This window comes from Equus caballus, chromosome 2 (assembly GCF_041296265.1).
Source record: "Equus caballus isolate H_3958 breed thoroughbred chromosome 2, TB-T2T, whole genome shotgun sequence".
Lineage (NCBI taxonomy): Eukaryota > Metazoa > Chordata > Mammalia > Perissodactyla > Equidae > Equus > Equus caballus.
Window position 1 is genome coordinate 64,300,694 of NC_091685.1, and position 918,370 is coordinate 65,219,063.

The following is a 918,370-nucleotide window of genomic DNA, read 5'->3' on the forward strand; positions in this document are numbered from 1 at the left end:
ATATTTTGCTCAGAAAGACTTCAGAGTTGAAGATTAGCCATCAGAGGTAACACTTACAAGAATGTTCCTCAGGTTCTGAAGATCTGAATCTTCAAAGAGTTGTTCCAAAAATGAAACGAACAGCAAATCATCAGAACAGCTGTTTACCATTCCAAGGATGGCTGTGAAGAACATGTATTTGAACAAGTAATTCCAAGTTCTTGTGAAAAACAATTAGCTGTTTTCTTTAAAATTGTATCACTTTGAGAGTCTGAATGGAGTTCTTTAAAAATCCACAGCTTTGGGCCAGCACTGGTGACCTAGTGGTTAAATTCAGCATGCTCTGCTTCGGCTGCCCAGGTTTGGTTCACGCAGACATACACCATTTTCTGTCAGTGGCCATGTTGTGGTGGTGGCTCACATACAAAAAAAAGGAAGATTGGCAATAGATGTTAGCTCAGGGTGAATCTTCCTCAGAAGAAAAAAAGCAGCAACAAAACAAACAAACCCATAGAGACACTGGGCTCTGTCTCTCAGCAGCTGTGTGATCTTGGGCTTGTCACTTAACCTTTTTGAATCTCAACTTCACCATCTTTGAAGTGGGTCTGATACCAATTTCGTCAAGGTGTTTTGAGGATTAATGATTGGGCACGCATTCCCTCTTACCTAGCCTATAAAGTCATTCTTCATAAAGAATGAACTCTGAGTTGCTCATAGTATAATACAGTTTTGATCTTTATAAGCTGATTAACTCACAGAGGTAGTATCTTTGAATGTAAGTTTTATACATGAAATGAGGTGCCAGGTTAACAGCCCAGGAAATCAGAAGGCTTATGTTTCTTCTGCATAACAAACTGTGAAGAAACGAATCGGGCCAGCTTTCCAGCCTCTCCACGAGTGCCGTGTGCCTATAACACACACACTGTACACACAGAATCTTCTTTGAGACACTGGGTTGCTCTCACTGAGGAATGGAACGCTAAGGATTATCCAGAAATTTTCTTGAACCTGTAGCTAAATTCTAAAATAGCCAGGTCTGTTCAGGTTAGCACTCACACAAGAATCCTGTTAAGTGCCGGACACTGAGTATTGGGGATTCAGAAATAAATAAGACCATCTCCCCACCAGGGTCCTCAGTCTTGGGGGACAAGCACAAGCAGATCACTGTACAAGTCTGTGGCAGAGTCAGGATAGAAGTTTTCCCAGAGTGTTCTGGGAGCCCAGAAGAGAGATGTTCAGCTAATTCCCATACAGAAGAGTGGGGCTGACAGATAGCAACACTATCAACAGCAATACAAACCCCAATGAAGCTCCCAAGTGGGCTTCAAGAATATAACACAGACACAGAATGGGGAGCAAAAGACTTAATTTCCCCAGAGAATTGGCCCCATTTCCCACCACCCACTTGTGTGTCACAGTGAAGGAGTTGCTTCAGTGACACAGGGCTAGGGCAGCTCTGGGAATCTTCTGAGTAGAGGAAGAGCTTCACTTCCTCTGGCCTGGCACCTGCTATGAGACAGACACTGAAGGGGAGAGTGACCTCAGTGTTGCCTGTCTTCCAGAAGCTGACAATCTAGTGGAGTGCCTGAGTTCCCTGGAGATTCCCTGACAAATTACCACAAGCTGGATGGCTTAAAAGAACAGAAATTTATTCTCTCACAGCTCTGGAGGCTAGAAGTCCAAAATCAAGGTGACAGTAGGGCCATGTTCCCTCTGAGACTTTGGCTAGGATCCTTCTTGCCCCTTCTTAGCTTCTAGTGGTGGCTGCAATCCTCGGTGTTCCTCGGCTAGCAGCTGCATGACTCCAATCTGCTTCCATCATCAATGGCGTTCTCCCCCTGGGTCTTCACACGGTCTTCCTATGAGGACAACAGGCATACTGGATCAAAGGCCCGTCCTACTCCACTGTGACCTCATCTTAACTAACTTTATCTGCAATGACCCTGTTTCCAAAGAACGTCACATTCTGAGGTGCTGGAGGTGAGGACATCAACATATCTTTTTTGGGAACACAATTCAGCCCATAACAAGGAGATAGGCGAATGCCCAAATGTGAGGGCATGTCAGCGCTCCTCCAGAGCCCTCCCTCCCCCGTCCTTCTCTGTGTCCCTTCTCCAGCTTCTGTGTGCCTGCAGGTGCTCTTCCTACATTTGTTGGGCTCCCTGTCTGGGAGTACATATCCCCCAGTGCAGCCCTCAGCCCCTCGACCCAAGAGGAACAAACTGAGGTATAATTGAGACTCCAAAGCTCCCTGGGGATGAGACTGAGGCTGGGACTTTGCCTGAAATTACACCTTGTGTGGCTTCTTCTCCTTTCCTCTTCCATCCTCCATTCCCTTCCTTAATAAACCAATTGTACCAAATGTACCAATTGTACATCTAGGGGTCTGCCTCTGGGGAACCAAAGCTATGACAACAAATAACTGTAAGATAAGGCAGAATAGAAAAGGCCAGACAAAGTACAGAGGAGCTTTAGAGGAGGGAGGGAAAGAACAGATTTGGATGAAGGAATTGGGAGACTGGCTGGTATATGGAGTTAATAATGCCTAAATTACAGGGCTGGCATGAGGAGCAAATGAACAAAACATATGTAAAAACCTTCTTGGCATGTAGGAGGTACTCAACTAATGTTTTTCTCATTTCTCCTTTTCAAAGGGCAGATGCTTTGGCTGGGCCTGGAGAGGCACAGAGCTTGGTATGTGGAGGAAGAGGGAGCATGGAGAGGATTGTGTGCTTTTCGGAAGAGAAGCAGCCTACTTTGAGGTTAGCATGGCCTCCTCCAGCCCCTCACATTCGCAACAGTCACTGAACAGTTTCCAATGATGCCTCCAAATGCACTACTCTGGTTCAAACCTGGGAAGCCAGGGATGAGAATATAGGCAGCTGGAGGTAAGGATTTTCCTCTCTTTTAGAGGGGGACAGTTCCCTAAGCCTGTACTCTTGGGATCCATCCTGCTGTGTGGTGAAAAGAACATGGATGTAGAGATGGAAAGGCTTGGGATCCTACCTCGCTCAATGATGCTGCTTCCTTCTTGGGCCTGTGTCTTGCATTGGTGAAACGAGATGGTTGGGGCTACTTGCCTTTTCTCATGTTCCAAGATCTTTCGTGAACTCTGTTCCTAGGATTGAGCTTGGCCTCAGCATGCGCAGGAAAAGTATTACACCACATGGTCTTTTTGTCTAATGGAGAGCGTTGTGCCCGCCTTTTGAAAAATTATTCTGTTTTATCAAGTTTGTCTTCCAATTCTTACTCTCTCTGCCTCCTCCCCTCTTTGGCACCTCATTGCCCTTCTCTCTAATCTCCTCCTCCAGTTGGGACTAAGAAGAATCATTTAGAATTGTTGACCAACTATTGATTACTTGTTAGGGTGAAGGAATTTAGGTTAATTTATTGCCTATTATAGATATTTGAAAGTAAAACCCTCTGACTCTCTGTCCCTCCTCTTAAAGAAATTTAAAACATCCACAAGCAGGCAGGTATGTCCTTTATTTTAATTCAGCAGATTTGCCATTTTTTTCTAAAATCACACTTGGATCATCCAGCTGTGAGTTGTTGCCCCTTCAGTGGTCTGGAGCCCAGACACCTGCTGGTGGGGGAGCAAGAGCTATAGCTCTAGGACCCGGCATCCATCTTGCTTGGACTTGGGATGGCTGGGCAGCCCTCTCTCTCTGAAGCCTCTCGTTCCTAAGACCCTACTCTTTGAGCTCAGACTGGGAGAGCCCAGGGGGCAGTCCTCACCCTTTTTCACCATCTCTAAACTCTCTGATTCTGGGAATGCAGACAGAGCCTTTCTGGAAGCGCTCTTTCCCTCCCATGCTACTGAAGCTGGGTAAGAGCGTTCTCGATTTCTGGGGAGGCACCCATACAACCTCCTGGTCCCAAGTTTCTGCTCTCTCAAGCCCTGCGCCACTCAGGACAGCACAGAAAGGAAGCAGAGAGCAGTTGACTCTGCTGCTTAAGGACATCTCAGGTAAGAGGGAGGTCAAGGGAGGCGCAGAAAGAGCCTCAATTCTGAGACCACACTGTGCAGGAGCCGAATCCTGTAGCTCATAAGAGAAAAGCTTCTCAATATTGATGCTGCCTGTAGTTTCAATAAAGTAAGGAGATGACAATTATAAAAACGTACGCTGGGGGCTGGCCTGGTGGCGCAGCGATTAAGTGCGCACGTTCCGCTTCAGCTTCTCATGGTTTGCTGGTTCAGATCCCGGCTGTGGATATGGCACTGCTTGGCACGCCATGCTGTGGTAGGCGTCCCACACATAAAGTAGAGGAAGATGGACATGGATGTTAGCTCAGGGCCAGTCTTCCTCAGCAAAAAGAGGAGGATTGGCAGCAGTTAGCTCAGGGCTAATCTTCCTCAAAAAACAAACAAACAAAAAAAGTACGCTGACTGGAAAAATAATCCTACTCTTTGCCACTTATGTTAGTATCAATCCAGTTACACCAAAATGCCCATACAACATAATGATACTCATGTATATTTTTAAGTGTTTTGGATTAATGCGACTTATACTTAACTCTCTTTCTATATGTACTCAGCTTTCTGTTGCTATTCAGTCTTTTTCCCTAGGTTCATTGAAGTATAATTTATACATCACAACATTCCCCCAAGAAATAGCGCATTTTCATCATCCAAAAACGTTTCCTCCTGCCCCTTTGTGATCAAGCCCCTCCCCAATTCCCTGGCCCAAAGCAACCATGATCTGCTTTCTGTCACAATAATTTACCTTTTCTAGAATGTCATAGTATTAGGATCATACCATGTTTGCTCTTTGTGTCTCACTTATTTTATTTAGTAGGAAGTTTTTGAGACCCATGCATGTTGTCTGATTTAATATTTTCTTCCTTTTTATTGCTAAGTAGCCTATTTCATGGCTACATCACAATGTATTTAATCCATCTATCAGTTGATAGATATTTGGGTTGCTTCCAGATTGGGGACCACTACGAGTAATGCAGATATATGCATTCATGTACAAGTCTTTGTATGGGCACATGTTTTCATTTCTGTTGGGCACACCCAGGGCTGACTTCATGGGTGTGCAACATGTGCAATGGCACTCAGAAGGGCCCTCCACTTGGTTTAACGTTCTGCTTTGCTGTTGTAGGGGAGGAAGAACTAGTCCTCTACCCTCGAGGTCCTTCTGGCTGGGCTAAGAACTAAATTGACATGAGACAGAATAACAGGAGAAAATAAAAAAAACTTAACAACATGCATACATGGAGAAACCCAGGAAAGTTGAGTAACTCCCCAGAATGGCTGAAGCCACCACCTTTAATATCATCTTCAGCTAAAGACAAAGGAGGATGTTGGGGGTAGTGGTTTGGGACTTCAAAGGGGAGGAAGGTAGTTTACATGGAGATGGAAAAGCAAATGTTTGATAAACCAGTGTTTGCTGGGCTATCTATAGACAGTGGGACCCAAAAGAGATCTTTTGATAAAATGACCCTTGCTAGATGCTTTTCTGTCTATCATACCTAGAATTATCTTTAGTGATAGCTCCTTCCTGGATAGTTATAGTGATAGGCCCTTCTATCTTAAATTCTTTTTAGGCAGTTAGGGGGAAGGTCAAAGTTTCTTTCGAAGAGTCAGAGTCTTTTGTCCTTAAAAATAATTAAGCCAAGCAGACACATTTTGGGGTTGCCAATTCTCATCCCCCACACTGTCTTGAGCAGTTGTATCATTTTGCAACCCCACCAGCAATGTATGAGAATCCCAGTTGCTCTGCATCTTCATCAGTTTCTTTTGCTTTCTACCATAATTATCTCTTCAAACCTTTAAAATTAGAGGAACGATTAGTACGTTGTGAGAGTCTTATCTATGAACAACCTTTGCCCTACCTCTCTCCTTTGGACTTTGGCTTCCATAAGTTAATAAGAAGCTGGATAACTGTTGGGGATAGGAATAACAGAATTCACAGAATCATAAATTTATACAGTCATGGTCCTTTCTTTGTTCTCACGCTGACATTGTCATGCTGTCTAACATCTACAGTTGTACATTGGGAATTTAGGCATAGGAATGTTTTCCAAGCAAACAGACCAGGAGAATTAAACTGATTTTTATCTGTGACCAACAGTAACTCTGAAAAAGCTATTAGAGTTGTCCTATAAGAATAGCATGTGTTTGCCACAAGGCTAGCTGTCTTCTAACTTAATAAATAAACAGAGTTAAAAAGATAGCCCCTTTTCAAGAACAACTTCTCCTCCAACAATGTAGCCAGCACCAGACTATGTGTACTGTGTTCTTTGTGACAGAATCATGTTCATTAGAATAAAGACTTCCCGAAATCCACATACATCACATGTAATTCTTTATTCTTATCTAAAAGTCAGCTACCCTGTTCTAGAAGAAATTAGTTTGATCTGACAGGCTGTGCTCTTCAAAAAACTACATTTGCTGTGGTCACACTGTGATTTTGTAGGTATTTCCATAAAGTAACTAAAATATAATTTATAATATGAGCCATTTTCTTCATAACAAAAGATGACTACTACATTTTCCTCAATTTCTTAAAATACCATAAAAGAAAAACTTCAGATCCTTATGTGTACTGGTAAATATAACACTCTGGCTTGCACTTTTGGGCATATTTTAAGTGCAGCAAGCTGTTGTAAAGTAATAATGAACAAACTTAAGAAATAGGTAGACCTATATAAAAGAAATGCTAAAATTCACTGAGGCAAAAAAAACAAAAAAGAAGAAGAAGAAATGGAGAGACATCACTTTCAAGGATAGGAAGACTAAAGCTGTCTCTTCCTGCAGTTTACAACAAGTTTAAAAAGATTCCAATTAGAACCCCAAAGGATTTTGGGGGCAATTGACAAACTCATTCAAAATCTATCAACAAGAATGAATAGAAGGAAGAACCAAAATAATTTTGAAAAAAGAACACTCACAAAGGAATATTTATGTCAGTAGATGTCAAAACATTTCATAGAAAGTGCTTGGTCTCACTGAGAAAACTCTATTTTTTGTTTATATGACCACACAGGGTTTGGTAAAGACAATAATAAATGTTTGAGCAGAAATGTGATGAAATGGGTGTATATTTTTTACTTTTGAACATTTCAATAAGGGAAACTGAACTATAGCCTGTTCTGGTTGGGCTGGATGTTTTCCACAGGGTCAAATTTATTCCAATATTATCTTTGTGTGAACATCATGCCTTCCGTTAGGATGGTCTCTACTGGCTGCCTGAAAGTGACACAGAGCTTTTAATATTAATAACGGGGCTCAGTATCTTTCCATTAGTGCATTCCTTATAATGCTAGGATGTTCCACTTGGTTCCAAGAGCAGATGGATACTGAGAGCATTTAAATGATAGAAAAACAAGTGTTATTATTGATATCTAGATTAACAGACAGACTTAGTGAATCACTACAACTGTGTCCATAAGCATCCATCATAATTTCTGGCATCTCATTTTCATATTAACTGGAATGAATTTCTTCTAAAATATAATAGAATCGAAGATGAGAGGAGAAAAAATTGACTTATTGATGGAAGGGGAAATAATCCCCCCCATAAAGAATTAGGTAACTTTTTAATTTAAAGTTCCAGTATGTGAATAATGTGGATATTTCCCCAGAGTGACCTTGATTGGAATTCCCACCCAGTCTGAGATAGCTGGGAAAAGGCAGAGGTACATTTTTCATAGCTCCATACTGGCGGCTCCCTCATCTCTCCTTGCTTTCCATGGCATAGTGCTGGTTGGGTCTAGGGTTCAGCGCACCAATCAAGGCTGCAGATAAGGAGTGACACCTTGCCCTGGGCAAGAATGACTCAGCACTATGACTTCATTTATAGGATATTAAGGTAGCTAGTCACACGTTGGTGGAAACACTTATTTTTAGAACTATCCATAACATCATCATCTTCATGTTCTACTTCCCTCTGGGTCTCCCACTCCCTCAACCCCAACCTCATTTCCAGGCACTGGTCTGCAGAAAATGCGAGGCTGGCTTCTTCCTACACAGCCTGCCAGGTTATCTGTATATTCTCAGGTGTATATAAGAATGCATATTCATTCATTTGACATTTATTCAACACATCTCTTCTGAGTGTGGGTATTGCAATATCTTGGTCAAGAATAATCTCTTCCTTTCCCATAGCATCAATGCTGATCAGTTCCAAATTTATGTCTCCAGCCCTGACATTCCATCATATTTCAAACCTGTACATCCTGCTCCTTTTGGACCACTGGTTTATAAGCTAGAAATCTGGGAATCATTCTAAACTCCTCTATATATCTAATCTCTTGTAACCAAGTCACAAAGACCTGTTATTCTACCTGCTAAATACTTCTCAAATCCATCTCTACTTCTCCATCTTTATTGCCACTAACTTGATCTGGAAACCTTCATAATGTCTTGCTTGTAATGTACTAATAGCCTTCTACCTGGCCTGCTAGTTCTTGTTGTGTATCTTTTCAACCTGATATTAATCTCGCTTCCAGGATGGTCTCCCTAAGATGCAAACAATTACATCACTGCTCTATTTAAAATCCTTCGGTGGCCCCATTATCAGCAGGGCGAAAGGCCCATCTGAGCACGCCATGTGCCACCCTCAGGAGCGGGCACTTGCTTACTCTCCTAGCTGCAGCTTTTACCACTCCCAGTTCACAACGTCCTTTCTGGCCATACTGAATTACCTACGGGTCCCCAAATAGGCCTTGCTCTTTTATACTTTGCACCACTGCACATGTCCCCGTGAAGTGGAATAGCCTTGCTCCTGTGTCTGTCTGGTGAACTCCTATCCACTCTTCCACATTCAGCTCAAACTTCACGGCCTCTCAGGAACCTTCTCTGACCTTCCAAGGCAGATGTGCCCCACTGACACTTTGTTGTTCAGGGATAATGAGACAGAACTAGGAGGGGTACATATGCAGCCTGGACAGCAGGCTTTGACTCCTTTTCGCTGTCTTGCCTCCTCCAAAAACTGAGGGTGGAGGAGGTGTTTGGCTAAGTTAGATGGGACCTGGGAGCTTCACTACTGACCTTGGGGTCCCTGCGTCCCCCGTTGTGATCCAACTTGGAGTAACATGGCCTTGGGGGTTATGCATTACACAAAGATATATATCGCCTCTGCTTTTGCAGGAGGTAGGATACAAGCTTACACAATACACTTACAAATCCATTATTTTGTTAATCATTATTTTGAGCTGATTAGAAAAAAGAATTTTGATTTTATTTTCTGGTATTTTGCATATTCCGAGAGGGAGTAGCGAACATTTCCTGGTGTTCAGTGTGGGATAAAGGAGCCCCCAGTCAGGGTTTTCTCCTTCTCCACCTCAGCACGTCTATCCTAACACTTACCCTTTGTATTTGTTCACATACCGCTTTACCTGTGTTCCCTGAGAACGCGGGCCTCTCACATTGGCTTTTCTCTCCTAGGTACACTGCCTGGTACACAGTGGGTGCAAGATAAAGCTTGTCTTATGTAATTACAATAATAAAATAATAGAGTTTCTCTTACTCCATCACACGTAGCCTTGCTATGTTGCTCTTGATATTAAAGTGGCACTGAGGATAGAATCATGAAGGTTTCTCTTGGATTTCCAACACCTACACATTGCTTAGGCATCACTTCATCGTAACACATCTCATAAGAGATACAGGAAGGCAATGACAGTCCTTGCGTGTGTTGAGGCATGCGGGATAGTTCTGTTTGGCCATTAGCTGATGCTGTAGTTACAGGTGAAAGCCACCAGATGGCTTAAGGAAATGAATTTATTTCCAATCGAGATTTGAGCTTAGAAATCTGGGACCAAAAAAAGCATGATTGGAGGGAGATCAAAAGGCTTTCTGTAGTGAACCCCAAATAACCAACAAAACCCACTGATGAGTATCACCTGATGTCAGGAGTGGATTTGTGGAGGTTTTGCAATCTTATAGTGAAAAACATTAAACTGTGTACCGTCCTTCCAGTGTCTACATGCTTTAAGAATTACAGAATAATTACTGAAATTCAATTCAATTACACAAATATTTATTGAATGCCTAAGTCCCAATTAAACCTTATGAGAGGCTTACTGAAGCATATGCCACATAAAGCACAGCTTACTAAACATGGAAAAATATCCAGTAGATTAGAAGTAAAGATGGGTGTCCTTCCTCTTTGTGTGCACGAGTGCTCATTGCCGTTTCAAGGAGAAATGCTGGTGGCAAAATAATTGTGACCTAGAAAATTTTTGCATATTACCTGCAGGCAGAATAGGTAAAAGACAAAACAAAATAAAGCAAAAATCTAAGTGACTACAGTATTTATAAGTGAAAATGTATTTTATATGCTATTTGTATACGAAAACCAGAGTTGAAATTGTTAGATTAGATTAAAACATTTTAATGAGGTAATTTAAAAATAAACCTATATATAAAGTGATCTGGGAGGATATGTACCAATAGTAGAAGATGTTCAAGTGGCTCTTTTATTTTATATTCTAGATGCTCTGTACTGTGTGAAGTTTTTGGAACAAGCACATGTTTATGTATAATTTTGGAATGTAGAGAATGAAATATAAACCCAGTTAAAGAAAATTCCATTCACTTATTTGAGAAATATACTATAGGGTAGGTACTGGGAAGGAAGCGTAGCTCAAAGATAGAGTTGTGAATTAGAGATCTTAATTTCTGTTTATACTAACATTGAGATAGTCAAATTTGTTAACCTTTCTAGACTATTAAAAAATTATGTCCATCTGCAATGCCTACTTTTTAATATATATCTTTAAAAGGTCCTTCAGAAATATTCAATATCAGATCATTTTTAAACTTCTGAACAAAAGTTGAAGTAGTTACAAAAGAATTCAGCAAAGATTTCTGAGGGTCTAACAATTTAAAAATATTTATTTTGCTAATGAGAATTTAATTAAAGAAAGCCAATAAATACTCCCCCTTCAAACATACCCTAAAATTGGACAATTAACTTTTTTTTTTTGCTGAGGAAGATTTGCCTTGAGCTAACATCTGTACCAATCTTCCTCTATTTTGTGTGTGGGTCATGGCCACAGCATGGCTGCTGATGAGTGGTGTAGGCTGAACCCAGGCAGCCATGGGGCTGGCCCTGACAATTAACTTTTAAAAGCATTAATTTCTTCTGAAGGTGCAGAAAGTTTTCTGAATTGGATAAAGTAGACATTTGTCTTCCTATTCAGAGTATGAATAAACCAAAGGAGATAAAACTCTAGCTTAACTAAGTAACCTGGTATTTGAGATTAACAGAAAAAAGTTGAACTGGTTAAGATAGTTTACTTATTTTTTCTTTTTACCAATCTACAGTTCATCTTTGCACTAATCATTTTTTGTTAAATAAACTGTTTACTTTCTGATTACAAAAGTGATACATGTACACTTAGAAAATTTTTAAAATAGAACAGTGTAAAGGAAGAAATAAAATATAAAAATCACTCCCAGTCCCATTACGGAGAGAAAACTGCTGTCGGCATTTTGGGTAATTTTCTTTCATTCTTTTTCCTGTGAATCTAAATATGACATACATATAACTGCATGTTGAGGGAAATCTCACCTGTTTTGCTAGAGTTGACAAAGAAGACCCAAAGCTTAGGACAGAGAACCACCAAGTACCCCACGGTTGAAAGAGATCTTCACACAGTTGGGCTCAAACTGCTCTCCCAGAGTTTATTGAATGACCCAACCTCTCCAGTGTCTATAAGCAAAAGGTTGATGGAAGGGGCAAAGGAGACGCATCAGAGTCTAAAACGGTCCTCCCCACGGGGAGGACTCCACTATCCCTCCTTCCAAAGCCAAAGGGACTATCGGCACTTTTCCCCTGGGGAAATGCTGCTAACGTCCTGTCCTTGTAGATCTGTTCTGGACTTTTCCTAGCAGGGAAAAGGAGAATGGAGAGATGAGGCAGGGTTGAGAGAAAAGTGGTCCCACTGTTTGGCAAGGAGAGCATGGACAAGCTCCTCTGGGACAAAACGACAGCTTGGAAGGCAACTTAGCTTGATTGAACTTGCCTCTACAATGCCCTGGAGGGTTTCCTAGGGGCCAGGGAGTCCTACCAGCCAGATACCACAGACTAAACCTCTGGGCCAGGAGCTGGAGAGCATTTCTGGCCGTGGAGCTGCCCTGTCAAGGTGCCACGCCATGAAGAGGCTCACTTGAGCACTCGATCAGAGCATCTGCAAGTGATACTGCCACCCGGGGGGCTTCTATGCCTGTGGGTGTGAACCTGAGAAGCTAGTAGAGAAACCTTCAGAGAATCACACTGGCGGTCCCTTTGGGGAAAGGCATGTCCCATTTCTTCCATCATTCTTCTCATTCCCCAAACCTAAAAGAGCTTGATCCCAGAAAAGGGAGAAGGTAGAACGAAAAGTGGATCCTTCCCCTCTTCTTGTCTTTCGGGAGGGAAGCTGGATTCACACTGGGCTGAGTGGGGAAGGGAGTCAGTGAGTATTCAAGTAGATATGAGTGAAGTCTCCTAGTAAGGACTGACCCAACTGAGTTTTAATAACTGGAAATGAGCAGAAAGCTCAGGAACCCTCCAGACAAGGAGGGAAGGAAGATGTCGCCTAGTACATTATGAGGCAGTTTGTTTTCTCCTTTACACTTCAAAATGTTCCAAGGAACTGTATTAGTTTTATAATGAGAAACTAAAGAAAGTTAGTTAACCGTGTTTATATCCTCTAAGTTCAGACTATTCAATAAATGAATTACAAAAGTGTTACTATTTTTTCTGAATTAAAAAAATACACATAAAAGAAGGAATATAAAAGAAGGAATGCAGTAGAAAATGGAAATTGCCTATATTTTTGCCATCCAGAGATTATTAACATCTTGTATATTCATCCAGGCTTTTAAAAATTCTCTCTCTCACACACACATATACATTTAAAAATAATGAAACTCTAAAATAACTGTATTTCGTTAAAATAACATGTTGAAGAAGAAAAGATGTATTGTATCCTGGAGCAAAAGTGTCCCCAAGAAAGATATGATTAACTGACTGAATTCTCTTTATATGAGTAGTTAACTGAATTATTGTTGCTAACTAATAGTTAAATGAGTAAGTTATCTGATAATTAATTTAAAAAAACCTACGTAAATCAGCTTTAAATTAGGTCCCCGCCACCATGCACTGTTTCATTCACTGGACACGCACTTACAGGAGGTGTTGTTTCCTGGACTAAAACCCAGACAGTCTAGTTTGTCAAACCTGGACAGCTCGGCAAGGCCACCTTTCGACTCGGGGTGAACTGGGTGAACCACCTACCACCTGACATGTCTGCCAAGTGCCCTTTCAGCTTAAAGAGTTGGTGATTCAATGAATTCAGAGAAGTTGTGACTTTACCCTTCTCTCCCTTCAGCCTCACAGAGGAGAAAAACTGGGACATTAAAGAACTGTCAAAGGCCACAGAACTGGTTAATCCTAAACTGGAATTACAGGATTGTTAGAATCCTTTTTTGTGCTCATTCACTCTGCCATTTATTCATTTAATCAACAAATGTTTATTTAGTCCCTCCAATGGCAGTCCAGGGCTCCGGGCTTGTCATGTCTTATAAAAGATAATAATAACAACAATAAAAGCTGTTAGGCATTTGGCACTATATTGAGTGTTTTCACTTAGAATACCTTGTTTAATGTTCATATAACCTTAGCTAGCACTTAGAGAAGAAAAAGATAATGTTGATAAATTATAGTATTCTTAAAAAACATTCTGGGATGGGGGAGAGACAAATAGGCAGAGCACAGAGGATTTTTACGGCAGTGAAAATACTCTGTATGATAATATTATAATAGATATATGTCATTATACATTTGTCCAAATCCTTAAAATGCACAACACCAAGAGTGAACCCCAAGGTAAACTACATACTTTGGGTGATTATGATGTGTTAATATTGATTCATCATTGGCAAAAAATATACCATTCTGGTGAGTGATGTTGATAATGGGGGAGGCTATGCATGTGTAGGAACAAGAGGTATACGGGAAATATCTGTATATTTCTCTTAATTTTTTTATAAACCTAAAACAGCTCTAAAAAAATAAAGTCTTTGAAAAAACATTCTAAAGAAATATCTGCACTGCTATGTTCATTGCAGCCATCCTAAATGGATAAAGAAAATGTGATATATACATACAATGGAGTATTATTCAACCTTCAAAAGGAGGGAAGTTCTGGCATTTGCTACAACGTGGATGAACTTGGAGGATGTTATGCTAAGTGAAATAAATCAGTCACGGAAAGACAAGTACTGTGCAATTCCACTTATTTGAGCTATCTACAATAGTCACACTCTTGGAGCAGAGAATAGAATGATGTTTTCCGGGGAAAGGAGGGAAACGAGGAGCTGTTGCTCAATGAGTACAAACTTTCAGTTATGCAAGATGAATAAGCCCTAAGGATGTGCTGTACAACACAGTGGCTACAGTTAACAATACTGTACTGTGCATTTAGAAATTTATTAAGAGGGTAGATCTCACGTTAAGTGTTCTTACCACCCAAAAACAAAACAAAATAAAACAAAGCAAAGGGACAGAAGAAATTCTTGGAGGTGATGGATATGTCTATTACCTTGATTGTGGTGATGCTTTCACAGGTGTCTGCATACGTCCAACCTCATCAAATTGATCCTTTAAGTACGTGCAGCTTTTTGTATATCAATTATTCCTCAGTAAAGCTGTTAAGACAAACAAACAAACAAACAAAAACCATTCTACCTGCATCTTTTGGGGGCTTCTGTGATGTGTGTGCGTGCATCTGTGTGCATATGAAGGAGTTTAATTTATGTACTAACCGGAGAACACTTAGATAACAAAACAAGACATAAGTCCTCTTTGCATCAAGACCCACTAGACATTGAGGAGAAGTGGGCACGAGGGACTTCTGCAGTTGGCACAGGAGATGCTATGAATGATTCATGCATTCATTCAACCAATACTGGCTGAGTGCTTACTAAGTCCTCAACACTGAGTAGGCACTTGGGACACAATAAAAAGCGAAAAATGGACACATCTTGACTTCCTTGAGCTTACTATCTAGTAAGAGATTTCAAATGGTCACAGAAATAAATGTATATAATATTCATAGCTAATATTTACTGAGGACTTCCTATATGTCAGACACGATTTCAGGAACCTGTCCTGTATTCACTTTTTAAATCATTGCCAAGAAAAAATAAAAACAAAACTGAAAAACCCATGAGCCAGGGGCTACTATTATTACCCCCAATTCTATTTCTTATAGGGACCCTAAGGAAAGGTTGGTGGTCATACGAGATCATTCCTTGGGAGAACTAATTGAGCCTGGGGGTCGAGGAAGATTGAGGAAGGATTGCCAAAGGCTGCCCTGCCTTACAGGGTGGGCAGGGTACTCACTAAGCAGTAGGGAAGTGCTGGAAGGGTACTGGTTTGGGGTACTGGTGAATTGTTAGTAGTAGACAAGAGAGTGGAAAATGAACATTTATGAAGTAGTTGCTACTTTCTATAGCTGGAGGTCTGTGCAATACGGAACCCTATTCCTGAATCATTCTCTGGCCCGACTCGAGGATACTGATCCTGAGTTCCTTAAAGGCCAGGGGGGAACAGATAGGAAGTGCATCAGACTACCTATAGGGGGATCTAATTAAAATGAGGTGACCCCTGAACCTAGGGAGTGGCAGCAGCATGGGGTTGGCAGTGTCAGATGCTCTGATGGTGGCAGCAGGAGAGTGGCATCTGTGGTGGCAGTGGGAGGACACTAGTGACAGCTGAGGCAAGCTCACAAGTCACCTGGGACCCTGCCAGGGAAAAAGCTCTGAGCTATCTCTTATTGGATGCTTCCAAAGGCCAGCGTGGCTTGGGGAAGTGAGTCACACACCTGAAAGTTTCCCTGCATATTCTCTTACAGCATCCTTGACGCTCTCTGGTTTCCAAGCATTGAGCGTGTTGCTGCCTGTGTTGTCTGCTGAGCACCGCCACCACTCAAAATTTTAAGATTCCCCTGAGGGGGTTTCCATTTTTCCACTTTCAACCATTGAGCTCTTTCTTCATGTGCTTCACCCTCTACAGCTTTTGGTCTCGTTCAAGATGTGCTTGGTCTAGGAAGATGAACTACTGAAAATCAGAGCTTAATTTAATTGGACATACAGCAAATAACACGTGGATTTTAAAAAATACATGTTTTCAAAGTTCCAGTTGTAATTCCTGAAAATAATGGATTAAGACAAAGAGAAATTTTGAATTATCCAGATTTCGGAACCCAGGTTTTGAAGGTCCAACAGATTCTATCAGATGCCATTATATATACATTATATATATACTGTACTTTCCAGCTCTTTGTGTGATTTCTGGTTGTGTTCCAAATCTCTTTAGATTCAGCAAGGATAGCTGTGGATAAATTAACACTGAGCCAAGTTTTGGTTTTAGATTCAGTGTGTGGCCTGGAATGGGTGAGGACAGTTGAGAGTATTGTTAGGCCCCAGGGGCACTAGAGGCATGTTTATGAAAGGCTAGGATAGTGGGTGTGGGTATCCATTAGAACAGTGGTTCTCGAAGTTTCGTGCCTGGACCAGCAGCATTAGCATCACCTGGGAATTTTGTTAGAAATCCTAAGTCTCAGGCCTCCCCCAAATTCCTATATCAGGCGCTCTGAGATGGGGCCCAGCAATCTGTGTTTTAACAAGCCTCCAGGTGATTCTGATGTATGCTGAAGTTCGAGACCCACTGAGCTACTCAAAGCCATAGGGGCTTAAATAAATGGAAGTTCATTTCTCACTAATGTATTGGTCTATGAATAAGGAGTGTAGGGGTGAAATGGCAGCTCGATGATGTTGGGGACCTAGGGTCACTCTATCTGGTCACTCTGCTACTCTCAAAGTGTGGCTCCCCTCTCATGGTCTGCAGTGGTTACTCCACTCTGGCTTTTCAACTCAAGTGTCAGCCAGCGAGAAAGAAGGGCCAGGAGAGCATGCCTCTTTCTTCTAGGGTCATGACCCAGGAAGTGTACACATTACTTCTACACCAATCGTACTGACTGTCACCTACTCACATGGCCCCAATTAGTCATCTTGACCTGATAACATGGGACCAATTACAACCTAGGGTGGGAGTGGAGTTTCTATCATTGAATGAAAGGCAGAATGGATATCAGTAGATAACTGGTAATCTTTAGGAAGAACCCTGAAGGAAAGTTTTACCTTTTCCCCCAAATCACTCCATTCTGTTTCCCACTTAGATCTAAACTTCTAAGTAATTGATTAAGAGCAGAAGAATTTATCAAAGTAAGATCTAGCCAACTCAATTTTTGGTAAAGAAATGATCTTGAACTTGGGGGTGAGGAAAACTCAGGTTTGAATCCAGGTTCTTCTTAGTAGCTCTGTTTGCTTGGGCACCTCTCTGAGCATGTGTTTCCTCACGTATGCAACTGTGAAAACAGGTCAGAGTCAAGGTCAGAAATAATGCATATAAAGCTCATAACATGTGACTGGAGGTTAATGGGTGCTCAACAATTAGTAACTATTGCTATTATTGTTCTTTCTATTTTTCTATTAAAACTCAGTAAAATAACCCATGCAATTAATTAAAATGCTTAAGACAGCTTTTTACATTCTACAGATAGACCATAAATAAGGCCACATAGTTTTAAGCATGAGAATGTAGTGCCATATTAAGCTTTCTATTTATTTATTTATAAGGGTGTCTCTACCTGGTTAAGTGGATTTTTATGAACAGGCCAATAAAAGCCTTATCTAAGGTGGAGTCTGCCAGGGCATCCCGCAGTTATGGACGGTTTTATAAAGAATAGACATAAGGGCTGGAATGCCTCTTGGAGGGGACAAAGCCTCACCTTTTACACAATTTGTCCTTGAGTTCATCTTCCACACCTGTGACGGCTCTCTCTTTCAGTCCTGGTGCATGGCCCTCCATATCTATGATCTGCAACCCCAGAGGTTAAGGATATGGTCTTCCTTCTCGAAACCCCCACAGCCTTTTGTCCAGGGCTGTGCTACAGAGCACCCTGTGGCCTGCCTTGTGTGGTGCTGCAGCTGGCTGGGTGTAGGATGACTCTCCACCATGCTGTGTGCCCTTGGAGTCCTGGAAAGGCCTCACTGTTTGGTGTGTGCCATCTGGTTGGTGCCTTGCGTGTGGCGTGAGTTCTACAGTATTTACTAAGCAAATGAGGGTTTCAGCAGAATCTGCATGTAGGGGCAATACAAAAAGCACCTTTAAAGCAATGAATCAAAAAATCATTTAACATTTGTAATGGACAAGCAGGTATGTTCTCAATAATTTAGATAAATGTCATACCTCTACCTTATATAACAATTGGTTTCTCAATGCTTACTAATTGAAAATGTTTTTATGTATTATCTGACTTTACAGGGAGTAGGTTTTCCTTCCTTAGAGTTTTTTTTAGTAACCCTGGCACATAGATGGTTTTATGACAGAAAATTAATTGACAAAATAAATTGGCACTGAAGTTCCTAAGTTTACAGGAAGGTTTCAGTATGTTATTTGGCTCATTTTATCAGAGATGTATACAATTTAATATAATGATGGAGCTTAGAAATGGAGTGGTGACACAATTTTATAAATTCTTCTGGAGAGACACTTCTTGTCCTCCTCTTTGCTGAGCACTGGTCCCCAGGTCCTCAGATTCTTCGCCAGTCCATGTGGATGTTTCTAAGATCCCACCCCTAGTTCATCCAAGGGTGGGAGGAAGGGATAGGACACGGCCTTCTCTCTCATCCCTTCGGTCATGTCTTCCACCCTTTCTATTTGACCTGGGGAGAGATGGCTTGCTACGATTTGTGGTTAGGAAAGTTGAGTGGGAAGAAGACGGATGGAGCCTCTGGGAAAAAGAGCAAAAGCTACTTGTTAAGGGCTGATTTCTATGAACTGGGGGGGTAATGGCTGGAGGAGGCTGGAAGGGAACTTCCATGGATGGAAGGCCTATTCTACGCCAAGGGCTATCACATACTTGCATTTCAAGGGCCAGAAGAATTGGGCCAAATATTTTGAGAGCCAGCACAGGCTGTCCATCTTAGATTTTGCCAAATAAGGGTCTTAGAGCAACAACCGCTATCTCTCATCACCACAATATGGGAAGGAAGGACATTTTGACACCAGAAAAAGTCAGCAGTACCTTATTTTAAAATAAAGAATAGTTTTTCAAATTGAATATATTTAGCATTATAAAAAACTTATTGCATTATCTTTTTTTTCCTCTAATTTTGCCATTTTGTTGTAGACTGGTACCATACAATGTTTCGTTTGTTTACATGCTATCTTAGTAAGTGGGTAGCCTCCTGACTCCTGGCCTGGGTAAACACTCCTTCTGTATCCTTTGATAGATCACATGTAATGAGGCTAAAATTTAAACAACATGACTCAGATGTATGAAAAATGTTAATTGCCCTATTTTCTGTAACTGATCTCATCTTGCTCTCATCATTCCTAATGATGGAGGAAAACACTTGATCTTGACAAATAAAAGTGGCTTTTGGGTAGCTTTCAGTTTTAAATAGCCTATTTGGGTCACTGCTCAGTCTTTTGGATTTTCCCCATGGCTTCCCCCACTCCTTTCTCCTTTTCAAGATGGCATCTGGGTACAAGGAGAGCTTACACGTCCTCTGGTCTTGTGGCCTCCCACTGAGGTGTCTCTCAGCCTTGGTCTCTATCCTCAGTGTAACTGCATTGGTGAGGCTTGGACTCCTGGCCACCGAGCTCCTGCACTGCGGAGACATAGCTGCGCCTGCTCCATGCTTGAGCATCATGCTGGCTCCACTACTGATGACCGAGGATTTTGTTGTTGCATCCAGTCACGAGGTCTCAGTACTTGGGTCTCCGTGCCCCAACTCCAGGCTTTATTGGGGTCATTGGTTCTGTCAGTCCTTCCATACCCCCAAACCCCTTGGGAGACCTGGGAGTGCTCGCCTGTTCTCTCCACACTCAACATGATTGTGCAGGATCCTGTGAGCCTGCCCTCAGGTCCACTAGCCATGGCCCTGCCCTCAGCCATTATTCCTCCTCTGTGCCCACATCACATTGCCTGCCCCGACAAATTTAAGTCTTCTGAAAGGTTTATAGTCTCTCTGACCATGGCTTTCAAACTTTCTTTTACCATAAGCTACACTAAGAAATATATTTATGTCTAGATAACAGTACACACATACACACAGACAGTACACACATATGTATGTAAAAGAAACAAAGACACTCCCAAATTATATTTATCCTTACTCCTTGTGGATGCACTCTTATATTGTCTAATCTAGTCTACTCTAAGTCACTTCAAAAAACATGTTGATCTATTGGACTAAAAGGCTTCTACAAAGCAAAGGAAACCATGAACAAAGCAAAAAGACAACTCACCAACTGGGAGAAAATATTTGCAAATCATTTATCAGACAAGGGGTTGACCTCCAAAATATATAAAGAACTCATATAATTCAACAACAAAAAAACAAATAACCCAATCAAAAAATGAGCAGAGGATATGAGCAGACATTTTCCAAAGAAGATATACAGGTGGCCAACAGACATGTGAAATGATGTTCAACATCACTAATTATTAGGGACATGCAAATCAAAACTACAATGAGATAGCACTTTACATCTGTCAGAATGGCTATAATTACCAAGAGAAAAAACAACAAATGTTGGAGAGGATGTGGAGAAAAAGGAACCCTCATACACTGCTGATGGGAATGCAAACTGTTGCAGCCTCTATGGAAAACAGTATGGAGATTTCTCAAAAAATTAAAAATAGAAATGCCATATGATCTAGCTATCCCACTACTGGGTATTTATCCAAAGAACTTGAAATCAATGTTCATTGCAGCATTATTCACAATAGCCAAGACGTGGAAGCAATTCAAGTGCCCTTCTATGGATGAATAGATAAAGAAGATGTATATATATACAATGGAATAGTACTCAGCCATAAAAAAAGACAAAATTGTCCCATTTGCAACAACAGGGATGGACCTTGAGGGTATTATATTAAGCAAAATAAGCCAGACAGAGAAAGACAAATACTGCATGATTTCACTCAAATATGGAAGATAACAAATACATGGATAAAGAGAACAGATTAGTGGTTACCAGAGGGAAAGGGGGTTGGGGGGTGGGCGAAAGGGATAAAGGGTCACATACGTACAGCGATGGATAAAAATTAGGCTACTGGAGGTGAGCATGATGAAGTATATTCCGAAATTGATAAACAGTAATGTTCACCCCAAATCACACAATGTTATAAATCATTATGATCTCAATAAAATTGCTTGGGGGGGGAAAAAAAAAGATGTTGATTCAATGCACATGATTGATTTCTTTTTGTACCATTGGGTCACTGTCCTAGGAAATGCCCCAGGAAGTGAAGTGCTAGCTCCCAAATCTTCAGATTCTTCCCTAGTCCATACGGATGTTTCTAAGATTCCACCCCCAAGTTCATCCTAGGGTAGGGCAATGAGATAAGGATGTTTGGTCTTTCTCATCTCTTAAGTCATGTTCTTTACCTTTCTAGTCTAGGGTTTATTTTAAGGCCAGTCCTCTAATATTTTGGTTCTTATTATGTAAATTTAGTTGTGGGAGTTCCAAGAAAACTTCTTTAACTCTGAAAAGCCTGGATTTCAAGAATATTGTCACCTTATCTTACCATGAATTTAAAAAATGGTTTTAAAAAAATTATTATTTTTTATCTCATGGTTTCTGTGGGTGAGGAATTTGGAGGTAGCTTACTGGGTGGTTCTGGCACATGGTCCTTATGGGATTGCAGACAAGATGTCATCTGAAAGCTTGACTGGGTCTCGAGAATCTGCTTCCAAGATTGCTTACTCACTTGGCTGTTGCAGGAGACCTCAATTCCTCACCACGTGTACCTCTTTATAGGGCCAGTTGAGGATCATCATGATGTGACAGCTGGGTTCCCCCAGAGGGAGTGATCCAAAAGCCAGCAAGAAGGGAGCTGCATTGCCTTTCATGATTTAGTCTCAGAGGTCACCCATCATCACTTCTGTCTTATTCTATCCATTAGAAGCAAACACTAAGTCCAACCAAAATGTAAGGGGAGGAGAATTAGGATCCACGTTTTAAAGGGAGTGTCAAAGAATTTGTGGACATATTTTAAACCTCCACAGTAACTTGCATATCTTTTCAGATAACTAACAACACAAGGCAGCATATGCTATGTCCTACCTGAGTGATGTAAATGGTGAGTTCTACGGCAGAACTCCAATGGAATGAATAACCACTGTTTCCTTGTGCAATCAGGGAAAGCTGCACAGAGAAGATGAGTCTTGCACTGAGTGGTGAAGAATAAGGTCAGAAGACGAGAGAGAATCACACAGGCATTCTAGTTTCTGTAAACAGAGAGAGTGAAGTTGTGGAGGGAGGTTTCCACCTTAGATGTCCAGAGTCCTCAGACTACTCCATGTTGCTCATTCTAGTTTCCCACCCAACACAGTCGACTCTTAATAGCAATCCACATTCCTGATCTCTAACACTCTTTAACAAAGTTTGACTGTCCTGTGTCTCATGACCTCCAGGTCTGTGTTCTGAAGAGTGGAAGTCAGTTATGTAAGTGGATCTGGGCTTAAAAGCATTAACGTATTCACTCCACCCACATAGCAGAAACATACTTTTAAAAAGTATGTATAACCTGATAATCTTTGAGATAGGGATACACTTGGGAAATCATCACCACAATCTAGATAATGAACATATCCAGGGTCCTCAAAAGTTTCGTTGTAAACCTTGCTATCCCTCCCATCCCTGACCTGCATTCTCAGGCAACTGCTGATCTGCTTTCTGTTACTACAGATTAGTTTGCATTTTCTAGAATTTTAAATAAATGGAATCACATAATATATACTCTTCTTAGTTTGGCTCCTTTCACTTAGCATAGTGGAATCATCCGTGTTGTTGAGTGTATCAACAGTTCATTTCTTTTTACTGATGAGCATATTCCATTGTAAGAATATACCACAATTTGTTTGCCCATTCACCTGTTGATAGTCATTTGGGTTGTTTCCAGTTTTGGGCCATTACCAATAATACTCCTAGGAATATGTGAGTATAAGACTTTGCAAAGACACATATGTTCATATGAAACGGTTGGGCCTTATGGCAGATGAGTGCTTAACTACTTCAGAAACTGCCAAATTATTTTCCAAAGTAGTTGTACCATTTTGAATTACCATCAGCAGTGTATAAGGGTTCCAGTTCCTCCACATCCTCACCAAGACTTGGTATGGTCAGTCTTTTGAATTATAGCCATTCTGGTGGGTGTGTAGGGGCATCTTATTGCGGTCTTCATTTGCATACCCCATTGGCATATCCCATTAGTCATTTTAATTACTAATGATGTTGAGCGGTTTTTTTCTTATGTGCATATTTGCCATCCATGTATCTTCCTTGGTGTCTGTTTTTGCCCATTTTGCCCATTTTTTAAATGTGCTGTTTCTTATTACTGAATTTTGGGAGTAATATATTCTGGATATAAGCCCTTTATCAGAAATATGATTTACAAATATTTTCTGTCAGTCTGGGGCTATCTTTGTATTCTCTTAAGAGTGTCTTTTGAAGAACAAAAGTTCTTAATTTTGATAAAATCTGACTGATTAGTTTTCTTCTTTAATGGATCATGCATTTAGTGTTATACCTAAACATTTTTGCTTACCCTAAGGCCACAAAGATTTTCTCCCGTATTTTACTTTAGAAGTCACTGTTTTAGAAGTCACAGCCTTTGCACCTTGGTTGAAAATCAATCGACCATGTATGTGTGGGTTTATTTTGGGACTTTATTTTGCTCCATTATTCTATTTGTCTCTACTGTGGCCAATATCACACTTTCTTGGTTATTGTAGCTTTGTAATAAGTCTTGAACTCAGGTAGTGTAAGCCTTCCTACTTTGTTGTTTTTCAAATTTATTTTTGTCAGACTGTCAGGTGTCGGGTGGTTAATGTGGATGACAAGCAAAACTGAAAGTAACAATCAAGTCTTTATTCATTTACTGTGATAGTATGAGCAAGAGGCCAAAATGCAAAGCTCTAGCTCATTCTGTTCCATTTTTCCCCATGGAATAACATTAGGTGTAATGGTCAATCAGATGACAAGCAGCACAAGTGGGGGAAATTGTCTCACTGGTGAAGAGCACTGAACAAAAGCTCCTGCTGTCTTATGGACAGGGCCCTGGAGAGAGGGAGAAAAATTGTCTTAGTCCACTTTCCAAGAAGGCCCATCTCCAAAGGGGGATGCCCTGTCTAGAAATGCAGATATGATTATAAGCATGGCTGGCCTGAAGTGGGACTTGACCCATGACTGAAACTCCCTCCAGGAGACCGCAATTCACTGCCTTGCACCAAAGCACACCCCCGAGCATCAAACTTAGTGTGAGGAGAGTAGCGGTCACTAATGAGGCCTGCCAGGCAAAGCCTTTGTAATTGCTCATGGTTGGGCCTGAAAGACAACATGTAGGATTTTGGCCTGGAGCTGGACTCCTCAGTTTCTGGCTAGTTTAGGGCCTTTGCATTTGTACTTAGTTTTAGAGTCAGCATGCCAATTTCTAGAAAAAAGCTTGCTGGGATTTTCATTGGGATTTTGTTGAATCTATATATTAATTTGGGGAGAAACTGCATTCTAACAATATTGACATGTTGAGTCTTCTGATCCATGAACATGGTATATCTCTGTATTTATTTAGATCTTTAAAGATTTCTCTTAGCAATATTTTGTGGGTTTTGATGTACAGATTTAATGCATCTTTAGTCAGATTTACCCCTAAATATTTAATATTTTTTGGATTTGGATCCTGCAATGTTGCTAAACCAACACATTAGTTCTACTAGATTTCTGTACACTCCATAACATTAACCTAAACTATGTGGCATTGGTTTAACTGGTAGGCAGCAGACAACAAGGACACAGGTTGGAAAGCTGGTGACTCGTTTTATGCTACCACAAAACATTTGATAACATTGTCAACTCAATTGGTAAGGCAGACCATGTGCTCTATGAATCTGCAGCTGCAGGGAAAATGGTAGGAAAGATGATTCTCTGACCAACCAGAGAGTATTGGCTGTTTCCCACCTTCTTTAGTAAAGTCCTTTGAGAAAGTTGAACTCAGGTAAAAGCTAGCCATTTGGTTAACAGAGATAGAAGGCAATAAAGTTCTGCTAAGATTGGAGTTCTCTGCCTGCAGCCTGCAATACAAGTAGACTGGGAATGGTTATTTAGGGCTTTCTAGTTTTGATAAAGCCAAAAGCTACTATACTTCCAATAGCAGAAGATAAAACTGTGACCCAAGGTCCTTCTCAAGAGTCATTAGCAAGTGTTGTCTGACAGATGATGAAAGCCAGGCAAGCAGTAAAGATCATTTTAAGGGGATTGTCTTCTCAAGGGGATTGTCTTCTCAACCAAATCTACTGTTTTTGCTGGTTGCAAGGGCACTGCCATTAAGTTAATAGAAACAGGATAGATGGGACAAACATAGAGCCTGGTAAATAAAAACGAAGAGTAGTTAGGCATTAGTAATATGACGAGTTGACACATTTAGCTGTAGTTATTTGTATAAGGAATTGTAAAAGGAACAAATAGACCAGAAATCTATTCAGTATTTCTCAAAACTGAATTGACAAGGGAGCTACAAGCTTAGCTTGCAAATGTCTGTGTCCATTTGACTCTGAAGTAACCCACAATCCTTCAAAACTGCACCAGTAGGCTATTAGGCATAAAAAGATGTGCAGCCTCCCAGGAGGGCTTTTTCTTCACTATGTTCTTCAGATGGAATCATGGGAGATCATGGATAAAAACCTCCCAGCGAGTAAAGCCAGTACCTTCTGAGGCAACAAACAAGGCAGTTCCTTCTAGAAAGCAGAACTGGGGTCTAACCGCAAATTTACTCCACCATCTGGGCAGTCTTTGAAGTTTCCCCTTTGCAACGTTTGGTAAGGCTGTGGACCAGCGACTACTCTTTTTTTCCTCATTATTTTTCCAAATTGGTTTTCATATTCCTACTTCACCACTGCACACCAGGTGTGTGGGGGAGGGAGTGGGAGAGGGGAACAGATCCTCACCTTTCTAGATCACTGGATCATGAAGAGTTAAATTCAGACTTGTAAAGGACTGCACATCATCTGCAGATCGTGGACTTTGAGCTGGATGAGTAATAGCTTGGAACTTTGGCTTTTTTCCCTTTGAAACAGGGTATGTTCTATGTGTCAGAACACAGGTATATATGGATAGCTGGATGGCCAGAGGAGCGGACTGTGAGGCTTGTCCACCGAAGTACATTCTCACCTTCTTCATTTATTATTAGAACTGCCCCGTATTAGCTGATCCGCTAGAGAACTTCATCTCTCCCCTTCTCAACAGTTAGATGTGGCCATGTCTTAATCAGGTTACGGAATGAGTAGAAACGATGCATGCTACCTCTAAAACACATTTCTAGGAGTATGGAGGCATGCACCCTTCTACTCTCTGCCTTCTTGCTGGGCTAAGATACAGATGTGATGGCAGGTTCTGGGGTGGAGGTCATGAACAAGGACCGCGGTGCTGCCCTACCAGTGCTGGACCACCTACTTTTGGACCAGTACACGAAAGAATAAAGCAAAGCAAAACTATCCTGTTTCAGATACAGTATCTGTGTCTCTGTTAAATCAATCTAATTTGTAGGCCAACTAAAACCCAGGCCTAGTTTTGGAATAGAGTATTAAGTATTGTCTCCAAGGGGCAAGGGAGAATCATTCTTGAACGAGTGGAAAAGAAACTTTTGCTAATATAAGTCAGAGTTTTGGCTCAATTAAACCAAATGCATAACCACTGAACACTTAACTTGAGCCAATCCAGTACGAGATATTACAGAAGAAAAGACATGGTCCTGCTCAGTACTGAACTATCTATCTATGGATTGTTACATAAGAGAGAAATAAACTTCTGTTTTGTTTAAACTGCTGTATTTGGGTCTTTGTTGTATCAAAGAGGATGCTTAGAATGCATCCTAAAGAACATGCGTTGTTAGAACTTGTTGGAAAACCAGAGAATGATCACAAAAATAACAAATCAAAGCAATGTGTGCCCAAAGGGGAATATGGACAAAAAAAAGACTCTCAGTGTGAAGCTCAGAAGGGATCAGGAGAGTGAAGAAAAGTAAGTCGTAGTGGTGAAAATGGCGTCATTGAAGGCAGGAATATTTAATTTTCTTCCCCCAAAACAAACAAATAAACTCAACGTAAATTTTCTTACAGCTATTCTTGTAAATGAGATAAGAAATCCATTTTATGAGAAAAAGCTTTGAAATAAATTAAGGTATTTTTTCTTTAAAAATGTTTACTTTTTAATAATAATAAAAGTAACATAGCCATTGGAACACCTAAGACTGTAACAATGGCGAACATTTTGAAACAAGTTTAAAGAAAGTGAAAATCAGCAGACCATTACCCTGAGCAACCAAACTGCAAACCTTGTTTTAATTTTTTCCAGTCTTTCTCCAGTGGGAGTCCAAGCAGAGGTCCGCGTGTTTTTATATACACTGCATATTACATATACAGTGCTTCTTCACTTCACATTATACAAGTACTTCTCTTTGACATGAAAATCCTTCAGTTCTTAGTTGCCGAGTATTTCTACCATATTTAACTTCATACAACCACAAAACATAGGAAAAGGAAATCAATATGTATCAAAACGCAGTGATTAAAAAAAAACACAGACTATTTCCTTTGACAGAAGAATGGTCTTATTTTTTTCAAATGCTTAGTAATGCGGTGTCTTCACAAGGCGAAAAGTGACACCTTGGAGCATTTTCAGGAAAGGTCTGTAGAACCTACTTCGTATAATCTCACAGCAAAAACAAATCAAAGTAAAGATTGAGGCAAACTGCCCGGAGGAAATCTAAATGACAAAATAAACACTTCAATCTAAGTACCGGCTTAATCCTCCGGCTCCGCTTATGTTACAGTCCAGACCGCATTAACACAGGGCGGTAACCAAAGCCCGGGGGCAGGCTGGGGCAAAGCCTTCTCACTTGTGTGGGTGCTAATCTGAAGTTCCTTCCCGCATCGGAGACTATCTGCCCATTTTGGCAGAACATTTGTGCAAAACCAAAATTTCACATATGGAACTCCCAAGTCACCCATCTGGCTCCACCCACCTTATTTTTGGGTTGAAAAATTTGTCACAGGAACAAATGTTATCTCCCATGATTCCAGAAACAAGAATGATCCAAGAGCACCATTAAAATCACCTAAACTCTGTTAATTTTGGTGTTAGCGCCCTGCTCTTTTATTCCGCCCCCATAATGTGGGCTTATCAATGTACCGTGTATGTGTATATATATGTACATATACATATACAATTATCTTTCCTATTCTGAGCTTTTTGAAAGTTGTGCTTAGTTTTCATTTCGGATACTCATTTTTTGATATCATTATAATGGGTCCAACGGAAACATCCATTCTGGTTGTCATAACGTAGGGGTCTTATATCTTACTGGGCATGCCCAACAACTGCTAAGGAGGTGGTGAAACGGGAACAACTTTAAAACCAAAGGCCAGGCTTTCTTTTTGGCCTCTGCCGCTTCACCTACTGCGCCGCGATCAGCCCACTTGTTCCCTGCAAGGGATCTCTGTCCCGGCCGAGACAGAAAAACCCGCCGGTGCTCCCGGGCCAGGTACCCGTTCCGGGCGGGAACACGCCCTGTGACAGCGCGCCCGGCCCTCGCCTTGGGTAACCTCGATTCCGGGGCGGCAGCGGCCAGAGTCCGCAGCGCACGCGGCCGGGGCGGACCCGAGCCCGCCCGCCCAGTGCACGCCGGTCCCGCCGCCGGGCGCCCGCCGCCTCCTCAGCGGCGGCTCCGCTCGCGACCGCGCCGTCCCGCCTGGTGGCCCCTCGGCCACTCGCCCGCACATGCTCGTGGCCACCAGGAGAGCTCGCAGGCTCTTCCACAGCCTCTTCCTGGCCCCGAGAATGGGCGACACCACCTCTAAGATCGTCAGCCCCCAGGAGGCCTTGCCGGGCCGGAAGGAGGCGATCCTCGTAGCGGGTAAGGACGCGGGCACGCACAGAGGGCACGGCAGTCGCCGCTGCGCACGCGCACGCGCGCGCGCGTCCTCGGCCCGCCCGTCCGGAAGGAAGCCGTGGGCCGGCCGCGGGCTGGTCGTTAGGCTGCGGTCTGCGCAGGCGCGGAGAGGCGTTAGCCGGGGCGGGTGTTGCCGGGTCGCTTTTCTTTGTTTCGCTTCTCACGCCCTAAAACAACGCAAAACAATTTCGCGGAATCTTTTCTGTTGGTGTAACTTACCCAGAGTGCAGGGTCCTCGGCGGCTCCAGAGTTGGGGGCAGGACAAGCTGCCCCGCTTCCTGCTCTTTCTCACAGGCGCGCGCGCGCAGTGCTGGGGTATCTGCCTCCTTTTTCCTGTTTTGCACCGGACGCTTGCAGCGACGGTGCAGTATTGTGTTGTCACTGGAAGCGATAGAAAGATACAGAACGATGAAAACTGCAGTTTTGAAGTTGTATCTCAGCCCAGTGTTTTGGTTGCAGGAATTAATCTCAGACCTCCACATCCTCCGGGACTGTTCGGTTTCTCCCAGTTGGCAGGAGCTGCCCCTGGCCCTGTGCTTGCGGGGCTGCCTGTGTGCTTCAGTGGTGTGGAAGTGTCAGTTTTAGAGCTGCGCTTCCCAAACTTAAAAATAACTTTCCAGTCTCATACCAGTACTTTTGGAAAATACAACAAAAATGAAATGCTAGAAAAATGATCATGTGCTTGGATGCCCGGTAATGTTAAACTACTCTAAAAGTTTTCAAAAGCCTAACTGTCAATTTCTGTTGCAGACTCCTAGTAGTTCGTAGACATCACAGATCCACCGACCCGAGGACCATATTTTGAGCAGGATTATTGGTGCCGCGCTTCTCAAAGTGTGGCCCCGACGGTTTGTGCTCTAAACAAGCCGTCTAGGTGCTTCTAATGCACCCCTGCAGTTTGTAAACCTCTACCTTAGAGCTGTTGGAGGATTAAGTCGTAATTAGTCTTTACGTATGACCCACTACCGAGAAATCCTGCATTTAAAATTCCCTAGGAATTCTTATATTTTTCTTTTCCTTAAAGAATTGTCGAGTGTATATAACGGGTTCATGGTGAGGATCTGCATACCGTGTACTATACTCAGTATGAGATTGGAAAAGGTAGAGATGTTTTGGATTTGAGGCAGTTTGCAAATTGCTGTTGTGAGACCTGCTTCTCATTCACTGTATGGCAGTTCTATTTGCTATGCCCCCATCGCTTCACTTCCAACACATCGCCAGCCCTCAAAGTTTATGTTATTTTTGACTCAAATTTGGAAAATGAGTTTTGAAAAAAAATCCAGATTTACTCTGTTGATCTCTAAACTATATAACCGGATTATCTGAACTTTATTTATCTTAAAAATACTCTTTTACAAGCCAGTGTTTATAAATGGATATTTAAAGGCCAGGCTCTCTCAATGCTGAACTTGCCCAGCTTGTACTAAACTTCCTTTTACACACTACCGTGTCTTTGGTGTGTCCTCCCAGACATCTAAAAACCAAACAAATCAAACACTCTTCATTGGATTTCCAAACTGGTTCGAGATGGAGACTGACCAGAATTTAGTTCTGCTTTGTCTTAACCAAAGTCTTCCCAGTCATTTCCCCAGTGTATAAATGACAGAAACGAGCCAACGATTTCTTGTTCATATCTACATCATGACTCTGCAAAACATCAGGACCTGGTTTTCTGCTGGGCTCTTCTGTCTTTTAATAGAGCTGTATGTGCATCTTGGGATCTGGACCAGTAAACTGCTTTTTCTGGTGTAGGGCCAAGCCTACAATGCCTATATCCTTGTTGTTCAGCTGTTGTGACTCGTCCTCCCCCCAAATATTTAAATCTTAGAGTATAGCCTTTCTAACCTCCTCTCCTGGTACTATTCCTGCCTTGATATGCTGCTGAAAGCCCTGACTGGCGTCAGAAATGGGCAGTGTTACCTCTTTGGTGGGTTTCAGTGGCTGTAAGCTTGAAGCTTATGGACTTAATATTGTTTTGAAAGTTAAATTCATCTCTGCTACAACCTCCAATCTGTTTAACAGCTTTTCACTTCTCCATATTACCTCTGTGTCTGCTCTTATTTGCACCCTGACTATCTCTAAAGTTCTGTGACAAAAGCATCACCTTTTTTAGAAGACAAGGCCTGTTTAGCGTCTTTGACGCAGCCTAGTACCAGGTGTGAACTATTGCCAGATACTTCGGTGTGAAGGGTTATCATCTTAGCTTTAATCCTGCCTTTTTTTGTATTCTTAAGGAAAGTTGCAGCCTTGTATAAACTGCAGCCTAGTAGTAGATTTCTTCTTTGTAAGAAGGTAAGATTCAATCCTTCAAACTTCTTTAATGTTCAATTCTTCCCAGACTACTTAAAGCGGATCAAAACATGACTAGGCCTCTTTTGGGTGATTGATTATTATTTAACATTGTTTGGTGGGTGTTAGCAATGCAGTCAGAGAGGAAAAGGCCATTAGAGATGTGCAAATTGGAAAAGAGAAGGTAAAACTAACACCATTTGCAGATGATAAGATTATATACCTGGAAAATCCAAGAGAATTTAGTCAAGTGTCAGGGTATATTCTTATTAGACAAACCAATAGCTTTTCTCTCTATAAGCAACTTGTTAGAAAATATAATAGAAGAAAATGCAACATTTATAATAGCAACCAAAGAAGTTAAAATTTAGAAATAAACTTTGCAAGAAATATGCAAGACCTATGTGAAGAAAAGCCAGCCTTGGTGGTCTAGTGGTTAAGATTCAGCATTCTCACTTCTGCGGCCTGAGTTCGTTTCCTGGTCAGGAAACCCCTCTGTCCAGTTGTCATACTGTGTCATGGTACGTGGATGGTATGTGTTGCTGTGATGCTGAAACCTATGCCACTGGTATTTCAGATACCAGCAAGGTCACCCACGGTGGACAGGTGTCAGTGGAGCTTCCAGACTAAGACAGACTAGGAGGAAGGACCTGGCCACCCACTGCCAAAAAAATTGGCCATGGAAACCCTACGAATAGCAGCAGAGCATTGTCTGATATAGTGCCACAAGGTGAGAGGATGGTGCAAAAAGATCGGACAGGGTTCCGCTCTGCTGTCCATACGGTTGGAGTTGGAATTGACTCCACAACCAATGTGAAGAAAACTTTAAAACGCTACTGAAGGACACAAAAGAAGACTTGAACAAATGGCAAGACATACCAGGTTCTCGGATAGGAAGGCTGAACAGGAAACAGATCAGTTCTCCTTAAGTTAATTTATGAAGGTAATGTGGTTTCAATAAAAATATGAATGATATATATGTTTTGTTCTAGAACTGGACACACTAATTTTAAAAATTCATGTGGAAAAATAAACAGGAATAGCTCTATTAATTATTAAAGGAGGAAGCCCTATCAGGTAGTAGAAGTAAAGCTTAATAATTTAAACAGTGTGGCGCTGGTCCATGTACTGGTACTGGTACTGACCATGATGGGTCAATGGAACAGAATAGAAAGATCAGAAATTCTTTAATACATATGGGAATGTAGCATATGATAAAGGTGCTATCTCAAATCAGTGGGGAAAAAAGTGGAATATTCAGTAAATGGTTATGGGACAACTGGGTAGCCACATGGAAAAAAAAGAAAAACCAACAGCAAGGTTGGATCTGTACTTCATATCTTACACCAGGATAAGTTCCAAAAGGTATATGATGATAATAGCTCATTCTTATTGAATGCTTACTATATGCCAGGCACTACAGTAATTACTTTACATTTGCATTTAATCTTCACAGTAACCCAACGAGGTAGTAACTATTATTATCCCCATTTTAGATGTGGAAACTGAGGCCCATACTGTTTTTCCATTTAGTTAAATGTGAAAAAAGAAACAGTTTAGTGTGAGAAACGGAGAATTCTTTTATAATCTTGGTGTGTCTTGGAATGCCTTTCTAACCATGACTTGAAAATCAGAAGACTTAAAAGATTGATAAATTCTATCACATCAAAATCAAAATCTGCGGGCAAAAATTACCATAAGCAAATTCAAAAGAAAAACTGGGGTAAATATTTGCACCTCATATCGTAGGTGAAGGACTAGTCTTCCTAATGTATAAGAAGCTCCTAGAAACTTATTAGGAGACAACAACATCCATTAGAAAAACAGGCGGGGGTTATGAACAGCTTATAGAAAAGGAAGTACAGTTGGCTCTTAAACATAGAAAAGGATGCTCCACTTCACTGACAAAGAGGAGGATGCAAGAACCATTTTTCATTTTTCAGATTGGCAAAAATCCAGAACTTTGACAATACACTCTGTTGGTAATTCCGTAAGGAAAGAGATGCTCTTGTACGTTGCTGGTGAGAGTCTGAATTGGCTCAGCTCTTATGGAAGGCAATTTGGCAATATCTATAAAAAAACTTAACTGCATCTACCTTTTGACCCTGGAATTCAATTTCGGGGAGTTTATCCTACAGACGCACTTGCATGTATGCCAAATGATGATTGAACCAGGTTATTCTCTGCAGCTTTGTTTGCAGTAGTTGAAGACTGGAAACGACCCAAACGCCCATCAATAGGGGCTAGTTAAATAAATTATGGTTTGTTCTCACAATGGAATATGCAGCTGTAAAAAAGAACATGGAAAACCTATATGAATGGGTATGGAGAGATTGCCAAGATATAGTATTAAGTGAAAAAAGCAATATCAGAACAGTGTTACATAGTATGCTAACCTTTGTGCGAACAGGGAGGAAAATAATAATATGTATGCACAAAGAAACTTTGAAAGGATTGCTAAGAAACTAATAGCTGGGGAGAGAGCTATGCAGTGAGCTGAAGATGGATGAGAAACACAGGTGGGAGGCTTGACTTCATGCTTTTTTATAACTTTTGATTCTTGTAATGTGACTGCGTTACTGAATTAAATAACCCCACTTTGAAGATGATCTCTCTCTGCTGTTTGTCGTCTAATTGACCACCTTTCTATCATCTTTTGTCATCCCTATTTCAAGTTCTATTTTTTTTTAAATTTTACTCTCTTTTTCTTGTCAAGTAGGTCTTTTTCCCCCCAATTTGCTTTTGTAATCAAAATCTACATTTTGGCGTGATTTAAAAATCTAAATTTAGAGGGTGAAATTGGAATAAGTTAATCCAAGTCATTTTACATTTCATAAATATTCATTTTTATTGAAGCGTCAATTGTGGTAGCATCATTTATACAAAGAAAAGATCTTTGGGGACAAATTCCTTCCACTATTATGTAGAAAGCATTATGTGTATTTCTTTTATTTTGAGTGATGTACATGGACTTTTAAAAGAAAATGATAGAAAACAATTTTCCTTTTAGAAAAATTTCCCGCAGTGTGTGATTAATTTCTAAATTGTAGGACACAGAACTATTATTTCTCTCCTTTGCATCCTGTCTAACGCTCTTTATTTCATCCTGTGTTTCAGAACGCTCAGTGTTCCCCTGAGGTCCTGGGATAAGAGTTTTCCGTACCTCTCAGGATTTCATCTTTATCTTCTCAGCCTTCCTCCCCACTATGCCCCTCTAGAACCCCATCTTCTGGCTAACAAATGTTTCAGTGTTTTGCCTCTAAAATCGCTCATGTGATTCTACCCAAGTGGGTTCCACACTCCAGTCTTTTCATTTAGTCATTCATTAAATGCTTGCTTAGGTAAAATATTGTGTTTTCCATCTATCTTTATCCCACCTCTTCCTCAACACATGCCCTGCTTGAATTCCACTTCTCGCATAAACCATCCCTTTCCTCTCCAGCCTAAGTGGCTCCTTTCTTTTCTACTGGACAAATAATTACGTACTGTTTTATGAATCCATCCTTCTATCGGATCTTGCATTGTTCCTTCGATGTCTTGTTGCTACCCAAGTTATTAAATCTATGTCTTGGCTCCGCACGTGAGGGTGAGCTGCCCAGAGAGATGGCCGTGTGGAGGAGGAGCCGTGTTTCACTCCTTGAAGGGAGGAGTCTGGCTGTGTTTGATCCTCATTTAATCCTCTAGTCTGTAGCGCTTCCCAAAGGGCCCCGCCTGCGTCAGGCACTCAGTAATGGTTTGTGGATACCTGGCAAAGATGCTTAATGCTTGAAAACAGACGAAAAAGGTGGTTTTTTTGTGTGACCGTTGTGTGCCAATGTGACACAGAGAAGCTAACACAGCTGATCTTTTGTCCATGGGCTATGCACTGTAAATTGTTTTTCCACTAGTGGTGATGGATTTGTGCTGATTTCCAGGTTTTCTTTCAGTCACTCTTGTGACCAGAGGTAAACTTTTCTCCTGGCCAGGATGAATGATGAGGAGCCCCTCATCTTTAAATCTCTGAGCAGGGACTTGCTAGGAATCTGCAGCAGTGGTGGGGAAGGAGGCGTCATGTTCAGCACTATCCATCTGGGGCCGTGGCCTGCCACCCTCAGGTTCACGGGTCACTGCAAGCCCCTGCCTTGTCTGGGGGAGGGAGGAGAGTGAGGAATGGGAGGCTGGTTGGGTGAGGAGACATCAGCCTGTGGCATGGGCCCCAAGAGAGCCGGCGGCCTCCAGGCCCTCAGCAAGGACCAGAGTGGAGACCTCTTTGCTGAGCTTGGTCTGGCCTCTTCACAGGCCCAAGTGGCTTGCCAGCTGTCACTCCTGCTGCTTGGGCAGATGGCCAGGGCCCTTCTTGTGCCACAGCAGCTGGCTGGCCCTGCCATCCTGTGCCAGCCAAAATCATCGAACTCGGGGTAACGTACGAAAGACTGAATTCTGCAAAAGATGGTTTCGAGGTGTCAGTGAGCGATCAGTGGAAGCTGTGGGTCTTGTATACCCTATTCTCTCATCTTTCTTCCATCATAAATTCCCAGTTTGTCTGAGAGTATCACAACATCTAGTGTTTGGTGAAAATGTAGCACTAGATTGCACGTTACTTGAGGGCAGGAATCCTCTTATTCTTTGTGCCTGGAACACAGCAGTCGGACAATTGATATTTGTTGAATGAGTGTAGCATGTTGCATTGTGAGCTCTGAGAGGCAGGCTCCCCTGAGCAGTATCATATGTAATAGACATACACATATTATGTATTATGGCACATAATAGGCAATAACTGTTTGAAGGAGTAATGAAGAGGAGAACAGTGCATTGAAGAAGACAGGAAGGGTTGGGGTTTGGGGCCTTGGGATTCCCATTGTTTGCTGGTTTCCATGTTACGGGTTTTTCCTATCAGAAAACTTTGTTAGCTGGACAGAATTTCTGCAGCCAGATGGAAATGTATGTGATAAAGAGTGGCCATATTTGTTGAATGGAGTGTCATGTCCACCCTGTTACATGAGGCAGTCTCTTTACCTGCCACTTCCTCTCCTTCCTGTAGTTCAGAGCATCAGCCTAGGCTTCGCTGCACAGAGCTGAGTTTCTGCCCTGCTGCCCAGAGCTTGAGCTACGTCAGATTTCTAGCGGGCTGTGGTTGTGTCATCATATAGTTCAATTTTTTTAGCTTGTATATGTCTCCTTACAAATTTTTAAGCTAAGAGCTATAAGAGGTTGAGAGTGTCTGGGGACAGCCTTATTTTTGAGTAAGTGAAATGGGCATTTATGGGCATCGCCCCCTTCATTGCCCTCATTTTATTGCTTTACTCTTTCTACCCTTCTTCTCATGGATGACTAGCTTCTTTCCAACCACTCTTGTCAGTGGATGGCTCCTGAAATCTATCTCATCTTGCACAAGTTCCCCTTTTCCGTTTCCAAATACTTACAGGATGTGTATGTCTTGCCGTAACCCTAAACTCAATTCTGAAACCAAACTTACCATTTTCCCTTCAAAACATTGGCTACGTATTTTAATATTCCCATTTCTGTCAGTGGCACTACTATGTTCTCAAGTCCCCAAAACTTAGCCTCATTCATCTTTGATCTTTGCCTCTGTATTTAATATGTCCCTCCTCCAGTAAGTCTTGATTGTTGCTTGCCTTCTGTGTTAGTCAGGGTTCCCCAGAGAAACAAAACTAACAGGATATATATAGATATATAGAAAGAGACTTATTATGAAGGATTGGCTCATGTAGTAATGGAGGCTAAGCCCAAGATCTGTCTTCTGCAAGCTGGAGGCCCAGGATAGCTGGTGGTGTAATTCCAGTCCAACCCTCAAGGCCTGAGACCCAGGGGAGCCAGTGGTATAAATCTTGGTCTGACTCCTAAGGCCGGAGAACAGGAGCATCTAAGGGCAGGAGCAGATGGATGTCCCAGCTCCATCAGAGACAGTGAATTCACCTTTCCTCCACTTTTTGTTCTAATCTGATCCGATTGGGCGCGGCTCTCCTGCATTTCATTTTGTCCCTGCTTAGGCAATAGTGGTAAGTAGGTGATCCATGTGGTGACACTCCTCATGGTGGAATTAGAAACTTTCTGTAGCTGGCTGCTGATCTCGGTGTTCCAGATCTCTGCTTCTACCCGAGCCGACTCCTGCTCTTAGCTCCTTCCTCCTGGGATGTTTGCTTTCTTCCTCACAACCCATCTAAATCTTCCTGGGCCATTCAAGGCTAAACTCAGTTCTTCCCCTTCCATGCTGCCTTGTGGGGACTGTGTCCGAAGATTACTCTTAGGGTTGGAGGTGGAGCTATGGTTTGGGGTCCTATTTTGTGCTTCATTCTAATATGTCTCCCTAGGGAGAAGAATGAAGGTTGAGTTCCTTTAATATAGCTGGAGCTCAGTGATTGCTATTTTTCTCCCTTGTGTTTCCTGAACTCCTAGCCTGGTTATGGTGCCCTGCTGGCATGGCCAGAGCTCTTGGATTACAATGGCTAAGCTGCTTGGCATTCTGGTAACTTTCCGCTGGATGTCCTATCAAATTGTTCTTCCCATGATACTTGCCTACTTTGACTCATGAGGCTGTTCAAAGATAAACTGAGGCATATTGAAAGTTTTGAGTTTATTTGAGCAAAAATTGATTCCAACTGGGCAGCATCCAGTCTAGCAGATAAAGAAGAGCTCCAAGGAGCTGTACAAAATGGAAGATTTTATAGGCAGAGGTGAGTGGGAACAAGGACCTTACACTAGGCAAAAAAGCGGGTGGGTTATTGCAGGGTTACCATCCTCTGGGGGAGGGCACGGGTCTGTCAGGCAGACTACCTAACCAGGGCTGATCAGGTGATTCCTGACTGATTTAAGATTTCATTTCTGGGAGAGCTGAAACTGTAACTAAGTTCAGCCTTGGTTTGGTGACGTGGGACTTAGCGTAAGTGACTCCATTTTGGGCCTGTTTTTTTTTTTTTTTTAACAATGCCACTGCTTGATTTTACCTTGACCAGAGACTGCCAGATCCTCTGGGTCAGCTGGGACGTCTTCTGTAAGCTGGCTCTCACAAAAGGTCAGATAAGGTTATCGCCCTTCGTAAACGAAGACGTGGTTCCTTATATTTCTGTAGGACTTTTGTATCATTTCATGTGAGCATATCTACAGTGTGTCTCAGCAGGGTATATTTCTGATCCACAGCTTGTTGAGTAAGTGTATTAAATTTGCATTATAATAGAGCAAAGACTGGTAATAGTGAAACTGGAAGAAATGCAGAATTACAATATGTTTCGATGAATATATTATCATTACATTTTTAAAAAATAAAGCATAAAATTTGGAAACATTGAATGTCTTCCCAGGGCGTGTATGTAAAATGAATTCTTTTGAAAATGTTACCACAGTAGGGTAATAACATTGGTGTTGAATTTTCCTCTGGGGAACTTTTTCATATTTACCTTTGATTTTTGATTCTTTTTTAATCTGCAGTTTACTATTAGGTAATTTATAGTTTGCTTAGGTCAAATACAATGTGAAAAATTAAAAAGCATTGTTCACATGAGGCCAAAAATTATTCTTTGGCCAACTGGAAAAAATCTGATATTTTAACAGATTTCACCCAAAAGGCAAGAGTCATGAAAATGAAATACTGTGAGGGAATTCATAGCTTTCCAGCTGGAGAAAAATGAAACCTGAACTAAAAAGCCCTGAATGTGCTGTGGTTAGCAGATGAAAAGAACACCGTGTTAGAATTTGCAGAACGGAGCAGCCAGCTGTCAAATAGAGCCCCGGAGAAAACTCTGCATTGCTGAAAACCTCCATTTCCTCTCTCTTCTTAAGATCCGATTCATAAAGAGCTACGTCATCTAGCAGTAAGCCCTCCGCAGCAACGCCTGCTGGTCCCTGGGGCTCCGAGCTCAGCGCTCTGCATTCCTCGCACACCGAGACGTGTGCACTGGCATGAAGCAGCGCCGCCCCGAGCTCCCGGCTCCCCCCACGGCGGGCTGCGGCGGGCCTGATAACAGCCTGGGCTCACGCGGGGTCTCTCCCTGACAGCCCCCCGGCAGGTTGCCGGGAAACCGCCTACCTCCAAGAGCGGAGACTGCGCCCCACTGCCTCTGAATGTCAGAGAGGCTTGAGGAGCCCCTTGCAGATAACTTTTATTTTAAGAAATTAAAAAAAAAAAACCCAGTTTTTTCTCCTTCAGGATTATGCTCTTCCTAAGAAGCTCTGTGGATTTCTTTCGATAAGTGGAATAAAGGAGAATAATTATATTCTGGTGGAAATTAGGAGTTGAGTGAATAAGATTAGGTAGCTGTTTGCTGCTCTTGTTTTGGGGAAAGACGCACCCGATTGATGGAATAAGCTATGTACATTTAAATATGAATTTTCAAGGACCAGATATGAGCCAAGGGATTTCTATTAATATAATGATGGAACTTAAGCCTTAACTATTCTGGTTCATTAAAAACCTGACAATTATTTTTTTCAGAATAAGGAGATTCGTTAAAGAGCTGAAGCCTGGGCTTCATTTTATGAGACATTTGCTTTGGAACTTGTGGGGTGGTTGACCAACAAAATTGATATAATTTTAAAAATGAGGACTCTATTGTTTACTCCATACGGTTATGTTAAACTAATTAGAAAGAACCAAGTGATCTTCACTCTCAGTCTCTAGTTTCTTTTCCTGGCGAGTCTGGTAGTGGGCTCTTCTCATTGCCCAGGGTGGGCTGGTCCTACCCACTCTGTGCTTCCAGGCCCTTCTTACTTAAATCTTAGATCTTTATTCCTATTTTTGCTTAAAGTTTGCTATGTATTTTAAATAATTTTTCTTCTCTTCTCCCAACTTCCCAAGTAACCAATGTCTAAAACCAGAGAGCATTCTTCAGTACCTTTCTCTATATTCATAAAATCGTGCACAAACACACGTTATTTATTGTTGGTGTTTTATAAAAATGGATCAGCTTATATTCTATGCATCTCACTTAGTACATCATGGAAATATGTCTAAGTCATCTGGTATATCTTAAAGTTTCATTTAAAAAATTAATAGACTTAATTTTTTCGAACAGTTTTAGGTTTATAGAAAAATTGAGTGGAAAGTACGTAGAGTTCCCATATACTGATCCCCTCACCCTCCACCCCCCCATCTCCCCTATTAACATTTTGCATGAGTATGGTACATTTGTTAAAATTCATGAGCCAATATTGATACATTATTATTAACTAAAGTCCATACTTTACATTAGGCTTCATTCTTTGTGTTGTATATTCTATGGGTTTGGACAAATGTGTAATGACATGTATTCACCATTACAGTATCATACAGAATAGTTTCACTGCCCTCAAAATCCCATATGTTTTGCCTATTCATTCCTTCTCCTCCACGGAACCCCTGACAACCACTGATCTTTTTACTGTCTCCATAGTTTTGCCTTTTCAAAAATGTCATATAGTTGGAATTGTACAGTATGTAGCATTTTCAGATTGGCTGCTTTCACTTAGCAATGTTCATTTAGGGTTCCTCCACATCCTGCTAGCTCGTTTTTTGTTTGCCTTTTTTTTTTTAGTGCTGAATAATATTCCAGTGTATGGATATACCACAGTTTGTTTATTCATTCACCTATTGAAGAAGATCTTGCTTGCTTCCAAGTTTTGGTAATTATGAATAAAGCTACTATAAACATTCTTGTGCAGGTTTTTGTGTAGACATAAGTTTTCAACTCTTTTGGGTAAATACCAAAGAGCATGATTACTGGTATGATTCCTATGGTATGAATATGTTTAGTTTTGTGAGAAACTGCCAAACTGCTCCAAAGAGGTTTGCATTCTCACCAGCATTAAATGAGAGGTCCTGTTGCTTTATGTCCTTGCTGGCATTTGGTGGTGGTGTTGTTTTGGATTTTAGCCATTCTAATAGGTTTGTGGTGGTATCTCATTGTTATTTTAATCTGCTATTCCCTAATGACATATGATGATGAGCATCTTTTTATAGGCATATTTACTCTTTGTATATCTTCTTTGGTGAAGTGTCTGCTCATGTCTTCTGTCCATTTTTTAATTGGATTGTTTTCTTATTGTTGAGTTTTAAGTGCTCTTTGTATATTTTGGATAACAGTCCTTTATTAGATATATCTTTTGCAAATATTTTCTCCTAGACTATGGTCTGTCTTCTTATACTCTTGACAGGGTCTTTCGCAGAGCAGACGTTTTTAATTTTAATGAAGTCCAACTTATCAATTTTTTCTTTTGTGGATCGTGCTTTTGGTGTAGTATCTAAAAAGTCATTGCCAAAACTAAGGTCACCTAAATTTTCTCCTATGTTATTTTCTAGAAGTTTTATAGGTTTGCATTTTAAATTTTGAGGTAACTTTTGTGGAAGATGTAAGGTCTAGGTCTAGATTCATTTTTTTTTTTTTTTGCATGTGAATGTCCAATTGTTCTAGTATTATTTGTGGAAAAGACTATCTTTGCTCTATTGCGTTGCCTTTGCTCCTTTGTCAAAGATCAGTTGACTGTTTTTCTGTGTCTGTTTCTGGGCTGTCTATTCTGTCCCATTGATCCATTTGTCTATTCTTTCACCAATACCACACTGTCTTGATTATGGTAGTTTTATAGTAAGTCTTAAAGTTGGGTTGTCACTCCTTCAACTTTGTTCTTCAATATGGTACTGGTAACTGTGGCTCTTTTCCTCTCCATAGAAACTTTAGAATTATAACTTGCTGGGGTTTTGATTGGGATTGTGTTGAATCTATAGATCAAGTTGGGAAGACCTGACATCTTGACAGTGTTGAGTCTTCCTATGCATATGCAGGGAATATCTCTCCATTTATGTAGATTTTCTATGATTTATTTCATGAGAGATTTGTAGTTTTCCTCATAGAGAATTTGTACATAATTTGTTAAGATTTATATCTCACTATTTAATTACTTTTGGTGCTAATGTAAATGGTATTATATTTTTTATTTCAAATTCCAGTTTTTCCTTGCTAGTGTATAAGAAAGTTAGTGTTTGTATATTAACCTTGTATCCTATAACCTTGCTATTACTGCTAATTAGTTCTAAGAGGGTTTTTTTTTTTTTTTGTCTTTGGGATTTTCTGTGTAAACAATCATGTCAACTGTGAACAAAGACAATTTTCTTTCTTCTCAATCTGTATACCTTTTATTTCCTTTTCTTATCTTATTACATTAGCTGGTGCTTCCAGTACAATGTTGAATAGAAGTGGTGAGAGGGGACATCCTTGCCTTGTTCCTGATCTTAGCAGGCAAGCATCTGATTTCTCACCTTTAATTATCATCTTAGTTGTAGGTTTTTTGTACATGTTCTTTATCAGGTTGAGGAAGTTCCCCTTTAACCCTAGTTTGCTGAAATTTAATATGTTGTTTTTAGTGGTTGCATAATATCCCATGGTATGCATGTACCACAGTTTATTAAAATAAAACAAAATAAAGCCAACCTCTTTATCAGTTATTAAGTGTTTGGCTCCAGTAGTACTATAGATATGTTTATTAATCATGGTATGTGGTGTATGTATGGTAAGCACTTATGAATAGCTTCCTTGTAAATCTCGCCAAAGGAGATAAAGTTGGTGCTAGATTATGGAATGCCTTGAAGCCAACCTAAGTAAGGAGTTTGAATCAGAATGGAAAATGGAAAGAATGTAGGTTCTGTGATGGTGCATACTTTGGGGGAAGTCAGAGGTTTAGGTAGGCAGATGCTAACCCCCTTATCCATGAAATGTAAACATCTTATGGGTCTTAGATGCTTGCAAGTGCATTTGGGTTGGTTCTAGATACGGCTTGGCAGCCAGGTTATGGTATTGTTTGTTCTGAGAACTTAAAGGTCAGTTTGCATCTAGAGTTATGACCCAGTTACATTTCATGAACTAGACTACAAAGTTTTAGCATCTTTACTATAAACTAGGGGTTGGCAAAATATGGCCTGTGAGCCAAATTTGGCCTGCAACTTGTTTTTTTTATTATTAAACTTTTTATTTTGAGGTAATTGTAAGATTCACATGCAGTTGTGAGAAATAATACAAAGAAATTACCCAGTTACCCAGTTTCCCCAGTGGTAACATCTTGGAAATCTATTATACAGTATCACAACCAGGATATTGACAATGATAGAGTCATAAACAGAACAGTTATATCATCACAAGGATCCTGTGTTGCCCTTTTTTTTTTGTTTTGGTGGGGAAGATTTTCGCTAAGCTAACATCTGTTGCCAATCTTCCTCTTGAGGAAGATTGTCGCTAAGCTAACATCTGTGCCAGTCGTCCTCTATTTTGTGGGATGCTGCCACAGCATGGCTGATGAGTGGTATGTAGGTCTGCAGCTGGGATCCAAACCCGTGAACCCCGGGCTGCTGAATCAGAACGTGTGAACTTAACCACTATGCCACCGGGCCGGCCCCTGTGTTGCCCTTTTATAGCCACACCCACCTCCTTCTTCATCCCCCCCCCATCCCTAACACCTGGCTACCACTAATCTGACCTCCATTTCTGTAATTTTGTCATATCAAGAATGTTATATAAATGGAATCATATAACATATAACCTTTTGGTTACGTTTTTTCAATCAATGTAATTCCCTGGGGAGTCATTCACGTTGTTGCATGTATCAATGCTTTGTTCCCTTTTATTGCTGAGTAGTATTCCATGATATGGGTGTACCACAGTTTGTTTAATCATTCACCCATTGAAAGACATCAGGATTGTTTCCAGCTTTTGCCTGTTATGAATAAATATGCTATGAACATTTGTGTACGGGTTTTCATGTGAATGTGATTTTCATTTCTCTGGGAGGAATGCCCAGAAGTGTAATTTCTGGGTCATATGGTAGTTGCATGTTTAGTTTTATAAGAAAGTGCCAGAGTGGTGGTACCATTTTACGTTCCCACTAGCAACATCTGAGTGGTTCAGTCTTTGCATTCTCACCAGCATTGATGTTGTCATTATTTTCTATTTTAGCCATTCTGGTAGGCGTGTAGTGATGTCTTGTCATTGGTTTAAATTTTTGTCTACCTAATAGCTAATGATATTGAACATCTTTTCATGTGCTTTCATGTCATTTGTATATCCTCTTCAGTGAAATGTCTGGTAAAATTGGGTTATTTGTTTTTTTACTGTTCTGTTTTATGAATTCTTTGTATATTCTGAATACTAATTCTTTGTCAAATACGTGGCTTGCAAATATTTCTCCTTGCCTATAGTTTAAAAGTGTTCAATATTGATGAGTTTCAGTTTATCAATTTTTCCTTTTATGGATTGTGCTTTTTGTGTTAAGTCTAAGTACTCTTTGCGTAGCCTTGATCCCAAAGATTTTCTCTTATTTTTCTTCTAAAAGTTTTATAGTTTCATATTTTACGTTTAAGTCTGTGATCTATTTTGAACTAATTGTTGTTTAGGGTTTGAGATTTAGTTTGAGGTTTATTTATTTATTTTTTTGGTGTATGGATATCTGATTGCTAAAGCACAGTTTGTTGAAATCTTTCCTCCGTTGAATTGCTTCTGCACCTTTGTGAAAAATCAGTTGAGCATATTTGTGTGGGTCTACTTCTGGGTTCTTATTTTCTTCTATTGATCTGTGTGTCCACTTCTCTGCCAATGCCACACTGTCCTGGTTACTGTAGCTATATAGTAGGCCTTAATATTGGTCAGAGTCATCCCTCCTACTTAATTTTTTTCATGATTGTTTTAACTGTTCTAAGGCTTGTGCCTTTCCACATAAATTTGAGAGTAAACTTGTCTATAATACTGTATCATTCCACTTATATAAGTTACTTATAGTAGTCAGAAGTATAAAGAGAGAAAATAGAATGGTAGTTGCCAGGAGGTTGGTGGGAGGTGGGGGGTGGGGAGGAGAGAAGGAGGAGTTATTGTTTAATGGGTATAGACTTTCAGTCTTACAAAATGAAAAGAGTTATGGGGATGGATGGTGGTAATGGTTGCAGAACAATGTAAATGAATGTATTTAATCATTGAACTATATACTTAAAAATGGTTAAGATGGTAAATTTTGTGTTATGTGTATTTTACCACAACAGAAGAGAATAGACGCACACACACACACATACACATGCACACAAAGAATAAACTTGTCTATGTTTACAGAAAAACCTTGCTAGGATTTTGATAGGAATTGTATTGAAATCATAGATCGATTTGGACATAATTGTTGTCTTTCCTGTGTTGAGTCTTCTAATCCATGAGCATTTATTTAGGTTTTCTTTGATATCTTTCATCAGTGTTTTGTAATTTTCAGTGTATAGATCTTGTATATGTTTGTTAAGTTCATACCTAAGTTTTTCATTTTTTTTGGAGCGATTGTAAATTATATTGTTTCTTCAATTTCAGTTTCCATATGTTCATTATTAGTATATAGGAATGCAGTTGATTTTTGTGTTCATCTTATATCCTCCAACCTTGCTGAACCCACTTGTTAGTTTTAGGAGAGGGCTTTTTGTTTGTGTGTGTGTGTATTACTAGGAATTTTCTATGCAGACAATCATGTCATCTGGAAATAGAGACAGTTTTAATCTGTATACCTTTTATTTCTTTTTCTTACCTTATTGCAGTGGCTAGAACTTCTAGTACTATGTTAAATAAGAGTGATTGGAGTGGACATTGTTACCTTGTTCCAACTCTTAGGGGAAAAGCCTTCAGTCTTTCACAGTTAAGTGTGATGTTAGCTGCAGGTTTTTGCAGATGCTCTTTATTGAGTTGAGGTAATTCCCTTCTGTTCCTAACTTGCTGAGAGTTTTATCATAAATGGGTCTTCCACCACCTATTTTTATAAATAAAGTTTCTTGGGACACAGACACACTTATTGATTCATCTATTGTCTGTGTCTGCTTTTGCACTATAACACCAGAGCTGAGTAGTTGTGACAGAGGTCGTATGACTCTCAAAGCCTAAAATATTTATTATCTGGCTTTTATAGAAAAGGTTTTCTTACTCCTGCTATAGTTTCTTAAAGTATTTCTTTTGGTTTGCCTTTTTTTTGGTCAGAGTTTCTCCTATCTCTTGATACCATAAGGAGATTGCAAACTCACAATCATGCCACATGTGTACCTTCAATTGACTAAGATCCTGAGTTGGCCAGTGCTCACCTCAAAAGAAAGCAGAGTATGGATGTGTGTAGATCTGTAGATGTGTGGATCCGAAGGCCATTCCTACAATAGCATGTCTGTGTTTCTGTCAGCAATGGTATTTTGGGTTGTTCTTAGCCTGATAACTACTGTTAGCTCCTCACCTTGACTGTCAACCTGAACAAATTGCCTGCGCTTACTTCGTGGCCTGAACCTTCTTTCCTACCCCGACTCCCTGACGCTTACTGTAGTCTGCATTGCTGAGTTCCAGAATGTTTACATCATGGGAAGATACATGACTTTAGTGGTTTCTAAATGGTCTAGTGGAGTGTTGTGTTCTAAACTTGATGACTCTTTACACTGTAGTTACGTATTTATTATATTTTGTTTTTCAAAGGGAGTTTTAAAGTCTTTAGCTTTGGCAAGTTTGTTGTTTTGGCTGAAAATGAGGAGCTGGATAAACGATGCCATGAGTCAAGTTAGGAAATAAGTGAATATGCTCCTTTGATCAATGAAAGGTAAACCATTGCGGTTTTGTGCTGACTGATTATTAATTCGTAGAGATAATGTGTCCTGCATCTCTACATACACATTTTGTTCTGGCTTGCTTGATCTACTCTCTCCAGAACATGTCTTTACTGATAATAACCATTTTTCTTCTCTTTGCCAGGCTTCCTTTTATCCAGTTACCACCTCCTCCCTCAGTGATGTCTTCTCTTCCTCTCCAACCCATTTTGACCCTCCTCTTTTAGGAACCTCTAGCGCTTCTTTTCTTTACTACTCATTTGACAGGCAATCATATTGTTTGAAGACATCTTGCATTGTTGTCTTATTATTATTTAACTTTATAATTGTGATTGTGATTTAACTTTAAGGTAGTATATGTTTTCTCTATAACTGCATTTTAAGTTTAGTGAGGGCTTATTTACTTATTTGAATCCCTCATGCCTATCTGTGTTTATGTCACATGATAATTATTAGTTAAGTGAAGGAAAGAATGATTGAGTTTCTGCTCTGTGTAATATTATGTTTGGAAGTTGTCTGTTCAATAAAATTCTTTTAGTATGGTGCAGGTCAATAGATATTAATATTAATGAATCTTGATAAATGGATGCTCTGTTTTTAACTTACCTTCCAGCACAAGCTATCCATCTTTAGAAATTTGATTATGACTGCTTGTGTGAACCTAATGGCTGACTTTTCAAATAGTTATTAGAGGAGATCTGAGCTCTTAGCTGATATATTACAATTTGTGTTTAATATTTATGGAAGAGAAGTCTTTCTACAAATATGTAAAAATATTGCTGAGTGAAGGAAATAGCTCCCAGTGTGACAGAAGAAAATATCTTAAAAAGGTCTGCAGTTATCTGCAGTTTCCCCAAGGTTGTGTTTACATGAAAAAGACATTGTTTTATGTTCTAGAATCAAGAGATGATTTTATGATTTAACAAGTTTCACCAAGAACTTTTGTAAGGTTATCAGTAAAAGCAAAACTACTACAGAGATCACATGGCAATATTAGTCTCTGGATTCATTGAGTTTGCTGCATTCCTTTAGTATCATTCATATTTTTCTCCCGAGGGTACCACTTTCCTCTCTTGACTTAATACCAAGATATGGAAACTCATTTATGCTGTGGTGTGTGATGCTGGGAAATGAATGCCTGTTTATTATCTCTCTCTACAGGACTTTTCTTGACCATAGGTAGATGTTTGCTGCCTCAATATAAATAGGCAGCTTTCAGAAATGTATTCTCTAGTGAGGGACAAGTTGGTTTGGTGGAAAGCACAGGCATTTCATGTCTGGACCGTGACTCTGGACTTCACCTCATATGCTTACCAGCTGTGTGAGCTTGAACTCATTTGTCTCAGTTTTCTCATTTGTAAAATGGAAACAATGGCACCTACCTCAAGTGGATGTTTCTGGGAATAGATGAGATGATAAGAAAGAGCCTAGCATGATACCTGGCTCCTGGCAAATGGGCAGAATGTTTCTTTTGCAGTCTGATGTGTTCAGTGGGGGCGTTTGGGGACAGCTTACTGCTGTGTTCTTGCCCCCTGTTCTGTGAAATTGGCTCATGGCTGTGTCATATCATCACACTCACCAAAAGAGCTGCCATGTGGGACAGGGAGGCAGCCAAGCCACAGGCTCATCATGACCTTGGACCCAACTTAATTTCCTTTCCTAGGCCAGCCTTCCTTTCAGAAGGATTAGCCTTGGCTCCATCTGTGAGGCAGGGAGGTGGATTATTACTTAATCCCATACTCCTCTCACCTCTTGGGAAAACAGGGTCTCTCAGATGACTTTGGGTGGCCAACTTGGGTGTGCATTTACTCAGCTTCCATTTTCTCCACTTCCCAGAGATGGCATCTTCCTGATTGCCCCACTCCAGTTCCTCACAAGTGACCTCTTTTGTGGGCCATAAAAGAGTTCAAGCAGAGCCTGGATGATTCTTTATTGGGGTGTTTAGAGCCCTTACCAACAGTGGTGGCTGCAGTTGTTGAATATCGAGAAGAAAGGGATAGTCTGCTCTAGCTGCTGGTTTTGGTGGGAGCAGAGACCGGAGTGCAGAAGTCAAGGACCATGGGTTAGCTGGTGAGGAGCTGCAGACCAGAACGGATTCCACCTTCTCTTCCAACAAGCTTGGCTGGAACGGAAAGGAGATAGGGCGATTGTTAAGTTCAAAAGGGATACAGTTTTTAAAGAAGGGAGAGACTATAAAATGTGTATATTCTGATGGGGGAAGATATGGGAGGATGGTGGAGAAAATAAATCCGTTTAAATTTGCACTGTTTTTTGTCATTTTACATTGTGGATTATTATTTTACTTCTTGACTACCTGTCCCCTTTTGTTTTTTAATTTATTGTTATTTCTTGGTCTGTGTGCCTTTCTTGCTCCCTCCTTCCCTCTATCCCTCCTTCTCTCATTCTCCCTGCCCCCCCTTCCTCTTCTCTTCTCCCCTCTTTTGAGATTTCTGACAAGTTGTCTATTAATGAGTTTCTTACAATCCTGTCCTTTTGGATATCATCAGTACCACATGGGATCTGGGTTATGTCACTTCTTGTCTTTTTAGGAAGAGACTCGTGTTGTCCATTAGTCCCATTCATCCATCCTCAGCTATATGTTAATCTTTCCAAATTATCTTTAAATTCTTACTGTATGATTTCTATGTGTCGAGGCATATCTCAGGGCATTCTGTGTGTTAGTACTGATTTTTTCATTTTCATGCCTAATTCTCTGAAGGTTTTGGGATATAACCCATCCAATTTCTGTCAAGAACAGTAGCATAGGAAATGAAATACGCAAAATAGCTTTTTTGATTTAGAACTGATGCAAAGCCAATGTGAGAAAATTTACTGTTTCCCAATAAGTATATTGTAACTGTTTTTTGGAGGGTGAGAGTTGAGTGCAATGGAGATGTCTGCAGTTTTGAAACTTCCTTCTTGTTCCTCCCCTCCCTCTCCTTACTCTTCTCCTCCCATCCGTCCTTCCTCCTTCTCATTCCTCCTCATCCTCCTTTTCCTTCCCCTCCTTCTCCTCCCCCTCCTTCTCCTCCCCCTCTCCTCAGACAATTTGATATCGAGTGTAATAAGCCATATTGGAGACAAGAATGGAAGCTGACAAAGGAGAGAGTATGTGCTTGGGCAGTTTGTGTGGGCAGATGCTTACCTACAGACCTGGTACCCTGTGCGATAGAGATGGGGGTGGGTGCTGTATGCTCACCCGGGATGGTCTGCCCTGCACCCTTGTCTAGGAGCTACTTCAGCCACCTTCACACGCCTCCTGCAAGACTAGATTGTCTACCGTGATTCTGCCCCGGTACTGTTCATTACCTGGGGTGGGATCTGACCCTCCTGGGCCGAGTCTTCCTCCTATGGCTTGATGCCTCCTCTCTAGAGACCGGAGCTGTAAACTGTATGATGCTGGAGCTGACAGGATCCACAGTTGCTCTCGAATTGCTCTTCTCTGGAAAAGGTCTGTTTTCTCTAGGAGAGGAGAACTGCATGCCCAAGGAGGCAGAAATGCAGAATCTTGGCTGCATTGAGGTTCTCACTGCTTCTGAGATCTAAGGGCCTTCCTGCCCTTCCTACAATTCACTGCTTAACGTTTCCTTGGAATCCTTGAAAGAAAACCCCACGTTCTCCATCTCTCTTTTTGTTTCAGCCAGTTCAACTTGGATTTTTATCACTTGTAAAGGAACTAATATAGTTGCCTTCCTTACCCTTAACTCGAGATTTGGCTTTTATGGAAAACAAATGAGAATCAAGCCAGTGGTTTCTAGCTAGCTTTTCACGAGACCCACATTAGAAGGCTAATAAGATAGGGCTACAGGCAGGCAAGGCATTTACATTGTTCTGGTTTTCACAGTCGTTTTCAGAGGTCCTGCCACTGGTGGGGATTCCTGCCCACTAGTGTCCCTGTGCAGCCCACCCTGAGACAGTGCCCATGGAGGCTGGAGGTTTGCTTCTCCCCGGCCTTGCCCACAGACTGAGCATTTCCCTCCAGGCACGGGACACATACACAGTAGGTTGCAAGAACCAGGTGAGTGGTAGAACCTGGCTCAGCAATATGATCCAGTATTTATGTTTTTTCTAGAAAAATAAAGCTGCCTGTTAAAGTAGCATCACCAATTATAGCATTCCTCACCAGAAGTGATAACATTTACAGATATGCAAACTTCTGGTATAAACTAACAGCTTGGTTGGTAAGCCCAACTATTATCAAGTATTGTACCATAAAAACTTGGCCTTTTTTTTTTTCCTACTTAAAGGAAAACTTTTACTAGTCTTGCATATTTGGCATTTCAGAAGTTAATAATCATAGGGTTCGTGGCTTATGCAATGACCCCTATAAGCCAGTTTTCTCCTAGGGCTAGTCTTGTTCTGCTCACCAAAACCAAGGTGAGAAGCCTCTGTGGCCCCATGGAATGACCCCTGTGGGTGGGCTCACAAGGTCTGGGCTTTGACAGTGCTACTAATTTGCTGTGCACCTTTATGTAATTTACTTACCTTCTCTGGCCTCCCTTTGGCTTATCTATAAAAAGTGCTTGAAAGCAAAGTTCCTGGAGGTTCTTTTTCCATTATGCAATGATTTTAAGTGCTTTCTTTGTATTATGCTTAATGCTTCCTCTATTCCCTTCGGATTTAATCTCCTTTCCTGTGAAGCTTACTAACTCTGGCCGTAAGCCCTGCATCTTTCCTGCATGGTTGCACTTGTTTTGTTTCTGTTCTTTTTTCCCCTTGAGGGAAACTTAGAGGAAGAGAAAGAAAATGGAGGCATGCAACATGGCTGCAAATCCAGTCACGACTTTTCCTGATGGGCTCTGTCTCAGTCTGGAGGAAGTTACTTTGGCAACTGTGCATCTATCTCTGCCTCTGAACTAACTTTATCCTTCCTTATTTTTATTTCATTTGATAGGATGGCTTCCTTCAGACTATTTTTCTTAAATCTGGCTTTCTTCTTGAAATTTCTTAGAGACCAAGGTTTTTTTCTATATCTGAATATTTGAAAGTACAGTTGAAGCAAACCCCCAGGAAGTTTAGAAGTAGAACCACGTTGTAGGTTCATCAGTGAGCAAAAGTTCTTTCCACATGGACAACACTGGACCTTGTTCTTTGTAGACTATTGGTTCTGTACCTGCCTACAACTCTGTCTCCTAAATGTGAAATTTGTCTACAGCTTTTCCTTCCAAAGACTGTCTCCCCCAATCACTGTGTGCCAGGTCTTCCACAGTGGCCGTGGAGCAAGCCGTAGTCCTGTGAAGTGTCAGTCTAGAAAGAGAAGTAGCTAATGGAATGCAGAGGCAGGTTGAGGTTGGGTGCTTGGGCAATGCTTGGGCGAAATGTCACAACACAGATTGACGCAAAGGTAGTGCTGGGGCAGGAGAGGCCAGACACCAGGTCAACACAGCAGGAGCTGGCAGACCCAGGTAGGGCTGCGTACAAGATCTAGTCTGAGGGCAATCCTATATCACCATCAGGAAGGTGTTGATCAGGAGGTATCATATGAGGACTAGCGCAAAACATGGCCAGTCTGGATGAGGCCATGTGGAGGGGTCCTCCTCTGAAGGTCTGGCTCCACTTTGGTGGTCTGAACCTGGCATAGCTAACTGTAACCCACTTGCCATGTGGGGCTTCCTGCTCTTGGCTCAAACCCCAGTTCCAAACCAGGGACATCCAAAGTCATCCTTAAGATTTTTCTAAATACTTCAGTGCATGTGTGTGTATGGGATGCTTATGTTCTCTTGCGTACCTCTGCCTCTAGGCTCCTGCATCCCCAGGCACTATCTCTTTTTCACATTGAGTTGACCCCTTTAGCATTATATATACCCAAACCCCATATAACAGAGGTGAGAATGTCCTAGAGTTTACTGGAGATTGGGGCAGGAGTGATGGAAGAGAGGCTGACTGCATCTGGCCCAGCAAGGAGGTGAAAATCCTACCTCAAACATTCCTGCTCCCACGTGCCTGGCCAGCCCTCCATTCATGGTTTCTCCCTGGCCCTTCCCCACACAGAGCCCTTCCCAAGGGCAGACGTGCACCTCTCAGTTCTGCTCACCTACCGCCTCTCAGTCCTCATTTCTGTCAGCTTCCTCCTGAGAAAATCTACGTCTTCTTTTCTCACACAGAACGGATCTAGCACTTCTTTTTGTTGTGGGTTCTAGCTAATATCCATGCTCTAAAGGCCTCACCGTCTATTTCAAAAACCTTATCCAGTTGTTTTCTCAGAGACGATGGACTTTTCCTATGTGGACCTGGGATTGAATTTTGTAATACTGGCGCTTGAACTGGATGCCAAGCTAAGTAGGAGAGAGAATGGGGAGAGGGGATGGGGATGAGTGACTGTTGCATTTGGAGTGCCCTTCTTTGCACTAAGAGGTACTTGTGAACCCCCTTAGTCTTGTCACATGTATATGTTTTCCCAGCCCCTCCCCTCACCTCCCCCAACTCTGCAGTAATGTCTTTGCAGGCAAGAACTGTTTCTGCTTCATTGTCTTATCCCTGGAGCACCTACCAAGGTACCTTGCACATACTAGGTCTTCAGTACATTTTTAGTAAACAAATAGATGTGCTCAGTATGGTGCAGATAGATGACTGAAAAAGTTAATCACCTCTGCACTTAAGGAGTTTATAGTTTGTTCAGGAAGACGAAAATAACATAGATGAGAATAATTAAGCCAGGAACCTTGTGGCCCTGACAAAGGGGTGAATTTATCAAGAATTTGGAAATACTTAACCATGTTTATATTCTTTGTTGTGTATGTAGTGTTTGAAAGAATTTGGACTCCTATTCAACTTATCACTAATTCACATACATTTTTCCCATATTGAAGACAAAAATGTAAAGGCATATTTCCAGGGATTTCTAAAGGGCACCAAAGATTATGAATTTCATTTTAGTATCAGCAGATGACAATCTAATTTTGATAAGTTATTTTGAGCTTAGTACATCTAAAACTCAGGTTAGTTTTGTTTTCTGGCTACTTATTTCTGATGGGGAGACATTTCCATGGAGATATTAGGATAAAATATTGTTTTTGGAAATGTGACACATTGCCTTGTGTTTTTAAAATCTCTTGGGTATTTTAAGGGAAATTTAATCCATCTGATTTTGATCTAAATATAATTTACTCACAATAATGGAGAAATATTTGATATCCAGAGAAATCTGTTGATGCTCTTAGAGCTTTTCTCCTGGGAAATAAGAAATCACGCTTTTCCAAGTATAAATCACAAACTTACAATGTCTAATTTTTCTGCTTATTTAACAAAGCCTGAGTTAAGCGTCAAATTGGATAGTCCAGGTCAGTTGTTTTTGTTTTTAATGTTTTCAGTCGTTCTTTTAAATTCATGCATAGGAAATTTTCTTCAAAGAGGTTTTCTTTTTTTCTTATTCTGACAGTTTTATCTGCTATCTTGTTTTTTTTTTTCAAACAAGGATTTTGGAAGATTTGAGGTAATAAAACACTTTTGATGTGTGTGGATTAACGGTGTCTCTACTCAAGCTGTTTCAGACTGTCAGCAGCTTGAAATGGCATTTGAATGTATTTCTTAATTTTAATTTTAAAGCACTTTCTCTGAGAATGAGATACCAGGCCTAAGTGGATATTTTGAATTTAAGAGAAGTGGTTTAGGCCAAAGTACAGCCAAATTTTGTACTCTTGAAAGACCTGACCTGAAATCCATTTACAAATGAAAAAAGAGATCATGACTGCATTTTGGAAATGAAATGTGAGAGGACTTGGGCACTGTCAGATTGTCAGAGGGTCTTGGGTGGCTACCCAGGGATCAAGGGGCAGGGCCTGGTGTTTGAGCCGCCTGGCTGCTTTTACATGCTGCTCCTTTAGCATCTCTGACTTCTCTTGGGGCTCATCCCAACTTCCAGGATAGACTTCTTCTGGCCCTCTGAGGATGGTGGCGTTCTCAGCCCTTCTCTTCCCTGGGTAGCCTTTGCCTCTGACTTGGGCCTTGGCCTTGTTCCTTCAGGTTCCCCTGCTCCACCAGAAGCCACCCTGTGGAAGACTGGGCGGGGGCCCAGCTCTTGCTCCACAGCCCTCTGCTGCCCTCTGCTGCCCACAGGAAATGGCAATTAACCCTCCGGTCCCAGCTGGCCCATGGGATCTGATGCCTGGGTCATTGCACTAGTCTTCTGGCCGCTCCTTCCTTTAGTCAGCAGACAAATCATAGCCAGATAAATCTCTCTGAAATATCATTTCATGTGAGGATCAGCTCAACTGCAGTGGTTATGTGCCAGACTGGAGACAGACTGCCTAGGTTCAGTTCCAGCTCTGCCATTTATTAACTGTATGACCTTGGGCAAGTTGTATGACCTTGGGCAAGTTAGTTAAACTCTGTGTGCCTCAGTTTCCTAGCCTCAAAAATGGGTTTATAATACCCTTATGAGGTAGGCATTATTATTATGAGGATTAAATGAAATAAAATGGGAAGTGTTTAGATTGTGTCTGACACATAGTAAGTACTAAATGAATATTAGTTAATGTTATACTCATCACCCTGCTTTTCTAGGATTTACTGTACATGAGCATTTCCCAAAAGGTGGGACTCCTAATACAAGATGATATTAGATGGTTCAGGGTGTGGCATTAAATAACGTGGACCACAGTGAGAAAGCTATTCATTTTTTCAGTTATCTTTCAGCTCTTCTGATTATATCAGGATGAAAGTGTCAGTTTGGTGCTAGAGAGTTTTAACCCTTCTCTAACACTTGTTACTCTCTCTTTTTAATAGAGATAGGCCTCACGCTTAGAGACAGCTACAGGCTTTGACAATTTAATAATAGCCATTTTTATAGTGTTTTCTACTTCTGGCAAATGATGCTGGTCTTTATTTTATAGTTGCATTATAAAGTTTCCTTGAAAAAGTAATCTAGGTTAAAACAGAAGTGAGTTTAGAGTGTTAAGTAAATAAACAAATCATCCTAGAATTTCAAGTATGGCAAAAATTGTGAAGATGGTACTCAGATGCCTGAGGTTTGGTGAAACCCCAGAGACAGCACGTGCTTGGGGCCTTCGTTTTGGTCCTCAGCTGGCTTGCGACCCTTTCTGCTCTCCTTGTGGGCCTCTCTGGACGCCAGACTGCCCCACTGATTGCTGACATGTCTTGAGCATTCCTGCCTTTGGATTTTTTTTCTCAAGAATGTCCTCCAGGTTCCACTTTTCTGGTTTTCATTCATCTTTCAAGGCCCCATTTAAAACTAGCATCCTCTGTACGACCTCCCTGAACACCTTGCTCCAATCTTCTCTCCTTCCTCCAGACTGTACCACTTTCATTGCCTCTTCCGTTTATTTGGCTGTCATTTTTTGGTATATGATGTTGATTATTTCCATGTATATGTCCTATTTCTACAACTAGAAGAAAAGGACTAGAATCTCTTTAGGATGGGAAGAATACCTTAGTCATCTCAATAATCCCTTTAGGGCCTAATACATTGCCTTGGATGCAGTAAATGTTGCTAAATACTTAGTTGTTGTCTGCCTGTAGTGAGGTATCATTTCTGTACCATAAAATTCACCTATTCTGAGTGTCCAGCTTTATGATTTTTAATAAATGTATACAGTTGGGAAACATCAACACAGTCCAGTCTGAAACACTTTCATCAGCCTCCAAAGTTGTCTCCTGCCCATTTGCAGTCAATCCCCTCTCCTACCCTAGCACCAGGCAACAATTGGTCTGCTTTCTGTCTCTATAGTTTTCTCTTTTTAAAAGTATTTCATAGAAATGGAATCACACAATGTGTAGTCTTTTCTGTTTGACTTCTTTCAGTTAGCATGATGTTTCTGAGGTTCATCTATGTTGTTGCATGTGTTAGTAACTTGTGCCTTTTTATTGTGTAGTAACAATGGACAGACCACATTTTGTTTATCCACTCACCATGTGGTGGACTTCTGGATTGTTTTCAGTTTTTGGCTGTTAATTCTTCAGTGAATGTCCATGTGCAGGTCTTTGTATGGACATATGTTTTCTGATGGGTGGACTTAGGGGTGAAAATTGCTGGTTCCTATGGTAAACATAAGTTGAACTTTGAAGAAACTGATAAACTACCATTTTACATTCCCACCAGCAATGCATGAGGGTTCCACTTTCCAACGTTCTCACCAACACCTGGTATTATCCATCTTTTTCTTTTAGCCTTTCTAGGGGGTGATGAGGGATGAGTCAAGAATGACTCTTGAGTTTTTGGGTTCAGCAATTGAGTGTTTGGTGCTACTATTTAATGGAGGCTGAAAGAGGAATGAACTTATTTAAGAAAAATCAAGAGTTCTGGTTTGGCCAAGTTGAGTTTGAGGTGCCTATTAACCATTCAGAGGGACCATTCAGTAGGTAGTGGCATGTATGAGGCCTCCTATGTTCATTCCATTTTCCTGAATTCATTAAATAATGGAACTTGGAATAGTTGCTTCAATTTTCCATACTGTAGATATGTGTCTGATGGTCTGGAAAAGTCATAGAACTTCTTCTGATGTCAGTTTCCTCATCTATAGAGTAAAATAACACCTATCTTCCTCCAAAAGTTGGGTGAGGAGTGAATGAATTAAGGAATGTGAAGGTGATTATTATCATGGTTATTATTATTAGTGCATGAGTACCTTTTTTTTATTTCACTTTTGTGTTCATTGTGGCTTCTAACCCCACATTTTGTACATAAGCAGGTGCTCAGTAAATACTGACTTAGTAAATCAATGACTGCAGATAATGACTAAGTGTGTAATGGTGGAGAATGAAGAGAGAAGAGAAAGAGGAGAGGGAGAGAAACAGAGAGGAGATGGGGGAGAGAGAGCACGGTTGTAATTTGGATTGACCTTAGGAAGATTGGCCATCACAATTCCATGTTCAGGCTCTGTGGAAAGGCAATTTATCTTTTATGACACCGGGAAGGAACATGGAAGAGTTAGGATTTGGGGAGATATTTAAATAATAACACATCACCTAAAGTGTGGTATTTTCTAAGTGTCTTTTCTTCATACTAGACATTAAGCTTCCTGAGGGCTGGGGTGATTTCTGGTGTGCCTTTGGATTTCCCAGATCCTTAGCTTACTGCTTTAAGCATGATATGAACACAACAAATATGTGTAAAATGAGTGAATACACTTTTTAAACTTCTCTCTTTATTCTAACTGAAGTGACATGGATTTGACTTTTGATTGGTTGGTAGATGACTCTTGAGCAGGTTGTTTCCTTCCTGTTCCTAGGATGTAGTGCGCATGCTTCTATCCTAGCTGATGGGTGACCTGTAATTGTAATTGCTTGTTCACATACCTGCTCCATGGGTCCTCTATGTGAGAGGCTAAGAGGGCACGTGCCTGGCACATGGTGGTTGTTCAGATAATGCTTGAGAGCATTATTCCTGACTAGACAACTGTATTCAAGACTTAGTCAATAGCTGGGAAAGACCAGACCTGTGCTCTTTGGGGTTTCATATTTTAGATCTAAAAATCTAAATCTAGGGAAGGAAAGAAAGTAGGGAAATGGTCCAATAATTCTGTTTTCCTCCATTTTTTATCTTGTGGACAAGGTAGATATATTCTTGATATGGTTAGGGAGTAGCTCCCCATTGCTTTCTTAAATCTCAGACGACAACATTAGCTCATGTTGTAAGTATCCTGAGAGGGCCACAACCTCAAAAGTTCTTGTTAGCTTAGCTCATTAGGGAGAGTTTTCCTAGATTGGCTTAAAACCAAAGGATCTTAAACTTTCCTTTTTAGAAAGACTTTTTTGTCAAACAAAATCTTGTGTGAACCCCATACATATAAATCATAAAAACAGAGCTACTCTGGTTGATACGGGGGTGTTGTCCTAGAAACTTGCCTGCTTCTCCTTTCTTTGTCCTCTTTTAAGGCCCTGCAGCATCTGGGGGACTCCAGGGCTCCTGGCAAAAAAGTATGAAAAACCTCTTGTTTCTTCTGCTACCCTCAGTAGACTTCTGCTAAGTCTGTAGAGAGACTTAACCATGTTCACCTCTGCAACCACTAAGTTATAGGCTCTATAAAACTTCTAAGAACCAGTCTCTTCTGATTGTACTTTCTATCTGAGAGCTTGAATCAAAAGAAGCTTTTGAGGCCCCCAGTAAATCAAATAAGCAGTATACACTGGAAGGAAAATGCCCATATTTGTGAATTTACGGTTGTGAATTTACAGTCCCATGGTCAGTATCCTGTGTGGGCACAGAGTACTGTCCTGTCCAAGTGGGTGGCTGGGGGAGGTAACCACAAGGAGGTGGAGAGGCAGGGATGCAGGGCTGAGTCAGATCATAGGTTAGCACTGAGAAGGCCTCGGTAAGCCTGCTGAGACGGGTGCGTGTGAAGAGCGAGGCCAGTTGTGGGAAGAGAAGATTTGCTAATGTATACAGGAGGCTGGCTGTCAAAATTTGAATTCACTAGGGCCTGGCAGTTAGGGAGGGAAGACAGAGTGACTGGGTGCTTCAAGGAGGGCCTGGAAGTCCAGGAGAGCAGGAACTATCTGAAGAGTCAGAACCAGGAGAGGGGAAGAAGGGAGTGGTGTTTGCATGGAACCAGGAATGCTGGAGTTGGCTGGGATAGAACCAAGAAGTCAAAGCAGAGTAAGGCACTAGAATGTGCTGGGTTGATTCATGTGGGCCAGGTTTTAGCTAATGTATAGTATTTTTTCCTCTATGGAAGAGGCTAAAAGAGCTTTTGTGGGTTTACCTTGGGGTGTAATCATTTATGACACTCAAAAATACTAGAGAGATGATTGTAACTTTATAAAAAATTGAGATATAATTCACATACCATAAAATCCACCATTTTATAGTATACAATCCGGTGGTTTGCAGTATATTTACTAGCTTGTGCAACCATCACCCCTAATTCCAGAACATTTTCATTGCTCCAAAAGTAAACCCCATACCCATTAGCAGCCACTCCCCATTCTTCTCTCTGTCTAGTCCCTGGCAACCACTAGCCTTGTGTCTATGGATTTCCCTATTCTAGACCTTTCATATAAATAGAATCGTACAATATGTGGACTTTTGTGTCTGGCTTCTTTCACTTAGCATAATTTTTTCAATGGTTCATCCATATTATAGCATGTATCAGTGCTTCATTCCTTTTTGTTGCCAAATAATATTCCATTGAATGGATAGTACACATTTTGTTTACCTATTCAACAGTTGACGGACATTTGGATTATTTTCACTTTTTGGCTATTATGAATGATGCTGCTGTGAACATTTGTGTATAAGGTTTTGCATGGACATGTGTTTTGATCCACTCTGACACTGTCTGTCTTTGAATTGGTGCATGTAGACCACTGACATTCAAAGTGATTATTGATTTAGTTGGATAAATATCTACCATATTTGTTACTGTTCTTTTTTTTGTTGCCCTTGTTTTGTGTTTCTATTTTCGTCTTCCACTTTTTTTCTGCCTTTTGTTGTTTTAATTGAGCATTTTATATGATTCCATCTTCTCTCCTTTCTTAGTATATCAGTTATGTTTTTTTTAAAGTTGTTTTAGTGATTGCCCTAGAGTTTTCAATATTCATTTACAACTAATCCAAATACACTTTCCAATAACACCATACTACTTCACAAGTAGTGTAAGTACCTTATAATAACAAATAATCCTAATTTTTCCCTTCTGTCCCTTGTATCTTTACTGTCATTCAATTATTTATATGTAAGCATGCGTAAGCATATATATATACACACATAAGTGTATATAATCGAGTACATTGTTGCTATTATTTTGAACAAATTGTTCTCTCTTATACACTTAAAAATAAGAAAAATAAAAGTTTTTATTTACTTTCCTTATTTCTGCTTCACAGATCTTCCCTTCTTTATGTAGATCCAAGTTTCTAATCATGAAAGGGTGTTGGATTTTGTCAAATGCTTTTTCTCTGTCTATTGAGATGATCAAGTGGTTTCTGTCCTTTATTCTATTAATATGGTCTGTTACATTGATTGATTTTTCTTTGTTGAATCAACCTTGTGTTCCTGGGATAAATCTCACTTGATCATGGTTTATAATCCTTTTTATATGTTGCTAGATTCAGCTTGCTAATATTTTGTTCAGAATTTTTGCATCTAAATTCATAAGGGATATAGGCCTGTAGTTTTCCTGCAGTATCTTTGTCTGATTTTCTTTATGGTTTTTCTATTCTCTATTTCATTTCTCTCTACTCTAGACTTTATTATTTCTTCATTGGTTATTTAGGAGCGTTGTTTAATTTCCATATATCTGTGATTTTCCCAATCTTTTTTTCCTGTGATTCATTTCTCCTTTTATTCCTTTGTGGTTGGAGAAATGCTTTGTATGATGTCAATTCTTTTAAATTTATTGAGGCTTGTTTTATGTCCTAACATATTGTTTGTCCTGGAGAATATTCCATGTGCGCTTGAGAAGAATGCGCATTCTGCTGTTCCTGAGTGGAGAATGCTATAGACGTCTGTTAGGTCCAGTTGTTTTATGGTGTTGTTCAAGTCTTCTCTTTCCTTGCTGAACTTCTGTGTAATTGTTCTGTCCATTATTGAAAGTGGAATGTTGATGTCTGCAACTATTATTACAGAATTGTCTATTTGTTGAATTGTCTTATTTCTTCCCTCAGCTATTTTTTTTTTCTTTATGTATTTTGGGCCTCTTTTGTTATGTGTATGTATGTTTATAATGGTTGTATCTTCTTGATGAATTGACTTTTTTATCATTATAAAATGTTCTTATTTGTCTCTAGTGACAATATTTTCTTAGTCTATTTTGTCTACATTAGTATAACCACTCTAGCTTTCTTTTGTTTGCTGTTTGCATACTATATATATATTTTTTATCCTTTTACTTTCAACCTGTTTGTATGTTTGAATCTAAACTGTGTCTCTTATAGGCAGCATATAGTTGGATCATTTATTTTTATCCGTTCTGCCAATCTCTGTCTTTTAATTGGAGTCTGTAGTTCATTTAAGTTTAATGTAAATACTGATGAGGTTGGATTTACTTCTACCGTTTTGCTGTTTTCTATATGTCTTTGTCTTTTTTATTCCTCTGTTCTTCATTACTGCCTTCTTTTGTGTTAAGTAAATATTTTTCTATTAATTCCCTTGTTTTCTTAGTGATTACTTTGGGGATTACAGTTAACATCTTAATTTATAACAGTCAAATTCAGATTATTCCAACTTAATTTCAATAGTATACAAAAAAATTGCTCCTATGTAGTTCTGTTCTATCCCTCTTTTATTCTGTTGTCAAAAATTACACTTCATACATTGTGTGCCTGTCAGCATAGATTTATAATTATTGCTTTATGCTATCATCTTTCAAATCAGATAGAAGAAAGAGTTACAGACAAAATATATTGATACTGTCTTTAATATTTACTTCTGTAATTGCCTTTACTTGTGCTCTTTATTTCTTCATGTGGATTCGAGTTACTGTCTAGTTTCCTTTCATTTCAGCCTGAAGGAAAATTCCTTTAGTATTTCTTACAGGGAGGTCCACTAGCAATAAACTCTCTGTTTTTGTTTATCTGGGAATGTCTTAACGTCTCCCAGATCTTTGAAGGAGATTTTGGTGATACACAATTCTTGATGGATGATGTTTTTTCTTTCAGCACTTTGAATGTGTCATCCCACTGCCTTCTGGCCTCCATGGTTTCCAGTGAGCAGTCAGATGTTAATCTTATCCAGGCTCCCTTGTACATGAGGAGTGGCTTGTTGCTGCTTTCAAGATTCCTTGTCTGTAGTTTACAACAGTTTGATTATAAATTCCCACTGCACTGTCATCCTGCCCATGTTTCACATCTCTGTTTGAAAGGATAGCATGGACACCTTTGTTAGTGCTTTAATTCAATCCTTATGATTTCTCTGTAGCATTTCTCTGCTCTGTCAAGTGTATGATTTAGTAATGTGTCGTTTTGTTTTTCATTATCATATTTCATAGTTTTATAGAACTTGAGAGTGATATTCATGTGCTCCGTCCCCATAATTCATTCACCTAATAGATTTGCTGAGCACCCGCATGTGAAAGGCTCAAGACTTTCAGTTTCGTTAGGTAGAAGACACACGTCCTGCCTGTGAGGATGGCACGTTTGGTTGGTAGAGGACACATACTCAACAAATTACTCTACAATTAAAATGGAGGTATAATGAGTATAAACAGAGTATTTTGGGAGCACAGAGGAGGAATCACTGATTTTTATATTTGATATTAGAGCAAACTGAGGATTATGTAGATTAAGCATTTTGAGACATTGAGGATACATAAATTATAAAGACAGAGCCAAGGATTAGAACCTACTATTCTGGTTTTTTTCTATGAAACCATGGTGATCCTAGAGTGTGGCTATTCTGCGTTTTCAAGCAACAAAGGTAAAAATGATTTAGTAAACAACATGGCAGAAAATGATTTGGCAGAAGTTGATGCTGTTCATGCCATAATTTGGGTACTGTACCACCGTCTCCTGTTTTCAAATGTATTAATTGGTTAGCAGAGGATGGGTAGATGTGTGAAGCTCAGACCAGCTATTTTGCTTCAAAAGATGTGCCTGCTACACGTAAAAATAAACAGTATTTATTTGTACTTGTTAGAATGTACTATTATGAATTTAGTAAACAAGTGGCTATGTTGAAACTTGAGTTTCAAAATATGAAAAGATGCTTAATTTTACTAAATCCACCCTAAGTTTTTTCTTTCCCTTTTAATTGATATTTATGTTTTGAAAAGAATTATTTCGCCCTTTATCTTCAGTAAAATTTTGGATAGGTACACTTTATATTAGGATTTCCTTAAAAATAGGAATTGCTGATCAATGACAACTATGTTCTTTTCCCATAGGATAAAACATGACTTATTTGGGCATACGGTTTTAATTTTAATCTGCATGCCTCCTTTCCTATTCTCCCATGATTCTTTGCAGCAAGGCAAGGAAAAACAAGTCTTATAAAAAGAAATACAGTATGTGGTGCTTATTAAAGTTACATACATCTCTTCTCACAGGAGAATTTTGATTTACTGCAGGTTGTGCATATGTCGCATATGGACATTTCTAGAGAACAGATTCCTTATCGCTGAACACTGAATGGCTTCTAGTACTCCATTATTGCTCCGGGAACATGTTAGTAATAATTATGAAAGGTAGGATGCCATGAAATCTGTAAGGTGATTTGGCAGAAGTCGATGCTGTTGGTGCCAGGATTTGGGTACCGTACCACAGTTTCCTGTTTTCAGATGTATTAATTGATCCGCAAAGGACATCTTTTGGAGACAAGAATTCAGACAGACTGGCACAGGCTGGACCTCCGCCAAGACTGCTCGGAAGGTTGCCATACTGGGAGCAAAAGAGTGAGAGAGAGAAAGAGAGAGAGAGGGAGAGAGAGGCAGAGGGAGAGCTGAGGAAAGAAAAAAAGGCAAGACTTGGCACAGCTCAGTCAAATCAGCTTCTTTTGTCTGCTTTCTCGGCTTGAGCTTCAGGAAAGAAAACCGTCCTGGGGTACAGAAAAACTCAGAACTTTTTGGTTTTCAAACTTAGAAGGCTTTTTAAGTCTCTTGGGCTATCTGAAAGTGTTGGTACATACAATGACGTTTAGTCACCAGTATTAAGGGAAATAAAAGCCGTTTTCAAAATGAAGCTTCCACAGTGTCCATGCATTTGGGAAATACTGTATTTGATTTTTTGCATGTATGATTATACCATGAGGGACAGGATTAATATAGAAGATGGAAAGGCAAACTTCTAATTAGAGAGAATATTAATTTTCTACAAAATAAAGTTTGTTCATCAATACAAACCTGCTTTCAAATCCAATCAGACATCCTTCGGAATGTGTTCAGAACGTAAGTTTTGAGATTTTATTTTATTTTTTTCCCATTTGTAGACATTCACTTTTCAAGGAGCCTTTCTAAGATTTTATGCAACCCAGCCAGGAAGTCAGAGTAAAAGTTGTTTTATCCATGTGTTTAAGAAAACGTTTTCTTAAAGCAACAGCTTTTATTTCTGCTGCTTCATGCTGTCCTAAACTACATCCCCCAGCAATGAGTGACAACACTGAAGACCAGAAAGGCAAGCTGAAGACACCAGACTTCGCATGAAGGGCAAACAAGAAATGTGAGCTTGGTCATTATTTTTGTGTGTGTCTTTGCTCTGAACCAGTTTTTGGAGGTGGGTGGGGAGGTGGGTGGGGAGGTGTCTATGTCTAAAAGATGTGTGCGATTAGGGAATTCTCATTGTGAGAAGGAGATGATAAAAGGTAATTTTTATGATGTTGGCAGAAATGGCTGGGAATGGTAGAGAAGAGAAATTTAAATCTTCTAGATAAGAAATAGTGAGCTGTGTTTGAAATACTTGGAGAAAAATTCCATTATTTGTAGTTGATTAGATTGTATAATTAAACGATTACTATAGCTTGGCTCTCTCAATGTTTTAAGTAGAAGGAAAATCTAGAAAGTTCATCGATTTTCTTTTCAATGCTACCCAGTATTTTACTTAGATATCTACTTTATATCTAATTTCTTAGCAATAAATACTTCCTATTAGGCCTGGCTATAGTTGGATTGTGATAATTCTGCTCTTAAAAATCAGCATTACTGTAGGAGAGGCTAGCTGTCAGGCACGTATTTTTGTGGAACCCCCTCATTGTCAGTTAAGTATTCTATTTCTAAAGAAGAGTTTGAGTTGTAGGATTAGGTTATGACTTCCTGCAATATATTTTCTTTGTATTTTATATACTTAAAGAATCTAGGAAAATCTTGTATGTTCATGTAAGTACTAATCATTTTGGGCAGGCTAAAAGGCTGCTTCAGGATCTCTGCTTTTGTTTTGAGTATGTAATCATGGATTTGTTAATCTCTTCACAAAATTTCTTTCTGTTTATAGTTTTATATCATTGCGTACCTTAAATAATCAGTTGTTTAAATGGTTTTTATGGTATTTTAATGACACGTCAGCACTTCTCAGAATGGCATTTAATATACAAATGTGATTTAAAAATATATGAAATCTAATACAGGTGTCTGTATAGTTAAGCTTAAGTATTTCCTTCAAGTTTTTCACTAATGAACATTTTGATCTTCAATAAAATGAAATCACTTAATGTTCATGTGGGTTGCCAAAATGACAACCTTTGTTTTATAAGCTTCTTTATACACCACCTCGCTGATACTCCTAAAATGGACGCCAAGAGATAAAAGACTTGCTGATAGGCACTGGGAAGGAGATGTTTGCGTGGCTCCAGTCTTCCTTTTTGAACTGATCACAGGATCATTCACGCCTACACTAAAACCCAACAATATATAAAACAAAGAGAAAGTTCAATAAATAAGTTTAAATTAGAGCTACATTTTAATACTGACCGTCTTATTACCGATTTATGTTTACTTTCATTTACTTCTTAAACATTTAATATAATCTCGTCATTTAGGTTTGCTGAATATATGACTATTTTAGTTTATTTAAGACTATTTTCACTTAAAGTTAAAGGAATTATTTGCTAGCTTGTTTTCTAATTTCTTTGTAGCGAATTCAGTAAGAGCAAACTTATCTTATATCCAGACTATTTTATGTCCAGTTATTTTCCAACAGTATAATAAAAAGTAAGTGAATTTAAAAACAAAGACGTTAGAACATACCTTAAGAAATATTAAATTTTTCGATACTAGTAAAGCTACATTTTATAGTGTTTAACTGTTAGACTTAAGATTTGATAATAAATATTAGCTGTTATACCCAATAAAGTTTCCTACCAATATATTGTCTCTGGCCTACTTGTTACTATCTTAAAATGAGAAAAGTCCCATATTAAGAAGCTCCTTGTTAACCGGCTGTAACAGACACTCCTTTGCACAGCCTTCTTTTAAAAGTATGTTTAGTAAGAAGTTGTGTTGATTACATTTTCGAACGCATACATTTAGGTTTACCATAATGCATTCTTCTTTACTTTTAGACCTTTTGTTTTACAAACACATTGCCATTTAGGTTATTAATTATTTCTATATTAGTATTAATGTTTCAAATCCTATGTTGAAGTGTATTAATACTAGTGCTATGATTGTACATGAACTCTATCTCAGCATATATTCGTTCTAGTTTGAATTATACACTATTTTGAAGTGGAATTATTACGACAGAAATGCATTCATGTTTAACTGCTACTTGATGCCTGTTATCAAGTCCTGTTTAGATGTACCTGGAAATACAAGCACATAATTCTATAAACTAACGCGAACCTCTCAGGGGGCCTTAGTTCAGCATTTTACAATTATTCATTCATTTATTCATTTATTGAACAAATGTTTATTGAGCACCCACCTAAACATGCTAATATTTCATCGACGAAGTTACTTTTGGTAACAGGGAAGAAAGCCACATACACGGTGGAAGAGGGGTAGGTTTAAAATGGAACTACAAAAGCTTAGATGGAAAAAAGCAGTGCTGCAGTGAGATTTATTTCACTGGATTAAAGTATGTTAACTTTTACTGCACAATATACATATTACAGAACGTTGTTATAAAAAATCAGGAGAGGTTGTAGTTCATATACCTGTCAGAATTTTGTTTTACCATTATTTGGATTTCTGCGTCCTATTGGGCAAAAAGCTCCAGTTGTTCAAGTCTTCTGATGGATGTGTGAGATAAACAATTCAGGTGTTGTGAGGAAGAAATTAAATAGGGGAAATTAAACCACTGCTCTCGTTCTAGCTTTTACGTATGTCAAAGTAGGTGTCGTTGAACCTTCGAAGATGTGGCTGCAATGTGAAAGACGGCGGTCTGTTATGAGGGATTTTTTTTTCTTTCCTTTGTTTTCTTTTGTGAGAAAGAGGAAGAAGAGGAGGCCAACCCCACATCCAGAAGCCAGCGTGGCCCTTCGAGAGTAAGCTTGCTAGGGGGCGGAATATTTTAAATGGACCAATCAGTTCACTTTCTGTATTCTCTAGGGTTTTGTTTTGATTTTTCCTTAGCTTTGTTCACTAACATAACGACTCATAGGCATAATACATCTCTTGACTCTAGAAATAAGTGAGCATTTGACTTAGTAGCCTAACTTTATTCCATGCGGTTGTTCTCTAATCTAAAAAGAAGGTGTAGGTTCATATTCTGAAAAGGAGAGAAAAGTCACAAGAGCCAGGGACGTGAGCTTGGAGGCTGTCGTGGCCAAGGCTTGTGTCAGGGCCGAAGGCCAATGGAATGGAGAGGAGAGGGGTTTCAGCCGCGGATATGCACTGCCGAAGTCACTCAGCAAACATTCCCGGAGGGTCTGCTCTGTGCCAGGCAGCGTACAAAGATATACGTTCTGCCCATGAGAAACGCATAGTCTGGTTGTGGGGAGGGGAAGGAGGAGAATAACCGATAAATGTGTGTTTCTTTACAGTTTACCGAATGCTTTCATCTGTTGTCTCATTTAATCCTGGCAAGAATGCCTAGCATGGAGACTGGGACATAATGGCCCTATAATAAGGATTCGCTGAAGGAACAGACCAAGTTGTAAACCAGATTATTATCTTCTTGAGTCTTATTTGATTAAGAGAATATTTTCCCTTGTGGTTGAGGAACAAAAAGCACTGTACTTGCTTTTATCTTGAGTCTGTGTTACTGGCTGTGGGTTTAGAGGGGATGGAAGGTAGGGCCACATTCTTTGTGACCAAGTTAGAATCCCCTGAGGTAGCCACTGGAGACAATATAAAGGGACTTGACTGGTATGCATTGGCTCTGACCACCATTCCCGCCCAGCTGGCCCTCTGTTGTCTTGCATTCTCCCTTTCATAGTTTCCCCACAGGATCTCAGAACTGTACCTTAGGACTTGGTGGTGTGGCCTAAGCATGGAGTAGACCAACTGATTTCTAACAAGTTTAAAGTTTTTCTTAGGAGCATGGGAAGAAATGTGGGGGTTGAGAGAGCGTGGTGAGGCAAAATTGTGGAGAGCTGAGGGTTCCGCTCCATAGCTGGCTTCAGTCCTGTCAGTAACTCCACTAGGAGAGTGAGGGTGGATATGGGGTCTTGGAGTTTGACTGGAATATCAGACACAACCACCATCAGGAGTGTGATAAGACGTGAAGAGCCGGTTGCTGAATCCAGTTCATGTTGAACAGCATCTTTCTAGGTCTTTCTGAAGGGATGTTTTGAGGCCCAGGTGAGAGAGGAGCAGAGTCAGGGTCATTGTATACAGTTGTGTCATCAGGCTTGTAGGGGGCTGCAATTCAGCCCCCACTTTCCTGCCTAAGCTCTCTGCCTTGGTCTGCTAGAGGAAGGGACAAAGTCGTCATAGGTGTGAGTGGTGGCCCTGGAGAGAGTGGGCGTGGGGGTGAATCCAGGCTTGGAATTGAAACACAGGAACGGAAGAAGGTCAGAGGGTCTGGGGCTGGGGAGGGCAGCATTCCAGTATTTGACTGTGGGGTCCAGGTGGGGTTAGGAGATGTTATCAGAAGAGTTCTGGAGAACATGGTAAAATAGGGAGAGATGAGTGTGTAGAAATTCCATTAAAGTGAAAGAAAAGGTCAGAGACTACCGAAGTTAGGGGTTTATTCTGAAACCCGACAGGTTGTAAAGGAGCACCAGCTGCAAGACTTGACTTAGCTTGGTCATTGGTTGTGCTAATGTTATTTTATTTCTCTAAAAGCAAGTGTAGGAAAGGAAAAGAGTTACTTGTTTCTGTTCCATGTTCCACAATGTTATAAGAATTAAAATTTTCTTTTCTGTTTTACAGTTAAGAATCTCTTGATCCTGTGTAATTAGAATACCCCTAATATATGGATCTTGAAGTTTTATGGAAAGTATTTTGGTATTACAGTTTAGGTTTTGAAGAATTAGTCCTTCTGTAGCGATGCCATGTTTTTCATGCCATATATCGATGCCATTTGTATCTCTTTTTCCATTAGCCACCATAAGTTGTTTTTCCTTACTTGAAAAGATCAAATTGTTCTGAGACTCAGCAGTGCTTTATGTTAGGGCCTTTGAAACAAATAGTCCTTTACCATCATGGGTTAGAGAGAATGGGTTTCAGAGCCTCACCAGCCTCAGTGTGAATTTTAACTCCATTTTTCACTTGTTGAACTTTGGCCAAGTTATGTAAAGCCAGTGTCTTCATGTGTCAAATGGGATCATGCTATCTTCCTCAAAAGTTGTTGGGAGGAGAAATAAGGAACTATATGGAAAGCTCTTAGCGTAGTGCCTGGTACATAGTAAGTACTCAATAAATGGTATATTTTATTTTTTAATTATAATTTTTTAAAAATTGTGGTAAAAATATGTAACATAAAATTTACAATCTTAAGCATTTTTAAGTGTACGGTTCAGTGACATTAAGTATACAGTCATGTACCACATAACGACATGTCGGTCAACAACAGACTGCATATATGAGGGTGGTCCCATAAGATTAGTAACACACAGCCGGGGTATGTAGTAGGCTATACCGTCTAGGTTTGTATAGGTACACTCTATGATGTTTGCACAATGACAAAGTCACCCAATGACACATTTCTCAGAACATATTCCTGTCGTTAAGTGATGTATGACCATATCATATTTTTGTGCTGTCATCAGCATCATCCATCCACAGAAATCTTTTTTATCTTGCAAAACTGAAACTGTGTACCCATTAGACAACAACTTCCCATTGCCCCCTCCCCCTAGTCCCTGGAAACCACCATTATATTTTTTGTCTCTATGAATTTGACTACTGTATGTGCCTCATGTAAGGGGAATCATACAGTGTTTATTTAATTTAGCACCATGTCCTCAAGGTTCATCCATGTTGTAGCATGCATCAGAATTTACTTCCTTTTTAAGTTCCTTCCATTTTATTTACCTGTTCATCTGTCTATGGACAATTGGGTTGTTTCCACCTTTTGGCTATTGTGAATAATGCTGCTTTGAGCATGGGCGTACAAGTATCTGTATGGGTCTTTGCTTTTAGTTCCTTAGGGCTTATACCCAGGAGTGGAATTGCTGGGTCAATAGGCAGTATTAGCACTCATAGCAGGTTACATTTTTGAAAAACTTGTTGTCAGCTGATGTGATTTAAGTTGAATTTGACTTTCCAGCATAGATAGTGGTATATCAAATAAGAGGTTATAGACTTGACTAAGAGCTCATGATGTCTAGCTTTTTGTGGAAATAACCCAAACATCACATTTGTCACCTCTAAATTATTTTATAGTATAGAGTTTTGCATGGTGTGTTAATCAGACAATACTCTAATCATCCACATAAAATAGTGTTTATTTATTATCATGGAATATAATAGTCACATTTCATTTTTAATACAAAGTGGTTTCTTAGCATTCTTACTATTTCTGTTTAGAGAACTTTCTGTAGCCATTCTTTTAGGGTAAGTCTGCTGGCAACAAGTCTCTCAGTTTCCCTTCAACTGAAAATGTCTTGATTTCCCTTTTTTCCTGAAGGATATTTTTGCTGGATATAGAATTCTGGGCTGACAGTTCTTTTTTTTCCCCAGCATTTGAAAAATATTGTGCCACGTCCTTCTGCTTCTGTGGTTTCTGATGAGATACCTGCTGTCATTCCAATTGTTTTTCCCTTCTCAGTAAGATGTTGTTTCTCTCTCATTACTTTCAAAATCTTTCTCTTTGTCTTTAGTTTTCAAAGAGTTTAGTTATGATGTATCTTGGCATGGATTTCTTTCGATTTTTCCTGGAGTTTGCTCAGCTTCTTGAATATGTAGATTTATGTCTTTTGCCAAATTTGTGAAGTTTTCAGCCATAATTTTTTGAGTACTTTTTAGGCCTGCCCTCTTTCTCTTTTTTCTTCCAGGACTTGGATGACATGAATGGTAGATCTTTTGTATAGTGCTACAGGTGGTTGACACTGATCATTTTGTTAAATCTATTTTTTCTTTGTTGTTCAGATTGGGTAATTTCTGTTGTTTCTATCTTCAGTTTCACTGATTCTTTCCTCTGTCATCTTCATTCTGTTACTGAGCCCACCTAGTGAGTTTTAATTTCAGCTATTATATTTTATCTGCTATTTCTTCGCTGAGACTTTCTATTTTTCATTTGTTTCATGTGTGTTCATAACTGCTTTTTGAAACATTTTTTTGTGATAGCTGCTTTAAAATCCTTGTCAGATGATTCCAGCACCTGTGTCATCTTGGTGTTGGCATCAGTTGATTGCCTTTCCTTGTTCAAGTTGAGATTTTCCTTGTTCTTGGTATGACAAGTGATTTTGATTATATCCTGGACATTTGGGTATTATGATATGAAACTCTGGATCTTATTTAAATCTTCTGTTTTAATAGCCCTTCTCTGACACCATGCCAGCAGGGGAAAAGGGATCACTCCCTCATTACTGTGAGGTGGGGGTGGAAGTCCCCCCCTCCCCCCACCCCAGTCATTGGCCTTTATTTACAGCCTGGTGTGAGAGGGGTGCCTTGTTACTGCTGGGTGGGCCTGAAGTTCAGGCTTCTCTTCAATGATACTGTTATTTTTAATGTTAGTTTTGTACTTGGTGGAATAACCTGAACAGTCCCTGAGCTGTGTAGTCCTTAAATTTAGCTTATATTGTTAGTGCTACTTATATTTGATAATTTATTTAGTGATATTCAAATTCTCAAATTAGGGACTGAACCCTCTCCAAACGCTAGCTTTCCTAAGATTAGTATGTGTTTACCATTAGTACACTTAATAAAAGATTTTAAGTGAAGAAACATTATAGTTTCTACTTTATTAACTTTTTTTTCCTCGAAGATTGGCACCTGAGCTAACATCTGTTGCCAATCTTTTGTTTTTCTTTTTGCTTCTTCTCCCCAAAGCCCCCCATTACATAGTTGTATATTCTAGTTGTAGGACCTTCTGGTTGTGCTATAGGGGGCGCTGCCTCAGTGTGGCCTGATGAGAGGTGCCATGTCTGTGCCCAGGATCCGAACTGGCGAAACCCTGGGCCGCTGAAGTGGAGTGTGTCAACTTAACCACTTGGCCAGGGGCCTGGCTCCTCTACTTTATTAGCTTTGAAAATTTATTTTTTAAAGGAGAGAAAAGCCTGCCTGTTCAAGGTTTCCATTTTTCCCATCAATAACATGCTAGGTTTTAGCAAACTTTTGTGGTTTATTTTTAGAAGAGGTCAGTATATTAGAAATAGTCAAAAGGAATAGATTTGACTGGAGGCTTAAAAGTTTCAGTGATAAAGTATTTTATTTCATTTGCTAACTCACACCTGTGGTTTCAGATCAATAACACAGATCGTAAAGATGATGCATATGTCTTTAGAGTCATAGATTTTCCAGGTTCTTCATGGTCACCTGTGGTATAGTAACGACAGTACTGGATCACTGAATAAATAGATAATCTTGGGAAAATCTCCAAAACTCTGAAGCCTGACTTTTCCTCTCAGGAAAATGGGTGTCATAACACCCAAATGAAGAGCTTGTTAAGAATAGTAAATAAGGTGATATGTCTGAAAGCAATCTAACTAACAGATATTACACGAATATGAAAGATAATTATCTAGTCTGGCTACTTCAAGTATGTGACTGTGATGGGTAAAGATAATGTACCTGATTCTATGATTTTCAGCTCTGAGTGCTAAAATAGACTATGGATTATACACATACATTTTAAAAATGCTTTTAAAAGTTTTAATTATGAAAAACTTTCAACCCCATAGCAAAGTACTGAATAAAACAGAATGAATGCCTGTGTAGTACCCAGAATTAACAAATGTCGTATTTATTTGCTTCAGATGTTTTTAAAAGAAAATAAAACCCTATTTTCTCATCCCTGAAGTTGGTGTAGAACATTTCCAGGCACATGCAGTATTACTACATATATACGTAGCCATAAACAACATACCTGTTGTTTTACGTAGTTTAAAATACGTATAAAATGATTCATACTGTCGCTATCCTTTTGCAAATGAGATGAGTTCTTTTTGAGATTTATACAGGTTGCTACTGTAGGTCTAATGCTGTGGAGTATTTTGTTTTAGTCTATCCAGTCTTCTGTTGATGGATGTTTAGTTTTTTGCTAACCATGCTATAGTGGCCAACTTGCATGTGTCTTCTACACATATTTGTGATCTTTTGGGGAATTACCTAGAAATGGAGCTGAGTTGCCGAATACGTCACCTTTACTCAATAATGCTAAATTGTCCTTTCAAGCATTTGTACCAGTTCACATTCCTGCAGTACGACATCAAAGTTCTCATGTCTCTACATCTTCACCAATACTTGGTAGTATCAGACTTTGGAAATTTTGTCAATCTAATGTACCAAAAATATTTTGCTGTTATTTTTATTTGTGCACTTGATTACTTAGAGAGAGAGAGAGCGTCTTTTTATATCGACAAATTAGATGTCCTTTTTTGTACATTCTCTATTCATACCTTTTGTACATTTTTCTTTTAAGTTATTTTATTCTTATTTATTTATAGTATATTTTATGTACCAATCCTTTATTCTGTAGACTGAAAATATCTTCTCAATCTTTGGTTTGTTTTTTCATTTTCCTTATGGCGACTTTTGAAATAAACTATGGTATATGTTTGAAAATTGGAATATGCTTTCATTGTTTATTTTCAAAGGTGATTTTAGTGATAATACAATCCATGCTTTTGGATGTGGCAGAGCGGTCTAATGGGACTAATATTTCTTTGAATGCACCTGAATTTTATCCCCTTCATTAGTATCTAGAGGATGAAGTTTCTTATTTTCCGTATAGACTTGGTCAACTGAAGTCTTTGGACGGATTCCTGGTTCCTTAGCACGAATTATTGAATTAAGACTATTATGAGATTTATTTTGTTATTTGCGGAGCGTCCTCCAGCACATCGATAACATGGCACATTCCCACTGCATCAACAGCCTTACCAAATAGGAGTTCTCGGGCCCTTAGAAAGACTGTTCTGTTGATCTGATTACCGTGATTTCTATACAGTGAATAATCTCGGTGCAGTAAACACTTTCTCCTTTCCCTAACCAGTCCTCTTGCTAACAAAATAACTTAATTGAGAAATTCAAGCTGTTGGGGCAAGTGGAATTGAGTTGTGGCTGAGGCTCCTTGTGTATCTTTTGTTGTGCAATCAAGTAGCACTTATTCACCAACTTTCCTCAGCTGTCCCGCCTAAACAAAACCCACCTAATCTCCCAAATCACTTTGCAAAACAAAAGAACACACAGGAGATACAGAAACCAGGAGGACTGGGGGCGGATGCTGTCTGCATACACACAACGCTCCCTCTCCTTTCCCTGCTAGCTGCTATTTATGTTTAACTGCCTTGATAATTACATATTTGTTTTAAAATCTGAGTGTGGGAGTATGCTGTCTTCACTCCACGGATAGGAAACTTGGTTGTTCAGGCCATTTGGCACCACTGCCTGTCGGACGATAGTTTGCCATAAACCAAGGGTAAAGTTCTAGGGAGAAGTTAACAACCGATAGAAGACTCGAATTGCAGATCCAGACCTATAAGGCAAGTCCTGGTCTGGATTTTGCAGACTTGCTTTTCCCAAGGGTGGTGGCCATGTGCTTTGCTCAATTATACGTTTGCCTTTATTACACTTGTTTGCTATTTAGTGCAGTGAATGAGCCTCCTGACAGCACAGAGGGAAAGCAGCTAATGTCCTCTCAGTGGCTGAGCTTTGATCATTCTTCCTTTTCCCACTTATTGAATTTTTCCCTGGAATCAGCATTTGGCACCAGTCACCATCTCTGTACCACTCTTCCACTGTTTAAAAGTTTTATGACAAACTTTAATAAAAGAATTGTGAAAATAGTGATTATCATTTAATTACAAATTTTGTTTTCTCTACATCACCTAAGTTACTGCAGTTCTGTCACACACACACACACACACACACACGCACACATTTCAGGTGAGACAGTTGAGGCTTAGAGAGGTGAAGTGCCTGGCCTAGTTAATGACAACACTAGGGCTCCAATCAAGTCTTCTGCCTCCAAATCCCTCCTTCATTCAATTGTTGGGCATTTGTTCACTCTGCGATGGGGTCACTAGGAGAGGAACGTGTTGCTGCTCTTATAGTTGCTCTTCCACACACCACCTGGGACTGTGCACTTAGGTAAATCCTCTGCCCTCCATTCATTCATTCATTCACTCCTTCAAGCAGTCCATCCATCATTCATTGCAATTCTGAGTGTCTCTTAGAGCTAAGCCATAAGGATACTGTAATGGACAGAACATACACACCTTCTGCCTTCATGGAGCTTTTAGTACAGTGGTGAAGAAAGACCACAAACAAATTAATTCCATCTAGCGTAATGACAGGTAGGACAGGACAAGAAGAGGGTCCTGGTTTAAAAAGCGCTTTCCCCTCTTTGCCATAGAGGGAGAATAGAAATTCATGTGTTTTAGAGAACACGGCCCTCTTGGAATGTGAGACTCTTCTGAATTTTTTAATATGACACTGAGTATAGGGCCGTGAAATAAACAAGGACTCCAGAATTTTAGAATCTTCCAGGTCGTATAGCTTGCCTCCTTCTAGATGAACCGATGGGGATCTCCTCCCTCAGGCTCCTGAGAGGCAGATTCTCGGGTCTCCAGGCAGCAGTGTCCCCTGCTCCACAGCACCTGGCGGAGAGGGGCTATTGAATTACTCTGTGTGTCTCTGACCGAGAACATCCTCCACACTTAGTCTTCCACCTGGATTCCCTTTACTACTTTGGAATAACAGATCAGTGGAGATGAGCTTTGTTTAGCTATTTCTGGATATACGTGTGAGAGAAAAAAAAAGAAAGAAAACCACAAAAACCCAATGTGCAATTTAAATAAAGAAAAATAAGTTTTATTTCCAGGAGAGCTTTCGCCATTTTCTTAACGCTTATTCTCCTTCGGAGAGCTCGTTATTGAACAGAGTGTGACAGCAGTGTACCGTGGTGGCTGTGTCTTGTCTGGGCCGGGGGATGAAGGAGAGCACTGATAAAGGCCAGAGGAGTAGGCAGAACTGCACCTCAATTACCCACAGAGAGTTGCCAAGCTGGTCTACTTTTTTAAAGTCCTCCCCCGAGCAGCCCTAATCACCTCTAGTTTCCCTTTTTGGTGTTTAATAACCTCTGCTGTCAGGAAATTCTTCCGTATATTTAACCTAGTTTTCCCTTGCCACAGTTCAATCCCACTCCTCTTCTTATCTTTGGTGGCGACAGACTAGCAGGTCGTTATCTTCTTGATAATATCCTCAGCGTTCATGAAGGGCATCAGGAAGTTTCCCCTGAGCCTCCCCTTCCCCCAGTGAAATAGCCATATTCCTTTTCTCCCTCCATCACCCCGCTTCTCAAGGGTCCTATTTGGAAATATAATCTCTGACATTTTGCTCTTAAGCATCTGATCCAAATATTCACGTCAGGTCTGTCTTCAGGCATCCATTGCTTCCATTTTTACTCAAAGAGCAAGATCCTTTTGTCACTTCTCTTGCCATTGGTTCACTCAACCTGACTGCTGTTTGCTGCCCTCCCTCTAGGTGTGAGGTGCTGTTCCAGAGGCTGAAGGGGATGTGACAAGGACTTCCTGTCTCTGACTTACACCTAGAAGGAGGGACCTGAATTCTTCTTGCCACTCATGATCCTTTTGATTGTGGATTGGGTCTGCTGGTTTCTCTTTTCCATGAAAATATTCTACTCTGAATTACATTTTGCTACATTTAGGATTTCCATTGACCTCATCCTCAGAAAGATAAATAAAGTTGGCATTATCATGTGATCGGTGCTCTCCTCACTTTTGATTTAATTTTACAAATCCCACAAGGGAAGTTGGAACATATAAACTTTGCTTTGTAAGTGAGGGGTGAACGTGTCTGTTTCCCATCAGATTTCTGTACAGTGCTCACGAGGGGGTGCGATTGATCTTGGTCTCTCCCCAGCACTTCTCAGAAATGCCTGACACATTTTAAACAAACTTAATGACTGTTGGTTGGCTGTCAAATGAGCTGTTGGGAATTTTACTTGATTTTGTTTTTTTAGGTTTCTGTCTCCTTGCTCCTTTCACCTAGACATAAAAGCTGCTCCGAGCTTTTGCCTGGCTGCTAGTGTGGGCAGCCCTCCCACCTCAGCTGCCAAGCTTTTAGCAGATGAAATAAAAATCTATTTATAACTGGTCTCTGATGGATTTCCTTCCTACCTGTGGTAGCGCTCCATCAGCAGGTGTACTGAACAGATGGAGAAGGGTTTGAATTTTTTCAGTTCAATTAGATCAACTCTCCAGGTTCAGACCAGTACATTCTCTTTCTCACTGAGTTTCTTCCTCTTGGCGTTAAAATTGTTGAGCATAGCAAAACACAAATTAAGACCAGGAGATAAAATGCATATAGTGCCTGGCTTTAATATAAACACTTTGGCGAAGGAACCACATTTGATGTCAGACGACGAATCAGTTTTAATCCTTTTCTCCCTAGCACCTAATTTTAATGTTATTTAAATTAATATTTGGAGTACTAAAATGCTAGCGTATGAATGCTTTCTTCTTCCTTATGATGTACTTTTAGCATTTTTACTTACCCATTTTGAAATTATATCACACTGTATATATTACAAAGAATTTTAATGAGAAGCTGAAGTCATTAATTTCATGAAGTTCATTTGATATCTTATTTCATTGATAGTGGAATTGCCCAGGATAGTGATCAAACGGCAGCAGGCAGTCTGAAACCAGTTTGAATGTGACCTTGCTTAGCTCTGGGTATTACCATCACTGGCCAGTGAAAGACAGGTTACCACAGTTTCTGGCTTCAACATACGTAGATGTATGTTCTACTTAGCATTTTTGCCCTCAGTTGGCTGTATCACCTCTCGTTCCCAAGATCCTAGACTCCAGTTGGTCCCTGGCTCTCAGATCTGAGGCCAAGCCTGATTGCCTCATTGATCGGATCACACATTCAACAGACGTTTATTGAGCTCTTGCCAAGTGTTATGACGTTGCCTTCAATGAGGCCCACATTTAGGCCCCACTTGGTTCCCTCCAGCACCATCAAAATTATTTAGTTAATATCTATTTGAAGCTGAGTTTGAAGCAAGCAACATTTTGGCCTATTTCAGTATATTTTTTGTTCAGATTCTAGTAGAAGTGGGCTTTTCCCTTCATTTTATTTTACTCAATTCATAGTTATTTCTGGATGAGTTTTTCAAGCACGTGGATTATCCAGATTTGTGGCTTGTTCTGTAGCCTCACTCCCATTCTGTTGCCCAGTAAGATTCCTATGAAGGGGTGCCTGGAGCCTAAAGAGATTTGAATAAGTCAGTGTCACCGTTGGCTAGAAGTGAGGTGAGCAGTTGGGTTAGAGAAACGCTGTACGTGAGCCACCACTTCTTATTCATCTCATTGTCTGATGATGCACTTGAAGATTCTCTTTAGTTGTTTTCGGTACTTTTTTTAATGGACTCTCTCCTATTTGGATGATAAATTTAATATTATCTAGGAAAATCGCTTCTCTGATCCTTCCATCTCCTTTGCAGAATCTGTGTCAAGTGACTGTCTTGGTTTTCACAATAGCAATCTTGCTTTCTCGCAGGCGGGCTGACCCAGGCTATCTTTGGTAAGTTATTCTGTTGAGCTGGGATGCTGTGATCTTTCTTCCTGTTACTTTCATCTGCTGATCCTCCTTTTACCTCTTGCGGTCATACAGAACAGAATCTAATTCTGACATGTGGCAGCCTTTCACATATTTGAAAAGTGTTCTTTCTGTATTCAACCATTCATATATGACATGATTTAGTTATATGGCTTTCCTCTAGCCGGCACCAGTTTCGTTACCTCTTTATTACAGAGTGGCATGCAGAAAGGAGAGCAACATTTTATCTAGGTGCAGTCTGTCAAGAGCCGAGAAAAGCTGGACCATCCCTGTCCTAGATAGAGGTTAAGCAAGTCTGATAACTTCCTATTTGCTTGATTTGACCAAATAGGGCATCTTATTCCTCCAGCAGGACAATAGGGTTTCTGTTGTATCCAGGGACAGGAGAATGTTTCTGGGCTGTGAGAGATTCACTTTGATCATCTGCACCTGGCTTCAGTCCTTCCTTGGTCCCCATACATGGCCATGTGATCGTGGTGCGTGAATGCATGGTGAATGATGTCAAATGGGTGCTGAATGGCAAATTGGGGGCCATCTGGAATGCTTCTGTGGCCTGTGAACATAAATCACCCATCTCCCCTGTGGCTGCTTCCCTTGTTGCCGTGCCACACCACTGCATATTTCTCTCACACAGGACCTCTGAATCTTGTCTCCTTTTAAAAACTTTGTAAATGCCAAAACAGTAGGATGCTCGTTTCTCAAAGTATATAAAGTAGATCCCACGTTGACTCCATTTATGATTTATCCATCTCTCCTCTTGTAGCAAGTGGAATCATCATAGGGAGGGACAGTTGGACAGGTTTTTGGGGGATTTTTTTTACGTAGTATTAACACATCATGTCTTATTTCCAAGGGGAAGGGTATGTGATTGGGTTGGAAATGTCTTAATGTGGGAATGTCAGTCTCTCCAGACGTACCTAGCCAATGGTAGGCACTCAGTATATGTTTGCTGAATGAATGAATGAGGCAGAAGCTTTGTTCTACATTGTGGCTGCCATTGTTTCAAAAGCTATTATGCCATGAGAGTGGCAGAGTTTCCTCAAACGGAGCCTGCTAATAGGTCCCCACCTAACTACCACACTTGGGTGGCTATAGCATAAGGGTCTCTCAAATCTCTATTAATATGTCAAATCCCAAAGCCCTCTTAGATTAATACTTCTCTCTCTCTCAGACAGATAGCTGCCTCATGTGGTTTCAGCCATACTTAATTTACTTCAAACAACATTCACTCAACAGGTATTTTTCGAGTGTCTGCCATGTTCCACGTGCTGTGCTGAAAGCTGGGGACACAGTGGAGAGCAAAACATTCAGATCTCTGTCCTCAACGTAGTGGGGGAACAGACCCTATATATATTACATGTTTGTGTGTGTGCGTGTAGTGATACATTACTGTAAAGGACGAGTGCAGGGTGCTGTGAAAACATAACATTGAGCTACTACTATGTGCCAGGCGTTTTGCTAAGTACTAGGATTAGATACAGTAAGGATGTAGAAGAGGAAGAGAAGTTTAATTAGACATAGTCTGTCATCAGGGAACTCAAAACCTAGCTAAAGAGAAATGCGAACAATTAAGACACAATATAAAAAGTCCTATGGGAAGGATTATGAGCAAAGGGCGACCAAATACAGAGGTAGGAGTGACCAATTCTGTCTGCAATTAAATTGACATTTGAAATGGATCTTAAATGAGGAGTAGAATTGCATCAAGTGTAGAAATCAGGAGGAAGTATTCCAGGCGGGGAAAGCATAAGCAAAGACACAGAGAGAAAACTGCGTGGGATATCTGGAGCCTGCCGGAAAGCACTGTGTGGCTAGATCATAGACTGATGGGTGGAGTTCTAGAAGATAAAGTGAGAGAGAGATGTTGCAGTTTGTTGAAGACTTTGCTGTAGAAAGTAAGGATCGTTGTTGTGGAGGCAACCTCAGATGCGGAGGACAGAACAAGGGGAATACTATGTAAAACTTGATAATTTGAAAATCTGAGGTTAAATGGATGACTTTCTAAGAAAATATGAATTTCCAAAATTGCCTTTAAAATAGGTGGAAGAACAAAAGTAGATCAAGACTAAGGAAAGAAATTGAGAAAGCTATTAAGATATTAGGATCTAAAGTGCCATTGGGATCACATGGCTTTAAAAGCAAAGCTTGTGAGCAGAGAATGCCTAGGTTATTTGAAATCTTTCAGAACACAGAAGAAGCAGAGTGTCCTTGTTCATGGTATTAGGCTGGTATAGCCTGTTAAGGACAGTCAAGATCAAAGCCCAAAGAAGAGATGAGCAGTTTTTAAAGAGGACTTCTGTTAGTTCCTCCATGGAGCCAGCACTGTGCTCCGTGCACTGTGTGCTTCACGCCTACCGTCTCCTTTACGCCTCACACGACCCTCGTGAGGTGCAGAGTCTGCAGTGATAGCGGGGAAACCGAGACGTGCGAGGACCAGCTGGGGTCGCTGTGTCTGAGCGTCCAGCCTCTTATTCCTAGTATTATGCTTCTGTGGTTGTACTTTATTCTTGGTCAGACTTGCCAGAAATTTGTCTGCTTTATTTTTCTTTTCAAAGACTCAGTTCTTAGCTTCATTTATTAATTCAAATGGATTTTTTCCCTCCTTTGTTTGCATTTTATTTGCTCTCTAATTCATTTGTCAGTTGTGACACCTAAGTCCCAGCTTTCATCCACAATCCTAGACTGCCTCCTTACTTTAAAAGAATAATTCGCCACAATCAGGTAGCGCTTATTCCAAAAACACAAGGATAATTCAATATTAGGAAAGCTAGTATCGTAACGGGTCATTCTAATTGGTTAGAGAAGAAGCTCTGTGTGATCATCCTGATAGTTGCTCAAAGCCATTTGATTTAATTCAACATTTACTTTTTCTTAAAAATAAACAAAAGCTCTTTGTAAACGAGATGTAGAAGGCGACTTCTCTCACACGAGAGAGTATCTATGAAAAACCATTAGCAACGCCAATCACTTGTTGGTGAAAATAAAAGCGTTCTTACTAAAGTCATGACCAGATAAAATGCCTGCTATCATCATAGTTATTCAACCTGCTTTAGAAACTGTGGCTAGTGCCATTAAACAATATAAAGAAATAAGTGCAAATATTGGAAAGGAAACAAAAACATTACTTTCAGAGATAACCACCTGGAAAGTGCATGAAAAAATATTTATCAAGCATCTACCATGAGCTAAGCTCCCTATGTTGCAAAACTTACTGTGTCTTGGGGAAGACATTCAATTAAAGATGCAATTCCAACATAGTGTTCTAAATTCTGTGATAGAGAAGACGCAAAGTGCTCGGGAACCATCCTCTAGTTGGGGCTGTCCGAGCCTTGGGGGTGGGGGAAGGTTTTCTGTTCTTCAAAACATTCAGATCTCTTGCCAAGTCCATCACTGCCTTTCACTCCTGCCGTTCCCTCTGTCTGAAAGCTCTTTGCTTGGAACTTTTATGGCTGGCTCCTTTGAATCACCCAGGTCTCAGCTCAGGCGTCTCCTTCTCAGAGAGGTCATTCCTGACCACCCCATCTGAAGCAGCTCTCACCTCCCCCAAGTCTCTTTCACGTCACTCTGTTTTATTTTCTTCATGACAGGGTCACCCTCTGCAGTGGTCTCATCAGTTTGTTACTTTTTGTCTCTCCACTCCCATCACCTACAATGTAGGAACATCACGAGAGTGGAGGAACCTTGTTAGTCTTGTTCACTCTTGTATCCTCAGAGTGCAGGATGTGTCTCACCTAGTTGGTGCTCACTAAATATTGGTTGAGTGAACGTGCTGGAGGAGAGGAGGCAGGGTCAGGAGATGGTAATTGGCAAAGAGGGCCGGGCCTTGGCTGGGTTGTGCATGGGAAGTGCTGTGGACTGAATATTTGTGTCCCTCTAAAATTCCTATGTTGAACCCTAATCCCCAGTGCCATGGTGTTGGAGATGGGCGTTTGGGAGGTGATTAGGCCATGAGGGTGAGGCCTCTGCCTGTGCTCTGAGGTCCTGGGAGATGGCGCTGGCTGGGCTCTCTGGGTGCATGGGCCTGCTGGCTAGCCTCCACACTCAAGGAGGGCCACTGTGGGGACTCCCTGATTGGGTAGGGCTACTGGCTGTGCTCTGCAGTCAGGTGGGGCCACTAGGTAGACTCTGCAATCTCCTCTGGTCAAGTGAGGGCACAGCCTGTGTTCCCTGGTAGGGTAGTGCTACTGGTTGGACTTTGTGATTGAGCACGGCTACGAGTTGAGTTCTGCAATTACTCCTGGTGGGGTGGGCTGTCAAGCCATGCTCCCCAATGGGATGGTGCTCGGGACAGGCCCACAGGGCTTTGTGGTCAGAAGGACCTCAGGCTGTGCTCTGCAATCAGCAGGGGGTGTAGGCTTTGGGCCAAAGTTGGGCACATCACAGGCTGGGCCTCAAGATCAGGTAGGTTGCTGGCCATGCTCTGCTGTTCGGCAAGGTCACTGGTGGGGCTTTCTGGTGGGGAAGGGCCTTCAGCTGTATCCAGCAATTGAGTGGGTCTAGAGACTGTGCTCCAAGGTTAAGCAGGGCCACTGTCCGGGATTTCTTGTTGATTGGGGGCCCAGACTATGCTTCCTGTCTGTGGTGGGTCACTGGCAGGGCTCCCCGCCTAGGTGAAGCCACTGGCTATATAAAATAGTTGAGCAGGGCGGAGCTGTAGGCTGGGCTCTGTTGCTGGGCAGTACCCTAGGCTGGGCTCTGAGCCTGCCCAGAGCCACTATTCAGGCTCCCTGGTTATGTGGGGCCAGAGGCTATACTTAACAGTTGGGCCAGGCTGATGCTTTGGTTCCCTGCCTAAGAGGGGCTGTAGGATGGGCTCCGTGGCTGCCTAGGCTCTCTCTCGCCAGGCTTCCTGGTTGGGCAGAATGGAGGCTATGCTCAGTAATTGGGTGGGGCTGCACGTTTGCTTCCCTGCCTGGGCAGGACCATAGAACAGGCTCCATAGCCCATATGGCTTATTGTCTGGTGACCCAAATCAGGCACAACTGCTAGCCAAGCTCCCTAACGAGATGGCTTAGCTTGGTTCTGCAGATGAGCAGAGCTGCTGGTTGGGATCTCTGCTCTGGCGCCCTTGCAAGCAAGAATGTCTCCCAAGATCTGAGGGCTGGTTGCTGTAAGCCCTGCCCTCTTCGCCATCTCTATCTGATCCCCAGTGGTCAAGACTGGCAGATTCCCCCAGGAATCCCCATGAGGCAAGACCTGAGTGGGCCTTGTAGGAAGTGTCCCACAATGCTGGGGGAGCTGGATGTCCACCTTGGGCTCTCTTTTTCCCACTGGAGAAACTGTAGGCCCATTGGGCCCTCTGGGTGTGGTGCTTTGCCAGCCTAGGGGAGGAGCGATGTGGTCAGAATGTAGTCCTTCCTCTTACCTGTCTAATGGCACTCTTCTCGTTCTCTGTGGTCCAGCAGGGGGCTTCAGTCTCACCTCTGGGTTCTGGGGTTTTCACAATGGTGTCCTTGTCTATGGATAGTTGCTAGCTGGTCTTCTTGTGAGGGGAACTGGAGTCCGGAATGACCTGTGTCGCCATCTTGATAATGTCACTCTGGGGTTTTTTGTGTGATGTGGGATAGAGCATGTTTAAAGGCTGAGAGAGAAGCTGAGGTTGAAGACGCAGGGGAGGGGACAGAGGGATCTTCCTTGGAGGACTGGGGTATAGAGCACAGGGATTAGCCTGGAAAGGAGGAGAAACAGCTCTTCCCTGTGACGGGAGGTTGGGAAGAGGGGATTGGTGCCGACAGTGAGGTCTATAGGCTTACTGATGGGAAGTGGGGAAATTTGTTGCTTTGAGATGATATCTGCTGAGAGTGAATGGGCAGTGGAAGGGTGGAGATTTGAGTAAAGTAGTGCCCTGCCGTTAAGAAGAGAATGAGAGAGAACTGGCTAGGAAAACATGGAAGGTTAGCAGGGTACTCAGTTAAGGGTGGAGGACCAGGAATTTATAATGGCAACAATCTGTGAGTTTAGGTGATTCTCCCCAGAAGCACTTAGCAGCCCATGTATACACAGGTTTTTTTAAAAACTAGTTTTTATTATTTCATTGAGATATAATTTGCTAACTATAAAATTCCCTATTTTATAATATTCAATTCGGTGGTTTTTAGGATATTCACAAAGTTGTGGAGCTGTCACCGCTATCTAATTACAGCACATTTTCATTATCCCAGAAAGAAACTCTGTACCCCTTAGCAATCACTCCTCATTCTCCCCTCCCCTCAGCCCTTGGCAACCGCTAATCTACTTCCTTTTTCTTAGGATTTGTCTATTCGGGACCTTTCATTTAAATGGAATCATGTAGTAAGTGATCTTTGGTTTCTGGCTTCTTTTGCTTAGCATAATGTTTTCAAGGTTCATCCATGTTGAAGCATTTATCAGAACTTCATTCCTTTTTATGGTTGAATAATATTCCATTGACTGGATATACCACATTTTGTTTATCCGTTCATCAATTGATGGGCATTTGAGTTGTTCCTACTTTCTGGCTATCATTAATAATGCTGCTATGAAGATTTATGGGCCAGTTTTTATGTGGACATATATTTTCGATTATCTCGGGGCTATAACTAGGAGTAGAATTACTAGGGCATATGGAAACCTGTGTTTAACTTTTTGAGGACCTTCCAAATTGTTTTCCACAGCAGCTGCACCGTTTTACATTCCCACCAGTAACATATATGAGGCTTCCAGTTTCTCCACATCCTCGTCCACACTTGTGTGTCTTTTTGATTGTAGCTGTCCTAGTGGGTGCAAAGTGGAATCTCATTTCAAGTGTATGCATGTTGAAGGTGAGCACTTGGATTGAGCTATGGTTGGGATTTTTTTTAGGAAACTCCACAGAGAAGCAAAGGCCTTATGCTTGAGAGTGATGGCTAATGGATGGTTAAAGAGATGAGCCAGGGAATGAGTGAAAGAATGTAAAGGACCTGTGGGGAAGAAATTATAAAACCTCACTGAAGGATGTAAAGAAGGCCTTAAATTAGTGAAAGACTCAAATATTGTAAAGATGCCAATTGTCTCAGGTCTCATATGTAAATGAAATATAATTCCAGCAAAAATCCCAATGAAAATTTTTTGAACAATTTGCTAAAACACTTATAAAGTTCAGCTGGAACAGTAAATGCATGAGAATACTCAAGATATATTTGGAGAAAAAAAAGAACAATAATGATGAGGACTTATATACCAGATATTAAAACATACTATAAAGTTAGTAAACAGTGTGGTTTTAGCAATGGAATAAGCCAATGGATTGATGGAAAAGAAGAGAAGACCCAGATTCACATGGGAATTTATTGTAAGATAAAGATGACATTACATCATCAGAGGTGAAAGGATGGATAATTTTGTAAACTGTGTTGGGGCAACTGGCTAACTATATTAAAAAAGTAAAGTTATGTCCCTATCTCACACCTCATAGCAAAATGAATTAAAGATAGATTAAATATTTATGAGGAAAAATGTATCCATAGAACCTTAGAAGGAAGACTTTGGCAGTCGTGTAGGGGTTAGATTTTTGGAATGGTAGGGAGGTCAGAGAGAGAGAGAAGAAGGCCATGCAAAGATACCCATGGAAGAAAGCCATGTGAGGACACATGCGGAAGACAGACCACGTGAAGCCACATAAAGAAGGTCATTTGAAGACGGAGGCAGAGACTGGCGTGATGCAGGTACAAACTAAGGAACACCAAAGATTGCCAGGAGCTACCAAAAGCTAGGAAGCAGCAAAGGAGAGACCCTTCCCTGGAGCCTTCACGGGAGCGTGGCCCTGCTGACACCTTGATTTTGGATTCTGGCCTCCAGACTGTGACAGAATAAATTTCTGTGTTTAACCCACCAAATTTGGGTAATTTGATACCGCAGCCCTAGGAAATGAATACAGTGACTAATCAGATTTCATTTGATAGAGGGAGTAGTCAGACACTACTAAGTTTTCTAGAAGATCGATACCATAAGCTGTGTTTGATTATTCACTTCCTGGGTAGACGAGACGTTGAATGTCATGGTTAAGGAGGCCTCATGTATTTGCATGATGAGTTTGAAGAATCTGGATTGACCCCATGGGGGCAGGGACTTTGTCTTAGTCACTGCTGTATCCCCAGCATTTAGAAGTTAGAATAGAACACAACTGACACTCAATAGCTTTTTATTTTTTTTATTTTTCATTAATTTTTATTTTTATTTCTTTTGAGGAAGATTAGCCCTGAGCTAACTACTGCCAGTCCTCCTCTTTTCACTGAGGAGGCCTGGCCCTGAGCTAACATCCGTGCCCATCTTCCTCTACTTTATACGTGGGACGCCTACCACAGCATGGCGTGCCAAGCGGTGCCATGTCCGCACCCGGGATCCAAACCGGCGAACCTGGGCCGCTGAGAAGTGGAACGTGCGAACTTAACCGCTGCGCCACTGGGTCGGCCCCCTCGATAGCTATTTAATGAATGGATTAATGAATAGAAAGTATAAAAAATGCAAACTGTATCAATTTTTAAAACAATGAAGACACTATTTGGAAAAAAATATCAGGCTGTGTTAGGGACAGTAGGGCCAAGAGTAGCTGCACGTTCCCGTAGGTCCTGCACGTTTCTTTAATGTCTAACCCGTGGTGACTAGAGGGGATGGAGGTGTCAATTCAAGCTGGAGCCACCGCCGTGACCAGCACTGCTGAAATAATGGCCTTGCTCTGCTGCTGTGGCACAGGGCTTAAAGTTGTGTCTCAAAGAAGGAAAGAACCATCCTTTCAACCAACAACATTAAAACTCAAGTTAGATTGTAGTATTAATGAACCAAGTAATGGTTCATTAATTTCACATGTTGAGTTAAAAACGTATTCATTTGACAGTTATTGAGCACTTACTGAATGCTGAGTTCTGTGCTGGGCTCTAGGGTACAGAGATCAAAGATGTAGTCCCTCCCCTTAAGATATGGGTATCCACAGATTGTTGGAGGCAAGAAGCTAGACAAATAAACAAATAATTTTGATACAGTTTGATAACATGTCATTGTTATAAGCCTGAGATGCCATAGAAGCACAGAGCAAGGTCTGCTAAGGTGGAACCAGGCATCTTAGACTTTAAAAAAGATTAAGTTCTGTTTGGGCTGTATGTGGGGTAGAGGCTTGGATATTGGCAAAATAGTTGACTTACCTCGTGGAATAATATGAGGGGCGCTGAAAATGCACTGCTGCCCAAAATAACTCTGGCTGCGTAATGCCCGAAATTCCACCTTGGGCAATTATTTCTCTGCCTTATGCTTTCCAGGAGTCCTCTTTTAGAACCTGGATTCCTCTGCAGCACATCATGAGGCATTCCTGTTAGGCATTCCTGCTTTGTCTGGGATTGATTTCCCAAGTTGGTTTTCAAGGGAAGAGCCAATGACGCAGGATGGGACACAGGATGGGTAAGTCTAGAGAGAGATTGGAGAAGAGGGCTCCCCAGGCCCAGAGAGAGCACTGGGCATTTAAGAAGAAGAATTTCCAAGAAAGAGAGGAAAGGGTCACTCAAAGGGGCACAAAGATAGTCTGGAAAATCCACAGCTTTCCCATGGGCTGGGTTGTCTCGGCACTCTGGCTGGCTGCAATGTGCATAAAGGGGAGCATGGGCTGTTCTGTCCTGTGTAAGTGTGAACTCGTGGCTCTTCTCTTTGGGAATGGAGAAAGACTGGCTTTCTGTGAATGTAAGTTTCTGTATTCTGGGTATTAGAATGAATCTTAGTTGTTGGGATCATGTCTTTTATTAATCCAACAAAGTGTCTTGTATATGTGGATAATCAGTAATTTGATGGTGCTGATGTGAGTGTTATCCATGCACGTACTTGCTCAGTTACCTTAAGATCAAGCAAATACATTTCAGGGTTTTTGATGAAGGCTGTGAATGTTACTTGCTAGCATTAAAATATTTTAATTTTCGGTAACTTGGACTCTCTTTGCTCTGATGAGCCAGTTAGAAATGTTTTCAGAGAAAACCTAAATTTACTCTCATTTTCAGTGATGAATGAATCTCTGATTGCTGTGATAAAGAAAAATCCTGGGTCCCTGCTTCCTTGCTTGAATTAACACAAATGTAACATTCCATCTTGATAAGAAGATACCAAAGGTTGAGCACAAATAAAAACACATGATGCACTTATCACTTGGAGGAGATGTTTAATTTTCATCAGTCAGGGAAGATAGAGCCACCAAATCAAAGGTGTTTACAAGATTTTAGTGGAAGTTTCTGGCTATTTTATTTTCACTGGGTTTTAACTATCCCCCTGGGCTAGCGTTGGCTGGCAGATCTTGGGCATAGCTGTGGCTTTTCTTAGTCCTCAGTCCTGCGCTGGAGTAATATTTTACTTCATTGCCTGTATAGCCTTGGCACGTCTCATCGGTCAGTGGTGTACATCCTCGATTCTAGGAAGGACTTGATAATAATGACTCTTTTATTCATTTATTCAGCAAACATCGACTGAGTATTAGCTGTATGCAGTGAACTGTGGGAAATGCTAAAGGGAAACAAAAATATGTAAATCATGGTTCCAACTATGTGTAAAGGCCTCTGGATGACATAAATAACCATAGAAGACGTATCTTCGCCTCAAGTGGTTTATGATCTCACTGAGGTCATACTATAGGCCTAATCATCTCTTTTTTCAAAGACCTTCAGTGGCTCTCCATTTTCCCCACAGTAAAGTCCAGACTCTTCAGGTGAGTACTCAAAGTTCTTTACAACCTAAGCCCAAGCCATCTTGATATCCTCTTCTCCTCCCTTTCCTCTCCATACCCTGTGCTTGATCTCTTTGTCCTTTCCCCAAATTTCCTGCTCTTCCCTACGTCTGTGCCTTTGCACCTCCTGTTTTTTTTTTTCTTTTTTTTTTTTTGCTTAGACTGTGCTTCCTTATTTTTACTAGCTGGTAAACTTCTACACATTCTTTAAACCAGCTCCCCTGTTACATCTTTTGTGAAACTCTTATCCAATTTCCCCCCTCCCCTCAATGGCAGAGTTGGTCTCTGGGCTTGTGCTAGAACATCTGGGATGTAGGATCACCTTGGGTAGAAACTTATTGGTGTCTAAAATATTGGAAGGCAACAATCCTTGGCTTTCTTGGCTCAGGCCAGGCTGATTTGGCCCCCTCAAGGAGGACCTCAGTATTCTTGAAATCAGGTTCTAGATACCCTTGAGGAGAATCCCCCTATTCCCAAGACCTCTGGAATCCCCTGTGAACATGGGGGATCTGGAATGTGCCTTTCAGCTCTCGAACAGCTGTGTAGGCTCTTGTTCTGCTTGCTTATAGTTCATGGCTTGTGTCTACACAAGCACTCTCAAAGAGCATGGTAGTGAATTACAGCTGTTAACTCCATGGAGATCCATTATCTTGGATATTATTTCTAGTATGTTTTAATATTACTATATAATTTGTCCATAAAATGCATGTCTTCATAATAAAATATGAATAAGTGTCTGTTGAAGGAAAAAGATTTTTGATGAACAAGATGATAACAGGACACTGTAGGAGCCTGTTTTTTAAGTCTTCACCGGGTCACGTTCCTTAGCAGTTAGAGGAGGTAATAAAGGCCATTTGGTTAATGTGCTGTCTGCTGCAACCTCAGAGAACTGGTGATTAAGTCCCTCACTTGGGAATGGTTTGCTGTGGGCTGAATGATTGAAGTGTGGAGTTACTCTAACATGGAAAAGCAATCATGGCAAGGTATTTCTGTATGTATTTGGTTCTCTGATAAGCACTAGGGTTACTGAGATGATTAATGCACAGCCTTGCCCTTTTGGAGAGGAAAACATTCAAAGAAATGTGTGACAAAGAGAAAAGTGTTGAGTGCTATAATAGAGGCATGCGCTTGATACTTGGAGTCCAGGTTGTCAGTGAAGAACAGCCTTAGGGCAGGAGAGGAGATGGGGTTGAGAGGAAAACTTCCCAGAATTTAGGCCTTGAGTAGAATACTGAGAATGGTAAAGTCTTGGAATTGTCCCTGTGTAGTGGACAAATGGACTTAGTGAGGGTCCTGGCAGAAATATACTCAAGAAGGATAACAATTGGAGAAAGCTGAAAGAAGGTACTGTTTACAAAGATGTGGGCAGGGGTAAAAGAAACCATCAAGGAATGGTGAGTACTGAGGATCTAGAAATAGTTTTAACACTCCTAGACCCAAGGGGGCAAGAGGAGGGAGCCATTACAAGAATGGAACCAGGGCTATAGGAGAAGATCACCCTACAGGAATTCTGCCCTTCAGTAGAGGAACACAACCAATGCCAAACTGTGGTCTGGTTGGGAGAGACAGCCAGGGGAATATATTTCCACCCAGTCTTTCTGCTGTCCAGTCTCCCGCCAGCGTCTCCCATTGGCTGAACCCAACAAGAAGTCAGGGATCAAGGGAGCCCATCGATGCATAGTCCTGACAGGGCACACACAGAGTGGAGAGTGGTTCTGGAAGAGCAAACAGAATGTCCAGCAGAGGAACTTATTAGGCACAAGGAGAAAGTAATATTCAGCAACACTGAAGGCTCTGCTGAGGTTGGAAGCATTGAGTTTGAATTGTACCAAATAGGAAGGACGTGGGATTTTCAGTGATGAGCAAGAAGAACTTTGTTAATTGGAAGAGATGCCACACTGTCTGAGACCTGTAATCTGCCTATTGGTGTCTGGTTTCCAACACTAGCACCATGGAATGTGTACAAAGGGGTAGTGACACCAAGAATTAAGGACCCACCTCTCCATGTATGTCTCAGTCACACACAAAATGCATCTAAAACTTTTTGGATTTTTATATCCAAAAATTTTAGTCAGTATCATGTCAATTCAATTCAGTTCAGTTCAGTTCAATTCAATTCAAAATATTTGCTGAATATCTATAATTTCCTTGGAACTGTGCTAGATATGTTCAGGACACCAAAATGAGAAGGCATAGAACTTTTCTTCAGGGAGTTAGAATATGGTAGGCGAGATGATTATGTAAACAAATTGTGTAATTAAAGTAAAGCATGATAAGTGTAAAACAAGACAGTAGCCACTCTCTTGACTGATTTCCATCTACCAGACTCACTGTATTAATTGATAAGCCTCTTTGTCTCTTAAAGCATTGCAACAGAGGTGCTTGTTAGACGGAGTGCTTTCAGCCAGTAGTCTATATCTTCATAGATCTGCGCACTTCTGTAATTTGCATGCTTTGCCAGGAGTCTGACATGTTTGTTCCCAAACCTTTTTATGTCAGTTGTGCTAGTTACTAAGTTTTCACAAGTTAATTATATATTAGGCAAACCAATGGAATATAAGTGCAAAAACAGAAAAAGCTTTTGTTTGCATTAAAATTAAGTCAAATATTTTGGAAAAACTTAAAAAAGAGTAGTCACTTAAAAAAATGCCATTGAAATAGACAGGTGTAAGACAGGCTCTCATCCTTTTAACCTGGCAGTGAAGATATTACTGATGCAGATAAATTTGTTGATGGTGGGCAAGATTAAGACAGTATCTTCTGGATAACTTCTAGGTTTTTCTGTGAGGTAGGAGTGGGCAGTGAAATTGAAATGAGAGGGTGAGGGCTTGAGGAGGGTGAGGACGGTTTGAAATAGATGATGTGGAGAGTGGTAGAGGGTTTTCATTAGAGGCATATAGAGGATTTTTGGGTGCCACTGATGGTTCTCCTGAGGCTGGATACCATAACTTTGTCATAGCACTAACCTAAATGACAGTGTGACTTCTTCTAGCAGTACTCAGGAGGCTGGTATAGAAGTGGGAAAATAGATGCTTATAGCCATCCAGGTGTGGGACTTTGTGGGTTAGGTGTGGCAGAAGTTTAGAGGGAAAAGAGTTGGAGGTTGGGGCAAGGAGTGATTTAAGCCTTTCATTTGGAATTGCCATCTTCTAATAATTCGCCAAAATGACGAACACAAAGGGAAAGAGGAGAGGCACCTGCTACATGTTCTCTAGGCCTTTTAGAAAACATGGAGTTGTTCCTTTGGTAGCATACATGTGAATCTACAGGCAGTGTGATATTGTAGACATCAAGGGAATGGGCACTGTTCAAAAAGGCATGGCCCACAAATGTTACCATGGCAAAACTGGAAGAGTCTACAGTGTACCCAGCATGCTGTTGGTGTTGTTGTAAACAAACAAGTTAAAGAAAAAGTTATTGCCAAGAGTGTTAATATATGTATTGAGCATAGTAAGCACTCTAAGAGCCAAGAGAGCTTCTTGAAACTCATGAAGGGGAGTAATCAGAAAAAGAAGGAAGCCAAGGAGAAAGGTACCTGGTTTCAACTGAAGCACCAGCCTCCTCTGCCCAGAGAAGCACAGTTTGTGAGAACCAATGGAAAAAGCCTGAGCTGCTGGGACCCACTCCTTATGAATGCATGGCATAATAGGTGTGTATAAAAAAATGACGTCTATTTGTTAAAAGTAAGTGATTTAAATGATTAATTGTGATGTATAGTCTTATTAGGAATGTAAGTGGATCCAGAGAACTTAGTGGGGCCAAGGGGATGGAAGTCTTGATGAAGTTAGAGAGCAAGTGTGATGAGCGGAAAAGTTCTGTGAAGCTGTGGTCAGAGAATGGTTCGTTGGCATTTGGGATTGGAGGGTAGAGGGATCTCCAGCTTGAGTGTGGCTGCGGATATGGGTGGTGCAAGTGAAGTGGTGGTGAAAGTCAATGGAACTGAAGACATCTAGGAACTTAGAGGCAAGGGAGTTCCAATGCCTTCTTTGGGAACATTGAGGCCACCCCTAAATGGTGCTAGGGTATGAGATGGAGAGATGGATAGGGAGACAGTTGGCAAAGCCATTGACAAAGTGGGAACAGTTCCAAGGAGGTCAGTAGGTAAGAGGCATGAGCCTCAAAGGGTTTTTCACTAAGGAGGGGAACAATGGTTACCCTCTTCTGATTTCTACGTGACAAATCAGATCTCTTCTATAAGCACAAAATTTATGCTTTTGATTGGGCAAAGTATCTGCTCTCATTTAAGAGGGGATCTGCCTATTATATGTGCAAATCTTGTGGAAAATCTAAAAGTGACTTTGGTGCCACAATTGGAACTAAGAGCCACTTCTTGCCCCTATGATTCTACTTTGATATTAAATAAATTTCCCTTTATGAGACATCAGTCAGTAAATAGAACAGAATGTATGGTTAAATAATTAAAATTATTTTCATCATTATAATTATAATATGCTTTGCCATTTCAAACCAAATATGCACTTATCTTTCCTGAAATTTTGTAAGAAATCTATTATTGAAGCGTGCAGAGATGACTTCTTTTGGTTGAGTTAAACATTTTTAGGATTAGATATGAATTCAGTAAAAATAATTGAATTAAATTGGAGGGTATGAATAATTCATGACGTGTAATTTCACATCAGTTCTAGCATAAAAATAAAGCTATAAACATGTGCTGGGAAAATGTATTTTATTATTTAGAAAGGTACTGAACATTTATTATTTTGGAAGATAATTCATTTTGTGATTAAATAGAGATATTGAATTGTAAGATGGGAATAAAATGGAAAATTTTAGCTAGGAAGTGTTGATGCCATCACCACTTCTATCAACTTGATGAACCACTAGTTACTACGTCTTGGTCATTAGTGATTTCAGAAGATCAACCATGATAGCCTTCTAGATGTTGAGGATAAGTTCAGTAATTGTGCCAGAACATTCTATGGAGTATAAAAGCTGCCAAGTGTTTCCTTTGAAGAGCAGAGGGCAACTTTCTGGCTAGGTCTGTCCTCTGGGGCTGGACTCTCAGCGCCTTGACTACGTGGGAGAGGTCCTCACTCCTTAGTCCTCCTTCGCTAGTTGTAAGCTGAGCACCTGTCGTGTTCCGGTTAAACTTTAAATCCTTGCCAGGGAAGAGCATGCAGTTGGGCCACTGGACTGACTCCTGATGTGGGTGGAGAGCTGGTCTTTTTGCACATCTCGTTGTGATCCAAATCTGGTACTGATTAGAAAAGCTAGGAGACCTGACTCTCTGGGAGCAGTCATTCCTCTTAACATGAAAAGTCATGAGTTCAGTGACATCACTCATTTGTTCAAAAACATTTACTGTGTGCTTCCTCCATGGGTAGCCTATGATGTTGGGACACCTGGGTGAATAAGACTTGGGGAGTTTCTCACAGGGTTGGACAGGGTGGTGTGGCAGGGCTGGGGGCCAAGAGCAGGGAGCCACAGATAAAAGTTTGAATAGAAAAGTGAACCCAGGTAGTCGAACACTTGCCCTGTGCCTTGAAGGAGGAGTAGGAGTTAGATAAGCAGAAGGAGAGGGGAGAGAAGTAGGGGCACGCCAGGAATGGGAATAACCTATAACCTGTGCAGTGGTGCTAAGGTGAGAGGGAATTGGTCTGGACCTGCTGGCTGTTGCTGGAGGGAAGCAGCGTGGAGAGTATGGTGAGAGATGAGGCTGGAGAATATTCAGGGCCACCTTATGAAGGACCTCAGCCACGAGGCTAACGAGCTAGAACTTGATCCTGAAGGCAAAGGGGGAGCCATTGAGCAGCACTGAATGATAGAGACATTCTCTAGTCTTCAAAGTCATCTGACAGTCTCTAATGAAAGTTCTTCCTCCTGAACATTTTTGGATGTTCAAAATGTCAATTGGTCCACGAAGGTATTGTGTAAGAGATGATGCAGCATCTTAACCTCTGCCATCATTTAATGATGACTAACATTCATTCACAGAAATTGATACCAGTAAGTGTTGTTACTCACAGCAATGATTCATTCTCTGTTGGGCTACTAAAAGCTTTTGGCCATTTTATAGTAAGACAACCATCAACCCCATCAAAGGGCCTTTGCCACACCTTTTATGATTTGAGGCTAATCAAAGGCACCAAGAGTCAGGTTTCCTACAGAACTCCACCTGATTTTGGAAGAAGGCTGTGTTTTTATCCATCTTTAAAAGGAAAGAAAGGAAAACCCTGGAAATTATGCTACTTCCATACTATACTTGGGAGACTGTCCCCCGGGTAGGAACCCAAGATTCCTATAATTAATAAATTAATAAATACTGCCTGATGAGTGGAGTTGTGTCTTTGGTCAAAGTTGTTGAAGCCAGACAAAATGGAGGAAGATGGACAAAATGGACTCCATTGTTTTACTCACTTTTTCTTTTTTAAATAAGTGTATTGTTTTTGTTAAATGACGCATGCTTACTATGAATGAAGTCCAATAGTACCCCAAAATACAAAGAAAGTAAAAATCACTGAAAAATCCTATCCCCCAGAGATAACCACATTTGATATTTTGGTGAACTTAACTTCCAGACTTTGCTCTAGAATTCATAGCTTTGTGTCCTTACTCACTCTCAGTTTGTAAATTCCAGAGTGCTTTGTCCCCTCTGTAGGATATCTGCTGTGCTCGTCTAGATTTTTTTTTGTCCTCAAGTTTTTTAAGTGAGACTGTGTTCAATTTTGTTTTTTCTCTTTACAGTGCTTGGCTTGTTTTATAAACAAACTAATAAGATATATATAGGGTATGATTGGGGGAAGGAGAAACCGAATCATTTGTAATTGTCCTTGATTTGGATAACCTTTTTTTTTTATTGTGGTAAAATATACATAAAATATTCGTATTGTGGTAAATTTACCATTTTAACAATTTTTAAGTGTACCGCTGAGTGGCATTAAGTACATTCACATGTTGTACAACTATCACCATTATCCATTTCTAGAACTTTTTCATCATTCTAAATAGAAATTATATCCATTAAACAATAACTCCCCATTTCCCCCTCTCCTGAGCCCCTGGTAACCTCTATTTTACTTTCTGTCTGTATGAATTGCCTATTCTAGGTACCTCATGTAAGCAGAATCATGACAGTGTTAGTCCTTTTGTGTCTGACTTACTGATTTCATTTAGCATGATGTCCTTAAGGTTCAACCATGTTGTAGGATGTATCAGAATTTCATTTCTTTTTAAGGCTGGATAATATTCCTTTGGATGTATATACCACATTTCATTGGATAACCCACTTTTTGAACTTGGTTTAGAGTTCATACTTGCATTTAGCGGCCATTTTACAAGGTAGATTTGTTTCACAAGAGTAGACGTCACTAGACGTCACCCAGAAGGAATGAATGGAAGGTGACATATTAAATGGTATTCTCCAGGGATCCTTCCTGAAGCTTATTTACTAGTTAGCATTAAAACAGTCAATGAATATTTGATACTGGGGATAAGGACACTTGTTCTATTTATTGATAAAAGAGAATTGAGTAAATTAGCAAGTACTTTAGCTAATTTGATTGAAATTCAAAAGATTGTTGTTAAGTAAAAGAAATGCATAATTAAAAAATGTCAGAGTTTGAATAAATACAAGTAGAGAAATTCAGGTATGAAAACCATATATTATTTTCTTTATGGTGTTATAGAAATTTAAGTCTTACTTAACTTCAAGTGTTTTTTTTTCAGACATTCAGGAAGAATGGATTTTTTTATTTCCCACATGTGGAATGATTTCTCTTTGCATGTGGCCTGCTGCCAGCTCAGTCTTTTCATCTGGGGCAGTGTTCGCCAAGCTGGAGTCAGTTAGAGACCCTCTGTGGCCTGCGGTGTGTTGAGGAAGAGCAGGAAAGCGGATATATTCTCCTTCTCCATGAGTTCTTCAGGAGAACTTCAAGAAGTTTCTGTTTTAATTCCAATGGTAGGAAAACATTAACATAAGCCTATTCAAGATCATGTGGCATTACTAGATTGGCCATTTCTGATTTTGACTATCTTTTAGTATATGCAAACTTCCGTGACTCATCTCTGTGGGGCCTGGCCTGGATCCCTTAGCCAGTAGCTGAGCCTAGAAAACAAGCTAGTCAGCACTTACCTTTCAGCCTGGCCTTGTTGTCTATATAAGTGCGTTTTATGAGGAAAATTCTACCCATGGTGATATTCCAAATTTAAGCCAGCTCTAGCATGGGAAGGGGCTACTGTTTTGTATCTTTTTCCTTTAGACAGTGCTAAAGACCCACTGAGAAGTTCTCTGGTCTTCAACTCTTCTTTTTCATCAAAGGTACTATTCATTACTTCACTCATTCATTCATCCAACGCATATTTACTAAATGTTTACTATGCAGTGGGCATGTTATAGTGAATCATATCAAAAACTTGTTATGTTAATTATATTTAAATTGATTTTTTCTATGACAGGAGTTGAGGAAGACATTCAAGTCTCCTTGGTAAACTTCCAAATGCCTTTACTGTCAGCCCTACTTAGGCAGCAACATTGTATAACATGTGCTTTCTCTGTGTCTTAATTTTCTCACTAGTTTGCAAGCCCCTTGAGGGGAGAAGACTGTATCATAACACTATCCCAATTCTATTCTGCACAAGCAGAGGGACTCTGTGGCTAATTGATGGAGTCCATCAACCAGAACATCCTATTCCTCTAGCTTCTGGTTGCCTGAGACTATATTTTTAAACAGACAGACACAAATTTGCAGCAGATGCTTTCCTGCCATGGACACTCCTTGACGTTATTGTTATTCTCGTCGTCATTGTTTGTGGTAATGGTGGTAGCATGGTGTTGTAGAGGCAGAGAAGTAAAGAGAAGCGAGCCCAGCTTTAGAACGAACAGATTGGCTTGTCTACTTGGAAAATTTATTTGACCTTAAAAATGAGAATTAAAATGCACATCTTTCAGGGTTGTTGAGAAAATTAAATGGGATGATGTATGTGTAAAATGATGAGGTGAAGAAATTGCTGAGGCAATAACTTGAAACAATGATTTTCCTTCTTTTGCATAAGCAGCTGCCCCCTGCCCCCATAGCCCTGGGTCCAGGGGAACCATGAGCACTGAGAAGCAGGACTTTGAGGAGGAGAAGGAGAGAGACCAACTGAGAGAAGGGGGCGTGATTTTAGTAACAGAATTAGAGCACAGAATACACCGGATAGGACTGTACGCATCAGAAGGGGTGGAAATGCTGTTAATTGGTGATTTTAGGTTTCCTCTCCCCATTCCCCCATCGTTGAGTCCCAGGAAGCTCAAAAAAGCAAAGATACCAGTTGTTAGGAAAAATAAAGACATTCTGTTTGTAAATGGCCGAGCTCATCTGTGTCCAAGTCTGCCTAAGCCGTGCACATCTGGCTTGCTCACGGTCAGCATTTGACAAATGTTCGTTCTGCTCTCCACATTTCCCTTTTCTTTATCTCTCTAGTGATACATACATATATACACCCCATGACCTATAATATGCGTAGCAATGTGGATTTTAGAATGTGGGTGTGCATGTGTGCGTGCACGTTGGTTCAGGCGCTAGCTGTAGTCACCCCACTTAGGAGCAAGTGGGTAACGGGGAATGTTGGGGGTGCACTTTTGGGAATCACATTACTGGGGATGCTACTGGCATTATCAGGGATGCAAAACATTCAGCAGAGTGCAGTACAGCACCCCCTCCGCCGTCCCCCCCTTCCCCCCCCCAGCGGAGAATTGTCCTGCCCTAAATGCCAGTCGCACCCCCACTGAAAAACACTGTGTTTACAGTGTGGAAGAATCCTCAGCAGCTTTGTGAATTAGAGACTGTTTATAATTCTTTTGTGAATTAGAGACTGTTTATAATTCTATCACATAGAATAGCAACTTTTCAGGGCAAGTAGGAGAGCTCATGCCTTGACTAATGGTATTACTCGGTGAGAATAGTGACCGCATCTTGCTCCCTGCTATGAAAGACTAGATAGGTTAAATTCTGACCTATATGTGAATATTATTTTGGATTTTAGAGCATTGTTACCATTGTTCTCTTAATATAGATCTGAGTGAAATAAGGGTTGTTACTGTTTGGATTTTTCCCCTCAGACCTATTCTTTCTCTGGGAAGCTCTTAGATAAAAGTTGAGTAGGCTTTGTGGACAAGGCATGTGACCAGAAAAATAATCTTAGTGTCACTGTGCACACACAGAGGCTGCACACACAAAGAAACTGTGGAGGGCTCTTTTGATATGGCATAGGGAAACCGCCAGTGCCCATAATAGTACAGGGCTATATCTCTCACAGTGCTTTTGAAGGCATAGAAAGCAAATGACAATTCCAGCGGTAGCTAAGATATATTTTGCAGTGGCTGGAAAGAAACTGGCATTCTTACAGGAGTCCAGGAAATTGTCTTTGAGCCTTTGAAGGCACACGGAAAGCTAATGACACCTCAGAGGAATAGCGTTTTCAGGTTTTAGATGCCACAGATGCCAGCGATGCTAAAGCCAGGATATAAAGCCTTTCTTATAGGGCCTTTAAGAATCCTCAGTGTGCTTTTATTAGCAGGCTGAGTGTGTATATAGAAATGTTAATGGTCTGTGGAGCAAGCTCAGCTTGTTTTTGCAAACTACAGAACTATAAAAGTTATAAGAAAGGACACGAGTTCTCCTTCCTTCCTTCCTTTGTTCCTTTGTTTCTTATTTGTTCCTTCTTTTTGTAATAATAGAGCACCTATCGTGTGCTGCGTTCTGTGGATATAAAGGTGAATCTGACATGAATCCTTCTCTCCAGAAGCTTGCCATCTAATACTGGAGAAATGTGTGTGTTAATATCTGCAGAGCAAGGTAGAAGGCGATAATGATGCAAATAAAGCACAAATTAAATGGAAATTTAGCCACAGAAGAAATTACTTCTGGCTGATAGGATCAAAGAAAGGTACATAGAGGTATTTAACTGTTTTCAAGAATATGTAGGATTTGGGCAGGTAGCAATTAGCTTGCGGGGAGAAAGAAGTGCATATTGTAAGGGAGGGCACCCCAGGTCGGTGGAACAGCACTGCAAAGGTTAGGACAGGGGTGGTGTGAAGTGGGGGACAGATAAGGGTTAGGAGGTCCCTGGTTTGTACTTCTGATCGTTCAGGGATTGAACTTGTATTCATTGGTCAGTAATTAATGATTTGGAATTCTGGTCCTCATATTTTGATGTGCCGCAGAAATTCCTGTGCAGCTTGTTAAAATTCCCAGTGCCAGAGAGCCCCTCCACACACCCTCAGTTAGAAGGTCCCAGAGATCCTACTGTCCCTTGCTGCCTGTGGCCAGTGTCGGCCCAGCAGCCAGCCGCTGCACGCTCTTGCTGTGTGTGTCGCTGAGCTGGGACACAGCACCGGGATGCCGGGGGCAGGAGGGAAATAGAAATTACTTTTCTAAGAAGTATAATCCCCAAATCTCCTCTTAAGCAGCTACAATAACATCTCATATTTTATTTAATTTTCTTTTAATGGAAAAACCAGTTCTACTAAATGAAAGCAAATGACTGGTAAAGAAGATTTGAATGATGTTTATAAGCCTTTTATATGATTTTTTATTGAGTTTTTTGGTCTCCTAATTGATTAATAAAGGGAAGAATGGGGAAGACTGACATGTGTTATATTCCATCATGGATCAGATAGAGTGAAATTGTTCCCACCTTGCCAATAAAATTCTCCAGGTTGATTGCTATTTTTAATTTATCTGAGCAGGGCTTTTCAATGAAGTCACATTGGTCCTGGTTGTTCTGTAAATAGGGAATTTTACCTGAGGAAGTGAAGTCTCCCCATTTGCAAGCAAATTTGGGCTTTCAGATTGCTTATCTGACATTAATGATGTCAGATCCACGCTCTCCTGCAGTCTTGCTGAGGCGACTGTCTGATGTTTTTGTCAGTGGATTCCCTATAGCGTCTTTGGCCCTAACTGGGCCTCCTGTCCCCACGCCCAGGGTCTGGCTATGGTGATGTATGTTGTGTAACTCACCCAGGTATGAAGAGCATTGTGCCAACCAATGAGCCCTGCAGTCATGTCTGAAACATCAAGCACTGCTGTTCCAGGAGCTTGACGTAGAAATTCCTTGCTGCCCAGCTTATTCCAGCCCACCTCACCCTCTCCTGACATTTCCATACAAGGCACTTCCCTGTACATTTAAAAGCCTAACCACAATCCTGCGAGATATAGAGTAGTAAGAAGCATACTAATTACTATTCACTGAGTGCTTGTCGTATGTCAGATACTATGCTAGGGTTAGAAAGGTTAAATGATCTGCCCAAAGTTGTAAAGTAAATAGGTGGCAGAGTTGATACACACAGAGGTGTCTTTCGACTTTCAGTCTGGATGGACCCCACACTTTAGGGCAACGAGGCTTTGGCCATTTACTAACTGCCACTTGGCTAGGAGGCTGGAAGACTTGACAGCAGGCCTGGCCTCACATAAATTGTACTTTACTTACAACGGGCACAGTATGGGATCCTCCTTGGGGTTGAGTCCTACAAGAGTGCGTTAAAAGGCCTGGAACTGTCCAGCTCTCAGAGAAGCAAAGCCATATTGGGCGTGGATGCTTTGGGAAGGTGCCCATGGTCCGTGGATCCATTGTCAGTGAGACCTACATTTTCAGTTCTGTTTTTCGTGGACTATGTGGGAGAGCAGTGAGGGTGCTTAGAGGGGAGGGAATTACTATTGACTGAGCATCAGCTGTGTGGTGCTAAGTACCATGCATTCTGTTCTAGCTCGTTGGGTCCTCACAACCACTCTGTAAGATTCGTATTATTGGCACGTATTAGAAATGAAGATGGTCCAGGCCAGGGGGCACCCTGGCTCCTGGGCGCCCTACCCAGGAGGGTGCTTGGTCCACAGCCAGGCCTTGCTTTGCCCTTGCCTCACGCTTCAGTGCGTCAGTGACAATGTCCTGGCCATGGGCCTGACTAGATCTTAGGGCTCTCAGCTCTGAGCCTCCAGGAAAGATGTGTTAGAGACAGTCTGTACTAGGGTCAGCTAGCCTAGGTTCAGATCTGGGCCCGCTGCCTACCACCTGTGCGGCCCTTCAGGGCTGAACCCATCTAAACCTTAGCTTTGTCATCCCTAAAGGTGGAAGAAAATACCTAAGTCATAGGGTTACCGTTAGATTTAAATCAGAAAATTGATATAAAGTACTAAGCATATGGCCTGGCATGTGGTGAGTGCTCTAGAAATGTAGCGACTGGGGCTGGCCCCTTGGCCAAGTGGTTAAGTTTGCATGCTCCGCTTTGGTGGCCCAGGGTTTCGCTGGTTCAGATCGTGGGCACAGACATGGCACTGCTCATAAGGCCATGCTGAGGTGGTGTCCCACATAGCACAACCAGAAGAACCTACAACTACAATATAAAACTATGTACTGGGGGGCTTTGGGAAGAAGAAGAAGGGAGAAAAAAAAAAGATTGGCAATAGATGTTAGCTCAGGTGCCAATCTTTAAAAAAAAAGAAGTGTGAGTAATTCTGTGATCAGGCATCTTAATAAATCTTATCTACAAGGTGGAAGGAATGAAGCGAGGCTAAAGCTATAATTAGTAAAGAAATAGTGGTCACTCATATTCACCAGGATAAGGGGATGTTTGGTGATTTTAGGGAAAAAAAAAGAAATGGTAGCGAGTGTTATTATTGGGATTCTCTGAGGCTGAATCCTAACTGGATACATATCCTGACCCATAAATCTACCTCTTCAGAGGCTGTCTTGAAGGAGCTTATGTCATGATAAATTAGAAGATGTCTTTTCCACGCCGTCTGGTTTTCTGTGTTCACTCTTCCAGTCTCTCTACCTTTCTCTTGTCCTGTTGTAGGTGAGCTCACAGACTCCCAGGTGGAGGTCAGTAGCTGTTACTGTGTGAGAAGAGGAGAGAAAGAATAGCTCCCCGCTTCGCCAGTTGGAGAACACAATACAACACTTTAAATTTTTCAGTGTTGAGTTCGTGTGGAGTCAGCATTCAAACTGGAGATGAATTCTTTTCATGCCTATCTAGTTAGTACAAAATGGGAATTTTAATTGATACCTGTGTCAGTGTTGCTCTCTAATATAGGTGACAGTGTCACAGGTCTGTGCCTGTGTCACACACACACCAAGTCACTGTCAGTGCTTGCTCTGGCTTGAGGAACCTTTGCTGAGAGGTTCATTTTTCGCACAGTCTCTGGTCTAAATTTGCCTGTGGCCCGTTGTCATTTCACGGACAGCAGTCCAGACCAGACTGCATGGGTCGTATCAGAGCTCTGATCCGGGTGGTGACAGAAAGAGCCCAACTGCTTTAGGGAGGTATTAATGAAATGTTTAGGAGGGAGGTCTTTTTCTATGGCAGAACAGAGCAGCTAAACCAAATGTTTGGTTGAAATATGTCCGTGATGAACCCACTTTAATTTTTGTTTAAAGATGTCGTTCTATTTTTTGTTCCAATGTTGTTTTGCGAGCTGTGTTCTGACTGCAGTGTAGGCTTTCTAAGAAATCAGTCCCGAAGAACTCTCGCTGGAGTATCTGTATCCAAGGTAGGCTCTAGAAGTTAAAGCTGTTGCTAGGGGAACCAGTGGAGAAATTTAAATGTATAAATCTTGCTATTACATTTAAATTTCATGTAACAGCTGACCCGAGCTTCGCTTTCTGGTGAGGAGGAAGCTGGAGTAGGAATTACAGCAGGCAAAGGCTCATGAGAGAGGCACCGCCATTTTAGAACTCTCTACCTTTAGTGTTTATATTTCACTCTTTTAGTAAACAATTCTATTTTTCTTTTTAAAAAGGTCTTAGATAAACTATGCCTGCCCAGGTACTGTGTCTTTTAGGTGGCGCCCTCAGCGAAGGCAGTTTCCATCACTGGAGTCGCTCAATTCAGAGAGAGGCGAAGCGATGAGGAAGAAATAGTTCTCTTTTGTTTTAACGCTGAAACCTAAATCTCCAGAGGACAAAAGAAATTCCACAGTTTACTTGGTTTGCCTTTTTTTTTTTGCCGGTTCCGTTTTACCTAAAATGCTTTTTTGCTCTGTTATATACTAGATAGAAAGAAGTAATTTTCTTGGGCTGAAAAATAGTTGAAGCAACTCCAATGGGTAATAGTAATGATTTCATTAGTAATGTTGGGATATGACTAATGTGCCGGATATTATATTAGGAATTTAATATATGTTATCACACTTAAATTTATACTATGGTAAGGCAAAGGTGTAGTTCATCATCCCAAGCACGTAAAATACGCAGCAGCTGAATATGAGGACAGCTGTATTCTCCGCATTTGTGTGCCTCTATGCTAAGTATATTTAGATTGAACTGTATGAAATTGTGGTTTTGTGAGCAAAAAGAATCAAATATCAGCAATGTCATATGGTTCAACCCAACACACGTTTGTGTGTACCCAAACTGGCAGGCATAGTTCTAGAATTTCCTTGGGACATCGCTGATATGTTTCACAGGCATAAAAATGTGGGCTTTTCCACAAATGTATCAACCAGCCATGCAGGGAAATAAAGTTCCTAAATGTTTTATCTAACAATCACAGAACTGAAGCCCCAGAAGGTGGCCCTGGCTTGCTTTACAGAAGCGAGGCCCGGAGAGGTGAGGGGACTTGCCTGTTGTTGTGGGGTGAGTTAGTGCCGAGCATGAGGCTGGGATTTAGGCCCCCGCAGCTTCTAGAACACCCTGTTCAGCCTTCCCCTATTGATTTTCATTACAGGCCCTCAAAGCCAATATTGCATGTGATGTCTCTAACTTAGCGGTAAACCGGCTGGTGTAGCCCTGTGGTCATACCAGCTCCGGGCTCTGGGCGCTGGGCAGTTCTGGGTGCAGGGAAGATCAGAGGGGAAGGGAGCTGGACATCTGGGTGGAAGTGAAGGGTGGTGTCAGGTGGTGAGGTGAGGAGAGGATGGGCTGGCGTGGAGGGAGTGCCAGCGGGAAAGACTGTGTGCAAGTGAGGGCCTGGCCGGTGGAGAGACGCCTTTGGCTGTGTGGTGCTCCCTTCCTGCTGCGCTGTCAGAAATGCTTTAGGTTCCCTCATGTGGCCGCTTGGGCTGATGCAGGCCTGTGCCCTATTGCTGGTCAGGAGCGGCCCCAAAGGTTATCCATCTCTTGTCTCTTGGGGGTTTTAACTCAGGGGGGGCTTGTCCTTCCCTGCCTCTGGTGCCATCCTTGTCCATCTCAACAGGCTCCAGTAATTTTGAGTTTTGGGGAGAAAGGGTTTAGTGCTCAAAGCCTACTGTTTCCTTTTCTCTCAGAAGGGCCTCTCTGCTCCTGCAAATTTGCTCACCCGTGTCCAGCGACCTTCGAGCTCCTGTGTCCGTTGTTTCTCCCTCACTCACACAAGAATGAAGTTCCCCTTTGTTAGACCACTAAACTAAAATGTGTAGATGATGGGTAGCCATACGGAATATATGCATCTTGGCAGGGACTGTGGGATTGTAACTTTTAAAAGTGCAATAAATTAAAAAATTGGGACACGTGTAAACCTGTAGATTATATGAGCACACTTCTTTTCATGTAGTAGAAACCAGTGGATACGAAATCGAGGGGCTCAGAGAGATGCAGGCACATGTGTTTCTGGAATTCTGCAGCTGGAGCAGGAATCCACACGTGGAGCATAAGGAGTTTAATATTGGCTCACCTCTCCTTGTCACACCTCGTGTTGCCTCTGGAGGTTTATCTGTGACAGGGTCTTTGCCCCTCTCCTTCACTGTTCTCTGTATGTCTTTCTCAAAATTAGAAATCATCTCTTCTTTTCTCTGCACTGAGTTCCCACCCTGCTGGCTGTCCACTGTGGAGGACATATCGGCGTGTCCGGAATACCTCTAGTCGTTACTCCCATGGGCCTGAAGACTGTTTGCGCCTGTACCATACAGATGGATCAAATACACGTTTCAGTTGAATTCTGCAGTAACCTGTGATGTGTGTTGGCCTGAAAGAAAATCCGCTTCTACCTCGAATCCTTGTTGTATCCTGAAAACAGTGTACATTGAACAAGTGAAACCACACCCGTCCTCTGCGCTGGGAGGGTGGGTAGCTCAGTAAACTATCGCTGGTGCCTTCATTCTGATACCGACTTTAGAAACTAGCATTTCTGCCTTTATTTCCCAACTTGACTTACAAGTCTTTTTTAAAAAATTGGTTTTCCACGTTTGTGTGTAAAAAAGTTGTTTTATGGTTTTGTTTAATTTGGAAGCTTCGAGGTGCCTGCCGTTTTTCATGGCAATCATCTGAAAGATCCTTTCGACTCTCAGAAGTTGTTCACTGCCTTCTTTGAGAGGAAAAAGGGCTGCCTCAAATATTCTTTTGGAATCAACATTTATTTTTTTATTCTGTGCCTGTTTCATGTAAGAGGACTGTGGTATACTGGGAAATAAAAGAATTCAGTGAAAATTCATTTCACAGTAAATGAGCTAAGTCATTAGAAAGAATTGACCATAAGCTTAATAGGAATCTGTCATGCTGGAGTTAATACAGTGGGTTTTAATCTTTTAAAAAGTGGGAGAACCCTTTACTCAATGGAAATCTTGGGAACTCTGTGCTTAAAACAGACAGAAGCGCTGAGTGGTGACTGGGGAGGTGTAAGGAGCCCAGAGCCGGGACGGCGCAGCCTGCTCTGCACCCTCTTCCTTGGGCGATCTCCTCCTCAGAAACTTGAAAACCACTGTGCTGATCCATTAATTATGTAGATATTGTAATCCCTGAAGTAAATAAAGTGTTATAATTTTAGAGGCATGTGTTTGTACATCATTTTATTTGACCATGGGGAACAGACAGCAAAGGCGTTATTATCTCCATTGTCCCCATTTTTCATAAGAAGCAGCCAAGGATCAGAGAGGTTAGTAACAGGTCCCAGGCTACACAGCTCATAGGTAAGGCAGCAGGGATTGGAATGTAATTCTTCTGACTCATAGTTTAGGACTCATTTCACTAAATCCTAAGGTTGTCTATGGATGAAACAGAAGTCCAGGCTTCCTTGAACTGGTGAAACTCTTTCAGGAATGTTTTGTTCAGTGGTAGATGGTAAACTGGAGGATGTCTAGAGGGGGGTGACTGCGATACAGCCCTTCACATCATAGATAGAAGTAAAGGATTTAAAAAATGGAACTCTCTTTGAGAGTTTATTCATGGGTGTGAACTGGTTTCAGTGAATGCAGAGGATGTGTGTAAGGAGGGGCTTGAGGCTGTGAAGGCTTGGAAGCCTTCGGACAGAGTGTGGATGTCACAGTGAAGGGGGAGTGAGGGACAGGCCTAAGCTTCCTGTAACTTCAGAGATGAGCATTCTGTGGCTCAGGGGACACATGCGGCCCACCACTTCTCAAAACACAAGCTTTGTTCCTTTTTCAGAATAAAATTTAGAAGGCTGCTTTCGTGTTTCTACTTCTCAAATATGCCAATTTTTTCAATGACAGTCTTTTATTCAATATAGTAGGTAGTCTGAATTGTAAGAATATTGTATATTTCCCCATGGGACTAAATTAAGCTATTTGCATTTTGAATGGAATAAAAGGCTCTAAAAACATTTTCTCCCCTTCTGAATCATCCTTGGAAAAAGAGGCTGCTCACCACTGATTTGTTTCATCATTTTATCTTGGTAAAAGCCACTTTGCAGGAAAGACACCTATCTGAGTGCAATGAGGCTAGCACAGAATTAAGCCCAAAGGGTGGAAAATTCAGTGAGAGAGATTTGGGTTCAATGTGACAGCAGCAGCAGCAAAGTCATAACAACAACAGAGCTGGTCACCAGGAGCAGGTGGCCCAGAGGTCTGGGGCTCCCCATCCCTGGAAACGTGCGGAGGCTGGGCAGCACCAGCCCTGGGCACCGAGGACCAGACCCCTAGGTCGGTGGGGTATGAGACCACTCTGTTCTTTTGAGATCCAAGATTCTATTATTTTGAAGGTTTTCATTGAGCTATCACTTCAGAATGAGTAATGTGATTTTCTTATGTTTGAGGAGATAATGCCGAAGAATACTTAGGTGTGAATTTCTTATGTTTTGTGAATTTCTCACTGTTGAAATTTTCTCAGAAAAAATCTGAGAATGTTATGATGTTAATTGAGCCAGATTTTCTAATGTATTTTAAGAGTATGTATTTTGTGAATAAAAAAATTGACCTGAATACTGGATGATAAAACAGAGGTCTACATATTTATTTTAAAAATGTCATTTTTAAGCCTTAGATTGACACTGGTGTTGATAACTGTGTCCTCGGTGTAAAAAGTAGAGGGGCTGTGTTTCTGAAAGTTGTGTGTAAAGCGCCCATATTTTCCATTTATTTGCATAGGTTTTCAAAGATTTCCTATTTTTATTTTTGATTAATTTTCAGAATACAAGTAGTTTTTCCTAAATGTTTATCTTTACTTTTCTCTATGTATCAACTTTAGTATTTCATGGTCTGTAAGAAATTCATGTTTCAATGTACTAAGGGCCTGATATTGCAAAAAAAAATTAACAAACAAAAAATCCCTAAATGAATTCTTTTGTAATACACAAAATTTCCCAATTTAACTCTTTCATAGTTTGGATTTTCTTGCAGCAAAAGTGGAGAGCACTTTTTCTATCATAGTTTAGTGATCCACAGGAAGAATGAGTCAAGCTCTACTAAGTAAAGAGCAAGTTAATTTCTTTAAGAGAGAAATGTGTTCTACTTCTCTGCCTTAAAAAATAAGAACAGGGAATATAAACCTCTATTTAATAAATGCTGGTGATAAAAATTGAGATTGAGGATAAGAGGGAAGAGAGTGATCACAGAGAGAAACACACACACACACACACACACACACACACACACACAGACAGAGAAACGACGGAAGGAACGAAGACCTAGAGGAGACAGAGACCAAATGAAACAGACGCCTGAAGATGAGTGTACGGGAACATGCGCAAGGCTGGCAAAATGAAATCCTTTTTTGGGGCCAGGCAGGTAATGCTGCAGCATACTGAGAGGTGGTGGCAGATGTGGTGAATTCTGGAGCTTGCTTCCCACCTAAAGGCTCTCAGATCCAACAGATCCAACACTGTGCTGACCACAGGGAGATCCATCTGTCACCCTCTGGCCACCAGGTTGGACCCATGGGTTATAAACACCTGCAGAAATAAGAGCTAACATTTACTGAGAGGTTACTGTGGGCCAGGCCTTGCACTATGTGCCTTACCTTTAATGACTGTAATCCTCATGACATCCTTGGAGGCACATGCTACTGTCGTTAACCCCGTTTCAAAGGGGAGGAAACTGAAGCACAAAGAGATTACAGGACCTACTCAGCTGGTAAAGTGGTGGAGCTGAGATTTGAACCCAAGGCATCTGGCTCCAGAAAGGGTTGTGTACACAAAGGAAAATCCACACGGGTGCAGGAGACACTGCCATAGGCCCAGCCCTCTCCCCTGCCCCTTCACCCAAACACAGAGAAGGGCAGACCTCTCTGTGGCAGAGACAAGGAGAACACCACCGAGAACACAGGAACCTTCGAGCTAGGCTTTCATGAAACAACATCCCATTTTTGCTGTGCATATAACTTGTATCATGATTTTAAAGCAGTCAACACTGTTTCATACCTCATAAGGTACACAGATAAATGGGGCCAGGGAGAAGGAGTTCACCCCTTTGCAAATGTTTTTCTTTTTGTTATTATTATTTGTTTGCTTGTTTGGGCCTGTTGTCAACTTAAAGTGACAGTATGAATTTGCTAGAGACAATGAAAACGCGGCAGCAGTTTTTTGACAGATGGAAATGGTGTTCTGGGAGGAGCGTCGTGGCTGTGTTTTGCCTAGCGTGTGGCAGGCGCTCCGTGAGTGTTGAATAATTGAGTGCCAAGATTTAGCAGTTGTTTAATGTTGGATGCCCTCAGAATTTTCGGGTTGTGATTTACATGCAGTGTTTTGCTAGTTATCTTAGAAACTTCTTCAGGTACTCAAGGTGGATATTACTATTCCCATTTTACGGATGAGGAACCAAGGCTGGAGTGCTAAGTGACTGGACCCAGGGCTTAAAGCTGCCAAGCGATGGAGCTGGCGCCTGAGGCTCTCCCTCTGAATTCAGGTTCTCTCCACTAGGCCACACTGCCCTTCAGTGACTGTCGCCGAAGGCCGTGGATGAGTCTCCAGGGAAATGCGTTTCTTCTAGACTTGTGTAGCATTTCTGAAATATGTGAAGCTCTGATTTTTTTTTTTTTCCATCTTGGAAGGAAGAATATTCAATATCTGCAGTGTGGAAACTTCCTTAACCCCCTTTGAGATCTTTAACCCCCTTAAGAGGATGTTTAGGAGTATGATTTTTCTGTTTATTTTTAACGTCTCACTTTATATTCCTCTGCAATTGGAAGGGGACATGGAGTGTGATGTTTCAGTGTGGTAGACTTTTCCTCGGCTATTTGATAAGAGCTGTTTTATGATGGTTCACCGCCCAAGTCAGCTGCAATAATAACCATAGGAGTTTTAAAGTGATATTTACTGATGTGAACTTTCCTGTTGCACAGTTTTTGAAATTATTTTGAGTAGGCGTTGGAAAACAGCATTATTTTAAAACTGTGTTCTTGTATTTTAAAATTGTAATTGAAAATGAAACATCCTTGGGAACAAAGCAAATACCTCCCCTTTCCGACCCCCACTCTGCTCTTTTCCTTTGCTTGTCTCTCCTGCAAAGCCGGAGAACTTTGTTATGCGGCGTGAGAGGTGGACTATGTTACTGGGACGTGCTTCCACTCCCCTCACTACTTAAATCGAGAAATTAAGCATGATTTTATCGAAAGAATGATGTGAAAGGAAGATTCCCTCTGCCGTAATTTTGTTTTGTCCTCTCCTTCGAGGGGAGAGAGGGGCTGAAATGTGCTTAATCGTTTGCTACGTTTCCTGTGCGTACGTATTTATCCCTCATATTATCCGAGACCAACTGAAGAGGGAGTGTTTGGAAAAAAAAGAGGGACGCTAATACAAGTTGAAAGTAAGATGCTTGCATCTTAATTTTAAGAGAACACAGAAAGCCAAATGCTTTCAGAAAAGGGCCCCTTCATGGAGTAATTTGCCTGGTATGGCATCACAGTTTGTTGTATAATTTCAGCCCTGTTACTATGGAAACCTGCTTTAGAGTAGCAGTGATTGTTAATCAGGATTTGTCGTTATTCCCTTTTCATCACGAAGCTCTATATCCTTATGGATTAAATCACAGTTCTCATTGACAATGGCATAGATCAAACATTATTGCCACACATAAAACCCGGGCCGCTCCCTGTCATTTCTCCCCATTACGAGACGCCGTGAATGCCAGCTGAAGTCTAACTTTTACAAGGAAATCAAGACTCCTCTTGGCTCCTCTGCTGTCTACCCTCATGACAGAATGCCAAGTAGGGGAGGCTGAGGACTACTTCCATTTAAACTCGCCCGTGCCCATGGGAAAGGCGAGCCGCATTTCATGTCGCTGCAAACCCGAGTCTGCAGATATCAGTTCAGGCAGGAAGTCGTTCTGGTGTGACCGCTGACTTCTTCAGTCCTTTATCTGTGCTTGCACGTCAGGCATTTAGCTGAACTCTTATCCTTGGAGCAGCCTGCTTTCCCACTCTTTCCAATTGCTTTGCTGAATTCCTAACTGCTGCTTTAATTCCTAAGACTGTCAGGACGGGGAGGCCAAGCTGCTACCCTGGTTGTTGGGGCCATTCTGTCTAAAACCAGAGAGCTCTGTGGGGCGGGCGGGGTATTGGTTTGCTCTTCCCACTTCGGAGAGTTGGGCGAGGACAGTATCTGGACCGGGAAGTTAACAGCCCTAAAGGATAGTGCTGGATTTGGTCATGCCAGATTGCCACCATCTTTAGGAAAACCAGCTTGAAGGAATATGGGAAGGCAAAGCTCCAGCTACACAATGTTATGGTTTAAGGGTCCATCACCAGCTATGGTGTGCCTTCTGATTGCTAATCATTTTGTTTGGGCGCAAGGCCCTTTAAACTGTGCTGGTTAATATGTAGCATCCGGAGCCAGTGCACCTGGGATCCGTTTCTGGCTTTCCCACTTACTAGCTGTGTGACCTTGGCAAGCTTTTTAACCTCTCTGTGCTTCCATATGTAAAATGAGGGTAATAATAGTGCCTACCTCGTGGGTTAAGGATTAAACAAACTAATATCGTAAGGTTGCTCAGACTAATAACCTGCACTTTGTGAATGCTGTATAGGTGTTTGTAAATAAATGACAAAGAAACAACATTGCACTTACATGTATTCAAAATATATTCCAGATTGGATTATCCAAATATTAGTAAGGTGTTGATAACAGCCCTCCCATCCCCCTCTCTTCTCACCCCCCTCTTCCTGCTCCCTGCTTTCTTGTCTTCATCTCTGCAACGTGCCCAACCCCCAAGTATAATTCTGATTGGCTAAATTAATTCTGCAGCATCCTGCTGTGAATAATTATGTTGATCCAGTGTGTATTCTGATGCCTTTTTTTTCCCCTTTGCCTAAATTATAATGTGACAATTGCGGCTCACAGCTGGCTCATCAGAGGTGGGCAGTTTGGGAATTGGCGCATCTGAATGTGCTTCTCTGTTAACCCTCTGCCTTGATTGCTTAAGACAAGACATATGTAAACCCCATGATTATTGCCATTTGTTTGGACTTTGCAAAGACTCTGCCTTCAAACATAAAGCTGCCGGGTTTATTTTGGGGGAGGGGGCCATATAGGAGTCCCTTCCCCCTCACTTCTCCCCCCTTTCCCTTTCAGACAATAAATAGCTGTCAGGCTTATGTCAAGGATGAAATTATAGGTGCACATGAGGCCTTGATTACATTGTTTTGGAGAGATTGCTATTAGCATACTGAAATGAAGTCTAATTTTTCACTGACGGAGCGGAGTCAAAACTCAAGTGACAGAGGCAGGGCTTACTGTACGAGGAAAGAAGGGTCCGAGAGGAGCCCCAGCTCTGTCGGGATGGGCTTTGCCTTATTGAAAAAAAACGGTAAAAACGCAATAACTAACGTGAAGAATATCTCTTTGGAAAAGACCAACTGATCAAGGATGAAAGAAGACATTAGGATGAGAGAAGGTTCTTTGTGAAATTACCATGTGTGTGATTTTCAAGTGTATTTAGTGCATTTTAAGGCAGCATCTAGATTATTGAGTCAGCCTGTGTTTTAGCTAAAGGATGTACTGTCTTGATTTTTTACTTTGCTTGCTGCCTGCATAATTCATTTCCTCTCCTGCCACATTCCCCTCGCGCGTCCTTGGAAGATGTGCGCTTGTGATCACTCGATCTGTGGGGTGATGCCCTCGTTGTCCTTTTGCTGTTGATACATCCCGATGATGTGAGCACGTGGCTTGTTCATTTTCAAAATCCTTGATTAAAAAAAAAGTTTTTGGCACGTCGTTTCCCTGAAATGTTTTAAGGAGTGGTGCCTCGTAGGATGGTAGATTAATAATTATATGTGTGTTATTGTAAGTGTCCCTGCTCACTGCAGTGGAAACTTAAAAATTGTACACACACGCAGACATACACCCACGTGAGTGTTTGTGTGCATGTGCGTATAAAGATTTTGGCTTTGTAAGTAACTTAAAAGGCTATTCTATACCATTGTTTCATTATTACCGTTATTAAGGGGAAAAAATGGAGGTTTAGTGTGGATGGGAGAGAGAGGAGGTGTCTTCCAATTTGAAATTTTGTATCAGTGGAGAAAATATGTAGGCAGACCATATTTTTGTTTATTTGGAATATATTTTTTCAGTACCCACTAAACGCAAGTAGCTGTGCTGTAGTTACTGTGAGGACTCAGAGGTGGAGTAGAAATGGTTCCGCAGTTCAGGAATGTATGGTCTGGACCAGAAGAGAACCATATGCCCACATAGCTCTGGCAGAGCGAAGAATGGGGGCATTGTAGGGGAGGGATCGGTGTTTGCTTTTCAGCGGTTCAGGCGACGCAGGGGTAAATAGAGGAAGAGGAAGCATCAGTGAAGCTTTAATGGAGGAGGTTGTATTTGAAGTTTGGGGAGAATTTTAAACATAGAATTTAAACATAGAAATGGAAGAAACACATCCCAAGCAGAATGAAACACGTGAGCAAAAGCTGGGAGCTAAACTGGTGAGAGGTCTGTTTTGGCTGAAAGTTCTCACCCCTTGCTATGCTTTTGCATCACTGGAGAACTGGTAATAATAATGGATGCTGCCTGAAATCTGCAGAGACAGAGAGTAGACCAGTGGCTGCCTGGGGCGGGAGGCGCTGGGGGGAAATGGGGAGTGACTGCTGATGGGTGTGGGGGTCTTTTCAGGTGATGGGAATGTTCTAAAATTGCACATGGTGATGATTGCATGACCCTGTGGATAAACTAAAAAAAGCATTGAATTGTGTACTTTAAACGGATTAGTTGTATGGTACATGAATCATTAAAGCTGTTAGAGAATGACTGCAGCCTGGTTCCTATGCCAGACCCATGAGGTCAGAATCCCCAGCATGGCCCTCACCTTCCGTGGCAGGTCCTGCAGATGGTGTGGACAGAGGGGACACTGGGAGCGCAGGCTGGAAGGAGAGGTGGACTTTATCCGAGAGAGCCTCAAAAGTCGTGCTGGCAGGTTGTGCTTCCACCAGCTGAAAGGGACCAGAGAAAGTTTTAAAGCAGTGGCTTGACGTGTTTAGACTGTGCTTAAAAGCTATTCACAGACATGTGAAGGATGGTTTCTGGAAGATGGAATGCCAGCTGAGGCTATTTCAGGTTACCAGCGGAGAGGCAAAGTGGCCCTCAGCCAGTGCAAATGAGGGGGGGCTGCAGTGACAATGGAGAGGAGGGGACAATAGAAGAGGCCCTGAGGAGGCAGAACCCCAGCAGGGCCTGCTGACTGTCTGGACGTGGGATAAGTGGGAGAGAGCGTCTGAGGGATACTGGGGTTTCCAGACTGCGTTCCTGGGAGGACTGGGGAACCAGACCTGATAAGGAGGTGGAGGTCCAGAGAAGGGGCAGGTTTGCAAGAGATGACGTGTAGTTTTGCATTTGCAGATGGACTCAAGGGACCAGTAGTCCATCTACAAGCAAGTGACCAGCAAAGAGTTGGAAATGTGGCTGTGATCCCAGAAAAGAGGCTGGTCACAGAGCCTTGGGAGTCTGCAGACGGAGATTCGGGCGATCTGCTTCCACAGTGGTTCACTCACCTGGCTGTTGACAGGAGGACCCAGACCCTCATAACTGGGCCTCTCCGTTGGCTGCCTGAGTGTCTTCGTGACATGGCAGCTGGCTTCCCCCAGAGTGAGTGACTTGAGATGGAGCCAGTGAGAGAGCCAGGCAGAAGTCACAGTGTCTTTTGTAAGCCAGCCTCAGAAGTGATCCATCACTTCTGCAGGATGCTTTTGGTCACACAGACCAACTGTGATGCAGAGTCAGAAGGGACTACATGCATGCATGAGAACCAGGGACCACTGGGGGCTATTCTGGAGACTGGCTACCATATCCCGATTTCTGGCACTGCACTGAAAATAGTAAAAAGGACAGTGTAGTCACCGACACTGAAAAGCCTGTGAAGGAAAGGCGCTCAGCTGCTGGGCAGGTACAAGCTCAGGTGCAAGGAAGCCTGTGCTGCCTGGATGATTCGTGCACACACTCAGCACTTGGGGGCACCTCCATGTGCAAGATGGGGGGAAACAAAATGAACAGGGCCTGTCTCTCTGGGCTGTCACTCCTGGGAGTTTGCTGTCCCCAGACTGTGAGGGGGCATAGGGGCAGGGCAGAGATTCCTGACCCCAAGAGTTTTCCCCAGTGCCAGGCTATGATGCAAAACTCCAAAGGGAGGAAAAATAGCTTTGGAGGGACTAGAAAAGGAAGTAAGTGTTTCCATCATCCGAAGTGTTGCGGCCAATACTTACCCATTAGCCACACTGCAAATTGACGTCCAGTAAGGACACTGCCGTGGAGGCTGCCAGGAGGGCTGCATGAGTGATCCCAGGCCAACATCAGATCTCAGCCCAGTTAAGATGAAAACTAGGGTAGGGGTGGACAGAAATACATCTTCTCAGCTCTGCAGCGTGTTATGTTTTATCCCATGAAGCCAGAAAGGGGAAGTCTTTTTAGAATAAGGGTTAACAGATAATATTCTATTTCTGGGAACACAGGGACAAGGCAAACCTTCTTAAAAGGTGTAGCCTCTGATTCATTAAAAAGTCTGTTAAAATGTATCCCCTAGTGAAATTCACACTATTTTAATTTTGGGGTCAGGCTTGAAGAGTTTGTTTTTATTCGGAAATGGAAAATGTTGCTTTTAAAATTAAGAATAGGAGTTTAGTTGTATTTAAAAAGTAGTAAGTTCTAGATCCTTAGTTTAATTATAATTTGTTAAGATGAGGAGAGGTAACTGAAGAAGAGCTGAAGTGGAGAAGGCAGAAAGACTCAGAGTGAGTCTCAGAGAGAGGGCACCCGGCATGAGTGAGGAGTGGGGGAGCAGGGGATCCAGGAGTGCATGTGGTGGTGGTAAATTGTGGTTTCTGCCAACTTCTGTCCTGCCCACCCTCCTAGACTCTCAGGGCTCCTTGGGTTCCTCTGCTTAATTAAAGGAGGTCTCACCTTATCGCTACCACATCAACGCCTCTCTCATACTTGCTAATTTCCCTTTTTATCAAAGAGAGAGGGAGCCTCAGGAATCTTGGGTAGGCTAACATTTTAATGTTAATCTTAATTTTAATCTTAAAGGGGGTTGTGAAATGACTAACATTTAGGAGACACTACCTGAGGGCACTTTGGTTTCGCTTTCATTCATTTGGTCAAAGACAGGTTGTCTCAGTCAGCTTGGGCTGCCATAACAAAATAACACAGACTAGGTGGCTGAAACAAAGGACACTGATTTCTCACAGTTCTGGAGGTTGGGAAGTGCAAGATCAGGATGCCATCATAAGCTCTGGTCTCTTCTTGTAAGGACACTAATCCCATCACGGGGCCCCACCCTCAGGACCTCATCTAAACCTAATCACCTCCTGAAGGCCCCACCAGCTAATACCATCCCACTGGGGGCCAGGCTTCAACATAAGGATCTGAGGGGGACACAAACATTCAGTCCATAGCATGGGTGCTACGATCTTTGTGTCATGGGAAATGGCACTCTGTCAGTACTGCTGGGGCTGCCATCTTGCGTCTTGGGGGTGTGGCTATGGCAGATCAGTCAACCTTCACTTCCACGTCTCTAAGATGGGAGCACAGCACCTGTTCTCCTTCCTTCACAGGACTATTATGAGGCCCAAATATGGCAATATTTGTGCAGCCGTTGCCACTTAAGCTAGTAAAATGCCCCCCCCTGTTAAATTGGGTTTTCATATATGCACGATGACTGTTTGAATAAGCTATTTTATATTTTTATGGAAGTTTGGAAAATATTAAAAAATGCATTTTAGAAGAAGATCAAACAGCCTTATTTTAGTTTTGTCTTCTTGGCTTTCAGATGATATTACTGAACAGCAGGCCCAACTGCTTCTCCTGTAAGTTAAGGAAGAGTTGCGGAGCCCTCTCCCTTTCCCACCCCGTGTGACCTTGTCACTGGTACACTTTGCGTTTTGGTCGATCATGTCTCTTTCCTCCCCAGTCTCGAGGTTTACTAAACTAGGAATTCACTCATGCTTGCTCATTCGTTTTATTTTTATCTTGTGAAAGGAGGGAGTTCCGGATTGGGGCGTGCCTAAAACATGTGTTGTGTGCAACCTGGGGTGCTATGGCTGGGGGAGGGCACCACTTCCTCTGCTCTGGGGAGGATGAGGACTGGAGACTGGTCAGCACCAGTTAACAGAGTCACTTATTTCTTCCACCACAGTTCCCACCCCCTGAGAGAGGGGAGGAATGAATGCAGAGAGAAGCTTCCAGAAGGGCAAGCATAGGGCCGTTTCCCCGGTAGCATCTGGTTGCCCTAGGCCACCACATTTGCTGGCACACACCAGGTACTTCTGGAACCCAGTGGATGAAGGTGACAGACCCGGGTCTCACAGGACACCTGTCTGTGACAGCAATTTTGTTGATGGACAGAGAGGCAGAACTTTAAAATTGAGCCCATAATATTCATGATTATTTCCCATGAGTTGGGGATTTTTTTGGTAAGGAGAGCAGTTTGAAAAAACACTGAGGTTTTTGCCCCCTTCATCTGTCAATTTACAAATAGTGATACTCAGCCCGTGGTAAGGGCTGTGTTCCTACTGAATGTAGTTAAACCACTACGGGAGGCTTTACCACCCTGGGATTGTGATTCCTCTGTTGGGCTGGGGAAAAAAGTGCACTAATGATACAGGGATGCTTTAATAAAAAGGCTGGATTTTATACTGCGGGAATGCGGAGAGCCGACTGAAAACGCGGAAAAGCTCTCTGAGTGAGCAATCTGCAAAGAGGGAAAAAAGGAGGTTGGTGTGGCTTTTAGGGTGTCCTTTGTCCTTACGGCTTCTCAAAGCTGTTTTCAAATCGAAGCAAGTGGATGACACAGAAATGTTGCTAATTACATCTGTGAAGGAAGGGAGACAGTGGGGCCAGCTCAGAGCAAAGACCAAAGCAACTTTTGAGAGAAGATCAGTCTGCCATCTTCGTACAAATATGTGCACTTCAATGATAATTACCATAGTCATTGTTTACTGTTGCTACACTATATTAATTATCTATTCAATGATAATTAAATACATAATTCTAAACATCATCCCCAAACAAATTACCTTTTATCAATTGAAACAAACCAATTAAAAATTTCAAAATGCAACCATGTAATCAACAGCTTAATACATGTTAATTATGACCAAAATTTCAATTAATGTGTTAATATATGACCTCAAATCTCCAGAAACAAATGACAAAAAAAGCAGCCTCACATAGCAATTATGTCCTAGCTTGACTGACAGATATCTGTGACTTTATTTTTGTGTCTGACTTGGTTATTTGACTTATATCAAAAAAGCCGGCCAAGTCTCTCTTCTATTCTGAAGCCGTTACATACACAGCACACAGGGTTTTAAAGCACAACTCTCTGCTCTTCATCCTTCCTGCATTGTCTCTTTCGTGTGCTGCACTGTCAGTTGTGTCTCTTTAGAACGTCGTTTCAGCTGCCCTGTGAACCTGTGGAGGCGGCAGCACAGATTGTGGTCTCTTGATTTTATAGATGGGTAAGGTGTGGGATGCACAGACTCACGTAGCTGCCTGAGCACACTGGTGCAGGCGATTTCAAGGAGCCCAGGCTAGTGTGTGCAGTGTCTGGGGACAAGACGTGGTGGTAATTCATCACAGACCCTTTGCCGCAGTTGGGAGCCATAATGAGGAGCATTAGAGGCGGGAGGAATCATGCGTGCCTGTTTGTGGGGTGTCAGGAAGGGCCTCAGGGAGAAGGCTTACGTGATGGAAAGGATGTAGACAGGGAGAGATGGAGGTGCAGAACATCCTAGCAGAAGGAAGGGATTAGAGCGTGTGGACTGGGTCAGGACACGGGTTTGGCTAGAACCTAGAATCGCTGGAGAAAAGCAATGGTAAGATACTGGGAAGCGAGACAGGGAAGATGATCTGTCAATCTCGTTTCTCGTTTTTCTTGTGCCCCTTGATGAGAAGGCCGTGTTCCAACCCTGAGGTCAAGGATGAGGTCATTTAAAAGGTTATCTGGAGTTTTTAATCTGACTTAAAATGTGTAACACAACTTCGCAGCATCAATGTCCCATCACGTGACCCTATTTCCTTAGCTTCTTATGATCAGTTGATTGTGAGACTATGTTTTAGTCAAAAGAAAACTGGAGATGTTTCTAAAATAGTTCTTTATTTTCATATGTACATACTTCCATTCTGAAACATGGCTCACTTAACCGCACTGGCAATTTTATGATGTGCGGTTAAGCTGTGAGCATATTTTTTTGTATATTGAAGTGGAAAATCCCCTTGAAAATTCAGCAAATTGGACTTCAGCTTGAGAAGGATGGATGAAGAATAGAACTCTCTGTGTGAAAATAAATGTATATATGTGTGTATAAAAATATTATTATATACATATGCAAACCCATATATGCGTATGTATATAAATAAAATAAAATTGGATTGAATCATAAAAGTATAAATATGTCAAATGTAAAATCTATTAGAGAAGGAGTTTGTTTTTATGGTTCAGAAGGGAGATGTAATAAAGAGGTATTTTTAAGACCAAGAACTAGTGTGTGTCAGTTTCTTCTTGCCCAATTCCTCATCTTCTTGACAGGAAGATGAGTCACTGGATTTGAATCATAAGGCTGGAAAGAATCCTGGGGCAAGCTTATTTCAGGCTGGATATTTAGAAACATTGGCTAAATCAGTGTTTGGGTATCTGGGTGGAATGGAGAAATCATCAAAACAAGTATTTCTCTTCAGTTTTTCAGGAGATTATATGGATCTCCTACTGAATACAGAAGTTTCTTTTTTTAACAAAATATTAATAAAGAGGTAATGCTGTCTGTACATTCTGAAGGAGATGAGTGGAGGAGCATGGACACGCATCTTCTTAGCAGCATTCTTCGTAACAGTCAGAAGGTGGAAACAAGCCAGGTGTCCGCTGGCGGATGAATGGATAAACAAAATGTGGCATACACATACAGTGGAATATTGTTCAGCTTTAAAAAAGAAGGAAATTCTGACACATGCTACAACGTGGATGAACCTTGAGCTAAGTGAAATAACCCAGTCACAGAAGAACAAATACTGGATGATTCTATTTTTATATGAGTATTCCTAGCGTAGTCAAATTCATAGAGACAGAAAGTAGAATGGTGGTTGCCAGGGGCTGGGAGGAGGGGAGAATGAGGAGTTATTGTTTATTTGGTACAGAGTTTCAGTTTGGGAAAGTGAAAAATTTCTGGAGGTGGATGGTAGTGATGGTTGCTCAACAATGCGAATGTACTTAATGCCACTGCACTGCACACTTAAAAATAGTTAAGATGGTAAATTTTATGTTATGTGTATTTTACTGCAATTTGAAAAATGGGTGGAGCATTTTATTCAGGACAGGAGAAAGCAGAAAGCTGAGAAGTCGGCCCCGCCAGACTGTTGTCTGGTGTGGCAACATTGATGAGCCATGAGGTGAGGAAAGGCACCTAGCCTTTCCTCCAACTGAATCGTTCTTTTTATCACGTCTTCCCCCTTCATTTCCCTCCTAATAACTTACCCTCTCTTCCCACTTACCCAATACATGCGTTTTCCCCTTTGGCCTCTTCATCCACCCAATCTATTTTTACTCCCTCACATTTAGTCTTCTTTACTCTCGGGGAACACTCACCAGCATCTTTCTTCTGCTTCAGCCTTCTAGTCTCTTTTTCCATTTTTAAGGCATAAGATCAACAGTTGGGGTATAGATCTAATGATGATTTTTTTTGGCTGAAAGTTAGGATTTTGATGTTGGTCACTTCCCAAAGCATCAGCAGCCAATGGCACGGGTGAGGATATTGCCCATCGTCAGAGAAGCATGTTAAATGCCTTGGCTGCTTTTCCATGATGAAGACTGTGCTGTTCTGTGACTAAATATGCTTCTAGAAGAATTGAGTGAGACGGATTTAGAAAAAATTCAAGAAAGAGGACGTGAAATTGGTTTTTGAATCCTGTAGTCTCAATTTCAATCTAAAATTCATTTTTTTTAGCATCAAGGTTTTAGGATAGTTCTTGTTGATATCACTAATTAAAAATTATCAAGATGTTTTACCGCATACAGAAGGAAACCCAGCCATGGTGTTGCGACCATTTTCATGAGGGTAGTCAATGCCTTGTTGTCAAAGTTTAAGTCAAAACTACTATGGTTTTGGGCTAAGGAATCTGTGCCTTCAGAGATAGTCATGGAGAAGAGGAAATAATAGTCTGGCATCCTCAACACATAATATAGGTTTTATTTGTTGAAAGTAGAACACAAGGAGGGGTTAGACTTGTTCTTCTTGAGGGATGAGAAATGGTCAAAACACATTCACTAATTAAATCTATATGGATGGGGACACTTGCTTTCGAACCTTAGTAGTAGTCTTACCAAGATTATGGTAGATGTGACCACCCAATTAAAAGCACAGGCTAACAAGATACCACCAAAATCTGCTTCAATAAGATGTAAGCCTCAAGGCCATATTTATGTTTTACAGGAACAATAAATTTCTATTTTAAATGGAACAATTTCACTTATCTCTTGTGAAATAAAGTTAAATCATGGGTCAGACCTATTAGTTGTTTGAAGGTCACCTTAAGAAAATTATTTATGTGTTGAAAAAGATTTTAATTTTTTCTTGGAAATAGTGATCTGTTGTTTCTATGGAAATAAGAACCATGGTCTTTAAATGCTCTGTAATGTTATTCGCAAAAGCGTAACATTACCTATTTAAATACCACAGGTACTGTAAAATTTAATGTGAAGGCTAATTTTAATAGAATTTGCTTCTTATGTGTGTATATATAGTGGTATTATCTTAAATTCACACTTTGAGGGAACAAAGTAATTTTATGATTAACAGAATCATTAAAAAGATATTTTTATTCTAAGCTTGCCAAAGAGTCCATTGTTTAAAAAATTATGCCCCCTCTGGATGTAGTCTAAATAGAAAAGGAAGTATAAAGAAACATTGGACTTATTTTTAGTAGGCTTGTGCTTTGTAGAGATATTGGTGATGAAATTCTGAAACTGTTTTATGTCTATTTAGGAGAGAGCAAATAAATAAATATATTGGTGTGTTGGAAACTAGAATTTTTATTGTGGATGAAGGAGGGACACAAATATGGGAAAGGGGGAGTGTAAGGAAGGACCTCATGGTATTGGATTTGAGTCAAAAGTATCAGCATGAACTTACGTTAAAAAAAAAATACACACACAGACGCCCCCCCACCCCCCCAGCTGTAACTACTGAAAGAGCTTAGAAGCCATGTCGTACCAGTAGTACTGAGTGTCTCTAATGCCCAGATCTTGGTTTCTAAATTCCATATTGTGCTGAAAGATACCATTGGAGAAATTGCGAGCCTGAGATTTTCAGTTGTGCCAGAATCAAGGAAGTGCTGAAAGACTAATGAGGTCATGTCAAGGGACCTGCTGAAAGGGACTCTCACTAGCCAAACTTGGGACCATTGCAGCATGAAAAAGAATATTGATGATCATGGATTATAACACATTAAATTAAAAAAACACATGAGTCCACAGTGATGACAGGGGGCAGGAAGGTGAGAGTAGGGAGAAGCTCTGCTGTGGACAAGAAGCTTAGGTTACAAATATAGAAGGAATTATGGAATTAGGAAATTATCATTTTTTAACACCAGAGTAATCATTGACTCAGGATGGATGATAAAACTATTGGGAGAAAGGTTGTCGATGCTGAAGAACAAGATATTCTCATGCTCTCAAGGTATTATTCCACAGATTACTTAAAAGAAAAATGTGCCTTTGAAGCAGAAAGATTGGTTGTCACCACCTTAACCAAACAGTCAAGCTTCGTATCACGAAGAGTGGGAGTCCTGATGAGATGGAGTGGAAGGTACACTGCTTCTACCTGATTGGCCTGGACCCCCTAAATGATCAGATGTCGTGAAGAACAGAGGGAAGTGCAAGAACTGTTTCAGATTAAGGGAGACAGGACAAATAATAACCAATGGCAGTGGATGAAAGTTGGTTGAATTTTGGATCAAAACAAACAAAATAGCTACAGAGGACATTTTGGAGACAATTGCAGAAATTTTGAATATGAACTTTATGTTGAATGAGGATATTAGTTAATGTTCACTTTTTTAAAGGTATCGTTAGATAGGAGAAGGTCCTTGTTCTTGGAGGATGCTTGTTGAAGTAATCAGGGTGAAATTTCATGATGTCTTAAGCCCACTTTTGGATAGCTTAGCAAAAGGAAAATGTGTATATATACATATGTATGTGTGTGTGTGTGTGTGAGAAAGAGAGAGAGGGAGAGGAGGGGGAGGGAGAGAGGGGGAGAGGGAGAGAGAGACAGAAAGTTTGCCAAGATGTTAATAGTTGCTGAATCTGGGTGGAAAGTATATGAGTGTTCAGTGTACTATTGTTTTAACATTTCTGTAGTTTTGAACTTTTTCGAAATAAAAAAATTAATTAATTAAAAATAAGTGGAAAAGGATACCCCATCAGTGTCTCTTTTTTTTTTTTTTTTTGGTATAGAAACATAAATATTTGGTGCTAGTCTCTGGGAAATAGTTTCCAGTAAGCCAAGTATATTCTTTCTCCACTACTCTCCACCATGGCAAATGTGAATGCTGGAGCATTTCTGTTGAACAGCAATAATGGGGTAGAATTTTACAGTAATATAGTTGTACTTATTTTCTTCTGGTTGTGTATCAATAAACTTAGTTTCTTATAACTCAGAAGATTCTTTATATATTAGATCAAAGTGGATTTTTACATTTTCCCCAATGAATTATGGTAAGTAAGGTAACAAAGGAATTAATAATAATGCTATCTATCATTTACTGAATGCTTACTATATACTTGGAAATGTGCTATGTTTTTTACTTAAATTGTCTCCATTCTTCATTATCTCCATATTACCATGGGGAAACAGGCTCAGGATGTTCAGTGCTGTTCGCAAGGCCACATGGTGAATACGTTGTAGAGTTGAGATTTAAACTCAGTTCTGTCTGACTCTGGATTTTTGCATATTCATCTTACATCATGCTACCTATACCTGAAAATAATTGATTTCAAATAGTTTCCAAAGTGATGCCTTTTTTTGAGGAAATTCATGGTAGTAAAGATCAAGTTAGTGATCTTTTGGATGTATGATATTTGAGTTCAAGTAAGCAGACGATGGAAATGGAATTGTACTGGGACTAAGGAGTCCTGGCTCTAGTTCCAGTTCTGTCGCTCTCTAATGGCGTGACTTGACGATCTTCATCTTGTTGAATATAGTCATTGGTTGGTCTAGTTGATATCTTAGTTGATTTGAGGAATTAAAATAGCATGACACTTTCAAAGAACTTTCAAAAAGATCACTGGGGCCGAAATAAGTTTCGGGGGTACGAATGATAAGGAGGGTTGGGAATATAGTGATGGGAGATGGCTGCAGAGAGAGGCAGGGCTATGTTCTTAGGGGTCTGTAAGCCATCTCATGGAGTTCCAAGTTTGAGCAAAAGAAGTTCTTGTGGGTTTTTTTTCACTCCACAAATTTAATAGTAATTTTTTAATATTATCAAATACTAAGGTCAGAGTCAAATTTCCCTCACTTATCCCTTGTTCAAATTTGAATTTAAAGAAGGTCCATACATTGCAATTTGTTGGTAAGTCAATCTCTCTCTCTTTCTTCCTGTCCCTCTCTTATTCCCTTCCTCCCTCCTTCTCTGTTAATAACAGCTTTATTGAGATATAATTCATACACTATACAGTTCATCTATTTAAAGTGTACGATTTGGTGGTTTTTAGTATAGTCACTGTTGTGAAACTATCACAACAATCAGTTTTAGAACATTTCCATCACCCGAAAAGAAACCCTGTACATGGTAACAGACATTCCTCATTTCCTCTCAACTCTCCCCTAGTTCTAGGCAAACACTAATCTGCTTTCTGTCTCTATGGATTTGTCTGCTGCGGACATTTCACATAAATGAAATCATATAATATGTAGTCTTTTGGCTTCTTTCACTTAGCATAAATTTTCAGAGTTCATCCGTGTTGTACCATATATCAGTACTTCACTCCTTGTTATTGCTGAATAATATTCCATTGTATGGATATACTGCATTTTATTTATCCATTCATCTGTTGATGGACATTTGGGTTCTTTCTACTTTTTATTTATTACGAATAATGCTTCTGTGATCATTTGTGTACAAGTTTTGGTGTGGACGGTTGTTTTAATTTCTCTTAGATATGTATCTTGATGGAATTGCTGGGTCATGTGGTAACTCTATGTTTAACATTCTGAGGAACTTCCACACTATTTTCCTGCACCATTTTACAATCCTACCAGCAGTGTGTTCCATCAGCAGAGGGGTCCAATTTCTCCACATCCTCACCAACATTGGTTATTATCTGTCTTTTTTATTATAGGCATCCTAGTAAGTATGAAGTGGTGCCTCATTGTGATTTTGATTTGCATTTCCCTGATGGCGCTGGAGGGTTTTAAGCAGTGGAGTGGCATTATTTGATACAGATTTTAGAAGGATCACTTTTACTGCATTGTAGAAGATGGATTAGAGGGGTACAGGAGTTGAGCTAGTGAAGGATGACGGTAGACAGATCAAGTTGGTGGTAGCGAGGATGGTGAGAAGTGGATGGATTGCAGGGGTGTCTAGGAAGTACAGTCTACAGGAATTTGTATTTGATTAGATATGGGGATGGGGGAATGCTTGCAGCTGGATTTCCTGCATGGGCAACTGGGTGGGAGTTAATGGCATTCATTGACATAAGGGACAGAGCAGGGTGGAGAGGGGGAAAGTGATGTGTTTAGATTTGGATAGGTTGAATTTGAGGTGACAGTGGTTCCTGTCAAGAGAGGAGATCAGGAGAGATCTCTAGGCCAGCTGTATACGTTTGGGGATTGTTGTATAGTAGAAGTGACACAAGACTTGGGAGTGGATGAGATTGTGAGGGTGAGAAGAGACCAGGATGTGGATAGAGCGTGTTGTTCTAGAAATACAGAAGGGGAGGGAAAGAACACTTCAAGATGGAGTGAGTGGTCAGCACCATTAAGTGACTGAATACAAGAAATGACTATTAACTATTCACTGGATTTAGTGCCAGGAACGTTGGTGGATGTTATGTGAGTGATTAAGGCATAGCGAGACGGGGAGTGGACTGGGGCATGAGTGCGAGTGCCGCAGTGAGCGTGGCAAGACAAACCCTCTTGAGAACTTGGCTTTGAATGAAGGAAAAGCAGAGCAGTAGCGGAAGGAGATGTGTTAATTTCTTTTTAAATTGGGGATTTGCTGGAGCATCAGTTTATATGCTGATGGGAAGAAGCTAGCAGTAAGGGGGCTGCTGAAGATATAGGACAGAGAAGGCACCATCCATTGAGTTGCGTCCATGGGAAGGGAAGGGAGTGGGGTGGCATCCAGTGCCCTGGTTTTCTTAGGCAGGAGGAAGGTGCCTTTTGTTGTCACAGTTTAACCAGAAACCACAGTAGTTTTGCTTTGGGTCATGAAGATGAACTGGTAATATAAACCACTAAGTGTTTCAAATGGTGGGCTTCAAAAGTGTGCTGAAAGCCACTGTCTTGACATCTCAGGTTAGCTGACTTAATCTGGTGAAGCAGGTAAACCTCCTATACAACTAGCTTCATTGTCTCAGTGCATCGTTATTTAACTAAATGCTTTAATTAAAAGGAAGATGAATAGAGACTCTTCGTTAGATATTGAAGTGAAATCTAAAATATGAACTCAAATAGCAGTCTTTCTTTTTTTTCTACTCCAAAATATTGGTTCTGCCTGGAACATTTCAAATGAATTTGACAAAATTTGTGGTGTATTTGCTATATGGGTCAAGAAGTACAAGGGAAACTAGACGTATAAGACCCTTTTCTGACCCTCAGGGAGGGGAGATGTAGAAAGAAAAGCTAGGCATTCTCTGTGCCAGGCTCCAGCGCTTGCTGTCAGAGCACAGAGATGACAAGGACGGGATGCCTGCCTTCAGAGGTCCACAGCATTCGAGTGGGAGGGAGAGTGGGAGGGAGGAAGTGGGGAGGGGAGGAGAGGAGAGGAAAGCAATATGATTATGGTACAGGTAACACAACATCTATCAAAATTCATTCAATTAATATTTATTGAGTGTCAACGCCCTTCCAGGGCTGTTCTAGGCACTGAGGATCTAGCAGGGAACAAAAGATAAAAAATTCTGCCATCACAAGTTTTAAATTCAGTTGGGGAGGGGAGTGCCAGACTATAACCATTAAGTAAATTACGTATTTTGTTAGAAGGTTATAAAGCAAGGAAAAACCTAAAACCGTAAGGGGAGTGGTGGGAATGTGGTGCAGTTTAGTCAGGGGTGGTACAATTTTAAATAGGATGACCAGAAGAGAAGACGAGTCATTTGAGCAAAGACCTGAAGGTGGTAGGGGAGAGTGCCATGTAGATACATGGGGGAAGAGCATCCCAGTCACAGGGAATGTCAGTGCAAAGGTCCCGAGGCAGGCATGTACCCGGCATGTTCAAGGAACAGCTGGAAGGCCAGTGTGGCTTGTATAGAGTGAAGGAAATGTAAAGTAGTGGGAAATGTGTTCAGGGAGGGGTACAGGAGTTGGGTGAGGGAGAGGGGAGGGTGCCAAATGATGTAGGGTATCGTAGGTCATTGTAAGGATTTTGGCTGCTACTCTAAGATAGGAACTTACTGAAGGGTTTGACCAGAGGAGTGACACGATATGACATCATGGCTTAAAAGTATTGCTCTGGCTATTGTATTGAGAATTAATGAGATGGAGATGGCAGAGGTGATGTTGGGGAATCCGGTTGGGAGACTAGCGCAGTAATGCTGGTGAGAGATGATGGTTGGCTTGGGCCACTGTGGTGGGTAGTGGTTGGATTCTGGATTTGTTGTGAAGGTACAACTGGTGGGATTTTTTTGACGGATTGATTGTGGGCTTCAAGACCTGGGGAGGAGTCAAGGATGACCTCTTGGTTGATAGCCCGAGCTGGGGGGAGGAGAGTGGTGGTATTAAGTGAATGAGGATGACCACTGAGGAGTAGGTTTGGGTAGAGGGTTAGGCCTGTTAAGTTTGTGACGTCTGTTAGAGAACCAAGGGACGATGCTGAGCCAGCTGGGTGTGGACTGAGTCGTCAGCCCATAGGGGCAGGGAGTTCAAGAGAAGGTTTGAGCTGGAGATATAAATCTGGGGATGTTCCCACCCCTGCAGGCAGGGAGATGTGTCGGTCCCCTCAACCCATGTGGAATGTGCTCCCTCCAGGAAACGAGTGTGAGAGTGACAACAAAGCTAGCTCTTCAGTCCTTTTCCTACTGCTACATCACAAGTCAGAGACAGTGTCAGGCTGGGATGGGGTCGGACCGGATTAGATGACCTCTAAGGTCTCAGATGCAGGAATACAGCAAGGGGCTCAAACCCTCCATCCTAGGGGGTGTGGAGGGAACTTGACTCTCATTTCTGGAGACTTGTGATACTTTTACCCTTTTTAAAAGCATGCATAGAAGTACTATTCTCACCCAATACAAAATACGGCAAAAGAACCACATTTCCTTCAACTTAGTGTAATTTGTTCCATGATAACATCTCTGTCAAAGCTTTCTAGTGAAGTAGATTTTAGTTTGTGTGTGGTGCTGGGGAGAGGGGAGAGAGGTTCCCTCTTATAAAGCAGAATTTGATTGGCATTCTCTCTTAAAATCTTTATTTCCAGAAAAAATTTGGTTAACATGCTGTTTGGATTTAAATGATGGGTGGACTATATTTCATGAAGAGGTACACTGTTAGACAACTTCCTCTCAATACTTTATATATTTTTTTAGGAGCTACACTTCTAATTTTGGAATATTAATTCTTAATGGACGTTTCACTGTTAATTTGGAAGAAAATGCTGTAAAGTTTTCTTGGCTTTCCCCGGGAAGATATCTTGGTAACTAGACATCTTTTAAAACCCTTTAGAAACGCTAGTCAGGATAAGGCTTAGCAGGGTGTTGAAATCAAGTGCTTTTCTTCCTGTCTTTCTTTGCACTTTGTCAATTGAAAATGTGCAAAGAAGTCCGTTTGAAATTCTCTTTGGGCCACTTAATTCAGCTTCATTACAGCGGAAGTGGGATAAAAATAATATCAAACAAACCCAACAGGTGATTAGAACTATAGTGAGGATGAATTAATGGCTCATCCTTAAAATGACTTTATTTTATTTATTTCATGAATTTAGCCTGAGGGTCCTTTTTAGCGAAAACTCTAGACAATCTTTTTCCTCTGCCGGGTTAGTTAGAGACGATGGGCAAATAGATTCTAGTTTTTAAAAACGTGAATCCAAGAAGTCACTTGAATTCTAAATAAATAAATTTATAAATTCATTTATGTTCGAGAGTAAATGGAAGTAATTATGACTGCATTAGTGTAGCATTAATTAACATTGCTAATTCTCTGTATATAATTATGTCAAATAATAACACTAATAAAATGTAAATATCAAATAAATAAGAGAGGAACCTCCTTGCTCTTTTTAACGCCACCAGGTTACAGTGTCAGGTTATGAGCACGCAATTTCATCAAGCTTCGAGACACCGCCTTTCTTAGTATGGGCTGTATGAATTCTAATGAAAACATGAACTCTGTGTGTAATCTCCTCTGCCGCCTGGTTCAATGAGGGGCTGCCCAGCAAGCCAATAACTCCATTCCTCAGAGCATTGCTGAGAATATTTATATAATTAAATATCATCTGTTTCCCCATTTAATTCCTGGTGGCTTTTTTCCCCTGGCTGTTTTTGCTATTTCCTCGGGCCGGAATGGCCCAATAACATTGCCGCAGCTCTGACGGATTATCTTCATTAGCTACTTGGGGTGATGAGTCCCTGAGTAACGCTGAATTTGATTCACCGTGCACAAAAGCCGAACCTTTTGCGGAAGCTCTAAGTAGGGCAGGTTTTATGCAGCTTTAAACTGGTTTGTTGGAAGAAGAGAAAAAAATAAAGTTCTTTTAGGAAACAATTTTGGGACACACTTTGGTCTCCTATGAGAGCTTCCTTTTACGTGATCTCAACAAACTGGTGATATTGAAAATCGTTTTTGATAAAGAAAAGGTAAATGAAGAACATGATGTACTGAAAAGAATGCAGAGGCCTGGGTTCTGAATCTCGGGGCTCTGCTGGTGCTCCGCACAGATTCTTTGGGTCTTGGTTTCTGTGTCTGGGAAGCAAGGGAACTGGATTGATGGCTCTCCAAGGCCCCTTCCAGCAAGAACCAGGCATGGAGTTGACAGACCTGAGTGTGAATCCTGCCCCTGGCCCTCAGAGTGTGGCTCCTGGGCAAGTCACCCAATCTCTCCAAGCCTCGGGCTCTGCATCTTTAAAATGGGAGTGTAGGGACCTGAAATTGGCCACCCCAAGATATGTCTCTCTGGCATCAGGATTATTTGAGGCTGATTGCTTTTGATAAACTGGGACAGGGAAGGAGGCTCTGAGGAATGGAACTTGCCCTTTGTTAGGATACATTTACATTTCTAAGGTAAATCTCTATCTGTAAAAGGTGCCTCCCTCTCTGTACCAGGAAGAAGAAAGGAGATGACCTTCTCTCTAGAAACTCTTAATCAATACCAAAGGCAAGGACTTAAATCTGCATTTTATTGTGCTTCTCTGGTAACCTCCTGTAACTGACTTCCCTCCCCCTCCCAACGTTGGCATCTCCTTAAAGATTAAGCATCTTTCTTTAGGCTGGGAACCGATTGCAGCGCTTATCTGTGACCCCCCAGCCCAAGGTAACACACCTGCCACCCCGCGGCGTTCACTGAGACAGCAGACCTATCTGCCATTTCCATCAAGAGCTGTGCTGACAGAGCAGCCTCGTGACTATTGTAAAAGGGACATTTCAATCACATGTGAAACACCCTGTTTGGGGGTATATAACCACTATGTGCACCCCACTTCTTCGGTGCTCTTTCTTCCTTCGGGAAGAGAGGCCCCGGGCCATGGTTCCTCATAAAGCTTTGTTTAATTTTCTCTTGTTATTCTGTCTCATGTGAATTTAATTTGTTCTCCGGCCAGACGAACCCCCATTTGGGAAGAGGAAGTGTCTTCCTCCCCTACAGGAGCACACCACTCCTTTCACTCACTTGTTACAGGGTGATTATGAGGATTAAACAGGAAAATGCACTGGAAGCAACTGCACAGAGTCTGGCTTCCAGCTGTTGATGAAAATAATCCACAACCAATGTGTAAGTGGAAATTTGGGTGAGTTTATTCTGAGCCAAAATGTGAGGACCATAGCCCGGGACCTTCCTTCCCAAAGGAAAGAAGGGCCCCAAAGAAGTGGGGTGTACAGAGTAGTTATATACCCTCAAAGAGCATGTTTCACATGTGATTGAAATGTCCCTTTTACAGTAGTCACAAGACTGCTCTGTTGGCGCAGCAATTGATGGACACAGCAGGTAGTAGGTCTGCTGTCTGGGTGGACACAGCAAGGTGACAGGTCCGTTGTCTTGAGCTGGGTGGTCACAGGTGAGCACAGCAGTCAGTTCCTAGCCTAGGAAGAGATGCTTATCCTTAAGGAAATGCCAATGTGGGGGAAGTTGCACCTGTATCTTAAGGGCATTTGTTCTTGCCATAGGAAATGTTTAAAGCAGATATGCAATGCATGCTCAATGGCCATGTCAGGCCCTTTTGGAAAAACAAAGTCAGGCCAAATTAAGTTTACACCAAATGGCTTCCTCATATACTCCAATATATCCTATTGCTTGCCATTTCTATTTGTCACAGCAGGTGCTCATAGGACGCTGGTTCCCAGCCCTTCCCTCCTGACCTCGAGTCTATAAGGCCAGTGGGTGTGACTTTGAAGCAAGGTCTTAGGACTTCTGATGTGAGCTGATTAAATAATACAGAGAAGTGGTCTGCAATGGAACAATGCCTGAATTATTCCTATAGGTCCGGGCCACAGCTCTTCTTTATTTTCATTTTTGGAAAGGGCGCTGGCAGAATTGAGGCTTTGGGGTGTGGTGTGTGATCTTGAGTGCATCCTGCTGTCATTATGGGTATTTAACACCCACTGAGTGCCAATAATGCTTCTCCTTTAATTCACAAGTACTTGCTTTCTGTGAGTGCCTGTTCTGAAGGTGCTATGAGGCGCCTCCTGCTGAGCAGGGGGTGTGATAAATGGAGGGACTGGCAGCTGTCAATGGCCAGCTACCATGGAAGAGGGGGTGGAGGGGCTTTTATTGCAGGCCTTGTCAGATTGTGGCAAGGGGGAAATCTGTAGCCATGATGGTTGTCCTAAGGAATCAAGTACAAGATAAGACAGAGGAAGAGAACAATTTCCTTTTATGTTCCTGGGCATGAATCCAGCAGTGTTAATCTCCCTTGTGGGTTCAGAATACAAGGTATATTCTAGCACGTGAATATATCTGCTCCTAACCCCGAGGCTTCCATCCCTCTAGGAAGAGTCTCTTTCTTGGTATTGCTGCCATTTCATTGGCTCCAGGAATCTCCCCATTATTTCTATGGTTGTGCCCTGCCCTTCTTTCCTCAGACCTTGATGAAGGGGAGGGAGATGGAAGGCAATGGCCCAGAGGTGGGACACAGGGAGCGGTGGGCGCAGGGGCTTCTGAAGAACAGAAAAGATGGAATGCAGAATTGAGTAGCCTCTTCAGTCAAGGCCACTTGTAAATGGCAATAGTGCAAGCGGCAAGAAAGATCTCCAGGGAGCCTGATGGAGAGCCTTATGTGTGAGTACATATATATGCAGATATACCCATAAAGTAAAGGTTATAACAACAAGAGTAGCTTATATTAATTGACTGATTTCTGTGTTTTAAACGTTGTGCTAAGTACCTTATATACACCACCTCATTTAATTCTCACTTCTCTCTGTAAGGCAGTTACTAGTATTACCAGTATCATTCCCATTTGCAGATGGGCCGACTAAGGTGTAGAGAAGTTGAGTGGCTTGCCCAAGGCCACACAGGTAGGGGAACTAGGATTCAACACAGGCATTCTGACTTGAGCTCTCACTATAACTGAGTCGTGTGTAGTGGGAGTGCACATAGAATCATGATGACTGGAGCTGAGAACCTAGGGTGGATCCTTAGCTGTCGCTTAACCCCTCCAAGGTAATCTCCGTGTTCTCTTCAGTAAAACAGTACCCACCTTCCAGGGCTGCTGTGAGAAGAAAGTGAGGCCAGGTGTGTGAAACTGCTGTGTCTACTGTTAAGCAACTGCAAATGCTTGTTCCATTTAAAATGTCATGAGGCTGATGGTCAGTGAACCATAGCTGGTCATTCTGCCATTTACCTTGGGGGATGGGGCATTAGTGCCTTATGGAGTTGTAGAGGGAAATTCTCATTTTGGTGCCACACTAGAAAATCAGATAAAGCCAGTCCATATCTGGAAGTTGGAAAAATAACTGTGAAATCAGTATGACCGTGGGTAGAAACAGAATTCTGCCACATCCTAGTACAGTTTGAGATCAAAGGACACTTATCTCTTGATAAGAGTGAAGCACAGGATGGGTAATGTGGGAGCCGGAGGCATCATTAAGGGGAAGTGGGCCTGGGTAAGAACCTCAGTGGGGCCACAAACGCTACCAAGATAGACACTGGATGACGGTGGGGCAGCAAATGGCCCATTGGCCGAGGAGGCAGGTGGGAGGATGGCCAGGAGCAACATGGCATCCTCCGCCATTTTGCCTTAGGTCAGTGTTGTCAGCTGCTGCTTGCTTACATCTGAACACGCAAGGCATTTTACAGAAGTAGGCGTTCTGCTTTCTGTGGTCTGAACCCACAGGGAGACTGATATTGCCAGATCCATTCCTGGAAATAGAAAAGGAAATCGTTCTCTCGGTCTGTCTTATCTTGTACTGGATTCTTAGGTCCTTCTCTTAAGTTGTTTTTTTCACTATTCTCCTCTTAAGAAATCATGCTTTTCTTCTTAAACCCACATACCTACCCCAGCTAAACTTATATCAGAGTGGTACTTTTAACTGGATGCAAAGAGAAAATAAATCTAAAGGTTAGTAGATATCTTTCTGTCTAGTCCTGAATGATTATCATTCGCAGTTTAGTGTAACCCTAATCATATCATTCTTGACCTCACTTCTCGATTAGAGTGTTCCCATTACATTTCCTGTAAATCCTTCCTGGGTGAAAAAATCCCTCTGTGGGCTCTTTCCAGCCCTGGGGCTTCAGTGCGTTTGGCCCCAGGCCCCTTCTCCTAGCAGCCAGTCCGTGTTCCCATCTCGCTGCTGGTTAGGGCAATGGCAGAGGTGGCCCTGATTGGCTACTCAGGCTTCCTACAAGTTTTACGCTGTGCTGGTTCTGACCCCTCCCCTCTTCTCTAAGATTCCCCCATAGGCCGAGGAAAAAGTAAAATATTTAATAAGCAACCCTATGTCACAGAGAATGGAAAAACTCTTGGGATTACATCGTTGTACCCAAATTGTAATAGAATTTTTATTTTTAAAGATAATATATGAAAACCAAATGCAATACCTGGAACATAGAAGGACTTTAAAAAATATTAGTTTCCCTTCCTTTTAGGAAGTGATCCTCAACCCTGGCTCACCTAAAAATCACCTGAGGAACTTTTAAAAAAATACTGATGCCTGGGCTCCGCCCTAGATCAATTAAACCCGAATCTCATGGGGCGAGGTATAGGGGTTAATGTTTTTAAAAAGCTCCCTGGGTAATTCTAATGTGCAGTCTAGGCTGAGAAATGCAACTCTTAGAAGAAGGGAACTGGCCTTTGTTATGCTTTACTTCTCGAGCTGCTGGCTTCTAATTAGGTTCATATCATTACAATACAATGCATTTGTTTTACATTAAACTTGTTGAGAACTAACACCTTTCCCTACAATAATATACTCAACTTTCTCTAGCTGATGCTGTCATTTTTATTTAAAAATGGGGTTTCCAATTAAAAACCCAAGCTCATACCTGAACAGAACCTTTGAACTACAAAGGAGATTTTAGATCATGGATTTCAAATATTTTTTAAATGGTTTCCTGGCAAATCCAGCCTGAAGACATGGAGGCATTGAGGAGTCCCTCATGGGATTCAGGAGAGGATTAGGGAATTGCTAACAATTACTGAGTACTCACTGTGTGCCAAACACCATTCTAAGGTTTTTAAAAAATGTATTAAATTGTTTAATTCCCAAAACAACTCGAATAGGCACGTCGTCATCTCCCTTGTTCAGATGGAGAAACCAAAGTGCAGAGGGCCGGGTGCCCTGCCCAAGACTGCAGGGCTGGTCCAGGGGTGCTGGGGTTTGACCCCTTGCAGTGTGGTTCTGGAGTCTGAGCACCTGCAGCTCTGTGCTGCATTGCCCTGAGCGCATAAAGGTGCCTGAGATGATGCATGGGACAGGATGGACTCTCAGGAAATGGGCGAACCTGGGGCTGGTAAAATCGGAGGGAGCAGACGTGATCCTGTCTGCACTCGAAAGAGCCCAGGCAGAGGACTGGCGTGAGGTGGCCCGGGGAGGCTGGTGGCGGTGGCAGTAGGCTTTTTTAGAAGTTTTGGAGGGTTTGGTTACTTAAGTTGCAGGCGAGAATGAACTCAGAATGTTATTAATTAATGAAACTGTCAGAAGTTGAAATGTACAGGAGATGCATTTTAGCATAATGGTGTGTGCGTGCACATGTTTATGGGTGTGTGTGTATGTTTGTGAGCGTTTATGTGTGTTTGTGTGAATGTATGTTTGTGTCTTGGAGAGTTACCTGACAAGTGCCCTTTCCTCATTCTTAAACTTCGCTTTCTCTGAGCTGGGGATCTGTGTTCGATCTTCTGGCATCTTGTGTTTCCCCAGCCCAGTCCCTCATTTGATAAACTTTCAGAGCTGGATGCTATTTTTGCCGTCTCAGCTGAGCCCTCGCTAAATGATGGGTCCAGCCCATTTTGCGGAGTCTGTGAGCAGCACTGTCTACCAGCTGTGTGACCTGCCTGCATCTCAGATGTCTGCAGAGCCCATGGACTTACCCCCAACCACAACCCTGGATGCATGTTAGCATCATTTGGGACGGGTGTCCAGGTTGCTCTCAGTCTCTCTGCCCAACTCTGTACCCCGTGACCACCTAATTAAATCAGGCCCTCTGCAGGAGGGACCTAGATAGATCTCTTGTGTTTCGAGGGTTGAGAAGCCCTGGCTGTATACACCTAACCTATGCGAAGAGGACAGGGTTCCTCTGAGAGGTTAGTCTTAGATTAGCTGCAGAAAAGCCGCTGAGCCAAATACCTTAACTCTGTTATTATGCCTTTTCCATTCTCCACTTTCTCCTCCTTCTCTCCTCTCCATCCTCTTCCAACACTGCCCTTGCCCCTAAGCCCCCCTCTCCCACGCAAGGAATTAAAATGTTTTGTCTGGAAATAAGCAGACTTGACAAACATGGCCTGGGCTCCTGCTGCAGCTGTGTTCAGTGGGTTTGGGTGCCAACGACGTGAGCTTTAACATGGAGATTGGTGTCCAAAGGCACTGATATTGCTGTGTCCATTTCCATTGTGCTGAACCTCACGTGGAAACCAATCAAATAATGATCTTGGGAATGAAATATTCAACGTACAATATTATTAACATATAAAAGACTTATGGGCAAAATCACTTTAAAGTATGACAAGGCTTCAAAATGTGTTTCATTTGAGGATAGGGAGAGAGATTTTTGAGGGGTTGTTTATCAGCAGTGCCATGAGGGAGGCTTATTTCTTCCCTTTAAATCTGGATGAATATGCATGTGTGCGCTGCATGATAATAACAATCACGCCAGCCAGGAGATTAGCTGAGCCTCGGCTCTGGTAATTCTAGCATGCAAATTCAAAGTACGTGGAGCAGGCAGAGGAGGCGCGGGCGGCATCTTTCCATCCTCTACTTCCCAACCTTTGTGCTGGGTCCTAGGTGTGCATCAGGGACAGCTGACCAGGGAACCTTCACAATGTCGGAAGCCTATGTAGTTGGGTCTTTGCATGGATGCTGGTCCACTTTCTCTTATTGTGAGATATACAAACAGAAGAGCACATGAAACTTAATGAACAATTACAGAGACCCATGGTACTACCCCTCCCTCAAGGAAAAGAATATCGCCAGTGTGCTAGAAGGGCCCCCTACGGACCCTGATGTTGTTTAGGAAAATGGGGCCTGGAGAACAGGCACATAGGTGGCCCGGAATGGAAAAACTCTTTTAGGACTTGGCGGTGCCACTTCTGGACCAGAAGACAGTTCTTTTCCTTTCTGATCTTAGGAGGCGGTAGGGACTCTGGAACCCGACTATGGGTTTGAATCTCATGTTTTTTGCCAGCTTTGTGACCTTAGGCAAGACCCTCAAGCTCCCCATGCCTTAGTTTCCTATCTGCGAAGTGGGGATAAGAGAAGTACCTACCTCATAGGATTGTTGTCAGGATCAAGTACATTAACACACGTAAAATGCTCAAAACAGTGTCAGGCACTTATATGTTGACTCTTGCTACTACTTTTATTATTTTTTATACTTTTGGGTCTATATATGTGTGTGATTTTATGTGTGGAATTCTCAGTCTGGCAAATAATATCAACATATGTAGATTTCTGTATTATTCTGGTACATCCACATCACTGGGGTGATATCATCCCAGGCCAGCTCATATGTCTCTGGTAGGGCTCAAGCACAGGCATTGTTTCTCCTTCCACTCTCGTGTGGAACATTGCAGCTTTGCAGAAAACTAAAGAGAATTCTAGAGCATGAGTGTAACTGTTGGTAGGTAGGGAATATCTAAATAGTGCCATTTAACCCTAGAGAAAAAGCCCTGTATGATAAGGTACTTTTAGTTTATCTTACAGACCAGGAAAATGAGGCTCAGAGAAGTGAAGCAACTTGCTGACATCATGTAGCTAGTAAGTGGTTCAACTGGGATTCGAACATGTGTCTATTTGCAGAGACATGAGAGGCTTCAAGCTTACTCAGACCAACCTCCCCCCAATGCAGGAATGATTCCTTCCACACACCCGCCACGTGATAACCCAGCTTTGCTTGAATAGATCATAAATTTAAAAGAACATGACATCTTGAATATGCTAAGTATGTATCATTATACCTGATTTATTGTTTTCAGTCACAGGTGGTGCTAAATGACTTCAAGGCATGTGTAGATATTCGTAATAAAAGATGTGCAAATTATTGGTCATTAATCACCAGGTGGTGTGGGCAGGATTTGAGGTGGACCCTAATAAAGGGAATGTTGTAAGTACTTTGCACTTGTTTATTCCTCATAACCTTCTCTCATGGTGGCAGGAGATAGCTCTCTTATCCACATACTTAAATTGAGATGTCAGCTGTAACAACCTGCTAGGGCTTCAAAGTGTTGATGTAGCAAAGACTGATGGAACCCTGAGTCTGTGGCTGTGCTTGGGAAGAATGTGTCCCTTCACTTCTTTATCAATCTCACTGTCTAACTCAAGAATTTATACAATAGGAAAATTGGCCAAAATCTTACCATATTCATCAACCTACATCACTTCATGAATAAAGCACAACTCTTTGCCTCAACCAAGGGAAGTTAGAGCAGGAGTCAGTTAGCTGTGTGTATACCCTCTGATTTTTGTCCATTTCTCAGTTTCCTGTGTTACTGCCATTTTAGTTTGTTAACATTGGCTTATTTCAGAACTACTTACCTTGTGCTCTATATAAAATTAACTCAAAATGGATCATAAACCTAAATGTAAAACATAAAAGCATAAAATTTCCCAAAGGAAACATTGGAGAAATCTTTGTGACCTTGATTTAGGCAAATAATTCTTAGATAGGACGCAAAACCCACAAACCATAAAAGAAACAAAAAATGATAAATTAGACTACATTAAAATAAAAAAAAATGTGTTCTTCAAAAGACACTAAGAAAGTGAAAAGACAAATCTTGCACATATTTAACCATTTCATTTTGTTTGGTGCTATTATAAGTGATACCTTAAAAGTTTTCAATTTCTAACTGCTTATTGTTAGTACATAAAACTTAACTTGATTTTTGTATGTTGGCCTTGTATTCTGAGACCTGTTAAACTCACTTATTAGTTCTAGTAACTGTTTTTGCTTATTCCTTGGTGTTTTCTGTGTAGTCCATCTTGACTTCTGTGAAAAATGATAGTTTGATTTCTTCCCTGCCAATCTAAATCCATTTTATTTCCTTTTCTTACCTTATTGGGCTGGCGAGGACCTCCAGCATGATGTTCGATAGGAATGGCAGGTAGAATAGGATGGGTAGCCTCACCTGGTTCTGGATCTTAGAGGACAAGTGTTCAGTTTTTCTCCACTGAGAATGATGCCAGCTCTGTGCTAGCTAGCATCTGACTAGGTTTTCTGTCACCCACTTTTACTGTACGTGCATGGATGAGAAGGTTGCAGCGTCTCAATTGACTTTCCCCTGAATCTTTAACGTTCTGTGGAAGTGTAGAGAAAGAGAAAGGCTGGACCTCTGCAGGGTGGGAGTCAGTTTTAATTTGTTTTAGACATATTTGATCTTGCTCTTCCGTGGGCCAGTGTAGTCTGTCCATTTCTCCCTCTCACCTAGCCCTGAAAAAATGTCAGAGCGTTATGCTGATTTAAACCTTCCTTTTTGAAAGTAGAACTTCAAGAAAATGAATGGCTGTCTACGTTTCCTTGTATTTGTAACAAGAATTATCAGCTTTTCATCCTCTAGTTTCTGTGAGAGAAAACAAGGGCCTTATATTTTTGTTGATAAGACATCAAGTAACTGTTATTAATGAACACAACTGTAAGAAGAAATATACTTTTTAATTTGTCTGCGTTGCTCTTCCCCCAGTGACTAAATGGCTGCACATTTGAAAGCACTGGCAGCCACAGTAAACTACTGATATGGAATCACCCAGTTAATTAAATAAAGATTACATTACTGGAAAAAGCTAAATCATCAACTCAACCATGTGAAAATACTTTTAAAATCATCTTAAAAATGTCTTTGCAATTTGTTTAGCTGGTAGTAGAATTTGTGCAAAGTATCAATCATTATAATAGCATTATAGTTCTGTTAATAACTACTTCAAATCAAAAAGTATTATATATCTATTGTTCAAATTTGCCAGAGCATTTCTTTAGAATGTTATAAGGAGTTTACGTGTTTCTTATTAGAGGGGATAACAGTATCTGAAGTATGAAGTAGGCAATGGAACTGAGGAATTCCGGTTGTGGGATGAGGGGGATATAGGTCCTGTTTCATATCATCATTATCATCATCAACAAACAAACTCCTTCCTGATCTCCACCTGGCCTAGGGAGGACCCTCCTTCCTGATCTCCACCTGGCCTAGGGAGCACCCTCCTTCCTGGATCTCCACCTGGCCTAGGGAGCACCCTCCTTCATGATCTCCACCTGGCCTAGGGAGGACCCTCCTTCATGATCTCCACCTGGCCTAGGGAGCACCCTCCTTCCTGGATCTCCACCTGGCCTAGGGAGCACCCTCCTTCATGATCTCCACCTGGTCTAGGGACCACCCTCCTTCCTGCATTTCCACCTGGCCTAGGGAGCACCCTCCTTCATGATCTCCACCTGGTCTAGGGACCACCCTCCTTCCTGCATTTCCACCTGGCCTAGGGAACACCCTCCAAGGTGGATGGGGTCGGAGGGAGGGAAGGGCAGCAGAGCTATGGACACACACTTTTCCCATGCCAGTGTCTGAAAAGGAGGTGACAGAGACAAAGGCAGTGGGATCTGAGGAGGAGGGGTGGCGGGAGTGACAGTCCCCTTGCATGAGAGATGGTGCTGGACTACCAAAGGAGCTCATGGGTTTCAGAACAGCAAAGGAAAGCCATTTTAGAAGTGCAGACTTGGGGAGGGCTGAGTGGGGTTGAAGGGACAGAGGAGGCAAGAAGAAGTGAGGCTAGTCGGACAGACATGGCTGCTGGTCTTGTTTCTGGGGTCGACTCTGAAGCTCAAGCAGAAGAGTCTCGTTGTGGTCATTGTCGGGGGTGGGAGGGTAAAGAGGGAAGAGACAAGGATGACATAAGGCTTCTAGCTTGCAACACTGGCTGGATGGCGAAGTATTAACTGAGAGGCAGAGGTTTGGGAATGTGCCAAGTAAGGAACCGGTTGATAGAAGCAATGTTATCTTTGACCTGAAATAGAGGGTGGACTAATAGGCTAAGAAGGCAAAAGAAATAGCCCAGCTTGGTAGGGGGAATGGACGTTAGGATGAACTTGTAAGAGAGAAGCTAGGGCCAAAGTGTCACTCGATAGGAAGAACTAGCTCACCGGAGAGGGGAAGCCAAGGAAGCTTGGAGGAATAGATTTGTGTTCTATGAGAGGCAAAGCAATCAAGCAGCGAGAGACTCTGGGTTCCTGCAGCTTACCTTCTCCTGAAGTGGAATCTTTTGTTCATTAATCGGCCACATGTATCAAGCACCTATCATGTGCCAGGCATAGTTGTTGTGTTACAAGGATGAATAAGAGGGTGTGGAGGTTACGTGTGAGAAGGAGACAGACTGAACAGCCAACGATAAGTATAATACCAAGAGGAAATTACCACAACAAAGATAGGAGTACAGGGAGCTGACATTTGAGATGGGTCTCTAAAGAGTTTGAAGGTGAAAGGGTGAGAGGAAGGGGAAGGAAGAACATTCTAGGCAGAAAGGAAGCATGTATAAAGGGCTTTTAAAATAGTGCACTACTTATGGAAATAGTTGAGCATGGAAGCAGTTGCTTTTTTCTTACAGCAATTTCTGTCCCTTATGAGCCCTTTTTCTGTTCAAAGTCTTCCCTGATATAAACTTTTATTTAGAATCTTAGTACCTTTGGTTCCTGTCTGTGGTTTTTAGCTTTTCAGAGAGAAGGCACCTCTGAGCTGAAGGTTCTCTCTGTTTGTCTGTAGTCTTTGTTCTTGGCCGTGGGAGAGATTAAAAATGGTATCAGCAATGTCACACGCAGTTATTTTGAAATCAAGAAATCACCCTGGGGAAGAATCTGAGGGTGTAGACTAGACAAGTTGAAACGGTCTACTGTCGTGTTTAACTATGTCCAGCCAAAAAGAAGGGTCATGTTTCAGTAGTCGGTGTCACCTTGCTTCTACACTGGGCCAAGTTGTCTCTCTCCATCCCTGAACTTGAAAGAATCAGCCCCTTCTGCCTGGTTCCAGGCATTGCCCACAAATTGAGGCTAAAACTGCTCTCCAGGCATCTCCCTGACACCTCAAACTGAGCCCTCCTTGGGCCCCATGCCCAGGAATCTTTCCGCTTGTCTCTTTTCTGGGCTTGCAGCCAGCCTCAACTTTTCAAGATGTTGTCTTCCAAATCCTGCCTTGATTAACTCACTCTGCAGCTCCTTCTTTGTCACTGTTTTCTTGTCACTCTTTTAGTCTTTCCTGCAGTCATCTGTGTTCGTAGTCTGTCCCATCTTAGGCATTTGCATTTGCAAATGACTACATTTACATTAAACTCACAGGAGGCGGCTTTTGTCTACTGCATGAAGAAACACACCTGGACTGCACATACAACTGAGGAACTGGGCTCATCGTCCCGGAGTACTGGGGGTTTGATCCACTGGGTTCACCATGCAAATCAAAGAGGACTAGCCTGGCAGATTTCCAAGACAAGAGCGAAGATGGAGGACTCCCAGCCACATGGTTATCTGCGAGAGGTTTCAGGGAAAGTAGTTAGGAGCAGCCTTAGCTCTATGCACGTTCCAGAAAGGGACTTGGGTAGTGCTGATTAATGGATATATTGGTGAGGGTGTGGAGAGGTAGAAGGGAGGAGCTTGCACCCAACCTTGTAAAAGAGGAGAGGATTTGAGGGAACACAGATAGAAGAGCTTATGGTGGCAACTAGGAAAGAGAAAGTGGGCCGAGTAATGCAGGGGGCATATACGTGAGAGAAAGGATGACTAGCAGTGGACTCAGGATGGAGGAAACTCAGATTGACCAGTAGCAAGCCAGAGTTTGGCATCATGCAACCATGCGTTCTCATAACCCTTCCTTCTTGGATCTTATGACATTATCCTGGTTCTCCTTCTGTCCCCACTGATTGCTTCTTCTCCAGATACTTTGTCAGCTCACCTCTCCCTCTTGCTCCTTTTCTTGATCTCAGACCCCGCCCGAAGTCCTGCATTCTTCCCTCTCTTTCAGCTTTCCCCCTTGGAGCTCATCCATGCTCCCAGCTTCAATTATTACCTCTGTGGAGACAGACTCCCAAATCTGTGTCTGCATTCTTGATGTCTCATTCAATCCTGCTCCCATTTTTCATTGCTTATCGGACACTTCCACTGGCTGTCCCACTGTCACCTCAGTCTCAGTGTGTTATACTCAGACATATAATTGGAAGGGTCCAGTTAAGTGACCTCTGAGATCTCTTCCAGTTCTGACTTTCTATGGCTTATGTCAAAAACCAAACTCATCATCGTCACCTCTTTAAATAGCATTTGCTTCTGTCTTCTTGCTTCTGTCAGGAGAGTTAGCATCCTCAGACTGGTATACTTCAGCTGCTTCTGAGATTCCTATCCTTTCACTGCTTTGTTGATCTTGCATATAGTTCTTTCCCTTTGTCCACGTAGCTGTCACCAATTGTGAACTTTATTTCTGAACATCTGATCTTCTCGGACTCACCCTATCCTCTGTAATGCACCCTGTCATCCTAAGAGCACTTCAACCCTGCTTTCACCTCTGTATAACTGGTTTTTCTCTACCTATTTAGCCCTTTTTCTTACAACTTCTCTACAGTCGCCCTTTTAAACTTTAGACCTGCCAGAGTGCCTTCAACACTCTAGGATCAGGCCCTTCTCCCTGTGGCTCATGAGATGCCATGATTGTCATCCCTCACCTCCGCCCAGAAACCTTCCCAGCCTGTGTTGATCATTCCATTTCTTTCTTTGTTCCCCTAGAACTGATAATTTGTACTACACAATCGAACATGTAACCGAATATGTTCACAGTTGTCTATTTCAAGTATATTAGTCTTATTTCCCTGACTTGAACATACACTGTTATCAAATCACAATGATCATTATTCTTGTACTCCCCCAAATGCCAAGAATGTGAAATAGGCTCAGCCTATTTGTTAATTGATAACTGAGATTCTAGATTAAAGCACATTTTTATCTAATGAGTTTAAAACTCTGGGTGGAAAGTCTGGGTGGAGAATACCCTCAGTTTTGGTATGGTTAAAATGAGTGTCTCAAATTTCTCTTCCTCTTCCCCTCCTTACATCCCTCCCACATAACTGCAGATGCCAGTCAGTCTCTTTGTCATCAACCTCATGTCCTTCCCCCTTAAATTAGTAGATGTTTCTGCTAATTGTATTACTTGCCTGTTTAAAAGCCAAATGTTTACAGGATATAATCCAAACTCTTTGTATGGTATTTGAAACCTTCCATAACCTGGCTTCTGCCTTCCCAGAATCAATAAGTCTTCTAGACTCCCCACTCTCTCCAACCCAACATCGTACTTCTTGCCCAGCCATACTTAACGGTGACCCACCCTCCATGTTCTGTCTCACTGTGCACATGCTGTACTCTCTGCCTGGAACTTTGGTGGTCCCTTTCTCACGTGGCTCAATGCCTTTCCCTTTCAAGGCTCACCTCTGGCAGGCATTCCTTCTAGAATCCTTCCTTGATTCCACCTGCTCTGGGTTAGATGCTACAGATATCTTGACATAGTCCAGTGCCACCCTGGACATATTTCTATCAAACATGCATCACATTGTGTTATAATAGTTGGTATACTTATTTATCTCCCAAATAGTCCTAAAACTCCTTGCTGGTAGGGGTGGTGTCTCATTAACATTTGCATCCCCAGCCCCTAGCATGGAGTCTGATTTACTGGCAAAAGTTTGTTGAATGAATACCTGACTAACTTAGTTCAGCTTTCACGTTGAAGATGTTTGGTACCATTTAGATCCAGTCCTTATACTTAGGTAAACATTGTAACTGAGGATTGAAGGTCCTTCAAATGTATGATGCATTCAAGGAGGTATTTTGCTTTCCCCTTTTATCTAGGTAGATACAACTCTGTTGTTTTTTTTAGTATTTACTTCTGGAGTTATCACTCTATCAAGTTTATCTCTACTTCATTCATTCCTTACAAGTAATGTAGCAGAATGGGATAAGGCAGCAGCATTTTCTTCCATCCCATTTTGTCTTTTATCAGCATTTTGTTCTTCATGTATAGCTTTGCCTGAGTCATCAGTATTGGGCTAATGGACTGGAACGGCCCAAGTTGAGTGGTAATTACTTACTCTGTTGCTGATAGCTCAGATGAGAATAGGACTTATTAGATCTGTAATAATGGAAATCTGTGTTTAATGCAGATCTTTTAAGCAGTTTGAAACGATCTCAAATTCATCTTTCTTTGCCATATGTTAAAATGTCACATTATGGTTTTAAAATTCAGGATGAGAACTGAAGTTTCCGAAGAAGCCTGCCTGTGGAAAAGTTCTCAAATCTGTCCTTTCTAAAATCAGAAGCATTTGTTCCTCTCAAATCAAGCCTCCTCGGAGAAGGAGCCCTGTCTGAGCGGTCCCCCTGGGGCGGGGGAGCACCAGGAAGAATAGGGCCTCAGGTCACAAGGACCCAGGACAGACAGGATAGAGAGGAAGAGGCCCCCCGGGTGGTGCCTGGAGACCTTCGCAGAGGCTTAAGGCTTGAATTTGGCAGCTGTACCCAAGTCGAGAGTTCCTTTGCCTCAGTTGTCAGGAGGGCTCCAGAACTGAGTACTCATACTTATGTATCATTAGCTCATCTCTTGTTTCAGCTGTGGAAGACTCCAGCTTTTCCACCATACTGATTTCTTCTTTCTCCTTTTCATATGAAGAATGAAGATAGAATTAATCTGACTCAAGAAACTTCTGTGAAAAAGTGGTTAGTAATCATAGTCCATCCTCTTCATTTTGCAGACCTGAAGACCAGAACAGTGAAGTTAAATGGCTTACTCAAGGTCATATGTCATTAACACTGCCACAGGGGTTGGCAGCAGAATCCAGCCCTTCCCCAGGGCTCCTGCCATCACTTTCAGAAGTATGTTCCAACAAGGCCTTGTGACCAGTCCAACAGCTATGCTTTCAAATTATTTCCACTAACCTATATCCCTCTCCTTGACTGGGAAATGGCCCTAAATAATTTAGCTTCCTGTCTTAGAATAGAGTCTTGTCTGGAGACATATTATTGGGACTATAACTTCACCATATTTCATAAATGAAGCAGGGTCGTGATGGAGCTCTTGTATCTCAATAGAGACCTTAGGGTGAGAAGCGGTTCTGCAGGTTTATGTGCGGCTCTTCTCTTTAGTTCAGCGAATCTCAGGCATCTTTGCAAATGGTCAATGTCCTGAGTGGTGTCATTATGGTGTTGAAGAACTTGGTACTGGTGAAATATGCCAAGCATGTACCTCTTCTGGTTTTGAAAACTCTTCATAGCATTCACAAAGACAGGCTGATGCTGATTCATTGGTGAAGGATTAGTCTGGATTCCATGACTCTAAATTATTATATACTTCAACAACTCAATAAACCTGATATAACTGGCAAGGTACTCTGATGGATATAGTGGGGGACAATAAATATGATTCTCTGAACTCAAGGTGCTTGTACCATATTTACTTGTGTACTGCTTTCTTTCTTTTTTCTTTTTTTTCTATTCCTGAGCTTTGATACTTTTTGTTGATAAATTTCTTTGAGTTCAGTGATCTTGCTAGGTGCATAGTGCTTTACAAGTATTTTCAGCAACCCCTACTTTGGGAGGAAATGGTCAGATTTTAGTATTTACCTTAATGACTGTAGAAATAATGGTTTTATGTGGTATATCAACATTGACTTAAGAGTTCCTTATAGGTATTTGCCACACATTTTGGTGACACAATGTGTACCATCAGGGAAATTTAAGATCTTTTTTGGTAGCAAAGTTCTCAGCTTATGTCTGGTATTTGTTGATTTTTAAAATAAATTGGTGAACTATTTCCAGCATTAATCTGTGAACAGCCCTGAAATTTCTTAAAATCAGTCTTGGAAAGAGGAAAAGTTATTAATGTCTTGGGTGCTTAGTTGCAAGTTCATGTTACCTGCATAATATCTCTCTCATTTGAGGACAAGTCTATCTTTAGTTGAGGTAGATGAGGATTTTAAGAACTAGAGGGAGTCTTCTGGGTCTCCAGCTGAGAAAACAGAAGTAAAGAGGCAAAGCGACTTCTCCAGAATCCCTTAGCACTAGGTCCAGAACCTCTAGCTCTGCGTCCTTTCTAGCACTCCACCTACTTCTTTTATTCCAGAAACATAAATATTTTACATCTGACCACCTCCTAATGAGTAAATCTATTCCCGAGACTGGCAAACTATGTGATTTTGTCAGAGCACGAAGTCTTATTTGTAAAGAGATTGGCTAATTATCTGTGACATTTTAAATGTCTGCATTGTCCTTGAGCTAAGAGTGTGAAAATCAGAAGACTCAGGGGTGTATACATTTCCTGATAGATTTCGCTTAGTTTAACACACTCTGACAGTAAAAACGAAATGAATCTTAGCTGTTCAACAACAATAACATTCCAAGCAGGAAAGTAATTTAAAAAACCTGTTAACTGCAATATTGCTAATTTTGTATCACAGAAAATACCACAGAGTTATAAGTATACCGATGAAGATATTGATGCAGGGTCGGTGAGCTGAAGAGTCGAAAGAGAGATTTCTTGGACTCTCAAGGTCTGGCAGTAGTGCTCTTTTATTTAGAGAATAGTGTGGAATAGCATGCAGACAGGACCCATGGGCAGTCAGAGCTGCTGCAGCAAACATGGGTTGATAGTAGTGCTAAATTTAAGGTGTAGGTATGTGAGTTATCTCTTTACAAGACAAAGGAAAGAATATGTAAAAAAAGTTGTTAAAATGGTATCAGTGCAGGTGGGGTCTGGTTGTTGGGGGGGGTCCTATAATTTTTAGATAAGAATCAAACCAGATTAAGTAAATGGCTGAAGCCACCACCTTAAATATTATTTTTAGCTAAAGACAAAGGAGGATGTTGGGGGTGGGGTCAGCTACATGAGGTTACCTGACAAGCACAATAAACAAGACTTAAGTCCTTGCCATCCCCATTAAGAGTTTCTAGAGATAAGGTCATCTCCTCTTCCTCCTGGTGCAGAGAGGGAGACACCCCCAACAGATGGAGACTTCCTTCACAAATGCAAATATCTCTCATCAAAGGGCAAGCAAATTCCACTCCTCAGAGCCTCCTTCCCGTCTGCAGTTTTTAACAGTAACCAGCCTAAAATAATCCTCATCAATATGATAGACATATTTTGTCTAAAGAAAAATGAAAATGAAAAGCAGATATCACTTTGCGTAGACATCAGTGACAATAATGGCCATTTCAGTAACTCAGGTTTTGTTTCTTCAGTTGAAATTCGAAGTAACCTGTGTGGATGAGAAGGTCATGATATTAAAGGATTGGAAGCTCTTGATTTTGGCTAAGGTTGGAACTAAGTTAAGATGCTGTGGGATGTTTTACTAGAAAAAGGGCAGGGGAAATCACTGCTGTGTCTGATTTGAGAAGAACAAGATGGCACCAGCGCCTGGACCCATTGAACAGACATGCTGCCCAGTGAAGAGAGTCCTTCATTAAGGCTTTTATTTCCTGGTAATTCTGTTGGTCTTCTGTTTACATTAGAGGGACATGACTCTTAGTACTCACACCTGTTGGTAAGTCTCTGGATCCCCTGTTGATTCAGGGTCATTAGAAAGAGTTAAAATACCCTCTTCATCACAAGCTCCCTCTTGGTGGTATCCAGTTAATTTTGCTAACTGTGGTGAGTCTGTGCCCATCCTTTGTTATGGCTGCCCCACAGGTCAGTGGTATCATTTTATAATTGAACAATTTATTATAATTTTTTGCCTCTATAGTTTTTTTAATTTTTATAAAATTATTGTTATTTTTTGCCTCTTTGGTAATGTGATGAGACAGGATCATCATTTATTTTTAAAAATATAGCAAAATTTTCAAGTTTGAATCAGTCAGGTTTCTTGTAGGAGCTGCAAATATTTGGATCTGCACGCTGAATAGATCCCAAGAACAGCAGACAGATGGCTCACCTTCTCTCTCTCATTGTGGGACTCGGCTCTGGGAGCTGGTCTCTTCATCTTTCCGGTAAAGGGGAGGGACTGAGTGATCTCTATGGTTACTTTCAGCTCTAACAGTCTATCATTTATAATTATAATGTACACTGCATCTGTGTGCTTCAGTCATTCTGAAAAGAAGGAAGATTTTGTCTGGGCATGGTTTTGTCTTGAAATGGCATACATATTTTTGTTGAATGGATGATTTCTGCCTGCTTCTGGCATGGTCTTGTCTTGCTTTCTTCTATGTTGACATTCCTGGTTTCTAGTCCAGGCCTGAACACACCACCCAGCTAAAGGAGCATATTAGTTAGGAACATGGGCTTTTGTGTTAAACACACCTGGGTTCAAGTTGAGCTAGTTTTCTCATATGTGAGAGGGAGATAATGCCGACTTAGAGGGTTGAGGTGAGATTTAGTGGCACGTTGGTGGTAAAGCCCTCAGCACAGGGTGCTGGCCTGCTTGCCTGCTTCCCTGCCCCCATCCTCCCACGTAAAGGTTTTCATACGCAGAAATGTGAACCCCTGGGTTGTATGCATTTAATGTATTTATTTGTTTAGTGTCAGACGCTCTTTGAAATTGTTTTGTAGCTTACTTCAGTTGAATGCATTGCAGAAATGCGCAGGAAATCAGATGTTTTCAGAAAACACTGGATCAAGAACTGTGCTAATATGTTCTGCCTGCTTCTTTACCACTTCCAAATATTGCCAGATTTTTGAATCTACCACATCCCTTCTCTTTAGCTGACTTCCTGAACTTGACCTCTTGCCTCTCACCTCTGCCTTAATATCTGTCCATTCCAATCTTCCACTCTGGGCTTCCCAATCAAACGTACAGTTAATCCAGCAAATATTTATTGAATAGTAGGTACTGTCCTAGGCACTGGGGGTAAGTGAGAACAAGATGGATAGTGTCTACACCCCAGTATGGGAGGAGGAGAACATAACCAGTGAACAATTTCATATAGTGCTAATTCTTACAAAGTAAAAGTAGAAGAAGGTTTGAGCAGGGAGCAGAAGGGGATGCTTTGTAGAAAGGCTGCTCAGGGAAAGCCTCTCTGTAGAGTTGGTGTTTGAGTAGAAACATGTTCAAAGACAGCATGCACCATGGCTAGGGCGGAGTGGGCAAGGGAGAGAGGAAATGGGGCTTGAAACCAGTCATAGGCAGATTCCTGCAGGCCCAGGTAAAGACCTTGGATTCCATCTTAAATGTGATAGACAGCCTCAGGTAACTTTGAAGGGGGGATGATATATTGCATTGCATTTTTATTGAGATGTAATTGACATATAACACTGTGTAGGTTTAAGGTGTACAATGTGTTGATCTGATACATATTTATATTGCATGTGATTACCGCCATAGTGTGTTAGCTAAAACCTCTATCAGGTCACATCATTATCATTTATTTTTTGTGGTGAGAACAATTAAGATCTAGTTTCTCAGCAACTTTGAAGTTTGCAATACAGTATTGTTGACTTTAATCTCTATGCTGTGCATTAGATCTCCAGAGCTTCTTTATCTAATGGTTGCAAGTTCATCCCCTTAAACAACATCTCCCCAGTTGCCCCACCCTCCAGCCCCTGGTAATCACCATTCTACTCTGTTTTTACAAGTTCGGCTTTTTTAGATTCCACATAAAGTGATATCAAGATTGTGTTTACGTTTGAGACAATTACAGTCTTCGTCTCTTCAGGTTGCTATAACAGACTACCCTAGACTCGGGGGCTTAAACAGCAGACATTTATTTCTCACGGTTTTGGAGGCTGAGAAGCCCAAGATCAGGTGCTGGCAGATTCAGTTCTTGGTGAGGTTTCTATCCTAGCTTACAGATGGCCCTTCTGTCTGTGTCCTTACATGGAAGAGAGTGAGCGAGCTCTGGACTGTTTTTCCTTTTATTTTGGGGACACTAATCCCATCCTGGGGGCCCCAACCTCACGACCTCATTTAACCCTAATCACCTCCCAAAGGCCCCACCTCCAAATGCCATCACTCAACATAAGAATTTTGGGGGGACACAGACGTTCAGTCTATAACAAGTACTCAGCTTGCTTAGTAGAGAATAGATTGTGGTAGGGGGGTCCAGAGAGAGGGCAGGAGTGGAATCAGTAGGCATTTCATTGGCAGAGGAAATTAGATGAACTAGTTGGTAGTGATGGAGGTGATGAGACGTGGTCACATTTTGAAGGTCAAGCCAGTGGGACTTCCTGATGTCAGGTAGGGGTAGTTCACAAGAGCATCCATGTCCTGAGGACTTGCTTCTATCCTGTAGGTCATGCTCCTGCATGTGAATGGCCTTTCCTCCATGCCCTCTGGGCCTTGGCCTGACTACGTGATTAGTGAGCATTTTCGGTTGGGGGTGAGTAGGGGAGATTAACGTAAGAAAATATTTTCTCTTCTCCTCAGAATATGGATTTGTGGGTGAAAAACAAGGTTGAGGTGGGGAGAGGTGGCACACTTCTCTTAGCACATGACCCCATCTACAGCTTTGGAGCTCTTCTCTTAGCCCCTACCCCCAAACTTTTTGACTTATGTAGTTTATCCACTAAGCTGTGGCAGCTAAGTCAGGTTTCCTGGTTCCTGACCCCAATTCCAGGTGATCCTTCATTTGGTTTATAGAATGCCATAAGGATATCCAAAGTGTAAGGCAGAGATGTAGCCTTTCAAAGCCATATAAACAAATGAAGCTGTGTGTATTAGTTACCTATTGTTGTATAATAAATTATTCCAAAACTTAGTGGCTTAAAACAATATACATCTACTGTCACACAGTTTCTGTGGGTCGGGAATCTAGACACAGCTTTGCTACGTTTTCTGCTTCAGAGTCTCTCATGAGCTGCATTCAAGGTGTTGTCCAAGATTGAAGTCTTATCTGAAGGCTTAACTGGGGAAGGATCTGCCTCCAAGGTCACTGAATCTGTTAGTTGGCAGGATTCAGTTCCTCAAGGGTTGTCTGGCTGAGGCCCTCAGTTCCTTGCTGGTTGTTGCCTAGAACCCACCCTCAGTTCTTTGCCATATTGGCCTCTCTGACATGGCAGCTTGCTTCATCAAAGCCTGCAATAGAAAGAGAGTCTACCAGCAAGACGGAAATCGCAACTCTTTTATAACTTAACCACATAAGTGACATCCCCTCAGTGTTGCCATATTCTGTTAGTTAGAAGCAAGTTACTCAAGGAGAAGGGATTATACAAAACCACAATTACAAGAGGTGAGGATATTTGGGGGCCATCCTAGAGGCTGCCTGCCACAGCTGTGTATCATGGCTTCACTCGTAGAATATTAGAGCAGAAGAGACCTTAGTGATCATCCTGGACCCTCCTCATTTTTTATGCATGAGGAACTTGAGACTCAAAGAGGTGATGTGACTCACCCAAGGCCATAACTACTCTGGGATGGAGCTGGGACTTCTGACTTTCAACCCAGTGAACTATAAGTGGGTCATATTTAGCCTTCTGCAAGCTGGCAGATTGGGGTTTTTAAGTTTGCTTTTTCAGCTTCAAGGGGTTTTATTCTTCTGCGTGTTTTAAATGTACTGCCACTACGTTGTGGCCCAGGCCTAGATCTGGATGGGATGTACATGTCCCATCTTGGGCTTTGTTTGAGACCCAAGGAATAGAGGTTCTGCCCAGGCTTATCTGGCTGAAATCCTGTGTTCTCTATGCTTTTTCTCCCTTTTACATCAACATGTCTTTAAAGCATATTATCTAGTTTAGGGAAAGTCTTTAAGACAACACACTCCATGGTCCAATTAGCCATCTCACCTGTTTTTAACTTTTCCTTTATAGTCTCATCTAGCGCTATAGGGCACCATGTTAAGAACCCTCAGTGCTATAGTTTGTCTTAAATCTTAACTCTATGTTTGCTCTTAGCTCTTCAGGCCTGCTTGGCTCTCTAGACTTTGGCGCTACATTGGCACCTTCAATCCTGGCCATGAGTGTGTCATTTTAGGCTGTTGTCACACTAGGATGTGGGAGGCGATAGACACAGGTTAGTTATGCTCAGGACTGGGACTACGTGAGAACCAACTGAGGATAGACCTACAGCATGTCACCTGGTACTTATAGGGCCAAGTGTGAGTAATGGGTTAGGAAGCAGGAGGTTCAGAAGATGGCTGTGGTCTCCTTGGGATCCGCTGTTAAGAGTCAGGGAAAGATCCTACTATGAAGAAGTCAGAGCAGTGCTTGGGAGCCTCTTGAAACCTCGGTCATGGCTGACCAAAAGTCTGGGAGCTGGAAGCAGTGGCAGTCAAGTCAGAAATGGTTTAAAATATAGCAGTTCAGATGGAGTAAAATAACAACACTGATGAGCAGAGAGCAGGAGACAGGCCAATCCACGGCAAGGATGTGGTCCCCGAGCTTTTTTAATTTTTCTTTTTTTTTTTATTCTTCAGTGGAAGTCCAGGCCTAGATGTAGAGGCCTTGTGTCCTTTCTGCTAAATGGAGAGGAAGCAGATATGGCATCAGAGGAGGCAAAGCTGAGCCTCGTGCTGTTGGAATTGGTGTTGTTGTGTTGTTGGTGGTAGTGTTGGCTGTGGTGGGCTGTTGCTGTCGGTATTGTTGATGTTGGTGTTGGTGTCAGTGGTGTCGGCGTTTGTGTTGGTGGTGTTAACGTCGGTGTTGGTGTCAGTGGTATTGCTGTTGGTGGTGTTTGTGTTGGTATTAGTATTGTTGTTGTTGGTGGTGGAGTTTCAGTTCCCTCGCTGCTCTCCTACGTTGTCAGCCTCTGAAATAATTCCCAACCTCTGAGTCTCCCCCACCTCCCTTAGAGATTTATAGACTCCACACCTCTTTCCACCAAGTACAAGGAATCAATTTCCTGTCCCTGGGAACAGCACCCCTTGAGAACTACATTCCCTCTAGATAGAAGGTTTACCTACTACCTTATATTTGGTGAAAATAGCAGAAACATCCTCTTCTCTTTCCACGCTGGGATTAAAAGGCCTGATTTAATTGGATTCTAGTGTGTTTTTTCGAAATACTTCCCTGGCCAGTTCTTTTAGAAACTGGCAAGAAATATTTAAAGATGAAGACATATTTAAAATAACATTAGAGATCCCTTAGATTTGTCTGATGCTTTAAGCTTACTATGTCCATCTTCCCATGTGTTTTCACCTCATCTGCTTAACAACCTTGGCAGGTAGGTAGAGCAGGCATGACCCAAATTTGGTGAAGAGATCTAGATTCAGAAACATTAGGAGATGTGTCAAAGGACACACAGCTACAGCTGTGACCTACAAGTCATACAACTCATAATTGTATGCAGTCAAGGTTCCTACCTAGGTCTTCCCCCTCCAAATCCAGTGCTCAAATTAAATAGAAAATAGCCAGATTTTATCACCCAGTTTGTGAAAGAAGAGAAAGCAAGGGTGAATGAAGGGGATGACAGTAAATGACTTAAATAAAACATGAGAATAAATAGTTTGCATATGTAGCCTTATAATTTTTATTGCAGGGCAAAGACCTGGTTCTTAACTGTTCTTTCCTTGTGCCTACTGTTTTTTGTAAATATTCCCAACATTTACTGTGAAATCACCTATGTGAAGGCTAAAGGGCTGCTGTTTTCTTCTGCAGCACGCCTGCTGCTCTCTCAGCTCTGGAGATTGGCTGCACCCTTAGTGAATGGGAATCCCCCTGTGGACAACTGGTGATTGAGAGGGGACAGCTGGCTGCAAGGGGCAGTTCATTAGTATGCATCATGACTGTGGCCTGGCAGTCGTTGGAAATCACTATAAATTACTCAAAGTCCCAGGAATCTCATTTAGTTCTCACTTAGCAGCTGGAAGATGCTACCAGCTGTGGATCCAGGGTTTCCCCCAAAGATTTTACCTGAGCGTGGGGGGCAAATAGGTCAAATGAGCTGTGATGTGTGGGTGGGAGTAAAGCAGAAAAGCCTGTTTCTACCTCAGAATAGAGGTGGAAGATGCCATTGGGGGGGATTAATTAGAGCTATGGGCACAGTTTAACCTTTGGTGCCTCTGATGGCCCAAAGAACACTCAAGAGTGTCTTTGGGAGTCATTGAGAAGAGGGATATGAACAGAGAAGGGAGAGAAGTAACCAAAGGCAGAGTGAAAGAGAACAGAGTTTTACATGGTACCTTTTGACCATCAAGATCTGGCCCCTGATTGCCTTTTCTGTTTCAGCTACTGTGACACTTTTCTCTGAATCCTAGTTGATGTCCTGAACTGACCATTCACTTAGATCTCTGGACTTTTGAGCCCTGTGTTCTCTCAATTTCAAATGTCTTCCTTTTGTGGAAACCTGCATATCTTTCAAGGCGTAACCCTAACTCATGGACCAAGTGTTTTCATGTGGATCTCCCCTCACAATTCTCACAGTAGCTCTATGAGATAGATATTATTTCCATTCATTTCTTTTCAGGTAAGGAAATTGAAGCTCAGAGGGGTTATGTGACTTGTTCAAGGGCTCCTTTCTGGTGGAACATGGAGTCCTCTGGCTGTGGCTTTTTCCACATTATACTGCATTTCTATCTTACTGGTACTCCCCTTCCTCATAATATATTCCTGTATTGGCCCCGACACAGTGACCAGGCTAGCCACGTTGCACTTCTGTGCTGCTGGCCCTTCATCCTTCAGCCCTTTTCTTGTGTATCTACCTCTTTACTGGAGAAGAGGCTTCCCCATGGCCTCACACCCTCATCCTCTTATGCTCTGTCTCTCAGAACTTTGTTCTAGGACAGGGGTTGGAAAACTTTCCTATAAAGGTGCAGATGGTAAATATCATAGGCTCTGCAGGCCATACGGTCTGTGTCACAGCTACTCAACTCTGCCGTTGTAGAGTGAAAGCAGCCATAGACAATAAATAAATGAATGAGTGTGGCTGTGTTCCAATAAAACTTTATTTAATGACACATTTGAATTTCATATAATTTGCATATGTCATGGAGAAACTTTCTTCTTCTGATTGTTTTTCAATCGTTAAAAAAATATAAAAAACTACTCTTGGCTCATAGGCCACCCAAAAACGTGGCAGGCTTTGGCTAGTGGGCCATAGTTTGCCATCTCCTGTTCTGGAACTAACTGGGTAGCAATCATTTACATTTTGGTAAAATTGTCACTGTGTTGGTTCTCCTGGAAGCCCTGACAATTTAGGCCTTTAACTTCAGGTGAAATGCTTTGTCACCTCCTAAAGGGCTTTTGGACAGCTGTGGCTGTGATGGTGGTGGGGTGAGAGAGGTGACACCAGGGGGATAGCTGCCGCTGTGTAAAATAAGGTCAGTCCTGCTGTGCTCCTATTGTCTCTTCAGTGAAAATGTTAGATTTAAATCCTATATGTCACTTATCTTTGAGCTCTTTATAGAGAAAAAGGTCTTGCTTTGGTTTTTATAAAAATACCAGGCTTAGATCTTTTTGTGTGAGCTGTCATCAGCCATTCTGATTGTTGATCTTGTAAATTCATGCTTTTTAGTGCTGGCAGAGGGATTGCTTTTGTTTCTGAACAATTTCTTGAAGTGTTTCTTTCAATAGGGACTTACATTGAATTTCAACGTGAGCTATATTTTTCATCTCAACTAGATTTTAAAGACATGGGCAACTGCCATTATACTACAGAGGGGTGCTTTGGAATCCTTTTTTAATGTGAGAGCTTCAGCAAAGGGTGTGGTCAGCCTCTGGCTATCTTCTTTTGGCCACAAAGACCACGCAGTTGAGCCTTCTCCTCATGTGGTCTCCAGATGACCCACAGCGACCATCCATTGCCTGAAACTTGATCGGTTATCTCTGGGGTGTCTAGAGGGGTTTGCTTTTTACCCACTCTTGGATGCATCCTTGAGTAAAAACTTTCCTAAAATGCTATGCCTATTTATAGAATTTGGAAAGAAGCATAGGAAAGGAAAGGGAGACCTAATAAGAAACTTGATTCTTACTGTACCCAAGCTATCTTCCACCCCCCACCCCCGACCCCCACCCTGTGTTGTATGTCAGGAAGCTTACTAGGAGCACTGCACTGAGGATATTGTGTAGGTGCTTGACTTATAGATTGAGCCTTCTAAAAGACTGTTCCATAGGGGCCGTCCTGGTGGTGTAGTGGTTGAGTGTGTGCTCTCTACTTCGGTGGCCCAGGGTTCATGGGTTGGGATCCCAGGCATGGACCTAGCATAACTTGTCAAACCATGCTGTGGTGGCATCCTACATAGAATGGAGGAGGACTGGCACTGATGTTGGTTCAGCGACAATCTTCCTGAAGCAAAAAGAAGAAGATTGGCAACAGATATTAGCTCAGGGCCAATCTTCATCACAAAAAATAAAAAAAAGAAAAGAGAGACTCTTCCACAGCCCAAAGGAACATTTGTTTAATATATTTCTGTACAAATTAAGGCCTGGTAATCTGAGAAACAAAAAAATTAAGTAGATTATCCATTACAATAACAAGGCACAACTTCTATTTCTGTATTTCTTCCCCAGATATTTTGATTATACTAAGCATTACTAGCAAGTAGTAGTTGCTTACTATTATTGTTTTAAAATCAAGCTTACAAGGTCCTTCAAGTGTATAAGATACACATCATGTTACCTGTCAGCCTGGAGCTTATACTCTGGCAGTTTCTCTGTTCAGAGGTCATTCTTTGGCACTAAAGAAACAGAACCATCAATTATTCAATCCTTTGAAATAATTATACATGTAGACTACAAACACGTGGAATTTAGTTTAAATGAATGGATTAGTACTCTGGAACTTCGAAAATCTTGTTCTGAGAAGGAAAGTCTTTTCAATTTGGTTTTCAATTTACAAGCTTTGAGTATTTCTAAATTCTCATTTCAGACAATTAAGGAATATTGATATGTTTAGGATTTAACATGATTTAAAAAAATACATAGTTTAAAATAATTTGACTCACAAGAAGTTGGAAAAATAGTACAGTGTTCCAATGTGCCTTTCAACTAGCTTCCTGCAATGATCATGTCTTGCGTAATCATAGTCAAAGCCAGGAAATTAACATTGGTATAGTACCACAGACTCAAATATTATTTGGATTTCATCTTATTTGGATTTCACCAGTTATTGCACGTACTTTTTATGGTGTATAGTTCAATGAAACTTTATCATATGTTTAGATTTGTGTAACCACCACACTCAGCATACAGAACTGTTCTGTCACTATGAAGAAACCCTGAAGTCACCCTTTAATAGTTATTTTTCCTTCATATTGTTTTGTTCAGATTCCTTTTTGGGGATGTGAAACTAGCAATAAAAGCAGAGGTAGATTTTGGGAAAATGTTTGGTTTTCAATTGATTTCCACAGTGGTGCATTTCCGTTAAATGACAAAGTGGAGAACCGTATTCAGGTTGTGAGTGCTCCTACATTTACATTTACAGTCCATTTCAAACTAAACCTTTGTGTAAGGTGTGAGGTAACAGTTGAGGTTTATTTTGTTGCATATGGATGTCAAGTTGTCCCAGCACCATTTGTTGAAAAGACTGTCCTTTCCTGATTGACTTACCATAGCACCTTTGTCAAAATTCGGTTCTGTCCTCTCTGTTCTGTTCCACTCATTTAGAGGACTATCCTTAATTCCAACAGCACACTGCTTTGATTACTATAACCTTATCGAAGGCTTGAAATCAGGTAGTGGAAGTCCTCCAACTTATATTTCAAAATCGTTTTGGCTATTTTATTTTATTTTTCTCCAGTTTTATTGAGATGTAATTGACATAATATTGTATTAGGTTAAGGTGTACAACATAATGACTTGATATATGTATATATTGCAAAATGATCACCACGGGGAGTTTAGTTAACATCCTCAACCTACATAGCTACAAATTTTTTTTCATGTGATGGGAGCTTTTAAGATCTACTCTCTTAGCAATTTTCAAATATACAGTAAAGTATTGTAAGCTATAGTCATCATGCTGTACGTGTACCCCAGAAGTTACTTATCTGATAACTAGAAGTTTGTACATTTTGACCACCTTTGCCCATTTCCCCATTCCCCCACTCCCCACCTACAGTCACCAATCTGTCTTCTGTTTCCACGAGTTCAGGTTTTTTAGGTTCCACATATAAGTGAGGTCATATACTATTTTTCTTTCCTCATCTGACATAATTCACTTAGCATAATGCCCTCAAGGTTCATCCATGTTGCAAATGGCATGATTTCCTTCTTTTCTTCTGGCTGAATAATATTCCACTGTGTGTGTCTGTGTGTGTGGTGTGTGTGTGTAAAGACACCACACACACCACATTTTCTGTATCCATTTATCCGTTGATGAACACAGATTGTTTTCACATCTTGGCTATCGTGAATAATGCTGCAGTGAACATAGGGGTGCAGAAATCTCTTTGAGATAGTGATTTCACTTCCTTTGGATAGATCCCCAGAAGTGGAATTGCTGGATCATATGGTAGCTCTATTTTTAATTTTTCGATGAACCTCCATACAGTTTTCCATATTGGCTGCACCGATTTACATTCTCACCAACAGTGCACAAGGGTTCCCTTTTCTCCACATTCTCACCAACATTTGTTATCACTTGTCTTTTTGATGACAGTCATTTTAACAGATATGAGGTGATATCTCATTGTGGTGTTGATTTGCATTTTCCTGATGATTAGTGATATTGAGCACCACCTTTTCATGTACCTATTCGCCACCTGTGTGTCTTCTTTGGAAAAATTCAAAATTCTATTCAGTTCCTCTGCCCATTTTTTAATTGGATTGTTTGTTTTTTTGCTGTTGAGTTGCATGAGTTCTTTCTATGTTTTGAATGTTAAACCTTTATTAGATATATGAGTTACACATATTTTCTCCCATTCTGTAGGTTGCCTTTGCATTTTGTTGATGGTGTCCTTTGCTGTGCAGAAGCTTTTTAGTTTGATGTAGTCCCACTTGTTTATTTTTGCATTTGTTGCCTTTGCTTTTGGTGTCAAATCCAAAAACATCATCGCCAAGACCAATGTCAAGGAGCTTCCCCCCTATGGTTTCTTCTGGGAGTGTTATGGTTTCAGGTCTTATGTTCAAGTCTGTAATCCATTTTGAGTTGAATTTTGTGAATAGTGTAAGATAGGGCTCCAGTTTTATATTCTTGCATGTGGCTGTCCAGTTTTACCTAGCATCATTTATTGAAGAGACTACCCTTTCTCCATTATATATATATTTTTGGCTCCTTTATTGTAAATTAATTGACTGTATATGTGTGGGTTTTTTTCTGGGCTCTCTATTCTGTTCCATTTATCTATGTGTCTGATTTTATACCAATACCATACTGTTTTGATTACTATATCTTTGTAATATAGTTTGAAATTAGAAAGTGTGATGCGTTCAGCTTTGTTCTTCTTTCTCAGGATTGCTTTGGCTATTTGGGGTCTTTTGTGGTTCCATACAAATTTTAGGATTGTCTATTCTATTTCTGTGAAAAATGCCATTGGAATTTTGATAGGGATTGCGTTGAAGCTGTAGATTGCTTTGGGTAGTATGGACATTTTAACAACATTAATTCTTCCTATCCATGAGCATGGAGTATCTTTCCATTTACTTGTGTCTTTATCAATTTCTTTCACCAATGTCTTGAAGTTTTCAGTGTACGTATCTTGTTTTGACTATTTTAAGTCTTTTGATTGTCCATATAAATTTTAGAATCAACTTACCGATTTCTACGAAAGCATCCTAGGTTTTCATTGGTGTTGTGTTGAACTATAGATTAATTTGGGAAGAATTGACATCTTAAGGATACTGAGTCTTTCAATCCATGAACATGGTATATCTCTCCATTTATTTAGATATTCTTTAATTCTCTTAGCAATGTTTTCATGGTACAGGTTTTGTACATATTTTGCTGAGAACTGTCTAAGTATTTCATGTTATTTAATGCTATTGTAAATAATACTACTTAACTTTTTTTTTAACTTCCATTTATTTGTTGCAACTATATAGAAATATAGTTAATTTTTGCATGTTGACCTAGTATTCAGTGATATTGATAAACTTAGTTATTAATGCAAATAGCTTCTTGATAGATTCTGTAGGATTTTTTATTTACACGATCATGTTGTCTGCATGTAAACAGCCTTTTTCTTCTTCTTTCCTTTTTGTGTACTAGCTGTAGGTTTTTTGTAGATATTCTATATCAAATTGTCTTTCTAGTTTACTGAGAAATAAAAAAAATAATGAATAGGGGCTGAATTATGTCAAATGCCTTTTTAACATCTGTTGAGATGATTTTTTTCTTTTTTAGGCTGTCAGTATGGTAAATTACATTGGTTGAGTTTTTTGAATGTTAAAACAACTTTGAATTCTTTGGATTAACCTGACTTGGCCATGATTATGCTACTTTTAAAATATATTCCTGTATTTAATATATATTAAAGGATTTTTTGTATTATATTCATAAGGGAGATTTGTCTATAGTTCTCTTGTGTCTTTCTCTGGTTTTGGTGTCAGAGTAATGCTGATCTCATAAATGGGCTGGGAAAAGTTCCCTCCTCCTCTACTTTTGAAGGAGTGTCCATGGGATTGGTATTATCTCTTCCTTAAATGTATCTAGCATTTCCCAGTGAAACTATGTGAGCCTGGAGTTTTCTATTTCAGATTTTCTATTCAGATTTTTCTATTTCCTTTGTCAGTTTTCGTAATTTGTGTCTTCTGAGGTATGCTATTAATTTATTGCCTCTCAGCCCCGAATATCATTCTGAGTATGCTCTGTGGTAAACAATGGAATTTCTTTAGTATTTTTCTTTTCAGCAGAGTGTTAGCTTTCTTAGTGGAGACTGAGGAGACTTTACAAGAAGAACAGCCTCTCCTGCCATTTTTGGTGTAGGCCAGGGTAGGTGGTGTGGGTGTGAGGACCTCTGGTGGAGCCTACCCCAGCCCCCTGCCCAGAACCCAGTCCTTCTGTGAAATTACAGCCTTGGCCTGGTGATAACTTTTCTGCAGCCCTCTTGACAAGGAAACCAGAGCCCCTTTGTTATCTGTGTACTCTCAGAGTCCCTAAGGACACTCTAAAGGCCTTCTGGGGTGCCTAGACCCCCATGCATACTCATACCACTGGTTTCCGATCACCTGCATTCTGGAAGGTGGCTTATTGCTTGCCCAGCATCTCCAGATCAGCTCTGACCTGGCCAAACCAGTGAACTTCTTTACTATCCAGGGGCTGAACTGTACCTTCTCCATTGAGGTTCGAACCCTTCCACGTCTGTCCTTCCTTGGGTACCCTCAGCCCTAGGGTACTAGAGTGAGTTTCCTTAGATTGTGTAGTTACTTTTTAATCAAGCTAATATTCTTTATGTTAGACTTCCCCTGTTTAACCTACTGTGTGGTTTCTATCTCCTAATTGGGCCCAGACTGCTACACAGGAATTTCTTGTAAGCACTGTATGAGTTGAAACTTTTGTGACCTGTGGATTTTGTCCTCATTTTCAAGAAGGATAGGCGACATTGCTAGGTTTTCAACTGGTATTTTTTTCTCCTCCCCTCATTCACCCTCTCCCCATGTGTTTTAACCTGGGACTTAACTAAAGTGAGGGAGAAGATCAGAGTGTGGCGAGTGATATTTCTGCAGGAATTGAAGTTCAGCAAACAGTGAGCCAGAAACACAATTTCCTGCATCACTGGAGTTATCAGCTCCAGCTTGACCCTTCCAGTGTTTCATAGTGGGTAACAGAGATGTTTAGAATTTCTTGAGGTACAGTGAGCACAGGATATAATAGGATCCCACTATTTTGCCTCTTAGAATAGAAATTCTATGACCTTAAGCTGCTAAGGATGAAATATGCAGGCTAGTAAAGAACCTAGTTTACTATCAGCAACAACTTTGATTTTTAGATTTGATTTGGATTCCCATAGCAAAGGGAAAGAATTATATTTCTTATAGGTACCAGTATAGATAGAAATAATCCAGCCATCTTCTTACTTCCATTTAGTTGAAGAAAAAATCCCCAAACTCAACCAACCAACCAACCAGTCAACCAAACAAAACCTCATCAAAATACAGAAAATTTTTTCCATTGCAGTTAAGGCCTTTGGCGTGAATTTAAAGTTAGTTTCTCTGGGAATTTTGGAAAAACATTTTTCTTCATTGTTTTTGTAAGTCCTATGAGGCACAGATATAACTTCCCCAAACAAAACAGCAGGAAAAGCAACTAACAATCCTCTGGATAATGCAAATGAGTAGAAATTGCCAGAATTATTGCAGAAGTGCTAAAAGCCTTACTCTGATATTTTATACATGATTCCTAGACTTTAGTGGTTCAGGAATGCCTGTTTTAGCAACCCCAGCACACTAGGGAACAAAGTTTGTGGAGAAAATAAATTACATAGAGATAGTCTCCAACTTAGAAATAGGTCATGTTCCAGGGGTTGATTTGTAAGTCAGTTAGACTGGAAATATCTTTTTCCTGTGGAAAACAGCTTTATAAAAGATGGTTTGATTTCCTGACTTATGTCATTAGTTGTCCTTTGCTAAAAATTACTTTATTTTTCTTTTATTAGAACATGTCAATGTACTAGTTATCTTCTGCTATGTAATCAATTATCCCAAAATTTAGCAGCTTAAAACAACAATCATTTCTTATCTCAGGGTTTCTTTGAGTCAGGAATCTGGGTGTGGCTTAGCTGAGTGCCCCGGGATTAGGGTCTCTCATGAGGCTGCAATCAAGGTGTCAATTGTGCTGCATCTTCTGAAGGCTCATCATGGGGAATATCTGTTCTTAATCTCGCTGAGACCTGCCAAAAAATGAGCTTGAGAGCCAGCCTTCTCTAGTTGAGCTTTCAGATGAGACTTCAGCCCCAGCCAATGCCTTGATTCCAGGCTGTAGGAGACCCTGAGGCAGAACTACCCAGCTTCACATTCTCATCTGAAATTAGACCACTGAATTTAGAATGTACCTTGCCTTTAGACAGTGCTTATTGTTCATCAAGGGATTTCCTCCGCTCCTTGGGAGGAAACCTCCTTTTCACAGTGATGAATAAAGTGGAGATTTCTTTCTACAGTCGAGTTAGTAGGTGGGTAGCTTGGGAAAGTAGAGAAATGTTTTCTTTTCTCTACTTGTAGCTTGCAACCAACTGGACCGCTATGAAAAGGTGTGTCCTTGATGGGGTAGGGTAGAACTTAGTATATTTTCACATTGAGACAGTATTCCATAAGTGGTGGTTAGACTCCTAGGAAAGAGTTATATTTGAGACTCATTATAGGCTGGATAGGCCCTTGTGGGCTAGCACACCACCATTTAGAGCAGCATGTTCATGAGGAAATGGACTCTATATTCCAGATATCCATCTTATAAACATGCTTTTGAAATGTGACTCATTTTTAAATGGAGGACTTGCTATATTTCATTAGGTCCCCTCCAGCAACCTTCCCACAATAGTTTACATTTTGAGCTATCAGCCTTTTGGGAAGATAAAGTGACAGAAAATAGAGATTACTATAATTTACTCTTAGCACTAAGAGCCTGGCAGACCTACCAAGACATAATTTTACTCAAAATCAGATTTTCTGCAGGGCCTGCACTGATGTCCCTTTATAGTTGAGTTGGGCCAGGTCACAGCCATCTTCTCCTTGTATAGAATTCTATGCTCTTAATCAGGTACTTCCAAAAACACTTGATCAGATTTCGCACAGAGAAACATTTTTGGCCTGCCTTAAAGCCCCTTCAGCCCGTATCTCTATGGAAGCTGGGTGGCCTTCCAGCTGGGAGAGATCACCATTCAGGCCCCTGAGTGGGGTCAGTGGAAGGCTGCTCGCCTTGGCCTCTTGCATACTTGATATTTTCAGACATGACTCTCATTTTGTTCAGCAATGCTGCAGTCAATCCTTAGAGAATTCATCCAGGAATCAACCCATGGCTTGCATGTCCAAGGGTCTGCCTGAGCAAGGAAGATAACCAAATAGGCTTTGCACTGCCACCTCTAATCCCTGTCTCTTCATTAAGTCAGATGATTAAAAACATGTTTTAAGATCCACCCCAATCTCCACAACTTCTCCGAGTGAAGATGTTCAGTTTTGTATCGCTCTTTCATGGGAGACATATAAAAATCATCATAAAATGCCTTTCGGTGTCATTTGTAGAACCATAGTTGGAGATTTTGTCCATTATATGTCCATTCTGAATATGAATATGTACTGGGTTATCCAGATTCCCTTAATTAGCCACATGACCATGCCTGCTCTCTCAGAATGACAAGGGCTTCTGTGAAATTTTCAGAGTAGACGATTGACATGTACTGTTTCTCTAGTAGGAGCTAGATTTTTAAAAACAAATTCCACTGACTTATTGAAAATCAGTTGAAAGCTTCATAGTAAAAACTTGATTTATCTCTTTTTTTTTTTGAGGGAAGTATAAAATGTTTCAACTGCTTTTAAAATTAGGAATGGTGAGCTTAATCTCTTGTTCAGTAAATCTAAAATAGATTTAAGGATACCCTTACCTTTTTTTGTGGAGGAAGATTACGAGGGAGAGAGAAACAGAAAGGATGAGAGGCAGCAGGAAGAGGGAAATAGTTAAAACGTACCAAATCCAGAAAGGCAAAATACTTGCTGATGTGCTAGTCTGTCTGCCTGTCTCTTTCCTCTATAATAAAAAAAAGGTACACTTGGAAACACCTATTTTATTTTTAAGGATGTAATGTTTTAATTCCGTCTAAAATGTGGAACAATTGATCCTCTCAAAATTCTTTCCTCCTTAAAGAGGACGTTATGTTGCTTTGGAGAATGCAGATCAATTTTAAAGAGGAAATGGAGTGATAGCTCTATCTTGAGGCCTTTTAGGATGCTCAGAACTACCCAGATGTTAAAGCCAGGTTGCAGTTCTGCTCCTGTGAGATACAAATGGGACCATCTTTGGCATCTGTCCTGGGCCTGGATGAAATCTGAGCATCAGGCTGATCTGAGCTCTGGGGCCACTTGCCCGCTGCTGGCCGATCCTGCGTCTCGGCATGGCCCTCAGGCCTGGGAAGCAGCTCCTGGACTGCAGAGGTGATCATGGGGTGGCAAAGACTGGGGACATTTAAAATATTTTTTTATTTCTATTTTCCAAAAAGTAATACATCACATAGAACAAAATTCAAAAAGTAAAAACATAATATTAAAAAAATTGTAGCATATTACACGCATTATCCTGCCTGTTGATTTTTTCCCCCAATTAATAGTAAATCTGATGGTAGATAGTTCCTTGTCTATACCTTTAGAGTTACCTCATTCTTTATAATGGGTGCATATTATTCCACAGCATAGATTATTTTATGCAAAAGGTTGGTGCAAATGTTTTTACAAACAATCTTGATATGATTATCTTCATACATGAGGTATGAAACATATTGTAGAAGCTGATCTCTGATCAATCGTGTTAATGTTTATGTTAATTTTCCATCTCTTTATCAATATTTTATTCCCCTTAGAATCTTTTGTCTCTTTCTCCTTACTCCAAGCAACAGATAAAAATTTAATAAATTAGAAGCTTACTGTTTTTCATGGAGGCCAAATTGACATCTATGTTCATGTCTATGGCTAGTCCCCTTTCTTCTTAAGGTCCCATATTTAGTTGTACCTTCTTCATTTCTAATGTCAAAAGAGAAATGGGGCAAGTTTCCTATAAGATTTGTAAGAACATATTCCATGTTCCATTTTCAATTAGGAGCTTCTATTTGGAAATAAAGTCATAATTCCTTTTCCTGAAAGAACGACAAGAAAGGAAATAGGTCTGACCTTACTCCATGGCAGGCCTGCTTTGTAGTGCTGATGGGGGGTGTTGGGGGGGGAAGGTTGGTGTGGGTCTGGAACAGATTGCAAGGGGAGATCTGGGCCCGTCAGGCTCAGCTGAGCAGAGGGCCTGATCATTTATCACTGTCAGAGAGGGTGGGGTGGAGGGAAGGGGGAGTTACTGGATCATTCCTGCCCATCGGCTGACTGACAGCTGACGGCGCCTCATGCAACCTCCAGGCAGAGGATGTGCCACCGAGGGGTAATGCACTTGCTGCTGAAGGCCGCTGACATGTTCACAAGGAAGAAAGAAGACCGCTGCGTGTATGGTGCTTCTCTAGAGGCCGAGCTGCCGCCTTTCCGTGTGGTCTATGGAGCCGTTTGTATAAGCAGATTTGGTGGTATTAGAGGCATATGGTTAGGTTCCAAAGTGATAAGAGGACTCTGATGATAGGATAAGAAAATACCTCTGTGGGTCTCATGCCTTAATTACACTCACAGGATGTGGCTACTCCGCACAGCTCTGTCACTCGAATGTGGCAGAACTGACTTGGACGGATGCTGGGGAGAAAGCGGGTAACTTTGCTTCCTCTGTGTGTAAGGGACTAAAGCAAGCTGGGGAAGCAGGGTCCCCTGCAAGTCTTGGAAGGGCAACATTTTTAGTAAAACAATACTAAAACGTATGATATCTGTGTGATCCTTTATAGATATGTTTAACATTTATCTTAAAAATCTAAAATATGTTTTAGGATTAATAGGAAACACATGCCTTAGAATAAAGGAAAATCATTTTGGTTTCCAGCCACATTTTTCAGTACAACTGTTTTCAACACCGTTATTCACAGGGATGTCACATTCATCAGGCTGACATATAGGTTTTAATCCTTAAAATAACCTTATTTTAAATGGAATTTCTATTCTCAAGATTATCTAATTTTGGTAGTCATTAGGAATTACACGTGTTAAGAGGGGACAGGGAGGTTTCATAAAAGTCAGGTGGAAATTTTCCATCAATTAGTGTTATAGGCTTATCACAGATGTGTTAAGTTAGACATGGTTCTTAAATGTAGTAATTAATAACAGCATTACAAAAGTGAAAATGGAGTTCTTTTAAAAATGAAATGAATGATGGTGGAATGCTTTCATTGGGATAATGTAGTACGTATGGCGAGCTCATGCTAGTCTGATAACAGTGGGGTGACAGGATGCGTTAAGAGATGTAGGCAGTGCTGCTAACACAGAAGCCCTGCGTCGATGCACCTGATCAGCATCCGTAAGAAGCGAGGCAGGGTCGTTGCTGGTCGGTGAAAGATGAAGAGAAGGCAGGTGTTGTCTTACTCTCTTTGTATTGCTGACAGTAAGCCCAGTGCCTGGCACATGACTGGTGTTCAGTGATTGTTTTCTGAGCTGTGGTGCTATTTGAGTGGAGTATGGATCCCTGTGCCTTGACCAACTGGGCCAGATACGCCTCCCAAGTCCCTCGGCCCTCTGTCACCTTCATTCCCCCTTCCCTCACACGCCTACCTATGAGTTCCCAAGCTCACGAGCCCTACCCCCAGTCAGAACAGTGTCTGAGATGGATTATCATCATCAGAGAGGGTTTCAAACGCCAGTAGTGCAGCTGGTTTGAGGTAGTCTGGATGTCCCTGAGCAGTTCCAGTGCTCATCACCCAGGGGGCAGTGTCTTCAGAAGCAAAGCAAACGAGTTCAAGGTTCTCAAAACCTGGAAAGAGAAGGGCCCTCTACGGCGTCCTTGTGTGATCAAGCAGGAGAAATAATCTGCTTATTGGTTATTTTCATTTAAGAGAGTTTTTGTGCATTTTCTTTCTCTTTCTACTCAAAAAAACCAGAAGAATGGGACTCAAAGGAAAATGTTTAGGTTTTTACAACTTGAAAATATATCTGATAGGATCTAGATCTCTTCTTTTTCACGTTTGCTTTTTAGTTTTTTTTCCCTTCTTTTTATAGTTTACCAATTATCAAAGAAAAATGTGCTTAAGAGAAATTTGGAAGTACATAAAAGTGTAAAGAAAGAAGAAAAATCACCCATAACTCAGCATATATAAGCAGGCACTATTACATTTTTACTGTGTTTCCTTCCAGTCATTTTTCTGTGCGTTTTTTCTTGAGTAGGATCCTTTCTTTGTGTCTTGGTTTTTTTCCCACTTAACTCTGCATTGTTACTATCTCCTGATGTCATGAAAAAATATATTTATGATCATACTTTTAAAATTACTAGGTACTATTCCATCTTAGGACTGTGTCACGATTTACCTCATTATCCTCCATTTGTTGGGTCATTTAGGTTGTTTATGGTTTTTTACTATTATAAACAATTCTGTTGTAAACATCTTTGGAAACCTTTCCCTCAGTTCTGATTATATCCTAAGATAGATACCTACACTTGGAATTACTGGATCAAGAATTTAGATGCTTTTGACATTCTTGACGCACATTGCCGGATTGCTTCCCAAATAGTTTGTAGCTATTGCTGCCTCTGTGAACAGTGTATGAGAAAGCCCATCCCCCTTTACCCTGATCTGTACTCAGCATTGGTTTTGTAAGTTTTGCCAGTTTTGTGAATTAAAAATAGTATCTTGTTGTGCCATTGAGCATCCATTCATGTATTTATTTGTTATTTATATATTTAAAATTGTTTTATGTGTAATGTGTCCTTCTGTTGTTCTCCACTTTCTCCATGGCAATGGAATCGCTGTCTTGTAGAGAATCGTGGAAGCATGCTTGAGGAGCATGCGGAAATAATTCCGATGCTGGTTTCTACGGTGACTGGCTCACCTCCTGCCCTCTAATTGTGGGTACACTTCCCTTCACTCTCTAGGGCAACCTTGTGGCCTCAGGGAACACGGGGACACAGTAGGATCATTCAAGGCCTGTTGTTCTTAGGACCAAAACAGGGCTTGTGTGTGAGAGCATGTTCACTGGTGTTGCTTTGCCAGGTTTACTGTCACACTCATGGTCTCGTGCACTGAGCAGACTGCAGAAAATACAGCAGGTGTATCATGAAAAATAAAAATGTCCTATGCTTTCATAATGCTTCATTCTGTTTAAAACACATTCTCATCCTCATGTCCTTACTCTTTTAGCTGGAAATCCTCCCTTAGGGTTCTCTCAACAAATCTATTGATTAAATGGCTATCCTTGAATGTAGGATCTATGAAATTTTTCTGCTCCTACAACACCTAGTACTTGGCACATACTAAACTCTCAAATGTAAGTACCAGTGGATATGAGCCAAACCACCCTCCCCGCCCCCACCATTAGCATATGCCTTCCCGAAATGTCTTCTCGTGTAGGCTTGGGTTTAGGCCTGCCCTTGCTATGCCCGTCCTGCTCTGACATTGTGAAGTTCAGGCTCTTCTGCAGAGGGATGCTGGGAGGCTCAAGGGCTGCCTGAGCTGGGCGTCGGCTCCTTTACTAGCCGGGAGAAGCGTCTTAGGTTTGCTGCACCTGGAGCAAAGGGAGAAGGGAGAATGGTAGTGGTGGATGGGATTAAGTGAAGAAAGAACAGTGGTCAGAGCATATGGACAAAATCCTGGATGATGTATGCATTCTTTTAGAGCTGCCGTCTTAAACTGTTCCCAGCTGATTTTCCTCTGTTTTTTTCCCCTGTATGTTTTGTTTTCAGGGCAGCTACCACTTATATACAGTCATTGGTCACCATGTGAGGAAGACAGCAAAGGCTGGCCTTCCCTTTCTCTTTGAGCTTGGAGAGGAATGCTTGCCTCTGGGTGCCGACAGCAGATGGGGGCTTTCATCTCATTCCCACCATTGCCTTTATTGAGGACTCCTTTCCGGACTCTCCTACCCACAAATTCCATCTGCCTCTAGTCAAGCTCCTCACCAATCAATAAGAACTCAGACTTCCTCAGACACAGGATGGGTGGAGAGCAGAGGTTGGCCCTCAGGCTGAGCAATGCCCTCCCAGTAACTTGGCCACCGCCATGTAATTTCCCACGCTTCCCCTCCACACATACAGAGCACACTGTTGGGGGCACAACCACTCTGGGTTGACTTTCACCCTAAAACTCCGCAGCCAAAAATTGTAAGAACTGTAAGGGACAAAGACAATCTACAACCACAGTGCCTCTGGGCACAGGTGACTAGAAGCATCATTACCTATCTTCTCCCAGGGCACCTGTTTCCTATTTGAGTGACTGGGTGACAGATGCCTCCGCAGGACTCCTGCTCCCCCTTCTTTACAAGTCAACACTCACAGTCATCACATCATCCTGAAAATGCTGTGGAGGGCACCCTGGCAGGACCAGGGCCCAGAATGCTTGGTTAGTGTGATCGAGGGCCCCTCTGCTGGAGAGAGGAGAGGCTGGTCCAAGGCGAGGGTTTGTGGGCCAAAGATGAACCCTACTTAGTTCCAGTCTGACTTGTACCTTGAGACACCAGGAATTCATGACCTGGGGAAAAAGCCGTAAAGAAACAAGGCAATGGGAGGGACTGTGAGACCATATTTTGTTTTGGGGCTTGACAGCTTTTTATTGCCATATTGGTGAAATAAATGCACTTTTACTCCAGCCCCAAACTGAACCTAAGCACCACTGATAGCTTCCTAGCAGCATGAATGAGTGATAGTAACCCGTGACAAGTACGGGCTGGGGTTTGGGGGTTAATCACATCCCTGGGAGGGACTTGCGCTGCTAGCTGACATGTAGCTTTTAGGCTTTTGTCTGATAGAAGGCTGTTCCAGTCCTGGGATGATCCTGGGTCTAGCGGCTGACCAGGACTCACAGGACAGCGGCAGCAGTTTGTGGAGTCTCCAGTTAGGTAGTGTCATGGTCACCCAGACTGGAGGAGATTAGACCTACAGAGGATCTGGGGGCCCACCCTCCAGTCCCCTTCTTCCCTGCCATTTACCTCTCTGTTCCTCCCACTCCCCCTCACCTGGAAGATATAAATTTTAGCTATCTCTGTTAGAGCCCAGACATGGAGCTGATCACTAGTTGGTTTATGTCTGAATTTGCATTATTGCAAGCACATTATCGAATAGTTTTATTGTATTTTTCTCAAGGACGAAAACAGTTATAAAGTTTGAAGTGCATTAGACATTCACACAGCAAAAGAAAAAACAGTGTCAGTATCATCTTCTAAAGCTTTTGAACCTGTCTCCCAAATCCCCTTCAAAATCTCTCCTGCAGTTGACTTTGACCCAGTCTTGCTCTAATTAACCTCACTGCTCCTCAAGCACTGGGCTTTCAAGATAAATGAAAATCTATTCCTCGTCCTCATATACCCTTGACTGAGGACACGTCATGGCCATCAGCAGAGGTTGCCCTCCTGGAGCGTGTGGCTTTGGAACGTGCCCTCATGGAGCGGGGGCGGGGACATCTGCCCAACCAGCCCGATTGGAGGCATCCGCACTGCTGTGGCCGGGCAACAGATGTCCCTGTCAAGAGACCCCCTCCTGTCTCCATTTCATGCTCTGCTCGTAACCGGTAGTTACTACCCAATCAATGAATGACTTTTCTGTTTAGTCAGTTTGATTGTTTCTGTGGTCAAATGTGCCATCCATTTTGAAAGAACAATTATAAATGCTGATTAGTTTTCCCAGGTTAGCCCTCCCCTTCCTCTAAATCTCTATAATGTATTTAAAGGATCTCTGGTTCTTTGGCCCCCAAGTACTTGCCTCAGCAGAGTTTCAATGGGAAAATGTCCTTAGAAGCTCAGCCTTGGTTTCCAGGAATAGAACTGCCATTGCATGGTTTTTAACAACTGCCCATTCTCTCATCATGGAACGGAAAGTAGCGCTCAGATTTCCCCCCATTCTTTTATCCAAAAGCTATTTATAATTTTGGAGGTTTTCAAAGAGTCTTTTTTTAATTGCAATTTATCATGTAGAAATGAGAAGGAAAATGGCTTCTTTCTTTGTACCATCTTTCTGTCTTATTCACGTAGACTGAGAATGACAAAATGATTTCATCACACATCCCCTCTCTAAATAATTAGAGAAGCTGTGGGATACTAAGTTGAGAAAGGATTTTGTGGTCACACTCATGGATCTTGAAAGTATGTTGTGGTTGACTAGTGATGTCTGCTATGGGCATAGAAGTGGAGGAGAGAGAAATATATGCCATGTATTTGCAATTCCTGACTCAGATATTGTGAAAAATAAAGTTCACACATAGGTGATAATACTAGCCTAACAGGCAAGTAGTGTTTACTATGTGCCAGATACTGTTCAGTCTGCTTGCATATATTAACTCATTTAATTCTCAAAGCAACCCACAGGGGAGGTACAAATGAGGAAACTTCCAATGGGGAAACTCTTACAACTGAGGAAACCGAGGCATAAAGAGGTTAAGTGACTAAGCCAAGTTCATACTGGTAGGAAGTAGGAGAGCTGAGATTCAGAGTCAGGCAGTCTTGTTCCAGAGCCGATGTCCTTAGTCGCTGATAGTCTGCTCTCCCTTCTTGGCTAACACTGTGTCTTTGCTATCCAGCGACTGTGTAAGACTAGCCGCAGTTCAGAAGAAAATGCGAAATCAAGTTGGCAGGCTCTGTTATCTTTGGGCCTTGGGCTCTAGAATAAAAGATAAGACAGGGTCCAAGGGAAGCTTAGAGTGAGGAAAGAGTTGCATGTGGACTTCCTTCTTCCTCTCCAGGTCAGGCAGCGTTTCTAGTCCTCCCACCTCTGCCAGCACCGCCACCTTCTCGGATGAGGGTAGGTGAATGGGAAGGGAAGAGTGGTGGCCATTCAAGAAGTGGGACCGAGGAGTTCCTTGGTCTCTAGGCTACCTGGCTGGGAAAACTATTTCCGAGCGGCCATCTTCAGTGATCATTTTTGTATGAGAGACATGTGAACATATAAAGAGATATATTTTTAGTGTATTAAATAAGATAGCTTTCATAATGGCTAAAGAGAGACTTTTTAGCACTGTTCATGTCTTCCTTCGATAACCTAACAACTATTTATTGAACACCTATGCTGTGTCCCACACTGTGCTTGGACTGTGGAAGTGGTGAGTCATCAGGGATACGAGCCCTGCCCTCCCTGAGCTTACAGTCTTCTTCTTCAAATAATGACTAAGAGGAAGGTGCAGCTCTGGAAGGTTCAGCGCTGCAGAAGAAGGTGGTTGGTCGCATGAGAGCAGGAAGGCTGTAGTAGAGGGAATGAGGGATGGGTGGCCAGACCACATGTGTCCTTGAGGGTGTTGTTAGAGTTTTGACTTTAGCCCAAGAGCAGTGGGGAGCCATGGAAACTCGGGGAGGGAGGGGGGAGTTTGTGTCATATAATCCGTTTTTCTTTCTTTTCGAAAGGTAATTATGGCTACACTGGGCAGAATGAATTGGAGAAGGGATGCAGAAGAGCTAGCAGTGCTAGTGCTTGTAGGAGTTCAGGCAAAGAGGCTTTAGTAATGGGAACTAGGATGCTTTTGGTGGTGTAGGGAAGAAGTGGGAGAAGTCTAAAGATGTCTGGAAGGCAAAATTAGCTAGATTTGGTGATAGATTAGATGTGAGTAGTGAGGGGGATAGAAAGGAAGGTTGCCTAGAAAGTAGGAGGATGGTGGTCCCTACACCCATAGGTGTGGATGCTGGAAGAGGGTCGGATTTGGAGCAGAAGGTCATCTTGTGTTGGAGGTGCTTTTGAGCTGTCCCAGAGGAGATGTCAAATAGGCTACATTTTTTATTGTAAATGTAAGGTGTTTCAGCTGGACTATAAATAAGCCTTGACGAACTGTCCTGGGAAACCAACTACTGTGGAAAAGAATTTAAAAATCTGTAATATTGTTGATTTTTAAAAATCCAAACATTTTGATCCAGAAAATATGAATCTAACAATGACAAAGGAAATTAATAGAGATAAATATCTTGCATAATCTCCCTAGTTATTTTCATTTTTTCATGTTTCTCTGCCAGTCTTTTCCCATAAGCATTCATATTTTAATTAGCTGTCATTAGAATCTACATCCGATATGTAACAGGGTTGTTTTCACTTACCATTATCCCGCATTTCTATGTATCTCTCATGCTGTATTTAAAATATGTTGCATAATATTCCATTCTTTTGATAAATCACGAATTGTAATTTTCTGAGCAGTTTGTCTACTTTTGGATATTTAGTTGATTTTAAGAGTTTTATTACCAGTAATACTTTAAAAAAGTGTATTTTTTTCTGAGGAAGAAAGGATAGAGGGATAATAAATTTTGTTATATGTATCACCTTTTTTTCTCTTGCATTTTTTTTTTTAGGTTAAATTCTTGTGAGTAGGTTTAGCAAGTCAAAGAGTTTGAATGGGTTTACTACTCTTGATATGTGTACAGGCAAACGTTTTTAAAACCACTGGCAGGGGCTGTGGGGTGCTAACCAGAGAACAGACCTGTGACCTCCACATGAAGCCTCATCACCTTTCTTTGGATTCAGTAAACAATGGTCCTGACCATGTTAGTGAGTACTTGACAAGGTCCCATAAGCACCTGGGACCTTTCCTCTTGCATTTGCTAATTGTGACAGTTAGTGCCTACAGACTACTCTAAGGCTTGCTCTGTGGTTCACCCTGGGCTGGCTCCTTCCCTTCTCCCAGGTTTTCTGTTCTTAGGATTCTGCCACAATTACTTAAGAACCAGCGGAAGCCCCTGAACTGATGGTATCCTGAAGGGATTGTCTAATCTAGACTGAGCCTCATGAGCCTTCAGATTCTAAGGACTTAGATTGGTGCTGTGGAGGCTGTCTAGGATTCCCATGGGTTTGGGTGGGGTTCTCGAGATCTTCCATGACGGGGTCCCTGCCTACCAATCTGTTATCGCCATTGCTTCTCAACATATCACCTCCACTCTGGCCAGACTAGACTCGGTTCTGGCCCAGGACGGTAGCTTGGTTACGTCTAGTCCTGACTCTCACGTGTTGCTTCCTCACCCTCTGCCTTCCCAAAGCCTTTCTCTCCTTTAAGATTCTCTACTGGTTGCAATTCCCCCAGGCTCCTGGCTCTGACTTCCCAACTTGCTGTCCCTCTGCTACAAATTGTTACAGTACCTTTAGTCCCCATTCTAGTACTTAGCACATAATTGTAAGCCTTCTGGTAAAGTTTGCTTTGGACATTTTTACCTCTTGAAGGGGAAGACCCACGGCATAGTTTCCCCTAGACCCCTTGGAGCCTTGCTTTGGTGCTAAGTCTTTGCCAGAGCTCAGTGAATCTAATATGATGCATTAAGTCAAAATGGATATGCCCCATGATGCAGCGTCAACGTGTTTTAGCCATTCTTCTCATGTATTTCAACATAAATGCCCATATTCCAAAATTGCTGAGGGTATTATTCAGATGTATTCCTAGATGGTCCATAGTCCGATATTCTCTATCTGCTTGTAGTTTGGGAGTTATGAGAATAAGTTAATGCTGGAAAACCATAACCTGGTCACTTTTTATTTCTAAGTCCTTCGTATGCACTAGAGTGGGAAGGACGATCGGTGGAGGGGATCAGGGTGGTTGGAGAGTAGTAACAAGCACTGAAATATCGGTCTGGTCTTTAAGAAGGCGAGTGTCTTTGGCCCCTGGGAACTGCTTGAAGTGTAATGAAATGATGTGTTCTGCTAATCTGTTTCTTGAAAAATTGGTCCAGTGTTACCCTGCTGTCTTTATGGCTCACTTTACCGACTGGGTCAATATTCTGATCATCAGGAGTTTTCAGAGGAAGCCGCCCCGGTTCACCCTGGAACCCCGAGCTTCCATTGTTTTTCAAGTGACAGCCTGGCCCAGTGGGGACCCTCTGACCACGAGTCAGGAACTTACAGGCGGGGCTGGCTCTGCTGCTCCCAGCAGTACGGTTCTGCGCAAGATCCGGCCTGGGCACACCCGTTTGTAAAATGACCTGTCTGAACTAGACCATCTCTAGGCTCTTTTGTAACTGAGATTAAAATTAAAACAAAATAATTGAAGCTCTCTTAAGAGGGTAAGCTTTGTGCCATTTCTAACTAAAAATGAGAAATAGGCTCTTTGACACATTTAATGACATGTGTTAGTATGCATGTAGAACTTTACACTTAACTTGCATTTCTTTCTTTCTCTTTTTTTTTCTAGCCAAACATCATGTCAGTGGCAACAGAACAGTTGAACCTTTCCCAGAGGGAACACAGATGGCTGTATTTGGTAAGATATCAACTCTGAAAGAAAACCCAAATTGTGTGCAAAGACTAGTGCCAAATTTCTGAGTTTTAGCAAGTGTCCTTAGGGCTTCAAAATCTGGGCTCTTCTAGATATTTACAAGTCATTGCAGCCAAAAAAAACCCTATCGAGTTCTTAGTATTTCTGGGATCAGGAAATCTTATTCTATAGAATTTAGTGTGCTTTCTTTTCTCACTTTACAAACCAAATATTAAACTGTTATTATTGTTATTTCTTATGTCCACACTGTGAATTAACCTGGTAGTTTAGGGTTTGAGTTTTTCTTTCCTAGGAGGGATTTTATTAAAGGCTGGGATTCAAGTAGTTTGGAGTTGTTATTCTGCAAAAATCAATCTAATTGAAAATCTTTTTCTCTTCCATTATGAATTGAGCATATTCCTTAAGAGAAAACATCAATTAAAATGTTTCTTTTTTTTGAGGAAGATTAGCCCTGAGCTAACATCTGCTGCCAATCCTCCTCTTTTTGCTGAGGAAGGCTGGCCCTGAGCTAACATCCGTGCCCATCTTCCTCCACTTTATATGTGGGACGCCTGCCACAGCATGGCTTGCCAAGCGGTGCCATGTCCGCACCCGGGATCTGAACCGGCAAACCCTGGGCCGCTGAAGTGGAACGTGCGAACTTAACCGCTGCGTCACCGGGCCAACCCCTCAATTAAAATATTTTTAATCCCTGAGTGTATACTTACAATATACAATTATGTGGCTGAGCAGAACTTCTCTGTTAAATTCCAAACCTTTTGGTGAAGAGATCCTTTTTAATTCATGGATGCCTCACCTCCATATCTAATGCCACCTAAACTTCCTTCAAAATGTCACTGCCTGTGGCCCTTTCTTTGCCTGCCTTCCTTCCTCTCCTCCTTCCTTTTTCTTCCTTACATCCCTTTCCTCTCCCCTCCTCTTCTCTCCAACAATGCATTGGGGCCCTTATCATCTCTCAGGGATTACCACCTCTGTCCTCTGGATTTTGAACTTTTTGTCTCTTCTAATTCTTTCTCCTTAGCTTTTAGATAGGTTCTATGATCTCTCCAATCCTAAACACCGGAAGTCCCCTGACCTAATATCCTCCTCTAGCTTCCATCCTATCCTGGTCTTGATGGTAGTCTCCTACAAGGGCTTTTGATGTAAAACTGCTTTAAGCATGGAAGTGTCTTTGAGCTGGAAATTAGCCTCCTGACAACACTGTCTCTAAATTAGCATATTCAGGATAGAATGTTCCCTTAATCCCAGAGACGGAACCAGAATTGGTCATCAATGATGATTAGCAGTTGGAGAGTTATGAAACAGGGACCTAATTCTAAGTGTTTGTAAATGTTGCTCTCTATGGGCTATCACCTTTTAAAATATACTGAGCAGTGATTAGAAATTATTAGGCTCAGAAGTTTAAATGGAAAATTTGATTTTTGTGTAGAAAAAAGCATAATGGCCACTGTAAAATGTGTGCTAAATATTTGACTTATATAACTTCCCTCTGAGGAATCATGTTCAAAGGATGCCATTTCACCCAACTTGTAGGCCTAGCACAGCGTCTGTTACCAGGAGATAGCACAAGGGACATCAGTGTCAAAGGGGTTCTTTTGATGATTATTTTTTTTTGTCTGTCAGATTTGTCAACCCACAGACATGTTAGACACTGGTTTCCACACCATACTGGGAAGTATAAAATGACACTGACCTATCCTAGCAGGTTCCCCTCTAGGGGAATATTGTGATATTGGAGTAAAACTTCCTTCCTGAGGGACAGATTTTAAATACCAGACAGGCAGATGACATTGTTTGGCCACAGAATTGGAAATATCAGTGAATAAAGATCTGTGGTGAGGTTATTGTTATATTTTTTTGGTCACAGTGTTGGTTTATAGTGGTTTTCCTGAGAATCCTACCCCAAGGCCTTCATTGTTTGAGTTTTGGACAGGGAACTTCGCCTCCCCAAGCCTTGGTTTGTTTCACCTGGAGCATGAGAAGGCTGACAGGGTGCTCTGAACCCATTGCCTTGACTTCTGTGTCTTACAAACTCAGCACTGAAGCCTCATCTGGCAGCAGGCAGCCCCTGGGAAGCCCACTGTGAAAGGCTAAGGTGTGTGGTTTTCGAAGAGATGAATCATGGGCATAATTTCTACAAGTGCAGAATTACTCAGACTGTGAAATAGAATATCTTTTGACATCTAAGAATTTCTACGTTGTTAGAACTGCAGTTTGGCTCTTCCAGATGCTTAAATAAGGCCCCTACTCTGGTTAAGTATATGCAAGCATTTTATGTTAATGTTTTTAAAACTATTCTCACGTTATATTACTTGTCCACCTGGCCTGCAGTGGAGTGAGGGAGTGGATGGTTTTTGGGGTGGGCTTCTCTCATTCTGGGTTGTTTATGCTACGCTGAAAAAGTCAAACTAAGTATAACGCTTGGCCCTTTGACATATACTGGGTGTTTAATCCTCCCAACACCTTGCAAGGCTGTTAGGATTGTGTAATCCCCTTCTCAGAGAGGTCGTATGACTTATCCCAAGTCACTCAGCCAGTGAGATGGTGGAGCTAGAATTTGAGCCCAAGTCTAACTGACCCTGAAGTCTAAGCTCTTTTTACGACCTCCCCTGACTGGTTGAAGAAGCCCTGGGCAAGTCTGGTAGATTTAGAAAAGCCTTTCAGCTGGATCCATGCACAAAAGCATGATTTCCAGCCAAGTCAATTTAGCAAATTGATTTGCGAATTTCTTTGCTTTCCCAGAGTGCTCTGAAGGACTCTTGAGACACAGCTTTTGCTGGGAAAATACTGTTTGGAGCAACGTCTCCTACTATTTATTGTTTTCCCCCTTTGATTTTAGTAGCATGTATTAACGTACGGCAGAATGTCTTACATCTACTGACTGCGAGTTCACCAAAGCAACAACGGCATTTTCTACTTGTCCAAACTCATTCTTCAGCTTTGGATGTATTAATATTTTATGCCAAAATAGTATCACCATTTTCAATTTCATTATCTATTGGTTAGTCATTTGAATGTAATTTAGAGAATGCTGCCTAAATAGGAATTTATAAATTTAATCCACTTGAAAGTGGCCATTGAACTGCCATTAGGCATCTAGATTTGAGTGGATAATGTAAGGAAGCATAGAGTGAGGGACAAGGGCATGCTCGTTGTGAAAAATATATAAATCTGTTATTATATCAAGTGACCAGAGAATGTAGAGATGGTTCTTTGAAAACTATTTCTAGCATATAATATTCACAGATTATTTTAAAACTAAGACATTGATTTTTTTCAGATTTTCTTTTGTGGACCGTTGGTTAGTTTTGTCCTTGTCTTGTTTTTCTGTGACCACAGCTCTGTAGCTCCTTTGTTGCTCTTTCTCTCCTCTGCACTTTAGGACAATGATAATGAAGGCAGTAGGCTCTTCTCTCCCAGTGGGCTTCTCCTCCTCTGCGTGTGATGCTCTCTTTCAAGTCAGTGGGAGCCCTTTTTTCACAAGCTGGAGAAGTGGAACTGAACATTTTGCAATTACTTAATGTCTTTGTTCCTGATGGCTGAGAGTGCCCTATGGCCATCGTCCCTTTAATCCTACAACAGCCCTGTGAAGTAGGCATTATTGTGCTCTTTTAGAGACAGAGAAACTGAGGCACCCAAAGATGAAAGAAATATGGTCTAGTAGAGGGAATGCTTTCTCAGGCATGAGGACATCCACATTACATTTGCCAACATGCTGTGCTCGACTTAGAAAGGTTCTCTCCAGCTCTCAATAACTTAATGAAAGTGACATCCCGTTGGCAGCGGGCCACTCCATCCACGCGGAGAGCACAGGCTCCAGCCTCTCTGTGGTGGTTGTTCTTAAGCACGGAGCAGCTATTCATTTGATTAAAAATGCACTATAGTCAAGAAGATTCAGCATTTCAAAATAAAATGGAAGCTTATTAATTGAGAAGAGTGCAGAGAAATCGGGGGTTGGGCTTCCATAATTTGTGAAGATTTTTAGTACAGTTTTTAAAAGTGACGTACAATTTCTTAAGACTTTAAAGTACAATACTTGATCCTAAAATTTATCATCCAAACTAGGATACTTTGGAGAGTGAAAAGCATGCTATTAAAAATTGTGTTGAAATAATGAGGTGTAAACCTGGAGGGTTTCAGGCAACTTGGATGTAATGTCTCCCTATAATGAGAGTATATATTATAAAATATTGTGCCAAGACTAATAAATACACATTAACTAAAGTTGAAATAGAAAAATAATGAACTTAGATTTATAAATGAAGTAAACAAATGAAAAAATTACAATGCAGTAGACTTACATTTTATATAATATACATCAACACCAGTAGTTATGCTAACTTCCAAGATTTTACTCAATAGATATTGTTATATTCTTTCTAAATGACTTGAAATTAAAAGTTAATTCATATTTATAAAACCCAGTTAATAGCACTTCAGTCAGCGATGGGGAATTGGTCTGATTATACCCTTGCAATTTTAATATTATACTCATCCTGTTCAATGATGTAGGGTGAACTCCCCATCGCGAGAGGTATTCAAATGATAGAGAGAGATCATTCTTAACCAATTGGAAAGTAGAGCTAAATAGCCTTTAAGATCCATTTTTCTCAATTAATGAGAATTTACTTTGTTTCAGAATGCTAAACCTTTTTGGAAAAATTACTTCTGACTCAAAATTCTTTGATCCTATCATTTAGAAACCCACATCCAGGCTGTTTGGTGAGAGGTAAGATTCTGCAGTGAAAAATCAGAATCTTCAGTTATTGACACCAGGCAACAACGGCAGAAGTCCCTCAGTGAAGTCTTGGAGTTGTGGTTTTTAGGCTGTCAATGGTCTGACAGCAATGCTCTGTGAACACAAACCCCTGCAAAGTGTGTTGTCTTTGTCAGGTTCTCTTAGGGCTCTTCAAACAAGAGGGGGCAAAAGACAATCCAAGACATCATGAAAATGTGCTGATGATCTTGTTACGCATCTCTGTTTATAGTCAAGGTGCCAAGAATTCGCTAGACTCTTTCTGGAAAAGCTATATGGAAGGACTGATCCCAGAGCTGGGGCCAGTGGCTGCCAGAGGCCCATAGGTGCACTCCACTCTGGGGGACTCACCTTTGGCACCCCAAGGGAGAATGAGATCAGTGTCTGTAGGATGAACCAATCATAAGACATTTTTCCCCCCAACTTGAATTGGAGGTGATTTTTGAAACAGCCACAGTTATTTTGTCTGCCAGCCAAGAAAACAGCATTGAAAGCAGCAGGCAATATGTCAGACTTCAAAGGAAAATATATTGGTGTCTCATTGGCTTGAATCCAACATTATGTTGGTAAATAATCAAATCCCGGTGTGGCATATTTCTCCCTGAACCTTGACTGAAAACTATTGAAGACGATTCTGTGAGCTGTGGAGTGGCAGTCACTCATTCTAGGAAAAAGGCCAGAAAGAATGACTTTGAAATGTGTTTGTAATTAACTAAACAATCGAAATTCACAAGACTGTTAGCACAGGAGGCTGCTAGCTGGTGCAAACTTCTTATGTGATGAGGCACTTGGGGATGCAAAAATAGGCCTTCCTCCCGTGGTAATCTGAAGCACCTTTAAAGGAGAATGACGGGTCATTTGTAGACGTGTTCGAAGACACATTTTATTTTATATATCTTTTTCAGGTGTATGATGATCTCAATTTTTATTTTCTTCTTGAGTGTAGAGAGGTCAGTATGCAGCCACCTGGTCCTGGTCCTGGTCCAGAAGAGCACAGGTGTGACGTCAGAGAGGGTATCCTGGGGTGGGGAGGGTGAAGGGGCAGTATACTTAGAGCATGGAAGCTAGAGTGTGGCTGAGGATTTCTATGCTTGGAGAATGGAACTGAACCCATTGTAGGAGGGAGTAAATCAAATAATGTTTGATAAGGTAACACTTCACTTGTTTAGAGACCACATATCCATCCACCTCAACAATTTGGAATGCATGTAAGAACCAGAAAGCAAGCCCTCCCCCACAACCAAGTTGTAGAGAAGTTCCTGAAGAATTCAGAATTCATGGAAGTCTTTGCAGTCAGGTAAACCTTGGTGTGTGACTCTAGGCAAGTTTCTTACCTGCTCTAAACCCCACTCCTCATCTGTAAAATGAGGGGGAGAATACTGACCTCATAGGGTTGTTGCCAGAATGTCTTGAGGTAATGCATTGAGGCATTTAGGATATGCGGGTAACAGGAGTGTGCTGGCAGATCTCAGGCGCTGCTGCTCACAGGGCAAGCCACTGAGGTACTACCTGGGGAGCCACCCGCTCTTCCTAGTCAGAGCTAGTTGTGATCAAGGCTCCAGACAAGTGACCCACACATCAGTCAGTTCCATTTGATCCATAATCTCTCCTGCATGATACCTGATGAGTCCTTAACTCAGGGATTTTGCAAAATAACAGACAACATTAGTTGAGAACAAATCTAACATTGCTGGGTACTGGCCAGTCCTAGATAAACTTTCTTTTAGACCCACCCTCGTCACTGGTCTCAGTTAGACTGATTGCTTCCTTCTGAATCAGTACAGAGCTCTCAGAAAATGCCGTTATTTCTCTTTTGGCCTCAATGTAGAGTTGATCAGTTGTAGCCAGTTTTTTCACTGTTGTTACTTCACCAGTATACAGTGACCATCCAATTGACAGACTTTTTTTTTTACGTTTTGAAAATTAGAAAGAGATTGATTTAATTTATTCTACAAATGTGGCAGAAATTCCTTAAATTTCTACAGAGAAAATATGCTCAATAGGATGTACAAGAGAAATAGTCAATTATACTTCCACTACTTCTCTGTTAATGAACTTTTTTTAAAAAGAGAAACACAGATATGGAAAACACCAAAAACTAAAAAAGTTAATTGTTATTCAATTTAACTCAACTAGCATTTTTAAGAAAAATGCTAGCCCCATGTTGCAGATAATGTAAACCAGAATATTCTCTCTCTCGCTCTCACTGTTCCCAACTGTTTATCTTGGGCCTTGTTATGAAAAGAAATAAAGGAAAATTAAAATATATACAAGACACGGCAAAATGGCATTTATTAGAATTAGGTAAATATTAGACCTAAGAAAAATATGAGAAATGAAATATACAAAGAGTGCATGCCATAATACAATATAATTTATAAAAGTTGGCCACAAATTTGCTCTATATTTCCTAGCAACAACATGAAGACCAATTAGCTGTATGACTGGTTTCAGTTTTGAAAAACTGTAGTAAAATATACATACTATAAAATTTACCATTTTATTCATTTTTAAGTATTTACTGGCATTAAGTATGTTCACAGTGTTGTGCAGCCATCACCACCATCCATCTCCTAAACTTTTTCATCTTTCCTAACGGAAATTCTGCAGCTGTTATATAATAACTCTCTATTCTCCCTCACCCTGCCCCTGGCAAACACCATTCTACTTTCTGTCTCTATGAGTTTGACTACTCTAGGTACCTCATATGAGTAGAGTCATTCAATATTTATCCTTTTGTGACTGGCTTATTTCACTTAGCATAATGTCCTCAACATTCATCCATGTTGTGGCATGTGCCGGAATTTCCTTCCTTTTTTAAGACTGAGAAATATTCTATTGAATGTATATTTCACATTTTATTTGTCCATTCATCTATCAATGGACATTCAGGTTGCTTTCACCTTTTGGGTATTGTGCTATTGAGCATGAGTGTACAAATATCTCTTTGAGATCCTGCTTTCAGTTCTTTTGGTGAATATACCCAGAAGTGGAATTGCTGGATCATATGTTAATTCTAGGTTTCATCTTTTGAGGAACTGTGATACCATTTTCCACAATGGCTGAACCATTTTACATTCCCACTGGTAAAGCACAAGGGTTCCAATTTCTCCACATCCTTGCCAACGCTTGTCATTTTGTTTGTTAATAGCCATCCTAATGGGTGTGAAGTGGTGATTGCTTTCAGTTTTACTTAATGCTACTGAAAGTCTACATGCTTGGAGTAATCATAAAACTTCCTGATTCTAGAACCAGAAAGAGGACACTGTGTAAGGTAAGACAGTCTGCAGGACTGCTGATAACAACCTTAGAGTGAGCAGCATAAGGCGATTCATGAGCTGTTGGTCACACTACTCTTCTCTTTGGCCTCCTGGCATCACCAGGGGTGATTCGGTCCACCTGCTCCCCACAAGTGCCACAGTGTGTTTCTCTGGTGGGCTCTGGCTTAACCCAGAAGCTAGTTGTATTGTATCTAAAATAATAGATGGACTAGATATCTTTTAGGGAATTTTATATCAATATTATTTCTCTCAGTGGATTTTTAAAAATATTTATTTTTTGGTCCTTTATTGTGAAAAATTTCAAACATATATAAAAATAGAGAGACTCCTATAATGAAGTCTCACTCATTCGACTTCAACAGTTAACCAGCTAGGGCTGAATGTTTCGTCTATATTCCACTTGCTCTCTCTTCCACACCAGGTTATTTCAAAGCAAATCTTAGATATCACATTATTTCATCCATGAATATTTTGGTATATATCTCTAAAAGAGCAGTTTTTTAGAAAACATTCCACAATGCCATTGTCATACCTAAAAAAAAAATAGTTCCTTAATATCAAGCATCCCATGAGTCCATATTTCCATTGTTATCTCGCAAATGTTTTTTCAAACCATTTGTTTGAACCAAGATCCAAATAGAGTCCACACATTGCAATTTGTTGATATAAGTATTTAGTTTCCTTTAATCTATAAGTTCATCTCTCTCTCTTTTTCCTTGCAATTTGTTTGTTTAAGAAATTAGGTAATTTAAACTGTACTATTTCCTTCAGTCTGGGTTGAATGATCATGTTCATCAGGCCTCTGTGTTTTCTATAAATTGGGAGTTAGAGGCCTAATAAGAATCCATAGGTGGGGTGTGTAAGTCATTTGATAATTGGTTCTCTCTATTTTGGTGGTTAACAGCCATTAATGATCATTGCCTAGATCCATTATTTTATTAGACACTGCAGGATAGTCATATTTTAATTCTAGTATTTTCCTTTATTTACGAACTAGAATATTTCTATTAAAAAACTTCCCTTTTATCAACTCCTTGGCTACCTTGACATCTAGCTTGATTAGGAAAGCAACTTTATTTTTTCTGGTATTTACCATTTTGCTTCAAGTATCTGAGCATGGGCTAAACATATATTTATGAATCAGAAGTATATATAATTATAGTTGCATAAGTCAAAGGTGATTTAACAGTGGAAAGAGATCAGGATATAGAATAGTAAGATCCTTAGGTTATCTCCGCCCAAAGATGCACCAAAACCACAACTACATATAGAACAATGATCGCTGAGCATGACCTGAAAACTAGCAGAGCACAACCAAGGATATAAAGAAAAAGCCACATTGAAATGGGTAGAAAGGGTGGAGATGCAGACTACTCAGGACCCATACCCCCCCACATGGCGATTCACAAGCCAGAGGGATATCACAACCATGAAGGTCCTCCTGGATGAGTGAGGGGCCTAAGCCCCACATCAGGCTTTCCAGCCTCGGGGACCTGCACCAGGAAGATGAGCCTCCATAACGTCTGGCTTTGGAAATCAATGGGGCTTACATCCAGGAGAACTGGTAGGCTATAGGAAACTGAGACTCTACTCCTAAAGGGTGTGCCCACTAACTCACTCATTCTGAATCCCAGCACAGAAGCAGCAGTTTGAAAAGTGCCTGTGTTATACATAAAGGAGATTCACTGATTACTTTTAGGGCATGTCCTGGAGGGCAGGGATCTGTTGGAACTTTCTCTGGGGATGGAAGTGCTGGTAGGTGCCATTTTTTTTTCATCCTCCTTCTACCTAGCTGGCCTGGCCCTGGCAGGTGCCATTTCTAACACTTTATATCTACCTTACTAGCACCATTCATCCTGCCCTGGTGTTCTGCTGTGGACCCACACTAGCTGATGTCCCTCCAAAGCAACTCCAGCCTTGCTTGACCTGGTGGGTGGCCCCAGCCAGCACTGAAGCCCTTTCAAAGTGGCTCCTGCCCAGGGGCCCGGTCCCACATACCAGTGTACCTGCAGCAATTGTGGCCCAGGAACAGCAGGAGGGTGCACACAGCCAACACAGGGGACATACCTGGAGCACCTGGCTCTAGTGGCCAGTTAGGATTGCGCTGCTAGGCCCCACAGGACACCACCTTCTACATAAGGCCACCCCTTCAAGATAGGAGATGTAGTTGATCTACATAATACATAGAAACAAGGATAAAGAGTTAGGCAAAATGGGGAGATGGGGGAATATGTGCCAAATGAAAGAAGACACAACCTCAGACAAAGAGCTAAACAAAACAAAAATAAGCAATCTACCAGATAAAGAGTTCAAAGTAATGGTTGTGAAGATACTCATTGAACTTGGGAGAAGAATGGATGAACTCAGTGAGAACTTTAAAAAAGAAATAGAAAATATAAGAAAGAACCAATCAGAGCTTGAGAATACAATAACGGAAATGAAAAATACACGAGGGAATCAACAGCAGATTAGATGATGCAGAAGAATGGATCAGCGATCTGAAAAACAGGGTAATGGAAATCACTTAATTGGAACATCAAGAAGAATTAAAAAAAACAAGGGTAGCTTAAGGACCTCTGGGACAATGTCAAGCATACTAACATTTATGTTATAGGCATCTCAGAAGGAGAAGAGAGAGAGAAAGGGACAGAAAATCTATTTGAAGAAATAGTTGCTGAAAACTTCCCCAGTTTGTTGAAGGAAACAGACATCTAAATCCAGGAAGCACCGAGAGTCCCAAATAAAGTGAACCCAAATAGACTCACATCAAGACACATTGTAATTAAAACATAAAAAGTAAAAGATAAAGAGAGAATCTTAAGAGCAGCAAGAGTAAAACAACTCTTTGTGCCCGGGGGAATCCCTATAAGACTCTCAGCTGAGTTTTCAGCAGAAACTTTACTGCCTAGAAGGGAGTGGCACAATATGTTCAAAGTGCTGAAAGAAAAACACAGCCAAAAATACTTTATCCGACAAGGTTATCATTCAGAATTGAAGGAGAGATGAAGAACTTTCCATATAAGCAAAAGCTGTAGGAGTTCATCACCACTAAACCAGCCTTACAAGAAATGTTAAAGGGACTTCTTTAAATGGAAAAGAAAAGCCCATAGTTAGAAATAAGAAAATTGTGAAACAAAAAATCTCATTGGTAATGGCAAACGTATAGTAAAGGTAGTGGATCAACCATCTATAATAAAATATTGTGGGGAGAGTAAAAATGTAGTGCTTTTAGAGTGCACTCATGACCATCAGCTTAAAATAGACTCATATATATGTATATACGAACCTCATGGTAACCACAAACCAAAAACCTGTAACAGCTACACAGAAAATAAAAAGAAAGGAATACAAACATAACACTAAAGAATGTCATCAAAGCACAAGGGAAGAGAGCAAGAGAAGAAGAAAATAACAGAGAAGAACTACAAAAACAACCAGAAAACAATTAACAAAATGGCAATAAGTACATACTTATCAATATTACTTTAAATGTAAATGGACTAAATGCTCCAATCAAAAGACATAGGGTGGCTGAATGGATAAAAGAAAAACAAGACTCGTATATATGTGCCTACAAGAGACTCATGTCAGATCTAAAGACACACAAAGACTGAAAGTGAAGGAATGGAAAAAGATATTCCATGTAAGTAGAAACAAAAAGAAAGCTGCAGTAGCAATACTTATATAGACAAAATAGACTTTAAAACAAAGACTGTAACAAGAGACAAAGAAGGGTGTTACATAATGATAAAGGGATCAATCCAACAAGAGGATGTAACACTTGTAAATATCTATGCATCTGACATAAGAGCACCTAAATGCATAAAGCAATTATTAACAGACATAAAAGGAGAAATTTGTAGTAATACAATAATAGTAGGGAAATTTAATACCCCACTTACATGAATGAATAGATCATCCAGACAGAAAATCAACAAGGAAGCATTGCCCTTAAATGACACATTAGACCAGATGGCCTTAATAGATATGTGCAGAACATTTCAACCCCAAACAGCAGAATACACATTATTTTCAAGTGCACATGGAACATTATCCAGGATAGATGTTAGGCTACAAAATAAGTTTCAATAAATTTGAGAAGATTGAAATCATATCAATCATCTTTTCTGACCTCAATGATGTGAGACTAGAAATTCATTTCAAGAAGAAAACTGGAAAAAACACAAACCTGTGGAGGCTAAACACCATACTACTGAACAAACAATGAGTCAATGAAGAAATCAAAGGGGAAATAAAAAATATCTTGAGACAAATGAAAATGGAAACACAGCATTCCAAAATCTATGGGATGCAGCAAAAGCAATTCTAAGAGAGACATTTATAGTGATACAGACCTACCTCAGGAAACAAGAAAAATATCAAATAAACAATCTAATCTTACACATAAAGGAAGTAGAAAAAGAAGAACAAACAAAGCCCCAAATTAGTAGAAGGAAGGAAATAATAAAGATCAGAGTGGAAATAAAAGAGATATAGACTAAAAAAAAAAACAACAGGAAAGATCAATGAAACTAAGAGGTGGTTCATTGAAAAGATAAATAAAATTGATAAACCTTTAGCTACACTATCAAGGGAAAAAGAGAGAGGGCCAAAATAAATAAAATCAGAAATGAAAGAGGAGATGATACAGCTGACACCACAGAAATACAAAAGATCATAAGAGATTACTTGGAACGATTATATGCCAACAAATTGGACAACTTAGAAGAAATGGATAAATTCCTGGAAACATACAAACTTCCAAGACTGAACTAGGAAGAAATAGAAAATCTGAACAGATCAATTACTAGTAATGAAATTGAGTCAGTAATTAAAAAATCTCCCAGGAAACAAAAGTCCGGGACCAGATGGCTTCACAGGTGAATTCCTCCAAATGTCTAAAGACGACTTAATCTCCATCTTTCTTAAATTATTCCAAAAAACTGAAGATGAAGGAACACTTCCAAACTCATTCTATGAGGCCAGCATTACCCTGATACCAAAACCAGACAAAGACACTACAAAAAAAGAAAATTACAGGCCAATATCCCTGATCAACATAGATGCAAAAATCCTTAACAAAAAATTAGCTGAGTTCAACAATACATTAAAAGGATCATACACCATGATCAAGTGGGATTTATCCCAGGGATGAAAAAGGATGGTTTGATATTTGCAAATCAATTAACATCATAAACTACATTAACAAAATGAAGGATAAAAATCATATAATCATCTGAATAGATGCAGAAAAAGTATTTGACAAAATCCAACATCTATTTATGATAAAAAGTCTCAACAAAGTGGGTCTAGAAGCAACATACACCAACATAATAAAGGCCGTATATGGCAAACCCACAGCTAACATCATACTCAATAGTGAAAAGCATTTCTTCTAAGATCAGAAACAAGATGAGGATGCCCACTCTTGCCAGGTTTTATTCAACATAGTATTGGAAATCCTAGCTACAGTGATCAGATAAGAAAAAGAAATAAAAGGCATTCAAATTGGGAAAGAAGAAGTAAAACTGTCACTATTTGCAGATGACATGATACCATATATAGAAAACACAAAGGCTCCCCCCAAAAATGTTAGAACTAATAAATGAATTCAGTAAAATTGCAGGATACAAAATAAATATGTAGAAATATGTTTTGTTTGTATACACTAATAATGAACAATCAGAAATTAAGAAAACAATCCCATTTACAGCTGCATCAAAAAGAATAAAATACCTGTGAATCAATTTAACCAAGGAGGTGAAAGGCCTGTACTGAGAAAGATAGCCCATGTTCATGGATTGGAAGAATTAATATTGTTAAAATGTCCCTACTACCCAAAGTAATACAGATTCAATGCAATCCCTATCAAAATACTAATGGCATTTTTCATAGAACTAGAAAAAATAATCTTAAAATTTGTGTGGAACTACAAAAGATCCCAAATAGCCAAAGCAATCTTGAGAAAGAAGAACAAAGCTGGAGGTATCATGCTCCCTGATTTCAAACTATACTACAAAGCTATAGTAATCAAAACTGTATGGTACCGGCACAAAAACGGACACATAAATCAATGGAACAGAATAGAGAGCCCAGAAATAAACCCATGCATATTTAGTCAATTAATCTACAACAAAGGAGGCAAGAATATACAATGGGGAAAAGACAGTGTCTTCAATAAATGATGTTGGGAAAATTGGACAGCCACATGCAAAAGAATGAAACCGGACCCCTCTCTTTTAAGACCATACAAAAAAATAAACTTGAAATGGATTGAAGGCTGGAATGTAAGACCTGATACCATGAAACTCCTAGAAGAAAGCATAGTCAGTCAGCTCTTTGACATTGGTCTTAGCAATATTTTTCAGATCTGTCTCCTCAGGCAAAGACAACAAAAGCAAAAATAAACAAATAGGATTACATCAAACTGAAAAGCTATTGCACAGTGAAGGAAAATTTCATCAACAAAACAAAAAAGCAACTTGCTGAATGGGAGAAGATATTTACAAGTAATATAACCAATAAAGGTTAATATTCTAAATATATAAAGAACTTATACTGCTTAATATCTAAACAAATTGGGTGAAAAAACCAAGACAATTTGATGGAAAATGGGCGAGGACCTGAATAGACATTGTTCCTAAAGAAGATATACAGATAGCCAACAGGCACGGGAAAAGGTGTTCAGCATCACTAATTACTAAGGAAATGCAAATCAAAACCACAATGAGATATCACCTCACGCACATCAGAATGGCTATAATTAAAAAGACAAGAAATAACAAGTGTTTGAGAGGATGTGGAAAAAAGAGAACCCTTGTACACTGCTGGGGGGAATGCAAATTGGTACAGTCACTTGGAAAGCTGTTCCCCCCAAAATTAAAAATAGAACTACCATATGATCCAGCTATTCTGCTTCTGGGTATTTATCCAAAGAAAATGAAAACACTACTTCAAAAAATATATGCACCCCTATGTTCATTGCAGCATTATTTATAATAGCCAAGTATGGAAGCAACCTACGTGTCCATCAATAGATGAATGGATAAAGAAGATGTGATATATATACAATGCAATAGTACTCAGCCATAAAAAAGAATGAAACCTTGCCATTTGTGACAATATGAGTAGATCTAGAGGGTATTATACTAAGTAAAATGTCAGACAGAGAAAGACAAATGCCGTATGATTTCGCTTATATGTGGAATCTAAAAAACCAAACAAATGAGCAAACAAAACAGAAACAGACTCAAAGATACAGAAAATAAAGTGGGTGGTTGCCCGAGGGGAGGGAAATGGGGGATGGTGAAATAGGTGAAGTGAATAAGAGGTACAAACTGCTAGTTATAAAATAAATAAGTTATGGGAATGTAATGTACAGCAGAGGGAATATAGTCGGCAATATTGTGATAACTGGATGGTGACAGATGGTTACTCGACTTGCTGTGGTGATCATTTCGTAATGTATATAAATGTCAAATCACTATGTTGTACACCTGACACTGATATAATATTGTATGTCAACTATACTTCAATTAAAAAAAGTGATTTAACAAGTGATGGAAACCTCTTTAATTTGACTGAATGACTATTTTCACTTGGGCATTTAACCAAATTATTGAAATTTGTAACCATTTGGTCAACGCTTGAAAATATAATCACAGTAGACAGATTGCCTCAGCAGATTTGGGTAAAACAAAGAAGCAGGCACACAGTCAAGTGGCAGAAGGTGATGTCTCTGGCAAAGCTGGATTTAAGAAGTAGCCACCTTCTTTGCTGTTCTCACCCCAGATCTTGTGACCAGGGGATGTGCTGCCGTGTGGGTCCCAGTCCAGAACCTCAGCAGGCCAGGATGAAAAAGCCAGCTCCAGAAAGGGCCTGAGGGCTGAGGGCCCTCGTGCTTCTAGATGTGGAATGCTTTCAAAATATCGAGATGATGAAAATGGATAAGCAGCCGAGAAATGACAAAGGCTCCCCAGGAATGCTGCCCACTGTGAAGACCAACAGCTGGGCTGTTTCACCTGGAGCGCTTTTTCATGCTTTGGCTTAATATTGTGAACGCATCTGAGGGTAGCAGGAGACATATTTATCAGAGTGCAATTTGCATACTCTCTGGCTTCCAGTTTTCACTGACAGAGTAGTTAAAACTATCTGCAGATCTCACTGCCAAGCATTTTGGGATTCAAGAAGGGGAGCTATTTACTGACTCATTTTTTAAATGTCTTCTTATTTTTATTATTTATCTCATATATTTTTTTGTAAGTTATCTCAAATTCTTCTTTCAGAATGATGCCATGTATAAATACAGTAAATAAAAGTAAAATAATTTCTAGAAATGAAATTTATTAGGTCCAATAAAACATACCTTTTTTTAAAGGCAATCAAAATCAGACACTGCCTGTTCTATTCTTCCAGGCATAAATGGAAGTTATCGCTGAAACCCTAGGAAGTTGGGGTTCAGTTGGAGCAACATATAGGATCCATGCTGAGAAACAGTCCTGTAGCTCAGGATAGCTTTGGCCAAAATAGTGTGAACAATGGTGAAAGACCCTGTGAACTTCTCCTAGATTCTTGCGTATAGAGTGCCAGCAAAACCCCAGGTGTCCATGACACAAAACACCTTCCATCTTCTTCTTCTGTCATCAGTGCCCCAGGACTTAGACTAAGGATTATAGTTGACTAAGACCAAGTTTCCTTGTTCAGCACAGTGACACTGGAACCAACAGTGGTTCTTGCCAGAGGGATGTCTTTCTGGTATATGTCCCACTGTATAGCCTTCCAAGTTTCAGCTGTGATTCCAAGACTCAGGATAATGTGGAAAGAATTAATGATAGTTCATGGTAGACCTTATTATGAACAAACTCAAAAAGATATTTAAAAAATGTGCTTACCATAAGATGAGTGAAAACATCCTCAGATGTGCCTGTCCAGAATCAAGCTTACTCAGGAATCAGTGCTTTCTTTTGTGGGAAAAGACATTTTGTTTTTTTAGCCACATCTCTGGTCTCCCCTAAAAACTCCTATGCAGTCATGTGAATCTCAAATGTCTTTCTGTGTGACGACCCTTTTCTAGTGTCTTAATTTCGATAATATATTGTGACTTATCAGGTCAAGATGGAAGTGTCTCCAGGTGGAGGCCTGCATCCTTCTTGCTTCTAACACCCACCAATTCCTTTGGTACTTGGGAGAATCTCTTGTCACTCTTTTTTCCACCAGGCTTTCTTTTCTTTGGCCTATGACCTTGGTTCAGGTGGCAGTGACATTTGCACTGGGAAGATTGGAAGAGTTTGTATTCACCTGAAAGGGAGCATTAAATCAGGTAGGGTCTGGGGAGGGTCTTGGGGAAAATTTCAGGAATATGATGACAGTTGGAGCTTAGAGTGAGAACTGCCTGAGCAGCGGGTGAGCTGCCAGGAATGCGTGGCCACTGCTCCCTAACATTCCTTTCTTTTGGCTGAATAACTGGTGATGGGCAAGTATGTCCTTTGGCCAGGCCTTACCTTGTCAGCTTTGCAGTAAAAATGTGCAAGAGGGTGACCACAGGAAGAAGAAGGTCCCGCAGGCATGGATTCAGCATCTGGCCTTGCTTTCCCACATGTGAAACATAAGAGTTGGATTTCCAAGCAAATAGTATGCACTTTGATCCCGGTGCCAATATGTGGTCTTCAGTGACTAACAGACAGCCAGGCAGGTACACCGGCTGAGTGATGTATAGCTTTTCAATTGCTGTTAACCCATTGGTATCTGGACTGAAATTTTTGTCCCTATTTTTCCTTTCATGTAGGACATTTTTAATCTACCTTGCAATCAAGTGGTTGTAAAAACACGACCACCAACAACAAACAACATTCATATTTGGGTAGTAAGTTTCATATTATAAAGTATTTTCATATATATAGTTTGATTTGTTCTTTATTTAACTCTGAGATGAGAAAATTGAGGCTCAGAGAGATTAAGTGACTTTGTCAAGGTCAGGCTACTAGTTAATGGTAGAACTAGGTCTAGCACTCAGATAATTTATTCACTTATTCATCAAATTAATTTATTGCAGCGGGAAACAGCCAGGAAAAATTCCTCTCTTCAAAGAACTTACACTCTAGTAGAGTATGGCAGAAAATAAGATAAATATGTAAAGTATATGGTATGGGATGGGATAAGTGCTGTTGATTAAAATAAAGCAGGGGAGGAGAATAAGAAATGCCAGGTTGGGGTTGGGGTGGGAGGGTCGCAATTAAAAATAAGATAGTCAAGGAAGGTGTCAATGAAATGGTAATATCTAAGCGAAGACCTAAAAGAGGTGAGGGAGGTTGTCATACAGAGATCTGTGGAAAAAGCATTCTAGGCAAAAGGAATACACGTGCAAAGGCCCTGAGGCAGGAGTGTGCCTGGCCTGAAGCCTGTATGCTAGAGTGTAATAAGCAAGGGGTGGGTAGTGGGAGCTGAGGTCAGAGACTCAGGGGGAGTTAAATCATGAAGGGCCTTGTAATTGTGGGGACTTTGACTTTTATCTTGCATGGTGTGGGAGGCCTTTAGAGGGTTTTGGGCAGAGGAGGGACATCATATGACTTATTTTTTAAAAGAATTACTTTGGCTGCTATGTTGAAGGTAGAATGTTTAGGATGTAAGAAAAGAAGCAAGGGTACCATTTAGCAGGCTACTGCCTCCTAGTCCAGTACTTTGGCTTGAACGCACACTGCCTTTAACTAATAGGAACAATAATAATGCTTTATCTGTACCCTTGTGGATCTTTCTCAAACGCTGTATCTTCATAGTTTTAGAATATTTTCTATCCCTGTGTATTAAGAATTTAAATGGCTCTTAAATGACGCATTAGCTTAAAACAGATATGAATCCTTTGTAAGTAGTATTTCGGTATCATCATTGCTCTACTTACAGATCAGCATTCCTTGCATTTTTAGGTAGAATGGGTTCAATTAAACTGCTCAGAATCCTGTTGAATGTGTGCATTGGATTCCATTCAAAATGGGTTGTTCCACAAAACAATGAACAGTTTAGAAGCATTTCAGTTGTACTTCCTGCATACGCAAAGTGTGGAATGGACCACAGGTCAAAGGAATGTGGTGATGTGATTTAAAATTTGAAATCAATGCTTAAAATAAGAATAAAATTTATCAGTGAAGTATATCAACATTTGCATAAATCTTTTAAACTTCTAGCTTCCAAAATTGTTGGGATGGAATGGCAGAAATTCATCGGCCAAATTTGGGTTTAAATCCTAACTCGGCTGAGTTCTGATCTTGCATAAGTTTCTGAACCTCTAGCTGATAATCATTTTATCTCTGGATAGAAGATTTAAAAAAAAATCAGTTGTCTGAAGGGGCTGAAGAGCAACTGAATTTTGGTCTCTGGGCAGAACCTGGAGGGAACATGGTTCTTGAAATAAGGGAAACAAACTCGGTAAGCACCACATTTAACCAGCTTTTTCATTGAGGGCACTTCCCAGTTCACAGTTGCTTATAAAAAATGAGAGTGCAAATAAAAAGTGTCTTTCTTACTGGGCTGAAGAGACAGAGCTTGAATCTAGGAGCTGCTAGAGTAACTAGAAATCAATGGGGAACCCTCTGGAAGGAAGGAGAATAGTAAAGGAGCCCCAAAATCTCTGTATCCATTCCCCTCAAATCGTGGCTGCCTCTATCTGTGCATACAGGGTGAGATGCCAAGGAAACCAGCTCTAGAAGCCTGAGATTTTAGCAGCTGCTTGGTTCTGAGAGACAGTTGGAGTTTAAGTCCTGCTAAGTTAGAGAGACTTGTAAAAACGTTAGGCTTTTCTTTGAAACTCTAGAAGGTGTAAGCTCCGGATAAAGGGTTCCATCCCAGGGCTAAGGGGAAAAAGCAAAATAAACCCATTCTTGTAAAATCTAAAACTAAGCTTCCACAGCATCAAGATGGCCCACCAGTAATTTAATTTCTTTTCAGGGCAGAATTTAACATTCTTTGGAGAAATATCACAAAATCTAACATTTATCATCCACTGTGTTTAGTATGCAATAAAAATTATCATATACGTGGAGAAACAGGAGAATATGATTAATAAAAAAAGTCAATAGAAGTAGGTTCAGAGAGGAATCAGATGTTGGAATCAGCAGACAAGGACTTAAAAAGGTATTATAAGTATGTTGAAAAATTTATAGGAAAAATGGACAGAATGGGTTAATAGGAAAATATTGACACAAAACGTAAACTATGAAAAAGAATGAAGTGGAATTTCTAGGACTGAAAAATATAGCATCCGAAATAAGAAAAACAATTATTGGATAGAACTTAACAGGAGATTGGACATTTACAAGAAGGGATCAGTGAACTAGAAGGTGAGTCAATAGAAATTATCCAAACTGAGGGACAGAGAAAAACTATTTTTTTAAAAAAATGAACAGAGCCTTGGTGATTATGAGATAATGTCAACTGGTCTAATATATTTGTAATTGGAGTGTCAGAAGGAGCCCAGAGAGAGATACTGGGGCAGAAATATATATTTGAGGAAATAACCATAAATTTGATGAAATACCATTGGGGGGTAGTCAAGATGAATGCCAAATCTGGAGGGTCAAAGACAAGGATAAAATCAGGACCAAGGAACAAAGAGTTTTGAGTAGGGATAAAGATTAAGTAAAAATAGATGACTAGAAAACAGAGAAGGTCCATCTTGCTTGAAGACCACCTCTTCTTGATCTTCCTCCTCTGGTTTCATAGTGACTATATTCAGATGGACTTAGACCTGGGTTCAAACACCAGCTCTACCTCTCACTAACAAATCACTACAGTCTGCATCCTGGGATCATCGTTTTTGAATGAAAATCGTGATCACGTTCTTACAAGGCAGGTCTCTATGGGAAAGACTTTGTAAACTTTATAGGGTGGTGCTGGCAACGTCATAGCTAGACCCTTGACAGGTACTAGTTTCCTTCTCCTACTAAACCTATTCCCATTGTGATTCTCTGGCATGGCACTACCCACCCAGTTGGCCAGGTTAAGGAAATTATCTTAAAAGCCACCAGCACCATAGACATCATAGGATCCTGGTTGAATTTTAGAAAGATCACTCAGACTTCAGTGTGAAGAATGGATTGGAAGGATGTAAGATAAGATTTGAAAAGGACAGATTGGAGGCTGTTGGAGGCTATTGCACGTGCCTTCTTTTTATACCCTTCCCAAGTAGCTGTATTATCTCTTTTTCTTTCACAAGAGACCCTGCTTTGCCCATTTAAACTACAGCCTTAATCATGACCAGCAAAAATAAAATCTGGTTCCCCTTTCCTTAAGGGGAGTGATGTCCAGTCTTTAGAGGGTGAGAGATGATGGTGGCCTGGACTAAGGTGGTGGCAATGGGCATGCGGCCCAGTGGACATATCTGAGAGTCTCTCCCAATCTATCATCGTCTTTCTATCGTCTTTCTAAGAGATTTGATTACATCCCTGACAGAGAGGCTTCTCAGAGTGCAGATATGATCATATCATTCCTTTGCTGGGGAATCTTTGTGTCCAACAAGATACCGCCACTCCTTAGTCTAGCATTTAAGGCCCTGTAGAACCCATTTCCAATCTACTCAACCAACCGTTTTTCTTTTAATATGACTTCTAATCCAACCTGTGTCAGGACCTCATCCTACTTCTCTAATCACTTCACACACTTCCACACCTTCAGCTTGAAACCCTGCCATCTTGGAAGTCTCAGTGACTTTTCCCCGGTCTTTCCCCTCAGGTCTTCTTTGTGACTTTGTTCCTTAGTTAAGATTTATCACCTGCAAGTATGATTAGATATTAAGTTGATTATCTCCCTCTGCCTGCTTTTTGATGATAGGGGCTGTGTCTTACTGTCTTTGTGTCTAGTCTCAAATATAGTCCCTTAATATAAATATTTGTTAGATAAATGAATGAATAATATTCTGCACATCTGTAATGGAAATGGGAGACAATTCTTTATATTCTGTTACTTAATTTATACAGAGTTGAGTAAGAAATAATTTTCAAAATTTAGGTTGAGGAAAAGAAGGCTTGATGAGAGGAGTAAGCAAATGTAGAGAGAGACTTTTGGAGGAGTCTCAAGGGGACTTCTGGAAACTTTTGAGGGACTTGGCAGTCGATGGCCCAATGTGCTTTGTGGAGGATGGTTTTCCTCCTCTGTGGTGTCCATGTATCATCAGCCCAGTTTCCTGGATACTTGTTGGATGAATGACATTCAGGGGCCTCTGAGAGGAGGTAGACAGGATGAAGGTGCTAAGTGAAGAGAACTAACTTTTATTGACTGTCTGCTGGATGCCAGGTAATGCTGAAAGGAAGGTATTTCCAAGGCAGAAAAATGGTTGAGAGGTAGGGAAACAGTAGTATGTCCATGCCAGAAGAGAATGAAAAAGTGTTAAGTGATGGTGTGGCGTGCCAGAGGAGAGATGCAAAATCTTCAGTTCCTCAGAGTCATTGCACTAGTAGCCTAGGGAATAGTCTACGGAGCCATTAGAGTTCTCTAGTTGCATCTGGACCCTGTGGATCGTGTCATGAGGTTTGGGGTAAGTTGGTGACAGAGACTCACAGCTTCTAGTGTTTTTTTCTCCTCTGTTCCTAGAACAGAAAGGTACCTGACCAGGTCACTAGGGGTCACTTTAATACTGCTAGGTCTAATGAAAACACAGTGTCTCAAACCAGTTGTCTTGTCTAAGCCTCAGTTTCATAACTGGTACCATGAAAACCTTGGTTTTCACTAACCGTCCTCCCAGCTGTACCATTCCTTCTTGATGAAGTGGAATGATCCAGGCTGACCCTAGCCTCCCTCTAATGTTTTTCTGCTTCTCAAGAAAAATAAGAAGAGGGTCACATTGTGGTTGCAGGTTGTTTTGGAGACCTTTCAGGAAGTTTTCTTCATCTGGGACCTCTTTTCCATGTCCGTATGTCCTACATTTTTTCTTAGGATTGAGCTGGAACTGAAAGCATTCTACTGTGTTAATTAACACCCACTGGCAAATGTCATGGTCGTTTGTTCATTCAAATCCCATAAATCTTCTACCCACTCTAGAGGGGAAAATAAAATTGCAAGTACCTTAGAGAAGGCAGGGCCCACCAACAGATACATCTGTGAAACAGAAAAATGCTAAAGGATGCTTCTTAGGAAAACTGGATGCTATTTTTTTTTCTTAAGGCTTTCTTTTCTTTGCCCAGGCAAACTGTTGAACATATTTGTCAGGCCCTGATAAATCCCATAGCTCACTCTTACCCTGCCTGGTCTCTGGCCTCAGGCTCATGTCCTCGGGAGGAGTGTGGTTCTCCTGAATTGAGGTGCTACTGTGTGTTTAATCATTTGTTATTCTCTAGTCTAGCCAGCAACCACTTTCTTCCCCCCAGGTGAGAGAACCGTGCTGCTTCCAGTGAGCTAGTCCTGCAACCCCTGGGCTTTCACAGTGCTGGCATGTCCAATGGTCATCCCTTCCGGGGGAATCCACTGCCTCATAGCCCATACCTGGGGAGCACAGGTGGCTCCACTGTCCGTTAAGGGATACAGACACACTGGTGCACATTCTGAGGAGAGCAGATGGTGAGTGGATTCAAAAATATGTCTAATGAGGAGCAGGTGAAGGAACTTGTTGTATTCAGCTTAGACTAGAGGAGGTCCATGGAGTTACCAGAGCTGTCTTCAGGTGCTCAAAGAGTTGACAGGTTGTCATGAGAAAGAGGGGCTACATTTGTTCTTTATGACCTCAGAGGAGAGGATCAGAGCAAAGGAGGAAACACTTCAGGGTTTAGGCTGAATGTAGGCGAGAGCTTTCTGACTGTCATTAGATCTGCAGAGGCGGACTGGATTGCTTCAAGAGGTTGAGGGCAGGGGGCCGGCCCCGTGCCCGAGTGGTTAAGTTTGTGCTCCACTTCGGTGGCCTGGGGTTTCACCAGGTCGGATGCTGGGCGTGAACCTAGCACTGCTCATCAGGCTGTGCTGAGGTGGCGTCCCACATAGCAGATCCAGAAGGACCTACAACTAGAATATACAACTATGTCCTGGGGGGCTTGGAGGAGAAGAAGAAAAAAAAAAGATGGCAACAGATGTCAGAGCCAATCTTTAAAAAAAAAAAGTTGAGGGCAACTTGAGGTTTGATTGGACAACTGTTTGCTGTGATGCTGAGGGATTTTTTAATCTTAGCAGGGCATTTAAGCTAGATGAGCGGTAAGGTCCCTCCCAACATTGAAGTGCTGATTCTTGGACCCTCTTGGTGAATGAAGACCTGTGCTCTTCAGAGTCTCTTCCCAGGGTAAACGCTGAGATCCACCATGTGTGTGAAGAACCTGGAAGCACATTAACCACAGTACATGTGTCTCTATGTGCATATTTTAAATTCGGGAAGAGACTGCAAAGAATAATGAGTTTTAATCCAGCATTAGGAATTGATGTGGACAGAAGGTAATTAATTGTCATCAAATACTGAAAGTATCACTCAGACTCTAATTGCTGCATGGTTTCTTTTTTAGCAGAAGGCGTTTTAAAATTGTGTAGTTTTCAAGTAAGAGCCTTGATAAGGAAAGTATCTTGTTGAACTATTTAACATAATGTAGGTCTACTAAAAAGTACAGCTAGCATAGAAAGTATCCTGAGACCTCGTTTACATTCTACCACCTGTATGCATCTTCTTTGGGAGAAAGTCATAGCATTTTAGAGCTGAAAACTATCTACAATCCCCCTCTCCTGCCACTTCTCCGCTGGACAGCTGAGCAGCAGTGATTTGCCCCAGGTCATACGCAGCCAGGGCCTGGCAATGTGCATCTGTGACCAAGGCCTGGCCACCTCTTGTCTCAGGTCTAGGGAGTTGCCTCCTAGAATTTAGCCCAGGACGTTCCCCGTCTCTGCCCATGATCCCCGTTCAGATAAACGGCTCACACCTGTCAGACTGTGGCTGGAACTGGAGTTTCAGTTTGTTGCCCTGGTCTGAACTTTCATCTGGGCTAGATGTGGCATTGCCAGGGTGACACCACCTGCACGTCTTCCTTGTGCCTTTGAAGAGGATAGGGAGCCATGGAAAGGCGAGCCTAGGAAATGTGCTGGAAGAGTGCACTGTGTCTCTGCTGTTGACTCTCTACATACTTTATTTACATCCAGTAAAATCCCATTACAGTAAGTGTAATTCCAGCAAAGCGCTCCATAAAATCATGCTGTCTTCATGAGATCCACGTGAAGTGCCTTTTATCTAGCAGGTGCCGCTGGATTCTCTTTAATGAATACCGTGATACGACAGGGTCATCCTTCAAACCCTGTATCCGCAATAGGGAGGCTCTTAATTCAGCTTCCTCACAGGTCTCCTCAGCTGTCCACAAAGACCAGCTGCTGAACTTGTTTCTAGGGAGGCAACATGGTGGGGTGGAGAGAACATCAGCTTTGAATTTCAGGTGTACCCGGGTCAGGATCCTGGGTCCACTTTGGTTCTGTGTCTTTGGGCTAGTGACGTAACCTCTCTGAATCTCCATTTTCTCATCCTTAAAGTGGGACTCATACTGTCTTCCTTGGAGGGCTATCGGGAGATTCCATGTGTACAAAGACACTGGCACATTGTGGGGGTCACAGCAGGCATTTGATAAATGTAAACTTCTTTATTCTTTTCCCTTTCCTTCCTTTTCTTCATTTTTCTTCTTATCGCATAAGGAAAAGGATACCAGGTTGTGTACTGTTTGTAGGAAAAATTTTGCTTACTGATCACGGTCATAAAGTCACAGTTAAAGTTGAGGAGAAGGAGAACAGAGGAAAATAGATTTCACCTCCCCTTATTATTCTCTCCGGGGAACCATCAGATCAATCAGTGATCAAACTGGATATTACAAATTAATTAGGTCCACTCATTTTTCAGATGACAAATTGAGGCTTAAAACATCCCAGCGATTGACCAAGAGGCACACAACTCACCATGCCTCTGGTTGAGACGAGCATTCTCTGTTGGTTTGGGGTGGCAAAGAGCTGACTGGTGACATTGGGCAGGAAAGAGGCAGTGAGAAGACAGAGATGTCAAGAGACATTAAGCTTTTAAACAAGTGATGGGTTCTGAAGTAGCTGTTAGAGAAGGCACATCTGAGTTGTGTGGTAACCAGAGAGTTATATGCTCTGGAAATGGAGAAACTGGCTTAGAGAAATTCTGAGAATTCTGGAGGAATCCAGAGAGGCGGCTTGGGAGACCACAGTGAGGTCTGTTTCATTTGAGGACTGAGGGGATGGCTCTGTGGTTCTACCACAGGATGATGTGACATCCATCCCAGAGACCAAGAGTGACAGGAGGAGCAGCTCTGACCTTGGGTGGATGGAGAGAGGGAGTTTTGAGTGTATACATGTGTGTGTTGGGAGGGGAACGTGGAGCTAGCAGGGAAAATGAGAGCAGAGAATTGAAACGAACACTTATTGAGTACCTACTGTATGCGTGACACTTTTATATGTTACTCATGAAATCCTGTCAATGACTCTGTGGTTAGTATTATTTCTATTCCTAGCTTGTAGATGAGGAAACTAAGGCTTAGAGAGTGTAGGGAGCTTCCTTGAGGCCACACAGGTAGTAAGTGTTCGAGCATATAGGACTGGTTGAAATAGACCACATTCAGTGTTTCTGAATCCATGTCTACAACAACCCAGCAACTTAGTAGAGGAAAGAGAGAAGTGAAATGAGAACTTTTTGCCTTTCTATGTTCAGCACTACATTTTTCCTCCATATGATCATTGAGCTTCCACTTCAGAAGCTTCGAAGGAAGATCTGAGCTCTCTGTAAACTGGCACTAGGAATACCTTCATTAAAAAGTCCATCATAATTATAAAAGATGGTCCATTAAATTTGCAAAGAATTCCAGCTCAGTTCAACAGATTTTTCCTCCTGAGGAGTCTAATACGTGACAAGGTATCACCCATGCAAGGTGCCATGCTGGGTGATAGAGAGAAAAGCTGTCCAGAGAGGCGAGCCCTGTTCTGAGTTCATGGTGTAGAGAGGAGGTTACAACACAGAAGCCAGTAGTCATTCCGTAGGGTAGACCATATAAGCGCCTGAGTTAAGAGGGCTTGGACAGGCTTTGGGGGTCCAAGAAGGGAAACTTTGTATGAGTGGCATTCTAGAAAGACTTGAGGGAGATGGTGATATATGAAATTATTCTGGGTGGATGGGCAGGATTTCCACCGGTGAGGGTGGAGGATGCAGGGCATGAGCAGATAACATGGCGGTCAGGGAGGTGGGTAATGGATCAGAGTGTCCCAGTTTGGCTGAGGGTAGGGTATGGGTATTAGAACTTTATCAATTACCTTAATTTTGTTGGTTATAAAAATGACACTTGTGCATTAGAGAAAATTTGGAAAATATATAAAAACACAAAAGAGAACAACCAGTGGCAAGTATTATTCCAACATTTTCTTGTATTTCCTTCCAGACTATCAATCAGTTTTTATAAACATTATTTAAAAAACTTCTTTTTGATTATGGCACTTGGAATACATACTTCTTGAAGAAATTTGAAAAATACTGAAGAGTATGAAGAAGAAAATAGAAATCATCTGTAATCTTACTAAGAGATAGTAACCACTATTAACATTTTGGTTATTCCCCTTGAGTCTGTTTTTCAATGTATATGCATTAAACCAAATATGAACACATTTTTCCTACAGCTTCATATCTTGCTTTTTTCCCTTCGACACTATATTTTGAATATTTTTCCATGCAATTAAATCTTAGAGAAATGGATATATAATACTCTACCCCAAATTATGGGTGGACCATCCTTTATTAAACACTTTTTCTAATGTTGAATATTTAGGTTGTTTCAAATTTACTATTATTATAAATAATGCTGTTAAAAACATTTCTGAAAAATCAGTATTTGTCTCAAAAAATATTTCCTTAGAGCTTCTCCTTAGGAGTAGGATCAAAAGGTGTTATTACTTTTAAGATTCTTGCATATTACCTATGTGTGGTATTAAAGAACACAAACGACAGTTTGAAAGTGTATGTGATGAAGATCAACCTGAAAGCAGTGTGAAAGATGAGTGGCACTGAGGGAGCAAGCTGAGGTGGGAAGACAGTTAAAGAGGCGGAAACTAACTGGTGAGTTACTGACCTAGGGTGGTGGTGACGGGGAAGGAACAAGAATGCGAGGGACTGGACACCGGGAAACTGTTTAGGCTGAGACAAGTAAAAGGGAAGAGACAATGGTGACTCCCAGCTTTCCTATTAAAGGTCTAGGAACATGCTGATGCAATTAAAACAAATAGAGACATCAGAAGAAGATACTGGCTTGGTTGGCCCATTAGGTATTAGATACATTGAATTCAAGGTGTCAGGGTGCCTTCCAGGCAGAGGTAACCAGCAGGGAGTTGGAAGTGGGTGTCTTTCTAAAGCTTTCTTGGGTGGATAGTCAGGTGTTAGGCCTAGAGATTAAGAGCCATTTTCAAATAGATGTTATGTGATTTGAACTATATAAAACAAAAGTCTGCTTTAAAAGTGTAAAAAGAAAAGTATAAATGTACCTAACAGCAAGGTAAAACAGACGAAGTGATTTTGTGACCTGGAGCTGTCAGAAACTGCAGAGGAGTTGGGAGAGAGCTCTGCAGTCTCAGAAGTGGGATGGCCTTCTCACTCTTGCTGTCCTGCCTACCGCTCTGGATCCTGGTCGTGGAGGTGGTCCTGGAAATGTCTGCGAGCATGGCTGTATTCTGCGTGAAGTCTAAGAGTGGGGGAAAGAGCTGGAGGAGAGGGAGCCTTTGGATAAAATGTTGAAGGAACATGTGGTGACTGCACATGGTCTATTGAAAGCTGGCCTCCCTGTTTGTTTCCCCTCTGACAGGACAGACCGCTCTTCCTACCCCATCTGTTGTCTGAGGGTTTGTTATTCAGTGACACCCCTAGCAGGCAGCATTGGAGAATGGGATGTGCTACTTAACAGGAAATGGGGTGTGCTAGTGAGCAGAGCATGGAATGTAGTAGGGAGCAGCACTTGCCCTAGGCACTTTGTGCGGGTCACTGAGGCAGACAAATAAGATGTCCTTTCAAGAGTGCCAGAGTTGTCGTGGTCAGCCCCTCACTTATTTTTAGAAAAATAGCATTTCATCAACCACAGATCATCTCTAATCAGGTCAAAAATTGCAGTATGAAAAATTCCAGTATGAAAAAATGCTTTATGAAATTTTCAAGTTTCTTTAAAGTTCTTTCTGAAGATTTCAGCTGAGTATCATAAATCTTAAGAGAAAATAAAGTAGATCCCACAAATTAAAAAAAACTCCCATAGCCACGGATAATATTCATGAGAAATGACAGATAAAAAGTTTGACTAGAAATGCAGGAATCTAAAAGTAATTCTAAATTTAAAAAAATCCAGCAGGACTTTTGGAAACTTCCTATCAAGTAACAATTTTTAATAATCATGCTAAAACGTAAATCTGATGCAGTGACACAGTTGTAATTCTGATGTGTTCTTTAAGTCTCTTACGTGCTTAAATTACCATGTAAGTTTGAATCTTTTTTTCCTTCAATTCAAAGCTTTATTTCTACTGAATGTAGATGTCTTTCTGAAGTTCTGGCGTTGCGGTGGGTGGGACACATAAATTCACTGAATCTGTGACTTCCAAAGGCCAGTCTGCAGACCGCTGACATCAGTATTACCTTGGGATAAGATATTCTTTAAAGAGCCATTTAGTTATATTTTGTAAAAGACACCTCTTAGGCTCCAGGACTCCAGGATTCACCTGTCTCTTATACTAGGTCACAAAATAAGTCTCAACAAATTTCAAAAAAAACATCATAAAGACCGTATCCTCTAAGCATAATGCAATAGAATTGCATCAAAATGGAAAGACAGTATAAAAAGCAGGCCATATGTTTGAAAACTAAAATATATACCCTTAAATAATTCATAGGTTAAAAAGGAAATAACATGGAAATTATAAACTATTTAGAAAAGAATGACAAGGAGAGTACTACATATCTCAATACATGGGAGGTATCTAAAGTAAAACTTAGAGGTAAATGTGTAGCCTTAAATACATTTATCAGAAAACAAGAACATTTGAAAATAAGCTAAGTACAGATCTTCCTCTACTTACAGTAGGATTAAGTCTCGATAAGCCCATCGTCAACTGAAAATGTCATTAAGTTGAAAATGCACTTAATGCGCCTCACCTGTAGAACATCCCAGCTTAGCCCAGCCCACCTTAAATGTGCTCAGAACACGTACATTAGTCTACAGTTGGGCTAAATCATCTAACACAAAGCCTATTTTGTAATAAGTTGTTGAATATCTCGCGTAATTCGTTGAATACTGTAGTGAAAGTGAAAAACAGAATGGATGTCTGGGTACAGAATGGTTGTAAGTGTATCGGTTGTTTACCCTCATGAACACGTGGCTGATCGGGAGCTGAGGCTGGCTGCCTCTGCCCGGCACCACAAGAGAGTATTGTACTGCATATTGTTACCCCAGAAAAGATGAAAATTCTAAATTTGAAGTGTGGGGGGCCAGCCCAGTGGTGTAGTGGTTAAGTTCACACGTTCTGTTTTCGTGGCCCGTGGCTCACTGGTTTGGATCCCGGGTGTGTGTCTATGCACCACTTGTCAAGCCATGCTGTGACAGACATCCCACATATAAAGTAGAGGAAGATGGGCACAGATGTTAGCTCAGGGCCAATCTTCCTCAGCAAAAAGAGGAGGATTGGTGGCAGATGTTAGCTCAGGGCTAATCTTCCTCAAAAAAAAAAAATTGAAGTGCAGTTTCTACTGAAGGTGTATTGTTTTCATGCCGTTGTAAAGTTGAAAAATCTTAAGTGGAATCATTGTTAAGTCTGGGACCGTCTGTATTCATGTCAAGAAGCTAGGAAAGGAACAGGCTAAGGGTAAACTGCATAACAGGATAATAGTAAAGAAGGAGCAGAAATAGAAGACAAAAAAGAAGATCAATGAAAGCCAGGGTTTGTTCTGTCATGAAAACCTCTAAAAATGGAAATAGAATAGGAGAACAAACAAACAAATAACAGTAAAACAATTAAAGTCGCCCCATATCCCTCCCTTCTCCTCTCCAAAGACACAAGGTCCAGGTGGCTCAGAGAGTTTTATTGTAACTTCAAGGAACAAATAATCCTTTTCTAATGCAACATTAGATAGGAGAGGGGAAAAAAAGCAAAATTAACCAATCCATTATGAGGCCAATATAACCTTGATACTAATTCTGGACAAAAAAGTACAAGGAAATAAAATTATGACAAATCTTCCTTATGAATATAAATGAAAAAATGTAAAATAAAATATTAGCCAAAAGTAATTCCTCAATATTAAAATGCATTCCGAATAGGTAAATTTTATTGAAGGATGGTTCAGAAAAATCTATAAATGTAATATACTACTTTAAGAGATTAAAGAAGGAAAATCATGATCATATCAAAAGAATGCAAGTTTTGTTAAAACTTAAAACTCATGCATGATTAACAGCTTATTACAAACTAGGAATGGAAGGAAACTTTCCTACCCTGAAAAAGGGTATCTACCCAAAACCTACAGCAAATCTCTTACGTACTGGAGTATTCCCACTGATATGAGGCTGAGACGAGGACTCCCACCATCACCCTTTTTTTCAGCATTGTGCAGGAGATTCTAGCCAATGCAATAAAATGAGATAAAGGAAGGAGAATACTAATTTGATGGGACTATATAAAACTGTCATTTGTACAAAATGATTCTCTGTATAGGAAATCAAAGAGAACATGGAGACAAACCATTAGAACTAATAAGACAGTTCACTAAGTTCTCTGAATATGTGGAAAGCATACTAAAATCAATGGTATTTTTATATCCCATCCCAGCTTTAAGCAATAAAAAAATCCTGTTTCTAGCAGCAACACAAATCATAGGATACATAAAACTATATGTAATAAAAATGCGTAAGCCCTTTAGGAGAAGATGATAACACACTATTGAAGGACATCCAAGAAGACCTAACTAAATGTTCATTGATGGAAAGACTCAATATTATTAATATGACAAAGTATTTTCAAATTAATCTTTAAGTTCAGTGTAATTCTAATCAAAATCTTAACAGGGAATTTTATGGAATTTGACAAGCTAATACTAAACTAAATTTGGAATAGTAATGGACCAAGAATAGCAAAGAATACTTTGAAGAAGTAGAAGATGACTTGCTCTGCTAGATACATAGTGCTCATTCAACTAAAATGCTTACAATCCCTGATCTTTCCCTGCAAACGTGCTCCACCCACACTGTTCTCCACTCAAGCCAATAATCTTGGAATCATCCTTGACTCTCTTTTTCTCTCAAACCCCGATTCCAATCTGTCAGGGAATCCGTTTGGCTCTATTTTCAAAATATATCCAAAATCTGATCATGACTCGTGACCTCCTCTGCTACCAGCTGGTCTAAACCACCGTTGTCTCTCACTGGGATTACAGCAATAGTTTCCTAACCACTCCCTGCTTCTGTGCTTGGTCCACTCCAGGCTATTCTAGCAGAAGACAGGCAGAGTGATCCTTGTAAAACATATGTTATGTCATCCCCTTTCCTGCTCAAAACTCAACACTCAACAGTGGTTATCCGTTTCACCGAGAATAAAATCCAGAGCCCTTACGGTAGCCCACAAGTCCCTGCGGGATCTGGCTTACCTGATCTGTGTCCCACCACTTCCCCTTGCTCACTCCGCTCAAGCAACACTGGCTGCTTTCCTGCCCCTTAAACATAGTAGGCGTGTTCTTGATGCCTTTGTAGTGACTGTTTCCTCTGCCTGTCACACCCTGTACCCCAGATATCTGGATGGGTGACTGGCTCACTGCCTTCAAGTCTTTGTTTGAACCCTCCATCTCTTTGGGGCCTACCCCAAACAACTTATTTAACATTGTACTCACCCCAGCACTTCTGATCCCTCTGACCCTGCTCTACTTTCTTTTCTTTTTTTCAAATAGCTCTTTACATCTTCCAACTTGCTGCACTATCTACTTATTTATTATTTTTAGTGTTTATTATCTGTCTTCTGCCACCAGAATGTGAGCACTGTTAGATGGTGGTATCTTTGTTCACTCTTGCGTCCCACGTGCCTGAAGTACTTCTTGGCACATACTGGGCAATGAATAAATATTTTCTGAATAACTGAATGAAGAACAGTATGTTATTGGTACAGAAACAGTCACATGAATGGAATATAATATAGAGCCCAGAAACAAGACCACTCATAATGATAGATGATAGAGATGTCATTAGAGATAAGTGGGGAAAGGATGAATTATTGAATAAATAATAATTTATTTTGGATACTTGATTATCTATATACAAAAAAAAATTGAATCCCAACTCATACCCTACCCAAACATTATTTCCAAATGTATTAGCAACCTGAAATGAAGATCAAAACTTTAAAACTTCTGGGGCTGGCCCCGTGGCCGAGTGGTTAAGTTCGCGCACTCCGCTGCAGGCGGCCCAGTGTTTCCTTGGTTCGAATCCTGGGCACGGACATGGCACTGCTCATCAAACCACGCTGAGGCAGCATCCCACATGCCACAACTAGAAGGACCCACAACGAAGAATATACAACTGTGTACCAGGGGGCTTTGGGGAGAAAATGGAAAAAATAAAATCTTTAAAAAAAAAAAAAAATTAAAAAACAAACAAACAAACAAAACTTTAAAACTTCTGAAAATATAGGATATTATCTTTATAACTTTGGTATATGGAAGGAGTTCTTATACATGATACACAAAAAGCATAAATTATAAAGGAAAAGACAGAGAAATTTAAGAACAATTAAAATTTAAAACATCTTATGACAATAGGCATTTACTGGTAATTATCCAAGTATGTTAAAATCACAATGAGATACAAATTTTAAACCCATCTGATTGGCAAATATTATATAACTTCTAACACCAAATGTTTGCCAGGCTGTGGCCCAACAGAAGTCTCCTACACTGCCTGTGAGTCAGTTCTGCCTGGCAAGCTCTTTTTGCCTGCTTGTCCCTGGACTCAAGGAACCCAGAGTGCCTAGGTAACAGCTGCAGCATATAATTTAATGGACTGTTGCTGTGTCCCCTGGTGAAAGTGTACCTTTTGGGGGACCAGGACCTCTAACTCTGAAGAGCCAAGATTTGTGGGGGTAGGAAGTACAAAGTCCCACAGTGGGTCATCGGGATTAACGGTAAGTGGAGTCAATCCTGTCACTACTCCTTGTTTTCCTAACACATACATTCTTTTTTTGGACATGGTGCTCTAGTATCTTTGGGGTCTTTGATTCAGTGTGTTCTGAAAGACAGTGCCCCACCTTCACGGAGTATTTTCTCTGAACTGCTGCTGCAGCTGTGCCTCTGGCTGTTTCAGTGCTTTATGAGGATGGTGTGGTATACAATAAGATAGCTGGAAACTGTAGTCATGGATCCATTGCTACACCTTCTGTGCTGTAAACTGGGCCCCCTGGTCTGGTGTGATGTCATATGGGACAGAGGCTGGCTGAGATTCTGAAGGCAAGAAAGTGAAACCTATACTTGGAATATGTGTCTGTTACTGTGAGAATGAACCACTGGCCCTTTCAGCATAGAAGGAGTCCAGTGTTTCCCCCTTGCCACCTAGTGGTTGGTTGGTCCCCTTGAGAAATGGTGCTATCTAAGGCACTTGGAGACGATCTCTCTTGCTGGCAGATTGGACATTTGGTGGTGGCAATAATGGATAAGACTGGTAAGTGGGAGTCTACTGTTGTGTCCATGTGTGGCCTCAATCTCTGCTACCATGGCCACTTTGTTCTTGTGCCCATCAGGCAGGTACCGGGGTGGTCAATGAACCAGGCTGGCTGTTGTCCACCGGTCAGGTCATTTTGTCAGCTTTGTTGTTTAGTGCCTCTTTCATGGTGGATGCCCTCTGGCTGGCACTAACATGTGACGTAAATGTCTTCATACTGCATACTCACTCCCATTTACATGCTTCTACCTCAGATTTCCTTGTTCCTGATTTTCAGTCTTTTTTGTTTCTGGTTCTTAGTAGCCAGCCAAGCCGTTTGTTACTGACTATGAATTCACATGTGTTCTGAACTTGGGCTCGTTTTGTTTTCCCACACGAGTGGATGACTGACTGGTATACTGCTTGAAGGTCACCATTTGGGAGGATTTTTCTATACTACTATCTTTTATGGCCACTCCTGAGAGAGATCACAGTGTGGCTACTATGCATTTTTGGCTTTCATTTATACATAATAAGCCAACCATCCATCAACCAAAAATCCAGCCTTTTTCTTGTCCTTCAGCTGGTTGTATAGAATCCCCATATAGCCATAGGCATGAAGTGAGGGAGTGGTGTTAATGCAAGCCTGGTGGATGCTGTGGGAGTCTGGCTACCTATTCAGATAGCTTGCTTATGCCTGCTGGTCCTGCTTGCATATGATTCCAGATGTACAACTTCTATCTTATGATGGACTGTTGCTGCACTCATTTGACATCGTGATTTGGTGGGTCTGACAGGACTTAGATTTTTGATGGGATGGGCAATTTTAGCCACATGGTCTCTTGGTGTCCCATGGCTGGGCACACTGCAAAAGCATCACTAGTACCCAGATTATGGTCTTGAAATGCCTTTTCTTATTTAAAGAAACAAGGCTTCCTGGAGAAATAGCTGATTCAAGATGTGGGGTAGGAAATATATAAAATGAACCTGGAACATCATATCATACCAGATAGCAAGGAAGCACTAAAAGACTATGGAGGATGCTTCAAAGGGACTCAGTAGACAGTTTGAAGAGGCTCTCCCTGGTAAAATATATGACAAATAGAGCTTAGTTGAGAGGAGTAATCGAAAGGGTGAAACATATCAAATATGTTTAAATAAATGAGTTTATAATGATATTTTAAAAACTAATCGGTCAACATTGGAGTGGGCAAGTTCATCATCTTGAAGAGAGCTAAGTAAATTTACATAATCAAACATTTATCTTCCCTTTTTTTGTGAACTATACCACTGAGTAACAAAATAGTAGTTGAGGGGAAGCTTTTCGTTATAAAGATATTTCAACTAATAAATGAAAAAGAAATACAACTAGAAGATCACTATTTTGTAACCCTCAAGGAATTAACACATCTAAGCATTGAGCATCAGTGGATGCTAACATCACAAAAAAAGAGAGACTAGAGATTATGTGCTTCCTGATCAAAGAACTTAGAAACCAGTTTTTGAATACTGAAAGAGGTTTTTTCTTCTTCAAGTGCACAGACACCAATGTAAGGCTATAAGAATATGAAAAATCAGGCAAATATGACACCAACAAAGGAAACTAATAAAGCTCCAACCACAAAGAAATGGAGATCTACAATTTGCCTGACAAAGAATTCAAAATAATCATCTTAAGGAAATTGAATGACATGCAAGAGAACACAGATAGACAACTAAAGGAAGTTAGGAAAACAATGCATGAACAAAATGAGAAATTTAATAAAGAAGTAAAACCATAAAAATGAGACAAACAGAAATCCTGGAGCTGAAGAATATAATGATGGAACCAGAAAATTCAATAGAGAGCTTCGACAAGAGATTTGTTCATTCAGAAGAAAGAATCAGCTAACTCGAAGGCAAATCATTTGAAATTAGCCAGTTAGAGGAACAAAAAGGAAAAAAGAATGAAGAAAAGTGAAGAAAACTCATGTGAATTATGGAACACCCTCAAGTGAATGAGCATTCATATCATGGGAGTCCCAGAGGGAGAATAGAGAGAGAAAGGAGAGAAAGGAGTAGAAAGATTATTTAAATAAATAATAGCTGGAAACTTCCCAAATCTTGGGAGAAATATAGACATCAAAGTACAGGAAGTGCAAAGGATCCCAAAGAAGATTACTTTGAGACATGTTATATTCTAGATGTAAATGTCAAAGACAAGGAGAGAATTTTGAAAGCAGAAAGAGAAAAATGATTTGTCATATACAAGGGAACCCCCATAAGACTGTCACTGGATTTCTCTGCAGAAACCTCACAGACCAATAGGCAGTGGGATGATATATTCAAAGTGCTGAAAGAAAAAAACTGCCAATCAAGAATACTATACCAAGCAAAACTGTCCTTCAGAAATGAAGAGGAAATAGAGATATTCCCAGAAAAACAGAAGCTAAGAGAGTTCATTACCACTACACCTGCCTTACAAGAAATGCCAAAGGGAGTTCCTCAAGTTGAAATGAGAGGATGCTAAGTAACAACATGAGAGCATATAAAAGTATAAAACTGACTGGTAAAGATAAATATACAGTCAAATGCAGAATACTCTAATACTATAATGAAGGTGTGTAAATCACTTTAACTCTAGTATCAAAGTTAAAAACAATAGTACTTTAAAAACTTACAGCTATAATAATTTATTAACAGATGCACAATATAAAAAGATGTAAAATATGACATCAATAGCCTAAAAGGTGAGAGGAAGAGAAGTGAAGGTGTAGAGTTTTTGTATGTGATTGAAGGTAAGCATTATCAACTTCAAATAGAGGGTTATACCTATAAGATGTTTCATGTAAGCCTCATGGTAACCACAAAGAAAAAACCTATAGTAGTTACACAAAAGATAAAGAGAAAGATGTTAAAGCATACCACTACAAAAGACAATTAGAAAGGAAGACATGAGAGGAAAAGGAATAAAGGAATTTAAAAGACCCCAGAAAACAATAAATGAAATGGCAGTGGTAAGTCTTTACCATTCAGTAATTACTTTAAACATAAATGAACCAAATTCTCCTTTCAAAAGAGATAAAGTGGCTGAAAGGATAAAAAAAAGAAACAACCAGAGTCTGGCCCGGTGGCTGAGCGATTAAGTTTGTGTGCTCCACTTCGGCAGCCCAGGGTTTTGCTGGTTCAAATCCTGGGCACGGACATGGCACCACTCATCAGGCCATGCTGAGGCAGCATCCCACATACCACAACTAGAAGGACCCACAACTAAAAATATCCAACTATGTACTGGGGGGCTTTGGGGAGAAAAAAAGAAAAAAAAAAAAGAAAAGGAAGAAACAACCAGATCCAACAATGTTCTGCCTACAAGAGACTCACTTTAGCTTTAAGTAAACACATAGGTAGAAAGTGAAAGGATAGGAAAAGATATTCCATGTAATGGTAATGAAAAGATAGCAGGAGTGGATATACTTATATCAGATATAATACCTTCATTCAAAATTGGTCACAAGAGACAAAGAAAGTCTCTATGTAGTGATAAAGGGATTAATTCTTCAAGAGGATATAACAGTTATAAATATATATGTACCCAACATTGCAGCACCTAAATACTTGAAGCAAATATTAACAGAACTGAAAGGGGAAATAGACAGCAATACAATAGCAGTAGGAGACTTCAATACCCCTCTTATAACATTGGATAGATCACCAGACCAATAGTTAATAAGGAAACAGTGGACCTGAATAGTGCTATAAACCAAATGTACCTGACAGACATACAGAGCATTTCATTCAGCAGCGCTAGAATACACATTCTTCACAAGCACACATGGAATATTTTCCAAGATAGATCATATGTTGGGTCACAAAGCAAGCCTTAACAAATTTAAGCAAGTTGAAATTATATCTAGTATCTTTTCCAAACACAATAGTAGAAAAGTAGAAGTAAATAATAGGAAAACTGAAAAATTCAAAAATGCATGGAAATTAAACTACACACTCCTGAGCTGAAGAAGAAATCAAAAGGATTTTGAGACAAATGAAAATGGCAACACAAATACCAAAAGTTATAGGATGCAGCAAAAGTACTTCTAATAGGAAGTTTATAGCAATAAAGGCCTACATTAAGGAAAAAGAAAGATATCAAATTAACATAACTTTACACCTCAAAGATTTAGAGAAAGAAGGACAAACTAAGCCCAAAGTTAGCAAGAGGAAGGGAATAATAAAGAGGAGAGCAAAAATAAATGAAATAGAGAATAGAAAGATGATAGAAAAAAATCAATGAAACTAAGAGTTGGTTTTTTGAAAAGATAAACAAAATCAACAAACCTTCTGCTAGACTAACCAAACAAAAACCCAGAGGGCTCAAATTAACAAAAGTGTAAATGAAAGAGGAGACATTACAACTGATGCTACAGAAGTAAAGAGGATCATAGGAGACTACTGTGAAAAATTATATGCCAATAAATTGGGTAACCAAGAGGAAACGGATAAATTCCTAGAAATATACTGCCTACCAAGACTAAATCATGAAGAAATAGAAAATCTGAACAAGCCAACTAAGGAGATTGAGGCAGTATCAAAAACCAACAAAGAAAAGCCAAGGACCAGATGGCTTCACTGGTGAATCATACCAAATATTTAAGAAAAATTAATGCCAGTCCTTCTCAAACTCTTCCAAAAAATTGAAGAGGGGAGAACATTCCCAAACTCACTTTATAAGGCCAGTATTACCTTGATACCTAAGCCAGATAAGGATGCTACAAGAAAACTACAGGCTCGTATCGATGAAGAATATAGATGCAAGAATTCTCAAAAAGTATTAGCAAACCAAAACTGCACATTAAAAGGTTCATACACCATGATTATGTGGGATTTATCCCTGGGATTCAAGGATAGGTCAACATATGCAAATCAATAAACGTGATACACCACATTAATAGAATGAAAGATAAAAATGACATGACTCTCTCAATAGACTCAGAAAAAGCGCTTGCCAAAATTCAACACCCTTTCAAGATAAAAGCTCTAACAAATTTGGGAAGGTATAGAAGGAACATACCTCAACATAATAAAGGCCATTTATGACAGACTCACAGCTAATGTCATACTTAATGATGAAAATCTGAAAGCTTTTCAGATTGGAAACAAGACAAGGATGCCCACTCTCAACACTCCTAGTCAACATAGTACTGGAAGACATGGCCAGAGTGATTAGGCAAGAAAAAGAAATACAGGGCATACTATCAGAAAGGAAGAAGGAAAGTTGTCTCTGTTTGCAGATGACATGATCTTATATGTAGAAAACCCTGAAGACTTTACCAAAAAACTATTAGAATCAATGATTTTGGTAAAGTTGCAGGATACAAAATCACACACAAAAAATCAGTCGTCTTTCTTTCTTTTTTTTTTCCAAGATTTTATTTTTTTCCTTTTTCTCCCCAAAGCCCCCCGGTACATAGTTGTATATTCTTCGTTGTGGGTCCTTCTAGTTGTGGCATGTGGGACACCACCTCAGCGTCGTTTGATGAGCAGTGCCATGTTTGTGCCCAGGATTCGAACCAATGAAACACTGGGCCGCCTGCAGCAGAGTGCCTGAACTTAACCACTCTGCCACGGGGCTAGCTCCAATCAGTCATATTTCTATACACTAACAGTGAAATATCTGAAAAAGAAATAAAGAAAACAATCTTACTCACAATAGCATCAAAAACAATAGAATACGTAGGAATAAATTTACCCAAGGAAGTAAAAATCTGTACACTGAAAACTTTAAGATATTGATGAAAGAAATGGAAGAAGACACAACGAAGTAGAGAGAGAGCCCATGTTCAAGGATTGGAAGAATTAATATTGTTAAAATGTCCACACTACCCAAAGCCATCAACAGATTCAATGCAATCCCATATCAAACTCAATCTCAAAATTCCAGTGTCATTTTGCACAGAAATAGAAAAAGCAGTCCTAAAGTTTGTGTGGAACCACAAAAGACCCCAAATAGCCAAAACAATTTTGAGAAAGAAGAACAAAGCTGGAGGCATCACACTTTCTGATTTCAAGTTTTTTGACAAAGCTGTAGTAATCAAAACAGTATGGTACTGAGCCCGACCCAGTGGTGCCGTGGTTAAGTTTGCATATTCCACTTCAGTGGCCTGGGGTTCACTGGTTTGGTTCCCTGGTGCAGACCTACGCACCACTTGTCAAGCCATGCTATGGCAGGCATCCCACATAAAATAGAAGAAGATGGGCACCGATGTTAGCTCAGGGCCAGTCTTCCTCAGCAAAAAGAGGAGGATTGGTGGCAGATGTTAGCTCAGGGCTAATCTTCCTCAAAAAAACAAAAACAAAAAAACCCAGTGTGATACTGCAATTAAAACAGACACATAGACCAATGGAATAGAATAGAGAGCCCTTGCACAACCTACAGCTAGAATATACAACTATGTACTGGGGGGCTTTGGGGAGAAGAAGAAGAAGAAAAATAAATAAAGAAAGAAAGATTGGCAACAGATGTTAGCTCAGGGGCCAACCTTAAAAAAAAAAAAGAATAGAGAGCTCCAGAAATAAACCCACACATATATGGTCAACTAATAATTGACAATGGAGCCAAGAATACTCAGTGGGGGAAAAGATAGTGTTTTAAATACATGATGTTGAGAAAAATGGATGTCCACATGCAAAAGAATGAAACCGGGCCCCTAGCTTACACTACTTACAGAAATTAACTTGAAATGGATTGAAGACTTGAACGTAAGACCTAAAACCATAAAACTCCTAGAAGAAAACAGAGAGAGAAAGCTCCTTGACATTTGTCTTGGCAGATATTTTGGATATGACACCAAGAGCACAAGCAAAAAAAGCAAAAATAAACAAGTGGGATTGCATCAAACTAAAAGCTTCTGCATGGCAACAGAAACAATCAACAGACGAAGAGACAGTGGAGTGGAAGACATTTGCAAACCATATATCAGATAAGGGGTTAATATCCAAAATACATAACGAGCTCATATGACTGAATACCAAAGAAACAAATAATGTGATTAAAAATAGGCAGAGGACCTGAATAGACATTTTCCAAAGAAGACATACAAATGGCCAACAGGCACATGAAAAGATGCTCAGCATCACTAATCATCAGGAAAATACAAATCAAAACCACAGTGAGATGTCACCTCTCATCTGTTAAATGGCTATTAACCGAAAAGACAAAAGGTAACGAGTATTGGCAAGGATGTGGAGGAAAGGCAACCCTAGCACACTGTTGGTAGGAACGTAAATTGTTGAAGCCACTATGGAAAACAGTATGCAGGTTCCTCAAAAATTAAAAATAGAGCTACCATATGATCAAGCAATCCTGTCTCTAGGTATATATCTGAAGGAAATGAAATCACTATCTTGAAGGGATATCTGCACCCTTACATTCATTGCAGCATTATTCACAATAGCCAAGACGTGGAAACAACCTAAATGTCCATCAACGTATTAATGGATAAAGAAGATGTGGTATGTGTGTGTGTGTGAGACCATTATTCAGCCGTAAAAAAGAAGGAAATCCTGCTATTTGTGACAACATGGATGGACCTTGAGGGTGTTAGGCTAAGTGAAATGAGTCAGGTAGAGGAAGACGAATACTGTATGATCTCACTTATATCGGAACTTAAAGAAAACCAGATGCAGAAATAGAGAGTAGAATGGTGGTTGCCAGGAGCTGGCAGGTGGGGAACCTGGGGAGATGTTGGTCAAAGGGTGCAAACTTCCAATTAGAAGATGAATAATTCTGGGGGATCTAATATTCAGCATGGTGACTATCATTAATAATATTGTACTTTGTACTTGAAAGTTGCTAAGGGAGTAGATCTTAAATGTTCTTACTACAAGAAAAATTGTAATTATGTGAGGTGATGGATGTGTTAACTAACCTTGTTTTTCTAATCATTTCACAATAAACATGCGTGTCAAATCATCTCATTGGATACCTTAAACTTACACAATGTTATATGTCAACTGTTTCTCAATAAAGCTAGAAAATTTTTTTTAAATTATACATTGTATAGATTAACTTATAGATTTGCCAAAGCTTGAAATCTGAGTTTGATCAAGCTTTGGGATCCAGCTGCAAATTAGTAGGAAATACTGAGGGTGGAGGAACAAGTTGAATTGCACCGTGAGAATGCAGTTGGCAAAATCCATATTGTGGGAAACTCTGCAGGTCAAGTGGCCCATGTTTTCTTAGATGGATAAATTAAAAGAAAAAGAATGGACAGGGAACTTGATTAAAAGATCTTAAAGACATATCAAGTATTAAAAAATGAGCAAGACCAAACAATATCAGGATGGACACTTTGAGTGATAAAAATTTAAAGAAACATAAGGAAGTGATTACTATAAAAGCCAAATAGTGGTTTCTTTTGGGGGAAGGAAGGGAGTGGTGATTGTGGGGTGATACAAGGACGGATTTCTGGAGGGATGGCAAAGGTCTGTGTCTTGACCTGGGTGGTGGTTACAAGGATGTTGGCCTAATAATATGCATTTGTTTTGTGTGTTTTTTCTGTCTTTACTTTATAATAAAAGTTTAAAAATAGAAGATATTTTAAAGAAAATAGCACATACTATATCTTCTTTAATGATATTCATGTTATTTTCTAGACTGTTCAAGTTCTGAGAAATTCTGCCATAAATAAACTTGTTTTCTTTGTTTAAATGCTCTCTCTCGCTCTCTTTCTCTCAAAACCAAATATAGAATGCTTAGGATATACTGGAGACACTAGGTAAAACATCTGATTGCCTCAAGGAGGAGTTTTAATCTTACAACAGCTCCTATCCTAGGTTAAGTACCTCTCTAGAAATTTTGACACTGATTATACCCCATGTGCCTGACACGTGATTTCAGCCACATGGCCCATCTGAGGGCTTTGTCCCGCTGGAGCTGGGTTATCCTCCCTCCAGCAGAGCAGATTTGTTGAATCCAACAAAAGGGGATTCAATATCTCTCTGCTTGCAACAAATGTTTTGTTTTGTTTGGCCAAAATCATTTTCAGTTTTATAAATTTGTACCATAAGGATCTAGTGAAGATTTAGAGGGGCTGTCTGTGTGGGACTCTAGACAATGGTCAGAGTAGTCTGGCCGCTCAAATAGCCCGTCATGTACCTTGTGCATGAATACTGAAGGCTTGCAATACTTTTTGGTACCATCACTGTTAGTCATCGCGTGATACAGGAGTATTTTATTCAACGAACACTGCAGACTTCTGAACTACAGGGGCTGGGGTGCCTTCTGCGTGGAACACTGCACAACTCCAGCTGCCTTTGTGGCCTCTATGTTCAGTAATGCTGCCCAGCTCACTTTTTACCTCTTTCCAGAGATCCCCTGTCATCATTCCTGTGATGGTCAATTTTATGTGTCAACTTGACCTGGTTAAGGGATGCCCAGATAGCTGGTAAAACATCATTTGTGGATGTGTCGGTGAGGGTGTTTCTGGAAGAGATTGGCATTTGAATCGGTAGACTGAGTAAAGGAGATCCCCTCACCAATGTGGGTGGACACCACCCCATCCACTGAGTGTGGCAGAGGAAGGGTGAATTCAGGCTCTGTGAGCTGGGACGTCCATCTTCTGCTCTAGGTCATTGCTGCTTCTGGTTCTCACGCCTTTGGCCTTGGAGCGGGACTTACAGCGGCTCCTTTGGTTCCCAGGCCTGCGAGTTTGGACTGGAATTATAGTACCAGCTTTCCTGGATCTCCACCTTGCAGACTGTAGATCATGGGACTTCTCAGTCTCCATAATTGGAGGCTAATTCCTCATAATAAATCTCTCTCTATATATATCCTATTGGTTCTGTTTCTATGGAGAACCCTGACTAATATAATTCCTTCATCCCAGGAATGCAACAAAGTAAAATTAATAGTGAGTCCTTGTTGCAGAGACTTGAGGATACTCAATTTTTATAAATACTCCGTCAATATTTAGTTATATTCACCAGCAGCAAACAGTTCACTTGTAAACAGGAAAAAGGGTATTCAGCAGTGTGTAACTCAAACAGTGCGTATGCTTATGTTTTTCTCTTAATTTTTTGCTTTCCTTTTAAAAGTGTATATATTTTTCACTTTAAAGTAATATGAACCTATTACAGAAAAACTTGAAACATGAAAAAATATTTCTATATTCTCACCACTGTAATACAATCATGGTTATAACTTTGTATATTTCCTTCTAGTCTATTTTGGTGTGACTATTTTTTCATAGTTGTATAAAACGTGCATGTAATTGTATTTTTTTCTTTTTAAATTTAACCTTAGGTGATTATGATATTATATACATATTTCCATGTTGCATTGTTATCACAACAGCAATTTTTTTACTGCATTCAATTTCATTTGACTCTATCATACTTTTTAACTGTTAATTTATTTTTGGTTAGTGTTTTCCCCCCTACATTTGAGCAAATATATTTTTGTGCAGTGTATAACATTATGCACGTTGCTCTTTGGTTATTGTTGCTCTGAATTTTTAAGGTAGAATATTAGCAAGTGTCAAGAATTTCAGTAAACTTCCATCTAATTTTTCTTTCAGCTCTGTCATCAAACCTAACAAATCTCGTGATTGTAGAAGTAGGAGGCATAAATTAATTTGCCGACTATTGTACTTCTCAAGACCTTAATTATGTATGACTTAATAAGGCCACATGAAACTTGAGTGAGGCAGTCATCTTGTTTACATCTAGAAATTGGTCACAGAATAGCGGTTGTGGACAGTGTAGAAACTCACGGTGGAAAATGAAGGTTTTTTAATTTGGAGCCCAAGGACATACAATGCAACATTTTCGATGTGTGTAAGTATGTGCATTCTTGGGAGATGGGTCTGGGTTTTTGTCATGTGTTCAAAGGAATCCAGTAGCTACTAGTGTGGGCATAATGTTTGCTAGTTGAGTGGAATGTTATTTTTGTGTTTCTTTGTCCTTGTTTCCTCCTTCCTTGCCTTCTCCCTTCTCTCTCTTTCCACATTCGTTATATTCAGTAATATAACTCAGAAAAATGTTCTTTTTGGTGAGCAGTGATTTATCACCTGAAAATTTATAATGACTTCAGTTTTTAAAAACTGAACACATATGTGAAACTGTTAATTAAATACTGTGTTAATCTGTGTTGATTCTGGGAAGTTTTCCCATTTCAAGCAGTAATTTAGTGTTACCTTTCTTGGTTAGAATTGTTATTATTATTATTATTGGTGAGGAAGATTGGCCCTGAGCTAACATCTGTGCCCGTCTTCCTCTGTTTTGTATGTGGGATGCTGCTACAGTGTGGCTTGATGAGCGGTGTGTAGGTCCACGCCCATGACCCAAACCTGCAAACCGCAGGCCGCTGAAGCATAGTGCATGAACTTAACCACTACACCACTGGGCCAGCCCCTAGAATTATTTTTAAAGTTTTACCTAGATGCTGATCATTAAATAGGTTACTACTATTAAAACAAGCTATTATGTTTCGACGAGTCTGTAATGAATTGAGTGTGGAAATCATTCATCAAATGCAGCTATCTTTTTACTATGTTATTTTGAAAGGTGTAGCTTTACTAACTCTATTAAAATTTGAGGCTTTCTACGTTTTTGCACAACTAAAGCAAGAGGCATTCTATGCAGAAAACCCTAAATAAAATTAGTTTTAATTGTTAGAAACGCCTTTAAAAGATAAAATCTCTGTCATTTTTTATTACCAAATGACGGGAACAACTTCCCTTCCAGTGGAACAGGGCTTCTAATATGCAATGACCACCTTGTTTTTGATAAAGGACTAATCAATATCTTATGTTTTCCTTAGGAATGGGTTGTTTCTGGGGAGCCGAAAGGAAATTCTGGACCCTGAAAGGAGTGTATTCCACTCAAGTTGGCTTTGCAGGAGGCTACACTCCCAATCCTACTTATAAAGAAGTCTGCTCAGGTAGGAAGAATTTGTTCCGTCATATTGCTAGGAACGAGGAAGGGCGTGCACCTGCTGGAAGGCGATAAGATCTTTGAAATGGACATATAGTTTTTTGTGTGTTTCCTCAGTCTCTCTTTCTCATTTCTGTAAATACACTTGTTGGCCTCTCACTTTATATTTGTGGAAGATAATAAGCTTCCTATGGAATGTATCATTTAGTTTTTGCTGCAGAACAATCACCTCAAAACTTAATCCCTAAAATAGTCATTTACTAGCTTATGATTCTAGCAATTTAGGCTGGGCTCAGCTTGGCGGTTCTTCTGCTGGTCTCATCTGGGCTCACTCGTGTGATACCCGTCAACTAGTGGGCTGCCTGGGGACCAGTTGGTCTAGGATGGCTTCATTCATATGTCTGGCAATTGGTGCTGGCTGTCAGTGCTTGCTGTTGGCTGGGCTGATGGGGATGATGGAACACGTATGACCTGGGCTAATTCACATGGTGGTGGGTGCAGAGATCCCAGGAGTAGCAAGGGAGGACAAGCCTCATTCTGCTAGCACTTTTCCGGCCTCTGTTGTGTCACATTTATTATCACCCCATTGGCCAAAGGAAGTCACACGGTCTAGCCCAGAGTCAATATGAGCGGGACTCTCCACAGGCAGGTGTACAGGGAGATGCAAAGAAATTGGTATCATTACTGCAACAGTCAACCACATGAGACAAACATGTTGTATATCAGACATGTTTTCTTGAGGGAAAACATTAAAAGCCAGGCTCTAATGAAGGGATTGGCAAACTGTGGCTTGCAGACTAAATCTTGCCCACTGCTTGTTTGTGTAAATAAGGTTTTATTGAAACAAAGCAATACCTATTTATTTATATGTTATCTATAAATGCTTTCATGCCACAGTGGGAGAGATGAATGGATGTGACAGAGACTGTATGGCCTGCAAAACCTGCAATATTTATGATCTGGCTCTTTATAGAAAAAACAGTTTGCTGACCAGGTTAGGCAGATACCCCCATGGCAAATTCTAGCTCAAATACTAGATAACCTCTCTGGATTTTTTTTTTATTTCTGACCTTCACAGATTTCTTTTACTTTTCTTCCAGCTCAGGTAACATTTAAAACACATTTTTTTCTCTTTAATTTCTTTTGTTTTTAAAATAAAGATGGTGTATATTTAAGGTGTACAACATGATGTTTTAATATACATAGTGAAATGATTACTATAGTCAAGCTAACTGACATGTTCATCTCCTCACAGACTTTTTCTGTGGTAAGGTACCTTTGATCCACTCGCTCAGCAAATTTCAAGTATACAATACAGTATTATGAACTATGCCACCATGGTGTACATTAGGTCTCTAGAATAATTCATCCTACATAACTGAAAGTTTGTACTCTTTGACCATTATCTCCCCATTTCCTCCTACTCCTGCCCCTGGTAGCCACCATTCTACTCTCTGCTTCTAGAACTTTAATTGTTTTAGATTCCACATATAAGAGAGATCATGTAGGGCTTTTTTTTCCCCCCAGGAACGCAATCAATGTTCTAAACTGTGTTTACATTGATTGAATAGGTAGATACAGAAACCAATTAATTTAACTCCGTTTACTTAAAAAAAATTTTTTTAAATTTGAGTTCATAGTAGTTTACATCATTGTGAAATTTCAGTTGTATGTTATTTCGTGTCTGTCACCACATAGGTGCTCCCCTTCACCCCCTGTCCCCACCCCTTATTCCTCTTCCCCTGGTAACCACTGAACTGTTTTCTTTGTCCATGTGTTTGTTTATATTCCACATATGAGTGAAATCATCTGGTGTTTGTCTTTCTCAGTCTGGCTTATTTCGCTTAGCATAATTCCCTCTAGGTCCTTCCATGTTGTTTCAAATAGGATGATTTTGTCTTTTTTTTATGGCTGAGTAGTATTCTATTGTGTATATATACCATGTCTTCTTTATCCCATCATCGTACGATGGGCGCTTGGATTATTTCCATGTCTTGGCTATTGTGAATAGTGCTGCAATGAACATAGGGATGTGTATGTTGCTGCAATGAACTCAGGGATGCGTGTGGATTGTTGATTTCAGGTTGTTTGGGTAGATACTCAGTAGTGGGATAGCTGGGTCATACAGTATTTCTATTTTTAGTTTTTTGAGGAATCTCCATACTGTTTCCCATAGTGGCTGCACTAGTTTGCATTCCCACCAGCAATGTATGAGGGTTCCCTTTTCTCCACACCCTCTCCAACATTTATTATTTTTAGTCTTAGTGATTATAGCCATTTTAACAGATGTAAGGTGGTATCTTAGTGTAGTTTTGATTTGCATTTCCCTGATGATTAGTGATGTTGAGCGTCTTTTCATGTGTTTATTGGCCATCTGTATATCTTTTTTGGAAAAATGTTCATATCCTCTGCCCATTTTTTGATTGGACTGTTTTTTTGTTGTTCAGTTGTGTGAGTTCCTTGTGTATTATGGAGATTAACCCCTTATCAGATATGTGATTTGCAAATATTTTCTCCCAATTGATGGGTTGTCTTTTTGTTTTGATCCTAGTTTCTCTTGCCTTGCAGAAGCTCTTTAGTCTGATGAAGTCCCACTTGTTTATTTTTTCCTTTGTTTCCCTTGTCTGAGAAAACAGAGATCATTCAGGTTTTTTTCCTGTGGCTTATTTTACTTAGCATTACGTCCTCCAGGTTCATCCATGTTCTTGGAAATGTCAGGATTTCCTTTATTTTTAAGGCTGAATAGTATTCCGCTGTATATGTATAACCATGTCTTCTTTATCCCTCCTCCGCTGATGGACACTTAGGTCGTTTCCATATCTTGGCTGTTATGAACAGTGCTGCAGTGAACCTGGGAACACAGATATTTCTTCAAGATACTGATTTTGTTTCCTTTGGCTACATAACCAGAAGAGAGGCTGCTGGATCATAGGATAGTTCTGTGTTTAAATGTTTGAGGAACGTTCATACTGTAAAACACATTTTTTAAAGTACAGTTTATTCACTATCTTAAGAGTTCTTAATTGGGAGGGTTTATCTAGATATATAGCCCACCATGTTGACAGTATTGGAATTGAAAAATATGTAAACAGTTTTATCTTTCTAAAATAAAGGTTTGAATTGGCATCATTTGTGCTGGGCCCTCTCAGCTCTCAGGGCCCCGGGAATGAAGGCGGTGGAGGAGTTGGAGAATGAGAGTTTGTTCAATAGTGAGCATGTTGATTTGTTTGCTACAGTACGAATTCTGATTTTTAAATGAAATTTGAGCTGTGCAACAATGAAAATATTATAAAAATCTACATATTCTTGTTTTTCTTTCCTCTAGAGAAGAATGGAAATATTCTAATTGGTATTGAGAATGTGGAACGTCAAACAAATGTTTTAATGGTTAATCCCTGTTTTTTTTGTTGCTTCTATTTCAAAATTAAACAAATGCTTATGCAGAGCTATAAATAGAGAGAGCCAGATGAACCCGGGAGATTGCCCAGGTGTGTCCTCTTAAGTCTCAGGAACGGAAATGAATGGATTCCTTCCTGTAATTGCAGACATGACTTAATAGCCTAAGAGGAAAAGTTGCTCAGAAAATCCCCAAATATCTGCTACTGATACCGTTATTCTCCACCAGCAAAATGCTGACGACCAGTCAGAAGATCGGGAGTGCTTGTTTGCTCAAACTCTTCCTGTTCAACTCCTGCCTTCACAATGACAACAGGATAATTTCCCTTTGTTGACCTCCTACTGTGTACCAGATGCTAGGACACGCGCTTTCTGAATCTTTGCTTTTTTTTCCCATCTAATCTTCCCAACAGCCCCATGAAGCGTCTCAGGTTCTGTCTTTTGCAGAGGAGAGTGTTGAGGCTCAGAGAGGAAAAGTGACTTACCCAAGGTCATCTGTAGCAGGAATCCCAACCTCATTAGCTTGCAGCTCAAAGTGGACGCCATTGACCATGGTGTAAGTCACCCAGCTGTCATCGTGTCCCAGGGACTCTCCGTTCATCTTTTCACACTTCCCTTCACCAAGTCACACAATCTCTTTCATGTCTGTCCCTCTACTGTACTTTTTAATATATTTTTGTGCTTTTTAATGGTTACTAAGGAAAATTGCAAGCAGTTTTTTTTTTTTGTCTTTCTGATGCTTAGAAGGAAAAAGGACAAACCCTTTTAAGATACAGTTCATGCAAACAGCCGGTGTGTTAGTGGCCTGTAGCAATGGTGAAGTACAGAAACCACGGAGGCTGGTAAAGAACTTGCTGTTTGATGTGAGCACTGCCTGCTAAGTTAGCGATGGCATCGGGAAGCATGGTTGTCATGGAAACGTGTTCCTGATTGGGAAGAGATAGTTATAGGGTCTTACCCAGACACAGAAGGAGAGATGATTTCTTTCCCCAGGCTTTTTTGTTCTGATCATGAAAGGGAAAAACAAAAAGGCAGAGAGAAGCTGTGATAGAAAGGTCCCTCTGGCACAGAAGTGATAGAGCCTCAGGTCCCTGGGAATAGCAGGGAAGGAGAACAAACAAGGTCCCTAGCTAGAGTAATTATGGTAACCAGCTAATTAAAGATTTTTGACTGAGAGGATGGGGAGACAGAAGGCAGGTTATACTGGTGAGGCCTCCCCTCTGAGGCCTCGGGTGCTCAAAGCCTTGTTGAACAAGTCAGCCCTGAAGGAGTCTGCCTTGCAAGAAAGAAAAACCAAGTCTCCGCTAAGATGCGGAGTAATAATTGCTGAGGTTTTGTGTGAGAGAAATACTAGTCTCTGCTCCAGTATTTGCATTAATTTCAAAATTGCTTACTCTTGTAATTAAGTTTGTAAAACTTTGGTCACAATCAGGGGTCTTTTGTAAAGGTATTTATTTATTTATTCACTCATTCAAGAGAAGAAGGCTAAGGACCTGGACTGCGCGCCGGATTCCTTCTCTCATACCGCAGTACACTTGAGCCTAAGGTATCATTTGGTTTCCTGGGGCAGGTGCCAGAATTATAGGAGTAGCACTCTGGAGGGGGTTCCCAAAATCCACAGGGCTAGCTCTGTCACTCCCCCGAGCTCCCACCCCCAACTTTCACATGATGACGAATGTCAGAGCTTCCACAAGCATCGTCTTGGCACACAGGTGGGTAATCACAAGTCATGGAACCAGACCATTGGACGAAGTTTGTCATGTGCACTCGCTAGTGGGTATGCACAGCTCAGGGGATGAGTGAGCAAGTGAGCGTGCAGGTGGCTGTAACAGCAGGCGTATATCCAGACAGGATGTATGTTAATTTCTGAATGGTATTTCTGTGTGGCTGCTGATGGGTTGGTGATTCTGAAACCTAAGCTGGCGTTGCAGTTAGGCATGTAGAAAAGATATAGGGCTTCTAGTGACAGCCAGGAGAGGAGGTGACCCCCATGGTGACACACGGATAGAGTTGGCTCTGACATGTAAGCAGAACTTTCATTAATGGCTCACCAGTGGGTCTGTGACGTGCTATGATCTGTGTGAGACCTGAACCTGCCATGTGTAAAAGGTACAAGCAGACAACGGTTCCTCAAGAATTTGCAGTAAAGTTGCCCTTTGAGAAGGAAGCATAACATAAGCCTGTAAAGCATCAGAGTGGAGAAGGCAGTCACTTAGAGGAGGGCTTGGCTTCCAGGTCCCTAGGACCTCATGGAATGCCCTGACATATGCGAAAGGGAGAAGAGAGGACCTCAGCAGGGAGGCTGGGCGGCCAGGCCAGCCTGGGAAAGGGGGAGTCCTGCTGGCACTTTATGAGGTGCTCTGTAAGGTCTGGCTGCTGGACAGACTCCCCGAGCCTGACACCGTGACGCTTCTAAGTTCTATCACTAACTCCTCTTGTTATGATCCACACTCTAGAAACTTGTCATCTTTTGTCCTCCCTTGGAGATTATTTCAGAAAGAAGATACAATGAGAGCAGGTTGGTCAGCCAGACAGTTCTAATTCTCATTTCAGATTCAATTAAATGCCAGTCTGAGATGTGTATCTCAGTCTATTGTGAGTTTAGGCTACACAGGTCATTCTCGCCAGATTGGATTAACCTTGGGTTGAATTAAATGATAAAAATGGAATTTTGGCCTTAAAAGCTGAGAGTCAGAAGCCAGACTTCTAGGGTTTTCCAAAGGCTGTGATTGCCTCCTTGCATTTCCCTGGAGACTCCGTGACCCTCACGTGTGTCCATCATGTCATTGAAATCTGTTTTAGAAGTGACCATCCTCCTGTTAACAGCCACTTCAACTTACCTTCCTTGGATCCCTCAATTAGCACTGAACCTGGAGCTCACAGGCTGAGACAGTTGCCTCTCCCACATGTTTTAGGCCTGAATTCGGAGTCCTCTGAGAGCTGCCCACCACCAGCTCTTGCACCAAGAACCCAGTCTCAGCTTGGATGCAGTGGAGCATCCCTCACAGCCACTGTCAGGCCTCTGTTTCTTGCTGTGTTTCAGATCTGTCTCTAGGAGATGTGCTAAGAAATAATTGGAGTCTTAGTGGCCGCTGTTCTGTTTCTAAATTGATTTCCAGGGATTTATTCATTCATTTGCTGTTTCTTAAAAGCCATATGCCTGACTCTAGCAAACCCATGGAAATCTGGAATGGTAGCCATGAAGACCCTAAATTTCATATAGGCTTTCCTGAATAAATTAAATACACCATTTATTGGGAATGTACCACATGCAAGACATTGTGCTAGGTGCTAGGGGAGGGTTCTTTCTGATGCAAAGTTGAATATTGCTAGTACCTGTCTTCCAGAATCCTTTCTCTATGGTCAAATAAAGCTTCTTCTTTCACATTTATTTGAAAGAGTTACGCTGACCCTGGCTTTCTCTTTACACACATAAACACACACATGTGTGTGCACACACATACACACAAACACACAAACTCCCCCAAACGTTTGTTATGCAAACCAGCTGATTAACTGGCTGTTGCTTTACTACGTTGATTTTAGAAGTAATTGAGCTATTCAGATTCCTGAATACCCTGATAGAGAATTATTCTTACATTTTGTAATAACAGCTATACAGATGAAAATATGAAAAGACATTCTGCAATGGGTAAGCATTCTGGGTTAATTTCAGTGCATTAGCCTAATACACAAATAACCCCATTTCTGGCAAGAAAACCCAGGATGTTCATTCACTGGGTAATATCTTTTCGTATTTTGCTTACAGATGTTCAGAACAATTCCATGTTTATTAGTCTATTCATAAGCTCTTAGAAATCTGCATAACCACGTGGCACCAAAACCAGAAGCATGAAAGAGACTCTATAACTTTTTCTCATAAGTGAGATTTATACAATCACCACGGAAAACCTGAGGCCCAGACACGTTCTTTGTCAACAGAATACTCTGGTGGAGTTTCAGGCAGTGTGTTCAACAGAAGTCCCAAGCAGGAGCCTGGGTCTGGGAGGAGCAGACTGTGGGGGCCCTCACGTCACCTTCCAGTGGTGTCGATGCCCAAGCCATTTCACTGCCTGGACTCGGTTACCTCTCCTGTAGAATGAAGGGAGTGCTGCTTTATGAAGCCAGCAGAGTTGTGGTGAGGTTCTTATTTGAAAATAAAATTATTTTAGATCAGAAGTACTCTAGAAAATGAGGGCGTACACTTTCTGTCACTCAGGGTCTTGGGCATGTTAAAGATAAAAGTGATGCATCATGAAGCTTCGCTTGGCGGAGGGCTGGGGTCAGCTCACAGAATGTGCACGTGGTAGGACAAATGGAAGCCATTTTCTTCTTTTCCTCTTCTCTGTTCTTAGAGGTCATATCCACCCCCTTCTACAAATTCATATCTTTATTTCCTTGATGCTTAAGAGCTCTAACAAAGCATTGAATAATTTCCCCCTAATATAAATCAACTCAGTATACTTTTTTAGTTTGACTTCATTTCTGAAGTGTTTGGGTGGATGTACATGTCTATGTATCTTACATGAGGTTAATGATCCCATTCTTCAAAGTAGTGATGAGTTCTGTTATTAGCAGATTTTACCAAGCAATGTAAAATTCTTTATAAATTCCTTGCAGACTACATTAAATCTCTTTTTTAGTGCATAGTAAGTCTTATTGTACTCATTTCAATGTCAGTCAAGGTAAATTACTAAGTTATTGACATATTCCTGAAAATGCGAGAATTCTGGTGTTCAGTTCTTGCTCTAAGCAATTTGATGGCTTTTTGCTTCTCTTATATTAGACATAAAATTGACCTTAAACTTGTAGCAGGTGGGATGAAAATGCTTCTCTCTCTCAAACCACTGGGCAGAAAGCAAGCTCTGAGGTCGGGAGTCCTATGGCTCTTGGTTATAACCCCTTGGACCAAATACAACTCCTCCATCCAACTCATCCACATAGCTATTCAAGACAGAATAGTTCAGTGAATGGACCCATTGCCTGAAAGGACAAAATAGAGGTCATGGGAAAATGCTGGTTTTGTTTATTTTCTAAGCTTCAATCACCAGAAAAGATAAGCTTGGCTTCTTGACAAGGGGCATCCCTCTGAAGAGCTGACATCAGGAGTTCTAGGGCATAGGTCATGGGGGGTCATGGCATTTCAGACCTAGAGGGGACTTAATCATCTTCTAATCCAGTGACTTTCAAAGTCGGGGACCAGAGAACCCTCGAACTCCAGGAAGATGCTTCAGGCGTTCCACCAGTAATGAAGTGTTTTAACCTAATAACAAAGATTTAAGCTGCTTGGAGAACTCATTTACCCTTTTAGATATATAGTGTGGCTATGGTTAATATTTCATTAAAAAAGTTCTTGAAAATTTTTGGAAACCATGAGACTACTTTCTTTTTCAGATAAGGAAACTGAGGCTGAGAGAGAGTGATTCGGGAGAAAGATTTGAGAAGAAGGGTTGAAAATTTGTTTGTCTTCCCAGATTGTGGTGTTGCTAGAATCCTAAAAGGAAGTTGAAATCTGTGTCTATTATGCCCTTTTAAGTGAGGATGGAGATGAAGGAATCAGAGTGGAGGTGGCTTTTGAGTTTGAAATGTTAAGGTATCAAGAGATCAATATTCTTGTCAACTAGGTCCTGGTTATCTTTTCAGTAAGACTGGATTTTTTTTTCCAAAATTTGAGTACTGAGGTTTTCTAATAGAGAGTCCTGATGTCTGCTAGATGCTCCAAGTGCTGTCTGCTACAGCCAGGAGCAGAGCTGAGGGTGTGACAGGAGAGCCTGCAGGAGCCTCTCTTGTTCACCAAAGCTTTGGCATCTCTTGCTTCCCCCAGACCTAGGGATGAGGAAGGAAATCATTAAACAAGAGAGTATGGTTGTCTCATTCTCTTTCAAAGCTGCAGATCTGGTTTCCAGCCTGGGCTGCAGACCTCCAGGGCCTGCAGAGTTAGGACAAACAGTCTGCAAATTGATTTGCCCACTAAGCATGGCCTGGAGATCTTAATAATCCTCTCACTCACATCTATTTCCGGTTTTCAATCTGTAAGGGAGACAACATCGTGATAATTAAAGTATGCATTTGGTCAGTGTTACTGAACTCAGAACAGCTTTTTGTCATCACGTGTGTCCTTCATCCCTGGATTCTAAAATTGCAGCAAGTGTGCTGGGGGCTCTTATGCAGCATCTTGACAAAATCAAGTCGTCTGTCATGCTCATATAGGGATGGAACTATCATGCTAAAGGGTTGCTCAGAGATCCCAAAGCTGAAACAAAATAGACACAAGCACACTTTGCTAGAGATATTTCGAGTTTGCCAAAATATTTCAGTCCAGCATTAGGCCTCACGGAGGATGGGGATTTTCTATAGCTTCAAAGGACGGGAAGCTGGTAAGCACCAAAGCCGGAGGCACACATGCCGGCTGGCCTCACACAGCAAAGGAAGCACTCCCACCTTTCCTTGCTTGTCGGGTCTATTGGCCAAACACTCCAGTTATGTCAGTGTATGTTCTTTGTCCTTTAAGTGGGGGCTGTGGTGACTGAATTTTGGTGATTTATAGATTCCCTGAAGACTGTTGCAGTTTCATTATATTCTTCATATGACCTTGATATTTTCGTATTCCTTAGCTGGTTTGGCTGTTTAATCCACCTCTTTCTCTGAGCAGCTTAAATCACTGCTGAGAACAGGTGTGGTGGTCAAAGGTCAACAGACCGACCGACTTTAAGTAGTTAAAATGTGTCGCTATTTCAGCACATCTGATGGCAAGATTCTAATAGGCCATTTAAATGGAAAATAAATTAAATGTAAAGGAAACATAATAAAAACATTTCTTATAAAAGGTTTTTTCATTGTTTCAGGATTATATTCTCAAAGATTTAGAAGGGGGATGAAGAGGAACTTGCTATAGCAAGCAAGTTCTTAAGACATAATTGCAAAAGCAGTTGATGAATGTGTCTGCACTGATATTTTCAAATCACATATAATGGAGCCATAGTGTAATAAGGGAAAATAACCTTACAGGGGGTGGAGCTTCTCTAGGATTTTATGTGATACTCTGGGTCTTAATTACTTCCTAATGACTGGCAATTTTTAGAGCCTCAGAATGAGATTTCTGTTTTTTTTTTTCTAAGTTACATTAAAAATAAATATCTGGGTCAATTACTGCCCCATCTGCCAAGTTAAAATTGCAACAAGAGGGACTCATGAAAACACGGTTGCCCGTCCTGTGAGCGAATCGCCCAGTAGGATTCGAGCAGCTTCCACAGAGGTCACTGCTGTTTGCCAGGCCTCCTTCCATTTGCCAGGACCTCATCAGCATGTGAATCAGTTACAGACCACTGAGCCCCCTCAGCTGTGGACTAGGCTTTGCTTCATAAATCCTGGCCTCTGAGGCGTGGAATTGCAGGGTCTGTCAGCAGCACCGAGGGGCGGAACGGATCCCAGCGTCCTCAGTCTTTGCAAACGAGAGCTGGTCTCTGTGGCAGAGGCTTCTGGGGAGGACTGCTTATTCACAACGGGGTTGGGACCCTTTCCTTCCTAGTTGTCTCCTTCCTCTTCTTGTCTGTCATTTCCTCCTCCCCCTCTTCCCCTTCCCTCTTTTTCTCCTTTCCTCTAGTTAAGGATACGTTGCTTTTCTACTCCGATGCTATTATGATGATGATAGTCCTAAAAAAATCACCAGAACTGATGCTCATCTTAGGTTTAGGACGGTTTGTAACTGAATACTCTCAACAGATGTTACAATAGTAGCTTATATTAATTGCTAGTTTATGGAATCTACAAAACAGTTCACAGGCTGATCTGTGTCACAGGCCTGTGGGATGGAGAGAGTGGCATTGTGCTCGCACTCACAACAGTGCAAAGCGCTGGGGGGACAGCAAGTTGCTCAGTGTGGCTCCAGCTAATTAGAGGCACCGACAGTCTCTTCTGATGGTATTTCCTTTGAAAAGAAAAACAGACTGTTCAGACTATTTTCATGTGTCTTTCTTATGCATTTTAGGACACTTTAAAAGATATTAAATTAAGCTGTGAAGTTCTTGTAGGAATAAACTGGAATTTTGAAAATCATTTATTAAAAAAATCTGGTGGTCTGGAGCTATTTAGATGAACTTAGTTCAGCTATTTAGATGAACTTACTTGATCTATAGAAACATGGATTTCTTTTTCTTTTAGTTGGATGGATCTTTGAGGTCATCTGTTCCAGTGATTTTTGGAACTTTTATTAAGCATTAGAATCTTCAGATAAAAATTTTGCACACAAGTCATTAATATAAAAACACAGTGTCCAAAATAATTTGATTCCCCCTACACTGTCTTCATTCTTCGAGCTGAGGAAATGCCTCCTTGGAGCCCACAAGGAGCTAAGTCTAGAAAGCAGTTGAGGACCAGGAACAACTTTCTTTCTGGGCTGAAACACCTGGCTGAAGATCCCCCCGCCAGCCCCGCCCAACACCCGTGCCTGCTTTAAGGCTGTGCTCTGAAAGTTACAGAAATCCCCAGGATTGTCAGGGAGGCCATCCAGAGAAAACGTGCCGGGAGGCGTGAGAAAGCCGTTTGCATACTCTGCCTTCTCCGAGATGTTCCCAGGTACTGGAATGGACCCAGGATCCCTAAGCATAGGTGTTTTTGTGTGAGTTCCAGCTCTCACGGCAGAGGGTCCCAGAGCATCCAGTTTCTCCCAATCACTTGTCCTCCTTCAATTTTCAATTTCAGTTCTGGCTCCTTGAGCGAATTTATTTTGAAGCCCCCCTCCTCTCCTCAGTCATGGGTGGTGAGGAGCTGTTAGCTTTCCGTAACACCCCTGCCCCTGTCGACAGACCTGCTTTCTCCTGAAGGGTGGGTTGACAAAAAGTCATAGGTGTCTGAACTGGTGTATTTCTGTGCATAAGAAGAAAACCTCTGTCACCTTGTTTAAGGCTTGTTAGGTTGTATTTGATAGTTTGAAAATGCTCCAGGGAAAACCATCTGTCCACTTTTGAAAGTCAAGGTTGTAAAATGGTGAAGTCACATACCAGGGGTTGGGGGGGGTGGATGGGCGTTGAGAAGAAATTATATTTTTTTGATCTTTAATAACTTTTTAAAATTAATAAACTTAATTTTTTAGAGCAGTTTTAGTTTTGCAGAAAAATTAAGAGGAAGGTACAAAGATTTTCCATATACCTCCTGTCCCCACGAACACATAGCCTCCCCCACTATCAACATCCCACTCCAGAACCGTACATGTGACAGTTAATGAACCTACACTGACACACTGTTGTCACCCAGAGTCTACAGTTTACATGAGAGTTCGCTCTTGGTGTTGTCATTCTGTGGGTTTGGACAAATGTATAAGGACATGCGTCCACTTTTATGGTATCAGACGGAGTAGTCTCACCGCCCTAAAGTCCTCTATGCTCCACCTACTCACCCCGCCGTCCTTCCCCTTAACCCCTAGCGACCGCTGATCTTTGTCCTATCTCTGTGGTTTTGCCTTTTCCGGTGGTCATATAGTTGGAATCATACAGTATACAGCTTTTTCAGATTGACTTCTTTCACGTAGCAATGTACATTTTAGTGTCTTCCATGTCTTTTTGTGGCTTGATAGCTCATTTCTTTTTAGTGCTGAATAATCTTCCATTGTCTGTTGTCCGGATGTACCACGGTTTACCCATTCACCTCCTGAAGGACATCCTGGTTGCTTCCAAGTTTGGGCAATTATGAATAAAGCTGCTATAAACCTACGAAGCTGGTTTTTAACCACACAGTAGAGAGATTACTGCAGGAACTCTGGGTGGGGGTGTCCAGAGGCCTGGGTTGAAGGGACGTTCCACCAGAGAGGATTTCTATTAGCTAACGCCAGCAACTTGGGGACTTTATCCCCAAGAAGCGCTTTAAATTAAATTCTTTACTTGAATATTTTTGTGGGCCACAGAGGTACAAGAATTCGGACAGCAGGCCTGTGTGGTGGCTGGTGGTCATCAGATCCTAGGGAAGCAGCTGTCCTGTCTCCTCAGAGCGCCAGCGCTGAGATAGGCAGGCGTCCGCGCTGCCCTGTCCATGGGCCAGGTGTTCTCTCTGTTCAGCCTTCTGCTGAGAGTGTAGCCTCTTGGAGTGCCACCTCTCTGGGGATGTTTCCTATTAGATTCCTCACTTTGGGGAGCTGTAGGCTTCATCTCCTGCCCTCCTTCCCCCAACCCAAGCAGCTACCAAAGTAGGTTTAGAAGAAACCCCCAGAACTTTGGATCTTGGGTCCTTCCTGGGATTCTTATTTTCACCTCGTTTTTGGCTTCTGCATGTTTTTTCTTTCATATTAGTTAGTGAAGAATTTTTAAAGGGTGGAAAAACATATTTTACCCAACATTTTAGTTGTATCAGACAGGAAGATTGCTTAAGATGTTGACGTGCCTTATTCTTGGCCAGGAGTGTTCTGAGGAGCGGTTAGTGCTCAGACACAAACGAAGGGTGGTGGGATGTGGGAACACCGTTGTCCTTGGGCATGACTAGGCTCCTGCCTGAGCAGATGGAAAAGTGACTTAGAAGGGTCCTTGGGTAGCTTAGAGGTAAGAGGAAGATGGCGGGCCTTTTCCAGCTCCAAGCAAAACAAGTGTAATTAAACATGGAATACCCTTCACCAGGAACATTTAATCTTAAAGGCCTTGGGTCTCGCTGCACCGGGCAGCTTAGATTTTCCATCAGCTCACGTGTTCTGTTCTGTTTCTGTCTATCAGCCTTTTTCATTTGTTTTAAATTACTGCACCTGTATGGCCTACCCTTTGAGTATAGGTGTTAAATATGAACAATTTTATCTCAATAGTAGGGCTAATTTCTCTACGCTTTGATGAGAAGTAGAGTCCTATTTTGAAGTGGACTTGTCTTGAGCCAAAAATTCACCCTCTTCCCTAAGACATAATTTTATTTTTCTGTGTATTAGAAAACACACTCCTATGTGCCTCCCCTACTCTCAATACTCTATTCAACACCACTGCACTTCTGACACCAGATGTCTGGGTTTTCCACACATCAAGCAATTTCACCACACCAGCTGGGTGTCCTACAATTCACTTCGATTCCGATACTAGTTATCTGGAGTTAGCATAAGGTCCAACAGGTTATGGGCTCAGTCCCACAAAACTGCCCCCACTTCAGGTGCCAGTCACAAGTCCCAGATGGTCACCTGTACTTCTGACTGACCAGCTATAAATCAGGGTGTCCATGATCTCCTCCTTGGGTTCAGTAATTTGATGGAATGGATCACAGAACTCAGGGAAGCACATACATTTCCTGATTTATTATAAAGAATGTAATAAAGAATATGAATGAGTAGCCAGATGAAGAGATATATAGGACAAGGTCCGGAAGGGTTCTGAGCACAAGAGCTTCTGTCCCCGTGGATTTAGGGGTGTGCCACCCTCCCAGCATGTAGATGTGTTCACTAACCCAGAAGCTCTCCAGAGCCCATACTTTGGGGATTCTTATGGAGGCTTCATCACAAAAGCATGGTCCATCATTAGTTCAGTCTCCAGCCCCTCTCTCCTTCCTGGAGGGTGGGGGGTGGGGCTGAAAGTTCCGAGTTTCTAATCATGACTCGGTCTTTCTGGTGACCAGCCCCCATCCAGGAGCCCACCAAGATTCACCTCAAAGATACTCCTATAATCCAGGAAATTGCAAAGGATTTAGGAGCCCTATGTCAGGAACTAGGATCAAAGACCAAATATTAGAACAAGAGATGCTCCTAGTGCCCTATCACTTAGGAAATTACAAGGGTTCTAGGAGCTCTGTGCCAGGAACAGGGGGCTGAGGCCAATATGTATTTTTCTGTTATTCCACATTCTGACTGGACATTCTCGATGTGACTGATCTCTCTAGCCAGAGCAATACAGCAGAAGAGCGAGTGTAAGCATTTCTTGTTTAGAAGTAGTAGGTGAGATTATGAGATTACCGCCTACACATTTTGATGGTCTTTAAATATGAGATTGGAGAAAGAAAAATGATGGCTGATATTTTTGCATGCTTGCCATGTGCCAGGCATAATTCTAAACTCTTTACATGCAGCAATTTCTTCACTGCTCATAACAGCTATCTGAGGGGGTACTAGTATGCCTATTTTAAAGACAAGCAAATTGAGGCACAGGGAGATTATCTGATTTGTCTGAATCGACATCACCAATAAATGGCAGAGCCAGAATTGACACTTCAAAGATCAGTCTGTGTCTAGAGTCCTTGCTTTTTACTAGGTTTCTCTAAAAGAGAATTAGAAAGTATAAATAGTTACAATGAAAAGAACTGTATCTTCAGGAAGCTACATAACAACTTCTCAAAATAAGAAAAACTAAATACTCCACTAATTAGTTCACAGCCATTCGGGAAGCAGAAGTTGTTATTACATAAAGTCTCCTCTCCACTGGACTGTATTTTCTCGGAGGACGGGGACCGTATCTCTTCATCTCTCTACTCCCACAGCATCCAGAGCAGTGCCTTGCACTCAGTAGGCGCTCAGTCAACGTCGGCTGAGTAAGTCAGGTCGGGGTTGGGTGCTCTCATGTATTAAATGAGTCAGAGGCTGCAGATGCAGCTTGAAAGTTTTGGGAAGGCCCTGGGACACTTGGAGTGAGCCCTGAGCGATGCTTCCTGATGAGCTGGAGAATGGGAAAACACCGCGGAAAAGGTCCAAGGGCTCTTCTGAGTTCTGACCTATATCCCCTCACAGGCTGCAGCTCTTTCCTGATGGTTTAGGTCAAACCAGGCTTTGCCTCAGATTTTCCAGTAGAAGACTTGTCAATTATCTAAGAAATTAAAAAAAAAATTCAGATCTATATGTTCATATGTTGCCTTTGACCCTTCAAATCTAGTGAAGTTCTCAATACCCTGAAAAAAGTGGGCTAAGCTCTAAGGCCACTTACTGGTGATGATGAGTGAATTTAAAGTGACCCCTGCATCAGCCTCTGTTGAAGTGCAGCAAGGTGACAATCTGTCACAGGCAGTTCCTGCAGTGACAAACTCACATTTGGTTAGCTTCTGGTGTACATTCTCAACACTGAACCTATAAAGTGGAATCCAATTACATGAGGAAGAGTCAGTGCTCAGATTGGTGAAAGGAACCTATAAAACTTGTCAGGAAAATGGTTCATTCAGGGGGTAAAGGATAGACTTCAGGGTGAAAACAGGTATTTAGGGACCCGTATCTTTCTGCGGTCTGTAGTGATCTGCTTCTCTCTCCCCCATCCTCGGGGTGAGATTCATAAGTTACTGTCCCTCCCTCGTTCTCTTCCTGTGTCTATCGAGTATCCATCAGGTGAAAAGCGTTCTTCTGGGCATTTGGAAAGTTAAGAAAAGAATATCTCGAATAGTCTACTCCAGGAATATATACTCTAGAAGGGACTATAGGACTAAAGGAAAGTGATCTGGGTGTGCTGAGGAGAGGATCAAGCTGCGGTGTTTTCTACTCTTTCCTGTATCTTATCTTCCATATATACATATATTTTTTTTACTGCAACCGCTGCTCTCCTGGGCTTTTCCCTGTGGATTTGTGGCTTTGCTGTGCTCACTGGTGTTCCTGATATTAGTTTCTTTAGGCTTTGTCTGCCTCACCCCCACCAGCAGGCCTCCAGAGATGGTGGATCTGTCTGCCTCACCCTCACCTGGAGGCCCTCATGAGTAGGTGGTTCTACTGCCTTTCCCCCAACAGTAGGCCCCCATGGATGGGTGGTTCTTTTGTCTCACCCTCACCTGTAGCCCCTCATGGATGGATGGTTCTGCTGCCTTGCTTTTACCTGGAGGCCCTCATGGGGTGGTTCTGTCCACCTCACCCCCATCTGGACGTCCCCATGGATGAGTGGTTCTGCTGCCTCATCTCCACCTGGAGGACCTCATGGATGGGTGGTTCTGTTGCTCATGGTCCTGCTTTGGTATATGCCCACCTTGACACAGGCACTCCAGAGAGGGACCTGGACCTCTTTCCCTGAGATTCTGTACGACACAAAAGTTCCAGAAAAGAAAATACAACCTGGTTATTTAGGTTTCTTTCCAAATTTGGATTGGAAACAAATGCTGCCAAGACAAAATGAACAGAAAAACTCTATGATCTGTCAAAATAAATGGCTAAGAAATGGAAGAAACCAGTGGCTCTGTGTAGGTGAGCCACGGATGAACGAGGCTCGCCCTGTAATGTGGATCAGTTGCAGCAGAATAAAAGCTCCACTTCTAGATGAAGGATCACACATGGCAAGCAAGCTAAAGCTGTTTAATACCACAGTGCCTGTGCCGGGTGTACAGGGCAGGGAATTTGGGTTAGTGATGAAAGTGCAGTGAGAAAGCTGCAGGTATCCCCAAATCAATGGAACAGAGGAGTAAAGTTTCCATAGGTGAGAGAGAGGGACATGAGAAGACCCCATAAGCGAGGCAGCCCATAATGTCAACAAGCACAGATGAGCTGGTCACGTAGCCTGGAGTTTGAGCAACAGATGGATGGTGATGCCTGCTAGGAAATCCAAGGACGCATCAGGTTGACCCAATGACAACGTACCTGGGCACAGGTAGCACCAGGGTGCCCAGGATCTGAAAGGGAAGTGAGTAGTAATTTGCACTGATGGGGAGAAAAACAAATGAAATTCAGTAAGGGAATAAAGGCTGTGTGTGTTTTTAAAAAATGTTTCTGTTAAGAGGACTTATTGTCTTTCATTCATCTTTGTAAGACTTGATGTTATTATGTCACTTCTGAATGTTGTAATCATGACATTCAGAGCACTGGAAGAGGAAATAACATTTAGATATTTGATATATATGCAAAATATATTTGAAATAAATTTTCTTAACGCTGAATTTTTTACTCTAAGTACAAAGTGTAAAATAATAACTTTATTGAAAATAATTAATTATAGAATGTGGTTCAGTTTTCAAAATACATTATAAAATGCAAGATGAAACCTTCGTTTAAAAACCAAATAGTATTAAACTAAAACAAAAATCTTTCTATCTGGTTATATTTGGGTCCCTTTAATAGTGTACCACAAAAGCTATAGTCTGCTCTGATAGCTAACCTTTGCTTTTGGTGATGAAATGAATGAATTGGCGTGTTTTTAAGTTACAACACACTCAGCGTTTTTATATGATTTGGTGTATAGACACGTTCGTGTTAGGAGGTCTCTGTTGAAAGCTTTTTCAGATTCATCACCTGCTCTGAAAGTCACTGTACTCGGTGCCAGGTGCAGTGGTGAGCGGGGCAGATCTGTGTTTGTTTTCATGAAGGTATACACCCCTTACTTTTTTAAAAAACAGACTTTAATTTTTAGAGCAGTTTCAGGTTTACAGACAAATTGAGCAGGAAGCACAGAGAGTTCCTGTGTTATCCTCTGCCCCCCACACATACATTCTGCCTTTTGTTAACATCTTGCATTAGTGTGGTACATTTCATATAGTTGATGAGCTGATATTGAGACATTAGGATTCGCTAAAGTCCATGGTTTACGTTAGGATGCACTCTTTATTTTACCTTCTATGGGTTTGGGCGAATGTATGATGACATGTATCTACCATTATAGGATCAGACAGAATAGTACAGCGCCTTCAAAATCCCCTGTGCTTCACCGAGTCATTGCTCCCTTCCCGCCTCCAAATCCCTAGCAACCACTGACTTCTTGCTGTCTGTACTTTTGCCTTGTCCAGAATGTCGTATGGTTGGAATTATACAGTATGTAACCTTTTAAGACTGACTTTTTCACTTAGCCATATGCATTGAAGGTTATTCCATGCCTTTTTTGCCTTCATAGCTCATCTCTTTTTATCACTGAATAATATTCCATTGTAAGGATGTACCATAGTTTGTTCATCCATTCCCCTCTTGAAAGGCATCTTGGTTGCTTCCACTTCTTGGAAATTATTTTAGAAAGCTTCTATAATCATTTGTGTGCAGGTTTTTGTGTGCAAATGAGTTTTCAACTCACTTCAATAAACACCTAGGAGCGTGATTGCTGGACTATATGGTAAGACTATCTTAGCTTTGTAAGAAGCTGCCAAACGGTCTTCCTAAGTGGCTGTACCGTTTTCCTTTCCCATCAGCAGTGAATGAGAGCTCCTCTTGCTCCACATCCTTTCCAGCATTTGATGTTGTCACTGTTTTGGATTTTCGCCATTCTGATAGATGTATAGTGGCATTGCATTGTTGTTTTAATTTGCAATTCCCTAATGAGGTATAATGTTGAGCATCTTCTCATATGCTTTTTTTTGCCATTTGTATATCTTCTTTGGTGAGGTGTCTATTCACATCTTTTCCCTATTTTTTATGTGGGTTGTTTCTTTTCTTAATAAGTTTTAAGGCTGTTTTATCCTTTATCAAATGAGACTTGAAAATATGTCCTCCCACTCTGTGGCTTGTCTTTTCATTCTGTTAACAGTTTCTTTCACAAAGCATCTCTGCCTTTTTAACTGCTTGAGTCAGGCGTGGTAGACCAGAGTGGTTCTGGGAAGGTGGGTTATGGGCCTTCAAAGCAGCCTCTTTTGCTCTGAGTATTCTCCCAGAGAGTCAGTTCGGCCTGATACCCTAATCCTGGCATTCACGCCTGGCATTCCTTTTCACTTGTATCTGTGGACCTCAACACTGGGTTGCACCCATGGCTTCCATTTCTCAATTTTTGCTCCTTTGGCCATTTTTGTGCTTCCGCTGATTGTAGTCGCTGACCCTGGCTGTGCTCCCAACTTCCACTCATTCTGTTACCTGACTGGGGCCACCCACCCGCCCTGGGCTAGTACTGGTCGTCTTGCCTGCTTATTGGTTTTAGCTTTGTTGATGACAGTTCTTCTTGGCCTACCCTGATGCCTACTATCGGCAAAAGTTATTGTATTTTCAGTGTTAATTATAAAACCACTTTTAAGTTAGGTGTTTATTACTTTACACGGCTAGACCCAAACTCTTCATTTCTCTCACTCTCAAATTAACTTCTCTTTCTGACTTTGCCATTTTTTTGCGTTAATGGTCTCACTTTTCTAGCAGCAACCCGAGCTGTGAGTCACAGTGTTATCTTTGATTTATCCTTTGCCTTCTTCACATGTAGACAATCGGTGGCCTGGTTCCCAAACCTGAGTCCTCTAATGCCCACCATTCACTCTATCAAAGGACCTAGGTTCTACTGTGATGGGAAAAAAAAAGGTGTATTATCCCAGGAAGATATTTATGTATGTCCAGGCATTCTCTTCATGCTGTATACATTTTTATGAAAATCCTGTATCTTCCTATCTGGAAAGATTCTTTGACTTTTTTTTTTAGCTCTGAAATGCTTCTCAAGTCTCTTCTTCTCTTTTTTATTCCAGCTGCCGCTAGTGTGGATCTGGCTCTGGCTTTAGGGCTGGCCCATTGAGAGGAGCCTCTCCTGGGGCAGGCGTGGAGAGAGAGCTGAGTAGGAGAGTAAGATGGAGAGGACCAGAGAATTTTTCAACCCATCTTATAGTCAGATCTTCACAGCATGATTTTGTTATTCTATTTGAAGTCGATTCTTAGAATATCCAATGCTTTTAGAAATCAAATTTGATACAAAACACATTACAAAACTAAGCTTTAGTGATTGTACAAGCTTTCTCATTGCTTATTCATATCATTGTTTCCTCCTCTTGACTCAGGAAAATAATAATTTGATCATATTTTTCTTTACTTTAAAAAATATTTCTTTACAAACTTCAAGTTTTTGTGTCTGCTTGTCATGAGAGGTATGCTTTCCTTTAATGGGCTAATGGTTTATTACAATAGAGAAGACAAAACCCTCCAAATTTATACTAAGGGGTAACTCCCCAAAGCTTTGACTAAAGAGCTACTCTTCTAAAAGCCAATCTTTTGTTAAAATTCACCCTCAAACTATACCTATAGTGTGATATTCACCCTCAAACTATGCCTGTGTCATTAAGTCACTGCTAAAATGGTCTTCCCTTCATCTCCACGAGCTTGTGAGAACTCCAGCCGTCAGCAAGTAGCATTTCATCTCATGTAATGTTATACCGTTTCCTTAGTTGTCCAAAACAACCTTCTCTTTGAATGAAACTATTATAAATTGCATGCACATAGTTTAAAATAATTATAAGATACATTTGATTCCAAGTCTTTTTTTTTCCCCCAGAAACTCAGCATTGAATCTTTTTCAAAGTTTTTATTTTGCAACTTTCCCAGATAGGTTTCAACTCGTTTGTTGGAAGTGTGGCTGTCCGGGCTAAAGCCGGAGTTGCTGGGCAAGGCTGCTCCAGGTTGGGCCCAGGTGGATGCAGCAGGGAGCTGGCTGTCGGGCTGGGCCTGAGCTGCTTGGACAAGCAGGAGTGAGCAGGTGGGCATGACTAACGGCATGGCCGGAGTGTCCAAGGCGAAGAAGGAGAAGGGCATGGGGGGATAGAGGGTGCCTTTTGGAGCACGTGGTTAGTATGTTTAGGTGACTAATTAGTGAGAAACTTTTAGCCTTGATGAATGGGCCAGCAGTACAATCCTGGATATCAAGTCCAAGGAAATAACCTGGGATATACTGCATGGGCGATGTAGAGGGCTCTGGGAAGTCAGTTAAATAGATAGATAGGCCAATGTATGGAAGAGATTGAAGTGAGAGCCCTTAGAGGGATAGGAGAGTTTAAACCCATCCCTGAGTATGTGCTGCCACTGGAGCTGGAATGAGGCTATGGTCTTGGTAAGTCATGGGTGGCCACTAGATTAGGTCATAACAAACCAAGGTGTTTGCCTTTGATTCAGGAAAGCAAGAGTATGGAGGTCTCTTGCTCACTTTCTCACCTGTGGCTGATTTGATGCCTTGTCTGGATATCCTGCTGGTGTTTACCCAGTTAAGTCCTGGATGTAGGAGAGGCCAATCCATATTCCAGAAATCAGACCAGACGCTAAGGTGCCAAGTGGCTGGCTGGAGGAGACCCGGCCAAACACCAAGTGATGGGGAGAGAAGAGAGAGGCCCAGGGCACAGGCTAGTCTGGAGCAGCCACACAGAGTCAACGTTGATTCTTGTCAGATGTGTGGTGCACACAAGTTGCCAAGTGCTGGATGATGATTCAGGCAGGACAGGATCATCACTGCTGCCTAGTCAGCTTGGGACATTCCCTTTAAGTCAGGTCCTCAGGCTGACCGAAAGCTCCTGATGTTGTCACAAACTGATGACTGCTGGAACAAGTGACCCCTGCCTCCAGCCAAATGAACAGAGCTGGAAGGGCCTTTGGAATCATCTCTTTTTACACAGTGGAAAATGGGAACTCAAGAAGGTTAATGACTTCCTTATAGCAGGGACTAGATCAGGACTCTGGTCTTTTTTTTTTTTTTAAATATTTTTCAGAAATAGCTCTGAGGTATAATTGACACATAGTAAAACATTTATAGTACACATATTTAAAGTGTATAATTTAATGTTTTAACATGCATAGACACTATAAAATCATCACTACCATCAATGTAGTGAACATATTCATCACCCCCAAAGTTTTCTAATGTGGCTTTATAATCCTTCCTTCCTGCCTTCCTCATCCCCCACCACTGCCACCCCTGCTACCAGCTCCCCCCTGCCTCATGTCCAGGCAACCTCTGATCTGCTTTCTGTCACTATAGATAAATTTGCATTTTGTAGAATTTTATATGGAATCATACAGTATGTGCTCTTTTATGTCTGGCTTCTTTCATTCAGCTTAATTGTTTTGAGAATCATTCGTATTCTTGTGTGTACCAATAGTTTGTTCTTTTTTATTGCTGAATAGCATTTCATTGTATGAATATGCCACCCATTCACCTCTTGGTAAACGTTTGGATTGTTTTCAGTTTTTGACTATTACAAATAATGCTGCCACAAATGCTCATGTACAATCTTTATGTGGACATATACTTTCATTTCTCTTAGATAAATACCTAGAAATGGAATGACTGAGTCCTATGGTAGGCGTATGTTTAACTTTTTAAGAAATTGCCAAAAGTGGCAAGAAAGTGCCCAAAGCAGTTTTCCACAGTGGTTGTACTGTTTCCATTCCCACGACCAGTGTATGAGAGTTCCAGTTTCTCCACGTCTTTACCAACACTTGTTCTGGTCAATCTTTTTAATTTTGGCCATTCTAACAGATGTGTAGTGCCATCACTTTGTGCTTTTCGCTTGGACTTTAATGACTAAATGATATTGAGTGTTTTTTATGTGCTTACTTGCCATTTGTATATGTCCTTTTGTAAAAATATCTGTTCAAATCTTTTGTATATTTTTATTGGATTATTTTCTTATTTTAGAGTTTTGAGACTTCCTTATTATATTGTGATTACAAGTCCTTTATCGGCCAAACGATTTGCAAATATTTTCTCTGAGTCTGTGGCTTGTCTTTGCATTCTTTGAACAGTATCCTTCAAAGAGTAGAAGTTTTAAATTTTGATGAGATTCAGTCTATCAATTTATTCTTTTATGGATTGTCTTCTTAGATGTGGTGTCATATCTGAGAAATCTTTGCCTAACCCACCTTCAGAAAGATTTTGTCTTGTTTTTTTCTTGAAGATGTTTAGTTTAGCTTGTACATTGATACCTGTGATCCATTTCGACTTAATTTTTGTAGATGGTGCAAACACCTCATAGTCTGTTGACACATGCAATATAGTACAAGGTGGATGGCCTCTGTATCCACACAGGGTTATAGGAATCTTTTACCAATACTATCATATTTAAACACAAAGGTCAACCATACATTAAATATGTACATCACTCAAAAAAAACCCCCACTAAAGTACATTGCCCAGTTTTCATAATATATTTAATGAAAGAATAATAAGGTCATTAAGGGCAATCAGTGTTTTGTTATATTCTTGATTGTATTCTTGATTATGATTTGTTATATTTCTTGATATGAACATAGTTGTAGTAAGAAGTATGCCCCTTCCCTTTTAATGGGGACCAACATTTTTCTGGATTCAAGTGTAAAACCTTGTCAACATCAATGATTGCACATTGTTTACCCCCCGCCCCCTCCTGTTGTGGTAATTATGGCACTTTAGAATTCCTGAAGAGGACACAGTGCTTAATCATGTAATTATGTTCCAAACAACGTGGGGCACTCTCTCTGACATTCATAGGAACAGCCAAAAGAGAAGTTTGTTTGGGTTCTTATTGTGAAGACCCAGTGGGAGGGGAGGCTGCAGTGGCTGAAGAGAGCAGCTCGTGGACAGAGAAAGAGTTGATTTGGAGCCTAAATAGGGCTGTGCAGGAATATCTGGGGCATTGTCTGTGCACCATCCCAGGTTTCGCGCCACAGTTATCTGGGATTGGAGTTAGCCACTTCATCCCTGGGGATTCTTTATGGGTCCTAGTATTCGGGCTTCCTCTGGACTCCTGGTTGTGTGCCAAAGGGTGTGCTTGCCTTCTGAAGAGCAGTGGAGATATGCAGGGACGGGCACTTGTGTGCGCATCGGCATGTAGAACTGTTTGTGCTCTGACAGTCCCTTATACCTACTGGGGACCAAGAGTGAAGCATTTAGCCTCTCCCAACACCAGCTTCCTTATCTGCCCAATGAGGGGAAGTGCACTTTTTAGTGTACTCATGGGCATGCTGGGAGAATGTGCTCTATACACGTAAGTATTACAATTGATGGGTGGGGGCCATGCATCCTTTCACCCTCTCATACAGGAAAAATTACTTGCATGTATTCTTCTGGAAGGCACCAATTGGCCTTATCTCCTCCTGGGATCTTCCCTAAGCCCATCCCCAGACCCTGAGGCTGGGTCAGCTCTCCCTCCATTTCCCCACTCTCCTTGGTGGATTTCCCTCATTGCACTTTCTACATTACAATCGCAGGTTTTCTCCCTGCCTGGAGCAGGAGTTTCTTCAGGGCCAGGACCCTTAATTTATCTTTATAACCCTGATGCCACCTAATAAATGTTTGATGAATAAATAACTAAATGAATAAATATGAAGATGAGCAGCCCATTCCTTGTGTTAAAGGAGTTCGCAGCCTCGTGGAGGGGAAGGACGTGTTTATGAGTACTTGTACCACAACTTCTGTCTACAACAAGCAATTCATTTATTCATTGTTAAACAAAATGAGAACACTTCATTCTCATCTAATGAAACAGCGTTTATTGGCACTCAAGACCTTTGGGTGGAAATTCTGTTGCTGAAAAATGATTTCTAAAAAGAGTAGAAGAGATAAGGAGGGACATTATTCTTTTATTCCACTCAGTCCTCCTCTGTAAGTCTTCGCTTTCCACGGCGCCTCCTCCCCTGCTCCCTAGATTAGGTTAGGCCCCCCCATTGTACATTCTCACAGCACCGTCCTTCTCTTTTCTGGCACATTATTTGCTTGACATCTACCTCAGTAACTCTCTTATCCACTACTCCATCCTCAGCACTTAGAACAGTGCCTGCCATAGAGTGAGATCTCCATAAATTGCTGTTGAGTGATTGAGTATATGCTCAAACAAGTTCTGCACCATCAAGAATTTTAAAAACTAACCCTGGCTTCAAAAATTTTAAGGCCACAAGTTCTTCTTTCACCATCATGGGTTTGTAATATGGCTCGTGACCTGCTATCCATTCTGAGCCAGACTCCCGGCTGATTTTCTCCATAGGCCGCACTAAGACGTCAGATGGCTCTCCACATACCTAGCCGAGCTAACCTATTGAAGAGAATTATTTCACGTTGCCCTTCTGGAATTCAGGCACAATTTAACTTCTTGCCATTATCACTCAACTTTATAGTAATAACCTTTTCCCACCTCTTGGGATCCTTATTTTCAGTTTTCTGGAAAAGATGCAGATTTGAATACAATTGCTACAAATAGATAAGGCAGACCCCACACACCCGCTTGCAGTTGCTCTCTGTGTTTCCTCGCACGGTCATTTGTCTCCAAGTTTGAATGCTTCTCTGGCGCCTTTATTGGCAGTTGAAAATAGAGTTCTAGCCAATGTTGATGTATTGTTACCACAAAATGCAATTTACTGCCACACGTTGTGTTCAGATAATGGGAGAGAGTAGAATTCATCCAAACAATTGTGCTCAGACAATTGTGCTCAAAGAAATGATACCACTGAGGGAGCCATTCTCGGTTTTTCTGAATCATTTAAATGGTTTCATTGTAAGATATCCCTTTGTCGACTACTTTTTTCAGTGGGAAACAAAAGCTTAAAGGAATTTCTTTTCTTAAAAACAGAACTTAGAGCAGCATCAGAAATATGTACTGATATATACCCATTTATGAAAAAAAAAAAAAGTGTTACCAGTGATTATAGGATCACTTTTGTATGGTTACATTGTGAATTATTTGAGTTTTCTGGATGTATCTGGCATAGACTTGTGTGGACAGCAGTGAAGTGTGACCTATGCCCAGTGACAAAAGCGTGAGATGGGGGCAGAAAACTTGGCTATCAGCCTTATTGCTCCCGCTTGCTCTCTGTGTGACCGTGGAAAAATTATCCCCTTAGCTACCTTGTGGGTTTGTTCTGAGGGTCCAAGAAGACAATGCAGAGGTATATAGTATTGTATGAACAGGGGAGGAGAAAATTTTTTTTGTTACTATAAAAGGAATGTAGTCTTCTGTGAACTGAAGAACTCATTCAAGTTTCACATCGGAGGTTTGGTCTTTCCTTCATGCAATACTATCAGAAAAATGTGTTTTGTTGTGTATCTATCTCTGGAACTTTTATTTATATACCAGGTCTAAGTAATAAAATAAAGACCTGCCTATCAGTAGCTATTTTTATTTTGAGGTAATGCACTGAGCTGTGAAACTTCTACATAAAAGGCAACATGATATCCTTTGGTAGAGGACCACATTTCTATTCTTTTCCCATAGAAATTATGTCTTTTTTTGAAGAAAACACATAAGAAAAATAATGTATAATCTACTTGTTGCCTTATTCATGTAATAGAAATTTTAACCCAAGTTTAATTAGAAAAAATAATAAAGAGAATTTTGCAAATTAAAGACTGGCAGCTTGATGTTAGCCACACACAAAGTTCTTCTATGGACTGCTGGAGGAGGAGGAGGGTGGTCACGAGGAGCTAGCATAGGGTCACTGAAACTATGTCATGCCACCCTTAGTTCCAGATGTTTGTGAGAATTATAGGGGAGTTAGTGTCACAGTGGGTGGGTGTATCTGAGATTCTCTGATTTCATGAGCACTCCTATGGAGTATTGACACAATCTATTATCATTATCTCTTTCATGTCTGACCTTATGAAGAATTTGGGAAAAGTTTGATTCCATGATCCTTGGGTTTTTTCTTCAAAAGGAGAGAATTGTTAAGCCAGGCTGAAGATATTGCGTTGTGGGAGTCTGTGCAGCGGTGGGCATCCACGTACAGTGGAAAGCCAGGCATCTTTCCCCACGACTTGGCTTCACCACCACAGAAACACTGAGTTGGCAGAGATCTCGTTTCATCCCTGGAAGAGGGCTTTATTTTATTTCAAACCCCCAGCTGCCTGGTGCACGTTTTTGTTCTGGCAGTAAATAGCTTTAAGCTCATTTATGAGCTCTCTCTATTTTTATGTTCCATGGAAGAATAAAAGTTTTTATATAAAGAACTCTCAAAACTCAATAGTAAGGAAACAAACAACTTTAAAAAAAGTAGGCAAAAGATTTGAATAGACATGTCACCAAAGAAGACATACAGATGGCATATAAAAACATTGAAATATTCTCAGCATTATTAGTCATCAGGGAAATGCAAATTAAAACCACACTGACCTACCACTATAAGCTATTAGAATGATTAAAAATATTGACATTACCGCATACTAGTGAGGATGCAGAGCAACTGGAACTCTCATACATTGCTAGTGGGAATGCAAAATGGCACAACCAATTGGGAAAACCATTTGGGAGTTTCTCATAAAGTTTAATATACATTTACCATATGACCCAGCAATATCACTCCTGGGTATACACCCGAGAGAAATGAAAGGTTATGTTTATACAAAAACTGACACAGGAATGTTTATGACAGCTTTATTCATAATAGCCCCAAATAAGAAATAACTCAAATGTCTATAACAGGTGAATGTGTAAACAAATAGTGGTACATCCATTCAATAGAATACTACTCAGCAATAAAAAGGGATAAACAGCTGATACACACAACAACGTGGATGAATCTCAAAACAATTATGCCGAGTAAAAGAAGCCAGACCAAAAGGAGTACATACTATATGATTCAATTCATATAAAACTCTAGAAAACACAAACTAATCTATTGTAACAGAAATGGTTGTGTGGGGATGAGGCCAGAGAGAGGCGGGAGGGAAGAATTACAAGGGAGAATGGGGAAACATTTGAGAGTGATGGCAGCCTTGTTCATTGTTTAGATTGTGGTGATGGTTTCAAGGCTGTATACATATATTAAAACTTCTCACATTATGCATTTTAAATATATTCACTTTATCATGTATCAATTATAATGACTCCTATTTCATATATTTTTAATTTCTCTAGTTTATGACCAAAAGTCACCTCTATAGAAGAATTCTAGCTGTTAATGTGGAAGTAATTGTAGAACTAGAAAAATCACCATTTTGCAAGCTCTAATGAAATACTTTCTTAGGCAGTCACCACTGTTAAAATCATTAGGATAAACATTTCTGGGAACAGGTTAGATGGCTGTCACCACCTGAATCCACTGATCAATCTTAGCATCACTAAAAGTGAAACGGCCCCACATTACACCTTTCCTGCTGTGATGCAAGATGAAATACACAGCACCGTTTATGAAGAATTCGCGCTAAAACAGTGGAACCTAAAGCCGAAACCTTAGATCCAACATCCAGTTAACAGACCAATAAGGGGGATAGAGAAGGACCTTAAATGATACAGACCATGAGGAAGCAATAAGGCAAATCTAGAATGTAGGATATGCTAACGACAACTGACCTGGTGTCTTAAGTATGTCAGTAAGTTAAAACAAGCATTGTCACTGACATAACATTTAAGACATGCAATCAAATATAATGTGTGGACCGTGGCGTGGAAATTGATTAAAAAAAACTCTAGAAAGACATTTTTTGGCAACAGGGAAATTTGAATATGGTCTGGGAATTAGATATGCTAAGGAGTAACTGTTAATTTTGTCGGATGACATAATGGTATTAGAGTTATGAACAAAAATATCCTTATTTTTTAGCAATTATATGTGAAAGTATTTAGGTGCGAAATGATGTGAGAAATTTGCTTTAACATACTACAAAATAAAGGGAAAAGGAAGGAAGAAGGAAAAAAGGGATTGATGAAGTAAGTATGTTAAAATGGTATTTCTGGCATCTGGAGGATAGGTGGGTAAGTGGAGTTTATTTTACTATTATTTTTGCTTTTGTCTATGTTTGAAAACTTTCATAATAAAAATTCTTTATAACCATCTTTCTAGAAATTATGCAACTGTAAAATATAAGTAAATAGACACAGAATTTTAGGAATAGATTACTGTGCATTTTACATGCAAGAAACACCTGCCCATAAATTCAATTAAAATAGTTTTATCTCTATTAAAAATTCAGATTTATCAACTGTCTATTTGCATTACAAAGGGGATTGTTTCTTTTATAAAATGGTTTACCATGGAATTCCGTTAAATGATTTATTTAATTTCCACGAGTATTCTTTTTCTAAGTCCTCACGATTTAACCTTTTTCTTTCCTCCAACTCTTCTACTCTCCAGCCAAGCGTGCTGAGTCCTTTTATGCCTCCAACACTTTATGAAAGCTTGTTTCCTCTGTCTGAAATTATTTTCTTCACTTTGAACTTCATAAAAGCATATTGTATTTATCAGGGTTCCCCAGAGAAACAGAACCAGTAGGATGGTGATCGACCTTCCTACCTACCTACCTACCTACCAAGCTATCTATCTATCACCTATCAACTGTCTATCTATCTAAAGAAATTATTGTAAGAAATTGGCTCACAGGATTATGGAAGTTGATAAGTCCCAAGATCTGCAATCGGCAAACTGGAGACCCCGGAGATCTGCTTGTGTGAGTGCCGCTGAGGAAGCTGGTAGGCTTGAGACCCAGCAAGAGCAGAGGTTTCAGTTTGAGTATGAAGGCAGGAAAAATCTGATGTCCCAGCTCAAAGGCAGTCAGGCTGGATGAGTTCCCTCTTACTCAGCTTTTTTGTTCTACTCAGTCTTCAACTGATTGCACAAGGCCCACCCGCATTAGAAAGGGCAGTCTGCTTTAGTCAGACTGCTGAGTCAAATGTTAATGTTACCCAAAAGCACCCTCACAGACACACCCAGAACGATGTTTGACCAAATATCTGGGTGCCCTGTGGGCTGTTCAAGTTGACAAGTAAAGTTAACTATCTCACTTATTCATGCTGTGAGACCCAGCTCAAGTACGTTCTATAGTGAAGCTTCCAAATGTCTGTACTGTATTGATTTACGTGTCTATGTTATTCCAGGCTGTGAATTCCTCAGTGCAGAGGTGGTGTCTTACTCATCCTTCAGTCACTAGGGACTAGCCTACACCTGGCCCAGAAGAGGAATCAAATAAATGTCTGTTGAGTGAATGAATGGATGAATCCTGCATCTGCAGTGGATTTAGGAGAAGCTCCACAAGTTAGAAAGTATCCAATTTTAATGTTCTAAATTTAACCATGAATCTAGTAAGAGGGTGGCTTTCAGGATTTCTATAAGTAACCATGAAGAATGATGGTCTATTCAAAAGTAGACCAAATAAAAGCAAAGTCAAGTGATCAAGTTCATTCTTAAAACAATGGATGTGCATATTTGAGATTATAAGAATGACCAAGTTATCACTCAATAGAATCTATTTGAATTATTTTAGTCTATATTATAGTGAATGCATTATTTTATCAAATCTTACAGGCACATGGTTAAAAATCACTTACCATGTAAAGTAAAAGCAGTATTCCTCTTCCTTATTCTACGCTACCTTAAATCCTGCTCCTCATAAGTCTGTACTTTATTTTAGCTGTTTGTTGTACTCGTGACCTCCATAGATTAAAATAGTACATTTATACTGCTATTTCTTAATTTACCCATTGTAGACATTATTTCCCCCCCGCAGCAGGTGTATAGCTTCGGACAAGTATTTGACTTTGCTCTGCCTCAATTTCAAGTTTTTTAAAAGGGGGGAAATAATATTGTATCTCACAGCCTTCTTGTAAGGATTAAATGAGTTACTATCTGTAAAGTGCTGGTATGTAGTAAGAGTCGTATAAGTTTTTTTTTTTTTTTTTTTTTTTAAAGATTTTATTTTTTTCCTTTTTTCTCCCCAAAGCCCCCCGGTACATAGTTGTATATTCTTCGTTGTTGGTCCTTCTAGTTGTGGCATGTGGGACGCTGCCTCAGCGTGGTTTGATGAGCAGTGCCATGTGCGCGCCCAGGATTCGAACCAACGAAACACTGGGCCGCCTGCAGCAGAGCGCGCGAACTTAACCACTCGGCCACGGGGCCAGCCCCAAGAGTCGTATAAGTTTTAACCGTAATAATGATAATGATAATTATTGTGATAATCAGTAACAGATGGAAACTTAGCTTTCTTATACCACCTCCCCACTTCCCACCATCTTATCTCTCATTTTTCCTGTATAACGTTATCGCAATTTTCCATAAATCAGTAAACAGTGTTATATTATGACTATGTAAATGTGTTCTCTACTGGAGTAGATAATAGGTTCATTTGCAGATAACACAAACTATTGAAATCACTTTAAGCACAACCTGAGAGAGAACTGGGGGCTGACAGTATGATCCTAGAGCCAATAATTGGATTTAGCAGCTGCCTATGTGTGGATGAGGTGGCAGGTACCCTAATAGGCCCGCAGGAGCCTTAGGAGAGGAAACTGCTGTACGTGAGGTGAGGGCTGGAGAGCTGCGCCCTGCAGGAGCCTGGCGAGGGAATCACAGGGAACCTGCAAGAGAAAAACCCTTTCCTCCTCTACTGTCCGTCCAGTGCCCTCTGGTGATGAGGCTTAACATTATGGCACCTGGCGAAAGAGAATACTTACGAAGCCCACCTCCACTATTACAGAGCGGGAAGGAAGGGTGGATTTGGAGCCAAGGGGCAATGACTTAATAACTGCCATTTCCATTAAATTCAGAATCCTTCTAACATCCTATTATGGTTAAATTCCACATGGTAAGTCAAAGGCTTACCACCATTGTGGTACGTGGGGTGGGACACGAGGAGCATGTTAGTTGTTTTCAAGTATTTGAAGAACTGCTGCCTGAGGGAGGACATCCTTATTGTGTGTCGCTCAGAGGGAACGAGACCAGGGGAAGGTAGAGGGGGGAGGATTTTGGCAGATTCCCTGAGGAATTTGGATGCTTATTTCCAAATGTTGCGATTATCCTGATGCTAAGAATGATGAAACAGAGGCCAGGGTGCTTCTCTGTCACACTGTGGGAGTTCAGTGGGGTGGGAGGTTGAACTGGGTGATCTCCAGGTCCATCCCAATCTGGAGAAGCTCCGGACTTTTCAGAAATACCCCTGGTACCTAAAGTGAGGTATATCTGTATACCTATCCGTCAGTCCTCCCGTTTATTTATCTGTCTGTGCATTACCCATCCATCTGTCCACCCATCCATCTTCTGAGTTGTTTTAAAACTCGATGAAGTTATTTCACTCAGTTAAAATTCATATTATTTGGACCAGTGTTTATTGTTTGGCTTTGTAGGGCTATTGCATTAATATTGGAATTGACATTACATGCAAATACATTATTTTATTTTAGTTTTTTTTTTTGAGGAAGATTAGACCTGAGCTAACATCTGCCACCAATCCTCCTCTTTTTGCTGAGGAAGACTGGCCCTGAGCTAACATCTGTGCCAATCTTCCTCTATTTTATGTGGGATGCGGCCACAGCATGGCTTGATGAGCCATGCAGAGGTCTGCACCTGGGATCCGAACTGGCGAACCCTGGGCTGCCCAAGTGGAATGCACACACTTAACTGCTACGCCACTCGGCTGGCTCTTGCATTATTTTTATTTGATTTAAATATTAGAATAATTTTTATTTGATTTTTTTATATTCCAGGTGTCCTTTTGCTAAAAAATTTCTTATAATATGCCAAAAAGAAGGGAGTCATATCAGCAGAGAGCCTGAATAAAATCACATACAACCAAAGCGCTCAAATGAGAAAACACAGCAAATTGTACAAACAACTAAAGGGCCCAAGGTAATTTCATGCTGAAGTTTCAGAAATGCAGCCCACAGTTGTCTCAGCAGAAGAGCTGGTGGGCCTAGAGGTCTTTCGTGTCCCCCAGGCCTGATTTCCTCGGTTCAAGCCTTGTCCGAGAGGGTTAATGGTATAATTTTACTGTTTGAAACTGGTTGTGTTTCTTTTCTGACACATAGGAATTTTAAAGAGTTGGAGTGCAAAACAGAAATGAAATTGTGAAAAGCGTTTCCTCGGTAGGCCTCCTCATTGTCCCGTGGCGGAATAACCGCTAATGATGGAGTGCTATTCGCCACTGTGTGGGGTGTCCGCAGTCTGCTCGCAGGGGCTGCTCTGGGGAATTTGGAGTTGCTCAGCTCTGTTGTTTGCAGGCTGGGTCGCAAGAGCTGGAAGCTTGGTTCCATTCATGAAGAAAGCAGGGCCCAGAGAATAAAGTGATTTGCCCAACATCGCTGAGCCAGAGTTGCACATCTGGGATTAGAAATTAGATCTCTTGATTTACAACCCAGAACTTGTTTTTGTTCTTGACCTAGTTTTTAGGTTTTTTTTGCATAGAAGATCATTAAGATAATTACTCAGGAAAATCAAAATCCCCCTACGGTAAACCTGTTCTCTGGTACTCGGGGTTTAATCCCTTCTCTCCCTCAAACGCTTCGGTGGTGTTTCCCTGCTGGTGCCCATCCCGCCCCTCTGTCCCTGTCTGGGGCAGTGCGGCCACCGCCTCTAAGGAGGAGACGGGCAACATGAGTGGGGTGCCCGCCACAGGGCTGCTTACTCTGGGTCGTTACGGACAGGCCTCTTTCTAATCGGTGACTCAAAGTGGTGATTCCGTGACTCTGCTTTCTGCAGCAGCTGTTGGCGGCTCGGTGGCTGGGGGCACAGTTGCAGTAAGGGCCTGCCGTCGCGTCCCGCCAGTGAGAGCTGGTTAATCATATACAAGCCACCGACAGTGGGCCGCCTTGTCATTGTTACAGGCCCCTTTCAATTTCTTACAATTTCCTTTGTCTCAGCAGTTTTGGTTGCATCCTGAAAACTGTCAGGCTTCCTTGTTTCTATAAGGACCTGACAATTCCGGCCTCACAATGCAGCTTAAATTGGCCCAGCTGCTGCCTCAATGGAGCAGGCTGCCCATCTCCAAGGCATTAAGCCCAAAATTATTTCGAAAATTGAAGGCTTTGACTTGCTCTGGATTAATGTGATTAAGCAGGGCTTGCTTTAATTTGTAGCCATCTCTTCCTTTATTAATAACATCTCATCGCTTGGAGCAGCAAGTATGTGTGCAAGACAACGGGAAAGTTAGGTTGATTGCAATTTGTCTGTAAGAAAAGTCTATAATGTTTCAGTAGCAACTGATACACGGCTTCAGTTGTGGGTGGATTTAGATCTGCTTGTTATTCTTAATTTTTTATGAAAACCTAATAAGCAAATGAGCCCTCCATCCTTCTCTCCCTTTGTCCCCACCCCCTTGAGGTCTACATTTGATTTACTCCTCCCTTTAAGTAATAAAGAAAGGATCATTTTTTCATCTGAATTTTATCAGCTGGTGAAATCTGGAAGAAATATCTTTCAGGGCTAAGAAAGGTAAAATTAAAAGGGATTTGATTTTTTGCTCTGTGTAATTGAAAGTGTACAACCACTATAATGATTAAAAATAATCTGTTAGCTTTTCTAAATAAGAAAATATATACCTCATTACTTGAGGCCTAGATTTTTGTGGTAACAGTGGTGAGTGGTAGTGGAAGAAATAAGGGCAATATTTTAAAAACGTCTTTAATAATTTTTTCAAGCTCATTGACATATGAAATATGTCCTGGCCAACTTAAGATGCTGCAATGCTAGGTCGCATCTCTTTTCCCTTTAGTAGAATTTAGTCAATTGAAAGTATAGTTCAAATATTTTTCTGAGGTTAAGTTTGATCTTCCTTCTATATTGTTAGAGCCAGAGAACCCAGATCTTGGAGTCAGAAAACCTGGAGTTTTTCCACTATTTTATCACCAAAAAGCTGTGTTACCTTGGGAAAGTGACTCAACCTGTCCGTGCCTAAGTTTCCTCATGTATAAAATTAGGAAGTTGAGGAGGAAGTTTTCTAAAATCCTGTCTAGTCCTATTATCCTATGGATCCAACTTCTAAGGTTTTTTTTTTCACCCCATTTAAAAATATGATTCACTGCGTCTGATTCCACTGCAGTCTTCTTGCTTTTCCCCTGTATAAACTGTAAAGTAGAAACGGCCTAATTTACTGATACTTGGGTCAAATCTGGTATTTCTGGAAGTCAAAGAGCCTCAAATAACTCAGTATCATTGCATATACTTTTAATTGTATCTAAAACCCAAGATGTGTTCCTTCCCTATGGTTTTCGTTTCATACAGACATCAATCAAGGCTCTTGTTCCTTAGTCCTGTTTCATTTGAAGGTGTATGTCTAAAAACCATCTTCATTAAAAAACAGCTTCAAAAATGTGACAGGATTTAATACTTAGAGACATCTTTCTTACAAATAAGTGGTCATCTTATTTATAGTTTTTTGGCTACTTATTGACATAAATTTTGCATTAAGAGCTCTTCAGATGGGCAAGAAAACCCATATGAAGGAGTAATACTATTGTGCCAGGAACTAGAAGTTCTAAAAATTCTTTCCATTTCCTTCTCCCATTTTGCCCAATATTTTGATATCTCTTGTAACTCTGATGTTCACTGTCTTGTTAAAGACTTTACTCTCAGTTGAATCATTCATGTACTTATTCTTTAGATCTCACTTCCAAACATGCTTGGTGGTAGTGCCCCTGGACTGAGAGCAGGTATAGCAGGGGGTGGCCCCTTGTGCTCCAGAAGATGTGCTGCGGAGGTCCCCTGGGGCTCTGTCTGAGCCCGCTGTTCTGTGAACCACTTTACTACCCAAGAGGCAGCATCCTTCCCTCTTGACCTGGTCCTGCTACTATCTACTATCTGGACCACCTGCTGTATGACAAGTAGACCCCAAAAATATGCAATGGCCCAACCGCAATACAGATTTACTGTTTGTTCACGTAACAACTGAAAGCAGGCATTCTTGGTCACCTAGCAGCTTTCCTCACATGGTGATTCGGGGAGCCAGACAGCTTCCATGTGGTGGCTCTGCTGTCCCCTGGGGTCCTGTTGTCATCTAGCCCATCAGAGGGGCAGAGAGAGAACGGAGAGGGCAAAGGTGGGCTTCCAAAGATGAGGAAGTAGATTTCTGGTGAAGAGCTTACAGTGTCTGCTGAAATCTCTCCATCATTTTCACCTCTGCCTTCTTGCAATTTCGTGGTAACTCCCGGAAGAAAGTGAGATAAGTGAGATGGTTATCATTTGTGACTGCAGCTCTTTATGGAGCTTTGGGAGTTTCACATGGTCTTTTTAAGTTGATTTCAAAGGACCTAGGCATCTCCAAACCCCCTTTGGACTCACTGACTTCTGACTTGGTCCTTTGAAGTTTACTGGAGCTGTAAGTCTCATTGGCCCCGTTTGGGTGGCAGTCAGATGGCTCAGTTATGGTAGTCTTTTTGAGCATGCTCAGTAACCAGAATAGATTTTTACCTCAAAGGAGAAATTAAAAAATTTTTTCCTTTGACAGTTGAATTTTTTTTTTTTTACAAAGGGCATTTAGGTCATTAATTATGTGGGGATCACACTAGTGTTTTCTTCTTATTTCCTATCATAATTTTTTCCTGGCTTTGCTACTAAATGGCTGCGTGATCTTGGGTATCTGTTTGAGCCCCTGTGTCTTCATTAGTAAAAGTGAGGATACTAATTCTCACCTTGATGGATGGTGTGATGAATAAAGCATGCATTACATGTCTTTATAGAAGCTACTCAACATAGCCCTGTTAAAAGGATTAATTAATACAAAATAGGTGGCTTTCAGATATGTGTAATAGGTGAAAATAGGGGGAAGTATGAACATTCATTTAGAAATGCACATCCCCAGAGATTTAAGAAACCAGTCATGTCAAAGCTGATTCCCTCTGAGAACCCAGTTTAGGCATCTCCTCTTTGGGGGCAACCTTCTCTGACCCCATAAGTTTGGGTTCAGTGTCTCCCCCGCTTGCTCTTAACCCATCCTTGGCCTACACTCTGATGGGGCACTTGGCCACTGTATTGTTATCGGCCACTGTGCTGTCATTGCCGGTTTACGTCCTGGCTACCCACTACAACAAATGCTTTTCATTTTCTGCTGTATCTCTGGGCCCAGCAAGGTTGAAATGCACAAAACTGCCATTTTTGTAGTAAAAAATGGTTGGATATTAGCAACTTCATATGGTTGAACCTAATATAGGAGGCACGAGATATTGTGTTGGCTATTGAGTGACGTTTGACACCTACATGTGGGATCCATATTACTTTTGAGTTACGTGCTATGTTTAGCAGCTGTTGTGCCATCATTGACATCATATAGGCTAATATATGATATAACCATTAGTGTGTTTCTTTAGCTATTTCAAGTATCTATGACTCAGATTCTCAGGTGAATAGATTCCTTAAGGACAAACTAGTATCTGGTTTATTGCATATCTCCCACAATGCCAAGCAGTTGTAGACAATGCTTGGCACTTAATATTTTCGGATTTGTCTTGAATTCACCTGTTTTAAATTACAGTTGAAGAATGTGAGTCCCCTAATTGAGAAATGTTAAGTGATTCCACCATAATCCCAGAGTCTCTGACAGAACTAGTATTTGCACTCAGTGGCTAGTCTGTTCCCATGATGGCACGGTTGCCTTAGACTTGTTAAGAATGTCAGGATGATTTGACAGTATATTTTCTTGCCCTAGGCTTTTTTGTGTGTGTCATCAGGTTTCATGGGAAGAAACACCAAATTTGGAATCAGACCTGGTTTCAGATCCAGTTATGCCATTTATAGACATGTGACCTTGGCACAGAAATTTCTCTTTTTGCTATTTCATTTGCTTCATTTGTAAACTGCCTGCTTCACACCATTGTTGTGAGGATTTAATGAGATCCAATATGTAGATTATTTAGGATACTTTTGGCAGGAAGTAAGAAAAATCTCAATTAAAATTGGCTTAAAAATAGGAACATGTACTTTTTTACATAACTAGAAGTCAGGAAGTTCCAGGGTTGTTAATTCAGTGGCTCAAAAAAATCATCAAGAATTCAGGTTCTTCTCATCTTTCTATTCTGCCATTCTCAGCTTTGGCAGCATCCCTCACTGGCCCTGGATGACTGCCACAATTTCAGGGACTCAAGTCCTCAACTTCGATATCCACTGTCAAAAAAAGGGGTTAATGCTCCATTTTTGTATCCTTTTTATAAGGAGGAGAAGAGTTTCCTAGTCCCTCAGAAGACATCCCCTTATATCTCTGTGGCTAGAATTATTTCATGTGCCTGTACCTAGACCATTCACTGAGAAGAGGAATGCAGTGGGCATGAAGAGTTGGAACAGTCAGAAGTTACCCCTGTTACATCAGAGGGGCCCAGCCTGCCCACAACTGCCTGACTGCCCGACTCCTGAACCAAACTGGTATTCTATGTGCAAGGAAAATGTAGGGGGTGGATCCTGTTGGGTAGACAGCCAGCAGTGTGTGCCATGCCATGTGACAGTGCTTGGCTAACCATAATGTGTGACGTAAGTGGAAGTTTAGGATTGTAATATTTAACGGGGCGGCTATTGGTGTGTAAAACCCCAGACGTGTTCCTTCCCTATGGTTTCCATTTCATACACATGTAAGTCAAGGTTCTTTTTCCTGAATCCTGTTTCATTTGTAGGTATATGTCTAAAAACAATCTCCATAAAAAAATAGAACTTTAAAAATGTATCAGCATTTTAATACTCAGGGACATCAATTTGGATAAGGTGTGCTTTCTGAGACTTTGCAAGAAGAATAGACAAGTAGCTGTGTAGGCCTTTAGACAGCGCATCCAGTTACCATGCAAAAGCAAAAACAAAATAAAAACCAAACAAAACCTTTGTCATAATCAAGGCTGTGCCCACAATGTTGCCATCAGATGATCAAATTTATCTTGCTCATTATTGTAGATTTGATAGGATATGATTTGCGTATTTTTACTTTCTGGAAAAAAAAGCCAACCATAAAAAATTGTGACTTTGTTTTGTTGCAAAACACTGTAAAACCAAACCTATAAATCAAAGATATGAGTTAACCTTTGTCAGTCTCTCCCATCACTATGGAATAAATTCTGTGCATTGTTAAAACACACACATGTATGCAAAAATTCTTTCAAGATTTGTTGAGTGCCGTTCTACATACTTGTGAGTGTGGGTGCCATGAGTGGTACAGGGCTCCGTAAGACATAACTGCTGTAATTCAAGTAACCCGTCGTCTGGTACAGCAGACAAGATAATTCTTTATTAAGATAGAACATGCTGAGCGGCATGAGACAGATCCAGGTGGAGACTTCGGAGAACTCAGAGGAGTGAGAGGTGATTCTGGCTGGGCCTCAGCTGGGCATCATGTGGGAGCTGGCACTGGGCGGATTGAGGGTGCCGAGGAGGAAGGTGAATCCAAATCGAAGTACTTGAGTGTGTGAGGAGCAGCGTTATGAAAAGATGGCCCTTGAGGAAAAGTGGTGCGAAAGGCTGGCAGGAAGGAAGATTGAGGCAAAATCATACGGCACACACACAGCATTAATGTAATATTCTGGCATTGAATAACTACCAACAGATACTCAAATGTGTTTTAAAATAGTCCAAAGGATAATAAAATTTCATCAGTTGCCTTCAATTTTCATGTGTTTCTCCATGAACCCCAGCTTAGTCAGGCTCTCAGAGGCCTATGTATTTAGAATTCAGTTTAAGGAGCGTTTAGTGATCATCTGCTACATGAAAGGCACAGATCTTAGATGCTCGGGGTACAGAGGGAGAATGCCAGTCAGCTCGTGCCCTGAGGAAGGTTGCGTCCCAGGGCTCTCCCGTCTGCTACTCTCAGGCTCCACCATCCCCTGGCCTCTAGGGTTGGTCTAAAATATTCTGCTTTGAGAAACAGGCTAGTTCTTCTACCTTGTTATGTGGAGACTAGGGAACAGCTACACCTTCTGGGAATAAATCATCCAGCCTAACTGAAGGAGGACCAAACCTGCCAAAGGCGAGAAGACGGCAAGATGTGGTGAGCCCGCCCGGCATGCCCCTCGTCAGCTTGTATCTGGTTTCTGTCTCTCTGTCACTTCGACTGATAAATTCCTTCATGCCATCTAGGGAAGTAGGCAGCAGGAGTATGAAGTGGAACTGGATGGTAAATTCTACTCACCCAAGTCAGCAGAGCCCCAGAACCTGGAACAATGGAGGTGATGTTAGACCGCCTGTACAGGATACTCCAGGAAATTGTGAGATGCTTTATACCAGCATCAGACAGAGGGAGTTTGAAGAGTTGAGAGAGATGACTTCTTTGGAGGAGTTGTTGGCGAATGAGGCATCCTCCCCGACCCCAGACCTAAGGAGAGCCGATAAAGTGGATGCTTTATCGTTACCTCGGGCCAAGTAAAGGAGGAGCACACCTGGAGAACTTAACGTCTGCTCCTGGCATTTGAATTTGAGAAATGTAAGGATTGGTGTGCGATTCCTGCCCGTGGAGGATAAAGGCTAAGGCTGCTGCAGGAGCCCCCTAGCTGGCAAGGGAAAGAAGACACGACCAGACTGGGATCTAGTTGTGCCTCCACCATGGTGGGGCAAGGGTGTGCGTTTTCCAGAATTGGACCCTGTAAGCCAGCCTTGGAGAGGTAAAGAGAAAAATCTATGGAGTAGATTGCTGGAAGCCCAGAGGTTAGGGAGCAGGTAGAGGCAGGTGTAAGAAGCCAGCTGGAGCAGACGGAGGAGAGGCCTTGTCCACCTCCAGGGAGGGGTGGCCAGAGGTTCTCAGAGGGAAGATCCCCCAGAAAGCCACAAAATCACCCAGTGAGGAAAAGAAGCTTTAATTATCTATCTACGACGTATAGAGGGAACTCCAATGTCAGATGTATTAATTTCCTAGGACTCCCCTAACACAGTCCATAGACTGGGTGGCTTAAGCAACAGAAATTCATTTTCTCACAGTTCTGGAGGCCAGAAGTCTGAGATCAAGGTGTGGGCAGGGCTGGTTTTCTCTGAGGCCTCTCTCCTTGGCTTGTCAATGGCCATCTTCTCACTGTGTCTTCACATGGTCTTCCCTCTGTGTGTGTCTGGGTCCTAATAGCCTCTTTTATAAGGACACTGATCATATTGGATTCGGGACCACCCCAATGACCTCATTTTAACTTAATTACCTCTTTAGAGACCTTACCTCAAATATAGTCACATCCTGAGGTATTGGGGGTTAGGACTTCAGCATATGAATTTTGAGGGGACACAATTCAGCCCATAACACAGATTACAAATGTCACCTACCAGATAAGGCTGAGCTCTTTTTCCCCTATCTCGTCTTCCTCTTGGCCCAACCATGGAGTGGTCAGAATGACAGAAAGCGGATAAAGTGGAGTGTGAAGAAGCCAACTGTGTCCTGCCCTCTCACTCCAAGCTTCCGGGCCTGAAGCAGGCCCAGGTTCAGAAGAGGAGTCAGACTGTCCTCAGAAGGCCTTCAATGGGAGGTCTTTGAGCCTCACCAGACATTACAACACCACTCCCATCGCAAGGTCTGATTTTTTAATTAATCCAGGCATTCCACAAAGGCATTTCCTGTGGTAGGAAAATACGTAGTTCACATTAAGGTTTACTGCAGAAGGCAATCATTTAACTTTCTAGCAGAGAGCTTCCAAGAGTCGTTGACCAACCTCTAAGCTACCTTTTGGGTTTTATTATTTGCTAGGCTTCTGAAGAAGAGCTTTTAATAGAATAGGGAAAAAGAGGTTTGAATATGGCCTCTGTAATGAAAATGATTATTTTCAGTTCTAGATTGACACAATGTAACTTAAAAAAATTTAGTAGACTAGTAATTAACTTGTGTACTTGTACAGATAATTAAAGTTAAATTGCTTAGGTGAGGTGTTTGGAATACCTTGCTCTTAAAATGCAAAATAGAGGTTAATATCCATAGTTTCTTTTAATAAGAACAGATATAAGGCTGATGTTCTGGGGACATTACAGGTGTTCCTTTTCAAAGAAAATTAGATATTTGGTACATGAAAGGGATTATATAAAGTGAATTTAAATTGTAAAGCCTAATAATAAAAGGAACCCGTCACTCAACTTAAGAACTAGGACTTTACCAATAATGTCAACGGCCTTGGCGTGCCCCTCCTCATTGCATCCCCACATCTTCTACCCAGCGGTGACCACTGTCTGAACGTGGTGTTTATTGTTCCTCTGTTTTTCTTTGTAGTTTTGTCACATGCTTGTGTATCCCAAAGCAATATGTTGTTTAGTTTTGCCTGTTTGGACCATTTTATGAGTGGTTTTATCATACTGTATGGATTCCTGTGTGAATTGTTTTTCTCAGTCAACATTTTGTCCCGAGATTCATCCATATTGAGCCACGGAGCTGTAGTTCATCAGTTTTTCTGCTCATGGTATATTATTGTATGGCCATGCTGCAGTTTATTTTTCATTTTCCTATCGATGGGCATTGGCTTGTTTCCATTTTTTCCTATTATAAACAGTGCTGCTTTGTACATCCTTGCATGTGTCCTGGTACCCATGTGTAAGAGTATCTCTAGGCTCCTCCTGGAATTTTGAGTTGTAGAGTATCTACAGCTTTTGATTTCCAAGGTAGGATGGACTTATTTCAGGGTATAAATGTTTTGCCAATTCTATGGGTATGAAATAGTATCTCGTGGTTTTAATTTGCATTTTCTTAATTACTAATGAGATAGAAGTAATGTTCATATATTTTTTGGCCATTTTGTGTTTCTTTTTTGGGAAACACCTATTTAGATCTTTTGCTAATTGTCCTGTTGAGATTTTTGTCTTTTTCTTTCCTGATTTTAAGTTCTTTATATATTCTGGATGCTAATCCTTTGACAGTTATATGTATAAAAATATTTTTCCATCTTTGGTGGCTTTTTAAAAAAAATTCTTCATTGTATCTTTTGATGAAATGTTCTTAATTTTAATGTGGCTGAATTTATTAGTCTTTTTCTTTATGATTATCACGTTTTGCATCTTGCCTGTGTACCTTAACCCAGGATTGCAAATATCTTCCCTTCTGTGGACTTCTAAAGACAATAAAGGAGTTTTGCTTTTCACATTAAATGTTTTAATGTAAATAGAATTGATTTTTGTTTATTATGTGAGGATCTAATCTTATTTTTGTCTTTATGAACAATCAATTGTTCCAGGGATCTAGAATGTGACCTCTGTCCTACAGTACGTTTTCATACTTGCGTGGGTCTCTTTCTGGGCTCGCTGTTTTTTTCCTTAGTTCTATTTATCTCTCACCGCATCAATGCACTGTCTTAATTATTAATTCTATATTTGGTAAAACAAGTCTTTTCAACTAGTTTTTGAGGAGAGTCCTGGCCATTCCCAGCCCTTTGCTCTTCCATTCTAAAATAGAATCACCTCGTCAACTTTCTTGAAAAATTCTTGGTCATGATTTTGATTACATTTTTACATAAACCTAAGTTGGCCATGAAGTTTTAGCTTTTACATATATTGCTGGGTTCAGTTTGCTATTAATTTTGGTTTGGAGTTTGCATCTTGGTTCATGAACGAGATTTGCCTAGAATTTTCTTTGTTTTTAAATACTGTCCTGGTCTGATTTTAGTATCAAGTTATACCAACGTTGGTACATTCAGTAGAATGGACTGGGGAGTGTTCTCCCTTTTTTCTATTGTTTTAAGAGTTTGTATACGATTTGGATAATCTGTTTCTTGATTGTTCTAGGAATTTACCTATAAAGCCCTCTAGGCCTTATGTTTTCCTTTGGGGAAGTTTTTTTTTTAACTAACAATCCAGTTTTTTATATGATTATTGAAGAGAATTCAGGCTTTCTCTTTCTTTGTGGGTCAGTTTTGGAAAGTTATATTCTTCTAAGAAAATTATTGGCATGAAGTTATCATAGTGTGTTTCTCATCGTCGTAAGCTTTACTGCATTGCTAGTTATGGCCCCATTTTATCTGTAATATAATTTATTTGTGCGCTCTCTTTTTTTTCTTAATTGGTTTTTGGCTTCATGACTCTTTCTATTGAATGTTTGTTTTAGGTCTTAGTAGTTTATGCTTTCCTTTTTAGTTCCTTCAAATATCTTTGTGTAATTCTCGTTTTCTTTCTAACTTGTTACTTTGTTCATTGATATTTTTACTTTTTGCTCCTTCCTCATAATATACTTGAATTAAAGTTATAAATATCCATCAAAGAACCACTTTTGCTGCCTCCAAAGTTTTGATAGTAGTGTTTTCGTTATAATTTGTTTTTTAAGTACTTAAAAAAATTATTGTTATTTCTTCTTTTCGAGTTATTTAAAGTTATTTTTTTGATACCGATATCTGATACAGTTAAGTCAAAAAAGCATTTGTAACCCTTATACTTTGCTGATTGGAAGGGAAAATGATGCAGTCTCTTTGGAAAACAGTCTGGAAGTTCCTTAAAAGGTTACGCATAGAATTAACATGTGCTGCAGCAATTCCACTCCTAGATATACAGCCAAGAGAAATGACAATCTATGTACAGTTGTGCACTGCATAATGGTGACAATTTTGGTTGACAGACCACGCATACAACAGTGCTCCCATAAGATTAGTACTGTATAGTCTAGGTGTGTAGTAGGCTACACCATCTAGGTTTGTGTAAGTACACTCTCTGATGTTTGCACAATGACAAAATCACCTAATGATGCATTTCTCAGAATGTATCCTTGTTGTTAAATGATGCAGGACTCTACACACAAAAGCTTATGCATGAATGTTTACAGCAGCATCATTTGGTTATTCACAATAGCCGAAAAATGGAAACAACTCAAATGTCCATTAATTGATGAATGGATAAATAAAATGTAGTATGTACAAATAGTGGAATACTATTTGGCAATAAAAAAGAATGAAATACTGATACATGTGACAACATGGTTGACTTTGAAAACATTACCCTAAGTGAAAGAAGCCAGTCAAAAAAGACCACATAGTGTATGATTCTGTGTATTTGAAATGTCCAGAACATGGAAAGCTATAGAGACAGAAATTAGATGAGTGGTTGCCTCGGCCTGGAAGTGATGGAGGGTTTGTAGGATGAGAATTAAAGGGCATGGAGTTTCTTTTTGGAGTAATGAAAATGTTTAAAGTAAATTGTGCTGATGATTGTCCAACTCTATGAATATACCAAAGACCATTTTATTGTACAAGTTAAATGGGTGAATTGAATAGTATGTGAATTTTATCTCAATAAAGGTGATACTAAAGAAGAAAGCATTTTCTACTGATATTGCCAATAAATCATAGTAACTCTAAACTACTTTACATTTGTGTGTGCCAGTTCTTATTCTCTCTCCTCCCCCTCTACCTTTCCCTTCTCGTCTTTGTCCTCCTCGTTCTTCTCCCTGTCTCTCTCTCTCTGTCATTGGAAATGTCTAATAACAAAGTTTAACTTATTTATCAAAAAGGATTGATTTAATGAAAATTAATGGAGGACATTGACCTGAACATAATTTTCCAATTTCCACTCTCATGGGTAACTGTAGACAAACAGACGGAGGTGACACAACCTTGAGACTGTGTCAATACGTACTAACTAGCACACAAGGCTTTGTGTGATTTTAAGAAAGCAGAATCCTGAAACAATGTAACTGCAGTGAATGTAGGAGCAAGGAGACCATGTGTAGCATAGCTTAGAAAATGCTGTAGATAAGAACTGGTCGTTAAGAGATGATTTCTGGCATGTGGCACGGGGAAAAATGGTATCAAATCTACACAATGACCGGGTTCTATGGAGTGGCTCCTCTGCAGAGAATTTTACTTTATTCTCTGTGCTAAAGACCTTGACCCCACCCTGTCTGTGAAGTAGGAGGCTGCTTTGTGAAGGGGCGCTGATCAAGACGATGGCCATTATCGAGCTGGGATCCAAACATCTGAAGCTTATAGCCAAGCACAATGGTGACGGCTTCTTATCCACATTTCTAATTATATTTTTTTCTGCTTTTTAGATAAAGGGACAAAGAAATATGGGACTTACTTGTCAGGTTTTTCAGGCTGCTCTGAAGTGTTCTTTTTAAGGTAGAGGGATGTAGTTTTGTTTCCTGGCGCTGCTGTGAACAGGGTGTGTCCTCTGAGACTATCCTCCTGTGTACAATAGCATGTGGATGTCAGAGATGCATTAGGAGCTGAAATAATTCACTTGTTCCTTCTAATGAATAGTAATACTTGATAATTTGTACTAATCAAAAACCTTTCATCCACAAAAACCAACAAGCTTTACAAACATTATCCTCTCACCAACCTCTGAAGTAAGTGTCTGGCAAGTATAATTATCCCTCATTTGCAGAAAGGCCAAGATAGAGAACACAGTACAGAAACGGTTACTGATGTATCTGCAGCCTGAAGTTTATGTTGTGAAAGTCACTTTGAACTTATTTTCGTTAGTTATTTTGTTGGTCAAGAAATATAATTTATACTGACCTACATAATGATTATCTACCAGGTGAAAACTATAAAATTCATTTGTCCATATTGTCCGATATTAACAAACCTGGAGAAGCTCATATTTGCCAGCACCCTGGTCTTTTGGGGGATAGGTGTCCACTGTATGCCCCATTGGTGTCCAGCCCAGTTGTCTCTGCAGAAGCAGCCATGGCGCACTGTGCTTGATGCAGCGTCTTCAGCACATTCTAGTCTGTTCTCTGATCAGTGAGGCGGCTGTGGATGAGGGTAAACCCAGAAGAGTGGGGACGCCTTTTTAATCACCATCTCTGCCTGCCAACCCCATCCCCACCAAAATAGCTCACACAGGGCTGCTAAGTTCATCTTGAAATAATGCAGCCCTTAGCACCTCACTTTCTTGCCACCACATCTGTACTCTTGATCCTGGCATTCAGGGTTCTCCATCAAAAACATAGAAAGGCAGACTGCGTCCATGTTTCTCATCAACTCTTCTCTCTAGTTGGTTAAGGAAAAGACTTGGATTTAATTTGACTAACCTCCTCCCACGCCCGCCCTCACACACACAAATTGAGGTCAGTGCTGACCCTTGGAAATACACAGAGCCTGCACATTGCTTTTGAGGGCAAAAGGAGGGAAAATCCCGTTCTCAATCTCTGTGCCCATCTTCATCTATTTTATATGTGGGACGCCTGCCACAGCATGGCTTGATGAGTGGTGCTAGGTCTGTGCCTGGGATCCGAACCCGTGAACCCTGGGCTGCTGAAATGGAGCATGTGAACTTAACCATTATGCCTCCAGACCAGCCCCTAAATGTACCTTCTTAGGTCAACCTTCTGATTCGGCGTCAGTGTCTTTCCTTCGGTGGTGGGTCCTCTCCCTGGAGTACCCCCTTGTCTTCCTTCCCTAGCACAGTTGATGGGGGGCGGGTAAGAATGCACACTCTGAGGCTAGACTCTGTAGTCTGTATTTGACTCCACTTGTTATTGGTGTTGTGATCTTGGTCACACCATTTAACCTCTCTGGGCTTAATTGTCCTCATCTTTAAAATGGGTGTAATAATAGTACCTCCCTTATTGTCTTCTTGGGAGGATTAATAAGTTAGTATATGTAAACTGCTTAGAACTGTGCCTCATACAGAGTAAGCACTACTTGTTTGCCATTATTATCAGTGATTTCTAATTTTGGCTTCTTTAAAATAGAGTTAAAGACATGTGTGAATCAATCTGAGTGCAGAGTTTATCTGGATTTTTATGATTTCCTCCCTAATCTTTTTTTTCTTCTTTCTTTTTGATTATGGTAATATACACATAACATAAAATTTACCAGCTTAACCTTTTTTTTTTCCTGAGGAAGATTAGCTCTGAGCTAACATCTGTTGACAGTCTTCCTCTTTTGTTTGCTTGAGGAAGATTAGCCCCGAGCTAACATCTGTGCCAGTCTTCCTCCACTTTATATGTGGGTTGCTGCAGCAGTGTGGCTGATAAGTGGTGTAGGTCCACACTGGGGGTCCAGGCCAGTGAACCAGCCAATGAAGCGGATTGCACAGAACTTAACCACTATGCCGCAGGGCTGTCCCCCTAGCTTAGCCATTGTTAAGTGTGCAGTTCAGTAGCATTAGGTTCCTGCACATTGTTATGCAACCATCACCACTGTCCATCTCCAGGACTCTTTTCATCTTGCAAAACTGAAGCTCTGTACCCATTAAACAAAATCTCCCCCGTCCTCCTCCCTCAGCCCCAACCACCAAACTTCTGTAGAAGTTGTGTCCACACCTAATTTGATTGTATTTTTGAACAACTTCCTTTTATTGAGTTTTTCTAAAACATTCAATGTAATTCTTAATAGAAACAAAACTCTATTTTCTTCTGTATGTGATATTTAATGAAATTTTGCAATTACGGAGTTAAGTATAGTTGGTCTAAATAGGTTTGGGAACAAACACAACTAACTTGGTAAGTGTACCCTTCAACTGGCGGGAACAGAAGGGCGCAGGTGTGCCAGAGAGAGCCGTGGTGTTCTGGTGCTTTGGGCACTGGCACTGCGTTCGCCTGAAGGAATGGTGTGGATCAGTTGATCCGGGTCATCGTGTCCATTCTGTGGTTTCCCTTCTCTGCACCGTGGTGCTCGTTATTTTCATTGTCTGAAACAACTTAGACTCCCTCTATATGTCTAAATTGCACCCATTTCTCAATGTCCAGTTCAGATGCACCTCCTCTATAACAGCTTCTCTGTTCTCTTCTCTTCCAAACTTCCAAAGCACTTACCTGCAACTCCCCAATGGCACTTCACACTTCCTATCTTATGTCATTAGTATTGGTGTGGGTTCCCCAAGAGCAGGCTCTGTATCACTTGTCTTTGGATTTCTCATATGTTGCCTGTGTGTGCATGCCGGTGCGTGCGTGTGATGTAATCCTTACAGCGTGCCTTTTTGGCCCTTTCACTGTAACTGCTTTGCGCAGGAGGAACCTGAGACTCAGAGAAGTTAAGTAGTTCATCCAAATCAAGTTCTCTAACCGCACTGTCAGCACCCTTGGCACAGTGTCTCAGCACTTCATTGTTCAAACCCTTTGGTTTTGTTCCTCAGTGTGTATCTTTGGGCTCCTAAGTTAATTACTGGCTGTCACCAAAGACCTGCTAATCAAGGCTAAAAGAGTCTCAATATCAATCAAATTCCAGCTGAATTTGGATCTATAAGCAGCTATAGGTAGCAATCATTTAGTGGTTACCCTTAGCCCCAGTGTTTTTGGGGAGACAGCATGAGGTTATGGAGTCAACGGTTGGAGCCTTGGTGCAAAGCTACTGACCTCCGCCACCTATTGAGTGACCTTAATTAAGCAAATAATTTGACCTCATTAAGTCTTGATTTTCTCATCTGTATAATAGATATAATAATACATGGAGTTACTATGAAGACTTAGTAGATAATCATCGCATATGAAAGTATTTTGTGATCTATGAAAGTATTGTACAAATCTAAAGTATTGTTGTTGTCATCCCACACTTACTGAGTACCATTCATCTCAGGGCACAAAAAGTCCAGCGCAGAGTTTGGGTTAATGTGGAACAAACTACCTTAAGTCCAAAATTGGGACTCTGGGGTTAGTTGCTATAGGTGCCCCTTTGGGACATACACCCTTCTAATGTGATGTGACTGGTCTTAGTATCCTGGACTGACAAATTTCTGCCTCAGGGCCTTGTTTCCCTTCATAGGGTAAAGTGACTGCAGGTAAAGGTGTGCAGTCTAGAGAAATGCTCTTCGTTTTTGTTTTGGACTGCCTGGATGTCCAACAAGTGCAAAGCTGCCAAGAATGAGGGAGGCCTCGGAGTGAAGGGAGTCTGTGGGAGAGCTTAGTATTAAGGGCGTTGGATTCTTCCTCTCCTCTGAGAAGTCGTCCCTGACTCGTCAAGGCTGGGCTCGGTGCTCCTCTTGGGTGCTGCCATAGAACTGTGAGCACAGCCCCCTCCTAGCAGTAACTGCTTTGTCCTGTGTCTTCCCGCTTACACGTTTGTCTGCCCTCCTGGGCCCTGAGCTCCTCTAGGCCAGGAACTGCCTTATTCATTGTTGTGTTAGCTGCACCCAAAGGAGTGCAGAGAGCTCATGCTAGCTGCTCATTAAGTACTTGTTGAACAAATCTTTCCTCTGATGGTTTTGTTGTATTGCAAGCACCATCCAGAAGTGAAAATGATGCAGGAGTTATGGTAAGTTATTTCGCCATGTTGATTGTACTGATGTGTATTATGTAAATTAATTAGACCAGTGTTTCTCAACCTTTAAAAAAAGTATAGCCACCCTAGGGAAACTTTTTAGCCATTTCTTTCCAAATTGTCTCCCCTTGTCCTCTGTTAAAATTTAATATTAAAGATATACTATATGTCAGTTTATGTGCTGTGGCCCTCTGGAGCACCACACCATTTTGATATGTAAGATGATTTTGTCCCTCAAGAACTAATTTTTTCCCCCTTGGGAGTGTTATCCCTCCCATTGAGAATGCTTGAATTAGACTATATCTGACTAAATGTATAGAATCAGCTGGTTTGGTATTGTGCAGATATTTTAAAGAGTTTCTATTTGATATTTACATAGCTATAGTGTTAAGATTAAGCCTTGGTTGTTCATCTTGTTGACAGGCCTCAAGATAAGGCTGTTGGATTGATTTTTTTGTGCAAAATAACTGGTGCTTTTGGTACTAAATAGGTAGAAAAAGCCAAGACTTTCCCCAGACTACCAATAGTATTTCAGCATGGGGCTAAGTTATGCACAAATCTAAAGGCTTGGTTTGTACTTCCAGTCTTCTCAAAAATATTTAAATGTTTAGTTTAAATTTTATGTTTAATAAAATTATAATTATTGTTAATGAATTTAGACATCTAAGTAAGTCAGAACCATGCCTCCTGGATGATCCTGCCGAATCATTCCTGTGTGGGGGATTTGTAAATAACATCCCATGCAAGTTGGGAGAATATGCTACTACCACGTAGACTTAAGAAGCAACTGTAATGTGGTTTATGTGCAAAATGAATAGGCAATTATTATCCTTGGAGGACTTGAAGTAGCTCTTCTGGAAATTCTGTATAAACAGCCACAGTATTAGCAATGGCAAGCTTCAATAGGGGTGCCTTTTCTCATCCATGTTATTATGAGTTGAGAATAGTTTTTGAAGAATATGAAAATATATCTGACTTGGTTTTAAAGACCTTTTTAGTTTATGATTTCAGGGGTTCTCTAGCTGTCTTTTCACTCTGATTTGGAACGCATACCCTTTTAGGACAACCCACCCTTGGCATCTTACCCAAAGAAATCTACCTTTGCTTGGAGAACAGTCCATTTTGTTCTGTTTATATTAACCTAAATCCTAAATGTTTGAAAGCTCCCGGCTTTTCCTAGTGAAGTTCCATTACAACATGGCTCATCTTAGTAGTATGTGGATATGGAAAGACTAGTACCAATATCGTAGATTTGACTACTACCAGGAAGTTCCCAGCGTGCTTTCCCTTTTGGGTCTGTTACTGAATGCTCTCAGCCGTCCTCTGAGTCTAATAGGACAGGTGTTCGTATCCCCATTTTACAGATGAGGAACTTGTCACTAAGAAACGTTAAGTGGCTTAACTGGCAGATTATACCCTCAAATTTAGGTCTTTTGATTCGAAAATCGGTGCCTGTTTAACCGCCCCACGATGTCCTACACTTTCAGCCTTCTCAGGAGTCATCGTGGAAGAATCAGTGGACCCCAAAAGGCACAACCAGGACCCGTGTGTAGAAGGAGGTAGATTTGACTCAGTAAACGTGGAACTTTCCAGTAATTAGAACATTCCAACAATGGCATTAGGAAGAAGGACTTGGGCATCCTCTTCTGAAAAAGTTGGCCATGAAAACTCTATGAATAACAGTAGAGTCTAATATAGGGCCAGAAGGTAAGAGGATGGTGCAAAAAGACTGGGCGGGGTTCTGCTCTGCTGTGCGCAGGGTTGCTAGGAGTCTGAATTGACTCAACGGTACTAACAACAACAAACAATGGCTCATACCACTTTGTGGAGTAGTTTTCATCCTATCACTTCAGATAGTCATCTAGGTGTTGCAATGGATAAAACACAATATGGCATTTGGCTAGATGACCTTTCAAGTCCCTTTTAATCCTGACACTTTGTGAAAAAAATCTTCTGTCTGGTTTTCTCTCCTTTGAGACAGTTGCATTTATGTAACAGATGCCTAATTTCATGGTTCCATTTCCCAACTTTGCATCAGACGCACCATCAAGCTTTGTCAGGATCCGTATGCCCAGGCCTGACTCCAGATGTCCTGTATCAGAATTCCAGTCTGGGGTGGAGTAGGAGGTGTGAGAGTATTTTTCCAAAAGGTCCACAGTGATTCTAAGGCTTAGGGTTGTGAACCACTCTTTTTGTGTAGCCACTGAAAACAAGGTCCAAGTAGGCCTCATTTTGGACTAGGTGTTATAATTTAGCAGCATCAAGGAGTCATAGTTTCTCAGTGTGCAATACTCTTTTAAGTATTAATCAGGCCATTTAATAAAACTGTGTTTGTTATCTTGGCCCCAAGGGTACCATGCTCCCTACTTGGCAGGTTAGTTTTGCTAGTATCTCGTAATGGCTGCCTTTCTCATGGTAGGGTGGGAGTTGGTGCTGGTCTAGGAAATAGGCACTGATCAACCCAACCATGTAGATCCTTTCATACGCTTCATGTTCTGGAAAAAACAGCTCGAAGGGTGTGAAGGCCAGCCTCTATAATCAGCAGGTTGGATTCAGAAACTAGTGAGTTGCTAACTCCTAGACTAGTTGCCTACTAGTTAGCTTTGTAGCAGTAAGAAACTTCTAGTGGCGCAAAGAATTAATGGTTATAGTTTATTGCTTTCTTGAGGACTTTTCTTATCAAGTACTCAATGGTGTTTACAGCATCCCCTGAGAGAATAATCTCTGAAGGATGTGTCCGTATTAAATAGACACCAGAGGATTACAAGTCTGCACCATCTCTCCCCACGGTGGGCCAAGAAAAAAGATTACAATTGCTCCAACGGTACTTTTTCTCCATTTCAATCAATGGGATGCTTTTTAAAGCTTACATTTCTCTTTGGACACTTTAAGTGACTGATGAGACAAAAGAAAAAAAGCCAAGATAAAATGACAGTATAGACACTCCTCAAATCCTATAATGAACTCCACAGGGCATCCAATTTTGATGTATTAGGATTTTTTTTTAATAATGAGTACATTGTTGGAAATCACATTTTCTATCTGCAGGAGCTGGAGATGAAACTGAGCTGACATCTTACCTCTTTGTAGTTAATTAGCAGGAGGAAAGTAGTGTTTTGAATCTTGCATGGGAAAGGGAGGTATTAGTCATCCACTGCTCCCCCTTCTCCCTTCCCACATCTGGATCTTTCTGTGTGCTCTTTCATTTGGCTTAGTGGTTTGGATGGGTCTTGTTGGCTTGGAACGACGAGGGAAGAATGGTTGAAGAATGGTTATTATTTAATGAAAAAAATAACTATAGCTCACTTCTCCCTGCCATCTTGCTTGTAGGATAAATACAACAGATCAAGTCGCTTTCTTTTAAAGAGCGTTTCCTTACCTGGGCCCAGACTGTAGACAATACCCATGCTGCAAGATTTTTTTGTTGTCGCCATATTAACGTTTGCCGCCATTGAATCCCCAGCATGTAGCACAGCACCTGGAACTTAGTAGGCATTCAGTAAATATTGATTAATTAGTAAATTATACATCATGTTGACCCATGCAGTAAAGTGTTCCAGTTGCGTTAATTGTGTCTAATTAATTCTTCGGGTAGTAGCTGCGTCTATTTTAAGACGTTTGGTGAGGTTTACATGGAATTCAGCAGTTAGGGACAGACAGGGTGAGCAGAGCATGAATGTGTGATTCCATTTAGGGGGCTGGTCCTCAGGTAGGGGGGCAGTGCTGGTGCCAGCATGCATACTCATCCCGATGAAGGCCACGTGGTAGGGAAATTCAGCACAAAGACTCCTCCCATCTGGATGTACCTATTAATGTCAGATCCCGTGCCCAGTCCTGGGGGATGACCGAGAAGGGCCATTGTCATGGTTCCTCTTCTCAAGGAGCGCACTGTCTTTGGGAAGACTGAGCACGCACTTGAAAACAGTCGGCGCTCAACTGGTGCACTGTGTGGGACTGACCCCAAGTGGAGTAAGAATCCAGAGGAGGATGGATCAGTGGCGTTTGGAGGGGAAACATCATTTTTTGAGTCCCCACTATGTGCCAGTCACTGACCCTACTTACCACATACACCATCTCTCTTCATCACAACGACCCAGTGAGGGACTTCAGGAGACCTGACTCAGCTGAGGAGCCTGAATCTGAGCAAAGCAGATCCCATAGGACCCCCGACTGTGCTTTCCCCCTGCATCATGTCTCTTCTCAAGATCCCAGATTCACGGAGGGCTTCCTGGAGGAGGCAGCACCTAAGGGGCCTTGAGAGTAGGGAAAGGTTGGATTGCAGATGGCAGGTGGGGCGGGGAGTGTTACAGGCTGAGGGCTACAGGAGCTAGGGGTGGAGATGGGGATGTGGACTGTCTGGATCAGGCAGAGGGTGTGGGGAAATGAGATTGGGAATAACACCAGCTATGGAGAGGGTTGGGCCAGAAAGGGCTCCTGTAGGCCCTGGGCAGAGGACAGCTGCGGGAGAAGCAGCACGAGTGGAGGGCGTCGGACTCTAGCCGAGTTCTGGGTCGTCTCAGTTGCTTACCAGCTCTGAGCCTTCGAGCAAGTTATTTAATCTAAGGCTTGGCTTTCCTATCGGTAAAATGGACAGAAGAATACTAGTCTTGCTGACCTCTCAGGGCCCGTGGCTGTGGCACTAAAGAGGACTGGTGGATCCAGAAGCACTTTGCAAGGACAAATGCAGGGGTTTATGGGGATGGTGGGTGCAGGTGGAGCTTGGAGGCTGGGCCGGCTGAGAGGCTTCTCCAGTTACGGGGCGTGGTAGTGGGTCTGTGGCACCATGGCAGTAAAGATGAGCTCCCTGGCCCTTTGCCTGTCCCCTTTGAATTCCAGCTTTTGCTTACGACCTTGGCCTCGCTCAGGATGCCCTCCCCTCTCCTCCTCCATGCAACACCCCCGACTTCTGTGCACAGTGGCCATTTCTCTCCTCATGTATCTGATGTCCTGATGAGATGTTACCCACTCATAAATGCACCCCGCGCTCCCCTAGTTGCCTGTGTCTGTGTCTGTGAGCCACGTTAGGCTGGGTTCAGTCCAGTCTCCACTGCTTAATCGTGTATGACTTTGCTCAAGCTCCTCTACCTTTCTGTCTCAGCTTCCTCCTCCAGATAGATGGGAGTAATAATACTGCCTCTCTCAGGCTTTGGTGAGCGTCCACTTCCTCAATACACATAAGAGCTTAGAACAGTGCATGGTGTTTAATAAATGCTGTGTAAGTTAGCATCTGTACTCTTGTTATTAGTAGGGAGTCATGTCCCTGAGGGTCACATGGTCTTACATTTCTCTATTCACCCCCTCCTCATTCATACCACGGGTCTTTGTAAAGGGTGTTCAATGAGTTAACCAAGGCGGCTGCTAGACTCATGTGGCTCTAATGCCGTGGCACCTAGAGAAGCAAACCAGAATCTAAGGCTGTCCATGCCTCAAGGTTACGGAATGAGAATGCTGAGGACAACCCATCACCAACAGCCTCCTAGGCCTTAAGCTACAGCCAATCCAGTAATTTCCTCTTCTTGTTTCTGCACTTTCTCCATACAGGCACCTCTCCAGCTCCCAGCTATGGAGCGCTCCTCACCACTAAGGGTTTGGTGCTGCCCTGTTCTGATTGATTTTTGCTCAAATAAACTCTTAGAATTTTTAATATGCCTCAGTTTATCTTTTAAGAAGGGTTAATGTCCTTCCTCCTTTCCACTGCTCTCCCCTCCCCCCCCTCCCCTCCAGTTCCCTTGCTGCCTCCTGTCTTTCTTCTTTCCTTAAGGCCCAGGGGCTCCAGGGCGCCTCCTGAGAACTAAGATAGCGAGGACTGGGATTCAGGAGAGCAGAGGTTGAGGGCTGGCTGCTTAAGGGTGCACCGGGCTCAAGATCAGTGGTTTTCATGCTTTAGTTACTATTAAGAATCACCTGGGGAATCTTGTAAAAATACAGCTTCCCAGAGCCCCCAAATTATGGAGTAATAGTAGTAACAATAACAATACTATTATGAATCAAGCTAATATTGGGTGGGTTCTCATGTGGGCGATGGGCCAGACTCTTCTCAATGCTTCCCGTGGATTATTGCACTAATCCTCGCAACAGTCCCTGAGGTGAGTGTTGTCAATATCCCCATTTCGCAGACAAGGAAGTTAAAGGTCACAGCTGGTAAGTGGCCAGGAGGCAAGCCCAGGATGCCAACCTGAGCCCCTAAACACTCTGCCGCGTGCTTCTTCAGCCTGGGTGGCCCCCAGCAGGTTGGGTCTAGACAGGCACCCTGTTGTCTGCGATTGTGGCCCAGGGCTGGATCTTGACATAGGGAGAGGAGTGCGCAGGCCTCGAGGTCTCTCACAGCTCTGTGGATCCAGCAGAAGCCCTGTTCACAGCAGAGGGGGACCCATTTGGCTGCAGTGTCTGCCAGGGGCCCAGGCACATGTCCCGTTCCCCACAGCAGCAGCAAAGAGCTCCAGGAGCCCTGACACTGGGAGCAGGAGCTGTGTGCACAGGTCTTGCCTGCAGCCTCCATCTCTCTTTGCTTTTCTCTTCTCCACCAAGCCCCCGCCAGAAGGCAGGAGTTCTGCTCTCACTCCCACTCTTTTCCTCACACGCTGGGACGTGGGAAGCCACACAGACCAAGCGGGCCTGGGCTGCTCTGATCCGTCGGCCTTGGAGCCCCTCTTGGTCCGTCTAGATGAGCATACACCTAGAAGCCCCTCATGGGCTCCAGCTGTGCTTGGTGCAGATGGCCCTGCTCATTCTCCTTATGGAAATCTCCTCTGCATCTGATGGGCCCACCCTGTTGGGGAGCAGCACTGTTTCTACAGAGAATTTGGAGTATTAACTCTCAACTCCCGTCTCACTTGCTTATCGTGCCAGCTGTGTGATTCTGACCACCTGTCCCTGCTGCCAGCCAACCTGTGGTCATTTGGCTCTGACCTGAGAGAGGTGGCCTTGCCTTCTGAAGCCTGCAGCCCAGGAGACAGTGGGGGATTCCGCTCCTCTCGGTTCAGGTGGGCTCTGCAATTTCTCCTGGGTCCCTCTGACTCTGATGGACCAAGGTTCTTGTCCAAAGGAAACTGTTGACAGCCATGGCACAGTAGGAAACAGCTTCTCCGGGGAGGCACGATTCCAGCCTCAGCTTCTACTCCTGGAGCCCCGCTTCCGGAGGCTTATTTTTACCCCAATTAAGCACTCTCTCATTAAACCCCTGTCTTTTATTTCTGATTCTAAAGTGAGGACTCACATGTGAAAAATACAGTCTCCTCCCCTCAGCCCCCACTTCATCACAAGAGTGAGAATCTGGGCCCGCACAGGCTGTGGTTGGAGGCCAGACTGTAGTCCTCATCGGGGTTGGAATGTGTTGGCCGGGACCACAGCTCCACACTGGGTCAGTAGTTATAGACACTCAACCAATATTTCTAGAAGGAATGGATGAATAAAATCAGAATTAGACGCTTACAGAGATGTCATGTGTTTTCTCCTGGAGTTTAGTCCTTATGGGGGGAGGGGTGTCCATTTGAAGGAAACACAAAAGGGAAATAGCAGTCGAAACCTCTCACTTGTGTGTGGAAGACGGCACTCCTGCCCGGTGCTTCCCCACTTCAGCCCTTGGGTAATCGTGGTCACTCTTCTGTCACTGAGGTTACTTATATTTCCATCTGAAAAAGTAGGAGACTCAGGATCACAGTCAAAAAGTGTTAAGCCACTTGTTAGAACTATGGTTTAAGTTACTACTTGTGACTTTAATTCCTGTCTCTTCTCATTCCTTCACAGCTGAGTAGAGAATAATGATAATAATACAACTTTTAATAAGACAGAGAAAGTTAGATAGACTTATATCCTATGTGCCAGGCACTATTCTAATTCTCCACTTGGCAGATGAGGAAACTGAGGCAGAGAGTGGCTTAGGAGACAAAGGGCCTTTGAGAATAGGTGTGGGTCCCCCAGGGAAGCCATGGTGCATATGCCAGGGACCTCTGATTTGAACCAGGTTTTTCCTCTCTCCCTGGCCCTGCCAAAGTCACGTAGCTGCCAAGTGGCAGAGCCAGAATGGCAGCCTGGGAGCCTGGCTCCTGAGTGGGTGTTCCTCACCAGCGCACAGCACTGCCCCCGCCCTTGGGTCTCACCAGCTCCCCGCTCTCCTCTGTTCTCATCTCCCTGCTTTGTCTTCTCTTCTCACTAGCCCAACAGTAGCAAAAGCTAATCACGCTAGCCTGGAAGAGTTGAAGATCACATTTTCCCCGTGGAATGGAAAGCTGTGACATAGGACTTTAAAAATTGGCTGATTTATCTTGGGGTCCTCTTTAAAAATACCTGGTTCTGTGGATGACTTTGCTTCTACAAAGTTCTAGATGACTCCAGAATGCCTGATTTTTCTGCGCCTGGAACACTCCGTGGGTTTCTCCTGGGCTGTTTGTCCGGTAAGGAATGACGGCCCATGATCTACCCCTCTGTGTTCGTTCACCTTCCTTTGGGGTCACAGGGTAAAGCTATGCAGGGAAATGCTCAGAGAGGATGTCCATCCTTTCCATTTTTCCTTTCGAAGTATTTTTGAACAACAATGTTGAAGCACCTGTAATGCCTCTGTGAATTGTTAACAAGCACATTTGCACATCACGTCTATCATGCTATTTGCACGACGTTATGTGAAGAAACCATTCAAAGTATTTTTAACATACAGCCTTTTATCTCTGGAAGCACCAGAAAGTATTTGCGGATTGGTCTCAGGAATCAAATTAGTCTAGCACGTTGGTGAGCTCCTGGAGGAGTGGGCATTTCTGTGAGTGGTTCCTAGCCCCTTAATCCTTTTGATCATTTGCACTGTGTATTTTTACACAGGCTCTTGTACTTTGGAGAAATAAAATAAAGAAACTTAAAGGTGAGTTTGATGAGGGCTTCTCCAAACTGTTTGTCAATGCAGATGGATCTTGAATTTTAATGGTAGTAGTTTCTTTTAAACAACCAAGCTTCTTTAAACCTCTCCACAAATAATGTCAGTGCTCAGATTAGGTCTGAAAGTGTTTGCTGGTGAAGGGAAATCTTTCCTGACCCCATACTGCTGTCACAAAAGAAGAGCCTAATTCTGGAAAATAGTCTTGACAGCCTGAATGTCAATTATGCCACAGCTGTGATTTCTCATCTGAGCCACTGCCTATGTGACATTTGTTGTCACGTGGTAACTTCAGGTGTCTATATTCGGGAGCCTGGCTCAGTGTCATAGAATGAGCCTGAGCTTCACCTCTGGTTGAAACCTGGTTGGCTCTTCACTGGGTCCTACCACTGACTGGCTATGGGATATTGTGTGAGGAAACTGTGGAGAGGCCTTGGTTCTGTCATCTTTAAAATGGGGACTACATCTCTTGTAAAACTGTGAGAAATATTTGTACGTCCATGTTCATAGCAGCATTATTCACAATAGCCAAAAGGTGGAAGCAACTCAAGTGTCCATTGACAGATGAATGGATAAACCAAATGTGCATTTACATACAGTGGAATATTGTTCAGCCTTAAAAAGGAAGGAAGTTCTGACACATGCTACACCATGGATGAAACTTGAGGACATTATGCTAAGTGAAACAAGCCAGTAAAAAATACTGTGTAATTCCATTTATACGAACTACCTAGAGTAGTCAAATTCACAGAGACAGAATTAGAATGGTGGTTGTCTGAGTATGGGGGGAGGAAAGAAATGGGGAGTTAGTGTTTAATGGATACAGAGTTTCAATTTTGCAAGATGAAAAAAGTTCTGGAGATGGATGGGGTTATGGTAGCACAACCATGTGAATGCACTAATGACACTGAACTGTACACTTAAAGATGGTTAGGGTGGTAAATTTTATGTTATGTGTATTTTCGACAATGGAAAAAAATTGTTGGGAGCATTAAAGAACATCAAATACGTAAAGTGCCCACCATTTTGTCAGCATTCAATAAATAGTCGCAGCTTTTACTAGGGTTAGGACATTGCATTTTGCTGATTACATGGTATTTCATCATGTGACGATACCATAATTTGTTTCTTTTTTTGTTTGACTTTTGGTTTCTTATAGTGCTCCACCATTGTAATAATGATGGAGTGAATTTTTTGTGTATGTGTATGTCTTTTCTATTATTTGGGGATATGTCTTTGAGGCAGATTTCCTAGATCACATAGTGAAGGCGAATTAATCTTTATTTGAATCTTTATGGCTCTTGCTACATATGCCAGTGGGGTTTCCAAAGGGTGGAGTCGCTTAACACTGTCACCAGCGAAGTAAGGGCTCCAGGTTCACAGTGTCCCCATCAGCACTAGGTACGCTTTTAAGCAGTTTTATAAAATGTAATGAGATGATATATTAATGGTTTCAGTGTGCATTTATATGCTTTTAGCACTAAAAATGTTGGGCATTTTTCAGTCTTGATTTACATTTATTTCTTATGTATATTGCTTGTTTACATCTTTTGCCTATATTTCTAGTGTGGTTTCTATGCTTTTCTTACCAAATGTATTTGTCATGTTTGTAATGTATTATTGCCATCTTTAATGTTCAGAGAGTTTTAATTCTTATGTAGTTGTCATTCAAACATTTCAAAATACAAAATAATAAGATTTTAAAGATTTTATTTTTTTCCTTTTTCTCCCCAAAGCCCCCCGGTACATAGTTGCATATTCTTCGTTGTGGGTCCTTCTAGTTGTGGCATGTGGGACGCTGCCTCAGTGTGGTTTGATGAGCAGTGCCATGTCCGCGCCCAGGATTCGAACCACTGGGCCACCTGCAGCGGAATGCGCAAACTTAACCACTCAGCCACGGGGCCAGCCCCCCAAAATAATAAGATTTTAAAAATCAAAAGTGATTTTACAATAACGTGATCATTGTACTTAATGTATCTTTTCCCTGTAATTCCCCTCATCATTCTTTTTATGTCTGTTAGCATAAAATCTTTTTAGATGCTAACTTACATGACTATAGTATTTGATTTAAAATTATGTAGACCAACTAATTAATAGAAAGAATATTAACCCCAAATAAAAAGGACATTACAAAAAAGAACAAATAAGAAATTAAAATTAATAAACATGACTTTTTTTTAAAAAACCTCACTAATAATTAAATTCATTGAAAATAAAATGAGAGGATACTATCTGCTAGCTATAAATTGGTAAAGATTACAAACATTGTGGGGCCGGCCCAGTGGTATAGCGGTTAAGTTCACACACTCTGCTTCAACACCCCAGGATTTGCCATTGGGATCCTGGGTGTGGACCTACACACCGCTTGACAAGCCATGCTGTGGCAGGCATCCCACATATAAAATAGAGGAAGATGGGCACAGATGTTAGCTCAGGACCAATCTTCCTCGAACACAAAACAAAACAAAACAACAGCATTGTAAAACTGACTGAGATTGGCCTTTAAATACGCTGCTAATGGGGAGAGAAAATTGGGTCAACTTTACTGAATAGCAGTTTGGCACTAAGTGTCAAGAAACCTAAAAATGTTTCTAAACAGTGATTTAGAAATTCCATTTCTATAACTATGGCTTGAGGCAGCCTCAGAAATGGGGAAAAATATTTACATTCATGGATAAGAATAGGATTCAGTCTAAATACCCAGTGTCAGTGAATAATTGAATAAGTCATAGTACAATCATCTTTGGAGTGTTATGTAGTCATTATAAATGGTATTTTCTAAAAATTTCAGTGATATGGGAAAATACAATATGCTGGTAAGTGGAAAAAACATGATGTAATGATGACAATAAAACAAATTGTGTGTGGCAGTGCGCGTGTGCATGTATGTGTGTGTATCCTGAAAGAGATGCATAAAAAATATCGATAGTACTTATGTGGTAGGAGTACAGGTGATTTTTATTTTCTTTTTGAGACTTCCACACATTTTCTAAGCTTCATATTGTTTTCCAATTGTTGTTTCCACAATCAGAAATACATTTAAATATTAAAAAAAATTAAAGATAATGTGTAGATTTCTTTCATTTTCTGGATTCGTGTTCACTTTGTTCCCTTTGCTTTCTTGTATTGGACAGAATCCTGGACAAGAAGTCAGGAGGTATTTTTTCAGGTTAGGGTCCAGAAATTCATTAGCTACGTGACTTTAGGCAAATCTAACTGACGTGTATCTCAGTTTCCCCATTTGTAAAATGGGGTATTTCTACCTTCCCTGCCTGCACCACTGGGTGGTTGTGAGAATTAAGGTGAGATTACCAACATATGGGAACACACTTTTGTAAACTAAGGTGTTTGTTCAAGAGATTCCCAAAACTACTGTGAGCTTTGATCCTTTGTTAAAAAGACTCACTGAAGTCACTGAGAGCTGTTACCCTCACAGTTTCCGTTGATTACAGGGAAAGGATACAGATCAAAATCAGCCAAAGAAATTGACGCACAGGGCAGAGTCTGGAATGCTTCCAACACAAAGCTTCTCTGTCATCTCCCGAGCAGTCAGGATGTGTTACTCTCCTGGCATCCATGTGTGACAGTATGCAAAGAGTATTGCCAAGCAGGAAGCTTGTGTGAGCTTTGGTGTCTAAAATTTTTCTTGGGGCTTCATTACACAGGCATGATTGATTGATTGCCCATATGGTTGATCTCAGGCTCCAGGTCAACTGATACTGTGTTATCCAAAGCCCTCACCCTCAGTCACATGGCTGATCTTTCTGGCATAGCCAGCCCTGACCCTAAGACTGTTGGGTATGGCCAACCCTACCCTAAGATTCAGTGTGGCCAGCCCCCACCCTAAAACTGTTAGTGTGGCCAGCTCTATCCTAAAGAAGGACACTCCTATCAAGTATGCTGTAAGTTACCTTCTAGAGGCCAAAGCAAAGGCTAGATATCACTTTGGGCAAAGCTAAATTCTGTATTACACATAAGGGGACTGAAAAGAGATGGAAGACAAATTTAAATATAGAGATGATGTTAATGTGTTCTATTATTTACCATGTTCTAACACTGTGAAATAAGGAAGAGCATGAATTCCATAGGTGCAAGGGGTCCTGCAAATACTCACTTCCTGATCCACAGGACCTTGGGGACCACCACTGAGGATGGGTGTGCCAACGGCGGGCGCTGCTGAGAGACCATTGCTACAGCAGTTGTTTACCATGGAGCGAATTAGGCTGAGAAACGTCACCCCGCTGGGTGTACGAACCTGACCCTTGCCTCAGAGTTAACAGCACAGCAAATATATCCCTCCCTCAATGAATTTTTCTATTGTGAGTAAGGTATGAGCCTGTTCTTTACAGGTTTCTCTGTCTGGCACCATCTCACTCTGGAGTGCAGCTGAGCTTACTGCATACAGCATGCGGTGATGATAAAAATAAATTGGCTCAGTCCCCTTTGCAGAGTTTCAAATCTCAAGCACTATGTCAGATTGGATCCGTAAGGTTTCCTAAGGGTGAGATTATAAAAATGAAAACCCCAGCTTGTTTTCTCATGAAATTAAAAAAAAAAAATTAGAACACAATGAAGAGAAATCATCATCCTCAGGAAGCTTGCTAGGGGACAGCTGTATGGGTTCATGGAAAAAGAACCAGCGACAGAGACTCGATGAGACCGTGAGTTCAAGTACAATTACGTCCGCACCCTTCCTTCAGAGGAAAGAATTTTAGCCTTTGTCTAGTGTTTTTTTTTTGAAACACATAACTTGACATAAATGGATGTTGTCAGTAAATTTTGGTTGTATGTTCTGTTTCTTTCAAGGAAAAACCGGCCATGCAGAAGTAGTCCGAGTGGTGTACCAGCCAGAACGCATCAGCTTTGAGGAACTGCTCAAGGTCTTCTGGGAGAATCATGACCCGACCCAAGGTAGATGAGGGAGCCAGTATTTAATTATCTTACTAATTACAGCTGGGATAATTAGTGTTTGAGCTGCATGGAAGAGATGAACCTTGAAATCACACAGGAGCTCAAGAATATGATTGCAGACATTTATTGACGAGGAAGAGGAGGGGCTGGGGAGACAGAGGCTGAGAGAATAAAGGCGAGGCCCCAGTCGGCGCCCCTCCCCCCTTACAGCTGTCGGGGGTGGGAAAATTCCCACAGAGAAAGACTCCAGACAATAGAGATTCGTTCACCTTTGATTATTGCATTATTCCTCCTTAATGCAGTCTTTTGTCTACCAAATTAAAGTGTCTTTCTAGCAGCTCCAAAGTTTTCCTGATTTATGGTTCCTTTATTTCCCTGAATTTAGCCTTTCTCATCTTTAGACATTATCAGGTTTTTTGTTTTTTTTTTTTAATGTCTATGGGTGATAAAACAAAAAAAAAGAACATAAACGTAAAATGCAGTATTCAGTGGGTCCACAATACTTGGGTTATTTAAATATTTCATTTGTCTTCTTTGGAATTTGTTCTATGGAAATATTAATATATTGGAGCTATAAACAATGGTGGCCAGAAATTTTATTTCAGTGCACATACAAGCAAAAATCCCATGTTGGCAGATACCATTGTAGTAGTCAATAATGGAGCAATTTCCGGATTTCATCCCAACAGCCTTACAAGCCCTGCTTTGCCAATGTGATGATCTGATATTACGAGGCTCATGAACTGAAATGTCCTATATAATAGATGAGATTTTCACAAGCCCTGTTCGTTTAGCAATCAGTCTATTTAACAAAAATATTTTCCCTTTGGTGTCAGGTTTTTGTGTAACAGGTATACAGTATTGGCTGCTTCCTGATGAAGGGATGTGTTTCTCCAATGTACATTGTGCTTTGTGATGGAACCTTAATATCACCCCAGCAGCACAGATTGGTAGTCTTGAGTTCTGGTTCTAAGAACCACCCGATGCCAGGGTCATTTGCCAGAGGGCAAAGGTCAGAGCTAATGCAAGAAAAGCAAAATAATAAATGAGCCAAGGAAAGGCAGGTCCAGGATCTAGGCAAATCCACCAGGGTGGGTGAGGGCCCAGGAAAGGAGGCCAGGAGCAGGTTTTCCATTACAGTGAAGTCTGGTTTGACATGGGGGGACGAGTCCCTGGTGGGAGAGCAATGAGGCATGGGGCAGGGGAGGTAGAGGAGGTAGAGGGCAAGGATACTGTAATCAGAAGGTTCAGATGTCCCCCAGTGTGGACTGCTGCACTGTCATATCACATGACATGGCTTAGACAGGCTTGGCCCCACAGGAAGCCTGACTGTTGAAAATCATAAAGAAGGGTGGTGACGTCCAGGAGCTCATGCTGTTAAGTCTTTGATCCAGATGGAGCAGCCCTTCAGTCATTTGGCTCCCAAAGCCAAGGATCAGGACAGGATGTTGAGAGCTCCAAAATTCTCACTGGAGACATGTACCAGGAGCCCAGGCAAGCCTGAAGTCATGTAGGGACAGGCTCCCCACAGCCCTTCAAGGTTGGGTATGTGGCCTTTGGCCTGGCCAGCCATAATGCCGTGTCCTGATAGAGTCACCTTGTGCTTAGCCCAGGGAAAATTTTGAAGAGAGTGAAGTCTGTCTTCGACTTCTCTCTCTTTACTTCTCTTGACTTCTTACCCATTTTATCACATCCTTACCTGTACACCTCAATTAATTAGGTCACCAGCACGGGCCCTGAATCTCAGGGGGCATTCTACCTTAGAAAGAGCCTTAAAAGAACCTCTTGTTCTCCCCATCCCTCATGTCAAATTTGTCTCAGCTGTGCCTCAGTCCTCTTTGAAATTCTTGGTTTACTGTCTGTGTTAATTTGCTCGGGCTGCTATAATGAAGTGCCACAGACTGGGTGGCTGACACAATAGAAATGTATTGTCTCACTGTTCTGGAGGCTGGAAGTCTGAGATGAAGGCGTTGGCAGGGTTGGTTTCACCTTGGCTTGTGGATGGCCATCTTCCCCCTGTGTCTTCACATGGTCTTCCCTCTGTGCGTGTCTGTGTCCTGATCTCCTCTTCTTATAAGAACACCAGTCACATTGGATTAGGGCCACTCACATGACCTGACATGATTATAGCATAATCTTTAAAGACTCTATCTCCACATAAGGTTATATTCTGAGGTACTAGAGGTTAGGGCTTTAACATATGAATTTGGAGGGGGGCCCATAACACTGTGCCATAGTATAGTAGGTTGCTGTACTGGTCTTCCAGAGGTATTTTTATTCTAACAGGGGGTTCATAGATTCATAGACTGGAAGAAACTTCAGAGGTCGTCTGGTTAAATTTGAGCTTCGATTCTATAAGCTAAAAGATGACATTGCCAATGATGGTTTTTATGGACAATGGGATATGATTGTTGAGTGACTTATTTTTTATGCTGATATTTTGGACAAATTACACATGGAGGAGGAGAGTTTTTCTACTCTTGTATATATTTGTTCCTGCTTAGAATAATGCTTGATGCAGTGTATATGGTCACACATGTTAAGTCACAAGATGTCTGATCTCACATTGTTATTAAAATTAATTTTTTGGATAGTTCAATGTAATGGGCCATGATAACAATCTTTTTTCTGCCTTGTAAGGTTTCCCATGACCCTTCTGGAAATAGAGTCAAAAGAGTGATCACATGACATAGGCTTGGCCAACCACAGTATCTTTTCCTGTGGTCAACAGAGTTTGATCCAAAGAACAGGCATGTGACCCAAGCAGGACCAATTAAGTCCTTCCCTGGGACTGTTGTATGAGAGAAAAAAGTGTTCTCATCTAGCTGGGGGTGCTAAGGTGGAGGTGCTCTGTCTGTGGAAAGAGGCTGTCCACGCGAGGTGGAAGATGAGTGGAGACACTGAGAGATGAGGGGTAGGAAGAGAGAAACTTCAGGAGACTCTGCAGCTCGTCCTTCGATTCTGAGAGCTCTCTTTGTAGCTCTTCAAACTATGAGACCTACTAGGTGTCCCTCTTTTTTTTTTAACTTAAGCTAGTTTGTTGGGTTTCTCTTACTTGCAACAACAAGAAAAATCCTAAGTAATCCACTTATTCAACTTAAACAATCATTGTGCTCATTATATGTGGTAAGTCTTTGTTAACCATGTTCATTTGGCGATATGAGTCAGAGATCTAAAGCCATTTGGTTAATAGTTTTACTGTTGACTCAGACATGGAGTGGATGGCACTAAAAATTGTTTCTTCAAATTCTGTTGGTGGTTTGATTAGGGGGTTCCTTGGTAATTCAGAATTGGATTTTTAAGCTTTGAGATATATGGCATGAGAACGTATCAGATCCCCTCTCAGTGTTTCTAAACTACTATGGAAGACAGTCATTCATCAACAACTTTGATCTTGTGTCTACTCTATAGTCTGGGTACTCTGCTAAGTGGAGCTAAGTCACTGGGTGACTGGGATAAGCAGCAGTATCCAGCCTCTTTTTTCCTCTATAGGGAAAATATGTTTCTATAGGAAGAAAATAGTTTAATCCCAATATACTGAGATCAAGTGAGCATTCAGATAAATGTAAGACCACAGACCAAAATATTAACCTGAAATCATTAAAACAAGTATACATTAACACTAGAATGTTAAAAGCCAAAGACCTAAGTTCAGAAGAACTCTGGTGTGAATGGATTCAATATTCCCAGGGAACTCTGAAGGTCTGAAACATATTGTCATGTGTAATTTTTCTGAGGGAAGAATTTGAAGCCCATTCCCTGAAGGATGGGCATGCAGCAGGAGGCAGCTAAGCTACAGGTGAACTTGGCCATCTGTCCACAATTGCTTTTTTTTGTTTTGGTTGAAGTCACATTGGTTTATAACATTACATAAATTTCAAGTGTACATCATTATATTTTAACTTCTGTATAGACTATATCGTGTTCACCACCAAAAGTCTAGTTACCATCCATCACTGTACACATGACCCTCTTTACCCTTTTTGCCTTTCCCCCTCCCCTTTTCCCCTCTGGTAAGCACCGTCTGTTCTCCATATCTATGTGTTTGTTTGTTTAATCTTCCACATATGAGTGAATCATATGTGAAGTAATTGTTTCTCTCCATCTGATTATTTTGCTTAGCATAATACCCTCAGGATCCATCCATGTTGTAGCAAATGGCAACATACACACACACACACACACACACACACACACACACATATATATATATCACATCTTCTTTATCCATTCATTCGCTGATGGGCACTTAGGTTGTTTCCAAGTCTTGGCTATTGTGAATAATGCTGCGATGAACATAGGGATGCATATATCTTTTTGAATTAGCGTTTTCATATTCTTTGAATGAATACCCATAAGTGGGATAGCTGGATCATATGGTAGTTCTAGTCCTAATTTTTAAAGGGATCTACTCACTGTTTTCCATAATGGCTACATCAATTTACATTCCCACCAGCAGTGTACGAGGGTTTCCTTTTTCCCACATCTTCTCCAACACTTATGTCTTGTCTGTTTGAAAATAGCCATTCTAACAGGTGTGAGGTGTTATTTCATTGTGGTTTTGATTTGCATTTACCTAATAATTAGTGATGTTGAACATCTTTTTATTTGCCTGGTGGCCATCTGTATATCTTTTTATGGAAAAATGTCTGTTCAAAGCCTCTGCCCATTTTTTTGATAAGATTGTTTGTTATTTTTGTTGTTGAGTTCTGTATATATTTTGGATATTAACTCCTTTTCAGATATATGTTTGCAAATATCATCACCCAATTGGTAGGTTGTCTTTTCGTTTTGTTCATGGTTTCCTTTGCTGTGCAGAAGCTTTTTAGTTTGGTGTAGTTTCATTTGTTTACTTTTCTTTTGTTTCCCTTGCATGAGGAGACAACTTCCTAATTCTCTACTTAAAGTGGCTTAGTGACTCTTGTCACATTTCCCAGTGAAAAGTGACCCAGAAAAGAAAAGCACCCACTGAGCAGAGCAGATGAGGACAGTCGAGGCTTGTCAGACTGACTGCTCTTACTCGGAAAATGGATGTTTCGGAAGACAGCAGCGTGTTGGACTCAGTGGCGACTCTGGTCTGTGAAGCAACAGCCCGTTGTAGGTTCTTTTCAGAAACAAGAGTAAGTGATTCCTCAAACTGCTAGAGGAATGTTCTTTGCTGTACCAGAATTGCTTATCGACAAAAAGACAAAACTTTGGTAGAATTTGAGAAGGCGTTGACCTTTGATGTGAACATATGCCCAGGAAACACATGATTCTCAACAGAAATATGACTCAAGAGAAATGTATTTTAATTAGCACGTCAAAAGACTTTGGTACCTTATTTATAAAGTCATTAAGGATTTGAAGGAGCCATTTACACTTATTACTTATAATTTCCTTCATTTTGTGGGAGAAGCGGTATCCTAGAATGATATTTCCAAATGTCGGGATTCTTGCTAATGTCAAGGGTCTACTATAGTAGAAACAGCAAGAATTTAAGCTTAACTAGAGTTCTCTTTCAATTAAGTCAGATCTTTATGACATAGACTAGACAGAGAAAATTCTGCATGTTCTTTACTCCTTCAAAATACTGAAGGTAGCTCTCACGGTATCTTCCCTAATGGGAAGGAGGAAGTCCTCATGGTCCACCATCTTGAAGGAAGCAAAGCCGATAAGAGAGCTATCAGAGAGTACAGAAAGTATACCTATAAGATATAGGTAGGCCAGAGACCTGTTATTCCACAGCCAAAATGAAGTGAATCCTAGGAGAGTGCCACTCAATGAATTATCATCAGATGCAGTAACAGACCTAATAGCATCATTATACATTTGGCTAGTAAATGGAATAGTCTTTTCTCTTAATTTACCAATTACCACAAAACCTGTACTTTTGCTGAAGCGTTCAGATACTACTGTTTAAACCAGTATGTCCTCTTCTGGCTTTCTGTCTTACTCGTGGGACAAAATAGTTCTTCCAGGCTTCTGAGGATAGACTGAAGCATGCACATGCCTGACCATGTGGTGCCCAAACTCCCCCTGGACTCCAGGGACATGGCAGAGCCTGAGATTTAGATTTGGGTTCTGGCTCTGGCTGGACCTCTTCCCAACCTGGCGACCTTGACCAAGACACTTACCCAGTCTGAACCTCTGTTTTCTCATCTATGAAAAAGGGATAGTAATATCTATACAGCTTACTTCATGGGCTATCATAAGAATTAAATAAAATAATGTGAAAATAACTTGAAAATGGTTGAGTACCCTGCAAACGCCAGGCATTGTTATGTTCTTCTCAACACAACAATACAATTTCACCAGATTTATTTATTTATTTTTATAGCCACCTTGCCCTTGATTTCTGTGGGAAAATATTTACCCTCCATCTACTCAGGTGTGGGTTTTCTTCCCATGTAGATTCTTTTATACTTCCTCTTAATTGGAAAGATTTTAGCATTGTTTTTGTTGTCATTCTGTGATGAAACTGCTGGTGGTGGTGGTGGTGGTGGTGATGGTAGTGGTAGTGGTGAGGCTGGTGGATAGAAGGCTCCTCAAGTTTTCTGCTGACACACTTATCCAAAGAACCAGATCAGATCTCAGCCTCTCATGCTTGATCTGTATCCTTCTACCTAACACGCTCTGTGCATAAATTACACAATTTCACTCCTCCAATTCCTGCATGAGGATACAGGGCACAGACCATGTACCTCGGGCCACATCACAAGTACATAAGTGCACAATGTAGAGACCAGCTTTGTCTCACTTGATCCCATAAATCTGACTTCTCAATTCTAACCCATTTCACTCTTCTCAGTCCTGGGGAAAAGGAAAGCAAGATTTATTAAGCACTTCTTGTGGGCCGGTCTTAGGGATAGATCCTTCACATCTATTCTTCCATTTAATCCTTACCATAATCTTATGAAGTGGTGTTCATTATCTTTATTTAACAGAAGAGAAGAAGTGAGGTTCCAAAAGATTAACAGTCTTGCTTAATGTTGATGGCAGTGTTTGGACCCAGCTCTGTCTAAAACTCAGGTCTGTTTTCTTTCCCTGACACCAGAGGGGTCAAGCTTCCTGACTAGAAGGACTTTGTCTAAGGATAAATGTTTTTATGGATCCCCCATGTGGTAATAGTTGTGCTCTTTGTAACTTTTTAAAGAAAATATGTTAAAATCTGCTATGAATTTAATCACACAGTTAATTGAATGCCTATTTTATTAACAAGATGATGTTACATACCTCTGGAAATTGGAAATGCTCACACACATAGTACATTCTACAGCCTCTAGGCCATGCCTGTTGCACGGTTGGATTTGTGGACCTCTTGTAGTAGCTCCAGGCCTTCCCAGGGGACTGTGGTCGCAGGTGGGGAACTGCTCCAGTGCACTCCTGAGGGACTAATGGCCTTTCTGTAGAGGCCGTCTGGCTGAGACTGCTAGTTGACCCCATATCAGTTTCTCCACTTCTGTGGTATTGAAATTTTAGCTGGATATGCAGCTGCCAATAAAAATTAAACTTCCCAGACTCCTTATGACTAAGAATGGCCGTGTGTCAGAATTCTGATTACCTGAGCATGAGTACAAGTGAGGTGTGCAACTTCTGGGTTGAGTGCACTTAGAGGAAGGGGTGTTCTCTTCCTCTTCCTCCTTTCCCACAAGTTGTAGTGGTGAACTGTTTGGACCATGGGATGGGGGCCTCATCCTTGTAATTGAGGAGCTACAAGATAGAAGGCTCCAGAGTCTCCATCCCAGTCTGGGTTCTATGCAAGAACTGTCTTCTTTGGTTCATTTTAGATCTTTTTTCTTTTCTACAACGGCTGAACATATATCCTTACTGAAATAGCCTTCAACTCTAAGCTGGTGATGAACTCCCAGTCACTCCTCTGAAGATCTTAATTAAAATGTTCCCCTAATTAAAATGTCTTTAATGAAATCTATTAAGAGTATGGACTCTGGGGTTAGAGGAGATATGGCTTTAACCAGGTGTGCCATGTACTCTCTGCATGGCCTGGGAAAGTTACCCGACACCTCGCGAAGTCTCATTTCTCTTTATCTCCACTTGACCACTGGGTCCTAGCTATCACTATCTCTCATCTGGCTGCTACAATAGCTTCCTAACTGACCTGTCTTGCCCTTTTGCAAGCCAGTCTCCATAATGACCAATATGTTAAAAACACAAAACAAAGTATTCCCCTCTCCTGCTTAAAGCACTCAGCTGGTTGCCCATTTTCTTTGAGATAATATACAGACTCTTCACAATGCCCAGCGCTGCCTGGAGATTAAGTGATTGGCACCTACTTCTCCAGCTTCAGTTCCTGCCTCTCTCTCCCCCTCCCCAGCCCCATTCACTGCATTTCTGTTACTGTGGCCTAGTTCACTCCGTTCCTGGAGAACACAAGCACTTTCTTGCCTTGAGGCCTGTACCTGCTGCTCAATCTGCCCACAGCTCTTGGCGTGACTGGCTCTTTCCTTTCCTTCAGCTTAAAGTGTTGTATCCTCAGAGAGGTCTTTCCAGATCCACTCTAACTACAGTTAGGGTCCCCAGCCCTCACTCCCAGGTTTCTCCCTCACTGCACTCTCCTTCCTTCCTAACACTTATCACGAGGTCAGATGATTTGTCTGTTTGCTTGTTTATCATCTGTCTCCTCTCTAGAAAGTAAGCTTCATCTCAAACATTTTCTCATTGAAGGAATGAATGAATGAACCTCAGTTTCCCCATCTGTGTAACAGTTTCTATCCCATAGGCGTATGTCAGGACGTATGAGGGAATATAGTCTGTTGGGCAGAGCCCAGTACCAGGCAGAGGGTAGGTGTACGCCATATGTAATAGCCACTGTACTCGTCCTGCCTGTGTAAGAGCTGTGTCACTAGCTCCTGTTTGTTTGCCTTGCTCTTTCTTGAACCCTAGTCTTTCTCTATTTTTTTCTTTGTCATTTTTCCCCATCCCATGTTCTGAATACCCCCGATCATTTCCTATTCTTGGTGCATACCCTTTATCCTCAGTCAGCTCCACAGCACTCCTTTCCCCCACCACCACCCTCCACCCTTCCACAGTGAGCTCCCAGTTGTCCTTAGGCAGCCTCATCTGGTTGTCCCAGTGAGCCACACTATCTGTGGTGTTAGGTTTCATGGGGCTCCAGGACCACATACCCTGGCCTGCTGTCTTTCTCCTCAGAGTCATGAGTAGGGGAATTAACGCAGCTCCTCAGTCTGTGGTTGGAACTGGAGACCCCTAAGGACTCTTCTTCACTCGGTGCTCTTGGACCCCACATCTCCCCCGCCCCACTCACCAGGAAGCATTGCTCTCGGCGACTGTTCCCAGGAGGCCCCCAGAGAATTGGGGGTGGGGTTAGTCCATTCCATCTTCAGCAGGTTTGCCTCGTGGCCTCTTCCCAGGTGCCTGGTGGAGAAGCAAGCCTCCTATCCTGTCTACTGGGTAACATTAATTGGAGAGAGAAAAATCCTATTTTCCTTCTGTTTCTCATCAAGTTGGCAATTAAGTGCTGGTGTTCATGTATTTGAACTTGCCAAATTAATATCTGAACTTTGTTGTGCTGACCCTTTTCAGTTAGTTTTTTTGTTTAAATAAGTCACCAGTTTTGAAGGGCTATCCTTTTTTTAGACTATGTACAAGGAATCTATCATCTGCAAATAATTAGACAGTGGGAATTATATTGTATTGCTAATGAGCAGATGTGCATACTTATAGTGGAGGAACAGCTGCACACATATAAAATGCAAAAGCACCCAAACCCAGCATTATGAATTCTGAAAGGGATTTCATTCATCTAAGAATTTCAAAAACAGAAAAAAATGGAACAAAGAATTTAACTGATATTTTTCTTTATTAATTGTTCTTTCAGTCGCACTTTTCCTTGCATAACATCATCTTACATGTACGTAGTCTTTGCTTTTTGCAAATGTGCTATTTGCACTTCCAGATCCCTCTCTCATGTAATACTATAGAGCTTATCTTTAACATTTTCCCTTTGCATTTCTAGTGCTCTTAGGCTTTAGTGCCTCCAGACGGAAGGAAAGACTCTTCCTGTGTGTTTTCTCTTGGCTGGACATGGTGCTGGGTGCTTGTGTGCATGTGATCCCCTTTGATCTTTAAAGAAACTCATGAGTAGGTGGTCTTAGACCCATTCTGCAGATGAACAAACAGGCCCAGAGAGGTGAGGTGATTTGGCACAAACTAGTTAGTACATTCTGTGATGGAACTGGGATTTCGACCCATGGGCTCAATTCCAAACCTTGTGTTCCTTCCATTCTGTGGTACACAGTCCCACATTGTTACACGATGCTATCAGCCAGCAGGAAACACAACACGTCATGGCTGGAAAGAGCAGCACGTTATCCAATGCAGAGTTTCTGTCCTCGTGAGCTCCTGGTCATTTCCACTACAGTTTTAGAATCCTGTTGAGGATTTGCAAGATGAAGAAGTTCAAATAGTCTGACTGCTGGAAATTTTCAGCCAGCAAGAATTCCACCCATTTTAGATAGGAATGGTTAGATCGTTTAAAAGTTGAATAAATGGCTGAAATGGTATAAAATCAATAAAAAGAAATGAACTCAAAAGAATTACATTACTTCACATAAAAGAGGACTAAATTAGATAAGAGAAAAATCCGAGCTGAGAACATTGGCAGGAACTAGAATTTCCAGGTTCTGGTAATGGCAGGCTTGGTTGTTCAGATCAACTTTCTCACCGAAAACAACTCAAAATGTTAGATAAGATTTAAAAAAATATATATTAAAAGCATCACATCAAAGAGTTGACAAAATTATTAGGAATTACCAGGTTAAAATTGGAGGGGACACAGGAACCCAAACAGGTAAACAGAGGAGTAAAAACACCTTTGTTTTGAGGGAATTCGCCAATCCCAAAATAGTTGAGTTTTGAGGGCCTCATTAAGGATATAGAGGAGGTGACCAACACAATTAAAGTTCTTGACCTAATGGACATGTATAGAACACTGTGCCCTACACCTGGGGAGTGTACCCTCTTAATCACACTTGGAACGTATACTAGGCCTTAAAGGCTCAATAAATCCCAAAGGGATTAAAATCCTATAAATTATGTTTCTCTTACCATAATGCAATTATGTTAAAAATCAATAGCTAAAAGATATCTAGAAATTCCCCCTTATGTTAGAACATAAGAAATTTTCTAAATATCTTATGGATCAAAGATAAATCGTAATAGAAATTAGAAAATATTTTGAACTGATGTAATTAAAGTAATATATATCAAAACTTACAGCGCATAGTAAAAGCAGTTCTTAGAGGGAAATGTAGAAGCTTAAATTCATATATTGGAAGATGACTTTTATCTTTTAGGAGGAAATCACCACATCTTTTCAAAATAATTTATTTATGATTATAGAAGTAATGTTTCTCATTACTGAAAATCAAAACCTTCCTTTTAGGTACAGAGTGAGTATTTGGCACCTCTGTTATATGGCAATATTCTTTTATCTCTCTTGAGATGCATTACATTAAAAAATAGAAGGAATATTGTGAAAATGATAGGGAATACAGGGTATTTCCTTTTAGATGAGAGCCACATAATATCTTTCATAGTTCACTACATTCTACTTCATTTTCTTTTTTTTACTTGAATAATATATTATTTACAAAGTGGGATAGTTGTAATTAAGAGCACGGCCCTTGGAGTTAGCTAGTTCCAGATCCAGCACTGGCCTCAGGCAGATACTCAACTGCTCTCTGAGTATCAGTCTTATCTCCTGGAAAATGGGCTTTATAATAATACTCCATGTACTTGGAGAATTGGATGAATAATATAAGTAAAGTACAGTGGGACATAGTAAGGGCTCTAGCATCATTAGCTATTTTGTTGATCACCTGAATCAAACATTATTTACGTTTATAGTTAAGGGGTGTTTAGTTTAATAGGCATGTGTGTTTGGAATTGTAACAAACTGGGAGAATGGTATTATGTGTCATGTCCAGATATGAGACGTGAAAAAGATCAATTAGTTTTTCTTAACTGGTGTGGCTTACGGTCTTCTCAGGCACAGGTTGAAATGGGCCGTTAGAGTTCTGTTAAATCTGGACTCGCCAGTTTCATCATGGACCATTTACCATAGTTTCTCCGTCCCCAGTTTTTGTGCCTCTGAGAGTTATTTTCACATGCCATAGGAAGAAAAGGTAGTTGAAGAAGTGGATAACATATATCTCCATCCTTCTCTCTCTCTCTCTGTCTTTCTTTTGTCTTTTTCTTTCTTATGATGAAACTAGGGCTATCCATCTATTTGTTCAGTGTTTTAAATTTAAAATGAGATATCAATTAAAACTGACATAATTAATTTTTAGCCAGGTAAAGTGAGATTGTTCCATATTAATAAGGCTGTGTCTCAAACACCTGAGTTAAAGGCCAGCTGTGCCAGGAAGGGTAACATGGGTGATGCTAAGAAATGGTGTCTATCACTGTGAGGGATGCAGGCTCATCAACCTGTTGGAGGACTCTGCGGCTCTGCGATGGTTTTCCCTTAGAGGCCCTCTTTTCCAGCAGGAGGCAGGAGGCCATCCTTGAAAGAGCACTTATGTAAGCTGTTCTACTAATGCCGGTCGTCTGTAGTGGTCTCCTCTTGCCACTGTGGCACACAAAAAGTGGCCTTTTTGTGCATCTCTATGTAGGCAGGGTCAGTTTACAAACAAGGAGTAGAGGGACTAACTGTTTATGTGCTTAGAATGTTTGAAGTTCTGAGTCATTAGTTGGTCGTTTGATTTTTCATTGAGATAAATTTTAAAGAAGCAAGTAGGAGTGTTCAAAATCCAGAGAACAGAGTAATAGCAGCGGAGCCTCTCCTTATGCTGATCTCACAAAGGGAGTCAGGTAATGTGATGCAGACATACCATCCTGAGGGTCCCCTGCAGTATGTAAGCCTGTGGTCTTTCTGTGAGAATAATGTCCCTTAGGTATGTGTAAACCATATGCTGGCACAGGAAGTTTAATCTCTTAATTTTATATCAATTTAAAAAACTTGTCTAATAGTACTTTAATAAACATATCTAATAAGAGTTTATCCAAAGGCCTAAACAACTAAAGTAGTAGACTGTAAAAAACAACATAGCGCTAGAGGCGGGCAGTAAGGCAGCTTGAATGAGAGAAAAGCTTGAATGGCTTGAAGACCCTAGGTGCAGAGCCTGACACAGAGAGTCACTACATGTGACTTATTAAGGAAGAAGACAAGAACCTGTAAGGGAGTGAGGGAAGGAGCAGAAGGAGAGGGAAATTGAAGAAGCTATGAGCAAGGATGTGGCCTCAATGCCCCACAGTGGGAACAAGGGAGTCCTGGAGGTGTGGCCATGTGGCTATGTTCTGGCCAGTAAGGTATGAGGGAAAGTGTGGCATGGAACTCCTGGGAAGTCTCTTTAAAGAGAGAGGAAGTGAGAGGAAGTATCCTTCTATTTTTCCTTCTTCTGGTCTGCAACTTGGATGTGATGGCTGTAGCGCTAGAAGAAATCTTACATGCTTGAGTAGGAAAGCCATATGCTAAGGATAGTTGAGTAGGAAGAAGAAATCCCTGGTGACCATGGAGCCACCCTGCCACCCCCAGACCACCTCTTTCAGTAGCTTTCACTTATTTTGAGAAAAAGAAATATAATTCTATCTTGTTGAGGTCACTGTTACTTTTATTCTCTGTTAAACTGATAGCAATTCCAAACTGGCACAGTGAGATAGGACCATACTAATTTTTTCAGATATGAGACTGCCCAAGAGTTATGGTAAGATGCTATAGTTACCATAAAACACGTTGTGATGGCAACTTTAATGCTGTTTCCTTTTTTCCTGCACAAACTATTAAATAAGTAGCAAAAAAAGACTTTTTTCTTGCTTTGTCCATGTAATTGAGAAGCTTAGCTCTTTCCAACTGTGGGCATGTTGATTTCAGCTTGTGTTTATTCACTGAAAGTCTGTAATATTTTCTTCCCTTCTTTTTAGACTTTCAATGTGTAACTTAAAATGCTACTTCACCAGAAAAGAAAAAAATGGTTCTTGCATTCTCTAATGCAAATCTCCATTCTCTTGAATTTGGGGGTAAAAAAGCAATGAAAGCACATTGGTAACCAGTGATGTTAGTGGATACAAACAAAGGCTGAATACCAAAGACCTCTGATGCTCTTTTATAACTATTTGTTTCCACCCATCCTAAAGCTTTCACTTCATACGTGTTGCTTCATTTTGCTGCCTTGAAACTGGAGGCTTTGTGAGAGAGGATATCAGATGATGTGGTTCATTAATATATAGCAGTGGGTCTCAAATGGAGGCAGTTTTGCCTCCCAGGGGACATTGGCAGTGTATGGAGATAATTTTAGTTGTCAAAACAGAGTGGATGCTGTTGACATCAGTGGATAAAATCTAGGAATGCTGCTACACATCCTACAATGCACAGGACTGCCCCTCACAACAAAGCATTACCCAGCCCAACATGTCAACAGTGCCGAGGTTAAGAAACCCTGATAGAGAGAGAATCGCTGGTAGTCAGCCTTTTATTTTGACAGTTTAGTTGCCCGACAGTTTAAAAGCACTTACTTTTTTTTACAGCACTTAAATTTCATTCCTAGTACATTTATTTTTTAGCATTTTCTTCTCTCTTTAAAATGGCTCAAGTACTCTTGCCTCTCTCAAATGACCTAGTTAACACTTTCCCTTGCTGACAGTTTGTCATCTCCTGATATGCAAAAGAGTGACTGAAGTTTCATGCTTTACCAAAATCACATGGAAGTCCAAATTTCGATGTAATTTCCTGGGGTGCCTTGATTAAAAAAATCAGGAATTGAACATATTTGTATTCTAAATTAATGGATTATTTGCAAGAATTTTACTTTACTTGCCTTCGCTCTACTTTTCAAAGGCGTCTTACTTTAGTGAATATTGATATAGAGAAGAACTGATCAATGTATTGGGCTTCATAGAGTTTAAAGGGATAATAAACAGGCTGAAACTGTAAGTCTAGTGTAAGAATTATGAAATCGAGTGTGTTTTATAGGAGGGAGTCGCAGACCTCTGTCCTTTTTCTGTATTATGTTCACTTTGCTCTGAGAATGGAAAATCTGGAAAATGATGCCCCTTAGGCTTTGTTCATGGGAGAGGAGTGAAATATTAGGCTTGCAGTTCTGGAAGCAGTGATGGGTTATATAGCGAAATGACCCACTATTCCATTTATTCATTTATTCAACCTACACAACCGGAAACAACCAGGAAGCAGGTATTAAACAGCCCTGAATTAGTGCTGTACAGAAGATCCAGGTGTTCATCCTGGCTTTATCATCAAACACCATGAGGTGTTGAGTCTAGATCAGGATAAGGCTGTGGAAAGGGAAAGAAGAACATTAGTGAAGGATTTTACAGGAAACAAACATAAAGCTGGGTGACTGCCTGGCTTGAGGTATAGAAGAAGCTCAAATGAAACATGGATTACTACAAGATCAAAAGTTTGGGTTGCTAGCAGAATGATCATGTCAGTTGATAGAGATGAGAAAGGTCAGGGACAATAAAAGATAATGAGGTCAAGGTGAGAATCTGGGGCACAATGGAGCCAAGGTATGTAAATGTCTGATGGAACGGGAAACCTGAAAGAGAACTTGGATCACAAATTTAGATTTGTAAGTTCTCAGTATGGAAAAGGGAGATTCCATTGGAGGGCACATGTAGGGGAGGGCAACAGCCAAAGACTGAACCAGGAACCTCTGTAGAAAGGAGGATGAGGCGGAAAAACAGAAAAGCAAGTAGATATAGATAGAGTGGTCAAGCACTAATGAAAGTCTTAGCTACGTGTAGTGTTACAAGGCCAAGGGGGAAACGTTTAAGGAAGGAAGGTGATGTTAACGCTGTCACATGGAGCAGGGTGATCAAAAAGAATGAAGACAAAGGATAAAAAATAAACAAAATTAATTTGTTGATTAATGATGAGGATTTTAAAATATTTGTCACCATCAAGATGCCGTTTATATAGGTTTTTAATCTGAATTATTTTCCTGAAATAAATTTACAGAATCCATTTATTAACAGAATAGTAATTCAAAACAAAAAATACAAAAAAACCGCCACAAAACCTAAAGGAATTTTTTTGGCCTGCCTGTATCCTCATGCCCTTTAATGCCATGCTGTTTATAAATGATTTTTTTAAAATTAGGGCTAGAAGATGTTTAGAAAATATTTAGCCCAAAGACTTCTGCTTATGATCAAGAAGGTATAATAGGGACTGGATTTACCCTCTCTTGAAACACTTTGTCTAACTAAAAAATTAGACAAAATATCTGAAACAATGGTTCTGAAGACATTGGGCATCAGACAAACAAATTAATAAATCCTGCGATTGCCCATCTTATTTCCCAGAGAACGTTTCTAGGCTGCAGAGCAGCAGGGAGGAACCTAGGCCAACTCCTTCGGTCTCCATGGGTTGAGGAGACGGAACTGGAAGTCCAGGGATGCTGAGGAAGGTAGAATTCAGAGAACAGAAGGAGGGAGGAGAGAACTGTTCAGAGAGAGATCCCTGGAGATCTGCTAAGGATTCCCTTAAGTAATTGTCTGAGTACTGACCAGCATACGTGTGTCATTAAACAGCTTGAGGCCAGGAAAAGAATCACCTTGAAGAATTAGAGGAAGCAATTCCCAGAGCTTACACGGGGTTAGGAATACTGCCCGTTCTCACCAGCCAGAGTGGAAAATAGAAAAATTCATTGGGCACCAGGTAGAGTACTCAGAAGGGTTTACCTCATCAGAGGGGAAATTGATCTAGATTACAAGCTTCTCTGGTCCAAAGTAACAATGCTGGAAAGCAAAAACCAAAAGGATATGTTACTTTTGCCAAGTAATTTAACCTTATCTTGGAACAAAGAATATAAATACATATGTAAGAATAACAAAATATCCAGCACCCTGCAAGATAAAATTCACAATTTCTGGCATCTAATAAACAATAAATAGGCATGCAAACCAGCAGGAAAATGCTATCTATAATGAGAAAAATCAATCAATAGAAAATGACCCCAAATTGACATGACACAGGTAATAGCACTAGCAACAACAGTATTAAAATTGTATTCAGTATGTTTAAGAAGTTAGAGGAAAGACTGAACATGTTAAATAGAAGGATGGGAGATATGAAAAAGACCCAATCCACTTCAAGAGATGAAAACTACTGAGATGTCTAAGATGGAAAAAAATTTTGAATAATGTCAGAAAAAAATCCAAATTTGATAAAAACTATAAGACTACAGATCTAAGAAGCTAAAGGAACACAGAACACAAGAAAAGAAAATTACGTCACAACACATCATAATCAAATCATTAAAATCATTGATAAAGGGAACATCTTGGAGCCACAGGAGAAAGATAAATTTCATACAGAGGAACAAGAAACAGAAGATGGCAGATGCTTCCTGAGGGCAGTGGAGCAACATCTTTAAGTACTGACGGGAAAAAGAACCGTCATACTAGAATCTTTCTTGGTGAAAATATCTTTCAAAAATGGAGAGGGGCCAGCCCCATGGCCGGGTGGTTAAGTTCGCATGCTCCGCTTCCTTGGCCTAGGGTTTTGCCAGTTCGGATCCTGGGCATGGACATGGCATCGCTCATCAGGTCACGCTGAGGCAGTGTCCCGCATAGCACAACCAGAGGCACTCACAACTAGAATATACAGCTATCTACTGGGGGGCTTTGGGGAAAGAAGAAGAAAAAAAAAGAGAGAAGATTGGCAACAGATGTTAGCTCAGGTGCCAATCTTTGAAAAAAAAATGAAGGAAAAATACTTTTTCAGATGTACAAAAGCTGAATGAATTCATCACCAGCAGACCTGAGCTAGAAGGAAATGTTAGAGGAAGTCCTTCAAGCAGAAAGAAAATGATACCAGTGGGAAATCTGGATCTACACAAAGAGAGAGTACTAGAAATGTTAACTGTGTGTTAACTAAATATGAAAACGTTTAAAGATTGAAATCTTTTTGAAAGATAATCCACTGTTTAAAGCAAAAATAATAACAGTGTATTTTGAGGGTTATAAGATATGTAAAAGTAAAATGTTTGGCAAAAATAGCCCAAAAGTCTGGGAGAGAGACTGTAAAGTGGAGAAAGATAGTCTTTTCTATACATTGTACTGGAACAATTGTATATCCGTTTGTGAAAAAACAACAAAAAACCACAACAATAACAAAAAACCCAAAACAACTTTGATCTGCACCTCACACCACATACAAAACAAAATGAATCTAATTGTATACTTTACATATGTACTATTTATTATATGTCAATTATACCTCAATAAAACTAGTTTTAAAAGGATCTATCCCAAATCCTTAATTGTATAGAGATGAACTGAGGCCAGAGAGGTTAGGAAGCATGGATTCTAGAGGAATCTATGTTCGTCCCTAATGATCATATCTTGCTTCTCTGCATTCTTATCTGTTTGATGATATATTCTAGAAGTTTTCTGAGGTTGAGATGAGGCTCATGGATCTGTGTTTTCGCTGAATCCCTAGCAAGTTTCCTGGACTGCAGGAGATACTTAGTAATTATTTTGTTGACTGAGGAATTTTTAAATTCTTAAGTAGTATCTTGAAAAATTCTCCCTTTTGAATTTCTGTGATAGAAGTCACAAGGGGATGGGGGAGCTATGTTTCCTGAGCTCCTGTGTAAGAAACCTGACGACCCTGTGAGGTATGTGTCATCATCCCCATTTTTCCAAACGAAGAAACTGAAGCTTAGGTAGCTCTAGTAACGTGGCTGAGGTTACACAGTAAATGGAATAGCTGGAATTAGAATCCAGAACAGTCTCACAACAAAACCCATGCCTGTTTCTCTGCTTCATGCAGCAGACTATGTGTCAGGATCCGTTTTTCCTTAGCAACAGTCTGTAGAAGGGAAGAATATGGATTCATCCTGGTGGGAGTCCCCCTGTCTATGCAACCAACATAGATAGTCCTCTAATGAGAGTGTTCCTTTGAAGTTTCCTAACACAGAGTTAGTAATTCCAAACCCTTAGGAATATGTCCTTCCCTGCCCTGATGGTCACTATCAGCTGGTGACTCCTGGAATTTTTTAATCACCTCACAACTCATAGTGTGAAGTTCTCTTTAAAATTTCCATGTTCCAGCATATTTCTCATTGCTCTGGTCAGAATGTATGAAACAGGACTAGTACCCAAAGATGAGCTAAAGTTTAGAAGGCTCATTGAACAGATGAGAACTCATCTATCTTTTTGCTCCTGTACAGATTAAGCATTCCTCTGTTTTCCAGTGCTTTCTCTGGCTCTGCTGAGAGAGAAGGATCTTAGAGCAGTCTCAGCGTGGTTTGTCCCTTTGAAATCTTATTGGAGAAGGTGGATGGAGAAATCTCAAACAGTTGGTAGAGGCCAAGAGGTCAGTTCTCTTCAAGAATGCCCCAAAGCCCAGTCCTCATTAATCAGTTTAGAGAGTGTTATGGAAGAATTGTAAGCACAAGATGTTGTTTCTGAGCCATTTTTTCTCTTTTCACCTGCTGCAACAAGCCCATTGCTTGCTTTCCTGGGACGTGAAGACAGTCAAATAATGTCAATAATTTTTCCTTTTGGTTTTTCCAAAGCCAAGTGGAGGGCACAGTGAATTTTCAACACTTGTTGAATCTGTGTGAGAGTTCTGTATTTTTCATGATTATTATGATTCTGTGGCTCCCTTGAGACTGGTCTTTCCATACATCTCTGGTCCGCGGTGTGTCCTGTCAAGATACTTGTGTGGTCTTATGCTTAACTGACCAACTTTATTTCTTTCCAGGCCTCGTGGCAGAACCCAGTCCTGTCTCCTCACGGTCCTCAGCATATACCAAGCTTGTTCTTATTCCTGCCTGGGCTTTAGCCTGTGGTGCTCCTCTGCCCGCCTCATACGCCACCTACAGGGCACTGTGTACCATTGTCTCTGATTGTTTTATCAGGTAGATCCAGGTTTAAATCATAGGATGGCCATTTACTTGCTATGTGACATCAGGCAGGTCACTTCATGTCCCTGATTCATACCTTCCTTTGTATCAAAGAAGGTTAGGGTTACCTAGTTCACAGGGCTAATGTGAGGATTAAATGAGAAGTGTTGGCAAAGACCCAGTAGAGGGAAGTATAGGATCAAGCTTGTAACTATTCCTTTCCCTCCCTGCCTTTTCCAGGCTATTCATTGAATCAGGGCTTATAACCTAATTCTTCTGTAGTCTCCATAGTGCTAGGCACACAGTTGGCGCTATATGAATACTTTATACTGGAGAGAACATATTTGTTTGCAGGAAAGGGAAAGACAAATAGAAATTCTCTGTCTCTCAATGACATTTTTCTATCCTTTCTCAAAATACAATTTTGGTTAATTTTGTCCTCTGGAGAACAGCATGATAAAGGCTGTTTAGATCAATTTCTAACAGTCAAGTCCTTCATTTATTTTGTGATTCGATGGGGGCATGCAGGACCAGTTCTTGTATTTCCAGAAGTTCCTTGCTGTTGGTTTTCTCATCTGGGCTTTAAGCTTGATGGTAAAGTGCTCATCCTTCTTGGGAAGATATGCCCCAGGGCTTCAAAAAAGATGCTGCTGCTGCTGCTGCTGCTTTTGCAAGCGGTAGGGTTCCTTCCAAGTCCCCTGGGGCATCAGACTGTTCCGGGAACCTTACCGTTGTTCTTCAGCACTCTGGAAAATGTCTTTCACCCCTCGTCCCCATCTACTGCTCTTTCAAGACCAGAGTCCCTTCCTCTATCCAGCCTCGTGGGACTTAGGCCCCTCCTACGTGGATCAGGTGACTTTATCCACCCCTTCCTCTGAACCCCTGCATTTTCCTAATTTGCTCAGACTTTTCCCATAATATCTTGCTAATGGACTCAATGTTTGTGTCTGCCCAAAATTCACATGTTGAAGTCTAGTTCCCAATGTGATGGTATTTGGAAGTGGCTTTGCCCTCATGAATGAGGTTAGTACCCTTATAAGAAGAGGCCAAAGAGCCAGCTTGCTTTCTTTCCACCACTTGAGGACACAGCAGGAAGACAGAGGTCTGCAGGCAGAAAGAGGGTTCTCAGCAGGCACTGAACTGGCTGGCAACTTGACTTGCAGCCTCCAGAACTGTGAGAAATAAATTCATGTTGCCGATAAACTACCCTGTCGATGGGATTTAGTTAAAGCAGCCTGGACTGACTAAGACACATCTAACACTTGATATGCTTATTGGTTTCCATCTATTTCCTTTTACTGTACTAGGAAGGTGACCTAGTTGAAAAAGGAGATTGTATCTTATTCTTGAACTCCAGTGCCTAGTACCTTCCCTGAGACAGGGAAAGATGGATGAATGGGTGGAAGGAAGGAAAGAAGGCAGGCAGTCAGGAAAAAAAGGGCTTTTAGACTACTTTCTTCAATGATTTTTATTTGCTTTTGCTGCTTTCTACCATTCTGGAGGTCTGTCTTTCTCCATTTCTAGTACCCCAATGGCTTTGTGCTCAGGAGATATAAGATAATACCAACAGGCCTGATTTTTCTAAACTTCAGATAGAGACCAAGAGTGAGGACATTGCATTGGAAAGCTCTTCATGGGTGGGGCAGGGGTAGGAGAATTCACTCAAAGAGTTTTTTCCCTTTATTGGGTTTGTTTTCAATTGAAATGAAGAACAGGGCTGGAGATTAGCAGAGTTAAAGTTTAACTAGGAAGGTAATTCTGCTAAAAAAATGTAATAAACAGTTAAAAACTAAGTAGTACATTTCTACACGCATGAAATGAATTTTGATCCTCTCTTTGGATTTATCTCTGTGACCTCTGCTGTGTGGGTACCTGAGAGATTAATATAAATAATGCTTTTCAGGGGCAAAAAGGTTACTCCTAGAGTTTCTTGTGTGACATCCTTTGTTATTTTTATTTCAAACTAGTTGTTCTGAAATGTCCTAAGAGTATTAAAAGTTGTAAAAGTAAAAGTATTTAACACTTACATAACTTTTTATAGTCAACAAAATGCTTTACAGGTTTCCTCTCATTTACTCCTTACAACAAACCCATAGGCTAGGCCCTTATAATCCCTGCTTTACCAATGAGGTTTGAGCCTCAGAAAGATTAGATAATTTGCATAAAACATGTCAGAGGCAGGGGCAGACTTAAAAATAAGATCTTGCAGCTCTAAGTCCTAGGCTTCTTGCAAGAGATTTAGTAAACAGATTTTCCTCACATGTGAATTACTGTTTTGCATTCATAACATAAACCAATGGAGGTTGAAAGAAATGGTGAAAAGTTTAGTGATGCTAAACATCTATAAGTGAAATGTATTAAAAATAACAAGAACAGGAAATCCGTAGTTCTACAGGTTTTTCAATCTGTTGAACATCAAATCAGATTTCCCAGTGAATCATCTGCTTCCAAATTTCAAGCTCCTATCCATTTAATAAGCCCTTCATCAGTGAACTGGAAGGTACATGCATTGGAATTAACCAAACACACACACAAGTATGTGGATAAGTGTGTATGGTTTTGTTTTAAGACACTCTACCTTCTCCTTAAGATGAACTTTGATGGAAAAAAATTCAATCAAATTAATGTTGTTTTCCATGAGTAGACCAGAGGGTTAATGCCTTGTCCAGTATCACTCAAGATTCAAGGAAATCCAAATAAAGGCTCTGATGTTTTTCTCCATCCCTAACTTATCTCTTTAGCACGTTCTTGTCTTCCCTCCTGGCCAGGCAGGGGTTTAGCCATAGCGAGCAGGAGGAGACGGTGTCTTGTTTCTGACATGGGGAGCTTTTAGTTTCATTAGAACATCCAAGAAGGTTGGGATCAGAAAGTCAGGGCTATAAATTCAAATCTGTAAGACTCCTGCCTGCAGATGCTGGCTGGAACTGTGTGAATAACACCCCTCTTCCTAATGGATGAATAGTCAGTTTGGGTTCATACAAAGGGAAAAGTGCGAGGAGTCTGGGGCTGAGCTGTGGATAATGCCCACGATGTTAACTCCTCTTTAAAGCTGTCCAGAGTGAGTTGGGAACAGTCCAAATGTGCACAAAGAAGAAAAGGACAACAGTGACAGGAGCCATATCAATATTGTATTATTACAATCACCAGATGATAACGTTAGATTCAAATCAGGGGGTCTTGGCTTCAGGGAAGGGTCCATAAATCCCCATCCTGGGTTGAAGTAGTAGCGGCACCTCCAGTGACATAAAGAATCCATGGATTGTCTTTTATAGAAATGCATTGCCTTACATACTTGCCTAGAATGACAGTCATGTGCATCTTTTCTGCCCAACCACCCAATTTTGTGAAATCTTCCAGATGTTTCTACCCGTTAGGTTGTCATGTTACTACAAGAGAAGCTCTAAATACAGACGTAAACTTAAGGGTTTCATTGTGCACTTCTTCTTCCAGATTATTTGTGAAAATATGATCAGTGGAAGAGCCCACTATTATACCATTTCCCAGAACGATTCTTAATTATTCCCATCGTGTTTGCTAAAAAGCCAATTTTTATCCATAAGCAACAATTTCCCGTGATTCTGTGATAATTCACAGACCTTTAACCAAACACACAGATATTTGTTGTCTTCAGTGTACAAGTCATATGGACTCTTAGCAAAACTTTTTGAAAAATATAAATAAATCACACCTGCAGATTCTCTTGTACTCACATACTAATTTCTCTTTCAAAAACAAGAAAATTTAAATAGATTTAAACAACTTTACATGGAGACCCTGCTTTTCTGCATCTTGTGCTGAATGGAGGGGCCAAATTTTACCAAAAAGTCAGCCATCTAGCAATCTTTTTTCTTCATGGAGAATATTTTAGAAGGAACAAAATGCCGCCATCATGTCATTGTGCACAAAAGGATGGGAAGCAGTCATACAAGAAGAGCCCTACTTGTAAGTGAAGAAGGGAAAATTGAAGAAGGCAAAAAAATATATAGCCAAAGTGCCATTCTAGAATGTACATTTATCTAGTCTCTTATATTCCACTAGAATGTGAGTTCTATGAAGGTAGGGTTTGCTTTTATTCATTGCCGTGTTCTCATTGCCGAGATATAAACTCATATATCTGGAAAAGTGCTTGGTACATATTAGGTGCTTAATAAATAATACTTATAATAATACTTATAGAGTATATACTATAAGTAATATTTATGCTGTAATAATACTTATATATTGTATACTATAATAATACCTTATTATTTAAGTGAATATATAACTTACACAGAAATGAAATAGATATCCTAGCTTGGTATTATACAGTGCTTATTGGAGGCATGGGCTGGTTTATTTTTATTGTATATTGTTAAATTAATATTTTGGTATGATTATTGGTATGAGCTCTTTAAGCAACAAATTAGTTGCTGGTCCCCATGTGACCTTTGTGCATTGAGAAGAGGATGGGACTCTGAAGGTGGGATAATGGGATTTTTAGGAAGACAGCTAAGCTGGGGGTGTGAACAAGTAGGTGTCAAAAATAACACACGTGCACACATACACACCATAGATAGCCTAAGGCTTGACCCTAAATCCTACTAGTTTGTTGCTATTTCAACCTCAGTTTTTGGCCTGCCGTTTTGATCATGAATTCTAGGTTCTGAATCCATGAACTGCCATGGCGAACCTTTGGTGTCTTCAGCTGCTGCACTTACCTCTACTAGTCAAACGTATTAGCTCATTTGTAGCTTTTCCTATAGCTCTTAAGAAAGATTATTCTATTTACATTTGAATTTATATTTACATTTACAAATTAAATGTGACAAAGCACTTTGATTGATTGACTTGGACTCCAGTATTGATTGCAGGGCCTTGGATCACGAGATATAAACTCATATATTCTTCATGCAACAGATATTTGTGGAAGGACATCCATCTGTCTGATGCTACGCCAGGTACTATGGCTGTAAAGCTCTGCCCTCTGAAAGGCTCACAGAGAAGGAGAGGGAGCCGCATAACAGCAATGCACTGCAATAACACCTCTAAGAGAGGGACCTGGAAGGCCCAGTGGAGCCCAAAGGAGTCAGTGACTGTCCCAGTTGTGAGGTGCCATCAGCAAAGAGAAGATGCTTGAACTAAGTCTTGAAGGTTGAATGGGAGTCCAGTGAGAAGTGTGTGCATGGCAGGGTGGAGTGGAGGGAGCATTGTATGTGGCATCCCTGACAAACAGTAGTTTGGAATATTCAGGCTTTCCTCACCACACTTTTGGAATTAGAAATGTTGCTGACGGATTATAAAGGAACCTTGGAAATATCTGGGCACACACTAAACCCTTGCTACTCAAAGTGTGGTCTGGTGACCAGCACCTCCCATGAGCAGGTTAGAAATGCAAAATCTCAGGCTCACCACAGACCTACTGAACCAGAACCTGCATTTTAACAACATCCCCAGGTGATTTGCTTGTGTGTTAAAGGTTGAAATAATTCTGTTTGGAAGACTGAATCTTCTATTGGAGGAGTTTTGGGGCACTTGTTAAAACTGAAACTGACTCTTAAATAATGTAGTAAACACGTGTGAAGTTCATTCTGACAACAGCAGGTAGATCTGTAAGGGATCTTTATTAAGCCTGTGGCTGTTTAACACTGGGGACTAACTCACCCAGTTAGAAATTGACCACCACCTACACTTGAGCTGCTACAACAGTGGAAAACGCGCTGGGCTAACTTCAAGTCCCAGGCGTCCCCTTGATTAGGTGTATGACCTTAGGCGAACTCTGTAGACCTCCGGAGGAGCAGCTACTTTGTCATTTACAGGCACCTCCTGTGTGCCAAGCAGTATGCCAGGCACTCACACACATTATCCCATTTCCTTGTCTGCCAAGTGAGGGCCAACAATACCTGCCACACAGGGTGTCTCATTAGGAGCCAAAGAAATAACGTGTATCACAGTGCTTTGCAAGGGATAAATGGCATAGGCCATGATTTAAATATCTGCATAGAAAAATACATATTTATAGAGCATCTGCTCTGACCCAAGACCTGTGATAAATTTACCTAAATTTAAAGATATTTGTTCTAATTAAAATAGGCAAAGGAAAAGGGCTACATTTCATACTTAAGGTGAGTGGCGTCAAGATGAAATTAAAACAAGCACTTAGCAGCACACAAGTCACCAAGAACATGTGACACTGGCCTTGTTCCCAGTCCACCCCAGTAATCTCTGCTTCCCACTTTCCCAGGCATGCGCCAAGGCAATGACTACGGCTCTCAGTACCGCTCAGCCATCTACCCAACCTCTGCGGACCACATGGAGGCGGCCCTGAGGTCCAAAGAGGACTACCAGAAGGTAGGTCTCCTCCCGCTCCTGGGTCCCCACTGTCGGCCCCTGCCGCGTCGGGCCCTACCTGTAAAGAGAGAGTCTGGTTCTTTTCACCTGGCACTGTGTTCCATTTGCACATTTTTTTGAAATTTCTGTTAGCCTCTTGGAATAGAGCCACTCTGCTCCATAAATGTGCAAACCGAGATTTTAAAAGTAGGTCTTACATATTTCTGTTTAAAATCAACTCAACCAGAAGAATATGTAACTTAACATATAGTCTTTCTTTGTCTCTCTTTGTCTCTCTCTGAACCCCTCTCTTTTTCTTTCTTCTCTCTGTGTGAGTCTGCCCTGGTTGCCATAACAAAGTACCACAGACTGGGTGGCTTAACCAACAGAAATTTATTGTCTCACATTCTGGAGGCTGGAAGGCCAAGATCAAGGTGTCTGCAGGGTTGGTTCCTTCAGAGGCTGTGAGGAACCTGTCTGCTCCAGGCCTGTCTCCTTGGCTTGTCGATGGCCATCTTCTCCCTGTGTCTCTTCACGCCACCTTCCCTCTATGGATGTCTAGTTCTGTGTCCAAATTTCCCCTTTTATGACAACTGTAGTCATAGTGGATTGGTGCCCAACCTAATGACACATTTTAACCTAATTACCTCTGTAAAGACCCTATCTCCAAATGAGTTCACATCTGAGGTACTGGGGCCTGGGACTCCAACTTCTCTTTTTTGAGGCACACAATTCAACCCATGATGCTTTCTGTCTTGCTAGTAACGGTAGATTGAATTACAATAAAAATACTTCTTAGAAATATAGACATTATATCATGAAAGAATTATTTTCACTGTTAACTTGTATTATATTTTAAAAATAGCCTCCAATAGAGATTTAGTTCTTTTCAAAATGAATTGCTTTAATTTTTAGAACTTCATGATAATGTCTAAATTTTACTTATCATTATATTTTCTGATTTGAATTCACATTTAACAATAGAGCCAGTAGCTACTGGCTCATCTATTCTAGAATTATGGAAAAAGTCTGATATGCAGCAGTTCCCAGGGATGCATGGGTTCTCCACCTATCCCCCAAGGTGGCAGAGGTGGCAGTGAGGAGGAGGCAGGGACAAGAGTGTGTCTACTGATGAAAAAGTAGCAGGACATGCAACTCATGGTCAGCTCAACCCTGAAAAGCAGAGAGGGCTAAAGGAGATGCTGACAGGAGCTGCCCCATTGATTCCTCAGCATGCCCCCTCCCACCCTCCCCGGCTCTGATGTCTGCTTGGGCCATAATAATAGGAGGCCTCCAGGATGGCCCTGAGTGATCTCTGCCCACATGTAATCCCCTCTCCTTCAGTATGGGCTGGATTTAATGACTCCCTCCTAGTGAATGACAGAGGGAAGGGATGTTACAACTGAGATGAGTTTATTAAAAGATTGTGGCTTCTATCTTGGAGGCCCTGTTGCTCTCACTGTCTTTTGGATCACTTACCTGGGGAAGCCAGCTGCCATGTTGTGAGGCAGCCCTGTGAAAGGCTCGTGTGGCAAGGAAGGAAGGCCTCCGGGTCATCAGAGGTGCTGCACCAGAGATGCTCTTTCTTTTTCCTTTCTGGAGACGCACAGCCTGAGGGTCAAGTCATCTTCCTTTTAGCCACTACTGTAAAGAGCTGAGTACTGAAAGCCACAGCCCTAGGGACCCTTGGCCGAGCTCAGTTGAGTCGGAGAGCTCTTTCCATTCCTGACACAGCCATTGCCCAAGGGCCCCACCCAGAAGCCCTGGGTCAGGATTTATCCTTCTATCCCCCTTTAAGCACCAAGAACTGCCATCCCTTTCCCCTTTTTCAGATCTGCACCACAAGGGGTCAAATCATTTTCCTTTTCAGGAACCAAAGAATAAAGTGTCTCATTGTGTCGCCTCCCGGGTGAGCAGTAGGGTAACCGTGCACCTGCACATGGGGGACTGCTGTGATTTTTATCTTAGTTTGGCTCCCACAGAAAGCAGAGCCCATGACAAAGGTTTGTGTTTGAAGACTTATTGGGGCGTGTGGTGCCACGGAACAGGAGTAAGGGTCAGGGGGAGTGGAAAAGCAAAGGAGGGAGAGCCAGTATCAGTTGACCCTGCCATTGTTGATGGGTTCTTTGGTCCTTATGAAATGACCAGTCGTTCCGGGGGAAGAGGAGAAGCATATGTCCACTGAATGCCATCCCCCATGGGTTAGCTCTGCACTTCTCGGTTGCACATGTGCGGGCTCAGGATGCTGTGTCCTCAGAGGCAAGAGGCACATGGCATGGGTGTAATATGAGCGGCTGTAGGGTTGCACCTGCATAAAGCTAATCAGAGCCTGTGCAGAGCTGGGTCCCGTAGTGGGGGCTGGAGAGGAGAGAGGTGAGGCCAAGGGGATCTGAACTGGTACGTGAGAGGTGGCGGATATGATGACCTGAAAAGGGTCTTTCCCCACCCCACCCGAGCCAGGCCAGGCAGCTGACTACAGTGTCTCAAGGATGATCTACTGCAATGCAGTGACTTTCTGGCCCCTCTGTCAGAGCAGAGAAAAAAACCACAAGTGTCATTTTCAGCAAGCATCCTGCTACCATCATATAGTTATATGATGGACAGTTGCATGCATGGTTTATATAATACATTTTTATATAGTACATATATAGCTATTAATAATAATAATAGAACAGCAACAACAATACCAACTGAGTACTTACTACATGCGAATTACTAAGCACTTTATATAAATGAAGTGATTTATATATCTCTGACTATATTTATCTATATACATACAGAGATATAAACGATGGGTGTAGATATAGGTAGGTAGGTAGGTATGTCTCTGTATCTTTATGTAAAATTGTATGCATTCATGTATCTCTTGTTTCTAGTTTTGAAACTTGTATAAATTTCTGTCTAGTTGGTATAATTAATTATATACACACCAAAAAAAAAAGAAATCAGTAATTTGCAGTGCCTATGAGAGGTGATATAATTAGCTTTTACACCGTAAGGAAGTTGATCTGTGCTTTTCCATTCACCTTAAAAAGTAACGTGGTTTCCAATAGATCCCACAAAGCAAGGAGCGTCTCAGACATCGCCAGCTGCCTTAACAGGCGAGCGAAGGAGAGGAGGGAGCTGAAGAGCTGACTCCGGAATTGGCTTTCCTGTGTTTTCTATCTAGGATAACCTTGGACAAATTCCTGACGCAACAGAGGTCTTTAATCCAGGGAGAGCCGTGTCTTAACAATACTAGATTGGGATCTAGGATTCCATAATCTCATCACGAACATTTCGTTTATTTCTGAGAACGGGGAAATTCTGCAGATGACTCCTTCCATGCATTTTATATATATGGTTTTCCCCTTTAAGAGTTGTAATTTCTGCCTCTGTCACTCCGTTCTGGAAATCCATCTTATCTGAGTCCTGGCGGGATCCCTATGCACTAACTAGAACATTGACTTAGGTTACTGATTTAATAGTCTTCACTAGTTTGCCCCCAGTGACCCCCTAGTAACCAGCTTCTTCAGCAACTTCTTCATAGGCGAAGTTTAGAGTGACAGTATTGCTTACCACGGAGCAGTCATTTGAACATAAAATTAGCTGATTTTATCACAGGGACCAATTGTTGAGCTAATTAGTTGTGCCGGCAGTTCTGCTGATGAGCCAGAAACCCAGAGTGATTTTCCATGTAAACTGTGGTTTTCTGCAAAGTTGGCTGGGTTGTAGACACCAGGCTCACCAACAACCCAAGGAAGGGGAAAAACGGCTGAGGAAGGTCACTAATTTCTGTTCAGATTAGCGGAGACTGGAGAACCTTACAGCAGAGGATCAGAGTGAAGCTTAAACCTCATGCTGGGTCTGTTGACTTTGAAAGGGCTGGATTCTGCTCAAATTTTGACAGCTGCTTCATGTCTTTAGTGAGCTGAAGACTTTGCACAAAACGTGGGGTGGTTCTTGCCTTTGGACAAAGACTTCGTAATCTTTTCTTAACTGTGTTTTCATATTTTTTCCTCAGAGTTTCATGGTGGAATGATTTGCTTATGGTATTAAATGGAAGAGATAATCTGGTGTGTTATTAATTGTTTGCGGATTATCAACTGTAGACAGTTTACCTCCCAAGTGAACTTGTCATGACAGACATTTTCTAATATTGTAAACTGAATTGTAGCTTCCGGCAGAGGTGGGGGGTGCGCACCATGATTCTTACATCCCGAAAACGCAATTCTTCCTCATTTAGGAATTAAATCTTTTGATCACTGATAGATTATTGTTCTTGAAATTTGATAATTTAATAAATTTAAAGATTGTTCTCCTGGCCACATGACCTACCTCCTTCCCAACTCCTCAAAGCTTCATGGAGAGTGAGCACAACCTTTCCTCTGGATAACCTTTATGGGTGAATGTTAAACTACCCACTATGTGTCATATGTAAAATAATGTTTTAAAATCTGTCTCCATCAGTCTCTCAGGCTGTTTGTTTCTCCATCCATCCATCCATCCATCAAATCTTCAACATAGCTATAATCCCTAAGTATTTACCCTATTTTATCTTAAATTTCAGTTATCTAGCAATCTTTCATCTGTCATCTATACCCTATACAGTGTTATTTTAAAGAAAAGCACCCAAAGTGAAAGAGAAAAAATAGTATGCAATGACTGGATTATAATGAGCACTGTTTTAGAATTGCTTCAGCTTTTTTTTCTTTTTTTTAAAGATTGGTACCTGAGCTAACAATTGTTGCCAATCTTCTATTTTTTTTTTCTGCTTTTTCTCCCCAAATCCCCCCAGTACATAGTTGTATATTTTAGTTGTGGGTGCTTCTAGTTGTGAGATGTGGGACGCCACCTCAACGTGGTCTGATAAGTGGTGCCATGTCCACGCCTAGGATCCGAACCAGCGAAACTCTGGGCCACTGAAGCAGTGTGTGCAAACTTAACCACTCAGCCACTGGTCCAGCCCCTGCTTCAGCTTTGTTTAATTTTCTTCCTCAAATTTTGAAATCATTTTAGAATTTTGTTCAGCTTTGATTATTTAATTTTCTTTCCAAAGCATTTAGATTGCAGCCAGATATTCAATGACTCCCCATGCTCTCTAGTTAAGCCCTGGCAAGTTGTGGTATGACTGTGTGTGTGTGTGTGTGTCTGTGTGTGTGTTTGAGAGAAAGAAAGAGAATAGCTTTCATTTCCAAATAACCTACCTACCTGTGCTACCAACTAAGTTTTTGCTTCTTTTATCCAGCATAGTTTAAATGCCATCTCTACCCTAATGATGCTCAAAATTTCTGGTCCAGAACTTCCCTCTGGCCTCCAGATCCCCAGATTCCACTGCCTACTTATTTCTACTTCCTTGTCAACATAATATTTCCTAAACTGGGGGCTTGATTCCCACTCCTCCCCACTCCCAAACAATCCTCACAGCTCTTTCTCCCACCCCCTCCACTGACAGCCTTCCCAGCCATTGCTTTTTAACATGCTTAAGCAAGATTCCTAGGAGCCATCACCGATTCACTCCTCACATCCAATTAATCAGATTTACCGAGATTCTATCTCTTAAAGATATCTCCAATGTGCCTGCTTCTCTTTCATTTTCATGTTCACCGTCATAGCTCTGGCCACCATTATCTGGTCCTGGACCACTGGGCTGTTGACCTCTCTTCTACCACATACTCACCCAGGGCAGCTGGAGCGTCTTCCTCAATCTAATTCCAGTCATTTCCTTTTCCTGTGTCAGACTCATCCATGGCTTCCCACTACATTTAGAATGAAATCCAAGCTCCTCGGCATGGCCTACAAGGTCCCACACAATCATTTTGCTGTCTTCCCATAAGACACACATAACTTCTAGTCAGAGTGCCTAATTGTCATGTAAGATATATGATAAGAATAGCAAAGATAAATATATCTAAGAATTAACATGTAATTCTTGCTCAGAGCTCAGATCCTTTGACTAAAGCTCAAGAACTTCTGGAGATCTGGGGACTGAGGATGAAAACCAAAGTCATGCGGAGAAAACTTTACGGCTGCGCAGTGAACATCGTGAAGAATGGTTTCATATTTCTTTGTATTTTAAAGTTAATTCCTGTTTGGACTCACTGTTGCTCCATAGGCTCCAAATTCAGAGGTTCGAGGAACTGCGGCTTTGTTTAGTACGTGTTGTGCACCAGGAGCAATTAAGCGCTGCATTAACCGTAGTGTTCCTGACCCCAGAGTCTGTCTTGCCAAGTCTCCTGACACAAGAAATTGCTAAATGTCACAATCATAAAACAGTACTTGGTAAGATTGAGTCAGTGGTTGCTATATGAACCCATCTTTCTTGTGCTTGCCAAATCTCTGACTTTTTGTCGCTTAGTTAGCGATGGCTACTGTAACAGAGTACCACGAACTTGGTGGCATAAAACAACACCAATTCATTCTCTCACAGTTCTGGAGGCCAGAGGTCCAAAAGCAGTTCCCCTGGGCTAAAATCCAGGTTTCATCCGGGCTGTGCTCCCTCCAGAGGCTCCAGGGGAGACCCCCTTTCTTGCCTCTTCCAGCTTCTAGTGGCTGCCAACATTCCTTGGCTTGTGGCCACATCACTCCAATCTCTGCCTTGGTGGTCATGTTGCCTCCTCCTCTTCTGTGTGTCTAATCTCTCTCTGCCTCCCTCTTATAAGGACACATGTGTTTGCATTTAGGGACCAGCAAATAATCCAAGATAATCTCCCCATCTCAAGATCCTTAATCACATCTGCAGAGTCTTTGCCACATAAAGTGATGTTCACATGTTCCGAGGTTTAGGACCTGGACATCTTGGGGACACCATTATTCAGCCTTCTGCAGTCTCCAGGCCTGGTTTCCAGCCGACCACTATCACACATCCAGCCTCAAATGGGGCACTGAAACTGGGAGCTCTTCTTTCCTGGGTTGTTCAGGAGAGGCAGGCCATGCTCACCAAGTGGGTGCCCATCTGGCTTCCTCTGGGTCCCAGGGCCACACACAGAACATGCTCAATTCCCCAGAGAGGATGGGACTTGATCTCCTCCCCCTTGGGGTCCTTTGAAGGGAGGTAGAGATTTTGTGTACGCTTATCCCCTTTCAAACATCTCTACCTTCAAAAAAGACCCAACTTCACCCCCATACTACTTACCAAAATAAAGCAGCATACCCAAAATAACAACAGAAAAAAAAAAACCCTAAGAGCTAGATTTGGGGGAATATAGGGGAAGAAAATTATGTGTGTGTGTAAGCAATCAAAATAACATTTGAATGGTTGGCAAGAATGTTCTAGTACTCTCTTAGTCACTTACTATCTGTGAGTCCCTGACTTCTCTGGTCCTCATTTTTAAATTATCTAAGTGAGTGGATAGCAACATCTCCTCATAGGATTGTTATAAGAATTAAATGAGATTTTATGTATATGTAAAATACCCCTTGTTGTGGACTGAATTTTTATATATATATACACATATCACTACTAGCATCCATACATATTACTAGCATGTTGTAGTCACCCAATATACATTAATTGAAGCTGAGCCCCTTTGGTGTTCCAATCCAGAAAATAGTTTAAATTATGCCAATTCAACTGAGAGAAATTAAATACACTCAATAAATATCCACTTATGCTATAATCATCATAATATAACTGGACCTGATAATTTCCTGCCAGGAGGTCCAGATCCTCTGTGTTTTCTTGTAAGCATCTATAGGCTGAAAATTTGAAAGTGTCCTTCCTTCCTTACCTCCCCGCCAGCTTCCTCAGTAAATTAATACATTAATTACTTATCAAATATTAATTATGCACTGATTAGTTGCCAGACTCTCATTACAATTGTTTCAAACACAGCTATGTGAAGAAGGATCTCATGAAGTTTGTTGTAATAAACGGTGCTACACAGTCACAAAAACCCACGTGTCAAATGCTCTTTCCTGTGGACACTTCCTAGGAACTATCCTGACATTAAGCGAGCTCTTTGGGGACTCCGAATCATCCTTATTTCCCCCACTTGTCAGCAAATATTTGTTGACCTGAATTGAAAAGATGTAGCAGCGTAAAGAAGCCCACTGTTACCCCTTGTTATGGACGGCATATTTGTGTGCCCCCCTACATTCATGTGTTTGAAGTCCTAACCCCCAGTGTGATGGTATTTGGAGCTGGGGCCTTTAGGAGGTACTTAGGGTGAGATGAGGTCACAAGGGTGGGGCCCCCAATGATGGGATTAGTGTCCTTATAAGAAGAGATACCGGAGAGCTCTTGCTCTCTCCACATGCATGCAAAGAAGAGGTCATGTGAGCACGCTGGTGGTGCCCGTCCACACCTCATGAGAAGAATCCTCATGATGAAACCTACCCTGCCGGCACCTTGATCTGGGACTTCCCGCCCTCCAGAATTGTGAGAAGTAAATGTCTTTTATTTTAAGCCCCCAGTCTGTGGTGATTTGCTATGGCAGCCCAAGCTGAGTAAGACCCCATGGAGGGGCGAAGGACCACAGCCTTGGATAAGGACACCCAGCTGGGCCCTGCTCTGCCTTTACCAACTGTGACCTTGGACGACGAGTCTTTAGAGCTCTAGTTCCTTGTTTATAAAATGGGGAAAATAAGAACAACAAAACTTGTTATAAATCTTAAGAGTTTTCAGTGCTTCTTCCCATATTATATGAGTGACCCTCACTCCCCGACAGGTAGGTAGTTCTGGATCTGTCCTCCTACCTGCCTTAGGAAGACACTGAAGCTCCGAGGGCTCGGTTCACATTTCCTGGATGGCCCAGAGAGTGCATTCGGAGAGTTAGCGTCAGTGGCCTCTGAATCCCATATGCTTTTCTCACGTGCTCTGTGGAGCCACTTGGTAGTCTGTCCAGCATTTTACAAGTATCAGGGTTTAATGGGGTGACTCCCGAGACAAGCCTGTCTGCCTTCACCCGGCTTTTCCACAGGACCTCAAATTTCAAGCCACTGTGAAAACATGGGATCAGGAATCTTCCTTCCTATGAGGAAGGGAGAAGCTGGCAGGGTTATTTCTGCTGCTTTGTTCACTGGGAAATGGGTAGGTTGCACCCTGGAGGGTTCCCGTCTCAGTCGATTGTGTTCTCTGTGCAGTGATGTTAAAACTGGTACCCACACTAAAAGACTCTGTTTTCATCAAAACCAAAAATCATTTATTTGCATTGGTGGACCCTAAATAGACGTGGGTAAATGTCAGTTGATATTTTCTGGTCTGGGGATTAGCCAGTTCTTCTTTTTTTATTTGTGCTATTGTTTAAAGCGTAGAGTTATGATTTTTAAATGTCCATGGAAAGGCCCTGAATAATTCATTTACTTACCTTAGCCAAAGAGAAAAATCCCCCTTTGTATGCCCAGCAATAAAGATGAAATTCCTCTTCACCTCTCTTGTAGCTCTGTGGTTATCAGTACAGGTATTATTATGAACTGTAAATAAGAACTTGCGAAATAAATGTTTTTAAAATGTCCATTTCTGGAGGCATGCATCTCTGTTTCCATGTATGCAGCCGTATAGACAGCTAAATCTTTAGTCTTAATGGTTTAGTTGCATCTGGGTGATTATTTTCATCTCCACTTATTACTGTGCATTAGACTCCCTGTGTATGAGTACAGATTGCCCTTTCTTGCACTGTATTTAGAAATATCTGCATTACCCCTGGGCATTTGTTCATTAATAGGGGGTGGGGAGAGGAAAAGCTTGTAATAATGGGCTTTACATATTATTAAACTGTGCATCCACATTTGGGTACAAATGAAAAATCTGGTTTGTGTCACTGCCCTCTGGTGGTTGTAGTGTGTTGCTGCAGTGGCAGAGAAGTGAGTCCCTGGGGTAGGGTGGGTCCGCAGTGGCAGCTTCCAGGAGTAGTGCAGGCACTGAGCATTGCCGGGCCATCAGTCTTTTATTCACATCCACTACTTTTCATTCAAATGCATTGCAAGCCCCTTAGGATTCCACTTACTGGCCAGAATAATGATGGAAGAAAGCATTCTTGTGAGGACCAAGGAGACATTTTCATTTTAGCGGCAGTATGTATACAAAATAACCCTGGCCAAGGTAGGGGGACATTTGAGTGAATTCAAATTCTCCTCAGGTCACACTTCCACTTATCTTCCTAGGCTGGCATGGGAAAATGCAGGGCTCCCAAAGTGTGACATGTGTACCCCTTGTGGTACACAAGGTAACTTTAGGATGTATCCAGAGGAACCTTGTTTATTTTAATACGTATTAGGAAAAATGTGGTGAGTGTTTGAAGCCCACCATTTCCTGGACATTACTGCTTGGGTGAGGACCAGGAGTTGGCGCTGACACACACAGCTGCATTCTTTGCAGCACTGCATCACTTAGTTGATGGAGCAGACACTTCCATGGAGGTGGGTGGGTGACTTGGGGCAACAGTGGCTCTGTTACTTGCCTGTGGTATGACCTGGGACTGTTAACCCCTCTAAGCCTGGGTGTCCTGATTTGTTAAATAGGATAATAATGGCTACTTCTTAGGGTGTTAAAAGCATTATGGGATATGGTGTGTATGTCAAGTGTTTGTCGCAGAATAGGCCCTGTCATCTTCCCGCACCCCAGGACACTTCTCAGAGCCCGCCTTCCTCCATGTTGGCATCATGCTTTGCCTGCACACTCATTTTCTCTGACCCATTGTAAGAGTTCCATTGTCTTTTACCGCTTGATTGTAAGTGGCACCTTCCCTTGCTCTGCATCATTTGCAACACGCCCTGTGGCACTCTGCACAAAGCAGGCACTCTGTGAATGTTTGTTGGGAGAATTAAGTGTAAAATAATTCTAAGCAACATTTTCCCATCCTCTGACACATTCAGTGCATTTCATCTATCAGATTAGGACGGGATGTATACATTGTCCCTCCTGTCTGCCTGATTCATGTGGTCTGATAACGGAAACAGGATTAGGTTCCGCCCATTGGCTGCAAGCCGGGAGGAAAAAAGGCCTGCAGTGTCTAATGCCTGCCTGCCCCGAATATCACTCTTACCTTACCCACTAATGTATAGGTTTATCGTGTGCGCCTGCGTGTACATGCTCTACTTGCTAATTTCGCGTGTACATGCTCTACTTGCTAATTTCAGTGGAAGATAAACGGAAGGCAGTGGAAACATTTTAAATACAGTATTCGAGCTAGGCTAGGATCTATTTTAGAGACAACAAAAGAGGCTTTGTTGCTCAAGCAGGTAGATTGATAAGCCTTCCCTCCTTGGGAGTGGTAGGATCAGAGACGCTACCGGGGGAGGGAAGTGGAGCCCTTACATTTTGGTGGCAATGAGAGTGAAACAGGGTTTGTCGTTTACCTACTGAGGTAGTGTGTTTGCCTTTAAAATTGCCCTGAATTTGTCTCATCTCCTCTGGTGGTTCTAAGTTTCTCCCATTCACCTCAACAGAGCTTCCCAGTCTGTTCCTAAATGGCCACAGAATGCCTGCTTGCATTTCTGCAATGGACGCGATGTTCGTTTAAGGCTTCGAGAAATCAGAGCTTTCATGTTTGCCATGAAAGCCAGAGAGCGGCAGGCAGCGCAGTAATGGAGATGAAAGGATATGTGTGTGTGCATGTGTGTTTAGAACTTAAAGGACAGGGAAAAGAAAGAAAATAGATGTTACCGCTTTGCACTTACTTCAGAATGTGCCTCCCTCCCTCTGGTGGGACCATTTAACTCCAAATGCGTCCCCTCATCCCGCTCCGCTCCCTCCACACGCTCCCCGCCCCCACCACATTCATCTTGGCTCATGTGACATCTGTTCTGGGCACTGCGGAGCAGTCTCTCGTTGCCATGGCAGCCGGTGGAGAGAGCCCGCCCATTGGCTGCTGGCGGAGAGGAGGAAAAAAGGCCCCCAGTGTCAGGGGTCGTGTGCCTAGTGCCCGCCTGCCACTGTTTGCAGTCAGCTGCTGGCTGGGCCGCGTTGACGGAGCGTGCTGCAGTGGGCAGGGGCCCGCAGGGACGGCCGCCGCAGCTGCGTTCACCGCCGGGTGGAATGGGCCCCGAGGTCAGTGTCATTAGTTTCTCCCTCAAGTGTGAAGCGTGTGAAGGACAAAAGCAGAGCACAGAAAGAAAAGTGGGCTGTCTTTTCCTTCACCTTGAACTCCTTGGAGCTCGCTTTTCTTTTGTAGTGTTTGGATTTGAAATTCGCAGAATGACCCTTTCCACTCCCAGCCATCCCCGTACTGAGAGGGCCTGGGCCTGAGCTGAGCTGTCAGAATAAAAGCCTCTATCGGATTCCATTTACCTTGACCATTACCCTGTCATTCTAAAACGAAAAGAGGACAGCATTCCATTTCGAAATCTACACCTGAACCTGATTGTTTTAAAATCATTTTCCTCTTGTTGGAGTCACCTCTGAATTTAACTGCGTGGTTGGAGTCACTGTTCTGGCCTCATAGTGGTAGGTTACTCATGTCCTTACCTCATGAGCAAGTGAATCACTGGCCCCAATGCCTGATTTTGCACCTGGCCAGTCGCACAGGTATAGAGAAGTACAGCTGTGAAAGCCTTGCTGGCGGAACCCAGCTTTCTGTCTGGGGCTGCCTTCTCCAGGCGGGTTTTGGGTCTCCACTGATGAGTGATGGGGCTGCCTTCTCCAGGCGGGTTTTAGGTCTCCGCTGATGAGTGATGGGGCTGCCTGCGCACCAGCCACACCCAGGGTCTTCAAGCTCTAGAGCTGGAGCACCCGTTGGGATTCAGCTGTGGCTGGTGACCTTTCCCCGGGGCCAACACTGACGGCACTGGTCAGCACAGTTGAAGGTGAAGAAGGAACTTGTAGGAACATTCTCTCATCTGCTCCTCCTAGTGAGCATGTGAGGCAGTTCCTCCAGTCCCTGCTTTACGGGAAACTGAAGCCCAAAGTTTCCAAGGTCACACAACTGGTAAATGGATGAGCCCAGGCTGCACGCTCCCATTCTTTGCTTCCAAACTCTATGCATGCTTTTTCCATGCTGTCACACAGCCACAGCAGACTGCTGGACGTTACCGCCCCCACAGGTTTATACGTGGGGAAGGTGGCCTGCGATGAAGACCCTGCCCTCACATTTCCACTCATGCCTTATCATGCCTATTTTATGTTCAGTAAGAATGTGTCATTAGGGTTTAATGTGTCAAGGTCAGCAGCCAGTGGCCTGAGGGATTTGTGTTGCTCCTTGTGACTGCTTGTGGTTATCTTCTGGCTCAAAGCATCGAGTACCTACATGCTCTTTCCCACAGCACTGGGCTTCTGGCTGAAGACCAGGTGGGGATTCGTGCCAGAGCCAGTGAGACAAATAAAAAATTATTGTCTCTTCTACTTCGCTTTCTCAGACTTATTTTGGCCACTTATTTATTTGGGGATGGTTCGGGCATTATCAAAATAGAAATGTACCACAAAATCACGATGGAGAAGGTCTCTGTTACGAACGTCTGCCTCTCTGCCAACTTTGCTCGTTCCTTTTGGCCTGAATCTAGATGGTTGAGGATTTACTCCTAAATCTTTGCAAGAACTAAGCAACAGGAAAAAAGTATTACATCATTTACCGTTTTGTATGATTATATGAGAGTGATTGCTTGTGCCCTTTGGTGAAACCAGGACTGACACAAGTGTCAGGGATCCACGTACTTGTCTTTTCTGTCCGTGTGCTGATCAGAGCCAGAAAAGTTGACGAGCGTCAGCTCAGTTTGAAGATGAGGCAGAGAGTCCCCCAAAGCTTGCCCTCAAATCCAGTGTCTTAATGTAGCAGGAGCTAATAGAGCTACCAGCAAACTGAGTTCTTTCTTTTCCTCCCTCTTCAGCTGGGTACAGAATCCACTTAGAGCAAATTAAGCAAAATTAAGAGCCTTTGTGTAGACCGAGGACCTTAGCAAGCATTTAAAAGAAGGTATTTCATTGGCAACAAGAATGCTGGAATGTTTCACATTGCAACTCAAATGATGCTTTTATTACAACTTGAGTGGCAAAGTTACCATGAGTAATACTTTGCCCCAAAAGTAGGATCAAGTCTGTAAAGATATAAGGGAGTCGATTTTGGCTTAAGAAACACGCAACAACTGTTCTTGTAATTATACCTTCCATTTACCCCCAACATTCATTGTTAATCCTCCAATTATTGTTCTTGATCAGTATTTATGAGGCCATAAGAAAAAATGTAATGAGAATCAGGTTAAACCATGAGTTTTCCAGAGAGAATATTAGAGAGGTAAAAACCAGAGAAGTTCCTGGTGTCCATTTAAACACCTGGAAAAGAAATCAGTCTAAACTCCTTGAATTGGTAGGAAATCTCCATGGTCTGTGATCACGATTTACTAGGCACGTAGCAATGAGACCATTTAGCCATCATGACGCCCACTGCCTACTTTACATGGGGAAAATGGCAAGGTTTTCTTTTGCCCTCATTTTCTTATCTGTTATTATACATTCATCGACCTGGAGAAAGTCCTCTAAGTTATTTAGTTTAATATTATTTAGCCATAATGATGTGGACTAGTGGTTATATAAAGTGACCCTTAATTTCCTTACTAACTCCCAGATCGTATGACACAATGGTGGTGAGAGAATATAGATTAGGGTTAGAGCTTGATATTTTCTCCACAAAGATTTATTGGGTACCTACTGTACACCAGGAGACTAAATGACAACATTTGTTTTTGATCTAAACTATAAACTCTTCATATTGTATCTTCTTTGCATGTTTTATAGATCAGGTCCCTTACTGGGCACTAAATGCAATGTACAAAATCCTCTGAATGTAGAGCTAATATTTGTTTTCTTTAGACATTCTCATTTCCTGAAGGAAAGCGCCAGACCCCTGTGCCACAAGGATTATTTTACTGGTGTAGAAACACATTTACTGATACAGATACTTTATTGCAAAATAGCAAGATTTCATAGGAAAGAAAAATAATTGTGCCCAATAAAAAGGAACCTGGTTTCAGGGCTATTGTTGTCAGTGCCAGAGACACTTAGCTGAATGAAACACTAATATATTATTTTCACACTTATTCACACAAAGTGTGGTGTGTGGTTTCAGGAATCCAGTTTAGCACCCAAGCGCTTGTGGTAGGAGAATGTTATTAAAGCATTATCAGCAGCCAGCAAAGCGCCCTCCTTTCTGCTCAATCAGTTTGTAAAGTGGCCTTAAAAATGTCTGCGTTATGACAGCGGGGCTTCGTGTTTCTGATGACTTGAAAGTAAAGAGGTAAGACAGGAGCCGAGGAATCTGGAGTTAGGGGAGTTGATAAAAGATGAGAGAAGTGAGCCAAAAGGGTGCTCAGAGAGCAGCAGAAGAAAAACGTGTCCTTAGGTCGGAGAGAAGGGCAAATACGATATGTGAGGGCTCAGGTGGGACAGGGAAAGGAAATCTGAGCCATTGTGTGCACATCGTGTGTGAAAAAGGAACCCAGACCTGGATAAAGAAATACTAGCAGAAAGTGAGAGGTGGCCCAGCATATTATGTTCCTGTAGAAAGAAAAACCGAGTATTTCAGGATTGAGAAAACACTGGAAAGAAGTCACACAGGCAAAAAGTGTCTGAGGAGCACTGTACTGGAAGTTTCCAACCCCCTTTGATGGGTTTTGGTGGTGCTTCAGCCACGCATACAACATTTTTAAAAAATAATTTTCTAATCTGCAAAATCGAGCCCTCCTCACTCACGTTGTGCGGTTTGAGGATGCAGGGAGATCAGAAGTGTGAAAAGGACTGGAAGCTAGACAATGCTCTGCAAGTGTAAGGCATTAGCTGAATTGGGGTCGCGGGTGCAAAAGATAACCCGGTTCCCAGTCTTTGCCAAACTGCGTGTTCTAACTGATGAAAGATCTGGCATGTTATTCTTTTCTATTTTTTCATTCACTGGAGTTATTACCTTGTTCTTATGAGGTGAGATGACTTGATTGCAGAGATAAAGTTGAGAGTGGCTTGTATATGAAAATGTAGTTTATCTCCTCCACGCCACCAATTACCAAGGGGGCCCCTTGGCTTTAGCTTAGAGTGTCATGGACAGTCACTGAGGGGGCCGCATTTCAGTTGGAGCCTGTAAAATTCTTGCATTACCATCCCTTTCTCTGAGTGTGGAGACAGGCCCTTTTCTGTAAGTTTCCGGCTACTTAACTTTCCTTGAGAAGGCAACTCACCCTTTAAACCCGAATTGAGTTTGCGTCATGAATTGCCACAGTTCATGATTCAGCTTCTATATTGGCCACTTCTAAATTAGCTCTGTTTGCAAGTCCACATATACAGCACAAGTGCATTAAATTCAGCACCTGCCCTGTTCCTGGCCGTCAGGGTGTTTTTTCTCCTATAAAGCAGTGGGGTTTTCTCTGCAGGTTCTCTGACAATTTAAGAGAGGAAACACAGGGACTCTTGTGGCCTAACCTCTTGTGGTGTCCTCGGACCCTGTCCCACCCAGGCCTCAGCTCTCCCTCTCTTCAACTTCAGACGGATCTTGAAGGCAGTGGCGCTGGCTGGCTTGAGTACTCCTAGGTGATAGCAGCTATCGACACGGCCATTACCTGTCCTGTGTAGTGTGAGGATATGAGTGGCTATTAATGCCATCACAGGCGGGGAAAGAGACAACAAAGGGAATATGTGACTACCAGAGACCAAGGAGCCACTGCTGCCCGTTCCCAGCAGAGCCTCGCAATTCTCAGTTCTTCTGAGCAGACTCCGAAGTGTCCAGCCTTTCCCAGGTCGATGCCCCCAGGTTGTTGGACTAGATTTTGGCAATCAGAAAGGATTCATATCCCAGTTCTATTTACTGTGGAAAACCAGTGAGCCATCACATTGGGAATTATTGAGCCTACTTTACAGAGTTATGAGGATTATATACAATCACATTTCAATTCAATTCAAAAGTATTTACCGTGTACCTGCATATTGCGGGGAGAGGATGTTGCGGAAACCCATATGCAGAATCAAAATCTAAAAACGTGTACGCGTGACTGCTTAGAGCTTGGAAGAGCATTCTGCATCAGCTTCTCTATTGGCTTAGTCTCCAGTTGGCTTCAGGAAAAGGGCTATGCTCATGCTATAATAAAAATACTATTTCCTTGAGAAAAGAAAACCAACCAGAAGTGCTGGTGTGGAAGAGGCTTTCAAATGTGAAATGACTTATCCAACTAATCAGATAGCTATTTAAAAGCCAAGCTAGAAGCAGACTATTCGTAGGGTTCTGTGAATTCCAGAGCCCCACCCAGACCTACTGACTTAGAATCTTAGGGGTGGGGCCGGGAAATGTGAAATTTTTAAAACTCGAATGACTTTGATGCACAGGTAGGTCTGGGGACCTCAGTGTAGTGGACAAATCCTTAGTCCTTATTCTTAGGACTCAGCATTGGGTGTGTGATCCTGGATAACTAACTTAACCACTCAGCTTCCACTTCCTCATCTCCAAAATGGATTTAATCCTATGCATCCCAGAAGATTGTTATGTAGAATAAATGAGATACCATGTACCAAGCCCCTGGTTTGCAGAAGGGCTGGATGGATATTAATTGTCTTCCCTCCTCTTCAAGCTCTTTCCATCCCGGCACATTGTATTCAGTTTATGTGGAAGTCTCCGGTTCCATCCGCAGTTGGCCTACAGAGCCAAGTGGCTTGCTCAAGAGATGCCACACTGAACAGCCAGCTGTGGTGAAGAAGGCGTGGGTCAGGACAGTTGCTAACTGAGGTATGTTTATACCTCTGTCTTCCACCAATGCATTTCCTCCCCTGACATGAGCAGCGCCTGAGTGGTGAGCTCTCAACCCGTGGTTAAGGATTTAGGGAAGGGTCGGCCCACAAGGTCCTCGTCAGGCAGCCTTCTTTCCCACTCTCATCCTCCCGCGCCTGTGAGTCAGCTGGATCGGCTCAACCCAATGAGTTAAAAATGGCTTGTTAGTAATCAGCTGTGCAAAACAAAACAGGTCTTTTTGTTCTTAAGTTCTCTTCTGTAGGGTTTGAGATTTTAGGCTGTTTTATTTCCATTGTTCTTATAGGCGTGACCTTCAGCGGCGGTTCTCAGACGTTCTTGGACTCAGGACCTCTTTAAACTCTAAAAATTATTGAGGACCCCAATCGACTTTTGTTTTTCAGGGTTATATCTGTTGACATTTACCATATTAGAAATTAAAATTGAGATTTTTAAGACACAAGCCCATGTTCCCTTAGCTGTCACAGTGATGATGTCATCACACTGCGTGCAACTTCTGGAAAATTCCACCTACACTCATGAAAGAATGAGAGTGAAAGAAGGAAATGTTTTTTAGTATTATTGTGAAAATAGTTTTGATTTTGTGGACCCTGGAAAAAATCTTGGGGACCCTCAGGGGTCCTGGAGCCACACGGAACTGTTGATCTTGAGTATATAGGGTACATCCTGCCATGTTGGTCTGTCTCACAGAGAAGCACAGAAATCAAAGCAGAGATCACTGAATCACACACCCATACAGCTGGCAAAGGGCCTTAGAGGGGGCCTCAGAGCCCAAATGCCAAACTGAGTTTATAACCTAGAGCTTCTGACCACTGGGCTTGACCTCCATCTCAGTGTAGTGGCTTAGGGCCCAGGCTCAAGTGAAAAACAGCTGGGTGCCAATCCCTGCTATGCTACTCTATGACCTTGGGCAAGTTTCTTAACTTCTCTGGCCTCAGTGTCCTCATGTATAAAATGTGGACAATAAAATTATCTACCTCGTAGGCTTCCTGAGAAAATTAAATGAGATAATGTATGGAAAGGGACTGGCATTTTGCATAAAGCATCCAACAAATATTAGCCACCATCACACTCTGATAGAACCCTCTGACTTGTTAATCACTTTTATATTCTTCTTTTAGCTTCAGAAGAATTCTTTGAGGTGTGCATTTGTAATATTAGAGCAGTCACCACACCTTAGAATTACTACTGGCTGTTTTCCATCTTGTGGTCTCAATTGTTTCTCTTTCTGACAGCATTCAGGCTGGCTCAGCAACTGAGCGAAGCCAGCGGATTCCAGGCTTTGCGGTGAAATGCCATGTCTGTCTGCCTTCCCAACAGGCTCGAGGCAGAGCTAAAATCGGATGTAATTAGTTTACATGTCAGACCCAACAATCCATGCTGTACGTCATGCAGGCGTGATCAGTGTTTTCAAGGTGGTATGAAACCTCATAATGAGCCAACGAATAGTATTATTACAGTTGAATAAACTGAAGCATGATTTATGATGATTAAAATTTATTTGTAGCATATGTTTTTCTTTTTCTTTTTTTTCTCCCAAAGTGGAATGTGTGCTTCTGTAGCACCATCCATTTGCAAATTGCATTCCCAAACCACTTTTTAATTGTCTACTAATCAGTTCGTGGGAGAGCTTAGTGATGGTAGGTGACCCAGTTCTCCTTATTCAACGAATGTTAATATAACGCTTTGTTCCTTGGAGGGAGTGGGGGCTGGTCCCCGGTGGCCTTCACATACAAGCCAACAGATTTCTGCTGCAAAAATTTTAATATTGTTTCTAAACAGTTTACGTGAATTTGAAGACTTCACCAGCAAATGAACAACAAAAGACAGAGATTTTAAAATAGTGTCCTATAAATAACTAGTTTTATGTATTCAGCCAAATGAGATAATCTACAATTTATGGCCCTGCCATCTCAGACCCCATTCGGACATATGTGGGTGTCAATAATGAATGAATAAATTAAGCCATCCTCAGTCGTGCTGAGTGTCTCTCTAGGAGACATCTCTTGTGGCTCTGTTGGTCACTCAAAGGTCTTTGAGGAAGATGGAACGCTCTATAGTCCCAAATGGCAGCATCATGCCTAGAACTGACATGTGATCATTATCTCTAAGCCTCGGGATTGGAGCTTCTCCCTCTTGGTAAGGAAGTAGCATCTATCACCTAAGAGATACCGGCTTTGGAGTGAGAAGACCTGGGTTCTCCTCCTGTCCCTTATACCAGGAGCTGTGTGACCAAGGCAGATGCCTTTGTCTCTCTGGTCGTCCTTCACCACATCTGTACCAATATGTCTCAGCAGCTGTCACCTCTAATGTTGGTCTAGAGAGTGGTGACTGGTTCCCTCCACTCTCAGGCATGCAACACCAGCCTTACCCAATGGCCTTAAGAGGAGGCGTTTATGTTGCATAAAATGAGAATCAAAAATTGTTAAGCAGCTGGATGAGCTAACTGCAGTGATTTTGAGGGGATCTAGAACTTGAAACCTCAGGTTTCCAAGTCAGTGACAGCTCAGTTGACCAAATAGTTCTCCATTCTTGTGTGAGGTCGTAGATTTTGAAGACCTCAGGTCTGCTCTTGGACCTGAGAATGACTGCCATGGCTAAGTTTCCTATTCCTTAGTGCATCGGTTATCTATCGCTGCCCAACAGACCACCTCAGAACTTGGTAGTGTAAATCAAAGATGATTTTCTGTTTCTCATGATTCTGTGGGTTGTCTGGATCATTCTGTTGATTTCAGCCTGGACTCATTCATGTGACTACGTTTAGTTGGTGGGTCACCTGGCGACTGGGCTCAGTTGGGGAGCTGGATCTCTTTCTCTTCACGTGGTCTTTCCTCCTCAAGGAGGTTAGCCCGGGTTGGGCTGTCTCACAAGGTGGCGGCAGAATGCTGAGCCCCGACGTACAGGTGCTTATCAAGCCTCTGCTTATTTTGCTGATGTTCCATTGGCTAAAGCAAGTCACGTGTTCAAGCCCAAAGTTGATGTGTAAGGGGACTGCACAAGATTGTGTCTCTCAGCAGGCATGATTCCTGGCTATTAGTGTAACAGTCTACCACCCACCCCCTTAGCCACAGTCTTCTGGTCAGTAAGATGGGATTGGGTTACTAAGAATGCATAGAGGGCCAGCCTGAGAGTCAAGAGATGTGCTTTTGTGTCCAGTCTATTTCTAACTAGAAATAGACATTTTCCCCAGGAGTAAAGGGAGAGTCTTGGACCAAGTGATCCAAGGGTCCACCTGTCAACACACATACACACACACACACACACACTCCCTTTTCCATCACCCATACAATTTGGAAATCAGATGTGCTTGGAAGTATCTTGAAAGTGGTACAGAGCTATGCAAATGTAACTTACTATTACAAATAATATTCATAATGAATTCTAGTAAATATATTTTCAAGAAAACTTGTGATGAGATTGTAAATGTATCTGTTAAAATATAGCATAATTAAAAGAAGCACTTTCTTCAAGGTTCCATTTCTTTTCTGGTGTTTTAAATTCACTCTAACGAAGTTTGGCAAATCGGGGTGTGTTTGCATGAAGTTAAACCTGATCGGAGGGGACTAAAACCTCAAATCTGCCATTTCGTTGCAGCCTTTGTTCAAAATGGAGGCGTTTTAGCGAATTCATGTTTTTATTTAACCATTTGACAGCCTGCTCTGATACAGTCGTAATTCAGCCATCCTCTCCTGTCTTCCTCATGTTTTGTTTATTTACTTGGTTTGTTGTGTCATATTTGTGTCTAGGTGTGTGTGTTAGGGCAGCTCAAGCATCACCTCTTGCTCAGTGTTTTAAATTTGCAAAGTCCCCTAAGGGTAGTAGGGCGTCCCTGGACCCCTTACTTCTTCTACGGTGGGCAGAGACTGAGTGACTTTGGGTCCTTGCCTCAGTAAGTGTAGACTCATGCCTACCCATTCCTTTGCTCACTCTCTGAAAACTAGTCCTGGAAAGATGGGACTAAAGATTCAGAATCAGCTCTTGCCTCTTTATGGACGACTTTACACTCAGCATAAACTTTATACTGCTTCTCCTGGCTTAAAATGTCATTCCTAATATAGTTGCTGATTCCCTGCTCTCCTTAGCCCAAACTCCCTTCCCTTCTGCTGACCCTCCACCTCAACACACATCCACTGCACTCCAGTCCTGCACAGTCACATGCTGTGGTGGAAATCAATGAAGACCACCGAATGGGAGCGAGGAATGGCTCTTCATTCAGACCTTACTATAACAAAGGAGTCAGCCACTGTCACTTGCGTTTGGCAGAGACTCAGAGGCAAGCAGGAGAGGGAAAGCTGCCTAGTGGAAAGAAGGGAAGGCTTCCAGTGTGCCCTGACTGGAGGCTGTGGGCATGGGGAAGTTGCAGGGGGGCTAACTAGAAGTGGGATATCCTATGCGATTGGGTAGGGGTGCATATTTGGCTTTCTGTGGTTGGTCCTTAGTTGGAAGTAGGGGCATACACTAGGGAAACTGGCAGTTATTAGCTGAGTCCTGGCTGTTTGGGGCCAATTGCTACAGGGGTTATTGTTTGGCTTCCGGGGCTGGTGACTGTGGACAGTAGGTCGGCTTCCTGGGCTGGGTGCTCCAGATCAGAGTTCTCTTTTTATAGATAGTCTGGTCATTGTCCACCTGTATATTCAGTCTCTCACCATTCCCCCAACTCAAGGTGCTAGTCTGCTGCTACTTGTTCTCTTTCCTCACACATTCCTTTCCTGACTCCATAATTCTGGCGTAAGCCCCCCTCCAATGTGTTTTCATAGCACCTGCATTTTTATCGTAACACTTATCCTCATTTATTATAATCGTTACTAGTTTGTTTCCTTTTTCAGTCCAGAAACTCCTTTAGGGCAGGGAGTCTGTCTTGTTCACCATTGTATCTCCAGTCCCTAGCACAGTGTCTCGTAGCCAGTCAGCTTATAGTAAATATAAATGTTAATTACATATAGTTATAAAAATATCATTATATAATGACTGATGAATATCAAATACAGCCCAATTTGTCTCCTACTTTCCACCTTCCAGTCCACTTTTCCTGCGGCTTTATGGATATTTTTAACTGGATACCCCACTTGCATCTCACAATTAATATGTCTACAACCAAACTTTTGGTCTTTTTCCCAAGCTAATTCCTCCTTGAGACACTGGAGGCTGTGGGCATGGGGAAGTTGTAGGGGGCGCTAACTAAACACTCCCATTTTTTAAAGTCCCACTGTTCTACCAAACACTTTCCTTGTCCCCCACAGCCATGGGGTCCCCAGTACATCTCCTTCATCTTTGTCTTTTCCATTTCTGTTCACTCCTATTTCAACCCTTATTCTGTTGCCTCAGCCTCCCACCTGGTCACTGGGTTCTAGTCTCATCCTGTCTAATCCATCCTCCACATTGTTCCAAACTTCCACTTTGGTTTTGCTTCTTTTTTGCTCTTCTGTGGCCTCACACATCAGAGCCTGGCATTCAGAGCTCTGTACAATAGGATCTGAAATGATTACGCCCACCATAGTGCTCACTCCTCCTTGACACACACTTGACTGTCTGATCAGATTGTCCTAATTCTCATTTCTAGGACTTGCCTTTCCCTTCCCTCCTGTCTGCTGCCTTTACCATCACTCCAGCCTAAATGAATGACTAGTCACTCCCCTGCATCATCCCAGTGGCAGTGATATATGCTGCCCTGTGTTGCAGTTAGCAAAGCAGATCCTTCTCTCTCTTACTGGACTAAGCTCATTGAAACACCCACCCTAGCTATCTTTGGTTTTTTATAGAATAAGCACATAAATATTTGTTGAACGCATGAATGAATGATGCAGCTGGTCTGTGCGTCGAGAACAACCCTCATATAAAATGGGTTCATCTTTAGATTGACTTGGGGTTGATTAATTCAAACCTGCAATTGAGAGTTTGCTTGTAAATCGTGGGATCATATAGACAGAGTATCAGAGTAATTATGTGTCTGAACTATCGGCATTTACTTAGTCCTTCCTTTTGTCGTGCTACTAAATTACTGTGTATTTGAGGAAGGGCTAGGGCCCTCTCCCCAGGGGATCTCTTTTTGAGGTCTGTACCAGCAGCATGGCCAAATGCCTGTTTCCCAACTTATATCCAGAGATAATTGGCTTCTCTTTAGTAGCAGTTCAGTTCACAGTACTGAGGCATCTAAAATATTGATTTCCTTCCTCCTTAACACTTTGCACTCATATATTGTACTGGAAAGAGGGATAGTTTGGCAGAATTGGGACTAACAGGTAGCTGGGCTCTGGGAGGTATTCGAGGAGAGAAGGCTTGCTGAAGAAGAGGCACGCATAACGAGTCTCAGAGACCAGCCTGGTGGAAAAGAAGGAAATGCTGCTCTGTGGCTTGCACTATCCGAAAAACTTGCCAACTTGGTATTTTGGTTTGTGAATTTCTGCATCTGATGAAGAGAATGCCAGCACCATGTAAGATGCCAGCCTAAGAAAGTGGAATAAAAAGAAGGCCTACATACATCGGAAACTAATAGGGTATTGTTATGTCAGGTCTATTTCAATTAAAAAAAAGAACGCCTACAAAATCTGAATAATCATATGCAATTCATCTATTAGTTTTAAAACACGATTAGATAAAGCAAATTATGCATGATAATCATAAATTAAAACAATCACAAATAAAACAGAATACATTCATTGTTTAAGTTGCTGAAATTTATATTTAGAGATTCCTTTGGTAGCACCAACATTTACAGTGCCAGCAGATTCACCTTTGTTGTCATGAGTTGCAAGGCAGCTCTTTCAAATGGCTTTAATAACATGCACAATGCATGCTTCGCATACAGCGTTTCTCTGATCTGCTACGTTCTTCTCCATTCTCCTTGGTTTCATCATGATATACATTTATACATACTATTCCCTCAGAATATCTTTAGCCCTTCATTTTTTTTCATTCTTCAAGATTGAATTAAAAGCCCAACTCTTCTGTGACGCCGCCCTTAACTCCCTTTGTCATTGCGTTCTCCTCTGCAACCATTTGGCATCCTGCCCATTTGCTAACATTTGCACGTTTGCATTCGTGACCTTGGTAATGAGCCTTGAGCATGTGTCTCTGAGTCCTCTAAGTCCTCGAAGATATGAGGCCTTGCCTTCGTTGGTTTTGTAAACTCCCTCCACACCATGCCCAGCACAAGGCTGACACTTATTGGAAATCAGTAAATATTTATTCAATGAAATTGGACTGGTACAGGACTGGGACTCTGACAGCTTAGTTCTTAGAGAACTGCTGTCTCCCCATTGCTGTTCATTTGGCCCTCAAGTCCCATCACCCTTAATGTCTCTAACAGGTCACTCTTGAGTTCTCTGTGTGAGGCCCGTGAATGCTAAAATGTCAGAGCTAAGGGGGCCAAGGGGCCTTTTCATATAATGCCCTTGTCTTCGTTCCTTCAGGCTGCTGTAACAAAATATCACAGACTGGGTAGCTTTTAAACAATAGAACTTTATTTCTCACAGCTCTGGAGGCTAGAAGTCTGAGAGCCAGCATGGTCAGGTGAGGGCTCTTTTCCTTCAGACTTCTTGTATCCTCACATGGTGGGAGGGGCCAGGGAGCTCTCTCAGCCCTCTTTTAGAGCATTAACTGCATTCATTAGAACACTACCCTCATGACCTAATCACCTCCCAAAGGCGCCACCTCCTAATACCATCGCCTTGGGAGTTAGGTTTTCAACATCTGAATTTCAGGGGACACGTTCAGACCATAGCGCCCCTCATTTTACAGGTACCAATGCCAGACAGGTAAAGGGACTAAATGAAGGTCACAGGTTCCCTTCTAGCTGCCATTTAAGCTTTTGACTTTGTCAAACGAACCTCCATAGGAAAAATTGCTGGACTCCAAGAGTCAGGAGTCCTGGGTTTTCATTATAGCCTTTATATTAACTAGCTGTGCAATTGGGGCATTTCCTCCCCCTTTAAAAAAAAAATCGTTAGTCACAAAGCAGTGACTTGTGAGTGGAATTTGGTCAGAAGTCTTCTTTCTTTTCTTTTTTTTAGCCTGAATTTTAACACCTTTCAAAAAGGCATCTACTTTGCAGTTAGCTGTAGTCTCCATCCTTCTCCGTTGTTCTTGACCAACACTGTCCCATAGAAATGTAATGCAAATCACAAATCTGAGTCACATATGTAACTTAAAATTGTCTGACAGCTACATCAAAAACATTAAAAAGAAACAGGTGAAATTAATTTTAATAATTTATTGAACCCAATATATCAAAACATTTTCACTTCAATATATAGTTAATATAAGTTATTAATGAGCTATTTGACATTTTTTCTCCTTCTGTACCTTTGAAAAACTTTGTATTTTATGCTTACAGCACCTCTCAATTTGAACTAGCCACATATTAAGTATACACTTGCCACCTGTAGCCAGTGGTTATCCTATTGGACAATGCAGTTCTAGATCCTTCTCACTCAACTCGTTGACTGTCTTTTGAAGCTATTTGAATCTGAAACTCCTGGATGACAAGGTCATATAAAGTCTTTCCTGCTCTGACATCCTGTGAATCTATTGTCAAGGAGTTAAATTAGTCCCGAACCACCGTAGTTTTTCCCCCAAATTAGAACTCACTTATCAGCAGCCACGGTGTTTGAATTGGAACCAGAGAGCAGCTCTCAAATTTGCAGGGTTGGATTTGCCAGCCGTCTGGCTGAGTGAGCTTGTAGTCGGTTCACCCTTTGTCTCTGGCCCCAGCACCATCCAATTGCTGTGGCCGGCAGCCCCCCTGTGCTCAGCAGCACCAAAGCCAAGCCCCTAGCGACTCTCCCCGTAGCAGTGCCTACAGAGGCCTCTGCCTCCACCTCCGCAGCAGCAGTCTTTCCCTCACGCTGCCTTCTCTGGATAGCTTCTGGTTCCAGCATCATTTCAGACTCTCTTAGCCATTTGCTGCAGCCAGCCTGGCCGAGAAGGGTTAAACGGGGGGGTCCTGAGCAGCCAGAGGCCTCCTCACTGCCTCCTCCTGCCTGTGGTGACAGAGAGGGTGTTTTTTAGACCACCACACAAAACTGTTATTTCCTGTTAATTCTATGCCGCTGCTCCAGAACTGGCCGAAAGGAGAAGCTCATTTAAGCTGTCTAAGCAGGAGAAGGCTGTGGGTCAGAAGACATCTTGCCAAAGGCAGGTGGAGATGCTTCACTGGAAGCTTATGGCTTGGTAGTGACACCCTATTTCCAAGCTCATCCGTTCAAGTGAAAAACACTTTACTTTCCCTCCCTTGTGCTAATCTGTGCAAAGAACACTCTGTAATGAACAATGATTTTTTTTCTTCTAAACAGTGGAGTAGCTTCTACTTGTAAAGATGGTCACTATGAAAAGGTCAAAGGTTTCTGTTAGAACCTGGTACTGGTAAAATATCTTTATAGAGAAGGGTTCTAGATCATTAAACTACTTCCCCGTTAAGACAGTACAACCTGTAAGAACACTTGTGATCCAGATTCAAACATGGTTATACATAATTAGATGACTATAAGGCAGTGCTGCTCAAACTTTCACCTACGTACGGGTCACCTGGGGATCTTGTTAAAATGCAGACTTGGATTCAGTAGGTTTGGGTGTGGGCCTGAGAGTCGGCATGTCTAACAAACTCCCAGCTGAGACCCAGGTTTCGAGTCTGTAAGGAACTTTGTCTCGACCCTGGATGTCCCAAGTTCACAGTTCATGACAAAAGAACCCAATTGTGCGGTTGTTGGCCTTGTTGGGAGAGAGATGAGAACGAGCTGACTTATGCAGCTATGACTTTAATGTTTGTGAGCCGAATTGCTAAGATTTAGTAAAACAGCAGGAAACGTGGGAGTTTAGAGAAGGGGAACAGTGAGCTATAAGAAACAACTTCCTCTTTCTTAATTCATTATTAGGAGTCACCCATTCTGTTTGCTGGTGCTGAGGACCAGGCAAACATCTGGTTGAACAATGTTCTATCACAGTTGGACAAGACGGAGATCTTGCAGAGTCAATTTAAGGAATTTTTTTTGAATCCTAAAAATGTCAGGTATAAGAACATATAGACAAGGATACATTAAAATAATATGTAAGACTCTATATGTGTGTGTGTGTTGGTATCCACCCTATGACAAATGTTTTTGCTAGTATGTAAATGAGAAAATCTAGTGTTTGGAACGAGTTCCATGTTGTGCTTTGGGACCACAAGTTCGGCTGGGTCAGGGCAGAGGGGTTGGAGAGGAGGAAGGGGGCGGGAGAGCAGGATGGGGCCGTCGTTCATGTGCAGTTCCTAACATATTACTTTAACTTTGGTCAAAGATGATCTGAGAGCTGGCTTATCAATGTGTAGAAATTTGCAGTTGCAATTTGCTGGTTAGTCTCTGTTCTTTTAATGCTTTCCTGAAGTGCCATTTTGTCTCAGTAAAATGCTCCCTAAAAATACTCAAATATTTTTAGTTATAGACTACAAATCAGATTGAGCTGCACATTTCCCTGGTGAGCAAAAGTGATGAGTTTGTGTTCATTAACTCCAGGCCATCTGGTGCAGACACGCAGCAGTCTGTGAATCAACGTACATCAAACTCCAGGGATCAGAACCGCGCCAGACCCAGCATTTCGGAGAGTCAACAACAAGCAGGGGGAGAAAAGGGCCACGACTCTCTCTTTCTTTTATTTTTTAAAGTCGGTTCCGCCTTGCAGTATATCAGAGCATTTCGCACTGCTCAGCTGGCGAGCCACATTGCTTTCCCTTCATTGCCCATCTGAGCTGTCTTTGGGGTGTGCTTCCGCAGTGGAAGTCGTTTTCCCAGTCACCATCTCCGTTTGGGTGGGGGGAGGAAAGTGAGAGTATTAGGCTTCCTTTCTCTGCACTCTCCTGTCACTATGGGCCAGAGCCACCCCCACGCGTGTGTGCTCACACACATTCTCACTGTGAGACAAAGGATGGTGAAGCAGAACAGTGCTCAAGGTGGTTGGCACGCTGTGGAACATTCTCAGGAGAACTGCCTTTTGCAGATAGCCCGTTTCTGGAGGAGAGAGCGAGCACTTCTTGCAGCCTTGCTAATCAAAAGCCACTCAACAGCGGCCAGCTTTCTGTTTAAGCGTGCTCACCAAACTATAAATAAGGAGAATAAATTGCTGCCCTGATTTGTTACTGATTCCACCAGACCCCTTAGTGGAGTGTGTGGAAAAGGACCTGGGAGGGGCTGAAAGCCTTCTTGGGGCTTCCTCCCCGCTCAGAGTCTGTGATTCTGTATGTGAAACGGGGTCAGTGTATTTAAAACTAGCGGTCATGTCCCCTGCTAGGAGCGTGGCTGACTTTTCTATGATGGGATGCGATTTTCTGGGTAGCCTCTCTTCTTTAATACCTTCCTGAGTACCATCTTTCTGGCTATGCAGTTCTCTTTAAGGTACCTGTGTATGTTTAGCTGATGAAGATTAGATAGACCGGACTGCCCGTGGAGAAGGTGTGACTGGTGCCTATGCCTCTCAGCCTCTGCACCCGCCCACTGCCCACCCGTCTGTGTTCTAAGATGCCAAACAGGTGACAGTTCCATTCGGAAAATTCTTTTGAATCACACACAGGACAATAATAAACAAAAATAAATAAACAGCTATTTTCCTATGTCTTGTGACATGTCTTAGGAAACTGTGTTTCAAACATTATAAAGAAAATCGATGAAGCAAAGGACTTCAGAGATGGATGCAAATAAATTTATTATTAGTGGAAAGAAAACCAACGTGTGAGAAAATTTGCCTAAATGCTAAAATGGATTCTTTTTTCAGTGGGTTAACTTTTGAAAGTACGCATTGTTCAGTGCACTGCATGACCGTGTTTCTTCTTACGACCTTGCCAGCCCCGTGCTATCATGGTTTTAACGTTTGCTGATACGATGAGCATAAAACAGCACTTTATTTTGTTTTGCATGTTTTTGGTTAACACTAGAGTTTAAATTTATTGGGGTTTTTTTAGCCCCGAATAAAGATTTTCTTGTACTTAGGAAAGCTCATCTTCCAATGTGCAGAGAAGCTAGCTCACTGACGTTCTTGTTAAGACATAACTTGAATCATAATGCATTTGCCGTGGGCTTTATCTCTAAGCTGGTAGAATCTATGTTGTTTGCAAGATCCAGCTGTAAAGCACAAAGGCGAGAATACAAAAGCAAGAATGAGTAAGTGAAAGAATCAGATGAGTTTCTAAGGAGTTTTCTGGAGGAAAAAAATTTTAAGTTTCTAAAACTATTGTATGTTTATCATAGAAAAGACAGATAAGCAAAAAGAAGAGAATAAAAATTACCTTTGGGCCGGCCTGGTGGCACAGCGGTTAAGTGGGCACGTTCTGCTTCGGCGGCCCAGGGTTTGCCTGTTCAGATCCTGGGTGTGGACATGGCACCGCTTGGCTAATCCATGCTGTGGTAGGTGTCCCACATATAAAGTAGAGGAAGATGGGCATGGATGTTAGCTCAGGGCCAGTCTTCCTCGGCAAAAAGAGGAGGATTGGCAGTGGATGTTAGCTCAGGACTGGTCTTCCTCAAAAAAAAAAAAATTACCTTTAATAATCATATTTTAAACATTTTGGTATTTATATTTCTTTCTCTGTAGGAATAAATACCTTAAACAATAGAATCTCAGTATCCATAATTTTGTAATATTTATGTTTTCACTGATCAATATTTCGTGAATATCTTTTCATACCATTACATGTTATTTTCCTATATTATCTTTTTCACTACATAGTCTCCACTGAATGGATATACCATCATTTATTAAACCAATCCAGTACTGTTTGACGTTTGTGTTGTTTCCAACAATTCACGATCGTAAACACTGCTGTGATGAGCAAATTTACCGCAAAAGCTTTTCCTGCATCCATGATTATTTCCCTAGGATAAGCTCCCAGAAGGGGAATTGCTGCATATACGGGCCTGCAGACTTTTACAGATTTTGACGTGTGTGTGTGTGTGTGTGTGTGTGTGTGTGTGTGTGTGTGTCAATAGCACCATGTCCTTTCTGTACTATGGCATCGTTCTAGGAAAAACTATTCATGACACTTGTTGAAGATGGTAAGGCAGACTTTCTTCAAGGGGGCCGTGGTGAGAGGTGTAGGTACCACTGCAATGAGGTCTTGCAGTGGGGAAGAGAGATGGGACTCAGCTCCAAATACAGCCTAATATAGGCAAGTGGGAATTTATAGCCGAGGAGCAGGGTGGGGGCCAATGGTCAGAAAAAAGAGGAAACATCAGGGATCTGGGGGGATTTTGGCTAAACCGACCTTACAAGATTCTTGCTGATGGCAGGCCAGGTGATCAGACATCACCTGGGGAGGATAGGGATGAGGAACCTGATCAGATATCAAGGGTGGGGGGTTCTGGTTAAACTGACTTAGCAGGATTCTTGCTAAAATTGGACAATGCCGAGATGAACACAGAAGTCCAAAAATTAGGCCTAGTTCAAAAGGAGTGGCAGGGAGTCTGGTCAATGAGAGAATCTGTGTTGGCATTTAGCATGCTCTGCGGTGACTTCTTGTTTATTGTCCTCCCTATAAATCTTTCTTTGTGTTAGGGCAGGATTTGTTCTTCAACCTACAGCACCAAGATACCCCACCAGCCCTCCAGCACCACCTCTCCCTACCCAGCATCGTTCCTGGCACAGGCTAATGGCAACTTGCATGGAACTGCTGAGTATTAATGCGTGTTTGCAAAGAGACAATGGCCAAGGATGGTTAGAGAGCAAAGAGGGAGAAAGTCATTGTTGGAAAATCCTGGATTCTGGTACAAGCTTTGTCACTGACAGATGTGGGATCTGCCAAACCCACCATCACTTCTTTGATGCTCAGTTTCCTAACAAAAGCAAATGAGGTAATTAAAAAAGATGATCTGTCTGAGGGCATTTCCAGATGTGCAAATTTGTGAGTCTTTGATTGTGAGTCATGTGTAAAGGATGGAAAAAGCTGGCTTGGGTGGTGTGCTGTGTCGAAGAGAAAGAAACTGCAGTGAAGCTGGAGATGTTTGCCTAATAGATAAATTCCTTCAGAACATAAATGACAGCAGAAGGGCCTGGGCTATAGCAGAACTGTCAGGCCGTCAGGGTGTCTCTTGGAAGTAGGGCAGCATCTGAAAGTCCTAACTGGCTGGAGACCAGTTACAGACCCCTCATGGGTACCTTCAGAAGGCAGATAATTGGTGGTGTCCTGGGTGGGGGGGGGGGAGGGGGCTTCCAGAAGCAGGTAATGGTCAGAGGTCTGTCCAGGCAGGTGACCTACATCAGGGAGACCCAGTGGCCATGGGACTAGTATTCAAAGTGGAAACCCAATTTCTTAGAGATTTGGAGATGACAAAGCCTGGCCTTGTTCAATAGGAACTGGGGTTCTGGAGTCTTGGTAACAGGAAAACTGGTATCTTATGCTAGAACTGGGATTTGAAGAAAAGGCCTGTTCACATCGGTTAGGATGGGGTCAGCAGCCCAGATTGCTGAGCTGTTGACCTGACGCTCCTTCATTTATCCGGGGAGCTGGGATTAAGTGGTCCCAGCTGTGAAGTTTGAGTGGCTAGAGTCAGGAATTCGGGATGTTCACTATTGTTGACTCTAGTTGGCAGCCTTATCTCTTGGCTTTTATCTAGATAGAGCCTAAGGCACTCTGAACATCCTTTAAAACTGATCCTCGTTGGAATTTTTAAAAATTTGTTTTCATCTTTCTATTGTAAAATAAAAGATACAAAAAGCGATACTACCCAAATCTATAGCTGAATGAGTTTTTGTAAGGCCAGCGCTCTTGTTGCCACAGAACTGTGCCAGCCACCTTCCATTTCCCCATCAGTCATAGCACCCCACCCTTCTCAGCCTTTATAGTAATCACTCTCTTGCATTTCTTTGTAGATTTCTCACCTAAGTGTGCATTTCTCGCTATTTTTTAGTTTTGCCCATTAAAAAAAAAAGTTATATCTTTGAAGTCTCTTTTAAAAGCTGCAGCAACCCCTTCATCCTTTCTTTTTGTTACACTTTTTCTGCGGAAGGACCTAGGTGTTTCCACTCTGTAGATTCCCACGAGATGTGTACTGGTGGTGCAGTTCAACATGTGCCTCTGTTTTCTATTTCCTGCACGTTGGCAGCTGCACCAGACGCTTGACCAGCCTCAGGTTCAATCTCTTTGACAAGTAATGGTGTTTTTCATCAGGCAGCACATAACGTGTGGTTTTACTTTTTCATGTTAACACTCAGTGATGTTCAGTGTCTAGATCCACCACTTCACTAGGACTGCAAAATGGTGTCATTCTAACTGTATAATTTTGTTTTCATTTATTAGCTGGGATAATTTTTTAAGAAGCTTCCATTCATCTACCATCTGGTTACCCAGTGGTACAGTTCTTAGAGGAAACATTCAGTGCATTTATATACCCAGTTTTCAAGATAATATATTGGTGTCCTGTCATCCTTAAAATGTAATCTGTTAGTTCTTTTTAAATAATACTGTGAACACATGAATTTACACATATTTGATGGATTTCGATCCATCGCCAGTTGAAGCTTCTGCAGTTGGCTCCTGGGTCCTTTTGACATGACCTCAGGAGGTTTCTGATCATCCTTACAATCTGGCATATGAAGGCACTCCAGGCTTATGTGCATTTCCTGCTCCAGACCTGGAATCAGCCATTTCTCCAAGAAGCCTGGTTTCTTTTAATGGGAAACAGTATTGCAAGACCACGATCTGGATACTATGGATGCTTATTCCTTCTGCGTTGGTCACTGTTTCTAGCTTTTGCAGCAAACATAGCGTACACGTGTGTAATATGTGTGTGCGTGGGAGGGGGGATGTGTGTGATCAAATATTTTGTGTTCAAACTATGTCAGACTCAGATTCAAAACTATAGAGTTTTTACTTAAGTACTTTTATGTTGCATTGCTATCCCCTTTATTCCAAACCAAGAATCCTGGTTCTTAAAAACACAAAATTAGAATTAGGATATCCCATAATTACTACAAAAATCTCAGAATAACAATAATAACAATCCTACCACCATCAATTATGATTACTGAAAACAGTTCATGAGAAATGAGAACAGTTAAAATTTTTTTATCTCTATATTGTCTTCCCTTTTCCCAGTTTTTATGGTTGTATTATATTTGTGTTATCAAATCATATAGACAATACATTCTGTAATCTGTCCCTTTTAGCCTTGATTTAATTTTAGTTCTTCAGGTAGCTACATATTTAATACTCTATCCTTATGTCGATGCCAATTTAGTCATTTTGTTTCTCTGAAGCTAATTCTCTGGTAGATTCCTTAGTAAGGGTTCATCTCGTGGAAACAATATTCTCTGAATTCTTGCATGTTGATAACAGTTTGTGTTCTTCATATGTAAAGTCAGTTTTGCTGCATATAAAATCCTTCGCTTACACTTTGTCATTCATTTGAGTATCAAAAGTATGAAAACATAGTCCATTTCTTCTAGCATAAAATATTGCTGTCAAAAAGCATGTAATAATCTAATTTTCTTTCCCTTAGAAGTCATGTATTATAAGGATATTTTTCTTTATCTTTAAAGTCCAATAATTTTACTAGATTATGTCTTGATGTTAATTTTTCCGAGTTGATAGTTTCAAGTGTGTGGTGTGCTTTTTCAATGTGTAGTTTTGAATTTTTTTTTTAATTTCAGGAAAATTGTCTTGAGTCATGCATTTTAATTTTCCTATTCTCTTGCCTTGGTTTTCTTTTTCAGAGACTGACTTCTGTTCTCCATTGGTTGGATCTTCTTTTCCTGTCTTCAATATTTGTCCCTTTCTTGAGACCCTTTTTGTCATTTTCTTCATTTCTTTTTGATATTTAAAAGTGTTTATCCTTTTTACCTTCCATTTCCCTTAAGATATAATTTGTTTTATGTATTAGCTTTTATATTCCTTCTAGTTTAGTTTTCACTTCTAAAATAATTTTTTAATGTTAGTTCAGATTTTGCATCATTTTCTTAAGGCCTGTAGCTGATTTTGAAATAATATGCTACAATTTTGCTAGTTTTCTGAGCCCTTCTTTCTGGCATGCCTTCATTATCTGTAGGGATGCTATTCTGCTCCTAATTCTTTGTGGGGTTTTTTTGTTTTTTGTGTTTGATAATAGTTTGTATGAGATTTTACCTGTGTTCACACCACCACAGAGAGACTGTTTCCTCACCAAACCCCCAAGAGGAGGGTGGTCTGAGATGGGGGCTCTTTTGCAAAGTGTGAATTTGCTTTTCCTGATTTATTAGGAGGAGGACTGGTTTATTTAGCTTCTCTAACTTAACGTTTCCTTTTCAGTTGTTTCACATAGTATTAAAAAAAATATTGCAGCTTTTTCTCTGAGATTTCCTGTTTCTGTTCCCCTCTCTACTTTTATCTAGACCACATCTTTCCTTTATCTCTGTCATTTCTATCTGCTCAGTTTTGATTCCACTCCCGGCAGTGGAGTCCTGGAAGAGTTCACTGAGAATTCATAGGGACAATGCAGCTCCGGTGTCTTCCCTTCAGACCCTTTAACACAGGTCCTTACAAGCTCCTATTATTAGAGAGAGCAAAACTGCTCCAGGGTTTAGCCACTGTCCTCAATTTGGCCCTCGGTGCTTCCCAGTAAATTGCTGTTGGATGTTTTGGTGTCTTGTTCTCAGATCCATCAGATGCCCTGTTGCTTCCCTCTGCTTCTCTAGCCCAGATGCCAATGATGTGCATGTCTTGTGGCTATTGGTGGTTTCATCCATTGGCGTGTATTTTGGGGGTTCATGGGGATATGTTGTCACCTAGTTTTGTCGTAAGCATCTGCGCATTTTTGACTTTGCATTTAGTTTCTCTGTTTGCTTTTTCTCTGAGGCATTGGAGATGTCGCTGCAGCTGCCCTCTTCCTACAATCCTCCAGAGGGATTTTAAAACCGATGGAAGGCAGGGCTCCTGGTTGAATCTCCAGCAGCACTTCATACATTGTCCTGTGTTTAACATGGACTCGATAAATGTTTGTGGAATGAAGTGACACTTCTACCTCTGGGTTAGAACCCCAGCCCACAAACAGTGCTTTTGGTAACTCATCCTATTTCCAAAGAGACTTGTGTTCATTGGGATGCCCGGGACACAGGGTCCAGTCCTGGTGCGGGAGGAGTTCCTCGTCTAGTGGGAGGATAGTGTCTCTCTGCTGCCTGTTACTTGGAGATAATGAGTTGCAAATGTTGAACTGGATTTTGAGTTCACAGCCTGCCACTTTGAACCACGACCAGGATGGAAAGCAGTTGGGCAAGCTTGTGACTCCCAGTGCATTTGTCTATTACAGCACTTTGTATGGCAATAACTTATCTGCTTCTTTGCTTAGGTCCCTAATTAAAGCCGTTTTCAACCCAATCAACAGCCTCACCCCTGCTAATAGAGTTGGACAACTCCTTGGTGGCCTCTTCCTTTGTCCTCTCAGGCTCAATGGCTCTGGGGTCAAGCTCCTGCCGCCTTCCGCAGGGCCACCCACTGAAACATTTAATGAGGAGAAGAGTATTGTTTCTTGGAGACATAATTACAAGAGACACTTAATGCAGCCTTTTCTGAGATAACAGGCCTTTTGAAATGCAATGTGTTGGGGGAAGATTTACCCAGATCGGTGACTGCCCTGGCTGTTATGAGTCATATTAGTAATGCCGTGTTTCTGGCATGGCTGGAAGGCTCTGGGGTCTGTCTCTAAAGTTTATTAAACTTTTGTTTGAGAGACCTGTACTTGGGACTTGTGGTTCTAAGTCTTTTCTTTCAGCTTTTTAGGCTGTGACTCCAGTGTGGTCATGGTGGCAGTGCACACAGCTGTGAAATGGGTACCTCCCCCTTTATCTCGCATCATTGTAAGACCACTATGTTCTGGGTGTTGGGGCACATAAGCCTGTTTTTGCATTTTATTAGGATTGAAGACTGGAAACTCTGGATGCAAATAAAAACTGCTACTGGGAGCCATATGTGGGACATTTGAGGATTCTTATGTTGCCCCACCTTCTGAGGAACCCACCTGTCTTCCTCAAGAGTTACCTGTGGAAGATTTTTATTTGGCTATGAGCTTAAATGTACTTGGGAAGCCATTTACTTAAAGTGACTCTTTAGAGTATCACTTTGTTAAGTAAAGATGACTTTTGTAATGTAAAAAATTTATCTAATTAAACTGTCTTAAAATTTCAAGTTTTTAATATCACACTGTCATCCTTCAAGGCAAAGCTATGTTTTCTTTAATTTTTTTCTTCCTCCTGTCTTCCCCTTCATTTCCTGGAAAGGGAAATCATTTCCTTCACGTGAGATACGTGGTTTCTCTTCCGCTCATCTCCTGTGTGTTTGTTTCACTTTGTTTGAATCTCTTGTTTGGGAAGAAGCAGAGGGAAGATCCTGGATGTGGAGTGAGAGAGCCTGGGATTCCCATTCCAGCTTTGTCCTAACTTGCTGTGAGGCTTTGACAAGGTAGTTAACCTCTCTGAGTCTTAGTTTTCTCACCTGTAAAATGGGTATAAAAATCCCTGCATCACTTTGTAGCTGCAGGATTCACGTAACAGTATATGTAAAGCACTTGGTGCCTGGCTCAATCTAGATGCCCCCAAAATAACTGCCCTTCACTGGGAGCTCTCCTGCTGATGAAAATGTGACCTGAGCCAAAGAGAAATGCTTTGCGAGGGTTGTTCTCACTCCTCTTGCCCCCTACACATACATGGGTGGAGCTTCATCCCTTTCTCCTTCTGCACTGTTGAGGATGTGTTTCTACCATACAAGTGTATCCACAGCCACAAAGACAAATCAGAAATACCCATCACAGGGATGTTGTAAGCAAAGAACCCCAAGCCAAAAATGTGGGTGTGGATTTTCAACAAGGTGGGTGGTGGGATGGGGGAGGGGCCACCATGACATCACTTGTCGTGTTGGCTCCACTCCCATTCCTGAGTTTTTCATGCCCCCACTGTTTTCTCTCCATATATGTTATGGGCTCTTTTCGTAGACATGACTCCTAGCCACACAGTCCCCTTAGAGTCCAGGATCCAGTGAGAAGCCCCTTCCTCTCCTCCCCACCATTGTCTCCCAAGGGGAGGGTAGTCTCAGATGGGGCCCTTTCCAAAATGTTGCTTGAGAGACTGGAAAACCAAGCTTATACATACTGGTCCTGGTTTCTCTCCTGGCCCCCTGGCCTTTCTTTTTTCCTCCTTATCAATTTTTAAACACGGTTACCTCCACCGACCTCTGCTCTCCCTCGTATACCCCACCCCTCCTGGCCCCCAACTCTTTTGTTCTTCGGTCCCTGCCTCTCCTCCCCGCCCCCCTCGAGACACTCAGCTTCATTGCTGCTGAAATGTCATTTTTGAAACAACAGAAGGACATGCTGTTTTTTGCGGCATCTCGGGGAAGAATTTTTTTTTGATCCATTTGGTGTTAAGAGCACTCACAAGAAATGTATTCAGGGAGCCTCGCCAGCCTCTCGCACGGGTGTGGTTCACATTTGGTGGCTGGTGATATAACAAGCACAAGGTTTTCCCCCAGAGACGTCCATTCTTCTATCGTCTCTATCCTTCTTCCTTTGATTTCTTTGGCCTTCAGGTAATTCTGTATCTGAAGCACAGCAGTTTCTGGTTATTTCCAAGCTGGGGATCCAGCCAGCTAGCCCTTTCTCAGGACTTTGAACAGCTTCTCAGGAAAACTATGAGGGGACATGGAGAGGTCCAGCTTACTTCTCTGGGCTAGAAGATGAAGGGAAAGGCTTGAGACGCTTTGCTCCCCCCTTGACCTATGGGGCCCATGTAGCACATGGGAGAGATCTGCCAGACTTCGGGAAGGGAGCAGTGAATCTGCTCAGGAAACCTGGCTCTTGGAGTTCCCTGCGTTCTTTATCTGTCTCTTTCCTCCAGGCCCTCCTGTGCTCCATCTGTGATTATGAATAGTCACACGCTATTATTCTCCTTGACTGGAAAGTTCTTTAGGGCAGGATCCACGTCTAAGTCATCTTCACGCCTACATGTTAGCTGAAAGATAGAACTCTCGACTGAGTATGCGTGGAGGAAGCAGCGAGAAGTGCTCGCCTTCTCCAGACTTCTTCCTGGCAATGCTCTGCTGAAGAAATGGCTCAGTCAGGCTTGGATTATTATTTTAAAACCCAGAGACCCTTTGCTCATTACTGAAGGTCCAGATGAGCAATTAAGTTATGAATTGGAATTTTAATTAGCTTGTTGTTCTGGCCAAAACATCTGATCGCATATAGTGCCCAGGTTTGTCCCTGCCATTCGAGTTAGTCAAAGGCATTCAGACTGAGCTGCTCTGAATTTAGTTAGGTCGTAATCCCGGGAACACCTGAAGTGACAGTTTTGCTACTTTTCAGAACAAAGCAAGCTCCTCAAGCCTTGAATGTACGAGAGGACCCTTAGGGCAAGAGTAGTTTGAGAGATACCGTTAATTCTCAACATCTTACGTGGTAGCATCCACTCCAGTTCCTTTGCAGTGTCCTGCTCACTTTGGGCACCCTAGGAAGACAGTTGTAGGGCACATAAGAGATTCTTCCCTACTTACCTTCCAGCCATCATATGAATTTGGAGGAAAGGAGAAATAACTCAGTTTTCATACACACATAGAGTTCTTGTTCTAATGACTTGTTTTGACATTCCACTTGATAAGAGTCTGACAGTTAGAGGTTTGCAGCCTGAGTGACCTTCTTTAAAAGTATAGTGTGTCTTCACTGACTTTGGATAGACATTGATGGGTCAATCTGGGCAGGGTTCAGTTCCTCTGCAGATGGGCAGCCAGACACCATCTACACTACCTAGAATCCAATCGAAATGCATAGTAGATGTAGAAACACTGGAGTTGTCCATTTCACGTGTGTAGGTCTTTCCTAAACTCTGAATCCTTCCTTCCTGAAATATCATTAATTGATCCTGTCTTAAAAATCGGCCCAGAGGTAGGCTCCTTATGTGACGTTGCTCTTGGCGCCTCTCTACTGAAGAACAACGTTGGAGCTTTGCTTTATCTGCTTTTTCCTCACCTTTGAATTCCTCATTGAGGATGAGCTTTGCCAAACACAAAGCTATGGAGCAAAATTAGAAGCTGTTTGCTGGGCTAACGTCTAAGGACCTTCCTGGTTTTCTAAGAAGCAACCAAAAAAAAGAAAAAGAAAAAGTAGATACTGGAAGAAGCAAACTTTCAGCTAATTATCATCTTTTTTCCCCTCTAAGCTCAGAGAACTGTTCTTAATTTCCTGACCAGCTTGTGCCCCTCCCCCGCTCCCTTGGAGCATCTGTGGTGGTTTCAAATTGAACTGCATACCTGCTGCTCTGAATTTCCAACATACCATACCAGTTGGTTTGCCAAACAGTGAACTGCCAGCCATCTGCCATCCAAAGTCAGAATTTACATTGTTTCATCTTAAAATAACGCCTCCGGAATAGCAAGCCACTCTATGCATCAGGTTTTAAAGTTGACAATCAGCCAGAATTAAAAACAAATACCAAATGGGCATAAAAAAAGAACATGGCGGGGAGGGGTGGGGGCTGGCATTTGACGGAGAGTTTATTTTTCAGCATTTTTACCTGATTTTCCACCAAAATAGCCATGCCATTTAATTTTATCTGCAACAGCAGGAACTACTTATAGACTGAGAACATTAACTTTTTGCTTGCCTGGCTCCAGGCAGAAGAAGATCAGGACCACGGGGCTGAGCAGTTGTCCTGGCCTCAGGGAGAGGGGATGTCTTCATCATCCCTGGCTGTAGGGAAGGAAGACCTGTCTTAACCTCTTCTCGTCAGGCTTCCTGGTGGCTCAGATGAGGAAGCTCAGACACATGAAGGTGGAATGTCTGGTCCAAGGTCACATGGTAGTTAATGGAAGGGTGAAGTCTCGAACCTAGAACCCTGGTTCCCGGGCATATCCTCCTGCCAGCTCCTCCCACCCTCCCTATCTTGACTGGTCATTACGGATGGGAGTTGTGGTGGGAGACCCTACATCCCCCTTTAGTTCTTATAATCTAACTGTAGCAACCTTTCCTGCCTTATTCTCCTGCTGCCTCGGGACAGACGGGAGAGAAGGGATTTCTGCAGGATTTGGGGAGCGCCTGGGAACCAGTGATGTTGGCTTTGTGGAAGAGCGACCATTGAATCTGGATGGCTTTCCGGAGCAGATGGGCTCGAAGGAGAGTTTTTTTAAAAAGAGAAAAGGTTCATGTTTCTTTTAGGGAAGCTGTTCCAGGAAAAGGCAGCTTGGGGAAAAGTGTGAAGTTATGAGTGGGCAGAGGAAGCAAAGGGCTCTAAATTTATACCAAAGCCACCTGCCTACAGTTTGGCACCCTGTGCCATGGGCATGCCAGCCTGAGCAGAGAAGATGCAAAGAGCGCTCATACCTGACCCTGGGCTGGGCAGGGCACTGAGTGACCCCTGAGCTGGACCTTGTGCAGCCTCTTTGGAATTCTCCTTCAGCCAATGATGGGGACAGTGGCAGGCATCACTGCCATATGGACTTAGACATTCTGGGGCGCAGGCGAGCTGCCTGCTCAGCCCGGGTCTTATGTGAGTGTCAGCTGCAGCGGCAGTTAGGTTTGTGGCCAGATGGTGGCGTCTCCTCCAGGAAGCCTTCTCTCAACCCCAGCTGGACCAGGGGTCCATCTTCTGTGCTCCCACAGCCCCCTTCCTGTAGCTCTAACATACCTGCTCCCCTAGCCAGTCTTGATTGCTGGGACTGGCTGTCCTTCCTGCGAGACTCCTTGCAGTCAGGGCCATCTTCCTCTTCTTTGGGTCCTGAGCACCATTGTACGTGGAGCTCATGCTCACTGTGTGAGTGAGTCAGTGAGTTGTTGAGATGATACAGAGCTTAGTTGGTCGTGGTGACCACTAGACCCAGCCCCGCCGTGGTGCACCTGTGAAAGCTGCTTTTCATTTACCTGAACTCTTCCAATTTTATGTTCCAATTCGCATTATTGTTACTGGCTACAAGTTGCTGAGAGTGTACTCGTGGGCCAGTCACTGTACGAGGTACCTTATATATGTTCTTATCTAATATGATTTAATTCAGTTTATTAAGAATAACCCTGTGAAGTTGTTGTTGTTATAGAGGTGAGCCAACCAAGGCACAGAGGTGTTAATTTTCCACAAGTCCCACCTCAGGTGAGTAGCAGAGGCAGACTGGAACCCAGCAACCTCAGAGAGCTCCTTTTAGATGAACCCATTGCCCTGTGTCTGGCACAAGTCAGGCCTCACCATGCTCCTGCACACTGGAACGTTGTGTTCAGTGTCGGCCACAACCTGAAGTGTCCTGATGCCCACAGCACACATGGAAGGGGGTGGGAAGATGAGAGGGGCCTTGTGAGGAAGGTTCTCTTTAGCCTGAGAGAAAACACTGAAGTGAGGTGTGAAGGCTGCATTCAAGATTCTGGCAGGCTGTCCTTGGAAGAGAGCAAGGGTGTGCTCACTTACTCCAGGGGACAGGAGAGGGCTTGGGAGTGAGAGTGGCAACGAGGCAGATGTTCGCCCATCAGAAAGGATTTCTGAGTGGATGGAGGTGCCCATCAGTAGAATTCCCCACCCTACAAAGGGGTGAATGCCTCTGAACAGTAAAACCAGGCAGCCGCAGAATGACCATTTGTCATGAAGCCACAGCAGGGACGCCTCAGTGATCCAGAGCTTGGTACCAGTGTGCCTTAAGGTTCATTCCGACTCCAAAATTCCTTAATTCTCTATTCTTAGTTTAGTACATAAAACAACGGTGGTTATGATGATGCATTTTTAAAGTTTAAAATACTCAACTCACTTTTACAGAATGAGTCATTTTAAGGCCTCCTTCCCTCGCCTTGAAAATCTGATCAGAAGAATCCCAATTTTAAAAAAACTTAAAATTTAAAAACAAGATCAAATGCAACATTATCATTTGTTTTCCTAAAAGGTGTTTTTCTTTGCAAAGTTGGAAGATGAGTGAGTGATGCTCTCCAGGGGCTGTGGATGTTGATCTGCAGAGGTCCTGGAGGGAAGGCCGCAGGTCCCTCTCAGCAGCCAGGCTGAAGAGGATACCACTTAGGCCCAAAGCCACTGTACCAGGGCCTCACCCCTGATTGCTCCTAGGGATGGAACCCTCCAGACGCGAGTTTAAAACTCAGCCTAGCTATCTGCACAAATGCTATTTGCAAGATGCACTGTCGTGCGATAAAAGATAAGAGCTCTTTTATAAAGCAGTAGGGAGACCCTGACTTAGAGTCGTTACTAAGGGAACCACAAAGAGAGAGAGCTTCTATTTAAATGAGCTGACATCTCAAGATTCCCCTGGGCAGAAGGGATGTTTCTCCCCCAAGAAAGAGTGGAACATCTCTTTCTTCCTTGTAATAAAAGCATCCGTGGTCTTTGCTGCCCACGGGAGCTTGTACCTGTCTGTCACTGCCTTTCTCTGCTGCCTGGGAGATGGGACAATTAGCCCTGAAGGGCCTTCTAGCCAGAAAAGCAAAGCAAGGCTTCTCTAGTTGCCTCTAAGAGCTTAGTAAGAAAAAACAGTTCTTGTGGTTAGAGGGCACAGCGGGCCAGCGAGGGAGCGCCTCATGGATGTGTTGAAATCACGAGCGGAAGTTCAAAGGCTAAAAGAGTGAGTGTCAGAATCCAAGCTCAGGATTCTGAGTGAGTTTGAGATGAACTCTGCATTCAGTTCTGGAGGAAAAAATCATTGTATTAAGTTAATGACTGGGTAATTAAGGATGGATAAAGTTTATAATGGTGTCATATTACTTTATATTAAATATTAAAAACTAAAGTGGTCTTTTAAATACTTTTGAAACGTGGCTCTTTTCATAAGGAGTTCTTTTTTTCTTCTTTTTAATGAATAAAAATAGATTCTCCCTCTCAGCTAAGAAATGCTCTATTGTAGATGGAATTTTATTTGGATAGCGTATGATTGTGACACTACTGCCACCTAATGGTAGAGTGCCTTAATTGCAGACCAAGTACCTAAAGAAATGAGCAGACACTAAAATTTCAAAACTAAATATCATTACAGCAAACCAAATGCCACCTATGGAGACTGACTTTATATACAGTGTGTAAATTACTTTCAGATACAATTAAGAGGGGGGTCGTCTTTTGACCTTTGCTGGCCTTTTACTTGTGGTGTTTATCTTTAAAAGCCAGCCCTGGTGATCTAGTGGTTAAGATTCACGCTCTCACCACTGCAGCCTGGGTTTGTTTCCTGGTCAGGGAACCACACCACCCATCTGTCAGTTGTCATACTGTGGCAGCTGCATGTTGCTGTGATGCTGAAAGCTATGCCACTAGTATTTCAAATACCACCCAAGGTGGACCGGTTTCAGTGGAGCTTCCAGACTGACAGCCTAGGAAGAAGGACCCAGCCACCCACTTCTGAAAAGGTTGACCATAAAAACTCTATAAATAGCAGCAGAGCATTGTCTGATAGAGCCCCGGAAGATGAGAGGATGCACAGAAAGACCAGACAGGGTTCTGCTCTGCTGTACACAGAGTCACTAGCAGTTGGAATTGACGTGACAGCACTAACAACCATAAATGCTTTAAAAGTCCATCAGAAATTAAGGTAATATAAAAGAATTATACGAATTTACAGTATATCAAAATTTGATTTTAGAATGAAAACTGTTGTTAAAAATGAGGTATAGATTAAAATAATTATTAATAGATGGTAGGTAATGGTTATCAATAGTCATCATATTTTTGCATTATTGATAACTCAGTAATTTATTTAACTTAATTAGGGGCCATTAATCACAAAAGTGTTTTAAAAACAGCCATAGGAAGAAAGATACATACGTGAGAATTATTCATCAGTTTTTCAGGTTTAAAATCCTCCTTATATAACTTATAGAAGCTAAAGGAGGAACAGCCATTCACACATTCTCCTATGTGGTTAAACCGTGAGTTCATAACTGAAGTATCCACACAGGCGAAGTTCCGTCATCTAAGCCATGCTGGATACTTGGCACGTGTGTTCTATTCTTGTTGAAGAAGAAACTTGCTGTTGAGTCTTTAGTGAGGATAGATGGGGACACCTTTATAAACTTTTGTCATTATTTTTGCTTTTGGTTTAATAACAACCAAACTTTGTATCATGTTTCGCAGCTACAAAATACTTTCACGTGTTTTCATTCTCCCAATCACTAGGTAATTACGACCTTTGTTGTCCAGCTCGGGAAACCATTATGTTCGTAGAAATGAAATGACTCGACCAAGATCACATGGCCAGTAAGTGGCAAAGGCAGCATGTAAATGTAGATTTTCCTGGCTCTAGATTTCCTGCTCCTTCTGCTAAATGGCACTGCTTCCCAAGAGAAGATAAGAATTGTTCCTCAGGATGGAATTCTTTGATTCTGTTATATATGGTGGTTTAGCGTTCGTGCGGCCAGTCCAGAAAGGGCAAGTTAGGCAGAGAATCATCCAATGTCTGAGGCCTCTAAGGAAGGAGATTTCACACTGAAACTGTGAGATGTACTCTTCTTTTAATGAAATGTCAGTTCTCATTAATTCATTTATTCATCCCGCAATAATTACTTAAGAGTAGCAACCACATCACCCACACTGTCGGTGCAGAGAGTAAAGCCTGGCCCGTAGGCTGCAGGGCCCACATTATGATGACCAGCGAAATGCCTCTCCCTTGTCTGAGCTGTTTTTCTCTTCTTCATCTGCCACCTCCAGTCCATGTCATGTGCCTGGAATCTTGGGGGAATGTCGTTGCTTGTCAGGGGGAAGACAAGGAGGAAAACGTACTTTGTTAAAAATGCCTTATAAGGTTTCTACTCTCGAGGTCTTTTTGGTCAGCCTATGGATTGGCACATGGCTCCGTTCTGCCAAATGAGCCAGTCAACGTGGGAACATTCATTTGAGCAAACATGTGCCAGCGTTGCCATGGAGAAGAAAAGGTGCTGGCATTTTGTTCTGGGATGCGCTGTCACACATACGCGTGCGCACATGCACCGCCAGTCATTAGAAGATGTATTTTAAGTCTCATCCAAGTCTCTTCTCCTTAATTCTAATCCTGTTCTGACTTTGGCCCTTCCTAAACATGAAGACTTGTTCGCCATCCTGTGCTAATGACCCTCAACCCGGGCATATCTTAATCCCCTGGGGACGTTTTCAAGCAGTGCTGACCCACTGCACTCTCTGTGTAACCCCAATTAAGAAACAAAGCTCTCTGTGTCGTGATGGGCGATTGATAAAAACTTCATTCATCCCTTATTTTTAGGGTGTATTATTTTGGGACAAGATCAGGAAGGAGATAAATTCGAGAAGGCACTTGAAAGTCAGGAAGGAAGTAATTTGCCTTCTCAGGCTTTAGAGGTGGTGCAGAGTTAAGACTGGGGAAGCGCATGGGTAATGGGAGAAGTCGTGGGCTCTCCTTCATGTTGGACACTGAAGAGTGTCATCAATCCCCAACCCTCTGCTGGCTCGCACCTCGTTTCCCAATTTCCCTGACCTCACGTGTGATAAACGCAACGTTGACACAGCCTTCCCCAGGTGGTCCCTGCACTTTGAGAGTGATGTTATTGTTTGTGTCTTGTTCTCAGCTTTTTACCTGGGCAAAAGTAAACTGCAGCAAAGAGAACTATTCTTACCAGTTGGAAAGAGAGAAGAGGAGATTGGTCCCCTGGCCAAGACAGAGTTTGGACCCCTTAGCGTGGCGTGCAAGGCTGTACACCATTACCAGGCCCCCTTTCTCCGCCAAGCTCCTTTCACTACCATGAGCTTCTTTGTTTGCTCTGATACCTCCATGCCTTTGCACACAGGGTTTCCTGTGCTTTGGAAGGGCACTGGGAGCTCTTCTCACCCAGGTACTGGGCGCTACCACCTCTCACCTCCAGCACTGCTCAGGGCTTTCTCTCCGGGTGTCATTGGCCCTGCTGGGCAGCTTCTGCCATATGAGCCACAGGGGTCCAATTAGGAATTAAGACATAGACTATTACAATCACAGGCCTCATTGAGCTGAAAGTGTTTAGAGTTATTTTCCAAGTGAACTCCATGGAGATTATTTTCATCATGCTTGCAAATAAGACCAACCGTTTCCGGATGCATGAGTAGTGCTTTGCAGTTAGAATTTGCTCGTACGTATACCACTTTATTTTATTTTGCTCCCTTCAGTAACGTTACAATGTAAGTAGGGCGACTCCTCTTTTCTCTATTTCTAGATAACTAAACTGAATCTCAGAGAATCTGACTTACACAACCTCTGCGTTCCTAGTGGCAGAAATGATCCAGTCGACGTGAATCTACTCCCACCTCTCTCTCTGGCTGTGAACAAAGGGAGTAAGCCTACAATTAGACAAAGCTAAGATATGAAAAACCATAATGCATAACACTGAGCGATGTGAAGGAGACTATAGGCTAGAGAAATTGGCAAGAGAAGGTTAGCATTAAAATAATAGCTGCCGTTTTTGAGGGTTTAAAAGTTGAGGTGGACAACTAAAACTGGTTTCGAAATTCTAATAAAGCGAAAAATAAGATTTCCTATAAAGGTGTCACTGTGTGCCAGGCACTGTGCTAAGGGAGGGTTTACAAGCACCGTCTTATTTAGCGCCCCAGCCAGTCCATGAGGCGGTTACTGTTACTGTTGTCATTTTCCAGATAGTCCACCGAGGATGGAAAGGTTAGGTCAGTTGTTCACGGTGACCTGGTTAGCTGCGAGCTGCGACTTGAACCCAGGCCTGTCTGACTGTGCTTTGACATGACGCTGAGCTGCTGCCTGTGTGGGCTGCATGGAAGAAGCAGGGAAGAACTGGCCCTTGACCAGCGTCAAGACTGGCCTTTCTGGGGAGAGGAGGCAGGGGCCTTCAGGAGGGAAGCCAGCATGACCGGAGACACAGGGGCAGGACGTATGCAGTTTATGGAACTCTGGGGCCACCAGGAGAGAGGGCAGATGTCAGAGGGGCCGTGGGGATCAAGTGGGAAGTGCAAAAATGGGCCAGATTATGATGTGACCTCAGTCAGACAGAGGAGCTTGGAGCCGGTGGCGTAGGCCCAGGAGTCTTTGGAGGGTTTTGAGCAGGTGCAGGACATGAGAAGAGGGTGTCTGTAAAGACCACTGAAGCGGAGCCATGGCTGTGGGGTCACTGTTGTGGCCACTGGTTTTCACAATCCACAAAAAGACCACGGGCAGAGCTGAGGGCAGGTTCATGACTCACTGCCCTGTTAGCATCCTCAGTCAAGGTGTTCGCCCTGCCTCGGCACACTGCGCACCCCCGTTCCTGGCTTATGTGCAAACACAGGCACACCAGTGGAGACGTTTTCCCCTGCTATTAGGCTGATTGATGGAGAAGTCAAGCTCCTTCTGTTCAGTGCAGCGAGCTGATGGGCTTTTGTTCTCCAGGCCAAATTCCTAGGATCCTTTTGGTCCCAGAACACTTTGCCTGTGGAGTTTATGATAAGAAAGTACAGAAGTGAATGCACAGAATATCATTTGGAAATTATGGATGCAGATAGTCTAGGGGAAAATGGTGATTCCCCTAAACCCAGGGCCCTGTGGTATGGGATCAGTCGGCATGTGGGAGTGTGGAGGCCCATGCATCAGCCAGCGCACTGTGTTAGAGATAAGAGGAATCATTCATTTAGCAAATCCTGGGTGCCAGGCCCCAGGCTAGGTGCTTTACAAATGTGTTTGATAGAACTCTATGAGGAAGGTGTTATGGGTCCGATTTACAGATGAGTCAATTAAGTCTCAGAAATATTAAATAACTCGCCCAAGGTCATATAGCTAGTGAGAAGTGAAATTACGATGTCGGTCTTTCTGTGTCCTTCCCACTGCACATGGGCAGGAAATAACCACACAGATGTAGCTGGCTGAGTCAAGGGTCTTTGCTTTTGAACATTGAGAGAATAACCACTGAGTTTGCATTTTCCCCTCAATTTTGCCTTTGAAATCTTTTGTACATTTGAATAGACAGAAGGCTTTTAGTATTGGCTTGTACAGACACGTATCTGCTCCTCCTCTTTCTGCTTTTTTCTCTCTTTCCAGCATCTTCCCTCCTCTCCATACCCCATAAATCTAGAAGAGAAGTAAGGCTAGCAACAGCTCTGTAGCAATCTGACTCATTGTTACACTTACCTGATCCGGAGGTGTTGGCGTCGTGTGCCACGTAGGGATGACTTGGGTGGATCTCGGGCCCTTGAGGTGGATGGAAACCTTTGTGTCCGGGGCACTAGCACAAATGTATGTGCAGAGCTGAATTCATATGTGTGTACTTCTCTCTTCATGCCCCCATGGGATGGTGTGTTGTGGTGGTTCTGTGGGGGCTGTGGTAGGAAGAGGCTGTGTTTAGGGAAGCAGGGCCCAAGGGCAGGCTGCACGTCCTTGACTGCTGAGCACCAGCGGGGAGTCGAGGATGAATGGGAGATGCCCTCTACATTTTTCAGAATGGCAACCCCTTAGAATAAGGCATCAGGCTCGCTTCTGTCCCTTTGCCTGAAGGAGGCCACGTCACTAATGGAACGAGGGGAGCACACACAGGTACACCCCGCAAGGACCAGCATCATCAAGCCAAGTCATCAGGACTTTACACCAACACTGGGTCATGGTCATTCCTGCTCTTGTGACTATGGTTGTTCCAACTTGGCCACTCCGCAGGCGGGAATGTCCCCCTCCCTTCTTCACGCTGGAATGGAATTGAGCATTAGGTCAATAAAATCAGCATTCTATTGGAGGTTTCCTTGTGGATTTTCAGATGGGGGAGGTTGCTAACATGGGTTCCAACTTAATAATGGTGCCCCCCCCCCCCCATGAGATTAAGGACTTTCTTCCGAAGGGCCCTGGAAAGATTGTGTCTTCCTGAACTTGAATTTTGTTCAGGTTTCTGAGTGACTTCCCTTTCTTGGTTGCAGGTTTACATTTCTGACAGTCTAAGGAGCTCATTGCTGCCTAGGGGATAGATTGTCTGTTCCATTCACTGAATCACTTGGCAAACATTCGTGCAACTTGTATACATGAGATGATGGATTCCTCAGGCGTCGATGTTTCCGGCATGTTTTCTGAGGATCCTCATGGCCCTTGTGCCTACAATCCAGCCAGGAACAACAAAACCACTTGGATTGCTTGACTGCAAGGCATCTTCAGAACTGCATCTACATTTCTAGTGAGGTGCAGAGTAAGAAAATGCCTAACCAGAGGCAGAATAGCACAATGTCAGTGTCCTGGGTTCTGCTGTCATATTGTCTGGGCTTGAGTCTCTGCTCTGCCACTTACTATGTGCTCTTGGGCATGACACTTTCCTTCTCTACTCTGCCTCAGTTTCCCAACCTGTAAAATGGGGGTAATGATAGTACTTGCCTCCTAGGGTTTGTAAATAATAAATAAGTTATTCCATGTAAACCATAGAATGGTGGCTGATACATAGTACTCAATAAATATTAGCTTTTATTAAGCACTTCAAACCCCAAGGAAATCCTATTTTTAACTTTATCGGAGTTTTTAAACCAGTTTTAGTTTTACACCATTTTTAATTTAGTGCAGTTTGAGTTTGAGTTGTCGACTCTTATAACTACAAACGTTCAGTGCGTCCATACAATATGCTAGGTGGTGAATAGACAAAGACAAATAAGTCTTTTTCCTTTTTGAAGTCCTTTTCCTTAAAGTGTCCAGTGGAAGCAGGGATTCCTGGGGATAGCCACACCCACATGTAGAGACTTTAAAAAAGAAGTGGAGGGGTATGGGGCTGAAGAGGACTGAGTCTGAGCCCAGATTCGTTCCTCGTGGGAACTTGGGTCAGCTGTGCAAGCTTTCTGGCTGTGACTCAAGTTCCTCATCAGTAAAATGGGGCTACAAGGTGACAGCCTCACTTCTAACGGTAGTTCACGTTAGGCAGCTGTGTGGAGGCACTGTGGGGATCCATCTTACTGAAAGTCCTGATCCCGAGGTTTCTGGGAATAATGCACGTGCTAGACAGGTGGACCAGCCCCCACCCCACAAGGCAGTTTACCTGCGTGGTTTCACATTAATTACATTTGACATTCTTGGCTGGCAAAATCCCAAACCTGAAGGGGGCCTGAATCCCCTTTCAGGGGATTTCTGCCAGCATCTACCTGGGGCCTCTGATTTGGAGCACAGTTTGACCTATTAAGCACCAGATCCTCTGATGTTACTAGTTTCCATCTTCTTCCATTAGCAGGTATTCATTCTTTGGTCAGTTCCGCAGAAGTTTGTCACGGTAGCAGAAACTGACTCTGTTCGAAGGCACGGCTCCTCTGTAGCAGTATCCTTGGGTGAGGGAGAAAGGGGCATGGGCTGGATGAGGTAAGGAGTGTGTAGATATTTTTACCCAGAAATGCGCCCTGCACTTCCGACCTTTTGCTTTTGCATCTGCCCAGCACAAGGTGGTACCAAAATGGCTCGTGGAGACTGCTGGAAGCCTGTGAACTGGAGCTGGAGACAGCAGGCAGCGTGTGTCTTTCAGAACACTGGGCTGCCGGATTTCAGGCGCTGAAATTGGATTTGAACCTCTCCTGGGTCTCTCTGGGCTGCTTTAATTACGGCAAGTTCACAGGGCAAACTCCTGCTGGCAAACCGCTTTTTCAAAACAGGGTCACGAATACCAAAGTGCTGGGCGTGGAGGGGGCCCTGCGTCTCCCAGGGCCAGCTGGCTGGGAACCGTTTAGCACAGACCCCTGGCCCACCAGGAGGAAGTTTCCTGGCAGCGCTGGCGCTCGTGGTCCAGGAGGGTCTCAGTTTGAGCTCAGGCGGTGGCAGCATGCTTGTGACTCCCACCCTGGGAGTGCTGGCCCCAGCACAGAAGCTTCTAATCAGCGACACCTGCTCAGGGTGAAGGGCTGAGGGTGGTCAGGCCAGCGGATGTCTTTATCAGTGACTGAACATTGGCAGAGGAGCTCTGTTCACTCTTGAGAGCACAGGGCATAATGGGAGAGAGAGCTGTGGCCCAGGAGCCAGGAGCCCTGGGTTCTAGTCTCAGCTCTGCATTAGCCAGCTCTGTGGCCTCTCCCCTCTGGGCCTTGGCTTCTTCACATAGGGAAGCTGGCAGTGGCGTTGGAGCACCCATGGGTTTCTGTGGTGCTAACCCCCATTTCTGGATTCTAGGAGACCGCAGGGAAGAGCAGATGTGGAAGAGCAATTGCCCAGTCAGAGATTCCTTACTCGGGCAGCTGCCCACAGGACTATCTACTGGGAGCCCTGCAGTCAGACCCCACGGCACCCCGGAAACTAGGGGAGCTGGTAGCTAACCCACCTGTAATAATCCCTCAGTCTCTGTGAGCCATGAGGAGCTTTCCGATCAGGGAGGGAACCTCAGTGACCTTGCTGAGTTGATGACCCTGACCGTGAACAGGACGGAGGTAACTGGGCTCACCATGTCCATCAGAAAGTAGACGCACGTCATCTCCTGGGCCAGCCAGAGCCTCGCCACACTGGCTCCTGACCTCCTTCTCAACACCTGAAAGTTCATCCCTTCGCAGAGACCACACACTAGTCCAGCGGTTCTCAAAGTTTGTGCCCAGAGGCACCAGCATCATCTGGGAACTTGTTAAAAATGCAAGTTCTTGGGCCCCACCCCAGACCTACTGACTCCGAAACCCTGGGGGCTGGGCGGAGCAATTTGTGTACAGCCAGCCCTGCAGATGATCCAAGGCAGGCTGAGGTTTGAGAACCACTGCACCGGCCCAACCCCATAGTTGGAGAACTGCTGTCTGTGTGTGTCTCTCTTTCTTAAAACTGTATTTTATTATGAAGGCAACACTGCAACTATAAAGATACTTTGAAAAATTACCCGTACCCCCACTGCCCCATCACATTATTGTTTCCATCTTTCTGGGGTTTCTTCCAGTCTTGGTCCCTTTGCACGCATACTTTTGCCACAGATGATATTAATAGAGACTTTTTTGTGTTGTCCTTTTTTCACTTAACATTATTAGTGCTTTTTCCCCCATTGCTTCATAACCTTCATACTTGTCATTTTTAATGATTGCAAAACACTTCCCTCATGTGACCGGCTTTATACACTTGACCACCCTTACCCTAGACACTGGCCACTTGCCACTTTTCACTTCTTGTTGGGAAGTCACCTGCCTGTCCCGGGTGAGGTCAGCTTCTGGGGCGTTCCACGTGACCTCCTGTCAGCCCAGTGTCTGATCTTCCTGTAAATCCTCAACATGAAGTTATCCGAAAAAGATTACCTAGTGGCAAAAACAACAACAAAAACCCCACAACAGACATTTTTAACTCTGCGGAGATACATCATGATGGAAAGATACCCGCTCTCCCGAATTTTGTTAACCTGAGTATCTTCTCATCTCGCTCCCAGGTGGTATCAGCAGAGGGGAGCATGGTGTGGGGGTGGGGACGGGACCCTCTCCTGCCCTGATGGCTGGAAGCCCGTGGCCTCGCCCCGTGCCAGGCCTGCTGTCCATCATTTCCTGAGCATCCTGGTCCCCAGCAGGAAGGCCCCTCCTCCTTTCTTGTGCTGCCTCCACCCTCCCCCTCTCCCACACCTGTGTGCCCTCTTGGCTCCTTTCCTTCTTCTAGCCTGGCACGGCCCTTTTGGAGTCTGAAACACACAGCTTGACCAGTACAGCCTCTAGTGGTCGCCCCTTTGTCTTGAGAATGCCACTGATCATTCTTGCACCATAGAAATAACTGTATCTTTTAAAATGATTTTTTTTTAGGATAGATCCCTCGATGTGGGGTTAGTAGGTCTAAAGGTAATCCTTAGGGTGTCTTTTATGCCGTTGTCTCTTCTTTTAGTGGCAGTCTGCCTTCATGCCCTAGCAGTGGCTCCAAATTGATCTTCATGGCTTGGCAAACTGGGTTCTTCCTCATTTGACTCATAAATCACAAACTCCACTCAGATGCCTAGAAGGGGCAGGCTGGTGACATGAGTATTGACTGGGCCAGACTATAGGAGAGAGCAGGCTTTTAGTGAACTGGAGAGTACACCCAACCTAACAGCATTCATGTGCAATGAGGAAAACAGTTCCAGTGACAGATAATGATGGGACAGTTCTAGTTTCCACCTCCATCTTGGTTGATCTCTTCCACTTCCTTTACCTGCCTCTCCCAGCACATTCTAGCCACACCTGAGTGGGGCCATGCTCACTCTTGCCTGCTTCGAGTTTGTTTGGTCTTGTTACCTTTTCACATGCTGTTTGCTGCCTAAAATGTCTTTTCCCCCTTTATCTATGGATAACTCCTGCTCTTAAGACTTGTCTAGGAGGGTCACCTCCTGCCCAAAGCTTTTCCAGGACGACCTCTACTGGGTTAGGAGGAGGCCAGGCCTTTGGGGGTGCAGCTGGAGGGGACATTCCCTGCCCTGTGCTTGATGGAATGGACCACAGTGTGCTGAGCCTTACTTCCCTCTGAGAGCATCATTGCAACTCAATTTTGAAATTTCTTTCTATCCCAATGGACCTATGAAAACGCTGATGGTGTGGCTTCCCTTCCTGCACAGTTATTCTGGTTATCCCACACTGGCTGAAATGCCCTGGACTCTGGACCTTTCCAGGGACAGTCCAGGATAGGAAAATCCAGCTACATTTACCTTACGTTCCTTTCCTTTTCCAACTAGGGACAATGTTTTTTCATCTCTGTGTCTCCAGAAACCAGTTAGATGCTTGGCACACAATAGGTACTTGGTAATTTTTTTTGGATGGATGGATGGATGGGTGTCTGTATGCCCAAGGCCCCTGAGGGATGCTTGGGCAGCATCTTCCCCAGTGGGTCTCTCCCAACCTCTCCCCTCTCTTTGAGCCTCTTCCTCACTCAGGCTTCCCGCCTTTCCTCCTTCCTTCCCACCTCCCACTCTCCCATACTCATCTTTTTAGCCTTACCTTGATTTCATTATTGTTCTCTCTCCTTCCTTTTCTCTCACATCCACCCTCTTCCTAACGTCAGTCAGTCCATTCCCTCCCTCCTCTAGCTGGTTTCGCCCTGACTAAATAGGCAGGGGGTTTTTCATTTGGCTCCTTCCCAGGGCCTCAGGAAGGAAGGAGCCCGAGGAGGAGCAGAATCCCCAGATCATTTCAGGAGAAGAGCTGGGAGGAAGGGGGCCGTGAGGCTTCGATCCTGGAGCTGGCTCTGCCACGTGGGTCCCTCCCCAGGGAGTTCCCACCACCCTTCACACTGGAGTCAGCCTTATCCACGATCTGGAGGTCAGGCTGGCGGGGTGGGAACGGCAAGAGGTGCCCCTGTGGCTAGAGACCCAGGTTCTGGCATCCTTTCTGCAGTGGCTAGATTGAACCACTGGGTGGAGCACTTGCCCCCGCCCACCCCACGATGGCAGAGGTGGGAGATTCTGTCCCTGCCAGTGCTGAAGCAGCGGGGGGCAGACCTTCAGGAAGCTCAGGACATGCTTGCTTTTCCTTAGAGATCTAGAAACTGTGGCAGGGCCCTAAAGTTGAGGCCATCCCTAGCGGCTAGAAAAATCACCCTGGGTCGGTCTGCTCCCTGCCCCACCTCAGGCACTGCCACTCTTGTGATCCCAGGGGAGTAGCAGTATGTCTAGGGCAGACTTGCAGGGGACAGATCACGAATAGTGACTGAAGAAGTAGAATGTGATTGGAGAAGAGTAATGCTAAGCCATCCTGGGTGGTGTGGGGTTCTGCTGCCCATGCTACAGGTGAGGAAACTGAGGCCCACTGAGGTTAAGGGGCTCACAGTGACCGTCGGATTGGGGCAAGGATTGTTGTGTATTACTTAGTTGTAGGTCTTTATTTTTACTTCAGCAGAGGGAGCCACTTCCTTCCCCTCCTCCAGCTGCTTCTCCAAGTCGGCAAGGACTGCCAGCAGCCGAGGAGCCTTTGGATCTGGAGACGACTCTGCCCATAGGCTTCCCACTCCCCCAGCACTGGGGTTCTGTCAGGTCCCTGGGGCAAGTGTTTAGGGCATCGCTTTCTTAATCTTTATCCCCCCGACCCACACTGGTTTTGAGGAGATGCCTGTTGCCAGTCTCCCCTGGACTGCCTTCAGTGTCCAGACCATTGGTAGCAGCTGGCGAAAAGCTCAACTCAAGCTGGGAGGGAGGCACACCTTGAGTGCCCTATTTGCAAAATGACCAGAGGCTGTCATTCTACACCTGCCTCTCATTTGGAGACCTGATCTAGAGTTGTAAAGGTGGTGCCAGGAGAGAGCTTTGCCAAAGCATCTCATAAAAATCTGGCCAACGGGCCTTTGGGGTCCACTAGCTACAGCTTCGTGTGTTCAAACATCTTGGCTCTATTTTCAGATTTGGCAGGTGGCAGGTGGCAAAGGTCTTGAGTGGGCTGAAGGTCATTCAAGGGCCAGAACGGCATTTATGGACCCTTCTCCCCAAGTAGATGCACCCTCCTTGTCATGGAAGGATAAGGCCGTGCTTAGAAAAGGTCCAGCTCTGCCACCAACTCACTGTTAGTGCAGACTGAAATCCCACAGTCAGCCCCTGAAGATTCCCTGTCCTGACCCGCCTTCCATCCCACTCTCCACCCTCCCAGCCAGCTCCCTTGTAGCTAGTCAGCTCCCTAAATGTGTTTTCTCCTTTAGAACTTCCATCTTCTTCCAGGGTGCTGGATGGGAGAAGAGAATTCCCACATCTTCACTTTTTGGAAAAGGTGAGAGTGTGGAGCTTTCCTAGAGCTGTGGAAGCATCCACTGATCTTTGAGACGGAACATTCCAGACCTGATGATTTGCTCAAGTCCATGGAGCCAGTTGATGGCAGAGCCAGGCCTGTCCAGGGAAAGGTGTTAGCCAATCCTGCTGCCATCTGGAAAGCAAGAAGGCTGCAGGGAGGAGGGGGTTCAGGCGCCAGTAGGATCACTGCTGTAAGCCACTTCAGGGGAACTCAGAATGGCAGGTGGGCTGAGGGGGGTCCTGTGATGAGAAAAGGTTCCAGTTCATCTCACACAGGCTCAATTTTTTTTAATGGAAATATGTTCAACAGTTACGAATCGTACATATTTAAGGTGCATGATTTGGTGTACACATACGTACACTGAGAAACTATCACCATATTCAAGCTAATTAACATATCCATCTCCAGATAGTTAGCACTTTTGTGGGTGTGGTGAAAACACTTCAGATCTACCCTCTTAGCAAATTTGGTTCAATTTTCAAGTGTGCCTTCATGTGTGCATGTGTGCGTGTGTGTGTGTGTGTGTGTGTGTATGAAGGAGAGTGAGTTTCCTGGTCTATTCTTACTCAGACAGCTTCTGGGCTCCACTGAAGCAATTTCAATTTGGTTCTTTTGGCTTAAAAGGTCCCTGAAACACTTCAGCGAAATTACAGCTCCTTAATTTAGCTGCCTGTCATTTAGTGTTTTTTCCAGGTGGTTTAGGGTTGACAGTGAGTTAGACATTTGTAAAAATGTTTTGGAAACCATATCAGACACGTTGAAGTCAAAAGGAATATAAAGCACATTATTCCAGGAAGCATGATTGAAATTATTCTTCTGGCCACCCAAGTCATCTCTCTCTTCTTTCAACAAACTTTTCAGTCAAAGCCCAGGGATGGGTTGTAAAATTGTAGGCTACTTCTGAGCCTGGCTGCCTTTGTGCATTTCCTTCCTGATCGCTGTCACCCTCATTTTGGTGACTTATTCTTCAGTTGTGCACAGCAAAGGGCAAGGCGTTTCTGTTTTGTTTGTCGGAGCGTTGTAGGATGTTAGAGATGGGGAGAACTTTAGGGACCTTCCTCATTGGCTCACCCTGCTCCTCTCCCCGTTGCTTGGAGGGCAGAGGATGTGAGTGCGTTCATGACTGATGCCTGCAGAGTCGAGATCCACCCCCAAATCAATGACTCCAGACCACCCTTGCTCCAGGAAACTACACGTTAAAATGCTAACTGTGACATTTACCTGCCAGGTTTAGGACAGCTATGAGCTCAGAATTGGTACCCTAAATTAGAAATGTCTGCGTCACGTGGAGAACTTGGGACAACCACTCTGTGCCCTCATGGCTGGGGAGAAGTCTGCCTTGAGATTGGAGAATCTCCCTCTACCTCAACCGGCTCGCTCTGACTCTTCCAGCTCAGTTCACAGACATTGCCGGGCCCCCTGCCAGTGCCCCGGAATCCAAAGAATGAAAAACTGGAATTCCTGCCCTCCAAAAAGTGACAGTGCAATGTGGTAAAGACCCTAAGGATGGTCAGCGTGAAGCCTCTCAGCATGAGGCCCCCGCAGAACCTCTTTCTTTCTCCAGGTGGTGACGGGGGAGGATGTCCCGGCTGGAGAGTGTCAACTCTGGCTGCTCACTGGGGTCACCTCTGGAGTTTAGAAAACTCCTCCTGCCCACTCCCCTGCCCCCACTGTGATGTTTAACTAGCTGGCTGAGGTGAGACCCAGGCATCATTTTTTTTTTTAAGAAGCTTCCAGATGTTTCCAGGATGTAGCCAAAATTGAGAACTGCTGGGCTAGGTAGAAGGACTCACATTTGAGTCCTGTTCAGGGAACTGTTAAAAAATGCAATTATTTGTGGCACTGGTTAAAGACAGTAGAGAAGACTTTAGTTATCAGGGCTCTACAATGAGGTTTTGCAGTAGTGGTGAGAGACGGGCTCAACTCTGAATAGAAGGACAAGCCGGGGTTTATAGCCAAGGAGCAGGGTGGAGTCAGTGGATGGAAAACGACTAAAAGGAAACATCAGAGGTAAAGTGGCCTGAAAGGATTCTTGCTGAAGGCAGGCCAGGGGATCAGACATCACCGGGGATGGTGGGGGATGGGGAACCTCATCAGTTATCCATGGTGATTGGATATCGAGGTGGAGGTGATCCGGTTAAACTGACTTAGCAGGAGTCTTGCTAAAATTGGACAATGCAGAGATGAACACAGAAGTCCAAAAGTCAGACCTAGATGAGAAGGGTTCAGAGGAGCCTGAATAGACTTTGGTCAAGGAGAGAATCTGTCAGAATGGTGGGTGGCACATTGCAGGTGGAGGGTGTGCCCAGGGTGTGGGGCAGAGGGAAGGGTGGGAGAAGAGACAGGACGGGTTTGACCTTTATGATTAGGGCAGCATGGGGGCAGGGGAGTGAGAAGATCAGATCTGCAATTTAAAAAGGTTATTCTCTTGTCGAGAGATTGGGGAAGGTCTGGCTCTCTGAGAAAGGGACTGCGTTCAGGGTGGGATATGTGACATCTGAGCTCCTCATTGGACAATCTGGTGGGGATTTCCAGGAGGCAGTCAAATAAAGGCCTGAAGCTGGGGGAGATACAAAGGTAGGAGTGGTTAGCATTTAAAGACTGCTTAAGTGGTTTCTGCAGCCAAGGGAGTGAATTGTGAATCGTAACACTCACCCAGGGGGAGGGGTCCTGTAAAATCAGGTGAAGGACAGGACATCAACAGCTGTGGAGAGAGCAAAGGAAGAGTAAGTGCACAGAGCAACTAAGAGTAAGTAATCAGCGACAGAGGAGGACAAGGTTCTATTGTGCAAACCAGGAGAGAAAGAGGTGGCATTCTGCAGACCGCGCCCCTCCCTGTGTCATAGCTCATTCCTTAGTGGTCCCATCTGTGGGTCTTCCAAGGAGAGTGAGATGGAGGGACATGTCAATTCCTCTTAAAACTTCAGAACATAGCCGCCATTCAAGTGTATGAGTCTTGTTGCCTACTTATTAAAAATAATGACAAACTAATACGTATTGTTTGCTTCAATTCTCATACTGTATTATGAGAGAAGTGTTATTGTCTCCAGTTTACAGACGGAGAAGCTGGAGCTCAGAGAGAAGAAATAACTCCCCAAAGTTTCACAGCTAGGTGGGAGAGACAATCTAGGTCTGTCCGATCCCAGACTTTTCCGCTGTCTCACGTTATTTTCGTACCAATTACTTTTCTCTGATCAGACTTTAGGAAGATATAGAAGGCAGCTTAAGGAAGGGGTGGTGGTGAAATAGATATGCCTGAAGCAGGAAAGAAGAAGAGATTTTTGAAGGATAATGTTCATTAGAACATTATTGACAGAGCTGTCCAACAAGAGAGGGACAACAATTTCCGTAGGATAGATTCTCAGAGGTGGCGCCATGCTGGATCGAAGGCTGTGAACACTGACATCTGTATCAGTAAAGGCTCTAGTCCGCTGCAGTGGTTTTCAAACTCCAGTGTAGATTGCAAGCACTTGGAGGGCTTGTTAAAACACGCTACGTGGTTGGTCCCCACCTAGAGTTTCTGATTCAGTAGGACTAGGGCCACACCCCAAATTTGCAAGTCTAACGAGTTCCCAGGTGATGCCAATGATCCTGAGATCACACTTTGAAAACCACTGGTCTAATTTAACGTGTGCTTGGTGCATGTGGTTCTATTTCCAAAAATGTGGGATGAACTTATTTGGCTTTAGATCTCTAAACTGTGTCAGCTCCCTTCTCCAAAGAAGAATGGGATGCTAACCCTTTGAGGAGACTCTTTAGAGTTTATTATTTTTTTAAAAAAAGCCTTCAGAGTCTGCAGAAAAGTGGTGCCCTAAGCTGACCTGCAGCTGAGTGAGGTTGACCAGCAGCTGCATCTTAGCGTGGTTGACCTGCAGGTGCATTCGTCACTGGGCACCTTGTTAAAATGCAGGTTCCAGTTCAGCAGGGTTAGGGTGGAGCCTGAGCTTCTGCGTTTCTAGCAGCTGCTGGTCTGCACAGCTGACCACACTCTGAGTGACCAGGCTAGAGGATTCTCCATTGATTTACCCCCTTCTCTGACCCCTGAATAACATTATGGACATCTGAAATCTCTGTTAGAAAAGCTCTCTAATGTTCAAGAAAGCAGACAAAGCAGAGCAAAGGCAGGAGTAGTGATCATGTAGCTTCTAAACACCCTGCAAGATAATCTTTCTGACAATACAGCTGAGCCTTCAAGAGGCAAACGAAACTGCTCAGGATTCAAATCCTGCCTTCTTTCCATTCCATCAAGCTCCAAATAACACACACAATACAACCCTCCATATCGTATTTAATGAGAGCAGGGTTTCTCCACAGCGATTGCCAGTGGGGACAGGTGATTCTGTCTTGCGGATTTCAGGGGCTGCCCTGTACCTTGTAGGATGTATAGCAGCTTCCCTGGCCTGCCCCACCAGAGGCCAGTAGCTCAGTCCCCACCACCCCACCCCAGTTGTGTCAACCAAAAATGTCCCCAGGTTTTACCAAATGTCCCCTGAGGGGAACATGTCTCCAGTTGAGAAGCACTGAACTGGCAGTGTACTAGAATCGCCTGTGGTGCTTAAAAAATGAGTAACACCTGGGCCCCACCCCATACTCCAATCAGTGTTTCTCTGAGGAAGAGGACCCTGGCGTTTGTGGGGTTTATTATTATTTTTCTTTTTGGTGAGGAAGATTGTTGCTGAGCTAACATCTGTGCCAGTCTTCCTCTATTTTTTGTGTGTGGGACGCCACTACAGCGTGACTTGACGAGTGGTGTGCAGGTCCCTGCCTGGGATCCAGGCCCGCAAACCCCAGGATGCGAAGTGGAAAGCGTGAACTTAACCACTACACCATTGGGTGTAGGCCTGGCCATGCTGTGGTGGCATTTGTTTTTTTAAAGCTCCCCAGGTCATTCTAAATGGGTAGCTGGAGAACCACTGGAGTGGTCTTCTAAATTGAGGCGTGATATACTTGTACCGGAAATATTTTAGGTTATTTTTGAGGCACAGTGAGAGAAGAGAAGACAGTGCAATTATAGTGTGAGAGCTTAAAAAAAAAAGTATTTGGTTCCCTTCCCAATATTTTTTAAAGTAGCTATTATGCTGTAAAAACCCATGAAATTAATTTGTCATCATTTGTGTTTCCCCATCCAATTGCAACTTTCCTGTTACTACTTCAGTAATCAATTTATTCTTTTTTAAAAAATAAAATGGGGTGGGAGATGGTCAGAACTCCTGACGGGATTTCCTCCTCCATGTGTCTTTTCTGTTGCCCCTGCTGCCCCCGGGTCGAGTTGGAGTAGACCCCACGCCGCCTCCTCTGTCCTCTGGCTCAGCTGTCAGATTAACCTTCCTCTACATCCTGGTGCTTCACTCTTTCTTCAGAAGACTTCTTTTTTCTCCCAGAAGTCTTTTTTCAGAAGACTTCAGCAGTTCCCACTGCCCTAAAGCAGACTCTTTTGCCTGAAATTCCGGGTCATTCACAGCGTAGACCCCATGCGATACCTAAGCTCAAGCCAGGCCGGTTGGGGTGTTCTGACGCTCCTGTGCCTGCTCCCACGCTTTGCTCACGTTGTTGTTCCTACTGCGCCTCAGCTTTGTCCCATGGTTAGATGGAATCTCTCCCTCTGCTCTATTACTGTGGTTCCTGGCTGGGCCACTTACAGAATTTCCCAGGATCTGTCTGACTCGGGGATAGCTCTGTGCCCATGTGTTCAGTTTCATGCCCAGCACAGCATCTTGCTGTGAGGGTACAAATGTGTCCACATGGAGTGGGCATGTCTGGGTTGAGTTGGGTTCTTGGGTGTTGGCAGCCTTTTGTTTGCTAATGCAAAACTGCGGGCCTGGCAATAATGTGGTTAATGAGTCCATTAAGGATAGATGACCAGCCGGGCTAGTCTGGCTGGCTGTCAGCTCTGATCAGGGTCATCCACTGGGTTCCTTGCCCGTTGGGTCTCACCGTCCAGCTCCTGCTCCCTCCCCGACCCACCCCAGGAAGCCCATGGCACCCCTGTGAGCACTGATGACAGGAGAGCAAGCAAAATGAAAACTTGTCACTAAATCACATAATTATACAGCTGACAGTTGTCACAGGATGATTTGGGAAACTCTTTAGGTATTTATCATGGCAAAGTAATAATTACAACAATAAAATGACAGCTTCCGTTTGTTTAAGTGAGTTATAATTGTCATATTGTTTTCGTACATTTTACCTTCCTTGAGCCTCCCAAGAGGTGTGGACACGCATTAAGTTCCTTCCGAAGATGAAGAGATGAAGGATAGAACGTTACATTTTAAAAACAACATGAGATATTGTTCTCCGAATTTTTAAAGGTGAATTCTACCCATTCTCAAGTGTAGCTCATGTTCTGGGGCTTCGAAAAGCAACAACAGGGGGAAGTATTTCTTGAACTTACTTATCAATATTCTGACTCCATAGGAAGAACGTTTTTATAAAAATATTAACCTAATTTTGCGTTGACTATTATTTCCCCCTTAAATCTTTAAATCATCCATAATGCAACCCAATTTAACCTGGTTAGAAAAGAATTTTATTCATCATTGTTGTGACGCAGGAAACCTGGATTCCAGTCTTGCTCTGATACTTGGCACGGTTTATGCTCTTAGCAACTTAAATCCCAGTTTCTTCATCTGAAAATGGGCATAGTTCTTTAGATTGGCCCTGCCTGGGGGAAGGCATGATACTGTACGTGAGATATCTTGTGCACTGCCTGGGACCCCCACAGACAATCGTAGGTATATGTGGCATTCTGGGTGATTAAAAAAAGTCATATCTTTCATTAAAACTTTATATTAAAATATTTTGGGGAGACCAGCCCTGTGGCCGAGTGGTTAAGTTCACACACTCTGCTTCAGGAGCCCAGGGTTTCGCTGGTTTGGATCCTGGGCGCGGACATGGCACCGCTCATCAGGCCTTCCTGAGGCAGCATCCCACATGCCACAACTAGAAGGACCAACAACTAAAAATATACAACTATGTACGGGGGGCCTTAGGGCGAAGAAGAGGAAGAAGAAAGCAAAAAAAAAAAAAAAAGATTGGTGACAGGTGTTAGTTCAGGTGCCAATCTTTAAAATATATATATCTTTCATCACTCACTGATAATTCTGTAGGCATTTTACTAATACTAAATCCAGTGCATGAGTCTATAAGGATTTGCTAGAGGTCATGTAAAGCCAACAGTGACATGACACAGATGAGGATGCTGAGACCAGAAGAGGTGGGGCGTTCCCACGGTCACACATCTGGCCACCTGACCCCTGGCTAGCCAGGGTTAGAAGCCTGTTCTCACTCTATACCACCACACCTAGCACATCTGTCACCCACTGTCCCAGCCTGGCCTGCCCTTGAGTCCAAGAAGAGTAATCGTGGCCTCATTTGTTCCTGCCTCCATTTGTCCCATGTAAATGGAGGCGATGGAACAGTGAGTCGGCAGATGGTGACATCCTCTTTATAATACTGTGTTCCACTTACTGGGCGCTTGGGTCTCTGGCCTGGTTCTGCCACAGTGCTGTTCATACAGTGAACATTTCCTCATCTGTAGAAATGTCTGAAACATTTCTCTACATTTCTAAAAGTTGATGTTTTAGGCTTAGTTTTCAGACTTTCAGATTTAAAAGAACTCACTGCACGAACAGAGAGTGCTCAGGAAACAGGGTGAGACGGTTTGGTGAGCCACAGCCTCCCCATTGGCTTTGTGAAGGAAGGCCCACCTCTGTGAGGGAAAGGAGACTGTGACGGTTGATCTTTCTGTGTGATGGTGACAGTTGACCTGAGACCTTTGTGACCAGGGAGAGGGGAATGAGGCATCCTGGCTAGCTTGGCCCCAGCTGAATGGATGAACTTCTGCTTCCTTCCCTCTTAAATTTCAGCTGCCTGTTTGCCGGGGCTTCCTTATACATCGAGTGATGGTTGTACCTCCTGCGTCCATCTGAACTGTGAATGTTAGAAGAGATTATAGAGGCTGACTCCCCGCCATTTGTAGCCCAGGAAGCGGTTGGCCAGAGAAGGAAGGTGGCTCCCCTGAGGCCACACGGCTGATGAGTGTCACAGCCGGGCACTGAGCCCAGGCCCTGCTCCCAGCCCAGCGCCCCTCCCTGCTGTTCCCCACTCTCAGCCTCCTCTTTCCCCTGAGCTCCACTTTCCACCGTCATCTCCCACTTCCTCCCTCTCACTGGATCTGACCATGATGCTCTTTTTGTTATCAGTAAATGTGCTCAGTGGCAAAGTGTACTCTGTAATTAAAAATTAATCTGGTGACTAAGTGTGTCACTGTGAATATACTTCAGCCTTTAATCAGCAATGTGGCCCGAAGCCATCACTTTACCCCTCGGCCCTGTGATGTTAGGAGGGTCGAATTAGCTGACGTCAAAGGAACATTCCCATATGAGAGAAATGTTCTGCACTTCCGAAGCCCCAAGTTATACAGGGAGAACGGAACCGACCTCAGCTGCCCGTAGCTGCCTGGAGTCCCAGGAGAATAGCGGGGAGGACAGAAAACAGAGCTGCCCGCCCTGCATTTCCATCCCATGTGTGAAGGGGCATCACGGCTCCTTCTGCTTTCAAGATGGATACGGCACCAGCTTGCTGTTTGCTTTCTTGCCGTTGGTTGAGCACATTTTCACTGCGTTATTTTTCCATTGAACTTGCCGTAATGGAGTTTTCAGCTTGAATCCCAAGTTATTACAGCAAATCCTGCTGAATGGCTGAGAGGCATTTCTTGGCTTTTAGTGAAAATGGGCTTTGTGTTCTAGGCAAAAGGATGCCATTTTGAAGAGAATTGGCACAATAATTCCATGCCTGTCACACGATCACCACGTGACATGATGCGCTCCCGGCTGTTGTGAGAACACAGTGTTGTGACCAGCACCTAAGTGTTATAGATTGCAGCTACTTGGTAGTCATACAGACATAGAATATGCACAAAATGTGTATGGAAGTGTTCTGTGTATTTGATTACAGCATGGGAATTGTAGATACTCAGGACCGACGAGCGTGAGGCTGTCCTGTATAGTTTGTGACCTGCACACAGGCAGCGTGACTCTGGTTGTGCAGTCAGCAGTGGGTCGCATGCATGGGCAGTGATGCAGCTAATAGGTAAGCATGCAGGTATTGAATAGAGACATCATGTGACTGGCCCCTGGGCATGACCTGTGCCTTTCTATGTGGTCCCTGTGCAGGTTTCATGCATTTACACGTCCAGGGCTGGCATGAAGATGCCACATGGGTGGTTATGTGGTCTACAGGCAGCAAAATGTATGGATGGCCACATGGTCAGCCCACAGGCCTTGTGTCATGCAAGCTTTCTGCGATTGTGGCGAGGCAAACAGCAGATGGGAGAGACCCTAAGACAACATGTCCAGTGCTAGCATTGGGTTCCTAGGGAGTTGATAGAACTATTAGCTAGATGACATCTGCGTCTTGGATGTTTATAATAACATTTAAATATTTTACTGGTCTCTCCATCTTCTTGTTATGATGAGTTCTTCTCATTGACCTTTTCAAAACCAAAAGATACCGTTCAGTGTTTTTATTGTAGAGAAAACAAAGTCAACATTATGTATCTATATTTTTGGCAGCCACATTTCTGTGGTTCCCAAAGATATTAGTTTGTATTTTCAAAGAAGCTATCCCAAAATATCAGACCATTTACCAACACAGGGGTATTAAACTGTAAGTAGGGTGCCCCACTCTCCATCTTGCCTCTTCTTCACACAGTCCAAAAGAAGGTGATTAACATTATATTAGCTATGAAAATTTGCTTATCACAGTGGGATTTTCAAAATGATTATGTAAGTGTTCTCATTTGAATAGCACAGTTTTAGTTCTTAAATCCCTTTCACATGTATCGTCTCATCAATTCTCTGAGCAGCCTTGTTAGGTTGGCAGAGTTCTCACATCCGTCTGATACATGGGGAAAGCAAGGCTCAGAAAGGCTGTGGAACTTACCTGAAGTCACACAGTTGCTAGGAGATAGAGCTGATTCCGCAGCCAGATCATTTTCCACACCTCCCACTGCTCTCAATTGTGAACTAGGACCACTTTCCTTACGCAGTCTACTCTAGCAGAGAGCATCAGTTATTGAGGGCTGCAAATGCGAGTTAGTTTGTCCCATTTCTGACTAATATTGTAGTGGTTATTTGTCTGAGTTGGATCCAGATTTCTTTAAATATTGTCCATACTTATTGATTGTAAATCAATGATCTACAAGTATATATTCAATTCAGTCAATACACAGACTAAGTATCTACCATGTTTAAGACACTGCCGTAGGCCCTGGGATGTGTGGTAGTGTGGTGGGACCAGTAAAAATGATTTCAGGGCCGACCTGGTGGTGTAGTGGTTAAGTTTTCATGCTCTGCTTTGGCGGCCTGGGGTTTGCAGGTTTGGATCCTGGGCATGGACCTAGCAAGTGCTTGTCAAGCCACGCTGTGGTGGCATCCCACATAAAATAGAGGAAGATTGGCATGGATGTTAGCTCAGCAACAATCTTCCTCAAGCAAAAAGAGGAAGACTGGCAACAGATGTTAGCTCAGGGCCAGTCTTCCTCACAAAAAAGAAAAAGTTCAGCTCAATCCCTGCCATAAAGTCTGCTTACAACCTAGTGGCAGAAACTAACACACACACAGCCACATAGAACAATGTAGTAAGTGTGACAACAAGGATGAGCTCAGATGCTCTAGGAACACACATAAGGGAGCATTGAATTCTGACCCAGGGAAACTAGGAAGGCTTTCCAGTGCACGTTCCCATTTAGGGATATGCCTTGAAAGATGAGTAGGACTTTTAACCAGAAGTGGAGGGGTGTGTATATGTGTGTGTGTGTGTTTGCAAAGGGCTGTGGTGGGTGAGGGAGGAGGAAGTGCATCCCAGTGAGAAGGAATAACCTAAACAAGTGTGGTTCTGGGAAACAGTGTGCTCTCTGGGGCAGAACCACAGGATGTGAAGAGCAAAGGGGTGCAGAGTGGAAGGATTGAGACTGCAAAGTTCGGTCGAGGCCACAGTGTGGAGGAAACATTGAACCACATTGTTGAGCAGGGGGATGATATGGCCAGGGATGTTTTAGAAAACCATTCTGACAGTGGCGAGGTGAGTGGAGCCGAGGAGGCAGATGCTTGAGGCTAAGGCCTGTTTGGAGGCTATTGCAGAAGTCTTGGCAGAGCGTGAACAAGTCATCCCAGGTTGGGGTGAGAAGGGTTATTGTCACCGCCCCTCCATTTAGAATGAAATGTCGAGAATGTCTGCATGTCCTCTGACCCTGAGTCCACCCTGGCTACAGAATGACCTTTCAGCACAGGACAATTTGAAACCCTCCCTGATTCAGTGAAAATGCCTTTATTTGTCTACTTCTGAGAGTGTGTTTCAGCTTTTTTTTTTGCCCTGCATCCCTGAAAAATACTGAAGTCCTTGAGGTTGTAGATATACCCTGTCTTCTGTGGGACTCAGAGGCAAGTATCTTTAGTAAAAGTACCAAGTGGTGCTCCTAAGCATGCAGCCCCCTTCTCTATGAAAGCTGAAATCAGAAACAGCATTTCACAAAGATTCCTGTTTCCGTCCGTCTTCACAAGGCCCTCCAAGTGGGGTCAAGCTCAAGTGGGCGATGTCTTGTCCACACTTTGTATTGCACAATTTCTGTTGGAATAGCCCATGTGGAATGCTGCTCCCTGTGCCCACTCCACAAAGACCCTTTGCTGCAGTGTTTCATCTCTCAGACTAGTGTTGCCCCCTGCCACCGCAAGTCCTGACCCCCCCCTTCTTTTCCTTTTGGACTTTGTTTTTTCCACTTGCTAACTAGGGCCATTGGTCAGTTGAATTACGGGGACTAGCAGGAGGTGTTGTTGTTATTGATGGTCTCTGTCCTTGGGATAGGGACCAGGACAGGAAGACATTCATGCACTTAGCCAATGCTGCTGTCCTTCAGACACATCCGTTTCTTCAGCTTCAAAGTCCTCCACCCTCCCCGTCCCCTTTCTATTTACACATTGAGTGGCAAGGACTATGAAAGAAGATGCAGCATTTCAGTGGAAGAAGATGTAACATTTCAATAACTTCTCATGATCCTATATTTGGAGCTTCACTGTGATAAGAGGCTGTATCATTAAAGGAAAATACTATTTGGAGAAAACAAGATAAGTGTTCTAGCGAAAATGGGATTAGTTTTTGAAGATTATGCATTGAGAACTCACATTGTGATCCCCTGAAAGAGTGTCCTGGCTGTTAAACCCTTTGGAAATGATTATAGGTCATTTCAGATTCCCTAGAGAGTAAGGACTTCAGGTATGGGTTGGAGATAATTTCAAGATTGGAACTTTCTAGAAGGATGACATATTTTCGACTTCTGAATGACCTTGCCTCTTTACCCAAAGGAACTGCCATTAGAAATATTTGGAGACTAGTACCTCCATTTAGAACCTCTACTTCGTTAAGTAAATGAAATTGCCCAGGCCAAGGGAAGTTGAGGATCTGGGGTATGGCCTATAAAATGAGGTTTCAGCCCCCCTGGTGTCAGCATGCCCTATTCAGCAGGGGCCACCATGGCTTAAGGAATTGTGTGGCATTTTTCTTTATGGTACCACTTGCATTCTACTGGCAGCAGCAGCAATGATTACTGACTTGGTGACTTTTGGCAGTCTCCCCATCAAAGTAGCCCAATTAGATGAGGCCTTTTGGATGAAGCCTTCCCTGACCCTCCCAGCCAACATTATTCAGTTGGGTGTCCCTGCTCTGAGTCATGACTTCTTGTATGCTGATGCCCCCACTCAGCATTCAGAGAACAGTGAACGTTTGGAGCATCCAATGTGTGCCAGCTTCTCTGCTTTTATACTCCAGAAATTGGTATAAAGGTGGCTTTCCATCCCCAGACGAAAACTATGCCCTGTTCATCCATGGAGTCAAATTTGCCGTTCTCTTTTAGCCATTATGTAGGACTCTGTGACCTGCATGAATGCGTTCTACCTCTGTCTCCTGGCTTGACCATCCCCTAGAATGTACACTTTCCGGGGTCCTGTTTTATTTTTGAAAGCCACCTCTAATACTTGGGGAATAAAGTAGGGGCATAAACAAACAAATGGACTCATATTTAGAAGCTGCTCACCTTTGAATCCTACTCCTCCAGGGCCCTAACATTGGCTAGTGCTTTGTGGGAGTTGAACAAATGTTGATTGGATTGAGCTCGTTTGAAATAAAAGCCATCAGAGGACAAGTCGGTTGATCTTCAGAGAGTCCAGGGGACTGGGTGGGGGGCTGGGGGACGGGCAGGGGGCCTGGCGGGGGCAGAAGCAGGTGCAGCCCAGTGTGAGCAGAGCAGTGGTGTGAGCGCCATGGAGCACGTGTGCTTCTCCAGGAGTGCTTGCTTTGCCAGGCTTCAGTGTGCATATCAGAGGTCCCCAGAAGGCAGGAGCCACATCTTTTTTGTGTCTTTATCCATGATGGTAGCTAATATAGGGCCGGGCACAGGTGATCTGAGTTTGAATTGGCAGGCTCTCTGCAAGAGAAATTATTTTTTCTTGCTTTAGATTTCCATTTAAAAATATTCCACACTGAACATGAAGATGTTTTTGGAGTACTGGACACCTGGATTGAATATAAATGCAAAAGCTTTCTTTGAAGGACATTCTGTTTTCTAAAAGTCTTTAGGACTTTTTATTCCTGTTGTTCTAAATTACCAAAAAGGAAAAAGTAGAAGTCAAGAAGTGAGCCCGTTATGCCAGTGTGGTGAAGAGCAGAAGCAGGTGGAAGGCGCCACTCTCTCTTGTGTTCGTGTGGAAAGCCTTGAACTTGGGCTGTCACAGAAACACTGTAAAAGGTAGTGTGGATTCAGCACAAAGTAGAAGATGGGTGATTACTCTGTGGCTTCAATCAAAGCAAATCAACAAATTTGTAATTTAGTGTAAAGATCCACTTTGGAGTCTATTAAAATTTTGGCTTTCACGAACTAGTCACCTGTCCACAGTGATAACTTTTATCGACTCCCAACTGGTCTCCACCGGCCTTCCCAACTTTAGGAAGCTAAGTTCCTTTCACTCCATCCAGGGCTGCCTGTAATGAAATTCCTGGCAAACAGGCAGTCAGTCAGCCTCGATTTGAACAGTTCTGGGCAACCCGTTTTACCTTCAGAGACCTCTGTATAAGGAACGTGTTGCTTTGTAATGAAATGGCTAAATTGTGTCTTTATGTAATTCCACGCACTGGTCCTCGTCTCAGCTTTAGAGCAGGACAGATCAGGCCTTCTCCCATTTTCCAAAAGAGAGCTTCCTTTCAGGCTGACAGTGAAGTTCTCCTCGAGTCTCCTTTTTGGGGGACTGAGCGCCCCTGTCTCCTTGTAGGGTCCCTCAGAAGGCCACTGGGGTTGCCTTGGCCCCAAGACGGTCAGACTTGTCACTGTCAATGTAAAACGGGTGTGCAGGCCTGGACATGGGTGTCCTGCCCAGATCACGTTGGTGCCCCTGCACGCTGTGTGGGGGAGACGCTACACGGTGCCAGCAATTCCTCTACCAGCTGCTCAGCCAAAAATAAGTTCTCAGCTGCTGAGGGCTGATCTTTCCGCTCCCCTTCTCCTCGGAAGCTGAGAGTCCAGCGGTCTGCCAGCTGGAACTAGGAGATTGGAGATTTTTTCAACTCAGCTGAAAAGAAAAGCAGTACGAGGTTTTTCCTTTTTTTTTTTTTTTTAACCTTATTATGTCAAAGGAGTTGTCTTGTTGTTAAAGGCAAAAAATATCACCGTCGCTTCTGAATTCACTTTTCACATGGCATTAGAAATGGTGGGGCTGCATGGAGTCCAGCTGCCTGGCAGAAGCCCCTATCAAGAGAGTCAGATGTGGCTTCCGCTTGATGAAGGGCTGGTTCTGGGCAAAAGCCTGAGGGCTGAGTTCGGCTCAGCAGATCTGCTGCCAACCTTTGGATTGATAAACTGCCTGTTTGCACAGAGGACATGAGCAGCTGCCCAAACTGTGGAATTTTCCAAGGGCTGCAAAACTTTGAAGTAGGAGCTTGAAGTCATTCCTTTATTTAGCAAATATGTATTAGCACCTGCTGGGTGCCAGATACTGTGCCGGGGCTGCAAAGGTGGATAGAGGGCAGTCCCTGTCCTCAAACCTCTCCCTGTCTAGGGGGAGAAATGGACGAGAGAACAAGTGAGTGTGGTGTTCCTGTGATGGGTATTCTGCAAGTGTCCCCTTAGTGCTGGAACGTGAGAGGCCTGCAGTAAACGGTCGTGGAGATGGTGGTGGTGGTGGTGGTGGTAGCATTACATATTACTGTTGTTGTGGTTACTGATGACTACAAGGGATGTGCAACACATATAAAGGAGCAGCCACTTCTGCTTCACATGGTCTTGAGGGATAATCCTGAACTTGTGACAAAGCAGGTGATATTTGAGCTGCTTTGGAGCAATAAGGTGGACAACAGGAGTATGGACTTTCCCGAAAAGAGGAAAGTAATGTCCAAAGCGTGTGGATTAAAATGGATTATTTCGGGACCAGCAGCAGTTTCAGCATCTCTAAAGCACTGTGTGTGTTAGGATGTGTGTGGGGTGTGATAGACTGTCGTCCTAGAAATGGGGGACTTTGAGGAACTTTAAGCAGCAGAGACAAAGTCAGATGTGCATGTTACATGATCACTCTGAGGGACTGTGAGGCTGGGCTGAAACTGGATGGGGCTAGGGGCAGCCAGAGGCGTTAAAGGTGAGAAATGATGAGAGAGAGCCTGGATTAAGGCAGCGGTGGAGAGGATGGAAGGGGGGAAATAGGTTTAAGAAAAACGTCAGAGATAAGATGAGGAGGACTTCATGACCTTTGACCTATTCAGTCTGTGTGTGGGAGGGTAGTGGTTACAAGTGATGAGTGAATGAGGCTGGAGCTAAGAATAACATTAAGGTTTCCCCTTGAGTGGCTGGTGTGGAACTGAGATAGGGAAAACAGGAGTGGGAACAGAGAGAGTTGTGTCGATCTGTGCTGATCTAGAATGGTGCCCCTGCTTTTGGGGGCTGCCCCTGGAGGCAATAATGATATGATTGGAAGATGTAGGGAATGGCAGCTGTCAGGGTGGTCGTATTGCTGAGGTGGTGGCAAAAAGAGAAGGGTAAGGGGCAGTATTGAAAAGGAAGTCTCATTTATTTGGCCAGTTGGCTTTTGACAAGAGTGCCAAGACATTTGATGGGACAGTCTTTTCAACAAATGGTGCTGGGAAAACTGGATATCCAGTTTTGTGACTGACTGTAAGTGCAAAACGTGAAGTTTGACTCTTCCATTATACCATATATAAAAATTAACTCAAAATGAATCAAATACCTAAACTTAAGAGCTAAAACTATAAAACTCTTAGAAGAAACAGAGGGAAATCTTCATTGGATTTGCAACGGATTAAACGTGAATTTGCATTGGATTTGGCAATGATTTATTGGATGTTACTCCAAAAGCACAGGCAACAAAAGAAAAATAAATAAATTGGACTTCATCAAAGTTAAAAACTTTTGTGCATCAAAAGATACTATCAAGAGAGTGAAAAGACAACCCACAGAATGGGAGAGAATGTTCGCAAATTATGTATCTGATAAAGGATTAATATCCAGAATATATAAAGAACTTCTGCAACTCAACAACACAAAACAACCCAGTGCAAAAGTGGGCAAAGGACTTGAAGAGACATTTCTCCAAGGAAGATGTACAAATGGACAATAAGCACATGAAAAGATGCTCAATGTCATTAGACATTGGGGAAATGCAAATCGAAACCATAATGAGACACTGCTTCACACCCATCATAATGGCTATTATAAAAAAAAAAAAAGGAAAATAGTGGGTATTGGCAAGGATGTGGAGAAATTTGAACCCTCCTGCATTGCTGGAAGGAATGTAAAATGGTGTAACCAATGTGGAAAACAGTTTGGTGTTTCCTCAAAAAGTTAAATGTAGAATTACCATATGATCCAGCAATTCTGCTCCTAAGTATGTGCCCAAAAGAATTGAAAGCAGGGACTCAGATTTTGTACACTCATGTTCGTAGCGGCACACAATAACCAAAAGATGGAAACAATCCAAGTGGCCATCAACAGATGAACGGGTTAAACACAATGTGGCATATACGTACAATGGAATATTTTTCGGCCTTAAAAAAGAAATGAAATTATAATACCTGCTACAACATGGATGAACCTTGAAAACATTTTGCTGAGTGAAATAAACCAGATATAAAAGGACAATTTTGTATGATTCCACTTCTATTAGGTGGCCAGAATAGGCAAATTCATGGAGACAGAAAATGGAATAGAGGTTACCAGGGATTGTGGAAAGGGGGAAATGGAGAATTATTGTTCAAAGGGTATGGAATCCTGTTTGGAATGGTGAACAGGTTCTGTCAATGGATAGTGGTGATGTTTGTACAACAACGTGAATGTACTTAGTGCATTGAATTGTACACTTAAAAATGCTTAAAATGGTAAATGTTATGTATGTTTTACCATAACAAAAAAGAAGGAAGGCAGGGCAAGCCCTGAACTGGGGAGGCTCTTTGCTCAGGTTCCCATTGTTCTCCCATCTGAGTGCATTGTGAGCTTTGACGTGGCTGAGGGCTGCTGTCCACTCCTCGCGCGATTCACCTCACCTGGGGCTGGGCTGTGGGTTCATGCCCCACCATCGCTGGGCATTTGGCTGAGTAGTTGCCCCCAAAGCAGGGGAAGCTCTAGTGGGCTGAACCCATGCTGAAGGGTCCTGACCTCCCGTTCCAGCTCCTGCCTGGACAGGGGAGAGAGCCCAGACAGGCCTCTCATGCTGAGGGCAACACCAACTGGGGTTCATCCTCTACAGCCACCAGCTGCTTGCCGGGCCTGAAGTCTTTCCTCCATTTACAGCTTCCTCTCACCTGCCTGCCCAGTTTTCCCCAGGGAGGAGAGCCCTGAGGCTGCATTTTGTGAGTCTACACTCCAAAGGAGCAAGCATTCAGAACCCGCCACCTACCCCCCCCCCCAACCCCTCATAGCCCATGATGCTCCCTGGAGGCACCTGGAAGCGAGGCACCCATATCATATGTTCCAAAGAGGCTCCCAGCTTGTGGGGAGGAGTGGGAGAGGGACAGAGAGGCAGGAAGGAGCAGCGGCGATAGAAACACTGTCCCCAAGGAGGCAGGGTCACATTTGTGTAGGAAATGCCCCTTTCGCAAAAGGTTTAGGTCTGGGCAACCAAGCTATTTTAAAAAGGATAATAGAGCGATACTTTTGGGTGGCATTTGTAGTTACCTCATTTTGCAATATGGAAGCAGTAGGGAATTTTCTAGACTCGAGTTGTAAACAGAGAATTGTATCTTCCCTGCACTGAATGGCCTGACACTGGTCCTGAGCCTGGTTTCTCCTGCTGTTTGGAGGAGTTTATTTCTGAGAAACAGAGGGAACACCACGTCTGCCGTATCCTTGGACCCTGAATCCACGGCCAAAGTACGTACCTCCCAGGTAACAGAGTGGTTTCAAGTTTCTGAAAACCAGAAGAGAAAACAGCTTCCAAGCAACTGGAAGGTCAGTCCCCACGTCCCTGCACTAAAGCCAGGACACACCACCCTCAGACGGCTCCGGTTTTAGGCATATGTACATGTGAAGCTTGAGGTTCTTGTTTACCAGCCGCTACAAATTAGAAACCACGGATTAAACTGTCTCGGGACTGGTTCAAGGAAGGCCCTCTGAAGGCACCAGTGAAGCTTCTAGAAGCTTGGCAGCCTGAGAGGAAAGAAACGCCACTCAGATGACAGGCAGAAGTAGCTGTGAAGATTCCAGAAGCAAGGTGCCTCGGTGGGTGACATCCAGGAGAAAAATGACGTCGACCTGGCCCCCAAGAAAAAGTCCCGCTGTGCTGTGTGAGCGGGTGGAAGTGACACCTGATGCAAAGCAATGAGCTTGTGGTACACCTGCTGGAAGTTGTGACGGTGTGGTCCCTGCCCCACAGAGCTCCCAGGCCAGGGGAAAGGCCCCACGGGTACTGGGGAGGCCCACCAAGGAAGGGCTGGGCTGAGGGAGCCTGCAGAGGAGTCTGTGGGCCTGGACAAGGAGGACTTCTGACTGGGGCTCCAGAAGTGCTCCCTGGGGAACCGGGCCTTCGAGCTGGCTTTGACTTGTGCTCTGTGAAGAAAAGCTTTCCAGAAGAGCCCAGAGCATAGGCTCCATGTGTGTTTGTAGCCCACAGAGGCTCAGCTTGTGTGTGCCTCGCACAGTCAGGGTGCTCACTGAGGCCTCACGAAGTTGAAACTGCTTGGGGGACCCATGTGGGAGGAAGTAGCAGCTGGAAGGGGCCAGCTGGTTCCAAGCTCGGGGGCTGGAGGCGCACGGGCTGGACCCGAGCCCCAGCTTTGCACGCGCCGGCTGTATGTCCCTAGTGAGTAACGTCACCTCTGTCAGCCTCCATCCTCCGGTGACTGGGATAAAACCTGCCCCCAGCACGGAGGCTTGTTGTGAGGGTTAAAGAAAATATAGCAGTGAGCAAGCTGCAACTAGTGAGCATTTAAAACACGACAAATACTTAAAACGCGGTGGGCGTGGGGGGTACACAACTCACTTTAGAAAGCTTTTTCATCTCGAGTTGCTATAGTATTAACGGTTTTTATTTTATCTTTATGAAGCACACTTTGTTTACCTGAAAGAAAATGCTTCAGAGCACCCAGCCTCGAGCCTTGTCTTCCTCTGATGCGCGTTCCAAGCCGTCACCTCAGCCCCAGCTGGCACAGATGGGACAGCTCATCCCCAACAGGGACAGGAGAATGAGTGTTTACTGTGCGTCCTCCATGGCCAGGGAGGCAGGCATTTCACCAGGAAGTCTCTGGGCTCCTACCTCCAGAGAACAGATGCCCTGGAACTTTTCTTCTCCCAACAGGAAATCCTGAATGTGTTTCTCCCCAGCCCCTGTGATAAGTGACTGCCATCCTTGGTACGGCGAGGCGAGGACAGTGGCGTTCCTCCCACCTTTCCCGTGAAGAAGTAGATGAGCAGCGTGGGGTTTCATCACGCCCCCTCCTAATCGGGACGGGCTGCAAAGCGAACAGTTGGCATTCCTGTGGGGACAGGCCGCGCTCCCTGCAATAGGCCATCCAGGGTGGGGCTGCCTCCCTCCCTCACCTCCGATCTGCCTTCAGCAGCTGTTTCCGACAGGTGCTTGGGCTCTCCACGGCAGATGGTGACCAAAATGGGCTTGTTGGCAGGTTTTACCACATGCCGCCCTCCCATCACACACGCTGATGTGTGTACAAACTCACGTCTCAGTGCTCTGCTTTGTCCTACAGGCACCTGCCTTGGGTTTCAGGTGACACCAGAGGGCTCATTCCAGAGGACAACCTTGGTCCCCGGGGCCATCCCCTTCAATCTGAGACCCTTCAGAATTTGGCCACCAGACTGTGAAGGTGGCGTGTACCTGCTCCCAGGCACAGCTTTCTCCCTCCTCCATTCTGCAGCCATGTGTCTCCTCGCTGGTGTGTTTGCCCAGGAGTGTGGCTTTTTCCCCAGGGAGCCCCACGACTTTAGCTCGGCCTGGACGAAGCCCACGAAGGCCAAGCTGGAGCAGGCCATGGTGGCAGGACTCCAGATGCAGAGGCTGCGCTGCACTTTGCTCCCACCATCTGTTTCCTGGAGTGCGGTCTTGCGTATCGGGGACGAAGAGACCCATAGGGAGCAGGAGCTGTGTCACTGTTGACTGGATCCCCAATGCACTGGGGGCCTCATCTTCGTAAAATAGCAAGATATGTATGTGCCCCGGTGCCAGGGGACTGGGATCACACAGCTCGCCCTTGGGAGAGCCAGGAGGGAATCAGCAGGTGGGCCCTTCCCAAGAGCCCTTTGCCTCCTGCCCACCCTGCTTCTGAGCAGGGAGCTGCTCCTTAACTGCGCTGTCCCCACCCCGGGAGGCTCAGAGCATTGCCGGGGCCGTCGCCTGGCTTTGCCGCCCACAGCTTCGCGGGAGCCCCGCCTGCGCCGTGTTTGGGCTGCTCATTCCAAACAACTCACCAGCCAAGGCAACCAGATGAGGGTGACATCTGGCTTCAGACTGTTGCCAAGTCACTACTGTTCCATCCCTGGCAGGAAGGAGGTGAGCTTTTTGTGCCAGATTCTTAAAGAGAGAGAGAATAAAAATGTGTGTTCCACGCCCCACATTTTTTCTTCTTTTCATCCTGATGCCTCAGCTGTCACTTTTCTTTCTCTGGAACGTGAGCACCTAAGGACCCAATATCCAGGACTGTTTTAGAGCAGACTTTTACCAGCTGATGGTGATCAAAGTGTTGGAGTAAATGATGTGAATGGGGCGGAGTGGCGAGGTTTAGAGGAGCTTGAGGGAAAATGCACACAGGCACGCGCACGCACACACACACGCGCACACACATATACACACGATGGGTCACAAGGGACAGAGGGGCGACAGAGACGGCCTATTCGCTCAGCGTTTTCCATTGGTGAGGCTGTCTGCAGTGCGTGCACTTCTAGTGAACTGAACAGGATCAAAATAAGGCACTGGGAGCTAAGTGCCATGTGTCCTGCTCTTTCTTAGTATGGAGGAGAAATGCTAATGATTTTCACTGTGTTTGATTTCTTGTGGAGTGACAGGCACAGCCTGGTGCCTATGGGCCAAGCTGGAACTAGAAACAAGACTCATGCACTTGTGTTGGGCGGGGGCAGGGGAGAGGGAGTGTACGTGCTCAGTCAGAGGAGCGGCGAGAGACTCGAGCTGGCGGACGAGGGTGGCATCCAGCAGTCACGGCAATTCATTACCTGTGTGAACTTGGGCAAGGTACTTAACGTCTCTGAGCCCATCATTCATCTGGAAAATGAGAACAATACCCTCTTAAAGAGCATTTCGTGAACTTCCAACAAACACTTCTACAAGGTAGTCATTTTTATTTTTGAGACGAGGAAATTGAAGTACGGAAAGGATAAGTGGCTTGGCCAAGGTCATGTGGGTGAGTAGGGTATCCTAATAGGTAGTCGAGGCACAGAAAGGGGAGGGGAGAGGAGGTACGGGCGATGCCCCAGAGTAGGCAGGCCAGCACGTATTTCAGCAATGTCAGGCAGCAGACAGGGTGCAGCACAGCCAGGGCACGTCGGCGTTGTCTCCTCCACGTTGGCCACTGTACAGTGCTTACTTATCTTCAAGGCATCCAGTTTTCCCTCTTGGCATAAATTAAGCTGACAGCCTACACCCAAACACAAACGTGTTATTTTTCACACGTGAGCTGTGTCTCCCCTGCTCAGTGCTTGTTTCCTTGATCTCTTTGAAGCGTGTAGAGGTTTTCTTTATCTCTTTGAAACATCTTATTGTTTGGATCTGCTTTTATGGCCAGCTGAGAACCCCTTGAAATATATCCAGCTTGAGGAACCAAGGTGAGACTCATGCTGAGGATGGCCTTGAGTCTTGCTCTGTCAAGTGTGATATTTTCTTTGTGTCATTTGTGAATGGGATAAACAAGAGTTATGTATCTCACAGTGCACAGGCTGATGTAACACACCCATGTTCTCACAGTCAGCCATTTATCAGCTCCCTGCAGTCCATGGTCAGAATGAGGGATAGATTTTAGGGTCATGATGTGAGTCAGCAGGACCAGATGGGGGTTCTGGCAGCAGTCCAGGCGAAGGTTGGTGATGGCTGTGCGTGGGAAGTGTCGATGAGGACAGGGGTGATTTGTGCACCATTTAGGATGAAGTGTCAAGATTCGCTTGATAAACATGTTTTGCTGTGAGACGTTGGACAGGGGAGGGTTGACAATAGCAATGAGATGTATAGCTTGAGGGATAGGTGGCTCGTGGTGTCGCGTACCAAGAGAGGGAACAGGAGGGGAGGAACAGCTTTGGGAGAGGATAATAATGGCTCCAGTTTGGGCTGTGCTGTGTCTGAAGCTCTGGGGTTTGGGGGTTGAGTGGCAAGATTTAGTAAGAAGTGAAGAGAAGGGTCTGGATCCCAGGAAGTGATGGGGGGTAGAAATATGGAGTGTAAGTCATCATTGGTCTAAACAACATGGTACCTGGCATATAGGATGGTTTGCATTTTTATTGTAATTCTTACTTGCTCATTATATTTGTATGTCAATGCCCATTCTTCCTCCTGTGAGGATTGCATCTTGAGTCCTGACCAGAGACCAATCCTGGGAGTTCTGTCTGGGAGCACTTTAATCTTTGATCTACTCTCGCAATGCAAAGATTCTTTGAGTGGATTAATAGGATTGCAAAGAAGAACCAAGAGATATAAACTCCTTAGGCCTTCGGTAAAAAGCAATGGACATGCTGACAAGCTTCTACATCAAATTCTAATTTTGTTTCAAGGGTAACCATGAGATCAGGAGCACAGCAGAAAAACTGTGTCGTCACAAACAGGGAGCCAGCTTACTGACAGGAAACGCAAGCCAGAGATAAATGGCCACATCTCTGGGAGGAGAAGCATAAAAATCAGGGTTCTCAGGATCATCAACTTGGACCAGCCTTATTTTACATCTTATAGTGATAGTCAAAGGAGAATATGTAATAAAAACATCCCAATTTTTAGATGAAGTTAATCTCTTCCATCATCTTGGAAACAGAAAATGTGAGGGAACATACTGCCGTGGGCCAGGTACATTGCCACACGGTGGACAGGGAGCAGTTTGTAGTTAAGAAAGCAGCTGTAGTGTGAGAGGTTAAGACTGTGGGCGCGGGAGTCGGACTGCTTGGGTTCAAACGCTGACTCCCGCCTTCTCTGTGCTGAGTGTCCTCCTTACAGAAGTTGGGTTAATAATATTACTTTCATCAGAGGGGCTGTTAGGAGGATCACACAAGTAACACATGCAGGGCACTGCCTGGCACACAGTAAGAGCTCGGAATGTCAGATCTTAACTCCTCTCCATCTCTACCGCTCCTCCCAACATGCACATTCTATTCCTTGTCTTCCAGAAACACCAGATTTTCACTGGGGTCTTAACAGATATCCATCGAAGTATTTCCTCATAGAGAAAATTAAAGGATAACAGATTATCCTCTGAGGCCTGTGTCTAGGTTCTCCCCAATGGCACGGCCAGTCCCATCCACTGCTGTGCAACTTGTGACGTTTGGTACATGCGCACACTGAGCACTTGGCCAAGGGCCGCCAGTGCCGTGGGAAGTCTGGTCCACAGGCTCTGTCTTCATCTACCAAAAATCTACATGACATGTGAAAAATTAAGTCACTCATTTGCTTGTGCCCGGGAGAAACAGGAAGGCTGGAATGAGGCTTCAGTTCGCCAGACTCTGGTTTTCCCACCCTCTCCAGGCATAATCCCTGCCACCGCAAGTTCTCCCACTGTGACATCCCAAGGGCCCAAAAAGATCATAACATCCTCAACAACGACTAACACAGCAGCAAGTGCTACTGAAATGGAATATATTATTTCAAATACATAACCTAATCTAGTCCTCAGAGCAGCACTGAGAGGTAGGCATCTTATCCCCATTTTGCAGAAGGGAGGGCCAAGCCTCAAGTTCTCCTGGTTTGTTAGAGCCGAGAATAGAACTCAGACCCCTCTTGTCGCTAATGTCCACACGAACAGGACCTACTTGAGGAGCCCTGGAGATATTCCAAGGAAGTTTTGATACTTAGAGATACAAAGTGCTCGTTTAAATATATAGCACCATTGTCCTAACTCCAGTTAACATGGGTTTCTATTGCCCTAACCAGAAAGCATGCCAATTATAGTGTATTACCAAATTTAAGTTGTATAATTAGCTTATGTTCCTGCCATCTTCTCTTGAGGGCGTTCCAGTTCTTCCACTGGTTCTGAGCCTTGAAGAAAATGAAAATTATGCTTTGGCAAAGAACACCCATAGCCTATCTTCGATTCATCTTTTTTATTTTCTCATTTCTTTCCTCTCTCCCTCCCTCCTTCCCACCCTTCCTTTTTTCTCTTGAAAAAATCCTGACTGTACTTCCTTGCTAAGAAGCTTAAACAGCCTGAATAGAGAGTCTTCATTAATCCAGACCCCTCCGTCTTATCTCCGCTCGGGTTTTATTTCGTCCTTTATTACTGTATTAGCAATTAGAAGAACTGAGGAGGCCAGAGCCCTCCAGTGATGACTGCTTAGACGTTGAGATGATGTTGCCTGAAACTAGAAAGCGGTGCATGCTCATCACCTGCGGCTCCTAGACCACACACTGACAGTATCTCGGGGAAACAGCCCTCGGCAGGCCGTCCTCCACTTACTCACACTGTGTCATCTTTAAGCTTTAGAGGAAACTAACAAAAGCTGCTTTTCTTTCTTTATTTAACATCATCATATATTCTCTACCACGTGAGGCTGGAAGCTAAAGTATTAACGCAAAAATGTATCTTAAATGCATTTTCTCTTATAGCTTTTATTTTATTCTGCAGTCCTAGTTTTAGCTTCCTTTGATAATAAAAAAAAAAATTCCAATCATTTAATTCTTCGCCCTAGACAATCCAGTATGGGGTTATACAGATTGCAGCCCGGGGGAGAATTTCTGCTTGCAAGCTGGCCAGCCTGTTTGTAGTTGACAGATGTAACCTACTCCAGGGCAGGGAAAGTCTCAAGGGAGGTTTTAATTTCTTAATATTGAAATGAGCACAACTTTTATTGTCTTAATCAGTGAATAAAAAAACAATAAAGTTGCTAAGTCTCATTTTTTAAACTCCGTGTAAGAGGATTTTAAGAAATTGCAATTGCTTTTTAAGTAACTATGGAAAGTTAATTTTCTCTGTGTTTGGGAAGATTCTTCCAGCAGTTCTGCAGATAGATAGTCGTACTGCAGTTAAGCAAACATTTTTCTACGCTGTTCTGTAGACACCAGCCCTTGGCAGGGAGAGGGCGTGTGGTGAGATGTGCACAGAGTGGTCCTACTTAGTCTTTGAAGAGGACGTGACTTGGCTGTCATCACATTTCATGGATACAGGAGTATCCATTTAAAATTGCAGCAGATGCCTTTTAATGCAAACGGTATTCCTTCAGAATATATGCTACTTTAGGCAAAGGGCTATGTTGCATATTTCTGACTATGAATAAAGAAAGGATTTACTGATGATAATTGAGGGCCTTTATAAAGTCTTAACAAACGTGTTTCAACTGTTTGTCTGAACAAATAATTAATTTTATACACAAGAAGCTGATGTATTACATGCAGTCATTCTTGTGTATTTCTTAATTTAATCCAACTTAAAACCACATTTCTTAAAGCTGACATTTCCTCAGTTGCAGGGGCCAAATGCCGTTCACTTCTGGCTCCCTAGTACCTCGTACAATGCCTTAATAGGGATGCGATAAATGTTTCTTGAAGTAAATTGAAAAGGAAAACTGATAAGCTCTATAGGTGTGTATATGTATGTGTGGATATATAGAGATATTATATACAATATAAAGCATTATTGTTACAGATGTCGAGCCAAGATGCTCAGTGGGAGCATACCAGAGGCTCAGGGCAGGGCTTATGCATTTGAAATCAAAACACAACTTTGGAATATATAAAGAATTCTCAAAACTCAATAATAACAATAAATAAATCAATTAAAAAATAGGTAAAAGATTTGAATTGACACTTCACCAAAGAAGATACACAGAAGGCAAATAAGAACATTAAAAGATGCTTAACATTATTAGTCATTAGGGAAATGCAGATTACAACCACATTGCAACACTGCTCCACACCAGTTAGAAGGGCTAAGTTCAAAAATAATGGCAATGCCAAATGGCGGCAAGGATGCAGAGCAGTAGGAACTCTCAAACATTGCTGGTGGGAATGCAAAATGGTACAACCAGTTTGGAAAACCATTTGGAAATTTCTTATCCAGTTTAATAGACATTGGCCACGTGACCCAGCAATCCCACTCCAAGGTTTTTACCTAAGAGAATTAAGACTTACATTCACACAAAAACCTAAACCTAATGTTTATCGCAGCTTTATTCATAATAGCCCAAACCTGGAAACAACCCAGATGTCCTTCAGTTGGTGAATAGATAACCAAACTATGGTGTATATATATATATACACATATATACTTGAGAAGGCCCTAATCTCTCCCCTCTGGCTGACCTTGAGGCCCTGTGCAAATGAAGAGAAAAAGATAAGGCAGAGTAGAAAACTGCTGTAGCAATGAAGCTGTGTTTGCTGCAACACACACACAAGGCCAAAGGGCAGGAGCCTTACAGCCCCACAGCATTTAAGGAACCCTAAATTAGTCATTAGTTGGTTATGTGCTAACCAAGCAGAGACCTCAGTGCCCTACGTGAAAGGGAATATAAGCTTTACAGAGTTAGTTCAAGAAAGTCATTAAACAAATGAGCAGAAACAGCAGCAACAACAAGCTGAAGGGGAAGGTAGTCTGATTTTCAGAGTTACCACATTATATTATTTAGAATGCCCAGTTTTCAAGAAAACAGTATGAGACAAAGAAACATGAGAGTAAGACTTACTAGACAAAGACTTTAAATCTATTCAAAGCTATTATAAATAGGCTCAAAGAACTGGAGGAAACCATGTCTAAAGAATTAAAGGAAAGTATGAGAACAATGTCTCACCAAAAAAAGAATTTCCATAAGGAGATAGAACTATATAAAAAAAAGAACTAAATAGAAATTCCAGAACTAAATAGGAATTCAAAGGTACAGTAACTTGAAAAAGAAATCACTCAAGGGGCTAAGCTGGCAGAAGAAAGAATGAACAAGCACAGATAAGTGAATTGGGATTATCCAGTCTGAGGAACAGAAATGAAAAAAAGGTGATGTTGGCACAACTCTAAGACTATGCTAGAAACTACCAAAGTGTAAACTGTAGGAAAAGCAGGTTTTATGGTGTGTGAACCATATCTCAAGAAAACGGTTATCTGAAAACAAGAAGCACAGTTTAGAGAAGGCTCTGGAACAAACAGCTCAGAGAGAACATGTTTAACAGGAGGGCGACCTCCTGGTTTCACCTGCTCACTTTACACTGAGGAACCTGAGGCCCAGGTGGCTGAAACGGATGGCCCAGTGCTTGTAACCGAAGAGACGTGGACTTCTTCACCTGTCCTGCAGGTGCAGTGACCAGCTGTCCCAAGTAAGCCAAGACTTTCCTAGTTTTAGCATGAACAGTCCTGCATCCTGAGATGCAAATCAGGACATTGGCCACTCTGCCTGGAGTTCCTATTGGGCCGAATCTTTCCTGTGGCTCTGAATCCTTGAAGTTCACACATGCATGAGAAACGGTGGGACTCAGGAGTTCCTTTCCCTTGCTGAATTCAACGCTCTCAACTTCAGCAGCTGGTGTTTTGCTTTAAGTTCTTGTCTATTCAATCTTTTGGAATGAAGGAGCTTTCCTTTTAATGAAATCTGCATTTCATCCCCAAGGTGAACGCCAGTGTCCTTGGCTTCCTCTGAAAAGTGACAAGTGGATTCTTTTGTATCCTAAATGCTACGAATACAACAAAAACAGAGGTCGTAGTTAATTGACCTCAGATATGAAAAAGCAGATTATAACCCCTTTGAGATATATACAGAGGAGAGAGAGAGAGAGAGACCCATTTCCTGTAAAACTGAAAACCATGAAAGGAAAACTCATATAGGAAAAGTCATTTGAATTCCTTTTCAAAACCAGCAGACCTCAAAGGATAGATCAAATCTTGAGAAACCGTCAGTCCTTGACCGTGTGATGGATGAAGTCACCTCATGGTGGAGGAAGCACTGTGTAAGCGGGAGCCAATGGCAGGGGCACGTTCCAGCTGTACAACCCTGCGCTTCTCCCCCGGGCTGAAGCAGGAGTCCCCAGCTCAGCCTCTCTCCTTTCCAGGCCGAGGCTGCAGCCCTGCCCAGCGCAGCCTGGTGGGCCTCCACCTTTCACGGCACGCAGTAGAGAAGAAGGAAGGACCCAATTCCTCTTGCTCCCAGGAAACGGTGCTTGGCATTCGTAAGGTGTGCGGAGGTAAAGGGTAACAATTAAGAAATGCAAAAATAAACAATAGCCCCTTCCTTCCCCAGCCTCCCCGCCTTGGCTCAGTTGGTCTTCAAGACATCTCTGCAGACGAGCAGGTGAACCTCAGAGGCATCTGCCGGCTTTGCCGGGTTCAAGTGGTTCCTTTAATCTTGTAAAGTGCTCCTGCCTGTCACTGTGATTACAGGGCGGTGGGTGAACAGAAAGTGTGTAGCTGGGTTACCTTAAATGGGAGCGAACAGAAAAAAAGACTGTAAACTTGATGCCCCTAAAGGCTCTTGTCCCGGCTGCTCTCATCTCTGCCTGCTGTCAGCCTGTCCCTTTCAGTTTCCTCCCCCTCCTCTCTAGGCCTTCCGCACTCCTCAGACCTGCCTCCCTCCCTCCCTCCCTCCCTCCGTGCACTGGGTCATGGAGCTTCCTGGCTCAGAACAGGCCCTTCCCTGCCCTCAGGACCACCCACTGTAAGACTTCTGTTCAGCATCCACCTCCTTCAGGATCCTCCTTCTGGCTGGATTCATCTTTCTTTCCTCCATGGCCTCAGAGGACTCTTTGCTCCTCCAGTATTCCTCCAATATTCTAGCACAGTCCCTCTGCCTTGCACATGCGTGTGTGTCCTGTCTCCTCTGGCAGAATTCTGACTTCCTGATGGACGGACAGTGGTCCTCTTCACTCCTCAGCGTGCGAGTGGGGCTTCCATTTTGTCACATCTCAGCCATCACTCCACACCCTCAGGCCGTCACATCCTCATCATATGACCTGACTCCCCCTCTACACCATAAAGTCCTTGAACCCTGGGAACTTTTCCTTCTTCAGTCCTACATCACCAGCACCCAGCATGATGCCTGCCACCGAGTAGGCACGTGTGTTGTAAATGCCACATGCCTGTGGGAGCTCCTTCCGGTCAGGGATGGTCTGGTTTGCCTCTGTGTTCCTAATGCCTAGCACAGTCCATGGCACATAGCGAATGCCCCACAATGATTGCTGAAATTAATTAAGTGAAGTCGGAGAGTTAAAAGTCTTATTTGCAGAGAAGTCTTGTGACTGGCTGACACTGAGCTGTCTTCCATGATCTTTCAGCATCACACCCCAAACCAGGGAAAACCAGAGAACTGAATAGAGGAAATGAAATGTTCTGTGTGGAGACTCTGCTCCGGATTGTCGTGGTCCTCACACCAGGACTTGGGAGGATGGGGCCACCATCAGCTGGAACAGTGCTAGCCACTGTGGCCACGGGGGGAGAAGTGTGAAGCTCATGCTAGCACTGGACAGCTTCTGCCCAGAAATAACATGAGTCCCTTCCACTTGCAGCCTACTGACCAGAGCAAGTCACTAGGGCAACCTGGCTTCATGAGGGAGGGCAGGGGGTGTTGGTGACCTCGAGACAGTCTGCCACACTTGTCTGCTAGAGCAGAGCTGCTCAGATTCTAACATGCACGAGGGTCACCTGGAGATGTTGTTATAACGCAGATTCTGAGGCCGTAGGTCTGGGGAGGGGGCCAGATTTTGCACTTCTGACAAGCTGCTGGCCTGTTGTCCACAAGCTGAGGAGCAAGGGTGAGGCTTTGAACCCTTACTGGCCAAACAAAACTCCTTCTCTGCAAACAAAGCTCGGCTTGTACCTCTATCATTTTGCGTTGCAAACCAAGAAAAATACCCTTGCTGGTCAGCAGACACTTGTGATTTACCTTGAGGGTAAGCGGGGCACAGAGGGATAGATTGTGAAGGCCATTAACTGCTCGACACAGCTGCAGAGTCTGGGGAAGGACAGAGCACAAGGATGCTGTAGCTGTTCCAAGACGCCAAATCATTCCATCTAGAGGCCACGATTTGCATAAGCAGGTTTTGTAAATGGACTAAATTAGATCTAATCATGTCACCTCTTTTTCTACTCTGCCTCCCTTAGTTTCACAAGGGTGGCACGGGTCACGGCAGCTTTGACTGGGCCTCATGAAGGCTTTAGCCCTTTGAGCACTCTCCTTGTCAGTGTCACATCGCTGTCCCAGGGGTCTTACAGTCGCCCTGATTTGTCCCCTTGCATGTGTTAACAGTCACTGATCGACTCATGGTGATTCCATGGTTCCAGAGCCTGGAGCTGCTGTTGGTCTGGGGTCCTCTCCGGTGTTGAAGACAAGCAGCCTGTCCCTCTCCACCTCGTGGCTGAACCACTATGGGCAGGGGCACACCTGGTCCCTGCACACCTGCACTTTTGTGGGTGATGTGGGCCGTCCTGAACCAGAAATGCACAAGCCTCTGCTCAGCTCAGAATAGATGGTATTTTTCTTTCTAGTGGTTTTATTTAAAAGCCATGCCAGTCATTTTATATCCTTTCCCAGAAGTTTTGATTGATGGCAATCTGGTCAGCCAGAAGCTGCCAATGGAATAAAACGGCTGACTTGGGCATTGGCATTGGCTGAGCTTATGAAGCCTGTACGAGACGTGTGTGTGTGTGTGTGTGTGTGTGTGTGTGTGTGTGAGCGTGCGTGCACACGGGCACAGGTTGGAAACACAGCACAAGACTCCAGACTCGATGGAATTAGGTCTGGAAGGAACTAACGGGGTCTCCATTCAGAAGGGGAAAGGAGGAACCAAGGAGGGGGCTATGCCTGGTCCACCCTCCCGGCTGCCACTAGAGGGCAGAGTGGAGAACAGACTCCTGTGCCCTGCCCCGAGCCTTTTCCTCTACTGCAGAGCTGGTTGGCCGGCCCCTCCGCAACGGTTTCAGGAAGTCAAACCTCAATTTCCTACGGGCTCATATCATAAATTGATTTCAGTTCTAAGAAACTAATTTCTTACCATTAAAATATTTTTTAAAAGTGATTATAAAATAAAATGAAACACACATTTACATGTTACAAGTAGTTACATAAAAACCCAACACTTAAGGTAAGGCTAAATTCTTTCAGTGGGTGGAGCAGGTGGGGTTTGCTTGAAGCAGACTTAACAAGGCTTTAAGAAATATGAATCTGATGAGGTTTGACTGCAGGTAGCTTCCTCCCTTCCTGGTGACTGTCTCATCGGCAGCACAGCCGTTTCTCTTTGGGCCTTCCAACTGTGATTGAAATTAAGGTCATCTGTCTTGGAGATGTGCATTGCCAATTGTATATGCCTGCATGTCTCCAGAACCCCGTGAATGGGAAATGGGCAGTTGCCATGGTGACTTTGGACTTGGTGGCCCTGTCTATAGGCTCTGAATATGGAGCACAGGGGTGGACTCCAGTGGGTCCAGAATCCTTGGAAAGTATAAGCAAACATTTGATTGTGTGTTTATGTGGGAAGAGCGTCCATAGCGCTTGTCAATTCTCAGGAAAATGCATCACCCTTCAAGATGTTAAGAACCACTAGCATAAATTCAAGTTTCTTTTTTATAATGGTACGTTTTCGGAAAAGTGAAAGGTGTCTATAGGTCATCTAACCTGGACGTGAATGCACATCGCACGGCATCCTCACATGCATTTGTCTATACATACATATGTGTGCACACTCACATTCAAGTGTGCAAATACACGCCTCTCCCACAGACCTGTGCGCACATGCACACACCTGTCAATGTCTCTAGAGCCCACCGTCCCTCCTCCGCCCTGCTCTGCAGCGTTTCACTACAGGGTTCTTGGTGCGCTCGTCTCGACCTTCTGCACCTCAGCCGCTGCGGGACAGCGCAGCCCAGCTCCCGGGGAGCTCACGTCCCCCGCATCCCGGGGACAGCAGGCAGGTGAGAAGAAGCTTGGAGTCTAGAACCGCACAGACCTGGATTCCTGTCCCAGACCCACCACTGACTCTCCAGGCTTGTGAATTTGAGCACGATTCTTAACCTCTTTGAGTTTCCTTGTGGATAAAGTCAGAATAATGATCCCCCCACCCCTGCAGGATTGCTGGCATGATAAAATGAGAAAATGAAAGAAATAGCAGCATACAAACTACGTCTACACCCCTGGGGGGGCCCCGTGGACTCCTCCATGACGTGCTTTAGACGGAACCTGGCACCTAGAGTCCAGACTCTGCTTCCTGACACCCTGAGCAGGTCTTCTGTGATCTCGGAACCAGATGATGCTCAGCAAGTGTGTGGAATTTGGTGTTTGGAGGGTGTTTGTCCCTCTGAGTGGACGAGAGGCAGGTCATCCGGGCTCCCCTTCTCTTGGGCAGCCTCAGATGAGCTCTGTAGGTTTTCCATCTCTGTAATGCAGTCATTGACACTTAGGATGAATTGAGGTGGGAGAAGAAAAGGAGTAACCGAGCCACATGTTTGGGGCGAGTCTTTTCACTGCTGGACTCCTGTTGTGCTTCTTTGGGGGAGATTAACATCCTAACAGGAAGCTGCTGATACAGACAGGCCAGGAAGTTTCTAAGTAACTGTTGTGGGGTGTGCTTGTCATGAGCAAGATGTGTTATTTGACAGCTAAAAAAAACAATGAGGGGCTGGCCCAGTGGCATAGTGGTTAAGTTCGCACACTCCACTTTGGCAGCTCAGGATTTGTGGGTTCGAACCCTGGGCGCAGACCTATGCACAGCTCATCAAGTCATGCTGTGGCAGCTCCCCACATACAAAATAGAGGAATATTGGCACAGATGTTAGCTCAGCGACAATCTTCCTTACCAAAAAAGAAAAAATGAGATGCAATCTAAGTGTCCCTTGATGGATGAATGGCTACACAAAATGTGGTATGTATGTACAGTGGAATATTATTCAGCCTTAAAAGGGAAGGAAATTCTGACACATACTACAACGTGGATGAACTTTGAGGACCTTATGCTAAGTGAAATAAGCCAGGCACAAAAAGACAAATACCGTATGATTCCGCTTGGATGAGGACTCTGTCAGATTCCTGGAAAGTAGAGTGGTACTTGCCCAGGTCTGAGGGCAAGAGGAATGGAGAGTTGCTACTGGATGCATGCAGAGTTTGAGTTTTGCACGAAGAAGAGTTCTGGAGATTAGTTACTCTGCAGTGTGAATGTACTTAACACTACTGAACTGTTTGCCTAAGAACGGTTAAGATGGAAAATTTGAAGTTGTGTGTGTTTTACCACAGTTAAGAAAGGAAAATCCGTGAGATGACCTGAGGACTATTGTCACACATCCTGAGCTCCAGGGCTGTGAGCAGGATGAGTAGAGTATGATCCAAGTGCAGGATGATCCATGTCTAGAACTGTTTGGGATATTTTGAAATAGTAAGCTGTCCCACTCTAAGGGGACACCTGGGACGGTGATGATGGAAATAGGGGACAGCAGTGCTCATCCTAGCTCTTCAGCTTGTGGGCCAGTGACTTGGGACAAGCCTCCTCTCTCCCTGGGCTTCACTGTCCTCTGCTGAGAAATGAGTAGTAATTCCCCCACCTAAGGCAGGGAAAGCGGCACGGGGACTGGGTGTGTGAGGGAGCCCTGTGGAGACACTGCAGTTCAGGACAAACGCAAGGGTTGGGATCGACGCTGGCCTCTCTGCCTTGATCCCCTTCTAGGCTTACCCATTGATGCTCCACCAGAGCCTGTGTCGTGTGACCTCCAGGCTGTACTTTCTCAGGGCGGTGGAAGAGCGTGTCGCTTCCATGCAATGTGCTGAGTATCCTGGGCACTTGGAGAATCTCTGTGATATTAAGAAGCTTGTTAGTAGGTTGCAGTAAGCAGAACGGTCACGTGTTCATTCCTTTTATTAACAAAGAGGCTTCCTGCCTGCAGCCCTAGAAGGAGAAGTTGGGCCCAGGGCGCTCCTCTGGCAGAGCATCTGGAATGGAGTGGCCCGGCCCCTTCCCCCGGCCTTTGTGGTGTTTGGCAGCAGTGGCTGGGGCTGGAGACACCTGTTGAGGGGCTGGGAGCTCTGCCACAGCTTATTGACGCCCACCTCTTTCTCCTGCCCCACAGAGATCGGCTGCACAGCTGTGGAAGTGGGGAGTGCTAGGGGGTGTAAATGGAGGCCTGCTTAAGGAGGGCAAGATGGGTGGGCTCCCTTTCCCCCAGGGTGGGGATTGATGGGGAAGAGAGCCAGTAAATCTGCCAGAGAGCTATGCGCTTTCTGTGCCTTATCTGGGATTCTCATCATGGCACAATGAGCTGGGCATCATGCCCATTTTACAGATAGAAAAACTGCTTCCAGAAAGAAAATGGTAAGAGAGTAAAGGCATAGGAGGCTTCCTGGGACCATTTAAGAAAAGGATAATGTAAGAATCTGTGAGAAAAGCATGACTGATCCGTTCCATGAGGTGACCTTCCAGAGATTTCCTGAACCAGGTGTCACACTGATGTGCATTATTTCACTTAGACCCCACTCACTTCCCTCTAAAAAATAAGCCGGAAAAAAAAAAATGCCACAAACAAGAAGCTTTAGATAATTGTTTTGGAGTCAACAAGAGTTGGGAGACAGAAAAATGAGGGGTGGGGACGTTAGGCCCAGATCGTTTCTTCCTCTGGAGCGGGTCCTGGTTGGGGAACCTCGCAGAGGAAGGGGGTGTGCATGCTGGCTTTCCATGCGGTGGTGGGTGCACCCAGCCCTGCGGCCTGGAGAGGGGAGGACCAGTTGGTCCTGGGGTTTGACCACTGAGAGGGCGTATTTCCTGGCAGCATCATAGCGGGGTTTTGAGCCAATCTGGCAGTCGCTTTGACCAGGCAAGTCCTTCGTGACCTGCACTCATTCCCTGCACCAGAGGTGACTCTGTAGAACCCGAAGGAAGAGCATGAAGTCTCCTGGGGGTGGCATCAGCCCTGCGCTGGAGGCAAGTCCACTAGCCTGGGGTCCCTCAGGGATTCGTCCTGTGAGGGCACCTACACTTGAGGCCAGAGCATTCGCTCCAGCTGCTTTCAACTCTTTGTCCACCATGATTTTCCTATGGGTAACCCACTCTCGTGGGTTCAGTCTCCATTTTATAGGGTACCAGAGAACTTTGCAGGTGATGTGCTTCCTCATTTCTGGACTCGGGACTGGTCCATCATGGGCATGGGTGCCCTCGTGGATGGTAGGACTGGTCCACCATGGGCATGGGTCCCCCTCATGGATGGTAGGACTGGTCCATCATGGGCATGGGTCCCCCTCATGGATGGTAGGAGAGACCACACACGTCGTGGATCATGTGCTGCCCCAGTTCTAGCTCTGCTGACACTCCCCTCTCTCCCACTCTAGTGGGCAGGTGGGTAGGAGTAATGCCAGGGTCAGGATAGCCTTCTGCCTGCTCTGATTCATTGAGGCAATGTAAGTTACTCACAAATATTGATATCAGGAACAAAGTACTTATGACCCCCGACAACTGATTGGGGCACCTGGTGTTTGGTAATGTCATAGGAGAGGAGTCAGAAGACCAAGGTGCACCCTGCCAGCACCTGCACAGCTTGGGCTTGGGGCCAAATTGACCAGTGGACTTGGGGGCCCAGAGGGACCATCAGAAACCCGTCTTCATCTCCCACTTCCTCCTGCTCCTTCACCTCGCCTGTCAGCCCGCTCACCCCCAGAAGAGCGAATGGGCTTTCTCAGGAGCTGAGGGTGATGCTGAGGCCCTCCTTCTGGGGAAGACGATTGGTCCTCCCTGCATGGACACAGCCACCAAAATGCCACGGTCAAAAGAGTAAACCCGCTCATGGAATTGGCCAGGGGCCTGTGACAAGGAAGGTGACAGCCTGAGCACCCTGGTCCCCTAGCCCCCTCTCACTGTTCCTTCCCAGGTCCCCAAGGAGGCGCTTCCATTCAAGGCAGCAGCATGGACCCAGACGGAAGGCCCACAGGTCAAGAGAATCTCCGAGAGATTCCCAAGACTCAACTGTTCTTTTTCTAATTAATTAATTAATTCATTTCTTATATATTAAGTACTGAGGTGAGGCAGAGAAACAAGGCAGTCCACACTCTCAGGGAGCACACAGTCTAGTCTGTGGATTGCCAGAGGGGCGTGGAAGTGGCTTAGAGAGACAAAGCATAATTATAATGCAGTGTCACAAGCCCTCTAAGGGGTGGGCCCATTGTGGGAGCACAGAAGAGGGAGCAACTTCTACCTATGGAACCATTTGGGGACATCTGGTCTGGGTCCTGAGGGATGGGTAGGAGTTTCTGTGATAGGGAAGAGAAGAAAGAACATTCCAAGGAGGTCGTGTGCAAGGGAATGGAGTGTTCAGGAGATAGATGAAGTTCAACAGGACCCAAGAAAACAGTACTCAGAGAGGAAGGGAAAGGGCAGAGAAAGAAAGCGGCAAGGGAGATGAGGCCGAGGAGGTGGCCTGGAGGCCAGCACAGGCGGGCTGGCAGGTTCTCCTGAGGGATCTGGGAGAGGCTTCCGCCCTGTGGTTGAAGGAGGTGCTGTCACAGCACGTGTTCTCCCAGCTTCAGATGGAGACCCCAGAGGGAGGCGTCATGTTCCATTTAACCCTGTGGCTTGTGTGCAGCACGTAGAGGGGACATGGGCAGTGAAAGGGGTGGAATGGAAGAGCAATGAGGACAGCTGTGACACTGACAGGATAGACAAGATCCAAAACAAACTAACAAACAGCCACCACCAGAACCCCATGTACAGCGTCTGGCAAGAACCCCCGAGAAAACAGGCCCTGGGAAGGGCCAAGGGCAGTGACTTGCAGGGGAGAAAGCTGAGGCCCAGGCTGTGGGGAAGGAGGGAAAGTAGAGAACAGACAGGATTTTTCATTGTCCTACTTCCTCTTCTTTCACATCTGGTTTCTTTCGCCCGTGTTTGACTGCTCTCCCCCAGTTTTAGAGCGAGGGTTGAAGACAGCTATAGCCCTGTGCTGAGGGGCGATGTTGACCACAGGCCCAGTGGTTCCAGCATGTGTCTGCCATCTCAACAAGACCTGGCCAGAACGTTCCAGTTTAATGGGAGGTGGAGGGGGTCAGCTTATAGCTCTATCATCTGTGGGTTTTCATCATTGTTTATTCTTGGGTTTTTTCCTCTCAAATAAAAGTGAAGTGTCTGCCATCTTGTGGCAGAGGCCTGGTACTGCCTGGGCCCCCAGCGTCATGCCTCCCTTCCCTCTGCTCCCCAAAAGGGATGCTGCCCCTCTGGGGTGGTCTGTGGGCAGGGGTTGACGAGAACTGGTGTGGAGAGGAGTAAGGGGGCCTGGGCAATAGTGCTCCCTGGCACCAGCCCTCCTGCCTTGTGTAGAGAAGCTTCTGGAAACAGCAGCTGTGACCTCCGGGGCCTCGGGAAGGCCATCCTTGTTCATGGAGGATGGCCATCTGTGAAGGAGAGGGCCAGCAGTGTGTGAGGAGGTCGCCCTCAGAGAGGGAAGAGCTGAATGAGGCCAGTGAGTAGAGACGTGGGCAGACCCGGGAGCGGGGTCCTGGCCTTGAGGGTGAGGGAGACAGGGGAGGGGGCTCAGGACAGCAGGCAAGCTCCCATTCAGTGTGGCCACGGCAGGGAAGCTTTTGAGGTCAAAGTATGAGGTCCCTGCAGAACATGGAAGTCTCGTGTGGGTGTGCATAGTGCCTCTGGGGTAAGCATCTGTCAGTGTCTGGTGCCTGGACCAGTGTGGGTGGATGAGCTCTCTGCGGGTGTCACTGGGCTTCAGACCTGGAGAGGGTGTGGATGCCACTTGTAAATCTGGAACCCTGAGGATCCATCCTTTTATTTGGTATTTGGACACAGCTACAAGAAACAGATTATTTCAAACAGTCCTAGAAGTTCTCTGGCTCTCTCAACTTGGGCAGGAATGTCAAGTCAACCTTGCATCTTTTTCTCCCTGCACAGCACACCCCCAGACCTCGTGTTTATCATCTGTGTCAGAATATTCCACTGCCACAGCCGCCTAGTGTCCCAAACCTCCCTTCCGTGGGCACTTCTTCACAGGCAAATGCTACAGACAAGTTAAGTTAGCATGTTGCTATTATACACTGTGGGCATTGATCCGTTTTCCAGTCATGATGAGGTCATTCCCAGCTCTAAGTCTAACCAGGACAGTTACCCAGCCCCAGATTCTCACTCTCACTGAGGTTTGGTTCCTGAAAACACTTCTGGCCCCAGACACTCTGTTAGCCAGGGTTCCGTCATAGAAACAGAGCCTTAGTGGTTTCCAGGCAGGTGGGTTTTACAAAGGGAATTTGGTGCTTCCAGAATGAATAGAAAGACTGTTGGAGGGAGGGTTAGGGAAAAGCACCGCTGGATTGCAGGACCCCAGGAAGTTACAGAAATTGCTAGAAATCATTGGCAATGACATTGCCTGAATGATTCTCAGGAGGAGCTGCAGCCTCTGGTCTGCCCCCTGCATGCACCTGGGCCCATCCTCACAGCCGCACCTTGTAGAGTGGCTTCTCCCCGACTAAGCCTGCCCGGTTTCACGTGCGCTCCCCTCATTGGTGGAATCTCAGCGGGAGCACTGCTGGCAACAGAACCTGGGAAACGGAGCTCCAAGCTCTCAGCCTGTGCAATACCAAGGCGAGCTGAGAAAGTCAGGGATCAAGACACACTCTCTGACACACACTTTTAAATATGGTTGATAATAATAGTACTTCCTTCAGATGGCTGTTGTGAGGCTAAAATTAACATTGTGAATTCTTTGCACGGAGTGTGGCATATGGTAAACCCTCGATAATTGCTCGTTTACAAAAAAATTGTCAAAACTGAAGTCAGAATGGCTCCTCGATCTCATTTCTAACCCCTGTAAAGAAACTGGCTGCTTCTGAGCTGTGGGGTCCAACTCGCCCGCCTTGGCGAGGATCCTGTCCCTTACCAGCCCGGGCCTGCTTGGCGTCAGATCCGCAATCTGCCTCATTCTGGCTCTGAGGGCTGGATGGAAATTCAGGAAAAAGGTGAAAGTTCTCAGGGAAAAACTGCGGCAGTGAATCAAGCTGAATCTTAATATTGGATTCTCCATGCCCTGCCCATTTGAGGACTTCATCTCAAATGCACCAGTGGACAGTCAGAGACTGGTCAGTTCCCTTGTGGAAGCATCAGTCCGGGGCCCCCACTTTGCACCTCGGTACCAAATGGAACCAGTGAAACTGGGGTCACGTCTCTGTAGCCCTGTGCTCAAATGCTCCACGCAGCCTGTAACAAGAAAGAATTAGGGCACAGCTGAAATCCTAAAGGGAAAGGGAACGGGCTAAAATCCATGGGGAGCAATGTCTATTTCTTAATCTGTCTCCCGCCCCAAATAGCTCTGCTCTCCTCCCCCAACTGGTGTTTACGTGTCTGTTTCTTTCCCTGGTAGCAGATGCCACCAGGCCTTAAACTAGGTCACAGAGGGTGGCGATGAGCCGACACGGGCCCTCAGGCCACCTCCTCCCCTGACCTCACTCCCCAGGCTCCTGGGCCTCGGGTGGCAGAGCCCAGGCCCCAAATAGCCCCCTGCTCTCCAGGAGGTCCTGAGAGGGTCCCTGCTCCCTAGAACCACAAGGAGTGAGTGGGGGCTCCTCTGTCCAGCCTGTGAGTGGACAGGGGGTCTGCTCCTGAGCTGGCAGCAGAGGGGACAGCTCTGGGCGGTGCTGCATCCCTGCCTGCCCCATCCTGCCCATTCGTCCCCTCCCACCGCAGCTCTGCTGGAGTGCTCTCAGGGACACCCATTCTTCCCAGGGCAGCCAGGGAGCCACATGTCCTGCTGTTTCCCCTGGGAGAGCACTGGGGCCAGTTTCACAGCCCATAGGGCCCAAACCAGGGCTCCCAACACGTACCAGGGGCAGAGGTGGTGTCATGGGTAGAGCATAAATTGCAGGGTCGAAAACCTGATTTCAACCCCAGCCTCCTGAGCTAAATCACAGGGAACATACAAGCTTGCCCAGAATCACCCAGCTGGGAAGTGGCAGAGCCCAGGCCCACAAGGACCCACTGCATGTCCCCAGCCACCCTTGTCTGCCTCCCTCGCATCCCCACCTGCCTGTCCCTCCTCCTTCGGACAATCTCTGCCAGCATAGGGTCCTGACGGTGCCTTTGTCTCCACAGGTTCTTTCAGAGCACGGCTATGGCCTGATCACGACCGACATCCGGGAGGGACAAACTTTCTACTACGCCGAGGATTACCACCAGCAGTACCTGAGCAAGAACCCCGACGGGTACTGCGGCCTCGGGGGCACCGGAGTGTCCTGTCCACTGGGTATTAAAAAGTAATTTCTCCCCATGTGGTCGACCCTGGGGGTCACAGCAAAAATGCTTCCAACAAATCAGGCAGTTCTTTTGTGGTTCACATCAGTGGCTCTTTGAAGTGCCCCAAGCACAAAGGCATTCATAAAAATCTCGTTTATTGAGGTGTAATTTACAGGAAGTGCAATGGCAAGTTGATAACATGTAATTTATCTTCTAATAAGTTGTGGTGGGCGTAGAGCTATGAAATTGTTTGGATCCCTTGGGGTCTGAATGAGAATAACGAATACACTGTGCTCACCCTTCTTGTGCCTGGCTGCCTGCCCTGGAAGCTGGGAGACTGTCGGACAGGACAGGGCGTGTTGGAAAGCCTTCCTCTGCGCCCTGTCCCGCCTCACATGCCCTTCTGCCCTCCAGTGCCTTAAAATTTGCAAACATTTGTAGCCTCAATGAATCATTCCCTGAAATGCTTTGCTCTACGATCCTGTCCCTGGGGAGGGGGCTTTCTCTCCCTTTTCAGCCCTCCGTATGGCCAAGAAAAGATGTGTTAGTTTGATGAATGCCAGCGCTTTGCTTACAGCTGTGAGAAATGCTTGTTCTAATAAAAGTCTACAGTCTAATAATGCAAACCGCCTGGTGTCTCATCTGTCTTTTCCTTGTTTAGGGAGCCTACTTCTTCTAAGTATTGCAAGATAAATCTTCGAGCGCTAAAAGAGCTTGGAAGAGAAAAGGCCTCAGAGTCATTTTCCCCCAAATGGGAAATATGATTGAAATTTTTGGAAAACGTGTACACCTCTGGCTCTCTGCACTTTAGTAGTAATAGCTCTTTTCCACATACCTGTTACAGCTGTCACATCAGGGACTCCTAGTTTGAGAGAAGAGACATGTGCAATCCCTGCCCTCAAGAGTCTTTACATTTGAGACAAGGTGTCGGGGGTGTAAGCAATAGACATGGAAACATGTGAATTACAAAGATAATTGCAGGTTCTGACAAATGATATGAAGATGATAAATAGGATAAGATAATCAGTTGTGTCTGGGGCTGTGGAATTGCGTTGAGGGCTGTTTGAGCCACGCCGGTCAGAGGAGGCCTCCGGGAGGTGGTGAAATGTAAGCTGAGAACTGAATGATCTGGATGATGCAAAGGAGACACATAAGCACAAGTTGGGGGCGGAGAGCAGAGCTGTTTGGGCCAGGAGATGGATTAAGAAATAGGCGTTGTTCCCCATGGATTTAGCCCACTTCTTTTCCCTCTTGGAGTTCCACTGTGCCCCAAGCATATCAGGAATACATAAGTGGGGTGGATATACCTAAGCATCATCAGCATCCCCACTTTGGTTGCTTGAAGGAAAAGCTTCCCAAATAGAAGGACCAGGAAGTGTAAATGGCCCAAGACAGGGAGGAATTTGAGAAACAGAAAGGCCAGTGGGGCTGGAATAGTGTGAATGAGGAAATATTGGAGAGCGATATCTCAGAGGTAGGAAGCGCCAGATCATGTAGAATTGCCTAGGACATGTTAATGGGATTTTAAAAATTTTATTCTATTTAATTGGCAACCATTGGAAAATTTTAAACAATTTCTCCTTTTCTTTCTAGCCTGTGCAACTGGATGGATGGTGGTGTTATTTACTTGTGAGGGAGTGGATAAAGGGTGGAGATGAGTGAACGAATCCTTCAGTTTTAGCCAGAAAAAATTTGAGATGCTTCTCGAGCATCTTCATGGAAATGTGAAGTAGGCCAATTTGCTATGTGGATTTGGAGCTTGCGAGGGATCTGAGAAAGAGAAATTTAAAAATCGCGAGCATACAGATGACAGTTGAGGCCATGACACTAGTTGAGATCATTTGGAGAAGGAATGTAGAGGAGAAGGGGTGTGAGGATTGAAGGCTGGGGTCTTCTGACATACAGAGGTCTGGTAAAGGAGGCAAAGGAACTTGAGAAGCGACACTTAGGTAGGCACATAAAGGAGATGTGTTCTCCCAGTGAAAACTAGGCACGAATATATACCCCAAGCTGCATGATGAGTCCGGGGAAAGCTTAGACCAACTCTCCTATGTTCAGACCAGAACAAAAATAAAAATGACAAGGAAGCCAGGTCCCTTTAGGAAGGACTTGCAGCATTTCAAGAGGTATAGACTTTGAATATTGTCCTAAGGCATCTCCAGACGGAAATGGGGGCCTTTTACCAAGGTGACCGTGCACTGGAGAAGTGGCAGTAACCCAGCCTCCTCAGACTTACTGGCTCTAAACTGACTCATTGGAAACCTGAAATGCCAGCATGGTCCACTGGGCGGAGTGGGGATTTACAAAGACTGGGGGCTACATGGAGTCTTGTTCCAAGTCTGTCTCACAGTGGGTCTAGTGGGTCTGAATAACAAGTGCGATGTTCTTTCCCCACTCCCAGGATGTTTCCATGGATGTTAACCATGTTTCTAGCTTCTGTACACTTGATGCTTTACAGCTCCCTGCATGCATATGTTAGACATGCCTTGTCTGCACAACCCCATAATGTGCTTGAGTCACCTTGCCTTGGCTTCCTGCCTCCCTCATCACTCGGCTTCTCCCTGGGAGGAGTCCTCCTCCCAGAGGCACTTTCCCAAACACAAACTAACCAATCCATAGTTCATACCCCCATTCACCTCCTGTATTGGGCTTTCACACTCCAGACCACTATCCACCTGCCTGAATCACCCCAGGGCCACCAGGTACCAGACAATGAGGGGCTGCTCTTATGCCCGAGCCCACTGAAATTATTCAAGCTAGCCAGTCCTTAGCCTGCTACCCTGTTTCTTCCCATGGAAACCACAATGAAGACTCTTGTCCACAGTTCCTCACTCTCCCTCTGCCTCCTGACTGATGCCAGTGCTTCCCTCTATGGCCTCCCTATAGCATGGCGGCCCCTTCCTCTGAAGACCTGTGAGGAACAAACTGTCTTTTTAATGGCAGTCATCTCATGGTCGGTTGGCCTTACCACATCTAAATAATAATAAAACCTGTTAAAACATAATGAGGATAGATCTACTTAATAATTAACAAAATCCCCATTTTAGTTCCCTGATCCATGGAGTAAAGACCCCCAGACTTCCCCTCCCAATATAGTAAATAAAAAATAATACTTTGTCTCTGGGGGAATTTAAAATAATAGCGGCACCAATGGTAAGCCTAAATGATTCAGAGATGGGGATTGGTACATGTCCCCATTTCATTCCCCTCTGTGGCAGATGATAAACTTAGGTAGGACTTAGAGAATGAATGTAGATTGTTATGCACTTAATGAGGTGGATACGCCAATTACTTCAGGGGCTCCAGATATAGTATATTTACTGGAACAAGTTAATACAGCCCGTGGCACCTAATAGGTAGCTATTTGCCCAGCAAATATTTTATTTTCTATCCCTACAAGTAAAGACAATCAGAAGCAGTTTGCCTTCACATAGTAGGGTCATCACCATATCTTTGCTGTCCTTTCTCAAGGCTGTGCCAATTCTACTCTGTGTCATGTATAGTCCAAAGAAACCTTGATCATCTCGATATTTTATAGAACGTCAGCTGGTCCGTTGCATTGATGACGCTAGAGAAATTGGACTTAGTGAGCAGAAAGGAACAAGCAGCCTAGACAGTGAGAGGTTTACCCCAAAAAGTTCAGGGACTACCACATTGGTTAAGTTTCTAAGCATCTGGTGATCTGGAGCATGAAAGACAAGTTACTGGATCTTGTACTACCCATCATGAAAAAAGAGACACTATATCTAGTGGACCTCTTTGGGTTTGGGAAGCAACAGATGACCATGTTTGGGTGGGCTGATTTGAACTATGTACTATATGACCGACCAGTGTTTTTTTTGGTTTTGGTGAGGAAGATTGGCCCTGAGCTAACATCTGTTGCCAATCTTCCTCTTTGTGCTTGAGGAAGATAGTCCCCAAGCTAACATCTGTGCTAGTCTTCCTCTACTCTGTATATGGGGTGCTGTCACAGCATGATTGGATGAGCAGTGTATAGGTCCATGCCCCGGACCATACCTGCGAACCCCGGGTCGCCGAAGCAGAGCACGTGAACTTAATCACTACGCCACCTGGCTGGGCCCATGACCCACCAGTTTTGAGTTGGGCCCAGAGCAAGAAAAGACTGGCAGATCCAAGCTGTGATGCAAGCTGCCCTGCCACACAGCAATGTATTGAACATATCTGTGGCAAATGGAGATGTTGGATGGAAATTCTGGCAAACCCTAATAGAAAAGTTACAGTGCAGACCCGGGTGCTTGAGGAATAAAGCTATGTCCTCTTCCCTTCTACATTTGAAACTTAACTCCTGGCTTGCTACAGCCCCCAGTAGAGAAGTAGCCCACTCAAACTGTCCATCCTGACCTGGGCACTGTCTGATCTTCTGAACCTAAAATTGATGTGCACAGCAGCTATTTGTTGTGAAGTGGAAATGGAGTGCACGAGATTAGGCTCAGCAGATTTAGAAGGCATGAATAAACTGCAAGACAGGTGGCTTAGAGTCACATGATACTTTAATTTTTTCACCCCTTTTCCTTCAGTCCGCACTTTTGACCTCATGGGTAGTTTCCTGTAGCCAGGAAGGAGGAAACTGTGGGCTTGGTTTACAGACAGATCTTCACCCTAGGCTGGCTGTAGCCAGAAGGGGACAGTTGCTGCATTGTAGCACCACTTGGTTTGCCCTGAATGACAGTGGAGAGAAAATTCTCCCGTGAGCAGAAATTTGAGTGGTACATTTTGGTTATCTAACTGATATGGAAGGAGGTATGCATTTATGCTGATTCATGGGCTGACAGGGAATAGGAAAGAAGAAAATGGACAGATTGGTAACAGTGAAGTCCAGGGGAAAATGAAATGGAGAAATAATTTGGATTGGGCACACATGTGAAAGTACTTGTGTTCCACATAAATATATGCCAGAAACCATCCATTTTGGAGTCAATAAGCGAGTGGTAAGATTCCGCACCCTGTGGATGTCAGTCTCTTTCCCCAAAGAACTGGGTGCTTGCTCAGTGGGCTCATGAACAAAGTGACCACATGGTAAGAATGGAAGCTATGTATGAACTCGGAAACATAGGCTCACCAAGACTGATATGGCTATCCCCAGCACTGAGTAGCCAAAGATGAATGCCCCAAATGGTCCTCTTCACCCATGGTAGGATATGCGTATAGAGGGGTGGAGGGAACCAGCCAGTCATCCAGGGCATGTTAATGATATTGCACCCTTTCTATCATGGAGATCATTATGAGTTGTGCTCATAGGGTGGGCACATATTCCAGATGTGAATTTGCATCACTATTCATAGAGCTCCTTTAACCACCCCAGGTGTGGAATTACAGTATGCCTTATCCATTGTTATGGCATAACACTCCACAACAACACCTCTAATCAGAGAACACATTTTATAGTGAAGGAAGTGTTGAAATGGGCTTCTGGTCATAGAATTCACTGGTCTCGTCACATTCCCCATCACTCAGAAGCAGTTGGCTTGACAGAACTGTGGAATGGCCTACTTACTGAAGGCTTGGTTACTACATCAGCTGGGTGGCAATGCCATATAAAGATGAGATGCTGTTATACATGGTGTAGTATATGATCCATTATTTGGTACTGTCTTCCCTTGAACCAGAATGTACAGGTCCAGGAACCAAGATATGGAAGCGGGAGTGATCTATCTCATTGTAACACCAAATAATGCATTGGGGAAATTTTTGCTTCATATTGCCGAGACTTAAGACTCAATAGGCTGAAGCTTCTAGTGCTCAAGGGATCAATGCTTCCATTATGAAACAGATTCATGATTCCTTTTAAATTTGAAGTAGAAACTCTCCCTTGGACATTTTTGGCTCCTCGTGTTGATGAATAAATAGACAGATAAGGGAGTTACTCTATTGACTGAGATGAATGATCTTACCTCCCAAGGGGAAACAGTGGGACAAAGGATTATTTATGGACCCCAGGACCCAACAGGAATAAAGGTTTGGATCACCCAGCAGGCAAAGAACTGAGTTGCTCACAGAGAGAAAGGGGACAGGAAATGGATGGGAAAAGAAGTAAACCGTGTTATCAACTTAGGTCTCAGGCTATGTTTTAGGTACACTAATTGTCATCTTTCCCCTCCATTTTACCCCACTACTTTACATAAAAATTGGTGGTGGTAGCTCACGTTTTGCTAGGAATGTGTCCAAATTGACATATGACAGATTTGTTAATGGGAATTTATGTGTAACCTGTGCTGGGGACACAAATTTTTTACCCAGACAAAAGGTAAAGCTGGATGTGGATGTTGAAAGACAAAGAGGTAGTGTTATGGACTGCATGTTTCTGTCCCCCCAAAATTCATAAGCTGAAACCCCAACCCCCAATGGGATGGAATTAGGAGTGGGGGCGGTCTTTGGGAGGTAATTAGGTTTAGATGAAGCTCTGAGGGTGGAGCTCCCTTGATGGGATTAGTGTTCTTATAAAAGGGAAAGAGAAAGGAGCTCTCTCTCCACCATGTGAGTACACAGCAAGAAGGCAGCTGTCCACAAACCAGGAAGCAGAATCTCACCAGACGCTGGATCTGTTGGCGCCTTGATCTTGGACTTCTCAGCCTCCAGAACTGCGAGAAACAAATGTTTGCTGTTTAAGCCACCCAGTCTTTGGCACTTTTGTTATGCAGCTCAAACTAACTAAGAGAAGTAGCCTGTGCTGATATCTTTTTGTTCCTCCAGATCCAGACTCAACCTTTCTCTATCTTGCTCTGTGTCCTGGGAGTCCTGAATGGACTGTAACAATAGGTTTCCTTGCTCTCTTGTTTTAATTTGCGTCTGGGCAACAGGAGGCACTAGTAGGAGATTGGGCGGGGTGGGGGTGGGGGGTGATGAGTAAAGGTCAAGGTATTTGTTCTCCCTGCAGGTCCCTGTGGGTTGGCTGTGTATGAGTGGTAACAGCGCTGTGCCCTTGCTGATTATGGCCTACAACAGTGTCTTTTGGGGGTTTTCCTAAACCCTGTTCACTTTGTAAATATTCCCTATATGAACCTCTCCTTAATTATCTAGTCTAAGTGTGCCATCTGTTTCCTGGCAAGACCTTCACAGACAGAAATAGGGAAGTGAACTTTCTTCCGTAATTCATTCCAAAAATTATTATAAGAAGATGCTCTTGTCCTCGGTTCATGTTAATTAAGTAAAAATGTTTTTAAAATACTATACTTCAATACGTAAAACCACAGGGTTTTAGAACTGGAAGAAGTTTTATGGATGATTTAGATGACTGCCCTCATTTTATAGGTCAGGAAGCTGAGGACTCAAGAGGCAACTTTTGCACTGCTGGAACGTGCCACAAATTCACTTACATATCAGAAAGAGATCTTTTCCCTATGGTTTTCAGATCACTGGTCCTGGTCCTGCCTTCTGGGGCCACCAGGGAAGTCTGACCCTCTTTCTTAGGAGATAGATACATGGGATATTTGAAGATAGAGTTCACTCTCCCTAAATCATCTTTTCTAAGCTAAATAGCTTTCTACATTCCTCCTAAAACCCTGATTCACACCTGCTGACCACCCCTAGATGCCCCAGGTCCTGAAACAAAGGTCAGCTGTCTAAGATTGTGCTGCCCAACATGGTACCCACTAGACACAAGTGGCTATTTAAATTAAATTAATTAAAATTAAATATAACTAAAAATCTAACTCCTCAGTTGCACTATCTACATTTCAAATACTCAATAGCTACAAATCGCTAGTGGCTACCATATTGGATAGTCCAGATTTAGAACATTTCCATTATCACAGGAAGTTCTATTGGACAGCACTAGTCTAAGAAGAGAGTTTGATGGGACTTGTATGTCCTTTGATCTTTATGATTTCCTTTTACTAATGCAGTCAAGTCATCTTGTTGGCCCATAGGATCAATAAAAGCTTAAGTATTTTTCATATGAACTACCTTCAAGTCAGGGCTCTCCATTCATATTCTTATACCCTTGCTCTATTATTATCATTTTAACCCTGGTTATAGGAATTGACATTCATTCTTTGTTGATTTTTGTTTTGTTTATTTAGGCCCTGCACTTCAGTTTGTTAAAATAATTTAATTCAGACTCTGATCTGAAATATTGTTTCCCTCTCACTTTTGTGTCATGTATATGCTTCATTAGCATGTCCTCAACGTCTTCCTGAGAGTCATTATGCAAAACAGTGAGCTGGGCAGTTCATTTAGAAAGACATGTCACTTGTTTAAGGTCTTAGAGCATCTTTGCTAATTGGCATGACTTGTCACTCTGTTGCCACTCCTGACCCTCCCTCCCCCCATCTCGAGTAAAAATTGCGATAGGCGTCATGCTTTTTCCTGTTGAGCCCAGATACACCTTCAGAATTCTTCCCCACAAAGGACTTTGGGCAGCCACTGGCAGCCAATCAGACTTGGTTTTCCAGGTGAAACCCCTTTTCTTCCAGGTAGACACAGAATTTTTAACTAATGCATTGGATAGAATGCCTCAACCAGTTGTAAGTTCACCTAAGAGAACAATCATACAAACGCATACCATTATTTTAGCCATACATGATGATCAGAGAATGGGGCAAAAGCTTTGCTGAAATCTAGAAATACCATAGAAGCTGATGGAGAGATCAACTAGAGTCAGACAGACCTGAGTGAAAACACTGGACCCTCCTTTCATAGGTTGAATGACCTCAAAAAGTCACATGATCTCTCTGTGACTCAGTTTCTTGAAGTGTAAAATGGTGATGATAATTCCTATGTTGCAGAATTGTTGGGAAGATTAAATATGTATTTATACACATGTAAAGGTCATTCTCTAGAAATTTATAAATTATTCAAACAAACTAACAATGTTTGGAAAAGGTCTCTAATCATTCTGGGACTCTGGTGGATTCACGAAAGTAAGCGAGATTAAATATCTTTTCAGATAATCTCCTTGTCATAAGGGGACTCAGCAACAGCATCTACCATGTAGGCAGCACATACATGTCTCAGGCTCTGTATCAAGTGTATATACAATCTATAACATAGATTATATATAATATACATATTATGTTAAATACAACTGTATGAATATGTCACACGTATGTATAATATATATTATATATACACTTATATAAATATATATACATAATACACAATTTATTATTTGATGAATGATCGGTGACCTTTTCCAAACATTATTAGTTTGCTTGAACAGTTTATAAAATTTCCAGGAAATGATCCTTTTTTCACTGTATGTTGATTCCAAGATGCCCTTTCTGTCCCTAAAAGTCCAAATATTTCCATCTGGGATCAGTCTACAGGCTCATGGCAATGTGTTCTGAGTTCCCAGGATGCTGGGACAAAGAGCTTGTCTTCCCTAACGTCAGCAGTGGCCATGGGACAGAACTTCCTGCACCGGCAGTTTACTTACCCTGTGCATTTTCATGCAGGAAGACACCCCCAGGGGCCTACTCTTTCCTTGCTGCAGAGCTGTTCTGCTACTGAGTGGCCTCCTTGGAGGCAGAAGTAAATTGAACTGAGGCTGTTTGATCACCTGTAAAATTCACTCGTACATCAGAGAGTTTCTTCCATGACATTAAGATCGTCTTCTCATTGCTCTTTTATTCATTCAAGTATTCATTCATTCATTCCTTCATTTGCTCATTTTGGAGGAACTGAAAAAAGACAAGAAGAAGGATATATTTTTATAACAACTTCTTATAGCTGACCATTATGATGAGGACTCTGGGCATGAAGACTGGTGATGCCAACAAAGTGGGTTTCTGTCTTTTTGAGCATCCGCAATTGATCTTAGCACCCTGATTGCATGAGGCTGTTACCTTTTTTTTTTTTTTCCTTTTTTTCATCTTTTCAGCCATCTTACAGGGTCACATCCTGGGACCCCTTTGGGGCCTTTGATTTTTATTGTTGATGCTTTTCTTAAAATTGCAGTTACCTTACTGTGGATTTCAGTTTTTTTCTAAAAAGGATATATTGAAAAAAAAAAAAGATATATTGAGATGTAATTGACGTACAAAAAACTATACATATTTAAAATACAGAATTTGATAAATTTTTGATGTATGTATATAGCCATCAAACCATCACCACAATCAAGATAATAAATATATCCTTTAAGCCAAAAGTATGCCATGCCTCTTTATAATCCCTCATTTCTGGGCCTCCTCTTCCCACCCCATTTCCTCCCCCAATCCAGCCCTGAGGCAATCTGCTCTCTGTCCTTATAGATTGGTTTTTTTCTAAAATTGCATATAACTGGACTCATACAGTGTTTACTCTCTCTCTGTGTTTCCTTTTCTTCTTACACTCAGCATGATTATATTGCGATTCTCCACGCTGTGGCGTGTCTCATTGACTCGTTCCTTTTTATTCTAGGTGGTGTTTCATTGTTGGATATACCAAAATGTATTTATTCATTCATCTGTTGGTGGACATTTGGATTGTTTTGTTTGTGCCCATAACACAGAAAACTCCTATGGAATTCATGTACACGTCTCTTCATGGACACATGCTTTCATTTCTCTTGGGTAAATATCTAGGCATAAAATGGCTAGGTCATATGATAGGTGCATGTTTAAATTTTTAAGAAGCTGACACTGTTTTTCAAAGTGGTTGTAACAGTTTACATTACCACCAGCAGTATATGATATTTCCAGTTCCTCCACATCCTTACCAACACTTGGCACTGCCAGTCTTTTTGATTTTAGACATTACAATAAGTGTGCAGTGGTATCTCACTGTGGTTTTAATTTGCATTTCCCTAACAACAAATGACCTTGAGCACCTTTTCATGGGTTTATTTGCCGTCTAGGCATCTTCTTTGGTGACATGTCTGTACAAGTCTTTTGCCCATTTTTTGTTAGATTGCTATCATAATATTCTTCAGTATTATGTTTGGGTTCCTTTCTCTTAATTATTTGTGTATTTATTATAATTTTCTGTTTGTGATTACCATGAGGTTTATACATAATAACCTACATATATAGCAATCTATATTGAGTTCACGGTTTCTTTGACCTCTTTCTAAATGTTCTATTCTTTTACTCCCCTCCTGCCACATTTTACGTTTTTGATATCATATCTAACCTCTTTTTGGGAGTGTGTATATACATTATCCTCTTATCATTGAAACAGGTAATTTTAGTACTTTTGTCTTTTTTTTTTTTTTTTTTAAAGATTTTATTTTTCCTTTTTCTCCCCAAAGCCCCCCGGTACACAGTTGTATATTCTTCATTGCGGGTCCTTCTAGTTGTGGCATGTGGGACGCTGCCTCAGCGTGGTCTGACGAGCAGTGCCATGTCCGTGCCCAGGATTCGAACCAACGAAACACTGGGCCGCCTGCAGCGGAGCGCGCGAACTCAACCACTCGGCCACGGGGCCAGCCCCAAGTACTTTTGTCTTTTGACCTTCATATTATCTTCATAGGTGGTTGATCTGCTACCTTTACTGTATTCTTGCTTTTACCACTGATTTTATTGCCTTTTTTTTTTTTTGGATAATTTTCTTATTCCTATTTGTGGTCTTCTCTTTCCCACTTAAATAAGTCCCTTTAGCATTTCTTGTATAACTTGGTGATAAACTCTAATTTTTGCTTGTCTGGGAAACTCTTTCTCTCTCCTTCCATTCTAAATGATAACCATGTTGGGTTGAGTATTCTTGGCTGTAGGTTATTTCCTTTCGGCACTTTGAATATATTGTGCCACTCCCCTCTAGCCTGTAAGGTTTCTGCTGAGAGGTCAGTTGGTAGCCTTATGGGGTTTCCTTTTATGTAGCTTAGTACTTTTCTCTTGCACCTTTTAGGATTATCTCTCTATCTGTAATTCTTAACATTTTAATTATAATGTATCTTGGTGTGGGCCTCTTTGGGCTTATCTTGTTTGGTGCTCTCTGTGCTTCCTGTACCTCTATGTCTGTTTCCTTCCTCAGGTTGAGGAAGTTTTCAGCTATTATTTCTTCAAATACGTTCTCTGTCCCCTTGTCTCTATTTTATCCTACTGAGACACCTATAATACGAATGTTAGTGTGCTGGATGTTATCCCAGAGGTCCCTTAGACTGTTCTCGTTCTTTTTAATTCTTTTTTCTTTTGTCTGTTCAGCTTGGGTGATTTCCTTTAGTCTTTCATTCAGCTCACTGATCTGTTCTTCTACTCTGCTATTGAGTCCCCCAAGTGAATTTTTCATTTCCAGTATTGTATTGTTCATTTCTGATTTTTAAAAAATATTTTCCAGCTCTTTGTTGACAATATCACTGAGTTCATCCATTCATCTCCCAAGGTCAGTGAGCATCCTTATGACATTTTGTTTGAACTCTTTGTCAGGTAGATTGTTTATTTATGTTTGATTTAGTTCTTTTTCTGGCATATTGTCCTGTTCCTTTGCTTGGAACATATTCCTTTACCTCCTAATTTTGCCTCTTTCTCCGTGCTTATATCTGTGTATTAGGTGGGTCAGCTGTGTCTCTCGATCTTGGAGATGTGGTCTTATGTAAGAGATGCCTTGTGAGGCCCAGCAGTGTGCTTCCCTCTTGTCACCAGTTCCAAATGTTCCAAGAGTGACCCCTGTGTGGGCTATGTGTGTCCTGAAGCAGACAGAGTCACCTCACTGAGGAGGCCCCAACACACTTCACCAATGCCACACACACTCCACTCGCTCATCATACATGCCCTGCCCTGCAGAGGCAGACCCACTCATCTGCCTGCAGAAAATCCAGGCTCTCATCTGTGCAGACCCACAAGTTACCCGAGGGCTTGCTGTTGGGTGGGACAAGTCCCTAGGGCAGGCTGCCTGCTCTGGCTGAACTAAATTAAATTGGCACTCTAGTGGGTGGGGCAGACCCTGGGCTAACAGGTCAGGAGGAGAACTCCAACGGCATCTACCAGCATCTGTGTCAGCACACCTGTACTAGGTCACAATAATGGCTGCCACCAATGTCTTAGTCCCTGGAGAGGTCTCACCTCTCACTGAGATGCAGCCAAAGCCTATCAGATGAGTCTCTTTTCAACAAAGGATTGTGCACCTTTCTTTCTGGTGATTTTAGGTTGCTTTCCAAAATAGGTGAATTTGTGTGTGGGCCCTTTAAGAGCTGGCTTTTTTCTCCTTATGTCCCATAGCTTTTCTAGGGGTATTTCCTGTTGTAGTTAACAGCCAGAAAAGCCAGATATTATGAGACTTGTCTCAGTTGTGCTGAGTCCAAAGGAAGCTTATAGCAGTAATGTTCCCCTGGTCAAGTCCCCCACTCCTTCAGGGAAGGCTTCATACCTTAGGATTGCTCCCAGCCAGCCATGAAGCTCTGTGGCTTGTGAAGGTGGCTTTTTTTCTCTCCAGAAAGGAATTTCTGCCTCTTCCACCTCAGTCAGGACCGTCCTTTGTTGTGAGGGTTCCTTTTATCCAGTTTTCAGTTCTCTCTCAGGGGTAATTGTTCCAAATTGTAAATTGATTGCATCTGTGGGAAGAGGTGACTTCAGAGTCTGCCTACACCACCATCTTGACACCAGTCTCCTGTTATCTTAATATTGAGTTTTGAGAGTCCTTTATATATTGTAGATACAAGTCCTTTATCAGGTATCTATTTTGCAAAGTCTGTAGTTTGTCTTTTCATTCTCTTAACAGGGTCTTTCAAAGACAGAAATTCTTAATTTCAATGCAGTCCAATTTATCAGGTTTTTACTCTATGGATTGTGCTTTTCATTTTATATCTAGGATATCTTTGCCTTAGATTAAAAGTTTTATAGTTTAAGGTTTTACATTTTGGCCTATGGTCCATCTTGAGTTGATTTTTGTATGTGGCATAAAGTATAAATTGAAGTTCTTTTTTTGCATTTGGATATTCAATTGTTCCAACACCATTTGCTGAAAAAATAATCCTTTCTTAAAGAATTGAATTTGCACGTTTGTTGAAAATCTATTGTCTATATACATATGGATCTATTTCTGGACAATTTATTCTGTTTTATTGATCTGTCTATCTTTATGCCAATGTTACACTATCTTTATTACTATAGATTACTAGATAAGTCTTAAAATCATGCAGTGTGTGAATAGTAAAATTTAATGAAAGTTCAGAAGTTAAAGTCCTCCTCTGGTTTCAAGTAAGGTACTTCAATGGTCATTTTCCATCATTTAGCACAAATAGTCCCTAAATTTCTCTAAAGTTTGATTTTGTTCTTTATTTTAAGGGGAAAAAAGTGCTGTGAACAGTTGGAACATAAGTTCTCTGGTCCTGACAAGTTCACTTGAAACCATTGTACAGGAATTGAACTTTTGAAGCCACCTTTGAAGGGTCCTTGAGGCCCCAAGACAGTGAGCTGCTAGAAGCCCTGGGAGGAAGACTGAAGTGGGCTTCTGGGAGGAGATGTGGGAAGGATCTGCATACAAACTGGGTGTGATACAACTGATTTTAAGCCTCTCTCTGGAAACTTGAGCTTTAATAGGAAACATCTTCATTTTATAGCAACTTTATAGAGTATTAAATCACTTCATAACCTTTAGTAAAATCAGGCAGTGTAGGTTCTCCAACTTGGTTCTCTTTTAAAGTTGCTTTTGGTTATCCTGCATCCTTTGCGCTTCCATATGAATTTTACAATCAGCTTGTCAAGCTAAAGAAAAAAGAATTCTGCTGAGATTTCAACTGAGATTGCATTAAATCAGAACACCAATTTGGGGAGAATTTACAGCTTAAAAATATTATGTCTTCCAACCCATGAACTTGATATAACTCAATTAAATTAATTAATTAATTAAATTTCTCCTAATAATGTTTTGTAGTCTCCAGTGTATAGGTCTTGCACATATTTTTTTAGATTTATCCCTAAGTATTTCATATTTTTATGGAGTTGTTATAGTGGGTATTTTTGTTTTTATTTTTTGGGGGAAGATTGGCCCTAAGCTAACATCTGTTGTCAATCGTTCTCTTTTGGCTTGAGGAAGACTTTCGCTGAGCTAACATCTATGCCAATCTTCCTCTACTTTATGTGGGTTGCTGACATAGCCTGGCTTGACCAGCAGTGCTAGGTCCATGCCTGGGATCTGAACCTGTGAACACCAGGCTACAGAAGAGAAGCATGCAGACTTAATCACTACACCACTGGGCCAGCCCAGAGTATTGTTTTTTAAATTTCACTCTCCAATCATTCATTGCCAATTTGTACAAAAACAGTTGATTTTTTCACCTTGATCCTGTATACTGCCACCTTGCTAAACTCGTTACTCTAATCTCTTTTTTGTGGTTTCCATAGGATTTCCTACATAGATGACCACGGCACCTGCGAATAGAGACAGTCTTACTTCTTTGTTTCCAATTTACGTGCCTCCGACTCCCACACCTTATTTAGAACTCCATCTCGAGTCCAATGTTGAATGGAAGTGGTAAGAGTAGATGTCCTTGTCTTGTTCCTGATCTTAGGGAGAAAGCATTCAGTCCTTCACAATTAATATGATATCAGCTGTAGATACTTCCTAGAAGCTCTTTTTCAAGTTTATTCCTAGTTTGTGGAAAGTTTTTATCAGGAATGAATGTTGGATTTTGTCAAATGCTTTTTTGGAACTAGGAGATGATCATATGGATGTTCTTTATTAGTCTGTAAATGCGGTGAGTTACATTGATTGATTTTTGACTTGTTAAATCAACCTTGTATTCCTGGGATAAATCTACTTGGTTATGATACAGTATTCTTTTATATAATGTTAGATTTGATTTGTCAAAATTTTCTTAAGAATTTTTGCATCTATGTTTATGAGGCATGTGGATCTGTAGTTTTCTTGTTATGTCTTGGTGTGATTTTGGTATCAGGGTAATTATGTCCTCGTAGAATCACTTGGGAGGTATCCCCTCTTCTTCAATTTTCTGGAAAAGTTCGTTAGAATTGGTATTAGTTTTTCTTTAAATGTTTCATAGAATTTGCCAGTGAAACCATCTAGGTCTTTAGTTTTCTCTGTGAGTGGGTTTTTAATTGCAAATTCAATTTGTTTAATACATATTGGGCTATTTAGATTAACTATTTCTTCCTGAGTAAGCTTTGGTAGTTTTTGCTTTTCATGGAGTTTGCCCATTTCATCTAAGTCATCAAATTTATTGATATACATTCCTTTATCTTTTTAATGACCATAGAATCTCTAGTGATGTTACTTCTCTCATGCCTGATATTGGTAATTTGTTTCTTCTCTCTTTTTTCCTAATCAGTCTTCCTACCTATCAATTTTATTGATCTTCTGAATGAACAATGTTTGGTTTCATTGATTTTTCTCTATGTTATATTTCCTATAAAATTGTTTTCTACTTTGATCTTTATTATTTGTTTATTCTGCTTACTTTAGCCTTACTTTTCTTTTCATTTTACTTGTTTCTAGTTGGAAGTTATGATTACTGGTTTGTGACTGTTTTTTCTTTCATAATATAGATATCTATGTTATATAGATACCTATAATAGTACTATAAATTTCCTTCTACTACCTTTGTGGCACCCCACAGATTTGGATATGCTGTGTTTTCACTTTCACTTAGTTCAAAATACTTTTTAATTTTCTTTTTGATTTATGGGTTATTTAGAAGTGTGTCATTTAGTTTCCAAATATTTGGATATTTTCTAGAGATCTGTTATCAATTTCTAATTTAATTCCATTGTTTAAAAAAAACTTGCTTTATATATGTTGAATTTTGAATTTATTGAGATTTCTTTTATGGCCCAGAATATGGTCTATTGTAAATCTTTCAAGTGCACTTGAGAAGAATGTATATTTTGCTTTTGTTGGATGGAATGTTCTATAATTGTCAATTAGGTTGAGTTGATTGTGTTGTTTAAGTTTTCCATATCCTTACTGATATTCTCCCTACTTGTTTTATCAATTATTGAGAGCAGTGTTGAAATATCCATCTGTAATTGTGGATTTGTCTATTTCTCCTTGAAGTTTTGCTTCATGTATATGAAACTCCTGTACTAGGAGAAGAACATGTAAGATTCTCACATCCTTGTGAGGAAATGATCCTTTTATCATGATAAAAAGAACCTCTTTATCCCTGGTAATATTTTCTGTTCTGCAATGCACTCTGTCTTGTATTAATACAGTCATTCCAGCTTTATTTAGATTAATGTTCACAGGATATATAATTTTCAATCCTTTTATTTAAATCAATTTGTATCTTTATATTTAAAGTGAGTTTGTATTGTGGGAGATCAGAATTGGTCACCCCAAAATGTGTCTCTTTGGCTTGACTATTTTTAAGAACAAAAGACTCTGAAAGAAACTTTGACTTTCCCCTTGACTCCTAAGAGAATTTAAAATAGAAGGACCTGTTCCGGGAAGGAGCTAATGCCATAAGATGACTGTAATGTAATGTAAGTGTGTCTCTCAGGTCACGTTGTCTATAGTTGGCCTATTTACATTTCCGTCTCCAGGTAAATTGCCTTCCACCCCCTTGAAGTCCCAGACCACTACCCCTAACATCCTCCTTTGTCTTTAGTTGAAGATGGTATTTAAGATGAGAGTCTCTGTCATTTTGGTGAGTTACTTAGTTTTCCTGAGTCTCTCCCACGTATACGTGTTATAAATCTTTGTTTGATTTTTTCCTCTTGTTCTGTCTGATGTCAATTTAATTCATAGCCCAGGCAGAAGGACCTAGAGTGGATAGAGGAAACGTTCTTCCTCTCCTACAATATGCAGCGTATAGTTGAGTTGTGTTTTTTAAGCTAATCTATCTCTGACTTTAATTGAGGTGTTTAGACCATTTAAATTTGGTGTGATGATTCATATGGGTAGGTTTAAATCTTCCATATTTCTATTTGTTTTCTGCATGTCCTACTTGCTCTTTGTTCCTCTTTTCATTTCTTCTCTCTTCTTTGAGGATATTGAGGTTTATTTTCAGTTCCATTTTATCTCTTTTGTTGGATTATTAGGTATGTCTCTTGCTTGTATTATTTTAGTGGCTGCTTTAAGGTTTATGGCATACATCTTTAATTCATCACTATCTACTTTAATTAGTAGTACATCACTTGATGTATACTATAAGTGCCTTCAAACAGTGTACTTCCTTTTCTCTACTTCTGATCATTATGCTATTGTTCTCATACATTTTGCTCTACATGTTAGGAACGCCACAAAACATTGTTATTATTTTATAAGAAGATTTAAATAACAGAAAAATTATTTTATATTTACTCACATAGTTACCATTTCTAGTGTTCTTCATCCCTTTGGTTGATTCATATTTCCATCTGGTATCATCTTCCTTCTGCTTGAGGACTTCCTTTAAAGTTTCTCTTAGTGCAGTTCTGGTAATGATGAATTCTTTCAGCTTTTGTATGTCTGAGAAAGTCTTTATTTCACATTTTTTCATGCAGCATATTGTTGCTGTATATAAAATTCTAGGTTCACATAATTTTTTTTTCAGTAATTTAAAGATGTTGCTTCATTGTCCTTTTCTTTTGGTTTGCATTGCTCCCAATAAAAAATCTGCTATCATCTCCTGTACATAATTTTTCCACTCATTTGGCTGCCTTTAAGATTTTCTCTTAATCACTGGTTTTAAGTATGTTGATTATTATACTGTGTAAAATTGTATTGTCCAAAATAATATGTTCAAGTCCTAACTCCTAATATCTGTGAATGTGACCTTATTTGGAAACAGAATCTTTATAAATATAATAAAATTAAGATGAGGTCATATTGGTTCAGGATGGACCCAGGAAAGCAAAAATTACTAGGACCCACAAAATCATACGTTGCCTTGCATGAAAGGAGGAGAGAAAATTTTGGCTAAGAGCTAGAGGTGGAGAATATCTCCCAACAGGTAGTAATTGACAACCATGGAATTGGGTGAGCTCCTGATGGAGCTGCTTTCCTGGCAAACAAGCAGAGAGCAAAACCCAAGCCCTGGGTTTGGCCCACAGTAGGCTGGCAAGAGAAAACAGAGGAGCAGGGTGGCCAGAGGGAGAGGGGCAGTGAGAGGCCATGTGGGTAGAGTGGAGGGCAGGGACTTTAAAGTGGGCACCCTCAGGGAAAGTTCACTCACATTTCTCAGCCTAGTTTCCTTGTCTCTAAAAAGGAGTTGGTGCTACAGCTTTGCAGTAGGCTGTGAGAATTCAAGGAGATATATGTAAAAGTTTTGCGTAAAGGACAACACTTTCTGCAAATGTTTGTTATGGAGAAACAAGAAGAGTCAAGTAATGGAAACCAAGAGAAGTGAGTGGTACTAGATTCGCCAAATGACAGAACTGGGAGAGGCCCTTGGGGCTACTTAATCCAATTTTCTTTTCTTTTCTTTTTTTTTTTTTTGGAGGAAGATTAGCCCTGAGCTAATATCTGCCACCAATCCTCCTCTTTTTGTTGAGGAAGACTGACCCTGAGATAACGTCTGTGCCCATCTTCCTCTACTTTATATGTGGGATGCCTGCCACAGCATGGCTTGACAAGTGGTGCCACGTCCGCACCCGGGATCCGAACTGGTGAACCCCCGGCTGCTGAAGTGGAATATGCAAACTTAACCGCTGTGCCACCAGGCTGGCCCCAATCCTGCTTTCATACAGGAAGAAACCGGGGCATCAAAGACATCAGAGACCATGGACAGATACTCACCTGTTATAGAAAGAGTCTGGGAAATAAGATTTCCAAGATGTCAGTCACTGCAATCCTGGGAGAGGTTGGGAGGGTTGGCATGGTGCTGAGTATCAAAACTAGAATCTGGTACACAGAATTAAATGTGGATGATAATATAGTACTTCCCCCATTTGGTTGTTAAGAGGATAAAATGACTTAACACTTGAGAAGTCCTTGGTCATCAGAATTTCCTAACTTATAAAGACAATTTTCTTAAGACGTACCTAGAATGACTGACTCCTCAATCTCATTTCTAACTCCACTTAGGGAACAGGCTGATTTGGTTCAATCTGCTTTGGCCTTGATCAGATTGCTTGTTTTATCATCACAGGCCTGCCTTGTTTCAGGACCATCAATCTTCTTTATTCCAGCTCAGAGGGTGAATGGAGTTTCAGAATTCCATGTGAGTACTCAGAAAAAAGTGAATTAAAGGAACAAGCTCAATACGGAGACTAGGTCTAACGTTTTTAGAAGACTTCAGTTCTTCTCTCTAAACAGAACCAGAGTCTAATCAATTTCTGCATGAAGGCACAAGCCCAGGCCTCACTTTACTCCTTCTGTCCCAGAAGGAATTAATGAAACTGGAGTTGAGTCTCTGTCATCTTGTGCTCAAATACCCTAGCTGGCTGGTAACAAGAAAGAATCAGGGCATAGCTCAAATACAAAAGTGGAAAACGAAACAGGCTAAAATCCACAGAGAGAAATTTCCATTTCTTAATCTGTCTCCTGTCCCAAATAGCTCTGCTCTCCTTCCCCAATTTGTGTTTATGTGTTAGGTTTCTTTCTCTTGCAGCAGAGGCCACCAGACTGACGGTCCATAAACTAGGTCAAGAGAGTGGTGATGAATTGACACAGGCACTTGAGCTATGTTGTGCTTTGTCCTCACATCCCGCTCCAGTTCCCTGGCCTGATTTCCATGGCATCTTAGGGCAGTCCCTGCTCCCCAGAAACATAAGGGCATGGGAATCCTCTGTCCAGCTCCAGTACTCTTGATTTGCAGATTTTCAACCCTCTTAGCTGAGAGGACAAAGTAAGGTAGATCTTGACTGTCCTCAGCCCTTTTTGCCTCTCCTTAATCCTGAGTCCTCCATTTTCATTCTATTCTAGCACTGATTAAATAATTTCAGAGGACAATTATCCATTTTTCATGGCAGCCAGAAAAACCACACTTATCTTCTAGTACTTTCATTGCATTGGAGCCTGTTTTAAACAGACAAGATACAAGGCAGGGCTCCTCTACGTGCAATTGTGACAGCATTGGTGTAGTGGGTAGAGTACAGGTTTTAGAGTCAAACAAACCTTATTTCAAATTCCAGGAAACTGAGACGAGAGAAATAAGTGGCTTTCCCATTGTAACCCCGTAAAGAGCAGAGTCCAGTGTCAAACTGCAACCTTACAATTCCTACTTCAATCCACCTTTTGATAATTCTTTTAAAACTTGCATTAACTCTGAGTACCTCTCTCCTTACTTGATAATCTCTCTTAAGAATCCAGGTTCAAATTTTTCCTTTTCCTTATTTAAGAGAATAGCTATGACATGCTTATGACTAATATTTGAGAGGAAAACCATGATATTACTTGAATATACCATGATTATCTTACCTGAAGATTACCGTCAGCAATGTGGAAGCAAAATCCTGATGGATACTGGGGACCTGGGGCAGGGGATTTTCTTTTCTAGTAGCATTGAAAAAATCATCTCTTACTTTTCACTCCTGGATAGTATACTCTAAGTTATGGTAGAACAGGGCTCCAGGATGGAATAGAAAAACTTGCAAGAATTTTTTTTTTAAATCACAGCATAAGAAAGCTGTGAGATCAATGAGGAGTAAACTAAAATTTCAGAGAATCAGCAAAGTTATGAAATGAGCTGATATTGCCAACAGTTTTTTGTCCCTCCTCTCCTCTGGGGACATTTGACAATTCTGACCACAGGCTGATAATCAGACTCATTCCAGAAAGACATCATCTATAGGAGCAGAGGGAAACCAGTAGGGCTTTCAGTAGTTGTGTGCATCTCGAGGAGAAACTTGAGAAGGCCCCAAGTGCACAATTTCTAGCTGAGTGGATGTCTGGAAGCTAGATTAATATCTTCTTAAAAGCCAGAGGGAAATATCTTGCAGTTCCTAATGCTTGGGAAACAAAGATCCACTAACAGAAAAAATCTGCCTCAAGATCACCACTGACATCCTCCGCAAGGTGAGTGCCAGGTTGAAGCTACTGGAGGTGAGAGGCTGGAAACCCCAAATTTCCTGCAGACTTTCCAGGCTGAGGAGTTTGAGACCTGCCAAGCTCTCAAGCAGGAAGCTGCTACGGCCATGCCCAGAAAATAAGGTCAGTGGGAGGAAAACTGAATCCATCTGAGTTTTGACTCCAAAAACAGCCATAATCCAACTAAATCCCTGACTGGATTGAGGTGGTCAGCCCTTTAATTTATCCACCCAACAGAGAACAAAGAAATCCTCTCCCGTGGGAGGCAACAGTATGTGAAACTTCTTTTCTTTCCTTTTTCTAAATACACAATGTTGAGTATTTGAATTGATTAAATTTAATTAAAATGAAAAATTTTAAATTACTAACCATAAAAAGAAGCAAGAAAATATAACTCCACCATGTAAACATTAACATTGCCAGTATGGATTTAAACAGAAAGCCAACTCTATGCTACTTACATGTATTAAATATAAGAACACAGAAAGGATGAAAGTAAGATAATAAGAAAGAAACTATGTAAACACTAACCAAAAGGTGGCTGGTGAAGATATACCAACATCAAACTAGACTTTAAGACACGAATAGAGACAGACTCACATAGGGATCAGCCCTTGGAGGTGGCCGATAGGCGGCTTTAGATGAATCATAATTAATATGCCACATAAAATGGAGGCAACGTGGACAGACTGGATGAAAGATTCAGAACTTCAAGAAAGAACTGTCAATTATAAAGAGTCAATGGATCTTGTAGAACTCAAAAAATACAATATCTGAAATTAATAATGAAATGTGTGTTTCAACAGCAGATTAGACAGAGCAGAATTAGTTACCTTGAAGACAAGGCAAAATGCCAAGAGACAAATAAAGGAAACATGCACAGCATAAGAGACATGTAGGACACATTCATAGTGTCTATCATATGTACAATTATAGTTTCAGAAGGAGAGGAAAAGAAAAGGAAATGAGACTAAATCAATATTCAAAAAAGTATTGAATGAGCATTTTTCAAATCTTACAAAAATCAATTCCCATATTCAAGAAGTTCAGAGAACCTCAAGCAAGAGAAACACAAAGAAAACTACAAATAGGCATATCATAGTAAAACTGCTGAAAACCAGACACAGAAAATCTTGGAAGCAGCCAGAAGGGAAAAAATACGTTATCTTCAAGAGAACAACCATAAAAATGACAACTGACTTCTCAACAGAAATGATGTAAGCCAGAAGATAATGTAGTGACATCTTTAAAGCAATGAAAGAAAAATAAGAGACGATCTAGAATCCTAGCCCAGTAAAATATCCTTCAAAATGATAGCGAAATAAAAATATTTTGAAGCAAATGAAAACCGAGGGAATTTGTTGCCAACAGGCCTTCAGGAAAAGAATAATGAAAGGATGTTCTTCTGGTAGAAGAAACATGATCTTGGATGGAAATATAAAATACAAAATGGAAAGAAAAAATCCAGAAAGAGTAAACGTGTGCATAAAAATAAAAGAATACATATTGTACAAAGCAGCACTATAATGTCTTTTGGAATTTAAAATATATATAGAACTAAAATGCATAACAATAATAACATGAAAGGTGGGGATTGGTAAATAGAATTCAAAGATTCAAGCTTCTGCCAGTATCATGGAAGTGGTAAGGCAATGTATTTTATTAGCCTGAAATAAGTTAGGGATGATTGTTTTAGTCGCTAAAAAATTATAAAATAAAGTATAACTAACAAGCTAAGAGATGGAAAATATGGATTAATAAAAATTATTTGACTACTCTAAAAGAAGGCAAGAAAGGACAAAAAAGAAAGGAACACAAAAATAGATGGGTCAAATCGAAAACCAATATAAATTTGTAAATATAAACAATTCTACATCAATAATTAGTGATATAATTAATAGAGAACTGTCAGACTGGATAAAAAAGAAATCCAACTTTATCTTTATCACAAGAGTCATATTTAAGATATAAGGACTCAGAAAGGTAGAAAGTAAAGGATTTAAAATATATATACAATGTGAACAGTAAGTGAAAAAAGCTATACAATATTAGACAAAGAATCCTTTAAGTCGAGGAGCATTACAAGAAATAGTTTCATTTCATGATAATAAAGGGGCTATAAATCTATATGCTCTATATACATAGCTTCAAAATATATAAAACAAAAAATTTCTGAACCCAAAAGATAGATAGGCAATTCCAAAGTCATAGTGGGAGGCTGTAATACACCTCTCTAGATAGCCAATAGAACAATGAGATTAAAAAGATTAATAAGCATGCAGAAGAGCTGAACAACACAGTTAAAATCTTGATTTAATTGATATCTGATCACATCCAACAAAGACACAAAACATTTATCAAAATTGGTGATATATACTGGACCATAAAAAAAACATAAATAAATATCAAGTGACTGAAATAATTCAGAGTAGGTTTTCTGACCACAATGGAATTAAGGTAGAAATTAATAATAAAATGATAACTAGAAAAAACACTTCTACTGCTTGGAAGTTAAGCAGTGTAGTTCTACATAATTCAAAGATAAGGTTGAAATGAAAATAAAAACTAAAGAATATATTAATTGGCTAAAATTGACATCACAGAAGTGATGTCCGCAACATGTCAGCATAAGACATTCCTCCTTTTTTTTTTTTTAAAGATTTTATTTTTTTCCTTTTTCTCCCCAAAGCCCCCCGGTACATAGTTGTATATTCTTCGTTGTGGGCCTTCTAGTTGTGGCATGTGGGATGCCACCTCAGCGTGGTTTGATGAGCAGTGCCATGTCCACGCCCAGGATTCGAACCAACAAAACACTGGGCCACCTGCAGCGGAGCGCGCAAACTTAACCACTCGGCCGCGGGGCCAGCCCCTGACAGTCCTCCTTTTTAACCAATGAATTAGACATCCATTCACAAAGACAAGTGGTTTGAGGGATGATTTGGGACCCAGCACCTTACTTCAAGGGACCCAAGAGGAGTCTGGCCCACCACTGCATCCAGTAAGAGACAGACACATCTCCATTCATGCTGCAGAATCAGTGGAGGCAGCAAAACTGCCTAGACCCCTCTTACCACTGTTGGGCAAAAATCAGGTGAGTGCTGACACAGGCAGGCACTCACACACGAGAGACAACTTGCAGAAGTCTAACATTCCCAAAGGAAGACTCCAGAACACCTTTGGAGAAAAAGAAAAATACAACTTTGGTCACAGTGTAGGTGGTATGGGAAACTTCCCTGGTACTACCCCTCCCCTAAGGAAACACTGAATGCAGCTGATTTATCTGGTGGAGGTAGCCTTTCCTACAGGGAAAAGGAAAGCAATGAGTGAGTGCCTGGCTACCCAGCTGGGTGGGATGTGGCTGGAGAAACCCATTTCTGTGTACCAGCACCTGGAATATTAAGGTGGGAACTCTATGATTGAGGGGAGGGAGAACATTGGGAAAGAGGCAGGTAAAAATTTCAAACTGCGTTAAGGGGATTGTGCCTGGCAGGAAGTTCACCCATGAGCATCCGGGCGTACGACCCCCAGGGATCTCTCTACTGGGTCTACAAGCACCCCCATGTACTGAGTGCTAACCCCATACCTCCCCTCACTCTGCAGCTGGCTCTTTGTGCACACTCCTGAGTGTGTCCACCAGGGCGAGCTCCAGCAGATAGGGAGACTGCTCAGAAAACAGGCCACAGTGGATGGGCAAGAGAGAAGCCACAAACTTGAGCTATAGCACCACCTTCTGGAAAACAAAAGGGAGGTTTCCAATAGCCAAGATGTAAAAGCTTAAAAATTCGGTCATAAGAGGGAGCAAGAAGAGTGGAGCAGGTATAATTTCACAAAACAAAACCCAGAGCAAAAACCCAGATAATAACAATACCATAGGACATAATCCCCCATCTACTGAAGGCAATGAGCAAAGAGTTAAGGACATGTCTATACTTGACGTGAGAAAGTATCAATGCATAACTAAAAGAAATATGAAAAAATCAAGGAAATATGACACCAAAAAAATTGATAATTCTTCAGCAACCAAGCCCAAAGGCATGAAATATTGCAATCTCACTGATAAAGAATTCAAAATACCTGTTATGCAGAAACTCAATGTGTTATGAGAAAACACAGAAAGACAACTCAAAGAAACCAGAAATAAATTATATGAACAAAATGACTTCTTTACCAAAGAGATTGAAATTATAAAAAAGAACTAAACAGAAATTTTGGAGCTGAAGAATTCAATGAACGAGATGAAGAATGCAATAGAGAGTACACGTAGCAGGGCAGACCAGATGGAAGATAGAAAAAGTGAAATGGAGGATAGGAATTTTGAAATAACACAGAAGAGAATAAGGAATAAATTTTAAAAAGAGCAAACAAAGCCTATGTGAGCTATGAGATTACATCAAAAAGGCAAATATTAGAATAATCTGAGCTCCAGAAGAAGAGAAGGAGAAGAGGGCTGAGAGTTCATTTAAAGAAAGAATAGCTGAGAACTTCCCAAACCTGAGGAAAGACTTGGACACAAAAATGCATGAAGATAATAGATCACCCTATTATCTAAATGCAAAAAAACCTTCTCCAAGAGACATTACAATGAAACTGTTAAAAATCAATGATAAAGAAAGAATTTTGGGGCCCAGCCCCATGGCCAAGTGGTTAAAGTTCTGTGCACTCTGCTTTGGTGGCCCAGGTTAGTGGGTTCAGATCCTGGACATGGACCTACTCCACTCACCAGCCATGCTGTGGAGATGTCCTACATACAAAAAACTAGAGGAGGATTAGCACAGATGTTAGCTCAGGGCTAATCGTGCTCAAGCAAAAAAGAAATAAGAGGATTGGCAGTTAGTGTTAGCTTAGGGTGAATCTTCCTCAGCCAAAAAAAAAAAAGAAAAGAAAGAGAGAAAAAGGAAAGAATTTTGAAGGCAGCAAGGGAAAAAAAGAATCTAACCTACAAAAGAACCCCCATTAGATTATCAGCAGATTTCTCAGCAGAAACTCTAGAGGCCAGGACAGAGTGGAATGACATATTGAAAGCGTTCCAAGATAAAAATTGCTAGCCAAGAATACTTAGCATTCTTCAGATATGAAGGAGAAATAGAGGCTTGCCCAGGAAAACAAAAGCTGAGGGAGTTCACAACCACTAGACTTGCCTTGTAAGAAATGTTGAAAGGACTTCTTCAAGCTGAAATGAAAATATGCGAATCAGTGGCATGAAAACATGTGAAAGTACACACTACACTGGTAAAAGGTGAAAAATGTACAGTCAGACTTAGAAAACTATAACTCTGTATTCAGATGGTGGGTTAACTACTCAACTATAGTATAAATATTAAAGGAAAAGAGGGATAAAATTAACCATACCTACTATAAATTGTTAATGAACACACAACATAAAATAAGGCAAATTGTGACATCAATAATATAAAAGGTAGGAGTAAAATGGGGGACCCTTTATAGGCAATCAAAGGTAAGTTGCTATCAGCCTAAAATGGACTGTTTTATCTATAAGATATTTTATGTAAGCCCCATGGTAACCACAAAACAAAAACCTAGAGTAGATCCACAAAAGACAAAACAAAAAACAAAAAACAAACAAACAAAAAAAACCAAACACCGGAAAACACAGCATACCATCATGGAAAATAACCAATTTACAAAGGTAGGCAGAAACAGAGGGGAAAAGAAACAATGGAAATACAAAACAACCAGAAAGCAATTAATAAGAAGGCATTAGTAAGTCCTTACATATCAATAATTACTCTAAGTGTAAATGGATTAAATTCATCAATCAAAAGGCACAGAGTGCTTGATGGATTAAAAAAATGACCCAACTATATACTGCCTGCAAGAGACCCATTTCAGTCTTAAGGATGCACATAGACTTATAGTGAAGGGATGGAAAAAGATATCCTATGCAAGTGAAAACCAAAAGAAAGTGGGTATAGCCACACTTATATCAGACAAAATAGACCTCAAGCCAGAAATGGTAACAAGAGAAAATGAAGGTCATTATACAATGATAAATGGATCAATCTATCAAGAAGATATCACAATTGTAAATAAATATGCATCCAATATTGAAGCACCTAAATATATTAAGCAAATATTAACAGATATGAAGGGAGAAATAGACAACAATATAATAATAGTAATGGACTTCAATACCCCACTTTCAACAATAGATAGACCACCAGACAGAAAATTAACAAGGAAAGGATGGACTTGAACCATACATTAGACCAAATGGACCTAATTGACATCTATAGAAATTCCATCCATCAGCAGCAGAACACACATTCTTCTCAAATGCACATGGAATATTCACAAGGATGGATCATAAGATAGGTCCCAAAACAAGTCTTAGCAAATTTAAGAAGACTGAAATCATACCAAGCATCTTTTCTGACCACAATGGTAGGAAATTAGAAATCAACAACATGAGAAAAGCTAGAAAAATCTACAAATATGTGGAAACTAAACAACATACACCTGAACGAACAATGGGCCAAAGAAGAAATCAAAAGAGAAATCAAAGAATACCTCAAAACGGTGAAAAACACAATATACCAAAACCTATGGGATACTATAAAAGGAGTTCAGAGAGGGAAGTTTATAGGGATAAATGCACATATTAAGAAATTAGAAAGATCGCAAATAAACAACCTAACTGTACACATCAAAAAACTAGAAAAGGAAGAACAACTTAAGCCCAAAGTTAGCTGAAGGAAGGAAATTATAAAGATCAGAGCAGAAATAAGTGAAATAGAAACCATAAAATCAATAGGAAAGATCAACAAAAGTAAGAGCTGGTTTTTTGAAAATATAAACAAAATTAATAAACCTTTATTTAGGCTAAACTAAAATTGACAAACCTTTAGTTAGACCTTAGACTAACTAGGGAGAGAGAGAGAAGGCTCAAATAAATATAATCAGACCTTAAAGAGGGGAAATTACAATTGACACTATAGAAATACATAAGATCATAAGATACTACAATGAACAATTATACATCAACAAATCAGTTAACCCAGAAGAAATGGGTAATTTCATAGAATCATACAACCTACCAAGAATGAGCCAGGAAGAGATAGAAAGTCTAAACAGACCAATAATGAGTAAGGAGATTGAATCGGTAATAAAAAACCTCCCAACACAGAAAAGCCTAGGACCAGACGGCTTCACTAGTGAATTCTATCAGATAGTTAAAGAATTAATGCTAGTCCTTCCCAAACTCTTTCAAAAAATTGAAGAAAAGAAAACTCTTCCAAACTCATTCTGCAAGGCCAACATTACTCTGATACCAAAGCCAGATAAGGACAATACAAGAAAAGAAAACTATAGACCAATATCCCTGATGAATATAGATGTAAAAATTCTCAACAAAATATTAGCAAACCACATCCAAAAACTCATTAAAAGAATTGTTCACCATGGCAAGTGGGATTTATCCCTGGGATGTAAGGATGGGTCAACATACGCAAATCAATATGATATCACGTTAATAGAATGAAAGATAAAAATCATATGATCATCTCAATAGTTTCAGAAAAAGCATTTAACAAAATACAACATCGCTTCATGATAAAAACTCTCAATACCTTGGGTATAGAAGGAATATACTTCAACATAATAAAGGCCATATATGACAAACCCACAACCAATGACATACTCAATGGTGAAGGGTTGAAAGCTTTCCCTCTAAGATAAGAAACACGACAAGGGTGCCCACTCTCACTACTCTTATTCAACATAGTATTAGAAGTCCTACCTAGAGCAATCCAGCAAGACAAAGAAACAAAAGTCATTTGAATTGAAAGGAAGAAGTAAAATTGTCACTATTTGCTGATGATAGGATCTTACATATTGAAAATCCCAGAGACTCAACCAAAAAATTGTTGGATCTAATCAACGAATTCAGTAAAGTTGTAGGCTATAAAACCAATGCACAGAAATCAGTTGCATTTCTATACACTATCAAACAACTGAAAAAGAAATAAAGAAAACATCCCATTGACAATATCATCAAAAACAATAAAATACCTAGGAATAAATTTAAGCAAGGAAATTTAAGATCTGTACAATGAAACACAAACAAATGAAAAGACATCCCATGTTCATGAATTGGAAGAGCTAATATTGTTAAAATGTCCACGCTACCCAAGCCATCTATAGATTTAATGCAATCCCTATAAAAATTCCAATGGCATTATTCACAGAAATAGAAAAAACAATCCTAAAATTTATATGGAATCACAAAGACCCTGAACAGCCAAAGCAATCATGAGAAAGAAGAACAAAACTGGAGGCATCGTACTTCCTGAATTCAAACTATACTGTAAAACTATAGTAATTAAAGCAGTATGCTACTGGGATAAAAACAGAAACATAGACCAATGGAACAGAATAGAGAACTCACAATTAAACTCCTGCATATATGGTCAACTAATATTTGATAAGGGAGCCCAGAACATACAATGGAGAAAGGCTAGTCTCTTCAATAAATGGTGTTGGTAAAACTGTATAAACACATGCAGAAAAATGAAATTGGATCCCTGTCTTACTCCACTCACAAAAATTAACTTTAAATGGATCAAAGACTTAAACATAAGACCTGAACCATAAAATTCCTAGAAGAAAACATAGGGAAGAAATTTCTTGACGTTGGTCTCTGTAATGACTTTTTGATGTGACACCAAAGCACAAACACCACAAGAAAAAAATCAACAAATGAGATTACATCAGACTTAAAACCTTCTGCATTGCAAAAGAAACACTTAACAAAATAAAAAGTAACCTATGGAATGGGAGAAAATATTTGTAAACCATGTATCAGATAAGGGGTTAATATCCAAAATCTATAAAGAATTCATACATCTCAATAACAACAAAAATCCAATTGAAAAATAGACAGAAGCACTGAATAGACATTTTTCCAAAGAAGACATGCAAATGATCAACAGGTACATGAAAGGTGCTCAACATTACTAATCATCAGGGAAAAGCAAGTCCAAACTACAAAGAGATATCACATCACAACTGTAAGAAGGGCTATCATCAAAAAAGACATGAGATAATAAGATAAGTGTTGGTGAGTATGTAGAGAAAAGGGAACACTTGTGCACTCTTGGTGGGATTGTAGGCTGGTTCAGCCACTATGGAGAACAGTATGGAGGTTCCTCAAAATATTAAATATAGAACTACCATACAATTCAGAAATCCCACTTCTGGATATATATCCAAATGAAATGAAAACAGGTTATTGAAGAGATATGCGCACTCCTATATTTGTTACCACATTATTCACAATAGCCAAGATATGGAAACAACCTAAGTGTCCATCAATAGATGAATGGATAAAGAAGATGTGGAATACTATTCAGCCATGAGAAAAAAGGAAATCCTGCCATTTGCAACAACATGGATGGACCTTGAGGACGTTATACTAAGTGAGATAAGTCAGGCAGAGAAAGACAAATACTATATAATCTTCCTTATATGTGAAATCTAAAAAACTAAATTCAACAAAACAGAGCATGGAATGATGGTTAACAGGGGCTGTGGGTGGGGGGATGGGAGAGATGTTGTTTAAGGGTCCACACTTGCAATTAGTATATAAATAAGTCCAACTAATATACAGTACAGTGATTATAGACAACAAACTTGTTTTATAAACACTAAACTTGCTAAAGAGACTAGATCTTAATTATTCCCAACACTAGATATCACCTATCAAGACTTGTAGAATGGAGGTAAGCATGGAATTTATTAGAATGTTATAGCCTTAAATGAACATATTTGAATTAAAATGGTAAAAATAAATTGTTTCCATCTCAAAATGCTAGGAAAAGAAGAGCAAATATAACATAAGGAAAGTAGAACAAAGAAAATAATAAAAGTAGAAATCAATTAAATCTAAAACAAATATGAAATAAAATAAATCAACAAAGTCAAAAATTGGTTCTTTGAAAAACAATTGTAAAATTGTTTGCTCTTGTAAAATCAATCATGATCAAAGGAGACAAAAAGAAATTGCCAATAACGTGAATGAAAAGAAGAACAGAGCTATAGGTCCTGCAGATAATGAAATATAAGATTTTATGAACAATTTTATTACAATAAATTCAACAAGTTGAAAGAATGAACAAATGCCTCAAAAAATGCAACTTACCAAATCTGAGAGAAGAAAAAACAAGAAACCTGAATTGTCCTATAGCAAAGAAATTGATTCTGAGTATAAATAAGAACCTTCTCACGAAACAACCCTTAGACTCAGATGGCTTCATTGATGATTTCTTCCAAACATCTGAGGAAGAAATACCGACAATCACAAACTCTTCCAGAAAATAGAAAAAGAGGCAACCCTTCAATCTTTTTATGAAGCCAGCATAGACTTAATTCCAAAGTATGACAAAGATAGATGAAAAATGACAAAACAGTCTCATGATTACACTGCAAAAATCTTCAACAAAATGTTAGTAAATGAAATTCAGTGTTACACAAAAAGAAAGTTTATTCCAGATATGAAAGGATGGGTCAAAAATAAAAAATAAATAATTATATTAATAATAGTAATAATGTTTTTCATGACATTAACAGAAAAAAAGGAGAAAATCACAATTATCTCACTAGATGCAAAAAAAGTGTTTGAAAAAATTCAACACCTATTTATGATCAGAATATTTCTGTAAATTAGGAATAAAAGGAAGCTATCTTTTCTGTTAAATAATGCCTGTCCCCAAAGACTCCGTGGGAAACATCATACTCAGTGGTTAAATACTGAAAACTTTTCTCATAAAATCAGGAATAAGACAAGTTCTGTGTATCTTTATCACCACTTCTATCCAACATTGTACTAGAGGCCTAACCAGTGCAATCAGGCAAGAAAAACAAATTTTTGGTGTAAGAATTGGAAAAGAATAGCTAAAACTGTCATTATCCATGAATAACACGGTTACAAAACTAGAAAATCTGAAAGAATCTAAATACAAATGGTTAGAACTAGTAAATTTAGCAAGGTCATTGTATACAAGTTTAATATACACACAAGAAAAATCAGTATTTCTCTACACCTGAGACAAAAAATGAGAGAAAGGAAAAAGCCCAATTTACGACAAAGGGGACATTGATATGCAGTGGGAAAAGAATGGTTTTCTGAATAAGTATTGCAAGATCATTTGGATATTCGTATGGAAAAAATGTATCTTGATTTTTACCTCACACTAGGCATAAAAGTTAACTCCAGATTGAGCTAAGGTTTAAATCTAAACGGCAAAATAATAAATATTTTGGGGGAAAATATAGGAGAGTGTTTTCATGACCTTGGAATAGGCAAAGATTTCTGGTGGTCTCTGGGACAATAGTTTACAAAAAATGGCTCTAGCAATGTATAAAATTTTAGAGTTACTGTGTGAAGTCTCACTAGGTGTGACTGTGAGTGTGTGTCTGTGGGTGTGTTTTAACGTCTTTATTAAGTATCAGAGTTTTTCCAGAATTAATTGTCAATGTAAGTGTGAAACCATTTTAGAAACTCTAGGATGAATTCAGCAGTTCAAAATGCTGAGAAGCCATGCACTGCAGTTTTAAGGGTAAGTGTACATAGTGTGGTGGTTACCAGGGGCTGGGGGGCGGGGGAAATGAGGAGATGTTGGTCAAAGGATACAAACGTCCAATTAGAAGATGAATCAGTTCTGGGTATCTAAGGTACAACATGGTGATTATAGTTGTTATACACTCAAAGTTGCTAAGAGAGTAGGTCTTAAGTGTTCTCTCCACAAAAAAGAAATGGTAATTTTGTGACGTGATAGAGGTATTTAGTAAAGCTAAGGTGGTAATCATTTTGCAATATAAGAGTGTATCAACTCAACACATTGTACACTGTAGATTTACACGAGGTTATACATCAATTATTTTTCAATAAAGCTGGGAAAAGAAAGGGTATAATCAATCCTAAACTTTGTTTTTGTTTTTTATTTTATTTTTCTGCTTTCATTTTGTAAACACCCTGAAAATGTGTCTGATAATCTAGGTTTGGACCTTGAAATTCAACAACCACAGCAGCACATTATATCAAGGCATTAATATTCTAAATCAAAAGTCATAATAAGCTGTAACTATACCAAGGTCATGGTATAAATAAAGCAACTAGCACTGAAAATATGTCTTCTCTACCTCTCTCCTAAGAAGTCATGCAGCCTTACCTGTCCACTAACAAATGTTCATTGAATGCATAGCAGCACCTAGAGATGCTTTAGGTACTCAGCAGGGACAGGAAGAAGTAAGATCTTACCTTAAGAACTGTTACTTTCAAGGAAGGGTTGAGCACAAAAACACTGTACAAGTTAACAAATAATCAAGATATTTTCAGGTCCTAATAAATGGTGTCAAGAAGACAAAATATACTAGGGAGAGACTGGGGACTATGGGGTAGGGGTTGGGTCATGATGTCTGATGCAGAGAGACAAATTAGAAGGTAAGAGATGATGGGGATTTTGATTAGGGTCATAGCAGTGGGAATAGTGAGATGTAGTTGGATTTTGGATATAATTTGACTTCAATGCTGATAAGACTTGCCAATAGAGCAGATGTGGGGAGAGATGAAAGAGGCAGTGATCAGAGAGAGAGCGATCAAAGATAGCTCCTAGAAATTTTCCTCTGGGCAATTGGATGGATGGTAATGCCATTTCCTGCTTTGTGGAGGGCTTGAGGTGAAGGGAAAGATTTGGGATGAAGTGAACGAATTCATAGTTTAAGTATGCCACTTTAATTTTGAGATGCCTCATAGACATCCTAGTAGAAATGTTGGTTAGGGCAGTTGTATATAAGGGTCTGGAGCTCAGAGGAGAATTCCAGGAAAGATATTTAGACTTAAGAGGCATGAGCATAGAGACGGTATTTGAAGGAGTGGCACTGGATAGGAGAAACTGAGGACCGAGGATTGAGCCCTGGCGTGCTCAACATTTAGATGTCTGGGGAAAGAGGAGGAATCAGGAAAGGAATTGGCAAGGAGTAACTCATGAGGTAGGGGGAGAAGTGTTTTCCTAGTGAAAACTAAATTCCTCTGGGCAAGTGTGTTCTCCTAGGGAAAACAAAGCAAAAGAGACACACCCTAGATTGTGCCACGATTCAGGGCAAAGCTCAGACTGACTTCACTCTGCTTTGTTCAGAGCAGAGCTGACATACGTTCTCTCTAAATGAACGTGCTGCTGATAAATATGAGGAAGGCACCATTATTACTCATCTTCTTATTAAAACTTAGAAAGCTGAGACTTAGAGAAGCTAAATAACTGGCCCAAGGTCAGATGGCTTGCAAGTGACACAGCCAGAGCCAGAACATGAACCCAGGACTTCTGACTAAATTATACCCTTTTCTCAACTGCACCAAGATTTCCTGCCAGCCAGGAAATTGAGCAGGTAGTTTTCCATTCTCAGACCACACTGGCTGCCGCAGACTGGAGTTCTGTCTCTGTTCACCCTTCTCTCATTCTCATTTCCGAAAGCATTTCTCCAACTAAGAGTCAGCAGCCATGGTGAGAATCTTCAGGGAATGAGAGTTTCTGAGATAGCCCTGATGGAGGAAGCCAACTGGATTCCAAAGCTGACATGAGACCTCCCGGGCTCAAACCATCTGCTCAGATTGCATCTCTTGTTCTGGCTGGATGGTCATTTGGGGAAAATCTGTGCTCTGAAATGATCTAATTCTAGAGAGGCCTGGAATCCACCAGGAGGGGACATTTTGTATGCCCCGTTGCAGGGCATTAGGAGGTCTGTCACTCCTTTTTGTCTCATGATACTAGCTGATCCATGATCTCACTTGCTTCTTAAAAACCCCAAATATTTGGGCTCCCTGGAAAGTCCCTAAGAACAACAACAATCACAGCTCTCAAGCTTTGTAGGACGGCAAAAGCTTAGTGTAGTTTCCAACAAAAGTGAATCATTAAATGTGTATAACAGTGTCTGAATTGCTATTTCTTTACAAGAATTTTAGGTTTTTAATCACTTATTAAGGTATGATTTATATACCATAATATCCATCCATTGTAAGTGTACATTTCAATGATTTTTTTTTTTAATTTTAGTAAGCTTTTAGTTTGCAGCCATCACCACAATCCAGTTTGGGAACATTTCCGTCCTCCCAGAAGGTTCCCTCACACTCCTTTGGAGTTAATCACCACTCCCACGTCAGCCTCTCATCTCCTTTCTGTCTCTGTTAATTTGCCTTTTCTGAATATTTTGCGTAAATTGACTTTCATGTAAATTAACAGTATAATAGGTAGTGTTAAGTGTCTGGCTTCTTTTCCTTGGCATAATGATTGTGACATGAATCTATGTTGCAGAATATATCAGAGGCTCATCTCCTTATGTTGCTACGTAGTACTCTGTTGTATGGATATACCACATCTTGTTTATCCATTTCACCAGTTGATGAAAATCTGGATCATTTCCAGTTTGGGAGTATAATGATTAACGGTGCTAAGAACATTTATGTACATGTCTGTACATGTACATAGATTCCTAGGTGTAGAATTGGCTGAGTTATAAGTTTTTTCTTTTTAATATTTTTAAAAAACACCACACTGTTTTACAAAGTGGCTAAACCATTTTACGTTACTACCAGAAAGGTAGGAGGGTTCCAGTTTCTCCACATCCTTGCTAATATTTGTTATTGTCTGTTTTTTTTTTTTAATAGCCATTCTGGTGGGTGTGTTGTGATATCTCATTGTGGTTTGAATTTGCATTTCCCTGATAACTAATGACGTTGAGTACATTTTCATATGCTTATTAGCCATTCATTTATCTTCTCTTTTGAAATGTCTATTTAAATAATTTGTCGGTTTTTTTCTTTCAAATTGGGTTGTTTGCCTTCTTGTTGAGTTGAAGAGTTCTTTATATATTCTGCATACAAGTCCTTTATCAGATATGTGATTTGCAAAATTTTCTCTCAGTTTATGGCTTGCCTTCTCACTTTCTTAGTGGTAGCTTTTGAAGCACGAAAGTTTTTAATTTTGGTGACATTCAACATATCAGTTTTTTAGTGGATTATACTCTTGGCATTGTATCTGAAAACTTTTTGCCCAGCCCAAGGTCATGAAGACTTTTTCCTATGTTTCTTCTGCAAGTTTTGTAGGTTTTGCTTTAACATTTAGGTCTATGGATCACTTTCAGCTAATTTTGGTGTATAGTGTGACTTAAGGCTCTAAGTTCAGTTTTTGTTTTTGTTTTTTGCATATGGCTATTCAATTGAGCCAGGACCATTTGTTGAAAAGACTACTTTTTGCCTTATTGAATTATCTTAGCATCTTTGTAAAAGATCAATTGACCATAAATTTCAAAACTCTCGGTTCTGTTCCATTGATCCATATTTCTATCCTTGTGCCAACAGTACACCATCTTGATTACTGTAGCTTTATAGTAAGTTTTGAAATTAGGTATGTAAGTCCTCCAATTTTGTTCTTCTGTTTCAAAATTGCTTTGGTTATTCTAGGTCCTTTGCATTTCCGTACACATTTTAGGATCAACTTATCAATTTCTACCAAAAGAACCTGCTAGGACTTTGATAGGGATTACACTGAAGTTATAGATCAATTTGGGGGGAATTGCCATCTTGATAATTTTGAATCTTGCGGTCTATGAAATGTCTCTCCATTTATTTAGATCTTCTTTAATTTCTCTCCACAATGTTTTGCAGCTTTCTGTGTACAAGTCTTATACTTCTTTTGTTAAATTTATTACTAAGTGCATTCTTTTTGATGCTGTTGTGAATGGAATTGTTTTCTTAATTTCATTTTCAGCTTGTTTACTGCTAGTATACAGAAATATCTAGTTTTGTACATTGATCTTATATCCTGTAACCAAATCAAACTCATTTATTACTTCCACTACTTCTTTTTTGTTTTTTTTTTTGTGGACGCTCTGGGATTTTCTATAGCCAGCATATGTACTCTGCAAATAAAAAAAGATTTGCTTCCCCCTTTCCAATTTGGATGCTTTCAATTTCCTGTCTCTCTCCTCCCCCTCCCACTCTTTTTCCCTAATGAAGTGCCAGAACCTCCAGTATGTTGCTATATAGGAGGTGGAAGCAGCCATCTTTACCTTTTCTCCTAAGGAGAAACCATTCACCATTAAGTGTGATGTCAGCTATGGGTTTTTCACAGATGCCCTTTATGAACTTGAGGAAGTTTCCTTCTATTCCTAGTGTCTTGAGAGTTTTTGAACATGATGGTTGATAGATATTTTCAAGTGCTTTTTCTTAATTTATTGAGATGATCATGTAATTTTCAGCCTTTATTCTATTAACATGGTGAGTTAGCAAAACCCTCTTTTGCACCTCCTGCGTAGGGAAAAACCCAATCTTTCATTCCCGAGTTTCTCCTGTGTTTCTCCTTTACTACTCACACTACACCACACTCACACAGAACACTTCACTTCTGGTCACCAAATGGGTGTGGCTTTTTCTCACACCAAGAAATTCTCTGTGACACCAGCTGGATGTCCTACAATTTAACTCAATTTTGACACTGTCTACCTGGAGATAGTATCAGATCCCATAAGGTAAGGGCTCAGTCCTATGAGGCTGCCCCCAACTTCAGATGCCAGTCGCGAATAGTAGGTCACCAGGACACCTACAACTTCTGTCCGATTTGGTTACAAATCAGAGGTTCCCATGGCCTCCTCAGTTTCAATTAATTTGCTAGAGCATTTCACAGAACCTAGGGAAACACTTACTTACGTTTACTAGTTTATTAAAGGATATGATGAAGGACACAGAGGAACGGCCATATGAAGAGATACATAGGCTGAGATCTGGGAGGGTCCCAAGAGCAGGAGCTTCTGTCGTCGTGGAGTTGGGGTGCGTCACCCTCCCGGTATGGGTGTGTTCACCAACCTAGAAGCTCTCTGAACCCCATTCTTTTTGGATTACTGAGGCTTCATCATGTAGATGTGATGGCCCAGCAACTCCATTTCCAGCCCCTCTACCCTCTCTAGAGAACTTGAAGGTGGGGTTGGTAATTCCAAGCCTCAAGTCGTGGCTTGGTCTTTCTGGTGACCAGCTCCCATCCAGAGCCCACCAGAGTCACTTCATTAGAACAACAGATGCTCCTAGTGCTCTTATCATTTAGGAAATTACAAGGGTTTTAGGAGCTCTGAGCCAGGAACTGGGGGCAGAGACCAAGATACATATTTTCTATTATCTCACACATGGTTAATTACAGTAATTGATTTTGAGATTTTAAACCAACCTTTGTATTTAATAATAAATCCCGCTTTATCATGATGGATTTGGCTTGCTAATATTTTATCAAGTAGTTTGCATCTATGCATATATTCATCTTAATTTGTTTTGTTTTGTTTTCTTTTGATGTCTTTCTTTTTGTTTCTTGTGATGTCTTTATCTGGCTTTGGCATCGAGGTAGCACTCTTTCAGAAAATAAGTTAGGAAGTGGCCCTTTCTTTTCTATTTTCTGAAAGAGTGTGAGAAAGATTGGTATAATTTCTTCTTTAAATGTTGGAAAGAAGTCAACAGTGAAGCCATCTGGGGCTTTTCTTTGTGGGAAGATATTTTGTTACTGAATCAATTTTTGTACTTGTTATAGATCTATCCATATTTCTTATTTCTTCTTGAGTCAGTTTTGTTAATTTGTGTCTTTCTAGGACTTTTCCATTTTATCTAAGTGGTCTAATTTGTTACATAATATTGTTCAAAATATTCACTTGAAAGTCTTCAATTTCTGGAAGATTTCTAGTGAAGATCTCATTTTCCTATCCTGATTTTGGTAATTTTTCTTTTCTCTCTTTTTATCTTGGGCAATCTAGATAGAAAGTTGTCAATTTTGTTGATCTTTTCAAAGAATAGTCTTCATTTAATTGATTTTTCTCTATCATTTTTGTTTTTTATTTCATTCATTTCTGTTTTTATCTTTCTTTATTCATTTGTTATGCTTCGTTGGGATTAATTTGCTCTTATTTTTATAATTTCTTAAGGTGGAAGCTTTGATTATTTATTTGAGAACTCTGTTCTTTCTGCCACAGGCATTTAGAGCTGTAAATTTCCTTCTAAGTATTGCTGAGCGGCATCCCATAAAATTTTGACATGCTGTGATTTCATTTCAGTTCAACTCAAAATGTTCTAAAGTTTACTTTGTGATTTCTTCTTTAACCCAAAGGTTATTTAGAAATATGTTGCCTAATTTCTAAATACTTGAGGATTTCTCAGATTTCTGTCTGCTGTCAATTTCTAACGTAATTCCATTTTGGTCAAAGCGCCTATATTGAATATTTTTATCCTTTTAAAATTTACTAAGACTTGTTTTATGGCCTAGCATATTCTAAATAATGTGTATTCTGAAATTGTTGGGTGGCATGCTTAATATATGTCAATTAAATTGAGTTGGTTAATAGAATTATTCAATTCTTCTATGTCCTTGCTGATTTTCTGTCCAAGTTATTTTCAATTATTGAGAGGGGGTTACTTAAATCTCCAACTGTTATTGTATTTTTCCTTTAAATTTTGTTAATTTTTTGAACATTTTTGAGGAACAATTCACAAATATAATTGTATATATTTAAAGTACACAATGTGATGTTTTGAGATACATATACATTTTTTTCTTCACATATTTTGACACTCTGTTGTTAGGTAAATATCCTTTATAATTTGTATATCTTCCTGTTACATTGACTCTTTTATCATTATAAAACGTATGTCTTAAGTAACACTTCTTGTCATAAAGTCTGTTTTTCTGACATGAACAGAGCCACTACAGCTCTTTTATAGTTGAAGTTTGTCCATGGTTTATCTTTTCCAATCTTTTTACTTTTAGCCTATTTGTATCTTGGAATCTAAGGTGTGCTTCTTGTAGAACATATAGTTAATCTTGCCGTTTTATCTGGTTGGACAATCTCTGCCTTTTGATTGGGTCGTGTAGACAACTAACATTTAATGTAGTAGCTAAGAGGGTTAGATTACATTTGCCGTTTTGCCATTTGTTGTCTATATATCCCCTATCTTTTTGTTCTACTACTTTTCCTTTACTGCTTTCTTTTGTGTTAAATAAATATGTTTAGTGAATCTTTTAAAATGATCTGTTGATTTTTAGCTGTATGCTTTGAAGTTATTTTCTTAGTAGTTGCTCTAGGGATCACAATACATAGCAAATCACAATCTATGTTATCTGCATACTAGTTTAGTCTGGTAAAATATGGAAACATTGTTCCAGTATGGCTCCATCCCCACACCTCTTTGTGCTATTATTGTGATATAGATTGCCATATACTCATGTTATAAACACAACAATACAATGTTATAATTATTGCTTTTTACAATCCTGTATACTTTAAAGAAGGTAAGGTACGAGAAAAAGTACATTCTCCTAGGTGCTTCTGCAATCTGTGGCAATGTCATTCTGGTCGAAGCATATGAAGAAAAGCCCGCCTTGGTGGTCTAGTGATTAAGATTCAGCGCTCTCACCACTACATTCTGGGTTCATTTTCTGGTCAAGGAATCACTCATCTGTTGATTGTCATACTGTGATGGCTTCATGTTGCTGTGATGCTGAAAGCTATAGCACCAGTATTTCAAATACCAGCAGAGTCAACCATGGTGGACAGGTTTCAGTGGAGCTTCCAGACTAGACAGATTAGGAAGAAGGACCTGGCCACACACTTCTGAAAAATGGGCCATGAAAACCCTGTGAATAGCAACTGAGATTTGTCTGATATAGCACCTGAAGGTGAGAGGATGGCGCAAAAAGACCAAGCAGGGTTCTGCTCTGCTGCACTCAGGCTCACTAGGAGTCAGAATCCACTTGACTGCACCACCACCAACAACAAAAATATGAAGAAAATCTGGCTTTCTACAAATGTGGAATTGGAAAAGAGAGAATTATTTTAAGAGCCTTTTCAGATAATCGTGGATAGTCTCTGACACCAGTCCAAAACTTGACAAGTCGCAATTTTTTAAAGATCAGTTGCAATGTGAAATCTGTAAACAAATCAATGAACTTTCCATACTCTGTTGTATTAATAGCCATTGGGTTTTGAGTGGCTCTTTTACTCGTGCTTTATTTTGTAGCATCAAACATGGGTCACTTGGAAAACGTTCTACAGATTTACCAAACGCTCACACAGTTTTTTGTACAATGTCAAAGAATCAGATTCACCAGTATCATCACCAATTCATTATAAAAACCTTTAAGTTTGGGAAGCTGTTCAGCTCATGGCAGTGGATGTATGTTTCCTGAAATTTTAATTTTTCCCTGAAAGCTCAAATTTTACCATTTGTTAATAAATAAAATCATTTTATAAATGACACAATCACTTTATTAATTTTCAAGAAATGCTTGCCAAATGTCCACATCTGAATAATGATAGTATGTCTATAAGTTGTTCTTTCAAGAAAAAAATGGTGTTCCATGAAAAACGTGCTGAGTTCAGCTTGCAAATCAAACAATTCCACATGTGCTTTTTCTTGAATAATCATCACATTTCAATGTATATCAGAAGTGCTTTATGTGCACTTCCGATCTCTTCACATAGAATATTAAAAAGATGTATTCTCACGGGTTGAGATTTCATAAAAATAAAACTTTTTATGACTTCATCAAGGACATTCTTAAGTAAAACTGGCATGTCTTCTTTTATATTACTGTGAATGATTGGCAGTGAAGAATTCCATATTTAATAGTACAACTTGTTGTCAGTTCCTTGATTCACGATCAGGAATACTGTTGCTTTTGGACATTAGTGAAGATATCAACGCAGTGAAAAAGGGCAAATGTATCATTATGAAAATAGTTTTTACCTTGTGAATCCACGGAAAGTTCTCAGGAAGTGGAAGGTGAGAGGATGGCCCTAGGAGTCAGAAATGATGCAATGGCACTAACAACAAATAGATAGAGAGCTAGAGATATATGGATTCATAGATATAATTACTATACACACACTACATATTATACATATGTATGTGCCTCTAGAAGGGATATATGAATATTTTATAATATTAAAACATTAATATCATAATTTGTTAAATATTAGGTGTTTTTAATATTACAAAATGAGTATCATGCTGTCTGTATTCTTCTGAGACAGATATACACACTTTTAGATATATATATATACACACTTTAGATAGATATATATACACACTTTTTCCTTTCTTTCCTTCTTTTTTTTTTTGGTGAGGAAGATTAGCCCTGAGCTAGCATCTGTTGCCAGTCTTCCTCTTTTTGCTTGAGGAAGATTGTCACTGAGCTAACATCTGTGCCAATCTTCCTCTATTTTATGTGGGGCTCCTCCACAGTGTAGCTTGATGAGCAGTGTGTAGGTCTGTGTTGGGGACCCAAACCTGTGAACCCCAGGCTGCCAAAGTGGAGCACACGAAGTTAACCATTATGCCACTGGGTTGGCCTGCTGATATATATACATTTAATTAACTTTACATTGCTAAAGTTCATCCATATTGTTGCATATAGCTGATTATTATATAATTGTGTGAATATGCATCAATTTAGTCATCTAGTTCTCAATTATTGGGCATTTGTTTTTGTAAGATTTTTGCTCTTCTGAATAGTCCTACTATAAACTTTCTTGTAATTGCTGCCTTGTATATGTTGTAAACATATAAATGTTTACATGTGCAAGAGTTTCTGCAATGCCTTCCATCCCCCAAGATGGCCACATTCTAACTCCCAGAACCTGTGAATATGTTAGGTTACATGACAAAAGGTAATTAAGTTTGTAGATGGAATTAAGTTGCTAATCAGCTGACCTTGAAATGGGGAGATTACCTAAATGGACCCAATGTTATCAGAAGGGTCCTTATAAGTGGAAGACAGAGGCGGAAAGAAAACCAGAAAAATGGCACCTTGAGAAGAACTCAGCCCGACGAGGCTGACTTTGAAGATGGAGGAAACGGGCTATAACCAAGGAGGCAGAAGGCTTCTAGGAGTTAGAAAAGGCAAGGAAATGGAGCCTCCCTACAGCCTCCAGAAAAAATTCACCTCTGCCAACACCAATTTTAGCTAAGTGAGACCCAGAACTGTAGGATAATCAATTTGTGTTGTTTTATGTCACTAGGTTTGTGGCAATTTGTTATAGCAGCCATAGGAAGCTACTATAGGTTTCTACTTAGCAGCGGAGTGCCCGTCATAAGGTAATTATGTCCATCTTTAGTAGACACAGCCAAAGCAGTTTCCAAAAGGCTTGTACCAATTTGTCCTCTCAATAGAGAGTATGAGAGTTCCTGTCCACATTCTGTCAACACTCAGTGTTACCAATATTTTCGATGTCATCCCTTCTAGAAGGCTTAGAGTTATCTCACCACAGTTTTAATTTGCATTTCTTAGGTAATTAAGGAGCAAAGAACATTTTATATATGTTTATTGGCTATTTAAAGATCCTCTTTTTTTGAAGTGTTTATTCAAGACTTGTGCTCAGGGGGCTGGCTCCGTGGCCGAGTGGTTAAGTTCGTGTGCTCTGCTCTGGTGGCCCAGGGTTCGGATCCTGGGCGCGGACATGGCACTGCTCGTCAGGTCACGTTGAGGCGGTGTCCCACATCCCACAACTAGAAGGACCTGCAACTAAGATATACAACTCTGTACGGGGGGTTGGGGGGGGGGGGTGTTGGGGAGATAAAGCAGAAAAAAAAAAAAAGACTTGTGCTCATTTATTTATTGATGGTCCTTTTTCTTATTGATCTGTTGAAGTTTTAAATAAATTCTCAAATTAATAGCTTTATTAGTTATAGGTGTTGCAAATATCTTCTCCCACTCTTGGAACTGTGGCTTCTGGTTAACAGATACTCTTAATTTTAATGTTACAGTTAGTGCTATAAATCCACACAGAGCTCCCCAGTTCTGGAGGATTTACGGTGAGGGAATTCTATGGAGGTCATCAGTATTCACAGCTCAGGAAGTCAGGGACTGGTGGCCTGGGAAAGTGGAAAGGAGAACACCCTTTACCTCCAGAGAGCAGGCTGGAGGGGAAGAGTACCATGATATGGTGCCTTTCTTTCCCCTCTGACATGGCTATTTAACTAGCAGGGGCATTGTTTAGATACACATAAATTTTGTGGATGATATTGGACTTATATATGTGGAAAAATAAGTGCTGGCTCAGGAATGAAAAGAAGACTTTGAACTCTGGGGAGATTATTACAAAGAGGGGGAGCCTGCTGAAAACCGTGGATGCCTACCCCAACCGGCTGGAGTTCAATTCTGACTCAGGTCCTCTTCAGAAGGAAAGCAACAGCATTCCCAGATGTGACTGTTCAAAGTTCCAGTGCCTTATCCACCTTCCTCAAACAGAAGAATGACTAAATAGAGAATATAAATTATTAATACGCAGCCTTGTAGGCAAAGAGAGAAGATCATAATAGTTTTCAAGAGAAATAAGTAGGAAAAGATGTTCCATCATTTTTTCACTTAAGAGTTAAAGGCTGAGCTGGTTAGAGCTAACCTGAATTCAGAAATAAACAACAAAAACAAAGACGTGGAAACAGCCAAACAGCATGAGTAAAATATAGCATTTTATATAGATAGATTGATTGGTAGATATAGATATAAATACATAGAGACAGAAAACAATAAATAAAACAAAAAATTGTATTGGATGTACTCTAGGCAATAGAAAATTTAGCTGTTTTATTTTATTATCTTTACCCAAAGAAATTAAAGAAAAGTTGACTTCATAATACCTGAGTTCAAAAAAGGAGAAAAAGAAATGAAAAGGAAACTGTTGGAGATATATGAAGAAAATTCAGTAGAATTGATGTAATTAAAACCAAATTAGAATCAGCAAAACAAAAACTAGCATCTTGGAAGTGAAAAGGAGGGCTGATGTAAGGTAAGCATGCACTATGCAGATGAAAGGGTTGAGAAAACAAGAGGAAAGACATGGGGATAAATAACTTAGATCCTGCATATGAATAATCAGTATACTTGAAGCAATTAAAAGGAAAAAAATGGAACCAACAAATCTTTCAAATCTATAATAAAAGAGGTAAAAACAATTTTCTTGAAATGAAACCATAAATCTACAAAATAAAAGAATTTAATATAAGAACCTCCTCTTCCAGGTAGGATGGAAAACTTTGCAGGAAACCAAAGCACTTGCCAAAAAAAATTATAAAGTTTAGATAAAATACAAAAAACGCATGTTTAGAGGCAAAGAGAACCCCTAAAGCACTGAGGACTCACAGGACTAAGTTCCAGGGGAGAGGAGAAATATACAGAAGTGACTCAAGGATCTGCAGCCACTTTTTTCCTGAAGGCATTTGACTATTTTGCATGCAAGCTGTAGGCTAAGATTCCGTGATTTGCTGAGGTCTGGAGGGCAGCTGTTGGTAAAGAGAGAAACTAGTTAATTTTTTGTGATCTCATTGAGCTGGAGTGACAAAATTGGATATTTGAGAAGCCTCAAACACATGGCCATTTCCCTCCTCCAGACATATGCTGAATTCTAAAGTTGTGTGGGGTTGGAACCAAAAAGTGAAGCCAAAAACAAAGTGGAATTTTCCACAGTTTTGTGGTGCTGCAGGAGCAAAGATGAGAATTCAGAATCTTCAGGGAGACAGGACCTGATGACCGCTGCAGGCTCTCATGTTGCAGGCTAAATGTTGCAGGGCTGCACCCTATGAGTACAGTGAACTAGAGTGAAACAGAGCCTTAAATAACCGACAGTATAGCTCTGAGTATAGCTAGGACTATGATTAGATTATGATGTTTAGATCCCCATTTTCTCTGCCTAACATAAGAAAGGATGAATCCTTTCTGGAAGAAGATAACATCATGTAGAGCATATTTTTAAAGACATGATGTCTGGCTTTCAATTCAAATTTTCTAGGAATGCCAAGAATTGGGACCCTATGACCATAATCCAAGAGACAAAACAGAACATAGAAATCAACCCACAGGTGAAATAACTGTTGGAGTTAGCATGTAATAGCTTTAAAATACCTTTGGTTAATATGTTGAGGAATATACTGGAAATATGGAGAAAATAGAAGACATAATTTCACCAAATAAATAGAATATATTAGAAGAATCAAATGGAAATTCTAGAAAAAACCCTCACAAATTTGAAACTGATGATTTAACAACTGTTTAACAGTATATTAGACATGGCAGAGAACAGCATCAGTGAACAAGCAGGGCAATTAAAATAAACTTACTGAAGGGCAAATAGAATTGAAAACAAAATTGTAGAAGAGATGCAGGACACAGTGAGAAGGTCTAAGAGGCTCACTTGTAATTTCAGAAGTGGAAGAAAGCAGAATTGGAGGCAGAAGCAATATTTGGAGAAATAATGGCCATGAATTTTCAAAAACTGATGAAACATCAACTCATCAGCTGAAGAAACTCCTTGTTCCATAAGCAAGGCTAATACCAGAGAACCACAATTAGAAAAATCATAGCCAAACTGCTGAAAACTAAATAGAAGGGGAAAAAATCTCAAAAATAGTCAGAGAAACAATGAATTTTACCTTCAGAGAAAAAACAATGATAGTGACAAGTGACTTCTCAACAGAAATCACGAAAATCAGAAGGAAATGACTTTAAAGTCAGCTTTAAATTCTTGAAAGAAAATAATTCTTAACCTAGAATTGTATATGCAGTAAAAATAGTCTTCCAAAATAAAAGCAAAGGGAGTTTTTCTGTGGCCAAGATAACAGGGGGTGGATTTAACTTCCTGCCTGAAACAACCAAAAAGAAAGCAAACAAATTATGTGAAACAATGATATTCCAGACTCTGAACTTTAGTCAGTGAAGGATTTGTTCCTTTAGAGATGGGAAACAAATGAATTGAGTCCTATGATTTCCAAAGCTTCATGCCCTGAGAGATTTCCAGGCAATGGCAGAGGGAGAAGTAACTGAGGTGGAGTTCCGCAGACTCTGTGAGTTGAGGAGACAGATCTGAGAGTTTGGGGAGACCAAGGTAGCTGGAATTCATAGGATAAAGTACCAGAGGGGAGAGAGCTACACAGAGAGACACCCCAGAGACCTACAGAGCGACCCTCTCAGTATCTGTGTGAGGAAACAACCTGAGGCTGAGGGAGAGATATTTAAAGTAATTAGAGGGAGCACTACCCAGTGCTCATGCAGAGCTGACAACAGAGCTGACTGTTTCTGCAAACCTGATGGGAAAAACTCAGAATTCACAGGGCATTCAACAGAGGACTCAGGAAAGTCTTTCTTCAATAGTGAGAAATAATTAGCCCTAGACTGAGCACTACTCCAGACCTGCCTAACAAATTTTGAAAGCAAGATGTGAATGGATAAAATTTTTCCAAGTAATATAACTATAACTAGAACAAAGCTCTAGACAATTTACAGAAACTCAAAAATATCCAGCACCAGACAGGTGAAATTCACAGTGTCTGGCATCCAATCAAAGATGATCAGGCATGCAAAGAGACAGACAAGCGTGACCCACAATGAGGAGACACAGGCATACCTCGTGTTATTGCGCTTTGCTTTATTGCACTCCACAGATGTTACATTGTTTTACAAGACCCTCCACCACTGAAAAGATCATGACTAGCTAAAGGCTCAGATGATGGCTAGCAGTTTTCCACAATAAAGTATTTTTTAATTAAGGTGAATATATATTTTTTTTAGATATAATGCTATTGCACATAATAGACTACAGTATAGTGTAAACATAACTTTTGTATGCACTGGAAAACCAAAAAATTCATGTGACTTACTTTATCGCAATATTCACTCTATTGTGGTGATCTGGAACCAAACTCACAATATCTTTGAGATATGCCTGTAATTAATCAATCAAAAGCAACTCATAACTGACATAAATGTTAGAATTAACGTAGAGAAACATTAACTAAGGCATTTAAACTCTATTCCATAAGTTCAAAAAGCTAAAGAAAAGATTAAACATGATAGTAGAGACATGTAATAAATATATGCATATATGTATATTTCATATATATATAATTTCCAAATTGAAAATCAAGAGATGAAAACCATAATGTTTGAAATGAAAAATCCACTTGGTGTGAATTATGGCAGGTTAGACATCATAGAAGAAAAAAATTAGTGAACTTGAAGACAACAATAGAAACAAAAATAAAACTCACATTGACTAAGAATAAAAACAGAGCATTGGTAAACTATGGAACAACTACAATTACCCTAATAAATGGTTAATTGGAGTATCTGAAGGAGAAGGAAGAGAGGAAAGGCAGAAATAATACTTGAAGAAACAATGGCAAAAAATTTTCTAAGTTTGAAGAAAACTGTAAATTCTACTCCAAGAAGCCAAGAACAAGAAATATGAAGGCAACGATACCAAAGTGTATCATTATCTAATTGCTAAAAACTAATGATAAAGAGAAAAATCTCATAAGCAGCTGGTGGATAAAAAGACGTCATGTACGGATGAACAAAGATAAGGATGATGGCAGATTTCTCATTGGAAACAATACAAAATAAAAAAAAGTGGAACATCATCTTTAAAATACTGAAAAAAATAATTGTCCTCTTGGAATTCTATGCTGGAAAATATTACTTAAATCTGATAGTTTTTGCATTTTTCCTGAGTTTTTGTGAGAATTGGTAAAATAATGTTTTAGGAATTAAAAATTTTGGAGGAAAGCGCATTGTCAAAGAACCACGGCGTTTGGAGCCAAATGGATCTGGGTTTGAATTTTGGCGGTTGTCTAAACGTTGGCCTGGTCATTTCACTTATCTGAACCTGTTCATTGTAAAACAGGGAAAGAGCTAAGTTGCCCTAGACCACAGGTTTGTGGTAAGGATTAATTTTAATGGTATATGTAAGGGTCCTACCACATAGTAAATCATCAGTATGTATCAGCACCAGCCATTCTCAATCCCCTTCTGCCCCATATAAAAAATGGGAGGCTTAGGGGCTGGCCCCGTGGCTGAGTGGTTAAGTTCGCGCGCTCAGCTGCCGGCGGCCCAGAGTTTCGTTGGTTCGAATCCTGGGCGCGGACATGGCACTGCTCATCAAACCACGCTGAGGCAGCATCCCACATACCACAAGTAGAAGGACCCACAACGAAGAATATACAACTATGTACCGGGGGGCTTTGGGGAGAAAAAGGAAAAAATAAAATCTTTAAAAAAAAAATAATGGGAGGCTTAAACCAGAAAATGATCTCTACGGTCCTTCCAATTGAAACCTTCCTATGATTAGCACAGATGTGTCTTACCAAGATATCTAGGATATTTGCAACTTCTTGCCCACCAGGTCCAGTCAGCATGATATCATCATCAACGTAGTGGACCAGGGTGATGTCTTCTGGGCTGGTGAGATGACCAATATTCCTGGTGAGTACGACTTACAGCTGAAGGATTGAGAGATAGGATAGAGAAGATGTCTTGCTATTTATGTCAAACTGAAAAAACTGCTTCTGGGCCTGGTCCCGTGGCCAAGTGGTTAAGTTCATGTGCTTTGCTTTGGCGGTCCAGGTTTTGCCAGTTCGACTCCTGGGCATGGACCTAGCACTGCTCATCAAGCCATACTGCAGCAGCCTTCCACATAGAAGAATTAGAAGGACCTACAGCTATGATATAGAACTATGTACTGGGACTTTGGGGAGAAAAAAAAAAGAGGAAGACTGGCAACAGATGTTAGCTCAGGGCCAATCTTCCTCACCAAAAAAATCCCCCTGCTTCTAGTGGTCTTTGATATTTGATATAGAGAAACAATTAATTTCCCAATTTTATAATCTTTTAAAAGTTATGTTGGTTTTCTCCAATAAAAATGTCATGTGTGGAATATCAGCTGCAACTGGAGTCAGCACCTTGTTAAATTCATGAAAATCAATTTTCGTTCACTAAAGTCCATACACATCTGAAATGAGTTAAATTGAGAAGTGAAAGGAATCACCGTTTCTACACTTTTCATTTTGTGTTTCTATAATTTCTGCAATTGGGTTAGGAATATTCCATTTCTTTGAGTTTATGACTTTGGTAAGGAGGGGATTTTTCAGGAACCTCCATTTTGGCCCCTCCTGCCATAGTAGCCCTGAATCCATGGGTCGAGGGGTCAGTGTGAGGATTCTGCTAGGTGCCACATAAGTACGTTGCAACAAACACATCTGATGCCTCAAATCACATCCTCTCAGCTTTCCATCCATTTCAGTGACATCTGGAACTGACAGTTCCATACCGGCTTCTAGTCACTTCCCACTGACATTGTCTCACCTTAACCGTCTTGCCTCTTCGCCTTCTTCCCAGGGCTCCTCTAATGTCAAGAAGTCTGACAGGTGTGCACTGGGCCCACTTACATACACTTACATACAGTCTGGAATTGCAGGGGTATTCACTCCTCTGGAGCAACCTTTGACCAATGAGAGCAGCAGCTAGCTCTAGCTTCCAGTAATTAAAGGGATAGTTCTTAGACTCTTCTAAATGGTTCTTCAGAGGGTCTCCAGTGGGAGTGAGCCCAGTTTCCCACAGTAGCAACCAGCTCAGTGGCTTTCCCTTCTTCCCTGTTGACATTCTTTTCAGTTCTCCACTATGGTTCAATATACAGAACTGAAGAAATAACCACTGGATTGATTTGCAGAGCCATGAGGCTCAATGTCAGACGGACTCAGGCCATCACTCTATTTATCACCTGACTTCTATGAGCCTCACACTTTCTAGTGAACCACAGTGGGTCTTCAGAGTTAGCATCACCTCATAACCAAGTGTCCGATGTTTCCCCATAAATCTGTGTCATTCTCTCCCATTGCAGAGTAATCTTGGTGAATGGCTGCAGGTGCCTTTGGGAACGACTAGAAGATTACATATTATGTCAGAGGCATAAAATCCTTCCTCAAGAGGCCCTAACCTTTGGTCTATTAAGGGGTTTAAAGATCTGTGAATTGGCTCAGGTCAGGGAAGTGGGTGAGGGAGATAACGCTCCATCATGGGGACTCAAGGAGGCCTCTATTCATCCCATGTACTCATTCAGTTTTGGTTATGCAGATCAATTAAGAGCTCAGCAGGCTTTATTTCAGTCTTTGGGACCTCATCATTAGTGACCACTGCCAAACATCCCTGCTGTTCAAACCACTGCAATGATTTGCCAGTCCTGTTGCTTATTATGGTCACTGTGCCCACCACATTTCTAACAGTCAAAGGCCACTTTCTGGCCTTTGACTTTCCAGGGTGATTTTCATTTTTCATTTTCCAGGGTCATCCCTATATTAATCAATGGAGCCCATTTCAACCTCAGCATCTGTTGGCTTCACCCTACCTGAATAATAATAATACTTACATTTAAAAACAGATACATGTAAATCCACCCAAATATTCCCATTTTGATTTTCAGGTTTCCACTCTTTCTGCAATCATACCTTTCATATGAGAGACCTATAGAGGCTGTGAATTCATTTTATATTGTATTTATGCAATCAGTATATGGTTAGATTTGGGGCCAATTTTTGGCTCCATTGGCTCTGCAGCTACACGAGAGAAGATATTCTTTGTATAGCAGGTATAGAAGGTGTCTGGTTCTTTGACAGTGACTTAAGTCAAAAATATAAGACCCTGAGCCTACTAGGTTTTCTTATTTAAGTTCTTTTCTAAGCAGTTAGCCTTCCCATTATAATTGTCAATTGCAACAACCATTTGGTCTGCTAAAAGCTTGCCTTCAATAGCCACTTTATTCTAAGGTCCCATAGGTGATAATTAAATTACTGGATGCCACAAACTCCCTGTATCCCATTTTCAAGTGGAAACAAAGCCATTCAGGTCAGATATCAAACAAAAGCCAAATCAGAAATCCGATCGTAGACTACCCAGGACAGCAAAAGAAAAACACGTAACTCCAGAAATAGACCCACACGTGTTTTTATGGTCAGCTGATTTAGACCAAGACACCAAAGCAAGCCAGTGGGGAAAAGAAGGTCTTTTCAACTCACTTGGCTGTGCATATGGAAGAAGTGAATCGACCCATATCACATCACACATGGCAATTGTTTCAAGATGAATTACAGATCTAAATGTTAAAGCTAAATGATGGTAAAGCTTCTAGAATAAAACAGTAAAATGTGTTCTCAATATTAGAACAGGAGAAAATTTCTTAGATAGGACTCAGCATGTACTAACCCTGAAAGAAAAAATTGATTAAATGGATGTAATAAAGATTGAAATCTTCTGCTTGTTAAAAGACACCATTAAGAAAATAAATAAGGGGACCAACCTTATGACATAGTGGTTGAGTTCATGTGCTCTGATTCAGTGGCCCGGGGTTCATGGGTTTGGATCCCAGGTGTAGACCTGCACACCTTTCATCAGGCTGTGCTGTGGTGGCATCCCACATATAAAGTGGAGGAAGATTGGCACAGATGTTACCTCAGGGACAATCTTCCTCAAGCAAAAAGAGGAAGATTGGCAACAGATGTTAGCTCAGAGTCAATCTTCCTCACCAAGAAAAAAAATAAAAAAGAACAAAAGGAAAATAAATAGGTAAAACACAGACTGGGAGAAAGTACTTACCATATATAAATGTATGGTATATATAAGCAATTCCTATAATTTAATAATAAAAAAATCCAAATTAAAAATGGGCAAAAGACTTTAACAGGCATTTCACCAAGAGAGGTAAACAAATGATCAGCAAGTGTATGAAAATGTGCTCAACAACATTTGGAGGGAAATGCAAATTAAAAGAATAACAAGATGCCACTTCATACCCATAGAATGGAGAAGTTAAAAAGACTGATGATGCCAAATGTTGGTGGAGCAACTAGAACTCTCACCTGTTCCTGGGGTTGTGGGGTGAGTGGTGTGAAATGTCGTAACTACTATGGATATCTGGCAGTTTCTCTTAAAGTTAAACATACACCTCTTCTAGACCCGGAAATTTTACTTCTAGGTGTTTACCCAAGAGAAATGAAAACGTATACACAAAGGATTTGTTATGAGACCCTTCGTAGTAGTTTTATTATTTTTATAATAGGCCCAAGCTGGAGAAAGTTCAGGTGCCCATCAAGATGAGAAAGGATAAGATAATTGTGGTATGGAATAATACCCGGCAGTAACAAGGAGCTACTAACACATGCAACAACATAGATGAACCCTGAAAATATCATATTAAGCCCAAAACAGACACAAAAAAGTCCATACTATGTTATTCCATTGATAAAAAGTTCTAGGGCCGGCCCCGTGGCTGAGTGGTTAAGTTCATGCACTCTGCTTTGGTGGCCCAGGGTTTCGACAGTTCATATCCTGGGCACAGACCTAGCACCACTCATCAAGCCACACTCAAGTGGCGTCCCACATAGCACAACCAGAAACATTCACAACTAGAATATATAACTATGTACTGGGGGGCTTTGGAGAGAAGAAGAAGAAGAAGATTGGCAACAGATGTTAGCGCAGGGCTAATCTTAAAAAAAACCTTCAAAAAAAAGTCTATAACAGGCAAAACTAATGCTCCGTGGAAGAAACCAGAATAGTGTTTGACCCTGGCAGAAGGGAAGGAAGGTGGGAGCAAGCTGGAATTGGGAGGGAAAGGACTTTCGAGGTCTTTCTAGGTGATGGAAATGTTCTATGTCTTGATAGGGGTGTAGGTTACATGGCTATAAGCATTTTTAAAAACTCATCAAACGTTATACTTAAGATCAGGGCATGTCTCTCTGGGTAAATTGTGCCTTAATTTGACAGCAAAAAACTCTACTTTTAGCTCCCACTTCTTCCTTACAGGATTGGCAAAAAGCTGCAAGTTTGAGAACGTGCTTGTGCGGGAGGCAGAGCTCCCTTTTGCGTGCACACACGCCCTTTCACAGGAGCCTGGCCGAGTGGCCCGGCTGGTGGGGCTTCTCTGTCAGCCTGCTGCCCTGAGCAGAGGGCACAAGACACAAGACTGTGACTTCTCTCAGTCTCTTCCAGCCTCTGCCCTCTGAACTTGAAGGCCAGGTTCCTCCCACTGCCTCCTCTTACACGGAAAAGAGGAATTTCTTTTTAAACCTACCTTTTTCGGGGACACTAACCCATCTGCTTGCAGCCATATTTCTCTGCTTAGCAACAGCTAGAATTCTTGCGGTAACTGCAGCTTTGGCAAAACTTAACTACATACTGATTTTTCCTGCCCTCACCCACCTATATGTTTCTTTGCCTCCCCTCTCTCTAGAGTCGGATGGTACCCAGCTGTCCTCTTCTGATGAAGCCGATGAAGGCAGGTGTAGAGAAACTGTCTTTTCATCCTCTCTTTTTTCCCTCTCAGGATGCATCTGCAGGGAAGTTGGTGGTTTCTCCTTTTTGTTTCACTTTCTTGTTGTTGTTCATAGCTCAAGGAACTCCACTTACGGCAAACTCATAAAAACACACATCTTTTTGAATACTCTACTGCTTTTCCCTCTCTCTTCAAAAATGTGCTGAGTTCCCTCAGAAAAGAATGCCACTCATTATGTCTTGCCTGGTTGAAAAAAATCATGCTCATGGGTGATTGGGTGAAGGATGGAGAGTCCACCCACTGTTCCAGATAGCCCGAAACGCACCCTGGGACTAAGTTAAACCCTCACACAGCTGTTTGCTGGAACACCCTCCCAAGGCCAGTAATGTTCTTCCTTTGATTCTGTGCTACCCCAGTATACTTCTCATTTCCATTTTTGCTTCAGGTTGAGTTTCTGATGCTTGCAAGCAAAAGTCCCTTCGTTAATACAACCCATTAGCTGTGTGTTTCTTTCCCACCTCATCTCTAGGACATTTATACTTCAATGATTTCCTGATCCTGAATCTTAGCATTGTTACTCCTGATCTTGGAGAGCCAAAAGCAGAATTTATGGGGGCTCTGGACTATGCGATAGCTATGGAAGCAAAGGAGGGTGAAGAACAAAGATCTTTCTGGAAACCAAATCTATAGGTCTCAGGAATGAGCTACAAATGAAGGGAGACAGAGGACTTGGAATGCTTATTTCAAGAGCAAAAGAAATTTGGGAGCTGTGTACCCCTTTGGAAAGTGAAAGAAGCTATGGAAGGACACTTGTTGCAAGAAAGGAAAGAGTAGGTTCTCTGTTTCCGAGGTCCCTGGCATGCCCCTCTCCCTGGGAAGGTGATCCATCCAAACCTTTGGAGATGCCTCGAGCTGCAACTGGTAACCTGCCTCCAAATTCCAGGGGAACCAGAGGCCTTTTAGTGGGTCCAAAGTATGTTTTAAGCACTCCTATAGGTAAATGATTATTTCTGATGTAACGAATCATATGAGAATCTTTCCTCATAGCTTGTACCCCACCCTTGACCTTACTCCACAAACTGAGAAGGACACTTGGTTTTGAGGCAATACAGTGTTTAATCATGGGCATAATAGAAGCACCACAAAATACAGTAACGAGATGGCCCAGGATGATAGAAGCAGACTGTGCCCAGAGTCTGGCTCGTGCCTGTAGGGCTTTCCTGACAGTGAGGTCTCTGTGTTAATCCATAACAGATAATTAGACACCTTCGTGTACACTCCAGGCAGTTGCTCCTGGCCACAGCCCACTCCCCAGCTGACAATGCCCAGCTGGTACCATAGGCTGTTGTTGTGTTTTTTCTGGCAAACCAGAGGCCCCCCACTGTCACCCTAGGAAAGAAAAGTTGTTTGGGAGTCGAAGGGAGAGTAGCAAATCACTCCTATAGCCTATTGAGGTGTGGGAACCTGGCACAAGGCAAAAAGCACTTATGATGTCTTTGATGAGCGGACTGTTTTAATTTTGATAAGGCTCTCCAACTCCACGACTATGCTCCCAGCTCTGTGGCTGTCAGAAAAGGTAGCAAACAATTGGTCAAAAGCAATGGTGATGAATGACAATTTAGTCAAAAAGTAAATATCCACCATTATCATCATCATCCAGTTGCATGCATTCATTTTGATGCACCATGGAATGGTTTTGCAATCCATTTTGCCTCTAAGCACTTTTGTTGTTTTTCAGAATTCTTCCAATCTTTCCCTGGCCTTTTTACTTCAAATCCACTTTCAGTCAGCCCATTTTGTTCTTTCTGTATTGTTCACAGGAGCAAAGTAAAACACAAAAACAAAAATCCATTATGCCTCATCATAGGTCATTGGTTGAATATAGCAGGCATACAAACTGACATATACAAAATGCAAAAAATATAAAAATGATATCGAAATATTGTATTGTGGTTTAAAACATTAAATTTTAAACAGCTTACAAATTTTAAAACATCTTGAAAAAGATTGCCAAATAAGTATGAGTAAGCGGAACAGACATCATTGACACAAAAATCGAGGAAAACATATACTGCCTTTCATGCCCCCAAAGCTCCTGGGCCATTTTTAAAATTCTGTTAAAGAATAACGTATCTTCATCAAAAAAAATCAGAAAACTCAGATATGGGAAAAGAACATGAAGAATACCCATAATTGTATAGATAAGTAAATTTATATATAAACACACATGATTGTGTGTGAAAAGACTATTTCCGGTAAGATATGGTAACACAGTAACAATGGCTTCTCTGGGGAGTGAACCGGAGAACAAATGTTAGAGGTAAACTGCCTCCTCACTGTACACCCATCTGTACCACTTGCCTCTTCTTTACCACGTACTCATATAAATAAACGAAATAAACATTTCTGACTCCAACCATCAGAGGCAACTCCTTAGTCAACTATAACTTCCTACATCCTTGCGTATGCAAATATGCATCCATCGCTATTATTTTACAGAAATAGGGTCAGGCAGTACATATTGCTTCACAGCTTACAAAGATTTATTTTTGAAAATATTAAGTGACATACAAAAATGTTGAAAAGAAGCACCATTCAAAGATGTGCCAAAAATCCAAATACAAAACAAATAAACAAAAAAACCAAAAAACTGGCTATGGGTTTATTTGATTTTTTTTTCCAACCAGATTGTGGTTATCATGAACAAATTGCTATGCCCATCAACTTACTTTGAACAAAATTATTCTTTACCAAATTCCTTGAAGTCATTGGAAAGTCCCATGACCTTTCTTTAAAGAATTGTAATCGCTTCCCTGGAGATGAGGGGATCTACGTGAAAGATGTTGGGCAGAATAGCAGCCCAGTTAAGAACTTAAACTTCCGGAGTTAAAGCCCCCGGTGAATATCTAGCTGAGAGAATGTGAAAAATTTTCTTCAGCATTTCAGGGCTCAGTTTTTACGCTGATGAGAATAATTGTACCTCTCCCACAATAATTGTACCTCCCTCTCACGTGGTAAGCCTCTACTCAGTGAGCTCCCAGCATTTTTGTGAATTTTTGTTGAACAGGCGAATCTGCACGTGGTCAGGCTGAGCTGCTGGATTTGGAGCCCCATTTCTCCTGGAACTCAAAAGATGGCCCTAACCCCAGAAGTCAGTTCCCTTCATTAGAACTCTGGTGTGTTATTTATCTTGCTGGTGTGTCCTCTGCAAGGCTGTCAGCTTCACTGATCCTCAGTTTCTCCATCTGAAATAGGCCTGCTTCCTAGGGCTAATTTATAACCCTTTCATGTAATATTTGTGGAAACAGTTTGTATGCTATTGAGCATTGAGCAGGTGTAAGAGATGGTGATGGAGAAAATGATATTGCTAAGATTTACTTTGACCCTCCTCTCCTCCATGTGGTTCTAAGTGCCTTTGTGCGTTTGATTCGCTTGATTTTCACAGCAGACCTAAAAGGGAGGAACTCTTAGTATTTCCGTTTTACAGATGAGGAAACCTGAAAAGGCACAGGCACAGAGGGAAGTCACAGGTAATAAGTAGAGGAGCTGGGAGGGAGGCTAGGGGAGCCTGCACCCCAAACCATCACCCTGCACTGCCTCCCTTTGGTTACAGAGCATCTGTACTGAGTTGAATAGCAGCCCTCTCAAATTCACGTCCACCCAGAACCTCAGAATGTGACCTCATTTGGAAATAGGGTCTTTGCAAACGTAATTAGTTAAATTAAGATGAAATCTTACTGGATTAGGGTGGGCCCTAAGCCAATGACTGAAATCCTTATAAGAAAAGAAAACAGAAGAGACACGCACACAGGGGAGAAGTCCATGTGAAGACTGAGGCAGAGATTGGAGTGATGCAGACACAAACCAAGGGATGCCACGGATTGTCGGCAAGGATGAGAAGCCAGAAAAGGTAGGGAAGGATCCTCCGCCAGAGCCTCCAGCCTGAGCATGGCCCTGCTGATGCCGTGAGTTTGGACTTCTGGACTCTGTGAGAGAATATGTTTCTGTTGTTTTAATTCACCCTGTCTGTGGTCATTTGTTGCAGCAGCCTTAGGTAACTTATACAGAGGAGGAAGAGGGGAGCCAATTATCCTGGAACCGTGGGCCAGCCCTCTGTGGCAGCCCCTCTCCAAGCAAAGGACAAGCTCCATTACCTGGCAGGCGTCCTTCCCACCTTGAGGATTCCCAGCACACAGCATGTTCTTGGTGAGCATAGACATCACTTCAGAGCACATGTTCCATTTGACCAGCTCAGTGTTGACTTTATGCAGCTCTGCATTCACACCTTGCATTGGAGCTGACCCAAAGAAGAAGATGGGGAGAGACCCTGAACTCAAAGTGGTCCCTTTAGGTTGAGGTCAATCATTCACCCACATCATATCTTTTCACCTCAACAACAAGGGAACTGCTTTATGGCCCAGAGAATAACCTAAATTCGGATGGAGTGAGGAGGAAGTGAGAGTGGTGTCCAGGAGACTCTCGAGCCCACCCTCTCTGAATCCAGAGCTCCCCAGGACTGAGTCTTTATGGAATCTCAGCCTAGTGCACCACTTCTCACCCTGAAGAAGGTGCCAGTCTCCAGCTAAGGTCCTAAAAAGGTGTTTTGTTTAAATCCGTAAGGATGTAAAGAGAACCCAAGATGACAGGTTCTATCCTGGGGCCCACGGCACATAAAGAAGGGCTTGAATCACGTCAGGGTCCTTGAGCGGTTCATTACCTATGGAGGAGGTGAGTCCAACACTAGAATGTTCACTCCTTGAAGGTGGGGATATTTTCCTCTTTGTAAGTTGCTGAGCCTAGAACCTCGCCTGGATCATAGAAGAAGTTCAAGGACTATATGCTGTACAAAGCTCAAGGAACTCTAAGTTGGGAAGGTGGCTTTGTTTTAAAGGGCAATTCCCAACGAGGAATTCTAAAACAGCTCTGAGCTTTGAGACCATGTAGGAATCAATGTACCGCCATTTAGATACCTAATTGGAAGAACAGAACCAACTGGAATTTTTTTCTGCTCTGTTGGTTTTGAGGCAAGACACACTTACCAAGAAGAAAGACAAAAAGGCACATTTTGTGGGTTGGCTGGGAGAAGTAGCAGGGGTGCATTACTGGTTGACTCTATAAGGACAAGTTTATATTCAGTTTATGCCCTTCTCCTTAGCCTAGATCTGTGGTTTTCAGATATTTTAGCCACAGAGCCCTTTATCACAGGGAATCAGAACTGACATCATTAATTGGGACAGAGTTGATGTGGCTGACATTGGTGTGGCCTTCTTGGAACCCAGTCCATTTTGCCACCCCTTTGCCTATCAATAAGTCCCTCAAAATCCTTCCAAATCACCCCTCAGACTCTGAAAACCTCTGCATGGGTTATCACTGAGGCCTTGTTTAGAGTTTATGTTTCACAATATGGACATAAAACTTGCTACAGGAGCCCAGGAAGGCCCACAAAGGATAGCCACCACATGGACTGAGAAGGATCATCATAGAAACCTAAATGAGAACTTGAGGTCGCCAAATCCACCAGGCAGACTTCCCAGGGCCAGCAGAGCCTCCAGAGTTTGCTTCTCATGCAAACATCAGCCAGGGTGCTGGCCCCCCACTGGGTTGGGTTACAGTAACTCACCAGCAATGTCCCATCCAGTCACCCAGCAGTTTCTCCACCTCTGTATGTCAGTGACCTCTGAAAGGCAGATGGGTGCTTCACTGGCACTCAAGTTGAGTGGGGATTTGAGCAAGAGGAGAGCGATGTCATTATCCAAGAGCCAGCTGTCAAAATAAGGGTGAGTAATTAGCTTGTCCACTTGCATCTTCCTCAAGTTCTTGGTGTTAAAGAATCCTTGACCGTGTTTGACCTCCAAGGTAGATCTTATTTCAAAACAAAAGAAGGAGAAAAAAGGTAAGTGGTGAAAGGGCAAAAGATGAGCCTTAGGAGAAAATTCCACCAGTCTGAGGCTGTGATCCTGCGAGCTTCAGGGAGGGAGGCATCTGGGGCCATGAGCTTGGCATAGAGCTGGGGAAGAGATTCCTGACTGGGCAGCAGGAGATGGACCTGACTTCCAGTCCTGCCCTTTTCCAACCCGCTCTTGCCCTGATGGCCCCTTACTTGGGCAAATTCACTTGTAAATTTCATCAGCAAATGTCTAGGAAGCCGTGCTATGCACAAGTACTTGGGGACCTGACCTTGATTTGCAAGAATAGGGGGACTGGCTATATAACAAACACCTGGGAAGTTTCTCAAAAATATTGACTTGTGGACTTGAGTTAAGACAGCACCTAAGGATCTCCTGTCATGTAGCCAGGCCTGGTACCCTGCCCTTGGGTCCTAATCCCTTCTAGGATTCTCTGACTCTGTGGTCACTGTCAGCCTATGCTCTTCCCGAGTGAGAGCAAATGCTTAGGAAAGTACTTTCCAGAGGTTTAGACTAGGACCACATGCACTTGGCAAGACGCTGAGAAATCCAGGAAACGTTTGTTCTCCCATTTGGGTCCCACATAACCAGATGTAAAACATCTTAGGAGGAGAGCAGTGTCTCTCCCACCTGCACAGTGTGATGTTTGGCCACACGGGCGTGTATTTAGCCTCCTGGTATTTTGTTCTACGGCTGACAAACCTGGGTGGAGCTTCCAAAAAATTAACAAGCATGTAGGGGAAAATATTCTACCACACTGGTTAAAAAAAAAGGCTGTTTGCAATACTTACTTATTTTTGTTTATGAAGCAATGGGACGCAGTTAGAACCCACCACTCACTGAGGATCGATCCTCCACAGAGATGTCGCCCTTGGTCAAGAATACTCACATGCCATGGGAAATCTACAATGTCTGCAGGTTCCCCACCTATGATTCCCAAAGCTTCTGACTTCTCAGATTTGTCCCACATGTTTCGGCCACATGTCACTAAAAGCAAAAAGAAGGAAGAGAGAGGAGAAAACCTGGCCCAACAGTCAAGGTTGGTTGGCTTGGAAAAAACTTAAGTCTAATGCCCGTTTCTCCTTGCCCCCCAGCACACAGACAGCAGTGCCTTAGCCAGGTTAACATCAGGTGGGAGAGCCATCCAGTCAGAATGATGCCCCCCTATGCCTACCAAGGGCACCACAATTGTGAGAATGGGCTTGTGGGGAGCAATGGCTGCTGCCTTCACTATGGCTTTGATTCTTGGAAGGGTCTCCCTCTAAGGGCCCTTGGGGAGGGGGCACCGCTACAAGCCCTGGGGCTGGACCTTGCTGTTGCACCCCAGTGAGGAAGCCCAAATGAGAACATTCATTTATTTGAAATTAGACCTCATTGTCCTCTGAAAATCAGGGCCTTGGTGTGGTGTCTTGGGATGCACATTTTCACTGGCCTCTCCACGTGGGTGACACAGACACCAGAAACTCTACAGGCAAAGAGAGATTGATCTGTCCCTTCCTTCCTAGATAGGAAGATTCCCCTCCTGTGTTTCCTATTGTGATTACTGGCACCATCTTACACCCAATTTTAATTCTAGGGATCATTCAAGTTGCACCTTCAAAGGAATAAAAATTTTGGCATTTCCTATGGGATAGGATTGTTTTGACATCTTTGATGTCTTTCAAATGTCATTTGAGTAATGAGGAAAATAAACATCATAAAATCTAAAATGCTGAGTGCTTACTATTTTTATTTTTAACATTCTGTTTTGTCTAAAACACAAACCCCATGGATAACTGAAATTATTATTGCCCCATTTTAAAGGGGAGCCAACAGAGATAAGTTTAAGGTTAGGACATCTGGTCAAGACCCAAAAGCTAATATATGATTGAGCTAAGATTTGAACTTAGGCAGTCTGCTTCCAGAGTCTGTTCTCCTAACCACTGGGCAAATTGTTTTTAAACTGTTAACCATGCTTATATATGGGGAGAAAAGGCAGTGCCATTCAAAATTTTTCACAAAGTATAATATGAAAGGTGTATTTATTCAAATCATCTCCACACCACACATTCCACCACCACGTGTCCCCACCACTTGTCACCATCATCACACCACTCCTCGCTGTCACATTTTACCACCACCAGTGCACATTGCCATCACTGCTGCCGCTTATCTCTGCCTCTGGGTTTCTCTCCTCCAACTGCCCTGGTCCTTTCAGCCCCCAGAAGTGCCCTGCTCCTCCCTGTCTTAGGGCTCTTCCCCATGTCTCTGCCAGAAAGACAGGCTCTTCCCTCATCCATCTTGCTCTTCTTTGTCTGTTTAATTGCTGTGTATCCTTCACATCTTAGCTCAATTATGAAGTCCCTTTAGAAATCTTCCTTGCCTTTCAAGATTACATAAGCTACCCTCGGTTTACTTTCTCGTTCAACACCATTCCCTCCCCTCAGAACACTAACAGTGATTAAATATTTGTGAAACTGTTAGTTTAGAGTCTATTTCATCCATTAAATTGTAATCTCTATGAGGGCAGGAACCATGTCTGGCTAATTTTTACATCCCCATTACCCACCTTAGAGACTGGCATGTGGTAGAAACCCAATACTACTGATCGAATAAATGGATGGATGTATGGACGGGTGGGTGAGATGGGCAATAAAGATCTTAACATCCCTAAAATCTTGACCTATCAATAACCTGTACAGCTGATTAGAAACTGAGGGACCTCAGTTCAGATACTATTTCACCCCATACTCATGGAGGCAACTGCGCTTTGAGTTCCTAAATCAGGGAGCCTGGGGGAGGGGAAGGGAGAGTAAATCACCCATGGAAGTGTTGTCTCCTTTGAAGATACAAAGAGAGAATAAGTAGCTGGTGCCCAGGAGTACCTGTTCCCATGAAGGGGGACATGATTTGGTATTCCCAGTGGAACACCACACATTGCAAGGAACCTGCAGCCCAATCTCAGATGGAAGTGTTGAATTTTCAGGGCCCAAAAAGGAATCTTGGAACTAAAATGCAATAATGTTGAATCTCTGGGAAATGTTAAAAATACTTAATTAAAATAATAGTTTGTGGAAGTTTAAAGAAAACTACTGGTGATTACAAGTTAAATTGGATTCACAATTTAAAAGCCCCAGTATGCAGTCTTTTTTGCTACATAATGATAGCTGCCACTTACTGAGCACCTACCAGGAGTCAGCCTCTGTGTCGTGTGTGTCTGTGAGACATTTAATAATCCTAACAAACCTCTAAGATAGGTTTTATCACCCCCTTTTACGGACGAAAAAACAATCTCTGAGAGATCATGGTATTGCCCAAGGTCACTTAGCCTGTAAGAGGAACGTGGGGATTTTTCAGTCAAGTGTGTCTAGTTCTAAAGCCCAACTCTCTATTCATCTTGCTCATAGCTTGCAATAGGTCTATATTTCAGCAAAGCTTCTGCTCAATTCTTTTTTGGCCAAAATGATGGTAAGTGGTTTGGATGATTGCTCTCTAAGGTGAACGTCAAGCAGGTTGAGACATTACATCCAAAGCAGTGATCATGAACTCTGTGTCCACCTGGAAGGAAGCTTTCTGGGGTGAGGTGGGGAGAAGGTTTCACCTGGAGAGCTAAGTCTGACCTGTCTCTGTCCTCTGTGTAGGACAAGTCCAAAGGCACATCTAAGCTTAGGAAAACAAAGGATGGCAACCTATCATCAGTTTCTGCTGAGGGTTCGGAGGTGCTGGAGCAGCACAGGACACCAAGCCAGGCAAGTGCTAATAGATGCCTTTAAAATTTAAATGGGTAAAAAGTCATCTCAAACTCGGAAGAAAAAGTGCATCATAATGCATGACACAAAACTGAGCAAGAATGAATATTATAGATGACAGACTTGAGATTGAAAATTAGCTGGCCAGGTCTGAATCCTGGGTGTGAACCATCAACAAGGAATCCACAGAAAGTCTTGCAACTCCCATTAGAAAAACAATAGATCCAAAGCTTGAGATTGTGAAGGGAGCCTTGGCCTGGAAGTTTTTCAAGAGGATATCAACCACAAGATGCTGACGAGATGACTAGACTGCTACGCTCTCCACCGCACAGACTGCAGGTCGTCAGTCTGGGGCCTCAAGGTGTAAGAATGACATTAACAAGTGGAGGGTGTTCAGAGGTGAGGAGCCAGCACCTTGGGAATCCTTACATTATAAGGAGCATATGAGGAAAGAACACTCAGATGGGCCTTCAGACTCCTGCAGGATTTTCTTAAAGATGAAGTGTCAGGCTTGCTCAGATCTAGTATCAGTGGGTGGAGATCACTGGATGGTATGAAAAATCTTACAGAAGTATAAAAAATCTGCTACACTGTTGTATTCCACTTTGTTGGAAATTACACAGAATTGAGACTGACTTGGAGAATTTGAGACCTGTGGTTGTGATATTTAGGAGAGTCCGTGGGAGCCCAAGGAACTTGTTTATTCTTTTTTTTTTTTTTTAATTTATTGAGTTCTTAGTAGTTTACATCACTGTGAAATTTCAGTTGTACATATTTCTTGTCTGTCACCACACAAGTGCTCCCGGTCACCTCCTGTGCCTACCCCCCGCCCCTCCCCCCGGTAACTGCTGAACTGTTTTCTTTGTCCATGTGTTTGTTTATATTTCACATAAGAGTGAAATCATATGGTGTTTGTCTTTCTCAGTCTGGCTTATTTCACTTAGTGTAGTACCCTCCAGATCCCTCCATGTTCTTGCAACTGGGATGATTTTGTCTTTTTTTCTGGTTGAGTAGTATTCCATTGTATATACATATCATATCTTCTTTATCCAATCATCATACAATGGGCACTTGGATTGTTTTCATGTCTCCACTATTGTGAATAGTGCTGCGATGAACATAGGGGTGCATATGTTACTTTGGATTGTTGATTTCAAGTTGTTTGGCTAGATACCCAGTAGTGGGATGGCTGGGTCATGTGGTAGTCCTATTTTTAGTTTTTTGAGGAATCTCCATACTGTTTTCCATAGTGGCTGCCCCAGTTTGCATTCCCACCAGCAGTGTATGAGGGTTCCCTTTTCTCCACACCCTCTCCAACATTTGTTTTTCTTCTTGGTAATTATAGCTGTTCTGACCCGTGTAAGATGATATCTCACTGTAGTTTTGATTTGCATTTCCCTAATGATTAGTGATGTTGAGCATCTTTTCATGTGTCTGTTGGACATCTGTATTCTTTAATATAAAAATGAACTTGGTGGAATTTTTCTATAATGGAACAGGCTATCTGTAGAGTCTTCAGTTTTCTCACACATAAAATGATGGCATTCAGTAATATCATCTTTAAGATTTTTTCCAGTTCTAAAACACTGTTCAGTTCAAAATGGTGAGGGGAAAATATTTTTCCTTAAATTACATTAATATGAAACACAACTATCTTTATTTAATTTCTTATATATAAACATTGAAGCAAATTTTAGCTTTATTCTTAATTTTTTCCTTAAGGGGTATACGATTTCACTTACAACACTTTAAATGCTGTATTGCTATTGATGTCAGGCTGCCAATTGTCGTGCAAACTGAAACGTGAAGGTATTTACATGAAAAGTCTTATGCAAGTACAAAAATTCTTCTGTTTTTATATGCTTGATGGTTCAACTTTGTTGAAAATTACATAGAATTAGGGCTGACCTGGAAAACAGGAAACCTGTGATTGAGAATTTTAGTAGAGTCCCTGGGAGCCCAAAGGATTTGCATATTCTGTAGACAGAGAACTGAATGGATTTTAGGGTCTGACAGCACCACAGAGCGAAACTCCTGGTGAAGGAGTTCAGAGATGGTTCCTTGCAAGTCCCACTGGAATGAAATCACTTCAGACTCTAGATTTTTCCCAAGTGACTGACTGAGCCAGATCCAGGATGTAACCAATCAGATTAAGATGAGGAGGTCTCATTTCAACTTTTTAGTCCAAAGTGGCTTCTCTTTGCCTGTACTATCGGGGTGTCTCAGAAATTCTTTTTCCCTCAAAAGATCCTATCAACGTGTTGGTGACCATGACAGAAAGAGGAGCATGACTGTTGAGACAGAACTCAAGTAGGGAAAAGGCACTGTGATTTTTAGCTCTGTCCCCGCTGACAGGGCACCTGGTGAAGAGGGAAGGAGGTGAGATTCGGCATTAGAAGCTCTGAGTTGGCTCCATTGTTTGCTAGCTGTGTGACTTAGAGCCATTGATCTTTAATACAAAGACAAATATTAACATAGGCCTGATGCCTATTTTTTCATGTAACATTGATTTAGAGGGATGGCATTTGGCTTCATTCTAGTCAGGACCAAGGAGAAAGAAGTCTGATTTTGCCCAAGACTCTTGGATCAATCTGGGGTCATCTCTGAGCAAAATTTCCCTGGGAGAATGCACTTGCTGGTTGTTTTCCTACGTCAACGGCCACTCCTTCCCCTGCTCTTTTGCTGTGTCCTCCTGTTCTTCCAAAACCTAAGGCTCAGTCCTCAGACCACTTCTTTCTGCATGTACTTTGGCTAGAGTATCTCATCCCAGCCATAGCTTCAAATACCGTCTTTATACAGATGATCTCACCATTATCCTCCTCAGACCTCTCCACTGAGCTCCCCACTCACTTAACCAACTGCCCTACTCAGTATCTCACAAGATGTCTAAGTGGCACTCAAACTTAGTGTGGCCCACACTGGTCTATTGACTTACCTGACCCCACTCCAAATCTTCTTTCTTACAAGCCTTCCAAGTTCAGTAAACGGTCCCCACATCCATCCGTTTGCTTAGACAAGGAAAACATCTAGGAGATATCCTTGACTCCTCCTCTTGCTCTCACTCCCCACTTCCAATGCATCAGCCGGGTCAGTCAGCACTCCCAAACGATTTCCAGAAACCAACCACTTCTCTCCATCTCCACTGTAAATGCATCTAGGCCACCATCCTCTCATGCCCACTGACTCATCTCCCTGCTTCCACTCTTGCTCCTGCCCAGCCCAGCCTGTGTAGCAGCCAGAGCATCTTTCTCAAGCACCTCTCAATTCACACTCTCCCATTTAGACTCTCTGACGGCTTCCCATTGTAACCAGAATAAAATCCAGAGTCCTTACTGTGCCTTTATGAGGCTCAGCATGGTCTGGGCCCACTGACCTCTCTGAGCCCATCTTTCTTGGATGCCCCTTCCCAGGTACTCTGCCCCAGTTGCACTGGCCTGTCTGCCTCTGAAACACACTGAGCTCATTCACTGCTTGGGGCCTTTCCACTTACTGTCACTTCTGCTTTCAAATACGTCTCCTTCTCACCACATGGGTCTCAGCCCATGTCTCATCATCTCAGGAAGGCTTTCCGTGACCACCTCCTACAACAGCCTCAACAGCCATTCACAGATCTCCCATCACCTTAGCCTATTCTGTCTGCTTATACCATTTACCAGGAATTGAAATTAACTTCCTTATTCACTCATTTATGTGTTTGATACTTCCTTCTCCTCACTAGATAGTAAAACTGCTTACAGATGGGAAATGAATATGTCGTTCTCTGTTATAAACCCAGCTCCTACAACAGCTCCCAGCACATGGTAGAGGTTTGATATTTGTCAACCAACAAATAGACTGAACACGCAAGGCTCTGTAAGATCTCAGGACCCAGGGAGATGAGTCCGTATTAGGTATTAATACACTGCCTTCGTTACAGTCATAGTGCGTGGTGGTTTTGCATTAGACCAGTTAGGTTCCACATGATCCTTAAGAAGGTTTTCAAAGAGGAAGCAGCAGGGAAACACCTTCTTAGGACCACACATGACCTTAAAGCTGCAGGAGGTGGCTAGTGGGCATCTCCAGCTTGACAGCTGGCTACCCCTGTCAAAGGGGTACTTACATTGGCCAGTCACTCTGGAAAACTCTGGTATTTAACATAGATATTACATACATGCACACACACACACACATACACACATGCACACACCCCAGGCTCCTCCACATGTAACTTTAAAGTTGGGGATGTTGTGAGAGCAACGATCTGAAAGTCTGGTCCAGGGGCCCCCTGCCTTAAAAGGCAGTTCCCTGGATCCCACCCCAAACTATGGCATCAGCATCATAGGACCTGACCTCTTGGACAAGCCCCCCAGGTGATTCTCCTGCCCGCCAAGTAAGCACCCTCGTGAGGCACAGACACAAGAACACCATGAGAGACCTACGTGCCAGGCAGCTGCATGCCCAGGGCAGCAGCAGGGCAACCGGCAGCAGGAGTGCTGCTCTTCCATCCTTCCATCCTTTCATCGGCCCTGGTCTTTACTCAAGCTGGTGGAGAGGCTTCAGGTGAGACGGTGCATATTCAACTCAGAGGGACCGGGTCAGGGCTTTGCTCTCTGTGCCTATCTCACAGCCCAGCCTGACCGCCGAGGTCATAATAGGGCACTGGGTGGAGCTGGGACAGTCAAGACAAGGCAACCACTTGGCAGCCCCGAACCAAGATGTGATGATTTCCATGAGCTGATCCTCTGGGTTGTGACGGTCAGTGTGGAACTGGGGGGCTATAGACAGGGGAGTGGGAGGACTCCATGCTAGTTGGGTTCCTGCAAGACAGGGCATCTCAGATTTACTAATATGTCAGGACAAAAGAGCTGAAGGCACTCCCCAGGAGAAAGGGTCTCAGGCTGCTGGTCCCAACAGGTCAGGCGATACAGTGGTGTGAGCACAGACTTGGACTCCTACAGAAAAGAGGTCACATCACCAGGGGGACCTTAAGGGAGCTACTTAACTTTCTCATATTACTCATCTGTAAAAATGGGGATAATAATAACACTTACAACATTATATTGTTGGGAGGCTTAATGAGCTAACGCATGATTTAAATTCTCTACTAATTGCATCTCTACTAATGTCTTCCAGTAAAGGAAGGCACATTGACTAGCAGTTTCTATGAATGAGACATCATAAAGTACAGATCCATGCGTAGATCAGCTGCAGGGGAGCTTCCATTGATGCAGCTCATTCATTTGTTCATCCACTAGGTTAGCTAGGACTTTATGAAGCATTTTCTATATGCCAGGCTTGGAGGATGATGCAAAGATGAGCTATAATTGTTCTCTGTCTCCTAGAAGCTCACACCCATCTGGGAGAGACACTTAAGACATCACCTTAAGACAATGGGATAAAGGTGTTGTTGGAAGCTGTGGAGGGGTACCCACCCCAGTCTAGGGGGAGTGCTGGTATGTGGTGGGTGGGGAAAGAGGCCATTAGGGAAGGTTCTCTAGAGGAAATAAGCTCTGTCTGGGCTGAATCAATCCACAAAGAGAAATGGCATTGGGAAGGGCAGAAAAGCACTTGTTATGGGTTGAATGGTGTCCTCCCAAAAGTCATCTGTTGGAGTCCTAACCCTTAATGCCTCAGAATGTGACTTTATTTGGAAATAGGATCATTGCAGATGTAATTAGTTAAGATGAAGTCATACTGGAGCAGGGTTGGCCCCTAGTCCTGTGTGACTGGTGTCCTTATAAGAAGGGAAAATTTGGATACACACACCCTCCCACACAGAGAGAACAATGTGTGAAGATTGGAGTTATGAGGCCACAAGCCAAGGAAGTCCCAGAAGCTAGGAGAGTGGCCTGGAATGGATCCCTCCCCAGCTCTTTCAGAGGGAGCACAGCCTTGCCACACCTCCATTTCGGACTTCTGGCTTCCTGAATTCCAGACAGTAAACTTCTGTTCTAAACCACCCCTCTTGTGGTGCTTTGTTACAACAGCCCCAGGAAACTGTACGGCATTCTAGGTGGGCGGAAATCTGGTGCAAAGGTACCGAGGTGCATGGGAACTGTAGAAACTTTTAAATTAAACCATATAGAATTGCTCAAAAATAGACTAATATTGGCAAATCTGATTGGTTCAGCATAAAATATTGAGTTGGAATAATGTACAAGATTAGGTAGTAGACAGGGGTCAATTTATTGAGTAAAACTCAAATCTGAATAAACGGTCTTCCTATGAAGCATCCACTAAATAATTCTCACAAGAAATTACCATAGATGTGACAGGTATGTGGAAAACAAGTATTATTACCGAAGATTGTCAAGGAGCTGTCAGCGCAAATGTGTTCCAAAATTCTATACATAATGGATTTCCACTTTAGGGGAAATAACTATGGGACTTTTTCTTTCCCTAGCTTTTTTGAAGCTTTAAAACTTATCTTAAAAACTCTTGAAAATATCCCATCAGAGTAAGTGAAGGGCAGAGGAAGTGTTAAGAAGTTAGCTTGTGTTATTGGATGTAGAGTTTTAACATACCAAGCATTTACTATACATCTCATAGCTCATTAGTTAAGCATTGGAAATTCATCATAAGCAAAAAATTGGAATTCATCAACCTAATTCATAGCTTTTCTTTGCCAGGAAGGGGCTTGAAATGGGAGTGAAAGCTTCCTTACCCCTGTTCTTTGGAAAATACAATGAATTTGAGCTCAGAAGAGCAAAATGTTGTATTGCAGCTATAAATGCTTGCAAAATTTGGGGCACTGGAGGGCACGTGTTCAGATAAAGTGGAACAGGGTATAGATAAAGAATTCCAACATCACCCACGATCCTGCCCGCTTAATCACATAGCTTCTACGGCCAGCCCCCGAATTCAGAACAGGGGAACACAGCATATGTATTACTTTCATTCAGACCCCAAAGAATCTCAAGATCTCACAGCACGTCAGTAGATGGATTCACATTTTTATCGGAACACCATTGCATGAAGACATACGTCCACTCTGAAACCAGTACACAGTGTTTGCAGTGGCTTTATTCATAATTGCTAAAAACTGGTAATAACCATTACCGGGTGAATGGATGAACAAGCGGAGGTACATTCAGACGAAGCAATGACACTCAGCAATAAAAAGGAACAAACTGCTGATACACACAGCAACGTGTATCTCAAGTGCTTTGTGCTAAGTTGAAGAAGCCAGACACAACCAGCTGTATTCTGTATGATGCTGTTTCTATGACATTCTGGAAGAGACCAAAGGAGAGGCACAGAGAATACATCCGAGTTGCCAGGGGCTAGGATTCGGGGAAGCGGATGGGCTCCAAGGGGCACGGGGGAGCTTTCTGGGGTGGTGGAAAGGTTCTTGGTCTCAACTGTGGTGGTGGTAACAGCCATGTGCATTTGTCAGAATTCATAGAACCGTAAACCTTAAAAAGGTGATTTTACTCAATATAAATTGTATCTCAAAAACCAGACTTTTAAAATGCCTTTGTGCTTTGTGCACTTCAAAGAGCCACTGACGTGAACCACAAAAGAATTGCCCAATTTTTTGAAGGGATTTTTGTTGTGACCTCAAGGGCCGACCACGTGGGGAGAAATTGTTTTAATCCCAGCTTAGTCTGCTCAGGCTGCCATGGCAAAATACCATAGAATGGAAGGCTTACGTAACAGAACTTTATTTTCTAACAGCTCTGGGGGCTGGAAGTCTGTGATCAAGGTGCCAGCCTGTTCATTTCCTGGGGAGGGCCCTCTTCCTGGCTTGCAGACAGCTGCCTCTCTCTGTGTCCTCGCATGGCCTCAGAGCTGTTCACGGACGGAGGGCGAACTCCAGGGTGTCTTCTCATAAGGACTCTAATCCTGTAGGATCAGGGCACCCTGATGACCTCATTTAACCTTAATTTCTTTCTCAGTGGCTCCATCAACATATACACCCCACTGGGGGCTAGGGCTCCAATATATGAATTTTGGGTCCATAACAAATACCCAGCAGACAGGACGCTCCGGTGCCCCCGAGGCCGCAGTACCCGTCGGGATTCTTGCTCAGGTACTGCTGGTGGTAATCCTCGGTGTAGTAGAAAGTTTGTCCCTCCCGGATGTCGGTCGTGATCAGGCCATAGCCGTGCTCTGAAAGAACCTGTGGAGACAAAGTTACCGTCAGGACCCGATGCTGGCAGAGATTGTCCGAAGGAGGAGGGACAGGCAGGTGGGGATGCGAGGGAAGCAGACATGGGTGGCTGGGGACGTGCAGTAGGTCCTTGTGGGCCTGGGCTCTGCCACTTCCCAGCTGGGTGATTCTGGGCAAGCTTGCACCTCCCTGTGATTTAGCTCAGGAGGCTGGGATTGAAATCAGGTTTTTGACCCTGCAATTTATGCTCTACCCCTGACACCACCTGGTGCGTGTTAGGAGCCCTGGTTTGGGCCCTGTGGGCTGTGAAACTGGCCCCAGTGCTCTCCCAGGGGAAACAGCAGGACATGTGGCTCCCTGGCTGCCCTGGGAAGAATGGGTATCCCTGAGAGCACTCTAGCAGGGCTGTGATGGGAGGGGACGAATGGGCGGGATGGGGCAGGCAGGGATGCAGCACCTCCCAGAGCTGTCCCCTCTGCTGCCAGCTCAGGAACAGGCCCCCTGCCCACTCACAGGCTGGACAGAGGAGCCCCCACTCACTCCTTGTGGTTCTAGGGAGCAGGGACCCTATCAAGACCCCCTGGAGAGCAGGGGGCTATTTGGGGCCTGGGCTCTGCCACCCGAGGCCCAGGAGCCTGGGGAGTGAGGTCAGGGGAGGAGGTGGCCTGAAGGCCTGTGTCGGGTCATCGCCACCCTCTGTGACCTAGTTTAAGGCCTGGTGGCATCTGCTACCAGGGAAAGAAACAGACACGTAAACACCAGTTGGGGGAGGAGAGCAGAGCTATTTGGGGCGGGAGACAGATTAAGAAATAGACATTGCTCCCTGTGGATTTTAGCCCGTTCCCTTTCCCTTTTGGATTTCAGCTGTGCCCTAATTCTTTCTTGTTACAGGCTGCATGGAGCATTTGAGCACAGGGCTACAGAGACGTGACCCCAGTTTCACTGGTTCCATTTTGGACAGGGGTGCAAGTTGGGGTCTTGGACTTGTCCTTCCATAAGGGAACTGCCTGTTTGTCGACGGTCCATTGGTCTCTTTTAGAGATGAAGTTCTCACGTCTGCCCAGAAGGATGGATCCACTCTTAGTGTTCAGCATTATTTCACTGCTGACCCTCTGCCGAGCCCTATCACAGCTTTCTGAATTTCCATCCGGCCCTCCGAGGCAGAATTGGCTCTGAAACAACAGGCCTGGGGATTGAGGAAGGTGATCTGAGTGTCTCAGTTAGGGAGGATCGCAGAAGGAGACAGAATTCCACCCAGAAAGTTAGAATGAAGGTTCTTCATGAAGGGCCTAGGCGTTGTGGGCATCGTCAAGGGGCCCAACAAAGAGGAATGAGGCTTTCCAGAGACGAGCAGCAGCAGTCAGCCACAGGGCAAGGAGATAAATTCCATAGTTACTGAAGTCCAAGTGTAGGGGAGGGATACCGAGGAGGAACTGGGTCAGGGAGGGACCCTGCCACTGGGAGCACAACGGCCTCAACAGGAAGGCACAGAGAGCAAATACCCCAAATCCTCTTACTTCTTGCCTTGTACCTTCTGTCAATACCTCCCATTGCTGAGGGCAAGCCAAGCAACATTTAGGATCCCAGGTGACTAATCCTTAGGGGCCAGCCTACCAGGACCCAGGGAAGGACAGCCAATGGATCCGCAGAGGTGAAATGGGAACAAATGGAAAATACTCACGCAGAATCATCTAGTGCTCTCTCCTAGATAATAGAATTGAAAGCTATGAGCCATTCTTATTTTAGGGCTGATAAAGATGCCAAGCTACCCATTAAGCCTCATCATGGTGTTGTGTTGGTCCCAGCCTATTGAGAGTGATGCTGTAGGCTGAGAATGAGGCACTCGCCTGGGCCACATTGCTTGCAGTGAGCCCCCACAGACAGTTCCCCCAATGCCGTGGCTGGACCAGCCCTTGTGGTTCTTAAGATTGCAGGATGCACTTCAGTAAAAACCATCAGGGAACTCTGAGGAACAAGATTTATTCCTCATAGGCCTGGAGGGTACACAACATGCCCAAGGGCCACACAGTGAGATTGCAGGGGGGGAGAGAGAGAGAGAGAAAGCATGGACCTGGGGCTCTGCCTTTATTAACATTGAGGGTGGAGTGTCTAGGGTTTCATGAGTTCACTCTTTATTGGTCAATTTAAAGTATAAGAGCAGGAATTAGGGCTCAGGAATGGAGAAGCGGGGTCACTCAAGCAGTTGTCTAGGTTACCCAGGGCTTTCTGAAAGAGGGACCTTCATGGGTGGGGACAGCCTAATTCCTTCTCTGGCTGTTTTGCTAGTAGCTGTGTCATATAGCTGGCAGTGTGTTTCTTTAGGATGAGTGTCTTTTGAAGTGGATGCCCCAGCAGTCAAAAACTTAACATCAGGCACTTACACTACACTTGTATAATATGCTGGGCTCAGGACTCGGCAAGCATTATCTCATTTAACCCTCATCGCAACTATTCAAGGGATTTACTCCTCTTGTTTCATATTTATTAGATCAATATGCCAGATATTGTACGTTGACGTTCAGCACCATCTCTGCCTTTCCAAACTCTCCTAAGAATTGTAGATGCTGACAGCTGGCCACTTTTCTCAGAATCCCAGGCAGGCTTCAAACTTAGATTCTCAGGCAAGTTTTAGGAGGCAGAGGACATGGAGAAACGGTTATTTTCCCACAGCTGCAGTGTGCAGGCATGCAGGTTTTAGCAGACAACGGTTATGAGGTTTTGCCGTTAACTTTGAATATCTTGCTGCAAATTGTCACTCCAAAGCTGAAGAGAATAAGATCATTAGCGAGGAGTTCCTGTGAGTTGGGAAGTTTACCACACTCCTGGAAGAAGGAGGCTGTTTTTCTTGACCTTTGCACTCAAACCCTTTTAATGGTTCTGTAAGCATCCATCTCTACATACTAAAACCCTTTCGGCTTGGAATACATCGCGTATGTTCTATTTTCCTGGTAGAATCCCGACCGATACCATATTTGGAACTGAAAGCAGTTCCAGGAGATACAACTGCAAAGGTGGAAATCTAAGATTTGTTGTCAGGCCTGGTTTGATTTGAAGGCAATGATGACCTGGTCGCTAGTGGAAAATGGGGTTCTGGGAGTCCATGGTATGCAACGACAAAACAGTTTCTCAAGTTCTTATCTGTCGTTCCTAGAATCAGTTACCTAATAAAAGAGATCAAGTGGCGTTTGCAATAGAATGCTCTAGTGGGAGAGGCAAGTACAAGGGCTATGGTTACTGAATGCAATGGAAAGTTTGCAGAAAACAAAAGAACGAGACAGACGATCTTGGGGCCTTACATCTTCAACTCAAAGACATAATCCAAGAGCCAGAGGAGCTTCTATAATTGCCCTAAAAGAATCTCTTACCAATTGTATTAAAAATCAGACCCGGAGTTGTCCTACAGGTAGAAGAATGACAACATAACTTAAATTCACAACCTCTTCAGCTGCTTACATGAAAGATGATTAATTGGGGAAAAAGGTGACCCCAATAATTAAAATGGGATACTTGGGTGGATTAAGATGAATCAGTGTACTTTAAAACCTCAAAGCCCGCTGAGCTTCCCTTCTTGCCAGAAGCAGCCCCTCCGCCCCTTCAAGCGAAGGCTAACCCTCTGGCTTGAAGACTTTGTAATGCCTTAGTTGAAATAAGTACTTTCCCAGGGGATGCTGATTCTCCCCTCGACCCGCTCCTACCACCTCTCATGGCAGTCAGAACCATAAGTAGAGTCATTCCAACAGACCTCATAGGGCGTCAGTTCAAATCCGACCCCAGGAGAAGACAGATACACAGTAAAAGGGCTGTAAAATTCTATTAATGTATATTTGTAGAAACTCGAGGATTAAGTATGAGGACAGATTCTAAGGGAGTTAGGCAAAGAATAAAGTAAAATGCGATTGGCCCAAATTTATCCATCTAGGTGCACTTAAGAGAAATTCTATATTCAGTAGGTTAGCTGAAGCAGCTGGAAGTGGCTCTGTTTGTTTGATCGAAAGACTAGAACCTTGGACAAAAAAGTGGCCTGTATTAAATGTAATTCCTTTGTAGAATATAAAAGAAGGAATCCAAAGTCTTAGCTAGGAATGTCAGAATAGATTTGCTGTGACCTACTCACCCATCCTCTAACTCTGCCCCTTATATGAGTCCTGAGGACACCGTGTTAAATTAGGCCTTGAAAAATACATCTTCAAGGGGAGCGTCAGTATCCTAGAAAAATCCTGTTGTGGCTGTCATCTGCAGGCTGAGGATGATGTGACACATAACCCATCTGGTAGAAGGTTGATTACACTTGACTCCTTCCTTTATGGAGTAGGTGGCAATTTTTCTTCATAGTAATAGACAATTATTCTGTATATAGATGTGCCTGCCTTGCCCACAATGCTTCTGCCACCCCACCACACATAACTTACTAGATGCCTAGTTATTGATCATGATGATTTTTCATTTGGCACTACCTCTGACCAATTGGTTATAACGCAACAGAGATGAGGCAATGTGCTGATGCTCATGGGGTTCACTGATCTTATTATGCCTCTCACCACCCGGAAGCAGTTTGCCTGGACGAACAGTGTGATGGTCTACTGAAGGTTCTGTAACTGAGCCTCTTGACATCTAATAACCCGTGAGGTTGAAGTGCTCTTTTACAAAGTGTGGTATATATTGAGAACTACTGTTCAGTATATGGTGCTGATTCTCCTATGGCCAGAAAACATGGGTTTGTAAATCAAGGGATAGAAATGGGGCTGGTTCTATTTACTATTCACTGAATGATCCATTCAAAAAATATTTTGCTTCTTATCACCACAACTGTGAGCTCTGAAGGTTTAAAAATCTTAGTTCCCGAGGAAGAAATGCTTCTACCAGGGGACACAATGGCTCTGTTGACCTGAGAGTTGAGACAGCTGCTTGGCCATTTGGGTCTCATCATGCCATTGAACCAGGGGGCAAAGAAGGAGGTAACTGTGCTCACTGAGATGATTGACCCTGATTATCAAGAGAATAGAATGTTGCTGCACACAATGGGGACAAGGAGGAATATGGCTGGAATCCATGAAATCCTCTGGGGATGCTCTTTGTATTTCATTATCAAAAGGGAGAGATTAATGGAAAATCATGGCAACCCAATACAGACAAAACCACCAAGAGCTCAGAAATGGAATTTGGGGTCACCCCATCAAGTAAAGAACCACAATCAACTGAGCTTCATTCAAGTTGGAAGAAGGAATTTTCCAATACCAACCGTGGCCTCAGGATCAGTTGCAGACTTGAGAACTATTGTAGCTGCCTAGAGTTGCATGTTTGCTTGGTTATGCATTTGTATATGCCAATTTCTCTTTATTTCTTCCTTTTCCGTACGTTGGTGGTGGTTACATTTATTATTTAGTCTTTAGGATACAACACTGTGATGGTCATGGAGGTGTATCGCTCAGACCTGCCTTGAGAGAAACTGTTGCGAGGAGCATAGTTGATGATGTTCTTCAGCTATTGCTCCTTTGGATCCACCATGGCAGTCAGGCCACAAGCGCCCTTCTCTTGGGTTGCCCCCAGCCAATGACTGAGAGTGGCAGGAGATATGAGAGCCAGTCCGTTACTGCCCAACATGGCAATCTTTGTTCAGGAACTCCTATCAACCTGATCGAGACTTTCTCAGACCTGCACTGGGGTCTGAAGATGCCCTGCCTACTACCATCCCCCCACTCTTTATCCTCCCCAGACATTTTCCCCAGTAAATCTCTTTCACATATATTTCTGTCTTGGCATCTGCTTGTTGGAGAGCACAAAGATATGAAAGTGGGATTGTGATGGAACTGAAGAGCAACAATTATTATCCAGAGATGGATACTGTGATTTATAAGACTTTTGGCTAGCCATTTGGGGAAGACGATCACAGTGTTTCTGTTTGTATGAAGAATAGTTGTATTGTGTTAAGCAGGAGCATGCTGTTGTTGCTATTCTTGATTTTCAGAAATTTTAATGTGGTAGAAGTTTGTGTATGTATGCTGAGCAGCCAAAGTGGTGGGTTTGCTAGATAATAACTAGTCTCATAGTGCTCAAAATCCAGTTCCCTAAATCCTAAATCCCCATTTTTCTGTGTCCTAAGACCAGGAAGTCCATGAATCACAAATCCCAGCTCCCTTGCACTGACATTCTGGATGTGATTTTGGGTCCAATGAGATGCATTTGCTAATATTTGATATGTAGAAGGGAGGCAGTGGCAGCTGAAGCTGGACTCCAGTATCGGGCTGTGAGACAGTTGGGCAGCGGAGGGAGGAAGCCACGTTTTATGCTCCTCCCCAACCACTGGCTGCAGCACCAACCTCCTGGCCTAAAAACTGGTGGAGGCCTCTGACTTCTCCTTGTCAAATCACTGACAAGCTTGAGGAGAAGCCCTCTAATTAAGCCCGCTCTTGTGATAAAAGTTTCTATCTGCTAACTATCCAGAATTGCTTTATTCTCTTATCCTTATTTGCTCTTGAACCATCTCTCAAGTACTGGTTTTACCTTTCAGTATGCATTTTGCTTTGCAAAATCAGAAGAGGTTACACTGACTTTCAATTTTCTTCCTCTTTTTCATTTCTTTTTATAAATTATGGTAAGATATTTAAGAAATAAAACACTACGAACACGGTTGAAGGTCTCTGTGGGTCTCTCCACCTCCTCCAGTCATAATAAATAGCCTGAGCTTTGTGTTTATCTTTCCCTTGCATTTATAATTTTTCTGTATCTAAATATATACTAAGCAATAGTAGTGTCTTGCATATTTTAAAAACTTATAGAGAGGGTAGACTGAACACAATTTTCTGCAACTTGCTTTTGCCTGACATTGTGAGATTAATTTCTGCTGATCAGTTTAACTCCAGTTCATGTATGTTTTCACCTCTGAGTGATATTCTGTTGTATGGCTATACTAAAACTTAAATATTCCTGTCTTTGATAATGAGTATTTATGTTTTTTTCTATTTTTTATTACAAACTATGATGCTATGAGTATTCCTGTATATACCTCCTTCTAAATTTTAAATGAAATGTTTTTAAACATTAAAAACAATTGGTGAAGATATATTAATGATAAACTACTTTTAAAATCTGTTTTACATGAACGATAGTTTTTGGTGTCAACACTTTAAATAAGGCAGTTATTTTCTCTCAGCACATTGTTGGTATTATTCCAATATCCTTTGGCTTCCATTGTTGCTTTGGAGAAGTCCGTCAACTTGATGTTCCTTTGTAAGTACATTTTCTCTTGCATGTGTTGATTTTGAGATTTTCTCTGTCTCTACTGTTTTGCCATTTCACTAAAATGCATTTAGAGATATATTTCTATAAATTATGCTTGGTATTTGTGGTTTCCTGAATTGGAGGACTCATGTCTTTCACCAGTTATGGAAAATTCTTGGTCATTGACTCATTGAACATTTCCTTTCCTCCACTATTTTTATTCTCTCCTTCTGAAACTCCGGTAGCCATGTGTTAGACCTTTTCAATCTATCCTCCTGGTTTCACAACTTCTCTCTCATATTTCCCATGTTGTCTCTTAGCATTAGGTAATTTGTTCAGATCCAGCTACTGGTTTACTAGTTATATTTCTTATTTCCATAAATTGTATTTGATTCTTCCTGGCCATTTTTGACAGTATTTTGTTTTCAGTTCCCTCTTTATTGTAATAGAATTGTTTACATTCACTATCTAATAACTTAATAAATATCTGAAGTCTTTAGGTGTATAATCTTCTGTTCTTGCTGCACTTTCTCATGATGGTTTGTTTCCTACATGAGTTTAGCAATTTTACATTTCGAACCCACATTTGGCTGAACTTAAGATCTGTGGGAATCTATAGGGACTATAATTAGAATTTCTAGTTTTAGAGAAAAAACAATGGAATACCTAGTTAAATTTGAATTTCAGATGAACAACTAATACGAGTATTTCTCAAATAGGTCATGCTACATATTTATACTAAAACTTTTTTCGTTGTTTGTCTGAAATTCAGATTTAACCCTGTGACACGTGTTTTATCTGGCAGCCCTACATGTGCTGGAGATACATGTCTCTAGAGAAGATCTGTTCTTGTTTCTGAGAGATTCCCTGGGATCTGCCCAGGTGGGGCAACTTTAATTTTTTCAGTTTGGTGTTTTCTGGGCTATGTACAAGGTTAACTTTGAACTCTAGACACTTATGAGGGTAGAGCTGTGTTTACCATTTCTCCAAGGAGAGTTCTTCCCCCATATGTTGCTGAGGCTAAAACAAAAAACAGTCTCCTTTTATCAGACTGGTTTTATTTCTTAGCCCACAATTTCTCTGAGGCTATAACCCTTTAAGTGTTCATTCTTTGTGAATGGTCTTCAGTTCCTACAATCTACAAGAGCTCAAGCCCTTGTTCCCCACATGACCAGTAAGGCCCAGGAGTCTAGATTCACACTTCTTATTGCCTTTTCATTCTGGATAAGAACTCTGGACTGCTACTTCTGTTTTTGACTCCCTAAACTTTTCCTTACTTTCTTGTGGGCTCAGTGATTCATTTTAAAGAATGTTTGTTGAATTTTAGCCTTCATTTATAGATGTATACTAAAAAGAGGGTTTTTCAAAAATAATCTCATAGCCCATATTACCTCAGAAGTATTCCTTTTTTATTTCCTTTAACATACATGAGAAAGATGTCAGAAAATAAGTTGATCTGAGAGTCAGGAAATATGAATTTTAGTCTTGGATCTGTCAATAACCTTTAGCAAAACCTTGCTTTGTTTAGGGCTCAGTTTCCTTATATGTAAAATGAAGGTTGGGATTGATTTCCTTCAGTGTTTTTCAAATGGAGATTCACATTTCATATCCTATTATTGAGTTATGATATCAATTTACTGGGTTCTAACTAGCAGGTAGGAAAGCTGTGTATTGTTCTATGAAACCTTAGCTCCGTGTGTGTTTGTGTGTGTGTGTGTACCAGGCCATGATGTAGGATCTACTTCTTCCTATGGTTTACATAGGATACCATTGTGGCCATTGATCCCCCTCATAGATCAGTGCCTTCTCTGCAGTGAATGTTCTCTAGTGGGCATTGATGTGAAGCACAGAGCTCTCTCCTCTGGTCCATCCACATGCCTCTTCCCTAGACCTTATTACTTTTGAACTTTCAGTCTTACTCTTTCCAAGCCCTTGGCCAACCAGCCAAGCTATTCATGACTGCCCAAGAGGCCTTACATTATACCACCTATTTTTCCATTCAAAGGAGATGACGGCGTGCACTGTTCAGAGCTCTGCCCACAGGGGTATTTCTCCTGACCACATCATTCAAGGCCAACCCTGAGCAGGTCTATATGGTGACAGAAGTCCATTTTCATGGGCTTCTGAAGAATCAGGACTGAGAATTTTTCCTCTGTCATCAGTTGACATAGCACCTCTCATTAAGTCAATGCATAAGCTGAGAGAGAAGATTTGTTGCAACAGTAGGTAACATGGGGGCCAGGGCAACCTGTTCATACAACTTATTCACACTTGTTGAACCCAACCCTAAATTTCCATCAGAAGATGGAGTGTTGATGGCCTGCCAGACCACGTGAATTTGTGGGTTATGACAGGCAGCTCCAGTCACATAGTTACTTGGTGTCTCACAGCTAGGTCCTTGCTCTCTATTAGGACTCTGAAGCACAGTAGGAATTGTATTGAAAATAGTAGTTCTCTGCTGCAGAAGGCAGATTGCTTCAGATCTATAACAGTCTACAATTTTTCTGTTCTGGTTTGCCAGAGACCCTATGCAATGTCCATATTTATCATCATAACATGGAAACACACAGACATTAGGATTAATAGGGATGGGGGAAATTTATAGTGGAGAAGTATTAGAACACAGAAATCCCCTGAACTCACATTAGATAAGCTGGGTGTAGATGGTCTGCGAATATCATGGCTAGTGTTCCAGGAGAGAGGAGCCCCATGACTTAACACTGGATTCTTCATGGGTTGGAAAGTGACCTTGTTTGAAAGAAGGAGCTTCAGAGTGCTGGAGCCCAGCGAAGAATGTTAGCCTCTTCTTCATTGAGCTGACTCAGACCTACTGAATCAGCTCTCTGTTAAGCTATCAAAAAGGGGGAGAAAATGAACCTTCATGGCCATCCAAAGTTTTTGTCCTCACACAGGTGCCTTTAGTGTCATTGGATCTACTGGTCATACAGCCCAAGTGGCAGGGCAATTTGTACTACATCCTGAACTCAATGCAAAGCCCTTTCTTGCTTTGAGCCCTACACTCAACTGGAAAACTTCTGAGGCATTGATAAATGGGTTGGAGCATTATTTCCAAGTATAGCATCTACTATCTAGAAAATCCAAGGAGGATCCACCAATTGCTGTGCCTCCTTCTTGGTGGTCGGAGATGTACAGTGCAATAATTTGTACTTTCCCTTAGAGAGGATGTCCAGATCGTTGGACGCCTAAAAGCTTTGCCAATGTGTCAGGTCCTGAATCTCTGTAGGCTTATCTTTCATCCTCTGGAGAGATATTTCTTATCAGGGCATTCAAAGTACTTGCCACTACCTATTCTCCAGGTCTGGTAAGCACAATGACATTAATATAGTGTACTGATGTGATACTCTATATTGTGACAGAGCATGTCAGTTAACATAGTCCTGGGGGCAAGACAGTGGATGTCAGCTGCTATACTTTCCAAGTCAATGCAAACTAATTTTGATCTTCTTTCTTAGAGGAAATGGAAAAGAACGCATTTTTCAGATCAATATCTGTATACCATGTGCCAGAGTATGTATTGTAATAATGATGCCACAGAAGGCATAATTGGGGATACCAATTGATAAAATGCATGGCAGTCCATCGTCATCTGCCGTGATTCATTTGGAGTTTTGCAGGAGTCATAGCAGTGAATTGAATGGGGACATGATGGAGATCACCAACCTAACATCCTTCAAGTCTTTGAGGGTGGCATTAATATTGGCAATCCTACCGTGGATGAAGTCTTGCTTCAGGTTAACTACCATGGTGGACATTGTGATGTGGTGCTCAGATTCCACCTACAGGAATCTCTCCAACTTATTTCCTCAGCTGTCAGCTCTCTTTTGGAATTGCCTTGGCTAAAGAGAGCTCCTCACCCTGGGTCACGTCTCTCTTCCAAAGGAAGCCCACATTGAATGACTAATTAATGCAGGGAATATCAAATTCTAGCGCCCTCGCCCTAATTCAAGACAACTGTGGAGGGCTATCCCAGCTTTAGAGCACCCTGTGGGGTTGCTGAGGGCTTCACTGAGATTGCATCACAGCCCAACTTTTCCTTTGTCCAGTCCTGCTTCCTCCCCACAGCAGATATTTATCTTGAAGTCACTCCCTAATAAACCTTCTGCAGTGTCTCAGAGTCTGCTTCCTAGGGAACCCAAGCTACCACAACCATCTTGGTCAGTAGGGGCATTTTCAGGGCCTTTCTACTCTACAGGTTGTTAGGCCAGTGAATGAATGGGAGGGTTCTACTGGCTGCTGAGTTTAACCACACTTGCACATGCCCAGGAACCAGGAAAATGACCACAGGGTGGGTGCATGAATCTATTGTTACCCACTTTGAGTCAGACTTGGGCTGGGACTATAACAGGGGGCCATAATGGCATTTTGGATCCCTAGTGTCAGTATCAGTATCATCTCAGATGAATCAACAGCCTTCAAAAGGTCTGAATATTCTCCTTTCCCCAGGGTACGGCTACCTTGGAAAATGAAAAGGGTGTTGGTCCAGGAAGGAGTGAAGGACAGGGCCAATAATTCCATCTGCCATGGGAAACATGAGAGGAAATAAAAGGACTGTGGGTAGAAGGAAATTATTTTAGAGTGGTCAGGGAAGGCCTCTCTGAGGAAGTGATGTTTGAAATGAGACTTGGCTAATGAGTAGGAGTTAGCCTAAGGAAGATTGGTAGAAAGAGTGCTCCAGGCAAAAGACAAGCATGTGCAAATGCCCTGAGGTAGAAAATAACTTGCCCATTGAAAGCATGGAAAGATCAGTGTGGTGGAGCCTCTTGAGTGAAGTGGAGAGAGACAGTGGTGGGAGAGATGGGATTTGCAGGCTACATCAGGGATATCCAGAGTTACTGTCAAGATTAGTTTTGATTAAAAAACCTCCGAATAACTTGTATACTATAGGAAATATCTGGGCAAATGTTTATTACCTAATTTAAATGAAGCTCCATTACTTCAACTTAAGGGCTCCCCTATTTAATGACGTAATAAAGTATGAACAAACCTCGTAGAGGAGGAATGTCTTCACTCCTTGGTTACAGTTTCTAAGAAACTCTAATGTTACCCTTTGGGGTCCCCTCTTAAATATCACCCCCTGGCTAATGCCCATTTACACATCCCACGCATCCTGCATGCTCCAGACTTCTCAAGAAGGTTTCTCTCTTTCCTGGCCTTCCATACATGTTGTTTGTGCCCCTCATTGCACAGAATACTTTATACCATGAGGTGCATTATTTTTATATATGTAGCACAACCATTCTTACACAGGACTTAGAGCTCTCTACTTATGGCTTATTACAAAGGAGGATGCAAGGTAACCCAGGAGTAACCGTTGAAGACAGTTTGAAGTTTGACCAGGAGGCAATTCTCTGGAAAGCACCCCCATCCCCCTATCAAGTGCCATAGAGAAGGAAACACTGAACCATAGAAGAAGCTAAAAAGAAAGTAGTTTTCCTTTCACATTTTGCTTCAATTAACGCAATAAAGTGGTTGTTCTCAAAGTTCAGCTACTGTGAGTGCTGCCAGCGGATGGCTCTCAGCTCTTGGACGTCTTCAAAATGGCCTTGGCTGGAAAGAGTCGCTCTGCCCAAGGTCACACCCCATTCTCAGGCTGCCTGAAACCAATGACTGGTCAAGATAAGAGTTTAAACCAATGACTATGTTGCTCCAACTTGGGGCTACTCTGAAAGGCTGTCTCACTATCAGAGCTGCCTGTGGAGTCAGTCGAGGTCCTAACTGAGACTTCATCACAGCCCAACATCGCCCTCTGTGGAATCCTCCTTCCTTCCTCACTACAGTAGGTGGGGATCCCATGACCTACTGCAGGCTAATCTCTCTCTCAAAGTCTGCTTTCCAGGGAACCCAACTGACGACAGCGAGTAAGCATCAGAATGACGTAAAGGAGAATTCAGCTTCTGGCCAAGATGGAGTAATAGAGACCAAATTTATCCTCTGCCTAAAACAACAACAATGACAAAAGCAGGGGAAAAAACTGAAACAATGATTTTGAAGTCACTACATAAAAAGAAATGAAGGACAGTGATCTCTGAGAGATGGGCAACAAATGATGTGAGTCTGTCAGTTGCCCCAGCCTACTATCTTGAAAGAGTTTCCAGGCCCCAGGCAGGGGCAGTAACCCTGGCAGAGCCCCCGGGACTCTCTGAGTTGAGAGTCCAGGAAGACCAAGCAGCTGGAATTCACAGGACAGTGTACCAGAGAGAGGAGATCTGCGTGGAGAGTAACCCTGGAGATGTAAAGAAGGGTCCCTCTTGAGTATTCGGCAGAGTATGAATCAGAAGGGTGATCATCTTCATCATTCTAGGATGAAGAAAGAATGATCTGAAAGAATTATAGGTGCCTGTTCACACAAGCCAGAGTGGGAAGCTTCATAATTCATGGAGTGTTGGGTAGAGTATTCAGGATGGTCTTGCCTCAGTAGTAGATAATAATTAGATCTAAGGTAAACACTGTTCTGGTCCTACCTGATAAATCTTAAAAGCAGGACCTGAAAAAGACCAAACTGCTTCCATTCATGTAACTGAATGTGAGAACAAGAGTCAAGAATATTTATAGGAGTAAGAAATAACCAGCACCCAACAAAGTAAAATTCACCTTTGATTGGATGTATAGCATTCAATTAAAGATTACCAGGCACGCAAAGAAGAAGGAAGACACAACTCCTTCAGGAGGTGGAGAAAAAATTAGGATAAAGAAATTAAGTCAATCAACACTGACTGAGAACTGACATAGATAAATAGACCTTATATATAAATATATATATAAATACAAATATATATAAATATATATAAGGTTTTTAAATTTCTGTCTCTTTAAAAGATAATTGTTTAAACAAAATTAGAAACAATTAATTTTTTTGTTTACAACATAAATAAGCAAATTATATGACAATAATAGAATAAAGGCGAAGAGGGGGGAAAGGAAGTATACTATTACAAAGTTCTTATACTAAACATGAATTGCTATTCTGTCATAAGTTAAAGATGCCTACTGTAAACCACAGTAGCAAAATTTTTCTTAAAGGAACAGGTAGGAAGTGCTTTAGACTTGGGGGGCCATAGAGTCTTTGTCACCACTACCTCACCGCTGCTGTTGTAGCTTGAAAGCAGCCACAGGCCATATGTAAATGAATGAGTGTGATTGTTTTCCAATAAAATTTGACCCACAGGCCATAGTTTGCCAATCCCTGCTATAAACCTTAAATCATTCAGTAAAATAAAACTTAAAAAAAAGAGGAATAGCTAGTAAGCAAAGAAAGATGATACAATGGAATCATAAAAAATACTCAAAACTATTCAATTAACCAAAAAAGGTCATTGAAAAATGACAAAAAGGAAAAACAGATTGTGCAGATAGAAAAGAAACAGCAAGATGCTAGACTTAAACCCAATCATTTCAATAATTGTAATACAAATGCTTTAAATATACCAATTAAAATGCAGATATTACCAAATTGGATAAAACAGCAATATCCAACTATATGCTACCTACAACTAAGTCACTTCAAATATGAAGACACAAATTAATTAAAAATAAAAGGATGGGGAAAGATATACCATGCTAAAACTAGTCAAAATAAAGCTGGAGTGGCCCTATTAAAATGAGAGAAAGTAGATTTCAGAGCAAAGACTACTATGAAGAAGAAAGAAGGTATTTCATAATGATAAAGTAGTCAGTTTATCAAGAGGGAATAACACGCCCAAATCTTTGTGAACTTAACTACTTCACGAGACATGAAACAAAAACTGATGGAATCGCAAGATGTAATAGACGATATCAGTCACAGTTATCAATACTCTTGTCTCAATAATTGATAAACTAAGTAGACAGAAAATCAATTAGGATATAGAAGACTTTTAACAATACCGTCAACCAACTTGATCTGATTTATATTTATCAAACACTCCATCCAATGACAACAAAATATATTTTCTATTCCCCAAGTGCCCCAGAGCATTTATCAAGATAGACTATATTCTGGGTCAAAAAAGAAGTCTCAATACATTTTAAATTATGCAAGTTATACAAAGTATGTGCTATGACCACAGTGGAATTAAATTAGAAATCAAGAGCATAATCATATCTGGAAAACCCCCCAGCCTTTATAAACCAAATAACACACTTTCACATAATCCATGGGTCAAAGAAGAAACCAAAAGGGAAAATAGAACATATTTTGAACTGAATGAAAATGAAAACACAACATATCAGAATTTGGGAAATGATGCTAAAGCATTATTTTGGGGAAATTTTATAGTACCTAAATCTCTATATTTGAGAATGGCAAAGGTCTTAAACCAGTGAACTCAGCTTCCAACTCATGAAATAAGAAAAAGAGCAAGTAGAAAATAGGAAATAATAAATACAAGATAAAAAATCAATGAAATAGACAAGAGAAAGATAATAGAGAAAACCAGTAAACCAAAAGCTGGTTCTCTGAGAAGATCAATAAAATCATTGCTATACCTGTAGACAGACTTATCAGGAAAAAAAGAGAGATGGCACAAATTACCAATATCAGGAATGAGAAAGGTAACTCACTACAGATTACACAAGCGTTAAAAGGACAATAAAGATTATACAAATATTTAAAGGATAATATTATGAGAACACTTTATGCCAAAAATTTGACAACTTAGATGAAAATAGACAAATTCGTTGAAAGACATAAATTACCAAACTACCAAAGCTCACTCAAGAATGAAGAGATAATCTGAATAGCTCTATAGCTATTAAAGAAATTGAATATGTGGTTAAAAATTTTACAACAAAAAAATTCCAAGTTCAGGGGCCCCACTGGTGAATCCAATCAAACATTTAAGAAAGAAATAATTCCAGTTCTATATAAACTCTACTAGAAAATTGAAAAGGAGAGACTATTTCCCAACTCATTCTATACGGTCAGCACTACCCAGGTATCAAAATTAGACAAAGACATTACAAGAAAAGTTCAGATCAATATCCCTCACAAACATAGATGCAAAAATTTTAAACAAAATTTTAGTAAATTGAATCCAACAATATATAAAAAAGGAAATACGACATGATCAAGTAGGATTTATCCTAGGAATGCAAAACTCATTTAATATTCAAAGTCAGTCTTTGAAACTACAAAACTATGATGAAAATAATCAAGGAAATCTAAGGAAATGAAGAGATATCCCATGGTCATGGATAGGAAGACTCAATGGTGTCAAGATGTCCGTTTTTCCCAACTTTGTCTATAGCGTCAAGACAATTCAAATCAAAATCCCAGCAAGTTATTCCGTGAATATTGAAAAACTGATTCTAAAGTTTATATGGAAAAGTAAAATATGCTGAACAGCCAACGAAATATTGAAGGAGATGGACAAAGTTGGAAGATGGAGACTATCTGACTTCAAGACTTACTACAAAGCTACTGTAATTGGGACAGTGTGGTACTGGCAAAAGAATAGACAAATACACCAACAGAACAGAAATAGATCCCATGAGTATAGTTAGCTAATGTTTTACAGAGGAGGAAAGGCAATTCAATGGAGAAGAAATAGTCTTTTCAACAAATGGTACTAGAACAACTGGACACTCAAATGCAAAAAAAAAAAAAAAAAAAAAATGGATCCAGACATAGACCTTATACTTTTCACAAAAATTAACTCAAAATGGGTCACAAAACTAAACGTAAAATACAAAACTATAATATTCCTAGCAGACAACTTAGGAGAAATCATACATGACCTTAAATTTGGTGATAGGATTTTAGACAAAACACTAAAAACACAATCCATGAAAGAAAAAATTGACTAAGTTGGACTTCATAAAAATTAAAAACCACTCTGCAAAAGACACTGTTAAGAGAATAAAAAGGTAAGTCACAGACTGGGGAAAAAAATCTTTACAAAACACATCTTCGATAATGCAAAGTTATCCAAAATATACAAAGAACTCTTAAAACTCAACAATAAGAAAACAAATAATGCAACTGAAAAATGGCAAATTGTCTAGACAGACACCTCACCAAAGAAGCTACACAGATGGCAAATAAGCATATGAAAATATCCTCCCTATCACATATCATTAGGGAATTGCAAATTAAAACAATAATGAGATACTGCTACACTCCTGTTAGAATGGCTAAAATCCAGAACACTGGCAATGTCAAACGCTGTCAAGGATGTGGAGCCACAGGAACTCTCATTTATTGCTGGTGGGGATGCAAAATGGTACAGCCACTTTGGAAGACAGTTTGCCAGCTTCTTACAAACTAAACATACTCTTACCATAGGATCCAGCAATCATGCTTTGTAGTATTTATCCAAATGAGTTGAAAACTTGTGACCACACAAAAACCTGCGCATGAATATTTATAGCAGCTTTACCCATAATTGCTAAAACATGGAAACAACCAAGATGACCGTCAGTAGGTGAAGGGATAAATAAACTGTGGCACATCCAGATAATGGAATATTTTTCAGCAATAAAAAGAAATGAGCTATGAAGCCAAGAAAAGACATGGAGGAAACTTAAATGCACATTGCTAAGTGAAAAAAGCTAATCTGAAAAGGCTATATACTGCCTCTGGAAAAGGCAAAACTATGGAGACAATAAAAAGATCAGTGGTTGCCAGCTGTTTTCGGGAGAGAGTAAAGATGACTAGGAGGAGCACAGGTAATTTTTAAAGCAGTGCATCTATTCTGTATGATATTGTAATGGTGGACACATGTCATTATACGTCTGTTAAAACCTCTAGAACGTGCAACACAAAGAATGAACCCTAATGTAAACTATAGACTTTAGTTAATAATAATATATCAATATTGATTCATCAATTGTAATAAATGTACCACACTAATGCAAGATGTTAAAAATATGGGGAATTGGGAAGGAGTGGAGCACATGGGAACTCTCTGTACTTTCTGCTCAATTTTTCAGTAAACCTATAACTGCTCAAAAAAAGTCTATCAATGAAGAAGTAAAAAACTAAACTTAAAAAAAAGCAATCTTTGTGACTTTGGGTTAGGCAAAGATTTCTTTGTTATAACACCAAAAGTATGAACCATAAAAGAAAACATTGATAAATTGGACTTCATCATAATCAAAAACTTTTGTGCTATAAAAGTCATGAGGAAACCTTTGGGTTAATAGGTACATTCACTCTCTTGATCATTTCATGGGTGTACACATATGTTGAAACCTGTCTAATTCTATATTTAAATGTGTACAATTTATTGTACACATAAAGCTGTTTAAATTAAAATTTTTAAATGAATGACTGAAAGAGCTCCTTAATGCAGATGCCCGGGCTCACTTGTAGAACTCCTAATTCTGTAAGACTGAGAAAGAGGAATCTGCCTTTTAAACAGCATCCAGGTGATTCTAATGCACATTTGAAACACTGGCCTAAGATATGAGCAGCAGGATTTACAGTAACCCTGGTGTGAAGCTAACCTGAGGACTGGCCGGGAAAGCAGAACAGCCTGAGAGGTCTGGAAAGAGAACAGAGAAGCCTCTCTCAGTGGCAAGAGAGAAAATAACCCAGAAGTCTCTCCATCTGTAGGGTAAAGGGCATCAAGAAGAGTGGTGTTTTAGTGGCATAGAGGAATTTCATCTTCCTTTTACCATTTGACGTTTGGTGTGTGTTACATTTTATTAAACTCCAAAGAGGGCAGAGCTATATTTCATGTTATTTCCAGCAGTTAGAGAGATGATACTATGTCAGTATGATTTATCTGTTTTATGATTTATCAGTTTTATCTGTCAACTTGGCTAGGTTACAGTACCCAGTTTTCTGGTCAAACACCAGTCTACATGTTGCTGTGAAGATACTTTTTTAGATGCAGTCAACATTGACATCAGTAGACTTTGAGGGAAGCAGATTACCCTCCATAATGTGGGTGGGCCTCATTAAATCAGTTGAAGGCTTAAGAGAAAAGACTTAGGTCCCCTGAAGAAAGAATGCTTCCTCCAGACTGCCCTCAGACTCTACACTGGAAAATCAATTCTTTCCTGGGTCTCCAGTCTGCTGGCCTGCTCTGCAGATTTCAGACTTTCTAGTCCCAACAATTGAATGAGCCAATTTCTTAAAATAAAACTAATTCTCTCCCTCACTCCCCTCTCTCTCTAAACGTGTGCATACACATGCACACACACACACACACACACTCTAATGGCTCTGTTTCTCTGGAGAACCCTAATATAGTCAGTAAAATGATAACATCCCATGAAACTAAGAGACCTTGTAAAAAGATGTACAAATTTGGATGTGATATACACATTTGAAGTTATGAATCACTCATATCATCCACATCCTTGTATCTTTACAGTACCTGGTACACATGTTCACAAGGTAACTGAATGAATGTTTTTCTCCTCATGCACTTCTGTGGGGCTGCATGTGGTTGATTATCTCCTTTGCATCTTCTAATTTTGATCATACCTGTGCCAGGCAGACTTAACCAAGAAAGGACCCAGAAAACACTCTACCACTGGCCCCTAACTGCACTTTACAGCACTGATCTTTAAAGATTGTCTCACAATTTTCTAAAAACAAATTCTTATCTTTGGTATTTCGGTCTGGCCATAAAAGCTCTTCTGTTTCTTCTCATGAAAGGACCTGCTTGCTTTCTTCTCCTTGAATTTTTATGAGTAATGACTTTGGCCACTTGACAGTAGCCCTCATTCTGTTATCCACATGTATGGAGAGGGCAGGTGTTGCTGCTTCCTCCGAGCCACCTTAGTATCCTAGCTTTTTATTTGTACATATGCATTGGGATGGAAAGAAAGGTGTGTTCTCTAAGTCCCAAGTCATAATCTCCCCACCTTCAACTCCAAACTGGACAAGAAACTCCTGATCCTAACTCAACCGTAGACCTTCTTTCATGAATGGCCCAGGAGACTAAAGCATTTGTACTTAGATGGGGAGGTCTCTGTGTTGGGGTCTCTGTTAAGCACAGAGCTGATGAAATTAAAGCTGGTCGTTAGCTGGGTAACATTGTGTTCCATGAGAGGAATAAAGGAAGTCATTCAGCAATACAGAATGTCAGAGTGATGAAAGACCTTAAGGTTCATCTGACTGAGTCTCCTGGTTCATAGATAAAGAAACTGAGGTCCAGAAACATGGAGTGATTTCTCAAGGTTGGGTTTCCAATGCTGTCCTGAAGCCTTCCTTGACTTCGTTATCGGAGGTCATTGTTTCTTCCTCTGGGATTCCCCATGCACTGCGTGTACCTCCTTTTAGCACTGTGTTTGACCTTCCTTCATTAGACTGTGAGATTTTGGAGAATTGGGTTCATGTCTACATTCTGGGGCCTGATATAGAGGCTAACCCATAGTAGATGCTCCACAGATGTTGTGTAAGGACAGGAGAGAAGAAAGGAGAAGGAGGAGAAGAAGAAACGGTGGGTCCAAAGCTTAGTGATTTGATTTATCACCAGTAAACACGGTGGTAAGCAGCATCTGAGACCCCAAGCCTAGCAATAAGGGGTACTGCAGAACATGAGGCAGGGAACTTCTTCGGGCTCCCGAAATGGTATAGGCTTTCCCCTCCTTTTGTGTCTCTTCCTGGATCCATGGAACAAATTGAGCCACAGACACAAACATCCCAGGCCTCCCCTTGAAGCCGGATCTTATGCCCCAACTGAAGACACCCACTTGGAAGAGCCTCTGGGTTCCATGCATAGTACAGATCAGAGGTGCCCCACTGTCTCCCTGAGGAGAGAAGGAAGAGTTTGCAAGCAATCAACAGCACCTCTAGCAAGACAGCAGGGTGAGAGGGTCCTAGTGGTGTGGGCTAGGGACTTCCCTTCTGGGCGCTCTCCTGAGAGCCTAGAAAGTGGTGGGGCATGTGGAGGACAGGGCTGAGGCAGGGGCTGAGAACCTGGGAAGTGCCTTGGGTGCCTGGTTCCTTCCAGGCACAAAGCATGTTGCTGGAGAGCTGGTCTACCCTCTTGCTGCATTCTCTCCGGTTAATCTGCACCAATCTCAGCTTCTGCAGGTACGTGTTTAAGTTGTCATATTCATCTGGCAAATGAGGAAGCTAGTGTGAGAATGAGCACTGCATTAACCACTGAGAGCGACAAGCCCACAAATGATCAGGGTGGAAGCCCTGGAAGGATGCAAACACTCAGCAAATCACAAACTCACAGGATAGGAAGTTCTTAGAGGGGACCTAATGCAATGCCCCGCTCAGTCTCCTCTCCAGTATCTCCAGCAAGGGGTTCCTTCATCTCTGCTTGTGTGTTCCCTTTGGGGAGCTCACTCCCTCTGAAAGCAGCCTGTGAAACCCTTAGCCCCAGCCCCTGCAGTGAACCTGGAATGAGCTTTCTCCAGGGCCCCACCATCTCTCCACAGCCATGCTTTGTCCCTGTGCAGAGGTCAAAACAGCCCAACTTCTGAATCAGTGTTGCCCAGTGTCTCTGCCGGGTGAGTGGAGAAATCAGGAAAATGACACACCTATAAGTACCATCTTGTGGGAGGGAAACAACCATGATCCTAGAGGAGCTTCTGGTCTTCTCCCCATCCCCCTTCCACCCACCCTGAAGTCCTCTCTGTCTGGCTAGCCTGGTGCCCTGGGAAAAGAGTGGAGTCATTGACGACCAGGCTTGGGTGGGGAATCACTGGCTCAGAGTTATCTCAGCACGGTGGTCTACATGGGCTTCATCAGATGATAAACAGATGAGGAGATGCACATTGTAAAACAGCCCAGGAAGGAAGAATCCAAACTGGCTCTCCACACCACTTCTGGGCTCTGAAATAATGATCACTCTCATGTTTTGAGATTCTTCTATGTTCCAGGCATTTGCTAGAGACCTTAGTTGTATAATTTCATTTAATTTAATCCACATAACTTATCTGAGAAGGACATTACTGTCATTCTACAGATGAGAAAAGGTGGAGGTGAGGAAGATGGAGGAGCTAGCTCAAGATCACAAAGTTGGAGTTCTGAGGCCAAAATTGAGACCTGAGTCTTCCAAGGTTTATGCTGTCTAGCCCAGGGAAACTTAAGTCTGGGCTTTCTACAGGTTCCAAAGAGAAGGCACATACCATATGCATCAGTCACCCACTCTGCCATCCAACACCGGTCCCAGATCCTCTCTTTCTCCTGCAGGCAGACGGGCATTTTGAAGTTAGTGAATTGTATTGGTGTGGCCAGCAGGAGCAGGGAGAGGTCGCTGTCAAGGTGGGACGGCTTATAGTCTTTGTGAATAATTATCTTCTGCACTCGCTTTCTTTCCAAGTGGACATCGCTGAATGTTCTGATCCCCATGACCACAGTGACATTTCCCAATGCCATTTCTAATCTAAAGAATGAAGACAATGACTTCAAACTATAATAATAGTTACACTGCATTTCACATTTGTAGACACATCTGTAAATGGTAGAGTTAATGACCGAATACTGAGAAGTCCAAAGCAGTGGGTGCGCAGTGACCTAGGGAGTGGCTAGAGACGGGAGTAGCAGGAGTCAGGGGCCCAAACTCAGGCAAATCTCTGAGATAGTGAACTGTAAGCCCAGGGGGACTTCCCTGACCTGAAGGAAGTAGACTGAATCCATCCAAGAGGATAGAAGGTAAGCTATTTGACAAAGGGAGTTTGGATGTCTTGCTGACCCCTGTTTCCTCAGCTCTTAGAATAGTGTATGGTAGGTGTTCAATGAGTATTTGTCCGAATGAACACAGTCTGTTGGCTGCATGGATGGCAGGCAGAAGAGAAGCCTTGTACTGACTTTCCAATACTGGATGCATAGCCGCAGCTAGTAGCCCATCTTTGGATATGGTTAACGAAGTAAAGAGAGAGGATGAAATCAGAGACTTTGTGGTACAAAGCCAACGGGAACATACTGGGTATAAAGCTCATGGTTTCACAAGCCTTGTGCACTAACCTATTAAGCTACCCAGCCCAGACAATACATTGAGGAGACATGACGTAAACTAAGATAATGCCTCAGAAACTTACAGGGTTCTTGGGAAGCAATGTGCAGCTGTTAGAACCCACCACCGATGTATGATTGAGCCTCCACAGAGGTGTTTCCGAGAGTTCTGGATACTCACTTGCCATGGGAACTCGCCTTCCTGAACCTCAAATAGTTCGTGAAATTGTAACGATGTTGAAGTTGAAAAGGCAGGTCTGTAGCCACACGGAGCTTTTTCTGAAAGAGAAAAGAAAGAGCCATTTGTACAAGAGAAGCACGTAGAAATCTTTCTTACCTGTATTCCCAGCATCTTCCCAGCTAAGACCAGTGCTGGAGCTGAGTGGAGTAAAGTAAGCAGGCGCGAAGAGGACAGAGCTCAGAAAACACCAGCAAAACACACCTCCTTTAGTGTCCAGGCCTCACGTTCAAAAAGAGCTTTGAGACCTGGAGAAGTCAGGGTGGAGCTCCGTCAGAAGCTGTAAAAGGGTTGGGGTGGCAATGGAGATGTGCCAAAAATATACAGGGACCCTTCGGGAGACAGAAACCATGCAGCACTGGAAAGTTTAATATCAAGAATTATGAACTGTAACAGAGAAGTCACTACAAAGGGTCAGGAGGACCCCAAGGATACCACAGGGTTAAGGAGTACCTAAGGAAGGACTAAACTTGAAAGGGGAGGCCCATCTCCAGGTGGAGGTTCAGAACTCACTGGGGAAGGTGTGGTTGCAGCCCAAGGGAAGGCAGAAGTTTGCTGGGTGCCCCGGGCCAGAGTTAGCCCCCATTTCTAGTTAAGCAGGGAACATCCCTCTGGAGTAGAGCTAGGCTGAGCTGGAACACCCCTCCTAGGTGCAGGTGGACTGATGGCTAGCGGGCAGGCACATGGAGGTGCTTAGGTGTCAAGAGCCTTCTCTCCAGCCAGTGGGTGCAAGGCCTGGGCTGTGCATGTATGTGTGGGGACAGCTGCAGTGAGGAGGTATGGGGGATCCAGGGCTTTGGGGGCCCATCAGAGAACAAGATATGACCATGAGGTGGCAGTAGCACACCCAAGCTTTCTTTGAGTGGTGCTTTGACAGGTCTGCATGCTGGAGAAGGCTTTTGCAGCATGAGATCATCCAGAGGCTAAGGAGCAGGGGCCACCATGCAGAAGCAGAGGAGTACAAGGGAACTTCTAGGGGAAAAAGAGACCAGAGGGGGCCCTTACACGCCTAGGTGATGTTGCTCAGAAGCACAGTCAGAGAGCTCTGAGGGGCAGCGGCAGCTTGGGGTCTCTATAGCCACAGGGTTTTCTTCTATATGGCTAGCAGGTGTCGGGTGCAGTTTTGTGGTTATGCAAAGCAAGCAGGTTCTAAACAACTAAAACCTGCTTAGCTGGATTATGTTGAAAACAACTTGATACGTTAAAAATTGAGTTTGGCCCCAGTGGGCTTTTGAGGTAATTGGGATCAGCCTTCTGTGAAGAAATAATCTAGGGGCCAATAGACAGGGGCCATCTTTGGGCCATTTGTATAACGGGAGGTCACTGAAGACAGGACAAGGCTCCAGCTCATAGAGGGACCCATGGCCAGAGCCAAGTGCCACTGGATGGCCCTTCCCTTGCTGGCAACCATGGCTTATGAGCAAGGAGAAGCAAACAGAACCATGCCAGACAGAACCAGGAAGAAAAGCCCCTTCCTTCTGCAGTTTCCCTCCCACCCCTTCTCCTGAGGATGCTTTTGTTTTCTGGCTTTTTTGAGATATAATTGACATATAACATTGTGTAAGTTTAAGGTTTTGGTTTAATACTCATATATTGCAAAATGATTACCCCTATAGCATTAGCTAACACCTCTATCATATCCCACTGTACCATTTCTTTTTTATAGTGAGAACATTTAGGATTCACTCTCTTAGCAACTTTCAAGTATATAATGCAGTATTAGTAACTACCATCACCATGCTGTACTTTAGATCCCCAGAACTTATTCACGCTCTGACTGGAAGTTTGTACCCTTTGACCAACATCTCCCCATTTCTCCTACCCCCAGCTGCTGGTAACCACCATTCTAGTCTCTGTTTCTATGAATTTGCCTTTTTTAGATTCCACATACAAGTGAATCAGCGTTTGACTTTCTCTGTCTGACTTATTTCATTTGGCATAATGTCCTCATGGTCCATCCATGTTGTTGCAAGTGGCAGAATTTTCTTCTTTTTTATGGTTGATAATATTCCATTGTATATATGTATACCACATCTTCCTTATCCATTCACCCGTTCACAGACACTTAGGTTGTTTCCACGCCTGGACTATTGTGAATAATGCTGCAATGAACGTGAGAGGACAGATAGCTCTTTGAAATCCTGTCTTCATTTCTTTTGGATATATACTCAGAAATGGGATTGAGGGATCATATGGGAGTTCTATTTTTCACTTTTTTTTTTAAATGCATGTAAATCTTTTTTTTTAAAGATTTTATTTTTTTCCTTTTTTTCTCCCCAAAGCTCCCTGGTACATAGTTGTATATTCTTCGTTGTGGGTCCTTCTAGTTGTGGCATGTGGGACGCTGCCTCAGCGTGGTCTGATGAGCAGTGCCATGTCCGCGCCCAGGATTCGAACCAAGGAAACACTGGACCGCCTGCAGCGGAGCGCGCGAACTTAACCACTCAGCCACGGGGCCAGCCCCTCTATTTTTCACTTTTTGAGGACACTCCATAGTGTTTTCTATAGCAACTGCACCAATTTACATTCCCACCAGTCAGTGGACAAGGGTTCCCTTTTCTTCACATCCTCACCAACACTTACTATCTCTTGTCTTTTTGTGATAGCCATTCTAACAAGTGTGAGATGATATCTCATTGTGGTTTGATTTGCATTTCCCTGATGATTAGTGATGTCGAGAACCTTTTCACGTACCTGTTGGTCATTTGTATGTCTTCTTTGGAAAAATGTCTATTCAGTTTCTCTGCCTACTTTTTAATCAGATTGTTTGCTTTTTTGCTATTGAATTGCATGAGTTCTTTGTATATTTTGGTTATTAACCCCTTTAATACATGGTTTGCAAATATTTTCTCCCATTCTGTAGGTTGCCTTTTCATTTTGTTGATTGTTTCTTTTTCTGTGCAGAAGCTTTTAGTTTGATGTAGTTGTCCCACTTTTTATTTTGATTCTGTTGCTTGTGTTTTTGGTGTCATATTAAAAAAATCATTGCCAAGACCCATGTCAAGGAGCTTTTCTCTATGTTTACTTCTAAAAGTTTTATGGTTTCAGTTCTTATGTTTAAGTCTTTAATCCATTTCAAGTTAATTTTTGTGAGTGATGTAAGATAGGGATCCAATTTCATTATTCTGCATGAGGTTATTCAGTTTTTCCCAAAACCATTTATTGAAGAGGCTATCCTTTCTCCAATGATTATCCTTGCCTACCTTGTCAAATATTAGTTGGCCTTATAAGTGAGAGTGTATTTCTGGGCTCTTAATTTGGTTTCATTGGTCTATGTGTCTGATTTTATTCACTATAGCTGTGTAGCACAATTTGAAATCAGGAAATGTGGTACCTCGGCTTCATTCTTTTTCCTCAGGATTACTTTGTCTATTTGGGGTCTTTTGTGCTTCCATACAAATTTTAGAATTGTTTTTTCTATTGCTGTGAAAAATACCTTTTGAATTTTTATGAAGATTACATTGAATCTGTAGATGGCTTTGGGTAGTATGGACATTTTAACAATATTAGTTCTTCTGATCCATGAACATGGGGTGTCTCCATTTGTGTCTTCTTCAATCTCTTTCAGCAAAGTCTTGTAGTTTTGATTGTACAGATATTTCACTTCGTTGGTTAAGTTTGTTCCTAAGTATTTTATTATTTCTCATGCTATTGTGAATGGGATAGTTTTCTTTATTTTTTTTTTCAGATGTTTCATTGGTAAAGTAGAGAAATTCAACTGATTTTTGTATCTTGATTTTGTATCTTGCAACTTTACTGACATCATTGATTAGTTCCAACACTTTTTTGGTTAAGTCCTTGGGATTTTCTATATACAGAATCGTATTATCTGCAAATAGCAACAATTTTACTTCTTACTTCCTAATTTGGATGACTTTTATGTCTTTGTCTTGTCTAATTGTTCCAGCTAGTCCTTATAGTACTATATCGAGTAAGAATGGTGAGAGTGGGCATCCATGTCTTGTTCCTGATCTTAGAGGAAAAGCTGTCAATTTTTTCCCATTGAGTATAATGTTAGCTGTGGGTTTGTCATATACCACCTTCATTATGTTGAGGTATGTTCCTTCTATACCCAACCTGCCAAGGGTTATTGTATTGTCTCAAATGCTTTTTCTGCATCTGTTGAGATGATCATGTGATTTCTATCTTTCATTTTATTAACATAATGTGTTACATTTGTTGATTTGCATATGTTGAACAACCTTTGCATCTGAGGGATAAATCCTGCTTGATCATGGTGTAGGATCCTTTTACTGTGCTGTTGAATTCATTTTGCTAATATTGTTGAGAATTTTCGCATGTATGTTCATCAGGGAAATTGGTCTGTAGTTTTCTTTTCTTGAGGTGCCCTCATCTGGCTTTGGTATCAGAGTGATGCTGGCCTTGTACAATAAGTTTGAAAGTATTCCTTCTTCCTCAATTTTTTGGAAGAGCTTAAAAAGAAATTGTTTTACTTCTTTTTTGAATGTTTGGTAGAATTTGCCAGTGAAGCCGTCTGGTCCTAGGGTTTTCTGTGTTGGGAGGTTTTTGATTACTGATTCAGTCTTTTTACTCATTTATTGATCTGTTCAGATTTCTTATTTCTTCCTGATTCAGTCTTGGTAGGTTGTGTGTTTCTAGAAATTTAGCCATTTCTTCTAAGTTATTAGTTTGTTGCCATATAATTTTTCATAATAGTCTATTATGATCCTATGTACTGTAGTATCAGTTGTAATGTCTTCCTTCTCATCTCTAATTTTATTTATTTGAGTCATCTCTCTTTTTTCCTGTAGTTAGTCTAGCTAAAGGTTTGTCAATTTTGTTTCTATTTTCAAAGAACCGACTCTCAGTTTTATCGATCCTTTCTGTTGTTTTTCTGGTCTCAATTTTATTTATTCCCACTCTGATCTTTATTATTTCCTTCCTTCTGCTAACTCTTACTTCCCACTTTTATATTTTTGGTGTCACAATTTACCTCTTTTTATGCTGCAATTTCATTGAGAAGTTATAGTAGATATAGTTATTTTTAATGCTCTTTTACTTTAGTCTTTGTATTATAATTAGTGATTAACACACTATTCTAATATAGAGTTACAGTTTTCTAATTCTGATGGTTTATTTTTCACCTTTGCTAGAGTATTGTGTACTTTCATTTGCTTTTATGTCACTAATTAGCATCTTTTCATTTCAGCTGGAGGAAGTCCTTTTGGCATTTCCTGCAAGGCAGGGCTGGCGGTGGTGAGCTCTCTTGGCTTCTGTTTGTCTGGAAAAGCCTTTGTTTCTCCTTCATATCTGAAGCATAACTTGGCCAGATAAAGTAACCTTGGTAGGCAATTTTTATCTTTCAACACTGAATATGTCATTCCACTCTCTCCTGGCCCACAGAGTTTCTGCTGAGAAATCTGCTGATTGTCTAATGGAGGTTCCTTTGCAGCTTACTTCTTTAAAGAAAATTAATAGAGAGATATTTAGGAGCTCATCCTAAGGTCACATAGCAAGTACACAGAGAAAATGTAATTAGAATGCAGACAGTCTAATTTCAGAGCTTACCCTGTGCTACAGGTCTGATTGTGTTTATAATTTGGGGATGAAAAGCTCCGTTTAGTATATCAAATAAAAGCCAAGAACCATAAGTAAAAACATTGCTGAATTTTGTACTTATATTTTAAATTTCTGTTTGGTCCAAAATAGAGTTGGAAGACTATTAAAGAATTAGGAGAAAAGATTTTGCAGCACACATAAGAGACAAGGGGCTAATGTCATTAAAATTCAAAAAGGTCCTGCAAATCAATTTACTACACCCACGCCAACAGGAAAAATGGGAAAACTAAAGGAACAGGTAATTCTCAAAAGAATAAATAGGAAATATTGCAAATAAGGCTGGGAGTGGGGGCAAAGTGTGGTCTTCTGGCCAGATACATTTCAGAAATACCGGGTTAAATAAAATTTAACTATTTTCTTTACTGTGAGATTTCTCAGCATCTTTAATAAATGGGTATCCACTGTGATGCTACAGAGAAAAGTATCAAATGGAATGTTTCCAAATTGGGTCTAACCAGAGAGCTTTTTTCTGTGCAGCTTCTAACGAGACAGAGGCTCTACAGAACATATTTTGAAAAACGCTGCATTAACTTGTTTGCTCCTACAATAGCCCTGTAACTTTTCCCACTTTATGAAATTACATAATCTAATACAGGTGGTCTAAATTAATAAGGATTAATGAGGTCCTTATGCCACCACAACACTGCTGCTTTTTCCTGAGTGTGGGGCCCAGAAAGATGCTTAATGCATTTACAAAGGTGAAGTGGAGACTGGAGGAGCAGAGGCAGCTGCTAAATTGTTGCCCCAACTCCCCTGTACTTCCAGAACTTGCCCCCTGTATTTCCAGAACTCCGGGGCCAGGCCATGGGGGATCATTTTAAATGCATGCTCACTGGGCCCAATACGTCTACTTTGATTAACCAGGTGTAATCTCCTCATTTCCTGAGTCATTTCCTCTAACGCAGCATCCTCTCAGGCCTCTAAATCAACTCAATAGGAGCCGGGTAAGAGGTTGCAGGGCTCTCCCCATCCTCTGCTCTGGATTAGCCTGGCACAGACCTGGATCTTCCTGAGCATGTCCCTTGAGCGCCATGAGCAGTGGAATTAGAAGCTGGAGCATCTTCTTATTCCAGTCCAGAATCGCCCAACCTGTGCCTGTAGCCAAAGCTGATAAAATGCCAGCTGCTGCTGCTTCAGTTGGGGCCATCACATACACATGGCAGAGCTGGTCGTGGGTGATGTCACAGTGAGCCTGGGGTTAGGGAGGAAACAGGGGATGCAGGGCAGCCTGGCTTAGCCAAGTCTGCATAGCTCGATCCTTCACTGTCTGTGTTCCCTCTGTAGTGGGGCCTAAAGGGACACCATGTTAGGCAAACTTTTGTCTGCACACTCTTCTCCCACCCTTGACTTGGAGCCTCTTGAGGAGCCATGTATTCTAGTATCTGCTTCAGCATTAAAGAGCTTTGGCTCTTTGTACAAATTTTCATAGTCTCTGGCATCAGATCTCAAAGCGCGCCACGACTTGTTAGGAGATTAGGACTTTACTGTGAGGTTAATAGGGAGAGCAATGGAATGAAAGCAGGTCATGTACTCACATGTGCATTACAAGATTACTCTGAGTGTAATGTCAGGGAAGAAAACCTATTCCTCTACCCTCTAGGTTCTTCTGGCTGGTTTAAGAATTAAATTGGCATGAGACAGAATAACAGGAGAAAAATCAAACAAAATTTAATAACATGTATACATGGAAAAAACTAGGAAAACTGAGTAACTCAACAAAATGGTGGAAGCCATTACCTTAAACATCACCTTCAGCTAAGGACAAAGGAGGATGTTGGGGGTGGTGGGTTGGCACTTCAAAGGGGAGGAAGGCAATTCACAAGGAGATGGAAAAGCAAATGTTTGATAAACAAATGTTGACTGTGCCTTGCAAAGACAATGCAAGATGGAGAGGACTCTGATTAAAAGGCCCTTGTTAGGTTCCTCCCTGTCTATCACACTTAGTTTACATTATACTTTAGTTATCTTATGGTATTAGCTCCTTCCTGGAACAGGAGTTCTATCTTGAATTCTTTTAGACAGTTAAGGGGAAGGTCAAAGTTTCTTTCAGAGTCTTTTTTTCTTGAAAAAAATCAAGCCAAAGAGACACATTTTGGGGTGGCAAATTCTGACCCCTCAAGGTAACATGGAGGTTATTTTAGAAAGGATGAAACTAGAAAAGAGAAAATCATTTAGGAAGTGGTTCCAATAATACAGATGAAAGATGGTGGTGGTCTAAAGTGGGAAAGAGGGTGTGTTAGTTTGCCAAAGCTTCCATAACAAAGCACCGCACACTGGGCGGCTTAAACAACAGAAATTTCCCAGTTCTGGAGGCTGGGAAGTCCCAGATCAAGGTGCCCACAGGGTTGGTTTCCTTCTGAGGGCCATGATGGAAGGCTCTGTTCCAGGCCTCTTCCCTTGGCTTGTAGATGGCCACCCTCTTGCTGTGTCTTCACATGACCATCTCTCTGTGCACACACACCCATGTTGTCTCCTTTTCTTCTCATAAGGACACCAGTTATACTGGATTAGGGCCCCACCCTGAGGGCCTCATTTTAACTTAATGACCTTTTTAAAGACCCTGTCTCCAAATATAGTTACATTTTGGGTACTGGGGGTTGGGACTTCAAGATACGAATTTTAAGAGGGACATGATTCAGCCCATAACAGTGGAATTACTGAGAACTGGAGATACTAAAGATAACTGAGAGATACTAAAGAGATTGAATATAGAGGTATTGTGATTGATGAGCTATACAGGATGAGCCAGCAGATACAAGCACAGATCTGAAAGTTTGGGGATAGAAGCATAAATTAGAAATCATCAGACTATTGAAGTCATGGGAATGGTTGAGATTGTCCACAGAGAACATGTGGAGAGAGAAGCAAAGAGGGCCTAGGACTGGGCTCAGAAGAACTTGGTCATAAAGAGGAAGCAGAGCCGGAAAAGGAGGCTGGCAATTTGCCAGAAGTGCTGGAGGAAATTCAAGAGGAGGTGCTGGTGTGGAAAATGGGACCAGAATGTTCCAAACAAGAGCAATGCCTCCTGATGCAGGATAAGCCCTCCATGTGTCCTCTGAATCTCTCCATCCTCTCACAGCCTCAGGAAACTGATCCTATCAATTACATACTCTCTCCCTCTTCATCCTCTTCTCTTCCGTGTCTTTCTCATCAGCACTTAAGGGTATTTTAGTCATCCTCACCTTAAAACCTTCTAAATAAACATCAGCCCCAAAATGCCCTCCCTCTACTCTGACTTTGTAGCCACCACTTTATCGCCTCTCATTGACAACAGTCCTTGCTGTTCAAACAACGAATGTATGGAAGATTGAATGAATGAAGTTCCCACTGCCTGAAATAGCTGTTACCTGAATGTAAAGGAAAAACTCCTGTTTTCCTCTATTCTCACAACACTTTTGATACTAGATGTGTGAGTTCTTCTACCCCAAACACGTCTCCTATTCTCAGTGGACATTGACTGTATGTCCTACAGTTTAACTAGTTCTGACACTAACCGCCTGGAGTTAGTGCAGACCCCACAGGCCAGGGGCTCAGACCCATAAGATTGCCTCCACTACAGATGCCAATTGCAAGTCTAGGTTGTCACCTATACTTCTGACTAATTGGCTATATATCAGGGGTTCCCACAACCCCTTCCTCAAGTTTGATAATATGCTGGAACAGCTCACAGAACTCAGGAAAATGCTTTATTTACTGTTACCAGTTTATTACAAAGAATACAACTCAGGAACAGCCAGATGGAAGAGATGCACAGGGCGAGGTATGGGGAAAGGGCATGGAACTTTCATGCCCTCTCTGGATGTGTCGCCCTCCCAGCATGTGTGTGTGTTCACCAACCCAGAAGCTCTCCACACCCCTTCCGTTAGTGTTTTTATGGAAGCTGCATTACATAGGCAAGATTGGCTAAATCATTGGCCACTGGCGATTAACTCAACCTCCAGTCCCTCTCCCCTCCCCAGAGGTCAAGAGTGAGCTGAAAGTTCCAACCATCTGATCACATGGTTGGTTTCCCTGGCAACTAGGCCCCCATGCTTTTTTATTTATTTATTTTTTAATTGCAGTAACATTGGATTATAACATTATATAGCTTTCAGATGTACACTGTAATATATTTTGAATTCTGTGTAGATTACATCATGTTCACCACCCAAAAACTAATTATAGTCCATCCCCTCACATGTGAGCCTAATCACCCCTTTTGCCCTCCCCCCTTCCTCAATGTAACCACCAATACAATCTCCATTACTATGTGTTTGTTTGCTGTTTTTGTCTTCTACTTATGAGTGAGATCATACGGTATTTGACTTTCTCCCTCTGACTGATTTCACTCAGCATAATACCCTCAAGGACCATCCATGTTGTCACAAATGGCTGGATTTCATCATTTCTTATGGCTGAGTAGTATTCCATCATGTATATATACCACATCTTCTTTATCCATTCGTCCCTTGATGGGCACCTAGGTTGCTTCCAAGTCTTGGCTATTGTGTATAATGCTGCAATGAACATAGGAGTGCATGTGTCTTTATGCATTTGTGTTTTCAAGTTCTTTGGATAAATACCCAGCAGTGGGATAGCTGGATCATACGGTAGATCTATTCTTAATTTTCTGAGGATACTCCATACTGCTTTCCATAGTGGCTGCTCCAGTTTGCACTCCCACCAGCAGTGTACGAGGGTTCCCTTCTCTCCACATCCTCTCCAACACTTGTTGTTTCCTGTCTTGTTAATTATAGCCATTCTGACCGGAGTGAGGTGATACCTCATTGTAGTTTTGATTTGTATTTCCCTGATAGCTAATGATGTTGAGCATCTTTTCATATGCCTGTTGGCCATCTGTATATCTTCTTTGGAGAAATCTCTGTTCAGATCTTTTGCCCATTTTTTAATTGGGCTGTTGGTTTTTTTGTTGTTGAGCTGTATGAGTTCTTTGTATATTTTGGATATTAACCCCTTATCTGATATACGGTATGCAAATGTCTTCTCCCAATTGTTAGGTTGTCTTTTCATTTTGTTGATGGTTTCCTTTGCTGTGCAGAAGATTTTTAGTTTGATGTAGTCCCATTTGTTCATTTTTTCTTTTGTTTCCCTTGCCTGGTCAGACATGGTACTTGAAAATATGCTGCTAAGACCAATGTCAAAGAGTGTACTGCCTATGTTTTCTTCTAGATGTTTCATGGTTTCGAGTCTTACATTCAAGTCTGTAATCCATTTTGAGTTGACTTTTTGCATGGTGTAAAGTAATAGTCTACTTTCATTCTTTTGCATGTGCTAACCCCCCCCCGCCCCCCTCCCCCCCCCCCCCCCCCCCCCCCCCCCCCCCCCGTCCTTCCGTCCTTAAGAGCTTTCCAAAAGTCACTCCATTAACATAAACTCAGGTAGGGTTAAAAGGAGCTTGTAATGGATAACAAAAGACACTCTTTTCATCTTTATCACTTCAGAGCTGTTTTAAGAACCAGGACACAAAACAAACATTTAAAAAAAGATGCTCCCATCACTTTTATCATTTTGGAAATCAGCAAGGTTTTAGGAGCTCTGGTCAGGAACCTGGATGAAGACCAAAACATAATCACAACAAGGTTCCCTAGTTACCTACAAGATTCCCCAGTTATCTCCAAGGCTCTCCGGTTACCTACAAGACTCCCCATGTACCTATAAGGCTCCCCAGTTATCTACAAGCCTCCCAATTTATCTTCAAGATTCCCTAGTTATCTTCAAGGTTCTCTTACCACGCCAGGTTAGTTTTTGGCCGCCGCCCAGAAAGCCAAACACAGAGACAATGAGATTGCAGCAGAGAGAGGGTTTTAATCACAAGACAGCAAGTGTAGCTTCAGGGTTTATTTATTTTCTATCTCTTCCACTAGACTGTAACCTCTGTGAGGGCAAGGGCTTTTCTTTTTCATTTACTCTTATATCCTCAGTTCTTAGAGCAGTGCCTGGTACATATTAGGCATTTTATAAATAGTTGGAATGAATGAAAGGTTGAATGAACACCCTGAGAAGAAAATGCTGACCTCCTACCGAAGTTAAAGGCTGACCTGTGAACATCCATGAGGTGTTCCAGTCCTGGCTCCACCCCTGATAGGATGTATTATCTTGAGCAAGTCATTTAAAGTTTATGAGTTTCCTCTCTCCTCATGGGTTTTTTTTTCTGCTTTATCTCCCCAACACCCTCCACCCCGTACACAGTTGTATATCTTAGTTGCACATCCTTCTAGTTGTGGGATGTGGGATGCCACTCAACGTGGCCTGACGAGCGGTGCCATGTCTGCGCCCAGGATCCAAACCCTGGGCCGCCGCAGCGGAGCGTGTGAACTTAACCACTCGGCCATGGAGCCAGCCCCTCCTCATGGGTTTTTTGAGAGGATGAGCCAAAATAAAGTGAGAATTAGATAAGATTATACGTCTAAAAGCAAAACGTGGAGCAGTATGGCCTTTGGAGGTGTGCAGACCTGGGTTTGAATCCTGGCATGAGTATTAGTCAGGATTCTTCAGGGAAACAGAACCAAAGGATATTGTCACCTGTATAATGTATATATTTGATTTATTACAAGGAATTGGCTCATGCAATTATGGAGGCTGAGAAGTCTTCTGATCTACCATCTATACACCGGAGACCCAAGAAAGCCAGGAGCTTAGTTTGCAGGCCAGAGACCAGAAAGCCAGTGGTGTACTTCCAGTTTGAGTCTGAATGCCTAAGAAACAAGAGAACCAGTGATGTAAGTTCTAGTCCAGGTCCTAAGGCCTGAGAACCAGAGAGCTGATGGTGTAAGCCCCAATCTGAGGGCAAAAAAAGACCGATGTCCCAGCTCAATTAGGCAAAGAGCAAATTCTCCCTTCCTCCACCCTTTTGTTCTATTCAGGCCTTCAACTGGCTGAATGATGTCCACCCACATTGGTGAGGGCCATCTGTTTTACTCAGTCTACAAATTCAAATACTACTCTCTTCCGAAGACACCTTCACAGACACACCCAGAAGTAACGTTTAACCAGATATCTGGGCATCCCATGATGCAGTCAAGTTGACACATAAAATTAGCCCTCACACTCAGTAACCTGTGATTTTGATCTGGTTCTTTAACTCATCCTAGGCTCTTTCCTTCTCCGTGAACTGAGGAAAGGGGCTAACTTAGTCTAGTTCACAGGGGTGTTTTGCAGGTCAAATGTGACAGCAAATGCAAAACCGTGGCACACAGGAAGCCATCAGGACAAATCAGCACCCATCCTTCCCACACCCCAGGGCCTCACTCAGAATCCAGGAGGGTTAGACATGATGACCACCTCGGAGATCCTGTACACCTGAGACAAGTCTATGATTGGGATCCGTCACTGACTGGAAATGCGAACTTGGTGATGAAACTTGTAAACTGGGCTCCAGAACAAGCATGCTATGGACACGCCACTGTGTGGTAGTCACTGTGTTACGGGCTGCACGTTTGTGTCCCTCACAAAACTCATATGCTGAAGCCTAAACCCCAAAGTGATGGTATTTGGAATTGGGGCCCTTTTAGAGGTAATTAGGTCTTGAGCGTGGAGCCCTCATGGATGGGATTAGTGCCCCTATAAGAAGAGACATGGAGAGGTGATCTCTCTCCCCACCATGTGAGGGCCCAGTGAGAAGGCCGTTATCTGCAAACCAGGAGGAGAGCCCTCACCAAGAACCCAACCATGCTGCCACCCTGATTTTGAATTTCCAACTTCCAGAACACTGAGAAATAAATGTCTGTTGTTTAAGCTGCCCAGTCTATTGTATTTGTTATAGCAGCCAGAGCTAAGACACACTGTGACCACAGCGGATCCGACCCTAATAGGCAGGTGCTATTATTATCCCCCATGTAGACTTAAGTGAAACTCTGAGAGGCTAAATAACCGGCCCAAGGCCCTTTATGGAAGTGGCAAGAGCAGGGTTTGAAGCTCAGTGTGTCCGACTCCAGAACTCATTCTCTAGTACAGCACTCGGACCGCCTCCTAAGTAACGCAGCACAATGTAGATAGAGTGACAAATTTTAGGAGCAGCAAGTCCCTGCATGAACATCAGAGGAGATCAGATGCATCCCCACAAATCTCTGACCATTGTCCTTACTGGATGTTGGTGAGGCTCAGGCAGCTGTGAGGTCAGAGTCCAGTGATGACAAGGCATTTCATCTGATCACCTGGTGACAACCGCCTAAACGGCCACGTTGGAAGAGATTCTGGGGCCAGTTCTGGGCTCAGCAGGGAGGAGTTGTGATCGCTTGGCCACATCTGTCCTGACAGCTGGTGGGGGGGTGGTGGGGGAGTGGGTAGAGCATGGCAGTTGTACCAGCCATCTGTCCCTCTGAGTTAGGTGACTTGCTCGGCTTGTACAGTTTAGTAAGTTTTCCACAGTCACTGTTCAGCAAAATTCTGTAAATGGAGAAATCATGAAGTTCCAGCCAGACCTTTCCCGCCAGCCATCAAGGCACCGAGAAATGCAATGGGTAATGTGACTGAGATGCTTGACGAGTGCAACACGTGGATTGTGATCAAACCACGGCTTTATTCTTATCTCCCACCATCTTTTTAAACTCCATTGAGTGGGGATGATTTGCCCTGCCTAGATATAAAAGCTCCAGGTGCACCCTCTCATTATGCTTGGATAATAGTCCTATAGTCACTTGAGTCCCAAACCAGTTTCAGTTTAGGTATAGAATATCCAAACGCTTGTCACACTCCAGTCTGAATCTGCCTCAGAGTCAATCTCCCTCCCCAGCCTTGGTCCCTCAGGGGCACAAGCCTTCTCTCACCTCTGGCTCTGCTCACCTCCGCCCAGCCTGAGCTGCTGTTTTGCTCCTGCTAGTGACTAAAGTTGGGGGAGGGCACAGGGAAAGGTAAGCCAGCCCGAACATCAGCTTCCCGTCCTCTGGGCCTAGGAGACATTTCCAGTTGATCCTTAGGGTGGCGTTTTCATGGGCTCTTCTGTGGCTCCCTGCTAGTAGTCCCCAGTCCTGGTGGCACATCCCCAGCCTTTTTCTTCTGAAGTCTCCTTGCGCCCTCCAGAAAGCACCACGGGTGGCTCCTCAGACACCCTCGAGTAGCTCTCTCCTGTGTAGCCGGCACTGCACAAGCTCTGGGGGTTCAGGGCAGTCCCTCCTCAGCAGCACCCTTCCCCAAACCTAAGCGATTGGCCAGTCATTCTCCCGCCCTCCAGATTTCCCGGGTTGGTCAGACTCCAGTCCCCAGGTTCCTGGGAATCCCAGGAAGCTCTCTACACTGGGCCGGACTGATATTTCTCAAAGTGGTCCAGAAGGATCAGCACTGAACTCATCTGGAAGCAGCTGTGAAAGTGCTTAGACCCGGCTCCTTCCGCTGCCCCATTGGCTGGACCAGCACCTGAAGGCGAGCCTGGAAATCAACACCAGCGTTGCCTGACAAAATACAGGATGTGAGAAACGTTTGAATTTCAAATGAACGATGAATATTTTTTAAAATAAGGATGCCCCAAACATTGCATGGAATACACATATACTAAAGATATTTGTTCTTTATTTGAAATTAAAAATTAAGTGGGCATACTGCATTTTTATTTGCTAAATCTGGCAAACTTAATCTGCACCAAACAAGCCCCCCAGGCTGCACATCAAAGTTAGAGGTCTGCTGGCCAGGACTGTGGTAAAGAAGGTCACCACGACAATGCTACCCTGGGGGTCTCTGGAGCATCAGCCAGGTAGTGGTCCTTGGCTGCCTATGTCATCATGTGCCTTCTTTCCTCTTTGGATTTCTACAGGTTCCTTGCAGAGCACTGAAGTTTCTCTCCACTCGGGCCCCCATGTTTGCCCAGGTCTATGGGGCACCATTCCCAGTGCAGTCTATAGGAATGGCGCCCTCTGGAATTGTGGCTGTGCACGGTGGCTTTGTCCCCATGGTCCATCCCTCTAACAGTTCAGACATGGTGCAATCCATTATTATTTTGAAGAAGCTTGGCAAAAAAATGCTGGGCAGCAAATGAGTATTTCATAAGAAATAGGGTCGAAGTCATGTGAATAAGGGGGATATAGACCCAGAAGGAAATGGATCATCCTAGAGGTGAGCTGTGATTTTGTCCAGATACTTTCGTAGAAAATGAGCAGCGGTTTAAGTGGATGTGCCCGTCACCCTTGCCTCCCCATCAGCGAGGTTAACTGTTGTCCTCCACCCTCCCAGTCAGACCCAGGACTGAGGCTCCTCTCGCCTCCACATCCCCATCCCCAGATCCTGAGCAAAGAAGGAAGCCACGGCATCCTGCAGGGAGGAAAGCTGGGAGAATGAGAGTACTGAGTCCAAAGGAAGGGCAGAGGGAAAGCCCGGGCTTTCTGGTGGTCAGACCCGGGCCGGGTGACTGATGTGCCAGTAAAGAAAGGCTTAGCTCTTCGTCAGGGCCAGGATATCCTGTTTGAGGAGGCAGGTGAAGTGTTATTCAAAACAGGTGGGGACAGCACCATCATCCCATGGCCACGCAACAGGCCTCGGCCCAACCCTGAGTGGACACCTGGGCACTAAGGAGCAGCCACCTTCAGGGGGCCATGGGACAGAGAAAGAGTAAGTCACATGTCCTGGAATTTCTTCTCAGAAAGTAGCCAGAGCCACACTCCTGGTGTAGCAAAGAGGGGCCACCACCCAAGTCATTTTGAGCTTCACAGCAGTTTTACTCATAAGCATGATCATCCCTTTTCTGCAGATGAGATAACTGAGGGAGCAACGTGGGCAGAGTAGACACGGCAGAGTGGAAAACGACCTGCAGTCACTTTGGGACGTGAAATTAGCGCATGATTCTCTTCCAACCATTGGGCCTGGCCAGCGGCCAGGAGGGCAGTACTGAGGATGCTCAGCCAGAGTCTGCTCCGGTCTGTGCACCGGAAGTGTAAATAAAAGATGTTATGGTCCTGTGTGTGATCCAGATCCTGTGACTGAGTCGCTGACATAAGGGGAAGCCCTGGGCCAGGTGTTTCCATCTCTGAGTCTGATCTTTTCGTCTTTAGAAATGGCCAGAGGCCTATCTGGAGATTTGGGAGCCATGGAGAATAAAACCAGAAAGTGGTGGGAGCAGGGACTGTCACCTGCTGGGCTGGGCATGAGGGGGCTCCAGGGCCTCTGAACCCAGCTTGTGAAGTCAATCCGGCGGCCCCAGGTCAGAGGCCTGAGTAGGGAACCACGAGGGCAGCTGTCCCGCGCAGGGCGTCAGTGCTGGGAGAGGGCCCCTGCAGCTCCTCCGCACTCTCAAGGGCCCAGCCCAGCAGCCCCTCATTCAGGCCTGATGCATGCATTCACAGAGGACCCCTGACATGACAGGCTCTGTGGAAGACAAGGCATTTGAGCCTGGAAAAAGGCTGGATGTGACAGGTGCCAGAAGCCAGGTGCCCACCTGGGACTCAGTGAGGGGCAGGTCGTGCCCAGGTCGGCGAGAAGGGAAAGTCTGACGGAGGGATTCGAGGATGACGTCCCTCGGTGCAGCCGTCTGAGAATCAAAGCAGCGAGAAGGCAAGGCTGCATGACCTCAGTCTGGGTTCTCCACTCACAGCCCATTGTGACATCGCTGGCCGGGCCTGGCTCTGAGAGTGGAGGCTCTGCCAGCGTCATTCCCCTTGGCCTTGAACTCCGTCACCTCCTAGGCCAACAACAAAGCCAAGGGTCATGCTCCTGTTCTCAGTTTTGCTGCTCACGTCCCAAGCCAAGGGTGCACGTGGCGGTATGTGGACTCCTCTCCCGGTGGCCAGAGCAGCTCTCCCCGGCGGGGCTGGGCGTGACAACAGCTCTGCTCACGTCCCTTTCACCCAGTCAGTGGTGAGCACGAGGGCCAAGGGGAGAGAGCTGGTGAGCGAGCTCACGGCTCAGCTAACTGGCCGCAGAGAGGCCGGCTCCCAAGAGTGCCGAGCAGTAGCTTCATGTCTTCCCACATGCCCTGCTTCAAAACCACGTCCCTTTCTTCTCCTCTCTTCCCCAGCCCAACATCCAACCTGTCTGACCTTCAGTTTCAGTTTTGAAATCCGAGTCTTTATCCCTGAATGAATAAGGGAGTGCCCAGCAGCACGTGCCCCCATGAGCTGAGCATCAGTCCTCGGTTCAGAGTGGGAAGGGGGGCGCCGGGCCTTCCCTTCTCAGCAGCAGCTCCCCACAGCTCCCTGGTGGTGGTTCTCTCTCCAAGGGGGTGGCTGAGGTCGGAAGGGTGCTGGGTTACTTAGCAGCTGTTATGGGTCAAGTCCTTTCCCAGGTTTAATGCTCATATCGCGACGTGGGCACTCCGCTCTCAGCCCTACACACCGGTGAAGAACTCAGCCTTACGGAGGTTGAAGATTTGTCTGAGTCACACAGCAGGGAAATAGTAGAGCCTGGATTTGTCCCCTCTGACTCCAGTGCACACATTTCCCTCCTTGCACACTGCCACGTGAAAAGAGCACAGCCTGTTCTCTGGCCTGCTCCTCAGGCATGGGGTTGGCCACACTGCGTGTGAAAGGCGGGTGGTGCGTGGTCCTGGGAAAGAATCATCAGTACTTGCCCGTTCGCCAGCGTGTCCGATTGCCCCTGAAGCCTCAGATCATTCCTCACCCATCTGATGACATTGCCTGCGTCCTGCTCAGGGCCTTTGCACTCTAGCATTTACCTACAAGTCCACAGGAGTCCATGCTGGTGATGTGGGTTGTTCTCAGGACCAAGGAAACGGAGCCTGAGGCCTGGAGGCCGGCCCCATGGGGCCTTTGGTGCAAGACGATATGAGAAACTCTGACAGCTAAAGTGACTTGCAGATTTACTCTGTGCCAAGCAGTGTGTGGCACTTCAACACCCATTATCTCATTTAATCTGTAAATCTGTTTTATAGGGTAGTATTAGCTTATGTCCATTTCAGGAAGGAAGAAAGGGAGGATAAGGAGGGAGAAGTGGTTTTCCCCAAATCATACGGTGAGTAAGCCAGGATTCAGACTGTGGGACCCCAGAGCCTTGCTCGTGGCAAATGCCGTATTCTGCATCTCAGAGAGTCCACACAATTGGCACCCATAACAGTCATGGGTCACTCGACCAGGCTTCAAGCTCATAATCACTCTTAGTATTTTGACAATTTCCTCCGACACTCATAAGTGTGACTTTTTAACATCATTGAAATCACAATTTTTATGGGATTTTTTATCCTGACTCTCCCCCTCAACCTTATGTTATAAGCATTTGGCTCACATCATGGAAAGCTCCCCATAAACGTAATTTTTGTGGCTGAATAGATGTGCCTTACTTTACTTAATCAATATTGAAGTTGTCTCCCATTGGCTACTGGTATAAAGACCCCTGCAGTGACCATCTGTAGACAAAATACTCGCTGCACTCCGGATTTTCCTGTAGGATGACTTCCTACGGGTGGAAGCACTGAATCAGAGCACCGCTCTTCGTTGTTGAGCGTCACCTCTGTGCCAGGTATGATGCCAAGGCTCCAGGCCTGGGACCCAGTGTCAACAAGACAGACACGTCTCCTTCCCCAGATGGAGCTTACACTCTGATGTCAGAGTCAGGCAGAAAGGGAGGAATACTGTGCGACTCCACGTGACCATGAAGTGGTGAAGAAACACCATGCAGGTAGAGAGCATAAGGAGGTAGAGTGACCAGGACGGCGGGGGCTGTGAAGACCTCTCTGAAGAAGTGAATCTTGAACAGAGGCCTGAACAAAGCAAGGGGGTGAGCCGTGCAACTACCTGAGAGAATATTCCAGACGGAGGGCAGCACTGAGTAGTGGTAAGAACATCACCCCTGAAGCCAGATCAGTCTTGGTCTGGCCATGACCAGCTGTGTGACGTTGGGCAAATTACTTAACCTCTCTGCACCTCAGCTGTCCCAACTATAAAATGAGGATGATAATAATACTACCTCCTCATAACACTACCTCTGAAAATTAAGTGAATTTGTCTTCACAAACTGCTTGTAATGGTACCTGACACATAGCACTATATGTGTGTTTGGTGAATAAAAGAGGAAGTGCAGATCCAAAAGTCCTGAAAAGAGCCATTCATACTACTGACAGGTGAAGGCTCTTGATGCATATTGCTAAATTTTCACTCCAGTGTTTTTTGTTTTTTTTTTTTTTTTGAGGAAGATTGGCCCTGAGCTGTCATCCGTGCCCTTCTTCGTCTACTTTATATGTGGGACGCCTGCCTCAGCATGGCTTGATGAGCAGTGCATAGGTTCATGCCTGGGATCCAAACCAGTGAGCCCTGGGCCACTGAAGCGGAATGCACGAACTTAACCACTGTGCCACTGGGCCAACCCGTCTAGTTTTTTCTTTTAAACCAAAAATGACCACCACTGGGTCACTCCAGCCCAAGCTACAAAAACCCTAAAACCCCTGTTGAGAGATAGTTGGAAAAGTAGCAGCAAGGAAGAGACAAGAGGGGGTCTTAGGCTCTTTAGAGTCAGACCCATTCCTTGTTCCAGAACACAAGACGGACGTTCAAGTCAGCAGATATTATGGAGCATCTCCTCCTCCGGGGGCCAAGGAGCTGGACCAGGACTCCGTCCAGAAGGCGATTTCTCCTCTCGGCACAGGCAGCTGCAGCCTTTGCTCTCGGCGTCCCAGGAAAGGGCGCTGCTCTGCCTGGTAGAAAATGTTCTAACCTAGAACAGCTCAGGGCTTCCAGTAGGTCAAGCCCTTTCTGTGCCTCCCTTCTGGTTTCCCACGTGTGTTGGTTTCCTGCAGCTGCTGTGACAGCCATAACTTAGAGCCACAAGCAACACAAATCTCTCATCTTACAGCTCTGTGGGATAGAAATCCAGCTCAGGTCTCACTGGGCTGAGATCAAGGTGTCAGCAAGACTGCATCCCTATCGGTGGCTCTTGGGGAGATCCTTTTGCCTTTCCTTTTCCAGCTTCTAGAGGTCATCCAGATTCCTTGGCTTGTGGCCCCTTCCTCCATCTTCAAAGCCAGCAGCTTTGCATCTCGGTGCCTTTCTCTCTTCTTCTGCCTCCCTCTACCACTGTTAAGGACCCTTATGATTACATTGGGCCCACTACGATTATCCAGGATAATCTCCCCATTTTAAGGTCAGCTGATTAGCAACCTTAATTTCTTCTCCAAAGTCCCCTTTCCCTTGTAACATGCACAAGTTCCAGGGTGTGGTCTTGTAGGCCACGGACATCTTTTGCAGGATCATCATTTGGACTACCACTCTGGGATTGGCTCTGGACCAGTATTTTCCTCTGATTTCTCTTGGATGAGCAGAAACAAGCTCAGTAAAGTGACTTGCTTGAGATCACAATGCTGGAGGGCGGACAGAGCCAACCCTTCTGACCCACATCCCAGGCTCTATGCAAAAAGAATAACATATCTTTTGCCTTGCTTGTGTTCCTAAGGGTGCTTCACTGGGCCAGCCTCAGTTTCCTCATCTCTAGAATGGGTATAATGATGGCTTCTTATCAGCCTCCTATGGATATTGACTAAGTGTTGCATCTTTTCCCCTTCTTTCTCTTCCATTCCACCAGAATGTGGCGAAAGACCCAGTTTTGAGCGAGGAGCTCAGTATTCCAGAATCATAGAGGGGACGGAGGCTCAGGTGGGTGAGTTTCCATGGCTGGTGAGTATTCAGGCAAGAAATACCCATTTCTGTGGCGGCACGATCATCAACGAGTGGTGGATTCTCACTGCAGCTCACTGCTTATCTTCTGAGGAGCTGATGTAAGTATCAAGAGCCCGTCCCTGTTGCTTCTGACAGTGTCCACTCCCGGGGCTCCCCACGCTCAGCTAGAGCTGATTGATGAGGGCAATCCTAGCACTGGTCAGCCCTGAGTCAGGCGTGAATGACTACCACCCATCCCCCCCAACCCTGTGGATGAGGAGCCAGCGAACTTGAGCCTGGTGCTCTGCTGTGCCCTCCTTGTTGTCACCCAGGGCCAGTAAATGTGACTGCCCTGAGGTCACATGGTGTCCTCTCCGAGAACGTCTACGGCTTGGTGGAACCAAAGGGCTAGGTCCGTCCACCTCTCCAAGGACATTCATGCCCTTCTAGGAGGAAATTCTCCTCATTCTGGAAGTCTGGGTTCCTGGGCCATGTGACGCTTCACTCTCCTGCTCCTTGTGGAGTTTTCTCTGCACTCCGGGAGATTGGTAGAAAAATCTGGCATTTACTGATTATTAATCATGTGCCAGTGACCTGCTAAGGAACTACCTTCATTGATTTATTTAATCATACAACAACCCCGAGGCAGGTAGAATGAATAACCCCTTTTTAACTCAATCTTACAACAACCCTCTGAGGCAGATAGAATGAGAAACCCTATTTTATACACAAGGAAACTGAGGTCCATTAAGGTTGGGTGACTCACCCAAGGTACATACCTAGTAGACAGAATAAGGATTTAAATCCTGGCTTCAGTGCTTGTGCTTCCTGCCACACCCGCTACACCACCTCGAGAAAGTCTGAAGACACACTGAAAGACTGCCTTTAAAGGGTTAATCAAAAACCTGGGGAAAGTTGCATCATGGCGTAACCAAGGAAGCTTGCTGCATCTACTCCCATGGGCTGCTTCAGGATTGGCTATTGGAAAGTTCCTGGCCATTCTGCCTGGAGGAAATCCCTGAATTATCACCAAAGATTCTTTCTGCTTAATCAGTGGCAAGTCTAGATTAAATTCTGTTCCTGGGTCTCTAAGTTGCTGGTAGACAAGTTGATGTAATAATACCCTACCTATCTGAGGGCTAGTTTCACCTGTGGCAAGTTGTCTTTTGTGGGTTCTTTGGAGTGCCCGAAGCCAAGTTCTGCCTCCGCATGGTTAGGCGGGAGTACCGCACTCACGTCTCTGGGACGTTGCTGGAGCAGTAGTGTGGCTGGGGTCTGCCACATTGGCTGTTTCTCCCTCCTTCTCTACCTTTTTCAAATTCTCACATCTTCTGAGCAACAGCCTGAGTAGGATAAGTCCTAAAGTCCCCTAGAACCGAATGGGATTTAGGGTTTTTGGGCACAGCAAATTCTGTGATTGTGTGATTTTCCTTCTCCTCCCACTTCCCTGTCTCTGGTTCTGTGCCACCAGTCCAACAGACCTGAGTATTGTGTTGGGAACCAACAGCTTAAACAGCCCATCCCTGGAAATGAAGGCGGTCACCAGCATAATTCTTCACAAGAACTTTACAAGAATCAACATGGACAACGATATTGCCTTGTTGCTGTTGGACTCGCCCATCACGTTCAGCGAGCTGAAAGAACCCATCTGCATGCCCACAAATTCCAACCTCTCCTCGTGGCGTGAATGTTGGGTGGCAGGATGGGGACAGACCCAAAGTGGTATGTGACTGCTCAGCATCTCCTGAGAATTGCTGCGGGAAGAGCCACATCATGGGCATCTGAGGATGGGTCACTAAATCTAAAGGCAAGGGGAGCAGGGTGACAAGGAGAGAGGGCTGAGAGAAGGAGGGAGGAGAAAAGAACTTGCATTGGAGCAAATCCCTGCACACCAGAGGCTCAGAGAGGCCCAGTGCCAAAGAAGGATGTCCTCGAGGCCCCAAGCTGAGATGCCGGCTGCCAGGCTGTGTCCTATCCAGCCAGCACAGAGCAGTCTTGTTTGCTTGTTTAGTTGAAGATAATCTCTTCAGTTTGCCAGGGGCCCCTCTACTCCTTATCCTCTCACACCTCCCTCGATTCACACATGGATGTTTCCCACCTGATTCCTACAGGCATTCAAGATGCCTGCCCTGCCCTCGACTTCATGGTCCTGGAGTGTTGCCCAGCCACTCTTGGAAATGAATCTGTTGTTACCTGTTGTTACTTGGCCAAAACAGGAGGAACTGTACCAGGGCAGAAAGGGATTATGAAAGCCCTCCTGGACTGTCCCCAAAGAAAACTCAGACAAACCAAGAGCAAACAGGCAGAGGAGGGGTGGGAGCAGCACAGCACTGACTCAGGCCTGAATACGACTCCAGGTCCGCAGGGGTGCTTTGCTACGAACTGGGGTCTGGAAGATGGGAGGTATTTCAGGGCTTTAGTGACTAGAGGGCGACTAGTGTCTCATTGATTCCCAGCTCCAGGCACCACTCGAAAGTTAGAAGTGAGGAGGAGGCAGAAATTGCCCACATGATTAAAAATACTCAATAAGGGGAAGAATTTTGAAATTTCTGTGTGGTCAGAGTTAATGGGACAGAGAGACGTCCAGACAAACTCCTGGAAGCTGGCATCCAGAGAGGGTCTTGACAAATCCCCCGTAAAAACTCTCAGCCAACCTGCCCTTGCCTGGAGGACCTGAAGCCCTCTCCACCGGGAAGGCAAACCCACTTTCAGCAGCCCTGTGCTAGGAAAGGGCCACACTCACAGAATACAAGGCAGTGACAGGCAAATATGCTGAAGAGGCAGGAGGATGCTGAGAAAAGATCAATAGCCAATTCCAAGAAGTCAGGTCTGTGGGGCTGGCTGGAGTCAAGCCAGAAGTCTTCTTGGAAGTAGGAATATGATTTTGAATGAGAGGGATAGTTCAAGGAGGTGGGGAATTGTTTGGAAGAGCCTGGAGCAGTGGAGTGAGTGAAGTTTGTGGGATTACCGGAAGGAAGTGGAGAGTTAGAGGCCGTGAGGCTGTGAAGGTCGGTGTGGATGGGTGGCTGGTGGGACGCCGGGACGTGCGGGATGCTCTAGGGCACAGTCAGTTGCATTATTGGCCTGGGACTACTGTCCAGTGAATTTTCTAATGTGCTTTCTCTGTGGGCCAGATGACAAAAACACTATGACTACTGATCTGATGAAAGTACCAATGATCATCGTGCACTGGGAAGAATGTGTAAAGGAATTTCCAAAACTTACCAGAAATATGCTGTGCGCCGGATACAAGACTGAAAACTACGATGCCTGCCAGGTAACTAGGGGATATCCCCTCCCTCACCCCATAGGCCCCCATCTCCTCAAGGCTGCCAAAGCAAGGGTATCGTCTCTCCACTGGGAATAGGCAATAGGAGTCTGGAAAATGTGTGGGAATCAGGGCTCGGCCATGGGAATGGGGACATGGATTGGGGAGTACTCATTGTCAGATCCTTGGGATATCAGTGCATGCCTGGAAGCCAGTGTCCCGCAACCCTGCCTAAATATTTCTAGTCTTCTCCAGGCACACAAGACAAACAGGGCTCCAAGATTTTTTTCATTTCTGGGACTTACTAAAAAACAAAAAGCCAAGGAGGATTTGAGATTTATACAGAGAGTCATTTTAATCAATTAATTTAGCAACCTTTGTTGAGCAGACTAAGCCCTGTGGATGCAACCACGAACGAGGATGGTTTCTCACTGAAAGGAGCCCACAGTCTCCTGAGCAGGCAATTGGGTAAACAACTATAATGTATTGAATGATACATGTGGGTTTCATTGAACCAAAGTCAGGTATCTTATCTTCTCTTTAATAAAATGAACACAAAAATTAAGAAAGAACAACATTTTTTGATTGTTGCTAGAAAAAATAGGAAAAAAACCCATCAGAAATTAGCTTTCTCTGGCTCTAAGGGTGAATGATGGGATTTATCTTTACAGCTCAAAGCTTCTCTCTTCATATTGGAGGCGTCATCTGGATGCGCCCACTTAGTTGTACTCGTTGGCTGGGCAGTGGATCTGGTCATTGGTGTAAAACTATAAATTCAGATGTTAAAGATTCTGTAGAGTGGTGAAAAGGCTGCCTCATGGAAGGGGAGAGTATTTATCTACAGAATTATGTATTACCATTTAATGTCAGGAGGGTGTAGATTTCCCTGCTAGACTACGAGATAGAGTTTGAGAGGGAGTCGCCAGGATAGGGGCTGGGGGCATCAAGAGAGAGGAGAATGGAGAAGGGGCTCAGAGGTAAGAAAGAGTGGACTCCAGCAGTAATGGCACCAGGTTTAGCAGGCGTCCCAGTGTACTGAATACTGTGAGGACCAGAAAGAGAGACAAAATCAATGTCACATGAACCTTGTGTTTTCTTCACGTTCTGGACAATTTAAAACATTAAGATGGAGTAGACACAGACACTGCCCCTCTCCTTTCAGTCTCTGATGCATCATCATCCCATATTCACAAGGCCAAAGCCAACTGTGGCAAATCAAGCGTCGTCTTTGATGACATTTTCTGTGCCCTTTGCTTCAGTGGCTGGATCCACCATCTGGAGTCTAGGAGTTTTGCCTCACTCCCTCCCCTATCAAAATGTCCTTCAATGAAAGCCTCTAAAACGAATCATCTATTGCTCAAGTGCTATAAATAAATGCGCTGTTATCATTTTAAGCCTTTTTTAAAATTGGGAAGTGAAAGCTTTACTCTCTGTTTAGAAAGCTTTCTATTGTTAACAATAAGCTGACAGTGATCCAGTCAAGGAAATTTTTCTGAAGTTATACAACATTATCATCACTTAAAAACATATAAACTAAGCAGAAAGTCCCTTAGAGCTTAGAAATAATTGCCCTTGAAAATAAAATCATGCTTTTAAACTTAGCAAACTTTTTTTTTTTCTAGTGAGGAAGATTGGCCTTGAGCTAACATCTGTTGCCACTCTTCCTCTGTTTTTTTCCTCCCCAAAGCCCCCCAGTTCATAGTTGTAGGTTCTTCTAGCTTCTCTCTGTGGGACACTGCCTCAGCGTGGCTTGATGAGCGATGGTAGGTCTGTGCCCAGGATCCGAACTGACCAACCCCAGGCAGCCAAAGCAGAGCACACGGACTTAACCCATCAGCCACATGGTCAGCCCCATAAACTTAACAAACTTTAAAAAACCATATAATCATATAATTAAGGGAAATTATAATTTTATAATGAAAACATTTAAACATGTTCAAAATAATGGTGATAAGATTATGCTATGCTTAAAAAACAAATTAAAATTAAATGCTAACATTAAAAACAGTTGGATTTTTTGGTTTACTTTTCCCAGCACTTTTTTTCTTTGTAATCCCCTGACTAAGGTTATACTATATATATACACACACATGTATATACATATACATATAAAGTTCAACTTAAAAAAATAATTTTTAAGTGGCACAGTCAAACAAAATATAAAATCACATATCCCCAGCTAGTAATGCAATACTTTTTTGAAGGATTAGCAACCTTCTGGAGGAAGAGTCATCACAATGACTTGCACTCTCTGTGTTCTTATGTGTCTCTTCAGCGCCAGCAGAAATGTTGTCTTATTCGTGTGTGAATTCCCAGCGCCTCGCCCAGTGCTTGGCGCATAAAACATGCTCAACAAATGTCTGTCAGATAGATGAAGCTTCCAAGGAAGCCAGCAACTCTCTGTCGGGAAAGCAGCTGTAGCAGAGGACCTCTGAGAGAGGTCCGAAGGAGGCTGAGAGTCTGCAAGGGGAGGGGGCGAGAACTGGCAGCCAGCTTGGCTGTTGGGCAGTATGGTCACCAGGCTGTCAAGCTGACCTGGATTAAGACCTGAGCTACTTGTTCTTATAGACTTTACTATTGTTTTTTATGGCAGTTTTAGGTTCACAGCAAAATTGAGAGGAAGGAAGAAATTTCCCGTATACCCCCTGTTCCCACACATGCATAGCCTCTCCCATTAGCAACATCCCCCACCAGAGTGGCACATTTGTTACAATCTATGGACTCGCGTTGACACAGCAGAACCACCCTAAGCCCACAGTTTACCTTAGGCTTCATTCTTGGTTGTGCATTCCACGAGTTTAGACAAATGTATATTGACGTGTCCATCACGACGGTATCATCGAGAGTATTTTCACTGTCCTGGGCTGCTTCCCAGGGCGCTATCTCGAGCACAGCACCCACGATACGTATGCAGAAGTCTTATTTCATTCCATAGGATCTTTGACTTTTAGAATCTCAGACTTTTAGAGCTGAAAAGAATGTATAAAAATATTTAATCAAAACTCTGTTTTACAGATGAGAAAACAAGGTGATTTTAATCATCAATCATTCCCTTCACTATCGGAATGGATCCAAAGCAGTAAAATAGCTTCGTAGCTCTTTCACACATATTCAGTAATTTCACTCTCTCCACTGCTCTGGAAGATGGGCTGGGCCGGTCTCCCTCTCCTTGTTTAACGGATAAGAAAACAGGGATTGAGAATGGGAGGGATTTGCCCAAAGTCCAGGTAGTGGTGGGGCCAGGCTGGAAGCCAGGTCATCTGCTTCGACCCCAAATGGACAGGAGGATCGTGTGTGTGATTATCTCACACGGTGAGCACGGGCGGCTCTTGTGGTCAGTATGTTTCTAACCAGTCAGGTCCCTGGCTACCAGCTTTAGTCCTTGGAAGAAAGTCCCCCTTAGGTGGGCTGTTATGAGTCCCGGGTCCTTGCTGAGTGAGGCCACACCCTCCTTTGAGGTAATCCTTGATTTCTTTCTAAGAAAATGACCTGTATTTACAGGTGTCCCTCTTGGGTCCCAGCAGTCCTGAAGGGATCCTCTGTTTCCTAAATATACAAGTAATGTTTGTAATACACAAGGGTAAAATAATAATACTAATACATTTCTGGAGCACTTATTACATAGCATTTACCCTGAGCCGAGCGATTTCTAGATTTTTAAAAATTTATCTGCCAATGATCTTGGAAAGCAGTTGGCATTATCTCCATTTTAATAACACACAAACTGAGGCTTAGAGAAGTTACTTGCCCAAGGACTTTTCTCCCCCTGTTATGTAAAGAAATAACAAAGAAGCCAGGCAACATATTTATAAAACTTTTGTAACATTCATGCCTGCAGAAAATGAAGAAAATTATAAAAACAACATTTATGGAAGGAGCTGTTTGGGTGGAAATCCTGTTGATTTAGTTCTTGCCTGATGACTTTGAAACAGAAATAGCACAGAAAAGCACATCCCCACAAAAAACAAAGTGGTAGAGGCAATGTTTTGTACTGGAAAGGGTAATTTTGGTTTTGGCCCACACTTCCTTGGTGTCTTTGAGCTCTGATCTCTCTGTTAATTCTGCCCCAAATATCCCTCTGCTTGGTGATATGTTCCACGGTCAACCCACACTCCACGTGAACACAATTTACTCATTATCTCCCCTGCACTTTATTTCTGTTAACCACATCCCGTAACCTTGGAACTAGACCTCACCGTCCTGTGCAATGTCACCAGTCACCAGATCATGTCAGTTTCAATCCATCTCCCTCCATTCCGACCTTCTCGTGCCCTGGTTCAGATCCTCATCATTTTCCCCTCCTCTTAACTAGTCCCCTCTACCTCCTGTCTGACTCCACTCAATCGATCCTCCACATACACCCTTCCTGTCAAATTCCTCTTTATCCTTCAAACTCAATGCTTTGAAGTCTCTCTTGACTGACCCTTCCCACAACAGAATCAGATCCTCCCCGCTTTGTCCCGCTTCCAGATCTTCGTGCTTCTCCTGTCCCATCAAATGCAGTTCGTCCTATTTGCTTACATTTTTATCTCCCTCACTGGACCATAAGGTCTCGTATCCCAAATGCCTGACAATTAGTCTTTCCTCAGTGAAGATTTGTTAAATGAGAGTGATCGAATCTCTTCTGACCTTCCATTTTCTAATTATAACATGGGGATCAAAATGCCTACCCCCCAGAGATGTGAGGTGGTAGGATTAAAGAGAAGAAAAGTCAATGGGCTAACGCTGTGCCTCACACATCATGTCCAGGAAACATTCATCCTCCTCCCCTGTTAGAGTTCATTATAAGATGCCATTCATTCTAGTCGCCTATTTACCATCATGCGAAAGGAGATGTCTCTCCACTGAAGAAAGACCGATTAAAACATTGTAGCCACTCAGCTCCTTTGATGAGAGGCAAGGTGGAAAGAACATGGGCTTTGGCATCAGAAAGTCCTGATTCCAACTCTGGCCTGGCTACCAGGTAACCCTGAGCAGGACTTATCCTCCTTAAGACTCATTTTCCCTGTATTAAAATAGATGGAAGGAAGCCATATATATGTGGGTATACCATAGGGACTTCATACATGTTTTCTAGACAAATAATCAGATGAGTCATAGACCCACATGATTCCACCCCGGAGGGACCACAAATTCAGAAAAGTCTAGCTCACTTTCCCCTGCAAACACCCACACCAAAGAATTAGAAAGGAACATTATTCTCCCTCACGCCTCTGGGAGAACATCAAAGGAGACCCAATTCATATCCACAACCCCAACAATGCTTCTCGCATCCTATTCTCATTCCTTCCCTTTACAGAACTTTCCAGAGCTTCTGATTTGATAAGACCCACAAAACTAGTCCCCACTCTTCTCTTAGCCTGTGCAACATCCATCTGCCAGCTCCTCTCGTACTGTGCTTCAGATGGAGTTATTTTCTCACTGAGCCCTTCCTCCTCCTCCCCACTCTTCAGTCCTGTCCCATCTACTGCTCACCAACTCTACAACCCACAACTCCCAGAGCCACCCTGACAGCAGCACCCTCCTCCCCTGGACCCAGGGTAAAGGTGGGCATTGGTCAGCAATGACAAGATTTCCTTTGGAAGCCTGGAGTAGGGGAGATCAAAGATTCCTCTTCCATTAATGAGCTGAGCTGTGCCTCAGATGGACAGTTTAGGATGGGACTTTCTACTGAACTGTGTTCTCTGCCCACAGGGTGACAGTGGGGGACCTCTGGTCTGCACCAAAGGATCTGGCAGGACGTGGTACCAGGTGGGCATCATCAGCTGGGGAAGGAGCTGTGGACGAAAGAACATTCCAGGAATATACACCTTGTTAGAAAATTACAACTTCTGGGTCAAGAAAGTAACTGAGTTAGAAGGAAGGCCCTTCGATGCTAAGAAAGTGAGATCTCCTCCCAAAGAGAAACCAAGGAGCTCCCAGGCCTCAGAATTCCCAAAGCCAGGAAGCCCCAGATTCTGGCTCCTGCTCTGCCTTCTGTCCTACAAGCTATTCTAGGCCATTTTCTACCAATAATAAAACAGATGCTATTCCTTAACCAAGGAGGGTGTGTAAGAATGTGCCACCAGCAGAGGGACTGGCTACAGATTAGAGCTAAAGACTAGGAACTGAGGTTGATAACAGAAAGTAGGACCAGAAAGTCAGGCCTGGTTTGGGGACTGGGCTTTGGGTCCCTGCGTTAGTCAGGACTCTTTCCATTGCAGGTGAGTTCTTGAACTCAAACTGTCTAAAGCCAAAAAGCATTACTTATAGATGTGCATGACAGAAAAATCCCAGGAGTGGTAGGTTGGCTTTAGGCATGGCTGAATATAGGGGCTCAATAGATATTGACAGGGACTATTTCTTGTTTGTAGCCATTACCCTCAAAAAGGGCTTCCAAGTGGTGGCCATAATGACCACCAGTACTTCCAGTTCGCATTCTACCAGCTTGGTAGCCCCAGGAGGAAGAAAGAGTCCTGTTCCTGATAATTCCAGCAAAATTCTGTGGTCTAACTCTTGTGACCCACGGCCTGTTGCCGACTCAATCACTGTGGCCAACAGTGGTACTCTTCTAGTCTAGGCCCGCGTCACCTGCCCACTCCAGGAGCCAGCAAAGGGCCAGCCATCGAGAACTATGTGCATTGATAGTGAGGGTAGGTATTGCCACACACAGAAATCAGGGTGCTGTGAACAGAAAAAGAGAACTGGGTACTGGAGTGGTCCTTTGATGGTGGACATTCTGGCTGGCTGACCTCCAGGCCAGCCAAATCCAAGGGTCTTGGGAGCTTCTGAAGAAATGATGTCCAGAGCTTGCTGCTTTAGGACTGCTGGGGGAGCAGGGCTAGAGCAGGGAAAAGGAGAACTGGGGAGCTTTTTCTCTCACAATCTCTTTCTGAAAAAGTATCAGCCATGCTGTAGTTCATGGGAAAACCACAAATTTCCATTTAAAGCTTTGCATTTCCTGAATTGCCACCACGTCTTCAGTGGAAGCCCAGGGAATCCAATGGAGATCAGAGCCAGAGGAAAGAGGCACAGGGCAGCCATTCAGTCTTGGTATTGAGAACTCAGTGTCTGGTGCTGTGGGAGATTCAGCAGAAAGCAGGAGCCCATTCTCAAGGAGCTTCTTGGCAAACAGTGATACACGCTACACTCAACCCTTCCGACCGAGTTCTAGAGGGCGTGGGAGCTGAGAATCCTGCGGAGTGCAGAGGAGGCTATCACCACGAGCCGGCAGAACCCAGAAGGCTCCTAAGAAGGGCGGCACCAAGAAGGAGGGTCAGCTGTAGGGAGAAGTAAGGGTGCCTCTCCAGGCATGGGGAGAGAGCCAGTGAGGGCCGGGTGGGGCTAAGCATTGTCAGTTTGGCTCAAGAATATACCTGAAGTGAGAACCGGTAACAAGCTGGGAACGGGAGAAAGAGAGCAGACTCTGATGCTCCAAAAGAGAGGACTCCCGAGACAGAGACTGAAAATAAGATGATTAAAAAAAGGAGGATCCTTAGGAAAAATTAAAGTTGCCCAAGAGAGGTGAAAATGAGTTGTTGTCCTCAAAGTAAGTGTAAGCATGGGCACATTCCTAACTCAAACACATGTGAGCAACGTGAACCACTGTGTGAAGGATAGCTGGGGAGTGTGATGGTTAATTTTACTTGGAGGGTGTTTTTGGAAGAGATTAACATTTAAATAAATGCCTTCTATAACGTAGGTGGGCCTCATCCAACTAGTTGAAGGCCTACATAGAACAAAAAGACCATCCTCCCCAGGCAGGAGGCAATTGCTCTAGCAGACTGCCTTTGGATTGCACCTGCACTAACATCTCTCCCAGGTCTCCACCTGCTGGGCTTCGGACTTTATCACCATCAGCTCTCCTGGGTCTTGAGCCTGCCAGCCCACCCTGCAGATCTGGGCTTGCCAGTCTCCGTAATCACACCAGCCGATTCCTTATAATAAATCTCTCTCTCTCCCTGCACATATATATGTGTGTGTGTATATATATATATATATATATATATATATATATATATATACTTCCTATTGTTTCTCTGGAGAACCCTGACTAATACAGTGATGAATATCTTCAGTACAGTGAAGGGGCCTGCTAAGATAATGAGGTGGAAGCAATGTTGTCATTGCGCATTTAACTAACAAATGCCATGCTTTATCATGATTTGGAAACCATTAAGTTTAAACATTATCCAGATAATTGACTTGTGATTAGTTGTGCCACATGTATGTCCCATCTGAGTTTTAATACCTAGAGTGGCAATTCCTAACCTACACACTGAGGTGCCCCAGGGCACTGCCACAAACTTGCAGGGACGTGATGGAAGCAGACAGACATCTGTCGGGCATCGAGGGAAATGGCAACATCCGTTGGACATTGAGCGGACTACTACTGTTATTTGGACATAACTACTTAATAAATCTAATTATTCAGTATTTCTTTTGGCCTAGGAGTGCTGTGAAAAAAATTACTAAGACACTAAGGGCCCGTGAACTGAGAAAGTCTGGGATCTGACCTAGGTGATAACTGCTGATGTTAACATTTAGTACTTAAGAATAAAGCCTGGATTGTTATAGCAATTTTGTGCATCTTGGCTGTGACAAGGTTCTCAGACTTACTTTGTTTCGGGTAAACTTGACAGTTTTTAGAAGTGCTGGTCAAGCATATTGTGGAATGCCACTTTCCTGGAATTTGTCTGCTCTCGTCTCATGATTAGACTGGAGTTGCAGGTTTGGGGAGGAAGATCAGAGATGGTTAAGCACATTCTCATTGCATCGTGTCAAGAGTCCATAGCACCAACATGATTTATGATGTTGATGTTGACTCCGATCACCTGGTTGAGGCGGCGTTTGTCAGGTCTCTCCACTGTAAAACTAGTCTTTTTTCCTTCCTTTCCATACTGTGCTCCTTAGAAGGAAGTCACAATGCACCGCCCACTCTTAAGGAGTAGGGAGGTAGGCCCTGCCTCCTTTAGAGTGGAGTATATTTGGAATTCTTCTGCATGGGAGATTTCTCTCTCCTCCTCCATTTATTACTTTATTCAATCATTTATGTATATCAGTATGGATTGATGGATATTTATTTTTTTACTTTGGGTCATAAAACTATTTATTTTATTTTATTTTTCAAATTTTCCAGCTTTAGTCATTGGGAGCTCTCTGTTGGCTTCTGTGCCATTTTGGCATATCCCCCACCAACTGTGTGTGTGTGTGTTTTAAGTACTTTTTTACTTTCCGGCACTGCAAGATGCTAAAAAGGAGCTTAGATTTTAAGTTATGAACCAATGAAATTCTTTTTGTTTAAGTTTGGTTTCTGAGTCTTGTAAATGGAAGAGTTCCAACCCATGTCAAGGGGATCAGCCACACTCCTGCACACTTTATATTTTAAGTTTTTTATATTTTTGATAAAAGTTTTATATGTTTAAGGTGTAACAATGTGATATTTTGATAAATGCGTACACTGTGAAATGATTACCAAAATCAAACTAATTAACATCCCCATCTCCTCCCACAGTTACCTTTTTTGTGTGTGTGGTGACAACGCTTGAGACCTACTCTCTCAGCAAATTTCAAGTGTACGATATATTATTATTAACCGCATTATGTTGCCATGCTGTCCATTAGGTCTCCAGAGCTTAGTCATCTTATGACTGAAAGTTGGCACCCTTTGATCAATCTCTCTCCTTTTCCCCCACTGCCCAGCCTCTGGTAGCCAGTATTCTGCTCTCTGTTACTATGAGTTTGACTTTTTTTTTTTTTTAAGATTTCATATATAGGTGAGGTCATGTGATATTTGTCTCTGTCTGGCTTATTTCACTTAGCATAATATCCTCTGGATTCATCCAGGTTGTTGCAAATGGCAAGGTTTCCTTCTTTTTAAAGGCTGAATAATATTCCATTATATATGTACCACATTTTCTTTATTCATTCTAATAGTGTTTAATAGTGTCTAATAGACACGTTGTTTCCATGCCTTGGCTGTTGTGAGTAATCCTGCAGTGAACATGGGGGTGCAGATGTCTATTTGAGATACTGATTCTATTTCCTTTGGATAAATACCCAGAAGTGGATTGCTGGATCGTGTGGTACTTCTATTTTTAATTTTTAAAGTAGCCTCCGTACTATTTTCCATAATGGCTGCACCAATTTGCAGTCCCACAACCATGCACAAGGGTTCCGTTTTCTCCACATCCTTGCCAATGTGTGTTAGCTTTTGACTTTTTGATAATAGCCCTCCTAACAAGTGCGAGGTGATATCCCGTTGTGGTTTTGATTTGCATTTCCCTAATGATTAGGTGAGTAGTTGAGAATCTTTTCATATACCTGTCGACCATCTGTATGTCTTCTTTGGAAAAATGCCTTTTCAGTTTCTCTGCCCACTTTTGAATTGGGTTATTTGTTTTTTTGTCATTGAGTTGTATGAGTTCCTTATGTGTTTTGAATATTACCCCTTTATCAGGTATATGGTTTGTAAATATTTTCTCCCATTTCACAGGTTGCCTTTTCATTTTGTTGACTGTTTCCTGGCTATAGAGAAGCTTTTGAGTTTGATGTAGTCCCACTTGTTTATTTTTGCTTTTCCTCTATGTGTTCTTCTAGGAGTTTTACAGTATCAGGTCTTACATGTATGTCTTTAATCCATTTTGAATTGATTTTTGTGTATGTGTAAGATAAGGGTCTAATTTCATTTTTGCATTTGGATATCTAGTATTCCCAATACCACTTATTGAAGAGACTATCCTTTCCCCATTGTATATTCTTGGCATTGTTGCTGAAAATTGTAGGGGAGGAAGACATTTACTCTACCCACTCTGGGTCCTTCTGGCCAGACAACAAATTAAATTCACATGAGACAGAATAACAGGAGAAAGTTAAACAAAGCTTTATAACATGTATACATGGGAGAGACCCAGAAAAACTGAGTAACTCCCCAAAATGGTGGAATCTCTCCCTTTAAATACCACCTTCAGCTAAAGACAAAGAGGATGTTGGGGCTGGGGGGAGTCAGTTATGGGACATTACCAGAAAAGCACAGTAAACAAGAGTAAGGTTATTATGCAGATTTAAGTCCTTGCCTTCTGCACTGATTAAGAGTTTCTAGAGATAAGATCATCTGCCTCTTCTTCCTGATACAGAGAGGGAGACACCTTTACAGATGGCGATTTCCTTTACAAATGTAAATGTCTCTTAACAAAGGGTAAGTAAATTCTACTTTTCAGAGTTTCTCTCATGTCTGCAGCTTTTAAAAGCAACCAGCCCAAAATAATCTTCATCCCAAAGAGACATATCTTGGGGTGGCCAATTCCAGTCCCCCACAAAATTAACTGACCATACATGCGTGGGTTTATTTTTGAGCTTTCTATTCTGTTCCATTGGTCCCTGTGTCTGTTTTTATGCTGGTAGCATACTGTTTTGATTACTGTCACTTTGTAACATAGGTCGAAGTCAGGAATTGTGATGTCTTCAACTTTGATTTTCTTTCTCAAATTGTTTTACCTATTTGGGGTCTTTTCTGGTTCCATACTAATTTTTGGGCTTTTTTTCCTATTTCTATGGAAAATGCCATTGGAATTTTGATAGGGATTGCATTGAATCTATAGATCACTTTGGGTAGAACGGACATTTTAACAATATTAATTCTTCCAATCTGCATACTTTAACCTCAAAGGAGTTTCCCAGGACACAGAACTGCAGGGCTGATAAGACAGGAAAGCCCCAGGGGGCCATTAGGGTCTGTGGCAATGGGTGACAGAACAGCTCGGCAAGATTTAGGAGCACACAGCACTTAAATCTGAGTGGTGACTTGGTCAGCCCCAGGCCCCTTGCTGGCTCTGTTTCAGGCTATTATTCGAGCATCTGGGGGAACAGAAGTTCCAGCTCCACTGACTGACATCAGAGGAAAGGCAGGAAAGGGGAAGAGAGGGGAAGACATGAGATGAAGAGCTCAGGTTTTGATACGCTGAGTTTAAGCTCTCAGTGGAACATCCAGTAGAGATGTTTAGTATGCAGGCATTCGAATGCTGAATGGTTTGGAGCTTAGGTGAGAGGACTGACTGGGGGAAAAGAAATTTTATATATAAATTTATATAAACCATGACAAGGGGCAGATTGTCAAATCAGATTTGTGAATCAGATCTCTCGCCCAGTATCAAGTTGACTAATAATTTCAAGGATACAAGTAATTGAAGGGCACAGGCAAAGCACGCCGGCATCTGAGGCTGCCAGTGCTGCTTGCCAGACCTTCTCTGGCTGCAGTGAGGTAAGCTCTGGCCTGGATTTACCATATGAGTTCTCTAAGTGATTACTGTGGGGACATCACTCACACAAGAAAGAACTCCATTTTCTATTCCATTAGGTACATGATTTACATGATATTTTCCAGAGCATCGTGCCTATAAATTCATAGATTCCAGGTTTATTTGCCATTAAGCAATACCAGATAGACCAGGTACATCCTGCCAAATGCATTCTGTAGAAAATATCCCACTAGAAAATGTCATTAGTGTATTTTCCAAGAGGTTGGGCATTATTATATTTACAAGGGGATTTGACATGACCATCCCTCTTTTCCCAGGGTATCCCCACAGTAGAGGGAAAGAATGGATTGTAGGCTTTATCCTTAACAGGAGTGAAAGATATTGCCAAGGGAGAGTGTAAATGAAAAGAAATAAGGGTGAGAACAGAGTCCTAGAGAAAAGTTAACATTTGAAGGACCAGCGGAAGAAGAAAACTTGGCAAAGGGGACTGAGATATGGCAGCCAGGGAGGTGGGAGGAGAGCCAGGAAAGTGTGATGTCCCAGAAGCTGGATTGAGTTTTCATCTCCGTCCACTATGGCTGAGAGGTCAGAGAAGATAAGGAGTGGAAAAACATCTACCGGATTTAATAAGGAGGTCACTGATGGTCTTGGAAAGGTCAGTTTTCGTGGCATGGTGGGAACAGAGCTAGACTGTGGTGGATCGAGGAGTGACTAGAAGATGAACAAACGGAGACAACGTGGGTGGACAACTCAAGAATCTTGACTGGAGAGGGCGGTAGAGACACAGGGCAGCAATGGAAGAAGAAATTAGGCTGAAGAACATTTTCCCCTTCGGAGAACACATATAAATACTCGTGTGAATGTGAAAGTATGAAGGAGGCGGAAGGTGTCTGAATGGGGATAATAAATGGAAAAATAGAACAAGTGGTATTCCAGTAAACTGACTCTCTAAACAAAAGGAAAACACTGATTTTTTGCACATGTGATTTCCAGCATGTAAATACTACCACCTTGGCTGATTTTCAAGCTACTATTGGTTAAATAACGGGCTCTCAAAATTCCTGAGCATTTTACAAATGGATTTTGCAGGCCAGTAGGAACCAGTTCTGACAAACTGCTGGGTGTAGAAGCAGGGTTCAACAGCACCTGGGGACAGGAGTTTGCTGCCAGTGCATCAAGAAGCTGAGGGAATTCTTATCTAGTGGCTTCTAATTTTTGGTGAAACGAATCAAGATTCAATTTTGAGAGTGAAGGGAAAGTCCATGGGATAGGAAGTTTTAGAAGAATGGAGAAGTTTTGAAAAAGCTTCTGCAGAGATTAGAATGTAAAACTGACTTTGAGTTGAGAGAAGTAATTCTAGGCACCACGGACCACTCAGTAGAAGCAGGAAACTGCTTAGGAATGCTTTCATTCCAATGAGCTATGTGAGTTTCTGCAGGAGAGCTCAGCAGGCCAGGGACGTACACTTGAGTGTCTAAGTATCTCAAATCCACATGTACACAATTGAACCCTTGATTACTCTCCCACCAAATGCGTTTCTTCCTCTAGTCTTCTCAAGACAAGCAAATGGCGCTATCATTCACCCAGCTGCTCAAACCGGAGCGGCTCAAGCCAGAAACCTGGAAAACATCCTTGAATGTTTCCTTTCCATGTGAAACTCATCTTCACATCCTTTATGTATTTCCTCCAAAATAACTGCAAAATCTTCCATTTCTCTGCATCTCCACCACCAACCCAAGCTAAGCCGTTCTCTCTTGGCTGGATTACTCTGGTTTCCTTCCTTCCTTTCTTGCCTCTCATTTGGCACATGTCAGAGGGATTTTTAAAATATCTTTATTAAGGTAAAATTTACATACCATATAGTTCACCTATTTAAAGTGTACAAATCAACGATTTTTAGTATAGTCACACGGTTGTGCAACCATCACCACAATCTAATTTTAGAACATTTTGTCACCCTAAAAAGAAGCCACATGCCCAGTAGCAGTCACACCCCATTCCTCCCACCCACCTTCCCTTTCCAGCCCTAAGCAATTACCAAATGGAATTTTTTGTCTCTACAGGTTTTCCTTCATTCCTTCATACATTTCATATAAATGGAATCATAGAACATGTGTTCTTTTGTGACTGGGTTCTTTCATTTAGCATAATTTTTTCAAAGTTTATTTATGTTATAGCATGTATCAGAGCTTCATTCCTTTTATTGCTGAGCAGCATTCCATTGTATGATATACTACATTTTGTTTATTCATTCATCACTTGATGGATATTTGGTTGTTTTTGCTTTTTGTCTGTTGCGAATCATAAAGCTATGAACGTTCATGTACAAATTTTTGTGTGGATGTATGTTTTCATTTTTCTTGGGTACATACCTAAGAGTGGAATTGCTGGGTCATATAGTAGATCTATGTTTAACTTTTTGAGGAGCTTCTAAACTGTTTTCCAAAGTGACTGTACCATTTTACACTCCTACCAACAATGTGTTAGAGTTCCAATTTCTCCACATCCTCATCAACACTGTTATGCCCATCTCCTTGATGATAACCATCCCAGTGGGTATGAAGTGGAACCTCATTGTGATTTTAATTTTCATTTTCCTGATGACTCAATGATGTTGAGCATTTTTTCACATGCTTATTGCCCATTTATATATCTTCTTCAGAGAAATGTCTTTTCAGATTCTTTGCTCATTTTTAAATTGGGTTACGTATTTTTCTATTATTGAGGTATGAGTTCTTTATATATATTCTAAACACAAATCTCTTATCAGATGCATGATGTGAAAATATTTTCTCCCATTCTGTGGGGTGTTTTTTCACTTTCTTATGGTATCATTTTAAGCACAAAACTTTTTAATTTTAATGAAGTCCAATTTATCTATTTTTTCTTTTGTCACTTTTATATGTAAGAAATGATTGTGCTGTATCTAAGAAACCACTACTTAACCCAAAATCACAAAGATCTACTTCTATGTTTTCTTTTTAGGAGTTTTATAAGTTTAGCTCTTACATTTAGGTTTATAGTCCAGTTTTAGTTGATTTTTGTATGATGGAAGCTAAGGGTCTAACTTCATGCATATCCATGTGGATATCCTGCTGTCCCAGCGCTGTTTGTTGAAATACTGTTCTTTCTCTGTTGAATTATTTTGATGCCCGTGTCAAAAATCAACTGAACAGAAATCTAAGAGTTTATTTCTGGACCCTTAGTTTTACTCTTTTGATCTATATATTTATCCTTATGCCAGTACCATACTGTCTTGGTTATTGTAGCTTTGTAGTACGTTTTGAAACCAGAAAGCATAAGTCCTCCAACTTTGTTATTCTATTTCAAGATTGTTTTGGCTATCTGGGTACTTTACATTTCCATAAGACTTTTAGGATCAGTTGTTAATTTCTGCAGAAAAGGTAACAGATTTTGATAGGGATCTCATTGAATCTGTAGGAGAGTAATGCCATCTTAACAATATTGTATTCTGACCTATGAACATGGTATGTCTCTCCATTTATTTAGATCTTTAATTTCTTTCAACAATGTTCTGTAGTTTTCAGTGCACAAGTCTTGCACTTCTTTGTTAAATTTATTCCCGAGTATTTCATTTTTTGGTGTTATTGTAAATGAAACTGTTTTCTTAATTTCAGTTTAAGATTGTTCATTGCTGGGTTCAGAAATACGATTGATTTTTTGTATCTTGATCAAGTATCCTACAAGCTTGCTAAACTTGTTTATTAATTCTAATAGTTTTTTTAATGGACTTAGAATTTTCTAATATAAGATCATGTCATCTACAAATGGTATAGTTATACTTTTTCCTTTCCAATATGGATGGCTTTTATCTCTTTTTCTCTTCTATTTTCCCTGGCTAGAATGGAGGCATAGAGTGGTAAGAATGGACATCTATGTTCTGTACCTGATCTTAGGGAGAAAGCATCCAGTTTTCACCATTGCATATGATGTTAGCTGTGGGCTTTGTAGAGGTCTCTTATCAGGTTGAGGAAGTTTCCTTCTATTCCTAGTTTATTGAGTGTTTTCATCATGAAAGGATGTCAGATTTTGTCAAATGCTTTTCCTGCATCTATTAGATGATTTTTTTGTTTTTTGTCCTTTATTCTGTTAATATGGCACCTCATATTGATTGATATCAAATGTCAACCAATTGCATTCCTGATATAAATCCCATTTGTCATGATGTATAATTCTTTTTATATGTTCTTTGATTTGTTTTTCTAGTATTTTATTGAAGATTTTTGTATTTATATTCATAAGGAATTATGACCTGGGGTTTACTTTACTTATGATATCTTTGTCTAATTTTGGTGTCAGGATAATATTGGCCTCATAGAATGAATTGGGAAGTTCCATCCTCTTTTAATTTTTGAAAGTTTGTGAATGACTAGTATGAATTTTTATTTAAACATTCGGAAGACTTCACCAGCAAAGCCATCTTGACCTTGTCTTTTCTTTGTGGGAAGTTTTGAGACTACTCTTTCAATCTCTTTACTTGTTATAGGTCTATTTAGATTATCTGTATTTTCTTGAGTAAATTTGGTAATTTGTATCTTTCTAGGAAGTTGTCCATTTCATCTGTTATATAATTTGTTGGTATGTAGTTGTTTATAGTACTCCGTTATGTTCCTTTTTATTTCTGTAAGGTTAATAGTGATGTCCCATCCTTCATTACCGGTTTTAGAAATTTGAGTCTTCTCTCTTTTCTCTTGGGTGGTCTAACTAAAGACTTGTCAATTTTGTTGATTTTCGGAAAGAACAAGCTTTTGGTTTCATTGATTTTTCTCTATTTTTTTCTATTCTCTATTTCATTAATTTCCACTCTGCTCTTTATTATTTTGTCCCTCCTATTTGCTTTGGTTTTAATTTTCTTCTCTTTTCCCAGTTTCTTAAGGGAAAAAGTTAGGTGACTAATTTGAGATCATACTTCATTTTTTTTTTTTTTTTTTTATTTGAGGAAGTTTAGCCCTGAGCTAACATCTGTGCTTCATCTTCCTCTACTTTATATGTGGGATGACTGCCACAGCTTGGCTCAATGAGTGGTGCATAGGTCCACACCCAGGATCTGAACCAGAGAACCCTGGGCCACCGAAGTGGAATATGCAAACTTAACTGCTGCGCCACCAGTCTGGCTCCCTTTCTTAATTTTTAATCTATCCATTTACAGCTATAAATTTCCCTCTAAGCACAGCTTTAGCTGCTTCCCATATGTTTTGGTGTGTTGTGATTTTATTTTCATTGATCTCAAAACATTTCCTAATTTTTCTTGTGAGTTCTTTTTCGACCCTTTGCTTATTTAGGAGTGTGTTGTTTAACTTCTCCATATTTGTAAATTCCTTCTGTTATTAATTTCTAGTTTAATTCCACTGTGGTCAGAGAACACACTTTGTATGATTTCAATCCTTCAAAAATTTTAAGGATTGCTTTATGGCCTAAAGTATGGTCTATCCTAGAGAATGTTTGGTGTTCTGTTGAGAAGACTGTGTGTGCTGCTGTTATTGGGTGGGATGTTCTATAAATGTCTGTGAGGTCTAGGTGGTTTATAGTGTTGCTAAAGTCTTCTGTATCCTTGTTAATCTTCTATTTGTCCTATCCATTATTTAACACGATTTATTTAAATCTCCAACTTCTATTGTTGAACTCTCGATTTCTCCCTTCAATTCTGTTATTTTGTTTTTGCTTCAAGTATTTCAGGGCTCTATTATTAGGTGCATATATATTTATAATTGTTATATCTTCCTAATGGGTTGACTCTTTTGTCATTATAAAATGTCTCTCTCTATCTCTAGTGACGTTTTTGTTGTTTTACAGTCAATTTGTGGATATTATTATAGCCACTTCAGCTCTTTTATGAATATAGTTTGCATAGTCATCTTTTTCCATTCTTTTACTTTCAACCTATTCATATCTTTGAATCTAAAGCATGTTTCCTGTATACAGTGTATAGTTGGCACTTGTTTGTTTATCCAGTCTGACAGTCTCTGTCTTTTAATTGGATTGTTTAATCCATTCACATTTGATATTATTATTGATACAGTTGAATTTACTTCTTCCATTTTACTTTTTGTTTTCCGTATGTCTCTTGTCTTTTTTGTTCCTCTGATCCTTCTTTACTGCCTATTGTATTACCTCCTATTGCAAAGAATATTTTATAGTGTAAGATTTTAATTCCTCTAGTGATTTGAATTATTTTTTTAGTAATAGTCTTAGTAGTTGCTCTAGGACCTACAATATATACCTTAACTTGTCAGAATCTACTTCAGATCTATACTAACTTGTTTCTAGTGAGATGTAGAAACTTTACTCATACATAGTTCAATTCCTCTTCGTTTTTGCTATTATTTTCACATATATTACATCTGTATATGTTAAAATCTCAACATACATCATTATAGTTATTAAATTATATGATTTTATGCCTTTTACATGAGAGAAGAAAGGAGATAAAGTTTATATTTATAGTATTTGTTTTAGTAAACTTCTATGATTAACAAATATTAATATTTATTATATTAACCTTGTTATATTAGCCTACAACTTCTGGTTCTCTTTATTTCTTCCTGTGGGTTCAAGTTACCATCTGGTATCATTTCCTTACTCCAGGAGAGTTTTGTTCCCATCCATCTCCTTTGAGCTGTTAAGGTCAAATACATTACATTTTTATATGATATAGCTCCAATAACACAATTATAGACATTGCTTTAAGCAATTGCTTTTTATTTTTATATAGGTAACTGATTTATAACATTTTATAAATTTCAGGTGTACACAGCTATATTTCAACTTCTGTATAGACTACATCAGGATCAGGTTCACCACCAAAAGTCTAGTTGCCATTTGTTGCCATACAAATGTCCCTCTTTACCCTTTCACACTTCCCCCACCGCCTTTCCTTCTGGGAACCACCAGTCTGTTTGTTGAATCTCTGTGTTTGTTTGTTTGTTTATCTTCCATGTATGAGAAAAATCATATGGTATTTATCTTTCTCCATCTGACTTATTTTGCTTAGCATAATACATTCAGCCATTAAAAAAAGATGGACTCTTGCCATTTGTGACAATATGTAATTGCTTTTTAAATCATTTAGTAGAAGAAATAAGCAATTATACTGTCTTTGGTAGTTACCAACATAATCACTTTTACTGACACTTTTTGTTTATTCTTTTGGATTTGGATTACTGTCTGCTGTCACTTGTTTTCATTCTGAAGAACTTCCTTTAGAATTTCTTGTAAAGTAGGTTTGCCAGAAACAAATTCTCTCAGTCTTTATTTATTTGAGAATGTCTTTATTTTGTCTTCATTTTTGAAAGATAGTGGATATAAGATTTTTGTTTGACAATTTTTTTCTGACACTTTTAACATGTCATCCCACTGTCTTCTGGCCTCTGTTGTTTCTGATGAGAAGTCAGCTGTCAATCTTAGTGAGTTTCCTTTGTATATAGTGAGTTATTTTTCTCCTGCTGCTTTCAAGGTTTTCTCTTTGTGTTTGTGGCATGTCTGGGTGGGGATCTCTTTGTGTTTATCCTGTATAGAGTTCATTGAGCTTCTTGTATATAGAGATTAATATTTTTTATCAGATTTTGGAAGTTTTAGGCCATTATTTCTTCGAATATTTTTTCTCTTCCTTTCTCACTGTCCTCTCCTTCTGATATCCATAACTGTATCTTGGTGCCCTTAGTGGCATTCCACATATCTCTGAGACCTTGTTCATTTCTCTTCATTTTTTCCTGTTTTTCAGATTTCATAATCTCTATCAATTTACCTTCAAGTTTCCTAATTATTCCTTCTGCTAGCTCACATCTACTTTTGAGCCCCTCTAATAAATTTCTCACTTTGGTTATTGTACTTTTCAGCTCTAGAATTTCCAGTTGATTCTTTTAAAAATAATTTCTATTTCTTTATTGATATTCTCTATTTGATGAGATATTGCCTTCATGCCTTTCTTTAGTTCTTTAGACACAGTTTCTTTTAGCTTTTGAACATATTTATAATAGCTGCTTTGAAACCTTTGTCAGCTGTGCCTGACATCTGGGCCCCTTCACAGGCAGTTTTTATTGCCTGCCTTTGTTCCTGTGTATGGATAACACTTGCCTGTTTCTTTGCATGTCTCAAAATTTTTTGTTGAAAGCTGGCCATTTTATATAGCATATTGTAGCAACCCTGGATACTGATCTCCCTTCCCCCAGGGTGTACTGCTGTTTTCCTGTCTGCTTTTTTTTTAGTGACTTCATTGGACTACTTCAGTGAAGTTGGCTGCAGTCTGTAGCCTCTGATGTCCCTTCTCAGAGGGTGTAGACTTGGCCATGAGAACAGTCTCCCTGGGTGAGTCTGCCTCTATAGGTTTCACACTAAGCTTTTAGCCTCCACTAATTGCTAGCTGATTGCTCTATTGTTTTTGACAACACTCCAGGGCATATGATGTTCCACAGTCTGATTCAACTAAAGCAGGTCCCTTTGCAGAGGCAGGATGTTGCCAGTCTTTGAGCCTGCTCTGACTCCAGGAGGGTTCCTCTTAGTTGTCTCTTTTCCTGATTCTTTCTGTAAACTTCTGGCTTGTCTACTAGGTCACTTGTTGCTATGAATATCAGGTAGCTACAGCCTCCTCTTAATTGTTTACAACCAAGATCTCCATTGCTTTTAACAATGTCCTTAGGCGAGAAATTCCCCACACTCTATTGCAAATAAATCAATTGTGGGCAGAGCTGTTCTCTTCTGGGCAGAACGTCTGTGCCGCACTGTATGGGAGTAGGGAATGGAGACAGTGGCCTGCTTCTCCCAGAGTGACACCTCTGCTCTATGAGCAGGATTCTGGATGGAGATAGTAACCCCTGGTTCCTTGGCTTCCCCCGCCCAGCATGGAACTTTTGCCCTACAAGTGAGCTGGGGTAAGTGCCTTTGGGTCCCACTACTCTCAGCCTGCTGTACCTGGAGTAGAGATTTCACCCTATGAGTGGGGACTGGGTGGAGGAAGAGAGACTGGTCCTCTCAGCCATATCTACTCAGAATGGAGTTTCTTCAACGCGGGGCTGGAAGAATGAGAGATGCCAGTGGCCTGCCCTCCCACAGTGAAACCATAGCCCTAGCCTGGGACCCAGATGATGGAGGAAGCCTCAAGTTTTTGTCTGCATCCTCTGGAAGTGAAGCTCCTGTCACACTGAGTGGTGGAGGGAATATGAGTAGGTCATGATTCAAATGCCACAGACTCTCATGGTTCTTACCAAGATTGAACATATTTCCTTGAATAACTTTCTCCATTTATGGTATTGCCTTAGGACAATTTTTGCAAATTTAAATTGGTTGGGTTTTTTAAAAATCATTTTTAGATGTTAAATTGTTTTGTTCAGGTAGAGGGTTTGTCATGTTTCTCAGGATATCATTCTGGAAGTCTCAGAGTCATTTTTTTTTAATTTAAATCAGGCCATCGTTCCCCAGCTGAAAACCTTCTAATGACTTCCAAACACACTCAGCATATGGTCCAAACTTCTTTCCATGACTGTCTATCCTTGCCCTGTCTGATCTGGTATCAGCTTACGTCTCCATCTCACTCGCTCTACTCCAAGCCTTCTTTTCATCATTTAAACCCACTCAGCCCTTTCTCATCTCTCAGTCTTTGAAGGTATTGTGCCCTCTTCTTTGGATGTCCTCCACCCACCTCCACCCTGCCTTGCAACACTGAATCCTTCTCATCCTTCAATTCTGATATGTCACCTACTATAAGAAAGTGTCTTTAGCCACCTCTCCACCACTTAACTTAGTCCCCTTTTCTTCTTCATTTGAACACCCTGCTGTGGTTATCATAGCACTGAATTTATTTATTGACGATCTCCTCCACAAGACTATTAGCTCTGATGAAAGCCCATGAGAGCAAAGACCATGTTTGTTCACCATTGAATACCCAGAGCCCATCCTAGCACGTAGTAGAAGAGGCACTCACTAAATAGTTGTTGAATAACTAAATAAAAGAAAGAATAAGAGAGTGGGGAGAAGGATGGAGAAAGAGAGAGAGAAAAGAAAGAGAGAAAGAGAGTGAGGCGGGGAAGAAGGGAAGGAGAAAGGAAGGAAAAAGGAATGGAGACAGTTGAACTGGTTCAGAGTTGGCTTTTTGCTGGCAGGTAAGATGGAAAGACGGAAGGACAAGTGAATCATGGACATGGGTAACAGTGCAATGAGAAAGAGGTACTGTGAGAGAGGAGCTGACCAAAGTCACTGAGGGGTAAGAGGACAGGGAGGCTGCCTCCAGCTACAAGGATCAAGAGAAACTGAGGTGGGGAGGTAACATTTGAACAAGATCTTGAGGACCAGAATCAAGGACTGAGCTGAGCTTCTGTGATTGGGTCAGTGAACATAGAAGTGTCCAAGAGATACAGAGGTTGACAAGGCAATGGGAAGACACACAAGGGTTTATTCTTTGACATAAAGGAAGTCTGGGGATAGGCGGTTCATGGCGAGTGTGCCCCCCAGGAATCCAGATTCCTTCTCTCTTCCTACTCCATTGTCTTCACTACAGGAGAGCTGGTGTCTGACTTTGAATGGCTTGTATGACACAGGGCTTTGCGAAGAACTTCTGTGCATCCTTCCCTCCTCAGCTCATGAGCTGAGATCTGCAGCAGAAACCCAAGGCTAGTTCTGAACAGGATTACTTAAGGATTTTCCTTTTCTGTGCCTCACTTTACCTGAATTAACATCCAATTTTCATGCATTTTATGGTGGATTTTCTCAATTAATTCCAAAATATCAGTCAGCATAAACAAAACAAAACAAAATAAAACCACAAAACCTGAGCGACCCAACCCATGGTTGAGTTGACTTAACCATATGTCATGGTGTCCAGTGGGCACCCAGCTGGCCCATGTTCTTTTCCAGTATGCTGGCTGTATTGCCCAGTGCTAAACTTCTCTCCACTTTGCTTCTTACCTGCACAGTTAAGGTCAACAGAAATATCAGGATTAGTCTGCTTAGAATCAGGGTTTGAATACCTGTTGATAAAAAATTAAATGCCCATTGTCCTACTAGGAGTAATGTCCAAACAGAAACGGTTTTCTGTGATTCTCAACACAGGGAGATTTTGCCCCCTGCCCCTCCCCTCAGGAAACACTTGGAAATGTCTGGAGGGCTTTTTAGTTGTAGTTGGGAACTGATGTGGGAGCCCTACTGGCATCTATCTATCTAGGGAAGAGAGGCCAGGGATGCTGCTAAGTATGCCACAATGCCCAGAACAGCCCCCTGGAGCAAAGACTTGTTGGGTCCCAAACATCAGTAGTGCCCAGGTTGAGAAACCCCCAATGTAGACTCTGATTTTCTTATCTTAGCTCTAGATTGGTGGTGTGGCCCTCCAAGGTCAGGAGGTGGTCTCACAACTGGATTTCAGAGTTCTGGCCCCTGACATCCAGGACCCCTGACAGCCTTCAGGTTGAAGGTCCCCTCCGCACCTCCCTTTCCCCTCCCTCCTCCCCATCTCTGCCTTCTCTCTCTCTACACTGCCTTCTATCTGCTGGTGAACTTAGTTCCACCCTGCACAGCCTCTGCTGCTCCTCACAGCACGGATGCAGCCTTTGGGTCTCCTGGGAACACGCCACCCTGCTGCCCAGCCTCACAAATGACCCTAATGGGGTCTGCACCTCTCTCAGGGCAGGGATTCACAGTACGTTACACGCAGAGGGAGCTCCGTGGGAACTCCTTCGGAGACATGTGATGTAATCTCCAGCTTAGACAGCATCTTCGTTTTGGTCAGGGAGAAGGAAAGTGAGAGAGTGCGAGGCGGAGGGGGAGCCAGGGGAGGCAGCGGAGGAGGAGGGAGAGAGAGAGAGCGCCAGAGCCGAGCAAGGCCAGGCTGAGGGAGGAGATGGAGAGATGCCCGGCTGATGGGGCGGGTGGGGGAGAGGAAGCGTCCCTGTTTCCCATCGGCTCCTGCCATCCATCGTCCTTTCCTGGAGGGGAAATCAATATTCCTCCCTCTTCTTCTCTCCCCAAATGTTCTGAATTTAGAACAGAAAGAGCAAAACCCTGACAAATGCATATTGTTTTCCAACTCTAAATACCGCATCCGCTTCCGCCCCCACGCAGATGTCACCGCCTCTTCCTGGCTGCCGGTTGTCGCTGTCGCTGTCGCCGTCGCCGGCCTGGGCGCTCTGCCACTGCCGCTGGCAGCGCCCGCGTGGGCACAGATGGAGCCAATGAAATGAACTGTTGGCTCGCCACTCGAGGTCACCTGGTTTGCTAAGAAGCAGATTCTCTGCGATTTCTTGCAGGAGGAGTGCTTCCTGCTCAAAACTCTGGTGGCATTTCCCCCGACAAATCACTTGTTTGAAAAATAACTGTGAAAACTTTCATTCTTCCTGTTTAAAAGCATCTTCTCACCCACGCCTCTTGCCCGTGGAGGTAGCAGGGCAGAGATGACCACTTCGATTGTTCAGATGAGGAAACCAAGGCTCAGAGAAGGGAAAGCGTTGACTCAGAGAATAGGGCTAAGAACCAGGACTGGTGTGGGACAGGCATATTGAAGCCCCTAGGTGTAAGAAATACCATCCAACTCTCATTGTTAACAATGGCTAACATTTGTGTAATGCTTCCTATATGCCAAGCACTGTTCTAAGTACTTTTACTTGTAAGATCCCCATCAATCCTTGGACTAACCCTATGAAGTAGGTCTTACTCTCATGCCTTCTTTACAGATTGAGGAAACCAAAGCCTGAAGAGGTGATGTGACTTGTGACTTGCCCAAGGTCATGCAGCTATGAGGTGTTTGGGTTGGTTCACGGCCAGATTGCCTGGTTCTAGAGGGAGCACACTGCCTCTAGATGCTGTCCAAGGCAGGGACACTGGCCCACGGGTCTGATACCTGAGTTCAGGGCCTCAGTTTGCACTCATCCTCTGAGGGATTTAGTCAAACTTGTTCCAACTTTGTCCTCCTTCATAAAAGGAATCTCTAGAGAAACTCTAAGAGCCCTTCCCAGAGTAACAATCCATGGTTCTACAATGGCAGGGAATGTTGAGGCCGCAGCTCAGCTCTTTATCTGGTGGGAAGCTCTTTCCTGGATCCTGGAAGACGAAGGAGACAGGGGAGGAGACTCTTCCTTCCTCTTGGTGGCTCTTCCACTGAGAACACAGGAAGCATCAGTCAATAGGACATTCAGTCAACACACACTTATTAAGCACCTGAAGTGTCCCCAGGCATGGGTATATTGCTATGATCAAGGTAGGCACAGTGAATGCCTCCCTGAGGCTTACGTTGTGGTAGGGAAGACAGCATTGGACAGGTAAGGACAGAGTGACAAATCTCACTGAAGGGAAGTCCAGTGTTCTATTGCAGATTTAACCAAGTCTAGGGTTGGGAGAGACAAACCCAAGAAACAATGAAGTAAGACCAGTTCCCAAGGTCAGAACCTCCTTTCTCCACCTCACATTAACTCACACGCGGTGTTCTTCAGACCAACGAACTTCCAGCTCGTTGTGGTATGTTGCTAACACCCTGCAATTCCTACAGCATTCCAGAAGTCTCTGTATTTTAAGCCCTTTGCTTACAGTCTCCAGTCATCTCTCAGAGCTGGTTAACAATGAAAATTGTTTGCTGGGTTTGTTGGGGTGAGCGGAGTAATGGGTATATAAGCAAAGGTGTAGAGAGTGAGAGGGTGAAATGATCTACATAAGAAAGGCAATGTGGTCACGTGGAAAAGAAAAGAGGAAGATGGGGAAGCAGGTGTCTAACATGGAGGCCAACTGCTTAATGCTTTCTTTAGAGGAACCCTGTTCCCTACACTTATCCCACAGGCAATACACAGTACATGACTACAGGCTTCCTGCATCAACATTCAACCAGCATCTGATGAGAACACATGACGTGCCAACACTTCCTAAACAAAGAACAGCACATACAAGGTCCCTGAGCCAAGGGCTGCTCACCATCAAAGCTTTATGTAACCTGAATAAAACAGGGCTGTCTTGAGGCCAGCCTTGGCATGCTGTGGCATTCAGAATAAATACAAATCTGACTCCAAAAACTTTGAGTTTGGTGCATCAGAAATTTACTGGAAATTTTGTTGAAAAGGAGGTGAAGAAGAGAGAACACTGGATACACACATATACACACATCAAAACTTGCCACAAATCCTCTAGTTTCATCTTTCTTTCCCAAAATGCACATTTCACAGCAGCTGCTCAAATTCATCCCCCCTCCTCGTCAAATTCCTGGCCTGTTGGGTCTTCCCGCCCCATTCCTGCCTCTCCTCTGTTGGCAAACTCCCTTCCCCACCCTCTTCTTCTCCTCCCCAAGTATCTACATGCCCTTTCTTATGCACCTCCCTTGAGATTCTTCCATTTTTCATGTCTGCTTTTGTACACATCTCCCTAGCCAATGTCACAAAAGTCAAACACATCAATTCAGGCTCCCTGTCAGTCCTCCGTGTCTCCTCTTCTGCTCTCTCTGGTTGGGGATATTCATTCCCTCATTCTTCAGTCCTCAATCTCTTGTTCTTTCTATGTCCTCTAAAGACTCTCAGTAAGAGGACTCATTCAGTGTCCTGCTTTCAACCAGGAATGACTTCCAACTCAATCCCAACTTGATTTGCATTTCTCTCAACAGACCCAACTAGGTCTTCCTTGAAGATCCCACGAAACTTCTCTTGGCTGTAGTTTCTCTGGATAGTAGGTAGGGACAGTGGGAATCTCATTAATCCATTTTCTGCTGAACATTTTCACTTATCTTTGCTTTCATCTCCTAAAATTCAGTTGGTCTGAAACTATACACACTGTCTTACTCACAAAAAGTACTCTACCTTAACTGGGTCCGTTTCTGCCACCGTTTCTTTTGGCCAGGCTTGAAACCTTAGAACCGATATTCTTCATGTGGGTCCATGATTAGGACTCAGGCTCATGGATGACCTTATAGAGAGTTATAAAATTACTTAAAATTGTATACAATCACAAAACTAAACACCAAGTGTTGAGACCGGGTGAAAATATTTGCAACACATATATCAAACAAAGGACTTTATCCAGAATATATAAAGAATTCTTGCAACGCAATTAACTCAATTTAAAAATGGGGAAAATATTTAACAGACACTTCACAAAAGAAGATCTGCAAATGATCAATAGGCACATGAAAAGATGTTCAACTTCGTTAATCACCAGGGAAATGCAAATGAAAACCACAGTGAGATACCACTATGCATTCATTAGAACAGCTAAAATTTAAGACTGATAGTACCCACTGTTGACAAGAGTGTAGAGCAACTGGAATTCTCATACAAGGCTGGTGGAATTGTAAAATGGTACAACCCATTGAGAAAAAAAAATTGGTGGTTTCTAAACCCGGCCATTTCATTATATATTTACCCAGGAAAAATGAAAGCACACGTTCACACAAAGACTTTTCATGAATCTTTACAGTAGCTTTATTTGTAGTAGCAAAAGCTGGAAACAACCCAAATGTTTACCATCAACTACTGAATGCATACAAATGTGTGTTATATCTATGCACTGGAATATTATTCAGCAATAAAAAGGAGTAAACTATTGATGCAGACAACAACATGGGTAAATCTCAAAACCATTATGCTGTGTGAAAAAAAGATGCAAAAAAAGTGCCTGCTGTGTGAATCTATGCCTTAAAATTCTAGAAGGTGCAAAGTCATCTGTAGTGACAGAAAGCAGATCAGAGGTTGCCTGGGGACCGGAGGTAGAGGCGAAAGTGGATTTGATGGGGCACAGGAAGACTTTTGGGCGTCATGGGAATCTTCACTATTTTGGTTGAGATGTGGCTTCCCAGTGAGCGCTATCTCAAAGCTCATCACAGTATGCACTTCAGATATGCACAGCTTGTTGTGTTAAGTTAAACCTTAATGGAGGTGTAAGAAAACATGGGTGTCGATGTCGGTGACTCTTCTGTATCTGGATGAACGACTTGTCTTCAGTGTGCTGAGAGCTTGTGTAGACATCTGGCCTTGATTTGTTGTTTTATGATGAGTTGCTCAGTGGTTCCAAAAGCCAGTGTTAGAATCATAGAATGAAAGACCCGGGGGCCCCTTAGGAACAACCTGGTCTAATCTTTGCATTTTATAAATGAGAAACCTGAAACCCAAAGAGGGAAGTGACTTGCCCAAGGTTACCCAGCTACCCAGTCAGGGTTTGAACTCAGACGTTCTGGTTCAGTGGCTGATCTGCAAGCCCCAGGAGGGCACTGTGGCTCCTAGAAGGTCAGTTGTTGCCAGCTGAGGGGTCACACAGCTGGAGCCCCACACAGCGCCTGGCACAGAGAGCCTCACAGCGAATAAAGGTCACCTTCCTCCTCACCAATGCCTTGAACCGCTACTTGTCGCTCTGCAGTCAGTGGCCGTCGAGGGGCGTGAAGCTGACTGTGTGCTCTGCAGGCTCAGCCACAATGAGCAGGAAGGACTGTGGCCTGGACCCATGCTTCCCAGACCATTTGCTGGGGAAGAATCTGGGCTTTTTGTTTTTTGTTTTAAATTTCTAACTTATTGCAGACCAATACTTTCATAAAATATAAGAAAACTGAATTCCTAGAAAAATGCACTCAACGCTGAGCATATAAAATGCAAGCCCAAACTTTTATTATTAGATTCAACCCACATAAAATCCCCCTGCTGAACTGCTATAGGCTTCTAAGCATTTACTCCCGTTTCTGTACTTTCCTCTGCATGGACCAGGAACAAGCAGTTTGCGGACCAACGGTGGTCCATGTTCTACACTTTGAGAAGAATTTCCCTCGAAGATCCAAACTTTAATCACTCAGAAATAGGGGGCCACTGGCTGCCAAGCCCAGGCTTTCTAAAATACGGGAGGATCACATCAGGATATGGACTGGATTGGAACGAAGCCTTTGATGTGCTCATGAGTCATCGTTTGAATTGAGACCATAGAGATTTATGTATTATTCATTCTCGAGCAATAAAAACTCACAAAATTCCTCAGTGTCCTCAGGCCCCAGAAGAGCATAATTGGTCACGATTGCTCTGCACTGCAAAGAGCCTGTTTAATTCCGAGTTCTGCATTTTTGTATCAGAACAGGCCCGGTAAGAGGCATTTTCTATCTTTGGTTCCTGGCTCATCTCTCTCTGCTTGTGTGTGTGAATGGGCCGCCCCTCCCTGTGGAGCTTCCTTCCAAAGTGCTGTCCCCAGCTCACCCAAGGGCTCAGATGCTGTGTGAGCAGCTGCTGGCACAGACGCGGAGAGGAAAGGCAGCGTCCCTCTGGGGTTTGGAGAGCAGAGCCAGATCTCAGTGTCACCCACCAAGGGGAGCAGGCAAGGCTTGGGCTCCCTTCTCCTGAGCTGGTCTTGAGAGCAGTGGACAGCAGTGGTCCTGAGCAATGGGGTCAGGTCCAGAATCGCACTGGCCAAGGCTCAAGGCTTAGCCCCAAGACCGTGAGCATCTAAGCCCCAAGTCCCTCGCCTGTAAAATGAGAATCATCACATGGACTCATAAGGCCAAAGCCAGGGCGTAGTGACACAGATAAAGCGATGAGCAAAGCCTGGCACATAGTTAACACTCAGTAGAACCAAATGCTTGTCACAGGGCAAAGCTGAGTGACAAAACCTCAGGTTGGGATGGGCCCTTAGTGAATAGTCTCTCCTCCCCTCACCCCTTCCCTGGCCCAGACTTGAATCCCCTTGAAGTTCTCTGTATCCACCCCAGTAACTAGTTGTCGGACAGGGAACTCACCCCCTGCCGGCAGCCCTTGGCAGCTTTTACACAGCTTTGGCAGGGAGAACAAAGTCCCATGGTGAGCTACGTCAGCCTCCCTGTGGCTCTCTCACGCATACACAGGGTAAGGCTGCTGGGGCCATCTAGATGGCCACGTGCATGCTTGAAGACCATGCTGCTATCTTCACGGAGCCTTGATTTCTCCAAATTACACTCCCCCAGCTCCCCGTCACTTCTCCTACTTACAGTTCACAATTCACACCATCCTGTCCCTCGCCTCAGAACACACCCCCATGTGACATGGCCTCCCAAGATGAGACTCATCCTGTCTTGCTCTGGTGGGGTTCTCTTTGTGATTCCCAAAGGTGGACCTCACACTTGACCTCTTGAAACCTTGAATGTGCAGAACCAGCCTCACTGCCCTCAGCTCCTCGTTTTTTTCTTCATGACCACACAACGGCCTCTCCCTGCATCCTGAGGCCTCCTGGTCCTTCTCTTCCTCCTTGTTGACTCTCACGCAGCAGGCATCAACTACACTTGGGGAGACATACTCAGGACTCAAAGTCTTAGGCTCCCAACATTCCCTTCTCTTCCCTTCCCTTTCATCTTGAGCAAGTGAGTCCTAAAGCCATGATGTGGCCCGGAGCACCTACTTATGTCCTCGATTCAGGGACAGGCGTCTCATAGCTGTGTGAGAGCAGCAAGGACAACGTCCACAAGGAAAGGTGGCCTGGAAAGCTGTGTTGGAGCCCAAGTGGGTGAGGAGAACATCCTCGAGGAAGAGTGGCCCAAAGGGAGACTCAGAGCCTGGATGGGACAACAGAGTGTCCATGCAGCAGGATGAGCTGACACAGGAAGTCAGAGTCCAATTAGTGTCCTTGTGGAGAGGGCCTGGCATTGAGGAACATTCTACAAAATAATTGGACCATAATCTTCAAAAGTAGCAAGATGGGGAAAATCAAGGAAAGATGGAGGCATTGTCCCAAACTGAAGAAAACTAAAGAGGAGTGACAACTCAAGGCATGCGTCATTCAGAATGGATCTTATTGAGCTAATTGGTAACACTTCAGTGGGGTCTGAGGAGGATGATGAAGTAATGTATCAATGTCGATCTCCTGATGCTGACGGTTGTGTTCTGTTTATAGAGGAGAATGTCCCTGTTTGTGGAAACACACACTGACAGAGAATCAGGTCAGCAACTTACTCTCAAATGATTATGAAGGGAAAGGTTTTATTATGTAACTGTACTTCCTGCTTTTCTGTCAGTTTACAATTGCTTGAAAATCTTTGTAAAAAGAGAATTTCAGAGCTGGCACTGAATTAGAGATTACCTGATCCTACTCTTAATTTATGAGATGGGGACTAAGTTGCAGAGAGCTTAAGTGACTTGACCAAGGTCACACAGCTGGTTGGAATTGGAGCAGGGGCTCAAAACCTCCTTTTAAATCTTACTGTTGGATCTAGTCCAAGTCTCTCATTTTGCAGGTTAAGAAAGTGAGGTCCAGGGTCATGAAGAGATTTGCCACAAAATGAGCTGAACAAATTTCAGGTGTCAGTTAGTGGGGACAAATTTGGAGAGCTTCTTAAGTGTCCGAAATTGAACTCTAAGTGCTTGCCTCCTCTGTCCATGTGCACAGAAAGTTCTCCTAGATGTTGGCCCTATGGCATTCCTCTTAGAAGTCCCCTGCCACTTGCTCAGGATTTTAATTTGCCTGCAGCGGCCTCCATGACTTCTGGTGTTTCCCATCCTCTCAGTCACTGGCAGCCTGGGACCTTGCCCTTCCACGCGTCAGTCATCAGCCAACTACCTGGCAATTCTAGGCAGGCAGAAAGACAGCCAGGGTCTCTCTGAGGAGCGCACAGACCAGTGGAGAAAGGTGATGTCCACTGATAGGCGGCCAGGGCAGAGGGCAGAGTGTTGTGGGCTTAACTTTGTCCCTCCAAGATGCATTTGTTGCAGTTCTAACCCCGGTATCTTAGAATGTGACTGTGTTTGGCGACAGGGCCTTGAAAGAGGCAATTAATGTAAAATGAGGTCATGAGGGTGGGCCCTAATTCAATATCACTGTTGTCCTTATAAAAAGAAGAAATCAGGACGTGAACATGCACAGAGCAAAGACCATGCTAGGACACAGGAAGAAAGGGGCCATCTACAAGCCAAGCAGAGGGGCCTCAGAAGACATCCACCCTGCTGACACCTTGATCTTGGACTTCCAGCCTCCAGGACTGTGAGAAAATGAATTTCTGTTGTTTAAGCCCCCCCAGTCCGTGGTGCTTTGTTCTGGCAGCTGGAGCAGATTAATACAGCAGGGCCGAGGAGTGCTGGGGATTCTGCTTTTCTACAGACCACAGCTTCTTTGCGCTGTAATGTCGCCTCATCCGAATGGCGCTCTCCCCATTTGGATGGTAAGCAAGGAAAGCAAGGAGCAGAATGCTCAGCCTGGAGCCAGGAGTCCCGGCACATCCACTCAGGAGCTGATCTCAGGCATGTCGTTTAACCTCGCTGAGCGCCAGTTTCCTTACATAAAAATAGGATTCACAATTCCTGTTTTTAATCTTTCATAGAATTGTCAAGAAGATCAAGTGTAGAAACTGACAGAAACTATAAAACAGATTATAAACTTGAGGGGTTGCTATTAAGGATAGTAATATGTTAATATTCATAATAAAAATATTTATGTATTGAGCTTGTGTTTCAGTTAGAAAATGCAAACATAATCCTCTCCAGAATTTGCAATTCAAGAGGGAATGTGAGATTTACACGTGTAGAGCTATGCACCAGGTGACACATAGTGAAATGCAGGTCACGAACAGGTAAGTGTTTAGAGAAAGCAAAATCGTCCCCGACTGGCATGCAGTTGGGGCTGTTCATTCACTTTTCAGACATTTACTGGAAGCTTTGCGTGCAGTGCGGGTCTAGTTGAGGAGACAGAACCGTGAACAAGGCCGCACAGCACACCCTCAGGAAGAACGACATGCTAACGGGGGGTAGACAGATGCAAGAAACAATAAACACAAACAGTTGTTACCAAAAGTGACAGGTGGGGACAGTGCAGTGAAGGAAAGGAAAGAAGGGGACGAGGGTGGGAAGACTGCGGGTGGGGAGGAGGACAGGGAGCTTTAGAGCCATTTTTTAGGGAGGACCTCGCTGAGAGCTCAGAGCTAAGGGAGGTGAGGGACAGAACCAGCCACTACAGGGGAAAGAGCACTGTAGACTGTACGGGGTGCCTTTACAAAATAGGTCTTCACAGAACTTTTCAGAATGAAGAGGGGAAGGCTTTGGAGACAGGGGGGCGGGGGGGCGGGGGGGCGGGGGGGGGGGGGAGGGAACCCGGCCAACAGGGCTAATGTGGGATTGTCCGGAATGGGACTGCAATTTCCAGGTGTCGCCACCAGGTGGCAAAGTGACTTTACACAAAAAGTCCACCAGGTGCCTGGGAAGAAAGTTCTTCCTCCAAATGAGGTGTGTTTGCACAGGCCCAAGATGCCCAGGAGGCCAAGGGAGCCACAGATACAGTCTTGAAGAGTGAGAAGGAAGAAAAGGTTCCTGGCCTGACAACTGGTGAGAGCTTTCCAGGAGCCACGGGATTCCCCCACCCCCAGATTGGCCCTCACTGGTGGGGCTCTGGGCCAGAGCAGTCGTAGCTGACAGATATTCTCAAGGGAGCTTGGCCCCCCAGGGCTCCACTTAATACTCAGAGCTGGCGAGAGGGTTCCCTCGCTCTGTGGCTGGGTCATTGTGGCGCCTTGCTGTCCCTCTGCCCTAGTGAGCCAGGAATCTCGCCCTGGCTCACCCAGTGCTCACCCGCGGAGCCAGGGGGGCCTCCTCCTGGGATATGATGAGGGTGCTGTGGGAGGCAGAAGCCATGGTGTGGCAGCTCAGAGTGGACTCCTGAAGCCTGACCTGCCCACAGTGCTAGAGTATTAGACTCGGATCCTTAGGAAAATCACGCTCCTTACCGCCCCCACCACGCAGCCCTCCTGGTTGTACATTTGTTCCAAAGACTTTTAATGAAACATCTACCCATGCCAGGCAGTATTCTTGGAACCTAGGGGCCGACGAGGCAGACCATTCATGGTCACACAGTGGGGTTGGCAAACTATAGCCCAAGGGCTGAATCCACCTGCCAGCAGCTTTTGTAAATAAAGTTTTATTGGAACACAGCGCCGCCCATTGGTTTACATATTGTCCATGGCTGCTTTGTGCTGTAAAGGCAGAACTGAGGAGCTGCAACAGAGACAGCAGGGCCCACAAATCCTAAGGCATTTACTACCTGGCCCTTTACAGAACACGTTTGCTGCCTGCTGGTCTGAAGGGAGAGCGCAGGAAGGAAACACATGATTGCAAGGCCGTGATGGGGCAGGCAAGAGGAGGACGGCCCTATCCTTTAGGACTCTGAAAGGCCCCTGAATCAGCCGTGGGGAGCCATGGGAGGGTCTTGAGCAGGAGTGACATAATCACATCCCAAGAATGATTGTGTGGAAAGTGGAGGAGGGGGGCGAGCAAGCAGAGCCCTGGCGCCCAGTAAGAGACAGCTGTGATAGTCTAGGAGGAGAAGAGAGAGGCCAGCACCCGCCAGGAGCTAGGGGTATGCAGAAGGAGCCAATGTGGCAGGATTTCGGAGGATGGATGAGAGCATGTGAGTGTGAGGGTGGGAGGGAGTCAGGGCTGAATCTGTGTCCAGTCTGCATCCTGGCACTCTGGGGTCACACAGAGGCTCACCAAGTCCTGCCAAATACAACAGCGGATGAGACCATGTAGGTCATCGAGAGAAGCCCCTCATTTGAAGATGGGGAAATGAGGTCCAAGGTCAGCCCTCCAGCTGTAGAGTGGCCATGTTAGCAACGCCAGGTGGGAGCTTCCTGGTGTCAGTTTCAATGTTCTGTGTCCCCTTTCTGGCTGCTTCTCTTCTTCCCACTGAATGCTTGGTATCTTCCAGGAGTTTCCTAGCCAGTAACAGCGGCACAGGCCTCTGAGGATGCTCTGCTGGGACCAGGGTTTCTGTGAACCCAGGGAGCCTTGAAAACCCAGCACATTCTGGCACAAGTTCATTCGCAGAAAAGGAGAGAAAGGCAGAGAAGCTGTAGCCGGCCTCACCCGTTGCCCCAGGGAGCCCGCACCGGCACAGGGGAGCTGACAGGGGAGCCCCAGGGTCTGGAAGCAAAGGGCTCCACAGGCACTGGAGGTCTCTGAAGCCTCAGGTTTTCTGTAAAATCTAGGTGAGTTTTGCGTTCTGTTCCATGATATAGCTCTTGTATTTTGATGTAGAAGGAATTTTTAAGTTACGTATTGAGTAACAGTGATGCTCTCCAAAGATGTCTCAGGAGAATGTTCAGGTTCATTCCGTAGCTCCTGGTATCCCTGGCGCAACCAGGTGAGGGGACCTAATTTTGAAAAGCCTGGTCTGTGGTGTGATGATGAGAATGTGACAATGGGTATGACAAAGAGAACGGGGCCCGGAAGAGAGAGGCAGCCGTTTGTGCTGATACAACAGCAAAAACGTAAGGAGGGACAGAGAGGTGGTCCATGAGAGCAGGGACACACTTTTTCACCCCTGGGTCCCTTGAAACCCCTGACACAGAGTGTTTACACATGGTAAATATGCCATAGATCAATAAGGAGGAGAAGGACAGAAAGCTCAGGGCCGTGAAACAGCCAAAGCACAGCCGGCTCCTCCTTTCTCTCTGAATTTCTCTAAACCACAGTTTTCTTACCTGCAAGATGGAAGCAATGACCCCTTCCTGCCTAGCTGTCAGTCTGGTTGTAAAGAAATAATGTAAAGGCAAGCGCTTGATGAACTACAGGGCATTTTAGATATCCAAAGGGTCACCATTATCCCATAGAGAATCACTATAGTAAAACCCTGCCACGATGGCAAAGGAGGAGCCAAGAAATGCAAGCTCCTAAAACGTGAGGTTGGAGCGTTGCAAAGTCAGTGAGTGAATGGGCCACCCTGGGCTCCACCGCCAGCAGTCTGTCCCAGCCCAGGCTCTGGTTTGGCGCCACCTGGTGGCAGCTCTCTGTTTTGGCTTAAATATCAAAGACGATTCTGGGTCCTGGGAGTTTTGCTGGGACTTCTAAGGCAGAGGCAGATTCCGGGACTCTCCTAATTGACGCCATTTTGCCATCCTTTTTGGAGAAAGCTGGGACACAGTGACCCATCTTCTACCTCCCCACTGCCCAAGTCAGGATACCTGCCTTTTCCCCACCAGCTTTGCCTTCTCCTCCCAGCCTGCCCCCCTCATGAGAATATTTAATGCCAACTGCCTTATATCCAACTTCCAGTAACTCTGGGCTATGTTATCTTGGGTTGTTACTGTATTAACCTCTTTTGGAGAAGTGGCTTTCCATTCGATACCTGTGTCTACCACATGATCCACTTCCCAAAGGACGTGACAGTGTGCATTTGCGTGTGCGTGGGTGTGTGTGCATGCACACACTTGTATGGGGTGGAGGGAGGGCTTGAGAGAAGGGTGTTTGCTTGGTTATCCTGTCTCCTTTCACTTTCAGATGCCTCTCAACAAGTTGACTACTCCCACCAAGGCTTTGTCCTACGCCATCAGCCAAGTGTGCCCAGCCTCCCTCCAGGACGGCGCTGGGATTCCTCACTGCTGCCACCTCCCTTGCTTGTGTTCGTATTGCAGAGCATGGTGGGAAGATCCTGAGAGTGGTGGGCTTTGAGCCCCGTCCAGCCTCCCCTTCCTTCTGGGAGGACAGTGGAAGGATATCCTCTAAAAGCAGTCTGTGCTCAACAAGCAGCAAAGGTCATGCTTCATAGCTGAGGGTCAAAAGGCACAGGAAGCAATCCTGCACACAGGACTTCTTACTGATCTCCTTCTCATTTGCCTTCTTTCCTCACAAGACAATGACTGTGTGAGGCAGAAACACCCTTGGCTTTCAAATGCACTCATTCATTCATTCATCCACTCATTCACTCATTCATTTTGTTATTGAATCGAAGTCAGTGTTAAGCGCCTTTCTCTGTGCCGGGAAACACAATGGCAGGCACGCACGGTTTATGTCTTGGGGGAGCTCAACATCTGGTGGTGGAGGCAGAGTCTTCAGCAGCATTACAGGTTGATGGATACAGTAATAGAAGTGCCACACCACAGGCAGGAACTGACGGCCACATGTCCCAGAGGACTGAAGACAAGTTTTCCTGTGATTGTGTTTCCTGGGTCATCTTGTTCAAGATTCGGGAGCTGCACAAAGGGGCTCCGCTCCCTAACCCTGGCCCGGCTGACCAGGGTACCAATGGGAGGGGCTGACAGAACAGCCCGGAGAGATGGAACAGTGCCTCCTCATCCTGCACTGACCCTGAGGCTCTCAGTGACTGGGGAGACGTCCCCACCCCATCCTTTTAGGGGGCAAGCAAACAGTTGCATATTGCTTTGTGCTAGGTCAAGTCCCAAACTGTCATCACTATAGAGCATTCCAGATCCCCTTTTCTTTCCTTGTGTGTCTGTTTGATGGGAGCCAACAAACCACTTCCAAAAGCTGAACCTTTGCGAAATCCCCACCTTCAAATGTTCCTGCCCAAAGGGACAGTTAAACGACAGAACCATTGCACACGTTTGGATAATAGTAGTAGGGAGCAACCAAGTGGCGAGAAGCCTGGCAGAAAATGGCTGGAGATTCTTGGAAGAACATGGCTCGTTGGTCCTCCTGCGTTGCTACAGGAAGCCTCAAGGTGCGGGGCATTAAAGGGAATATGCTCCCGCGTTACGAGAGCTCCTCTTCTTAGCATAAAGCTGGGGACTGTTTGACCCAGACCAGAGATCCCGTTTCTAACTTCCCGATGCCCTGAAGTTGGCACTCCTGAGAGCTGCCTTTCTTTGAGAGGGTGGAATCGCGGGAGTGTCGGTAATGGCTAAGCCGCAGTGGCTGGAGGGGCTCCAGGAAACATCTTCCTACTGTGATCTGTGAGCATCGGGTTGAAAAGGCAAAGCGGCTGCCCCGCTTTACAGAACGGGACCCAGGAAGCTAGCAAAGGAGGACCGCGTGGACCCTATGCCTTCCATCTGCAAAATCTGTGCTGCTTTTTTTCTTCTAGTTAGCCATTTTTCAGGCAGAAAACACACTTCTTAGGCATAGTCTCAAGTTGAAAATCTTTGAGGACTTGCTCTGCGCGAATGGTGGAAAAATCAAGCGAAGCCTCTCCCTGTTGATAATGTTCACGCTTTGTGTTGGAAGGAGCCTCCAAGCTCTGTTACAAGCATCCCTTTTCCTGTCTAATGATAAAAACTCAGGTAATTGCTGGGAAAAGAACCAAGTTGGTCTGAGAAGGAGAACGATGCTTCTTCATGATTGCAACTCTATTGATTACATTTCATGGCAAGAGAGGGGGCCGGGAGCCTGCCTCGATAAACCCTTAGATAAGGATTAATATAGTAATGGTATGTATTGAACACGTATTATGTGTGCTGTTAGACAACACGTGAGCTGTAAACTCTCATTTAAAACTCCACATGACCTAATGAAGTAGGCCCTACTATTTATCTCATTGGATAGATGAGGAAAAGGAGACACATGGGGGTTTAAATAACTTGTCCAAAGGCACACAGGAGCTCGGTGGACTTCCTGCTTCTGGGCACTCCCCGTGGGGTTGCTGAGAATCACCCGGGAAAATGGGAGCCCTGTGTAGCCAGGCAGGCTTTGGTTCCAAATTGCATGTGGTCTCCCACCCTAGGGAATCGGGCTCTGAGGCCTCCGTCTGCTCTTGTTTCATGGCCTTGGCCCCTGTGGCCACCGTCTAGGCCTCCAGATTCTCCAGCTGAGAAGCACACAGTTAAAAAAATTAATATGTATTGCTGTGTCATCCAGAAAAGAAACCAATAATGATTTTAAAAGAAGGATCCAAGATGAGTTCTAATTATAATCCCTTTCACTCTAAATGTTCACCCAGTCTGCACTGCCCATTTCGTTTGTCCTTAAGGCCTCCATTTGGTCTTCCATCTATTTAACTGATGTCTGCTTGGAAACCTTCTATGGGCTAGGGGCTGGGGAAGTAGATAGCAAGCAAAAAGAGCAGCCATTACTTTGTGGGGCTTGCATAGACTGTGGGGGAGACAGGCAGTTGTGGTAAGTGTGATGCTGGAGAGATAACTAGTGACAAAGAGGAGACCAGATGAGGATCTGGCCTATGTGGGATATTGTGGAAGGCTTCTCATGAAGGTGATATTGAAACTTGGATAGAAAGAGATGACTAGGAGAATGATGGAGGAAAGAAAATGCCAGGCAAAAGGAACAATATGCACAAGGGCCTCAGCAAGAGGGAACATGGTGAATCCAAGAGTCTGAAGGAGGGTCAGGTGGCTGTGGAGAGAGAACTCAAGGGCGTGCATGGTGGTGATGTGGCTGGAGAGCTGGGCAGAGGCAGAGTGTGCAGGACCAAAGAGGCCGTGTCCAGAGTTTTGGCCTCCTCTTATGAGCCGGGGGAAGCCACTGATGGGAGTAAGCAGAGGGTGATGTGATCAAATGTGTATTTTGAGGAGGCCCCTGTGAATATGTCAGGGAGGAGGTTTGCAAATGGAGTAGAGTGGATGCCTGTAGATCAGTCGATGCTATGATGTGGTCCAGGGGAGAGGTCAACGGCTTTGGTAGGTGGGATGGGGGGAGGCAGGAGGAGAACATTCGAGGTGGAGGAGAGAAGTCAATAAGCTCCAGAGCTAGCTCGGAGGCCAAACTGATGGGACTTGATAGCACACTGGACAAGAGTGGGTGGGCAAGGAAGTAATCTAGGTTTCTGGGGAGAGGAAAACGCAATTCCTTGAGACAGGGACGAAGGAGAGTCAGCTAGACTGCCTCTGACTTTCTTAAAGACAGACAGAATGCATGCTGAAGCCAGTGCCAGTTTATTGGCCAGCCTATTTCCCCATTCTAGAGGACAGCCAATAGTTAACAGACTCTAACACCTTTCTATTATGAGCTACTTTATGAGTATTTTAATGAAGCAAATCCGCACATCTGGAAAAGGCCCTGGCTGCTGCTGAGGTCTTCATTGACTGGATTCCTTCCATGGCTCCTGGGTCTACTTCCATGACCTTGAAAATCTCCTTGTTCCTAGCCAACCCACCCTCCATCACAACCATGAATATAAAATAAAAGAATATATGCAAAAGAAAGGCAGGCATTATGGGCAGAAAGCTTACATTTTTGGAAGATATCTGGACTCATCAAATTCTGTTGAAATCTATCTAAAATCCCATCACTCCGGATTCTCTCAGAGTTGAAAAGAAAGACCAAGAATATTCAGAACCCAAGCTGGGTGATTGGCACCCCACTGGAGGTTGCTATAGGAGTTCTTGGCTGAGATTGAATTTTCAGAATTAAGACTGTTTGTCCCAGCTAACCCACAGCTGGATATGGAACCCACACCAGGGCTCATGTGTCCAGGGGCCCTGAGATTTCCCAAGATCTCCAGAGCCACAAGCCAGATTCCAGGGTTCCCATCAAGATTAAGGAGTTAGTTCTCAGCTAACCTGTTCCATGGAGCCCTGCCACAGGGTCGGTCCGATACCCTGACTCACTAAAAATAAATCTCGCTGGGTCCCCACCCACCCATTTCCAAGAGCTTTTTCCCACAGGCTAGAGGAATTCAAGCCTATTGCCTAACAGAAGGCACGGAATCTGGTCAAAAAGACTTTTGACTTGAACCAGAGAAGTCCCAGCAAGGAGCTAAGACAACGTCTGCACATCAACCACCCTGAGCACACCACTTGCTCACTGGAGCCTCTGAATCCAAGGTCAGGCTCCCCACAGACACAGGCTTGGCCTCTGCCTGGTGCCCAGGGCCAAAGGGATACCTCTGCAGGCCTTCTTCAGCCTGGGGGGCCCATCCTAGCTCTGGTCAGGCAACACCTGAAGCTGGACTCCACAGCCAACCTAAACCTAGAGAAACTTGCAAAGGAGCCCCAAAGAGCAAGTGATTGCTGGCCCCCCCTAAACTCCAGGAGGAAGCAAAGGCTGGAATTTCCCTGGAGCTGGAGTACCCCATGCCCAGCACAGACCTCCATCTCTTGGCTTGTGAGCCACCTCCTGCTTAAACCAACTCCTCTTCGCCCTGTTGAGGAGGGAGGGTTTCCCACCCCAGAGTTATGGGGAAGGGCTGACAACAACTGACACTGAACTGATGAGACTGAGGGCAGTTTATTAGTCACGTAGACTCACAGCCCAGGGGGAGAAGGATACTGCATCACGCAGGGCCACGTGGGGGCTGCACTCAGAAGCAGCATGAACACCAGCGGCTGTGGGAGGCGGGCTTTGTAGTAACAAGAAGGTGAGGTGCCCCCTGGGTCCAGCAGGAGGGTGTGATTGACCTATTGAATAGAAATAGCTTAAACAATAGAAATTCATTTTCTCACAGTTCTGGAGGCTAGAAGTCCCAGATCAAGGTGCCCCCAGGGTTGGTGTCTGGTGAGACCTCTCTTCCTGGCTTGCAGATGGCTGCCTTCTCATTGTGTCCTCACACAGTCTTTCCTCTGTGCACGCATACCTCTGGTATCTCCTTCTCTTCTTATAAGGACACCAGTCCTATGGGTGTAGGGCTCCACCCTAATGACCTCATTTAACCATAGTTACCTCCTTAAATGCCCTATCTTCAGATATATATATCCATATATATACATACATCTCCTATATTCAAACATTGAGGGTTAGGGCTTCAACATATGGATTTGGGGGTGACACAATTCAGTCCATAACTGGAGCACATAATACTGAGCCTTAATTTTAAGACTTATACCACACCTCCAGACCCAATAAAGAGTCCCAATAAAGACCCAATAGAGAAAATAAAACATCTTCTATCACTGCCCAATTGCTCAGAGAGAGAGAGAGTTTTAAAACCAGGAGCCACCACTCCTGAACTCTTCTTGATTCTGAATCCCCTGTGGGCATTCATGTCCTTAAGAATCCCCCTAACCCAAAACAGGATCCCAGAGGCCATAGGATACCCCGGGATATGGGACCTACTCCCCACATTAACCATGAACGAGGAGTGGAGCCCTGAGGACGCATCCCCCTACCCTAGTCTGGCAACCCCATTGGTTCCTCAGGGATCCCAGACCCAGTGGGGGATCCTGGGACCCAGCCTGGGAAGACCAACCCTAATGGGAAGGGCCTGAGGAAGAACTTGACCACATGGTCACTCCTGTAAACAGGCCTGGCTGGTCTCCCAGCCCAGCATCCGAGCTGCCGGTGGAGGCCCAGACCTTTCAGCTTTGGGAGCCCTCTAGGGCCTGATTCAAAGTATTCTCTGCCCCTGGATTTCACCGGACAGCTCTGAAATGGTTGTAGAGAAGGGTACAATAGTTTAGCTTAAACCTCAAGTTGAGAAATGAAGCCTGAGGTCCAGGCAGGGCCATTTTGCAGGAACTTGTAAGGCCCCTGTCTTCTCCTGGGCCCCATCTGTCCCCACCTGGGCTGGACCATTGCACCGGGCCTCCTAGGCTAGTACCAACTGTGGGCTCAGTTTCCCCTCCTCCTATCCCACCCCATGGGCAGGCTTCATCCCAGAACTGGGCTCCTCCTTGTCCTGATGATTCTCCCATGAAGGGTGGCCCAGTCCCTGCACCTCCCAGACTACATCTTAGAGCCAATTCTTGGATGTCATCTGTGCGCCCTGCACAGTGCCAGGCACTCCCAAATACCTCACCTTATTTAACCCTCATAACAACTCTGAAGGCACGTGGTTTTATCATCCTTTCTGTGGTCAGCAAACTAATGGCTCCCAAAAAGATCAGATCCTTATCCCTGGAAACTGTGAATGTGACCCTAGGTGGAAAAAGGGTCTTTGCAGATGTGATTAAGGTAAAGATCTTGAGGTGGGAAGATTATCCCGTATTATCAGAGCAGGCCCTACATGAAGTCATAGGTGTCTTTATAAGAGGGAGGCAGAGGGATAGTCGACCCACACTGGGAGAAGGCAATATGAAGACAGAGCAGAGAGAACAGAAGATGTTGGCCTTGAAGATTGGAGTGACGCAGCCACAGGCCCAGGAATGCCAGCAGCCCCCAGAAGCTGGAAGAGACAAGGAACAGATTCTCTCCCGGAGCCTCCAGAGGGAGCACAACCTGCTGACACCTTGATTTCAGCCCAGCAACACTGATTTTAGACTCTCGTCTGCAGAACCGTGAGAGAACAAATTTCCTTTGTCCTAAGCCACCCAGTTGTGGTCGTTTGTTACAGCAGCCACGGGAAACTCATCCACCCATTTAACAGATACTTCCGTGTGCCTGATCTCTTTTAACCCCCATCTCCATTTACAGTTATTTATCCCCATTATTATCCAATCACTATCCTCAATTACAGAGGAGGAGCCTAGGGTCCAAATGGTCCCCAGACACTGCCTCCTGGAGCTGACTTGGTTCTTCTGTCCAGCCACTCACCAGCAGGGCCTCTGCCTCCTAGCACACTGCCCTAATGTCAGCCGCTGCCTGGTACGGTAGGTCCCCCTTATCCGTGGGGGATACATTCCAAGACCCCCAGTGGATGCCTGAAACCGAGGATAGTCCAGCAACCTATACATACTGTTTTTTCTTATACGTACATATTTGAGGTGCAATAGCAAAGTTAGCACGAATTTCTTTTTCCTTCTTCACAATTTCATGAAAAGAAGATTTGTTCTTACTGTAGATCTTAGCAACCTCAGCATCAGCTTTTTTTCTTTCCTTATTAAGTTGAGAACTTTCATCTTTTCACTTAAATGAAGCACTTTACAGCTTCTCTTTGGCAATCTCAAATGGCCAGTATCACTGCTCTTGCGCTTTGGGGTCATTATTAAGTAAAATAAGGGTGACTTGAACACTAGCATTGCAATACCGTGACACTAGACATGGTGACCGAGACGACTACTAAGTGACTAACAGGCAGGTGGTGTATACAGCGTGGATCCACTGGACAAAGGGATGATTCACGGCCCAGGTGAGACAGCGCGGGCAATGTGAGATCTCAGCACTCTGCTCAGAACCACGCGCAATTTAAAACTTATGAATTGTTTATGTCTGGAATTTTCCATTTAACATTTTTGGATTATGGTTGATGGTGGGTAACTAAAATCGCGGAAAGCAATCTGTGGAACGGGGGGCCCAGTGTATTCTGGAGGAGGGTCCACCTGTCTTACTGGTCTTTCTCCGATCAGCTGGAGCTACCCCACTCTGTGCCCCTCCCGCCCAGCCTCAGGAAGGAGATGTAGACACAGAACTCTCTTCCCACCCTAGCTTGGCCCTTGGCTGTGCGCTTCCCTACTACCCCCATTATGCCACATGCCGGTCACACACCGAGCCAGAGAGATGGGGCCAGCAGTGGGGCCTGCATGAAATGACTGTTGAGCCTTCCGTGGGACAGCTCTGTGGTACAGAGCAGCGCCTACTGGTCCCATTTCCCAGGGGTCTGGCTCCTGCACCCACAGGTGCCGCCCACCCCCCAACCCTTAGGGCAGAGTCGCAGAGGGCCCTCAGAAGGCCCTGGCTCTCTGCTCGCCCAGCCGGGGAAGGGGGAGACTCGCAGCCGCTTCTAGTGCGATGTGTGTGTGCCAGCAAGAGGGCCGTTTCTCAGCTGCAGCCCCTGAGCATGCAGCCCCAGTGGGTTGTCATCACCCTGCCCACTACAGAAAGTTCCTGGCAAGGGGACGGACCTCAGAGACACTGTGCAGGAAGCAGGCCAAGGGTGACAAGGGCACCTGGGCCAGGCCGTCTGCTGCTCTGGCCGGGGGGAGGAGAGGAAAGATTTTCAGAGGAAAGAGCATGTTGGTAAGAGGTTGATTAATAACCATAGAATATTCCAGGCTAGGGGTGTCCTTAAGGTTATTTAGCGCAATCTTCATATTTTGTAGATGAGGAAACTGAGACCAACAGAGGGAAAAATTCATTGAATTTTAGGGGAGGGAGCTGTATTGGAGAGACGAGTTCTTAGGTCACCAAACCCAATGTTCTGACCCCACAATTCAGCCTCTTGCATGCACGTTTTTCTCCAAGGATAGCTTTAGCTGTTTCATCCAGAGGGCTGTGTGTTTGGTCTATCCATCGAGACAGGACGCTAGAGAAGAATCAATACCCACCCTCCCAAATCTCCCATCCATTCCATTTCAGAAGCCCAGTCTTTCTGGAGAAGTCCTGGTATCCTCCCAAGTCTCGCGTTGTCCCCAGGCCAGAAGATTCTTAGGAGATGTGTTCGAGTTCAAGGCCATCCTAAAGACTTTGTACCCTTTAGGTGGGTCTCCAAACTTCCCTCAGACCTACCCCAAGACTTGCTTGCAATTTCAAGGAGAACATAAGGACCGCTCAGGGTCAGACTCTCGCCTCTCCAACCCATGAGTTCAGGTCCCCAAGGAGTCCCTGCTCTTTCTCAACTCGGCAGATAACCTGGCAGGCTCTGCCTGCCACAGCACTCTCTTCTCTCTTTCCCCAGCTTTTTGCGTGCCTGGCTGTTATTCATTTTTAGTGTTATCTGAGATGTCATTTCCTTTGAAACCCTTTATAGTCCCCCAGGAGTAGTTGGGTGCATTCGCTCCAAGCCCCCATAACTGTGCATATCTCTGGCGGGGCTTCTAGCACCCTGATTGTAACTGCCTGTGAATTTGTTCATGTTCACTACCAGACTGCCCTCCTTTAGGATCACTATCTTTTCTCCATGTCTTAGGAACATATATTCATCCCCCAGGAGGGCTATGGAGGACAAGGACATGAGGCCTTCCTGAGTGGACCCCAGAATTGGTGAGGGCGTTTGGGTCCATGGACTCCTGGCCCTGCTGCCTCCTGAGGACATTTTGGGTGCCTGGATTCCAACGGCCTGAACACAGAGGATGATCAGTCCTGGAATGGGGGCATGCAGCTCTTGGAGTAAACATCGCTATTCCCAAATGTACTGATGTTATCAGCTGAAACAGATCAGTACTATAATTATGCAGCAGATGCCTTGCGTTAAATAAGATTCACGTGAGACCTGCGGACGTGTTCATCTCCAGCTCGTAAATCCATTGCGGTGCAGCATCTTTCTCTGCCACTAGGTGGCAGATGTTCGTGGTTCACTAAGACTGCTGAGGAGGTGGCGGTTCACCAGGGAGGGAGGATTCTGGCTCAGACTGGTAAGTCAGGCCCATGCTGCCGGAGTCAGGAGTCTAGAAGCTTCCTCGGCTGGGGAAGCCTCTGCGGCTACCCCAGAGCTGCCCCTTCTGTGCCCAGGATCTTTGTCTCCAGCAGATGTGACGTTTATGCTCCTTTTCTGGTTCTCCTGAGTTGACCTTCGCTCGGGTCGGCCTTTTAGTCTAACGCTCATCCCCAAGTCCCCCAGGACTCAGGAGGAAGCAGCAGTCTCTTCCTCTAAAGTAGACAGAGTGTCCCCCTGTCACTTTTAGGTCACCTGTCCCAAATCCTGCAAAAATCTCCCATCTAACGCTCTTTCTTCCTTTACCTGTCCCTTGCCCCTCCCCCGGCTGCCTGACCCTGCCCTTTCTTGGCATGAGCCTGGCTCTCCCGGGGCCCAAAGTCAGGCTGCCCTTTTCCAACAGATACTGTCGATAGCATCGGACAGCATCTCCCAAAGTGCGTTCCAAGGGTCCCGGGAAATGCTCCGTGTTCAGGGGGTTTGCGAAACTCCCCTGGCTGCGTCTCCATCGTGGGGATACACAATGCATGCTAGCACAGTAAGGGTTCTGGAGAGTCCTAGAAAAGCCTACCGTTCGGCTTGGGGGACCCAGCCTTCCCTAGACTTTTATGACCCTGGAAGCCCTTTTTCCACAAAATGCTTGTGAACATCCCACAAATGGCGAAGACAGGTGCAGCCATCTGACACGGGCTTGGAGAGCGCATTGCCCAGCTAAGCACAGAGATTTGGGCTATAGCGCATGCACTGGCTCTTTCTTTCCAGACATCCTAGGCCCAGTTCCCTGCTCTCCTTCACCAAGCGCCCAGCCTTGCTTTTGCCCTTGGCTACCTCTCTATATATCAGGCCCTGATAACTAATATCAAACACCTGGGGCTTTCTGGCGGGCCCAGAGTTCGAGCCTGAGCATGAAGTTCCAAATGAAAAGTTGAGAGTTGATTTAAGCAGTGCCAAATAATTATGAGACACGATTAAAATGTTTGTGGATTGAATGAATGAGTGAACAAATGAAATTGCTGAATGAATAAGGGAAAAAGCTAATGACATCATTTGAGTTTATTTCCACGTGTAGGTGGAGGCCATGATGCTCTTCGTTCAGATGGTGTATGTGTATGTGCAAAAGCCTCTCCTGGTCCAAGAGAGGGCTTGCCCTGGAAATCTCTCTGCATGGACGCACTGCTGTGGCATGTTTTAGCAGGTGCCCTGTTCTCTCCAACGCCCTCCCTCCCTCTGTGCTTTCCATTTTCCTGCTCACGTCTGGGAGAAAGCCTTGGTGGGACCTGTGGTCATTGAATGTGCCTTTGCGTGTCCTAAGTACTTCTCTGGCAATAGGCACGCTGTGCTCATAACAGCAGGTGCTGGAGGGTCCCAGAGAGCAAGTCCCAAATCCTACAACCAGTGGCTTTCCTGTTGAGGCTGGCCATCCCCACTTCTACAGGCGATGGAACTGAGGTCCAGCCACGGTCGCTGAGTTGCCTGAGAATGTGCACTGGCAGAATCGGGATGCAAACCTCTGGCTGCTCCACTTGCAGAGTTAGGCCTGGTTCCAACCCCAGGTGCCAGCAGAATTACGGGGAGGTTTTTAACACTGTTGATGCCCAGACCCACTTCGAGGGAGTAGCAGGGAAAGGGCATCACTGTGGCGCCCTGGCAACCTTGTGCACATCCACATGGGCCACGCAGGCAGAGGTTTGAGGCCCAGCTCGTCTGAGTCTAGGCAGGACAAAATGTGCTGGTCCAGAAACAAGGGGATTGGAGCCTGGGAGGGGCTGCTATGAGGCCGTCCCACGTCCCCTGTTGCAGTTCACCCGGCCCCTTTCGTCTCCGTGTTGTCCCCTCTGGTGTGTGGGACAGGGCTCTCGGGGAGATGGCTTGCTGTCACTCTCTGAAATGAACTGACTACCAGTGGCTCATCCTATCAGTCAGGTCTTGACCTTGTCGCACGTGTGCGCTTGACAAGAATCTGACTCTGTGGTAGAGAGGAGGCCCGGAATGTTTTGGTTTTGATTGTAGTTTTTACTTTTTACTTTGAAACAATTATAGATTCACAGAAAGTTGCAAAATAATGCACAGAAGATCCTGTGTACCCTTCATCCAGTCTCCCCCAGTGATGGCGTCCTGCATACCTACAGTACATATCGAGACCGAGATGTTGACATGGGTACCATCCACCGAACTTCCGATTTCACCGGTTTTCCATGCACTTGTGTGCCAGTTTATCCCTCGTGTAGAGCTGTGTGACTGCCACAATCAAGATACAGAGCTGTCGTATGGCTACAAGGCTCCTTCGTGCTGCCCCTTCACATCCTCACCCACCACCCCCATTCCTGCCCCCTGGCAACCGCCAACCTGCTCTCTGTCTCTATAATTTGGATATTTCAAGAATGGTCTATGAATGGAGTCAGACAGTCTATAACCTTCTGAGACTGGCTTCTTTTACTCAGTATAATTCCCTTGCGTTCCCTCCAAGTGGCTGCACATAGCGACAATTCATTGTGTTTGTCACTGAGGAGTGTCCCACAGTCTGCAGTTACCATGGTTCGCGTAACCTCTCACCCCTTAAAGGACGTCTGAGCTGTTTCCGGTCGTTGGCTATTATGAAGAAAGCTGCTAGGAGCATGCATGTACAGGTTTTTGTGTGAACGTAAGTCTTCATTTCTCTGGGATAAATGCCCAAAACAGCAATTGCTGGGTCGGATGGTGGCTGCATGTTCAGTTCTATCAGAAATAACAGCCAGACTCTTCCAGAGGGGCTGTCTGGCATTGCTTTTTACTCTCACCTGACTCTACTGTGCAGCTGGGACTGAGAACTGCTGCTCTGCAAGCCAAACTGAGGCATTCCTGGAAGCCGTGGGAACCTCAGCTAATGGAGTTGAGGTCTTCTACTCCATTTTTTCAAGGATGATTCCTGGGAAATCTTTCCCAATTGTTCCCCAGGGACCAAAGTGGGCTGTTTCCTCCACCTTCCTAATTACTTACGGGCAGTCCTCTCAGACAGGAGCTCAAGAAAATGTGAGTGTCCACACTGGCATCTGCACAGGTCTCAGTCAGTGGAAGGAAACTGGCTTCAGTTCGGCTGGTTGGGGAGTCCGGCTGAGCTCTGCAGCCAGGGGCAGTTGCCCCTCTACCCTGTCCCTCTCTCGGGGGCTAAGAGTTTGCCTAGAGAATGGAGGTCACTCTTGTCACAGCTGAGCCTCCTGGCACCCTGAGCCCCACCTGGAGCTCCTGCAGAGAATCAAAGTCAAGACAGTTTATCTCCCAAGGAGTGTGACTTCTCTGGGTCCCCTGGGGTGTTCTGGAAGAAATCTACATGTCTGTCCTAGCCCTGGGGAGCAGACAGGGCAGTGTTTGCACTAGAATGAGGCAGAGCTTCCTTGTACTCATTTCCTGGAAGGCAAGTGTGGAAACAAGGAGCGACTGAGTCACAGACTCCGAGCTGCTTCTAGATTCCTCTCCAGATAGAGCTCTTGGCCCTGCAACGCACCTGCCCTTCAGCCAGTCATTTGGCACCTGTCACGTGTGTGGCCTTTGTCCAGGGGTCAGGTGCCCTGTCCCAAGGACAGCACACACGCAGCTCGAAGGCTGCATCCACCCAGCAGAGAAACATCTGGGGACCACGTCCCAGCGTCTTGTTCTCCTCACCTCACAAAGCCCCAAACTTCCCCTCACAAACTCTCCCCACAAACCCCATCACTACCCCGTTCCCATGCCAACTCCCTTGACTCTTTCAGAGAGTTCTCCAGTCCCAGCCTCCCCACTCCCCACTCCCCAAGCCTGGGGCTAGCCAAAGGCCAAACAAAAAAAAAAGGGAAACCAAAGCAAACAAAAGAATTCCCCTGACCCCCCAATAAACACACACACAAAGAGCAGGCTTGTGGGAAGAGGAAGCTCCCACCAGCGTCGACCCCGCGGGGGGGCCAGGGCTCCCCTCATTGTTCTCCCTCCCCAGGCTGTGATGACAATCCCAGCCCCGCACAGGTTGCAGCCCCCCTGCCCGGCAGCCAGCACCCCTCCTCTTTTCCCACCTTGGGCCCCCTGAGAAAGACGCCTTGAAGCAGATGTCATGGGCCCAAGAGTGGTTCCCACAGGAGGAGGAAGTAAGATCTCACAAAAGGCTGGGCTTTTCCCTGAGGAAGTAGCGGTGGCTTTTCAGTGACAGACTCCTGCAAGGATGAGGGACAGGGCAGGCCGGGGACCCAGGGGACCAGGCCCAGGAGAGGAGCCGGCTCTTGGAGGAAAGGAGGGCATTGTGAGCCCTTGTTTACGGCCCTGGCGGAGGCCGTGACCTTGCTGCTTGTCAACAGCCCTCCCTCCCCTCCTCTCCCCAAAACCTTCACGCATTGTTGTGGAGTCAGCCCATTCATAATTTTATTTGGGGGCGGCTGTTTTTCGGCCTCGAGCCCCTCCCCCAACTGGCTCACTTTCAGCATTGTAACCCGGATAAAAAGGCAAGATATCCTTCCGCTTTCCCGGAGCCAGCTTCCTATCCTGGCCTTGTTGGCTTCCAACTCTGTTAACCCTTAGAAGAGCAGGAGGGCGGGGCTCTCCTCCAACAACAGGCCACACAGCGGCCGAGACCCTTGCCCCATCTCCCCCGTATTTGTTGGGCACAGAAACACAGGGTCCCAGGAAGGGCTTGGGAGAGAAGCAGTTTGGGATCACAGACTTAGACTCTGAAATGTCATTGTGCTGGGACATGGGGATGGGTTATAGGGCAAGAGGATGGAGTGTTAGGGGCTAGAGCTGTCCTGAAAAAGGACTGACATCTCACCAGCCACAGGTCTGGCCCAAGGAGAGCGCACACAGTTTCAAAGGAACCCTGAGGAACCAGGGAGAGTGCAGGAGGGGGCTGCAAGCTGACGAAAGGCCTGGAAGTCGAAAGCAGGGCAGTTAAGTGGATTTAGAGGGCCAGCCTGGAGAAGGCCAGGGGGCCTGATGGGGGTTCCCTGGTCTGTCGGGGGCCGTCACGGAGAAGAGGGGAAGGTTTACTCGGAGGAGCCTAAAGGGCAGGACTTGGAGCAGGGTGGAAGCTACTGGAGGCCTATTTCACATCACTAAAGGTTGCTCCCTGATGTTGAAGGCAGGCTGTGCAGCCCTGGGAAAGCAGTGAACTCCATCACTAGAAGAAGAGCCTGGGCACGGGGGAAGCAGAAAGTGCCCAGGTGCCACTGAGGCCAGGCATCACAAGAACGGGGAGCTGAGGCTCACCTTGCGACCGACTCGGGGCACACAGGGAGCCTAGGGCAGAGCCGGGACCAGAACCCAGGGCTCTGGGCTGCAGGAGCAATGCTCTCCCACACGCATGTTCCAGCGGGGGCTGGCTGCCCCTGCTGGGGTGCAAGCCTGCAGACAAAAGGCAGTCCCGAGGGAGCTTAAGGCTCCCTCCATACCAAGATCTACAGCTTCGAGGACTCTTCGGCTTCCCCTTCCCGCTATGCATGCTTTTCCTTCCCGACAGCCTGCATATCTGATCCATTTCTTCCCTGACCTGGTCCCTCACACCTCACACCTTCCTCTCCTCACATCCCTGGTTCCAGCTCAAGAAGTTCACCGTCTGCGTGTGGCTCCCAGCCAGCTCGTTCCTCTCTCTGGAATCACCTCCCTTTCCTAGTTTGCCACATCCCACCTGCCACCCCCATCCCCTAAGCCTCGTGTGGCCCCCTATCTACCTTTTTTACAGCTTCCTTGCCCCCAACGAACGTACCCTGCTGGGTCCTGAAGGCTCTGAGGGGTTCTTGCCTCTGCCCTCTGCTGCAGTCACAGCCCCTCTTTGCCATGTGTTGTTTGTCGCCACAGAGGTATCATATTCCAGGTGTTTCTGAGCAGTTTCTGACATGTTGTTCTCTATTCCACAGTTGGAGTGGAAGTTTTCGAGAGACAGAGCCTCACCCTGCTCACGCCTTCGGGGGCTACGGCAGGACACAGGGAAGATGGTGGCCTGCCCTCACAGAGCCCACAGGTCAGTGCATCCTTCATGTTCCCACAGCAGCCAGCTCAGCGCTGAGCACACCCCCGACAGCCGTTTCCTCGCATGGTGGGCTGTACGTCCTGAGCTGTCCACACACTGGGGGGCAAATTAATCTGCTCAGGCTGCCATAACAGAGCACTACAAACAGGGACCTTAAACAACAGAGATTTATTTTCTTGAGTTCTGGAGACTGGAAGCCCAAGATCAAGGTGTCAGCAGGGTTGGTTTCCCTGGAGGCCTCTCTCCTTGGCTTGTAGATGGCCATCTCCTCCCTGTGTCCTCATGTGGTCTTCCCTCTGTGTGTGTCTGTGTCCTAATCTCCTCTCCTTATAGGGACACCAGTCCTATTGGATCAGGGCCAGCCCACATGACCTCACTTTACTTCACCTCTTTGAGGCCCCGTCTCCAAATGCAGTCACATTCTGAGGTCCTGGGGGTTAGGCCTTCAATATACGAATTTTAGGGGAACATAATTCAGCCTGTAATAGGGGTATTTGGGGTACTCTTTCTCTAAGATCATCTCCGGGAACTCATTGATTCTGCAAGTGGTCAAGTGGTCGGAGAAATACAGCAATAAATGGAAAGGAAGGACAGCAGGACCTGAAACTGAAGAATGGGGTGAGGGCTGACGTCTGGAGAGCCCTGGAAGCTCCATTGAGGACGCATGTCCCTCCACCTCAGCCATCTCCTCAGTGTATAACTCGTTGGCAATTTGGGTGGCCTGAAGCCCACCCATGGCCATCCAGGGACTTTGGTTAGGGTCTCAGTCAGGTCTGGGTACAAGGGTAATAATTTCTGTGACAGTGACAGAAATGGGCTGAATGGAGGTCCAGTTTTGAGAGATGTGCAGTACACTGGAAAAAGTGACTTATCTGGGGGTAGGGAGGGATGTATGGGGTTGGGATATTTAGGGATTAATGATGCCCAGAAAGGCTGCTAATCCTGACCCAGAGAGGCCACACAAAGGGTAGGGTAAGCAAAAAGCCTTCTTCTGGATGCCAAGACTCCTGATGGGGAGCTGGCCTCTACCCCCGAACTCCCTTACTGTGTGTGTGCATATGTGTATATACATAATGCGTGTTTATGTCTGCGTACTTATGCATGTGTTTGCATGTATGTGTATATGTGCATGTGCATGCATGTGTACATGTTTGTGCCTGTGTGTGCATGTGTGTGCACATGTGTTATGTGCCTTCATGCACTGCAAGTGGCCCAGTGCCCTGGACAAGATGAGAAAAGGACTTGGGCCCAGCTAGAGCGAGGAGGCTGCAATCTGGGACACACTGTTCTTTTCCAGTGAGTGGCCACAGCCAACCAAGCACCCACTTTTACCCTGGAACAGGTCGGGGCACCTGCTGCTCCCCACAGTCCACTTCTTTTTCAAAGGTTTCCTTTCGGCTCATTGTTGATCTGTTTGCTTTTCTCCAGGAAGCCCCTGATTTATAGTGACAGGACCATCAGGATTCGAGGGCGTGAGTATCTTCTGTCCAGGATGGACGCGAGGGGTCCTGGGAAGCCCTACACACAGCTTGCTGCTCTGGAGCTCAAGGACACACTCTTGCGAATTCCTTCGTGTGATTCTTACAATGGCACTCATAAAAGGAGTGCAAAATTGTCCCCATTTTGCAGCTTGGCTGGGGAAATGCTGATGCTGGGCCTTGGCAGCCAGAGGGACCAGGGCTGGGATCCTGGCTCAGCCACTTAGCAATGTATGACTTAGGGCAAAGTTGACCTCTATGAGCCGCAATTGTCTGAGATATAAAATGGGGATATTAATACCTGCTGGAAAACTTTTGTGGTGGTTGATGAGATAGAGGATGTGAGCATGAAGCACAGGTATATAGATATGGCAGCCCCTCCCATCCTCCTTCCTTCTTCAAAGATGGCACATGGCTGGTTCAGGATCTCGGAGAGCAAGACTGGGCCTTAGACTCAGGAGCACATTGTCTCCGTCCATCCTCTGCCTGTCTCTAGAAATCTCATTGCTCGCCTGTCCCACCTCGAGGCTGCCTCTTATCAGACCCTCCGAAGTCTGGACTAAGATGAAATTAGAGTGACCAGCATGTTTTCTCTCCTACTTTCTACTTCCAGTGGCCCCCAAACTGGCAGAATCCCAGATGGGAAGTAAGAAGGTGGAGACAGGGTAACCTGGGCCCTTCTCAGAACCCAAGGTGGGCTGAGGGTCCTCCAACCTCACAGAGCTTCACTTCTCCAGGGATCTGCCAAACAGCAGCTCAGAGGCCAGGAATGGCCCTGCTTCTCCCCCTCTCTCTGCCCATGTATGTCACCCCTCATGAATTCACTCAGGCATTTACTCATCGCTTACTGATCCCCTACCTGGATAAGCAACAAGGCCCTAGCACATGGCAGAGAACAAGCCCCACACCCTCCCTTTTCTCCCAGAGTTGACAGTCCATGCCCCGACCCCCTATCCCCCATGTAGGAGGAACTGAGTAAGTGAGATGAAAAAGGCGAAGAACAGCAAGAAGGGCTGAGTTCCCACAAGCTGCCCTGGGTGAACCCAGTAGCCCTGCATAGCATTCCTAAAGCGCTCCTCCAATCCTGGACTCAGAATCAGAAAGCAACTGAGACAAGATCTAGACCCAACTCCCACCCAAGGCAGGGCCCCTCTCCCGCCAGGAGAAGATAGGAGAGAACTTGTCCATGGCATGCCCCAGGAGTCATTGAAACCCAGAAGAGAAAGCCATGACTTTCCCTTGGCAAATCCATTTCCCATGTTTGGAGCAGGGGTATGACAAAGATTCTCCCCTCAACCAACTTTAGACTGGCTTCTCTGAGCCCTCTTTTGACCAGGCCTCATCTTTGGACTTCTGTGTCTATCCTTTCAGAGTCCAGTTTTAGCAAGAGTCCTGCTAAGTCGCTTCAGAGAGAATCCTCCACCCTCGGTATCCAGTTACTACCAATATCTGATTGGGTTCCTCATCCTCCACCCTCGCCCAGGTGATGCCTGATCGCCCTGGCCTGCTGTCTGCAAGAATACTCTTGGGTCATTTTAGCCAGAATCTGCATACCTTTAGTGTCTCCTCTTAGTAATTTCCATCCACTGACCACCCCCCTCCCTGCTCCTGGCTATAAATTCTCACTCATCCTTGTCGTATTCAGAGTTGAGCCCCATCTCTCTCCCCTATCGCGACAGTCTTGACACCTATCAGCATAGTCCCGAATAAAGTCCTCCCTACTGTTTTAACAAATGTCAGAATAAGTGTTCCTTTAGCTGGTAATATTAAAAGAAAGCAAACACAAATATCTTCTCTGTCAGTGTGGCTTTGTTGAATGCAGGTGTTTGCATATAAGTTTTATGAGCCTTGTAGCTGGCCAACTTTTGGGGAATAATCATGAGGATTGTGAACAACACACAGAGTCGTGGACAGGTGGAATATCCAGGCTGCTGGATTCTCTTTCAGAGAGAAGAATCTAAAACGCATGGACAGAAGTCTCCGCAGCTACAGCCATCTCTCGGGTGGCAGACTGCAGCCACCACTCTGTGAGTGGCTACCAAAGTTGGAGACTTTTTTGTTCAGGATCTGACTGACTGAAGCCTGAGCTCACAGCCACCCTCACTCTCTGACCAATCTCCTGTTTTCCTGGGGTGCTGGCCAAGGGGCTTTGTGGAATCCTTGATATCTGGAGCTCTGGTGGGCTCCTGAATGGGGATGAACAACCCCATGTGTTGGACTGGTCTTGCCGTCTCCAAACAGAGACTCCACTCCATGGGCCACATGCAAGAGGAAGCTTTGAGTCTTCAGGGTGCGCTCTTTGTATTCACAGCACTTGGGAACTAAAGAGAGACCCCGGGTGTCTAGCTCACTCCCTCATTTGACAGTTGGGGACCAAACCATTGGGTTAAATCACTCACCCAATGCCAACCAGTGAATGTGTGAGCCAAGCCAGGATTAGAATCTAGAACTGGAGCTAAGGGGAGCTCCCTTTCCAATGAGTGGGATCCCACATGATTGTCCTCGAAGGGACTCAGAAATGGATTTCATAGCTATTCTTCACCTTCGCAGTTGGGAGAAAACCACCCTCTAAAGTTTTCTTTGTGGGAGGAGGAAAAAATAAGAACCTGTAATTCAGCAGGGAATACAATTTTAAAAATAAGCCTCCCGGCCATTGCGTTTAGTGCCCGCCCCATGGGGATCCTCGGCCCATAACTCAGGAGCACAATGGCTTTTCTTGTTATGAATGAGTGTGAAGTGCCAGCAGAGGAAATAGGAAGCCCCCAATGTAGTCTGAATGGACCTGTGAACAGGGATAATAAAAGTTGTCCTGGATTTCCGGTACCACCAGGTGTTTCCGCCGGGACTGCTATTCATTCAGGCTTGGGGATGGCCACGGGTGCCAGATCCTCCCTGGCCCCGACCCCAGCCCCTTGCTCGACTCCCTTGACCCCACCGCATCCACTAGAGGCCACTTGGACCTGGACTCCTGGGACTGTGTGATGGGCATGTTCTCACCCCTGGGGCCCCAACTCTGTGGAATTAGTTCTAGAGTAAAGGAGCGGGAAGGGGGTGGGAGAGGGGAGGGGGTCACCAGAGTACAGCCCCCTCACCCAGTTAGATAAGGGAAGCTCATGAAAGGGAACCCAGGTACTCAGAGGGACAGGTGGTCATGAGCTATGGGTGACAGAGACCCAGTGAGGGACTCGGGCCAGGAGCCAGGAGATCCCCAGCAGCAGGGAGGATTGGGGTTAGAAGATGAGAAGGAGCCCCATCTGTGAGGGAGGGCTGAGATGTGTGCACACAAGACGCGTGTTGAAGCCTGGAGGATGTCCCCGGAGTCTGCCGTTAACTTGCCTGTGACCTCGAGCATGACACTCCTTCACCGAGCCTGTCCCTTAGCTCCCAAACAAGAAAGTTGGAACACACTGCCCATCTACTGTTCCCTTCTGTGACCTGAAATGAGATTGTGAGACCGGGATGCTTCTAACCAAGAGGGAAAACGAGGCTCTGCTCTCAGATGCCCACGCGAACCAGGCAGGAGCAACAACGAGTGAGCTTGGCCTTGTATAAGAAACAGGACCGTGCGGGACAGGAGCCCAGCTGCCCTGTCCGTGCATTCCACCACTCTGCCAGCCTCAGAACACACACCTGCCCACTGCCGGCTGAGGAACTCCACCAGGGCAGCCTTCCTGGCACCAGGTGCTGAGGCAGTCCCTGGGACAGCGAGGCTGCACTCTGACCCTTTTAATGGAGCAGATTCATAGATTCATAGATCTGCCATGACAGCAAGGGCGGGGCTTTGTTGTTCTCAAATGGGGGGGGATTTATTCTCTGGAGGTAGAAAATAAATCATAAATGGCTTGGCTCCTTACCCAGTAGATGGTTTACAACACACACCAGCTGGATGGGCAAGAGATCTTGGACCGGCTGTGGCCCTCACCCTGCTCAGGGAATCAGTCGGTCCTCCCCCATCACAAGTAGGAAGGCCCACCTCCTCCAGAAAGCCTGTCATTCTAACCTACCACTTCTAGCCTTTCTTAGTTCCATCTGCAGGACAGGTCTGGGAGCCAAGCAATGAATACGCACTAAGAACCTCCTGGGAGGAGGGCAGTCCTCTGCTTGCCATTGTTTGGAGAGCAAGTCCTGACTTTGGACAGTCCAGGTGTCTGACTGATATCTTTATTAGTTTCCTAAGGCCTTTGGTAATTAGCAGTTAGAGTTACGCATCCCAACATTCAAGATAATGCATATCTTCAGTTCCCCCAGGCGACAACGATAATGATGCTAATGGTAATGGTGATGTTGATGGTACATAGATAAACAGCTTCAGAGTGAATACAGAGTTATAGAGTGTCCATAGCCTATCTTTTGTTTTGGGTTAGAACCTACATGATGTAAGAAGCGTGTATATTATTGTACAGGTACGAGCACTAAGGCTCGTAGAAGCATGTGGGTCTATGTGCATCAGAGGTCTCATAGCTAGTGAGTGGCAGGGACAATCTTTTGTACCCTCAACCAGGAGAGTCAGGTCTGCAAAGCACTATCCACCACAGCAACATCACCCAGAAAATGCTAAGCGGAGTGAGTATTGTCCACACTGGGGAAAACTGTTGGTTTCTGAAACAGCCCAGGACCGGATAACTTTAGTTTTACTTACAACAAACATGGGGACCCTGGTCCTCCTCCAGCTTCTTGGGAAGCTAAGTGGGCCCAGGGCGTCTGCTAGACGTTGAAGGATAACACTTTCCTTTCCCCATCCTTCCATCTGCACATGCCTGCTAGGACCACCAGGCACAAAGCAGATGAGAGACATGGTAGGAAAAAGAGTGCCAAGCTAGGGGCCAAAAATCTGCATCACATTACAAAGCGGCCACTTACTAGCCGTGTGGTCCTGGGCGACCATCTTCCCCTCTGGCCTTCAGTTTCCTCATCTGTAAAATGAGAGAATTAGATTAGATACTCTCTTGTATTTCTTCCAGTTTTATTGAGTGTTCCACAGTGGCTCCAGTGCCCTTTGGGGACCTCTTGCACCTTCCAGAAGTCCACCCAGTGGAGGCTGCTAAGATGCCATTCCCTCACCTAAAAGAAGAGAAAACAGCAGGAAGCAGATGCTGCTCTAGGTGGAGGTTTGTCTGTCTGCTCTAGCCATCCAAATCCCAGCCCCCTTCAGGCCCAGACTCTGGAGGGAAACAGCAAATGCAGCAGCCATGGCCTGCCCAAACCCCCAACCCCGACCCCCGCCAAATCCCCACTGGCCCCAGCTCTCTCTCTTGACCCCAGGACGCTACCTCCCCCACCGTTTCTACTGCCAAACCATATCACTTGCAGTTTTGCAACTTCCAAGCTGAGCTCAGACTCTCACTTTCCAGAAAGCTCCACAGGCACAAATCAGGGCAGCCCAGCCCTCCACTCCTCTCCGCTCCCTTAGCCTAGAACTTAACACACTTCGAGAATGGCTATGTTGGCGTGGATTTCTTTCTGATCCTCATGCTTTTTGGAAGGGAGCAGGTTGGGAGGCAGGGCAAACTGGTGGGTTGGGGTCACCATGGGTTCATGGAGCTATTGTAGTTTTGCTCCTGGGTTTCTGACTTGGTTTGCAATTGCTGCCAGGCCTGCGAGGTGGCTGAACCAGCAACAACACAGCGATCCCCAGGGCTGAAAAGTCAGACATGCAATCCCCTTGGAAGGAGGACAAGAACATGATCTCCAGCAAGACCACTGCTTTCACACCTTTGGGGCAGGGGGAAGGAGTAGACAGAAGAGATGCGGTGTCTTAGGCAGTTTGGGCTGCTATAACAAAGTACCATAGACCTGGTGGCTTAAACAACCAAGTTTATTTCTCCCAGTCCTGGGGGCTGGGAAGTCCAAGATCCTGTGCCGGCAGATCCTGTGTCTGGTGAGGGCCCACCTCCTGGTTTGTAGACGGCCGTCTTCCTGTTGTGTCCTCACGTGGAGGGGAGCAGAGAGAGAGGAAGCAAGCTCTCTTTTTGTCTCTTCTTATAAGAGCACTAATCCCATTGATGGAACCTCCACCCTCAAGACCTAATCATCTCCCAAAGGCCGCACCTCCTAATACCATCCCATTGAGGGGTTAGGATTTCAACATATGAATTTGGGGCACAAAGAGGCAAATAAGTCATTACAATGGTACAGCTGAGAAAGAGTTCTGGCCTGGCTCCCACCAGGGCAGAGGACAGAGTCAGTAGCGACAGACTCACACCATTCTCTCTCCCTTTCTCTCTACTCTGTTCATATTCTCCTTAACAGTTATCAAGTTATCACCGCTTGAAAGGATCCTGTTTGTTATTCCTTCACAGTTTCACTTTCTGCTGCTTCTCACTAGAAAGAAAGCTCCATGAGAGCAGGCCCTCTCTTGCCGTGTCTGCCTCTGTATCCCCAGAGCCTAGAAGGGTACCAGTTGGCACTCAATAAATGATTTGGTGAACAAAGAAATAAACCCTTGTTATCATTATCCTCAAGTTATAGTTAAAGGAAATAGAGGCTCAGAGAGGTTAAGTTACTAGCCCATGACACACAGCCAGTAACAGAGGCAAGACCTCATCCCCGGTCTTGGGACCCCTAGTCAATTAACCATCTCATACATCATGTTACTTGTTTCATTGTCCCTGAAAGCAGTGACAAGCCCAAGTCAGATGCCTTCTCCTCCTGGAAGCTTTCTCAGCTTTCCTGAGCCCAAAAGAGACAAGAAGGTCACACCACACTTGGGGCTTGGTATATACCACTGACGCCCTGCGTTTTAGTTAGGTGTTCACCATCTTGTTTTCTTCTCCACTTTGGAGTCCAGGTCGATAAATATTTTCTGAGGTCAGCGCACATGTATGGAGCACTGGATAGATTTTATTCGGCTGAGCCCAGCTGTGGTTGACTCACGAACCCTTTCTGAGGGTCAGCACCTCTGTGTCTCTCCCATCCCCCAACCACCGCAGTTCCCAGAGCAGGCTCAGTACCTATGAAATTGAACCACATCCTCTGCTCCTTTTATTGGTGGGCCTCCTACCCTGTAGGTTCCTTACAGAGGGGGTCTTCTGCTGGTCCCACCCTGGGCCTGTTTCCCTTGACAACCAAATTCCCACTTTTCCACAGGCCCAAGCAGAGTGAACACCCACTCTAAAGGAGGTGCCGAGGGAAGCCTTCCTTTCTCAAGGTGTCTCTCTTTCCAGGGATTAGAGGCTGGAGATTAGTTGCTGGGGTCCAGTCAGGACCCCCACTTTTGTATGCCAAGCCTGGGAGCAGAACTTGGTGAAAGTTCCTAGCTGAGGGGACACCCCCTTCTCCACCAGCCTCTTTCCCTCCAGCCTGTTCCGTGTCCCTGATCACTAGAGCCTGGGTCCCTGGGCCGATGCAGACTTGTCTCCTCCTGCTGCTCCTCGTGGGATCTTCCTCCAGAACTCTCTGTTCTCTTGTTTTCTTATTCTCTGTTCTTACAGGAAGGCGCTGTGCCCTTCCTCACCTCCCCCCTCCTCTCCTCCACTCAGTTAAACAGTGGAACCCCAACTCACGTCATACAAAGGCCATAGCTACTGGTGCGCATCAGGTTAGTGCAGGGCTCTGCCTGGAGGGTCTCCGTGTCATTCTCCATTGATCGAGGCAGCGTGGCACTGTGGGAACAGTTATCAGGCCTGGGCTCTCATCCAGTTCTGCCATGTACAATGGCCAGTAGCTGAAGTTCTTCAAGCCCCAATTTTGCCAACTATAACATAGAAATAACCATCCATAATGCACATGATTGTTATGAGAACTAATGGGGAAATGTCTAGCTTGAGTGGGCTTTCTAAACACAGAGTCTTCTTCTGAAAATGGAAAAAATGACACCTAACTTGTGAGGTGGGCGTTAGGATTGAATGGGATGAGACCCCCATACATAGCGGGGTCCAATAAATGGCAGCTACTATCATCGATAAAGACAGTAAATGACATCTGTTGTCATCAATCAATACTGTGGTCTCTATGGAGGGGACGCCCAACATGGGCATGGCCCTGTTCACAGCTTGTGCTTCCTGTCCTCAGGGAGGGTGGAAGGGGAACTCACAGAGCTCCGGCACCTCCCACTTGGGAGTGTGCTATGTCACCCTATGTGCTCCAAACCAGAGGGCGGGTCTAGTAGAAAGATCCTGGATCTTAGAGTCTGACGGGCCTGGTTTGAAATCTGTATTTCACCACTTGCTAGCTGTATGAGTTTGGGCAAGTTATTTAATCCCACTGATCCCCCATTTCCTCATTTGCAAAATAGAATCATAAGGAGAGGTTTCACAAGGGAGCCATCCTGTGAATAGAGCCTAGAAGAACGAACGAGATTGGGAGAAATGGAGAGGAGGAGAGGATGGAGGAGGGCTGCAGGAGTGTGGGGGACAGGAAGAGAGTGGGGACAGCAGCCTCGCTGGTCAGGGGGGGTGGAGGAGCTGGACCACGGAGGCCTAGACAGCCAGGCAGCCAGGATTTTTCTCTGTAAGCAAAGGGAACCACGGAAGGTCTGAGGGACGAGGTGGCCACCTGAGCCTCTTCGCCTGTGTTGGGAGTGATTCATGATACTGCAGGCCGTGCTACAGTTTCTGGGAAGGTGGAGATCCCGCCTGCAGCACATGCAGTGGGGGATCCATTCTTGGCAGAGTGAGCAAGGAGCCCGGGCTTGGCTCGTGTGCCTTCACGCCAACCCACAGGTGTGTGTAGCTTGGACAGGAACCTGGCGGACGGGGATTTTTTTCTCATTATTCCTACCACATTGCCAGTGCCAAGGAAAGCAGAGACAGGCAGACAAAGTCACTGAAAGTTGTGCTCCTGAGAATGTGCAAAGAATGGTTACGAGGAGTGGGCAAGTGGGGTCTCTTTAGTCAGGGTAGAAATATCCGATCTGGTCATTCTGAGAGGTGAGTACCAAAGACCAGCAGGGCAGGAGGAGGCCAAGCCAGAGGTCTGGCTGAACTGGAAGGGCTGGGAGCGTCCTGGGGTCAAGACCATGGGATGGGGCCACATCGTGTGCTAGAAAGAGCACCAGACCTGGAGTCCGAAGATCCAGAGCTCAGCTTCTATTCTGGCCACTGATTAGCTGTGGAATCAGAGTGCAAAATGAAGCCTTTATGAGCCTTCACTTGCTGTGCTGCATAACAATGGTATCGCACTCTCAGGGCTGTTACGAGCTCAGGAACACACCCAGGTACCTGCCGCAGGAGGCAGTGGACTTAAACACTGGATAGGAACAACACAGAAGAAAACACAGGCCAGGCAGGAAACTGGAATCCAAAGTCTATGATCAGCAAGAGCCAGGAGGACAGCACAGATGTGGGGTCCAGGCCTGTCCCGGCCAGGAACCTTGTGAGGAAAGAAAGAATGGGACTGTGACACCCGATTCTAGGACAGAAGCTGCTCGCTGTGTCTTCCAAGTCACAGAGTCGAGTGTGTTCAACACGAAGTCAGAAGATGAGGTCCAGCAAATAACCTGCTTGGAGAGGGGGGCGTGCGGACAGAGGGCCTTCCTTTCCCCCTGGTCCCTTGCTCAGGCCATGTCTTGATTATTCTATATAATTGAAGGCAGCTGACTTCTCCACCACTGAGAAATGTGGGCCGCAGTGGGCCATGCCAAATTCACCTTGTTTGAGAATCAAGACAGCACCAACTTTTGTTTTACTCTCAAGGACTTTAGATTAATAGCACCACAGATTTCAGTCTGAACCCACAGCAGTTGAACCATGGTATCTAATATAATTCTGAAAGGTACCAGTTGTGATGAATATAGGCAAACAAAACAAACATCAGCCCGTGTCATTGGGTGCCGTGCACATTTAGGTGGAAGCTTTAGGGATTCAGGTTTGGGGAGACTTAGTGGAATGAGCACTGAGCTTGGAGTCAGAGGGCCTGAAGGAATCCTGACCGCAGGACTCACTGGGTTCATGGTTTTAGGTAAGTTAGCCCCATGGCCATGAGTTTTTCTCATGTGTCAAATGGGATAGTGGAATACTATCAACATAGGGAAGTTGTCCTCGTTGAATGGGATATGGATGTGAAAGTGCTTATATACTGTAAAAAGCTGTAGAAATTAGAAGTGTTATGCTTTTGGGGTTCTAGGATTGATTTTCTTGACCCTAAGACTCTCCTGCTCAAAGTTGTCACCCATCAGCCTTTGCTGTTGTCTCCCTACTCACCCTGGGGGGAGGGAACGCAGAGCTGCCAGGGATGCAGTGTGGTAGCAGGTCACGTGCTTCCCCTGGCCCCGGGCAGGGATTGGAGGGAGCACCCAGGGAGCTGGCTTCCTTCCTCCTCACTCAGAAGCAGGAAACACCAGGGGGATTGGGAGAAGCCCGAACTCAGGACTCCTGAGCAGGGCCCTTGGCCAGGCCTCTCTCTGGGGTTGAAAAGCCAGTGGTTTGCAGGGCATCTGCCATCATCGCAGTGTCTGTGGGATAGAATCAGGGAGAAGTGGTGGGAAGAGCAATAGACTCAGAGAGCCAGGATTCTCACTGCATCCCTGCTGTTCATCTGTGCTGCAACCTTGGGCAAGTCACACCCTCCCTCTGAGCCTCTGTTTTTGGCCTGGAATGACCTCTGGCAAAGATCTGACAGATCCTTGCCAACTCTGAAATACTAGCTCTGAAAAGTAAATTCCTGCCCTTCAAAAACTCTAAATATATTGCAACCCCTTGGCTCTCGGAGCTCAGAATTCAATGCTATAGGCAGGAGAAACTATTGATTAGTTTTCATCCTCCCCTTTGTCCCACTAAATAATTCCAAGAGTCCCCATCTCCCCAGGCTTGCCCTCTCTGTCCCTCCTGACACTGGAATGTCCTAGCTAGGTCCTGGCAGTGCCCCACGCCACCCTCTGATCTACTGGGTCTAGTCTGACCTGCTCTCTTCTCAAACAAAGAGATGCAGGGAGAAGGCCATGGGGTACCCCAACGGCCTTAGCTCTACCTCTCATCTCAGGCTGTGACTGTGCCAACGGGGGCTCTCCTAACATAATGTCCCCACTTGCAGTGCACCCCAGCTTTTGAGTTAACCCAAAGAAGTGAGTCCAATGGTGGGAACTTCCTGTCAGATGGAAGTTGGCTGAGAAGTAAAAGATTCAGGGGGTCAGCAAGACCTTCCAGGGCCCTCCAGGTCAGAACACTTGGGTGATCACTCAGTCCACCTAGTTAGGGGAACTGAGTCATCCTCTGTGGCGGTTGGGCGATGCCCAGGGCAGGTTAACTAGCTAGACTTGTGTTGAGTGGGGCCGATGGAGGACCAGGATCCCCTCGGTGACAAAGCCACTCGGAGGACAGAAGATGAGTTTCACTGCACCCAGTCTTGCAATTGCCAAAGGGCTGAGCCCAGCGCTCAGAGACTTTATGAAACAAGGCCATTTCTGCCACCCCTTCCTCTGTAATCCAAAGGCACTGTCATCTGTGCAGCCCTCGGAGGGAACAGAGCAGAGTAGTCTGAACACTTTATTAGGATGGCCCTTTACAGATGGGGAAACTAAGACCCGGATTCAGGGACTGGCTTGGATGACCTCACCCCATGAGTGACAAGACCTCGAGTATGACACCAAACTCAGTTCTGGCAAAGACAGGGGACACCTGTCCTTGAACAGTGGGCCAGGCCTTCAGAAGGTCACCCGGGAAGCCAGACACATGGCTCCTGGCGAGCCGCCTATAAATAGCAGTGGGATGTGTACCTGCACACTCCCCGCCACTGTGTACAGGGCAGTGTGCACAAGCCCAGGGCGCAGTGAATGGGGATTGTTAAGCAGGAGATGGCTTGTATTCATCTGCATTGCTTGGGTCAGCGCCAGCCCCTTTTCTCCAAGCAATCCCATTTTGGCTATTGTGCCGATTATGGCTGATCATTATCTTGGTTGTTTATCCAGTTGCTGTATAGATTGACTTTCTGAATGTCAGGGTTTGGCTGTTTCCATAACAGGAAGCCGCTTGCTGTCTTACTGTGTTAAGAAACTCCAGTCTACACAATAGAATCCCAACAAAACCCTAAACACTCCATTTGCCAGGGGAACCTCATTGAATCCAGCTCTTATTGTTTCTTTTATAGGCTGAATCCTGTATTTACAGTGAGAGGGGAGTGTGTGTGTGTGTGTGTGTGTGTGTGTGTGCACGAGCACGGGTGCATACACAGGTTATTAAGCCTGCCTTTTCACTTTCCAAGTTCTCCACCTGAACCTCAGCATAGATTAGCGTCCAGACTCCCCCATGCAGACCTACTAAAGTTGGAGATGGCAGAACAAGCAGGACCCTGTCCCTGCAGAGTTTCCTCCTGGTTCTCCTTGGATTGCCTTGTATTCCAAAGGAAGTTGGCGTTTGTGCTTTCATGCCGACGCACAAACAGTAGAACAAAATGCTGAGGTCAACATTGTACCCAGGCGCCAAGACCCCTGTGGAGGAACCAGAGGATCAAAGGGGAAGCCTTCAGCCCTCGTTTCTCCCTGTCACTATTATTTATGAACTTCTGAGGTGGTTCCCATGCCCATGGGAGTTTGCAGGAATCCCTCCAGGTACCTGGTTAAATGTCATGGATTCATTTTTTATTTTATCAGGCTCTCCCCTCCTGTCCTCAGCTGCCAAGGAGCTTGGAGAAGAAATCAAATGGAGCAAGACTGGAAGGATCTGAGGTCTCCCTGGAGAGCTGCCTCGTTCAGAACAGAGACTTGGCACATCAGAGAATTAGGTGTTTAGAGCTTGGCTGGGAGCTCCCAGAGGGCACAGGCCTCCTCAGCCTAGTACCTGGTGGGGTGAGTGCCTGCCAACTTGAACTTTTAAGGACCCTTATGAACTTGCAGTCCTTGGGATGCAGTTCTAGATGGAAAAAGAGCCTGGATGTCTTTGGGGTTTGGTCTCCTGGTTATCTTTAAATTTTGAAAGTATTTTAAACACAGATGAGTTTCGATATTCTGCCTGATGTGATCAATGAAGCCAATGAAACAACTTGTCAAATCATCCATAATGGTTCAATGAATGTGTGCATAATGTTCCTTTCGTCCACAGAGCATTAAGGACTTTCCTTTACATCATCCATTCTCATACTGGGAAGGGGTAGGTGGATACTGGGTTCAGATGTTAAAGCACAGATTGCAGAAAGAGGGGTAGGTACTCAGGTTGCAGAGGCTATCTGTTCTCATACAAAAGCTGCCGGGACCCTTGCTCCACTTCCCAGGGCAACTGGTCTACCCTGAAGGCGCCTGGCAGAAGCTTGAGGGAGAAAGGCGTGGGATTGTCGGGTCCCAGAGGGAACTGGAAGATATTGTAGACGTCACCTAGTTCAATCCATTTCTTTACTCTGCAGGAGAGAAAAATGAGGCTGAGCAGTCAAGCAAAGCGCAGAGCATCGGTGGAGGCTGGCCTGCTCCCCCAGCCCACAGCGAGGGGCCGCAGAGAGAGTGGAGTTCCCTCCAAAGCCCACATGAGGAGCAAGCAGCAGCATGCAACCCAGCAAGCCAAGGCAGCGAGAGAATGTGGACACAGGGCTTTGTCTCAAGTGCCTGAGCCCCAGGTTATTTTAGATCACAACATACATTGTAGCCTCCAAATGTCTTAGCAGAAAATCCGGGTTTCCCGGGGAGATATTTCAAGTTATATAAAGCACAGGAGTCAACGGTCTTGACCTCTCTTAAGTAAAATTGGAGGTCTGGGCTGGGGAGAGGAGCTTAACTCTTGATTCTTAGAGTAAGCTCTGAACTTGCAAAGCCTTCCATTCTGCTTGCAAAGAACTGGTCTGGTGAGATATAGACACCAGCCAATCCATTGGATCCAAAGAGGCAGAAAAAGTGTGTGTCTAGGTTTTTATAAATTATTCAAACAAATGTGAATATTCTTGTGTCTTGGTGCTGATAGAATTCTGAGGGCCGCGTAGTACAATCTCAACCCAATGCTTGAACCTAAATATGTTTTGGTTAAACGCTCTGGGTGTCCTATGGATCAAACCATCATTTCTACTGTGTTCCACTCCCCTTTGGGGGTGTTCTGTAGACAGAGCCTCCCCCCGTTGGAAAGCTGTGGCCCTGCAAGCTATCACTAAAGCTGTCAGCAGTAGAGGGCGTTGTTTACCTAGAATCCAAGCAAGAAACCCAGGACAAGAGAAACTCTGATACCCTAAGAGTGGTCATCCATCCCAACCAGTCCAAAAGATAAGAAGGTCATAAGTTCACGAAGCGCTCCCGTCTTACTTGGGAACTCAGTCCTGTTGTAGCAGTCCTTGTCAAGAAATCCTTAAACCAACCTCACCCATTGTGTTACGTTTCCTCTTGTTCTGTTCCACTGACTTTGAAACTTGTGTTCATGTTGCAGCAGATCAAATTACTTCCCCAAAATGCCTTCCCTCCATTATTCTGGTTTGCCTGGCATTTGCTACCATGTTAACCTCCCTGGGGTGAGGCATGGGGTAGAGTTGGGTCAATACAATTGGGGCTTATTTGAACACTGGCAGATTAAATTTAACATTGTCTGAGGTTGGGATACAGCTAGATCTTATAAACAGTAAATAAAAAGCATTTGATTATTTATTCAAAATTCAGAATTCAGAAGCTTGCTTTCTGTAAAACACATGCAAAAATCAAAATCCCTCTAACAGGGCGATGCTTCTTAGAGAAACGCCCCAAGACACTTGAAACGCTGAAAATAACCAGACGTCCATAGTGTTAGTCTCTAAATATTAGCCACAATTTTGTGGCTAATGTTAACTTTGTGTTGAGATTTGGCCTTGGTCTGTGTGAGGTCAAGCCTCTTGGGGCCCCTCATTGCCAGCCAACGTGCCCTAACGTGTTCACATGGCCTTACATTTTTGTGAAATGTGCAAAAGTAAGATACTCCCCAGCCCTGGAAGCATGTACCAAGCAGAGAGGACTCAAGACTGGAAATATACAGAGCCAGAAGCTTGCCTGGATTATTTGTCTGGTTTCATGATATTTACGGAGTTTTTCATTTTTTAAAAAAACACTATATGGGCAAAACTGTGGAGAAAGTAAAAAGATCAGTGGTTGCCAGCGGCTAGGGGAGGGGAGGATTTAACAGCTGGAGCCCGGAGGATTTTTCAGGCAGTGAAACTGTCCTGTATGATACTACAATGGTGGATACACGTCTTTACGCATTTGTCCAAATCCATAGAATGTACAAGAGCGAACCCTGATGTAAACTGTGGACTCTGAGTGACTATGATGTGTCAGTGTAGGTTCATCAGTTCTAACAATGTACCACTCGGTGGGGGATGTTGATGGTGGGGGAGGCAGTGCATGTGTGGGGCAGGGGGTAGATGGGAAATCTCTGTACCTTCTGTTCTATTTTATTGTGAATCTAAAACGACTTTAAAAAATAGAGTCTGTTTAAAAAAAAATATGCAATTTGTTGTGATCCATTTACTCATTCCAAATAAATATTCACTTTTGAGCCTAGTTATGCATTCACAATCTTGTATTGTTTCTTTAAGAGGCCTCCAAATTGTTGAAGCCCCCACAAAACCTAAGGCTACCCTTTTTATATGTAGCAAATCCTTGCAGCTGTGTTTGCTCATACTTAATAACTATGTCATTTTTCCATTTTAGTTATAAATATCTTGATGGTGGAAAAGTATCTACTGTTGCCTGTATTCAGTACGTGGAGTAAAACTATTCATTGACTGGAGTTAATTGACCCCTCCCATTGTACTCCATTGGCTATTACCTGTAGGAACCACGTTACCGGCCTGTTGAGTAGATGGTAGAGAATTTTGTCCTGAGATTTCTGCTCACTTGGAGGTGTCTTTGAGCTGAAACAGAAGGGGATCACAGGAAGCATCTAATTATCCATGTCAACAGAAGGGAGCAGCAAAGAGTGAACTGAACAAGCCAGTGCTTGGAACTGAGTTCCTGGTACAGTGAAGGAGATAACGGCTTCCTGCCCTGGAGAGCTGGGACAAGGGGAGCGAGCAGGCTCTTCAGCATGGTCATCCTGTCCTGAGGCTCCCACCGCCATTAATGGCACTCAGAGACATTACCTCACAGACTCTTGCATACTTTTTTGATCCTAGAAGTTTCCAAGTTCACTCCTTCCGGGAGATAAAATTGGTCAACTTCATATTTTGTTTTTTTCAAGTTCCTGCTTGGCTAGAGTGAAAGAAATGGGACTTTTGGACAAAAAAGATTCATGAGGGTGATCTTTTCTTCACAGAAAAGCCACAATTCAGATTCTCCCAAAGCAGATAAAGACAGGTCGAAGAAAGCCCTAGACTATCTGATAATTCTTATCTGGTGGTTCTTCCCTTGACCGTGCTTGAAAAAGAAACGCTGTCGTATCCTCATTTGCCAGCAGAGGGCGAGACGTCCCCGCTGGTAGGAAGGAAGTCGGCCCATGGCCGGGGTTCTCGGTCCACCTTGATCACCAGGCCAGCTCTGCAGCCTTCCCTCTAGGCGCCCACACCGGCTGAGGAGGCGGCCCCACCTGAGGAGGCTGCAAAGAGCCCTGGGCCCGAATGTCTGGCCTGAGCTGTTCTGGAGTCCTTAGACTTGGGGCCTCTCCGTGCCCTGAAAATCCACCTCAAGCCTGCAGGTCTTGTCTAGCAGATTCTGGAAAAGGTGCTCCACAGGAACCCTAGGGAATGAGACAGGTCCAAGAAGATCCCCTTCTCATCTGTCCAGTCCTGTCTGAGCATCCTAAAGGCCTCCCCACGAGGGGGCTTATGTAGGGTTGCCAGATAAAATACAGGACACCCAGTTCAATCTGAATTATAAACACAGAATAATTTTTTGGTAAGTGTGTCCCAAATATTGCATGGGGCCTACTCACATTTTACAAACCAATCTTTATTTACCTGAAATTCAAATTGAATTAGGTGTCCTTTCTTTTGAATTGCTAAATCGGTAGCACTCCGCTCTCCTGAGACACCTAAAATATTCCAGTCCAGTGCAGACCAAAAATAGGATTCCTTCTCTCTTCCCCCAATCCCTTCTCCTCAGAAACTCTGGATAGAAGCTACTTTGTTAGACCCACTCTAATCTAAACCCCTCACTTCAGGGCCCAGGAGTTGTGGGTGAGGAATGCCCTTCATACTTTATTTCCTGGGCCTTATTCAGTCCTGTCAATAAAACAGGCAGGAAAGGAAACTGAGGCATGGAGATTCTGACCTGCGCAGAGCATCAGCCTTGATGGAGAGACTTGGAGATACTGCATGTGCCTTCCAACAGCACAGCTGGTAAGTGGGGGCGCTGGGCCCAGCGTCTCCTGCCCCCTACCCTAAGCACTGAGAACCAAGATACCCCAAAGAGAGCATGGCCACGTGTCGTGTGCTCCACCACCCCCGCAGATGGCTAGAACTCTGAGACAAGCCTGGGGGGGACCCGATTGTGCAGGCAGCCCCCGCCAGCGGGACACCTGGGCCCCGGCGGCCAGCCTCCGCAGCAGCCTCAGCGGCAGCCACGCTTTCCTGTGCAGCCGCTGCAGCGTGTAGGATGCTGATAACGGGAACAATGCAGCAGAGGAAAAGTGGCAGGAGTGGGACAATGAGCCGGCCGCAGGGACTCTCCCAGGCCAGGCGGGATCGAGGAAGGATCTGCAAGTCCCCGGGGCCAGGCTGGAGACTGCTCTCTGGCGGTTAGGGGGGTGCCCTGGGTAGGAGTGTCCCGGGTAGGAGAGCTGGAGGGCGGCTGTCTCTCAGGGAAGCTGACAGCTTTGCTCCAGCGCCCAAGAGACCCCTCTCTCTGTGGGCAGGGCAGGTGCAGACAGGGAATCATTAACCTGAGAAGGGACCTTCCAGCTTTCCCCAGGCAGGAGGGCAAGCGTCACACAGCTGGAACAGGAGAGAGAGGCTCCCAGCATGACCACAGCTCTGATCCCAGGAGCCCCCATGACCTCGCACTTACTATTCTGCTCTCCTGCCTGTCCCATGCCCAGCAGGAGGGCTCTTCAACAACCTAAGCTGGTGCAGGATGGCTAGGTACACACACAGGACACCCAGGCAGGCCTGCCAATCACTCAGGTAGACTAGCCATAGGGGGAAGCAGACAGACAAATATCTTGGGGCTTGGCCAAACATTAGACCAGTTTGTCCGGGTGGCTGAGTGCCTGAAGGTGCTGGTGAAGTAATGCCATAAGGAGCTGCCTCTGCTCCTAGCCAGGAGTGGCTACGGAGACGTCCCCGGTGCTGCCATCACTTTGTTTATGGCTCATGGCATGTGGTATGTGTGCAGCAAATGTGTGTCGAATGTATAATCAACTCCCCCCAGGCAGAATTGGAGACCAAGGGAGGGTGGCCCAGGGAATAAATGATGAGCCTTGAGGAATATTTGCCTCTTTCCTGTACGACATCCAGACCATGGGTACCAAGACCGCGTCTGTTTATTCATTGCTCAGCCCCACCTTGTCCTGTAAGAGGCAGACAATATAACAGGATAAAATAAAATAAGGAAGAAAGTTGAGGGAAAAAGAAAACAAGGGAAGGGAGGTAAATGGAGGCGGAGAGAGGCACGTGCACAGCAGTGCTCGCCGTGAAGCCCAGCACGCTGGCTGGAGGAAGCACGGGGGGCAGCAGTCACCAGGAGAGAAACGTGAGCTGTCACAAGTTGTTGTCTGGGAGGAGCAAAAAGAAAAGCGAAACAGCAAAATGTTATTTCTGATACTAACACCAAAGCCCAATTCTTGCCCAAAGTCCTTGTGGAGAGAACTCCAAGGAAGGCAACGGACACCTTCTGCTCACGACAGGCCCTAGAAGGAGGCCACTGTGATATGGTCTGGTATCCAGCTGTCTGCCATTTTGGTTTAATTTTAAGGCAAAATTTTAAGAGGCAGATTCTCGTGTATGGAGAGAAGTGAATGCTTCACACCACCTCCAGGTCATTCTCAACCTGTTTCTCTCGTTGAGCTCTTAGGGGTCGGGTAGCACGGAGTACAAGGTGTTTCCCCAGCAACACCCGGGAGGACCCTTGTGTGTGTTCCTGGTTCAGTACAGGCCTCTCTGCTAAGCCGTGTGCTGTGGGGTAGGGGTGGGGGGCTGTCATCCTCTTACGAAAGATGAGATATTTGAGAGGCCCCTCCACCCCTGTCTGGCCTGGAGGTCGGAAAGGCCAAGGCCCCAGCACAGCCAGATTGAATCCAGTCTAATGCGAGGTCTACCTGGTTGTGAGCAGGTAACCTGGCCTAGCCCCGCCCCAACAGTTTCCCTTGTCAACACTTCATTCTCTACTTGTAGGTGAAACTCATTTATGCTTGGATTCATCATCTCTACAGGGGAAGGAGAGCAGCTCTGTGGGCAGCAGCCAGGGGACCTCCTGAGGGTCTCTACCGCCACGTCCCCAGGATGCCTAGCAGCCACAGACCTCATTGATCAGAGTGCGTGTCAGAATCCACATGCAGCCTTGGGGGCCAATCATGGCTCCCAAACATCAAGCTGCACCAGTTTAGAAGGATTCTAGCACATTCTCTGGGTTGGGGCCAGGATAGCTTTGTATTTGCTGCCAACTGGTCCAGCTGGGCCGGGTCCCTCTCCCTGGGTTACCCCCAGAGAGCTGGGGGGCCAGCCACTGGCCGGCTCCTCGCCCACACAATCAAGGACAGTGCGCAGGAGCCGCCTGTTATGGACTGTTTTGTCAGCACTTGGCATGCAATCAACAGAGGTGACACCAATTACTTGTGTCACAGCTTGTGGGGAAGACGGAGATGTATGAAATCCAGCCCTGGGGCCATTCATCAAGGGCTGAGGGGGCTGAGGGTCTGTCACGGTGACAGGGAGTTGAAGGAAGCCGGAGTCTCAGGACAGCGGGTTGGCAAAGTGCATTCTATCATCAGAATTGACACCTCGGCAGCGGAGCACAGCCAGGTGTGGGGGACGAGGCCTTTCAGAGCCAGGCATCCAGGCCAAAATGCCCACCTGTCCCCACACCTGTGTCTGGACCCTCCCTGCCTCCTAAATCTCTGGGCTTTTGACTGTTCTGTTCCCCACGCCCCCGCCCGGAATCTCCCCCACCCCAGCTCCCAGCTCCTCCCATCAAAACCCTGCTCTTTCTTCAAAGCGCCAATCAGTCACTATCTCTTTGGTGAAGCCTTTCCTGATTCACTCCCTCCAGGGTGAATGCATTCTCTCCCCCGGCTGAACTCCAGTCACATTCCATATCTCTTAGGACAAATAATTTCCAACTTGTCACGCTAATAACTAATTTATTAAATATTTGTTGTGGCACGGCCACATCTATTGCACCATTTAATTCTCACAACCCCTCAGTCAGGTGGGTACTAGGCCCATTTTGATCGATGGGTAAACTGAGGCTTAGAGACATGGGTAACTTGCTCCAAATCACACAGTTGTTAAGTAGAGTGTGGCAGATGGGCAAACAGCAGGTATGAAAGAAGGCATGACAGAGGGCGTCTGCCAGCAGAGCTTGTGAGAGCTACCGATGTACCCGTGGGGACTCTGCAGTCGATGGAGGCTCCCCTCAGGACACAGGTGGCTGAGATGCTCTGGGCCTGGAAGTCCACCAGCCTCAGGAGGACGCTGGGCCTTCAGGAGTACCTGCCAGGGGAAAGAGAAGCCAGAGCACGTTTGGTGGTCGCAGGACCCAATCTCCTTTTTGGCTGCTGGGGCTCTGATCCAAGTCACCCCTGAGGGGGCGGCTGGTGATGCCACTCACAGGTCTAGGGAATTCGAGTCTTTCTTGTGAAATGGAATTCCCAATTGGGAGCCCGCTCACGGTGTGTGTGTTCTTTGCACCAAACCCCAAGATGTCCTAGGGAAAGCCACTTCGTCCGTGAGAAGGAGCTGCCTTTGTCCAGCAGGCCTGCATCTCCTCGGGCTGCTGGCTGAGCGACCTGAGCTTCTCTCCACAAGAGGCCTTTACTGGAGGATTTCTCCAGGCCTCCTGTTCGTCTTTCCCTATCAGTTTCCCCAGCCAGCAAGTGGGTCCGCAGACGTTCACCGGGCCCTTCTGAGGGCCGAGGGGAACCAGGCTGTGCACTGTGAAATGTGCAGTGCCACTCACACGTGGAGCGTGGTCTGGCGGATTCCTACTCTCTACTTTGTGGGACTGGTGGGGGGACGGGAACAGAACCCTGAGCCGTGGAGAGGTAGAGGTCTTAGCCAAGGTTGAGAATGGCTGAGACTGGTGGATACTAGGCCCTAACCCAGAACTGTTACTCACGAACCCACCAGCACGTGGCGCTGGCTCGGTGAGGGAAATTTCAGGGACGTGACTCAGCCCGGGAGTTCAGAGCTAGAAGGGATGCTGGAAGGTTGCAGATGAGGAAACAGGCCCAGAGGAGTGAAGGGACCGGTCTAAGGTCACCCAGCTCTGAGGAAAGAACGGATACGGGAGCCACCTTCCTACGCTCCCACAAGGGAGACCCTCCTAGAAGGCAACAGTCAGCTTACACAGAGTTCTTCTTCCGTATTCAGTGTAGATCCTGCATCCAAGAAACCGCTCAACTGTGGCAGCTTTAGGAGCTACTCAATCCACATGCCCTTTGGAGAATTCATGGAGGGTGGCGTGTGGCCGCTGCAAGGGACTGTCTTTTCTATCCATCTGCTTCAAAGCTGAGGCAGCTGAGGCCAAGGAGACTCACGTGCAATTCCCTGGGTCTCCACGGCATTGTCACCACGTCCCCGTGTCACCCCATGTCACAGGCCATCCGTCTGCTGGCTTAGCTTCTCTCTTCCTAATTTTCCTCATTCTGGCTCTTGATTCACTGGATACCGCAGGTTATCTTCAAATTATAAAACGGGTCCTATGCCCCCAAATCCTGGAACCTGGGCCCTGAGCTCCCTGCAGCCTCCCCTGTGGCCTCCTGCAGAGCACAGGGACACCAGGGACTGGAAAGTGCAGCCATCAGCACCTGTCTTATTTAAAGTGACCCTGTTGCATTAATTAATTAAACCTCCTTGGCCTCTCAGAGAGAGAGGCTCAGAGTTATTCCTACTGAGAGCTGGGGGTGGAGGGGGTGGGCTAGGTAGGCAACCTCCATTCCATCCATCAAAAGGAAAAGTGGAGGCAGAAACATGGGGTCCCAAGAAAGGGAAGAGGGCTCATCCTTTGCTCCCCTTTGCACACTCTTCCATGTGCCCGAATTGGTTTCACACTTGCATCACCCTGCTCACCCCAAGCACCCCCAACCCAAGCAGGCTGCGGGGGAGGGGCTTCAAAGCTACAGCAGAACACACTGGAAGGGAAGGAAAAAAACAGCCTAGAAAACGCGGATCGGCTGGTGGAGCGGCTTAATGGGAAGATTTCAGCGTGATGTATGGTACCCGGGACATTATTAATGGTTTGCTGATTTTTACCTTTAAAACCTTTGGGCGGATTATTTATTATGTCCCTGGCGCGCCTATGATCTATGGAGGGGGCACTAATCTACGAGCATGGCCCCCCATGTCCCGGCTCCTCTACAGCTACTAATTAGGAGGACGCTGCCCTCCCTGTCCGTGCTGTCTGCCCACGAGCAGAGGAGGCAGCCCCGGCTCTGAGGCTTAGGTTCTTGGGCTGTGGAGCCAAAGCAGGCTTGCAAATCAGGGAACCCAGTTCCTAGGCCTGACTCTGCTTTGACTTGCCGTGTGCCTTTGGACCAGGGTACAACCTCTCTGGACCTCTGTGCTCTTACCTCTCAAGTGAGGTTGCTGGGCTACACAAGCTCCAGGGACACTGAGGTATAAATGGCAGAGCCACAGTGCAGCAGGTATACAGCCCTCCTGGTCCAAAAGCCTCATGCTTCTCTGACATGGAGAGTGGGAAACAGCAATGCTTTTCCGACAGCTCACTGTCACCAGCCCTAGAAGCTAGCTGTCTCTGCGTAAGATGGGAAGTCATCATTTCTGGTTCTGGCTCCCCTGTTGTGGATGCTAACCACAGGGAGGACCTTCCAAATCCTGGGCTCCCCGAGCTGGGAAGGGAAGGCTGGACCCTCCAAGGACATAGGTGCCTTGGGTCTTTCTGCTGCTTCGGGACAGAACCAGGACTAGAGGCTAAGTACAGTGAGGAAGGCATTCTTGACTGTCAGAGTGCATGGGCTCAGGTGGAAAGATCTGGAACAGAGAAGACCCACAGTGGTGGCCTGGACCCCCTCGCTCAGGTCCTGATAGTCTGGCTTCTGTCTGCCTCATTTGGCTGCTCCCCAGCCCATCAGGACCCCCACCTCTCTTGGATGCTCAGTCGCTCCTTCCTGGGTCTGTGTTTGGGGAGCTGGTGGTTGGACAGGTCTGTGAGCTGCCAGCTGGGCTGGCTGAAGCCTGGGCCTCCTGGAAGCACGGGGAGAGGCCTGCCCTTACACAGGCCAGATCCCCGCCCTCTCTCTCTGTCAGTGCCTGAGGAGGTTCCAAAATCCCCACTCCCACCCCTCTCAGTCTAACAGCACTCTTTTGCCTTCCAGAGCGGGTGTCTCTCAGGTCACTGGCCTGGGGTCATCAGAGCCCCCTTCCCAATGAGCAGCATTTCTGTGCCTCTCAGCTCCCTTTTTGCCCTCTACTCACTACTCACAGACCACCCCTACACACCATATGACTCTGCAGTTTCTCCTCATTGCTGTCATCCCATCCTACAGGCTCCTGACCCCCAGCCTCAGTTCGTGACAAACTTACCTCCTCCTGGCTCCAGTCCTTTCTTCCTGGAGAAAACCCAGACCCCTGTGGCCACCAGTCAAAATAACACCTGCAGCCTGGCCTTTTGGCTGCTGTGGTTGCTGTTGAGGCCCCTCACACTGCACATCCCAGTTTTCTCAGCCACCATCTGGATTGTCTGCTGTCACTGTCACCAATGGGCACATGAAACAGGAACAGTGCTCTATTATTCCACTTACACATCAGGAGCGTAGCACTGCTGACCAGTGAGCCCCAGGGAGGGGTTCACAGTCAGGAAGAGGGTGTGGGGCACATGGGGGGCAGTGGTTTCATCTCTGCATCCTCAGCAGCTGGCACATGGCCTGCCATGGAACAGCTGCTCATTGTGTGTTGGATGACAGAACTAACAAATGCCAGTCATCCTGGTGTGTAGTGTGGCCTGAAATGCAGGTCCAAGTAATGGAGTGAAACCTTGTCACAACAAGCCTTGCAGCGCTGCTGTGACGTCCGATTGCAAGGAACCCACTGGCGGAAATGAATCTCCTCCTGCAGGACCAGGATGAGCTGGACACTACCCAGCTTCATGGTGGGGGCAAAGAACCCTGGACCCAGGAGGAAATAAACTCAGTTTATCCTGGAGACATTTCCTTTCCTCGCCCTCATCCCTTCAATTCAGAACTTTCTGTGCGTTTGATTCTGATGTGCATTTGGGAAGGTCAAGTGTGCTTGGAAGGCTGAGGTCAAAGTGGGGAGGAGAGACAATTGTTCCTTGAGAGCAGAACAAAAATGCTGTAAAGCTCTTTACCCCTAGGTCCTCAAAATTTTCTGGAGATGCCTATCCTGTCGGGGCCTGTCTTCTGGAGGGCAAGGAAAACTCACCATGCTGGGGCAGAACAAAAAGGATGTGGGGCTCATCCTTCCCAAATGAGTCACTTTCCAATGCTGGCTCTTCCCACCCTTCCATCCATTGCACCCAGCGGGTCTGTCCCTGGGTTTGTCGTTTCCTGGAACTACTCTGATTGATGGAGCTTTGAGGGGTCACCCAGTTCATCTCTTTGCCTTGAGGCAGTGTGCTCCCAGGCCAACCTGGAACATTGGGAAGCGATCTCATTCCTTCTAGGGTACAGTGAGAAGAGTCAGAAATCAGGAGAGGGATGCTCAGCCGCTCCTAGCCCTGTGCCGCTGGGGAAGTCACTGTGCTCTGGAACTTCAGTCTCCTCAACTGTAAAGTGCAGCAGTGATGACACCTGCGGCATTTGGGGTGGGACTACCTGTCCTTGGGAGGGGCTGGCCCACGTGTTGCAGGGCGTTCAGCAGCCTGGCCCCTGTACACCGAACGTCACTGGTGCCCCCAGTTGTTGTGGCAGAAACATCCAATACTTTTCCAAGGCTGCCCACAGTTCCCTGTTCCCTATCAGGCCAGTGGGGGTGTCAGGGATGCCACAGAGGAGGGTGGGCCCTGGGGCGGGGAGACGTCAGCTGGCACAAGATGCAAGAACCTGGAAGGCTAGCCCAGCAGACCAAGGGCAGGACTGCAAGGTGGCCAGAGGTACAGCCCAGCAGAGCACAGCCACGAGGCTGGCCTCTGGCAATAGGACTCCAAGGTGAGGTGATGGGGCTTGAAGCCCAGCCCAGGGGTGCAAGGCAAGAGGACTCCCAGAGTGTGGGGCTTGGAGCTGGGCTGTGTGGAAGAGGGAGCCCAGGCCTGGGAGAGTCAGGTTTGGGTTCAAATCCTGGCTTCAGCACCTACCAGCCATACATCCTTGGGCGACTCACTTCTGAGCCGGTTTCTTCATCCCTGAAGTGACGATAAGACAATCTTGCAGGATTGCAGCAAGGCTTAAAGGTGACAATGTGCATAAAATCTCCTTCCTGCTACACATTGGGAGGACAATAAAGGATCACAGGTTTTCTCAAGGGGACAGGATTACACCCTCAGAAACAGGGGACCCCTCCATGGAATGCGCCCAGACAGAGCTGAATTCCCAACGAAGGACTCGAGCCCAGTGGAAAGGCAGCAATTCGTCACCGGAACACAGACCTAGAGCAGGCCCAAACTGATCCAATAGCTGTTTCAGTGCTTCTGGCCAAAGGTCAGGGCTTTCCGGGAGCCCTGGGCCTCAAGTGGCCTCCGCTACGGGACCCTGCACATGTCCATGCTCTCTCTGTTCACACACTCTTGGCTGCAGAGACCCGGACAATTCACTGTTCACCATCCAAGACCATGATTAACCTCTCTGTTTCTTTGCTCTTGTCATCACCTCCACCTGGAACACTCTTCCCCTTGTCTCTCCACACCAAAGCTCATCGCGCAAGACCAGGCTGAGTGCGCTGTCCTCCTGGTGTGCTCCTGGACAGCCCTGCTGGGAGGGACCCTTGCCCATTTCAAGTGTCCATAATGTTTTATCCACAGCGCACTTGCCTCTAACTGGACCATGTCAGCCTCTGTGTTAGGGGAAGCTCCCTCACCCCCCAAATGAAAATGCCCCAAGTTGTTTTTCTTTGACTGACATCGCTGACTCTGCTAAATAATGAGAACAAAATGACGACGACAACTGATGGTCTTTATTGAGGACTTGCTAGGTAAGCGGGCACCCTGCTGATTGCTTCCTGTGCATTATCTCTGAAGCACCTCAGCAACTCCAGGAGGTGCATAATAATTTCCTCATTTTTCAGACAAAGGATGTTAAGTAAATGGCAGCTGATGGTGCAGGGAGGTTGGAACCCCGGGGTTCACCTCCAGAGCTTGGGCCCCTAACAACTATGCTCTGCCTGCCATTTCTCCAGTGCCACCTCCAGGAGAGTTTGGGCAAAGACTGTGCTGGGGCCACAATCCTGGGAAAAGCAATTAGGAAGAAAATGGCCTCTTCCCAAAGCTTCAGCAAAATATTTTATAAAAACTTGGGATTTTTCCAAGTCATTAACAAAGAGGCCTTTGGTAGATAAGTCTGTGATCTGCAGGGTGATTTATGAGCAGATCGGGAGCAGGAGGCTGACCTCCAAGATGACGGTGTGTCCTGGCGGTACTGAGCTGGGAAGAGGCAGGGATGCTTCGCAAAGCGAAGGCCCTATAGCCCAGACTTCTCTGCTGGAGAGGGACCTTCTCGAGGACTGAGAACTGTATCCCCCGTGCTGCTAAAAGGCTGGAGCATAAGGATGGGAGGGAAAGGGGGAGAGTAAGTGGGGGACAGAGGGAAAGAAAGTGGAAGGGGAGGGAAAGAGGGAGAGAGAAGGAAATGAAACTGGGCAGAACCAAGCCTGTGGGCTGCATGGTAAGTCCATTCAAGGGGCTTGGCCTTGATTCTGGGTGATGAGGAGCACTTGACTAGTTGTAACTAGAAGTAGCACACTGAGGTTTATCCTTTAGACATGTGATCTGTGGCTGTGGTGAGGATAAACTTGAGTGGAATAAGGCTAGAAGTGGGAAGACCTCCTTAGGTGGTAGCTGGTGATAGTGGTGGGGACTGAATCACCAGGCCTGGGGCAGTTTTAGTTGATTAAAGGGAATGGACTTGATGGGCGTAGTGTGGGAGAAATGAGTCTAGGGTGGATGGTGGTGGTGCCATGGGTGTAGTGGGGGGAGAGATGAATCAAGGGTGGATGGTGGTGGTGCTATGGGTGTAGTGTGGGAGAGATGAGTCTAGGGTGGATGGTGGTGGTGCTTTGGGTGTAGTGGGAGGAGAGATGAGACTAGGGTGGATGGTGGTAGTGCTTTGGGTGTAGTGGAAGGAGAGATGAGTCTAGGGTGGATGGTGGTGGTGCTTTGGGTGTAGTGGGAGGAGAGATGAGTCTAGGGTGGATAGTGGTGGTGCCATGGGTGTAGTGGGAGGAGAGATGAGTCTAGGGTGGATGGATGGTGATGCCATGGGCTTGGTACGGGGAGAGATGAGTCTAGAATGGATGCTGGTGGTACCAGGTCTGAGCGTGTGGGAAGAGGAACAGGCTGAGGAAGTGGGAGAAGTTCTGCTTGAGTATGTTGCTGTGAGGAAAATGTAGTGGCTGGAATCTCAGGGAGAGGCCTGGGCTGACACCTTGCATCTGGAAGTCCTAAGCCCTGAAGTAGGAGCAGAAACAGCAAGAGTGGGTGAAATCATCCAGGGAGAGCAGAGCAATGGGCTGAGGATGGGGAGATGCCAGCATTTCAGGTCCAAAGTGAGGCCAAGGATGAAGAGCCAGAGCTGGGCTAGTGAGGGCCGTGAGAAGGAGAAGTTGTTATGGAGATTGGGGAGCGTCGTTAGGAATGTGGGTCACCACCATCCAGGGAGATCATGACCAAAAAATGTCCCAATGTTGGGAAAATAGACAGCCAGTAGTGATTTTAGGGCCCAGAGGTTGCGGGGGACAGTGAGTTGAGATGGGAGGCGGGATATAGATGAAGGTGGAGGAGGGAGGGAAGCAGGGGTGAAGGGCAGGGCATTCTCCTGCCCTCTGGTGGCTTCCATCAGTCTTCTCATCAACATCCTGGGTACCCTGAGCTATAATCACACACCCAACCAGGTCTAAAAATTTAGAATCCAAGAGGACCGAGGTAGGGTTCCGTAAACCCTAAGGAATGAAAGCACAGGTGGGGGTCTGAAAGCACCTCTGGAGTGAGTGCACAGGTCGGGGTCGGGATACGCCCCTCCAGTGAGGATGTGGAAGCAGTGGGAGGGTGGAGACCTGGCCCAGAGGAGGAGCATCAAGAGGCAGTCGCCTTCTCCCCCTGGATGCTGGGGCTCAGCTCAGACGCCAGGAAGAGTTGCCAGATGGAGGGTTGGAGACCCTGGGCGGATAACTCCAGGAAGCCACGCCTGGCTTGTTCCAACGGAAGACATGAATCAAGTTTGGGTCGCTGCCTAGGGTGGCTCGGTTAGGAGAGGGCATGAGCTGGAGGGCCTTTGCAGCCCGGGTCTATGACTGCCCAGTGTGTCCCATTGACAGCCAGGGGCAGGGTGCCGGCTGTGCCTCTGGACACTGGGGGTGGGTGGAGGGCCGGTGGAGGGAGACTTCTCTCTACCCACCCTAATTGCCTCTCAGGAGAGAGGAAGGGAGAGAGATTGACTGTGACTGACCCACACTGTCCCTTGGGGAGACTACCTAATGAGGGAGAGCAGGGAAGCTAACTGTGTGTGTGTGTGTGCATCTGTGCACATATGTGAGTGAGCAAGTGTCTGGGGTGGGGCAGGCGGGGCTGGTGAGAGGTGCTCAGCCTCTCTGAGGACCCCTAGTCCTGGTGAGATGGTGGGACCATAGAATGCAGGCCCCTGGGGGCAGGGGGTCTGTCGGTTTCCTCTAGGTGCTTGTTGAAATGCACATTCCCAGCCCGCCCTCAACCACCGCATCAGTCTCCTGAGTGGACTGTCCAGTTAATGAAGCTCCCTGGGTGGCTGACATGTTTACTAAAGCGAAGGAAGGCACCCTGGCTGATGATTTGTTTGGAAGCTCTCAGGACGTGTCCTCTTCCAAGCTGCATTTATACGGAGGGCTTCACAGACTACGGACAAACCTCCTTCTCCCCTGGACACCCTAGGAGGGCCGTCGTGGAGGCAAAGCCTGGGTCTCAGGCATGGATTCAGACCCAGGGAACTGGGGTGAAACGGAAGGTGGGTGGGCGGCAGGTGAGGGGCACGGGTCTGGATTAAAGGGAGCAGGTTTCTGCTCGTTGCCGTCCTCTGCCGGGCCTCTCTCAGCTCTGGGACCGGGGACTGTGAAGTGGGATGTGGAAGAAGACCTGGTATCTGGTCTCAGCGGGGCCACTTCTCCAGCTGTGGGATTTAGGCAATCACATTTTCAAGATGGGTCTCAGCCTTCTCACCTGGGAAAAGGAAGCTGGACTACATCAGCGACGGGCCACCTCGACTGAGCAGTGCGTGCATCCGGGAGCTTGACGAAGTCACTGTGCTGGAGCCCTAACTCAGACCAATAATGTCAGAATCTCCGGGCCTGGGACCTGGGCATGGGGCCACCGAAAGATGGTCCATTGGAGCTGGAATCTCTGATGCCCACCAGCTGGACAAAAGGACAGGAAAGAAGAGCTTGGGTTCTTACCGCCACTCACTTCCCTCTCCCACTTACTTCAAGGAGAAACCCCGCTGGTGAAAACGTTTGCATTGCCACTGGTGCTGTATGGACTCTGGCAACACTTTGAATGACGAACAAGTCAAGTTTTGAATCAGAGACGGGCTGAGGCTGCAGGCCAACATTTTCAAAAGGTGCTGAATTTCCGAGGCCTGAGCAATGCTGTGTGATATGGTTGCTCTAGAAAAGGGGTGGGGGAGGAGACACAGAAATCCCCACCTTAGCTGACGGCCCTGAAGTTCTTTATCTCCAAGTCAGAAGAAAACACAGAGTTTTCCATTAACAGTAAATTTTTTTTAATATAAAGGGCAGAAATAGTTGAGGGCTTAACACAGGTGAGTTTGTAACTAAAAGGAGAATCCTGTAGATAACTTTTCAGTTTAACCCTCGGCTTTATAAAACCAGGTTATCGCCAGCTCCCCATATCTGTACATAAGTAGAACATTACTAAGGACAGAATGCAATCAGTTGAGCAAAAACCCACCTAATTTACTTTCCTAAGTCTGAACTATTTTGCAGTAAATTGATTCAACAAAGTGTTGATCACCTTTAGTTATTTATTGATGAGGCCTGAATCAAAGTGAAGAAAATACGATACAATGGAAAAGGACATGGACTTTAGAGTCCAAAATACCTGAGTTTAAATCCTGGCTTTGCTCCTAACTAGCTGTGTGGGTTCGGACGGGTTTGTGTAAGCCTTCTCTGCCGCGGCTGCTTCATTTGTGCAGTGCGGATAGCAGTATCAACTTGCTGCTTCACAGACATGCTGGGAAGATTAAATGGGATCACATAGGTCTAATATGGGCCCTGACACGTAATAGGAATTCAAAACGTAGCCATTCTAATTAAAATGTTGATATTTTCCCCACAGAGGTGTAATGAAGTTTCGTATGTTATCTTATCTACTTCTCAACACGCAGTGAGGAAAACATTACTTCGCCCATTTCACAGGTGATGAAACTGAGGCGCTATCACTGGGAATTCATCCAACTTCAAAGCCCATGCTCTTTCCATTGCATTCTCTTGACCAGAGACGGACAAGGCCATTTTAATGAAGCAGCGGGTCAGTAGGTGCCTGGGATGGCTGTCTCTGTCATTTGAGGAGTTAGCAGATTGTGAAACAAAGAGGTTGGAAGATCTCTTAGGGGATGACTGGGGACCTCAAGTCACAGAAAAGGTGCTCAGTGAATGTTCCATATCAACTAATAGTGACAAAATCTGGACAACCCTGCATATCACCATATCTGAACGAAGCCCACAATACAATCTGTCCCACTGGGGGCTTCTGGCTAAGATACCAGTTCATATTTACATGTAAACTTTTAATGTAAAAACTTGAAAGAATCAGTTCCATGGAAATTTTAAAACCATGTCAAATTTTAAGAACAGCTCCAGCACTCAGAAACAGAGCAGAACAGATGACCGCCAGGGTGAAGACACAGCTTAAACCTGGCATTTGCTTTATTTTTAATTATTACTTATTTTTTATTATTAACATTTACATTCAAACAGTCAGTGAACAGTACCAGACCTTGTAGCAAAGGCTTCCTTTTTAACAATTCTGAATACCACAAAATAGTCTCCTATGAGCAAGAACGCTGGGAAGAAACAGACCCAGAAGTTCTGCCCCGTCAAGGATCTCCCCACCCAGACAGAGCACAGCCCGAGGCTTGCTGTAGAAGGATGCAGAGAAAGGGCAGTTTTTAAATCTCAAAAATGATAAATAAAATCTTTAAAAAATTATAAAGGACTCACGTCAATCACTTCATCAAAAGAAGCTAGGATCTCAGTGGAAACATGGGCAAAAGGCATACACACATATTTTATGCAAATAGCTTTTCAAAAAAACTGGAAAACTCTTTGATCTCATTAGCAATCAAATTTATCTAAAGTGAGGTCCTTTTTTTTGCCCATAAAATTAGCAAAAGACATCTTGTTTTTGATGCCAGTTTCAAACACTGATGAGTGTGTGGCTGGCCAGGTGATGTAAATTAGTTTGGATCTTTAGAAAAACAATTTGGCAGCAAGATATGAAGAGCCTTTAAAAAGTCCATATCCTTTGACCCAGGAATTCCTTGCCTGGGAATCTCTCCTAAGAAATCATCTGCAGTTCAGGGGAAAAAGGTTTAAAGAAAAAAATAGTGGAAATCATCTACATGGTCCACAATAGGAAAATGGTGAAGTAAAGTGTTTCATATTCCCGTAATATATTATCCAGGTATTAAAAACACTATTCAGGAATTAAAAATGAGTTTATGAAGATTTTGAGACAAATGAGGGAAATTTTTATATTGTTAAGTTAAAAAAGAAGTATATAGGGGCCGGCCCCGTGGCCGAGTGGTTAAGTTCGTGCACTCTGCTTCAGTGGCCCAGGGTTTTGCTGGTTCGGATCCTGGGCGTGGACATGGCACTGCTCATCAGGCCACGCTGAGGCGGCATCCTACATGCCACAACTAGAGTGACCCACAACTAAAAATATACAACTATGTATTGGGGGGATTTGGGGAAGAAAAAGCAGAAAAAAAAAGAAGAGGATTGGCAAAAAGTTGTTAGCGCAGGTGCCAATCTTTAAAAAAAAAGAGAAGAAATACATAAGGATGAGCTTAACTCTCAAATGGTTAGAAAGACGATGGGAAGGAAATACATCAAATTGCCAACCCAAGTTATCTCTGAGTGATGGATTATGGATGAATACTTTTCCTTCTTCCTGCTTTTTTGCACTTTCCAACTTTTTCCATCACAAAAAAATATAAGGAAAAGCATTTGGACTTTTGGGCTGAGAACAAATTCTGTCCAATGACCCTGAATTTATCCAGTTCTCCCAAGTATTCACATCTGCAGAGTCATCAAATATACTCAAGACAAGAAAAAAAGCACTTCAAAGTCGAACGAGGTGAGTGCCAAGAGAGGCCAAGGAGAGAAATAACAGGAGATCAATAGGCAAAAGAGCGAGAGAAACACTTGCTAGCAAAAAGCAAACACACGAACAAAACCACTCCAGGGACATTTCCCGTCAGTTCCCTGCTGCGGGGCTCAGCAGGCAGGTGGAGGGGCTGGTGGCCTCCGATAAGAGGGCAGATGTGAGATAACCCTCCTTCACACAGCACGTGGGACGGGCCCTTGGAAGCTCCAGAATTTGGAACTCAGGGACACTGCGCTGTGGCGGGGTCCTTGGTGAATCCTTGATCTTTCCCACGCTCTTTGTAGGTTTGTGGACAAAACATTAATAAAAACAGTGGTGTAGACTCATGACCATCTCGCAGCTCGATCTCTAGAAATCTAAGTCGTCTTGGCCAAAGCCGCCTGTCCTGTCCGTGGGGAAGTTTGCAACGCTCACCTCTGGGAAAGCGAGACTTTTCCCTACCTTCTCCATTTCTAAGTCAGAGCCCCCGCCTGCCCCCGGCTCTGGAGTCCTGGAGCCCGAGGGGACCCCATCTTGCTCAGAGGTGGAGCTTTCTGGATGCACTCCTGTGACTTTTCTCTCTTGACCAGGGTCTCCCTTGCTCTCGTCTTCAGTGCTCCTCGTGTCTCCGTTCGAAGGCTCTTCTTCAGAGCTGTTCTGAGAGAGCTGAGAGCAGTTTCCCAGAGATGCAGTGCTGGAGGAGGACAGGCCTGGTTTTGGGCCGGATCTTCGGCAGGGGGTGTCCCCACCTGGGGTGGGGGGTGGCGTTGGCCTCCCCTCTTGGCCTGAGCTGCTGTTTCCAGAAGCCTCACCCGACTGGCCCTGCCCCGGGCTACCCGGTGGGCTGCCTTCTTTCTCACCTTGATTTCCTCCTCCTGACTCTGGCTGTCTCTGCCCTGCAGCTTCCTGGGCCTCCACGGTTTCGGCACCATCATCCTGTCGGCCTGGACTTTTGTCACCTCCTCCTGAGGCTTCACCCTCCGAACAGTCCTCAGCCCCAGAGCGCTCCTCCGTGGTTTCTCCCTTCTCATCCATGCCCTGCTCCTCCCACCCAGCTCCCTCGGGGTCGCTGCCTACACAGGAATCTGTTTTCCCTTCTCCCTTCTGAGCAGCTGCCTCCTCTCTTCCCCCTGGGGGATCTTCATCTCTGCCGAGGGTCTGGCTGCCCTCACCCTCCTCCTGCCCCTCCGCCCCAGGGCTCTGGCCTGAGCCCAGCTCCAGGCCTCCATCAGCTCTCCGGACAGTCCCCGTCCCCGAGGGGTCCCTCTGAAGTGGCTCCCACCCTCTTTTCTCAGGGGCTGTCTCTGCTGTGTTCCCACTAGCACATCCTCCTTTCTTCTTCTGCAGAATTTGCTGCAAGTCAAAGGCCTCTTTGATAGGTGCGCTGGCTACCCCCGTGACGTCCTTTGGAGACGTAGGAACCACTTTCTTCCTCATGCAGGCTTCGCAGGGGCAGAATTCCTCCCCAGTGGCCTCCCCACCCAGCCGGATCCCCGGGGCTCCACTGAGGGTCGACATGTCCTCAAGAGACAGGGAGGGGGGCCCCCAGCTTCGGGTCTGCTCGGTGAAGGCTGAGAGGTTGCGCAGGCCCTGGAGGCGATGCCTGCGCTGCTCTGTCTGCAGGGACGTCTCCCGCCTGACAGCTTCCCTGTGCGGTCCCGGCGCCTTCCCCCCGGCCCGGCTATGGAGCTTCAGGAGCTCTTTCTCAGTGCTGTTTTGGAGCCGCTGGCCAATGTCCTGCTGCAGCTCGGCCACCATCTGGTCCAGCAGGTCATTGCTCTGCAGGCTCCATCGGGCTCGGAGTTCAGCTGTGGCACTGGCAAGGTGGGCCATGAAGGCCTTCTGCATCTTCCTCAACAACGTGGACACCCAGAGGGCGTCAGGATCCAGAGATGCTCTACGGGCTGTAGAAGTGCCTTTCTCCCCAGTCCCCTGGGTGGACTTGGCCTGGCTTTGCTCAGGGCCTGCCTCAGCTGCTCTGGGCAGCTTCTCCCAACCAGGCTCAGCCATGGGGCCACTTGGACTCCCACTGGCATTTGGGTCCCTCTCTCTGAGGCTCCTAGGGGGCCCTGTCGGTTTCTCTCTCCTCTCTGGAGGGTGCAGTACTGCAGAGGGAGGGTCTCTTCCTGCTTCCTCTTCCTGCAAGCTCTTATCTTCCTGTGTCCGCTCCCCATCCTGAGAGCCAGCCCCTGACAGTTCTTGTCCCGTGACTCTTGCCTCTTCTGGAAATCCTTCGACACGCTCTTGTTGCAGTTCTGCTCTTTCTTCTTCTTCTTTTACCTGTTCTGATGGCACTCCCTCTTCTTGCATGGTGCTTTCAACTGCTTGGTCCAGGTCACTGCCCACTGTCTGCTCCACGCTGCTTCTTTCTGCCCCTTCCTTCCTGGCGGCACAAGCCAATGCTTGGGAGTTTGAGGAGGCCTCGGAACCACTCAGCTGTTGGTTTCCCAGATCCTCTGGGTTCTCTGGGGTCCTGGAATCCTCAGAGGGGATCTTCAAGGGCAGCTCCATCCTCTCAGGAACCAGGGTGCAGTCCACGGCACCAGGTCCACTGCCCTCCCCTGAGCCTCCAGAGCCGCTGCCGACATCCACGCCAGACGATGACGTTGGCGTGAAGTCCTCAGTCACGGCCTGGGACCTGAGGCCCGGCAGAACCTGGCACCAGCCGAGCTCCTGGAGGCCTGAGTCCAGCTCGCCTCGCCGGAGGCCACACCCAGGGCACAGGGCCCGGAAGGTGCTCAGGAGCTCCTGGTACCGTGGAGAGTCTATGAACCTCACTTTGCCCGCGGGAGACCCAAGGTCGTCATCAAAGAAGTGGAGACTGGCAAGACAGGTGATGAGGGCCTGGGCGGAGTGGCTGCGCCTCCTGCCCACCGTGCTGGACACTTCGGGCAGGCTGCTGGGCCGGCCCTGCTTGGAGCCCATCAGCGCCTTCATGATCTGGATGGAGGCAGAGACCCTGCGGGGAAGCATACACTGGCCTGCACCACAGTCCACAGCCACTCCTTTGCCTGCTCCAGCCTCTTTGGTGACTTCTGAAACTCCACTGCCAGAAAGACCCTCTCCTGACTCAGGACCAGCATCTCCAGTCGCTGGAGGGGATCCATCTGGTTCTGCTTTCTCACTGGCAGCCTCTTCCAGGAGTGCTTGTCCGGCCTGAGTTGATCCTTCCAGGCCTTCTGGGGAATGTTTGTCAACAGGGTCCTCCATGGAACCTTCCAAGCAGTCCCCAGCCACATCCGTGCTCTCCTCTACCATTTCATATTTCATGGGCAGGGGTTCCTCTGGGATGTTGCTCAGCCACTCGCGGACCACGGCTTCCGGTGAGACTCGGGGCAGAGCGCCTGGCATCGTGCCGCTGCCTTCCTCATGCTCCTCCAGGCTTTCCCCTCCACCGGCAGCCTTCCCATGGAACATTCTCCCAGGCCTGGAACCTAGGCTGGGGCTGCCCCTTCTCATGGCCCCCGACTGAGAGCTGGGAGGCCGTGGGTGGCGTGAGTCAAGCTTTTCCTCCCCCCGCTGATCACCACCCGGCGCCCAGTCAGCACTGCGGTCGCCATCGCTGTGGCTGCTGCTGTGTGGGGGGTGTTTCTTGACAGAGGGCTGGGCCCTCGGGGGAGTGGGACAGTACCTGCTGCACACCAAGCAGGCCTCAGAGAAGGGTTCCCCGTGGCCCCGTGGTTGGGAGCCCTGCAGGGCCTGTGTCTTACCACCAGGGGTCCCAGGCACCGGGGATGTGCCGATATGAGAGCAGCAGCCACCTCGGTGGGCTCCTGGCTTCCTTCCCTCAGGCTGTTGGACTGGCAGAACCAAAGGCCAGGAAGGCTTGGGGACATCACCCCCTGCCTTTTCACCCAGGCCATCAGCTCGGGAGCTCAAAGAGTCGGATATGTTGGAAGGTATGGGAGCTGGTGAATGTGCCCTGAATTCAGGGTCCCCTTCCGTCTCAGCAGAGGGAGAGTATGGGGGGTAGAAATTGGAAGTACAGTCAGAGTTGCTCACAGGGGTAATGGGGGCACTGCTGATCCCTCGTGCATCCTGGGAATGAAAAGAGGCAGAGGGGGGTGGCCCTGGGTCCCAGGAGGCCTGATTCCTGGCACTGGATGCGCTTTCAGAAAGGTGTGGTGTTGGGCCAGCTGGACAGGCCCTGCCTCCGCTGGGAGGCCCCAGCACCTGTCTGGACACAGGTGAGTCGAGCGGGCAGTGGGTGGCCCTCTGGTTGCCACGCTGCCTGGGGCGGCCTCTCTGGGCACCTTCACTGAGGCCAGAAATGCTGGGTGAGGACACAGCCCTGGCTCTGCTCTCCTGCTTTCTTCTCCCTCCTGGGGCTGAGATACAAGAGGAAGGTGGGGAACAGCCTCCTACAGCATCCCCAGAGCCAGGAAGGCCCAGAGCCGGGGACAACCTCATCCCAGATCCAGCCCTGGCCTGACGGTGCCCTGTGCTCTGTCCACACTCCTCTGCCTGTGGGTCCTCATTCCTTAGAGACGATGGACTCACGGTGGGCGAATGGGGGCCTCCCCCCGGGGTGGCCTTTTGCAGGGAAGTCACAGCCTTCATCTTGCTTGGGTGGCCCTGGGGCCACTCATCCTTCTCACTGGACTCCTCATGAGGCCCTGAACTTGCTGAAGAGTCCGAAAGAGCCCCTGCCGCACCCCGGGCCCTGCTGCCCGGGCCTGCTCCCTCTGGCCCCGGGCTGGCTCCCTGGCCTGGGCCCCCTGCAGCCCAGGGCCTGCTGCCGGCTCCCTGCCCTGCTCCTCTCGGGGAGGCAGCCCCAGAGGCCGGATGCAGGCCACAGCTGCCCTTGCTGCCCTCCAGGGAGCTGGAGCAGCAAGAGGAATTTGGCTCAGAGTCTTCAGGGTGTCTGTCACTAGAGGCAGGGCTGAAGCTGTCCTTGCTGCTTCTCTTCCTGCCGGTGACCCCTTGGCTCCAGGGGCTCCTGGAGTGGGAGTGCGGGGTCAGCCTGGTCCTCCTCCGAGAGGCTGTCCTCTCTCCCTGGGAGGCGTACAGGGGGTTCGTCCAGATCTCATATCTGGACCCCGGCTGCCACCGGCCTCGGTCAGAGGTTTCCTTGCATCCTGTCTTGCAGGGCCCCAGTGGCCGTGCCCCAGGCTCTGAGCACCCCCCAGGGTGGCCCTCCCACATGCGGTGAAGGGAGTCCACCTCCCCCAGGACAGGGCCCTCCCCACCGGCTGCCGTGAGGGGACTGGCCCTCCCGACCCTCCTGGACCACTGGAGCATGTCCTCCCCGAGCAGGTGGAAGCGCACTTTCATCTCCACAGACAGGCTGCCATCCTCGTTCATGCGGACTTTCTTCTCCACGTCGTCACCGGCCACCAACGGGCCCAGCTGGGCAGGCGTGTCCTGAGGGTGTCTGTCGGGGGCAAGGCCCATCCAGGCATGATGCAGGGACACGGGGGGGTCGCTAAGACCAGACTTCTCCGACAGCAAGGAAAACCGTCTGCTGCCCGACCTGGCCCTCGAGTGGATCACGCTCTGCTTGGCCTTTGGCCCCCAGCTCCCTGGCGCCCGGTGAAGAGTAAGAGACAGGAGGAAAAGACGGTGAGCTACCGGGGACGCTTCAAGAGAAGAAAGGCTGGTCACGAGCCTTTCGCCAACTAAACACCCTGCCGCCCTCCAAAACCATGCAGTAAGGGCAGAAACCATGTTAGAATGAGTATGCACAGTCCATAGCCTGTGAACCAGCACAGCCTAGTGAGCTGAATTTGAAGTCTGAATGCAGTCTCAACCCTGCCACTTCCTAGCTCTGTAGCTTTTGGCAGAGCCCCTTCTCTGAGCTATAAAATAAGAATAACGATATCTATTTGGTAGGTTTGTTTTGACGATGCAAGGCAATGTATATAAAATTTCCTGCGGACTTGGTAGCACAAAGTAGGTTCTGGAAGGACAGCAGGGTTGGCAGGCAGAACAGCAGTGGGCAGAGCTAATCCCCAGCCCTGCTCCCACTGACCCCCAGCACAGGCAGCAAAATCAATAAGCTGCTGCATATGTACCTGATTGTAAACTGTAAAATGCTTTGCAATTATTAGGGGTGATTTATCATCCTAACACTTATCAAGCTTTGGGGTTGATAAATGACTGCAAGGAAGGACCTGGACACACAATTGCAGGTTCTGATAGTCAAGCCTGTACCCCAGCCATGAAAAAGAGAAGAAGGGGCCACTGGGGATAGAAAGAAGTGCCCCAGGAAAGAAGGAAGCCCCTAGCACTCTCTCATTCCATCTCCTGAGCTAATGCTTGGGAAGAAGAACGGGCTAGTGGAGGCTGAGCCTACGGCCAGCAAAGGAACAAACTCCCCTTGAGAGAGAAGGTTTTGCCAAGCTCTGTCCTGGCATAAGCACCAAATGAGCCTGGGGGCTATGGCTAATAGGTCTTTGTCCTTCCAGTACCTGGTGCACAGCAATCACCGAAACCATCATTGTCATTTCTCAACAGCTTTTCATAAAGGATAATGTTTCATTTATTCACCAAAATTTGCCCATTGTCATTCCAATAATTTTGCTGAAAATTTATTCTGCAATTGTTAGCTGTGTTTTTAAAATAATATGTTTTTTTAAAGAACAAAGCCTAGATCCTGGTACATGGTAGGCTTTTTGGATGGATATATGGTTGGATGTGTAGATTGATGAATGGATGACTATCATTAGTTTTAGTCGGTTCGGCCCCCATTGTTGCCTAAGAGAGTCATGACTCTTGAAAGATGCAAATGCCACATATTCATGCTTCATTGCCTCCATAAAGGCATGCCCACCATGGTCCTTACTAAAGCTTATTTTAGATCCTAGAAACTTAGAGTTCAAGATCTCCTAATTCCTGTTCTCTTTAAATAGCAGACTCCCCTCTCTCATGCCCCAGTCAAATGTTCAACCTAGTTAAGGTCCGTGGCGATGAGAAGAAGGAGGAATATGCAAGAGAGACCCAAAACAACTGGGATGCCCATGAATTGGGGCCAAGACAGGTTTCCTAAATTATCCATAGAGGGTGTCTGCCCAGCCCTGCTGAACCACTATCCAGAGTAAATAAGATTGGGGAAACCCCCAAACCAACTCACCATTTTTGTTCCTTGATGTCTGCCCAGGTAAAGTTTCAGTCCCATTTCTTCTGGCATCTTCCATTGCCAGAGGTCTGAAGGACTCGTGGCCGGCACACACCAGCACTGAGGAGCTGCATAGCAGACCCCTCAGTGAATCCACCTGAAGGAGGAGGGTGTTGAGTCAGGAAGCCTGGTCTGCAGAGCCCCCTTCTGCCCAGGCAGACACAGACAGAGGAAGGATCCACTCACTGCGGCCCTTTCATGATGTTTGCACATCTCACCCCAGATTTCTGATCCAAGGGAAGGATCCCATCCACTCGCCATAACACCTCCCTAACAGGCTGGGGGCTGAGGTCCCACCACCATGATCTTCCTCTCTACCTACATTCCTCCCTCTACCTGGTCTGAGGCCTAAGGTTTAGAGGTTATTCTGGATGCCTCCAGTGGAAAAGACTTCCAGAAGCCTTTGATCTGCTTCCTTGTCCACATTTGCACCCTTCAGAATATGTATTTTTTAAAGCAACCAGAATCGAAAGTTCTCCAGCTTGCATATGGAGACCTGATTCACCATCTGGCCCTTTCCCCAGACAGAGCCCTCCCTTGGGTCTGATCTCTATTTTCCAGTGCAGTCTGAGGCCATCGCCTCTGCTCCTGTCCCTAGTGGAGTGGAGAAGGCCATGGCACCATTCTCTCCACAGGTGGCCCTTCCCTCTCAGACTCCTCCAGTGGGTCTCTGGGTCCTGCCCCGATTCTCCTGTCATCCTCTCTGCAGCCACCTCCACTCCCAGCAGCAGGACTGGTGGGAGATGAGGAGGAGCATCAGTGCTGGATGGCATTCCAGGAAAGAGGGTCCTGCTCTTAGGGAACTCTCACCCGGCCCCGAGGACGCTGCATACTGAGGGTTTGCACTATTTCTAGCATCGCATTGTAACTGGCAGTCTTGGGGGATTTAGTTCCATCTTTAAAGTGCTGAATCTGTTCTTTTTCATTTTCTCAATGAGGTGGGTATGTTCATGAACAAGGAACTGAAAAAAAGAGAGAACTCTTGCATCTTCTCGCCACAAAATAATATTGTTTGCTGTACACCAAATCTTTCAATCCAGTTAATTAGAAGTTCATTTGAAACTCCTAGCTACATTTCTGTTTGATCAGATTTCCAGTCCATAGCAAAAGTACAGACAGGGCCAAAGTCTATCAGTTTATAGATGTAGCCATGCTTCTAGGAAATCAGACTTTTCCAAGGAAGAAGAAAGAAGTGAGGGCTACGTGACACTCCCATCCTAGAAAGAGGTAGAGGTCTAGGATCTATGAAAAAAAGAGCATTATTGAGAGTGTCCATCCAGGCGAGGACCTGTGAACTGATAATCGTGACATGTGACATGGCCTGTCCTGGAGAGCAAGGAGATCCTTCCGTTTACAGAAACTCTAATAGCTCTGCAGTAAGTCCAAATGAAAACATACTAATATTCTTTTCTCCGATTAACTTATTTTGTGCCTACTCTTTCCCTCTCACCACACCCACTAAACTTGCTAATCGGAGGTAGGGGCCTAGTCTTATTTGTCTGTGTATTCTGCCTGCAGTACATGCTAATACATGTAAATGCACCATCATTTAGAAGTATTCTTGCATTATGATTCTGAAATCATTATTGCTGGCTCTATCATTTGCCAACCATGTAACTAGAAGCAAATTACTTAACCTCTGTGCCTCGGTTTTCTTATCTATACAGAGGTGTAATATTAACTGCCCCATGAGTTTGTGTGGTGGATGCTATGCCCTAGATTAGTCAACCTCTATTCTACTCTCTTTCTGGTGTGCTTTCCAGTGCTGCAGAGCTTAGAAAGCTCTAAACACATTCCCTGGACTCCCTTGCAGCTAGAGTTCTAACCGTGAAGTGGTTTCCACCAATTAGATGCACCTGCACAAGATGTGGAAAATGACAGTGAGGCAGAGGCCCTCTTCCTTTTGCTTTTACTGTTGCCATAAGCAAAAAAAAGGTGCAGGTGCAGCTGCGATGGCAAAAGCCACTTCATTGTTCCAGTACCCAGTCACCAACTTCCTGGATATCAGCAGGCAGTAGTGGTACATCACCTTCCTCATTCTGGATCACAGCAATGGTGGGGCGATACTGAACTCCATCATCCCAGTGACGTCCCCCCAACAACCCACTTTCTTGATTGCGCTAGAGGTGTCTACCCAGACAGGTTAATTCTGTGATGTTCCAGGAATCATTTCTGGGAACTCAGCCTATGCTCCTCCTTTCAATGAATCTTTAAGTGTGAAACTCTCTGTGTATAATTCCTTCATGCTGGAGACACCTGGAGAGGTTCTTATTTCCTGTACTGAATTATGACTGATACAGTGTACAGTATCAAAGGTGCTTGCAGGCAATAGACCGTCACGGATGGGAATCTGGGATTAATTATCTAAGCTGGTTGGGTTTGAAGGCAGAGATAACCTGGTTACAATGGGACACTGGTAGCCCATGGCGGAAAGATAAAACAGGTTCTTGAATGATCATCCCTGATAGTAGAATGTAGTGCTTACTGAGTGCAGGGCTTTGACTATCACTAGCTGCCATGATAGACTCTTAAAATGAGAATGAGAACAGCAAGGACTATGGATTAGGCTGGCTTCTCTGACTTCAAGAAAATGGCAAGCTCAAAGTCTAAACTCTCAGTTCAAGAATAGCCAAAGGACCTGGAAGGCATCACTTGGTGATGCTGAGGTGTTGTCTTACAGGATGTAATATGTGCTCTGAACTGGCAACCAATATTTGGTGCTGTTTCTCCATAAACAACAGATACCTGGAAATTAAGGGGTGAAAATGAGAGTGGCTCCTCTCACTATTACACCTATGACATAGCTGCAAACATTTTGCTTCCCACCCTAGCAACTTTGGGCTCTGCTGGTTTGGAGGTCTCAGGATCCTAGGGAAAATGTTCCCACCACAAGACACAACAGTGGGTCAGTGGAGCTGAAGGTTGAGACAGTCACCTGGCCACATGGGGCTCCTTGTGACAATGAACAAACAGGCAACAAGGGGGATTTTGTGTGGGTTGGAGTGATTGATTCTGATGATCAAGGGGGAATAGGGCTGCTGTTATGCAATGGGGTCAGGTAGGAAGTCGTCTGTTGCCCAGGGAACTCCTTGGGTTTTTCTTTGGCTGCCATGTTCAGTGATAAAAGTGCACACACGACCACAGATGCTCAAGAAGGACCTCCAAGTGCTCAGAGGCTGGAGGAATGATGTAGCACATGCTAGCACACAGTAAATGCACCATAATTTAGATGGCAGAAATGCCCAGTCACCCTATCAGGTCTATAACCACATCAGCTGAGGTGCTGGCAGAGGGAACACGGAATGGACTGTAGGAGGAAACTAATAACCAACAATGGCCTTGAAGTGGACAGCCTAATTTTCCTCACAGCTCTGCTAGGCGTATAAATGAACCAGTTTCCTATGCTCTGCCCTCGCTTTCCTCTGCTACTTTTACAAGGTATTTTAGTGGTCGTGGACCTGACAGTTAAATCTTAAGACAGAGGCTATAAAGGTGGAATTGCAACTGAACTAGAAGACGGATGGTACTAGCGCGACTTTGGGGGAGCAGGTAAATATGTTCTGATGGTAGGAGGGATAGCTACGTTATTCGGTGGGCACACACTGCTGCAGCTGCTGTTTGTAAATTTAAGTATTGGTAGAATGGTGTATATAGGTGTTAAACCGCCATAGGATTAGATTACGGGGAGACTATGGCTTAGATCACCCGGCCCCATCCTCCATCCTGCCCTCCTAGGATGTACATTCATGTTCTGCAGAACCTAGGAAGGCAAAAATTACATTCACGAGGCTTCTTTCCAGTTAGGGCTGGATGCAGATTGGGTTCTCCATCAATTAGATGCACTTCCTCAAGACTGGGAAGGCAAGTGAGGCAGACACCACCTTCTCTTGCTTCTGGCCGTTGTTGCTGCGAAGCAAGTGTGTAGGTGTCAGGAGGCAACGGTGGCTCAGGCAGCAGTGGGAGACCCAGCACCCCACTGTTCCTGGGGGTCAAGATGCAGCTGCGGCAGTTTCCTGTTCCCAGCTTTACAAGCTTGGATGCCACTATGGAAGTGTTCTTGACTACAATCATCACAGCAGCTTTGAGCAGAAGTATAGCTTTCTGAAGGATGCTGGGAGCCATTCCCCCAGCTTTCTAAAGATTTGGAGGCCCCCTAATGCCCTGTATTAAACTGCTTTCTGCCTAAGGTACTGCGAGCAGTTTCTGTTTCCTGCACTGAACTCTCACCAAGATAGGTTATTAAGAGGATTGGAGAAGAACATAATGAAAATGTGCGAGGCCCAGCGTCTGGCACTTACTAAGTGCTTGCTAAATGGTAGCTAAAAACATGAATCACAATGGCTTGTTTGATTGACTGACTGACTGTCCCCACTCTATTCACCTCTAATTGGTAGCAGTGCATTCAGCACCTCTTTTTAAAGAAGAACCTCTCCATTCCACCGAACTATGCCGATCTCAGGTCCAGGGAACTTTTTTAAGGAAAGATCAAACCCCAACAGCCTACCTTTTTCCCATTGGTTGTGTACACCTGCTTCACGGGAAAGTGCAGAAGACTGGATGCTTTGCTGAGAAAAGCCATCAGGTTCCTCGTATTTCTGTGGCTGAGAACTACTGTCTGCTGGACTCTAGGGTCCCCATTCTTAACCAGTATTATCCTCCTTGGGGCCTTGAGACCCCTGCAGGAAGAAGACGTTCCTGGTACCTCACAACGGCCTTCGAAATCCTGCGACTGCTGAGAAGGGCTTCTCCCCTGTGGTTGGCCCGGCCCATTAGGAGTCTTGGGGGGCTTTTTATCAGAGCAGAGGTAGCAGCCACCGTCCTCCAGTTGCTCCAGGGCACTGAGGCCGTGCAGGCCCCGGGGTGTGGTGACAGAGCGCACTCCAAAGGAGAGAGGCACGCGCTGAGAAAGTTCATCCATCAGAGAGCCGAAGCTCTTGAAGTTGCGCTGGTGAACAGCCAGGCGAACCCCAGCAAACCGCGGGTCCCCTCGCTTGAGGAAGGTTATCTTCTTGGCTGGTGTGATCTGGGTGACAGAGGGGGTTCGGGCCACAGAAGGCAGGAGGCACCCACGGTGGCTCGGGGCCTGGGCATCCTTCGGGGTGCCGTTCATGGTGTGGAGGCCCAGGCAGCTGAAAGGGATCAAAGGAGGAGCAGAGTCAGAGAACAGCCCGTGGGATGTTGCGTTTCTCCCTCCTGTTTGTTATAGGGGTGCTTCCTGCCCTCCCCACATTTTCTCCACTCAGCTACGTAGAGGCAGGTTAATCCATTTTGATGGAATAGGAGGAAGGCCAAAGGTTTGGCATCTAACGTATCTGAGTTCAAATCCCACCGGCCTCCACTTACTTCCTGTATGACCCAGGAGGTTAATGATGTAATCTGTGTTTGATGGACCCACCTGTAAAATGCAGCCAGCTTCACCCTGCGCAGTGGCTATAATGAGTAAGTGAGCTACCCATATGGAGCACCTGACACAGAGCAAGTATCAGTAAGTCTTTGTTCCTTTCCTTCCTCTGGACATTTCTCTTACCCTCTTCTACCACTTTGAGCTCCTTTGACTATTTTAGAGTTTATCTCCTAAAGAGGTGGGTAAATAGAGACCACGTAACGCAGACATTAAGAACATCGCACAAGCCGCACAAGCCATCAGGAGACCTGGATACCTTGCCCACTTTCAGTTCAAAGTCGCATGTGTGACCCCCGGGGTTCCCAGCTCTCTGGACTTACATCCTCCAGCTGGCAGATGAGAGGGCCAGAGCAGAATCCTTTCGTCCCAAGCCCCTCAGGGATGGGAGTGCAGACAAGGAGAGTTGTAACTCAGAGAGGATGTCGCCACTCCATGCCATGTTTTCTCATTATGTAGTGCTGTTTGCTTTAATATAAAAAGAATGCTTCTGCTCGCATCCCTCCAAAGTCTTTGGAAGATGTGTGATGAATCCTGTGGGTGAGTGCCCCAGCCCACTGACACTGACTTTGGAAACTGGGGGCTCATGCTAGCCGTGGTAGGGTCAAGGCTGTTCCTCCAACTGTTCATTTCTATTCCCACCTTGGGGGAGCCCTGTTGCCTCACCCAGGATTCTTGTAAAAGCGTCTCACAGGCTCTCCCTGTCCAGGTCACTGCCTGACGCTCCGTTCTATGCACCGGCCAAGTTGACCTGAAACCATTTTCACCCGGACATTTCCTTTGCTCCAAGCCCTTTACATCATTCTCAGTGTCTGCAGAAGAGCGCAGGCCCTTTATGCCACAATTCAAGGGCCTCTCAAGCTTGCTCCTGGCCGCCCCCTCGAACCTCAACTCCTGCTGTTTTCTGCAGGAATTCTCCACTCCCATCAGGTTGCCTGACTCGGAGGCTCTCCCTGCATGGTGGTCCCCATCCTTCTGCATCCTGCCTTGGCTTCCCTCTTTTGTGGGGACTTCCCCAGCCGCCTAGTCCAGGGCAACCCCCATTTTCATGCATCTCCCCTGACATTTCCCACATCCCAGGCCTGTATCCTTTCTGGCCAACTACTCCAAGGCCTGGGAGGCAGAACCTGTACTCCCCAGGATGCCCAGCCCCATGCTTGGCACAGAGCAGGGGCCCGGGAAATACGTAGTGATGAATAACACCACTATTTCACAGAGCCCGGGCCTGACAGTAAGCTGACATTTGAGCAATTGCAATCAGGTGAGGAGTCTTCCCCGCTCACATGTGGTTCAGACCATAGCAGCACCCATGTTAATGTACACACTGCAGGTAACCATGGTCTTCCAGCCTCCTGTTAACCCCTCCTGATGGTTCAGCCAGGGCCACATCGCCCTTTCTTACCTGGTCTCTCTATTTATCTCCATTCATTTTAGAAGAAGGAACTCTCCTCCCATTTTCAAAATCTCAGTGCACAAAAAGGCCTTGTAATCCTCTCTCATCTCTGGCACAAACTTTATAATTAGCTTCTTCAGATTCCTCCCTCCCAACTAATCGCAGTAAGCCGCTTTCTTAGCCCTCCCGCTAACATCCCTGCGGCTGCCATAGGCTGTGACTCGGGCCTGCCTTCCTGAAGGACTGACTTTTCTTCCTACTTGATTTTCATTTTCACTTGTGACAATGAGCATCCCTCTTGGCCTTCACTCGGGGACCGAGAGGGGAAGGAAGGGTCACTGTGTCCTCTGGAGCCACCATGTCCCCCTAGCATCACCATGTCCTCAATGTCACCACATCCCCTAGTGTCACTGTGTCTCCCAGCATCACCATGTCCCTGCAGCATCCCCACTGCCTCCAGGGGCTCTGCTCCTTGCAGCCCATTTCTCTGCAAGGAGGGCCTCTCTAGAGCCCTCCTGACAGCAGCCCTGCAGGCCAAGGGGCACGTCCAAGGGGAAAGCAGAAATCTGGCCTGGAGCAAAGGCAAAGACCATCCCGTGGCTCCCGGAGGACCCAGGCAAAAGTGTGACATCACAACATACACTCAAGCGGCTGACCACCCCTATCTTCTGGCCTTCTTCTAGAAAATAACCTCTTTCTGAGCTGGAATTCTCAATCTCCAACTAGATGTTTGAAATAAAAAGAGAAACGTGAACCAAGGGGTCCTAAGAAGCAAAGATCAGGCCAAGAGCAGCTGGAGTTCACACAAAGGCTCCTTCCCAATGTGAGACCAAGCCCTCGGGCCCCAGAAAAGCTGAGGGGAATTACTATCATCCACCGCTAAAGGTACCTGCACTTATATAACAGACAAGGTCCTACATGTAACCGCAGGCGGCTCATACACAAGCATACACACACACACACACATACACACTCATATTCAGGGGCACACACACACACACGGAGAAGTCAGAAAACATTTAGGACCTGGGAGAATGAGCTGAAGAAGCAGGGGTGGCCTGGGCCTTTGGATGGTGAAAGGTGAGGGCATGTAAGACACAAACCTCACCCCACTCCTCCAGGGAGCCGAGGCCACTGCCTGCTCTCCAGCCGCATGAGTAAAAACAACAAGTTCAGGTGCTGGCCCAGTGGTTAAGTTTGCACATTCTGCTTTGGCGGCCTGAGGTTTGCCGGTTTGGATCCCAGGTGCAGACCTACATACCGCTTGGCAAGCCATGCTGTGGCAGGGGTCCCACATATAAAGTAGAGGAAGATGGGCATGGATGTTAGCTCAGGGCCAGTCTTCCTCAAAAAGAAAAAACCAACAGGTTCAACTCCATCTCTAAGACGAGTCTTTGAGAAGCGTGACCTCCTCTTGTGGCCACAGGAGAGGGAGAAGCATATCTACTTTCTTTTTTAAAGAGGCATAATGAATTTTGATTCTCTCACCTTCGAAACAACTGGTCCCACCAGGTTATTCATTCGTTCATTCATTCATGTATACAACAAAGATCTCTGAGCATCTGTTGTATACCAGGCTCTATGCTGAGTCGTGGGAATACAAAGATTACTAAGGCATAGCACCAATCTACAAAACCTTTACGTTCTAGTGTGACAAGTAGGTACATTATTAAAATGCAGCATAAGAAGTGTTCTGAGATACAGATACATAATATATACAGGATGTGACCGAAAGCAGATTAAGAGGAATGGCAAGTCAGGGAAGACTTCCTAGAAGAGGTGACATGGAGCCTCCTGAGCTGAGACCTAAAGGACAACTTAGGGATTAGCCAGAGAAGGAAGATGTTAGAAGCAGCATGGAAGATGAATACGGCCTTGGTGCCCACTCTGACCCAGTGGGGCGGGCAGTTGGAAGGATGAGAGGAGAAGGCGCACAGCTTCCTGCACTGCACGCTGTGATCAGCCAGCAGTGCTGTCATAGCATCAGAGCAGAGAAGGGCCATACAAGGGCCGGACACTTGCCACCCCTGCTCTGCTCAGGACGTTTGAGCCAGGAGAGCATGTGCAAACGTGCCTGCGCATGCAGGGAGAAAGTTTGGGCATTCTGGAAGGGCCTTGGATGGATGTCATCCTGATGTTTTGGAAAGGCCTCTCTGGCGGTGGCAGGGAGGATGGGGCCTGGAGAGCCGGGAAAGTGATTGGTGAATGAGGGCAACAGCAGGGGAACGACACGGGGACTGATCCAGCAGAGGCTGAGAAGAAGGGACCAGCAGGACTGGGTGACCTACTGACCAACCATCTGTGGGGAGTGCTGCAGGGAAGGACGAGGTCCCACCTGGTTCTCAGTTTTCAGGCTCTGGGACCTGGTGGGAGGTGGCCCTCTCTCCTCACCCAGCGAGGGAGTAGAGGGAGGAGCAGTTTTGGAGGGAGGGGTGAGGGAGCGGTGGGAGGGGCCGTCCTCTCAGGAGCAGGTGCTCTGCACAGGCGCGCCTCTGACACGGCTTTATTAAGGGAGCAGACGATGCCTCTGCGAGGATGAAACAGCACAGACACAGGAAGATCAGCTCTGGCCCCAGGTCCCTCAGCAGCAGAACCAAAAGCGCTTCTCCACTGAAGCCTGAGAGGGGAACGGCTGGCAAAAGGAAACTCAGGGTGTTCGTGCATTAGAGCCAAGAACAGGTGAATAAAGAGGAGGAGGAGGGTAGCAGAGGCTGGCAGAAACGAGGGAAGAAACTAGAAGCAGGCATCACTGCAGGCTAAGGGACCGCCCTCCCAGTTTACCCAGGACTGCCCCAGTTTTAGCACTGAAAGGCCACGCTGGGACCTAACTCTCCCCTGCCACCTCCAGTCCCCAGCTGACTGGGACCACTGGTCACCCTGTCCAGCTGCTGCCTTCAGTGTGGGGCCCGGGCAGTTCCCCAGGATCAGGTGGCCTCTTCCTGGCACTGGTCCTGCTGGTAGTGAGGCCAAGATAAGCTGACTCTGCCAGGGGTAGCCTCACGGAGCCAGAAAATGATGCCACCACGAAGGAAGGGAAACCAAGTCCTGATGACCTAGTTGAGCCCCTGGATGCTGTAAGGCCTGAAACCACACCCCAGCAGGAAAACTGGACTCTTCAGTTACAGGAGCCGACAATCCTCTGCTTAGCTTAGTGGATCTGAGGTGGAGTTTCTGTCATTTGAAATGGAAAGGGACCTGGACCCTCCAGGGAGCAGCACCAGTGACGGTCCCACCTTCCAGGAATTCTGAAGCTGGATTTCTGAGTTAGGAAGGCCCCTGAGGGGGCTGGGGTGAGGGTGGGGGGCAGCTCTGAGGCCACTGCCAGGTCCTCCCACTTTGTCCCCAATAGGGGACAACTGTCCCATTCCTACATGCCAGCGAGGGTAGGGGAAGAGAATGCAACACCAGCCCTCAGTTGTGGGACAAAGGGTTAACTGTCAGCTGACACATAAAGTCACACACATCAGTTTTTCCCTCACTGCTTTCCTCCTTTTAAAATCATGAAGTTTCTCTCGCTAAGCTGGAGCAGGAGAGGACTTGACGTCTTTAACGTGACAAGCTAGGTAGGATACCAGGCCTGGCCCAGGGAGAGGGCGCCCTGAGTCCCTTAGCACCTCTTTGCCAGATCATGGACCAGGCGGCCACATGAGCATGAACCTGCACTCAGTGGAGAGAAGACGGCCCTCCCCGATAACCCTCACCGGGGCTGAGGGCAGTAAGAGGAGGCTGGGAAGGAAGGGAGGAGCCTGACCCTTCTGGGGGCGAGGAATTGTTGGGGAGAACGGGCAAAGAGGAGAAGGGTGCAGAGCGGGAGGGCAGCCAGTAGGGTCTGGTTCCCAGCTCTCCACTCTCCACTCCCAGCTGGGGGTCAAGTGGGGAGTCCTGAGTGGGGGAGAACCTAGAGGTGAGAGACAGTCCAACAGCAGAGGGCTTTGGTGCCGCTGGGGGCTGTGGCTGAGCTCTGAGGGAGACCTCGTTTCGGATTCCCCACCCCACTCCCCTCAGGACAGGCAGAGCACTGGACGATGCCCTGAGGTTCAGCTCTCCTGAGCCACCTGGGTGCAACGGGAGTGGACAGGACCACGCAGGAGCTCAGGGTCTGGCTATCCATCTGTGCCAGGTGGTCTTGGTGAGCACAGAGACTGAGGAGTGAACCACTAGTGCAAAATGGGTCCCAGCAAACCCCAGAGCCCACAGCCCCAGGCAGAGCAACTGTGGGATGGGTTCAGGACAGCGAAGGTTGGGGGAGGGGTGCCAGGGGATTTCAGGAGGAAGCAGGGCAAGAAAGCAGAGGAGGCATTCCAGCTGTGTGTGGGTGGGGGAGCGAAGCAGAGAAAAACAGATTAAGGGGCAAAAGGAGAAAAAAATAGAAGTCACAGGAAATTCTCAAAAAGGTGACAGCCCTGGTGGAGGAATCGGGCAGGGTGGGCCTGCCGGGGAGGAAACAGTTTTGTCGGAGGGTCTGGAAGTGGGCTAGGCCAGGGCGAAGGGCTGGAGGGGGAGCAGGCAGCAAGAGTGATGGATTCAGGAAGCGAATAAATAAAGGGAGAGAAGTCTGCAGGCAGGACGCAGGCTGGGCTTTGCAGAAGAGAAACTGCAGGTGGCAATGACACCAAAGTTAGATCCAGGAGGGAGGGAGTGAAGAGGGAGCAGGAGGAGGGGGTTGCTGTGGCTGAAACCCTGAGGGCTGACTGATATCACACATGCTCAGCTGAAAGACACGACCGTGATGTGAACAGTACATGTCCCCAGAGAAAAATGCTTACAGCACGTAGCCTCCAGAGAGAACAGAAACCACTGTCACTCAGCAGGCAGCTGAGCCCTGGATGGGGTCCTCTACCACCACATGGGTCTACACACGCTGGATGGGGCCATTTTCAACACCACCTTCCAGTGACTTCAATTGGCCAAGGAGCACCATTATTTCATGAGACAAGAAGAAAGAAAGAAAGATATGGCAGCAAATTAAGACAAGATATGCTATTAACCTGATTTCAGAGATATTAAAACATGGGGGGTGAAATCTGTGTGTATTAAAGTCAGTGAAATACAGTATGACAAAGAGGCACACATAGGTTGTATATGTAGCCATGACAAAGCCAGGGCACTTATCCAAGTTTGATTTCAATTGAGTTTTGGGTGATAACAGCATCAGGTAGGCAGCGCATTACAAACTGATAGTCACGCCATCGTGATCAGATGGGTACGTGTGACTCGTGAAACAAAGGGGACCACGATGAGACACCACTTCACAGCCATTAGGATGGCTAGGATCAAAAAAACAGAAAGCGGGTATTGACAAGGAGGTGGAGATTTCGCTGATGGGAATAAAAAATGGTACAGCCGCTATGGAGAATAGTATGACAGTTCCTCAGAAAATTAGAGATACAATTACCCTACAATCCAGCAGTTTCACTTCTGGGTATATACCCAGAATACCTCAAATAATTAAAAGCATGGACTCGAAGAGATATCTGTACACTCCTGTTCATGGCAGCATTATTTACGATAGCCAAAAGGTGAAGACAACCCAAGTGTCTATTGACAGAAGAATGGATGGACCAAATGCGGTCTATCCACACAAATGAATATTATTCAGTCTTAGAAAGGAAGGAAATTTGACACATGCTACAACATGGCTAAACCTTAAAGACATTGTGCTAATGAAATAAGCCAGACACAAAGGGGCAAATACGGTGTGATTCCACTTATGTGAGGTATCTAAAGTAGTCAAATTCATAGAGACAGAGAGCAGCATGGGGTTTGCCAGGGGCTGGGGGAGAGGGAGTGGGGACTCAGTGTTTAACGGGGACAGAGTTTCAGTTTGGGAAGATAAAAAAAGTTCTGGAGATGGTTGGTGGTGATGGTTCCAGAGGTATGTGAATGAACTTAATGCCACCGGACTGTAGACTTAAAAATGGTTGAAATGGTAAACTTTATGTTATGTGTATTTTACCACAAGAAAAAATGTAAAATAGAATAATAGAAAAATGAAACAGGAGCGGGTGGGATGAATTATCCCTTAAGAAAGGCGAGTGGTGGGTGAAGACGTCCCAAAGCTGGGTGCTGAGGTGGCGAGGGGTGTGGGGAGCACCATCTCGGCTCCACACAGCAGAATAGGCACCCCCCGCGCTCCCCCGCGCTCAAGGCTCTGAGTGGTGGATTCGGGAAGAGAATGAACACAGTGAGAGAGAAAGGGGGTCTAATGAGAGTAGGACTTTGACTAACAGGCATAAAGCAATCTAGCAGCAAACACTGTGAGACCTGCTATGTGCCCAACGTTTGGTGAGGCACAGAGAATGAGGCACAGTGCGGTGAGACAGGCTCATGCCTCACAGAATTTATAATCCAGGAAAGAAGACAGAACTTCCGCACCCGGGTCCTCACCCTTTGGCACCTGAATGTCCCTGCTGCTTCTGGAGGGCCCCAGGCTCGTGAGCCCACCTTGGCTTTTCCAGTAACCAGCTGATGGCTGTGGGCAAGCTACTTGATTTCTCTGAGCTTCGGTTATTTTAATCACAAAACGAAGATGCTAAACTAAAGGGCCACTGAGGTTACACTAGGAGTTTGTAGGAAAAGATAATACGTGATGCTGTGTTGTAAATGATTACCCTTGAATCTGGAAGACCTCTTGAGAAAATATCCAAGGCATTAGTTCTTAAAATTTTCCAGGTAAGACCCACCCCTTTCAAAATTGTGATGTAAAAACCATGAACAGCGCCCCCCTCCAGAAAAATGAGCACATTTCCATATGCACAAAATATTGCATACGACTTCATGGGCCTCTGAATCCCACCCACTGAAGCCCCCCAGGGATCCACACAGCCTAGATCAGAACCTCGATCTAGGTCTGAGGATCTAACGGAAAACATGGTGACTATAGTTGGTAACACTGTATTGTGTAATAGAAATTTGCTAAGAGAGGAGAACTTAAATGTTCTCAAAAACAAGAACAACAAAGAACCTTTGATGTAGTCCTTGGAGAAGAGGAAGCTGAGAGGAGGAGGGACAACAGAGACAAGGCCCGCGCAGCTCTGGGCTGACCGGCGTCTGCTGACGGTGTGACACAGAAAGAAGGCAAGACATCGTGTATATGAAAATAGACTCTCTTGTTCAACCTGTAATAACTGGGAAAAGTTTTCTCAGAAATGGTGCCCTTTCTTTTTGGTGATAGAGGAAGGACACATCCATGACAACTCAGGAAAAGATACTTAGACTGGGAGAACCCTCATATTGACACAGGAAGGAAAATCCTTGGAAAAAGTCTGAAAAAAAGAAGAGCATTAGAGCACCTTCCACCCCCCACCCCCCACTTGCTAATATTCTCTAGACAGCTTGTCAACACGGGAAGTAGGCTAATGAGATGGCCTGGATTTACAAGGCTTAAAACGCAAAGTGGAATGTGCAAAGTGGGATGTCTGAGCTCCTTGAAGGCAGGACGTGCTTCTGGTTCTGTCCCTGCTGCCTAGGGCAGTGCTTGGCACATCATAAGCACTTGTTTGCGGAATAAATGATGCTTGAGAAACCATGCAGAGGTAACAACGGGGTGAGGAGCACAGTCAGCAAAGAATAAGAGAATAATAAAATGGTGGCAGGATAGCCCAAGGGCAGAAAGATCTCTTGCCTGACCATGGGCCAGTGCATGGAGAGAACACATAAATGGCCAAGGAAAGTGCAGATCCAGTGGCTGCCAGGGGCTGGAGGGAGCTGGGAGGGTCTGTGACACGCACAGACAGGACACACACCCTCAGGCTGCCCATGGCTCTAAGCAGCTGAGAGAGCAACTAAAGGGGCCTGTGGTCCAACAAACACACAATTGCAAGGTAAAAGAGATGGAGTAAAGAATATAAAGCTGAAAAAGTCAATGGGAAGGAACAGGGGAGATGTAAAGAAAGGGACTAGATTTCTTTGGGGTAACCCTAGAGGGCAGAGCTTGGAGCTAAGAATGGCCAAGACACTGAGGCTGATCTCGGCTCAACTTAGGAAACAAGTCTTAATCAACTGGAGTGATCTCAAGATGACAGCAGTATCAGAAATTGCCTTTGGCTGCAAGTGACAGAGATCCCCCTCCCAAAATGACTTAAACCAGGTATAAGTTTATTTTTGTCTCATATAAAAGCAGTCCAGAGATAGACACTCTCGAGCTGTTACAGAAGCTCCCAGGCATCATTGAAATTTCTGGCCCCTTCCATATTTCCGCCCTGTTAGCCTTACTGTTGACTTCCCTCTTCAAGTTTCCTCATAGTCACAAGATGGCTGCTCCATGCCCTGAGTTCGACTGGGATCCATTCAGCCTGGGACTAACGATCTGCCTCCTCAGTCTCTGTGCTTACCAAGACTACCTACCACAGATTCACAGCCAGCCCCTCAGCTCCTGCATAGTTCTGTCCACACCCCATGGCACCCGAGTGGCTCAGGAAAGCTGAACTTCAGAGTCTCCTCCAATTCATTCCTCCAAACTTACCTTGATGAGGCCCCATCCAAAGTGGGAGTGGGAAGGGGAGCCCAAAAGGAGGTCTCCTTTAGAGCTCAGTCTTGGGCCTTGGCCGGACAAAAGCCCCTTGCTGTTGGAGTGTCTCTCATCTTATTTAGATGTTTCTCTCCCCCCACCTGTACTTCCCCAGTTGACCTCGAGCTGGGAGTGGAGAGCGGAAAGCTGGGAACCAGAACCCTGTCTTGCTTTCTTCCAGCTCTGTGCCCTCATTCTCTTTGCCATCCATCCATATTCCAGGCAGGAGGAATGAGGGGAGGCACAGGCACTTACTGAGTTGTTGAACTCACGGAGATGAAAGTTGACGTGAAACTTTCATCTAACGACTTCTGTCCACATCCCACTGCAGAACTTCCTTACACAGCCACCACTCTTTGCACAGGAACCTAGAAAGGACCACAACAGCAGGCCAGGAGATGAGGTATGGCAGTGATGGCCACTCTGGCCATTGTTGACATTCGAATAGAGAAAAGAGAAAGTGGCATAAAGTTTGAGGGGTATGAAGGACAGATTGAGAGAAAACTTCCAGAAAAATTCTGGAGAATGGAGGGTTTGCTTTCCTTTTATGCCCACGCTGTCTCCCAGGAGAAGCGATCCTGTCTCCAGCGCAGCAACGTGGGTCGGAGGAAAGAGCTCTCACTGTCTGGCAGGCAGCCTCCAGCACAGGCTTGGCCACTGCCTAGCTCTGTGATCATGGACAAAGCACTTTCCACCTCTGGGCCTCAGTTTCCCGTCAGTGAAATGACCTCTAAGTTCACTCCCAAACCCCAAGTCGGGTGGTTTTCAGTGCAGTCCAGTTTCTGAAAAGAGGAGCTCTCCTGGGTGTGGTGGTCTTGAGTCACACAGGTGTGTGGAGGTGGCAGAGCCCTTTGGCAAGGTTCTCTCCTGCATGTACAACGCGGAGAAGTGAGCAGAATGATGACCCCAGAGAGATGGGAGATAGGCGAGGCCGGTGGCTTCACCAAAATAGGATTTAAACTCCTACTGGACAGGATAAGCTGTTGGTGGAAGTGGCAATTACCAGTGCCCGTGGGCCAGGTGTGCCACATAAAGAGGGCCAGAGGTCTCAGATGTTTCCCCAAAGTAAGAGTAAATAGTAAAGATGCCAGCAAAGGCCTTTAACAGAATAGAAAAAGGCCTTTAACGAAAAATGATAGAAGTTGTTTGTGAAGTAAAACTGGCCAAGATGAGGAGCCTAAAAACACTGTATAAAAAAGTCCAAAGCATCTTCATGTATGATGGGGGCGTAAGGAGTAAAGCACCGTGGAGGGTAACGCATGGAGGCCATGTCCTGTGGCACAGTGTGCTGTTATTGACTGAAGGGTCAACAGCCAGCTATATATTAAGGGAATCAAAAGGTACAGCTCCACCCCTGGCCTCAGGGAGATTATGAGCAGCCAGGGAGGTAGGGTGGGGGAGATGGCGGTGGCTAGCAGGAGGGCTCACCCTCGGGGGGGCAGTAGGATCACCTGGCGTCTGTCGGCCCTGGCTGCCAGGATGAAGTACCACAGACTGGGTGGCTTCAGCGACAGAAGTCTATATTCTCACAGTTCTGGAGGCTGGGAGTCCAAGATCCAGGTGTCGGCAGGGCTGGTTTCTTCTGAGGCCTCTCTCCTTGGCTTGCACATGGCCAACTTCTCCCTGTGTCTTCACATTGTCTTCCCTCTGTGTGTGTCTGTGTCCTAAACTCCTCCTCTTGTCCAGACACAGTCAGATGGGACTAGGGCCCACCTTAATTAATTACCTTGTTTAACTTAATTACGTCTTTAAAGGCCCTCTGTGCAAATGCAGTCATGTTCTGGGGCATGGGGGTCAGGGCTTCAACATAGAGATGTGGCGGGGGCGGGGGTGGGGGTACAGCAGGGACACAGTTCAGTCCGTGCCTCCTGGACAGCTTCTGAAAGTACTGACACCCAGACTCTACCTTCAGAGATTTACAGCCTTTGGTTTGGCCTGAGGCCCAAACAATTTTTTAGTATTTAAAGAGGTTTTCAGTGTCTTTTTTTAAAAAACCTCCCCAGCTGATTCTCAGGCAGCCTTGAAAACCACTGAGCTCAAGCAACACCCGGACACAACTGGATGCAAACTGCATGCTGACGACCCATGTGGTGTTAAGTCTAAGTACAAGAGAGATTCATAAGAGGAGAGACTGGTCATCGCAGCCAGAGAATGTGACTGAGGCTTCCGGGTGGGCCCTTGGGGTATGGGAAGATGCACATTGACACAGCAGGACAAGGTCTGCAGCAGCTTTGATGGGGTGAAGAGCCACTCTCAGGAGGGAGGGCATGCCTCATTGAGGAGTCTCGAGGGGTTGTGTATAAAGCAGCCGCCACAGTCAGGAGCCACAGAAGACTTCTGAGCAGGGACGTGATGTCGTGAAAGTGGTGATCACACACGATCAACCAGCAGGATGGACTGGAGGGCCTGTGGGGAGTAACCCCCTCGGGTGGGGATGCTGTCATGGCAACAGCACCTAAACACTCACACCCACACACACACACACACACACACACACACACAATGGGGAGGAGGCGCTTCTTTAAAGTACAGAATGAATGTACAACCACACATCAGCAAGAGTTCACAGAACCTAGGGAATCCTTCTCTGCGTGAGAAAGCATACAGCGTGGCATCTTGTCTGTAGTTCAGAGCAGGTGTAACCAACCTAGGCTGTTAGAGGAGGGGAAAGGGGTCTATTCACCGGAGAGGGAAGGATTAAAGGCTGGGAGTGCACTTGGGTATGGCTCTGGAACGCGGGTCCTGTTCTGATTCCTAATTTGCAGTTTTGGTTTATTGGCTCACTCAGGGATCCCTCATCCAGCTCTACAGTCCTGACTGATATGTATTTTTGTGTGTACATTATACTTCAATAAAAATACAGCTTAATTTTTAAAAAAGCTTCATGATATCCCATAGAATGGATTTACCAAATATGTTTAACTAATACCCTATGGGTAGGCATTTCCCACTGTGCTTATTATACGTGACATTGAAATAAACACCCCTGTAAACATAAATTTTTTTTAAAAAAGAACCCTTTAAGCCAAAACATGTAAAGCTTTTTTCAGTTTACATACTGATTATATATAAAAATACATACATATAAATTAATATTTACGTGTATATAAGTATATCAATACTACATAAATATAATAATATTTATATAGTGTAAATATATGTATACACATACATATGACCTCACTGTTCCTGCAGTAACCTACAAGGAGAGGGGAGGCCGGGAAACCCCCAGAACAAAGGTGAAATCGGAGGCCTGGCACAGTTCCAGGCTTTGTCTGGGCCTTGGGGTCGTGAGCAACAGAGCGAGGCCCCGTCGGCCTGCAGACTGCAGGCGCCTCGATCTCCTCCCCAAGGGCTACCCAGTCCACTGATGAGGGGCCATTGGAGGCAAAAGAGAAGTAGCCCATTCTCGATAAAATGAAAACCAAGGACGACTGGCCCTTAAAGATTCTGCATCACAGGGAAGACACTGCCACCACAAGTGTCTGGATTCAAAAACAGGAAGGGGGAAACCAGCCCAGAGCAGATTTGGACTCATTCCATGGAAGTAGAATGAATGACTCCAAATCCTGCTTTCTCTGACACTTACAGTGGCCTCGGTGAGTGGGGGCAGCTCATTTCCTTGAGAATGTTTTTGTCATTTTGTCACCATGTTTCACACAGTGGGAGATGGTGGGGGAGGGGGCCTGTGAGGGGCCACCAGAGGACAGGACCTATTGGGGAAGGAAAGGGAGCAAAGATGGGGGCCAGACCCAGCCCAAGGAGGAGGCTTAGGGGTGTAGGCTGGGAGGGCTCTGTTTTCACAGTTCTGTCACTGTGTATTAGACAGGGTTCTCCAGAGAACCAGCACCAAAAGGATATGTGTAGAGGCACAGAGATTTTTTTGTGAGGGTTTGGTACACTCAATTATGGAGCCTGAGAAGGCCCACGGTCTGCTGTCTGTAAGCTGGCGGCCCAGGAGAGCCGGGGGTGTAATTCTGTTCAAATTTGAAGGCCTGAGGACCAGGGAAGCAGATGGTATAAGTCCCAGTAGAGTCTGAAGGCCCAAGAACCAGGAGCACCACTGTCCAAGGGCAGGAGAAGACGGCCATCTCAGCTCAAGCAGAGCACCGCTTCTCTCTTCCTCCACCTTTTTGTTCTATTCAGGCCCTCAATGGATGAGACGATGCCCACTGGCATTGGTGAGGGCCATCTGCTTTACTCAGTTTACTAATTGAAATACTAGTCTCTTCTGGAAACACCCTCACAGACACACCCAGAAATGATGTTTTACCAGCTCTCTGGGCACCCCTTAGCCCAGTCAAGCTGACACATAAAGTTTACCATCAGACACTGGTTCTAACAAATGACGTAAAATAACCCAGGGCAACCCTAGGATGTGAGAGTGGTGGGAAATCCCTGTTTCCCCTGCTCAGGTTTAGTCACAACCCGCTAGCACTCTACTCTGTGCTCCTTCATTGGGATGGAGACAGAACATTCCGCTTCAGCCTTTTCTCCCCAGGGGAAATGGATGGAAGAAGTTTGTCTGTAATGTATGAATGTATAAGAGACAGTGGAGAGATAGACCTTGAATCTGGAGCTCGCTGGCAACCATCCAATCTTCAAAGTTGTTTCCTTCCCTGAACAGTGGGGATAAAAGTATTTACCGGGAGCTTTGAGCTGATGGTTACAGAGCACCCAGCACATAGTAGGACATCAATAAAGATTAAGTCTCCTTTTTGGTTTAGCTCATTGGCAAACAATCAGCTCCTGGCTATACAATCTGATTTATTGATTTATGCGGTCATCTCCACCCAAAATTCAGGGGAGGGGAGGCCCTGTCTCATCCTGATTCTCTCTTTCTCCCCTGAACTCCGACAGCACTTTACCTCTTCCTGTCTCATTCCCATGCTGACTCATAATTGTCATGTGTGTCACAGCTTATTGCTCCCACTATAGTAGGAGATGGTCTGGGGGTGAGAACTTGGCCATTTATTTTGGGGTCCCCGGCGCATAGCACAGTGAAGAGCACATTGTAGTGTTCAGGAAATGTTCGCAGAGTGCCTGCATAGTAAATGGATGAACATTCGGACAGAGTGGCCATGAGATTCTCACTATGAGGTTGACCTGATATAGGATACTTAGGTCAATGTCAGGATTTAAACACACTTAAGGATCCTCTCATGGTTCTGACACTATTCAGAGTCAAGAATGACTTACCCTTTGAAACTGCTCAGCCCATCCATCAGAGCCATCAGTCGCTACTCACTCCTCCTTGAGCTGAGACTGTAATGTACAATGAGTGGTATCCCAGCCACTGCCCTCCCTTGTCTGTTATGCTGGCCCCTGCAGAAGCTCAGGGCCTGGAGCCACTGTATCCCAGGAGTTGCTCTGAGAGCGAAGGTCAGCATCTGCTGGTACCCACCTATGTCATTCAGGGTCCCTGTGGGAAACACAGGGCACAGTCAAAGGGCTAACTGAAGAGAGTTTAGGGAAGAAACACGGGTAGAGTGTCCAACACTCTGTGTCCAACAAGGAACAGAGATGTGCCGAAGAGATAGCAGCAGCGGAAAGCTGTGACTGCCCCTGTGCCTGAAGGGATGAGGGGAAGAATTAGCATTGCTGGACCAGTGAGAGCTGAAGCTATGGACCAGCCAGCCACCCAATGGCCTTGAATAGAGGAATGCAGACATTGCCAGAGTTATGGCCTGGCAGAGGATGGGGAAACAAATACCCCACCCTCTCTCCTCTCACCCCCTGATCTCCTGCTGCTGCCTCCCATTGGCCAAACCCAGCCCAAAGCCAGAGGGCACGGGAGCCCATGAGGCAATCTATAGAAGTCAAACTCCTAGGTCAAAGGACTAAGAATAGATCTGGAGGGGCAGTCGGAGATTTAACAAGCCAAACACCCCAAATAAGATCAGCTTCCAGCCAAAGGAAATCCTGGGCAGGGGCGCCAGTCACGTCCCTGGGACCTTGAGTGTATTTCAGCTCCGTAAACACTCCCCACCACGCTTCTACGTGCCGGGCAAGTCGTAAGCCTGTCCAGAGGACCCCACAGTCCTGAGAAAGAAGTAAAGTGTCATCTTTTTTATTCTTCCTGAACCTGGTGTCAACCTAGAGCACCAGGAGGGGCTCCAAACCTGTGGACTGTGACCCAAGTTACTCTGAAAAGTTCTTCAGATCTACACCAAGAACTTGTGAACTTCAGTAACCACTAATTCATGGTGCATCACCGTTTACGAGGCTTTTTCATGTTAAATCCCCACATAGTCCCATGAGGGATACAAGAACTAATATCCCTTTCCACCCTCCCGACGCTTTTTCAGATGAGACAACTGATTAACGGATATGAGGGGAACCCAGGCTTCATGGCTCTAGAAACCTTGCCCTCTCTTGGCCTGTGAAGAAGGGTGGCTGAGGGCCTGACCAGGCTCCCAAATCCACCCTGCTCCCCAACTGCAGGCCTGAGACAGCCTCAGGCTCCTGAAGCAGAGCAGACAGGGCTCAGAGGGTCAGACTGGACCACACCATAGCTGTCTGAGCAGGAAGAGAGGATGGGCACGGGAAATGGTGTGGAGTACTCCTGTTGTAGAACATCTATCGAGGGGGGAAGGTGTCCTTGGCTCCTCTCTGACAGCACCTCACTCACTCATCTCCTACATGAGCTCAACCACGTATCTACCCCTCTCTTCTGCAAACAGTTCAGAATACATCCTGCTCTCTTGGGATCCAAGAAGGAGCAGCAACCATGGCTGTGGGCAAGAGCAGCAAGATGCTCAGCACACAGACCGCAGGACAAGATGCACTCTACAGGACGACCCCATCTTCATTGGCATCTTTGAGGCTTCCACAAGCATATGAACTGATCCTCTGTGATTGTGACAAGTTGAGGAAGATCAAATCAAAGAAAGCATAGAAGGAGGGTGTTGGGTTTGGTGTTGCTGCATGGGGAGAACTTGGTTCTCATGACTGTCCAGGGCTACCCCCACAGTCATTGGAATTGCTCAGGTACCATGTGCTGGAGCTGAAGGAGGTTCTGGGTTTGGCAGAGCAGCTGGCAGAAGAGTATCAAGTCTCTGGGCTCTTGCTGGATTAGAAGGTCATCCAAGGGGTTGGGAGACATCCCAAAAGGCATCAAATCTACAGGCATGGTGGCAGCTGCTGCACTGGCTGCTACTTCTAGCATTACTGGAGCCCCCACATAGAATCCACCAGGTTAAGGACCCCCACCCCACCTGGCATTATGGCTCTTCTACTTGGCATGAGCCCACCCAACCCCAACTGAGAGTCCCCATTCTCAAGGGACACCAATAGGCATAGCCTCTCCAGTCGCCTTGGGACCCTCTTCCCCAGGAATTAGGGGCCCACCTCCCTCAGGAATTCATCCACCCAGGCACTAGGTACTGTGGAGCCCTCTTAGTCACTTTTTTATTGCCATGCTTGGGTGAAAGTGTGTAGAGTGTTTGTGAGCTTTTTGTCTCCTCTTTGCTACATTAGCATGGGCCAATAATAATAAATGCACAAAGCACCCGAACTAGGGGAGTCAGAAGACTAGGTCTTCATCCAAATTCTGCCAGGACCAATGCTCGTCCTTGAGGAAGACACTTTGCATCACTGGGAAAGTTGGGGAGGAGATGGAGGCCCCGGTGCTTTCTAAGTGACCCCTGAGCCTCAGAGGCCCGTGATTCCGTTACATCCTCCAAGAGGAGGCCCTTCCAGGCATCCAGCAACTCCCTCACATTAACCTCTTGTTCTCTTCACCCTTCCATGCCTTGTTACCCCCAACCCATCCCAAAGACCCCATGCCTCACGTTCTCTCTGTTCTCTCTTGAGTGTCCTAAAGGAACATAACTAATAAAACTCATGTTATCATATGAGACCAATTCATTCCACATTCACCTACTGACATTTACTAAGTCCTGGGCACTATCTAGGATTAAGACTTCTCAGGACAGAGTTCTTTAATATGCTACTCTCTGGGCAACTATGCAACTGAGAAAGGGAAAAACCTTTGATTTAAACAACACTAAGAGTTTCCCATCTCCTCCACTGTCCTCTTCCCTTCCCCTCCTGGCACAGAGCTGTTGGTCAAGAAGCAGTAGGTGAGGGTGATGGGTGCTTGCGGAGATGGTGGAGGATGTGGGACCACTTTGTACTATTCTTGCAACTCTTCATAGGTTTGGAACTACTTCAAAATAAATGGTAGTTACCTGAAGAGCATGAATAGTGGGGACTCAGGATCAGCCGGAGGCCTGTGGGTGGAATGGTTGGAGGCAGCAGGCACAAGATGATCCCCCAGGTCTGGCCACCACATTGACCTGTGGCCAAACCATTCCCACTGAAGAGGCTGGCATAGGCTGAGAGAGCTGGACTGTGAGAGGGTGCTTGGGCTCATGTCCAGCTCTGCCACTAATCCCATCATTTACTCAACAACTCTCTGTGGATGACCTGCCTTCTTCCAGGTTTGGTGTTGAGTGAGTTTGTGGGTGTGGACGAGTTGCTCCACCTCTCTGGGCCTTTCTGAGTCTGTAACAAAGGCTCTGGGACGCCTCATGTCTGGACCTTGAAGGGGGGTGCTAGGGACATTCCGGGTAGGTTAAGGCCTGCTTTGTTCAGCACGAAGATGGCAACATGAAGCAAAGGGGAGAGCAGCAAGTTTGGAGTCGGCCAGACCCCTCAAAGTCCCAGTGCCACCCTTTGGCAGCCATAAAGCCTTGAACTGGGACTAATGAATGAACCTGTCTGAGCCCGGTCACTGCTCTTGTGTAAAGTGGAGACATCAACACGTGCCCTGCAGGGCTGCGGTGGGATTACCTGTGCCCTTCCTGCACGGTCAATGCCTTCCTTCTTCCCCTTCCCCATGGAACCACATCTCAGGGCCCTGCCAGTCCCGAGGAGCCTGCTTCGTAATGACCTCCTTGGATAAAAGGCGCTGGGGCAACAGGAAGGACTGTTGTTTTAACTGCTCTGCGTTTCCTCCCTTTGTCTCCAGCATTATAAACAAGCCTATTCCCCAAAGCCACATCTGATAATCCAGCTGCAGGAGGTCAGCGGTCAAGCAATCAGAAATGCTCTTAATGGGGATTAGGTAATTCAAAGCCGGGCCTGATGCCCACAGCAGGTCAGAACCAACAGGTCCTCTCCCGCCGTCACTGAGGCTGCTTGGGCGCAGATGCCCCTCGGGAAGCTGCCACACACCCAGACAGAACAGAGTGAACAGAGCACAGGTCAGCCGCTCCTGATCCTTGAGACAGCTCCCAAGCTAGCCCTGCCTGGGGACCTGCGGCGGTGACAAAAGGCCCTATTTGGGGAAGCTCTTTACAAGGCACTTTCCCCCACTTTCAGCTGATCCTTGCAGCAGCCTTGTGAGGAAGACAGACAGGTAGAGCATTTAAAGCAAAAGATCATGAGGCCCAGAGAGGAGAAAGGGCTGCTCAGGGCCCACAGAACAAGTGAGGAGAGAGCAGAATGTTCTGGGTCAGCTTCTAAACCCACATTCAGTTCTCGCACAGTCGGAGGCATCAGCTTCGCATTCCCCAACCCTCCAGGCTTGTCACGGGATCCCCCGAGTGACAGGGCCCTCTTGCCCTGAGGAGAGCCCACCATCTCCTTCAGAATGTCCTTAATGCACTGAAATCAAGCCAATCAGGTGATAAATTTAAGGAGCACTTACTGTGTGTGATGTTATGTGGGGACCAGAAGACTTTTGTAGGTTTTTTTGGTATTAAATGGAGGAATAAACATATCAATAAAAAATACAGTCCAAAGAACTGTTTTAGTCAGCCAGCCCGCTTGATGTATGCCACATGCTCTAGTTAATGACAACTCAGCTGAGCTTTCCTGCAAGGAAATAGTTAATCTAGCTGTTATTTGTGGTAACTTATCTCCCACCTTGGCGCTTATTTCCCTAAGTTGGTTGAGACAGGAGGGGAAAGAGAGGGGGGAAATAGGAAGAGAGAGAGGAAAAGTGGATTAGTTTCAAGATCAAAAGATGCTCAGAGATCCAAAAGGAAATACAAGCTCCGGGGGTGGGGGGATTTTCAGGACTGTATCCTCCTGATAAGGAATGAATTCTTAGGATGGCCCCACCCACCTGTCTGCAACCCCAGGACCGGGTCCCCTTTAGAGCAAGAGCAGCCAATGGCACCCACTCCTGGAGCTGGTGGCCTGAAAAGCCAGAGCAGCTTAGGCGATACAGACATAGGCCTGGGGAACATGCTCTAAGTCCACCTTAGGAAAAAACAATTGGAAAATACCTGCTTTGTAATATTTTGTTAGTTTCAGGTATGGCTTATGTCAATTACACATGCGAACACAAAAATATTGGCTAAGCTTGCCTATGCTAATTAAACACCCAATCAAATCCATTTTCATTTAGCCACAGGTACTTGTGATTCTCACCAAGGACTTACCGAATCGTAAATCAGTTTGGTTAGCCTTGGTGATAAAAGTACGAATGGAAGGATGAAATGGAAACTTCTCAGGGATACTGCAGACTTAAAGAGGAATTTGAGACAGTTCCATGCGGGAAAAAAAAATTGAAGGAAGCATTGCAATAATTCGTTCCCTCGGTTTTTTTCCTTACAAAATTAGATTAAAAATTTCTACTCAAATTGTTTGAGGGTTGGAATAATTGAAACCAAAGCTGAGGACAAATAAGGGGGTTCAGAGAGAAAGATTTCAATAAAAACAATTACCTGTTCAACAGATTAATGGGGGAGCTACAGCTGGGCAGCTGGGGCTGAACGGTCTTGCCTCTGTTCTCTGACAGAGTAAGCACTCATTGCTTCTACTGAGGCCCTCGGCTCACCATCATTTCTGGTCCTTGTAACCCTATCATCAGCAGGAAGGGTGATGCAGCAAAGGGAGAGAGAGAGAGCGAGAGAGAGAGAGAGAGAGAGAGAGGAGACACGGACGTTGTAGAACCAGGGATTCAGGTAGCACAGTTCTATCCTACAGGTCTTAACTTGTCCCACATTTTTCCCTTTGCTTCTTGCTGATGTTTCCAATTTATTTAATAAACCATGCAATTTGAGCATCTTGTGAGCCTTTCTGTTTCACGACCCCAGGGAAAGCTTGGTTGAACTGTAGTCAGACTACCAATGCATCAAGATATCCCCACACAACACATCTGAAAGATGAACGTCATTTGGCAAGGATGGAGTGAAAAGCATTTCAAGTAGAAAGAACAACATAGGCAAAGGCCCTGTGGCATTTCCCTCCTTAGAGAGAACAGTGTTGGCAGAATGCTGCATGGGATGTGTTTATTAAAGGGTTTTGAATAGTCAGGTTTTTTGTTTATTTGTCTTTAGCTAAAAACAAAACAAAAAACAGAGCTAGCTTGGAATGATACCAGTCATAGAGAAGAAAGTATGGAAACTGGAAGACTTGAGAGAGGGATTGACAGGAGCCTTAGATCGGCCCAGGGACTAAAGCTGCATGATCCAAATGCTTAATTCTGTCCCTTTTGTCTTAGCCATGATTCCGTTCTGAAACTGAGGCCTTGGAGATCTCACAGTTAGAGAATGAGCCATTTTACACAGATCAGCTTTCCAGGCAACAAAAGTTTTACTCCATAAAATACCAAAATTTTTTCTATGCTGTAAATCACTCTAAAAGTTTTTTGAAGAATTTGTAAGTAGGAAAGAGATTGTGCTACAACGTTAACCTATAAAATAAAATAGAGCATTTTTCATGCAATATGTAGCAGATGCAATGCCATGGCTCACCAAATCCTGTGTTATATTCCCCTTTCCTAGTGTATAACCACACCTTCAGTCCCTTGTAGTTAGGTGGGCCCTGTACCAGCTCTTGCTAATGACATGTGAACAGACATGACGCATGTCATTACTACGCTGGGCAGTGAATATGGAGGCCTCACGTTGGAATAACAGAGCCAATTAAAGCAGCTTGGATCCCTGAGTCAGCACTTATAGGAAAATAGCGCCAGAGAGTTGCCTGGATTGACAACGATCCTGTGTAAGGAGAATAAACTTGCATTGATTAAGCCACTGAGATTTGTCACTGCAACATAACCCAGCCTGTCCACACTAACACATAACATAAACATAAGACCAACAAAAATAAAAACACACATTTTTAAAAGTTGTGTGGAGAAGACATTCCCAAATGTTTATGATTGTGTTTTTAGATGATGGTACCTACAGGTAATTTAAAAACAAGCTTTTTTATATATTTTCAATAATCTGTAATGTAATATATTACTCTGAATGGAAAAAATAATTTTCTTTTAAAAGCCCCAAAAGTTATTGTTGGCGATATAGACACATAGATGAGTGGAACAGAGTAGAGAACCCAAAAATAGACTTACAGAAATAGGTTCAACTGATTTTGACAAAGATGCACAATGAGAAAGGATAGCTTTCAAAAAATGCTGCTGGAGCAATTGGACATCTGCAGTCAAAAAAGATATAATCTTAACCTAAACCTCATATCTTATACAAAAATTAAGTCGAAATGAATCACAGATTTAATGTAGAACATAAAACAATAAAATGTTCAGGAAAAAAATATGGGAGAAAATCGTCAGGATCTAGGGCTTGAAGAAAGTTCTTAGACTCAAACTCGCGATCCAGATAAAGAAAAATTGATTAAATTGGACCTTATCAAAATCTAAAACTTTTCTTCAGCAAAAGACCCTGTAAGAGGATGAAAAGAGAAGATGCAGAGTGGGAGAAAATATTTACAAGCCACCTATCCAACAAAGAATTGGTATCTACAATATATAAAGAACTCTCAAGACTCAATAGGCAACACAGAATCGGATTAGAAAATGGGCAAAAGACGCGAGCAGACACTTCATCAAGGAGGAAGTATGGATGGCAGAGAAGCACGTGAAAGGATGTTCAACATCATTAGCCACTGGGAAACGCAAAGTAGAATCACAAGATATCTTTACTTACCAGAATGGCTAAAATGAAAAATAGTGACCCGGTCAAATGCTGGTGAGGAGGCAGAGAAGGAATGGATGTTGTTGGTGGGAATATAAAATGGTACAGCCACTTTGGAAAACAGTTTGGCAATTTCCTATAAAACTAAACATGCAACTATCATACGACTCAGCAGTTGTGCTACTGGACGTTTATCCCAGAGAAGTGAAAACTTAGGTTCACACAAAAACCTGTGCACAAGTGTTCAGAGCAGCTGTATTTGTAATGGCCAAAGACTGGAAACAACCCAGATGTCCTTCAATGATTGAATGCTTAAACAAACCAAGGTACATCCACAGAGTGGAATACTACTCAACAATAAAAAGGAAAAAACTACTGAGTCACACAATAAATTGTGAGGCAAAATGTTGTATACTCCATGATTCCGTTCATATAACATTCTTGAAATGACAAAATTATAGAAATGGAGAGCAGATGAATGGTTGCCAGGGTTAAGGAGAGAGGTGGGTGTGGCTATAAAAGGGCAAAATGAGGGATGCTTCTGGTGACAGAAATGTCCAGTATGTTGACTGCATCAATGTCAACGTCAATATCTTGGTTGTGATACTCTACTCTAGTTTTATACTATAAAGCTACTACTATAGTTTTATATATAGTTTTACTCCATTTCCCCCAGTGGGAATGGAGTAAAGGGTACAGGAAATCTCTCTGTATTATTTCTTATACCTGCATATAAATCTACAATGATGTATCTCGAAATGGAATGTTTAATTTTTTTAAAAGGATTTTTTTTTTAAAAAAGTCCCAAGAATGACGGATAAAGTTATTACCATGTGCAGCAAAGACTACTAATATCCATTCTCCCTTTTTCTCTTACTCACAGAAGTCCTATACACTGGGGGCTGCAAAATATCCAGTTAAGAAAACTATATTTCCCAAATTCTTTTTTGATGGGGGATGACCAATGAGTTTTAAGTAGAACTCATTTGAAAGGCTTCTAGGAAACCTCCTTCAAGATATGCTAAACCCTTTTCCCCTTGTTCTTTTCTCCTTACAGATGCCTGGAACACATACACAATGGCTGGAGCTACAGACACCATTTTGCCACCACAGTGGAATTCAGTACTAAGGATAAAAGATAGAAGGAGCTTTGATGCCAATGGCCATGGAGACACCTTACCAGCCCTGGACTACCTCTGAGTTTCTCACGTGAGCCGCTGAAATTTGAATTTCCATTACCTGCAGTCAAATCTAATGTTGATTGATTACCATCTAATTCACCGTATTTCTCTCTGCCTCATCTCTCTCTGCCCTATCCCAACCGTCCCCACCCTTCACACACGAAAGGCCATTGCTGGTCTGGGATTTAGTTGTGCTTAAGGGGCAATGAGTAAGTCTGCAGAATTAAAGGAGCAGAGAAGGCCTTGGTTCCTTTACATTAGAAAGGTCTCAGGAAACTTAAGAAAAACAAAAATAGCTGGGAAGTTGAAAATGATGGAAAAGAGGAGAGAATAATGAATAGTACTGGCTAAGGTCCAGAGAGAAAAATTTTTGAGAAGCTTCTAAGAAAATCTGGGAGAAAAGTTTGATGAAGAAGCTCTGTTGGCTGTTCTGCTGTGAAGTTAGACTTGTGGAGCATTTTAGGGAGGTTTCAATAAAGGCTTGGCTCTTAAAAACTGTTTTGAATATCAGAACGGTGTTTCTTTGACCCTGGCAGCATGCTGAGATGTGCCCCAGGCTGCCCAGGTCTACGCGCTCAGGGTCTCCTGAGCTCCGTGCTCAGGAACGTAAGTGAAGACAAGAAGAAAGCAAGACACTTTTAGGAGGCACGAGCAGAACATCTGCTCTAGCAAAAGGATGATCAACTTTTAAAAAGTCCAAAAAAATCATTTTTAAGAAGAAGATGAGGGAAGTTATTTTTCTCAATTTTTTTTTAGTGTGGAGCTTCAAACAAGGCACAGTGAAGCTCAGAGTTGCACAGGCCCAGTCAAATTTTGTTTTTTCCCCACTTACTAGTTATGTAATTTGGGGTAAGTTAACTAGTACTCCAACCCTCAGTTTCATCATCTGCAAAAGAAAATAAAAACTACCCCCCATTCTACAAGAAGAGCCTGTATTTGAAGATGCCCGGCACATGGTAGGCACTCAGGATGAGTTCTTCCCTTCTTCTGGTCTCTCCTAATCTGACTTCTTCCACAGGATGGCCAATCCGCTCTGAGCTGCCTCCAACACTTGGGATCAGTGACACTTGGGGATCAGAGAGACACATTCTCAGCTTCTCAGAAAGGAGAGGAAAGCATTTATATTAATGTCTTGGAAAAAAGTGACAATGTCTTCCCATCTGTCTCTTTTGCCAGGTAACAAAGAGCCTGGAAAAAGCTGGAATGTGGTCTTTCTTGCCAGGGGAAGGAAAGCTAATCCCTGTACCAGGAAAGAGAAGACCCCGCTTCAGCCGACAACCTCATGTGGGCGCTGGAAAAACCCTCCTTCCTCGCCGGGGGCGGGGGGGGGCCTTGCCGGCTCCCTCTTACCGGGGCAGGTGATGGTGTATGGCAGAGCCTTCAGTTTCAGGAACGTGTTGATAGATCCACGGAAATTCAGAGACTAGAAGCAACTGGAATGTTACAAGAAACTGATTTACAAGACCAGAGCAATAAAACTGGGTGCAGTCTGTGTCATTCTGGCAAACATGGCCAGGGGTGGGTGGAAGCAGATTGGGAGGCAGTCAGGGAGGGTGGCAGAACCTCCCAGCATCTGTCAACAAGGGGGTATGTTGCCAGGGACTGGTTTGAGATGGAAGGAGGCCCTGTTGGGTCCTGAGTGCCTCCAGCCCAATTCTGCCCTATGGGACAGCTTGCGTCTGCTCCCTGGCCCTCTTTTCCCAGATGCCCCAAGATCCATTCAAGGACTGGCACCTGGCATCACAGGGAGCACTCAGGACTGGGGCCTGGAGACCCAGATGCTGTCTCACTGGGACAGTGGGGACTCAGGGATTTCACACCACATCTCAGGACCTCTGATTTCTTCTCCAAAATAGTGAGGAGGCTGGACAAGGTGGCTCCTAAAGAAGCAGTCCACCCTGAAAGTCTGTGGTTCCACCGAAAGCCGGTGGTGCTCCTGAATTGCACCTTCCAGAGTAGGGCAGCCCATGGCTGTCCATCCCTGTCCCACCTCTGCCCTTTGAAGGTGCACACGAGGCCGCACAGGTCTGATTCAGCCCTGCTCTCAACTCTGCAGGGAACTGTGAATTGACTGAGTCAAGGTGCGGTTAAGACATCCGTGGACAGAGACATGAAGCCAGCCTCTTCCCTCTCTAGTTTTTGGGCCATTTGCTTCTCTGGGCCTCAGCCTCTTCAACCTTTTTCATCAATAAAATAAAAACAAAATCCCTGCCTACTTCACAGGCTTCTCTGAGGATGCCATGAGGCTGGTGACTCAGGGAGCTCTGGCGAGGCCGTGGCAGCAGTTCTCAAACCTGGCTGCATGTTGGAATCCACTAGAGGACCCCTCAGAGATCCCGACTGAACTGGCACTTTCCTAACGTTCCCTGTGGGATTCTAGTGGGTAGCCAGGGATGAGAAACACTTCTTCCCAATTCTGCATAAGTATAGGGGCTGTTATCGCCAATAAAGGCGAAAAATTCAGCCAAGCAGTTATTTCGTTTATGACACTAACAACCAGTGTGACCAATTTTTGTACCAGTGACTGCTTATTTTAACGCTGTTTGACATAACATTGAGTGACCCCACATGGTACTCTCTTGGATTTCTGTAATGCTTCAGATTCTGTGGGAAGGAGGAAACAAACAAATAGAAAAAATAAAATCTTAAATTAATTTTTGTAAAGATCTCGTCCAAACCGGTGGTTCAACACCACATACAGCCAAACCACCAGAGGTTTTGGCTGAAGTCACAGATTTTCCAAACACGACTGCATAGAACTGAATCCAACCTCTGAGGGTGGGAACGGGTATGAGCCGTCGCTGCAGGTGATTCTGAAGCCCAGCCAGGTGGGAGAATGACTGCGAACGCATTCCGGGATGGGCACATTCTGCTGGGAAAGACAGCCTCCGGGGAGCAAAGCAGTCCTGTGACCTCGAGCCTTTGGCTTCTGCTTATTGGGGCTCCACGTTCCCAGCTGTGGAATGGGACACCAGTAAATGATGGGCTCTGGAGATGCTTGGAGACATAACCCACAGGCTCTTTCCCGTCACGCGAGGGAGTGCAGTCCCCAAGTCACAACCAGGCCAGGCGGAGGACACGTTCATCCATCGGCCACCAGTGAACTCAGATTCCGCACTGTGGATACGGGAGGCACTTGCTGACAATGGCTTTCTCCCCCCTCCTGCTTGTCCTTTGTCTCATTCAGAAAGCCTTGTTCCTTCAACACCTGTGGGCTGCCCTGTCCCGTCTTCCTCCCTTCACTCAGCAGATATAGACTGAGCTCCATGTCCAGCTCTGGGGCTGCCGCAGAGAGCACGACAGAAGCCATCCCTGAACCTCGGAGCTTAGAGTCTATTCTGGGAGGCAGGCGAGGACCAGGCCGTGTCAGGAAAAGCAGACCATGCTATGGGAGCAGCACCGATGGGCATCAGACCCAGCGAGGTTGCTGAGAGAGCCTGCTGTGATGACGGTCTCAATAGCAGTGTCTGTTCGCGGACACCTACCCTGCCAGCCTAATCCCCACACACCCTGCAAGACCCACTGGTATCCCCTCCATTTTATGGTGGAGAAAATGGGGGCTCGGAGATTTAAATTGCCTAGAGGCAGGCAGCAGCTGAGGAGTCCAGAGGCGTGGACACCAGTGCTGGTTTCTGAAAGGCTAGGTGCCTTGTGTGCTATATTAAGACCTTATCTTTCATTTATGAGCCATTGTAGGATTTCTCATACCTTACCAGGGCCCTTTGGAGGATGGACCCCAAGAAGAGGTGATGCAGGCCCTAGAAGCTTCCAGAGAATTCCAGATCCCCTGTGTGTGGTCGAGAAGGGAGGGAAGGATATGTGCTCCTGGTGGGGCACATCCCCTTGTCCCTCTGGTACTCCTCATTCTCTAAGAAGGGGTGTAGGTGAGGAGGCCAGAGCCACCCCTCTAATGTCCAGGGCCCAAGGCACAGCCTCTGTTGCTGGCACCTAAGGGTGGCAGGCATGGACAGAGCCCTGGACTCAGACAGGAAAATTAACGTTCTAAACCAGCTCAGCAACTTACTAGCTATGTGACTAGGCAAGCGACCTGACTGCTCAGTGCCTTACCTACCAAACAAGGACATGCTGCTTTCCTTGGAGAGCACTGGGAAGATCATCATGGAGACAGAGGGATGGGTATGGAAGGCCTCTTACGTGCTTGTGCTCTTAGGCACTTTGCATCCATTTTTCTCAGAGGACAGCCCTGTTAGGGATTGCTTCAGCAGAAGACAGCCTTGCCCAAGGCCACACCCCTGGCAAGGCAGCACCCATCCAGTGATGGATCCCTGCCTGGCTCCAAAGGCCTGGTCATCTCACCCCAAGTTGGGACAGCAGTAAAGAGCCGTCCGGCCCACAGAACTCGTTGGAAAATTGGTTGAGGCTCCACTGAAACTACATGGCAGGCTGGCTTCTCCCTCTGTCAGCTGGGCTTCTTTCTCTCCCCTCCATGGGGTTTGGTCCCAAGGGCACCCCCTAATAAACCTCGGCACCTTAACCTCCCTCTCAGAGTCTGCTTCCTGGAGAAATTTGTGACAACTGAGAAGGTGCTTTTATTGTTTTTTTTTCAATTGTGGTAAGGTGCACATAATGTAAAATTTACCATCTTAACCATTTTTAAGTGCACATTTTACATCGTTGTGCTATGCTCACTACCATCCATCCCCAAAACTCTTCATCTTGCAAAACTGAAATTTTGTCCCCATTAAACCCTAACTCCCTGGTCCACCTGCCCCGCAACCCAACCCTTGGCAACCACTGTTCTACTTTCTTCCTCTATGAACTTGACTACTCTAGTTACCTCATTTAAGTAAAATCATACAGTATTCGTCTTTTTGTGACTAGTTTATTGCACTGAGCATAATGCCCCCAAGGTTCACCCATGTTGTGGCATGTGTCACAGTTTCCTTGTATGTCTATATACCATGTTTTCTTTATCCATTCATCCATCAATAGACACTTGAGGTACTTGCACCTTTTGGTTATTGTGAATAATGCTGCTATGAACATTGGGGCACAAATATCTGTTTGAGACCCTGCTTTCAATTCTTTGGGGCATATACTTAGAAGTGGAATTGCTGGACCATGTGATAATCCTATGTTTCATTTTTTGTGGAACCGCCATACTGTTTTCCATAGTGGCTGCACCGTTTTGCATTTGTGCCAACAGCGCACAAGGGTTCCAATTTCTTCACATCCTAACCAACCTTTGTTATTTTCTATGTTTTTGATAGTAGCCACCCTAATTCTACTCTTGTTTTTCAGTGTAGATTCCCAGGCCCCCTCCCAGAGGTGCTGCATCTTTTAAGCGCCCAAGGCAGATCTGACACACAAACAGGTTTGAGATGCACAGCTCTGAAATCCAGCAGTCACAGCAGCCCGCTCCTGCTCGGCTCTGATGCGCGTTTCCAAGTTTTTAAAGCAAGTCTCACAAGAAATGGTGGGACAGGCCTGGAACCCCGACGTCCAAGCCCTGGGTTCTTCACTTCCTTTGAAAAGGACTTCACATCTTTGCCAGTAAAATGGAAGCTTCGAAGAGGAGAGAAAGAATGTCCGTTTGGCTTTGCCATTCTCTGACTCTTGCACTAGGTGTGAGACTCAGCTAGGACCGCATTTAGATAAATCACTTCTGCTGAGTTTGGACAGTCACCAAACACACAGGGAAATCAGACACAATTTTCCACCTTCTCAGCGTTTATCCTTTTCCATCCTGCATGTACCTCCCCTAGGGACACCCCCAAGGTCTCAACATCACAGCTTTCCACAACACTTAATAGGTGCTAGGAGGGGGCTTCAGAGCCAAGGACATCTGCCCAGCAGGCAGGAGGGGCCAGGGCAGTCGAGCTACAGCCATCAGGTCCCCTTCTAGCCCTGCTTCCTTTCAGAGCTGCGGGACCATCCCTGAGCCCAGACAGGAGCCTGCTCCTTAGAATAAAAACCTGGTGTGGGTCTTCCACTTCCTTCCCATAGAAAACCGCCGAATCCACCACTCCTGTAAGTTCACACAGCTCTTACCAAGGAGGAAGAATGAGATTGTGGTAACTCCCAGACACGACTTTCTTAGAATACGGCAAAACCTATCCCACCATAAAAGCTTCCTTCACTCTCGCATGCCCGCTGCTGCCCAAACAACTTCCATTATGGCAGTTAGAGCTTCTTTCTCAAGAAAGAAGTCCTTAGGTGTCTGTCGGGCACCTGATCCAGTACTAGCACTACATTAGATCCAGAGGAAACACCGCACACAGCAGTGACACTGAGGCAGGACTCCTCAGGGTCAAGCACTTTGCCTGGGAAAGACCCTGTGTGGCCTCTGAGTCCACCAGGCTGTTGACTCGCTCTGACCCTTTAGACCAGGAACCCGCCCTGCCAGGCCGGGGGGCTGAATGGCTGCACCTGGCTCCCACAGCTCAGTTTCTCTTGTGAAGGTTCAAAAACACCTTTTTAAACAGCTTATCAAGATTCTGCTGGGGGCCCATTCTAGCCATGCTCCCAGGTACCGGAAGGTCTCACAAGGTTGTGTGGTAGATGTGCAAGCACAGCCCTTGCGGACGTGAGTCTTATTGGGAGGAGATGGTGAAGTGTGGCAGACACTGCTGGCTGCCTCCCCACAGCCAGTCCCACCCCACTTTCTCACTTGCCGACAGAGACCTGATTGAGTGACCATGTGTTTCATGGGCCTTTTCCCAGCCACAGGGGTTGAATATTGACTATTCTAAGCCAATCATGTAATTCGATTTTCTTTGTTATAGGGCATGTGATACAACCCTGGCCAATAAGAAGGTTCTAAGAAAGTTTTTTTTTTATGCATTAAAAGGAATACAAGTCAGGGATTCATCTCTTCCTGCTTTTTGATTATTGTCTTATGCGGATGTGATGCTTGGCACTGCTGCAGCCTCCGTGTAACCACGAGGGGAAAGCCAAGAGAATTCCAGAGTCTTAACTTGGTCAAGTTGTTGAATTAATCAACCCTGAAATCATCCTGACTCTGGACTTCTTGTTAGATGAGGCGACAAAGCCCGTATCTTAAAGCCACTATCAGCTGGGAATTCTGTTTCTTGCAGACAGAAGCCTCCTAACTGGTAATAGTGGCCCAACATGCAATTTGACCAGGGGGCCCAAGAGGACATGGAACAGCATCAGCCAGGGCATTAAATGCAAACTTGCATTATCTGCGTCTAGAGTAATGAATTGCCACATGATCAAGGTTGGCACACAGGACGAGCCCATAGGCCATCCTGTCATATTATGGATGAGGAAATTGAGGCTTAGGGAAGTTTAAGAACAAGACTCCATAGTTCTTTATATTTTACAAAGTGCTTTTTTATGGGTCATCTCACTTAATCTTTAGATAAATTACTGTTATTATCCCCATTTTATGGGTGAGTAAGCTAAAGCCAATGGGGAATATTAAGCTATTAATAGCTAAATTGTGTTTTATAGTTTATAAAGAGCTTTGTGCATCATAATTTGTCCAATTATTACCTTTAAATCTAATCTGTAAGGTAAAAGTTTACAAGCAAAGAAGTAGGCTCACAAGGGTCAACTCACTTGGCCGAGCTCCACTGAGCTCCAGGGCTGCCGTGTCAGTGGTTCTCACGATGCAGGTGCTGGACCAGCAGCCTCAGCATCACCAGGGAACTTTCAGAAATACAAATTGTTGGGCCACACCCAGGCTCCCTGAATCAGAAACTCCGGTGCATCCCAGCAATCTGGGTCTTACTAAGAGCCCCCGAGGTGACTCTGATGCTCACTCATGTTCCAGAAGCATTTGCTTTACACCAAAGCTGTCTCTTCAGTGACTTATCCGAAGTCATGCTTCCAGGTCAACCAGAAGTCTCAGTCAAGGGCCAAGTGCTGTTTCTAACACGGAAAACTGAGACTGAACTAAAAAAGAAGATGGATCCCCAACCCTAAGGATAAAAGCTAGGATCACAGCTGTTGATCTAAGACTGTAAAATCATGAAGCCTATGCTGTACTATAAATGAAAGATTGTCCTTCAAGCTTGAAGAAAATTACTTAAGGATTGATAAGCAGAGATGATGCTATTGTACACATCACACAGTTGACTAACAGAACTTAGCACCCCAACTAGTGGAACGGCCAACAACATAGATCCATCTAGAAAAGTCAAAGACTCTTCAGAAACTCATCTGTAATTTGTTGCTAAGAAGAGAGACTACACATACAGACTGCCTACTATGCACCAGACGCTTTACAAATGTGATGTCATCTAAGCTCTGACAATCTTTCCTGGTAGGTCTAAGCCACCACATTATCCTTAAAGAACCCAAGGCTCAGAAAGTTTAAATAACTCGCCCAAGTTTCACCTAGCTATTGAGTGGTGAAATCACTACTCAAATAAAGGTCTGGTTTTCTCCAAATTCTCAATTCTTTGGGCCACTTTGCTTTATTTATCATGCTGAATTTGGGAGAAAAGCTTTCAAACCAGCCCCCATCTAACACGGGGAGGGGTCAGGGACCACATCACACTGATTTTTTAACCCTCACAGTGCCTGCCTAGCACAGTGCTCTGAGCAGAGCAGGTGCCTGAAATGTTTGCTTAAAACGTTCAGACCTTGATGTTGGAGGAAGGCCCTAATCTTTGGGGGATGATGGCATTAAAAGGAATGATGTCCTCCCAACACGGTCCCAGTGCCTCAAGCCACTGCTGGACAAATGAACCCTTGGTCTGAGGCAGAGTGAACACTCTTTTTGTTCCCGTGTGGTTGGGTTGTATCAACCCAGCACCTCTTGCAAGCCACAGGGTGATTGCTCAAGCGATATTGTTGACAGATTGATTTACTGACTAATTTATACGACATACTGATCCAATGACATAAGTATCTTGGAGGGAGTTCAGAGGAAAGTAACCAAGATGATTAAAGGATTGGAAAATGTGCTTTACAGGGAAAGGTTATAGGGACTAGGGTTATTTAACTTGGAGCTGAGGAAGCTGCTGAACGCTGCATGCACAGGCTATCACACTGGAAAGAAGCGACGGCTTGTTTAGTCCAACCCACTCACTCTCCACCTGGGGGACCAAGGCTCAGAAAGCAGGGGTCCCGCTCAGCCAGTCAGAGTGGGGCTAAGCTTTGTGACTGCTGGTCCAGTGGTCTCTCCATGACACCAGGTCTCCCCAGCCAGCGTGTGCACACACACAAACACCCGTGTACACATACACACATACACATGCACAAACGCCCACATGCAGGCATGCACACCCCCATACTCATCCACAAACATACGCTGAGCAGTGGAGTGCTGAAAATGGCCGCCAGCTGTTCTCTTCTCCCCAAGGTTAGAGGAGCAGTACAGGCCTGTCTGAGGTCACCACAACTGATAAGAGGATTTTTGAATGATGTTTACATATCTAAGAGGTTAAATAGAGAACAATGTGTGCTATACTTCTCTGGAGGCTGCCCCAAAAGCAGAGGGTGTTCCTCTGTCTGAGGTGCGCTTCAGGGCTGCAGGACAGACCAGACGCCCTCCTGGGGCCGCCTCCATGGTTAAACCACTGGGAGGCAGGGGCTTTTGCCCCCTTCCCCATCTCCACGGAGCAGGCTTTCTCCTCTATGGAGGCAGCCTTCAGAGGAGGTGCACCGGTGGCGGGCTGCGGCCCCGTGGGAAGGTGCAGAACAGAGGCACGGGGACGTTACACTGGACTTGGCCGCGGATCTGCCCTCACCGGCCAAGTGCCCTCTGTGAATCTGCCCCAAGCCTCAGTCCCTTTGTCGGTAAACCCAGGACAGGACAGCACTTGCCTCACCCAGGGATGACCATAAACAGCACTGAGGAGGAAGGAGGTTTGCGGCAGACCCGGGGTGACTCTGTGGTTCTTTCCTGACTTAATCTCTTGACACCTCGCCTTCTTCTGTAGAAATGGGCACAGTGAAGCTAACCTTGAAGCTGAGTAGAGAAAATTCAATAGGGTAATTCCTAGGGACCCTCAACCCCATTCCTTGCCACTCTCTATGTTCACCCTGGCTCTTTATAGCCTTTTCTAGAAGTCTTGATCCTCTGAGAAGCAGAAGTGCTCCCCAAACTCCCTCACGGGCCATCCTCACCCTGCAGGAGTGGAGGGGCAGTCCCCCTACTCCAGGAGCCCAAGGAGGGTCCTCAGGAAGGATTTCTCCCTCTCTGGCTCCAGCAGCTGCATTGTTCACCCTCCAGGTCCAGGTGGGAGAACCAGACAGGCTATAATATTCACATGCCATAAATCAACGAGCAGAAACCTGAAGCTCAGCAGCGCCGTGTTTAAACATGACCTACTGCCAAACAGCCCGGCAGCCTTGGGGAAGGGACCCAGTCTTGCATCACCACGAGCATCCTGCTTAAGACATCCCTCCCCAGAGTCTCAGGCTGAAACGCCTCCCCGTTGGCTGTGTCCAAGGGACACAGACAAGTGTTGACTTACCATCCTCTGGAGAACACAAGGGCATGGCTGCAGCCCCAGGGGAACGTCCAGTGGAGGGAAGTCAGGCCAATGTGGATGCTGCCCCTCTCCCCGTAGCTGGTTCAGCCTCCCGGGGCTGCGGGGCTGACAGCCCGCCTCTGGGCTGTCCTGGGGCTGCTCTCCTTGGCTCAAGAGCCCAGAGCCCCAGCCCCACAGAGCAGGCGCCCTGCCTCCTGTGCTCAAGCAGACGGCCCATTTGCACAAAGGCCAGCCACCCGGCTGCTGTCCTCAGAACAGAGCTGGATTATGACAAACTGGGAGAGGATTAGTGGGGGACGCCATCTGCAGAGACAGTAATTAGATTAGTGAGTTACAGATTGTTCCTGGCCCTCTGCCCAAGGGTACACTCTTCAAGACTGTTAAACACAGCCCCATGGGCTTGCAGGGGAGCCCTCCAAGCACCAGGGCCTCCCACCCAATTCCAGCCGCCTGGGTGGGCCACAAGCAGCTTGTGCTGGCAGGGTGCACCCACCCCCGCCGCCCCCAGGGGTGCCCCACGGAGACAAGTCCTGAGTAGGGGACACCGTGGGGGAAAGGCGGCTGCCTGTTGCCACCTCTCCGAATAAAGCTGTCCATCGGCTGTTGTCGCTACCGGTGCTGAATAACCAGCTTCCCGCTTGGAGGACCCTCCTTACTCATTTTAGATCAAATTGATCATTTTGGCTTTATGCTGGCAATGCTTTGGGGGAACTATTGAAGACTGGAATTATCAAATCCATTCTCTGAAGGCAGAAAACTCCTTTCTTAGAATATTCCGTGCTTAGGTGCAGGGTTGCATGGAGGCAAGGATGAACTATGTAACCTGAAGCCTGGTGGTTTCCTCACTGGAAATTAATTAGGTTAAACAGCCTTTTGTGGAAACTACTAGGTCTGAGAGTGCGTTGCCATCAAGAGGCAAAGACTTAACCAATGTATGTTTAACATGGATATGACTGATTAATTCCACAATCGGAATCACTCAAGGCTTCCTTCTGGCTGGCAGATACAGCAATTTCGTCCAAACGATCAGATGTGCATGGATGTGGGCTACAGAGCAGAGATCACTTTGTATGTGAAAGCTGCATGTAGTAGTCAAGATTTTCCAGAGAAATGACATCAATAGAACATATGGAGATATACAGGAAGAGATTATGAGGGATTGTTCATGCAGTTACGGAGGCTGAGAAGTCCCACGATCTGCTATCTGTAAGCTGGAGAACAAGGAGAACCGGTGGTCTAGTTCCGTTCCTGCCCTGAAGGTCTGAGAACCAGGGCAGCTGATGGTGTAAGTCCAGTCTGAGTCCAAAAGCCCAAGAACCAGGTGGGCTGAGGTCCAAGGGCAAGAGAAGCAGGATGTCCTAGCTCAGGCAGAGAGAGCGAATTCTTTCTTCTCCTAACTTTTGTTTTATTCAGGTCCTCAAGGATGGGATCATTCTCACCCACAGCAGTGAGGACCATCTGCTTTACTCAGTCTACCAATTCAAACGCTAATCTCTTCCAGAAACATCCTCACAAACACACTCAGAAATAATGTTTTACCAGCTATCTAGGCACCCCTTAGCCCAGTCAAGTTGACACATAAAATTAGTCATTACACTGGGTTTGCCCAAGTAATTTTAATAAGTTAGAACATTGTCAAACACAATAGTCATGGGCTGACATCCAGATTCTTCATGCAAAGTGCAGAACATGGGCAGCGCAAGAAATTTCAGATGGTATATGTTGGTTCACACTTATGGAGCATCTACAAAATCTTCAACATTCATGGTATCCAATAAATACGACCTCATTGAACATATGCGTAAGTACACAAGGACAATCAAAACTTTCACTAGCTCTTTTTCCCCCAGAGGAATGTGGGGAAATCATTGCAAGTAAAGGGAAAATATAATCTGTTCAATGCCCACATCTGTGAAATGAGGGGAGTGAACCAACTGACCTCTAAGGGGAGAGACCATATATTTTATCAGCCAAACTGGGACACTTTTGGGAGTGAAACAGGACATTTTCAATTACTTCGGCACAACAGGAGTAACCCAAGACTGCCCCAGGCAATCTGGACCTAGAGCTGCCCACCTCTAAGAATGACCGTGAGTAAATGTCTATGATTCGGTGAGTCTCCTGGTCAAGTAGGCTTTATTCTACAGAGAACCTATTTAAATTACTCAAAGCTCTAAAAACGTAATTAGAAATTTTGAACCCGACCCTCAGAAGCCTTTGTATCAGTCGATAAGAGATTCACCACTCAATGCTTCTAATACACTTGCTATATATTCCAGCTGCCTTCTTAGCCACTATTGAAGATGCAAAGAAATCTCAGATAATCTAACACCAAATTGCAGAGACAAGCGAGAAGCAAGTAAAATCTAAATGTCAATCCCAGAGTTTGACAACCACTCGATTGGCCCAAAGCAGAGCACACCAAGAGAGTGTCAGATTTAGTAAGTTCTGTAAGAGTTCAAAAAACTAGAAAGAATGCCATGATTGGAAAGGTTGTCACAAAGGAGGACACCATTCTTAAAGCATAGAAAGGAGAGGAAATTCTGATCTAAATGAGGCAGTATATTCGTGAATTTGCTTGCTCCACTCCAAGTTCATAGCCATGAGAGATGAAATGAAAACCAAAAAGCTAGAGCTAAGTTTACTAAAAAAAAGAAATATATATATATGCATATATATATATATATATATATATATATATGTACAGAAACATTTCCATTGCCCCAAACTAGAAGAAAAACTCAAGGCAGTGAGTAGGGCTGAAACTGTAGGCTGGCTGGGTACCCCCACTCCTCTCAGAAATAGAAGCTATGAAAGGTAATGCTGACCCACTGCATATGGGTATGACTTTGTGACACTGGATCTCAACTGGTAGAGCAGGGGTTGCTGCTAGGGGACATGTGGCAAAAGTTGGAGATATTTTTGGTTGTCACAACTGGAAGGAAAGTACTACTGGCATCTAGTGAGTTAGACCAGAGATGCTGCTAAGCATCCTACAATATACAGGATAGCCCCCAAAACAATGAAGTGGTGCTGAGGTTGAGAAGCCATTGATTGGCCTAGTAAGTGGAGAGAGGAGGGACCTCATTACTGGTGACTGAGTCTGGGAAATCCCCGATATCGTTGTAGAACAAGAACTCTAAAAGTGTCCTTATGGGGACTGATTCTGACTGGAGACCTAGAAACCACATGAAAACAACCAAAAAACTACTACACAGGGAGCGGTGACAAAGAGAGAGGGAGAGAAAACAAACAAAACCTAATCTCCCTCTCAGATCTGCAAACCAAAACTGAAAAGCACATGAGAAATAGAGTTAAGGAAAGACAGCCAACAAAATCACCCACTGGAACACGAATTCAGCCCAGATGAAACAAATTCCATGGAACGGTCTGACAAAGACTATAAAATCAGCACTATCTGGAGCTGAAGCAGCAGAGGAGAGAGCACCAAAGAAGAGAGGCTCTATGCTTATTATCTAGCAGCCACTGTTCTAGAACTTCATGCATATTAATTTATTAAATTCCACAAAAAACTCTATGAGGTAGATATTATTATTGTGCCACTTTATGGATGGGGAAACTGAGTCATGGAAAAGTTAACCAAAGTTCCCAAGGTCATTTGGCTGGTATGCGGTGGAGCCAGAATTTGGATCCAGGCAGGTTGGCACCAGCCTCCACACACCTAACCACTACGTCAGGATTTTTGGAGAGACAACGGCATAGGCCCCAGAAGGGATAGTCTTATTAAAGGAATAAGAAACAGAGCGAAGTGTCCAAAATGGAATGGGGAAGCAGGAAGGTGTGGCATTGTGAAAACCAAGAACAGAGAGTTTCCAGAGTGAAGGAGCAGTAATCTGGCCAAGAAGACTGTTGAGACACCAGGGAGAGGAGAGGTGGGGAAATGAAGGGCCCTGCTTGCTGGCAGCGCAGAGAGTCTTAGTGGACTTTTCGAGACTCACTTCCGCAGAGGGATGATGGCAGAAGACAGACTGTGGTTGAGAGCATGGTAGGAAAATAGAGATGGCGGCTACAAACAATTTCTTGGGAAGTTTGCCAGTGAAAGGCAGGAAAGAAATAAGATGGCAACCAGAGGGGACAGCCTGTGTGTGCCTGAAGACAGAAGGGACAGCCAGTGAAGGGGAAAAACTGAGGATGCAGCAGAGAGGGGACAATGAGAGGAGGGGAGAGGAGGGGTCATGGCTCTTTCCTGGGACCTGGTGCCAGCATGTAAATTCTGCTGCTGACCTTTCAGACGCTGAGGAAAGGCTTCAGCAGCTTTCAGCAGCACCTGGGACTGGGCCTGCTGCAGCCTCTGGACAGTCCCTCCTCCTCTGTGCCTTGCTCCTGTCATCCCCCAACCAGACGAAATCTGAGACTCTGGGCAACGCTTCTTCCACTCCCTGGCATCGCACATGCCACTCTGTGTTCCCTTTCACACTCTCTCTTTCTCAGCTTTCACTGCCCTGGCCTTTGCACTAGGTCCTCTGAAATGCTGATTATAAACTCCTCTACATGATCAGATTTTTCATGGAAAGTGGCCTCCACCTCCTTGCTATAACTGAAGCCTGGCCCTCCTAATCGCATCGCTTCCTCTGCAGCCCTCAGGGAACACTGTGTCATCCCCACTCACATATACATTCCCAGGGCTGGGGCTGGTTTTCTGGAAAACTCCTGCCTCCGGACCACCACTTCTCACTTTCTGCAGTCTCTTCTCTCTTTGAAGTGCTCACCATAGAGCTCGGCCCCCAGCCGCCATGCCGCATTGCTGCCATCTCACACACTCATGCACTCTCTTCCTCAGTCAGGGGGAGCTGGCACCTGGCAACGCAGAGTCTCCCTTCCCGCTTCCATCCAGCCACCATTCTCCGAGACTGCGACGTCTGTGTGGCACGCAGCCCACAATCTGGCTTCAAATCTCCTTGACTCAACATCCTTTGTTTATACCCGATCTCACCAACTCACTCCCCTCTCCATCCCCCAGGCCTTATCACCCAGACTGCAGGAGCTCGGTCTCAGGCCAAGGCCTTCTGTCTCTGACTCTCTTCCTCTCTTCCTCCCACCACATCTGTTCTTCACCTTCGGCTGACCTTAGTCATCCTCCTCAGATCTCTTTGTCCCCTTCTTGGCTTGAGATCACTCTGCCCCAGCCTAGTGCCCACGGGACACTGCCTCAGCAACTCTTTTATTGATCAGTCCAGACACCTCCTTCCTCTTGTCTACCTCAAGGGGTTGGAAGGTTCTGGAGGAATTCACTCCTTCCTGTGGACTGAAGTTTCTTCAAATTCATGGTCTCAACACTGACTGAGCCTCCAGTGCTACCCCTCAATGCTTCTACCACTCCCTGGTCAGGCCCAGTCCTCACTGGAGCTATTCCAAACCATCACCCATTTCCCTGAGTCACTGTTAACAGACCTCTGACCAGGCTAGTAGGAGCTAGGGTTAAAGTATCCCTTGGCCTCTTGCAGAAGAATAGAAAAGCCCCTTGAAAGAAGTTGCTGGGTGTCCTGTTGTGGGTTCATCTCCATGACTGCCTTTACTCATGTCCTCAGCAGGCAGCGTTCTGCTGTCCTGTGGGGTTCAGATTGGCTACGACAGGAAATTCACCTTAGACCCTGACCTCAGATCTGAGAGGGCTGCTCTGGTTGGATAAACATCTTCTTGTCGTCATCTGGATCCTCCTCCTCCCTCCGCCTCTTCACCCCTTGCTACTCCTGGGAGGGAGGGGAGCCCTCTTCCTTTCTCCTCACTGCAGAGAAGGGCCTCGCAGCTACAGGCTGCCAGCCCACCAGTGGCCACCTCTGCAGGGCCCCACTGCTGGAGGGTTGGCTGGCTGGCTGTGCGCCTCAGGAGCTCCTGGCTGGACACAGCCATGTGTTTCACCTTTGAAGCCAGACTTCAAGAATGAGGGGGATTGCCTTGGCCCAGTGCTACCAAAAGTGAGGGCAGCTAGAAGTGAGGTCCTGAACCGCAGGCCCTGTACAAAGTGAGATAAGACAGATATTGAGAGTGAGCATTTAGAAACTTACAGCAATTCGACCTTGTGGTGCTATCTAAGTGTGAAAACGGTTGACTTGTATTTTGTGTGTCTAATATGTTTTCTAATTCATGTTATTGTTTCTTTTACATATTGACATGTGACATATTGGAAATTCAACAAGCAAACAGGTTCTTCCCTAAAGGTTATTTGCTTGAGGAGCGCTTCCCTGCTCTAGAAGTCATAGCATCCTTCTCCTTTCTCTGAACAGCAGGAACCTACTGGAATTTTGCATAGTTCACCACATTCACCCACTAAGGGCTGGTATCCACGTTGTATTAGCCTGCTTGGGCGGCCATAACAAGGTACCGCAGACAGGGGGCTTATACAACAGAAATTTATTTTCTCACAGTTCTGGAGGCTGGAAGACCAAGATCAAGGTGCTGGCAGGGTTGGTTTCTCACAAGGCCTCTGTCCTTGCCTTGTAGATGGCCATCTTCTCTATGTTTTCATATGGTCCCCCGTCTGTGTGTGTGTGTCTCCTATTCTCTTCTTATAAGGACACCAGTCATATTGGATTGGGACCCACTTTACAACTTCATTTAACCTTAATCACCTCCTTAAAGGGCCCATCTCCAAATGCAGTCACATTGTGAGGTTTGGGGGGTTAGGGCTTCAGCATAGGACTTTGCAGGGGACACAATTCAGCCCATAATATTAACGAAGTCATACAGGTAGGGCCCGGTCCTTCCACCCTTTGATCTTCTCCATCCTATTCCCAACACTAGCCAACACCTCAGCTCGTCAGTCATAACAGAACAGCAGATATGGTAGGATTTTGAGGACCTTGGCTCAGTTTTGAAGCATCTGACCAGTTGTAAACTAGAAACCAACAAGGCCATTGGCAGCAAAATTACTGTCATCCAGGGAACTTCTGTCTTTCATTAATTCAACAAATATTGATCTAGTCCTTATTATGTGTCTGATACTGTTCTAGGCACAAGATGCCAAATAAACAAACAGTGTTCTCAGGGGCTGAGGTTTTGGGTGTCTGACCTTCTCTTTCACCTCTCAGGCTCCCTGGCTTACTCCTTGCCAGCTGTGGGTTCCTGGTGCTTCTGGCCTCCCTGCCTCACTCTCCTCTCCAAGAGAGGCCTGCAGGGGAGCTGTAGACCTTGACCGGGCACATTAACATAGCCCCCCACCCCGTGTGGTAAAGACTTGGATTGAATTAAGTTTTCCAAACTCTGGGTCTGGGGGATGAGGGCTATCTTGTATCCATCACCATCCTGCTCTCTACAGCTGCTCTTCCAAACCTCTGCTGACCTACAAGCCTCAACCCCTTCCCTGCCCCTCGCCCTCTGTGACAACATCATCTGTGCCCTACTATCGTAAAGTGAAAATCAGAGTGGGGTCACTCTCTGCTCAGAGAAGCAGTTAAACTGGCTCCAACCCTACCCCACATGGGTGGGAAATGCAGCACCCCTCCCTACATCTCTCGAGTGACTGGGGGGGGGGGGGCGAGAACTTTCATCTCATTGCATCTGAGTTGTATTTATTGCTGTCAAATTCCCAGTCTTTCACAGAGTGGCTCTTGAGTTGCTGCCATTCTCTGCCCCACGTTGATCTAGATTTCTCCATAACCAGACCATTGTGCATAATTGATGTCTGTGATTTTAAGGCTAAGGAAGGGCAGTTGGAGTGACCGCCCAGACCAGCAAGGGAGGACGTTTTAAAGTGATTGACACCCCCCTGTATGCCAAAGCACTTGGTCCTCACTCCCTCCCCCCTACTGAGGACTTCTCACAGTGCCCCCACCCTCAGACCCCAGCTTCCTCCACTGTGCCCTCTCCTCCTGCCTTCTCTCTGGAGCCCCTAGATCCCTCATTCTTCCTACCCCTAAGGACCTGCCACTTCTTTCGCCAGCCAATGTGTTATTAGCCCCCAGCAGAAAGGCTGTAGCTGGGCAGGTGGGGTTGACTGTCTACCTAATTGCTACGCCTACTTTTTGCATCGCCAGCAGAACCCCACTTTTTCAGTTGAATGTCCAGTACCCCACCAGTTCTTACGCAGAGCCCTTTAGCAATCATGTAGCCTTCCACCCTCTGCTCCAGTATTCCCTGAGAGCCATCTTGCCACAACCAAAGAGGCCCGTTAAGCTATTAAAAAAAGAAAAATCTCTCCCTAAAAGGAAACTTACCCCTAACTCTAAAGCTGACTCCCACATTTCTCTTTCCCAGGTTGAAGTTAGGGTCACGTTGTGTGCCAGCCCTTCTCAACCTTCCATGACAACCCCACACCTGCGCCTCACCATCTTCTCATCATCCACCTACTGCCCCTGACTTAGCGGAATGGGGGTCCCCAGCCTGCCCCACATGGCTAATTTACCGCACCTCATCTTCTCTCTCTCTCTGCGCCGACCCTCAGTCCCCAGTGAGCCCTGCTCTGTCTCCAGCAGAGTAATTTTCTCCAGGAAGCCTTTTCCATCTAGACCCGGGCCCCTCCTCTCCTTCCTCACAGCCCCCTGAGTGCTCTGCCATTACATTTAGACAGACTGTTTGTGACGTGGCTGCTCCTCCCCTAGACTAGGAGCATCCTGAGGGTGGAGACCCGTGTTCATTCCTTCAGCTAGGACATGTGGAGTGTCTGCTCCTGCCATAAACTGTTCTGCTGTCATGGAGATTCTGTCCTAGTCGGGGGAAACATATAGCAAATACACACATGTCATGTGGTCACAAGTGTTGTGAAGGAAAATAAAGCAGGATGAGAGGATAGGGACTGAGAGGAAGGGGCTGGCATGTTAGAGGCGTGGTCGGGGGAAGCATCTCTGAGGGTGTGACATGTGGTCAAGGCCTGGACAGAGGCAAGAAAAGGTTCAAAAGCCTCTAGAAGGAGTGTGCTCCAAGGCATAGATAGTCCAGCAGTGTGGAAAAATACAGAAGAACGAGCGAGGGGCAGTGCTAGGAATGGGTTGGAAGAGGAAGTCAGGGGCCGCGTCACGGCAGACTTTACAGGCCATCTCTGCATCTCATGCTCTTAGCAGAATGGCTAGTCTGAAGTGCTCAATAAACATTTTTTGACTGAATGAATGAGTGATTGCTTAGAAACATGCTGAGGTTTACAATGTCCTAAAAATGACCTTTCTCCACTGTGTATCTCCCCCCTGCACCTCCAGGGGTCCTTCCCCAGGGAAACTAAGGGTTCCCACCTGTTTAACAGGCTGCATGCTCACAAAGCCCAAATTCACCTTCTGAGAAGCGTCCACAAAAGCGTAGAGTCTTGTTTCATCATGATTTGACCTTGATGGGCTTCTTTTATGTTAATGAGCAGACTTCTCATGCTCCTCCACCCCATGCCGGAAAAGTCTCCCAAGATGACTGACTGATTGTCCCTTTCTCAGGGTCCTGACAGGAAGTAAGACGTGCAGCTCGCATTGGTGACCAGAGGAGATATCCTGCAACCGAAACGCCCCCACTTCCTGGTTCTGGCAAATCGCTTTACTTCTATGAACAAGAACCCCTCAATGCCTGGTCCATCTCATGACCTGATTTGACCCAACCCGAGCCTCAGAAATTAGTCCCTAGGGCCCTGAGAGATTAAGTGTAGCTATGTATAACTCTAATCCTAAATAACAGTGGCTTAAACAAGATGTGGGTGTTTTTTTCTCTCATACCACAAAAAGTCCAGAGCTCAGTAGTCAGCGGCTGATGCAGCAGGCCTTGGCTATCATCAGGGACCCCAGGATGGGATTCTCATTCACATGCTTGCAATATAACTGCTGGTGCTCCAGCAATCATCTCTGCATTCCCAATTGGTAGAATGAAAAGAATAAAAAGCAAATGGACTTTCTAAAGCCGGGAAAACATATCCAGGGACTATGTCACATGATGGCTCCAATCTGCAAGGGAGGCAGCAGAATGTTTTTCAGCTGCGTACTTTGCTACCCCTGGGAAAATCGGGGTCCTGTTGATAAGACTAAGAGAATAAATAGCAGACAGACCGTGAAGAGTATCTGCTACGACCCCGCTCCCCTTGAGCTACCCATCATCCATAAATACTTTTCTTCATATTCATATTTGTGTCCACTAAGAGTGATGCTCTCCTTTCTTTCTTGTCTAGATGTGGTCCCTGTGGCACAAAGCTCTAAAAACTAAAAGTCAAGAGTCTGCCGCAGCACACCACATCTGCAATGACAGAAAAGGAAGATAACGGTCATGAAAACTCCCATGAAGAGAAAAGAATAATGGGAAACCCACAGCGGTCATTGGCCCATAGCAATTATGCAATACTCTGGAACAGAACCAGTGCGGGCTCTTGGTCTTGGCATGGACTACACTCCTGGCCAGTTGCTTCAGCCTCTGGAAGAATCTCCCTTAAGCATTTTCCTTATTGTTCTCCCCTCTGGAAGTTCCCTCCTCATCCATTATGCCCTCAGCTCCATCTCAGAATGGTGTTTAGGAGAATGATTTTCCTTAGAAATTCACATCCTTAAAGGCCACTTCCTGTTTGTTTGGGTTTGGAGGCTCTGGAATAGTTTTAAGGATTTAAGAGTCACGGGATGTTGCAGATCAGCTTGGGCTTGTGATGGCAACGTGGTTATCTGAAAATTTAATTGACTTTGGGGGCTGGGCCGGTGACACAGCAGTTAAATTCACAAGTTCTGCTTGGGCAGCCTGGGGCTCACCAGTTCAGATCCCGGGTGCGTCCTCTGTCAAGCCATGCTCTGGTGGGCACCCCACATACAGAGTAGAGGAAGATGGGCACCGTGGTTAGCTCAGGGCCAGTCTTCCTCAGCAAAAAGAGGGATTGGCGGCAGATGTTAGCTCAGGGCTAATCTTCCTCAAAAACCAAAACTTTGTTGACTTTGGTTCTAATTGCTTCCAGTCAACTCAATGTGCAAGTAACCGCTCAGAACCAAGGATTCTATCTAGACTTACTTTTTAGGGCTAAAGCTGCTTGCCTTTTTCTACTTGCCGCTGTGTAATCCCTTCCCCCTTAAGATATGGCTACTGGTTTGAGGTGATTTCTAACAATAAGCTTCAGGTAGAAGGTGTTATCCTATCTTTACTAGGAGATACTTGGAATAGCAGTGTCATCCCACAGTGGCTGCCATTTTGAAGCCACCACTTATAAATTATCCACTTTGAAGTAGAGAAGCAGCTGGATTTTTTTAATCCTGTCAGACTCCAAATTACAGTGATCTCTTTAGACACCATGTTCATAGCAGCACATTCTCAAAAGCCAAATGGTGGAAGCAACCCAAGTGTCCGTCAATGGATAAATAGATATCCGTCTATTCATAGACATACAATGTCTATAGACATTGATATAGACATACAATGTGTGACATAGACATACAATGGAATATTATCCTGCCTTAAAAAGGGAGGAAATTCCCATACATGCTACAGCATGGATGAACCTTGAGGACATATGCTAACTGAAATAAGCCAATCACAAAAGGACAAATACTGTATGATTCCAATGATATGAAGTACCCAGAGTAGTCAAATTCATACAGACGGTGGTTGCCAGGGGCTGAGGGGAGGGGGAATGCAGAGCTATTGTTTAATGGAGACAGAGTTTCAGTTTGGGAATATTAAAAGGTTCTAGAGATGGATGGTGGTAAAGTTTGCATAATAACGTGAGTGTACTTAATGCCATTGAACTGCACACTTAAAAATGGTTAAAATGGTAAAATGTTCATTTTACCACAATTTTCTAAAAATCATCTTTAATAAACATATAAACAAAAAAATTGCAGGGCTGTCAACTAATGTAGATTATAGACCGTAAGCAGAGGACGTATCGCTAAGGAAAGAAGTACTTCCACTCATCTCTGCTTGCAAACTGTCCCACTCTAGTCTGAATTCATGTCTCTCTCTGAACTTTGCTGCCAGAAATCTGGATTCTTCTTACTGTATTCCCTGATGCTACAGCCTTGGTTGGCAAGTGGTATATGTTTCAAGGTCAGCAGATGACAGTTTTTGTTTTTTGGGGTTTTTAAAAAGATTTTATTTTTCCTTTTTCTCCCCAAAACCCCCCAGTACACAGTCGTATATTTTTAGTTGTGGGTCCTTCTAGTTGTGGTATGTGGGACGCCGCCTCAGCACGGCTTGATGATTGGTGCCATATTTGTGTCCAGGATCTGAACCAGCAAAACCCTCGGCCACCAAAGCAAAGTGCACAAACTTAACCACTCAGCCACGGGGCAGGCCCCCAGATGACAGTTTTAACAAATGTTTTCAGATGCATCACAAGATCACTAGCTTTTAGTCTGTAATATCTGACATTAATATCTCTACTTTCTTCATTCACTCACTTTCAAACATTAGGTTCTGTTGTGTGTAGCACCCACTCCTGGTACCATAGTCTTCATCAGTTAGGAATTGTTAGAGCTGTGAATACCAGAGACCCAATTATGGTGGCTTAAACACAAAAGGGTGTGTTTTTGTCATCTAATGAACTGTCCAGAAGTAGGTAACTGATGATGCTGGTTTGATGTGTTGAGGTCAAGACTTCTCTGATTTGGTTGGCCTTTTCCTCCTGGTCCAACATGCTTCTGAGCCCTTAGCCATGGCACCACATTCTAGGCAGGAAGAATGAAGGAGAAAAAAAGACGAAAATGTGTTTTCCAGCTGGGTATGTTCCTCCCCAAATCCTTCCGTGATATTCCACCTGGAAACGTCTGCTTATATCCTATTAGGGAAAACTTTATCATATGGCCACCTCTAAGTGAGACAGAAGGTGGCAAATGTAGCTTTTAGTTGAACGCATTGCTGCCCCTCCCGGCAAACACGAGAGTTCCATTACTAAGGCAAAGGGGGAGAATAAATATTGGGGAAAAGCCAGCATTCTCTGCATCTGTAATGAAAAACTCCAGTTCTCTTGATACCATAAGCCAGCATCTCCCAGGCAATCTGTCAGCTGTCCTATTGGACTGCCTGCAACTTTCCCTGGGCATTCTTAATAGGGAGAAAGTGTTTTTTAGATAATTTTATTATAATATGTATATTATTTAAATTTACGTATACTATATATATGTGAACAAAAGTTGTGTGTACCGTGTACGTCCCTTTAGGGCACAGTATCAGTCAGGGTTCTCCAGAGAAACAGAACCAAGAAGAGAGAAAGAGAGAGAGTAGATAGATAGGTGATACATAGACGGGTAGATAGATTGTTGATAGATCGATGATAGACTGATAAACTGATAGATGATTGACAGATAATAGATTGATAGATGATAGATAGAGAAATAGGTAGACAGACATTAAGAGGTTTATTTTTAAGGAATTGGCTTATGTGATCATGAGGGCTGGTAAGCCCAAAATGTGTAGGACAGGCTACAGTCTCGAGGCAGAATTTCTTCCTTTTCAGGAAACCTCAGTTTTTCTCTTAAGACCTTCAACTGACTGAAGAGTTCCATCAACAATATCAAGAGTAATCTCCTTTACTTAAAGTCAACTGATTGTAGGTGTTAATCACCCCTACAAAATACCTTCATAGCAACACGTAGATTAGTATTTGATTAAATAACTGGAGACTACAGCCCAGTCAAGGTGACACTTAAAACTGACCATCATGGGCAGGTCACATGAATAGCATGAATACGGGTCAGAAGTTGGGTTCCAGTTCAGACTCTGATCTCTAACAGGGACGCCCCCTTTGCTCTGGGCCTCATTCCATTATCGAAAGTTAATGGCTTAGATGAAAACATCTCTGTGTTTCTTTTCAGATAGAATATTTTTAAATAGCTTCACCTTTCCACGTACCATTTTGTATTTCTAGCATTCACAGTCATGTCTTAGTAGCGGCTCAATTATGATGATGAAGGTGATAAAAACTATGTTGATCAACATGATGGAGTATGGAGGTTCCTCAAAAAGTTAAAAATAGAACTACCATATGATCCAGCAATCCCACGTCTGAGTATGTACCCAAAGGAAATGAAATAGGATATTGAAGAGAGAGCTGTACTCCACGTTCACTGCAGCGTTATTCACAACAGCCAAGACAAAGAAACAACTTAAAGATACATCCACGGATAAATGGATAGAGAAAATGTAGATACACATGTGGTGAGAAAGAAGGAGAGCCTGCTGTCTGTGACAACATGGATGAAACTGGAGGGCATTGCGCTAAGTGAAAAAAGCCAGATAGAGAGAGCCGGATACTGCCAGGGACCACTTATAGGTGGAATCTAAAAAAGATCAAGTTCATAGAAACAGAGAAAAATGGTTGCCAGGGGGTGAGAGCGGGGGAAATAGGGAGAGGTTGGTAAAAGGGTGCAAATTCTCAGTTGTAAGACGAACAAGGTCCGAGGATCTGATGTATAATATGGTGACTATAAAAAAAAAATGTTGTTGGTGATGATAAAGGATAGAAAGAAACAAATACTGGCCAAATCTGTCCTGAATCATTCAAGGACAGTCAAAATCTCTCAGCTATAGTGTATACTGTAGCCTGAAGCCAGCAGTTAAGCAACCTTACTTGCCGGTTAACTAGAATCTATGAAGCCTAAATGTCCGGGCCTTATCTCAAAAGCTCTTAAGTCCTGCAATAGTAGTCAGTATGGCCAATTGTTGAGATCAGGGTTCCAACACTTGTTTTGTGATCTTGTACAAGATATTTAATCTCTTTAAGCCTCAGTTTCCTCATACGTCAAATGGGAATGATAATTATTACATCCAACTTACACAATTACTGCAAGCTCATGGAATGTCACTCTCATTATTTACAAACTAAAAACACTCTTTGGCATTGTTAGGTAATTCTTTGAAGTTTTTGTGTTGTTTTGTTTTTATGACCAAACAGGCCTGTAGGACAGGTAAGATGAGATATTCATATTCATTCCACAAACAGTAAATAGGAAAAGACACCACAAATGTCATTAAGTTCAAATGGCCCAACTATGTGGCTTTTGTATGGATTTCAAGGGAGATTTGTGAATATCCGTGCTTAACATAAGCACATTGAGTGTGGCCAAAGTGACTCACGGGAGCAGGCAGGCTCTATGGTCCATACCCTATCTTCCTCCTGCCAATATTACCTTAGGTTGCTTCTAATTATTCAACTAGCAAACTTTTACAGAGTGCCAGCCATCATCCAGGTCCTGCACTAGGCACCAGGGCCGCAGAGGGGAAGAGGACATTGTCCCTACCCTTGGGACAAGCAGACTAGAGGGAGAGGCAAGCGTTCAACAGATGGGTGAAATGCCATGTCATGAGGGTTGTGATAAAGGTAGTCACAGTTGAATGGCTGTGCCTACCATGGCATGTAGAGCAGGGAGCAAAATAGCCATCAATAAAATGATAGGCCCTTGTGTCTTACAATCTAAGGGGAAACAGAATTAAAACAAATCATTGAAAAGGTTAAGTGAAAAATGACCATGTGCAAAGTGCTGCCGGTGTCGTATTTAGTGCTACCAGACCATGCGACAGAGACTGGGGAAAGTTTTCCCTAAGAAAGAGATGATTAAGCTGAGACATGAGGCAACAGAATGATGTAGGCAGAGCGAGGGAGGAGAGAACATTCTAGAAGAGAAGACAGCACGTGCAAAGCTCTGGAGGAAGAGAGTGGAGGACTGGAGAAGTGCTAATGGTGAAGCTGAGAGGCAGTGGGCAGAGCGGCTGGGATGGGCTGGAGAAGAGACAAGGATCCAGATCATATGGGGCCTTGGAAGCCCCACAAAGGCCTTGGTGCCTACTCTGTGAGCAAGCACTGAAAGTTTGGAAGCAAGAAATTGACGCAGTCCAATTTTGCATGTGTATGTATTTGTGTGTGTAGAAAGAGGGGAAGGTATAATTTACATAAAATAAAAATCAGACATCTTAAGTGAGAATATATATCAGAGTAACCAACCCCCAAAACAAGATGCAGAACGTTATGATCACCCTTCACCCTAGTAAGTTCCCCCTTGCCAATTTCCAGTCCATAATCAGGTTTGTGGGGGAGGGGAGTTTACTCTGGCAACAGTGGGAAGCATGGGTGGTTGGGGTGGGAATATGGCAGTATGGAGGCAAGAAATGATGGAGGACCATCCTTGGGTAGTAGTGTTGGGGACAGAGAGAAGGGACTAGATAAACATTTAGGAGGTAAAGTTGGTAGAACTTGGAGGGGCTGGGAAGAAGGATGGGAGGAGCAGTCAAGAATAACTGGCAGGGTGGTGGCTTGAGCAGGTGGAGGGACACCCAGTGAGCCTGAGAGAGAAGAAGGATCTGGAAGTCTTTCCAGAAGAGCTAACATGCAGGCTGGATTTTGCAGAATCAATAAGAGTTATCCAGGTGAGGGATGTTAGAAGGCATTTTAGGAAGGGGGTGGTAAAGGACAATCTCTGGGAAAATTATAGGAATGAATACCTACTTGAGCACCTGGATCAAGCCTTGCCTAAGGCATAACGCAAGACATTTGAGTTATGCGAGACAACAAATTCTCCTTTGGTCTAGGCCAGTTTGAGTTTCTGAGGCAAGAAAGAGAGTTGTGACTAATAAGACCCTGAGGAGAAAGTTGAAACAGATGGGGAAGGTGAGAAAAAACTCTAGGTCTGGGGTATTGAGCCATCCCAACTCTGGTTCTCAAATGTCGTTGTGTCCTGGGAAGTGCCTGGGACCAGAAACTTGGGAGAAAATTCTAGTAAGAGGCATCATCTGAGTGTCTAGGCACAGTGGCCAGCCTGCAGGACCAAGCCCAGTACAGCGGCAGGGACAGCTCCCCAGTGGGTGGACCTGGACTTGAAGCCCACCAGCTCGGACCACTGCTTAAGGACTCCCACCATCAACACACCCCAAACACTCTTGAGCCCCAGGGACCCCTGGAAACCCAACAAGTAGCATAGCTCCTCAATCGTCCATTCTCTGGGCAGAGCCAGGCACATCAGCACACCCCACGCTGGGGACAGAGGAGAGTGGACACTTCCCTTACCTACAGCTGGGAGCCATTTGCTATGGACGGACATTGAAGTTATGCGATGGGATGAAATCCTCCAGAGCATGTGGCCCTTGAGGACGTTAGGGTCAGTGAAAGAAGCCCATTAGAAAAGGGCAGGCACTGTGATTCCACTTACATGAGATACCTGGAGGGGTCAAATTCATGGTGACAGGAAGGAGAATGGCAGCGGGGGGCCGGGGAGGGGAGAATGGAGTGGCAGGGGTTAAGGGGAAAGAGTATCAGTTTGGGAAGCTGGGAAAGTTCTGGAGACGGATGGGGGTGATGGTTGCACAACAGTGTGAACGTGCTTAATGCCACTGAACTTAGAAATGGTTTAAACAGTAAATCTTATGTATATTTTACCCCAATGGAAGAAATAAATTTTAAATATATAAAGGAGTACATGCAATGAATTTTTTTTGCTAAGCTTTGGCATGGGAATTTCAAAAAATTGAAAGAAAGGAGAAAACAGACACATTTAAATCCTGACATGGACAATAATTGGCTCATATATAACCTTTTGAATGCTTTTATTTTTCATATATGAAATGAGGCTACTGACACGACATGATCATCGTGGAGACTGGAAGCAAGGCGTCTTAAATGCCCAGCGTGGGACCAAGCAAGTACACTAGAATCAGCAAGTAAGCATGTATTATTACTGACAGTACTGCACAGCATTAATAGTTGTGATTGCATTTGGCTCTGATTTTCTCTCCCTTTACATCTCCTGCCCAGGAAACTGTTGCTACTCCTCCCGCCTTGATTATTTAACCCTGTGCTGTCAGTCAATGGACTCTACAAGGGCAAGTCTGACGACTGGCTCAGGTTTGTGCCCTCCACAGAGCTTCCCTACCTCGAATCACCCAGGGATCTCATTATCGTGAAGACAGGATTCTGGCTTAGTCTGTCTAGGCGGGGTTCCGCATTTTCAACAACACCTCTGGTTCCTCCGACCACACTCTGAGTTCCAAGGCCCAACAGCACATACACATTGCCTTGCATAGGGAAGATATTCAATAACATTTCTTTTTATCAGAAAACATGAGGTACAGAGCGGTAACTTAGCCAAGTTCACACAGCTTCACAAGACTCCCAAACAGAGTTCGAACTCAGGCAGTCCAACTCCACAGTCCACACTCTGAACCACCCACAACGTACAACTGATCTATTGTACAGCTTAAGGCTCCCCAAACTTCAGCAGCTGTGCAAATTACCCGGAAGACTTGGGAATACACAAATTCTGCCCGCCACCAGAGAGTCCTTAGGTCAGAGAATCTGCATTTCTACAAAGCTTTCACGTGATGCTGTTGCAGTGGTCCTCAGGCCATGGTATAGACCATGTTTGGGGGGAAAAATTGTCTTGCAAAAGATATTTTTTTTTCTTACACTCTTATTTGTGTGGTGGTTAAGAGCATGCGTGGATTCTGGAGCTAGACTGTGCTCAAGTCTGCAATTCACTCTTTGTGTGACTGGAAAAGTTTTCTACCCCTTCTGGGCCTCAGTTTCTCACCTACAAAAAGGGGATAATAATAGTGTCTGTCACCCAGCATGGTTGTTGAGTGGGTTAATTTATATAAAGTGTAATAGTGGATATAGAACACTGCCAGGAACATAGTCACCACTCTATAAATACTTGCTAGCAATATAATTATTTATGTAATATTTATTAAATTGCATAATTCTAATAGCAGGTGCAACTGGTAAGACAGAATTGGGAACAAACACAGCTGATTCTACTTTTTTTCTCATATTGACCCCCTTCGCCCATTTCCCCTACCAACCCCCCACCGCCCTACTTCTGGCAATTGCCAATCTGTTAGCTCAGTTTTTGTTTTGTTTTTTTAGATTCCACATATAAAAGAGATCATACAGTATTCATCTTTTTCTGTCTGACATTTCACTTAGCATAATTCCCTTAAGGTCTATCCATGTTGTCATAAATGGCAAGATTTCACTTTTTATGGCTGAATAATATTCCATTATATATATATACCTCATCTTCTTCATCCACTCATCCATCTATGGACACAGATTGTTTCCATGTCTTGGCTACCGTAGATAACACTACAATGAACATAGAGATGCAGGTATCTTTTCGAGTTAGCGTTTTCATTTTCTTTGGATAAATACCCTGAAGTAGAATAACTGGATCACATGCAGCTGTATTCCTAATTTGTTGAGGAACCTCCGTACCGTCTTCTATAGTGGCTGTACCAATTTACATTCCCACTAACAGTGCGCAAGTGTTCCCTTTTCTCCACATCCTCGTCAGCACTTTTATTTCTTGTCTTTTTGATAAAGCCATTCTAACAGACGTGAGGTGATATCTCATTGCGGTTTTGATTTGCATTTCCCTGATGAGTAATGATGTTGAACATCTTTTCATATACCTGTGGGCCATCTGTATGTCTTCTTTGGAAAAAAGACCATTCAGCTCCTCTGCCCATTTTTCAATCGGATTGTTTGGGTTTTTTGCTGTTGAGTTGAAAGAGTTCTTTATATATTTTGGATATTATCTCCTTAAGAGATATATGATTTGCAAACATTTTCTCCCATTCAGTAGGTTACCTTTTAATTTCTTATGTTATATTTTACCCCAACAGAAGAAATAAATTTAGAAAATAAAAAAGTATATGTGGGATGAATCTTGATGAGATTATGCTAAGCAAAATAAGCCAGTCACAGAAGGAGAAATACTGCATGGTTGCACTTTTATGCGTATCTGAAACAGTCAAACTCACAGAATCAGGGAGTAGCATGGTGGTTGCCAAGGCTGGGGGGAGAGGAGGCTGGACAGTAGCTAATCACCAGGCGTAAAGTTTCAGTTAGATGAGAGGGATAAGTTCTAGAGACCTGCTGTGCAACATCGTGCCTGTCGTCAACAATACCGTATTGTACACTTAGAACATATTGGGGGTAGATCCCGTGTTGAGTGTTCTTACCATAATAAAATAAAGAATATGTGGCCTAGAAAGAGGAGAGGGCATGGACAGAGGCCTGGTGTGTACCAACATGTAAGAGACCTACAGGAAGAGAAGTCTTCAGAGGAGGCAGAGAAGGAATGGATGGAGAGATAGAAAGCCATACAGGAGAGAGTAGCTTATTAGGAGCCAAGAAGTAAACAAATGTTCAATAGAGGCATCAGCTAAAGATGACAAGGACAAAAAGGGATCCCAACCACATGTTGCAAGGGGCACACATTCATTCCCTCCATGTGGTAAACAAGAGTGTGAAGTTTGCTGAAGAGAGAATGGGTAAGTTTGCATGAAGAGCCCGAGGGTCTCATGGGAGGGAAGAGACACTCCTTCCCCATCCCCCTGTCCCTAGTAATCTGCAGGGGTGTAGGAGAGTGGCCGCAACCAAGGTCTTCCTGGAGGTGGGAAGGGCAGGAGGGCCCAGAAGTAATAGGACGGTGAGGGTAAGGGAGGGGGGCTGTGGAACCAGCCTTGATGGAGCAACATGGCTGATGGGGATGAGCCTCTGAGTGGTTGAGGTGGCAGATGCTGGAAACCTGGGAGTTCCTACCCCTTCCCCCGCTGTGGGAAGAGCTGTAATGTGGGAGCTCTCTCACCTGGCCAGGAGCCCCCTGGCCAGTCCCAAACCCAAAGAGCCGAGGGCAGGCTGTGCTCCAGCGGAGGCAGCCCCAGGACCGGATGGCTCAGCCACCAACCCCAACCAGCATCCCAAACTTTCCTCACTGAGGCTCCGGGGTGGGACTCCCGTGAGCTGGGGCTTACAGGCAGGCAGGGGAGGGCAGGACTTGCCTCTCAGGTGACAAGCAGGCACCAGGAATTCTGGGACAGAGAAGGGCAAAGCTAGCTGGGAGAGAGAGACTAGAGCCCTACAAATCTCCCGTGGAGGTGCTTGGGCACTGCACCTGGGGACACCCCCACAGAACTGTTTTCTGAACCCCAAAGCAAAGTCAGGACGCTGGAAACAGGGAGTCATGGCTGCCACGGGCCAGTAAAGAAGTGGGGTGGAAGCCAGATCTGAGCAGGACGAGGAGTCAGTGAGGATGCGAAGACAGCCGACGGAATCCATCTTTTCATGGAGACAAATCCTTGACTGTAGAAGAAAGGAAAGCTATGGGGGCTTGGGTTAGAAGGATATGCAGGATGGGGGGACATGTGAGTGTTCACAGGAAGACCTGAGACTCTTTCCTGGAGGTGGACAGCTGCAGGGAGAGGCTGGAGGGGGGAAGAGATCAAGGTCCCTGAGCTGGTTGGGGGGTGACACCCAGAGCCCAGCCAGAGGGGAGGGGCCGGGAGGAAAGGGACCTGGAAACAGCCACCTCGCAGCAGGTCTTCATGACCTCACAAAGCCGGCACGCTCACTCCCAGGGTTCCAGGAACTCTGAGTCAGTCCTGGCCAGGTCTCCTGGAGCTGGATGCAGGGGCCATGGCACTCCTCACACCCCAGGGATTGAAAAAAGTCTTCCAATGCCAGGTAAAGAGCAAATGTGGCTTCTCCAAGGAAGTTGGCTCGGATCCGTCTAACAGTGAGGTGTGTGCGGGAAGCCGCGCTCGAGGGCGCCTCTCAGGATGGACACCTTGGACAGCACCCCTTCCCACACACCACGTCTGAGGCCCACGACCGGTGCGCAATGCCAGGCCAAAGGCCTCCCAGCCTTGAAGCTTGGGGCTGTTTTCTGGGCCTGCAGTGAAGCCCCTGATGCAGCAGAGCCCACCTGGAGGAAGGAGGAGGCAGGCACGGAGGGAGTGGGCACCTCCACTCCAAGAAGGGCTGGGGGGCCCTGGGGCTGGTCACCCCGGGACCACCTCTCCCAAGGGCCCCTTTGGGATTGCATGCCAACATGTGTAGGGAGTGTGTGTGGTTGTGTATGTGTGTGTGTGTGTGGGGGGACTGTTGCTTTGGGGCAGGGACGAGGGAGAGATTTTATCGGTTTCTCAGAACCCATTGTGAAGCTGAAAGGCGTAAGCAAGGAGGGGCCTGTAGAGGGATGAGGAGCCAACCTGCAGGGCCTGGACCTCTTGCAAGCTCCTTCCAGAACAGGGCATCCACAGAGCGGATCAGGGCACAGCTGCAGACCTCAGCAAGAGGACCCCATGCCAACTGTGCACACAGGCCGGCGTCCGGCCTGCAGCGACGAGCTGACGGGCAGGCAGCAGATGAAGGCTGCCCCGGGCCCCCTCCCCAGCACAGGACACGTGCCCACCACCTTCTCTAGATCTTCCAACAGCAGTCCCATCAGATGCCACCCTGGGGATTGTGAGATCAGGGTTGCTGGGGTCAGGCAGAAAACGGTGGTGCAGGAGAAGCTCCAGGTGTCCCTGGAGGCTGAGGACAGGACTCTGGGCCTCCTTCTGGTACCCAGTCTGCCATCTGTCCGCCCAAGGTCTCCACAGCCAGAGCCTCCCTTTCCCCCAGGGGAGAAACACTCCTGTGTTCAGGGGGTCTCCACTTCATGCCACACCTTCTCTTACACTCTCCTTTAAAGGCGCTTGCTCCTCCTACCTACAAGAACATTGGTGATCTACAAGAGCATTTCTGAAAGGCCAAGTGAACTCTCAAGTACAACGAGTTCTTACCTATAGATAGGAGAAAAGGTACACTGACCAGTCTTTACCCCCTGGCCTGCCAAAGTGCGTGAGTTTTCACCAAGCAAGATACGTTTCTTCTGCTAAAGCACTGCTTCACCAAGCCTCTTCTGAGTCAGTCATTTACATTTTAGTATGAATTTCATCATCACATCAATACCTCTGTGATAGCAAGTTGAGAGTAGGCTCAGAGGGAAGTAAGTTTTAGGGACGAGGAAGAAGGGACCATAATTCAGCACTTGAGGCCTGCTGGAGAGACACAAACACATGCAGTGGCTAGCATGAGAACTCTCAGAGGAAGGAGCAGTACCAGAAAGGAAAGCACATTCCCAGAAAGGGGAGGGGAAACTGTCCAGGAACCAAAGCTTCCTTGTGCCTAGGGGCATCCACATTCCCAGTCATCTGCAGGCTGGTGGGGAGCCCATGCAGGGCCCCCAGCAGTGTCTTGCCCAGTGAAGATGGCATCCTAGTTCTTGGTCACGCCCTCCACCCCGTCTCATGCCTTGCAGAAACCAGAAGGTCGGGAGCACCTCCGGAGACTGCTGCACTGGGAACAGTTTGACGAGCTGAGAGATGCCCGCAGGAGCATCCTGCTGGATATCCTCTACGAGAGCATCATCTTTGCCGTGGGCAAAGGCTTCCCGTGGGTGGAGGTGGCCAAGGTGGTCAAGTTCGCAGAAGAGCTGCTCAGGGAAACCAAAGGTACAAGGCATCCAAGGGAGCTTGCAGGGGGTGGGGGGCGCACAGGACCCCTCTGCAACCCACAGCCCCAGGAGCCCTCTGAGGAGCCTGGAGCCCCTTCCTTTCTTTCCCTGGCATTTAGCCTCCTCACATGCTCATAAACAGGGTCCCTGTCCAGGCTTTCTGGAAAGTAGAGCAAACAGAATATCCTTGCTGAGCCTTTACACTAATCTCCCTGGCTAAAAATCTTGTACCACTCCAAGCTGTTCACACAGCAGCCGGGGTGTTTGCCTCTCAGTCAGTCATTTACAGTTTAGTATGAATTTCATCATCAGCTCAATAACATTTGGGATAGGTAGTTGAGGGTAGTCTCAGAGGGAAGTAAAATTTTGTTTTAGAGAGGACAGAGGAGGGAGCATGATTCAGAATTTTTGTTTTGTTTCTGCTTAACATAAATCAAACATGTCACTCCTCTGCTTAAAATACTTCATTGACTTCCCATTGTACTCCTGAAAGACTGCAAATTGTTCCTGGTATCAGGGTTTGCTCTGCTGGATATTTTGGAGGAATCCTTCATAAGCATCAGCTTGCTGGCAGGGATGGGGGAATAACAATCAGGTGAGTTTACAGAGGGACCCTCTCTCCACCCCTGCTCCGTCTTGGGGTTCATGAAAAGAAGATGAGCATCTCTCTCTCCCTGGGACTCCATGGCACGAGGGGATGTGGTCACATTCGTCCACCTCTTGGGCTGTGAGGTGCAGGTTCATTCATAAGCAAATATATGGAGCAGCCCCCCTATGGCTACCATCATAATAATACTTGGCCAAGAATCACCAATGGGTGCTAAAGCCAGCAGGTGAATGCTTGATGAGAAATGGGATGTTTACATACTTCCTGAGAAGCTCCCCACACATCCTTACTGATCACAAAGGGGAAAAGAAGACTTTTACAGCGAGGGAGTCTGGCAGACACCTCCTTGATAAAATGCTCCATGAGTGAGAGAACACACTGAGAATACCCTGCCCCTTGGCAGGATGCAAAAGGACCACCCAGCATCCTTCTGTGACGGTTCTAGCGAAGACGCAGAACCTGATCTAACCATGAGAAAACGTCAAATTAGGCGCACTGAACAAAGTCCCTCTCCGGTAAGCTTCAAGGACATTAAGGTCATGAGAACCAAGGAAAGACAGGAACTGTTCTCAATTGAAAGATACTGAGGAGACGCAGCCATGAAATGTGACATGTGGCCCCCATTTGGGTTCTTTTGCTATAAAGAACATTATTGGGACAACTGGAGAAACCTGAATGAGGCCTGGGGATCAGACAGGAGTGATGTGTCAAGGGTGATCCCCCGCGTCTGATGGTCGTGGTGACGCGAATGTCCTTGTGTCAGGAAAGGCACACGGAAGGATTCTAGGATGACGAGGCGTCATGCAGGCCACTTATTCTTCAAGTAGTTTGGCAGAAATTTCCTTGTACAATTTTTTTTCCAGTTTTATTGAGATATAATTGACATATAACGATGTGTAAGTTTAAGGTATGCAACATAATGAATTGATACACATATATATTGCAAAATGATTACCACAGCGAGTTTAGCTAACATCCATCACCTCACCCAGTTACAAAGAGTTTTTCTTGTGATAAGGACTTTTAAGGTCTACTCTCTTAGCAACTTTCAAATATACAATATGTGTTGTTAACTGTAGTCACCATGCTGTACCTGACATCCCCAGGACTTCTATATCTTATTGCCGGAAGTTTGTACATTTTGCCCCTGTTCATCCATTTTGCCCATCCCCCACCCACCTCTGGCAACCACCAGTCGGTTTTCTGTTTCCATGAGTTCAGCTTTTCAGATTCCACAGGTAAGTGAGATTAGATGGTATTTGTCTTTCTCTTTCTGACTTCTCTTACTTAGCATTATGCTCTCAAGGTTTATCATGTCACAAACGGTAGGATTCCTTTCTTTTTCATGTCTGAATAATATTCCTGTGTGTGTGTGTGTCCTACATTTTCTCCATCCATCCATCAGTGGGCACACAGGTTGTTTCCATGTCTTGGCTGTGACAACTGTGAACAATGCTGCAGTGAACACGGGCTGCAGACATCCCTTCAAGACAGTGATTTCATTTCTTTGGGATATATACCCAGACATGGGTTTGCTATATCACGTGGTAGCTCTATTTTTAACTTCTTGAGGAAACTCCATACTGTTTTCCATAGTGGCCGCACCAATTTACATTCCCACCAACAGTGCACGAGGGTTCCCTTTTCTCCACATCCTCGCCAGCACTTGTTATTGCTTGTCTTTTTGATGATGGCCATTCTAACAGGTGTGAGATGATACCTCATTGTGGTTTTGATTTGCATTTCCCTGATGACTAGTGACATTGAGCATCTTTTCCTGTACCTGTTGACTATTTGAACATCTTCCTTGGGAAAATGTCTATTCAGGTACTTTTCCCATTTTTTAATTGGAATATTTGGATTTTTGCTATTGAGTTGTATGAGTTCCTCATGTATTTTGTATATTAACCCTTTATCAGATATGTGGTTTGCAAATATTTTCTTTCAGTCCACAGGTTGCCTTTTCATTTTGTTGATCATTCCTTTTGCTGTACAGGAGCTTTTTAGTTTCATGTAGTTCCACTTGTCTCTTTTTACTTTTGTTGTCTGTGCTTTAGTTGTCATATCCAAAAAATCATTCCCAAGACCAACGTCAAGATTTTCCCTGTCTTCTTCTGGGAGTTTTATGGTTTCAGATTGTATTATTTTTTCATAGACTTTAATTTTTAGAGCAGTTTTAAGTTCACAGCAAAACAGAGCAGAAAGCACAGAGATTTCCCACAGAAACCTTGCCCTGAACACATGCACAGCCTGCCCCATCATCAGCATCTTTCACCATTGTCACCACTGATGAACCTACACTGACAAGTCATTATCACCCAGAGTCCATGGGTTACATTAGGGTTCCTGCTTGGTGTTATACATCCTATGGGTTTGGGCAAATGTATAATGACTGGAGAACAGTTTCACTGCCCTAAAAACCTCTGTGCTCCCCCTATTCATCCCTTCCTCCCCCCCAACCCCTGGCAACCACTGATCTTTTTACTGTCTCCATAGTTTTGCCTTTTCCAGAATGTCATAGAGGTGGAATCATACAATGTGTAGCCCTTTCAGATTGGCTTCTTTCACTTAGTAACATGCACTTAAGTTTCCTTCATGTCTTTACATGGCTTGACAGCTCATTTCTTTTTGGCACTGAGCAACATTCCATTGTCTGGATGTGCCATGGTTTATGTATTCATTCACCCACCAAAGGGCACCTTGGTTGCTTCCAAGTTTTTGCAATTATGAATAAAGCTGCAATAAATATTTGTGTGCACATTTTTGTGTGGACATAAGTTTCCAGATCCTTTGCGTAAATACCAAGGAGTGAGATTGCTGGATCATATGCTAAGAGTAGGTTTAGTTTTGTACGAAACTGTCAAACTGTCTTCCAAAGTGGCTGTGCCATTCTGCATCCCCACCAGCACAGCATGAGAGCTCCTGCTGCTCCACATCCTCACCAGCATTCACTGTTGTCTGTGTTCTGGATTTCAGCCATTGGTATGTAGTGGTATCTCATTGTTTTAATTTGCATCTCCCTGATGAAAACGTGAAGGATCTTTGCATGTGCTCCTTTGCCATCAGGATTTCTTCTTTGGTGAGGTGTCTGTTAAGGTCTTTACCCACTTTTCAATCAGGTTGTTTTCTTATTATTTAAGAGTTCTTTATATATTTTGCTTAACAGTCCTTTATCAGATGTGTTTTTTGCAAATATTCTCTCTCAGTCTGTGGCATGTCTTCTCATTCTCCTGACAGTGCTTTTGCAAAGCAGAGTTTTGAAACTTAATGAACTCGAGATCATCAATTCTTCTTTCATGGACCACACCTTTGATGTTGTAGCTAACAAGTCATTACCACACCCAAGGTCATCTAGATTTTATCCTATGATATCTTCTAGAGGTTTAATAGTTTTGTATTTTACATTTAGCTATTTGACCCATTTTGAGTTAATTATTGTGATGAGTGTAAGGTCTGTGTCTACATTTAGTCTTTTGCACGTGGATGTCCAATTGTTCTGGCACTACTTGGTGAAAAGATTATCTTTACTCATTGAATTGCCTTTGCTTCTTCATCAAAGATCAGTTGACTATATTAATGTGGGTCTATTTCTGAGCTCTCTATTATGCTCCATTGATCCATTCGTCTATTCTTTTGCCAATACCACACTGTCCTGATTGTGTACTCTTTTTGAAACTTTTCTTTATTTTGAAATCATTTTTTTAAGTATACTATTTTTTTTAATGTGTGGCACATTTGAGGCCCTCCTCTGTCCTTCTGACCAAGCAAACAGGATGCAGGGTGCCCTGTCCCTGACGCATGATGTCCCCAGCCCCGATGCACCCAGAGCTCACCCACCAGTCACATCAGCAGCACATCCGTGTCCTTCTCTGATCTCACCACTTTCACCATCTCCTCGTCCATCACCCTTTCTAACCCACCTCCATCCTTGACTCGTCCACTGCTTTCAAATCTTGTACTTCTGCACCATTCGCCAAATGACACAATGATTTTTTTCAGACACAGATAAAATTCCATCACTCCCCTGCTTCCAGCCACTCCGTGTTCCCATCGCACTTCTTGTGTGCACTCAGATCAGCCTCTTTTTATTTCCACGCTGCCCGTGTGCCCTTCCACTTCTCTCCTCCAGGCCAGCGTTCCCACCCAGTGGTCCCAGTCTTGAAGCCTTGAGCAAGACATGGCATTGCTCATGGCTTGTTTTCAGAGATCCTGAGGAAATTTCATTCCCCCCCAGTCACCCCCAGCCCCCACCCCCGAGGTCTTACTGGCATCCTTCTGGGTCCCCTGCTCACAGCAACGCATGCGTACCAGAGTTCAACCCCATCGGGTGAGCTCTGCAGTGGCTCGTGGCCAGAACAAACACTGACGAGCGGGAAGAAGAATGTCAGCCCCAAGCAGGTGGGAACTCGGGCTCTTTCAAGTTTCCATCAGAGCCTTCCTCAGCCGAGCCCATGAAAAACATTCGACGATGATGCAAGCCAATTCCATGCCGAGGAGATCAGATTGCTCTGGAGTTTTTGGCCTCTCTGGTTATCACGCACCTTGCCAACAGCCTATCTACGTCTCGGAGACTCCTAAAACCCTAGAGCAGGTAGGAGACTTGGTGATCAGAAAACTCCCTCTGCTTCAGGGATCCCCTCAACCAGCCAACGAGGTTCTTCCAGCCTCTGCTGACATGTCCAGGTGACAGGGAGTTCCCTCCTCCTGAGGCAATTCATTCCGTTGTACAATCACTCTCGTTACTAGGAAGCTGCTTGTTCTATCCAGTTCCATCTGCCTTTCGTACCTCATACTGAATGCTCAGAGTCTGTCCTCTAGCAGAGTGCAGGCCCCGCTGACATTTAATGAGTCTTATATGATGCGACTGTCATGGCTTCACATCTAGACTAGACATCCTCAGTGCCTTTTATGAGCACCTGGCACCTGGATTTCTGCAGCTACATCCTCTCTGGGTTCCCGCACACATGTTCACTGTCCTCCTGCCTGCCATGGCTGCCTCGTTCATCCTTCTCAAACTGGTTTCCCTCGAGCCGTCCTCCTTCCTTCTCTTCAAATCTAAACTCCTCCCCAAAGACCTATGATTGGACAGCACGGAAGGCGGGACCATGGGGAGGCATGAACTCCTGGAGCGGAGTCTTCACCGTCTTCACTTTTGTCCCCTCTACCCATCCCCCCAGTGCCAAACAACACATGTGGCACACAGTGAGTGTTGCACGAAGAAACAACTGAATGAATGAATGAATGAATGAATGGGTAGGTTCTTGAGGCCCATGGAGATGGTACATTCTGTATGCAGAGAGGCAGGTACAGGACCTGCCTCATCCCAGGGTTCCTTCCTTGAGGGCTGCACGTCCAGGTGACGTGAGAGGCAGCATGGTACAGTGATTCACCAGACTCTGCAGTCAGGAGATCTGGGTTCAAATCCCACCTCCATCACTTATTACTGTGTAACCTTGAAAACTTAACTTTACCTCTCTGTGCCTTTGTTTCCTCACCTGTAAAATGAGGGAAATAATAATTCCAACTGCCAGGGCAGGTGGAAGGGTTCAAAGAGAAGGGCATACAAAACACACAGCAGAGTGACAGGTACAGAATAAGTGCTCGACAAGTGTTCGCTCCCACATGTCCACCCCTCAGGGAGGTGAGGTGGGCTATGAACACAATGCTAATGGTCCAGGACAAGAAGTTGCTGTATGCTGCGCCTCAGGGGCCTCGCTGTCTGTGCTCTTTTTTGTCTTCCCCTCACCCTCAGGCAGGACTGCAGATGTTTCGGCTAAAGTTCACTCTGGTCTGTCATTTTTGAAAGGTAGCTTGTCCAGGGATTTTTCTTTTTTGAGGAAGATTAGCCCTGAGCTAACATCTGCTGCCAATCCTCCTCTTTTTGCTGAGGAAGACTGGTCCTGAGCTAACATCCATGCCCATCTTCCTCTACTTTATTTGTGGGACACCTACCCAAGCATGTCATGCCAAGCAGCGCCATGTCTACACCCGGGATCCGAACCAGTGAACCCCGGCCTCCAAAGAGGAACGTCCGCACTTAACCGCTGCACCACTGGGCCGGTCCCTCTCCAGGGAGTTTTTGCTTGTTTGTTTAACTGGGGGCTAAGCTGGCTGAGTTCTGTTTGCATACTAGATAACAAAGTTGGCAGACAGCATTTAAGGAGGGTCGTATTTGCACAATGATTCAGAGCTCTGCCAGGACAGCCCCAGCTCGGCTCATCTCTGGCCCAATTGAGCCTCAGTCCCGGGAGGGAAAGGGCGGCCTGAGCAAAGGCAGAGGCCGACTCTGTCCTGGCAAACGGCTCACCAGGACGTTCCCGTCTCAACTCCACGCCAGACGAAAGAGTCCTTTCGTCGGCACCGCCTCTGCCAGCCTCCAGGAAGCGCTGGGCCGGTCCCATCCTGCTGTGTCCTTGGGGTCGAGGGTGAAGTCATCGGCACAGCACAGAGGGACAGAAGACTGCCAGCTCTGTCTTGGAGGGAGGAAGTCACAGGAAGGGGCAAATTCTGCATCCCCTGGCTGAGGCTCCTGGAGAGGAGACAGGAGAGATGTTGGGGCACAATGGGGACCCTGAGGTCTTCTCCTTCGCCTTTGGGAGCTGCAGAGAGTTAGGGTGCCCAGGAGGCCCTGCACTTCTTCTTTCTGACTGCACAGCCTCCCCAGCCTCAGGCCTCACTTAGTGGAAAGTTGAGGGCCAGAGGCTTGCGAGCCAGCGCATGTGCTTGCCCAGGGCCCACACCTACCTGCTCACCTGCAAAGCCTTCTGCACCAACCTCCTGCACCACCTGCTCACCTGCGGAGCCTTCTGTGTCAGCCACTTTGCAGCTTCTGACTCTTGTCATCATCAATGTCTGGCGGGCACTGGCCTCTCTCTGATGCTCCACCTAGACTTCTGAGCTGGGCAGAATGCCTTTCCTGCTGGCCTGGCCCCCAAACACTGGGGTTGAGAGGAAGTGGGCCTTGATGACCCATCAGTGCAGGCATGAGGCGACCAGGCGAGTTCCCGATGAAGTGCGATACATCACTGGTATCTGCGGTTCCACCCATGGCCACTCCCGATTCTCTAGGAAATGTCATCCAGGCAGCTGTAGGATGGGAGGCAGCCACCCCTCCCGCCCCCCATGGCCTGGGGCTGGCAGGAGGCAAATATGCCCTCCTGCACGAACTCTTCCTCCCAGCACACTCATGGCCATGTCCAGGGTCTACCCTGCCAGCCCCCAAGGGCCCCCCACTGCGTGCGGGAGCCTCCAGCGACTCAGGACCAGCTGGAGCAGACAGCAGGCACCCCTTCACGTGAGCAAGGTGGCTGCTCCTGCGGCCTTCTCCAGGGCTGCCTGAACCTGACACCCCTCAGACTAAACTGGAGGAGGGGCCTTTGGAGGCAACCTCTTTATTGATGGAGAGTGGAAGTTTCCACAGAGGCCACTGACTGACATCTTGGAAGAGCATTTCTTGGGGCAACTGAGCAACTGTCACTTCAGAGATACCTCCCGGAGCATACCGGTCTGCTCAGGCGGCCGTGATAAAGTACCGCAAACTGGCTGTTTCCAACAACAGAGATTTATTTTCTCACGGTTCTGGGTCTGGAAGTCCAAGATGAAGGTGTTGGCAGGGTTGATTTCTCACTAGGCCTCTCTCCTTGGCGTGCAGACGTCCTCACATGGTCTTCCCTCTGTGCGTCTGTGTCCTCATCTCGTATAAAGACATCAGTCACATCAGTTTAGGGCCCACCCACATGACCTCATTTAACCGTAACTACCTCTTGAAAGACCCTATCTCTAAGGACAGTCACATTCTGAGATCCCGGGGGTTAGGACTTCAATAGATGAACTGGTATAGGGGGAAAGCGAGCGCAGAGAACAGCGTGTTAATCCAGCCTGTAACACGGAGTGCAGTCCCAGCTGACCAGGTGAGACTGTGCCATAGAAACCCCCCCGACCTTCCCCGAGGGACCATGCATCCTGCAGAGGGAGGAACAGGGAGGGCTCCGCGATCCTGGCATTTTCACATGCAGTGTCTGTAATCCTCACCGTGACCTTGCATCTCAGCCACTCTTCTAAAGATGAAGAAACTAGGGCCTAGAGAGTTTAAGTAACTTGCCCCAGGTTGCACCTCTAGGAAGTGGGTTAGGATTTGAACCCAGGCCTGTCTGATGGCAGAGCACACACCCCACCATGAGACCTTCTATCTTGATCAGAGAGATCTGTACACAGGGCACTCAAGGGCTCAAGAAGCATGAAGCCAGGGAGAGCACCCTGCGGAGAGTGGACTGAGGCTGCTGGTATGCAGGAAGAGCTGAGCACCTGGAAGAACCAGGTGAACACCTTGGGGCTGGGTTCCTAACTGGGTCACCTGTTACTTACTCACAGCCTGGGCCTGGGATCCTGGCCCCCAGCAGGCCGGCTCCAGTCTGGCATGTGGCCCAGGCCCAGCTGAGAGGGTGAGCTGTGCATGTTGGCTAATGTGTTCTGGCCTGGATGTGTCACCTGTGTGTGGCCAGATGGTACTGGTGCCCTTGAGACCTCCGGCCCTTTGGAGTGACCCCATGCCCTACCTCTAACTTCCCATGTCCTTCCTTGGTCAGCTGGACTTGCTGCTCAGTTTCAGAGCCCCTCCACATCAGAGAGGACAAGGTATGGGTATGCAGCGGCTGATTCTGTCTCGGTACAGTGCCATGTCCCTGAGACGCGGGACTGCTTGGTCATTCTCATCTCAAGAATGATGGTGACAAGGATGACGAGGAGGAACCAAAGTCAGCACTCCCCTCACCAAACCTGAGACAGCTGCAGAGCTTGGCCAGGAGGTGCCCGCAGCACCCCAGATGTGGCTACAGGGGATTGTCAGCTCCGTGGAAATCACCGTAGCTTCTTAGCATCAAAAGGGACCCAAGAGGTCACCTGATCCAAGCCGTCCCCCATCACCACCACCACACACACGTTACTCAGGACACCAGCCAGATGCCTCCTCACGCCTCAAGACAAGACCCACTCCGCTGATAAAGCTCTTGCTTCTAGAAAGTTCTTCCTGCTGCTAAACTGAAATCTGATTCTCTGAGCCATCCAAATGATAGCTCCTGTTCTGTCCTCTGAACACTGCCCCACTCATTCAGACATTCTCCAGCAAGCACGGCCAGAGCACTGGGCTATGGGGTGGGGAAGAGAGGTCATCCACTCAGCAGTCACAATGTGCTAAGCTCTTTGAGTGGATCACCTCATTTAATGTTCTCAGCAATCTTGGGTGGGTGGGTACTATTGTCCCCATTTCACGATGATGCAAGTGAGTTTCAGAGAGGTTAGGTAACTTGCAAATTGTCACACAGAAAAGGGCAGGACCAACATTAACCCTGAGACCTTCTGGCCCCGGAATCTGTCCTTCCTGCAAAAGTTCTGTGGCACTAACCATGCAACTTCTTGAGGAAGGGGGGTGAGGAACAGTGAGGGGTGCATCTGCTAAGCAGACAAATAGGGGGTCCACTATGGGCAAAGAGAACAACTTGGGAAAAAGCCCAGGACAACCTTTAAAGTATACGGCCCTGTGTTTGCCCTTTGAGTCCTAGAGAGGAAACCTGTAAAAGACAACAAAATCTTTCTAATCCTAGTGTTTGGGCAAATTTTTCTTTTAATGTGACTATTGGTTTATCTTAAAAACAAAAATGAAAACCTAGTGGATGGCAAAACAGTAGGGTGTTCCTCAAAAAATTAGATCTAGAATTACATATGATCCAGCAATTCCACTTCTGGGTACACACCCAAAAGAACTGAAAGCAGAGCCTCAGAGATAAATACCCATGTTCGCGGCAGCAGTATTCACAACAGCGAAAAGGTGGACGCACCCCGCGTCCAGCAACAGAGGAATGGATAAACCAAATGTGGTCTATCCATACAATGGAATATTATTCAGCCTTACAAAGAAAGGAAGTTCTGACATGTGCTGCAGCGTGGATGACCCTTGAAGACACAATGCCAAATGAAATAAGCCAGTCCCAAAAGGACAAATACCGTATGATTCCAACAGTATGAAGTACCTAGAGTAGTCAAAGTCACAGAGACAGTAGAACGGTGGTTGTCAGGCTAGGAGGAGGGGCTCAGAGGGAGTTAGTGTTTAAGAGGTCCAGAGTTTCAGTTTTACAAGATGAGAAAAGTCCTGGAGGTGGACGGTGGTGATGGTTGTACAACAAGGCGGATGGACCTAATGCCGCTGAAATGTACACTTAAAAATGGTTAAAATGGTAAGTTTTATGTTGTGTATATTTTACCGCAATAAAATTAAAATTGGAAAGCCCTAGTGGAAGTACTATAGTTCTGTTTATCCCATATATCTTCCATTTTCTCCTCAAAAATGCTGCAAGAGCTGTGGTCTACTCATCCTGGAGATAGAGAATCTGGGTTTGAGTCCTGATTTTATATAAGATTTCTAAGCCTCAGCTTCCTCATCTGTTAAATGGCAGCAATCACCTATTTCATGGGTTGACTGTCATCAATTAAATAAATTGATAGATAATTAAAATGCTTTAAAACTGTAAAGTAGCACGCTGGTGCAGGTTGGTGAGCTTAGCATTGGGCAGCAACCACGTGTTCAGAGCTTTCTGGAAAGATCCTTTGGGTTTGGGAAATCTAGTCTATTCTAGCAGGCTCCTGCCACTGAGGAGCTCACAATAGAGGGAAGAGAAGAGGATGCCCAAGAGATGCTGGGGAGAGCTATGAACTGTCAATTTATTCAGTCAATGGTCTGACTGGGAGGGCTGCTCCTTCCCCGGTCCTCTGCAACCCGGTAACTGGGGACCCAGCTGACTTGCAGCCATCCTTCCCTCTCATCAGACACGTGACCAGGAAAGAAAGCACACCTGCATCCCATGCCCCACCCCCCAGCAAGGTAAAGAGAGCTGCAAGGTAAGGACCTCAGAGGGTCTGGACTGAGGAAACCCAGTCTGTAGGATGCACTGCCTGAGGGCCATGCTGCGCCCTCTGGAAAGCCAGAGTGGAAGAGCTTACAGGCCCCAGGGAGCTGGAATGCCAGAAGAGTCTTCATGATGATGACCACGTTATTTACTGAGTGCTCACTGAGCACCAGGCACTGTGGGAAGCACTGCACACATGCGCCCTCATCTAACGCTATGAGGTGGGCATTTTTAATGCCTCCATTTTGTGGATAAGAATACTGACGTCGCACAACCAGAGGCACTCACAACTAGAATATACAACTATGTACCAGGAGGCTTTGGGGAGAAGAAGAAGAAAATAAAAAAGAACACTGATGCCAGAGAGGCCAAATAGCCCGTGCAAGTGATTAAGAAAGAGAAGCCAGATGTGAGCCCACATCGGTCTGAACGCCCAGGCCGTGCTCCCACCTGGCACGCCGCATCGCCCCTCATGGAGGGGCCGAGCTCTCAGGAACGACCCCAGCGTCAACAAGTCTTCAGTTCAAGGGCTGCCCTAGGCTCACTGGTGGCCACGTGACTGTGAACCTTGGTGGGGAACAGGGCTCATGGCCAGGGAGCCGCAGTGCTATCAGGTCCTTGGTCCTGTGATCATAGGGCAGCAAGGAAGGTCCATCTCCAACCATTTGGTGGCCCTCTGACCAATCCCAGGGGATCTGATGAGGTCTGCAGGGGTGCTGCTGGCCCTCCTCCCAAGATGGGGGCTGTCAGGCCAAAGCAGATGGCCCTCTCTCCTCTCCCTGCAGATCACCAGGCAGCTCCACCACTGGACTCCCCTGGAAAGGAGTGCTCCCAAAGGAACTGCTTGGTCTGCGCTGGGAGGAGGGCAGGCCCACAGCCCAGAGAGCTCGGGACAGGCAGGAGCCATAGGGAGCGGTCTCAAGCAAGGGGGAAGCTCCCGGGCTCTCACCCTAGATTCCTGCCATCCCAGGGCCAGCAGTCAGCAGGGCAGCCACAGAGCAAACTCCCAAGACCCCTGTCTCCTGGCCCTGCTCATCCCTTCCCCGGGCAGGCGCTGCCCCAGCCCACCCTTCTGAGAAGTTTCTGACCCAGCAAGAAACTCTAGGGCCAGGTGGGCAATGACGGGAAGCAGAACGAGTCTCTTTCCCCACACGGCAATGGTGACAGGGGTGCAACCCCACTGCCATGTCCCAGACCCCTGACCCCTGGTTGGAGCTCCTGACTTTGATCCTGACTTCACCACAGCGAGCCTTAGGCAAGTCCCTTCCTTTCTCTGGGACTCTAAAGGACTAGACTAGCTCAAAATGTTCAACCTTTTTGGCCATTTGCTGAGCCCATTAGCAGATTTTACTGAGTCCGTTAGCATATTAAGGGCTCTGTTTAATTTCTCTTGATCCAACATGTCTTCACAGTCTCTGGTCGTGGAACATTTATTTCTGTGTAATACTATTGCAGAACATCCTTTGGAAACCTGTAACTGAGAGGGTTGGGGGATCTTCCAGTGTCCACCTCCAAGGGTCTACAAAGAGAGCCCCAAGGCGCCTGGCGCTGGATGGCTGACAGCGGCTCTGCCACTCACCAGCTGTGTGCCCTTGAGTAAATCCCTTGACCTCTTTGAGCCTCAGTTTCTCTCACAGGTGAAGTGGGGATGGTGCCTCCACCTGTCCCACAGAGCTGGCAGGGGGTTGGGCGGAGCCTGAGGTGACCCAGGACATGCGGAGCACGGGGGGAGCTCCCTAGACAAGAGTCCTCTGTGCTTCAAGGAAAGCACAGCCTGTCTTCTGAGCTGCACTGTCCTCAGTGCCGCGGGGTGAACTAGTTTGGCAGCCTTCCCAAGAACAGAAAGGTGGGCAGGGGCAGCGTTCAGGGCTCAGGATGGGGGTGGAGGTCATGGGTCTTGTACCTCATCATCTTCCCACTATCCCAGCCAGCCCTGGTAGGCGCTCAGGTATTTGGAAAGGTAAGCTGGGCCAGGCTGCTGTCTGACTTGGTCTCTCCCCTTGGAGCCAAGGCAGGGACAAGGAAACTGGTTTGTCTGTGGCACCAGTGGCCCCTGGAGCCTCCCCTCACACCCACCCAAAAGGAACAGCCCCTCTTCACCGTGCCCAGCCTCACCAGGATGTGGGGCATCTGCCTTGCTCTCACCCAGCTCCAGACCCCGCAGGCGAGGGCGGTGGGAGGCGCCCAGAGTGTCTGGTCCAAGCCCAGTGCCTTTTTGCCCTGATTCTGGGGCATCTGGTGCTGCCATCCCACCCCCGCTCTTCCCCTCCTGCTTGCTCTCCTCCTCCACCCTCGAGCGCATCCCTGCACAGGTGCTGGCCTCCAGGGGCCTGGGGACTGTCTTCAGGAAGTTCCCAGCAGCCAATGCAAATGAAGGCCACTCCCTGTTATTGAAGAGCAACTTGCAGGTACAGATCTGTCTCCCACAGCCACAGGCTTCTCCCTGAGACTTAATCCTCGGCTTTCTGAGTCATCCGGGACTTCTCGACCTGCGGCAAACGGGAGAGTGGTCTGGGGGCCAAGAAAGGGTCTCGGGAGCCAGCTGGGTGCCATCTTAGCTGAAACCTAGATCTGGTTGAAGGAGTGTCTTGGGGCTGAAAGTTAGCATTCAGCCCCGGGCCCCCTTCCCTCTTGACCTGTGACAAGGTTCACACTGTGTTTTATGACCTCTAGGCTGAGGCCATAGCTCATGCCTGTTGTAGGACGTCTGGCAGGATGGCAGGCAGCTGGCAGCACCTGTACACGTTGGCTGAGGGCACTCAGCAGGACTGGGCCCGCAGACTTCTTGACTCAAACCTGGGCTCTGTGCATGGCTGCAGACCAGGGACTGGCCTTGGCAAACGAGGCAGTCATGGCCACCCAAAGTGACCCGAAAAGAGGCAGGTGACCCAAGCCCCATGCGCTGCCAGGCCAGGCTGGAGGGGGAGAGATCTGCAAGACCTCTGGATAAGAGAAGCTGGGATGACTCACCTCAGGAAGCTCACCTGGGGCCTGGAGTCGCCTCCCCACAGGCCTGGAGTCCAGCTCTGACCACCAGAAACAGAAATGGATGACCTCACCCTGCTCCCCAACCCTCTGGGATTCCTTTACGGGTCGTCCCTGCCCTCCTCCAGGCCCCACCACCATTCCTCTGAAATACTTGTGTGACCTCCCGCTTCTCTGCTCAACACCCCTGAGCGGCTCCACAGCTCCCTGCGCGCTTCTCCACTCTGCTTTCAGGAATTTGATGATTCTCTCTAAGCACACTCTCTGCAGAAAAAAATGCGCGTGCCAAATTCTGAATGCAGTTCCAGGATGCCCCCGCGGGTCCAGAAGCCCATCCTTGGATGTCCTCAGGTTTCATGCATTCCAGTTAGAGAGTCCAGCTTCTGGGATGAAGTCTCACTCTTTCACGTGGCACACATGAGCCCGCCCTTTGCAAACTGAAGACCTCAAGTCCTTCTGTGCCGCCAGCCAGTCCCCCAGACTCCAGCTCTGCCTCCCAGAAACTGCCAACCACGTGGCTCCATGCGCCTGCGCACGCCGTAGTCTCACCGCTCGCCTCCCGCCTTCGTCTCTGCTATGCCTCCTCCCGGGTGCCCCTTCCCACTGTCTTCTTCCAAACTACTCTGTGGCCTTCTACACTGGGCTCCGGCGTCGGCTCTGCAGGAAACTTTCCTCCGCTCCCCGCCGCCAGCATCCCGGTCAACGCGCCTCCCCTCCCCCATGCGGGCACCTGCCGGCCCTCTGGGGTATTGTTCCCCCCCCCCACCCCCAACTCCTTCACCGGTTGTGCCCTACGTCTGGGCACTCACTTGCGTGTTGCTGCTGGAGGAGTCCTCAACTCTTGTTATGTAGTTACGTAATGTACACGAGCGCCATAAAATAAAACGAAACTATATACTCTGTGTCATTTTAAACCACCCCTCTCCAAAAGCAAAAAGGAGTAAAACCAAATGCCCACCGAATCCGAGGCTCACCCCTGCGCAGGAAGGGACTCAGCAGCCGTGTCACAGGTGAGGGGACGGGGGTCCTGAGGGCAGGCGCCACATGGCGCGGTCACTCGGTGGAGCAGCAGGGAGTTTGGGGCTTTGGCTCCATCCTTCTGCCCGTTGTTTATTTCCTGATTCAGCGGCCCGTGTATGTCAACATCTGAGTTCTCTTGGCTCTGCCTGGCTCATAACTCCCATCAGAGTCCAGAGGCAGCAATTTTCAAACCTGGAACCAGGCTTTTTTGAGATGGTGCTGTGAAGGGGGATTTGTATTTTTAGAAAGCTCTGGGTGATTCTGGAACACAGGGCTCCCTCTGGCCTCAGTCCCCTCCCCACTGCCAACCTGGGACCCAGGTTCAGGGGTGGACGGGTTCCTGGGATCAAAGGCCTGACTGGCCAAAATGCACAGGTCGTCCCAGTGCCAGATGGGTCGCCATGACACGGGTGAGAAGCTGTGAGAATCAGATGAGAAAATGGGGAGGAAGGTGCCTTGCACACTGTGGCACGCTAAATCAGCGTCTCAACCTTTTTTTATGATTGCTTCCCTTAGGAGCCATTTTACTTTTTAAAATATTTTATGTGCGTGATTCCCGCCCCACCGCCAGCTTTACTGAGCTATAACTGACAAACAAAAATTTGACAATTTGTCAGTAATTGAAAATAAGTATTTAAATGCACATAATGTTTTGATATACATATACATTGTGAAATGATTACCACGATCAGACTAATTAACACATCCACCGCCTCACACAGTTACCACATTTATTTGTAGTGAAAACATTTAAGATCTACTCTCTTAATTTCAAGTATACAAAACAGTATCATTAGCTACAGGCACCACGTTGTGCATTAGATCTCCAGAACTTACTCATCTTGCACAGCTGTAAGTTCGTGCCTTCTGACCATCTCCCCATTGCTCTCCCCAGCCCCTGGCAACACCATTCTGCTCCCTGCTTCTGTGAGTTCCACTTTTTTACATTCCACATAGAAATGGGATCATGCAGTCTTTGTCTTTCTGTGTCTTGCTTGTTTCAATTAGCATAATGTCCTCCAGGTCCATCCATGCTGTCGCAAACGACAAGATTTCCTTCTTTTTTAAGGCTGAATAATATTCCATTGTGTGTGTGTGTGTATCTATCTACTTGTCTATCTATCTATAGAGAGAAGAATTTCTTTAACCATTCGTCCATCGACAGATGCTTTTCTTGTCTCCATATCTTGGCTACAGTAAAAGATGCTGCCTTGAAGATACCTCTTCAGGATCCTGGTTTCGTCTCCTTTGGGTGTACACTCAGGATTGGCATTGCTGGATCATATTGAGAAGCTGTTTAAGACACTTTTCTCTAATCTCCCACCCCTATTAAATTCTGTATATCTAATTATATACTCTATGTATATCTATTTTATACATATATGAAGCTTTTTGTATTCGATGCAGGGTTAAAGATGACTAAAATTTTTAAGTCAAATTAAAAATTAAAAAGCTATCACCATCTAACTTAACATTATAACTGCACTCTCTGAGTAACTTTTGATGTAATTTGTTTACTTACATAAATTGTAATTGTCAAATAACACATGCAAAAATTACATATGTCAAATTCCATAAGCAATTTATATAAATATATAATGATCATAGCAATGCAATCAAATCTTAAAAGATCATTCAAATCTGTTTTCCTAGCAAAACAATTGACAAAATTAATTTCTTAAAAATTATTTTCATTAAACGTAACTTTCAACTTTTGCTTGATATGGCAAAATAACTAGTTTCTAGGGGGTGTGGGGTGGGGTGGCTGGAGAGGCCTTTGTGGGATCGTGGCACTCCTGGGGGTGAGGAGAGAGTCCTGTGTAGGGAACGGCATCCTGGGCTGAGGCCAGTGTGCCAGGAGCAGAGGGAGAGGGGGAGAGGAGAAACTGAGTCAGAAGGAAGGGATGGATGGGCCTCTGGACAACTTAAGCTTTCACAGTGTAAAGTATGACAGGCAGATCATGATCTGACTCATGTCTTGAAAGGGTCATTGTTTTAATAGCATCTTAGGATGAAGACCAAATTCCTCCCATAGGGGCTTATGTGGCCCTGCACTGCCCAGTCCCTGTTCACCTCCCAGCCTCATTGAGAACGAGGTGGCCCCCACACTGGTTGCTCTCTAGCATACCAACTCGCCATCCTAACTTTTCAGTTCCTCAAATGTGCAATGCTTTCTCCAATCGCGGGGCCTTTGCACACGCTGTCCTCCCTGCCTGCTTCACTCTTTCTCACCTCTCTTTGCCCAGTAACTCCTCTGATACTGCCCGTCTCAGCTCCTTCATCACTTCCTCAGGGAACCACTCCCTGACTTCCCTGAGAAGGTCACTTCCTCCTCTTGGGTGCCCGCCCAGCCCTGTGTGGCACTGAGCAGAGTTACACCAGCTGTGTGCTTTCTCCCTATCCCTTCCCTGCCTCCCTGGGACCTGGAAGAGTTCTGCGCACATGGAAAGCCCCTAAAAAAATATCTGTTGAGTGGATAAATGAACAGCCCCTTCACTGCACTTAACGTATCAGAATGTGTCCCTTTACTCACTCACTATCTGTCGGCTCCGACAGTGCACAGAGCCCTGAGCTGGGGCTGAGATTAAGAGGTGGATGTCATCTGCCAACTGTCTCCTCTTCCCCAGATCAGAAGCTCTCTGAGGGCAGGGGTCAAGTTGGAGGTGAACGTCCACCTGTATTGTATTCTGTTGGCAGCCCCACCACTCCCCACGTGTCCTTCATAAGAACCCAGGAGTCGTGCAGGTCTCCATCACGCCCCACATCTGACCCTCAGTCCTGCCTCTCATTCTGCTCCTTCCCCCACGCCTGCTGGCCTGGCACTCTCAGACCACGGCAACTCCCACCTGGACTGGGTCACTGTCTCCCCACAGGCCACCACATGACCGTCAATGTGACTGAGCTCAAGGCAAGCATAACCACGTCTACAACCTGCCTACACCCCTGGGCAGGCCCTGCACTGCCAAGGATTCAAGGCCCTGGCTTCTGAACACAGCATTCAAGGCCCTCCCATCTGTCTTCCACCCACCTCTCCCCTCAAAGCTTGCCATTTTCTGCCTCCATCTTTAGGCGCCAACAACAACAAACCCTGTCTTGTTCCCCACCCATGCCATGCAGCTTCTTGCCTCTCTGCTCTCACTCACGCTGTACCCATGAAGTGCCTCCCCCACCGTCTTTTCTGGCTCAGTCTCACTCAGCTCCTGAGATACAGCTCATGTGTCATCTTCTCCAAGAAAACCCCTATCCTCAACGGAGCATTGTCTTTCACCTGATTCTGTTCCTCTTTACCCATGTACTGTAACATCTGCTTGCGCATCTCTCCTGTAAGCACTTTGAGGGCAAAGGATGTGTCTTATTTATCATTGTATTGCCAGAACCTAGCATAGTGCCTAGTAATTAATAGATGCTCAGTAAGAGTTTGACAAATTAATCTTGGATGGATGTATGGACGGATCAATGGATGGATGGAGTGATGGATGGATGGATGGAGATGGATGGATGGATGGTTGGATAGATGATGGATGAATGAATGGATGAAGAGGTGGATGCATGAATGATGGATCAATGGATGGATGGAGAGATAGATGGATGAACAGATTGATGGAGAGATGGAGGGAAGGAAGGATAGATGGGCCAGGAGAGACTTTTCTCACAGGGCAGAAACAAACTCCTTCTCCTCCAGAATTTATTGATTATTACCTTGTAGCAGGCTCTGTACAAGGCACTTGGATATGTCATCCCTCTTGATCCTCCCAACAATCCTACAAAGTATGTACAATCATCCCCCATTTTACATTTGAGGGAGCGAAGGCCCAAGTGTCAAGGCTAGGAAGGGACAGGGCTGTCTGAGGCCTCCCAACCCAGTGCCCTTCCCCTATGCTACCCTGAGACTGGAGCACCCTCTCAGGCCTCTGAGCCTGCTGATTTCCCTTGAAAGAAGGGGAAAGCGCAGCCCACCCCCCTTTAATTCTGCACGACACAGAGGCCTCCATTCTTCCCTCCCTCAGGAGACTGAAGCCTAAATCCAAAGGACACTTTCCAGCATACTCTCACAAAGCTCAAAGTGGAGTGATGCTCCATGTGCTGATATTTCTCTGAGACAGCGATGCCTCTACCCTCTTGGTACTCTGGGGAGATTTACGGTAAATGCTCCCACTCAAGGCCAAGAGCGAGGAGCCAAAGTGAACATAGGATGGGGGTGGGGAAGACTTGAAAAACAACCGTGTGGGCGACCCTGAGACAGCCACTCCTGAAGCAGCAGGGAGCACCCTAGCTGCCAGGGCGGGGGAGAGGGGGTGAGAGACTCATGCAGGGGAGACAAGGGGGGGACCTGAAGGCAGGTGGGCCTCCACTCCAGGAGGGAAGCCAGCCTCCCTACATTCAGCACTTGGTCTCCGTCTCCAGAGATGGAAATGGGGGATCCACAAAAGCAGGTGACTTGGGGGTACCCTGGCCCAAGCTTCCATCCTGCAGAGGTGGACACTGAGCCAGGGAACAGGAGAGCCTCAGATGAGTTCACAGTGTGCCTCAGGGATGGTGCCTGGGTGAGGACCCAGGTCTCCTCACACAGGGACCATGCTCTCTCTCTGTCCCTTGTCTCGCCTCTCTCTCTGCTTGGTTCTGTTCCCCAGAGCACGCACATTGCTTAGCCCTGATCCTTTACTGAACCACCCCCTGTGTTAAGACCCAGTCATATGTGAGTTCTGCCTCCCTGCCCACTACCCTGTGCCTCTGATGGAGTGGCGGGAAGAGGAGTGAACGGGAGCAGATGGGGAAGAAGGCCCACCCTCTGAGGATCCTTGCCCGTGAGGCTCCCCTCAGAGCTGATGTCTGCACGGTATAAACAAAGTTTGCCTGACGGTGACACAAGTCTTCAGTACAATGGTCACCTGGACCTCTGTCTCTCCATCATCTCACGCTCCACTTTTATCAGAATCCCCTTATTACACTCTCATCTCCTTCCCAAAGGGTTTGAAGTGGAAACAATATAAAGCACAAATGAACTAAGTCTTTAAAACAAGAGCTAAAAGTTAAAATATAGGTAAGGAGTGGGATAATCATATAAGAAAAAATGGGATAAATGTAAATTGCTACATAAAATTGGCTCTGAGCTTCCTAGAAGCCAAGGTAAAAAGGGCAATGTGATACACTACATAGCTTTCAGGAGCTAATAAATAGTAATATAGACTAGCTGGTAGGACTTGGGCTCTGGGGTCAGAGCCTATATTGATCAGCTATTGATGCAGCTTTACCCTGGTTCACACTCAATGCCTGGCCCTTCTGTGCCCACAGGCTCCTCCATCACTGAGGCTGTGACAATTTTGGGAAACAAGCTCAGAGATTACCAGGGACAGTTCAACACCATGCACCTGGTGGACCTCTGCGACTACTTCCACAACACCTTCATCTACCACTACAGACTCTACCAGTATGTCCTGGGCCAGGACCAGGAAGTCAACCTGACCGTCACCCACCTGGTGGTGTGTGTGCCGCCCCAGCCCCTCCCGCTGGCTGAGGGCGTGGACAGGGAAACCTGGAAGCACGAGCAGCAGGTGGGCGAGCTCAGTCTGGCTGAGGCACAGAAGCACACCAACGTGCTGCTCCTGAAGGAGGCACTGCACCTGGAGCAGGAGCACCTGCTAGAGAGCATGTTTTCAGAGAGGTCCTGGCAGCGGAGCCGGGTTCTGAAGAGAGAGGTAAGGCTGTGCTGGCGAGGGGGGAGGATGCTCATCTGCCACGTGCAAACGCCCGTTCCTGCCAAGAGAACGTCCAGGCTGGAGTCGGATGCACAGGCAGAATCCAGTTGTCTGCACACAGGGAGGGGGCAAAAGAGACAGACAGTCACTGAGCATCTACTGCACACTTTGTGTGCACGTTTCACAAAACGTCCCTGTGAGTATAATTCATGTCCCCATTTTAATGATGAGACAACTGAGGCTCAGAAAATGTAATCAACCCGCCCACGGTCACTGAGCTAGCACGTGGTAGAATTCACATTTGGGCTAAGGTCTGCCTAACCCGAAAGTCCAAGTTCTTTTCACTGCATCTTCGATTGGTGACAGATTCCACCACAGTCTCTCTGTGCCCTTCGTCTGCCTGCAGGGCCAGTATCCATCAAGGCCTCGGGGGACGATAAAGGAAGGGCCATGAGGGACAGCTCAGGGTGGGTGATATGGTGAGGTAGGCTAAGGGGTAGGGCCAGTGGTCCAGGGTCAACCTAGAAAAGTCTGGTCTGTGGATCTGAGAAAGTGGGCTGCTGTCTTGATGGGTCTCAAGGACGACTCGGGCTCCAGGAGCCAGAGTCTCCCATGGCCAGCTCTTCAGTAAATGATGACTGGCTGGGCCCAGGGCAGCCAACTTCTCGAGGGCCTGGCTGAGTCTAAATTTATTTTTTAACTATACATAGGCACTGATATCATCATTGTTGCATCATCCTTGAACAAAGAAACAAGTATGTGCGTGTGTGTGTATATACACGTGTGCATGTGTTGGGGAGGGGGTGGTGCTGGCATGGGGGTACGGCATTGCAGGTCTGTGTGTTCCAAAAGGGTTTGGCTTCTGAATTGTCAGCCAAAGAGTGAATGGCACTGGGAAGTTCTCTTTTAAATACATATAAAACATTGGAAAAATCTCTAAAGAACAATTAACAGAATAGAATGAATGATATTCTTCTAAGATAGATGAAAAGCACGTTGGGCTGCTACATAATCTTAGTACATTAAGACGTCCAGCGGGGACCTGACAGAACGCAAGCAATAGCCTGTCTTCACCTCCTTCGGGGCACCTTACTCTGGAAGATGTGGGCAAGGCCTGGGGTGGGAGGAGCTGCCTCTCCTCCGGCTCCTGCTCCCCCACACAGATGCTCTTCCCTGCTGCCCCCCAGCTACCCTGCGGCTTCCTTTACTTTGCTGCTGGTCCCTGCCTGGTGGAGCTTGTGGGCTGGAGTCCCCTCTGCTATGTGCCCCTGGTGGTGTGCCTGAGCTGGGCACACTCACACCACAGAACAAACATGGTGCATCCTCTCAGAACACAATCCTTCCCAAGGACCTAAGGGAAGAACGTTATTTTTACATAAAAACAACCAAGGAGACGCTCTGAGGTAAATGCAAGATTTTGTATGAGACTCTAAGTCAAAATATGAGATCTCAAAGAAATGTCCTCTAGGCAACTGGATGCTCGAAGCGTGTCCCCCGGCGTCCTTGGGACAAGCATGAACTCTCCTCTGCTGTTGGATTGCTCAGGCAGGGAGCTTGGAAAAATGCAGTTACCTGGTCCATAGCTCCAGGGTTCCATGATGCCATGATCCGGATTAAGATGACAGAGAGGTTCTTCTGTTTAACATGGTGGATGGTGGCTGAGTTTCCCTTCTTCCTGTGGCTGACTAGTTGGGGGCCATGCCCACTCTCTGAGCACTTTCCCCTGTCTGTCCGATGGAGCCTGCTCCCAGAACTTTGAGATGTGAGGATGAGATGGGGGAGGAGGGGAAGGAAGGCGGTTGATCTCCAACTGGAACCTGCGTTGACCAGAAAGTAGGGGATCTGGAACTGTATGGGCCCAGAACAAGGTAGTACTAAAGGACACAGTCAAACATGGTGATTGCCAGAGTGGACCTGAGGGAGAGGGAATGAAGCCATCACTGGAACCTAAAAAGAGAGCAGGAGCTGTAGGAGAGGGCCTTGGGACAGCAGGCATGCCTGTAGAAGGAGACCATGGTCATGGCCAACCCACAGCTGTTTGGGAAGAGGGTGAGAGGCTTCACTCTCCTCCCATCCTCCCGTCTCCTCCAGGGCCTCCCATTGGCTGAACTCAATCAGAAGTCAGAGGTCAAGGTAGCCAGTTGACGCAGCCCTTATAAGTCAGCCTCCCAGCGCACAGAGTAGGGCGCAGAGGAGACCTGGAGGGGGCACGGACGGTCCTAGCACACAGAAAATGGAGGGGGCTGAGTTGAGAATTGGATCCTGTCGAGGAACTCTGTCTGCGACAGCCTCAGCCTTCCCCAGAGCCCCGTTCACCAGCCATGTCCTGTTTCTTCCAGGAGTTAGAAAATCTCATCAACGAGGCCATTCGCATCCAGATGGAGCATCTGAAGGAGCTGCTGCAGTATGAGATCCAGACGACTTTTGATATTTTGGACCTGAGACTTCAGAAGAAGACTTTAAATCTCAACGCCCCTATCCCTTTCCCCCTCTCAGTCACTGCTCAGCCAGGGCCAGAGGGGTCTCCTCAGTTCTCCAAACCAAACCAAGAGAAGAAGGCGAAAGCAAAGAAGGAGAAGGCCCTGGGGCTGTGACTGAGGAAGAGCCATTGACAACCAGGAAAGCCTCCTGCCATGCGCTCAGCACCAAGAGATCAGAGATTTCTTACAATTAAAAGAAGCATAACAACACCCACCATCTTCTCTCTATCTTCTTTTTGGAAACCATCTTCCACCGCCTGAAAATCCAACGCAGATGGATTTTCCCCACACAGCGGAAGAAAGCTGTCCTTCTCTGCTCAGCACGGAGCTTTGTGCTCAGTGTGCAGGCAAACAGCACTTGTTGACTCAGCTTAGACGCTGAGGACAGAACTACCACCAGTGAGTTTAAGCAGGTAAGGGCGAGGGTGACAGCAGACACCAGGAGGTATCCCATGCTGGCACGGAGAGACCCCAGGGCCTGAGATTCTGTTTCCTTTCTGAGATTCGTACAACAGGACTGACTGAGCGCAGCCTGCTCTGTGCGTGCTGGTCTCCCTGCTGGATGACTCAGAGCCGCGAGCCTCCGGAAAACTCTTCCTTCTCTGAGAATCGACACTGTGTAGACAGAGGCAGGGAAACAAGCGCAGTCCGAGCACTCAGAGACCTGGCTTTGAACCCAGCTCTCCCACTGGTCTGCTGCGTGACCTTGCCCGTGTCCCTTTTGTCTCTGGGCCCCAGCTGTCTCTTCTTCAAGTGGAAGAGCTGCTGGCTGCTGTCTAAGGCCCCTCTCCTACTCTAACATCCTAGGAGAGAGATGAAGCAAGGTTTGCTACTCCCATTTTGCAAGGAGTTCAAGGTTCAAGGAGGTGGAGGACCAACTCAAAGTCACACAGCGAGGCAGTGAAAGAACTGGGGCTACAACTCTGGACTCTGGGTTCTGTGCTCGCTCCCCTGCAGCACTGTGCCTCCTGCAAAGAGCAGCATAAATCCTGTAGTTATTGGCTTACTGCAGACGTAGCATTGACTGGGGACTGTGGCCCTGAGATCAGGGCAGAAAGGACGTTACCACTCGCTGCCTCTTCCCAGGCCAGTGACCTGCTCTGTCCAGCTCTGTCATCTGCCCCATGCTCCCTGCTCATGATGGGATGGGCCACTGGGTGATACCCCCATCCCTCAGGCTCCCTTCTCTATCACGCCCAGCTCTCCTTTGCACAGCTGCTCTCTGGGTCTCGCCACCTAAGATGTGCCCGGGGCTATGTGATTCCAGGCAAAGTCAGCCTGCTTTTGGAGGCCAGGCTGGATTCAGGTAGAGAGAGGAAGCCCCGGAGAGGGCATGGCATGTCACCAGCCCTGGAGCCCTCTGAGAGAAGTCCAAGAGACAGCAGACCCTTGGCTGGCAAGTGGGCCCCGCGGGAGCACTGTTCCAGATTCTCCCTCCCCGTCTACCTTGATGCCCAGGGGGGATGTTTCTCCCCCGAGAGGTTTGATAAGCTTCCTGATACCTCTTTAGACAGAGGAAGGAGGTTCCAGGTTTTTCCTAAATTTTTCATCCATTCATTCATCGATTCATCCCTGACTCCATAAACATTTTTTAGCATCCACATCCCTGTGCGGCTGAAACCGCTATGGCCCAGAGGGAAGTGTGAGAGCTGCCATCCTATCCTGTCAAGGCCTGACCAGGACCCCAAACACCCCTGTAGCCTGTGTGAGTGCATCGAGAGAGAGAGAGAGAGTGTGTGTGTGTGTGTGTGTGTGTGTGTGTGTGTGCATGCTTAGGGGTGGTGGAGGGGGCAAGTGAGCACTGCTCCAGCCCAGGCCATATTCCGGTGACCCCCATGCTGGAGGAGGAGAAAATCAGGTGTACTGGCCAACCCAGGAACAAACAGGGCTGCGAGCACTGCTGGAGTGTCCAGAAGGCACTGGGAGTCTGGGTTGACCCTGGGCTGGGTTGATTAAGTAAAAAGGGATGAAAGCTCCCTCTTGCCTCACCTTTCTCCCAAGTTGAGGGAGATTCAAACATCCCACCCACACCCACACCCACACCCACACCCAGTGTCCCAGTCTTGCTCTGCCAGAGCCCCAAGAGACCCTCAGGACCTTTGAGACTTTGAACACTTTCAGACTCAGACCATCCCGACCCTGACCTGTGGGCAATGGACGACTGGCATTGTCCTCCCCACTGGACCTGGGCCTTCCCCAGGAAGACTCCTGCCATGGGAGCCCCCAGTCACCACCCTCATGGGTGGAGCCCCAACCGGGCCAGAGGCATCCTCCTAGCACCAGCCAAGCTGCCAATGAGCGGGTGGGTATTGCAGGGGCCGAAAGGGGGAGAAGGTGGCCCCTGGATCCTGGAGTCCACACACTCAGCCTGCAGGGGCCCCCTCACCCTCAAGGGTGGCTTGTCCCCCTAACTTGCAAAGCCTGGGGTTGGAGCTAGAGTTTCAGCTACGCAGTAGGTGCAGATGTTTAAGAAACTAGGCTTTCTACATCAAGGTGGGAATGGAGAATGGGTGGTCCCACTGAGAACCCCTCCCTCTCACCCACCTGAGGAAGCAGCTCTGAGCAGCCTTCTGCAGCAACTCCTAGGGGACCCCGGGTCTACTGTGCGAATGTAGGTTCCCTGCTGTGCCCCATGTTCAGGCAAGGACCCAGGCGTAGAAACCCCAAACTGAGAAAATGCCCCAGAACTGAGCTGAGATTGGAGCACCCCTTGGAGTCCGGGATGAAGTGCCCCATAGGTGAGGTCTGTCCGGGAGGGCCTGGTTGACTCCTATTGTCCTGGTGTCCTGCCTGGTTTGTCATTGTTTAATGGAGTCCTCTTAAGAATTGCTTTAACCGAAGCCAGGATAGGTTGGGGACCCTCTGCTTGTGCTTCCAGCTTCTGCCACAACTGCCTTTCTCAGTGTGAGACCCACATGTGCAATGAGCGAGTTTTCACCTAAACTCAGGCAAAATCCGGAAGACGATAAGGGCTGACCTGACTCTCCTTCCCAACCCTTCCCCTACTCGGTGTCATCCTCTCAAGGACAGCGTGTGTGGCTCTCCCTGGGACGTAAATGCACGCAGATGCAGGCCACTAAGGACAGACGGCTGACTCTCCCCTTAGGGCAGGGCTAAGAGACGGACTCGGTGTCGCTGCTCCTCCCAGTTGTGCCACGAGATGCATGAAGCCCCCAGGCCCCCAGGCTCCGGGGTCAGGGGAGGTGGGAGTGGCAGGCGAGGGCATCTGCACCATGTGCAGGGACCTTGCTGAAGGGCTCACAGACAGTGGCGGAGCCGCCCTGCTGCAGCGACGTTGCGACTTACTGTACAACGTAAACAGACAGCTGTTCATCTCTGTGTTTGCGATGGCATCTTCATTTTTCAACAAATCCTCAGGAGCAATGAGTTCGACAACAAAGGAAAGTGCCTCAGTAATGGAAATGTAAGTCTCTTAACTTTCCCTTTTTCAAGAAAGTTAATAATAACGCGCACAAAATGCTTATCTTGAACTGTAACATGCACAAAATAGTTGTCTGTGTTTACCATCCACCCTGAGAACCACTGTGGTGTCACCGATTCTATAAGAGGCAGGACCCATGTCTGCTCAAGAAGCATCAGCATCGAACTCAAAGGTCATCAGTACCTTTAGGAAGACCGTCTAAAATCTTGGTTAAACAGTGTGCCGGGGGTGTCTGCGAGGGTGTTTGGGATGAGATTAATAGTTCAGTCAGTAGACTGAGTAAAGCAATTGCCCTCTCTCATGTGGGTGGGCCTCATCCAATCAGTTGAGGGCCTGAAGGAAACAAAATACTGACTTCCCCCGACTAAGAGAGAATTCTTCCTGCCTGACAGCCTTGAGGCTCAAACTGAGAGATCAGCTCTGAAGATTTTGGACTTGCCAGCCTCCATAATCACGTGAGCCAACTCCTTATAATAAGTATATATATAACAGTATATAATATATTTATATTTTTATATTTATATCCTATTGGTTGTGTTTCTCTGGAGAACCCTGTCCAGTACATTTGTCAGTTCCAAGTTTTCTCACACCCTAGGCCCGAGTGAAGTGACAGCACCATCGAGAGAACGTCACTCATGGCTAAACGGCCCCACTTTTATACTAGTGTAATCGGATGTCTCAGTAGGGAAACGGTCAATTGCAGTGACAGTTCCCTGTTCTCATCTAATTCAGGCAATCAAAGTAAGGCTTTTGGACATTCATCCTGTTCAAGGTGAAATATCTCTCAATATTGCGAATACTACTGGAAATCCACTTTTTAAGAGTTCAACACAAAAGGTAAAAGTACTTGTTTTGGGGGTGATAATACTATCACCTCAAATATGTAAAGGTTGATCAAAGCAACGTTCTCACTAAAGTTGAAAAGACAAACTACGGAGCAGACGTGGACCCAGACCTGGCGGTGGGCAGTGAGAAGTCAGACCTGCACCAAGAGGGGCAGAGCAGAAATGCGGGTGGAGGAGGGACAGGAGGGGGTGGAGGGCAACTTGGAACAGCATCAGACTCCTGCCGTGAAGATGCTGTCCTTCGGAGCCAGGGCAGCCACTCGTCCATCTCACAGATGTCACCTGACCGGCCGTCCCAAGCAGACTCTGTTAGGCACCAGGGACCCCAGGGTCAACAGGACAGTCAAGGTCCTGCCTTCAAGGAGCTCACCTTCTAACGCCAGACACGTGCAAACGAGTAAACAAATAAACGAGTCACTCCCTATTGGGATGTGTGATATGAAGGCCATAAGAAGCTCAGGTCACTTTGGGGTGTCAGAAACTTTACAACTGAGGCTATTGGACAGGCACATAGGAAGTGCCCACAGTATGCCAGACACTGGGGTAGGTCGTGTACATAGAGAAATGAACAAGACACAATTAGTGTCCCCAGTGAGCTTACCATCTGAAATAGGAGGAGGGTGTATACACAGCGACCAGACGCTGCTGCAAGGAAGAAAGAGACAAGTGCTACAATAGACACACAACAAGGCAACCTTTAGGACTATGGGAGGAAATCAGGGAGAGATTCTCAAATGAAGGACAGTGTGAAATTGACTTTGAAAGATAGTGAGGATTCTAACTGAGGGGCTATAGGGGAAAGTGAGCTATATAGAAAGAACGAGAAAGCATATGCCAAGGCCCTGGGCTGGAGGAGAGAAAGCAGGAGCCGGGACAGATGCAGGCTGTGGGAGGTGACTGCAGGGACTGGAGCAACAGCAAGTGAAAGAACTGGCACACAGGGTGGGGCCAACATCCAGGAAAGGGCTAGGGAGCGCGGACTCTTGTGGAACAGGGCGCCATTAAAGGTTTTCGGCAGGGGAGCAAAATGCTCAGAGGTATAGAGGCCGGGAGAAGGGAGACCAGGAAGGAGGCTATTAAAATTATTCAAGCCAAGTATAATATTAGCTATCATTTATGCATTACACAACTATTTCATAAGTGCCTGCTGTGTGCCAGCGACTATTCTGAGCCCTGACAATTCTGCACTGATCATGAAAAGTCCCTGCTCAGGAAGCTTCTGATCTAGCGGGCAGGGAGAATCAATGAGTAAACAAGTGAAGATTGATGTCACAGACGGTGAAGGTATACAAGCTGAGCTCCTACTGTGTGCCAGGCACTCTTCTAAGCACTTGACATGGAGTAACATAGTTCTAATTTCATGACAATCCTGTAAAGTAGGTATTATTTTTATCATCCCCATTTTTTAGATGAGAAAACTGATGGTCAGGGGTTGAATAACATCAGGCAGTCTAGACAGAGCTCACGCTCTTTGCCTCCACATTTTACTGCCTTTCAAGGGCTGGTGGCCTGGCAGTGGTAGGGGGTGGGGAGGAGAAGTCCCCAAAAGCAGGGCCTTTCCTCTCCCCAGTCCAGGAATCCCAAGCCCGCCAGCCTCCCACCTCCTCTATCCCCCAACTCCTGAGCACTCGTCTCTTTGCACCGCTGTTCCATGGCTGCCAGCTTACTGCCTGCTAGCCTGCAACTAGCTTTGAGAGCCAGGAACCATTGTACCTCTGTTGTGTCTCTTTAGACCTTCATACGGTATTGGGGACATTGCTTGTGCGTAGACTCAAGTTCATTGCCAAACGTGCAGTTTGTTCAGCAAATTGTTCAGCAAAGAGTGGCCACATGGATCAAGTAGAAAAGGAGAACCCCGATGGGAATTCCTCCTGTGTTCTCTGATTCAAAGGGGACAGCTGTTTTATCATCAGGCATTGGAATTTTCCGTGATGGGTAAGAAATCAAGTGCCCATCCTCCTTGGCCACAGTACTCAGAGTGGAGCAGGGTCCCCTCCCTGGTCCTCCTCACAGAAACTCAGGTACAGGGCTAACAATAGAAATATTGATGGCACCTTACAGGTACTTGGCGTACAGATAGGCTTACAAAGTAGCCATGTATCTCGGTGGGCATTTACAGTTTTGACTGCCCAGATCAACAGCTCCGTCCTTGAAGAACTGTTCTCCCCCTGCTGCCCCCATCAGATGGCTCTGACCGGGACTCCCAGCCACAGAGCCTCCCTCCTTGGCTAAAGAGTGAGCACATTCCTCAAGTGGACCAATCATAGTACTCCATTGTCCTTGGCCACAGTGATTGGGCCAGGCATGGGCGCACAACCCAACCTGAACCAATCAAAATAACTCTCCTCACCGCACCCACCACACCCCCAGCCATGCTGATCGATTCAGAGATTTTCCTACCTAGAGCTGGCAGAAAAATCAGCTGGTTTTTCTATGTCTCCCTCTTGGTTGTGAGGCTGTAAGAATCCTAAGAGGCTAGAGCAGCCTGTAGCTGTGACTCCAGCCTGAGCGAAGGAAGACAACACGCAAAGGGAAGCAGAGAGAAAGAGGAGAGATTGATGGAGAGATTGCACCTTAATCCAGTCACCCTGGGAGGGAGCTCCACCATCAGTGGTTTGAGCCAATGTGCACATACCCATTATCTGACTGAGGTCAATAAGACAGGCAGGGCAGAGAACGCTTCCTCGGTGACAGATGAGGAAACTGAGGCTCGGAGAGGTAAAATGATTGCCCAAGGTCACTTGACTAATAGGAGGTGAAGCCATGACAGAAGCAAAAAGAACTTCTACCCTCTAGATGAGAACTCTTGTCTCATCCACCACCCCCAAGGGCATGATCCCCATAGCCAAGACAGCCCCTGCCCACATGTGTGATGGCTGCTGCGTATAAACCACGCCTTTTATTCTGGACTCTGAGCCAGACTACAGCATCTACTCTTAGGTGGAAGACTATTTAGGGCCATGGGGACACAACCTCTCCTCTGGGAACTTGTACACACAGAGTCAAATGGAGGATTTGAGTGACGCTAAACAGAATTTTCCAATCCTCATAATCCCCTCTTGAGAAAACGTCACCCAACAGCAGTGTCATCATTCCCACTCGCTCAATAGGGCGTCTCCCATAAAATGCATTCAGTCCAAACTTCTGTCCACCATTAATGTTTTATTATTATAGTTCTTCACAGTAATACTTGTAAAATGTCCTCCAAAGAGCCCAAAGGGCTTTCTGACATTTTCTGTAAAGTTCTTTTATACCTACTCAAAAGGCTGAGGAAGCAGAGGCCATTCCCAGTGCCGACATTTTTTAGGTAAGGAGTAGGTAACCCGTGTATCCTTTCTGAGGCGCCTTCCTGCTCCAGCATCCTAAGAACGTGGCAACGTGGCTTCCAGCCAAGGTTCCATGGCACCTGGGCCAGAGCGAGAACAGGGACCTAGCTTGCTGAACCTGATACAGTAAGACCATGTTCTCCAGGCCCCATCATCCCAGAAGAGTTTCTCAGGAGGTCGTCCTTCCTATGAGTTTCAGATTTCCAGCCGAATCTGGAAATGCCGTCTCCATGACCCCTGCCACAGAGGAATAGCTTGAAATTGCCCAGAGGCTCTCCTGTAAGCTGGCCTGAGGTGTTTTCTTTTGGAAGACTCCAAATGCCTCTAATGTTTTTGTGAACGATTTAGGCCAGACAGGTGGACAAAGGCCTTGGAACTTTTCTAACAAGGACAGAGCTATTGGGGAAAGTTGGGCAGTGCTGCTCGAAACTCTTTGCAACAAGCACTCACTTGGGCCAGTAGCTACTGTGCCGAGGACAATACCAGGTGGATGTCTTAGGCATGGGGAAGAGACTCAATTTCAAACTCTGAACCAGGAGATTGCTGGTGGTTGGGATGCAAAGCCTAGAATAACTCCAGCCTTCAGCACAACCAAGATAGCCTGACAGCTTCATGGAATAGCCACTGCCCACATGCTGAGAAGGGGCAACATGGCCAGTTTCTCAAAGGTCCATGTCATCCTGGATACCTCTTATGGGCCACCTCCCATTCTCACGGCCTCACCTCTGGCTCCAGCCAAGGCTACAGAAAACTGTCCTTGTGCAGATTTTGTCCACCGCATCCTGACAACACCTCATCTCCAGCATATGCCAGATGTCTTCTGCTTCCTGCGAGGGGACTTCTCTGACGTCACAGCATGCAGCACCGTCAGGAACCAGTGTGACATTCACACATATACATCCTAGAAGTGCAGGGGGTTTAACATCCCATGAAGCAGCCTGGTCAATGGCAGTTTGGAGCCCGCCTTCCTGAATGCTTCTCCCTTTCATCCCTCATGCAGAGAGTTCTGAGACTCGCTCTATGGGGCTCCTCAGAAGACCCCAGTGGGATCAAGCACCAATCACCAGGAGTGGTGGACGACACAGGGACAAACCTCAAATTGGCTTTTCTAACTTCCTGTCTTTGGTCTTCATTCCTGCTCTCTGAGATCACTTCCCAAAGAAACCACACACTGCAAGCAAACCTTTGAGTGAGGTCTGCTTCTGAGAGGAACGTAGGCTAAGACACATGTCTCCATCTTTGAGTTCCCATGTTCCAGCACTAGCTCTGTTTCAGGTATCTGTTGCTGCATAACAAGCTGGCCCCAAACTTAGTGGCTTAAAACAACAGCAATCATGATTTAGCAGTACGGGCAGGGCTCCTGTGGACAGCTTGTCTCTGTGCCACGTGGCATCAGCTAGGACAGCTCAAGTCGGGCTGAAGGATCGACTTCCAAGATGCTTGACCTCCATGGCCGGCAAGTTGATGCTGGCTGTTGACGGGGAGGTCAGCTGAGACTGCTGACTTGGAGCCTAGATTCTCCACATGGGCCTCTCCACATGGCTGCTTGGGCTTCCTCACAACATGGAGGCTGGTTGCAAGCAGGAGCTGATAGTTGTCTTAAAATGGAAAGAACAGGCAGAGCATCTTTGAGCAAGAGACTGGATTCTATTGGTCAAAGCAGCATTAGGCCCAGCCCAGAATCAAGGGGAGTGGGAAAAGAGACATACCTCTCAGTGCAGGGATGACAGAGTATTTTTAGCCATCTTTGATCTGCCACATCAATGGCACAGAACACTAGATAAATGAAGAGTTAAATAAGTGGTTAATTATGCAAGCTAATTAATTAATGCTACCAGCTATTACTCAACAGTAATCTTCCATCCACCCAAACAGCTGCTGTCACTCTGAAATTTCAGAATAAAATATTACTTGGATACTAATTTATTTGAGACTAGAAGGTGTTTTGACCTCAAAGTCATAGAACATTGGAGCTGAAGGGATCCCGGAGGTAAGTCACCTCGGCCCCTTCACACTACAGCTGAGGAAAGTGAGTCTCAGCGAAAGGAAGGGATTTACCCAAGGTCACCGTCAGGGTCAGTGGCAGGGCAGACACCAACCCAGGGCTCAGATTCCCGTGCCAGACCCTCCTACCACATGCGATGCTGGCTGGAGGAGCACAGGAAGGGCTGACTTCCCCATAGGAAAGTGCCTTCCCAGTGTCTTTGTTCCCGGAAATGCCACCCTCCAATCTGAGCGGCTGTTGGAAACTCTTCAAAAACTGAGCAGAGGGAGCCAATGAAAGGGCTGAAGATGTCAGCATGGGGGAGGAGCTCAGGCTGGAACCAGTAAGGCCTCAATGGGCAGCTCTGCCTGCACCACATTTGTGCCTGTCCCAGCTGCACAGCCTGCCAGTCACATGGGCTCCAGCCCATCAATGTGTGTTGCTTCCCATTTCGGAAGCATTTCTGGATCCCCCAGAAGGTGCAAGCACAGAGGAGACTGCAAAAATAGCAAATAAAAATCATCTCTCACTTAATACTGAGGACTTGTCAAGGCACTTCGTTTCATTATCCTTACTTTACAGATGAGAAAACTGAGGCTTGGAGGAGTCGGGGAGCTTCCCCAGCTAATAAGTAACCTGCTGGGATTCAAACCGAGGCCCACCCGACCTAACGCTGACCCTCCACCACGTGCCCTCGATCGGCCATCACACTGCTGTGATTCCTTCCCTCTTGGAGGTGTGATCTAGACAAGAGGTCGACACGCCTCATACTCAGTCTACAGGGCAGCGTGTAACAAAAGGCGGTCGGCCCACAGGCACGCGAAGGCAGACCCATTACAGAAGAGGCAGGACTCGGGCCCAGGAGGGACCACAGGATCCCCAGAAGGCAGGCTTCAGGGATGGGAGGCTTCGGAGCGGGGGAGGGGAGGGCAGGGCATCAGAGCTGGACGAACACCAACCTGAGCAAAGGCTCATTGCTGGGAAGCCGGGGGGATGGGTAGAGTTGGCGGCAGTGTGGGAGGTGAGGCTGCCTGCTGGAATCCAGGGGCCCACAATGTCTGTGTAGGAGGCCGGGGGTCTCCTGTCCTCCAGGTTCACAAAGGGGAACTAGGAGCCTGGCTTGAAGCTGCATGTGCACAGCAAGCCCTGTCACTCTTTAAATTGCGTGTTCGCCGAGGCGCCATGCCCCTCTACCAAGCCCGTCTTCCCTCTGACAAGGGTTGGGAGGGGAATATGGAAGAGAGCCCTGGAGGTGAGGCTGAGCTGCCTTCCCTGTGGTTCCCACATGGGCGTGGACAGGATGAAGCAGAAGGAAAAGCGGTCATTGATCAAGCCTGCTTTGAGTCATTTGATGACAGCACGGAATTCCAATCCAGCCATCCACTCTGGAAGGGGGTCTCAGGAGCCCCATCCTTCCAGCTGAGGAAACTGAGGCTCAAGGAAATGAAGTGACTCACCCTGGGTCTCACATCTAGCTACTGGATTGCTGAGAGCCAGGCCCAAGTCTCTGCCCTCTGTGCACACTTTCTGTCCCTGGCAGCAGTTGGCTGGCAAGGGTTCAACCTGGAAAGGTACAGGAGACAGGAAGACCATGTCCTGCATAGTCACAGTCTGGCTGGACACAGGAGACACATACAGGAAAATGCCACCCAAAAGCCCCTGTGCAGTGGCTAGCAGAGGGAGGCATCTCCAGGCCCAGAGGCACCCCAGGGCCTTTGCCCCTCCTTCCCAGGAAGAGAGGTTTCCGCCCTGAGCAAGACAGTGCACGTCAGAGGCTGAGGCCTGGCAGCCCTGGGCCCGGGGCGGATTCCCAGCACTCTCAGGGCAGCCGGGCCAAGCTGCTGACTCACCGAGCAACCCTCAGACGAGTCACTTCCCTCCTGGCCATTCCGAGTGGCATTGAAAGTGAGCATCCCTGTGTCCCTCACCACCTGCGTCTGAGCCTGCCATACCTGTGCCAGAGGGCCCTGTCCCCCAGAGCTGACTGGCAGCTAGCTGAGTGGGAAGGGGTCCAGACGATGCGGCAGAGCAGGGAACATGCCGTGTGAAACTGGTATTCAGTGGAAGAATATAACCTACATGCAGAACGGGAACACAATGCCTGCTTATTTTCACAGCATGCACCCCTGAAAAGAGAGCTCCACAGGCTTCTGGGGTGACTGGAACATACACGGGAGGGAGTCCTAGGGGCGGCTGTGCTTCTGGAAGGGGCACAGCTGAAGGCTGAGAAACCACGGAAGGTCAGGAGCATAGACTTTGCTTGTCAGGGGTGACGAGCAGTTGAACTGCTCTGGAGGAGAAGAGGTACGTCCTCACTGAGGGCAGCTCAGGCTTCTTGGGCAAACTGCAGGGCGGTCGTGGGGTCTGGTCACATGGGGAACATAAAGGGACTTCTAGAAGAGCCCACAACAGAATGCTCATCACCCAGGAAGAGGTGTGCCTTGATGCACAAACATATTCAGGTTGCATTTTCAGTTTTTTAAAAAGCGAGTTCATGAAACAATGTAATCCCAATATTCTACAATAAAGTTCAGGGGCCTCTGGCCTATTGGTTAAGTTCGGTGTGCTCTGCTTCGGTGGCCCGGGCGTGGACCAACACCACTCTTTGGTGGCCATGCTGTGGTGGCATCCTACATACAAAATAGAGGAAGATGGGCACAGATGTTAGCTCAGGGCCAATCTTCGCCAGCAAAAATAAATAAATTTAAAAAATGAAAGTTTAAAAATACTTGTGTGAGCCCACACATACACCTGGAGAAAAAGTCTAGAAGGAGCACAACACAGTGTTGACAGAAGGCATCCTTGCATCGTGCGATTATAGGGAATCTCTTCCTCTCTCTGTCTCTCTGTCTCTGTTGTTGCGTCTCTGTATTTCCAAGTTTTCTGTATGTACCTACATAACATGTTTAATAAAGGAAATAAGAAAAGGTTTTAAATTAGGCCTGGAAAAGGGAACTTAACAAAGGGCTAAATTTATTTCCAAAGAGACCTTACCATCTCCATTGGTTTAGAATCAGCAGCCAGCTTCCCACTGTGACAAATCCTAAGGCTCACCATTGCACCTGCCCCCCTCTCTGTCCTATCGGGCTCGGCCAGCGGGCACAAGATCCCAACGGCTTTGATATCAGGCCTTGGAAAGCCACGACGTGTATGTGTGTGTGTGTGTGTGTGTGTGTGTGTATTTACATTAAATATAATTTATCTTCTCACATGCAGCACAAATTTTCTTCCTAATCTGCTCTGGTGGGGACAATGACACAGATAGTTTTCATTCCTGACTGATGGCCAAGGGTGGAGTATGGACACAGGCTAGGAGGCGGCAGAGAGCCAGCATAGAGTTAAATTTTCCCGGGGATCATCAAAAGGCGGTGTATCGGGAATTTACATCTCATCATTGATCATCTCCTGAGCTACTCCCATGGCTTCTATTTATTACTATAATCTGAAAGCTCTTGACATAAACCAGTACCAATTTGTCGACAGAAAAACGGAGTCACAGAGAAATAAAGTGACTGGTCTAAGATCAGACATGGAGCGGAGGGCGGACCAGCCCTGAGGAGCTGATCCATCATCCACAGATATTGATTAGACACCTACTATGTGCCTGGCCCCACAGAATCAAAGATAAATAAGATGCCTTTCCCACATAAACATGTTCCCAGACTAGTGGGAGGAGAGAGGCTTACAAACAGAGACATTGCATCATACTTGGGTGCTGTGTGAGAGGGTTGTGGGAATATGCAGAAAATAGGGCCACAAACTCACTTGGGGTGGGAACTGGGAGAGGGGAGGTCAAATGGGTGGAGGGTGTGTACAAAGGCTTTCTGAGAGGGGAGCACTTGAGCCAGGTCCTGAGACAGGAGTAGGAATCCACAGAGTAAAGATGTGGGGGAATGCCCTGGGGAAAGCCCAAGGGAATGGCCTATGCAAAGGCACTGGGATATGAGGAAACAAATTTGGAATTCTATTTGGAATTATTTGGAAATTAGCTGTGTCCAGAACACAGCTGTGTGCTGTGGGGAGTGAATCAGGGGTAAGAGGCCGGCCAGGGGAGTGGGACCTGAATGCCTCTCTGAGAAGTTTGAACTTCGCCTCATTGGTAGTACCAAGTAGGCAACAGATTAAGCCAAAGGGTGACATTTGCTGACCTTATGGAACCTCTTGCTGGATTGGAGGGGGAGAGGCTCAGGGTGACAGCCAGTGAGGGACTGTGGTGAGGGCCTGGGGTGGACAGTAGTGTGGCATTGGGAGGACAGAGTCCAGGAGTCTCCATGGGCCACAAAGGCCCAGCCTCCCTCAGGAGACCAGCTGCTGCCTCCGCACCAGGTCCTGCCCAGCTGGGAGGGTGCTCCTGGGGTCCAGGTTACGTGAGGACCTCCAAGGGTGGACTCAGATGACAAAGGCCTCTTGCTCCATCCTATTCAGTCCAACACACTGTAGGGAGAGGGAGAGAGATCAGGCGACACGGGCAAAGTGGGGCAGACCTCCAAGAAGGTGAGCGGGGGCATGGTGACACATGGGAATGGAGCCAGGCCAGGTGTCTGGGGACCTCATGCCCTGACCTAGCGACAGAGGCTGGGCGGCAGGCAGGAGTGGATGATGCCATGGGCAGGGGAGGTGTTCAGGGCCTGGATGCAGGAGCTGAAGCTCCAGCACACCCTCCAGCTCTGTGCAGGGAGACCCGTCGCCCAGAGACACTCACCTCTGCCACCTCCCTAGAGACCACACCCACGCTGAGGCCAGGAGGAGAGAGGAGGGGAACTCTCCTCTTTCCTTGCTCCCTTTTCACAGGCTCAGAGAACTAGGGTATTCTAGACCCTGGAAACTGTCAAGTCAGGTCTCCTAATTTACAGAAGCCCAGAGAGGCAAAGTGACTTGCCCAAGGTCACCCAGCAGACGAGCGGCTGGGCCAGCCTTGCAGAACATAAGATGTAAAGGCCTAGACTCCAATCTTCCTTCCTTTACCCACCTCTCCCATATTCAAGCCTCCCATGACCAGGAGACTCCCGACGAGGGAGGGCTGCTTTGTGCCATCGGCTGGGCTGCAGGCAGTCTCGCTGCCCAGAGAATGCCCCACCTTCCTCCCAGCCGCCCACCAGCTGTGCAGGCTCAGCTGTGGAGGGTGGATGTTCACCCAGGAGCAGGCTGGGAGTCAGCCCACGGACCTGGGCAGGAACCAGGGGAGAGCAAGCTTGCCTCTGCTCCATGGGCGGGGTCCTCGTCTCTGCCTCCCAGAGATGTGACCTTACACTGCCCCTTTGCCCCACCTGAACATCAGCCTCGCCACCATGAAAGGGCATAATTATACCTCCATCGGGATTGCTGCAAGGATCACATGAAATATCAAATGCGAAAGCATTCTGTCAACAGCAACGCGCCCCCACTGTGACAGGGAGAGGAGCTGCCTGCTCCTCTATGGGAGCGTGCACACTACCTGAGCACATTCGGGGACCTGTCCACACCCAGGCAAATGTTTTCTCCCAGGTGAGCACGTGCTTCTCTGTGCTGGGTGTTAAATACTCCCTTTGTGCACGCTTCTTACCAAGAGCCAGCTCCCCAGTGAGGGTGGAGGGGGTGCCTTTACAGCGAGTCAAGAAGCAGGTCTGGGCTGTGGGAAAGAGGTGGCACCCACGGCTTGGGGGTGGAATGCCCGGGGCAGTGGGCCCGTGCAGGGCCATGCTGTTGTGGCGGGAGGCTCACCTGAGTGTCAGTGGCCTGCAGTCCTGGTGGGGCTTGTGTCTGTGAATGTGTCTCTGAGCAGCCCCTCTACCTTCTCTGGAACTCAGTCCTTATTTTAGGGATGGCCACAGTCCCTGATGCTCCTAGAAGTGCCCTGAGTCCATGACCTGAGTCACCAATCATGAATGCTGGGAGGCCCTTAGCTCCTATGTGGCTCACCCTTCCAGTTGCAGGCTGCGGCCGAAACTTAGAGAGGGTCAGGACTCACGGGGGCCACACAGCCTATTAGGGCAGAGTAGGGTGGGAGCTGGGTCTCCAGTGGGCCAGCCCCTGCCCTTCCCTCTGTGCCAGCCTGGGATGGGGCCTCCGAAGCCCACCTCCCTCTGCACTCTGTGCCCTCGGACCAGTGGCCAGGTGGGAGGGGGCTGGGGCGTGGACTGACTATGCAAATAAAGTGACCAGTTTTCTAGGCCCCAGCTCCAGGCATGAGATCTGACAAGCACATGAAAGCTTTGCAGTCCCTGCCCTCCTTGGAAATGGTTGACTTTGGAGCAAGACGGCTTCCGCTCCTGGGGGACTTGGACGCCGGGGCTCCGAGCCGGGCCGGAGTGCCTGGGCCTGGAGCCTGAGTGCTCTGAAGGTGGGGACCTCTGGGCGTGCTGGGCCCCAGCCCCATTTCCTGTGGCTGCTGCGCGGAGGGCCGGGGCCGGGGTGGGGGAGGAAGGCTCGGCCTGGGCCAGCTAATCTGGAGAAGTGATTTTCCTCCTCAGCCAGCCCCTCCCTAGGCAGGGCTCTTCGTGAAGGTGGGCCCGGCCGGGCTCCCGGGGAGGGGCTGGCTTATCAGGCAGGAAACACTGGGCTCGGGCCACATCCTCCTCCTCGTGGTCACAGCAGCTCCCATGGCAGGAAAACACTCAGCAGCCCGCTGCTCCTCCGCCCTCCCAGCCCCTCCCGCGCCTTCGCCCTCCTCTGCGTCTTCCAGCGGCCCACTGGTCACTGACGAGGAGGCTGAGTGTGGTTGTGGGTTGCTGCCTCGAGCGCTGCCCCGCCTCCCAGCCCCTCTGTGCCCCTGGACCGCCTGCCGCCTGTCTGGGGCCAGGCAGCCTGGTCACAGGGTGGGGCAGGCAGGGATGGCAAAAACCCAACAAAGGGGCACTGACGCCCAGAGACGTCCGGGTGGGCTCCTTGGGCCCCTCTGTACCAGATCCTGGTCCTCGGAAGCCACCACTTGTCCCCTGAAGTGTCTTGGAACCCTAGGGCCATGTGCCCACCTCCATGGGTGCACACTGGGACTCTGCATCCTCGGGGAGGCTCCTGCCCAGCCATGCTCTCCTGGGCCAGCGCCCACTAAGACCAGCTGGACTTCAAGAAGCAGCAGCAGAAACTTCTTAGGAAGTCTCCTGAAGGCATGCTAACCCACAGGGCTCCTGCCTCCCCTCCCATCTGCATCCCCAGGGCCCCTTCTTCCCATCACCCCACATCCCTGTACCTGTGCCGTTAGCCCTTGTCCACAGCTGGGACCCCCGACCCACCAGAGAGAGCTGTGGGGGGCCCTCTCATGCAGCCCCGTCCCAGCCGCCGGCCTTGGCTGGCGCTGCTAAGGCAGACTGACTACTTGGCCCAAGGGGTCTCACCTGGCCCCCTCCCCTCGCTGCTCTTCACCCACTGCCCTCCACCAGCTTCTGTTCTCAGCTTTGTGCTCTCAGGCAAATCCCCTGGCCTCTCTGGGCCTCCATTTCTGTTTTCATCAAATCTGGTGGCTGACAGTGTGATAAATAACCATTTCTTCCAGCTCTGACCTCCAGTGATTTTTTTTTCAAGGTCGTGGAGCTGGGAAAGAATCTCCTGATTCCAAGCCCCATGTACTTTCCAGCAAACATGTCGCTGCTCTGTTCACATCAGGACACCCCCACAGACTGAGGGTCATCATCAGAACAAATCAGCCCATCTTCTGATTCTCTCTCTTGCAGACTTTAAGGATGCTACACGCCTGCCTTGACCTTCGCAGCACCCTGAGATGCCAGAGCTGGTGCTTCTATCTTTCAGGGAAGGGAACAAAGAAAAACAGGGTTATAGAACTTCTTGGGATTGGAACCGAGGAGCTACGAAGCTCTCTCAGGTTCTCTGACGTGATAAGAACAAAGCAGCGTGAAGAGACACAGGCGGGAGCAAGCGGGTGCCTTCACTCCGTCCTCTTCACACGACTCCTCACCCATGGGAGTCACAGCCTCACTTCTCAGGGTTCGTCATCACAACCTCTAAGACACAAGAGCCGGCTCCCCGAGGCCCCTGGTGGCTGTAAAGACATTTTATCCATCAGAGCCCAGCAGCCTTTCTAGAATCCAGTGGAAGATTTTTCTTTTTTAGGGTGCTCTCCTTGTCTCAGACCTGTGCCACCCTACAGCCCCTTGAATGGATGGAAGATGAGTGACCAGTGAAAGGACAGTGAGCAGGGCTAGGGGACCCACATTGGATCCAGGGGTATGAACCTCTCGGAAACAACTACACCCTACACCCACATGCAGAACATTCCAAAAGTGCCCACAGGGTCCACTCCCCCACTCCCAGATGAAATCTCCCGCCTTCCGCCCTCACGATTTGTATGACGAGGCCTTCCCCCTCCCTCCCCATTCCCCCTCCCTCCCCATCCCACATCCAGCCTCTGATTAAAGGGAACACAGACCTGAGAGAGGATCTGGGGGAAACCACAACCCCTACCTGCACCTCGAACATGGTCCCATAATGAAAAGGAAAGGAGTGTGACCTCCACCTTCAGCGATGAGGACAACCTGTGCAAGATGGGGACTAAGTGTGTACCTCTCCACAGATGGCATCAAGTGGACGTGGACACAGACTGAAGCAGGAAGGATTTAGGTGAAGTAGAAGAGAGAACTTTTGACAATGGAACTTGTTAGACTAGCTTACAGAGAGAAAAGTCCCTTTTTTAGAGGATTCTCAAGTCAAATAGAAACCACCGGCCAGGCATGACGAAACAGCAGTCCTCAGTGGAGGCGGGAGAATGAACGAAATGACCCGAATGGTCTCCTTCGCTCCCAGCTCAGCGCCCAAACAAGGGAACTCACAGGGCTCCTCTATCGTCCCTTTAGCCGTGTTGAGGGAGTCATTTCCCCTCATTTCTCCCACACAATCAATCCCAGTGTGACAATCGCTGAACATGTGGCTCTAGCTTTTTCAAACTAGTACCAGCTTCCAGACCTCAGAAAAATCTAAATTGTTCAAAGAAATCTAAAATAGACAATAGCTTTCCTGTACATGCACATGAAGCTTTACAGTTTCTCCAGTGCCTACCAATTCACTACCTCCCTAGATGAGAGAATAGGTCCAGGGATTTCCCCAAGCCCCAGTCAAAATCCAGCGATGGGGTAAGGTCAGGCCCGCCCCCAGGTCTGGGCTCTCTCCAGACACTCCCCCGCTGTCGAGAGCGGCCAGCAGCACTGACGATGTGCTCCGGCGGATTCTGGGGAACCAATCCAGTTGCCTTGCTAACTGATAGAACAAGCCTTTCCCCCTCATAGTAAGTTGATACTCAAGGAAGGGCGTGCCATCCACCATGGCATTTGGGGAAAGGAACACTCTCAGTTTGCTGGTGGAAGCCAGCAGCAAGCACAAATAGGTCCTCAGGAAGACAAGGCCACCATGACTAGTGAAGCCAGCTGAGCCTGGTCTGATGGAAGTCAGTTACCAATCGTCTTCAGGGCTTTCAGTTCTTCCTGTTAAGAAAGAGCCAGTTCATGCTGGAAATTGAATGGAGTCATTTTGTGCCCCAACTCTCAATTGAGGCTCTTTGGGAAAGCCAATAAACAAGCAGTTTGAAGCAACAGCTGTAAAGTTGTTCGTACGCCTAGGCCCCAGGACACCTGCTGGGATTATAGCCAAGGACAGAAACAGGCAAATGTTCCCTGCAGTGTTATTTATAATGGCAAAAAACTAAAAATGGGACAATTTGGTTATCTAATAGCAATGGGATGGTCAAGTAAATTGAGTGAATTAATGCACTGAAGTACTGTGCCATCATCAAAAATGATAAATATGAAGACAGATATCAATGTGGCCAAGCTTCATAGGATGTTGAAAGGACAAAGCCAAATACCAATGGTGTCTACATTTACACTGGGATCATGCCAAATACAATTTTGAACAGGCGAATACAAACTGGAGAGTTCACTCTACAAAAATGAGTATGTTGAAAATAGGGGCCGGCCCTGTGGCATAGTGGTGAAGTTGGCACTCTGCTTCAGGGGCCTGGGGTTCACCAGTTTGGATCCTGGACGCGGACCTACACACCGCTCATCAAGCCACGCTGAAGTGGCATCCCACGTGAAAGAACTAGAAGGACATACAACTAGGATACACAACTATGTACTGGGGCTTCAGGGAGGAAAAAAAAAAAGAGGAAGATTGGCAATAGATGTTAGCTCAGGGCCAATCTTCCTCACCAAAAAGAAAAGCATCATTTTTTGCAGAACAATGAAGTTTAATGACATGGGGAAATGTTTATTTAATATTAATGAATAAAAATGCCTAATATAAAAGACACACGTAGATACAGAACTAGACAAAAAGATAAGACTGGATGGATATACATAAAAAAATTACCAATAATGTCTCTAAGTTGTGGACAACAGATGACTTATTTTTTTCTCTATCATGCTATTTTTTTCTAAACTTCCTACAAACACTGTCTCTTTTGAGGATTAAAATATCAATAGATGATAGATAGAGATGTTTCTTTTCCTTTCTCTTTCCTTCCTTCCTTCCACATCTCTTTCACTGGGATGAAGTCAAGAGCACACCCTTTTCAGAAGGAAAGGTAGGGAGTTACAGATCGTCTGTCCTTAGCTCATTCTGCTGCTCTAAGCGGGGATGAGAGAGGAGGTTCTTCTCCGGTGCCCTTGCGCCCATCTCCTGACCTGTTTACTCCAGGCTACACTCTAGCAGGGGAGGATGAATAGCCATGGCCGCAGCATCGCATCCAGCCTCAGAGCCTGGAGAACCACACACACAAAGGCTCCAGGGTCTTGGTTCCCAGAGACATGGGTGGGAAAATTAGGGACCCATAAGGTTTCAGGTCTTTATCACCAGGATTAACCAGAACACCTACAGGACGTCTCAGATGTCCACTTTATTCATTTATTCACTCATTTATTAGCTGAATAGCTACTATGTGTCTGCCCTGCTGGGGAAGATGCACATGGCGGGCTGATTCCACTGCCAGGTGATAAGGGATGTAACCAAAATCTTCTTGAGTCCTGTGGAAGCTAGGGGAAGAGATGCCAGGGGCCCCAGGGTCAAGGAAGTCTGAACTAGGTTTGGATAGTGAGTGGGATGGCATTAGACAAGTGATGGGAGTGAGGGTCACCCCAGTTGGGGGTGGGGGGGCGTTGCTGTGGGAGGCTTCTGGAAAGCAGAAGGTTGACCATTGGGGCACTCACATGGGGCCAAGCCAGGTGTTGTGAGTCCTGAAGCTTGTCCAACTGCGAGGAGACTGGCCAAGCGAATACATTACCAGGGCTGCCCCAGGACCCTGTGTAAGTGAGAGGCCCAGAGGAATGGACCTCCTTGGCTTCACGTGAAACCGCCTCTGCGTGTGCTCACCCTGTGCACTGCGGGCGATGAGCAAGTGCTGAAGGATCTTAAGGAAAGTAGTGAAATGGTAACATCCACGTTTTAGAAAAATAACTTATAACTGTGCATACCCATTAGTTCTCATCAGCCAAAGCAAAAAGCGCTCTTGTCGCGGGGACAGTTGGGTGACTGCCAGAACGGGCAGTTAAAACTCTAAAATACCCCTGGCTTCTGGGAATGGCTGTTTCACTCAAAGCTGACAAAAGTGAAAGAGCAGCCCTGTCGCCTGCCTGTTTCCTGCCTTCCAGAGGCAGGGACAACGCCCCCGCCCCCCTCCATATGTCCTGGAATGAAATACGCCCATGTGGCAGTGTCAAGGGCCCGTGTCCTGGATAGACACGGCTGGACAAGCCCTCCAGCCAGCTAATGACCCTGCAGACTGCCACTGTCAGCTGGCCACAGCGCACAGTGGTGGGCCTGGGCGGCCATGAATCCAGGTTCATCTCACTTTGGCCCCGTTACTTCCTCTTTGCAGGCTCTTTCTCTCCCTGGGCTGTACCAGGTGTGAACTGGACCATATGTAATTTTATTCCATGGTGAAGCACTAAAATGCCTCTAGCTGTGCGACTGTTCAGTGACTGCTGCCAACAAATGTGTCTGTCGCCGTGCTGAAACGCCAGCCTCTACCGGTTGAGCAGGGTAAGCCACACCGCACCACCTCCCTCCCTGGGCCTCAGTGTCCCTGGCAGCGCAATGGGGTGGATGGATGACGGGGCCCCACCTAGGGCTGTGGATGAGAAATAGCCCATAAAACTTGCTGTAAAACTCCCTACATCTATAAAGTGCTATTAAGTAATGACTATAGATTATGATCCAAATTGAGGGATGAACATAAGCCTATCTGGGCCCTCCCAAGACCCACTCCTTGGCCCAGAGGGCCTCGGAGAACACAGGCTCTCCTTGACTTGAACAAGTTACAACTGCTTCCCCACAGAGAGAAGCCAGACATGGGTGACCTGCAAAGGGACTGAGTAATCGGCAGTTTTTTCCAGGCATTCCTTGGTTGTGGTTTTAATCCTACACCTCACAGGACATTACATCCTTCACTTACTGACCCGTGTACTCCACTGCCTTCTCCACGACATCCCGTCACATTTTGAGAGCCCACACTGTCTGTTATACCACAACCATAAGTGCATAGGAAAGGGGGCAATCTAGGTATTTTTCAAGATTATTTCAAAAAGAAGGAAGAAAATGTGGTAGCCTTAAGTAAGCAAAGAATTGGGCAGAACTTCCTATCCTGAGACAGTCTGATAATCACCTCCTTCCATTTTACAAGTGTGAAGTCATCCAGAGGAGAAAATTGTTCCACAAGTAGGCAGTGAATTAGTCTTTTCTTTCAATATTAACACAACACTGTTTCCAATGTCCAAAATTAGGCTTTCTCTCTTTACCATAACTCATAAAACAAAATAAACCACCCCTACAAGATAACTTTTTAAAATAAAAAAGTTGGCATAGAAAACATTTTGACCAATACTATAAGCAGCACTGGGCATAATATCTATGCCTCAGTTGAAACCTTTTTCTTTTTGCAAAACTCTGTTTCAAATGATAAAATGGTCATGGTACAAAACATTTATTTAAATTAAATATTTTAGACAAATCAATATCTACAACCGTCCCAAAGCATGTGTAGTTCTTACAAAAAATGGAACAGTTTAGCTTAACGTCTGCGATACTGTTTTACAAGGTCATTAATAGACATTCTGGACTGCACCACAATCATATTGTCAATGACTTGCTATTTATTACCATGGCATATACAGTAACAGCATAAAGATTAATTATATCTTATAAGTGATTTTACAATTGGACTCCTTGGAAGGAAAAAAAAGAGTCAACAATACAAAATATAAGGTGAAAATAATAGGAGAATATATAAAAACACTTACATAGTTCATACAGGCAATAATACACTAGAAGCAAAAGACAGACAACTGTCTTTTAGCTCACTGCCAGGTATGTTCCTTCAAAGGAGGTTCGGGAGAAGGATGGAATGTCTTTGGGGTGGATCAGAGCTCAGAACCATTCTGTGGATCACAGTGCGCTTCTGTTCTTTGGGAAGGAAGTGTGACGGAGGGGAAGCTGTTTTGAAGTGCTGGCGGGAGATGTTACCTGAAGAACCAGCAGGCTGGGGCGGAAAGCAAATGCCCTTCTCAGTGGCAGGAACTGTGCTTGGGACTGTGCAGGCAGGGGGTGTTTGAATCAGTGGCCACTTCCAGAATGAAGGAAGAAGAGAAAGAGAAATCCCAGGACAGGGAGGAAGGGAGACCGACACAGCGGGAAGAGCGTCCTTCCGTCTCTGCGGAGGGAGGGTGTGCTGAAACCTAGCTCAAGAAATCAACACACGCTGATTCATTCGTGGAAAGCGATGCTGCTTTGATGAAATTCCTTTTAGGTGCCTTGCTCTTGGGGTCATTAGGACCAGGGAGTTGACAAGAAGTTGCCCACGTCAACAAGAGTACCTGACTGAAGGTGCAGACACGCATTTAAGATTGTGCCTGAAGGCGTGCGTGCTGTGTGTGTCTCACACACACCGACTACATATATTCAGGCTGTGTATATTCTCTTGAAATGTGTGTGTAATAAAAAAATAACTTACCTAAGAAACGTATTTTTTAAAAAACAGCTTGAATTCAATCTCATTTTCGGTGATACAGTCAACCCTAATGGTTAATTTCCCAAATCAAGATGAGTATTTTTTTCTCAAATTGCAAGAGTCCTTTTGGAAGATTGGGATCACTCTGGAAGGCAGTGCAAGTGCAGGAGGCCTCACGTCCTTGGGCTGTGCACACTGAATTATCACCAGGTTGCACTTTAACGCGCTTGCTAACCAGTCAAACTTTGGTTTCCTTTTAGCTAGCTTTGAGAGAATCCTAAATCAGAAAACCTGGAGCAGAAGGGACCTCAGATGAGGGAAAGGACTGGAAGGGGAGCAAAGGCTAGTCGGGGCTTCACTAGCCCTCTGAGGCAGAACTGGGACGGGATCCAGGGGCCCTGGATTCGAGCTCAGGCTCTCCCCACCTGAAGGACCCAAAGATCAGGTACCCGACCCTAGCGGCTGTGTCCGAAGCAGGAGAGGCGCGAATGTTGTTGGGCTGTTCACACGTTTGTTTCCCTGACGGGGACAGGGGGGAGAGTGCAGTGAAAACCTACCTACCGGGAAACAGCGTCTTTCAGCAACCACCTCGCCCTCTTCCCAGGCTGTAGCCAATGAAAACTCATTTGAAGGAATATACTCAAAACGCAGGCTGCAGGGAGTGGGGGCACCGGGAAGGGGGCGGAGGGGGCGCTTGGAGCCGCAGAGCCGCGTTCCTCTGGCTGGCAGTTCACACCTGCGACCCCGGGGCAGCTGGAGGAAAGCTGGTAGCTGCGCGGGGTCCGCTGGGCTCAGAGCGCTGGAGGAGAGGGCGGCAAGGCAGGGCTGGACTGGCTGCCTCGGCTCTATGACACGCTGTAGCTGTTGTAGTACGTGGCTGTGGCATCAGCCAGCACGGAGATGAGGCTGGTCTCTGTGGGGCCCGTCGGTGTCACCTGGGAGACCGCGGCATGCCCACTGAGGGCCACGGCCCCTGCGGCAGAGTCCGGGTGGCCAGGAGTGTTCAAATACTGGTCGAACTCATTGCGATCCATGTCCCCCAGGAGTTCCACTTGGCTCAGCTGATCCAGGGCGTCAAAGCCGGGGTGTTCGGGAGGGGGAGAGAGCTGGCCCAGGTGGGCATGGAGGTTGGAGTGGAGAGGATGGTAGGTGGCAGGGGAGTAATAGGCAGGAGATGGAGGACAGCCCGGTACAGCTGACATCATAGAGACGCCCGGGGACTGGCCGAGGGCCAGGGAGCCCAGGGCATGGCCGCAATGGAGGGGGCTGGGGGCGTACTCCGGTGAGAAAGGGGGCCCTTGCAGGTGGGGGATGCGGCGGGAGTGCGCATGCTCCTCCTGGCACGGGGAGGAGAAGAAGGTCTGCTCCGGCTCCAGCACGTCCAGGGGCGACATTTCCGGGGGCGTAGGCAGCCCGTACGGGTAGGTGTCCGCGCTGCCCGGGGTGCCGCCGCCGCCGCCAGCCGGCCCTTCGTGGTAGCAGCCCCGCAGGCTGGGCAGGGTGGCGCCGGGGGAGTACTCACCCCTGTCCTCCTTCTCCCCCGGTGCCCCGCGGCCGCCGGCCCGCTTCTCAGGCAGGGCGTTCTGGTCTCGGGAGAGGGAGCTCAGGAGGAAGCCGGGGTCCACGCGCTTGCAGAGGCGCTTGGCCTGCTTCTTCCTGCGAGGGCGGTACTTGTAGTTGGGGTAGTCCTGCATGTGCTGCAGCCGCAGCCGCTCCGCCTCGTCCACGTAGGGCCTCTTCTGGGACAGCGTCAGCGCCTTCCATGACTTTCCTGCTCACACAAGTCAGAGAAGGCGGCGTTCAGCATCTGCGCTGCTTGGGCCGGCCTTGCCCCGGCTCAGACTCCTGCCTCCAAGCATCCCACACGCACACGCAGTCCGCCTCCCTCCCTCATCCCACCCCACCCGCTGGCCCCCAGCTCTCCAACAAGGACACAACACTGCACTCCCCGCACCCTCTTCCCAGCCAAGATCCTGCCCGCACTATGAGGCCAAGCCACCGCTCCCACCTGCATCCCGCAAAACCATCTCATGCCAACTACAAACACAGTCACATCACCACTCATATCAACGCCACCAGATAACATGAGCATAGAAACCATGCGGGGTTCACAGTGAAAGCCCCACCTGACCCAATGTCAGCCACAACACAAAAACAGGTAACTGCGACAACACTGATTTGGGCTCTTTTTACCCTCGGAGGGCCAGTCCTAATCATTTTAATGAAAACTCTCTGCCTTCATTGATGATCATTGATTATCGCTGCCTCTCAGGAGGTGATACTATAATATTCATTTATGGCCTAAATCTCACCGGCCTTCTTGTGAGGGAACTTGGGCACAGTCAATAGTTTCACAGATGTACGTAAATTACAGGATCTCACTTAGGGTACTAGACAATTGTCCCTTACATCTGAAAGTCAAGTAGGACCCTGCCATATTAAGACCTGACAGTGGCCAAAATGCTAGCATCTGCCTGCAACATGCATGTATGTATCACACACAGGCTTGCACATGCATGCACACACGTGCACACACACAAGCTACGGCTTCCAGCCATCTACTTAGGACCCTCTGACTGTGGCAGGGGCACCTGCTCATCCATTGACACCTCCCTACAGAAGCAAATTCCTTACGTGCCCTGGGTCTCTAGTTTCCTCGCTATAAAATATATTGTGATATTACCCAACTCACAACTCTCTCCTTAAGAAGCATCCCACTCTGGTACCCGCTGGTGCTAAGATGCTGGTTTCACTTGTATTTTCTATTCGTCCTTACTCGCTTGTGTGTTTGGTAAATCGCTCTAGCATCTCTTTCATCTCTCACAGTACACTGTACATCCCTTCGACTGCAGGTTTTCTGCAGGCCGCTTCTGAACCCCTAAACGGTCATCTTCTAGGATGGACTTGGGATTTCACAACTTTGACAAGTTCCCCCATGACCCTAATATATCCTGAAGTTTGAGACCAACTAGCCCAGAGGGCAGGTGGCCCCCAAGCCCTGTAAGGAAAGGGGCCACATCTACCCAAAGCACCCAACACAGGGCTGAGTATGGAGCAGTATGCACGGCCGCCCTCGGTGCCTGTGCTGGCTGGCTCTGCACGCCAGGCCCTCAGAGGAGGCTGGAGAAGGGCGACTATTAAAGGTGTTCTACCATTGGGATGAAAGTTTATAACTATTCTGACAGAATTGACAATTAATGTAATTAGCTGTCACTTAAAAGGGCAACTGGAAAGTGTTAGAAACTCCAGATTTGGGGTTGGTCAAGAGTTCCCAGCCTGCGGGTGAGGCTACAAAGTTGTTGCAAGATGCCCAAGATCCAGACGCACCCCACACCCTGTCTGTGGACTGAGTATAAAATGTGACTCTAGTTTCTAAGTGTACCTGAATGTGGTATCATTAATAAAATATAGGTTCATTTTAAATGCTACTAAATGTATAACTGTCTTTGTGTTCTTTCTTATACATAATACACCAAACAGCCTAGTCCTGCTTGTGAAGTTTTTAATTTAAAGATTGAAAAGCTAGGGGTCAGAAAAGTCGGGACTCTCACCTTCAGCTCTTTCCTTTTCTGGGTGAGAAAGGAAAGGAGTGGGCAAGATCCCAGGGGTGGGAGTAGATTACCCTGCTCCCTATGGAGTAGAAAGTCCGCATTTGAAAAAGCAACACCATGTTAGTTTCTCTTGCCCAGTGCCAGGGGCTGTGTGGTTAAGCAGGAAGGAATCAGTGTCTTTCCTGCAAAACGAACTCTAACCTCTGGCAGCCCAAGTGCAAAGTGCCAACAGGGATCAGCTCACAGGAGGTGTTTGCCACCTCAGTCCCTTCACCTGCCCTTTCCCTGAGCGGGCAGCCTCCATCCTGCAAGGCTTCCCAGCCTGCGTTCTCCCAGCTCGGGCTGGGCCTGCAGCGGAAGCCCACTCTGTCCTGGTCGCTAGAGCTGCGCTCGGGCCACAGGCACAGCGCTCTGGGTCACCAAAAGACATTCAAGGGACCACAAAAAAGAGTTTTCGGTTCTGAAGAAAACCAGAAATTTTTAGGTCAAAGAAAATGTCTGATTATTGTATATATTAATATGTTTCTCCTTATACCAACACAGTATAAAATAGGATTTCTAACATTTTTATGGAGGCAGGTGCTCCCTAAGACAGTGGCGCACGAACGCGTCCTGGGCACTGCGAGCAGAGGCTGTGCCGGTGCGAGGCTCTTTGAAACCAGCTCTCCCCCACCCGCTTTGACAGAGCCGAGACCCCAGGCCGGACCCTCGCCTGCGGCTGAGCCAGCAAAAAGGTGGGCGTCAGCCTCCCTCCGCGGCTCCGACTGGAAGGAGCCCAGAGCGCCAACGGAAAAAGGAAAACGGCTCCGCTCTGGGTCGGGTGGGGTCGGGGAGGGCAGGGCCAGCCTCCGGTGACCACACACTGTCCCTTCTCACAAGGCCCAGAGCCCGCTGAACACACACGGTGCTTTGAAAGGTTTCCACCGGTTAACATGAACGAAAAGACAATCCGCGTGGAAGGGCAGGGAGGTGACAGCAGGGCAGAGCGGGAAAACGCTCAGCTCACGACAAGGGAGAGAACAGAAACCCCGACCCCAACTCCGGGGTTTCGGACGTGCCCGAACAGCCTCTCTCTGGGCGCCTTGGCCTGGCTTGTCCCCGTCCCCAGTCCGGCCACCCCTGCTGGGACTGCGCAGCGGCACTGGGGAAGCAGCGGGCTCCAGGACAGACCCTCACTGGCCGCCCTACGGATCAGAATCAAACTAGCTACAGTCCTGCAATTGAGAAGTAGGATATTGAATAGAGTCTGTTTGCGTAGACTCTTGCTGTTGGTTCGATAATTAAGTTAAAGCGGGGATGCCCTCCCGCAAGGTCTCTCCACGAATATTCGTTAGCAACAGTTAAAACCTCCCTCTGCGATTGTGCCCCTGGTAAACTTCAGGGAAGGATGGGCTTTCCCGCTGCGGTATTCCTCCCGGCAAAAGCCGGTTCCACCCTCCCTCGGCGTTTCCGTCCCGGCCTGTCGGTGCGCGCAGGTTCCCGTCGCCAGGCGACCCGGGCCTGGCCGCTGGGGCCCCAAATTCCGCTCCTGCCCTGGCGAGTGGGCCTCCCGGCCACCCTGGCGGGCCGTGCGGTTTCACTTTGGGCCTCGCCCAGGTGTCCTGCTCTGAACCCGGGCCACCGTGCACACACCTATGTTCGCACAGATGCCCATCCTCGCCGGCACAGCGTGCGCCCCGGCTCCCCGCGCGGACCCGCACGCCAGGCCCACCTCTGCCCGCGCCCCTGGCCCGCCGACCTCGGGGCGCCCCGCCCGCTCACTCACCCAGCATCTTGCTGAGCTCGGCGTTGTGCAGGTCCGGGTTCTGCACCGCCAGACGTTTCCTCTCGTCTTTGGCCCACACCATGAAGGCATTCATGGGCCGCCGGATACGGCTCTCCGAGCCCTTGTCCCCTGGCGGGCGGGGGGCGGCCGGCGGCGACAGCCCGTCCGACAGCTCAGCTTCCAGAGCCGGGCACTCGAGCCCCTCGGGCCACGGGTAAGCTCCCAGCAGCGAGGCCATGGCCGCACAGGGGTCGCCTCGCTTCGCCTCGCCGGGTCGGCGCTGACCTGGCCCTCGCACCGGTCGGGGCGTCCAACTTGACGGGCAGCCGCGGCCCGGCCCCTTATTTATCAGCTTCGGGCGGCCGCGTCCTCCAATGACTCTCGAAGGCGGCGCGGCCCCTCCCTCTGTCTCGGCCCGGGCCCCCTCCCTGCGTCCTGGGCCGCCGCGTCCCCGCTCCGACCTGCGGGAGGGGGTGAGGGGAGGGCCGCTTCCCTGTGCCCGCCCCCGGCCCGCCTCTCCGGCCTCCCGGGTCCCTCCCGGGTGCCCCCCGGGGATCCGCGCCCCGCCGCCCTGGGGCCGCCTCTCGTCCCGCCCGCTCCGGGCGCAGGTGCCGCAGAGCCGGGAGGCGGGCGCCGCTGGCAATCACCTTGCTGGCGAGCGGGAACCGGCCTCCAGCCCCGTCCCGCCTGGCCAGACTCCACCAACGCGCCCCGCGCGTGGAATCCTACGGGGTGCCGAAGCCGACAGGTTTCGCTGGGAATGCCTGGGCGCCGGGAACCTTGACCGTGAATCCCCCAGAGCAGCCCGTGAACCGTCCTTAAGAGGACACCCCTACCATTTTTCTAAAATGCGCCGGGCTTCAGCAACCTCGCCCCCAACCAACTCCAGCGGCCAGACGCCGGCAGGGGCTGGAGCAGGATCCAGCATCGGGTTCTACGCACTGCCCACCCGGGGGCCCCTCAGCGCCCCGTAGCATCTGGCTCTAGGGAGGGCGGGGCCGCGTTCTCAGTTCTCCTTTATTCACTCTGCCATCTGATTTCTCTCTTCTTACACCCCTACCCCCACCCCACCCTAGTCTCCGGTGTCCGGGTCTCAGCTCCCCGGCCCTCCCCCCCACCCCAGCTCTTCTCTCGCGGAATTCCCTTCTCATCGGATTTTCTCTTTTCTCCTCCGACCAGCACTCCTACTGCTCGGAGTGGAGTCGCTCCGGCCCTCCCCTCCCGCGTGCCCTATGGCTTTGACACGACCTGGGAGCTCCTGAGTGCCCCTCATCCTGACTCCCCTGGGTAGAGGGGGCTGCAGGTTCTTCGCCTGCGCTCAGCTCGGAGGGCTGCAAGCTGAGAGCTCACGGCGGTCCCTCGCGGACGAACCCGTGCCTCCAAGGACAGCTCCCGCGTCACCCTGCTTCGGGTGAGTAGGGCTGTTCCTCCGGCTCTTATCAGCGCCGGCACACAGTAGGCGCTTAGGAACTGCCGAATAAGTGAATGAATAAATGAGTGAGTAAATATGGCTTAGACAACCTACTGTATCGAACACGGCCGTCCGAAGACTTGACTAGATCCGGGAATTCAATCTACAAATATTTACTGAGCGCCACCCCTGTGCAGGGCTCCGCAGAGGTGACCCTGAAAGGAGGTAGTATTGTCATGGGGGGACTGGGCTGTCTGGAGTCAGGACCTGTCGTCAGTGTTTGGGTTACTTAATGCGTGACTCTGGGCAAGTCAGCTCTCTCTCTAGGCCTCCTTTCCTAATCCTAAAATGAGATCGATGATAAGGCTGAACTCACAGGGTGGTCGTGAAGATTTGGTGAGATAACATACGTGAAAGCTCAAACTCTGTACGTGATGGTTGATGTGATAAAACTGTAGACATAAAGCCCATTAGTTCTAAGTCTGAGTTTCAAGGTCCCAGAGGTCAGTGACTAGGTTCACACGCGCCTTGTGTGCAACGTGCACTCCCGGACGGCCCCACGGCGGGGCATGTGAATGGAGAAACGCAACTTCGCCGTTTTTAAGTCCTAATTTTAACCTATAGAGTCCCTGGTAATTTTCGTCTGAGGACAGGCTTTCCGCATAAAATAGATTGATTAGTTTTCCTCTCCCCTCCAGCCAGGATCCAGGAGCAGCGCTCTAGGCCCGCACGTTCCACCCGCGGCTCTCGCGGGCCGCTGTCCGGCGCGGGGCGCGGCGCTGGCTGGAAAGCGGGTGCCCCGCAGCCGGGAGAGCATCCTGGAGCCCAAGGTGGAGTGTCGGGGCTGGCTGGCACTGGGGAGATGAGGAGAGAATGTGTCCGCGGTCTAGGAGGACTTCCCTACTCCGGGAAGCCTAAGCCATTTCCTGTGTTGGACCCCTCTGCCAGAAATCCCTCAAGAATCCCCAGGCCAGAATGCTCTGGGAACCGCGGGGAGCTCGGGCCACGCCCGCCAAGGGAGAGCATCTCATTGGTGGGGGCAGGGAGAGGGATCCCTGTACGGGGACTTGGCACAACAATGAAGGGCCCTGAAAGAACCCGACTCCGACCCTTTCTAACCCCACCAGTGCTCCAGAGGCCTCTAGGGGACAGCGCCCCCTTGCCCGCCGCAGACGTCTCCACTCCCGCCTCCGGCCTCTGGCGCCGCCGCTGCGTGGTTCCGGAGCAGAGCGCACACACAGTGCGGCGGCGCCCGAGCACCGGGTTAGGGGGATGCGCGAGCCTGGGGGCGCGCAGAGCGGTCAAGTTGGATTCCAGAGACCGATGGCAAAAATGGAGAAAACGGCGGGGGCGGAGGCAGAGGGAATACGTATTGTGATTGTTGTTTCCAATTGTTTAATTTCTTGCATTTCGTCCAGAAAGAGCGCGCGAGCCTGGGTTGTCCAGGACCTGGGCGCTAATGGCCACATAGCTAGCAGGGGCGTCGCACAAGTGTGTGAGCTGCCTGCACGCGGGAACCTGGGCTCTTCTGCTTGCTCCATTCCTTCTTTTTAAAATTAATTTGCACCCATGCATTGCTTCACCTGGGAAACTTCATTCGAGCTTGCCCTGCTGCGGGCGGCGCTAAGGGACGCGAGGTCGCTGTGACCCTGCTGCTTCTCTGGTCACTGTGACCTTCAGTCCTCCGGAGCTCCGCCTAGACCCCAAGCGTCCCCGAAGCCCTGGGCTCAGGGGGCTGAGCCAAAGGGCCAAGGCTAGTGCTGACCGCGGCATCCCTGACACCTGCTCTGGCCAGCGCCGGGCCCATCACCGCGGCCACTTGTCGGTCCAGAGGCTCATCGGTCCTGAATCTGCAAGCACCGAACGTGGAGACGTAGGGGCTGCGGGGCCAGGTCCCGCGGGTGGTTGCACCTGAGGCAAGGATGGGATGGGGGTTCCTACAGACACGACAGGGGACAAGCAGAGTTGGAGCGGTGGGTCCGCGTGTGATGACTCGGGGGCACAGTGGACACCGCGCGGGCACCACGCAGCTGACCGCACCGCAAACAGACGTGAGCTTAGTCTTCCCGCGTGTATTGCGTGAACTGCGCTGTCGCTCTTTCTTAAATGACTTTTTCTTTCTTTCCTTTTTCTTTTTCCTTTCCTCCTTCCCCACTTCCCTCCCTCCTTCTCCTCCCGTCCCCTCCTTCCCACCACCTCTCTCCCCTGCTTGCCCATCCTCCTCCCTTTTCTTCTCTCCCCCCTCCCTCCCATCTTTTGTCTTTAGCTCTAAAGTTCCCTGAACATCGGTTTCCAGGAACACAGCACTTGATGTCAGAAACCTCCCCTGCGTGTGTCAGTTTGTAAGTTGCTGCAACTGACTAGCAGTGTGATGGTAGTCCATTTACCTGATCTCAGCCTCAGATTCTTCACGGGTAAAATGGGCATAATACAGGATAACTGATATAGTATATGTGAAAGCGCCTCATATGCTTTAAAGAACTGTGAAATGTTATAAAATAAAGAATGGATGAAAATTTTAATAAAATTAATAGGGTTGGGTCTCCAAAACTTTCTCCTGGAGGAACTTTCCTTACGCTATTCCAAACTGAAGAATTTTGGTGAGTCTAGGGGAAGGAGGAGGGGAATTGGCACACATTCCCTGCCCAGACCTGCAGCCCTAGCACCAGAGCTCGGCACCGGGCTGGTGGAGCCTCAGCTCCTGGCCCTTGTGTCTGCAAGTTTTGTGTGTGTTTTGCTGATGCTTTTTGTCCCTCACACCAGGCTAGAGGTCAAAGTTATCATCACCACCGTCATCTTTGCTCACACTGATTTATCTGTACTTGACTGACAGTCTCTGCAAAGGTCACTGACTGGCTCCTCCACACAACCCTCTGTGAAGCAGGCAGCCCAAGTCACAGCACTAAGCTGTCTCCTCGATGAGGCAGGTGAGGGGGCAGCATGCCAGTGGCAGAGCAGAGGCCTGAGTGCACATCTCTTGCACTCATGCCTTTGTCCCCTGGTTCCGGGGCTGCCCCAGGTCAGCGCCCAGTCCTCACCAGGGCCCCAGGCCAGAGAGAAGGTTTTCAACCAGCCTCTGCATCTCCCCCTGCCCTTGTGCCCTCTCCAGTCTGATCTCTCTAAGTTCCATTGGACCTTTCCTCATCCAAAGGGTGCTTGAAGTTCAAGGTAACGTGAAAAGCAAATGGGCCCCGGGTGAGGTGCATGCTGGAAAGCAGGAGCTCTGGCCCCGGCGTGCCGGCAGCCCTCTCCCCACCACTCAAGGCTGGTCCAACAACCAGAAGCTCTGACTTCCCTCTCAGAGGCTGCACTCAGAGTTCCTCTCTTTTAACCCCAGAAATCTCTTCATAGTCATTTAGGAGAAATTCACCAAGGTCCCTAATTTGGGGGGTTATTAAACCACACAGCAGGGGTTTAAGATGTAGGCTTACCCGAGTGGACTGGAGGCAAGCAGGACACAAGGACACCTGCACAGAGTTTCTTATGAGGATCTTACGTTTAACAGCTTTTCTACAGGGGACTAGGGGAAAAGAAATAGGGTTTTCAGACTACATTGTTCCTGAATGTGGGTAGTGTGGACTCCCTGACAACATCAAAACCCTTCTGTAAGAGGGACTTAGTAACAAAACATTGGAATACAGAACCCAAGTTTTCTTGGGACTGCCCAGAGCCGACTTCTCGGTCACTGCAGAATCCCCCTCTACACTTGTACGCTCGCCTCTGGTTAATCCTGTCTCACAATGGATGGTGGGAAGAACCCTGACTTGGAGCCAGAAGACACAGTCCAGTCCCATCCGCCGTAATGGCTATGCACCACGGAGCACGTCACTTAGCCACTGCCCTGGGTGGAGAGCCTCGTGAGGCAAGCGAGACGAAGGACGTGTCCGTGTTGTGTGCATCTCGAGGGCAGCACCGAGGTGAGCAAATGCTCCTTCTGGGATCTGTGTCTGCGTCTCCCTAGCACTGAGGCCCAGGAGAGTTCCGAGTCAAGAACAAACCTTCTCAACCTTAATTTCTCTCACTCCACTCTGCGCAGTGATCAGTTTTCCTTCTGTAAGGGCGTATGTGCACTGAAATGATCTTTATTTAGCTGGTCAGAAGCTAAACTTTCAGAAAATTTAGATGGAAAAAAACAGCAAATTACAAGAAAGAACTAACAGTTGGTTCAAGGGGTATGTTTCTATCTCTTTATCCTATTGTCTCTTTCCAAATGCCTAAGGGGAGGAAGGGAAACTGACTAGAAACTACCCATAAATAATACAAAATGGAAACTAGGTCTTTTCTTAGGCTGTCTGTACACATGTCTGATTTCTGGGGAGACAGTGTCAGGGTAATGACTGACAGCCTGAGGTAGCACTGATGGAGATCTGATCATGCGGTGCTTTGTCACCAGCCGACAACTCTGGTGTCAGAAGCCGACGACACTTCATATTTGTTTAGTTTGTGAGATTGCTTTAATGGATGGGCTTCAAACTACCATTACTTTGTGTTTTGTTTTTTAATACACTGTTCATTGAAGTACAGCGCGTCTACAGAACAGTGCACAGATGGGGCGTGCTGCCTGGGATGTCACAGAGTGCCCACAGCTGCATAAGCTGGGCTCACGTCACGAAGCAGTGTGACCAGCCCTACCACTTCACGGCTCCCTGTCAGCTCTAAACTGTAAGTTCCCTTAGGGCAGGGACCCAGGATCATTCTGGTTTAAAATATAGTATAGTCATAGAAAATTTGAGGTACAGTAAGGCCAACAGATCAGGAGACGATTGCCATTGCAAAGCTAATTATTCCCAGTTCCCGAGAGGGGCACACCATGCTATGGGGCCACATGGGGAAGCACTGGGAGGGGGAAACTGCGCGCAAGACCTTTACTGTAGTTTCCTTGGGAAGGAACGGGCGGGGCAGGGGAAGCAAGCCTAGGATCAGCTAGTCTGAATATTTTGGCCGGGCTCTGGGGCACAGGGGCTGTCCCTAGTTGTCTGGTATCTGGCCCTGGGGTGATTAGGACAGGTGGATAGTGGCCCTGAGAGCAAGAACCCATTAAAGGAGGTGTATGGGCTACAGGTTTGTACATGAAAAGTATACTAGCAGGGGAATTGTTTACTATCTCTCGGAATTGGCAAGTCCTGGGAGGGGCAGGCCTTCCAGGGTTGGCGAGGCCCCAGATGTTAAAGCATCAAATACAGACAATAAAAGACATGGTTCATACGCTCATCTTTGACACTCCAGAACCTAAAATAACGTGTTGCACATAACGGGCACTCTGTGAAAGGGGAGAGAGGGAAGGAAAGAAGGCAGGAAGGGAGGGAGGGCAGAGGAAACAGTGGACAGTAGGCTGGCTAGTTGGTCAACGAGAGAACTGTCTTCAGTAGCCTCACTTCCCTGCCCACAGCAACTTGTGTGAAGAGACTCCATTCAACAGCTCCTGATTGATACTCAGAAAGTTGGGCTGTCTCAGCAGTCTTAGATGTCCCTTATGAAGACTTCATTGGAAAACACGTCCCTCATGCAACATATCCACTTAGACTGCCTGACTAAATTGGTCCTTGAACCACCCTGCCTTTCTGCTAGCAGCTGACAGTGATCTGGGACGGGATCTGCTCCAGCGACCTACTGCTGTGTAATAAACCACCCCAAACTTAGTAGTGCAAACCACCGCTGTTATTATACCCAGTGATTCTGTGGGCCAGGAATTTGGATAGTGTACACCGAGGATGTCTGCTTCGTGATGTCTGAGGTCTCAGCTGGAAGGATGTGAACAACTGGAAGTAACTTAAATGGTCAGGAGCTGGAACCATCTGGAAGCTTCTTCACCCATATGTCTGGCACCAGAGCTGGGATGACTCAAAGGCTGAGCTAAGCTAGGACTGTTAACCAAAGTGTCTGTCCACGGCTTTTCCATATTGTTTTGGCTTCCTTTTAGCATGATGGCCTCAGAGTAGATGGACTTCTTACACGTCAGCTCGGCTCCAAGGATGAGTGTTTCCACAAGCAAGGCAAACGCTGCATGGTATTTTATGACATAGGCTCAGAAGTCACATGGCATCACCCCTGACCAATAACACTCTATTAGTCAAAGCAGTAACAAGCCTGGCCAGATTTAAGGGGAGGAACATGGATCCCCAGTTCTCTGTGTCCAGGAGACAGTGCTCTGAGTTCAGGGAGGACAAAACAAAGAAGAGGAAGCTGCAAAGAGGGAAAGCCTCAGAGATTTGCAGAAGGGTCTGCTTGAACCTTTGGCTGAGGTCTCCTCTGCACATGTGTGAGAGAAAAATACTAAGGCTGTGGAAAAAAAACACTGGAGAAAAGGAGGTGGAATATGGGGAGTGTCAAAGAATTGTGGCCATGTTTTAAAAGCACCGCAGGGTGTGTGTATGTGTGAGACGGTGGTGGTGAGAACACCTGAGGTTTAAAACTGGCAAGTAACTAAGTAACTCATAACAAGACTCCCTCCCTCCCCGAGGCCAGCGTCAAGGCAAAGAAGCGTGTCAGCCTCTTCAGTACGCCTTCCTCCTACCCATGTTACACAATGCCAGTCCTTCAAGAGGTTTTTCAAAGCTTCCCCAAAGGAAATAATAGAAATAGGGTAATAGCAATTTCATCTTTAAGATAGAGAATGCTGAGACACAAGGTATGTTTAGGCCATAAAACAATTTAAAGGATGAAACTAGGTCTGGATATTGAAGTTGCATTTGAAAAAAACTTAACGAGTTATGGATCCCCATTTGGAACCGGAATTTGTAGAGTTTTATTGGAGGGGATGGTTGGGGGTATTTTGAGAAGAATTTAAGTGCAGGTAGGGAAAACGGTTCCTAATCTTCTTCAACTGGCTTCTAGCCACAGTCATGCCCTCACTCTGACACTGGATCTAGTCAACACGTGTTTGGAGCAGTATGGATCGCAGTCTTGTTTACTTGTATAAACAGGTATTTTTACCTGTTTACTCAAAGGATAATTTAAGGTGCTCTTACAAATCACATCTCATTTCATTTTCAAACATCCTAAAAGGGAAGCAAGGAAGGTTTATTATTATTACCTAGTTTTGCAGATAAGGAGCTAAGGTTCATAGAAATTAAATGACAGCTAGTGAGTGGCAGAACTAGTAAAATGACTCAGTCCAAGGTTCTCTCAGTGACGCTCATTCATTGCTTAATTCTCCACAAGATGTAGAGCTCGAATGAAATGAGGCGGGATGCAAACAAACAATGTCACACGTAAGAAAGTAAACTTCAAATTACAGACTTCCACTTCTGCCCATGTTGGAGTAACAGGGATCGTGTTTATTCTCCCACCTTAAGCCACTACAAAACTATATAAAATGTATGAAACGAGTTTTCAGACATTGTACACAGATGGTGTGGGACAATAATCCTGGAAAAGACAAACAAACAAGGTGAATGCAATCAGTTCCCCTGCTCACTGTCTGGAGGAGGTTTCCAGGCCACAGCACAGGGAAGGGAACCCAAAACAGAGACCAGTGGTTTTGCTGTGTCCAGGAGACAGTACTCTGAGTTCAGGGAGGACAAAGCAAAGAAGAGGAAGCTGCAAAGAGGGAAAGCCTCAGAGATTTGCAGAAGGGTCTGCTTGAACCTTTGGCTGAGGACTCATCTGCACATGTGTGAGAGGAAAATACTAAGGCTGTGGAAAAAAACACTGGAGAAAAGGAGGTGGAACGATCTCCCAGGTTCACACAGGGCCAGAAATCTTCTGTTCCCACCAGCCAGGGTGGAAAGACCTCCCAATACACAGGGCATCAGGTAGTGTCCAGAAGAGTATTGCTTCACGGAAAAAAAACGAGGAAAATACAACCATAACCAATATGCAAACCAGTCAATAGAAATAGAAGCAGAAGTGATAATGGAACTAGTAGATAAGGATGTTAAAAGATCAATTTTAAATATCCTCCATATGTTCAAGAAGGTAGAGGAAAACAAGAATATGATGGAGAGAGAAAGAAACATCTAAGAAAGACCCCAATCAAAATTTTCAAGATAAAATATACAATATTTGGAATATAAAATACACTAGCTAAGATTAACATCAGATTAAACATTACATAAGAAAACATTAGTGAACATGACATAAACTATCCACAATGAAAAGTAGAGAGGAAAAGGACAGAAAATAAATAGAGAAGTGACAACCTGTGAGACAAGATTAAGTGACCTGTCTTAAAAGTAATTGAAGTCCCAGAAGGGAAAGAGAACTTAGAACATGCATTTGAAAAAATAATGGCTGAAAAATTTATAAAGTTAATGGAAACTGTAAACCCACTGACTCAAAATGCACAACAATGCACAAGCAGAAGAAGCACAAAGAAACCACGTGAAAGCACATCATCGTCAAATTTCTGAAAACCTTCAAAGCAACCAGAGGAAAAAGGACACATTACATCCAGAGGAACAAAGATGAGAATCACAGTAGACTTTGTGCTTGAAACCATGCAATCCAGGAGACAACAGAATAGCATTTTTAAAGTCCTGAAAGAAAAATCTTAAAACTGTCAACCTAGAATCTATACCCAGTCAAAATATCTTTTAAAATGAAGGCAAAATAAAGACTTTTCAAATATAAAATAGCTTAGTGAAGTCATTCTCAGCAGACCAGCACAATGAAAAATGTGGAAAGAAGTCCTTCAGGCAAAGGAAGGTGATAGCAGATGGAAACTTGGATCCCCATAAAGGAAAGGTAATATATGGGTAAATACAAAAGATTTTTTTTCCTATTTTTAAAACCTCTTTGAAAGATAATTGGTTGTTTAAAGCAAAAATAATAACAGTGTATTATGGCATGTATAACATATATAGAAGTAAAATGTTATGACAATAGCATAAAGACCATGAGGAGAGAAATGAAACTATAGTGTAAGGTTCTTGTTCTATATGTGAAGTGATGTTACATTATTTAACAGTAAAATGTGATGAGTTTAAGATAAATATTGTAAATTAAGATATATATAGTAACCACTTTTTTAAAAAAAGTGGTAATAGACGATCAATGTAGATAAAATTACATCCTCAAAAATTCAGTTAACCCGGGGCCAGCCTGGTGGTGCAGCAGTTAAGTTTGCACGTTCCGCTTCTCGGCGGCCCGGAGTTCACTGGTTTGGATCCCAGGTGTGGACATGGCACCGCTTGGTGCACCATGCTGTGGTAGGCGTCCCACATATAAAGTAGAGGAAGATGGGCACGGATGTTAGCTCCGGGCGAATCTTCCTCAAAAAAAATTCAGTTAATCCAATTTATCCATGCCAGGAAAAGGGGAAAATAGAAACAAAGAACAAATGGGACAAATAGAAAACAAATAGTAAAGATTAAACAGTTAGATTAAAACTCAACCATATCAATGATCACTTTAAGCGTTTATGGCCTAAACACTTCATTTAAAAGGCAGAGATTGTCAGATTGGATAAAGAAGTAGACTCAACTATATGGCACCTGTAAGAAATCCACTTTAAACACAAAGGCACAGGTAGACTAAAAGTAAAAGGAGGGAGGGGCCGGCCCAGCAGCGTAGTGGTTAAGTTCATGCACTCCAGGTTGGCAGCCCAGGGTTCATGGGTTGAGATCCTGGGCATGGACCTACACACCACCCATCAAGCCATGCTATGGTGGCATCCCACATATAAAAAGTAGAGGAAGATTGGCACAGATGTTAGCCCAGGGACAATCCTCCTCAAGCAAAAAGAGGAAGATCGGCACAGATGTTAGCTCAGGGTGAATCTTCCTACCCAGAAAAAAAAGTAAAAGGTTGGGAGCTCTTGTTTCCAGTCTGGCATGTAAGGAACTGGGAAGTCATCAATCCCATTCTAACAACAAGAAAAAAATGAACTGAAAATCAACAACTCTTCTTAGATCCATCAGAGAATTGAGGTCACAGAGTATGAGAGAATAGAAAATATATTTGGTGGTCTCTGCCCCTGGGTCCTGGCACAGAGCTCCTGAGCCCTGTGATATTTCCTAAGTGACAAGAGCACTAGGAGAATCTTTTGTTCTAATATTTGCCTTTACCCCATCCCTGACGCAGGGCTCCTATAACCCTCGTAAATTCCTAAGTGATAGAACTCTAGGAACATCTTGTGTTCTGTTGAGGTGACTCTGGGGGTGCTCCTGGATGGGGTTGATCACCAGAAGGACCAAGCATGATTAGCAGCTTGGAACTTTCAGCCCCACTCTTCAACGTCTACAGAGAGGAGAGGTGCTGGAAATGGAGGTAATCGTTGATGATGCCCACATGGGGAAGCCACCACAAAATCCCAGAAGTACAGTGTTCAGAGAGCTTCCAGGTGGGTGAACACATCCACACTGGGAGGATGATGCACCCTGACTCCATGGGGGCAGAAGCTCCTGTACTCAGGACCTTCCCAGACCTCGCCCTGTGTATCTCTTCATCTGGCTGTTCATCTGTATCCTTTATCACATCCTTTAATAAACTGGAAAATGTAAGTAAGAGTTTTCCTGAGTTCTGCAAGTACTCTAGCAAATTAATCGAACCCAAGGAGGGGGTCACTGGAACCTCTGATCTATAATTACTTAGTCAGAAACACAGGGCTTACAACTGGCATCTGAAGAGAGAGAGAGAGAGAGAGTGTGTGTGTGTGTGTGTGTGTTTGTGTGTGCACGCGCGTGCTAGGGGGCAGCCTTGTGGGACCGAGCCCTTAACCTGTGGGATCTGACTCTATCTCTGGGTAGATTGTGCCAGAATTGAGTTAAATGGTAGGACATTCGAGTGGTGTTGCAGAGAATTGCTTGGTGTGGGGAAAAACTCCACACAATTGATGACCAGAAGTGAAGTGTTTCATGTGAGTACTAAAGGAGACTCACAGGGAAGAAATAAACAGTAGGGAAGAACTGGGTTTTTTTCCCTATACAAAAAGAGAAAAATTGAAGTTCTTCCAAAGGACAGGGAAAACTGATGCCCCCAAGATTGGAGAGACAGATAGATGGATACAGAGAATCACAACTTACCAGAGCAGCAACCCATAAGGAGAAACCTTTGCAGGAACAGTACCAGGTTCTTGCTTTCAACAGAAAAATTACATGTCCAGCTTTCAACAAAAAAATTACAAGGCGTACTAAAGGCAAAGAACACAGTTTAAAGAGACAGAGCAAATAGCAGAGCCAAACTCTGATATGAAAAGGATGTTGGAATTATCAGACCGGGAACTTAAAATAATTATGATTAATGTGCTAAAGTCCTCTAGTTGAAAAAGTAGACAACATACAAGAATAGATAGGTAATGTAAGCAGAGAGATGTAAATCCTAAGAACGAATCAAAAAGAAATGCTTGAAATCAAAAGCACTGTAACAGAGGTGGAGATTGCCTTTTGTAGGTTCATTGGTAGACTGGACACAGCTGAGCAAAGAAACAGTATGCTTGAGGATATGTCAATAGAAACTTCCCAAACTGAGAAGCAAAGAAAAAAAAGGCAAAATAAATTAGAACAGAATATTCAAGAACTGTGGGACAACTACAAAAGGTATAGCATACGTATAACGGGAATTATCCCACATACCAGAAGGAAAAGACAGAGAAAAGAACAGAAGAAATATTTGAAGCAATAATGACAGAATTTCCCAAACCACATATTCAGGAAACTCAGAGAACACTAGGGAGAAAAACTGCCTGGTGTTTTACACCCAGGCATATCATATTCGAACTGCAGAAAATCAAAGACAAAGAAAAGTCCTGAGAGAAGCCAGAGGAAAAAACATCTTACCTACAGAGGAGCAAGGATAAGAATTACATTCAACTTCTCTTCAGAAATCATCCAAGCAAGAAGAGAGCAGAGTGAACTGTCCAGTTTCTTCACATCCTTGAAACTTGAAACTTTGGGGGGTTTTGTTTTGTTTTGTTTTTTATAATAGCCATCCCAGTGGGTGAGCAATGGTATCATATAGTTTTAATTTGCATTTCTCTAATGACTAGTGATGTTGGGCATCTTTTCATGTGCTTATTGCCCATTTGTATATCTTCTTCAGAGAAATGTATATTCAAGTCCTTTGGGCAATTTTTGTGTGTGTGTGTGTGTGAGGAAGATTGGCCTTGAGCTAACATCTGTTGCCCATCTTCCTCTTTTTGCTTGAGGAAGATTGTCCCTGAGCTAAAAACCATGCCAATCTTTCTCTATTTCCTATGTGGGATGCCACCACAGCACGGCTTGATGAGCAGTGTGTAGGTCTGTGCCTGGGATCTGAATCCATGAATCCTGGGCTGCCGCAGCAGAATCCACAAACATAATCAGTACACCACCAGGGTGACCCCAGGCAATTCTTAATAGAATTCTGTTTTGCTGTTGAGTTGTAGGAGTTCTCTGTATATTCTGGATATCAATCCATTATCAGATATACGGTTTGCAAATATTTTCTCCCATTCCATGGATTGCGTTTTCCCTCTGTTGATAATGTTCTTTGATGCACAAAAAAATTTGATCTTGATGAAGTGCAACTTACCTCTTTTCTCTTTGTTGCTCATGCTTTTGGTGTCGTATCCATGAAATCATTGTCAAATCCAATGTCGTGACTTTTGCCCCTATGTTTTCTTCTAAGAGTTTTTTAGTTTTAGGCACTACATTTAGGTCTTTGGTGCATTTTGTTAATTTTTGTATATTGTATAAGGCAAGGGTCCAGCTTTGTTTTTCACGTGTGGATATCCAGTTTCTCCAACAGCATTTATTGAAAAAACTGTCTTATCCTCATTTAATTGTCTTGGAACCCTTGTTGAAAATCATTTGGTCATATATATGAGGGTTTATTTTTGTGGTCTCTATTTATTCCATTGATTTATATGTCTGTCTTTATGCCACTACCACACTGTTTTGATTACTATAACTTTGTAGTAAGTTTTGAAATCAGGAAGTATGAGACTTCCAATTTTGTTTTTTTTCAAGATTATTTTGACTATTTGAGGTCCTTTGAGATTCCATATAAATTTTAGTATGGGGGCCTGCCTGGTGGCGCAGTGGTTAAGGTCGCACAATCCGCTTCAGTGGCCTGGGGTTCACTGGTTTGGATCCCAGGTGTGGACTTAGTACCGCTTGTCAAGTCATGCTGTGGCAGGTGTCCCACATATAAAGTAGAGGAAAATGGGCACAGGGCCAGTCTTCCTCAGCAAAAAGAGGAGGATTGGTGGCAGATGTTAGCTCAGGGCTAACCTTCCTCCAAAAAAAAAAATTAGCATGGATTTTTTATTTCTGCAAAAACCTGTCATTGGGATTTTGATCAGAATTGCATTGAATCTGTAAATCATTTTGGATAGTATGAACATCTTAACAATATTAAATCTTCCAATCCCTAAGCATGGGATGTCTTTCCATTTCTTTGTCCTCTTTAATTTCTCTCAGCAATATTTTGCAGTTTTCTGTGACAAGTCTTTAGGTTCTTTGGTTAAGTTTATTTGTAAGTATTTAATTCCTTTTGCTGTATTTTTAAATGGATTTTTCCCCTTAATTTCCTCTTTGCATTGTGCATTGGTAGTGTTCAGAATTGCAACTGATTTTTTGTGTTGATTTTGCATCCTGCAACTTTGCCAAATTTATTAGTTCTAACAGATTTTTCTCTGTGTGTGTAATCTTTGTGGTTTCCTATATATAAGATCATGTCATCTGTGAACAGAGATAGTTTTACTTCCTCCTTTGCAATGTGGATACATTTTATTGGGTTTTTTTGCCTAATTGCTCCGGCTACAACTTCCAATGCTACGTTGAATAGAAGTGGCGAGAGTAGGCATCATTGAGTTGTTCATGATATGAGAGGAAAGCCTTCCAGTCTTCCTCTATTGAGCGTGATGTTGGCCGTGAGTTTTTCACAGATGGCCCTGAGTATGCTGAGGTAGTTTCTTTCTATTCCTAGTTTGTTGAGTGTTTTTACCATGTAAGAGTGTTGAATTTTATTAAATGCTTTTTCTGTATCAACTGAGATGACGATGTGGTTTTTTTCCTCTTCATTCTATTAATGTGTGTATTACATTGATCGATTTTTTTTTACGTTGAACCACCCTTGCATTTCAGAAATAAATCCCACTTGGTTATGGTGTATAATCCTTTCAATATGTTGTTGAATTCAGTTTGCTAGTAAAAGTTGAGGACTTTTGCATCTATATTCACAAAGAATACTGGTTTGAAGTTTTGCTTGTGTCTTTGTCTGGCTTTGGTATCAGCATAATGTTGGCCTCATAGAATGAGTTTGGCAGTGTTCCCTCTCTTCAATCTTTAGAATAGTTTGAGAAAGATTGGTGTTAATTTTTCTTTAAATGTTTGAATTCACCTGTGAAGCCATCTGGTCCTGGGATTTTCTTTGTTGGGAGATTTTAGGTTACTGATTCAATCTCCTTACTAGTTACAGCTCTATCCAGATGTTCTCTTTCTTCATGATTCAGTCTTGGTAGGGTGGGTGTTTCAAGGAATTTGCCCATTTCATCTGGTTATCCAATTTGTTTGCATACAATTGTTTACAGTACTCTCTTATAAGAGAGTATTTATTAAATATAATCCCTTTTATTTCTGTAAAATCGGTAGTGTCCCTTCTTCCATTTCTGATTTCAGTTATTTGAATCTTCTCTCTCTCTCTTTTTATTAGTCAGCCTAGTTAAAGGCTTGTCACCTTTGTTGATCTTTAATAAGAACCAACTCTTGGTTTTGCTGATGTTCTTTATCGTTTTCCTAGTCTCTATTTTATTTATCTCTGCTCCAATTTTACTATTTCCTTCCTTCTGGTAGCTTTGGGTTTAGTTTGTTATTCTTGTTCTAGTTTTTTAAGGTGTAGACTTAGATTGTTGATTTGAAACCCTTCTCTTTTTTAATGTAAACATTTACATTATTTTCCCTCTTAGCACTGCTTTCTGTCACTGCATCTGATAAGTTTTGGTGCATGCATTTTCATTTTTGTTTGTCTCAAAATATTTTCTAATCTTCCCTGTGATTTCTTCTTTGACCCATTGGTTGTAGAAGAATGTGCTGTTTAATTTCCGCATATTTGTGAATTTTCCAGTTTTCCTTCTTTTGTTGATTTATAGTTTATTCCATTGTGATTGGAAAAGATACTCTGTATGATTTCAGTCTTTTAAAATTTACTAAGGCTTGTTTTGTGGTCTAACACATGGTCTTTCTCAGAGAATATTCCATGTGCACGTGAGAAAAATGTGTATTCTGCTCTTTTTGGGTGGAGTGATCTATATATGTCTGTTAGGTCCAACTGGTCTATGGTGTTACTCAAGTCCTCTGTTTCTTTTTTTTTATTGACTTTTTTTTTCTGCTGAGGAAGATTTGTCCTGAGCTAAAATCCATTGCCACTCTTCCTCCTTTTTTCTTTTTCTTATATGAGCCACAACCACAGCATGGCAACTAACAGGTGAGTGGTGTAGGTCCGTGCCCAGGATCTGAACCCAGGCCGCTGAAGCAGAGCATGCTGAACTTAATCACTAGGCCACCAAGGCTGGCCCAAGTCCTCCGTTTCTTTATTGATTTTCTATCTGGCTGTTCTATCCATTTTGAAATTGGGGTATTAAAGTATCTTACTATTACTGTAGAGCTATTTCTCCCTTCAATTCTGTCAATGTTTACTTCATGCATTTTGGAGCTCTGATGTTTGGTGCATATATATTTATAATTGCTACATCTTCTTGGTGAATTGACCTTTTATTATTATGCAATGTCTTTCTTTGTCTCTTGTAACAGTTTTTTTTTCTTTTTTTTTGCTGAGGAAGATTCACCCTGAGCTAAGATCAGTTGCCAATCTTCCTCTTTTTCCTTGAGGAAGATTAGTGCTGAGCTAACATCTGTGCCAGTCTTCTTCTGTTTTATACGTAGGTCACCGCCAAAGTATGGCTGCCAGTGAGTGGTGTAGGTCCATACCCAGGAATTGAACCTGGGCCGCTGAAGCAGAATGTGCCAAAATTAACTACTTGGCCACTGGGTCAGGCCCTCTTGTAACAGTCTTTGATTTAAAATCTATTTTGTCTCATATTAGCATAGCATCCCTGTGCTCTTTTGATTACTATTTGCACAGAATATCTTTTTCCATTCTTTCACTTTCAACCTATGATTCTTAGATCTAAGGTGTGTTTCTTATAAACACCATATAGTTTAATTCTGATTTTTGTTTTGTTTGTCCATTCTGCCATTCTATGGCCTTTTTTTTTTGTTTTTTTTGCTGAGGAAGATTTGCCCTGAGCTAACATCTGTTGCCAATCTTTGTTTTTTTTGCTTGAGGAAGATTCACCTTAAGCTAACATCTGTGCCAATCTTCCTCTATTTTTGTATGTGGCTCACCACTACAGCATGGCCACCACAAAGTGGTGTAGGTCCACGCCTGGGAACTGAACCCAGGCTGCCAAAGCAGAGCACACTGAACGGAACCACTGGCTATGGGGCAGGCCCCCCATTCTATATCTTTTGATTGAGGAGTTGAATTTATTAAATTTATTAAAGTAATTACTGATATGAAAGCACTTAGTTTTGCCACTTTATTTTCTGTAAGCAAATCACTTTATGTTCCTATTTCCTCCATTACTGCTTTCCTTTGTGTTCAGTTGACTTTTTGTAGTGACATATTTTGATTCTCTTCTTAATTCCTTTTTGTATATTCTATAGATGTTTCCTTTATGGTTCTTATGGGGATTAGATAGCCCACCCTAAAGTCATGAAAATCTACCTTGAATTGATATCAATTTAATTTCAATCACATACAAAAATGCTCCTCCTTTACAGCTCCACTCCCCCCACTCTATGTTATTGATGCCACAACTTACATCTTTACATATTGTATATCCATTAACAAACATTTATATTTTTATTTGTCTTTTAAATGCTGTAGGAAATAAAAATTGGAGCTACAAACTAAAACTACAACAATATTATCTTTTATATTTTTCTGTGTATTTCCTTTATGAGAGAACCTTATATTTCATATGGCTTTGAGTTACCTGCTAGTAGACTTACACTTCAACTTGAACGACTCCCTTTAGAATTTCTTGTAGGACAGATCTTGCGACAATGAACTCCTTCAGCTTTTGTTTGTCTGCAAATATCTTACTTTCTCTCTTGTTTTTCAAGGACAGTTTTGCCATGTATAGAATTCTTGGTTGACAGGGTGTTTTTAAATTTCATCATTTGAAATATATCATCCCATTGGCTTTTGGCCTGCAAGGTTTCTGCTGAGAAGTCTATTGGTATTCTTAATGGAGATCTCTTGTATGTGATGAGTCATTTTTCTCTTGCTGCTTTCAAGATTCTCTCTTTATATTTGGCTTTCAAGAGTTTGATTATAATATGTCTTGGTGTGTGTCTCTTTGGATTTAACCTACTTGGAGGTTGTTAAGCTTCTTGGACTTGTATCCATATATTTCCTCAAATTTGATAAGTTTTCAGCCATTATTTCTTCAAATATTCTCTCTGTCCTTCTCTCTCTCTCTTCTCCTTCTGGGACTCCCATAATGCTTATCTTGGTCTGCTTATTCATGTCCCACAAGTCTCTTAGGATCTGTTAACTTTTCCTCATTTGCTCCTCAGACTTGATAATTTCCAATGTCTAGTCTTCAAGTTCATGGATTCTTTCTCCTGCATATTTGAGTCTGTTGTTGAACCCCTATATTGAAAATTCAGTTACTGTATTTTTCAGCCCAGAATTTTCTGCTTGGTTTATTTTTATAATTTCTATCTCTTTGTTTATATTGTTGCTTTGTTCATTTGCAGTTTCCCTGACTTCCTTTAGCTCTTTGTGTTTTCCTTTAGCTCTTTGAGCATATTTAAGACAGTTGTTTCAGTCTTTTTCTAGTAAGTCAACTGCGTGTCTTTCTTCAGAGGCTGTTTCTGGAAATTTAATTTTTTTCTTTTGAATGGGCCACGTTTCCCTGTTTCTTTGCGTGCCTTGTGATCTTTTGTTGAAAACTGGGTATTTGAAAAAATGGCTGCCCTACCAATCTTTGCAGACTGGCATGGGAGACTTTACTAATTAGCAGGTCCCTGAGCCTGGAGATCAGCATAAGGTGAAGTCATCAGAGCTTCCTAGGTCTTTTCTAGGCTTGTGTCCTGTCTGGTCCTGTGTGTATGTGCTCTCCCCCCACCCACCACCCTCCCCCCTGCTACTTTCCCCGCCTGTTTCTAAATGTCTTAATTTCCCAAGAAGCCTCACCCAGCTACTTCTTAGGGCCTTAGATGTTCTGTTATATTCCTCTGCCCACAATCTCTTGCCCCCAGGCATCTGTGGATCTGCAGTGCCCCTGAAATTTCACATGCCATGGTGCCCACCACTTCCTTTTATGGCTTCCAGCCTAAGATCCAAACTTTGCCACCATTCCTTGTCTGAGCTCCCCCTCAAACAATGCCAGTCTCTTGGACAGCCCACGGATAGGCTACGATGTTACATTTTCCACTCCATGCTTTCTTACTGAAGGGACAGAACTGAGGACTGGACCACTTCCTCTTGATTTCACTGTGGGGGTGGGGCAAGGACAAGTAAGAACATCACAAAATTTCCTATTTTGAATATGGTTTTTTCTTGATTGGGTGTTCACATTGTTTCTGTAGATCTTTGGCTGCTTTCTGGAGCTCCTATAAAGTTATTTTAGTTAGCCTCTAGTTGTTTATTTGATGTTCTCATGGAAGAACTAGGGCCTAGAGCTTCCTTGTCTGCTACCTTGCTGACATCCCCAATATTTAATTTTTCTGAGTGATTGGATGTGGTATTGTGTTTTAATTTCTATTTCCAATAGTTCATTAAAGTATAAAAATATAATTATGTGTTTCCCTTGTATCCTGTGAGCTTGTTAAACTCACTTATCAGTTCAGGAAGGTTTTTGGAAGTAGACTCCTAGGGGTTTTCTATTTAGATAATCATCTTACAACTCAATATTAGAGGAAAATGCAATGAAAGGGTGGGAAAATGATTTAGACACTTTACCAAAGAAGATATAAGAATGTCAATAAGCACATGAAAAGACGCTCAAAATTATTCGTTATAAGGGGAAAATGCAAATTAAAGTCACAATGAGATACTATCACACATCTATTAGAATGGCTACAATTAAAAAAATTGAGAAAAACAAGTTTTGGTGAGGATGTGGAGCACACAGAACTCTCATAAACTGCTTGTGAGAGTGTAAAGTGGTAGCCTTTGGAAGAGTGTTTGGCAGTTTCTAAGTTAAACAAACATGTATCATATGACCTGGCCATTCCACTCATAGGTATTTATCCATAAGAAATGAAAGTGTATGTCCAAATAAGGACTTGTATTTGAATGTTCATAGCAGCTTCATGCACAAGAGTACACAATTTCAAAAAACCCAAATGTTCCTCTGATGAATGGATAAACTGTGGTCTATCCATACAATGTAATCTACTTAGCAATAAAATGAACAAACTACTGACAAATACAATAACATTGTTCAATCTCAAAAGCATTACGCTAAGGTGAAATGATTCTACTTACATGAAATTCTAGAAACAATAAAGCTATAATGATAGAAAGCAGATCAGCAGTTGCCAGGCAGCCAGGGCATGGGAGGAAGAGATTACCACAACGGAGCACAAGGAAATTCACTGGCTGACAGAAACGTTCTATATCTCAATAGTTGTGGTGATTACATAACTCTATCCACTTCTCAAAACTCATCAAAATGCACACTTAAAATTGGTGAATTTAGTGTTCATAAATTACACTTTAATCAGTCTGACTTTAAAACTACAACATCAAGGACAAGACACAGATTTCTTTGGGCTACAGGTGCCCACTGCCCAAAAATATAAGTAATGTGGGAATAAGAAGAAATCACCTCATTTACTCACTCATTAATTCCATCATTTATTTATTCAAAAAATATTTCTTAAACATGCATTAGGGGATAGATGCAGTGTTAGGTGATGGGGATACAGTGGGAAAAAGCTTCTCCTGTGATAAGTTTGGAAAAAAGGCACACACTCAGCATCAAAGGAGCACAGGAGAGGGACTTGTAATCCAGACAAAGGGTGGTCAAGGAAGCAGGTGGCTGCTGAGCTAAATCTTGAATCATGAATGTATTGTGTTTCTTCCAAAACATGTTCACATAATGATTCTAGGAGATAGCTAGGAGGCTCTGCAGTATAGAGGAAAGAGTAGGGGCTCTGGAGTTAGGTAGATGTGGGCTCCAGTACTGGTCTGGTTGCTTACTAGCTGTGTGACCTTGAGAAAATGCCAATCAAGCAGAATCTCATTTTTTCCACACCCCAAATCAGAGTAATCATAATCACCTATAGGTTGTTCTGAGAACAAATGAGAAAATTACAAAGCACCCAGCTTAGGATGTCATTAACAATAGATAATGAGATACACATGTCAGCCATCTTCCCTGGTTACCACAAGCCTCTTTCTACCATCCTAGTCAAACACTAGGAATGAGGAAGAAAGAACCGAGGCCCCTGAAACTCAAGACTCGCACTGCATCACAAACAGTGGATTGGAGTGGTCTTTGTAGCCTATGCACCTTTCAGGAGCCAGCCAGGAGAAGGTCCTAGCCCACGGACTGGGAGAGGACACAGGAAGTCTTCTGGTCCCTCTCCTTCTGCCTGGGGTAGTTCTGCACCAAATCGCTGCTCTGACTTGCATCTTTCTGGTGAAATTTCTCTTTGTCCAAGGGTTTATCTTCCACATATGAGTGAAATCACATGATGTTTGTCTCTGTCTGGCTTATTTCACTTAACGTAATACCCTCAAGGTCCATCCATGTTGTTGCAAATGTGACGATTTTGTCTCTTTTTATGGCTGAGTAGTATTCCATTGCACATATATACCACATCTTCTTTATCCATTCATCAGTTGATGGGCACTTGGGTTGCTTCCACATCTTGGCTATTGTGAATAATGCTGCAATGAACATAGGGGTGCATACACCTCTTTGAGTTGTTGATTTCAAGTTCTTTGGAATAAATAGCCAGTAGTGGGATGGCTGGATCATATGGTATTTCTATTTTTAACTATTTGAGAAATCTCCACACTATTTTCCATAGTGATGCCCCAGTTTAAATTCCCACCAGCAGTGTATGAGGGCTTCCTTTTCTCCACGTCCTCTCCAAAATTTGCTATTTTTTGTCTTGATAATTTTAGCCATTCTAACGGGATATCTCATTGTAGTTTTTGTTTGCATTTCCCTAATGATAGTGATGTTGAACATCTTTTCATACATCTGTTGGCTATCTGTATACCTTTTTTGGAAAAATGTCTGTTCATGTCCTCTGTCCATTTTTTTGATCAGGTTGTTTGTTTTTTGTTGTTGTTGAGTTGTGAGTTCCTTATATATTTTGGAGATTAACCCCTTGTGGGATATATGATTTGCAAATATTTTCTCCCAGTTGTCTTTTGTTTTGTTCCTGGTTTCCTTTGCTTTGCAGAAGCTCTTTAGTCCGATGAAGTCCCATTTGTTTATTTTTTCTTTTGTTTCCCTTGCCTGAGTAGACATGGTATTAAAAAAGATGCTGCTAAGGCCAATGTCAAAGAGTGTACTGTCAATGTTTTCTTCTAGGTGTTTTATGGTTCCATATCTTACCTTCAAGTCTTTAATCCATTTTGAGTTAATTTTTGTGCATGGCATCGGGTAATGGGCTACCTTCATTCTTTTGCATTTGGCTGTCCAGTTTTCCCAGCACCATTTATTAAAGAGACTTTCCTTTCTCCATTGTATGTTCCTGGTTCCTTTGTCAAAGATTAGCTGTCCATAGATGTGTGGTTTTATTTCTGGGCTTTCAATTTTGTTCCATTGATCTGTGTGTCTCTTTTTGTATCAGTACCATGCTGACTTGACTACTATAGCTTTGTAGTATATTTTGAGGTCAGGGATTGTGGTGCTTCCAGCTTTTTTTTTTTCTCTCAGGATTGCTTTAGCTAGATGGGGTCTTTTGTTGCCCCATATGAATTTTAGCATTCTTTTTTCTGTTTCCATGAAGAATGTAATTGGGATTATGTTGAATCTGCAGATTGTTTTAGGTAGTATGGACCTTTTAACTATGTTTATTCTTCCAATCCATGTGCATGGAATATCATTCCATTCCTTTATGTCATCATTGATTTCTTTCAATAATGTCTTACAGTTTTCATTGTATAGGCCTTTTACCTCCTTGGTTAAATTTATTCCTAGATATTTTATTATTTTTGTTGCAATTGTAAATGGGATTGTATTCTTGAGTTCTCTTTCTCTTCAGTTACAAAAATGCAACTTATTTTTGTAAGTTGATTTTGTACCCTACAACTTTGCTGTAGTTGTTGATTATTTCTAATAGTTTTCCAATGGATTCTTTAGGGTTTTCTATATATAGAATCACGTCATCTGCAAACAGTGAGAGATTCACTTCTTCTTTGCCAATTTGGATACCTTTTATTTCTTTTTCTTGACTAATTGCTCTGGCCAAAATCTGCTGTACTATGGTGAATAAGAGTGACAAGAGTGGGCATCCTTGTTTTGTTCCTGTTCTCAGAGGGATGGTTTTCAGTTTTCCCTTGTTGAGTGTGATGTTGGCTGTGGGTTTATCATATATGGCCTTCATAATGTTGAGGTACTTTCCTTCTATACCCATTTTATTGAGAGTTTTTTATCATAAGTGAATGTTGGATCTTGTGAAATGCTCTCTCTGCATCAACTGAGATAATCACGTGGTTTTTATTCCTCATTTTGTGAATGTGGTGTATCACATTGATTGATTTGTGGATGTTGAACCATCCCTGCATCCATGGTATAAATCCCACTTGATCATGGTGCATGATCCTTTTAATGATTGCTGTATTTGGTTTGCTAATATTTTGTTGAGGATTCTTGCATCTATGTTCACCAGTGATATTGGCCTGTAATTTTCCTTCTTTGCATTCTCCTTGTTTGGCTTTGGGATCATGGTGATGTTGGCCTCATAGAATGAGTTAGGGAGTGTTCCATCTTCAATTTTTTGGGATAGTTTGAGAAGGATAGGAATTAAATCTTCTTTCAATGTTTGGTAGAATTCTTCTGAGAAGGCATCTGGTCCTAGACTTTTATTTTTTGAGGGACTTTTGACTACTGTTTCAATCTCTTTACCTGCGATTATTCTATTCAGATTCTCTATTTCTTCTAGATTCAGTTTTAGGAGGTTGTATGAGTCTAAGAGTTTATTCATTTCTTCTAGATTGTTCAATTTGTTAGGATATAGTTTTTCATAGTATTCTCTTATAATCCTTTGTATTTCTGCAGTATCTGTTGTAATTTCTCCTCTTTAATTTCTAATTTAATTTATTTGAGCCTTTTCTCTTTTTTTGTGGTGAGTCTACCTAAGGGTTTGTCAATTTTGTTTATCCTCCCAAAGAACCAGCTCTTAGTTTCATTGATCCTGTCTACTGTTTTTTTGGTTTCTATTTCACTTATTTCCACTCTATTTTCAATTATTTCCCTCCTGCTGACTTTGGGCTTTGTTCTTCTTTCTAGTTCTGTTATGTGTAATTTAAGATTACTTATTAGAGATTTTTCTTGTTTGTTAAGATGAGCCTGTACTGCTACGAATTTCCCTCTTCAAACTGCTTTTGCTGCATCCCTTATGAATTGGTATGGTGTATTTTCATTTTCATTTGTCTCCAGATATTTTTTGATTTCTTCTTTAATTTCTTCATTGATCCATTGGTTGTTCAGTAGCATGTTGTTTAGTCTCCACATATTTGTCACTTTCCCACCTTTTTACTTATAGTCAATTTCTAGTTTCATAGCATTATGGTCATAAAAGATGCTTGATATGATTTCAATCTTCTTAAATTTATTGAGGCGTGTCTTCTTTCCCAATACATAGTCTATCTTTGAGAATGTTCCATGTGTACTCGAGAAGAATGTGTATTCTGCTGATTTTGGATCGTGTGTTACGTATATATCTATTAAGTCCAACCAGTCAAGTTTTTCATTTAATTCCACTATTTTCTTGTTGACTTTCTGTCTGTCTGACCTATCCATTGATGTAAGTTGGGTGTTAAGGTTCCCCACTATTATTGTGTTGCTGTTAATTTCTCCTTTTTAAGTCTGTTAATAGTTGCTTTATGTAGTTTGGTGCTCCTGTGTTAGGTGCATATATATATATATATATATATATATATATATATATATATACACACAAGTGTTATGTCCCCTTGGTGGAGTGCCCCTTCTATGATTATATACTGCCTCTCTTTGTCTCCCACTGCCTTTTTTATCTTGACGCCTACTTTGTCTTATATAAGTATGACAACACCTGCTTTCTTTTGTTTGCCATTAGCTTGGAGTATCACCTTCCATCCCTTCACTCTGAGCCTGTGTTTGCCTTTAGAGGTGTGTTTCCTGGAGGCAACATATTGTTGAGTCTTGTTTTCTAATCCATCCATCTGCTCTGTGTCTTTTGATTGGAGAATTCAATCTATCAACATTTGAGTGATTATTGATATATGAGGGCTTAATACTGTCATATTATTTCTTGTTTTCTGTTTGTTTTATATTTCCCTTGTTTCTCATCCTGTGTATTTCTGACTGCCAGTTCAGTTTAGTGTTTCTCTATGATGGTTTTCTCAGTTTCTCTTTATTTATCATTTGTGTCTCTGTTCTGACTTTTTGTTTTGTGGTTAACGTGAAGTTTGTATAAAAGATCTTGTAGATGAGACAGTTCATTTTCTGACAGCCTCTTATTTCCTTAGTCTAAGCAGTTTCTAGCCCTCCCTCTTCCCCAAGTTATTGTTGTCACAACTTATTGTGTTTTATGTTGTGAGTTTGTGATTAAAATGAAGTGATTATAGTTATTTTTCATGCTTTCCTCTCTTTATCTTGAATGTTATAATTGTGTTTGCTAACCTGTTTTGATAGAGAGCTGCAATTTTCTGATTTTGTCTATTTATCTCCTTGCTCAAGGCTTTGTACAATTTTTTTCAGGCATGAGAGCGTTCTTGATCATTTATCATAGAGGGTGGGTCTTGTGGTGATGAACCCCCTTAGCTTTTGTTTATCTGAGAAAGTTTTTATTTTTCCATCATATCTGAAGGATAGTTTCACTGGATAGAGTATTCTTGGCTGAAAATTTTTGTCTTTCAGAATTTTGAATATATCATTCCACTCTCTCCTAGCCTGTAAGCTTTCTGCTGAGAAATCTGCTGAAAGCCTGATAGGGGTTCCTTTGTAGGTTATTTCCTTCTGCCTTGCTGCCCTTAATATTTTTACTTGTCATTGACTTTTGCCAGTTTTACTAATATTTGCCTTGGAGAAGGTCTTTTCACATTGATGTAATTAGGAGTTCTAATAGCTTCATTTACATGTAATTCCAGCTTCTTACCCAGGTTTGGGAAGTTCTCAGCTAGTATTTCTTTGAACAAGCTCTCTGATCCTTTCCCCCTCTCTCTCCCTCTGGAATATCTATAATCCTTATGTTGCATTTTCTAATTGAGTCAGATATTTGTCAGAGAATTTCTTCTTTTCTTTTTAGTCTTATTTCTCTCTCCTACTCTAACTGCAGCATTTCTATATTTTTGTCCTCTAAATTACTAATTCTGTCCTCCATAATATCAGCTCTGTTTTTTAAGGATTTCAGATTTTTCTCTGTCTCATTCATTGTGTTTTTCATCTCCAATATTTCTGACTTTTTTTATAGTTTCAATCTTTTTTGTGAAGAATTCCATCTGTTAATTTTATTCCTGAGATCGTTGAACTGTCTTTCTGAACTTTCTTGTAGCTCATTGAATTTCTTTATGATAACTATTTTGAATTTTCTGTACATTGTAAATTCCTGTGACTTCATGATCAATTATTTCTGGGTACTTGTCATTTTCCTTCTGGTCTGGAGTGTTAATATATTTCTTCCTGCTATTTGATGGTGTGGACTTTTGCCATCACATAGTGGTAGTAGTATCTGGTTGCAGATTCCACCTGCCACCATGGCGGGGGTGGAAGTTGTGTTTTCGGAGCCCACTGTGACCCCTGGCGGATGTGCCTGTCTGTTGGAAGCTGTACCGCCAGGGCCTATCTGCATTTGCCCACTGACCACTGCTGCTTTACATACGTATGTGCAGTTGCTCTGGCGAGTATCCCCTGCTATGGCGGACCAACTGAGCTGGTATGCCAAGTGGGGGTGGGGAGGGGCATTTTCTTTCACATGAGTGATGCCACACACCCTTGCTCTGCACTGACTGTCTGCCTGCCTAGGCTGCTCAACTTGGTGTGGACTCCCCTGTGATGGCTTAGTTGTCTCAGTGTGGAGCATTCCCACAGGATGGGAGGCAACTCTGAGAGTGCAAGGGTTCCTGCAGAGGGCATCCTTTTTCTCCTTCTCCTCTCAGCATCATGCGCTGGCCACTGCATGTGGTCCTGTGCTCTAGATCGCTGCCACTTGGGAGATGAGATCTCCTTACCTCCTTTCACTGCCTCCTGGGGGGGGAGGGTCCAGCATCCCCACCTTCAGATGTATGGCTGTGTGGATCTCTCAGACATCTATTGTGTTGTGTGAATGTCCTCTGTTGGTTAATGCCCTTTTCGTTTTATCTTGGGGGGAGAGGCTACGGGGAGAGCTTTCTCTGCCATGATGCTGACATCAGTCTACAAAATCTTTTAAGTTGACAACTTCCTTCTGAATTTGGATATATAAAATTGTGAATATCCAAAGGAAGCGTATGGCTTTAGTTCTGCCAACTTTCATGACACGGTTCACTAAATGGGAGCTTCTAGAGGGCTGGGACCATGTCTTTGTCATCCACTTAAGGTTTGTGGAATGACTAAATGAGTACCTCTAACCGTGGTCTCCCACATCACTTTGAATCTCTCTCCTTTTACTTGTGAATTGCACTGTAGTTGCTATAAAGGGACCTTACATCCCAAAATGGACTAAATCACACATTCAGCAGAATAAATTCAATTAATTATTAATTATTAAAAACAAAAATCAAACAGAGTATCCATAACCTTTCTAGGATCAAAAGGGGCTGGAGATTGGAGAGAAAGCCATTCCACCTGCTAATTTATGAAGTGATGACTTTGGTCAAGGTACTCAGCAACTCTGAGCCTATTTCTTCATCTATAAAATGAGGAATGTAATAATACAGCTTTTACAAGGTTGAGGTGAGCAGAATTGCTTGTCTCAGGGATGATCATTTGGAAGGAAGACCCACCGGCTTATGTGTTCAGAGTACACTTGTTCTCCCTTTTTTAGCACAGTTAACATCATTTGTTCACCTCAGACTGGCAGTGGCTTGCGCCATCACAGCAGGATTTTGTAATCCCTCCAGGCTAAATTGCAACAACTTGCTCGACTGGGGGCTGCCCAGGAGTCCCAGGCAAGGGCAGGATCTTGAAGCCTGTCACCTGAGAAGTCTGAGTCAATGTGACCATACCCCACCCTGCCCCAGGGCCTGCTTACAGGTTACCTCCTAAGCCTTCCTGAGACTCTGATGTCTTCAGGATGACCTGACCACACCTTCCTGCATTTCATCCTGGAGCTTGTCAGTCACGAGGAAGAGTTGCTGCAGCACGTAAAAAGTGGTTCAGGAGCCCTGGTGATAGCTCTGCGGAGCACTGGCAGGACTGCTGCCACCAGAACTTCCTCATCTGAGAGGACACCAGCTGCCTTCCTATGACTGGGGTCCCCAACTTTTCAAAATTTTCTCTTTTCATTTTCTCCTCTGCTCGGAGGAAAAGAGTAAAATCTACCAAGGGCCTTCTGTCAGGTGTTTTGCTAGGTCCTTTTTTCATTTACTCCTACAGTCACCACTCAAGGAAGGAAGACTTGAAAATGAGGCCCTGGGAGGGGGTCATTTGAGATGCCAGTGGCAAGATGACAGCTACAAAGAAGGCCTAGGAGACAAGTGGAGAGGAATTCATAATCAAGCCCTCAAGCTGGGTGAGGTGGTCTCACATGTACCAGTTATAGTGTTGAGAATCTGAAGGAACCACAAGTGGGGGCTGTGGCCACAGTAGTGCACCCCTGATTAGACATCCTCATCTTGGGATACACTTCTGGTCTTCAGAGCAAGAGTTCTTGCCTAGCTGTGGTCTGTTCATTTGCTTCTTCATTTAAGAGTCCTTCTGCACCTGCTATGTGCAAGGCATTGTCCTGGAAGCTGTAGGGAAACAAAGATTAACTTCACCTCCAGAGGCCCTAGACGTGAATGGGGAAAATGATACATCTAAAAGCTCTAACACAAGGTAGACTTTGATGAATCAGAAAGCACCGTGAAAATTCAGAAAAGGGAGAGATTCCTTCTAGGGGGCCAGATGAGGAAATGCTGGAGAAACTGTTGATGACATCAGAGACAGGCCTTGAAGGCCAGTAGGTAGAGAAGGGAAGGCCAACAGGAGAAAGAGGGGCAGTCATACAGAAGAGCCACCGTCATGGACTAGAGCTAGAGAGACAACAGGCTGGGGGGACCCTTGAAGCAGTGGGTGCAATGGTCCAGGGAAGAAATATTACAGAGTGAATTGGATGAATGGAAAGGAGGGCTGGACCTGCGAGCTGTGGGGACAGGAGGCGAGGCAGGCAGAGGGCTCAAGAGGGAAGAAGTGCTAAGTTGTGAGTTTGCCAAGGCAAGGACTTACTTAGGACATTGATGGCAGTCACTTAATTGGTTGAACTGTTGAAAACAACCCTAGATGTTAAGCCAGAGTGATTTGAGAGCCTGGGGGTACCCACAGCAATAACAGAATACAGAAGGCGGGCTGGGAAAGAGGAACATGAGTTCCCTTCAGACTCATTGAATGTGAGGGGCTCTTGGGATGGTTGGCTGGAGATGCAGGAGGAAAGCTTGAGATTGACTAGAGGAGGATAGAGATACAAACCCAGGAATGTCCAAAAAGAAACAGAAATGTCAGCCATGAGTATATAGAGAGAACGGGGAGAAGGGGAGGGAGGGAGGGAGAGAGAGAGAGAGAGAAAGAGAGAGGATGGAAGCTATGACTCCAAAACATTCAAGGACTTCCTGTCTCCTTCTCACACTTAGTTGACAGCAGGAGGAAGAGCCAAGGAGTATTCAGGAAAGGACACCCAGGAAAGGAGTTTTAGGGAGTCTAGGATAGTTGAAAGAGGAAGACTAAAACAGTCCGGAACGCAGCCAGTCACCTGAGGAAGCCACATAACTTGTGAGGATGAGGGAAAAGATGAGGATGCTTCCGTCAGCTAAGGTGCCATGGCACCCACCCCTGGATTTTTTGCAACCTCTTTTTCCCAAATTTTGAAGACTGCAGTTAGAGTCTGCCTTCAGCAGTTTTCTATTTCTTTAACAAATATTTAATATCTGTTTTTGTTCCATTCAAGTTCAAAAGGCACCCCCGACTGCCAGGTGAAGTAAGGCTACCTCTCCTAGTCCTTCCAGACCAGTTCCCTCAGCAGACATGCTGGTGACAAGAGGGACGGGGCCGGGGCGGGTAGGTTCAGAGAGAAACCGGGGTCGATCTTTCTCACACTCCCCACTTAGGCAAAATATATATTTAATTCACCCTCTGTGGAGGAATGTGCTTATAATTTTGCTTATTTTTCACACAATTAGAAATGTTGTTAACAAGGGGGATTTAGTAGAACGTCGCTCCTCAAATTCAAGTCAAATAATGAGTTAGTGAAGAATTTCTCTCAGATTACCACGGAACTTGATTAACATTCGCAGAAATGCTCCTCACTGTTCAGCCAGCATCGAGGAGGCCAGGTCCTGGGTATGTGCTACCGAGAGTGTTCCAAGATATGGCGGCCCATGCAAAAGACAAGTTGGGAGATCTTGAATGTGGGTAGACCCTGTAATGGATTAGTTTTTCTGTCCTTCAGGCCTGGGCTTAGTCCAAAGTTGGAGCTCCATAAATGTTTTTAGGACAAATAACTGCTTTTCAGCACCCACATATTTTTCTCTAAGGAAATCCAATACAGGAAATACGAACAGAAAATCTAAGATGTAACTAATTATAAAATTCATTACCGTTTTCCTTAAAAGTTTAAGCTTATACAAAAATTGAACACAGGAGGGAAGAAAGAGCTCAGGGAGGATGTCTGTGTTGGCCCACACACTGCAACCATCCACGACATCCAGGATCCATCCACGTTGCAACCCAAAGGCAATCCTGTTCCCACCTACCCTTTTTTATGTGCTCTCTCTTTCTCTCTCTGCCTCCCAGCCTCCCTTACTGGTCCCATAAAGGTTCTGTGCATGTCATTTTAGTGTATTCAATATTTCCTAACTACACAGCATACTTGTATGCAAGGAGTCTAGTCATCGTCTTTACTAGGACATGATACTAATTTGCTCACTAATAACCAACTGCTAGAAAATCATACATGGGAGCACCTGATCTGACCTCCCCAGCCCCACACTCCAGAAGAACAGGCTCCAAACTGCAGTGGCTGCAGAACCTGCGAGATAAACAGGGCGACAGTGGGCAAGGTTTTACTCAAATCTAAATACAGCCGCTGCCTGCTGGTCCAGAGGCTGAGATCGCTGGGGCAGATTGTGCTGAAACATTTCCCTGATGCTGTTTCTAAAAAAAAGCAGGTCCTGGCTTGCTCCTGTCTGAGTCAGCCAACAGGTGAAGGAGGAGAGAAGCAGAGGTATGCACTGTGGGATTAAACAAATGCTCATTTTGGTTTCATCTTCCAGGAGCATCCGTGTTTTCTATAAATTAGAAGAAATATCTGTCTTTTTTTCATAGACCAGCAAACAGATTTTTAAAAGTTGAGTTACTTACTCAATTTCCCACCCACCTCTTGACCAAGTTGGCAGGGAAAATCCACTGAGAATTTCTAATGTGCCATGTACCCAAAAGTATTTTCTACAGCTCATATAAATGATATTGACTCAAGTTAACTGTAAAACTCTTTAACAGTTTGCCAGCTGTTTTCAAATATATTCTCATTTAAAAGTATCGACATGTGAAGTAAGAGCATCAGCAACAGAAAATCTTGCTAAAGACAGGTGAAATTGGATGTGGCAAGGGCACAGACTAAAAACAGGAGCATGGGTTTCTGACCAGGGTAGAGATGGGACCAAAGCATCACCGGTTCCCTGGGAGCAGCATAAATCTAGATATAAGAATCAAAGAGACCTTTTCATAAAACCGAGTTGATCTATAAAAGGGAATAACAGTAACTGTCCTCTTCCTGGGTTGTCTGAGGACTGCATGAGTTGATTTATTTAAAGCGCTTGGAACAGGGCCAGCCACAGAAGACCTCATACAGTCATATTATTATCTATTAAAATCAACAGAAAAGGAAAGAAGGGCACTACAAGACAACACTTAAAAAACTCCTCATTGGATGAATCTTTTCCTGGGAACCTACTTTCCCTTTTAAAACTGAAGGATGCCAAGGAAAGCATTAAAGAATACAAAATTCATATATTTTTACCAAGTGAAATAATTTAGGGAAAAAATAAGGTTCACATGGTAACAATTTTAAAACTATCATGCTTATGAAATGCAAGTCTCAAGGGTATTTATTTCATTGTTCTAACTTCAACTTAGATCCAGAAAACTAAGTGGCCTGAAAGAGAGACACTTGAGAAAAATGAAAGCTGAGGATTTCTAGAGAAAACAAAGATTCTGTGTCCTTCAATATAAATGGCCACACTGTCTGCTCTTTGCTGAGCATGTACCTTTTTCTCAGCTATGCACTCGATTATTAAAATCGTGTACCCCATTAAGATAATAGTAACTACAGTCTATAGGTTCTCTCTATGAAAGCTGCATTTAATCTTGCGGTGTGACTGCCCTGGCATTCCTAACGCCAAGAACTTCCCTTCAGCACCTCCCTCCACTGGTCTTCCCGGTCGGCCCCTTCGCCCATCTGACCTGATGCATCCCAGCTGCTTCCTAAACACCCATTTGCTTCCTCCTCCTGCACACAATTCAGTATACTCTCCTGGCTCTCATTTTTATTGGTAAAGGAAGTTAAGCCAAAAAAAGGCAAAAAAACTACACAAAAAACAAATCCAGTCTCTATACATACATATACATTTATATATATTTTATATATAAAAATATATATAAATATATATATTTTTAAAGATAGTCCCCTTTAGGTTTCATACAGTCTCACTCCCTTTTGGAACTCTAGTTTCATATACAAGATAGGACAAACAGAAATAACCTGGGCATGCACCCTCTAGTGAAGAAAAGTGACTTTAAAGATCTTTGGTGCTTTACTAGACTGGAACTTAGGCTGGGATTCTAAACTCCAGGGGCCATGATTAAGTTCAGAATGTAGTCCTCAGGCTCTGAGTACACAAAAATTTTCTCTGTGGGTTTTTTTGTGTATGTGTATGTGTCCTTTTAAACAATTAGCACCGTTGAGAATTCTTAAGAGACTAAAACCAAACATTTGTCATGTAACTTCTCAATTTCAAGACACTCGGGGTCATGCTTCATATCTAACATAGGGCCCAGAGAGCTAAAATCAAGGGCAAAAGGTCAGCAGGCCGTGTGTGAGTTTTGGTTTCTGCTATCCAGGAGCGGCCTCTGAGTCGGGTGGAGGAGAGCGTGCCCCGCCCGGCCGCACCCCACAGCTCCGCAGGCAGGTCTGTCAGAAGCAGGCCAACCAGCAGCAAGACTGCACGAGCAGGACGGGGAGCAGGCAACCAGAAGGGGGAAGGAAAAAACTGGGAACTGAAAATATGGGAGAGCAAGGAAGAGGGAATAAAAGCGCCAAAGGATGAAGAAGAAAAGAAGGACGAGGTAAAGAGAACAAGGACAGCAGAGAAGGGGAAAGAGGCCGAGGAAACAAGGCGGCTGCACCGCTAATCTTAAGCACACACTTTCTTTTTCATTTTGTGTCCCAAGGAGGGTGTGAAGGTGTCTGCAGTTATCTGGGTAAACCTGCATTGGGAGAGTTCAACCAGCACACAGGTAGACAGGCCAGGGTGCGACACAAGGCAGTATAAACAGGACGGGTGACACCATTCGGACTGAGCAGTAAATCCCTTTTACTATTTATGTAATATTTATACTTTAAGAACTTTCAAAAGGCAGTCCCAATCTAGGGACTGGCTGGTTTCCAGATGTAGTGAATTTCATGACCTTAGACTCTCAGTTTTTTGACCTTCTGAGGACCCCCTGGTCCTTATAAATAAGGCAGAGCCCACTATAGGGGATTTGTCCTGAAGTGCCGCCAAATAGAAATCTGTCTGCCTACTTGCTGAGGAACCGCAAGAGGCCTCCTGTGAGAGCCGGAAGGCGAAGCTGTCCCCAGAGTCAGCTCCCTTCTTCACCTGGAGTCTTGGGGAGACCTCAGAACACACAGCTGCCACGGCTTAGTGGAGGAGAGGGCATTAAAACAATTTCCCCATCAAACCAAACCAAACCAAACCAACCTTTTGATTTAGGAATGTAATCATATAATACCTACTTGGCAAAAATGTAGGGTTGGCTATAGAACAAAAAGAACAATCTGAATCCAAACTATTGCCTCTTAATCCTTTAATTAGACTAAGTCCTTCAGAAGGAAGCACAATTCATTGCTATGGAAGGAAATCAAGAGCAAATATAGATGCAGATATGGACTGTGTGTATCTACACACACATGCACATATATAACTTGATGTATTCAAATGAATATGAATAAACACTCAAGGTGCAAGGCTGAGTCTAAAAAGAGATTTATTTCTTTATGGGAGCCATCATTTGGAACATTAAAAAGTTCTTCTGGGAATATGATTTGGGAAAAATGTGGCAAGAGGGCAAGACTCAGCAATTGGCGGGCATGTTACGGATGCGCACCGACTCCCCTGGGCGCACTCTGCTCTGACTTCAGGCCCGAGCAGCTTGACAGCACCCTGACGTCTGAGTGCTCGGAAGGCCCTGGCTCAAGAGAATTTATTTGGAACCTTTCTTCTTTTTCTTCTTCTTTTTCACTGGTGTTTCATCTAGAATAGGATCTACTCCTGCTTCAACTTGCTTTTGTAGCTTTTTTTTCCCTCTCTTTTTTGGGGGCTTCGGGGGAATGTACTGGTCATCAGGTGGGCACACACAATCCTCTCTACCTGCAGCAGAAGTGTCAGAATTCTCATCCCAACAAGGGTCTGCGAGCTGCCTCTCAACTTGGTCTCTCTTCTTCTTGGCTTTGGGTTGGGTGTAATTTTCCACATTTTTATCTTTTGTCTCCTTTTTTCTTTTCTTTCTGCTTTTCCTTTCCATTTGGGTCTCTGAAAAGCCAGGGCCTGCAGCTGTGACCTGTGGCTTGTTCTTTAGCTCTGCCATCCGCTTGGCAAAGTATTCCTGGATGGTAAAGGCACTGGTCTTTGTAGTGGAGGTTTCATTCCCATCCGGAGTAGTGTGGCTGGAATTATCCTAAGGTGTGGAAAAAGAGTTAACACTGGTTAAGCATCAGCTGTTTACTCCTCACAGCATCCAGGAGGACTCCACCTGGAGCCACCAGCACTCAGCAGTTAGGGGACCAGGCTAAGTGCCCGGCTCCCCTCCCATCTCTTCCTTGCCCCTCGGGTAGAGCTGAACTACAAAGCATAGAATGAGGTGGACACTTTTGGTTGAATACTACATGGGACTGTAGGTCAAACAGGCAGACGCTAACTCCCGAAGTTGGCTGGCAAGTCAGCTGGATGGAATTCTGAGTAAACAGCTCCTTAGCAACAATGTTTTAGATGGTGATTAAGTTCCCCAGAGTCTCCCATAAAAAACAGAGACACGGAAGTCCTTGAACTTATTCCAGCATTTCAGCTCCGTTATGGAATACACAGGTCTTTGCATGTTGATCTGGAAACTAAGATGTCATGTGTCTATGTTAATTCCTCCTATAACAGGAACCAAATGCCAACCGGGAACCTGGCATGTCGAGAACACCTTTCTCCTCTGAGGGCAGAGCGTGACCCTCTTGAAGAGAATGTGCCAGGGTGGGATGTGCATGTTTCTAGTCTCCTCCCAAAAAGAACAGGTTAGCATGGGGAGTCTTTCCTCCCTGGGCTGAGGATGGGGAGAAGGGAGATGCTCCCATCCCTACTCTGACACGGGCCAGATACTCGTGGCTCTGATAGTCTTGTTTCTAATGTGAGGAATTACTCACTCACAACAGCTGAGATTAAGCGAGGTTTACATTTTACTTTTAAATAAACACATTCAGCTGTAAGGCTTGAGAAGGGAGAGAAAATTCCCATCTTGATAGGTTGGGATGAAAAATGAAATGCTGATACCACCATTAGGTTGTGGCTGTCTGGCAGTAAGGTGATGAAAACGTGTGTGAAAAAGTACCTTCAAGTTGAAGAATATAAGCACTACACTTTAAGTAAAGTCAATGTCTAGAATGACTTTGCCTACACAGACTTTAAAATAAGCCATTAAACAATAACGGTAAACTTGGGTGTTCATAGTTACCTGGCTTCTTTCTCCATATTCACTTATTTGCACAGGAAGAGACTTGTTTGACTCTTTCATGTTGGGAGGGTGGGAAAACAGTTTTCTGAATAAATCAGTTTCCAAATTAGGATTCTACAAATTATTCTGAACTTGGCGGGCAAAGCTCTGTTTGTACAGCTAACTTTATTACAAACCAACCCATATAGATGGACTATGCATTTTCTTGATAAGCAGCACTCAAAACCCAGCAGAATCAAAGTAGCGTCCTATTGGAAATTCTGGCAGAATCAGTATTGTGTGAGCGGACACCTGGGCTTTGAGTGGCCATTGCCCCAGAGAACTCTCACTAAAGGGGATCTTACCACCAACATCAGAACTTATCCAATCAATACAAACCTTATTTTACTTGGGGTTAAAAACACAAAATCGTGGTCAATTTTTAAAGTTTCAAAATGTAAAATGCAGAACATGTAAAATAAACCACTGAGCTTTGGGAAGAAGTTTCAATGTTATCTGTCAGCATTCAATTCTGGCTAGAATCTCATCAGGTAATTTTCAGAAAAACTTAAAAATAGCTGCCTCAGGAGACAAAAACAAGGTCACTTTTGTCTTTTTGTTGCCAAAATGCTGCAAAAGAACTGAAATTTTGCATAGCAGAGTGAAAAATCTTCCCAAGATGCTCTCGGGGCTAGTCAATCCCAGGCTGACAGACAAGAAAGGTCTTGCCTTCCATTTAAGGGCACATAGCCACACACAGACAGTCTGTGAAGGTGGCCTGTTTATGTAAAATAGGTCTCATTGAGTTTCGCGGCATTAAAAGGAGTTTGTTTTATGTGGCCCAAGTCTTCTGGAGCATGTCTGTGCCTTAGAAACGCAAATCCAAGTTATATCCTATGGCTCCTTACTTTGCTCATCCATTTATTACGTTTTGACTTCCTGCTTTTAACAGTTAAATCGCAGGAACTAATTGCTGGTATTAATCACACTTTTAATTATTAAGAAATATAAGACCATTTTTGAGTCACTTGAATTCAGTGGGGCTTTCTAATGCTAGAAAATAGCTATGCTCATAATCGACTCCTATGGTGATAAGGATTTTAATAACCACGGGCCACTGCACACCAAGCTTAGCAGGGCATGGAGACAAGCAAGAGAGGTGCCAGCACTCAAATCCTATTTATCCCGAGGAAAGTGAAGGCAAAACAATGACTTGCTAGTGAAAGCCCTTTACCGCTGGGGCAGCCACCCTCTCACACTGCAGGAATGTATCTGTTTTAAAAGCCACGGCAATCAAGGAGGAATAGGTTGCAAATCTGATTCTTGTAGAAGCAGTGCCCAGGACCCCGTATTTTGTAAGTTCATATTTTACGATTTTATAAATCATAAACCCAGTTTTACTATGACAATTATAATCCCTGTTTCTATCTTCTTGGCCATGAATGCCTTTTCAAGAACACTAATACTTTTCACATCTGGTCTCAACTTCAAAGTGAACGAGTGCTGGGAAAAGCACCAGTTACTTTTCAGTAATTTGAAATAGAGACACCTGCCTCTTCCCCCATTTCTATTAAAACATAATACAACCTCAAAAAAAAAATTTGTAATACCAAATGTGACTTTTACTACTTCATAAACTTTGAGAATGTCCCAATTTGCTAACAGTATTCTAAAAACTAGTAAAATAAATTTAAAAATAACTTGAAAACTTTCAGTTCCGTACAAAATACTACCAAGGGACGTATGGGTAACCTATCACATCATCTTACCAAATATTTCATTTAAGCTTAGGGATTCAGAAAATCTCTTGTTAAAAAATTCCAATTCCTGCTGTTAACTAATGGAGGCCCTTACATAAATCATGTAACCTCTTTGGGCCTGAGTTACTAATTAAGTCAAATAGGTAGGTTAAATTAAACCACTTTTCAGGTTCCTTGCAGGTCTAAATACTAGTCTCTGAACAGACATTTGGGCTGGCTATTCCTCTGTGATACAAAAGAGCAGAGAAGGTGGAGTGAGGCAGTGCGAGCAAGCAGCAGAGATGAGCTCGGTTCATAGAAAACTATCACCCCAACTGTCAAGCCAAGATGCAGAAGTGACACCAAGGCACCTACAGTTCACCTACATGGAAAAAATATTTTCACACAACCTGTAAGAAAGCAGACAGCCCAAGAGCAGATCCAGTAATACTGCTGAGGAGAGCTGAAAGACCCAAACACTATTTGTATTGAATAATTTTAAAGAATTTGTTTAAGAGAATTAACATTATATAGAAGCTAAAATCAATAAAAACAAAAAGCTGGCATGACTATTACCTGGAATTTGAATCTTTTTAAACCTAAGTCCGGGAAATCATCCCAATACTTCTAAGCAAAGTGGTAAGAAGCTGAGACTTTTTAAAATGATAATAAATTCTCATTTTGTACTTATGGTTTTTTTTTTTGAGGAAGTTTAGCCCTGAGCTAACTGCTGCCAATCCTCCTCTTTTTGCTGAGGAAGACTGGCCCTGAGCTAACATCCGTGCCCATCTTCCTCTACTTTATACGTGGGATGCCTACTACAGCACGGCATGCCAAGCGGGGCCATGTCCGCACCCGGGATCTGCACCAGTGAACTCCGGGCCACCAAAGCGGAACATGCGCACTTAACTCCTGTGCCACCGGGCCAGCCCCTGTACTTATGGTTCTGAGGGTTCTCTTTTTATATACCTTGGCTTGAAAATCTCAAGATCCTTCACATACCCTAAATTTGTGTTCTCAAAGGGCATAACATGGGGAGAATGCTAATGATGCTATCCAGCTAGAACTAAAAATGTGGTGGGCTTCTGGACTGAACAGCCTGGCAACCTCTCCCTCAGCTTGTATGCCCCCACAGTCTAAGATTATTGAAGTCCTGCTTGAATGCCAAGAGTTTTCGTAGCTGTCGAGTAATGACATATGCGAGGAGAAGTGTAGGCCTTTACAGTGAAAGATAAAGGTGGGAGTCTGTATGTGTGGGAGCTAGGGCTCTGCCCTGTGGAACCCTCAGTCTTTGTGCTGAGCATGGTCCCCTGTCAGTTCCCAGGTCACCTTCTTACTCAGTTGGGGCAGGGACATGTCATATGCAACTGTGCAAGTCCAGGACCAAGCAGTATACCTAAGATGAAGAAGCTTTTCAGAGAAAGAATTCAGCGAAGGAGAAGGAGAAATGGTAAGGGGTTTAACAAACCAGTTTTAAAAATCTCCCCTTAAATTTGTAATATATCTGCTGTTCTATCTCCCCTTTCACTAATTAATAAGAAAGATCCAAAGGCACATTTAGAATCTTGGAACATTTTCCATGTATTTTAGAAGCTACTCTTTAACATATAAAATGAAACGGTTTCTGGTGTTGTTCTAAAATGTTTCATGGGTTAATCTTGTCTGTTCTCAGAAAACAGTCTTCTCATTTCTTTAAGCTCTGACAGAGCTTATGTATAGTGTGTGTTATAAGTGTACAGTATGTGTTAAAAAACATTTGACAGTCGCTTTTCCAAAATGGTTAGCTGGGTCTTAATTTCTACCTGATCAATAAAGAATCTGCGGGTGAGAACTCGGGAGGTCCTGCTCGCCACGCCACAGAACCTCTGGTTTAAAGCCAGCAGAGCCCACAGGACTGCTGCGCTCAGTCCCATCAGGAAACCCTCCCCAAAGTGGCCACCCCTGGTCCCTGAAGAAAGCCGTGTCATTTCTGGGATGCCTTCCACATGCCAGTCACTTATTATCATGTGTCATCTTACATGACTCTCACAGCAACCTGAGAAGAGGCTTTCTCTCCCTTCTACTGAGGTGGAAGCTCAGACTCAAGGCACCTACTGTGCACAAGGTCTCACGGCAGGAACGGGCAGTAAGGAGATTTGGCCCCAAGGCTGCCAGGTGCAGAGCCCTTTCTCCCTTACCATGGCATCCTAACTTCTAGCTTGTATCACACACACTCGATTAAATCATCCTAACACTGAAATATACATCAACTGCTCATATAATTCAGGCGCTAAGGTCCACACTTAAGTTTTGAGGGCAGAAGTTAACTGATACAAAGCTTCTAGCAGAAAAAATGTCACCAGAAATGGATATTATAGTACTTTCTAAACAGAAAAAAACCTCTATTATTTAGTTTGCAACTCATATAAATAAAAAATAGCCTGAAGCCGGGCTTAAGAGTTTTAGAATCTGTCAAATTAGCATGTACATTTACTTGGCAAGGTGTGCGTGTTTTAAAGCAGGAAGTAAAACCCAAGTCCAACCTGCCATATAAGGCAAGACCTCCCCTGGACCGATGCCGGACAACTTCCACCTGGACACTTCCAATCCAGACAATGATTAAAAGGTCCATTTTACCCACCAACTCGCTTTGTCTCAGTTTTCTCATCAGCAACAGGTAGATTCAAGTGTGATTCAGGATCGTATACTGTGTGCTATGATTAGAGCTGGCGATCTTAAGGCCTAAACCTCTCTCTGGCAACTCTGAGTTACCACTGGGGGGGAAGGGGTGGATGCAAAGGAAACAAGACCTTGCAGAGAGAGATCCTTAAGACATCAATTATAATATACCACAATCATCTTAGGTGCCTGAAAGATGCCCAAAACTGTGTGGGTGAACTTTTCTCAAATGTCTACAGAATTATGAGTTTGTTCTTTGTTCCTTTTATGCATTCTCTGCAGAGGCTTTTGCAGCTCAAGAGCTCTCTGCTCCACCTCTTGTGGGTTCCCGGTCCTGTGTCCTTCAAATATGTATACCAAGAGGGATTAACAGTAAAATGCCCAAATAAACAGAGTCCTCTTTACTATTCTCAGAAGAATGTTGTCAGTATCTTCTGGGGCAGGGAAATGAAGCAGTTGGGATGGAGAATTCACTGAGATGTCTGGGGCAGGTGCACCATCAATATAAAATCTCACCCCTTAGGACAAGCATACCAGCCCAGGCATGGACCTCAAAGGCAAAGCCTTTCAGCTCACTAGACTTTCTCTTAAGTCACTGCTCACTTAAGGGACAAGATGACTGAAGCCTTTTGATTTCCGCATTAAGACACAGGGATCATGCTGCAACTGTAGTCCTTCCATGAACTTTTCTCATTGAAATAAAAAGGTGACACCCAGAGCTCAAGGGCAATGAATTTAGCAATGGGAGTTCTTAGTTCTGATAGCTACTACTTGTGATGAACAAACGCTCACTTCCACCCCAGCCCGTCTGTCACCAGCTCGTGTTGGGTTAGTCTGTGAAAAGGTAAGAAAGCTTGGCTAGTGAGTAATTTGAAAAAACATTTTGTATCTTTCCAAACTTTTCAGCAGTATGGTTCTGACAAATACAATTGTGTCTTGATGTACTCCTGGGAGGCAGAAATTGTACCCACCTATCTTGGACAGAGATAAATTCAGGTACGAGGTGATTTCACGACTTGTCAAGACGAAGGTAGCGCTGGGACATGTGTGCACTAAAACCTTAGCCTGGTGCGTCACTCAGAATGCTGGCCTACAGCGTTCTTCCAGATCCTTTATATGTCGTCATGTGCTTCACTTTCTTGAAGACCAAGTGCAAAAGCACCTCATTCAACAAGCCTGATCCCTTGGGTGACCCATTCTTTACCACCTATGACTAGCAATTAGTTACTTCTATTTCCTGGTTTTGTATAATTTGCTTTGTAACCGCATCTTTCCAAGGAAATTTTAAGTTCCGGCGGGGGAGGGGGGGCAGAGACTATATCTATTTCATTTGTATTTAGCACATCCTCTCTAATGAGGAACAGATGGATGGTGAATGCTGAAGGAAAGCACAAAAGACACCAAGCCCAAGTGGACCAAGACTGGGAAATGCTCCCACCGCCACTCACTGAGCCATAAGCTTTGTGGCACAGACTTATCTGCATGCCAGGCAGGGCTAATGACTAGAAGCGGCTTTGAAAGGTAGGATGGAAAGAGAGAGCCAGAATTTTGCAGTGTATCTTCTTCTCATCCAGATGAAGCCATTGGCTTCTAATCAAAAGCCACCTTACCTCATGGTGCACATTACTTCTCTGACTACCGTAAGGTACGTCTGAGTGCCTTTTAGTTTGATCAGCCAGTTACACCCCATGGCCCTTAGTGATGTAGAGGAGCTCAGTCAGACAAGCCTCCACTTCTCCTCTGGTCTATTATTCCACGTGTTACCACAGTCACCTTTAGGGAGACAAGTAAATTGGAAAAAAGGTTCTGTGTTTTATGGAAACTGTCACATTCATTTTGCGGGACTGGCTGAACACAGCAATGAAAAAGCCTGCATGGGTTGATTTGTTCTTGTCATCAAAAGAAAAAGTTGGTGAGCAAGAGAGTTCCAGGGCATATGAGAGGCCAAGGGAGGAGATCATTCTGAGGAGACAAATAGTTGGACGGAAGTCCCACTAGAAGCTCCAGGTAGCAAGTTGTTAACGTGGAAGTTAACATTGCAGCTTGAGCTGAAAATACAATCTGGGAAAGCTCCTCCTTCTAGGGAGTCATCAAAATGGGTTTGCCTCCAAAGGTTAAGCTAATAAGCAGTGATCCACACCGTTAGTTAGAGCAGGAATTGAGCCACTGTGTTGGCATTTCTTTTCTTGCTTTCTATGGCACCTTTTTGGTTTCCATATCATTAAAAACGTTCAGTGTTTCACTGACCAAGAGCTAGTTTTGCACTCACCAAAAGGTTTTTCAAGTGTGAAATCTAGTGTTTTTTCTCAAGATACCCATCACTCACATCTGGAGTCAGGCTAAACAAACACAGTTTCAGAAATAATCAGTCTTAGGGAATCTGCCTGGGAAACATAATCACCTTTAGCATTAGCAAGCACCACAAGAGTTAAAAACAAATAAAAAACTCCACTGATTGAAGGGAAGTTTTGATTTGAAATGGAGTTAAAAAATAAATAACAGAACTAGAATTATGTAGCACCTCAATTGGAAAACAGCTACAGAAATGATCTGTGTGTGTGGCGTGTGTATGCACGTGCAAACAGGTTCTAGGAACCCATGGCATCTATCAGAAGCCCACTCTGGAGGGGTTCTCTCTAGAACAGGGTTGGCAAACTATGGCCCGCGGGCCGAATCCAGCCTGCTGCTGATCCTTGCACACCTCACAAGCTAAGAACAGTTTTTACACTTTAAACAGTTGGGGGGAAAAAATCAAAAGATGATTTCGTGATGTGAAAATTATGTGAATTTTAATATCAGTGTCCATAAATAAAGTTTTGAATTTCATCAGTTAAAAATTTATGAAAATTTGTTTTCTCTCTAGTATATAAGTAAACACAATAGGTGCTAAGTAAATATTTGCTGAACAAATAAATGAATGAGTAAATTTATTATGAAATATGATCTGCTTTTTGGAAATGTTAGATGATTTTGAAGTATACACACACACATAAATATACACACATGGAATCAGAGGGCTTGGATTTTGATGGAGTTCTCAGTCTCAGTCCCTTGGTACCTTACACGGGAGAGAGGCTGATAACTGGTGTCTAACTTCAAGCAGCAAAATGATGGTAGCCGAGGAAAAAGTGCGGTTATGAAGTGACCGCCGTCAAAGAGAGCTCTCGGCACCCCTTCAGCAGGCAGAGACGCCTTTCCAATAATCAGGAATGGAATTTACAGACTCGGACAATGAATTGGACATCTCAGAGAAGATCATGAGGAACTGGAAAGGACAGAATATCTTGCTTTTCACTGGACAATAGCAGAGAAATACAAATAATGCCAAATTCCTCATGGGAAGGCCAATGCTAACAAAGCTGTTCATTTCTTTTTTTTTCCACTTGCCTAGTCAGCTGCTCAAATTACTGCTCATTAAGAAAAGCCAACATAAACATGTTTTAAAAGGATAGTTCTCCATGGCAACAACTTCTCAAGTAACTGACATCAGAACTAGTGACAAGAGTCATACAGCCTCTGGGGAAAAAGAGGGGAAAGAAGAAATGAGCAGGTTTCCTGCCTCCCTGAAAAGTCCTGGGGCTTGGAAAGTTGCAGTGACTCACGTGACAACATTTCACAACACACTGGCCATTACAAGATAAAGGAGGCTACTCCAAAGCTAGAAATGATCTGTGTGACATAGGCACCAACTTCTTTGAATGAAGTCTAAAAATTATCCAAACTGACTATATTTTATAATTCTAGGTCAACTGGTTCTCTTCCCCGCTCTCTGGAGGCAGGACAAATAGCTCTTAGAAGTGGTTGAAGGCTAATACCTGAATCTCTAAGAACAGAAGCAAAGGCTCACAGAGGGTCTGTCTCTTCCATCCTTACTCCACAGAAAGACTTGAAAATTACTTAGAATGATGACAGCTCAAATTTAGGCTCCTTATTATAGATAGCATAGCATTTTTGGAAGATCTTAAAGAACCTAGTATTTTGAAACTAGGAATAGAGTATGAAAAGTTATCTAGAATAGTCAAGATTATTTTCAAGAGAAAGGTAAATTAATTTAGGTAAATGAAGTTATTAACAAAAAAGTCCCTTCCCTCAGTTCTTGTATACCATATAAGGTTAATCCTTACATACTCTCTTTTTAAATGACCAGAAATCAAGGTAGCAAATAAAAATATTTAAATAAATACTTTCAGGAGTAAGTTTGGTAGGGCAAAATAATTTAAAGGATATTTAAGTCAGTAAGAGTAAATTAAATCCTGAACTCATTTGAGTTATGTAGTAAAAGCAAATTATACAAAAATAAGATCTCGAGGTGCCTGGGATCCAAAGATTTGGCCATACGGTCCCTCATAAATATCCACTGAGTGGCTGTGGTTTACCTGACTGAAGCCGGGGCTCAAATAGGAGCTCCTGTCCTGGCGGAGACAGACCGTAAAAAAGAATAATAAAAAATAAGATTGGGGTAGATCTGAAGTTAAGTGTTCTTACCAAAATTAAAAATTAAAATAAAAATAACAAAAATTATGCATTGGGGGAATTTATTTTCAGGACAGAAATGAAAACAACAAGGAAACCAACCACAAAACAACTCCATTCAACAAAGCCCCTAACCAATTAAGTTGGGATTGCAATTCCAAAGAGCTCATAAAAAATAACCAATATTACTGCTATCAAATATGTAATCCTTCTCTTATAGATTATTACATATATTTAATATATAATCTCAGTTTTACGTAAGCTATAATAATTTTTTTATTTTATAAGCAAGAAAGATAAGATGTTAAAAGTTTAAGCAGACAAAGAACAAGTAATCCTGCCTGCCTCCCCGTTCCAAGTCCACAAAGGCTCCTCAGGCGGGACCTGCCTCTTGTCTGTAGGCCCCACCTGCTCAGCCTCTGCTCACACTCACTGCCTCGTATCACAGGGCTTCTCAAACTAGCAGGGGTGAAGGGCCAATCTTTGTTTCTTTTTAAAATCGCCAATCCATTGGGGGCTAAGATTTTTGTAAAATACAAAGAAAAAAATTAAATTACTAAGAAAACGAAATTTTAAAAAGACATAAAATTCTAGTTCCAATTTATAAAAATCAATATCAAACTACTATAAAAGTTTCTAAATGCTTACTCTCAATTTCTGTCTTTGCTGCGGGCTGGTCTGTGGACCATACTTTGAGTGGCACTCGTATAAAATATTAGCTACTAAAGGAAAGGAAAAAAGGTGCTGAATTCAGTGTAATAGAAATGGCAATGAGCTGGGTGTCAAAAAACCCTGACAGAATGTGTGATCTTGGACAAATCACTGACCTTTCTGGGACTCAAAATAAATCATGTGCAAAACAAGGAAGTAGGGCTACTCAGTGACTTTTTTCATAGTTTTAGCACCACATGCCTTTCTTCAAACGAAATCTTGAACAGAAGGCCAATATGTAACACAGCACAGTGGTACATATTGAACTGTGGTTGAGTTGGGGTTGGAGGAACCCAAAGGTCATGTCCTAAACCCTCTTCCCCCGTCGTAAGGTGCCCGAGACATCTCTGAGGAACTCTGAGGGCTGTATGGAATACAGTCTGGAAAACAACAGCTATGTTTTTAAGGTCCATTACAATGCTAACATTCATTGTAGCCTAGCTATTTCACAGCACTCAGCAATAGGAGACTAAGAAGCTTTCAAGAATAAAACTGGACCTTTACTATTACATAATATGCACAATTCTTAAAGTTGTCGTTAAGTTTCAGAATTCCAACAACTGGCTGTCTGTCAGAATTGTCCAGTGACCAATTTCTTCCAAAGATGTTAACATAAAGCACCTAGCCTGGTCTCCTCAACACAGTAAAGTCTTAAGGTGCAAACTGGATCCTCCTTGAGGATCCAGATGACTGAGGATGATGTCAAGCTTGGCTGACTCTTCTGGTTTTACCTGGCGAGGTTCTGAAGAGGTCCCAGAGGGGAGAGGATAATGTCCAGACCCACATCCTCGGGATCCCCACCGCAGCCCCTTCAGACGACAGCAGGAGAAGCAAAGCATCACCTTCTCACCAGCCACTGGCCACGCTCTAACCCAAAGGAAGGTTCCTCTTTATCCTATTTTCATTACATCACAGGATGAAAATCTGGGAGAGAATGTTATTTCTGCATTCCTGGCAGGTCAGAAGCATAGAAGGAAAAATGAGCCAATATTTCACTCTTCTCCTCTAACAGTGGGCCATCTGTGTGTCAATTTCTTATTATCACAAAAGCTCTTAAAACTATTTGCTTGATCTGTCAACAAACCAAAAGCCAAATCTAATTCTTTCAGGCCAAACCTATGTCCTGGCAAAAGCCTAACCAAACAAAAGAGCCCAGTGACTTATAACTCTTGGGTTGTTTTGGTAATCCTTTCCCTCACGCCCCACTTCTTTTTCTTTCTTCTTCTTCTCCTTTTTTAATGAGTGCCTTATTAGAAAATTACATTTGTTATCTACAAGACAACAAATTTTTACTAGTACTAAAACAACTTTCAAAGAAGCTGTGACCCACTTTCTCCTTTCTGGCTCTTACAGAATGTAGAAGCAGGCCCCCAACCCTGTTTGAAGTCTTTGCTGCCAGGAGATGGTAGGTTTATGTCTCTTGTCCTAGGACAGGAAAAGGATGCACTCTCGGCACCGTGTGCTAGGGAGAGATAAGACCAGAGATTTCTGTCCTCAGCACCTTATCAGCTTTTCCTGCTACTTTCCAGAGCAGACAGCACCATGACTGGCAATAAACTAAACTAGCCTAAGGGGGGCTGGGTGTGTGAGCAGCTTGGAGATTGGAGGGAGTGAGGTAGGAAGGGGAACAGAAAGAGGAAAAGAAGTGAGGTTTTATATATCTTAAAATGGTTTTGCCCAAATAAAATTGCCTTAAAAAAGAAAAAGCACATATGTTTTATGTCTTCTGTAAAAACTGCAGGAACAAGGATAGAAGTTTTTATAAGAACTTCCTTTCTGGTTGGAATGCACCACTACCTTCCTTGCTTTGAGCCGTGTTCCTAACTGCCTTGTGCTACTGGCTCCTGGGCACGTAGCACAAGACTAATCTGCTGCTGATGCTCCAGTGGGGGCCCACAAACCACAGGCTGCAGAGAGAGCGCTTTCTACGGGCACACGGGCCTCCAGTTAGACAAGCAGTGTTTGGTGGGGCTGGGGCACTCACAATTCCATCTCCATATTGCAAAGAAACAAGCAAGACTATGAGCTACTCCTCCAAATATAGAAGGATATCATTGATGACCTCTTTACTTCGGCAATAAATCACACCTGTGAATCCACGAAGGCTTACATGCTTTACAAATCTTGGTCTTTTTGGGGGTGGAGGTGGGAATGGGAACATAGCTGCTGGAGAAGAATCTAGACTAAGCAGAGAAATTTAAAATTTATGGCCTCAGTTATTTCTAATGAGCTCATGTGAAACTAATACAAATTTTAAAAGGTCTTTTAAAGACATTTTTATCATGGAAATTTTCAAACACATAGAAATGCAGAGAGAACAGTATAATGAACCCGATGTATCATTACCCAGCTTTAACCATCATCAACAAATAACCATTACCAACTCGACTCTCATTAATTCAAAGCAAATTGAAGATAGCATAAACTTTCATTTATAAATATTTCAGTATGTATCTCAAAAAATAACAGCTAAGGAAAATCCATAACTATAATACTAATATCACATAAGAAGATTAGCAAATACTCCTTAACATCACTACATATCTAGTCTGTGTTCACATTGCCTTTATTGCCCTTTAAATTATTTATTACAATTTATTTGAATCCATTTTTCCAAATAAGGTCCATATACTGTGACTAGTTGACATGTCTCTTGTCTCTTTTAGGCTATAGGTTCCCATCACCTCTCTCTTTTGTTTCTTCCAATTGTTGATGAAACCAAGCCATTTGTCCTATAGAGTTCTCTCAGAATATGAAATTTTTTTTTTTTAAAGATTTTATTTTTTCCTTTTTCTCCCCAAAGCCTCTCCGGTACGTAGCTGTATATTCTTCATTGTGGGTCCTTCTAGTTGTGGTATGTGGGATGCTGCCTTAGCGTGGCTTGATGAGCAGTGCCATGTCTGCGCCCAGGATTCGAACCAACGAAACACTGGGCCGCCTGCGGCAGAGCGCGCAAACTTAACCACTCGGCCACGGGGCCAGCCCCCAGAATATGAATTTTGCTGAATGGATCCCTGAGGTACGGGTTAACAGTTTCCTCTCCCTCATGTATGTCCTTTAAAGTTAAATTTAGTGGCAGTCTTATGCTCTAATATAGCACTTTTCCATTGTAGCATGCCACTTTATGAAAACCTCGGATAGATACATGGTTAAGTAAGTTTGGGAAACAAACTTGTGCTAGTCTTCCCTTTGATTCATAATGTACATTATCATCTGAGAGATCCAGTAGTTGTTAAACTTCAGAATTTCCCAAACTTATTTGACTTTGGAACTCTTCTGGGTATAACATCCATTGACTTCCCGTGGAATTAGCATTCTGCTGAACCTACTTTGAGAAGGTCTGTTCAGACAGATAGTGCTATGATCTGGACAAAATAAGTAGTTCTCCTGATCAAATCTGGTAGCTAAATCTTTGATTTAATTTGGTCTGTCTAAGGGGGTGGGCTTTTAACAAAGGACCATGCATCTTATACAAAAATGGCAGACACCTGGTAGGGAAGTAAAAGGAGGACGAGGCAAGCATTCTGTTACGAACAACCAGCATGCTAGGTGACTTTTGGAGAAGAGGTTAGCTCTTCCCTAGATATCTCATTATTTAAATGGGAATATTTGTTCCAGGGCTTTGTCAGAAAAATCACTCTTACGTCTTGGAATGGAAGGTGGCAGAGAAACAACATGTCCTAAATCTTGCCAAGTATGTATGAATTGAGCTTTAAGACAATCTAACCATATTTTCTTTTTAGCATTATGTGCAAGTAGTAAAAGCTGCACAGTCTGACCAGTGGGATAACTAGGGTAAAGAAGAAAGATCTCGGAATTGGGTTCCACTTAAAAATCTGTGCAAAGTTCAAACTACAGAATAATGAATAATTTGTAATATAATCAAGAGAGTAAAAATGGAGAACACAATCAGGAATCAATGGACATATAATAAAATTAAAATTTAAGAAAACAATTCCTAAAAGTAAAATGCAACAAATGAACCTGATTCTGCTACCAGTTGGGTGAATACCTACACAGAACAAAATCCCAAATGACTTTAAAACACTAATTTGACTGCACGTAACCTATGAGATATATCCTAAAGGACAGAAAGAAGTGGCCAAAAAAACAACTACAGCAAAAAAAGAAATCCCGAATCTATTTTCTTTTTGATAATCAAGTTACTGGTGTTATTCTGTGACTATTATGCATATAATGAGAAATAAACAAATGAGTAATATGATATTTTAATGCTTTTATTTCTGGAATCAACGGATTCCAAGAATTCTTCCTGTGGGTAAATAAAGATAAAAGATTAATGAGCTTAAGTCCTTGTGGTCCTGAATTTGAATTGGCAATATGAGCATAAACTCATAACATAACTCATAATATAGTTTAAAAAAATTATAGTTCTATCCATGTAACAAGGCCTGGGAACAAAGAACAACCTAGTGGCAATGAGCAACCCTACTGCCCAGATTATGGTCCCTAAACATCATTTACCACCAAAAGGAATCAGGAAGAAATGGATGACTACAAGTCTGGGCCTGGAAAATCTTATACCAGGTAGAAAGTAGTCATCAAATACCATTTAGGGTCACGTCAAAAGAATTCAGTTACCAACTTGAAGAAGTTCCCACTGAGCAAAGATGGAAAATTTGATCATCAATAAAGATAATAAATGCCACACATTGGAACATATCAAATATATTTCAATCTGCAAGAGATTAAAAAAAAAAAGCAAAACTAATTGGTCACTTTCAAAGAATGCTAAAGAACCTACTCCATTTGAAAACTGATAAAGAAAGGAAACAAAATATTTATTATTTATCACCTCAGGACAATCAAACAGCAGATATGGGAAAATTTCTATTCTAAATTTCATTCTAAAAATGAAAGAGAAAAAGAGAGAGATGGAGAGGGAATCCATAGATTAAATGGAGCTTAGATAAATCAACCAACTATTATGTGTAACCCTTATATGGATCCTGATTTAAACAAAGGAACTAAAGAAAACCAAAATTCATGATATTTATGAAAACTGAAACTTTGAACACTTACTAATAATAATATGCAATTATTATCAATTTTTTAGAGTATAATGATGGTCTTGGAGTTATGTATTAAAAAAAGTCCTTTAACTTTTAGAGATATATACCAAAGTATTGAAATATTTATAGATGAAACGTTACGATTTCTGGGATTTATTTCAAAGCAACACAGAGGGGAGAGGTGGGTGAGGTAGTTGTGCTCTCTAGCCACCTTTACAGTCTAGCCATATCAGTATGCTTCTTGCTTGCAAAAGGCCCTTTCTTTTTTCTAGGATCTGTGTCTTTGTGGATATGGTCTTCTTTTCTTCTTGCAAGGCCTTTCAACCTGGCCAATAGCTACTCTTATAAGACACCACACAAATGTTACCTTCTTTGATCTCTGCAAGCCGAATTCATCACCACATCTTATATGACCCCAGACCTCTAGCATAGCACTCAGGGCCTTTGCTCCAGTTGATTGTGTACTTCTCTGACTTCCCAACTAGGGACTGTGTCTTATTCATTTAATCATATGTCATGCAACAATGCTATTGGATGACAAGGACAAACATCTGAGTTAAGTAGAAAAAGGGATTGGAAAGGTCTGGATCAGGGGAACTAGATAGGAAGAAAATGATTAAATAACATTGCTTAGAAGAATGATGAAATAATGAAAGATTACACTGAAGGGAGTCACGACCAAGACTCTGGCCTTGTGTAAAGACACTGAGTCAGCCTGAGCCTGATCCTATGGCTGATAAAGCACAAATGCCTAGAAAACAGGCTCTGGTAACGGCTCACTTGTAACTTCAACTCCCAGACAGCTGATTTTACCCATTCATTTTAAGAAAGTGGCCCCAAGGCATTAGCCTAATAGTTCTAGATCCTTATAAGGGTACCTAAAAAGGAGTATAAAGTAAACTGTGACCAATGATAATGTGTCATGCATCATGATTAATCCAGTTCTGAGTAACTGAGGTCCATTAAAAAACAAAATAATATACAACCCGATCAAAAAGTGGGCAGAGGAGATGAACAGACATTTTTCCAAAGAAGATATGCAGATGGCCAATAAACACATGAAAAGATGTTCAACGTCACTAATCATCAGGGAAACGCAAATCAAAACTACACTAAGATACCACCTTACACCTGTTAAAATGGCTATGATCACTAAGACTAAAAATAACAAATGTTGGAGAGGGTGTGGAGAGAAGGGAACCCTCACACACTGCTGGTGGGAATGCAAACTGGGGCAGCCACTATGGAAAACAATATGGAGATTCCTCAAAAAACTAAAAATAGAACTACCATATGACCCAGCTATCCCACTACTGGGTATCTACCCAAACAATTTGAAATCAACAATCCAAAGTAACATATGTACCCCTATGTTCATTGCAGCACTATTCACAATAGCCAAGACATGGAAGCAACCCAAGTGCCCATCGACCGATGATTGGATAAAGAAGATGTGGTATATATATACAATGGAACACTACTCAGCCAGAAAAAAAGACAAATTCACTCCATTTGCAATAACATGGAAGGACCTAGAGGGAATTATGCTAAGCAAAATAATCCAGACTGAGAAAGACAAACACTAGATGATTTCACTCATATGTGGAATATGAACAAACACATGGACAAAGAAAACAGTTCAGTGGTTACCAGGGAAAGGGGGTGGGGGGCACACAGGGGGTGAAGGGGAGCACTTATGTGGTGACAGACATGAAATAATGTACAATTGAAATCTCACTTTGATGTAAACTATTATGAACTCAATAACAAAACAAAACAATAAGAATGCCATGCTTTTGCCTCCCTAATAATATGTTTATCATCTTAACATGGAGAAAGGGATGGGATGAGCGTGAGGATGATGATCTAAAATTGAATGATTGTTTTAAATGAATAATGTTGTTTAACTTTATAAAGTCATAAATTTTTAAAAAGATTTCCTTAGGATCACGAAGTAAGTAGGCACACAATTTCCAATCTGAAACTTGAATAACTTTGGAATAACAATTAGATAAATATCTAAAGCTGATGCTCTATTGACAGGTTTCAATGATACACAGAAATAAAAGAAAACTAACTTCACTGATTTCCAGAGTCTACTCAACAATTTCCTAACAAAGCTACCTTCCTTTTAGAAAGGGCACTGACAAGAATGTTCAGATTTTACTTAGGTAAGTAGCTTCTCCAGGTCAGCTTTTCTGCTTATAGAAATAGAAACTGCACCAAATCTAGTCCACTGAAATCAAGACATAAGATAAGTTAAGCACTTGTTAAAAGCTATTTGGAGTTCAGGTTCACAAAACGCTTCAAAACCAGTCAAGTAAACTTAGAAGTTCACATGCTTTTAAGAGTTGGAATGAGAATTCCAAAAGGAGTCCTGGACAAACGTCAGGGGACAGAAGGAACTGGAGGCTGGCGGGCAGTACTGCTGCTACTTCGCTTAAACCAATTCTTTCTGATGCAGAGAAGATAACAGAACAACAGATGACAAATCAAAGCCCAACAATTTTCGCCTTGTGCTCTCGGCAGAGACTGTGTGCTGTTCGAAGAAACAAAACTCGGAATGAACTTCCTAGAACCTCAGATGGCTTCAGACAAGAATTAACAGGGGCCAACTCCGTGGCCGAGTGGTTAAGTTCGCACCCTCCGCTGCAGCGGCCCAGGGTTTGGATCCTGGGCGCGGACATGGCACCGCTCATCAGGCCACATTGAGGCGGCGTCCCACATCCCACAACTAGAAGGACCTGCAACTAAGATATACAACTATGTACAGGGGGTTTGGGAAGATAAAGCAGAAAAAAGACAAAAAAAAGAATTAACAGAACCTTGATAAATGAAAGACCTACCAGAACTCTGATTCCTAATAAACATAGAGAACTTATAATTTAAATCTTATAGAAGAAAAAGCAATTATTTGGAAAATTCCTGTAAAGTTTGAGGTTAAAGATTGAGTTTTAAACAGAATTTTTTGGTTGTTACAAAGTGGTTCCAATGGAATTACATAAGATTACAACTTAACGACTGATAAACATCAAGAAATATACTAAACTACACTTAGAGCTATTAGTGAAATCCTACTAATTTAGGGCTGGGTTAATTTAAGCTTCTTCTCACATCCCTATGGAAGGAGTGGCCTAGCAAATAACAAATCAGAATCCCCCTTAATACTTTAGAACCAAAGTCTACAAAAGACAAGATTCTTAAACTCCATCCAATAGTGCTTTAGCGATAAATTATCCAAATAACTTAATTACAAAATAGTTCAAATTACAAAGAACTTCTAATGGTAAGGGAAATGTGTATTTAAATTACTTAAAAAGAAATGATTTCAGGTAGCTACAAGCAATTTAGTAATGCTCATTTATATACAAACATATGCTGGACTAATTACAATTAGTTATTATCAAAGCAATCCCATTGGGACAGTTTAAATAATAAGCTGGGGTTGAAGTTGTTTTTCTCCTGTGGAACAAAGGTTCTTAAAACCCAAACTTAAATAAGGAAAGAAAATATTGAATGCGAATATTTCCACAAACTGAAGAAACTAGTGTTGAAAGATCCATTTTTAAGTCCCTAATTTACGAATGTAAGTTCTTTGTATATGTATACCTCCCTCTCTCTCTATGTGGGTACTCACCCCCCATGTAAGGACAGAGTAATGAGTACTACTAAGGAACACCAACAATGTCCTGTGAATAGTTCTTTCCTTCTTAGCTAGACAAGTGTTTAGATTTACTGCCAGGCAAATCAAATTAAAGATGATAGGATCAGGTACCTAAAAAGATTCTGGGCTGGGTACAGAACTAGGAAATTAAAGGATTTTATATGGCTAACATGGCAGAAGTAGGACACGCTGAGTAGCAAGATCAGGCTGTCCTTTTTATCACTGAAGGTGCATAGATTCTATGTGACATGAAATGTTTGAATTGTACTTAGGTAAAGCAGCTTCCTGGGGTGAGCTATTTTGTTTGTAGAAATAGAAATCCCACCAAATATAGGTTACTGAAGTCAGGACATAAAATAAGCTTAAGCACTTATTAAAAAGCAATTTGGAGTTCATGATCTTAGTCATTTTTTCACATTTTCATTAATCCAAAATGCCCTGTAATGCTATAGAATTATCCTTTATCATTTGTTTCCTTGTCAATATATTTAAAGAGTCATTAAAAGTAATTAGCCAGCTGAATTTTTTGATGGCCAGAGAAATCCATTATTTTCTCAGTGTCTTTGTTGTTTTGTAGTAGCTAACCATGTAAGTCTGTGATAGTTTGGTGGGAGAGGATGAGTAAGTTAGGTACAATTTATCATGTGTCACACGGGAACAGTCTTAAATTTTAGGTGAATTTCTTGGGGCAATTAAACCTGATAACTAAGCGCCAAGGCCAAGTCTGTGAGTGGCATGGACCCTCTGAAGGCAATGAAAAAGCGAAGAGGCCCTGATGTTACTCCTTACTCTTCTCTCACATAGTTTGTTCTCTGACAACATCTGGTTCTGTAACACCAAGTACCTCATCGGTCACTGGTATAGTGACAATAAAATGTGGAAGTTGTGTGATTTTTCCAAGGCCAGGAGAGCCAGGACAGTGTGAGCAGAATCACACTCCTAGAAGGAAAGGAAAAAAACCCAAAACGTCTCAGCTTGGGTGCTGCTCAGGCAGGACCCCTTCAGCAATATTTTCAGAAAATTAAAACGAGCAGAGGTAGCAAATGCTGTGCTGTGCCCCCAGACTCGCCCTTCAGGACTGAAGGGTTTGCTCCCTCAGGGGCTGACAACTCACAGCTGTCAGTCCTCTCTGGGAATAGCCACCTGGCGTAAGGTCACACTCCGATTCCTGGAGATAGCGGGCTAGACCCGGTGACTGGTTAGTACAGGACCACAAAGGCCCAGCCTCCAAAGATCCGGGGCGGTTTTGAAGAGGTCCCTGTAGAAGTCAGCTGAAGACATGTGACTACATCACAGAAGCCCAACCTCTCTCCCTACCCAATCCTGCTTCCTCCCCCTACACACCCCCCTACCCAGCTGGTAATCCTGAAAGCACCTCCTAGTACATTTCCTTCATGTTAATTGATTCCCTTTCAGAATCTGCTTCCCAGGGAACCAACCTGCAACAACACTCGCACTGGGGCTCCAAGAACTCTCAGCTGGCAGCAGATTACATGTCCCCCTGTTCACCTTAATGGTGGCCCCACAGCCCAGCACTCCACTTTCATCCTTAGTAACCCAGCACCTACCAGCCAACACGTTCATTCTGTTGTTTTTCAGATCCACTAAGTAGCTGCCCTGGTTTGAGTGAATTATCTCATGAGGCAACAATTATTGCGTGCGTTGTGTGCAAGAGAAAGAAGGAGGTGGTGGTGGTGAGGTAGGCAACACGTGTGTTCCTGGTTACATAACTGCAGAGATTTTAGCAGGATACATCTTATTTTCCCCATAAGCTCTATTATTTTTAATGTGAAATTTTGTAAAACCTAACATTTTTTTAGGAACGCATATATTGTGTTATAGCAGAAATGTCTATATTCAACATTATATTTTATTATATTTCTATTTTATATTTGACTTTAGTACTTCAGGAGAGCTTACAATATTAACTATTGTCTTTCAGATGACATTTAAGTTACAAGAAGGCAGGAACCACCTACCTGATAAAGAGCCATGCAAGAGAAATTAATGATAAAAGGGGGTCGAGCAGGGATGGTAATTTATGTTATCAAAGGATTCAGTGTAGGGTTTCTTTAAAAAGAGATCGTATTAAAGGACACTATGAAGATGAAATCAACAAAATCCAGAATATGGAAAATTCCATAAGATAAGAACCCAAGTTTTCTTCAACAATAAATTGCAAAGAAAAGAGAGAGAAGGAATACTAACCTACAGGTTAAAAGAGTCTAAAAGACTATCAATTAATTGCAATATATAGATCTTAGTAGGATCCTAATTCACACACATACACACATTCTATAAAACAATGAGACAATTGGGGAAATTTGAACACTGGATTTGATGATATTAAGGAACTGTGGTTAGTTTTTTAAGGTGTGATAAGAGTACTATGGTTGTATCTTTAAGAGTTCTTATCTTTTAGAGACATATAACAGAATGCTAAATAAGATAAAACGATACGATGTCTAGGAATTGCTTCAATAATTAGGGAGAGAGTGGGTGGGGTATAGTTGACACAAGGCTGGCTATGAACTGATCATTGTTACAAAGCTGGGAACAGGTAAGGAGGGGCTCTGATTATTCTCTCTAATATTCTTACATTTTAAGTTTTCCATAATAAAACGTTTTAAAAAGTGAATGTATATCTCCTAAAATATTAGGAGAAATTTTCCTGGAGTGCAGTAGGTAACCCAAGGCATCTGTGCATATGTGAAAGGGATCGCCAACTCTGACTGAAGCTGGCAGTTCCATCACCATTAAGAGAACCATCATGGGCTCCCACAGAAGAAACAAAGCGGAGGGGAACCCAACGAGGGCAGAAAGGTAATCCCATCTGTGCGCTGACTCAGACAGGAACAGAGAAGCCAGCAAAGCCGTGTGTTTCCCATATGAGATCATGGATTGGCCACCAGCAGCTGCTACTAATGTTAGAACAGGGTTTTTCCCTGAAAGAGTCACAATTCCTCTCGCTAGCAAAACAGGAACTGATCCTAACAGGAATATTATGTAATAGCAGGGAACTGAGGAGACTGGAAAAAGCAGGATGAGGGGTAGAGAAGTGCGACAGGATGACAGGCTAAAGGTGGAGGCAGGGAATGGAAAAGCCGTTCCTGGGCCATTAAAGGGACCAAGCCCAGGACAACTTCCTGCTGGCCTCGCCCCTTCCAACCAGTTCCTCGTTCTTTCCCTCGATTACCAGGCACCTTGTCAGAACATGACAAGGGGATGAAAAAGCTTATCTTTTCCACAACTAACAATTAGAACTGAGGGAACCCTAGGTAAAGAGAAGAGCAAGAGGTCAAGAGAGGGAGAAGCATGCTGGCCCAGCTCCCTCTCACTGGAGAGAGCAGTGGTCAGGCAAGGGGCGTTTTAGGAATGCTGCCAATCCGCACAGGGCCCACAAGCAACACACTTCAACAGGCTTCGTGGCAGAGCTAAAAATAAAAACGCAAGCTCCTAAAGAGACAAAATGTGTGACTTTTGTTACAACACAGTATGTACATTATGATCCTGCCTTGAGACAGCCAGGAAACGACAGGCACCATTTCTACCACACCTCCACACACCAAGGTTTTAATTATGGTTCTCTCTGGGTGTTTGGATCATGGGTTTTTTCTTCTTCTTAATGCATATCTATAGACAATAATTGTTCTACAGTGAATATTTACTGTGTTTATAATAAAAAAAGTCATCTGAAATTAACACACACAGGCAGAAAAAACCTACAAGCTCAGGGCAGAATGCCCTTTCCGCCAGGATAATCACATGTAGGTCAGACTGCTGTTGTGCTCAAGGGACGTGGTGCTGGCCCTTGTCTCTGATCTAATCACAGGAGGCAGAGTTTTCTGAGTTCCCTCGGCTACTCGCTCCATGCTCTCTCCCTCATCTCTTTCACTCCCAGATGGTCCCAATGCCTCTCTCAAGGTTCTTCCCCCATTAAACCTCACCAGCTTGTGTCTATAGGATCCTGCTGAGGCTCAGTAAAAATCCCTCCTATCACATGGACTGATAGGAGAAAGCAGCTAACTGAGAACGAAGGAGTCTTATCAGGAAGACATGACTCAAGGGGAGAAAGAGCTTTGGCCGATGTGGATGGGGCCACGAAAAAATTACATAAGGACCTCACAGTATCAGGTGAAATGTGAAAACAATAGTAAATAGTAATGGCAGTGAAATGAAAGGTAAGTGAATATATAGTCAGTGGGAACGAAGTAAAGGTGTGACTGCACGGGAGGCCCAGGAGGACACAGTCTGCTGGCTAAGGTTGCATCACTGACCTCATCAGCATTCACAGGTTTGCTCCTCCCTTGGCTTCCTCATCCCAGGGAATCACACCACCATCTATTCATGCAGCTACCTCAGCCAGGTCAGAGGCTCAACTCTTTCACAATCAGTTGGATCCCAAGTCCTGCAGCATCTGCCACCTCAATATCACCTGAATCTCTTCCTTTCTCTCCAGCTTTCTGCAACAACCTTGGCTCAGGCTTTCCGTGCCTCTCTGGAGTAACAGCCTCTTAACGGGATTGCCTATTTAGTCCTGCCTCCTCCCACCCTCATTCTGATTCTTATCTCCTGCAGGCAAAGGATCTTTCTAAGTTGCAAAAATAATCATGCCCCTCTATGATTCAAATTCTTCAGCTGCTCCCAAATAAACACAGACTACAGTCTAAGCTCCTAGCATACGGTTCTCTGGGAAAATACCCCCTTTTCTGGGAACCTAGCACAAATAATATGTATAATTCAAGGTAAATGTATGGGATTGCTTGCTGGTGGCAGCTGTAGGTGACCAGCCCAGGGACGTCAGCTGCTCCAAGTCCCACCTGGCCAATCCAAGGGCTGCAGGGATCACTATCTCAGCACACCTGCAATCCATTCACGGCACACTGGCTGCTAAATTCAGCCTGGGAAAGAAAGCTGGCTGGTGAAACTTGCCAAACTACAATTGTCAAACTACAATTAAAATGGAGGCTTCAGTGCCAAGTTGGAAGCACAGCATATTCTTTAAAAATGACCGGTAGGGTATTTTTGTTTTGGGAGCGCCAGACCCTGTCTTTGTGGCTGTCCCTATATGACTTCCTAGTAAGAGTCTACCTTCGAAGCTAGAAGAATGGCAAGGGTGGTGCAGCCTCTCTCCAGTACTGTCCAAGGCAAAAGGACTTGAACTGGCCCGTGGTGCTGCAGTAGCACCTGCTGGGGACGCTGGTGGGAGTTCTCTTCTAGCCAGACCAGAAAAATCCAGCTTTTGGAAGACCTGTGGCTCTCAGGACAACCTCCTCCAGTCTCAGTCTGCACAGAGGTGCCCTCTACCCTCTGCCTGGTGTGGTGAGAACTCTTAACTGCCCATGCTGGCCAGAGCGCTCTTTGTTTTCCTTTCTAGCGCTCAGGACGAACGAGAGGTAGCACTGAAGCTTGCTTACATTTGCGTCACACTCGGAGTCTGAGTCTCTGGATAAAGGCCCAGGTATTTAGAGACCTAGAGAATCAATCTGTAATCAGACCAGTGCAGGCCCCACACAACTTGGCCTGCACCTCGCCTGCCAATGCCCTCTACTGGCACTCTGTACCTCTTCATGCTGTCTTTCACCTTCCTGTTTGCACATGTTGCTACTTCTGCTTGAAAAACCCTCCATGCCTTTTCTCTTACTAACCCATTTGTCCTTTATGGATAAGCTAGAATACCACCTCCTCCAGGAAGACGGGAGCCCACGTGAAGGGCAGCTGTCCTATCAGGGTTCCCACAGGCCCATGTGCATACCTGTAGCACAACAGTTACCAAGCTGCATTGAAATGATCAACTTTTTCTCTCTTCCACGGCTCTGTGAGCTCCCTGGGAGGGTGGACCATGCCTTGTCTTTGTAGCCCACTGCTTTGAAGAGGACCTGGCACCAGCAGGTGCTCAAAAACTGTTTATGGAATTAGTGAATAAAGTAAAGCAGATGTACAAAAAAAAGAAATAATCTTAGTGATTGAATTCATGAGATTTGCAAATGGCATGCCATATGCAGATCACAGGGACTCATGTAAGGTTTAATATTTTTAGGATCTTTAGACTAATGGCTGTATTGACAGCTGAATGTAATAGAAAAAAATTAACTAATTACAGGGCAGGATTGCTTTAATGTTGTGCTATACGGTCCCTAGTATACATTTTCTGTGAATAAGTAACAAATGGCATTCTATGTTGTATATGTGTGTACATATATGTAAATACAGGTATATATGTATCTATATATAAGATAGAGATACAACCTGTTAATTATTTACATCATACAGTGTATTATATATGGTTGTAACATATAATGTGTGTGATTAAACAAAATAAACCATTTTATTATTTGAGACTCCCATCTTATAGCCTATTTTAGGTTACTGCTCAACCTTTTCGCCAATTAGGCATCTCTCATTCCCATGTGGAAGCTACTCTCCAAACTGCACTCCCAGCTCTGTTCCACACTGTCTTCTTCCCGCTTCCATGCACTTACCAAGTCATGCTCCCCTGGGTGTGTTTCCCAGTTCACTACTCCAACCCTTGTCAACATCTGTTGAGTGCCTACTCTGTGCTAGTACTTTGCCAGGGGTAGACGTCTTGCCCTTGAGGAGCTTCTAGAAGAAGCTTGAGTAGTTCTTGCTCTCAAACCTGTATCTACTAGTGTTTGCATCCCCTAAACTGTTTTTTTTAAAAGATTTTATTTTTCCTTTTTCTCCCAAAGCCCCCTGATATATAGCTGTGTATCTTTAGCTGTGGGTCCTTCTAGTTGTGCCACATGGGATGCCTCCCCAGCATGGCTGGATGAGCAGTGCCATGTCCGCGCCCAGGATTCAAATTGGCGAAACTCTTGGCCGCCGAAGCAGAGCGTGCAAACTTAACCACTCAGCCACGGGGTCAGCCCCTCCCCTAAACTATTTTACTGAGCTTATTATCTATATAATCCTCTATTAGCTGGTCTACAAAAAAAAAATTTCAAACCAAATTATTATTTATGGCACAAAAGTTCTCTGAGTGAAGAGCTGTGTTCCTGAGCTCAGTTTGTCCAAATGTTTTGACCTAGACAATTATTTTCCCACCAAAAAGCTTCAAATGGGCTAAGGCTAAAGGAAGAATACACGTGTCCAGTGGAATGCTGGCACTTGTTTTAATTTTTATTATGAAAGGTCATTAATTTCAATAACCAACCAAGAAAAACTCTATTTTCAAAAATAAAAGTAGAGTGAGTTTACATGTCATTTAGCCTCAGGGATCTCTGTCAAAGCAGCAACATGAATACAGTTAATGAATGTTATTGAAAGAAATCATGACAATGTGAGTCACTTATGAGCATTTTAGTGTATTCCTTATTACCTGTAAAGATTTAACTTAAGATAAACTTAAAAATTATTGCAATGAGTATCTAATAACAGATTCAAACAAGAGGCAAAATAATTCAATTGAGGTGTGTGAAAGTTATGCTGCCCAGCACAGCTTTTATGTAAGAGAACAACTACATTCAAAGATTTAGGAACAGCTTAAAATTTAGACAAATGGAGGAAGTGATGTCAGCATAATGGGAGAGTGAGCTCTTCCCTTTGTTTCACCCCTCGAATTTACAACCAAAAGGACATCCACAGGTCAACAAAGGACTCTCTGAACAGCACACCAGAACCCCTGAGAGACCCATACGTCCATACATTTGAAGGTGTGTGGACTGCACGTCTGGGAGGCAGTGGAACCAGGGAAGAAATGGTGGCAGCTACCGAGACCGGAGATTCCAGGAACTGTGGCTGCACTGGTGACCAGAGGCACCAGGAACTGTGATAGCGCCCACACTCCCAGCAGCACCAGGAAGCACTGTGGGCCTGAGACCAGAGGCTCCAGGAACCACAAGGATACCTGTGACACAGCCCCCCTCACTTCCCTAGGTGCCTTGGACCCTGGACCGCCTAGCATCAGGGCCAGCATCCAAGACCCTGACAACCCCAGCAGCAGTGGTGGTGCCCGTGACCTGGAGTTCCAGGAATTATGCTGGTGCCAAAGATCAGAGGCTGCAGGAACGACAGCCACACTCATGACTCAGCTCCTCTCAGCTCTTCCTCCTTCCCCAGCAATGGAGGGTGGCGCCTGCAACCTGAGCCTTCGGGAAGAGCAGTGGTGCCCACAACCCAGCCTCTGGCAGTGGCGCCCCTGACAGTGCCCCTACTACCAGCAGGGCCTGCATACAAGACCTCGGGCCCCTTGGTAATGGCAGCAGTACCTGTGACCTGAGGTTTCAGGAACAGCACAGGCACCAGAGACCAGAGGCTTCAGGAACCCTAGCAGTGCTTATGACTCAGGTACTCTCCCACTATGGCAGTGGCAGTGTCACCCATGAACCTGGCCCACCCGGCAGCAGAGGTGACATCTGCAAATCCAGTGCCCCCAGCAGTAGCATTGCCAGCACCCCCAGATAACCTGGGGGCACCCCTAGATATGCTGGAACTCTAGATACCCAGCACAGGCAACACATATGACAGAACTGCCCAAGTTCATGGAGAGCCTACGGAGGGCCAGGTAACAGTGACAATGGAGCCCATGACCCTGGCCTCTCCAGCTGCAGTGGTGCCTGCAACTTTGGACCCCCACCCGTAGCTGCAGCCATAGTAGTGCCTGCAGACCCAACAAACCCAGATGTGACAGACGTGCCCATAACCCCAGCTCCCACCCAACTCTCTTGCTCCTCCTTGCTGCAGTGGGGGAACGCATGACCCAGGTGGCCATGGAAGCAGCAGAGGTGCTTGCCAGCCCAGGGACCCCAGTGGTGACATCCATGACTGCAGCGACATCGTAAGCAGCAAGGCACCAGCAACTTTGGAGACACAAGCAGCACAAGGAGGGCAATGACAACACCTCTGGCAGAGGCAGTGGAGGGTGGAAAGCGCAAGCTCTCAAATACAATCAGAAGCAGCTCAGAACCAAAGTAACCGAAGCCTTACCCAAATACAAAAGGTGTTTACTACCACAAATGCACCAGCAGAGGATCAACTCATCAAGCATCATGAAAAACTACAGTAACATGGTATCATAAAAAAGAAAATGACAATTCTCACAAACAAACTTGAAGTCACAGAAGATTGCAAGCTAAGTGACAGAGAATTCAAAATAGTTGTCATGAAGGAACTCAACAAATTACAAGAAAACTCAGACAGACAGTTCAATGAGCTCAGGCATAAACTTAATGAGCAGAAGGAATATTTCACCAAAGAGACTGAAGCTCTAAAAAAGAACCAAAAAGAAATTCTGGAGCTGAAAAACACAATAAATGAGAATAATGGAGTAGAAAGCATTGGAAATAGAGCAGACTATGTGGAAGACAGAATTACCAGCTCAAAGATAGAAATCTAGACATGATTCAGGTGGAAGATGAGAGAGAACTCAGATTTTAAATAAATGGAGAAATTCTACAAGAAATATCTGACTCATTTAAGAAAACCAACATAAGGATAATGGGTATCCCAGAAGGAAAGAGGAGGAGAAAGGAACAGAGAGCTTATTTAAAGAAATAATACTTGAGAACTTCCCAAACCTGGGGAAGGAACTGGATACACAAGTACATGAAGCTAATATAACTCCTAATTATCTTAATGCAAAAAGACCTTCTCCAAGGCACATTATATTAAAACTGTCAAAAGTCATTGACAAAGAAAGAATATGAAGGGCACCCAGAGAGAACAAACTAATAACTTACAAAGGAAGTTATTGGCTATCAGCAGATTTCTCAGCAGAAACCCTATAGGCCAGGAGAGAGGGAAATCATATATTCTAAATATTGAAAGATAAAAACTGTCAGCCAAGAATACTCTATCTAGCAAAGTTATCCTTCAGATATGAAGGAGAAACAAAGGCTTTCCCAGACAAAAGAAAGCAGAAGAAGTTCATCTCCACCAGACCTGCCTTACTGAGAATGTTAAAAGGAGCCCCTGCCTCAAACAAAAAGGCAAAGGTTTACAAAGCTTTGAACAAGGTGAGAAACAGACAGAATCAGAAAATTGAAACTCTATACTAGAACAGGTTAGTAAACAATTATAACATAAAGGCTAAAGAGAAAGAAAGCACTAAAAATAACTATAACTTCCATTTGGTAACAAACTCACAATACAAAAAGTGATAATTTGAGACAACAGAAACAAAGAAGGGGAAGAGGTAAAGAATAGAATCTGCATAGGTAAATGAAGATAAGATGCTATCAGCAAAAAAAGGACAATCTCATCCATGAGATCTTACATACAAACCTCATGGTAACCAAAAACAAAAATTTAGAGCAGAGTCACAAAACATAAAAAAAGAAGAAACTGAGAAACATGTCACAGAAAGCCACCAAACTGAAACGGCTAACAGAAACACAATGAAAAGGGAACAATGGAAATATAAAACAACCAGAGAACAAAAGAGAAAATGGCAGTATTATGTCCTCATATATCAAGAGTCACCCTAAATATAAGTGGACTGAATTCACCAATCAAAGGCAGAGAGTGACTGGATGGGTTAAAAACAAGGCTGAACCACATGCTGCCTCCAGGAGACCCATCCCAGCTCTAAAGACAAACACAGGCTCAGAATGAAGGGACAGATGATACTCCAAGCAAACGGCAACCAAAAGAAAGCAGGTGCAGCCATACTCATATCAAACAAAATAGACTTCAAGGAAAAAGAGAGCAAGAGACAAAAGTGGATGTTATATAATAAGGGGAACAATCCACCAAGAAGACTTAAGATTTATTAACATATATGCACCTAACATAGGAGTACCAAAGTCTACAAAGCAACTATTAACAGACCTAAAGGGAGAAATTGACAGCAATACAATAACAGTAGGGGACTATAATACTCCACTTACATCAGTGAATATATCATCCAGAGAGTCAACAAGAAAACATTAATCTTAAAAGAAACACTAGACCTTACGGACTTAATAGATACTTGTAGAACACTCAATCTAAAAGCAGCAGAAAACACGTTTTTCAAAGTGCACATGGAACATGCTCAAAGATAGACCATATGTTGGGATACAAAACAAGCCTCAATAAACTTAAGAAGAATGGAATCAACTCAAACATCTTTTCCAACTACAACAGTATGAAACAAGAAATCAACTACAAGAAAGCTGAAAAAGTCACAAATATGTGGAGAATAAATGAAAATGAAAACACAACATACCAAAACTTATGGGATGCAGCAAAAGCAGCACTAAGAGGGAAGTTTATAGCAGTACAGGCCTACCTCAAGAAACAAAAAAATCTCAAATAAACAGTCTAACACAACACCTAAAAGAACCAGAAAAAGAACAACAAATGAAGCTCAATGTCAGTAGAAGGGAGGAAATAATAAAACTCAGACGGAAATAAATGAAATAGAGACTAAAAAGACAATAGAAAAGTCAATAAAACTAAGAGCTGTTCTTTGAAAAGATAAACAAAATTGACAAACCCTTAGGTAGACTCACTAAGAAAAAAAGAGAGAAGGCTCAAATATATAAAATCAGAAATGAAATAAGAAATTATAATGAATACCACAGAAATACAATGGATTATAAGAGAACTCTATGAAATGCCATATGCTAACAAATTGGAAAACCTATAAGAAATGGATAAATCTCCCCAAACTGAACCAAGAAGAAATAGAGAATCTGAATAGACCAATCACAAGTAAAGAGATTGAAACAGTAATCAAAAACCTCCCAAACCCAGAAAACAAAATTCCAGTACCAGATGGGTTCTCTGGTACTTCTCTCTTCTACTAAACATTCAAAGAGTTAATACCTATCCTTCTCAAACTATTGCAAAAAATTGAAGAAGATGGAACACTTCCTAATTCATTCTATGAGGCCAACATTATGCTGATACCAAAGCAGACAAAGACAACACAAAAAATGAAAATTATAGGCCAATATCACTGATGAACATAGATGCAAAATCCTGAACAAAGAGTTAGCAATTGAATACAACAATAAATTAAAAGGGTCATACACCATGATCAAGTGGGATTTATTACAGGGATGCAGGGATGGTTCAACATTCACAAATCAATCAATGTGATACCTCACATTCACAAAATGAATAATAAAAATCATACGATCACCTTAATAGATGCAGAGAAAGCATTCAACAAGATTCAACATCCATTTATGATAAAAAGTCTCAATAAACTGGGTACAGAAGGAAAATACCTCAACAATAATAAAGGCCACATACGACAAACCCACAGCCAACATCGTATTCACTGGTGAAAAACTGAAAGCTATTCGTCTAAGAACAGGAACAAAACAAGGAGGCTCACACTCACCACTCTTATTGAAGTCCTAGCCAGAGCAATTAGGTAATAAAAAGAAATAAAAGGGATCCAAGTTGGAAAGGAAGAAGTAAAACTGTCACTACTTGCAGATGACATGATTCCATATATAGAAAATTCTAGAGAATCCACCAGAAAACTATTAGAAACAATTAACGAATACATTAAAGTGGCAGGGTACAAATCAACATACAAAAACCAGTTGCATATCTATACACTAACAATGAACTAGTAGAAAGAGAAATCAAGAACACATCCCATTCACACTTGCAACAAAAAATAAAATACCAAGGAATAAATTTAACCAAGAAGGTGAAAGACCTGTATACTGAAAACTATAAGAACACTGTTGAAAGAAATTGAAGACATAAAGAAATGGAAAGATAGTCCATGCTCATGGATTGGAAGAATTAACATAGTAAAATTTGCAGATTCCCTAAAGCAATCTAAAGATTCAATGTAAACACAATCAGAATCCCAATGACATTTTTCACAGAAAGAACAAAGAATCCTAAAATTTATATGGAACAACAAAAGACCCCAAATAGCAAAAGCAATCCTGAGGAAAAAAGAGAAAGCTGGAGGCATCACAATCCCTGACTTCAAAATATACTACAAAGCTGTAGTAATCAAGACAGCATGGTACTGGCAGAAAAACAGACACAGAGATCAATGGAACAGAACTGAGAGTCCAGAAATAAACCCACACACCTATGGACAGCTAATTTTTCACAAAGGAGCCAAGAACATGCAATGGAGAAAGGAAAGTCTCTTCAATAAATAGTGTTGGGAAAAGTGGACCGCTACATGGAAAAGAATGAAAGTAGACCATTATCTTACACCATACACAAAAATTAACTCCAAATGGATTAAAGACTTGAATGTAAGACCTGAAACCATAACACTCTTAGACGAAAATATTGGCAATGCGCTCTTTGACATAGGTCTTAGCAGGGTTGCTTGTGCAGAGCAGAGGACACCAGCAACAGAATGAAAAGAGAACCTACCAGTTGGGAGAAGATATTTACAAATCATCTATCTGATAAAGGGTTAAAATCTAAACTATATAAAAAACTCATACAACTCAACAACAAAAAACGAACAACCCAATCAGAAAATGGGCCGAGGATATGAACAGACATTTTTCCAAAAGATATACAGATGGGCAACAGCCACATGAAAAGATGTTCAACATCACTAATTATTAGGGAAATGTAAATAAAAACTGCAACAAGATATTACCTCACACCCATCAGAATAACTATTATTAAAAAGACAAGAAATAACAAGTGATGGAGAGGACCTGGAGAAACGGGAACCCTTGTACACTGCTGGTGGGAATGTAAACTGGTGCAGCAACTGTGAAAAACAGTATGGAAATTCCTTAAAAGATTAAAAATAGGGTGGGTGGTGGGCACAAAGGGTGAAGTGGTGCACCTATAATATGACTGACAAATAGTAACGTACAACTGAAATTTTACAAGGTTGTAAACTATCATAACCTCAATAAAAAAAAAATTCAAACTATAAAAACAATAGAAATACTATATGATCCACGTGTTCCACTTCTGGATATTAATACAAAGAACATGAAAACTCTTACTTTTTTACATGCATCACTAGTTTTTTTTTTAAATTGATTGATTGATTGCTGTGACATTTGTTTATAACATTATATAACTTTCTGGTGTACATCATCATATGTTGATTTCTGTGTAGATTACATCATGTTCACCATGCAAAGACTAATTAAAATCTATCACCACACACATGTGCTTGATCACCCCTTTTGTCCTCCTCCCTGCCCCCTTCTCCTCTGGTAACCACTAATCCAATCTGTCTCTCTGTGATTGTTGTTGTTTTTATCTTCTCCTTAGGGGTGAGATCATATGGTAGTTGACTTTCTCTCTCTGACTTATTTACCTTAGCATAATGCCTTCAGGGTCTGGCCATGTTGTCACAAATGACCGAATTCGTTGTTTCTCATGGCTGAGTAGTATTCCATTGTGCATATATACCACATCTTCTTTATCCATTCGTCCCTTGATGGGCACCTAGGTTGCTTTCAAGTCTTGGCTATTGTGAATGAGGCTGCAGTGAATACAGGGGTGAATCTATCTTTATGCATTTGTGTTTTCATGTTCTTTGGATAAATACCCAGCAGTGGAATAGCTGGATAGCATGGTAGCTGTATTCTTAATTTTTTGAGGAATCTCCATACTGTTTTCCACAGTGACTGCACCAGTTTGCATTCCCACCAGCAGTGTATGAAGAGTTCCCTTCTCTCCACATCCTCTCTAACATTTGTTTTCTGTCTTCTTAATTACAGCCATTCTGATGGGAGTGAGGTGATATCTCATTGTGTTTTGATTTGCATTTCCCTGGTAGTTAATGATGTCAAACATCTTTTCATGAGCCTGTTGGCCATCTGTATGTCTTCTTTGGAAAAATGTCTGTTCAGATCTTTTGCTCATTTTTTAATTGGGTTGTTAGCTTTTTCGTTGAGATGTATGAGTTCTTTATATATTTTGGATATTAACCCCTTATTAGATATATGGTTTGCAAATATCTTCTCTCAATTGTTAGACTGTCTTTTGGTTTTGTTGATGGTTTCCTTTGCTGTGCAGAAGCTTTTTATTTTGCTGTAGTTCCATCCCATTTGTCTATTTTTTCTATTGTTTCCCCTGCCCGGTCAGAAATGGTACTTCAAAATATGCTGCTAAGACCAATGTCAAAGAGCATACTGCATATGTTTTCTTCTACAAGTTTCATGGTTTCAGGTCTTACATTCAATTCTTTAATCCACTTCGAGTTAATTTTTGGGTATGGTGTAAGATAATAGTCTATTTTCATTCTTTTCCATGTGGCTGCCCAGTTTTCCCAACACTGTTATTGAAGACACTTTCCTTTCTCCATTATATGTTCTTGGCTCCCTTGTCGAAAATTAGCTGTTTATTCCTACGTATTTTATTCTTTTTGTTGCAATTGTAAATGGGATTGTATTCTTAATTTCTCTTTCTGCTACTCTCTTGAGGGTATAGAAACACAACTGATTTTGGTATCTTGATTTTCTCTCCTGCAACTTTACTGTATGCATTTATTATTTCTAAAAGTTATTTGGTGGATTCTTTAGGGTTTTCTATACATATAAAATAACGTCATCTGCAAATAGTGACAGTTCCACTTCTTCTCTTCCAATTTGGATCCCTTTTACTCCCTTTCCTTACCTGATTGCTCCAGCTAGGACTTCCAACACTATGTTAAATAAGAGTGGTGAAAGTGGGCATCTTTGTCTGGTTCCTGTTCTTAGAGAGGCACCTTTCAGTTTTTCTTCATTGAGAATGATATTAGCTGTGGATTGGTCATATTTGGCCTTTATTATGTTGAAGTACTTTCCTTGTATACCCATTTTGTTCAGAGTTTTTATCATAAACAGATGCTGTATCTTGTGAAATGCTTTCTCTGCATCTATTGAGATGATCATGTGATTTTTATTTTTCATTTTGTTAATGTGGTGGATCACACTGATTGATTTGCAGATGTTAAACTAAATCCCACTTGATCGTGGTGTATGGTCCTTTTAATGTATTGTTGTATTCGATTTGCTGGTATTTTGGCATCAACGTTCATCAGTGATATTGGCCTATAATTTTCCTTTTTTGTGTTGTCCTTGTCTGATTTTGGTATCAGAGTAATCTTGACTTTGTAGAATGAGTTAGGAAGCTTCCCCTCCTCTTCAATTTTTTGGAACAGTTTGAGAAGGATAGGTATTAAGTCTTCTTTGAATGTTTGGTAGAATTCACCAGGGAAGCCATCTGGTCCTGGATTTTTATTTTTTGGGAGGCTTTTGATTACTGTTTCAATCTCCTTACTGGTTATTGGTCTATTCAAATTCTCTCTTTCTTCTTGATTCAGTTTTGGAAAGTTGAATGATTCTAAGAATTTATTCATTTCTTCTAGATTATCCAATTAGTTGGTGTATAGCTTTTCGTAGTATTCTCTTATAATCTTTTGTGTTTCTGAAGTGCCTGTTGTAGTTTCTCCTCTTTCATTCCTGATTTTATTTATTTGAGCCTTTTCTCTTTTTTTTTTTTTTTTGGTGAGTCTAGCTAAAGATTTGTCATCTTTGTTTATCTTTTCAAAGAACCAGCTCTTGGTTTCATTGTTTTTTTCCTATTGTTTTTTAGTCTCTATTTCATTTATTTCTGCTCTGATTTTTATTCCTTCCTTCTACTGATTTTGGGCTTTGTTCATCTTTTTCCAGTTCCTTTAGGTGTGCTATTAGATTGTTCATTTGGGATTTTTCTTGTTTGTTGACATGGGCCTGTATTTCTATAAACTTCCCTCTTAGAACCACTTTCGCTGTATCCCATAAATTTTGGCATGTTGTGTTTTCGTTTTCATTTGTCTCCAGGTGTTTTTTGATTTCTCCTTTCTTTTTCTCATTGACCCAATCATTGTTTAGTAGCATTTTGTTTAATCTCCACATATCTGTGGCTTTTCTGATTCTCTTCTTGTAGCTGATTTTTCGTTTCGTTCTGTTGTGGTCTGAAAAAATGCTTGGTATTATTTCAATCTTCTTAAATTTATTGAGACTGGTTTTGTGGCCTACTATGTGATCAATCCTGGAGAATGTTCCATGTGCATTTGAAAAGAATGTGTCTTCTGCAGTTTTTGGATGGAATGTTCTACATATATCTATTAAGTCCGTCTGGTATAATGTGTCATTTAAAGTCAATGTTTCCCTATTGTTGTTTTGTCTCAACCATCTATCCATTGGTGCAAATGGAGTGTTAAAGTCTCCTAATATTATTGTGTTACTATTTCTCCTTTTATGTCTGTTAATAATTGCTTTATATATTTAGGTACTCCTATGTTGGGTGCATAGATATTTACAAGCGTTATATCCTCTTGTTGGATTGTTCCCTTTATCATTATGTAGTGCCCTTCTTTTTGTCTCGTTATAGTTTTTGTTTTAAAGTCTGTTTTGTCTGATACAAATATTGCTACCCCAGCTTTCTTTTCATTGCCAATTGCATGGAGTATCTTTTTCCATCCCTTCAATTTCAGTTTGTGAGTGTCTTTAGGTCTGAAGTGTACTCTTGTATAGAGCATATATATGGGTATGTTTTTTTATCCAATCAGCCACCCTATGCCTTTTGATTGGAGCATTTAGTCCATTAACATTTAAAGTAGCTACTGATAAGTATGTACTTATTGCCATTTTGCTACCTCTTTTCTGAGTGTTTTAGCAGTTCTTCTCTGTTCCTTTCTTCTTCTCTTGCTGTCTACCCTTGTGGTTTGATGGCTTTCTTTAATATTATGTTTGTATTCCTTTCTCTTAGTGTTTTACATATTTCTTATATGTTTCTGGATTGTGATTACCATGAGGTTCATATATAATAACCTATGTATATAGCAATCTATATTAAGTTGATGGTCTCTTTAGTTTGACTTCTTTCTAAAAACTCTACTCTTTTTTACTCCCCTCTGCCCACATTTTACGTTTTTGATATCTAACCTCTTTTTTTGTGTATATAACCATTACCCTCTTATCACTGAAATAGGTAATTTTAGTACTTTTATCTTTTGACCCTCATATTATCTTCATAGGTGGTTGATCTCCTACATTTACTGTATTTTTGCCTTTACCAGCGATTTTATTGTTTTTCTTTGATAATTTTCTTATTCTTATTTGTGGTCTTCTCTTTCCCACTTAAATAAGTCTTTTAGCATTTTTTGCAAGACCAGTTTCTTGGTATAAATTCCTTTAAATTTTGTTTGTCTGGGAAACTCTTTATCTCTCCTTCCATTCTTAATGGTAACCTTGCCGGTAGAGTATTCTTGGCTGTAGATTTTTCTCTTTCAGCACTTTAAACATATTGTGCCAGTCCCCTCTAGCCTGTAAGGTTTCTGCTGAGAGGTCAGATGATAGCCTTATGGGGTTTCTTTTGTATGTAACTTGCTGCCTTTCTCTTGTGGCTTTTAGGATTCTCTCTTTATCTTTAATTTGGACCTTTTAATTATAATGTGTCTTGGTGTGGGCCTCTTTGGGTTCATCTTGTTTGATGCTCTGTGCTTCCATACCTCGATGTCTGATTCCTTCCTGAGGTTAGGAAAATTTTCAGCTATTATTTCTTCAAATAGATTCTCTGCCCCTTTGTCTCTCTCTTCTCTTTCTGGGACACCTATAATACGAATGTTAGTGCACTTGACGTTGTTCCAGAGGTCCCTTAGACGTTCTCATTCTTTTTAATTCATTTTTCCTTTATCTGTTCAGCTTGGGTGACTTCCTCTAGTCATTCCTCTCGCTTGCCGATCCGTTCTTCTGTATCACCTACTCTGCTACTGAGTCTCTCTAGTGAATTTTTCATTTTCAGTACTGTATTCTTCGTTTCTGATTGGTTCTTTTTCATATTTTCTAATTCTTTGTTGACATCCTCACTGAGTTCATTCATTCTTCTCCCAAGATCAGTGAGCATCCTTATGAGTTTTCATTTGAACTCTTTGTCAGGTAGATTGTTTATTTCTATTTCATTTAGTTCTTTTTCTGGGGTTTTGTCCTGTTCCTTTACTTGGAATATATTCCTTTGCCTCCTCATTTTGCCTCTAAAACCCTAATTTGAAAAGATATATGCATCCTCTTGTTCACTGCAGCATTATTCACAATAGCCAAGACTTAATCTAAGTGCCCATCAACAGATGAATGGATAAAGATGTGGGGTGTGTGTGTGTGTGTATATATATATATATATAATGGGATAATAGCCATAAAAAAGATGAAATCATGCCACAGATGGACCCTGAAGGTGTTATGTAAGTGAAGTTAGTCAGACGGAGAAAGACAATTACTGTATGATTTCACTCATACGTGGAAATAAACAAACACAGATACAGAGAAGAGATTGTGGATACTAGAGGAGAAGGGGGTGGAGGGAGAGCCTAAGGTACAGGGGCACATGTGTATGGTGACAGAAGGAAATGAGGCTTTTGGTAGTAAACACAATGCAGTCTATACAGAAGTCAAAATACAATGATGTACATCTAAAATTTATTTAATGCTATAAACCAATGTGACCTCAATAAATAAATAAATTTGGATAAATGTAAACTATTAAAAGACAGATTTGCTAATTGCTTCATTGATTTTTTTCTTCAAAAATAAGAATGTTATGGAAAGGGAATGAAGAGAGATTTCCGGGAATGGGCTTATAAGAACCAAAGTATTAATGCTCACTCATTGGTAATTTATTACCAATTAAAATTTGTAATTACAAAAATATTTTTAAATATATAGATCCAATAAACAGTCACACACACACATACCTCCTTTAAGCTATGAAGAAAAGCAACTTTTGCTTTCTCACAAAAAGTAGCTTTATTATGTTTTTGCTTAAAGCTGAAACAATATTACAAACTAAAAAGGATCAAACCTTTTGCTTGCTATTACTTTTAAATGAGTGGGAAGATAATGTGTGCCTTCAAATTAGACTTTTAGGATTTAAAACTAAAATCTGAGAGCATAATTATTTTTAAGATGGCATTTTGTTTTCAGTGATATCAAATACAAAAAGTGCTCTCAATTTTTCCCAGGAACAGAAAGACCATTTATCTTTCTGTTCCTGGGAAGATGTATTTATTCAGGGCAAGCTTCCTCGCCCACGTCAGAATGGGAAATTTAACAGTACCAAAGAAGAGAAATGGTGATAAAGGAGGCGGAAGTTAGAAATAAACACATTGCACACAAATATTTAAAGAGGGTAAATGTTATGCCCATCTAGAAAGTGGGTATTCATTTAGAGAATCAGAAAATAAAATTTAAAAGCTTCTTGACTTTATAAGTGCAAAATTATAAGATTAATTCACCCAACACCAACAGCAAAAGTCACTTGGCTGGGTGAAAGCACTAATACCAAAGTAAGACCTACACGCCTGAGGGTTATCAAGCCTCCACCTCGGCCAACGAAGTTCTGAGAATTTCTCCAAGCTGGCTACAGACCTGGACTTGGCTCACTCCCATGCTTTCTTTGCTGCTATAATCACTGAGGCAGAAATGGTCCTTTCTAAACGTGCCAACAAAAATTTCCAACAATCAGTGTTACCTTAAGAAAAAAAAAACCAGTCCTTACCTTATAACTTCATGACTTACTTTATAGTCACTGCTTATAAGAAAAAAATCCAAGACTCCCAAAGCATACTGTATTACCCAAATAGGTAAAGTTAAAATTAAAGTGATCTCACATTTTTTTGATTAAAATCTACTTTATGGTAGGGAATTCCAAATATTAGGATAGTCACCAAAAACAACATAGAGGCCCTTATTCACAAATATCATTTGAATTTTTTTCATGCTGCCTAAGCATCTCATGCTTTCAGTTGAACTCAGCATTTGTATGGATGAATATAATGGAGAGAATACTTTAACTGCCTGAGGTGTTTAAGAAAAAGTATTATCCTCACAAGAGAAAGGTAAAGGTATTTCATAAAGGGAACTGGTTGATGACTATCAATGCCAAGTGGTGAAAAAGCTCGGAGATCTGGAGAGCTGGTGTGCTCAAATGAGAATGAGGTGGAAGATTTCTAGGGTTGCAGATAATAGTGAGAAAAGCACACCCAGTAAACAGTGAATGCATGGAGGTAGCATGTCTGCTCAGATAAGAAAGGCTTCTAAGGAATTGTGGGCAAAACCCAGGTGGCAGGGCAGCTGGAGAGGAGAGCTCCTGAAGTGAAAGACCCCAGGCAGGTGAACAGCGCAGAGGTCCCCTGGGCCAAATGGAACTTAAAAGAATTTTGATTTGGTTAAATTCAACCAGAGTAGAGATAATCTGTAAGAATCTGATGAGTTATATCTTTTCTACCTTGTACTCCAGCCTCCAGAGTAATATTCACTTGGCCATCAGATCACATTTCAGAGAGTAGAATGGGGAAAAGAATGACAATAATTCTCTATTATATTGCTGACCCAGCTAGCTGGGCATGCCTTCCACACTGCTGTTCTATTTGCTTCGTTTTATTCTGGTAATATATTTTCCTTAAAACATAAAATGTTTAGGACATATGAAGTCCTAGAAAAGTAACTTCTTAACTTCAGATAGGTTATAAAAATCGGTTACTCTGCATACCCTTTTCTACCAGTAATTTCTTCTCTTAGTGACCTAGAGCAGCTTTCCTCAGCTTGTTCTAAGAGATATAATACAATGAATAGTATTTTGTATTGGGAGCCACAAAAAATGATAGTACATAAACAGATGGTTTTTCAAAAAGAGGTGTCCACAGCCAAATAAGTAACAGAAGCTTTGGAGATATACCATATTCATTGTTACATAAAAGGCTCGAAGAAGGATGCAGTAAAAAACAAACTTGCTATATAATTATGTGTTTAATCTGATGTTTCCCAAATGTATCTGAACATGTGACATAACAACCATCAGCCCCCTCCCCTCCCTTTCCCCACATCATCTATTAACACCATCTGTTGTTCCAGGAACACCTTTTGGGGGAACCCTGCTCTACAGCAACGTTGACTGACAGTAAGAACCAACTGGAAGAAGCAGCACCAAAGTCTGAACTCAAGGTGACCATCTCCCCCAACCCCACCACAGCTCCCCTGGGTCAATCTGTAGCATAGGAAAGCAGAAAACAGCAAGAATGCTGCTGAGCTGAAGTCAAAAGACCTGTTTTTTGTCATGACACTTACTAGTCTGAATTTTCAACCAAGTTATTTTAACCTCTCTGAATCTTCCTGGTACTTAATATCTGCCTTGCCCACCTCTCAGGGTTCGAGTGTCTAATGATCTAGAATGAAACAATGTTGAGACTGTATTCTCTAAACCAAAAGCTCCATAAAAAATAAGGCATTATTATTATTGTTGAACCACTCCTTGTCTAATAAGAAGGCTCCAGTTTCACAGTACAGACCTAAAGCATTTAGCTCAAACCTGTCAGGTGGAGCTTGAAGCAGCCAAAGGGGTGCTTGACTCATCTCAAAGTTTTTTTTTTTTTTATGATTTTTTTTTTCCTTTTTCTCCCCAAAGCCCCCCAATACATAGTTGTATATTCTTCGTTGTGGGTCTTTCTAGTTGTGGCATGTGGGACGCTGCCTCAGCATGGTTTGATGAGCAGTGCCATGTCCGCGCCCAGGATTCGAACCAATGAAACACTGGGCCGCCTGCAGCGGAGCGCGCGAACTTAACCACTCGCCACGGGGCCAGCCACGATCTCAAAGTTTTGAACACATGGTTATAGGAGGCAATATAGTTGTTACCAAACAAACCAAACCAACCTCTCTAAAGACAAACAGGGCCTAACTCATGTCCATTACTGCAGTTTAGGGAGGATAAGAAGACCATTCTTTTATTCAAAATAAAAAGAGAACCTCGGAATCAGAGATTTAGAAAAAAAATCTAAGCATAGATGCCTAGGACCAAGGAACATCTGCAATTCATTTTTATTTCTAGTGCTTCCTCATCATGACAAAAAGCTCCCAAATCATCTTTTGGTATTTTCTAATAATTTGAAGAAAAATTATTAGAAATTTTCTGATAATTTGAAGAACTAACAGCATACTTTCAGTCACATAAAGAAATTCATGATAATTTCTTTAAACATTTGGTAATTAGGAAATTTCCCAAGTATGACAGTAACTAATGTCCTTTCAGTTTCTGATGGAGGGAAGACATCTGCAATTACATACCAATGTCAGAAAAATCTCCATCATCCTACTAACGCACTAAAGTATAAAGTTCTAAATGACAAATTAAGTCAAAACAACAACTGCTACTTTACTTAATCAGAAATAAAAGCAAGCATTTTTAAGTAGAGAAAAACGTAAAATATTTGCCTTGATTTTTCAGGAATAAGAGCTATACTAGAAACTAAGACCAGATGGCGAGACAGAGTCCATTCTGGATTTGTCTTATCAACAGATGTGCTTCTGAGATGGCTGTACGGCACATGTAGGCTTTCTTTGAATACATGATCAGTCAAACTTCTGGAAAACTTAACTGAAGTTCTCCTGGAGCACATCTGACCTGGGTAAAGTTTGCTAAATGCCCATTAAAGTGTGCGCGTGTGCCATTGAAATACTGAGAGAAGCATAAGTCTCAGCCTCAAGGAGTTATTGAAAGTTGACTTCCATGCCCCCTCAAATCCATTTGCCTTAAACACAATGGGAAACAAGTCAGAATGAGGTATTGTGGCAACATATTACTTTTACCAGTTTTTAACTAGCACATAGTTAAAAAAGAAAAAGTCAATATGAAGGCATACTTTCATTTGATATATGTAAAAGAAAACAGAAAGTGGAAACTATGAAAGCAGAGAAAAATTATAATTTCTGGTTATCAACCAAGCTTGTAGCTAGGACTCCTGATTAATAAAAGTCAACCAGGCAATTCAATAGTTGCTGTATATAGGTGGTATTATAGGACATTAGTTGCTGTATCGGTGGGTATTTAGGAGAAATCTTTTGGCAGTAAGCTGGTTAAAATAAAATCCTTCCGCATCCTCATCAATTGCTTTTGCAAGTCTCTCAAAGGGGGAAAGCCACCCTTTCCAACTTCAGAAGACGTGGATTCTGTCAAGTCTAATGGCCTAGTCTGTGTTTCTGAAACTACACACCAGTTATCTGGGGGCTTGTTAAAAACGCCTATCTCTAGAGTCCGGCCAAAGCCTAAAATATGAGTTTTTAATAAGCTCACCAGGTGACTCTTGTGCCTGCTAAGAACTGGAGTTGACAACTGGAGGCAGGGACTAAATTACTGCTCCGTAGCGCCTCCTAGTGTCAGCTTCTCAGAAAATACTCAGTTGTCCCAAATTATGCACAAGAAGCAATTATTCGATACTGGAACCACAATTTCATACTGGAACCCAAATCTTCAGTACCAGTAGTCAGAGAAGAGGCTATGCGCTTACCCTAGTGGGGATTAGGGATTATTGCTGATGCCTGAGTTACATATTTTGCCTGTACATCATTTTCTGCTCTCTCTCCCTAAGAAAAGGTGTCCCTTCCATTGCATGAATTCTAAGAAAGTGAGAGTTTGTACCCAAACACATTTTTACAGAAAAGAAATTAGAGATGAGGACCCTTCCTACTTTCTTAGAAAACTGATAAGTACGGAATGACATTTAAAATTTATTTCCATAAAATACAATATTTAGAGAAAGGTCTTCAATTTTTTTATTTCAGTACATTTGAAATCTATTCTACTATATTTGGAGAGAAGAAATAAACTACAGAAACTGGTAGACTCAGTTAAACGTATCATAAACCTGCACTTATGTTTTATACTATTAACTATATTTGAATATGAAATCAACGTAAGGTAGTCTTAGTAAAACTGACAAGACTTTAAAAGGTGTGTTCAGGCCTGAAGTGTCTCCGTGTTGGTGCTTTTACACTACAAGATGAACAGTCCCCTCCAGGCCCCAGAGGCCTGACAGTTGCTGGGGAGAAGACGAATAGACATGTCTGCTCCTGTTTCATTTTCTCCAGCCAGGCTCTGCTATTCACCTTACTCCACATTCTATAGCTGCCATAGAAGATTCTAGTTCATTTCCCACCACATCTGCCTGGCTTATGAAAGTCTATCTTTGACAAGGTCTGAAATGCACAGGTGAGTACCTAACCCGGAGACAGCATGCAGAGTACAGTACAACCACTCCGGCCAAAGCCAAGTGGACAACAAACCCACAACTGTCCAACACCACCCATCGCCCCTCTCTCAGTTGGGGTGCAGTGGACAAAACAGACATCTACATGCATCTGCATGAGGGCACATGGCATCTGAGCAAGTAGCCACTGGCCACAAGATAAGAAGGGGCAGCTGGCAGGGGATCAGAGGGCAATGTTTAAGGTCTACGGATTTGAACATGGCTCTTAGAAATTGTATTGGGCAAAGTAGGTTTTTTCCAAGTTAGGGTGACTTCTGATGAAGCTGAACAGGGAACTTGTTCTGAACCAGGGTCTAGGTTAGGCCTTGCTGTGCTATTTGTCACTAGCTGACTCCCGAGGCTCAGAAAAGTTAAATTTCTATCTAAGGTCGCATGACTCATCAGGCAAGACTCAAGACTGAGACCCAGGTGTGTACAAAGCCTGGACTCTCCCCACTATCCTACACTGTTTTTGTATTTGTTACTTCTGTTCTTTAAAAGTTTTGTCCTTCTTAGTTTTGGTTTAAATTACATTTTTCTATCTGCATTGTCACTTATACAAAGTGAGACCCTGGATACAGGAACATTACCTAATAAGAGTGTGATATACAGAACTTGGCACAGGTCTTAAGGTTTAGAGAATGCTTCGACGCTGCATGTGTATAAACGCACCTGTCCAATTCTAGGGTGCCCCTGTTGGTAAACTGCACTGATGCAATCAGATGTTGCTGCAGGGGTTTACACAACGTCAATGATAATTATTTTGTGGTTCTTTTACTGAAAGTCCTGTTATGAGTAAATTGGGTTTCTCTTGGTCATGGTTAACTAAAACAACAGAATGGAGTTTATCTACCTGATCTGGTTGAGAATAAAGTACAAATTCTTAATGTTACACTAGTCTCAAGAGAAAAGGATACCACACTCTTCTCTTTGCTTTCCCACAGCCTCCAACCATATCACTTGACCAAGGCGCTTACCTAGCAGAATCCATGTAACTAAGTATGTGGATGGCAAATCTGGCCCAACTTTCCCCTCCACCTGCACGGGCAGATCCTAAGTTTGCATAAGACAGTCACTACCTTGCGGGATCCTTGGCATAGGTCTCTTCAGCTCTACATTTTATTATCACAAGCTCAGCAAGGTAGAGATAGATATATTCTATGTACATACTGCTACTAAAAAATGCAATCCTAGAACACATAAAAACTTGAGTAAATTCTTCCTAGTATCACAGATTAATCACGCCTAATCTCACAGAGAGAGAAGTAAGGTGGGAGTAAACCAAGGAATGGGCTGGATTTCCAGTGATGGCTTACAAAATTGCACCTCAAGTTCTATTTCTCATATGCTAAAGTAGGAGAAAATGAGTATGATTGGGGTACTTGCTTGTACTTACTTTCTATCCTTCCAAAGATAATGAGGCTCTGTATACTGGCTTTATGCCTAACTGAGTCTCAAAGAAGCACAGAGCAGGTAAGTGGCCAGATAAGTGGTATGGTGCCCTCATGCAGAAGTTAAGACTGGAATTCTCTCAGCCCAGCCCTGTGGTGGTCAAGCTCAGCTTCTGTGGACCTCAGTTTCCTTTCCTGAAAGTCAAGGGAAGGCCCATATGGTCTTTTTCAGCTTTGAAATTGTACAACTTGCCCAAAGTCACACTGAGGGTTAAGTGACAGAACTGGAACTTGCACCTAAGTTTTCTGGCTTTTAAAACAATCAATAGTCACTGAACTATGTCAACCCACTTCTAATAAAATAGAACTTCTATTATCATTCTCACCCGACTCCTGGACACTCTGAGCTTGTGATCAGTATCTCAGAAATCCTAACTGCTAGGTGAATGAGTTTGTCTAAAAGATAAAAGCACTTCTATCATTGACCATGGATATCATCATAGCCCCAGGAGAGACTGCTGCTCACAGACCGAAAGTGGTAAAGAAAACATCAGAGCATGCACAAGAGCCACTGAAATAAGGCCAACTTATAGTACTGTTCCTCCAACGGGAAAGGGAAGTAAAAGACATACTGTATGCTTTATGAGTTACAATGGTGTCCTACCGATAAACTGAAAAATATGCGATGAAGATAAAGCAAAGAACCCAAAGACTTCAAAGAAATGAACACACAAAAAGGCAGCTCGGCGGATGGAGGAGCAGAGGAACAAGATTTAGAGTAATCAAAAAACTCCTTGGAACAAGTCATAAATCCAGTAACCTCCATCTCTGAGGAACTCCCTCCTCCAGAACGTACAGAATAACCTCAGGAATAAGCTCAGAGAGTTGCCAAACCTCTGTGAGTTACTCACACACTAAAGAATTCCCTTGGAACTTCTCATTCCACATACAAGGGTAAACTTCACTCTATGCAAACAACTTCCACTCCTGGAAAATCTGTTAAATTTGGATTTTGCAGACCTGGGATAGCCTGGCATTCCACTTCCTCATCCTGTGATAAAACAACCTTTTTTTTTTTTTTTTTTTTTAAGGAAGATTAGCCCTGAGCTAACTGCTGCCAATCCTCCTCTTTTTGCTGAGGAAGACTGACCCTGAGCTAACATCCATGCCCATCTTCCTCTACTCTATACGTGGGATGCCTACCACAGCACGGCGTGTCAAGCAGTGCCATGTCCGTACCCGGGATCCGAACCGGTGAACCCCGGGCCACCCAAGCGGAACGTGCGCACTTAAGCACTGCGTCACCGGGACAGCCCCAACAACCACTTTTTGAACTTGCTCTCATTCTGGGACTGCTGTCTCTTGGCCAGAACCCAAATGATGACAAAAATCTATCAGTTCCCCAACATTCTTAAATCTTCTTTCTTGCTTGCTACTCCCAGACCTAGCTTTCCCAAGCAGTCAAAGGAGACTGATGAGAGTGGACCCAGGAGGAATCTGGTACTCTACTGTGTCCACACCTCATGTCTGTCCCACGCGATCAGGATGATGAACCATAAGTAAGGAAAGTGGCAGACCTCCAAGTGTGGGGGGGGTGAGGTGTGCAAAGAACAGGGGAATTATACTCTGTGAAACAATCAAAATACTACTTTCTTGGGGCAATTAACTTTCGTCCACTTTTATTCTCTCTCTGCTGGCTTCCATCCCTGATTTCTATTAATATTAATATAGATGACAAGAAGACTTATTGAAAGGATTTAAGGAAGGAGTAAACTAGGACATATTAAGACAAAAATAAACCGGGCACTAACAACTTTGTACTTGAAGGATGACCACGACGTTTTGAACCTACCATACAAAATAAACCATTCTTCATGCAGAGCTAAATAAATGTTACAGTATGTTATAATTAGTAGATTCTTTAACAAATTTTGTATTATGCAAACTTTTAAATATGCACAAAGTTAGTGAACCTCCAATATTCCTATCAACAATTAACAAGGTTCTGCCACATTGTTACATCATGTCTGTGTTCTCTGCATTATAATGTATTTTAAAGCAAATCCCAGGAATCAAGTCATTTCACTCCTACTTCCTTCAGTATAGGTCTCTAAAAAATAAGGAAATTTCCTTACACAATCACAGTGCCACTGGCACACCTAACAAAACTGACAAAAATTCCTTGGTATCCTCTAATACATAATCCATAATCAGATTCCTCAACTGTCTCATGTGTATCTGTCTTTTTACAGTTCAAATCAGGTCCCAAACTAGGCCCAGATACTACATCTAGCTACTTATATGTCTTAGGACCTTTCTATCTACAGCCCCCTTCCCAACCCTGGCAATCCCATATTTGTTTTCATGTCACTGACTTATTGCAGAAATTAGGTCAATCGTCTTAAATAATCTTCCACATTTTTAATGTTTTATTTATTTGCTTAGGAGGTCATTAAGCTTGTATCACCACATAATCTATTTTCTGTGAATGAGTTACTTCTAGAGACTTGATCAGATTTAGGTTCAACTGTTTATAGCAAGAATACTTCACAGGTTCACACTGCATATGTCAGGTGCACACAAGGTGTGACTGTTCTATTTTTAGCATTACTAACATTGATCCATCAGACAGTAGGCTCTTTATTAACACTGAAAAATACTTTTTCCTGTTGAAATCGATTTCCATAGATTACTATTGAAGTAAATTTTAAGTAACTGTTGATAAAGTGGATAATATATAGGATTGTTAGTAGTAACCAGAAACTTAACAATTGTTATACATAGTTATCAATTAAGAAGAAGGAAAATTAACCTGCAATTAAAACAATACACTTGGCTCTCATGAGTATTAAAAAAGTTCAATCTATCTATCCATTTAATTATACTAACTAACTCATAGTTACCCAGTTTCCTAGTGAGCAACTATTGAAGACACTGAGCCAGGGCCTATGAAGGGACATGAAGTCATGGCCTTGGTCCTAGGTTAGAACAGTAAGACATACACTATTAAAAAGATAATGAAAGAGACAACAAGCTAAGGCGGCACACAGTGACAAGCACCTTCAGACAGATGCAGAGTTCGGTGAAGGGGAAGACCGTGGTGAGAAAGCCTTTCACAAAGACGTTACTACCACGCAGGCTCCCTGAGAGCAGTGATTCTTGTCTGTTTTGTTCACTGCTGCATCTTGAGTGCTAGAAGAGCGCCAGCACAGAGGCACGTTAATAAAAATCTGCTGAATACACAAATGAGCCAGGATGTTAATCACCAATGACTGTTTGATAAAACTGTGCATTCCTTCTCTTCCTTCCTCAATGCTGGGCAGCAGGACTCGAGCTGCCTTGGAAGGACTCAGGCAGAAGACAGGGTGCGGGCAGTGAAAGTGGAGGCAATGGTGCGGGGAAAGTAGGATGTGAGAGGACAAAGGCTGTCTGGAGCTGGCTGAGACAGTCCTGGTGGAGACTTGTCTTACAGATCAGCGGGCACAAGCATCTGGCGCAGAGATCAGGGCAGGCTGGTGGAGGGTCTAGCACATGGCTCAGGGAGCGCACATTTGTTGGGTGCAGGGGACGGCTGAAGCAGGACGGTAACACTACAAAAGAGAGATTTTGAGAAAACAGGCCATAATAGGATGCCCTGAAAAAAGGAAAAACTGCGGTCAAGGAGACTAGTTAGGAGAGTAATTCAGGGGTATTAACAATTGAGGGTGCTAACAATCAGGATATTGGTAAAAGTGGCAAAGCAGGATGAATGCTATAGGTATTAAAAATACAAAATCAACAGGAGTTGATAACGGTCTGACTCGATATGAAGGTCAAAGGAAAGTAAGAAATCAAAGATCACAATCAAGTTCATTATCCAACTATGCTAGTAAACCAGATACACAAGATGGAAACAGTGCGTAGTGCTTTTACTTTTTTTCCCTACAGCTCTGGTAGGTGCTTAATCCATTCATCATCATCCTCACATGAAGTGACCCCACTGATGCTTCAATCTAAAACTCAGGACTAAGAAGTTAAGGCTTGGCTCAAGGTCACAAGGGTAGTTACCAACAGATCTAAGACTGAAATGGAGATACTCCTGTCACTCAGTTTAACTTGAACGTCATAACTAGTTTCCATTAATCTTTCCCAATAGTAGTGCAATTATGATTTCTAAGAAAGGCAAACCTGCAGCAGGGGAGGTCTGTCTCTCCTGACAGAACACGTTGCATTCTTTCTGTGGGAGAGGAAAATGCGAGCCAGGAGCAAGATGTATGACCTATGGCTTCCTGCACTACCTGCTTGGAGAAAATACAATAGAGCAGCTTGCTGGCTGCAGGACTCACACCCCAAAGGCTTCCATGTCAGGGTAACAATGTATATTTCTGGAGTCTCAGAGCATTTTCTGCAACCCACTCACACATTTCTATAGGCTAAATTAGGAACTGCGTATTTCTACGATATGCTTTAGACAACTGAGGCGCTCAGCAAATTGCTTGTGCTTAACTCACAGGAAGAACAAACACCAGAGCTCAGGGAAAGAAGGGAAAAGACAAACAAACTACCTCCTTCACTTCAAAGAGGGGCTTCTTCAATCTCATTTAGGATCGTATTGCAAAGGTCTGAGTAGGAGAAAGCATGAGGAGGAGGAAGGGGAAGTAGTAGAGGGGAAGGAGGGAATATGCCAATGTAGGAGAGGAAGTCCACAGGACAGACCAGGGATAATTTAAAATTTAGATTATTTCTAGGCCACTTCTGTTTAAATACATCTTATGAGGAAGTAAATCTGAGTAGCAAATAGGGTAAGTTTTTGTTTGTTTTTTGTTTTAAAAAGGGAATAATGCTAGGGCCAGGATCTAAAACAACACACTCCCCGTCCAAGTCTTTTGAGATAAAATAGTCGACATTTTGAAATAGACAGATGAGAAAAGTTTGTTAAATTTTTAAACAAATTTTTCTTTTGATGTGAAACAGTTTTATCTTAGTGTTTCTAACCTTCTTTCCTTTAGTAACTATTTGCTGAATACCTCTGTGCATTAGGCCCTATCCACTTATAGAACAGGGAACAACAGCCATTCTTCCCTCTAAAATAAAAATGTGTGGCGCTGCTGGGTAGGCCCTAAGTTGCAGCTGGAGGGCAGGGTGAGATGCACCCGTGACAAGAGGGAGGCCAGAGGCTGCAGTAATGATCTCCCTACCCCATCCCCTACCAGGCCCAGGCCATGTCCCCTAAGCCAGAGTGCCTTTCTGGAGAAACTGAACCCCACCAAAGAAAAGACCTGCATATTCTGACATCAGGAAGGCTCCCCAAGGAAAGGCCAACTCACCACGATTGCTCCACAGCAAAACTCACCAGTTGAGCGGTGCTGCCCGTGCAAACTAAGCTCCCAGTCAGCTGTTCACTGACTGACTCTTAAATCAGAGCAGATAGCCAAAGAACATCAGCCTAGGGGAAATCCACCAACATGAAAGAAACAAACCAAAACCAAGAGAAAAAAGGAGCTCAGAGGAAAAAGAGAGAAAAACAATCTGTAAATCTCATAACATGACTCATTCCAAGACAAGAGAATACGCTAGATCCATGAAAGAAGAACAAGATGCTATTTAAAAACAAGTAAATATAAAGGAACAGATGATAAGAAACACCTCTTGAGAATTAAAAATATGAGGGGAAAACTTAAAATTTTAATAGAAAGTGTGGAAGATAAACTCAAGAAAATCTCCTCAAAAGTAGAACAAAGATGTAGAAAAATAGGAGACAAAAGATAAGAAAAATCTGAGGAATAATCCAAGATGTCTACCACGTAACCAATGACTTGCAGAGAAAACAGAGGTGAAAAAAGTCATCAAAGAATGAATAAAAGGTATTTTTTCAGAACTGGTGGAGGGACATGAATCTTCACATTGGAAGGCCCACCAAGTGCCTGGTGAATAAAAACACCTAACCAGCTCACAATTCCACAAGATTTTAGAAATTCAAAGATAAGATCCTAAAAACTCCTGAAGACAAGACAAAGAAAACACATATGTGTAAAGAATTGAAATAACAACAAAAAATATCAGAAGATAGTAGAGTATCTTCTTCAAAATTTCTGAAAATTCTCAAAGAACGGGAAATTCTGAAAGAAAATGATTTTCAACCCAGAATTCTATGCCCACACAATCTGTCATGATAGCAGGATGGAGATTTTCAGATCGGTACCCCTTCTCAGAAAGCTGCTAAAAGACGACTGAGCAGACACAGGATTCAGAACAGAGAAGGTAAGAGGAGAAGGTGGAGGGAGAAGTCTAGGACAGGGGTGGAGCAAACCGAACGGCCAGGCCACAGTGAGCAGGAAGAAGGGGGTACGAGGAGGCAGTCTCCTGGGGAAAAGACAGAGCTGGCAGATTATCCAATATGCTTGACACTGCAGGAAGTTTTATATAAAGAAGCTAGTAGAGAGTACAGAAAAATTACAGATATACATTTTGTTCCCCACCAGAAGACAATGCAAAATTGTAAAAGGTAACGTAACTATAGTACACTACTTGGCTTAGCAGGGAACATGACATTTACATAGTGATAAAAATATAAACACCAAATACCAGATTCACTAATAATTATAATACAACAGTATTTTGAGTGCTCAGCAAAAGGCCTTAAATCCTACCTCACCAAAATAGAAATCCAGAAAATGTTAAAAATTAACATAGCAAGAAAGTCAATGTAAGATATTTAAAAATATGAAGATAAATACCATATAATCTAAAAAGAACAGAACATGCCATAGAGAGCAGACTTGGGAAGTGAAGAGGTGAGAGGTATGATTGAAGAAGGTTGTTCTTCCTGCTGTTTAATGCAGCTTAATTTTTATTTTTTATTTATTTTTTTTGCTTTATTTGCTTTATTTCCCAAACCCCCCCAGTACACAGTTGCACATCTTAGTTGCAGGTCCTTCTAGTTGTGGGATGTGGGACACCACCTCAACGTGGCCTAACAAGCGGTACCATGTCTGCACCCAGGATCCGAACCCTGGGCCGCTGCAGCGGAGCACGCGAACCCAACCACTCGGCCACGGAGCCGGCCCCTAATGCAGCTTAATTTTTAAAATCTATGTGCATATATTACTTTGATTAAAAAATAACAATATTTAGTAAGTAATCACTATGTGCCAGGCACTGTTCCAAATGTTTTACAGGTGACATCATTTAATTTTCACAACAATCCTATTAGGTGATGCTATTATTATCCCCATTTTAAAGATGAGGAAATTAAAGCACAGAGAGGTTAAGAATTTTGTCCAGTATCTCACTGCTGGCAAGTGATGGAGCCAGGATTCACTCAGGCATGTGGATCAGAATCTGGAGACCTTAACTTTGAAGGAAGCCAGAAAATTTAATTTCATAAACCATTTTGGAAAAAGTTATCTGATTTTCACCTATTGATAAACCTAGACAGTCAACACCAATCATGTTAACAGACGTGAAAAAGTAGAAAGCATTTATTTTCTCCTATCTAAAATCCTATATTTCTCTATCAACAACAACAACAAAAGCAGCCTAAACAGCAAAGGCAGCAGAAAGAAAAAGTTAGAAAAAATTACAGTCACACAAACTATAGTTAAAAAATGACTAAGTTTCCTTGATATATGAATTTGTTGGAAAACCATTTATCAACAGCCTGTTTCTCTCTAGCAGAGTCCCTCAAGCCGAGAGCCATGTCATTCCCCTTTGACTGATTAATTAGCCAATCAGGGGACATTTTTCATTGTGAGGCATGATGGTTTACTCCAGCTAATGTTTGGTCTCTAATGGCAACATATTAAAGCCAACTCGGCTATTTTAGCCCTGTGGAGTGACCAAAAGGAAAGGATAGAAGATAAATCAAAAGAGCTCCCTTCAGTTTCCCTTCACTCCTTAACAAAACCCCCAAGGAGCAAATGGCTAGAGGAAAGATCCTCTACCAATAAAGAGAAAAAACAAAGAAAAGAAGCTGGAAATGCCTTCAAGCCAAGTGGGATCCTTTCCTGTTTCTGAAGAGCAATAATTTATCCTCTGTTGATTAACAGACCACTGATAGAACAGGCACCAAAAAGTCAATACCTAGCTCTTCTTCCTTTTATCAAAAGCTGTGCTCAATAGAAAATCTAGCCCTGTAATGCTTCTTACTCACTTGGAATGATTTCACCTGCTTTCTGAATTAGAAGAGGCCAGCGAGTAACCTGCTCTCAGGCGCGACACACCCATCTCCACTCAGGCAGCTGCCCACTGTGCTACAAGTTCTCTAAGCTTCTTATCCATCCCTGTGCCTTTGACAGGCACCAAAGCACAAAGAAGGAGAAGTTCAAAGATCAGTGGATATTCACATATCCAGGAGACAGGAAGCACATCTTAAATATGTTTAGTAGATGCCTAGCACACTCAACAAGATGGGTCTAAGCAGCCAGTCTTTGCTATGCAATTCCACACTTAAGCACCCAGCTTTCCCACCCCCAAATAGGCCAAAGATTACAAACTAGCAGTCTGTGTCAGAAGAGATCACAAGCACGTTTTACTTGTCCCGAAGATTTGTCCCCTGCTACCATCATCAACATCATCATTATTTTATGAATCTTGGATACTTTCAGACAGGATATGTTTCCCTGCTTCTCAGTTGTCTTAAACTCAGACTACTTACACATTTACAGTCATACACCTGGACCCAATCAGCATGTGAGTTTGAGATGTGGGATAAGCTGTTGTTCACGATATGTCTTCACATTATGCCTTGTCCACCCAGAGACCCCTGCCCTTTGGGCCTAGATCAGTTACCAATTCTTCTCTATAGCTTTTCCTGACATCCCCAGTAAGAGTTAATGGCTCCCTGGTCTCTGTTCCCACTTCAACAAATGAACTTCACTGAGAACCTACTCGATGCCAGGCATGGTGCTAGATGCTAGAGAGTACAAAACTTGCCAACCTTATGGGGGTTACTATCTACTGAGGGAAGAGAGTAAATAAGTAAACTATTTGGTACATCAGATGGTGATAACAGCTATGGAGGAGAATAAAGCAAAGGAGAGGGTACAGAATGTCAAGGTTGTTGTTGTTCTTATTGTGTTTTCAATTATAAATAGGGTAATCAAGGAAGACTGACTGAGATGACATTTGAACAAAAATGCGAAGGGTGGGGCAGAGGAACCACCAAATACTTAAACCTGAGGCAGGAGCGTTCCTGAAGTACTGGAGGAACAGCAAGAAAGCCAGTGTAACCAGAGCAGAGTGGATAAGGAAAGAGCCAAAGACGAGTCAGAGCAGCAACCGTGAGTGTGGGTGTGAGTGTGTGTGTGTATGTGAGAGAGAGAAAGAGAGAGAGACGGGGAGGTCATTTAGGACTTTAGGCCATTGTAAGGAATTGCCTTTTACTCTGAGTGTGACAAGGAAACTTGGGAGGGTTTTGAACAAAGTAGTGACATGATCTCAATTACATTTTCAAAAGATCACTCAAGCTGCAGTGGGAAAAATACACTATAGAAAAGATTCTATTAGACTCTCATAGAGAATTTATTACATAATGTTCAAGATGTTTATACATCTATCCCCCCTAGCAGAGGACCATGAATTTCATGAAGGGGGCCAAGTCCTATTGTCTTTGTAGCTTCAGCGATAAGAGTAATAATTGAGACACACTAAGTACTCAATAAATAATTATAGAGTTATGGTTAAATTTTTAAAACCTTTGAAGTTTTTCCTGCTTTTCCATTATTAAATAAGTACCGACACACTATATTTATTGTGGAGGAGAAGACAACAACAGAACTGTACATCACCTGTAAGACAATTTCTTTTGTGTCTGGCGTCAAGAATATTAATAGAAGTGAAGACCATACTAGGTACAGAGAATCATCTTGTTGCAAACTTAATATCCTTGGTAAACTATTTACTATTTGTCTTAGTTTGCATATCTTCAAGGATGTTATCTTGCTCATATGGATTTCAGTGAGAGGAAAGGGTCGGATAATGGTCTGCCAGTGCCTCCTAAATGACCAGTCCCTCTTAGATACTCTCTTAGATATTCTCTTAGATAGCATTTGATTCCACTAGTAAATGTCTCCAGAAGTTAAATTTTCTATGACCTCTTGATAATTTGTACTGTCCACTCCCTCTTTAAATGGGAACAGTCCTTATATGTAACTTAATCTCTGAAACTAACATTAAAAATCTATTTTCTCTTTCTACTGTTAAAATGGAATCAGACTAATTTCCAGAATGATGACAGAAATAGTCCTACCTGGTGCAGGGACATAAACGAGATGATCTTAAGGGTCTTTCTGTCCCTTTACATAAACAAACAGACTCTAAAGGTACTAAAATACTGTAAATCTTTTGGGAATAGGGATAGCATCAAATCTATTTTGAAAATTTTATTAAATTCAGTACCATCATCTCCATGGATACTCAACAAATGATGATGATGAAGAGCTTCTTTAAAGCAACATGTACTTTACACTCTAAACAAATACCTATACCTCTACCCAAAATTGTACAGGACATCATAATAGAAGAAAGCTTACTGCCTTAGTCATTACTTATCTTAAATACTAATTAAAACAAAATTGATATGCTAAGAAGTCCTCTATAATTGCTGTAATGGCAAAATGACAACAAAATTTTCACCTTCATCTCCTGGATGAAGAACCTAAGTTGATAAAGCCAACATTGCCCAAGTACATAAGAATCAAGAAGAGGAATCCAAGTAATGTTCTTTCCTTTGTAGTCTAGACAAATGTAAAACTTCAAGTCAAATACCATTTCAAATTAAGTATTTCACATGTTCTCTTTACTCCAGAATCAGGAACCTTAGATTTGGAAGGGTTCATATGCATTTAGTTCAGACTCTTAGCTATTATAAGAATTCCTCCAAGAAACTAACCATAAGGTACATCCTATAGCTGGCCAGCTTTGCCAGCCCATGCTGCTTCCTTTCTCTGAGTAGAAATCTTTCCCTGAATTTCATCCATCAGTGCTAGTTCTTCCTTATGAAACATACCAAACAAATATGTCCCTTTTCTAGAGGTCCACTGAAACCAATCAAACCTTCAAAGTCAAGATTTCTCTGCAGTTCAGGCAGAATTTCTTAATTGTTCATCTGCTAGTTCCTGTGCATAACATCCTTGCCAGATACCTTTGTCCCTAATGCTATTCTCTGAACGCACTCTTTTAAAATATGGCAGCCAGGCCCGAATCGAACAGTTCAAATAGTCAGTCACCAGTGCAGAAAACAAGGAAAAAGCCTGTTGCTTTCAGCATGTAGGCACAATCCTTCTACTACAGCTCAAGCCTGCATTCAGGATAGCTGCCTTACTACATATTTTGACTTAGGTGAAACTTGTGGTCAGGTCACATGCCCTTGCCTCTAATTTAATTCTCATCTAACTGCTATCAAATTAGATCTTTCCAGAATTAAATGAGATTTTACTTATCTCCATAAAATTTCAACTGTTTAACTTTGGCAAAATGTCCCCACTTAGAAAGATTATTTTGAATCTTTTATCAATGGTTAAAATGATGACAAGAATTACTGAAGTCATCACTCCATGCAAAAAATAAACTTTAGACCTCAAATATATTATTTGGCTTGTTTGTGAGCTTAGTTTAAATTTATCTCTAACTAAAAGGTTCTTCAGTAGAAGATTACTTTAGCAAACAATAGGCTGGGAGAGCAGCCGCAGTTCTGAAGGCTGATACCCAGATCTGGAGTGAGGACGGAGGGCAGAGTGATAGAGGCTGCAGGAAGGGGCAGACGCGAATTTGAGTCTTCAGCCTGTAAACCATTTACAAAACTCCATCTAATTCATGAATAGAAGTTATTAACATGAAAATTCAGAACTAAGGAGAAATAGCCTTCAATTCAAAGACATTTCAAGTAAAAATTGAAATCCTTTTTTTTCCCCAGTGATCTTCCCTATGAGCTACTTAGGGCAGTTTACAGAACTACAAGAATGGTCCAAAATACCTCATGAATTCAACCAAGCAAAAGAGAAGGGTCGGCTTGGAAGTTAGTTTTCAGATTTGACAATCAGCAAGAAATAGGAAAGAAAGGGGATTCACGGTAATTGATGACAAAGGGACACAAACCACAAAGAAGTCATGCTTCGGTTCAAAAAGTAAAAGCCATCAGAAGAATTAAAGGAAAGTGATCATTAATTGGGTATCCTGGGAGAGTATAAGAAATACTCACAAGGTTTCTAATTCAATCAGGTTATAGAGGCAAAGAAATTGACAATTATTTTGCCAGGAGCCTAGGCCAGAAAAATGTTGTTTAGAGAAACCAAGTAGGAATGAATGCTGGCAACATGTTCTCAATTCTTGATACAGTTTAGGAGTATTTTCTCTAGTGATAAGCCTGAATCAGGAAACAAGTTGGATAGAGGAAGGAAACTGGGAAGGTGGGGGAGGGAAAAAAATGAGAGAAGGAAAAAAAAGGAGTATCAGGAAGTTCAACCAGATAGAACTAATGGAATTTGTTTTTCAGTGTCTCCAACTCCTCTGCAAACTAAGTGAGAAAAGACACACACACTTGTACCCACATCTCCTGACAGGCAGTGGCCGGCACAAGTGCCTGCTGCAGCTCTCAAGGGGCTCCAGTAATTTCAATATATTCGATCATTTCTTTGTCTCCCCAGAAAGTGCATACCTCTCCAATTTAGGTGCACTCCAATCCAGTTATTGCCTTCCAATTTATATAGCACAACGATGAGAGGGAAAGGAAGGACTTGGAAATTAGAAATGTACAACCAACCATTCCCACACAAAACAGTTTATTTAAAATTTTCTGAGTAATCGGTAGTTTGTGATGACTGTTCATTGTTTAAGCAAGTAGTTTTGAGCAGCCAAATTCAGCCAAGGAAACAGTGTCTCTAGGAGCATCTGCAGCTTGAGGGAATACTAAGGGCCAATAAAGTCAGAGCACAGTCCCAGAGGAAAGAGGAGTCTTTAACTCCTACAGCAATGAAGTGAAAAACAGTGGAGCCCATGAAAAACTATTCCAGTGAAATGCAATGTCTGAAAGCCAATTTCTGGCAAATGCGATTGATTTTGAAAAACATGTAATGGCATAAGCAAACATTCACCCAGTCATCCTTTCTCAAGATACACCAGTGGATTATACTTGGCATGGGATTAAAAGTTAACTGATGAATATTTCCTCCTCTCAGAAAAGAGAAAGTTATTTATTTATTGATCAAAACGTTTCAAAGGAAAAAACATTCCAAATATCAACCATAAGTTATACAAACCATGATTTTTAAGATGAGTAACAATTAAGTACATTTTTAAAAAAGTACAATGGGATTTCAATTTACTGAATCTCTACCATGTGCCAAGCACTGAATCAATCTTATGCTGGGGACCCAGAAGTGAGTCAACGTGAGTCCTCTCTCTTTAAGTAGTTCCGTGTACGTGATGGATGAAAAAGTCCAAGTGTGAAATACAGTGGATCGATTTCTTCATTCGATGTGTAAAGGTCAGAGAGAGGATAGAAGGTGTAATTTAAATTTCATAAATGTGTCCTAGACATCTTGGGTTTAGCTTGGACTGTTGTTTTGTTCTGATGTTATTTTCTTTTATTTCTATATGTTTATATTCAAGATAATTAAGGAATCAGATTCTTGCTTGGCAGTTTGCTCCACTACACAATCCAAGGCTCACTTCTACTATCCTCACAGAGAAAAAGTTCATTTTAAATGATCTTTTTTTTTTGACTGGGAAGAGATATTTTGTTTGTTTGTTTTTGTGAGGCAGATTGGCCCTGAGCTAACATCTGTTGCCAATCTTCCTCTTTTTTGGCTTGAGGAAACTGCCCCTGAGCTACCATCTGTAGCAATCTTCCTCTAGTTTGTATGTGGGACGCCCCCACAGCCTGGCTTGATGAGCGGTGTGCAGGTGTGGGGTCAATGCCCAAGCTTCTTTAAATCTAGATGCAAAGACAAGATCAATATCAGCACCCCCGCCAGAGCCCCAGAGAGCTGTGACTGCTTTAACATTCACTACGCCATGGTTTCCGAGACTCTTCAGGCATTTGACCTCCAGCAGCACCTTCGCCTTGGCAATGCCAGACACGAACGCAGGCCAATGTTGCTATGGGGGTCAAGGGAGGAAAAACAAAGCAATATTCCTTCCAACTGCGAACAAGAGCCAAAAGAGATTGTATTTTCAAACAAATCTGATCAAAGGCCTCCTGCCCGTGGCTACAAGGGCTGTTGTAACTAACACAGTAAGGTTTCCTAGCAACAGTTTATTCAGGGAAGGTACAGGTGTGCCTCAATGAAAGCAAACTCTATATATGAAAATTCATAGGTATGTAAAATTTAAGAGTGACTGCTTCACAGAAAGATGTTTTATTTGATGTTTTAAAATGCAATTAGATTTAACTGCATAAGTCTATCTTATATTCACATGCAGCAGGTATATGTGGAATATAAAATACTGCAGAGGCTCTATCTGCTGAGCGTGGTGCATGCAGCACAGCATGACCAGCAGCTTCAGTATCAGCATCACCTGGGAGCTCCTCAGAAATGCAGAATCTTGGGCCCCACCACACCCTCATGAAGCAGAATCTGCAGTTTTACAAAATTCCCAGATGAGCTGTGTACATAGTAAGATTTGAGAAGCCCTGTCCTGGGCAATATTAGTGACGCTGACACCAGAAGCTCTACAATACGGTTACATATCAGGGCTTCTACCAGGGGTTCTCAGTCCTCACTCCTTATCACCCATTGGAAGAATCACCCGGGTAGATCATCTGGGTAGGCTTCTTTTTTTTAATTAAAAATTTTTTTTCTTCTTTTTTTTAATACCTATGCTTGGACCCTAACTCCAAAGTTGGACTTAATTGGTCTGGGGTGGAACCCCGGCGCTCGCATTTTTCACAAAGCTCCTTAGGCAATTTGAGTGCAGGTGTTGTGGAGAACCACTGCTACAGATCAAGAGCTTCACTCTGTTAGAAAACCGCCTCACCAAACAATCAGGATTTTAAATGCATCATCAGAAGAAAACATTAAACTAGAATGAGAGATTAAGATGTCGTGGAAATAAATCTTGCACAGAACACAGAATTGTATCAAGGTTGGTCTTCTCTAGGCCAGTTGTACCAAATCAGACTTCCCCTGGTCTAGGACAAGGGAATTGTTTCTGAAGCTCCTCAAATATGGGCAAATTGCTCACTTTAACATGATCATGAATGACTACATCAAATAGTGTTGAAAAACCTCGTGGCACGTGACACCAGGAAGCCCTCAAATCGATGTCTGCCAGAGGATTAAAAACTTCGAGTCTCCTACAACAAGAAGCTTTCCTGTGCTCACCATGTAAATTCTTCTAAAGTTCTACCAAAAGCCCATAGATAATATTTCCTTCCCTGATCTGTTCAACTGTAAAATTTCAAAGGTGCTGGAGAAGACGAGGGTTGGAGGCAGTAGGGGTTGGCAGTAGGGAGAAAAGGGAGGATCAAGTAATCCAAGAATGCAAGGATTTGGAAAAGTCAGAGCCATGGAAATACAGGATGAGAGGGCTGGAACAGAAAGGTTTATCATCAGAGGTCTGGGGTGGGACATGGAGCTGATGCAAAAGCACAGGGTGTGGCCATGAAAGGGGCTTAGGGCAGAGCAGAGGTGACAGTGTCCCTGAGGATACTGAATGTACTGAGGATGGTCAAGGGAAAGGAGTTAGAGAGGAACACCGAGATAAGTAGATGCAAAGTCCCTAGGGAACAATGTGGACGGCCTGCCTGATCCAGGTCACACAGTAAGGACAGAGGGGCAGAGGTGTGACCAGAAGCAGGGCTGTCTGATGGCCCCCGGCTCTTTCCAACAGCCCCTTGTGAGTGAAGACCGAGTACTGCCTGATGTCAGAACACCTCCGCCCTCATGACCCACGTGTCTTTGACATGACTCAGCAGAGACCTTCAGCAAGCCAAGGGGCCCAGGGCCTGCTTCCTCTGTCCTCACTACTAAAGGGGTAGGAACAGAAAGGTGTTAAAAGGCTAGGAATTTAGTCCCAACCTGAAAGGAAATCACAAGACAAAATTTCTAATAACTGGTAATTCTAGTCTTTAAAAAATAACATTAAGTAACAAATAGCCACCATCCTTGACAAATTTCTGTCAGTCTGGAGAAATGTCAGAAATAAATGAAACATGTCTTTTTTTGTTCTATAGTCACCAAGGGCGTTGGCTAGGAACCAATAAAGGAACACAAGTATGACATACCAGACTAGCTGAGTAATAGTTGTAGCAACGATATATTCCAGATTTTTGTAGACAACATCAATTTTAAATATTTTTTGCCCCATTATCTCCAGAAATCCATATTTCAAAAATTCTAATCTTTTGATATCCAAACTATATCCAGGGCTGTCTTTTACAGTTAGAACTGACACCAAAAATTTTGTGCTATATTTAGCCCAATTTAATAATTAGATTATGAATTACCGATTCATCCCATTTAGGATGTCAGTGGGTCACCCTATTTTTATCTTCTAGTTTTGAAACTAACAATATTGTCCAATGGAGGAAGTAATACATCTAAATCCCTTCCAGATTCTCAGTGCTGATCCAACTGTGTCTCAAAATGCTGTTAAAATGGAAGAGACCAGCACTGGTGCACGCATGTGATCATCTGCCTCCCCAAGCCATATTCCAGATAGTTATGCTTTCTGAGCAAAGCAAACAAAATCGCTACATGCAGTCTCCCTCTCTCACGGGGACAGGAGAGAGATTTCCCCTTTGAATATCAGCAACAGGCATTCTTTCCGAATTCAGTCCAGTTCTCACACCAGAAAAAAACCCAGATAACACATATCCTTTTCAAGATTTCTTATAAAACATATTATCTACCAACTATTATTATTAAGAGGATCCCATTTAGACTTTGCATGAAGGCTCTAAAAGTTTTCGGGGTAACTTTGTCTGAAAAGTACTATCAGTAACAGATATAAACTGTTTTATCCACAACTGAAAATCAAACAGTGTTGAAACAGAATGTGTCAGGGTGCGTGGCTTACTACCTCAGGAGTCTTCCTCCGCTGCCTTTTCCCAAAAATGCAGTCGAGGTCTGTTTTGCTGCGAGACGACAGATCCTTCCCTGAAAGAACAAGGCGATGCCTGTCAGTATTACCATTCTTTCTAGAATGAGGAGCACAGATATGAACTACTAAACTCTAGACAGCAAATGGGTTTTGGGAAAAAAAAACAATTCTGTAAATGACTGACTTTCTGTCTCCCCTTCACAGATTACAACTCTTTAATTAATAAATAAAATTAATTAAATTTAAAAATCACTGAAAAATCAAGTAAGTGTTTTAGAGCCAGAACCCGTGACATTCTCTTAGTGGCAGAAACAACAGAGAGCATGTAGACTGAGAGGAAAATTAAATTCTACAGCTAGCTCTCCTGCTGGTGTGCCTTCATGGCATGATTTCTGGGTCTCTGGGTTCCTCGTTTATAAAATAGATCTTACTTTCAAGGAGACATGAGCTACTTACTTAGGATTATGAAATGCAGAATAAAAAATGCTGCTAGATAAATAGCTTCAAAACCTCGCATTCGCACATGGATGAGAACATCCTGTATTTGACGTATACAAGCTCAATAATTAACTAAATGAATAAAAATGTAAAAAGAATAAATGCAAGCAAAAATTCTGATTTTGGGTGAAAGGGTTTTAGATTCTCCTTTTTAAAATGTTTTTTACTGTTACAGTTATATCATCTTTAAATAAAAGGATACATAATAAGAGCAGGAAATTAAATGGCTTCTGGCAAAAGCAGTGTGCAAAGGATCCACAATTCTTACCAAAAACACAGAACTCTTTAATGCAATTTCAAACCCACAAACCAACTCAGTTAAAATTCACGTCTTTGGCATTTCCACTTATACCAATAACTCTCTGTGAGCAGTCAACCAAATCTCCTCCCATTTGTCAACTTCGAGGTAGATGCATTTTAAATCTAACTACTACATGTGCAGGCGTGAGTCTCCAGGGGAGAGAGGCTCTGGTTTAGACACAGGAATTTCTGTTCTCATGGAAGCCTGAGTTCCACTGTCATGGACTCACTTGTCTTCTTGGTTTCCTGTAGCAAACTGACTTGGCAAAGTAATGTCATGACCCAGAAAGTTTTAGTTCACTGACTATGACTGGGGCATTCAAATATGATATTGCTCAGTGACTCCATGAAATTAAAAAACAAAACACCCTTCTATTAAATGCGAAGCCAGGTGCCAAAACCAGTTTCATAGTCAGCAGTACCAGATTCAATGGTCCAGTCAGTATGACCCGTTCCTCTGAGGCAGGACACGCTCCTTTGTGGCTCTATGCTGCTCTCTCCTTTCTTCCTGAGCTAGAAATGAAGCCTTCCTGGTTCTAACTGATTAAGTAGAATCCAGACAAAGACCCCAAAGGAAACCTACCTAAGAAGAAAATGGAGGGAGCATATCCCTGACAGGAGCTCAGAAAATGAACCAGAAAAATGGGGCCTAAAACTGGTCATGATGGGGAGAAGTAGACAAAGCCTTTGGAGGTCTAAGAGATCTCTTCTTAGCTTTGTCATCAGCATGACCCATTTTGCACTACAGAGCACATTCAGGGTGGCAGTTTCTATTTCGGAAAAAGGAGTTGTACTTAGTTCAAAATATGTATCGGTCATCTATCCCTAACCTATCTTCCGGAATGGAGCAGACACCCTAAAAGAAATACAAATTAAGATCGCTTCTACAGCAATTCAACTACGAGAAATGATGGGGGAATCAAGGAAGGGAGAGGACATGCAAGATCACAATCCTAAAACGGAATGTCAAAATATGAACACGCAGAGATTAGAAGCAAACGTAAAAATCAAAGGGAAAACTGCCAAGCTGATAGAGAGAGTAAGCTGTACCAATGAAGGTGCAAGTGTTTCTAACGTTTTGGTGATGGGTTCTTGTATCAGAAATTTTTATCCTTTAGTAAAGTTCACTTAAGTAAATGTAGAAACCAGGATTGTTACAGGCCTTGCTCTGGATTTGATCTGGAAAACAAAACACAGAGAAGAATTAAGTGTCAGAGACCAATGGCAAGTAACGTAAAAGTAGATAAAAATGAGAAGATGGAAGTGATATTGAAATAGTTAGTAGTTAATGGTCCTGGCTGAATGGTTTATAAATGTTATAAAATTATGGCCTCTTTTGAATAAAATACAAAAAAAATGAGTTTGAAAGCTTATTGGTCTCAGTTCTGAATTATGGTCAAATCACAGCAAATACTGTTGATAATCTTAAATCTCAGAGAAAATGACAATCAAAGAAATTAAACAAAGTAGGACATATATGTTCTCTCTCTGGATTTGCTTCATCTATTAATCTCCAATTGGCCATAACATTTTGAGAGCCTGGAAAAAAGGCTTCCAGTAGTCAAGCTGATATAATGAGTCCATGAAGGGTTGAGCAGATACATTCAGAGAAGAGCAGTTTATGATCAATTTAGCTGTTTCCCTAATAATCATGATTATCAGGTTTTCCAGTCGATCAGAGTAGCAAATTGGAAGGCAGGAATGTTACTGCTATGGCCAGACATGCTTACAACACCAAGAAGTCCAAGTGGGAAGCAAATGAAACTATAAAAAAAAAACTGTAAAAACTCAGGAATCAGGGTGATTTGGAGCCTCTCAGTTTAAGGGCAAAAGTCATATGGAACTAGCAAGTTCTAGGGAGAAAATTGTATTACAACTAAGGCTCAAAAAAACTGAGTGTTCCTACTTGGAGTAAAGGGGCAAAGGCAAGGAAATGCAGGTTTGAGAAATATGATTGTTAAAATAAAAAACACTTAAGGTTTACATAGGTAACTTCACTTGCTTAGAAAATTCATTTGCATTCCCCAATCAAGAAGGATAAATCAAACAACATCATATTTTGATTTTTTTTTTAAAAAAAAAACCACAGAGGGCTGATAATAAGCCTAGGACAGAAGATAATGGCAACTTCACTGAAAGACTGTCAGGAAACCAGGAAACCTGCAAGAATCAGAGTAGGGTGTGAAATAAGTGAGATGCGCACAACCAATAACAAGATAGTCAGAATTTTTTAAAAGCCTGCAATGGTGCTATTTTGTATTTAAATGTCAAAAGAATCAGAAAAGGAAACTTAACGCCCATCACTAGCAGAGTCCTACTGTGGGAGAAGTTGACTGTGCTGGGAACACTACAGTCTGTTTCCAGACAGCAAGCCCACTACCGGGACACGTGCTGTGCACGTCCTGTCCTTGTTTAAGAAACAAAACACTACAAATTGTCAGAGGAATAAAAAGTCTGAGTAAATTACCATGATGAAGATGCAAACTATAGTTTATGCAACTTTTCATCCAGTTACTGTGCAACTGGGAGGAGAAAAAGCAATGTTCTCTAGACAACTTCTCAGTTGATTTGTTAAAAACTTCAAAAATGGTTTTGAAGAAATTGATATTTTCCCTATTTTTTCCTCTCTGCAGATATGGACTTGCCAAACATTTCTCAAAAGAAACCATTTTGAAGTTAGGCTTTTAAACAAATACGGATGAAATTCACTTTTAAAAGCATATAAATTATTTCAAATTACAATTATAAATTTGGGACTAGAGAAAGGAATACTTATTATCAGAACTAACATGATATGGCTCATATTTAGGCAGTAGCACATTTTACAATGCTATTTGCTACTGTAATCTCACTAAAGTAAAATTTTTATCTAAACTCTCCACACTAAGCTATATGAAATACCAGCTTCCCACGTTTTAGCTTCCTGGACCACAGATGGAGTTACAATATAAATCGTCCTCATCAAATAAGTGAATTAGTTACTTTCATTATGAGCACACCCATAGGCAAAATCCTTATTATCCATAATACTGAACAATCAAAAGTTCCATAAAATGGGTGATTTCTGATAAGTCATAAAACAGAACCTATTTTATAACTCAGTAATGACTTAAAAACCTCTCCTCATCTTACAAAAGAGGAAACTGAGTCTGACAGGGAAGTGGTTAAGAGATGTGTCTGAGAGAGGGAGGGCCAGCACCCAGGTTTCCTGTGCCCCAAGGTCGTTCACCTCACAGGAAACTCGGAGTTCACCATTCATACCCAGAGACAAGTGCTCGACAAGAAAAGATTGCTTTTAGTAAATTAAAGAACTTTAAAATACACATTCACTGTGGACTGTTAAGATGGATGGTAAATAATCATTTTCTTCGCTCTCTGGATTTCTGCCTCCTCCTCCCGTCTGTTCCACTCTCGCCCAATCGGCATGTCCTCTACTTTCCCTCTCAACCTCCTCTGCTCCCTCTCTGACAACATCTCCTGAACTCTCTGCCTGCACACCAACGCTCCCCTTCTCCCCAAGCAGGGCTCATAAACAAGCAAACCTCATTTAAAAGAGAGAAAATGAAGGCACAACACACCAAGCAGGTGGACAGGGTCACCTGGCAAGGGGGTGGCTTAACCAGAAATAGAAAGCAGATACTCCCGCATTCATTAGATTAAAGTAGATTAAAGAGGTTTATCCCGGCTTTAGCAAATGCTTCAGATGAAATCATGCATGCAGTCAGGTACTAAAGAAAAATTAGAAAATTCTATTTGCAAAAGTGAAAACTTAGAAGGCTGCCATATCATCCAAAAGTTACAGGCCACTTTTAATCTCACTAATTTGCTTAGCACCCTTCTGCTGTATCTCTATTTTTTTCTATAGGGTTTAATGAAAAAAGACAGGATATTTAAGGGATTGAGTATGAAGTGACCCTTGAGCCTCTCCTCAAAAGGACTGAGGGGCCAACAAGGACTGTCTTCTGTTCTGCAGCCGGTAAGGAATGGAAAGAAACCTTCATCAGAAGCCGTAAGGGAAAACAGCAAAGAAGGTTCTAGCCTGAGAGAAAGCAGAGGGGATAACACAAACAGCCATACAAACCACACCTCCTGACAGCGAAGTGGGAAGTACCAGTCTCTTGTGCATTCCCGAAGCTATTCGGCTCCCGACTCCATCCAGCTCTGCCATGAGCTCTCACTTAAACCAAACCCAGGCCCACCTTTTGGGGTCCTGACCCCAAATGAGAACCACCATTAAGAGCTTGGAGTAGTGGAAATTCCAGCTCCCACTGTTATTTGGATGGGCACTAGGAGTTAGGGAATTCCCAATCATGCCAACAAAACTAAAGCAATGAGAAGTGCTCTTCCTGGTATGTCAAGGTAGAAATGTACATCCAATATCCCACAGAAGAACCATCAAATGGTGACTAGATATCACAACATAAGTATAATACAATACAATTGTATTACATGATGCACAGTTGATAATACAATTATAATCATATTTATACTTTAAGTATATTATGTAACAAATAGTCTTGTTTGCCTGGAAAGTCCACCTAATGCCTAATACTATTCCATGGGAAACTTTTGGGGCGTTGAGGAGTTTGACTTAAATTGTTTCTTACCAATACAAGACCACCACCTAGTGGTTGAAGAGGACAACTGCACTCCCAACTAACTCCATGTACTGGGAAAGGAGTGGGGAGGTGGTGATGGAGGAAGATAGTTCAGAAACAAGTTTTCTAACTCTATCTTTGCAATGATCATGGAACACCGAGGCTAACACTCCATGAGATGGAGAAATGGTGTGGAGTAATGTAGGAGTTAACTCAGCAGTGAGATTTTTCATACTGGAGATCTCAATATAGAGCCAATTATCTCAACTGGCACATTTTAGGAGACACTCAACACCAATATTAAGTTCTCAAAAACAGGAAAACGTAACTAAAAATGTTGAGGAATAAATTAAAATCATTTTCTGACCTAGCCACATAAGATCCCTTTTCTCCTCCAAATAGCAAGTTGACTTCCGATTTCAGCCTTGCCAAAGGACGCACACGTGGTCTAGAAGCAAACCTGGGCCCCACCTCGGATTGGATGAATCCGATTCTGCACTTTAATAAGATCCCAGGAGATTCGCAATGAACGCTTCAGCGTTCGCACTGCTTCACAGAAATCCAGTCAGGCTGTCCACACTCCCCACTTTGTACGTGAAACATGAAGAGATGTGGGCGAAGAGCTAAAAATGCTTGAAGAAACCCAGTGTGAACACAGAGATTTCAACAACAAATAAAGAAATGCTTAATTTTACCTTTTGTGAATTTCATATAATGAACACGGTTCTTAGAGATTTTGGATTTTTCTTCAAGGCTGAAAGATTTCTTTTCCTTGTCTGAGGAGTCTTAAAAAAAGATGAAAAGTATTACATTAATACATAATACATAATTACTCTGTCATTCTTTCTCATTTATTCTCTTACAGTGACATGGTCTCATTTAAATAAACTGCATAGGAGCCCTGTCATTTATTAGTGAACTCTAACCAAATGATCAGAAATATTCCTCTTAAACAGGCAAGGCCATTCTCCAGAAACTTATAAAATCCTGAGGAAGAGAAATCAAAACTTGCATTCACACAAAAACCTACACACAAATGTTCATAATAGCCTTATTCATAATAATAAAGTACTGGAAATAACCCCAAATTCCTTCAGTGGGTGAATGGCTGAGCAAGCAAGGAACAAGTGATAACACAACAACCTGGATGGACCTCAAGGGCATCACACTTAGTGAAAAAGATCAATCGACATACTGTATGACCCATTTATATAACATTCTCAAAATGACAAAACCAAAGAGATGAAGAACAGACTAATGGTCTCCAGGGGACAGGGATGAAAGTGGAGTTTGGAGGTTGGAGGGTTAGAAGGTGGATGTGAATAAAAAATGCAGCATGAGGCAGCTCTTTTGTGGTGCTGAAACAATCCTGTATCTTGACTGGTGGTGGCTCCATGAATCTACACACATGAGAACACTGTACAGAACTACACACACACACACACACAAGTGAAGGAAGGCTAAAAACATGGTGAAAATGGAATAAGGTCTGTGGTCTAGTTAACAGTCAACGCCAGTGGCAATGTCCTGGTTTTGAGATTATGCTCCAGCTGTATTAGATGTCACCATTGCGGGAAACTGGTGAATGGTATTCAGGACTCTTGGTCGTACTATTTTTGCAAATTTCTGTAAGTCAATAATTGTTTCAAAATAAAAAGTTCTTTTAAAAAGCGAATAAAGGTTAGACACCTTAAATGATAATCCAAAGGCAGATGAGAGATGATAACCAGGTAGAGTGTCAAGGACAGAGGTGGCACTGAGCCACTGCCTCAGACACAAGGTTTCACTAGAGGCTCACCTTTGAGGGCAAAGACAACAAAAACAAATCCTTGAGAAATAACTCATGTGGTTATTCCTCTGACAAAAGAGGAAAATGTGAGCCAGAAAGTAGTCCCCTGTGTGAAATATCAGGGCAAGTATGTCCGGGATTAGAGTCAATTCTGGGACAGTAACTGGCTGCCTGTATCCCTCACCTTTATCTGTTCGCCAAGTTCGGGTAGTAGAGTACCACAGACACAGGGTATCTCAGGGACAAGAGAGACTGAATTTCCCTATTGTTACGTCATAAAGAAATAGAGATACGGGGTTAGAGAAAGGGGAGAAATGGAAATTTTCACCTTAATACTGGAGCAAAACAAGCATATGTCCATTGAACATGTGAGTTACCTGTAATCCCTTCCAGGAATTAGTCATTTCAAAAGCAAAGTGAGAATTCTATAGTAAGACTCTGAACAACGTAAAGACAGATGTTTCAAGCTTTCAGACAACGCCTAGCATGGGTTAATTATACCAACAACTTGAAACATCCTCTTCTTCAGTCACTTCCCAAGAATAGCTTGGGATTTTTTTCAAAGACATCCCGTTAGTAAATTTTTCTGCTCTTTTTGTTACCAAACACCTAAAATGGCACATAACATTCTCAATTTTGCTGTTCCAAACACAAATCACCTAGCAAGTTACCAGCTTAAAGTTACTACTATAAACGGAAGGCTTAGTAAGTACCAGGCGCTGGACTAAGAGCTTTCTACGCATTCTTGCATTTCACCTTACAACCACTCTATAAGGCAGCTGCTACGATGATTAAACTTACTTCACAGAAGGACACTGAAGCACAGAGGGGTTAAAAAAGGCACATCCAGGAGGGAGCCATGACGGGACTCAAACCCAGGCAGATAAGAGTGGGCATCCACATTCTTAACCACTACACTGTGTCCCTAACAGAGCTGCTCTCACACTGCAGAGGATGGAAGAACCACCTGGGGAGCTTCCCAGCACAGACGTGCAAAAGCACAGCAGAGCACGGACAGGCCCTAGGGGAGCCAGTGCTGATCCCCTTGTCCTCGAGTGCCCTTCCCTAAGGCTGCTCCGACTCTGAGCAGATGCATCAGTGTGGTTCTTCCCACCTCTCCCATGTGTCCTCCTCCCACTCTACAAAGGAAAGGCACAACTCTCCTCTTACCAGGGACAAATAAGGGACAAGCCAAAGCAGTGGTGCCAGAGGAGCATCCTTTAATCAAAGCAGCGAAACCAGCGCCCTCCCACACCAATCTATCTCATCAGGAGCTGCATTTCCAAAAAGATTTACTGTTCTAATAATTATTTATCAAAATTTATAAGATACTGCCTCATTTTATTAACTGTAATCTACCAGTTATAATGACAACTTAATCCAAAGGAAAAATATTCACACTTAAAGGCTTGGGGTTACTCCAAATAAACCAAAAATTTGCATGTATTTTGTGGCAGAGAAATATGATAGGGTGACGAATTTGAAAAAGTTTAAGCAAAAAAATATATTAACATAAAATATTATGGGGCATATGCAATGGAAATATTTCAGAGGCAAAGGAACTATGAAATATAATATTCCTGATGGTTAAAGAAGGACTTGTTTGTGTATTTCCAAATAGATGACAAGGGGCATCAAATTGCTCTGGGCTCTACCATCCACCGGATACATCTGAGACCAGTGTAATGGTTTTATTTTAAAATGCCAATATTTCTCAATAGGCCAGAAATTATATTCTTTGCAACCATTTAAAGTTGTGATTGAAAACATTATAGATGTCGATCTAAAAATGTGAGACAGGGCATACCATTTTTCAAAATTTCCTCAGGGGATATGTGAGCAAAAATACTGAACAGCCCTGGACTAACCCACACCTTTGTGGATGACAGGCTATCAGCATTCCAGTTTATTTCCAAAAATACTTAAAGTCATAAGGACAAAATATCTGACGCAAGTAACAAACATTTCCTAAAACCATGAGATAAGTTCCTAAATCTTAAAGCTAAGTTGAGTCTGGTAGGGAGTAACTAACTGAGATAGGATAATTTTTAAAAAGGAAATTTTGAAGAATATACTGACCTTTGTGTCCCACAAGGGAATAAGGGTTATTTCCAGAATCTTTGCAAGATTCTATGAAGAGGAGAGTAGGGAATCTCTGCTTAGTTAAAAGGCAAACCGTGTGAATTTGGTAAGCAATCTTAAGGAACTCAAAATATTATTATAGGAGAAAAATACGTTACTAGGTTATTGTGTCATCTACTTTTCAGCTTTATACAAGTAAGATGACCAAAAATTCCCTTGCAGGAAGATACTGTATTTACCAAAGATGACACAGCAGAAGAATAATCTATTAGCTCTCCAGGTCCATTCCGTGGACAGGTTTTTCCTTAAAGGAATATTCTAAAGGCTTTTCAGTAAACTGGGATTGGCAGATAGCAAGGCCTGGTTTGGACTGTACTGAGCTCTAGATAGGTACTAGCACCCTCTAGTGGTCTTGAGGTGAAACTTAATCTATAGACTAGTAACAGGCTGTCAATGATTTAAGATACTTCTATGTTTTATGCAGAAAAGAAAGAAGCAGCCTGCACAGATGAACCTGTGCTCAGGGCTGTGTGAGGACACAGCACCACCACGTGGAATCTGTTATGCACGCACTGCCTTCCTGACAAATAATACGGGGTTCCCTGGGTCACTTGAAACATTCCACTGGACAGCACTTCGGGGAATATGTGGGCAAGACCTGACTACAGGGACTGTGTGAAGCCTCGGCAATCACAGGACAAAGTGGACCTGTGCCCAATCACAGTTTTCCTAACTACTACAATGGCAATTGTCCATTAGAAAACAGAAATCACGATACCAGCAAATTGGAAAAAGTAACTTTCCAGCTATCACTGTCAAATCTCAAAAGCAAACCGATCAAAAATCTGTTTTCCCTTCTCTATATCTGGAAAAATGAATGTCACAGCTCCTTTCTTTATGGAGTCTTGGAGCTGATACTTCTTGGTAACCCTATCATGACCTGAGAAGCATGCAGTATTCTAACTCAGCGCATCAAGGAGAAAGCCATGATACCACACAGCGTGCAAGTCGACACCTTTCCCTGTTCAAGAACGAATGTGTGGTGCCTCTCGGAAAAGAGCCCCAGACTCAAAAGCTTCTGCCTCCACACCTGTGGTCATGGCAGAGGCCACATCAAGTCTGTCTGACACTGTAACTGTAGGGGAAAGAAAAAGACAGCCGATAGTCATTAAGGGAGAAGTTGGTCCCTGATCCTCCAATCACTGCATCTCTTACTCATCTACCCTTGTGACAGGCTTCATCCGACACACATTACACTTGCCGTGCTTTACCTTAAGTCTACCAGAAAGGGACCCATGCAATTGCTAGATTTCTTTTGTTGTGACAAATGCCACCACACATAGGAATATGTGAAGTCTGCACAGTTAGTTACAAGCAAACCCCCTTGCAACTAGCTCCTGGATTAGAAAACAGAACACCGCCTTTATCTAGAAGCATCCAGCACCCCTGTGAAGCTTCCTCCTGGAAGAGGGTTTCTCAACCTCTGAACCATTGACATTTTAGGCTGAATAATAATTTGTTTGGGGAGGGCAGGACAGAGCTGTGCTGTGCATTGTAGGATGTTTAGCTGCATCTCTGGCCTCTATCCACTAGATGCCAGTAAAAAACCACCAGCTGTGACAACCAAAAATGTCTCTGGACATGGGCAAATGTCCCATGGGGGCAAAGCTGTCCTCAGTTGAGAACCACTGTCCTAATGGTAACCATTATCCTGATTTTTGTGATAACCACACTTCCCTCTGCTTTTTTTTTTTTTTTTAAAGATGTTTATTTTTTCCTTTTTCTCCCCAAAGCCCCCCGGTACATAGTTGTGTATTCTTCGTTGTGGGTTCCTCTAGTTGTGGCATGTGGGACGCTGCCTCAGCGTGGTCTGACGAGCAGTGCCATGTCCGCGCCCAGGATTCGAACCGACGAAACACTGGGCCGCCTGCAGCGGAGCGCGCAAACTTAACCACTCGGCCACGGGGCCAGCCCCCCTCTGCTTTTTGTTTTGGTTTTAACCGTTTATTTGGGGGTGTGGGGGTAACAGCCATAGAAAGTGCATAAAACATCATGTTCACAAATACCTATGTAACACCAACTAGGTCAAGAAACAACGTTAATATCACACCAGAAGTTCCCCAAGACCCCTTCTCAATCCCAAACCCCTTCCTCTCCCCAAAGAGAATCACTATTGTGACTTTCATAGTCAAGTAATCACCTCCTTGTTTTAAAAAGATCCTACCACACAAATATGATATCTAAATATGAGGTTTTTGCCTGCCATGTGAAGTTTTACGTAAGTGGAATCCTACTGGATGTTATCTTTGTGTTCCACTTCTTTCAGTCAACGTTAAGTTAATGCGACGCTTCTATACCAGGGGACGAACTACAGCCCGTGGGCCAAATCCAGCCTGCCACCTGTTTTTGTAAATAGTTTTATGGGAACATAGCCACATCTATTTGTTTATATATCGTCTATTGTTGCTTCCACACTCCAACAGCCAAGTTGAGTAGTTGTGACGGAGACCCTATCATGTGCAAATATTTCTATCAGGCCCTTTACAGAAAAAGTTTGCCGACCCCTGCTCTGTACTCTGGCATGGAACTAGACTTCATTTCTTTGCATTTACAAACATGGCAGTTTAGTTACCCGTTCTATTATTGGTGGAAATTTGGGTTACTGTCAGTTTGGGAATACCGCAAATAATGTTATAAGCATTCTTTCCTTCTGACTGAAGTACATCCTAAATTTCCTTTATTGAGGGTGTACTGGTTGTAAACATTTTTTCTCTGAAAATTTATTCCATTTACTTTCTTGAAAGATATATTTGCTGAATGTAAAATTCTAGGTTGCCAGTTATGTGTCCCTCAATATATTACTCCAACGTCTTTTGGCTCCCATTGTTAAGAACTCTGCTTTCATTCATAACCATTGCTTCTTTGAAGATGATCAGTATATTTTCTCCGGCTGCATTAAGAATCTTCTCTCTTTTGTGTGCGTGTGGGTGGAGGGGTGTGTGCGTATATGGGTGTGTATGATGTTCTGCTATGATGCTACGTTGTTACATCTGTTATTATGTTTGCAAGGGAAGATTTTTTATAATGTAATTTGCTTGGAATCATTAAATTTTCGAATCTATGGATTTGTTTTATCACCAGTTCTAGACAGTCTTCAGCCCTTATCTCCTTAAATATTGCCTCTGTTCCATTCTCTCTCTTCTTTGTGCTGCTGACCATTTATTAGATATTAGATCTCACTTTATCCTCCATCTAAACTTCTATTTCATATTTTCCATCTTGTCCTCTTTCACAGCTACAATCCAGATAATGCCTTCTAGTCTATTTTCTAGACTTTCTTCAGCTATGTCTACTTTGTTACTAAACCTAACAGTACACTCAATATCCAAGCCTATGTGTGCTAGAAGCCAGCTACAGTCATTAATAATGCAACCTTATGAATATCTGATGGGAAAGAAAAAGCTTAGGAAACAGAGATTTGGATAAATTTTCAAATAAATCCCCTACTATCCAAAGTTTTGTTACTCTCTCACTTTCAGTTACTGAGGAACTAAAAAAATTGGGGGATCAAGTTATTTCGGTGTTTGTCTCATTTCTTTTTCTCACACTAGATTTCAAATTTCTGCACTAGACTTTAAGTTTCTTCAGACAAGGAAATGAGTCTTTTTATATATTTCTGTATCCTTAGTCTTCAAAGGATACCATCAAGAAAGTGAAAAGACAACTCAGAGAATTAGAGAAAATATTTGCAAGTCACATATCTGATAAGGGACTTGCACCTGGAATATATTAAAAATTTTTACAAGTCAACAATAAAGACACATAATCCAATTAAAAAATGGGCAAAGGATCTGAACAGATATTCCTCCAAAGAAGACATACAAATGGCCAATAATCACATGAAAAAATGGTCAACATCATTAGCCATGATGGAAATACAAATCAAAACCACGAGTAGATACCACTTCATACGCACCAGCATGGCTATAATCAAAAAGACAGATGATAAGTGTTGGCAAAAACGTAGAGGAGTTAGAACCCTCACACGTTGCTGGTGGGAATGTAAAACAGCATAGATGCTTAACACAGTCTGGTAGCTCCTCAAAAGGTTAAACACAGAGTTAGCACGTGACCCAGCAATTCCAATCTAAGTATATACTCACGAGAAATTAAAATATATGCCCACACCAAAACTCACATGTCAGTGTTCACAGCTGCATTACTCATAATCGACAAAAAGTGGAAACAACCCAAATGTCTACCAACTAATGAATGGACAGACCATGGTATAGCCACACAATGGGATATTACTTGGCAATAAAAAGGAATAAAGTACTGGTGCATGCTACAACAAGAACAAACTTTGAAAACTAAGCTAAGTGAAAGCAACCAGTCACAAAATACTACATGTTGTACGATTCCGTGTATAAGAGACGTCCAGAACAGGCAAGTCTTTAGAGACAGAAAGTAAACCAGCAGTCGCCTAGGGTGGTAGGGGGATAAGGCAGATAACTGCTACTGGGTAGAGAGTTTCTTTTAGAGGTGATGAAATGTTTTAAAATTGGTTCTGGTGACAACTCTGTGAATATACTAAAGGCCACTGAACTGTATACTACAGATGGGTAAATTGTATGGCATGTGAGGTGCATCTCAACAAAGCTCCTAAAACACAAATACAGCAAGTCCCCGCCCCTCCCTCCCTAGACTCTTACCTAGTTCTCCTGGTTTTACTTGCTCCATATTTCTAAATAACACCCTTAGGCTGCTATTACTTACCAATTTTTGACTGACTTTCAAAAATGGAACAGAATGCAATTTTAAATTGGCAACAGATGTAGACCTTGTTGAGAAGGTGCACAGAAGCTATGTGGGGGAAGAGCGTTCTAGAGAGGGAGACGCTAGTGCAAAACCCTAAGGCAGGAGCAGGCCTGATGTATTCACAAACCAGCACAGGGGTCAGAGTGGCTGAGATGGAACTAGGAAGAAGGGCAGCGGCAGGAGATGAAGTCAGAAAGGGAAAGCGCCCCTATTATATAAGGCCATAACCCACTGAAGGGATTTTGGCCTTTATTCTGAATGAAAAGGAGAAAGCAATGGGCAGGTTCTGAGCAGGAGCAGCACAGACAGACTTACATACTTTAAAAGAATCACTCTGGTTGTTACGCTGAGAACAGACTAAAGGAGTCCATGGATGGATAGAGAAAGATCAATCTAGAGCAGTAGCTCTCAACCAGGGGCATTTTGTCCAGGGGACATTTGGCAATGTCTGGCAGAGTTCTGCTTCCAGTAATGGTTGACTGGCTAATTTTGACTGCATAATTTTGTAGCAATTTCTTGCTATGAAAACCAGAACAAAATATGGGGGTGGGGGAGGTGGGGTTGCTCAAAGCTATTCCTGTGGAACTAACAAAGCAGTGAAGAACTAGAAAGCCAGGATTAGGGACAAGGAAATCCAGAGAGGTAAGTCTGACATTTGGGCCTTTTTTTCCACGTTGAGTGTGTGTCAACTCTAGAAGAGGCAGCTGTGAGGTTGAGAAACTAAGTAGAACAGGTGAGATTCAAGGAATGATGAAAGTTTTAAAAAAAGAGAGAATAGGAGAATTGAAATCTGTTTGCATAGAAAACTGGAGTTTGGCAGTAAAGGAGTGCAGAAGCATCAGGAAGTAGCAGTAAATGAGGTAAATAGAGTCAAGACAAAGTTTTAAAGTTAGTTTTTCAATGATTTTTTGAGTAGGACATAATGCACAGGGTACAAAACTTTAAAGACAGAAAGGAACTGTAGTAAAAGTTAAGTTTTCCCCTCATCCTGTTTCCCAGTCACTCAGCTCCCCTCCCTAGAGGCAATCACTGTTATCAGTTTCTTAAGTATTTTTCTGGAGACATCCTGTGTATATAAAATATATACAGAAGAGATATTCTAGAGACATTTTAGGTATATCAACCTCAGCACTACTGACATTTTGGGCCCGACAATTCTTTGTGGCTGGGGGCTGTCCCGTGCACAGCAGGATATTTAGCAGCATCCTTGTCCTCTACCCGCGAGATGCAAGAAGCATCCCCACCCTCAGTTGTGACAACCAAAAACGTCTCCAGACACTGCCAAAATCCCCCGCAGGTGAGAGCCACTGTGCACACACACCTCAGCACACACACATAGTATTTCCCACCTTTTTCCCTACAAATGCATGCCACACACAGTTTTTCATCTTCTCTTTTTTACTTCACAATATTGGAGATCACCCATCAGTGGTATAGAGATTTCAAATTTTATTTTATATCTTGCTGTCATTGAGCATGGTTATTCATTGATGTTCATTATCTCAAGCACATTCTGTTTTTTCATTTGTGGAGAAAGCACTTTGATTTCATTAATGACACCTAGGAATAGCCTAAGAATCAGGCCAAAATCCATTCATCCGAAAGCATGACTCTTACACGGTGGCAGTGTATCTAATTCCTAAAATAATCAGGGGAAATCGTCTGTTTTGGAGTTCTACCTCTGCAAATAATAATAATGATAAAGACTATGGCAGCTAATACTAAATACCTGCTATGTGTTAAGCAGTGTTCAAAGTACTTTAGTTCTATTAATACATTTAATTCTCACAACCACCTCTAAGGATGGTCCTATTAGCTCCATTTCACCAGAGGAAACCAAGGAACAAAGATGTTCCGTAATTTACCCACGGTCACACAAGTAGTAAGTGTCAGAATCAGGATTCAAATCTAGGCAGGCTGGCTCTGATGTTTACCTCTAAACCAGTACACTCTATTACTTCTTCACTCAAAACCTGTCAGTCTCAAACGGTCATGTTGACTTCATCTCTGTATTTCTACTGAGTTCAACTGTGATCTTGAATACAAAGATGTTTTTGTTTATAATTAGTAAGGGCTAATGTCCTTGAATTTTATGAGTGCATAGACCCTGCATTTCCTAATACCATGCAGTCAGTGTTTTCACAAAACATTTTCCTTATGTTTTTCTTTGGCTAACAAATTACCATCCTTTATAGTAGGACTACACACGGAACTGTTAGGATAGTTCTAACAGTTATCCCGTGGACAAAGAAAACTGTCCAAGCTATAGATTCCAGCAAGAAGTCCAATCTGACTAGGGAAAAGACAGAGTACCTTTCCCTGCATGCTTCTGGGCTCAATTCCTTACGCAGCCCTGCAATAAATCTTCCCACAGTTAGGGCTGCAGAGTAATTTTACCAGACCGTGACCAACATATCCTGCTTGTTACCTCCCAACCAGGGATTATGTTCTCATACGTTTAAATATCCTCAAGTCTAACTTGGTATCCAGAACACAGTTCAATAAATGTTTGCTGAACTCAAGTCTAATTTTTAATTTCATTCCACAGTTCTTTCTCTTTAAATTTAACAAACATCTCTTGACTATTCACTACATGCCAAACACTGTACACAAGGAATAGAAATAAATTTCTTATAAAAATGTTTGCAGAATAACTCAACAACAAAAATACAACCCAATTTAAAAATGGGCAAAAGACTTGAAAAGACGTTTCTCCAGACATACAAATGGCCAAGAAGTACATGAAAAGATGCTCAACATAAGCCATCATTAGGAAAATGCAAATCAAAACTACAATGAGCTATGACTTCACACCTATTAGGATGGCTACTACCAAAAAAACAGAAAATAACAAGTGTTGGCAAGGATGTGGAGAAACTGGAACTCTTGTGCAGCATTGGTGGGAATGTAAAACAGTGTAGCCACTACGGAAAACAGTAAGGTGGTTCCTCAAAAAGTTAAAAATAGAATAACTATATGATCCAGTAATCCCACTTCTAGGTATATACACAAAAGACTTGAAAGTGGGGACTTGAAGAGAGACTTGAACACCCATGTTCATAGCAGGATTATTCACAACAGCCCAGAGGTACAACCCAATGTCCATCAATGAATGAGTAGACAAACAAAATGTGTTATATACATACAATGGAATATTATTCAGCCTTAAAAAGAAGGAAATGCCACAACATAGATGAACCTTGAGGACATTATGTTATGTGAAATAATCCATACACAAAAGGACAAATACTGTATTGACTCCACTTATACAAGGTACTTAGAGAAGTCAAATGCATAGAGACAGAGTAGACTCATGGTTTTCTGGGGCTGGAGGGCGGGGGAAAGGGAGAGTTAGTGTTTGATGGAGGCAGAGTTTCAGCTTTACAAGATGAAGAGCACTGTGGATGGATGGTGGTGACGACTGCCTGACAATGTGAACGTACTTAATGTCACTGAACTGTATGCTTGAAAATGGTTAAGATGGTAATTTTTATTGTATGTGTATTTTATAATTTTTTTAAAAATGTTTGCAGAAGAAATAATAGTCTAGACTTCTTCATGAACATCCCACAGAATTAAGTGAAGTTATGTCCTTGCCTTCCAAATAGCCATGTGACAAAAAACTTCCTTTGAACTCGAAAATCATACCAAAGGCCCACAAGTTTGAGGAGTATACCATCCATGCCCTTCCCCCCAACAGTACTACCTTTCTGTTAATTTCATATGGAAAGCCCAAAGTTCAGTTGTTTCACTTCTAGTTCCAATAGCTTGGGAATACAATTTCTAGTACTGAGGCCCTTGCAACAAATATTATATACCTCTTACATAAATTAAAAGGTAATACAAATTTGACTAGGCAGAATCAGTATAGAAAGGGCTTTCTATTAGCCTTCACTGGATGGTAGTTTATGGTCCCACTTGATATTTCTGGCTTTGTATTTTAAAAACATCTTTTTGGTCACGCTAAGGATCCCTGAAAAGATTACTTCCTATTTGAGATGTAAACCGAATAGATTTATCTTGCCATTCTCAAACTCTTACTGGGAAAAAAGTCTTTGCTTATGATTAAAGGTCCGTTCAATGAAAGCACTATTAAAATGTAAACAGAAATGAGGATTCGTAATAGCTTCAATCAATTAACTTTCAGATACACGATGCTTACAGCAAAAAGAGTTGATAAAAATACTTTAAACTGATATTATGCCTTCCACAAACCCAAGAGATAAAAAGAAAAGGCTTCCCTACCTGACGTTTCCTGCCCATGGCGAGTATTCAGTTCAGCCAGAAGTTGGTTAAAGTCATCTTGATGAGCAATCCAGTTGTCCTGAAAATATCGAAAAATCAATTAGAGGCAAGCCTGTTGTCTACCTACACTGACTGAGATAAGATATATTTTGGAAGCAAGGAAAGCTGGTAGTTAATGTAAAATTTTAAACATTTCATCAAAATATTTTATACATATGAATGAAGAAGAAATAATATAAATTTGAAATGTAATTTATCTATCAGTATTAAAAATGGGCTCCTTGGAAGCTTACGTCCTGATTTCAAATATGGATAACTTATCAACAGTCAACTAATAGCCAAATAATCAACACATAACCTGTGTGCTAAATATTAAAATAATGCAAAATAAAATAATTATGTTTTTCTTACTAGGGGAGAATTATGTAGGTCAAAGGAAAAAAGCAGTGATGGACTTAGGGCTCTCTTCTTCGCTCACAGGAGTTGAAAATATCTTGCCCAATTCTATTTGCTCGCATCCATCCCAGTTCTACAAGGAAGGAGGAAGCATTCAAAGTTTCCCCACTCAATCAGCACCCATTTGCAAGGTGGTCAGCTAACAAGTTCATTACAACAAAGAGCGTCTGACTTTAAGAGAATGAACATGTCTAAAACAACATAAACCAGAGGGAAGCAAGGTTTCAATTTAGGAATTTGCCTCACACACACTTTGTAAAGGATGCCTAAGTTTAAGGCATAGTGAATAGGTTTACTGAGCAATGCTTCTCCTAAAACATTAAGTATATCTGTATTCTCTCTCTCTCAACAACTGCCTTCAAGACCAACCTTATGTAAACATTTTTTTTTTTAAAGATTGGCACCTGAGCTAACAAGTGTTCCCAATCTTTTTTTTTTTCTGCTTTTTCTCCCCAAATCCCCCAAGTACATAGTTGTATATTTTTAGTTATGGGTCCTTCTAGCTGTGGCACATGGGACACCACCTCAACGTGGCCTGACAAGCAGTGCTACGTCCAGGCCCAGGATCCACACCAGTGAAACCCTGGGCCGCCAAAGCGGAGCATGCAGACTTAACCACTCGGCCACACGCCCGGCCCCCTACATAAACTTTTAAAAAAATTATTCAAGGTCTGTTTACTAATTGATAAAAATACAGAGGATCATGCTAAACATTTCATCTAGTAAGTGTGTGAAATTCCAAATGTTTTCAAGTGTCACTTTTGGATTTTGTCAGCAGACAATGGTTACAGTATTTTTCCCCCAGCTTTACTGAGATGTAATTGACATACTAGTTATAGCATTTTTTCTCTTATAACATTGTATTTGTTTTAGATGATGATTTGATATATGTATACATTAAACTGTTTCTTTAGTCGTTTAAGTTTAGCTGTTAGTCCACAAACTTTGAGCTAATCAAACTAATTCAGTTTACCTAAAGTAATTCTCCAGATTTCCTACCAGAATTCTGTTGGCTGCAAAAATTTAAGAACAAAGCTTTCAGCTTAGATACCTTCTAAAGTGAACAAGAGTGAAAATGAAAAGCATGGTACGCCATTATTTTTTAATTATAGCATCACATTTTCAAGGTGTCAGTGTTGAAGAGGAAATGTGAATAAATTCAAGTGCTGTCTACCAACAGTCAGAAAGAGACAATGCGACAGGAAAAGAATGCCATTTTCTTGTAGTATTTCTGAAACTAAATGCCACCAACTTTTAATAATATAAGCCAAATATTAGAACACATGTAAAGATGAAAATTCTTATCTGTACTGAAATGAGTATTTCTATAAAAAGAATACTTTTGCAAAGTTTAGCCATAAAACTGCTTTGGGTCTCTCAGGCACAATCAAGTAAAGAATCCCATAAGGACAATAAGGCAAGGCGATAGCATGTTACAAGATAACAGCCAACTTAGCTATGGGCTCATTACTTATCCAAAACATGGATGATACACACTTGAATAGTTAAAAATTGGTCAATTAATTTGGTGGGATTAAAATTTTTATATTTACGAAAAGGTCAACTATGTAAGGAAACCCCCAGCAGACACTGTTGCTCACTTCATTATTGATTGTAGCTCCAAGTCCCAGGTGGTTATTTTTAACTTGAACTTTAATATGATCTGTGGCTCCTTGCTCCTGAGCCCCTAAACCCTGTGGAGATTAAACAGAAAGACAGTTAGCATCTTTATCAGGTATAGAAATTACCTCTTTCTTTGCTCATCGATCATTTGATTAATTACTAAACATCTAGGAATGAGGCATTATCCATGCCCTCAAAGAGGACACAGTTTAATGGATTCTTGTAAGATACGTCTGTAATACCAAGGATGCACTTACATTAATGAATGCCAATTCTTCAACTTGAGACCAAATTTAAGGCTCATGTAAACACTAAGGAGAACGTGCTTATTTCTGATGCACAAAAACAGAGTACTACTACAAACTAAGAGAAGTCCATCAGAAATATTACAAGTTCATGGCTCTCTCTATTAAATAATTTTACAAAACAACACTGAGGAAGTGGGGAGAGAGGGACTCCAAGTCTGCTGCATCAATTAACGCTCATTTGTAAGGTGTCCCAAAGAGCTTGGTGTTCTGGAGAACCTGAAAGGCACCCAGGATGGCTCCAGCAAAGTGAATGAAGAGAAAATAAGATGATATGAAGGGGCTAGACCTCACAGGACCTTGGAAATTATGGTAGGAATTTGGATTTCATTTTTTTAAAACAACAGGAAACCACTGATCTTTTAAGTAATGGAATGCATGATCTAATTTCTGTATCTTAAAAGATTAGTCTGGCTGTTATATGGCAAATGGTCCAGAAAAGGAAATAAAGGAGAACAGGGAAGCAGGTGAGAGGCTGTTGTGGTGATCAGGGCAACCAATGGCAGTGGTTGAAGCACAAGGCTGCCCTGGATAGAAAGGAATAATGACCAGGGATGTGGGAAGTGAGAGTGGTGGAGGAACCAAGCATGACTCCCAGGTTTCTGGCTGGCAGACAGGGTACCATTTGCAAAAATGAGGAAAACTTGAGAAAGAAATATTTGAGGGGATCAAGAGTTATATCATAAAAATGATAAGCTTGAGATGCTTATTCAAGCAGAAATGTCAATCAGGCTGATGAATTTACAAATTTGGAGCTCAGAGGACAGATCTGGACTAGATACAGAAAAGTGACAGTTCTCAGAACTTAGATAATTCAAAGCCAGGATGGACTGAATGAGCTCACCTGAGCAGGGTACAGAAGAGGGCCTGGGGCTGACCCCAAAGAGCTCCAAAGCTCAAAAGTCTGCAGGAGGAAGAGCCAGCAACAAATTTAGGAGTGGCCAGTGAGGTAGAAAGAAAAAAACAGGAAAGAGGGAAGTACTGTGGAAGGCAAGGCAGAAGTATTTCAAGGAAGGAGTAGTTAATTATGTCCAATGCTGCTAGAGAATTCCGTAATGTGAACACAAGAAAGGGTCCATTGGATTTGGGAACAAGATGGTTAAAAGACCTTGACAAAAACCATTTAAGTGTAGAGATATCAGTACAAATCCTATTTGAGTCAGGAACAAATGAAATGTGAGGGAAAAGAGAAAATGTGTAGTCTAGCTATAAAAGGGAATATTACTCTTAGCAATATAAAACTCTGGTTAAGTATGATTCCAAGAGCAAATAATTAAAAGACACTGTCTATGAAAGATGTTAATCACAGTAGGTTAAATGATAAACAAAGACAGCTGACATTCATGTTGAATTCTAACTTTATCATCAGAAGGTCACTACAATTTAGTTATTTCTCCAAAATCACTTATTGATCCAAAACATAAATTCCTCCCAGTTTCCAAAGAAAGATGTATTCTCTTGATTTGTAATCTCTTTCCATGGCTCCAATTTCTTTTGCTGTTTTCCAAAATACCTTTCCTTTAGACCACCCCATCTTCTCTAGCATCCTCTGGCCAAACTTGGAATCATCATTACTCCACGCAGTGTTTCTTGGATCCACGGCCCACTTCTGCTTCCGCCGACCTGCAAATGACAAAGTATCTCATCAGCAATTTATCTTTCAAATCTGGAAAACACCACACAAATACACACATATCTAATACATACACACATGCCTGCATAAAACATCACATACATTTTGTTTTCTTAGATGCAGATATCAGATTCAGCAGCCAATGGAAGGTTATCAGATTGGATCATTATCCTGGTTTCCCCAACAACTGTGTATTCTCAACATAATAACTGACCTCATAAGATAAAAATAAAAAGATTTCCTCCAAAGGTGACAAATCAAGAGACAGGATATACCATCATTCAGGCCTTCCACATTCAGCTAAAGGCAGCAACTTAAAGCACCTGTCAGCACCAGCATCATCCTCACGATCAGCAGCAGCTGCAGCAGCATAGTCGTTGCCATACATCATGTGTCAAATGCTATCCATACACTATTAGATTCAGTTTTCACAGTAACCCAATGAGGGTAGATACTCTTGTCTCCCCTTTTCAGATGAGAAAATCTAAGGCTTAGAGAAAGAAACGTGCCAAAGTCTCCAAGCAAAAACCAGAGCCTCTATACAAACCAAGGTCCTACTGATATCAAAGCTTATATTCTTAATCCACAATATACAACAGGCATTATGATCTTGGGGATAATCAACTGTACCCTCCACACACGTGACCTGTGGATACTAAAAATCATCCCTTCTCAATGAAATGCCCTCAGGCCATATGACCCCTTCTCTGGACTTCCAGAATAAATTATCTGCTTCTTTTCCGGCATTTAATTACATTCTTCTGTATTACGACTATTAATGTCCATCTCCTATGTTTCCTATTAGACCATAATCTCCTACTGCTCACTATGGTGTCTTATTCCTTATGCTTCGTTGCAAGAAGTAAAAAACACTTTGCCCATAGCAAGCACTCAGTAAATATATGAATGAACGTCTGAATGAATGAGAAAGAAAGAAGGTGGGAAGGAAGAAGGAGACAAAAAAAGGAGATGGGAAGAAAGGAAGGAACGTAATTGAATTAAGGCAAATGCTTTGAGTCTCTTCAAAGTAAGCATTTTTTTTTAAATACATGTAAATAACTGACCGTTATGAACTCAAATTTATTGTCGTTTTAAGGAAAGTCACAGCAGGTACAGAATCTCAAAAGTTCACAGAACAAGAATATAAAACTCAAAAGTAAATTACGGCCAAATGAGAAATCTGGAGATCAAGCGTCATTATCATTCACATTCTGCACCAACGGAAGCACAGCGCCTCACTATCAACAGCAACCTCACGCCTCGGCAGTCCCATGACATAATTTTAAAAAATAACCCAACTTTTCAGTCAGAGAGGCTTACTGTACTACAAGTCAAATCTATAAAGAGACCCATAACTACACACTGCCTAGCAAAAATAAGTAAACCTTTCACAAACATGCAGGCAGAAAAAGGTTACTTATAAAGCAAAACAAGTTGGGCTCAAACTCATACTGTTTTGCAGAAAAAAGGTGACCCAAATATGCTACACGTGACTAAGTTAATGCTGTACTTATCTTAGTAAGTACTCAGTGTAACACTGCCTCTGCTAATGAACAGCATTCGAGACAGGCCTTGTTAACCAGTGTTCTCTCCGTCAGGCTGCTGACTGTTGTGTGTCAGAGTTGATGATTATACAGCAGAGCTTGCCAGGGGGATGTGACTGAGGCTTGTATAAAGGAGACATTGTGGAGAATGACAGCCCACCCTCTGCAATAAGAACTGTATACAGTTTACGTTACATACGTATATACAGCAGGCTATACTGCTTACAACACAAAAGACTGGATGGACAGCCATGGTCAGTTCCTCTTCCCAGGGAAATGGCAGTATCCTCAACCAATGGCATATGGCAGAGTTTCCCAAATGAGGATGTTAAATGGGGAGAGGGGCTTCTCATTAAAATAGAGTACCATTGGGTTAAACAAAATTTAACACAGTCATGTACTGCAAAATGACGTTTCGGTCAATGATGGACCACACATACAATGATGGTGCCATAAGACCAGTACTATATAGGCTATACCATCCAGGTTTGCGTAAGCACTGTAGGGGAGGAAGAAATTTTCCTCTGCCCTTCTCAGTTCTTCGGCTGGTCTAAGAATTAAACTGACATGAGACAGATTAACAGGAGAAAAACAAAGTTTAATAACATGTATATATGGGAACCCAGGAAAACCACCACCACCAAGTGACTCACCAAGAAGGCCTGAAACCCTCACCTTAAATACCATCCTCAGCTAAAGACAAAAGCTGTTGGGGGTGGGGAGGGACAGGGACTTCAAAGGGAAGGAAGGCAATTCACAGGTAGGTGAGAAGGAGCAAACGTTTGGAGAACAAGTGTTTGTTTGGTCACATAGAAACAGAAGAACACAGAGGGGAGCCCAACAAATGGGCTTTTCTAGGTTCCTCCATCTACCATCTAGTTCACTTTATGCTAAGGTGGTAACTCACTTCCTGAGGAAAGGTTTTTTTAATCTTAATTCTTTTAGGTGGTTATGGGGAAGGTAACAAGAAAAACTGTGTAAGTCTTTGTTTCTTAAAAATAATCAGCCTAAAATAATCCTCATGTTAAAGAGACACATTTTGGGATAGCAAATTTTGTTCCCCTCAGAACACTCTATGACGTTCACACAATGACGAAATCACCCAACTACACATACCTCAGAACACATCCCCTTCACTGGGTAAGCGTGCCTGAGGCTTCCTCAGAACACATCCCCTTCACTGGGTAAACGCGCCTGAGGCTTCCTCAGAACACATCCCCTTCACTGGGTAAGCGTGCCTGAGGCTTCCTCGGAACACATCCCCTTCACTGGGTAAGCGTGCCTGAGGCTTCCTCGGAACACATCCCCTTCACTGGGTAAGCGTGCCTGAGGCTTCCTCAGAACACATCCCCTTCACTGGGTAAACGCGACTGAGGCTTCCTCAGAGCACATCCCCTTCACTGGGTAAGCGTGCCTGAGGCTTCCTCAGAACACATCCCCTTCACTGGGTAAACGCGCCTGAGGCTTCCTCAGAACACATCCCCTTCACTGGGTAAGCGTGCCTGAGGCTTCCTCAGAACACATCCCCTTCACTGGGTAAACGCGACTGAGGCTTCCTCAGAACACATCCCCTTCACTGGGTAAGCGTGCCTGAGGCTTCCTCAGAACACATCCCCTTCACTGGGTAAGCGTGCCTGAGGCTTCCTCAGAACACATCCCCTTCACTGGGTAAACGCGACTGAGGCTTCCTCAGAGCACATCCCCTTCACTGGGTAAGCGTGCCTGAGGCTTCCTCAGAACACATCCCCTTCACTGGGTAAACGCGACTGAGGCTTCCTCAGAGCACATCCCCTTCACTGGGTAAGCGTGCCTGAGGCTTCCTCAGAACACATCCCCTTCACTGGGTAAACGCGACTGAGGCTTCCTCAGAGCACATCCCCTTCACTGGGTAAGCGTGCCTGAGGCTTCCTCAGAACACATCCCCTTCACTGGGTAAGCGTGCCTGAGGCTTCCTCAGAACACATCCCCTTCACTGGGTAAGCGTGCCTGAGGCTTCCTCAGAACACATCCCCTTCACTGGGTAAACGCGACTGAGGCTTCCTCAGAGCACATCCCCTTCACTGGGTAAGCGTGCCTGAGGCTTCCTCAGAACACATCCCCTTCACTGGGTAAACGCGACTGAGGCTTCCTCAGAGCACATCCCCTTCACTGGGTAAGCGTGCCTGAGGCTTCCTCAGAACACATCCCCTTCACTGGGTAAGCGTGCCTGAGGCTTCCTCAGAACACATCCCCTTCACTGGGTAAACGCGACTGAGGCTTCCTCAGAGCACATCCCCTTCACTGGGTAAGCGTGCCTGAGGCTTCCTCAGAACACATCCCCTTCACTGGGTAAACGCGACTGAGGCTTCCTCAGAGCTCTGAATGTGCAAACATGCAGATCCTCCGAGAGCAGGCCAAGGCAGGCACACTGCGTTTCCCAAACTTGTGTGACCATAACCCTCCTTGCCTGGAACACTTCCTGGCACTAGTGTTGTAGAAGCTTCAGGTTTGGGAAATCCTGGCAAGGAAAAGACTATCTTTGGTCTGTTCAGAATGGATCAACTTTTACGCGTGCTTTGTTATTCCTATTCCCTAACGGTTCTGTGCTCAGATGCCAGCTTTGCTATACTGCATGCAGAAAAGAGCTACCAGAGCAGGCCTGACTACTGGCTGTCCTTCAAAAGGCCTGCTTACAAGGCTGGCCCTTGGCAGGGAACTTGGGTTTCAGGAAGGTTCTGACCATTCTCAGAACTGATAAGGGTGGCTCACTATGCCTGTTTCCACAAACAATGCTGAACACCTGCTTTCCTCCTGGAAGTGTGGAACTCTGGGGCATGCCAGGCAGAGGCTGCCTACGTGACCAGCCCCCAGTGAAAACCTGGGGTACTAGTCTCTAACAAGCTTCCCTGGTTGGCAACATTTCACATGTGTTATCACAACTCATACTGGGGGAGTTAAGTGTGTCATGTGTGACTCCACTGGGAGAGGACTCTGGAAGCTTGTGCCTGGTTTTGCCTGGACTTTGCCCTACGTGTCTTTTCCTTTTGCTGATTTTGCTCTGTGTCCTTTAGCAGCAATAAATCTCAGTCATGAGTACAACTATAGGCTGAGTCCTGAGCCATGGTAAATCACTGAATCTGAGGACAGTCTTGGGGATGCCCGACACTACGTGGAAGAGCAGTGTAAGGGAGAGTGCTGGGCCCCAGGGAAGACTGCCCTGAATCTGCAGAATCACTATCTGGGACGATGTGTTTAACCGTCCTCCAGCGGTGACGACTCCTATTTGGAGATCGAACTGTAAATGGTTCCATCAGGACTCTTTTGGGGTAACCCCAATAATCAAGCTTCATACAACAGCTCAAAGGACTTCTCTTCCCAACCACTCCATGCCTAACAAGGCACAGCTTGTGCCAGGATTCAGCTTTCTCTGAAAGCTGTGCTGAGTTCCTTCTTCCAAGAATAGAAGCGTTGTCTTTTTTTTTTCCCCAAAGATATTCAAGAGCACAAAATATCCCACCCATGTAGTCTTATTACAAAATTATTCAAGGGGCCGGCCCCACGACTTAGTGGTTAAGTTTGGCACACTGCTTCAGCAGCCTGGCTTCACAGGTTCAGATCCCAGGAGTGGATCTACACCACTCATCAGCCATGCTGTGGCCATGACACACATCCAAAGTAGAGGAAGAGTGGCATGGACGTCAGCTCAGGGCAAATCTGCCTCAGCAAAAAATATATATATATATATATATTCAAGACTTATTCAAGATTGAGGAAACTACAGCATAAAACTTTAATGCAATGAATATTAAAATCCATTAACTAAAGTGTTGTCATTTGCTTATAAAATGTAATCTTCCAAGTGCCAAAAATTGATCTTGAAGAGACTCAGCCGATATCTTGAGAATAAATCCGGTGATATCTTGAGAAAAATCCAGGTCTAAAACTCCAAATTATATAAAAACTAGGAAGTGTGAGTGATAGCTGAAATTCTTGTCTTACATAGGGGAGAGCCACTAAAATAACATATGATAATTAAAGAAATACTGGATAAAAAGCGTTTTTGAGAAACACAAAGAAAACTACTAGATTTTAAAACTAGGGTAAGTGACTGTGGTGAGGATAAAACAAAATATAGTCCATATGGCAAGGGAAAACAAGGGAAATAGCATACTTAATGAAAAGGTTCACCATCTAATTTTAAGTAGGAAAAAAAGTAGGATACGAAACTGTAGCTATAGAATGATCCCAATTTTATACACTATCAGAGAAAAAAATTGCTGAGTGGTGATACCATGGGACTAGGACTTTTCTATGCTTTTATTTTCTCATCTTTAAAATAAGAATACCTGTCCTAAATGTCCAATCACAAGGGATGTCACAGATATTAACTCAGCAAAATTTTTAAAAAGATAACACAAAATATTATGTATTATCATGACAAAGATTTGAAAATTCAGAGTCATGGTAGGGAGAGGAGAACTGAAAATATTCTCTTGAAATCATACAATATGAATTACTGATGTCCACAAATAGCACTTCACATTTGTATGTCACTTCATACATTGAACTATTTTCACGTTCACCATCTCATTGATTTTTTTTTTAAGCCAACCTAGTCACGAAGACAATAAAAGAAGTTTTTAATAACCCCACAGAAACTGATCATGGAAAGAGACAGAAATGAACAGCAGAGCCAGGGCCAGTGTTCTCCAGTGCATGCTCAATTAAGCAGACATCGAAGAATACTAAAACCAGCAGAGATCGTAACATATTCCTTTCTATGATTCCCTACTTAAAAACAGAAAACTGCTGGTCCTAGTGGCAAGAACATCAAGATACAGAGATGACTAGATCAATTTTGTCACTTTGACAAAATCTGCTCAATGACAGGGTCAATTATTTTCCTCTGAACCTCAATTTCTGCCCCTGTAAAATGGAGCCTTACTCATTTCTTTTTGTGCTCCCACTCTTCCATCTCCCTACATGAGAGATACTGACAGCACCTGTTTCACAAAATCCCTGTGCAGTTGCTGTTGGTCTGTTAAATCAGCTGTTTTTCTGGTCTTCACTCACGACACACTTTCAGTAGGTTATGGGCCCTCTCTTCAGGATCAAAGCACGACTGCCATCTGGTGGCAGGCAATCTTAGCACAGGTACCGTTCAGAAGTTAGCCTCTCCAGAGAGGGAATGAATGAACTTGCCTTCACAAAGTGACGGTAAATATCAACGGCAAACAGGCTGGATAGGGCATTGTGGCCAACACTCCTTTTATGGAAGAGTGTTAATAATTCCGAATAAGAAAGTCAAAACTGCCACAGTCTTACTTAGAATCACTCATTAGACCTGCACCCCCTAAGAAAAAGGCTAACTTCCTGTGTTGGATGCTTCTAATCCCTGTGCCTTTCTTTCCTGGGTTCAATACATCTTCGAGAATGGCATTTCAGCGCCTAAGGAGATCCTGCTGCCCTAACTTCCTCTTTTTACTGATGAGGCGGAGGCCCCAGGAAGTGAAAGACCCAGTCCGGGTTCCCAAGACCTGGGTCCTGACTCCCATTCGAACCCACCGCGCGCGTGCCCAGGTCTGCGCGTGAGGACAAGAGTCCCAACCGGACGCTCGCAGTCTCTCTCACTAGCAGACGGTAGCAAACTTCGGAGAAGGCTGGGCTGGGCGATCTCCGCGGCAGGCCTGGCCAGCCGAACCGGGCTTCCAGTCCCCCGCATGCCCCGCCGCTCGGTCCCGCACGGAGCGTCGACCCGGCACCTTCACCCTTGCGCCCGGGTCTGGCCTCCGAGCCCAACACTCACGCTCAGCCAGCATCGACATGTCGCCAGCCTGTGACGCCGTGGGCCTCCGGTCCTAAGCAACTGCGGCCACCACGGCTAACGGGTCGCGGAGAAGCCGAAACCCCGGGACTCACGCGCCAGGAGGACTGCAGCGGCACGGCGCGTCCTGGTGACGTCAGGGAGGCGCGACCTGCTCCTCGACCACGTGGCTGCGAGTGGGCGTGGCGCGGACCGTCTTGGGGCGGGTGGCGGAGGTCAGTGAGGTGATTGAGTGCGGACCCTCAGCGGGGAGGGGTCAGAGGTCTAAAGGAGGTGGAAAGAGAAGCAGGGATTCGTGCGCTTCAGCAAGTTCCTGCACTAAATGATTGGACACAGGTAAAACCCTTAAGAGTGCCGCAGAGCAAAGGCTAATAGGATTACCTGTATCACCGGCATCATTAATTACTAAATGCCAAGCATAGTGCTTTCTGGAAATAAGACACCAACTGTGCCCTTAAGTAGTTCACAGTCTAATGAGGAAAAGAAAGAAGTAAACAAAAGTCCTTAGGGCCGTCAGCGTTATAAAAATGGTGCGTAAAAGGAGTTTGCGAAACTCGGCTGGAGGGAAAGACTGCACCGTGGTGTCCTAGCTTTTCTTCCTGCTCTGCTTTCTGAGACAGACATGATGACAGATTAGATAGATAGATAGATAGATAAGATAGGTAAGATAGATAGATAGATTAGATAGAGGATCCCAAGTTAAGCACATAGCTAAATCTGGGGAAAATGCCTCTCTTTAAAGAAGATGATGCTTTCAGCAAGACAAAGGTTTTTGTTTTTGTTTTTCCTTCCATTCCAACGTGCACTCTGGAACTTTACCTTTATCATATTCATCTCTGTGTCCATACCAGCACCTAGCAAAATAATTTGAGTATGGTACAGGCTCCATAGATGTTTGTGAAATTTAAGTAAAGTTCTTGTGTCAACAGGGGAGTTCTAATGAGATTCTGGCAATGAGAATCTTAGGCAGACAATAAGGACATGTTTCTGGACAGGTGACTCTAGTGAACCTCAGGTGATGGTGCTGACACAGAAAGACAGCATCACTCAAGTGCCAAGAGAAGCTATGTGAGGGACTAGATTCCTGTTCCAGATGAACTCACCCCTTAACTAGGAATCTGGACAAACAAGATACACCTCCCTAGTTTCATAAAAATCAGAAAAAAGAAACACAAAAGAATAGTTGCTGCCATCAGTACATATCCAGGAACTGAGATGGATGGGGAGATGCAAAATCAATGAAATTTTCACAGCCAAGGCAGGGAGCAGGTAAGTCATGACATGGGGAACATGATTAAAATAGGGAGTTGGACTTGCACAAAATTAAGCATGCAGGATCACCCAAGTCTTGGGATAATTAGCAGATGTGTTTGATTAGACCAGAGTAAATGGAAGGTAGTTATATAGAGTGGAGAATAGTGACTTTATCAGAAAGTCAGCATTTTTTCAAGCACTACATATGTTGGTATATGATTTCAGGAAGATAATTTTGTCTCTAGGATGGTCAGAAAGATTGAGGCAGAAGTTTGCAACACTGTTGTTGTGGTCCAGGGGATAGCTGGTCAAAACTGAATTAAGACTATGAGTGTGGCAGTGAATGGCAGCAAATGGTTGTGCCTTGTGATTCAGTGAGCTGCCTCTCTTGGACATGTCCAGTCAGAGGCCGCAAAAGAATGTTGTAGAAGGGACTCTGCATTTGAGTGAATGCAGGATAGACTAATTGTTTCTAAGGTTTGTTCCAACTCCAGCATTCCCACTCCAGTATTCTATGAAATATCTATGAGGATAATCTACTGGAAAAAAATGTTAAGTTTGGGACTTTTAAAAAATTACAGAATCATATTTATAATTTTAAATGGCCAGCTGGGAGTGGTTATTACGCTTTTAAAAAGAAGATGATTCAATATGACAGTTAGTCTTATTCTCCAGTCTCTTGGCAGACTCTGTAAGAGCAGTGCTTCTCAAACTTTAATGTGTGTGCGAATCACCGAGGGATCTTGTTAAAATGCTGTTTCTGGTTCAGCAGGTCTAGGATGGGGTCAGAGATTCTGCATTTCTAACAAGCTTCCGAGGATGTGGATGCTGATGATCCATGGACCTTACTTTGTGTATCAGGCCATTAAACAACCAAAGGTATGAACGAACTCAGGGTTAAAATAGACTCGTCTTTTTTCCTGCTCAAGAAAAGTCCTTATGAAGAACACCTTTAGGTGAGATGACAGACTCTGTCAAAATGCTTCGAAGAACTGAATGTAGAAGGTACTAGGATAAGTCATCTGAGCTAGTCCCTTTCCTTGAGGCAAGGAAAGACCAAGATCAGGGACAGAGTGTTGCTATTCCTTTTCTATAGCTCTGGTGAATGTCAGTCTCAATCTCTCTCTCCACACACACACACACACACTAGATTGTAAAAGCTAGTTATACATTCTGTACAATCACAAAAAGGAATCCTCATATGTTGCATTATGTCTTTATATTATTTTTCAGATATATCACTAACATTTTATCTATAAAAGAAATACAGCTGACTCTTGCCAGGTAAACTTACTTCATTCCTAAGACACAGCACTCTGTTACAATGCAGGGGGTTGGGGTGTCAAGCACTAGAATTAAAATGGCAGTCAGAAAACATGGCAGAGCCTAAATTCTGCTCCCAACTTGGAGAGTGACCTTGGGCAAGTCATTTCACCTCTTTTGATATCAGTGTGCCAATCTCTGAAAAAACGACGATCTCTGAGATTATTTCTGGGTCTGAAAGACTTTCAGAGAATTGCTTTAAGCAGAAAAGCATAACTCAGTGACATGAGCATTAAAGGGAGTATAATAGCATAATAGCTAAGAGCTGGGATTCTGAAGCCAGACTTCCTGGGTACTTTACTACACTGAGAGCAAGGGAGCACTCTTGAACTAGGAGTCTTGAAAACTACCCCAGCCAACAGTCTGCCCACAAAATTAATAAACAAAAGCAGTCTTCAGCTATACAAGGCTACAATAAGAAGAAAACAGAAAATGAGTCAAACATTTTGGCTGATGAAAATCCATCACTGCAAAAACAACCGCAAAACAGAAGAAAACTGAACATAATACTCCATATTGAATTAAATATCCATAAACAATCACTTGGTGATGTGGAAGTGAAAAACCACCTAGAGTCAGAAACTCAGAAGCTAACAGGAATGGACAAAAGAAGCAGGAAGAAATGAAGTGAGAGTTAATTGAACACAGGAAAGAAGTGGAAGTAAAACAGCAAAACCGTATTAGAAATGTGGATTAAATTCTAAGGTGCCCAAAGAAATAGATCCAAAGATGAGAATTTAGTAAGAGACATTGAAGAAAGGCAAGAAAACAACTAAAAAAGTGAAAATGAGGTAAAGAAAGAAGTAAAAAAAATGTCAGAAAGTGGTTGAAAGGGAAGACAGACAAAGAAGATCTAATAAATATATAAAATTGGGGTCTCTGAAGAGGAAAAACAAAACCATGGAACAAAACTAACATTTAAAATTATAATCCAAGAAAACTTCCTGGAAATAAGAGAAGATCTGATTCTGCCTATTAAAAGGGTCCATCAAGTACCTGGGAAAATTGACCTGCAATGATCAACTCCAAGACAACTCCAAGACATATCCCAGTATAATTATTAGGCTTTATCAAAGAGAAAATCCCTAGGCAACATAATAATAAAATATAAACAAAAAATAAATAAATAAATGACAAGAGCAAAAGAATTAGGTCAACACCAGACTTCTCAATATCAATGTACAAAGCAAGGCAACCATGGAGCAACATTTTCAAGATACTCAAGGAAAGAAAGTATGAATTAGGTGTTTTATATCCAGCCAAGCTATCCTTAAAGTATCAGGTCTATAGAAAACCAGTTTTAAACATGCCAGAACTCAGGGAATACTACACCCATGAGCCTCTCTTGAGGAACTATGATGAGAAAACAGCTATTCTGAGTTGCTGCCTGGGCATTTTACAGTGTGACAGCCCTACTCACACCCAGAGCCTGGACATTTAGATAGAGACCTGAACTTAGGATTCCCGCCACAAGTTCCTGCTTTGCTTTTCCTGGGGCACCTTTTAAAGTAACCACTTAGAGTTGAGCCTGTGAAAAGTTTGGTGACTTCCACCCCAACCACTTTATATGCAATAGGTGCTTGCCACTCTGCTCACTCTCTCCTGCTCCCTCATGAGCTGGGATGGAGGACTGCCCTTCCGCTAGTTCCTTGCCTCCCCACTCCTGGGATCTGTAAGTAATAAATCTTGTGATTCTACTTCCTTTGTGTTAGTGTATTGAAACTGCACCTTCAATTGAAACAACCCCAGAGTTTAACTCAGCTACTGAAGGAGCCACTTGCTGACCTCGTGTGGTTTGTGCCTCCTCATTCAGCAGGTCATAATCTGTATGTTCTTAATTTAGTACACCAGATATGGGACCCCCAGCACAGAACACAGGAATCCACTAGAAGACAGGGTTCATCCTACCAGGAGATGACTGGGAAAACTTTGTTAAAAGGTCTTCACTTCACTTGAGTGAAGAAGGAGGTTGTTGGATCAGGTGAAATAAACCAGAGTGAAAAAATCTCACTTAAAGATGTTTTGAGACATTTGGGCTAGTTCACTGGCAACCTCTTACTCTCTTACTATTGGATGTGAAAATACCACAAATCTAAATCAAAAGTTCCATTCTGGCTTCTATGATACGGGCTCACGGGGGCTCTCCTAACTTTGGTGCCAATGTTCTAAGTTTATCCATTTTTGTCTCTGAATTTTGGTCTGAATATTCTAAATATGTGTGATTTTTGTCTCTGCTAACTGTGACGGGAATAAAGTTGGGGAAGTTAGTTTCTAAATGCTTTCCTGTCTTCTACTTATTATATGACCTAGGGTGTCATATTAATAATTCCACAATTTAGAAAGGGCTTTACTACTTTTCAAGTCCTTTCACAAACATCTCATTTTGATTTTGATTTCCAGCATGCTAACAGTAAAATTTAATTTTAAGAGCTCAGCTTCTGCCTTCTTGGCATTGTTTAAGTAAAGCCAGCCCTTCCTATCTTCCCTCGCAAGCTTCCTCTACTGTCACCCACCTCAAGGAAAACTCGGATCAAGAGTAGTTTGTGACACCAGGAACTGTAAATTCCAGATATCAAAAAGTTGCAGGTGTTGCATATCAAAATTGAAGCAAACAACCAAAAGTTATGTGGCAAGGAGTTTTAAGTGTCTGCAAATGAAATTGGGGGAGCTTGGGACAGCATTAATACAACGAAGGAGAGAGTAACAAGGAAATTAGGTGACAGATTAACCACATAACAAGCCTTTTTTCTTCTTTTGAAGCACACTATCCCTGCTCAGCACTTGAATGCATACAAAGGTAAACAAAACAGAACCCAACCTTACGGAGCTGCTATTCTAGGGGACGAAATGAATACATGCCAACTTAATTCTAAGGCAAGGCAGGTTGTGTTAAATACTCAAAAGTGGCCCAAAGTGCTACAGAAGCATCAGAAGGAGAGAAAAGTCCCTCTTCCAGTGTTGGCAACACTTGGGAACTTTTTAGAAATGCAAATTCTCCGGCCCTGTCATAGACCTACTGAACCAGAAACTCCAGGAGTGGATCCCAGCCCTGTGTGTTTTTTTTGTTTTGTTTTGTTTGTGAAGAAGATTGGCCTGGGGCCAACATCTGTTGCCACTCTTTCTCTCTTTTTGCTTGAGGAAGGTTATCGCTGAGCTAACATCTGTGCCAATCTTCTCTATTTTATGTGGGACATCACCACAGCATGGCTTCACAAGCAGTGCTAGGTCCGCGCCCGGGATCTGAACCTGTGAACCCCAGGCTGCAGAAGCAGAGTGTGTGAACTTAACCACTATGCCACCAGACCAGTCCTCCTGTGTGTTTTAAGAAGCCCTGCAAGTGATGCTGATGCTCGCTAAAGTTTGGGAATCAGTGATGTCAAATGTTCATACCCAGTAATACGGCTTCTAGGAGGTCTAGAAGGAAACGTTACCAATTTTATACAAATGTTTGTGTTCCAAAGTGTCTTTTGCAACCTAAGATGTGAGACGAAAAATTGAAAACTACCTAAGTATCCAAAAATAGGGGAATTACTAAGTGAATCATGTTGTAATTATATGTCAATTAAGATGCCAGCCACCCCTACCATCCATTGCTGTGGGAAACTGCTCAGCTAAGAGTGGCAGCCTTGGGTTGTCTCATTTCTAGAAGTCCCACCTCTACCCCGTGGTCCTCTTTGCTAGGACACGGCTGATTGAACGAGGTGTGCAGCCTGTCCACGGGAGGCCAGGAACCACTGCAGTATGCTGGTGTGAAAAGCCAGCCAAGTATGGGATGATGGCCATGAGTGAACTAGTCAGATTCTTCCTTTTGGCAACTTGAGCTGGGAAGTAGAGAGAAGCAGCCAGTTAGTAGAGAGAGGTGTCGAAAGTATGTTTTTAAATTTCCATGTGTGATGATCTCACCTTGGAAGTAAGGAAAGGGCAAGAAAGGGAAAGAAGTTGCCATGAGAGAAGAAATTCCCACAGGACGTTGTTATAATCATCGCTCCCTGGGGAAGGAAAAGTAAAAGCAACACTGATATCTGGCAGGTGTGTGTTTGTTTAAATAAAAATAAAAATAAACCTACCCTAGGACCAGCAATTCCACTCCTAGGTATTTACTCAAAAGAAATAAAAACATGTTTTTATAAAAAGATTTGTACAAAAATGTTCATAGCAGCTTTGTTCATAAAAACTGGAAGCATCTTGTGATCTTCAACTGGCAGTTGGATAACCAAACTGTGGTATAGTTCTACAATGGAATACTACTCAGCAATGAAGAGGAATACTGCTGACACACACAACCACATTTGATGGGGTTGACAAACCATGGCCTGCAGACTAGCTATCTATGTTTCTAAATAAAGTTATCTGTTGTTTGGCTGCTTTCTGGCTACATCAGCCGCATTGAGTGGCTGCAAGAGATTGTATGACCTCAAAGCCTAAAATATTTACTACTTGAAAATATTAAGAAAAAGTTTTGCTGTTCCCTGAATTAATCTCAAAAACATGATGCTCTGTGAAAGAAGTACATACTGTATGATTCCTTTTATGTGAAATTCTAGAACAGGCAAAATGAATCTAGGTGTGAAGAACAGCAGTTGTCTCTGGGGAGTAGGGCACAGATTGACTGGGAAGGGGCATGAGGGGGTTTTCTGGGGTGATGATGACATCCTGGATCTTGATAACCATTTACATCACACAGGTCAATGCATTTTTTGGAACTCAGAAATGTACTCTTAGAACTTGCGCATATTAGTGTATATACATGGAAAAGACTTGACAAACATTGAAACTTAGCTAACAACATTCATGCTGAACTGCTTAGGGGAAAGTATTCTGACACCTGCTACTTACTTTGGAATGCACCCCAAATAGGTTGGATTAATGGATGGACAGAGAATAGATATATGAATATGTGATAAAGCAAGTATAGCAAAACCTTGGTGGATGTTCACTATAAAATTCTTCCAGCTTTACTTCATGTTTGCAATTTTTCATAATAAAACGTTGGGGACAAAAAATAACACTGACAATGTTTAAGATAAGATATTGAGAGTGTATTCATTTATATAAATACAAGGATTCAAAGCTAATATTGTACCAACCTCTAAATAAGATGGAGTAACCAATCCAATAGTATACAGACCCTCGCTCCTTTTACAAGACTTTATGGAGAAATAACCCATGAAAAACAATTCCCTGCTTCTAATAGAGCAACCTTGCTGGATATGGATGGGCCTGTTATTGACGGCTAAGAGCTGGAAGTTGAGCCCTGTGGTCATGAAGGAAGTTGCTGTCGTCAGCATATCCTGTCTGTTCAGATGATGCTGAAATACATAACCCAACATTCAACTTTTTCTTGGACAGACCTTGACAAGTAGCCAATGCAGGCCAGTTATGGCTGAAGAAGACTCACCCACATTGCTTCTACTTTCAGCCATAACATCCTGAAGTGGAGGGAGTGAGAGAATGTGTTAACTGTGCTGGGATCCTGCCTTGGGACCACAGCCAAGAGAATGGGGGTGTCATTGTTTTCTCTGTTCTGAACTTTTGATGTAAAGTGTTCTCAATTTGGTTGAAAGAGTCAGGTAGGTATTGACAGATTTGAATGATCCAGGCCAGAAACCATTCTGTACAACAGAAGCAGCAAGACGATGTACAAAGAGAAGGAACACTGAGCTGGTGAGTGGTGTCTTAAGGTGAGGCATTGGAGGGAATATTCACAGCTCCTGCTGGGGTGCCGGAGCTGCTCTGCTTCCAAGTAAACCTGCTTTCAGATCCCGACAGCGCTCTCCTTCCTTCACTTCCTGCAAGGTCCAATTATTTGTCTTTCTCCTTTGGCCAATTTAGCTAAGAATCCTATTTCCTTATTACCCTGGGATCTCCTTATATTACACTTCCTATTATTTGAGGCTACCCAACTGAGCATTGGTTCTTATAACCAAAAAAAGTGAATAATACACATGGGAAAGTGCTTACGATATGTAAAGAGAGAAAATCAGTATACCAAATTGTACCTATGTTTGATCTTCCATAGTAAATGTAAAAAACTTGTATTGGGGGGCCAGCCTGGTGGCATAGTGGTTAAGTTTCGACTCCGCTTCAGTGACCTGGGGTTCACAGGTTCAGATCCCAGGCACAGACCTAGCACCACTCTTCAGGCCATACTGTGGCAGCATCCCACATAAAATAGAGGACGATTGGCACAGATGTTAGTTCAGGGCCAATCTTCCTCACACAGACAAAATATATAATATATATGTATGTATATATTGAATAAAAGTCAAAAAGGTAATACCTGAATCATTAACCAAGGTCATTTCTGGTTGGTAAGGTTGTGCTTATCTTTTGATCTTCTTAATGCTTTTCAAAATTTTCTCCTGGTTGTGGTGCGTATGTTCCTGCTTCTCTACACGCTTGGTAATTTTTTATGCCATGCCAGGTGTTCTGTGTTACATTGCTGGGTGCTGAGGCTTTTGTATTCCTTTAAATATTTGGTTCTGGGATACAGTTAATTTCCTTGGGAACAATTTGATCTTTTCCAGACTTTCCTTTAAGCTTTGTTGGTGGGCCCCCAACGGTCTTTCATTTAGGTATAATCTGGTCCCACTACTGAAGCAAGACTCTTCGGAGAATTCTGTTTGATGCTGCATGTGTTCAGAGTTCTTTCTGCTCAGGAAACACAAGATATTCTTGGCCCCGGAAGCTCTGGGGATTTTTCTGCTTTTTCCTCTCAGTAGCTCTTCCCTAGTCGTTGCCGTCCATGTGTCCCTCCCTCAGCTATCACTGGAAGAGTGGGATGCAGAAAGCTCCCTTGGTGTAATTCTCTTCTCTCCAGTACACAGCCCTGCGGATTCCCGCCGCCTTATCTTTGTCTCCTCAGCTCCATGAGACCCCAGGGTTCAGTTTGGGTCCCTCTTCCCTGTGCTGCAGCCTGGAAACTCTCTCCAGGTAGGAGAGGAGGGCAATCAGAGGGCTCACCCCGTTTACACGGCATCTCTCGGGGGTCACAGTGCTTCACTGCCTACTGCTCAGGGTCTGAAAACCACCGCTTTGTAGATTTTGTCCGGTTTGTAGTTGTTTAAGATGAACAAGTGAACCCAATCCCTGTTACTCCATCATGGCCAGAAGCAGACATTCCTGATACTTTCTGCATGTTTCAGATTTTCCACAATTTGTGTGCCAGCTGTGTATACCTACAAAAGTCAAATCTTTAAAAAGTAAAATTGTCCTATATAGTAACTGGCAAGTTAGAACCAGGAAAGTTTTAAGCCAACAAACCAGATTTTACCTTCAAATCAATTTTTCACTAATAAACTTGAAATGACATAAAGCAGAAAATAAGATATCATGTGCTCTCAATGACTGCTATTAACAAAACCACACACACCACCAAAAACTAGTGTAAACATTTCAAAGAGCATTTTGAATTTCGGTAGAATTGTGGCGGTTGGGGGAGGGGAGACCGAAAGCAGACCAAAAGGAAAGAAGAGTTTGCTTTCTCATTTCTTTAAAGCTGATTCTGCCACGGGTGTTTGCTGCTGGCCTCTGCTCCACCCTTCCTCCACCAGCCTTTTGCGATATTTCTCTAATTCACCTCAGGAGAACTGGCACAGCCCATGGCGTCTGTTTTTGTCAGTTATCAGGGGAGCTGTATTTATCATCAGCTCCCGAAATGTGCAGGTCTGGTTGCTGTTTCAGGAAGAATGGAAGAGTCCTCTCTCACTGAAGGAGTTCTCCTGCAGTCCCCGCGAAGCCTGCCTCGGGCCCCATGAGGAACACAAATTGAGAAACGCCTGCCCACTCTGAGACCCAACACACTAGAAATGGACACTGGATAGGATTTATTTACTCATTCCCTGGGGGGAAGGTATGCCATTTTGCTAGGTTGTTCCATCTGCGATTTGCTTTCAACTCCACCTGACGTCTGTTGCTTCTGCCTTTGAGTCAGGAGAATGTGTCCATGATCCTGTTGTTTTTGAAGTCTGCACGCCCAGTTAATACCAACTCTGGACTCTCATCTTCTAAGCCTCCTGTAGTAGTTTTTCTTGTTCTGTCTTGCCATCTTTGTATATTCGGAAGCTCAAATGGGAAGACAAACCCTAGCCAAGAGCAGTGTGAAGGGAAGGCTCTCCATTGATCCCGGTCCAGAAATGCCTTCTGGCTTCCCGGCAGCAGTTCTGGCCTGAGATTCCTCCTCTGACTGTACTTCCTATCAAAATATTGTGACTTCAAGCTTTAGCCTTCACAAAATCTGTAAAGCTCGATAATGGAACATCACACCCAGAGATCAAATTCACATAATGACGTCAAAGGAAAAAAATCTGATTTCCTCACCGCCTTAGAATTGATTTCTTTATTGTCTTAGATTAGCTTTGGAGTGAGTTGGTGACATTCTAGTTTCTTATATTTTGCGGTGTTTTCGGGGCTGCAGGTGGTAGAGGGAGGTGGTGGGGACGGGGGCAGGGAGATGCCTGTAAAGGGAACAATAGACTTGGGTGGGAGTAGGGGTGATGAAAGGAGGGTGGGGTGGCTGCTGACTTAGTCACCCGTCTGAGAGGGTTTCCAGACCTGAGCTGCTGGCCAAGGACTGCTGCCCTGCGAGTGGGAAAGCATCGTGTCAGGCAGGGACTCTACTGTGGCAGTTGGGAGCTGACGTTCTGGAATCACCTAGGGAGGTTCCCCAGCCCTCACTGGCGGCTCTCCCTGACCCCTTAGAGTCTTCTTTCTGGTTGCCTCTGCTCTCTGGGTGAGCAGTCCACAGCCCATGGAGTTCTGTCAGTGGAGTCTGTCCTCACCATGGTGATTTCCTTGGTGCAGTAATTAACAGAGTGGTCTCCAAAGTTAGAGGGCTCAAATCTGGCTCCGACACCTGCAAGTTCTGTCCCCTCTCGGATTCCTCATCCACTACTCCATGGAGTTGCTGTGAGGATTAGGTTGAAAACACATGGAGACACCCAATGAACTACAGCACTATAATCATGCAAGTGGCCGCTGCTGTTAGCCCTGAGAATTACGGGCAGCTCTTGGGGCCGAATCTGCCCCATTCTTATTCTTCACGTCCCTCTTTTCATCTTCTGCCACTTTTGGCAGAATAGGCCCCAACCAGTTGTTGACCTTGGGCAGGTTACTAAATGTTCTGTGCTTTGTTTTCCACATCTGTCTGATAAGGACAATAATGGTACCTGCCTCAAAGGGTTGTGATGCTGGTTAAATGAAACAATTTAACAAATGTCCTAAGTGAAGTCCTAAAGTAGTTTAGGACGATGCCTGGCATGGACGAGGAACTTCAGAAATGGCTCTGTCTGTATTTGAGTGCACACAGTTTTGTTTTTCTTAACTGTGCACCAAGGCCACCATCCTGACCTGTCCAGTAGTGATCTCGGTGTGGGTAACAGATGAGAGAGACTCCTGGGGCGGGGAGGCTGTCTTTGGACATAGAACCTCTCAGAATCGTAGACATGTTAACCCACTAGCCAGGGTCATTGCTGACTGAGAAGGTGGTAGAGAGGAGGCCGTGATCATGGAGCACAAATACTCACATCAGGGGATATTTTAAGGAAATCTCTCTAAGTCCTTCACAACATTTTGGCTTACACAGAGTTAATTCACGTTGAGTCCCTTTAACAAACTTTGTTATGAGACATATTGCTACGTAAATAATACCATTTGCAAAACTCTAGGTGTCCCATTTTTAAAATCCTACTTTTAAAATTAAAAGGTATATATAATAATCTAATATACATGCATACACAGTTAGCATATGCATGGAAAATTGGGGGGAGACTGTCTTCCAAACTGTTAATACAGTCGGCCCTCCTTATTCCCGGGTTCTGCATCTATGGTTCAACCAACCGGCAATGGAAAGGCCTTCGATGGTTGCATCTGTATTGAACATGTAGAGACTTTTTTTTTCTTGTTATGCCCTAAACAATACAGTACAGCATAGCATTTACATCGTATTAGGCATTATAAGTATTCTGGAGATGATGAGCGTAGGATGTGTGTGGTAAATACTATGCCATTTTATATAAGAGGCTTGAGCCTCCAGGATTTAGGTATCCGTGGGGGTCCTGGAACCAGTCCCTGTGAATATGGAGGGATGAATGTAGTGGCATTTTCAGTGGTGTAGGGAAAGGAATTACAGAAGAATTTTTATTTTCTGCAGTATATATTACTATATTGTCAGAACTTTTAAATCATAACATGTTACTTCTTTATTATATCAGAATAGTTTAAATATATATATTCTATTCATTAGTATGTGAAAAGGGCATGCATGCTTCCTTTAAAAGTATTGTCTATATGTGGAACAGACATAGTATCTTGCCTGGAAATTTAATGCCATCTTATCCGCTGAATCCAAGGCATGCTGGAAATCTGTTATAGGCACAGATGACAGAAATCTGTCAACATTTGGAAATCACTTGACACTTTTAGCTTGCTCCAGAGGCAGAAACGTATGAACGGGGAACCGCTGGGAATGACACCCAGCTGACCGCATTTGGGGTCCCCTGTAGATGCCCTTTCTCCTGACACAGCAGCTCTGCTCTGCCAGGAGTCCGCGTGACTTCAGACTCCCCTCCGCTTTGATTCTCTCTGACTTTCCAGCTCCTACTTCCGAATTTGTCCCAAATTAGGGATCTTTGGCCTCCAGGCTCTCACTACTTGATCCTGGTTTGACTTTTTTTGGTTTTCTGGCCCCCGATCTCTTGATTACCTCTCCTGCCCCCAGACTCTCAGACACCAGAACCATCTTTCTAACTCCATTTGGGAAGCCCTGCCTGGTGTTGGCCTATGACACAGCTCTATGGAAAGTTTTAGATATGTGTGAGGGGAGCTCTGATGAAGTTAGTAGTATGGCTTTGAAACTCCCTTCTGATTACAATCTGTAGTATTTGCAGGCAAGCTAGCCATCTGTGGCCTTGGTTTCTGTAGATCCATCCATGTTGTTGCAGGTATCAGCAGTCTGTACCTTTCTTATTGCTGAGCAGTATTCCAAGGTATAGCTGTATCACTATTTAACCAGTCACCTATTGAAGGATATCTGGGCTGATTCCACTTCTGGATTATTACTACAAACAATCCTGTACAGGTTTTTGTGTGAATTTAAATTTCCATTTCCTTAGGATAAATGCCCAAGAGTGCGATTGCTGAGTCATGAGGTAATTGCCTGTTGAGATTTGTAAGAAAGTGACAAAATGTTTTCCAGAGTGTCTGTACCATTTCACTTTCCCATCCACAATGAATGAGTGGTCTAGTTTCTCTGCATCCTCTCCAGCATTTGGTGTTGTCACTATTTTTTGGTTGCATAGTGATATCATGTGGTTTTAATTTGCATTTCTCTGATGGCTAATGATGTTGAATATCTTTTCATGTGTTTATTTGCCATCCATATATCCTCTTCAGGGAAATGTCTGTTCAGGTCTATTGCCCATATTTAACCACTTCTAAAAAGTTAACTCTATCTGTAGAAAGTCCAGCCATATGAATCCCAAAGCCACAGGGATCACCATTTTACAGTCGTTAGGAGCTCGTGGCGTGTTAGGGAGGGGGTCAAGAAGATATATGCTGTGCCCTGTTCTCCAGCTTATTCCTCCATAAGACAATTAAAGATGTACTGAACTGATGGAGTCCAGGTTTCAAGATACCGATTAGATCACATTTTCTAGTGGTCAAGGTCACAGTGTGTGGTGAAAGTCATGGGTCATACACTTGGATGTGGCTTTCTCTCTGGTGGCAGAAGGAGTGGGCTGAGCCAAGTTTGTCTCTTTGGGGTGGGCTTGTGCATCTTGCTTTCTCTCTCTCTTCCTCTCTGCATGTACTGTTGTGGCAGCATTGTAGATCTTCAGCCAGCAGGGGAGGGAGAGAAGAAGCTTAAGGCAGAGAAGAAGCTTCACTTAGGCCATGAGCCTAAGGCATGGGCTCCAATCCAGTTTACCAGACACTGTGCATTGGGGTAAACACCACATGCCCAGGTAATAATGAAGTACAATCAGGAGAAGAGCTTCGTTCATTGATATCAGGATCTTGCTTGGGGCTACTTCCTTTTTCATGGAACTAATGATTCTTCAAAGTCAAACTCAACACGGGGAAGCCAAAGCCAATTATAAAGGAGAAGTCTGCCTACTCCAAGATTTGGCTCCGAACGGGGATCAACGTTTATAAAACCCTACCCCTTTTTGCACCCAAGGCTGGGTAAGTCCTAACTCTTCCATAGTCTTCGCAGAGTGAGGATGTTATGACATGAGTACCTTCCCAAGGTTGCCAATAACCTCGTTCCAAACCCTAAGGCCTTCCTCAGCCCTTATTGTGCCACTCCCTGTCGCTGCCTGACATTTGCTAGTGCTTTCTTTCTCATAGTCTGCTTTCCCTACACTTTATCCCCCCACCCCCCCACTGCCGCGATCATTTCTTCCTCCTCCAGATGTCTAAGTTAATCTTCTTGTTTAGTTTTCTCCTCTTCTTATAGTCTCACTCCCCTCCAGGGCTCCTTTCAGATGTCTCCCCAGAGGGCCTCCCTCCTGGACTTCTGGATCTGATTGAAAGCTTCCTTCACGTCCTCTACAGCTGTTTGCTTGGCCATCGATGGTGACTTGATTGCTCTTTCTGCCCCAGGAGCTCTTCTTCCTGGTTTCCTATTCCCATTGTTAATTAGACCCAACAGGGTTCATTTGGATCCCTGTTGCAGTCAATGAGACCCTTTTTGCTTCCTAGTTGGGGGGGGGGGGGCGGGGGGGGGCTGTGGCCAGCAGTGTTAGGATTGAATGTTTGTGTATATGAAGTGGTATAGTGACAGTGTGGTGTGGTGGGAAGAGCATAGGTCCAGGAGCCAACAGTCCTGGAAATCAGGTGTGGCCCTGTCACTTACAGTGCAAGGGAGTCAACTAGCCTCTCTGAGGCTTCGTTCCCATATCTGTGAAATGGAGAAGATAAAAATACCTAGCCAAATGAGACAATATGCCTGAAAGTGAATTATAGATGATAAAGAAGTAGTAGTAGGCGTAATAGTTGTGATAATGATTCTGTGTTTAACCAGGTCATCGACCAGGACACGTTGGATATAACCCAAATATTTTCCATCTTAAACGTCCCTTTTCTCTGGGCAGGGATCCTTATGCTTCTACTTCTTAAGCCCAGATGAATGTTGAGTTTCAAAACAAGAGGGCATGTGGGAGTTTTCCATTTGGACAAGAAGTGCCTTTGGCATAGTTCCAAGCATTGTCCCCAGCTGTTTTAAGAATAAAGGCTAAGGGAGGAGTCCAGGGAGCAGTTTGGGAGGGCTGCTGGGTATCAGGAAACCTAGGTGGAGTGGAACTGGTAGGCTTAGTATTTCTAAATCATCAGTTATTTAACCTTGCTGAGTCAATTTCCTCATCTCTAAAATGGGGTTAATAATACTTTGGGGTTGGCTGCAGAATTATTGACTGAGATAATATATGTAAAAAAACCTAGTCCTGAGCTTGGCATATTTTTATGCTCAAATAATGCAGGAAAGAGGACTAGATGGTAGGGAGGGGGCTTGGGGAAGAAATCTCCGCGGTACAAGAGAGATCAACTCCAGCCGATGTAGGTGCTCCATTGAGCAGGAGTATTAACTCTCTTATTCAGAATAGTCTATGGGTTGGTTTCCATGGCATCCTTTATGTCTCTTCATTGTGCAGCTGAGTAGGTTTCCTTTTATCGCCCTCTCTTCCCACATCTGTCACCTTTTGCTTAGCTTTATCTTAGTGAGACCTGAGGGTTTGCTAATGTAGAGTCTATTCCAGGAAAGAGGGAAGGGAGTAGGGCCTGGATCTCAATCACAAAACAACGGTGGTTCCCCTTATGTGGGAGAAGTAAGGTACACGGGCTGGGGTGACGCTCCATGATTTAGAGACTTCACCAGCAGAGCCACGTGTGAACATGTGCAGATTGCTCCTGAAATTGCAGCCTCTGAAGATGGTTTCCGGCTATTTGACCTCATGACTTCTCATCCGTGTTAGTTGGTTCCAAATCTATGGTGAGATGGGGAGGTGACAAATATTAAGTTTTCTTTCTAGGTCTCAACCTCCCTAATATATTTATAGAAAATACAAGCAAATATTCAAACCCACAAAAACCTAACTTTGAGCAATTGATCTTCCTGCTTACTATACCTATACTATATTTAATTTTTAGTATTTGAATTTTATTTTTAAAATGTATAACTTCTTTCTTCAAGAAAACTTGAGGTGATCCTCAAAAACATGTAGACAAAAGATTTTCTTAAAATAGGAAGAAATCAGTTCAAAGGGAAAAAATGTGGATAGAAAAAGTAAGATAAGTCAAGGGTAAAGTTAGCATATGGAAGTGCATTCCATAAATGTGAGCTAGAGGTCAAAGGTGAGCCTTGAGCTTGTAGCAGCCAGTGAAAGAGGAAAATATTCTATAATGCTAAATAATGATGATGATAATAATGGCTAACATTTATTGAGTGTTACTATGTAGTATCAAAGATAAACAAAGTCAGGTGCTAGTTAAAGTGATCAGGACAGATCTTAATCAGTAATATCCTACTGCATAAGTAAAAGAGGCCAGCGTGAACTGAACTCAACTCTGGTTTGTCCAGAGGTGACTGGGCGTTGTCAATAGCAGGTGTTCTAAATTCTTTACATGTATTATCTCATTTATTGTTCACAAAATTCCTTTGAGGTGGGTGATATTATTGTTTCCATTTTACAGATGACAAAACTGAGGTGCAGAGATATTAACAAGTTTATACAGATAGTGCAAGCTCAGAATTAAACCCAGGCATTCTGATCCCATAGCTGAAATTAATATTTTAATAATTGATTATTGGCACTATAAGGATATGGCTGCCTCTGTCGATTTGAGCTCTCACCTAAAAGATGAGGTTATTTACTGCAGCAGTCACTAAGGAGAAGAATCGTGTCTCTCAGAGGAAAGAGAAAAAGGACAGAGAAACTCTAGGGGTGTTGCCCAGGGGGATTCAGCTTTCTTGGCCATATTCAAAAAGTTGGCAAGCTCTTGATAAGGGAGCTTCTCGGGGGTGGCCAGTAAGAAGATGCACTCTGTATAGAGCCAGGCCAGGAACTAAGAAATGAGGGATTCAGGTATGGTGTCTGGAGGTTGTGACAATCTACTGAGACCAGAGCTGAAACGGCTCAGATCATGTGTAGAATGCACTGGCACAGGACAGAGTGGGAGTTCAGCTGTTTGCATTTCATCATCTGATAGTTATCTGTTGCCCTCTTGCTTTTAGCTGATATTTAGTAAGGGCATTTAGAGAGCTCCAGCTCATCCTAGCTGTGCCTTCCTGGGTTAAAATGAGAGCAGTGAAGGGAATGGGGGCCAGCACAGTGGTGGTCATGGAAGGATCCAGGGAAGAAGCAGAGCTTAGCCCCACAGGGAGATTCACTTTCCAGGGCTAAACCCAGTGGAGTCTGCAGTTGGTTTTTCTGGACAGCCATATTTAGACCACAAACAATTAAGATCAAATCTGGAGACTATGCCTCACCAAGTAGGAAAATCAGTCAGGAAAAAAAGAAAAAACCCACTGGAAGTCTAGGCTGTAAGCAGAGCTGATTTTCCAGAGGTGTGTGTATGTTTTCTTGAAGTCATCCAACATCATTTTATGATTCTAGGCTCTCAGTTCACAGTCTATAAGGGAGTTTCTATTCCCAGAAAATGAAAAATTTTCCAAGTGTTTTCTTTCCTTCTCTCTGTTTACGTGGACCGGACGTGCTATTTCCAGGTAGAGGGCAAGACACAATGGATTTTCCATATTCCTAGCGCAGCTTCTAAAATTCCTCCCTGAATACCCAAGGCCTTCCTCTTCAGAAGGGGATAGATGGGGAGAGTTTTCATAACAAGATGAGAGTATAATTCAAACAGGGTTTTTTTTAAAGTATCTATAAAAATTCTTAACTATCACTCTGTGTTCTACATTTTCCTAAGCACTGTGTCACATGTCCCTTAGAAGGAGCCTCTGAAACCTCTCCCCTTCCTTGTACATGAGACCAGCTCCCATGGGCTGTGAGCCACTCAGGCTACAGTCTGGTGTGAAAATTCAACATTGAGTTAAATCAGTGCTTCCTTTACATCATCCCGGGAGGGGGTGTTGAGGGCATCTGAGAAGTGACTTTGAAGGGCCAGGGTGTCCCAGGTAGCTGGGTGATGTTTACTGAAGATTCTGGGGCCTCCGTTCCTCTCCGTATGTCCCTCCTGGGCCCACTGCAAGCCTCACAGTTTTGCCCTTGCTCTGTATGCGGTGGGAGGGAGGGTCTTTTTCTGGAGGGGCTGCGGCAATGTCTGTGCTCCCTAGGCTTCATAGGTACCAAGCGAGCGGCTGGAATGTGGGGCTGTCCCCGCTCAAGAAGCCACTGGGAGAGGAATGTGAGTTTATTTGAGTGAATGTGCCCCCAACACCACTCTGCACAGACAGAAAACCCCTCCTGTGGATGGAGAACGCTGCAAGGCAAGGAGGCAGCTGGAGCTCTACTCTCAGAGGCCTGTTAGCTAAAGTGTTTCACGGGGACCCAGGCCACATGGATTCCTTCTCCGCTCTGCCCAAGCTGAGGGAGGGAGGATGAAGAAAACCACTCCCAGTTCCAGGGGTGATCTCTCCCTTCCCGTAGCACTGAAGTTCTACAAAGAGGTCATAAGTCAGATCAATGGACCATGATCTGCGGGCAGGGAAATCAGACCAGGCCTGCAAGAGAGTAAGCAGAAGCAGGAGCTAGAAGAAAGAAAGCTGGGTGAAAAAGATGAGGGGCAGGGCAGGGCACAGAGGAATGATGGCGCAACTCCCGCCTCTCTTGGCTTTAGAAGAGCGTGTCTAAATGGGCCTCTGTAGCACTTGATCGGGTGCCTAGGGCCAAGGGCTGATGGGTAGTTTTGGGGCCTCCTGGGTCTGGGGTGTCGTGGTGTGTGTGTGTGTGTGTGACCAGCACATGTGAACTTGACAGCAGTTCACCCAGTTAGCCACAAGGACTATTCGCAATAGCCCCTCCACCAACTCCAACTGCCAGGGACCAAGGCAGCCGAAACTTCTCTTTATGAGTTACAGAGAAAAGAGGGTCCAGAATCACAAATCCCCAAATGCAAATACACATTGGCCCGGGGGAAGGACCTGAAATTCTAGACTCATATTCCCCAAGAGCAAATCCCCTGTACATCTGAAATCGGTCTTCTGTATTGCCTTTGATGAAACCATTTAGCAGAGCAGATAAATTTAATCTAGGAAGGATTTTAGTTTAAGATAATAAGTAAGAACCCCCACATCCTTTCCTCAGAACTCAAACTCTCTTTAAGCAGCTGAATCCTCTGCGAGCTAGAGGATACCCATCAGATTAATAAGAGTTTTGGAAAAGACTGGGTGGGAGAGGGCTTTCTACGTCTTTCTTGGTAAAAGAGACTCCAAACTTGCTCCTTCATAGGGCTGAAGAGCCATTTATCTTATATAATTGGAAACAGATTCATTTCTAAATTATTGGCTTCGGACTTGCAACAATCCATTAATTAGTCTCCTGTTCAGGGCACACACATGTTCTCAGAAGAAGAGACTGAAGATGGAGCAGGAGTGATTAAAGAAGTGAGGGGAGGCCCCTTGACTTACCTTCCAGAGTTGCCTTCCTCTGATGTGTTCTCCTCCTGAGACGAACCTGCGTTCCTGGGGCCTAGGCCAGAGGGGAGAAGGGAAGGTGCAGAAAGTTATATGTCTAAAAGTTGGGAGGAGGAAAGGGGAGGGAATGGAGAGAATGGAGATGTTGAAGGACATCAATCAAATGGCTGATTGTTGAGAAAGTGCCATCTCCCCTCCCAGAGTCCTAGACATGCCCGTGTCTGCTAAGATCTCCCTTGAGTCCCAAACTGGGGCAAACTTCTAGGAAGAAAGGCCAAATGGATTGCTTTCAAGTAGTGTTCCTCTCTTTCCTCCCAGACAACACTTTTAAAAATGGAACGTGTCCAGGCATGCAGAGAAGAGCAGAGAGTAATGTCATGAGGCTCGTGGAATCAACCACCCTGTTTGCCAAATACGCTTGGGGAAAGTTTTCAATAAAGCCTCCAGCTGCAGCTGCACTTGACACCTCCTCCCTCTTTCTCCAGGTTCCCCCCCTCTTTCTTCCACTTGTCCCCACTCTGCCCACATTCCTGCCCACCCCCCAGGAAAGAGCCTGGAATGAACACGGTCATATTCGATTTGGTGTTTATCCTAGTACCATAGCAACAAGCACTTATCCCAATGGAGCAATAAGAAACCTTCTTGCTGCTTGTCAGTGGGCTTTGTTTGAAGGCGATTTGCCCAGCGTTCCTTTGTAGAATTTCTAGCATAAGGTATTGGGGGAAAAAAGTGTTGCATCCAGAACATACAACCCAGAACTTTTCTGTCTCTCCATCCGCGGCAACCCATTTTTAACACTGAGTTTTCTCTCTGGCTCCTTCTCATCTTATCTGCTTTGGGTTTTCCCGATCTTTGATTGCCAGCCTGCTTGAGGTTCCATGAGTGAGTAGCTTCATCTCCATGGCTTTTCCTACCTGTAAGGGTGTGTGTCAGTATATCAGGATGCAGCTGATGCTGGGAGGGCCCACCACTTACCTCCTTGTTTCCCTTGTAACATCTCTTCCTCTCCTGGGGATCACCAGCTGCTTCTGAGAAGCCTTTGGTCCAGTTAGAGACCACGCTCTGCTCACATTGATGCCAGTAAGCACATAGAATTTCCCACTCCATGATTGTTTGTCCCTCCCCCACCACAAATAAAGGAAAAGGCACACGCACACACATGTTATTAAAATGAACTGTTTATATTATCTCAGTTGAGTCAATACATTATAATGTATTAAAATGGAAAGGTACAAAATTGAAATAAATACTTTCTGATTCATGTATAAATCTTTTTTTTTTTTCAAGATGACTTTTATCGTCAGTACATGTCACAAGAAAACATTTAAAATGACACTGAAACAATCATTTAAATCATGGTGCATGGAGGAAAAAGGTAAAGAAAACAACTTTTGGCTTGTTTTGGCATGAGACCTTGATACAATTTGGGTTCCCCAAAACCATGTGAAGGGTGGCAAAATAGAAATGCTCAAAACTGACTTAAAAAAATAAACAGGCTTTACAAAAACCCTCTTTTTGATTAACCCAGCCACTTCTCTACACGGTCTGCACTTACAGTAGATACATTCATTATTGTCCACGGGAAGACAGCAATGCCTTTCGTTTTAAAGAGCTTGGTGGAGAGGCCGAAGGAATATGCTGCAGCCGAAGGTAGGTAGAATGTCCAGGAGAACGAAAAGTCTGCATGGTCTTCAGGAACGGCACTGAGAATGACGGGGTGGGGGCTCTGGATCGAGAGGCGGAGGGAGGGAGCTTGAGGAGTCCAGATCTGAAGCAAAGCAAGCCTGAGGGACGGAACGGCTCTCAGGAGTGAAAACGTAGCATGGGCATCTCTCCACCCCAGCAGTTCTGGGTTTGTCCTCAGCCTGGGAACGTTTCTGTTTCAGCAAGAGACTAACCCAGCGCTTTGGGGATGGGGCTGGGACTCATTTCAGGCACAGCAGCGTTGGGGACACAGGGACAGGGGTAGGGCTCAAGAATGAATGCCACTGAAGGGGCTTTCTCTTCTGGTTCTGACTGCTTATTAGGTGGTTGTTAAGGCAATAAGGACTTTAGCAAACTAGAAGTTAAGGGCAGCTAAATTCAGCCAGACTGAAGGTAAAGAAAAGGGGAGAAGGGGTCCCTTTCTCCTCGGCTACCTCTCCCCCCAAGCGCGGGAGGCCTTGGCTCCTGAAGCTCTGAATTTACAGTACACAGTAGCAGAGGGCTTGCCCTTTGAAAGGCTCCATTGGAAAAGAAGGCTCGTCCCTGACTTGGGGCAGCTTGACTGAAGTTTCTACTCTCCAGACTCTCTTTCCTGAGGTCCTCTCAGGAGGGCAGGCTGTGGTCACCCAGCTGTTGAGAGAAAAGTGGAAGCACCAAGGTTTGTGCGGAGTTAGGGAAGGTCCTTTGCTATAGACCCATCCCAGTGGCCTTGAACATCGTGTGTCCTAGAAAGTCAGGCCTGATGCTCGCATGCCCCAATGAGACCTATGCTCAGCTGGCGAACAGCACTAGCCTTTCACGGTTCAGGAATGTTCCCCTTACATCAGATGGAACCACAGCTACAAAGTCCAAGGGAGTGTCAGGTCCTTAGAAGGTTTGTGAGACCATGGGTGGGTCCATGGGGGAGTGCAAGAAACTCCTTTGACTTGGATCCACTCACAGAGAAATGTACAGAAGACTGAACAGGACAGATGGAAGAACCTTTTCCTTTCCCCTTGTTCTGGAGTGAAGGAGATGGCCCTTGAAATGCTATGGGAAGGATAAACCTTGAGAGCTGCCTGCCATTCTGGGAAGGCTTCTGGCAAGATGCTGGATGATTTGACTACTGAGGCCCTGGAATTGAAGAACTGGCTCTCAGGTAGTTGCTAAAAGTACAACTACTGACTCCAGCAAATGCACCACATGTGAGCTCAGTAAACAAGACGGGTACCCCTCCGTCCTGTGGCATTGGACTGAAGCCTAATTCAGGAGCTTTCCATGAGATGCCTGGGGCCTGAGGACACAATGGGTGTGCTCCAATTACTCAGGACCACCTCAAAAGGGGACATTTGTGGGGATGAGATGTGTGGAAGGAGAAACACCAGTTGTAATGTCCAGCCGTCTGGGGACCATTGCCCTGCCTGACCTTTCTCTGGTAGAAGTCGTCTTGTTTTGGTCCTAAGAAAAGTGGGCGAAATCCCATCCAGGAATCCAAGGATTATAATAAAAATCCAAGTAAAGCAAATGTGGTCATCAAGCTGTGGGGTTACAGAGGAAACAAGATTGGTCATGAGTTGATCTCTGTTGATGTCAATTGGTAGGTCTGTGGGACTTCACTGTACACTTCTGCTTTAATAGGTGTTTAAATATGGTTTTTGAAATTATCCACAATACAAACAAGGCCCCTTGGAGGTTATCTAGCTCAATCCCTCATTTCACAGACAGAACCTGGTGGCTAAGTGCCCAGCGTTACATGGGGAGTTAATGCAGAGCCAGTCTGAGGATCCGGCACTCTGTCTGCAGGATTAGGATATGTCGGTTGGATTTACATTCTTAAATCAATGTCATATTCTTCCACTCTGCTCTTACCACATGGAAAAGCAGGTGGCTGTTTTTAAAAATCCTGCCAATTTGTCTTAAGTACATAGTAATAACGGCCAGTGCCTTCTCCCGTAAAGCCACCAGGGGGCACTTTCTTTGAAGGCTCTCTTCAGCTCCAGTGTTTGGAAGGGAGACCCCCACCCTAAGGTATAATGGGACAAAGCAGTCCCTGTAGTCGCTTCTTTTCAGGGGAACCACCAACAGGAAGGTCACTGAACGTCCTTCTTTGGCCCCTGGCTGTGTTAGTTTTCTCTGGAGCCTGACGGAGGGCCCATGTGAGGAGGAAGCGTCACATTTATGGTGGGGGTGAGGGAGCAAAGGGCTGGAATAGCAGCCGTTTAAGGGACTAAATCCCTTTAAAAACCTTCAACTCAGGTTACTTGATGTCTTTAGAGAAATAGCACTGTAATCTAACTGGAATCAAAGGTATTCCTCTGTTTAAGAAGAAAACAACTTTTACCAACTGGAGGCTGGGGGAAAGGGAGGCAGGACTCACCGCGCCCTTCTCAGTGATGACACTAACAGGGGATCAGAGGCCTTGGTAGCAAATTGTAGACTATACTTTCAAAATTAAAATAAAAACATTCTAGCTACATCCTTGTAAGCTTATGGGAACAAACCTCAGAGTCCTCCCAAAGGAAAACAGACCAGATAAGCCAGGTGCTTCTAAGCTCCCAGAAGCGGGGAGGTAAGGTCACAAGGCCTGCACCATTTTTAGAAGAATAACACCCAAGGAAGTTCCAGGGTCCACCATTTTGCATGAGGAAAACACACTTTGGGTTCTGGCGGCTCAGCTGAGATAAAAGTTAGCAGAGAGAGGTGCATATTAAAAAAAAACAACAACAGAAGGAATTTATAGTAAAAATTATGAGATCTTGCTTGGATTAAAAAGTTGTGGGCTTTCTGAAACAGATAGCTAAAAGGAACTGTGGAATGTTCTTCTGGAGACATCAGATGCCTTGGGAATGGAAGACATCCAAGAAAGCTAGAATGGCTGAACAAGAGATGGGGTGGCTGGGTGGATGGACAGACCACTCTGATTATTTAGAAAAGTGTGTTCTAGCAAGAGACTTAGTAAGGGCAGTTTTATAGATTTAGATTCTGCTCTTTCTTATTTTCATTTTTGTCCTTGTCCCTCAAAAATTTCAGTAAATTAGATAAATCAGACATCACCTTATCTCTTATTCAAAATCCTAACCCTCTTATCTTGGCTTACAGAGAGCTGGGTTTGGAGAGGGGAGTGTATCTACGTGTGTGTTGACATTGCCTGCAGTTATTTAGAAAATGAATTATTTTCTTTCCCCAGGGACTGACATAAAACATGATGGTCTGGGAAATATCGTCTGAATTTCACAAATTAAAAGAGAGACTCTGAGCTATACTTGTTATGTCAGGAGAGGGACAAAAGAGCATTGCGATGTGAGATGTGGTTCCGGTTCTGCTAATTTCTAGCTGTGTTTCTTTGGGAAAGTTACTTTATCTCCCCCGAGGCTTCAGTTTCCTTATCTGTGAAGGGAGATTGGGCCACATGAGCCTACCATCCTCTCCGACATTCATAATCTGTGGTTCTGGAGAACTGATTATCAGTCTGGAACAGACATGAGGTAGGGGCTGAATTCTAGGATCATGAAGGTCTCTACTAGCCTTGCATCTAAAGGGAACAAGTCTTGTTCCTAGGGATGGTGAGTAAATTTTCTAACAGGTTCCTTGGGAGTCCTGACTAATGTCACTCTGGAAAGAGGGGAGGGGAGGCTGATCCCCCCACAAGGTCAGCACATTCATGCTGTTCCATCTGGTAAATTCTGGCCTTGGAAGAGCCAGGCAGAAGAGGAGCAGTACCTGCCACATCGATGTGGAATCTTGTCCCTTCACAGTTAACCTTGACTCTGAGGAAAAGTGGCAAGTGCTATTCAAACCTAATGAAAATTTCAGTGTATTTTGAAAGATGTCCACTAGCAGTGGTCAGTAATGGATCAATGCTCACAGTCAGATATGTCTCAGCAGGATGAAGTGCCCCTGACAAGATGCTTGTGAAGCGTTTGAGCTCTGAGGTCTTCCCTCAGAAGAGTGAGAAAGGCAGTATTTGTTTTTACCTGGTTGGCCATCAGGATTGACATTTCATTGCAGAGCCAAGAAGCCCGAAGACCTTAAAGGACTGGCTGTGTCTCCAAATAAGGAAGCAGAAAAGGCCCATTTGGAGACAGGTACCCTTTTCTGCCAAAAGACCAGTGTCTGCAAAACTACAAATACTGGAAATACAGGTACTTCTAATACCAGTCGTGTGAGTTGGTTCCTAGCAATGGGGACGGGGAGGTCCATCAGAAAATATAGAATGGCAAACTCCTTGTGTGCCCAGGGGGAAACAAGCCCACGGATTCTGACTCCATTAGAGAAAAGGTAAGACTCCAGGGGACAGAAACTCCATTCCATTCACCAGAGCTATTACCTACCAATCCCACCTCCGTCCGAGCTGTACAGGAGGCACCTAGCCGAAGAGAAGACTTTGGACGCCAGGAGAATCTCTGAGCAGAAGAGCTCATGCCTATAAAGAGACCTCTTTCCTCTGAGCGGGCCCAGACATCCTGAGGAGGAGTGAGGATGCTGCAAGCATGGTCCCCAAACACACGGCAATTAATGAATCTCTTAGGTAGTTAAAGGCCCACTCTCGCTCTAACTGCACTGAAGACTCCAGAAAGGGTAGGTGCCTGCCCCTGAAAAAGCACTGCACTTCCTCTCTTACATATGGTGAAACTGAGGCACAAGGAAGGACAAACAATTTTTCTGCCGCTCTCATATTGATCTAGCAACATACCTGGCAGGAAAACACAGGATTTCTCTCTCTGAGTCCTTCAATAGCATTCATTGCTTTTCTGCTTATATCAGTTTAAAGTCTGTCTGCCTGTCTATCTATCTATAATGTATTATATATACTATTATGTATAAAATATAAATAATTCTTTGATTCCTGCTTAACTTCCTGTCCTTTTCTCCTCCTTTATATAACTTGGTATGGGGGTAGGGGGGAAAGATGTTCCGTGGCAAGGGAAAAACCACAGTACTGCTCAAAGGAATAGGGCTCTGGAAGGAGAGATGACAGCCTTTGTCTGTGGGGCCAGGGGTGCTTCAGATCTGGACTGTACAGCAAATTAAATGGAATACAACTCAACAGAAATTGGCAATGGAGACATCTGTGCCAGACAAAGTGAACTTCCACAACCTGGTTTTAAGGAACAGTAAATACAATAGAGATAGATAGATACACTATGCTGAGTCTTGAGTAATAAAACAAGGTATAAATAGAATTATGCTAAATTAAAGACGGACATCATAGGGAATAGTCTGGTAAACAACCAATCACCATTAGAATCAAAAAGGAAACCGGCCTTTTCACTGAGTACCTCCACGACGTTTCTCAATGCACTAAGTACATTTTAACCATGCAAAAATACACAAACATCTTAACTAGGTTGTTTTTTTTTGTAAAAAAAAATCAAACACCAACATTATGCATTTTGTTAATTATATTGGTTAAAGTAACAGCCTGTGGCTGCCAAATATCAGATACATCATATACATATTTTTATACAGAATCTGGACAACACAACATTACACATCAGAGAGAGAAAGAGAGAAAAAGAGAAAGAGAGTATTTGTTCCTTTGTGGGTTTGTTGTTGTTGTTCAGTAAAAAAATAAAGTAAATAATGAGAAGCAATGCTAAGAAGGAAAACACTTCAACAAGTTAGGAATACATAGGGAGAATTGCTAATCAGAAATACAGGAGGAAAAGAGTTCATAGTTGGGTCTGTGTCTAGAATTTTCTTCACTAAGAAACAAAAGAGCACAACGGGTGTATTGGTTTGGAAAAGCAGAAAGAGCGATAACTTCATGCTGTCTGTTTCCCAGCACGTTTCCAGCAAGAAGAAAAAAATCATAATCACAAATTAATTTCACAAGTTTTGTTTTCAAAAATGTCCTCCCTTACCCAAGAAGCTGGGTAGTGCAGGGGTGGGGGCAGCTCAGTTTCGAGAGTCCTTGGCAAAGGTTTGGCCAAAACCATTGGCCTTAAATTAGTTGGAGATATGAGCTGTCTGTGGGAATTCACGCAATGAAATGCGACGTCGGCTTGCTCCGGTCTAGGCAAGTTTGCCCGTTGCCAGCCAGTAATCTGGCGGAGGGAGGACACAACCCCCATGACAGGTTCTGCTAGCCAGGCCCCAGTCCTGCCCCTTAAACATTTGGCGTCAACACAATCCTAAGAATTCAACCTGGAAAGAAACAAGACCTTGAACACAAGCTATGGAAGCACTACTGTGGTCACGGTTAGATACAAAAATGTGAAAATTCAGATGTAATCAAAAATACAAAATCAGTTTCAATAAGATTTGCTTTTTTTTTTTTAACCATTACAGTGCAAGGTTTTTCAAATTACAGTAAAAGTCATGTGTCTGCTTACAGTAACTAGAGTAAGTAGCTGATTTTGTTCTGCTGGAATCAGAGGTCCCTGATAAGTGAGAATGCACCAATCTGAAATCAACCCAGCACAAGAAATGGATATCTTAACATAAACACAGTTCACTACGGTCTTTACCCCCTCAAACAGTAACAAAGAATGGTGTCAGCTGCACAACTCATTAGCATGAGGTTCTTCCTCCATTAAAAAAATAATAGTAATAAATGGATGGTATTAAAATTCCAACAAGAAAAGGATTGGAAATCTGGGGCTGAAGGATGGAGCATCTGGAGGGAGTTTCCCATGTCACTGAGCTTTCCCATTGTATTTCAAAATAAAAAGAAGGGTTTCAGCAGGAGCCTCTTTGGGCAATGCTGCTTTGTGCTTCAGCTCCCGTCCCAGGCAGTTGGAAAAGGGAGTGGCACCACCTCACAGGATCAAAGGAAACCATGGTGGAGGTCGCTCCCCATTGTGCCATCAAGAATCACTTCCTGGAAAGGAAAATGGAATTGTTCAACAAGGGCTGGGCCTGGGGCAGGCAGGGCCTGAGAGCAGTCTGGCAAAAGGATGGCCCTTGTCGAGGCCATTGTGCTCTCAGAGCCTCCTGTTCTGGAAAGGAAAAACACGAAAGAGTCAAGAACCTTAAATTACATCTGAGAAAAAAGACCCACCATTTCCCCAGAGCCTTGTTTTTGAGAGTGGGCAAGTGGCTGAAAGGAGGCAACGTGGCTAAATGAAGTGACCAGGTGACAATCTTCATGTTCATGTTGTGGGACATGAGGAGAAGCAAGAGTGACTGAGGAATCATCTCCTTTTGCGATTTGTAGAGCCAACCAGTCGGAGATGAGTTAGGAGATGCAAGACACACTGGAAGCCTCAGGGAGTCCTTCCCTCCATGTCCAAGAGGAGGGGATGGATGTTTGGCAGCCCTGGGCACAGACGTCAGGCCAGAAGTCTGTGGAGGCCACACAGCCCCTATCTCTCACACAGCCCCTCTCTTGCCTCATCCTGGTGCCCACACCCAGGAAAACCATTCTTTGACCCATTTGACTAGCCCCTTACTTATTCCCTCTGAATTCCTCCTAATGATGTCAGGCAAACTCTTCCAAGGTTTGTTGAAATTAAAAGGGGACTATTTTAGACGGCCAAAGTTTGATATTTCGGGTCTGGAATCTGCCAGTTCTACGTAAGGTGTGGACAGCACCCTCTCCTATCCCCCCTGGGATGTGGCTGGGCTGTTGAACCCACCTGCCTCACATGAGTGACCTACATAGGTGAGTGAACACTTTACTTACACCTACATCCTGAGAAAGGGAAGAAACACAAATCCCTCTGCCATGTTAGAAAGTTTCCCACTCTGGAAATAGAGTGTGAGTCCCAGAAGCCCTCAGTTATTTGGTTACAATCTGGCCATTGGTAGAAATTTGGGCTTCCTCTACGAATTTTGCTACATCCCTCAAGAAGAAAAGAAAGCTCTGCCAGACACTGCAGGCTTGGTGCTTCCACACTGCTCCAGCTCCCGCTCCCATGGGTGGAGGTAGACAGCATGCTCCCCTGCTGTCTTCCTATAGCAAGTGTCCCACAGCTTGCTCTGCCCCTAAGAGTTGCGGGATCAGGCAGAACCTGTGTGCACGTCCTTTGCTTTTTGCATAAGGTGCTCACACTTCCTCATCCCTTTGGCCATCAGAGATCCTGCACCATACTAGGTTTCCCAGTCTCGTTCCTTCCCTCGCTTTCCCAGAGTTCAGTGCCCATCCCCAACTTATTAGAGCAAAGTGGTTGCCCTAGAAACAGTCTTTGTGTTCCTCACCCAGCTCTGACTCAAAATACAGCCCAAGACCTGGTCCTCTGGGTTACAGAGGTGGTGGGGCCCCAAAGAAACCCTCTGCTAATTGCTCTGGGTGCCACTAAGTGGTTAGTCACTTCCAAGCCAGCTGAGATCTACAAGGACCACCGGCCATGGGTCTTCCCTCCAATGCAGGGTTTTTAAAAGGTGTAAGCTGCTTTGCCTGAATGGCCTTAGCAACGCCTACGTTCTTCCTGAGATAAATCCCCAGAGCTCTGCCTAGCTAGGTCTGCTCTCTCAAAATAGTGTACTTCTGATCTGGTGGCTGGTGGTTGAAAGAACATTTGAGGATTTGTGATCACTGATGTGTTTACGTGAGCTAAGGGAAAGGATGAAGTTAGGGAAGGAGATGATATGTATTGTGGTTTAAAGGCTAAACAAATGCTCTAAGATTCCTCTGTGATAAGTTCCTGTTGCTGTCCCCAGGCAAATGTGAAGCCTGGTGAAAATGCCCCAGACCGTGGCTGTGACGCCCCACATTTGGTATCTGAGACTATTTGGTATATTTACTATTAATTCTTGAGCTGCCTCTGACTACAGAGATCCCCAGGAATGGTGCTAGGGAGAACAGGCACAGTCAGTCCAGGGACTTAGGTGGGAAGTGGGCTCTGCTCTTCCACCTCCTAGGACGTCACTCACGGGGGCCACAGATCCCCAGGTTGGACCCTTACTCTGAGCCTTAGTTTCCTCATTTGTATGTTAGTTATGACACTACTTTTCTCATGGCTGTTGAGAGGATCAAATGAGATGTTGTGTGTGAAAGCACTCTACAAACATTGGATGGAAACAAAGGGGATGCTGGTGGACAACTGCCTTGACAACTAGGGAAAGCATCACAACTTCCATGTGAAACAAAATTGGGTAATTTTCTGTATCCAAAGCATGTTCTTACTGAGATGGTGGTCTGCTCTATGTGGAGCTCCAAAAGACAGGAGGGCGCAGAGGGTATTTTTTGCTTGTTTTCATTTTGTTTGGTCAATAACCTCTGTCCATCCAATGTGACTGATTCTTATCTCATGACAAGTGGATGCTCTGATCCATACCGCAACACACTTAAACTGTTAGACATCAATAATTTCAAAAAGGGACTGGAGGAAGCAAAATGTTTTTTACCTTCAAGATATATATTTTGTGTATGTTTATTAGGATGGTGAGAAGTTGGCTTCATCTCTTCTTTTAAAGCAAGAGAAAAATATAGTTGAACTGATTTAGGAGGTGTTTATCTTTGATTTAAGGAAGATCTCCCTGGATTCTTATGCTCACAAACATTAGAATGGGTTAAAAAGGGAAGAGCTAAATTATTTTCTCCTGGCGTTTCTTAGAAGAAGTTCACAGTCTGGAGATAATTAAGAGCTCCATCGACATTTGTTGGATGAGTGGGTGTATTGATAACAGAATTTTAGAATGGGAAGAGACTTTGGGGAGTGTCGTCTTCATTTTGCAGAAGAGGAAACTGTGCTTGAGCTAGTGTAGTAGGTCGCTAGTGAATCCAGTGCTCCTGCCGCTGCACGTGGATTGCAGGGAGGCGTGACCTTGCTTGGAGGGGACGCAGGGCTGGAAGACGGGCCCTGTGATGTAACAGCCCTGCTTCCTAAGCAATCTGCATCCCTACTACAGCAGTCATTCCAAGCTGTTCTCACCCAGCCCTGCTTAGAGAAAAGCGCTGGATAATCTGCTGGTGAACTTTTAATGGTCCAATTTGCTGAACTGAACCAGGAGATTAAGGAATTAACAATAACTATTTCTTCAAGGTTAAAAGAAAAAACCCCCCTATTTCTCATCACTGTTAAACAGGACTTTTTAAAAACCACCACCTATTGGGGCTGGCCCCGTGGCCGAGTGGTTACGTTCGCGCGCTCCGCTGCAGGCGGCCCGGTGTTTCGTCGGTTCGAATCCTCGGCGCGGACATGGCACTGCTCGTCAGACCACGCTGAGGCAGCGTCCCACATGCCACAACTAGAGGAACCCACAACGAAGAATACACAACTATGTACCGGGGGGCTTTGGGGAGAAAAAGGAAAAAATAAAATCTTTAATAATAAAAAAAAAAACAAAAAACCACCACCTATTGACAAAATCTGTAGCCTTAAAATGGACTTACTTGGAGGTTAATATATAATATTTTGGAAACGGCACCTGGTAAGTGATGAACGTAATAGATGTGATGTGTCTTGACTTCAGAAACTCTTTTGATTATGCGCTTCAAGACATAGCTCAGCATTCACAATGAGAATAGAACACTACCAAAGAAAGAACTATTCTTAAGAGGAGATAATGACACTTCATTGATGGCCTAAAGAGGCATTGGGAGAGTGTTAACAATGCCCAAGATTGGCCCAGGGCTTCTTATTTCACAGGGAAACTTTGAAGGTTGGTTGACCGGCACAAGGCCTATGTCCTGCTATGGTGCCCTATTTCTCTCTTGGCTGTTCATAAGAGAATAGCCTTCATTTGTGTTCTCTGTAACCCATGTACGTGTTCATAGCATAATGCTTAACCCAAACTCTGTAAGTCCATAAACTCAGGATGGAGGCGTGTGTTCTGTGGACATCAAGAAATGATGGTTAAGAACAATAACTAAAATGGTGTAGGGATGCTGAGTTTCAAGTCCTTCACGTTTCCTGGAGGCAAGGCAGTAAAGGGGTCTGCTATGGACTGAGTGTTTCTGGCTCCCCAAATCCATATGCTGAGGCCCTAATCCCCAATGTGATGGGATTTGGCAGTGGGGCCTTTGAGAGATAATTGAGTTTAGATGAAGTCACGAGGGTAGAGCCTCCATGATGGGATTAGTGTCCTTATAAGAAGGAAGAGACCAGAATTCTCTCTCTGCCATGTGAGGACACAGGAAGAAGGCAGCCATCTGCAAACCAGGAAGAGACCTCTCACCAGACACCAAATCTGGTAGAACCTTAATCTTGGTCTTCTGAGCCCCCAGAACTGCGGGAAATAAATGTTTGTTGTTTAAGCCATCCAGTCTGTGGCATTTTGTTATGGAAGTTTGAACTGACTGAGACAGAGTCCACCCCTAGATTCCTGATCTGCAACACTTTTAAGTCTCTAGATCAAAGCTAACATGATTATCGGTGAAGCAATCTGCTTTCTGTCTAGAGCAATCTATCTAAAGAAAAGAGGAATCCTCTTATTACTCTCTTCTCTCTTTGTCTCTTCGTTCTGGCCGAGCCATTTTTCCTAAGAGAGCATTGCTTTTGAGAAGGGCTCTCGGTGATCTTGCAGGAGGGATCTGCTAAAAAGGGCTGTCGGGAGCCAATACATTGATGCACGCTGGGGGTTACTTTTAGGGAGAGAGAGGAAGCATGGGGGACACATTGTGTTAAGGTCCTAAACCCAGGGTGTGCCATCCATGGGGAACACTCAACAGTCCTTCAGAAAGATGAGTGAAGGCAGAGAGCTCACAATGCCCCACATCTTCCTCTCTTGCCTTGAGCTCAGAGAGCTGAGTCTGTACTCATCACTTTCAGTCTTACTTTCAGCCTTTGATGTATGGGTTTTAGCTCCCTGACCAGACTGTGAATTGCTTGAGGACAGGGTCTAGTCAAGTGCCTGGGATATTTGCTGTGTGAATGACAAGTGAATAAGTAAGGAGACTAAATTAATTAACAGAATGAATAGACTGGGCTTGAGTCTAAGAGTCTGACTGAGTCCTTAGTTCTTAAGGGCGGAGGTGTCCTTGAACACCAGGAGAGGTTGTGTCGGTTTTGACAGCTGGCATGAGGCAAAGCAAGGTCTTCACAAACTTCTGGAAGCAAAGCTAGAGCCAGGGTTCTCCCTGTGCTTCAGGTCAGTCAGTTTGGAGGCAGCAACTCTGGTTAGAAGCAGAGCTTTGCCATTTGGTTTCTTTTTAGAAGCTTGAGTTCCAAAAAATAATGCTGCCATTCAGTGCCCTGATTCCTTCCTACAATGTGGATGGATTCTGCCCAAAAAGCCTCCTGAGAGAAATTAGAAGAACAACAATTGAATTAAAAAGTAAGTTCTTATAGGATATATTTTAGACACTTTTTTTCAGGGAAAATCCTTGGAAATCAAGGAACAGGTTTCTTTCCATATGGAAAGATGACCCAAGCTGATGTCTCAGGGCCCTGCTCTTAGGCCATCTCAATATGAGTTTTTTACACTCAGATCAAGCCATTTGGGGCTGCTGCAACCTAGATAAATGTACCATTGTAGGGGTGAACTCTCAAAGTTCAGTTAGGCAGCAGGAAGGAAAGAAAGGTAAGACGTTCCCACCAATGTAAGCAATGGAGTGCATGGTCAGGTGTGATGGAAAAAGCAGGGCATTTTCAATCAAGACACCTGAGCCCCCATTATAGTTTTGTCTTTTGTTAATCAAGGGAAGTTGGGCAAATCATTCAACCCCTTAAGTCTCATTTTCCTCCTCTGTAAAATAAAGCTCTACCTTAAATCCCCCTAGGTTATAAGGTCTCTGTGAAGAATAAGTTAGATGAACTAAATAAGAAAATACACAGAAAAGCAATGAGCAAAGTGCCTGGCATGAAGCAAGTGCTTAGTAAATATGAACTAAATCTCAGATGAATGACCATTTGGGCAACACATTCTTGAGCAGATGACATGGGGTGTGAGGTGCATGGGAGCCAGTGAGTTTCTGGGTGTCACCCTCAGCCTGGGGTGTACAGGTAGTCAGGCTCAGCAGAGCCACAGCTGGTGGGAGGTAAAGGGAATGCTCAAAATTGAACAACTTGAAGTTTGGAGTTAAAAATGACTTGTGCAAGATAGAAGCCCACCTTTTCTGATTGGATTTAGGGCCGATATGGTTAGTCTGTTGGTCTCGGGGATGCAAGTGGTCACCATCCCTCCCATTCTGAAAAGATTGTGGGCCATGGATTGGCAATAAGAGACTTATTTTGTGGAGGTTAAAGAGAAAATGACTATAACAAACCTGATTAAGGGAATCGGAGGATTCCAATGGGAAGGCCAAGCCTATTTATTCCATTAATAGGTTCTAATTTCAGAACTGCTACCCTCTGCATTTCCACTTAGACGTGCTGAGAACCCGAGGTGTATATCAAAGACCAGGCCCCACTGTGAATGGGAATATGAATTCCAGGAATGGACCTGCCTGTGGGTAGGTTCTCATGCTGCCCTGTTTCTTTGTGCCTTGCATCGCTCATCCAATGTCTGAATGTCTGTTTTTGTTTTTGTTTTTGTTTTAATTTCAGAACATGGGATTAAGTCAAACAAACTGTGGGATAATCTGTGTGTGGGGCTGAAGGAACTGGGAGCCACTGGGGAAAGGGTCAGAAAAATTCCAATTTCTCTTAGCCTCCTTTTCTCTATTCTTTTTATGGTATCTGTAAAGGCCTGGAACCACTGCACTAATTATAGGAGAGACCAGGCCTTTCTTCAGATCCCAAAGACTCAGTCTGCCGTTAGGATATGCTGTGTCCATAGTGACCAGCCCCCAGGCTGCTACAGTGAGCCCTTAGAGCTGACTGAGGGCTGCAGGTGTTGACTTGCTCTGGGAGGCTGCAGTGGTCCCAAATATTCTGGAAGGTTGGCCTAACCAGGGTTGACCTGAAACCCTATTATGAAATAGAGACTGGGCTCTTCTGTGTTTCTTGGGCAGCTTTGGGCTTTAAGAAATTGCATTCGTTGTTCAAACCTTTCTCTCCTTTGGCCTTAAAACTCAGTGGTCCCAGAAATCAAACCTGGAAGGGTCTTCCAATCCTCTCATTTACCCTCACAGATGGAGATATGCAAATCACCACCACTTTAAGGCTTCCTTCCTCCTGGCTTCCACTATGTGGAGAGGACCACAGGAACGGGTGTTAGGCACACCAAAGCTGCAGGGAGCTAAACTTTGAGTCAAAGCATGGACATGAACACATATGAGCACCCACAAGCCCAGCTCTCGGGGGTCTGTGAAGTCTTTGAAGAGGGAGAGTGGTTATCCACAAGGGGGAGCCATTCTCCAGCTCACATTACCAAACAAAGAGAAAGTGGTTGCAGCTTGAAGGACTGATTTTTCAACAAGGTTGGGTGGATGTTAACGGACAGTGAAAGACACAGTGTGGCTTAAGTATACATTGCTGGAGATTGTCTTGCTTTCTCATCAGAAAGCAGTCAACATCTTAAGTGAATGAATGATGTAACATGACTGTAGACGTGTCCAACCCAATTCACCCATCTTCATGCGCCCTATGGATCCTTCAAAACCTAACTCAAATGCCAGTCTTTTTAAGCTTTCTCTGTGCCTCCACTTGTAAGTCTTGCTTCCTGTTGTGGAGGTCTGTAGCACCTCACATCTCCCTCCGGGCTCTATTTTTCACTGCATTAGGGTTATTAATGTACATTTCTTGCCTCAAATTTAATCCCTTGGGGTTTGTTCATCTTTGGAGCCCCTCCAGTTCTAGCCTTGCACTTGGCACAGAAGGCACTAAATAAATATTTGATAGCCAAGTGACTGAATTTGAAGTGTGAATATGGTTCTGTCAGGAAAGGTCCAATGGGTTAAAATAAATCCATTCTCTGCCACCTTGTCCTTGCCAGCAGGGTCAGTGCATGGCGCACTCAGAGGCCTGAGAAGTCTAAGGTCAAAAAGTCGCTACCATGGCTGTACCAGACCTTGATTTCAGGGTAAGAGAAATTCTTGTATCACTTGCCACATCCCCTTGAAATATACTTCCTGCCTCTGATTTTGAAGTTCCTCAGGCATAGAAGTTGTTCTTGTCTCAAGGCAGGGCACCTGGACAGCAGCTAGGGAGTCAGAAGTGGATTCCAAGTTGGAGATTTCTCTGGAAGTTCAAGAGCAATCAATAACCGTGAGCAGGACTGAAAGCATATCTATCTAGAATGATCACCTCCTAGGACAGTGCCTTTTCCCTTCAAAGGGGACAGAGAAGCATCCAGGAACAATGAACTGGCAACAATGAAAGAAAACCCACAGCGTCCTCACAGCAGTGCAAAAACTTTCTATGACAACCCAACAACAAAGATCAAGCCCAAAGACCAGCCCACACCGAAGAGACATGATCTCTGGACAGAAAAGGAAGGGGAGAGAAGAAAATACCTTCTCACAATCAGGCGAAGCTCAGCACCTTTTACCCCTGTTCCCACACTTGCCTTGCCATGTTGGAAATTTCCTCTTCGCCAAGGGAGCTTTGCCCGTGAGCCAGCAGGAGGGCACTACATGGACAAAACTGGCTGGTCTGGGTTGGAAGTTGTGTCACGCCCTCTCCTACAGTTACCTTTAGAGTTCCGTCCATTTAGATCCTTCTCCTATAAGAAAAAGATTAAACCTAGTGCTTAGGGCTACCAACACATATACCTAAAATGTCCCTACCCAAGAGGGAGCAAGAAGTTCCTTCTGTTTACCCTGAAATCTCCTTGTTTTCTGTGTTCTGGTAGTGATTCAGAAGTGCAATGGGTGTGGGCATCCAGGAAGGGTGGCACCAAGCATAGAAATCTTCCAGAACCTGCTTGGAGAGAGAAGTGAGCCCAATATTCAAACTTCAGAAGGGTCTCCAGTAAACAAGCATCCCCTGGTGGGAAAATTGGGGACCTGAGATGAATGGAAAGATGGAGCAGAAATAGGATGGTGTAGACGGCTCTGTGGCTAATTTCCTCTTCATTGAGTGGGCTGGAAGATGGTGGTGCAAGAAAGGATCTCACAGAAACCCATCTAGAAACAGACTCCTCTGAATCTATGATAGTTATGTCACCAAAAGAACAGGCAATAATAAGAATTGTGCTTTCTAGTACCTAAAAAACAAAGCAAAATACTTCTTAAAATTTAATTATTTCAAAAGAAATTTTGTAATCTTGGGAAGCTCAGTGAGGTGGCAAATTCCTCAGAATCAAAAACCAACTTTGGAAGCATATTGTCATTGTGCCTATGTGTGTGTTTGTGTTTGCGTGTGTGTGTGAATATATCATATATTCCCACTTACCTACTTACAGGTATAAATATAAATATATATTTATCATTAAATTTCTTCCCCCTTCAAATCAACGCCAGTGTGTTCCACCTTCAGTATACATTTAACTGCATTTCAATTCATACACAGACCATTATACCAGAAAAAGAGAGAAATAGCTGAGAATAGGCCAAGTACAACCTAGCCAGAGTTGTTCTAAATGCCAGTTAAGCATTGTTAAAGAGCAAAGCAAACCTCCCCAAATATAAGCTAAAATGTCTCTTCTTAATAGACACTAGCAATTCTTTATGATCATCAGAAGAAAAAGAGAGAAAAAAACAGACATATTATGAAATTGACTCTTAAGTGTTTTCCTTTTTTGTTATCATTTTCTGTACTTTAAGGGAAAACTCGCCATTTGTAGAAATGAGTCTCCCGTCTTCATTTCTTGCTTCCCCCTAGCTCTCTGGGGCTGGGGAATAAGACAACATTTACAGAGTTTAGCTGAAGTATCATTTTTAAGGATCTTTTACTCGAATTTATAGACCTTTCTTTATCCCATTTAAAACATACTTAATGAATTTGAGAAATGTCTTATATATTTTGGCAAAAGACACAGAAAAACAAGAGTTGTTGAACCGTCCAAAGTACCTAGGGCTCATGACCTAGACGCGCTTAGCTAAAGGAAAGTAATTCTGTCCGAGTTACAGAAAAAGGGACTCAGGTGCAGACAATCCACCTTGCAATGTCTATTCAAGATCGATCCCTCCACCCTCACTGAATTTGGTCAGGATTCTTCTGAAAGACGTGAGTCTTTATGACATCGCTGGCTTGTAGACCACAAATGTTTCCAAATCACCGTCCCTCTTAACACATGGTTTGGAAGAGAGTTCCAGAAGGTTTAGAGAAGATGTGGGGGCTGGGCACAGGGTAGCTCACCACCAAATAGTACAACACGTAAAGTGAACCTAGAGAAAACGGCAGAGTCAAAACCTCGAAAGCAGCCAAATCAGACAAGAATGCTAGGAAGTCAGTGAGTACCATATTCCATGCCAAGACATTGAAATTAAAGAAAGAAAGTTGGATATAAATCAATATTGAAAGCATCAAAAAGTCAAAGCCAAACCAGTGTTTCCTTTTTCCCCCTACGCACAAACCTTTTGTTCTAAACCCAATGGCACTGAGATCAATAATTTTATCTGGAAGATTCAAGTCTACAGAGACACTTCCCTTCCATTTGATCACTTGAGTCCACAGAAATAAAGCACCTTTGGAACCAAGAGTTGTTCAAGAATCCTAGTGTCTTATTCAATGTGTCGAAAAAGTACAGTTAAAATAATTAGAATAATTCATCAAATGACAAACAGAGTAATATTGACTCTGGTGAATAGGCAAAAGGGCTCCCAGGACAATTCACAACTAAGAAGATAGAGCACAATAAAAGGCTATGACATTTCATGAATATTCTGTGTTATAGCTTTGAACTTTATTGCAAAGCAAAAATATATATTTTTATATATATATATTTTTATCTACATTTCACCTCTGACATTGTACACAACACGAGAGCACAGAAAACCAAAAAAATCATAATGAGGTAGATACATAACACTTACAGATGGAGGAGACTAAAGAGTTTAAATTTGGCTTAATACTGTGGTCACCAATGTATGCATTTTCAACACAGCAGCAAGCATTGATTCACAGGGCAAGAAGCCCAGTGATCTCAAACCCAAAAATAAGCCCCATTAAAAAATATCTGCTTCAAAATGAAAAAAATATTTTTTTTAAAAAAAATCAGGGAATCAGATGTGTTCAATTGCAAACCCTGGTGAAATAAAGAAAGGTTTTGTTTTTGCTTTTGTGCCCAGGGGGAAAAAAAAAGTAATTTCCATCTATCTAATTAGGAGTAACCTGTCCCATAGGGTTCCTCTAAGTATTCCTGCTGGCCGGGGTGGGGGAGCCTCTGGAGCTCAGTGGCCAGAGGCTGGCGGGAAAGGAGCAGAGTTTCCTCATTTTCCCGAGAGTATGCCTCACTTCTGCAGCCACTGTCATGGGGACCACTAGTCTTTAAGGGCCCTTGAATCATGCCTGGAAATGACTGGAAATCAATCTAGCTGTGAAGTCTCTGGCCCAGCTTTACCTTCTAGATCATCTGCTCTCCTAGTGGGTGAGGCAAGGAGCCTCTACTGGTTTGGGACACTGGGATTGTCTCTCTCCCCTCATCATTTCCACTTACAGACTTTCCAATGGACAGCTTAAAAGGCCACTGAGAAGGCCATCTTCAGCCTCAATTTTAACTATAAATGCATTTTTCACTGTAAAATGCAGTGTCAGGCAGTGGTAGCTAACACAGAGACCAAGCCCCCCTTTATCTGATGTCTCGAATGGAAGGAGGATGGAGTGAGGAGAAGGGACCAGGAGAAGACACTTGGCTGGTTGAGGCAACAGCTGGGAGAAAAGAGCCATCAAATGACCAACTAAGGAAGGGTCAGGTCAGGCAAGTGCACATGGCCAATGGAGAGTTAAGGGGCGTCAACTAGAAAGCCAAGGAGGAACTTGGGTTTGTTGCCAGTGACGAGAAGAAAATGTGGAGGAAATGAGGCTCAGAGACGTAGACAGGGCTAAAAGTGGAGTGGAATGAAGATCCCTTGGTCTATTTAATAGTTATTTTTACTCTGATGTGATCCTGCTTTTGGTGGGATTTGTTCTACTGAGAAATAGCTGGGAACGGCTGCAGGCCAGGTCAGCCTCAGGCAAGAGGGAGGACAGAGAGGTCTCGCAGAAAGCCTGGTGAATTTGGGATAATGACAAGATCGAGAAGGGAACTGATAAGCGACCACCTGGGCCAGAAGACTGGTACTAGAGCAAAGTGCACAACGGGGAAGGAAGTCGGCCTGTGCTGGACAGGGCAAGCCCTATTCTCCAGCAGCTGGACTGCTGCCTGTATGGTCCCATTTGTCTGCATCATGGCCCCCGCAGGACTGTGATTGCCCTGAGACCATCTTTCCTCTTTGTCTTCCCGGTGCCTCCCCCGGCGCCTGGCACATGGAGGGCATCACTGAGGTTGAATTGCATTTTCAGAAAATGCACAAGAGAATGGTTTGGGGAAGAAGGAAAGGTGTCCACAGTGTTATAAGGGCTTCAAAGACCCTACATTCCCCCTCAAGGCAATACCCAGGGGCCTTTTCCTGCCTTCCTAGATGCATCTCAAGTGAAGACACACATTTGAATTTTGAATATAAAACATTATTGTGAGAGAAAAAAATACAGCAGGGGGGCCCAATGAGAAAGTAATGAAAAATAATTCATCTGAGTAATTTGAAAACAGAGGTCACAGAGAAGCTGGGTGGCTGCCTCCAGCCTGGCCTCCAGCGATCTGTCTTGAGCATGTAATTTCAGGAGGCAAACACAAACTGAGCTTGTGACCATCACTCTCAGGTGATTCTCAGTCCTGCCCTACAGGAGTTCCGAGGGAAGGCGAGGCCGAGGGCACTTCCAAGTGTCCCAAATGTCACTAATCCCGACTAGATCTATGTCCCTTCGAGACCCAAGGCAAAAGGAATCAGTCTGGATCGCAACAGATGGCATTCGAGTAGTTACAAGGAAGGCCTACCTGACTACAAGCCATTCAACAGTGAATGAAGGCGTGGAGCTTTTTTCCCCGGAGGCCCTTGAGAATAGGTTTGATATCTTTTTGTCTGTGACTGTGTAGATGAGCAAAAATTAGGTAGTGTCTGAGTCTCCTTCAAACCCTGGGATCCCATTGTTCCTTTGTGCTCAGAAGAAGCCCCAGCTCTGCTCAAGGCCTGAGGGATCCTTCTTGGGTAACTGCTGTGACTATGGCAGGATTAGGATAAGTGTGTGCGTGTGTGTGTGTGTGTGTGTGTGTGTGTGTATGGACGTGTGCTCCATCAGAGGCTGCCCAGCAGGCATCAAGCTGACATAGTTGTTGTACACAGATGTGTAGAGCGTGAGGCTGACAGTGAGAAAGAACATGCAGGTTCTTCCTTCCCCTCCCCCAGCCCTCCAATCTGCCCTTTCCTGTCCCTTGTGCTCTGCTTCCCTCATTTGTATTGTTTTTCTCGCTTATTCATTTCACAAGACAGTGAAAATCACTTTGTTGAGCCTAATATTTGGATGTTGGTCATTTCATTCCCTGGCTTAGGAACTTACAGGGGCTCCCAATGGCTTGTCATCCCAAATCCAAATTTATCAGTTCAGTTGTCAAGACTTTCATCAAATGCATTCGCCTGTCTTGCTATTTTATTACCTTTCTGGTTTGGGTCGATCACAGAGGTCAGCAGGCTCACTCCTGAGTTTTAGAGATGGGGAAACTGAGGCTCATGGAAGGCAAGTGACTAACCCAGGAATGGTGGCAACAGGAGCAGAATGAAGATTCCCAGGCTGCCTCCCTCTCCGGCCAAGCACGGAGAGTTCCCGCCCTGCCCTGTCTAGGATTGCTCCTTCTTTCTGCCGTGTCATAACCATTATCTTCAAAAACCTGCTCAAAGTTTCCCCTGTGAAGCTCAAATTTCTGAGTGTGTCCTAATTCCAACTGTTCGACTCTTCTACCAGAACCTTAGGGAAATCATCCGTTTATCTGGAAGTCTCCCCTTTCAAGATCACATGAAACAAAAAAAAACCCACAGAAAGGAGACCCAGAAGTTCTCAGGACAACCACAAGAGACATCTCGAAGTGTTCTAGAAGATTCCAGCTCCACAGAGCTCTCCAAGAACTCAGAATGAAGAGGTCATGCTCAGGGTGACCTGTGGAAAACAGGCATCCTTTTCCATGGGGATACCTTATTTCATAAACCGGCACTAAACTTTTAAGTCCCCTAAAACCTCCTACTCTTCTCTTAGCCTCTGCGGCCATCTGCAAGAAAACAAAACATCCGAGGCTGCCTTAGTCCCAAGTCATCCCTGCCAGGCCCCCTGAGGTACCCGGCCTTCGTGAGCCTTTGGAAAAGGGCATGAGGGGAAGCCTGGTCCTTGAAGAAGAGTGGGACCAAACATCCGGGTCTGGGACCCCCAGCTGTACCCCTGACTGACCATGGGACCCTGTGCCATCACAGAGGCTCCTGGAGCCTCAGTTTCCTCATTTGTAAATTGGGGTGGGGTTGCTCATCTCGCCAGATGATCACAAAGATTTAGATGAGATCATTGTATGAAGGCACCCAGGATAGACCTTACGCATCATGGGCCCTCAGTTCATGTTAGCTGAATCGGAGTTCTCCTGTCCCCCCCAAAGGGCTGTGTTCCCTCACGGCTGATGTCACTTGCTCAGGTCACGTTGGACTTACTCTGGTACTCCGATGTTCCTGAGACTCCAGTAATCCTAAATACTTCTTTCCTCTAAAGGAACCGTCCCCTCTCCCCATAGGAAGAAACACAACATCTCTGTTAGGACTCCATCAGCAGCAGCCAGCCTGGGAGGGCTCCGGGCTGCACCTGACTTTCCTGGTCCTGGCATTCGGAACACTACACCTATGAGCTCCCCAGGGTCTCAGGTGCCAATTGATGGGAAGAACTCACCTAACAAATGGTTGGCCCACACCACAACAAGACTTGTCCTCTCTAATGGGGAAGACTTTCCTCGGCAAAGGTTCTGTTCACGCTGGTGATAAATTTTCAGGCCTCAGGACAGGCACATTCCTTGGGTCTAGATTTGTGGTGGAAACTCAATAATGCCGCAGCCGCCAGAGGTGGGCATGTCCCTTCCCAGAGAGGCAGGTTGTCACGGCCCCAAAATAGGCATTGGACATTCTGATTAGGCCCTGGCTGAGGAGCGAAGGATCTAGACCACTTCCACCCTTTGAGCTTCATTTTGCCCCAAACTCTGAACCTCATGGGAGACTTGGATACCCGAGGCTGTCTCAGGGTCTGAGCACTGATGGACAGGCCAGAGAAGAATGGGGTCATGGGGCTGGACCTTGGCAACCCCTGAGAGGTCCCCTCCAGCTCCTCAGCCATTTTTTTAGGGAGGACCAGCAGTTGAGGAATCTCCTGGTGTCCTGGAACTGATTCCCTTGATATTTTCTGAGCTGTAAAGACAGACTGACTTATAGAAAAGACTCCTGGGTCTGTGTACACAAGGCCAGACCCCACAATAAGCCTAAAGTCCTCCAGAATACTACCTCCAAGGATAAGAGGACCCCCTTTTCAGGAGGAAAAAGAAATGATGAGTGATAACTTCCTGGGATGGGTCATAGCAGGTGAGACCTGTGGAACAGGACAAAAAGCAAACGAACAGCACTTCATTAAGATCCCCTGAGTAGCTAAGAGTATGTGGAGGATGGGAGAGGTAAGCAACGAGGCTCATAGAGAAAATGCATTCTTGTCAAAGGACTGACGTCCTTTTTCATTCCAAAGGAATTCCATCTAAGCTCCCACCAGCCATGGAGTGGAAGCATGTTGTGCTGGAGCAGTTAGGCAGTGTCTGAAATTTATCTTTTAAAAACTGTCTCGGATGGCTTGGCCACCTTGTGCAAGATTTGTAAACCGTGTGCGAAACTCAGACTTGTGCAGACAACCAGAGAAGTTGAGAAGCTGCCTCCTGCGCGCAGGGCTTCCCCTGCCTAATTTGTGCTTTGTCTAACCCCGTGACCTCTCTTCCTCCCAGCAACTACTTTTTAAAACCTTATGAAGGCAAGCTCAGCCAAACTGGCGTCGGGGTAGTTTGCAAATGCTCTAGAATCCCCTGTTCTCCTCTATAGCTAAGAGTATGTTTTAAATACCTTCAAATGATGTGCAACCAGAGGGCTGACTTCCTGAGCGCTTTTGATGTTGAGCTCTTGAAGATTCTCTTTATATTTAACTTTCAAAATGAAAGCAGAGGCGGCAGCCCCACTCAGGCAAGTTGCGGTCAGTGGCTGGGTGGGGAGGAGAGGTATTAGCAAGAAGCTGTGCAAGTAGCAACTGGGATTTGGCACTGGGTAGAGCGTGGCGACTAGGTGGGAGGGATGCAGTTGGCAAAAAGCTAAGGTAGAAAATATTAATTCACCCTCTGGGGATAGGTTACTCCATATAGACGACCACGAATAAGGAAATAAACACGCCTGGGTCAAATCCTTCCCAGAGTACGCAGCTCCCTGCCAGGGTCATTATTCAAGACCCCAGTGTGGTTGCTAATTTGGCTGCAGGTCCACATCATTTCCCCACCCCTCAACCCCAGAGGTCACATGCTCATTGTTCCACTTAAGCCAAATTTTTTATTCTTGCCTTAAGTCAATACATCCCCAAAACATATCCTATAAAAGTAGACTTTATAAACAAAGTAAGTATTTGAATCAAGAAGAGGATGAAAACAAGTTGTAAACATGTAACCGAAACATAAAAATACACATCAGTTCACTTACAGAACCAAACGGGGTTACATTGAATCATTTCAAACGAAAGGAAAGGAAAACTTTTCTCGGGAGCTCTTAAATTTAGGAAAAGAATCACTGTAGCATGCTCACCTTGAACCAGGGGTTGGATATTGTGGTTCTTGTACAAAGGAAAATCTGTGAGGGAGATGGAGATCTGAGGTGAAGGAGGGAGGGAAGAGAAACTGGAAGATTGCATAGTTGTGAAACAGTGGCTTCTCATCAAGGTGAACAAGTGCGTCATCTGATAAAATAGCATTTGATAGGTTTTTTCTGTTCATTTCTGTTTACGGTATTTTTCTCTGTCCACCAAACATTTCATACACTGAAGCATATATACAGTACACACACACACACGCTAGCACTAACACCTGAATGACACAGCCAGACTTTACAATGACCCCTCACCACTTGTTCCGGGCAGAGTTTGTATTCCCCAATACTCTTTTGCTAACCCCATTTCTTGTCAAAACTCGTCTCTTGGATTATTTCTTTCTTTAGCAACAGAAGGGGTGGATGAGAATGGGGGCATTGAGGAAAGCACCAGAAATGGTTCTATTCTCTTATTGAACTTCTGTGGAAACGCCTCACATTTTGGTTAGGGGTTCACTATTTTTTAAGAGATGGGAAAAAACAACTGCCTCTTTTTTTGAGCTTTCTTGAGGTAAACATTATTTTTTTAACACCGTAGGCAGCAGACATGTTTCACAGAGCCGTTGAGAAACCTTAGAATAAGGAGAAAGCAACACCAATGTGTAACATCAACACTCAGAACATTTGGAAAGCACATCTAAGTGTTAATTTATTTCCCTTTCCTCTCATTGAGCCAACTCATCCTAACAACATACAGAATGGAACAGAAATAGAAATAGTTTCCTATATTACACTGGGCATCACTTATCCCACCCCACTGTAAACCTCTCTTGCTCACATACTAAAAGTTGTGAACCAACTGAAAATTAAAATAAAGATGAACATACTTTAAATTTTTTTCATTCTTTCTGCCTCAAGCATATATATATATGTATATATATATGATACTTTACATTAATATAGGAAGTAGCAAAGGTCTTTTAGTTACATTGTATACAGAATCACTGCATCTTATCTTTATTTTCTATTCTCTCTCTCTTTTTGGATAAACAATTGGCTATAACAATCTATAGTAAGGCTTCACAGAAAGAATTCTGTATGTTTTGTTTTTCTCTAAGAACCAAAGTTTATAAAATGAGGTTTGATTCTAGCACCTTATACAGTATTAGTGATGTTGTTCCCTTGGGAGAAATTAGCACTACCCAACACCTCAGGTGAATCTCTACCAGTTAAACAATTTTCAAAGGTATTGCCAAAGGAGGACATGCAACATGGAGGATATGGAGGAGCAAGCGGGGAACAAAACAAAACCCCAAGATTAAAATCTTAGCAACATACAAACAAAATCATAAAAACGTGTCAAGTTGCCGTCTCCAAATTAATAATGATTTAGTGTTTCAGTGCCACCAGTGAATGCTTTTAAGTTATCCGTCCCCATGAGGTAAGAAAATATTATGATGTCCATTTTTGATGGGGAAACTGAGTCTGGGAGACTTATGCAGGTCACAGAGGAAACTGTCTGGGTTAAGACGCGGAGCCCGGGATGCCCAGCCTCTAGCCTCTTATTCCCAAACCGTCCCTCGTCATCTTTGATTGGTGAGTTGAGATTTCGGAAAAGCAGCTTATGGGCCACTGATGAGGAAGCAAAACAAACAAACAATTTTTTAAAATATCAGCACCAAAGGAAGTTCAAAAGAAGCTGCTCTTTGCTCCCATATCAAACATTCCATGTGATGGAGACAGCAACTTTCACAAGAAGGGAGAAGAAAATTCATCTTAGGAGGAACCATCTCACTTGTTGGTGCCCTTCCGGAAAGTCAAATCTCCCCGTGGAGTTCTTAGTTCCGGTTGAGTAGTATCTATTTTTGCAGAGGAATTGTCAACTCCCACCAACGCTGCATCAGAACCTCAATTATATAATTAAATAACTATAGTGATATCTCTATCTCTATATCTATTTATATATGTATACGTTAAAGTCTTTTACTGCACTGGCACATAACACCAAGGAGAAGTACTGGCATTGCTGTTTGCTGCAAGTGGCCGCCTTGACTGGAGTTACACGAGAAAGAAGCACCACAGGAAAAGGCACCACAAGGTTTCGAGAAGTTAAATTGTTCGTTGTCACCGCCCTGACCTCGCCATGGTGGGGAGCAGAAGTCTTTCATCTTTAGCAAGGACCCTGGAGCAACTGATTCAAAAATTCAAAAATATCCCAACCCATGTACATCTGTTCATTTCAACTCAATGGGGAGAGAGGGAAGAAAGAGCCCGACATGCTTCTTTTTACTGCAATTTCTTTCTGGCTAATAGAAAAGGAAAACATTTCCATCGTTAAAAAGAAAAGGAAGGACAGACATGGGAAACCAAGCCCTCCTAAAAAAGTGAGAATAAGAACAAAATCTTGTGCTAAAGAAAGTTCTCCATGGAAATCTGTCTTTCTAATATGATTCCGTGGTGGCAATACATTAGAAAAAAAAGAGAGACAATGAAGGAATTACATTCGTAGGCACTGTTAGCCACAAATAGCACCGGGTCTAGATTAATGAGGGCAGATAGATGTCCACATCTGTCCACGTAGCTGAGAACCATGAATGTTGGCTTAGAATCAACATTACTCCATTCTTATAGTCTGGCCAAGAAACTGGAGGTCGTTGGCCATTTGGAGCACCAAGAATTATGCGTGCTGCTGACGAACCAGAAAAGGAGAGAGGGCAGCCAGGACTGCAGAGTGAATGGTAAGTGGCATTTTTATTTTTATTAGTGACTTGCCGGCCTTGAAATATCCCTTCCTATGTTTCTCATTCCAGGCGAGGGCCACGCTCCACGTGGTAATGGGGAGCCTGTATTTGTTGCAGAAAGATGTGAACACGGGGTGAGAGGTGCGGAGTTCTCCTCACCTACCATTTTCCTTCCCTCGCTCCTGGTCAGGGTTGGAAGAAGGGAAGTCAACTGGCCATGCCGGTGTGACCTGCAAGGCTCCCAGGACTGGCCGTCTAAGCCCATGCTGACAGGATGGGGAGGCCTGAGACCAGGATCAAAATGGCTCACTGCTGTGACCCCCCCCTTCTGAAACTCTGGTCAGGGCTCTGGCTGAACCCAGAAGGCTGATCACAGGGGGAGGCTGATACGGCAGTCTCTGTGGCGTATTTATCTAAATCGAATTATTGCTTTTCCCTCTGGTTCCTCGAACTGAGACTTTTTAGCTTAAGTTGGTTTTCAAATTCTGATGCTTGTCTATGCCAAAAATGATACTCCCATTTCAGTGTGAGGGAAAATAAGTTATTCCTATCAGCTTCCAAATAATAATCTGAATTATTTATCCAAACCTATTTTGGGGGCATGGACCACAGGGGCAAAGAAAAGACTCCTGCCAGAAGAGTCCTCCTCTAACACCTTCATGGGACATAGAAAAGCCACCGGGATACGCGACCTGCCCCATCCTTTCCCCCAGGTCCCCTTTTACGCTATTTTCCACCCACATGCCTCCTGCAGTAACAGACCTGGGTGTCTGGGAGTCTCCGTCTGCCCCTGGTTTAGAAGAATAATCTCTGCCCATTTATTCCTTCCAGGGGTTCCTAGAACTTCCTTCTAGACAGAAAATGTAATGCTGACCTCCAAGCCCCTGCCTCTCCGTTGACTTCAGGTCACTGGTGTCC

General features: G+C 43.7%; 7 protein-coding genes, 5 long non-coding RNA genes and 1 pseudogene across 31 annotated transcripts; 8 read left to right on the plus strand and 5 right to left on the minus strand.

Annotated features, from left to right (window-relative positions):
• Positions 1–1,607: 1,607 nt before the first annotated feature.
• LOC102147884 (uncharacterized) lies at positions 1,608–29,579 on the minus strand. 2 transcript variants are annotated; one of them, XR_011434563.1, is made up of 6 exons: positions 29,482–29,579; positions 29,227–29,388; positions 22,128–22,291; positions 15,808–16,027; positions 14,524–14,629; positions 1,608–1,838 (listed from the first exon to the last, which is right to left on the minus strand). It is a non-coding gene; the product is annotated as an uncharacterized lncRNA (long non-coding RNA). The 2 variants fall into 2 exon arrangements; XR_002806410.2 differs by lacking the exon at positions 22,128–22,291.
• MSRA (methionine sulfoxide reductase A) lies at positions 28,195–413,125 on the plus strand. Of its 10 annotated transcripts, none has more exons than XR_011434551.1 (7): positions 28,441–28,971; positions 178,209–178,277; positions 224,769–224,888; positions 289,224–289,328; positions 315,441–315,547; positions 332,981–333,135; positions 412,359–413,125. XR_011434551.1 is itself a non-coding variant. In XM_023636243.2 (7 exons), the coding sequence occupies exons 1-6, from the start codon at positions 28,836–28,838 to the stop codon at positions 360,259–360,261; spliced, it is 585 nt and encodes a 194-aa protein (XP_023492011.1). In that variant the 5' UTR covers positions 28,441–28,835; the 3' UTR covers positions 360,262–360,294; positions 412,359–413,125. The 10 variants fall into 10 exon arrangements, 8 of the variants coding, with proteins under 8 accessions (XP_023492007.1, XP_023492011.1, XP_023492008.1 ...); XR_002806408.2 differs by lacking the exon at positions 412,359–413,125 and adding an exon at positions 334,392–336,631; XM_023636243.2 differs by lacking the exon at positions 332,981–333,135 and adding an exon at positions 360,214–360,294.
• Positions 93,170–93,754, plus strand: LOC138921723 (large ribosomal subunit protein eL21-like; annotated as a pseudogene).
• A 3,863-nt stretch (positions 413,126–416,988) lies between the features above and the next one.
• Positions 416,989–481,662, minus strand: LOC106782834 (serine protease 52). 7 transcript variants are annotated; one of them, XM_070256815.1, is made up of 7 exons: positions 481,467–481,652; positions 474,112–474,307; positions 473,035–473,276; positions 471,569–471,711; positions 422,017–422,137; positions 419,048–419,098; positions 416,989–417,178 (listed from the first exon to the last, which is right to left on the minus strand). In XM_070256815.1, exons 1-5 carry the CDS (start codon positions 481,546–481,548, stop codon positions 422,108–422,110), a joined length of 693 nt encoding a protein of 230 aa, XP_070112916.1. In that variant the 5' UTR covers positions 481,549–481,652; the 3' UTR covers positions 416,989–417,178; positions 419,048–419,098; positions 422,017–422,107. The 7 variants fall into 7 exon arrangements, with proteins under 7 accessions (XP_070112916.1, XP_014593233.1, XP_070112910.1 ...); XM_014737747.3 differs by lacking the exons at positions 416,989–417,178; positions 419,048–419,098; positions 422,017–422,137 and adding an exon at positions 468,511–468,803 and having other exon boundaries at positions 473,035–473,177; positions 481,467–481,662; XM_070256809.1 differs by lacking the exons at positions 416,989–417,178; positions 419,048–419,098; positions 422,017–422,137 and adding an exon at positions 468,511–469,219 and having other exon boundaries at positions 473,035–473,177; positions 481,467–481,662.
• Positions 481,663–481,699: 37 nt separating this feature from the next.
• LOC138921731 (uncharacterized) lies at positions 481,700–488,062 on the plus strand. Its single transcript, XR_011434579.1, has 2 exons — positions 481,700–481,782; positions 486,032–488,062. It is a non-coding gene; the product is annotated as an uncharacterized lncRNA (long non-coding RNA).
• PRSS51 (serine protease 51) lies at positions 484,668–515,164 on the minus strand. Of its 3 annotated transcripts, none has more exons than XM_070256832.1 (5): positions 515,041–515,158; positions 508,405–508,502; positions 507,398–507,654; positions 506,232–506,374; positions 484,668–485,149 (listed from the first exon to the last, which is right to left on the minus strand). In XM_070256832.1, exons 1-5 carry the CDS (start codon positions 515,056–515,058, stop codon positions 484,958–484,960), a joined length of 708 nt encoding a protein of 235 aa, XP_070112933.1. In that variant the 5' UTR covers positions 515,059–515,158; the 3' UTR covers positions 484,668–484,957. The 3 variants fall into 3 exon arrangements, with proteins under 3 accessions (XP_070112933.1, XP_070112920.1, XP_001493729.5); XM_070256819.1 differs by lacking the exon at positions 484,668–485,149 and adding an exon at positions 505,765–506,062 and having other exon boundaries at positions 508,310–508,502; positions 515,041–515,164; XM_001493679.6 differs by lacking the exon at positions 484,668–485,149 and adding an exon at positions 505,765–506,062.
• A 10,388-nt stretch (positions 515,165–525,552) lies between these two features.
• PRSS55 (serine protease 55) lies at positions 525,553–538,870 on the plus strand. Its single transcript, XM_005607709.4, has 5 exons — positions 525,553–525,724; positions 529,492–529,684; positions 531,037–531,287; positions 532,700–532,842; positions 538,528–538,870. Exons 1-5 carry the CDS (start codon positions 525,670–525,672, stop codon positions 538,828–538,830), a joined length of 945 nt encoding a protein of 314 aa, XP_005607766.2. The 5' UTR covers positions 525,553–525,669; the 3' UTR covers positions 538,831–538,870.
• Positions 538,871–578,300: 39,430 nt separating this feature from the next.
• LOC111772513 (uncharacterized) lies at positions 578,301–588,067 on the plus strand. Its single transcript, XR_002806412.2, has 4 exons — positions 578,301–578,817; positions 584,690–584,793; positions 586,231–586,274; positions 587,652–588,067. It is a non-coding gene; the product is annotated as an uncharacterized lncRNA (long non-coding RNA).
• Positions 588,068–617,252: 29,185 nt separating this feature from the next.
• On the minus strand, positions 617,253–741,830 carry RP1L1 (RP1 like 1). Of its 2 annotated transcripts, XM_023636250.2 has the most exons (4): positions 741,339–741,462; positions 630,345–630,969; positions 625,796–625,937; positions 617,253–624,245 (listed from the first exon to the last, which is right to left on the minus strand). In XM_023636250.2, the coding sequence occupies exons 2-4, from the start codon at positions 630,948–630,950 to the stop codon at positions 619,093–619,095; spliced, it is 5,901 nt and encodes a 1,966-aa protein (XP_023492018.2). In that variant the 5' UTR covers positions 630,951–630,969; positions 741,339–741,462; the 3' UTR covers positions 617,253–619,092. The 2 variants fall into 2 exon arrangements, with proteins under 2 accessions (XP_023492018.2, XP_023492019.1); XM_023636251.2 differs by lacking the exons at positions 617,253–624,245; positions 625,796–625,937; positions 630,345–630,969 and adding an exon at positions 734,984–737,793 and having other exon boundaries at positions 741,339–741,830.
• Positions 686,808–712,712, plus strand: C2H8orf74 (chromosome 2 C8orf74 homolog). The gene is made up of 4 exons (XM_001493803.5): positions 686,808–686,996; positions 688,618–688,810; positions 709,615–710,018; positions 712,358–712,712. Exons 1-4 carry the CDS (start codon positions 686,949–686,951, stop codon positions 712,610–712,612), a joined length of 900 nt encoding a protein of 299 aa, XP_001493853.1. The 5' UTR covers positions 686,808–686,948; the 3' UTR covers positions 712,613–712,712.
• A 58-nt stretch (positions 741,831–741,888) lies between the features above and the next one.
• Positions 741,889–745,299, plus strand: LOC111772514 (uncharacterized). The gene is made up of 3 exons (XR_002806414.2): positions 741,889–742,086; positions 742,518–742,749; positions 743,448–745,299. It is a non-coding gene; the product is annotated as an uncharacterized lncRNA (long non-coding RNA).
• Positions 745,300–776,273: 30,974 nt separating this feature from the next.
• PINX1 (PIN2 (TERF1) interacting telomerase inhibitor 1) lies at positions 776,274–869,513 on the minus strand. Its single transcript, XM_001496538.6, has 7 exons — positions 869,314–869,513; positions 861,865–861,974; positions 860,025–860,117; positions 857,968–858,046; positions 845,729–845,818; positions 839,617–839,693; positions 776,274–776,980 (listed from the first exon to the last, which is right to left on the minus strand). The coding sequence occupies exons 1-7, from the start codon at positions 869,330–869,332 to the stop codon at positions 776,507–776,509; spliced, it is 942 nt and encodes a 313-aa protein (XP_001496588.1). The 5' UTR covers positions 869,333–869,513; the 3' UTR covers positions 776,274–776,506.
• LOC138923267 (uncharacterized) lies at positions 869,492–872,405 on the plus strand. Its single transcript, XR_011436664.1, has 2 exons — positions 869,492–869,667; positions 871,355–872,405. It is a non-coding gene; the product is annotated as an uncharacterized lncRNA (long non-coding RNA).
• The last annotated feature ends 45,965 nt before the right edge of the window (positions 872,406–918,370 follow it).

What these genes read in the sequence shown, in the direction of transcription:
- MSRA (XM_023636239.2), top strand. Translation starts at nt 28,836, where the DNA reads ATGCTCGTGGCCACCAGGAGAGCTCGCAGGCTCTTCCACAGCCTCTTC. An exon ending in AACACAGATGGCTGTATTTG is followed by an intron (nt 178,278 to 224,768) that starts GTAAGATATCAA and finishes TGTTTTCCTTAG; the next exon opens with GAATGGGTTGTTTCTGGGGA. An exon ending in GAATCATGACCCGACCCAAG is followed by an intron (nt 289,329 to 315,440) that starts GTAGATGAGGGA and finishes CCACTTTCCCAG; the next exon opens with GCATGCGCCAAGGCAATGAC.
- LOC106782834 (XM_070256794.1), bottom strand. Translation starts at nt 481,548, where the DNA reads ATGAAAGGATGGAAGGATGGAAGAGCAGCACTCCTGCTGCCGGTTGCC. An exon ending in GGCATGCAGCTGCCTGGCAC is followed by an intron (nt 474,308 to 481,466) that starts GTAGGTCTCTCA and finishes TTTTGCTTTTAG; the next exon opens with TGACATGTGGCCGAAACATG. An exon ending in TGCTTCATAAACAAAAATAA is followed by an intron (nt 473,277 to 474,111) that starts GTAAGTATTGCA and finishes TTTTGAAATAAG; the next exon opens with ATCTACCTTGGAGGTCAAAC.
- PRSS51 (XM_070256819.1), bottom strand. Translation starts at nt 515,101, where the DNA reads ATGCTCCAGCTTCTAATTCCACTGCTCATGGCGCTCAAGGGACATGCT. An exon ending in GTGGGTGACTGATGCATATG is followed by an intron (nt 506,375 to 507,397) that starts GTATGTGCCTTC and finishes CTCATTTGCCAG; the next exon opens with ATGAATATGACAACTTAAAC. An exon ending in GCACCCAAGGCACTTCCCAG is followed by an intron (nt 506,063 to 506,231) that starts GTTCTCAGCCCC and finishes TTCTCTCCTCAG; the next exon opens with GGAGACAGTGGGGCACCTCT.
- PRSS55 (XM_005607709.4), top strand. Translation starts at nt 525,670, where the DNA reads ATGCTCCTGTTCTCAGTTTTGCTGCTCACGTCCCAAGCCAAGGGTGCA. An exon ending in ATGGGGACAGACCCAAAGTG is followed by an intron (nt 531,288 to 532,699) that starts GTATGTGACTGC and finishes TCTGTGGGCCAG; the next exon opens with ATGACAAAAACACTATGACT. An exon ending in AAAACTACGATGCCTGCCAG is followed by an intron (nt 532,843 to 538,527) that starts GTAACTAGGGGA and finishes CTCTGCCCACAG; the next exon opens with GGTGACAGTGGGGGACCTCT.
- RP1L1 (XM_023636250.2), bottom strand. Translation starts at nt 630,950, where the DNA reads ATGAACGGCACCCCGAAGGATGCCCAGGCCCCGAGCCACCGTGGGTGC. An exon ending in ACACAACCAATGGGAAAAAG is followed by an intron (nt 625,938 to 630,344) that starts GTAGGCTGTTGG and finishes CTCCTCCTTCAG; the next exon opens with GTGGATTCACTGAGGGGTCT. An exon ending in GACATCAAGGAACAAAAATG is followed by an intron (nt 624,246 to 625,795) that starts GTGAGTTGGTTT and finishes ACCGGGCGCCAG; the next exon opens with GGAGCTGGGGGCCAAAGGCC.
- C2H8orf74 (XM_001493803.5), top strand. Translation starts at nt 686,949, where the DNA reads ATGGCACTCCTCACACCCCAGGGATTGAAAAAAGTCTTCCAATGCCAG. An exon ending in AAAAAGTCTTCCAATGCCAG is followed by an intron (nt 686,997 to 688,617) that starts GTAAAGAGCAAA and finishes CATGCCTTGCAG; the next exon opens with AAACCAGAAGGTCGGGAGCA. An exon ending in GCCGGGTTCTGAAGAGAGAG is followed by an intron (nt 710,019 to 712,357) that starts GTAAGGCTGTGC and finishes TGTTTCTTCCAG; the next exon opens with GAGTTAGAAAATCTCATCAA.
- PINX1 (XM_001496538.6), bottom strand. An exon ending in TGGGGTGGTCTAAAGGAAAG is followed by an intron (nt 860,118 to 861,864) that starts GTATTTTGGAAA and finishes TAATCTCCACAG; the next exon opens with GGTTTAGGGGCTCAGGAGCA. An exon ending in TTATATGAAATTCACAAAAG is followed by an intron (nt 839,694 to 845,728) that starts GTAAAATTAAGC and finishes TTGTTCTTTCAG; the next exon opens with GGAAGGATCTGTCGTCTCGC.